Genomic DNA, 1061324 nt, shown 5'->3' on the forward strand with positions numbered 1-1061324 from the left:
ATTGCATATTCAGATGTTATTGCATATCCTGTTACTTCCGAGGACTCTCTCCAGATGTGATTATCCCTCTGATACTCAGATTTTACTAGAAATAATCATTCTCAGCCTTTTTGATAAAATTAAAATGGTTAATCTGAGCAGAACTGTATTTTGTGGAGGCAACTGGAGAATACACATGATCATTATCAAATATTCAAGAACCAGGTGGCTCCCAATGTTCTCAGCAGAATCTCAATAGAGGTCTTATGTTGGGATTAGTGGGCTCTCTTTTTGACATGAGAGTAATTAGTCAAGTTTAGTGTACATGTTCACTACTTTGGCTGTCCTGGAACAGTAAGAAAGGCAATCAGGCAGAAAGAAACTTCAGGCTATAAAGTTCAAATAGGCAGCTGAATTCACCAGTCCACCGAAACTGCACCTATTTCTACTCCTCATATATTAAGAAGCTTTAAAGAATGTGAAAAAGATATTGGGTGCCTCCAAAACAGTAAATACCCTCTATAAGCATCACCCCCTTTCTCTTTTGCTATCAAGGCATTTTTAGATCTATTCTCTTCAAGTGTGTTAGCTGCTAATAGAAAAAGTGAGAAATCAAGGGTGCCTGCTGCTTAGAACCTTTCCAATGAACTTTTCCCATCAGTTAGCCTAATTTTTCCTGTATATTGCATCAATATAAACTTCAAAGATAAATATTCTTCCTATTCTTCTCTGTCCTTATGTAGCACAGCTTGTAATACAGGTGCTCAGTGTAGCACCATTTTGCAACATTGATATTATCCCCACCCAATTTGCTTGGAATAAAATGACTTAGGCAGCTTTTAATATTTTCCAAGCTTAATAAAGGAAAAAAGATTCTGTAGTATTAATATTCAGTTGGGTTGCAATAAGCAGCTAAAGCAACTAACTGGCTGTGCAAGGTTTATAATGTCTAAACTCCCACCAAGCTGCTATCATTTCTCCATATGTCTCCTGGTCATCAGGAGCCAAGTTTAGGATTAATAAAATTCAGGGCAATGCCTTTTTTGGTCATGGTACCTGTAAGTGAACAAATGATGACAATGACCTACTATTTACCACATCAGCATATTTAGGAGTTGTCATCCAAAAACCATTTAAGAGAGCCAGAACAGCACTTGCTTTCATACAAGCCTTTAAAGGAAAGATTCTATATGTCCATGTTCTGTATTTTTTCTCTCTAATATTTATGCATTAGAATATGATAGCATAATGTATGTTTACCCTGATTACTAGGTCATTTTCACTTCCCAGCTCTTTGGCTGATAATTGCTGCTCACTGTGTTGCCTAAATTCTAAATGAGCAACACACTAATGCTGATGAAAGTTCTATGTGCCATTTTAGCTCTGTGCCAGGAAAAGAAGCTGGGCCTCGGGGTGCCAACTGCAAAGGCTTATTCTCTACTGACCAAACCTTGAGCCCTAGGTTTTTCATCTAACATTTAAGAAGTTGTAAATGCAGTTATATGTTTAAATAATAGAAATAATGATGACTGTGATTCAGTTATGCTATTGGTTAGTCAACAGACCCTGTCCAAAATATCCTGAATTTTCTATGGTTAATTGATTCTTTACAATGAATACACAATCTGAATAATTGCCAACTCTTTTTTCTATGCTATGAATTTATAATCCAAAAGTTTGGTCATCTTTCATGCTGGTTTTAAATCAGTTCAGACATCTGTTCTAGCTATAGGAACACACTGCTACTCTTTCAGATGTGGCATTTCCTGCCCAATAAAAACCCTTTGAAAAAGTATTCCTCCTAAACTCCAATTTTAGATGCATCCTATCTGCAACTTTCTAGTCCTAGGCAAACAGAGGAAGATAAAAGCTGAGGATGTCATGCCTGGCTTTGTTTCCTGAGGTTTGGGGTGAAGATCAGTAATAGCACTGGCACGACCTAATAAGTTTCATCTGCTACTGGCTTCAGGCAAGTAAATGTTCAGACTAGGTTTGCAAAGCTAAGGAGCAGGAAGTCAGACACTAAGGAGGTAAAGTGGAGAGATGAACATATGTGCCCTCCACAGATAAAGCTACATGCTCACCTGTTCTGCCATATCTTACCTTACCAGCAAAGTACAGAGTGCTATACTGACAAGAAGGCATAGTATAAAAGTAGGCAAGAGAGTGGGACAAAGTCAGGCTTGGTGTTATGAAAATCTATTCAAGATAGGCTCCAGAATGGATAATTAGTTTCAGTGCTTTCCCTATGGGTTTACAATTTAAATGAGGCAGACAGTACTGGGAGTTAATTACAGGTGTTCCAGCAAAACCAACAGGGGAGTATGGTAGCTTCTGATTGTGGATATAGAGGTAGCATAGTAGCAAGAAAAATTTAATATAAAAATTTTAAAGCCCCAGGAGTAAATAAGAAACAATAAACAATTATTTGTGTTTGTTTGTTTGGTTGTTTTTTTTGTTTGTGGTATGAGAATTGAACCCAAGGGCACTTTACCATTGAGCTATAAAATGCTCAGGCTGGCCTTGAACTTGCAATTCTCCTACCTCAGCCTCCAGAGTAGCTGGGATTGCAGGTTTTGCCATGACATCCAGCTAACAATTAAAGAGTGTCATAAATTTAAGATTAAGTATCATGTCATATATGCCATTTAGGTAATTAAAAACAATAAATGCCACTACTGATAACAACAACAAAATCCACATCACTTTGTTTCACAATTTCCTCATTTTGTCCATGTATTTTACATCTCCAAATCATTCTTATCACAGGATTGTCTTTCCTTGACTTGAAGACTATAATTATAAGATAACATCCACCACCATTCATCCTGTTTCAGTTCCAAATGTTTCTGGTGGGCCTAGGTTTGATCCTTTGTTTGTCTTTGTTGGTGATGTTAGTTTTAACCTTCATGGAAAGATATCTAGGTTCAAGTATGATCATCTGATTTCTGTTCTTTTCTTGGAAGCTAAGAAAGACATTAAACTTCTCTGGGCCTTAGCATCTTCCTTTGTGGAATAACATCTATCATACCTAACTTATAGCATTATTTCAGAAATCAAGAAATTATTATAAAATTGCTTTGTCAATTGAAAAGTGTAGGATCATTGCCAATTGATTGCTTAAATATTTTCCTGATTTTAGAAAATTTATAAAATAAAGAAATATAAAATACATTTTTCTCATAGCTCTAAATAACAATTTAAAAGTCCAATTCCTCATTTCTGCTCAGATATCGAACAAAGGCAGCTCCCCATCAATAAAGTAGCAGCCCAAATTCATACCTGAATCTCTGATACATTAAATCCAGAAAATACATTGGATATGGCAATTCCAGCATGCACTGCTAACCAAATCCTTTCCATCTCTCTAAGGATTGCATCTTCCAAGATGGAATGTGCCTATAATACTTTCTATTTTGATGTCCAGTTGATTTCTGGGTACTTATCTCAGAATATATGTAGGACTTCTGGAAATTGTGGTGTCAATTAAAACACCACAAAAAAGCAGCATCCCACAGTGCATGAAATAATTTGGATAAGTGACAGGCACAAATCCTGGTGATTGATGGATATCTTTCTTCAGGTCTTCTCTGATCTGGATCTGCCATCATGTTTGTTCATTTGTTCATTGTTTTCTCCTCAGTCTAGTTTCATCTGGATTATATGTAGTAGCGAGTGTTCCTACATACAACCTTCAAGATGTCTAGCAGTTTTGGTTTGTGGTTGAACTGTGATTTGGGCCTTTCTTCTGTACTCAGTAATTTACAATCAAATTATGAGATACAGTATTTTAATTAACTAGCAAATGTCTTGAATAGTCACCCAGAGGAAGTGTTTTTATCCTCTGTTTTTTGTCCTCAAGTAACTTGAATCTATAATCTTAGAACAACTGTCCATGCACCTCTTCCATAATATCTAGACAGTATAGCTAGGAGGTGCTCTTGCAGTGGAGTCTATGATAGATGAAAGAATAGAGAAGACATTGAAAACTTATAACTGTCCAAAGATTCCTAATATAGAACCCACCCTAAATTCCTGGATCCCATTCCAGCACCCTTTTTTATAATCTGGATTCACTGGCCACAGATTTTCTTGTCTAAATGCAAAATTTTAAAGCACAAGAACCAGAGTATAAAGCCCTGATATATATGCAGAAGACAAGGTTAATGGTGGCAGTGAGCCAGCACAGGATGAGCCCTTGTGAGCACTTCTGTCTTTCCTTGAGTAGCGGAAAGAGTTCAATCACATTCATCAAACATTAAAGTGCTTTGAGCTGCCCCTCCAGAGCACTTGGGAAGAGTCATTGCCTTCTTCTCTTTCATTCAGAAGCAGCTTACGTTTTTCCATCCATCTATTAATTTTCTACATCTGGTGCGGTTTCTCCAACTTTTCACCAGGGTCCCTCTTAAAAGTCATTGGTCATTTAGAGACCTTCATTTCTTTTTCTCTGAAGAAGTTTTGGGATGCTTGAAGGGCAGGAAGAAGAGAGGATAGGGACAATCTGCAAAATATCTGAAGATAAATTTTATTTTCAGAACCCTTACTTTTCTACTCTCTACCATGTATCTGTAGAACTGGTATTGAAAAATAAATAGAATGACTTGTGAGAAAAACCTGAGAAACCATGAGTCTGATCAGGTTGAACTCAATTCAACAAGTATTGATTGACTGCCTAGGATGTGCTATCATAGGGTTAGCAGGCTAAAAGGCAGGAAACCTAGAAGTGTGAGAAGTGTGATTATGGCGTTTTCATCTATTACACTTGGTGGTATCTGTTATATGTGAATCTTGACTAACAACTTAAATCATGAATTGTAGGAAGTTTTTGTGGGAAGTTTTGGCCTTCATAATATATTTTCCCCTGCCCCTAGTAATACTGATTTTCACCGGAAGCATCCCTTTTCATTTTAAATCCATGACATTTAGACGAAGTTGATTTCATTTTCAGTAACAGGGGAAGGCAAGTGGCACTAGCCAAGGTGATCAGAGCATCACATTTTCCTTGCTACCATGAATGTCTTGGGAACTGGTGCTTGATATTAGAGAAAATCTGAGCTAACTCTGAGACTGTTTTCCAGCATCACCAGAAAAGAAATACTTGCTTGCTTCTACTAGAGATTTTAAAGGTAGAGATTAAGGATCTGAAGCTGTTAGCAACCATGTTGCCACTAAAAGAATGCCTACCAAGAAAAGACTTAATCCAGAAAAATATAGAGCCAAGTCCTGAAAGATAAAACCCTGAAGACATTATTTGATCCCTTCAATACAGCTCTTCCTGAAGCCATTCCTCTTGAAATTCCCAGTTAGTTGAACCAATAAATTCCCTCTTTTTTTTTATTAGCCCAGCTTGAGTTGGAGTTATTTCTATTTGCAATTCAAAGATTCCTGACAAACTCATCCTATTTGAGGAACAGGATGATTTTGGTAATTAGGACAAACCCACAAAATACTAACTTTTTCTCCTTTAACCTTTAGTTAACTGAAAGAATATATAATAATTATAAAATCATATTTATGATTTTATGTATAATTTTACACATATATAGTTTATCTACCTACCTATTGTCTTACCAATGGGGAAACACAAAGATAATGTGTAGGATCTATTATTAGTTTGGAGTGAAGGGAAGACTGTTTATAAAACCATTGATCAAGTATGTATATTCATAGGGAGTGAGGATGAATATTAGGGTGTGATTATTAATTGGCACACTTATCAATGTTTTTTTGAACCTCTCTTTCCTGGCATTTTCGAGCAACATAATTATATGTGAACACTTACTCTCCATACTGCAAGTATAAACAATAAGGAATTAATCAGACTTTAAAAAAACATTAAAAAATTTCTGGACAAATATCAATCTCCTATCATAGTAGCACAGAGAATGAAATCTTAATAAATACAACCATACCAAGAGCTTGATATGCCAAACATTTTACTGAAACTTCACAAGACACTATTATAAATCCTGTTGGTTACAGTTTGCATCTGGAATGTCCCTCAAAGGCTCGTATGTTGAAGACTTGGTTCTCCATGAAGAAATGCTCAGAGGCGGGACTTTAGGGAAGTGTTTAGATCATGAGGGTTCTGACCTCAAGAATGGAATAATCCACTATAAGTTAAATGGACTATTGGAAGGGGGTAGAAACTGTAGGTATGAGGGGTATGGTTAGAAGAAATAGATCATGAGGAACATGTCCTTGAGGACCATAATGTCCCTGGCCCCTTTCTCTCTTCCTTGCTGAGAGAGGCTGCCATGAGCTAAGCAACTTTCCTCTGCCACATCCTTCCATCATGAGGATTCTCTGCCTTGGAACCAGCTGATAACAAACTGAAGTCTCTGAAACTGTGATCCCAAAGAAAAACCAGGCACAGTGACACATGTCAGTAACCCCAGAAGCTTGGGAGCCTGAAGCAAGAGGATTGCAAATTCAAAGCTGGCTTCAGCAACTTAGGGAGGCCCTAAGCAACTTAGTGAGATCCTGTCTCAAAATAAAATAAAAATAAAAATGGACTGGGGATGTGGCTCATTGATTAAGCCTCCCTGAGTTTAATCCCTGGTAACAAATAAAATAAAGTCTTCTTCCTTTAAGCTGTTTATGTTATATATTTTGGTCATGCACCATTATAGATTACACAACTGAGCTTCCTGCAAATTATGCAGCTTTCCAAAGTTCAATTAGAAATGAAGACTTAGACTTGAAATCATATCCATATGATCCCCAAATTTGTGAACTTAACCATTGTGTTACTTCTTAGCTCATCCTCTTCTTACCTTCCCATCCCTTGTCCAACATTGTGCTTACTACCTCTGCTCAACAGAATGAGCCAACTGATTGAACTCAGTTTCCTGAGGCTCTATCCCTGCCTACCTCCACACTGCCCTCTGCTCACCTCAGTGCTAGGATTTCCACTACCCAGGCTTCAATGATTGAATCCATCTCAGGAAGCAATTATCCAGGGAGACTCAGCTTCTGTCTGGGAAAAGGAAAGAAAGCATTCTAGGAGTCTTCAAGTTATTTAAAATTATATGTCCTGATACCAACACATCCTCCTCCTCTTTAAATCAACTCCTTGTTGGATATGGTAACATTCACCTGTAGTCCTAGCTACTCTGGAGGCTAAGGCAGGAGGATCTCAAGTTGAAGGTTGGCCTCAGCAAATAAGCAAGACCCTGTATCAAAATAAAAAGGACTGAGGATGTAACTCAGTGCCCCTGGGTTCAATCACCAGTACCAAAAACAAACAAACAACCACAACTCCTCTTCAAAATTGGCACCAAATTTCAAGTTATTGAAACAGCTCCCTTAAATATGGTATCTACTAAGATTCTAAAATCTTCAGTTTCTCCTTCAAGACCACACCTGTGTTTCTAATCCTGCTACAATATTTATTGTATTAACTGCTCCCTTTAGTAAATGATAAACTCTTGCTCCTCAGTTCATGATAAACTCTTGCTACTCGGTTCTCTGACTCTGCTTTCTCCCTCTCTGATTCCTCCTGGAAAAATAACTTAAAACACTCTTTTTATTCTACTACTTACCAGCTCAATGAATTTCACCTGTTATCGTTGTCTACTGAATAAGTTTAAGAAGTTTTAACTTAATTTTTAAGGGTTTACAAAGCTGGCCTCTGCCTACTTTTTCTCTCTGTATCTCCCTATACTTTTGTTTAAATGTGTTCTGATTGCTGGCCCCAGGACTCAGCTTGCTTTCATAATTCCAAAACCCTGTTGAATTGATTATTCTTCTTGAGATACATTTCCCCTTTGCTCCACCCACAGTGACCCTATTTCATCCTTAAAGATAAGTTTGCATTTCATTTCTTCTGACACACTAACAAGAAATCACTCCTCCACATCTGAACATCCAAGGAGGTTACCAACATCACTGCTTTCCTGGTGTCCATCACATTCTGCCTTCCACTGCAGTTACATGAGTTGGTATTTTATCCTTCCTGACAAGTATGAGCTTTTAAGAGCAGGACTCCCAAATTACACATTATTATGCCCCATTAAAACACCTGACCTAGTGCCTTAGCTATAAGGGTTACAGGTTGAATAAATGAAAATATATTAAATAGGGGGAAAGCTGTGGTAGTCAGAATCCAAGATGGTCCCCAAGGATTTTTGTGTCCTGGTATTCTTGTTCTTGTATAGTTCCTTCCTACACTGAATAACAAGCAAGATATTGTGAAAATGATAGAATGTGATTCCCAAGGTGAAGTCATAAAAGATATTATGGCAGTGCAATCCTGGGAGTAGTTCAGACACTGTGGAACTGAGGCCAATAGCCAGCATTAACTTGTCTATTATCTCAAAGAGCCACCTTGGAAGTGGTTCCTTCAGCTCCAGTTAAAACTTCAGATGACTACAGCCCTAGAAGGCACCTGAACTAAAATCTCCTGTGAGACCTGAACCAGAATAGTCCACGTAAAAGTTATATGAGATAATATATGTTTATTGTAACTTTAAGATACTAAGTTTTTTCAGTAGTTCAAGGTTTTTATTTTTAAAATTTTTAAAATTAAATTATTTATTTTTTCTAATTTGTTATGTATGATGGCAGAATGTAATTCATTTCATATTACCCATATAGAGCACAATTTTTCAAGTCACTGGTTGTACACAAAGTATTTTCACACCATTAGTGTCTTCATACATGTACTTAGGGTAATGATGTCTAACTGCACTGTCTTTCTTACCCCATGACACCTCCCTCCTTCTCCCTCCCCTTTGCCATGTCTAAAGTTCCTCCATTCCTCCCATGCTACCCACCTCCATCCTCATATCAAAGAAAACATTTGGCTTTTGGTTTTTTAGCATTGGCTTACTTCAATAAGCATTATATTCTCCAACTCCATCCATTTACCTGCAAATGCCATTTTATTCTCTTTTAATGTTGACTAATGTTCCATTGTGTATACATACCAAAGTTTCCCATTCATCTACTGAAGGGCATCTGGGTTGGTTTCACAATTTAGCTATTGTAAATTGTGCTGCTAATTTTAGGGTAACTTGTTACACAGAGCCCATAGCAATAGCTATAAATGCAAGCATAAGAATGTCTAAACATTTATGCTGGACGTTAGGAGAAAGGCAAAAATGAACAAGATCATGGCATTTGCAGGGAAATGGATGGCATTAGAGCAGATTATGTTAAGTGAAGTTAGCCAATCCCAAAAAAACAAATGCTGAATGTCTTCTCTGATATAAGGGAGGTGACTCAAAATGGGGTAGGAAGGAAAAGCATGAGAAGAAGATTACCTCTAGATAGGGAAGAGCGGTGGGAGGGAAAAAGAGGGAGAATGGGAATTGCATGGAAGAGGGAAGGAGACCCCCTTCATTATACAGAATACAGATATGACGATGTGAGGGAAAAAAAAAGAAGTGGGTCACATTAGATTGGGTAGAGAGAAGTGGTGGGAGTGGAGAGGAGGAGAAGGGGGGAATGGAAGGACAGCAGAATAAAATAGACATTATTATTGCTGTGAGTATATATGTGACTGCCTAACCAATGTAATTCTGCAACCTGTACACCCATAAAAATGAGAAATTATATCCCATCTGATTCAAATGTATGATATGTCAAGATCATTGTACTGTCATGTGTAACTAATTAAAACAAATTAAAAATGGAAAAAAAAGAAAGACAAAAATGAAGTAAAAAGAAAAAAGAAAGACTTCAAAAATTTAAATACCTGAGTTATGAGTGGATGATTTTTCTTTTGCTAGAGGACTTAATAAAAGATTGTTTGTGTCTCCAGGCTTCTGTGCATGTTGCTGATCATGAGCCATAATTTCTAGGCATATTTATTATTAATGATCAAGCATACAATTAATATACTAATATTAATAAATATCATTTGTTTTGCAGTTGCATGTGCTAGAATGTGTTCTAAAATATCTTCAATAACCCTAGGATGCAGACACTCCTATTATCCCCATTTTACAGAAGAGACCATGAAGGCCCACAGAAATTAAATAACTTGCTTGAGATTTCAGAGGGGGTAGTTGGCAGAGCTGATTTCACTTACAGGCAGCCTGGATTTACAGCCCAGACTCTGAATCACTATGGGATATGAGACATTGTGCTTCCTTTAAGAACATTATATACAACATTTCACAGAAATAATGTAAAGTATTAGGTATTTAAAATTAGTGACTATTATTAACTGATAGATTGGGGCCAGCAACCCTCACTTGGTTACACAATAGTCTTACTGTGCTACCTTTGATGGGTAAAATTGTGAGGTAAAGTTGAGAGGCTGCCTCATTCTGAACACCCTCAAGAGAAACACTTAAAGTCTTGAGTGTATTTATCTCTAGCCTGGTGGGATTTGAAGCATCCTTTGATTCAAGTTGGGTATATCAGCTACAGCTACGTTTGAATCCAGACAGCAATTGTTGATTTTCTAAATACAATAAAATCCATTTTACTCTTGTTGAAGTCTCAAAGAAAATGGCAAATAGAAAGTGAAGTGTAATTTCAGACATATTTTCAGTCTATTTTGGACAAATGCTCTTCCATATTCTAAGGAATATATGAAAATCTACAAGACCCTGCCCTTAAGAAACTTAAAACTTTCCTCATCTTTCCTCCATTTCTGCTCGCTCAACTGTTCAATTTATGTACCTCTCCATACTTTTCCCCACACCTAAACATATGCAAACAGAAGTATACATATACAGTATTTTGTGATGGCTGTCATCATTTGCTTTATAATGGGATTTCAAAAACTACATATTTCCTTTCAATTGAATATTTTCCCTTAATAATTATTTCCCTTAATAATTATAATAGTTTATATATAAAGTATCCCCCAAGATTATTCAGAGGTAAAATTATTGTACTATGAGAGCTGTAACATAATCAGTCCATCTGAACTGAACTCACCGTCGGCAGGTGGGTTCTGCTGGCGGAGTTAGGTCACTGAGGGCTTGCCCTAAGAGGGTGCATCTTCCCTTTGGCCCCTGCCACTTCCCCACCTCTCTGCTTTCTTGCTGCCATGTACGGAGCAGAGTACTTCCACCATTCCTTTACACCATGCTTTTCTTCCTCTCTTTGGGCTCACAGTAAGAGAGTTGGTCATCTATGAACCTGAGACCTCTGATAGCAGGAGCCCATATTAACTTTTCATCCTCTTAGCCGTTCTTGTTAGTTATTTTGGTCACAATGGCATAAAGCTAACTAAAATTATAACGTATCACACAAATTCCATCAGATTGATAAATAAAAGGGTTAATATATTTCTTAGAAAAACTGCATAATGGTCGAACTGCATAATTTGTTTTCTTTTTAGTAAACTGGAATCTTGAGTATTTGTTGTTTTTTTTGGGGGGGGGTGTTGTTTGTTTTGTTTGGGGTTTTTAACTGTTTGAAAATTTGAATAATTTTCTCTTTATCATTGTAATTTAATAATTCCACCATTGGGGCTATGGATGTAGCTCAATGATAGGGTATTTGCCTGCCTTGTGCAATGCCCTGGGTTCAATCTCTAGTACCTTTTTCTTAAAAAAAAAAAAAATCTACCAAAGTGTATATAGGTCTATATCTATTTTCATTAATCCTATCTGGGTTTCAATAAAACCTTTCAATTCACAAACATAAAAAAAACTATTACGTTTTAAGTTTTTAATTCTTCTCCATAAGTTTCTTTCCTTCTCCTTCTTATTATTTACAAGTTAGATCTTCTGGTTGCTTGCCCCTTGTCTCTGAGCTTTGTACTCATGATTTCTCTCTCTGTTGAAATAGATGTTCTGCTGGATCTTCCAAGACACAATTCACCTTTAATAAGTAACCATCTTCTTCTCCTCCTCCTTCTTTTTGTAGTCAATAATTCCAAACAACATTGTTTTTAGTCTTGCCACATCTCTTTTTAAGAGTTGTATTATCTTCCTTCCTAAAAGCATTCTTGAACTCTTCCATCTACCTCAGTGGAAGTCATTTATAATAGATGCTCATCTAGGAATCCATCTCTGCAAATGTTTTCTAGTGAGGATTATTTGGCTTTGTGGTATTATACACCTCCAGCACCCACACAGATCAGGCTGTCTAAGTCTCTCAACCCAGGACCAACCCCAAAGTGGAGCTCAATTTAGATTCAGAAGCAAATAAATACCATCCTATTACATATTCATATTAAAATATCTTTCATGGTCCATTTTATTCTCCAAAAAGGAGTATGTTGCAAAGTAGTTGTAATGTTTAAAGACAATTTATTATTATTTCAATGTGAATTTGGGGATTCAAGGGTTGTAAAAGGTTATAAGTGTTAATAGTAAATAAAAAGTTATATTTGGTATCTAGTTATATGACTCAGTGGATTGTAGGAAGTAAAGTCAAGTCACTGTGGCTGATATATATAATGCATTAATGTCACCAGTTGAGGTTATTGCTCAAACTGACCCTTTTCAACTTCTAAAATATTCTAAATAAATGAGAAAAAAATTTTAAAACAACCAACGGCATTTAAAGATAAAGAAAATAAAAGTATTATCAACCTTTATCTTCATATTGTTGTTTTGGAGAATCTTATTTTCTTTTTGAAAGAAGCTCAGATTCAAAAGAAAAGAAAAAACTGAAAGAAAATATTTCAACCTGCAAAGATTTTACAGTCCCTGCTGTAGAGGAAATCATAGCTTGGCTTTTATTCCAGTAACAATGAGAGCACTAACTACACTGCAGAATACTTTATCTCCTAGTATGCTAAGAAACCAATTATGTTAAATAATATTGCCTGAAGGAATTTTCAGAGTTGCTGGAAAAGATCAATGAAATAACCTTGGACCTTAAATTTCAATATTTAGTTAGGAAGCACACAATTTTCCAAAATAAAGTTTTATTGAATATTATTTTTTAAAGCACAAATTAAACCATTAATACTTTACAATAACATTTATACTGTGATCCTTTGGTGAGCAGCAGCTGAAAAATATAGCAGGACAAGTAATAAAGTATAAATACCAAATATTTACTGAAATAATATTTCAAGGAAAACATAAGGCTCTTATCAGATCAATCCAAAGGGACTTATTTAACTGACTACAACCTTTAATATAACTATCAATCAGATGGGTTGGATATTCAGCGTCTCCATTTCCCATACACTGCAAAAAGCTACACGTTTCTCTGACTCACATAAATAATAAATTGTCCTTTGTACAAAGATGAGATTTTATTGTTCAATCCCTCAATCAAAATGGAAGTACCAAATGGAAAACTGTATCCCCAGGCAAGAAAGGAATGCGCTTTAGGAGATAGGGGATTTAAAACAAAATTAATGTTGTAAAATAACAAAGAAAATATTGAAATATATATCAGAAAAATAATATCTAAATAACTTAGGATTAGTAAGGGATCCTGTCAAAAAATAATAAGCTATTTGAAATGTGCAGAAATCACCACAGGCAGCATTTCTTCAAAGGAAGGAGAAAATCTTGATCTAGTGATGGCAATAACCTTAGTGGTGAAAACTCTGGGTTCTATTTCACATTACGCCACTGATATTGCTATAAGGATTAGAGGCACACACTATTTCTGTGAATGGGTCCCAAGTATTTTCATTCAAGATTTTTCAAAATTCTCCAATGAATCTATCATGAAAAGCCCAGATAAGACCAGAAACAAAAATTCTTTAATAGCAGAGTTCCCTGTAGGATATTCAATGAATATGACCCATTTCTTAAACTTTTATTTTGTCAAGAATATCATAAAATATCTGGGGATTTTTATGAGACCTCTTTAAGGAATTTCTTGTTTGATGGAAATCCTCCTCTACTCTCTGCTTTCCTCTGTACCCTCAAATAAGAGACAGGCTGATCAAATTGGAGCACATGCATTGGGTCTCCCTTTCAAGAGCTGAAATTTTCATAAACAAATAGAAAAGATCTTCATGTTTCTTTTTGGACATTACTGTGCCAGGAATTTGAAAATATAAGATAAGGCACAAATGAATATATTCTTAACCTCACTGAGACATTGAAGAAAAGGTCTTTTCAATATTGTATTCTCAATAGCATGTGCAGTCAAATTTGCAAGCCCAAGTTTTAGCTGGGAGGTGAAAATAGCCTCATTAGTTATAGGTCATTTACTATCCTTGTAAAGGACTTCAGAATCCAGCCAAATCCACCAGAGTTTGGGTCCAAAGTCCCAGAAATAACTTTATGTTACTCTTCCATAATTTTGGATAATATTTTTTTCAAGTCTTTCTAGGTGAGAATATGGATGTAGATATTCTGGTCTCTTGGCTAAATATTATCACAATGCTATCTTAGTAGCAAAAAGGCATAGTCATTAGCATATACATTTTGACTGATTCTGTTGCTACAAAAAATACAAACTACACTGTCAATATTTAAACAAATACAAATCCTCTAAGAGTTATGAGTTGAATCTGCTATTGTCTTAGCAATGAAGTTAGTAGGCATATATTAAATAATTTCTGAATGAGGAACCATTTCCTCTCTGTATTTTGTGCAGGGAGTATAGACTCCCAGTAGATGTTTTGGCTGAGGCCTTGAGAATTTAAAAGACTTTTCAGTATTCGGGTTAGGAAGAGCTTAAAAGGTGTGGTTTACCATCAGTGTCAGAATTCACTCCAGAGAAGTTCTGGAGATCCAGTATCCTCTGCCAGCTTGAAATAACTTCCAATCTCTTATTTAGATTTAAATTGAGCCATATTTTCACATATTCTCAGAGTAATTTAAACTTTTTAAGGCATCCTTAAACCTATCTTGATCTTTTGAGGACCAGCATTTCATGGATAACTCCAACCAGAATAATTTTTTAGGTTAGTCATGAGTTCTATGTACATCACCATGAATTTCTCTTCTATATACATGCTACTCTGCCAGCTACCACCCGCCAGCTCTGTAGACTATGCCTCATGTCTTTAGCTATGGACTTTTGACAAGTTTGAGGTTAATGAAGTCTGTAATTTTGTATACTTCTCTCCAGGTTTAAGTATTAAAATTTACCCCCAAAGGCAGACATGTTGTCATATTCTTTTGTCAGTTAGTGATAAAGGATGCTAAATTTTCTCTCTGTGAGGCACATGCCTTAATCAACATGTTTAACAAAAATGTTAACTATATACTATGACCTGAAATAGTATTCTCTCTCACAAAAATGGTTTCACATCTTGTTTTTCCCTTTCTATTTCCTTCCTGAAGGACCCTGTAGCAGCACATTATGTCAAAATCATTCCAAAAAGGGATCCATAAAACTATTAGATAAGTCCTGCTGGAAGAGAAAGGATAAAATATAAGAAGACTGTTATGGCAGTTATGATCTAGAGACTATTATTATGGTAACTCTACAGGTACATGGAGATATTCCCTTAGAATATTCTAGAGTATCTAACGATCCAGTTTGAAGGTTGCTGGTAAAGGGTGTACAGATTCTTCCTCCTCCACCTCCTCCTCATCATCATCATGAAGCACTGCCATCAACCATGTGTGAATCAGGAATAGTGATTAGAGACAGCAAGACAGAGAAATTATTGGCCAAGTAAGTTTCAAAGCAGAAGAAATGAAATGTAAATTTGTTCTACACATCTCAACATCTGCTTCCAAAATTAAGATGCCTTCTAGGAACATGCTAATATCCCTTTCTCTCTCTCATCAACTTACTATTTCATACAACAACTTGGAGTTCTTTATGTCATCCCACATATCATTCTAAAGAAGCTGCTCCTCCTTTGCAATATTATCCCCTCCCATTGCCTCCAACACCATCTGTATTGTACAAGTAATATCCCATAGATTGATCTGAAACACACTATTCTGTTTTTGTGCTATTCAATCTATACCAATCACAACCAATACACATTGATTCCAATATGTTTCCCAATCTGTCATACATATGCCATTTTATTAAACATTCACAGTAAATGGAAGACTAGATGGCAGTTTTTAAAGCTTTAAGTATGGGGTAATAACAATCATTGTTCTTTGGTTCCTTATGTTGTGACTAACACAAGACATAGATAAATTAGTGTTCCAGAGTGAACTTCAGTTCATTGAGCATGTAACAACATGTCAGCTCATTGTACCTCTCACATTGCTGTTGCACTCTAGACTTTTCAGGAAGGCTTTTTTGTTGCCTTTGATGTACACTCCTTTCTGAATTAATTGCCATAGTTCAGTTATCAAAAGATTTGTAAAAACTGATTTCTTAATACCAAAATTATTATTATACAGCTTTACTACTCTTTATCCCTTAAAGTCAACTGATAAATAATCAACTCCATAAAGTAGATGCAAGCCAGTATATTGACACTCATATTTACAAACTTACAGGCTTTTCATATTATTTGACACTCATATTTACAAACTTACAGGCTTTTCATATTATTTACCCAAGAAGCAATTATTGAACATTTGCTGGGCACATTTTCCCCTACACCAGCAATATACTTTGGCAGGATTCTGAAATGTTATACTCATTTAACAACACTAGAACAGTGTCATCAGCCCTAAATCATACTCTTAAAAGTTCAGGTTATTGCTGGACATGGTGGCACATACCTGTAATCCCAGCAGCTCTGGAGGCTGAGGCAGGGGGATTGTGAGTTCAAAGCCAGCCCCAGCAATTTAGCAAGGCCCTAAATAACTCAGTGAGACCCTGTCTCTAAATAAAATAAAAAAGAGGGCTGGGGATATGACTCCTGTGGTTGAGTGCTCCTGAGTTCAATCCCAAGTGCCAAAAAAAAAAAAAAAGTTCAGATTGTTTTCAATGTAATGATATCTGAACACTTTACTAGATTATACCTGAAGGGAAAATAGAGAAAAACAAGACTTTTAAAAATTGTTCTGATAGTTGGGATTATGTAATTTAAAAAGCAACAATCCTGAAGAATGTATATTTCCATATATTATGATGTTTACACACTCAATTTTATGCTGAGATACATATGAATAGAATACAGAGAAAAATGGAGAGACAGAACATTTTCCTGCTTTCACATAAGCCATTCAGATAGCTCACTCTGAAAGGCTGTGTGTGTCAGTGTGAGATAATCCTGCCCTCTCCCTTCCTCTCTCCTGTTTCTCCAGGGAAATGAGTCACACCTGGTCGCTGCCCTTGATATGATGTTTGATATTCTGAATTCCCATCAGCCCTGCACAGCTAGGCTGATGTCAGCACAGTTGACATTGTTAGATTCCTGCTCTGCTTACATCAACTCCCTGTCGCTCAGGCATCAGATGAATGTGGAGAAGGGGAGGAGGCATCATCTTAGCAACCAAGCCCATGTATCCAGAATCCAGAAATGACATCTGGTGCTTCACATTTGGGATTTCCAATGCTTCCCAGAATTTTAGCCAGATTAAACACTGGTGTTCTGTTGAAAAGAAATTTCTTATCCTCTTCCCATCAAGATAAATGTGCTTTCACATCATTTCAGATCAAATGTTTATAAGCAAGCCATTTTTTACCAAAGTCCTCATCCAATAATTCCTTAATTCTTCTGGTATACCCTTTGTTGAATGTGTAAAAATAATCTATCTTGTGGTTAAAAACAGGAAAATTAAAATGAGTCCTTTTTGTCCTATTTCAGTAGATAAAAGTCAAAGGTGAGCATAAAATAAACAATCAACAAGCAAATTAGACAGAAAATAAACATGATTTTCTAGTAATAATAATACTCTTTCACTATTTCTTTTCCCTCCTTCTCCTCCTCCTCCTCCTCCTCCTTCTTCTTCTTCTTCTTCTTCTTCTTCGTACAACTATACCCATTAAACAAAAAATACAATAACACAATGAACTCAGAAAATTGAAACCCACTTAGACATTTAGACATTCAGTCATAGGAGGAAGGAAGGGGGATAGATTTTAGGGAAAAGACCTAATAGGGTAATTTAGAAACTGGTACAGTGAAGGACCTGTTAGTACCATGTCAACACGCCATGTCAGAAACCCCAACAATGGAAACTTAACATCTACTTTCCTAGAGCAATCTCTCCTGGTTATTGTGGGTAATTTAACAGCTTCATATAAATGTTTTCAGTTGTTTGATAGATCTCTTACTTATTCGTCCCACAAATACTTCTGGGTAGGATCTCTGCCTTCACGACACTTGGAGTGAAGTGGAAGAGTTAGATAAGTAAGCAGACAGCAAAGTAATGTGCGATAAATGTTCTCAAGAGAAGTATAGCTCAGGCTCTGAGAGCAGGGAAAACCAGAGACCAGCTCAGTCTGGAACTCTGATGGGGGAAGTCCTCAGTGATGGCTTCTTTAAGACTTTTCTGAGATAGCCTCTTCAACAAATGGTACTGGGAAAACTGGAAATCCATATGCAACAAAATGAAATTAAACCCCTACCTCTCACCATGCACAAAACTCAACTCAAAGTGAATCAAGGACCTAGGAATTAAACCAGAGACTCTCCATCTAATAGAAGAAAAAGTAGGCCCTAATCTTCATCATGTGGGATTAGGCCCCAGCTTCCTTAATAAGACTCCTATAGCACAAGAATTAAAACCAAGAATCAATAAATGGGATGGACTCAAACTAAAAAGTTTCTTCTTAGCAAAAAAAAAAAAAAAAAAAAAAAAATCTGTGAGGTGAATAGAGAGCCTACATCTTGGGATCAAATTTTTACCCCTCAGATTTCAGATACAGCACTAATCTCTAGGGTACATAAAGAACTCAAAAAGCTAAACACCAAAAAAACCCAAATAACCCAATCAATAAATGGGCCAAGGACAGGAACAGACACTTCTCAGAAGAGGATATTCAATCAATCAACAAATATATGAAATAATGTTCAACATCTCTAGCAATTTGAGAAATGCAAATCAAAACTACTCTAAGATACCATCTCACTCCAGTCAGAATGGCAGCTATTATGAAGACAAACAACAATAAGTGTTGGCGAGGATGTGGGGGGGAAAGGCACGCTCATACATTGCTGGTGGGACTGCAAATTAGTGCAACCAATATGGAAAGCAGTGTAGAGATTCCTTTGAAAATTGGGAATGGAACCACCATTTGACCCAGTTATCCCTCTCCTCAGTCTATACCCAAAGGACTTAAAAACAGCATACTACAGGGATATAGCCATATCAGTGTTTATAGCAGTACAATTCACAATAGCTAAACTGTGGAACCAACCTAGATGCCCTTAAGTAGATGAATGGATTAAAAAAATGTGGCATGTATACACAATGGAATATTACTCATCAATAAAATAGAACAAAATCATGGCATTTGCAGGTAAATGGATGCAATTGGAGAAGATATTGCTAAGTGAAGTTAGCCAATCCCCCCCAAAAACAAATGGCAGATGTTTTCTCTGATATAAGGTGACTGACTCATAGTGAGGTAGGGAGAGGAAGCATGGGAGGAATAGATGAACTCTAGACAGGGCAGAGGGGTGGGAGGGGAAGGAAGGGGAACAGGGTGTGAGCAATGATGGTGTAACGTGATGGACATCATTATCCAAAGTACATATATGAAGACATGAATTGGTGTGAACATACTTTATATACAAACAGAGATATGAAAAATTGTGTTCTATATGTGTAAAAAGAATTGTGATGCATTCCACTGTCATGTATTTTAAAAATAAAAGCAATTAATTTTAAAAAAGATTTCTTTTCTGAATTGTAAGATGCAAATGGTAAATTTAAGTCCTGAAACTTTTTCCATGAAATATAACTAAAATTTTTAACAAGTAATTTCATCCAGTTTAGACAGTTAATTTGTCTCCTGACATGCTCAAGTTATCCTGAGTATCCACATCCTACAAAATAAGAAACAGATATTCATTTGGTCTCCCATGGCAGAGAAAATGAGTAGAGCTCAAAGAGCTCTGGCTCTAAACCCCAAAAGCATATGGATGTAGGCTGATGGTATGGTAATACATATCATACCATATAGTTCTCACTCCTCCAACAGATTATCTTTCATTGTATTCTAACTACTTATTTACTTGTCCCTCACTATTAAGGTTTAGATATGAGGAATCCCCCAAAAGCTAATGTGTGAGACAATACAAAATTTTTCAAAGGTAAAATTTATTACATTATGGGAGGTATAACCTAATTAAGAAATTAGTTCACTGATATGGATTAACTGGGTGATAACTGTAGGCAGGTAAGGTGTAGCTGAAAAAAAATAGGTCACTGCAGGTATGCTTGTAGGGTTTATATGTTATCCTTAGTGACTGGAACTCTCTCTCTGCTTCCTGGTTGCCATATCCTGAGCTTCTTACCTTCATTATGCCCTTCTCTGATGATTTTCTGAATCATGATCCCAGAGGTGTGTAATTATCTGACAGTGGCCTGAATCTCAAAAGCATGAACCAAAATGATCTTCTCCTAAGTTATTCTTTGGGGTATTTTAATCACAGTGATGAAAGAAAGGACGAAAGGAAGGAAGGAAACACTGCCTAAAATTGAAGTACCAGAAGTGGAGTCATTACTAAGACTAAATTGACTATGTTGTTCAGAAGCCTTTGGAGCTGGTTTGTAGAGGAAGGAATTTGAGCTTTCATAGATGCAAACTGGAAAAGCTTAAGAATGTTAAAGGCAGAGCTTAGTGGGTGATTTTGGTGGGAGTTCAGAAAACGAGAATACTGATAGGACTGTGGACAGTAAAGAATGGGCTCATGAGATTTCAGAGGAGGACTCTATTGGAAATTGGACTAGAGCCATTCATCTTATTTTCTGGCAAAGAAATCGCTTATATATTCTCCATGTCCTGAGAATTTTTATGAGGATAAATTCAAAGGTGACGTATTAATTAAATTGATGGAGGAAATTTCAAGACAGCACAGCCTTGAGGCAGAGACACGAATATAGCTGGCAGCCTTTAGTCAAATTTACTACAATAAGGAGCAGAAATATTTGAAAAATTTGCAGTTTGACCACTAATGTGCAAGTAAAATTGGGGCTAAGGAAATTGTGTTTGTTAAAGACATTATAGCCACTAAAGAGCTACTAAATATTTTGCACAACAATACTAAGAAAGATGGTTTGAGGGCACCTCAGGAGTTGGCAAGACCACATCCATCTCAGATTCAGTGATATAAAGTAAGTATTCCTTTGAGAAGTATCATCAAGGAACCCTGCTTCCACAGGAGGGCGGGGTGGGCAGTGACAGGGCTAGGAAGTTGTTGTGTATTTGGTTTTTGTTTTTGTTTTTTAACATTCAGCTACTCAGGCACTCAGGCTGCCATATCCATGATCCCAGGAAGCTTAGCAACTGCTTGAATTGGTAGCAGACCCAGGAATCAACCATGTAGTTCTGTAGTTCTGCAGAAATGCAGAATGTTGTGTTTAGGTATCATAAAGACTTCTACCAGGATTTCAAAGGAAGGCTTTGGAGATTGCAGCAGGGTCAGAGTCCCTGAAGGCTGCCCCTGAGTGGGTGATGAATGAAGATGTGAGAAGGAAGCTGAAGCTCAGTGCAGACTCCTGAGATTAAGAGATGCCAATAATGTGGGATATCTGCTAAGGAAATATACAGAAATCAATCAGAAACAAACCAAGAAAGAGACCATTTGGGCTGCAATAAACAAGGCCTTGAGGGGAGAAAATAAATGGACCCTTTGGAGAGAACATAACAATGCCATATACCCTAGATACTTCACATGTAGCTAAGGATTTGTTTGTCCAGCTGAATTTTGATCTTTCTTTGGTCCCATCCCTTCTTTCTATGCCCCTATTTCTCCCTTGTGGAATGGAAATATTTACTCTGTGCTATTATACATTGAATATATGTGAATTGATTTTTTATCTTTACAGGAGAAAATATCTCTGAGTTTGTTTTGAGTCTCAGATAAGATTTTTGGACTCAGACCTTTTGGTAATGCTACAACTGTTAAACTATGTGGACTCTTGAAAATGGACTAAATGTATTTTGCAATGTGAGATGGGCATGAGATTTTGAGGACTAGGGAAGAAATGTTATAGGTTGGATATGATGTGTCCACTAAAAGCTCATGCAGGAAACAATGGGAAATTTTTCAGAGGTGAATGATTGGGAAGTGTAGCCTAAATGGGGGATTAATCCATGGATATGGTTTAACTGGGAGGTAACTGTAGGCAGGTAGGGTGTAACTTGAGGAAGTAGGTCACTAGGAGTACACCTTTGGGGTTATATTTTGTCCACAGTGAGTGAAGCTCTCTCTCTGCTTCCTAGTTGCCATGTCCTAAGCTGCTTCCTTCCATTGGAATCTCTGAAACCATAAAATTTTCCTCCTTTAATTTGTTCTTTTTGGTATTTTGGTCACAGTAATGAGAATGCTTCGGACTGTAGGCTTTAGCCCCAGTCCCTGCCTGATCTCCAATCCCCCAATTCCATACTGATAGAGCTTAGGGAACCAATAATATGGCATATCTAAGACTCATTTAATATTTATTAATTGAATGAATCATTACTCATGATAAACTCTTTTGGTTTATATAAATCAAAAGAGGAAGACTAGGTATCTTCCACTTGGCTTTTTGTTACCCATCTTTTCCTTACCAAGGTTTTGCAGTATATTTCCAATTAAATTTCAGTCCAAAAAAATATCTTTCTTAGTGCATTCATGTATTGCTTATAAGCATGTAAAATAGTGAAGCCACTGGAGGGTAGCATGGTGGTTTATGATAAAGTTAAACATAGTACTACCATGTTCTCCAATAATTCTACTTCGGGGTATACACTCAAAAAAAGAATTGAGGACCCTGCGAAGGTATTTCTATACCCATGTTCATAGAAGCATTAGTCACAATAGTCAAAAGTTGGAAGTTGCTGAAGTGTCTAGAAATAAAATGTGGCATATGCAGGCAATGGATTATTAGTCAGCCTTAAAAGGGAAGGAATTTTGACTCATAGTACAATATGGATGAAACTTGAGGAAATTATACTAAGTGAAGTAACAGTCACAAATGACAAATATTGCTTGATTCTACTTATGAGAGATGCCTAAAGTGGTCAAATTCATAAAGGTAGAAAAGTAGAATGGTGGTTTCCAGGAACTGGAGGGAAGGGGCAATGAGGAATTTATTGTATTGCATTGTATTCTAAAATTTCAGTTTGGGAAGATATAAGATGTTATGCTTTAGATACAAGGTGTCCCCCAAACATTCATGTGTGAGACAATGCAAGAAAATTTAGAGGTAAAATTATTGGGTTGTGAGAGCCTTAACCCAATCCATTTGAATGACATTAGCTAGACAGTAACTATAGGTAGGTGGGGTGTGTTTGGAGGAGAAATGTCACTGGGGGCATGTCTTTGGGATTTAAATTTTATCCCTGATAAACAGAGCTCTCTCTCTGCTTCCTAATTACTATGTCCTGAGCTGCTCTGCTCCACCTCCTTCTTATGCCATGATGTTTTGCCTAACTTGGACCCAGAGCAATGAAAACAGTCAATAATGGACTGAGACTTCTGAAACCCTAAGCAACAAATAAATTTCAACTCTTTTAAAATTGTCGTTCTCAGGTCTTTCAGTCACAGCGATAAAAAAGTGACTAAATCAAAAGTGATGAATAGTGGTAGTAGTAGTAGCAGAACAATATGAAGGTATTTAATGCACAACTGTACACTTAAAAATATTTTAAAAGATAAATTGATATTACATTTATGTTGGCATAATAAAAAGTATATCTTTTTAGATGGCATTCAAAACACTTATAATGATAATAATTAGTAATATAACTATTTGTAAAGTGATTAATGAGATGTTTGAATGCATTGTTGATTTGTCCAGACATCTTAGAAAGGCACTTTGTTTCTCATAGAGATTTGTCAATAAAATGTTCATTAGTCCACCCCCACCCTCCCAACTAATCATTACCACCACCAGTATCTGTTGTCCAGATGGGTCCCTAATATTCCACACATTATGAAATTCTCAAGTCATTTCAGAATGGACCTCAACTTGACTTCTTTGTCATAAGCACAGATTCATATACTTTTCCATTCTTACTCTTGCCTTAAATTTTTAATAAAATGTGATTGATTAACATTTAAACACCAACACAAAAGCCTTGATCGACCTGCACTTACACTGATCGATGTTTCTAAGAAATGCAAAGCTCTAGTCCCTTGAAGACGGAACACAGCTTTGGACTGACAGATTTTCATGGTGTGCCTAGCATTAGATTAACACGTTTCTTATGATGTGTCTACACAGCATTAACACAGACTTTAACAGGACTCTAATGACCTATTCTCATGTTCATTTCACTCCCTGCCTTTCCAAGGTAACAATTTCACATGGGTTGTTTTTCTCTCACCCAGCTTCTATACCTCCTTTCTCACCTTCATCTTAGACTCTTAATTTAGACCTCCACTTCTCTTTCTTGGATAAGAAAATCAAATTGAGCACAGGTTAAAGACATAGTCTTTTAGGGAGTGAGCAGAGTGTAGAAACAGGCCAAGAAAATAGGTGTAATTTGCAGAAAGGGAGAATGCTATGATCAATCCAGGAAAAATAGTCAGAAGCATGATTACACAAGCTTAAGAACTAAGTTTAGCAGTTTAATCTCTCAGAGACACGAGGACAACTTGGAACTTCTACTTCAGTCTCCTTATCACTGCAGGTTCAACCTCTGTAAAACTGGCTAGCACATATTAGACCTTCACCTCACAACACCACCTTCTAATTCAGTAAGTGATGCCAGTCCCTGGCAGTAAGTGACTTCATAGAGGAAAATGCAGGTAAGAAAAGAGTTGATTACATTATTTTCTACTTCACTGAGACCTGTCCCTGAGGGGTTAAGAAATGTTCCCTAGAAGAATCAATATCTGAATCAAATAGTAAGGACAAATAGAAGAGGGAAAGGCTTTTGTCTTGGGGCAATAGGGAGGTACTAAAAGTTTTAAGCAATAAAGGGATATGATCAGATTTATATTTAGAAAGATCTGTATTTTTGAGATGATATCAGCCTGTGGGCATAAAGACAGAATATAATAAGATTTATTTTTTGAAATTAAAAATCTTGGGTTAAGTTTTAAAGGATAAAATTTTAGTCATGGAGAATCCCTAAAGGTTCATTGGGTCCCCAAAATAGTCACAATCTGTGACCATAAGAAAATTTCAAACTTGAAATGACCCCAATCTGGACTTGGCCTGCATCCTAAGCATTGGGCCAGTTTCCAGTGGGACTTTTCTTTCAGGCTACCTCTGGGAATTCCTTCCTGTATGTTCCAGAGATACATTAATCTCAATGTGCTCCAAAACCCAATGGCCTTTGTCTGCCTCCTCTCTGTGATCATAGCTTTGCATACTGTATTATTTATTTCAGTAAATGGCATTATCTTTCTTCCACATCAATAAAATAAGAAATCTTTGCTGTTCTGGATTTCCCTTTTTTCTTTACTATCCATCTGCTCATATGTCCTACCCTCATGTAATTTCCTGAATACCTCCTAAAATATCTCTTTTTTTCCTTCTTACTTCATTGATAATGCCATAATCCAGGCCCTGTCATCATTAAAATAGCTGCTGACTATTAAAATAGCTGCTGCCAGACCTCAATGTATCACAGCTCCCTATACGTAATTCCCTCCTGCACTATTCCTCCACTGAACATTTTCATGAGAAAAATCTGATAATGTCACTCTCCAGTTTAAACCCCTGCAATAACTGGAACAAATTAAAACCTAACTCCTTCATACAAGTCCATGTGGCCCTTGACCTGTTGGTCAACTATCTTTTTAGCATACCATATCTTGTCACACGCAACCTTGGCATGTCAGCCCTAGTCACAATCTGTGATGGACAAGCTTTTAATCAAAACATCAAACTCCATTTTCAATGTCATTTTCCCTGATACTAAGCAAAATCAGTCACTTTCTTGCTCTGTGCTCTAGTAACACTTGGTATGTTTGACTTTATCACTTTAGATTATAATTTTTGATTCAGATGTATTCTTCTTTCCCCCTAAATTCTAAGTCTTAATTCTAGTTCCATTGGTTCTAGGATGAGTCTTATGAATTTCTAAATTCATATTGCATGCAAAATTCTATGTGTAAATGAAGGCATGCACATGTAGGCAAATGGGTCCACAACCTCAAAAAAGTTAAGTATCATTATTGCCCTAGACTGTGTGCTTTTTTTAGGGCACAGAACATATTTTGTCTTTCTTTGTATAACCAGTTTACTGAAGAGTCTCATCTCAGCAGGGCATAAACATGAAACAGTTTTATTTTTCTCCAATCCTTACTTTGAACTATGTTCTGTCAAATATGCCTTTCCTGCTCTTTAATGACATCTCAGACAGATCTTGTCACTTTCCAATCTCTTTCAGTTATTAAAAGGACCAGTTTATATGTTTGGCTCTTGATTCAAACAAACCAACTCTAAAAACACACCTTTGAAACAATCATGGAATTTGAATATGAATTACTATTGAAGAATATCCTGAAATATTATTTGGCATAATAAAATTGCCATAATATAATTTTTATGGGCCTAAGCACTAGAGATATATGTTAAAATATTTTTAGATAAAATCTATATCCTATCTTCAGTTTGATTCAAAATACTTAAGAAAAAAAATGAAAGAAAGATTGACAAAATGTTGATAATTATCTAAGCTGCGGAATGAGTATATGGATATTCTTAATAAAATCCTTTCCATTTTTTGTTTATATTTGAATTTTTTTTCTAACAAAGTATTTTCTTCTAAATTCATTCTGGTACAATCTAAAATGCTGTTCTCACTAATATCTAGTGGCACATTGATAAATGTTTATCAATCAGCTCTACAGAAAAATTAAAAAAGAAAAAGAAAGAAAGAAACCAAAAAACCCTGATTTTCAGCATTTTCCAATTTTCATGTTGTAAATATTCCTACCATGACCAATTTCAAGCTACCAGAATGATGCTAGTGGAAGCAGAGCTGGTAAGACATGTGCATGAGCACACTATTACATAGCATTTCTACCATTTGTATATCATAGACATAAATGATAGCATAAAGTAAAATAATTAAGAAATGGTGAACTTTGAGTATTTTTGCTTTTGAAGACAACTTGTTTGATTGTGTTATTATTATTTCTCTTTTAAGAATGGTTATATAAAAACGGATTAACAATATTTCTGAAAATTTAACAATTTTCTCCTCTGAACAAGCCCACTCCAGAGAACCACTGCAACATTGCCCCTTTCTTCAACCACCTAATGCATCAAAATTTGAGAACCAGAGCACTAACCTCAAAAGTCATATCCCCACTGGTTAATACTCTGAGAACACCCAGTTCCTCTTACTAAGAAATAACCAACAAGGAAAAGGGAGAGACAAAAAAATTTACATCTTTCCTTCTGTCACTATCCCCTCATGCTACTCTAAATACCTGATGCAAGTTTGCCTCTTGAGTGATATTCCAGTTCATTCCCTGTCTTCTTCAACCCTGTGTTTGCTTCAAAATAGTTATGCACCCAACTCTACAATATTTAACAAGTGCTGCAAACACTCAAAAAGGCATCATTTGATTTTTTATGAATTGCATTTTGAAGCAAGAGGATAAGAGAACCTTTTTATTCCTAGTAAACACTGTTAGGGTATTGATGCCTTAAATTACTGAGTGCCCTCTTGGATTAAGCTTAAGTATAATATGTTCATTCATTATTTACAACCATTTAAAAAATTTAAGTAGTCCAATCATACTGTTAGTTACATTTGTCTTTTCTGTATTCTAAATCACATGGCTTCAACTTAACAATGATAAACCATAATATGTATTTTAACATCCTCACTAAGATGAATGAATTTATTTGTACTACTTTTATGTACATTCTGGCTAGGAGGAACAGACACAAGAGAGTAATTTTAGTACAGAATTTTATCATAACCAAAACAAATAAAATTATAGTCAGTATATACTGCACCTATAATCTTTACTCAACCACAAAAGAACAAATTTACATAGATTTCCAAGGTACAAATCAATTCTGAGATTGTACTCCTTACTACATGATTTATAAAACAGATGACTCCTACAAGTAAGTAATAGATTGGACTACCAGAGTGTCAGACTAATAACACTGGAAGGAAAGTAGACAGTATTGTATATAGATGATCCCTTAATGCCCAAGAATTTGAAATTTCACACACATTCACATACTAATATTTATTTTACCCTTAATAAGTACTAGAGTCAGGGGCTGGGGTTGTGGCTCAGCTGTAGAGCACTTGCCTTGCACATGCAAGGCCCTGGGTTCACTCCTCAGCACCACATAAAAATAAATAAATAAATAAAATAAAGGTATTGTGTCCAACTACAACCAAATATATATATATATTTAAAAAGTACTAGAGTAATTTGTATAAATAAGTCTTATTTAATGCCCATTTTTCAGGCAAGGAAATCAAGATTAAGCAGGTTAAAGAAATTTGGAGATAGCCTGGACACAAATAGAACCTATATGATCCCAAAGCCTGTGGTCTTTGTCCAAAATCACAGTCTTCAAATGTGGAGCTTCACCTTGTACTGTTGACTCTAATGATCCTTCCACCACAACCAGCACCATCTCAAAGCCCACATTTAGACCATATTAAATCTTTACTAATGCAAATCCAGAAGGAATAATAATAAACATTGATACCCATAAAAATTGAATCCTGGTAAAATCTCACTCTACCATCTATCAGACTTTCCTATACAAACATGATATTGGTGATAAAATACTATTTTGAGTCTGGTGATTCTTGATTATTTTTTTTACCACATGTTGGAAGATATCTATAAACTAATCTATAGCATGCAAGAGTGAAGGAAGAGAAAGAACAGTTTCTTACCTATCCTATATTTATGACTGGGGCCTCTATAACAAAAGACAGATTAACAAGAGAAAAGCATACAAATTTATTTAATAGTTTTTTTAACTTAGGAACCTTCATAAGGAAATGGAAACCTGAAGAAATGGATAAAACTGTTTATTTTTTTATGCCAGGATTAATGAAGACTGATATTGGGGAGAAATATGACTAGAAAAGGGGGATGATCTAATTATAATAAACAGAGGGACACTTAACAACACCTGTTTGTTAAGGCCTCTGTCTCAGGCTCCTTTCTTCCATGTGGAGGGAAGAAACCTAACATGAGGATTTTATATCTTGCCTCAGGAAGAGGTCAAAAAATTCTTCCTTTGTTTCTTAGTCTTCTTCAGGGAAGAAGAGCAGGCTGAAGGGTGAGATGGTTTTCTTGCTTCTGTTGTTTTCTCTAATGCCAAGGTTTCATATCTTGGAAAGTGTACCTAAACTATTACAGATCAAGAGATCTGTTAGCCTTTCCAGCCTCCAGTCTTTACCTCTGGTTTACTGCTGAAGACTGAGCACCTAGAACAATTTCTGACTCTTAGGAAGAGGTCAAGAAATGCATCCACTGTATATAACCACTTCAAAAAAGAAGGATTTTGAGCACAGCAAGCTAACTTAGTGTTCCATCTTGTACTGATTTTAAAAAGAAAAAAGATAGTCCTTCATAAAAAAAGATGGTGTTCATGAGGTAAAATGATGTACTGCATTACAGAAGTGAAGATTCAGAGGTTGAAATGAAAGACACACCAAAGTAAATGCAGATTTCCTTCTCATAAACACTCCTTTCTTGCTACTTATTATCTTTGAGCAAGGATTATCTGAAGAATGCAGTTAGGATGTTGGGTGATAGTTACCATTCATTAAGAACTTTCTAGAGGCTTCTAAAGAAGCATACACAGTAATTTTTGTTTCATTTTGTTAGCTATTTATCTTTGATGGAGACTTTTAAGATGTGTGCTCTTTTCTTTAGCAATTATTAAACTGGCAAATTTTTAAATTAGCATATCTGTTACATCTGAGTGGGACAGTTTCTACAACTGCTATCACTGCCTCATTGATATGCAGGAAGGATCTCAGAGACTTTGGGTTTAAGAGAGAACTTCTACTGCCTCTGAAATAAATGGCCCTGAGTGAATGCCAGGTTGTGGGTGGTTCTGTTGCAGAAGGCCGTTGTGAGAATCAAGGAGAACATACATGGGAAAATACTCTGGAAACTGAAATTATTTCAAAGAAAGAAGGCATAATTAATGAAGTATTAATGATAATGCTAAATTAATGCATTTACTACTCTTATTTTTATCTTCTTTAAAATAAGAAAAAAATCACAAACTAAAATGGAAACATACACTAACAGTTCAAGCAAAGGGATCCTAGGCTCTTACTAGAAATGGTGCATAAAAGATGGTGTTCAGCTTTTGAGGATAACCATGACATTGTTAATTAACTGAAAATTATAGTGTAATTTGTCACTGGTTTCTCTGTTCCAATAGCATCTCACTTATCAAGAACACAGTACCAACTATTTTTTTTCACCTAGAATATGAGCAGAGTTTGTATGTGCAGGAACAAAAGAACAGTAAAAGTGAGTGTCTCTAAATGTAGTGAGCTAGAGCACTCATTTATTTGACCTCTCTGATTCAAACCTAATCACTCTCAGCTTATGTACAATTCTTTATAGTTTCCAAGACCACAGTAGACTCCAAGTAACATATTTTTATTAAGGAGACAACCCACTTAAATTGGATATACTATACATTGACAGTAGTGAAAAAGTGTGTGTTTAATGCCTGCAATATAAAAAAGACAATTAAGTGTGAATACAAAAGCAAAAATCAAGGAAGAGTAGTATAGAAATGAACAAGCCTGGTAAACCTGGTGGCCCTTAAGGGCACTATTGCTTTACAGAATAATCATTGATGTGCATAATGATGACCCTGAGTCATCAAGAAAAGGTTAAATAATGTTCAAGCTTCTCTAATTAAGAAGGTAGCAAAATGTACAATACAATTTAGAAATATTTCCTTAATAAATGCCTAAAATCTTAAATGAAGTTGTAAACAGACAAATCTCCTATTATCTAAATGAATATTTCCCAATAGTTCAGAATCCCTGAGGCTTCATCAAGTCCTACATCTTATTCTTCATTCTCTCTTACCCTATTTAGATAAAGCCATGAGGGTGAGGTCCTCATGGTGATATTAGTAGCCTTATAATGAAAGATCAAGGAGCTTCCTTCCCCTCATTCTCACCATCTGAGGATTCAGAAAGAAGAAAGTAGCCCTCTGCATGCCAAGATTGGGGCCTTCACCAGAGCTCAGTCATGCTGACACCCCAATCTGAGATTACCCATAGTCCAGAACTATGAGAAATAAGCTACAGGGTTGTTTAAACCATCCAGCCTTTGGTATTTTGTTATGGCAATCCAAGCAGAATAAGACACTAAGACTCCCTTGTATCATACTGAGTGTTGCAGTTTTGATACAAAGTGTCTCTGAAATGAAAGCGAGGAACCAAGAGATGGGCAAGCAAGACAGAGATACACACAAGAGTTTATTTGTCAGAGCTGACAAATAAAAGCCATCTCTCCATAGACGGGGAGAGGCAATACAGGCTTGGGTTCCTGAAGTTTATGGGGTAGGCTCAGGAATTAGAGCTGGGCAGATCCTAATGTGAGTAGTGAAGGGTTGGGTTGGTATGAGGGAGTGGTGAGCCTTTCTCAGAAACGCCCTTGGGTGGGAAAGGGAAATTTTTCTCAAATGGCAGCTGTCACTTAAGATGGCCATCCAGATGTTAAGCCCTTGTATTTCTGAAGAACCAGCAGCTTTTTGGAGTCTTACAGTCTCCAAAAAGCTGCTGGTTCTTCAGAAATACACCGAGGTGAAATGTTTGAATCATGAAAACTGTAACCTACTCAGTTTACCTACCTGAATGGACTGGGTGGTAACTGTAGGCAGGTGGGGTGTGCCTGGAGAAGGTGGGTCACTGAGGGTGTTTTCTGGAAGGGTGCATCTTCCCAGAGGTTCTTTCTCCTCCCTTTCTATCTGCTTCCTGACCCTGCCGAGAGCTGAGCAGCTTTCCTTCACTGATCCCTTCCCCCAGGGTGTGCTGCCTCACTTGGGCCCAGAATAATGAAGCTGACCATCAAGAAACTGAAACTATAACCCCTAAATAATTTTTCCTCCTTTAAGTTTTCCTGTTGGGTATTTTGACCACAGTGATACAAAATTTGACTAAAATACCCAGCAACTATTGTTCACCATTCACAGTCATCCCTTCAGGAAAGGATTTAAAGTTTGTTTTTTTTTTTTTAATTTTTTTTTTAATATTTATTTTTCAATTGTAGTTGGACACAACACCTTCATTTTATTTCTTTATTTTTTTATGTGGTGCTAAGGATCAAACCCAGGTCCTTGAACGTGCTAGACAAACGCTCTACCCCTGAGCCACTATCCCAGCCCCAGGATTTAAAGTTTTTACCTCTAGGACAGCATGGGAAGGAAACAGTTTGCCCAGAGAGGCAGAAGTAATACAGAATAAATGATGTGTTCAATACAATTATACCTTCATCAACTCCTTGTTCCGGCAATCTTTTGCTCTACCATATTTCCTATGTGAACACAAGCACTAGTGGCCTGGGCTTCTCCAGTAAAGGGAATGGTGTAATGACCTCTGAATGTTTTAGGAAAAAGAGAAGAATAAAATTTAAACAGAGGCAAATAGCAGTCTTATTAGTAATAAGGTAGATTTCCAATAACAATACCATTTTTTCCAAATATTATCTGATAATCAGAAAGAGTCCTGAAAAGTGTTCTTTATTCCAAGAAGAAAAAAAATAAATGCAGCATTTGAGGATTTTAATATAAAACCTGAAGGAGTCCAGGCACTGTTATCCCCAAATATGGTGACCTGGTATATGAATGTTAAAGACCCTTGAAGATCAGCACCTGCTGGAAGAGGCTTTTCTCTGATGTTCCTTTATCCACTTAAAGATTAGACCCACCAAAGAGGAACACAATTGCCTTAGATCCTCTCCCTGATATTCTATTAACAAGGGAGATTAGATTTATGCAGGAAGGACAACTAAGGAATGTCACCATGCTTAGACAGACTTTGTCACCATGTCCAGACAGACTTTGTCATAAGATATTGTCTTTTCTTGGGCTCCACACCACATCCAAAGATAATCATTTACAGATCATTGTCTAGTCTTTAGGGCTATTCATTCCCTTTTAAAGTAGTTTAATGCTCCTCAAAATTTACCTACATTCCTCCCATTTTCCTTTCTCCTATGAAGAACAGGATATGTTTCTGAATCTCACTGAGTTATTGGGTCACCTTACTGTGATGCCCTCATGAATATTAACAGTATGCCTTTTTTTCTTTTTAATCTGCTTATTGTTCATTTCAGTAAAACTTCAGAGGACATAGGGGAAATTTCCCTCACCCATACAAAACCAAAAGTCAACCCAATGCAAGACTTACCCCACTGTGAAGTCAGGGAGTCCTTGGTGGAGGCTTCAGGATCCACAAAGAACTGTGTCTGGGTCAAAACTAAGTGTTAAAGAACCAACATTTTGTTTACATCTCCAAGATTGTAAAAAATTAGTTCCACAAATATTCAAAATATTACCCTAAAACTATGAATAAGACAAAGCTTACTGTGGTAAGGGGAAACACTGTCTTTCAACAGCCTTGGTATCATCTCAGAATGTTACTGAAAGTTCAATCCTTGTCCCTGATGCCAATCCAATAACAAGGACACTGTTTTGAAAAAAAGGAAAAAGAAGTTTTATTGCTTTGCTAGCAAAGGAGATGCACAGTGGACTTCTGTTCCATAGGCTGTGATTCTGCCATCAAGGGGAACAGGAGGCTTTTGAAGAGGTGATTCAAAGGGTACATTATGTGTGTTGTCTGTCCAGAGTTGTAATTCACTTGTTAATTTGGGGGATAATCATTTCTGAGATATTCTGGCACCAACCTCAAGTCTGAATTACTTTGTTCTGTGGTGTGAGTATGCTCAAGGACAGATAACTCTGCTTATGACTGGGAAGAAAGGTAATCCTGTCTCCCCTGAGATTAGGGAGAGGGAGAGATTTGGGAGGAAGAGGAGGAGAAGAAGAGAAAGAAACATGTCCCTTTAAAAATAAGTTACAGTGGCTGAGCAGCACGTGCTATATTCAAAGCAAGCACTGTATTCAAAGCATAAAATGGGCTACAATTGCAGAAAGGGAAAGATAAAAGTTGAGATAATTATTGAAATTTAAAATTGTGATTTAAGCAGGTTTTCAATATTGGGGATTAGTTAGAATTAGGTAAGGTTTACCTTAAGATTTTTGGTGTTAACCCAAATTTCTGGAGACTGAAGGATCTCTGAGATGAAAGGCTCTACTGAGCCATCATAGATGCTAGCCTGAACTTTTCTGTCTGGTCCTGGGACAAGATCCCGAAGCTACCAGCAACAAGGTAGAATAGCAGTTAGAAATATGTCTGCCAGACCTATAAGCCAAGAGCATTTTGTATAATGAAAATTTGGAGAAAGAAAGCATAACTTGTTTCCATTGAGCCTTCACTGGTTATAGGTAAGAGGGCAGGATAACATGAAGTCAGGAAAATAGGTAAAAAAAAAAAAAAAAAATACATAAGGAGAAATGCTTGGCCTCTGGATTGACTAGGGTTGTAAGCAGGATGCGATAATGCCTCCTGTTCTAACCACCTGGGATTTGAGCTGAGATTTTAAAATGCATTAAAAAGTGTGGGATTTTTTTTTTTTGGGGGGGGGTTGTCTCATAGCTGTTAACTGATTCACTTCTTTTCTCTCTCCTCTCCTCCATCCTCTAATCTTTGTGATTTAATTTAGGACATCTCAGAATTTCTCTTTTATCAGTAAACACAGCAAGGCAGGTATTTAGAAGTGAAGAGTTCTGAAGGTCTTGGGTAGTAACTGTCTTTGACAGTTTCTAGCAGAGTTAATGGGTCTCTCGGGAAGTTCCAAGTGAACAATCAAGTTATTTAAAATCTTTTTTAATTTTTTTATTTGTTTTAATTATATATACATGACAGTAGAATGTATTTATGCACTTTGATATATCATACATAGATAAGATATAATTTCTCATTTTTCTGAGTGTACATGTTGTAGAATCATATTGGTCATGCAGTCACATATATACATAAAGTGATAATGTCTGTTTTGTTCTACTATCATTTCTATCCCCATATCCCCTCCCCACCCTTTCCTTCACTTCCCTCTACCTAATCTAAGGTAGCACTATTCTTCTGTAGTACCCCCTACCTTATTGCAAATTACCATTCACATATTAGAGAAAACATTTGGCCTTTGGTTTTTTGGGATTGGCTTATTTTGCTTAGCATGATATTCTCCAGCTACATCCATTTACTGGCAAATGCCATAATTTCATTCTTCTTTAAATCTGAGTAGTATCTATTGAAATATATATATATATATATATATATATATATATATACATATATATGTATGTATGTATGTGTGTATATATATATATATATATATATATATATATATATACACATACATACATACATTTTCTTTATCAACTCATCTATTGAAGGACACCTAGGTTGGTTCCATAGTTCAGCTATTGTGAATTGAGCTGCTATAAACATTGACGTGGCTGCATTACTGTAGTATGCTGATTTTAAGTCCTTTGGGTATAAACTGAGGAGTGGGATAGCTGGGTCAAATGGTGCTTCCATTCCAAGTTTTCTGAGGAATCTCCATACTATTTTCCATAGTGGTTTTTAACAATTTTTATCTTTCAGGACAAGAGCAACCTAGAATGGAAATCTTGTGTTGATGACAGTGAATAGAAAAGTGGATGTAAGCCATGTGGATGGTTTCTACTCTCATTCCACGATGCTCTTGTATTTGGTTGTTTTAAGGTTTTTCAGAGCTTTTCTGACCTGATAATATTATATGTTGTCTTTTCTGTACTCCACATTGTTTTAGCTTCAAAATTACCATCATTTCCAAGACATACATCTTTTTAAAATCTCATTATAATTTCCAAAATCTGATGAACAAGGTAATGAGGAACACCACTCGGGTTTTTCTAAGTGAAAAACTGTAAAAAAGCTGAAATTATCTTTTTGAGTATTTCAATGTTATTCATTCAGAGAGTATATGTTTTCAGCTGATTTTATCATATACCTTTTATCACTTCATTGATTGCTAAGTTCTCTCAATTGTTTGCAAAATAGTGCTAAAATAAGATTGCTTGGGTGTAAAAGTCTATCCTGTTTTTTTTTCCATAGCAGTGCTTTATGTTTAAGAATCACAATTGTAAAAATTCCATTTCAATGTGTCTTTATTTTTATTTCACCAGTTTGTCATCAGCAAAACACTGTGAAGTTTCCTGAGGAGAGAAGAGTTCCTCTGCATTTGAAATGTCTCAGAAAGAAATGTTTTCAATTATCACTGGTATTGTTTCAGATCTATGTTAGTCACTGGTGCCACCACTGGTGACCTTCTCCATGAAACTGCTTTTATTTATACCTTGTAAACTACTTTATTCTTTTAGAGATCATCTTGTTCTTTCTTTTCTCACTTTCCTTGCGTTTTATATATCTCTTCCTTCAATGTTATTAGAAGGGAAATTTGAGGTAAATTACAATTTGATGGGAGGTTTCTGAGTGAAATCTTCAAGTCACAATAAGAATTTTCCTTCTTTAAGACAGCAATAAGATAACAATGGCTGGGCCTATTTACCACAACCAGCATTATGCCAGTCATGTTGGGCATTTTCTTAATTACTTTTAGGGCTGTTTAACATTCCAGATTCAGAAATGTGATCCGCAAGTGACTCACCAGACAGGAATTCAAATTCTACTTCTACCTCACATTATCATTCCATACCCCAGTTTTTCTTAAGTAATCTGTTGGGTCTCTTTTGGAAAGTATCAGGATGGTAATAATCCCAATGGGACACAGTTTTGCATAGTTGCCAAGTGATGTATCCCAGACTCTATTCAAGGCAGTGGAATACTTAAAATTGACCAAAACATGCCCCTGGATCTTAATATTTTATGACTTATTTTCAAATCATGATCCACATCTTTATAAATGTTAGAAAAGTTTATAAATGAACCTCAGAAGATACGGGAGATAAGATAAGCAGTGCTATGTATCCTGCTAAAAAAGGTAGATAAAGGCCTACAATTGTATTTCCCAAAAAGTGGTAGATAGTAATCAATAAATATCTAAAAGACTTTTCATGACATACCTTTGCAAAAGTTGAATTAAACAAAGCTAATATATTTATTGATTGCAGGATTTCTAAACATTTAGTAAGTTCTGAAGAGGATACAGTATATGTTTTTTTAAATTTTTTTAGTTATAGATGAATGCAATATCTTTATTTTGTTTTTTATTTTTATGTGGTGCTGAGGATTGAACCCAGTGCCTCACATGTGTGAGGCAGGCGCTCTGCCACTGAACCACAGCCCCAGCCTGTATATGTTGTTTTCCTAGTTAATCTGTAAAAATAAAATACAAGTTCACAGAGTATTTCCCATGACTAAAATTCAAGGAAAAAAATCATTGAGAAAACAGACGTATAGAATTTATATCAATTAAAAATCATGCTAGGCAGCTCCTTTTCATTTTTTATCAAAAGCAGACAAAATTAATCATTCTTATTGGTAATTCCTACCAAAGTCAGGTCTAAATCTAAATAAATACAATGAGTTATTTATCTGTCCCTCACTATTTGCTATGCCAAGAGAAAAAAAGAATGTGCTTGTTACATGGCGTGGGACACATAATCATACATAATATCTTCCTCTTTAAGAGGATGGGAAAGGCAGTGGTATCATCCCTCCTCACATAGACAAAGTGAAAAATCCTTGGGTACTACACTGATACATGAATACCTACTTTATAACCAGCAGGATTAAATGAGAGTATATTCAAAGCTCTTTAACATAACACCTGGTTCATAGGAAGTGATGAATAAGTGGCTAACTGCTACAACAGTAACAAGAGCAGCCTACCATTTCTAACAATTCAGGCCTTCTGAACAACAGCAACAGTCTCCCAACTGATCTATTGATAATACTCTTGGTAACTCCCAGACTGCTTCTAAATTAACTTTCAAAACTTCTTATCTGAGTATGCCACGCCTCTACTCTTTATAGCACTCTATGGGATAAAGTTCATATACTTGAGCATAGGAAAGTCTCTGCCATTTGGTAAGTCTACCCTTTTAAGTTCATCTTCCATCACCGGCAAGGTCCGAAGTCTCTACCTTTCAACCTCACTGTACCTTTTATCTCTGAAGACACCACACATTCATCCACCCAGCCATTTAAACATGTATCCTGCATGTGCTCCTGCTATTCCCTCAATGCTATGCTCTCTCAACTCCAACCTGAAAAAGGCCTGAGGGTCAAGTCAAGTACTATCTATCCTTGATATCCCCAGTCAAGAGTTAACCACATTCTCCTTTCATACTTTTTATATAACTTTTCACATTCTTTATATAACAAGTGTCTATTTCCATAATTACTAAGGACTGTCTCATAAGATAGAAACCTTGTTTGAACTTGCTTGGAAACAAAATATAGAGATTAAATTGGAAATATTCTGAGTCACTCAGGTAATTTATAAAATATATTCAGGTAGCTCTTTTCCGTCTTTCATCAAAAGCAAATGAAACAAATAATCTTTTTAAATAGTTGAACTCCAAAAAGAGCAGACACATCTAGATTTCTGAAGAAAACGACAGCCACTGACAAAAACACTGCCAGAATTTCATAGCAAAGACAAATCCACTTCTGTTTCTCATTGGGGGGGTTTCCTTTTTCTATGAGATATATTGAGGTAAAATTTACATATAGAAAAACATATTCTTTCTCACATACCAATATATTAGTTGTAGCAAACATACACAGTCATGTAATGACTATCATAAACAAGATATAGAATAATGTTATCACTCTCCAAAATTCCCTTATGTTACTTTTGTTTGTTTGTTTTGTTTTAAATGTTCTTTTATTATTATTTGTTTTAATTAGTTACACATGACAGTACAATGATCTTGAAATATCATACATTTGAATCAGATGGGATATAATTTCTCATTTTTCTGAGTGTACTAGGTTGCCGAATTACATTTGTCATGCAGTCACATATATACCCACAGCAATAATAATGTCTATCTTATTCTACTGTCCTTCCATTCCCCCATTCCCCTCCCCTCCCCTCCCATCACTTCTCTCTACCCAATCTAATGTGACCCACTCCTTTTTTTTTCTGTATAATGAAGGGGGTCTCCTTCCCTCTTCCCTGCAATTCCCATTCTCCCTCCCTTTCCCTCCCACCTCTCTTCCCTAACTAAAGGTAATTTTCTTCTCTTGCTCTTCCTCCCTACCCCATTTTGAGTCACCTCCCTTATATCAGAGAAGACATTCAGCATTTGTTTTTTTTTGTGGGAGGGATTGCTAACTTCACTTAGCATAATCTGCTCTAATGCCATCCATTTCCCTGCAAATGCCATGATCTTGTTATTTTTTGGTGCTGAGTAATATTCCATTATGTATAAATGCCACATTTTTTTAATCCATTCATTAATTGAAGGGCATCTAGGTTGGCTCCACAGTCTAGCTATTGTGAATTGTGCTGCTATAAACATTGATGTGGCTGTGTCCCGGTAGTATGCCGTTTTTAGGTCTTTTGAGTATAGTCTGAGAAGAGGAATAGCTGGGTCAAATGATGGTTCCATTCCCAGTTTTCCAAGGAATTTCCACACTGCTTTCCAAATTGGCTGCACCATTTTGCAGTCCCACCGGCAATGTATGAATGTACCTTTTCCCCCGAGTCCTCGCCAGCATCTTATGTTACTTTATAGCCAAACCTTCCCTGAAACCCCACCTCTGGCAACTATTAATCTGCTTTCTGTTCCCAGAATTTGGCCTTTTCCAGAATACCATATATAATCACACAGTACATAGCCTTTCATGTCATTTCTTTCACTGAGCATAGTATATTTGAGATTTATCCATGTTGTTCCATGCATTCATAATTTCTTGCTCCTGCCTTATTGCACTAACTAGAACCTCTGGTGTGATATTGAATACAAGTGGTACAAATGGATATCATTACTTTTTTTCCAGTCTTCAGGGGGAAAATAGTCAATCGTTTAACATTAAACATGGCATGAGCCATAAATTTTTTGTACATGCCTTTTATCAGGTTGATAAATTCTCCTTATATTCCTAATTTGCTAAGAGTTTTGCTACTGTTGCTGCTGCTGTCATTGTTGTTATTTTAAACCAAGAATGGATATTGAATTTTGTAAAATGTGTGGGTTTTGTTTGTATTATAAAGATTATATGATTGTTCTCTATTAGTCTACTAATATGGTGAATTATATAAATTGATTTTTAAACATTAAACAAGTTTGTTTTTATTTCCATGATAAGCCCTACTTAGTTGTAATGTACTATTCTTTTTACATATTATTGTATTCTATTTTCTAATATTTCATTGACGATTTTAGCATCTATTCATATAGTACATTGATTGTTAATTTTCTTAATTTGTGATGTTTTGTCTGGTTTTGGTATCAAGGTGAAATGTGTTAAGTATTCCCTGTTCTATTTTCTGGATCTATCTTCTTTCATAATTTTTAGCAAAAAAAAATTAACTATGAATTAAATTTCTTTAAGATACAGGGCTATTCAGATTATATATTCATTCTTGAATAACTGTTGGTAGTTCTTATCTTTCAAGGAATTTTTCAATGTCATCTTAGTTTTTGTATATGCAGGCATATAGAGTTGTTTGTAGTAATCCACCATTCTTTTAATATCCATAGAATAAATAATGATGTTTCTTCTGTCATTTTTGATACTAGTAACTTTATGTGTTCCCTGCTTAAAGGTACAATTAACATACATTGGAGAAAAGATAGTCTCTTCAACAAATGGTGCTGAGAAAACTGGAAATCCATATGTAACAAAATGAAATTAAACCCCTATTTCTCACCATGCACAAAACTCAACTCAAAGTAGGAAATAGACCAGAGACCCCACACCTAATAAAAGAAAAAATGGGCCCAAATCTTTATCATGTTGGATTAGGCCCCAAGTTCCTTAACAAGACTCCTAAAGCTCAACAAATAAAATCAAGACACCTAAAGCACAAGAAATAAAATCATCAACAAAGGGGAAGCATTCAAACTAAAAAGCTTCTTCTCAGCAAAAGATACAATCAATGAGATGAAGAGAGAGCCTACAGAATGGGAGCAAATTTTTACCACACATACCTCAGATAAAGCACTAATCTCCAGGATGTATAAAGAACTAAAAAAACTGAATACCAAAAATACCAAAAAACCCAATCAATAAATGAGATAAGGAATTGAACAGACACTTCTCAGAAGAAGATATACAGTCAATCAACAAATATATGAAACAATGTTCAACATCTCTGGTAATTAGAGAACTGCAAATCAAAACTACTCTTAAAATTTCACCTCACTGCAGTCAGAATGCCAGTTATCAAAAATACAAACAACAATAAGTGTTGCTGAGGATGTGGGGGACAAGGCACACTCATACATTGATGGTGGGACTGCAAATTGGTACAGCCAATCTGGAAGGCAGTATGGAGATTCCTTAGAAAACTTGGAATGGAAGCACCATTTGACCCAGCTATCCCACTCCTTGGCCTATACCCAAAGGACTTAAAAACAGCATATTATAGTGAGGCAGCCACATCAGTGTTTATAGCAGCACAATTCAATATAGCCAAACTGTAGAACCAACCTATATGCCCTTCAATAGATGAATGGATAAATAAAATGTGGTATGTATACACAATGGAATATTACTCAGCATTAAAAGAGAATAAAATTATGGTGTTTGCAGGTAAATGGATGGATTTGGAGAATATCATGCTAAGTAAGCCAATCCCCAAAAACCAAAGGCTGAATGTTTTCTCTGATAAGTGGATGCTAATCTATAATGGAGGAGGGCATGGGATGGGTGGAGAAACTTTGGATTGGGCAAAAGGGAGAGAGTAGAAGGGGAAGCAGCATGGAAGTAGGGAAGATGGTGGAATGAGATAGATATCATTACCGTAGGTACATGTATAATTGCACAAATGGTGTGACCCTACTTCATGTACAACCAGAGAATTGAAAAATTGTGCTTTATTTGTGTATAATGAATCAAAGACCATTCTGCTGTCATGTAAAACTGATTAGAACAAATAAATTTTTAAAAAATTTACTTCCCAGTAACCTGACTGGTAAGAATCTAATAAAAGATATGGCTATACTTAGAAAAAATGACCCCATAGGCATTCAAGTTCATGTAAATTTAGAACATTCACTGTACTCTGATTCTTATCATAAACCCTAAGAGAACAATTTGACTGTATCATTTTGCAGAAAAAGAAAGGCCCAGAGATATTTGTAATTTGCCTTAGGTCATATCATGGCTCAATGGAAAAACAAGGACTAAATCTTTGTCTCTAGTCATATGGTCAATTATATTTTTCACCATCTTAAGAAATCTGGGGCATTTGCCTGTTTCTACACTTTTAGAGACTGAAATTAATAAGTTAATAATTATGAGAAAATATCATGTTCCAAATAGTGTTCCTAATGTTTGCCCTGCATTATTTCATTTATTCCTCAGAATAAATTTTTAAAGTACACACAAAGTCTTCAGTTTGCAAATGACAAACTGAGGCTCACAGTGGTAACCTCCCAGAGATAGTATGAGAGCCAAGATTTGGATCCAATCATCTTTTATAGGACTAGTTCTTATAATAGTAATATTATATTGAAAACATTTTTGTATATAGTACATTTTATTGATTTTCCACATATTTCAGATCTACACTATAGGAATCATACACAAAATTTGAAAACCTGGACTCATTCCAAATGGTTGGTTCATTAACTCAGCATGTAACATTTATAGAGTGCTTACTGTGTGCCCAGAGCTCCAAGAATGTCCAAGAAACATAAGATCTGTACCTTTAAGAAATTGATAGTTTAGTAGGAGTACAGGCATTAAATTATTGCAAATTTAATTTTAGTTTAATCCATGCCAACTATCATTTTTGTATCAAATGTTTAAAAGTATTTACAAATTATGCTGCAAAGCACTTACAAGGGAACCTAAAATAGAGTCAGAGGGTTAAGGGAGATTTTCAGGGAATGACATTGTAGCTGGTAACTAAAGATGAATATAAAAGAGTGCAGTGAAATAAGGTGTGATACGTAAAGTGAGTGAAACAGGGATGGCAGAGGCAAGTCTCTATTTAACAGCTATGTACCAGGGTTCTAAGTGTATTTTACTACCTTTGCTTCCATCTACTCTGTTTAAGTACTGTTTATTTAATTTTTACCATATTTTATCATGTTTATCTCTCTTTTTCAATTCTGAAATTATTCTTCTTGATAAATGGAAATCAAATGGTGTTGGTTATTATTTTCTTTCTGGTACAGGCAGTCAACTCTGTGGAATGATTTGAAGAAAACACCAAAAGCACTCTTTGTCTCACTTTACTACCTAACTTCTCAATACACAAAGATATGGAATACTCCCACTCATCCTCTTCATTCCCACTTTCTATGTTCCTTATTCAGAAAGGCAAATCCTCCTAGGAGTACCTATAAGTGAAGTCTCTAAATCAGACTGAATGATTTAATCACATTTTTTGCTTTCCTCATGACCCAGAAGAACAAGTGTCAGCAACCTGTTCCACACTTTTGAAAGTTAGTGATTGAATCTCTGATATAGACTAAGTCTCATAAGTTTATAAGTTCGTGTGTGGAACCTTAATCCTCAAGTGATTATTAGGAAGTAAGGCCTTTGGCAGGAACTATTGTGATTTGGTGTTAATTCTTTAATACCCTTGTGAAAGAAACCTCACTGAGCTACTTTTCCCCTTCCACCATGTGAGATGTGTACAGAGTCCCATGACTCAGGAAGTGGGACTTCATCAGACACCAGTCAGGAAGCACCTTGACCTTGGACTTCCTTTAGAATTATGAGAAATAAATTTCTTTTGTTTGTAAATTAGCCAGGGTATGTTTTGTTTTGGTACAGCACGTTAAACTAACTAAAATATTAATTGTCCCCCTCCATACTGAAAATACTTTGCTCCTATGGTATTTTGCAATGTCACACAGAATCGTGTTCATGATAGGTGTTCTCCGTTCTCCTAGAAAAGCAGCCAGGCTTTCCTACAGTTGGACAAATGGCTTTCTGATCTGAGACAGTTATACTTGGAGCTGCTCATCCCCATGTTCAACCCAATCCTAAGCCCACCTCATGAGAATGGCCACTTGTCTACTGCACAATCCACTGGTGTAAATTTAATATGTTTCCTGAGAAACTGGGAAAAGAATAAACATTTGCAATAATTAGGGAGAAAAATAATTCTTCAGGGATCTTGTAATTTGTATAGGCCTCACTTTTCTGAGTTACAGAATAAGGTAATTAGATTAGATTGCTACCAATTTTTGATCCCAAATTGGGTCCTTTTTTCCCTCTTGGAATTGTGGAACCAATAACAAAATCAAGCATGGATTAAACAGTCAAATAATGCTTTTTCTTGACCCAAAATAGAAAAAAAACAGGGAGAAATTCTTACAGATCAGCTTCTCAATCTGATGGTGGTCGAGGGGTTATAGATATAGGGCAAAAGAAATGAGGGGTAATAAAGAGGATGGATATTCATGTGTTTTCTGGAAATGGGTGGAGATTTTCTGGGAACTTGGGTGCCATCTCTAAACTCCTTTTAGGGTTCTTTTTGGTCATTTTTGGCAATTCAATTGTCATGTTGCAATGAAGGTTGGGGAGGTGTCATTTACTATGTAAATGGAATGATAATGAAGTTAGAGGTGGTATGGGTCACTCTGGCAATCATCTTTGATCCAATCTCTTTTGACTAGCCCACCTAAAGATCTTCTGGTGTTTGGGCATCCCAGGGTAGTTGATCACCCTATTTTACTCCCCAGTACATGAGGAAGTCCTAACTACTACTAGATAAAGAAATATTTAAGTTCACCATTTGGTTGTAATAGTAATAGTTTTAAACTCATAATGCTTAATTTCAGTGGAAACACCTCATTTCTCAAATGAACTTTAGACTTTGTATATTGCTCAGTGTTTCTTAATTCAGGCAAATGAATGATGAAAGAGTTAATAACTGAAGGATTTTTTCCTTTGTGAACTTTTTGGATCTGATCAACTGTTTATTCTGACCTTGAGTGGCATGGCAACTGTGTTGTGGTCTCTGAGCACAGTGACATAATGTCATCAGCAGTCTTTTCAAGAGCTGCTCTCCCAGCATCATTTACCTAGCAGAGCAAAGCATTTTACAAAGTCTAAAACCAGGAGTCACAGTATTTGTAATTGCTACACAAATTGTCAATTGTTACTTTATATTCATATTAATGCAATTATTTCTATGATTCTTCCAAATCCATTTCTTTGTAGTCTCTGCTTAAAAGGAAACCAATGACCTCATTCTTTGCTACTATTCTGAAATCAGTCATAGAGACTAAAACTCCTTATTTTCTTCACAAAAGAAAAATCAGATGACCTTTGCTCTGACCTTTGGCTTGATATTTATGAAAGCTAATTATGGGGTGGACCAACTCCCCTTTTTCATTCAGGGACATTTGGTTAAGTTCCACTCTTTAAATTAAAAAAATAAAAGTCACTCAGAGGGCTATTTAGGGCTGTACGCAGAATGATGAATCTACCATGATAGTTAATTTAAAATTTTGGCCATCAACATTGATTTTCTCAAAGTCAATCCAGTGGAACATAAAGGGGATATAAGTCTGTCATAAAAATCAGTGTTTCACTAACAAAATGGAATCAGTTATCTGGTGGCCTGGCTGTTGGAGGTTACAGAGATACACAGTCTGATAGCTTCAACATTAAACCTCTCTCATTTTTACCACCACACCCTCAGTTACTGCACCAGCGAGGAAAAACTGCAGGCAACTGTGCATTGTTTAAATGCTAAAGGTTACTTGGCTAATAAGAAGAAAGCCCCTAAGATAGAGTGCTGTCATAGATCCCCAGTATGCACATAACTTATTTATCTTTAATACAGTTTTTATGCTTATAGACTCAAAAAGGGTAAAAATTCAGAAGAGGAAAAAAAGCACTAGGTAATTAAAGCAATGAAGAAGAAATATAGCATTCCTCTTTCTTCCCATGCTTCTCCCGGCAATCTTTATCTCAGGGTAAAAGTAAAGGTCTGATTCCTTTTGTTCATTTCAGCCACCGCCCTTTAGCAATCTGTGTCTGAGCAAGACTGCCACGCCCAATAAAGGGACAAAGGCAGAGAAAAAGGAACTCTGGGCAGGGGAAACAGCTCGACTTTATTTATAGACGTGTATTGTATTGGTCTCAGTGACATGAAAGTGCAAATCATTTGCTATCTCTATAAACAAACAATTAAAACAGGGGGCTTAAAATATATGTATGTTCTAAAATTCTGATAAAACTATTCTTTTCCTAGAAAGAAAGGGATGTAGCCAAAGGATTCTCTGATTTCCAGAAAAAGGGTGAATGCTGCCCCCTTTTGACTAAGAGCTGTATATACTGCACATTCATAAGCCTGAAACAATAATGGACAGATAGATCCTACTTCTGTAATGAGAAATCTGATTAAATCTTGGAAAGTGGCAGATAGAAGCGGGTATAAGAGTTTATCAAGTAACATTCTCAATGGGACTTTTATAACTTCCTGAAAAACTGGTCATTTTTCAACTAGGACTCTACATCTTTTCAGTCGTGGCTCTTTTAGAGACTTTTAATTCTGCATGGAATAATTATGAGTTTATTGCTTGTTTTCTCTTCTAGTGATAGACCAAGAACTTGTCCCATTTTTTTGTTATTTGTTTGGGTTTTTTGTTTTTGTTTTTGTTTTGTTGCTCATCAAAGTATAGGCAATGGCTTCTACACATTAACGCTCAACAGTAAATGTTGTTTAAAGACCAATATCTGGCTGAGACCATCACAGTCTGGAGTTAAGAAGAGTTTTCTCTGAACTAGTATGTTCAGCTGAGTTTTAAAGTCAAGTTATTCACACAGCATTGTCATATTTTAATTAAGGAACTCCAGACTTTGAGCACATGTCCCTGTTCATTTATAGATTATATACACCCACCAATGAGCTGTTACACTATATATGTTAAAAAAAATCACCAAGAATAAAAATTAAACAAGATGAAAAACTTGGTTACCTTACTCACAGACATAACACTGAGTGAAAGAAACTAGATATGTAGGAGTGAATGCTATATGATTCCATTGATATAAAACCCAAAAGCAGGCAAAAGTAATGGATAGTGTCAAGAGTCAAGAGAGTTATTATCTTTGATTAGAAGGAAGAACATGAATGACTCCTAGAAGGTTAATAATGTTTCATTTCTTAATCTTGGTGTTGACTGCACACATATGTTCAGTTTGTGAAAACTCATTAAGCTATACACTTATGTGCATTGTATATATTACACTTCAATTAAACATTTTAAAACCATATCTTTCTCAAACTCAGGAAACAGACTTCCCAGGGTACAAGCATCCCATTTTACATACCTATACTTTAATTAATGAAACTAATCAAACTGTTTCAGCTACCAGCCAGACAGTAAGACTTCTTCAATAAATGGAACTTTTCTAGCAGAAAACCTGTACATTGGTTTCCAGTTACTATGGCAACTACAGGGCACCTATTCTCCTTGAGAAGGAACATGTTCATCTTTCTGCCCTTCTCTGCTCCCTAATACATTAATACTCACTTGGGAAAGTTATTTCATACTTATCTTCTGGGGTAAAGAAAAGTGGTTTCACAATGAGAAACTTCATGTTTGTGTATGTCAGACTCAGATTTCTTGTCTGTAAAATGGTCTTGTAAGACCTTGTGAGGAGTACTTATTACATTTAAATGTGAAGAGGACAGGACCTGGAAATTTGATGACCCTTAATGAATTTCAATTATTCAGGGGAAATGTCCTACTCTAGGGGTTAGAAGACCCACATTCTAACCTGGTTCTGTCAGTCTTTGTGGTGCAAATTTAACAAAGTCACTGAATTTCTCCATGTCTTAGTTACTTCAATTATAAAATAAACAGATGGGCTTCCTGTCACAAAGGTATACATTTAGTGAATAAAGACTTAAAGAACAAAACAAAACTCTGCTGGCCAGTGAGTGGAGTTCAATTTATCCCTACTGCATGATTAGAATTTTATGACTTGCTGGCCAGTTGCTACCTTGGCTTTTCACTTTATTACTATAATTTCCTGGGATAGTATAATTTCCTGTTTGTTCCTCTGCCTTCCTTTTACCTTACATTACCACATTACGCTGTTAAACCATGCAGTTCTAAGGAAAAGAATCTGAGGAGTCCTTTGTGACTGGTTAGCTCTGCTAGCAGAACACATCTTCTGACACACTGGATGAAAATTATGGTAGTTAAAAAAAAAAAAAAAAGGTTTGACCTGTGTTGAAAAGTGGAGCAGGGAGAGGATATTTTAAAAGGAAGGATGTCAGTTATTAACTTTGCAGAAGCAAACAAGAACAATAAAAAACAATTGTTATAAAAAGTGAACTGCAGATGATGCTAGTCAAGAAAAATCTGTGGAAAATTTCAGTAGAAGAAAGTCTAGCTAGAAAAACAGAAGATTAGACCTCAAATATAAATCTGCTTCTACAAAAATCATGTCCTCAAAGTAAGGAAGAGCACTGCCAGAGATAGATGGGCACAACTCAAGAAAATATATTTATGATCAAACTTAGATAATTAGCAATAAGGAATATATAAGAACACATTAAAAAGTGTTGAAAGATATATAATGAATAATGCTACTATGTACTATTCAAGACTCAGGACAACTGGAATAAAACTAAAGAGAAAAACAAAAGATTATGAAATTGTTGAAAAGCAAACTTTCATACTTATCTCATTAATATTCTTGAAACAAGAGCTGATTAAAATTAAGATTAGGTCATTTTAAGGATAGAGTAATGGATAAATAATTGCAAAGAAGTAATATGAGAAAAAATAAAATGCAAAATTAGAATTAACTTTCAAAGACAGGAAGAAAACCTGAGAGAAGTTACTCAACATAAGCATACTCTTAAAGAATAGAATCCAGAGTATGAACACCACCTAGATTCAAGTGTAGAAATTTCATTTATAAATAGTGAAGATTTCTTAGAGAAATTGACTTTAACTTTGTCGTGTGTAAAGCCAGGTTTCTACAGCTGGTGAGAAATTCTTATCAACTCCTAACACTGTATGTTTCATTGAAGTACATGTGTAAGACACTAATAAAGGATTCCTGAATATCCCAAATGCAGATAGAATTCTCACATATCTCTGGGACCCATGCTTCTCAAGCTATTTTATAAATGTGAATTACCTGGGGATCTTGCTAAACTTCAGATTCTGGTTCTGTAGGTCTGGATCCTAAGGTTCTGCATATTTAAGAAGCTCCTGGGTAATACTCCTACCCAGGCAATGCCCATGCCCAGATGATGATATATTTTGTGCAACAAAACAAACATGCAGATTTTTAAAGGGGAAAGAAACACTAACAATATGAGACATGTACCAGAATATCACTAATTCTAGCTAGAGATTATTCATTTAATAAACAATGATAATTAGATATAATTTTAGCCCTCCAGAAGAAAAGACATTGCATTGCAGCTGTCTACATGATCAAGCATGAGAACAGATGTATGACTGTGGTGCTTTGGAGTACAGAGATGAGTAAACCCACATCAACGTGGGGGAAAACCCAGGAAATGGCTTGTACAAAAACCCAGTAGCCAGGCAAGTGGTTTAATATTGCTTAAGTAGAGAATTTATATAGAAGAGGCAAGAAAATGAGGCTAGTAGGTCACTAAAGCCTGGTTCTCCATCTCCATGGCATTTTGGACATGATCTAATAAGCAATGTTAAGCCGTTGAAGAAAATGAAGTGACATCCTTAGATTGGTGTGTTTCAAAAATGCTTCTTGCTACAGAATAGAGCATGGGGCTATAACTGGTTGAAGAGAGAAGTGAGGACATTCTTTTAATAATCACATCAAAAAATAATGAAGGCTTGAAATAAACCAGCATCTGTGGGAATAAAGATGGAGGAGAGATTAAGAAATATGTATTTAAGTAAAGTGCCAATGTCCAAACCAAAGTACCAGAAGAAGTACTCAAGAAAGAAAGTTTCAAGTAAAGAAGGGAGATTCCTTCCATGCTTATTCTCCAAAAACCCACTTAACAGAGGATCATGCTTTTTTTTTTTTTTTCTTCCTAAGACAGGGTTGGCCTCAAAGTCCTGGGCTCAAGGAATCCTCCTGCCTCAGCCTTCTAGGCTCATGACACCACATTCAGCTTTAGATTAATCATCTTAATTTGTCTCAATGATGTAATTATAGTTTTGAGCAAAAAGGTAATAATGAGGAAGAATAAATTAAATGAACTAGAATTTTAAGACAAAAGACTTTGGAAATATCACATGCTATCTTGACATGGGAAAAGATGGGATATAAAGAAGCAGCCATTTTCTGTAATCTAACACCAAGAAATCCTTGTCTTAAATACACAATGAAAGTGAAGCTTATTTAAGAATAAACTACTTAGAGAAAGAATGAGAATATGAATTAACCACTAAGCAATGAATATCTTGGAAAGGGATTCAGAAAAAAATAAGTATTAATATGTAACAGGTGCTGCATTGATCTGATTTTTTTTTTTTTAATTTAGGGTATATGGTTCATGACAGGAACTCCAAACTGCTTTCTTTACCAGACTTTCATTAATCTCATCCATGAAGAGTCAGATGTAGTTCCTGAACAACACTATTAAATTCCCCATTTGTGGCTAGGCGAGGTGGCACACTCCTGTAATCACAGTGACTTGGGAGGCTATGGTAGGTGGATCACAAGTTGGAGTCCAGTCCCAGCAGTTTAGCAATACCCTAGCAACTTAGTGAGATCCTATCTAAAATCAAAATAAATTAAAAAAATAAATAAATAAAATAGGATTAGGGATTTACTTCAATGGTAAAGTGCCCCTGGAGTTCAATCCCCAGTACACAAAATAAATAAATTCTCCATTTGTGGATATGAACCAGGCAATGCCCTGGCCTCTCCTTCATAGCTGCTTCCATCTTAAGAGTTAACAGGGCCTCTTTGTTATCACCCTGTGTTGCTGGCACTGCTCTTCTTCCTTCTATCGGTATACCCACGCACTACAACCTAAGAATCATTCCATTCAGCAATCACCCAATCATGTTTAGGCTGTCCTCCTGCCACTCTTCTGAGACCTCAGAATACACATACTAGCCGCAATTGGGTACAAAGTGAGGAGTGTGAAATCTCTGCATTCTACTTCAGGTAGGCTTTTGAACACTCTTCCTGTCACAGGGCTCTGCTCCCACAGTCTTCTTTTGCTTCCCATTCTTCCTCCCAAAGGTTTGCTTCAACCCTTGCCCATGTTTTCCTGTTCTCCTTCACTGATTCAATTCCTACTTCTACCTCTGGGCCCTTAATGCCTAGCAAAATTCCATTCAAAATTCCTCTTATTATAATTCATATTGCTATAGCTCAGGCAATCTTGATTAGGAAAATACCCTGTCCCCAAATGAAATAATTTAAATGCAATGGAAAAAATAAAATGCTATCCATAAGAAATTATAAATGTCAGGCTAAATCTACTGAGTATTGTATTTCAAGTTTGAATTATATAAGCCACATAGTTAATACAAATAGCCCCCTAGTCCTAAGTATACCATATGCATTGAGGCAGGAACTATTTTCTCAAAAGTCCATGATTTAATGCTACTTTCTACCTTGGCTTTTCTGGTATTAGACTCGTCTAGTTCTTCTGCTGTATATTAGTTTTCCACTGTGGCCATAACAAATTATCATAAATTTAGCTTCTTAAAATGCTCATTTACTAGGTCAGTGAGTGGGTCAGAAATCTGGGCACGGAGTTGCTCAACTGGATCCTCTGCTTCGTGAGGCAGAAATCAAGGAATTGTCTGTGTTCTTATCCAAGCCTGGAGAAAATTGTTCTTCCAAACTCATTCCAGTTGTTAATAGGATTCAGCTTCTTGTGCTTGTAGGGATGCATTTTCCTATAGCAATTCTATTAAAATTGGAGGAATATATGTTGTCAACCAATTATTTTCCATAATACTATCACCAATTATTTTCAATTGTGTTATTAAATTTACCCTTTTCATGTCCTAATCCATGAATGTATCTATTGCATCCTGGATTTTTCTATGTTTTTACAACAAATGTCCATCCTTGTCCTGTCTCTTTATCATTTCATTTTTGGCAGTAAATTAGTAAAGCTGGGTTTACTGTAACTGGATTCTACTCCTATCCTTTCCAAGTGAAAAAATACCAAGTAGAGGGTACAAAGAATTTACTATGTTCAAAACTTTTATTAATATTAAACCATATTTAGTCCAGGAATAATCCCTTTATGAATATAAGGCCTTTTAACTACAAGAGAAAAAATAATGTTTCATTTCAACTAAAGGATTTCTAGTCCTTCCATAAATCAGTTTTCTTATTCTGCAAATTTGAGAATAGAGATACTACCTCTCTTATAACGGTTCTATTTATAGTAAACTAACAGATAAAACCTGAACTTTCAGAAATCTTCACTAGAGCATAAGTGACTTTCACTTCCATCAATATTCTACCTACTTTCCCAGGACATGGCATTATGTAATAGGTTCAATCCCATGACCCAGCAGCATACACAATTATCTTTATTATCTCATCTTTTTTCAGAACTTCAGAAATACTTCAGGAATGTGGCCTAACATACATGAACTCTGTGCTTAGGCATAGTATGCTCTCAATATTAAAAAAAAAAAAGTGAGAATGTTAACCAGAAACATCAGAATTGGGATGAAGGGAATGAACTTGTTAGTAGGGATGGTCTTCAATGAAGAATATAAATTTGAACTCAGTCCAGACTTGTGATGATATTTAGTGAAAACCACCTAAGAACACAGGACAATATTGGAAGACTCTTTGTATAGTAGCTACACTCATTGTTGGGCATATATTTTGCCTGAAGTTAAGTTAGTCCAGTTTGAAAGAGGCCTGAAATTAAGATCAACCCCCCAGGGAAAAAAAAAAGATTAACTAAAAAGGAGAAAGAGGAGCAGGAGAGAGAGGAGGAGGAGGAAGAGAAAGAAGAGGAGGGGAAGACAAAAAAAGAGAGAGAAAAGGAAGAGAATGAGAACTTTAGGTAAATGGCAAGGAGGTAAAGCCACGCTGGCAAGCTCAGCAGGAAGCTGGACCACACACCAGAAAGGAAGCAGAAACCATGGCACATGGACTAGTTACATATGTTGAGCATTACTGGGCATATTGCCCCTAACTGCAGAAGCAGGTGGCAAAGGGCCTCGCTGAGAACTGAAATTTAGACTGGAAGTCATAGACTATTTATAGACCTCAACTACTTTTAAATTTCAGCAATTAAAATGCTGAAAAATTTTGTTTCCACTAGTTCAGGAAGTTGCAGAATTAAGCTTATAGAAGAAAGGTTGTTGGCCTTGTATCTGGGAAAGAATAAGAAAAAGTAAAGAATTAGGTAATATATTATTCTGAGAAAATGAGGACCAAACAACTGGGAGACATCTGCATGCTTTCAGAAGAGCAGTAGTCATAGATGCCACTCCATAGAAACTAAAATGTCTTTTCTCTACTCATAAGTGTGTCAAATCATTATTATTATTATTATTATTATTATTATTATTATTATTATTTATAGATAGACACAATACCCTTATTTTATTTATTTATCTCTGTGTGGTGCTGAGGATGGAACCCAGGGCCTCACACATGCTAGGAAGTACTCCACCACTGAGCTATAACTCCAGCCCAAATTATTATTTTTTTAAAGAATCCTTTATCTTTGTGAACATATCCACATTATTTTGTTAATCATAAGATTTCTTAACTACATTCCCTTATACAAAGGTTTTATGAATAACTTGTTTCTCTGTCCTAAGAACAAACTTACAAGTGAACTATAAGCAGTTCATTTGCTTACATGGAATACTGCAGGATATTCGGTTTGTTTCACTACATCAACATAGCATCTGTCTGGCTGCTTACCTTAGCATCTCTCCACTACACTCAGCAAAGGTCACTTGAGGGCCACCTATGTGCTACATTCCTCAAAAAGTTTGAGGGACAGCCAACCTATCTTACTGATGTTCTAAGCTTATGGAGAAGGACCTTGAACTTCAAAATCGGGGAGAATTTCACAGGTAGATTAGTGGTAAAACTGGTTATTTATATCATAGGTAGTTACTAGGAATAACTGAGATTCTGTTCCCTATGATCAACCCCATCTCCTACCAGACTGTCAGTGATTGGGTCTGTCATGTTTACTATATCTAATTGAGTGATTACAGATTTCTTTATTTATTGGGGGTGGTAGGATATGCTGGGAATTGATTACATATTTCTTCCTTTACTCATTTAAGAACAATTGACTGACATCTACTTTGTACCAAGCATTACTCTAGGTACTGGGAATCTAACAGTGAGTTAAATTCCCTGCCAAGATAAGTATTAGATCACATTCATGGTACGGAGTCTGGGTTTTATCCTCAATGGAATGAGAAATCTACTCACTGGTTTTGTGCATGAAATTAACGTAAATGAGTTTGTATTTTTAAAGGATCATTTGGGCTGCCATGTGAAAAAGCTAGAGTGAAAGCACAAGGTAGGATTAGTGAGCTTTTTGTAGCTGTCTAAGGTGGTTATGACTAGGATGAGGTGGTTGAGATGGAATTAGTGGATTTCTAGCTAGATTTTTTAAAATTTTAAAATTTTATTCTATTTGTTCTACTTAATTATACATGACAGTAGAATCCATCTTGATAAAATTATATAAGATGGAATATATCTTCTTCTAATTAGGACCCCATCCTTGTGGGTGGACATGATGGTGGACTTCACTTAGGCACTTTCTTATGTGTATATAGGAAAATAATGTTAGATTTATTCTACTGTCTTTCCTATTCCTATCCTTCTCCCTCCCTTTCATTCTCCTTTGTCTAATCTGCTGAACTTCTCTTCTTCCCTTTCCCCCCACCTTTATTGAGATTTCCCTTCCACATATCAGCAAAAACATTTGCCTTTTTGTTTTGGGGGATTGGCTTACTTTTCTTAGCATAATATTCTAGAGATCCATCCATTTACCGGCAAATGTCATAATTTCATTCTTCATGTCTGAGTAATATTCCATTGTACATATGTACCATAATTTCTTTATCCATTCATCTGTTGATATGGCTGTATCACTGTTGTATACTCATTTTAAATCCTTTGAATATATGCCAGAGAGTGGGATAACTGGGTCAAATGGTGGTTCCATTCCTATTTTTTTTTTTTTGTTAGGAATCTCCATACTGCTTTCCAGAGTGGTTGTACCAATTTGCACTACCATCTATGTATGAGTACAACCTTTTGCCCACATCCTCACCAACATTTGTTGTTACTTGTATTCTTGATAATTGCCATTGTGATTAGAGTGAGATGAAATTTCAGTGTACTTTTAATTTTCATTTCTCTAATTTCTTGAGAGGCTGAATATTTTTTAATAGTTCATATTTCTTCTTTTGAGAAGAATCTGTTCAGTTAGTTCCTTTGACCATTAATTAATTGAGTTATTTGTGGGGTTTTTGTTTGTTTGTTTTTGGTGTTAAGCTTTTTGAGTTCTGTGTATATCCTGGAAATTAACGCCCTATCTTAGGTGCAGGTGGCAAAGATTTTCTCCCATTCTGTAAGTTCTATCTTCACACTCTTGATTGATTCTTTTTCTGTGAAGAAGCTTTTTAGTTTAATATCATCTTATTTATTGATTTTTTATTTTATTACTTGTGTATTAGGAATCTTATTCAGGAAGTCAGTTCCTGTGTTACTATGTTGAATTTTGGGGCCTAACTTTTCTTCAAGAAGATACAGAGTTTCTAGGTCTTTGATCCACTTTGAGTTGAGTATTGTGCAGGGTCAGAGATAGAGGTTAAATTTCATTCTACTACATATGGATTTCCAGTCTTCCTAGCACCATTTGTCAAAGAGGCTATCTTTTCTCCAATGTAAGGTTTTCACACCTTTGTCAATTAATGAAATAACTATATTTATGTGGGTTTGTCTTTGCATTTTTTAATTCTATTCCATTGGTCTTCATGCCTGTTTTTGTTCCAATACCATGCTGTTTTTGTTACTATAATCCTACAGAATAATTTCACATCTGGTATTGTGATGCCTTCTACTTTTTTTTTCTAAGAATTGCTTTAGCTATTCTGGGCTTCTTATTTTTATAAATGAATGTCATGACTGCTTTTGCTATTTGTACAAAGTCCATCATTGGAATTTTGATGGAAATTGCATTGACTCTGTATAGTGCTTTTTTGGTAGTATGGCCATTTTAACAATGTTGATCCTGCCTATCCACAAACATAAGAGGTCTTTCCATCTCCCAAGGTCTTCCTCAATTCTTTCTTTAGTGTTCTATAGTTTTCACTGTAGAGCTTTTCCACCTGTTTTGTTAGATTGATTCCTAAGTATTTATTTAGGATATTGTGAATGGGATGATTTTCTTAATTTCTGTTTCATCTAATTCATCATTGAAGTATAGGAATGCAATTGATTTATGGGGGTTAATCTTATATCCCATTACTTTGTTGAATTTGTTTATGAGTACTAAAAGTCTACTGGTAGAGTTTTTTGGATCTTCTAAATATAGAACCATGTTGACATCAGCAAACAGAAATAGTTTGAGCTCCTTTTTTAAAATTGATTTTAGCTTTTAACTACATGACAGCGGAATGCATTATAATTCTTATTACACATATAGAGCACAATTTTTCATAACTCTGTATATAAAGCATGTCACACAAATTCATGTCTTCATACATGTACTTTGGATAATGATGTCCATCACATTCTACCATCATTGCTAACCCCCTGCCCCCTCACTTCCCCTCCCACCCCTCTGCCCTATCTAGAGTTTGTCTATTCCTCCCATGCTCCCCCTCCCTACCCCACTATGAGTCAACTCCTTTTATCAGAGAAAACATTCAGCATTTGTTTTGGGGGGATTGGCTAACTTCACTCTTCTTTTCATATTCCTTTCCCTTTAATTCTTTCTTTTGCCAAATCACTTTAGCTAGATTTTTAATGCAGAACTGACAGAATTTGCTAATGGGTTGAACATAGATAGGGAGAAGTTAGGATTGATTCCTAGGTTTTCACCCAAGCAACTGCATGAAAATAGGTGTTATTCTGCATAGAAATATCAGGTTTGGGAAGTCCAACTTTAAATTTTGGATATGCTCAGTTTGAGATGCCTATAAGATGTCCAATGGAGACACCAAATAGGAATTTGGACAAAATCTCCAGGATGAAGGGAGTTCATGCTGGAGAGAGATTTGGGACATTCGACAAAGTACAGCATCCCTTTATGTTCAAAACATTAGAAAAACTAGGGATAACAGGAACATACCTCAATATTATAAAAACTATCTATGCTAATCCTCAGGCTAGCATCATTCTGAATGGAGAAAAATTGAAGGCATTCCCTCTAAAATCTGGAACAAGACAGGGATGCCCTCTCTCACCACTTCTGTTCAACATAGTTCTCGAAATACTGGCCAGAGCAATTAGACAGACAAAAGAAATTAAAGGCATAAAAATAGGAAAAGAAGAACTTAAATTATCACTATTTGCGGGTAACATGATTCTATACCTAGCAGACCCAAAAGGGTCTACAAAGAAACTACTAGAGCTAATAAATGAATTCAGCAAAGTGGCAGGATATAAAATCAACACGCATAAATCAAAGGCATTCCTGTATATCAGCGACAAATCTTCTGAAATGGAAATGAGGACAACCACCCCATTCACAATATCCTCAAAAAAAATAAAATATTTGGGAATCAACCTAACAAAAGAGGTGAAAGATTTATACAATGAAAACTACAGAACCCTAAAGAGAGAAATAGAAGAAGATCTCAGAAGATGGAAAAATATACCCTGTTCATGGATAGGCATAACTAACATCATCAAAATGGCGATATTACCAAAAGTTCTCTATAGGTTTAATGCAATACTAACTCATTTTTTAATGGAATAAAACAGGAAACTATTTTTTAATTTTGGTCCTGAGCTCAATGACTTCCTTCTGTTTCATATTTTTAATTGACATGTAGAAATTGTATCTATTTATGGTGTACAATATAACCTCTTGATAACTACATAATAGGAAAATGTAAGTTCTAATTAGTAAATATGACATTACAGCAAAACTCTAATATTTTGTATCATAAAAGAAGAACGACATAAGTAAAAAATTGAAATCAAATAAAAATTGAGAAAGACATGGAAAAATGAAACACAAAGATAGAGAAAGAGAGAAAGAACAAAGTCAATCCTTTCTTGAAAGGACTACATCAAAAGGATATAGAAATAAAGAGCACAAAATATATATGCATCCAAACAGGAAGAGAGATATTCAGACACAAAGACACACTGAGATGTGCACTTATAAAAGCACTAACAGAGCTCAAAAGTAAACAGATATGCCCAAAGAAAAATAGAACACAGGTGAAAAATCACACATACATAGCCACAATTTTACTCATAAGTAGATGTATATATACTGGGCTATACAAAAAAAATCACATGAAAAATAGAGTGTAAACATATTAAAAATATGACACAAAATTACCAAAGAGATATACAAGAAAATACGTTGTAGAAAAACAGATGTAAGAACACAAAAGTATTATGATATTTGATGTGAGCCTCCAAAATGCTCATGAGTAAGACAATGCAAGAAGGTTTGGAGGAGAAATGATCGGATTATGAGAGCCTGAACCCAATCAGTGAATTAATCCCCTGACAGGATTAATTGAGTGGTAACTGAAGGCAGGTAGGGTGTGGCTGGAGGAGGTGGATCATTGGGGGCATACTTTTGGTGTATATATTTTGTATCTTGTGAGTAGAGTCTATGTCTTGCTTTCTGATCATCATATGAGCTGCTTTCCTCCATCACACTCTTCAACCACAATATTCTGCCTCACCTGGAGCCCGGAGAAATGGAGCCTGCTATCATCTATGGACTGAGAACTCTGAAACCATGAGCTCTCAAATAAACTTTTCCTCCTCTTAAATTGTTCTTGTCAGAACAATTGTTTTGGTCATAATAGAGCTGACTAAAACACAGGGCTGGGCAAATTCAGTAAAATATATTAGCTAGATAAGTCTGTGAGAAAGAGGCTTTCATGAATTAAAACCCTCATAATATGGTGGTTTTAAATAAACATACTAAAAACTTAAAATTTCATTGCATTGTCTCCCCCAGAAACCAAAATTAAGGTGATATTTCTTGTTCTTCCTCAACAGATAAACTAAAATTGAGGCCCAGATGTAATCATAAACTTAAATTTTCCTCTTTATTTTGGAAAAAATGCAAAAATGAACCCTCCTAGAAACATGTAAAATAAAATTTTATTTGGCCATTCCACATAAATGCACAGATGATTTATCTCTTTTCCTTTTTCACTTAGATGTAGTCATGGAATATAAAAAAATAAATTTTAAAAATGGTGTAAGTCCCATATAAAGAGCAATAGGTCTTATTCAAGCTACATCTATTACTAAATACTAACACCAAAATGATACTAAAAATATCCATACTTTTATGAATTACTATTGAAAAGGAAAGAAAGAGCTGAAATAGCAACTGAGAATCAGCATCTGACAAGATTATAGTAAAATTAATCCAATTTGCTTATTAAGTTCATTTCTCTGAGAAGTTAGAAAGTTCAAAAACCTCTGGTGGTATAGTCACCTTACTATTGAGTTAATCAAATAACTGTGTGGAAATTCTATCAAGCACTCATCAATCAACCATTATGAATGACCAAAAACAAATAAACAAAAAGATTTAACTAAAAAACCATCAACTCAGCTTTACTCTACAGACACCGCCAAAGTATTTCAGGGATGCATAAATATTTTGAAATATGTTTAAATAATGTGTCCTGACTGCCAGTAAATTTTTTCCAAGCAAATGTTATTAAAAAAATGTTTGGGCTATCCGCAAATGTTTTTACAAACATTCCTGCCAGGCAACTACTGAAGCCTCAGAAAAAAATGTGGCCAACAGGAGAACTCATAAGAAAGAAGCATTGGATACAAGGTGACCTGAGGAAATATAGACAGGAATATTTTAGGATGGTCCAAAAACAAATGCATGTTTCATGAAAGCATTTGAAACAAATAGTTCTGGCTAAAAACAAACATTTGGACAGTGAGGACACACCCAACAAAAATGTTTGTTTGCTGATATTAACATTTTATTTGGCACATATTTGCCAGATTAGAAGTGGGCAAAAATAAGATAAATGCAAACATCTCACAGAAGGCAAAATTACAGTAAATTTATAAGTATAAATTGTATCTATTTATGGTGTACAGAGCTCAAAAGTAAGCAGAGTATATAAGTATACTTTTATACTTATATAAGTATAAAATAAAAATGAGAATTTTTTTACTGAACATAGCAAAAAATAGATATTTATGACTTTAAAGTAATAACAATATTACCAGCATAAGAGCAGAAACACAAAAAAACTTTAAATACCAATTATGTTATACATCATTTTACATTTATCTTCATTGTAATGATGTACAATTCTTTTCAATTAACTCACAGAACAATTCTTCAAGATAAGCTGATAGCACGTATTATTATTCCCATTTTACAGGTAAAATATATTAGCTAGATAAGTCTGTTCTTACTCCCTTATATCATATTTGCCTTTAGGCATTATAAAATATAGAATACTGTATTCCTTTGTTCTTTTAGAAAAAAATATGTACAATTGGCTAATATTAAGGAAAAAATCTTGTTTGATAGGGGATAAAAAAGAGAAAGTATAGGAAAACATAAACATTTATTTATTCACACATTTCTTTAACCACAATTTGAGGACCTGTGCTACCCACACATTTTCATCCTACATTAGTCACCACCATATTAAGTCCTAAATAAAAAAAACTCTATTTAATTTTTAAATTTTCTTTCTTAATCCCATGATATAAACTAGGCCCAAATTATAAATGTTGTATACAGTGAAGTTCACACTAAAAACAATTTTCTCGCTTGATTTCCTGTTTCCTGATCTTTCACTTCTGCTTCATTTACCCCTCCTATTTATCACTTGATAGAGTCAGCTTCAGAGGTTCTAGCATCAGTTTGTTTTTCTATGCTGACTCCTTGAATGACTTGTATTCAACTGCATGATGGAGATCTCCACTTGTTCCCCATTAGTTCATCAAACTCAAAATATTTAGAAAATTATTCATTGCCTTCCGTGCAGCAACTTCCTCATTTCCATGGATGGCAACATCATCCCTCTAATCACCTTTTTAAAATCCCTCCTGCAACTGTGTCTTTATATGTAATTGCTAAACCCTACTGATTTTCATCTCAATATATATAGTAGCCAATACCTCCTCTTAAATTCAACCAACACTAACCAGATCAACCACCAATCATCATCCATTTACTATTAGCTTCCTCACTGTCTCTTCTGCTTTTCTTCTCTCACCTTGCTTGTTACCAGATTAATCATTCTAGAGCAATGCTATAATGTAATGTACTGAAATGAAGGTCCTTAGACTGACACCTCTTCAGTTTCATAGCAGCCAGGAGAAGTTAGAATTCAGCTTGAAGTACTTCTGATGCTTACTTTTACTACTTCAAAGAATTGAGCAATCCATCCAGAGATATAGGAACTTCTTTGGTTATTGTTCACTATCAGAAAGGCTAATCTTCTTTACGGTTTGGATATGAGGCATCCATCCAAAACCTCATGTGTGAGACAATGGCAGGAAAGTTCATAGGTAAAATCATCAGATTATGAGATCTGTACCCTAATCAGAAGATTAATCCATTTGGTAGATTAATAATTTGAATGAATTAATGGATAGTAACTGTAGGCAAGTAGGGCATTGCTGGAGGAGGTAGGTCACTGGAGTATATCCTTGAGGATTATATTATCCTTGGCTCCATGCTCAAGCTCTCTTTGTTTCCTGGCTGTCATGAGTTGAGCAACTTTCCTCCAACACACTTTTCTGCCATGATGTTCTGCCTCACCTCTGGCCCATACTTATGGAGTCAGCTGATCATAGACTGAACCTCTGAAATTGTGATCCAAAATAAACTTTCCTCCTCTCAGTTTTTCTTGTCAGATATATTGGTCACAGCAACACAAAGCTGACTAACACATCTATCATTTTCTGATCTTTCACATCAATCATCTTCATATATATACTTCAGCAAACTAACTGCTTTCAACATTCAAATGAACTATATACTTCTTAAATTCTAAGTCTCTGCTCAAAGTGTTCACTTGAACAGAAGAAATTTTTCTTTTTCTTAAAATTTATTTAGAAAGATAATTACTATTTCCTTGAGCTTACTTTTTTACTTGTTCTAATCAGTTATACATGACAACAGAATGTTCTTTGATTTATCATACACAAATGGAGCACAATTTTTTACTTCTCTGGTTGTACACAAAGTGGAGTCAAACCATTCGTGCCTAGGGTGATGACGTCCATCTCCTTCTACAGTCTTTCCTACCCCCATGCCCTCTCCCCTTCCTTATCTCCCCTTTGCCCAATCCAAAGTTCCTCCACTCATCCCATGCTTCACTCCTTATCTACTTATCAGAGAAAACACTTAGCCTTTGGTTTTTGGGGGGATTGGCTTACTTGGCTTTGCATGATATTTTCCAACTCCATCCATTTACATGCAAATGCCATAATTTTATTCTCTTTTAGTGCTGAGTAATATTCCATTGTGTGTGCATACCCCCATTTTATTTATCCATTCATCTATAGAAGGACACCTAGGTTGGCTCCACAGTTTACCTATTGTAAATTGTGTTACTATAAACACTGATGTGGCTGCCTCACTATAGTATGCTGTTTCTAAGTCCTTTGGGTATAGACCAAGGAGTGGGATAGCTGGGTCAAATGGTCAAATGGGTCCATTCCAAGTTTTCTAAGGAATCACCATACTGCTTTCCATAGTGATTGCAACAAACTGCAGTCCCACCATCAATGTGTGAGTGTGCCTTTTCCCCCACATCCTCACCAATACTTATTGTTTCTTGTATTTTTGATAACTGCCATTCTGACTGCAGGGAGCTGAAATCTTAGAGTAGTTTTGATTTGCATTTCTCTAATTACTAGAGATGTTGAACATTGTTTCATATATTTGTTGACTGGTTGTATATCTTCTTCTGAGAACTGTCTGTTCAATTCCTTATCCCATTTATTGATTGAGTTGTTTGGTGTTTTGGTATTCAATTTTTTTAGTTCTTTATACATCCTGGAGATTAGTGCTTTATCTGACGTATGTGTGGTAAAAATTTGCTCCCATTCTGTAGGCACTCTCATCACTTCATTGATTGTTTCTTTTGCTGAGAAAAAGTTTTTAGTTTGAATTCATCCCATTTATTGATCCTTGATTTTATTTCTTGGGCTTTAGGAGTCTTGTTAAGGAAGCTGAAGCCTAATCCAACATAATGAAGATTTGGGCCTACTCTTGTGCTTATTTTTAAACTAATGAATAAAAACATAAAAATTGTAAATAATAATGGAGTACCTTATTATGTTTTGTGTGTGTATATATATATATATATATATATATATATAAATACATGTGTATTTATATATATACACACTATATATATGCATTTGCATATATATATAAATATATTATATATGTATATACAATATATGTAATATATATTATATAATATATATATACACACAAATATATATATATATACACACACACACTATATATATATATATATATATATATATATATATATATATAATGTTTAATTTAGGTTAAACTTAGCTATCATTTCTCTCTTCAGTCCACATTTTTTTTCCTTGCCTTTTAGAATGCTGGATGATGTTTTGTTAAATGGTAGACATGATATATTGGGTAATAGGACAGGAATTCAGCTAAATAGGCCTTTAGTGTGAGGTTTATTTTAATCTGGCTAGCAGTTAGGCTGTATTCAATATTTTCTGTATTTGTAGATGTTAGGAGCTTCAAATGCCTCTCGTGCACTTATTTTTTCTCCTATGTTATCTTTAGGACTATGTTAGAATTCTTTAAATAGAATCTGAGTCTTCTAGCTGTTTCAGTTATGATTTATTATTAGTATGCTGAAGACCTGTTGATGTGGTGGGAAGGAGTGGGCAAGAGGAATTATTCTATAATCATATGATTAAATTTTGTGGGGTTTTTTTGTTTGTTTATTTTTGTTTATGTTTTTGTTTTTAGTGGAACTGTGCCAACTGGCTGTGACTTTTAATATATTTCAACCCCTCCCTCCCAAATAGAAAAGACAAAACAGAATTTCTTGGCATGTTACAAAATGTTTCCTTTTCTCTTCCCCCTTCTAGAAGTATAAGGGGATTTTTCACTAGTATTCACTATAATAATCTGATAGGCAACCCTGGAGTAAAATTCATAAACAGGAGGGGGTCCCCTGGTGACTGTATTACCTGGGAGATTTTATTTTTTTTAGATTTGTCTACACTGAGCTGCTGGCAATTCATCAATTATAGTTCATTTTTCTTTACTTTTTGCATTGGTTCCTGTGAGGTTTTTCTTTCAAGAGTCTTGTCTCTGGTAAGTTCTGATTCTCTATATTCATCTGCAGATCTTTCCAATTATGGGGGTAATGTTTTTCCCTATGATCTCACTTTTATTTCAGATCTAAAGAATTGTTGACTTTCAGTTTATTCATCTTTTCACTTTTGTTAGAACTTTCAAGATTTGTATATGCCAGACCAGAAAGTAATAATTCTATTTACCATGTTCTTTTGACTCTTTACCTCACATCTACCTGACATCCCTTATGTCTTAACTTAATTGCAATTTCCCCTAGTGAGTCTTCCCTAAGTCTTCCATAATTCATTCAGTACATCATATTATAACTGCTGTAACCAATATCTGTCTTCTCCAACAAACTGTAAACTCATAAAGCCAACAAAATCTTCTTTAACGTTGTAGCCTCAGTGCCTATCACTATAATAAATAGGATGTATCAAAAGAAAAAAAAGAGGGTGTATTTTCTTAGCAGTTCACACTTTTAGCTTTTTATAATGTGTTTAAATATTTGGTTGAATATATTTTATTTTATTTTTAAAATGTAATTTGAGTATCTGTGCCTATTTATTTTAACAGATAAAGTATTTTGTCTGGATCAATAAGATATACTGCTGATATATTTAGAATGATAAACAATACATACGAAAAAAGAGGAAACCCTTCCAAACTCATTCTATGAGGCTAATATCACCCTGATTCCAAAATCAGACAAAGACACACCATGGAAAGAAAACTTCAGACCAAAATATCCCTGTTGAACACAGATGCAAAAATTCTCAATAAAATTTTGGCAAATTGCATACAAAAAATATTAAAAAGATAGTGCAACATAATCAAGTGGGATTCATCCCAGGGATGCAGTATTGGTTCAACATACAGAAATCAATAAATGTAATTCATCATATTAATAGGCTTAAAAAGAAGAATCATATGATAATCTCAATAGATGCAGAAAAATCATTTAACAAAATACAGCACACCTTCATGTTCAAAACATTAGAAAACCTAGGGATAGTAGGAATACACCTCAACCTTGTAAAAGCTATATATGCTAAACCCGAGGCCAGCATCATTCTAAATGGAGAAAAATTGAAAGCATTCCCACTAAAAACTAGAACAAGACAAGGATGTCCTCTTTTCACCAATTCTTTTCAACATAATCTTTGAAAAACTCTAACCAGAGCAATTAGACAAAAGAAAGAAATTAAAAGGATACAAATAGGTAAAGAAGAACTCAAACTATCACTATTTGCTGATTGCATGATTCTATATCTAGAAGATCCAAAAAAAATTCCACCAGAAAACTTCTAGAACTCATAAATGAATTCAGCAAAGTAGAAGGATATAAAATCAACTCCCATAAATCAAATGTGTTCCTAAAATCAGTGATGAATCTACTGAAAGAGAAAAATTACCCCATTCAGAAATAGCTTTAAAAATAATAAAATACTTGGGAATAAATCTAAAAAAAAGAGGTGAAAGACTTCTACAATGAAAACTACGTAACATGAAAGAAAGATATTGAAAACTTTAGAAGATGGAAAAACCTCTCTTGTACCTGGATAAGCAGAATTAACATTGCCAAAATAGTCATACTAACAAAAGCAATATACAGATTTAATACAATTCCTATTGAAATCCCAATGATATTCTTCACAGAACTATAAAAAGCAATCATGAAATTCATTTGGAAAAATAAGAGACCCAGAATAGCCAAGCAAGAAGAGTGAAACAGGAAGCATCACAATACCAGATCTTAAAATATACTATAGAGCCATAGTAACAAAAACAGTATGGTATTGGCACCAAAACAGACATGTAGACCAATGGTACAGAATAGAAGACACAGAGACAAACCCACATAAATAGAGTTATTTCATACTAGACAAAGGCACCAAAAACATTCCCTGGAGAAGAGACAGCCTCTTCAACAAATGGTGCTGGGAAAACTGTTAATCCATATGTAACCAAATAAAATTAAACCCCATCTCTCATCCCACACAAAGCTCAACTCAAAGTAGATCAAAGACCTATACACTAGAAGAGAAACCTGCACCTAATAGAAGAAAAGTAAGCTCAAATCTTCACCATTTCAACCTAGGATCTGATTTCCTCAGAAGACTCCTAATGCACAAGAAGTAAAATCAAGAATCAATAAGTGGAATGAATTCAAATTAAAAAACTTTCACAGCAAAGTAAATAATCAATAGTATGAAGAGAGCACCAACAGAATGGGAGAGCATCCACAAAATGGGAGAAAAATCTTCACCACACACACCTCAGATAGAGCATTAATCTCCAGGAATATAAAAAGAACTCAAAAAAACTTAACACCAAAAAACAAATAACCTAATCAATACATGGGCTAAGGAACTAAACAGACACTTCACAGAAGAAGACATACAATTGATCAACAAATATGTGAAAAAATGTTCCACATCTCTAGCAATTAGAGAAATGCAAATCAAAACAATTCTACGATTTCATATCACTCCAGTCAGAATGGCAATTGTGAGGCAACAATAAATGTTGGTTAGGATGTTGGGAAAAATGTACACTCATACATTCCTAGTGGGACTGCAAATTGGTGCAACCATTATGGAAAGTTGTATGTAGATTCCTCAGAAAACTTGGAATGGAACCACCATTTGACCCAGCTATCTCACTCCTGGGTTTACACCCAAAGGACTTTAAAATCAGCATACTATAGTGACCCAGAGACATCAATGTTTATAGCAGCTTAACTCACAATAAATTAAACTATGCAACCAACCTAGGTGTCCTTCAACAGATGAATGGATAAAGAAAATGTGATATGTACACAATGGAATATTACTCAGCCTTAAAGAAGAATGACATTTGCCAATAAATGGATGGAGCTGAAGAATATCTTGCTAAGTGAGGGAAGCCAATCCCCAAAAACCAAAGGCTGAATGTTTTCTCTGATATGCGGATGCTAATTCAGAAATGGTGGGGGTTAGGGAAGAATAGAGTTGCTTTAGATTAGGCAGAGGAGAGTGAAGGGAAAGGAGAGGGCATGGTGATAGGAAAGGTAATAGAATTAATTGAATTATTATTCCATTTGCATATATGACTACATGAATGGTGTGATTCTGCATTATGTACAACCAGAAGAATGAGAAGTTATACTCCATATGATGTGTCAAAGTGCATTCTATTGTCATGCATAATTAATTAGAACAAATAAAAAATAAAGCGATTGACTTCTTAATAAAATGTCTAGGCAGCATAGCATTCATGGATATTGCTGGCAGCTTTTAGCCAAACCTATTGTGCTATTCAGAAGGAAAGAATGGAGCAAAAAGGTGTAAAAAATTGGACTTGAAAGGCAGAAGTAAAACTGGGCCTAAGGAAGTTGCAGTTGTTTGGACATTACTGCCACTAAAAAAATCCTGAAGGCTTTGCCTAGAGATAATAACAAAGATGGCTTTAGGGCATCTCAGGAGCTGGCAAGACCACACCCATCTCAGTCTCAAAGGAGTAAAAGTGAAAATTTTCTTAAGAGGCCAGTGGGAATCCTTCTTGCACAAGGGGGACGAGGTAGTTTTTTCAATGTGCTCAGCCACCCAGACACTCAGAGGCTGCTGCAGCCAGGGTCCCTGGAGGCTTGGCTACTGCTTGAGATAGTGGTAGACCTTGGCGTCAATCATGGGGTGCTGGTTCTGCAGGAATGCAGGTTGCTGAAGTTAGGGGTCATGGAGGCTTCCACCAACATTTCAAAGGAAGGCCTGGGACGCCAGACAAAGTGCAGCAGGGTTTGAGTTCCTATGGGAACTCCCTGAAAAAGCAAGGTGTGGAGCTTTGAGGAGGAAGTCAAAGCTGCAGCGGAGACCTAGGAGATTAAGAAATGCCAGAAAAGTGGGATATTATCCTAGGAAAGCTTCAGGAATTGAGCAGAGACAAGCCAAAAGAAAGGCCACTGGAGCTACAACAAACAAGGCAAAAGGGGCAGAGCTACAATAAGCCTTTTGGAGAGAACATCAAGATTCCATGTGCCCCAGATGTTGGACATGGATCTACAGGGCTTGTTTGCCCAACTGGATTTCAGTCTTGCTTTGGCCCTATCCCTTCTTTCTAAGCCCTTAATTTTGTGAATGGAAATGTTTACTCTGTACCATTATATATTGGACACTTGTAAATTGCTTTTAATTTTATAGGAGCTCACAATGAGAGATTGCCTTGAGCCTCAGAGAAGACTTTGGACTTGAACTTTGAACACTCTTGAAATTATTGAGACTATGGGGACTCTCGGGAATGATCTACACATATTTTGCATTGTCAGATGAATATGAGTTTTGGGGGCGATGAGTGAAATGTTATGGTTTGGATGTGAAGTGTCCCCCAAAAGTTCACATGTGAGACTGCAAGAACATTCAGGGAAAAAATGATGGGTTACAAAAGCCTTAACCCAATCAGTGAATTAATCACCTGATGGGATTAATTGAGTGGTAACTAAAGGCTGATGGGGTATAGCTGGAGGAGGTGGGGCATTGGAGGTGTAGCTTTGGGGTATCTGGCAAGTGGGGTTTTTCCCTGCTTCTTGATCATATGTGAGCTGCTTCCTTCCACTACACTCTTCTGTCATAATATTCTGCCTCACCTTGAGTCCTAAGGAATGGAGCCTGCTGTTTGTGAATTGAGACCTCTGAAACCATGAGCCCCCAAATAAATTTTTGTTCCTCTATAGTTGTTCTGGTTGGGTTCTTTAATCACAGGAGCGAAAAAGCTGATTAAAACAAATAGCAACAACAACAACAAAAATTGAAAGATTAAAACATTATAGTAGAGTAGATACACCAAAGGAAAAGAGAAAAAAATTACACTTATGATAAAAAAACATACTAAACCACAAAGATAAACAAGAGAGAAACAAAACCAAAAGGATATTCAAAACAATCAGAAGAAAATAAACAAAATACTGTAGTCTTTCCATATTAATGATAATCTTGAATGTAAATGAATTAATTTCTTGCCAAGAAAGTAAATGGACAGATTGATTTAAAAAAAAAACAGTGATATGTTGTCTATAAGAAACTCATTTCACTATTGAAGACACAGGCTGAAGTTATGAGATGTGAAAAGATTACACACAAATAGAAGCCAGAAGCAAGTAGGGGAAGCTATACGTGTATCAGATAAAATAGATTGAAAGTGAAAAGCTGTAAAAGGAGACAAATAAGGTCATTATAAAATGACCAAGGGATCAATTCAACAGAAAATACAATAATTTTAAATGTATATGCATGTAATGCCACAGTGCTCAATTATATAAAACAAGCATTATTAGTCCTAAAGGGAGAGATAAGTTTCAATACAATAATAGTTGGGAATTTCAACATTCTACTCTCATCACGGGACAGTTCATCCAGACTATCCCCCCCCCAAAAAAAAATCAACAAATAAATATCAGAGTTAAATTATATTATAGGAAAAATATACCCAGCAGACATTTCCAAAAGTTTTCATCCAATGGCTATAGAACATACATTTTGCTAATCAGCATATGAAACATTCACTGGAAGAGAAAATGTTAGGGCACAAAACCAGTTTCAACAAATTTTAAAAAGTTAAAACCATATCATTTATCATATCTGACTACTATAGAACAAAACTAGAAATCAACAATAGAAACTTTAGAAGTTATATAATTATATAGAAACTAACATGCTGTTGAATGAGTCATAAAACAGGAAAATAGAAAATTTCTTGAAACAAATGAAAATGTCAACACAACATACTAAAACTTATGAGACTTTGCAAAAGCAGCACCAAAAGGGAACTTTATAGGAATAAATGTCTACATTGAAACAAGAAAGATGTCAAATTAACAATCTAAACATTTCAACAAACTAAAAAAGCCCAAAGAAAACAAACCAAAAATTAGTAGAATGAAATAACAACAAAGATCAGAATAGAAATAAATGGAGATTTAAAAACAATACAAAAGATAATAGAAATAAAGTGTCAGCTTTTTGAAGAGATAAATGAAATTAACAAACCTTCAGTTAGTCTATCCAGGAAAAAAAAAGAAAGAAAGAAAGAAAGACCCAAACAAATATAATCAGAATTTGAAAAAGGAAACATTACAATGGTTACCACAGAAATGTAAAGGATCATTAGGGACTGGTATCAACAATCATACACCAAAAAATTGGAAAATCGAGCAGAAAATGAATACATTTCTGGACATATGTAACCTACCAAAATGTAGCCATGAAGACATGGTGTCCCTCAACAGACCAATAACAAGTAATGAGATTGAATCAGTAATAAAAAGTATGCCAACAAAGGGAAGCCCAGGACTGATGGCTTCATTGCCCAGTTTTACCAAACCTTTGAATAAGAAATAACATCAATTCTTCTCAAACTATTCCAAAAATTTAAAAGAGAAGGAATTCTTCCAGGCTCATCTGCAAAGCCAGTATTATTACCCTGATACCCAAATAAGGATGCGTGCACATAAGCACATGTGTTCTCTCTCTCTCTCTCTCTCTCTCTCTCTCTCTCTCTCTCTCTCTCTCCCCTCATGCACGCGTGCGCGCGCTCACGCACACACACACACACACACACACACCCCACAGCAAAAAGAAAGAAAATGAAACAAAAAGAAAACTAGACTAATATCCCTGAATAATACAGATGCAAAAATTTTCAAAAAAAATACTGGCAAGTTGAATTTAACAGAACATCAAAAATATCATTTACCATGATCAAGTGGGATTTATTCAGGGATGCAAGGATGGCTCAACATTTATAAATGAATAAACATCATGCATGACAACAACAGAATGCAGAACAAAAATCATGATCATCTTAATAGTTGCAAAAATGCCTCCATTATCAAAAACCCTGAAAAAATTAAACATATAAGAAATGTACCTCAACATAATAAAATGTTTCTATAACAAACTCATAGCCAACATTATAATGGATGAGGAAAGCTAAATAAAGAGATTCTTCCAAGATCTGAAACAAAGCAAGGATGTTCTTTTTCACTACTTTTATTCAACATAGTACTGGAATTTTTAGCCAGAGCAATTAGGCAAGAGAAAAAAAAAGACATAACAATATGAAGAGAAGAAGTGAAAATATCTGTGTTTGCATATAATCATATTCTATATACCTTAATCATATTCTATACACCTATAAACCCAGAAGTTCAGGAGGCTGAAGCAGGAAGATTGCAAGTTTAAAGCCAATTTAAAGCAATTTAGTGAGGCCCTAAGCAACTTAGTGAGACCCTGTCCCAAAATAAATATAATAATAATAATAATAATAAAAGGGATGGGGACATGGCTCAGTATTTAAAGACATTTGGGTTCAATATCCCAGGTACCAAAAAACTCACAAAGCATCCACTAAAATTCTCTTAGAACTAATAAATAAATTGCATATATGAAACTCAGCATTTTAATATACCAATATTGAACTTGCTGATAAAGAAATGATGAAAGCAATGCTATTCAAAAATAATTACAAAAATTTCTAAGAATAAGTTTAATTAAAGAATTTGTGAGACACTGGGTTTGATCCTCAGCATTACATAAAAATAAATAAAGGTGTTGTGTCCATCTAAAAATATTGGGGGAAAAAAACCTAATACTGTACCTTAAGAAACTAGAAAAAGCAAAACAAACTAAGCTAAACTTAGTAGAAGGAAGTAAATAACAAAGATTAGAGCAGAAATAAATAAAATAGAGAATAAAAAACAAAAAAAGTTCAATGAAACTAAAAATTAGTTTTTTTGAAAAGCTAAACAAAATTTTCAAACTGAGGAAATTTTCAGACTGAGGAAAACATGAGAGATGATTCAAATAAATGAAATCAGTAGTGAAAGAGGAGAAATTGCAGCGAATAATAGAAATTCAAAGGATCTTAAAAGACTACATAAGCAATTACATACCAATAAATTTTTTAAAAATGTAAAATTCTAAGAAATATAACCTACAAAACCTGAATGACAAAGCAACTAGAAATCTGATAAGACCAATAAAAAGTGAGGCGACTGAATAAGTAATTAAAAGTCTCCTCACAAGAAAACAAATGGCTTCAAAACAGAATTCTGCCAAACATTTAAAGAAAATGTAATAGCAGTTCTCAATCTCTTCAAAATGTTCACTTAATTTACAAGACCAGCATCAACCTGATACCAAAGCCAAAGAAGCCCCAAGAAAAACAAACCTACAGGCCAACATTAATGATAAACAGAGATGCAAAAATTCTCAGAAAAAATACTCACAAGCCATATTCAACAGTACCTTAAATAAAGTATTCACCTTAGAGTTGGATAGACTTCTAAATATATGACTGATCCAACAGATGCAAGTCAATGAATGTGTTTGGTCATATTAATAGAATAGAAGACAAAAACTATCATATATCACTGGGTACAGAAAAATCATTTGACAAAATTCAGTATCATTTGTTGATAAAAACTCTCTACAAAGTAGGTATAGAAGGAATGTTCCTCAATGCTATAAAGGTCATAAAAGACAACTCTACAACTAACATCATACTCAATGATAAAGAGTTGAAGGCTTTTTCTCTAAAATCAGGAATTAGATAAAGATTACTACTCCCAACACTTATTTCTATGTCGTATTAGAAATCCTAACCAAAGCAATTAGATAAGGGCACATTCAAACAGGAAAGGATGAAGTAAATTTGTCTGTTTGCTGATGATGTGATCTTTTATATAGAAAATCTTAAAGTCTACACTAAAAAACTGTTTGAACTTATAAATTTAGCAAAGCCGCTGGATACAAAAATCAAAAACTTTACAAAAATCAGCAGTATTTCTATACTATATTTCTATACACTAACAAAGATAGTTCCGAAAAGAGTAATTAAGAAAATCATCTTATTTATAATAGTATCAAAAATTAATACATTAATTAAGAGTTAATTCAAAAAAGGAAGTGAAAATTGACATATTGAAAACCATAAAATATTGATGAAAGAAATTGATGACATAAATAAATGGGAAAACATTCCATGTTCATGGGTTAGAAGAGCTAGTATTGTTAACATGTCCATTCTTCCCAATGTGATTTGCAGGTGCAGTGCAATCCATATCAAAATTCCAATGTCTGTCTTCACAGACATAGAAAAACCATCCTAAAATTTGTATAAAGCCTTAAAAACCCCCAAATATTCAAAGCAATCTTGAACAAAAGGAACAACGCTGGAGGCATTGTATTACCAGATTTTAAAATATTTTACAAAGCCACAATAATATAAAAGCAGGATACTAGTATGAAAATTACACAGCAACCAATGAAAATAGGACAGAAATCCCAGAATTAATCCATGCATCTATGATCAATTGGTTTTCAATAAAGTTCCCAAGAGCACATATTGGGGAAAGGATTGTCTCTTAAAATAAATGATGTTGGGAAAATTGAATATCCATGTACAGAAAAATGAAAATGGACACTCATCTTGCCCATAAAAAAGAGTCAACTCAAAATGTATTTAAGACTTAAACATAAGACCTGACACTATAAAACCACTAAATGGGAAAAAGGTCCATGATTTTTTTATCCAAGGATAAAACCCTGAGAGCATAAGCAATGAAAGTAAAAATTAACAAATGGTAATCTACCAAATTAAAAAGCTCTGAAAAGCAAAGGAAACAACTAAGTCAAGAGACAAACTGTGAATTGGAGAAAACATTTGCAAATTGGATATATAAGGAAATACAACCAATAAGAAGAATAAAACTCCCATTTAAAAATGGGCTAAGGACTTAATGGCCAAAAGATACATATATATATAAATGGTGTTGGGAAAATTGACTACATATAAATACATTTTTTTAAATGCATAACTTTTTTATTTCTCAGTGAAATACAAATTAAAACCACAATGAGATACGCCTCATACCTGTTAGACTTGCTATCATTAAAACTATGAAAGCAAGTGTTGGCAAGGATGTGGAGAAAAGGGAACCCTTGTAAACTGTTTGTGGTATTATAAATTAGTATAGTCATTTTGAAAACAAATGAAGCTTCCTCAAAAAACTAAAAATAATATTATCATATATATCTAGAAATATCATAATTATTAATTATATTAATTTATTCTTTAAAATAAAGAACAAGACAATCATCCTTTCAGTTTAAATTTATCTATCACTTCTGACCTACCAGATGATTTTTAGAATGCATATTTTAACTAGTAGTCATTTTTTATTTCTACCAGCAGGTGGAACCCTTTAGATTTATTTGTCTCAGCAATATATAAACTTTTGTAATTTCTTTTCATTTTTAAGAATTATTTTTCTTTGATTTAATATTTATTTATAGAACAGAAGTTAAGGATAGTTCATACAAATGGTCATTCTATCTGCTCCAAAAAATGTCTACATTAATGAAATTCACATTAACATAGTCAATTAAACTTTTAAGTTCATAGACACTGTCACAGAACACCAGTCATAGGGTAAATTTTTAATATTTATTTATATTTTCAATAATGGAAAATATATAAAGTAAATATAAAGAGATTTCTAACCTCCAGACTAGAGGTTGGCATTTTTTTTCCTGTAGATTCAAATAGAAAAAAATTTAGGATGTGTGGACCTTAAGGTCTCTATCAAAACTACTCACTGCTATAGTAGTATGAAAACAGCTATAGACAACATGCAAACATTGAGAAAGGTTATATTCCATTAACATTTTATATGCAAGAACTGGTCACGTTTTTAACCTACCTGTGCTCTAGGTGAGTGATTCTCTAAACTTGAGTATGAATCAGAACACCAGGACCTGTTAAAATTTTGATTACTAGGCTAGATCTCCAGAGCTTCTAATTAAACTAGTTTCTGGAAGGACTAGAGAAGTGGTACTTCTAATAAGCTTACAAGTGATGCTGGTGCTCCTGGTTTCAGAAACATACCTTATTCAGAAACCCCTAGTCTATGTCATATGTTATCATTTCCGCTGCACCTTGCTTCCATAACATTTTAAGCAGTTAAAATAGACTACTATTAAAAAACATGAATCTGTAATACTTCCTAAAGAGATCATCTACAATAGAGAGGGATTAGATTATTGGGAAGTAAGCTTCATTTTGTGACTATGTGGTTCAATTATCAACATCTTTATAGAAGTATAATATTTTGTATTAGAAATGATGTTATAGAAAATCTCTTGCAGAGGGTCACAGCCTGAAAATATGCTGACCTTTGAGAATGTCAGAATAGAATCAACCACCACTCAGAAGCAAATTCTGCTGTCATTCTGATGTAATTCTCATATTTTAATGTATATTTTTACTTAATTAATGTCATATTACACATTTAATTTTGCAATATGCTTTTTTAATCTTAGTGATCAGAATTGCAAACCTTGTGATTAAAAATTATTTGTGAACACAATTTAAGTAAACATACTTCCACTGAGTTATATCCTCAGTTGTTTTTAATTTATTTTGACACAGAGTTGCTGGCTGGCCTTAAATTTGGGGTATTTCTGCTTTAGCCTCTCTAGTAGTTGGGATTATAGGCATGTGTCACCACACATGGCTTGAACATCATTTAAGAGATCCATTATTGCATTACATATAATATTGCATTATATATAAATATAATCATATTTTAGTCAACAATTCCTACCCTTTTGTAATTAAAATTTATTAGAAGTAATCTTGTAATGAACATCTTTGTGCATAAAAATATTACCCATTTTATATTTCTTGTAAAAACAACAGAAATGGAATTACTGATATATTTAAGACTCTTGATGGATACTGGCTTTATTTATAAAAATCTCTCTGCTACCAACAATAAAAATTTAAAAAAAAATCTCTCTGCTGTTCCAGAGGGACAGCTTTATTCTACTCTATCCTAGCATTGGATATTCTAGGAAATTTTCTAAATTTGTCACAAAAAAGAAATAGCTGTTATAGTTCTAATTTAATATTACTAGAAAAACCTCCCCTTTTCTCCTTTGTGTCCTGCACCAACCCCTTGATTCATTCTCTCAGCCCATTTAGACTGCTATCTCAAAAATACTATAAACTGATTATCTATAATAACATAAACTTCTCACAATTCTAGAAACTGGGAAGTCTAATATCAAGGCACTACAAGATTCACTATCTGGAGGGAACCTTTTCCCTTACTATGTTTGGTGCCTTCTCCCTGTGTCCTCACATGGTAGAAGGGGCAAGTCAGCTCTCTGAGGCTTCTTTTTCAAAGGTCCATTCCCTATTCATGAGGCCTTCATGACCTAATCACCTCCTAAAAGCCCCATATCTTACTATTATCATATACAAATCAGGTTCAACATCCAAATATGGGGGGGACATAAAAAATTAGACCATATCACCATTTACCCTATATCATTCACCTCTATCCCCAAGAATCACAAACACAAAATACAATTTTAAGATAGTTGGTTTTAGGGCCAAACACTATATTCTATAAGGTGTTGTTGTTCTTAGCAGAAACAGTTTTATGTTATTTCTGCAAAGGTGTAAATCAAAAGTCCTACCAGCAGCAAAACCAAGATTGATACTCCAGGGAACAGTCAGGGCCCAGAGCTCTTCACCTTCTAGCAGCCTTACCCACTGCATACTGCATGGTTTGAGTCAAGCCAGATTGAGACAAAACAGTACAGGATAAAGGATGATTTCACTTTTAAAAGAAAATACAGATGTGCTTCTATGGCTGTAGCAGTTTTTGCCCCAGGAAATTTCCCCCTGAAGATAGAGTGGAGAAGAAAGAAACTTTATAAACTTCTGTTCTGCTTGGTTTTGAAAGAAGTTTTCAACAACTGACTCTTGTACACCTGAATTTGGTTCAGGTTGGAGCTTATTTACTAGTAAGTCTGTGGCACCTTTCTTATAGACCTTTTATCCCAGAGGCCCATGCAAGATTATCTCACAAGAGTCACAAGTTCAACAGAGAACTAGAAATCCATCAGTCTTCATTAAAATGTATTGTGGTATAAAGATAAAAAATAAGCAATATTGACTATACTAAAATCAAAATATCATTCTATAATCATAAATTTTAGGACTATTCTTCTCTGCTCTGCACTTCACTGAAATTGCTTTCAGTCAAAATTCTGAGGAAAAACTCCTTATTGCACAAGAAATACAGCTCTGGCCTTAGGAAATTCACCATGAAGTAGGACCCATCCTGTGTGTTTGACTTTACTTTCCATTATTCCCCAGCAAGAATCCAACTTTATAATCAAGCTAGTCTTCCCATTGTCCTTAAATCAACTGCTTTGTCCATGTCTCATTATATCAGCCCCCATATCTTAGATCCTGTTATTCCTATTCCTAGGATCACTTTGACTTAATACCTCTTTATGAAATCCTCCTTTAAGACGTAAACTAAGCTCTAAATGCTAAAAATATCTCTTTCTTAAGGTTCTTAGGGTTTCAATTAGAGACTGAAGCATAATTCCACACAACGAAGTATTAGTTTGTTGAAGAGACTTGAAGAATGAGGATGCATGTGAAGCAATGGTCACATGGATGTCCAGAGAGATTAGTCTGAGGCCCTTTCAATTCTTTCTGTCAGAGTGAACACAGCATAAGAGCAATAGGATAATTCTAATACGTATATGAGAAGCAAGAAAATGGTGAAATGTTAAACTAGATTTGGCAAGTTTCATGAGGATGCATGATGTAGGAGTAACATGATGAACCCAAACATCTAACAGGGGCACTAGAATTGTATGGAGTAAACTCAAAAGAATCTTGTTGTTAGAAAAAATAGAAACTTGGATGTGTTCTGAGAGATAGAATAGAAAGAAGCTGTCATTGTTGATGCCAAGACTAACACTGTCTTATATCAAATTTTCCCTCTACCCCCACTACCCATGCCTTGGCATTTTATAAGCTGTATGGGCCTTGAACTCAATACTGGGAGAACAGGGGAATAAATGGCAATGTTATCTAATTTCTACCCCTGAATAGAATAGGTTCTTGATCAAAATTAATTTCAGTTGAAAACTAGTGATGAAAGTCTTATTTCTTTTAATCTGTGTGAACAAAGACTGAAGCCCAAATTCCTGTCGTTTTTGGACACTCTACTACCAGGTATGGCAGTAATCACCAGAGCCTCCATCTTCCATGCAAAGAATATTTAGAAGTGAGGAATAGTGTTTAGGTTCAATACATACCTATATAGTGTGAACATTTTCATTTAGCTGGCCTACCAGTGGAACTAATTTTGCATTATGTATTTAACTGAGTTGGTAGTTACAGGCAGCTAAAAGAGTTGATCCATGGCACTATGGCCTTATCCTTGTCAGTTTGACCAAATTTATTCAGAGAATAACAGCAGCAGACCCAAGTTTCTGTATTTATATTTCTTGCTTGAACTTCATGATGAAAAACATAAAACTGTTCTGAGCTATTTTAACATTGAAAACATTTATCCTTGGAATTGGAAAATGCTAATGCTTTCCTATGCCCATATGCTGAATAAAATTGGAAGTAAACAGAGCTAACATATTTTGAGAATTGCTACTATAGTCATCAAAGCAATTAAAAACTCATTTCAAGGTAGTTATTATAGGAGTATTTGTTGTTATTTATATGTCTGAAGAAGAGACACTTCTGTAGTGGTATATTAGGCTACATATATTAACAACATAAAAAAAAAACAAGAAAACTTACCCATTTAGAAATTGTTAGGATTGGTTCCTTGAGCCTAAAATTTTCAGATCCAACATCTTGAAGCCTTTTCTCTGCTATCATAAATTTAATATTTTTGAATAAAGTTATATTTATGTTCATAAAATAAAAGATTAAGAAGAATAATATTTGATTATTTGACTCATACCTATAATTCTTCGCTTATTTTACTAGTTCACCATTTCCTTCTCATAAATTAAAAGGCAAGAATTAATAGTACAATTTGTCCCACAACATTACCTAGTTTACTGTTTCTTATATATTTACCAATGCAGACAGTAAAAAAAATAAGTTCTTACGTAAAAATCTTATCTAGATTATGCAAAATAGTATCTTAAAATATTTTACAGGATAAAATATTTGCTAGAAAGTTTATTAGTTAACATTTTTTCATAGTTATATAATTACTCTTATATGAGAATTTTTTTCTCCTTAACCATAGGGTAAACAAAAGGAGGATGGATAAAAATATTGTATGGTGTTCTTTATATCACCAAGTTCACATACTTCTGTAGGCTTGAGCCCTAAAATATTCTAGGAAATTTCATGAAATATATATATCTTGAGAAGCTTTACACATATTCTTCTCTTTTCTTTGAACACATGTGAACCACAGAGTACCAAAAGAAAATGTTATGTAAATAAAATAAGGCCAAAACTATTAAACAGTTTGACAGGCAAATTGCAGCAGTGACTGCCATATTTACAAATGTCCCAAACATATTAATGGCCCCATTCTTCCTCTGTGCCATGAGAAATGGTGGATAAAAAAAAAAAATCTCTGTAGTTTGAACCTTCTCTAAGATACTGTAATAGCTACACTGACATTTCTCACTAGTTTTGTAAAGCCAAGATTCTTCCCCAGAAGGAGTCTTGATTTTGGATTCTGGATTTTGATCCACATTACACTTGATACACCTGTGAATTTCCTGATCCTGTCAAATATTTATGCTGCACTGTATTTTCCATAGTTCTTTATGAATGTTGCTTGACATTTTGGAAAAGTATGACAAAGTCTCAGCTACCAATAGATTGGTTCTTGTAATAGATGGCTGGGATTTCTACCCTTGTCATTCTAACACCTGTTTTTCTACCTATTATGTTGGAATTATCAGTCATAATCAGAGCCAATAGTACCAAGGATTGAAATTTTTGAATATGAACTCACAAAAAGAGATAACTTTCTTTCTCATTAGAGTTTTGGGTTTGGTCAGTCTGTCTAGGGCTTTAAGGTCACCCACCACCTCTTCTCAGGGAAACTTATGGCACCTTGATTGATTGTCATATCCATAGCCCCATTCTGGTAAAAGCTAACACATCTACAGATTCATTTTGAAGAAAGTTGCCTATGTCCATTAGCTCTTGCTCTGTGACAAAAAACCTCCAAGTCTTAGTAGTACTATATTTATTTAGTTCATGAATCAATAGGCTGCACACAGGTTAGCCAATCTAGGATGAGCCCATGAGGGAGAACCAGCTGGTACTCCTAGACATTACAAGTCTCATTCTTTTCCTGGGTCTGGCAGGCTGTTCCACACCTGTTCTTCCCATGGCAATGGTAGAAATGCATAAAAGAAGAAATGCATGTTCTCTGACAGAGGTTCCACATGAGTGTCCCATCACTTCTACTCAGTTTTTGACCAAAATAAATCACATGGAAAGGTCCAAAATAGGAGGATGAAAAAATTTGTTCTGCTTCTTCATCATAGCAAGTGGCATGGATTCAGGAGGGTAAAAAAATGGGGCCATTAATTAGATTTTCCATACTGCAACAAGATTTCCCTTATCCATGAATCACCTTGCTGTATATCTTCACATCACTGACTGGGTTAGGAATCAGTACCTGATCCAAGAGCAGCCATTTACTGTGACTATCAATTTATGAGCTAACCAAACACAAGAGTTCTGCCCAATAAGAATGCAACAAAAAGTTGGAGGGTTACTAACTGATCCAATTAGGTATTTGACTGGAGGAAGTTTGAAATATATGTAGAGAAAAATGGGCAGAAGTTATGTAACACAAAAAGTGAAGGCAATATCAGGCATTAGAAGATAAATGGCCTTAATACCCTTACCACCAGTACCTGTGAATATTACTTTCTATGGCAACAGGGGCTTTTCAAGTGTGATTAAGTTAAAAAGTTTTTGAGTTGGAGAAATTTCTCTGGATTATTCATATAGGCTTGATGTAAATATAATGGTCCTCATAAGAAGGGTTCAGAAGTCAGTCAAAAAAGAATGCAACAAAAGACATACAAGCATAAATTAGAGTGCTCTGCCTTGCAGATGGAAAGATCAAAAGGTTATAGATTCTCCCCCTCAGAGGTCCCAGAAAGAGCCAGCCATGTTGATACTTTGATTTAACCCACTGAGATTGAATTTGGACTTATGACCTGCAGGACTGAAGGAGAATAAATTTGTGTTGTTTTAAGCCACTAAATTTAACATAATTTGTTACAGCAGCAAGAGGAAACTAATACAGAATCCATGAGTAAAGAAAGGGTTTTGTGACATAAGGGAATATAGAGGAAGAGAACCCACTAATTAGTATCAGTAGTCCTTACAGAAATGATAGTTAGCTGAGAGGGACTAATTGGGTAATCACAGTAGAACATTAGTGATACCAATGGTTACTGGTGATGAGTCCTGCTTCCTCACATGTTGAAGTACGAACATTAGAGAAGCACACCAAGGCAAGCATATAAAGAAGGGTTTATTTAAAAAGGGGTAACATAAACTTCTCCTGGGAGGGAGAAGGGAGCCATAGCTGGTATCCTGATATCCCAAGAAGTGAGGTGTTCTGCCCTTTTTATATGTCCCAGGCTTCCTTTGTTCTCTGGCCCTCTACCCCTTATCTTTCTCCTTCCTGCATACTTGACTAGGCATTTGACTGGGCCTTGGAAATTCTAGTGGAATGGCCAAAAGGTGGGAAACAGGTAGGCTGATGGGGAAGGGCAGGATGGAGCAGCCAAGGACACATTAATTAACAACCTTATAGCTTCCTGTAGGGAGGGGCAATTCCTGGGACAGGTTACCTTAGCAACAGGTTGGAGCAGGGGGAGGTTCTTGATAAGGGTGGAGGAAGGGCTTTGAAAGAATTAGCATTTCAATCCCTCAGGGGACAGTCTCCAACCTCCCAGGACTCAACTCAAAATTGGCCTGACTCATCTGACCTGACTTAATTTACTATCTATACTGACTTTGGATCTAATTCTGGCTTCATTAGTATAGAAAGCATAAAAACTTATGCTTCTACCAGTACTCTGTACTCTAAACACCTTTCATTTCTCAAAGATGCTTTTACCTTAGTTGCCAAAATTATACATGTTCCCTATGTATACTTAAATGTCAGTTAAGTGAGGTAAACTGAGTTGAGCCCATGTTTATTATAATAAAATAGGGCCTAACCTGACTTGATCAGAATAAAATTTTACATAATAATTACATTATTAAAATTTTTGTTCAAATAATTCTTTGTTGAAGTGGGACTTTCCTATGCATCATAGTATATTTAGCAGTATCCCTGGCCTCTATCCACTAGAAGCAAGTAGCATTGACTTTCCTAGTTATGACAACCAAAAATGTCTTCAAATATTGTCAAATATTTCCTGGGAATTTTAAATCACCCCTTGTTGAGAACTACTGGATTCTACTGCATTAGTCAGATTTCTGTTACTGTGACAAAATACCTAAAATAATCAACTTAAAAAGAAAGATTTATTTTTGGCTTAGTTTCAGAGGTTTCAGGATTGCTTGGCCCCATTGTTTTTGGGCCTGTGGGGAAGCAGCACATTATGGTGAGAAGTGCATGGTGGAGTAAAGCCATTCATGCCATGAACAAGAAATGAAAAAGAAGAAAAGGAAAGGGCCAGGTTCTTACTATTCCCTTCAAGGGCACACACCCCAATAACTTAAAGATCTTCCATTTGACCCTACCTCTTATAGGTTCTATCACCTTCTAATAGCACCTTTTCTTGGGACTAAGCCTTTACCATATGGACCTTCGGAGACATGCTAGATCAAAATGATATAACATCTCAGCCCTCATATGTATTCTTTATTAATATTTCCTATTATTACCAGAGTCTTGATGTGTACTATCTTTGACTAATATTTTAAAATTTTGAGAGAAGATGTAAGACTGGCCCTCTAATGCTCAATAGCTGTGTGAATTTAAGGAAATTTTAAAACTCTTATGTTTGTTCAGCTTCATACGTAAAATACCAGTGGGAAAAATATCACCTACCTTGTGTAATTGTTGTTATACATATTATGTGCTTAGAACAGTGATCAGCAAACATTTTCTATAAAGGGCCAGAGAGTAAATATTTAGACTTTGTGACTCATATGGTCTTTTTTACTTCTCAGTTCTGTTGTCTTAGTACAAAAGTATTCACACAAAATATGGAAACAAATGGGAGTAGTCACGCTCCAATAAAATTTTATTTACAAAAACAGGTGGCAAGATGGAATTGACCCAAGCCCCCAAATAGTTTGTCACCCATGGTTTAGAACATACATGGCACATAATAAGTACTTGATTAAGTATTAGTTATTTTTAACATTACTGTTACATATTCTCACAAGTATGAGTAAGCAGACATATAATTGAGGAATGAAAGTCCCCAAAGGGCTTTAATGTTTGGTTTTAGTTATTTTCTTCTGTAATAGATGGTGGTTTTCTCTGGCAATCTAAGAACCAAAGAAGAAACTGGGAATCTATATGTACGATAGATAATCCCTGTCCTTATGTTAGAAGTCCTATCTCCCTTGAAGAAATGCTGAGGAATGATACAGAATCTTTCCTACCAAGTATATACTACTTTTCTGTGGTGTGTGTGAGGGGGGATTCTACAACTACAACCAATTTAAAGAACCAACCTTTACAGTCTAGGTTTCTTTGTAAACATTTATTATTAAATCTAGAGAACTTTGGGCTAATCATATTGACAATTCAGAGTTGGAAGGAAGGAAGTCAAAACTAAGCACTTCTCTAAAGGCTTGATATTTTGTGTGAGAAGAATCACAGAAAATTTTTGGTTGTGTCTGCTCAGCACCCCTTTTCCAAATTTTATCTTCCCTAATCCTGCCCACCATCAGTCTATAGAATTATGCCCCATTTCTAAAACATGACCAATTTCCTTACCACGGTAGATTTATTCTTTGGTTGAAAACCTTGTTCTACTTAGAAAAATAAGTTTTTATCCTGAAAAGTTTTATAAGGGACACAAATAGAAGTGCTTCTGTCTGGATGTTTAAACAAATCCCAACAGGCAAAGTGCTAACTTATGAGTAAACCATTGATTTATAGTGGTGGGTTACAAAAGGAAAGGAAATTAATCTGTAATTTTCCTAGAGGGTCAAGAAACTGTACTTTCTCTTTCTCTTTGCTAGGGATCCTCCCCTTCCTTTTCCTCTAGTTTGGATGAGCATTGGAAGTGGCAAATAGTCAGTGTATTCTTATCTCCATACTGAGACCATATTAAGACCCACTCAGTTAGAAAAATCTGCTACTGGAATCACCTCTATAACCAGAAAATTAGTCCTTAATCAGTTTAATTTTAGGGAGGATGATCAAAATTAAGAGTTACATTAAAAATTTGTCCCAGCCATTAAGGGGTAAAGATAAAGGCTATTTTGTGGCTATTTTCAGGTCAACACTTTAATATTAGATTATCCTCTCCTTGTTCTCTAAAACTAGATTATTGCTCTTCATTCATGAAAGTTCAAATCCATCATTGCCATAATATCTCACAGAGATAAATAGACCCAAAAGTAGTTGCATCACAATAATGGTAGAATACTGGTATGGAAGTTCTTACATTGCTATGAATCTAGAAAAAGCCTTCAGCTCCTATCTTTTTATAATGCCATAATGTTACCGCTGTTGACCGGTGACGAGTCCTTGCTTCCCCAATGTTGAAGAATAACACCAAAGAATCACGCCTAGGCAAGGTCAGAGTAGAAATTAGAAGTTTATTAAAGGACAGCAGAAAAGACTTCTCCCTGAGGAAGAAGGGGACCCAAGAGGTGGAATCGTGGAAGGGCTGTTGTCTCCCCTTTTTATAGTTCTTTCAGTGATGGAATGTAGGTGGGAAGGCCCGAGGGGTGGGACACAGGTGGGCCAAAGAAGTAGTCTGAGCAGGAAGGACTTCATTAACACTTCTTTGGGATGGACTTTGGCCTAGGGCCTTTTCGGGACTTCATTAACATTCCATGAGTTGTCCTGCGTTTCCTGGAATCATTCTCAGCATGGCCTCCATTTTAGATTTCACTGGGTATTAGACCCGATTTATCTAACTACACTGACTACCTAACTTTAAATCTGGCATATGCATCTTCATCCTGGAACTCCAAGGAATCTCATCTCTTAACAGTACACAGATTCTAATGAAAACTCCCAGTGAGTTTACATGACTGGAAATAAAAATAACTTATAACAACAGCCATTTTTATGCTCTTTTGTGTCTTTTTGTATGTTGCATGTCTGTTTATTTAGCAAGACTATCAGCTCTTTTCACTCTTTAAGGCTAGAGATATTATGTATCTTCCCAAAGAAACTAGTTTTCTTCCCAAAGAAACTGTTTCTAGTTTCTCCTTTTTCTGTTTCCTCCTATTATTTTCCGGCTTCTTCCTATTATTTTTCCTGTTATTATCCCAACAGGCAAAGTGCCAACTTATGGGTAAATCATTGATATCTAGTGGTGGGAAGAAAATAATAAATTGAATTGATGCTAGTCCCAATATTCTTTATAAAATCAAATTTTACATTATACCCAAATATGTTTGCTATATGCTATCTTCAGAAATGACAGATGATTTTTCTCTTTTTTTAAAAATTTCATATGTGAATGTCTTCTAACACAGCAGAAAGAACAGAACAGCTTATCTATTATTTTCTCTAGCATTTGATTTACCTTCACTAGAGAGAGAGAATCAGCCAGAAATTCCTTAAACCACAGCTATGTATTCACAAAACCAATGTCTGCTGGCAAAATGCTTCATTCCAGAGTTTTCTGTCCAAGTAAAATTATACCTGTAAGTAGAAACAAGCAAACAAACAAACAAAAACAACAACAAAAAAAACTATGAAGAGTCACAGTGGGACATGAGAGTAAGCCAGAAAAATTTGGGTAAGCATATTGCAGTATATATACTCACCTCCAGGACCCATACTCATTTTGGGTAGTAAAACGGGATAACGGGGTGTTATCTCTCAGTCTTCATCTACATATGACTCTCTGACAGAACATTAGAGACTCATTATATTTAAGTATACAGAGTAACATTACAAGGCTCAAGTTTTTCTTGAGTCTGTGATATTTTGACATTTCAAACTATTAATCTTTAATAGAAAAGATAAATCAAAGGCCATTACCTTGGAAGTACTTTATTTAGCAATATTCTTTATTTATTTATTTATTTATTTATTTATTTTTCATGAGAATTTACTGGTTTTATTTAACTGATTATACAGTCTTTTCAAACAAGCATGGGGATGTTTGGGGTCGCCATCGACAAGAGTATATATATATATATATATATATATATATATATATATATATATATATATAATTCTACATGTATATAAAATTTTTTTTTAATTTTTTATTGTTGGCTGTTCAAAACATTACATAGTTCTTGATATATCATATTTCACAATTTGATTCAAGTGGGTTATGAGCTCCCATTTTTACCCCATATACAGATTGCAGAATCACATCAGTTACACATCCATTGATTTACATATTGCCATACTAGTGTCTGTTGTATTCTGCTGCCTTTCCTATCCTCTACTATCCCCCCTCCCCTCCCCTCCCCTCCCCTCCCCTCCCCTCCCCTCTTCTCTCTCTGCTCCCTCTACTGACATTCGTTTGTCCCCCTTATATTATTTTTCCCCTTCCCCTCACTTCCTCTTGTATGTACTTTTGTATAACTCTGAGGGTCTCCTTCCATTTCCATGCATTTTCCCTTCTCTCTCCCTTTCCCTCCCACCTCTCATCCCTGTTTAATGTTAATCTTCTTCTCATGCTCTTCGTCCCTACTCTGTTCTTAGTTACTCTCCTTATATCAAAGAAGACATTTGGCATTTGTTTTTTAGGGATTGGCTAGCTTCACTTAGCATAATCTGCTCTAATGCCATCCATTTCCCTGTAAATTCTATGATTTTGTCATTTTTTAATGCAGAGTAATACTCCATTGTGTATAAATGCCACATTTTTTTTTATCCATTCATCCATTGAAGGGCATCTAGGTTGGTTCCACAGTCTAGCTATTGTGAATTGTGCTGCTATGAACATCGATGTAGCAGTGTCCCTGTAGCATGCTCTTTTTAGGTCTTTAGGGAATAGACCGAGAAGGGGAATAGCTGGGTCAAATGGTGGCTCCATTCCCAGCTTTCCAAGAAATCTCCATACTGCTTTCCAAATTGGCTGCACCAATTTGCAGTCCCACCAGCAATGTACAAGTGTACCCTTTTCCCCACATCCTCGCCAGCACTTGTTGTTGTTTGACTTCATAATGGCTGCCAATCTAACTGGAGTGAGATGGTATCTTAGGGTGGTTTTGATTTGCATTTCTCTGACTGCTAGAGATGGTGAGCATTTTTTCATGTACTTGTTGATTGATTGTATGTCCTCCTCTGAGAAGTGTCTGTTCAGGTCCTTGGCCCATTTGTTGATTGGGTTGTTTGTTCTCTTATTGTCTAATTTTTTGAGTTCTTTGTATACTCTGGATATTAGGGCTCTATCTGAAGTGTGAGGAGTAAAGATTTGTTCCCAGGATGTAGGCTCTCTATTTACCTCTCTTATTGTATCTTTTGCTGAGAAAAAACTTTTTAGTTTGAGTAAGTCCCATTTGTTGATTCTAGTTATTAACTTTTGTGCTATGGGTGTCCTATTGAGGAATTTGGAGTCCGACCCCACAGTATGTAGATCGTAGCCAACTTTTTCTTCTATCAGACGGCGTGTCTCTGATTTGATATCAAGCTCCTTGATCCATTTTGAATTCACTTTTGAGCATGGCGAGAGAAAGGGATTCAGTTTCATTTTGTTGCATATGGATTTCCAGTTTTCCCAGCACCATTTGTTGAAGATGCTATCCTTCCTCCATTGCATGCTTTTAGCCCCTTTATCAAATATGAGGTAGTTGTAGTTTTGTGGATTGGTTTCTGTGTCCTCTATTCTGTACCATTGGTCCACCCGCCTGTTTTGGTACCAGTACCATGCTGTTTTTGTTACTATTGCTCTGTAGTATAGTTTGAAGTCTGGTATCGCTATACCGCCTGATTCACACTTCCTGCTTAGCATTGTTTTTGCTATTCTGGGTCTTTTATTTTTCCATATGAATTTCATGATTGCTTTCTCTATTTCTACAAGAAATGCCGTTGGGATTTTGATTGGCATTGCATTAAACCTATAGAGAACTTTTGGTAATATCGCCATTTTGATGATGTTAGTTCTGCCTATCCATGAACAGGGTATATTTTTCCATCTTCTAAGATCTTCTTCTATTTCTCTCTTTAGGGTTCTGTAGTTTTCATTGTATAAGACTTTCACCTCTTTTGTTAGGTTGATTCCCAAGTATTTTATTTTTTTTGAAGATATTGTGAATGGAGTGGTTGTCCTCATTTCCATTTCAGAAGATTTGTCGCTGATATACAGGAATGCCTTTGATTTATGCGTGTTGATTTTATATCCTGCCACTTTGCTGAATTCATTTATTAGCTCTAATAGTTTCTTTGTAGACCCTTTTGGGTCTGCTTGGTATAGAATCATGTCATCTGCAAATAGTGATAATTTAAGTTCTTCTTTTCCTATTTTGATGCCTTTAATTTCTTTCGTCTGTCTAATTGCTCTGGCCAGTGTTTCGAGAACTATGTTGAACAGAAGTGGTGGGAGAGGGCATCCCTGTCTTGTTCCAGATTTTAGAGGGAATGCCTTCAATTTTTCTCCATTCAGAATGATGCTAGCCTGAGGCTTAGCATAGATTGCTTTTACAATATTGAGGTATGTTCCTGTTATCCCTAGTTTTTCTAGAGTTTTGAACATAAAGGGATGCTGTACTTTGACGAATGCTTTTTCCGCATCTATCGAGATGATCATATGGTTCTTATTTTTAAGTCTATTGATGTGGTGAATAACATTTATTGATTTCCGTATATTGAACCAGCCTTGCATCCCAGGGATGAATCCTACTTGATCATGGTGCACAATTTTTTTGATATGTTTTTGTATCCGAGTGGCCAGAATTTTATTGAGGATTTTTGCATCTAGGTTCATTAGAGATATTGGTCTGTAGTTTTCTTTCTTTGAAGTGTCTTTGTCTGGTTTAGGTATCAGGGTGATGTTGGCCTCGTAGAATGAATTTGGAAGTTCTCCCTCTTTTTCTATTTCCCGAAGTAGCTTGAAAAGTATTGGTATTAGTTCCTCTTTAAAGGTTTTGTAAAACTCTGCTGTATACCCATCCGGTCCTGGGCTTTTCTTAGTTGGTAGTCTTTTGATGGTTTCTTCTATTTCCTCAATTGATATTGGTCTGTTTAGGTTGTCTATATCCTCCTGACTCAATCTGGGCAGATCATATGACTTAAGAAATTTATCGATGCCTTCACTATCTTCTAATTTATTGGAGTATAAGGATTCAAAATAATTTTTGATTATCTTCTGTATTTCTGTAGTGTCTGTTGTGATATTGCCTCTTTCATCCCGTATGTTAGTAATTTGAGTTCTCTCTCTTCTTCTCTTCGCTAGCATGGCTAAGGGTCTGTCGATTTTGTTTATTTTTTCAAAGAACCAACTTTTAGTTTTGTCAATTTTTTCAATTGTTTCTTTTGTTTCGATTTCATTAATTTCAGCTCTGATTTTAATTATTTCTTGCCTTCTACTTCTTTTGCTGTTGTTTTGCTCTTCTTTTTCTAGGATTTTGAGATGAAGTATGAGATCATTTATTTGTTGGTTTTTTCTTTTTTTAAGGAATGAACTCCAAGCAATGAATTTTCCTCTTAGAACTGCTTTCAATGTGTCCCATAGATTCCGATATGTTGTGTCTGTGTTTTCATTAATCTCTAAGAATTTTTTAATTTCTTCCTTGATGTCTTCTATAACCCATTGATCATTCAGTAACCTATTGTTCATTCTCCAAGTGATGTATGCTTTTTCCTTCCTTCTTTTATCGTTGATTTTCAGTTCCATTCCATTATGATCAGATAGGATGCATGGTATTCTCTCTACTCCTTTATATTGTCTAAGAGTTTCCCTGTGACATAATATATGATCTATTTTTGAGAAGGATCCATGTGCTCCTGAGAAAAAAGTGTAACTGCTTGATGTTGGGTGGTATATTCTATATATGTCAATTAACTCTAGGTTATTAATTGTGTTATTGAGTTCTATAGTTTCCTTATTCAACTTTTGTTTAGAAGATCTGTCCAGTGGTGAGAGAGGTGTGTTGAAGTCTCCCATGATTATTGTATGGTGGTCTATTAGACTCTTGAACTTGAGAAGAGTTTGTTTGATGAACATAGCTGCACCACTGTTTGGGGCATATATATTTATGATTGTTATGTCTTGTTGGTGTATGGTTCCCTTAAGCAGTATGTAGTGTCCCTCTTTATCCCTTTTGATTAACTTTGGCTTGAAATCTATTTTATTTGATATGAGTATGGATACTCCTGCTTGTTTCCGAAGTCCATATGAGTGATATGATTTTTCCCAACCTTTCACCTTCAGCCTATGTATGTCTTTTCCTATCAAATGCGTCTCCTGTAGGCAGCATATTGTTGGGTCTTGTTTTGTGATCCATTCTACTAGCCTGTGTCTCTTGATTGGTGAGTTTAAGCCATTAACATTTAGGGTTATTATTGAGATATGGGTTGTTCTTCCAGCCATATTTGTTTATTTATGTTACTAGACATGGTTTGTTGTCCTCTTTGATTATTTTCCCCCCTTTAGTGTCCTACCTCCCACTCTTGGTTTTCATTGTTATTTTCCATTTCCTCTTCCTGTAATGTTTTGCCAAGGATGTTTTGAAGAGATGGTTTTCTAGCTGCAAATTCTTTTAACTTTTGTTTATCGTGGAAGGTTTTAATTTCATCTTCCATCCTGAAGCTTAATTTCGCTGGAAACACTATTCTTGGTTGGAACCCATTTTCTTTCAGTGTTTGAAATATGTTATTCCAGGATCTTCTAGCTTTCAGAGTCTGTGTTGAAAGATCAGCTGTTATCCTGATTGGCTTACCCCTAAATGTGATCTGCTTCCTTTCTCTTGTAGCTTTTAAAATTCTCTCCTTATTCTGTATGTTGGGCATCTTCATTATAATGTGTCTAGGTGTGGGTCTCTTATGATTTTGCACATTCGGCGTCCTGTAGGCTTCTAGGATTAGGGGTTCTGTCTCATTCATCAAGTCGTATTATTTCATTGAATATATTGCTCATTCCTTTGGTTTGAAACTCTGTCCCTTCCTGTATCCCAATGACTCTTAAATTTGGTCTCTTGATGTTATCCCATATTTCTTGGATGTTCTGCTCATGGTTTCTTAACAGTCTTGCTGAGCTGTCTATGTTCTTTTCAAGTTGAAATACTTTATCTTCATTGTCTGATGTTCTGTCTTCTAAGTGTTCTACTCTGCTGGTAGTATTCTCAATTGAGTTTTTAAGTTGGCTTATTGCTTCCTGCATTTCTAGGATTTCTGTTTGTTTGTTTTTTATAACCTCTATTTCCCTGTATAGTTGATCTTTTGTTTCTTGGATTTGTTTATGTAATTCATTGTTGAAGTGATCTTTCATTGTCTGATTTTGCTGTCTGATGTCTTCCTTGAGACTCCAGATCATCTGAAGCATGTATATCCTGAATTTTTTATCTGACATTCCATCTGCTGCAGCTATTACCTCTTCTAACGTTGAGTTGACCTGCAATGCTTGTGGTCCTTTCTTTCCTTGTCTCTTCATACTGTTCGCGTTCCTTTCTACTTGGTGAAACTGTTGTGCTATTGAATTTTCCCCCTATATATTTATATTGGTCTTGTATAGTTGCAAAGTCTCCCTCACAGGCGCGGGTGGCGGCTCTGCCCCTCCTCCAATTGGGGCAATGTGCCTACCACGCCAGCAGGCCGCTGGGCCTGCTCTGCCGGTCGGTAGCAGGTCCGCCGACCTTGCATGCGAGGGCGGCGGCTCTGTCCCTCTGTGGGCCACTAGGCTTGTTCTGTCGGTGGTCGCAGTTCTGTCTACTTTGCAGGCGCAGGCAGCGGCACTGCCCCTCTGCAGGCCTCTGGGGCTGTACTGCCAGTGGGTCGCAGGTCCGCCTACCTTGCAGGCGCGGGGGGGGGGGCTGCTCTACCCTTCCTCAGGCCACTGGGCCTGTTCTGTCTCTCGGTTGCAGGTCTGGCCTGTTCTGATGGTGGTCACAGTTCCGTCTACCTTGCAGGCGCGGGGGGAAGGGGGCGGCTCTGCCTCTCAGCAGGCCGCTGCTCCTCTTCTGCCGGTGGGTCGCAGGCCCGTCTACCTTGCAGGAGTAATTGGAAGCTCTGTCCCGCCGGGGGCCACTGGGCCTTTTCTGTCGGTGGTCACAGTTCCCCTACCTGGCAGGCGCGGGGGGTGGGGGGCGGCTCTGTCCCTCAGCAGGCCGCTGGGCCTGCTCTGTGCGTGGTCACAGTTCCCTCTACTTTGCCGGCGCAGGGGGAGGGGGCGGCTCAGCCTCTCAGCAGGCCGCTGCTCCTCTTCTGCCGGTGGGTCGCAGGCCCGCCTACCTTGCAGGAGTGATTGGAAGCTCTGTCCCGCCGCGGGCCACTGGGCCTTTTCTGTCGGTGGTCACAGTTCCCGTACCTGGCAGGCGCGGGGGGTGTGGGGCGGCTCTGCCCCTCAGCAGGCCGCTGGGCCTGCTCTGTGCGTGGTCACAGTTCCCTCTACTTTGCCGGTGCAGGGGGAGGGGGCGGCTCTGCCCCTCAGCAGGCTGCTGGGTCTGCTCTGTTCGTGGTCACAGTTCCCTCTACCTTGCCGGCGCAGGGGGAGGGGGCGGCTCTGCCTCTCAGCAGGCCGCTGCTCCTCTTCTGCAGGTGGGTCGCAGGCCCGCCTACCTTGCAGGAGTGATTGGAAGCTCTGTCCCGCCGCGGGCCACTGGGCCTTTTCTGTCGGTGGTCACAGTTCCCCTACCTGGCAGGCGCGGGGGGTGGGGGGCGGCTCTGCCCCTTAGCAGGCCGCTGGGCCTGCTCTGTGCATGGTCACAGTTCCCTCTGATTTAGCAATATTCTTAAATTATATCTCATAACTTTGATCCTTACCCAGAAGTCTATACTTGAATCTGAAACTTCTACAAAATTTTAAAGCTTCAACCTTAACTTTTAAAATGGTTAGTAAAGATTTAAGAAATGTAATAGTATATTTTAAAATGCATTCAAGATCAAATTGCTTCATAGTATTTTTTTCTAATTAAAAATTTATTTAAGTATTCTTCCTCATCCCAGAGACTATCCTGTGTGTTTCTCATTAGATTTAAGTTGACATATCACTGTATTTCTGTTCTTTGAAAACCATGCTAAATCTTACATTTTATGAAAAGGTTGGGAGAAACTTGTCTTTTTCCTATCAGTTTCTCCCCAAACGTGATTTATTCTCTTGCACCTTTCATTTCCAGAGAAACAAATGTTGTTTGTTTCTATGGAGTGCTGTTGCTATAAATCTCAAATTTTTTGCCCTTTGGAAAATATCATCTAAAGTTTTTATACTCTAAATTAAAATTCAGCTTTTATTGTTCAAAAATTCTAAAATGTAATTATTCCAGTATGTGTATATGATAGTACAAGACTAATTTCCATTGAGAACATAAAGTATGACAATTAGAGATGTGATTTAAAAGCTTATTATAGGCACACTTCATTTTATTTATTATTTATTATATGGTTTTGTTTTGTTTTACAAATTGTGGCAGTTCTGCATTGTGTAAGTCTATTGATGTCATTTTTCTAGCATATGTGCTCAGTTTATGTCTTTATGCCATATTTTGGCAATTCTATCAATATTTCAAACCTTTTCATTTTTATTATACGTTATGGTAATCTGTTATTGCTGATCTTTGAAGTTAATTCTGTGATTGTTTGGAGGCACCATGGACCACACCCATATAAGATGATTAATTTAATCAATAAACTTGTGTGTGTTCTGATTCCTTAACAAACCCGCTGTCCCCCGAATCTCTCTTCATCTCCTCAGTCCTCCCTATTACCAGAGACTTAGTAATATTGAAATTTGGTCAATTAATAAACTACAATGGCCTCTAAGTGTTCAAATGAAAGAGTCACATATCTCTCACTTTAAATAAAAAGCTATAAATGATTAGGTTTAGTGGGAAAGTCATGTCAAAAGCCAAGATAGCCTGAAAGCTAGGTCTTTTGTAATAAATAGTCAAGTTGTGAATGCAAAAGTTATTGAAGGAAATTAAAAGTGATATTCCAGTAAACACACAAATGATAAGAAAACAAAACAACCTAATTGTCCTTTTTTTTATTGGTTGTTCAAAACATTACAAAGCTCTTGACATATCATATTTCATACATTAGATTCAAGTGGATTATGAACTCCCATTTTTACCCCAAATACGGATTGCAGAATCACATCGGTTACACATCCACATTTTTACATAATGCCATATTAGTAACTGTTGTATTCTACTACCTTTCCTATCCTCTACTATCCCCCCTCCCCTCCCCTCCCATCTTCTGTCTCTACCCCATCTACTGTAGTCCATTTCTCTCCTTGTTTTTTTTTTTTTTCCCATTCTCCTCACAACCTCTTATATGTAATTTTGTATAACAATGAGGGTCTCCTTCCATTTCCATGCAATTTCCCTTTTCTCTACCTTTCCCTCCCACCTCATGTCTCTGTTTAATGTTAATCTTTTCCTCCTGCTCTTCCTCCCTGCTCTGTTCTTAGTTGCTCTCATTATATCAAAGAAGACATTTGGCATTTGTTTTTTAGGGATTGGCTAGCTTCACTTAGCATAATCTGCCCTAATTGTCCTTATGAAGAAAGCTTTAGTGGTCTGGACAGAATAAAGAGCCACAATAGTCCCTTAAGCCAAAATCTATTCTAGAGAAGAGGCTTAACTGGCTTCAATTCTATAAAGATAGAGGGGTGAGGAGGATTCAAAGGAAAAGTTTAAAGTTAACAGAGATTGCTTTATGAGGTCTAAGAAGTAATTTACATAACATAAAATAAGGTGCAAGGTGAAGCAGCAAGTGCTAATGTAAAAGCTGAAGCAAATTTTCCAGATCTAGCTAATAGACTTGATGAATGAGACTAAACTAAACAAAGGTATAAACAATATAAACAAAGTAGATGTATATTGGGAGATGTTATCTAGGAGGTTTCATAGCTAGGAACAAGTCATGCTTGGCTTCAAAGTTTCAAAGATAGGCTAACTTTTCTCTTTTGGTATAGGCTAATACAGCTGGTGACTTTAAAGCCAATGATCATTTACTAGTCTGAAAACCCTGCAGTCCTTAAGAATTATACTAAATGTACTCTACCCATGTTCTATAAATGGAACAACAAAGACTAAATGACAATTCTGTATTGGAGATGGAGCAATCAAACTTTTCCAGTTTCCATATCGCTTATCACCCAATATATAGCAGCTATTAGGCTTGGGTAGAAGTTATCAATCCCCAACTCCAGAGGTTTGCTTATCCCTTCCCATATCTCCCCAACACTCCCACCACTACTACTTCTAGGCCTTAACAAATGAACAGAGCACTGTATCAATGGAGTCACACTAGCAGAACACAGGTGCAATGGTTAAAATAAGACATTGAAATGGAGAGTAGCCATACTAATGGTGTTTCTACCAGCCAATAGGAAAAACATCATAAGGCAATTCTATCCTATAACAAAGGATACTTCTATTATAACTTAGATGTCAGTCATAGTAAATTACTTGATGGTCTCTGAATTCACTATGCTCTTATCCTAAGTTTCAGTTTCTCCACTGCATTATGGAGAAAATAAATATACCAACTTGTAAAGTAATTGTAAGAATTAATTGTATACATAGACATATGGTAAGCATTCAATAAATGTATCAAAACATACCTCAATCATGGCCCTTAGATTTTAACAAAATTATCATCTTTCTTTAAGCAGACTGCATGATTCATAAGGGCAGGAACCCTGCCTAATTTGTCTTTATACACTAAATATTTAGCAATATTAGGAAGTTATTGGTAAATATTTAAAATGTTCAATATGTCCATAATTTAACGTCAGAGTTGAAACTTCTAATGACCATAAGGTAGAATGGGAAAAATAGTTCTATCTTACAAATATTTAAAACATATACAAATCACATTAAAATCATCATATATAAGTACAAATAGTAAAAATATAATGAAATTATACTTTTCAAGATACATGCTCTGTACTCCCATCAAATCCAAAATTTATATTACCTCTGAACATGAAGGGCAAACAGCACAAATAACAAAGAAAAGAAGCACTCATTCACTATGTAAAAATTAGATCAGGTTGCTCATAATTAGAATTAGAAAGTAGGTTTAAGGTCTTTCCTTATCTCCCATGGTTTTCTTTCCCCTGGTGGAAGAACTCAAATTTACTTCAGGTATATGTTCTCTTACATGGTATGGTAAGCACTAAAATGTACAAGGATTGGAAAAAAGAAGAATAGCTAGAAAGGGTGATGATTATATACTCCTGAATCTGTTTATTTGTAAGGAACCACTCTCTTGATTATCCACCAAACCTAAATCATTTTGATTTCCTGCGAATATAACCATCTATTGCAAAAGCTTAGTTCTTACATGCTTTCAACAGTAGTAGTCTTTAAATCAATTCATTAGGCATTTTTAAATTTCTGGGCTCCAAAACTAGCCTTTTGTCTCATAATGAGTTTATTAGTATTGGCCATAATGACAGATATATATAGATCCAATAAAAATTTTCCATTCAAAATGACAGAACTACAGTTTCTCAATTTTAAATATTATTTGCAAAATATATAGCCTATGAAGGCTTGCAAAATTAAAATTTTTCATAATAAATTGTGTTAAACCTGAAGAAAAAAACCCTATGCTGGGTGTGGTGGCTCAGGAGGCTGAGGCAAGAGGATTGAGAGTTCAAAGCCAGCCTCAGCAAAAGCAATTATGTGAGACACCGTCTCTAAATAAAATACAAAATAGGGCTAGGTATGTAGATCAGTGACAGAGTGCCCCTAAGTTTAATCCCCAGTACCAAAAAAAAAAAAAAAGAATAAAAGAAAAAGAAAGAAAGAAAAGGAAAAAAACATATGATCTCTAAATATGCCAAGAAAACCAAGTTAAAAATAATATATATTCTCAAACAAAATATTTGCTAAATTCTGCAAAAGGTGAAAATAGTCATTATACGTATGTTTTCAAAATGTCCAGTCCTCAAATATCCTTAAAAGTTAATTGTCATTCTTTTCTTACGGCTTTAGTATTTTTTTTGATTTTTGGGGATAGTTATTTAAATTTGAATCTCAGGAATGCATTCTGTTTTATTTTTTTTTAATTTTTTATTGTTGGCTGTTCAAAACATTACATAGTTCTTGATATATCATATTTCACAATTTGATTCAAGTGGGTTATGAGCTCCCATTTTTACCCCATATACAGATTGCAGAATCACATCAGTTACACATCCATTGATTTACATATTGCCATACTAGTGTCTGTTGTGTTCTGCTGCCTTTCCTATTCTCTACTATCCCCCCTCCCCTCCCCTCTTCTCTCTCTTCCCCCTCTACTGACATTCATTTGTCCCCCTTGTATTATTTTTCCCTTTCCCCTCACTTCCTCTTGTATGTACTTTTGTATAACTCTGAGGGTATCCTTCCATTTCCATGCAATTTCCCTTCTCTCTCGCTTTCCCTCCCACCTCTCATCCCTGTTTAATGTTAATCTTCTTCTCATGCTCTTCGACCCTACTCTGTTCTTAGTTACTCTCCTTATATCAAAGAAGACATTTGGCATTTGCTTTTTAGGGATTGGCTAGCTTCACTTAGCATAATCTGCTCTAATGCCATCCATTTCCCTGTAAATTCTATGATTTTGTCATTTTTTAATGCAGAGTAATACTCCATTGTGTATAAATGCCACATTTTTTTTATCCATTCATTTATTGAAGGGCATCTAGTTTGGTACCACAGTCTTGCTATTGTGAATTGTGCTGCTATGAACATCGATATAGCAGTGTCCCTGTAGCATGCTCTTTTTAGGTCTTTAGGGAATAGACCGAGAAGGGGAATAGCTGGGTCAAATGGTGGCTCCATTCCCAGCTTTCCAAGAAATCTCCATACTGCTTTCCAAATTGGCTGCACCAATTTGCAATCCCACCAGCAATTTACAAGTGTACCCTTTTCCCCCACATCCTCGCCAGCACTTGTTGTTGTTTGACTTCATAATGGCTGCCAATCTAACTGGAGTGAGATGGTATCTTAGGGTGGTTTTGATTTGCATTTCTCTGACTGCTAGAGATGGTGAGCATTTTTTCATGTACTTGTTGATTGATTGTATGTCCTCCTCTGAAAAGTGTCTGTTCAGGTCCTTGGCCCATTTGTTGATTGGGTTGTTTGTTCTCTTATTGTCTAATTTTTTGAGTTCTTTGTATACTCTGGATATTAGGGCTCTATCTGAAGTGTGAGGGGTAAAAATTTGTTCCCAGGATGTAGGCTCTCTATTTACCTCTCTTATTGTTTCTCTTGCTGAGAAAAAACTTTTTAGTTTGAGTAAGTCCCATTTGTTGATTCTAGTTATTAACTTTTGTGCTATGGGTGTCCTATTGAGGAATTTGGAGCCCGACCCCACCGACTGTAGATCGTAGCCAACTTTTTCTTCTATCAGACGGCGTGTCTCTGATTTGATATCAAGCTCCTTGATCCATTTTGAATTCACTTTTGTGCATGGCGAGAGAAAGGGATTCAGTTTCATTTTGTTGCATATGGATTTCCAGTTTTCCCAGCACCATTTGTTGAAGATGCTATCCTTCCTCCATTGCATGCTTTTAGCCCCTTTATCAAATATGAGATAGTTGTAGTTTTGTGGATTGGTTTCTGTGTCCTCTATTCTGTACCATTGGTCCACCCGCCTGTTTTGGTACCAGTACCATGCTGTTTTTGTTACTATTGCTCTGTAGTATAGTTTGAAGTCTGGTATCGCTATACCGCCTGATTCACACTTCCTGCTTAGCATTGTTTTTGCTATTCTGGGTCCTTTATTTTTCCATATCAATTTCATGATTGCTTTCTCTATTTCTACAAGAAATGCCGTTGGGATTTTGATTGGCATTGCATTAAACCTATAGAGAACTTTTGGTAATATCGCCATTTTGATGATGTTAGTTCTGCCTATCCATGAACAGGGTATATTTTTCCATCTTCTAAGATCTTCTTCTTTTTCTCTCTTTAGGGTTCTGTACTTTTCATTGTATAAGTCTTTCACCTCTTTTGTTAGGTTGATTCCCAAGTATTTTATTTTTTTTGAAGATATTGTGAATGGAGTGGTTGTCCTCATTTCCATTTCAGAAGATTTGTCGCTGATATACAGGAATGCCTTTGATTTATGCGTGTTGATTTTATATCCTGCCACTTTGCTGAATTCATTTATTAGCTCTAATAGTTTCTTTGTAGACCCTTTTGGGTCTGCTTGGTATAGAATCATGTCATCTGCAAATAGTGATAATTTAAGTTCTTCTTTTCCTATTTTGATGCCTTTAATTTCTTTCGTCTGTCTAATTGCTCTGGCCAGTGTTTCGAGAACTATGTTGAACAGAAGTGGTGAGAGAGGGCATCCCTGTCTTGTTCCATATTTTAGAGGGAATGCCTTCAATTTTTCTCCATTCAGAATGATGCTAGCCTGAGGCTTAGCATAGATTGCTTTTACAATATTGAGGTATGTTCCTGTTATCCCTAGTTTTTCTAGAGTTTTGAACATAAAGGGATGCTGTACTTTGTCGAATGCTTTTTCCGCATCTATCGAGATGATCATATGGTTCTTATTTTTAAGTCTATTGATGTGGTGAATAACATTTATTGATTTCCGTATATTGAACCAGCCTTGCATCCCAGGGATGAATCCTACTTGATCATGGTGCACAATTTTTTTGATATGTTTTTGTATCCGAGTGGCCAGAATTTTATTGAGGATTTTTGCATCTAAGTTCATTAGAGATATTGGTCTGAAGTTTTCTTTCTTTGAAGTGTCTTTGTCTGGTTTAGGTATCAGGGTGATGTTGGCCTCATAGAATGAATTTGGAAGTTCTCCCTCCTTTTCTATTTCCTGAAGTAGCTTGAAAAGTATTGGTATTAGTTCCTCTTTAAAGGTTTTGTAAAACTCTGCTGTATACCCATCCGGTCCTGGGCTTTTCTTAGTTGGTAGTCTTTTGATGGTTTCTTCTATTTCCTCAATTGATATTGGTCTGTTTAGGTTGTCTATATCCTCCTGACTCAATCTGGGCAGATCATATGACTTAAGAAATTTATCGATGCCTTCACTATCTTCTAATTTATTGGAGTATAATGATTCAAAATAATTTTTGATTATCTTCTGTATATCTGAAGTGTCTGTTGTGATATTGCCTTTTTCATCCCGTATGCTAGTAATTTCAGTTCTCTCTCTTCTTCTCTTCGCTAGCATGGCTAAGGGTCTGTCGATTTTGTTTATTTTTTCAAAGAACCAACTTTTAGTTTTGTCAATTTTTTCAGTTGTTTCTTTTGTTTCGATTTCATTAATTTCAGCTCTGATTTTAATTATTTCTTGCCTTCTACTTCTTTTGCTGTTGTTTTGCTCTTCTTTTTCTAGGATTTTGAGATGAAGTATGAGATCATTTATTTGTTGGTTTTTTCTTTTTTTAAGGAATGAACTCCAAGCAATGAATTTTCCTCTTAGAACTGCTTTCAATGTGTCCCATAGATTCTGATATGTTGTGTCTGTGTTTTCATTTATCTCTAAGAATTTTTTAATTTCCTCCTTGATGTCTTCTATAACCCATTGATCATTCAGTAACCTATTGTTCATTCTCCAAGTGATGTATGCTTTTTCCTTCCTTCTTTTATCGTTGATTTTCAGTTCCATTCCATTATGATCAGATAGGATGCATGGTATTCTCTCTACTCCTTTATATTGTCTAAGAGTTTCCCTGTGACATAATATATGATCTATTTTTGAGAAGGATCCATGTGCTCCTGAGAAAAAAGTGTAACTGCTTGATGTTGGGTGGTATATTCTATATATGTCAATTAACTCTAGGTTATTAATTGTGTTATTGAGTTCTATAGTTTCCTTATTCAACTTTTGTTTAGAAGATCTGTCCAGTGGTGAGAGAAGTGTGTTGAAGTCTCCCATGATTATTGTATGGTGGTCTATTAGACTCTTGAACTTGAGAAGAGTTTGTTTGATGAACATAGCTGCACCACTGTTTGGGGCATATATATTTATGATTGTTATGTCTTGTTGGTGTATGGTTCCCTTAAGCAGTATGTAGTGTCCCTCTTTATCCCTTTTGATTAACTTTGGCTTGAAATCTATTTTATTTGATATGAGTATGGATACTCCTGCTTGTTTCCGAAGTCCATATGAGTGATATGATTTTTCCCAACCTTTCACCTTCAGCCTATGTATGTCTTTTCCTATCAAATGCGTCTCCTGTAGGCAGCATATTGTTGGGTCTTGTTTTGTGATCCATTCTACTAGCCTGTGTCTCTTGATTGGTGAGTTTAAGCCATTAACATTTAGGGTTATTATTGAGATATGGGTTGTTCTTCCAGCCATATTTGTTTATTTATGTTACTAGACATGGTTTGTTGTCCTCTTTGATTATTTTCCCCCCTTTAGTGTCCTACCTCCCACTCTTGGTTTTCATTGTTATTTTCCATTTCCTCTTCCTGTAATGTTTTGCCAAGGATGTTTTGAAGAGATGGTTTTCTAGCTGCAAATTCTTTTAACTTTTGTTTATTGTGGAAGGTTTTAATTTCATCTTCCATCCTGAAGCTTAATTTCGCTGGAAACACTATTCTTGGTTGGAACCCATTTTCTTTCAGTGTTTGAAATATGTTATTCCAGGATCTTCTAGCTTTCAGAGTCTGTGTTGAAAGATCAGCTGTTATCCTGATTGGCTTACCCCTAAATGTGATCTGCTTCCTTTCTCTTGTAGCTTTTAAAATTCTCTCCTTATTCTGTATGTTGGGCGTCTTCATTATAATGTGTCTAGGTGTGGGTCTCTTATGATTTTGCACATTCGGCGTCCTGTAGGCTTCTAGGATTTGGGATTCTGTCTCATTCTTCAAGTCTGGGAAGTTTTCTCGTATTATTATTTCATTGAATAGATTGCTCATTCCTTTGGTTTGAAACTCTGTCCCTTCCTGTATCTCAATGACTCTTAAATTTGGTCTCTTGATGTTATCCCATATTTCTTGGATGTTCTGCTCATGGTTTCTTAACAGTCTTGCTGAGCTATGTTCTTTTCAAGTTGAAATACTTTATCTTCATTGTCTGATGTTCTATCTTCTAAGTGTTCTACTCTGCTGGTAGTATTCTCAATTGAGTTTTTAAGTTGGTTTATTGCTTCCTGCATTTCTAGGATTTCTGTTTGTTTGTTTTTTATAACCTCTATCTCCCTGTATAGTTGATCTTTTGCTTCTTGGATTTGTTTATGTAATTCATTGTTGAAGTGATCTTTCATTGTCTGATTTTGCTGTCTGATGTCTTCCTTGAGACTCCAGATCATCTGAAGCATGTATATCCTGAATTCTTTATCTGACATTCCATCTGCTGCAGCTATTACCTCTTCTAACATTGAGTTGACCTGCATTGCTTGTGGTCCTTTCTTTCCTTGTCTCTTCATACTTTTCGCATTCTTTTCTACTTGGTGAAACTGTTGTGCTATTGAATTTTCCCCCTATATATTTATATTGGTCTTGTATAGTTGCAAAGTCTCCGTCGCAAGCGCGGGGGGCGGCTCTGCCCCTCCTCCAATTGGGGCAATGTGCCTACCACGCCGGCAGGCCGCTGGGCCTGCTCTGCTGGTCGGTAGCAGGTCCGCCGACCTTGCAGGCGCGGGCGGCGGCTCTGTCCCTCTGCGGGCCGCTAGGCTTGTTCTGTCGGTGGTCGCAGTTCTGCCTACTTTGTAGGCGCAGGCAGCGGCACTGCCCCTCTGCAGGCCTCTGGGGCTGTTCTGCCAGTGGGTCGCAGGTCCGCCTACCTTGCAGGCGCGGGGGGGGGCGGCTCTACCCTTCCTCAGGCCAGTGGGCCTGTTCTGTCTCTCGGTTGCAGGTCTGGCTTGTTCTGTTGGTGGTCACAGTTCCGTCTACCTTGCAGGCGTGGGGGGAGGGGGCGGCTCTGCCTCTCAGCAGGCTGCTGCTCCCCTTTTGCCGGTTGGTCGCAGCCCGCCTACCTTACAGGAGTGATTGGAAGCTCTGCCCCTCCGCGGGCCACTGGGCCTTTTCTGTCGGTGGTCACAGTTCCGCCTACCTGGCAGGCGCAGGGGGTTGGGGGCGGCTCTGCCCCTCAGCAGGCCCCTGGGCCTGCTCTATATGTGGTCACAGTTCCGTCTACCTTGCCGGCGCAGGGGGAGGGGGCGGCTCTGCCTCTCAGCAGGCCGCTGCTCCTCTTCTGCCGGTTGGTCGCAGGCCCGCCTACCTTGCAGGAGTGATTGGAAGCTCTGTCCCGCCCCGGGCCACTGGGCCTTTTCTGTCAGTGGTCACAGTTCCACCTACCTGGCAGGCGCAGGGGGTGGGGGGCGGCTCTGCCCCTCAGCAGGCTGCTGGGCCTGCTCTGTGGGTGGTCACAGATCTGTCTACCTTGCCGGCTCAGGGGAAGGGGGCGGCTCTCTGCATTCTGTTTTAAAACTTTAAATGTCCTTGTCATTTAGCATATCATTCATTTAGGTAAATTTCAAAAATTTTAAAAAATTAAAATTTTAACTAAGATATTAAAGAAACATTGGTGTTATTAAGAGGTTTTAAATCTTCTCTGTAAATGATACAGAACAGATTAATTTTTTGCATAAATAGTTTGGGGTACACAATTTGGAGAATGGAACTAATCTCACATTTCCTTCATGCTTTCCCCTATCATGTGACAAGACCTTTTCTTTACCTAGAGGGATGATCCCTTTTTGATATGAGCTGACCCCCAAAAGCTCCTGTGTTAATGCAAGAGGCAAAGTGATTAGGTTGTGAGAGCTGTAACCTAATCAGTTGAATAATCCATTTACTGCATTAATAATTTAAATGGACTAAATGGGTGGTAACTATAGGAAGGTGGGGCATAGCTAGAAGAAGGAGGTCACTGGGGGTGTGTTTGGGGGGTTTACATTTTGTCCCTGGTGCCTCACTTATTCTCTGCTTTCCCTCTGTCATGAGCTGAAGAGTTTTCTTTTGCCAAATTCTTCCATCATGATATTCTGTTTTACCTTGGTCCGAGACCAGTGGAGTTGGTAGACCATGGAGTAAATCTTTGAAACCATGAGTCAGGTATTTTGTTCACAGTGATGAAAAGCTGATTAACATAGTTCATAAAGTTAGCAGCCTCTGTCATGTGAAGTTGTAGTCTTAAAAAAAATTAAAAAGTCACCAAAGGTACTTTGCTCCTTTCTGCTAATTTCAAATAAACATAAACTACCTCTCAGAGAATGGGCTTTCTGGATTTAAGGAGGGAGACAAAAAGTTAATTGCCTATTCTCTAATGCTAACTATAATTCTTGATGAAACATCATTGTATTTTTGTGTACAAGAGATATGTAATTAATTTTTAATATACTGAGTTATTTACACAGTGAACCATGCTGAATGATTTTTGAAAGACTGTGGCTTGTTCTCTTAAAAACATATTGTAATGTACAAATACTATTTACCATCTCTACTTTGTTCATCTCAACTCCTCAGAGGTCTATACATTGGGAAACAATTCAGAAGTCCTTCAGTTATAGAAACTCAGTAGTTCAGTTCCTGGGTTTAGAGATGTCTGCATTCTAATGCCTGGAACTTGTGAATGTATTCATAGTAAAAGGGAACTTTGCAGATGTGGTTAACTTAAGGATCATGTCTGCTAGTAGATATCCACTCATGTTCCACTTTGAGTTCAATTGAGTCTAGATGAGCTTGAGACTTGAGTCAGTTAGTGGCACTCTTATGGAGGGAATCCATACCCCTCACCTCCCACCCCAGGACTTTCAGTCTTAAAAAGAAAAAAATATTCACAGAGGCCAAGAGAGTTTTATAGGTAAGCTCTATCATGGAACAAAATGTCTTCAGAGCACAGTAAAAAAAAAAAAAAATTTACCCAACTAATTCTATGAAGCTAGCCTAATACAAATCCCAAAGGTGAAGGTTGCATAAAGTTCATCCAGCTGTGAATATTGATCTCAATTATGAAGTTAGAAAATTCCAAGACAAAAATATTGGTAAACACATTGTGATTACAATATGAGGCCTCCCTCAAAAGCTCATGTGTGAGACAATGCAAGGAAGCTTAGAGATGAAATGATCATGTTATAAAAAGTTAATCAGTGCATTAATTCCCTGATAGGATTAAATTGGTGGTAGCTGCCTGCAGGTAGGGTATTCCTAGAGGAGGTGGAGGTCCCTGGGGATGTGCCTTTGGGGTTTATATGTTGTCCTTGTTGAGCAGATCTCTGGCTCTGCTTCCTGGTGCCATATTTCCAGCTGCTTTCTTTCACCACTCCCCTTCTGTCATGATATTCTGCCTCAATTTGACCCTGAGAAATGGACCTCTGAAACCATGAGCCCCAAAATAAACTTTTCCTACTCTAAAATTGTTCTTGTTAGTTCTTTTGGTCACAGCAGTAAAAAAGCTGACTAAAACAACACATATTCATTAAAATAACAATAAAATTAAAAAACAATATAGCAATGCAAGGAGTTTGAACATCAGTAAATTTATCATTATAACTCAATATATTAACAGAAAAATATAATGATTATATATTTAGAAAGGGTATATATAAAAGTATAATCATTGGTAAAGTTTAAATTTGAGAGCTTTGCAAGCTATCTGTATCACCTTTAAGAAAATCTTCAGCAAGAAAGATACTTAGAGGGGCAATGTCAAAAATTGTAGCTGAGTGGTAGAGCAGTTGCCTAGCATGTATGAGGCACTGGGTCTGATCCTCAGCACCACATACAAATAAATAAATAAATAAATAAAGGTATTGTTTTCCTCATTTCCCTTTCAGAGGATTTGTCACTGATATACAGAAATGCCTTTGATTTATGGGTATTGATTTTATATCCTGCTACTTTGCTGAATTCATTTACTAGTTCTAGAAGTTTTCTGGTGGAATTTTTTGGGTCTTCTAGGTATAGAATCATATCGTTAGCTAATAGTGCTAATTTGAGTTCTCCTTTTCCAATCTGTATCCCTTTAATTTCTTTCGTCTACCCCATTTACAGTAGCCTCAAAAAAAAAAAAACTTGGGTATTAACGAAAGAGGTGAAAGACCTGTACAGTGAAAAGTACAGAATGCTAAAGAAAGAAATTAAAGAAGACTTTATTTTTTTATTGGTTGTTCAAAACATTACAAAGCTCATGATATATCATCTTTCACACATTTGACTCAATTGGGTTATGAACTCCCATTTTTACCCCAAATACAAACTGCAGAATCACATCGGTTACACACTCACATTTTTACATAATGGCATATTAGTGACTGTTGTATTCTGCTACCTTTCCTATCCCCTACTATCCCCCCTCCCTTCCCCTCCCATCTTCCCTCTCTACCTCATCTGCTGTTGTTCAGTTCTCTCCCTTGTTCCCCCCCCATTTCCCCTCACAACCTCTTATATGTAATTTTGTGTAACATTGAGGGTCTCCTACCATTTCCATATGCTTTCCCTTCTCTCTCCCTTTCTCTCCCCCACTCGTCTTTGTTTAATGTTACTCTTTTCCTCATGCTCTTCCTCCCTGTTCTGTTCTTAGTTGCTCTCTTTATATCAAAGAAGACATTTGGCATTTGATTTTTAAGGATTGGCTAGCTTCGCTTAGCATAATCTGCTCTAATGCCATCCATTTCCCTGTAAATTCTATGATTTTCTCATTTTTTAGTGCAGAGTAGTACTTCATTGTATATAGATGCCACATTTTTTTTAATCCATTCATCTATTGAAGGGCATCTAGGTTGGTTCCACAGTCTAGCTATTGTGAATTGTGCCGCTATGATCATTGATGTGGTAGTATCCCTATAGTATGCTCTTTTAAGATCCTCAGGGAATAGTCCGAGAAGGGCGATAGCTGGGTCAAATGGTGGATCCATTCCCAGCTTTCCCAGGAATCTCCATACTGCTTTCCAAATTGGCCTCACCAATTTGCAGTCCCACCAGCAGTGTACAAGTGTACCCTTTTCCCCACATCCTCGCCAACACTTATTGTTGTTTGACTTCATAATGGCTGCCAGTCTTACTGGAGTGAGATGGTATCTTAGGGTGGTTTTAATTTGCATTTCTCTGACTGCTAGAGATGGTGAGCATTTAAATTTTCATGTACTTGTTGATTGATTGTATGTCCTCCTCTGTGAAGTGTCTGTTCAGGTCCTTGGCCCATTTGTTGATTGGGTTATTTGTTATCTTATTGTTTATTTTTTTGAGTTCTTTGTATATTCTGGATATTAGGGCTCTATCTGAAGTGTGAGGGGTAAAAATTTGTTCCCAGGATGTAGGCTCTCTATTTACCTCTCTTATTGTTTCTCTTGCTGAGAAAAAACTTTTTAGTTTAAGTAAGTCCCATTTGTTTATTCTTGTTATTAACTCTTGGGCTATGGGCGTCCTATTAAGGAATTTGGAGCCCGACCCCACAGTATGTAGATCGCAGCCAACTTTTTCTTCTATCAGACGCAGTGTCTCTGATTTGATATCTAGCGCCTTGATCCATTTTGAGTTAACTTTTGTGCATGGCGAGAGAAAGGGATTCAGTTTCATTTTGTTGCATATGGATTTCCAAGTTTCCCAGCACCATTTGTTGAAGATGCTATCCTTCCTCCATTACATGCTTTTAGCCCCTTTATCAAATATAAGAAAGTTGTAATTTTGTGGATTGGTTTTTGTGTCCTCTATTCTGTACCACCTGCTTGTTTTGGTACCAGTACCACGCTGTTTTTGTTACTATTGCTTTGTAGTACAGTTTGAACTCTGGTATCGCTATACCTCCAGATTCACACTTCCTGCTTAGAATTGCTTTTGCTATTCTGGGTATTTTGTTTTTCCATATGAATTTCATGATTGCTTTATCTATTTCTACAAGAAATGCCGTTGGGATTTTGATTGGCATCGCATTAAACCTGTAGAGAACTTTGGGTAATATCGCCATTTTGATGATGTTAGTTCTGCCTATCCATGAACAGGGTACATTTTTCCATCTTCTAAGATCTTCTTCTATCTCTCTCTTTAGGGTTCTGTAGTTTTCATTGTATAAATCTTTCACCTCTTTTGTTAGGTTGATTCCCAAGTATCTTATTTTCTTTGAGGATATTGTGAATGGAGTGGTTTTCCTCATTTCCATTTCAGAAGTTTTGTTGCTGATATACAGGAATGCCTTTGATTTATGCATGTTGATTTTATATCCTGCCACTTTGCTGAATTCATTTATTAACTCTAGCAGTTTCTTTGTAGACCCTTTTGGGTCTGTTAAATATATTATCATGTCATCCACAAATAGCGATAATTTAAGTTCTTCTTTTCCTATTTTTATGCCTTTAATTTCTTTTGTCTGTCTAATTGCTCTGGCTAGTATTTCAAGAACTAAATTGAATAGAAGTGGTGATACAGGGCATCCCTGTCTTGTTCCAGATTTTAGAGGGAATGCCTTCAGTTTTTCTCCATTTAGGATGATGCTAGCCTGAGGTTTAGCATATATAGCTTTTACAATGTTGAGGTAAGTTCCTATTATCCTTAGTTTTTCTAGTGTTTTGAACATAAAGGGATGCTGTATTTTGTCGAATGCTTTTTCTGCATCTATCAAGATGATCATATGGTTCTTGACTTTAAGTCTATTGATGTGGTGAATAGCATTTATTGATTTCCGTATATTGAACCAGCCTTGCATCCCAGGGATGAATCCTACTTGATCATGGTGCACAATTTTTTTGATATGCTTTTGTATTCGATTCGCCAGGATTTTATTGAGAATTTTTACATCCAAGTTCATTAGAGATATTGGTCTGTAGTTTTCTTTCTTTGAAGTGTCTTTCTCTGGTTTCGGGATCAGGGTGATGTTGGCCTCATAGAATGAATTTGGAAGAGCTCCTTCTTTTTCTATTTCTTGAAATAGCTTGAAAAGTTTTGGTTAAAGAAGACTTTAGAAGATGGAAAGATCTATCTTGTTCTTGGATAGGCAGAATTACTATTGTCAAAATGACCATACTACCAAAAGCACTATACAAATTTAAAGCAATTCCGATAAAAATCCCAATGACATTCCTTATAGAAAAAGCAGTCATGAAATTCACCTGAAAAAATAAGAGATCCAGAATAGCTAAAGCAATCCTTAGCAAAAAGAGTAAAGCAGGTGGCATCACTATTCCAGACCTTAAACTATGCTACAGAGCAACAGTAACAAAAACAGGGTGGTATTGGCACCAATATAGACCTGTAGACCAATGGTACAGAATAGAAGACACAAAGACTAACCTACATAATTATTGTTATCTTATGTTAGACAAAGGTGCCAAAAACATACACTGGAGAAAGATAGCCTCTTCAACAAATGGTGCTGGGAAAACTGGAAAGCCATGTGCAACAAAATGAAATTAAACCACTATCTCTCACCTTGCACAAAACTCAACTCAATGTGGATCAAGGACCTAGGTATTAAACCAGAGACACTGTGTCTAATAGAAGAAAAAGTAGGCCCAAATCTCCATCATGTTGAATTAGGCCTCGACTTCTTCAATAAGACCCCTATAGCACAAAAATTAAAATCAAGAATCAATAAATGGGATGGATTCAATCTAAAAGGTTTTTTCTCAGCAAAAGAAACAATCTGTGAGGTGAATAGACAGCCTACATCTTGGGAGCAAATCTTTACCCCTCACACATCAGATAGAGCACAAATCAATAGGATATATAAAGAACTAAAAGATATAAACAGCTAAAAAACAAATAACCCAATCAATAAATGGGCCAAGGAACTGAACAGACACTTCTCAGAAGAAGATATACAATCAATCAACAAATATATGAAAAAAATGCTCAACATCTCTAGCAGTTAGAGAAATGCAAATCAAAACTACTCTAAGATTTTATCTCACTCCAGTTAGAATGACAGTTATCAAGAATACAAACAACAATAAGCATTGGCGAGGATGTGGAGAAAAAGGCACACTTACACATTGCTGGTGGGACTGCAAATTGGTGAGCCAATATAGAAAGTGGTACAGAGATTCCTTAGAATGCTGGGAATGGAGTCATCATTTGACCCAGCTATCCCTTCTTGTCCGTCTATAACCCAAGTACTTAAAAACAGCGTACTACAGGGACACAGCCACATCAATGTTTATAGCAGCACAATTCACTGTAGCTAAACTGTGCAACCAACCTAGATGTCCTTCAGTAGATGAATGGATAAAGAAAATGTTGTACATATACACAACGGAATATTACTCAGCATCAAAAGAGAATAAAAATATGGCATTTCCAGGTAAATGGATGGAATTAGAGAAGATAATGCTAATTCTGGAGTTAGAGAATATAATGCTAATTAGCCAATCCCCCAAAACCAAATGCCAAATGTTTACTCTGATATAAGGATGCTAATTCATAATGGGGTTGGGGTGGTGAAGCATGGAAGGATTAGGTGAACTCTAGATAGGGCACAGGTGTGGGAACATGAGGGAGGGGGCATGGGGTTAGAAAAGACGGTGGAAAGAGATAGACATTATTACCCTAACTACATGTATAAAGACAAAAATGGTGTGACTATACTTTGTGTACAACCAGAGATGAAAAATTATGTTCTATATGGGTAATATGAATTGTAATGCATATTATATTAAAAATAAATAAATATTATGAAGAAAAAGAGAATCTTAAAAAAATAAATAAAGGTGTGGCATCCATCTACAAATCAAATATTATATATATATATATATATATATATATATATATATATATGAATGAAAGGACAAATCATTAAAAAAAATAAAGCATGGTTACAAACACTAAAAGGAGGGAAAAAAATCCTCAGTATTGGAAGATGACATGAATGTCAATATAAGAAAATTAACTAATAAATGGTTAGTAATAATAGAGTTCACCAAGATATATGGATACAAAGTCAACATGTAAAAAAAAGTTGTTTGCTTACACATGAGAAATAATAACTAGAAAATAGGAAAAAATCCCTTCTTATAATTGTGAAAAGAAACTGATAATCACTTCTCATAATAATTATAAAATACTGTGGATCTATGTAAATAAAATTATGAACATCACCTACGATCTATAAATACCAAGTTCCAAGTGCACATGTATTTAATTCAAGCCATCTTCAGTGGCTCATGCACTAAAAATGATTTAGTTGGGTTTAGGTACAACTGGGCCTAGGGATTCAAGAAGTTTCCTGGGTTTTTCATGATGTTGGACATCTACTGTTTTTGTCTTGAGCTCCTATTGGGGACTGCTCTTCCTCCCCAAATCCAGTTGTGTAATTAAAACAAAACCACTAATCATAGTGCTCACCTCATGTTTGCAGTTTGAGGATAAAATGTAGTTCATAAAGTACCTGAAGTAAACATTTGTGTACTGTGTAGAAATCCATTTTCTTGAATGGCATTCCTGTGTCAGCGGGACAGCTATGCCCGGAGTTCTTCACCATGTGGTGTGGTCTCCTGCTAGCCAGCTGAGCTGCAGACCCATGGGAGCAATGGCAAGAAAGAAGGGCTGAGCGGTTTCCATGTTGTGTTGGAAGACATGTTACTTTTCCCTAAGGGCAGGGGACAGCCTGATGACCATGGCACAATCAATGACATCTCTGTACTGAGAGTAACCTGCCGGGGAGCCCAGGCTGATCATTTCACAGGGACACGTCTGGCCCCTGGGAGCCAGGTTCAGGTCCAGGTTGACTGGGAGCAGAGGTTTGATCACACGCAGCAGCATTCAGGGCAGCATCTCATCGCAGCAGTGGCTGATAGTCTGTTTGGGTTGAAGACAACATCATGGGAGTCAGGGAGACTCCAGAGTGTTAATTGAGCTGGACAGCCCCTCTGTGACTGCAGAACAAGTAGCCACCATTGAGCAGAGTGTCAATGAAAAAATCAGAGATCAGTTGCCTGTGAGTGTTCAAGAACTGAGCCTGGATGATCCTGAGGTGGAGAAGGTGAGAGGCCGGGGATTACCAGATTATCATGCTGGACCCATTCAAGATGTTACCATTGAGGGTATTGATTCTAACAGGTGCTGTGGGACTCATGTAAACAATCTTAGTTACCTTCAGATCATAAATATTCTGGTTACTAGAAGGGGGAAAAAGAACAAAACCAACCTGATATTTCTGGCTGGGAACCAGGTGCTCAAGTGAATGGAGAGAAGTCACGGAACTGAAAAGGCACTGACCACTCTGCTTAAGTGTGGAACAGAAGATCATGTGGAAGCAGTGAAAAAGCACCAGAACTACTCCAAATTCCTGCAGAAGAATAACCTGAATCTGCTCAGAGACCTGGCTGTGCACATTGTTCACTGTCTCAGGAATAGCCCAGACAGGGGAGGTGTGGTCATACAATACAGGAAGGAGGGCGATAGTGAGTTCATGAATATCATTGCCAGTGAAATTGGGTCAGAGGAGACCCTCCTCTTCCTAACTGTGGGAGAAGAGAAAGGTGCTGGGCTCTTCTTACTAGCAGGGCCAGCGGAGGCTGTGGAAACCTGAGGCCCAGGGTGGCTGAGGTCCTGGAAGGCAAAGGAGCAGGGAAGAAAGGCCGCTTCCAGGGCAAGGCCACCAAGATGAGCCAGTGGGCAGAGGTGCAGGAGCTTCTACAGGACTATGTCAGCACGCAGAGCACTGAGGAGTGGGAACTCAGGGTGCCCACTCCCTCTGACCGTGGAAGGAGTCTCTTGGACAATAAAATAATGTGACTCAAAATGGTTCTATTACCACTTAAATTTATATGACTAATTTGTACAGTATACTCTAGTGTGCTTGTGTGATCAGCATCTGTTTGTGAATAAGTAGTTTTCTGATTTGGTGCTTATTAGGCATAAAAAAAAAGAATTCCATTTTCTTTCCCCCCTATTTCCTTAATATCATTTATTGAGTATTCCCCTTTCCCCATAATCTGCATTGCCAATCTCAAATTAAAATTTTTTGCATGAGCTTCTTTCTGGTTTCTCTTGTGTTCCTGTGTTACATTCAGTAATCAGTTAATTACACCATTAATAGATTTCCTCTTTCCCCCTTTTCCAACTATTTCTCTAGTCTTATATTCTTTAGTTAAAACTCTTGTATTCTCATTAAGTGAGTGATGTTTTGGGAAAACTTCTTATGGTTCTGGTTTGAGTTTCTTATTCAAATCAAAGATTAGTAGAACAGAATAGGCATGGAGAGTCTATATGCATAGCAAATCAAGAAAACAAGGATTTGCAATCCCAGTGAAATATTATAAAGGGGTGCAGAATTTTATTATACTGTAAATTTGGAGGTTAAAGGCAAATTTTATATAAAGTTTTCAGAGACACAATAACTTGTCTCTCATCTGGGTTACATATGGATTTACAAAAATCCCAAGTTGCTTTGGATGTAAATTGTCTAACATTAATTCTTTGCATATTATCCTGACAAATTTTGGTGTCTAACTCATTTCACTATAAAAGAGATTTTAACATTCTTTCACCAGTTATTATTTTCCCAAGTTATTAGGGAGCTCATTTATAGAAAAATAGTATCAGTTTTTAAATGGCTAAAAATATAAAGTGATATATATTGCACGTGATTGTGCGAGGAAAGGTGGTAAGCTTTCTAATGGATTCTCTAAAATTAATCTCTAAAAACCAAAAGTTACTTCTCTCTCTATATATAAATATATATATGTAATATAGTTATATATGGTCATTATATAATTAGTTCCCTTATTAGAATCTAAGCTCCTTGAGAGCAGAATCTGATTTGATTAACTTTTTATTTCTGTATAGTGATAATTTCATTGTGTTACAAATATTCCCAATTTCTTAGGAGTTAGGCATTCTTTCTCTTGTATTCTAATACTGTACATGACACATGTATACTCAACACAGTAAGTTATTCCTTTATTTCTCTCTCAGAAAACAGAGAACTTTTTGGAGGAAAATTGCCAAATCATTTTGTTTTTTTAGTTTCTAAGAACCTACTGATTTTAAATGTCCATCGAATGTATTTGTTGTGAAAAATATGCACATACTATTTGTTGAATGAATGGGTATAGTATAAAGGAAAGAGGCAGGTAGACTTGAGTTCGAACACAAGTCTGTCACTTGTGATGCAGTATATTCAAAGTCTAAGTGTCCTCATTTGTAAGTAGGAAGATTATCATTTATTACTAATGTCTTGAAAACCTTAGAAACATTTTATTTCTGAAAGCATGTTAGAGAACAGAAGTTTTTCATAAAATTCTTTTCTAAGCAATGACTCATCTTATTTTCCTTTTCTATCTTGCTTTTCCCATTGTCCTCCCATGTTTTCTTATCATGCTGTTCTTATTCTTTTTCCTCAGTTCTGTTAATTGCTAACCAAAAAAATCTCTTGTCTTCTATCATAATTATGAAATTCTTGCTACATCTTTTGGAGTGTTTGTATAGGGGAGAGTGGCAAGGTGGTGAAGATATGTAGGGTGTAATGTAAATATGAAGACTGAGGCATTCCTTAGAGACTTAAGCATTCTAATATTGGCAGAATAGAGCATAACAACTCTTAAATAGGGGCAGTTAAACCCAAGACCTCACTTTACTACTAATGCCTTATAACCCCAACAACATTTATATCAATTTACGGAAAGTTATCTTTAAAAATGTGTTGAAAGCGTTAAGTGTTCAGAAGTATTTTTTTTAATATTTATTTTTTAGTTTTCGGTGGACACAACATCTTTATTTTGAGTGGCCACTGCTTGTTGAATATATAGGATTAACTATTGGAACACTGTTAACCTGTACTATTTTTCTTATGTGAAGTTGATCTGTATGGAATACTTATTAGTTGTCGCTACATCACTTTCCGTAAGATTTATGTATAAATTTAAAAATGTTTCGGCTTCCATGTTTATAGCAATTTGTACACCTCACTGGTCTTTAGATATCTGATTGGATAGTTTTCTTAATTCTGAACGTCTGTCTCTTACATATCATCCTTAAGGTAGCTTTAAAGTTTAATGAGGTCAAGGTCTTATGCTTTTTTTTTTCATTAGGGCTAACCTATTTTGCTTAGATTCTGCCAAAGACTTCTGTCTAGTCAAAGTCAGGCATCTAGTGTGGAAAGCAGGCTGCACGTGCCAAGGAAATATAAATTAAAATCCAGAAGACTTAATTTAAGTCTGTTAGAAACTATATATCAGATTCATGTCTTATAAACAATGTCATTTTCAAATTGAAAATACAGTACATTCTTTATGCATTGTATTTTTGATAACGTCTCTTATTATTATTATTTTTTATGATAGATTACTATTTAAGTTCCCTAAAAATTTCAACTTCTTATTTTGGCAGGAATTATTTTCCTTTATAAACTGAAGGGCAATTATTTTTTCCATCTTAGTCCTTTCAAGAAAAAAAAATTTTTTTTAACCTATCCTGGCCTTCCTGTTGGCCTTGAGACTCATTTTTACACCCCAATGCCTGAGTACTGGACCAATATTTGTAAGAATATGGCTCTGGGGAGTGTTATGTTGAGTGACAAGTCATAGAGAATGAGGGTTTTATTGAAGCATCTGAACTGCATTTAATTTTTCGTGTCCGCTTTATTTGTTCCTTTCAGCTCTCAGGTTACTGAATTTTGTGGGCTTCGGTTGGGTCTTTGGAACTTCAGGCGTTTGGTAATAAGAAACATAATCTGCTTTTTCCGGTAGGATGATAAATCCTCATTTATATTAAGGGTGGCTTATTCGAAAGTGTTTTTTTTTTCTTTTTATTGGTTGTTCAAAACATTACAAAGCTCATGACATATCATCTTTCATACATTTGATTCAAGTTCTAAACAAATTCTCCCTTTGGGCCCTGGCGTTGCTTAAGGCGGCCTCTGGTGACCTACCTTGGCAACCCGTACCCCATTTCTCAAGAATCAAGATGACCCAGTGTGGCCTTGTATGCTGCCACCACGCCAGACCCTCTAGCTTGCTTTCCCTTCCACCACCCAGGATCAGGATTCCATCCTGCTGCCTCAGCCGTCTGCCACAGCGACATCCCCTCCAATCTCCAACCCTCCCGCGGCTCCCCCCTCAGAGCGTCTCGCCACGCCAGACAGCGGGTAACCGCCGCCTCCGCCGGGGCATCCCGGCTTCTAGGCCTAAAGCGCTCCAGACACCTGCCTCTCACTGGCCACCGCCGCTGCCCCTCACCCCGCAGTCCCCTCGACAATTGGCCCCAGGCCGTCATTCGTCATCCTCGGGCCTCTCCTCGTGTCCCGCCTCCATCCTCGGGTCATTTAAGTTTATCACAAATAAATAAATAAAGGAGGAAATAGAAATGCGTAGAAAGTAAAAGCAGTTGGGAGGGGGCGGGGGCGTGGAGAAAATGGGGCGGGGCGGAGGAGTTAACAACCAAACTTGATTGTGTCTGTGTTGGCCAATCAGGGTTCATTCGAGTCCGGTCTGACGGGCTCTGTCGACCAATAGTTTTCCATCTGTCGGATCACTGAACGACAAGATGCGACTGACCTCTCCAGAGTGGGCGAAGGTGCGGCAGAGCCGGGGAGGGAGTGGGAGGACTGTCTGCCAATCGTCTATTAACAATACTTTGAGCGAAGTTTCCGCTCCCCAATGGATGTTTAAGATAGCGGATTGGGTCTCTCCTAGCCCAATCGAACAAGGTAGAGATGAGGGAAGGGGTAGTAGGGGGCGGGGACAGAAAGGGGAGGAGGAAGAGTGCATTTTGTTTATGGGCGGCAACCTCACGAGGGGCGTCCTATTCTTATTGGCTCACTGAAGCCAAGAGTGGCATGAGCGCAACCAAATAGTGGTGAAAGCTAGAGGTTCGCGGCATGAGGCGCCCAATGTGGGCCTTCTGCCGAAGAAGTAGGGGCGGGGGGAAGTTTAGGAGTTGAGGAAAGAAGATTAAAGAGCGCAAGGAGGTAACGCCAAAAACTCTAATTTGTTGTGGGGCCGCGGGGAGAGATGGGTGTATGCGTGCCGAGGGGGGCCAGGCGTCTGTTAGGCGCTGGAGTGGGGGGCGGCGGAACTGGGAAGGCAGGGAGCGGGGTGGGGCTGGGGGAGCGAGTTACGGAGCAGCGAGCCTGCGGGCCGTCAGCCGGCCCAGCGCGCGTCCCGCGCCCCGCCCCGAGCGCGCCCCCTCCTCCGGACTCCCCTCCTCGCGCCCAGCTGCGGCCTCACCCGACCCGGGGGGGAGGGTCTCTGGGTGCCAGGAGCGGGCGGGGCGTCCCGCATCTGGAAATGTGTCTTCTGCCTTTTTCTCTTTACTCCCTGCGCCTGGAGCTGCCGCTTCCAAGAAGAGGAGCTGAGGGGGACTAGCCGGGGCTCCGGAGCTGCTAGAGGCGCCCGCTTGTCTTCCGTCCCCTCCCTCCTCGCCCTCCCCCGCTTGCCGTGGCTCTCGCGGTCTCTGGAGCGTCTTCAGAGAACGGGGCGGGAGGTGTCCTGGCCCCAGAGCGGCTGGACGCCTCTCCAGACGCCTGAGCTACCGGCCCTCGCCTGCTTCGCTTCCAGGACTAGAGAGAGGAGGGGGCTTGGGAAAGGGAGACCCATCTTTCCTTTTTCTCCGTCTTTGGGCCACTTCGGAAACATTAAAAGACGTTGACGCTTTTTGATATCTGAGATAAAACGGTTGGAAGGCTTTTGAAAGTTTCTGTGCGCTCCCTTACATTGTTTAATGCATTCCTGTCTGTGTGGCTCTTCAGGTCCTTCCCCAATCGCGAAGCCGTTACCCTTTTTTAAGGATGCTGGAGAGGCAGGAGGCAGGAATTTTCTAAAAGTTCTATTGATAAACACACTTGCAGAAGCATATGCTAGGCACACACACAAACTATAAACATTAGCGAAAAACACAATATGGCGTACAGCTACACTACCTAGCGCGCGGTAATCCGCTGATCTCTTACTCTCAACCAGGTTGAAAGAGGTCAGTAGCAGGATGACAGCTCTCACAATAAAAATCTGAATGAAACAGGAAGTAATTTTGAAGCTTGTGGGTGTAGTACTGTTCTGAGAGTCAGCATTGGCCCAGGCTAAGTTGAACGTGCTACCTTTCTAGAAATGTGAAAATTATCTTCAGTATGTTTATCATTAAAAATACAGAAATGCTGAAATGGCATTTTCTAGCTGGAGGCCAAGTGTAAATTTCAGCTGTTAATACTGGAGGCCACTCATTCCCCCAGTGTTTTCAAGTGAACTCTGTTCTAAAGTTACTGTTGTAACTTGTTGCCATTGAAAGTTTTAGGCATATAACTTATCTTTTTGTAAATAAATTCTATACATGCAAATACTGAATTTAACTTAAATTCGTAAACGATTCAATTTCATTCTGTTTCTGCTCCTAATCTCTTTGCCATCTTGTGGAAATAGACTCCACCCTTACCCTACTTAACCCTCATGTAGATTTGACCAGTCAAGATTTGACTTTTGTGTATTTTTGCTTTACAACTGGGACTGTCTATATTTGTAGGAAAAGAAAAAAGCTGCTTAAGTTGATTTTCATGCCCTTAACCTTTGTCATTCTTAGCCAGAATATATCAGAATCACATATCGAAACACAAACAGTACATGATAATATTCCTGTGCCATCTCTTGAATTCTATTCTCCCTAGAAAGGTTTGAAGATGTCCTTGAAAATGTTCTGATGTTACAGTTCTTTGCTCAAGTTTTAATTTCCCAGATTGGGGCTGTGATTTCCATTGGGCTCAGTTTTGAAAAAGTTTAGGTTTGAGAACACATGGTGCTGAAGTAATCAGGTGAGAAGAAGAAAAGTGAGTTTTTAAGAAAAGCAATAGCTTGTTTAAGTGAGTTGGGCAGTTGGATACTTCTGGTGTTGTGGTTTCATATCTTAAAAGACAGTGAAATACAGGCTTTTGCATATGAGGATTAGGCAGCAAACTTACTGTCTACCAGCCTTCAAATCAGCATGCCCTTTCATGGTGAGGTTCCAATTTTAACAGGTTAAAGAAAATTTGAGACTAAAAATTGTCAAATTTTATTCATTTCCAGGAAGAAGTCTTTATCGTTACCCATCTAGGCCAGTGTTTTAAGACTACTACTATACCAAGAAGATACAAATATAGATTATTTACACCACTAGCTATATGAGAAGCAAGATGAAATTAAAGGAAATAATTGAGGAAGGAGAAAATTTTCATGTGAGAAATTTTTTGGTGGTGGTGGTGGTGGGGGATAAGTGTTATGTCAGTTTCCTACACAGTTAGGATGGAAAGTTGAGACCCACCAATATCCAGCTCCTCTTTCTGTCAATTTAATAAGAATTTGACTACTTGGATAAGGAAGAAAATCTAAGGGAAAAACAATTTTAAGTGAATTATTTTTGTCTCATTAGTGAAAGTCTTCAGAAGGCTTTCTGATAAATTGGATTTCCTAGAAAAATGGCTAGACCAAATAATTAGTTTATTTTAGAAGAGCAATAGGACTATAACCAAATTCTTGTGAAGGATCTATAATTTATAAATGAATTTCAAATTATTCCAAATATCTTCAGAATAAGTGATAAGGAGACACTTTAAAACATTTGGAATGTGGAAGTGGAGCAAAATGGATTCTGTTTTATTCTCTGAAATAATCATGTTTTCCTGCAGTGGATGGTTAAATCATCAAATTGTTAAAGACATTGTTCTAGGCACTTGGGATATTGACAGTGAATAATACAGAAATTGCCTGCCCTTGTGGAACTTCCATTGTAATATTACACACAGTTTGTGTACTCTGCATTGCTAGGAGGTGAGATTTTTGGGTGGAACTTTAAACTCTAGCTGCTTTCTTATTTTAGGAACTATGATTTGAAAGATCTTAGAGAAGTTTCAGGGATAGGAAGGTGTTTACCAATTGCAAATTATAGGAAAGGGAGAGTTGAGTTTATTTATATTTGTACCTTTTGTTATTGTCATGAAACATCTCCATATATTTCAGTAAGTTTTTTTGACAGATAGGGGTTTTATATTTTTCACAATTTTAACCATGTTTTTAAAATAAATAAAAATGTTGCTTTATATTTAAAAATATCTTGTGTCCTGAAATTTACTGTAAATTTCAAATGTAGCATTGTCTTGTTAGCAAAGTTTGGTAAAACAACTGCTACAATATCTTAATTTTTGGTTAAGATTTGTTTTAGGAATATATCTGAGAAATCAAGTGCCTCAATCTTTTTAGTTGTGGTTTTAACAAAAGAAGATGAAAATTGTAATTAATTTACAGTTGGCATTAAAGAGCTAGAAAAAGAGAGACTGCAAAAAAAAAAAAAAAACTTTGTTATTTAAACCTTTTTTAAAAAACTCCAGAAGCATTTGATTGGCACATCTCTGATTTAATAGACCATTTGTAATGCAAGAGGAACATTACAGAAGATTTTAGCATTACTTTAATCATTTCATCTGTAGGTGGAAAAATCCTAGGTTCTAACAGAAGGAAACTTGGTGCCTCACAAATGAGTGTATGATTTAACTCTGAGTTTGTGGCTTCATGTAGTGGGTGTCTCACCTTTCTAAAACCTAGTTCATGCTTTTTTTTTTTTTTGGTTACTGGAGATTGAACTCAGGTGCACTTGACCACTGAGCCACATCCCTAGCCCAATTTTGTATTTTATGTAAAGACAGGGTCTCACTGAGTTGCTTAGCACCTAGCTAAATTGCTGAGGCTGACTTTGAACTTGCTCCTGCCTCTGCGTACTGAGCCACTGGGATTAGAGCTGCTGGGATTAGAGCTATTGGGATTACAGGCATTCACCATGCAGGGCAGTAGTTCACTCTTCCTAAAGAGCAAGTTCTGATTTTTATTTTTCTCTATCATTGAGAGTCTTACTTTGTTAACCAAATACAAGTTTAGTTCTTAAATGGGATAGTTTATTTTATACACCATCTTCCTTCTCCCAGTTCCCCCATCCTCTGATGTTGGGTTTGTATCTCCATGTGTATATTGGGATCTCTCTTTATGCTAATATGTAGCAGAATGAACCTCCATACTAATGAATTTTAGAGGATTTGTCATCATAAGAAAGCCATAAACATGAAGATTTAGGAGGATATGAAGACTTTACAACATGAAATGAATTGCTTTAGCTGAATTTTTTAAAAGGCAAAGTGGAAGAATGGTTAATAGAATGATAAAAACTAAGAACGTTACCTAATTATAATAAGGGTGGTTAAACAATGTGGGTTTATGTGTGTATGAGAATATATTTATAAATGAGCAGTTTTTAAATAAAGATATATTTTAGTACTGAATAAGTAATTCCAGTTCTGCTCTGTGGTCCTTGATATGGAATGTGTTCAAAGTTCCCAGGTGATTTTGTTTAACATGCTTTGTTACCAGAACTTTCCTATGAGTAACATAAAAACAAAAATTAGTTAAATCTTTGTAAATTTTTTATTGGGAGGATGATTAGCATGCTATTTTGGAAGTTTTCTTCAAGTGTGATTACCAAACTGTGCATAAATAAATACAATCTGAAATGGGAAGTTCATAGAACCTGAATCCACATAAGATAGATGAATGTTTCAAAACGAGTTATTCATAGTTCAAAAGATAAAATCCTGACATCTGTCAAGCTTTTTATAGTAATAAAATAAGCATGACTAATTCTATTAATATTCATATTTGTAAGGTAAGTTTAAGCATGTGTACAGTGCATTTTAAGTCAAAATTTGGGGTGTTATTGGCTAGACACAGTCATTTCTTTGCCAGAGATACTAGGCTGTGTGAGGGCTAACCATCTGTCAACTGGTGATAGAGACAAAGAAAGGTTTTAATATACTAGTTTAAAATGTCCACAAACTTGTTTTGAACTGTATTGTCATTTTGTTTGGCCTTCATACTCTATGTTGAATATGCACTGGGTCAGTCACCCACTTTGTTTAATGAACAAACGATTCAAGGTCTAGATAAGGTTATTGTCACAGCTGATGGGTTCTAGATGCAAGATAAAATATGTTTTGATTTTGCTTTCATGTAATGATCAAAAATTCACAAGTGGACTGACCACCCACTAGCAATTATACAGTTTCAGGCATGCTTATTTTATCGTCCCATTCTTGATTTTGGGTGTCTTAATTTTTGTGCTTTATAGATTCAAGCCTTATATTTCAGTCTCATTCCTGAGCTGTTTGGGGGGAAAAATGTAGCAACAGGAATCCAGATTGCCTGTTTTAGGTACAATATGGTGTGATGTGAAATTGAAACAGCAGATTGGTGAGAAACTTTAGTTTCAAACAAATATAAACTAGTTTGTTTAGTGAAGTCGTACACAAAACAGTAGTCTCTATTGACAGGGCAATTTTTTTTTTTCAGTAATTTCCATATTATGAGGTTACTTTGGTTCTTTGGGCCATAAGTTTATTTCTAAGATGTTATATAACAAAAATAAGTTCTAATATTGCTGATTGCAATAATATAGTTAGATATGGCAGGCCATGGAATTATTTATAGCAGCGCTAATTATATCAATAAAAATAGCAATATTAATACTGTGTCAAAATCCATTCTTGACAGTATAAGGTAAACAAAGCTATAGTCAAAGCAGGCAGCCTGTCTTTACTGTCAGCTCATGAATATACACTTCAGGAAAAATATACACACAGTTTAGAGAGTTAGGTGTACTGATTTAATCTCTTTTCAATTTTGACCTTTTTTTTTTAGAGGTGTTCTTTCTAATTCGACACAAGATTAAAAAGATCTGGGTTTGTAGTTTTAAAATTCTTGGAATCCATTATATTATTGTCATTGGTAAGTTTCTAAAGATTTACTTATTTATACTGCACTGCTTTATAAATTATCAGAAATTCATTTTATGTGTACCTTTATTCTTGGAACACAGGTTACCATTGCAAAAGAAAACTAGAAGAACCTCTAACAATTTACAAAATAAAAAACATAGCTACCATATTCTACTTCCCTTCTCTCTCTATTTCTCTCTCTCTCTCTCTCTCTCTCTCACACACACACACACACACACACCAAAATAAATCACTGGCTTCCTTTAGATATGGAAAAATGTGCTTTACCATAGTTTGATTCAAGGAAAACTTCAAATTTTCTTTTAAGTTTTCATTTTTTTCTAATCAGTTTTTTTAAACAATCTTATTGTATTTTAAACTTACTTTCCTAAGACTATGTATTTAAAGAGGTAGAAGTCTTTATGTAAATTTTTAACTTGAGGGTAAAACATCTATCTTTTTAATCTCATATATTAATTTTAATTCTTTCATTTTATTGCACATTGTCAAAATCTTGGGTGTAAGAGTGAGTTAGTAGAGGTTGGTCTAAATAGAGTGCTGCCACTAACTAGTGGTATGATTTGGGGCATGTCATATAGTTGTGTGGATCTCTGCTATATGTCCCTGATGTTTTCATCAACATTTGAATCATTTTAGTTGCAGACAGTGATACTGGTTGGTGAAGTTTGGACTATCAGGAAAAACTAAAATATTCACATGTAAAATATTTGACTTTGCTTTTTTCTTTTAGTTTTTTGATAGTTTTTATTTTAATGATACCTGCTTTTAAAGTAAGCAGAATACAACAGACACTAGTATTGCTGTATGTATAAACGTGGCTGTATAACCAATGTGATCCTGCAGTCTGTACACGTGGAAAAATGAGAATTCATACCCCATTTGAATCAAATGTATGATATGTCAAGATAGTTGTATTGTCTTGAGCAACTAATAAAAAATAAAGTAAGCATAATTTATAACTATCTACAGTTATACACTGCAGATACAATATTAAGTGCTCATAATCCCTTGCATTTGGTAAATACAGGAACTTTATTAGTTTACATGAATTTTTCACCAACTGACCTTAACTCAGGAAGCTATATTAGTAACTGAATTTATAAACTTAGTACTTTGCATCTCATCCAGCATAAAGTTGCCCAACTAAGGAAAACAGGTAATAATAATGAATTCAATCATTTTATGATTCCATAAAATACATAGTTCAATAAATATATCTCCAAAGGAAGAAAGTGGAGTTGGTTTTTGTACCTCTCTTGTTTAGGTGGTAAGTAAATATACTTTGAGTCATCAAGAACTATCTCCATATGGATCTTAGAAAATTTGGAATTTTAACTACTGATTTGATTTTTGATTCTATATTATACCCATTCAGAAGTAGATTCCCTTAGAAGGAATGGTAATGCAGACAAATTTGCCTATTTATTTTGATATGGGGTACTGGAAAGAATCTGTGTTAGAATAGACTTTGCACACACTGTCCTGTCATATATAGAAAAAACAACTGTATGCAATTTGTGTGGACATACTTTATGGATCTATATTTATGACAACCTCAATGTTTTCATTTAAAGTTTCAATTAGGGGGCTGGGGATGTGGCTGAAGCGGTAGCGCGCTCGCCTGGCATGCGTGCGGCCCGGGTTCGATCCTCAGCACCACATACAAACAAAGATGTTGTGTCCGCCGAAAACTGAAAAATAAATATAAAAAATTCTCTGTCTGTCTCTCTCTCTCTCTCTCTCAAAAAAAAAAAAGAAGTTTCAATTAGGTTATTTTAATTGATTCATTTACTTCTTTTGCTATTATAAATGGTTATGAGAAGCTCAAATGTATCAAATGCTACTTATTCACAAGTAGAAACAGAAATCTGCAGAAATTTATATAAATATGGATCCTCTGCCTTTCCTACATCTACCCGACATCTACCCACAGCTTCAGATATTCCTGGAACTGATCATACAACATTTTATAAATCACCCCATAGAATATTTTGTAAATTCTATAATAATTAGGGAATATAAAACTAGCCTATCAAATGTCTAGTTAATAGAAGTTGCAAAAAAAATTTGAGATCAATTCATTTGGGACAAAAAGTGGTATGAGTGTTTCAGTACATGCACATAATGAGAAAGATATTCTAAATGAGCTTAAGTGAAACTGATTTGGGAGTGTTGACTGAAACCTAGCATGTGTATTGAGGAATTCCTGTGGGCTGTTTTCTACAGACATTGGTGTCAAAAACACAGCACCATTTTTAGAGGGAAGTACAGTGAAAAGAAAATTAAATGCATTTAAACAGTAGTCAACTTTTATTGTGAGCTTACATTGAATAAGATATTGGTTATATCTGTATTTTTTAAGTTAGTTCCACAATCATAGGAGATGGATACCTTTATTATGCCAATTTTAATGATAAGTTAAGGCTTAGAAAGAATAATTAAATATCTTATTCAAAGTCACATAGCTAGTATGTAACAGGTGGGAATTCAAACTCAAGACCAGCTCTAGAGGACATAAATTTAATTACTACCCAATCAGGACTCTATTTTGGGTCTGTTTTCCCTCAGAACTTGTTCAGATTAGTACTGGTAATTTTATTTAAAGAAAGGCATATTTGATTTGGAGAAGATTCTAGAGAAGGGCACAAAGTCAGAGAGTTTAAAGTGGGAGGAAGAAGGGTTGCTATGGGAGAGTCTGGCTTTTATAATTTAACTCTCCAGTCTAGATTTAAAAATGCTGAGGGAATTTGTGCAAAGGTTTTACAGAGAATGGATTCAGTAGCTGCCTTCTGATGTGGTGCCATAGATAACGGTAGAACTGGGTAACATGTTAAAGCAAGCTATGGAAATCGTGAGTAGGAGCAGGTCAAAGGAAAGGTTAAATTCTGGGAGTACTGGGAAGGTAGAAGTCAAAAAGAAAAACTAAATCAAACCAGATTGAATAATCAAGAACTAAGTATCATAGGGAAACAGGATGTGGTAGAACAGAAATAGCATATTCAAACTGGTAGATCCTACTGACTTTGGAAGGCCCTTATGTTTATTGTTTGTTGTTTGTGCCCTTTTATTTGTTTCAAAAACCAAGAGCTGGCATAAATATGGGCCATGTAGTGTTTGTGGTACAGAGATTGCTATGCTTTTGGCACAGAAAACACAAGAATCAATACTAGCCTAAATTTATGCATGTTTAAGCATATTACAAAGTCTCTAATTTAGTACAACAAACTGGTAAACCAATTTTTGAGTGCCTATTTTGTGCCATCCAATTTTGAACTGTTCTTAGGGGCATTTAAAAATATCTATTCGGAATTTAGCTTTCAAATACAAGAGAATACCTGTTAGCTTTCCTGAGGGTTTGATGGATATGAGGAAGAAATAACTTAATTTTAATTGGTTCATTATGTAATTTAGCCTTTGATCTCTTCCCTTGTGTATGGATTTTAAAACAGGCTCTTCCAAGATTAGCATGGAACATAGTCTAGACTTTGTTCATGTAGTTTTTTTTAACTTAGTATGTTACTATAATGAAAGAAAAGTTTAATTTTATTTAATAGTATATCTCAAAGCAAGTATTTATAGTTGTGTATCCTTTATCTACAAGGTACTAAAGATTTCAAAGGTTTTTAAGAGATAATATTTATTTTTGAGCTATGTTACATATGTTAGTATGAAAGAATGAAAATGCTATACCATCACTTACATTACTTATCACAATATCTCTGATATTTTATTCAGACTTATTTTTAGTGCATTGTGGTATATAGTGCAAGGATGATTTTGCAGGCTTCATATGGTTATATCACTGAAAAAATATATTGTGAAATTTATATTGTGAAAGTCATCAACATTCAATTCCAGCATGATAAGTTTTCCTCTTCAGGTTCATTTTTAGATCTAATCTTTATTTTTGTTCTTTTGATATTCTATGGTACTTAGTCTTCTTAACAGCTATGTTGTTTGTATCTCACCATCCTTTATATATGTGGCCCTTAGATATAGTCCCTTGAAAACTTGTACTCATAATCTTTCTTGTTCTAGAGCATGACATAGAGGGTTCTTTTGAGCTGAGAAGCAAAACAGGAAAAAGTGAACAGGATTCCAGATCCTTCCAATTCAGATATTCTATATGACAGTCTGAACATTTGTAGCAAAGTTACAATTTGAAACAAAGTGTATCTGAGGCAAAAATAAATAGTGGTGGTTTTTCTGTACATTTGGGTTATGCATATCTTTATACGTGTAATGATGACACTTTCTATTTTATGTGTGATGATGAGTTTTATTATGCAAAAATAGATCGTTCTAGTATAAAGTGAATTTGATTCAGTTTGGTGTTCTGTGTGCAGCTTAACTCACAACTCAAAGTCTTTGAGATTTTTCACTCAGGAAACGTAACAGACTTATACCACACTATTTTTTTTTTAAATTTTTTTTAGCTATAGACGGACACAATACCTTTATTTTTATGTGGTGCTGAGGATTGAACCCAGGGCCCTCACACATGCCAGGCGGGTGATTTGCCTGTGAGACACAACCCCAACCCTACATGTGGTCTTTTAAGGACAGATGCCATAATTTACTCATCTTGGTGGCTATGGTATTAGTATGATATTTGTCACTCAGGAGGGATTCAATAAATGTTGTTGTCAAGCTGTTTTTCAAGTGTATCTGAGGAATATGACTTTAATTTTTGCTTTTTAGCCTAAACATTTCCTTATTTTCAGCTAACTCTGGTTCAGATTTAGTATTGTGAAAATTATTACCTGTTTTAGACTTTTTCTGTAATTTTCCAAGACCCAAACATTTTTACACAAGCTTATGATCTTTTATCCTTTTAGATACTTAATGAAATTCTATCATGGCAGAAGTTCAATAAAAAAGTATATTTATTGTGATTCAGAAAAGAAATATATCAGACATCATCTATCAATGGTAAAGCAAATCTACTACAATCAATTCAGGATATTGTGCTGAATAGAGTACACAGAATTATATTACCTACTGATTCAAAGATGAAACCCAAATTTCATATCCTATATGATTCCTATCTGGATATTAGGACAAACAAACCACAGTCCTTTTTGCACCTTGTAGATTGCAGTTGAGATTTTGAACATTTCATATGAGCTTTTTAATTCTTAAAAGTTCATGAAATTTAACATCATTAAAAATGTTCTGTTAATTTTACCTCATCTGAGTTATTTAGAAAACAATTCTAGTTAAATATTTTAATATTAATGATATTCATAGCTCTTCTAGAAAGTAAAAAAGATAATTGGACTGTAAACAATATTAAAGGCAATATCATGTAAACCACATATTGGACACGTGTTTTTTCCCTGAATAATAGTGACATCATTTTTATATTCATAGGACTTGCTAGTACATATTGGGAATTTTACTTGATTGTCCAAAATCATAATTTGTTTTTCTACTAACTGAAACTAAAACAAATTTATTTGAAGTTGTGTACAAAAAAAGATAATTATGTTCTGAAATAATTAAAACTGGAATTGCATTAAAGCTTACATAAAGTGATTAATAGCTGTAGTTTATTTGGAAATCAGTATCTAAGACCATACAAAAATATTGTCATTTTTATATACTGTATTCAGGAATGTGTCTTCTGAGGAAACTGTTGATTTGGGGGAATAATAATAATAAAGTTCAAACATAGACCTATATACCCCATCCCACCCACAGACTATTTTAAAACGGAGGATTTTAAAAACAAATTGATATATAACCATATATATATGGTTCTCTTTCCCTTTACTTCTGATTCTAAGCTTCCTACCTTTCTGTATGAAAGGGCTGATGCAATCTGTGAACAGCTGTCATGAAACCTTGAAAGAGAAATATTGCTCTGGAAATTTTATATCTTCAATTGGGCAAGTAACTAGGAGAAAAAATACAGGAGTCCATGGTCAGCATCAGAAAGCAGCAGACATTGGGATGAAGTTGGGCTTCAGAAGTCTGTTAACCCTAAGGAAGAAGATGAATATTTACACATTTTAAGAATCTAGGTCTCCCCAAATAAGTATAAAGTCAAAATAGCTGAATGGTTTCCTTTTTGTCTTTGCGGCTAAAAAGAAATAGAGATAGGACAATATGGAGTTCTTCCTTCATGTGCCTTGGCAGGGAATTGACATTCAATATTTACTTTGTACAACCTGTTATCTTTCATTTAGGATTCTCACAACATACCTGAGCTCCAATAAGTTATCAATGAACACTTAACAATCCATTGTGGAGATCCGGTAAAAAATGAGACAGGAAGATTATAATAGGCAAATCAGAATACACACCCAAGACATCTAGTTATTGTTGACTAATATAGAAGGAACTTGAACTTGAAATTCAAGTAAATAAACAAATTAGGAGAACTTAAGGTACTAAAAAACAAAACAAAACCCTCATTTGAACAACTTAGTGAACATTGGAAGGAAAACATGATTACTGTTGAAATATGGTGGACATGGTGGCACATGCCAGTAATTGATTGCAAATTCACAGTCAATGTCGGCAATTAGTGAGACCCTGTATCAAACTAAAAAATGAAAAAAAGGACTGGGGATGTAGCTCAGTGGTAGAGAGTCCCTGTACTGGAAAAAAAAAATAAAAGAAAAGATGAAGAAATTTGAATTAATATATACTAAAAGACAAATGCAAGAAATATATCAAAGCACAACATAAACTAAAACAATATCTTGAATAAAAAAGGTGAGATTTTGCAAATATAGAAATCAAAACATGAATAGTAGTATAATTACAGAGGAAGAACTTAGAATAAGGAGAAATATAATTAAAAATGTTAAAAGTAAATTTATCTGAGATTAAGAAAAATCAGTTTATGAATTTAAAGGGTTTACTAATTTAAGGTCTTGATCAAAAGAAAAAACAGGCATTTCCTGATAAAGTTCTGAATTCTACATGTCAATTGAAACATAACTCTCAAGTAAAACAAATTCCTATAAAGAATAGTATACCAAAGTCTCATAGGACTACATATCCACAATACTGGAAATTAGAAGATAAACTACTGCAGATTTCAAAAAGGAAATAAGTATAATCCAAAAATCTCAGTCATCAATTGGACCTAAGATGAAATACATTTAGACATACGCAGGAGCTGAGAGTATATAATAATTACACACCATCTGAGAAAATGCCTGAGAATAGATTATAAGCAAGCAACAAATGAACCTCAACAAAGTCTTCAGGATGAAGACAATGAAGAAAATAGTGAATAATAATGAACATTTACATATAATTCTGCATGTGTGAATATAGGTAAAATTTCATCTTAAAGAGGTATCAAGCAATATTTAAAATAAGCAATTTCAGGGCCTTGAAATAAAAGAATCCTATTTCTGTAAGAAAAAAATTAAGTGTAGTACACGTCCCATTGAAACAGGAGGGGCTGGGTAGCTGAAGTGTCAGAGGAGGAAAATGATAAGGATGGGAAGAAAGGAAGAAAAAAAGAAAGGGATGTATTCTAAAGATATCACAGGAGAAAATGAAGGTGTGGAATCTTGGTGGGAGAAAACTGTCACATAATGAACAGACACATATATCTGTTTATAGAGTTAGAAAAGAGAAGATAATAGAAAATCACTTAGAACTTCCATATTAAGAAAACAATAGAATGCATAAGCACTTTTTCAAACAAAGAGGAATGAGAAAACAATAACAAAAATAAAGTAATTGTCTGAAGATATAAAATTGAGTATTATAAACTATTACATTTAATAAACATGGACTAAGTTCTCCCATTAAAAGATGATGTCAGATTACATTAAAAACGTAAGTCAGACATATTACAAGAAAAAGTTATAAAGAAAAGATGATAAAATGATGGGTATAAAGATACAAAGACAATGCAAACAAAAACAGGAAAATATGAGTGGTAACATTGACATCAAACAAGATAGGATTTAAGGTTAAAAGTTTTGAAAAGAGACAAAAAGTGGTACTATAATAATAAATGGTGTATTTATGAGAAATATCAGACCATAGAATACAATGTAGTCTTTAAAAGATGTGAATTAAAGTTCTTTCAGGTGATCTGAAAGAATTTCCAGGAATTACTATTGAGTGTGAAGAGCCCTGGATAGAAAAGTACGTGAAACATTCAGTTTTTGAATAATAATGACAAAATTCCCCAATATGTGTATTTATATGTGATATCTATCTATGTATGTGTCCATTTTATGGTAGAATTATTTGCAAAGGGAGAAGAATATAGTAAGATACACACTAAATTGTTAAAATGGATTAACTATGGGAGGAATTGTGAAAAGAGAGTAAAAATGCCAAGCAAAAAATGCAAAAGACAAGTTATACTAAGAACAATAAAAATTCTACTTATGGATTATAATAAAATTCAGGATATTTGAATATATATTGTGAATAAATTAAGTATTTAAAATATTATGGCTACTTTTGAGGCTAATGAGTTCTTATTTCTGAATGTTTTGGCATCCAGGAAGACTGCTTTTTTCCTTTACATTTACATTTTCTTTAATTTTGTATTACTTGCCACCAGACATTTCTACTGTTCTCTTAAATCTTTAGATGATCTTTTAACCTTTCATGTCAGAAAAACTTATCTACAAATGATGTATAGTTTGGGATCAGATGAAACTCTATAGGCCAAACCTGCATCAGGGCTGACATGCAGCTGATAACCTTGGTAAAATTTTAGGGATAAGTTTCAGTTTGTTCGGTGTTCATTTTTTTTTGATATTACAAATTAATTATAATGCCAAGTGTACATGAAGTAGTGCCTTGCACATAGAATTTAGCTGATAAGTACTTGCTGATTTGACTCCATAAATTATAGGTATAATAATGATTTCAACAAGGTAATAAAATGTAAAAATGAAGAAATTACAGGTATCAGAAGGAAGAATAGAAGTAAATGTAATATTATTGTAGGCAAAATGCTTGATTTCTGTGTCTCAGATTCTTAATATTTAAAATATTGATAGTTGTATTTTGCTTACTTCACACAACTTATGTGAGGGTCAAATTAAATTAATAAATGTTGATGTGCTTTAAAAAGCATAATGCATTATACAAAGAATTATGATGTTGAAACTCTGAAGGGAGTAATTTTTTTCCCTTAATGGTTATTTATCTGTATTTCCAGTTGCATGCTTGATATTAAACCTCTTAACATATTAGAAATAGAAAATATTGCTAATGAAGCTTTCAAAACCTCAGCCAAACTAATCAATGAAATCTATGGAAGTTATGAATATGGTCCATTGCTTAAAGTCTAAGATCTTTAGAATTTCTTTATTTCTTCCTGGTCATTGAGGGACATTTTTCATCCAGGTACATCTGATGATCTTTTGTTCCATTATAGGAATATGGAAATCTTTTGAGGGGAAATCAAGGCCTTTATTCTATCTGGACACAATGATAATGCTGTATTATTTTGACATAACAAATGGCCCTGGGCAGTTAAGCACAATTTTGTAATTTGTTGTTATATTTCATTCTAAATTCTTTAATTTATACCTACAGTTAATAGTGACTACAGCATGAATACTCTATATAGTAAAATCTTTTATAATATTTTAGTTACCAAACACCAAATATGCCATTGGCTAGTTTTCTGGATGTGGGAAAACCAGGAAATACCTATAGTATTTAGTAGTTTAAGAGCACCACTACAAAAAGATTTAAAACATATTTTATTACAAAAATGGATAGAATATTAACATACCTTACTCTTAAAGGTACCTAGATTCTGGTTTGGAGAGAGTGGAATAAACAAATGTGTCTAAGTCTGAATAAATTACATTATACTTGACTCTTTTTTCCAGTAGTATATCATAGTATGACCCCTACCTTGAAATTTTCTTATCTGGGGGCTGGGGATATGGCTCACGTGGTAGAGTGCTTGCCTCACATGCACAAGGCCCTGGGATCAATCCCAAGCACCACCAAAAAACAAACAAACTTTCTTGTCTCAATTATTTGATTTTTGCTTTCATCATAAACTTGCTCTTTCACTAAGCTATCCTTTTTCTAGTACTGGATATGATTGTTATAAGAGAGTTAAAAAAAATATTTTAAAAGACAACAGTCTTTTTCATTTCTTTAAATAGTAAAAACTACCTGAATTAATTCTCACTGATGTTGTACATTTATTAAAATCTTTTTAATAAACTCATTTTCACTTTCTTGTGTATTGATTACCTTTATTAAATATGAAATTAATAGCAATTGTGTGGTATTTTTAATATATTTTTGAACTCCTGTTTAAAGATAGTAATGTTACTAAAGTAGTAGTGTTTTTAGTATATGCTGCATACATTCTTGGATACATATGTCATTGTCAGTCATCTCTTCTATTCCTTTTATGCCTTCTTTAAAAGAAATTTCTAACCACCAGTGATTTTCTCTCTAAATAGTTGTAGTTTTTTAGTGAACACCAAGGAAATGGAAAATTCAAGTGATCTGTTCATTTTAGATCCTCAAAATACAAAGTGATCTTTCTTTATTTTTAATATCCTTTTAGTTTATTGTAATTCACAAAAGATTGGACTTTTACTTCAAAGTTAACTCTGAAACCTAATACTTTTATTAAAATTTGCTTCTTTTTGAAATGGGCTAAAACAAAATCATCATTTCTGAGCACTAAAATAAATTTCTCTAAGTGTAGCCTCTATTATCTTATTTAGTATTCAGTTCAGTTTAATTAGTTTGCCCTTCAAGTCTCTGAATTCTTTTTAAAGGTACTTGGGATTGAATTTAGGGCTGCATATATGCTAGGGAAGCACTGTATGACTGAGCTGCATTCCCAGCCCTAAGTCTTTGAATTTCTTGACTCAGTGATGTTGAATCTTAAAACCATGGTGGTGGGTTTTTTCTTTTACTTTTTATTTTAACCAAGTTTTAAGCTATCCAAATAAAATACCTTTAAAAACTTTTAATTAATTAGGTGTTATACTGTTCCTTTATTTTGATTCTTTTAGTTTTCTTACGACCTCATATTTGGAATTGACTAGATAATATAGATTCTATGAGATGAGCAGCATTTCATGTCACCTGGGAGCTAAGAATACAGAATTTAAAACTCTGTCCCAGGCCTAATAAATCATAGTATTCCTTTTAACAAAATTCCACATCATTCATATCTACATTAAAATTTGAGAAATACTTCTAAAACATTTGTCAATTTAAAAAATTAAAGTTTGAGTGCATAGAATTAATCATAACATGATTCATAGTCACTGTTTTATGCATTATCCTCATTTCATTTATTCATTCATCCATTCTTTTAAACCAAAATAAATACCTATGAACTCCAGTCTCAAGAATTTGAACATTAAAAATTATTTACTTCAATCTATGTACTCTTCAATATGCCCTAACAAAAGGTACCATTAAATTAAAATTTGTGTTTATTTTTTCATAGTTCTTTAAAAAAATGAAATTTTTATATACAGATTTACTACATATACATGTGTAACTAAATAATATAGTCATACAATTATTATGTATTTATCATATCATCTGGATTTCTTTTGCTCTTAAACATACGTTATCAAGGTTTACTTACATTGTAACTGTAATTCATAGAATTCACTTTTCTATATAATATTTGAACTATACCATAATATATTAATAATTTCTCTTGCTATTGGATTCTTCCCCCTTTTATTTCTACTAGTGGTTCTGGTATAAACATTCATGTATATGTCTCTTAGTGACATAAGACATTTTCTTGGGTGTATATTTAGATTGGACTTGGCGTGTCATATATGTTAATGCTCAACCACACAAGACATTGTTAATTGCTTTTCTAAAATAACACTACTCATATGCACTTCCACAAGCAATGGATATACTATACCTGTTCATCTATATTCTATTTAGCATAATGTCAGATTTTAAAATTTTTGCCCTGAGTTGATATAAAAAATAAAATCTGTGGTCTTGATTTGAATTTTTTTGCAGTGAAGTTGTGAACATATGTGTGCGTGCGCGCACGCGTAATGGTTGTTTATCTCTTTTAACTATTTTTTATTTTTTAATAGCTCTTTTTATTGATTTTCATGAATATTTTAATATTCTGGATACCTTTTCTATCTCCTGATTTGTACCTTACTTCTTCACTTTCTTCTATTATTTTAATGAGGAGAAGAATCTTAATTTTATGTGGTTATGTTTATTATTTTATTTTATGGCTGGTACTTATAACTCACTGAAGTTTATTCTCTGAAATTTATATTATATAGAAATAAAAATTCAAAATGTTTTCTGAAGGGTAATAAATTTCCAGCTATATTTATATGTTGTGGTCATTCCTGTGATTTGCCATCCTACCTTTTGTATAGCTAGGCTGTTATCTAGGTAACAGTCTGCTCAAACTCTCTCTTATACATTTTGATTGTTTAACTATTCCTATACAAGTTATACATTTTCATAATTAGTAAAATTTTATAATAAAACTTTGTGTGTGGTAGGGCAAGTCCCCCAGAATTTATCTTTTTAATTCTATCTTTTCCTTGAATGTCAGTTCTTCCCCACCTCCACTGCTGATTTTTAATTTAAAAACTACTGCTTATTGGTGCATGTTTTTAATATCTGAAAGTTCATACAAAGCATATCTTATAGTAACTGCTTATTTTGGCTTGCAGTTTGATGATACCAGTCTGTTAGATTTGAAAACAAAATATATTGTGAATGTTATAAAATTCAAAGGAATTTGACTAGTGTACCAAATTTGACCCATTTATTTATTTTGATTCAAAGTTGATAAATACTTTATTAACAAAATGCAAAACATGTACTATTAATTTGTCACTTTTAGTAGTTTTTTATTAATCTAAAAATAAATTACCCAATGGAATCCTATCCATTTAGGAAATTTTTATTTTTATTTTTATATTACCGCTATTTGCCAAACAACTCAATACTTAAACATATTTTCACTCATTTGTTTCTAACAACTCCATGAGATAGTTCATTATCCCCATATTATCGTTGAGGAAGCAAAGGCTGAGAGTGGGTAAGTAGCTTGTTTATGAGTTGTTCAGATGCTATATGCAGATAATGCTAAGGAATATTGCCTTGTGAAATTTTCACTGTTATCCTTCAACAGAACTAACTTTATGATCACTTACAGAATTCAGCCTTCCGTGTATCCTGTCCCAGTATAGTTTTATTCAGGAGAATAAAGTTACACATTAACATCACAGCCAATCTTGAAAGGGAGTAGAAAATACAAAATAGATAATCTTGGAGAAGTATGTAAAATTGCCTTGGAAATTGTGGATTAAATGTGTGGTTACTGGTTTGAGTAATTGATTATGTATGTGACAAACATAATAAGTCTCAGGTCACATGTAGCATTAGCTGAAGGAACCTTCCTCACTGATTTGCCTTTTTCTCTTCTCAGGTGTCCAGAGCATGAATAGTGGTATATTTTTGACAAGTATTCTGCTTAATGTTCCTGGTAAAGAAACACTCTTTGACAATTTAATCTGCTTCCCTTATTAATCTTTTGTGTTTCTGGAATACTTACCTCTTTTGTTTTCTAATCTCTGTGTCTATTTTGATTTTTCAAATAAATTATATGATCAGATAAGTTAATAATTGCTCTATTCATAAGTTACATATTAGAATATCTTCAATTATTAATCTGTCCTAGATATTAATTGTTAAGCTTTGTGAAGGGCAGATATTAAGGAGAAAGAAGTTTTTATGAATGTAATGAAAATAGGTGCTCTCAAAATTAAGAGATGATGACAAAACTCACATATAATAAGACTCCTAATACTCTTGTATGTTGGTCAGATATCTTAGGATAGTATATAAATTGAGAAAGTAGATGAGAGACCCTCACACAATCATGAACCTAGAGTGGATGCCACAGAAAGGGGTGTGTGTTACCATAACACACAGAACTAGGCTATGACATCATTTGGAAAGGAGCTATACCTACATCTAGTGATTGGAGTATCACAATAAATTACTAGGTTCTGGCCTTTTGACTGTCTCAAGACAGAGGTTTGACACTGGAAATTAGAGAAAGTAAAATTTGGACAGGTAAGTGGTAATTGGTAAGTGATCTAGCTGTGTGAATACAGGTTTGTGGGAAGATGATGGTGAATGGGAATGAGGATTAGTGGACACCAGGTACTTAAAATGAGTAACTATAATAGAAATATAGTTATCAGGAGGAATAGCCATTTTAGAAATTTTTGGTCAGAAAATGAATAGAATCAATATGTAGAAAATTTTATAGAATATGTTCATTGGAAAAGCAGGATCTTGGATCTTATGTAAAAGCGGGGCAAATAAAGGCATTGTGGGATAGTGATACCTTTTGACTGAACTAAAAATCCATGGAGAACGAAGGACTTCATCAGAGATATAGGATTGTATAGTTATTATGTGGCTTGATTCACATCAATTGCAAGTGGGAATATTATTGATAGAGGAAAATTGTTATATTTGAGGGAGAATGGAGAGCATGAAACAGCTTTATGGTAACATATGCTACAGAAGATAGAGGAAAGAATTAGGTTCCGTTCATTGGATTTGCAACTGAAAGTTAATTTGGAGGACCCAAATAGAAAAAAAAAAAAAAAGAACACGTTTTTGGTACTTAGATTCATGCTTTAAAACTCGAATTGGGCCTTGCTAGTTATTTTATTTTTAAATTTCCTTTCGCCAATTAGAAATTCATCTCTCCTATCTCTACCTGCCAATTCTTGCCTCTTGTTTCATGATGAAAATTGAGACAACTCAGCATGACATTCTTTACATTTTCTTTTTAATCTGCATGTTTTAGATATAGTTGTATTTGCTGCATAGTCAGCTTCTAGCAGCCTTTGCTTTCAACATTTAGATCAGAAATTGAAGTGAGATTCTAAATACTCAAAAGACTCCCTAAGATCCAGAAAAAATAGTTTATTCAATACTAAAACAAAAACAAAGACAAAAATGAATATTTTAGACATTCCTATTTTTCTGATATAATTTAAAAAAAATAGAATGGTATTGAGAAATTTATCATAGAAGAATACAAATTATACTCTTAAATTTTGTTTGTTAATTTTTCCCCATTTTGAACAAGCATATCTTCTTAATATTTTTCATATAAAGATATTTTCTATGGGCTGGGGATGTGGCTCAAGTGGTAGCACGCTCGCCTGGCATGCGTGCGGCCTGGGTTCGATCCTCAGCACCACATACAAACAAAGATGTTGTGTCCCCCGAGAACTAAAAAATAAATATTAAAAAAAAAAGATGTTGTGTCCACCGAAAACTGAAAAATAAATATTAAAACACACACATACACACACTCTCTCTCTTTCTCTCCTCTCTTTTTTCTCTCTCTTTAAAAAAAGATATTTCTAGGAATATATTACTAAAATATTGTGTCAAGTAAAAGCTCCTAGAACTGCTGATGATAATAATGTGACTATGTTCTTACTTCTTACCTCACACTGAGCCAAGTCAGATAGTTTAATAATATTCTTAAGGTATTACTTTCTTAGTTTAAAACTTTCTGTTAAGGAAGTTCCTGGTGGAAACTTTTTTTTTATTATTATTATTAGTTAGTGAAGCAGCCTGGATAGAATAGGAAGACACTAGATGACCTAGATTAAACTCTGGTTTTGTAATATCCTACTTTCAAGATCTTGTGAAAAATCATTTACTTTCTCTGAAGCTCAATTTATTACCATGAAAAATTAGGATAATGACAAATTAGTTCACAGGGTAGCAGTGAGAATTAAATTTAATAGTTTATGTGAAGAAATTTTTTTAAAAGAGAAAGAGAGAGAGAGAGAGAAAGAGAGAGAAGAGAGAATTTTAATATTTATTTTTTTAGTTATCAGCGGACACAACATCTTTGTTTGTATTTGGTGCTGAGGATTGAACCCGGGCCGCATGCATGCCAGGTGAGCATGCTACCGCTTGAGCCACACCCCCAGCCCAATGAAGAAATTTTTTAGCTGTTATTTGATACATGTAAATTGTTGATGCAGATCATTACTAGTTAGAAGAAATTAATAATACAGTAAAATTTGAGAATTTCGGGTTTGGGAAGAGAAGGGGTAAATGTATTATTATTTAATGAGTTTTGCTATGGATCAAATACTTTGTATTTATTCACATTTAATGTTTTCCCCCTTGTTTTCCAATGAGGAAACTGAAATTCAGGGGAAAATTAGCTTATTTAGGGTCGCAACTAAGAAATGTGGATGTTTGATACAAATCCAGGTTTATTTGATTTTAAAGCCCATTTTTCCCCTGCCAATTCACTCTGTTTTCCATATACCTAAAGATGGAGTATATGATCCATGAATAATTAAAAATAAGATGAAATAATAAGGTTCTCACTAAGATACAATGATGCCTTTTATTATAGGTATAAAATGCCTATTATTTATAGCAATAAAATACTTAACAAAAATCAAAATTCTTAATTTTAGTGAAACAGATGATACATTATGTTTCATTATATATTTCAATTGATTTTTGAGACTACCTAGGCAAACTTGATTTCAAATTCATTAGTAAAAATCCCCTGGCTTTCTACACAGAATATCATTATGGAAATCAACATTTAAAGAATTTTTATCTGAAAAAAGGCAAGTTCCATGTAGTTTGAATAATCATAGTAGTGTAGGCTATATAGAGGTGTTAAGTAAGGGTAAAGATCAGATAAACATATTGTGTTCAACTACTTCTGAGTAAGTTTTTAATAGAGTAGCTCATTTTGTTTGAAGTATATTCTTTCTTATAGAATGATTAGACATGCCAGTATGCAAATATAAATATGGAAACACATTTAAAATTCAAATATAAATTATTTTGGATTTCCATATTGTAATTTCCCCAGTACAAATAATAAAGAGATATTGCACTTTGAAAAGCTCTGGAAAGTTCTATCCTTCCTGCAAAGGTATAATAGAATATGTATAAAAATAAAAACATGTTTTGCATCATTTGTGCAGTTAATTTATCATATATGTCAATCCAGGGGTTGCTGTAATTTTTACATATAATAAAAAGCAAGTTATGGTGGTGCCTATGTACATTCACTTAACATTTTAAAAATTATTGAGCACTTGATACATTCAGAAAATTGTACTCATGCTCTATTAACATACATGGATGACTATAACATGGCTTTGCTTTGGAAACCTCGAAGTTTTGTGAGACATAGGAATGTAAACAACCCACTGTATTTACCATAACAGATATTCCTCAATTTGTACAATTAACCCTGTTTCCTGGGGAAGAAAACTAATGTTTATCAAGTGCTCATTATATCTAGAAACTAGACTCAAGAATTAATGAACTTAATGTGTTTTGTCCAGTGCCTTTAACTTTGTATGTTCATAACAAATGTTGTCACATTATCAATCTAATGTAATCATCAAAATAGCTGTGTGATATAGCTATTACTGGATGATAAGTAACTTGCTTAAGAATACAGAGCTAGTAAGTATTTTTCAAATCTGAATCCAAGGCCAATTTTGTAGAACTATGTTGTCAAAAATAGATTCCATGTACTCTAGGGAATAGTAGGGTTTGAGAAAAAAATCAAAACTTTTATGTTTATATATATAATAAATTTTAAAAACTAGTTATAATAAAATACTAATATTTAACATGCAGATATATGTTGGCAATGTCAGAATATCATTTACATGAATTTTAAATTATGCAAAGTATCCTGAAGGGGGAATTAGAGTTCATATGCTTGAAGAGTTGGAGGTATTTAATTTTACTTGTTCCTTGTTATAAGGAGTCATGGATTATATTATCTAGTTTTAACTAACTTATAAAATAGACAAAGTCATACTCAATAAAAATTATAATAAGATAATACTAATATTCCTAGCACATTTGAACAAGAATATCCTTAAAGCATACCATTGATACTTTGTTGGTTATAGTATAAAAATTGTGTATAATCATGGTTAGCAATAGGTCAACCCAAAATAACTAATGAGAAGTCTATTTGAAATGTTGATTAATACTCACTATCGTTCAAAGGAATCTCACTTAGATATATAGTGTACTTTGAGATATTTTTGAATGATGACACAAGACCATCTCATTGATAATGCAGTAAAATGTAACTACCCAGATCATGAAGCAAACAATGTTCAATGTTATGTGATACTCAGTTTGGACTTTACAGAGTCATTAAATTAATGATTAGAAGATTTGGGGGGGGGTTTAAATTAATAGTAAATATATAAATATGTATTTGCATGTAATATAATTTATATATATTATAGATATATCATTAAAAACATTGTTTTTCCTTCCAGAGCAAACATAGCTGAAAAATGATGTCAACAAACTTTATCACATTTGTCAGAAAATGCTGTTAGAAGATGCATAGAAAATATTGCTAAAGATTTGAAGAATCAAATATTGAATAAATTATGCATTATGGAATGTTTACTATGTAGTTAAATTCTAGTCCCAGTATTTCTAATATTTCAGTCAATGGTATTTGCTACGTTCAATTTCAGTAAGAGAAGAACTGTGTTTTTACAAATCACTAAGGGATTACTGGAGAAGATGACTGTGAAGAAGTAAAATACTCTCTTAGTTAAATGATGCATTGTGGAAAATCTATGTTAACTGTATTAACATAATTTTAGAGTATTGGAGTGGTTGTTTTGACTGGAAGAGAAAAGGTTTCTGGGTCATGTTACACAACTACATACACGTGAAAGTCATTCACTTACCATTTATAGACAAACTATTTTAACAAATTGAAGTCAAAAGTTCACACGAGGGTTGTAGGATGTCTTTAATGTAGTAATTTATTTTTTACTTAAATCTTTAAAATTTTGGAGAAAATATATTACCAAATATGGAAAAACCATAATGTTTTAGTAGAGGAATTATGATACCTTCTAATAAAGAGAGAGTTGTCATGAATTTCGTTTGCACAATTGAGATTCATTGGTTATTCAGTGTTAGAGTATTGTGAAATAATATCAAATTTATGGAAGTTACACATTTTTCTATTACATTGTGACAAGGGTTCTCGTTCTGTATACCTTTTCTGAAATGTCAGGTGATTGGTCCTTTCTAACATTTTTCCAAAAAATTGTATTACTTTTTAAAGTAATGGTACTAATAATTAAGAAAAAGGTAATTGCTGTTTAAAAGACCCATGGCATGGTGAGAGCATTTTATTTGTAATGTTTCTAATTATTTTCATTATAATGAGATTTTGTTGCCAAAACCCATTTCATTGTGAAACTAGTTTCTGTAAACATTAAAAACTGTAAAAAGAATGCATCCACATATTTTTGAAAACTTGGAACCTAATTTTATAACTTGTTTTAAAGTCTTATAAATGCAGCCTTTACATAGATTTTAAAATATTTTGTTAAAAATAATATGAAAGATAAATTTTTTCCTTAGTTTATCAGAATGACTTATTTATTGGTAGGAAGATAGAAATTTACTAGTCAAATTTCAACAAAGTTCTTTTACATAATTGGGATTGGGCTGAAAATAGAGTTTTGTGATTTGGTAAGCAGAAATGGTACTTTTCTTCCATTTGGGTCCTATTTTCTGAGACTTTCTCCCTCACCCCTTTATGACAACCATTACAGTTAAATATTGCAGGAACAAACATAGTATCATTTTTCAAATGACCATTTCACAAAATGCAATACCAAGGCAAGACATAAAGAATTATACATATTTAATTTAATTTGTCTTATCATTTCTTAAGTATGTATTTTTAAATTTTTCATAAATAGAACAAATTAAAATTTATTTTATAATGTTTATTTCTTGTTGATCTCATCCTTCAAAATATCTACTACTGTGTGTTCTATAATGTATTTAGTATAGTAGTATATGTCTGTAAAAGTAATAAACAATTATGCCTATATTGGAATGTGGGCTTAATGGTAACCTGTTATACAAATGGGAAATGACTCAAAACAGGAATTCTAATCCAGGGAATTGGATACAAAAGTATCTAAAGGTCTGGTATAACAAAAACAAGATACAAATGTTATTTAACATTAGGTGCCTGCAGAAAGCAGGGAAAAGTTTTGTTTTCAAGTTTATAAGTGCTGTGCTTTTGAGGCAACTGAAGTGCTGCTGCTTCAACTGTTAGAATACCACTATCACTATTTAGCAAGCAGTTAGGTGCCTGCACTCTTACAGACCTTCCAAGAGCCCAGAAGTCCACTGTTCCACTGATGCTATTGTGCTTGTCAAGCTTCCAGTCACTGTGATGGCTGCTGATGTCTATTTTCACAATACTATTGCCGTAGCTAGCAATCATGAGAGCTAACTCCCAAGAGCTCTGTGTTGTAGAGGATGCTGGAGCACCACAGCTGGGCCTGCCAGTGCCAAAAAAGGAGGAAAAAAAATATCTCACTTTGTCTTTAATATTATGCCAGTCTTTCCCATTCTTTTTTTTTAAAAAAAATATTTATTTATTTTTTAGTTTTAGGTGGACATAATATCTTTATTTTACATTTATGTGCTGCTGAAGATTGAACCCAGTGCCCCGCACATGCTAGGTGAGAGCTCTACCACTGAGCCACAACCCCAGCCCAGTCTTTCCCATTCTTGCAAAGCAATTTCAGAAACGTTTTTTACAAGTTCTACCACAGAATCAAGCATGTAAAGAGAATTCATTCATCATTCATAGGCATGTTATTTTAGCAAATGAATTGAAGCCAAGGTACACACAAATATTCTAGGATATCATGGATGTGGCTTTTTATTTTTAATTCAACTTTAAAATTTAATAGAAAATACACAAACAAGTATGGGAGAAGCTTAAGATCTTAACTAATATTTTGCATGATAATGAAGTTTAGAACCAATAGATAAAGATCTGTGCAGACTTCAATTATTTTACTGATGGAGGGTACAGATTTTAACAATTGGAGAATCAATTGCTCTAGAGGAAGTAACTTAGTGGTAAAAGTACATCTTCAATTCTTATTAATTTATTTTAGGAGATGAATTCTGTTACTATCGCTTGAGTTAATATTCAGGGAGTGTTCACTGGTAATGTATCATTTGCTTACAGTCAGCATCTGATTTGATTAGTTTTAGTAACCTTTCTTACTGGTAAATACCTATGCCTTGTCAGCTATATGTATGTTGACTATCACCACTCTCTCAAACTCTCTAATTTATTGCTTATATATACTTCTTAAGGTAACTTTTAAAGCAATAGTAATAGTGAAAGTGTAGCATCTGGAAAATTTTAAAATTCATATTATATGATAATAAATATGATGTTTAATATTATATATTTCATAATATCTAATATTTCCTGATCATGTATTTTACACATTAATTTAACTGATAAAGCATAAGTTAATTATGGGTGACATGCTAAACTAAATGTATTTATTGGTGGAGGGATATAAGGGGGAAAATCTTTGTTATTTTAGGCGAAAATTTCATGAATTTTTAAAAATTGTTACCTTAGAGTGGTTTGCAGTAACTTTCAATTTTATACCTTTAGATCTGACATCATAAGAGGCATGTATCAGTGTCTAGACACTTATATTTCTAAAATGAACTACATAATGATGATTTATTTCTTTCACAGTTCATTTCACAATTAACACAGATTTCATTTTGGGCGGTGTTCTTATTTATTACTGATAAAACTTTCCTTAACTGGTGAGATACTTATGTTTCTATTTCACAAAAGTTTAAATGATGTTGGATATTTTTTTTGTTGTACCATTATTACATTTTAAGTGGCAAAATGTCATCAATTTGAAATAAGAGTATGACATGTTAATATGATGACAAGTCCAAATTTATGAAGTAGAATTTGTTTTGTACAGAATACTTTTTCCCAGACTGGGGATCAAACACAGGAACTGTGCATGTTAGGCAAGTGCTCTACCTCTGACCTATAACTCCAACCCTGTATAGAACACTCTTAATTGACACATAAATTTATAAACTAGTCAAAGTTAAGCAAACTATAATTTTGAAATACCCAATATAATTATTAAAATTACTTCAGATTAAAATTTAGATTGATTTAAAATTTATTTCAAATGGTTATTTTATAAGAATACTGTAAAAAGGTATCTGATATACATTTTGAAAAAAATATATATATACCCTAATGTTATTTTTCTGTACTTATTAATAAACATGGAGATTGAAAGCTTAGATTATAACTTTTTCTATTAACTTATACAATTTTAAAAGTTTATGGCTGTATATGTACAACTTATTGTCATTAAATGAAATTTTCCTGAACAACAAAAAAAATGATAGATTTTACCCATTTTGAATCATCACTATGGCCTGTTGCCTCAGAGGACTTAGCAGGCTGCTATCACGCTGACTCTATTATTAATAACTGGCTTCAGAATTACTGGACAGATTGTTATTAATGTTTCCAACTCTTTAATCAAACTGGTTCATGGTATGTTTCCTTTGTCATGTTTGAAAATTATTTTTATATGCTACTTTTCTTTTTTCTTTCTTTAAATTTTATCTTCAGAGATTTAATGTACTTTTCTTCAAGCATATTTGAAATAAGGATTGCAATTTTCCAGGAAACATAAATGCTTTCCAATCTTTTCCCTATCTTAATTTTTTTCCTAAATGTTTTATAATGCTGTTAGGAGGATTAAATGACATAGTGTCCTGAATATTATACAAGTGCTAGCCCTGCTAGCAGACCTAAAACATATAGCAGTGATAACTTATTATTAAAAAGTATCCTTGTCAATAGTAGCAGCTTAACTAGAGAGACAGGTAGTCAATTGAGGGTTTTTTTGTTTGTTTGTTTCTTTCTTTCTTTTTTTGTTTGTTTGTTTGTTTTGATACCATGGATTGAACTTAGGGGCACTTAACTATGAGCCACATCCCAGCCCTATTTTGTATTTTATTTAGAAATGGTCTCAGTTGCTTAGTGTCTTGCTAAGTTGCTGAGGCTGGCTTTGAACACTCCTCCTGCATCAGCCTCCCAAGATGCTGGCATTACAGGCTTGTGTCCCTACATCAGGTGACAACTGAGTTGTTGAGTGTACATTCACCAGGCATTACAGTGGGGATCTCAACCAGTCTGTAGGACAAACAATATCTATTGTAATTAAGATACCTTTTTATGTATTTTATGTGGCTTTCATTTTTGCAATAGGATGTATCTCTGTAGTTTCTTTTCTTTTTCTTATATAACGAATATAAGCTGCACATATGAATAAATTATGTAGGTGTTGTAACAAATATAGTCATAAGTATTGTCCTAGATTGTTAAGTAAAAAGTGTTGATCAGGGATCAGGAAGGGTTTCCATAGTATGACATTTGTTGTTTTTTAATTCATTGATTTTTACATTTATTGATTGATGGTATACTCTTTCCCTAAGTTTCTGCAGATAATAATATCTTTTAGGATCAGTTTATAGAAATAGTAAAAACAACAATAATAACATAATAATAATATAATCCAAACATTAATCTTTTTATCTCTTTTCCACTTGTCCTGAATATTTGTGGACAAAGGTGATTGACTCATTTCCATATCTGAGTCATTCTATGTTAAACATACTTTTGACTTTTTATTATTCATTGTTTACTGGCTCTTCACTGTTTTGCTGGCTACTGCTTATACTACCACTGGTTACTTCCTGGAACTCTTGGTGTTTTCTCTCTTGTGAAAAAAACTGGCATGTTTGCAAAGGCTACAGTATGTGAGTGAATGTGGGACAGTACCTTCACTTTTTCCCAAAAGTGAAAATATTTTCCCAAAGGTCTAGAGAGAAGGAGCATATTTTTATTGCAAAAGTTCAAATTCTTAGAATTCATTATTAGGCATCACTCTTAATCTTTTGGCTACCTGAACATTAGAATTTCTGCACTGCTCCTCTTTCTTTTCTTCCTCATATCTTTGCTTTCCAAGGTATTTTTTTTTTTTTTTAAAGGAGACAGCTTCATTCCAATGAAGAACTCTCAGGCCAACTTTGACATCTACTTGAACACTTAACATTGTAGATGTGAAAGAAATAATAAATGAAATGTAAATGCAAGTTGGAGTTTATTCTCAGAGTTGATGTGAATTAAAATTCTGCTAGTTATAGGGCATTATCTTTTTCATTTAACATTATTTTATTATAAAAATTTTTTAAAAACAGAAAAATCAAAAAGTTATTACTTTTTTACCTAACAATTTTTGTTATAAGATCTTTAAAAAAGGATATGTTTTATATGTAATAGTTTTAGAAGTACTATTTAATAGGTTGTTTATATCATCCTTAATGGACTTTATTAAAGTTTTAATTAACCAAGGTTTGAAAACCTTACATATCGTTGCATGTGTAATCATGCATTCGTTCATTTATTCATTCATTCAAAACTACTTTATTGGCTTCAACTGTATAACAGGTGTACTGCCGGGTGCTAGACTAACAAAGATAATAAGTAGGGCCCCTGCTCTGATATTTGTTGTGGGGGGTCTCTGTGTCCAGTGTGGAGGGTAGGTGTATAAAATCCTGCAGTGCTGCAAAGAGCCATAATACAGGTACTCCCAGTGGTGTAGATTACATGCAATGCTTTGTTTTCACTTTAAAAACTGAAATATTTGTTGATTAAGATTAAAACTAGATATGTATCTCTTCCTCTAAGGATCATACTACTGGTAGGTATTGGTAAATTCTGATTTACTTCAGTCTCAGTTTTTCTTGAGATCGATGGGACACAAGTTTTAAACAGATATGAAAATTAAGGATTATTATCTAATTAGGCACATAGAATTAATGTTATGACAGTGTCCTCAATGACAGAGTCATCTGCTTAGTGTAGTCTTTATTCATTTTGACCTATCAGTCCCAGACACTACCTTTCTACTCAATTTCTAAAACTGTCCATTATTGCAACATGATGTTTTTTCCCTTTCATCTTCTTCTTTGCAGAAAATGTATGTTTTGAAAAACGCCCTGTAAACAATCTTTAAATATAACAATATTGTTCTTCTGTTAAGCTTGTATATTATAAAAACATTAAAGAACATTAATAATTAATGGATTCAGTAAATGTATAACTTGGGATAACAGCAGATGCTTTTGAAATTACCTTACTTGCCTTCCTTTTGAAAATTAAAAAAAAAGTCTCATCTTTCACATTCTTTTGGAAGTATTCACTTGTCAATATCACCCTGACGAGGTATATTGTAAATCTAAAAATAATGAAATTTTCCACTCCAGGGGAATATTTTTGCTGGTTTCTATAGCCAACTAGGTAAATCTACTGTGCTCTTTTGGGGAAAATTTATAAAGTATACTCAATTCATCTATAAACCACACTGTTAGAGAATTTCTTTCCACCTCTAACCTTAGTACCTACCTCTTCCCTCACAAATGCATATGCACACTATTCCATAAACCACATTTAAAATTTAGGAATTTTTATTTGTTTTGTTGGATTTAATTTTTGGCTAGCAGAAAAGGGAACACAAAATTTAAGGGACTGCATTATGTCAAATGTCACAGTATGTTGTGGCAAGATTATTTGCACTTGTTAGATTATTTACATGTCTGTCCTTCACTAGTCTGAGGTTTTCAAGGGGAGTAATTACATTGTACTTTTTATCTTCACTTTGAACCCCAATTATAGAGTATGTTGCCATAGTGGGCATACAATACATGTTAATGCTAAAAATCAGAACCAGGGTAAATTTTTTCTTTGAGAGCAAGTTTTTAGTATTATAATTCAGAATATATCTCTAAATAATCCAAAGTTAAAACCCCCCCCCAAAAAAAAAGTTAAACCTATTGTATAAAATCACATGATAGTTTTATTCTTTCAGTGTCTCTTATAAAATTTTTATAATTAAATACTTGTTTTTTTCCATTCCTTTCTCAGGCTATAAAAATAAAAAGTGGTTTATTGTATTTTTATGTATTATTTAGTTTTTTAAAAAAATATTCACATTAGTATTATATATTTGGTGCTTGAATTATACAACTTTTAAGAATACTTGATAAGAGTATATATTTTATATAGAGTTGCTGTACTTTTATACCAAATATATTGAAATCTCTGGGTGCTAAAGAATTTGGACTGTGCTGTATTATTAAGCAAGGTATGATGAGGAATCATTAGGATGTGTTGAATTTGACTCACAGGTACAGATTCTTATAACTGGATGGGGCCTTAGCTATTATTAGATATTTGGAAACATCATTGTATAGGTATTAACTACATGAGATCTAAATCAGAGAGTCTGGGTTCAGATTCCATTACTGCTAATTTGTGTGATCTCATGCAAATCACTTAATCTTTCTTGTTTCTTCATCTTGGAAATGAAACTAAAAACAATTCTTATAGGGTCATTATTAGGATTTAATGAGTTTATAATTGAAAAGTACTAGGAATAGTTCCTGGCACATAGTAAGCACGTAAGCACTGTCTATCATCATTATTTCTATGTTATCCAATCAAATTCCTTTCTTTTTTAAAAAATGTTTTCAGCTGTAGACGGACTCAGAATATCTTTGTTTATTAATTTATTTTTTTATGTAGTGCTGAGTATTGAACCAGTGCCCCACACATGCTAGGCAAGTGCTTTGCCACTGAGCTACAAACCCATCCCCACCTCTTTCTTTTAGTTATTTTGTTTTTTATTATATTTACTGAAGCTGATTGAGGGTGGTTACAGGACTTGCCAGGGTATACAAAGTTTAGTGGCAATGTAGAGACTGAAATGGATTTTTAAAAATTTGTTAATAGACTTCATTTTCAAAGAGTTTTAGATTCACAGCTTATATGAGAGGAAGGTACAGGATTTCTCATACTCCTTGCTCTCACCTATCCATCTCCCCTTCACCTTATCTATATCCCCCACTAGAGTGCTACATGATTTACAATGAATGAATTTACGTTGACACATCATTATCACCCCAAATCCGTATTTAACATCTAGATTTATTTACTCTTGGGGGTGTACATTCTATGAGTTTAAATTTTTTTTTTTTACTTTTAATTATAGATGGACACAATAATTTGCTTTATTTATTTATGTGGTGCTGAGGATCCATCCCAGTGCCTCACCCATGCTAGGCAAGTGCTCTACCACTGAGCTACAATCCCAGCCCCATTCTGTGGGTTTGAAGAAATTTATAATCACATGTATCTGCCACCACTGGATCATACAGAGTATTTTCACTGCCCTAAAAATATTGTATGATTTTTTTCTGTTCATCATTCTCTCACCCTAATCTCTGGCAACCATTGACTTTTTTACTCTCTCATAATTTTGCCTTTTCTGGGAAGTCAGATAGTTGGAATTATATGGTGTTTAGACTTTTCACATTAGCTTCTTTCATTTAGTAATATGCATTTAAGTTTTCTCCGTGTCATTTCAGAGCTTGATATCTCATTTCTTTATAGTATTGAATCCATATTCCATTGTCTGACTGTACTGCAGTTCATCTATTATCCATTTACTAAGGAACATCTTGATTATATCCAAGATTGAGGAATTATGAATAGAACTGCTATAAACATCTCTGTTCAGGTTTTTGTGTAGATATAAGTTTTCACCTCCTTTACACAAATAACAAGGAATGTGATTGCTGGATCACATGATAAGAGTCTATTTAGTTTTGTAAGAAACAATCAGCTGTCTTTCAAAGTGGTTAAAACATTTTGTATTCCCACCAACAATGAATGAGAGCTTCTGTTACTCCACATATTCACTAGTATTTGGTATTATCAGTGTTTTAATCTCATTCTTTTAATTTGCATTTTTTGATGATATATGATATGAAATACCTTTCTATGTACCTATTTGCCATTCATATATCTTCTTTGGTAAGGTGTCTGTTAAGCTCTTTGGTCCACTTTTTAATCAGGTTTTTTCTTTTTCTAATTGTTGAATTTAAAGAGGTCCTTGCTTATTTGGGATAAATCTTTTCTAGTATATGTCTTCTGCAATTATATTTTCCAGTCTGTAGCTTTTCTTATTCTCTTGAAACTGTCTTTCAGAGAAGACATTTTTAATTTGATGAAGTTTTACATACCAGTTCTTTCTTTCATGGACCATGTCTTTGGTATTTCATCTAAAAAGTCATTGCCAAACTCAGGGCCATCTAGATTTAATACCTTTGGAGTCTTGGAGTTTTGTGTGTTACATTGAGGCCTGTGATCCATTTTAAGTTAATTTTTGTGAAAGGAGTAAGGTCTGGTTCTAGATTACTCCTCCTGCTCTCCGTACATATGAATGTCCAATTGTTCCAGCAATACTTGTTGGAAAAGATTGTCTTTACTACATTGTATTGCCTTTTCTATTTTGTTAAAGTTCAGCTGATTAGATTTATGTGGATCTATTTCTCACCTCTCTATTTTTTTCCATGGTTCTGTCTCTTTGTTTGCCAATGTCATACTTGATCACTGTAGTTTTTCCAGCTTTGTTTATCTTCTTCAATAGCATATGGTTATTTGGGATCTTTTGCCTCTCAATATAAATTTTACAATCAGTTTGTCAATGTCTACAAAATAGCTTTCTGGGATTTTTGGTTTGGATTGCACTGTCTTAAGTCCATTTAGAAGTGGACTAGTTTTTAAATCCGTTTAGGATCTTTTAACAGAACCAAATTGCCTGCATGACATATTAACATAGGAAAAAAATAAATAAGTTTATAAATTCCACAGTATGAGAGTCAATCAAGATTACTGTAAGTTCTCCATATTATGGGTTTTGTGTCTACAGATTCAACCAGGAGCTGATAAAAAAATGTTGGGAAAAAAATCACATTGTTACTATGTGCAGACTTTTTCTTATTATTTTGTACAGTATAACAGCTATTTCATGGCATTTATATTATGTTAGGTATCATAAGTAATCTAAAGAAGAATTTAAAGTGTATAGGAAGATATGTGTAGATCATATGAAAATGATATGATTTTTGTATTAGGGACTTGAGCATCTTTGGCATTTGTAGGGGCCCTGGAACCAATTACTCTCAGATACCCAGGGAAGGCTATATCATTTCACTTGGTATTCTGGTTAATTGAAGTCTTCCCACTCTCTAGTCTCAGCAAGAAAGAGCATATGTGAAGGTTCAGAAAATAGTAACAATGTTTATTATTGTTATACTTATTATACTTGGAAGTATGTAGATATGGGGAAAGTATTGGAGATGTTGTGCTTTTTCACTAGGCCAAAATGCTTGTTTTTCTCTTTTAAATTCACCTCTCTAAAGTTTTTCATTAGAAAAGGTGAAAAGCCTTCTTAGTCTTTTACATTCCCTTTGATTTTCCGACCTTCAAAAGTCAAATACTGTCTTCTTGTTTTCTTAGGATTAAAACAATAGAAAACAACAACAACAAAAACCTTGAACCTTATTTTCAAAAGTCAAAACATACAAACTAATAAGGATTGTGTACTTATGTTAACAGAATTTTTCTTGATACATTTGAATAAAACTTCAGAGAGACAATCAGGCAATATAGAAAAACAGAGCTGCTACCAGAACAATAAGAAGTGAGAAGCATGCAGGTAACTTGGATACACCTAGTGTCCTTTATAAAGTGTTTTCTCCAGATATGTCACCAAAGTAGGGGTCTGGTAGTCAATTTTAGTGTGGGTTTATTTCCTTTTTAAGCAGCCACTCTTGAGAGGCTAAGATGCTAGTGATGCATCAGAGAAGTAGAATTGGATTTACAATGAGACTAGGGGTCCTGGACACTTGGCTTCTCACTAGAGTTTTCTTAGAATAACTTGTATGGGTAGACATTAACTTCTAATTTTTTATGTTGTAGGTTCTCAACCATTAAAATAGCCCAAATACTGTTAATCTGTGTTTTGAACATGATCCAGGATTTACCTGACATTCTAAAAGATTTATAAAGAAAGTTAATTGAGTTACATATTGAAGTAGTTAAGATATTTACCTTTTAATGGAAAACTAATTTTTAAGCAAAGGAATTGAAGCTTACATAATATAATATGGTAGTTTTGATTATACAAAGTAACACATTTTTGAAGCACAGTAATATGCCAAGATATATAAAAAGGATGATTTTATAATCAATATGCTTAGGATTATTGGTGCCCAAATGCAGGGTTGGAATAATTCAAACGTACTCTTATCTTTTATTTATTAAAAATTTTCTTTAGAAAAATTTACCTCTTTTCTAATGTTCCTTAATCCTACCTGAATGCCACACAGGCAAACTGTATAGAAACATTAATGAGGGTGGGTGTCTAGACTGATACAGTGCTAGAATGAAGTGCAACTCATCAGGCAGAGTCTAGTTTTGAAAAATTGAAGGAGGAGGAGAATGGCTTGAAACTAGTTCTATTTTCTGGTGTTTGTAATTCTGAAGTTGCAAATATGTCACTTAAGGGAAAAAAGGCACCTAGGAGTTAGGAAATGGCATGGAACATGTGATAATGTTGTTGTTATGAGGAACATAACAACAACATTATTTTGGAGCTTGAATGTGGAAAAACATTTGATTAGAGATGTCAGACAAAACATTTTTATTCTTTGAAGGAAAGTTTATTTAGAAGCACTGATTATTTTAATTTTTTCCTCATAATAAAAGATTAAGTTATATCTACGATAGTTTCAGATCCATATTCTAAGAAATCTTGTCTGCCTGTGATGGTATCTTCTTAAGGGATTTTTGTTGTTATGTACTATGTACTTATTTGCATCGCACCTGTTCATACAGAGTACACTGCATTGTGATGTTTGTATAGCTAGATCCTTCAAATGAGAAGCCAGTCTGCCTTCTTCTAGAGTACTAGCCTATTAGTAACTTAATTAAACTTAATTCTGTTTTTGTCTGCAATTTTCTATATGGTCTTGATTTATTTACTGAGCAATGATTTCTTCTTTGCAGTTACCAATTTTGTCTGAGATCAGTTTTCCTATCGTATGAGTCTGTTTCTCACAGAGTCTCCTTTAAGACTGCTCTGACTTTAAAATCATTAATAATAGGCTTTTGTCAGAACAGATTTGTTGACATTTTTCTCACATTAAAAAATAAATTTAAAAGATTGCAAAAATAAGCTATGCATTTCACTATTTCTTGCTAATATGTGAAAAATGTATTTATGATAATTACACATACTGTGTGCCAGAACTGAAACAATACATTCCTCATAATGGAGCATAAATAAAGAAGGTGGAGCCAGCTGCTCTTAAACTGTTTATTTGCAAGCAGTAATGATATAGAGAATATACCTTTTCACTCTGTTAGCCTAGCAATACTGAACCTGTTGCTGCATTAGACGAGTTGCATTTTACTGGATAGGGGAAGGAGGGCTGTCTGCTGTCTGGTAGGAGGGCTTTGTCTGTGCCTTTCTCTCTCTGTTTCTTTCTGTTTTTCTTTCTCTCTCCTCTCTCTCACTCGCTTGGTTGCTGTCTGTCTCTCTCTCTCTCTGTGCCCCCCTGTCCCTCCCTCTCTCTTGCTCTCTCTCTCTCTCTTCCCGTCTCTGTGGTTTGTAAGGTAGGTTGCAGTGTGTGTATATACACAACATCAAGAGCAGGAAAATGGACTCATTAGGGAGGCAGGCAGTCATTACCACTCACACTGTACTTCCAGGGAGACACCGATTATGAGAAGAGAAACTCAGCGCTGGGGAAGAAGGTAGGGAAGACAACTTTCATAAAAAAAAAAAAATCCTGCTGCCTCAATCACCCCTCCATCTATCATCTTCTAGTTCCCAATGCTTTTATCCTTTCTTCCTTGAATTTTAATTTCCATATTTAAATTTGACAGAGCTAATGCTAGCTTAAAATTTGGAACATATATAGGAGGCCTAACCTCTACTAATTTTCTTGTTACTCATTTAAGGGTGTGACCTTGTGATTCAGTTTTATTACTTTAAAAATAATTGCAAACCTATTTTCTCACTAAAGTACCAAACAAATCAGAATCTTTCACTCTTTTAAAACAGACTCCTCCGTATGTTTGTCTCTTTGCTTTTCTTGTCTGTTTATGCAATTCCATCTGTCTATCTATATATCATGTTGTCCTTATTTATTGCTAACTGGGTTTTGTTAGTTATTTGCCAATGAGTTTTAGCTGCAGTGCCAGTGTGGGTATTACTAAAGTGAGACTTGTTCTTTGTTTTACATTGAAGTTTAAAGTCCATATTTACAGTTTAAATCCTTGAAGCAGGTTGAATACTTTTTGCCAGCATGTTTATTTGATGTTGTACATAAAGTGAGGAGTAGTTGCTGAGGGTAGGTGAGAAGTAAGTAATTGTTTTTTCATCACATACATGGAAATATTTCATCCAGGGTTATATTTTGAAAGAAATAGGTACTCTGTTTACTAACTCTTAGTTTACAAATGGACTTTTGCATTTATAGGACTATCACTGTGGTTAGAAGAATGAAAACTTTCTTAACAAGCAGTTTTTATCCTAGGATAGTTTCCTTTTAGTATGTTACTGTTTATTTATGCTTGGGGAAAGAGGGGAGGGGGGTTGGCCATCTTTTTACAAAGTAGAAGCTATGAAGTGTATCAGGCCATCTTGTGCAACAACTGTAAGTATTCATTTAACATTTTGGGACCATAAATAGTGTATTTGTTATTTCAAATACAGTTTTGAGGTGCTTTCTTTTTCTTTCTTCTTTTTTTTTTTTTTGTGGTGGGGAAAGTTATGTTTCAAACTAGCTGATATTATTGAACAGTTTTCCCAGAACAATGTTCTTCAAAATTCAAAGGAGAAGTTATGTAATGTCCAGTTGAAACAGACTTCTTTAATTTTTATTTGGATTGTCTGAAAGCAAAACTGCTATTCATTTGATAAAAATTAAGACACAATGAATGTTTTCAGTATGTAAAAGACTAAGGATAGAAAATGGATGCTCATCTGTAGAGAGCTTTGATAATAACACCTTTTTTATAATAAATTACTTATTTAATATAAGTGGCACACTCCCCCCCAACCTTCTTAATTCCATTAGGCCTTTCTAACAACACAAAGAAGTGCATAAGCAATATTCTTAACCCACCTGGGAGGCTAGAACAGATTCCCAAACACATTCTCAAGGTTCAAATCTAGTAAAATGTTTATTAAAAATCCATTATTGCAGGAGGGTGGTGAACTTTGCTGCTAGTAGTCTTTTTTTTTTTTAACCACTTTTTAAAAAACATTTAGATTTTTGCTTTTTTTCCTAAAGTGTCTTTTAAGCTCCGAAAACCAGATTTGACCAACAATAGTACAAATACAAAGTACACGCAATCAGGTCCTGCCAGAGACTTTTTTTCCCTCTCAAAGGTTTAAGGGGAACTTTGGGGGAAGTTTTTTGTAACTGCATATTAATATGACACACAGTAAATGGTGTTTTGAATTTGATTTCTTCCATTTCAGACTCTGACCTAAAAATTTGCTTTCAAAACTAAGGAGGTAAAAAATGTACATGTTTTCTTGCACCTGTCATTTTCTATATTCACATGTTAAAACTATCTAAGATTCTGTTCATATTTTTAAAGAAATTTTTTACATATCTCTTGACTAAGTTTTTTTTTCTGTATACATGTATGTGTGGAAATATTGGTGTACATTTCTGTGCCTTTATTCATAGATATGTATACAGATAAAGAATCACAGATTCTTTGCTGATATGAGTTTTTAAAAATTTCACATTAAGTATATTTATGTTACTCATAAGCAAACAAAAAATGGAGATAATTCATGAGAAAATAAAAATTTATTTTTACCTTCTAGAAATAATAAGCAAGATTTTAGTTGGTTTGTGGTTGTTTTAATTTTCAGAATGTGTATATATTTTCTTTTGCATCATAATTCTTAGCCTTGGATAGATTTAAAATATTTTTAGTAAGAAAAGTAATCTTGCCCTTTTCTGGAAGGAACTATCACAATCCAAATACAGCAGGACATTGTAAAATGTGCATAAGTAAACTTAAAACCAGTGTGTTCTGCTGTATAGGGATTTGGAAAGCTGAAAGGCTTGCGTCACAGGAGGGCTATAGAGTGCCAGAAAAATTCATTAACCAGCCTTGCTGGTTATGGTGGGCTCTCCCTATCAGCACATGAAATCTGCCTGTTTAGATTCCTGAAGCCTTGGTCAGGTCACAGTGTGTTTCATTTTAATGTTGGAGCAGACAGTTATCTAACACACCCACATGAGGAAGTGCTCTAAAGCAGTTATTTCATGCTTTGCCATGCCCTGTAGCTAAAACAATTTGGTACTGAGTGACGTGTGTATGCTCTTTAACTCCTATCCGATGAAAATCAGCTTTGGCTCCTTGAAAAGGACCAAAACAGTGGAATGCCAAACAGTATAATTCAAGTGCTAAGCACATGCCAGTTTAAACTTTTTATTTTTTTTAACTTAAGGGGCAAATCACTATGATTATTTTTAATGCAAAGACTATATAGTGGTTTCTTGGATCTTACTCATTAGGGTCTCAAAAATTGCAGATACTTTCTTCTTATTTTTCTGCAGAAGCCTATATTCATCAAAAGGATAGCAGCTGCATACTTTCCCCCAAAATGTTAACAAATAAATGGCATTCCTGTTTATTTATCTATTTTTGAATTTTAATGATTAGTCCTTGTGCTAATTAACAAATTCTTGTATTCATAAAATCTGGCACTACATAAATATCCAATTGTGTGATTATCTACACATGTTCTGGCTTTCTATAAATATAGAAATTATCAGTGGATGTGTTCATAGACTTGCCCAACACTGAGTAGTAGTGGCCAGTCATGCTGCCACATAGGAAGCAAATTCAGGCTCTGAGAAAATGTGTTGCTCCAGGGTCTGGCAAGGTGTGTAGAAGCAGCATCTGACTCATATTGCTAACTAATGATCTTTTCTGGCAAAGGAAGGACTGGTGTTGACATTCTTTGAATACTGTTAGTTCCAGCCTTCTTCAACCCCAAGGGTGGCCTCTTAGGTATAAATGTTGACAATGGGCATTGAAAGTGACTTATTTTGGAGGCCACTGTAGAAGCATATTTTAATTAACTGTGTTTTTTAAGTGGAAAATATGTTTTTCTAAACTTATGCAAAAGAAGTAAAATAGTATGACCATCTTTTAACTTTCTTAACTAGTGAGTTAGTGTAAGAAGTCACAAAGCTCTGAAAAAGAAATCTATATTTTCATTTGCATAGCCATGTAACTATTTATTACAAGTAAATTATAGACATCAGTTATTCCTTATATAGGAACGGTTTACCCTACATCAAGGACAAAAACTCTAGCAGTTGTGCAAGTGTGTACTTGCGAGAGCTATTATTCAATTGGAAACCAAACACTTAGAGTTTTTCATATTGTGTCCTTACAATTGGCTGTCCTATACAATTACTAGGGAGTATTTACAATGCTACCAGAGTCAGCATTGACCACTTGATACTTGGCTTTAAATCTTCAAGTCAAATCTACCCATAGGTGTTTTAGAAAACTTGAAACTTTACAATTTTCCTGAAAACTGTTTCATATATTTTCATGCCTTAAAATAATTTATAGTATTTTGCAGAATTCCAAGAAACTATGGTCAATGTCAAATAACTAGTAGGTCCTTTTCATTCTTTACCAAAAACCTGGAGGCAATAACCATATCCTAGAAATTCTAGAGAATGCCTGAATTCATGTTTTCTTGTTATGTATATATTATGCAATTAATCATGAAATAATATTGATGCCAATAAAAAATATCCTTAAACTCTCTTCTAATTTCAGCATAGGCAAGTTTCTGAGGCTGTGGAAAGATATAATGCAACGTATTATCACTCTTATGTATGTAGTAACCACTATAGCAGATGATGGAAACAGCATTCAAGGGCTTAGAAGAAAAAAGGGCTTTTCTGTCACCCTTGCTGTTCAACTGTGATAATGAATAAGTCATGTGCTATTTCTGCACTAAATTGTGGAAAAAAATCATGCTCGACTTTGGCTTCCTAACCTCTCTTTTACTCCAGGATCAAGCCTTTTGGTGATTCTCCAGTTCACTTGAAAGTAATCAGCTTGAGGACATGGAGCCTGCCTTTGTGGAATATCTTGATACTCAACTGAAACTCTTGACAGGTGTTTTATAGTCCATTTAATCAATTCAACCCTTATATAATCACTTTAACTTTGACAAAGTTAGCTACTTAGACAAAGTTAGACATCCAAGTGGGAATACTAAGACAAGGTGCAAGTACTTTCTCATTGACCCTCTAGCTCTCAGATGGAAATGGAATACATTAATATTAATTCTGAGTATCTAGCATTACTTTTGAAACTCTGATGGAAAGAGTGGCAATTATATGTTTACCTTCTTGATATTTGAAAGGAATTTTGGCTTTCAAGATATGATGAATTTATACATTAAGCATTTAAATATTAAAAAAAAATATTTGTAAAGTTTCCATATTAAACTACTAATATAAGGATTTACATTCAATAAATACAAATTCTATAATAAAAAATTGTGTGATGGAGTTTGGGGATTTGGGGAAATTAAAAAGATGCCCAATAAATTAAAACTCTAAAGGTAGAAGGATAGAAATGGCAATAATTATAACTGTTTATTCTTAGGGAAATTCTTAATCTAAACTTTTTTAAACAGTAAAATTTAAGTTATTTAAAATTTAATTTTCTCAAAGTTTAAAATTTTCCCCCTAAATTAGCTTGAATACTCATAATTTTTATCTTTCTTTAAAAAATGTTCCATGAATTACTGTTGTAACCAAATTATGATTTGTTATTGCAGTTCCTTTAACACTTTAAGCTTTTTTCAGATAAATGAAATGTAACTGAAGAAAATTAAAGGAAAATTAAATTTTGTTTGATATATGTACATGTATGAAAACTCCTTAGACTATTAGTTTGAACAAAAATACTTAACAAGATGTTTAAATAATAAGAAAAAAACATTTCTTTCTTTTATTGTTTAAGTAGAAACTAAGCAAATAGTATCACCAGGGTAATTTTATACTGTTTTTTGTCTATTGATTGTTTTGACTTTCTTTTTTTTGCTATTGGACACACTAAAATTCTTCTTGGCCCAATAAATATACTCTGGTTATGTCTATGTTTATTAAAGTCTCCGTCTTCTTGATCACTTGTACCTATTGCCTTGGCTTTAGGTAGGACAAAACAAACTGGAATAGTTCAACTTTTTTCTGATTCTTTAAATCAACAGTGATGTAGAGGAATAGAGATTTTATTTCTAAAGGGAAGAAGTAGAGAGATAATTAACAAGAAACTGGAGATAAGTTGAATAATGCTAAGGGAGGAAAGGAGGATACTTTTGAAGCTTTTGTATTTAGAAGTATAATGAAAGAAAGCGATTTTTCCCAACCCCCAATAAAAGACATTTGACCTATCTATATAGCATTAACTTTTTCATCTGACTGAAGCAGCTCTAAATTCCCTTTCCATTTCAAGACAGATGCCCAATTGCACCACCAAAAGTTCATAGAAGAAAAAGTCAAAACATCTCACATTAGTGGTACAGGTACTGCCTGGTTTCTATCATATCTTTTGCCCTTTAATCCTTAAATTTGGAGTTGTGAGCAGATTTTCATAGTTGGTGGGCAGATTTTATTTGTTTTGATAAGAAGCCTTCTTAACAAAGCATTCCCCAAATCTGGCCAAAGCAGCATCATCAGCTGAATTAAAATGGATGAAATGTTCAACCGAGTAAGTTTGTGTTTCTTTTTTTAAAGTCAGATAATTTCTATATAAAACAAAACAGAAAACTCTAAAACTTTCCATCAGAATGGATTCACATTCTGTTTCACATGACCTTCTGAAACCAATTTTGTATAGCACATTCTATCCAATTACCTGTCTCCGTGATGTTTTACTTTCTAAATGTTGAATGAATATAAGTGATTTTTAGGATTAAAAACTTATATTCTTACATTCAGAATATATCCATGAGTCAGGTGCAGTGGCTCACACCTGTAATCCCAGGGAGGCTGAGGCAGGAGCATCGCAAGTTCATTCAAAGCCAGCCTCAGCAACTTTGCAAGTCCTAAGCAACTTAGTGAGATCCTGTTTCTTAATAAAAAAATATAAAAGGGCTGGGGATGTGGCTCAGTGGCTAAGTGCCCCTGAATTCACTCCTGGGTACGAAAAAAAAAAAAAAGAATATACCCATGAATATAAAGATGTGCTAGGGCCTGTACATAAAGTTACAGTCATATCAACTAAGTATGAAAATATGTGAACAAAAGTTTTCAATATTAATTATTTTCCAGGCTGATAAAAACCCTATGGTTTAGTACAAGAAGCATTGTCTTACCAATCAGGAGGCATTAATTAATGCCCCAAAGGGTTTGAAGTAGTTAAATTTAAATATCTGGCTTCTTGTACTATGTGACTTTAGGTGAATCATAATCCCTCTTTCCTCAGTTTCCTTGCCTCTAAAATGAGGGGTAAAGCAGATTTTACCTTAAACAATGTGTGATTTTATATAGCTACATATGCAGTTATATTTGCTTGCATTCTCTACCTACGAGTTACAAAATTATGGAGAGAAGTTTGGGCTAGTATATAGAGGAACAGAGTACATATGGTTTGAGAGAGCACAAGCACTTTAATTCTGACTTGGTTGTTCTATGTGTAAGTAGGTGTCACAATACATTATTGAGTCTATTTAATGATCCAATGAATGAAAAAAAAATTATTGTTTGTCAGACTTACTTACTGAATTTGATAAAAGACTGTTTTTAACTAAGTAAAGCAGAACATGGTTACTATGGTTCCACTCTTCCCCACTGGCCACTAGATGGAGAGGTGGTCCATGTCCACAGCTTGCCCACAGTAAACAGTTCTGAGTTTCTACTGGCTAAGTAGAAACTATATGCTTTTGAACATTTTATGAACACACACATGACATTTTGGATAAGCCATCAGAAACTATGTTCTCTTTTGTAAAGGAATGTGATATTCATGAAATGCAAAATGCTTTGCTTCTCCTTAGGCCACTATTAATGGGAGGAGAAGGTCAGTATTAGAACTCTGGTTTTAGTTGTCACAAAAGAGCCTTTTGCCTCTATCAATTTTGTCCATTAGAAAGGGCCCTGAAATGAATGTCAGCACGACAGTGCCACCTTGTGTCCCTTTTACTGTGAGAGTAACTAATGCATGAGCCAGTGAAAAGGAAAGAACAGAGCATTTGCAATAATTTGACAAATTGGTTTAATCTCTGATTTTGCAGTTGTTCTACAAAAAATTCTATAAAATACTTTGTGTTTGGAAATTCTTATTACTCAAGGAAAAATTAGGATGTGTGTACTTTATCCCTTCTTTCATAACAGTGAATATTAAAAATCCTTTAAAAATTCTAGGCACAAACAGAGATGTATTCAGTTTAGATTTGGAAATGGAGAAGGCAGGATCACCAGAAATATTCACCTAATTCTTACCACTCATAAAACCTCAGCTCAGTCATTGCAGACAGTGAGGTACTTCTTTTCTTCGGATTCTCAAGGCAACTTTTATATGCATACTTGGTAATATCATTTCTCACATGATAATGTTGTTGTTTCTAAGCATATATTCCAACTAAGTCTTGAGCTCAAGGGGAGTGTTTGTGTCTTATTCATCCTTGTGCCTCCAGAATTTTCTATGGTATTCAGCTACGAATCACTCAAATGTTCGAGATCTGAATGAATGATTATGTCTGACTGGTTTTTAAACATTTTAATTCATTACTTAACTATACATGTGTGCGTGTGTGCATACATACATGTATATTTCTGTATAAATTTGCAATTATATATAAATACTTTGTATAATTTGTGTGTACACACACACATATATATTAATATTTTAGAGCATTTTCTCTGGAAAAATATCTTCTAATACCATCTCTTTTCCAAACATTTCTTTACAAATTTACTTCCTTTTACATTAAAATGACCTTTTTCTTCATTTGATTAGGAAAACAATGCATTATCTGTACACCAGTGTGTATTGTAGCTAACTTTGGAGTAAAGATACTCAAAATTTCTAATTCTAGCTTTATAACATATTTGCTTTCTTATCTGGGAAGATAATTTGCCTTCCTAGGTCTGTTTTCTGTGCATAAAAGGAGTGCTCTGGGCTACTTGATCTGAAGGTGGTTTTGACTGAGGGTTTTTGTGGAGGCTGGACTAATCTTAATATTATTCTAGTTGTATATTTGGTTTCACAGTTTTTTTAAAGTACCATTGTAGTTGAAAATTGAATTGCTAGCCTTTAAGAGTACTACTTATTATCTCATGTTTTAGAAACTGATTTTCTTGTACCAGATGAATTGTATATAGACAGGGTAGATAGTATTAAAATGTAGGGGTATTCCAATTTTTGTTTATTTTTGTAATTTTTTGCATGTGTTTGATTAATTGAGCTCCACTTCTATCCTTTGAACATAAAATAACTAAATTTAAATAGCAAGATGAGACATGTTTTAGTATAGAACTATAGACTACTTGCAATTTCAGGGCTAACTTTTAATTTCAGTATGTTTGCATGAAATTTACCTCTGGGAGTTTTAGCCCACATATGACTATAAACACTAACAAACTTAGGACTGGACAAGTCTCTTAACTTTTTAAGCTTGATTTTCTAATTTGCAGAAAGGTAATAATAAATGTCACCTTTCTGTTTCTCAAAATTACTATGAAGATTAAATGAGTTAAATGTATATAAAATATACAAATATTATAACTATTACTACTGCTGTAATTAAAGATAGAATGGATAATAAAAATAAGTAAAAGCAAAACACAAAGTTATTAAAACTTATAGCATTTCTTAGTTGGAGTATTTCTCTATGGTATTAGTCTCTGGAAATGATTTGAAATGGTAGCTCAATTTCCTGTTTGGCTTTAAAACCTTTACTAATAATTATAATACTTAGACTAAAACTAGTATTTTCTTTATATAACAATTTTGATCTATTATATATGTATATGTTCATTTTGACCATGATATTTATTAAAAATAAAAAGTAAAAAAAATTAAAATTATCAAAGATGAAAAAAATTTCTTTTAAATATCATGGCATTATACACTAATTCAGTGGTTCTTAAACTTTAGTGTACCTAAGAATTACCTTAGGGGACAGGATGTGGTGGCACATGTAGTAATTACAGCAACTTGAGGAAGAGAGGCTGTGGCAGGAGGACTGCAAGTTCTAGGCCAGCCTCAGCAATTTATCAGGACCCTCAGCAACTAAGTGAGTCCCTTCTCAAAATAAAAAATAAAAAAGACTAGGGATATAACTCCAGGTTAAGTCCTCTGAGGGAGGGAGAGAGGAAGAATGGAAGAAAGAAGGGAGGGAGGGAGGAAAGGAAGGAGGGAGGGAGAGAAAAAGGAGAAAAAAAGAATTACCTTGGGTGTTTGTTAACATTCAATTTCTAAGTTCCTTTCTTAGTAGGTATTATGTGGAACTCAGGAATCCAGAGTTTTAGCTGACTCACACACTTTAGAAACTTTAGTTAGTTCTTATATATCATCACCAGCTGGGGGCTTTTTCAAATGCACAGATTTCTAGGTTCTACTCTCAGATATCTTAAATCAGAATATCTAGAGTAGTATGTGGGCATCTGTATAGTACAAAAACTACCTCATAGATTCTAATAATATTGCAGCTTATTTGAGACAGATTATTTGAATGAAAATCTTCACTCTTATCTATTATAACATGCCATGAAACACAGGAATTTCATAATATAGCCATTGCTATGAGTCTTAAAATAATTGGTTTGCATTGAAAATACAATGAAAGTGTTATCAGAATCAATGTATTATTGTTTTATAAAATCCCCAAACTTATTCCTGATCATTCCTAATCTTGTTTGAAAAGAATAAACCACATAGTATAAAATAACAGCCTATGTATAAACTATAGAGTACAAACTAACGCAATTCATATATATAAATATATGTAAATATATCTAAAATATATATATAAATATCTAAAAATGTAATGTTTATTTTTATATATAATATATATATAAATATCTAAAAATATATATAAATATCTAAAAATGTAATGTTTATTTTTATAGGTTTAATAATATTTTATATGAAGTAGGACTATTCACAACTTAAAGGAACTCTGAAATGTATACCTGAGGTGTGAAAATAATCTTGATTTTATAAATTAAGAAACACATACATTTGGGGGATATAGCTATATAATCATGTATTAAAAAGTAAATTTTAAAAAAGATCCACAAAATCACTGACCAGGGGATATAATCTTTAGCAGACTTCTTTTAAAGTTTTTGGACATTTGGGTTATTTTTCAGTTTTCTACTTTAAAAAAGTGATCTTTTCTCAAATGGCATACTTTTTAAATACTATCAAGTGAAGAGATAAAGATGAAAACATAAAGCGAAATTTACTTATGCTCCTTTTTCAGAAGTAGAATATAAAACATGATTTTGTAGAAAGTCCCATTTAGGAGCAGAGCATGAATTGGAAAATTTGGTCAGTGATTTATTTAGGCTCCAAAGGGAAAATCTTGTAGGGTGTTTTTTGAATATCCTAAATTTATTTTGATTTGAGACCAGCTTAAAGGGCATGTCTATCTTAAAACAGTTCTCCATTTTCCTGAGAAAAATTCCAGTAGAGCTAGTTGTGGGAGGTAATATTCCAACAATGAACCTTTTGGGGCCAAATAAGCACTTTAGCACAACTTACTTCATCTCATTCCTTAAACCAAAGCCTGTCTTGCCCACTGGGCATGTTTAACTTTGACTGCTAATTTTATTTCCTTGCAGAGGCAAAAGAGACAGGAAAAAGGAGGGAAAATAACTGATGGCATGTGGGTGAGGTTTTGGCTCAGGAAATAAATTTTTAAAAATCCAGCTAGTACAGAGATGCAGAAAGCAATAGGTGTCTGAAACTATTTCCCTGTTTTACAGATTAAGAAATAGAAGCCAGTAGAGGGAAAATAACTTGCCTAAAGTTACCCAGAAGTTTTCAGGGCTTGGTTTGGTACTGGAAGCTAGTCTACTCAGTGTTTCTATAAGAAAATTCGATAGTCCAGTTCCTCTGTCCATCAAGATATTCCTTTAATGCCCCTTACCACTTTATCCCCCATTCTCCTTTTTCACTGCTGTCTTAACATCTAAAAAACTAGTCTGATGATAGCCTCAGATTTAGAGTCTGATTAGCAATTATATTTTGACTATTCACACAATTTGAAATTAGTTGAGCTGTAAGGATAGTTTGCACATTTTAAGCCTCTGCCTCTTTTTTATTTGGATTATGTAATAAACATAGAACCAGAAATGAAAAATGGTATTGAATAAATTGGTTCTGAGCTCATGGCAAAGTTATAAACATAAAAAATGTGGGGTCCATCGATGTTTATTTTTTACATCCTAATTACAGTCGATTGGAGGGGTTTGAAGTGAACATAAACTAAATTTGGTACCTTTTCTGCTAATTTGATGTCATCATTTAGATTTAGGGTGGGAAGGAGGACCATGGTAGAAATACTAATCAGAACTTTGTCTTCTAAAAATAGTTTATGCCTAGCATCCTGTTTGTTTGAGCCTCTAGAAAAATTGCTTCTTCGTCTTAGTATCACCCTGTCAAAGTTGTATGTAGTTTGTCAGTTTCTCACTGATAGAATATATATTTGCTTTAAAAAATAGTGAAAATTATTTGTGTTGAGGTATCTGGTTAGCTTTTCCATTTACCTCTTAATGCTATTAGTAAGATTCTAGAAACCTAACAAGCTAAACTAGAATATGAGTTTAATTTGATTACTAGTAGCTAAGTAAATGAACATGCAGCAGAACTTATAGGTGATGCATGATATAAACAGTCTAGTGCACTAACAGATCCTCTAAATTTTGATTAGGAAAAATATAAGTCATTCAGAGCTCCAAAATCCCAATGCAGATCAGATAGATGATCTTTATATTAACACATCTGAAGTGTTGGGGTTACATTTTAAGAATTGTGATTAATTAGGAACAGAATTAATTGAGGCCAGAAGCTGCTATATTTTTGATTTCACCAAATGTGTCCTGTCTATTTGCAAATAAGGTCTGATAAATTTGTTGCTATTTTTTAAATCTTAGTAATAGAGTCAATAGCTGAACCATGCACAGGCTAATTGTTAGGATATAAGGCTTTAAAAAAATGAACACAGGCTTCTGGTAGTCCACTTAAATTCACAGCAATTGTCAGGAAATTAAATATGGCTGTCAAGAAGTATATCTAGAAAGCTTAAACTAGAGGTGGTTAAAAAAATAACATCTTTGCGTTTTTTTTAATTATTTTCTACCCAAAATGTAATTTCCATTTTATTTATATCTTTATTAAACCTTTAAAATGAAAGACAAGAGTGACAACCACAGAATGACTGGAACCTAAAAGTGTAAAATTATAGTAGGTGGAATTTGGGTAGTCTTAGGGACAAATATAATCTGGGATATTTATCAGTGAACTAAATGAGAAGGGACTGTGCTTTCACATACTGTAAACAAAGTACTTAATTAAAATTCCCTAGAAAAATCAACAACTTACTCTAAGAAATTACTTGTGAAGAATTTGAGACTGAAAAAAAGAAACAATTTGTACTTATAAACTTTTCTTATATCTAAATATTTTTAAAAATTGTTTTTATTAATTCCTAAATTTGAATAAGAGAGGGGGGGATTTGATTATTTGCCATTTAAATGTGTAACTTCAGGTTTGTAGGCATCATTCTGAATCAGGATGGAAAGACCTGGTGTGGAAATTATGTTTCATTTGGCTAAAAAAAAAAAAACCTCAAGAAGTTTCTTGTCATAATAAGGTGAAAGTGGTTACCAAAGAAACAAGTTTCCTATCACTTGGCCTGAGGCAAATGTGGCATATTAAGCTTAAAATGAATTCTCCTCTCCTGAATGCACACAACCCTTATTAATGTCTTGGAAATTATGCACACGTAGGAAAAGAGAATAATAAGATTTTCTGGATACATTGAAAAAGGCATTCATTGAGGTATATGGGCTGTTATATAAAGACACTTTAACGCTAAACTAGCCCCAAATCACTTTGCACTATTTTACCTTTAAAAGTTAAACCAAGTAGGTTTAACTTTGGAGGAATGACATGTTTTCATCTTAAAAGAGGCCTTTCTTTTAGTGAGAGTTAGGTTCCCTGGTAGCCTGAAAGAGTTAATGCAGTTTCCAAGAGTGCCCAACTTCCTTCCAGGGAGATGTGCGTGCATGTGAGAGAGTCTGGCTCCAGGATATTTGTTCACATCCCAAAACCAATTTGGCACAACTTAAAATGTCTGCTAGGCAGAGGATTCAGTGTTGTTAGGCCACGCAATTAGTGCTTTATTTCATGAGCACCAAATTCACCCAGTAGTGTTTTGTTTTAAAGAAGAGCTTGAAATTCACAATAACGGGTTTCATTTATCAGAGCCATATGGGACTCACCATCTTTGGATATATTTGCAAGGCTTTCACAAAGAAGAATCCTTAGGCATTTCAGATTTCACGAATTGGAGGGCAATCTGGATGAATATCTTTTTTGGAAATGATAAACTATCGTTTTCATGTATAGTCTCCAATTTCAATAATCCTTGAGAAGCTAAAAAAAAAAAAACAGGAAAGAGTTAAGTAAGTCTTAGCTTATTAGTTTTTATTGGAAAATAAAGACCATGATTCTTAAGAGATCTAGTTCAAATGCCAAATGCACCTTTGATGTTGAAATCTTGGCCACCTAATCTTTGCAGTTTCTGATGTGGCATTTATGAGAGGGTAGATGGGTTCTAAATCTCAACCTATTTTTGCACTTTTTACTAGTTCTCTGTTGGTCATATGTCAATGGATTTCTGGGAAGCTACCTATAATGTAGCTAACTGAAAATTTAACATTGTGATTCTGATGATATTTACCCAAGATTATTTCTTTGTTGTTTTCTCCTTTTCCATAATTTTGTATTTATACACAATGTACTCTTGAAACTGTCAATGTAAATTAATTTTTAAAAGAAATCTTCTATTTTTCACAGATCTACAAATTTAGATATTTTTAAAAATATCTGATTGTTCTTCATTTGGCAGTAGTTGCTAATACTTTAATTTTTAGTTCCCAAATTCTGTTAAGCCATTAATGACCTATAAACAACTATTTAAATTTTCACAAATTAAAATGAACATATTTTTAAAGTTAGAGTACTGTATGTTATGACAGTTACCCACAATTATGGTTTCAAATTTTAATTTTCATAGTTGTGTAGGCTTTTTTTGGTTCTGTATGAATCTGGTCATGTTAGAATATTTACAAGTAGTAAGTAGTACTGTAATAATTACTACTTACCTATATGAAGTCTATATAAACTCCATGAAAATGGTAATTTGTTTTATTAAAAATTGTGTGGAAGTTTGAGAATTATTTGAAATAAACTTTGCTTATTTGAAATGCCATTTTATTACTCAGTTTAAATAACATTAGTATATCTTCTAGGTTATATTTTAAAAACAACTTTTAACATTCAATTAGCTAAAAATGCCTGTTAGCATTTTTAGGTTTCACAGAGAATGTTTGCTAAATTTTGTCCAGTTATGAGTATGTTGAATAATGCTAAATTTTAAAAATTTAGTGTATTCTTGACTATCATTTAAACTTTATATTGATATCAGTGTCATATATTTTAAATCATATTTTATAAGTATTCAGAAGTCTTCTTTCCATTTCTTCTCTAATACGTATTATACCCAGGAGAGAACACTTAGACCGTTCTTACATAGTACATCTGTAAGGGTTCACATCTGTATTGATATGGGTTATTGACCTTTATTCTGCCATATAGGACAATGAGACTGTTGGACAAAAGATAGAAAATTGGAATTGTAAAATAAGTTATAATTGCTTAAATCAACTTGAGCATTAATTGTTCTGGATGGCTGATATTCTCATATTCTCTATTTCATTCACCGTCAAATATTCTCAAATAATTTAATCAATTGTTAAAATACTTTTAAGATTAAATTTTATTCTTTACTTGTTTTCTTCAAACCTAGGTATTCTGACCCAATGAGGTTAAGTATTTTTCTCACTGAAAATTTCATTATGGAATTAAGCACAAACTCTTTTGGCTGATGCCTAGTCTTTTTCATAAAGGGCTTTAAAATATTTTCTTTGTGAAAACAATGTAGGGTTTGGGATAGTGGTCAACAGAAATAAAGAATTAAAGATGGCAGAGGAATTCAGACTAGAATATGTGGCTATAAATACATTAATATCTCACAGAATTTTGGATTTAATATAAATTATAGACTGAGGAGAAGATAGGCACATGAATTGGAGAAAATGTTGATGTGATGATCAATGCTTTATTCTTTATTTATTTTTTTATTGTGATGCTGGGGATTGAACCCAGGGGCATGCAAGGCAGGCACTGTAGCAACTGAGCTATATCCCCAGGCACAGTGCTTTATTCTTTATAAATCTTTCTAATAAAGGATACAATAGGAGTAAAGGACATAATTTAATGGAGTATATGTACAAATGATAAAGTATAAGGATACTGAGAGGAGAGCATGGGGTAGAGATAAGGATTATATGTAGTTTTGTGGCTGTAACTGTCTAGTTTTCTGCATTTACATTGAGTTTCTATTGTAGGGATGAATGGCTCTCTTATATAATGTTTGTGGTATTAAATATAACCCATAAATCATTTGGACTGAGCAAACATTTTATTTGCTTATGAAGATAGACCTGTTTGATTTTAAAGTGTAGCATGCTATTATTCTTACCTTATGGTCAAAATATATATTGTTTTTATTTAAATATTATTATGAGTATATTTATGTGGGCCACATGTATTTGTCCATGTGTGTGCATGCATGTGTGTGCCTACATCTAAGGAAGCACACTGTCGTCTCTAGCTTTACTGTGTCTGATGCCTTTTCCTTGTCAGTTTTTCTTTGTCTGTATCATTTTTTATTACTGAACCTATCTGTTTAGAAAATGGAATGCTTGGTTTTATCATTATAAATTATTTTTTTATTTTTAAATTTTTTCCTTAGCTTGTTTTTGCCCCAAGAATGAAGGCTCAAGTGTAAAGCATTTCAATTCTCACATTCAAGAGGTATTTCTGCCTTCTTTCCCGTCCGTTTGTCCATATGTTTGCTGGTCTCTGATAGGCTGTGCAGTGAGACAGCAGTTTACTATCTGTGTGTGTGTGAAATTAGCTAATTGGTGTTAGTAGAAATATTTTCACATGTTTTATAAGCAAAGTGCAGCAAGGTATATAAATGTAGATATGATCCAGACACGCGCACGCTCACGACTGTCACTGCTCATGCATAGGCGCTCAGAAGTAATTAATGTTAATAAGATTTTAATGTGCTTGTGAGATCATAATGAGGAGAAATGAATGCTCTGATTAGGAAAAGGTAACTGTGTGTGTGTTTTGGCTTAGAACAAGATTTCAATTTTTATAAACCGCAATTTTAGAACTTGTTTATGATTGCATCAATTGGTTTTTATTTTCAAATTAGAGGTCTGTTTAGCCATTTGAATGATTAACCAAATAAATGGGTGAAACCCTGATCATAAGGAATAGTGCAGGTTTTCATTTGCAAGGCAGTGTTAGTGTACAGTAATGCTGTGATGTCTTTTGCCAATGTACCATTTTACTGTTTAAAAAAAATCTTTTTCAGAAGCCACTTGTGGACACAGTAATTATTTTTATAAACGTAGATGCTATCTATATGTTCCAGAGACACCAATCAGACAGTGTAACTATTGTGTCTGAGATGCATTCCTGCCAGTCAGTAATGTTATATTTGGTGTCCAAAAAATATGTATTTTGCCTCTTGAAATGTTTATTGAGAAAGATATAAAACGACCATTTTTTTTTCCTAAACATGATGTTTAGAAATTTTCAAGGCTTGATATCTTGTATGATAAAGTAAAATATTTCCAAGTAGGCAAGATGCTATCTCACAATGAATTCAAATGCTGTGCAGTCAACAGCTACATCATTAGACTGGCTTAAATCCAGCTGGACACCAGGGGTCCTTCTCTGCAACAAATTTTTTGAAAATATTGTTTACAGAGTTTTGGCATATATTTGCATTATTATTATTTTTAATTATGGTATGTATCTAAATATCTATTATGGGACCTTGTGCCACCTTATGCATTTTAATATACATTGTGGATTGAGAGATTTGAAGATTGTAATCCTTTTTAAAAAGTAAACACTAACTGAAACGTAAAGAAAAGTTTTGGATCTGAATAGAGCTATGAGGCAGTGTAGTTTACTTCTAACTAGTCCTACAAGTGTGGTTTAGGCTTTTCAACAATACTGAGATTTCTGTGATTCCCAGAGGTATTTTAGGTTTTACTTTCCATAATATCCTGGGAATTACGATCCTCTGTCTAAAAAGGGACATTTTCCTTTAATATTGTTTAGTTGACTTTCTTAGGCCTTATCACATTGAAGCATAATTAGGAACAATTTTACTACTTTCACTTTGTAAAGAAAGGCATCAATTTTTTTTTCTAGTGCTTTCATATGCCTTTATATTATTTTAATTATAGAGGCTTTATAACATGTTTTAATATATAAGATTATCATCCTCTTTCCCCATTCCCACTATTACTCTTCTTTTTCCTGGGTTCCCTGAGTTTTCTTGTTTACATATTATTCTAAATGAACTTTATAATTGTCTATAAGACCTTAAGGGAAAAATGCCTGATGGTATTTTTTGTTGGAATTGTAAGAAATTCATGAATCTACATAGGGGCAGTTAACATCTTTATTAAGAGAACCTTCTTTCTTTCCATTTTTTAAAACTTTTGCGTCTTTAAGAGGTGTTGTATAGTTTTCTTATAGGTTTAAACATTTGTTATTAAGTTTATTCCAGGGTATTCTTTCATTTATTCATTTATTTGCTTACTTTCTTATGTATTTACTATCCTAATCAGAGTCTTTTCTTTCATATTATTTTGTAACTGGCTTTTTCTTCTATGTCAGAGGCTGTTGACTTTTGTGTGCTAATTTTGCAACTTCCTATTTTGCAAAATAGTTTTATTGTTTGTGTTAGCCCAGGGTGAATTTGAGTCTGATTCTAGTATGGTGCTTTGTATCTATGACTATAGATAAGTTGTTTTGAGGGTCTTAGTTTGGGCTGCTACAAGTAAGTAACATAGATTTGGAGGCTTATAAACGATAGAAATTTAGTTCTCACAGTTTTGGAAACTGGAAGTCCAAGTTCAGATTGTCAGCATGCTTAGGTTCTGGGGAGTGTTCTTTGTAATTTTCAGATAGCTAACTTTTTGTGCCCTTACCTAGTAGAAGAAGAATAAGCTAACTCTCTGGGATTTTGTAAGGGTACTGCTCCCATTCTTGAGGGCTCAACCTTATGACCTCCTCTTATCCTGATTATCTTTCAAAAGCCCATCTCATAATGCCATCACATTGGAGGTAGGGTTTCAAATGTGATTTTTTGTGGGGGGACACAAAAATTATCAGTTCATAACACTAAACTGTTTTCCTCATCTGTAAAATGCAGACAACTAAACCAAACTCCCAGAATTATGGAGAATAAATGATATTACATGGTAAAGCATCTAATTTTTACATGGCACATAATAGGCACTTCATTACTGGTAACTCTTAATAATGTAATATAATGTGATGTTTTGTAATATGACATTATCATTTTTATTTTAAAGTATCAGAGTTTTTGCTAAGATGAAGTGAATCAAACGAAAAATGTAAACTTCATGATAAGCATTTGTGATTTAAGATACTAGCAATTGAAAATTAATCTTAAGATTATGTTATTTTATAGCCATGCACATACATTTCCATTACTTCTGTTTTAATCATGATTATTGCCTGCAAAATTTCTTAATTCTGGAGAGTAAGTGGAGGGAACTTGTTAATCACCTATGGATTATTCAAAGCAATTCTTAAAGTATATTGATTTTAGCACTTGCTAACTACGTAAGTGAATGTGAACATTAATTTATAGTCCTGTAACCCTTTTGTCCTAACTCAAGAATCTGGAAACTTTACTATAGTTTCTTGGTAAATAGAATACTAACTTGTAAATGGATTCGTGTGAATTAAATACTGAAGTCATGGTTGTATTAATGTCAGTAGAATAATAATTCTTGTCAGGAAATTTTATAAGACTTTTTGATAATGTTAATGAAAAAACTAATTAATAATGAGATACTCTAATATAGTAGTTGATGACTTTTAAGCTTCTACTCTAATTTACTAAAATTGATACCATCTTTGCAAATTCATTCTTTTAATTCATTTGACATAATCTACTGTTTATAAATAAGAATTCCAGAATTTCAGGGTGCATTTTATTCCTTTCTCATGGTTGTGATGAAGGTTAAGTGAGATAATGTGCTTAAAATGCCTGCTAAGGTGCCTAGCTCATTGTAAGTACTTCATAAATATTACTTGTTTTTGTTTCTGTTCTTTTATTATTACCATTGCAAATTCTTCATTTCCTCTCTACACAGACATTTTTCTACCCTTTTCTTCCTCTCTCTCCCTCCCTCTCTCCCTCCTTCCCCCTTCCCCCTTTCTTCCTTCATTCCTTCATCCCTTCCTCCCGACTTTTCCTCCTCCCTTCCTTACTCCTTCCCTTCTTCCTTCCTTTTTTCCTTCTTACCTCTCTCCCTTCCTCCCTTCTTCCCTTCCTCCCTTCCTTCCTTCTTTGAGCTCTCTCTCTTTCTTTATTATGATCATGTCTGGCATCTGTATATATTTCTAATATTATTGTTGTATGCTTAGAATAAATATATGAATATCTCCCTTAATTTTCATTAAAAATAGATGTAAAAATACATCAATAATTTGCTAATATTGAAATTAGATGAAAGTGAAATGAAACTATACCAGTGGAATATGTGGAAGATTTAGTGGCATCTGGGTGAAATTTCTGAGGAATTGTGAGGATGAAAAATAATTTCTGTCAAAGAATTATAGGTACATTGTGTTTACAGTTTAGGATTTATCAGAGTTCTGATTTAGCACTTGATCTAAGTACTTTTCTTCAACTTTATCTTGCTTACTCATTCATTCATTCACTCATACCAAAAATAATGTACAGTATCTATGAGACATAAAGCATTGTTCTGGGTTGTGTGGCATATACAAATAGCAAGATTAATTAGATGAATTGTCTCAATTTAAGAATTCTAGTAGATGATTCAGACAGGAAAACCACTAGATTATGTGCATGGATTTTGGAGACAGATTCTCTAGTTTGAATTTGTTTTCTAGAATATACAAGTGGTGTGAATTCAGGCAAGTTATTTAGCTTGTCTGTGTTTCAATTTCCTTATCTACAAAGTGAGTCTCAAAGCAATACCTATCTTATGAGGTTGTTGTGAGGATCAAATAATTTGGTACATGTACAGCATTTAAAGAAATAATGTATTAAATTCTCTGAGATCCTGATTTCAGCTATTTTGGATAATTGCCTAGAAGTGGGAATGGTAGATCATGTGATAATTCTATTTTTAGTCTTTTGATGAACCTCCATATTATCTTCCTTAGCAGCCATACCATTTTGTACTCCCATCAATAGTGTACCAAGGTTCCAATTTTTCTGCATTTTCACCAACATTTGCTTTTGTTTCATTAATGGACATCTTGATAGGTGGTAGGTGATCTCATTGTGGTTTTGATGTACTTTATCCTGATTGTTAGTGACATCTACCTGTTGGCCATTTGTTGGTCTTCTTTGAAGAAATGTCTGTTGAAGTCATTTAATTGGTTTGGGCTTCTATAAGAAAATACTTTAGACTAGGTAATCTGTGAATAACAAAAATTCATTGTTCACAGTTCTCTAAGAAATCCAAGATTGAATTTCTAGCAGATTTACTGTTTTCTGTTGAGTCCCAGTTCTTCATAGATGGAACTTTCTGTATTCATACAAGGTGGTAGGGGAAAAACAACAACAACAAAAACAAAAACAAATCCTTTTACCTCTTTTATAAATTCCCCATTTTCAAGGACTGTGCCTCAATAACTCAATTACTTCCTAACAATCCACCTCTTATTTCTATTGCATCAGTGATTAAGTTTCAGCATTCAGAGTAAAACAGTCTTTAGCTCATTTTTAAAAATTGAGTTAGTTTTTTCACTTTTTTCTGTTTTTTTCTCTATATTTGTTATATATTCAGATATTAACCCTTTATCAGCTGTATGATTTGTAAATATTTTTGTTCATTCTATAGGTTCCCTTTTCATTCTTTTGACTGTTTCTTTTGTTGTACAGATTTTTATTTTGATATGCAGTTACAGTTGCATTTGTTAATTTTTTCTATAATTTTGGTATCATGTCAAGAAGTTTTCTTCTACAAACCTTACAACTTCAGGTCTTACATGTAAATCATTAATATATTTGAGTTGACTTTCATGTATGGTATAAGACAATGGTCCAATTTTGTTCTTTCTCATTCTTTTGAGACTATCTTTTCCCCATAGTGTATTGTTAACACCCTTATCAAAGATCAGTTGATTATATATGTGTGGATTTATTTCTCAGACATCTATTTTATTGCCTTGGTCTGTCTGTCTTTATGTCAGTATCATACTGTTGATACTATGGCTTTGTAATATAATTTGAAATTAGGAAGTGTGATGCTTGCAGCTTTATTCTTCTTTCTCAAAGTTGACTTTGATATTCATGGTGTTTTGTGGTTGCATATGAATTGTAAACTTGTAGAATGGTCTATGTAGATCACTGGTTAATTTGCACATGCTAACAATATTTAGACTCCCAGTCTGTGGACATAGTATATCTTTTCGTTAGGTGTGTCCTTAGTCACTTTCATCAGTGCTCTGCAATTTTTGGTGCACAGTCTGTCATCTCAGTTTGTTCCGGAGCATTTTATTCTTCTGAATTCTATTTTATTTTATTTTATTTTTTTTTTTGTTTTTTGTTTTTTTTTTTTTTTTTGTTTTTTTTTCTATTTTAAATGGAATCATTTTCTCAATTTTGTTTTCAGACAGTTTAGTGTTAGTATATAGAAATACAACTTATTTTTGTATTTATATTTTTTTGTCCTGAAATATCACTAACTTTATTAGTACTGTTTTTGTTTTTATTGTTTTATTTTGTTTTTAATGCTGGGGATTGAATCCAGTGGTGTTCTACCACTGAGCTAAATCTCCAGCCATTTTTATTTTTTATTTTGAGACAGGGTCTTACTAAATTCCCCAGACTGGCCTGGATCTTGAAATCTCCTACACAACTAGAATTACAGTTGAGTGCTACCACACCCAGCATGAATTCTATAGTGTTTTCTATACATAAGATCATGTCATCTGCAAACCTGGACATTTTTACTTTTTCCTTTCTGATTCTGATACCTTTTGTTTCATTATCTCCCCTCATTGCTCCGACCAGGGCTTCTAGTACTATGTTGAATAGAAGTGGTGAGAGTGGGTATCCCTGCCTTGTTCCTGATCATAAAGGAAAAGTTGTCAGGTTTTCACTGTTGAAAACTGATACATGGATTTTTCACATATGGCCTATATTATTTTGAGATGCTTTTCTTCTATTTCTACTTGGTTGTTTATCCAAAATTATTGAAATCAGTATCACGAGGAAATATCAGAACTCCTGTGTTCATTACAGTGCTATTCACAACAGTCAAATATGGATACAACTTAAATGTTCTTTAAGGGATAAGGAAAATTTGATATATATACACACATGGAATATTACTCAGCCTTAAAAAAGAAGGAAATATTTGCAATGTGGAACTACATATATGAAATTTAAGGATATTATATTAAAATACGTCAATTATAGAAAGACAAATTATACACGATTCCACTTATATGGAGTATATAAAATAGTCAAATACATTGAAATTAAGAGTTTAATAGCTGTTTCCAGGGTCTGGGGGTCAGAAGAAAATGGGAATTACTCATCAATAGGCATAAAGTTCCAATTAAACAAGATGAATAAATTCTAGACATGTACTATACAACATTGAGCTATAGTCATAAATACTTAAAATCATGCTTTTACAATTTCACTAAGAGGGTAACGTTCATATTAAGTATTCTTACCAAAATAATATAAAACACATATAATATAGTAAGTTCTCAATAAATGTTAGTTAACAGTATTAGTATTAGATAAAGTAGAATAACTTTAATGCCATAATAACAATAAAAATAAGGCAATACAGTATTATAGAGAATGATAACTTGTTTTATTTTTTTTAAATGTGATTGGGTACAATGGAATCAGAGGAGCCTTATGGAATAATGTTTAAAATAAACCTTGAAATATGATTTCTGCAGGTAAAAGAAAAAATAGAAGTAAAAAGGTAAGTAAAAATTAAAACTTCTGGGGGCTTTGTATTAAAAAAGGTTCATAGGCAAAGCCCAGTTCTAGTCCTTTTATTAGTTGTGTGGCTTTGGGTAAAACAGCTCCTATTTGGGTTCCCCTTGAACCATGATCTGCTAACTCTTTCCAGGCAGTAAGCTATAGCAATGATGGAGATAACTCTTCATTTTTCTTTTGTGAGAGACTGCTCTTCTGTGCTGCCTATTGTCCAATGTATGCAAATCAACATATATTTTATTCAGATATTTTGCTGTTTAAGGCAAGAGGATAAATACTATTTTTATTACTCTATCATTTTCAGAAGCAGAAGACTAAACTGTCACTAATACTTTTGCATTCAGTGAGTTTGGTACTTATCTATTAGTACCCTGCAGTTACTTTTTTCCTTCTACCCTGCACTGCAATTTTTACTTTACTTACCTGCTTTCTGTTACCCTGGATTCTTTAAAAATAAGGAGCATAATAGATTGTTTGTGATTATAGGATATAACAGTGAGAAAAGGAAGGAAGAATTGACAGGATTTAGTGACTGACTGTTAATTGGAAAGGTGAACAAAATGATGACCCATATTTTCACTAATTGTTGACCAGTTTCTTTGGAATGAGCTACGAGGTTCTTTTGTCTTTCGTACCATCTAAATGATGGATTTTAGCATAAATACTTGAAATCAAAATTTCATAATGAAAAGAAGTAAATAGTTATAGGGATTTATTTTAAAAATTGAATTTAAAATCTTTTATAATTCTCAGGAGAAATGAATTCTGGGTTTTATAATTTTCAATTATATTACAAATATCATTGTCATATATTTTTCCTTCATTACTTCCCTTTTCTTACTCTATTTTATATACTTTTATAACGTATATTTTTCTTTTCCTGTTAGTTTTAAGTTTTTCTGAAAGATTGCTTCCTTAAGTCTTTAGAATATGTTGATAATGGATTTAGGGCTCAAAGTTCACTTTGTGCAATTGAATGCACTAGCACCTCTAGCATAAGCCAGAGTGAGAATTAATTTTTCTCAAATATATTTTATTTTTGCTTTTGTAGTAAGTTTTATAAGTTTAAACAACTTTTCAAACAGAAAAGAGCTTACTTTCAGTGTTCTAAAGGAGATTAATTGGAATGAATGGAGTAAATATGTGGAAAAGAAATCTTTCTCCCAGTGGATTTTTTCACTTTGGCATAATCTAAAGAAGCAATGGTTCTTTTAAAGTATGATCTAACCTGAAGTATATGATATAGTGTTAGAATCAATAATAACATCCAGACAGGATGGTGGATATTTTTGATACTATGTTCCATTTATCATTTCAGTTTCTTATGTGAACTCTGTTATTGAGAATGGCATAGACAATAACTACCCTTTATTGAATCACCCACCTTTTGTGCTCATATCTAAATAGTGTGGTAAATATTATGATTCTTTACAACAATCTCATAAGGCAAATGTTATTTCCATTTTAACAGCAAGGAATCACAGCTAAATGAGATTAACTCAATTCTACAAGCCCACACATCTAGTTACGGCAGAGTTCATCTGAATCAGTGATACAATCGAAAAAGTGATTGCTAAGTCTAATATGTGCACCATTATAGGCAATGAAAACATTCTTTCATGTTTACCCTGTAAATAGAGGAAGACAAGGAGTGTGAGAGAGTGAGGGAGGAAGAGAGTTTTTTTTTTCTGTTTTCAACTAAGAGGAGTGATTATTAGAGAAGTTGATGCCTCATTATGGCATACCATTCTAAATACCTAGATGCTGCTGTTGACACCCCTGTAGATGGAACCGAAGAAATGGACTGTGCCTTGCTGTGGCCCATTAAGGGGCCAGAAGTGATGGTGGTTTCAGAGAAGCTTCTTTTGGCTGTAAATTCTATTTGGAGCACATTTTATTAGTTATCGATGGGCCTTTATTTACCTATCTATCTATCTATGGTGCTGAGAATCTAATCCAGTGCCTCACACATGCTAGGAAAGTGCTCTACCACTGAGCCACAACCTCAGCCCCATATTTGGAGCACTTTTTGTCAACAAACTCTTACCTGGCACAACTAAATTAGATAGTGAGATCCCATGAGACCTGAAGCTATGTAATAAACATCAGTTTCACCACTGATCTGGCCTTAAAGTATGTGGTCTTAACCAGTGTGCTATTTGTTTAACAAGCATTATTTATTACTACAGAAAAGCCCAACACCTGTTTTTCAACCAGTCTTAAACTCTGGAGTAACACTGAGCTCCAACCCAGAAAAGAAAATTAATTATATAATATCATTTCTTACCATAAATGGAGAAATCCTTAAAATGCATAACCAATTAGAAATTCTCCAAGTGTATTTTAGTTGCAAGAATATTCACACCTGGGTGAATTGAAGAGATTGAAGAACACTGAATCTCTCAAGTTCTGCAGTAAAGAATACTGGTTATTGCTTTAGTTTCAAAAGAATAGTTTCCTAAGTATTTCAAAATGTCCGGGTGGATGCCCTGGCCATTTTCTTTGGAAGCTTCTTTGTCATCCTCATGGCACATCCCTCTGGCATGCATGACCAGCTGCAAGCTAAACTCTATGGAATAAGAATTCTTTCATCCCTTTGTGTGATGTGTTTCATTTTCAGAGTTTGGATGATCCTCTTCGGCAGCAGCAGCAGCAGGCATTGTTAGTTTCAATAGGCGGCCTGGATGCACAAGAATAGTCATCATAGAGAGACAGGCTCTCAGGGTCTGTCCCTTCATGCCATGGTGCTGTGTAGATCACTTTCCCTTGCTGGATTAATGGCCAGAGAAAAGGAGAAATAAACTATTCCCAAAGGAATCCAATTAAAGTACTTGAACTTCACTGACGTCCATCCTATTGTTTTCTTAACTTCCTAACCTTTGGTTAATTATTCTGACCAGTAGAAAGGAATATTATAGACATCACAATTATATTAAATTTTCTAATTTATTTAGTTTGTTAAAGCCATCAAAATTTTTAATAACATGGATTGTTAGGTATACTATAGTTGAAATTTTTCTTTATTCCTTAAGCGATTTTGTATTTTCCTTAATATCTTTGCCAAAGCGACTGCTAAGACTCTTTGTATGAAATTGAGTGATGTCAAAATTTTCTCTCTCTTCACAGTCTACATTAAGTGTTAGTTCATTCTGGGCACTTTTGCTTCTTTCAATCTCCAATGGATCTCACTTCTATGCCTATGATATTCTTTTATTGATTCATCAAGAATTCTTTATTTCTGCTCTGTCATTGATGCCACTGTAAGGAGGAAAATAATTTAGCTTTTATTTTTCTCCTTTTATTTGGTGCTTAGAGATTCAACTAGGAGCTTTGCTTATGGTTAGCACATGCCCCACCAGTAAGTTACAGCTCCAACCCTAAATTTAGGCTTTTAAATGTTAGCTTTGGGCTGGAGATGTAGTTCAGTGGTAGAGCCCCTGCTTAGCATGCACAAGGCTCTGGGTTTAATATTCAGTACTGCAAACAAACAAATAAACTTTAGCCTTGTAATTTTAAAAATGACCTCCTTTGATTCTAAAGTTCTGTGTCCAAAATATAAACCAGGACTTCCAGTAATATTAATTTATACGTATATATGATGATTGATCATTTGCAGAGAGTTTTCATATATTTTATGCATTTCTGATCATGTAACTGTGAAATGGAGAGAACTGGTATTATTGTCTCTTTTATCATTAAATAATACTGTAGCTCAGAGAAGTGGAGTAACAACCCCACATGAAGTAAATAGTAACTGGCTGAACCAGGATCTTAAATTCAGAGCTTTTTTCATAGAAGGTGTGGTTTCCCCTAGTAGGGAGAAGGTTTTTTTCTTTTCCTTAAAAACGTAAGTTTCTCCTTTTCTTAATGCTTAATCTGCATGTGAGTATATATTTTTATGCTTTGAGAAGGTGTCACATAATGCTTTATTGAGTTAGGGGTAGAGTTTTGTGATCTGTTTTTTAATCAGTGAAGGACTTTCCTAGAATTTTTAACTAAAGAAAGATAAGAAGGAATGTTTTACTTTTCTGTAAAGAATTTTGGTGTCATTATAATTCTATCACATTTGTTTTTAAATTATAAATCTATTCTGTCAGAAACTTAATATTCTTATTAAATTGTCCTCTTTGTAATTTGGGAAATTATAACAATACTGCAGAAGCCTTCTTAGCCAATCCCTGCTTCAGGGCAGTGGTATACGCTCTGAAAATATGGTACATTTCTATTTATCTGTTTACTTGCTGGTGTGTTTACCAAGAATGATGTGTATTTCAAATTTGTTTTCAAATTTGTATGTGCCAGTCAAATGTGCAATTATAATTTAAATATGAAAATCGATGAAATATGAGTACAAATATAAAGGGTTATTATTTTAGGCAAGTTAAGTTGAATGCTTTGGAGAGACTTTCAAAAGGTGAATCATGAAAACAAATTACAGTTTAGATAGGTATGGGCTATACAACTGTGAAAGATTGCCTTGGGTACAGGTGGAAGATGAATGTAAAAACTCCAAATTCTTCATTCACCTTGCTTTCCAAGTCCCTTCATGCTTTTGCAGATTTTAAATAAATCCAAACTGGAAATAATAGATGATATGGTATACTTTAACCCACTTGAATCTAATGTATGGAATATGATATGTCAAGAGCTTTGTGGTGTTTTGAACAACCAATAAAAAAAAGAAATAAAAATAATATGAAACTTCATTAGCCCTTGGTCTTGCATCACAAAGTTGGTAAATAGGTATAAAGTTTTATATTTCAGTTTTAAATAAGCTAAATATGTTTAAATTGTTTTAGCTAACTTCTCTTTCTTAATGTCCCTTTGTGTAGAATAGGGATAAAAAAATTTTGCCTGGCAAGGATTTTTTTTTTTTTTTGAGTGTGTGAGGATTAAGTGAGATGTATAGCACCTAGAACAATGCCTTGCACAAGTACTAAACCATGTTTGCTGTCACAGTCATCATCATCTGAGATCATCTGCTCTAAGACATACATTCTAAATTATAATATTATAGATCAGTGTCACCTACTATTAGAATATTTCAGCACCAAGATTTAACTGTTTCTATTTGGGTTAACAGAGGATCTCTATTTCCTAACCCCACCTTGCTCATTTTTTTTTTTCAGTATTCACGAGAACAGGAAGTTTGACCATCACTGTTTGTTCTCAGGAAATTCTGAGATCTGAAATAGTGTGTGAGATGTTAGTGAAACAGCTATGGTTTTCTCAGCTGAAGCCTATCAAAAATATTGGGATCAAGAGTTTAAGGTATATTGGTAGAGGTATGTAGAATGTTCACACACCCCTTCAACTCCCGCCCACACTGATCCTAGATCTAGTTAAAATGTTTTTCACTAAAATGAGACCTAAGCTTCACACAGTTTGCTCCCAATTGTAAGTAGAAAAATAAATAAAGGAAAAGAAAAAAACAAAGATCTCGACAAAAATCCTGATAGCTAAACTGCAATAGTTGTGTTTTAGAATACTGATTGTAATGGTAGACATTATACTGCATGGGTTCAATTCCTAAATGCTCCTGCTGACTGAAAGGTTACAAGTTTTCATTAATGAATCCTTATTTAGAAACTGATTTTTGGGTAGATAATTAAGCTTTTACCTGCCATATTTCTGAATTCTGGCACAGACCTTTTTATATAATTTCACTTCCTGTTTTCCTCTAGGAATGTGTTCCCCAGTGGTAAGAGGCTCAAGCTTCAGGGTTAGAGACATTGGTACAGCTGATAGTTTCCCCTTAGTTGAATGGTATAGTACTCATTGCTGGTAGCATAAAAATGAATGCAGTATCAGCCATTTTTAGCTTTTTTAAAAAATAAATGATACTATCTACTATCTAAAGGTGTTTACGTGACTTCCTTAATCTTCAAAAATAAAGCAAGTCATTAGCAAAATGGAATTTGAGACATTTTCTAATGTTGGAAAACAATTTTTAAACAATGGTATAGTTGAAAGTTATTAAGTACCCATTTGTTTTCTTAAATATTGTATGTATCATCATTGATTACATGCTATACTTATTGTAGAATTTAGGTCTGTTTATTCTTCACATTTAGTGCATACTTACCTGTCATAAACCCTGAATAAAAGAAATATTGTCTGACTTAACTTTTCTATGTGAGTGTGTGTGTGTGTGTGTGTGTGTGTGTATGAATACACCACACAAATCTCTACATCATGTACAACCACAAGACTAGGATCCTAATTAGAATAAGATGTACTCTGTGTTTGTATAAAAATGTCAAAATATACTCTACTGTCATGTATAACAGATTTTTCATCTACTATCTTTGCTGTGCTTTCATTTTGATTATTATATATTGTATTAATTTTGACTCTCCTCAGCCTTTTCCTGTCAGACATGGCTTCTTCATATACTTTCTTTGTTTTTCTGTATGACATCCTTTATTAACCTGTATCCTTCTTTTTAGCCCACACTTTTATTCCTTAGTTTACCAATTTAAATTTCAGCTATTTTGTTTCTTTAGATGTACCATTTCTACAAATGTTTTCAATATGAGGATAACTCTAGAACTTAGAAAAAGTAGGCAATATCCCAGAAAATGGCAATCTTCATGTTTTGCGATGATATTACATACTGTTGTTTCCTATTTAGACAATGGGCTAGATTATTTGGGCTTCTACATAGTGAGTCTCTACCCATAATACCATTTTGTTAAATCTGTTAAATGTAAGTCAGGAGAATTTCCTTCATTTGACTTCTATCAGTGAACATAATTGATTCAGAACTCCTTGTTAATCAGCTTTCTCAGCAGAGAATGAAAAGAGACAGTCTCAGTTTGGATGTTTAGAGTTCTTTGGGTTTTTTAAATTATTATTTAATTAGTAAATTATTTTTCTTTTGTGCATTAGAGATTGAAGCCAGGACCTTGCACATGCTAGGCAAATTCTCCACCATGGAGCTACATCCCCTGTTCCTTTAAAAAAGATTTTATGCTGATACGGAGTCTTACTAAATTGCTCAGTTTGGACTCCAACTTGTGATCCTCTTATCTCAGCCTTGCAATTAGAGTAGCTGAGATTGCTGGTGTGGGCCACCATATCTAACCAGAGTTCTCTGCTCTTGATTTATATCTCTGTGTTGGACCATCTCCTTGGTATTTGAGATTTGGTTTGTGATTAAGGCATTTCTGGCCCAGGATCAATTGCAAAATGTGAAGTTGCAGTAGGAAAAATCTACAATTCTGGTACGTATATGGGTACCATGGTGCTATTCTATTTTGCTTAGAAGGCAGTTTGGATAGCAATACAGTGGTGTGAAAGGCAGTAACTTGACCAAACTTCTAGCTAAAAAGGTTTTTATTTCTCTATTATGGGGGGATCTGCTATGGAGGATAATCTAAAGAATGTTAGCAACAGGAACATCTTTCGTTCATTTAAAATATTTTATTGACAGATATTACGTTTTTCTGTTATGTTTATTCTTTCTATGAATTTGCTAAAATAAAGATCTGATGAGTAAATATGTGTCTACAAATTTTAGAATATGTACACTTGGTATTTTGACTAAGTTTAATAGCTACAATAATAAATGTAATGGGATTGTTGAGCTTATAATATAATAATCAAAATAATCATAATTGTTGAGCCTGAGTTTGTAGATGACATTATTTATAATTTTATTTGATCATTCATTCATTCACTGTGAACTTAATTATGTTGGGGGTTGTGTTTGGCACAGCAGGGAAAGAAGAGGTGATTAGAATATGGAATCTTTTCACTAAAGGTGTATAGTCTAGTGGTACTGTAGAAAGCATTCTTTGTTTTGTCCTGTACTATAGTAATATATTATCCTTAAACTATTTTATACCCTAACATTCTATTATTGTTATATGCACATATTTAATTTGCATCTTTAGTGTTCTGAATAATTAGTTTAATGTATTGCCAATACCTTTAAAAAGATTTTAATTTCTAAAACATAATATAAAATACTTAAATAATAAATAAATTATGGTAAAAGAACTTTAATAATTTTTATATGGCAATACTGTTTTTTAATCATATAACTCTTTTTCATTTGACTGCCTTTATTTGTGAGAAGGAAAAGGATAATTGACATTTGGTGGTGAAGATCCATTTGGAATAGAAACCTAACAGGAGACTTTTGATTTCTACCTGATTCCTAGTTCAATAAAATGCAAAGTGAGGAGCCATAGGAAATGAAACTGAAGGGATTAAACAGGTTTCTATCATGAAGTTCCTTATATGTGACATACTAAGGTGTTACAAATGACATAGGATCCACTAAAGTGTTTAAAGTAAGGAAATCTCTCCTTAGTTCTGTTTAGGAAAAAATAAACAAACAAAACAAAACAAAAAAACCACTCAGCCATAGAGTGTGGAAGAAAGGGTATGAAGAAATTAGACTTAAGTCTGTGCTTTTGGTAATGAAGGCAATTAATAGTAATCCAGATGAAATACATTGAGGACCTGAATTGGAATGGTGACTGTGAATCTGTGAGGAAGGCTATGAAAGATGGTATTAAGAGATTATTAGGAGTTAGACTTGTGAGGACTGCTCAGATGGAAAGGTAGGAGTTGAATGCTGTTGAGGAAAATGGAAATTTAGGATTACTATCAAGCTTTTTGATTATGTACCTGGATAATGTCATTCAGAGAGAAAGAGTTTATTTTAGAAGTATATTATTAACCAGATAGAGATCCATGAGCAGATAGGGGAAAAGTTGAATTTCAAACAAAAATATGCTTTTCTTTGAGAAAATATTGGGTGATCCTGGAGTCTGAAAGATTGAAAATTAGGGTAAGTCTGGCATGCTGAAGCAGGCTAAGGATAGTGAGTTTCATAGGAGAGTATCAATTAGGGGATTTCTATAGAAAATAGGAGGGTCAGAGCCAGACATTTATTTATTTATTTATTTAAGTATTTTTTTAGTTGTTGATGAACATTTATTTTATTCATTTAATCATATGTGGTACTGATAATTGAACCTAGTGCCTCACACATGTGAGGCAAGCGCCCTACCATTGAGCCACAACCTCAGCCCTTTGATATTTATTTTTGAAGTTATTGTTTACCATATTTTATTTAATGGCAGATTTCTGCCATTTTGCTATCCCAAACTAAACTGGCTAATTCAAATGTTTTAACCTTAGGATGAGTCTGGGAGTCCTGGGTAAGTAGCTGCTTTAAGATATTTTCTATGTGAGGAGCTAGGATGGTAAAGATGATAATATCAAATTCCAGATCTATGCATTGTTAAATTAAATAACCTTGCACAAATGACATAATTTTTTTGGATTTTCATTTATAAAATGAGATTGAATCAGATGATCTTTGTGATGCTTTCTGATAGTAAAAGCTCTATGATTTTATGGTCCTATGAAAGTATGGTTATACATATAGGATAAATATCTTTGGAAAATTTTAATGGCAGACTTCTATTTAAACTTGATGATTGAACTTATGTTTTTCCTTTTTATTTTCTAGTAAGGTGTTAAAAATCTAAGTAAAGACTAAAACAATATTTGAATATAACAAGCACAAGGAAGAGGAAGAAACATATGAAAGAGTTACAATTTTTGAAAGATGTAAAAGAGCAATTAGTGTAACTGAGGAAACTGAATAAAATGACTGGAGAGTGTTGTGTTGATGACAAGCAAACCAATTCATGCTCCAGAAATTATGTAATAATTAGAGGCAGTATATTTCATAGATGAAAATAGCTGAAATAAAAATAAATTATAATTAATAAATAAATTACAATTAGAATTATTAATTTAGTAGATTCCAGCTCAATATAAAATCAATACACAGCTGTTATCCAGAGGTTTCATTTTACCTTTTTCTTTTCATTTTCTGTAGAATTACTATTCAATGAAATATAACAATATAAAGAAGGAATAATCAAAGAATAAGCTAAATAATATATTAATAGCTAAAGTAGTATTATTAATAGCTAAATAATAGATCATAATAGCTAAAATAATAAATTTATAGGAGAGTTAAATTTTTCTTTGTAAGTAGAGTAAAAGGTAAAAAATGGAGTATTGAGGAGAAAAGATAAAACCAGACAAACAATACAGTAAGCTGGAGATCTGACTAGTAGGATAAGAAAACAGGGACAGTAAAGAAAATGACAGGGAAGAAATTATAAAACTATATGGTAATATTTTTTAGCACTGAAGGATATGAGTTTCTAACTTGAAAGATTCTGCTTCTGTAAAAATGCAAAGCAAATTCAAACCAAGGTACATAATTAGAAATTTTTAGAATATCATCAATGAAGTAGATGATACAAACTTTTAGAGAGAAAATCCAAATGGGTCTGATTTATTAATAGCAACATTCAAAACTAGAAGATCTGATTTTAAAATTAATTTTGAGAGAAAATTACTTTTATGATTCTTTACCCAGCCTAACAATTAATCAGATATATGTGTGTCCCACCACATATATCCCCTACACTTATTTTATCAGGAATTATTTGTAGGTTATTCTATATACAAATGAGGAAAACCAAGTAGAAAAGAGTAAGACAGAGCATTCAGAAAATAAATGTTGAAAATGAAAAGAAAAAGGTGAAAGGAAATTCCTGGATAACAGCCATTCATTGATCTTATATTGAGCTGGAAGATGGAAAACTCCAGGAAAGGATGGCCTCAGAGGAAAGAAATGGAAAGGATTCTTCAAGTTTAAAAATGTGAAATATTACATTAAGATAATATTTTTTAATTTTAGATTTCTCCTATAGACTTGGGGAATGGCAGGGCAAAAATGATAATAACTCTAGGAAGGAAAAGTTGATACTTAAGGTAAGAAATGTATTCAAAATATGTTACTTGAGTGAATATTGGGAGGATGAAAGGGGAATGATATAGTTAAGAAAGCTAAGTCTTTATCTTTCATGATAGGAAATTAATAGATGTGTCAAAAATTTACAAATAATAATAGCATTATAAGCATTTAATTTAGAAGAGAGATAAACCCTATAGTTTTAGCAGTAATCCTTAAAGGTTGGAATATTGGATTCTGTTTTTTCATATAGACTTATATTACTTTTTAACTCAAACTATACAGATGTGTTGTTTTGACAATAATGAAAAATTGTAGTTTAAAAATTCTAACAGATTAAGAACATGAGTATTATGCACTGAGTGTTTGGATTTCTCAAAATTCATACACTGAAACTCTAATCCCCAGTGTGGTGGTATTTGGACACGGGGTCTTTGGGAGGTGATTAAATCATAAAAGTGAAGCACTCATGTTGGGCTAAGTGCTCTTATAGACAAGAGCTTGCTTCCTGTGCTTCTCTGCTCTCCATTATTTGAGGGCACAGCAAGAACGCAGCCATATGCGAACCAGGAAGAGGGCACTCACCCAGAACCTTACCACACTGTCTTTCTAATCTCAGACTTCCCAAACATCACAACTGTGAGAAATAAATTTCTATTGTTTAAACCAACCAGTCTATGGGGGTTTTATTTTTGTTGTTTTAGTTGAATTGTCTAAGATGCTAAATATATTGAACTTTGATTTTTCAGCTAGAAGAGTGACTATTGATAAAATCTCCCACTTTAGTTATCTGGAGCAATTAGATTTATAGGTTGACATTGCTGAAATTTGGACATTCTGTCTTTTGAAAAGAAATATTATTTGAAGGGATTTCCTCTTATTCCTATAAGGTACACATGTTTGCTTGCATGTTAAATGCAATCGGAGGAATCTAAAGTTGTTGCTGAAATTCTCAGATCTTAAGTATGTGTTCCAAGTAAAAGACTGGCATTAACTATTGATGTCTAAGAAGAAATAGAAAAAGACTGATAAATTTTGATTTGGGTAGGTATAGTTATATAAGACAAATGGTGCATTTGTTAAACAGATAGCTTCCCCAGATTCTAAGTAATGTTTAAATACTGAATTTTTTTTCTATCAAAACTTCACATGGTAAGTGCATGCTTTCTCATCAAATGCTTTTAACTATTCATTAACCCATTACCTATTTATCTATAGCTAATATAAATTACTTTTCTTATGGTTTACAAATTATGGAGGTTATGTGATTCACTGCATGTAGTTCAGAATTTATATTATCCTTCAATAATCGGAAACATGCTTTGCCAAAAAAATCCTGTATGAGTGTGCTCAAAATATCAAGTGCCTTTTGAAGGTTTTAAATAACAACTCCACAGTAAAAAACCAACAACAAACAAACAAAAAGAGCCAAAAACAGGTCTTGTAAACAAAAGTGTTTAGCAGACATCCTTAAACCTCCTTGAGAGAATTTTTTAGAACATAACAGATGCAGAGGCAGAGACCACAGTAGAAAAGGGAGAAATTTCCCCTTTATTTTATTTTTTTCTCTCTTTCAATCTTTCGCTCTCGCTTTCACTCTCTGTTTTAGCCAAGGACATTTGGTGTTGAGAGGGGAAGAGGAGAAATAAAGAAAGAGCAAGATTTGTCTCAAAGATTTATTTTGTGATTGATTGTGATTTATAAAGGTTTTCATTGATAGAGCACAGGAGGGAGAATTGTAAGTTTCAATGCCTACACTTTGAAGAGTTGCCCTGTTGTTGCAGCTGCTTGGGCAGGCTTGCTCAAACATCAATGGTGCATTGTGGCAGTTTGCTCTGCTTCCCTGTTTCTGATGGACATCCTCCAGGCAATGAAGGGCAAAAGGGCTGGCAATGCTGGTAACTGGCATAATAGAAGTTGTTGGACCAGTTTTGAGTATATGTGTGTGAACTGAACACTTAATGATAAATTCTGTATTGTGGATAGTCTAAGCTGAGGGTCAGAAAGTACTTTCTTGTTAATTAATGCAGATGGGAATACGTAATTTATATTTTCTTTTTATGGCGAAGGGTGCATATTATTTAGTTTTTGTGTAGTGGTTGATAGAAAGGAACAATGCTTGAACTAAAAAAATAAATTCAAGATGTAACCACTCTGAAATTAGTTCCATCATAAAATGAAAATACTGGCTTTTGCTGTTCATAATACTTGTTTTTAAGGATACCCATATCAAATTCTTTTAGCAATTTTGACAACATGTCCCTCAATGTTTTTAGCTCTCTTCTATATATGTACTCTAACTTTTACTCTTAACTTTCAAAAGAGTAATTTGAAAATTCACATTCTACTGAATTACTTGGGAGCTATGACATAATGTTAGGAGGTAATATGTAGAAGGCAGAGATTATAAACATTTATAATTTTTAATATTTTATTGTTTATATTATATTATATTTTTTATATTGTTTATATTATATTTTATATTTTTATATTGTTTATATTATATTACAATTTACATTATATTTAATATTTATATTAAATATATAATATATATAAATATTTATATATTTAATATTTATATTATATTTAATATTTTATTGTTTATATTTTTTCTGCTAAGAAAAATAGTCTTCAAATTGGAAGAGAAAAGAATGGGAATTGATGAATTGATTGGCAAGGGGACATTTTGGCAAATTTAAAATCAAAGTCCACAGAATTTGGCAAACATTATTCAAGAATGATAATAACCATAATTTTAAATACCTACACATTTAGGCAACAGTTTTCAAAGCAATACCAATATACATTTTTACTGCATTCTTATGATGACCCTGAAAGTTAAGGAGGGATATTTATTTCCATATAGGTGAGGACACAGAAAAGCAGGCAACTAAAGTGCAGTAGGTGCTAGATCAAATATTTTCACTTAGATTCATTTAACAATTATCATACTCCCAAAAGATAACATTATCTTCACCTATAGATGTCTAAACTAAAATTACCTGTTTCTTTTTCAAGCCACTCAGATGTCCATCAGAGCAACTGAAATCCTAAATTAAGGATTTTTGTTACAAAGCTTATGATTTTCTACTGAACCTCATAATTTTCACATATGCAGAATTGAAAGGTATAAAATAATGGATAAAATCAACTATATAAAATGTTAAGATAAAGATGAATTCTGCAACCTACAGTGTAAACTTATCTTTCATAAAATTCCAAATGAAATATTGACTAGATTGACTTTATGGTAAACTGCCTAAGTTTGTACTCTAACTCATAGAGCAAGTTATTCTAGGACCACCTGGGCCTTCATAGTATTATTTTAAAATTAGGAATAATATATACAAAATCCACATCAAAAGAATTTTTGTAGAGAATAAAAGAATCAGAGTACATAAGTAATTAATGTGAGCTAATGATATCACTTATAGACCTTTTTCCTATTTCTTTATATGCAAATCATATTCATAATTTAAGTTCCAATTAAAATGTCACCTCTACAGGAAGCTGCCATATAGGTCCTGAGAGTATGCTTTCTTAAAATACACATCACGGAGTATATATGTTTTTTTCTTAGATTCTGTACCAACCAGTGAGATACTTAAAGGAAGCTTCCATACTTCACTTTTAGTTTTAACAAAATTACTCATAGTACATGTAAATTTTTTTATGTCTAGTAGGTCATTAACAAATATTTGTTTATGAAAACAAAATCAAATGTGAATATGGGATGAAGGTTTTCAAAAAGCTATGAATCTCCTAAATTTATTGCCATTATTATTTGACTAAAACTATATGTCTAAAGATCTGAGAATCTTAACATAGACAAAACAAAGATATCACATCAAGACATATCATATTGAAATTCTTGAAAACCAATGATAAAGAGAAAAATCTCAACAGGAGACATAGGGAAGAGATGCATTACATACATGGAGAAGAGATAATTATGAAAGACCTCTTGCCCAACCTAGTCCAAACTATAAGAAATTAGAATGACACTGGTTCTTTATTTTGTTGAAAGAAAAAAAATTGTAGATTTTATAACATCAAGGCTCTTTAAGTTTAAGAAAAGCAGAAAAATCATCTACAGACATTTACTACAAGAAGAGTTAAAAACTTTCTTGAGGAATAATAAAAATTATACCAGATGAGATGGAAAGTTGTAATTAGACAAAGTAAAAAGGAATATCAGGAATGGTAAATATATAGACAAATAAAATACTTTTTTATCTTTTAAAAATTTATTTAAAGTAACATTATATATATATGAGACCCCAAATGGATCACCCTTTTTCAGTAGAACCTAACAAGCACCCTAGGCTTGCCTTGATAGAGCTTTAAAATGAGACCCATATACTTTTTGTTTATTTTAAAAAGAGGTGTTTGACATCTATAATGAAAACTATAGAACACTAACTGAAACTCTAGAACTAAAACTATAGATCACTAAAGAAAGAAATTGAAGAAGGCCTTAGAAGATGGAAACATCTCCCTGTTCTTGGATAGGCAGAATTAATACTGTCAAAATGACCATACTACCAAAATACAGATTGAATGCAATTTCCATCAAAATTCCAATGACATTCTTTGTAGAAATAGAAAAAGCAGTCATAAAGTTTATTTGGAAAAATAAGAGGCCCAGAATAACCAAAGCAATCCTCAGCGAGAAAAGTGAAGCAGTGGGCATCACAATACTAGACCTTAAATTATACTACAGAGCTATAGTAATAAAAAAATAGCACGGTGTTGGCACCAACACAGGTATGAAGACCAATGGAATAGACTAGAGGACACAGAGACACACCCATATAAATACAGTTATTTCATTAATTGACAAAGGTGCGAAAACCTTCTATTGGAGAAAAGGTATCCTCTTTAACAAATGGAGCTGGTAAAACTGGAAATCCATATATAGTAGAATATAATATAACCCCAATCTCTCACCCTGCACAAAACTCAAAGTGGATCAAAGACCTAGGAATTAGACCAGAAACCCTTCAACTTCTAGAACTAGAAAATGTAGTCCCAGCACTTCAACATATCATTTCAGGAAGTGACTTTCTTAACAAGACTCCTGAAGTGCAAGAAGTAAAATAAAAAATCAATAATCGATGGCATTAAATAAAAAGCTTGTGCATAGCAAAGGAAACAACCAAGAGTATGAAGACAGAGCCTACAGAATAAAGAAAATCTTTGCCACCTGCTCCTGAGATAGGATGTTAATATCCAGGATATATGAAGAACAGACACACACACACACATACACACACACACACAAACAAACAAAAGAAAAAACAAAACAAAACAACACTAAAAAATACTAAAAACAAACAATACATGGGCAAAGGAACTAAACAAAAAATAGGAACAAAAGAAAAAAATAGTCAACAAATATATTAAAATACATCCAACATCTCTGGCAATTAGAGAAATGCAAATTGAACCTATACTGCAAATTGATGCGACCACTCTGGAAAGCAGTATGGAGATTCCTCAAAAAACTAGAAATGGAACCACCATTTGACCCTGTTATCCCACTCCTCGGGAAATAACTGAAAAATTTTAAATTGTCATACTACAGTAAATCAGCCACATTAATGTTTATAGTGGTGCAGTTCACAATAGCTAAGCTAGGTTGAAGGGCAACCTATATGCCCTTCTGTAGGGCATGTCACATCAGAGAAATAGAAACCTATAATGGAGAAAAGGAAACAATTTGCAGACTGATGCTCACTTCCTGGTCTTGGGGCTGCACATGGCTAAGATGGCGCCTGGCAATCAGCCAGAAGGCGGTACCGTGGGTTGTGATGAAAAATCGGACCACCTTTAGGATACGCTCAGAACTCTTCCGCCCTCGTGGACAGCTCACGTCTCCCCTTACTGCCTGTAGAATGGGTGTACACGTGAACTCTCCTCATCCTGCTGACCTTTATCCTGATTGGCTCCTGTGCCTTATATTAGCTGTGTGTGCTTCCTCAATAAAGAGCTCCAGCCTTGACTGGTCTCCCTGACGTGTCTGATTGTCCTCTGGCGAGGGAAGGTTGGGTATGGGCAGTCAGTGGGCCCTCTCCTTTCTTGGCTCATCCTGGCCCCCGGGCATGTTCTCCCTATCTCTCCTGCAGGTTGGAGGGAACAAGGACTTAAAAATCCTGACACCCTTCAACATATGAATGGAAAAGGTGGTATATGTACACAATGGGGTATTATTCAGCCATGAAGAATGATGACTTTGTGACATTTATTGGTAAATGGATGGATCTAGAAAGTATTATGCTAAATTAAATAAGCCAATTCTCCCAAAGGTTAAATGTTTTCTCTGATATGTGGAAGCTAACCCACAATAAGTGGAGGAGGGAATGGAAGTTCAGTGGAGTAAACATAACAAAGAGGAGTAAGGGGAAATGATGGAAGATGGGAAAAGGAAAGACAGTGGAATCAATCTGACATAAGTTTCTATACACATGTATGGATGAATATACCACATTGAAACTCACCATTGTGTACATCCAGATGAAATTAATTAAAAAATAAATGGGTAAATGGCAGACAGATTATTATAGAGAAGGAAGCAGGGGCTGGGGGAGGTAAGCGAAAGACAGGTACTAGAGACTGAATTAGAACAAGATATATTTCATGCTTTTATGATTATGTCAAAATGGGTTGTACTTTCATGTGTAACTAAAAAGAACCAATTAAAAAACCAAAGTATTATAAGGTATATGTATAAGATATTTGACATGAATTGCATAAATAATAGGAGCAGGGAGACAGAAATATGTTGTTGAAAGGGTCTGACTTTATGAAGTAGTATTACAGACAGTCTCACATTTATAATAGTTCAACTAGTGATTTTTTGACTTCACCATTGATGCAAAAGCAATACACAGACGATTAAAATCAATCTTCAAATTTTGAATTTTGATCTTTTTCTGCATTAATGACACATAGTATAGTGCTCTTTTGTAAATGCTGGGCAGTGGCAGTGAGTTGCAGCTTCAAGTCAGCCACATGATCATGAAGATAACCCATATTCTACAGTGTACTGTATTTCCTAGCTATGATTTTCAGTAAGTTAGGTATATTAAATTCAATTTCAGCTTATAATATTTTTAATTTATGATGGGTTTATGAGGGCAAAACTCTAAGTTGAGGAGCATATGTATTTCAAGGTAGACTTAATTGACTTAAAGTTACATATTTTAAACCCTAGAACAATCATTATAAAGTAAAGCAAAGTGATATAACTAATAAGCCAAAATGAGATAAAATGAAGTACTCAACTAATTACAAAGAAGTCAGAAAAAGAAGGATCAAATGGGACTAAGAGAAAAGAAATAGTAAATTAGTGGAATTTAGCTCACTTGTATCCATAATTACATTAAACACAGTCAACAATCCTGTTAAAACATAGAGATTGTTAGACTGGATAAAAATGTAAGTCCCAATTATATGCTATGTATAAAATAGAGATATATGTAAAATAAATAGATGGAAAAATATACGTCATGTAAACACTAATCACAAGAAAGCTGGATACATCTTAATATCAGAAAAAATATACTTTGTGACAAATAATATTGACATTGATAAAAAGGAATAAATTACAAACCCAAAGGTCTATTAATCAAGAGAATATAGCTGGACACAATGATGCATACATGTAATACCAGCAACTCAGAAGGCTGAGGCAGGAGAATCTCAAGTTCTAGGCCAGCCTGGACAACTTAGTGAGACCCTGTCTCAAGATAAGAAGCCAAAGAGATTGGGCATGTGGCTCATTGGTAAAGTATCTGTGGGTTCAATCCTCAGTCCAAACACTAACACACACACAACCTAATATTTTTTACCTTTATTAACAGAACTCTAAAATTAGCAAAAAACTAATTAAAAGGAAAGGAAAAATATACAAGTACAGATAGAAATTTCCCTCACTTATTAATGATCTTAATAATAGGAATATGCAAAACAAGCAATAAAGATAAAGAATACTTAAAACTGAACCAATTTGACTAAATTGATATCTGTAGACTCCTACATCCAACAGTAGCAGAATACATATTCTCTTTTGGTCCACATGGAACATTCACGAAGATGAACAAATACTGAACAATAAAACTTCAATAAATTTTAAATGATTGAAATAATTCAAATATTTTCTTTATACACAACAGATTTAAGTTAGAAATCAAAACCATTAAGAAATCTGGAAAATTTTCAAATATTTGTAAATAAAACAACATATTTCTAAATTAGATTATTTATATTTTGACCTATAGATTATATATATTTTGACCTATAGATTTAGGTCAAAAGTCAAATAAGTAATTGTACTATTTTCCCAGCACTGCTGTTACAATTAACCACAAATTGGATGGATTAAAATAATGTAAACTTATTTTTTCATAGTTCATAAAACCAGAGTCCTAAGTCAGTTTTACTAAGCCAAAATCAGGTTGTTTGCAGGGTTTCACCACACATGGAAATTCACAAGAAGAATCTATTCTTCATTGGCTCTAGACACTGGAAGTTGTTGACATCACTTGACTGTGGCCATATCTCTCTGTCCTTCTTATTTACATTTTTGTGTCAGTGTGGTTGCAGTTAGGGCCCAGCTAGACAATCTAGAATAAACTACTCTCAATATCTCTAACATATCTTTTGCCCTATAAAGTAAGATTTACCCTTTTCCAATTGAGGTAATATTTACTTATTTTAGAAATTAGGATGTGTACTAATCTTTAGAGCTGAAATTCAATCCTCTTCACCACAGGAAATTAAAAAATCTTTATAAAAATTGGCAGGATATTTCCAAAATTTATTTGGAAATTTAAGTGATCTAGAGTAGTCCAAGTAATTTGTTTTAAATGATGAACAAAGTTGAGGAGCATAACATTATCTGATTACAGGATTTACTCTAAAGCAGAATTAACCCTACAGATCAATATGTAAGAATAGAGAAGCCAAGAAATAGACTCACATTTATCATGAGTAAATGTTTTTAAAAGCTGCCCATATAATTCAACATGTAGTGAAAAGTTTTCTTAACAAATGGTACTTGTACAACTGGTTATAAATTTTCTTGAAAAAGAGAGGAAAAAATGTTTGCAATTTTGGGTTAGACAAATCTTTATTGAACAGGCTAACAAAAGCATGAACCACAAAAGAAAATAAAATATAAAATATATTTCAAAATATTGACTTTTGAAAAATGAAACTAGAGGAAAATAGCTCTATAATTTATTATTATCTGTTTAAAACTTGGGATAGCCCTAATAATCTCTTCATACCCATGATTTATTATTTATATTTATATTTATAATTCTAAATGTCCTGTAATAACCACTGAAGAGAAGATACTTTTAAAAAACAAAAATGACAACTAACTTTAAAGATATAGCATATAAAAGAGATATTTTTCTTAAGAACTTATGGATATAATTGTATATGGCTCTTTGCACACTGAGTGATTATTTCTTTTGGATAGAAACATTTCCAGATAAGGGGTGGTTCACAAAGTTACAAGATATATTGTCAGAGTGTACATCAGAAATCCTTGCTCAACCATTCCTGTGGTTGTTTTTCTATTCTCTCATAAATACTAAATATTTTCAGCAGAAATATTGTTAAGCTAGGTAAGAAAGAAATCAACAATGACATCTTGATTTTTAAATTTCTATTAATTTGAGCATCTCTTTATGTGTTTTCTAATCATTTAAGTGTTTGTGAATTTTCTATTAGTTACTTGTTTAAAAGATTTTTTTTTTCTGTAAGAACTCTGTTTTATACCCTCTGCCTCCCTACAATTCACATATAAATCTTTATGTGTATTGTTAATATATTCTTTTTTGTAATACACACAAATATGTATGTATGTATGTATCTCTATCTATCTATCTATCTATCTTATTATTATTATTCACCCTTTGGCATTTGATTTTTGACATACAGAATCATTTATTCCACAGATATTTTCTATAGGACTACCTATAGAGAATATGTTTGTGTATTATTTCCATTTTATATTTAATGTTTATAAAATTTATGTTTCAATATTTTTATGTTGAATTAACTTTGGCCTTATGGTAAGGGAAGTTTTCCTACCCAAGGCTATGAAATTATTCTTAGTATTTTCTTTTAATACTTTTATTGTTTCATTTTCTATAAATTTTAATTTTCTGTACTTTTTTACTGTATGAATTTCATCTACTTAGCTAAGGAAGTGAACATAAGCCAAAAAAGTTATGAAACATGTTAAAGTAATGTGATTAATAATATTACTTGATTATAATGTTAATGGGGAAATAATAAGTGACATTTATTGATCTTTTGTTGTTTACTAGGAATAATTTTTTACATTGTTTATTTTTACAACAGCATAAGTTAGATATTAATTTCTCCATTATCCCTTTGTACTAGAGAAGAAACAGATTCAGATAACTAGATTATTTTAATAATTTCTCATATTGGATATTTGTTACCTGCTACATATAACATGTTACCTAAACTTGGTGACTTAAAACAAGAAACATTTATCTCACTGTTCAAGATTATAGGAAAGGCTTAATTAGAGAGTTCTAGCTCAGTATTTTACAGGTTGCAGTGAAAAATTTGGCAAGGTAGCTGTCATCTGAATCTTAGAAGACCTGCTTCCAAGATGGCATATTCTCAGGGAGATTGGTAGGGAGTCTCATTTCCATGCTGCCTATTGGTCTCTTTCTATTTTGGCCTCTCCACAGGGCTACTTGTGCTTTCTTGTTTTTCCCTAATCAGAGAGAGAGAGAGAGAGAGAGAGAGAGAGAGAGAGAGAGAGAGAGAGAGAGAACATGTAAAGATGCAGCAAAGGTTTTTTATTAGGATTAAAATTATTCTGTGACTGTAGATAGTAATAATTAGAGAAGGAAGTTCAGTACCTGAGATCTGTACTATATACATGGCTCTGGTCTCAGGGAACCTGTGAAATGTGTGCTGTGAGGAAAACATGAAATCTAGTAAAAATCTGATTTCTATGAAATCTGACTTAAAGATCTTTAACAGAAATTAGCTTGAGAACTGAGGTAGTTGTAATAATTTTTATAATTGTTTCTACAGTTTTCTGGTGCATTATGAGAGTAAATTATTGATTACAAAAATTATAAAATGATAAGAAAACATGAGTGTTATTTTTAGGAATAGTTGTAGTGCTATGAGTCAACCTAGGATCATGTCCTAGGTTTTTGTTTGTTTTAGGATTTGTATAGATCAGTGTCAATTCAACCAATTTTGACTTATCCAAGTAATTGTTGCTTTCATGATATGGATAATATTAAATATCACTGCTGTGTTGGCAAGTAATTAATTATGCATTGTTAATTTTCACTTCAACTGTGTTGATTTAGCTCAGAGAGACTAAAATTAGAACATTGTAGTATTCTAATGGAGTGCTTGACTGGGAAAAGATTTGGGTTTAGTTGTAAGGCTTCCATTGAATAACTGTAAAAATCTGAGATAATTTATACAGTCTTTCTGAAGCTAAATTTTTCATTTTTAACATTAGGAATTTGTATGAGAAGCTACAAACTTGCTATGATTTCAACCATTGAACTTAAATTAACAAAGTTTAAGGAATAATTATACGTGGTTATTTCAGCCCTTTCTGGAAAGACACATTAAAAAAGGACAACCTATGTTGAAAATACCTTTGTATGCTCACTCTGAAAAGATCATTTGATATTTTTATCATAGTGAGAAATATTTTCTTTCATAGCTATGTCTCTACAGTTTGTTCCTTCAAAGATTGACTCAGAGATTTTATGTTTTGGTTATGTGGAAAACTACATTTTGATGCCTCATGTTAAAATTCTGAATATTTAGTTTTGCAGAGCAGATATTGACTAATGGGAGAAAATGATTATGATTGTGCCTGCAGAGTAAATAACTAATTTAAACAATGTAATGTAAAAGTCCAATTTAATTAAACTTGTAATAACTAGTAGTTTATGGAAAAAGTGTATGTTTACAAACTAACCACAAACTAATCCAAATAAAAACTTGCAACATACCCCAATATTGATACATTCTGTAACAATGCTTTGTTTCTCATTGTTTTTTGTGGGTATTATGGTGTTTTATCTCTTAGAAGTTTGATTCAGAATTTAAGAATGATACACTGCTTCCCAGGGCTTTGAGATGATATAAGCAGAATGAAAAAAAATTGTTCTTAGTTTTCAATATGGAAATTCTTGAATTATAGGATGAATAAATATACTCATGAAAGGATGAACTGTGGAATCTCACCAATAAATATAAGTTGAAATAAGCATATCTAATTCATAAAAATTTAACTACATATATTTACTAAAAGAGTAAGAGAAAACAAGTCTAATTATTGGATAAATACCCTTGCTATTATTCCACATATACGAACTCATCGCTCTGAGATGAAACATGGTTGACTTCCATTTCTGTCTACCTTTCAGGAAGTGAACGTTTTACTATTCTGAATGATTCTAATACTTGATGAAGCTTTTAAAGAAATAGAGCATAGGATCTAAAACCAACCCAACTACTTTCTGTGGTATAGAAGTAAAAGAAAAATAAAATAAATGACAAAAACCCCATAGTTCTAATTATGAAGAAAAAGAAAAACTCTATTGGGCTTATAGAGAAAAGATATATAGTCTACAATATGGAACAGATGAAGCAATTTAAAAGTCTTTTTTTTCTTGTTTGGATTTCACATAAAAATAAGATAAGCTTTGTTTTGTAGTTATTTATCTGTATTAAAAATATTAAGTTCAGGGAAAAATTGCTATCCTGAAAAGGGAGCTAAACTGGCTAGCCCAAAGGAGAGAATCATGAGCAGAGTGTTTAGCATTAATGTGAGTCTTTATTGTGGATTTTACTATATAGTAAGAAAAGTTGAAGAGATTGGTTGACTACAAATATTTTAAAAATTACTAAAAACTCAAGAATTAAAATTACTTTTAATATTAATTAAAATAATTTAAACACCAAAATGTTTATAGTCCTCATTGTTCAGTGATGGAATTCTGAATGAGTTGACCTGAAATTTTCATTTTTTTAAAAAATATTTATTTTGGTTGTAGTTGGATACAATACAATAATTTTATTTATTTATTTTCATGTGGTGCTGAGGATCGAACGCAGCACCCCTCAGTGCCAGGTGAGCCAGGTGAGCGCTCCACTGCTGAACCACAGTCCCAGCCCTCATATTTTTCTTTTTCCAGTTTCTTACAAAATAATTTATAGGTGGATATTTAAAATTAAATATACTTCAAAATTAAAATAAAACTCTTAGTAATTTAAATTTGTTAATTTTTAAATTTGTTTTTTTTTTTTGTTTATTTGTATAGGATAATCAGTGATAGGAATGAAAACGTGACAAGATTTTTCCTAAAAGGCAAGTTTATTTGCCTTTTACTTAAACTTTGTAGAAGAAAGGGTGATGGATTTTCTTTTATTAGTACAATATAATTCTTATCTCTTTGACTACATAGTTCTTTAGGACACATGATAATTCTGTGGTCTAGGCACTTTAATTTTCAGAACACTTTAGTTGTAATCAAATCTAGGTTAAGTCTCATCAATTATCACTAATTCTAAATGTATGATAATTGGAAAAAGAACTTGCTGAAATTTGTTTTATTCAAAGGAGTTTTGAAATACACTGATATTATGATCAGCATCACTAGAATAAATCTAACACTTAAGAGAACAAACTATCCTTAAATTATTACCTCACCATCATTAATATCTATTCCAATAATTAATTAACAAGTAACTCTTAACCAGCTCTTATGATTTGGATATGAGTTATTCCCCTAAAGCTCCTATGTTAATGTGGGAATTTTCCGAGGTGAGATAATTAGATTATGACAGCTGTTTCCTAATCAATGGATTAATCCATTTGATGCATTAATAATTTGAAAGGACTTCTATGTTGGGTGGCAACTGTTGGCAGATGGGCGTGACTAGAGGAGGTGGGTCGCTGGGGGTGTGCACTTGGGAATTGTATCTTGTCCCACCAGCTCTTCCCTTGCTTTCTTTGTTTCCCATCTGCCATGAGCTGAGCAACTTTCCTCCACTATGCCCTTCTACCATGATGTGGTTTCCTCATCTTGGGCCTAGAGTAATGTAATCAACCAGCCATAGACTGAATGTCTGAAACCATGAGCCAAAATAAACTTTTTCCCCTCCAAGTCAGGTATGACCATAAGGAAAAAAAGCTGACTAACACACTAGCATATGTATTCCTTTAAAACAGAAGCTCAATCATAATCCTCGCCCCCTACTGTCTTTTATTTGCTGGTCCATATCCTGCCCATCCATCACATTTTAGATTAAAAACATCACTTTCTTAATGAAATGTTCATATGCATATAAGTCCTTCCTCAAATTCTTTCATAGAATCTCATTTTTTCCCCTCTAAAATCTATTGGTGGTTATATAGTCATTTCTGTGACTATTGATAAAGAGCCTGGCTCTCATTATTCATTAATTATATAAAACAGGGATTGTTTCTGTTTTTTTCTTCTCATTGTCATTTTAGGAGCTAACATAGTAGTACTTAAAATATTAGTAGGATCTCAATATTTATTTGTGAATTAGTATCTAATCAATACCAGAATAAGTTGTTGAATAAATATTACCAGTAGAAAATATGGCTGGGATATCTTAAGCATGGGATGGGGTTGGTGTTACAGGTCAGTGATGGAACACTTGCCTCTTACATGTGGGGTACTGGTTTTGATAATCAGCACCACATAAAAATAAAAAATAAATAAAATGAAGATGTTGTGTCCATTTACAACTAAGAATATATTTTTAATTATTTAAAGATACTCTAGCATTATAAAATTTCAACTAAATCAATAATAATTTAGATATAGCCTGATTGGAATTTCTGAATACTGGGACACTATAATTAAAACTGAAGAATGCTTGAAAAATAGCTCATCATTTAAAAATAAAATTGTATAATTTTATATTTTTATTATTTTGCATTGATTTTCATTTTCTTTTTACTCTAATTGAGTTTTATAGTAGATTTTGTATTACCATCCTTCTATTGTTACTATTTTCTGTGGGTAAAACTACATAGTGATATTCTAGCCATATTGATCTGAACTGGTATCTGTATGTTAAAAAATGTTGAAAAATTCTCTAAGTTTACATGCTAATAATTAGCCTATATTTCTGAGATGATATATATTTATGGTAGGTATTATAGAAAGTGAAATAAAACTTCAGAAATCATTGACAAATGGAGATGACCAATCCTAGAGAAACTACATATTCTCAAGGAATCTTAACTTGGAAAATGTCTTATAAATTGCTTTTCCAACAAGTGTTTGATAATGTAATACCAGCTTTGCCTTCTAAGAGAAGGGGCCTGAATTAGAACAAGATGTATTCCATGCTTTTAGGATTATGTCAAAAGTGATTCTAATGTCATGTATAACTAAAAAGAACAAATTTAAAAAAGAGAAATTGAATACAGCTTAATTTAGTCACTCAGTTAATCAAGCATACATCAGATTCCATATATACTTCCAAATAAGTTAACTCTAATTAATAAGTCAATATATTTCATATTTTATAATTAAAAACAAAGCTGTTGGGGTAACCTAAGATGGGCACATTTACTTATTTAACATACTAATTTGTTAATACATGCATAACTAAAACTAAAGTTCTATAAAATAATATTTTAATTTATTGACATTTTTTAATTCTGTGAAAGTTTTTATATACTTAACATACATTTTTTAAACTAGTACACATCACTTCAGCTTTGGCCTGTCATAACATGTTTTAAATACATTTGATATTATCACTGAAGATATCACAAGATACAATACCATTTGCATAATACTAGAGGAATTAACACTTGTTCCTTAAATATATATTTATGATCTCTGTGATGTAACCATATAATCTTTTGCTTTTCTGTGTGATCATTGAAAGACTGATTTATATTGGCATATTATACCTACAATTGTGAATAAAGTTATCAGAAATAGAATCTAAACTTTATTTTTTTTATTTTTAGTAATACATGAAGTATAATGTATTTTCACATATTATACATACATGGAGTATAACTTCCCATTCTTGTGGTTGTACATGATGTGGAGTTATGCTGGTTGTATATTTATATATGAACATAAATAAGTTACATCTGAGAAAAAATCTAAACTTTATTAAATTGTTTTGTCTTCATTTTTACTTTTAGTAGAACATCCTCTAAGATTACCCAAAACCAGCCAGGCATGGTGGTGCATGCCTGTAATCCCCACAGCTCAGGAGCCTGAGACAGGAGGATTGCAAGTTCAAAGCCAGCCTTAGAAATGGCGAGGGGATTCTGTCTCTAAATAAAATATAAAAAGGGCTGGGATGTGGCTCAGTGGTTGAGTGCGCCCGAGTTCAATACCCAGTACCACCCATCCCACCCCCCAAAAAGATTACACAGCACCAGTACTGATATAGGTCATTTCTAGCTAATAAATCATTGCTAAATAATACTTTGTTACTCCAAATAAATAGGGTATATGCCCCATAATATGAAAGCCTTTTTTTCCCTGAAAAATAATACTGAATAAACAGTTTGCCTTTATCTTTTTAAAATTAATTTGTTTATTTTAATTAGGTATATATGACAGCAGAATGAATTTTTATTCATTGTATGCCTTTATCTTTTGATAATATAAAATTTAGTTAATACAAAATATCTATTTCTAAATATCTATTTCTAGCTGTTTGTCTAGGAGCTAGAAATAGAAAAGCCGTCATCCAATACTCTCTGTCTTCAAGGAACATGTGATATGCAGGGGGATTCAAGCAGGCTATTAGAATTTTCAGACTATACAGGAATTGCTATTAAAGCAAGTTACTGTAGGGAGGTATAGAGGCAGATAGAAAGGATACCTAACCCAGTTGAGGGAAGCTTCCCATAGGACAAGATGGCACTGGTAAGGTTAGCCAGAGGGAGAAGTGTTAAGGGTATTGTAGAAAAACAGCTTGTCCAAAAGCATGGAGGTTTTTTTTTTTTTTAAAAAAAAAAAACAAAACAACTGTGTGACTGGCTAATGAGTCCATGTGTTCAGTATGGCTAGAGTAAGTTTGCAGACAGTTCAGTATGACTGATGAAAGTGTGTGTATTGTACCTATGAAAGATGAAGTTGTGAAAGTAAGCTAGAACGTACATGGATTACTATAAATCCTTTTAAAGATAGAAATCTTTAATAAATACAGTTTTGTAGATCATCCAAAAATTACTATTTAAGTCAAATGTTGAAGAAATGCCCATTTTAAATGTAAATAAAAATTCAAAAATAGTCACATCTTTATAAATAAAGTACAGATCATTGGTTTCACTTCCTATGTGTATAAGGAAAGACTGATGGATGACCTTTCATAGTAGTCCTTACATAAACTTTGTGAGACTAGCAATTGTGAATTTGATTCATTTTGTGGAGATTATGGTTGCTTTGAAATGTACACAGTAATAATCACCTCAACATTTGTTTTAATTCAGCCAAGATTATTTATCTTATCTGAAATGACAGACACTTCTGTTGGGATATTATTATGATTACCATTATAATTTATCAAAATAAATCGTATGAACCCAAGACCCTGACTTTAGCATAGGATTTAAACCACATTAAATAGACAGACATTGAGAACTTCTCAAAATGGTATGTTGTGCAGGCTTCTGTGGAACTTTTCTATTTTGGCAATTCAGGAATATATGCAGTTAATTGAATTGATTAGCATGTCTTTCAGTCACGGCAATATTATATCTATGCTTTTTGTTTCTGTGAAGATGTAATCCAAGTAAGAACAGAGTTGGTATTTAATATGGAAAGGTTTTCAGCCCTTATAATTATTAATTTTATTACAGCATCATGGTCATACCATTTCTTGGATCAAGGAATTGTCACAATTACAGGTAAAGTGTGCAGAGAACAAACCTTGTAAATAATTAATTTCACCATACATAGAATAAACTTTATTGGAAAGAGTTCTTCAGCACCAAAAATCCTGAAGTTGATTTATTTATGTTTAGTAATTTGTGGCAAAATTCAGACAGTTTCAAATTCTTTGCATTCTGTTTTCTTCAAAATATAATAATGAGAAATATCATCTTTCATTCATTTTAATGTGTCTTTAAAATAAATTTTGCAACATGTATAGAGTAAACAAACTCCACTGGGACACAGAGGATAACTTCTCCATGCCACATTTGTCTACCACACAGACCTGTAGAAGATACGTATTTGGGGCAGAAATATATGGCAATTTTGGAAGAGATCCCTATAATATGCCTTTAATGAATAGACACAAAATTATTACCATTTGAGCAGTATCTAAATGCTTCAATAGAAAAAAATTAAGAACTGGTGAAAGGTATTACAAATACTTATCTTACATACCTATAAACTTTATTTTGCATGATTCCATCCATAAATCTTCTTAGGCCTTTCATTTTGGGGGGGGGGCGAGGTAAATCAAGTTGTTTTGTATTTTATTAATTTTTTAAAATATATGACAGTGGAATGCACTACAATTCATATGATACATATAGAGCACAATTTCTCATATCTCTGGTTGTATACAAAGTATATTCACACCAATTCGTATCTTCATACATATACTTTGGATAATGATGGACATTACATTCCACCATCATTGCTAACACTCTGCCCCCTCACTTCCCCTCCCACCCCTCTGCCCTATCTAGAGTTCATCTATTCTTCCCATGCTCCCTCTCTGTACCCCACTATGAGTCAGTCACCTTATATCAGAGAAAACATTCGCCATTTGTTTTTTTGGGATTGGCTAATTTCACTTAGCATTATCTTCTCCAACTGCATTTATTTACCTGCAAATGCCATGACTTTATTCTCTTTATTCCTGAGTAATATTCCATTGTGTATATATGCCACATTTTTTAATCCATTAATCTATTGAAGGACATGTAGGTTGGTTCCACAGTTTAGCTATTGTGAATTGTGCTTCTATAAACATTGATGTGGCTGTGTACCTGTAGTATATTGTTTTTAAGCCCTTGAGTATAGAACAAGGAGAGGGATAACTGGATCAAATGGTGGCTCCATTCCCAGTTTTCTGAGGATTCTTGATACTCCTTTCCATATTGGCTGCACCAATTTGCAGTCCCACCAGCAATGTATGAGTTTACCTTTTTCCCCACGTCCTTGCCAACAGTTATTGTTGTTTGTATTCTTAATAGCTGCCATTCTGACAGGAATGAGATGAAATCTTAGAGTAGTTTTGCTTTGCATTTCTCTAATTGTTAGGTATGATGAACATTTATTCATATATTTGTTGATTGATTGTATATCCTCTTTTGAGAAGTGTCTTTTCAGGTATTTGGCCCATTTATTGATTGGGTTTTTTGTTTTTTTGCTGTTGAGGTCTTTGAGTTCTTTATATACCCTAGAGATTAGTGCTCTATATGATGTGTGAGGAGTAAAAATTTGCTCCCAAGATGTAAACTATTCACATCACAGATTGTTTCTCTTGCTGAGAAGAAACTTTTTAGTTTGAATCCATCCCATTTATTGATTCTTGATTTTAATTCTTGTGCTATAGAAGTTGGGACCTAATCTAACATGATGAAGAGTAGGGCCTACTTGTTCTTCTATTAGACTCAGGGTCTCTGGTTTAATTCCTAGGTCCTTGATTCACTTTTGAGTTGAGTTTTGTGCATGGTGAGAGATAGGGGTTTAATTTCATTTTGTTGCATATGGATTTCCAGTTTTCCCAGCACTATTTGTTGAAGAGGCTATTTTTTCTCCAATGCATGTTTTTGGCACCTTTGTCTAATATAAGATAATTGTAATTTTGTGGGTTAGTCTCTGTGTCCTCTATTCTGTACCATTGGTCTACCAGTCTGTTTTGGTGCCAATACCATGCTATTTTTGTTATTATTGCTGTGTAGTATAGTTTAAGTTCTGGTATAATGATGCCACCTTCTTAACTCTTCCTGCATAGATTGCTTTAGCTATTCTGGGTCTCTTATTTTTCCAGATGAATTTCATGACTGCTTTTTCTATTTCTATGAGGAATGCCATTGAGATTTTGATTGGAATTGCATTAAATCTGAATAGTGCTTTTGGTAGTATGGTCATTTTGATAACATTAATTCTGCCTATCCAAGAACAAGGTAGATCTTTCCATTTTCTAAGGTCTTCTTTGATTTCTTTTTTAGGGCTGTGTAATTTCCATTATATAGCTATTTCACCTCTTTTGTTAAGTTGATTCCCAAGTATTTTATGTTATTTTCTGAGCTATTTTAAATGGGGCTGCTTTCTCATTTCCCTTTCAGGGGATTTTCACTGATATAGAAAAATCCCTTTGATTTATGGTGTTGATTTTATATCCTGTTACTTTTTGAATTCATTTACTAGTTCTAGAAGTTTTCTGGTGGAACTTTTTGGGTCTTCTAGGTATAGAATCATATTGTCAGCAATTAGTGAAAATTTAACTTCTTCTTTTCCTATGTGTATCCCTTTAATTTCTTTCATCTGTCTTAATTACTCTGGCCAATGTTTAAAGAACTGTTAAATAGAAGTAGTGAAGAGGGCATACCTGACTTGTTCCAGTTTTTAGAGGGAATGCCTTCAATTTTTCTCCATTTAGAATGATGTTGGCCTAGAGCTTAGCATAGATAACCTTTACAATTTTGAGATATGTTACTGTTAATCCTATTTTTTCTAATGTTTAGCATGTAGGGGAGCTGTATTTTGTCAAATGCTTTTTCTGTATCTATTGAGATTATCATGTGATTCTTATCCTTAAGACTATCGATATGATGAATTACATTTATAGATTCCATATGTTGAACCAACCTTGCATCCCTGGGATGAATCCCACTTGATTGTGGTGCACTATCTTTTTGATGTATTTTTATATTCAATTTGCCAGAATTTTATTGAAAATTTTTCATCTATGTTCATTAGAGATATTGGTCTGAAGTTTTCTTTCTTTGATGTGTCTTTGCCTGGTTTTGGAATCATGGTGATATTGGCCTCATAGAATGAGTTTGGAAGTGCTCCCTCTTTTTCTAATACCTGAAGTTAATTAATGAGTAATGGTATTATTTCATCTTAAAGGTCTTGTAGAACTTGGCCCATTCTGGGCTTTTCTTAGATGGTAGGCTTTTAATGGCATCTTCTATTTCATCGCTTGATATTGGTCTGTTTAAATTGTGTGTATCATCCTGTTTCAAATTGGGCAAATTATATGACTTAAGAAATTTGTCAATACCATTGATATTTTCTATTTTATTGGAGTACAATTTTTCAAAATAATTTCTAATTATCCTCTGTATTTCTGTAGTGTCTGTTGTGATATTACCTTTTTCATCACGTGTGTTAGTAATTTGAGTTTTCTGTCTCCTCTTCATTAGCATAGGTAAGGGTCTGTCAATTTTATTTAATTTTTCAAAGAAACAACTTTTGGTTTTGTCAATTTTTCAATTTTTTTTGTTTCGATTTCATTGATTTCAGCTCTAATTTTAATTATTTCCAGCCTTCTACTGCTTTTGGTTTTGATTTGCTTTTCTTTTTTTAGGGCTTTGAGATGTAATGTTATATCATTTATTTGTTGACTTTTTCTTCTTTTAAGAAATGAACTCCATTCAATTAACTTCTTCTTAGTGCAGATTTCATAGTGTCCCAGAGATTTTGATATGTTGTGTCTATGTTCTCACTTGCCTCTAAGAATTTTTTAATCTCATCCTTGATGTCCTTTGCATCCCATTGGTCATTCAATAGCATATTGTTTAGACTCCAGGTGTTGGAGTAATTTTTATTTTTTATTTTGTTATTGACTTCTAATCTCATTCCATTATGACTGATAAAATGCAGGATAGTATGTCTTCCTTTTTTTATTTTGCTAAGAGTTGCTTTGTGTCATAATATATGGTCTATTTTAGAGAAGGATCCATGTGCTGCTGAGAAGAAAGTGTATTCACTCATTGCATGATGAAATATTCTATATATGTCAGTTACGTCTAGTTATTGATTATATTATTGAGTTCTGTAGTTTCTTTTTTTGGCTTTTGTTTGGAAGATCTATCCAGTGGTGAAAGAGGTGTGTTAATGTAACCTATGATTATTGTGTTGTGGTCAATTTGATTCTTGAATTTGAGAAGAATTTGTTTGATAAACATAGATGCTCCATTGTTTGGGGCATATATATTTATATTTGTTATGTCTTGTGGTGTATGGTTCCCTTGAGCAGTATGAAATGCCCTTCTTTATCCTTTTGATTAACTTTAGTTTGAAGTGTACCTTATTTGATATGAGGATAGAAACCCCTGCTTGCTTCTGCAATCCACGTGGTGGTATGATTTTTTCCAACATTTCACCTTCAGTCTGTGTATATCTTTTCCTATCAGACAAGTCTCCTGGAGGCAGAATATTGTGGAGTCTTTTTTTTCTCCAATCTGCTAGCCTATGTCTTTTGATTGGTGTGTTTAGGTCATTAACATTCAAGGTTACTATTGAAGCATGGTTTGTATCCCCAGCCATATTTGTTTATTTTTCTTATTTAACTTGACTAGTTTTCTCCTTTGATTAGTTTTTCCTTTAGGATACTCCCTCTCTCTGCTGATTTTTATTATTGTTTTTCATTTCCTCTTCATGGGATATTTTGCCAAGGATGTTTTGTAGTGCCGGTTTTCTAGCTGTAAATTCTTGTTCATCATGGAAAGTTTTTATTTCATCATCAAATCTAAACCTTAATTTTTCTGGAAACAAGATTCTTGGTTGGCATACATTGTCTTTTAGCGCTTGATATATGTTGTTCCAGTATCTTCTAGCTTTCAGGGTCTGTGTTGAAAAATCTGTTATCCTAGTTGGTTTCCCCCTGTATGTAATCTGATTCCTTTCTCTCGTGGGGCTTTTACTATTCTCTCCTTATTCTGTATGTTAGGCATTTTCATTATAATGTACCTTGGTGTGGATCTGTAGTGATTTTGTACATTTGCCATCCTGTAGGCTTCTTGAGTTTAGTTTTCCAATTTATTCTTCATGTTTGGAAAGTTTTCTGATATTATTTCATTGAATAGATTGTTTTCTTTGGTTTGGAACTTTATGCCTTCCTCTATCCCAATAACTCTTAAATTTAGTCTTTTAATGCTATCCCATATTTCTTGAATGTTCTGTTCATGGTTCTTGCCATTTTCACTATGTGTTCTACATTCTTTTTAAGATTATATATTTTGGGGCTGGGGATGTGGCTCAAGTGGTAGCGCGCTCTTTAGCATGCGTGAGGCACTGAGTTCGATTCTCAGCACCACGTAAAAATAAAATAAAGATATTATGTCCACCTAAAACTAAAAAATAAATATTTGGGCTGGGGATGTGGCTCAAGCAGTAGTGCACTTGCCTGGCATGCGTGCGGCCCAGGTTTGATCCTCAGCACCACATACAAACAAAGATGTTGTGTCCGCCGAAAACTAAAAAATAAATATTAAAATTCTCTCTCTCTCTCTAAAAAAAAATTATATATTTTGTCTTCATTTTCTGATGTCCTATCTTCCAAATGGTCTACTCTGTTGGTGATGTTTTCCATTGAACTTTTAATTTGGTTTATTGTTTCTTTCACTTCAAGGATTTTTGTTTGTTTGTTTTTAGAACGTCTATCTCCCTGTTGATGTAATCTTTTGCTTCCTGCATTTGTATATGTAGCTCCTTGTAAAAATGATCTTTTGCTGCCTGTATTTGCTCTCTTATATCATCCTTTACTTCACAAAACATTTAAATCATGTACATCCTGAACTCCTTCTCTGTAATTTCTTCTGCTGTGCTTGCCATGGCATCTTGATTTGTTTGGGGCACTTTCTTCCCTTGTCTTTTCATGTTGCTTCTGTGTCTTCCCTTTTAGCTCTGTGGGTCCAGGGTGTTATTGTTTTTACCCCATAGACTTATAGTACTTCTGTATGGTTCTAACACCTCTTCTTTGTGAGGAAGGATAATGTTAACAGATCCCAAAATCAACTATATACTACTTATGAACAATTCATTGCTATTAAGACATTTATACTTTGGTTACAATGTACAGAAATGTTGAATTTGATAATTATCTATAATATAATCAGTAGGTTTGTAAAAGGGTTTACAGTTTCTGATGGTGGACAATGAACTGGGCATGAGCCATACTATGATATGCTGATGAGGTGGGATGTGAGGATATAGGGTTAATATATCTTGGAAATTGTGAAAGAGAAATCTAATGAAGAAGGTTAGTAGTAATAGAATACATAGGAAGCAGTTTTGGGTAGACCAGTACGTGAAAAGACAGTCGAGTACATAAAACAAACACATATGTATTCAGAAAAATAAAGGATTCTTAAATAGTAAAAATTGGAGGGGAAAAGAGAAAAAAAAAGAAAAGAAAAAAAGGGGTCGTATACAGCATACCTACAGTGTATTATTCAAATGTCCCAGTCCTCAAAATCATAATTCATGCAAAGTACTTGGTTTCACATATGTTGGGAATGAGAGGGCAGGAGGATAGATGGGAGAAGAAAAAAAGAAAAATGAACAAACAAACAAAGTCTGGAAGGAAGAAACCAGGATTGTTGATAGTTTTAGAGATCAGTTACTTTCTTGCTTCCCTTCTCATCTAATAGGTGGGGTTGCCTGTTGTTATCTGGTATCTCTGCCCTCAGGATGGTGAAGGTAACCAGGGTGGGACTGCTGGTCCTGGTGCAGGGTGCCTGAAAGCAAGGTGTGGCACCTGCCAGTCCTTGCAGGGAGACTGCACCTCAAAGGTCTCTTTTTGGGTCCCCTCATATGACTTAGTGGCTCTCTCCCTATCTTGCCTGAAGATTTCCCAGTTCCTGATCTCTCTGTCTCTAAACCTTTGCCCCATCTCCCTCTCCCTTAGCAGTTCCAATTGAGAGATCTCTCTCACCGGGGCTTCCATGGGTGGTGCCCTGGTGGCATTGTGCACCAGTCCCACTGAGAGCTGTTTTGTGTTGGGCATTACTGTGCTGGGTTACTGCCACCAGGGACTGGGGGGAGTTGAAAACCGTGTACCTGGCCAGCTGAAGTTCCAAATATGGAACTGCCCCCACCAAATATGGTGAGGAAGGTGAGCCAAGATGGAGGAAGTCTGCTTCCAGCGCTGGGGTGTCGGGTGGGGTGGGGGGATCCGGGCGATGGCATTGTGCAATGTGTTCAGCGATGAGCTCTGTAATATTCAGTACTTTGTACTTTGGCTATCTTCAGAGCCTGTGACATACCCCCAGGTGCAGGAAGATTACTGCGTAGGGCACTATGGCAATAGCTGCAGAGTCGAGTCACAAGATGTAGGCAACTGAGGGAGCCCCTTGTTGGTAGATGGAGGTTTACAGGGGAATGGAGGCCAGAGTTCCTGTGGGTAGGTATCAGCTGAGTGTCCTATATGGGAGTGGAGCAGTATCTGGGAGTTCTGTAGCAGTGCTGATAGGTAATCCTGCTAAGGCACTCCCTAGCCCTGTGTGGGCTAAAACTTAGGGAGTTGGGTATTGGGAGTAGGGAGTCCTGCTTGAATGCTGAGGCCCAGAGCCCTGCATGGGGGCACAGTGCTGGTGATTTCTGCATAAGAGCTGCTTTTTAGGGGTCCTCTATCACTCTCAGAGAAGCAGTATTCCCACTAGTTAGTTGAGACCTAGGTCACAGAGTGACACAGAATGCTGCTTCCCTCTGGCCTGGCATCTTGGATTCTCCTCTAGGCCTTTCATTTTTAAATATGATGTTATGGTTTGGATATGAGGAGTCCCTCAAAAGCTCATGTGTGAGACAATGCAGAATGACCAGAGGTAAATAATTAGATCATGAGTGAAAGTTGTACCCTTAACATGGTTTAATCCATTTGATGGATTAATAATTTGAAAGAACTAATGTTTTGGGTGATAAGTGTAAGCAGATATGGTGTGACTGGAGGAAGTAGATCACTGGGGGCATACCTCTGGGGTTTATATTTTGTCCCTGAAACTTTCTTTCTGCTTCCTGACTCTCATGGGCTGAGCAGTTTCCCTATGCCATGTCCTTCTGCCACAAATGTTCTGCCTTACCTCAGACAGCTGACCGTGGATTGAACCTCTGAAACCAAGTGTCAAAATAAATGTTTCCTCCTCTAAATTGTTCTCATCAGGTATTTTAGTCACAGTGACAAAAGCTGACTAATACATATGCTTCAAGAAGTTGTGGTACTATAAATACAGTACATGGATATTAAAAGGTGGAGATTTACATAAGGATTTTTATCTTAAAGTGTCCCACACATACCTGAATTTTTCTAACATTTAGGAAGAAAATGTACTGAATTCATATCTTCAGTGGGGTATTCTGTTTTGCTTGTTTGAACTGTTGCTCAAAATAATGACCCTTTGCCTATTTGTAATAAAACTACCGTGCTTTATCACCTGTCCTAACTCAAACTTCTTTTTTTATCCAGTGTAACAGTTTCTCTCACAGTTATCTGTGGTTTTGGCGATTTAGGAAGAACTCCGTGGCTTTGGGTGTTTTTAGGGAGAAAAAAAGCAATGAAATAATTTTGTCCTCATTTCTTTCTAATCTTTAGATGTGTGAGATAATTTTTTTCACAATATTTTATAACTAAAGTTCACATCTATATTGCAAAGACTATCTCAACCAACACTAGTTAACAGGATATGGTATGTAATATAATTTGACTAACATGTTTTTACATAAATTATAGATCATGTAATTTATTAAATTTTACATTGTTCATTTTTACATTTCTGTTATAGTCCCAATTCACAAAAATGCATTAGTAGTTAAAAATAGATTCATTGAAATATATAAGAATTGGTGAAATTTTAACTAAATAATTACCAGTAGTGTTAGAAATAATAAACAGTGTTCTGGAGCAATACAGTGTACATTTAATATGTATTAGGGGAAGTGAACATTCAAGTGTGAGGATTTCATATAAGCAGTTTAAAAAAAGGACAAACAGAAAGCCCAATGATGAATACCAGCAGTCTTTTTTCCTCCTAGCTTCTAGTGTGTTGTCTTTTTTCAAACCTTGTAGAATAATCAAAGGAAGCTATTGAAGTTTTTTTTTTTTTGTTATTTTTAATGCTTTCTGATACTAAATAGATGACTTTGTTGCCAAAGGTGAAAAGATCAAAACTACAAAGGCTTTATTCAGAGTTTTATTCCTCATAGCAAAACCTGATACAAGTGATTGTTAAGATAGTTTCAAAACTGGGAAATCAACCTCAATGTTGATGGCAAAAATGTCCAAGGAAAAAGCAGAATAAACTACTAATAAAATTTATCTCACCACCTTCTTGGATTTTTTATCATATTGACTTTTTAGTGCATTCTGAAAATATAGATACCATTTAATGTATGTGCTAGTGATAATTAACTTTTAAGTTGGAGGGTCTAAATCACCTCTTGGTATTTGTGCTGTAAATAACTGAGAAATATGTATGATGATTTTTATCTTGCTTTTCCCCAAAAAACTCAAACTTTACAATTGACATTTGTGTCCATTTTTTTTTCTTTTTGGTACCAGAAATTGAACCCAGTGCCACTTAACCACTGAGCCACATCCCCAGCTCTTTTTGTATTTTATTTAGAGACAGTTTCCCTGAGTTGCTTAGGGTCTTGCTAAATTGTGAGGCTGGCTTTGAACTTGTGATCCTCCTTCCTCAGCCTCCCCAGCTGCTGGGATAACAGGTGTGTGCCACAGCACCAGGCTGTTCATTTGTTTTTCATAATTCCGTTTTGAGTTGTGATGTTGGCTGAAAGAATGTAGTTGTTACAGTACGGAGAGCCAGCCTTACCCAACCAGAGCAAAGGGAGAAAACTACATTGTTAAGTGAAAGTGAGGAAGGAGAGAAATACTGTTTCTTCAAATAAAAATTAGAATACCTGAAAAATTTTTTCTATAATTTAAGTAGCCTCATCAAGTCATATACACACATATGTATGAAAATATATGTGTATTAAGTAATACATATGTAACATATATGTAAATTTAAGTACTTGACCTATTTATTTAAATTCAATGTGATTTTTAATTGAGAATAAGATAGTAGGATTTCTTTTGAACATAAACTCTGCAAATTGATCAGTGATTTATAAGAATTTGACTCTTATCCAACATTTGGTGTGTTTATTTATTTTAAGGACAAGGAACTGATGCTATGTTATTAAGCCCATTTGAAAATGATTTTCACATGCAGAACATAAATACTTTTTCTTGTAATGACTTTATAGGACTGAATTTTGCCATGGTAGCAGGATTAAGAACCCATTTTCTTTAAGTTGAAACCTTCAGGATTTTAGGTATGAGTTTGGTATAATTGTTGACCTAGCATCTGGCACATACTGAAGGTAATTAACAAGAAACCTTTTCATAACTCTGGGCCAGTATTTTTTTGCAAATTATCTAGAACTGTCTCACACAGCCACATCTAATTTACTACTAATCTCAAAGGTCTATATTATAAATTAGGGGTTTTTTTTATTCAGTAAAAACAAAGAGTTTAAAACACTTTTTTTCCTGACTAAAAAATTTCCCTAATCTGTGGTTTACGCAGATATAATTGAGCTGGATAAACATACCTTGATGAAAAATTTCAAACAAGTGCATTTTCCCAAATAAAGTTGGTAGTGCATTTGTTTATTGAACCCTCAAGTAATCTAGCAGATGCAAACAATGTGAGAAACAACTGTAAGATGTTAGAATATGAGAAGAAAACAAAGTAGAGAGATTCAGTTAGAATTTAGGAAAAATAAGTAGTAGAGAAAAAAATAATCTATACTGAGATTTTTCCCCTCATTTTTTGAAAGGGATATAAAAACCTATATTCATGTCTCCTTTAATTTTTTTTCCTTTCATATTATAAGGTTCTTCCCTGCTGGTGATTTTGGAGAACATTATAACACCATGAATTCATCTGGATTGATTACATTTTAGTTGTTTGCAATTTTTTTTTCCTTTAAGAAAAGGTAATGTCAATAACAATAGTCAACTTCTGTATAAATTAGCTTTGTACTTTTTTAATGTACATGATTTTTTTGTCTAATTCAAATAAAAAGACCTATGTAGTTTTAGTCATCATAAGAATGATGAATGCTTATTGTACAAAACTCAGTCCCTGAAGAGAAATTATATCAACAAAAGAAAATCATTTAGTTTTTTTAGTATTTTAAATAAATATATGTAGCATATAGATATAGGTGTGTGTGTGTGTGTGTGTGTGTGTGTGTGTGTGTAAACTGAATGATAAAGTACATGTCTTGCAGTTGATTGGAATTAGATCTAAGGAAATTGAATAAGAATGTTCAATATGACTTAACTTAATGAATAAGATTCATAAATCCTTACAGGAAATATTTTGTAGGGTCCATCAGAGCCATTGTGGTGCTGTATATGTGGCATAGGGATACACTTTATTAAGGCTAACATCTATCAGAGGAAGCCAATATGTCATTTGCTGATTTTTTCCTATCTTATTTTGTGGGCAGAGGTTAATGTAGGAAGAATGTTCTCCCTTCTTCATATTCCAGACATACCATTTCCCTTTTATAACACATAAGGTTCCATCCATGCAGAGTAGTAAGAATTCTAATAGGAACATGAATGTGTGAGTGCAGCTGTGGACTAGTCATTGTTCTAAGTTCTTTGCAAGTATTATTCCAATGATCATAATATCCACATATACTTAGTTATTTTGCCCATTTTGGAGATGAGGAAAGTGAGAAGCAGGTAGATAAAAATAACCTGTTTTCTTGGTAACTAGCTAAACAATTTAAACAAAAGTGTAATACTATGTATGCTTTAAAATGGGGACTGTCATTTGTGATTTCATCAGTATAGGGTAGGGTTCTAGCAGTGGCATATTTTAGAAGGTTCTCAAGTGATTATTATGCTTTGCTGTGATTAGAAATCACTGATGTAAAAAAATTACTAGGTATATATATTTTTTGCAAAAGTTTAAAAAATGAACACTGAAATCTACAAAGCAACATCATTTTGTTTATCTAGATTTTATTTATCTATTTATTTATATATTTTTATCATTAATTTTGCCTTTCAGATTAGCCAAGTAATAGGATGAGCCACCTCTCAAATGAGAGGTGAAGTTTTGGGAAAAAAGTAAAAATGATACCTATAAATACAATGAATGTTTTCATTTAAAAATAAAAAGCAGCTGTAAGGACTTAGTGATTTCTTCTCACTAGAGAATGCTACCATTTATTCTTAAGTAATTTGAAATTTAATTGGAGAGTGAATCCTAAAAATAAATGTATATGAATGCATGGAAGTAAAAATAACAAAGAAATAATAAAGAATACAAGAATTAAAACTTTGTATCTAAAAACTCAGTTACTATGTAGTAAATGATCTATTCTTTACTGCTTCCAGTTTTTTTTCTTAAAAATAATTTTTAAAGGAAGTTATAAAGTCTTTTACAGAATATGTTTTCAGAATTAAAACATTAAATGTATTGATCCATTCTGATATTATAGAGAACTTATGACTCAATTTTATTTAAAACACTGTTAACATGAGACTTTAGGGGTAGAAACATTATTTTCAGATTTAAGGTAAGGAAAAGGACATGCATTTCTAGATAGAAGCAGCCCAAAACAAAGAAAACTGAAAGTTCTTTGGACAGAATTTAATGAAAATTTTAAATTACATGTCTTCAGTTAATTATTTTCTCCCTTTATGTTAAAACCAAATATCTCTAATTTTAACTTTGGATTTCAATATTAGTCTACTTTCTTTCCATACTTTTTTTTTTGCTTAACTTTAAAAAATGGAGTATAATAACCAAGCATGGAAAACAGCTTCCTAGTAAAGATCTCATGTTGTTGTTTTTTTCCCAAATTCAAATATAGGGTCTTCTTACTTGGTCTTACAGAATCTTAATTAACAAATTTTGCTTTCATTATGAAAAACAATTTTAGGTTTTGGTCCAAACAGGAAAATTGAAATGTCTTTTTTACAGGTATGGATATATATGCTGAATTTGTCCAGTTTATAAACTAGTAAAAGATTCAGGGAAGGAAGGAGGAAGAAAGAATATTTAATTGTTTATAGAGTAAGCTCAATGAAAGTGAGTTTTCTTTTAGCTCTAGGAAAATACACTGGATACTTTGGTTTTTTAGACTCATTGTTGAATAAATAAAGATGTTTTAAAATCCGCTCTATTCTTTTTGAAGACCCTGAATGGAAATTTCCATTGTATTTGACAGACTTCTGCTACTAATCTGCAGATGAACTCCTCCATTAAAATGTTTCAGCATATGGACTGTAGCATGTTTTACCTTTTATAAAATGTGAACATAATGTTTTGAAATTGATTTTTACTTTACTGATGGCCTAAAGAATATTGAGATAGGATTTTAAGTATTTGGGACAATAAATTGAGCTCTAAGAGGCTGCTGGTGTGAGTTTCTCTTTTTCAATGCTTTGTGTATCTCAAATTTCTGTACTGCTCTACTTGAGATTTTTGCCCTCTTTCTTGTTTCATAATGGTTGAACAACTTGGTCTCAGTGTACCTAAGGATATCTTGGTGAAGATTTTTAACTAAAAAGCAAAGGCACTCATGCCATTCTTTGGAAAATGGAGACAAAATCAATGGATTCTTATGGGAACTGGAAAGATAAGTAAACTCTGAGAAAACAGAAGCTCTTAATTCTCCAAATCCAAGCAGGATCATTATAGTACCTTCCCCATAGGAAATGGAGGGAGACCTTCCAAACTACTAAATAAACAATTTTCAGTTTTTGAACTTTGTGCTTAATTTTAAAGGTATGATAACCTGGTATAAGCAGAGCTGATTTCACCATAGGAAATTTATAGTCATTTGGAATTTTTTAGGTTCTAAATTACAAACTGCTTTTGTGTTTCTTATTAATAATCTTGTCAAAAATTTTACAAACCTAATCATAAAAATTGTTTAGAACTTCTCCAATGTAAATTCCTTAGTGGAACTGAATTGGTCGTTATTTTCTTTGGGATGCACAATTATTTTTCCAAAATAATTCTCAGAAAATCATGCACTTAATGAATATGCAATTTGATTTAGTGTTTGTCTTTTCTTTCTCACCATTTTCCACAGAGTTGCATGGAAATTATTTGGTTCTTTTAACTCCTTTTCTTAATCTGTTCAAATTCTTAACTGCTTTTCAGTTGTTCAACATGACACAATAAACCAAGACTGGATTTCTAATCAAAGAATTAAGGTTTTGGTTTAGGCACTATCATCTGTTAACAGTACCATAGAAAGTAGCCAAGTTATTTAATTTATATGAGCCTTGGTTTTATTCTTGGTAAAATGAGGATATGTTCATAAGGTCATGGTAGGGATCAAGGCAGAGAGGAGAGATGGTGAATATAAAATAACTGTAAATTCTTATATGCACATATGTACTATTATTATTCCAAGAAAAATGGAGAAATATAAAAGTCCATTGAACTCAAAGTTGTACTTTTAATTTGATTCAAATACTTTCTCCTTCCTTGAGCTAACTGCTATTTACCAAGAGTGTATCAACAAAGGCTTACTTCTTTAAAAAATGTGTTTGCCCTTTCCAGTAATTTACTTCATGATAATCAATGAAAATAGTACTTATTCATTTAAGTTAATTTTTTAGTAAAGGAATTCTTTAAGTGAAAAAATATAGGATCAGAAATAGTAATTGTTATTGTAAATAATTGGGCATTCTATGCTGCTGTTAGGTACCTATGAGTTTATGCTTACTGATGCCAATAGCTGAAGGATTCAGCTTCCCCCAAAGTATAATTTAAAGTAAAAACTAACATTTTACAGATGCAAATTTCTCACACTTGTGTCTATAAATTTTATAAAATCCACAGCAAACTATTTCACCCTCTATTTGAAAATATCTTCCCTTTGTGCTCAAGGTTAAACCCAAACACCTTAGTACGGTTTATATATTGACCTCATGTGTTTGATCAGTTTATTTTCTCAGTCTTATTTTCTTTCTTTCCTTATGCCTTACAGTTGGATTTTGTCAAGTATCTTCCTATTCTTTCAAAGAACATCTTGTATTTTCATGCCTCTTAGCATGCCTCTTCTACCTGAAACATTATTTTCTTCCCTTATTATCTGTTAAAATCTAGTTCGTCTTTTAAAGCCCAACTCCTATCACTTCTTCTGTGAAGTCTTTTTGGTTTTCCTTAGAAAGTTAAACACTATTCCAGCATGTTCCCAGAGCACCAGCTTCTGGAATAAGATTCAGTACTTGGACAATCATTATTTTTTTGTGTGTCTACTTCCCCCAACAGATTACAAGTATAGGCCCTCTCTTGCCAGCCCCGTCCCATTTAGTCTGCAGCCTTGCAGTCCTTAGCACATATTATTATCTGAATAAATGTTTGTTGACTGAATGAGTCATTGATTAAATTGGACAGTGGATCATTCAGCACTTGGTTTAGCTATAAAACCTAGAGTAAAGATGTACAAAATAATTTAATTTTATGTATTTTCTTATAGCAACTATTTTTTAAAATTGGTTCTTCTTACTTGGGCATTACAGTAGAATCTATTTTGATAAAATTATACAAACATGGGGTATATCTTATTCTAATTTGTACACCATTCTTGTGGGTGAGCACAATTGTGGGATTCATTTAGGTATTTTCATAAGTATATATAGAAAAATTATATTATATTTATTCTACTGTCTTTACTATTCCTATCACCCTCCTTCTGTTTCATTCCTTTGCCTAATGTACTAAACTTTTCTTCTTCTAATTTTATAATTGTTTTCCTTAACCAGTTGTGGTAGTGTATGCCTATAATCCCACCTACCAGAAGTTGGGGCAAGAGGATTGTAAATTCAATGCCAGTCTTGGTAATGTGGGAAACATAAGAAGACCCTGTCTCAAAATTAAAAAAGGGTTGGGAATGTAACTCAGTGGTAAAATATCTCTGGGTTCAATCCCCAGTACTAAATAAATAAAAGTCTTTGGTATTATTTTAATTAACAAATATAAATTATATATGTTTATGGTGTGCATATGTTTATGATGTTTTGATATACATACACTTTTGAAAATGATTAAATCCAGTCCATTAATATACTTACTTAATTAATATAATTAAATAATATAAGTATGTAATTAATATACTTAATATACTTAATCCATCACTTAATATACTTGTTTTATCCCTGTTGAGAACATTTACAATTACAATCAGTTGGCCCTAGCAATTTTGAAGTATATAACATATTCTATTAACTATAGTCACCAAGCTATGCAATAGGTTTCCATAACTTATACCTTTTGTCTAACCCAAACTCTGTACCCTTTGACTAATATCTATTACTCAGTTCCTACCCTAGTCCCTGGTAATCACCATTCAGTATGGTAATCACCATTTCAAACAACTTCTGAAAAGCAATGGACATTGAATTAGCTGGAGGGAAATACAATTTGTAAAATGAACAACATTTTAATATTTTGCTAATAGAAATCAGATTATAAATAGGTTGGTAAATGCACATTTGAGGTACTATCAGAAAAATATCCACAGCTCAATTACATTAAAGATTTCAGTTCTGAGCTTTGTACACATAAGGAATAAGCTTTGTTATTAAAAATTGTTAATTGGATGTTTGTGAGTAGCTTCAGAATTAAGGGTGTATAGTATTTGTCTTGTTCTTAACAAGTATATTTTAGATTTATGCATATTGGATAACCCATCTGAGAGCTTACATAGATTTTCCTTGTAGGTCTTCAACCTTGTGACCATTTATCATCATGGACTGCTTGAGACTGAAAGTTTAATGCTAAAAAGCTGGCTTTAAAAACAAAACAAAACAAAACAAAAAATTATGACTATAATTTGGTAATGTGTGACTATATAGGTAGTAGTGGTACCTGTGTGAAACTTCATTGTTTGAATAGTTAAGTTTTCTATAGTTAGGTTAAGTGAGATCGTTTCTAATCATATTTTTCAACTTATTTGGGCTATTTAGAAATGCAAATAGAATTCTCTATTAAGACATCAAAAATAAATGTCATCTAATAGGCATATTCGTTGTAAAATAACATTCAAAGCTCATTGTAAAATAACATTCAAAGCAAAATTTAAAGGTAGGTTCAGTTGTGTCTTTTTGTTTTTGTTTTAACTAATTTTTACCTATGGATCACTGCTTAAATATCCTTTTCACTGAACCCTAATTCATCCAATGTATTTATTCTTCTTCCTACAGCCTGTTACCTTGTTTACAGCTTCATTGAGCTTGAGAATATTTTAGCTTCAGATATTCTTGGTGAGATAATTTTTATTTTAAACTATTAACTATTTCCCAGTTTTGAAAAACTTACTTATTAACTAATTAAGATTCTTTACTTTGGATACAGACAGAGATGTGAGTTTAACATCCAGTTGGCCACTTACTACTTTTGTTTCTGGTCAGTTTTCTTCATCTTGTGATCTTTGCTTCTAAAATAGAGGAATTTTATCAGATTTTTAAATAATTGTCATATGTAAGATGACTGTTATACTTATTATAATGAGAGTAATTAGTATTTATTAGAAATAAATAGTAATTATTAAAAACATACATTACTAGTCAACCAAAGTCTTTCGTGTTATTCTTCTGAATAAGCAAAATCATTCCCTTGTAGGTTTTCCCTAATGTAGCTCTAGACTCATTTTAAGTTCCTTTGCGGATGAAGCTGGATTTTATTTTAAAATGTTTTCTGCTGATCCTAAGGAATGTTCTTAGTTTACTTTGTTGGCTAGGGGTTTTTTGAGGTCTAGGGGTCTTGCAGAGAATTTTTTTTTCAGTATCAAGGCCAAAAATAGTTAAAGAAAGGTAACTGCTATTTCTTCAAGCCCAGTGATTACCATGATGAGTTCCCCAGAATATTTAAAAGCATATTTATGCGAGCATGTGCGTGTGTGCACACACACACATACACACACACATACACACACAAATTTATATTGTGGGACAAGGGTAAGTAAAAAGTCATAAATCCTTTCTACAATTTTTCCCAATTTTTAAAGTTGTAATTGAATATACATAATGTGTAATGCACCGTCTTAACAATTTTTAAAGTTTAAATTTATTTTTAATTGATACATAAAAATTGTACATACGTATGAGATACCACCATTTTAACCATTTTTAATGTTCAGATCAGTGGACATAACTATACTTACATCATCGTGAAACTGTTACCAACATTTATTTCTATAATTATTTTAAACTTGTAAAACTAAAACGCTGTACCCTTGAATAGTAACATATTTCTTCTTTTTTTTATCAGTATTTTTTTCTGTTTATTTATTTTTTAACTTTATTTATATTTTATGTAGTGCTGAGGTTTGAACCCAGTACCTCACACATGCTTGGCAAGCGCTCAACGACTGAGCCACAGTCCCAACCCGGTATAGTGACATCTTATTTTTCCTTTTTTTCCTCCCTCTGGCAACCACCATTATACTTTATGTCTCTATAATTTTAACAACTCTAAGTACCACATATAAATTGTACCATATAATTTTTGTCTTTTTGTTTTTGGCTTATTTTATTCAGCATAATGTGTTCAAAGTTCACCACATTGTGGTGTCTGTAAGATTTCTTTCTTTTTAAATATATATAGTATTCCATTTTATCGGTATACTACATTTTGCTTATGTGTTTGTGCATGGATGGACATTTTAATTGCTTCTGTTTTAGCCCTTGTGAATAATGCTTCCATGAACATTAATGTATGCCTATCTCCTTGAGACCATGTTTTCATTCTTGTTGTATATATACCCAGAATTGAAATTGTTGATTGTTTCAAAGAACCCATCTTGGTTTTGTTGCTCTTCTCTAACTTTTCTTTCTTCTGCTAACATTGGTTTTAGCTTATTCTGTTACCTGTTCCTTAAACTGTGAATTAAGATTGCCGGCTTTAGATTTGTTGTTGTTGTTGTTTCTTATTATTGTAAGCTGTATTTAAAACTATAGTTTCTCCTTAGTACTATTAATTTGTATAAGTTTTAGTAAGGGACAAACTTTCCTTTTTCATTTGCCTCTAGGTATTTTCCAGTTTCTCTTGGGATTTATTTTTTTGACTCATTATTTCTTTAATATATTTAATTTTCACAAATCTGTGTATTTTTTTGTTTTCCTTTTTACTGATTTCAAACTATATACTATTGTAGTAAGAGAAGACACTTTATGATATCTTAAATCTATGGATACTTATTTGACCTAACATATAGTCTATCTTAGAAAATATATCATGTGTACTTGAGAAGAATGTTTATTACATTGTTAGGTAGACTATTCTTTGTATGTCTGATTAAGCACCTTTATTTATTTATTTTTATATTACTAACAAGTGAGTTTCATAGTTTTCTATACTTCACAAATCCCACTCCTGCCTCTTCTGCTTCCGGTGTCCCCTGCATGTACACACTTCTCTTTCCCCATGACTCCCTATTTTCCCTGTTACAAAATTATTTGAAGGATCAGGACCACTACATAGTCCCAAGAAGTCATGATTTTTACTACTGGTTAATTTAGCTTGTTTAAGCAATTCCAATTTTCCCACATCCCCTGAAAGCTCAAAGGAAGACAGTTTTGTCATGATAATGTGACACTAACTTATCTTTTGATAAGGGTGTTAAGAGCAAGCAGTCTGATGTACTCAGGGTTGGATAGCATGCCCTAATTTTTGTTGACTAGTGACCTCTAAAACTTATTACATTTGAGCCCACTTAATATCAAGTCACCTAATGGAAGCACATTTTTTTCTACCAAATCATTTTGTACTAATTCAGTACAATTTTGCCCATTTAATATCAATTGACACTAAACGATTTCCTGTGCAATGTCAATTGAAAATCACCGATTTCCTGCTAATACAGCACTTAGTGTCAATTTCTTTGTGCAGCAAAAGCATTTTTTCAATTAACTACACCATATAATTTTTTGTTTTTAGTTGTTTGCGATGACTGTCTGATAATAGTTTTGTGAAACAAAGACATAAGGAGAAAAAGAGGACTTTCCTTCTTGTCATTAAATAATTCAATTCTAATGTTTTTATTTTTTATCTAAAGGAGGTCAGATATCTTATTGGAAAACTTTGAACTATAACAAGCAATGTGGTAATAAATTGACATTAGTGGTAAATAGGGTTATGTGTTTTGGGACATTGTATGGACTAAGCTACATGAAGAAAATGTTTGACTAACGACAAAAACAAAAACTTAACAGATCTTGATTTAGCTCCAGAAGACTGACTATTGGAGAGTGAGTAATGAAACTTGTTCTATCTTTTGTGGAGGAATGAGTTCACTGATATATACTTATATACTCTTACTAGAAAAGTGGGGTAACATCATCTCTTCTGTTGCACTAAAATTGGGATAGGTCTGTGATCTAGCATAGCTAGAAGAAGCACAGGCAAAACAGTTCTTAAAATTACATAATATTGGGTATATTCAGCAAGTACAAAGTATTTCTGTGTTACTATGTGATACCTAGAATATCTGGTACCTATGTACCATTCTGGATGATGATGGGGAAAGTAGGAAATTGGAGTTGACCCTCCCTGTCCTAAGGAATTATGAATATATATATATATATATATACACACACACACACACACATACATACACATACACACACAAACATATACTTACACACACAGAAGATTATCCAGTGCTATAATTAATATATGCATTTATAGAATATTAAAACACTAAGCTATTTACCCAGATTATACATGTGGTGACCTCATTGCATAAAGCAGTTCAACCTGTGATGAGAGAAAAGACTCATATATAAACTCATAGATGAGAAATGATTAACTAACTATATATTTTAAGTTGTGGGACACAGTCTTTAAATGATATATGTCTTTAGGTTTTTGAAAAGATGGTTACAAACTCAGGCTACAGAAAGTAACTCACTGAGCTGTATCCTGAAGGAAGCTTCGGTTTATATTGGAAATGAGGACAGAAGGAATTCTTATTAAGTTGCTCTCTCTCTCTCTCTCTCTCTCTCTCTCTCTCTCTCTCTCTCTCTCTCTCTCTCTCCTTCAGCATTCTTGTACTGTTTGATCATTCTTACACTGTTTGGCTTTCTATTGATGTTAGCTCCATTTTAGAATAATTTTAATTAGAAGATAATTCAGTAATAATTCAGTGCATGAAAGTATGGAGATTTTAAACAGTATGGTGTATATGGGACACCATTATACCCAAACATACTTATATGTTTATATGAATATATACATATATGTATGATTGGGTGTATTGTCAAAAACATTATATACACTGTTAAAATATGTATACCTATATATTGGCTAATAACCTCAAAAACTTAAAACTAGTGAATACATGTTGACTATATTCATATATATATATGTATATATATATACATATATATATATATGTATATATATATACATATATATATATATATATATATATATATATATACTGCTTTATAAAATTTTCTTCATTTAACAGTATCTGGTTATAATTTTTCTCAGGTTCTTAATTATTTTTCAAAAGACATTATTTTTAATTGCTACATAGTGTTCTGTTATATGTTGCAAATAGTTTTTTTTCTGAATTTATTGCATATCTTTTAATTTTGTTTGTTTTTGCTATATAGACCTTTTTTGGTTTTTTATATGTTCAAATTTACTATTTTCTAAAAATCTATTACATTTTCCTTTGTGGCTTCTACCTTTATTTTTGTGCTTAGAAAAACCTTCTCTAACTCAAGATAAGATGAAAAATTCTCCTATATTTGCTTCTAGTTTTTTTTATGGTTTCATTGTTTACATATAACTCTTTAAACCATCTGGATTTTATTTTGATATACAGTATGAGATAGGCTCTAAATTTACTCTGTTCTAAATATTTAACCAGTTGTCCCAGCACCATCAATTGAAAAATCTATGTTTTCCCCACTGATTTGAAATGCATTATTTATCATATGCTAAATACTTAATTTACAAATGGGTTTGTTTCTAGCCTTTCTATTTGATTTCCAGCCTTTTTATTTTTTCCTCTTAATTTCTACCAGTTTCTATATTATTTACTTGGACTATGCTATTTTGATTATTGTGGCTTTTGCAATGCAGTTTAAACCCATAATCAGTTTCCTTTTATTATTTTTTAAAGGGTTATTGGCTATTCATATTTATAGAATCTTTCATGAGAACTTTAGAATAATTTAACCAAGGACCCCCAACCCTAACTTGCCTTCAATTTCACTTGACATCCTCAAAGAATTCCATTAAATTTATGAATTGTTTGGTGTGTGTGGGAGGAGAATTAATATATATGTTTTCCATTTACAGGATGTCTAAATATATTTAAGACACATAAACATTTTTTAGAAATTTTTTTCATATAGGTTCAACACTTCTAGTGTTCTTTTCTATCGTTTTAATGTGTTACCATAATAATAATAAAAGACTTGCTTTTCTATTATATTTTTATATGGCTGTCCTTAGTATAGTGGAAAAAATATATGTATACATACCTATATATATGTATATATATGTCAGACAGCATATATATATATATATATTATATGGCAAATAAGCAACTTCTCTTACTATAGTAGTTTCTTAGTTTATTATCTTAGGTTTCTAATGTAACTTGTATCTACTTGAGTAATGATAATTCTGCTGATTCCTTTCTCATATTTACAATTTTCAGGGTTTATTGCATTGTATTGCTAGAGATTTCATGTTATAATAGCTATAAATAAGTGTCTGCCTTTCTCTCAGCTTGAGTGAGAATGTCTAGTGTTTTCACCACTAAGTGCAGTGTCAACCATTTGTTAGTTGAATATTCTTTGTCATGCTGAAAGGATTTATTCTACTCAGTTTTTGAGAGTTTTTAAATCAAGTATATTGGTTAATTTTTATCAGATGCATTTAAAAATGCTTGTTTTTCTTCTATATCATTGTTTATATCTATATATGAATGTATTATATAAAAATTATATGAATAAATATCTGAATGGTGAGCCATATTAAACATTCTTGGTCATTATGTATTATTATATATTTTGCTTATATTAATTTACATAGGAGTTTTATATACTTATTTATAAATGAGATGGTCTGTAGTAACAGTTGTCCACTGGAAATATAATGTTGGCGAAACATGTAATTTAAAACTTTTTTTAGTAGTGACATTTTAAAAAGTAAAAAGTAACTGATGAAATGAATTTTAATAATATATTTTCTTTAAAAAATAAAGCCAAACTACATCATTTTAACATATTATGAATAAAAAGTATTATTAATTAATTGATTTTTATTAAATTATTATTATACATAATTATTTGATTAATTATTATTAATAATATAAAATATAAATACTTTAGATTTATTTTTCTTTTGGTTTTATAATAAGTTCTAACAACCTGGTGTATTTTACACTTTCATCCTATCTCAATTCAGAGGAACCACCTTGCCTTGCTTAATAGCTTCATATATTTTTCTGTGAAGTTGTGTCATCAGAGTTGTGCTGTAATCAGAAAATCAATGTGGAGGACTTTTCAAAAAATGCTGTTGACTTATTTTTATTCTTGAAAATTTAATGGCATTTAGGTTTCCATTAAGGAGATGTTGGTCAAAAGTTTCAAAATTTGGGTGAAATCAATGGAATACATTTATGAGATTCATCTTACAACATATTGACCATGTTAAATAATATATTGGAAAAATGCTAAGAGAGTGAACATAAAGTATTCTCACACAACAAAGATAAGTGAGGCAATCTATAAGTTCATTAGGTAGATTTAATCATTGCACAATAATGTATACTGACCATGTTGTATATGGTAAATATATATAATTTTATCTGTTCAATTAACAAAAAAGAAAATTTAAAGGAATTCACCATTAAAATCATTAGTTTTGAAAAACCATTTGTTTAAGTTTCTGGTCTATTAAAATTTCTACTTATAAAATCAGTTTTGAAAATTTCTATTTTCTTAGGATATTATACCTTTCATTGAAATTTTCAATTTTTTTAGTATATATTTCTAGATACTGTTTTCAAGTATTTTAATATGTTATGGACATTAGTAGTATTTTTCTTATTCTTTATCTTCTTTTTCTATTCTTTTATGTATTGTTTATTTGGTGTATTTAAGCATTTTTCCATATTATTTGATTAGAACTATCATTGATTTTTAAGCTTAATTTTAAAATACTATTATCATATCTATTTCTTTTTTTTCCATTAAATGTTCTAAGACAGAAGAGCAGTCTGTTGCAATTTATATTTTAAATATGTCATCCTGGTACTAGTATGGAAAAGGATTTTAAAAGACTATTTAGAATCAGGAATCCAGTAACACATGGTTCTTTTTATCTTAGTTGTCATAGAGAGTGAATTTGCTAATGCTTATTAATGGCTTGGGTATAAAGGTGAGGGATAAAAAGTTGTTGAGGATCAATCTTCACTTTCCAGCCTAGGAGATTTAGGGTATGGTTGTACTGTGTTTCAGAGGATTGGGTAATATGTAATAATTCAAAGCATTTTGAGAGGTAAGAATAGTTAACTTTTTTATTCACTTAGAATCTGACATAGCTATGTGGCACTTGATAGAATACTGTCAAGGAGTAGTTGGACATTGGACTTTGAGGTTCAAGGGAGAGGTCAAACCTGAAGACAGAGATTTGAAAGTCATCAATAGATTGGTTAGTTATGAAGCTCATAAGGAGACTGGCAGAGGATAAGGTATGGAATAGGAAGGGCTAGAGTATACATATAAGTACCCCGATTAAGTAAAATCTATTTGCTTTCTTTACTCATTTCATCAGTAACACAGAATTTTGAATACAAATGTAAACGGACAAATTTCCCTTAGGTTATGAATAGGTTTTTAGCTTGTGTTTAAAAAGATAAAATGTATTTACATTGTTTATCTTTAATCAGTAATTTTAATATGTGGGGATTATTTATAGAAAAAATCATAAGAGATTTGTAAAAATTTATGTAGAAGCATGTTTATCAATACCATTTTTCCCCCCTGTGATGCTGGGGATTAAACCCAGGACCCTGTGCATTGAAGGCAAGCACTCTAACAACTGAGTTACATCCCAGGCCTAAATACCATTTCTAGTAGTGAAAATTTTGAACCATTGTTTTTTAGTAGCAAAAATTTTGAAACAACCCAAATATCTAAATGTAGCAGTGGATAAATTATATTTCACTCAGATGATAGTGTATTATGCAGTCATTAAAATACTATTTTAGTATAATTTTCACAAAGTATAATGTTGTCAGTAGAAATATTGAGTTTTCAAAACTTAAAATGATGAGTACAATTTACATAATTTTATTATACCAGAAAATAAATGCCCGTGGTTAAAAACAGGTAATTTTTATATTGTTATTATTGCATTTCATTCTCTATACTTTTTTAAAAAAATCACAAGTTTTTTTTCATGTAGAAAAAGAAATAATTTGACTTTTTTTTCTTTCTTATTTAGTCAAAGACAGGAGGGAAAATGAGGGAGAGTTGTTGCTAATGAAGGGTACAAGGGCCAAGGGCAGTTGATATTAGGATGAATGCGATTTACATGCTTTGAAAAATAAAGAGCCAGTAGAGGTGACAAGTATGGAAGATAATAAGCATTGAAGGTAAGGAGACAGAAATGGTAACTGATAAAAAGCAACATCGCAGAAACTTTGGAAGATTACGAAATCCAGTACCTAAGTAGAGGAACTGAACTCAGAAGGATGATGATAGTGGAATGGTAGATAAATAACTGGAACTATGTCATGCATTGAGTTCATTTAATTATCATGATGATTCTGTAATGTAGATCTTACTGTTTTATAGGTAAGGAAATTGAGTTTTAAAGAAGTAAGGTGAACAAATTAATTTCTAGAAAAATTTTGTGAGATAAAGATCTAGGATATGTATCATAGAAGCAAGCAAAATCTTTATATATTATAGGTGAAATGATTTCAAACTGCTGGGCATAATTTGGGACAGAGTAAATCAGTAAGCATAGGCTAGAAAACATTCATGAATCTACAGAAAGTAGATAAAGGGAAATGCCACAAATTATCCTAGTTGAAATGGATTTTATTCAACTTAACTTCAGTTTAATCCATTTTAAAACTTCTTTTTCTTGACTCCCCTAATAAATACTAGTTATTTATTAATTTTTCAGAGTCTCAAAATCTGTTTTAAAAAAGCAAAAAACATACAACCCCCCCCCCAAACACTCATTCCTTATTTCTAGGTCTTCACTATCTCTCATTCAGTCTTCAGAGACATAGATATGCCCATGACTTCATAAAATTCATTTGTATCAATGTGATTTTCTACTTATCCAATCTTCAATCCATATAGACAGCCAACTAAATTTTTACTAAGGTCCTCATTTTGGGTTAAACATTTGTCTGAGCAAATAAATATAAAAGGACCTGATTTTAATCTATGCAGACTCTCTAATTATGATGGAATTTGTAAAATTTAATGTGATAGGAAAATTGGGAAATATTTATACAAATTATTCACATATATATCAAGCCTATAAATAGAGGCAAAGTTTATTATGATTTAAACCCTTCATTTTACATGGGAGGCAACCCAGGTCTTACATATATTAATTTCTTCTTAAAGATTTTATTAAATAATCTGTTTTCCTCAATATATACAATTTTTGGTCCCATGAATCATTTTCTTCATATATGTATATATTTCTGATTATATTTTAGTTTTCTAATTATGGGAATCATGCTTTTGCAACTGGAAAATAATCCCTAGTTATGTATCTGAGGCAAATCTTTGTATAAACCAATGAATAAGGCAAACTTCTATAATTTAAAATCAATGCAATAACTATTTGAGTAATAATAGTTATTCATAGCAACTGCTAACAGAAGTAATTAAATTAGTTTGTATATTCTTACTAGGTACATAATATGCTGTGTTGTTTTAAAGAATAATAATAATAATAATAATAATAATAATAATAATAATAATAATAATATCCAGACATATAATGGAAATTTTTTGTTGAATAGTTAATTCCTCCCTGTTTTGATTTTGAAGTGTATAAGAACTATCTAAAGGTGTATAAGATATATAAGGACTGTCTAAAGATGTTTAGGGACTGACTAAAATTTTTTTTTAACAACTTGCTGTATGTACTATATGATTCTTGAAACTCCTACCACTGGCAATTGGTTCTTTTCAAATGAAGTGACTTGTTAAAATAGAAGAGATGTAATGTGTAGCTTTTATTATTTTCATATTCATGTGAGTTAATTCTAGGTTGTTTCCCAAGACACCTATCTAAGAGATAGGCCTTAGGGAAAATGGGATTTACTGACAGGTAAGTTTTAATGCAGAGGATAGAGAGAGAGGTTGTAAGTACAGGGAGAATTCAAGGAATAAAGTAGAGGACTCTTGAGCAGCAGGTGTATAATGAGAACAGCAATCTGTTGTTACTCCTATTGTGGGCCTTATCACATTATATTGCAGTTACATTCCTCCCGCTCCACCTAGTTTGTAAGCTCTTCCAAGTCAGAGAAAGCCTAATTCATCTCATTATCAATAGCACTTAACCATTGTTCCTAGCAAATTGTTGGCATTCAGTAAACAATTATTGAATCAGTAAAGGAAAAAATGGAATTTAATAGTTTGAGTTTATTACAAGGAAGAAAATAGGGGAGACTAAAGACAAACACTACCATTTCCATTTTTGCCTGGACCAACTTTGCCTTCTGCTAATGGTAATCCTCTGATTTAATCTTGCTGAAGTGATGAGCTACAAAACATCCCATGCACTACAAATTAGACTGTGTAGTATAATAGGGAAATAAGATACAGATATCAAATATAAATGACTACTTTTCTTAAGAAATTATAGAGTAAAATATATTCATCTCCCAATTACCAGTCACTTAATATTTGTTTCAGAAAAGAGGTAAAGAGATATAACTTAGAACCATTAAAATCCAAATTGAACTTATGGTGATTGAACTACTTGTGCTTGGAAATACTAGTTAAAGATTTTTCTGATATGAAAAAAGATTTGCTGTATTTTTGCATTATTTTTTCTTATGAGTCTACCAGAAGCGTAATGTAAAAATCAAAAAAATGGAGAAGAAGAAAAGGGAGAAAGCAGAGGTGATGTATAAAATTTGGAGAGTCCAAAGAAAGAAATGAGTTGTTGAAAATTAAGTAGTATGAGATTTTATTCAAGTTTGTGTTTGTCTAAGAGAAGTATTTTCAAATGTCTGATTGAAAGCATCTTTTTAGTTTTCAGCATTGCCTAATGGAATTAAAGATAAATAAGTAGCTGAACTTTACTTATTGTGAATAATTTGGTGTTTTCAATTTCCTCTTTCAATAGAGGAAACAAACCTTTTGGAAATCAACATGTATTTTTAAAAAGTCTGGACCATTAACTATATCTATTGATATTATTTCTTCATTGCTGTATTTATATAGCCAAAGGCTGTCTATCAATATTATTTCTTACTTGTATTGACATAGCCAAAGGATTATAGTTATTTTAAAAAGTTTTAGGAATGCATTTGTATCTAGGATTATTTTCATTTTAAATCCATGCTGCTGTTGGGATGAAGGCAAAGAGTTCCTATAGTTTTCACACAGCCTATTTCAGTACTTCAGCAGAGTTTTGATTATAATAAGAATCTGGGGATCAGTCTCTGGATCATGGGTCCATATTTTACTTAGTCTGCCAAGACATTAAATTCTGTGCTTTTTCCCAAAATCAAATCTCAGTTTAGGTCATCTGCCTTCAAAACATGCAAATTTGGTCCTGAAATGAGTGAGAAGGGCAAAATATTAGCATCACTGAGGTTTTAAATTATTTTTAAAATGCTTTAGATATAATCTCTGCATATGCAGGATTGAACACACCAGTATATAGAAATATTGTGTGATCGAGAGTGTTATACTTCCTCTTTTGAGAATATTTAAGTTGATTGTTTTTTGTGCGTTTTTTTTTTTTTTTTTAAAGGAAGGAGTAAGTAGTCTTCCTTTAAAAGATAGCTATCTGGAGGCTTAAGAGCAAGATTTGACAATAACTCTCAGAAACAAGTTTTCAGCAGTTTAATTAAGCCTTGGGATTTGTAATTTTTGGTTGCTGTTGTTTAGTTTTATACATGTATAAAGGGAAGACAAAAACAAAACAGTCTTTCATTTGCCACAGTCTCCTTCCTTAAGTGCCATTCCTTCCATTGTTCAGAAGTGAAGACTCCCTGTGTTCTTACATAGAACACTCAGCCAATTTTCCTTTTGTTCTATTTTAAAGGTTATGATACTTTTTGAACTGAGGACACATATTTATAATTTTAAAGTAAGATTTTTATTTATTTATAATTTTTGTGGAAGGTTTTTCTATAATTTTGGCAAGAGATGCTTCACTATAATTGGCCACATTTATCTGTCTTCATTTCAAGGATCTCCTTGGTATTGAAATTTCTGTTTAAAGAATTTGAAGAATGTTCAATTATATGCAGTTCATGAAACTTCTTTTTTTCTTCTTTTCAGTTATTCCTTTGCAAATATTAAACAGGGTTGCTAAAAGCTGTGTGTGTGTGCATATGAAGGAGGCATGTAGGCACAGAAAAAGGCAGTAGTCATTGCATTTAAGTCAGTAGTCCCATTTTAACTGAGAAGGATTTTATTCTGAAAAATTTGTTTTTAATTCATCACTTTTAAATTAATACATTTTTAGAGGGGCTGGGGATATAGCTCAGTTAGTAGAGTGCCTGTGTCCCATACACAAGGCCCTGGGTTCAATCCCCAGCACCACACACACACACACACACACACACACAAAATAATAATAATAATAATACATTTTAAAAAGGTTTAATACAATATACTCCAAACTAAATAGAATTTTTCATGTTTTGTAGGTTTTTTTGTTGTAGTAAATTGGATAGTGCCTTAAGATCTAGTTTTTATAATCTTAAATGTTTCATAAATCAAATATACAAACATTCACTTGGTTATCTAAAGAACTATATACACATTTTGAAAACCAAACAGTTAATATCAGTAGATATTTAGTTGCTATCACTGGAGTGGACATTATTTTAAAATAAAATATTTGTAAAGGAATGAGATTTATTGCAGTTTTCCTTATGTCTGATACTTTCCATGTCTTGTTTCACATAATGCTCTGAACATCTCTTTGCATTAATACAATTCACCCTAGTTTATAGTCAGTAAGTTAAAGCTCTGAGAGCTTAGAATAACTAAAATAATTCAGGAGAGAAGTGACAAATCTCTCAGATGACTTCTCTCTACACTACTGCCTTTTTAAAAAAATATACATTTTTAGTTGGGTATGGACATAATACCTTTATTTTATTTATTTTTATGTGATGCTGAGGATCAAACCCAGTGCCTCACATGTGCCAGCCAAGTGCTGTACCACTGAGCCACAACTGTAGCCCCCAAACCACTGCCTTCTTAATGGAAGTCACTGAGATAGCCATCTTGGACCATAACTGGATTTTATACTATCTTGCTGTATTCAGTCCATGTTTTAGGAAGAAGGTTTGCTCTTAGATTTTATCATTCTTCAGCAACTTCCCATTTCACCCACAGTAAGATTCTCTATGGTTTGTCTTTTCATTTGTCATTAATCTCATCTCAATCCATTTTCCTCTCACTGCATTCTAGCCACATTGATGTCATTTTTGTTCCCAGACATTGTCAAATGCTTTTCTTCTTTGGAGACTTCATATGTGCTGGTCCCTGCTCTGGCTTCCTACATTATTGGATCCTTCTTTTTCTTGAAGTCTCAATTACCTTTTATAACTATCACCTTCTCCCCTTGCCTAGACTTCTGTTAGCTATGTCAGAGTATCTTAATTTGCAATAAACTATTTTGCCTACTGTTTACCATCTGTTACCTACTCCCTCCCTGTAGTAAACTGCAATATATATGAGGACAGAGATATTCTACTTCGTTCATTACTCTCATATAGTGTACAGCACTATATGCACTGGGCAAATGTTTGATGGATGGATGAATGAAGCCTCTAATATGGACTTCTGTTAATTAGTTGAAGCCATAAAAATTATCCACATGACAATGTATATCATTCTTTACCATTTTTTGTTGTCCTTTATTGAAGTATGGAATATGTAAAATGTTTTTATTTCTGTTGAATATTCTCCTTGGTCAGAACATCTCATCTTTCTGCTTGACCAACTCAAAATATATTGTGGCCTTATGTTTTAGCAAAGTATATCAATGAATCATAAAATCATAGCATCATAAAGGTGAAGGGCACCTTAGACCTCAAGTATTCCTATTACCTATCTGAGACTTGAGTCTGTTCCCTCTCTTATGTAGTCAGTCAAACATTACCAGGCTCAAGGAAGTAAGTACCACCTTTCTTAAAGTACTATATCTAATTATTAATGTGTTTTAACAGCCTTCTGTTTATGTTTAGAATTTTAGTTATTAGTGCATTCCAAGTTTCTGTTGTCCTCTGAATTTTCACTTTTTATTCCCTTGAATTCATTTGAAATCATATATGTTTAGCCTGATTTTGTTGTTTATTTAGAAATTCACGGAAGCTTTTTTTTCTCTCCAAATTGATATAGCAATGCCAGAAAATTCCTTTTAGGATTAGTCCTTTAGATTGCTAGTAACCTTAATGATGAGAGTAGGAGAACCTTAGATTTTTCTGCACAGTATTTCCATTTTTATTTGTTTCCCTTTCTCTTTGTGTCAATTCTGTTCTTTCAGCCAGATATTATATTTACATCAGAGTATAATGTTTTAAGTAAAATTCTGAAATCCAGTTATCTTACATATCTTGATATTTCTAAAAAACCGTCCAGGTTTTGTTTTGTTTTTGTTTTGGCACCAGGGATTGAATACAGGGGCACTTTACAGCTAAGCCACATTCCCAGCTCTTTTTTAATATTTTCTTTAGAGACAGGGTCTTGCTAAGTTACTCAGGGCCTCTATAAGTGGTTGAGGCTGGCTTAAAACTCATGATTCTCCTGCTTCAGCCTCCTGAACCACTGGGATTACAGGCATGCACCAGCACGCCAAGCAAAACCTTTCAATTTTAGTGATCAAATTAAGTGAAATATCATTTTTTACTTGAATATCTTCTAGAAGTGTATGTCTTACAGGTAAATCATCATTAAATTTACCAATTAATGGCTACTAATTTTGAATAAGGAAGGAACACCATTTTCCGTAATCAGACAACAAAAAAGGAAAAGAAAAGGAATTTTAGAGAAAATTTTAAGGAAAGTATACCACGTGTTTTGAATGCCGTCATGCTTTTATTCTCTAGGACTTTGCAAACTTAAAATAAGCTGTTTAATGAATACTTATTTAACATTTGTTCTAGCTTCTTGTTCTTGCCTAAATGTTCAATATTTTCTTCTCTACTTGCTCCTTCTTAGAATAAACATGCACAGATATCTCTCATCAAATATACTCTTTCTTTATGTGTGTGTGTGTGTGTATGCGCGTGCGCATGCGCATGCATGCACACATACAAACAAAACCAAAGATAATTCTTTTTGAATATTTACTCTGTTATCATTTTTTCCCTTGTTCCTACTGAAAACCTTGATAATAATTTTTACTTCCTTACCTTTCAACCTCCCTACATACAACCCATTGAAAACTGACTTCCATCCACAAATCATAAGGCTGTCAAATTTGATGAAACAGATTTCATCTTGACCTTAGTTTGTATCTTGGATGTTCTGGCATTTTTGATCACCACTTTCTTTTACAATTTTTTTTTCTCCCAATTGGCCCATGATATTTGTGGGTTCTTCTCTTGACTAGGTCTCTTCCTTTTCGGGTTTTTCTCCTTTCTGTCCCTAATGCTGGTTCCTCTTTTTAAAAACTGTCTCTTGTTGTCATATAATACCTTTCCTTGGGTGATTATATTTATATCTTTGATTTTAAACATAATCTATATTTTGGTGACTTTCAGACGTGTAGCTTCAATCCATTTCTTAGCATTTTTATATCTCTGCAGACACACAAATAGATGACCACTGATTGTCTATAACTGAATGCCCTGTAAGCACTTCAAGCTTAACATGTCTTAAATTGCAGTGTTTTTCAAGCTAAAAATGGTTATTTCTCCTGTTCTTTCTACTTATGTAAATGGCACCAGCATTTACCATGACAGTTTGGAAGAATCTTGACTTTAAGCCCTTTGACCTTTATACTTTTACAGTTTTCCTGTAGCTCTATATGCAAAGGGTTAGAGGCAGAGCTAGGAGAAAACATATATCTCTGGTATATGAAATGCGTTAGCAGTATTTCACTGATATTGGAAAAACAGCCATTGAATGATCCTGATTGAAAAATAAAGGAAAACTCAGTAACAATATTTGAGAGGTAAAAGTATCCTTGGATGTTCTAAAATTCCCAACATTAATCTTCCTTATGAAGAAAGATCAGTATCCAATATAAAAGCAAGTCAGTGAAAGAATATGAACTAAAATCTAGATTCACTTCTGAAATGTTTTGAATTTCCTAGATATTTAAAATAGCTAATTCTTCACTGCCCCTCTGTGTAAACATGTTGCTTTTTCTCCCCATCCTCTCTAGCATTTATTATTGTTTGTATTCTTGATGGCTGCCATTCTAACTGGAGTGAGATGAAATCTCACTGTAGTTTTCATTTGCATTTTCATAATTGCTAATGATGTTGAACATTTTTTTCATATATTTGTTGGCCATTTGTATTACTTCTTTTGAGAAGTGTCTGTTTAGAGTTCATTTTCCCAATTATTAAGGAGGTTACTTATTTATTTGGTGTTAAGCATTTTTTGGTTTTAATTCTTTATATATTCTGGATATTAATCCTCTGTCAGAAGAATAGTTCATGGAGATTTTCTCCCACTCTGTAGGCTCTTTTCTCACATTTTTAATTGTTTCCTTTGCTGTGCAGGAGGTTTTTAATTTGATGCATCCTATTAATTAATTCTTGGTGTTTCTGAGTATTAGGGGTCCTTATGAGAAAGTTGTTGCCTGCAACTACACATTAGAAGTATTACCCCATGTTTTCTTCTAGGAGTTGTAGTTTCTGGTCTAATTCTTAGATCTTTGATCCATTTTGAGTTGACTTTTGCTCAGGGTGAGAGATAAGGCTATAGTCTCATTCTTCTACATATGGATAACCAGTTTTCATATCACTATTTGTTTAAAGGGCTATCTTTTCTCTAAGTTATGTTTTGGGCACTTTTGTCAAGGATCTGTGTCTATGTCTGTGTGGCTTTGTTTCTATGTCTTGTATTCTATTACATTGATCTGTGTGTCCGTTTTTATGTCAGTACTCTGTAGTTTTTGTTATTCTAGCTCTGTAGAATTTAAAGTTAGATATTGCAGTGCCTCCAGTCATTGCTGTTTTGGTTTAGAATTGCTTTGGCTATTCTGGGTCTTTCTTTTATTTCTTCAAATAAGTTTTAGGACTGTTTTTTTCTAGTTGTATGATTAAAGTCATTAGTATTTTAATGGAGATTTCATTGAATGTGTATATTACTTTTGGCAATATGTCCATTTTAACGATATTAATTCTGCTTGTCCACAAAAATGGGAAGTCTTTCCATCTCGTATCTTCAATTTTTTTCTTAAATATTCTCTGTTTTTCATTGTAGACTTCTTTTACCTACTTGGTTAGATTTATTCCTAGGTGTTTTAGCAGTCTTCTGGTGGAGCTTTTTGGATATTCTAAGAATGGGATCATATCATCTGCAAACAATAATAATTTGACTTCTAACTTTCCTAATTGTAGCTAGAATTTCTAGTACTATATTGAATAGGAGAGTAAGAGTGGATATCCTTGTCTTATTCTAAATTTTAAAGGAAATGCTGCCAGTAACCATGTTTGTCATGATGTTGCTTTGGTTGGTTGTATGTAGCATTTGTGACATCAAGGTATGTTTCTTATGTCCCTAGGTTCTTCAATGTTTTTATCTTGAATCATTGCTGATTTTTTTCATAGGCTTTCCTTCTATCTATTGAGATGACTAAGTGATCCTTAATTCTATTTGTGTGGTGAGTTGCATTTATTGATTTGTGTATATTATACTGTCCTTGCAACCCTGGGATAAAACCAATTTGGTCATGATGTACAATCTTCTTAATATGTTTATGAATATATTTTTCTAGTGTTTTGGGTTTTTTACACCTATGTTCATCTAGGATATCGGTCTATAATTTTCTTTCTTTGATGTTTCCTTATGTAGTTTTGGTATGAGGGTGATAGTGGTTTCATAAAATGAATTTGAAAGTGTTCCAAACAATTCTAGTTCATGGAATAATTTGAGAAGCATTGGAATTAGTTTTTCTTTAAAGGTTTGGTAGAATACAGCTAAGAATTCATCTGTTTCTGGACTTTTTTTAAAATTGGAAGACTTTTTATTACTGCTTCTGTCTCATTGCTAGTTATTTACCTTTTTAGGTTTTCTAGGTCCTCTTGATTCAATTTTGGCAGGTCATATGTGTCTTGAAATGCATCAGTTTCTTCTAGGTTTTCCAATTTATTACAGTATAAGTTTTAAAAATAGTCCCTAATCATTCTCTGAATTTCTCTGATGTCTGTGGTGATTTCTCCTTTTTATCTTCAATTTTATTAATTTGGGTCATCTCTTTTTTTCTTTTGGTTAGTTTTGCTTGGGTAGGGCTTACCAATCTTGTTTATCTTTTCAAAGAACCAACTCTTTATTACATTGACCCTTTGTATTTTTTTTATTTTCTGATTTTGGCTCTGATCTTAGTTTCTTTCTTCAATTGGTTTTGAAAATGGTTTTTAAATTGGTTCTTGAAATGTATTATTTTTTTTTTCATTTGGGATCTTTCTAATTTTCTTATGCAGGCATACATAGCCATAAACTTTCTTCTTAGAACTGTCTTCCTAATATCTAGTTCTGGTATATTGTATCCCTATTTTCATATGATTTAAATAATTTTCTTAATTTCTCACCTTATTTCTTCTATAACCCATTCATTATTCAAAAGTATATTGTTAAATCTTTATGTGTTTATATAGTTTCTGTAATAATTTTAGTGTCAATTTCTAATTTCATTCAATTATGATCAGATAATATATAAGGAATTATATCTTTTAAATTATTTTTTAGTTTATTTATGACAATGGAATGCATTATAAATTATATCCTTTTTATATAATATAAATTTCTGCAGGTGGAATTTACCCTCTATATAGAAATTTAAGAGTTGTTTCTAATCTGCCATCCAAAATGTTTTATTATTTATTTTTCTACCAACCATGTGTTGTATCTAATTCCTATATGCTCATCAACCCTGAGTATTATCTAATTTTTAAGTTTGTCAATCTGGTAAGAGAAAATGGTATGTTTGTATATAAAAATGAAAAAAAATTCATACATTTCTTGAACCATTATGTATGCTTTTATGGATAATGTTTTCCTATCCTTTGACCATTTTCTTTCTTTTTTTAAAATTTTATAACTTTTTTAAATTGATTTTTATGTGCTGCTGAGGATCGAACCTGGGGTCTTACACATGCTAGGCAAAGGCTTTAGTGCTGAGCCACAACCCCAGCCCCTCCTTTGACCATTCTCTATTGGGTTATTTTTATTTTTAAGATTAATTTTTTTCTTATTTTTTGGATTAGGTTTTCTTCTGGAATGTAATCTTAAATTATGTTTTTTATACTAAATATTATTTTTCCATAGTATTTATACATAGTTGTTTAATTTCATTTAGATTGTATAAGTCACTATGTATCCTTTAATATAGGCTTAAAGACTATGAGTAAAAGATCCTTGTCACTCTTTTCACCCCATCTGAATACAGTTTAATTTTCCTTCTGAGCTTTTATTTAAGGATTAAAATTTTGCTTTAACAGAGCCAATCAGCTGAGGTGCTGTTTCTTCTATTTGTCTGTTTTTACCTTGCTTTCTTACCACCTTTTAAGTAGTAAAGTCATTAGAGTTTGCTGCGACAGTACTAGTCTAGAGCTGATAAATACAGAATAAATGTGTGCATGTTAGTATGAATATTTACTCCAGCCTTTTCTCTCCTCAGATGACTGTGTATTATTTATTTTTCTGTTTATTTATTAGTAAGGGTTATTAACTTTGGTAAACTATCATGGTTTTCGTCTTCCTTCTTAAATTTTTCACCCACTAAAGAATAAACAAAACAGTGAGTATTGATCCTCACCTTTCCCTAGGAAGGAAGCATGGAAGGTTTTCTAGTATTAAAACAAACAAACAAACAAACAAACAAACAAAAAACCCTTCTACTCCCATATTAAGATTGTCACACTTTTTTGGTAAATGTTTTTTCAAACTGGGGACTAAAGTTTGTTGTTTTCGTTTTTAAAGGATTTTACCCAATCTTCTTTTTAAAAGAACTATTTCTAGTGGGAGAGAATCTTGCAAATTAAGAGTTAGATTTTTCATTGTTTATGTTTATATACAGATATACACGTACATACACTTTAAAATTTTTATATTTATTTATTTGTTTTGTAATGCTGGGGATTGAACCTAGGGCCTTGTGCATATAAGGCAAGTTCTCTGCTATTTAGCTATACAACCAGCCCCCAGATATATTTTTAACAATTTTATCTTGGTCCTAAGAAGAGGTTTCTATAGAAACTTTGTTGACTTTCTGTAAATTAGATTATCTCTCCTATTCATTTGTGTACTGTTTTATGACTTTAATGAAAAACAAAACTATAGGAACAGAACATATTTGCAAAGTTTCAAACTGTTTGCCTCATTTAGGCCCTGGTCTATTATATTTTTGTCATTAAAGTATTATGCAAATTAATTCTGCTCAATAAGTATTTATTGAATTTTTTCTGTGAATCATACAGTTTCCCAAGCTTCTGTCTGCCAGGAGATACAGCAGTGGATTAAAAATTTGCTGTTGTAGAGCTTACAGTCTAGTGTTTGCCATAGAGGGGTTTATATAAAACTCAAAGCATCTGTTTATTAAAAAAAAGAAAGAAAGAAAAGTCTGTAAATCTAAGTGTCTTTTTTTCAGTTTTTGTCTTTCTGTTTTTGTTTTTTCATGTGAGCTCATCAAAACATTGGCTTAAGCATCATGTCAAAGATTCTGGCAAAACAAAACAAGATAAGACAAGACAAAACAAGCTCTTTATTGTATTGCCTCACTTAAAAACTTATAAAGTTGCTGTCACTTTATAAGAGCCTGAGAAAAAACATTTTAATGAAAACCTTATTGGCTGTTTTAATGACATCACATCTTGTAGTTCTGTTGTGCAGACACAGCATGTAAGGAGTGGAAAGAGGTCTGACTCTGTTTGCTTACCTGCTGTGTGATGGGTCTCAGATGCTCCATACACTATTGCAGGTATAAAACTTGGTAATTATTTTAAAATAAGTTTGATTGGAATATAGCTAATTACATAGGAGAGTTATACAAGAAACACAGAACAGGAATATTCTAGATCTGTAAATCTATATAAACAGTATGAAGTAAAATAAGATGATTTTTGCGAAGATAAGGAAACACATTATTTTATTACTATACAATGGGTAAATACATTTACTTTAGACTGAGTAGTCAACAAATAGCTTCAAGAAACATTATGATACAAATTAATAGTTTAATTTGGTAATTTTTATTGTAGTAGATAAAGAAATAGAAACAGTGTAACGTGCTGTCACAGAAAGATATAGATTGAACTACACCTAAGAAATATGGAAATATGCTAACATTAATACTTTCCTGTGATTTCTTTCATATTAAAGAATTTAAATTTTAAGTTATATGCTATTGCATTTACATCATCACCAATTTATAATTTCTTCAACACATATGTAGTGAGCAAATGTTATGTTATAGATTATGCTGGGATTTGAGGATACTGTGGTAATGAAATGAAGAATCGCTTATGAGTTTTATAATCCAATTTAAGTAGAAATATATCTCTCTATCCATCCACCATTGCCCCCACATACACATACATACACACACACTTGTACATACTAAAAATCACAAATATAAAAATATTTACTTTCAAGTAATGCTATAAATTATAAATTATGGTTACTTTGCTGTTGGCAAAGAGTATCTATTTCATTGATCTACATAGTTCAATGACTTTTACCAAATGTAATCCTGTTTATACTTATATACTTAAGGTTTTTTGTTTTTTTCATTTTTCTCTAAGAGTTTCAATTAAAATTTAAAAATTGCTAAATTGTCCCCATAAATGTTACTAGGACTCTTTATTTTTTGAAAAGTTTTATGAACTAATATCTTCCATTAGAAATGTTGATTGGAAAATGCTTCAGTTGCCTGAGATTTATTGGCACCAAGGAAAACAGTGATTAGTAAGATATAAGTAGCATTTACATCATTGGCTTAATCACGGTTTCCCAGAGTATCATCACTGTCCTTTAAGGACAGTGGAAAAAGGTCAAGTTAGAAAGCTTTTAACAAGTAAAACTTATCGGGGCTTTGAAGGAAAGTAATTTCAACAGGATTACTTATGCCTTCAAATAAAATTCTAAAAACAGACCAGAAGATATATATATATATATATATATATATATATATATATTTGGCATCATCTTACTTTTCTCAAGATGACTCTTTTTTGCATCCTTTGTTCTCTGATCTCCACATGAACAGAGGCACTTAAAGTAGCATTGGGGCCAAAGGTGCTAAATGTCTTGGCATTCATTAACTATGGCAATTAGCACCACTTAGATTGATATATTTCCAAGATGAAAGCATAATTTGGACCAGACAAACAAAAAAACGATGATGGCATTTGTAAAAGTGGAATAACAGTGACAAAGGGGAAACAAAAAAGAAATACAGCTCGCCTCAAAAGACTTGGAATATTTGAAAAATTGATTACATGATAAGATCATTTCAACGTAACTACAGTTCCCTGAAGACTTATTAATGTTTCGGTAGCATTAAAGTAAAATGAAAAGACACCAGGGCAGTGTGCTTTAATAGCTTGCTGGCTTGAACCCTGATACATAATGTTCTTGTAATACTTTATGGGTGACTGCAGTAAATTGGTAGCGAATGTTTTCCAATTTTTTGGCTCTTCATATCAGATCTGCTCTTAAAGAACATTTTGTTCTCAGAATATTATGAAGGCAATTGATCTAGTTTAGAAGTTGCTTGACAATTTTAATGTAGTGATAACTTTCTTCCCCCCCAAGATTGTGTGATTTTTGTCCTTTGTGGCTGCAGTCAAATTACAGTTAGTTTGTACTTGAGCCATTTGCTGTTATATTTCAACTACCCCAATTAAATATTTTACAAGTACAGTCACAAAAAGTCTAATTTTTCCTAATGCTTTGATTATTTGTATCTATTTAGACAACAATTTAAATATGTCCTTCTTGACAGAGAAAACCATTTTAGATTGGTTATTTTTAAACATAATTTGTTTGTTAACATAAATTATGGTCCTATTCAAGGATTATAGTTTATGTGAAAATAAAATTATGATATATCAAATGAAATTACAGTATTTTAAACAAAATAAGGTTGAGAATTGCCTTGCATTTGGTGTATGAAATTACCCAATATGGGATTCCCTGCATCATTTATTACATGCCCTATCTGTGTTAAACTTTTTTACACTAGCAAATACTCATGCTGTATATACAGTAAAAATAAGAAGTTACACACTTAATAGAAATATAAATGTCAATATTAACATTAGACTCATGAACAATTAGAGATTATCTGAGAATGAATAAGTTCATCCTTTTAGTTTTTGGTGTGCCTAGGAACATTAGTTTCATATAAAAGTTATATTACAAAATTAATGAACTATTGGTAGAAAGGCAGTTTGAAGGAAAGTGAAATAAATCTGGTTATATACTGAATGCAGGTTGAAGATGTCTGGGAAACATTTAAGGCAACAAAGTGCGGTCTCTTCTTATTAAGGTACAGGCATCCAAAAGCTTCAGAAAGTCACTTGGTTATATAAAACAGCAAAGATAAAATCTTAGAGAGAATGAAAGGGGTGACATCCTGAAGAAGTAAAAGGAAAAAAATGAACACATAAGAAAAAAATAATACAAAAAAGAAGGGAAAAATTAGAAATAATTAGAGAAGAAATGAAATGTCTCAACAAAAATAGGAACAAGAATTCAGGATATTTTAATGCAGAACAACCCAGAGGACAGAAAAGCATTTTCAAATTGTGTGTGCAACAAAGAGACTGTATGATTGGAAATGAAGTATTTGCTCCTTCCTATAAAAGTTGAAGGGAAGAGAGGGAGGATGGGAATGAAAACAGTAGAATGCATCAGACATAACTTCCCTATGTTCACATATGAATACACGACCAGCATAACTCCACATTATGTACAACTACAAAAATGGGAAGGTATACTCCATGTCTATATGATATGTCAAAATACATTCTATTTTTTTGTGTAACTAAAAAAACCAAAAACTTGAAAACAAGAATTGAAGTGCAGGACACTGCAATAATTAATTACATTTTCTCAAATGTATTTTTAAGCAAAAGCTGAAAGCCAAATATCTTGTGTTTGAGCCACCTGAAGTACCCACATTCTTATGTTACCACATTACCTTTAGAGTTTTAGTGACTACATGAAAAAAGATAAATTATATTTTAAAATTGATAGGTGTGTTAGGATGGTTATGCTATACCTACAGATTACTGAAACTAAGGCTAATAACAACCATTGTGTAGTCAATTTAGCCTTAGTATTTTAAAAACACTTAAAAATGTTTTGTTAAATCCCATGAAAGTAGTTTTCAAGGACAAAGGTTTCAGATCTTTGCAAATAATAATGACTTCAGAAACATACAGTGGGGCACATTGTAGTCAGGTGTAGACAGATTTAGATAAATTAATAACCCAACTAGTTGATGGCAGCCACAATCTTTAACTATGAGTAAAGGAATCTTAAAAGCACTTCAATAAAAAATATTTTTCTTTTCTTTTTTAAAACATTTAATCATCTTTTTTTGAGGATGATAAACAAAATGAAATCTAGAGAATTCATTGGACTATACATTATATTCTCTGTCCAATGTGTAAATCTAATTTGTCTTTGCATGCTTATTCATCCCTTTCTTGAAGTAAAAATATATTTTACATATAATATATGTTCTTTATACACACACAATTTCCTCTCCCATTTATTCTCATATTATGGTCTTTTATACATTAGTTGAACTACTTTGGGGGTAGATTGATTTTACATCAAGTGGTTTTATTGTTAATGGAAAATTTCCTTCTATTAAATGAAATTTTTTAATAGAATAAAAATAGAACATGCTTGATACAGCATATCTTCGTATGGTTGGATATCTTATTGGCTACAGAACTTTTACTTACTTTAAATTTTTACTTTTAAATTTGTATAGACTGTTAGATGGAGTAAAGGGCAGAATTTATCAAATATCAAGTTCTGTGAACTCATCAAGCTATTATTCAGAAAAAAGTAATTATGAATTTCCTTTAAAATACTCTAAATTAAAAATAGCATTGTAAAAAAATTAGGAAAGACTCAAGTAGCATATAAAATTTAAGGTTGCTTTTGGTCACAAGATGTAAATTGTCCATTAATGTGTAGAAAAAAAATAACTAAAAGACAAAAAACCTGCAGTCCATGACTGCATCTTCCCCGTTACTCCAACAGCCTATAAAAATTTAATGGACATTTTAAATTAAAATAAATTATAACTTATCAGTTTTCTCATGGATCAGACTTTTGGTTTTGTACTAAAAACTCAGTGGCAAACCCTAAATCATCTAGATTTTGCATATATTATGTTTTTTGCATTTTACATTTAGGTCAGTGACCAATTTTGAGTTAATTTTTATGTAAGCTATAATGTCAGTGGCTAGATTAATTTCTTTTTCTTTGTTTCCTTTTCTTTTTTCCTTTTGCATGTGTATATCCAGTTATTGGACTGTTTGTTGAGAAGTGTGTCTTTCCTCCATGGAATTGCTTTTATTCCTTTGACAAAGAATATTTGACTATATTTGTGTGGGTTTAATTCTGGACACTCCATGTATTTATTTGTCTATTCACCAGTGCTGTGTGCTGTCTTCATTATAGTAGTTTTAAGTAAGTCTTGAAGTTGGGTAGTGTCAATGTTTGGACTTTTTCTACTTCAGTGTTGTGATAACTAATATGCGTCTTTCTTTTTCTCCTTATAAACTTTAGAATTAATTTATTGATATCCACAAAATAATGGAACTTTTATTGAGATTATGTTCAATCTCTAGATTGAGTTGGGAAGAATTAAATTTTTGTTAAAAAATTGTTCTAATTAGTTATATATAACAGCAGAATTCATTTCAACTCGTTGTACACCAATGAAGGACAACTTCTCATTTTCTGGCTGTACACAATGCAGAGTCACACCATTCATGCAAACATACATGTACTTAGGGTAATAAGGTTCATCTCATTCCACTATACTTCCCACTCTCACATCCCCTCCCCTCACTCCCCTTTGCCCAATCCAAAGTTCCTCCTTTCTTTCTTAGCCCCCTTCCCATTGTGGATGAGCATCCATATATAAAAGAAAACATTCAGCCTTTGGCTTTGGGGGACTGGTTTATTTCACTTAGTGTGATATTTTCTGACTCCATCGACTTACCAGCAAATGCCATAATTTTAATATTCTTCTTGAAGGTGGAGTAATATTCCATCATGTATATATACCACATTTTCTATATCCATTCATATTTTGAAAGATATCTAGGGTTGTTCCATAGTTTAGCTATTGTGAATTGAGCTGCTATAAATATTGACGTGGCTGCATCAATGTAGTATGCTATATAAACAGAAAAGTGGGATAGCTAGGTTTTCTAAGGAATCTCCATTATGCTTTCCATAGTGGTTGCATCAATTTGCATTCCCACCAGCAATGTAGGAGTGTACTTTTTCACCCCACATCATTGCCAACATTTATTGTTGCCTGTATTTTTGATAATTGCCATTGTGACTAGAGTGAGATGAAATCTTAGTTTTGATTTGCATTTCTCTAATTGCTAGAGATGTTGAACTTGTTTTCAAATATTTATTGATGGATTGTATATTTTCTTCTGTGAACTGTCTTTTCAATTCCTTTGCCTATAAATTGATTGGGTTATTTGTTTCTTGGGTGTTTTTGCTGTTCTTTATATATCCTGGAGATTAGTTCTCTATTTGGTGTGCATGTAGTCAAGATTTTCTCTCATTTTGTAGGTTCTCATTATTGATTGTTTCCTTGGCTGAGAAGAGGCTTTTTAGTTTGAATCCATCCCATTTCTTGATTCTTGATTTTATTTTATTTTTTTGTGCTTTAGGAGTTGTGTTAAGGAAGTCAGGTCCTAAGTTGACATGATGAAGATTTAGATTAGTTTTTCTTCTATTAGGCTCAGGGTCTCTGTTCTAGTGCCTAAGTCTTTGATCCACTCTGAGTAGAGGTTTGTGTAGGGTAAGAGACAGGGGTTTAATTTCATTTTGCGAAATGTGGATTTCCAGTTTTCCCAGTACCATTTGTTGAAGTGTCTGTGTTTTGGGCGCCTTTGTCTAGTATGAGATAACTGTATTTAGATGGGTTTGTCTCTATGTCTTCCTTCTGTACCATTGGTCTACATGCCTGCTTTGGTTACAATACCATGCTATTTTAGTTACTATATCTCTGGAGTATAGTTTAAAGTCTGATATCGTGATGTCTCCTGCTTCATTCTTCTTGCTCAGGACTGCTTTGGCTATTCTGGGTCTCTTATTTTTCCAAATGAATTTCATGATTGCATTTTCTATTTCTTCGAAGAATTACATTGGGATTTTAATAGAAATTGCATTAAATCTGTATAATGGTTTTGGTAGTATGGTCATTTTGACAATATTAATTCTGTCTATCCAAGATCAGGGGAGATCTTTCCATCTTAGGTCTTCTTTAATTTTTTTCTTTAGTGTTCTGTAGTTTTCATTGTAGAGGTCTTTCACCTCTTTTGTTAGATTGATTCCCAAGTGATTTTTTTTTTCTTTAGGCTATTGTGATTGGGGTAGTTTTCCTAACTTCTCTTTATGTGAATTTGTTATTGATATATAGGAATATATTTGATTTATGGGTGTTAATTTTATATCCTGCTACTTTGCTGAATAAAAAGTCAACAAATACATGAGCTAATATTTCATCTTAAATTTCTAGAAAAACAAGAACACACCAACACCAAAAGTAGTAGAAGATAGGAAATAATTAAAATCAGAGGTGAAATCAATGAATTGAAACAAAAGAAATGATTTAAAACATTGACAAAACAAAAAAGTTGGTTTTTTGAAAAAAGAAATAAAACTGATAAACTCTTAGCCACACTAACAAAGAGAGAGAGAGAACTTGAATTATTAAAACTTGTGATGATAAGAGAAATATCATGACAGACACTACTGAAATACATTAGAAACTATTTTGAAAATTTATACTCCAGTAAAATAGAAAATACTGAAGACAGCAACAAGTTTTTAGAGGCATATGATCTGCCTAAACTTAATCAGGAGAACATACACAATTTAACAGATTAATTTCAAGTAATGAAATAGAAAACAGCATCAAAAGCCTACCAACAAACAAAAGCCCAGGATCAGACAGATTCTCAGCCAAGTTCCTCAAAACCTTCAAAGAAGAACTAATGCCAATCCTCCTCAAATTATTCCATGAAATAGAAAAGGAGGGAAGCCTTCCAAACTCATTGTATGAGGCCAGTATCACCCTGATACCCAAACCAGACAAAGATACATCAAGGAAGGAAAACTTCAGACCAATATCTCTGATGAACATTGATGCGAAAATTCTTAACAAAATTTTGGCAAATTGTATACAAATGCATATTAAAAAGATAGTGTGCCATAATCAAGTGGGGTTCATCCCAGGGAAGCAACCTTGGTTCAACATAATGGAAATCAATAAATGTATTCATCACATCAATAGACTTAAAGATAAGAATCATATGATCATCTCAATAGATTCAGAAAAAGCATTTGACAAAATACAGCACCACTTATGTTCAAAATACCTCAACATTGTAGAAGCTATCTATACTAAACCCAAGGCCATCATCATTCTAAATGGAGAAAAATGGAAAGCATTTCCTCTAAAAACTTGAAAAAGACAGAATGCCCTCTTTTACCACTTCTATTCCACATAGTCCTGGAAACTCTAGCTAGAGCAATTAGACAGATGAAAAGAATTAAAAGGATATGAATAGAAAAAAGAACTCAAACTATCACTATTTGCTCATGACATGATTCTATATTTAGAAGATCCAAAAAATTCCACCAGAAAACTTCTAGAGATAATAAATGAATTCAGCAAAGTAGCAGAATATAAAATCTATAAATCAAAGGCATTTCTATAGATCAGTGATGAATCCTCTGAAAGAGAAATTAGGAAAGCTACCCCATTTGCAATAGTCTCAAAAAAAATTGGGAATCAATCTAAGACTTAACATTTGACAATATTAAGTCTTTCTGTTAATGAACATGGAACATCTCCCCATTTAATTACTTTTTGATATGTTGGGTCAGAGTTTTATATTTTTCTTTACAGTGATCATATACATATTTGGTTAGATTTAGTCTTAGAATTTATTTAATTTTTTGGTGCTAATGTAAATGGTATTGTGCTTTTAATTTCAATTTTCACAAGTTAATTGTTAGTATTTAAGAAAGCAATGAAATTTGTATACTTTTAATGCTTGTCACTTTCTCTTTTTTAAAAAAACCCTTTAGCTATTGTAAATTCATTAAATTGCTCTTTGCGTCCATATGGTTCTCAGTTTTTTTACATGTAATTGGAAAATAAAAAGTTCCTCAAAATAAATTTATAATATTACTTTTGGTTATTAACTCATGTGTTTTCTTTGAATGTTTTTTCTGGAATGTATACCAAATGTGTTATGAAGAATTTCCCACCAAATTATAAGGCTGATCCATATAGTCCATTGAAAATAAGAGTAGTTCTGTTTTTTTTTTAAGATTAGAAGGTTAGAATTTATCAGGTAATATTTTATTTTTTTTTCTGTGTTTTTTAAAGGTGCTTATTTTAAAAAACCTAGAAAACACTGAAGAGTATAAAAAAATTACCAGAAGCCCACATACTGGTATTATTTGGGGGATGGATCTTGTGTTTTTTTGATTTGTGAGAAAAGACATCTGGTTTAGAGAGTGCCATTTTAGATATAATCCCCCCCCCCAGTAATGATCAAGCATTAGGTAAATGTAAGATGAAAGTTTATGCTAGCTCACCTAAATGTAGACATAAGTGTATCACTGCTAGTATTGATAGAAGATCTCTGTCACTGGAGGAAGTTGATTGTGTTTTCCTGTGCCAGAGTTTTGGGGACTGAAATCACAGGTTTTGCTAACTATCCCCAGAATTTTCTATTGACCTATTTGTAGAGTCTATATTTTTCTTTAGAAATATGTGAGTACATTTTCTTTGAGAATCATTCACTCTTGGATATATCATTTGGAATCTGGTAAATTCTTTTTGGCATCATGACCCTTAGTGACACCAATTTGAGTGTGAATGAAGTATTATGAGTTACACAGAAGGTAGAGTATAGTTATTTCCAAAGTGTTGCCTTCTCTTTGGGAATCTTCCTAAGCTCAATACTGAGTGGTCCTTGACAGGCCAATTTTTCTTTTGAATTTAGTCAATCTACCTGGAGAAAAAAGTGTTGTGTTGTTTCCCAGGGCTTTAAAACTTGAAAGGATATTAATAAGTAAAGGCTCACAAAAAACTTCACTGAAGAAGAAAACAGGCCACCAGGCTGAGAATTAAACTCTACTTCAATCTTATGTTTAAAAATTATAATCTTTCATTTAACGTTTTTGTTAAAAGCCTTTTTGGAGATGGGGGACTAGAGATAGTTTTGTAAACTCAAGTTCTGCTAATGTACAAAACTTTAAAAAATTAATTAGTAGATATTTAAAATATAAAATAATATACACTGACATTTCAAATTATGTACTTTCAAATTTGTTATCCTAGAATCATTAGAAATACAATATTACTTTATAAGTAAAAACAGAAGGCTTTGCCTCCTACAAGCATTTTAGAGTAACTGCTCAGTAACAACACATTCCAAGTTAAATAGTAGATGATATTGTCAGATGGATTTCAGATAGATAGTAGCCGTCTTTGAGATAGCACTTTGTACTGTTTATTTTTTATTAAAATATTTTGATTGACAAATACTCTTTTTATATATTTATGAGTTACAGTGTGATGTCTTGATTGATGTATAGATTGTGTAGTGATCAACTCAGGGTAATTAGTATATCCTTCATCTCAAAATTTTATTATTTATTTATGGTGAGTACATTCTAATTCCTTTCTTCTAACTACTTTGATATGTATAGTGTATTATTATCAATTATATTCACCTTGCGGTCCCACATAAAACCAAAACTTATTCCTCTTATCAAATAGTCCATCTTCATGTGAAATGCATAAAGAAAATGTGGTCTAGGGGCTGGGGTTGTGGCTCCAGTGGTAGAATGCTTGCTTCACACAAATGAGGCACTGGGTTCGATCTTCAGCACCACATAAAAATAAATAAATAAAATAAAGACATTGTGTCCATCTACAACTAAAAAAAATGTGGTACACATATACACAATGGAATAGTATTCAACCATAAAAATAATAAAAACCTGTCATTTGCACTAACATGGATAGCTGGAGGACATTATGTTAAGTGAAATAAGTTACACCCCCAAACCAAAAAAATAAAAAAGAAAAAAAATGTGACCTCACTCATAAGTGGAATCTAAAGAATTTGATCTTATAGAAGCAGAAAATATAACCAGTGTTATTAGACTAGAGAGAATAGTGGGAGGAAGGGAGAAGGAAAGGTTGGTCAGCATGTTTGTACTTTCTAAAAAATGTTTATCAGGAAATTGTCTAGGTCATTAAATGAACTCAACATTGTGCCTTAAATTAAAATTGCAATCTAACAAATACAAGTGAATTCAAAGTTGAAGCTGACTTTTTCAATTATGTTTTATTTAATTACCGCAATAACTTTATTTTTTTTGAGAGAGAGAGAGAATTTTAATATTTATTTTTTAGTTTTCCGCGGACACAACATCTTTGTTTGTATGTGGTGCTGAGGATCGGGCCGCACGCATGCCAGGCGAGCGCGCTACCGCTTGAGCCACATCCCCAGCCCTACCGCAATAACTTTAATTATCATTGGACAGTTTTTATTTTTGTTGTTGTTGTTGCTAACATAGCTTTTCACCAAAATACCTCCAAATGTTTGGTCGTATATCATGTATTGTAGAGGCACATAAGAAACAATAATAACAAGACTAGTTGGGTGGGTATTAAATGAGAGAAAATTTAAATGCAGGTGGGAACTTTCTCTATAGGAAAAAGAACACTTCCAACTTTATTTTTCCTAGTCTAACAAAGACATAGTACTGTTTTTAAGTTCATCAACATAGTTACCATGTTTCTTGGGCCAAGACAGTAAATATAAAGGCTTTATGTTGAAAAAAATATTCAAAATATAAGTATTAGAGTAAGTTCTTTCTGAGTAATTTAGTTCTTTTTGAGAAATTGGATATTATGTAAACCAAAAGTTTCAAGAAGAAAGAAATGTTTCATTAAATTTTCTTTAGCAATAATTATGTTTGTTGGTTGACATTTGAAGTTCATATATGTACAGAGTGTACAAGTTCATTGTCTCGATTCCCACTCTCTGCTTGCATCATTTATCCCCTTCCTTCCTTCCTTCCTTCTTTTCTTTTCTTTCTTTTCTTTCTTCACTGTCTTGTCTTCTACCCCATATTCTCCTTATTGATCCTGTCCACTCTTATGGTTTCAGTTACTAACAGTCATAATCACGATCCTTTTTCCTGAACTTCAGTCTCCAGTACCAAATTACCTATGAGATATCTCCACTTAGATGACCCATAAGTAATTCAAAATAGTAGGAACAAAAACAAATTTTCCCCATATCAGCAAATGATACTACCATTTGCCTAGAAATCTAAGTCAGATAATCTCATGACTTCTTTATACTCCACCTGTCTGTCCAATTCCCTATTCGATCAATTACCAGATTCTTTTTTTTTTTACATCCTTGAATTTATTGGTATGGCTTATTGGGTATGGCCTTTTTGTTCTCTACAACATTTAGTATTTATTTCATTTCTTACCATTACATAATATTTAGCCTTCCACTTGCAACACTGTAGTGACAGTACAGTAATACATATGCTTTGTTACTTTTTTATTACTACATTATTGTTACCTTCATTACTGTAATAGTATTCTAATGCCTCTTTTTTCTCCAGTACTATACTTTTCTGTTCCTATTTGAAGTGGAGGGAATAAGGGGATGAAATATGAATCTGGTGATATGACTTTATCACTTAATACTTTTCAGTAGCAGCCCACCTGACCTCCACCCCTACTACTCTTAAGATTAAGTCTGGTCATCGTCAGGGGTTTCAAAAGGAGAAGAATATGACTATAGAAAGGTGGCATAGTTTTTTTTTGTTGTTGTTGTTGTTGTTTTTTGGTGACAGAACAGTTCTGTATCTCGATTTGGTGGTGGTTATGTATATACATGTGGTAAGAAGTTGTAGAATTATATACAAAAAGAATCCAGAAAATAAGTGTATGCCTATACTGATGAAATTAAGTCAAGTCTGTGGTCTAGTTAATTTTATTGTGCCTATATCAATTTCCTTGTTTCAATAATATACATAGTGATGTAAGGTGTTGACAATGTGGAAAGCTGGGCAATGGGTGTACGTGACCTATCTATACTAATTGGCAATTTCATGTGTCTTTATAATTAGTTCAAAATAAAAAGATGTTAATTTGCTTGACTAAAGTAATCATTTTCACCCTGCATATGACAACAACATGTTATGCACCTCAAATATATTCTAAAAAGTAAAACGAAAACATTTATCACTTTTTTTATGGAAAACATTCAATATCCTTTCTTCCAGCTTTTTGAGATATACAGAACCCAATCACTATCTATAATCACCCTACTATGCTGCAGCACACCAGAACTTTTTACTCCTATCTAACTGTAACTTAGTATACACTGATCAATCTTTATTTCTTTATTTTGCCTATTTGTTTGGGCTAGGACTTTCAGCATTATGTTGAATACAAGGAATGAAAGTGAATATCCTTGTTAGGTTCCTGAATTGAGAGTGAAAGCCTTCAGTTTTTCCCTATTCAGTATGTGAGTGCTGGCTTATTGGGTATGGCCTTTTTGTCCTCCCCAACATTTATTTCATTTCTTACCCATTACATGGCATTTAGCCTTTCACTTGCAACATTGTTGTGGCATTAGAGTAATACATGTTTTGTTAATTTTTTATTACTACATTTTAGTATTATACATAATACTGAAGTTCATTTTGACATATTCATAAATGCATATAACATAGTTTTTGTTCCATTTCAATTCCCAATATTTCCTCTTTGTCTCCTCTCTTCCTATTCCTTGATCTCCTTCATCTATATTCTACTGGTCTTTCTTTCTTTTATTTATTTATTTTTTAATATTGTTTTATTATTGTTAAATATAAAATTGGAATGGTGGCCTTTTTTATAAACCCAGTGAGTTGGGTGACTGAGGCAGGATTACTACTTCAAGGCCAGTCTCAGCAATTTAGTGAGGCTCTAATCAATTTAGCAGGACTCTGTTTCAAAATAAAAAATACAAAGGGCTGACGATGTGGCTCAGTGTTAAGTATCCCTGGGTTCAGTCCCTAGTACCCCCCCCCATAAATAAATAAATCAGAATGAATTGTTATATTCATACATGAACATAACAAACTTTGTTCAACTTTATTCTTATGTTGAGTTATGTTCCCTCTATATCTTATTTGTGATTATTTTCATCTGTAAGGGGTGTGTAGTTTTATCAAATGCCTATTCTGTATATATTTAGATGACCATATGCTCACCTTGTTGATGTGGTGTATGATGTTTATTGATTTGTATATATTGAACCATCCTTGCTTCCCTGGAATCAAGCCTGCTTGATGATGGTGAATAATCTCTTAAATGTACTGTTGAATTTGGCTTCCTGTTATTTTATTGAGGATGTTTGCATCTATGTTCATCAAAGGTATTCCTATAGTTTTCTTTTTTGGTGTGTTTGTGTGTGTTTTCCTGCTTTTGATATCAGGGTAATTCTGCCCTCATAGAATGTTTTTGGAAGAATACCCTACTCTTCATTTTTGTGGAATAAATTAAGAAGTATTGGTATCAATTCTTTATTAAATGCTTGGTAGGACTCAGTAGTGAACCCATGTGGTCCTGGGCTTTTCTTTGACAAGAAACTTTTTATTATTGAGTCAGTCTGGTTACTTATTATTGGTTTGTTCACGTTTCCTATTTCCTCATGATTCAATTTTGGTAGCAGGATGTGTACTGAAATTTGACCATTTCTTCTGTGTTATCAAATTTGTTGGCATATAGTTGTTCATAATAATCTCCAATTATCCTTCTTATTTGTGTGGTATTGTTATAATATCTTCTTTTTGATCTCTGATTTTGAATCTTTCTCTTTTGTTCTTGGTGGTCTAGCTAAGGGCTTATCTTTTCAATGAACCAGTTCTGTGCTTTGTTGATTTTTGAGTCTCTATTTTATTTATTTCTACTCTAATCTTTAATATTTCTTTCCTTCTACTAATTTGGGGCTGGGTTTGTTCTTATTTTTTCCAGTTCCATGAAATACAGTGATAGATTGTCTTGAAATAGAGGTCTTTGCACTGAGTTTTTTTTTTTTGTTTGTTTGTTTTATTTTTGTTTTTCTTTAAATGTTAGACTAGTCCTGTTGGATAGTTCAGTAATTCTAAATGGAAACTGTGTAAAAGTAGGTCTAACAGTAACCAGATGTCCTGGAATTTAGAATGGCATGCTAAAACTAGCAACCTATATAAAGCTTTTGAAAACGCATATTGCTTGTCATTTATTATAAACAGCACAGAATTAATAAAATAAACACCAAGTATCCATTATACATGATTTTAAAATGTTAGCATTTGACATATTTAGTTGAGATATTTTTTACACAAATTAATCATTGCAGAAATTGTTGAAGTCACCTCCTGTTTACAATTTCATCATTTTTTCCTAGAGGTGATCACTTTCTTGAGGTTAATATGTATACTTGCAGTCCATATTTTGTTATATTTTCATTTAATTTCATTTCATGCATGTGTACACATGAAGACACACACATAAACATTTAGTGCACTTTTGTATGCTTACAAATACACATAAATCATGTCTCATCATAATTCCATGGTTTCTAATTTGTATCCCAAGGAGTGCCACAGCTGTGCCACAAGATATTTAAAAATTTCAAGTGGAACATAGCAATATTCAACATTTGTCAGAAACACTAATTTGAAGTAGTTCATAATTTCAACATTTGATTTGAATATATTTCTCTTAATGGTACCTGCATTTGCTAAGCTGAATTTGGTGGTTGCTGTCATAAAAAGCATGTACTCTATGGAATACAATATAGAACAGGACATAAGAGTGGCAGTGTCCTCCAGGCACCACATCCCAATAAAAAGGCTAAACAAACAAAATGAAAACAGTGTTTTTGTATTAATTTATGTTTATTATTTTTATATGGCTATATTGCTGGACTAAAATACTTACTGAATTGTTTGGAACTACCTACTTAATAAACGATCTGGTAAGCCAAATTTGTTTTGAAAACAGTTACTAAGATGCTTATTGAGGGCTGGGATTGTGGCTTAGTGGTAGAGCACTTTCCTAGCACATGTGTGGCACTGGGTTCAATCCTCAGCACCACATAAAAATAAATAAGTAAAATGACGTGTGTGTGTGTGTGTGTGTGTGTGTGTGTGTAAAATGCTAAGGGCTCTGAGAACTGAGAAATTTGGGGTCATTCTGCAACACATTTTGATTTCCACTTGACATTACATTCATTCAAAGTTTTTATGTTAGTATATATATATATAGATCCAGGCACTTTATTTTAGCTGCAACATATACTGCTCTATGCTTTTCCATTATGTGATTGAGCCACAGTTCATCCACTTCCTAATATTGAGCATTTGGATGTTTCTTTCCTGTCCTCTCCTTCCTTTGCTCTTTTCTTTATCTTCCCCCCTTTCTTTCTCTTTCTTTCCCTTTCTCTCCATCTTATTTTTCCTCTCCTCCTACCTTCTTTCTTACTTTCTTTCAAAATTTCCTATTACAGTCAGTATTATGGTAAACACCTTTATAAATGTGGGAGAGCTTCAGTATTTGAATTACGTGATTTAGGGAATGTACTTTTTAACTTTACAATATAACAAAAGAGCTTTCCAAATGTATATGAGTTTCCCATTCTCCATACTGTCTCCAGCTTTATATATTGAGAGAATTATACATTTTTTTTTGATCAAAAGAATGGAGTAAAAGTGTATCTAGATAGTGTTTTAATGTTAATTATTCATGTGTTTTCAGTAATGGTGAACATCTCTTCATAGTCTTGTTGGCAAATGAAATTTTATTTTCTTTATTTTTTTGTTCTCACAGCAGTTTTAAAAATAATATTACTTGTCTTTTTATTTTGACTCATTTTGTTATGTACTCTGAATATAAATACTTCACCGGTTACCTATTTTGTAAATATCTTAGTCTACTGCATGGTTTTTATCTACATTTATATTGTTGGTTTTTTTTCCTGCTATTGAGAGAATTGATTTTTTTAAAAATTATCTCTAAATATTATTATATCACTTGACATATTTTATGATGCTGAATAATCCTTACCTTTCTGGGATAAATTATATACTTATATGTTTACATATATATATATATATATATATATATATATATACACACATGATTTTCCTTTTTTAGATTTGCTATAATTTTATTTAGAATCTTTAAATTTATATTCTTAAGTGAGATTTTCATATGGTTTCCTTTCTCATGATCTCTAGATTTTAGTATCAAGATTTTATTTGTCTCAAGAAATTAGTTTGGGATATTTATTTTTCTTTTTGGAATAGCTCATATAAGGTTGGAATTTTCCATTCCTTAAATAGGCGTGAAAGGATTTACCTTTTAAACCATATGAGATACAACTCTTTTGTAGGTAAGTTGTTTTCACCATCAATATTAATCATTTTTTTTCAGATTTTTCTCTTTTAGTATTATTTCAGCTTTGCTATGTTACACTTTTCCAGGAAATTTCCCACTTCATTGGTGTTTATAAATGGATTGCCATTTAGTTGTTTAGTATATTTTCTTGTGATAATTTAAACCTTTCTTGTATCTTTAGAGATACATTCTCTTTATTCCTAAAGTTTTAAAATAATGTCTCATTTTCCTTGCCAAATTTTTTAACGATTAACTTTTGATCAGCATAAATTTTACTATTAGGTTGAATCCTGGCACTTTCATGTATCTAATGTTATTCATCTTCTTAACAAATTTTTATTTTGTTGATCGTATCTATGTTATATTCGTTTTATGTCATTAATTTTTGTTCTAATCAGTATGTTTTTCCTTTTCTTTGTTTTACTTTACTCCAATTATATTTTAACTTGCTGATTTAGATCCTTAACCAATTAACTTTACACATTTTACAAATCTAATATATGCATTGAATGTCATGCAGTTTCCCCCAAGTACCACTTGAGCTATATCCCACAGGTTTTTGATATATGTTGCTGTTGCTGTTCAGTTTTAATATTTAATATTTCCATTATGATTTCTTTATTGACTCATAGGTTATTTATGAATGTATTTTTAGTTTACAAATATATAGGAATTTTTCATCTTTTTGTCTTAATTTCTGATTTTATTGGATTATTTTCAAATACCTTGTTTTTATAATACCAATTCTTTGGTTAGTATTGAGATTTCCTTTTTAGATCAATAATTATTGTATTTTATAAATATAATAAGTTCATTTCAAAAAGTTTGTATTTGTTCTTTTTAGGTATACATGACATTAGTTTTGAGTTGAAAAATTTCTACTGATTAGTTGAAAATTATTAATTATATGGTTTAAAACTTTTGTGTCTTTAGTATTTTTTTCTTTACTATTATATCTCTGCCTTCTGACTCCTTTACTTTGTTCATGGTTCTGCTCAGGTCTTACCTTCTTCAAAAATATTTCTCTAAATACCACTTCTCTGTTTACTCTATATTTCTGTATCTTGCACTTTCCTTATGGCATTTATACATTATGTTTTATATTTGTGTCCATTGTCTTCTTTACTGGAATATAAACTTCTGAGTACAGGGATATGTTTTATTGACTACTATATCTTTAAGGTCCAATATAGTACCTACCTAAAACATGCACTTGATGGATATTAAGTTCATGAACAAAACAATAGCAGGTTTTGATACTATGTTGGGTTCATTTTCAATTGAAGGAAGTTGTTTTCTGTGTGAGTTCTGTGTGTTCTTCCAGAGTGATGTAGCACTTCCTTCTATCCTGTGATCCAAGATCTGAACTTGTTCTAGTCTACGGAAAACCTTACTATTTTGATATTAATTTTATCCTTGGGTTTTCTGACCCAACCAGATAGTTTAAATGCTGATTCCTCAGGTGCCTATGATATATTACTGGGTTTGACTATTTTCCACCAGAGAGTCCTAAGTAGACATCAGCTTTCTTACTGTATTTCTAAGCTAGTCTGTCGACTCTTAATTCAAATTTTATGGGCGAGGTGTCTATTAAAACATATTTCTTAGGTACTTTCATCCATTTCAATGGCTTCAGGTCTTGTCTCTTGTCCAATTAGTGTTAATGCTCTATATATCAATCCAAATATATCTCAGTATATATGCGCGTGATGCCCTTCGGGGCCATGAGTCACCAGTACACCATGGGTTATACTTCTGAGCTCTGTTTTCTGACATTCAGAGATTACCTTTTCTATCTTTTCTAACTTCGCTCACTTGTTAATTAGCAAAATTATCCTGAATATCTGTGTATTTGAAAAGAAAGGGAGATACAACCACATCCAATGAATCAGCCTGTTCTCACTTTACAAGGGAGAAGTTGAAGAGAGAGAGAGAGAGAGATTATTACAAAGAAAAAGTAGTTTAGGAAATGAGAAATAGGAAGAAGATGGGAAGTAGTGAGATTGCATCAATAATATAGCTTGCATCTAGAAAAGATAAATCTTTGGGAAGTTTGGTTTCATTGAGGCAGTTGAACTGTAGCAGAGGTAGATGCATTATTCCAATTTCAATCTGCTCTCCCCTTCAACCTTTTTTTTTTTTTTTACATGTAGCTTAACTAGTACTGTTTGCTGAAATATAAGTGAATTTGAGAGGTTTACACTTGCACTTAATTTTTGGCACTTTGTTTTGTGCTGTACTTTGGTTCTTCTGAGTACAGAGTAAGTTATTGTCAGTTTGATTGTGTGTGAATGCTTTTGCTCTATCATGTGATATTTTCAGGAACCCAGGATCAGCAAAGCTGTGTTCTTTTGGAAATACTTTTCTTTGGCATGCTGAATACATAGCAAGAGCCTAGGTAATAAAACTATTCAAGCTTCACAAGTGAGATGTGAACACTTCATCCTCTTTTGCAAATGTTGCAACATTTTTTTATTTTCCTTCATATCAGGATAAAGAAAGAATCTTTCTAATTATTTCTTTAATGAATCAGTTACTTTATGGAGCTTCTGAAAAATGTTATTTTTTAGATAGGTTCAACAATGTTATTCCTATTGTGTGGTGTAGTGGTAAGCTTTTTGCATTCATCATACCTGGGAAGGTCAAGCATTTTATGACCTCAAAAAGCCTGATCCTTGTTTTGTGCAGACAATTACCTAAATGTTCCTATTATTTAGAATGGATATTTCAGCCATCTCAAGGTTTACTTTTACTAGGATTCTCAAGTGTTTTCATTTGTTGAACACTGAATACAACTGAAGCAGACGTTATAATATTATCAAAAACTTACTATCTCCTTATTTTATTTTAAAAATCTTGTTTGTATGATATGCTAATGTAACTTAATAGTAAACTTAGATGTTATAGTTTTAGCATTTTTGCAAGACACTAATTGAAGCAAAAAAACATGTTTTGAGACTATATATTTTAGAGATTTATGTTATGAGAGCAAATAAAGCAGAATTGGATGTCAGAAACATGGAGTACAATTTATTGGTTATCATGAATAGATAGGCTGATTTGTTAATGAAAGCTGATTGGCAGTAGAATTTATTATAGCAACTGTAAGATGGAGAATATAAAATGATTGTGTTACTAATTAATAAATAATGTATCTCAGGACAATGTGGATCAATGCACTATCATTTAGAATCTTTACAAAATTTTAGTTTAATTGTGTAGCTGTTTTGATTTTGGAATGCAATTTTGAAAAGTATGTAATGAGTTTAAAATACCTTTGAAAATAGCCATCAAAGAGAAACAGGAAAGAGATATTTAGTATATTTTTGTATATATAAAGGTATATTCTAACTGGGAAATTTAGAAGACCTGAAAGATTTTGAAGGAAAACAATTCTTATAATAGATATAATGCAAATGTAATTTGAAATGGACTTACAGGATATCTGACAACATTCTCAGAAAAACACTGGAAGAGAAGTCAGTAAACATCTTAAAGACAAAGAAATCATGAGCAGTGAACAAGATGAGTTCATTACAAACAAATCATGTCTGACAAAATTAATAGTTGTTTAAAATAGAACTGCAGAATTAACATGGATAAAGGGAATGTGTTTTTTGAACTTCAACCAAATGTTTGTTGTAGCTTTTCAAAAATAATTTTAAAATTATGATATAAATAATGTGATGGATGGAATATTTATGGAAAGATAATGAATCTATGTAAGGCCAAAATATAATACTCAGTAGAGTCTCAACTTCATTGTGGGATTAAGCAGTGAAAAGGGTGACCTGAGGAGTTCAAGTTCCCCATAGTCTCATCCAACCCCCACATACTCATTGTGTTAGTCAGCTTGCTGTGACCGAAGCACCTGACAGAAACAACCTAGGGGAGGAAAGATTTGTTTTGGCTCCTGATTTTGAAAGTTTCAGTGCATGGTTAACTGGCTCCATTGCTTTGGGCCTGAAGAGAGGCAGCATATTGTGATTAAGAGCATAGCAGTGAAAAGCTGCTCACCTCATGTCATCCAGGAAGCAGAGCAGCAAGGAAGGGCCAGAGTCAAGGCATACTCCCCAAAGGCATGCCACCCAGTGACCTACTTCCTGGAACCATGCCCTATCTGCCAATAGTTTAAACAACCTTTCAGTAGTCCATTCAAATGATTAGTCCATCAAATGGATTAAATCACCATTGAGGTTAGAGTCATCACCATCCAATTACCTACCCAAAGCTCCACCTCTGGACATTACTAAATTGGGAATCAAAGTTTTTAACCCAGGAACTTTGGGGGGACATTCCAGATTCAAACCATAACACTCATATAATTCATATAAAAACAGTATGCATATCACATGAAGGCAGCTTCTAATAAAGACTCTCCTAATACTCCCACTTAGTTAAATTTTATCATTAAATCCCAATAGAAAAATTCTGTAGTCTTCATTGATAAGATAAAAAGTTCCACAAGTCTGTCCCATCTTATGTTTGTCTAAACAAAATTTTAACTTAAACTATGCTCATTTGTTTATTGTTTATTACCTATGGTTACTTTCACACTATTTAGGCACAGTTGAGTAGTTGAGACAGATACTATAGAACTTGCAAAGCCTGAAATATTTATTATTTGGCCTTTTACAGATAAAATTTACTGATCCATGGTTTAAAAGAATGATTCTTTTTGTTTTAAACCTGTAGAAGCATTTGAAATGTTAAATCTAGGTAAGCAGAATATTTTTATATGGCATGAAAGAAGGATTGGATTTATACATGTAACTGCATTGATAGGATCATCTCCCCTGGAATATTACATCGCTCATGGGGATTAACCCATCCATTTGGTAGTAAAGTTTCTAAATGAGATGTGTCAACATCACTGCTTTCATTCAGTTGTTTTTGTTATCATAAAAGGAGATGATGACACATCAAGGGCTTAGTGGGGGCACATGAAGGAAACAATGGCTGAGAAAACCATGTTTTACTCTAATGCATCAAAACACTTTAGGTGTAATTCTACAGCAATCTATGTTTTTAGAACTCTTTCAAAATAAATGTCATCAGAAAAATCTTGGATTTTTCTCTCATATATACTTATGTTAGGGACAGGAGATTTGTCAGCCTAATTAAGTAAAAAAAAAACCTACTGCATTGTAGGTGCTTGATAAATATTTATGGCTTGAATATTAACTTCCTAATGATTTCTATGTATTCATTTATTCATTACTCAGATATTTGAGTGCTTACTGTGTGCCAGGCATAACACCTAAGTGACTTGGCAGTAAACAAGATAGACAGTGTATCTAATGTAGGGAGATAGATAGTGAATAGTTTATATATGAATAAAATAATTTCAGATAGTGTGAGGAAAAAAAATCTGGAGAGTGGACTGATGAGTGACTTGGTTCAAAGAGATTGGGTAGTGGGATAAAGAGTAATGAGGTGCCATTTAAGTTGAGAACTGAATGATGAGAAGGTAAACTCATTATAAAGTTGTGTAGGGGAAGAGACTGCTAGAAGAGCAATTCCAGAAGCCTCAAACAAGTGTGGTCTGATAAATAAAAGAAAAGAAGATCAGTGTTGCTGAGTTTTAGTAAAATAGTGTGTATGTGTGTGTGTCTGTCTGTGTGTCTGTGTGTATGGGGTGGGGGTGCTGGTTAATTTAGGATCTTCATATTTTGTGTCTGTGTGATAGTGTTAGTGCTAACAAGGCACAAGATCACTTCCCTATACATTTTTCTAATTACTAAATTTGTCAATATATTTCTAAACAGAAATGTAGGTATCTGAGTGATTGAACTTATTATATCTAAGTCAATTGCTGTGAATGAAAGAGAAGCCACTGCACAGGTGTCTGGATAAGAGTTAAGAGAAGAGTGAGAAGGGAGATGACATTGAGATTGTGAGACTTTGGGAGATATTGAGGATTTGTTGTTGGTTCTTTGGCGTCAAGACCAAGAGGAAGCTACTTGCAATGTCACTATCTGGGGCTAGGTCTGTCATACATCCTGATGGAACAGAAGCTTCCACCCAGAAAGCAGTGAATGAATAGGAACATTTAAAGAAAACAGTGTCATATAAATCTGTATTCTATTTTCAAATCATTCCAGTGGCATGATTTGAGAATAGAATATAGATTTAAAAAATAATGATATTTAACAAGAAGGTTAGGCCTGGGGATGTCCAGATTCAAGTGACAAGTGACATCCCAAACTCCACAGTCTCCATCAGTGCCAGCCTCACAGAGGGAAAAATGCATTATAGGGAGATGTGCGGGATAATGTGTGGAAGGGTGATATGTTGAAATTAGAATATCAAGAAATGAAAGGAGTATGTTCCACATCAATACACCTTTTAGAAGAAGGGGAAAAAAAGGCAAATTCAGAGAGCAAAACTAGTTTTGGAAAAGAGTCAACAGGGCAATAAAATAGCAAAGGAAATAATCACCCTAGAAAATGAATTACTTAAATGGAAATTGAAGCAAAAGTAAAAAAAAAAAAAACATGAAAGTTATGAGTTTATGCAGAGAGAATTATATTTTTGAAACTAGAGACTAATGGGAGGTCTATAACATAGGAAATTACTAAGCATTTAAAACATGTAATTGAAAACTTGATTAACTTAATTCAACAAATTACTTAAAGTTTAAACTCTGTTAGCCATATTTTGGTTACAAAGTAAAAAATCCTAGTCTATAACTTAACTGCTAAACTGTTTTATATAGCAGATAGGCAACTCTTGGCTTTTAATTGAGAGAGCCTTTGATAATAATCGGAACCCCAAAATTATGCTGATACAAACTTCTTCTTTTTTTCAATTTGCTTGGATCAAGTGCTAATCAGGTGCTTTGGTCACATACAGACTTATGGTTTTACTATTCCTTTCATCAGCATTTTCAACCCTGACCACATCCCTGAAATATAGTGACCAGAACAACTTGAGTAGCAATGCTGTCCAGTTCCTACATTACTTCAGTATTTAATTTCTCTATTTGGAATTTCTCAAGTTAAAATTAGTTTTTCTTCACTATAAACTTAATAGAAAATGACAGAGTAGACAAAAGTACCTCATGTTACACTATATAGAAGAGACATCATTGAGGACATGTTGTGGACTTACGAAAAGCTTGAGACATGTGAAAATATTTTGGCTACATGAACATTGCACGACATGTTATAGACACAATAGTTCACTGAATCAATGTACACTCTGTTTAAAATTTTATCGCATTGGACTGGAATATAACTTGTGCATTATATGCAAGTGGCAATACATAATGGAACCAGATTGTGGAGGACTTTGAAAAGTAAGTATTTAAGACTTGATGCTATAAGTGATTGAGAATTATTATAGGGAATCAGCTAATAACTAGATAGTTTCAAAACATTTGTTTTATTATAGTGTATAGGATGATTTAGAGTCAGATTTAAAGGTTAACATTGAATACCCAATGAATCTGCTATTATAAGCAGGTTCTCATTCTCAGCCCGGATTGGCTGCATTATCATCAGTTACTCCATAAAAATCCCCAGGTGTTATTGTAGAAGAGCTGCCTCAGTTATCAAGTTTCTTTCTTTTATTGTTTTGCATCTATCTATTTGGCTTGAGCCCTTGTTAACTGTTTTTCATTACTTTGAATATTTAGCTTTCTTTTGGCCTTTTATTTTTGTATCTCACTAGTACCTGCTTATTTGCATTTACATGTAGGGAGTAATTCAATAAAAATTAAATGGGATTAATTTATAACTAAAACCTCTTCTATACAAAATATAAGGACAGGATTTATTTATTTCATTTTATTTATTTATTTATTTATTTATTTATTTATTTATTTATTTATTTATCTTTGGTGTCAGCCTTTGCTTTTCTTAGAACTGCTCAACATATAAAGGTTGGTACACTAAAAGCAAATCTTGTACTACAAATTGGTTGCTATCTCTGGAAACATTCAATCTGTCAGAGAGATGGACATGCCAAGAAAATGTTAATATTGCTCCAGCTTTGACCAAATGAAGCAACTTGCCTACCCTCAGTAAATATGAATTTTACTTTAATATTTTACTTCATGGAAATGATTTAAGTCTAGAAAGTAAAAATTATATAGTGTGGTTTTTACCTCTCTTCAGATGAATCAGAAATAGCAGACATTCCCACCTTTGGGAACTGTTATTATGATAATATTGCCCATTTGCATTGTTGTGTTAGTTGGCCCTTCTAATGTATAATCATTCAATTTTCAATCCCATCAGAACTATTTCCAAAAAGGAAATGAGGGGTCAGCTTCTATTGTATGGTTCCACATTTACTGAGCTAGTGGTGTCTTATTTTTCCATCTGGGGCATTGGCTCTGGGAAATTTACGATGGTATATAGCTGCCAGCTACCCAATGGTGATGCCAGTTTTGTCAGCAACTTACAAATAATTCCCCACATAAATTTGTCTGGGCAAAATGATATGTTTCTTGCATGGTTGTGAAGAAGTGAACTTGTGCTCAATACCAAATCACAAATGAAATCCTATCGGTTCATGAAAGAATGAAACTGGAAATGTATGCCTTATGAAAAGTATAGACTCTGCAGCCAGATTGACAGAGTGTGAGTCCTGGCTTTGCCACTCAGTAGAGGAGTGTCCATTGGCAAATTGCCTAGTTTCTCTGTGTCTTGGTTTACACATCAATAAAATGGGTATTATGATATTATCCACCTCCTAGAGTTTGAGGTTTAAATAAATAAAAATATTTAAAAAGCCCTTAGAACAGATTCTGATTATAGCGAATACTTTTGTGTTTTCTCCATCTTTAATTTTTAATTTTTTTTAGTTGTCAATCGACGTTTATTTTATTTATTTATATGCAATGCTAAGAATCAAACCCAGTGCCTCAAACATGCTGGGCAAGCACTCTATTACTGAGCCACAACCCCAGCGCCTCCATAATCTTTAAATCTTTAGAATTACAGATAAAAATTAAGTAACTTTCTCTCTGACTCTGTCTCCCCTGAGAATTATGAACATTTAAGAAAATATTATTTCCTCTTCTAAAATATGCAATGATGTGAAAGCAGCACTATTTTATGTTAAAGCTCAAAGAACTGGTAGTACATACAGTTGTCCAAAAGGAGATGTTTAACTTTTAACAAAGACTAAATTAACCGGAATTGTTTTATACTCCCCTTTTTGAAGAAAAGAGACAAATCTACAAAAAATAACTCATATTAAAAGTGTCTTCAAAAAGAAAATTCAAATCCTTTTTATGTCCTCAGAGCACTGTATAGTCAGTACAATCTCTGGGTCTAAGAATTTAGAATTCTGCAAAACCAGAAGGCAAGGGGATTTTATGTGGGTCCCTTTACTCTGGTGTTCTTGTGAGCATGTACACTTTTATAGAGGAAAAAATTCTTGGTTGTTATGATCTTTCCAGAGAGTCTTTTGAGCATTCACCCACAAAGATTAAGAATCTTCCTGAAGGCAAAGTGAATTTTTTATCTTTAATGAAAGATAAAATTATAATACCTTATTTACCAAGGCAGAAAAATCTACTAGTTTGTCTTAGATTTTGAATAAAAAAGGATCAAAACAAAACCTTTTAACACCCTTTGCTAACTGGAAAATTAAATTGACCATCATTATAGGTAATTGATGTTTTCTTGTGTCAAGCAACAGTCATTCTTCAATACCAGTGAGCTAGTGCTTTATCCAGAGAAAATGGTGAATTTGTCTACTGTTCATTCTTTCTTTTATTTCTTCTAATTTCAGGATTTTAATATTTTCTATAGGTTCATAATTGTATATTTCTTATGGTCTGCTTAGGTATTCTATAAATGCTTGCTTAAAATAATTATTATATCAATTTAATTAATATAGCTTGGTACTGAATATTTCTACTCTTTTTGCCCCAGTACGGTATGAAATAAATTATTTGAAAGAGGACAGGGAAAATTGAAAGGAGAGGAATTTTACTGACCTCTGAAATCTTAAAAATGTGTTCTGTTTTTTATGTACTTTGGCAAATATTTACATTCACATTTATTTGGTGTTTTTAAATTGCTTTTATTAAAATGGCTTAATAGGATATTTTTAAATGGCTTAACAGAATATTTTTAAATAATTTTTTTGGATCCTTAGAAAAGGTGCACATTCCAAGCTCAAAAACTTTAAAGTTTTTAGTTTAAGGAGATTAAGTAAATTACTCAGAAATGCATTCTGTTTACCTGTTAATAATTAAGCAGGTTAGACTGTGTACTTTTTATAGTCATTGAGTTTTAATTTATTTATTTGTTGGTTTGTTGGTTTTAAGAATTTATTTAAGGCATTCTGCTATTGAGAAATAAAACCAGAGTGAAGCTGCATAATAAATGGAAGGGTTTAGGTTGCTCTAAAAGGACAAGTAAGAAAAAAAAATAAATCAATTGGATTTTAGGGTTAAAAGTAGAATTAAGTACATAATCTTTCTGAACTTTTCCCCTCTATTTGGAAAGGAAACTGCAATAACTAACAAGTATAATTGAGTTAAGTGAACCATCTTTTGTTGTTGCCCTGGAGCTCTGGCTCAATGGAATTTGAGTTGATTTTAGATGGCTTTAGTTATGGTTTAGCTAGGCCACTTTTATGAAGGATTATCTGAGAAGTCTACAACAGAACTTATCAGATTTCTCTGGAGTTTTAAAAACTCCAATAATGAATACCTGCACCAGAATGAATACCTGCAGTGTTGTGGTAAACTAGAACGAAGTTATTCTCTTTGAGACTTAAGAGGAAAAGCATCTTGTTATCTTCATCACATAAATGCAGATTCTTTTGGATGTTCCTTGAGGATCATAAGCTGGTTTTCATTTATCCATATTTAATAAGCTAAAACTAAACCTATTTAAATATTTATTTAATAAAGATGCTTTGTTTTCTATAAATGTTAGTTAAGAAAGGCCTTTAGCAGTTTTATTAACTTTGTTCTCAATTGGGAGGGCCCATATAAAATACTAATACTAGCTGATTGACCAGAAAAGTCATAGTTCATTTGTTGTAGGTGACTTTTAAATGGCATGGTAAGTATTATGGATTGAGAAAACATTTCTTATGTGGTTACAGACAGCATGAGTTGATAGTTAATCAAAATCTACTCATTATTAACTTTTATTTATTTGAAATTCATACCAGTCCTACTTTAAAAACTTATTTGGAGCAGTGTCAGTTGTTCTCATGGGCATATTTTGTTTGTCTTTCCCTAGTGGCTCTATAATTAAAATTGGTGGATATTTTGTCTGTTTTCTCTTTTTATGTTGTGCTTACTATATACGTGTCAACCATTCTACATACATGCTTCCTTTGGAAGTTTAAATAAAGATGTTAAAATATGTTAAATTTTGTCTCTTTGGAACCTAATCGCTATCATTATAGGTAGTTGCTGTTATTTTGACAAGTTCTACTTTTCTTCCCATTTTCTTTCTTATTTATTCTCTTTCCTTCCTTCCTTACAACATCTACTCTTTTTCTTTCCTTCCTCTTTTTTTTTTTTCCTTAAAAACAAATACTGTAGTTAATGGAGAAAGTAGTCACCAAAATTGGGGACATACAGACATTCTCAACTGACTTTTTTAACATTCAAGAAGACTAATAATATTACATCTAAATTTTGTTTTCAAAATGTATATTAGGTATTTTGGTTTAGTGTTTTCCTATGTTTATATATACAAATTCTTAAAAACTAGTTAAAATTTAAAATTATTATTGTCATTTTATTACCTATTTTTAAGCCTAATGATTAATTATAAATTTTCACTTATGTTTAATTTAATATCACATATAATTTATTTAACCTGTTAATTATTATGGAATATCTATAGTTTTAATTTGCATTTCTTTTATCACTATTGCAGACTGATATGATTTCATGTATATTTTAGCTTATTATTTATCACTACATTAGTAAGCTCGTTATTTTATATATTTTTAAACAATATGTTATAAATATTAACATATTTTTAATGTATGTTATATTTTATAATTCTATTGTGAATTGCCCATTCATATATTTAGCTTATTTCAAAAATAGAATGATTCATTTATTTACAAATAAAGAATATTAATTATATGAACATCATACACACTAAAATATTAAACTTTATTTGTTTTTGGTCTCTTACATTTGTTAAAGACATTTTTAACTTGTGAAAATTTTTAATTTTAAATAGTAAAATTCATAAATCTTTATGTTATATGCCACTGTGTTTATGCCTTAAAAGTCTCTCATTGTAGAATTCAGAAAACCATATGCATATCTAGAGGTCTTTAAATACTTTATTTGTTATATTTAGAAATATTAACCTGATTTATATTTTGGCACCTGGAAAGATATAGGAAATGGAATTGAATTTTCCCCATATAATCAGTCATTTATATCAACATGGTCCATGGAAATGCTGCCTGTAGTATGTACCTCATAATGGAGTTGTTTTGGCTTGTCCTACTTATTTGTCTCTTTCAGTGATAATATCATACTGTAATTTGTATTTCAATCATAGGTAAAAATCTGCCTTATTCTTTACTCCTTTGCCAAAGGGCTGAGACCTAACACTTGATAATTTTACTTTTTAAATGTAGTTTTTAAGTTTGTCAATCTCCTGGCCTTTTGGTTTTGTTCTTTTGAGATAATTTTTAAAAATCAAGAATATTAAAGATAATTTTAGTTCAGTTCAATAGATGTTTTTAATATTTTAATATTAGTATTTTAATATTTCATAGATCAACCTCTGTGCTCTAGCAATATATTAGTCTGATAGAGGTGAACACAATATGTAAATCCTTGAGGTAGTGGACTAATATCGATAACTTTCTTTTTTTCTTTTTTGATTCATTCTTTTTCTTTTATTATTCATGATTTGTTGGTCCTAATAATTATATATATATTTTTTCCTTTTAATCTAAGAAAAATTGTTACATGATACAGACATAACAGAGATAGGTTAATTTTGACATATGAAATATGGTGACATTTTTCTTGTTTATATAGTCTGTTTTTTTCTAACTAATGAACTTATAATTATGTCTTCCTCTTTTCAGTTTGTTGAGTTCATGCTAGGCACTATTTGAGAAGCCTTAGGGAAGATAAAAATGAATACATTCCACAAATTCATAATCTAGTGGGGAAATCCTCAGTTTGTAAGAACAAGAACATTATAATAATAGTTGTTGTGTACATTGTAGCTTGATATTAGCCATTGTACTAGGCAAGGTGATACGTATTATCTCATTTAATCCTACAACAGCTCAGATAGTTCCATTTTTTTTGACCCTTTCCTTCACTTCTTCCTGGTTTCTTCATATTGTCACCTCTTCTAAGAAACTTCCCTATGCAAGCCTATCTAAACTATCAGCCCATGTGTCTACCCATGATGTAATCTTGTTTTGTTTACCTTCCTTGTACTACTTACATGACATTATAATTCTAGTAATTTCCTTGTTTACTATTTGTTTCCCTTGCTGGAATGAATGTTAAATAGAAGAATTATAATAAGTCGTGAGAGTTTGAAGTTGCAAAAGGGCAAACTCCATTTATTAATATATAATGCATAATAGCTTTTAACTTAAATTTGTGATTCTTTACATAGATTTGACTACGTTCTTATTTTATAGTTTGGTTAGGTTGTTCATTGTTTTATTCAGTTAATACTGATTGATCTTTTAGTCTATGGTAGGCTATAGTCATAGAAATGCAGATACAGTAAAAAAAAGAACAACTGCCTGCCCTGGTGATACTTTCATTCTAATAAGTGGGGCAGAAAATAATTTAATTAAATTATTTTAAAATATATGTTATAATGGCCAAATAAAATTTCTCAAAGGTATCTTTCCTCACCTTGTCTTTACAATCTGGACATGATTTTCTTTCTTGTTCCTAATCACCCTCTGTTTATTCATGTGTATTGGTTCAGATTCTATGTCACCTGATTCTAATTTTCAGTTCATCTCCTCAAGTTTACATTTGCAGAGTGTTATATTACCAATACCCTAAATAAAACAGCAGAGTCATTTTCCTTTTCTAGATCTCATTTGGTTATTGATACAGCTTAAAGTTAATTTTGTTTTGGTTTACTAGTGTGGTTTGATGTTTGTTGCTTTGTTTTTCCTTTGCAGAAACATTACATATGCACATTAAAAATCCAGTCAATCAAAATCTTCAGACTTAAAAAAAAATTTTAAGGGTGTCTCTCATTGTGAATGTACTGGCTTATAGGATTAGCTATGTTTATGTATTGTATTTCCATTAGTAAAACTGCTATTGAGACTTGGGCCAAATCTCTGTGGAGACTATTAATAAATATGACATCAAGGTCATCATTGGGATTTCATAGCAAATTTAGAGAGATCACTTTCTAAGATCATACAATATCAAACACAATTTTTTTATTTTTATTTTTTCTTTTAGAGATATATTTTATTCTTTAATTGTTATAGAATAACATAAACTTAACATCATAACCATTGTAAGAATACAACTCAGCAGTGTTAAGTATATTCACATTGTTGAGCAACCAATAACCAGAAGTTTTCATCTTACATAACTAAAATTTGTTCTTTGTCTATCCCCAAAATGCTGGCAACAATACTCACTTTTCTATTTCTATGCATTTGACTCTTCTAGATGTCTCATGTAAAAGGAATCATACAGTATTTTTTTTGGCACCGGGAATTGAATTTAGGGGTGCTTTACCACTGAACCTCATCCCTAGTTCTTTTTTTTTTTAAATTTTTTCCTTTCTCTTTTTATTGGTTCTTTTTAGTTATATTTGTCAGCAGAATCCATTTTGATATAATTATACAAGCATGGAATATATCTTATTCTATTTAGATCCCCATTTTTACGCATGTATATGGTGGTGGGATTTACTGTGTTGTTTTCATATATGTACATGGGAAAACTATGTCAGATTCATTCCACTGTCTTTGATTATTCCCTCTCCCTTCTCTCATTCCCCTTTGTCTAATCTACTGGGGTTCTATTCTTTCCCTCATCCTTTACCTTTATTGTGAGTTGGTTTTAACCTATCGGAAAAAAACAAAAGACTTTTGGTTTTTTGGGACTGGCTACTTCACTTAGCATAATCATCTCCAGATCCATCCACTTGCTGGCAAATATCATACAGTCATACTTCTTTGTGGTTGAGTAATACTTCATTGTATATACATGGCACATTTTATTTATTCATTACTTTCTTGAAGGGCATCTAGGTTGGTTTCATAGCTTAGCTAATGTAAATTGAACTGCTATAAACATTGATGTGGTTGTGTCACTGTAGTATGCTGATTTTAATCCTTTTGGATGTATACTGAGGAGTGTGATAACTGGGTCAAATATGAATGGTCAACAAATACGTGGAATAATGTTCAAAGTCTCTAGCAATTACAGAATGCAGATTAAAACTAAACTGAGATTATACCTTACTCTAGTAAAAATGCCAATTTTCAAGAATGCAAGTAACAATAAATGTTGGCAAAGATGTGGGGGGTAAGGTACTCTTATACATTGCTGGTGGGTCTGAAAATTGGTGCAACCACTTTGGAGAGCAGTATGGAGATTCCTCCAATAATTTTTAATGGGAAAGTTGTTTCTAGTTAAATCTTTTTATAATCAAATACACCAGTTGTCTGCAAAGGCATCTCAGTCTCCTTCCTGCTCTACAACTCCCAGCCTTGATTGTGATTATGTACTAACAAAGGCATTTGGATGCAAAGGAATTTGATAGTGACTAATCCATTTGTTTGTATCTCTGCCTCCAAATCTGTATAGTCTTGCTGTGAAGACAGAAAGTATAAAGCAATGTCCTAATGTCAATGCCTTAGCTGCCATAGATCAGTTTACCCTATGCTGGAAACATTGCCCTCTGCTCCCTTATTTTTCCCTACCCATTTTCTTTGGATTATCTGTGATTGTGCAGAATTTTCAATTTTACCTACTATTTTGAGGACACGACTTTGGTCTTATTGTTTATATTTCCTAACTGAACATGCTTATCAATCCATTATATATTATAGATATTTGCAAGGTTGCTATTAAAAAAGGATAAGCGAATTGATAAATACATTATTAGCATGAATTAAGAAAGTGTCTAATAATACCCTGCTATCTGACATACTTCTCAGAAATGTGCTTACAGGGGTTTAGATTGAATACTTCTGCTGCATATATGCATTTGAATGTGTTAGCTTTAATTTTTCTTTTAAAACTACAGACATCAGTTGGCATAAACAAACTCAGTTACCTACTTCTCACAGCTAATCATAAAGACATCAAAGAAATACAAATTGTTTCCTCAGCATATTTCTAATCTTAAGTATTTCTTTTTTAAAGGTATGCATAAAGAAGTGTTATGAATTGCCCTTTGAGACTCTGAAGGCCAAAGGTAATGTCCAGTGATATTTTCTTGAATGGGTTATCTTCTTGAAATATTTTATAATATTTAAGGCCTTGAATTTATTACATTGTCTTTTCTTTATTGTTATTATTCCCTAGCACATTAAATAACTTTTTCTATGTCTATCTAAAAATAATCTGAAATGATAAATAAAAGGGAAGAAACCTTATGTCATCTCAAACTATTTCAGTCTAGTTGAATATTGTTTTTACCCCCTTATTTCTATGTAGGAATGTATCATCCCTCTCCTGCCATTATTTGTTAGTTTAGAATTCTTTAAATTTAAAACCTTGTCCTTTCCTTAAGTAGACATATTGGCAAGAAGTCAGTACATATTCCTCCTTGGGAATAGTTTAACACCTTACTATAAGAGATAAAAATACATTTGTTGTGGACAGTGAAACTATTCAGATGACATTTAATGGCTACTGATAGTAAAAAATCCAGATTTTTCAGGTAAAAGGTTTACAATAGACTTGTGTTGCTGCATTGTGTATAAAGAGCTCATAGGGCTTGAAGGAGGTTTCTTAGACAAGAGGGGGCTGTAATTACTTTGCTTCTTACATGCATGGTTAGATCTTCCAGCGAGAATAACATGGTAGGGTAATTTATTATAGAAGAGTAAATCACAGATTACATTGGAGGGGGATGGGGTGGTGCAATCCAACTATCAGTTTTGTGAATACATACATTTAAGCATGTGTGATAGCTTGTTTTTAATTTCTTTACACCAGTGCACACCTCAAACATTCCGTTTAGCTGTGGGATATGCAAATTGTTCCAAATGCAGCAGCAGTACTTTCACCTGAATGTCAAAACTGCCAGAGAGCTTTAAATCAAATCTTTATAACATTTAAAAAAACCAGCCAGCCCTAAGATCTAGGCACCTAACTCTGAAAAAACTTGATTCCCATACTTCCAAAAAGCTTCTGTATGTCAACAGGGTAATGTCAAAGTTCTAATTCACCTGTTTTCTAATTTTAACCTTTTAAGGACTTTATTTTATTTGGCTTAATTATGATATTTTCTACAAATTAATGATAAATGGCTTGATTAATAAAACCAAATGTCAGAGAAAATGACAACTTGATGAAAAATTAATACTTGGCAATATTTTAAGGTACAGAAATAATAAAGAAGTATTTTTTAAAATTTTTAATTTATATATGACAGTGGAATGTATTACAATTCTTATGACGCCTATAGAGCACAATTTTTCATATCTCTGGTTGTATACAAAGTATATTCACACCAATTCGAGTCTTTATACATGTACTTTGAATAATAATGATCATTATATCTTACCATTTATAACCCCCATGCCCCCTCCCTTCCCCTCCAACCCCTCTGCAGTTTCTAGAGCTCCTCTATTCCTCCCATGCTCCCCCTCCCTATCCCACTATGAATCCAGCCTCCTTATATCAGAGAAAACATTCGGCATTTGTTTTTTTTTTTTTTTGGTTTGGGTTTTTTTTTTTTTTTGGTATTGGCTACCTTTACTTAGCATTATCTTCTCTAACTCCATCCATTTACTTGGAATTGCCATGATTTTATTCGCAATTATTGCTGAGTAATATTCCATTATATATATATATATATATATATATATATATATATATATGCCACATTTTAAAATCTATTCATCTATTGAAGGGCATCTAGGTTGGCTCCACAGTTTAGCTATTGTGAATTGTGCTGCTATAAACATTGATGTGGCTGTGTCCCTGTAGTATGCTGTTTTTAAGTCCTTTGAGTATAAACCGGGGAGAGGGATAGCTGGGTCAAATGGTGGTTCCATTCCCAATTTTCCAAGAAATCTCCATACTGCTATCCATATTGGCTGTACCAACTTGCAGTCCCAACAGCAGTGTATGAGTGTACCTTTTTTCTGACATCCTCACCAACACTTATTGTTGTTTTTATGCATAAAAACTGTCATTCTGACTGGAGTGAGATCCAATCTTAGAGTGGTTTTGATTTGCATTTCTCTAATTGATGAACATTTTTCATAAATTTGTTGATTGATTGTACATCATCTTCTGAGAAGTGTCTGTTCAGGTCTTTGGCCCATTTATTGATTGGGTTGTTTGTTTTTTTGGTGATTAGCTTTTTGAGTTCTTTATATACCCCAGAGATTAGTGCCCTCTCTGATGTGTGAGGGGTAAAGATTTGTTCCCAAAATATAGGCTCTCTATTCACCTCACAGATTGTTTCTTTTGCTGTGAAGAAACTTTTTAGTTTGTGTCCATCCCATTTATTCATTCTTGATTTTAATTCTTGCACCACAGGAGTCTTATTAAGGAAGTTGGGGCCTAATCCCACATGATGGAGATTAGGGCCTACTTTTTCTTCTGTTAGACACAGTGTCTCTGGTTTTATTCCTAACTCCTTGATCCATTTTGAGTTGAGTTTTGTGTAAAGACATATTTTTAAACCTCATATTTCACCAGTACTTTCTTGAAGATAGGTAACCACAATGCTCTCTGCACCTAAGTTTTCACAGTCACATGTGTAAGTGATACAACTTTCAGCAATTTTCTGCTATTATTTTTACTACCTACTATTAGTTAGTAGTATATTAGAAATATATTTTAATATATTAGAAATATATTCATAATTTTAATCTCTTTTGCCCCATAAATCAAAGTAAACTATACTTTGGGATTATTATAGAAATGAAGTTACCATACTAAGAATCCAGTTAGCAATGCGTGAGCATGTGCCCACACACCAATACTTATATGTGTTTCAAGAAGTATCATGGTGTAAAATTTAGTAATTGGTGACTTGATATCTGCTAGACTACTAATTCAGTTGGTTATGAGTATTTTGGCTTTTATATTTAAATTTTTTCAGTATATTCAATTATATATATATTATTTTTACTGAATAATTTATATAAATATGTCTTTTTATAACAGAGAGAAAGAAGGAGAGAGAGAAAGAGACAAGGAGAGCAAGAGCATAGTGTTTCAAAGAATGATTTTAATATAGGATTTTTTAAAAAAATGTATATTTTTTTCTAAGTTTTCATTAAAAGAACCAAGTACAAATAAAGGGCTATAACTTGCTTTTTTGCTTTTAAACAATTTATCAGCTCAAAAAACTAAAGAATGACAAATATGACTATTTTATTTTACTCCTTTTACTAGAAGTTATGGGATTGAAATATAATAATATCCTGTGTAATTTTTCATCTTCACAAGAATCAGGATTTTTAACATGAATATCTAAATATTAAATGTTATATGGAAATGGTACCATGCATGATTATATCCTGTGTTAAATTTCTGTTTTCACATTTCACTGATAAAACCATCAACCTAATGAAGGAGGGCAAAGTGACCTCTTCTGTTGTGCTTTTGTTTTGCTTGATTGTCCAGGATAAAAGGACCCACATAATATAATGTCAGTGAAATGGACTCAATTTGACCATCTGTTCATGAAACCACATGATGTGCTGGTCACACCTACCAACAGAAATTTTGTCCAACTAATGTTAGAATCACTTCTTTTTATAATATATTTGGTATTTTTAGTTAGGTATTTCAAACATATTGCTCTACAAGTAAGATAAATAGAGGTAAGTATTCATCAACATTCTGTAAACACAATATATGCCAATCCCAAGGTGAAACATCGTCAGTATAGATTTCCAGTGATATTTAAAATTGGAAATGGGTTGTGTTGAATCTTCTCTTAGCTGGCTCTAGGTTTTATTGTTTTTGTGTCTTGCCTGCTTCCAAGCATCCAGTCTGTACTGGCAAAGCTGCTTGATGATAGAGACCACCAACGTTGCTGCCCTGACTGCTTACAGTACCTGCCATGAATAATAGCTCTGTCAGCTAGTTAATCATTGCTTTGTAACTGTCTCTGTTCCATCTCAGCTGATCACTGCCCAGAGGAATTTAAGTTCCATTGTAATACAAGGCTTATATTATATTTCTATACCTTCCTTTGTATGCAAAATAGTCCATTCTTCTTCTTTTTATATAACAGTAAATAAGACATGCCCCAGTTTTTTGACTGTTCTTAAGTTACTATTAAACAATGTGCTTTTCTCCCCTTGTTTTTTTCTGTACTTTATCCTTTCACCAATTTACTTCTACACATAGATCAGTTAACTATTTCTCCTTAGATTTTATAATGAATACTAATTACTTTACAATCTGTAGCCTTACAAGTTTTTAGTTTAAATTCCATTGAGGGGGTAGTATTTAAGAGAAAGTTGTCCTTCCCCCAAAATGTCTATAAAAAGAGGAGAGAGACTGAAACCCAAAATGATCTCAAAAAGGCATTTGCTTGGTCTTATACTGTTTGGTCTTAGAAAAGAGGACAATTGAGTCAACCTTACATAGAATTTTTAATTGCAGCAAGTTGAGTTGTGATATTTTAAACCTGATGCTTGAATTAACACACATAACAATCCGCTGATGTTCTTTAAAGTAACTAAATCTTAGGGAAAATTAAACAGTTTTAGTTTTTCCAATAGAAAAAAAACTAAAAATAAATGTATTGTACTGAACTTAAATACTCAGTTGTGATTCTTGTATGTTCTTTCTAAATTACCTTTTATCATTTATAAAGTGAATTCTCACTTTAAAGCTTATATTTTATTCCACAAGATCAAGGAATCCAGATCTTCCTGACATGAAAATATCAATGTGACTTCTAAAGTTCCCTAATGTGTAACTTAAGTACCAGTAGAATGATTAGTCTTTGAAAGCATGAGTAATTTGCCTTGTTGTTACATTTGAAAACCTGTGTTTACTAATTGAATAAAATGTAATAATGAAACACAAAAATAGCACAATCAAAGATATCAATAAAGTTTAATATATAAAGAATTTGTGTTTTTTTTTTTTTTTTTTGCTAAAATGCTGCATTCATTCTTCTTTCATATCTACCATTCCTCCAAATATCAAGGTCCTCTTCTTGTATCCTTTATTGATGACAAGATGGTTTTTATTCCCCTAATGAAGTGGGAAGTAAATTAACATGCTTTTTGGGAGAAAGAGGGGATTAGATTACTTATTGTAGTAGTTCTCAACATATCTTTGTAATACTAACTCCTACCCACAACTAATTAGTGACTTTCAGAATTAGAGAAGATCTTAGTTGTGTGGTAGCTCTATATTTACTAGTGATCAAGGAAGTGTTACTAATACACTTGTCAGAATTAAAAAAGAATTAAGTAAATAAAGGGCCAGATGGTTGAGCCTAGGACCTATCAAACGCCCAGTACGTGTGGGCTGGCCCAACGGAATGACAGAAACGTTTACCAGGCTAAGTGAAACCAGAGTTAAGCTTTTACTTAGAAAAAAAAAAGAATGTTTTCAAATGTAATTTGTAATGGTATTTTGATTTACATGTGGGGAAGTCGAATTTATACTAGCATTATTTGAGAGCCATACCCTTATGCATCAGAATCCAAGTGTGTTAACATGTATCAAAAAAGACTATTCAAAAAAAAAAAAAAAAGACTATTCATCTGACATGGTGGCATGCAAAATAAAGGAATTTACCAAAGAAGCATTTTTGATGGCTCTGAGAAGAATACTGTCTTTTTCTCTTTCAAAAAAATAATTTTAAAAATCTGTGTTTGTAGTATTACAAAATACTTATTATACTTTATTGCATTGAGTATTTGTCTCCTCCAATAGACTGCATAACTCATGATATAAGGTACCAGGTTTTATTTATATATATTTTTTTAAAATATATATTTTATTATACATAATATATATATATATATATATATATATATATATATATATATATATATATCCATCCTGTTTTCCTATACTGGTTTTCCTCCATATTTTTCATTTATTTTAATTTATTTTATTTTATAGCTACTTACTTTGGGAAACTTAAAACATTTGGGTTTCTATGATAGATACATGGATTAAGGAGTTGTTGGATAGGTAAACTGATTAGGGTATATATATATATTTGGAAGTTTTTTTTTTTCCACAGGCATACAAATAATGCTTGACAAGAATGGTTAACTTTAGGCCTTCTGCCTTTCTTCCCTCCATCGCTTCTTTCTATTTTCCAGCAAATATTTGTTGAATGTCAACTCTGTGCCAGGAGCTTTGCAGGTGTTAGATGTAACTATTGAACATGAGATATAGTCCTTATTCTTATAGGACTGATAATCTGATAGGGAAATATAGTAAACACATAAATAAATATTACAAATATAGTACATAATTAAATGATTTATTTTGCTGCCTTTTTCATTCTGTCAAAGGTAAAGAAATTTGGGGCACAGTGGAAGAATTATCTTCAATGGCTTGCCTTCTTAATGGTGGATTATTTCTAGATGAAAAAATTGTAAAGAGGCCAAATTGTTTCAGAATATGTTTAAGTGACTTCTGAATGAGAATAGATGAAATAACATTTGCTTCTAAGATGAGTTTAAAGAAGCGTTTCAAACCTGTAGAGTTTATATATGTCTTTTGTATCAAAGCTCAGACTGAAATATCATAAGAATATCTAGTATTTTTTAAGTTACAGAAAATTATTTCTCTTCAAGATTTCTAATTAATCGATTTTTTTCTGTGAATTGGATTGTAGTAATGCTGAATGAAAAGCAGTTGATAGCAGTGTATATATATTTTTTCTCATTGGACATGTGTGTGGAATATTTTTGTCTTCTGATCAGATTGTTCATTATACTTCCTTTTGGATGTGCATACTGTTTGGCCTTCCAACCTGTATGCTCATTCAAAGGCATTCCAAGTCATTATGCTGGACTTCAGCCTTGTTCAGTAAAAGGCCATTTCCTCCATCAGCTGTCCACTTGGACATACATTCTTTTTACTCTCAAAAATATTTTATATGTGTTCAGTCTATGGTAGATGGATTTGTCAAATTACTCACAGATAATCACTTTTTTAAAGTTATAATTTGAGCTATGACCTGACCTCTCAAACTGTGAATTATAAGGTATGACCCTTTGGTTCACATTTTGACACAACAGCCATTAATTATAGTTTTTAAAGGACATTTTATTTCAGTTAGAGTTCGTGTTATGAAAACAGTTTAAGTATTTTTCCTTTAACTTTCAGGAATAAATGCTGAAATGTAAATGCATAAATATAGACCCATCTTTATCTATATGTAATATGTAAATTAAAATTTAATGATATCTGGAATGCACATGCATATTATATTGAAAGGTATTTATGCACATTTATAGCACACATTATATCTATTAGACATACCTATGGAATTTTTTTATTATAAAGTCTGAGTTAACACTTAGATCATAGATCATACTTATTTTATGTAACTGATATATGATTAAATATTAATTATCAGGAACAAATATTTACTCCTCACACTTCAGATAGAGCCCTAATATCCAGAGTATACAAAGAACTCAAAAAATTAGACAATAAGAGAACAAACAACCCAATCAACAAATGGGCCAAGGACCTGAACAGACACTTCTCAGAGGAGGACATACAATCAATCAACAAGTACATGAAAAAATGCTCACCATCTCTAGCAGTCAGAGAAATGCAAATCAAAACCACCCTAAGTTATCATCTCACTCCAGTTAGATTGGCAGCCATTATGAAGTCAAACAACAACAAGTGCTGGCGAGGATGTGGGGAAAAGGGTACACTTGTACATTGCTGGTGGGACTGCAAATTGGTGCAGCCAATTTGGAAAGCAGTATGGAGATTTCTTGGAAAGCTGGGAATGGAGCCACCATTTGACCCAGCTATTCCCCTTCTTGGTCTATTCCCTAAAGACCTAAAAAGAGCATGCTACAGGGACACTGCTACATCGATGTTCATAGCAGCACAATTCACAATAGGAAAATTTCTTTATTAGTGTTTGAATCCAGGCTTTTCCCTTTTCTTTCCTTTAAGCAAGAAACCAAAGTAGGTGTCTAAGAATGGCTAGAGTCTGTCAGTAATATGAAAGTCCTGTAGACAGATCATTGAATTTGAATGGCGTGGGAGAATGTAAACTATTCAGGTGAATTTTGCAAATGTGCATCTAGAGGTACCTGGAGAAAATCCATTGGAAAAAGGTCAGTTTGGGTAAGATCAGAAAGACATCCAGATGTGTGGACACTTTGCTGATTCATCAGTATTTGAAATTGAGGAATTTAATGTGTTTTTTATTGGATAAAAGAAGATATTACTATAGCTGAAAATAACTCAGGACATAGTTTTCTGTTGCTGCTTAATACAAATCTAATAATATTTAGATTTTCCATTTACTTGTAAAGCAAGTTTCTTCATTTTGTGCGCAATTGTATTCTTAGTTACTAAATTCCTAAAATTTAAGTCTAAAATACTATGGAGAGATGAAGACTTAAAAATGTCTGAGTAATTTTCTTAAAGGTACATAATCACCCCCTTTGAATTTCAAGTATTTCTGAAACATTAGATTGGTTTTGTTCAAATTATTCTCTAGTCTAATGTGTTATTCTCTACCATGATGTGTTTACTAGCAAAAAGTTATTTAGGCTACAGAATTAAAAACAAAGAACCATAGGAAAGCAACTCTTCTTTTCTAGAATAGATAGTATTGCTCCTGAAGTTTTCCCTATGAAAAATATTTCCCTGTATATTTGAGTATACTATTTTAAGAATTTTTTTTTTAAAAATTAACATTATATAAATATCTTCATTTTACTTTCAGGATCATGCTATTATATTAATTAACTCTGGAGTTTCAAATGGTTTGTGTCATTAGCAGACTAGCATGACTTGGAGTGCCTGGTTATATAGGAAATTTTGTTTATTTGACGTGTATATTTTGTACTATCCACATGGAAATAACATTAAATTTAAAGTTTAAACTGAGTTTCAGTCATGGCTCAACTTCTTAAAGTGAGTTAGAGAGAGTTACTTTCCTTCTTTGAACCTAAGTCTAGAAATACACCTATAAAGGAAAATGTAACAATACTGTTTTCTCATGGGATATTAATAATAAGATCCTGAATTCAGTGTCTGCATATAGAAAGCTATTAATAATTAATTAATATTTAAATTGGAACAAAGCTGAAATTTTTTTAAAAATTAAAGCATATCTTTCTAGTTATTTACATTTTTCTGATAAATTTACTATATTTTTCTTCATTTCCCTCATGAGCTCATTCTTTTTCTCTGTTCTCTATTTTACCTACCTAATTTTCCCATGTTTATCTTTGCACCTGGAATTACCATTGCATCCAGAATACCCTGGACAGGAAAGAAATTGCTCCCCAAAAGGATGTCAGTGTACTGTTACAAGGGAGTGACTGATGTTCCAAAAAGAATAAAATTTTATCATAGTCCATATGTTTAGTCATTTCTAAAATACTATTAAAACAAACAGTAGAAAGTCTTTTTCTGATTATATAGTTTGGGTTGCATTATTTTCCTTTTAAACTCATTCATTTGTGAGTTTTAAAGAAATGTTTGTATTTTGTTTTTCTAAAAGTAAAAGTAACAAAGGAAGCAATCAGCACACTAAAGACATAACCTAAGGAACAGGATAGTGTATTTGCAAACTATATATATGATAAGGCATTAATATCCAAAATAAGTAAGTAACTCAAACAACTCAATAACCAGTAAATGATTTTAAAAGACAAAGGACATAAATAAACATTTCTAAAAGAAGCCATAAAAATAGTCAAAAGATAAATAAAAAATGCCCAACATCAATAATCATCAGGAGAATGTAAATTAAAACTACAGTGAGCTGTCATCTTCCAGGTGGAAGTGTTGGTGGGAGTGTAAAGAAAAAGGATCCATTGTATATTGTGAATGAGATTGTAAATAGTATAACCATTATGGAAAACAACTAGAGGTTGTTTTCCAAAGGATATGAAAGTAGTATGTGGAAGAGGTATCTGCATTCCAATGTTCACTGCAACATCAGTCTCAACAGTCAAGATATGAAAGCAACGTAAGTGTCCATAAGGAGATGAATGGATAAAGAAAATGTGATAAATATATACACTTTAATACAATTGAGCTTTAAAAAGAAGGAAATATAGTCATTTAAAATGCTTTTTCAAACATGAATGAGTAGGACATTACAGTAAGTGAAATAAGACAGGCACAGAAAGACAAATACTGCATGAGCTCACTCATATATGAAATCCAAAAATGTTGAACTCAGAAATACAGAGTAAGAAGGAAACGTTGATCAAAGAAAACATAATTTCTGTTAGGAGAAAAAAATTCAAATTATATATTGTATATCATGATGATTATAGTTAATGTTATATACTTGAAGACTGCTGAGAATTCATTTCAAGTCTCACCACACAAATGGTATGTGAGATAATGCATATACTAAAACATTGTTTTTTACATCATAACTACATAATGTTTTTACTTGTCAGTTACATAAATTTAATTTTAACAAACTTAAAGCAAAAGTAATTTCAGGATATACTAAGGTAAGATTTTCAAATAATAGAAAGTTTCTGTAATTAAGTGTAGATAAATTTTAATTTCACCAAGTACATTTAAACATTTTCAGACTTCCTAGAATTCCCTGAGGTATAAATAAAATGGTTTGTCTTCCTTAGCTCCCATTATGTTACCATCCAATCTTCTAGATAGACACATTTTAGGATTTTTTTTCCCTCATGAAACAAACAAATTCTTTGTTCTAAATGTAAGAACTTTTAAATACTAATATTATGGAGTGTTGAAATTTGAAAACAGTTTTCCTAGATCAACAGATTAGACAAATTCAGTATAATTTTCAGGATTTATATAGAGGTCATCCTTATTTGTTAAAGATACTTTTCCACTCTTTCCTATTTCTTTTTTTCTAATTTTTTTTAGTTGTAGATGGACATAATATCGTTATTTTTATTTAATGTAGTGCTGAGGATTGAACCCAGGGCCTCACGCTTTTGAGGCAAGCACTCTATTACTGAGCTACAACCCAGCCCTCATTTTCTTATTCCTCATATTACTTTAAAGTTAATACAGCATGACATAGAAAATTCTTAATTTGGTCCCAAATCTACTTTTTTAGTCCAAACTTCCAAACTTCTCACCTCTCTTCCTAACTGTTCTTACCTTTTTCCCTATGCACATAGCTTCTTCTATCCTCTTAATAATTTGCTCTTTTAAACATTCTGTGTGCTGCCACACTTTGTGCCTTTGTTTACAATAGTTATCCTGCTTTTGTCTTACCATGGCCAGGTTTTGTTTTGTTCTAATGATTTTGTTTTGTTCTACTCTGTAGTTGAGGACATGTTTATCCTCTAATACAGAATCAACAGATCTTTTCCTAGTGCCCCCTTAATATTTCCTCACATAAGCATACACTCACCATATGGTGTCACAATTAGGTTTTGCTTTGTTTTCCTGGATGAGGAAAGGGGATATATTTTCTTTCTTTCTGTGCTTAACTTATATCAAGTACTAAATAAATGTTTACAGAATTGATTAGACTATGAATAGAGTTAGAGAAACTACATTATCAACTGTACACAGGACATACACATAACAAAAACAGCAATGAGAGGTTCTTTAAAAAGATGTGTACTAAATTTTCCTTGATTCACTACTTGATTTCCTATATGTTTGGATATTTTTGTTAATATATATATTCTTTTAGTTGTAGGTGGACACAATACCTTTATTTCATTTATTTATATGGGGTGCTGAGGATCTAACCCTGTGCCTTATATATGGTAGGTGAGTGCTGTACTGCTGAGTCACAATCCCAGCTCCTATGTTTGGATATTTTTAATGCTTGTTTTTATAGTAGCACTGAGGAAACAAAATTTTGCCCTATATTCTGCAAGAAAGTTGAATGCAGTTTTAATAGAGAATTTTTAGGCCAAAAAGAAAAAGGACTAAACCAATGACAATGACTTATCAGAAGTAGTTTTAGATCTTAGTACTTGAAATGATAATTTGAATGATTAATACAGGATATTATAGAAATGTTAATGCTCTATACTTTGTTATAATTACAACTGATGATTATACTTAGTTTGAAACAGTATAAACTACATTTCTTTCCTTTTAAAGTTGTTTTCCATTGTGTATGTATACTGCATTTTCTTTATTTGTTCATCTGCCGGTAGGCACTTAGGTTGCTTTCATATCTTGACTGCTGTAGATACCCAGAATCTGGAATGTAGGCAATAATTAGCCTCATAAGTGGTTCTGTTTGAAAAGTATAAAATGATAGTTCCCTTCCCAAAGAAAGCTGCAGTTGTGTTAAGACTATACTTACTTGTTTTTAATAGTGTCTCAACTGAAACAGGTGCCTTACTTGCTTTGTTCTGCAGAAACAGCTTTATAGATTTAAGTACTGAGTGTATGGTACACAGTGGCACTATTAACAAATCAGAATGAGTCCAAGGGAAAACTCATCTAGGATCCACACACCTAAATGCAGTTAGTAAACAGAGACACTAAGTCTCGTTAAGCATAATTAAACCTAATATTGACTGTAAACGGTTACTTACCTTAAACTTCTCTGTAGAGAGTGTAGAAAGGGATTAACCCAGCAGATTGGGACATTAATTACTACCTATTTCACATTAAAGTTACTATCAAGAATGGCTATATTCATAAATAAAACATAGGAGGAATTGAGAGTCTGAAAATATGTAAATTTATTTTATAAGATGAAAAAAATTAGACAAAAATGTGAGCTATGAGTGGTACTAGCCTTAACAAAATGGAACTCTGGTTCATTACAACAAAAAATAGGCTAAAATAATTACAGAGATATATCTTTGTCTTCTAAGGGATTGAACCTGTTTCACAGGCCACTTCAGCTCAGCTGAGTACACTCCTTTCCGTGCACAGCTTCTACCACTTTCTGAAAGTAATATGGGATTTGAGAGAGGATGCAGAGACTTTGGAGAAGCATAATTTCTTTCCTTTTTTCTCCCAGTCATTAATAGCCCTTTATTTATGAAATTGATTATAATGATTGTATAAATGTTGTTTGGTTTGTCAGCCAGAAGCACAGTGCTGTTTTTTATTCAATCAAAATGGTCCCGTAACTGGTCTCCTGCTACTACTTAATAATCTCCTTCTTGGGTGCAATCTAAAGAGTATGTTCTGAAGGATATAAAAATGTCAGCTAAATTTAAGATCCACTGTTAAGTTTTTATATTGTATCCTGCCCCAAGGGGGAAGGCCAGGATCTAGAAGATAAGAATTTAAAGAGAAAAGCAAAGTAATGACAGTACCTACATCTACTAGCCTCACAGTTTTCTTCCAACTCTATCAGGCTGTTTTCAGTGAATGTAGGCTGTTATCTATGACTTGTTTGATATTTCCTTTCCAATAATAAACCGTATACTCAGTCTGGATTGTCTTATTACTTCCACCAAGGTGGCCTTTTAATTTTGGGGGACTAAATCACAAATACAATCTTGCATATTTTAAGGCATTAAACCAAACAGAGATCACACTTCTGGGGCACCCAGGTCTTAGTGCTAATCTGATAAATTTTATTTTTCAAATTATCATGAGAAAGCACCAGGGTAGTATTATAATTGTGTATGTGAAGAAGGGAGCCTAGAAAATAAGCCTGGAACACATATTCAGTTTTTCTAATGAATGCATAGTTTAATTTTATATTAAAACTCTTACTTTTTTTCTTCGGAATTTAAGGCTAGTTTCACAGCTTATGATTTGAACTAATGCAACAAAAATAGTTAATGGACAAAAAAAAATCTATCCTTCACTTCCCCCATTGAACAAAAATTCTCAAACTGGTTGGATGACAGAGGATGAACAAAAACAGTCAGAGTAAGAGTATTCTATCCTCTGTTCTCCTAACAATCGTGACATTACAAAATAACCATAACAATGGCATTCTTATTAATCAGACATATTTATACAGAATTAGTGTTGGCTTCTGCTCTATATTACCTTTAGTTTTACATGAACTTTTATTATCTGTGCATATCAAAAGAGACATGGTGAATGAACAAAGAAACCCTGTTATGAGACAAGTATTATTTGACATTTTGGGAAGCTCTTATTATAGGGTTTCCTCTTAAGTGAGAACAACGGGAAGGTTGTCATTAGTTGCACTATTAAAGACACTCTGGATTTTTAAAAACAGAAATGGAGCCCACTTTTTTCTTTGAAGAAGATTCATCAATTAGAACAATTACAGTAATCCAAGACTTATAACGCAGACTTGTCCTCCTGAACTGCTTGTTTTATGGTGCAAAACTATGGACTCATACGCTATCTCTTAAGGTAATTGTTTTTCTGTTGGTTTCCAGAACTAGATAGCTGTGTGGTTTGCTTATTCCTTTCAAAGTTGAATAATATTTTTAGACTTCTGGTAAATATTTGATTACACCAAAATGCAGGAATCTTACAAGGTCTACAACCCTACTGCAAACCAGATGCCTTTTATTTTTTTTGTTTTAAAAGAGAACATCTAAGGGAAGTTCCATTGAGTTCTTCTTCCCAGGTTTATGAGAAATCTGGCTAGAAATTATGGTAAAAAAAAGTGTGACCATGGATAATATTGAATTTCTTATTATAAATGCTGGCCTTATACTTTCAGAAATTGACCAATATCACATATTGGTCAGTCAATCAATTTTGTTTGGTATCCTCTAAGGTGACAGGCATTAGTGTAGACTGTTGTCTAAGAGCAAAAGATACTAGAATACAGTTTGACCACAGAAAATTTAGCTGCTTTTAATTTTTAAGGTGCAAATAGAGTGATGATAATTGCAGAATTTTTTGTACCCCTATTTTAATCTTCTCAAGTTTTATGTTAAAAGATACACAGTTTGATGGTTAAATAAAAACAAATAAATCCTCCAAAAAGACTTCCAGGATTGGAATTAAGCACATAAAAGCAAGCTACATTTTCAATGAGTCATGAAAAATCATTAAACTTCTGATCAACCATCCATTCCTGAAGAGCAATAAGAAAGAACAAAACTGTTTTGTACCTTGAAATACATAAATTGAAAATTTTTTGAAATTATTTATTTGCTTATTTGTCTTTAATTTCTAATTTTTTATTGCTGTACACATTTTTAATTGGACATTAGATAGGTAAAGTAATTTTATTTGGGGTCTTTATCCTATCTTTAAATAGGTGGACACTAATAATCTATTTTAAATTGGGGAGAAAAATCATCCTGTTCTAAAGTCAGAAGATTCCTTGACTTTGAATCCTGTATCTTCTTACTTTAGGACATTAATTAAACCATTTAAGAAAAGTTCATTCCATATACTATTTGCTACTTAAAACGTACTTGTCCAAATAACACTAAAATCTTGACTCCTCTGTCAGATTATGAACTATGGGAACAGGAAATATATCTTCATATCCTTTTTAGAGCTTTAGATATTACCTGTATTCAACGTATTTTTTAAGGTAATTCTTCTTAAATGTGGACAAGCTGCAGTAAGTGAGAAGAGTCATCACATTGGAAAGTAATTCAGTAGACTTTCTTACATCAGAATTTGATTCATCTTCATTTTCAGGGAAATAAATGTACCTGTGACTCACAAATCTCTTGATACCTCAACAGTCAATTATGTATGTACTACCTATGACCTAAGCTAGTTATACCTTGGATTTATATAATGTCTTTAGTAACAAATCTATCCTTTCATTCACTTAAAAACATTCATAAGTGCTTACTATGTGGCAAGCCTAAAAATATACAAATAAAAATATAGGATATCTAATCTCAAGAAACTACAAGGCTGCAGGGATCTCAAACCATGAGATTTTATAAGTATTAATACCTTAATAAATGCCTAAAAAGAAGTTACTATGGGAACATTAATTCTACTTTGGGAATTAAGAAAGTATTCAGAAGAGAATATAATGGTTTAAGGAAACTGGAAGAGGAGTCAGAGTTCAATAGGTACAAGGGTGTTAGGAAAATGGTTGCACTGGAAAAGAAAGTTCTAGGAAAAGGTAAAAATATATGTTAAGGCCTAGAGTAATATGAAATCCTGACTTATTCAGAAATGGCATGTAGTTATCACTATGGCTGCTGAGTCAGGCAGAAGTGAGAAGTAAGACTGAATTACTATGGTTGGTCATATTACAAAAGGCCATAAATCCTATGCTAACAAGCTTGGATTTTATGCCATCACTCTTGGTGAGCATCAGAGGATGCATTTAGAATGATAATTCAATAGTTTGAAAATATAATCTACATTACATAATGATCAAATAGATGTAGAAGATGATGACAGAATCATGAATGACTCAGCTGGTGAGTTTTAGTGTTATCCATACAGATAGAAAATGCTATTAGCTACTACATCTCTCTTTTTCCTTTATGCATTCAAATGTCTCCAAGGAGGTATTTATACTCTATTTTCATTTCCACCCCCAATGCATTCACCAGTTTACCCCTTTCTACATCCAAGAACTCATTGAGACCTCATGGAGCATTTGACCTTGCAGACTTCTCCATTTTGAAATGTGTTCTTTTTTTCATAGCATCAAGCTTTACTGATTTTCTTACTATATATTTGACATTTCTTCAGTATGTCCTTAGCAGTCATTTTCCCTGGTATCCATTAAACATTGGACATTCTCAAGGTAGAGCCAAAATACTTATGATGCCTAGTGTTTTAGATATCTTTAAAGCCACAACACATGGAGATATTTATAGGAAATATACTATAATTATTGTTTTTAAGCTATGTTTCAGAGGTTATATTTAAATACATAGTCTTATGTTCTGTTTCACTAGTGATATATAATACTCAACACATGCCCACAGGGGAACTCTATGGTGCCATTGGTTATGATTTGTAAAGCTATAAAGTTTCTGTGATGTTTTTGTATTATTAATCTTCATTGAATCTCAGTTTCTTAATCTGTAGTACATGGAGAGCCTTTCCCACTTTTTACGTTTCCATGATGCTGTGCTTTGATGTTTTTCTATCTGAAGAGATAGTGCTTACTAAAATCCAAAGGATGTTCACATGACACTTTAAATTCCATAGTTAAACATTAATAAAGAACTTATTTATCTTTTACACCTTTACTCTTGGTATTTTATTTTCTATATCTAACACAGTTTCATGCTTATTAAAATATATTCTATGTCTCAAAAATTTTGGTCATATTTACTATGCAATTAAAACATTTTGAAAATCTGAATATTTTATGTATCTTTGTTACTGCATTTACAGATGCTTATTTAGTTTCACAAGAAACAGATGTGAGAGGCTTCATTTACCAAGTAGTCATAAGCTTCTCAGGGATATTCAACAAAAAATAAATGAGTATTTTACACATATTCCCATTGTTTGCCTTTGGTTAAAAAGACTTTTTCTAAACCCCACCCCTTTTTGTGGTTTGGTCACAGTGCCAGTCTTTCATTATTTCATGAAAATGGCCATTTTAAAAGACAGGTTAGCCATCTAGGGCACAGTTTTACATTTGATCAATGCCCACTTGATGCTAATGATTCATATGCATTTAGCTTATTAATAAAGTACTTTTGTATTTGTCACTGTTTTTAATCTAGAACCTATCATTTTGTACACTTTAAAATATGTATGAAGCATGGGAAATTCCTTAATGTTTTTGTTTTACATGGGCGTGTGTGTGCGCATGCGCACTTGCATATTGTTTTCATTTATAATTTAGTAAAACTAATGCTTGAATTTCCCTACTTGTTACTAGCTGATTTATCCACTTTGTCAAACAAAAACAATAACATCAAAAAATAGAAGAAAAAAAACATTTACTATCAGTGTCCCTTGCAAATTGGTCTTTATTAATTTTTCTTCTTTCTTTATTTAATTTACCTGTATCTAACAGCTTTTCTTTCTTCCTTTGGATAAATTTAACTGAATTTTTACAACGTGCATCCCCACCTCTTCCACAGTTATGTGGCCTTTCTTTCCTCATTTAAAGAATCTGCATTTAAAAAATGGTCTTTTCTCTTGTGTTTGTTTCTTCATTTTTAGTATTTAAACATACTGTATGATATACTCTATTCCTTTTTCTTCCTTCCTTCATGTCTATTTTAAAAAATCTTTACATTTTATTCAGTAAGTATGTTTGAAATTTACCTTAAATAATCTGTGTGATTACATGTCTTAAAAACTCATCTTCAAGGTTTGCTTGTCCATCTTTGTCATTAGGGCTTACTAGAAAAGTGAGAAATCAGTTTCTCTTAGAGGAGTTCTGGCATGAAAATAGCTGACTAATTCAGAGTATTATAAATTTTAAGTTTTAATCATCTGAAATCTTGGTTATATATAAATTTTCCCAAGCTATCCAGGAATGAGTGAGTTTACATGTGAAAAAAAATGTAAGCACAGTGTTAACAATTTTAGGTAATTTATCAGCTCAGGCTATTCTCTCAGTATCATCAAAATATCTATTATTTTAAACTTGAGAGAGAGTTTTTGAAATCCATAAGAAACTCTTCTGCTCTGAGTGAAGTATATTACCCCATTCAAGTGCAGGTGTAAATATTGTGGTCCAATAAAAAGTTACCAGCTAATTTTGTCTACATTTAGGAATTCACATATCATTCTCTCCCTGCCCCCCCGCCGCCACACACACACACACACACACACACACACACACACACACACACACTCTTCCCAGATTCTATGGATGAAGATGGTAGATAATGTACTGTGAACCTGTGAAATAATTATTGCTGTCACACAAAATAAGTCACACCAATTAAGAAATCTCTGGACTTTAACAAAATATTAAGAAATAAGTTCTTTAGACTAGAAATTGGGGATTCTTCTTATTGGATCTTATCTCTAGAACAGAGGATCTAATGTAAATACTCAATCAACATAAATTGATGGTAAAAATTCCTAAAGCTTTTCTTTGAAGTGGGAGTTTTTTTCAAGTAAATGTTTTTGTAGCTTTAAGGAAAACCTCCCTCCTAAAATTCTGTGTATTGAAAAGCAGATAATTGTGTGAAGACACTCAGAGATGAGTCCATTTTTAGTACTTGTGTGGGGGGTGATATGCATGAACTCCATTAATAGCAATGTATGTTGTGTACTTTTGATTTCATTTGCCAATGAATTTAGTATCAGATTGATGGGTGCTAGGAAAGAAGACAATTTGCAGAACAAGTAGTTAGAGCAGTGTACTCATGTCAGATGAGGGCCTAGGAAGCTGACCTCCATTTCAACTTGTAAGACAATCTCTGGATACAAAAGGATACTTGGAAACATTTGCCTCTCATAGGTAGTAACCTTTTATCTATGGACTGATATTCTCTTTAGAAGGTGATTTCATTCTTTCCTACATAGCATTTAAAATGTGTGGTTGTCACAGTGGGCAGGAAGCACTACAGGAATTGAGTGATGGCGGTAAAAGATGACATTATGTCCTGAAATGAATGGTGGATTCATTAGAAAGAAGACTTGACTAGCCCTAGAGTCCATAATATTCCTGTGGAGAAACTATTAGAGTGGTTAGAGAGATGTCCTTTTTGACATTAGTTTTCAAACATTTTCATAAAAATATACAAAGAGAAATACATTTAAAGCATGACAGTACTCATATAGTCATATATAATTGAAACAAATAATTTCATAAGATAATATTTACCCTAAGGGTGTTGCACATGCACATTTTCTATTCTACCCCCTTTAATTTCATTCTACTCCAAATCACTCAATCTTTTTTTTCTTCATTTGTTCTAATTAGTTATACATGACAGCAGAATTCATTTCAGTTCATTGTACACATATAGAACACAGCTTTTCATTTCTTTGGTAGTATAAGATGCAGAGTTATACCATATGTGCAGTCATACACATGTACCTAGGGTAATGATGTCCATCTAAATCCACCATCTTTCCCACCCTCTGTCCCCTCTCTTCCTCTCCTTTTTTGCCCATTCCAAAGTTCCTCAATTCTACCTATGCTTCCCCCTCATGGATCAGCTCCACTTATCAGAGAGAACATTTGGCCTTTGGTTTTGTGGGATTGGCTTACTTCACTTAGCATGATACTCTCCAACTCCATTAATTTACCTGGTTATCTATAAGTTGGATAATTTTTTAATCTATCCCAACAATCTCTGTATTTAATTGGTATGCTCAGACAATTTGCATTTAAAGTTGTTATTGCTATGTTTGAATTTACGTCTACAATTTTATATTTTTGTTTTCTGTTTGTGCCTTCTGTTTTTCATTCTATTTACCATTTCATGCTTTGTTTTAATGTATTTGAATATTTTTTATTATTCCATTTAAATTTATCTATTATGCTTTTGACTCTTTCTCTTTGTATAGATTTTTTCCTTAGGAGTTGTTCTAAAGTTGAAATATATGTACCTAACTTTTTATAGTGTTCACTATAAATATTTTATCACTTTAAGTAGAATACACAGTTTTTTATCACTTTAAGTAGAATACACAAATTTCTTCACCATGTAGGTCCTTTTTCCATCCCAATTTTACATTAGAGTTGTTTTCTATGTTGTATCTATATACATTGAAAACCCCATTAGATCATGCTATAAGTTTTTACTTTAAATTGTCAAAACATTTTAAAGAACTCAAGAAAAGAATTTTTTTATGTTTACTCATGTGATATTTTATTATATTATTTTTATTATATTATTTTATTCCTTTTGCTCTTTCCTTATTCTTAATGTTTAATGAAACCTCAAGTTCTGTGAAACCTTTTTTTTTGTAGTCAAGGTTTATACTTTTATTTTTTTTGCTTTGTATTTTTTATTGATATTTTTAAAAAATAAAAGACAGCAGCATGCAGTACAATTCTTATTACACATATATAGTATAACTTTTCATATTTCTGGTTGTATATAAAGTATGTTGACACCAATTCATGTCTTCATACATGTACTTTGGATTATGATGTCCATCACATTCCACCATCCTTACTAATCCCCTGCCCCCTCCCTTTCCCTCCCACCTCTCGCCCCACGTTAGCCAATCCAAAAAAAAAAAATGCCGAATGTTTTTTTCTGATATAAGGAGGCTGACTCATAGTGGGGTAGGGAGGGAGAGCATGGGAGGAATAGATGAAGTTTAAGTTTCCTTGTGGTATCTTTTTCCTTCTGTCTGGAGAACTTCCTTTAGCAAATCTTTTAAGGGAGGTCTCCTGGCAACAGATTTTCTTCATTCTCCTTCATCTGACAATGTCTTTATTTCTCTTTATTTTATCCATATTTTTTCTTCATTTTTTTCATTTGTTATATATGACAGCAGAATGCATTACAATTCATTTTATACATAAAGAGCACAATTTTTCATATCTGGTTGTACACAAATAGAGTTACAGCATTTGTGTCTTCATACATGTACTTAGGGCAATGATGTCCATCTCATTCCACCTTCTTTCCTATTCCCATCCCCCCACCCTTCCCACTCTCCGCTTTTCCCCTTTGCTCTATCTAGAGTTCATCTAATCCTTCCATGCCCCACTCCCACCACATTATGAATCAGCAGCCTTAAATCAGAGAAAACATTAGGTTTTGGGGGATTGACTAACTTCACTTAGCATTATATTCTCCAACTCCATTTATTTACCTGCAAATGCCATGATTTTATCCTCTTTTAATGCTGAATAATATTTCATTACGTATATAGACCACATTTTCTTTATCCATTAATCTTCTGAAGGGCATCTAGATTGGTTCCACAGTTTAGCTATTATGAACTGTGCTGCTATAAACATTGATGTAGCTGTGTCACTATAGTGTGCTGATTTAAAGTCCTTTGAGTTAGACCAAGGAGTGGGAAAACTGGGTCAAATGGTGGTCCCATTACCAGTTTTCCAAGGATTCTCCATACTGCTTTCCATATTGGCTGCACCAATTTGCAATACCACCAGAAGTGCATGAGTGTGCCTTTTTCCCCACATCCTCACCAACACTTATTGTTTGTATTCTTAATAACTGCCATTCTCACTGGAGTGAGATGAAATCTTAGAGTTGATTTGCATTTCTCTAATTGCTAGAGATGTTGAACATTTTTTCATATAATTGTTGATTGATTGTATATCCTCTTCTGAGAAGTGTCTTTTCAGGTCCTTGGCCTATTTATTGATTGGGTTATTATTATTTTTTTTGGTGTTCAGATTTTTTAGTTCTTTATATACCCTAGAGAGTAGTGCTCTATCTGATGTGTGAGGGGTAAAAATTTGCTCCTAAGATGTAGACTCTCTATTTACCTCACAGATTGTTTCTTTTGCTGAGAAGAAACTTTTAGTTTGAATCCACCCCATTTATTGATTCTTGATTTTAATTCTTATGCTATAGGAGTCTTATTAGGGAAGTTGGGACCTAATCTGACATGATAAAGATTAGGGCCTACTTTTTCTTCTACTAGATGGTTTAATTCCTAGGTTCTTATTCCACTTTGAGTTGAGTTTTGTGCAGGGTAAGAGATAAGGATTTAATTTCATGTTGTTGCATATGGATTTCCAATTTTTCCAGCACCATTTGTTGAAGAGGCTCTCTTTTCTCCAATGTATATTTTTGGCACCTTTGTCTAATAAAAGATAATTGTAATTTTGTGGGTTAGTATCTGTGTTCTCTATTCTGTACCATTGGTCTATAAGTCTATTTTAGTGCTGATACCATGATTTTTTTTTTTTTTTTTACTATTGCACTGTAGTATAATTTAAGGTCTGGTATAGTGATGCCACCTGCTTCACTCTTCTTGCTAAGGATTTCTTTAGCTATTCTGGGTCTCTTATTTTTCCAGATGAATTTCATGACTGACTTTTCTATTTCTATTGGGAATGACATTGGGATTTTGATTGGTATTGCATTAAATCTCTATAGTGCTTTTGGAAGTATGGTTATTTTGATAACATTAATTCTGCCTATCCACAAACAAGGTAGATATTTCTATCATCTAAGGTCTTATTTAATTTCTTTCTTTAGCATTCTGTAGTTTTTGTTGTAGAGGTCTTTCACTTCTTTCATTAAGTTAATTCCCAAGTACTTTACTTTTTTTTTTTTAGGCTATTGTAAATGGAGTAGTTTTCCTTATTTCCCTTTCAGAGGAGTTGTTATTGGTATACAGGAATGCCTTGATTTATAGGTATTGATTTTGTATTCTGCTACTTTGCTGAATTCATTTACTAGTTCTAGAAGTTTTCTGATGGAAATTTTGGGGTCTTTTAGGTATATAATCATATCATTGGCAAATAGTGCTAATTTGAGTTCTTCTTTACCTATCTGTATCCCTTTAATTTCTTTCATCAGTCTTAACTGCTCTGGTCAATGTTTCAAGAACTATGTTAAACAGAAGTGGTGAAAGAGGGCATTCCTGTCTTATTCCAGTTTTTAGAGGAAATGTTTTCAATTTTTCTCCATTTAGAATGATGTTGGCTGGGACTTAGCGTAGATAGCTTTTATGATGTTGAGATATGTTCCTGTTATCCCTAGTTTTTCTAGTGTTCTGAACATAAAGGGGTGCTGTATTTTGTCAAATGTTTTTTTCTGCATCTATTGAGATGATCATGTGATTCTTATCTTTAAATCTATTGATGAGATGAATTACATTTATTGATTTCTATATGTTGAACCAACCTTGCATCTCTGGGATGAACCCCACTTGATCCAGGTGTACTATTTTTTGATATGCTTTTGCATTTGATTTGCCAGAATTCTATGGAGAATTTTGCATTTGTGTTCATTAGAGATATTGGTCTGAAGTTTTCTTTCTTTGATGTATCTTTGCCTGGTTTTGGAATCAGAGTGATATTGGCCTCATAGAATGAGTTTGGAAGTGTTCTTTCTTTTTTTATTTCCTGAAATAAATTGAAGAGTATTCATATCAGTTCTTTTTTAAAGGTCTTATAGAACTGGGCTGTGTATTCATCAGGTCCTGGGCTTTTCTTGATGGGTAGGCTTCTGATGGTGTCTTCTATTTCATCACTTGAAATTGATGTGTTTAAATTGTGTATATTATCCTGATTCAATGTGGGCAAATCATATGACTCTAGAAATTTATCAATGTCTTTGATATTTTCTATTTTATTGGAGTACAAGTTTTCAAAATAATTTCTGATTATCTTCTGTATTTCTGTAGTATCTGTTGTGATATTTCCCTTTTCATCAGATATGTTAGTAATTTGAGTTTTCTCTCTCCTTCTCTTCCTTAGTATGGCTAAGGGTTTTCCAATTTTATTTAATTTTTCAAAGAACCAACTTTTTGTTTAGTTAATTTTTTAAATTGTTTCTTTTGTTTCAATTTCATTGATTTTAGCTCTGATTTTAATTATTTCCTGTCTTCTACTGTTTTTGGTGTTGATTTATTCTTCTTTTTCTAGGGTTTTGATATGTAATGTTAAGTCATTTATTTTTTTGACTTTTTCTTCTTTTAAGGAATGAACTCCATGCAATGAACATTCCTCTTAGTACTGCCTTCAGAGTGTCCCAGAGATTTCAATATGTTTTATCTGTGTTCTTATTCACCTCTAAGATATTTTTAATCTCCTCCTTGATGTCTTTTGCCAACCCATTGTTCATTCAGTAGCATATTCTTTAATCTCCAGGGGTTGGAATAGCTTTTATTTTTTATTTTATCATTGGTTTCTAATTTTATTCCATTATGATCTGATAGAATGCAGGGTAGTATCTCTACTTTTTATATTGCTAAGAATTGCTTTGTGGCATAATATATGGTCTATTTTAGAGAAGGATACATGTGCTGCTGAGAAGAAAGTGCATTCACTAGTTGAAGGATGATATATATATATATATATATATATATATATATATCAGTTAAGTCTAAGTTATTTATTATGTTATTGAGTTCTATAGTTTCTTTGTTCAGCTTTTGTTTGGAAGATTTATTTTACTGGACATAGCATTCTATGTTGACAGTTCTTTTCTCACAGCAGTTTATAAAAAAAGGTGTGTCATTTCCTTCTGACTTCTGTGGTTTATGATGAGAAATCCATGGTCATTTGAATCATTTTCCTCTGTAGATAATGAGTGATTTCCTCTGAAGGTTTTCAAGATATTTTTCATTGTCCACAATTTCCAGCTTTTAGTTTTAATGTATATGGACATAGATTGTTTTTGTTTTTATCCTGTTTGGGGTTTGCTTCTAGAATCTGTAGGTTTATGTATTTCACAAAAATCTGGGAAGTTTCAAGCCATTATGTTTTCAAAAATTTTTTTTCAGTTTCATACTCTTTATTTTGGTCTCAGGACATAAATGCTAGATTTCTTGATATTGTCACATAGATCCCTGACCACTCTTTAGTTTTTTTCTCTTGTTCACAGGAATAGTTTCAATTCATCTACTTTAAAGTTCACTGAATCATTTTTTCTGTCATCTTTGTTTTGTTAATTTAGAATATCTGGTGACTTTGTCATTGTTCTTTGTTTCATTTTTCAGTTTCAAACTTTTTTATTGTTATTGGAGCATTTTTATAATAACTAATTTAAAGTGCCAAATGATCCTAACATCTATGTCATTTCAGTTTTTGTGTCTTTTGGTAATATTTTCTCATGCAAGTTGAGATTTTCCTGGTTCTTCATACACCTGGTAATTTCAAATTGTATCTTGGACATTTTTAATGTTATCTTAAGAGACTTTTGAGTCTTATTTAAATTTTTTTAGAGAATGTTGATATTTTTGTTTTAGCAGTCAATGGATCTGAAGTTCTAGTTGCAAGTTACAAATTTCTGTCTGTAGTTCCAGTGTCAGTTTTGTTTTCAGTGCTATTTAGAGCTGTCTTGTGTGTTATGTCACTGGCCAACCTAGAACTTATGAATTGGTCTATCTGTTAATTTAGTTCTTGATGTATTTTACATGCTGATTAATCATATCAATTTATGGGCAAGTCAAGATGAGTCCTCAATTTCATATTCCTATGAGGTCACTTTCTTGAGCCCCCCTTTCCTCCATGATCTCACCAGAGTTTTCCAGTTCCCTGAAACTCCTTCTTATGATCCTACAGTCAGTGAGCTGTGGCTTTATTTACTTTACTCTGGTGCACATTTTTTGCGATTGTTCTCATGTTTAAGGCCAAGTTGCTGAAGGACAGAGAAAAAGAGAGAAATATAACCAATGGGAGTTAATCCAACCCTTATGGACCATAAATATCTTTAAAACTATTTTTTAAATTAAACATTTTATTGCAAAAAAACATACACATAAAAAGTTCAGAAATCATAAAATACAAATAAGTGAATTTTCAGAAAGTGGACATACCTGTATATGCAGCTCCCAGACCAAGAAACAATATATTACCAGACCATTATCCATTATACGTTCAACCAGTCTTGATTCCCACCGGATAACCACTGTTGTTACTTCTAATATAATAGATTAGTTTTGACTGTTTCTGAACAACATAGAAATAGAATCATATGGTATATATTCTTTTGTATCTAGTTTCTTTTGCTCAACATTATGCTTGTGAGATTCCTTTGTATTGTGTCACATCTGTGTGTAGTTGCAGATTTTTTAAAAAATTCACTATTTTATAATATTCCTATGTATTAACACTATATAAAGTCAGCTTTTTGTCACTAAGGCCTGAAAAAAGCAACTTTGAGGAGGAAGTTTATTCAGGGCTCAAGGTTTCAGAGGTTCAGTCATGATCAGCTGATTCCATTGCTCTGGTGCTAAGGTGAGGCAGAACCTGGCAGAAGCATAGTAGAGGAAAGCTGTTCAGATCACTGAAGCACTGGGACAGAGCAAGATGGTAGAGGAAAAATACAAACCTCAAAGGTAGGACATCCCCCCAGTAACCTGTTTTGTATCTTAAACGTGTACAGGTATCACCTACTACAGCAGTCCTTTCAAGTTATTAATGCATCAAGTGGACTAATCACTGATTAGGTCAGAAATCTCATAATCTGATCATGAGCTTTCAGGTGAGGCCTTCTATCCAAACCACAAAAAACACATATCAATTTTGTTACTTAAAAAAAATAAACCTATTTTAATATAAATAAACATTTGGATTGCTTTCAGTTTGAGACTATTATGAATAATTGTGACCATAAGCATATTCCAATACACACTGTACAAATCTAAGCATTTCTGTTGAACATGAACTAAAGAGTGATACTGTTGATATGTTTAGTTTTAGTTTTAAAAGATAATGTCAAACATTTTTTCAAAGTTTTTATACCAATTTCTAGTTTTTTGGTTCTGTATGAGAGTTCTAATTGTTCTAATCTGACAACACTTAATATTCTCTTTTTCATTTTAATTTTTTTTTGGTATGTGTGGCTTTAGTTTGCATTTCTCTATTGAAATTATAGAAATTTTTCCTTTAATGTTTACAAAGTAAGTTCAATTAATTTATTTTTGGATGTTAATCCACCCTTGCTTTTCTAAAATAAATTCTACTTGATATTGATATATTATGCTTTTTGTGAAGAATTAGATTGTTAATATTTTTAAGGTATTTTTTTATGTCCATTAGAAAGGTTGAATGACCTATAATTTTTCCCTTATCTTAAAGTTTTTGGTGAAGTAGCTATACTTTTGAAAAATGAGTTATAAAATATTCCCTCTACTTTTACTTTTTGTTTGGTACTGGGGATTGAACCTAGGGACACGTTACCACTAAGCTACATCCCTATTTCTTTTTCTTTTTCTTTTTTTTAATTTTCCCTAAATTGCTGAGGCTGGCCTTAAACTTGGGGTTCTCTTGCCTCCACCTCTAAAGTCACTGGGATTATAGGCATGTGCCACTTGGCCCAACTCTACCTCTTCTCTTACGGGAGTTTATATTATTTTTCTTTTATATGTTGGAAAGAATTTACCTGCGCGCTATTTGGGCTAGAAATTTTCTTTGTGAAAAGGCTTTAGTAGTAGTAGTAGTATACTCTTGGATGCTTAACCACTGAGACACATCCTGAGTTCTTCTATGGTTCTTTCTTTTTTCTTTGTCTTTTTTTTTTCTTTTCTTTTTTTTCTTCTTTTTTTGTGATTGGAGCTTGATAAATTGCTTAGCGCCTGGATAAGTTGCTGAGGCTACCTTTGAACTTGTGATCCTTCTGCCTCAGTCTCCTAAGTCACTGGGATTATAGGCATGTACCACTGCACCTGGTTTCTTTGTGGAAAGACTTAGATAAGATATTCAGTTTCTTTTAAAGATGTAGATCTGCACAGGTAAATTCTATAATTATACCATTTTTCCTTTGGTTGATGTTCCATTGATAATTTTTTCATACTATAACTTTCAACTTTTCTGGATGGTCATATTTCAAGTATAATTATTGTAAACAGTCATAATGTTGTTGTGTTCGTTAAATTTTAGTGTGACATTATTTGTTTTTCATTGCACATTTAGTCAATCTATATTAATTTTAGTTAGTGGTATTTGTGAATTTAATTCTGTCATTCTCTCTGTTTTTCTACTTTTGCTTGCTCTTTAATGTTTACCATTTCTTTTTTCTTCTTTATTTTTAATTAGTCTTTTTATTTCATTTCTTCTTTTTATGTTGCTAATTGTATATTTTTAACTTTTAGTTTAAGTTTTGTCCAAAATCAGCTATCTTGATGCAGCTCCAAAGCACAACTTTTGTCTTCTCTGAAAGAACTTTCTTATTGCTCTCATCCTAAGCTTTGTGCTCAGGCTCATTTTGTGATGTGGCATAGGAATTAGCAGATGTCTTGAGTGAAAAAGTGGTAAACAATATAGAGCTTATGTCACTGTTTTTTCATTCTTTATAAGATTTTGAGTTTAAAGTTGGAAATACTTTGGTTAGAACCTTGTGTCTTCAAACAGTTTTTTAAATTATTTGAATTTATTCAGTTTTTAAAGTTTTTCTCCTTGTTGAAAGCTGCTCTATCATAGTAGAAATGGAAGTCTTCTTATCATTTCTAATTTGATTAACCTGATATGTGAGGGAGAGTGGTAATTAACTACTACTATGAGTCTTTACAAAGTAATTTCTAAAGACATACTACTTCTTCCATATATATTTTATATTTTCCTCTATATGAATTCTGTATATATATGTGGACATAAATATTATTCTTTAGTCTTTAAAATACAAGAAGAGCTTTTTACTGAAGCTGATTTCCCTTTAATGAGTGGATTAGCCTCCATTTTAATTTAATATTCATCATCCCAGAAAAACTATATGGTTCTGAAATAAAAAATTTCCACAAATAATGTTATTTTCTAAAAGAAAGTTGGTTATCCTTAGTTGAAAGGAAATATTCTAATTTAGGGAATTACATGCATTCTGAATCTAGGAATTCATGTAAAATAAATAATCTGAAAACTAAAAAAAAACAATAAAATAAAGGTATTATGTGTGAATAAGCTAATTGTAATCTTCTTAAAAAAATAATTGGAAGGGCTGGGATTGTGGCCCAGCAGTAGAGTGCCCGCTTAGCATGTGCAACGCCCTGGGTTCAATCTCAGCACCACATAAAAATAAAATAAAGATATTTTGTCAAACTACAACTAAAAAATAAATATTTAAAAAAATAATTGGAAACTGGAAAAATGTATATGTCCAAATATAAGACTAGATTAAAAACTGTGTCTTGTTCCATCAGTAGAATATACTGCATCTATTAAAATGAAAAAATTACTTATTATAATTTTAAGTAAAATAAAAAATTAAGATTTAACAAAGTATAGATGTTTATATTAAGAAAAGCTTTTAAATTATTCATTTTTTAGGATTAGAGAAAGCAAATCAATTTGGAAAATTGTTTTGTGGACTTTCCAATTTTTAAATAAAATATATGACACTTAGTTGGAAAATGAAGTATTCAAAATGTAAAGAAATAAAATATTTAAATATGTTAGAGTGGACAGTAAGTTATAGAAACATACAGATACGTCAGAGAAAACAAAGATAAGACAAAAATTCTGAAACATATTATTTTTAAGAATTCTAAAAAACAGTTTTGTAAATGCAACATATCATTAAACAGAGCCAATGGCAATAATGGAAAAGAAAAAAAAACATTTTATTCATTGTACTGGGTTTTTGTTAATTTCTTTTAACTTGTAGATGAACACAATACCTTTATTTTGCTTATTTGTTTTTATGTGGTGCTGGGGATTGGATCCAGTGTCTCACACATTCTAGGAAAGTACTCTACCACTGAGCTACAACCATAGCCCTGGTACTGGGTTTTCTGAATGGAAATTGATGCTTTATATGTTTTTCTCTGACTATTGAGTATACACATTCTAGCAACACTCTAAGGTATGACTTCTGCCTATGTACTGTGTGTGTTCATCAGTGTGTTCATCTTTCAATATAAAATTGAATAGTTATTATGAGTGTCACTGTACTTTTAGGCTCTGTGCAAGCAAATCAAAAGTCACAGTGTAATGGGATAAGACTTATGGTTTAGCCATCTATTTCAAATCGTTTATAGGAGTGCATATTTCAAACTGGAATGTGCCATGTCCTAAAAATACCTGTCCTTTGATGAAAGGCATTTCATTACCTTTTTTGACTTATCTGCTCACATATCAATGAAAAAGTTTGATTACCATTGGATTAATTCATGTAAATTAAAAAATAAGGACATTATCCAGTTATTTCTGACTTTCTAAGGGCCATGGAAAGATTCCTGAATCCTCCTTAGTCCGCCAAACCTTCTCAGGTTTCATAGATTGCACTCCTGTTCCCTAACTAGACAAACGCATTTTCCAGGTCTATTTGAATGGCATACAAGATGTAATGCATACCTCTATTATTTAGCTTATGCGTATTTCTTTTTTTCTCTTAAAACCCACCAATAAATGATGTGCAGAACACATATAATGATCACTTATTTACTCCAGCCAAACTAATAGCATGGACAATATTTATGATTTGCCAGTATCAGCAATAGAAAAATCCTTGTCATCTGTCTCCTCAGTAAGTCAGGTAGTTTAAACATTCCTGAAATTATAACCTGTGTGTATGTATGCAAATGCACATATATCACATGAGAATGTGTGTGAATTTTCAGTTTGTGGCCTGAAAGTTAAGGATTGGCATTTCTTCTCTTTGTTGTATTATATTATTTTATGTTAACAACCTTGCCTTTTTTTCTTTTGTTTTTCCTCCACTTTCTTTTCTCCACCTTCATTTCCAAGGTGTCCCTGATCATCCAATTCTTATTAGGTAGTTAAATTATGCACGTGCCAATCTCTGTGTCCCCAAACACACATAGCTAATCAAGAATAAAACCATTTATTGTAAATTTACCTCTAGAATGAGTCCTTCTTTGCTCTGATTTTGAGGATGGATAGACACTCATTATGATATGGTAGACAATTATAACATGCACATTTAGAGTGTAGTTGGATAGAAGAGTACTCTGTGTTAGGTGTTAAGACTTTTATTTTACTCATTTAAAGACAAAGATTTAAATGTGCTTGTTTAAATTCAACAAGCCCTTAGAGCTATGAGGCCTTGGGGGTAAGAGGTGCTTAAAACCAAATAGCACAGGAGCTGAAGAAATAATTATATGCCAGACTGAAGAAGGAGCTGAACAAAGAGTGAGCTGATCTGGGAACAGGGGATGGCAAACGAAATTATGTCCTAGGTTATTCACAAGCCAAGAAAAAAGACCAGAAAACATGCTTCTCCATACATTTTTACCAAATTTTACAAAGTGCAATATTTTTCAGATAGTTAGATAATCTAATTTCATCCTTATTTTTTCTTTAATCTAAACTGTTTACAATCTTAATTGGAAGGATGTTTTTAGTGAAGAACACAAAGACTTCATAACATATTGTATATTCTGGATTCAAGGTGAGAGGAAATAAAAAATAATTGGAGTAGAATTTTAATGTCCTATTTCCCTTGAAGACCACCCTCTAAAGCCCCCTCACCTCTGTGTCACCTCTTCCACAAGACAGCATGATGGGAAAGAGGGGGGTGGGAATTACTCTGAGCAGATTTTAGTATTCTGAGATGTTGGGATGAATTTTATTTAAAGATTTAAAATGCCCCACCTTCTCTGGTTACTAAGAACATGAGGAGACAAATAAATATATATTCTTTATTTCAAATCCTTTCAAATACTCAAGAAAAGACTCAAGGCTTTAATTGACAAATTGACACTTTTTTAAAAAAAAAAAGTGCCCCCCACTTTTTTTACAGATCCTAGTTCTGGGTAGTAAAGCATTGAAGTAACCATGACCCCAAATTTTTGATGTTTTTCATTTCTCTTAAAGTTGACAGGTCATCTTTGATGAAAGTAGAATTTATACCCATAAAAACTGATTTTTGATAGGTCAATCAATCTAACTACAAAAAGAGGGTTTTTTTTTTTTGCATTTCTAGAAATATTTTCTTAAGTAAACATACAAATATGCTTACATATATTTATATAAGCATATGCACATATGTGTTTTGCCAAGGAAAATCCCTTAAAACAAAAAATTCTGACATTTTGGTGATGAGAATAATAATTTTATTTTAAAAGTCAAGATTGAAATCTGTTTTACTATAGTATTATAACAAGGCAAAAAGAAGTTTCAAATTAGCAACCAATTGCTAAGCTTTTAAACGAGTACATTTTGTTCTGTTATTTTTTACTAAACTAAATGGAAAACTAAAAGGGACTCAGTTTATCATGTCCTGTCTGATAATACCCTAGAGAACTGAAAGGAAAAAAGAGGATGGACACATAAAAGGTCACAGTACATGTAAATCTTGCAGGTAGCTTCCACCGAAGTCTTCTGGAATGAGGAGTGGGGTTTGAGAAGATTTCTGGCTGTTAGCTCAGAAATTAGATCCTGTTTTCCAGGTGGACTCATGTTGGATATTCAATTGTTTATTTATTGAAAAATATTTGTTAAGTACCACTGTGTTACAGACATAGAAATTTTGGCTCAAAAATTTATAATACAAATACCTGATTTAGGAGAACTTATATTCAGTAGGAGGAAAGGTTTGGTGGTATTTAAAATGGAATGGACAATTTCAGTACAGAGTAAAGTTCTGTGACAGAAGTCAGCATAGATTTGAGGAGTGGTAGGCAGCAAAGCTAGTGAAGGTTCTCCTGAAGAGTTAACAACCAAAGAGTAAAGGAGGTTTTCCAGAGAAGAATCTGGGAATGGGAGAGAGATAAGACAGCACATTTTAGGCAATGGGAAATAGCCCATTCAAGGGACAACAATATAGAGTCTCATTAGAGCAATAGCTTGATCAGATTCAAGTGTTAGAGACTTTAAGAAGAGAGATGGGGGTAATTGTTGAAGGGTGCTCCAGTGATAGAGATGCACTGGATTAATAACTTGATTTCTATGGTATTTATAGAGAAGGTGTAAATGGAGTTATTTGTAAGTGAGGTAGCAAAAAGATGGTCAAATGGCCTTTATAATCTCATTGGGATAGATAGCAGATTTCTTTGCTCCTAGCAAAGGAGGAGTGATGGGGTAGAATATATAAGGAAAGAAGGAAGTTTTGAAATAGATGTCCAATATAAAAGAAAAGAGAATTGATTAGGGACTCTTAGAAAATTTTAGTAAGCAACTTTTAGGGCCCAGATAAGTTTGAAGGCTGTGGATGTGTAGTAGTTATTTTTTGTGAGCTTGTCTGATCCACTTTAGCTTTTGTAATGGAGGAAATGGCACATAGCTAGACTGCTCAAGGATTGGCTAGTGTTCTTCCTATTTCCCCCACTTACTTATTGTCTGAAGAATGAGTATTGGACTGATACTTATGACTCTTTGAGGATATGGCAGGGGTGGCTGATGATAAAGTTTGGTTCAAGTTTAAATCAGGCTTTAATTGACAAAAAGTTATTGTTACTAGAAGAAGGCTTGAGAAAATAACTGGTACCAAGTTAGTGGATAAGTTCCTTAGCCTACTTAGCTTTCACATGGAATAATTAATTTTGAGGCATGTTCTATAATGTTTCCCAGAACATCCCAGTAGGACTGAACTCCAGTTTATAATATCAGTAAATTTCTTAATAAATGTTCTCTTTAATGACTTTGTTTCTGTTTCGTTTATAGCCATTTCACAGAATACTCCGAGACTCAGTGGCTTAAAATAACAAGAATTTGTTATTTCTCACATTTCTGTGGTGTGGCCAATTTTAACTAGGCAGTTCTGCTCTGGTTGGTAATAGCTGGGGTCACTTATGTACCTGCACTTGTGTGAAAGTTTGTCTGGGGCAAGACTGTCCATGATGACTTTACTTATAGGCCTTGAGCTTCAATGCAGTGAGGGGCATGGTGGGGTCTCTTAGGGCCTTTCTGTCTCCACATGGCTTCTCAGCATTCTCAGCATTCATACTTTCTTTTGATGGTGTCTGCAACCCAAGATAAAAAAAGAAGAAGCTGCCAGAACTCTTTGGCTCCGACCTCACATACAGTTACTTCTGCTACAACTATTGGGCAAAAAATGGTTCAAGGCCAGCCCTGATTCAGGAGTGGGTAACAAGCTCTGCTTTCTGATGGTAAGGACAGTGTACCAGAACAGTGTTCCATGGCACCAATGTTCTTTGTAGACATTCTATCTTATTTCCCTTTTTTGCCTCTTATTCTTTCTCACAGAATGGTGTTTTCTAGAGTCATGTCCCAAATTAACTACTTTTAATAATTTTTTTTCCAGACATCTACACTAAGAGATATTGGTGAGTGAGACAGAGGGAAACCAAGAAGTGTTTGAGAGTATTACTAACAGAATAAAGTGATGGATTGGAGTATATGGATTGGGTGAGAGAAAGAATATAATATAAAAGGAGTTAAAAGAGCAGAAACTTAGAGAGGCCTAGATATTGACGAAATCCTTCTTTAATGTTAAAGAACCAGATATGAGAAGTTTATCAAAGTGAGAAACCTAGAAGGAAAAGAGACTATGGTCATAGATCCAGCAATGGTGTGATGCTCCTAGGGAATGACAAGGAGAAGCTATTAGAGCAAATATTTTGTTGATCAGTATACAGACAGGCTGCTGCTACCACCTTGTTTTTCAGGCTTGCCACTTTTGAAAACAGTTCTGTGGATTTTACACTAGGTGAACATTTCTACAGCTTTTCAAGTTAAAGATGCTAAATCTGGAGAGGAGGTGGTCATTAATGTAGTCAGGGCAAAGTCTCTGGCAGAATGAAGTTGCTCCAAACCAGCTACTGGAAAATCTCCTTGCTTACTAGAGCTTAAATCTGCACATGGATGTTACCTTCTAAAATTGAGACTTGAACTGAAATAAAATGTATGAGAAAGAAGAAAAACTTCAGAGAGAGAGTGGGACCAAGTCATGGTATCCTCAGCTGATATTCTGACTCTTAGTGGGGTAGGGAGGGGAAGCATGGGAGGAATAGATGGATTCTAGATAAGGAAGAGGGGTGGGAGGGAAAGGGAGTGGGCAGGGGATTAGCAAGGATGGTGGAATGTGATAGATATCATTATCTAAAGTATATGTATGAAGACACAAATTGGGTGTCAACATACTTTATATACAGAGATATGAAAAATTGTGGTATATATGTATAATAAGAATTATAATGCATTCCTCTCTCATTTTTTTAAATCAATTAAAAAAAATCACCTGGCCTTTTTGAAACCTACTTCTTTTTTATAATAATGGTGTTAATACCACTATGGAGTTTAATGAGATTAAATGATAAAATACATTTTAATTGCCTAGCACAAAATTGAATATAAGTGAATATTAATTCTCTTATTCTTCTTTCCTCCATCCTGTAAACTAAGACTCATAGGTAAAGTACATTATACTTTGTCTTTTAACCATTGTAGCTTATTTCTAAAGAAGTACAGTTCATGTTTTCTAGTATGTAGTACTTTGTTGGCCTATAGAGTTCATTTTATCTCCCTTAGTTCTTTTTCAATACTAAGCATTGACTTAGTAATGCGTGTTCAATTGGAGGAAATGTTTTTGACTTTTGTTTTTAGTTTAAATGGAGGGCAAAAAGATATATATGTATTAAGTAGCCCAAATACTCTGGCTTAGAGCTAGGTATGGTGGTGCATGCCTGTAATCCCAGTGACTCAGGTGGCTTAGGCAGGATGATCACAAGTTTGAAGCCAGCCTTAGCCATTTAGCAAGGTACTAAGCAACATACTAAGACCGTGTCTCAAAATTAAAGAAAAAAAAATTAAAAGTGCTGGGGATATTCCTCACTGGTAAAGCATCCCTGGGTTCAACCCTTAGTACCACCACCACCACCACTATCATCGTCGTCTTGGAAAAAATATTTTCTATACATACACATTTTAACAAGAACTAAGCTTCACCTGAACTCTGTTATATTATTATTTATATTATTGAATTTTATATTTGAGTGATTATAGTTATATTCAAGTAACTTGTTTGTAGAATTTTATGAATTACAAATGAAACTTGGAAGTTCTTGGCTAAAAAGTTTCATTTGAAAAAGTAAAAATCCTTATCATTAGTATGGTCATAGATTGTTTCATTCTTATTGCCTTTCAAAACAAAATAAAGACTGGTGGTACCTGATTTCAAATATTTCATACTTTAAATGATTTTAAAATGTTGCAACACAGTTGCACATCTGAGCTGTACGTGTAACCTTTTAAATGACAGAAGCTGAAAGTAAGAAATGGAAAGTAATTTTTTTTCTCATCTTGGTGTTTAATTTAGTTTACCAGTTTATATTTAAACTGATATAAATTATAATATTTTTGGATAATTTCTTTTTATACTCATATGGTCATGAAATGGGAACATTCAGAATTCCTTCTGATTGAGTTTTGCCTTTGATGGTTTGTCATCCAGGAAGTACCTTTTTCCCATAACAAAATACTCCATTTCTCTTCTTTCTCATCTCTCCCAGTTTTACAGAACCATCTTTGGGTCCTGGCTGTTAGCTCAGAAATTAGATCCTATTTTCCAGGTGGACTCATGTTGGATATTCAATTGACTATTAGTTTTCTAGATCTATAGCCTTACTCCTGCTTCCCAGGCTAATTGTTATGTCCTTCATATTATGTGAATACTAATCTCCTGCAATGTGATTCAAAGTAGCATAGTTTACTGCCCAAAGGACAGGGTTCTCTCTGCTCCTCTTTCATAGTATTTGCTTCTTCCCACTATATATTATTGTTATTCATGTATATATGTATTTTAGTACATATGAACTACCTAAAAGCAGATTCAAAATTCTTCCTTATATCTATGTATCTCACAGTGGACAGCATAGTACCTTGTACTATCCAGGTGCTTAAGAAATGTTTGTTAAGCTTATTTGAATAAATGTCATCCCAGGAAGTTGGAAAAAGTATTGTATTACTTACCCTGATTTTCATTTCTGAGCAGAAGTTTTTATAAGATAGATCTATAGTTCTCAGAATTTTAAAAGACAATATTTTAGCATCTTTTTCCTGAAATTCAAAAGTCTCATTGCTTAGTCTTCAAATTTAAGATTATTTACCACAATCTATTTAAAAAATTTCCCACTCACCTGATGTACTAATATAAACAAATTTCTTATCTCCATAAGAAAGACAATTTCAAATATCAGTTAAACAACTTGCTTGAGATTATGTGTGAAGGGGATAGCTTTATTATTATTATTATTTTGTACTTTTATTGAAGACATAACGTCGCTATCCAAAAAGACTTTATTTATTTACTTACTTACTTATTAATTTGGAGGGACCTGAAATCAGAGGAATTTGCTAGACCTATTTTTTAGAAATCATATAATAAGGCTTCAGACATTGAAGAATTCAGAAATAAGATATTTGTGTAAAATGTTGCAATTGGAAAGTAGAAGCTTTCTGTCTAACCTTATATTTCACATGAGTACACTGAAGCCTGGGTGGATAAAGGGACTGTTCAAAAGTCTCATAGTTACTTATTGGTAGAATCTTACCTTCTAATGATGGGGATGTTTTTCACTATAATATAACAACATTATATATAGAGATATATCACAGGAGAAGACTGTCTATTGAAATTATTTCATGTGATGGATGTCTTGCAGAGATTAGGTTCTTACTGAGTTTTAAATAACATTTTTCCTATCATTTGAGGTTACCATGTCCTATAATGCATCAACCCAGAAAACATTTATATTGATGGAGGTGTATGGTCTCTACATTTATCCATAAATTAGATGTGCTTTCACTTTTATTTTATATATGAATGTGTGCTTGTTTTTGATTCAGAAATTATAATTTAATTTGAAATGTAATCATTGCCTATTATTGAGAAAAATTTTCAAGCTTGAGGTATGTTATAAGTTACCATAAATCTTGGCAAAAAAATTTGGACAGAGAATTATTTTCTTCCACTTTACTTATGTGATCTGATGAAGAATTATGGTCTTTAAGCATTTGACCAGTGTTTTAATTTTCATTTCTGAAACTCTTGAGAAGTTGGTATATGTAAATTTCACTTGCATTCTTATCTATTTAGTGGCAGATATTTCTGTAACTTTATTTTTTTGCCTGATTCATTGCTCCTTCATCTGTTTTGTTCAAATTTCTCCCAGAAGCAGATTGTATGTTTCTAGTCTTTTACTCCACTAAAAACCTCTATTTCTTGGTATGTTTTTAGAACTTTCTTTTTTTCTGTTTCTTTATAGCCTTCTATTCCCAGAACTAATAATAAGACAAGTTTTTTGCTCTGTTGTAGAAAAATAAACTTCTAGCAAAACACACAAAAAACCTGCAAAAAAAAAAAAAAAAAACACAAAAAAACTGTAAACTGGGCACAAACAAAATGAAACACAACTATGTAAGAATTTTTGAGGTGGCCCGCGGAGGGGCAGAGTTTCCAATTACTCCTGTAAGGTAGGCGGGCCTGCGACCCACCGGCAGAAGAGGAGCAGCGGCCTGCTGAGAGGCAGAGCCGCCCCCTCCCCCTGCGCCGGCAAGGTAGACGGAACTGTGACCACCCACAGAGCAGGCCCAGCGGCCTGCTGAGGGGCAGAGCTGCCCCCCACCCCCCGCGCCTGCCAGGTAGGTGGAACTGTGACCACCAACAGAAAAGGCCCAGTAGCCCGCGGAGGGGCAGAGCTGCCAACCACTCCTGCAATGTAGGCGGGCCTGCAACCCACCAGCAGAACAGAAGCAGCGGCCTGCTGAGAGGCAGAGCCGCCCCCTCCCCCCGCGTCTGCAAGGTAGATGGAACTGTGACCACCAACAGAACAAGCCAGACCTGCAACCGACAGACAGAACAGGCCCAGTGGCCTGAGGAAGGGTAGAGCCGCCCCCCCCCCCCGCGCCTGCAAGGTAGGCGGACCTGCGACCCACTGGCAGAACAGCCCCAGAGGCCTGCAGAGGGGCAGTGCCACTGCCTGCGCCTCCAAAGTAGGCAGAACTGCGACTACCGACAGAACAAGCCTAGCGGCCCGCAGAGGGACAGAGCCCCTGCCCGCGCCTGCAAGGTAGGCGGACCTGCTACCGACCGGCAGAGCAGGCCCAGCGGCCTGCCGGCGGGGTAGGCACATTGCCCCAATTGGAGGAGGGGCAGAGCCGCCACCCGCGCCTGCGAGGGAGACTTTGCAACTATACAAGACCAATATAAATATATAGGGGGTAAATTCAATAGCACAACAGTTTCACCAAGTAGAAAGGAACGCGAACAGTATGAAGAGACAAGGAAAGAAAGGACCACAAGCAATGCAGGTCAACTCAACGTTAGAAGAGGTAATAGCTGCAGCAGATGGAATGTCAGATAAAGAATTCAGGATATACATGCTTCAGATGATCTGGAGTCTCAAGGAAGACATCAGACAGCAAGATCAGACAATGAAAGATCACTTCAACAATGAATTACATAAACAAATCCAAGAAGCAAAAGATCAACTATACAGGGAGATAGAGGTTATAAAAAACAAACAAACAGAAATCCTAGAAATGCAGGAAGCAATAAACCAACTTAAAAACTCAATTGAGAATACTACCAGCAGAGTAGAACACTTAGAAGATAGAACATCAGACAATGAAGATAAAGTATTTCAACTTGAAAAGAACATAGACAGCTCAGCAAGACTGTTAAGAAACCATGAGCAGAATATCCAAGAAATATGGGATAACATCAAGAGACCAAATTTAAGAGTCATTGGGATACAGGAAGGGACAGAGTTTCAAACCAAAGGAATGAGCAATCTATTCAATGAAATAATATGAGAAAACTTCCCAGACTTGAAGAATGAGACAGAATCCCAAATCCTAGAAACCTACAGGATGCCGAATGTGCAAAATCATAAGAGACCCACAACTAGACACATTATAATGAAGATGCCCAACATACAGAATAACGAGAGAATTTTAAAAGCTACAAGAGAAAGGAAGCAGATCACATTTAGGGGTAAGCCAATCAGGATAACAGCTGATCTTTCAACACAGACTCTGAAAGGTAGAAGATCCTGGAATAACATATTTCAAACACTGAAAGAAAATGGGTTCCAACCAAGAATTGTGTTTCCAGCAAAATTAAGCTTCAGGATGGAAGATGAAATTAAAACCTTCCACGATAAACAAAAGTTAAAAGAATTTGCAGCTAAAAAACCATCTCTTCAAAACATCCTTGGCAAAACATTACAGGAAGAGGAAATGGAAAATAACAATGAAAACCAACAGTGGGAGGTAGGACACTAAAGGGGGGAAAATAATCAAAGAGGAAAACAAACCATGTTTAGTAACATAAATAAACAAATATGGCTGGAAGAACAACCCATATCTCAATAATAACCCTAAATGTTAATGGCTTAAACTCACCAATCAAGAGACACAGGCTAGTAGAATGGATCACAAAACAAGACCCAACAATATGCTGCCTACAGGAGATGCATTTGATAGGAAAAGACATACATAGGCTGAAGGTGAAAGGTTGGGAAAAATCATATCACCCATATGGACTTCGGAAACAAGCAGGAGTGTCCATACTCATATCAAATAAAATAGATTTCAAGCCAAAGTTAATCAAAAGGGATAAAGAGGGACACTACATACTGCTTAAGGGAACCATACACCAACAAGACATAACAATCATAAATATATATGCCCCAAACAATGGTGCAGCTATGTTCATCAAACAAACTCTTCTCAAGTTCAAGAGTCTAATAGACCACCATACAATAATCATGGGAGACTTCAATGCACCTCTCTCGCCACTGGACAGATCTTCCAAACAAAAGTTGAATAAGGAAACTATAGAACTCAATAACACAATTAATAACCTAGACTTAATTGACATATATAGAATATACCACCCAACATCAAGCAGTTACACATTTTTTCTCAGCAGCACATGGATTCTTCTCAAAAATAGATCATATATTATATCACAGGGCAACTCTTAGACAATATAAAGGAGTAGAGATAATACCATGCATCCTATCTGATCATAATGGAATGGAACTGAAAATCAACGATAAAAGAAGGAAGGAAAAAGCATACATCACTTGGAGAATGAACAATAGGTTACTGAATGATCAATGGGTTATAGAAGACATCAAGAAGGAAATTAAAAAATTCTTAGAGATTAATGAAAACACAGACACAACATATCGGAATCTATGGGACACATTGAAAGCAGTTCTAAGAGGAAAATTCATTGCTTGGAGTTCATTCCTTAAAAAAAGAAAAAAACCAACAAATAAATGATCTCATACTTCATCTCAAAATCCTAGAAAAAGAAGAGCAAAACAACAGCAAAAGAAGTAGAAGGCAAGAAATAATTAAAATCAGAGCTGAAATTAATGAAATTGAAACAAAAGAAACAATTGAAAAAATTGAAAAAACTAAAAGTTGGTTCTTTGAAAAAATAAACAAAATCGACAGACCCTTAGCCATGCTAGCAAAGAGAAGAAGAGAGAGAACTCAAATTACTGGCATATGGGATGAAAAAGGCAATATCACAACAGACACTTCAGATATACAGAAGATAATCAAAAATTATTTTGAATCCTTATACTCCAATAAATTAGAAGATAGTGAAGGCATCGATAAATTTCTTAAGTCATATGATCTGCCCAGATTGAGTCAGGAGGATATAGACAACCTAAACAGACCAATATCAATTGAGGAAATAGAAGAAACCATCAAAAGACTACCAACTAAGAAAAGCCCAGGACCGGATGGGTATACAGCAGAGTTTTACAAAACCTTTAAAGAGGAACTAATACCAATACTTTTCAAGCTACTTCAGGAAATAGAAAAAGAGGGAGAACTTCCAAATTCATTCTACGAGGCCAACATCACCCTGATACCTAAACCAGACAAAGACACTTCAAAGAAAGAAAACTTCAGACCAATATCTCTAATGAACCTAGATGCAAAAATCCTCAATAAAATTCTGGCGAATCGGATACAAAAACATATCAAAAAAATTGTGCACCATGATCAAGTAGGATTCATCCCTGGGATGCAAGGCTGGTTCAATATACGGAAGTCAAAAAATGTTATTCACCACATCAATAGACTTAAAAATAAGAACCATATGATCATCTTGATAGATGCGGAAAAAGCATTCGACAAAGTACAGCATCCCTTTATGTTCAAAACTCTAGAAAAACTAGGGATAACAGGAACATACCTCAATATTGTAAAAGCAATCTATGCTAAGCCTCAGGCTAGCATCATTCTGAATGGAGAAAAATTGAAGGCATTCCCTCTAAAATCTGGAACAAGACAGGGATGCCCTCTCTTACCACTTCTGTTCAACATAGTTCTCGAAACACTGGCCAGAGCAATTAGACAGATGAAAGAAATTAAAGGCATCAAAATAGGAAAAGAAGAACTTAAATTATCACTATTTGCAGATGACATGATTCTATACCTAGCAGACCCAAAAGGGTCTACAAAGAAACTATTAGAGCTAATAAATGAATTCAGCAAAGTGGCAGGATATAAAATCAACACGCATAAATCAAAGGCATTCCTGTATATCAGCGACAAATCCTCTGAAATGGAAATGAGGACAACCACTCCATTCACAATATCTTCAAAAAAAATAAAATACTTGGGAATCAACCTAACAAAAGAGGTGAAAGACTTATACAATGAAAACTACAGAACCCTAAAGAGAGAAAAAGAATAAGATCTTAGAAGATGGAAAAATATACCCTGTTCATGGATAGGCAGAACTAACATCATCAAAATGGCGATATTACCAAAAGTTCTCTATAGGTTTAATGCAATGCCAATCAAAATCCCAACGGCATTTCTTGTAGAAATAGAGAAAGCAATCATGAAATTGATATGGAAAAATAAAGGACCCAGAATAGCAAAAACAATGCTAAGCAGGAAGTGTGAATCAGGCGGTATAGCGATACCAGACTTCAAACTATACTACAGAGCAATAGTAACAAAAACAGCATGGTACTGGTACCAAAACAGGCGGGTGGACCAATGGTACAGAATAGAGGACACAGAAACCAATCCACAAAACTACAACTATCTCATATTTGATAAAGGGGCTAAAAGCATGCAATGGAGGAAGGATAGCATCTTCAACAAATGGTGCTGGGAAAACTGGAAATCCATATGCAACAAAATGAAACTGAATCCCTTTCTCTCGCCATGCACAAAAGTTAATTCAAAATGGATCAAGGAGCTTGATATCAAGTCAGAGACACGCTGTCCTATAGAAGAAAAAGTTGGCTCCGATCTACATACTGTGGGGTCGGGCTCCAAATTCCTGAATAGGACACCCATAGCACAAAAGTTAATAACTAGAATCAACAAATGGGACTTACTCAAACTAAAAAGTTTTTTCTCAGTAAAAGAAATAATAAGAGAGGTAAATAGAGAGCCTACATCCTGGGAACAAATCTTTACTCCTCACACTTCAGATAGAGCCCTAATATCCAGAGTATACAAAGAACTCAAAAAATTAGACAATAAGAGAACAAACAACCCAATCAACAAATGGGCCAAGGACCTGAACAGACACTTCTCAGAGGAGGACATACAATCAATCAACAAGTACACGAAAAAATGCTCACCATCTCTAGCAGTCAGAGAAATGCAAATCAAAACCACCCTAAGATACCATCTAACTCAGTTAGATTGGCAGCCATTATGAAGTCAAACAACAACAAGTGCTGGCGAGGATGTGGGGAAAAGGGTACACTTGTACATTGCTGGTGGGACTGCAAACTGGTGCAGCCAATTTGGAAAGCAGTATGGAGATTTCTTGGAAAGCTGGGAATGGAGCCACCATTTGACCCAGCTATTCCCCTTCTCTGTCTATTCCCTAAAGACCTAAAAAGAGCATGCTACAGGGACACTGCTATATCGATGTTCATAGCAGCACAATTCACAATAGCAAGACTGTGGAACCAACCTAGATACCCTTCAATAGATGAATGGATAAAAAAAATGTGGCATTTATACACAATGGAGTATTACTCTGCATTAAAAAATGACAAAATCATAGAATTTACAGGGAAATGGATGGCATTAGAGCAGATTATGCTAAGTGAAGCTAGCCAATCCCTAAAAAACAAATGCCAAATGTCTTCTTTGATATAAGGAGAGTAACTAAGAACAGAGTAGGGTCGAAGAGCATGAGAAGAAGATTAACATTAAACAGGGATGAGAGGTGGGAGGGAAAGGGAGAGAGAAGGGAAATTGCATAGAAATGGAAGGAGACCCTCAGAGTTATACAAAAGTACATACAAGAGGAAGTGAGGGGAAAGGGAAAAATAATACAAGGGGGACAAATGAATGTCAGTAGAGGGGGCAGAGAGAGAAGAGGGGAGGGGAGGGGAGGGGAGGGGGGATAGTAGAGGATAGGAAAGGCAGCAGAACACAACAGACACTAGTATGGCAATATGTAAATCAATGGATGTGTAACTGATGTGATTCTGCAATCTGTATATGGGGTAAAAATGGGAGCTCATAACCCACTTGAATCAAAGTGTGAAATATGATATATCAAGAACTATGTAATGTTTTGAACAGCCAACAATAAAAAATTAAAAAAAAAGAATTTTTGAGAATGACAAAGATTATGAAAACATTAGAGATTCAAAATTTTATTAGAAATTGGAATGAGGTGGGGTGAGTTTCATAGTTTTGTGGCTTTTCCTGAGGGTATCAGCAATTGTAGTGACATGACAAACCTAAATTCTGAAAGAAACCCTGAAAAGCAGGGTACGTACAGTTAGAGAGTGAGGGGCAATACAGAAAGGAAAGATAAAGAGATAGAGAGGCTCAAATTGTGAGTATAAACTCTACCTAAGTCTTTGGCTCACTCCTAAACCACACATGTGCAGGGGGGACTGAAAACTATACAAAATGAAACTTCAATAGCCAGAGTTTGTAGTATGAGAGTAGCCAAGATGATGGCCTGCTATAACAAAAATATCAGCATTACTTGGCTAAATTTAACAGAGTATACAGTATTCCCATTAATATCAGCAATCTCTGAGAAAAAATCCAAAGTTACTTCAAGTATAAAACCCCATTTAAATGTTGCCCTTTATCATGGGTGAAGAAAATCAACAGAAGGCAATCCCATAATCACTAGATGTTGGCATTATGAGGCAAAAAAAAATTAAAGAAAGTATTTTTTTAGTGAGTTTTTTGCACCATCGTGAGCAAAAGACCTGTCAAGAACGATGTAGAAGAGGAAAAGTTTATTTTGGCATAGGGTTCAGAGGTTTAGTGGATAGTCAGCAGACTCCATAGCTCTGGGAATAAGTTATAGTAGAAGGGCATGCTGGAGGAAAGTGGATCTGGACATGACAACAGGAAACAGAGATCTCAGCTCACCAGGAACAAAATATAAACCCCAGAGTTACACCCATAGTGACCTACTTCCTGTAGCCACACCCTACTTGTCTACAGTTATCACCCATAATCCATCATTGCATTAATCCATTGATTGTTATGTCTCCCATAATTTGATAATTTCAACTCTGAAAATTCTTGGATTGTTTCACACATAAACTTTTGGGGAACACCTCAGATCTCAACTATAAAAGTTTTAAAATTGTGTTTAATGAGGGGAAGGAAAAAATGGTCAAAATGTATAAAAATATAGGAAATCCTACCAGGGAAAGGAAAAAAATACAAAAGGTACCAAATGGGGATTTAGAATAAAAATCTATGTATTATTGGAGCTGGGGATATGGCTCAAGCGGTAGCGCGCTCGCCTGGCATGCGTGCAGCCCGGTTTGATCCTCAGCACCACATACAAACAAAGATGTTGTGTCCGCTGAAAACTAAAAAAAAAAATAAATATTAAAAAAATCTATGTATTATTAAATATATGAATTACCTAATAAGATTAATAGCATAATAGATGTGGGTTGGAAAGAAAAGTCAGTAAACTTGAATGCTTGAATGTAGATCAATAGAAATTCTCCAATCTCAAAAGCAGCAAAAACAAACAAGGAAACAAACAAAAACAAACAGTAGGGCATCAGAAACCTGATGTACAGTTTCATTTATGTTTTCATTTATTTTTGATTTAAAAATATTCTCTTGACAATGTCTATATACATTCAATGTTTACAAATTAATTCCTGTATCTAGTACCACCCATTCTGTATATCATATACTCAGAACTAGTTCACCTCTAAGCCCTAGAATGTACCATCCTAATTTTATTTTTTGAAGTTTTATTTTTTTTAACCTTTTTAGATTCCATGTGAGTTCATCATACATCATTTGTCTTTCTGTGCCTGCCCCATTTCACTTATATTGTGATCCAGTTTCTTTTGTGTTCTTGGAAATGGCAGAATTTCCTTACTTTTGTGGTTCAATAATATTTAATTTTGTAAGTGTATTTTTAATTATAGTGGACAGTTTTTAAAATTACAATGGATAGTTTTTTCCATATATTGGCTATTGTAAATAATGCTGCATGAGTATGGGGGTACGACTGAACTTCTCTTAGGTATTAGTATTCTGCACTTTACTTTTATTCCCATCTCCACATTTAATTCTATCAATATCATATTTTGTAAATTTTATTTTTGTGTATCCATTCACAAATTATTATAGTTAGTTTTGGACTTTTGTATTTTAACCTTAATACTAAAATAAAAACGTTACTTAAACACCAGCATTATAATATTTAAGTATTCTGAATTTAACAGTATATTTACTTTCACCAGTTAGTTTTATCTTTTCATGTTTTTTCTCTTGTCACTTAGTGGCCTTTTGTTTACCTTCAAAGAACTCCTGTTAGCATTTTTTGTAAGGCAGATTTTATGGGGATGAATCCCCTTACCTTTTGTTGGTCTGAGAATGGAAATCACTGATAGTCTTATTGTCATTTCCTTATATGTGGCATTTATCTTTTCTCTTATTACTTTCAAGATTTTCTCTATTACTTACTTTTGACAATTTGATTATAACTTGTGTTGGAGTAGTCTTCTTTTGGTTGCTCTCTCTTGGAGTCTACTATTTCATGAATATAGATGTCCATTTCCCTCCCAAGATTTGGTATATTTCAGTTGATATTTCTTTCCCTTTTTCTCTCCATCTCTTCTCCTCTGAGACTTTCATATTCTTGTATTCATACAGTTGATATTGTCATATAGACCCCTTAAGCATTCTTTATTTTTTTCAATCTTCTGTTTTTTCTTCTAATTGGATAATTTTAAATTACCATCATTGAGATCACCAGTTCTTTCCTTTGCATTATTGAATTGTATATTGAAGCTTACTGTTGAATTTTTAAAAATTTTTGTCATTGTACTATTCATTTCCAGAATTTCTATTTAGTTTTTTTCTATGATTCTACTTCTTTAATTCTCATTTTGTTCATTATTTTTAAAATTTAATTTAATTAACTATCTATGTATTTCTACATATTGTTGGGCTTCTTTAATCTGATTGTTTTTATTTATTTATTTATTGTGATGACATACTGTTCTCACACTGTAGCTGAGAGGAGGTATAACCCAATTTCCAGAACCTTTTCAGGATCAAAACTAAGACCAAAGTTGGCATTAATTGTACCTGACTCCTCCAAGGTCTCTTGGTAAATGGTTTTGGTAGCAGGACCAAGGTAATACAGAGTTGTAATGAGCCCACAGGAAAATGTGCTGAGGTTGGAGTTGAGACTACCATTGGCAAGTCTGCCACCTGGGTGTGGTTCAGCTTTCTCATATTGAAATTTTTTAATTTTTAAAAATTCACTTTGTTGGGCTTGGGATGTGGCTCAAGCAGTAACGCGCTTGCCTGGCATGCACAGGGCGCTGGGTTCCATCCTCAGCACCATATAAAATAAAATAAAGATGTTGTGTCCACTGAAAACTGAAAAATAAATATTAAAAAATTCTCTCTCTCTCTCTCTGTCTTTAAAAAAATTCACTTTGTAGTTGTTGAGACCATTATTTTGTTCATTTATTTATATGTGGTGCTGAGAATCCAACCCAGTGCCTCACACATGCTAGGCAACTGCTGTACCACTGAGCAACAATCCCAGCCCGATATTCTTAAATCTTAGGCTCCATGGTGGCTTCACAGATTCCTATCTGAATCCCAATATTTTCATGGGACATTGTTTCCATGTAGAGCTGCAAAATTTTTGTTGGTATGGTGGGAAATTTGAACCAGCAACTTCTTATTCCACTAACTAGCCAACCTCTTATTCCACCTTCTGTGTACAGTAATTGAAAGTTTAATGTATCGATAATTGAAGAACAAGAATAAATATTTTAAAATTGAAGTAAAAACTTTCCAAATTTTGTGACACATATTGAAGTTTGATGAACATCAAACATAGTAAATTTGAAGAAAATAATGCCTAGGAATATCATAATTCAATTTCTAGAAATAAAAAATTATGCTACATTCAAAATTAAATTGGTTAGACAGTCTGCATGATTTCCTGTATGTATGAGAATACTCTTTAAATATATGAGTAAGTATATCAATCTATGCCTCATATTAACTCTATGGGGTTGAGCCCATCTCCTTTCTTTGAGCATCACTAAAATTATAATAAAAGTGAAGATAAAACTACCTCACAAGGCTGATATATATATATATATATATATATATATATACTGAATTAAATAAAAAATGCAGTTTATTTTTTAACAAATAATAAACTTAGTAAAGCACTTAATAGCAGCTAAATTAATGATAGATATTTTATTTTTCTGAGTGTTTCTGATGGCTTGTGCCTCTTCTTACGCTTAATTATTATGGTTTCCCTTTCTCATAATCCTTTATCTGGTTTTGATGTCAGTATCCAAGGATCTTATACAAGAAATGAGGTGCTTTATTATTTTGTACAGTCCAGTTTTTTAATGTAGATATTAACTGAGTTTTAAAGGTTTATTAAAATTTATATTTAAATCCTTCTGGATCTGAGTGTGTGTGTGTGTGTGTGCGGGTGCGTGCGTGCGCACGCATTTAACTATTTAGATTTGTTAGTTCTTCCTGAATTACTCATGTATTTTTGCAAAATTATCCATTTGATTTTAGTTTTAAAATGACTTGTATACTTAGTTCAAATAATTGACACAAAGTTGTTCATGGTATTCAGTAATAATTTTAAATATCCAAATTGATTTTTTCCTTTTTAAGATTGTTTATTTTACCTTCTCTTTTAATGATAAATTTTCCCAGTGATTTATCCACTGTATTAGATTTTTCAAAGACATATAACATTTTATTTTGTTGACTATCTTTATGTTTGTATCCTTTATTTCACTTATATTTGCTAATTATTTTGTTAATTTTCTGCTACCACATTTTTTAGTGTTACTTAGTTTTAACTTATGTCTTGTCTTTTTTGGTGTAACTTAAAGATATTTATTTCTAAGACTGCTTCAGCTACATTACATGAGTTTTGGTATGTATTATATACATTGTCATTCATTCAGTTCTGTATGTATATGAATGTTCAAATTTTTATTAATTTTGATCTGATTTATATATAACTTTTTTAGGTTTTAAAAATTATATCCTTGGAACATTTTTAGTAAAGGGACATATTTTTGTTAAGGTCTAAATTAACTTGTGTTTAGGGGAGATGATAAAATGATTCTAATTCTTTGGTGTATATTGAAACTTACTGTGTGGCTTGATATAAGATCAGTTTTTGTAGATTTTCCATGCATGTCTGGAAGGCATGTATATCTTATAATTATTAGATGCAAAGCTTTATTAGAGCTTTATTATTTGTTAATTACATTATTGAGTTGCTAAGTTATTATTATTACTTTTTTATCGGCCACTCGTTCTGGCATTTAATGATAGAAATATGGTAAAACCTTCCATTATGACTGAGAAGTTTGCTCTTTGTGTTTCATATATTTTATATTCATGCTATTAGATGCTTAGAGAGGCATTTTATTAAATCTTATTGATGAATTATTTCATTTTTATTATTTAATGACTATCTTTATTCCTTAATAATTCTTTTATGTAGAATGCAGTTTATTGGACTTTAATATAACTACTTCAGTTTTCCTGTCCTTGTACTTTCATGAAAACATTCTTATTATATTTTAGCTCTCTCTCCTGTAGAGAGCATGCCACTGATATTTTAAAAATCCAGACTATTACTTTTAATCAGAAATTTAATTGCTTTCTATTTATTGTGATTACTTATACACTTCACTACTAAAAACTTATTTTGTTCCTCCTGTTAATATGCTATTTCTTTAATTTTTCATTCTTTATTATCCTCTGTTGTATAGTTGGGGTTGCTCAAGTTCACTACTCTCTTAAAGATCATATATTGTAGTTTAATTTCTAATTAAAAATAATGACCTTTAAATATTTAATGATCATCCTTTATTTAATAATTCTATTTGACCATGTATCTCTGTTCTTTCAAACCATATATAATCTTTAGAATATTTTATTTTCAATTACACCTGACCCTATCCTACATCTTAGTTTATCTAATATTAGTATTAACTTGTTTTTATATCCATTATAATAATTGATATTATTTAATATTTTATACTAAAAACTTATTCAAGATTTCATAGGTGGTGCCACAACAGTGGCATATCCAGTGACATGTTGGAGCTCACTGGTGAGCTAGTGTTGACTAGTGAGCTCTAACAAGCAATAGCTAATTATGTGTATCTCTTTCCAACTTCACATTCAGTTACACAATTTTTGTAGCTGAAATTAGCCTGATGGGAGAACTTATATCACTGAATTCAGTTAACACTACAAATGAGTATTTTGTTTCTTTGCCATATGTTTTTAAGGAACCAATTTATTGAATATTTACCATTACACCACTATCAGTATCCTTATTTCTCATTTTAAATCTAATCTTTTATTCTGGGTTACATTTACTTATTATTTTTTAATATTCTTCTAATGCAGGCAATGATAAGCAAACAATCTTTACCTGAAACTGCACTTCATTCTCACTTTTTCGTAATAGTTTAGCTGAATGTATAACTTAAGGTATTTATTTTCTTTTAGTACTGTGAGGATATTATTTCTTTTTTGTATATTAGTGTTGCTCTGAAGAAGTCAGCTAATTATTTAGTTGAGTTTCCCCTGTAGATAATCAAGCTTCCCTCTTTGTCTTAATGTTTATAGAAGTTCTGAACTGTTTGGTTTTCAGATTTACTCTTTTGTGTTATTCTACTTTGTTGCCTTTGTTGCAATCTGAATTTATTAGGTCCACAAATCTGTTTTCTTCTGGCGAGGTTCAGCCAGTATTAATAATTAATGATGGATTAAGGGATAGAAGGAGAGAAGAAATGAAAATATTTCTCCATTGTCAGCCTGAGTGACATATCTGATGACAATCTCATGTCTTCTGTAGTTGCAGCTCCAGCTGATCTTGACCACCAGAGCTTCTCATTTTTCTCTTCTGTCTCTTGCTATTGCTAATCTCTAAGTTGTGTTGCTGTCCCTTGGTTTGCTTATCAAACTTTTCTACCATGCACTTTAAATTGTCTTGCACTCTTGAGTGGTTTATGTTTCTACAGTTGGATCCAGAATTATAGTGTTATAGATTTTATAGTTTTGTAATGTATATAGATTTGTATTTATTTTATTTCACTTGGCATTTGTGCACTATGCATCTGAGGTTTTATATTTTTCACCAACTCTGGAAATGATCCATAATCACTTCAGATATTGTGCTTTTGTCTGTATTTTCTCATTCTCAAATACTAAACATGTGTTACAGCTTTCTAATTTGATTATATTTCTTAATCTTTTAAAATATTTTCTTTATTTCTCTTTTCATCGTGGATAAATTCCTTAAAATTATCTCTCAGTTCAGTAATTTATCCTCTAGCTACATTTAATGTACTGTAGTCTCATTTAACACTAATTTTAATGACAAATTTATTTCTATAAATCTTTTCTAATCAAATATGTTGTTTTTATAATTACTTTTTACATTTTCTTTTTATTTAAATTTTTTTCTTATTATTCTTAACATATTCCCACAAAATTTGAGGTTAATATTCTGTTACTTCAATTCTTAAGGGTTCATTTTTTACTTAATGCTCATATTTAATTTAAAGTGTTTGATGAAGAACATTTCCTGATGTACTTGATATTTTTGTTTTTGGAGCTCTGCATTGGAGTTTGCTGTTCTATGAGACTCCCACATGGATTTCATTGTTGAAAGTATCTTGCTAAAGTGGATTTGCTTCTTCTAGATATTCCAGATTGCCATTCTCTATTATTGCAAACCTGTTTTTTCCACTTATGGTTCCCTGATGATTGCTGAGTTGGAAATTCTCCAAGGGGTGTTACAGTAGCTTCATAGTGCTTTGTCTCTGTCTCCTTAGAATTTTATTATTTTTTTCATGAGATCAAACATTTAAAACATTGTGTGTGTTTTCTCTTTTTAATATACGCCCTCTATGTTTCAATAGTGATATTTCTGTGTGAATCTAGCCTGACATTTTATAGGAAATAAAGGAGCATATTCCTGCTTGATAAACTTGTACTTCCTGTATCTTTGGCTTGAATACCTTTTCTGCGAGCCATTAACTCATTGTCTTTTATTTAGGACTTCAGTAAAATGTCATCTTTTAATAATTTCTTCATTAATCATCCTATCTGTATTACTGAGTTTTGTGTTATGGTGACTAAAACGTCTGACAAGAACAACTTAGAGAATTTTTTGTCTCATAGTTTCAGAGGTGTCAGTCCATGGTTGGACAGTTTCATTACAGAAATGCCATAGCAGAAGGGCATAGTGAAGGAAAGCTGCTTAGCTTCTGGGAGCAGGGATGAGGGTGTGAGGGGTGGTGCACAGGGAAAAGATAAACCCTTCCAGGGCATGCCTCCAATAACCTACTTTCTCCAAATAGGTCTCATCTCTCAGTACTCCATTCAGTTATGGATGGATTAGTCCATTAATGAGATCAGAGCCCTTAAGATCCAATCATTACCTAAAAGCTCCACCTCTGAATCTTGCTGCACTGCCGATCATGCTTTCAACACATGAGCTTTTTGTGAACCTTCCAAATCCAAATCATAACACTATATAAAATTTGAACCCTTACTTGTAAGTCTCAGCCTATGCCTTTCCCCTTTACTGCTGTTTAAAAATTCTTTAGCAAGGAACATTATCTATCATTCCATATATATCCTTACTAAAGAATTTTTAAACAGCAGTAATCACACTCAAAGAAAAATAAACTCTTCATAAGCTAGAAATCTTCATCTACTTTGTTTACTTCTAAGTCCATCACTTTGAATAATGCCTAATACGTCATAAGTACTGAAGTTGAAATAAATGAATGAAATCTTTAATAACTGTGTGTTGTGTGTCCCTGAACTAGGTGATGATGATATAAGAAACAAAATTGATAATATTTTAGCCTTCATGATGACCACGATCTAGGAGGAGTATAGATTATTAAAAAGGTAGTTTCCCACCTCTGGTGGATAAAGGCTATACAGTTGAATTCCTGATGAGCTTTTTGGCACCAGGAAGTATTCCTCCAAGAAGTATGATGATTACTTTTGATATGTAGTGCATCTAAGATTTCTTCTAAGAACTAACTGAATAATGCAGGAAGGCATGCACATTCACATACATGATAATGACTTAGACAGAAAATAATTTTAATAAGGAAGCTAATATGTTTGAGTAAATTAACTTGACTCCTGAAAGCAACTACGTATGAAAAAATTTCTGGTAAAAATTTTATGATAAAAATTAAGCATCTGTTATCTGGAAATCCAAAATCCAAACTGCTCTAAAATCTGAAACTTCTTAAGCTCTACCATGATAACAAATAGAAAACTGCACACCTAAACACAGTCAAAACACAGGCACACTAAAAATATTGTATAAAATTACCTTTATGCTACATATATAAGATGTATTTGAAACAATGAAATGTGTATTTAGACTTGGGTCCCATACTCAAAATATCATATAATGTATATGCAAACGTTCCAACATAAAAAAAAGTAAATCTGAGACACTGCTGGTCCCAAGTGTTTTGGATACAGGATACTCAGCCTGTACCAAGATTTTCTTCCATTATTAGTAGGAACTGTCTGATACACACAAAATGCAAAGATTTACCCTAAGTTTATACCCTGTTGCCTTGTAATTTAATGAGCAAGTACACAGTTGCCTTTGCAGGCAGTACATGAAGAATGATATGCTTTTACTTTATCAGTAAATAATAAAGTTTATAGCTATATTTACACAGGCTGTGTTTCTAGTATGTGAACTCATATGAATAATGTTAAACCTCTAGTATGTGTGTTTAATGTACTAGTTGATTTTTTTCCAAATTATAATAGTAGCAATTGTTTTATTTATGTAAGGAGAGGCTCTTTTCAAGAGAAAAGCTAGACTTCTTTTTCTATCATGTTGAAATCTTTTCCCATGTCTAACTGCTGTGATAGTCCTACGACTCTGCCTTAAACATTTTTTTTGAAAGTTGGCTGTCCTTAACACCTGATTACTGTTTTTCTGCCTTTGAGCCCTTGTTTCTCCAATTATTCCCTACCTAAAATGTCTGATCCTTGATTTTTGGTAATATTAGGTCTTTTTTTTTTTCTGCAGACCTCGACTGACCAATGTAAAGGAACTAATGTATAGTGAGCCCTTTCTTCTAAATAACATAAATTATATTACCATGTGCTTTCATATAGAATCCCATTGAATCAATATAAGAACTTAAATGTTTAGACAGCAGCCTACCATTTTAAATATGATGAATATGAATATTAGGGAGGGTTTATTAGTTTCCCTAGGAAACATAGCTAATAAGCTGGAATTCAAACCTCAAATTTCTGATTAGAAATGGTTGCTATTATCATTATGATTTTATTGCTTTTCCTATATATTCTACCCTCAACCTACCAAGAATTAATTAAAAAAAATTCTTAGCTTGCCTTTGATTGAATGGAATTTACAGTAAAATTACCATACTGTTTAGGTTTCCATGTGTTAGACAGTTGGAATAAGAAGAAAACATCAGTTGGAGTAGCTGTTTGCTACCCAATTTTAGTCTTTTTTGAATGGAAGCTGCTACCCCTAGTCTCCTGCATCTGACAAATACTCTTTATTATATATCAGGCACTAAACTAGACCCTTTGTATAGAATGCAGAACAAAAATTACATGGCTTCTATTTAGTATAAAATCTAGTTGGAAAGAGAGATAATAAATACATAAATCAATACCAATAATTTAATCTGTCATATTTGACATGAATAAAAAAATAAATAAAATAATGAAGGGATCTATTTCAAGATTTATAGTCAGAGAAGGTCTTTTTGAGAGAGACCTGGTAAGGTACTGAAGAATTAGCTCAATGAACTCTATGTCATAACTTCTAGTATGTTAGATATCTGTCAATGTGTAGGTTTGCCCATTGTAGGCACAAGTCAATTAGGTTTTCTCATCTGGTATGAACATTTGGACACAGATTCTGAAAACTGAGATTTGAACTTTTGAAGATGAAAAGCAGGAGGAAAAAGCACAAGAAAAGAAACTGGAAATTTAGTCCTTTAAAGATTGGAAGGAGTTTGTTTAGGAATGTGATTGCTTAATTTTTTATGCAATGTGAATTTTCTTAATCATCAAGAAGAGATGGCAACATAATTCACTCAGGATTCCTCTGACCAATATTTAAGGAATACCTACTGCACATCAGATATTATGTTAAGGAATAAAATGTAAAGGTGAATAAGACAAAACCCTTGTCCTCGAGTTTATAGACTCTGTGAAAGACAATTACAATGCAATGTGATGATTATTAGTACAAGTTTAAGAATAGAAATCAGATTTTGGAAAAGGTAGCATATAAACTAAGACCACAGGTTTATGTACAAGTAGACATGTTCACATTTCTTGGGAATACATTCACTTCAATAATCATAATTCAATTTGACATTATTTTGAAAATAAAACTCTTAACATAAATTTTGGTTTTGGTCATTTTGCTTAGTAGCTCTTAAATGTTCATTTAAGTAGCTCTTAAAGGTTCATTGATAAGTTTGAACAAAATCATCTATAGAAACAACATTGATTTCCTTCTTAATACATTATGAAGTGTTAATTATTAAACAAAGCATCCATTGTATTGTTGACGAGTTTTCTAGATAAGAGTGCAAATTCTTAACGTTACACATAAAATTTTATATTAAATTGTTTCACTTTAGTGGCCATCAATATTAGAAAATTCAAATTTAGCACATTTTAAAAAATATCAATTTTAGTTTTCATACATTTTATAGCTTTATTGTGATTTATCTGGAGAGACAAATCATGCCTTTGCTAACCAGTGACTGTTGTTATGAATTTTGTTTTTTACTTATTGCCCTTTATTTGTTTCCAGTTCACAGTGTTGATAAATAGATAACTGTTGCTTTTCATTTTCCTCTTTTTGATAAACTGATAGTTTTTAAGCACAAAAGGGGTATTCTAACTCAGTAATTTACATAAAAATCATAATTAACTAGTCTTTCAAGACTACATTAAAAATTATAATTCTTCTTACTCTCTTTTTTAAAGAATTCACCTTTATTTATTTATTTATATGGTGCTGTGATTTGAACCCAGTGCCTCATCGATGCTAGGCAAGAGCTCTACCACTGAACTACAACCCCAGCTCCCTCTTATTCTTTATAGTACTTTTTGTTCAAATAAATTACAGAAGTTACGACACCTCAGTTTTCAAAAATAAAATTGGCTTTATTTATGATTAAAGTCAATAATATAAAAACTATAATAATAACAACAACAAATAATAATAATAATATTACATTGTATCACAGGCTTTTCTTAAAAGGCTGGAGGATCATGAGTTCAAAGTCAGCCTCAGCAACTTAGGGAGGCCCTGAGCAACTCAGCAAGACCTTGCCTCTAAATAAAATATTAAAAAGGAATGGGATGTGACTCATTGGTTAAGTTCCTCTGGGGTCAATCCCTGGTACCCCACCACCACCAAAAATGTGTTCCTTAGGATGCTCATTAGTCATGGGGAAGTGTTTTTTTAGTCCTCAAACAAAAACAACAAAACACTCCATAGGATAGGATATCTCCATGTTTAATGGTACTGATAGTAAAGGTATTAATAATCTGTTTGAGAATCTGAAGACATATCATTTAACAACTTGGAATTTCTGCTGTCCTTCAGATCAAAACAGAAATGAAATATAGAAAAAAAAATCAGTATATATCTGTTTCTGTCTTACAAGCCACAGGAGAAAAACTGACTGTAGTATCCTTCACTGTACTTGCAAACTTATATTATGTGGGAACTCCAGTCATTTTCAGGTCTTTTTAGAATACATAGAAAAATGATATTGTGTACATGTGATTGCTAAGGAGCCCATGACACCTTGGTCTGATTTTGTTGAGTAATTACATCTATTTCTCCTTACTTTCCTTTTTCTGATTGTTTCCGTAAATTAGGAAATATTTAAATATTTTATAATGATCCTTCATTTTCATCCAGAAAAGTCAGTCAATATAACTACAATATTATTTAGATCCTACTGCCTAGTGATAGGAATGGTGCTTAAAAATACTTGTTAGAGTTCTTAATGGGGCTGTTACCTTTGTTGTGGAGTGTTTCTTGATTCAGACATGTCCTGTGAACAGCCAGTACAGGACTGGTGCTTGGATGAGGTACTGGATGATACTGTGAGCAAGCAGTTTTTATTTTCTTACCACCTGATTAGTTTATCCTCTCAGCTTAATGTGATCATAATTATTTTTTCATAAATTCTTTTTTAATGGCTGTAACTGTTCTAATTCTTTTACATTCTTATGACCCTGATCTCTGCAAAAACAACCCTGTAGGGTAGGTAACATGATCATGGTTTATAGACAGGGAAAATATAACTTGTTCAAGATCAGAAATTGAAGAGGAGCAGCTGAACTTCTATTTTAGAATTGTCTGATGGCAAAAGCTAAGCACTTAACTGTTATCCTACATCATAACCATGGCTGCCTAGAACTCAAAGAGCCTGGTCTATGGATCACTGATCACATGAATAGCTTTTCTTAGTGCTTGTCACCACTTCACACAGACTGACCTCGTGGACCTCACCCTCACAACCATCTTGTGGCACTGACTTCAGAAGGGCAAAGATTATGGCTATAGATCACAAAGAATAGACCTGCTATTGAATCTGTATGCTGTATTAATTTATCTGCACAACCAAAGGGGTTTGCCATATCTCCTTTTGTCCAACTGGTAGTGTTGTCATAACAGTGTCTTTATACAGGATTAACAAGTAACTAACTTATTTACTTTGGTTGCCAATAAATAACTGTAGTCTGTTAATAATTGTGCATGTGTTTTATGTGGCTGTGTATATCTGAGACAATCTTACATTTCTGGCATCCTAGATGGGATCGATATTCCTTTATACTTAACCTTCTATTTTATTATATTTCCACTAACAAAAAGTAAATCACATAAAGAAAAGCTTAAGTATTTAAAATAATTTACCAGTATATTGTATAAGTGATACAGACTAATAAGTCTGAATCTTTTTTTCAGTGTTACCTAAATATAAGTTTTTGTCCAATCTTAAATAAATGAATAAACCTGACATGTATTTTCTTGCTTTAAAACATATCAGATCTTTCACAAATTCCCTGAACTGTATTATGTTTATCTCTTCATATTTTTAACACTATTAAATTGCTAACATGATGAAGGTAAGTTGTATCCTAATTTATCTTTTAGTGTATCACAGTGCCAAACTTGACCTTACACATAGTAGATGCTCATTGAATGTTGTTGGCTTGGTGAATAAATTAGTCTGTACTAGATTGAACAGATTTGCAGTCCTAAATTGTTCTTGTCATCATTTCACTCTGCATAATTAAGAAGTTTTACTGAGATGATTAAAAATGTGTTATTGAATTACTGGTGTAGATTCTAAAGCAGTGGGATAAAAAAGACCATGAATATACCCCTATGAGGAAGCAATGAGAGTGTGTTTCTCACTGTAGGTACACCTAGTGGATTTTTTGTGTGATTGAATTAATTTATTTCTTTTAGGAAGGTTAGATTTATGATTTCCATATGGCACTTTATAAGTTTATCTTTTACCCTTAACTTACCGACTTATATTTTCCTATGATAAAAGTAATTAACTGTATATGAAAATAAAAAGAAAAAATTTAAACACCCATATTTCTATCATCCAGATATAATCACCCTTAGTATTTGTGTTTTTAATCTACATAATTTTATACTGTCTATGCAATTAATACCCTACCATAAAATTATCATTTTATAGATATTTCTATTGTTTTTATATTACATAAGATAGATTCCTGGAACTAAAATCACTGAGTAAAAATTTTGAACTTTGAGGTCTTGATATGTATATACTTTCTAGAAACTTACAATTTGTACTCTCATTGGAAGTATATATGATGCTATTTCATTGAGCCAGTGTCAAAATCATTTATCTATCTGTACTTTTAAGCAAGTGTCGTCAAGTAGAACTACTCACTTTAATATGTTGCTCTTGACAACTATGCTCAGAAATATATAAATTAAAAACTGTATTTTGCTTTCAGAAAGAATTATGGAATTCTTGCTTTAGAGAATTCAGTTTGGATGCTGCAGCTTACAAAGTTTCCTCCTAAACCAAATTATTTTTTGGTTCTGATTATAAACTACATACTTTTGTTTAAACTAGACTTAGTTTTCTATATTGATAACTACTTCACTGGAAGTTTTGTCAGTCAGTGTTTTGGGTTGAGACATTAGGCATTATATCTGATGTAGTGTTAACGTTCCTTCTTGTATCAATCAGTCTCATTTCTCTTCTCTGTTGTAACAAATTTAATGAGCATTCAAAATTTACTTATGTTTATTTATGCATTTTTTTTGTGTGTGGACTGCTGTACAAAAGCACCTTCATTCCATACCAATATTCTAGCCAAACTGAGTGCAAATGAGTCAGAGTAGTTTCATTTTAGAGAGCAGCAGTCATATTTGTATTAGGAAGGCAATAGTCTTGGATGAATACCAAAAAAAAAAAATCATTTTTAAGTGTTTGCCTCGTCCTCTAGTGAAAGCATTTGCGTTTCAGAGGCCATGGTGAGTCTCAGTCCCTTGCTGGTTCCTGTTTTTGATAACATTGCTAAGAGGCTATATGTATTTGTGTGTATTCACACACATGAATTTAGTATGATCTGAAGTATCCTATGAGAAATATATATATATATATATAATTTACCTTTTCTATTCACTGCAGTCTTTCCTACTTTTCTGCATAAATTGTCTCAACAAAGATACTAGATGTAACTCAGTAATTTAATCTTACTTATATGACATATTTGTTTTGCATTTCAGAGTACCAGATAAATTGCAAGTCTGTTGTGTCCCATAGCAGGTATGTATATAATTTACCTATAACTAAGTAAGTCTGTGTATTAACTGAAAAATTACTACATTTTGTTTATTAATATTCTTACAGATTTCCTAATATGAAAATGTTAATTTTTTAATATTGTACTTACAGATATTCACAGCTTCAAAGAACATTATATTTCATACATATGTTGTATTTCATTTTATTGTAAGAATCAAATAAACATTTATAAAATTTGATGAGGCAGAATAATTTTAATTATAATGCTTTCATCTTTGAAGATTAGATAGTATTTTATGGAACTGAACTATTAAAGCAACTGATGATGTGGGAACAGACTGTTACAGAACTACTGTGTTTTTGACATTATTGTTTTTCAAACTTTTTTGCTGTTTTCAAATTCATTTTCCATGGGGGTTGCTTTAGGTAAGGAGTGGTTGCAGATGTACTGTCTGCTGCACTGTCTCAAGCACTAGACAAATGGGAAAAAAAATGTTTGCACCTGTTTAAAATCTCAACCGTGCGGTGTTGTGGTTCCTGGGCAACAGGCAGGAATTCTCAAAAGCTTGGTTGCACCTGCTCAATTGTTGCTTGCAGCTGTGTCAGATGAGTAAGTGCACAGAGAAGCTTGTTAGCAGTTTGGTTCTGCTGTTATGTATTTGTATTTTTGTACTATGATTTTGAAAGATACTTCCTTGATGTAGACCTTGAACTAGTACATTCATTTATTTTAAAACTCACTAATTTGGGCTTCCAAAATATTTCCTCCGAATCCTTGTGTGTGTGTGTGTGTGTGTGTGTGTGTGTGTATAGTCATATATATATGACTGCCCTGCCCTAGATAATATGCACACTGGCATCTTCAAAGCATACCTGGGAGACTAGATCTCTCCAGATAACTGTGATGACTGTGTTGATAATAATCTTTGTCCTGGTAGAGACATTTTGTGTTTGGCTCGATTTCATCATGTTGGCAGCCCCACTATGTGAGGCTGGATGTAGTTATTGATCCATTTAGCTGAACAGATTTGAAAGCATTTGGATATTAGTGGACACATGGGGAATATTCAGAAAATTTAAGGGTATATTGTAAGATGATTTCTTGATTTGTGCATGTCTCTGTTGCATTTGGGGCAGAAGTGAGGGAGAAATAAAGTGAAATTAAACAGCAATCCTAGAAAAGGGGCTAAAAATCCAGATGCAGATTTTGAGAATGGGATATTATCCTTGGATCAAATGCTAGATACCTGGTATTTTTCCTAAGTGTTACTAGTGGTGAGATTGTTATTATTTGTTAATGGTTTTATGTATCTTCTGACAAATATCTGTATTTTCAAAACAGGCAAGCTATTGTAGGCCATATTTTATACTAGCTAGGTAAAATTCTATAAATGAAATACTTAGTAAATTTATTCAGTAGTCCTATATTCCAGATAGCAAAAACTTGTTCAGACAGTTCGCATTGTTTTCCTTAACCTAAAACACTAACAGTTTTAAAACACTAACGGTTTCCTATCAACATTTAGTAACAGAAATCTTTCTTGAAGCTGATATTATTTTTACTTTCATTGATCCATTTAGAATTCTTTTAATAAATAACCATGATATGAATTTAACCTCTTGGGAAGTAAGAATAGAGATACAAAAGTAAAGAGTATTGGCCATAGTCCCTTAATGCAATGCCTTGAACATAGTAGTTGGTCAATAAATGTTGAATGAATGCATATATGAATAAAACATTTCTGCTGTTCTATTAGAAATAGAGGGATAGTGTCCTAGAAACTTATTACTTGTTATACATTTTGGATAAGCCTTGATGGACTTACTTTAGTTTTTATACTGGTGGATAGATAGAGATGAAAATACTGATAAATCCTGTTCTTAAAATGAGACATTAATATATCAGAATTGATCCTTTGTTATTTTTATAAAGAATTAGAATAATAATATTTGCTTTATATTCATTTTTACTCAGAATGAGAAAAGCCTTTTTATTATCCCTATTATACACACAAGGCTGAGGCCTTAATGGTTAAGTTACTTGTCACCTTGGAAACTCTTTGCAGCGTAGGGATAAACAAATCTTCTGTGTTATGTGACTAATGTCCTAACCTTCCTGAACACTCACTCTGCTTTCTTCCTCTCCTTATCTCTGTCTTACTAAAACACAAAAAATAAAATCCGTGTTGACTCTCTCGATCAGGTAAGATCAGAACATATTAAACATTTGTAGCTGTTTCACTAAGCAGAAATAATGTAGCCTTTATTTATTGTATACATATTTATAATTATGGTTTCTAATTATACACCAAATTCCAACTATAAATACATAAAGTCATACAAAGGTAGATTCAAAGAGAACCATTAAGACCTGCTTTAGACAGGCACTTCTAGAGTTCCATTTTGGTAGCATGATTCACTCTCCTAAGAATGGCCCAGGTTGCAAAATGAGGCAATAACTACTGTAGGTAAACATCTTGTTTAGCTTCAAAAATTTTGCTACCATTGACTGATGATAATCATGAGCACTTTTATGCTTGGAAGTGCCTTTCCTCTGGGAACACTTTTTCTTTTACCCTTAATTTAAACCAGTGGGCAAGAAGTCAATATCATGGACATCATTTCTTCCTTCTGATTCTAGTGTGGTTGATTAAGCTATATCACTATATTAGTCTTAACATGAGAATTTAACAGTTAAGCCACCATATGTATTAGCTAGAATATTTATCATTAAACCAGACAAATATTAGCAGCTGCTTCAGTGGTCTGTACCAGAATTACTGTGTGGAATCTCAAAGATAAACTGCCAAGCCCTAGAATTCCTCAGCCTAATTGCAGGTTTCTGTGTGACTTCAGGATTAAAGAAATAAAGGAAGTAAATCCACATTTATTGAGAACATAGCATGCCTAAATATAATTTCTTTCTTTCCTCCTTCCATCCTCCCTCCTGGCCTCATTTCTTGTCTTTCTTTTACTGTATAAGGTAAACGGGATGCCTACTGTTTGCTAGACACAGTGACAGGCTAAATGAATAAGAAAAGTACTTGTTCTCAAAGATCAACCAGTGTAGAGGGAGACAAAGATATGTCAAGAGGGTTCTTTTGAGCATCACCAATTATTATTTAGTATGGAACTGGTCACATGTCTGTTCTTTTGTTTCCTCATCTGTGAAACTAGAAACATTATCTACCGTATATTTTAATGTCTGGAGAGAGAGATAACATGCTACTAGTAAAATCCATTGTTTGACACATAGCAAATACTCAATAAAAGTCTTAGCTATGCTAAATTTTCTATCACCACCACTACTACCAACATGAAGACTGCTCTAAGATACTGAAGAGTTCCATCCAATGTCTGGGAGCAGACATTGTAGTCTGAACATTTTTGCATAGATTGCCTCCAAAATTCTGCCCAAAGTTACAACTGCTTTTATGGATTTAGAAGAAATTTTAGAAATTGTCAATCAGTATACTAAATCTAAAAGATATATTCTTTTTGTCATTTTTCCCAAATTTTAATTATGGTCAAATACACACAACAGAAAATTTACCATCTTAATCCTTTTTAGATGTTTAGTTGAATGGTATGAAATACATTCATACTGTTGTACAGCCATCACAATCATCCATCTCCACAACTTTTTAATCTTGTCAAACGAAAATGCTATACACATTTAAAAATAACTCCCAATTCTGGCCTCCCTCTGCCTGCTGGCAACCCCCATTCTACTTTTTATCCAAATGATTTTGACTTCTGTTAATTACATAAGGGAAATCACACAGTATTTATGTTTTTGTATTTGCCTTACTTCACTTAGTGTAATATCCTCAGAGTTAATCCATGTTGTAATACAAGTCATAATTTCCTCCTTTTTAAAGGGTGAATAATATTCCATTGTATGGATATTCCATATTTTGCTTATCATTCATCTGTCAGTGGATATTTGGATTGCTTCCACATTTTGGTTATGCATAATTCTTCTATGAACACAAGTATACAAATATCTCCTTGAGAACCTGCTTTCAGTGATTTTTAAATATATACCCAGAAGTGGAATTACTGGATCATATGGTAATTCTCTTTCCCATGTATTCTTATGCTGAGATTACTTTCATCTAAATTGATTGGAATATTTTAATTTGTGTCTGTGAATGACATTGGTTTCTTCATAAGGAAAATAGGATGAGTTAGGTTCAGCAAGAAAATATCTACTAGTTGAGCTCATGCTTTAAAGGAGCCTATGAATGCCTTAAATAGATCAACATCTCAAATGCTAATGATGTTTTTAGAATATCTGGATTTTAACTCTTTTGATCATGTTTGAACTTAGGAGTTTTGAATTCTAACTGGCTACTGAAATCTGAGCTCCAAAATTCATTAGCTATGTGACCTGATCAAGGTTGCCTAAGCTTACTAAGTTTCAAGTGTTCAGATTTATGATATGGTAGGACAAACACTTGTTTTTTATTGATGTATGTGAGGATTAAAGTAGTTAGGTATAAAAATATTTGGAGTGCAATATTTACTAATATTCTCTGCATGTTAATTTTTTCTCTTTCTTGTTAATATATGAAGTTGTTATAATAGGCAGTATAGGAATTTGAAGGAAATTTGGTATTCATTCTTTGGCAGTTAATTTTGGTAATGTTGTGGCTTTGATAAATACTGTGGAATATCTCAGTTTATCATGTAGACTCATAATTTCTAGCTATGCTTGTGTTCACCTCAGTGTTTGTTTACTATGGAAGCATATCCTCCAATGGAAGTTCTGCTGATACAACCCCAGATAGCTTTAACCCCTCTTTTGAAAAGCAGATGCCCTCAAAACCAATCTCTTAAAAATAATCTCTCAAAGAACCCATATTTTCATTAAATATGGTTCTCTTGGCAAGGTTGTCACAATCTAAGCAGCTTCAAGTTTAGTGCATTTAAGTGCCAATGACTAGATAGCTATATAAGGTTTCTTTTTTCTTGAGAAGGAAATTAGCATGGTAAAATATCCTGATGCCCTACAACACAAACTCCCTTAACAGGAGAAAGGATTTGTGAATTTATATGTATGATTTTCCCTTAATTATCTTTAATAAAATCTAGATGATCTTAATTATAGTAAACCATTTTCCTCTGCCAGGCTGCTTATATTGCAGCAGTACCTTCTTGAACAGCAATCAGAAAAGGATTCCTTAAAAGTAAGGAGAATAGCACTAGGTACATGGATCTGATCATTACTTACCAAAAGTTATAGAGTTGATGTACATAATGTCAAATGAACAGTTTTTGACATAATGAATCAAGACAGACATTGATAGTTAAATTTTTACTTAGTTGGGTATCAGCATGCTAAAGCTTTATCACAGTCTTAAGGGTGTACCACAGTACCTCAAACTAAGCATCTTAAATAGACACATCCTTTCTTGGGCTTAGAAGTCTGAAATCAGCAGGGTAGTTGTTTCTGGGAGTTGAGAGAGAGGGATCTGGTCCAGGACTTTCCTTTTGACTTGTAGTTAGCTGTCTTTTCCCTTTGTCTTTCTCCCTTAGTGTCTCAGTGTTCAGATGTCTCCCTTTTTATAAGGGCATCAGTCATATTGTATTAAGGTCCACCCAATAACCTCATTTTAATTTGATTAGGTCTAAAATGGCCTGCCTTCTCCAAAATAAAATGACATTTTGTGGTACTGGGGATTAGGATTCCAGCACTTTTTTGGGGTGTAGGGCACGATTTGATACATAATGACTGGGTTAATAGTTAATATTTGAGTGACTTTTGTATTCCAGACATTTATATATATATTATTGATAATGCTTATAACATTTGTTAGACGTTATTTCCCCCATTTTCCAGGTGATAAAATGGCATGTCAGAGAAGATAAGCAATTTGTCCAGTCACACAGCTAGTAAATATTAAATGTTGGCATTTGAACCCAGTATTCCATGCTGCTTTTTAAATGGATAAACTTCATAACAAGTCCAAAGTCCAAAGTCCAAAAAAATACTTTGAGTATTTAAGATTGTGTTTTGGGTTTTTGTTTTGTTTTATTATTAGGGCTGTGCCAAAGCACATTTCACCCTTTAAAAATGGTACATTATATAAATTATATTATTGCCAAAATGCCCAATCATTGAATTCCTACAAATTCACTCCTAATGGTTTTTTTTGTTGTTGTTGTTTTTTTTTTTTTTTTTTTTTTTTTTTTTTTTTTTTTTTTTAACTGACAGTTGTCTTTGAAAGCTTAGTGTTTAAGCTCTCCTGCACCTGAGGAAGCTTTTGGACAGGACGGATTCTGAACATAGACTGCATGAGTTGATTCTGGCCCCCATTTATGTGGATGGCACTGAGAGCCAAGTCATGCTCAGAGTCTGCTACTCAGCACATGTGCTTTCTGTTCTCCTTCCCCCCCCAATACTTCTCTCTCTCTCTTTCTCCCTCTACCATCATCTTATTTTGTTTCTTCACTTTTACCAGGTAGTTTGTGTTTTTTGCTTTTATGCAATTCTTGCCACAATGATAAACATTGAAAGGGGATGGGTGTGAATGACAAAATCTCTGTTTATGCACAAGCTAGTGCTCTTGTAGGTGGCCACAGCATTATTGTTACTCATTTGATCTAAGGAACAAGAGGCATTGTGTGTCTTGTATAAGTTTGCCATCTTACTAGTGAAAACATTTTTTCTCACATTTAAGTTTTAAAGCAAAACCAACTCATGACCCAGTTTCACTAATAATTCTCTTAAGTAACCCTTGTATTCATTTATAAGTTTTTTTTTTCCACCCACTGTCTTCTAGCCTGGTTTAAAATTTTTATATATGTACTTTTAAAAAATTGATTAGCTGGAGAGCTGCCCATTCCTCTGTGCTGTATAATAAGGATTTAAAAACTGCACACTGAATTCTGTATAGTGTAATTAAAACTGACCCACATTTGGACCTGAGTACACCAGGACTTAGCCAAACTTGCCATGAGCTGAGTTCTGGTGGCAGATGGGAACTAATGAGGACACACTCCACTCCAGAATTTCCCAGCTGCTTGGCCCCTTTTTGTACAAACAAGGTTTGGAGCGAAGTCCGGATCCCAAGAGCATGTTCTGTAAATGTGCTGTACCCAACGATTTGGGAAACGTTCTTACAAAATCAGGCTGTTTCAAAGTATCCTGAAGACCTCAGCCCCTGTATAATTTAAAACATTAAAAAAAAGTCAAAGGTAACTTTTGTGCTCTTTTTAACCAATTTTTAATTTTACAGTGAATAAAAAAATTGTATTTCCCTTGTCTTCTCCTACGCCTGGCAATGGAATGATCACTTATATCAAACCTGGTGATTAGAATGGTATCTAATCTCAGGGAGTATCTCAGGGAGAGTTGTGTATCAGGATAGACTATGTTTCCTTGCAACCTATGGATCTCTTCAACTGGTTTGATGTCCTGGGACTATTCAGGCAGATGTAATTGAATCAGTTTGAAGCAGCTGTAGCTGGCATGTGGTCTCTCAGATTGCTAGCACCTGCTTGTTTTTTTGCAACTCACTAGAGTGAGAAAAGTGCCAAAACCAGCATTGGTCTTGGAGCAGATAAAGCACTCCATATCTTACATTCTATTCCCCTCCCAGTCTAGCCACATCATCCTGGTGCCTGAATTAATAAAACCCCCTTTTTATAGTTAGGTCTGAGGTATACTTCTCCTTCCCATTTTTCTCAGTATTCAAATTCTGACAGTATTGACCATGCTTCAGTAAATAAATAAATAAATAGTATAATGATGATCAGGTGGCTTTGGGGCTCTCTTATCATTAGACAACTGGATAGCCTGTGGTTTGCAGAATCATTTAAATGAACACACCAAATTCATTTGCTGTTCCAGCACAGTCTTATTGGCACAGAGAATGAGTAGTTAATGTATAACAAACTGTGAGCTGTTGTGGAATATGATAAATACACTTCTTTAGCAGGAGGGAATGTAAAATGGACCTGTTTCTCTAATGCAAGCTCAAAACTAATTGACATGGATTTCTTCAACACATACTATGTGAAAGAAGATACAGTATTATAAAATGGGACAATAATCCAAGAATATAAATATGTAAGATATATCTTAAAAGACATATTTTTTGAAAAAGGTTTAAATCTATTTTAAAATCACTTTTTCTTTTTGTTCCATTTTGTCATATGGCATATGATAAAATACTTAACCCTTAATGTTGTCAATATCCTAATATTTAATTTGAATTAGGATGATAAAGAACATGTTTACTGAAATTTATGGTTTATGTTACAAAATTTCTATTAAAAGGTTTTAATATTGATAATATTTTGAGAAAAGTTAAGTAATAGTAGTAAGATCAAACTCTACAAAGGTTATTTCATTATCAAAAGCAGCTGCCTATTTTGCATGGCATGGTTAAATGCAATGGATATAGAAAAGAATCCGTGGTCCCTGGATACAAGAATTTTACAGTATACTTGAAGGCACATGATATACATTTTTTTTAAATAGCAAAATAAGGCAATTCAGTTAAATAAATGCCCTAGAACTGATGGTCCCTCCCCCCTTTCACTGATCATGAAAGACAGCACCAGCTGAGTGCAGTGGGACATGTGTATAATTCCAGTGGCTGGGGAGGCTGAGGTAGGAGAATCACAAGTTCAAATCCAGGCTTAGCAAGTTAGTGAGTCCCTGTCTCAAAATAAAAATATAAAAAGTGCTGGGGATGTGTCCCAGTGGTTAAGCAGCCCTGGGTTCAATAGCTCCTACCAGGAAAAGAAGGAAAGGAAGGAAGGAAGGAAAGGAGGGAGGACCAGTCCATTGTGGTTTTCCCTACTCCCTGCTACTAAAATAGAACTGGAACTCTGAATCCTCCTGAAGATAATATTTTCCACAACATTATCAACTGATGGACGTTCCAGGTAAGATGAAGCTCATTTATTATTGCTTAAAAAATCATGAAGTGCTAAAATTATTTAGTTGGAGCAGAAGTCTCTGTGAACCACTATAAGTGAATCACCTTGAGGTGGAATACATTGAAATGTATTGGATATACATTGAAATATAGGACTTAAGCTACTAGAAAGGAGAAGGTGAAGCACTGTGAAGCTAGGGAGAAATATAAGCAAATGATGGGAATTGTATGGTACAAAGATAATGAATTGGTCTCAGTTGTAAATAAATAAATTGTTATGTAATATTAGTTCAGTATTTCCTCTGCTACATTATAAACTTTGTGAAGTATTATATTAATTTTTACATAAAATATCTCTTTACAGATATCATTATCAGTGACTACTGTCTGAATTTGGTCTTCCATGTGTTTCTATAGGTTCTTATTTCTTTCCTTTCTGTAGACAATGCACCTCCCAATTTGGTAGGATCTTCTCACTGCCAATAGTCTTTGTGAAGAACTGATGGGGAATTCAAGGAGGATTTTGTGCTTTTATACATTTATATAAACAATAATCTTTTTAAAAGCTGATTTGTATTTTTATGAATACTATGGCACTAGCAACACTTACTTGGGATAAATTCTAATTTAACCATAGTTTATAAGATTTTTCTACATATCCCTTGTTTTGCGGAATAAGACCAGATATCAAAATGGCTATGAAATGGTAAGCAGCCCTCTGTGTTCTTTTAGGCTAAGTCTCCTCATCTGTTAATTAGAGGTGACATTATACAAAAGCATTCTGATGTTAAAATTAACTCTTCCTCTTCTATTTGCAATCATCATCATAATTTGGTTCTGAAACATATAATAAAATATTGCCTACTGTATAGATCCTTTTTCTCTATCACTTTTATTACTTTCTCTAGCTATTGCAGGTTTACTCTTCACTTTGAATATAGCAATATACATAGCTAAAAGTGAAGGAAGAAAGAATTCAAAAAAGACTCCATATTCTAGTTTTTGCTAATATTTACTTTTGAGTCATTTGCTCCTCAATAATAATTCTCTCATTTGTAATATAACTGCTTAATATTAATAATTTATATATTTAATGTATCTGCTAAACTGATCCAAAATTAATATATTGCCTTTTGTGGTTCATTTATTTATTCATTCATTTCTTCATTTAATGCAAATTGTTCTAGCTGTTAACACAATTGCATTTGCTTTCCACCTAGTTGTATATATGACTGTGGCAATTGCCTATGTCCACATCTTACTGAAATTACAAAGTGTTAGGAGATCAATATTTCAGAAAAATAAAATAAAATTTGAGTAAATTCTCTGATTTGTAAGAACTATTTGTTCCCACCTTCACAGCATTTGGGGACTTGATCATAAGTTTGACTAAAATTTATTAACTGCAGAAACAATGTCACATATTAATAGTCACCTCTTAGGTTAAAAAGCCAAGAGAAAAAAATAGCAGTTGATATTTGTAGTTTTCTAGAAGGTTAATTCCTTATTTCATTCTTTCCTTCTTTAAACATGTAATGTGTAATTCTGAATGTCTCTATTTATCATCCTTGTGATTTGGGGATATTTAAGAAACTTTATGAATAAATTTCTAATTTTCTAAATTACATGAATTCCTATATATTTAGGGTAAAAATGTGTGACTAGATATTTCTTTGCACAAAACATATTTTCTTTAAAATATTTTATCTTTTCACACTCTTACTCATTTTTTGATTACACTCATCAAAACAGGGTTATACTAGGTAGGTCATGATTTTTTTAAAAGATTAAAAAATTAAATAAATTTAAACCTTCTAAATTTTTAGATTTAAGTGATTGTGTCTCATGATGATATTGATGATAAATATAGAACATGAATAGGTGAACTTAAAATTAAATTAAAATGTTGCTTTTAAATGCCTTAAATTTATGTAGCAAGTAGGATAGCTGAGTTCAGTTTTATTTAAGAAATGGTTAATTTTGTACATCAGAAAACAGTTCAAGCATAATCTTTAATCATGTTGGTCTGATGCCCCAGGCACAGCAATGTATACTTATTAGAGCCTTTGCCAGTGTCAGGATAGTGTATACCCCAGGCCAAAAGAAAATTGATTCTTCTCCTGTTAATTTGTCATTTGATATCATATTTAAATTTCTATTGATCAAAAACAGGTGTATTCACTTTTCAGTACAGTCGTTCAGCAACATAAATAATTTTTCATTTGATGACTGATTTGAATTGTGTCTAATTAAATAATTTCAGGCATAACTTTGCTATTGATTATATGGCATTATAAAATATTTATTAATTATTCACATCAATATGCAACTTGGGGTATTTTAAATATAAATCTATTTTTACAAAAGTTTTTAAAAATGACTAATACTAGCTTAAGAACACATTCTTGCTTTCTTGAAAATATGCAATTAGAAGAAGTTATATCACTTTTTGAGGGCTTCTCTGTTGATCTTTAGAGGAACAACTCCAAGTAGAGGGCAGTACACTCCTTTCAAGGCTGACTTACTACTACCAGCAATCTCTCGGTACAACCTCTCTGTTTTCTCATTGATTGCTCTTTGCCCTGTGTGCTCAGATCAGTTGGAGAAGTTGAGGTCACCAGTCACACCTATGAAAATGTTATACCCTCTTCCTATTTTCTTGGCCTTGGGGAATGTGTTGAGCATGCACTAGTTACCTAGGACTGTTGGAATCAGTTATCACAAAACGAGTGGTTTAAAAGAACAGAAATTTATTCTCTCATAGTTCAAGATACGATAAATCTAAAATCAGGGTACAGTAGGGCCACATTCCCTCTGATAACTCTAGATGAGAATCTTTTCTTAAACTTTTGGTGATTCTAGGCTTTCATTGGCCTTAGGCACCATCACTACAAACTCTGCCTTCACATTTTCATGAATGTCCCCCAACGTGTGTCTCTGTGTCCTCTCTTTCTCTTAGAAACTTGCAAGTCATTGGATTTAGAACTTACCTTAAATCAAGAATAATTTAATCTCATCACATCTGCAAAGACATTGTTTCACAACAATGTTATATTATGAGATCCAGGGTGGATATGCAAGTTTTAGGACTCTAGTCACACTCAACCTATTCTGAAGGGTAATTTAATTTTATAGTAATTAACTATGGAAGACTTCTTTACATACTAATACCTCATTTTTCTCTCTATAGTAGAAAAGCTTATTCTGATTTGTGTTTACAGAATACCTGTTGTGTGATAACCTTGGTATTTTTTGTGAATTTAATCGAGTCATTTTTCCTAATACTTTTTAAAACTACTGAAACTTCTTTTCATCACAGGTGATAGACTTGAGACATCAAAGAGATACTAAGAGAGTTCTAGTCACTCTGCCAATGCAGTGGTAAATTAAAAACTGACCTTGGTATCCTCCAGCTATTCTGTGACTTCATGTGTGTTGAGACGCTCAATATACTTTTATAGTCCATAGTATTTTAGATAACTTTACCTAAATCATAAGTTACAGAAAATATTTTTTCATAATGATCTTTTGATACTGTAACTTATGCAACTGAAATTTGTTGTCAAAAGTATTGTTCTATAGGATTGCCCGTTGAGTCAATGAGGTAATCTAATCTCTGTATTTAGTACCAGCCAGGTCTTTATTAAAGACTACATAAGCAAGTATACAGCCATTACATGATCCCTAGAAGCCTATCCTATGTGTCCACTTAAGATTGGAAGAGCCAGGCCTATATCCAAGAAGTTACTTTCTAACTTTATGTAGTAGATGATTTCTACTTCTACAAAGTTGATTCTAAATCTATTGGAAATGTTTTCTTGTCTTGTAAAAAAAAAAATGAGTAGACTTCTATTAGGACAAAGATGGTCAGAAGGAACACAGAGTGAAGTAGAATCATTTCTAAAATAATTAGAACATAATTGGAAGTATTTGTTGACCCTTTCCCTCATGATTGTGGAATATTACCGGAGTGTTTCCTTTAAGAATGGTAAGCAAACCAATAATTTGAATTTTTAAAATAGATAATTAATAAAGTGATTATATGAATTTTTATAAGTCTTATCTATTGAATAATTCCTTTAGGTTTGCAGCTCTTTTGGTGCACTTCTGTTCTGAATAAAACAAAAATAAAAATTAAAATTAAATGAAGTCTGAAATAGTATAGTTAAATATGAAAATGTGATTTTCTTAATACAAAACTTTTTTTGCACCCAAAACACATTAATGAAATTAACCTATTCTAGTTTTATTGTTCTAGAATGAAAGAGAAGAAAGATACTGTACCTTATAGTGCTAATACGGTGGTCGGGATGGTAGTGTGTGTATATATGGGCGTGTGTATGTTTGGGCTAGGCAGAACTGAATTTAAATTCTGTCTCAGCTGTTCCCTGGCTACATCAAGTTAGAAAGTAACCTCTCTGAGATGGGCCTTGCCCTTCCAAACCTGTGTAGACACATAAGCTTCCAGGGATCATTTAATGGATGTGTAGACACTAAACAAATTAACAAATTTATAAATAAGATGTTTAGACAGTGGTAGGTGCTAGTCATGAAATACAGTAGAAAAAATAGGATAGAGAGTTACTGGGAATAGGGAATGAAATAATGACTGACCTTTCTGAGGAAATATTATTCAAACAACACAACACAAATAATATAAATTAACCAGTCAGGGAAGGTCTAGAATATAAGAAATCTCATGTCTAGATTCTCACAGGTTGGGGGTTGTGCATCCAAGGAGCATGTGTTAGAGTATCTGTGGCAAAGGAGGCATGTCCTATCTGTTGATTAATACATTGGGGCAAACAGTTGATTCTCCTCTTTTTCCTAATGGTAAACATGGCAATAATAAGCAAGTGGGCATGGATTAAAGATGCTCAGCCATATCTCCTTGAAACATTATGAACTTCTTATTTGTGAAAGCAAAAGAAATTAGACCAAAATGGTGGGATTGGATTAATTGTTATTCTTACCTCTCTATGGCAATTCTGTTGTCTACTTTGTTACCAGGAATTGTTAGATAAATCACAGGGATTTTTGAATCATCTTTTCTCCCTAAGGTAAATCATCCTTTAAAGTAATAGTATTATTGTTTTTTCTCTTTTTATGCATATCAAGACTGAAAATGAAAATTGAAAGACAAATAGAATATTATTTGATTTAGGATCTTTTTGTTTATTTTAATTTTTTAATTTGTAGGGTGTTTTTCAGTATTAATCTTAATAGTAGCTCAAGATTCAACATACTTTAGGAATATGTATTATCTATCCATTTGAATTGAACACAGAAAATTTGTTACACCATGTCTACTTTCATCCTTAAACAGAAATTTCTTCAAATGCTTCATTCAAAATTAAATTACTTATCCATATCTAGACAAAAGTATGTAGTGGTAAATTATTGAAATTGATGAAATTATATTGAATTTTCTTGAGTTTAATATATCTAATCAACATTGCATTCACCTTGTTATTATTTTTTAATTGCTTGATGCTATAAAAGATGACAGTATTACTATGATCCTAGCTGGTACTATAAGAAGAAGTGCATGAGTAAGTAGACAGTCTAGTGAGCATTTGAAAAACAGAGATGAATAACATTTTCAGATATGGTTAAGCTTTCAGGTAAGAGGCTTTAATTTTCTTCCACTAGAGAAATTAAAAAGTTCTCTGACATACTAATTTACAAACCAAACTATGGAGTTATTAACAACACACCATTGTTAAAAGTTACACCATTGAATCTTACCAAGGAAATTCCTTTGACTATGTTCTTATCACAAAAATGGAGAACAGAAATGGAGGAAAGGACTGTTTGCTTTCCCCAAAATACCACAATTCACAATTTCCACAATGTTATTTAGATGGCCATAAAAATTGTCATCCAGTTTGTAACTGAGAGATTTTGTGTTCTTTTAAATCTATATATCAAGAATATTAACTCAAAATGGAAAAAGGCCATTACACCAAAACCTCAAATATGACAAAACAAACAAACAACAACAACAAAACACAAGATACTGAGTACTTCTAATCACATGTAAGAAAGAACACCACCAACATTTTAGGTGTGCTGTGGCAATATATACCTTAATTATATATCTGAATTATAAAGTAATTTTGACATATTGTTCTATTGTTTTAATTATGTCACATAAAGGAGAGCATACAGTAGAATAGAATCAGCCCCTGATTTGGGCTGTGCTTGTGAACTGTCAGAGAGTGAAATATATAAGAAAAGTTTCTCTATTTAGTTGTGGTTTGCATGTTTCAACACATTAACAAAGCTAAACTGCAGAGACCTGGAAGCACTACTTGTGCAGAGCTATTGTCCTTATTTAATATATTCAGCTTGCCTAAAATTTCACAATAATATGTTATTTGCTTTTTGTTTTAAAGACATGGTGATAGCCTGCATACAAAATAGAAATCTGTTCATTTTAGTAGCTATAAAAATTAATATTTGCCCAAAATTAATACTTAAGTCCCCCCAAAAAGTTTTAAACATTCCATGTTGGATTATTAATACATGAAAGAATATACCGTTAGGACTATAAGAAAATTTACAGATTATATTTTCAATTAATTCAGTTATTTCACTGATAAGGAAGTGGGAACCCAGTGAAGTCAAATAATTTCTAAAGCTACAGAGTGAACAGTGGAGTACCTTTTACTTCTCTACAATGTACTCTTCACCATTTAACATTACACCAAACAGTTTTTTGCTGTTTTTATTTTATTTTTAATATTTTTTAGTCGTGGATGGACACAATACCTTTATTTAATTAATTTACTTATTTTGATATGGTGCTGAGGCAAGGACTCTGCTACTGAGCCACAATCCCAGCCTACTGTTTTTATTTTTAAAGTTTAAATGATATGCAAAGATATAAAATAAAAAATATTGTCTTTATGAACTTATAATACAATTCAACAGAAATAGACAGGTTCAAGAGTATGCATGTAGAGAAATCTATTTACTTTATTTTAAAAATAGGGAATCAAGTTGTTTGATTTATTTTCTTTTCTAAATGCTGTATATTAAATATTTTCTGTATTATAGAGATTTTATTGTATTTATACTGTAGCAAATTATATTATATCTTCTTTTTGTTAACAGCTGCCTAATATTTCTATTTTATGGATATAAAATAATGTATTTACCACTGTCTCATTTATTGACATTTGGTTATTTCCAATTGTGTTGCTGTTCAAAAAAAACAGTAAATAGCTTTGTATTTATTTTAATATGTTCATAGAATAATTCTTACATGTTTATATAATCAAAATTTTGATAGCTATAAAAATTTGGCTTTTAAGAACATGGGTTCTAATATATATTTCTAACAATAGTATATGCAGTTTTCCCAAGTTTCATCAATAGTGAGTTTTAACAAGTATTTTTCTATTTGGAAAAATGAATACTATATTTCATTGTTTTTATTTGGATTTCTTTATTATGAATCAGATTAAATAACATTTTAAAAATTCACTGGCAATTTTTGTTTCTTTTTCTATAAATTGATCGTTAAGTACTTTTTGATTTTTTAAACCGTTTTTAAATTTTTTATTGATTTGTAATCTTCGGCCTGGCACAGAAAGTAATTTTTTTCTGTAATATGTGTTAAAAGATTTCTGTGATTAATTTGCAATTTAATTTTTTCTAGGGCCTTTTTATGTAGTTGCATTTGTCAAGCATTTACTATATATGAATTTAAAAATCTTATATATTAAAAGTAAACCCATGTTTTCTTCTAGCACATTTATGGTTTAGTCTCATTTAGTAATTGTGTCTTTGATTCAACTTAATTTGTATGCTGCATATTTTAAAAAAATCATTAACAGGTCTTTTTTGAGAATGAAAATGAAAAATTTTCTTTTTTAATTTGAAATAATTCTTTTATTATCCCATGAACTCCTTAGGAAGGCAGAGATCAGCAAAAAAAAGCAATAGACTGAGAACTGAAATGTCAAAATTGACATATTTTTCTTTATTTATCCATCACTAATGCCTATTGTTTAAGACATAGGAAAATCCCAAGAAACTCTCTTACTTATAAGAATAAATTATTATATTTTGATTGTCTAAGCAATGATTAAATCAGTGAAAGCATCATAGAATAAATCAAACCCCTAGTGAGATACTTTTAACAGTAAATCTAGTTCATATGTTAATGTTAATTTTACTTACTTAAGAGAAGCACTTACTTATCAGTGAGACCCTATAACTATACAAATGAAATCAAAGTGTGAAAGTTGGTAATTTAAGCAGGAAGCTATAGCCAGGTGATAAGTAAATTTATTTGTTGTCTTGAAAAGTTCACTTCAAGTAGTCATCATTATTAAAAGGCAATTATTTCATATAGCTTTTGTTACCTTAAAAAGCAGCTCAGAGACTAAGGGTTCTGATAACTGATGTCTTTGTAAGGGTTGTAAATAAGTGAAGGTTCCATTCATTTGAAAGACTTAATATTTAGCAATGAAAGAACATTATCCAGCTTAATATCTATTATATTTATGATTGCAGTTGATAAAAGAGGGAAGTAAGGATAAGTGAAATATGGTGGGGTAAGGGATCAAAAATATCATTTAACTTTTTTTTTTATAAATTTCACTTTATTTTTAATGAGTGATTTTTATATTCTAAAAGTAACACTATTTGGATATCCTAAAATTCAGAAAGAAGACAATGAAAGCATCCTCGATATTATAAATATCACTGAATCACTGAAAAATTTATTGTTAACATTTTGATGTGTATGTGTAAGTATACATGCAAAAACATAGGACTATGCTGTACACATGGATGTGAATTGGAATTTTACAACTAGCAATATACTATGAACATTTGTTTCTGTTAGTATACTAATAATTTTCTGTGACCTGATTTTTTATTGATTATATAGTATTCCATAGAGTGGATGTGTTAAAATTTACCTAGTCAGTCTCTTATTCTTGTCCATGAGAGTTGGTTCCTTTTTTTTCTCTCCATTAAAAATAATCTCTGAGGAATATCATTGTGAAAATGTTTTTATAAATATCTTGGTCATATCTTTTGTATAAATTTATATAAGTAGATGGGTCAAAGATAAGTCCATTTTGAGCCCTTTGATACATTTAAGCTATACCATTTTCATGTTGCTGTTTCCATGCCAGCAGTCTCTGAAAGTATTTGCTCATATCCCTATCAGTTTTTGGTATAAAACTTTGTGTGGCTCAAAGAAAAGCTCTCAGTGGTCTGGGGGTAATGAGTACAAAGAGGTGGAAAGAGGTCAAGCAGAGGTAAGTGATGTTTTTGCAGGCTGCCGCAGGCTATGAAGAACAGCTTTCTTAAAAGTGAACTAGTATTTTCAAAGATGGCCCGGACCCTGCCTGTTAGCTTGGCACAAATGAAATATCCCTGTTTTCTTTAAGGCATTGGCCTGACCCTTCGAGCACACCCCATGTATTCACTGATTGCAACCACTTACTCATACTAATCATTGCACACAGAAAATACATAAAAGATTTGTATTCATCACTCACTATGTTTTCCTACTCAAGTGTCATGAAACATTCAGGATATATTAACTGGCAAATGCACACCTGGAATATGTTACTTAGCTTTAGAAATTGCTAATTTAAAAAAATCAAATATTTAATTTTGAGGAAAAAATCAGTTTTGGATTTTGAGCGTATATATCATCTTTCATTTTGGCCCAATTAATCCAGCAGGTGTGTGTAAATTAGGTCACTACTTTGTCACCGTGGTAACATGTGTTGGGGAGGTAGATCTTAACCATCTCCAGCACAGGTGATGTTGGCTGAGTTAGTATTAAGAGCTGCTTTAGAAACAGATACAATAGAATTTAATATGTTGAATGTAAAATATCAGTCTGGTTCTGGGTACCAACAGTTAATACTCTAACATGAAAACAAGTACTCCCTTAAATCTGTATTAACAAAAAGTCCAGTAACCTTTAGAATCAGAAATTCCATGTAAAACTTACTGACAATCTCTGGAATGGCATACACTACAGCAGTCTTGAGGTAGTGATCTCATTTCCTCATGGAGCAATGGAGTTAGTGGTCCCCTGGTCAGGCTCTCTGGAATTTAAGCATGTTTTTAGAAATAAGCCAGAATTTTTAAACAGTCATTGATTTCCTGACTGCATACTCTAATGAACATTGCCTAGGATCTACTCAATAGGTAGAGTTGTTTTAAAGCACAGTATCTAATCTTTTCTTTTTCATGGCTATTTTTGATCAATATTCATAATCGCTTCTGGGTTAAGAAGAAGTTGGCAGAGTTGGTCTATGCCAGCACTCCAGCACTGATACTGTCTCTAACTCAGGCTTCTTCTCACCAGGTGGAAAATCAGACATGCTTCAAGATCGCTAGTAGAGATTGTGCAATCTGTTTGGCTGTGCAAGGTTCCAAATCATGTGGGCATTCTGCAGTCCCACAGAGTGGTAGAATTTCTTCACTTATCACTGACAAGTTCACACCTCTTTTGGTCATTAAAATTGTAAATATGCATTATCAGATGCAGAAAACAGGCCAAATTAATGATATGAAATATATTTCTTAGGCAATGCATTTTCCATGACCATTTTTGTACCTGGGTGTGAGAGGTATTTCCATTTAGCCTGTGGTGCCAATTTATATGTGGCATTATGATTTTTTGATTGTCCTCATGTCCCACCTTATATTCATATCATAAGTCATCGTTTCTGAAGCATTTTTGTATACCACACTTCTTTTTTTTTTTGGTGTTATTTTACACGTGACATTTGAGAAACTTGAATCCCCCTAGTATTTATTTTCAGTTGGTTTTGACCGCAGCTTTATTACTTATTTCGTGTTTTCAATGGTTAATATTTACAAAACACTGAACAAACTCTTCAAGATTGCTTTCCATAATCTCCCCCTCCATGCATTAACGATGAGAGGAACCAAGAGAGGAGGCATAGTGATTCACCCTGTGTCACAGAGTATGTGAATTCACTTTCATAAGAAAATCAAGGTTCCCTGATTCTCAGGTTTGCTTATTATTATTATTTTTTTTATCTCCCATGAGTCATGCAGGTTTGGAGCCTTACAAAGGGAGAGCATGGCTGAGTGTAGAAACAGTTGTGTCAAGTACTCTTTTACCTCAACTTCTTTTTTACCAGATACTCCCTCCCTATGTTCAGGATTTCTTTTCCATCCACTCCCCAGTGGACACTGAAAAACATTTCTTTTTGAAGAGCTGGTTTGTATGATAAAGACCTGAGGTCTCAGTAAAATCTATTAACCTGTTAAGGGTAAGGGCATGCATTTTTCACTCCAGAACAGTATGCCATATCTGTTCAGGATATCTGTTCTGTCTGTTCAGGAATAGAAAGAGTGGCGGCACAAATTAGCATTAGAACAGAGCTTTATCACAGTAGAATTCCAGGTTGTTTTAGGAATAAGGCACAAAACAAAATAGGTGAAGGAATTGAATCTATCAAATGTAATAAAGTTGTGGTAGATTCAGGAAACTTGGACCCCTGAATTGTAGTAACCATGCTGGGGGTGGGGATGGACAGTTAAACAAAACAGTTTCTTTCTTTCATTGTTTGATGAAATAATTTTTGCCCCTTCTAAGAAGCATGTTAAAAGAGAGAAAAAGAAAGAGAAAGAGAGGGAGTGCTTGGTATATCTGAAACAAAGAGCTTATACAGTTACTGAGCTGGTTGGTTTTTATACCTTCCTTTACTGAGTATTGTCCTTCAGTACAATACAGAGCCATTTCTTTGTTCTCACAAGCTAGCAGTTAAATTGTATGTAAATGTATGCAAATTAGATGCTGTCTAATAAAGAGAGTCATTAGATGGAAGAAATATTTAGTTTAGAAAAAAAAGCAGGTGTATTGTGTAAAAGAAAATGTAAGGCTACAAAAAAGCCCAAACTTTTGTGGACAGTTATAGAAAAAAATATTAAAATAGATTTTTAAAAGACTTACGTCTCCCTGACCTTTCCTTTGTGCTTATATATATGTGTGTGTTTTTAAAATATTTACATATAAAACTAGGGGATTGGCTTCTTTCCCAGAATTACTGGAAGCACCTTCACCAGGAACATTTGGACTTGAATAATCTCCACAGCAGCATTTTCTTTCTTGAATTAAATGAATTGTAAAATGGATGTTTGCCCCAGGAACACTGCCTGCTTATTTGAGTTCCTTTCCTCTGGTTGATTAAGACCTAGTGGTTCCATGGTAGGTGTCTTGCAAGTGGTCACCTTAGTTACTTTAAAGTTCCCTTTCCATATTACTCTACCCCAGCCTGTTATAGGCTAATTAAGTTCCTTAAAAGATACTAGATTGTAAGTTCCTTAAGAAGAATCAGCAGTTCCTTTTGAACTTGATCAGTGCTGTATTCAATGTATAGTACAATATCTAGCGTTTACTATACTTGTTTTTATAAACCATTAGGTGAATAATTGATTTTAATGGTCAGTAAAATGGTTATGGGTATCTCAAACGCCTTTGTGCTCTCCTGCATATAGTTAGTGAAGAAATTCCTCAGGCTTGCATGCAGCACTCATATGGCAAATGAATAATGAAAATAAAAATTTTGCTGTCCAATTTCCTGAAGTCAACTGTAACAAGTGTTGTGCACTCATCATGTGCATCACTCCCTTGGCAGCTATTTTCAGGGAAAAGAAGACTAGGCACAGTAATCTGTCTCATGGAGTTACTAGTCTACTAAGGGAAACAGATATCCAGATACCTAATAAATGGCAAACTATAAAAAAATAGGGCTACAGATACAGTATCATGGGAGCATAAGAGAGAAAGGAATTCTGACTGTAGGGTATCAGAGATGTTTTCTTAGAGGAAAATATAATTGAACTAAGAGGTAGTAAGGAATGGATGTTTGGCTATGGTAAGGTGGAGGAAAGCAGAGTTGCATAATTTTTTATGTTGCAGGCCCAAATTAATAGTAATGTGCTAGATTTTCTTTTATTCTCTTGTGACTTTCCAGCAACAGCTTGATTTTAACCTCTCTGGAAACACAAATGAGGGCTGTGATGGATACAATAATTACTAAAGTAAAATTATAACTCCAAATGAAATTTTTAATCATATTCATCCATTGAATAAGAAATAAGGCAAAGCATGCAAAGGACTTTATAACTTTTTAATTTGAAGGCATTGTAAATACAAAACTTTATTATTATTCATAATTTGTAAAGTTGTCCATGGTGTGAAATAAAAATGGGGGGGATAAGAAGCTTAAGAACCTAGATTGGAATACCTCGTGTGTGCATGTGGTAACCTACATTTTACAGAGCACCCTCCTAGGTTATTCTTTTGTTTTATGTTATTTTAATAATAGTTCTTGATGTAGCATAACTGGCATTCTTATTTTCCTTTTACAGATGAGGAAACTGAGGTTCTGAGAAGTTGAATCACTTAGCCAGGGTCACAAAATAATTTTCCAAGGCAGGTTTTTCTGATAAGTTGTCCATTTCTTTCCATTTACCTCATTGTCACCCTGAAGCAACATGTGGAATAGTTATATAATTACAGAAGCAGCACATGTCTTGGGTTGTAATATTTTACTAGAATTTTCTATGATTTGGTGATAGATTCTCCTTTTTTTTCCATTTTTGCATGAATAAGATGTCTAAGACCAAAACTTGGGGAGACATGTATAGATGAAAACCAGATAATTTTGGTAGCTGAGGATGGATATAAAAAACCATATGGGTCTAAGGATTGAAAGAATTTTTAATATATTTTCTTGACTTTTAAGTTAAAGGTTTCAATGTGAAGGTGCAAAATACACTGCACTGAACTAATGTTGGAGGTAACCAAAGGGCTGTGGGACTAACAGCTTTTGATATTACTTAGTGCTTATTATTGTTATTATTATTATTTCTTTTTAATTATGCAAAGTGCTAATCAGTTTGATTATGCACAGTGCTAATCAGGTTAATTATGCAAAGTGCTAATCAGTTCTTCTTGAAGCACACGAGGAGAGCAGAGGTGCTGGCAGTGAATGGCGTAGCTAGATGGGGGTAGTCACGGCAGTCATTCCTTATTAAGATACAAGTAGACAAGATAGCAAGGGGGATTTATCATAAAAATAAAGAGGAAAAGAAAGAGAACTATGAGCTCACGAAAGATTATGGTTTTGGCAGGCAACACTTATGCATAAAAGGCTTTTTCCCCCTGTTGCAGAGTTTGGTTGGATAGTCTCTACTATATTTTGAAGGCACTCATTTGAAGCCAAAAAGACTGCAGAGGGAAAGAAACAGAGTATTGTATAGCTAGACAAGTTGTCAAAACAACTTATTGTAGTTGGCAAGCACCAATTCCTGAGAGGACAGTAGAGGAAGTAGAATCTAATAGACCTATACATGAAAGAGGACATCAATAAAAGAGAATTGAAAAATTAAAGGAGTGCCATTCTGATAAAATAAACAGGGCCATCTCACTACTGCATTGTTATTGGGATGGCGGTCTGTGTAGCATATTTCCTGAGGTGAACTGAGGGCTGGCTTCTTGGTGCTGGCAGTGATCTCTATTGAGAGTGGTGATGACGAATATGACAATAAGGGTTTTATGTAATAGCTCCTAGTTGGATCAGCTTTGTTGCTGCTGAAATCAAAGTGAATTTTAATATTAACTTGCAGGTCTGTGCTTATTAAGCTGGGTGACTTCCTGTGAAGATGAGTTTATAGCAATATGTTCATATGTTTTTATAGAACAATGACCATGGATCTCCCCTAGGAAATCCTTTTTTATTCAGTCCTCCTGTTCTCTTCTGTGGTTTGATAAGCTATCAATGGAATACTGCAGTACCTACTTGTTTGAATGTATTCAAAGAACAGAAAACATTTTGGGATACTAAATGAATATTCATTTTTTAAAGACATGTTTTCAGTCTATGTAACTTTTCCTTTACTATGGAATTTGAGCAGGAGATTTATATCATTTATAAAAAGAGGGTCAGCCTCCCCCTTTCTAATATGACAGAGTGTTTAACTACCTTCCTTTCCTTTTTAAATCCTATTTCTAAGTACAAATCATCTTCAAAAATGCCTTAAGTGAACTTGATTTCTGGAAATGTTCAAGTAATGATAAGAGTACTTCAAAGGCAGAGTCATTGGTGGTGTCTCCAAAATAGGGCATTCAAGTTATCTGTCCAGCTAGCATTGGTGCTTGGATAAAGATAGGCTTTCAGATTTCTTTCTTTTTTTCTTTTTTTTCCTTAAAGCCAGGACCAATTTCATTTAAAATATGAAGAGAATGACATAAATCTTTGGTTTCCAAGGAAAGTCTGGAAAGAAATAGATTGTTAGAGGACAGTGCCCACAAATTGAGAAAGCCTGTTGGGGGCCCTTTGGGAATTTGGCTGGAAAATTCTGTTATAAGCAGTTCCTTCTGCTCAGCTTCATGAGAGCATGGTTTTAGAAATGAAACATTGCTTCAGTGTTCCCCACCCCCAAAACCTAAGATAAAGTTGAAATGTTCATATTAACACTTTATAAAAATATTTTAAGTTATTTTTATAAGTTTAAAAACTTTTCTTACAAAATAAGGGGGAGGAGAGACAGAAAAGGAGAGAAAAAAGAGAAGGGAGGATTTTATCAAAATAAAAGAAAGACTGGTGGACTAAATGAAGATGGCTGGGTTGGAGGGAGAAGGGACTGGATAAGGGGAGTTCAGGAGAATGAATCTGACCAACTTTTCTGTGTACATATATGAATATACCACAGTGAATCTCACCATCATGTATATCCACAGACACTACCTAAAAACAAAACAACACAACAACAAAAAGTAAAACAAGCTTTCTTCATGATTCTACCAAAAGAGCACTTTGCAACTTTCACTCATTGATGGGATACTAAATTCTTTCTTTTAAATTTTTTTGTTCTTTTTAGTTATACATGACAGTATAATATATTTGACATATCATATGTACATGGAGTATAACTTCCCATTTTTGTGGTTGTACATGATGTGGAGTTATACTGGTTGTGTATTCATGTATGAACCTAGGAAAGTTATGTCTGACTCATTCTACTGTCTTTCCCATTCTCATCCTCCCTCCCTTTCCCTCACTCCTCCCTGTCCAACCAGTGAAACTCCACTCCCTCTCCCCTGCCACCCACCTATTGTGAGTGAGTATCCACATATCAGAGAGGGAATACTAAATTCTGGTTTCCTGATACTCATTTGAAGCCAAAGACCTTACTACATAAAGCTTTTATAATGTCACTGGAAAGTTTCAGGGAGAAAAATCATGCAGTCTAAAATGCAAGTGAAAATTAATTTAGCAACAACTAACTAACATAGTCAGTTTCTTGATTAATTACACATCTACACCCACACAATTGACTCTCTTGAACACAAATACATTACTTCTTTCATTAAACCAATGTTATTGAAGAACTTGATTTTCTTTTTAAACAAGTTTTTTTAGCTGTAGATGGACACAATGCCTTTATTTTATTTATTTATATATGGTGCTGAGGATTGAACCCAGTGCCTCACACATGCTAGGCGAGTACTCTACCACTGAGCCACAACCCCAGCCCTAAGCACCTGATTTTCTAAAATGTGTACTATGTCTTAGTAACAGTACCTTGGACTCTCTTCAGTACTGGAGATACAGTTAGCCCAAAATGACACAAGGTACTTACTTGACATCATGGAGCTCACCCACACAGGATGACACTGTATTATTCTCATGTTCTTCAACTGTAGGAACAAAGTCTTCTATTTTACTTGTCCTTAGAATTTATCTTCATGTGGTTGAATCTACATGATTCAACTCTGGGCTTCAGTGTACTGAATTATTTAAAGAAATAAAAACCTGAAATAGAAACTTTCCAAGGTGTCTTCATCTCATAAACACTGTGCTAAAGTCTATTAGCTGATTTGACCATAAAATGAATTTATCTTTGTTAATATTTGAAAAGCCTTAGAATTATACAAAGTTCTTTTAGACTTTGATTTTTTTCAGAAATAAGTGATTTGGGGCCTAATCATTTTCTCCTTGGATTTAGGCCTGCTTTAATGTAGAAAGGGTGAACTTTGGAATATTCTTTGGTTCGAACACTGGCTCTTTCAGTCACTAGCTGAGCAAGTCATAACTTCTTTGATACTCTGTTTCCTAGTAATATCTACCTCAAATGGTGGCTATGAGGTTTACTTGAAATAAACCATATAAATCACTGAGCTCAACATCCAGTGGTACACTAGAACTCATACTTTGCTCTATGCTCAGTTCTGTTTTATTTCTGGTAATTGTAGGTACCTGATCCTGCTAGGAGAAATGTCTTGAATAAATTCAGCTTCCTTTTCTCAGATTGCTTTTTCCTGCATTCAGCCTGTACTTCAGTTAACTCAGTATTTTCTCTCCTAGTACACTGTCACAGTTTTATTTCTTCTTATTCTTCTTATATACTTTGACTACTGCCCTACTTATTTTGAGTTAATTTTTGATTAATTGTAGTCATGATAAATAACATAGTCTTGATTATTATAAAATAACAAAAAAGTATTCAAGTATAATTCAAGTCAATTAAATAAAAAATGTTGTCTTCATCAGAACTGTACTACATTAGTTTATGTTTTTTATTCCTAAATACACTGGAAACTTCTTGACTCTGAGAGTGGTATCTTTAAATCCTTTTGTTTCCAGTATCTAGCATAGACTCTACCAATAAAAATCTCATAGTCTTAGTAGGAAGAAGAATTTCAAGGCAACAAGATTTACAGTCTATTAATGACTAAAGTGTTGTGGAAGTGGAGATATTGGGAAAGTATCACAGAACAGATAATGGAAAGCTTCTTGTAGCAATAATGTTTGAGTTTGGCCTTTTAAAAAGAGTATTTTTTCCTGGTGGACAAAAAAAAAAGAAAAAATTAATTATGGATGAAGAAAACCAAAAGGACTCATGGATACAAAAAGTTGATGGTAGCTGGAAGGCTTGGGGATCAAGTAACAGAAAGAAAGATTAGAGGGTAGGTTGGAAGCATATTTTGAAGAACCTATGAGCTGTTTAGAAACTTGTGTGAATAATCCTAGCTTTCTGTAATAAATATGTATTTGTGGTTAAAAAAAAGAGCATTGTATTGAGAATATGGAAACTACCCTGTGTGAAGAAAGAAATGGTAAGTCTGAGCCACCAATAAATACAGAATTAAAAACAATGAAGTATCATGTCAGAAAGAACATGTGGATATGGATCTCAGGTCTTACTTCATACTTCTTTTGTGACCATAGACAATTCATCTTCCTAAATGACAAAGCCTCTAATATCCCTTACTATCTCTCAGTTAAATTTATATGAAGTTACTTTTACTGAATATAATTAAAGAGGACACTTTTGATGCTTTTGGTCCCAAAAGTTGAGGATGACTTGTCTTTTAACAGAAAGATAAATTTTATACTAGTAGGGTATTTGGAAGAATGGAAAGAAAGATGAATAAAGACTATATCTTTCTGACCAGAAGAAAGTGAAGAGGATCTCTACAAGTAAAAAGTAAGATTATGGCTTAAACTATCTAAGGTGGCAAGGATGCTGCGAGATTGATTTGCATTTGGGTATATATAAATAAGGACCTGAAGAAAAAAAAAAGAGGCCATGAAATACCATGATTCAAAAATTTGTGTTGAAATAAATCCCGATGATACCTAAGAAAAATGAAATGAGAATATATGTGGAGCTGGGAAGATAGTAAAAGGGCATTGACCAGTGGTTTGAGAAACTTTGAAATCTACTCATATATGATTGGGATAAAAGTTATCTCATGTGAATGTTCATAGATTTACTCTTGTTTTAAATTATAGGAGATGATTATTCTTTTCAGTGCTGTTTTCATCCATGTCTTCTGAATTCTGCTCATGACAACTGGCTGTAATGACTTTGTATACAAAATCAATGGACTAGGAAGTAGAATCAGAAAAATGACCTTAGGGAGAAGGTTTATCATAGAGTGTCCAAATTTTACTTGAATGAGAATGAAAAAAACAGATGGAAATAGAAGGAAAAGTAAGCAGATGGTGGAGAATAATGCCTGTGAAAGATGGATGGAATAGAGAGAGATTTTAGAGGGAGGGAAAAGTAAAAATGGAGATTTTTGCAGCATAGTGACTATCCATGTGGAAAGAGTTTAAAATGGCCAAGACTGAAAAAAAGAGAATAATTTTTCTCACTCCTTTTGATGTCTTCTTGGGTAATTAAGTGAAAATTGGAATTGCTTTTTAGAATATGTTTCTGCTTGACTATTTCTTTGGATCTAAAGATTCTTTGGGCCAAAACTTCATTCTAACACTTCAACCACCATCACCAACACAATGCAGTGAAGAAGTGAAGCTCCTTAATCTTCAAAGCTTCATAAGTAGTTGATAGATTTCTGTGATTTATGTTCCATTTATCAGCCTTTCCTGATGTTAAGTTTAAGCCCACAAAAATATGGAGGACCACCATATTACTTGACAGTCCTTTCAATATGGCCCTAATTTCTGGTGCTTTTCATTTATATGCTAATCTTAACTTATATGATATTTTTTACTTGTTAGAGGTCAAATGAGAATTTCATATTAATCATGACAAATTTGTGCTGAGGTTAGAAAAAAATGCTTCTATTTTTCAGGCAATGACATGTTCTAGAATAATCTTCAGAGAATATTAGATGTCCATTTAGTCAAGATTCCTATAAGAAATGTTAGCAACTGAAACATTACCCATTAAAACACTATGAGACAAAATTGTTATTCAGTAATTAATGTTCAGCAAGGGTAGCTCTTGGATCATGAAATTATTCTCTGTAAGACTAATCAACTACTATCAATATGTAGATATGCTTCATTTGGTGTGTCTAGGAACTTGGTGCCAACCCAGTGCTAGAAGATTTTCTGACATGAATTATACACTTTTTATGAAACAGATTTTATATATCGTTGAATGTCCATTTAAAAACTTTCTTTTATTTAAATGTTGGCATTAAAAAAAGAAATGCATACTTCATAAAATTACATTCATGTTATTGTTTTTTAAAAGGAGCTATGAGTGGGTAATACAATTAAGCATATGGCTACACAAAGATTAGAAAAGCTGTGGCCATCAGGGATAAATATTGGTAATAACACTGATGGAATTTCACACATATAGTTTATTGTGAGAAAAGCAAAAAGACTTGTAAAGAACTTAGATACGAAAATAGGCTGGCTTTTTAATGGGAATATAAATGACATTTAATATTAAAATGGTAGCCTTTGAAATTTGACTTTCTGCTTCCCCTCAAGAGTAAACACTTAAGTTAGAGGAACATTTTCCTATGCTTCTTAACAGCAGTTAGTCTAGTATTACTGAATTAACCTTGTGTGGCAAACACAAAGTATCTCCCATTAGCAGATTGTATCATGCTGCAAACTCTTCCATAATGTAAAAACACAGAAGCAACAAATTATATAGATTTAGAGTAGCATAGTTGTGGATGTTTTGTTGTTGTTTGGTGGTTTTATTGGGTTTTTTTGTTTGGGATTTTTTTGATGGGGAGTGGTATAATTTTCTTCATCTTACCCTAAATATAGGACAAGATAGTCTGATATCTCTAAAACTGTAGAGAAACTGTCACTGGTCTTACCCATGTCTTAGGTGTTTATTCAAGCCATTACATAACACTTTCTGATATTCACACTCTTTGGATATAATTCAAATCAGATTTTCACTTTCTAGAACTTTATCTTATATTCTGAGGTAGAGAGACATTTACCAATAAAGTGCAGCCCAGAGAATAGTTTTCTATCTTAATAGGCATCCTGTTAATATTTGAAAGGCACCTACTATGATCCTATAACCAAAAGTATGAATGAATACAAGAAAGGGAGGGGATTTAAAATTGTAATAAATAACATTGTGTGAGAATCATTCTGTAAAACTCTCCATGTATATTATCTAATTTAAAATGGAAAGAAATCTATAAGTTATTAATATTCTTTGTATGAGGAAAATAAGCCATTCTATTGAAGATTAGTATCAGCCAAAGTGAAGTTGAACTGATAAAATGATAGTGATGAAAATGAAGCTGAAAAGTTTGGATTTGATTTAGTAGTCAAGGAAAACTATGATGAAAGGCTGAATAAAGGACTATTTTAGTATTCTGAGTGAAAAATCATGACAAATATTGAGGAGATATACAACAGAACTTGGTTTGAGTTCAGTAGACTTAATTAAAGGAAGATTTTGAGCTCTATTCTAAGGCGCTTTGGAGAATTTTTTCTTTTTTATTTTAAACTTTTAGTTATATATTTAAGTTACATCAAAATGAGCAGAAATTGGGGATTTATAAATTTTTCTGTGTTTTTTTTTTGACATTGACATATCTTCAGTAACCTCCTAAGTAGAAATCATATGAGTTTTTTAGAGCACAGATATCTCTAGGCGCCCCTCAACCCCCCAAAAAGGCAGGAAACAACAGCTTCTCAGAAGCAGTTCAACTTCACACTGAAGGAAGTTTCACCTAACAATGATATAATACAGATACTTAATCAGATCATTCATAGTATATCAGACTTTTGACTGCATAAAAAGAGACTGTTAAAGTATTAAATTGGTGATTTGCAACTTTGCCTCTTTCTCTTGTTTCCTTCTTCACCTGCACAATATTTTCACAATGAGTTGCCATAATAAGAGTAAAAAAATAATCAAACCAATCTACACATAATTTGAAGAATCCTGTTGGTACATGATAATGGAATAAAGCAATTTGTTTACTAAAGAGTGTTTTGAATATCCTCTTCCATTGATTATATGCAACCATAGTGTAGACAAAGTTCCTGTATATGGTAGAGGGCTTGTATTTGCTTTTATTAGCATGTTGGCATGTTCTTTATAGGATTTTCATTTCTGTTTGTTGGTGGTACTCTTTAGACCTTTGTACAATTATAATGTACACATCACTAGCATACATTTGGGTGTGTAATGAGGGTAGATTTTTTTCTGTCATTGTGGCCAGAAGGAAATATAAAAGTTCATTGTGCTTGCTTTGTTGTTTTGGGTAAAATAGTCTTGTCCTTTGAACCTCTAGTTGCATGAAACACAATCTGTACTTGGGAGATATGAAGACAGATTAAGAGTCAAGAAAAGCTAGGTTGGTTTTTTTGTGGGGGAGTGCTTGGCTTTTCATCTGCTTGAGTAAGAAGCAGGTATTTTTGTCAGTTGCTTGGTGCTCTGATGCTGAGAAGTATGTCAGCTGTGGTTACTTTGGGGATTTTGGCAATGATAAGCACTTTTCCTTGAGAAAAATCAGCATAGATACCACACATTGGAACTGGACAAATTGCTTTTATTTTCTATTTTCTTTAAGAATCAAATTTGCTCTTCTTCCTTTGCCAGCTGTGACAGCTTCCTTGAATTTTTGCTCAGATGATGAGAGAAACACAGGTTCACTGAGACACAGAGGAAAGCTCACTAATATTTTTCTTATGTGAACTTCTTGAAGTCATGAGGCTGACCCTAATCCTAACTAAACAAAGATATTCAGAAGGCAATTTGGCGGGGAGTGTGTCTATGGGTGATAAGCTGGAGTAATTGAATCAATATTTCAGGGATATCACTAAAAATCGTATGTATTAGAAAATTTTAATTTGCTACCCTCGGGATATTTTTAGCTGAAAACTTTGGGGACCCAGCCTGTGCTGTAGAGAAATCTGTTTATTCCTCAGTGATTTATAGCTGGGAAGTCAGGACGTATATAGGAATTGGAATTGGTTGGGTTACTGCACAGTAAGTCATTAAACAAGCCTGACCTTTCCTGGTAATTCCTTCATTTCCTCTCTAATCTCTTACCTCTCAAAATGGAAGGTCGCATGTATTCTCAGTGAGCTCACCATCATGGGAAAGAAACAAAATTCCACTCTAGGTAAGGATCAAGGAAGATGAAGTAGTTTTTCTTTATGATGCCCAGGTCAACTTCATAGTTCTACCTCTTATTTCACACAAATAATATGATCAACTGACATAACTGATTCTCTCTCAAGAATCCAGTGCCCTCAGAATATTATTATCCTCCTCTGGGCCTCTATTTACTCTTATAGAAGGAGGCTTTGTCATCCTGTAATTTCTTTTATGTTGGCTTTTCTTAGGAAAACAATTGAAGAAACATGAATTGACTGTTTCTGCTAAGCACAATATATTTTACATACTGTGTTGGTCAGGGTTTTCAGAGAAAGGAAAAAATGGTATGTATAAGGTATTGACTTACATGATTATGGAGTCTGACAAGTCCCTAGATCTGCAGTCAGCAAGCCGGAGGCTCAGGAGAGCCAATGGTATAGAGCTTGTCTTAGTCCAGAGGCCTGCAACACAGGAGATCTGATATCATTGTTCTAGTCTGAAGGCCTGCAGTCTCAAGACCCAGAGACAGCTAAGGTTTAGGTTTGAGGCAGATGAAAGGAAAACTGTTCTGTCTCAGCTCAAAGGCCATTGAGCAGGAGAAATTCCTTCTCACTTGCAAAACAGATGGCCCTTTTTTCTATACTCAAGGCTTCAATTGATTGGATGGGCCCAGAGGCATTAGGGAGGGCAATATTTATTCAGTTACTGACTTCAATGTTAACTTCATTCCAAAACACCTTCACTCATACACCCCATATAATGTTTGACCAAATGTCTGGGTACCCAATGGCCCAGGCAAATTGACACAAAATTAACCATCACACATGTATTTCTTAATTTTAACCCAAACACCCAAAACCCCATAAATTACATGCTATTGTTTATGATCACCAATTTAAACATTAACAGTATGTTTTCTGAGGTGGAATTGCTCTTATTCAAATTCCTTCTTTACCACTTACTGTTTAACCTTAGGTAATTTACTTTATCTCATTTTTCTCAAATAATACTTCATACAGTATCTGTGGGGCATTGGTTTGATTCCTACAAGTACCAAAATCCATTGATACTCAAATTTCTTAAATAAAATGGCATACATCTGCATGTAGCCTGCATATAGATTGTTTATATACTTCCTCCTATAATATAGATACTATATAAGTAGTTGTTTGGTAGGATTGTTTATGAAACAATGTCAAGGAGAAAAGATCTGTATGTGTTCAGTGGGATAATTTTTTTTCTTAATTTTTAAATTTATTAGTTGAATTCATAGATGCAGAACCTAAAGCTATGGAAAACTGGATGTTAAATTATCGTGAGGATTAAATGAAATAATACATGTAAAATGCTTATCATTGATGGCTGGAACCTAGCTTATTACTCAGTGAAGTCAAGCCACGATTTAAATACTCAGGAAGTAAAGGTTCATAGTGGTTAAAAGCTTTGCCACAGTCACATAACCAGTAAGTGGTAAAATTGGGATTTGAATTTGTGCTGTTGGTCTTCAGAATCATGCATTTAATCATTCCCCTTTATTAACCTCCACAGGGAAGCTGTATAATTTAAGGGCTAAGCCTCCAGTGTTAGACTCCATGGATTAAAGTCCTGACTCTATCACTTGCCAAAAGGCTTTAAGCAAGTTACTTAACTTCTCTGTACTTTTGTTTATTAATCTTTAAAATAAAAAATAAAATAGTACCTTTCTGAGAGTAAAACAGAATCAGATGATTTCTAGGGATATATTGCATTCATCCATGAATTTTAAATGATAGAATTTCAGACAGAATTGAAACGTTTCATTTTCCCCTCAAATTATACTGATTGGTACTGGGATAGATAAGCAAAATTTGTGAATTCCAGGGAAGTATTGAAAATATATTAACATATTCTCATTGTTACAGATAGTCTTATTTTGCAACAAATTTCTCCAGAAACTTGTTGCTTAGTACTCAATGAAGGATAATTATTATTTTAATACATAAAGAAGGAAAGACTCATAGTGGTTAAGAGTCTTACCTGCGGTCATATAGTCTGTAAGTGAGAGAATGAAAACAATGTTTTTTTGTCCAGAATAATTGTATATATCTTTAACATGAAGTTAAAAGTAATGAACAAGATATGGAAGGAGGAGAAGGAGGAATCTATTATAGAATAAGAACATTCAGTCTTTTTGTAATTCTCTCTTTCCCATTTAATATAAACAATATAAGAACCACTACCCAGGATCAAATATTGCCCTCTCTAGGATGTAAAATGAGAAGGATCAGAATTTCAGAATGTTTTATCTGACTTCTCATCTGCCAACCAAGAGCAGCTGAAAAGGAAAGAGCCCTGGAGAACTGTTTTCCTACATATGTATTTGTTTTTAGACAAATGTGTTTGTTTGAAGGTCTAAACACCATGGAGATAGGCACCATGGAAATTCATAGTTGGGGTGTAGAAACGCTGGAAGTGTTGACTCAATCCTTGATCCTTCTGTGTGATGGATTAAATGCCACATGCTTCAGTTTGCTGTGTGTGGGGTCTTTCAGAGCTATTTACAATAATCATGATTCTGTAGGAAAGGCAAGAAACTTACAGATTTTTTACAGAGATTAATGAGAGGTTGGTTGTCATTTGGCTGTTGATTATGGAAAGACATCTCCAGAGAAAATCATAGTTTATATATTAGTTTTCCCTCCAAAAATTTTATACGCATACAATAATGTTAAAATTAATATTAAGGACAGACTTGATGAGGAAACATAACATTCAAACGTAGGCTGAAGGAACTGTGGTAATGAAGGGGAGAAATGTAGATACCCTCTTGCCTAAAAGTTTTGGAAAAAATCATAAGCCAATGGTATATATGTTATCCTTAACACTTGTGTATATACCTCAGTTTCCTTTGAAATTTATGATTTCCATACCTAGAATTCCGCTGTCCTTACCAACTTCCTCCCTGAATTACCTGAATAGCCTATCTGCCTCCTGCAATTTGGAATCTTCTTAATAGCAAACAGCAGCTGTGGATATTAATATAGAAAAACAGAGTCAAATGAAAATTTTATGGTAAGCTTTAGATAGAAATGTCCTCTTTTCTATAAGATGGCAATTATTATATCCATTTAATTTGTTGTCACAAGAATTAATTTTTTTATTTTAATTTTTGGCAATCAACATGAACAACATTATTGAAAGAAAAAAGTATTTAGAAGTAAGATGTTGGAAAGGAAAATGTAATTGAGTCTGGGAACCATTTTTGCATTGGCTAAATAAATAAGAAATAATAAAAGGCACAATATGATGAGTGAGAAATACTGAGGTTCAAAAAGACTCTTTTATTTAACTCCATTTAATCTTATTGGATTGCATTCCATAGAGACAGTGTCAATGGATATATACATGGAGTTTGTTAGTGGGATGTCTAGGACTGTTGCATCATGGTCATGAACATGCAAAAACAGAAGAGAAATGCTAAAAAGTAATTCTGAATATACTAGTGATTTCAGATGTCAAATTTTAGTTGTATAAATTTACAGAGTTGGTAGATCTGTCAACTGTACCATTATTTCAATATACTAGGAAATCAAATATATTGGTATCATGTTTTGCCTTAGCCGATAAGTGTTTAGAATGTTTTCCCAACATTGCTGAACTCCCAGCTAAAAGATATATATTTCAGCTTCATATTTATAAGAAGGATAAAACTTAACTGCACTGCTAGCAATGGTTTGGCATCAAACTTAGGGCTCCTTAACCTCTTTCGTTTTCTAATAAAATGAATCCACTACAGCATGTCTGAAGAATAATTTTTCAAGCAGAAATATTTACAAAAGCTGTATTTTGTGTCCTAAAAGTAAAGGCAAAAAAACTGAAGTTGTTTGTGAGTAAGTATATATCTCAGGTGGATTATCAGAATAAAATAAATTTGGATATGCATACTCCCCAACAAGGCATACTTTTATGAGTTATGTTGTGAGAGAATTTGTGCAGTGTATGTGTAAGCATGTCTTACAGTCCCATAGAGTAACCACAGATGAGGTCATCAAACTTTTGCAGCAATGCCTCTTCTTATTAACCCATCCATGATAGGGAGTTTGCAAGGCTTTAGTTATATTCAGATACTTTATACACTTCTTACTGTCTTTTGCACTGAAATGACATCATTTTTTAACTTATCTACCAAGATGTATAACTAGATTACAGTTTGAGGCAGCCTAGATGAAGCTCAAGAGTATGGTTGAATAAAAGAAGCCAATAATTGACAATATGGATAACTAAAATAAGATAACTCAGAACTTTCAGAATGTACCCAGAAACAGAAATTAATTTCTGAGCAACTGATTGGATTATCCATATAATTGTCAGATAGCCACTTTGCTCTATTGGTATGTTTCAATTAATCACTATGTTTACATTTTGCTATATTTTCCTCATGAGTAGTCAGAAACAAACTGAGTCCTTGAGGTATTGCTAAATTAGGATGGTAAATAGTAAAAACAAACCCAAATCACAGAATAACAAAAAAAAATCTTGCCTCACAATTGCAAAGACACCCTCCTCTCAGACACATGAAAAACAATTTAAGCTTCAAAGTAGCAAGGACCCTCTCTTTATTTCTAGAATTTCTTACACTACTTGGCAATAGTAGGTGTTCAATAAATATTTGTTAAATAATGAACTGTGTTTTAAAGAGGTTCACTATTATCCTAGAATCAGTTATATACCAGGTCAAATCATGAATCTTCCTTTTTCTTCTTCTTCCAAGAGCAAATGTGTAATAGGATCTCCCCAAGTTACAAAGAGATTCTGTTTCAAAATTAAGCCGTTTAGTCATTTGGAACCATGAGTACCTCTCTCATTCAAACATTTACCTCAACAAATACTGATTAAGCACTTACTACAGCCCTGGGACACTTCTAGTCACTGGAGATAGAGACAATGAGAATAAGACACACCGTTTGCAATCAATAATTGCTAATATTTTTAAAGAATGACCCAATTGTTTTTGGTGATATTTATTCAGAACCCTTAGCTTTTGAACTAAGTGATCAGCTTATTTCACTTCCCAAAACAAAATTCAGCTGAAAGTACTAGGTAAGAAAAACAGCTGCTATATTAGATATAATCCTTCCTAGGCACCCACATTCCAAAAGGAAGTATCTTTCTCTTTTTAAAAAGATTGCTGTGTGGCCTTGCCAAGTCATGGCTATGTGTGTCTCACCTAAAAATAATGAAGATATGGTAATATTCTAATTCACACGGACAACACAGCAGAACTTTGTAAATTAATGTTTGCACAGTGCTTAGAATTCGGAGGTTGAAATTGCTAAGAGAAGTGTACAGAACTATTATTGCCACTAAAATGATGATGATAGACATCTTTTTCTCTACCAAAAAAAAAGGACCTCAGTGAATTGAGTTTGTATTTTAAAAGTTGTATGCACATTGAAGAAAATGTTCTATGTGTATCTAAAGAAAAAACAAAGATTATGTCATTTCATTATTATGTGATATAAATTTTGCTGGATAATCACTATTTGGGGGAAGGTAAATGGCATTTAAGACCTTATGATTCACCAGTCTGGACAGATGGATGATTGCATCTTCTTACATAAGTGACAGGTGGCAGCTCCAGTGAAAGGGTTTCCAAAGTTCTTCTGATTTTTGCCTGTCTTCGTTAGCTTGTGGTTGGCTTGGAGTAAAGCAGCAGTGCACTCCAAATCCAAGATGAAGGAGGATTGTGGGAAGTTAAAGGAAATGTTCATTTTGGGAGTGTGTGTTTCTGTGTGTGTGTGTGTGTGTGTGTGTGAATTTTCTTATTTACTCCTTGGTTAACCCCATCCATTCAGTGGTCTAATTAAAATGGCAGATAGTAAATGGCGCATAACGATAAGCTGTGAATTAAAACCAGGTCTGCAGGATCTTCTTAGTATACGATCCTTACATGTTGACTTCATGAGGTATTGCTAAATTAGGATGGTAGGTGGTCCTGACAAGAAGGACTGAGTGTGAAGAATCATTGTGTGTAATCCCTTCTCATCTTAGCAGAAAATAAAGTGAGTTTAAACTGTAAAATTTAGGGAATAGTAAATTAACCCTAAGTTTTATTTACTCAACAGATAGTGAGCACCAGCTATGTATTTGGCACAGTTCTTGACAGTAACGATACCATAAGGAATAAGACAAAGTCTTTGGCTTGCAGAGCTTCTATTTTAAACAGAAAGATAATCAATGATAAGTACATAACTGAAGGTAAGAATAAACACTATGAAGAGCACAAAATGGAATATGATAGGGTGGAGATGGCAAGCTATTTTAGACATGGTGATCAGGGCAGTGCCTGCTAAGGTGACATTCAAATAGAGATCTGAGTAAAGAAAGAAGCATCTAAACTCTAGATAAAGAGCATTCCAGGCGTGAGAAACAAGAAGACCTAAAGTTGTGAGGTGGGACTTTGCATGATATGTTCCAGGAAAGAGAAACACTTTATGAGTTCTGGAAACCTTTAAAGCCCTGAAGAACTTGGTGGAGATGGGTCATTCAGTGTACACACACTTGCCTCATAGGACCTGTATGGCTGGAGGACATTATTCTTACAAAGCAATTACTAGTTTCAGATTTTAAGATGTTTTCTTGACCCTTTTGATTTTTGTAAAATCATAAAATGTGTAAATGCCTTCAGTCTAGTAGCACAGGACTCAATCTCTTCTAGTAAGACCTGAAGTTTACCCTGCAGAAATGCTTTTGAGTGGGAATGTCCTAAGACAGAAGACAAATAGAGCATACTAGTGAGAGTGCAGTGTAAAGCTGCAAGAGCAAGAAAGGAAAGTGAAGCACCTGGTGGTCCTTCTTGTCAGCTTCCTCTGCCTAGAAGGCACTCACTCTTGGTCACTTCTCAGTCACCTCTTGTCCCTGTCACTCTTCAGTTTAACTGATCCCATCAGATGCATTGATATAGAGAGGTATCTCTTATAATGTTGTAACTCATAATGTTGTTCTGCCTATGGAACTATCTAATTGTTCTGATACACTGACACTTCTTATTTTATGGGAACTGCTCTTGAAGAGTTATAGGAAGATAAAAAAATTAAGCCTCAACTTTTGACATATGTGGAGTTGCTATCTCCTCAATGGAGGCCTATTGCAAATGATTTTATAAATCACATAATCAGATCCTAACTTTATTATAATTTTGGAATTTTATAAATCAGAAGTTCATCGTGTAAAAGACCTGTAGTAATCTAATTTCTCTACAATAATTTTTGTTGGAATATGATAGTCATTTTATTGTTTTGTTTTGGTTTGTTTTATCTGTAAAAGATTGTTTCAGGCTTCAGATTTGGATATCCATATGTAGAACTGCAGGGAAGATTGTGTCTATTGGTGACATTGTTGTAAAACAGTCCGACTCTTTGTGCCACCTATATGAATAGTATACTGTCATCTACCCTGTGTCTTTGCAAAAATCACTTAAAAATAGTTATTTACTAAATATTGCAATTATTTATAAGGTGACCTTTCCATAGAGCATGTTATAAACTGTAGTATGGAAGGAATATCAGAGAGGCCATTATAGAAATGTTCAGGAATAGTGTCACAAGAAAACAAAACAAAAAAAAAAGGGCCATGAAATGTCATCAAAATTTCCCCCTAATTTAGCAGATTGAGTACTAAAAGCATCTGGATTCTGAAACAGAAATATTTCCTTCCTCAAATTTTATTACTTCCTCCTCCAAATTAAAGAGAAGGAGGGAGGAAGGATGGGGAGTGTGTAAAAGAGAAGAGAAATAGGAGAGAAAAAAGAGAGAAAGAAGGGGAGAAAGGGAGAAAAAAAGGAAGGAAGAAGGTAAGGAATATAGGGAGGGAAGGAGGAAGACTATTTCTTTTGACACATGGAATTCTTCTGTTAAATTCTTCATGCATTTTTCTGCATCTGTTTTCTGCATTTTTAAATATTTTTCTTTACCTCACACAACCTTGAAATTTTTAAATTGGCTGCTTTACTGTTAGAAGCATTTAGTAAATGTAATTTCTATTTTTAATAATGATAGCTTAAATTTCATGTGAGATCACACCAGTCTTCCAATGTAATTAAGTTTATGGTTTTCTTATGGACTTCTAATAACTGCAATGTGCAGTGATTTTTCTTTTTTCTTTTTGGATAAGTTGTAAGACACCACAGCAGTGATGTTGTAGCAATGTGCAGGAGGGGAGTATCTGTCAGTAATGTAGCTGCCACCAAGTCATGGAAAGTACAAGATATTTTGGTGTAATTTGTCTTAAAAGACTCAAGATAAAGAAATCTGTCCAACATTATCGATAAAGTGTTTATGTGTTTGAATGAAGAAAAAGAGTGTGAAGTAAAGACTGTGCTTTGGAAACTGAAGAGTGTCTGTGTATTGCACAGGTATTCCTGAAGGGCTCAAACGTGGCTTTATGGTAGGGAGTGTGTACTCGAGATTAGAGTAGGAGCTCCAAAAGCAAATATGATATCCCACGATTGCATTTAACATCCCCCCACCCTCTCCCTCCCTCTCTCTCTCTCTTTCACACACACACACACACACACACACACACACACACTCACAAGTAGAAACTGCAGGTGCTCCCTTTTTATTGCATGATATAAAGAGAAAATGTAAAATGGACAAGCTTTCAACAATCATGTTCTCTTCATCAAGCTGTTATTGTTATTTTAGTGAGTCCACTAAAAAGAATTATCCAGAGCTTCTTGTTTTTACTTCTTTGTGTACTTGATGAATATGATTACCATTTTTACCTCCTGCATTTAAACCCCTTTGCCACAATCCCATATTGTGCCTAAAAGCCATGTCTGTAAGAGCTTGCTCCCTTTCCCTGCAATAGGTTTTAGGGATATGACTGCATTTAAGCAGGTGCAGTAAATGCATTTTGGGCCATTTTCACTGTCTTGTGCAAGTACAAAATGCATGACATAATTAATCTGAGATTAATAGAGACTATTAGTAAAATAAGCTTGTTTTATGAATGAAGACCTCACACCAATTCAACATAGCCTTCCTTTGACAAATGCACTATATTCACTTATATAGCACAGCATTGTATGCCTGGAAAGCAAATAAACATTTGTCAGGCTACCTTCCAGAATTTTCCATTAACTGTATTCTAATTCTTTTCTTGTGTTGCAAAGGGAATCTGATTTTATTTTTAAATGGAACAAAGGAATTGGCCTAGCCCCACAAGGGCCAGTGATTGTCAGAATCATAGAATCTTTACTTAATTTTGTTCCTGAATTGTTCTTAGTCCTATCTTTTTTCTCACTTTAGAATTTAAAGCATTCTATTCAAAATGGCCACCATACCAGGGAGGAGGGAGCGAAGGAAAATAATAAAGAACAGTGGCAACTGAGTTGATGCTGTATAAATAAGCACATTTGCTGTGTCTCTGTTCTGCAGTTTTTATGTCCCACTGATGAGAGAACTGGTTTGAGATGTAAATTGCTTCCCTTTGATTGAACCAGGGAGGAGATGTCATGTAACTCATCTCATCAGCATAGAGCATTGTGCGCCTTTGGTGAATTATAGGATAACAGAGCTAGGAAGAATTCCTTAACCTCTCTCTGCAGCCCTGTTCCAGTGTTTAATAACCTCCAAGGGGAAGTACTTCCCTACAGTTTACCTGACTACCTTCTCGGTTTTAGCTCGTTCATTCTTATCCTGTCCTTACATATTTATTAAAGGATTACTGGAAAGTGCCACTGTTTTAATTTGCTGTATATAACCTGCAAATTGTGGGGAGGTTTTTGTTGTTGTTGTTTATTTGTTTCTTTTAGGTAAAGAGCTCTTAAATGATTGCTTTGGAAAATCGAGAATGCTGATAACAAGTGACTTCAGAGCACTGTGTACCATAGTGTATCTCACTAGTCTAGATTTAGGATGAGTCTGAGGAGGCATTTGTGCATAAAGCTGACAGTGGAGGACAGGGTAGGAGTGGGGTTAGGAGGTCCCTATGATATCTATGAGATCATGTGCTATGTGAAAAGAGAATTAGTAAATGCATTTTAAAACAAAAGAACTGAAAATAGGCCTGCAATCAAGCTAGCCTGGTATTTCAACAAACCAGGGACTTTTTTTCTATGTAAGAAATTCAGGGCAGCTATCACAGCCCTATCATGACAGCACGGCCTTTTCTTCCTCCCCTTCTATTAAATTTACATTTTGAAGGTGGATGGTGCTGACTCATAAATTAAATTGGAGTAATACATACAGTGTATATATATTTCTGTCACTTTGTCTCAAATTAAACACGAACCTTCTCCCCTGACAAGATGATAGAAAAGTTAATTGCTCGCCCTGGCTTTAAATTGGAATTTGAATTTGCAAAATGCTAAAGGTTTATGAGATCTAAATCATGAGGAGCTTAAATTACATTCCTGTGATAAAATATTAATAAATCAATTAAAACATAAGCCGAGTATAATATTACTTTTTTTTGTAGGAACCTTGAACACAATAATTCATTAGGGTGTAGTGCAGTAACAATTATTGTATCTTTTTTTAATTTTCTTTTTATTAGTTTTTTTTTTTTGATAAATACATCATCAGATAACATTCCACATGGTGGATTATCATTACCCCAGCGCTGCATCCAGAAATTGTTGTACCCCTAAACAAGAGCTCACAGTCTAAATTGTCTGCTGTTACTTATCCTAGTTAGCATCAGCTGCTTCTTTTACTGAAGGGGTATTTTCCTCTTGGGAACATCTGTTCAATGCCAACTCTACCATTTTGTAGTTTCTTAATCTCTTCTCTAAAAACAGGCATAATCATAATAATACTACCTCAGAACTAGCATGAGGATCGAATTAGATAATGCATGTAGAAATCATTTGTAGGTGGTAAAGCACCATCAAATGTTAATTATTATTATAATAGATTGGGGAATTCTTATCTCTAGAAGGGCTCTCAGACATCACTTAGTAATCAACCCTCTCATTTTAAATATGAAGGATCCAAAGTCCAGAGAGGTTAGGCCACTTGTTGAAGGCTACACAGCCAGATGGTGAAACTATTGAAACTCAAATGAAGACTTCTAAATCCAACACAAGGAGCTTTCCACTCTATCCTAATGCCCCCCTCTACCTTAAAAAGGTACCAGAAATATCCCATCAAGCTTGGTAAATTATTTATTTCCTTACATTGTTTTCTTTTTAAAACTAAATTTTTAATGGTTTTTTTTTCTTTCTTGGTTGTTTTTGTTTTTGTTTTTGTTTTTTTGAATGACAAAGCATTAGTCATTTTAGGGAAAATTTTCTATGGGGCCTGGTGGCACAAACACATATTCCCACAGCTGTCAGCAAAGGGTTCATTTAGCATAGGAGATACTGCCTTCTCCTGCTGCTCCCCAAATGAAGACTCAGCAGTGTATCTTCCTCTCCTACAGGGTTCTGGAGGAAACCTCAGATGTGAGAGACAGAGGCCTTCCCTTTTTAAATATTTCTCTGGGATGGTGGATGAGCACACACCCACCATGAATTTTATCTCTTTTCCCTTCTTCCTCCTCTCTGGACCCTACCTTGCCTTGGTTTTCCTGACCCTACTACCACCAAGTCTCAGAAATCACCTGGTCTTACTATTTATTTGCATGGAAATAGAGAGAAGAATCTGTAGTACCGATGGATCTACCTTTTCCATATAATAATACTTGGAAGTGAATAGGTGTTTCCTTTCAACGCTAAGACAACTCTAGCTCAACAGGATAATAGCAGATCAGAGAATGGGAGATGGATTGTTAGTCCTGATTTTCCTGGTGACAAGGGATATGATATCTGATAAATTCTCATTATTCATCTTTGTTTTCTCTTTTTGCCAATAGCAATAAGATCAATCTAATATTTTGAAGATCTCCATTAAATAATTATGAATGTTTGTAAATGATAAAGAGTTATATAAATACAATGTAATACCAGTAATCTGCAATCTAGGAATGAGTTCAGGCATAGTATGTAAATTGTATATAATCCATAATATTCACATGCATACTCATTACTTAATAGTAGTATGGTTTTTACAAATTATTCAGTGCATGATGACCAGAAAATATGGTCTCTGTCCTGAAGTTTTAAAATTAGGATATATTATTCTATAAGACAAAAGAGCTTAATTAAGATTAAAAGAAATTAATTGAAACAGAGAAACTGTTAGAACTATAAGATTAGTAAATAAAATCAACAAAAAGTAAATTTTAAAAAGGTATATCCTATGGTAGCTCTTAGAAAAAAAGTGAAATTATTAATTGATTAGAAAAATTATCAAAGTATACCAATTGTCAAGTGCCATAAAACCTCAATTATGAATATAGAAGTAAGCAAAATGTACTTTTTAAAAAATATTTTTAAATTGTTGATTGGACCTCTATTTTATTAATTTATTTATATGTGGTGCTGAAAATTGAAGCCATTGCCTCACACATGCTAGGCAACTGCTTCATTACTGAGCCACAACCCAAGCCCAGCAAAAGGAACCTTTAAGAAGGCAAATGAGATGTGAGGAAATCCAAGAATTTCATATATTAGGTACTCCTCAGGTTATCTCTAATTTTAAAATATATTTATTGAGCCCAGATTGTGTATTAAATGCTGTATTAATTTTTTCCTCATAAAAATATTTATATAGTTCATTTCACAGATGAGGAAACAAATCCAGTGATGCTATATGATGAACACAATGACAGAAAGCCAAGATTTAAACCCATTCTTATTCTAAAGCTGCTTTCTCTTTTCATTACTCTATGGGATCTTTCAGAGCAGATGTAAAGTAATACAAACTGCAACAAACAAAAACCAAGAACCATACAAAAGTGCTGGGGAAGAGGAGGTGGGAAGAAAGTGTTCCTGGAAGACTCACTGAGAGAAGTGAGAACTGAATTAGCAGTTCAGAGCTTAGTTGAACACCTAGAAAAACACAAAAATGAATCATGAAAGCATACCATATTGAGTAGGTTAAACTTAAAATTCTGTTATCTTCTTTAGTATCACAACGCCTTATTTTATTTGGATCATATTTTATTGCTAAAAACTTATACTTTTCTGTTTATTGGTTCACAAAGCATTTTGACATATATTATTTCATTGGCAACTTGCAGATAATCAATATGGTAAGAAAGGAAATATTACTGTTCCTATTTTAGAGATAGGAGAACTGAGGAATGGGTAGACTAAATGATTTGCCAAAACTTTATTAATAATAATTGTAGAAAAAGCTTAAGAATCTAGAATGTTTTGTTCCAGTGTGTATTTATATCAAATCACTTCTTTTAGAAAATAGGAAATCATGGGGCTGGGGATGTTGCTCAAGCAGTAGCGAGCTCGCCTGGCATGCGTGGGGCGCTGGGTTCGATCCTCAGCATCACATAAAAATAAAATAAAGATGTTGTGTCCACCAAAAACTAAAAAATAAATATTAAAAAAGTTCTCTCTTTCTCTTTAAAAAAATAGAAAATCATTTTAAAGATTCCAACTTAAAGTTTAAAAGAATATTGTTTAAATTGTTAACTAGAAAATTTACTTATGTAGAATGCCTTGTTCTCCTATGACTCTCTTATTATAAAAAAATAAGGCATTGAAATAGCAAATTCTAGAGAGTAAAGTAACTCAAACATAACTTTATTACTCACATGAGGTAATTTACGGATACTAATTGGGATCCTCTAACTTCTTTCCTACATCTACTTTACTACTTGTCCTTCTACAATCACAGCTTCATTTTGTAGCATCATTTGGAAGTTGAAGTTTTAAAAATCCTCTATTTAAATGCAAATATGTTTATGAGGAGAGCTATGCAGTGGTCAAGGCATGTGAGTGCTGTAGTTCTACCTTACAATGGATTAGCTCAGATTTAAGAAGGAGACAGGGTCAAACACTTTACTGAGGGTGGGTGGAGAAAGGTTAATAAGTACTATTCTGTTTTTACCAATTAAGGCTAAATAGAAAAGTAAATGCAATTCTTTCCCACATCTTCCTGTGTGACAATTAATCAAATGTGAGACACATTGAAACCCTTTTCCTTTAGAAGGCAGGTATAATTCCAAATCACGAACTATGGAGTGTTGTGAAATTGAGTCCAAGTCAAAGTAAGACACTGACAGTATGTTAAACATATGTAATAGGCAGACCCACCAGAAGTAGACTGAATGGACCCTAAGGGGGCATATGCTGCAATTAATTGTCTGAAGCAGGAAAAGGCTGAGGCCATAAGTGGTTTGAGGAAGAGTTGCTGAGCTTATTCTATAACAAAGGGTAACCGAAGGGTTAAGGTGAATGAGGACTGACACCAGCCTAGCCCTTGTACTAGAATCAGGAGTGAGAGTGCAAGGCTGAGGCAATAAAATAAACAAGATTTTGTGCCAACTGAACACATTCAGAGGAAGAGAAATGAAGAAATTTTAGAGGACTGGAGGTCTAGCCTAGTGGTAAAGCACTTACCTATTACATGTGAGGCCCTAGGTTCCATAAAAAAGAAAAAAAATCAGATCAGAATTCATAAAATTTATGATATACTAAACTTCATGCAAATCTTTTAAAACTCCCACTCACCTAAGTGGGGAAGGCAGGTTACCGAGACCACAGAACAGAGGCAATCCCGTAAGCAACATGGATGGTCAAGTTGATTAAAAATGCCAAAATAGGGCTGGAGTTGTGGCTCAGTGGTAGAGCACTTGCCTAGCATTAGCATGTATGAGGCCCTGGGTTTGAGTCTCAGCATTGCGTATAATAAATGAATAAAATAAAGGTCCATCAACATATAAAAAAATTATTTTAAAAAATGCTAAAATATTCTAGCAAATATGGTACCAAAATGAAAATTCCTTGTTTCCTCAACATTCTACCAGGTTCTCTCTTTGCCAAAAAACTGAGAGAATTAATTCACTGAAAAATGAGAAATAGAAAGGAACCTACATTGGATCCACTTTTAACTAACAAAACACAAGAAACATATAAAAAGGCAGATCAGATAAAATCCAGAATTTGATCAGAGAGTAGTATATATTTTCCACTGTGGTAAAGGAATAGAAGAAATGTGGCCTCCTTAAAATAAAAGAACAAAAGGTAGATATGCAGGATCAAAGGGATTATAAGGTAATAAAAGGAGAAATAAAATTGGCTATGAGAGAACAAAAAAGAGATAGAAGAGGAAAATAAAACTATTAGAGGACCAAAGTCTACACTAGAAGTAAGTTACTAGGGGAGAGGGCAGTAACAAAATTTTGGATGAGAAAAATTGAACAAAATTTTTGAAAATTTTGTTTTAAAAATGATATGAGAAAGTGAACATTATGATTGGTAACTCATATCTTATACAAACATGTATCTTCCTAATAAAGAAGGGTTTGTGCAAATTAAGCAAAAAGTTAAACTTTTTAAAATTATTTTTTAGAGGAAAATCCATAGCTTTAACTACTAGTTGCAAACATATTACTATTTATCTCAAGAAATTGGTTAAAAGAATTTTAAAAATCTACAAATTAGAAGAAATTAGTAAAAGGTAAGGTCAGAAAGTAATTGTATTAGAAAATCAAAAGGGAAACATACTAATTAATCAGAATTGGTTTTCTTTCAAAGAGAACAATAATGAAGCAATAAACAAACCCATATAACCTGATTTAATTTATAAACAAAAAAGCCCACAAATGCACAAAATTAGAAATACAATGGAGAAATAATTCTTGGTAAATACCCATGGCCAAAAGATATCAAGTAGAAACAGGAAGAAATTTAGGAAGTTTCAAAGCTACCACTAAATAAATAAATTGTTTGTATGTGAGTATGTTCTTACCTGTGTGTATTTGCTACATGAATAAATGGGTCAACCTTGGAAGAGACAGTTTTATTTCTTCTCACCTCTTAAATGTGTCCCCAATGTTTTCCCTTCTGATGTGAGCAGTCAAGACAGTATAACACTAAAGTTTCTGTTCATCTTTTCATCAGTGGACATCTTGTTGCTTTGCTTTATACCTAGTCCTGTGGGGCCAAGCAGAGGTCAAGTGGGAATCTTTGTCCCCCACTTAGATATCTTCTACCTCCAAGGTAAACCACCGAAGAGAATTAGGGCAGAGGAATTATGAGAAGAGCCATGTTTTCTGCATCTAGTTCTTTTGCTGTTTACCTGTAATCTCGACATTTACAGTCATTACTGGGGATTTTTTATTTTAACCTCTCAGCTGAGACATTTGGACTAGATAGGTGGCTCATATTTTTTTCCCCAGAAAAGTCTATCCCATAAAATTATGAGACTACACAATCTTCCCAAACCTCCTCTCTCACCTGTAGTTCTAGAGCCATGAACTTCAGTACTTCTAATATGTTATTTCTAATATTTGACAGCTTCAGGACCCCACAGTTTTAAATTGAACAGAAGCATCTGACACAGTGATCATCACTGTGGAGAGCAGAACACAAACATTACAATTAGACTCTGGATTCAAACCAATTTAGTTTATATTTCAACCCCTTTATTTACGTACTGCAGTACCTAGGGCATGGCAGGACCTAAGTAACCTCTTTGTGCTTCATTTTCCTTTTCTGTAAAATGGAGAAAAAATAACAGTACTCATGGGATTTTGTGAAGATTAAATGTGCATATACATACATATACATACATAGAAGAGTGCTCAAAAATTGTGAGCATTTACTAATATCTTCTAATGGCTATGATGAAGTGTCCTAGCACAAAGATGACACGTTTCACCTGTCTTTAATCTACTTACTGTGAAAGATCCCTGCTCATATTTTGGTCATGGCTAAAGTATCATTGCTCCACTCCTGAGTCTCTGATTGAGTCCACTGCTCTACTATAAGCTTGTAATTATAAGTGTTGCTATATGCAGGATGCTTTGGGAGAAGCATCCTGATTTCAGAGTTAACTACCTTTATTTGAAGTTAAGCATCTCTGATCAGTAGAGGAAGTGGACCAGTTAAATTAGGGAAAAAACTTGTTCCTAGTTTGGGAATTATTTTTTTTTCTTATTTTTCCTGTTCTTATAACTTTTTCTTATTATGTATATTATATAATTTACAACCCATGAATAATTACTTTCTTTGAAAACCACAATAACATTGAAAGTATAAAATTATGTCTTAAAAATTCTTAGCATATATTGTTTATTTTGAGTGGCATTTGAAGTTGAGAAACTAATTAAAAAAAAACCAGTATTTTGATGTCACATATAAATATCAACTGTGAATTAGAAAACAATGTGTGTGTATACACACACACACACACACACACATATATATACACACGTGTGTATATGTGTGTATGTATGCATATGTGATTTCAGAATGATGTATAGTTTGCCTTTATCCTCATTTTGTAGAGAGCTTTTTTGTGATTTATTCATGGTTAAAGAGAAAATGTATCCAAGGTACAATTAAATTTCAAAAATTGAACTAGCTTATAGTCAATTTTATCTTGAATTTATAGACAGTTGTATAGAATAAGTCATATAAAATATCAAAGACCGACTGACTGAATTGTATATGGAAGATAAAAGCCAAGTTCTTACACTTAAAAGAAATGTTGATTTATGTTGAATTTCAAAGGAATTGATTAGATTTTCCATGTTGCCTAGTTATCACAATTGTCTTATGTGCTCTGACCTCAGTTTATTTTTAAAAAACGCAGTGCTTTCCTAGGGAACCAGGGACTATCTCAATACTTCTCATGCTTATATTTTGCACACCAAATTTAATATTTTGAAAATGTATGAACCCAACGGGAGTACTTTCTCTACAGGTTTTCTGTTGGGCTGGTGCCATGTGTGGCTGTGAAGCCAAGTGTTCTGCTGGGGCAGAATAATCAAATCAAAGTTAATGGGGTGACCATCTAAGCAGGGCTCTCTGTCATTAAGGTCCACTCTTGTGATAGTAGCGCATTATCCTGCTGATTGGATTTGTAGGAAGGCATCCACCTGTGGCCCAGGTTGGCAGGGAAGAGACTTACTGCAGAGGCAGCCCTGGCGTAGGAGGAGGAGGCAGCCTCCTGGGCAGCAAATTCATTTGCTGCAAAGCCAAAGTGTGCAGGACAGCATGAGCAATACGAGTATATGGGTGACTCACGTTTTTTGGTTGAGTTAGATCCCAAAGTAAAGCAACGGAAGGCAGAGGATTAGAAGCTATATCATTAGAAAGGAATGACTTGTCTTGAGCAGAGGAAAAGCAAATACATGTAGAGACACTGAGCCAGCTGATCAGACAAGATTTAAGCACATGGAGCCCTTTACTTCCATCTCAGGAATGATTTTCTCTGTTTGGATGAGAGCTATTGTAAGAATTTCCATGTCTGTTGGGGGCACTGAGGTTCTCACAGACTATGGTAAACACGATTTGGCTCACACGCTCTCATAATCAGGCTGACTTGCACTGAAACAGAGAGTGCTCTATAGCTGTGCCAGGCCTCTAGCAGTACCAACTGTTAAATAATAAACAGGCCCTGTTTGTTGGCAGCCTTATCCCCTCCTGCCGACATGGAGTGCCCATTTTCTGGGTTTACCTGCCCGCATGTGTTCAGACACTCAGAACAGTGTGCGTGTTGTGTGAGGGGCTGGTGGTGAGGAGGCATCAGTCTCCATCTAATCTGCTGAGTTTATTATTCTCTCAGGACCCTCGGGTGAGCTCACAGACATGACGGGCTTGGGCTGCAGGAACAATGGCTGTGCTGTCATTCTAGATAATATTACAGTCTTTGCAGAGTGCACTAGCTAATTGTTTTTCTTATGTTCATTTTCTCTTCTTCATATTCTTTCTCTTCCTTTGAATTGGTTTGGATTTGGAGGGAATGGGGATTAGGGAGGATAAGAGTGGCTCTGCCAATTAAATGCTTTACTTCAGGCAGTTAAAAAGTATTTTGATTGATTGTTTTACTCTACTGAAAGATGTATTTGGTTTATTCACATTGATAGTGTGTCAGACATTCAGTCAGTCCACAAGTACTTACTTGCCTACAGGGTACAAAGAACTCTGGAGCAGGTGCTTACACTGGACTTGGTGTGTTGCACTGTGTAATTGTGTGACAAGTGCCAGGGTGAGGTCAGAGTTTTCTCTCAGATTCCAGATACCAAATTACTATAGTTGAACCGTTTAATTAACAGCCAAGCCAGAAACGTACACACACACACATACACACACATACACACACACTTCAGAAGAAAAAAACAAAGATTTGTAAAAGTCCACTATGTGGTCATGGAAATTTTTTTTTCTCCATTTCACTTGTCCCAGGATAAAGCCCTTGATAATTTCAGTTTTATGCTGCTTTATTAGCCAAAGAAATTTCATATGTTACACAGATGCAATGTTCAAAAATAGACTATCTTAATTCCCAAAAGTTCTCTCCAACCCCCAGCAAAGCCATGATACCAGTCTATGGAAGGAAACTTTTGGTGGATTAGTGAAAATGAAGCACTCAAGTAGGGGAAATCAGGACTATGTGGTGGTAGGGAAAGGGTAACTAGGAGGCAAAAAAGACTGATTTTTCTTATGAACTAACTATAAAGGCCTCAGTTCAACTTTCAAATAATGACAGTTTTCCTGGAATAAGTTTCTTCCAAGGTGACCACTATGAAAAATAGCCCTTGTTAGAAGCCTGTTATAACCCATTTGTTAAAAATTTTCAGTCGCATTCCTTTATAATGATGGTTCCCACATGATGAAGCTATTCGTTGATTGGGATACCAAAACCATTTGCTTGAGTGAAATGAAATTTCCTTCTCAGATCGCTAAATAGGCTCTTAACTTTAGCATAATCATTCAGTTTCTTTGACTAGGATATTTTTAGATCAAGAGTAAATATTTGAAATAAGAACTCTGGTGACAACCCAGGATTTTTTTCAAAAGTTCGAGTAGCAATCTCATATTTGTCCTCATTTTCCCTGAACTTGTGCCTCACCAATGTGTAATGGATACATTTTTGTTCATCGTTTTCCTTTTGTGAGAAATGCAAGGCTTCATCTTCTTAGCATCTTTGAAGGAGAATTTGGTTAATTTATAATGTAAAAAATGGTTTTAAAAATTCAGACTGTATTGAATTTACTCAGAATGGTTCAGTAATAAAATTTAAAGAAAATAATTATTTTAAAAATAATAAGCATTATATAACAAAATAATGAATCCATAGTCACTCATAGTTTCCTATTGAATCCATATCCCATGTCACTGAGTTATGAAAGGTTCTTCCAAAGGAACTAGGCCCAGACTGAGTTCCCCTCATCAAAGCAATTTCGCCTGTTTCCAATTGGCCTTCTCCTAACCAACAGGTCTCAGTGTCCCACCAAAACATGCCCTAGGAAAGCTCTCTGACCTTTTCTTTCTTCTTGGGTTGGGTGGCCACAGCTAACATCACTCACAAGCTCACCTGTGTACTTGCGTTTTTTATGTTTAGTATTTTATTAATGGTAACACAGATTTCCAAAAGCTTATAGCATTGTCTAAGTGAAGAATAAATAAGCTTTGAGGAGAGCCTGAACAACAAGCTGTCTTAGAAGTAAACATCATCAGTGTTGTGAATTCTCTCAGTTGCTTGACCATTTTGTATTTCGTGTTCCAATGAGGTGAATTTTAATTTCTCTCTCTCTCTCTCTCTCTCTCTCTCTCTCTCTCTCTCTCTCTCTCACACACACACACACACACACACACACACACACAAAATAGGTATCTATAGATGTGCATAAAATACTATTATACTATACTCTGTAATATATATGACTATCACATGCATGTCTATTGTGTGTTTATCTAGCACCAATTTATAGCTCTAATATTGTTTCCAGTGATTTAGATGCTGAAATTTATGAAAATGAACAATGTTTGGTTTGCTATTGCTATTGCTTTTAAGTACCTCTGGAAGTGATGATGTACTTGGAAGTCCTTAAGGTGCTTTTAGTTTACATTAGACTTTTACTTTCTATTGTCAAGATGTGTGCAGAACCAGTACAGCACATTGCATTATTACTCATTAGAAAAACTTTCACTTCCTAAGTTAGTGTTTTTGCCTAAGAATTTTTTGGTGTCTTTATTAGAAAATACATATATGGTTATAGTTGACTTTGGTTGTTGGGAAAATGGAATTGCTGGAACAGCACTTAAAATGATAGTCCTGACCTACTTAGAAAAATTAATTATGAAAGAAAAATAATGGATTATAGTAGCAGATAATGGTTTTGGGGACGCTGCTGGTTGAAATCCATCCTGAGGCTTATTTATAATTGGCACAATTAGGGTTTTCGAGAATTCAGCAGCCTTGATTTATTTACAAGGGTTCATATAGGACTTGAGTCAGGAGGGAGATGGGGACAGAGGTGTGCAGGAGATTTATTATTTAAAATTTAAGTTCTACATGATTTCAAATTTTTATTTTAGGGGAGAAAGAATTGTCTCTAGGAAAAGAACATCAGGTTCTTTAGCCAACAGGGTTTAAAAAATTTGTGTCCTTGTATTAATTAAATGTTGTATTGGATCAGATAACAAAATTGAATATGCACTTAGGCTATTTTATTCTCTATGTTCTTAATGAACTCAGTGTATGTAATTTTCATTTCACTTCTTGAAATTTTTATTTATTTATCAGATATTTATTGATACGTACAGTGTATCAGGTACTACTCTAGGCACTTGGAATTCATCAGTAAAAAAGATAAATCACATAGCATTAGTGCATGACTAATTTATGAATGATCCATAAAAAGAACAAAATCATATTTCATCAAATTTAAAAACTTCTGCTCTTTGAAAACATTATTGAGAGAATGAAAAGATAAGCAACAAATTATAAGAAAATATTTGCAAAGAATATTTCTGATGGAGGACTTGCATCCCAAAAATATAAGGAATTTTCAAAACTCAATCATTAATAAACTATACTTTTTTATACAATGAGCAAAGGATTTGAGCAGAAACTTCACCCAAAAAGGATATAAGGATCGATGATGAACACGTGAAATGATAGTCAACATCATTAGTCATGATGGAAATGTAAATTAAAACCATGAGATACAACTACACACACCTATTAGAATGTACAAAATTAAGAATGACCATACAAGTATTGGTAAGGATATAAGAAACTAGTGCCCTCATACACTGCTGGCAAAAAGTAAAATGATTCAGTCACTTTGGAAACAGTCTGATAGTTTTTTAAAAGTTAAACATACATCTACCATGTGATTCAGCAAATTCACTTCTAGGTATTTACACAAGAGAAATGAAAGCACATGTCTTTATTAGACTTGTACACAGATGTTCATAGCAGCTTTATTTGTATTAGCTAAAAGTTTTACACAAGCCAAATGGCCATCCAGAGGTGAATGGATAAACAAATTGCAGTGTATCCATATAGTAGATTACTACAAAACCATAAAGTAAAGTGAATTATTGATAAATGCTACAATGTAGATGTATCTCAAAGATAGTATACTGGTAAAAGAAGAGAAACAAAATAAATATACACCATAAGATTCTATTTATGTAAAATTCTAGGAAAAGTATAGTTAGAAAATAAATCAATAGTTGCATAAGGAAACTTAGGGGATGATGAATAATTTTTTATCTTGATTGTAATAGTTGTTTTATGTCTAATGTGTCAGACCATATCACATTGTATACTTCATGTGATTTATTGTCTGTCAATTATACCACAACAAAAGGTATCTTTAAAAAGAAAAAAGATAAAATAGATGAAAATTATAAATTAGAAATGAATGGGTAATAAATTCAAGAGGGTAGTCAAGTTAGTTTAAAAACTTATAAGCATTATCCATACTGTTTGGTGAAAGAAACCTCTCCCAAGGTAGTTTTTCCACAAGCACATAGCAATTACAGTAGTTGCACCTTATCTGTGGGAGCTATGTTCCAAGACCCCAACTGGATGCCTGAAACCATGGATAGTACTGAACCCATTATGTATACTACTTTTTTCCCAGTACATAAAACATCTTATAATAAAATTTAATTTATAAATTAGGCACAGAAAGAAACTAGTAATAAAACAATTGTAACAATATGCTGTAATAAAAGATATATGAACATGTCTCTCTAAAAATATTGTACAGTACTCACTCTTCTTCTTGTGATTATGTGAGATGATACAGTGTGTATGTGATGAGAGGAATAAGATGGACGGTATAGGCATTGTGACCTAGCGTTAAGCTTCAGTTAACCTCCATAGATCCTCAGACAGCAGTTCTGGATATGTCCAGAACCAATTAGTTACTTAGTGATATCTTGGTTATAAGATCAACTGCTAATGTCTCATAGTGCTTAGGCTCAAGGACCCTCAGGATGGCATGTAATTCAAAACTTATTAAAATGTTTAGAATTTTCCATTTAATGTTTTTGGAACCACAGTTTACTGCAAGTATCAGAAACTTTGGAAAACAACACGCTGGTTTGACATTCTAGCTTCCCATTTACTGGTTTGAAACCTTGGACAGATTACCCAACTTTTCAGTTGGTTTTCTGTCTTGTAAAATGGGGATAACATAATTTTAGAGTTCTGAGTATTAAGTAAATTTTTGCCTTCAGGTCTGGCCTTGGGAGGAGATGGATTAAGTGCCTACCTACATGAGTTCAAGTGTGAGAGAAATGCCCTCTATCTCCTATGCTTGGATGTTAAATGGTTCATTCTTTTGGATCAAGCATTACAAGTTCTGAAGTTTTCTTTTTGAAAAAAAACCAAAAGGGTGGCACATTAACCTGTATGCTTCTGTTACTATTTTCTAAATCACTTGACTAAATTGCTCCTTATAGTGATGACTAAGAATTGATTTCAACCATCCTGTAGGTTTTAGATTAAATGTAACTTATTCCAAGAAATGTTCCTTAGGCTCTCTAGGGTAGGTTGGTCTGCCTGCTGTGTGCTCCTCTAGTTCCACACTTTCTTAACCACTAGTGCCTTAGCTATTATATACTGTTACCCTACTCTTGTGTATGCTCCATGAGGGTAGAGAGTGGGTGTGGCTTCTTAACTTTTGTTTTGGCAAGGTATCTATCGTAATAATTATCACTGAGAAAATAAGCACATATTTTTAAAGAATGGTAGTAAATGGGGAAGGTGGAAAGCTCTAACAAACAGTTCTCCATCTTCACAATTAGTTTTTCTCTCCTTAGAGTAGTTCCAGATGGAGAGATTCTTGATATGATGTATGGAAAAGTGCTGACTGCCTTCAGAGGTTATTGGCAATGAATACACTGAATGAAGCTGAGTCTTAGGACCAGAGAAAACTAAACTGGAAATAGTGACCCAATTTCTAATCTTAACTAGTAGGGTGCAGTGACCTCAGGCCTAACCTTTTGAAACCTAGGTTTTCATATGAGTCAAAAGAGAAAATATAGTATATGAGTGTTCATTTGCAGAAGAAAAAAAGGGTTTGTTATTGAAAGGGGTTAAAATGCCCATAAAGTTAGTCTTCCTTAACCTCTCCTTATTAAAAGTTGATGTTCTCAGGACTCTCTTTGAAGTTTCCTCCTCACTTTGGATCCTTCCTAGGAACCTATTTTTCATCCATAGCCTTATCAGCATCTTTATCTAAATGACTGCCACATCTTTTTCCAGTTCAGATTTATTTTTGAGCACTGCCTTCTAGTTCTAGATGTTTTTCCTGTATAACACATAGGTATCCCAAACTCAGTATATGCCACACTAAATTCTTTTCCCTGAGCTTGTTCTTCCTTCCAATGTTGCCACATAATTGCTCACAGTAGAAGCCTGGCGTTAGCTTTTCCATACCTACTACTGTCCCATATCTAGTCAGACACCTTATTCTTTTCGTCTCCTCCTAAGTTTTTCTTTAATCTGTTCACTCCTCTCTATACCAAAGTTATCACTCCACTCCAGGGAACCATCCTATTTCACCTAAATTCCTGCAATATTTTCCTGATATCCTCAATATTAATCTTGCAATCTAGTCTTTGTCTCCTTTTCTAGTCTGACTCATGCCTCTCCCCTATCAATCACACTGAACTTCTTTTCAGCCTTTAGTACACCATGCTCATTCTTATTTCTGATCTTTGCGTATGTTCTTCCCTTTATTTGCAACACTCTGCATTACTTCCTACTTCCCCTTTTTGCTTATCTTCATGGAAAGAAACCAATTTACCAATGAAGATAAGCAAAACTCAATTTTCTCTGATTAATTAAAATTTTCTTATATTACTCTTCTACAAAGTGTGTTTTATTTTATTGATTGTTTTGCCAAAATCCCATTGAAGGTAGGGATAGTATATCTTGCTCAAAATTTTATTTTTAGTTTCTAACACAATGCCTGATGTGTACTAGGCATTTAAAAATGTTTGTTGAATGAAGGAAAAAAGGAAATTTTTACAAATAAAAATGATGAAAATGACTAAGTAGTTTTACATTCTTTACTTAATTAAAAAAATTAAGATGACAGATTTTTAAAATTAAATTCATTTTTGACTCACACATGAAAACGTAAAAATTTATATGCACATGAATGGATAACATGATGTTTTAGATATATTTATACATTGTGTAATGTTTAAATCATGTTGAACATATCTATCTTCTCAAATAATTATCATTTTTATGGTAACAATGTTTAAAATCTTTTCTTCTATTTTTTTTCAATGCACAGACAAGTTTATTTTTATCTATTCTCACCCTACTATACACCAAAACTTCTTATTCCTAACTATAGTACTCATTGATCAACCTCTCCCCATCCCTCCCTCCCTTCTATTCTCCAGCATGTGGAAGTCTCCATTCTGCTTTCAGCTTCTATGAGATAGACTTTCTAGATTCCACAAATGAATGAGGTAACAAGATACTTATCTTTCTATGCCTGGCTTCTTTCAGTTAACATAACCATTGCCATTTTCACCTACATTGTCACAAATGACAGATTTCTTTCTTTTTATGGCTAGATAGTGTTCCATTGTGCATGTATTACATTCTTTTGTCCATTCGTTAGTTGATGGACATTTTGGTTTTTCTGTTTCTTGGCTATTGTGAATAGTGCTGCAATAAACATTGGAGTGCAGATGTCTCTCTGTTCTACTGATTTCAGTTCCTCTGGATATATGCCCAGTAGTGGAATTGCTAGATCATATGGTGGTTCTATTTTTAATATTTAGAGGAACCTCCATACTGTTTTCCATTAAATTATAATAACAGCAATACTTACTTACATTCCTACCAATAGCAGTTTTTTTCTCCATATTCTCATCAGAACTTTTTGATACTGGCCATTCTTACTAGGATGATGTAATTATCTCATTGCAGTTTTGATTTCCATTTCCCTGATGATTAGTGATGTTGAGCATTTATTTCAAATATCTTTTGGTCATCTGTATGTCTTCTTTTTAGAAATGTCTATTTAGGTCTCTTGCCCATCTTTTAATGAGATTTTTTTTCCTTGCTATTGAGGTTTTTTTTAAAAAAATTTCTTATATATTCTAGATATTAACCTCATACCAGATGTATAGTTTGCAAATATTTTTTCCCTTTCTATAGGTTTTCTTTTCACTCTATTGGTTGTTTCCTTTGTTTTTCAGAAGTTTTTAGTTTGGTATAATTCTACTTAATCTATTTTGCTTTTGTTTTCTATGTTTGGGTAGTCTTACCCAAAAATTCCTTTCCCGTTCCAATGTCCAAAAGCATTTTCCCTATGTTTTCTTCTAGTAGTTTCATGGTTTCAAGTCCATTTGAGTTTTAAACTCTTTGAGTTAATTTTAGTTTTATTTTTCCATATGTGTATATCTAATTTTCCCAGCATCATTTATTAAGAAGGCCATTTCTCCAATGCATATTCTTAGTCTTTTTGTAAAAAATAGTTAATAAAGAACATGGACTTATTTCTAGGCTCTCTATTCTGCTCCATTGATCTATGTGTCTGTATGCCAATACCATGTATGCCAATACCATGCTGTTTTGATTACTATAGCTTTACCATACATTTTGAATTCAGGTAGCATAAACCACCCACTTTGTTATTTTTGTGCAAGACTGCTTTAGATATTCCAGTGTTTTTATAGTTCCATATACATTTTTTAAATTTATATATAACATTGGAATGCATTACAAATCTTATTACATATATAGAGCTCAGTTTTTCATACTGTTGGTTGTATACATAGTATACTGACACCAATTTGTGTCCTCATACATGTACTTTGGATAATAATGATATCACATTCAACTATCATTAATTACCCCATGTCCCTTCCCTCCCCATCCCATCCCCTGCCCTATCTAGAGTTCGTCTTTTCCTCCCATGCTCCCCCTCCCTATCCCAATATGAATCAGCTTCCTTATCTCAAAGAAAACATTCGGCATTTGGTTTTTTGGGATTGGCTAACTTGACTTAGCATTATCTTCTCTAACTCTATCCATTTACCTGCAAATGCCATAATTGTATTCTCTTTTATTGCTGAGTAATATTCCATTGTGTATATATACCACATTTTTTTATCCATTCATCTATTGAAGGGCATCTAGGTTGTTTCCACAGTTTAGCTATTGTGAATTGTACTGCTATAAACATTGATGTGGCTGTGTCCCTGTAGTATGCTGTTTTTAAGTCCTTTGGGTATGACCGAGGAGAGGGGTAGCTGGGTCAAATGGTGGTTCTATTCCCAATTTTCCAAGGAATCTCCATACTGCTTTCCATATTGCCTGCACCAATTTGCAGTTCCACCAGCAGTGTATGAATGTATCTTTTCCCCCACATCCTCGCCAACACTTATTGTTGTTTGTCTTCATAATAGCTGCCATTCTGACTGGAGTGAGATGAAATCTTACACTGGTTTTGATTTGCATTTCTCTAATTGCTAGTAATGATGAACATTTTTTCATATATTTGCTGATTGATTGTATATTCTCTTCTGAAAAGTGTCTGTTCAGGTCCTTGGCCCATTTATTGATTGGGTTATTATTTTTTTTTTATGTCCAGTTTTATGAGTTTTTTATATACCCTAGTGATTAGTGATTTCTCTGATGTGTGAGGGGTAAAGATTTGCTAAGGAAATATCACAACATACACTACATAAATACAGAATATAATTAGAAATTATTTTGAAAAACTCTACTCCAATAAAATAGAAAATATTGAGGGCATCGACAAATTTCTAGTGTCATAATTTGCCCAAATTGAATCAGGATGATATACACAATTTAAACAGATCAATTTCAAGTGATGAAATAGCAGACACCATCAAAACTCTACCAACCAAGAAAAGCCCAGGACCGACAGATACACAGCCAAGTTCTACAAGACCTATGCACAGCTGAGTTCTACAAGATCTTTAAAGAAGAATTAATACCAATACTCTCCAATTTATTTCAGGAAATAGAAAAAGAGGCAGCACTTCCAAACTCATTCTATGAGGCTAATATCACTCTGTTTCCAAAACCAGGCAAAGATACATCAAAAACAGAAAACTTCAGACCAATATCTCTAATGAACATAGATGCAAAAATTCTCAATAAAATTCTGGCAAATCGAATACAAAAACCTATCAAAAAGATCGTGCACCACAATCAAGTAGGTTTCATCCCAGGGATGCAAGGTTGTTTCAACATACGGAAATCAATAAATGTAATTCATCACATCAATACACTTAAAGAAAAGAATCATATGATCATCTCAATAGACATAGAAAAAGCATTTGACAAAATACAACACTCCTTTATGTTCAAAACACTAGAAAACTAGGGATAACAGGAACTTATCTCAACATCATAAAGGCCATCTATACTAAGCCCCAGGCCAACATCATTCTAAATGGAGAAAACTGAAGTCATTCCCTCTAAAAACTGGAACAAGACAGGGATGCCCTCTTTCACCATTTCTATTTAACATAGTTCTTGAAACACTGGCCAGAGCAATTAGACAGATGAAAGAAATTAGAAGGAAATATAGGAAAAGAAGAACTCAAATTGGCACTATTTGCTGATGATATACCTGGAAGACCCTAAAAGTTATACCAGAAAACATCTAGAACTAGTAAATGAATTCAGCAATGTAGCAGGATATAAAATCAACACCCATAAATCAAAGGCATTTTTGTATATTAGTGACAAATCCTCAAAAAGGGAAATAAGGGAAACTACCCCATTCTCAATAGCCTCAAAAAATAAAAATTCTTGGGAATCAACTTAACAAAAGATTTGAAAGATCTATATAATGAAAATTACAGAACCCCAAAGAAAGAAACCAAAGAAGACCTTAGAAGATGGAAAGATCTACCTTGCTCTTGGATAGGCAGAATTAATATTGTCAAAATGACCATATTTCCAAAAGCACTATACAGATTTAATGCAGTTTCAATCAAAATTCCAATGACATTCCTCATAAAAATAGAAAAAGCAATCATGAAATTCATCTGGAAAAATAAGAGACCCAGAATAGCTAAAGCAATCCTTAGCAGGAAGAGTGAATAAGGTGGCATCACTATACCAGAACTTAAGCTATACTACAGAGGAATAGTAACAAAAACAGCATGGTATTGGCACCAAAACAGACTGGTAGACCATTGGTACAGAATAGAGGACACAGAGACTAACCCATAAAACTACAATTATCTCATATTAATACCTCATTTTTTTTAATGTGGTGCTGGGGATTCAACCCAGGGCCTTGTGCATGCAAGGCAAGCACTCTACCAACTGATCTATATCCCCACCCCTAATTATCTTATATTAGACAAAGGTGTCAAGAACATGCATTGGAGAAAAGATAGCCTCTTCAACAAATGGTGCTGGGAAAACTGGAAATCCATATGCAACAAAATGAAATTAAACCCCTATCTCTCACCATTTACAAAACTCAACTCAAAATGAACCAAGGACCTAGCAATAAAACCAGAGACCCTGCATATAATAGAAGAAAAAATAGGCCCTAATCTCCATCATGTGGGATTAGGCCCAAACTTCCTTAAAATGACTCCTGTGGCACAAGAATTAAAATCAGGAATCAATAAATTGGATGGACTCAAACTAAAAAGTTTCTTCTCAGCAAAATAAGCAATCTGTGAGGTGAATAGAGAGCCTACATTTTGGGAGCAAGTCTTTACCCATATACATTTTAGTACAGTTTCTTCTAATTCTGTAGAGAATGACATAGCATTTTCATAAAGATTTCTTAAACCTGTTGATTATTTTGGGTACTATAGCATTTTAATTATATTGATTCTATCAATCCATCATCCTGGGATATCTTTTTATTTTGTGTGTGTGTGTGTGTGTCTGTCTGTCTTCTTCAATTTATTTGCCAACATTTTATAATTTTCAATTATAAATATCTTTAACTTCTTTGGTTAAATCTATCCCTTGATATTTTTGTAGCTATTATAAATGGGATTGCTTTTATTACTTCTATTTCAGATAATTCTCTATTGATATATGTTAGAGTCTGTAAACAAGTCAAAATAACACCTGGCATTTAGCCAGGGGAATGTTAGAGTTCGTAAACAAGTCTGGATGGTGCCTGGCAAAATGCCAGAGGGAGTGGTTTGAGAAGTAACAAAAGCGAGCCATTAAGTGTAGAGATTCCTTATTGGTTGACTGATGTATCTAGTTTATGCTAATTAGATAAGCTCTGTGGAATGTATAAATACTGCTCCTGTCCTGCAATAAACGGCTCCCACTCCTGCTGTATCAACATACACAAGTTATTCGTCACCCCCCGGTTATTTTGCTGCAGCCAGACAGACTGCAGCAGATGGTGGCCCGTTACGGGGAGCCCCGGGACACTTGGGGGTAAGTGACGAAAAAAAAAGCTGCCCGTCCATAGATAGGACGGGAGCAAATCTGCTCGTCCCTAGGCAGATAGGGCGAGAGGAAAAATGGCCATTTCGAGAAAATGGAGAAGATTGATACAGTATGTTTGTGTCTTGTTTTGTCTTAAAATGTTGTATTGTCTTTGTGACGAAAATATGGAAGGGGTGAGAAGTAAATTACTAAGGGAAGAAGGCACCCCAGTGGAACCAAGAATAGTTAGGGCATGTGTTGATAAGAGCCCAGGAACTCTAGTCAGAAAGAAAAAGAAAGTTCAGAAGAAGAAGGATTATAAGGAAAAAAGTTGCAGCAAAAGGCTATTACTAAATACTTTTCGTTACCGGAGGGTGCGTGAAGCGGAGAGGCGGCTGCCGAGTGTGCAAGCCTCTCACAGCGCAGCAAGGATTTTCCAAGAGGCGGTGGCGACTGGCCCTTCCCCGCCTCCTGGCCGGGGAGCTGGCTCTTCCACTGCCGCGAGCCCAAATCTAGACCTGACCTGGAGGCACAGTCTCGCAGGCTCTTGCTCCCTGTGCCCAGTAGCAGTTTGAGTCCGGGACACTCCCCAGGGCCATCTGGGGCTGCCCAGGACGCTACAGCCAGCAAAAGACGCTACTGGTGTCCCTGATGTTTGGTCATTTTCAATGCCAATAACTAAGCTACAATGGTTCTCCCACACCTGGAAGCTAATGAGTAATGAGCACCTTTAAGGCTTATTTCAAATGTAAAATCCTTGAGATAATGTACTAAATTGTTCAGAAGGTTGTTTTCTTAGTGGAATGCTACAGGATTTTCTTTAGCATCTTTGCAAGAGTTCCTGCCTTCGTCCCAGTGCCCTTGAGGACGAGGATGGAAGAATTTCCAGTGTTGCTGAAAACCGGTCGAGATTTCAGCTGAGAACCGGACGAGACTTCGGATCAAGCTAGCTGCCTGCAGAACTTACCTGGACTGTGATTTAAGCTAGCTGCCTGCAGAACTTACCTGGACTGTGATTTACCTGGACTGTGAGTTAATCTATTGAGACACTGCTTTACCTGGACTGAGACAACAAACTGTAATCTATAACAAATTGTAATTCGGTATCTTTGCTAACAGTGTCATTGCTGGTATAATTTTTCCAAGGGCTTCTTGCATGGAGCCATCAATTGGCTTGGTATTGTGACATTTTGTATCCTCCCCTTCTGCTTGTAGCAGATTATTTATGGTGTTTGTGTAAAAACCACTATGGTTGTTATTTAAATTAAACAAAAGGGGGAAATGTTAGAGTCTGTAAACAAGTCAAAATAACACCTGGCATTTAGCCAGGGGAATGTTAGAGTTCTTAAACAAGTCTGGATGGTGCCTGGCAAAATGCCAGAGGGAGTGGTTTGAGAAGTAACAAAAGCGAGCCATTAAGTGTAGAGATTCCTTATTGGTTGACTGATGTATCTAGTTTATGCTAATTAGATAAGCTCTGTGGAATGTATAAATACTGCTCCTGTCCTGCAATAAACGGCTCCCACTCCTGCTGTATCAACATACACAAGTTATTCGTCACCCCCCGGTTATTTTGCTGCAGCCAGACAGACTGCGGCAGATATATAGCAGTGGTATTGATTTTTACATACTGATTTTGCATCCTGCAATTTTTCTGAATTCATTATTAGTCATAATAGTGTTTTTTTGGTGTAGTACTTGGGTTTTTTATATGAAGACCAGGTCATCTGTAAACAGTGACAATTTGACTTTATTTTTTTATTGTAATATTTTCAGTTTGTTCCTGGAAAAGTAAAAAAATAATATTCTTGAAAATTTATTTCACATTTTCTGGTATGTATTTTAAATATCTGTCATTGGATTCACAACTTCCTACAATTAAGATTTATCCTAGAATAAGAAATACTTGAACTACTCTATTTGTATATATTATTTCTCTGGGAAAATTATTGTTAGAGCCACCTTTAGCTTTTGGACACTTTAATGTCAGTTATAGCTGATGGTATTCTTACTTGTTATGGATTTGACTACTTTGTTGCAGAGATTACTATTTTATTTTATTTCTTTTTTTATGGTATCAGGGATTGAACCCAGGGATGCTTTATCACTGAGCCACATCCCCAACTTTTAAAAAATATTTTATTTAGAGACAGAGTCTCCCTGAGTTGCTTACAGCCTCACTAAATTGCTGAGGCTGGCTTTGAACTTGTGATCCTCCTGCCTCAGCTTCCCAAGCTGCTTGGATTACAGGTGTGTTTCACCATGCCTGGCCTGTTTTTAGTTTTCTGAGACTAATATTTAGGAGAAATCTGTTATTGCTTCTATATCTGGCTATCTTAAGCCCAAGTTAGTTGCAAACATTTTCCACTCTCATCTTTCTTTCCATTATTTGTCTGTAAAAAACCACCTAGAATATTAAAAATGACACATTAAAAGGATCATTCTGAATATGCTTACACAAACAACCAAGGAGGTTGATTAAAAGTGTCATGAAGACTCAGTCTGAGCGGTTTGGGCTATGACTCAGTGGTAGAAAGCTTGCCTGGTACACATGAGGCACTGGGTTTGATCCTCAGGTCAAATAAATAAAATAAAATAAAGGTATTGTGTTCACCTAAAACTAAAAAAAAAAAAATACATTTTTTAAAAAGAATCAGTTTGAAAGAAAGTTTTGTTGAAACATTTGGAATTACACAACTAGCTTCCATATTAATCAGCCCTTTATACTTTAATTGATACCTGGCTAAAATGTTTGTTGATTCTCAAGAAAAAAAAACAGATTTTAACTTTTATAGACATGTAACACATTTCTGAATTTATTATTAAAGGTTAATCAGGTACTGAATATTGAGCAGAATATTAATGGAATGCCTTACAATAATGGAGGTATTTTACATATATTCATATCACACAGGTATTCTACAAGAGAGCTTACCATCATTTTATTTGTGAGGAACCTGAAGATGAGAGATATAAAGTAATAGTTCAAAGACACACAAATAATTTTGTGAAATCCCAGATCTAAACCTTAATCTATCTCATGTGAATGTTGTTTCTGCTATATCCCATTACCTCTCTGAGAAGCATGATCACTTGTTCTAAGTATACTGGTTTCCTAGGGTTGCCTTAACAAATGCTCACAACTTTGATGACCTAAGACAATAGAAAGTGATTTTCTTAAAGTAGTAAAAGCTGTAAGACTAAAATCAAGGCACTGTCAGGGCCACACTCCCTCATAGGAATCTTACCTTGCTCTTCTAAGTGGCGTTTCCATAGGTTCCTTAGCTTGTGGTTACATGACTTCAAGTAATGCCCCATCTTCCCATGGCTTTCTATTGTGTGTGTGTGTCTTTTTCTTTTCTATCATTAGATTGGAGCCCACCTGAAAATTTCATCTTAAGATCCTTAACCTAATTAAAAATCTGTAAAGACTTTTTACAAAATGGTTACATGTGCAGATTCTGGGAGTTCAGATGTGAACATTACCCTTGGGGAACCATTCAACCCACTATACTGAATTGTCCAGGAACCATTTTGAGAGATTCCTATACATTGTAGACATATCTTTGAAATATTTATAAACTTCAGAAAGCTCAATTTTTTAAATATATAGATATAAATACAACTAATATTGTATTAACTAATGTTGACTATGTTGTATTAACTAGTGTTGAATTATCTATGTTGACTTAACTAATGTTGATTATAATAGGTAATATCATTGAGTGTCATGCTATCATTATTAGGACAGAAATGATAACATCTTATAGGAAAATTGCTCATGTCCTAGAATGGCTTCATTAACTGAGATCCATCTGCCTATTTGTTTATAAATGAAAACATCAGTTAAAAACTTGAAAACATCTCTGTTTTCTTTCCTGATGACAACCTCAAGTCTCTAAATCCATCATCAGCTATATGGTATATATCCCATGAATTTCTCCAACTGATTAATCTTTGCTACCTATCAAGCAAGGCATTCTTTAAAATACGGAATAGTGCTTCATTCCCTGACCCTAGTTGTACTTTTCTGAATTTGAAGTTTGACCCCTAACATTACCATTTTAGGATTTTATAAATAGTTCTGTGATTACCCCATCCCTAAATTTCATAACTTTATTGTGTAATATATTAGAATTTAATGCATTATCTTTCTTTAACTTTTAGACTTTAACCATAAGTTCCCCTGTGGATCTTCCAATTCCAAAGTTATACGCATCCCTTTCTGTTTAGATCTTCACAGATCATGGAGACAAAATTATCATTATACCCATTCAAAGATGTGAAAATTCTATATACAAATTAATAAACTCCTTTCTAGCTTATTTTTAATACACTTAAGAGTCCCAATTGAAATACTAATCCATTAAAAAGTTACCATTCATATATTGTAGACATATCTATACATTGTAGACATATCTATACATTGTAGACATATCTTTGGACTATTTAATAAACTGTAGAAATCTAAAATTTTGTTAATGTATAGATATAGATAAATACAAATGACTTACTAATGTTGATTATAATCAATGTTTTGTTGATTTGTTTACTAACTTCCAGAAATTATTTTATACACTGATAAGCAATTATGATAGGCAGCTTCTAAGATGGAATCCAATGCTTTCCACATCCTATACTCATACCTTCTTATGAGTGCTTTATTCTTTATTATTGACTAGACCTAGAGACTCATCTAATAAAGAATAAAAATGATGTATGTCACTTCAGGATTAAGCTCAAACAAATGACTCTAGCTTTTATCTTGGGTGTCTCTCTCAATTTCTCTCTCTGATTGCTTTCCCTGGAGAAAGCCAAACGCCAGTCATGAGGCAACACTGGGGAGATATTCATAGAACAAGAGACTGAGGATACCAATAACTAAGAAAGTAAATTTGGAATGGATTCTCAACTCCAATTTATAATTCAGATGAGACCACTCCTCTGTCTGACATTTTGAACACAATCTCCTGAGAAAACTTTGATTCAGAGGCACCCAATTCTTCTATGTCAATTTCTGACCCACTAAAACTATAAAATAATTGTTTATTTCTTTAAGCTACTAACTTTTGAGGTATATTATTATTTAGTAATAGAAAACTAATATAGTAATGCATAAAAGAAACTTATCCTCATGCAATTTACACTCTAATAGAGATAGTACACAGATACAAACATACATACCCAAAGTATAAATGAGTAAGATACTGGAAATTTGTTTTAAGAGGCAAATAAAGCAGGATAGAATAAGTTGAGGATATTTTAGATACCATAATCAAGCAAAGATAGACCTTTCTGAGAGGAGGATATGTTTGAGCTAAGAAGCATTTGAAGATCTAGGAACAAGAAAGTCTAGGCAGAGGCAATAGTTAGACAACAACTAGAAGACATAGGCTTGGCTTTTAGGTACAAAATAGGCAAAGTACAGTGAATAAGGGAAGTGGCACAGGTGATAAGAGAGATGGGCATGAATAGTTAATGAAGGAATGTATTGGTTATGGTTTTATATTTATGTTTCATTCTTTTTTAAAAAATATTTTTAATTGTAGATGGACACAATACCTTTATTTTATTTATTTATTTTTATGTGGTGCTGAGGATCAAACCCAGTGCCTCACACATGCCAGACCAGTGTGCTACCGCTGAACCACAACCTCAGCCCCTAAATGTTTCATTTTTATACATACATTGTAGGATTTTATGCAAGGGAATGATATGATGTGCCCTGTATGTAGGTTACTAATACACTAGCTTTTGTTTAGGTAATGAATTATAAAGGGCAAAAATGGAAGCAAAGAAATCAATTAAACTAGATAAATCCAGAGATCCTTGTGATTTGGGTTGATGATGGCAACAATACAATGAGATGGTTGGTTTGGGGAAGTGCTTTGCAAGTTGGATTAATGGTGTTTGTTGATGAATTTGATATGGTAGGTGAAGCAAAAGGAGCCCTTGGTGCTTTGACTAATCAACTTAGCAGATGGTGGTACCTTTCACTGAGATAAGGGAAGAAAAGCTTGATTGGAGGAAGAAGTGTTGACATGGGTGTTATGGAATCCAGAGTGTTGTTCACAGCATGTTATGTTGGCCTTTAGTAAGAGAACTTGCAAAGAAAGTGCTCATTAATCCTGATTCTGTGTCTTGAGATAGTTTCCTGCTTGAAAAACCATCTCTGACATCCCATAGTATGTTGTTTCTTCAGCTTTATGGTGAAATTTTCTTGGGAGGCTATTTGAATGTTTAAATAATGCACACTGACCCTCTCTATTCAATATATTTGTGTTAGTCATGTATAATTTCTCTTATAGAAAGCTACAAAATCCATTGAGGAAACAGTTAAAGACTTTGATTATACTTAAGACATAAATATCAAATACAAGATGACTTCTGTTCGTTTATTTAGACTTTGTTAGTACTTCTAATTATGCCTTTCCCTAATCATTAATAGATCATTCATTCATTCATTCAAAATTCGTGGCACCTTTCCCTACAAGTCCTAGAAGGGCAGTGGGGAGTTTGAGTGGATCATTACTTCCCTTCTTCTACTAACTTTATAGCAAGAATAATTAGTATGAATAATTATTATGGTAACATACGTGCATTTGTTCTGATCAGAAAATTCCAGAGGAAATGCTTTTGATGCCAATAGTGTTTTGTAATAAGAGAGTGAACAGCTCTCAAACTCAATGTCTCAAAAAACTTTAAAAAAAAAAAGGTTAATGTCACCGTCACCTACTTGAACATCAGTGCGCAGCATGAGTAGTTAGTTAAAAATGTCTTTAGATATCTATATGCTGCCAAATATGAGTGATTCTATAACCCACTGGGAAATTTAGATATAAAAACATGAGAAACGAAGGGGCTTAGATTTGATGTGCTAATTCTGAGCTAATGTATTGCAACTGCTGTTGCATTGTGAGATACTAGTATGAACTGGTATATTATAAAATTAAAACGTATTGTATAGTTCATTGCATTGTTCCGTCAAATTTTGATATCCTTACTTTAAATAATTCATGGGGAGAAATGATCACTTCATAATGCCACAAACTCACAGCAGGCAAAACTAATTTTACACAATATGAAAACAGATTTTATTTATTTAAAAGGAATATTAAAAAAACACAACAACAACTTTTTTGACACCAGCTGCTAGGAAATAAATAGAATACTTTATGACAAAAATTTCTAAATCTATGAAAGCTGCTCCTGAGAGACCAAGTTGAGAATTGTAAAGATACATTTAAATGCCCTGGTCAATGCTTTATGCCTTATTTTGAGTAAAAGGAACCCTCCCATCTTGTTGACTTTCTGTGGAATAAAGGAGTACTGGGAGAAAATTAACTTTATAAAAACCCTCCTTATACCTACAACATAATGCCAACCAAGTGGCAAGCTTTAAGTATCACTTCAGGGACCCCCTATTAGTCTAAATAGCACTTCTAGGTAAACAGTAACTCTTATCCTTAAATACAAACTAAAAATTAATGCTTAGTTTTGTCCCTATCAGAGCTTGAGTAGAAGTGAAAAAGAATACTTTTAAGTCACCACAACAATTTTCCTTTCACTTTGGCTTTAAGAGTGGAATAAGAAAATAAGGTGAAAATATAATGAAACTATTTTCTTTGGGAGAGTTTTTTTGAGGGACATTTTTATACAAATATCAGACATATTTTTATACCAAGAGTAAAAAAAAAAAATCCAAGCTTGCAGTTCAATGTGATAATAACTCCATGTCGGACTCAAATCAGACAAAGAACAGGACCTGTGCCATGGGTAGTTCTGGGTTTAATCTCAGAGTTTGAGGGGGCCAGGTACCCAGGCAGTTTGCTGTCCTCCTTTTTGAAGCTTCAGGGAAAGAACAAATGTGGAAATCATCAGGGGTTGTAGGTAGGGAACTAGGGATGAGCAAAGGAGAGAAAAGGGAGCAAAATCTAAAGAATTAGATATTTTGCCCCCAAAGCAATGAAAACACATTCTCTTAGAAACAAAAAAAAATGTTATTTATTGAATTTATACTTTTAAAAAATGTTTGCCTTAAAACTCTTGCTGACAGTGGGAATGTAAATCGAGGCTAAGACATTTACTCACCAGCAGAAGTTTATTATTATCTCTGATAACAGCTAAATTCCACTCTTTTTTGTGCACTGTAAAATGGGGTAGATTTGTGTAACTACAATGTTATAGGCACTGTCCAAAGAGCTTGTCTCTGATTTTGTTATAAGTTTCCATCTCAATAGGTTATAAGTTAGGAGTTAGAAATTTACTTTAGATTTTGAAGTTTTACAAATTTTGAGGGACCTGAGATTAATGTAACATTTCAAGATATAAAACACAATGTAGGTGAGATTTAAATTGTTCAATAGGTGTTACCAAACTGTTTATACGGTTTTCAGTAGCTTTCTGCACTTTCTAGAGGCAATAGGATATAAAGAGATCATGGATTTCCTTTATCTTTAGTATGTCGGTGCTGTGTAAAGTGGGCATTTTCAATATTGCCTTGGGAATAATTGAAAGAGCACTGAGATTCCAATACTGAATGCCTAAGTTCAACATGTAGCTGAATTCTTCTTAGTTGTTGAACTTGTAGAATTCATTTAACTTTCCTGTGTCTTATTCTTTTTAACCCATAAAATGGGGTTAACAATACTCATCTGTGAGATTATTTTAACAGTCACTGAAATAGTAGGGAAGTTTGGGAAAGCTTAGAATGCTATAAAAATGTTGATTTATCCTATTAATGAATAAATACTGTTTTGCAAAGGCAACATTGTTGTATTTTAAGGGGTGACTTTGCATATGTAATGTAATATGTTTAAAAGTGACTCAATTTCTGCTGTTTTGCTGTAATATAAACAGAATTGCAATGTAAACATTAATCAAAACAAAGTTGGTATATGTAGCAATGCTCAGTTATATTATATGGACAACCTGGGTTATATTATAATGATATTTTATCAATCAAAGTATATGGGCCAGAGTATTTTCATCTGTATAAAATGGACATATCACTTTAGAAGCCTAATAAAAATGAAAGAAATAGAACAAGAAATTCCAAAGTTTCTAATTGAATTTCTTTGATGTTTTAAAGATTTTTTATCTTCTAGAAAATAAAGCTCATATTCTTTTTACTAAAATCTTAGCTTTACTTCAGCATTAGGCTTTTCTTCATAAGGCAAGGGCTAGATAGAGGAAAAGTTAAACATCATAAAAGGAGAATTAGTTAAGCCCATATTATTATTATGAAAGTGTGCAAGTCCTAAAATAAGCCTGATCATCTTTTCACCTACTCAGACTGATTCTATAAGTAAATCATCAAATGCAGAATATTGATCTTAAATAATTATTTTTTTATGTAAGAACAACAATGATCATATCTAAAATGGGGTAAAGCAAGTTCGTTTAATGCAAAAATACAATATCTAAGATTTGAACATCATAGCAGTCCATTCAATTAAGAGATTAAATTTATATGTTGCCTTTGGGCATAGAGAATTTTAGAAATAGAAAAGATTATATTTTGTAGCTTTTAGGAATACAATAATACAAAAAAATATATATAATGCTTATAAAATGGCAAAAATTTTATCATTAATGAATTTGGTCCCTTGTGTAATTTATAAGAATAGATTGTCATACTTTTTGATGATAATTGCCTTACCAGTCACATCCCTTCATCAGATCTAGAGATGGACAATAAAGGACACTAGGAATCCTAGCACATTCAGTCATAATAAAGTTAGCTGAAGTATCTAGATACAGATATAAATGCAGATACAAAACAGATATAGATATACATATACATATATCTCAAAGAAAAAGATGAATTTGGTATGGACGAAGTAGTCCAATTTAAATATACTTTTGTTGGAAAATAGAAAACACTTAGTGATTGTTTTATTAATCTGGCATTCTATCCAAACCTGGAATTCATGTTTACACAATGGGTTGCAGTGAGATTCAGCAAGATAGGATGGCCTAGGCCAGGTGTGGCAGACAGAGAGCAGAATTCTGCTGACTTGGTGGAATAGGATTTGGGCTGTTGCCTCAATAGTAACATTAAATTTCTCTCCATGCAATTATAATGGCTTTCCTTTTCCAGGAGATCTGTCTGTAGACTCTCAGAGGCTTATTCTCTTTCATGGAAATAATGCGGTTAAGCTGCTTGAAATCTCAACAGATTTAATATAAACGTTCAGATAAAAAGTTAGTCATTTAATGGTAGTCTTCAAACATAATTAGTAATGAAATTTAAGCAGGGCCTAGGGGAATAGGATCATAGAATCCCAGAATTCTAGAATCATTTCATTTTGGAGGTAGAAATATGGGTCCATTCTACTCTTTAATAGCTGATGTAGGTAAAACACCTAGACCAGGACCTTTAAGTTAGGGCATATGGAAAAGCTAGGACTAGAAGTAAATCTCTGGTCTCAAATCAAGTGTGTTTTCCAGTAAAACTTGACTTCTTTATATGTGAACATTAAAATCAATCTCATAAAATAATAATAGTTCATTTTTTTAGGCAGTTTAGTCTTCATCCACTCCAGTAGCATCAATAATGTTGGGAATCATTCATATGGTACTTACTCTAATTGCTTTTCTAATAGCATCTCTTTTAAATCTTCTAAGATCTTTATGAACTAGATACTATTGTTATCCTCATTTTGATGTTGAAGGAGGAAGCTGAAGCACAGGGAGTTTAAGGAAGTCTACTGAGGAATCAATCATAAAATAGTAAAATTGGTATTTAAACCCAGCCATCTGGGTTCTACAGCTTGTACCCTTAATCACTAAGCTATGCAGCTTTCTAGTCATTTTAAAATTATATAATCACTAAGAAATGACACGGATAAGTTCTCTAATCTCCACAAAAGCAAGTTTCATGAATGAACAAAATATATATGAATATCAGACAAACCTATTATATAAAAGGTTGGAAGAACTGGACACTTTTATCTGTAAAAGAAGAAACCATGAAACAAATATGATAGCTGTGGGAAAATGGAATTTTAATTGTCCTCGATGATTGTGAGCAAAGTTAGGCCCATGGAGTGGGGATTTTATGGAGATAAGTCCTCTCTTATTTTTGCAGTGCAAGAATCAGACTAGGCAGTCTGGTGAGTGTGTTCTCTATTTTTGTGCATTCGTGCTACATGGTCCCTGTTGGTATAGACAGGATTACTGCACTTGGGTAGTACATTGGAGCACAACTATGCTCAATTAGGTCAGAGGTAAGAGACATCATTAAATTAAATCTGAAACCATATTGTAAGCCAGACAAGGGCCAGAGCTCTAGACAGTTTTGAATCCTGACACCCTCGTTTATTAGCCTCATAAATTTAGTCAACTTACTTAACCCTAACTTCTCTGAGTCCCAATTTTCTCATCTATAATTGGGATAATTGGACTAATCTCCTAGAGTTGTGGCAAGAAAGAATAAATAAAATCAATACGTGAAATTCTAGCCTGGTGCCAGATACAATAAGGGCTCAAAGGATGTTAAATTTTTCAGGAGTGAGAGGTTTGTTAATTTTCAAAAATGGGCTATAGTGCTAACTATTTTCTTATATGGAAAAGAAAACTGGGCCTAGCAGGTAATAAGGAATAGGACTTTATCCCCACCAATCTCTCACTGCCTTTGGATAAGAGACCATGAACTCTGAATTGTGAAAAGTGTTTATAAAGGAAGCTTTGTAAATCAACTGATTTTACATGCAGTAGAGCAGCTTATGATTTAAAAGCATCCTGTGGTGAATCCTTTTATAATGTGAATAATCACCCCCTAATTTATCTGTTTGGTAAGTTCAGAATTGGGCTTACTGAGTCTTCTTAAAGCCAAGAGTACACCTGCACTCTTGTTCCTAAAGGCAGGCAGTACTTTCATGCTGAGCTGACTTTCAGAGAAATACAGGGTGCCTCTTGGATTTAGGATGGCATAGGCCAGGTAACTGTCGAAACACACAAGGTCCCTGTCATGAGCTAAACATTAATTGTACTTTGTGAATCATGCAGGTCACTTGATCTAAACTACAGGAAAGATCATTGCACATAGGAGTGTTGCCTGTTGAAGAGTTAGATATTGAAGAAAAATTTGTGTTATGTCACATTTTCTTCTTTGAAACTTCAGTGAAAATCAACATGAAATTATGACATGCCATACATATCCTCCAAGAAAAGCCAAATAATATGAGAAGTTATGCAGTAGAAAGAAAATTGTATTTGGAACTTGAAACTCAATAACCAAGAGCTGTTACTTGTTAACTTCCCAGCATGGGTAGGGTTTTGCTTATTTTTTCTCTTCCTTCATGTCCTGATTGTAAAATAATTTATCAAGTCAGATTTGCATCTTTGATTCAGCTTGTAGCTAAAAATTTTAGTTATTTCATTCATAAAATGAGGTGAAACTGTTGTTTCTTTCTCCCAATAAAAAGATTAAAACAGGAAATCATAGAAAGAACACTTATGAATAGTTAAGAGGTTTTCTTATCCCAATCAACAATGCTTGTCACTCTGCCTTCACTTGACTTTCTTTTTTACAGATGTAAAGATTTAGAAAACATTTTATTTAGCTATGATATAGATGAATATGAACATGGGTAAACTCAAACCAATGAGTCTTTTCTTCCATTAGCCAGCAAACATTGACCTATATTTGGAGAAACTTCAACGTGTTTTAGAGAAAATGACCTCTTCCACGAATTAATTATATCTGGGACTGAAATAATTATATCTTTTCATTGATTCTTTTTATTTTCACAATATCCATGGGAATTTTGCCAATTCTTCATAGAGCGATTTAAGCTCATTTTTAACTAACTTGGATGAAGTACACTTTGAATATATGCTTGTGACTTAATCTTCTGTAAGTTGAATGGGGGAATAACATGTATCAGATGTGCACACTTAACCTATATGTTGCTTCTCAAAGAGGGCTTCTTAAGAGCTCAGGTGACTACTTTATAAGAGTTATGAGATCACTTTGGATTTTCCCAGTTTTTCATGCTGGTTTCACTCCACATAGGATATTAAACAGAACTGAAACTTATAAATGGCCAGACTTATCATTTATAAAATGAGAATTTAAAACGTTTCTATATAGATTTATGCATTGTAAAAGGCAACTATTCAGGTCCTGAGTTATTTGTCAAAACTTCAAGTTAATTTTTAAGAGAAACTCATAAACTTAATTCAAATAAGGAATAATGAAACTATAACCAAATTAGAAATCCATCCAAAGATAAGTATTCCATTATCATCTTAAGAAATATACTATGAAACTTAAGGACCCAAAAGCAATCAAGTTTGTAAGCATGAACAATGAGTAGGTCACCATGGCACCATGTATACTAGTGGCCATAAGGGGTTCAGAAGAATCTTTACATCCTAAAGGAGAAGAACTTTACTCAGTTATTCATTTCAATTCTTAAGAAAACTGCTATTCATGGACATATGCCATTTTCACATTTTTAATGTATAGACAAAAAAAACCCTCCTGATTTTTATAAAAAATGATTCAATGTTTCATTCCCTCTTAAGACTGTAGCAAAATTAGGAAGTATGCACAAAACAACTATCATTAAAAATAATTAGAAGAAGTCATTAAATATAAGTTTAAGGCAGGTCAAATCATTTATATAAGATACTTTTGACACACAGAATGGATATTCTAATACATTGTATGCCATTCTGTGAGGAATGTGATAACAAAAATTTCTGTATGCAGTAAACGGTCAAGAAATATTGAGTACATATTGAGAACTCAATATTTGATGTCATGAATAATATGAATTACATAAAGAATTATTTTATATTGGACCTACTGACAATAAGATTACCTGTATGGATCCTATGTAATAATGAAAATTCTCCCAATAGATGTATACATGAGGAACCTATTACAAGATTAAAATGTGTTTGTAAAAAAATATTTACATCAGTTAGCCTCATTTAATCTCACTTTTGTGTCAGGAAATTTCTATGGTTATCTAATTTGGGTGTAGACTTTTGTAGACCTCATAAGGTCTCTATGGCTCTTAAATTTATAGAGCCTACATTTGTACTACCAGTAGAAAGGAGCAATTACAAAGGAAAATAAGAAGTAGGCCCAAGGTCTGCTAGAGGTTTTCTTATATCTATATTGAAGTATTAGGTTTAGGTTCTGTTATGAAGTCCATATTATGCTAAGACAGAATATATTTTCTAAGATACTTGGGTATTCTTACTGGAGAATGGAGACCTCATAAAAGCCCAAGAGCACCCTCTAGTGAAACTTTTGGAGTAGACCCAAGGGCCTGCTCTTGACCTGGTCTGTCCCTTTCAAATGACCTTTGCTTGCCCAAGATATAGAAGCTGATTTCAAAGCATCTGGTCTTATCTTCAGACAATTTCCAGATCACAAAGAAGATGGTGTGCTTGTCAAGTGTTTCTAGTGGTATCAATGCTTGAGTGCTGAAGTCTAGTACACACTATTTGCATGGGTTTGTTTTTTCTTTTTTAAATAATGGTAATTTATCATTTTTGTGACCTACGCTGTTGTTATCTGTTAAAATAATTCTTGTAACTAATATAACTAAAAGGAGAGAAGCATGAAAAGCATGTAACTAAATTATAGTACTTCTGCCTCTGCCTCTACCTTTGTCATGTTTCTCACACTTGGATCATGTATATAACATCCAGGAACTCTGCTAGTATATGCAAGAATAGAATAAGATTAAGGGTAACAGGTGATTATTAAAGGTTGGGAAGGGTGGGGGATGGATTAAGGGAGGCTGTATTTGATCACTGTATGTTCTATGCATGTGTTGAAATATCAGACAAAGCTCCATTAGCTTGTACAATTAATATATGTTAATAAAATAAAATAATTTTTAAAAGTAGAAAAGGTGAAAAGGCCATAGTATTTATGCATTCCTGAGTTTTTAGAGATATATCTACAAAGCAGTCTTGGTCTTATCCTTAAGTCAGTTAAACCTTTGAATACAATGCCACTTAGATTAGTAACCACTTCTTAATAAATGAAGCAAAGTAAATCATTAAAAGTAAACGCTATTGTTGCAAAGGAACTTGGAAATCTAAATCTCCACTTGAAACAAAAACAGAAACTCTAATGTTAAGTAAGTTGCTCAAGAAGACAAACCTGGATGATGCAGCATTAGGGCTACAATGTAGGTCCCTTGTGCCCATTCTAGTGTTCAGTGTACTACAAGGACCCTCTTATTAAAGAGTTTGCAATGTAATTTCACAGTCTCGGAATGAGACTGGTTACTGGTTTTTAGAGCTATAATAATTTAGGGACATGTCCTTATATTTACAGTGAAAGGCAAGTGTGTACCTTCCAATTTCATCTCTTTTTTATTTCTGTATTCTCTTGTGATTACTTTATTAGGGAAAAAATGAATACATAGTCAATTGATATGAGACATGTTTATTATTAAAATGCTGTGCCACACTGTGCTTACTTTATACACTAACAAAAATTAGAGGAATCCATGAATTGGATTGATTTTCTAATATTACTAGTTATCACTTCTAAGATTCTGTGCTTGAAAATTATGTCTGTGTTCTAAGAGTACTTACCTCTCAGTGTTCATAGAAGGATTACATAAGCAAATGCAAATAACTGCATTAACTGCAGTGTCTGTATTGAATGTTAGTATCTAATATTCAAAAGAACAGGGGATGTGAGGAGCTAAGAGGGAAGGTAAAGTGGTAGTACTGGGGATTGAAATGGAGAAAAGTATTTTATATGCCCTTATGACTATGTCAAAATGAACCCCACTGTTATGTATAACTATACTGCATAAAATATTGGAAAAAAAGAACACACATTCTTGGTGTTAAGCAATAGAGGTCAGAGATATGAACTATTAAAAAAGTTTTTCTGATATTGTCAAATTTTTAAAAATATAGACAATTATCCCACAGCCTTTCCCAGTCATTATTGCTTCCAGTTGAGAATCATTGAATACAGAATGGCATTTGTCAAGGTAAATCACATATGAGTTCCATAGAAGTACGTGATTCCTTCCTTTCTCAATTTATTACTATATTCTTAGTTTAGCCTTTAACCTTACTATTACTACATATAAGCTTAGTATCCAACCTTTCATTTATTCATTCATTGTCTATGTTCAGAAGGCAAGGTAGTTGTTTTTGGCAATTTATGGCACACTGATACAATTTTGATTTTGATGAAAAGTTAGTAATTTAGTTAGTTTTGTTCCCAGGTCTTTGCCTACTTTTCCATTCTTCAAAATACACTGTTTATATTAAGAATTATAAAGTCAGCAAACATTAGAGCTAGAAGGGATCATATATATCAACAAATCTCATCCCTTCATCTTTAAGATGAAGAAACAGATACACCAACGTGGAAGAAAACTGGCCATGTTTCATTCTACATACTGACTTTCAGTGATAGGTCATATTTCTCTCTTTTTTGAAAAATAGTTGCATCTGGAAAAACACTTGCTCAATTTTACATGATATTGTAAAATAATTGACCAATAAAAATCAATGAATCTATGAATAGACTATACACAGTATTTTAAAACTATTTATTAATACAGTACAGTATGTATGTTTTCCAGCTTTCTAATTCCTGTCACTTTTAAATGATGACCCACTCTGAAATACTTACGTGACTATCTTTAAAGATTTTCTTCTCCAGCTATGAGTCGAAACAGTCTCATTAATGAGACTGCATGGTCTCTGCATGGTCTACTAAATATTTTTAGGAAGTGGAACCCCCTTCTGGAGTATTGAGAGAAACATCACTTCTAAAATGCCTTTAAAAGTACTCCAGCATAAACATTACACTGGAACATTTCATTAGCTTTTTGAGAACAATAAAGAAATGTGGAGCATAATAGGCTAATATGTTTAAGTGGCCTTGGTAGAACCCTACTTAACTCAGTGGGATTTTCTGCAGCATGCAGAGGTGGAAAACCATTCCCTACATATTTATTGTGTAGGACTGCCTCTTTTTTATTGCATGCAGTTTATATCAAAGAAAAATGACTTTCTACCTGTAATTCTAAAATGAAGAAAGTTTCAAAATACAAGTTTTAGGAGAATAATATTTAGATATTATCAGCAACCAGCAGTGCTGGCTTGTGGCATTCTGGATTTCTATCAATAAAGATGGAAGAGACCAACTTGAATCTTAGTATTTACTGGCCTCTTACATTAAATTAACATTAGGAAATTAAGATTCTAAAGTATGTAAATTTCTGAAAAAAACTACATGATGTAAGCCAAACTATTACTGGTCACATATTACCAAAACTAATTAATAAAAATGATATAGTTAGTTAGCTACCAATAAGAGTCTTATGCAAAATATTTTGAATTAAGTAAAAAGGTAATTTTGTAAAAAACATGAGGTAGTAATTTTTAGTTTTATTGTCATTGAAGTGATCACACTGAATATATTGCTAGACTTGCAGTATGATCTTCTGCCAATACTCTTTAGTTTCTGAGCTTCTATTTTCTCTGGTATAAATTGGGTCTCATTAGTCTTGGGACACTGTGATCTTTGTGATTTTCTTGAGCTTTTAGGAAAAAAACCACATGTAAATTAAGCATACAATTATAATATTTTAAGAAAATTCAAACAGACATATATGATGACAGATTAAAAGTTTGCATGTAGGTATTAGTTCCCTTTGTACTAGTTATCACCAAAAATTCATGCAAGCAGAATTCCTATTCATGTGGCACTGAATTAATGATACAAAGAAGATACTCTTGAATGACAGCTTCAGTGGCTGAAGTGGCATATTTAAACCATTATGTTTGTTTGTTTCACTTACTGTCAAACTCTGTCTTAGAAATACTATCAACTGGTTATATTGATAGATAGAATCTGTCTTTCAGTTCCAGTGTGTGTTTTGTATCAAATTGTCTCTTCATTGGTTTTTGGAATCTATATGCAAAATAACATATAAACACAAGTGTAAAACCCAGCTGTAATTGTTTCTTAACATTTGGTGACATCATAAATCATAAGATGTATATTCATATTGTATTGTAAATATCATCAGAATCACTCAGGAGGAGGGTGAAAACTCTAAACAAAACTTATTGCAAATAATGCATATGCTGCTTTTTCACCAGGAGGAGCGTTTCCTAGCTACCCTATTTACCCCAGTGGAATTTGACAAAAAATGTTCCTGGCGCACAAAGTTGGTTTAACAAAGAATCAAGTGGGCTTATTTTAAAATTCACCCCTAAATATGTTTGCTGGTTTTGAATTTCTGATTTTGTGCTTATGTAATTCAAAAACAGCTTTAGTTTAAAAACAAAAATTGGCAAAAATACTAGTGCATTATGTGTTCTAATCACGTATGGTGTTTTGAAAAACTAGGCTCAAAATTGACAAAATTGTTTCATTGGCATTACAGTTCAAATGCATGGATTTTCTTTTTCACAAGTTGAGTAAAATAAAAATAAAAACAGCAGATTTTTAAAATGAGTAGTATATGAATTTAATTGATTTTTATAATGTACAGTACAATTGTACTACAGATATTAATTTTCATTCTGTGTTTTTCTATATTTTACAGAGTTTATTACATTTTAGTTTGTGGTCAAGTCTATAATGTGCTTTAGCATCAATTTAAAACTATCTGGAGTTTTCAAAACATTTTCTTCCAGTGATATGGAAAACACTCAAAATCTAGTATTAGTGGTCCAGCTTTTCTCTTTTATACAGTTCTTTGATTTTTCTTGTAAGAGATTTTCTCTTTTGAAAACATATAAACTTAGAAATAGAAGTCTCCCTGGCTCACATTACACTCATGAGACAATGATGATGCTGGAGTCCTTTTCATAATCAGAACCTTTGTAGAGATTGCCCAGGTATTCTTAGCCAAAATATCCCTCTCATTGTACACTACTCCAGGGCAACATGTGGTGTGCCAGCTGGATGCCCTCCCTACATGCCTCAGGTGGCCACATTTCAATGGTGCCTATAGATCACAGGCCAAATTCTCATTCTCTGTGTTAATCAGTGGGAGAATTCCCATAGAAAATGGGATGGGAGCATATTTCAGGAAAACTCAAAGAGATTAGTCAGATGATTAAGCCAGGACATTGTAAGTTCAAGTTTTATGAAGGATTTCTATAGCATTATCATAGTTGACCAAATAATGCTAGAAATTTTGGAGATATTTAGAAATTTAAATATAGCTTTCTATTCCACCATAATTTCTGCAAAGAAACCTCAACAGTATTTTTCTTTAGACACAATAAAAACTCATCACAATTCATGGCATCAAAGACAACTGATATACCTAGTAAAATAATTTGATTGAAACTTTTTCCCATGGTCCTGAAAGAATCTAAATTCTACTTATAGAAGTCTCATTATATATCTCTTTCAATTAAATTATGGTCAATCTTACAAACATATAGTGAGTTCTTACTATGTACAAGACACTACAGCAGATGCTCTGAATAATTCTGTGTTTAGTGCTTTATGGTATATGCCCTATTTTCACAGCTTCTTATCTTTGCATTGAAGATTTATCTTCTAATTATTACTTATTTAAATTTTCTGGAGTTTCAGATGATATATTTCAGATTTGGGATAGAGATTTGTTTTGTTTTTGTTTATTTTTGGTGATTTCAGACACCATTCTAGAAATACAATTAGCTTCCCTTGCAGGAAAAATAAAGACATATCATCATATTTAATTGAGTTGGGTTGGAACCAGTAACATTTCCTGAAATTTTCTCTTTGTTTCATATCCCATTAGACTCAGTCTTAAGTGCACTTTTAATGACCTAATTGAAAAGGTTTGTCAATATGTTCAGCCAAACAAAATAATTTTATTTACTACATTTAAGGCAATATTAATTTATTGCCTTTCATATATCTTTTTTGTGACCAGAAAATTTTATTTCTCCCTAAACTATTCATTCTTTATACTTAAGATTATATTAAATTCTACTGCTGTACTTGAAGTCTGTAAGTGCTATATAACATTTGGAGAATAGGTATAAAAGCTATTATTTTCCATTTAGCATGTGCTATATTCTCTAACACTGTTGCATCTAATGCAGAATGAAATGTTGCACTATAAAGTCTTATTTCTACATATTTTTAAGATTATTTTCAAGTCTTTCTTTCAAACCTACTTTGAAAATACTTTAAAACAACCTGACTTTTGTTTTTAATCCATTCAGTTTATTTCCCTAAACCAGTGTTGAAATGGAATTTATCTTTATATATAAGAATTTCAAATAATTTAAAAAGAAATCCTCTTTATTTAAACTACTGAACACATACTGTTTTTCATAGACTCAAAACTCCAAATTCCTTCATTTGTTTTATTTATGATATCAGATTTGCGTAAAGACACTCTCTAGGTAATTCCATCAGCTCTGTCACCTTGGGTGTTTGGCCAGAGGGCAGTCATGTTGACCCCATCTGCAAAGGCTGGCTAAACTAGAATCTTGGACTATTAAAATCCCATTCATCAAGGTCCACATAAAATAAGGTAGGTGGGAAGCGGAGGACAGATGGTAGGGTCGGCAGCGAGGAAGTTGGTTGTTGACATTGATATAGACCCTTCTTCTTGCCAGAGTGACTCCATGGACTTATTTTGGCATGCAAGACTAGGCCAAAGCTATCATCTTAATAGAAGGTGAGCTGCAGGCAAACTGGAGAGATCCATGCACAGTAGGTATTCAGGGTTGGCTTAGATTTTGTCTATCAGCTTGACTGTCATACACATTTGATTGATTTGCAGTAGAGCTTGAATGTGCTGCATTGATGTTGAGGACTGTGTCATAAGGTTCCTGATATGGTGCACATATCTGAATGGAGTTGGACTTTGACGATCTTTGCCTATGCCAAGCAATGCCAGACTTGAGTACATTATTCTGTGGTTGAGTAGCAGATGGTGAGTGCAGACGTTCGGAGGGGGTGTGCCTTCAAACACAATATGGAGCCAGCAAACTTACTTAGAAGGTTATTGCACATCTTGACTTTGGCAGCTATTTTTTAAGCACTGATGAAAATCCAAGTCCTATCCATTGTTACTTTTGGAATACTAGACAAGGTTGGTGTTCCATGTAAAAGAAATTCGAAAAACAAATGCATTGTTCATTGTGTTAGGCACAGTTGGTTGGAGTGACTGCCTTGATTTTGGCTAAATGGATCAAATAAACATTCTCAGATTATATGTTCTTGAATGTGGTACCAGAATACTTATTATTAATGTTAATTTTATTATTAAGATTAATTTTAATTACAAATAGACAGAAAAAGGGCCATCAGACCACAGAGAACATTGTGGTCCAAGATGGTACTTAAGAGTGACTTTATTTTCTTTGATTTTTAATTTAGGATAACAATTTGTTCTTCAGAAAAAGAAAAGGAAATATCCTAGTAGATGTATTGTATAGACAAAAATCTGGGTATTCACAGATTAAACAACACAGTAATTATATATGTATAGGAAAAGTGACTTTTTAAAAAAAATTCATTCTTAAGTTTTAGGTGGACCTAATATCTTTATTTTACGTTTATGTGGTGCTGAGGATTGAACGCAGTGCCTTGTACATGTTAGGTGAGCACTGTACAACTGAGTGACAACCCCAGCCCCTGAGAAAGTGACTTTTATTGGTGTTGATCTTTTAACTTGAATGGATGCTGAATGCATGCAAGTTAATTTTCAGCTTAAAGTAACTTTCTTTTCCAGTTAAAAGGTAAAGTATGCTTATTGAAAAGAATTTCAGAATAGTAGGTAAAATTTAAATTAGTTATTGCCACAAACAAGGAATGAAATTTCCAAGACTTGACTCTGCCTTCTGCCAGTTTTATGTGCATGTCTCAAGTGTACATGTGTATATTTATATGTTGATGTGTGTATTTTAAACAAAATATTTGATCATATAATCTGTATCTGCCTTCTTCACTCAACTTTAATTGTATTATTAAATGTGCTTTTTAATACTTGGGTAATATTATACCTTATTTATTTACAACAAATTTTAATCAACTCCTCCATATTTGATATATAACCTATTTTCTTGGAGATCATTCTTACATAGAAATTTTGATGTGCATCTTGAATTGTGTTTTTAGAATGTATTCTTAGAAAGTAAATTTCTGGATTAAAAAATGTGAACTTCTCAAAGTTCTTTTGGTAACTTTTCACAAATTGTGTATGAAAGTACTTTTCTAAATATTTTTTCAATTGCTCTGAATAGTATCGTAAATATTTGTCTATTTAGCAGGCAAAAACCTGATTTATTTTGTTTTAATTTGCACAGATTTGATTAATAAGAAGCTAGAATGTCTCTCATATACTTACTTGCCTTTGTTTTCTTCTTTTCACAAACTGTTTGCTTATGTCCTTTATTCATATAGTCTAACTGATTTGTAAAAATTCTTAAATATTATTTAAGACCTTAATTTTGTCAAACATGTTTCAAGAATGTTTTCCCTAGTTTTCATATACCACTTAACTTTGCTATTGCAAGTGTGTAAAACTTTTTAAATATTTGTATGGTCAATTCTATTCTCTTTCCCAATTACTGTTCTTTGCTTTTATCTTAATTTTTTTTAAACTTGGAACTTGATAAATAATCATCATTTTTTCTAGTATGATAGTAGTTTTATTTTGTACATTTAGTTTTCTATTCCTTGAAAAATTTATCTTAGCCTAAGGTATGAGAGAAGCATCTTACTTAATTTTGTTTCCAGTGATTAACCAAGTGTTTAAGCACCTTTCCTCACTAATTCTGATACTGTCATTTTTGCATACTAATTTTTATTAACATTAGAATCTATCTTTTATCTTTTAATGATCTGTTTTTTTTTTCACTGTTCCATATTGTAACCATTACAGCATCACAGTAACCTTATCTACATTTTAAGTCAAATCCTTCCTTGTTTGTCTCTTATCAAAAATGGTTTTACAATTATCACCTATTTATTATTCAAGATTCATTTAATTTATTTAGTTTGTAAAATTGTTTCACTGGAATTTTAGTAAACCTATAAATTAGTATTAGTATCTTTGTAATATTCAATATTCATAATCAGAAACACAGGTTTTCCATTTACATGTTTCATTCATAAATTGTGTCATCTTATTATAGTCCCAAAATTCTTTTTTTATTTTTTTTTAGTTATAGATAGATAGATATTTATTTTGTTTGTTAGTTTTATGTGGTGCTGGGAATCAAACCCAGTGCCTCAGATGTACGAGGCAAATATTCTGCCACTGAGCCACAATGCCTGCCTGCCTTCACAAATTCTTTCTATACTTATGTATAGGCATATTATGTTCTCATTACTGTTTTGGATTACTTACATTCTACTTTTTAAATTTTCAGTGAAAAAGCTGTGTCTATTCTTTATAACATTTATTATCTAGCTATTTTACTCAACTCTCTTAATAATTTCTTAGAAGTTCTCTTGGGTTTTCAAGACCATTAGGTTATTTGCCAACAAAGAAATATGTCTACTTTTTTCCCTTTTAATTCTGTCTAATGTCCTATTTCATTTACTAGAATTTCTAAAACAATTTAAATAATCACAGTGATAAGGAGGTATATGTCTTGTTTTGGATTATGTGGTAGTGTCTCTAGTTTTCATAGTTCAGTTGGATATTAACTGCTGATTTGAGGCAGATAGTCTTTTTTATGTTGATAAAGTAGATTAAAATTCTACTTTCTTTGATTATTAGGATTGAGCATTGAAGTTTTGTGCATTTTTTTTTTTGGTAAACATTGTCCAATTAGCTGAGGAAAAAGAATTTTTCTTATAATATATTTCTTAATTCAAATCAATTTAGCACACATTTATTCAGCACTTGCTATGTGTCAGACATTCTTTACTAGGCATTAGAATTCAGCTGCAGAGCCCCTAAAAATGTTTTAGAATAATTCAGAGCATGACAATTCAGCAAAAGATTTAAAATACTTGATTTTTCATTATTAAATTATTTTTTGCATTATTAGAAAACATTTTGTGTTTAGGATTTCATTGAGAAAACTTTAAAGGCTTTTTTTGGGGGAAAAAGAGGGTGTACCAGGGTTTGAAATCAAGAGCACTTGGCCACTGAGCCACATCCCCATCCCTATTTTGTATTTTATTTAGAAACAAGGTCTCACTGAGTTGCTTTGGCTAAGGCTGGCTTTGAACTCTTAATCCTCCTGCCTCACCCTCCTGAACTGCTGGGATTATAGGTGTACACCACTGTGCCAGCCTGAAGACTTTTAATAAACTGATTGTATATCATGTCACAGTATTAATTTTAAAAATTATTTAAATGTAAAATGATGATTTATAATAGAAATTGTGAGTTTTGCCATCAAAACAATAGTGTCCAGATTCTAATTAAGAACATCTATAAAACTTGGGAATGCCTCAGGAAATTTATAGACCTCAATATTATAGATTGTTTGTATTCCATATGTTTGAGAAATTGAAAAGTCTAATCATACTTTATCACTTCTTGTATAGTATGACTGAAATGTTTTGGGGCAAATCATTTTTATTATGCTGTCATTTGGTCTTTATTTCTCTGAGAGTCTTTCTAATTATCTGTAGGATTTCAATATCTATTTATATAGATTTATTTTCAATTAAAGGGTTTTTTTAAAATTAATATTATTGTTTCATTGTAGTTCAGCATAATTATCCTGCTTTTCCTATCTAGTGATATAATATCTTATTTTTTGAAATCCTTTTTTTTATCTTAGGTCTTTTACACAGTATGAATGAATAACACTTAATATTTTTATTGCATACCCTCTTTGACTAGATTATTTTTATTTTATGCAAATCAAACAAATATTTACTGAGAATTAATTTTTCTACTCAATATGATGCTAGATATTATGAATAATAGTACAGAAAAGCTTATGTCACATACTTTCAAAGAACTGATTTCTGGTTTGTAGATAGAGATGAACAAGGAAAAATGCAAAATAACAAATCTTAATGAAATGTTATAGAAGATTATATATATATATATATATATATATATATATATATATATATATATATACAGCATCATGTTCTTGTTCTTTCTTTTAGCAAAAGTATTAGAACATAGAAATATATTTTGTTTATTTACCTCACCCTGGGCCTCTTCATACTTTTCCTACCACATTTGTGCCTTTACAACAATTTCCTCACTTGCTGCTTAAAAATTATATTTTCTTTTGCAAGATTTTCAAAATTCTCTTTGGAACCACATTGGATAGACAAATGTCATGCACATTAATCTGTAAAATATTACCAGTGGTAATTTGTCTTACACAAAGATGACCCTGCTCAGAATTTGGAAACAGGCATAGTGCTAGTTACTACAAGTGTGGACTAAAAATCATTGCTTTCTGAATCTCCTCAGACAATTTTATTAAAGAGCTTGTCCAGATTCTTAAAACCATTCACAAAAGAATTAATATGCAAAGTAGGAGAAATCCAAATGCTAACACATAGTTAGCATATCTACTAAAGGGGAATTTTAACAGTAAATTTTGGTATATTAAAGGACAAGATTCATATCCTTTGGGCTTTCATGAGATTTTTCTTTCACAGAGTCCTTTCATTTTAAACTTTAGCTTTCGGTATATATTTTAAGTTACAACCTTAGAAATTTATCCTCTTTTGTGAAATTTTTATTCCCTCCCAATTTTTAATACTTATATTGAAGAGTGTTTGTCACAGACCACAACATGTGTCCCTTGGGAACTATTATCCTATTTTAATTCAGAAACAATGCTATTGATTAAGTAATACAGTTTTCAAACTTCAAAGCATTTTTCAGCCACCATTTCTCCTGACCCTCACCATGAGCTTCCTGTGTGGTATCATTTATCTGAAGTCTTATTAAAATGTAAATAAATTACACCAACACATTTCCTCTGTTTGCCCAGCCTTGTGCTACATTAAAACAACTGTCTTGATGAAACACATATTGATGCATTGTGCATTTCCGTACTAAACCCAAGATGTAGTTATATGGATATGTAACAAAACTCACTTCATGAGTTTTTGTTAAAGTATTTTATGAATTGTAGATAATCTGAGCTATGGGAGATAATGAAATTCTACATGCCACACTTGACAGAAAGAGGATAGCTCCTCAGATAGAATTGAATTAGAGTCTTGAGAGAGATGCATTGTGGCTTTTAAGGTACTTTACCTTTATAAGCATATCTAACTCTTAATTGTTCATACTAATGCTCATGTCATAGTATTAGGGTATAAATAGAAAAAAATTAAAATAAATAAGTCAGGGTTTTATCTAAAATAATTTGTCTTTGCCCTTGATATGCATTATTTTTATTTTTTACGGTTTGGCATAAAATTTATTCTGTTTCTTTTTAGAAGCAACTTATAACCTCTATATTTTTTCAGAGGGATGGTCTAATACCTGTATAATAGCAGATTTTACTATGAATATAATGGAAAACCCTAATAGGAAGTAATTTGGTGAGACCAAATTCATGTAAAGTTAAGCAATTACAAGGATAATAAGAAAACTGAATAATGGTTAATAGGAAGCCAATGATATACAATACTACTTGAATAATTATTAAATTAATTTTGGAGAAAATAATTACTATAAATATCTTTCAGTTGCTGAGCACATACCAAGTAGTAGGAAAAGGAAGCAATTCAGTGTTTTTCAGAGGAAATGGGTAATCAAACTGTGATTGTCCAAGATGAATTTCAGAGTCTATCTAGGCAATTCAAATGGAAGGAATGCATATCCTGCAGGAAATTTTCATATATAACATTTCTCTAAGTTATGCCTTTGATTGTTATTGCATGACAGCAAATTCTAGATATCATTGGAATGCAGCTATTCTTTGTTAATAGTAAACATAGTAATAACATTGGAATTGGGTTGGAATCCTCTTTTAGAAATTGTAAAGCCCACCCTAAACACACAGCCAAAAAATGTTCATGTGTTCAGTTGAGAGACTAGCTGGAGAAGGACCCTTGCATAGGATTAAAAAATTATTTAAATATTTATTTTAAGTCCACTCTTATTTAAAGATAAATGGGAGGTGAAGACTCTAAGTTTCTTCATTACAGTCTGGATATTGCCTGAGTGATAAACACATACTGCAAGGTGAGAAGAGTTTCATTAGACTACATGATCAGGCTTACTTGTGTCTTTAAGCAATTTACATGGTGCTTCAGGGTTTTATTTTATGAATCAAATCTTCTATTTTCCAAATAGAAACAGTAACCTTGCCTGTTGTAGGTTCATAAGCTAAAGGTGACTTCTTATGACACTTGAGTAAGATGAAGGTTGGTGAATAGTTTGATTTGACACCTTATAAATGTGAACCATTAATGTTGATACAGTGATATTAGTAAGATATTCACAGTTAAATCTTCATAGACTCTGAATATCTATGGCAAAAAGTTTGCTTATTTTTCCTATCTCTTTCAGTAGCTTTGAAGAAAAATAAAAGTTTTAAAATTTCTAGAAACAGATACTACATGTTTATTTGATTTTGTGTGAAAGGGGTGATTTTGTAAATGTTCATAATTTAAATGCTCTAGGAAAGTCTGTTCTCAAGAGAATTGTATTGTCTATCATCATGTAAAGAACAAATCATCTTTTTTACAGTGACTATTATTCCCTGCTTCTATATGGGAACTTTCTAAATGACAAGACTTATTTAAGTTCATAGAGGAGCTTATCCTCTTGGCATGTTTCTGAGGAAGTATCACATGGGCCAGCACACGAACTGAGAGAGAAAAAATGGTGAATACTCATGTGATCCAAAGAAGTTTTTGGAACTATTTAGAGAGATTGCTGACTATTGTTTTATATGAGATTAAATCTAGGTGACATGATCTCCATAGTTGTTTGGAGTAAGTTTATTCCAGCTCCAAATTTTTTGTCGACCCATTATGAACCAATGTAATTCTTGCTCTTTCTCATTGATTGGTTTCTCTCATCTCTGTAAAGAAAGGCACAATTTTTATCTTTCATGGGAGAAATTTGGCAACCTCATCTACCTCCCAGTTTCTATGAGTCAACATAATTAAATATTTTCAGGATTGATAGACATTCTTTATCCCCCAAAACTTTGAAACTTTCTATATATGTAGCGGTATATTCCGTAGAGAGTTTCCTATATAGATATAATCATCATGAAAGTTTTCATTCAATGGCAATCAGATTCCCTCCACCCCATCCCACCCACAAACATGCATGCCACTGGGCTTTTGACTCCTGCATTGCAAGGACAAAAATTAGACAATGTTAATTTATTGAAGAAATGTATTAAGTTGCTTATGCTTACTATAGAAAAGATCATATCATCCAAACTGGGTACTTTTAAGGGTAATGGAACAAATATCATAATTGGATTATGATATTTTAGCCACGACTTCTTCTATCCCTCACTCCTCTCCATAGCTCCATTGGAACAATAGTTCTACCAAGCAATGCAGGATGGAAAAATCCCACAAATTCTCTTTTGAAAGAGGTTGATTACATAGAGTAGAATATAGAAGAAATCCATGACCTTATGTGTTGTCAGAGCAACAGCAATCTCCATGGCAAACAAACAGGGAGAACAACCATTATATCTAGCACAAAGTTGCAGTTCAGAATGAGGCAGGCAATAGACAAGCAGATTGGCCACAAATTCAACAGGAGAATTGGGAAAAGAGACTACCATAGTGTGCCTTAATAAGCTGCCACATAGCACTAATTTTCTGGAAGATTACATACTTAGTCAAGGAAGACCAGAGATGGGCAAGAATTACATATATTTCTGATTGTACCTAAGGGCTTTGGGCACACAAAGAAGAGATAGTGGAGAGCCCAATGAAAAGTAAAAGTCAAGGAAGATTTGTAAACTATCTGAATTTTGAATATATTCCATTTCCCATACCCATATTCATCAGCAAGGTATATTACCTTATTGATTCAGTGTGGTTGTACACAACCTCTGGTGAATGATTTTCTGGCCTATAAAGTGTGTGGACATAATAGCAAGTCCTACCTAAAAAATGAAAATAGTTTTTACAAAAATTAAACAGAGACATCAGCAGTTGCACAGCATGGAGGAGACAGACTCCACAGAGTTAGATCAAACAACTCCTAAAGAAACAAAGAACAATACAGCAACAACCCCTAAAAGGGAAAAATCAGAAGCCAAAGTTGTCATATCATATAAAATATCAGTTTTCAAGGAAAATTATGAAATTAAAGAAATATGAGTATGATCCATACCCAGTTCCAAAGGCAGTTGAAAGAAACAGACTCTGAGTTGAAGTGGGGAGAGCAGATGTTGAATATTTAGCAGAGAGACATGAAAGCAGTGCTTATAAATGTGTTCAAATAAATAAGGAAACCATGTTAAATTATTAAATAAAAGCATTACTATAATTACTCTTCAAATAGAGTTTCATTATAAAGATAAGAATTATTTGAAAAGAAATGAAATTTTGGAGTTGAAATGTATGACTGAAATTTTAAAAATTGCTAGAGGGTCTCAACAGCAGATGTGCTATGGCAGAAGAAAGACACAGTGAACTTGAAGATAAAGCAACAGAAATTATCTAATCCAAAGGAAAAAACTGAAGAAAATGAATTAAGCTTCAGAGACCTGTGAGATAATCATTAAACACACTAACATGTATAGTGAAATAGGAGGAAAGGAGAACAGAAACAGGAAAGGAGGACAGAAACAAGGGGCAGAAAAATAATTGAAGAAGTTCGGGCAAAACTTTCCCTACTATGAGGAATAGCATCAGCCTAAATATTCCAGCTCAAAAGCACTAAGTAGAATAAACACAAAGGTCAAACACAAGAGTTTGATTCTCAGACTTTTGGAGGCCAAAGAAACCGAAAATCTTGAAAGCAACAAGAGAAAAAAGACTTAGTAGACAGAAAGAACAACACTCTGATTAACAGCTTGCTTCTTAGTAGAAACAATTAAAACCAGAGGTAGAAGGATAACATATTCAAAGTGCTGAAGGAAAATAAAGATATAATCGAGAATTTTATATCCAGCAAAACTGTTCTTTCAAAATGAAGATTTCCCAGATATGCAAAGGCTGAAATGATTTATTGCTAATAGAATTGTCTTAAGGAAATACTGCAGAAAAATTATTTTAACTGAAAAGAAATTACAACCAACAGTAATTAAAATCCACTCAAAGCAGTGGGGATAGAAGAAAACCTGGCCATGTGATTATGTAGTGTTATGGTTTGAATATGGGTAGTGTCCTCCAAAGATCATGTGTTGAAGAATTGATCCACAGGGTGACTCTACTGGGAGGTACTGTGGACCTTTAGGAAATGGAGCCTAGTATGAGTGTGGTACCTAATGGTAGGTGGGTTCTTGAACAAGATGGGATTCTACTGATCCTTGCTTTTACTCAGCTTCCTAGCTCCTGACCTGAGTGGTTAGCTCCATCATACACTCCAACCTGCTGTGTTGCCCTTTACAAAATCCTAAATCCATGAGGCCACTCAATCCTGGACTGGAAACACCAGAGTTGTGGGGCAAAATAGACCTTTTTCTCTTTATAAGTTAATTGCCTTAGATATTTCATTATAGTGACAGAAAGGTAACTAACATGTGTATATAAAAATAGATACTATAAATATATCACTAAAAATAATTTAAAAAAGAGAAAATACTAAGCAACAGAAACAATTAAATACGAAAGAAAGTAACATAGAAAACCAATGGAATCAAAAGTTAGTTTTTTGAAAGATTAACAAAATTGTTGGACTTTTTGCTAGCCTGACTAAATAAAAATGAGAGAAGATGACAGTTAATGAAAATCAGAAAATCAGAAATGAAAGAGGGGACATTGCTATAGAAATTATTAATGCCATAGAGATTGAAAGAGTTGTGAGACAATAATATAAAAAATATATCCCAAGATGTTCAACAAGTTAGACAAATTAAACTCTACTAAAAATGCACAAATTAACAGAACTGACTCAAAAAAAAAAAAAAAAACAATAGACAATTTGTATAGGCCTATAACAGTAAAGAGATAATTTTTTAAAAAATGGTAGATTTAGATTGCTTCACTGGTAAATTCTGTCCAAAAGAAGAAAAATAATCAATCTTTCACAAAATTTTACATAAAATAGAGAAAAATAAAACTTTTCAGTTCATTCTATGAGAGGATTATTACCCTGCAACTAAAGCCAGACACAGGCATCACAATAAAAGTGAACTTCAGATTACTATCCCTCATGAAAACAGACATCAAAGTCCTCAAAAAAATTCAAAAATCAAATATGAGCAATATTGAAAATTATTATACAACCTGAATAATTGGATTTATCCCAGGAACATAGAATGTCCTTGCTATCCAATAATCTCAATGTAATATCCCATAGTAATAAAATAAAAGGAAAAATTGACCATCTCAATAGATGCAGAAAAGTTTGAGAAAATCCAATATGTATTTGTAATAGAAATTTCAATAAACTTGTAACAGACAGGAATTTCTACCTGATAAAGGGCATCTATGAAAAATCTATAAATAACTTAATGATGAAAGATGTCTTATTTACTTCTAAAATTGGGAAACGGACAGTATTATCATATTTTACCTATTATATTAAGCATTGTAATAAAATGTCTGCAAAGAATGTTAGAGAGAAAGAGAGAGAGAGTGAGGTAGAGAGAGAGGTTAATTTAAAAAAAGAAAGGAAAGGGAAAGGGAAGAGTTGGGAAGGAAAAGAAACTGAAGAGAAGGAAAGGGAAGATAGAACAGAATTAAATAAAACTCTTTTTATTTCCTAATAAATGAGTTTAGTGAGTTAACTAGATAAAAGATCATTGTACAAAAATCATTTGTTCTCATATACTAGCAACAAAACTGAGATTAAGAAAAAAATTTCATTTTTAATAACATCAGAAAGAATAAAGACATTTTTACAGAATTAAAAAACTCATTCTAAAATTTAAATGAAGAAGCAAAAAACTCAGATTAAAATAACTATGAAAAATAAAACAAAATCAAATGATGTAAACTTCCTAATTTTAAAACTTACAATAAAAAGTATAGTAAGGAAAAACATGTGGTGCTGGCATCTACTGGGATAGAACTGAGAGTGCAGAAAAGTAACCTTTACATTTTTGGTGAGTAGCTATTGACAAAAGTACCCTTAAAAGTACCCAGCTATTGACAAAAGTACCAAGGCAATTTGGAAGAGGAAGAGATCATTTACAATAAATAGTGCTAGGTTCTTAGGTGCTAGGACTATATGAAATATATATTTATATTCATGTACTAACACTATAGAGAAAAACATTTTAAATTCTTACATCACACTATACTTAAAAATTACTTAAAAGTGGATTGTGGATCTAAGAATAAGAAGTGAAATTATAAAATTACTAGAATCATAGGAGAAATCTTCACGACCTGGAGATAGACAAAGTTCATAGACATGATACCAAGAATTTGATTTAAAAAAGAAAAAAATAGGGATTTTTAAAAAGTTTAAAGCTTTTCCATTTCAATAGTTATTATTATAGAAATAAAATGACAGGCTGAAGACAGGAAAAAATATCTTCAAGGTTAGGATTTGTAAATCATAATTTGATAAAGAGTTTCTATCCATATCATACAAAGACCTCTTCAATAATAAAAAGATGAACAACCCAATTTAAAATTGGGAATTTTTTTGACTAGTCATTTCAGAAAAGAAAAAGTAGGAATTGCTAACAAGCAGATAAAAGATGCTCCACATAATTAATACTTAATAACATGTAAATTTAATCTAGGAAATGCTATTTCAAACCCAATATAGCAGCAATAATTTAAAAATGAGAGTAACAAGTGTTGGTGAAGATATGGAGAAACTGGAATCCTCTTCCACTGCTAGTGGGAATGTACAATAGTACAGCTACTTTGAAAGTGGTTTCCAAATTCCTTACAAATTAAAATAAATTTATACTTATGACCCAGCAATTCCACTTCTACCTGAGAGAAATAAGAACACATCACACAGAGACCTGTACAAAGTAAAGGTTCAAGGCAGTATTTTTCATAATAGTCAAAAATAAAAACTGGGAACAATCCAAATGTCCATCAACTGATAAATGGATAAACAAAATGTGCTACATCCATACAATGTAATTCCATCCATCAGTAGAAAGAAATACATTGTTGCTACATGCCACAGCATAAATAAATCTTTATAAAAGGTCTATTATAAATGAAAAAAAGCTACATGACAGAGAATGCATGTTGTATCATTGCATTTACAGGAATGTCCATAAAAGGCAGAGTTTTAGAGAAAGCAAGCAGATTATTTGCATGGGTCTAGGGCTGAAAGTGGAGCTTAACTGCCTCAGGTTAGGAAGGAAATTTGTAAGGTTGACAAAAATGTTCTCACACTGGATTATGATGATGGTTATGCAACTCTAAATTTTCTTAAATTTATTATTATAATTAATAAGGGTAAATTATATCTTATATAAATTATACATCAGCATGCTATTAAAAACAAAGCTATGTTTATTAAAACTGAAGGAAATATAGAGAAACCTGACAGTGACCATCATAACAAAGGAGCCAGTGTTAACATCCACAGTGATGTGTGATGTTATATCATAATATCTGATATTACAAAAAGGGCACTTCTGCTTCTTCTGTATTCTTCCCTAAAATTCATAATCTCAATATCATTAGGAGAAAACATCAAACAAATTTAAATTCAGTAACCTGAAATACTTGACTAATAACTTTCAAGGTCATGCAAAACAAGGAAGGATTGAGAAACTGTCACAGATGAGAAGAGACTAAAGTAGACATGATTGCATGATACTAAATGCAATTTGGTATCCTGAACTGATTCTTGGAACACAAAAATGATATTAGTGGAAACACTGGTAGCCTCTAAATAAAGTCTACAGTTTCATTAATAGGTTTGTATCAATGTTAATTTCTTAAATTTGAGAAATTTATCTTAGTTATATAAAACATTAACATTAGGAAAAGTTGATGAAGGAAATATGAGAACCTTCTGTACTTTCTTTTCATAAATCTAAAATTGTTTCATAATAGGAAGTTAAAATAATAAAAAATTAAAGGGAAATCATCCATATATAATATGTTGATCTTACATGAATCCTGATTCAAAGTAGCTACCTTAAGAAAGAGTGAGGAAGGAAGGGAGAGAGGAAAGGAGGGAAGAAGGGAGGGAGAGTGAAAAAATAAAAATAAAAATATTTAAAAGTCAATTCTTTGACATTTACAGAATATTCAATACCATTGAAGAGTTGTTTTAGTTTTGAAATTGGATGAAATGAGTTATGTTTGTAAAAAGTTGTTACCTTTCAGTAAAGCATACTAAGGCAGATGAAATGACATGCTATTTGGGATTGTCTTTGCAATGATCTGGTAGAAGAAAAAGTGGGTGAAAGGGTGGCTAGAAAATAAATTGACTATGGGTGGTGAGTATGTAGGAGTTCATTTTTACTATGCACTTCACCTTTACATATGTTTGAAATTTTCTGTAATAAAGTTTTTTTAAAGAAAAAAATCTAAAAATCCCCAAAGTATTATAATTAGCCTTCTATGTTGACCACAGACAGAGCTTGTATCTTTTAAAAATCAAATCTGAACAGTGTCAACATGAATAAATCATAGAGAGGTGAGTGAACTCTCAAAAATAATCTGAGTAAGATATAATCAGGGCTGAATGGTTGGGAGAAAAGGAAAAGGAATGCCTGAATTAACAGGCCTCCTAAACTGGAGTGCATTGTTGTTCTTTCCTTGAAGTTCTGTGACCTGGTGATATCTAAAACTCCTAAGTGAGGATTTTAAAGTAGAAGGTGGTCAAAAAAAAAAACAACCCTTTTTTCCTACTCAATGTTCAGATCTATAGTTCCTCGCCCCCTTCGGTTCTTTTTTACTTGACTGGTGGCTTTGTCTGTCGCTTTGTGAAGCACAGGATAGGTTACTGTAATACAAAGCTTTTGCTACTTCTCTGGAAAGCCATTCAGAATCTTTAACTAGTGCAGAATGTAGAACTCTTTTGCTAGAGGATCTCTTGGAAGGAAGTATTCTTCCAGGCTTTGTAATTTACATTGATTACTGAGCTGTTTTTCAGTGCATCATTGGATATTGACTGTAATCTATAAAACCTTATATAGTTTTGTCCTGATTAGAGAAGTCTGGCACTAGTTGTCAATTCTGATAATGACTGAGATTGATCTGTTTGACAAAACAACAACAACAAAATTAAAATTTTTTGGAACCTGAAATGTCAGGAGCAAGTTATTCTTATTGATAACACATACTCTGTTAGTCTGCTATTTTAAAGTGGGTTCATTGTACAGTGTGAATTTGGGAAAAATAAAACACACAAAAACCAGAAAGTTGAAAAGTAGACAGTAGTGCCAGTAAGAAAGTCCTTGTCCTAACTTTCTACTCCTTAATCTTATCAACATGTCCTCATAATATTTTACCACCTTAATGACCTGCTTTCTAAGCAGTCTTTACCCAATACTGAGTCCCATTACATAGTGACAGAGTTAATGACTTGTTCATGAGGCAGATATGAAGAGGAGCAGAATTCATATCAAAGACAACTGGTCCCATTTCCAGGTCCATCTTTGGGCCAAGATACGTAGTCGCCAACAGTGAGTTGGCGACTGTATTTTTGAGTCCTGGCGCAAAGTAAGATCCATCTGTTTTGCCCAGCCGTTTGCCTGAGTGCCACAGAATGGTCCTGTTATTAGTCTTATTTGTGGTCCTATTTGAGGTTAGGTAAAATGTAAATAAACTTCGTCCCCCTTGTGATGAATGCAGCATAGGAATTAAAAGTGGTGGTGGTGGTAGTGGTGATGGTGGTAAGTGACGTTGTGTCTCTATTTTCTCAATTGTTCTGTTTTCTTTGGATTGGGAAACAGACATTTAAGAATGAGTTTGTCATCTGGAAGGATAGTTGTGACCAAGTTTTCCTCAACAGGATACAAGATGTTATTTTTGAGCTTCATTACCCTCACCAAGGGGGGAAAGAGACAGAGACAGAGACAGAGACAGAGATAAAGGGGGAGGGAGAAATCAAGAAGTGAAAGTAGGGAGGAAATACACAGAAATGGAGTGAAAAGAAAGGTCAAAGAAGACAAAGAGGAATGACATAAGGGGCAGGGGGAAATGTAACTTAGTAGACTGTTCACAGAATAGACTTTATTATTTTGAACTGATAGTTCAATTCAGTCAACATCTGGTGAATTGAGAAAAAGGAGATCTGACTGATTAAACTGAACTGCTAGTTGTCAGTTAAATAGTTCATATATAAATATCCAGCCCAGTTTCTATCACCTTTTCTTGTCTGAGCTAGACGGTGAATCAGTTTCACTAACCATATTTTATTGGTGAGTAGAACAATACTAGTTGGTGATTTGGATTCATGTAGAGGTGGGCAGTTTTTATGTTTTGGAATCATTTATCAGGGATTATTGTTATTCCATATAATTTCTGAGCAGTTATTTTTGTCAGTTTCTTTTACGAATGTTTTGTTGCCTTATAAGGATATATGTGCACTCCCCTCCTCTCATTCAGTTGTCCCTGGTGACGCCTCCATAATTTCTGTCTTTACACTGGTGCATTTTCAGTCTAATTCAGGCATTTGAGAAGCAGGGGAAAAGTTTAGTTAGTCAATGTCAGTGATTTTTTAAAAGCCTAATCCATTCATGGGTGAATTTAGTGTGAAGCTGAGCAAGTTTGCATTTAAAATCTATGTATATCAAATAGACGCATTACCCAAATTATTTTTCCATATATTACAAAGGAAAAAGAAAACAGGATTCACAAGTGAGAACCAGATGCATATTCTAATAATAGGTGCAGTTTCAGGCGTAATTTATGATTATACTCTCATATGTGGAAATATTAAAATATTACTTTGCATTATATGAGGTTGAACATAAACATACCGTATTTAGTGGTACAAATATATATTCAAAAATACTGCTGTAAAATAAAAGAAGGATAATTATAATAGCTCCACTTTACATTTTAAAAACTTTTTCTAAATCCCTTCAAATAACAATTTGAAGATAAAAATAAACATGACTTAATCTAGTGTGTATGTGTTTTTTTTAACTATTATTTATAGATGATATTGTTTGAAGAAGAAAGGGACTGAAAAATATAGTATGATGTTTTAAGCTCAGATCTTAATTCATGTACTCTTAAATTTGAAGATTAAAGATACATGTTTTTTGAACCAGGAGTTAAATCAGGAGGTCTGGTTTAAAACCTGGTGATCTTCCTGTGCTGTTTCCTGTTCATGATGACTCGGGACTGCATTGACAAGATACACAATATGATGTGAAATAAGGCACACTAACCAATAATACAGTGCAATGACCATTTTGTGTTACTAAATATGTTCATTTACCTCTACTTCACCATCTGCCCCACCACCATTCAATTCAGTCATTTGAAACAAATAGATCTAGCATTTTTCCCAATTCCATTTGAACTCATACTTTTTCTTTAATGTGTATATTCAAATCCATAGATTTTCTTATTTATTCTCTGAGTGTTAATTTTATGTAATCTTTGTAAAGTTGTTGTTTAGGAATATTTTCTAAAATATCAGATAAAATATAGCTAAAATGCAAAAACACTAAGTTCCTACTCATATCATTACAAAATCCTTAACATGGAGGCATATTTTGTTTTTCAGAATTGCTTTTTCTCTCTTCACTCTTTAGATCCTTTTCTTTTCATTAAAAAACTACTCTGGGAAGAAGGTTTCTTTTTTTTCCTTAACAGGGGAAAAAAAAAAGCCACGCTTGACTGATAATGCATTGCTTTGGATGGTGAAACATTATGAAAGTTTAATTTTTAATTAAATCTGAAATACCAATTATAACTGAAAGAGATTTTAACCTGTTTCTTTTCAGACTGCCTGAAGTTACATTTAGAGACTGAAATCACTGCACCTTAAAAACAAAAGATTGAGCTGCACTATATTCCTGTAAGTAGAAGCTTCCTGTACCTTCCTCTGTTTTTCTGTGACTAATCTCAAAAACGGACAAAAACATTGGTTTTGAAAGTCCCTGAAGAAATATATCTTTAAATAATTTTCCTTCTTTTAAGAAAAAAAAAGTTGGTAGGCTCAATATTCAGTATATCTTTTTTATTTAACCGAAAGTGTAGATTCTTTCTTTTGGCTGGTTTGAATTTCATTAGGGAGGGTGTCACCCACAGTGTTTCAGCACAGTGACATACATCCTGTTTGGAAAGATTCTTGCATTTTTTTGTACCAGACTCATGAAAGGTAAAAGAAGATTTCTTATTGAATCTAAGTAGATTCCATTTTCCTTTGTGATGTCATTAGAAATTTTTAGCCTTTGTGTCAATGGAAATGGAAAGTTCATGATGACATCACAAGATCCTGTTGCCTTGAGGACTTTGGGCAAAACTAAGTAAAATGCATAATTCCCTTGTGTGCTCGTGTTCCCCATTCTGCTACAAAGCAATCAAAATAGCACATCTTCTGTCTTCCCGTGAGCTACAAGGCTGTCTCTCAGAGCCCCATTGTTCCATAAATGCATGTCAGAGTCTACCACAGTCTGGTCTACCCTTATTTAGCTGCTGTTTTGTCAATGTACTTGGAAGAACAATTAACATTTGGGATTTCAATGTCTGAATAACAGGCAGTGAATAGAACTGGAGCACATAAAAGATTCAGATGCCCAGGGTAAGAAAACAGAAGCTTATGGTTGGTGGAGGAAAAAAAAGGAAAATCATTTTAATGCTGTACTCAAAGGTTGTGAAATACTACAAGGAAAGTCAATCATTTCTTTTATAAGTTTTAGGTCCAAATGTGTATCTTGTAATGAAATCCAGAAGCTTATGACATCTTCCTCAGTTTTGAAGTTTAATGTGTTGCAAGATCTTTTGCTAGATTGTCTTAGAACACTTAACTTTCCTTGTTGGAATACCAGATGTGGTTTTGCTGCATTGTGGTTTTCAGAGTGCCAGTCATTGTCCAGCAGAGAGCACTAAAGGTGATTTCTTCCATTTTTACCTTGATTAACTGCACTCTTTCATTATTGACTGTAGTTCTTGTGTGTTGACTGTAGACAGTCCTGGAGTGTTTTAAATGTCTCTGTCTTTTGTTTAAATTCTTTATAAGTTCTTCTATTTATTTATTTATTTATTTATTTTTTGGTGGGATGATGCATGGGCCAATCAAGATCATCACCCTGTCAGGGCATCAGGTGAAATAGAGGGACTTTGGCAGCTTATATGTGTTGTCAACTCAGCACAGTTCTTGGCTGGCATGAGAGAATAAATGATTATTGTGGTTTTGTCATAACTACAAAAGTTCAAACCCACTGTAAAGTCTCTAAAAGCAAGACCCCTCCTTGTTCATTTTTATAATTCCCCACTACTTGATACAATAATGGGTAATCACAAAATAGCTATTGTTATTAGTACCATTACATTTGTAAAAACTCAGAAATTTAGAATTCATTCATCCAGAGAATATTTATTTTAAAGAAAGATTGAATAAGTTTTTTAGGGGAAGACACTCATGAAGGAATTTTCTAAAGATAAATCTTCTTTTCATCATATACCTCATTGACTTTACTCTTCTTTTTCCTGACAAAATAGGAGTACCTATTCATACCACATCCTTTTTGTCTGTGAAATGGTCTTCAGTAGTTTTCCATTTAACTTGTGTCTTATGTCTCCTAAACTTGACTTGACTCTAGGTGGACAGTGCTCTGCCATTTAAGTTTTTTTTAGTTGTCATACAGTAGACTGTGCTTCAAGGAAGTGGGTCAAGTTGTAGAATAGATATTGGCTCACAAGAGCAGAAAATTAAGAAGTTACTATAAGCAGAAATTATTTTCATTACATAAAAATTCAGGACCAGTTTCTAAACAATAAGTCCACAATATTCTTTAGAACTCAGAACTATTTGACATAAATTTTTCTGTCCCTCCTCCCACCAACACTTTTAAAGATTTATTTCCAAAAGGAATCCTTTTATTTTTATTAAATCAGCTTCTGGTGATGCAAATTAAGGTGCTCATAAAACTTGGCCTCTGAGGCAAAACTAAAATGATAAAATTTAGGCCTAGTGAATTGGACTGTTACCATATTGAGTAACATTTAAGAACATCAAAGAACTTTATAGAATATTTCACATTTTTTAAGACTGAAAAATTGAGGTGGAAAGGATTTAAGGGTAGAACATCATCAAACATTACAACTGCAAAGGATGTAGGAATTGAAAGTCCCATCAACTCACTTTGAAATAAATAAATCGAGGTCCAGTTTGGCACATGCATTTACACAAATCATACTGACCACCCATGCAAATCATCCTTAGACATGTAGACCTGAGAGTAGACACAAATGCAGATGCACAGGCTTCAATCTTTCCTCTACCCTCATGGAATGAACAGTATTTCCTGAATAGCAAATCATTTTGGGCTCAGTTTTGAGACATGTTGAACTACAGTCCCCTTCACCAAGCCATCCAAAATTCATACTTAAAGGGCTATTCTGAAAACGCTGTTATCAAAACATTTATTTTTTTATTATTCCTGTATTATTGACACCATGCCTTTGGTGGTGCAGTGAATCGTACAGAGGCAAATTTATTGGTTGACTTAATATTCTTTATGATTCTTATGATGATTTACAGAGTAGACAGAGAACCATTAGAAACTTCAGTAGTTTAATTGGGCTTACAGGCATGATGAAACCAGTAGTCTTAACAGAGCCATTGTGACATGGAATTCAGACTTTCCAAGAGTGTGCATCATGCATGGTGTCAGAATGTCACTGTAGCAAGGGGTCATTTCCATCAGAGAAAAGTTTTTCAGAGTCTGAAAAAAAATGAAATAAAGTTTAATAATTTAAAATTAATTTATTTCCCTGATAACTTATTTCATGTTGCCTTTATTGGTTTCTGTCATTTAGAAATCCAAAGAAGTGAGTGTAAGAATTTTTTGTATTATTTTACCCAAAGTTAAGTCCTGGATATAGTGTAAATTCTTCCTCAAAATTATTTTATTCCATCTAAACATTCCCCTTCCCCACATGAAGAAATTCAAGTCACCATGTACAAAAGTGCCAAGTTTTTATGGCACAAATATAAAGAAACTGATCTTCCCTTAAAAAAACAAAAACAAAAACAAACAAACAAAAAACATGGAAGCATTGGCATATTGAAAAAAAATGGGGAATTGAGGCATAGAAATGTCAAATGAGGGCCCCATATGGAGGTCTTCAACAAGACTTACTCCTCAAACCTTTTGTCTCTTTGCTCTACACTAATGCATATTAGTTCTATGACTCCAATAAGCAAAATGCCATCAGGATACATAGCTAAATAATACCTATTTCCTGTCATTAAGAAATTTGTAAAATGGATGCATCTTTCTTATAAATAAAATGTTAAATGGGAAAGCACAAGGAGTAAATTGTTACCTTTTTTTCTGGGCCATCAGGAATTGAAATGAAATGAAAGCCAATGAAACAGAGAATACTAATAGTGTGATTTGATAGTATAATGCTTATTGGTGTCAGTGACCAAAGAGAAGCAAGTAGAAGGGAACCAGAATGTATAGGAGCATCAGTTTTACAAAAGTAGGGGTTGCAACATGGAATCCAATCAAAGAAAGTTAAATATCAAAAGAAAGCAAATCACATATTTTTAAGATAGTGGATTAAAAAATAAATACAGGGCTGGGTTGTAGCTCAGTGACAGAGTACTTGCCTTGCACATGTGAGGCACTGGGTTTGATCCTCAGCACCACATAAAAATAAATAAATAAAAATAAATATGTTTATTGTGTGCATGTACAACTAAAAAATTTTAAAAGAACAAGTCTTTTAGATAAATAAATACTTTCTTACTAGGAACTTTGTCCTCCAAATATGGAAGAACCTTTTTAAAAAAAAAACTTTTTTTTAATATTTATTTTTTAGTTTTAGGTGGACACATATCTTTATTTTATTTTTATGTAGTGCTGAGAATTTAACCTAGTGCCTCACACATGCTAGGCAAGTGTGCTACCACTTGAGCCACATCCCCAGCCCATGGAAGAACCTTTAAAGATAAAAAGACCCTTTAATTACTCAACTCATGTAATCCTAATTAAGGATAAAATTATTTTTCCCTTTTCCTATATGAGAAAGTAGAGGCATTAAGCAGTTTGTCCCAGGTCATGTGACTGATAGGTTTTAGATACAGAATGTGAACATGTCTGTCAAACTCTATGTGCCTACTCTTCCCATGACTTGACACTGTTTTGCAGAGTTACAGAACTTCAAGTATTTCACCATTGATAATTCACAAGTTTATATCTCTAGTTCTAATACCTCTCCAAACACCAGGTCTACATTTCCTATATCTGTATTTAAATCTTCAAATAGAAATCACACTGCTTTCTTGGAGTCTGTATATTAAAACTGAATTCATTCTCCTAGTTAAAAATCATCTGCCTTTCAACTATCCTAATTTTCCTTACCCCAGCTCTCTAAGGCCTTGACTCAAAATATATTATTCGTGCCTCTTCCTGCTCCTAGATGTCCAGTAAGTGGCTAGGTCTTGTTAATTCTCTTTCTTTGATACCTCTGTTCTAGTGAGGCTTTCATCTTCTCTTACCTGTGGAAATTTCTTAATTGGTAGAAACAGGGCAGGGGTATCAGCTCATCATAAATACTGCTGCCCCATTAACTTTCCTGAAGCAGAAACACTAAAATTATGTCTCCTTTGCTCAGACAAAACTTTCAATAATTTTATATTCACTACCAAAAAATTCTTCAATATCATGGGGTTATAAAATCTAACCCTAACCCCATTTCTAATGGATATACCATATACTCAGGCCAAATTCTTATACCCACCTTTATTCATATCTTTTCTACTATCTGAACTTTGCATAATTCTGTTTTTTTAAAATATTCAAATCAGTCCATGCAAATCTGTTTGAAAGGCTATTAATTTCACGAATTCTTCCCTACTTGACATATCCAGAAATATCCACTCTCCACTAACCACCAAATTCACTTGGCATATGTAGTGACTTTGCTGAAAGCTTGATTTGGACTTCTAGTCTCCAAAACTGTGGGAGAAGAAATTTGTGTTATTTTTAGCCAAAGTTTATTCTAAATTTTCAAAGAAGCTCTATGAAAACTAATACATCACTCATCTATACAATTTTTGAGATGCAAGTTATTCTCCATATTTTATGACATTATTTGTGTGCATGTGTTATTCCCTTACTGGAAAATAAATTTTTAGGGTAGAGTCCACATTTAATTAACATTTCTGAGCCCTAAAGAATCTACTACAATGGAATAATTAATTTATTATTCAACTGTGCTTACTGCTGGGAATGTAGAAATGATCCCTAAGGCCCTACTTAGTCACCTCAGACTATCAGATATTAAATAAGTACACAAATAATCCAAAATTATCAATTTTGGCCCTTGAAAAGAGCTATATATGCAAGACAACAGTGGGTGGTGGAAATTTATTGTAATATCCATTGAATGCTGAGCATAGAATTCTCAAAGAAAGCAACATTTGAGTTGAGAATTGGAGGACAAGAATAATCAGCCAGGTGAAGAATTTGAGATGCAGACAGCACTATTAGGAGGGAGAAAGTTCCAAACAGAAATGCCACATACAAAGCCCTGTATTCAAGTACGAAAAGTGAGTATTCAGTAAACTAAAAGCATTCCAGGGTGGCTAAGGCAAAGTGGTCAAAGAAGCAGAGTGAATGGAGGTGAGATCAGAGAAATGCCAGGCTAAGGAATTTGAATTTCATTCCCAATACACTGAGAAAGCACATAGTGGATACTCAACAAAATATCAATTGAAGGATAGCTCTGGAATAGATCAAGGTCAAATAAAAGATAAATAGTATGTACATGCTATGGAATCCATACATTTATTTTGAATCCTCACTAAATGTTTACTTCTGAGTTTGAATTGGTTAGACTTCTGAAATTGAAGTTGAATGTATCAGAACTTATTTCCCATCTGCATAAATAGACTAGTAGGTCTCTGACAACCTTCTAAAATAAGGTCAAATTAATTTTATTTCATTTCTAGTTAATAATTATTAAAATCCTGTTGTTGGTTAATGGATCTTTTGTTTTTATTTTTAAGTGCTCATAATGGAAGGAAGGAAGGAATGCATACAAAAATGTGATATTTTAGACTGTATTTGAACTCTTAAACCTTTATTTTATTTTAAATTTTGTTGTATTTTATTATGTTAATTGACCAGAGGCCTGTAGGCTTAGGAAGCTTTATCATTAATCATTAATATTCTCATTTTTACAAGATACAATATTACTGAATTTCTGGATTGACGTATAATCTAGACTGTTTTAAAGTATGATGCATTAATATCCCAAAATGCCACTACATCAGAATGTAGATATTGGTTTGTTTGCAAAGTGATGAAAATTATCCCCTTTTGCAATTAAAGAAGAAATAGAATAAAGGCAATGTGAAAATTAAATCATAGAGTAGTAGTTTAAGCTCTAAGGATGTGAGAATTTATCCGCTGTACCTCAGTAAAAAGACACTAGAATCACAATTTTATAAGAGCAGAGACTCTTAGAAATTACATATTCAAACCTGCTTATTTTTCAAGTGAACAAAATTTGGCCTAGATTTCACATTCAAGTCATATCATTAAACAGTTAACTATATAGTCATACAATTAAATAATTAATATCCCAAATGGCAAGGCTAAGACTATAACTCCAGTCTCAGCCAAATTATAAAGCCAGATCACTTAATTGGTGATCAAAGTCCCAACCATAACCCTTTGAATGTTTTGGGTGGGAAAAAGAGTATTAAGTACAGAAGAGAAGTCTGCATACAAGCTTCAATTAATAAAAAAATATCTGAACAATATATATTACTCACAATCTGTTTACTTAATGTACCAGATGCTTTATAAAAGTTGTCTCTAATCCTTGCTACCCACACTCAGCAACTGCTCAGCAGTGTAGGAATCATTTCCATTTTATTGTGAAAAAAACTGAACCCTAGAAAGTTTAAGTAGCATCCAAGATCACAAATTGAGTTTATGTTGCTACCAGACCAAACATTTTAACTCCCAGGCCATATCCTGCTTGACGTTTTTATCTGTTTCATTTTGTTATCTTCTTACCAATGGAATCATGCAGGTGATTAGTTCTTTAATATCCCAAATGTCTACATAACTGGAAAAAAATTCAGGAAAGTAAGAAAAAAATTTATATTTAGCAGGTGCCTTCCCTGCCTAAGTCTCTTTACATTTAATTTTTATAAAATTATAAGGATAAAAATTATGATGCTTAGCTTATAGTTTCAGAATTTGAGGCTCAGTGGGATTAAATTAAATTAAATCTTAATAAAAGCCAACTCTAGCATCCGAACATTGTCTGATCTCAAGTGTTCTGTCCACTGATCCACCTACCACCAAGTCTGCTCTGCTTTTTGACACAGTTTTCTATGGTCCACACATCTTGCTCTTAAACTGGCAAAGAAGAATTGTAATACATACATTTATGAACTTCCTAAGAAAAAAGAGACTGTGTTGAGAGATTACTTTTACAATTGAATTATGTTTTCTCTGGAAATAAATATAATGTCCTTTATATGTCACTTTGAGAAGTTAGGAACTAGCAAGAGTATCCAAATCCAGTCTATGCCTTATCTTGACTCACAATGTCTGTGCTAGACAAGACCCTAATCATATCAAATGTAATGGTCCCAGAAAGTAATGTAGATCACACTTAAAAACACCTTCAAAAAGTAATTGAGAAATAAAGTAATTGTATCTATTAGACTATAAGAAGGAATAATTTGCATGTTTTAAAATTGAGATTTGGTTTATGTTTTCCTTCTTGAGACTAACTTACTTGAAGCCTTATAACAGGACCAGAGGTAAAATTTTGCCCAAGTTTATTGATCTTATTGCTTCTATAAAAATGTAAAACTTGGAAAATCCAAACACATTGACAAGTCACTAGTGTTGTTTTCCAGTGACCACTGAAGACTACATTAGAAGTCAATAAAATCCTTGGTAACAGGACACACATACACACACACACCCCTCTTGCTGATAACAGGCCCTACTGCAAACATGATCTTGAATTTCCTTCCATGTATCAGTTTAGCATCAGAGCATATAAACACCCCCATTTCTGAGGAGGCCATTTTCTATCATTGACACACTTAAACAACTATTCTGAAACCAATTGTCACTGTAGAATAATTAGCTGCATCTGGGAATGGGACGTAGGGGGACATCAGTATGTATACCAGTTTTATTATAATTAGAAACAACTCTACCTGTCAGGGTTCTGAAGTTGTTGTCCTCCCTACCTCTTACCCCCTCTTCTTGAGCTTGACTTTCAAGTATGTCTGTGAAAGCCTTTAGCAGTCCATTCAAATCTTCTAAAATAAGTTGAAATTATTCCTTCTGCTTGGCAGAGGGGACTTTGTTCTTTGGCTCAGTCTTGCTCTTGCAGTATGTTGCCAGTGACCCTAAATCAGAAAATGCATTAATAGATCTTTTGAATTGAGTCTCCTCAGGAGGAAAAAAAAAATTTAACAATTTTATAGTATTTTGTTAAAAATCCTATTCTGGTTCAATGTTTTGTTCTCAAAGGAATTTTGAATTAAAAAAAAAAGTTTTTTTTTTTTTTTTTTGTGAGAGGGAGGAAGTTTATCTAATCTCTTCAAGACTGATGAGAAACAATTAGGAAGGAGCATTGTGACTCTTTGATACAGTAAATTTCCAAGGAATTAAGCTCACATTTTGAAAGAACAATAGAGCTTTACACTTCAGGTTGCTGTGCATTGGCTCTCAAGGCACCCCTTCAGTATCCCAAAAGGCAACTTGAAAGCCTACCATTCTGAGACAACAGAAAGAAAGAAGGGGCCATGTTGAGATCAGATTCTGCCAGGGCATGTGAGACACTGAACACAGAATGAAAGATCAGTATTCTCTTGGGTATCAAATTCTCAGAGTTCTGAAGCTCTTGTAGATAATTTGCCTTCAAAGATAAAGGCAAACAAATTGATTTATACAAGAAAGTTACTATTAGGTTTAGATTTTTGCCAAGATCTTTTACTTTTGCAGATGTACTAACTTATCCATATAAAAGTCCCTAACTTTGCCACAGTTTTGCTGAATTGTGGTTTATATAATTTGAACATTGTAGGATTTTATTAAATAACCAGTACCTGTATAGCATTGTTATTGTTGCCATGTTACTTTCAACATTCTGTTTACTCTGTAAATTAGAGTTGTTGGGAACAACTATGATCCTGTGTTACACATTTAACCCTACATCTGTCTTGGTCTCCTGTAGCACTGGAAAGTGCAAAGGGCCTAACTAGACATGCTGGCTGCTCAGGAAGTTGACTTAGATTCATCTTCCCTAGAAATCTTGTGAAGTTTTATTCACAAAGTCTTTAAGCGGCTAGGAAAAAATAGTGTGTGCAAAAAATTCTTATTTTTGAATAACAGACTCTATCAAGTTTATGTGACTCACTTATTAATGATATATTATTTACATTGTCATTGTAGTAACCACTAGAGAGGTAGCAAGTGTAATGGAAAGGAGAAAAAGTATAGTGCTGACACTTCTCTGAACACTTGACTCAGTTATTGGCAAACAGTTTTTTCTTAAGGTCATTTTCTGTATTGTTAGAGGACACTTTCTCCCATTGTACAGACATATTATGCAAATTGCATATATGAAGTACTTAGAGTTCCATGTAATACAGACAGTTTGCACATACCATGTATTACCGTACAAGTATTAGTAGAAGAATAAATCATTTTGAAGTTTCAGGAATAAGATACTTACTTTATCAGAGCTCTTAATGGTTTAAAATTAGTTTGTTTGTGAGTTGCTAAGAGGGACTGTTCACACATTAAAAACAATGACTAAGAGTGAGTTGCTAGTGATACATTACTTCTTTTAAAGATCAATTTTTAAAGCATTTGTTACTATAAATTCTCTGAGGGGATTATCTCAAAATTTTGAAAGTATTAACTGTTGTATCTCCTATATTAGACAGTGACTTTCTTTAGGGGTCCTATCCCAATTTTTTTCTCATATTCACTTAGTAAGTGCTTCCTAAGTATCCTATGTAAAAATTTTGTAAAATTTTAATAAAATTTTAGCTAAAACATGTAAAAATACTGATTTCATAAATTTGACAACCTGCATATTTTTAAAGATTATACAAAGATTAGAAGAAGAATGAATTATATGTATAGCTATTGATCTGGAAGAATGATCATAATTTATTAAATGAAAAGAGCAAATTTTCACCATAACAAATATTTATGAATAAATATGTCTTACATGATCATATAAATATGAAGAAAGCTTACAAAAATCCATGCCATGTTCTTTACCTTGGTCTTCCTATAGGATTGGAAAGTGAAAGGATTTATGCAAAATTATGAAATTTTTCTTCATATAATACTTATTATTTTACTAGTTGCAATGAACATTTATTACTAAGGACATTTAAATATGAATAAATACATATATTAAATTTATTTATTGGGAAAATAGGCTAAGAACAATAATCAGCACATAGAAGTTTTAGTTTAATTTGTATTACCTCACTTCCTTAATGCAAAGTAACAGTACATACTCTAGATTGATTCATTTATTCAACAGATATTTCCTGAGCTCTAGGCTGATGCTAGCTTTCTTGTGAACAAAATATAGAATATGTATGGATGGGTGTATAAACATATGTGTATAACAATCAAAAGTAATTAAAAGTAAGTTGACTACTATAGTTTCTCTGGATACAACCTGTACAATGTACAAGAAAACTTTTTCAAAATTCTTTATTTTTTTGTCATCTTTCTTAACCAAAAAATTATCTCTCAGTTATAACTACCAGGAATATTTCTCCTATCTTTTTCTCACCCTCCTAAGAGTTCCCACTAACCCTTTGCAGCACAGGTCAGTTAATTTTTCTGTTTGCTTCCAATCTCTTTGATGGATCAGTGTTTTTTTCACCTTCCTTTCTGTTGTAAATCAAAAGATTTTCTGATTTCTTCTTTCATTCACTTAAAAAAGTGAGAAAAATAAAAATGGAACATTTCTGAAAGATTGCATTTCAGGAGGACTATATTCCCAGTAGAAGATTCACAAGAGTTTATGTAACTGAAGGGGCAGACCTAGAGCCTTAAGTTAAAAACAATCATCAAATGTCCCCTATTCAAGTAGACTTGAGGCAAGGAAATACGCAGAACATCCAAACCAGAGTGGCAAGAGAAGCCCATAGAGTTTGAGGGACTACAGAGTTGACACATTCTAGATCCATCACAGAGTAATCTTGACAATGACCCGACATTTATAGAGTAGAAGACAGAGAAATTAAAACACAGCAAAATTATAGTATAATAACCATAAGCAATAATAAACACATATACTTTTTTCCATGTTGCAGCCAGTTATGAACAGGTCTTTAAGAAAAGAGAGAGAAAGATGGAGGAAGGGGGAGGAAAGAGAGAAAAAGCATCTCTCCTTCCAAGTTAAAAATAAAAGATAGAAAAAGGAAAACCCATTTTGACACCTCAACTCTTTCCTTACATTTCACCAGTCTTCCCTCGTTCCTCAGGATTTCTTCCCTGGGTGGGCAGGTAGGCTTGTCACTTATAGCCAGCCAGCTAGCTATCATCTCCTTCCACTGAGAAAGTGCTGACTCAGAGGAAACCATTTACAGTTGTGGGACACTCTTTAGAATATATCATAATTACATGATGTTCTTAACTCCAAGGAGCTGAAGAAGTCAGTAAGTGTCTGATCCAGACAAGCTTGCCAAAGGTGGAGGTCCCTGTCTCTCTCTGCCCTGTGTCTTCAGATTATGGGACTTGTGCAGGAAAGAGCACATCCTTGTTTATATTAGTGACTCCTATCTGTGCCCCAATAGTTTGGCAAGAACTGAAACTTAAGCTAGAAAGATGTCAAACAGTGGGGTGTGATTGGAACAATAAAGAATGTTTATGAAGATATATTAATGAGATGAGAAAATGCTAGCATAATATAAAGTGAACAAATAAGATAAAACTTACATAAAATATTAATAGTGTTTATATATATATATAGTTATTGCCAATTTCTGCTCCATTCTTTTTGTATTTTCAATAATGTCTGGGGAGGAGGCAGGAGGAGCAGGCAAGACAAAGGAAGGGAAGGGAAAGGAAAAGACAAATAAATAAAAAGAGAAAAATGAAAGAAATGATCTCTTGGGATGTCTTTCCCCATTCTTCTTTTGAATCAGTGAATTAACTTTAGTGGAATCTCTTTTAAATAGGTAATGAAGAGATTTCACCTGACATTTGAGTGATGTGATATGATGTTCTTGCTGAATTTCTTTTTTTTTCCTTATATACTGCTATTATGGTGCAATGTTTTGGGCATTTTTATGCTCAAGTAGCCCATCATTTCTAGTTGAGTAATTGGAGGAAGGAAGTTGTAGGGTAAATTGTTCATTGTCGATTTACTGGTGGTAGATTAGGATAGCACAAACAGAACTATTGTCACTTCAGGTAGGAGTAGCCAATCATACTTTTATATATATATGAAATAAATGCTTTCTTAAATAATAACTTCATATTGCACTTAAAACTTCAGTTAATACAAGTGTTTAACTTGAATAAAAATACATAAATCAAGAAATTTCATATTCTCAGGACTCTATAATCTGCACCTATAAGATTACCTCTTCATCTTATTCTCACCTGACTTCCTTAACCATTTCTATGGTTTATATTCTAGTTTATATTCTATAGCAGCTCTTTAGACTCTAGGTGTTAATAATCCATATAATCGATAACTTTCTGCTCCTAACTCTAAAAAGATCTTAATTTCTTCTGGTTTTGGTGGTTCTGCCATCTATCATTCTAAATTTCTCTTCTCTTCTCTAATGCCCCAGGCCGTAACTACCTTTTTAAATTACCTTCATTTGTTTACTCTTAGCATCCCCTAATTCAGGATCTCCCCTAATTTTATTATAGATACAATAAAATCATCTATAAATATCTTTTTAAAAAAATGTCATTGCATTGGCCTCATCCACATAGTCTGCTTTAATTCGTCAAGGGTGGTAGAGTCAAAATTCATGGTAGATCCATATGGGAACTAAATTCTTATTTAAACCTCAAACTTTTTAATTCAGTTATTTAAAATTTAACTTGTTGTTTCGTATTGGAAAACCGTGTTTGGGGGTAATGACTGACTTCCTAACCAGATAATAATAAGGCTTTAACCTTATACCCAATATGTTTCTATATATCATCTCACAGACAGACACTCATTTGACACACACATGCAAGCACACACATTAATGACCACATATGAAGAGGTGATTTGATAAATATAGAATTGTTATTACAAAGTAATCAGATTCTATGTGCAGCTGACCAAACTTAAAAAGTACTCTTTAAACTTAACTATTGTAAATGAAATATCCTCCTAAATGAAATTTTCTCAATGGTATCAAAATATGCCTTGAATCTGACTAGTAGTTGGGGCAGAACGAGGCTGACAACAATGTCACAAGGAATGTACAGTTGAAAACCAAAAGGTGGAAGAAGCCCAAATGTCCATCTATGGACAAATAAGCCTGTTGTGGTTTGGATATAACCAGTCCCCCAAAAGCTCCTGTGTTAATGTAGGAATTATCAGAGGTAAAATGATTTGATTATAAGAGCTATAACCTAACCAGTCCATAATAGTTAGAATGAGCTACCTGTGTGGTGTGGTAACCGTAGGCAAGTAGGGTGTAGATGGAGGAGATAGGTCACGGGGGGTGTGCCCTGCAAGGGTACATCTTCCTTGTGGACTCTTGCCTCCTGCCCTTTTCTCTGCTTCCTAACCACCATGAGATGACTTCCATGCCCTTCTGCAACAATGTCCTACCTCACTTCAGTCCAGAGTGTTGGATTGGATGACCATGAACTAAATAAGACTCTGAAGCTGTAACCCCAGAACATGCTTTTCCTTCTCCAAGTTGTTCTGGTCAGGTATTTTGTTTGGGTCACCACAATGAAAAGCAGACTAAAACAGTATGTGTGTGTGTGTGTGTGTGTGTGTGTATGCACATGTATATAAATATATACATATATGAAACATATATATTTGTTTTCCAGTAATTCAATATGTAATCAGTTGATTCCTTTTTTCTAATATTTCTATTGACTTTTATAAATGTACTGGTATACAGTTCTATGGATTTCAACACATGTACAGATCCACATAACAACCACTACCACTATCGAGTAACAAAACAGATCCTTCATCCCAAAGAACCCATGTTCTCTCTCTTTAGCCCTCCTCCCACCATGAACCCAGGAAACACCTGGTTTCTTCTTTATCACTATGGTTTTTTCCTTATGAAAATGGTCATTAAACATGGAGTCTTATAATATGTAGCCTTTTGAGACTGGCTTATTTACAGTGTGATGCTTTTAAGATGTATCCATGTTGTTATATGTATCAATGATTTGTTTCCTTATTATTGCTGAGTAGCATTTCCTTGTTTAGATATACAAGGAAACAAATATATATATATATATATATATATATATATATATATATATCACAGACTATATATAAACAAATATACCACAGTCTATATATTCACCCATTGAAAGACATTTGGGGTTTTTTTCTTCAGTTTTGAGCAATTATGAATAGAAATAATTTAAACATTTGTTTATTTATTTGTGTAAAAATGCTTTTATTTCTCTCGGTAAATAAATACCCAAGGGTCAGGTACTGTATGTATAACTTTATATTGCCCAACTACTTTGATGAGTGGCTGTACCTTTTTTCATCCTACCTACCACCAATGTAAGACTGCCAGTTGTTCCATATCCTTGTCATCACTTGATATTGTCAGTATTTTTATTTTAGTCATTATAATAGGTATGTAATGAAAACTTTTTAAATTATTTTAATCTATAGAAAATAATGTGCTTATGAGACTATAATCTTACCTGACTCCCATTTTTAGAGTTCTTCTACTCCTATGTTTTTTTTTTTCCTCAGGGGAGAAAAATGGGATTTATTTTTGTTTTTCTAATGCTATTGCTTCCCCCTGCCCTGCCCACCCCAACCTTCTCAGAATTGCTATTTTAGTTTTTCATCTTTTATGTTTTTTTTTCTTGAAGACCTAAAATCATCATCTATGTCTACCTTCTAATGTAACTTATGGTGGTATATATACCTATATGAATGCTAAATAACAGGTATAAGAGAATTAATGTATTTATTCAATACATGTTTGTTGAACGCATGTAGTAGCTCTGCCAGTTAAGTGAAAAATACACAATACAACACAATTTACAAAATATCAAATGATAGTTCTCTATGTGTTTCTAATGTTGAAGCTATTTATATTGAACTTATGGTAGTTGAAAGAAAATTCTTTGAGATTAGCACATTAGGTGTTGAATGGTCTCTACTTTGAAATGACTTTTTGACCCAATGAAAATAAATATGTGGCAGTGAACATTCATTCTTTTCCAGAAGAAAACCCTGTCCTAGGTGTTAGACCTGTGACACAGCCCCATTTCAGCCATTTTGCATTAGAGCTCAAAAAGTTATTGTTTTCTATATTTGTTTTCATCTCCATAAAATTAGAAAATTGGTCTAGATAATCTCTACAATTCCTTACAATTTAAAAATTTACATTATCCTTCCTTGCCACAGAACTTTGACTACACCCTGACATAGAGGCCTATTTTCATCTTACACAACCTCTCAGAAGCACATCATATCTACTGCCTTTTCTTGTGAAAACATCACCTCTTGACTTCAATGATCTCCTAGTTTTCCTCCTACTTTACTGACTTGTCAATCTCTTTTTATTAGTTCCTCCTTCTCTGTTCTATTGAATTTTGTACATGTGCTCCTCAATAGATTATCATTTTACTCTGTTGACTCCTAGGTTTTTATCACAGATTCTACCTTAACTTATTGCCTGAATCCAGACTTAGAAATGCAACAATTTTCTTGTTGTCTATTGGATGTCCACTGGGCATCTTAAATTTAATAAGAGATCTGGATTCTGTACTCTCTCTATGTGTGATTAGCACCATCACACTGGAAGAGCCCTACCCTTAGTATTCTCTCTCATTTTTGTCTCATTCTTATATCTCTGACAATTTAGTTATTTAATGGCTGTCTTCTGGTCTGTTTGTTTCAGGTCACTACTATATATAAGTAACCATAGCCAAAATTCTAAGCTAGACATAGTTTTAAGGCCTAAAAACTCTGGGTTTGTTTTTTTAACTGGCTCTGTGAATTTCCTATCTATACCTCCTTTTATTTAATAGTTACACTGACTTGAGGCCACTTGAAACAATAGAGTGGGAAAGCATGTCCTTAATCTTCTCTTGTTCTGAACAGGTTGCCATTTTCTGTCTAATAGGTAAAACTTGAATGGAGATGTTAATCTCCTGCTTAGGTTGCCCCCTTTGTTTCAGTTTTGGACACAGAAGAAGGTGGCTCTCTCTTAAGCTGCTCTGATGTTAGCCCAATGCAAACATTGCCCTCCATTGTCTGGTCCCAAGTCTTCTAGATATTATTCAATGTGTTCATTGTGGAAAGATAGATCATCTTCTTTCTTCCTCTCTAGGAATGATTTACTCAGATGGGAAAGATGGACCATTCCCCTAGTCAGAAACTTTCAATGAATGATTCTACATTGGTCGAAGTGTGACAACTAAGGTGCTTCATAATTGTACAATCAGAATTTCTACATATAACAACTATATATAGTATTGAATACTATAATTAAAGGGCCTACACATTACCTAGAATGTTAGGTGCTCAATAATGTTAATTATTTTATTAACAAAACTACTTAGTGTTTTAAATATTTAAAGAATTTGCCTTTCAAATAAAGGAATGTATGCTAAATCATCCCATAAGAAATATGTACACATGTATTACAACAATTTTTATTGCAGCTTTATTCATAGTAACAAAATTTTTAAAGCATTATAGATTTCTACCAAGAAACAAATGGTTTAATACATTGCTGTATTACACTGTATCTAGCTACCACAAATAATGAAAATGATCCATATATAGTAACAAGTCTGAAAAGAATTTCATAATATATTTTAAGTTACTGTAGGAAGTTGTAGATAATTGTCTTATCTTACATTGATACAGAGTGAAACACGATCTACAAGGACTAGCACCACTGCATTCCAAATTGTTGACAGTGGTTGTCTTAGGTAGTGACAGAAGATTGCGGAGACACAGGGAAGATCTTTCCCTTCTCCTTAAATTTTATTTTTAAGAGATGGGTTGTTTGTGATTTATTTTATTTTCCTTTTTAACTTGTTTTGTTTAAGGGTTTTTTTTCTGGCTTTGTTGAGGTATAACTGACAAATAAAATTATATATTTTAAGATGTACAATGTGATTGTTTGGTATATGTGAATTTGTTGTCAAAATCAAGTTGATTAAAACATCCATAATACCCTGTAGTTACCTTTTGTATTGTGTGTTGTATGTGGTGAGAATATTCAAAATCTATTCTTTTAGCAAACTTCAAATATACAACCCACTACTATTAGCTATAGACACCACGTTGTATATTAGAGCCCAGAATCAACAGTCTATGTCCTGCTCCCAGTCCCAGGCAACCACATTCTACTCCATGCTTCTATAAATTTGACATTTTTAGATGCCACATATAAGTGGAATGCTATATAATATTTGTCTTACTCTAGCACAATGTTTTCTAGGTTCATTTATGTTATCACACACATCAGGATTTCCTTCTTTTGGCTGAATGATATTCCATTTTAAATACATACATACATGTATATGCACACACATATGTATATATGTGTGTGTGTATGTATATAATACATCCCATTATACAAATGCCATGATATATTCTATTATATATAATTATGTATATATGGTTTTATATATATATATATAATCATATGAATATATATATATATATATATATATACACACACATGTGCACATAAAATATGAGATCTCTATCTTACTTTTTTTATTTATTCAAGGACTCTCAGGCTGTTTTCCATTTTTCTGTATATGGGTGTGGTGAATGTGGTAGTTGTATGTTCAACATACTGATTTTATTTCCTGTGGATGTAAGCTCAGAAATGGGATTGCTGGATCACATAGTAGCTCTATTCTTAATTTCATGCTGTCTTCCATAGTAGGTGCACCAATGTACATTCCTTCCAGTGGTGTACAGGGCTCCCTTTTCTCCACACCCTCACCAACACTTTTATCCCCCCTTTTTTCATTTTTGTTTTATTTTTTTTAGTTGTCAATGGATCTTTTGTTTATTAATTTATTTCTATGTGGTGCTGAGAATTGAATCCAGTGCCTCCCACATGCTAAGCAAGCGCTTTCCCGCTGAGCCACAATCCCAGCTTCCTACCTTGTCTTTTTGATCATAGCCATCCTAGTATGAAGTGATATCTCATTGGGTTGTTGATTTTCATTTTTCTGATGATTAGTGATGTTCAACAACTTTTTAGCATTTTTCAATTTTAAAAATGTAGCACTGCAAATCCCTTGCCAAAATTTAAAATGTTGATTTGCTCTTAACTTGGAAAATAAAATCTATTATTTGGGGACAATATAAAATATAATTTGGAGAAAGTAAGACTTTTGGAAAACAATTATGCCTACTTAACAATTTTACTAGGATCAACCTAATTTAGGACCATCAAGGAATCTGTGTAATGACATTATTTTGTAGATCTTAGTGTATTTTCTATTGCTTTAATTTACACAAGTGTTCAATTCTTCCTCACATAATAGATAAAACATGTGATATTTGATGTCAAATTTCACAGATGATGGGCTGGGTTTGTAGCTCAGTGGTAGACCTCTGGCCTTGCATATGTGAGGCACTGGGTTTGATTCTCAGCACCACATATAAATAAATATAATAAAGGTTCATCAAAAACTAAAAAAAAATTTATCAGATGAACTTTTTCATATTTTTAAAAGTAGGCAGTTAGGTACATATGAATGTATACAAATAATTTCTTGATATTTAAGTAAGAACAAAAAAATTACTTGTTTTTGTATGTGTAGAAAAAAATTATGTATGCTGAAAGCCACCTGTTTTCACCACATACTATGAAAATTTTTAGTGAATTAAGGAGCTACTTGCAAAACTCTCATAACTAACCATAGGAATTTCAAGAACAACAACAATAATGATAAAGTAATTTAAAAGCCGTGGTTTGCAAATTCACCAGGTTATGTGAAATGTGAGTACACACTATTTAAGTTTAAGGTACAAATATTAGGATAGAATGTAAAATTAAGTCAAATAAATATTTCCTTCAGTAGGGAGACTGTGTGTTATATAGACTCTTGCCTTATTTCACTTTAAGGCCATTCCAATTTCCTCCCTGCCTCTGACATACCATCCATAAATGTCTTTTCAACAGAAATCATTCCTCTGTGATGACATTCAAAGGTGCCTGCAGAAGTGCAATAAAATCTAAATTATCCTAAGAAAATAAAAAAATTTGCAAGATGAATATAAATATTTGATGATACAATTACATTCATCCATTCCTTTAATTATTAGGACTTATGGAGTATGGAGTTTATGGATTTATTTTTAACCCAAATATACTGAAGACATTGAAAAATCAAAATTATTATGCTTATAAAGTAAGACAATACCATAAAATCTTGAAGTTGGGAGAGTTCTCAGACATCGGTGTACCATGGGTTGGTAAACGATGGCTCTTAAGACAAAGCCATCCTGCTGTTGGTTAAGCCTGTGAGCTAAATATGGTTTTTATAGGTGAACATTTCATTTGATTTTATAACAGGGACACTGTCTTCGAATTTCAGTTTACAAAATATTGTCTCTGGAAAAGAACATTGTCCTATTATTAGTAGACCTGTATTCCAAAAATGTTCTTGTTATTATATTTCAAAATTTGTTCATACAAATTTTGTGTAATTTCTTCTTTATTGTTATATAAATATATACATAGCATAACATTCTGATTTTTCTCTCTTGACCACAAAGCTTAAAATATTTATGAACTTGACTTTTATAGAAAAAGTTTACCAATACCTATTCTAGATGAAGAATCTGAAGTCCAGGAAATGATATTCCCAAGGTGTTGACTATATTCCTTTCCTCTCTTTGGATCACAATCTTCTAATGTTGTATGGGCTTTGATTTGAAACATAACTATTACTACCCTGATGACCTTGAACAAGTGAATTAACCTCTATTTTCCTTATCCTTACTTAAATTATAGTATTCTTGTGAGCATTAAATGAGATAACATATATGAAATGAGATAACATACATGAAATGTGCTTTGCACATGAGTAGTGTTCTAGTAATTGTCAGTTATTATTATAATTGTGTCAACATGTTCAATTCATAGAATATCCTAAAAAGAAGGAATGAAGATCCATATCTGAGCCGGTCTCTCATTTTATTTTGTATTAGAAGTAAGGTTATCTCATTTAAAATCTGAGGAAAAATTGGCATTTATCCACATTCTTTTTTTTTGTGTGTGTGGTGCTGGTGATTGAACCCAGGGCCTTGTGCATATGAGACAAGCAATCTACCAACTGAGCTATATCCTCAGCCCAACATTCTCATTTTTGTACCATAGTTTGTTCATATTTCTGTATAATAGCTCTGCAAGCTAATACAAAGAAATTATACACTCCTAAAATGCATACATAATTTATAATATCAATGGGAAAACTGAAACATAGCACTTAAATAACAGTCCCACCTCCATATCTGCCCTGAGTTAAAACCCTCCAATTCTGTAGTCCTGCCTATCCTGAGGCCATGTCTACCATATTTAAAACTACTTGTAATGATTAAGAAATGAAATTATTTGTCCAATTTATTGGTAATCTTTATCTAGTACTGAGACTACAAAATCATCTTGCTGCACTAGGTGAAATCCAGTGAGATAAATGTCCTATATATCATCATTTAATATTTTACCCGATTAGTCCTTTGGTCTGTGGCAGTTCTAGTTATCTGTATTTTTTCATGTCAAGAAAAAAAAAAGGCAGTTTTATTCACCTCTTTATCCTAAAGAGTTGAAATAAAGGAACACAGCATGTCTTTTGCTTTAATAAATCCAAAGTTTTGGTTTCTCACTGGGTCTCAAGAAGACCCACTGTGTGGCTGACAATTTCTAGGAAAGTGTTTGTTAAGGCTAGAGGTTATAGCTTGGATTTAAAGAATAATCACAGTGAAAAGACCAACTCTAACCTTCACTTATAAAATGATAAGAATTGGTGTTGCCTGTAATTGCTTCCTCTCTGACTCCCATGTTGTGTTTGCTCAATTTACTGGTCCAAACAAGATTTTACTCTTCTCAGTCCTGTAGATCTAATCTCACAAAAGAGAACTTTTTTTTCCTGCTCATATCCTCACCATCATCTTCCTGAGCTTTCTATTATGTAAAATAAAAGATTTATTTTAACAGAAAAAGAAATCCTGGGTTAGGGGAAAATGATGCCATGTTTAGTTTTAAAGAAATTAAGAACTTAAATTTATTTGTGCCTTATGCATCCATAATTAAATAGGTAGTTCAAAAGGCAAAATTTTAAATAGGAAATAGTATAAGACAGACTCATATGTGGCAGGCTACTTTGTAGATAAACAAAACCAAATCAGAAGAAATTCAAGGTCAATAAAAACCACTAGCTTTCTGTATTTGTCGAAATTTGTTTCTGCCTTATTTTTGCAATGAATTTAAGGATAAATAGGTCACAATTATGTATTACCATAGCATCCAATACTTCAGTTGACATTGTATGTATCACACTGCATTTATTATTAACTTATTGTCTGAATCTACTTCTTGGGTAGTGGGCTTATTCTGTCTTCATCACCTAGGTATCCAATGCACTCATCACAGTTCAAAATCTGATATGCAGTAGGTCCTTACCTTAAGTTGAAAGAATTAATAGATGAATAATTATTCATAAACATATAAGTTTGTAAGCACATTATTATTTTATTTACCAGACTGATTGTCATTACAGTAACATGCATCAACTAATAACTAACTTTTCAAATATATCAGAATGGTCATGCCTTTGATGCTTATGTCATCCACTTATAGATATTTGCACTTAGCATATCAGTCAGTTTCCAAATTAAGGGCATAATGTTCTATTTTCATAGAGATTAAGTATTTGCATCAAGATCCTTGCTTAAATATTACCCCCTACACTAAAATTACCTTTATTCCCCAGATATAAGTAATTGCTTTTTCTCTGCTTGCTCATAATATATTATCTAAGACTCTTTATTGAATTTACTTTCAGATTTTTTTCCATGGTTTATCAGTCTTACATTTGCATTCCAAATTGAACTTGGTTCCTCTGTCTTATAAAGTGCTAAATTCTCAAATATTGATTAATTTCTTAATAGAAAATTATTATGTTAAAGAAAACAAATAATACTTGTTTAAACTTCAAAAATATTTAATGCTCCAAGAACTCAAAAAATTTAACATCAAAAGAAAAATCTAGTCAATAAATAGGAAGAAGTAACTAAAACATATACTTCTCAAAAAAATAAACAAATGGTCAAAAAATATATGAAGAAATATTCAACATCTCTAGCAATTAGAGAAATACAAACTAAAAGTTCATTGAGATTTCATCTGACTCCAGTCAGAATGGCAATTATCAAGAACACAAGTGACAATAAATATTGGCAAGGATGTGGGGAAAAAGGTATATTCATACATTGTTGGTAGGACTGAAAATTAGTGCAACCACTCTAAAAAGCAGTATAGAGATCCCCCAAACCATATGACCCAGCTATATCCCACTCCTTGATACATGTGCAAAGGTTTTAAAATCATCATCCTACAGTGATACAGCCACATTAATGTTTATAGCAACACAATTCATGATAGTCAAGCTATAGAGCCAAGTTAGGTGTCCTTCAACAAATCAATAGATACAGAAAATGTGGTGTATATACATACACAATGGAATATTACTTGGGCATAAAGAAGAATGACTTTATATGACGTTTGCCAGTGAACTGGTGGTTTTTGATGGAGACTATCATGCTAAGTGAAATAAGCCAGTCCCCCAAAGCCAAAGATTGACTGTTTTCTCTTATATATGGAAGCTAATATAAAATAAGGAGGATACAAATAAAAGGATAGAAGAAAGAGCAGTGCATTAGACAAAGGGGAATGAAGAGAAAGTTGGAGGGATAAGATAGGGAAAGACAGTGGAATTAATCTGACTTAATTGTCATATGTACATATATGAATATACCACAGTGAATCTCATTACCATGTACATCCAGAAGACACTAATTAACAAAATAATCTGTAACAGTAGAATGATCAGTAGAATATAGGGAAGAAAACAGGGGGAGGGAGAAGGGAAAGGAAAGGGGAAGTACTGGGGCCTGAAAGAGAACAAACTATATTCCATGCTTTTATAATTATATCAAAATGCATCCTAGTGTTATGTATAACTAAAAAGAACCAATAAAAATATTGTATACTCACCTAGTGTATTTGTCCCAATTCTAGAGTTCAGGGATCCATTGCTAGTAAGATAATGTCCAGTCAGTTCTGTCTCATCACTCCTCTCCACTGGATAGGCATGCCTGCCAAAGTCTTAAATGGAAATCCTTTGGGGGATTGCCAACTTGTATTACACATTATTGTAGCTGCCCTTAATTAACCAGTTAAGACATTCAATCAGTGAATATTTTACTGATGAACTGTTGACTAGAAAGGAGTAGGATGATTTTTGTTCCCAAGTAGATCATTGTATGATAGGGGAGAAAGAACATGTAAACAAATGATTACCTAGCAACAAAGCTAACTGCTTTGAGACATGCATATGATTCTGTGAGAGCACCTAGGTTAGGCCTTTGCTTGCTGAAGAGTCACCACCTTCACTTTCCTCCATGAGTGTTCTCTTATGTTAAGAAGTTGCCTGCATCCTGCTAAGCCTCTCTTGCTTCCTTATTTCTCCTTTGCCTTTTAAGATAACTTTAAAGTTGCTTTAAGCCAGGTCTCAGGGGAGCATTTTAGCTTATTCTTTTTAAAAGGATGATAATCTCTGTCTCAAGCACATCTTAAAACAAACAAACTTTTCTTCATACTATTATATTAGTCATATTGAGATAGACTTTTGGCATGAATTGTTAGGCAACAAACTGAAAATCTGAATGCTTAAACATGTTTTATTAGTGAGAAAACCCTTATCTCAAAAATATTTAACAGATTTGTACATGTTAATAATAACAGCTAATATTTATTAAGCAATTTCTGTGTGACAGGTACATGTTCTAAGAGATTTATAAAGTTAATATCATTTCATCTTTATAACATATCTTTAAATAATCACTCATATCCTGATTTTATTGGTGAAGAAACTGAAGCACAGAGATTTAAAAAAAAAATAAAAAAGATTGTCCAAGGTTATATGTTAGGCAAAGTCAAGATTAAGTGCTGAAGTTTCTAATTCCAGAACCTGTACTTTTAATGAGTGTACATACTCTTTAGAAGGAAGTATCCAAATTAAAGTTTGTTTTTATACTTTTGAAGCAATCATGTTTTCTCTGTTTTTATAAGATAATCTTTCTTGTAAAATACATACAAATGATACGCATTGTGTTGGTCAGCTTTCTGTCACTGTGACAAAATACCTGAGAAAACAACTTGAGGAAAGCTTCATTTTGGCTCACCATTTCAGAGTTTCTGTTCATTATCAGTTGGCCTCCTAGCTATGGGCTTGAGGTGAGGCAAAACATCATGGTGCTGAGCACATGGTAGAGTAACAGCTGCTTACCTGGTGATAGCAAGGAACCAGGAAAAGAGAGAGAGAGAAAGAGCACATGTGCTGGGCACCCAGCCTTCAACACATGAACTTTTAGGGGATATTCCAGATCAAAACTATAATGGTCTTTGTGTTCTCTTTCAATTTGTATATGCTGGGGAACTGAGAGGTGGATAAGAGTGAGTGGAGAATTATCATGTCATAAAGACAAACTTGTTTATTTTATTAGAAGTCATGTGATTTCCTACAGGCAAGCCTATTTCTGTGTTTATAATCTAAGAAGTATTTTAAAAATAGATGTTATCAAGTTTATAATATTTAAACTAGTTTCAAGTAATGACCTAGATATGTATTAGAGAATGCATTTCTGCTCAGTGCTCTAGTCTTTCACTTTTATTTTTTCCCTACCTTACCATTCTTCTACCGTTAATTCATTTTCTCCATTTTTCTTCATGTAACAGCCATTTTGTCTCAATGAAAATCCCAAAGTAGTCTTTATTAAAACACTCACATATTGTTTCTTCATCTGTAAAAGGAGAGATTGGATTAAATGATCTTAAAGATTCCTTTGGAGAGAGCCTGTGATCCATATGTTTGATGGAGATTCCATTTTATTAAGAAATATTTTTTAGTAATCTGTAACCAAGACATATCATGATAGTAATTGATGTAGAATATTTTTTATCCAGGATTTAAAGTCTAGTTTTGTTCATTACAGATTTTTTAATTCATTAAACTGCTTCAAAGGAAAAACTGAACTCCATATTTTTGTGTATGTAATTTATCTATGTGGAGGAAGATGTATAAATCTATCCACTTTGAAGACCTAAGTTCATAATCAAGGCGTGTTTATTGAAAATTTTATACTGAGTAACTGATAACCTGGAACTTTGATTAATTCAAGTCTCAGAAACACAGTGACTAAATGCTAGAGACAAGTCTTTGTTCATTTATAAGGTATCCAGGTATGTCTTACATCTTCCCAAATGTCCTTGGCTATTGATTTTTAAAGCCCCATTCATTTCAACCATTTCTCCTTCATAGCAAACAATATCATACTAAATTCATCCTCCTATATTTGTTATAGCACAGTCCAGATGCTTTCAGGATCATAATCTATGCTGAAGGAGTTAAGGCACTTTTGTATTAGGGTTTAAAAACTTTTTCTATGATTCATCTCTTCAGCATTAAGTGCTTTATTACAAAGATTGCAAACCCAGATGGACTATTCCCAGCTGATTCTTCCACCCATTCCCTTATGTCTTGAGTTCTAGGTTAACTTGTTACTTCTTAAATATTTAGTGAGAATGATATATTAAAGGAAGATAGATAAGGAAAAACATGTCTCTTGTTCTCTAGGAACTTAGAAATGGGTGAAATGTTGATAAATGGAAATGTTAACCATTGCCTCCTGGGCTATTAAAATGGTTGATAGGTAAGGAATAACTGTAATTATATGGCACCATGAAACCTGCATAGATAAGCATTCTATCCTCCCACAGATAAGTTACATATAGTGCTAAAGCAAATAAAATAATTAGACACAGAAAGTATGACAGTGGAATTTACATAGACTGCTTTTCATATCATACAGTAGAACTCAAAATGCCTCTGCAGTCACATATTTGCCTTAGTTCAGGCTGGTAGTAGAAAAAAAATGGAAAAGTCAACACACCAAGATTCTCATGATTCATACTTCCCCAAATGAAGATGCATAGCTATACCTACCAGAACATGCCTTGGAATAGATTCCTCTAGGTGCAATATAGTTGGACTATTCATTAGTTAATCTGTTCTTTATATAAAAAAGTGTTCTGTTTTTCAGTGTACTATTCAATCAATGCTCTGCATTAATAAGAAAGTAGGAAAAAATAAACAATCATCTTTTATATCTTCTGTCATTAGCCTGTTTTTTTTTTTTTCCCCAACAGGGAACACTATCTCTGATTGCTTTTCAAATTCTAGAGATAGTCAGCATTTCTAATTGGTTTTCTCAGTTCTTCTCATTTGCCAATCTCTTAAGCATTCAGAACTTTGATTCTTCATCTGTCTACTGGTCTCATGTTGATCATAAAAATAATGGTTTGGTTTCTGAAAAGACCAATAGCTTAAAAGACTCATGGGAATTCAGGTGTCTTCCTTGTCCTTTTTAAACAATACATCTGCTACAGATGTTTAATGATACTAGAGAAAAAGGTAAAATGAGTGGTTTAGTCACATTAGAGTCACTTTGCTTTGGGAATTTTCCAGATTAAATTTATTATTTTAATACATATAAGAATTATTGGGTTTAGGATAGTTTGGTAAATTAATTAAGCCAGGCACAGAAAGATAAATGTCACATATTTTTTCGTGTATATGGAAGCTTAAAAAATAGTTGTTTCATAGAAGTACAGAATAGAATATCAATCACTATAGGCTGAGAAGAGAAGGGAAAGAGAAGATTGAGGGAAGTTGGGTAAAAGGCACCAAAATACAGTTACATAACAGAATAAGTTTTGCTGTTCTGCAGCACAATAGGGTGACTATTGTTCACAATAATTTATTACAGAATTTCATTAAGAACTAGAAGAGAGGGCTGGGGTTGTAACTCAGTGGTAGAGCACTTGTCTCGCATGCATGAGGCACTGGGTTCAATCCTCAGCACCACGTAAAAATAAATAAATAAAGATATTGTGTCCATCTACAACTAAAAAATTTTTTAAAAAGAACTAGAAGAGAGGAGTTTAAAGCCTTTCAACACATATATGTGTGCACACAAACACACACACACACAAAACCACAGTAAAAGTTTAAAATGGAAATGCTAATTGCCCTGATTTGATCACTACACATTATATTCAGTATCAAATGATCACATTTTACTTGTAATATGTACAATTATTACATGTTAATTAAAATTTAAGATAAAAATTCAACAAAGAGGTCCTGAGTTTAGGATTCACATTATTTTTGGGTTATGCCGCAGTCTAGCTGGGCACAAAATAACCGAGCCACCACTCAGCCCTATAGATTCAAACAGCAACTCTTTATTCCCGAACTGTCACCAGCACTCTACATGCACGTTCTAGGAAAATCCACACCTCCACCGGGCTCTGCATCCCAAAATACTCTCTGAATCCCGCGAGAACTCAATGGGAACTCAAGGAGCGGGCAGGCGCCTGAGGCAGCAGGATACACCCTAAACCTGGACCCACCCTAATCCAGCAGGATCCTCCCTAAACCCGGATCCACCCTGGTCCTTGAGCAGGGTCACCTTTCTCAAACATTCATGCAATGTCACTGCAAATGACCTGGGTCCAAGGCAAGCCCATTTCCACAATGGAGAGTCTTCCCTCTAAGCAACATTGGGTAGGCTGACAAAGAAATTGCCATGCGTCATTCCTACTTGGCTATGGCTCTCAGCAGGGTTAAATGTTTAAAAACAGATTATCTTTTGAATAGTTAAAGCAAAGTTTCTTGAAGTACAGATAGAAGATCCTAGCTTTCATATAATCATAAGTATATGTGAAATACAGTATATATATGCCAAATCAATTGCTATTAATGTTAATTGTACTGACAATTGATTTGGAGGAGAAATGGCTGGAAATACATTATATGTAAACATTTAAAGGTAAAATATGAAAGATTTGTTCTACCTCACAATTTAGCATTTGAAAATTAGGACATTCACATTTACAATCTTTATTCTTCTGTTCAAGTCCCTCATTTACTACTTTGTCCTGTTTATTTTACTTCTCAACTTTCTCTAGATTATAGTTGCCCTTAATAACTCCAATACTGCCACTTCAAATCAAATTTTGTCTTCAAGTCTTGGCACTATATTTTCCATCCTGCCTTCAACCTGAGACTTTGGGGTTTTTGGTTTTGGGTATTGGGGATTGAACCCAGGGATTCTTTACCACTGAGCTGGACAAGTTTAGGGCATCACTCAGTTGGTGAGGCTGGCTTTGATCTTGTTATCATTCTGCCTCATCCTCCTGTGTGACTGGAATTGCAGGTATGCACCACCATGCGTGAGCTGAGATTTTGTTATTTTAAGAATATTATGAGCAATGTGCTCTTAGAACAATTACCATCTGTGTTAGTTCCTATGGCTGCTGTAACAAGCTGTTACACTTGATGGCTTAAAAAATTAAAAAGAAATTATTCTCCCATAGTTCTGTAGGTCAGAAGTTCAACATCAGTATCACTAGGCCAAAGTCAGATATCAGCAGTGCTGCATTCTTTCTGGAGCCTCTGGAAGACTGTCCTTTTCCTTACATTTCCAGCCCTGCTCTCCACCAATATGTCTAGGGCTGTAGCTGCATCACTTCATTTTCACGTTCCATGGTCATATTGACTTGCTGTCTTCCGTATGTGTGCAATCTCCCTCTGATAAGGATTCATGTGGTTGTATTTAGGACCTATAGAGATAATCTAGGATAATCTCCCCATGTCAGAATCCTTGATTATGTTACATCTCTATAAAGTCTATCTCCTTCCCTTCGTCCTCCTCCTTCTCTTCTTCTCCTCCTCCTCCTCCTCCTCATTGTCATCGTCATCTTCTTCTTCTTTCTTCTTCTTCCCCTTATAAAATCACATTTATAGACACTAGAGGTTAGGTTGTGAATATCTTTTGGGAGTGGCATGATCCAGCCTACCACAGAATTTTTACCTCTGTACCTATTCTATATCTCCTGCTTTGACTGACCTTCCATCTTATTTCCACTAGCAGTGTCAGATCAAGAAAAAACAAGAGATGTCCAAAGGCTTCACTTTCCTATCTACGCTTTGTATTTAGGTGAAATAGTTAGATGAGTAACATGACAGATCCAAGTTTTAAGACCTTATGTGATAAGATAAGCTAGGTCCATGAGCAGTGGTCTACAGATTTATATATTTTATGTATTTTCTTTGACCTCGTTCACATAATTTTCATCTTAATTAAAGACACTCACCTGAAGAGACTCAGCTCTGCCTTCCTCTGTGTTAACTTTCTTCCATCATTGTGCCTAAGGCAAGGAGAATCCAATGGCTCAATCAGATGTCAACTCCCTGTCACTCTACATTCAGGAAAACTGTATGCCATAGCAGTGGGTCTTGAGTATTTATTCTTATGCTACACAATGAAGAGGGACATTGCAGAAAGGTGGCCATGGGGAAAACATCTGGAAGAAATAAATTTCCTAGGATCAAAGGGCTCTGTGTGCAGCCCAGAGGGTCCTCGGGGTGCTCCTTAGAGCAAACAAACAATTCTCTTGATGAGTCACTGCAATTTTTTTTTCTGCCAAAAGCCCACATGTGTTGCAAGATCTCAAGGAAAAGGGGCGGAGTAAGGAGAGAGAATGAAAATTAAAGAAGGCAACAAAAGCAGTTTAAAAAATCTTTACCATATGAATAAAGAAATCACAATGTGACTACAATCTTTTAATAAACTCACCATCCTCAACATTGTAACATTTTTATTGTCCCAGAGTAAAATTAACACACAATATTTTAAAAAAAAAAAAAATAACAAGCAGGGCAAAGGAAGGGTGTTGGGAAAAAATACAGCACTCTGAAACAATGTATTTTTTGCTCTAATACATGAAAACTGGCAAAGGAGGGAGAAGCCCAGGACTGTGTCCCAAACCCTAGCCAGTGGCATTTTACTGAGAAAAAAAAAGTTACTTATGAATCAGTACAGTCATGCTTTGTTCTGCATGAGTGTTTTAATAGAGCGAGTGTAATATAAGGATCAGGTGGGCTCGTGGGAATGGAACAAAAGGTTTTGTAAAATTAAAGCAAAATAATTATAGCTCTAGGTGCAAAGCGAGCATACTCCAGCAGTTGATAGCAAGGACCTGCTTAGAATGGAGAAGGGAGGGGGCATACTAGAAGTTTTTTTTTTTTTTCTTCCTTTTTTTATTCACTAACAAAGGCTTTTAATAGGTAACAGTTGTAAAGCATCTTTGAAAGTAATTAATGCACCCACACAAAAATTTATTAAAATGAAAATTTAAGGAATTGTCTAAAATGAATTAATTAACAAAAAAAGAACATCATGTCTTTCTTATGTTTTAAAGAAGGAGTGAAGGTTAAGCAAAGCAGATTTCTGTGAGATTGCATTTTAAAATGTTCTTGGTTTATTTAGTATTTGAATAGCCCTTAAAAAGAGAGTTGGCGGGATTTATTATCCACCCCCTTTAGAAATACTAAATGGGGACAGACATAAAATGGGGATTAATTTGCTATGTATGAGCCTTAAAGCCTCTCAAAATTATGATATCCCCTTACAAAATGACCGAAGTTTTTAGTAAGTTTACAGAGACCTGTAAGAAGCAGAAAACTGTATTCAAAAGAGGAGAAAAGTAAGTGCTTTTTCTCATATGGCCTTCTCCATCCTGTGCCCTTAGCCTAGCAAGAAGAGCTATCCTTCTTTGTGGCTTCATGGAAGACAAGAAATATACAAAGTGTGGTGCTGGTAATTTTTGTTAATTAATTCATTTTAGACATTTGTCTCTACAGAAAAAAATGTATTTATTGTGTTTCTATAAGACTTTTTAATAACTACATATTTTTTTCTATTTTCTTTTGTATTATTTCATACTGTGATATAATTATAAAGTAGAAAATGTACAATCTGCTGAGAATTTATCCTTTACTGTAAAATTTATTTCTAGTTGATTACAAAAGTATCTGTCTTCAGCATGTTGATATTGGTTATACTTCAAAAAGTCTTAGTTTCTGAACTTATGCAAATCTTCAAAGGTCAAGTTCTGTAAACCTTCCCCCAAAATCATTGAAAACAACTGCTTTTCTTCCAATATTCTTCTTTTTTTATTAAGGCTAGAATCTGACTGTGCAAAAATTGTGAATAAGAAAGAAAATCATCCCGTTAGGTATATTTTAAAGGTAGCTCTACTGATGCCAAATATATTTATATAAAGGTAATTGAAAGTTTTGAAGATATTTCCTTCAGATCTATGATTATAAGGCAGCTTGTAGAGTTGGAAAAGGACACCCTAGTATACAAGGGATTTGTGAATTTGAATACATTTGCTTGGGTTGGGGGAGGAGGCTTCTTTTCCTTATTTCTTAAATGTCCATGATCAATGCATTTTTAATTATTTGAAGTATTTTCAGATTTTTATTTTTATTTTTCAAAACTGGACTTAGTTGGTGGTGAATAATGTAGCACTATTAATATAGTATTCTTGTCTGAAAAGGAAAGGCACATACGTGAAGCTCCTTGGTGAGAACATTGCACTTTATTAGAGATTCTCTCCTCATGATATCATGATCTTTGTCTCTCAGTCCTGTATTGTTTTACTTTCTCTGGGAACATGCCAAAAAATGGAAAAAGGAAAATTAGGAAAAAAAAAATATTTATAGTACTAAGAATTTTCTGCTTTTATAATAATGATTCTTGGTCCAACTCTTTGTTGTATGAATTTAAAATATTATATCTATTGGCATTTGAAATGGAATGGCATATTGGATGGCATATTAGTTTTTTATTAGTGCTATAACAAATTACCACAAACTTAGCAGCTTACAACACAAATTTATTATTTCCCTATTCTACAGATCAGAAGTTTGAATTGGCTATAACAATTTCTCTGCTCCAAGTTTCATAAGACTGAAATCAAGATGTCAGATGTCTCTTAACTGTAGACTTGAAAGAATTCACTTTTAAACTCCTTCCATTCCTTGAAGCCATCTTCAGCTCCTTGCAAGTGTCCCCTACATCTCAAAGCCTGCCATGCCTCCTTGAATCATTATCACACTTGGAATTTCTCTGACTTCTTTGACCACATATCATTTCCAAACTCTAGCCAAAACAGGTTATCTGCTTTTAGGGTGATTTGATTTGACTCACCTGCAAAACCTAGGATAGTATCCCTAATTTAAAGTTCATAACTTATTTATATTTCAGTTAGTTTTCCAAGTAACATAGCATTTTACCATATACTGGAAGTTCTGGATATTAGGAAGTACACACATGGGTACAGCTATTTTGCCTATCACAGATCAATTTCCAAAGAATGAACCATTTCCATTATGTGTTTCCAGAATACTCTGTTCCTTTTTAATTGGGATGTAGCAGTCTAAAGGTAGAAGAAAAGACTCAGTATGAACACTCATATAAATCAACAATCTATTTTTTCCTAATATAGCTCATGAACTTGGTAAAAATTATTTTCTCTTCCACTTGATAAATAAAACATCTGTGACACAGGGAAAATCAAGTTGACCATTAAGGCCTGACCTAGGCTAGAGGTTTTCTGGCATATAGTAGAGATTTTTTTTCACCAATACCTTTCATTGCCTACAAAGAATACTATATCCATACATAGTGAAACTCAACTGGGAAAGACAAATAAGCCAAGATCAAATGAACCAGAAAGGGGGTTATTAAAATATTACTAGAGGTAATTCACATGGAGGACTGAAATAAATGCTGTTAAAACACCCCAGGAAACAAACTCTCAGGTCTCTCACTAATGTCGAAGAGATCATGATCTGGTATATGATGGCATTATACAAAACATTGTGAAATCATACAGAAGAATGTCAACATCACAATTCAGGAGTTGACAAAAAGGGATAAAGATGCAATAGTTAAGTATGCAAGTTGAACAAGGACCTCAGTTTACATCTAGAATTAAAGAGAGTTATATAATAACACCCAGGGAAAAGAGACCAGAAATAAATCTTGAGGTAAGGTTATAGGGAGGGCCAAGAAGGTCAAAAGGAAACATGAACAAAGGTGGTATAAAGAGAGAAATTGGGATAAAGTTCATCTACACTTCACAATTTTTGCTCAAGGTTGGTTTAAACATTTCAGATGTAGGGTAACTTTAAATATTAAGAAAGAAATATAGGTAAATCTACTGAATTGTAATTTCTGTTATAGCCCTTCTTTGAAGAAGTAATGGACTCATCCCAGCAATTTACTACCTTATACATACTAAAATAAGACTATATACATTGCAGAAGTTAAAAAATAGGAAGGAGAATTTTGCAGCATAGACTGATTTCTCAGTGAAAACAGGAAATGTAAGGACAAATTGCAAATTTTTAACACTAAGTACATTTATTACTCTAATTATAATATAAAACAGGAAATACACTCATATACTTTTTAAAGTCAGTTTATAGTTTTTAATAAGCCTATTTTATATTTTCACTTCTCCACTAACAGGAAAATTGTTGAGGGTAGGTATTTGTGTGTTTATATTTTTCACAAAATATGTTCTGCTACCAGGTGTGGTGGCACATGCCTGTAATCCCAGCAGCTTGGAAGGCTGAGGCAGAAGGATCATGAGTTCCAAGCCAACTTCAGTAACTTATAGAGAGGTGTAGCAATTCAGTGATACCCTGTTTATAAATAAAATACAAAAAAGTTCTGGGGATGTAGCTCAATGGTTAAATGCCCCTGAGTTCAATCCCTGGTACCCCCCCCCCAAAAAAAAAGTTCTACTGTGCTATCCATGTATTTTTGTTGATTTGATTTCTGAATGATTTGCAAATATGTGGTTCTACAAAATGCAAGCTTAATAGTGAAGTACAAACTTAACATTTTTGTCTAACAGCATGAATAAATGCACATTAATTCTTAGACATGGAAACACATACATTTGCATGCATATATACAAATTATCTATAACATTTGCTATATAAATTTAAATATATATTTTTTTGCCTCTTAATATAGTCTGATTGTCGGCTATGTGCAAAGCCTTGTTGTAGGAGGACACATTTACAAGTGTGAATTCCCTCAAGGATACATAGTATTATCCTGATTTCCAAAATAAGATAATATGAGTGTCTCAACAAGCTATGTGTAATGAACTCTTTGAGTGAAGTATAGGATGGCAAAACAATAAATAAATAATTACTGGGTATTGGGATTTGTGATATTTAGTCTTTGCCCTGCCACATATTAATTATATAATGTTAAGAGTATTATTTAATCATTTATAACCTCAGTTTCCTCATCAGTACAATACAGATAAAGCTATCTCTCTCATTTGCACTCCAAGGTTGGTATCCAAATCAAATGAGATAATGTAGTACATTTAAAGATATGAAATACTATGAAAAACATCATTATGTCTTAAATAATTATAAGCAATTCCCACTACTATAGTTAAGTCCTGGTCTGCATCCTCAGATACATGTAATCTAGTTAAAATATTGAAATTAATTTATTCTTATGTTGCTGTCTCCATGTCATTTCTTATATATCTGATGAATCACTAATCATATTATTAAGTCATGTGGTTTTCAGTGTTTCTGTGTGTTAGAGCTAATGTTTAAAGTCAGAACAGGCCAGGCATGGTAGTGCACTTCCGTAATCTTAGCACTTTGGGAGGCTGATTCAACAGGATCACAAATTCAAGGTTAGCCTCAGCAATCTAGTAAGTCTCTAAGCAGCTTAGCGAGACCCTGTCTTAAACAATTTTTAACAAGAGATGGGGATGTGGTTCAGTTTTTAAATGCCCCTTGGTCCTTGGTTCAATCTCTGGTAAAAAGAAGAAGGAGAAGGAGAAGGGGAAGGGGAGGAAGGGGAAGGGGAAGGGGAAGGAGAGGAAGAGGAGGAAGGGGAAGGGGAGGAAGAGGAGGAAGGGGAAGGGGAGGAAGGGGAAGGGGAGGAAGAGGAGGAAGAGGAAGGGGAAGGGGAGGAAAAGGAGGAAGGGGAAGGGGAGGAAGAGGAGGAAGGGGAAGGGGAAGAAGAGGAGGAAGGGGAAGGAGAAGGGGAGGAGGAGGAGGAAGGGGAAGGGGAGGAGGAGGAGGAGGAAAGTAAGAAAGGGAGGGGAGAGAGAGAGAGAGAGAAGTCAGAACAGTATTAGGTATCTGTGTCCCATCAAAGCAATTAACATAGAGGAATTTTAAGTTAATGATTAAAAATTTACGTAATTTACATTTATTGCTTTATAGATTTCTCTACTTTTGCTAATTAAATAGGTCATTAGTCGAATCATGGTTTTTCTTGTTCTAAGTTCCAGAAACAATGAAGAGAGTGAGAAGTGTAAGGTTGACTTGGAGAGGAACACTTTTTTTTCAGGTTTGTGTGTTGGTTGGTTGATTGGTTTTATATCCTATTTTAATTTCTCCAAATGCTTATTTCCACCCACTTATTTTGGCTTGATCCAAATTCTAGAGGCAATGGTTCTTCACAGTAAGCTAATGTAGATAAGTGGGTATAGGGATATGAGCCCTTTGAAAATATAAGCAAGTATATTTATTTATGTACATGCATGTTTATATGTATTTATAAATGCACAAAATATTTTAATCCCTTGCTTAGAAAGTTCATAATTGATTTATTTTTAGAGGGATCATGAATTGAAAAACACTTGGATCTGCTGAGTTAGAGGTATTATACCTAAGTGGACATTAATAGAAAAGAACCTGCACCAAATACCATAACTACCCCAGTTTTGTTCCAAACATTTGCGTTGGTATAGGTAGCAGGGAAAGATAATTAATTAGAGGATCAACCAGGGGGAAGGGAATAAGAGAGTACTTCTACAATGACTTTCTTCATTTCTTCATTCCTACTTCTTTTTTTTTTTTTTTGCTCATGTGTTCACTCCTTCCTCTCCTCCTCTTTCCCTCTTTCCTCCCTGCCTCTCTTTTTCTTCCTTCCATCCATTCTTTCTCCACATCTACTTTCCTTCCTTCATTTTTCTTTTAATTATCAGTTTCTTTCTTTTAGAAGAGAAAACTTAAGTATTATTTTAAATAAAGGCCAAGAATATTTTTAATGCTATGCCATATCCCTTTCTGCATCTGCTTCTCATTTACCTTCCCATTGATGCTAATTTTGTTCATTTTATTAACATATCGGTTTTGAGACTATCCTACCCTGGTCTCCAGAAATAGTAGTCCTCTGAAGAAGTCATCTGTATAGCAAAAATAACTTAGAAATCAGTGGAAATAAAAGATAATATCTATATAAAAAGTATCCCTTTCCTTAATTTTCAACATTTTGGCTCCATACTTCATCATCATACAAGCCAAAATTTTCCCAATGAATAAAATTTAAAAAATAATTAATCTGAATTTTGAATTGCTTAAGCAAATGGATGAAATTAAGCTGCAATTTTTTTCTATTTAGTGGTATAATTGAACTATTAGAGACATAGACAAGATCATCTCCAGCTTTGATGAAAGGGAACTCAGACTTCAGTTTTGACCATGTTGAGCAAGAACATCCTGTTACTGTAAAAAAAAGGAATAGTTCTCTTCAATTTTTCATTTCATCCAAGAGTATCTCTATATGATCATTAATTTTCTTTAGAGAAGATTGAATTTGGGAAAGGAAGAAAAAAGGTGATTCTGTTAATATGGATTTCTGTTGGAGTTGAAACTGCCTCTAATGCAGAGTTTTCTTATAGGATTTGAATTTTCCAATGAGATTGACTTGGCTGCCAAAAAGTCAAATCTATTGTTCTTCCTCAGATTAAGTTGATAATTGGCTGAATAAAATGTTAAGAACAATTAGGAAAGGCAGAATTTTAAAGCTGTTTAGCACAACAAACTAAGTAAAGCTATTTTATTCCTTCTTTTTCTTAATGTCTCTAGTGAACACATTGTATAAAGTTATAGTTTCCTGTTCCATGAAGTATTTCTTCCTTGACCTACCTGCCGTACTGCCTAGCTTACACACACACACAGACACACACACACACACGCAGTTTCCACACCACTATTGAATCTTTTTAAAGAATAGTCAAGGTGCAGTCTGTTTCACACAAAAGCATTCAGAGCACCAATTTTAAGGAGACCTTAATTCTTAATTCTTGCTTTTTTCTTGTTCAAATATAGGAATTCTACTACTGTGTTTTTTCTTTCCTACCTTTCAGTGGGTCTTTTTCTTGTTGTTTTTTGTTTATTTGATACTGTGGATAGAACTCAGGGCCTCATACAAGCTATGCAAGAGCTTTTCCACTGAGCTACAGCCCTAGTCCTTAGGGGATTTATTTTTGGAGAGGGGTGGTAGAGGGGATTGAACTCCACTGAGCCACATTCCTAGCCCTATTTTGTATTTTATTTAGAGACAGGCTCAGTGAATTCCTTAGTGCCTCACTTTTGCGAAGGCTGGGTTTGAACTCAGAATCCTCCTGTCTCCGCCTCCTAAACCTGGGATTACAGGCATGTGCTAGTGCACCTGGCCCTTGCAGCACTTTTTATCATTATCTCTGCCCATTTCAGATTGACCTCACTCTCAGTACCAGCTCACCTTGTGTATTTTCTTTCCCATTGTATCTACTTCTACCATCTCTTATTCTCATTTTGCCTCAGTCCTCAAACTTGTCTCCAGAATTCCTCATACTTAAAATTGTCTTTAACTTCTCATCAGGATAATTGCCTTTTAATTATGATCTAGACACAAATCCCCTTCCTTAGTGGTTTTCTTCTAAGGAGGTAGCCTTTTCTCTACTGATAACTTTTGTTAGTTATTCCACCCTTACTAGGCTATACATTTTAAATAAGCAAATAAAAACACATACTTATCTTCCTCCTACTTACACTGCTTCTTAGAGGCTGAAGACTCTTTGATAAGTTCTGTAGAGTGCATATCAGCTTGTCATTTTTGTAAAGGTCTTACTGAACTAGCAAATTTGAAAATGTATGCTCTGTGTAATAAAGTATCCAGATGCCACTCAAATGTATATATTAAAGCATACTGATGACAAAATTTTTTCAGTGAATCTCATATTTTTCAACCTTCTTAAACCAAGTGTTCTGAATTTGATTTGGTCTTTACATGCCGATTACCTGTTCATCATTGTTGTATTAGCTCCCTAAGGCTACTGTAACAAAGTACCACAAACTGGTGGTTAAGTCACAGAAATTTATTCTCTCTGTTCTGAAGGCTAGAAGTTTCAGATCAAGTTGTTAGAAGCATTAGTTCCTTCTGAAAGCCTTAAGAACAACTTAGTCACAGGCTGCTCACTTAGCTTCTGGTAGTTTGTTGGCAATCTTCAGCATTATAGAAACAGCTCCCTGATCTCTGCCTTCATCTTCACAGAGTAAAGATGTACCTGTGTACTGTGTTTACTATTTTCAAATTTCTGCTTTTTACAAGGGCACCAGTTGTATTGGATTAGGGGCCAAATCCACTCCAGTATGGTCTCATCTTAACTAATTACATATAAGATCACATTCTGAGGTTCTGGGGCCATAATCCAACCCATACAATCATGAATACTGTCTTTTCAGCACATCTCTATCACATTGGCTTCTGTAGGATTTAATTATAAGCCATTTGCAAGCTGTACAGAATTCTCAGCCTTGGATACTTTATCATTACGTCAATTTGTGTCCCCTCTGCGTTCTGAGGTATAGGAGTAGTCATTTTCTTCTGAAAGTGTTCTACCCTCCCATGTAACATGAATGGAGGGACCAGGTCACTGATGTTATCACATATTAAGGAAGAATAAATTGGTTCCATGTTAAAGTCTCCCTGATAAGTAAAGATCAGTTTGGGCAATAGTGTGTACTTTATCGTATTTCACTTAGTTTTGCAACAGCTCTATTTTCTCTCTTCTGGGATCTTGACCATGTTAAATTGAGATAGGCCTAAAAGTGAATATGAGAATGCTATTTGAGGTATTAGTATATTATTTTCACATGACAAATATGAATACTAAGGAAATATCTGATTAAAATGCTAGGAATTAATTATCTTGTCTACCTGTTGCCCAGGATTTTACACATTAATGTAGGAAAACCATAGTTTTTCTTAGAATTTGGTAAGGTGGAATAGACAGAAATTATACCTTTATGTGTCTTCAGAGATTATACCTTATATGTCTATCAGTTAGGTCATTTAGTAAACACAGTACTAGCACAGAATTGAGTAAAATCAAACACTGTGAGTGGCGTCAGGAAATGTGGACATTCAGTTCTTAGCAGAGAGTCCTCCTTAGAAGAAAAAGTACCCTGCACCCCAGGTATGACTTATCGGGGGTGACCCATGTAGTTCTGAGGGCACCATTCTGATGAGCCACCCACTGTAGTTCTGATTTTGGCAGTCACAGCCTAATGGGCTCTTTGATCCTTGGAATGCTCCTGCCACAGTCAGTGCCTCTGTTTGTTTTGCCCCTCCCTTTGGTCATTACTCCCACCTATAAGTACAGGACAAAAATGGAGAGGTGGGCGGGGGTGTGAGGGCATACTTTAGGAACAAGGCTTTGCCAGGTATGAAAAGCTGCTTCAACAGTTCTGTTTCTATGAGCAATATGTAGCATTTCTGCCAACTCATTAATGAATGCATTTTATCTTGTATATCATTCAATAGTCTACTTAAATCATCTCTCCTGATTATGTTTTCTCATTACTGGGGTCTTGGATCCACCATAAAATGTAGCCAGCCACACAAATAAAAGGCAGTACTTCACCTTCACCTTTTAGTAGTCTTACTTCATAAGTATCTGAATATGTTTTGAAGCATTACTTTATCATATACTTGGACATTTTCAATTCAGTTTCACTACTATATTTGAAAATCAACTTCAGTGGCTTTCTATTTCATTTATTTATTTTTAATTGACTAATTGTACATATTTTGGGAGTACAATTCATTGTTCTTATCTCCATGTAGTTTGTCAGAAAATGCAATCAAGCTAATTAATATATCCATCACATCACCTGCCTATAGGAAATGTTTTTGAAAATTTTGAATAGACTTTGCAATATTCTCTATTCATTCCAATACACTATTGGACAAAAAACATAAAGAGGACTATGCCCACTTTATAGTTTAAAAAATGGAGATACTAAGTGCTAAATCTGTTATTTAAGATCCCGTAATGTATTAGTGTCATTCTACCTTCTTAATTTTTCATTCTGACACTCTGGAATTTAGCACTTTAGCATATGCTCTATAAGATGATCAAAATACTTGATCCACATTTTCTTGATAATGTCATTTAAGGATCATAGATAAAAGACAGAAAACTGAGATGTAAGAAGATACTAAATGACTTGTAGCAGAACACATAGCAAGGTCACAGGGAAACTGATACAATCTGGACTTCTTTACCCTATGAACTAGCCGTGACTAATTTTTTGACAAGAAGCATTTTTCTCTTTTAGAGAATTCTGATAGTCACATTTGTGAAGCTTGCTGACTTTCACTAAGAAAGCAATGCCTCAAGGAGCAAGGAACTCTGAAGTTTATGTTTTTAACCCTCAGTTAAGTATACAGCTAAATTTTTTGATTGCCACTTAACAATTTTGAATATTTGAGCTCTAAAATTCTTGTTTAGGCTTAAATCTAAAATTGAAACTGGATTTAAATTACCTTTTTCTTCCTTTCTTAGGTAGGTATCATTTAGTAAAGCATTTACTGTAGATATTCATATACACACAGATATACATTTATTCACACATATATATTCACATAGATTTACTGTTAAATATTCATATGTATATATAGACATATATATCACTTATTAAAGCATTTACTATTAGATACATAGATATATATTATCACTTGTTAAAGCATTTACTGTTAGATATTCATACACACACAGGTACACAATTATTCATACATACATATTAACATATATATTTACTGTTAAATATTCATATGTATACATATATAATATATATCACTTAGTAAAGCATTTACCTAGATATATATTATCACTTGATAAAGCATTTATTGTTGGATATTTATACATATACATATGAGTATATGTATCACTTAGTAAAGCATTTTCTTAGATATTCATATATATGTGTGTATATATATATATATATACACATGTGTGTGTATATATCACTTAGTAAAACATTTACTGTTAGATATTTATATATGTAATATATATAAAAATACATGAGTTTGAAAATTTTTAGATTTATGGAATTTTTCTGGGAAAAACTTATAAAAATTACTCTCCTTTGAAATGCCTCTGCTTGTCATTATTTTTGACTAGAAGATGAGATTTCCCTAAATAATGCTACACTGAGAAAGCTAATAAGTAAGAGATACCCAACCAGGCCAGAGTTTTACTAAATTGTTATTACCCATCCAGGTATCCTAGAGAAAGGGGACATAGAGTAGTCTTACATGTTTTTACTTTCTACCAATTAGGATTTGCAGTTGAGAAAGAAGCAGATCCTATAAAGCTTCAGCTACCCAAGAGACCCACTTAGGTGACTGTCCCTCAGACAATACTTATGCTCATTTAGTCATCTGTTGGTACCCCATCAAAACTAATCTCAGCCAAGAGCCATAGAATAAGGACCAATTGTGGAGAGTCCAGGCAGTCCCTCTCCCAGAGGAAATCTAAAATAAAATAAAATAAAATTACATATACATGTAAGTGCCTTCATGAAGTCCTCCAATTATCCCTCCATGATTAAGTACCCCATTTCACCAGGAAGTATCTTTATAACCATAAGTAAATGCTGTGTTCCACGAATATTCACTCATGATTTAGGTCAAGAATTGGAGATAGCTGGACTTGGTCAATGTCTAGAAAGAAGAATATAGAGAGGGCATCAGAAAGGACATCAGAGTTCCCAGAGTTAGATAAGTACTTACAGTTAGCAGCCAAGTTACAGCAGGGATTACTTGAGGAGAACATTAAGCTAGTCCTGTGTGGTGGCCTCTCCAGTGAATTCCAAAAGATCTTTTCCATCTCCTTTAAATAAAGTCCAACATTGTATCAGTTACTTTAAAAGTAAGAATCTGTTTATTATTAACTGATAATTCCTATGCTGTATATCTCTGTTTTGTCCATCAGCTCTGTCTTCTTGAGCATAACCATTCCAGGCATACTATTAACCCTCCTCAAAGGAAAACTGACCAGACTACCAAGTCTAATTTGCTTTATTTAAGACTTATTTACATTTATTATTGAAGGCAGGTGTAGATAGTCATTTGGTTCAGAAATAGTAAATCTTGGCCATATGTGTTAAGCTTTAACTCTGCATGCTTTAAATGCCATATATTGCACACCTCTTCTGGCATGGGCTAGATTCTGTGCACCTTTAAAATGCTAGCTCCTTTAGTCTTCACATTAATCTTCACAACAAGCCATTTTAGAGAGAAGAAAATTAAGCCTCAGAGAACCTAATTAATTTGACCCTGGTCCTACAGCTAGTAAGTGACAAAGCTACCTCTTGTGACTCAGATTCCCCCTCTCCTCATATTTTTTTTTTTTTTTTTGGCATTAGGGATTGAACCCAGGGACACTTTACCAATGAGCTACATCCCCAGTCCTTTTTAGAATGTTTATTTTGAGATAGAGTTTCACTAAATTGCTGAAGATCTTGCTCAGTTGCTGTGGCTGACCTCAAACGTGAAATCCTGCTGCCTCAGTCTCCCAGGTCATGGAGATTATAGGCATGCTCCACTGCATCTGGCCTCCCTCTCCTCTTTTTAAATCATATTAATTCTGCTTCTGACAATGTGGATTCTGAATTGCCTTTGAAAAGTCTTTTAGTTTGAATAAGGAGAAAGGGGACTGCCATAGCATGTGATTGTCTGGTGCTAGTTTTTGTCACCTAAAAGTATGCATAGCCCAAGCTAGTTGTCAGCTTGTCTCCCAACATAGCCTACTAGCCTGTTGACACCATGTGACATTATTTCCCAGACATATTTTGTGAGACACAGCTCTTATGAGATACAGGTGTTTAGCTTAACTCTCAAAATAATCTCAAACCACCTGAATTTTCATAAATTAAAAATAATAACATAAATATTATGTGTGACTATGTAAGTATAATGTAAGGAAACTGGCTTTGGGACGGTATTAGTTGTAGTGTCTCATTATTTAAAATGAATCTACACACTGCATATTCATCTTTCCTACTTGTAACTTTCATAATCTATTAAATGCAAATGGTAATAATACCTGCCTAATAATGTCACTATGAGGATTAAATGAGATAGTATATAGCATCTAGTAAGCATTCAAAAAGTGTTAGCTATTAATAATAGTTAACATGAGCATTACAGGAATAAAAAATATAATTATTGATAAGTACTTACTAAATAGCAGGAGCTAAATAAATATATATTGAATGGGTTAATGAAGTATATAAATTATTTAAATGGCTTGGTGTGACCAATCTAAGGTAAGTACAGTATTCTGCCTGCTGCATCATACTTTGAATATAATATGCACCACAATGTTTAATATGATTAAGAGCTGTATTCACTTTCCAAGAGTATTTTCTGGCTTTAAAGAGACTTTTTGGGAATTTAGGGGTATCATTTCTTTCCTTGCTTATCATTTGCACCCTTAGTACTGCATAGTGTTCTCTGGCTCAAGATATATGTGTGACCACTAAATAGACATCAATTTTCTGCTTCTTTTAATAGTCAAACAGATATGATTTATCTTATGGTGCTATGAAAAAAAGAAGCTATACAAGTATGCACATGGTAAAAAGAAGATAAATGACTGGAAAACATAAAAAAGGCAGAGTGTATCCTGCATGCTTCCTATTTGTCTGAGACAACAGAAACATACTGAAAGTGAAAAAGACAATGTATGTCACTATTTGTGCCAGCACTCGTGATGTGATGCAACATACTTTTCCAATGATGTTAAGACATAGTTTTGGGAGGCATTTTTTTCCTTAATAAACTTGTTTTTAGGTCCTGAAATATATGTCATCTGAAACATTTATCTGAAATTATCATGCATTAACCCCACCCCTACTTCCTAGAATTTGTAATCTGATTCTAGTAATAGTTTTAGAAAGGGTTCAAAGGTTTGCCTCTACCTAGAATATTCTCCCTACCACCAGAGCTTTTGCTTTACTTTATAAATAGTTCATACATCACTTCTAGGAGCCCAATTTCATGCTTTCATGCATATTCATGTCTTTGCCCTTGCTTTGCTATGTTAGTAATTTTTTCTTTTCAAGGATAGTGATTAAATTGTGAACTTCCTGAAGACAAGCCATGCATTATGCGTCTCTTCATACTTAGTATTATTCAGTTCCTGAGGTAGAGTAGGTGCTCAATAAATATGTATCCAATACATTAATAAGTTTTCAATCACATACACATGTGATCAGGGAGATGTATACAATTTCTTAGTCTTTACATATTTCTCAGGTGCTTGAAAACTTTTTGTAAAATGTCTCTGAACATATTAACATGCTTCTGAGTGTGCTAGACACTTTGAGGAACATTTTCTGATCTTTGGAAAAACAAATTTCCTACTTGTTTTTGTTCTTTGTTTTCACTCTTGACAGTCTCCTTTGCACAGTGGACTCAAGTGTGCTGTTGATTACTGATTGGTTGAATCACACAGAAAGTGCTATGAATCTTTATATTTGTTTACATACTACCTGTTTGGTGGTTTTGTTCAAGCACATAATCTATAGATTTTTTTAAAAAAGTGGATGGATTGTGTCAATTAACAGAAAAAGTCTTACTTTCAGTTAAAATTTTCAGCCTTTAATATAGTATGTGCCATAGAGGTAGGTGTCAGTAAATGTTTGTGGAATGCCTGAACAAATGAGACATTGTTACTCATTGTTTTGAGGATGAGGTTTGAGACTTTTTTTAAAGGCTTAGTGAAATGTCCAGTATGGAACAGCAGCATAAGAGAAAAATCTGACACTCACAACCCCTACTTCTGTGTTTCCAGACTGTTACACAAGCTCACTGAGAAGTGTCGTATATGTCTGATTTCTCAACTTCACTCTGCAATAAACTTTTGCAATCCAGAGGCTAGAGACCTCTTTTGTAAATGTTTTCTGCCCAGTGACGGTGTTGGCACCAGGGAGGCCCCAGAAGATAAAGTGGAGGACATATGGCTTCCATCTGAAGACAAATTGGTGGACATAACGTGGTAATTCAGCTGCTATGTCCTTTATATTGTAAACTGAAAGAGTATGATTAGAGGTGTTTATAAACGGCGTCTGAATTCCCCCACACCCTCCCCACCCCCTTTCCACTGTATTTTTATCAGCCTGAATCATAGCCATCCAGTGTCCCAGTCTCACTGTGTTATTTGTGAAAATGGCCAGCATGAGGAATTATTAATTAAAGCTAACAAATCACCCTGACGAGCTGTGCCCTGGCATGGCTGAAGGTTGATTGGCGAAAGTGTTCTCCTTTGGAGAAAAGACTTTTTGTGTTCGTGACGCAGTCAGGGACGGATTATTGAATATGCAAGTTAGAAGAAAAATCACAGGACAAGCAAATTGAGTATTTACTGGCAAATAATTGCTCTCTTAAGCTGTGGCTCTCTTCCTAAATTCTTAACATTCCCGAGGGTTAGAAAGAAACACAGAAAAATGCATCGGTACAGAGTACATTTCAAAAAAAATACATAGACTGATGTTTCAGACTTGTGCAGGTAAGTGTGATTGTGTGTGCATGGAAAGTGAAAGAACAAGGGGAAGCAGGGGAAAGACAGGGGGAAAGCATGACTGTTAGTCTGGTGAGTTTGTTTTTTTTTTTAATCAACTTGTTTATTGGAATACTGCTCAGCATATTTCTAAGTTGAAAATTTAGTTTCAGTGCTGCATTTATTGTGAAAGTTAGAGACATGAGAAGGAGAGAGGTTTTTCTTAAAAGTTATTTATCAGTTGAAGAATATGTAATAGCTTTCAACTTTTTTTTCAATAATAGTTTTCAACTTTTCTCAGATATTTGTGTTAATATGTAAAAATGGTCACTTGCTTTAAGATCTGTATTTTTAACATTGTTGGTTATGACGCGTCTTAAGTGTCTCAAACACATTTGGGTACAACTAATGCATTTATTTTTAAAAGTAAACACTGTTTTACACCAGTACGAAGCTAGTCCTTGTTAACAATTTGTAAAGAGGCATTAAAGTTTTAGAATAGTTACTTAAACTTCTGGCTCTTTAATAGCTAGTGTCCTTACTGTTGTTTGTGTGGTCTTTTTATCTAGAATGTTGATCAGAATACTGAGTTTGTGGGTATTCTAAAATGGGAGAGACTAGTTTAGAGGCTTTTTCAAAACTAAATTTAAATACATAGAAAAATATGAGTATGGAAATGAAGGCTCATGTATAAAATGTAGACATTAAGAAACAGAGATACTTTTATAAGTACAGTTAGGTTATGTGAAGAACATTATCAAAATACAAATATCCTCTGAGGATGAATTACATATTCTGTGAAAACCTAGAAAATGTGCATTTATCAATAACAAACTATTTTTGAAATGAGAATAATTGGCTGGTGAAATAACATGTTAGGGTTGTATTAACTATGAATAGCATCTATTTAAAACAAAGGCATAAACATAATTTACACTAAATTAACTAATTAATAATTGCAAAGTACTTTAACAATAAAACATCTACATGATAGTAATAAAAAATAGGAATCATAATAAAAATGGAAAATTGGACAATCACAGAATTAAGTTAGGTGACTCTCATAAGGTTTTAAAAATCAGAATTTTAAAATATAAGTAAATAAAACATATTTTGCCTACTAATCTATCCTTTGAACCATACAATATTGTAGGAGTTAGTAGTTTCTCCTTACTCTATTTTATTTGATTAAATAAGTCTGTCTTAGTATGTAGAATAGAGCTCCAAAGAAAGTTTAGAAAATATATTTTTAAAGGTTTAATTCCCACTGGATTACATTCTGTCCTCAAATTTCAAGAGGCAAGCCTTCTTAAAGGTTTTTGTGACTATGTGAGGGCAAAATTTGGTCCATTATTTTGAAATAGCAAAAGGGGCATTTAAAGCATATGTTCAGAGACTAAACCATCTGCCTGCTTTATTATGAATACCACAGAATTATGAGAACTTGGAAAGGCTCAAACACTGAACAAAGTCCTATGAAAGATTTTAAGAACACAGCACTGTGATTTTAAAACATATTTTTCAGTCACTTACTTTTGCAATGTAGTTTATGTGTCGTCTGTGGGAGAATAGTATCATTACCCTTTTTGATATATAGGGAATAAATGGCAATGGATAGTTGAGTGACATGAATCTATGGCAAGTTAATGGTAATCCTTTCTCTCTAATTTAACCCATTATATCTAAATACTTTTTAGGGTTTTGGACTTGTCATCAGTGAAACTCACAGTGACTTAGGGAAACATAATAAAATGGTGACTGTTGGAACAAAAATGAAGTCCAGCTGCTAGCTTCTGGACTATCTACAAATGAGTTGCAAAAGACATGCAGAAGCCAGAGTAAAGAGCACTTCTGTAATCCAACTGTGATGTAATGGAAATATGAATTGGCTATTGGTTGCCCAGACTGGTGGGGGAGGGTCACAGAAAACAAATAACAAGCGCAAATTGGCATTATTCCGAGGTGGCACTACTATATTCCTTTGGTATCTGGAAGGATATGCAATTCAGAAATTAGTAAAAGAACAAAAATCATATTTAGGTCCCAAATAGTAACATTTCAGCCCCAGAATGGTAATTTGAGAACAATTCAAGATGATTATTATATATAAGGTGTCTAGTGCCTAGGAGGATTATTCTATCTTATCTGGGTTTTACTAGAATTGTCCTGAGACTGGCTTATTCATTATCAGAAGAAAATGCAGAAACTAGACAAACTCAAACACAATGTAAGTTTTCAGTATTTAGATGACATCAGTTTTTGTTGCTTAGTGAAAATTATTTGATTGAAAGAAAATAGCAAACTAAGAACTGATGTGTTTGGTTTGAAGATTCTAAGTAAAAAAATATGTATCATGTATAGATAATTTGTAATAAATAAATATTTTCAGAATTATACATTTTGATAGATGGATTAAGACAAGAATTTTTTAATATAGAGATTTTGAAAACAAAGATTTTAAATAGCTACAGTTGATTTTCAGAATTAAAAGATGTCAAAATTATTTGGTACTGTGAATGCCTGGGTTGGATTGCCTATGGATCTTCTCATGATGGTATTTTAATTTTGTTCTGCCATGAATTACAATGCTATAAATAATCAGGTGAATCTATAATGTGTTAGCCCCAAAACTATATCTCTTTTATTTTATAACGTTAGTTTTAATTTTTTATTTGGGATGTGTATGAGATATATATATCAAATGTGCATGCATGCACACACCTTTTTTATGGGGGTAGAGTTATTTCTGACACCCTATTTCAAGAAAGCATTAAAATGGCTGACAAAGAAAAATAAACAGATAAAAAAGGAAAATACGTGAATTGGAAGTAAGTAGGTAGTGAAGATAAAATAAAACAAAGCAATAAGCCAGGATAAAGATATAAAAATGTGGGGCTGGGATTGTGGCTTAGTGGTAGAGCGCTCGCCTAGTACAGGCGGAACCCGGGTTTGATCCTCAGCACCACATAAAAATAAAGGCATTGTGTTGTGTCCATTTACACCTAAAAAATAAATATTTTTTAAAAAGATATAAAAATGCAATCAAGAATGAGGTCAGCACACACACTATGTTCAATAAAGAGTTGCCTTAGACTTTCTTACAGCCAAGTCAAAAAGAAAATCATGATAAGTCATGCAATTTACAACATCCCTAAGAATAATAAAATAATTTCCATCATTCATCACTAAAGCTCTTGAAAAATGATAGACTCTGAATTTTGGGGAAGTCTGTGCTAAGATATTAAGACAACTCCCATTGAAAATAATTATAAGCTTTAGAGACCTAAAGGTCAGGTCAGACACAGAAACACCACCTTCCATGGCATGTGAATATAGGAGTAGACTAGAGCAATCCCTTTCTAATCCTAGGGCATACACTTCGGAGGTGGTGGGGGGAAGAACAAGAAGAAGAAGAAAAAGAAAAAAATATGTGTTAAAACTGTTGACAAGACCAAGATATTATGAAAAATAAGGAGTTAAGTGAAGGGGTAATTTTCAAAACTACTTCATATAAATATATACATTATAATAGCAAATCAAAGATTTAGAAGGCCCCCACTTTTATAATAACTAGTAAAACACATTTTATCAAATAAAATTCTCAAATCAACATTACTTTCCTGAGTTGTACACAAAAGATTGTTGTGTTGCTGCCATTCTTATTCCACTTTTACTTCAAGCATACTGTCAGTCTTTTTGAAGTTTTAAAAAGAGTCCTTTCTCATAATAATATTTAATATTTATCACCCTTGCATCTGCCTTGCTTCATTTTCAGAAGTCTTAGCATACTGCCTAGTCTTTTCAGGGGTAATTTTTTGGTTTAGTCACATTAATAGAATAATATTCTCTTCCACATTGAAAAAGTGAAGCATAAATATTTTTTTCTACATTATCTAATCCATAATAAGTAGTCTATTCCATAATAAGTAGTGCAAGGACCACCTGTATCAGGATTACTAGGGCACTTATTAAAATAAAAATTTTTGGAGCCCTTTTGAGAACTTCTGAACCCAAATCCTTGAGGATGGAACCTAGGGATTTGCAGTTTAGAAACTACTCCTGCTATTTGTATACACCAAACTTTGAAAACCAGTGTTTTTAAATTGTGACTTAAAATATCTAGTACATGAATGTAAGACAGTAGGATTTCCCTCCCACAGTTGGTGAGGGTTCATTATATAAACACTAAGTAAAACACTAATGCATATTCAATAATATATTGTGATCGCTGCTAATAAAAACAGAATAATCTAGCTTAGCAAAGTATTCTAAATTTGTTTGAACTCTTCAAGCCACATCTCGCCATTTTATAAAAATATTTCTTAATTGTTCTACTGATCATTTACTGAAAATTATTATTTTCTAAGTTATATGTTGGATCTGGGTACTAGAACTACAAAGATAAATAAAGAGTACCCGTTCCTTGTTTTAATAAACTCATAAGTAAGACAATTTTATTGCTGGGATATTATCTAAATTAGAATAACTATGAATTGCCACATAATCTCTTTAAGTAAAATTCAAGGTTCCATATATCACCACAAGTATACATTTGATAGCAGTATATATTGTAGTTCCCTACTACAATGTGGAAGGTGCAAAACATAAGAAATTCCATTTCCCCAATGGGAGACTCTATCCCCAAAAGCTGGAATGGGAAGTGTCATGGAACCTTCTAATTCCATTTCTCCCATCATCCATCAGTGGTGTATTACCAGGGTCCTTTCTGAGAAGAAAAGAGAAATATCTGGGTGCTCTAGGCATTATGAGGATTTACATGTTTCTTTCCCTTGCCCCTCTGATGGCTGGTCTATAGGAAATGCTGTATGTAGCCTAAATGGTGGCATCCTTTCTAGTTGGCAGATGAGGCACAGTATGCAGGGGCCCAAGCATCTGACTTGGAACTGTGTTCCACAGGTTATAGAAGTGCAAGAAATTGGGTACTGACAGGATAACAGGGATATATTATATATGAAGCAATTAATTTCCAGAATATAAGAAATATTGTGAGAACTTCTATATATTTTTCCTTCCTTTTTTTTCTTTTCAATATATACTAATTGAGAATTTATGCTATAATTCTTCTAGGAAGTAAGAATGCAGTAGCAAAATAAAGTTTCTAGTTTCATGATATTGATAGTATAATGGGAATAAGATTACTAAATAAAAACAAAATAATATAAGTATAAAAATGATGTACTTCATTTTTGAAACATGTTTCCTGTGTGTGTGTGTGTGTGTGTGTGTGTGTGTGTATAAATATATACATTCCTTTACCCAACAGTAATGACCTCCAAATATAGACCAGTCAATTCAGGACACTGTGGTATTTCGAAGCTCCTTATCATGGGGACCTGAAGATAATATAAGGGAAAGACACAAGTTACCTTGGAGGACAATAAGGCATGCATAGTTGCCTATAAGATTTTTCTTCATCTTTTGCTTGTTCTAGTGAATTTGTGTTCTGGGTTTTTTCACTGAACTGAGTGGTGGACATGCAGGACACAAAGAGGTCTTAGAGGTAATTTATGCAGTCTTCATGGGACTTAACCTATGATAGAGAAGACTGATAATTAACTATAGTATATGGCTTTGATAAGGTTACATGGAAGCCAGAAAGGGCTAGCCAACAGAGCAACAGGAAAGGCTTCCCAGGGCAAATTTAAAGTGAAACTAACAACCTAATAGTAAAACAAAACAAAAAGAATTTTTTTTGAAGTAAAGTTCTAATTTTTCCCTTGATCAACAAAGTAATATATAACCATGGTGAAAATATTTTAGACATTAGGAAAACATATTTTTAAAAGGGGAGGAGGATTACTTGTTAACTCACTGCTTAGCAAAACCATTGTTAACATTCATCAGACACTTTTTTTTAAGCATGTATTATGTTCTAGGGTTTAGCCAGCCAGACAGTGCTTCTCAGAAGGGAGCATTTTAATTGGCAGAAAATATGAATAGCAGTGACTCAAACTTTTGAGTTAAGCTGTCTTCAGATTTGGGCTTCAAACTACATAGGCCCCAACTCCACTGATGTAGATTGAAGAATAGGAATGCAGTATTCTGAGCAAACATCATAACACCTGTCACAAGAGTAGATATGAGAGTCACACTCCTTGGGGTCAAATCCTGGTTATACTTCTTTTCTATCTGTGATCTTGGACAAATTATTGGGCTTCCACGTTTCAGTGTATCTCTTTATAAAATTAGATTATTAATAGTACTTACTGTGCAATATTTTGAGAAATGAATAAAACAGTGCATACATATAAGTGTTAACCATAGTACTTGGTGGATAGCAAAATATTCAATAAATGTCATCATTACTACTGTGATTACTATTTTGATTATGACTATTACAATTACTTTATTACCAGGGAAACTTGCTGAAAATATATTTTGTCCAGTACAACTCCATTATTACTACTGACAAAACAATTCAAAACACATTTTCTACTAAGGATGGGTCAGAGATATTGTCTTTGCAATACATATTAAGAATCTTCATTTTATAGATGAAAATTATAATGTGATTTATCTCAGTATATTAATGATATTTTGCAGACTACATTTGTGTTTCTTGGTAGAAACGATGTCTAAATCTGACTTAAATGCCCTTCATGTCACAGATTTTGTTTCAACAATCCACGATTAACTAAGTTTGTTATATTAAAAGAAACTTTTAAATCCAAAGCCCAATGTTTTTCAGATAGTGCCACACCTTTAATTATACATTGATGATGAGATAGTTTAGAAATATAATATTATCTAGGGAGAACATCTTAGGAAAAGTTTCAATTTCAGATCTGTGTCTTGTTCATGATAGTCGAAGATCACTAACCTAGCAGGTGCCACATACTAGTTTATTAAATTGACTTACATTTTTAAAATATTTTTTAGTTGTTGATGGACCTCTATTTCATTTACTTATTTATATGCAGTGCTGAGAATCAAACCCAGTGCCTCACACGTGCGAGGCAAGCGCTGTACCTCTGAGCCACAACCCCAGCCCATAACGATGTATTTTTAAAAAGCAATTGACAACACGTTCTGTTAACTTTTCAGAATTGCAGCTTTACACTGGTATTGAAAGCACAACTATATCATGAGAAATGCATGGACGCTAATTACGTAGAGTAAGCTCCATGTTTGGTTATCTGCTCTGCCATTTACAAATTACATAAGCATAGACAAGTTGGTGTGTATGTATGTGTGTGTTTAAGTCCTGAAATGGAAAATGGATCAATAATATTTTCATTGTTGTATGTGTATGGCCCCTAGTAGGGTTCTTGGTATATAATACTCAATAAATGATATTTGTTACCAACAGCAGTAACCACAACAATACAACACAAAAGCCCTGTGTACAATGACCATAAGCTCATTAATATATATGAGTATGTAAATAATGACACTTGAAATTGCTTAATGTTTGACACACAGTAGGAAGTGAAGTGTGTATATAAATTTGATCTATTTAAATGCCTGCGTGAAAAGATTGCTTTAATTATTCTAGTTAAATGAAAATGCAATCCAAATCCAAAACTAACTTAATCTTTTGAAAAATGACAATAAAAGCAAAGATGGCCCAAGGATTTGTTACCAAAATGGCCAAATAATATGGAATTAAAGCAAATAAATAACAGGGACCACACTCTACTTCAAATAGTAAGAAAAGGGAATTAACTTGGAAAACTCTTAGGTGACCTCTAATTTGAATAGTATTAATTTGAAGCATTTTAAAGATCAAAGGCTATTATTGCTAGTTGGAATTGTAGCTACATATGGAAAATGGCTGCAGAGATTCACAATATAAAAATAGTTCATTGCTAAATTCGAAATTCTGTTAATGTCACAAACAGTGGGATGTGAAACACAAATGAATTGTGATGACAGTTGAATACCAAGCTGCCTATTTTTTTCCCGTCAGAGCTGCCCATATTTGGCTTCATATTTCCTCAGTCCTGATTTAACCCATCAATATTTGTATTTTCTGTAGCTAGCACCACCTTGTAATATATTATTTAAGAATTTTATTCCTAAATGCTTCTCAGTGCCTAGGAATTCTGTTCTTGCTTTTCTCCCCACAGATGTGTATTCTTGAATCACTTTTTTTTTACTTTTCACTATAAAGTCCAAGCTTTTAATACTTTTAACCAATATTCTTATTCAGCTCTATATTTCTCTTTACTCTTCCATTTCTCTTGAGTGTTTAAAGTGTCATTCCATTCTTCTTGATCTGCAGGCTGTTTGTATAGGACATATTTCTTCTCCATGTGGCTTTGACTTGGGGCACTTGCTGTCATCCTGATAATTTGCATTCATTTCCTACTATAGTTCTTTAAAGTCTGTTTTTTCAAATGCCACTCTTATCCTTTATGGTAGAAGGTCTTTATGATCCTGGGTTTGGGGAACCAGATTTATTTTATGAACCGAATAAAGCTTCCTTTTAAATGTAGTAATTCCATATAACCATAAGCTAGCTTGACCTTTGGGAAATGTCATTCAAAAAAAAAAATCTCTAAAGACTGTTACTGAAATGACCAAATTATTTAGCCTTAATGGATTTTGTAGCATGGATACCCAATCTGCCTCACAAGTTAACAGTCCTGGCTAAATATTTTTCATTTGGATTTTACTACATGTGGTGATTTGGCTGACATTTGTTGAGTGACCTCTCTTTGGCAAGAGTTTTATATTTTATTCGTAAGACAATCCAGTGAAATAGTTACTATTATCTTCATTTAATATATCAGAAAATCTTTACCTATAGAAGTTATGCGACTTGTTAAATGGTGGATGCCAAAGTTCTAAGACTCTAAAGATTTTCTTTTCTCTATTACTATAGGCCTACGTCTGGTTATGGATTTACATTATTTGCTGTGGGGAGTTTGTGATACAATTTAGTAAGGAGCATAGCTCATTTCAATAAAGAAAACAAAATGATGGTGAGATTTTATTGTGCTGTCATTTTGTTGAACTATGAATCCACAGCTTTGGATTCACTAGATCTCCAGATGACAATCGGCAACTTCCTTTGCTTCTCCCTTTGGTTTCAGGGAACGTGTTTACAAATTTTGAAGAAACTGGGACTTGAAATGAGTGGTTCCTAAACCAAGGGTTTCTTCCTTCTTACAAGAGCCTCCTATCATTTGTCTCCATCTTTTTTTTCCAAAACTAAATTCTCATGATTCTCAGCAAATGCACCCTGTAGACCTTTTTTCCCATCATATTTTATGAAGAACTATAATTATTATAATTGTTCACTACTTTTTTAAAGTGAACACAATACATTTTTAATCCATTCAGCATCAACCTATGTGTTTCTCTTATGGGGCATTAATGCCATTTTATATAGCACTTTATAGTTTAGAAAACACATGCCAAAAAAAATAGAATCATTGTTTTTTCTTCAGGGTGATTGAGAAAAGGGACATATCACTCAGCAGTTGTTGCCACAAAGAGTAATGCAGTGATGAGACTGTCCTTCAAATCGGGAGTATTTTTCCATGATAGTGCTTGGTCCTGCTTTGCCTTTCTTCATTTGTACCATTGAATTCACCAGTTGGCACTCCAGATCCCAAGAGCTTTGCTTTGAACGAGGACTGGGAGTTTGTATAAATTACCATAGTTTGTAATTTTGTCACTACTGTTTACTTCATTTGTGTCCTGAAATTTCTATGGAATTTAGAGTGAAATTTTAACTATGACAAAGAAAAAACAGAAAGCAAAGAAAGACAGGAAAGAAATTGTAACAAAAACCCCGGGATAATCTTTCTTCAAATAGTCTTCTGAAAAGAAAACCATAAAATCTTTATTGTGAGATGTTCGGCTTTTGGATTACACATCAGGAATGTTTTTCCTGGGCTGCATCTCTCATGTTCAACCTTCCTCTGGTCACAATGAATATTCAATTTCCTTCTCTCAGATTCTGACAGTTACCAATTTTGATATGTCTTTCCTATTTTTTATTGCTCTAAATTTAAAGTAAGCTAGATGTTTTTCGCTTTCACCTTTTGAAGTTTCAAAAACTTTTCTTGTGTATGTATCAAAAATTACTGTGAGAGGAATGAATCTAAACTAATACTGCTATGTACATATATGAATATACCACAGTGAACCTCACTATAATGTATATCCACAAGATACGAGCCAATAAAAAAAAAACTCTAATAGTAAATAGCAGAAATATCAGTAAAGAAGAGGACAGAGAACATGAAGAAGGAGGAGGAAAGGGGAAATACTGAATAAATGCTGTGGACTGAAATTGAGCTAAAAATTTGAGCTAAAATTCATGCTTTTTAAATTGTGTCAAAATAGGAAAAGAAAAATCACTGTGGAACTGCCACAAATTCTGTATGTTTAAACAAAAAAAAATCATATTTTACATATCTGAATTTTACTAGGTATTTTCACCTTTCTCTTAATCCCAAATATCTTCAACCTTTATTCTTCCCTTTAAATATGGATCCTGAGCCAGGCACAGTGGCATATGCCTCTAATTCCAGCAACTCAGGAGGCTGAAGCAGAAAGATAACAAGTTCACAGCCAACCTGGGCAACTTAGCAAGACCTAGTCTCAAAATTTAAAAAAAAGAAAGAAAAAGAAAAAAAAAAAAAAAATATATATATATATATATAAATGACTGGGGTTGTAACTCAGTGGTAAAGTGCCCTTGAGTTCAATACCCAGTACCAAACTAAAGAAAGAAAAAATAATGAGTCCTGGAAATATAAGTGAAAATTGACAAGAGATCTAAAAGATTAGCAGATAAAGTCAAATTTTTCTGTTCTAGAATCTATTCAAAATTGACTTCCTGTCATGCTGTTTGTAACCTTTTCTTTTCACAAGTATTGTATAGGTAATAAGATAGTATTATAAAAATATGTAGGAAAATTCTACACATGTGTCCCATCCCCTCACCACTCCCCTGAACTGTTGACAAGAAAAAAATATATATATTTCCAAAAGTAGGGAATAATTTGCTTGGTAAATTTTAACATTTGTGTGAATTGATCATGTTTGTGAAAAATATTGAAGACTTATGACTTCTTTATTCCCTTTATCTTCACTTGGCTGAACTAATAAATTTTGAATATAGATTCAGTATGGTCATAGTCTCAATCATACCACGTTTAGAAGCAATGTTCTAGAGTATGTTTCTCTGCTAGCATGACTCCACAAAGAAAACGAAACCAATCCTAACAAAACTCTCCTTGTAACAGAGTAAAATGAAGCTTGCAACAACTGTTTTGAGAAATGGTTTGCACAGTGACTAACCACCAATTTTTCAAACACTGTTGAAGGCATTTTAAGCTGTAGAATGGACAGGGCATGAGAAAAATCAATAAAGGGAAAAGAGCTCTGTCACAGATGAAACCAAAAAAATACTGTTAAGACCAGCTCCCCTTCTCCATGCATCTATTATCACATTCCACTAAAAGGTGTTGAAAAAATCAGCCAGGTTCCACTAGAGCGATAGTGTCCAGACAGGCATGCCTGTAAATAATTAAAAGAATAAACTAGAGTAGAAAAAACAAAATGGAGGGAAAAATAATTAAACTCTGAAAATTTTGAGTGTACTAAAACTTAAAAATCTAGAAGAGGGAAAGAACCTATTCTTCAAAAGAAGATGCTTTCCATCCTTCACTAGCAGCAGAGGATTGATGGTGTGATAATAGCAGCCCTTTGGGTAGGGCTGCTGGGAAGAACACTGTCTTCACTAAGGCTTTACTAGGTGTTCAATAGCCCAGGGCAATATGAGCAACGTCCTTGTTTCTAGAATTGAGTAAACCAAATCAGGATGAACGACACATGGTTTAATAGTTAACTTTTAGAACAAGGGGCAGGGAGATGCTTTTATACCATAGTCCCAGTTTTCATTCCAATCTCATTACTGAAGTCTGTTCTGAGAGCATTTACAGCTTTCCGGAGAGTCTGACTTAGGAGGAATCCTGAAAATGGAAATATAGCTTAATGGCCTTTCTGTCCTGGAGTCTCCAATACAGGTGAATCTGTGATAAATCATGCTCTAGAACCCAAAGCATTGTTATTAATGTAGTTGTTATTATTATTATATTATTAGTCTTTTCATCTGTTAGTCATTCTCTATTCATTTTCCTATGCTAGAAATACGTGAAAGTTTTGTGAATATGCAGAATTGTTTTTTCTGAGTTTCTCTAAGGAAGTTTGTATCTTCTTCTAAGATGGGAATCTGAGATATTTTGAAATATAGTTGGATGTGCTAGTCCAACTATAGAAAAAATCTGGACATGATCTTTTATTTGATAAAGGAACAGAACAAAGGAAGGGAAAGAATTGTACCTTTTGGCTGATTCGATCTTCAGTATTCAGTGTTATTGTATTTACTTGGTAGTCTTTTATAGTGTCTCTATTTTCTCAGAATCCTAATCAGACATTTCCCAAATGACTAAGGGAATCTCCCTGACTCTCAGCACATTCTTCATCTCTTCCAAAGGGGAGTAACCATGGACTAGGTACTAGCATACTTAATGAACAGGCACTTGGGTTATGAACAAGCATTGAAAATAAGAAAATTGAGGACAATTTATGGTAAATATTTAGCTCATGGAACTGTTGGAAGAGTCTGGTATGGAGTTAATGTTAGTATTATAACTAAACTAAACAGCAACAGTAACAACAAACAGCAAAACCATACTTCTTATTCCTCCTCTCTGTCTCCATTAAAAAACAAGCAACACTATAAAAATAGCCCAGCAAACAGAGAGAACACATGTCCGTATTTTTAGTATATGATCATATATCTTTATTGTAATTCTGCTGCCACACATTAACCGAGTTATTTATCTGTGATGTTTCTCAAAGATTGCCTTTGTGCATGTCTGCATAGCTGTTCTAATAGTGTTACTATTTTCTTCATTCTCTCCTTTTATTTGAGCTCTTTATTTCATGCATGCAAAGAGGCTCTTTTTCCAGCCTCTTTACACACATTCACCATTTCACTAGGACAGATGGGTGTTTTTCTATATAATGCCTTTTAAAGTGAGAAGACAGCAAGAATAGATTTTGTACAATATTTTACCAGTATTATTGAAAAATTAGCTTCTGTATATTCTATATACACACACAGCAGCTGCATAAAATGCAAATTCTATTCATGTATGATCTCTTCTGCATTTATTATGGTGTCTATTGCTGTAGCACCTAAGCACTTTATGTTATTTCCTCTTACTATTATTTACTACCTGATCATTCCAAAGTGCTTTTTACAATCAGAGAATTTCATTAACAACCCATTCTCTTGCTCTTTGTTTTTCGGCACCCTTGCATGTAAAAGTATCAGGCATCTTAGTAGCTATATCAGATAAATTACAGTAAAAAGATAGAGTGCTTCTGACAGGAGAGTGGAGGGAAAACCATCCCAAAGCATCTACTAAAATTCAGTTTATGCTTTATAGTATCCAAATAATATTATAGAAGTCTATATATTCAAACAGAAACTCAACCCAAAAGTAAGCACTTTTATTTATCATGGTTTCCACGATTGCAGTAATCAGGAGTGGGAGGTCAGGAACAGATACTGTCTGCACTTCATATACAGAGGTGTGGGGGCAGTTGCACCTTCTCACTGTCAGAGTTTGTCATTCCTGTTGACTCTTGAGCTGCTTAGTCCAGAGCTACAGAAGTTAATCTGTTTGAGGGGAAAAAAACAAACTACTGTTGTATCCTTAGGCTAAGAGGATATGGAGGGTAGAAACTTGTTTATTAAAAGGTTCATTGTGATTATAGAGGAAGGTGAGTGGTTGGTACCTTAACAATTTGATTGAATTAAAATCAAGTTCACAATGGGGTTTCTTTCTCAGCTCTACTCCTTGCTTTCTCTTTGACTCCAAGCTAATTGCATAACCTCTGGTTGACTTGTGCCTCATCTACACATTCAAAGTGAAATTCAGAAATGAGGTTATTAACTAACGAAAGTAGGCTGTGACATTAGTTCTCTAAATATTTCTAGGAGAGAACTTGAAATTTCTGATTTAAGTAGATAGTAAGCAAAACTAACGTTTTATGTACCATCTCATTGTATCTTTATAAAACAACCCTATGGAAGTGAATGCATCAAAATCATTTGGAGGATTTACTAAAATGAACATTACAACCCCTGCCCCCATACACATACTCTGATTCTAAGTCTAGGATAGAAACTGCTCATTTCATTTCTAACAAGTTCCCAGGTGAGGCTGACAGGGACCACACTTTTTGAATCACTGCCCTCAGGGAGATGTACGAGAAAAGGAAATCAAGGTTTAGCGTTCCTTCATGTCATGGCAGTAAAATAGCAGAGTATAGGCACAAACCTAGACCTTCTGACTTCAAATTTTACTGTCTTCCCACTTCAGACATCTTTTCTTCACTTCTACTAGAGACATTTTCACGTTACCTTTGTGTTTTGGATGACTGTCAGTTGCGTTGAGATCCTAAGTAGAACAGTACTGCAGAGAGTGGTAATTGGGTCTCTTCTTCTTAGAACTAGTAGTTACTCTTATTGGATTTGTGAAAGGAGAGGAGGAGGCTATTCCAAATTTTAGTGATTAGTTTAGGTAGCCTTATACTTCCCTGTAGGGAATGAGAGAAATTAACCTGAATCTTCTTATTCATCATAGCCTATAGATGAATGTGAACAGGTTTTTCTTTTCTTGGACTTGTGACCAAATCCTAATAACGTTTTGTAAAAATTTTCCCCATGTATACTACGTTTCCATATAGTGATAATGAAAGAGCATGAAAAGGTGAACATGGTAGGTCCAGGGAAAAGCTATTGCAAAGAAACTGAGGACAATCAGGTTCTACTGCAACCTCACACATACTGCAGTGGCTTCCCACCTATGCTGGGTATCACAGTGACCCAGAGAGCTTTGAGATGAATATCCATGTCTTGGCCCATGTATAAGAAACTTTGATTTATTAATTGTCCTGGGACAGGGTTTGAGTTTTAAAAAGGCTGCACAGATGATTCTAATGTGGAATCAGAATTAAAAACCACTGGCCTAGTGTTTTAGAGTCTGGGTTTTGAAATCAGACCTAAGTTTATATCTTAGCTCTTCTATTTAGTTACTATGCAAGTATAACTTGTTCAAGTTATTTCATCTCTGTTGGCTTCAGTTTTCTCATCTGCAAAATGCAAATAATAACACTTGTAGGATATTTGTGAGAATTAAATAAAATGGTACATTGCAGTATTTGACATAGTAGTACCTGGCTTATGGTATGCATCCATTTCAAGTTAGCTTCTATTATTATTCATCTCAATTTTTTATATGTAAAGTGAGGAGAATATTTAATTTATGAAATGGAGGAAAAATAGCCTGGGATCCTTTATAGATAATTTTCTGTCATCTTGTCCACAGCATCCTGCTTAGTGCCTTTTTGTCCTTCTTCATACATATATGTTCTTTAGTTAAGTACAATCATCGACAGGTTCAACCATTACTATGATATTTTACCAACTGTTACTACTCTGTCTTTCTCCTGCCCACGAATTTGGAAACTTGTAAAATACAACAAGTCCACTGAAATCTCCCTATGATAGGTAGTTAATGTGTAGATTTAAGAAATAAATGGCAGAGCTTTACAAATGTGTTCAAAACTAACATGGTGCTACATTTGATTGATATTTTATTGTCATTATCCACAATAAGAGTTCAATTATTGATAGCATTCATGCAAGAGAAGAAAAGGTGCCACACCCTACTGGTTAAAGATGATTGAAACCTGCTAATTCCTTCATTTCCCCCTGATTTTCTCCTATGAGTATTGAGCCTTTGTGCACAGATGAGTAGGTAACATTTTTTTTTCCAGGCAATTGTGGTTTTATAAGCCTGCTTGATTATCTCTACCCATGTTTGCTAGGTTATACCTTCCATATCATCCTATATCATCAATTTAAAAACTCAGCTCCTTTTTGAAAAAACTACCCTGTGTATCTTTCTTGAAGTAAAAATTATGTTTTTGAATGGACAGAAAGGAATTATTTGACTGTCCAATAATAGTAAAGATGGTTCCATTTTCCTTGACTCATCTCACAGCACACATTAGTCAGGTCACATGCCTGAATTTGGGGATTTTTGTAGCAGTAGGTCATTTGCTGAGCTTTGGGGCACATAAAAGACTATTTGCCTGGCTTTTAAGTTTGTGGATCTTACACTGTGCCTGGCATGGAGATAGAAGGGACATTTTTTTTCCATTAAACTTTTTCACTCTGTTTTGAAAGGAAAAGTTGAAACAGAGTCCCTACTGAGATTTTAACATGTTCAGTGGTGGTAACCATAGGAAATAGGGAAACAGGAAATTTTTGGACAGAAGGAAACCAAGGAGTCCATCTCAGGCTGTCCTCACCTCTCAGATACCAGTTGGAATCTATGATATTATTTTTATCTAGGTGCATATCTGATGCACTGTATTTCTGTAGTTTTCTTTCTGATGATAGGGAAACATTGTTGGCAATCATCATGAAAAAGATAATTCTCTAAACAGTACCAAGTTTCTTCTCCTAGACAAATCAATGGAAACCATTCATTTAGATGCTAATAAGCCTAAATCATGGAAGATTTCATTTGGAAAAATCCATGTTGGTATTTACAGGGATTCTCAAAGGATGTCATGATAGAGATCACATAAACTCCAGTTATACAGAAAAATAGTTTTTACAAACAAAAATATGTAAACACAGAATGTTAACATTTTTCTTCATTAAATTTGGGGCATTTAAATTCACACACACGCAGATACACGTATATCCTCCATCATTCTACTCTCCCTCTGCTCACTCCCCATTCCAAATTCTGGAGACCCAGAACACAAATTTTAAATTAGGTTCCAATTTTAAATAATCTTATAAAGTCGTTTAAGTGAAAGGGCTTACTAAATATATTGGAATTCCTCCTTAAAAACTGAAATACGCACATTTTGATGCATGCTTGATGTGTGTGCACGTGCATGTGTGTGTGTTCTTTTGTGTGTGTGTGTGTGTGTGTGTATCCTTCCTAACCACAGGGAACATCTTTTAAATAATCGTTTCAGTAAAGTTCCATTGAAAATTTGCCATTTTATGAGCATTATTTCTATTCTAATGGTTTCTATTTTCTTTCATGATATAGTAATTATTATGAATAAGATCCTAGAAAAGGCATTTGCCATCATTGTTATAAATAGTGAAATACAGCTAACCAAGTAGTAGTCATGCTTAGCAGTAAATTTTAATATGTAGCAAATTGTCTTCTTTGTGCCTACACTAACACCAAATCTTAAAATGAATTATGAAAATTTAAAATGATTTAAAAAAATAACTCTTACCATTTCAGAAATATTACATCACAAGATAGGCATTAGCATTGTTATTATTACTATTTTTAACTTAACAACTTCAGATTACATAATCTTACACACTTGTACAATTAGGTTTTTCTGTATTCTGTTTTCGAAAGATAAATACCGTGTGTGTGTAAGTTCAGATGAAACATCTCATAGATAAAGAGATAGGTAAAGAGCCCATGAAGTGCACACATTCCACAAGGCAGAGGAAGGTCTCCCCAAGGAGAAGGTTGAAAGGCTTGGTCGTTTGGCAAAAGAATGTCTGTGTTCTAGTTCAGGTTGCCATCAAATTTGAGTTGCCACTAAATGGTTTACTTCCCTATGCACCAGTTCCCACATCTGACTCAATGGCAACTTACAACCTCCTAGATTTTAATAATGATAAAAATAGTTAAGGTCATAAAATTATTTTGAATAGTTAAATAGTACATTACAATTAGAATCTCTAAATACTGGTCAAATTTTAAGTAGGATTTGGGAGCCAATTATTTAAAAAATTTCTCTAGTTCCACATGATGGATATTATCTGAACACTGCCAAAGCAATATGAAAGCCTCAAAGATTTGCACAAATTTACCACAAAGACAGAGCCTAAGGGAAGGGTCTGACTTAAGTAGGACCCAGTAATGGTGGACTAAACTAATAGAAGGAAGGTGAGACACTGGAATTTTTTTTTATTGGTTATTCAAAACATTACAAAACTCTTGACATATCATATTTCATACATTCGATTCAAGTGGGTTATGAACTCCCATTTTTACCCCAAATACAGATTGCAGAATCACATCGATTATTCACATTTTTACATTATGCCATATTAGTAACTGTTGTATTCTGCTACCTTTTCTATCCTCTACTATCCCCCCTCCCCTCCCCTCCGATCTTCTCTCTCTACCCCGTCTGTTGTAATTTAATTCTTTCCCTTGTTTTTTCCCCCTTCCTCCTCACAACCTCTTATACGTAATTTTGTATAACAATGAGGGTCTTCAGGGAAAAGTCCAAGAAGGGCAATAGCTGGGTCAAATGGTGGTTCCATTCCCAGCTTTCCCAGGAATCTCCATACTGCTTTCCAGATTGGCCGCACCAGTTTGCAGTCCCACCAGCAATGTACAAGTGTACCCTTTTCCCCACATCCTCTCCAGCACTTGTTGTTGTTTGACTTCATAATGGCTGCCAATCTTACTGGAGTGAGATGGTATCTTAGGGTGGTTTTGATTTGCATTTCTCTGACAGCTAGAGATGGTGAGCATTTTTTCATGTACTTGTTGATTGATTGTATGTCCTCCTCTGAGAAGTGTCTGTTCAGGTCTTTGGCCCATTTGTTGATTGGGTTATTTGTTTTCTTACTGTTTAATTTTTTGAGTTCTTTGTATACTCTGGATATTAGGGCACTATCTGAAGTGTGAGGAGTAAAAATTTGTTCCCATGATGTAGGCTCCCTATTTACCTCTTTTATTGTTTCTCTTGCTGAGAGAAAACTTTTCAGTTTAAGTAAGTCCCATTTGTTGATTTTTGTTATCAACTTTTGTGCTATGGGTGTCCTATTAAGGAATTTGGAGCCCGACCCTACAATATGTAGATCGGAGCCAACTTTTTCTTCTGTCAGACGCAGAGTCTCTGATTTGATATCTAGCTCCTTGATCCACTTTGAGTTAACTTTTGTGCATGGCGAGAGGAGGGGATTCAGTTTCATTTTGTTGCATATGGATTTCCAGTTTTCCCAGCACCATTTGTTGAAGATGCTATCCTCCCTCCATTGCATGCTTTTAGCTCCTTTATCAAATATAAGATAGTTGTAGCTTTGTGGGGATTGTAGAGGATAGGAAAGGTAGCAGAATACAACAGTTACTAATAGGGCATTATGTAAAAATGTGGATGTGTAACCGATGTGATTCTGCAATCTGTATTTGGGGTAAAATTGGGAATTCATAACCAACTTGAATCTAATGTATGAAATATGATATGTCAAGAGCTTTATAATGTTTTGAACAACCAATAAAAAAAATTAAAAAAAAAAAAAAAACAATGAGGGTCTCCTTCCATTTCCATGCAATTTCCCTTTTCTCTCCCTTTCCCTCCCTCCTCATGTCTCTGTTTAATGTTAATCTTTTCCTCCTGCTCTTCCTCCCTGCTTTGTTCTTAGTTGCTCTCATTATATCAAAGAAGACACTTGGCATTTGTTTTTTAGGGATTGGCTAGCTTCACTTAGCATAATCTGCTCTAATGCCATCCATTTCCCTGCAAATTCCATGATTTTGTCATTTTTTAGTGCTGCATAATACTCCATTGTGTATAAATGCCACATTTGTTTTTATCCATTCATCTATTGAAGGGCATCTGGGTTGGTTCCACAGTCTAGCTATTGTGAATTGTGCTGCTATGAACATCAATGTGGCAGTATCCCAGTAGTACGGTCTTTTAAGGTCTTCAGGGAATAGTCCGAGAAGGGCAATAGCTGGGTCAAATGGTGGTTCCATTCCCAGCTTTACCAGGAATCTCCATACTGCTTTCAAAATTGGCTGCACCAATTTGCAGTCCCACCAGCAATGTACAAGAGTACCCTTTTCCCCACATCCTCGCCAGCACTTGTTGTTTGACTTCATAATGGCTGCTAATCTTACTGGAGTGAGATGGTATCTTAGGGTGGTTTTGATTTGCATTTCTCTGACTGCTAGAGATGGTGAGCATTTTTTCATGTATTTGTTGATTGATTGTATGTTGTCCTCTGAGAAGTGTCTGTTCAGGTCTTTGGCCCATTTGTTGATTGGGTTATTTGTTATCTTACTGTTTAATTTTTTTAGTTCTTTGTATACTCTGGATATTAGGGCTCTATCTGAAGTGTGAGGAGTAAAAATTTGTTCCCAGGATGTAGGCTCCCTATTTACCTCTCTTATTGTTTCTCTTGCTGAGAAAAAACTTTTCAGTTTAAGTAAGTCCCATTTGTTAATTCTAGTTATTAACTCTTGTGCTATGGGTGTCCTATTAAGGAATTTGGAGCCCGACCCCACAATATGTAGATCGGAGCCAACTTTTTCTTCTATCAGGCGCAGAGTCTCTGATTTGATATCAAGCTCTTTGATCCATTTTGAGTTAACTTTTGTGCATGGCGAGAGAAAGGGATTCAGTTTCATTTTGTTGCATATGGATTTTCAGTTTTCCCAGCACCATTTGTTGAAGATGCTATCTTTCCTCCATTGCATGTTTTTAGCCCCTTTATAAAATATAAGAAAGTTGTAATTTTGTGGATTGGTCTCTGTGTCCTCTATTCTGTACCATTGGTCCACCCGCCTGTTTTGGTACCAGTACCATGCTGTTTTTGTTACTATTGCTCTGTAGTACAGTTTGAAATCTGGTATCCCTATACCTCCTGATTCACACTTCCTGCTTAGAATTGCTTTTGCTATTCTGGGTCTTTTGTTTTTCCATATGAATTTCATGATTTCTTTATCTATTTCTACAAGAAATGTCATTGGGATTTTGTTTGGCATTGCATTAAACCTATAAAGAACTTTGGGTAATATGCCATTTTGATGATGTTAGTTCTTCCTATCCATGAACAGGGTATATTTTTCCATCTTCTAAGGTCTTCTATTTCTCTCTTTAGGGTTCTGTAGTTTTCATTGTATAAATCTTTCACCTCTTTTGTTAGGTTGATTCCCAAGTATTTTATTTTTTTGAGGATATTGTGAATGGGGTGGTTGTCCTCATTTCCATTTCAGAAGATTTGTCACTGATATACAGGAATGCCTTTGATTTATGCGTGTTGATTTTATATCCTGCCACTTTGCTGAATTCACTTATCAGCTCTAGTAGTTTCTTTGTAGACCCTTTTGGGTCTGTTAGATATAATATCATATCATCAGCAAATAGTAATAATTTAAGTTCTTCTTTTCCTATTTTTATGCCTCTCATTTCTTTTGTCTGTCTAATTGCTCTGGCTAGTATTCCGAGGACTAAATTGAATAGAAGTGGTGAGAGAGGGCATCCCTGTCTTGTTCCAGATTTTAGAGGGAATGCCTTCAGTTTTTTCTCCATTCAGAATGATGCTAGCCTGAGGCTTAGCATATATAGCTTTTACCATGTTGAGGTAAGTTCCTGTTATCCCTAGTTTTTCTAGAGACACTGGAATTTTTGAGGAAGCAAATATCATGATCAAAATTGCTATGTTACTTGAATTCTCTGTGTTTGACACAAAGGATGGGTTTAAAGAGCTTTTCTGACAATAGGAAGTTGTGGTGGGATAGAAGAGTTTTGCCGTAACAGTCTAATTCTCAAACTTAATTGTAAGTGCAGGTTCTAGGGCCATATCCCTGTGGATTCTTATTCCATGGTAATTCCTGAGCAGCCTGTGATTCTTTTTAGACCCAGCTCCCTTAAGTTTTGGTTGCTGATGTTCTGGAGACCACACTATGAATTTTCTGTCATGGTCATTCATTGCACTATCATTCAGGATATGTGGTTTCTGGTTATAGGCAGAACTGAAGACATTATTTAATATTTTAAAAAACCCCACAGGCAAAACAATTTATTTTTCTCAGTAGAAATCCCATATCTTTGAATTTTTTTTTCTATTTGTTCCTACTAAATTTGCATGCTTTAGCTTTTAGGAAAGAACGCAAATATAGATCTGTTTTGTCAGAATTTTTACTTAATTGGAATTATAGGGTCTATCAGAATAGATAATCTTACAAATTTTGGTATTTTGGGTTCTCTTTTATTTGCATGTGCCCAGATGTCCTCGCAAAACTAAAATGAATTTTTTAAAAACAAATGAACAGTTTCATTTAATGTATTTATCATATGTTGTCATACAAAGATTATGACATCTGATCTAACTGCTCTAAAATCCTTGAGTCCATAAGGATAATCAAGAAACATCCCCATTACTAAGAAATTTTGTCATCTGAAAGAAAATCTCTCTCTTATTCCACATATTCAATTCCCTTGTCATTTTACTTTATAAATAAGTAACAAACCAATTTGGCACATGCCCACCGATTAAAAATAAAAGTTGTCAGAGTGAGAGAAGAAAGACAAAAATATGAATTATTAATTATAAAATTAAGCAGCACAAAAAAGCCTAACTTGAAATGATATCAACTAAAAAGATTTATCAAAATAAAATGGGATGATTTATTCTTTATCATAGAAATGCATTATTGTTATTTTAAATCACAAATATATTTACCATATCTAGTAAACTAATATCAAAGATGATGAAAAGGCATTTTAATGAAAAATTTAAAAGTTATTTATAGACTAGTAGCATAAAATGGAAACATTATTTTAAAATCATATATTAAATTATCATGTTTACTTATGACTATATTCACTATAACATCATACTCCTAAATAAGTTATTTTTCAAATATTCACTGCTGGAAAAAGCAAGAGCACCTAATTAGTAGAAAGGATGAAGTTTTTCTTTTTAGGACTTTTAGAATGTTGCACAGTTCATATTTTAATGGGAATGAATTCTTTTTCCTAAATAAAGATTTGAAACAAATACACATTCAATACCAGTTGATAATGAAATGCAGGTTTTCGGCAGAGTAGAGTGATCAATTCTCAAAAAATTAAGGTGTTAGGAATATCATGAAAATATTTCACCTTGTCTTCCAAAGACAGTTACATAATATTTGTGACTGATGTGTGTGTATGTGCATGTGTGCACACACCATTTGTGATACTTCAGATTTTAGCTTTTTGTTTTTGGTAATTTAAATGTTTTATATCTGATAAAGTTTTATTTGTTTTAGGAAATGTCTTAAAAATTTATTTGGAAACAAAAGGCAATTATGAAGTATTTCCTCAGGTTTTAAATAATCTCACAGAAGTTACCCACGTATATTCTGAGAAATTCTTTGCTATTCCTGTGAATAGCAGTTTGGGTACTGTTTTGCAGTATTTTATTTTAACACTGTAGAAAACTTCCTTGACTTGCGTTAAGTTTTCTTGTTCCATTTGAGTTGGTTTTGTTCATCCTGTCTTGATAGTTTATGCTCTCAGGCGTAATGTTACATTACCATCTCAATTTCCTTGGCAGTGTCTTTCGTTTTACTTTTTAAGTGAATTTAGTGCTCATGGAAGTTGAGAGAGTTCCATATCCAGGCAAAAGACAAAAAGTTACACATCTGATCTGCAGTCATTTTTCACTAAGCCAACTGTTTTGGTTTTGTTACTTGCATGAAATATTTTTCAAACCACTAAGTTCTTAGTACTCTATTTAAGAGAAATATTTGTGTCACAAATTAACTTGGCCCTATGTCTGACAACACAGGTTCTAATTTTAATTTGTCTTGGCCATGAATTTCTAACTTTGACTCTTAAAAAAAATATCATCCTCATTACTTTTGCCATCACCACAAAGCATTTGTTAAACAATCCATCTGTGCTGCCAAAAGCAGGTATTGTCCCCTTAATGCAGGATATGCAATAAAGAAATCTAATATAATAAAAATTTTAATTTATTTTATGTCTCATTCTATTCTTAATTATAGTTCCCATTTGATCAGAGAACACCAATTCCTTTTGTATTACTGTCCTCTCCAGACTTTCATCCAAAAGTGACTCTCTTGGCTCCTGTAGTCTTCAGAGCCTGTCCATTAAGCCTGGGCTTCCCATGTAAATCATGTACATTTCATGGCTTTTCATTTAGTTTTCTTTTGTTTCTTTAGGGTTTACTGATTCCCACCATGTACAGAAGTTTCCAGCTGTTGTCATCAGCTGCTCTCCTTTGGTGTGATTTATTTTTAATAACGTCCTTTTTTGCCCAATTGTGGTAATCATTATTCCCAATAAATTCTCATAGCATTTAGTTCTTGAGTTTTTCTCTTAAACTGCTGAGTTGCAATGAGAAAATATCATAAGCAGTATAATTCTGATAAATGAAGCATAGATGAAGAAATATTAGAGAACATTCTAGAACTTAAGAAAAATAAAACTTAATAGAACATCATTCCAGATGAGGAGAACATACAGTCATGAGTAAAATTAGGTCATAGATAAATTAACCAGAAGAAAACAACTGGCTTTTAGATATTTAAATTTTTTAATAACAACAGCGTATATTTATTGATATCTTTTAATTTGCTAGTCAACATTGTAAGCAACATTAATTCACAATTTTATTTATTTATTTATTTCTACAAATCCAGGAGAATAGGTGTTGTATTATATCCTTTATTTTACAGAAAAGAAAACTGAGGCTTAGCCAGTTTGCATGATTTGCCCAGGTCATGTAAATAAGAATGTGGAGCTGGAATAGAAACTCCAGGTGTGTTCTGAACCTTCACACTGTGATACCTTTTGAGTGACAACCTTTAAAAAATAAACAAATACACATATAATTCTGGTTGGACTACTCTACAGAAAGATCATGAAAGACCTCACTCAACTGAGTCCTGGCTTACACATCAGTTATGAATCCTTTAAATGTTACCATAGAAAAGAGGAGCTCAGAATTTGGAAAATGGATCTTTCTTTAAGTTTGCAGTTTTCAGTCTCTGTAATGGTAGAAAGCCATTTGTGGTTTACTCTTTTCCTAACTTTAGGCAATGGTTGATTATCCTTAGGAAAAAGTCTTCTGAAATCTTCAATGTAATTTATTTTGAGTAAATGAAAAAATATCTGAATATGCCCCAAATTATGTATTAATGTAAACAATGTGACCTTCTTGGGTGATTAAGGACTTTCCATTGATTTATTTTTTAGTTATGACCAGTTAGAGTTTAGACTAATACATTAATTTCTTATAAATTTCATGTACTACATAAATTTAAAACAAGGTAACCTCTTTTGATGTGATAGTTTTATGATAATCTATGCCTCAAGAAAAAGAATCATTCTTAAACCTAAAGGAATTAATAAACAGTCTGTGAAATTCAGTTTGGACCCAGTACATCTGTTGTATGTAGTATCCTAAGCCAGCAAATCAACAAATTCAGAAACTGAGCAGCCTGGATACAGAAACATAAGAATCATACTGCCTTGAGTTAGAAGAATCATATGGATTATTTGATCTAGAGATTTGTCATATTTCTTTTACAATAAGGAAAATCCTCTTTTCTAACTGAATTGTATTGAGCCTTTACATATAGGTTAAGTTCTACTCCATGTATGTATAATATGTCAAAATATATTCTACTGTTATGTATATCTAAAAAGAACAATAAAAAATTAAAAATAAATAATAAGTATTATTTTATTAAAATATATTTAATTTATAAGTTCAAACTATCACATTGAATATGATTAATCAGTAAGAAAATTATGGTGAATATATAAAGAAATGAAAACCTATTGAATTATTATATTGTCTTCAGCATTCTGTGTATTTTTGTGGGGAATGCAGTACTATGCAGTATCAGAAAAATCATGAGACACATAAGTAGTTGAATATTCTTTTAGTCATCTTATCTTGCTGCTGTGACAAAAAGACTTGTCAAGAACAATTTTAGAGTAGGAAAAGTGTATTTGGGGGCTCACGTTTCAGAGGTCTCAGTCCATAGATGGAGCTTCATTCCTCAGGGTCCCATGCAAGGCAGAAAATAGGGAAAGAGTGTAACTGAGGAAAGTTGCTGGGAACATAGTGCCAGGAAGGAGGGAGGGAGGGAGGGAGAGAGAGAGAGAGAGAGAGAGAGAGAGAGAGAGAGAGAGAGAGAGGGAAATAGAGATAGATACACTCCACTCATCAGGAATAAAATATGTACCTCAAAGGCCCACCCCAAAGACCTACCTCCTCTAGCCACACCCTACCTGCCTATAGTTACCACTCAGTTAATCCCACCATGGGATTAACATAGTGATTGGGTTAAGGCTCTCATAACCCAATTATTTCACCCCTAAGCCTTCTTGCATTGTCTCACATTGAATTTTTGGGGGTACCTCACATCTAAACCATAAAACATATAGAAAGAGTTAGTTTTGTTAGTTTTTTTTTTTTTTAACAAACACTTTGTCTTCCAAACTCAGAGCTTTAATTTGAGGCCTGCATGAAAATTAGCTAATCTTATTATATGTATTTAACTTATAATAACACATTGATATCCAATGTGTCTTTAAAAGTTATGTATTTCAATTTGTAGGCCATTTGAATCATAATTGTAAATTGAAATAAAAATTTAAAGTACATTTTAATTAAATATTTAACAATTCAAGCAGCTCTTTATAACCATATCTTTGTAAGTCTAGGGACTATATAACAGTGTGGAAACCAGTAATATGGTTTAAGCCAATTTTCAAGAAATGGCCCTATGTTCTCTCTTTGTTCCTTTGTTATTTATGAATAACTTAAACCCTTACAGATGTTTTGTCTTTTGAGTTTGGGCATACCTGAAATATTTCTTCAATTAGAATCTAAGCTTCTGAAGAGCAAGAATTTTATTTTTCGCTTTGTTCTGTGAGCCTGATATTACAGGTTGACACAGAGGGTTTGTCCAAAGTTACTTGTTACCATTTGTGTATTAGAGAACTTGAAGAGGAGCTCAATTCTCAGTCTTAGTCGTCCTTCATCTACTCCATGCTGCTACTTCCGCCTCTGTGTGATGATGTTGGTAGCAAAAGTAACCCGAAATATATCAAAACTTCATGTTTTACCCTGAAGATACACAATATAAAAGGGCAATTCAGTGAAGTCTCTTGGCTTCCAGTTTTTAAAGTTCCCATGATGGAGGAAGGAGAGAGGGCTGAGGTAGAAAAGAGATGGGAAAAGATAGTTGAACCACTTACATAGTGGAGGCAACATAGTTCTGGCACTATTATACCTTCTCTGGAAAGCTTTCAAGTACATAAAAGACTGACCAAAAATTGCAATTGACTGACTAGGCTACAAATGAAAAAACAGGTCCAGAGAGAGAATGTGGCATAAGCTGTGACACCAACTAAATCACATTACAGCCAGAACCAGAAAAACTTGTGTAGAACCAGGAATCCTCTGCAGCTTTTTGGCATTCTTTCAAGTTTTGTGTATCCATGTGGGCTTAGTCATTAAGAACTACCTATTGTGAAAGTCAAGCCATATTGGGTCTCCTATGTGATGAGCCAGTGAGGAAATGAGAGCAAATATAGTATGCTGTGAATGCGCACAACCTAGACTAAGTCTGTTTTTATAAATGGGTAACATTTCCTACTAACTTATTTGGAAAAATCATTTTTATAATATATGTGTTTACATAAAACCAATAAAATGTCTTGTGTGTGTTGGAACATTTTGCTTTTATGTCTGGTAGACCATTTACTTTACCTCCTCTTCAGTGTCTGTTGGAACATTTATTTTATATTCTCTATTTCATTCCTGTTGGAGCATTTATGTATGATTTGTTTGTTACTTTTATCTGTTGATCTTGCCCTCCCCATATGCTCATGTCTGACTGGCCTAGTTTCCCACATTCAGTATGTGCTCTCTAGCCCTTCTTAAATATTAATTAGTGTAATTGAATTCCCTCCAGTATTTCTAACCCCAGGCACCTGAATTTCAGTGTTTTTATTAGAACTGATTTGTGCATTTAAAGTCCAGCCTGCCTCCCCATCCCCCACAGCCCAACAACTTTTCTTGATTAGGTAAAGGTCAAGGGACATGCTAGCCTCAGACAAAATCTTCATGAAAAAATAAAAGTTTTATATATTATTCAACCTTTTTCAGCTAAAGACTGAAAAACACAAAGCTGTCTTGAATCTTTGGCAAAGAAAATCATACAGAGTAAACAGAAAAGAAAAAAAAATGGCACCCTCTCCAGGCACTGCTAGAGTTGAAATATTAAAGTCATGCAGAGACATGTGTGTGTCAATGAGAGCTCAGTCTCATGTCCTTACAGTCCATTCTCTACAAGCATATTCAGGGACTCAGGAGAGCACCTCTTCTCTACAGTTCCAGTTTGCAGATCTATCTCTGAACAGCATGCCATCTCTGGGTGCAGTTCATGATGACACACGAGTGACTCTTTCCTTGGAAGGTAACAAGAAAAAGAGCTCATGGATAGTGAGAGGATTTGTCATAAGATCATCAATTATTACAACTGTATTTGAGAAGAAAAGAAAAATGTTAGACAACTCGAGATGTGAAAATGTTCAAATTTTCAGAAAGTATAAAAAGGCAATTGGTGAGGACAAAGCAGCTTGTTGTCAGCCCTGAGCAAAAGTCTAGAATTGATTATAAAAGAAATAAAGCTTAAAGCAATGCGTTGTGATTTCCTGAAAAAAGAGGTGCTTGCCAGAAAGCAGAATGGCTTCAATGAAAACACATCTACAATATGTGATTTGATCTCTCCTGGGTTAGGTGTAGAGATAGTTTAGTTACTATCGAAGTACAAATAGATTGGGAACTGGTTGAATGACTAGACTATTAGGTGCAAAAACATCGCTCAGAGTTGAGAGGATTACTATGGTATATTATGTGGACATCCTAGGCCTTATATTGCTCACCAGTTTTTTTCAGTAACTTTTTTTCAGTAATTATGCTCATCAGATTTTCAGATGTCATGAATTCAGATACAGAAAAGAGTTGCCAAACAAAGTAATCAAGTTCCCAAGACATCTTGGAAGAATGGAATGATGGTCTCCATCTAATCAGAAAACATTTTTTAAATGAACAAATGAAATAATATATTTCAAGAAGACTGCTCATGAAAGATATGGGATACTATGAATAAACAATTCGGTACAAGAAAAATAGCAAATAGAAACATCTTAAGGGGTAAGTGAGGAAGGTGTTAGAAAAGTAAACCATGTGATGTGAGGAATGGTAAAGGGATTTGTTTATAAATTCAGAAGGAAAGAATGTGATAGCTATCTTCAAGCATATAACGGTTATATAAAAGATAAATTATGTTGGTTTCTGTTACTGCAACAAGTAGAACATGAGGCAGTTATAAATCTACACGAATAGTCCAGTCGATATAAAAACTAACTTTGTAACAGCCTATGTGCTGAAAGATGGAAAACAGAAGAAAAAAATAATTCCCAGGAGGATAGATATGAGTTAAATTTCCGAAATACTGTTTATTGATTCTTTGTCTCTTGGTAATTTCTTGAACATCCCCCCACCCCATAGTCTGTTTCTGTACCTGTAAAGTTGCTTTAAACAGTTCCTATCTTGCAGACTGTTGTGAGAATTTTAAAGTCTATATTAATCAGTTAGGGCTGCTATAATAAAATACCACAAGGTGGATGGGTTAAACAACAGAAATTTATTTCTCATAGTTCTGGAGGCTGAAAGTCCAAGAGCAGGGAGTCAACAAGTTTGTTTTCTCCTGCAGACTGTCTTTTGGCTTGCAGATGACCTTCTGCTTGCTGTGTCCTCAAATGCCCTTTTCTTTGTGTGCTCTTATAAGCACATCTGGTGTCTTTTCCTCTTCTCATAAAGACACTAGTCCTATTGTATTAGGACTTCAACCTTATGACCTCATTTAACTTGATTTCCTCTTCAAAGGCCATATCTCCAAATAAAGTCACATTGGGGGTTGGGGGTTCAGCATATGAATGTTGGGAGACACAACCAATTGATAACAGAACCTAATGTTCTTAAATCTCAGTTCCCTAAGACAAAGGTGTTTAAGCATAGATAACGACTTTACAGGAATGTTTTACAGAATATGCAAGCCTTAGATGATTTTAATATATAATTTTAATAGCTCTGCTAACACTTACATTCTGTCATTATAAAAATAAAGTCCTCTATATGGCATCAATTCTCTAAAAATGCTCAGAGGCAAGGTAGTTGCTCAGGATGTAAAACAATCTTCTTTTAATAATCTTTTTTTTTAAGATTCAAAATTTCAACTTAATTTTATAAATATTTACTTATGTACTAGACCTCCTTTGACTTCTACAGACCAAATTCTCAATGTGGCTTCTAGGTGAAACCTCTGTCTCTTGTGGGAAGACATTGCTTTGCCAAAATTGTAAATGCTCTAAGTCAGAAGTTGTATTTTAAAAATGGAGGGGAAAATAATTATCTTAAAAACAAACAGAAAGCACTGCACCACAAATTATGCAAGTAAATGCATGTAAAATGTAAAAATAAAAGAGAGGTATATTAATTTGTCCAAAAGGTTGAAAAGTCTAAGTTTACAGCTTTCAAATTTTTTTTGCGTTTAGAACAATGAATGGAAAATTTATTTTTCTGTACACTCTATTATTATTACTTGTCTTAATAAGCACATGTGTTACCATTCACTTAGAACTAATAGTTTATAAGGTTATGCCAGAATTTAGCCTTTGAGGTTAGTTAGTCTTCTAGTTTATCTTTCTTGCAGAGTATAGTGGTGAAAATGGGGCTGTTGGCTCTCGTATTGGTGAGATAGGTATTTGGTAGGTATTAGTATTCTAAACTAATGAAATAATACATCCTCTCTCTTACTCTCTTGCCTAAATAATATTAGAAAGATGCACATTTTAAAGAACTAACTAAAGGACAAGTAAAAATGAACAAAAGGGCTGGGGTAGCTCAGTGGCACAGTGCTTGCCTAGGGTACATGAGGACTGGAATTCCACCCAAAGCACCCCAAAAAAATTAATTAATTAATTTAAAAACAAACAAAAACCCCAAACACTATTAGAGGTTGTATTCTTGGCAATTAAGTAAGTATCCTCTTGAGAGGCAGTTCCTGTAGCTAGACATTTATAATTGAGAATTTAGTTTATGGTTTGGTGGAAAGAACTTGGAAGTTTGAGCTGGATTATTTGCACTGGATTCCTAGCTCTGCCATTTTCACCTTGGGCAATTATTAAATTATCTGAGCCTATTTTATAGTATATAAACCTCTATACTTGGGTTTCTTTTCATATCTGTACAGTTTGACCCAATATGAATATTTAGCAGAGATTTACTTAATTTTCTTTTTCTCTGGTCATTAGTTCTCTCACATTTTGATGGGAATAATATTGATACTTTCCCTGCTTACCTACCCCTACAGGATTTTTGAGACAATCTAATAATATACTATATTCATGAGAATACTTTGAAAACTGTAAAACACTTTACAAATGCTATTTCTTCTGCTTATAAGTGGATAAGGATGTTTAACTAGAAGTGGAATTGGAACCAGTCAGGAATTAACGCTGATAACTGCTGAAGACATCAGAAGCCTCATGTTGTTGTCTGTTTAAATTGTTTGACATGATCAGCAAAATGAAGATATTTAATAACCATATCAGAGTTCATGTCTGTTTTTTCGATGTTATTTTCTAGAGAGTGTAAGAAAGGTTTTTTTTTCCTTTTTTTTTTTCTGTATCATTAGGTTGATCTCTGTTCTTAAAAATACTTAGATAAACTAGGTGGCACACACATGTAATCTCAGCAATTCAGGAGGTTGAGGCATGAAGAATTTCAAGGCTAGCCTCAATAATTTAGCAAGACCCTGTCTCACATGTTTTTAAAAATGGGGGGCTTGGGATGTGGTTCAGTAGTTGAGTGCTCTTGGTTCAGTTCTCAGTACTGAAAACAAACAAACAACAAAAAAATCTTAAACAAATTTTTATCCTTTGTAACTATGGGGATCTGAGCCTATGGTGCTTATGATAATAATTTCTGTTGTATTTATAGAAATTGTTATTACATAACTTCTTATTTTAAGGAAAGATAAATGGTTAGGAAATAAACAAGTCATTGTTATTGAGAGTTTTTTTTTGGAATTTCAAATATTTAAATCCACTTTTGACCCCTTTTCACAAAGACTTGAACATGAATTTTCAAGTACCCTTTTTTTTCCCCTTTTGATTTTCCATTAAAAATAAAGTACCAACATGTAAGGTACTTAATCTGATCATAGCACTTTATTTTTTTCTCTCTGCCCTTTGAAATATCTTTTACAATATAATTACTATATAGTAGAAGTTTGTTTTAGCGAAAGAAGCAGGAGGTGGAGATGTGTAAATTGTGGCCTATTCTTAAGGAGAGACATCTTAACCCCCTACTCATTCATGATTACCCATTAAATAAAAGAAATAGTTAACCAACATGAGCTGAGATAGTTTGTGAATTATTGGTCACCCAGTTAAGTGTCACCCAAGTTCCAAATGTCCAGCACAGATTGATAGAGGCCCTTTGGAATAAAAACTCTACCCTCTTTCTTCAGTCTCTGGGCACTATTATCTTCAATTCTTAATTATCCTTAACAGTGATTAAGTTGTCTTTAAGTTTCTAAGTTGATTGGTCTGGGCTCCTTTTCATCACGTGTCTGCACATTCCCACAGTTAGAGGGCTTGAACCCAATAGAGGTCAAGGTAAGATTTTCTCTTTCCCTAGGTAACCTCCATGGAGGCAGTTCTATGACTTAATATGAAAGTGGGGATGAAATTTTATAAGAAATAAAAGCATTATTCAGCTATTCATTTATTTTCTACTTGTAGTGAATTTTCCTAATCCTCCAACTCTGTTTTACCGTCATATAAAGCAGTGGTTCTCAAAGCTCAAAGTGACCAGCAGCATTAGCATTACCTACCAATATATTAGAAATGCAAATTCTCTGGTCTCTGTTTTACTGAAAAGAAACTGGAGTATAGTGCAGCGATATGTATTTTAACAAGCTGTACAGGTGCTTCTGATGCATGCTAAAATTTGAGGTCTACTGTTACTAAAGAGATGTTGAATTCCACTGAAAAAATATTTTGACAAAAGTTCTACCATAAAATTACAAGTGATTTTCAAGTTTCAGAATCCGATATTGCTCTACTCCAAATTTATCTTTACATTTTATCATAAACTATTGATTTAACAGTCCTTAAACACTTTTGAACACTAACCTATAGCTCATAGCACCGTCCCTCACTTTACTGAAAATGATTTTGTGTTGCTCTGTAGCCAAATGTTACTCAATCTGCATTATCCAGCTCTAATACTTCCCCCTTGCATAACCCTTACTAGTCATACCAACATTTGTTTAATTCTGTCTTCCTATACCCATCAGTGTCTGTAGCATTCATTTTGGTCTTATCTGTTACATAGTCTTACCTGTAATATATCTTGTATGTATTGTAATAAGCTTCCAACTGTTATAATAAACAATAGGATGTATTTATTCAGGACCCAAAGTAGTCATCATAGTCTACTCAGACAGTTACTGCACCTGAGTTTGTGACATCTTACATAGCTAATCATAGCTAATGCAGTATGTACTAAAAAGATTTTCTTTGACATCACACTTGACCACTAATCTATATTGCCTTGTAATGGCGATAAACTTTTCTCATCTGTTTTCTCCCCTGCCCCACCAGCTTAAATGTATATGCAATTGAAATTAGAGACAATAATTCCTTGTTGTATCTTACACAAGAGCTTTTAGATTATAGTTAATAACTATATGACAATAGTTAATAGTAACCCATTTGGAACTTGGGTGACACTTAACTGACTGACCAATATTTCACAAACTATCTCAGTTCATGTCAGCACACTATTTCTTTTCTTTAATGGATAATGGCATATTTGTTGGCAAATTGTATTACAAACTCTAAGCACATTTCTGAACATTTTTTTCACCACTCTTTTCTCAGGAAATTCGTGGGAATTAAATATTTAAATTTCTCCTTAGATCCAGAACTCTATATCAATAGGTTAAATATATTTATTGTAGAAATTCATCAATTACATTTTAAATACTAAACTCACAATTATACATTTTTATTATTGATTTTCATTAACAAATTTTGAAAAGACTTTATTCTACAATGCATTTAAAGGAAGAAATAGCTTCTTTATTTATTTAAAGAATTTTCCAATTTTCAGAAAGCTACTTATCATTTTCTAAGAATAAAAAGGATGAATTGATAATTAATCTGACCCATACCTATATACTACAGTGTACCTAGTGATTATGCAAAAAATTGAAGATAACATTGGTAACTAAATGATAGTTATTCTAGGATTGTATTTAATTGAAGAAATATAGATTTGTTACTTTGTGAACATAATTGTGTTCTGCGAACACACTATATTTGCACATAACTTACATCCATGTAAATGGATTCTGACCTAAGGAATAGAAAGTATTGTCTCCTCCAGGTCAGGCCAACACTGTATGGTTATTCTAAAAATAAGTATTTGACTACTTTCTCTTTCTATGTTGCTGTCTTTATCAAAGTGCGGCTCCTCAACCCTGGTCAGAATTACCTGGATGGTTGCTAAAGTACATACTCCTAAATTCCACCCCTACATTCTGAATCAGAATCTCTGGGACAGGAGCCCAGTAATTTGCATGTCTAAAGATCATTTCCAGGTGATGCTTATGCTCAATAAAATTTGAAAGCCCTTTCTAGTTGGATTCATTCTCTATTTCCCTGGTGAATCAGATTTTCCAGAAAACTGATCTGTGAGTCCTAAAACTAATGATTTTTAGGCAGAGAGACTCAATGACATCCTTAAGTAATTATTGTATTTTTCTTAAACAGACTTTTATTGAGTTCTGACACTTACGAGTGCCAGGCACTCATCTAAACTAATTAACACAAAACCCAAATAGTTCCCTGGCGTACATATTCTTGACCCCATTTAAAAGATATGATAATTGAGGCTTACAGAAGTAAATGTCTGAAGGCTGCCCAACTAGTAATTAAATTCAATTTGATTCTAAAATGTATATTCTTAAACTCTAAGACTAGGTGGAGTCAGAATTTGAAGTCAGATCCTCTCAATCCTACCTCTTTCTTTCTAAAATCATACCTTAATAAAGAAAGGGTTAAAAGAGATGAAAGCTAATTCCAAGTTTGTTTCCAAACTCTTGAGATTCTATTATGTTAGGCAATAGTCATCTTAAATTATATGCTTGGTAGCTATAGTGTTACTACGTGATGAGCTCAATCAGTAAACCATCATCTTCAAGGTTATCAGATAGAACAATGGAAGTATCCTCAATATAGATCTGTTTTGCATTACCCTTTAGAGACCTGAGTATATATTTTTCTATATATTTTCCTCTTGCATTACCCTTTAGAGACCTGAGTACATATTTTTCTATGCAACTGCTACTAGAGTAAGTTTTTTATCTTTTTATTAGGAGATTTCCCACAAAATATCAGGCATAATTTCCCTCAGCAATGGCTTGTTTTGGTAAATTTTTTGCAAATACAACTGGCATACTGTGTAGCTGACTCAATGGTGCTCAAATGTGGCTATACATTCAAATCACCTATTGACTTAAAGAATATACGGATTCTTGCCTCCTTATCCTAGAGATTCTGACTCATTTGATCTGGAGCTGGGACTAGGTGGCTTATTGTTTACAAAGCCTCACAGTTGCTTCTATAAGAATCTTCCAGGATTGAGAATCTGTGGACCAACCCATTATTTGATGAAGAATTTGAGGATATCATGTACATTAAAAGAGCATTTGAAGGAAGCCAAATCCTGCTGTAAGTCCTGCAATGAGTCCTCTGAAATAAAAGTAGAACCTGTGAGCAGTATGAAAAGCTGTTACATGGGCCATCCTAATATTCAGATTGAGTCTGAGATAATGAAAAGGCAAAAAATAAGAAGCATTAGAGCATGGTGCTAAGTGGAATTATGGAAAACCATTTGTAAAATGCTGTGTGATGTGGAAGGACCTGTTCTTCTTAATAGACAGTTTTTTAATAGAAAATGGAGTAATGGAAATGGCAGCATATTTGAATCCATTTGCATTTCCTTTAGAAAAATAAAAGAAAATAAAAGTGAAGGGCATAACCTTGTAAATATATCTTGATCTGATGTTATTTTTGCAAGTTAGACAGATGTGGGGCCACCAGTCAGCCTGAGACAGGGCTAGCTATCAAATCAGAGCTCACTCTTCAAATCCCAGCACTAATCGGCATGATAAAGAGCTACCTTTCGATTAATCCTGCCCTGGACTTTAGACGAAAGAAACTGCAGTTTAATTACTAGTGAAATTCACTTTGTCTGATCTGCCTGTCTTTGCTGTAATGTCATAATATAATCAGCATCACCCCCATTTGAAACACAGAGCTGTGAAGTCCAAGGACCTGTGTGATTGGAAGAAATAAAATGATGCTCAGACAACAACCAGCCACAGTGCAGTAATTACTCAACCTTGTTTTCATCTGTATGTCATTCTTCCATTGGCTTGTCATGACAGCAACTGAGAAAAGGATGGGAGATAGCCTGATTGAAAAGGCGGATGACCCGTTGGAATCAGACAGGGTGTGGGAGGGAAGAGCCACACTGTATAAAATCTTAAGGCTTAATTAAACTTGTTTTTTTTTCTTTAATATGTGTCCCACTGGCTGCTGCTGATCCCACAAGTCCAAGCTAAACCATTCAGTTGATATGTCTCCCTGCAATTAAAATCTCCCCTTAACTCTATATTTTTGCTTCTCTGAACATAATTTATTTTTCTTTTAAAACTGGCAATTATTTGGCAGATTTTTTTTTCCTTAGGTCTCAATGTAGTTTTTGCAAATTAAAAAAATAAAAGAGGGTTGCAGATTTTCTTCTGTCACAGATAACAGCTTTTGGGAGCATTACTTTCTAGGTTTTCATAGATGCACTGCCTTTACAAAGAAGCACTGAATCTGAAAATCTATCAGACTTTTCTATAAATTATTACCTCATCTTATACAGAATGTTTAAAGCAACTGGATTCCCTAATTGTACAGTTGGAAGGTAGCTGTGCCAGGATTTGAACCAAGATTTGTCTGACTCTGGGTTATACTTTTTTGACTCTACTACCCATGACCACTTTATTCTCACTTATTTTTTTTTCTTATTATCCCTTCAATTGAGTCATTTGACACATTATTGTTGAGCATCCTTTACATGCAAAGAACTACTACGCTGCACTCAAGATAAGCATTAGCAAAGCTGGGAAGGAAGAGTCTGCCAGTATCCGTCTTCAGAAGTGTTGAAGTTCGACTGCTCAGTTGCTTTTGTGAATTCTGTTACAAATTGATGTTTTCATTCCAAAAAGCAATTGGACCATTAAGAACAAATGTATAGTATGAATTCAAGAAAGTCTTTTGTATTTTCTAATTTTTATTCACAATATCAATCCCCCCACTACTCCCCAAAAAAGAAAACCAGAATCAAGAATTCCAAGAATCTGAGGCTCTTATGACTCATATAATCAGTCATCAAATTCTATAAAATCAGGTCAAAGAAGACCTACCATTAAAGGCTTTAGGCCTAGGAAAAACAGTAAGCCTAGGGAATAGGAGAACAGGCTGTGGAGTCCGATTACCTGGATTTAAAACTTGGATTTACACTTATTAACTATATAACCTTGAAAAAAATTGCTTAATACTCATCTGTAGAATGGAAATAAAGTTAACTCTTAGGATTGGTATGCAAATTAAGTGGGTTAACGTATGTAAAGCTCAGAGTTTGGTGACTGCCACAAACTGGAAGTTTAATAAATATTAATTATCATTTCTTTCCTAGAACATGTAATTTCCTTTACTTTTAAACTAACAATATCTAACTGGTCTGATATTTATCGTGTAATTCCTGAGTTATTGCAATATATTGTGCTCTCTCTTCTCTCTCTCCCCACCATTTCCCATTATTTATACCAAAATATGACTGTGATCAAGTGAGTGCTACTTAGAGACTTTAATAGGACTCTTTTGTCCACAGAACTAAGTAGATTTTTCAGTCCAGTACCAAGAACCCCCTTAACATTCCCCACTCCACCTATCTTTCCAGTACTTTTCCTATTGCAATTCCAAAAAAACTTGCTTATTTCTTGTTCCCAAATGTATCTTCTAGTTTTCTGTTCCCATGCTTTTTTTTCTCAGGCTCTTCACACAACCTTAATCATATCACCATTTCCCAGATCTTGCACAATTTCAAACTTCCAACCACACAGTCTTCATCATTCATAGTAAAACTTTCCATTGTCAGCCTAGGTAGAAATGATGGATAGTTCTCTAAACCTTCATTTTAAAGATCTCAATATCATTGTATTATAATCATTCTCAATAATTAGTACTTCAAGCACAGATCAGAATCTTCATACACATTATTATTTGCCCAATGGCATTTATTAGAGAAGCATAAACATAGTTGGTATACAATTAATATATGTCAAATGCATAGTTAGTCTGAATTTGGAGTTTCTTCTTTGTTCTAAATCATTTTTTCTATCCTATGAATTACTATGGATTTTGCCTTGTTTTTCTAATGCTTATCTATATTTCCTTTCAAATTATTTTGATATTTCTCCCTCTGTGGTTCTCTCCTCTGATTACTACCTCATAAATCCTTTCACCTGGCTTCTCTATCATATGTGACCTATTCAGTTGGATAACAAGACTGCTGATGGGTCCCATGTCCTCTGTTCAAGTTCATTCTGCAACATTTACTTCTATGTTAGAGTGATAGTTATTTATCTATAGAACAAAGATTATAGGACCTACTGAAAGAAAATGGTAACTATGTGAAAACATCTTGTAAACTGTGAAAAGTTTTACAAGTGTAAGGTATAGTCTGTATTTTCTAAATATTTTCTAATAAGTATGAATTTGTATATTAAAGATGTAAGGAAAATATGAAAATTGTATGATGAATTGTATCATACTTCTTGAATTTAAACAAATTTAAACCACACAGTCTTCATCATAGTCAAGCTTTTAGATATATATGCATATATATCTAAGGATTGTTCCAGCTATAACCATATATCTTTGTTGCTGTTGTTGTTCTTTTTCTTCTAATACCACCTCTTTCATGAGTAACATATTCTTTGGCCTCACTCTGTACATTTATAGAGAAAATGAGAATCTTCCTCAAAAGATTGTCACTGGTATTTTTTAAATGATTTTTTTCTGATATTTAACATACTGACAGCAAGAATCTTAATAGTTCTTAACCATTTCTGAAACAGCATTGAAAATAGATCACCTATATACTACATCAAAGATATCACGATTGTGCAAATTCTCCGAACATAAGTGGATTTTTTTTTAACAATTCTGAATCAAAACTCCTACACAGAGGACAATATTTATGAAAGCAATTAAGGTACAGAAAGCCTTTCTGACTTGGCCTACTACCTATAACTATTTTTTCTCCTTAGGTGATGTAGTTCTATAAACTGATGAACAGTTAGATGATGGTTTAGAACTTGAAATCATAGTCTCTAACAAGCCATGACTGCAGGAAGACATTTTGACTTTGTCTTATTATTAAATGGAAACAAACCAGGCAGATGAGCTTTCCTTTCATTGTTTTTAGTAGGAAAGTGACTCTAGAATGCTACCTGTGAGGTTCAGGAGAAGGTAGGCAGCGGAGGAGTGTCTTTGTTGGTTTAAAACATGATAGAGGTGTCCTTATTCTTGAAGAACACACCTTTATTATTCCTTTATTCTTATGGACATTATCCTATCTCCTTAAATTTTCTTTCCCATGATATCTGACCTTGTTGTTCTGTTTTGAGATTGTGATTATAAGCAACCAATGTCTTTCAGGCTCCATTCTTGCTTTTGTCTGTGCTGGACCTATCCCTAGTTTTCTATGCATCTTCCAGCTACCACCAAAATACTCCCTTTCTTTATTGGGTTCCTATCTTGCATAACCAGAGGCAGCAAAATCTTTACTCCTTCCTCCTGGCCTTCTGGCCCCGCCTGTTTGTTTGGAGTTCTGAGTTAATATTTAACCCATGAGATAACTGTTTACAAAATTCTTAGTTGATAATCAGAGAATTTCCCCCCTGGATTAATATGGTTAAAGTTTAATGTGGTGAACAGCTCACACAATAAACTAACAACAACAATAACAACAACATATGTATTTGAAGTATTAATTCTGGTAATTTTGCTGATAGGTTTTCAAATGAAATATTTGTTTTAGTCCAGATAAAAGAAAACTTCGGGTAAGGGCCTGGCACACTAACTCTGTGGAAGAATTTAAGGAGAGAAAAAAGCTAGAATCTACCCTTGGGTGGCAAGTAGCATGAAAATGATGACAATGTTCTTAAGAAAATGACCTTTATTTGTTTTCTTGGTATTATCACACTGAAAATAAGTTCTTGGGATTCTCTGCAATATTATGTATAGATAATTTTTGTCTTTGATCAGCCCTGTACTAGCTTGTGATATTTTCATGAGTAACATATTCTTTGGCCTCACTCAGTGACCTTTTATGTGTTACAATGTGATCAAAACCGATTCAGACATAGGGGAAGAAATCACTGTGTTCAGGTAATGCCCTCCATTCATTTTCTAAGTCAGGAATGACTGTTTCTTCTCCTGAGACAAAAATGAACTTTAGCTCCATCTGACATGAGAAGACAGAATACAAGTGGTCATCTTGTGTTCTTAAAATAAGTATTCATGCTTTCATCAGAAGTCAAGGGTATAACCTAGCCCTGAAAACGTACTGAGATTACTTTGGTTCACTTGGGAATGATTTTCATTTTGACTTCTTGCCGTGTAGAACTTAAGGAATAATTGTTGCAAGAAACTGGAGGGAGGAGTTAATTAAATCCGTAGACCTACAAAGAGGTACATATATGTATCAAATTTAATATAGACATCTCTCTGAAATTCTATACCATAAAGGTACTCTGTGTCTTCACTGTGTTTTGACACATGGTAGATAACTTTGTTTTGCCTATATGTAGAAATCCATCCATTTGGGAAATTTCCAGATAATGGATCACTTATTCAGAGATAGTTAATAAATTTTGCCAAGATGTATGTGAAATTAATAAGCATCAATCCAAACCATCAACTCAAAACTGGATTTTCTGCTGTATTTGAAAGTCCTAAAGCTAGACATTCAAAACGTGGGTATCTCATAAGCACTTTGTAAGAATTCATTGTTTTGACAAATATGCTGTGATTATCCCAAATTAGAAGTATGTTGAAAATGAAATACTAGTAAGAGATTTCAAATTTGATGAGAGTTAAATGGGTTTTAAGTGCCCAGTAAGGTGATAGGAAAAATTGGAAAGAGAGGTGTCCCAGAAGATAGCCACAGTGCCTTAAGTGAGAGGAAGTGGTTAACCATGTTAAATTGCTGCTGAGAAGCTCAGTAAGGTGAGAATAAAAATGTGACCATGGGATTTGGCAATTGTAGATATGGCAGAGTGGAATGGATAAAAGACCCACTGGAGAAGGTTGGGGAAAGAATAGAAAGTGAAGACGTAATAGCAAATGCAGACAGTTTATTTCAATGAATTTTGCTATGAAGGGAAGAATAAAAATGGGAAATAAATGGTAAAAGACATGAAATCAAGAGAGTCTCCTATGAAGACATACCAAGAATGGTGGGGTTTATATTTTTTACTTATTTGGGAGTTTTATATTTGTTGGTTTAATCTGCTTCTCCAGTTGAAAATAACATGAGCAGGAATCAAAGCTTCAATTCTGGAGTAGAAAAAGATATGGAAAAGGTAAAATCCACCTGGTAAAATATAAAGGATATTGGCTAAGATTCAACAGTTCTTGGTCTAGTGAAGGTTCTACCAGCTACCAGTAGTATGTCTTTAAATAACATTTATCAGTTTTTTGTATTTACTGATAACATCTAAAGTTCCTTTATGATAATTCTAGTGCTATGAAAGGAAATAATAAGGCATATTACAGAAATCCCTCTCTAGTAGAAATAGAATTTATGTCATTCTTTTCCATTTACAAAGCACAGTATTATTTAGAAAGCACACTCTTAACTCTCACAAGAACGCTATCAAATAGGTGGTTATACTGTTTCATTTACAGGTAAGGAAACCAAGAATCTAAAACGTAAAGCAACTGGCAGAATCACAGTGTGCAGACATCAGAGACAGAGTCCAACACAAGTTTCCTAATATATTGGAAATTTCTTCCCAGCCTGGATTGCTCTCCATCCACTTCCCTTGTAGTCCTTTGTTTAGTTTCTTCCCTTCATTCTTTGATGAATCCCCTTTTCATTTCTGATCCAGGTTTCCATTATATTTTCTTCCCTGAATTCCATTTTCCCTGGAAATTTTTTTGTTATGAACACTTCCCTAATTATCTGTAAGTCTTTATAAAGCAGAACCAAGCACACAAGAGTTGGGGGTGTGCATTAAGGGCAAAGGAAGAATAATCCCATACCAAAACATTTTACCACACTAGTGAAATTGCATTTCAGACAACCCACAGCAAACCAACACTCTAACCACAATGGCTAGTATTAGCAGTGGAAACTCCTTCATAATATCTTGTCATTTGGTCTTATAAGCTTTTAAAACCAGAGAATAGAAAGGGAAGAGCAAAGAAGCAGGAGGGGAAAATGGGAAATGGGAAGTGGGAGAAGAAAAGGCACAGAAGGGTACAAGTGTTGCTTAGTGTAGGCCCTGCAGACCAAAAATTACTGTGTTTCTAACACTATTGATTTTTTTTAGCAGCTGATATTTCAATCTGGGTGCAGTGTGTCTGTGAGTCTACGCACACTGTCAAGAAGAAATATGATAGTGTCTTAAAAGATTAATAATACCGCTGGTCCTCTGGAGGCCTGTCTTAATTCACTGGCCTGTTCCCTGGCATGTACTGTAATTTATCTAGTCTGATTTGAATAGCAAATGGCAATCGGCTGCCATTAGGGAAATGGGCATCATTCTTATTGATCCAGCATGGGCTGGATTTTATTTAAGGAGAACTGCAAAATGTTATTACCTTCAGGAAGAGAAACTGAAAAGGGAGCTTTTCCTGTGTGTATTTTGGAAATGTTCTACCTTAAAAAGGGAATGGATTGTGAATGTAAGAGAACAGGGGGAGATGATCATCCTATTGTGTGAAAAGGGACATGTACAGGCTGTTTTCAACATAATTGTTTACCAGCAGGAAAGAGTGCTCATGATTATGAGAAAGAGGCCACAGGCCTCCGAGGTTAGAATACTGTAGAGACAGTCGATCTAATCTGTTTTATTGTACAACTTCATGTAAAGCCCCTAGTTACTCAGAATCCATTTGTCAGTCTGTAAAATGGGCCAAAAAAATCTACTGGTGATGTGCAAGTTTCATTTAGTGTTTGTTTCACATCCTGGGAGTTTTGGATAAAGGATGGTATAGAATTAAACACAAAATAAAGAAGAGATTATCTTTAACAATGTAGGGAGACAAGAGGTAGTCAATATTTATTATTGCTTTTCACTTAAAATTCTGGAAGGGACAGGTTATGTGCTGAGTGAAGCAAGACAAACTAGCCTCATAATTCTCATTAGCCCATAATGTGCATCTCTCAAGTTAATATTGCATGTATTGACTGTAATGTTCACCTGTTAGTGGCAGAGCTAGACCTGCATTTTTACCCTGCTTTACTGAATCCAGGAAACCTGCCAGCATTATGGTAGCAAATGTAGGAGACAGTCAGACCTGGGCCTTTCTGCCTACCCCCACTACACTCTTTGCCAGAGGGACAAGGGCTGAATGTGCCATTCCTGTTAGAGCTTATTAAAGATTTACTGTGAAGGAGAATACCCTATCCCTAACTTTCCTTAGCAGCCCCAGGTAGGGAAAAAGGTATGACAAACATGGCTAGAGGAAGGGCTCATTGCTACTGAAATTCTCCTCCATTCCACCTCGGGTTGTTATGGAAAGAAACGATAATGTGCTACAGGAAATGGCCAAGTATAAAAGCAATAAAATAAATTGAAAATGACTTTGTTTTTTTGAGCGGCAGTAATTGCTATATGTTGTGATGTTTGCATAAGGAATTAGTTAATGTGTAGCAGAATGGCATGTGATACTTTTTATTTGCCTGATGACTATAGTCTCTGAGTGAATGACTTATTAAGGTTAATAAAGAAAAATTTGCTTGTGACTTGTAATGATCCAATTGCTAGAATTTAGCATCCCCTTATGCATTGTTGCCTAAAGGGGAGAAGGAAAAAAACTCACACACATTAATGGCCGACTGGCTATGATTTTTTATAGTGGTGTGAGAACAAACAATGTCTTCTAAATTGTTGGTCTGTCTATCTTTCTGCCTGCCTGGGCAGGAACGTTATGGCTTTCTTAATTCTCCTGTGTGATTTATCATCCTAAATTCATTGTTTTGCATAACTCTGCTCAAAATGAAGAAATGTCATTATTTTGCAGCGAAAAAGTTGTCATTTGCATAATGCCTGCCATTAATTATTGTGAGACTAATGCAGTTGTTGATATTTTTAGGGCACAGTGGTACAGCCTGCACCTTGTATAATGTCATTCTGAAAACATTGGTAGTTAATAGGTGCCACAACATTGCACAAATGGAAAAGAAGATGATGAAGAAGAAGGGGACACAATGGAACAGGCTGTGATCTTTATTTAGCTTTTTTTTCCCTGAAATGCTTGGTGAGGGAAGACTATAAAAGGAAGCGAATAGAGCAGGAAGCTGTGACATCCAAGAGAACAAAGGGATTGAAAAGCAGAGGTTTTCTATTTAGGCTGAATTTGTGCAACCTGGGTTCCAGCCAGTTTAATGGAGGAAGTCATGTCTTCTCTGTTTTGCTTACCTATGTAACCAAAGCCCTAAACAGCATGTAGGGTTGGGTTTTTTTAAAACCATCAATTAGGATAAAGGTTTGCTCTGCAACATGTTCATCTTGTTGAAGAATTCTCGTAACTGGGCATTTGGCCAAAGTTAAGAGGACACACCAGGGTTTCATGAAGCAGAAAGCTAAAGAGTATGAGTTTCAGGTTTTGATTAATCAGTCTTCTATACTTCGTTTATTTCAGTGTTTGTATCTAGAACTGTAGCTTTCCTTTGCTGCAAAAAGCATATTAGAGAAACAATTTTTTTTACTCCTTATATTCCTTGTGATGGAACACTAACTTTTGCATCTGATTCTTTAGGACAAAAGCCTACCAAGCCTTTCTATTACCTATTTCACAGGTAAATGAAAGTCAGTTATAAAAATTCGATCAGAGATGAAACTCATTACACTGAGTCTGGGAGGCATAAATATTACAAATGTAGCTAACTGTTGATCTTTTTAGTCATGAGAGCTTAAAAAAAAACAGACATCAAATAGAATATTTTTCCTAATTTCACTGTTTCATGTGTATTATATATTTAGATATTTCTTTTTTATCATTAAATTTAAAAGACATGAAAGAAATGGAGCCTCAAAAGTAGGTCTAGTTGCTACAACTGACCAGAGATATTTAGAAAGATATTATCCTTCACTGTTTAAAACCTGGCATTGTAAACTCTTTGGAAAATCCAGTGTTTTTTCTACATTGTACTAATACAGATTTGAAGGTTATTCTTTACCCAAAGACCAGCTACTATTCTGGAAACCCCTTAAAACAAGATGACGCTTGTAAGGGTGCCTAAGAATCATGAGGAGACCACAAGTGTCTGTCACAGTTGTTCTTATAATAATAAGTATCTCAGAAGAATTCAGGCTGGGATAGCATCATATATCTTGCCTTTGCTTTGGAAGCTTAATCTGCATGGGTTTAGTTCTGAATTAGGAAAATTTTAATTCCTCACAAAGACATCATCATCATAAATTACCACATTTGGAAGATGTAAAAAATAGATGAACCTATGTGTGGAGACCAGCCTCTACTACTGCTTTTCATTTTTCCCTTTCCTTTGAAGAAAAGGAAGTTATCTTGATGCCCCCAAATTAATGTCTTTGACTATAATAAAATCAATATTAGCAAACAGATTTAAAACATAAATAAGAAGTCTAAAATGTAGGGGGAAATGGAGAGGAAATGAAAGGAGAAGGTATTTGTACTTCAATATGGTACTAAGACAACACAGCAGATTAATTCCTAATCTTCTTTCATTTATAGCCTAGTAATGCCTATTTGTCTGTTATGTATTCTACATATAGCTAAAGAACTTACATATAGATAAATATGAATATTCAATAACTAACTTAGCAAGTTATACCATTATTAAGGTGATTGACTTGTCTTGACTGGCCTGGAACTTTGTAAAAAAATCCCATGTCCCAGGAGCCTCCTCAGTCTCAGGCAAACCTTGGCAGTTGATGGCCCTAACTTTGATGAATCCTCACAAGGCATATTGAATTAATGTTTATGTTATATATTTTATCATTTCTGTGTTTGCTTCTTATATTTAAAAGAATTTCATATTTGATGAACAAACTGGTGCTGGGAACCCTTTTGCATAACATCTACTTGCTAAAGAATTTTACCTAACTCTGAGAGAGAGGGTTCAGTAAAAGGTGTAGATTTTCATACATTATCTATCGCTTTGATTAGCAGTACTCCAGAAAGTAGCAGTCTCCTAGTAAATAAATAATCACTATCAGCTCTGATCCTCTGTGTTCAGAAAATAATTTTAGAGCTCAAGTCTTACATAAAAACGGTAAGAATCCATATGTTAGGTGGCATGATTTTCATCACCTAACATCTGATAATCATGGCAGACTGGCATTCTTCAAGACTCATTGATTGATGCCAGGACTTCTAACTTCTTTCTCTTCTTTGCTTTGGAGTTTTCCCCTCTTTTACAGCCAGACACTGTACTAAAACCTGGAGATATAATAAATGTTCCTTCACCATGATTTTTTAATTCAATCTATAAAAGAAATCAGTAATGATTAATTCATTATATATATATATATATATATATATATATATGATATTGTTAACTAATCTCAGTGAAATATATATATATGTATATGTCTAATCAAGGCAGTTGTTTTATTCACTGAGATTAGTTAACACTATCACAAAGCTTAGGGATAGAAGAAAAGCACTTAAAATTTTGTTGTTTGTTTCATGGATCAGTTTGCTCATTTATTTAATAAACATTTATTGAAGTTCTGCTCTCTGCTCAGCAATGTTCTGAACATTGTAGATACAAAGATGAGCTATACTTGGTAATTTTACAAAATAAATAGCACAAAAAGATAACTTATCCTCCCCCCCCACCCCAAGATTGGGAGTTTTTTAAGCACAGGCTCATACCCTAATTTACCAGGACCAGTTTGCATGGGAAAACCTCTCCTTTAGAAAAATTGAAGGAGATCGCATTTATAACTGTTGAATTTGACTTTATCCATTCCAACAATTGTATTTTAGGACCTGATCTGTACTATTTAGGTTGTTTCCAACACTGTCAGATGTAAAGAATATAGGCCTCTGGAACAATCCAGAGGATCCATGCATTATGAAGAAAAAATATTTTCTATTCAAAGTTTATGTGCTTGGGATGAGATTTATAAGTGCTGCCATACTTTACTCATCTACTTACACATTATGCTAAATACCTTATACGTTTGGTTATTTAGTAGCTGTCAAGCACCTATAATGTTTCTGACATTGTTCTAATTACTGGGAATATAGTAAAAAATTAAACAAATTTTCCTATGAAAATTTATAATAAAGGAGACAGCAAAAAAATAAGTAAATAAAAAAGTCATCCTAAGAAATTGTTAGATCTAGGAAGAAAATAGCACAGGGTAAGTAGATAGAAAATAGGGATAAACTATGGAAAAAGTGCTAGAGGAGATAGGGAAGATAGTATTGAGCAGAATATATTTGAAAAAATAAAAAAGGTTAGATAATGAGAAGAAGCTAAGCATGTGGTGACCAGGAAGGAGAACATTTTAGGCAGAAGAAAGGGAGATTGTAAAGTCCTTGAAGTAAGAAAAACTTGAAATATTCCAGGAAGAGCAAGAAGAAATCTGTAGCTCAAACCGAGTGAAGTGAGAAATGATCGTGTAGCTAGGTAGGAACCAGAACATGTAGGCCACCCCAGAGACTGGCAGGAAGCCATAAGAGGGTTTTTTAAAGGTTATGTGTTCTCGTTTATGGATCAAATGAGATCTGTGGCTGCTCTACGGAGAAGAGACTAACAGGGTCACAGGTGGGGCAGGAAGAGAAGTTAGGAATTATTATGGTAGCCCAGGTATTTCATGGGCAATGGCAGTGGGGACTGGAAAGTAGCTCAATCCTGCCTTATTTGAGGATAGGCTTGATAACAGTTGCTAAAAAACTTGATGTGCAGATGAAAGAGATGCAATGAGTCTCATGTGTTTCACTTGAGCCACTGGATAAAGGGCAGATCTTTAACTCGTGGAGTAGAGAGGTATGTGAGGTATGAGGGGATGAACAGATTTTGGGGGAGAGATAATTATGATTTAGATCTAGTACACTGTTATGGTTGGGATGTGAGGTGTCCCCAAAAAGCTCATGTGTGAGACAATGCAAGATTTAAAGGAGAAATAATTGAGTTCAGAAAGATTTAATCCAATCAAGGAGTTGATCCCCTAATGGGATTAACTATGTGGAGACTGGAAGAGGGTATGGTGTGGCTGGAGAAGGTCTGTCCCTGGGGGGCATGCCTTTGGGTATGTATTTTGTATCTGGCAAATGGAGTCTCTTTCTGCTTCTGGATCTTCACTTGAGCTGCTTCCCTCTGCCACACTGTTCCACCATGATGTTCTGCCTTGAGTACTCCTGAGGAATGGAACCAGCTGTCTATGGACTGACACCTCTGAAACTGTGAGCCCCCAAATAAACTTTCCTCCTCTAAAATTGTTCTTGTCAGGACTTTAGTCACAGCAGAGAAAAAGCTGACTAAAAATACAGGCACATTGACTTGCAGCTTCTTATTCAAGTGAAGTGATGTAATAAGTGGGTTGGATATATGACACAGGAACTCAGAGGAGGGGTTAGAGTTGGAGATTCAGTGTTTTTATTTCTGTGTGTGAATTTTACTTAGAATGTAAGGGTGCAGGGAGCAAAGAACGGACAGTGAGCAGTTTGGGTAGATAAATACACATGCCCTATGTTATTTAATGGATGTGAAAATGCTATTTCATTCATTCTGCCATTCTTGGAAAATCACTGGTATGCATGGCAAAGACGTACCAAGAGGACTACTTCCTGAGAACACATGTTTTATGATCTGTAAACAGACATGTATTATTATTTGCATAATAATATAAGACAGAGGGGAAAGATAAACATTCTATATTTTAAATGTAGGGGAAATTCATATGCATTATAGTGAAGTAAAAGTTGAAGGTGGGGAAGATTTGAAGTAGGAGCAGTTATGGCATCCCAGAAAAGGAGAAGTCATAGCAGATATACAAAGAGTAAAAACTAGCTTTCTCTTTGTGGAGAAGCAAGGATGGAAAGTAAAGATGTCCCAGCATGATCAGAATTTGTGTTTGTGGAGTAAAAGGTCAGCATGAATTTATACAAGTTTGCTAGAGTTAAAGGATTTGAACTTGCTCTGTAGCTCACTGGTTCTCTGCTCCAGTGTATTTCAGAATCACTTTTGGAGTTCAAACTGCAAATGCCTGAGTATCATTCTGGAAATCTTTTGTATAGGTCTTGGAGTGGCCATGGCATTTGTTTTTTCCACAGGCAGCCTGTTTCAGAACATTCCTCCTTTCTGAAGCTATGATTTCTTATTAGGATTAATGTTCCCACATATCCTGGAGCTATAAGTAGAGCTGTTTCTTGTAGCAGGAGCCCCTGGACTTTTAACACATTCTGAAGAATCATGGCTCAACTTTTTTTTTTCAAATCTCTGCCTAATTTTATTTTAGTACTAATTTATTATGTATCCTTTTCCTGTTTTATAACTTTGGACCACCTATAGTTTGTCATGGTTCCTATATTTTCTTTCTGCTTTAAAGTCTGCTGCAGAATGATGTATGGGTGGATATAGTGTAGGGGTAGTAAGAGCCCTGGAAAGGGGTGATTATCTTACAAGGAACTGTAGGAATGAAAAGTACCATAATTATTACATCAAATACCACTCAGGGAATTAGATTGCATTAAACTAAGTTCATCCTTATTTTCCTGAATGACTAACTTTGTGTGCCTAGTTTATTCTCTATAGCATCAACACCTATTAAGTGATAGAACATTAGTGAAACCAACAGTTTGAAAAATTCTAAAGAGCCAAAATATTATGCTGTGGGCCTAAATAATATAACATATTATTAATATTAATAGTAATCTATACTAAGGAGCCTGAATTAAAAGCAAAATTTAAGACTATAAAAAAATAGGTTCAGAAGCCCTTTCCAAATTAAAATATTCCCTATTATTAACTCACAGCCCATTGATATTTTTGTAAGGTAAGTATAAAGTTAAAATACAGGGCTATTGAAGTGTTATTTATTTAAGAGATCTAGTATCTGTTATAACTACATACTCAAAAAACTTAAGGTTTTAGAATTTGACTTTTTATAAAAACAGGAGAAGGAAGACTGCTAGGAACAAAAATGCCTAGAGAAAGTCACTTTTAAACCTTTTGGGAAAAAGGCTTGTATAAATACATTTTTGCTGCTGGGTGCAGTGGAACTTGCCTGTAATCCCAGTGGTTCAGGAGGCTGAAACAGGATGATTGCAGGTCCAAAGCCAACCTAAGCAATGGTGAGGCACTAAGCAACTTAGTGAGACCTTGTCTCTAAATCAAATACAAAATAGGGTTGAGAATTCACTCAGTGTTGAGTGCCCCTGAGTTCAATCCTGGGTACCTCCCCAAATAAATAATAAATAAATATATTTTTTCTCTTAGCAATATTTTTAAAAGTCTTCACGTCACTAAGCAGTATTCAAAATATTATTTTTAATAACTGCATAGTATTCCAGTAAATTAATGTTCTATCATTTACTTAATCAACCCTTTTTTGTCAGATAAGATACCCAGTTTTTCACCATTACAATTAATGTCATGAGAAATCTTCTTGCTTGTAAATTTTTGCAAACATCTTTGATTATGTCCTTTAGATAAATTCCTAGAGGTGAAATTTCTGGTCAACAGTATTCATATCTTTTTAAGTTTATAATACATATTGATAAGATGTTCTACAGAGCACTGTACCAATTTTATTCTTTCTATGATAACATCTTAATGTTTCCCAAAGGAACTGATTCAAAACTATTGCTCTTTTCTGTGTCCTGTTTGGGCCACCAGTTGTAGCAGAAACTTAATTTACTCCTACCTCAAGGTTATACCTAGAGTTACCAAAACACTGTTGTAACTGAGACAGTTTAAAGTAATATAAAGTGACAGTAAGATTGGAATGTGTTCATTTCTTATGCCTGCTGTGTGCAAGCATTATGCTTATCCTGGATCGCAGACAAGAGAAAGAAAGAAAAAGTTTTACCTCTCTAACTTGAACTAATTGATAACTCACAATGTGCTAGGCACTGAACTGAGCATTCGTGAGACTTGAATCCTGCCCTCTGAGCCCTTAACAATCCCATGCTCATGATTTATAAGGCCTAATAATAATTGTGGACTTTCAGGACAATGCCCTATGGTTAAATATTTAAGTCATGCAGTGTAGACAGATTACAGGACACCTATGATCCACACATGCATGTGGATTCTCTGAATAAGTCTTGATATCCCTGACAACTGGGAGAAGGGGAAGTGTGAGTATTTACTTCAATCCTAGAGTAACACAGAAAAGGCAAGGGAATTCTGAGGGGATAAACAGGGGCAACATGTAGACTAGAAATAAACAAAGGGGTAGGGGGAGAAAAATTCTACCTCTTTTTCCACCGTGTGCCCTCTGGGGGAGTCTATTAATCTCCTAGCAGGTTCCTCCATGGTATCTTGGAGTTCCTAAGATTTTCAGACTGTTTAGGAAAAGGCACGGCAGACTATTTTCTTGGAGGAAAATGGGAGAATATTTGAAATTGGGTTGGAATGAAAAATTTAAAAGGTTGCATGGACCTGGGACTTGAGGCTGTGTTAACTGACTGTAGTTTGTCAGGCTTCCAGTAGGTATAGTTGGGAATTCACTGAATGTGTGTGCCTATTCTAGTGCTTTGACTGAAAAGGTTCTCCCACAATTAACTTAGTTGGCTAAAGGGATGTAAAGTTAGTGGGACAATTGTAGCAGTGACACAAAAGTTTCAAATAGTCCTGAAAATTCATAATAAATGACATAGTGAAAATGTAAACAAGCCACTTAATAACATTTTAATGCTTGATTCTGATCTCTTAATTAAAATGTGCATAAAAGAAAACAATGGTGGAACATCTGTGTGTGTTATTGGGGTAGCAGGATTTATGCCGCACCCTGGGCTTTTTTGTTCACTTCTCAGTGTATGTGAAGTGGGAGGGTTGCCTCTTTGAGGCATGGTTACCCCTTTCAGCCCCACAGGGTCTCAGTTCCCATCTACCTTCTCTTGGTTGTGGTTATCTCCCCTTTTCTTTCCTCTTATATTAAATATTGTATGGCTTGTTCTTTTTCCTACATTAAACTGCTCTCACCACTTGATCTAAAAGCCACTCTTCACCCCACCCCATAACCTAAACCCTGACCTAACCCTGACTTGCCCTCGTTATCTCAACAGATGTACACAGCATTACCTAATGTTTTTTGGCCTCAGTGAATAATCTCACAGAGCTTCAGGGGAAACATGGCCCTTTGTATCTGTGACCTTGAATCAGCTATTACTCAGCTGGACACTATGGGATTTAGATGTTAAAAGACAGAAATTCTATTCACCCCTGCTAGTGACTTTTTTATTATTACTATTATTGATTTGGGGGAATCTATCCCTGAACTTCATTTTGTCCAATTGTTGTTAAATGGCAGCACCAGTATTCACAAAAGCAAAGTGCCTTCAGATCTTCCACTGAAAATGTTACACTATGAAATGCTTTTATTTCTGTCGTTACTTGCAACATACCTGATCACCAAAAAGTTCATCTTTGATTAAACCAGGATAAAAAGTACCTCACATCTCGTGTTACTCCTGGGAGAGTTTCGTACTCTTTCTACAATAGAATGTCACAGCCAAATGGCCTTCCTAAACATATAACAATTAATATTTAATGCTCTCCTTTATTAGGGAGACATTGTGCTGGGACTATCTCTGTTCTTCATGATGTTCTTGCAAAATACATGCTTTTATTCTTTATTCCACAGTTGATGAAATGAAGATTCGGAGCAATTTAAGTGACATGAGTGAAGCTATATAGTAAATAAGTGGGAAACCTGTCTCTCTCCCTCAAGGCCATAATCTTTCGATACTCTCAGGCCCTATAGCATGATATTTCCCATTTCCTATAGACATGGGCTAGATGATGATCTGATAGAGTTAAGTAAAATGTACCATTTGTGACAAATGTCTGAAAATTATTTTTATAACTTGGATTTAATTCACAAATAAAGAGTAATTATCAATATGTCACAGATGAAGAGCTGCATGTATGGATCAGTGTAATTTCCCAGCCTTGGCTTATGGTTGCAGTATGCCCCAGGGAGTTTCACAAATCCACATGGCATCTCCTGGTACTGGGTTCTGCTTTAGCCGACCAAAGTGTAAAACTCTGTGTTGGGATGACTCAACTTGTTACTATCTGAAGAGAGTTGTATAAAATTACATGCCATATGTAGACATCTTTTCTTTTCCGAATATGTCCTTAACCCTCGAGTAGGACTAAATGGGCTTTGTACTTTTTCCATGGGTGTTCGTTTGCTCCAAAAGAGGAAGAAGAAGAGCTGGGCTTTGGTTCTTTGTTCCTTTTGCTTTTTTCTCTTTGACTTCTTGTGCCCTGATTTCCCATCTGAATCAGTATTACCAGTTTACTCTGATCCTTCAATGAAATTACATAAAATGTTCATAAACTACAAATTATTAAGACTTTAAATCACATAAGACTACCCCTGGAGCAAGGGTTTTGGCCTGAATTTTGCATATTTCAGTTTTCTAGAGTGCATGGGATACTTTCTGGGCATAGTTAGCTTATGCATCCCTCATGGCCTTTTTTTCTTTTTTCCTCAGTCTGAGAGAGCCTCTGCTTTAGGCTTATTATATATCCTGAAACAGAGCAGATGTCAGATTATGAAATTGTTACTCCAAACACTGTGGTGCACACCTGTAATCCTAGCAGCTTGAGAGGCTGAGGCAGGAGAATCACAAGTTCAAAGCCAACCTCAGCAATTTAATGAGACACTGTCTCAAAATAAAAATAAAAAGGGGTAGGGATGTGTCTCAGTGGTTAAGCACTCCTGGGTTCAATCACTGGTACAAAAAATAAAAATAAAAAGATTATTAGGCTGTGGTGGTGGTATGGGGTTTGATATGACATTCCAATGCATATTAAGAAGACATCCTAGTCTAGTTGGAAAAGTAGGCCCTTGAGCATCACAGGAGCTCATGGCTTCTCCTTACTAGCTATGTAGTTTCAGGTGAGTTATTTAAGTCACTACACCTATTTTTTTTAATCTGCAAAATAGGTATGAGTAATAATCCGTACTTTATAGACATATCGTATGGGTTAAATGGAATAGTACATGTATATTATTTAGAATAGTATCTGACGCTCAGTGAACATTGGTTGCTTATACGTAGCAAGAAAAGGGAAAATAGGAAAGAATAGCAATTAGATAATAATAGCATTGTGTTTGAAAAAAATGATGTTTCATCATTTCAACTAGGCATGATAGAAAGAACTTTTGTCTAGAAGGCCAATTCTTAGATTCTACTTCCAGTTCTGCAACTATAAAGCTGTAAACTCTGCATTTTACCTCTTAGTATTTCAGTTTCCTCCTCTCTAAAATGAGTGAGTGGGAATGCCTGGTCTCTATTTACTCATACAGTTTTGCTTTCAGAAGGCTTTTCTTTTCTCAGAGTAGTCAATGACACATCGTACAACAGTGTATAAGTCTCAAGGCCAACAGCCAAGTTTGGCAGACAGGACTGTGGTTAAGCTATGCTTTTCCCCATGCAACTATGTTTACATGTACATTTATGTGCTTCGTGTATTTGTCATGTGTCTGAGTATTTATGCACCTGCAAGGTTGTTGAAGTAAGCACACTAGCATACATTCATACATTTTTTGTGGTATGTGTGTTTATATATAACACACACATATATATATACAGTATGTGTATATATATAAATATATGTCTGTGTGTATGAGAAACAGATGCACTGTAGGCAGATAAAGCAGATAAATATAGATCCAAATAGAAGCATAAGCATATAAATATAGACGTTATATAGCGTGAAAGCAAGCAGATCAGCACCATTTCATTATTGCTTGAAGTCTTTGTAATAAAAGAGTTGAAAATCAGTAACTGACATTGAAATTATTGACTGAATGACACTGACAGATCAGAAGGCACTATGTAAGGTAAGAAAATAACCTTTCTTTCAACTTTGAGGAGAAATTAGCAGGGAGATTTATTGCTTTTAATTATTTGATTTATGAAAGTTTTTAGATATCAGGTAGTGTTTTTAAGAGTATAGATATACCACTTCTCCTGAAAAGTACTATCAGACAACAAAAATAAATAAGAAAAGAAAACCTATTTCATTCTTGAGAAAAGATTTGGCAAAGGTGACACCTGGATTTCTTTTGTCCCCAGGCTATGATTTGCAACTCTTCCTGTTTCTAGGTTTGGACAGATGGGTTGTTTCATTCTACATTCTTCAGAGGGGCTTGTACAGAACAAGCCCCTCGAAAGTCTTTAAGGAAACCCACCTGAAGGAGATATTTTGAAGCATAAGGCCAGAGTCCCCATTGTTAAGTTATTGTCGAGCGGACGCTTGCAGTTGTGCTCAGTGAGTGTGTTGTGTGAGTAAAAATGGGCTTCCATCTGTTACTTTCATATCACTGTCTGTTCTCACCAGTCAAAATAATTGGTTGTGAGTTTTGCTCTATTTTGTTTTGTTTTAGTAAGGAGGATACTGTGAGTTATTTTTAGCTGGTTCAAGTAAACTGGATAATTTATTTTTTAATGTTGCAAGTTATATCTTACTCATGTGTTTAAATTTGATTTTCAAGAGGAAAGTATCCCCTCTTTTCCTCTCACCTACATCTATTTCTCTAACAGATTTTCTCTCTTCTCTGGCTTTGTTGCAAGAGCACCCAGGGAGGCTAAAATTTGAAGTGATCTCTAGATGTGTACAGATACATAGCCTAGTTTTGTCCATTACCACAGACAGAGTGTTTGCTGTTGCTTAGTTCACCATGGCTTTTCCTGATGGGATGGGACAAGAGGGACAGCAGTGTGTTCCAGTTTTCTCTTTGGTGCTTCTTCTATATCAGGAGTTAATGTTTCTACCGTCCTGCTAAGAATCCAAGTTTAGACTTTGGGGAGGAGGGGGAGGAAGAAATGCCAAAGCAATAAGAATTCCCTGAAAGGTGAATGAATTGGTACTGCCTAAAGACCTGTTCATTCTTTTCTCAAATCCTTTTGGCTATGGTTACTTTGTTGTGAATTTCTTTGCCAAATTATGATTTTAAAAATGTTTTCTAAAAAAGTGTCCCAGTGGTCTTGAGCATAATATACTGCGCCTTCGCGTACGCGCACAGACACACAGACACACACACACACACACAGACACACACACACACACAGCTATGTAAGATTTATCCTCAAAATTTCATTGTGTGAATAAAATGGAGTATACTTTTTATTTTGTGTTATTTTGAAAGAATGCTTTCTACTAAGATGTAAATTTATAAATTGTACAAGGTTTCAGACTACAGACTTTTCAAAACTTCTGTTATTTACCAGATGAGTTCTAATATTATCTGGAACAAGTGTTTATTTATAAGAGAATATTATAAAATAATATATAAAATAGCAAGTGAAGAAAACTCTGAAAAAATAATAGTTGTTTACCAAATTAAGAGAGTAAAACTTTTTTATCTTTATACAGACACACACAATCTCAACTAAAGCGCTATGACCTATTTTGCTTAAGAAATATTTTAAACTTAAAGTATAAGGAAATTATGTACATACATATTCTTGCTTTTTATTTGCTTCCTTTTCTCCTGGCTTAACATATTTACGTTAGCCTAGTACTTTATAGTAATTGCCAGAAATTTTGGCAAGGAAAAAAAAATTATACACACACACACACACACACAGAGAGAGAGAGAGAGAGAGAGAGAGAGAGAGAGAGAGAGACTGAAATTTTAATGTTGTATCAATCATTTGTGATTTTATATGCATATTTTTAAAATTTTTATCTAGTATAAATCTTTAAAGGAATTTTTAAAAACACTAAAATTAAAGAGTCCTAGGAGATTGTGTATTTCCTTTTCCAAGACAAAGAATATTTTCCAAATAAGTGTTCAGGTATTTGCCTCTAAATAAACAAGGATTTATCAAAACCAAGAGCAAAACAAGGACTAATTTTCTCCTAGGAGTCCTTTACCTTCCCACCACCTATTTGGAGCCTCAGTAACTCTTACCATCAGCATGGAGAATTTCAGGTTAGATGGCTTTATCTCCTGCTCCTGGCATTGTGGTATATTTGCAGTACATGTGGGTCCCAGAGTGACACAAACCCTGATTCAGACCTCACTCCCAACTTTTTAATTAGCTGTGTGCCCTTAGACACAATAGTACCAGATCTGTCACTAGGTTGCTAATCTATAAAACTTGGGCCAGTGCTAATTCACAATGTGTTTGCATTAAATGAAATAATATTCAGAATATGTGATATGTAGTATATGCTCAATAAATACTTGTTTCCTCTAGTCTACTAATGAAACATATGTTTGTGAATTTTTCCTACTTCCTTTCTTCACCATTATGGCAGAGTGTCATACTGGAGGTGTTAGACACTGTAGCCAATGCTAGAGAAATAGAAACAAGAGATTGTAAAGATTAATTATCTTGGGCTGGGGATGTGGCTCAAGCGGTAGCGCGCTCGCCTGGCATGCGTCCGGTCCGGGTTCGACCCTCAGCACTACATACAAACAACGATGTTGTGTCCGCCGAAAACTGAAAAATAAATATTAAAAAAAAATTCTATCTCTATCTCTCTCGCTCTCTCTTTAAAAAAAAAGATTAATTATCTAATAAACACCAGAGAATGGGCTTATGAGGAAAAGAAGGTCTAAGGAAACCATCAGAAATTCCTCTCTCCTGTAATTGTAATGTTTTCTACAAAATGAGTTAGCAAACAGGAGTGGAGGAGCTTTCAACAAAGTAGAGTGTAATGAAGTGATGTATATGAAGCCTTTAAAATAATAAGAATTCCTTTTATTGCCCATTCATATACCAGGTTAGATGTTAATGTCCTTTATTCTAGAGTATATATTGCTCACTCTGGTTCCTGTAGATTGTTTGTTGATTAGCACCTGCCACCTTTAGGGAAAGGTGTAAGGACCAAATGAAAATGTCATTGAGGGCTGGGGCTGTAGCTCGGTGTACAGCGCTTGCCTAGCATGTGTGAGGCACTGGGTTTGATCTTTAGCACCACATAAAAATAAAAAAAATTAAATAAATGCATTTTGTCCATCTACAACTACAGAAAAAAATCCTTTTAGAAGTGTCATTGACATTGATGAATATTTGCTGTATTTTTTTTTATGGAATAGGAAGGGGAAATGCCTTCTACTGTAAGATATTTGGAGGTGCATTTCAGCCCAGAGCTGACCATTTTAACTAAATTCTAAATCCCATACTTGTAAGGTTCATTAATGGAAACAATGTGCAATCTTAATTACAGTGATTCTGGGATCAATGCCCCCGCTATCCAGAGACTTACTTCTTAGATCTGAGTATCCTTTACCCTCCTCAGACTTCATATTCCATGTAACTACAATTTTAGTACATGTCTTTTCTGACTTTTTTGGAATTGAGAGTTTGGCCTGTATCATTGAGCCACATTAAACCATTGGGATTTCTGCCACTCTCCTCTTGTGGCAGAATCAGCCTCAAATATGTGTATCCATGCAATGGGAAAAAAAGTAAGAGGAAAAAGATAGGTGACCTGGCGTAGTGGAAAAATGAGTGATCTAGAGAGCCTTTGTTCTCCTTGATAAGATACTTTACACAGTGCCCTTATTGACAACACAGAGGTCTAGATGGCTAGAGCATTCTAGAAGGAATCCTGTAGCTGTTGTTCACCCTCAGTCAGCAATATCATGCTGCAATTGTTTTTTTTCATTTTTAGTACATATCAAAAGCCTATTTATTATATATTACTGAATTTACCATTTTTTCCTCCCTTATAATTTCTGAGGATATCAAAGCACATTAGCAAAATAATAATTATTATTATTATTATAAAAAGGAAAAACTAAAATTGACTAAACAGCTGAAAAGTGAGAGAAAAGAAAGAATTTGAAGTCAGGAAAAGAAGATAGATATGAGCTAGATAAGGAAGTTCGAGATCAGGTGGCAAAGATTGTAGTCAAAGATCCAAAAAATAAGAGGAGGAAGAGGAAAAGCAACAATTTAACAGCAGGCTCACATTTAAGATAAAAAATTAAGTATACGATAGCTTTGAGGTGAACATTTTACATAATGTAAGGACTTCTTGTCTTATAAAAGAATCCTTTGAAATCTTTCCCTATGGCATTTAAAATAAGATTCAGTTTATATACTTTGATTTAGTCTAGGCTGTGAAATAATGAACTGTAAGCTTTAGATACTAGTCCCAGCTCTATATCAAAATATATATATACTCCTGAGAAAATTAATTCTGAGCCTCATGATCTTCATATATAAAATGAGGAGGACAGGCAAGTTCTCTTCCAGTTTCAAGAATCCTTGAGATGCAAAATCACATGGAATGATCTTGATGACATATTGCCAGAATGCTTATTGAAGTTGTTGAATCTGATTACATTAAACGGATGGCCAAAGTTTAAAAAAAAAAATGTTTTAAAGTTTTGACTGAAATGTGAATACTTAGTCCTAGACTATTAACAAAGTGATGGCCCTTCTTTGTAAAAAGTAATATGGTTACCTTGTCAAGCATATTTAGTTGAATCTTCAGCTGAAATTTTTGAGAAATAGCAGTTGTGATACTTTCTCTAAAGATCTTACTGTTCAGTTAACCGAAAGAAGGCACTTTCTAATTCAGAATTTATTTTTTTCTCATAAAACTCCTGTTTGACCAAGAAAATGGAAATCAGTACATTCTCGGTTGCCCTTCTATTAATTTAAATTTGCATAACCTAATCAAAATTCAACCTGCCTTGCCCCTCGACAAAAGCCATATTATCTTCCATTACTAAATGGCTACATTCTTCTCAGTATTTTTTAAAAGATGAATTATGTTGATATCCCATGATGTTTCCTTTATAATGTGTCCATGGAAATTAAAATGGACTTTTCAGTGCCCAGGATTGAAATGAATAACATAGCCCAAAATGGCAGGTGGAAATGAACATAAAACTTTGCTGATGTTATCAGTATTATAATTTTTGTTAAGCTTTTTTTTCTAACAAAATGGAACTGAAGTCAACTGACTCCTACTAAATAACTGGCTGAAATATCCTTTACATCATTATTTTGCTTGCAGATTAAGAATAGAGTAGTACTGTTTAAGATTTCCTGTAAAATACTGGAATATGTTTTCTGAGACTTTTTTAGAGCACCTTTCCAACAGAGATGTTTCTTCCAGAACCACTCAACAGTTTCAAGAAATATTTATTGAGCACAAAAGGGGTCAGCTAGTATTGGATGCTAAATATACAAATGTGTGCTATTGCCATTGGCACTTAAAGCCTGTTTAGCAAATGGATGGAGTAGGCATTCCTTTAACGTTTTCTACTGAAATAAGTAAAAAGAGAAAACTAAACTCTTGTTCTTTCCTTAGGTTAACTCCTGTGATATTCCCCAGTCACTATTTATAACATATGTTCAGAAAAGAAACAAGTTCTTATCTATCTCTCTAGCTAACTGATAAATAAAGAGAATTTGTGCTTCTATCATTCACTTTGGTTTTTGTTCTCAGCCTTAGGAGGGCACTTCTGTACAGGAAGATCCAGACCTAGAGGTAGAAATGACTTCTCCCCTACTTTCTGCCCTGACCTTTGAAAAGTCAGTTTGTAGCACAGGAAGCACTTCATCCTTGGATGACTGGGAATATCTATACTGGTCCTGATGGAAAAGTCAAATGCCCTCTATAGACAAAATATAAGAAATTATTGTACAAGTATTGTCCATTAGTTTAGGGTTCTTCTTTATTTTTTCCATTTCTCTCTTATTATCCTATATTGGGTTGTTCTGATCAGCCAAATAATTATTTCCTTCAAAGTAGTATGTGATTTATTCAAAGATTTCTAAATATATTCCTTATGTATTCTTAAAGGAAATGGTAAAATATACTTTTCTTTGCCCTGACAATAGCCCTGTGTATCTCTCAAACAATATTTGCAAATAGGTAAACTAGTTGGACCAAAGCATTGGCTGTCAGAGACACAGATTCACAAATGCATTCAAATAATAAATAGGTGCATATGGAGAAGTCTGACAGTTTAGTGGAATTGCTTTCAAGTAATTTGACACATTTATACTTTCAAACATTTACCAGCCAGTAATCCTCATTAGAAATAGGATTGGAATATTGGGGTCACCAGCTCAAATCCATTTTTCTGAGACCTGAATAATAACCAAAAGTAAGAGCTAAAGGAAGTAAAAATAAACCTATCCCAAACATCAGAATTTTCAAAATAAGCTCTTTCTCATTCCCCTTGTTTTTTTTTCCTTTTTTGTGCCCCCTCTCACCCTGTCCTTTTCTTTTTCTTTTTACTCCACCCCCCTATTCCATTCTTTTTAGTGTTCTGAGTTCATTAGATAGCATAGTGTAAATCAATAGTAAACGCTAACCGCCTACTCTGTACTCAGTTACGCAACATCGCATAACCGGTACACAGAGACAAAAAGGGAAAAAGCACACACAGCCTTTACATTCACGAGCTCTTGCATAATTTTACTTTTCCACAGCCAAAAAGAAAAAAAAAAAAGGAAATAACAGATGGGGAAACTTACAGTTTTTTTCCCTTTTCTCAGACTGTTTAGAAGGGAGTTAGTTAACATCTAGGGCCATTTCTATTTGCCCTAGGCTGCAGCAAAACATCCCATAATTGTCAGTGCCTTAACTGGCTTTAAAACAAGACTTTGTGACCCTCTGTGATGTGATGAATTTTCCAGGTAATTTAAGACTGAAATAATTTTGAGGTGTTTTCATTTATTTTATGAAAAATCAAAAATATGCTAAGCATGAAATTAATTTTAAAACAGAGGATAAGAAAGATTGTGTGTGTGTGTGTGTGTGAGAGAGAGAGAGAGAGAGAGAGAGCAAGCGCGCATGAGTTTTCACTTGAAATGTATCCTGATGTAATATTTATGTAAAAAGGCAGTTATATAAACTCATCTTTCTCTTGTTTTTTACTTTCTCTGTATAAAGCTCTATTTTTGTTTTTTCTCATGACAAAGTACATTCAAACCCCAAAGCCTTAATGAAAGAGAAAACATTTAGATGCTACAACAGGGACACTTAATTCAAACTCCCTATAGAATTCCTCCCTTAAAGGACACTTCTATTTAAGAACCTGTGGTTTCTGGAATTCTCATTTAGAACTTTCTGTCACTCTATTCCCTAGAACACCTTTAGATTCTTCATACTGACTTTCTTGAAATCTTAAATGTATAATAAAAGTGTTCTCTCTCTCTCTCTCTCTCTCTCTCTCTCTCTCTCTCTCTCTGTAACTTTTCACCCCCTTCTCACAACCTCCACTTTTTTTTTTTCACTGAAGTAACTCCCTTCCCAGCTTAAATGGGAACACTGTGAGATTTGTATGTGATTTATCGGTCTTTCTTCCCTATTATAATATTTTGTTTCACTTAACTGACTAGTGTCCTCTGGGAACCAGGCATTTGTCTGATAAAGAAGGTTGGAGAAATTTTTGGTTTAGTTTTGTTTTTCCTTTCTATTATCTATTGACTGCTTATAAAATGGATATAAAATGATACAGAACCCAGTACTAGGCACTGGTAGAGATCTATTAGAAGGAATTGTGTGTAATAGTGATTTCGATTATTTTTAATGCAATCATAGAAAGTAGAAGGTGGGTGGAAAAGAGGATAAATATAATCATTCATGTATGAGTAGGAACTATTGAGGTACTTCCTCTCCTTGTATTTGGGATCATCTTCACTTTTTAAAATCGTACTTCACTTCTGGACATTAAAGCTGTGAGAAATTAATTTAATTTTTCTGAAGGTGTGAAGTGTTTTTCCTTTATTGTTTTAAAGTTCTAGACTATCTCATAATTTTTAAAAACTTTTTCTGATGTGTTAGCTATAAAGCCAGAATAGTTTTATCTGGTATTATGAGTTTCATTGCCTGAATGTGGTGTGGTGGCACTGGCCTCCAACAACTGACTATTCAAGATCATTGGGATTATCATGTCTCTGATTTATGATATAGAGACATATTTTTTCATCTTAATATGAATAATAACTAAACTAGTGTATGTTTTAAATTTTTTATTAATTTATTTCCTTTCAACCTTTTTTTAACAGAATACATAACTCAGAGATTTGTTTGTGGAAAAATAATGAAATAAATATTGTCCAGAATAGTCTAGTGTTTAACCAGGAAATCATATTCATACATGTATTTTTTCTAAATGTCCCTCTACATGTAATATAGCTTAGTTTGGATTTCAATATGTTATTTTTATGTTGTCACCTGATTATCAAAAAAAAAATTCAGCCTCATTTTTCATTTCTGTTGGCATAGTGGTGCTTTCTAATGTTGCAACAAAACCTTGGACACTGGCTTATATTCTCAAGCAGAATCACTTCAGTTGTACCTGCACATACATAGTACCTTAATAAATATGTTTGTGTTTTAGAAAAATGTAAAATTCATTCTATGTAACGGAATTTTACCATGATTAATAATCTTTAAATAGGGTCTTATATTTTTGTGTATAATTCTACATACAAAATTATTTCTACTTAGGAAATTATTCTAAGTACCCTAATTTTCAAATGGGTTGCCTAGATTTGAAACAAACAAACAAAACAAACCTAGATTTCTAAAGGACAAAGGGATCCACATTTTTGTGGTTATCAAAAACAGTTGGAGGCATCTGAATATTAAAGATGAGGAGGAAATATCTGAAGTTATCCCCTGTTTCCCTTTGTCAGAATATCTTCCATTTCCATCTTAATTGTTTTTCAGACTCTGAACCTGCAGACAAGGCAGGATTGACCTTTCAAAATCCAATGTATGGCAATAGCATCTACTCAGCCCTAATTTTTTGGGGGGAGGCGGTTAACTTTATTCATTCATTCATTCATTCATTCATTCTAATCAATTATACATGACAGCAGAATGCCCTTCAATTCATTGTATACAAATTCAGCCCTCATATTCTGTTGTAACCACAGTCCTGGGAACATATAGGTTACTTGTTCCTCCCAAAGCATTCAAAAGCTAGGGAGAGCTTTAAACACTAATTTTTCTTAAGTCCTTCAAAACTCTTCAAACCTCCTTTCCCTCCTCCTTGCTTTTGGCATTGTGATAGATGTTTCCTAATGTTTCAACAAGAACCTCAGTTACTGACTTCCCTTCTCAAGCAGGATCACTTCAGTTGTGCCTGACACATAGTAGCAGCTTCATAAATATTTTCTGTTTTGGTGAGCTGATGAGGGACCTGCTGTGGCTGTTCCCTCGGAGCTTATAGCAGGTAAGCAGTAAGCCCTGCGAGTAATAAAAGGGTAAGTGAAAATTGGATATGGAGGTCTTCAGATCCTAGAAGTGGACATGTTATACCATTTAATGATTAAGTCCTTATCTCATCTTTATCTTCATAAAAGTAGTGAGTTTCTGATGGCAATTTTCCATCTTTCATAAAGGTCCTTTTTATCGGTCAGTGCTACATAGACTATTGGCTCATTTAAAATAATAATTTTTGGCAAGCTACCTTGGTTATCCTCATTAAATTTCATATGCAAATGTGTTAGATACTTAAGATTCTGGCTCTCAAATATATTCCTCTTGCACTCTGCCACAGGGTCCTTTGAATCTTGGCTCTTCTCATTTCCTCTGAACAATTATTTTTGGACTTCTTTTATTTACATAGGTCCTAGGATGATATCTATACAGAAATTTTATGTGGATTGATTCTTTTACATAGTATTTCATTACTTTTAGCTACAGAAATTTCTGATCTTTCTAAATCAGTTTTGTCATCGTGTTATTCATTTTCAAGGCTTCCATTGTGGTGGTAGTATAGGAAGATGAGGGCATCGCTTGGTAAAACCACCTGTGGCTCATAATTTTAAAGGCATTGAAAAGCAAAGCCTGGGGAATTATTAACAGGCTGCAGCTTGTTAGCCAAGCAATTTTTAAAATGCAGATTATATAATATTGGAGGACTTTGTTGCTCCACAGTAGAAGCTTTTTAAATGTTAATTTGGAGTTTGTTTTGTTGTTCTGTGACTTAGCATAAAAGGTTTTAGTTTTAAAAGGTTTCAGTTCACTCGTTCCATTTGTCTTACCGAACTCAGAATACAGTACTATACATTTATTTATACTCATGAAGAAGGATAAGGCCAGTAACTCACAACTCATGAAACCAGGGGTAAATAACCCATAGCTTGTTCTCCCACCATTGCCACAATATTTATATCCAGAACACAGTAGCAAACAACCAAAAACAAGGAAAAACCAGTTTGTTTTTATTTATAAAATGTTTAATCAAAAGTACAGTAAAGTTCAAATGGAGCTGCAAATCCTAGTGGTTCACAATGGTTTGATTTATTTTTTTAACAGACCATGGATAATTAACCATAAAACACAACTTTCTCAATACAAGTTACAGTGAATTGCAGAAATGGGCAGCAAGTCATTCATAACTGGTTGCAACTGGTTAGAGACCTTCAAGTTAAACATGCAGACGGTTACAAAAGCTACTTTTTTAGTACACAATTTTATTTTCACTTCCAAACAGAAACATCTTTTACTTTCTATAAAATATCACTGGGTCAGTGTCCCAAATCAAGTAACAAATGGATTATTTTCTATGACTGCCATGTTGTTATACATTTATTAAAATTTATTAAAATTTATTACTTTTATTTTTAAATTGTGTTTTTCTTTCTTTTCATTTCAGAATCTTTTATCATCACTAACTGGATATTCCTCACAACACTGCTGGCTGGTAAGTAATGCTCATTATCTTTAGAAGGTAGTCCAAAATATTGAGGTGAAAAGAAAAATATATTTCTACCAACTTCAGAAAAAAATGAAACCTAATGGCTGTGGTGCATCTACTGCCTTAAGTACTAAATTTGAACAGAACACCTTTTGGCATTATTAACAGGTAGAATTTTTATATCCTGCTGTATTTTGAAATACGATTATTTAGAAAGATAAGAAACCTGATCCCCAAAACCCATTGTCAAAGATACTGGCAAAAATTTTTGAATGACTTTGCTACACGGGGCTGGAAGTAGCCAAAGGACTTGTGTAAAGTCTCTGCAGAGAGAGATTTTTCAAAGGAGACTCCTGTCGGCAGGAAGGGTGAGAGGGTGAATATGGGAACTGCTCTTTATGTGGAACATTGAATGTTTTGGCATTAAGCAAACACACACAAACCCCTCCAAAGTGTGATTCTTTAAACTTTTCATTAATATTCTATAATATTCTGAAAATTTGAAATGCATTTGCTTCATTTGGCTCAATCTCAAAAGCAGATATGATTATTCTTACATATGCCCACAAACAGAAGGAAAGAATACCCTTAGGGACATGAATAAGACCCCTCCCACCACCACCAATCTTTACTAATTAAGGAAGAGGACCAAGATCAGAGCTGCAAGTAAGCATCACTTTTAGGTTTTGTCTTTCTGTCTTTTAGTGAGAATTTGTAAAATTTCAAAAATGTTGGCATTGTGACTTCCTAGAATTCTTGATATTTCAGTGGCTAGGAGGAAAGTGCTGGTCAAAACTGAGGGTATATTGGTAAATCATCCTCAAGTTATATACAGCCTGAAGATCTAAGTTTGCTAGAGCTTGGCCTGCATTGAAATGCACTGGCAAATATTCTGGAGAGGGAGGAGGAGGGAAGGAGTGACTTGCCTGGCATCTGACTATGCTGTGCCTGGCTCCTACCAGGGCTATTTAGTCATGAACATCATATTCATCCAAACCTTTAAAAGTTACACTCTTGACTTCATTTTATATGAATGTGCATAAAATGAGGAAAATAATCTCTTAGGGTAATAAAGATAGCTTTGTAATAAGGACTTTCCATATCCATTGCACATGATCCATAGTTGTCACTATGTTGTTGTTTATAATTCTGTTGCTCATCTATCTCTGACTCTCTGAGCATATCCATCTCGCCACTGAAGGCCACAAGCCTTCAGGATTTTAACTCCCTCTCTCTCCCCACTCCCATGCTTTACTTGTTACACTGCCCAGAAAGAAACTCCTATCAGTGGGAGCCTCAGAAACTCAAGGGACAGGCTTATTTTGGGAACTTTAATTTGTAACTCCCTTTGCATTCATCACAAAAAGATCTGATCACAAAAAGGCCTGAATTTCCCCCTCTTGCTGGTTTGCAAAGAAGCCGTTTCCTCTCCTATTTCTTCCAAGGCACAGAAAGCTCCTTATGTTTCTATGATCAGATAAAATCTGTATCGATGTTTCTTTTCCTCTGGGTGTATTTCACTTCGAGGTATGAAGATTTAAGCTATCAGGGCAATGCTGTATGTTTGCAGTTTCTCTGTTTTAGTAAATGAAAACTTCCTTGGGAAAGGAGAGCACATCTTTTCCACATCTTTTTCATTTTCAAATGATACATGCTCATTAAAAATAATTTGGAAAAATACATAAGAATAAAATGAAGAAAAATTAATGATTTCTATAATTTAAATTCAGTCATCAAAAATTATTTTATTTTTTTACTCTCTTTTTCCCTGAGGATATATATATATATTTTAAACATGCCATAATCATACTTTCTATATAAATTTTGTCTTGCTTTCAAAATTTAACCTAAGAATTTTATAATAATTACATAGACCTTATAGAAATTTTTACTTTTCCTGAAGAGGAATAGCTCATTTAACCTAAATATCCAATAAGAGTGTTATTATTGCTATTTACTTTTTATGTCCCAAAAATTAATCTAAATGAATGAGTCCATAAATAATGAATAAATAAATGAAAGCTCAAATCAGTATATACACTTATGTTTATTTTATGAAAATTTTCAAATACATGAATGTAAACAGAGTACTGTAACTAACTCCAGTCAGTCAGTGGCTAACTCAGGACCTATCCTGCTATACCACAAAGTTATTTTGAAGCAACTCCAGACATCATGGCATTTAATTCATTACTATTTCAGGCTCATCAGGACATATTTACATGTTAATGTTCAAACATTCAGATAAATAGTTTTAATCATTGTATACAGCAGTATTTTTCCTTCTTATTTACATATTTTCTAATGTGTAACGGTTGATTATAAAATCTCATTTGTGTGTTTCATAATATTCTTAGGCACATCTGTAAGCCAATAGGCAGTTTGGTTGACTAGAGAGACATTTCACAGACTTGGCTAGGTTTCTTGGGGGAAAGAACTGTCTTTCTTTTGGTACTTCTTTAACTTGACTCAAATTTAAGATGAGAATTATCATGCCAAACCTGTGTTGCCTTAATTATACTGGTTAGTAGACATATGCATGTATGTGTACAATTCTTTGTCCGAGATAAAAGGAAAATGTAGTCTTCTGACTATTGGGGAGTCTTCTGATTACTACAGTCTTCCTGCAGCCAACCCTTACTAAATATAACAAACATACTTAAACCAAATGTACTGCGTACTCAAAAATTTATAGTTTTTAAATTTATTGATAGAAATGAAAAGTATGTATTGGGTACATGGAACTTTTAGGAAGTCTGTAAAGAGGGGAATTATATAATAATAGTCTGAGTTGTGTTCTTTAAAAAACACTATGTTTGAGGGGAAGGAGAAAGTGCATGGTAGAACAATGCCTGAATATATTGCGCTAGTGTGTTCTTATAATGTTTTACAGGACCATATATATAGCCAGCTTGCCATGGCTAAACCAGTTCTTTCACACAAAGAACTCCACAGATGAGGAATTCTCTGTTCAAATGAGGCTCTTTGTAGAAAACCTTTCTGCAGAGTTTGGTCTTGTCTCACTGTCTTTGAACTGTAGGTCAGTGACTATTCAGTAGCAATGTGTTGTCCAACAGGTATATTACACTCATCTGAAATTCAGGATGTGAGTAACTAAGTAACATACTGCCTTGGTATAAACTGAATTTATGTGTTACTCTGGTCTATTTAATCTTAGCAGCACATTTTCCATTGGCCTCGAAAGTTGAGTAGCTAGAATATTGATGTGTCTAACCCTTGGGGAAGCAAAAAAAGAGCTTCTCCACCACACTAAATCTCTAGAAAAATATGAAGGTTTACAGTATGGACACATACAAAATATTTTCAGCAAAAGCTGGTAGAGAAAAGCACATGGAAAAAAAAGAAAGTAATAACACAAGCAATAAACTATCCCAAGCAAACAGAGAACATCTGTAAAATTTGGTAGACTGAAAGATATAAACAATACAAACTTTTTTTTTCTTTTCAGTTTTTATTCCCCCTTACTCTTCTAATCATTTTTGTCTCTCCTTTACCCTGATTCAGCATCACCATCATTAAAATATCAGCAAAAGGTCAGAAATGTATGAATGCTTGGCATTCAGGAAGTATCACAAGGAAAGATAGGTAGGAGCTAATATTTTACTATTTTAAAGCTGCCAAGGTATTTTACCCCAAATGTCTATATGTAAAACAACTAAGCTTTTTATCTGTAAGATTAATATTATCAACAGAATGGCTAAAATAAAGGTATAATGCTCCTTTACTTCTTCATGCATTCATTTCTTATATGTGGTATTGGATTGTGTGCCTTGTGTTATTAAACCTAGACTATTAACTGCCTTTTAAAGAAAATAGTTTACTGTTCTGTTTAAAATAAATGATTCTTTCTACCTGTGCATTACACACTATATCCACGTGAAACATCAAAACCTTATCATGATAATAGCAATAATAATAATAATAATAATAATAATAATAATTGATAGTATTTTCTTCTAGGTGTGTGTGAAAAACACCCATTTCCTTGGAGTTGGCCTATTTGGGATCCATTATTTTTTCAATTGATATTACATTTGTGACTTTATGTATCCTCAAACTGTTAAAAAAAAAAAAAAACATTTCTTAGAATAAACTAGTAATCCACACCCACTACCTCCTCTTCCTCAGTAAGTTCAGAACAATGGTTGGATGATTCTATTTATTTAGAGCAGGGAATCCTTTGTAGGTACCCCCACAAGTCAGAATTTTCATTTTAGATTTAAATAATCTGATATTCACAAAATTTAAAAAAATAATAATAAAATAAAAAAAGCTTCTTCAGTCATCAGGTCTCTGTTCCATGGAGCTAGGATGTTTTCTGGTTAAATTGTATTGCACACATCATCATGCCCTATTACTACGCGGATAAGAATCATGACATTTCCTCACTGAGGTAACTGCAGTGACTCCACTTCCCTTGCAGTGGTGAAGGAGGAATGAAAATCCCAATCAAGGCAGATATTCAAGGAAATGATTTTGTAGCCAGCTCATCCCTTACATGGTAGAATGCTGAGGAGAAATTTTCATATTTTCCTCTTTAACTAGAGTCTATAGTGTGTAGGATATAATTTGAAGATGGTGTTTTCTTTGGGCATTCTTTCATAGGAGTACTAGATCCATTGAGGCCTGGGTCTGTGTTCTGTCTTCCAACATTAAAACATTCTGAACATGCTGCTGATGTAGACCTTTTGGTCAAAAGTAATTTGCTTTCTTCATAGTTGATGGCCACCCTGTGAATCAACCTAATATACTTGTGGTATGGGGATCTGTAACCTCTGAATACTAAGTTCAAAGACTCTAGTAATTAATTATTTAAAGACATTTTAGCCCTTAACTATTTCTTTCTTTGTCCACAAACAAGTTGATTGGTTAATCATGCCTTTGTTTATTTTTATTGTTTTTGCTATACACATTGCACATAAAACAGTTTCAAAAGAGGAAAGGCTGTTTATAAGAGGTAATTACAATGGCAAAATTGTACTTTCTTTAGCTGTTCTCATTTTCTCATGTTTGATTACATCAAGACCTGCACTCTAGGAAGTGTATTTCAGATTTGCTAGGAAAATGATAGAGGAGAAAAATAAACTTAGTTTTATAAAGTAATGTCAAATGCAACTTGACACAATTACATATGTCAACAATATCGTCAAATCCTATTCTTCCTCTCAAGCAAGACATTGATTTCTGTTCATCCTTTGGTAATAAGAAAGAAACAGAAACAATTTTTGAGGCCCTTGGAGAACCAAGCTTTTACCAGAACATGAAGGGCCTAGTGGCTTTGGGAGCCTAAATTATTTCTGAATGTTTTATCTAGCCTTTCCAAGAGTCCAAACACACACACAATGTTCTCTGATCAAATAAAAACCCAATGCCTAAGTGGATCTTTAGATCATCTCCAGGTCATTGTTTCAACAAACTTTTATTGGTTTATCTATTATTATTTTAGGAAACTTTGTGACAGATAAATCATTTCTTTTTATGCACTTGCTGTTTCATTTTTTAAATTTAGTTTTTAATATTTTCTATTTAAGCAAGGGAAAATCTCCTGATGGATTACTAAGAGCCCTGTGCATATTTGCATGTAGCCAAAGATTCTGTCCCTTGCAGGAAATCTGGTTGTCAACCAGTGATCTTGCCTTTGTCTTTTCTCATAGTTCTGCCTGTGGCGCCTGTCACTAGCAGTCAAATAAGGACAATTTTACCATTCTCTCCTGCTGCTCTAATTTTTTTTAGTGCCGGTACATGAATTTGTTATTCTTTATAATTCCCTTTGAAGTTGGAAATCCAAGGGGAATCTAAAACCGACCAGATGTTTCTGCTGCTGGAGAGGAAAAGAGTAAGGATTAAGTTTAACAAAAACTTGGTCTCTAGGAAAAAAAATATAATTTCGGCTGGAAATCATCTTTAAATGCATTCATTTGCTATTTATCTGTTGGTTAATTTACATTTGCTGGTACTTTGTAGGCAATATCACCTATCAATTTACTCTGGAGGAAATTCATAAATTTTGTGAACAAATATGTTCCTGTTGTGGTTTGCTCAGAACTATTTCCCTTGAGTTTCAGCTCTATGACTCTGCATACTCTGCTCACAAGTTTTGTAATGAGGTCTTTCTGATGTTATTGCTGATGTTGTCACTTATAGATCACTATCACGTCACATTAAATTCTATAAACTGTTTCAAGAGAGTGGGGTCAATGTCACCATCATTAGGGAGGGGAGGAAAGAAGACCTGCTAAATAAAATGATTAGCGTTTCTGGAGAATTTCTTTCTCCTTATTAAAGATATGTAGATCAAAACAAGAATGAGGATCTGGGGTTTTGGCATAGCGTTACAGCGCTCCTCTAGCACGTGCGAGGCTCTGGGTTTGATCCTCAGCACCACATAAAAATAAATGAATAAATAAAATGAAGGCATTGTGTCCAACTACAACTAAAAAAAAAAAAAAATATTAAAAAAAAAAAGAATGACAGTGATGAAGACCTTGAGGGAAAAAGGAAAGTCTTGTGGTCTTTCAAGGAAAAAGGAAAGTCTTGTGGTCTTTCAAGGATTCAGATGATGTTGCAGTGTGAATAAACAAGTTTGGGGACTGAAAAATTATAGAGAAATCTATGTGTATTAAAACACAGTAGAGAAAAGGAAATCTGTGAGACATTTGGGGATTCTCAAAAATAGATACCCAAAGCCTCAGGTCCCATTCATACACAAGGAAGGAATGATTAAATCAAAAAACTGGAGAATGTTTCCTTGGTTTGTTTAATCCTTCACAGACGCCTTGGAGAGAGGAGAGGAATGTTTTATTTGCTCATTTCCTGCACAACATCTCTCACACTATCCTCTCCATGACTCTGGATTCCCCAGACTTCTCTGGGTTTCCAGGAGGGCAGAGATGTCTAAATAACTGCTTTGTACCCCTTACCTTGCTTAGTGGATTAAACATTTGGAAACATTTCCCACATCTCACAAGGGATGAATACTCACCACTCAGTGTTTCTATTACCCTGTCCTATCTTTTTTTTTTAAAACAGAAAGTCTGAGTCCTCAGTAATTATATTAAGCTTCTTAAGCCACACATATCAATTGCATGTACCATTTTAAGCATTTTTTTCAGCCTTTCGAAAGAGAGTAGAGGAAAAGACAGAGAGAAATCACTTAGCAGCTGATTCACTTATTTTAAGCAGCTTTCCCCATTTTAAAATATAAAAAATTCAGGTCTTGGAACATTGGGTGATTTGAATGTTCTGTAAGGATTTGAAAAAAGATTTAAAAAAAATCATACGTTCTACATTCAGGGACCTGGATTTTTCATTTAGTCCTTAAAAATGGATTGAAATAAGGGAGTTTTCAACCTAAATGGTTTCTCTTCTTTCTTTTCATTTATTTATTTATTATTATTACTATTCATGTTTGTCAAAGCAGATGGTATGAAAAGCATTTATGTTGGTCTCACTGCTGACAGAGCTTAACCTAATAATCTAAGACTTGGAACTCAGTGTTTCAATAAAGGAAACACTGTTTGAGGTATTTTCCATTCAAACCAGCATCAAAAGTTTTTAATTAACACCATCAAAAATTAATGGGCTGAATGCAAGACAGGGTTCCAACATACCCCACTACCAGGAACAAGACAGCAAGTGGAATCCATTGTGTATGTTTGTGTTTTATAATGTATTTTTATTTACTTATTGAAGCAGAGTCCCAGCTGCACATTGCATGGCAGAGCCACTAGAGTGAAACCTGCGGAGGGCTGCTTCACTCCAGCAGTTTCATTTTGCTCACTGATTATTGTCCTGAGTTCTTTGTGATTGTAATTGGTTAGAAAGTTTGAAATTAGCAAGTCCTTGTCAGCCCATGAAAGCTTTGAAATCACAAGGCTTGATACAGCTATCAAGCCTGCTGAAGCCTAATGGCTTGCAGGGCTGAGAGCCTCCAGAGCAGTGAGCTTCTCAGTTCAGGCTGTACCCCTTCACCATTCACCACCACTCGCAGGGTCTTGTCTTGGACGGGGCCTTTGTCTGGGCCCTTTCTTTTCCAGGACTGAAGCTTATTGCAGGGTGAACAGATTTTGGACTGACTAATGCAGATGGGAGGCATTGGGAAATGAGAGCAAATGGGAGAAAGAGTGAAGTAGATGATCTAGGGAATAAGGAGGAAGGAGAAAGGGAAGAAAGGACCTAAAAGAAAAAGGAAGCAGGGTATAGGATGGAAAGAGCTTTGTAAATATTGACATTTGATTTCTGTGCTATTGAGTTTGATATCTCAGGATAGGAGATGGGACTCACTGATGAACTTAAATGGCCCCCGAGGCTCTTTATTATTATTATGACTTTTTTTTTTTTTAGGTTTTCTTTATTTCCTTTTTTAAAAAGACTTTCCCACTCATTGTCAAAGGGAAGCCACATATGTTCATACAAGAAGGTGTAACTACCCAATGCTGTCTTCATCACATTTTTAGGGATTAAGAATACAATCATTTCCTTTATACTTTATAGTAGAAGAATAAAGAGTTCATCAACTCTTCTTCTGTCACCATAAAAGTATCTATTGTTCAGCCTGATGCTCTGACCCCCAAACCAGCATTGTCTAGAAAACTTCTCTGCTGGCTTGGTGAGTTACAAAATAAAGCTGCCTTCCTGCAATAGCAACACAGGAGCTGCTTGAGCAGGGATTTCCAAAGTAGAAATTGTCAGCAGTGATGAAATGTTTAGAGAAGCTTAAAAGTCTTAATAACGTTCTAGAAAATGGACTCCATGTTGATAGCTTTCAAGCTTAATACATTTAGGTGCAACCCTTAAATGATTTCAGTTTTTCCTCTGCTTTAATAAAAACAAAACAAAAAATACAAACTAAAAAGCTCATTGCCATGAATTCAGAATTTCAGGAAATTTTTCAATAGGCCCAATCATGGCAGAATGATGCAAAAATGTATCACCATTTTTGGAAATGTTCCTTAAAGCTGTTCAAACATTTCTTCCTAGAAACACAGGAAGACTAATAAATATAGGACTTCTTGAGAATAACAATTGGTGAATGAGTGTCAGGATTTTCCTAAGAACTCCATTTCTTAGCTGAATAGAGTCAGAATTTACTTTTCTCAAGCCTAACTTCCTGCAGAAGTCAGAGACACCTTTTGTAGAATATAATTCAGTCAAGAAGATGGCAGTCTCTTTTTCCTTAAACCAGCCTGTGATGGTGCTACATACATCCAATTGCACAGCATATTATACTCCTAGTAGGCCTTTATAGGCTATTCTGGCATAAGAATTTGATGCTCCTGGCATAGTCTCTCAGTTCCCCTCTAATTTCAGCAGCCCCTGAAGCAATTCTCTGTTATCTCAGATTCCTAACTGATATATGTTTCCATGCACTGTACCCCAGGTGTATGGCATCTTTTCGGTGCTATGAGAGCTCATAAGTCAATAGTGGGTAGAGAAGGAGGACCTAGAAAAGTGGAAGTTACTGTCCATTTGTTTCGGAAGGAAACCTCTGAGGCATTTGTTACAAGACTCAGAGATTTTAGGAGAATTAAGCCCTAGCTGCTACACTGGATGCTCATTGACACATCCTTATTATAGCTTTTTCTCTTTTCTGACTCAATCTCCCTACTCACTCCTGTCTTCTGAATTCACCTTTTGAATTACTACCTGCACTCAGCTCCTTGTCTGAAACTTCTTGGGAGGGAATGCCAAAGGAGTCAAGTATTCAGGTTTGTTTGTTTATTTATATCAGTTAATTCATAGCACCTTCATCTTTACTATTTACCACTCCTAGTGAATTATTGCCCATTAGAAGCCTGGTTCCCAAGGATAGATAGACCATTTGCTCACCTCAATAGTTATAACATTTGGAAAGAGAAACAGCATTTTACTCATCCATAGTCTCCTGAATCTAGCACTGTCCTGACACATAGTAAGTGCTCAATTGTTTGATGGAAGAGTGAATAGATGTAAACCAATGATTTTTTTTTATAATAATAAGTAACATTGTTGTGTGTGTTTTAATCAATTGTTAAATGTGTTACAAGGATTATTACTAGAAATAATTTCTGAAGTATGTGCATATGAGTTACTCTTTTAAAACTTAAAACAGCAGCTGGGATTGTGGTTCAGTGGCAAAGCAGGTTTCCTAGCACTCGGGAGGCACTGGGTTCGATCCTTAGCACCACATACAAAATAAATAAAGTCATGTAAAAAAACCCAAAAAACTTAAAATAGCTAGGCACGGTGGCATACTTGTATAATACCAGACTCTGGAGGCTGAGGAGGAGGATTGCAAGTTCAAATCCAGCCTCAGCAACTTAGCAAGGCATTGAGCAACTTAGTGAGATCCTGTATCAACATATAAAAAGTGCTAGGAATGTGGCTCAGTGGTTAAGTGCCCCTGGGTTCAATCCCTGGTGCAAAAAAAAAAAAAAAAAAAAAGGACAAATACAAGATTATTTCTACAATAAAGCTACACTTACATATTTGCATTTTCTAATATGCCTTATGAGAGAAAATGGGTAAAACTTTAGTTCATACTCCAGAAATTACAAATGACCCTGGGTAAACCATGGGGATATGTTAAAATACATCAAGACAAGGAAAAAGAGGTTGGGAACTTAGAGTCATAATGCTGGAATGATGGTGGTTTCCACCATTTGAAGTATCTAAATCAAATTCAATCTGAGTATTGCTATGATTGTATGAAGCTGACCTGGAATGACATGATGAATTCTTATTTGTACCTGTTTTCTAAGATGAATATATTATGCACTCTAGCCATAACTAGCACCAAGGAAGAGTCCACCTTAAATGAAACAGACTAATGAAGTTCCAGAATGCTTATGACAATGAGATATAGAAAGTTGAAAACTTTAAACATTAAATTTAAACTTAAATTTAAATATTAAAATTAAAACTTTAAATTTAAATGCTAACACTTGGATATGTCGAGGTTATTTCCAGGGTGTGGGGACCAAGATGATCACCTTGACATCACAAGCATCCTCCTGTTTACATAATGTCTCTCTTTGGATTGAACAAGGAGAAGGATCAGAAATGTTCTGAGAAAGTCCCCTTAACTTTTTGAGTAGTTTATTTTGGTGCCAGGTTTGTATAAAAGTACATGATGCTATGTGCTAGCTGTATTCTTCTGTGAAAAAAAATTTTCCTCTTTTGCTTTTGAATTCCTTAATCCAGGAACATAAATTATTGATAATTTCAGAATTTGTCTTCCACCAAAGTATCTAAAATTCTGCTCATTCCATGTCTAATATTCTGTTGGTCAAAGGAAGTCACTAAACCAAGCTCCAAGCCAAGAGACAAATGTTACCCCCACCCCCCACCACCACACACACGAACACATACTGTATTGAGAGTTACAGGAAAGTCATATGGTAAAGTGTATGGATGTAAAGTTCTATTATAGAGAGCAAATAAAGAATTACAGGAAACAATGAAATCTACCATGTATAGTATTGGTTTTGACTCAGAAACAAATAGTTTGAATGAACAACTTAAGAAGCATGATGCGGGATAGGAACTCTTCAGTAGAGGCTAACAGCACATTTGAAGTTAGCATCTCTAACCTCCTCCACAGACTTTCTTCTTGGATCACTTTTTAATTCCTCAATAATGATAACCAGTGAATAGAAAATAGGTGTCAGAGAAAACACAGAAGCAGAATGGCAGAATGGTTAAACTCTGTGGCCTTCAATCTGTGAAGTCCAGCCTCACAGCTGCTAACTAGCTTTGTACTTTGTGAAAGTTTGTCTTCCCATTGCCTTCCTTTCTCTGCTAGAAAGTCATAATGATGATAACAACAACACTGTCCTTCAAAAGATTGTTGTAAGGAGTGAGTGAGTGAATATGTGCAAACTGCTTAGAATAGTAGTAAGTACTTGATAAATGTTAGCTATGATTGTCTGTCTTTCAAAGTCTAAAGTTCTACTTCCCCATTAGCCCTTCCATTAAAATACAAATCCATATTGGGTTTAATTTCTTCAGTGTACAAGTGGGATCTAAGAACAGGCAATGTACTATAAATGTGAAAGAATAATGATTTTACATTTTTTAATCCTACCTCCCCAGCTTCCTAATAATGTGGCCCTTGAGAATTTAGTCAGTATTCTCAGACTCAGCTACGTTTTTTTTTTTAAGTGAATAAACATGAACCATCATAGTATCTTATGAGGATTTAAATGAGAAAATACATGTTTGAAATCTTCTACCTTGCCTAGACACTCAATGGTTCTGTAAATGTTAGGTGTTTATCCCTTTCATTGCTATTTAATTACTTTGTTTTAACACCAATTATGGTTAAGTAGGCTATGCATATGTTTTGTCAGTACTGCAGGCATCCACTTGTGTAAGACTATCAATAAATACCTAAAGACTTATGTTGGCAGTGATGCTAAATAGTGAGCTGGTACATTTCTCAGGTTTCTCAGTTTATGACCAGTTTTCCTGACTCTAGCATGATCTGTACTTTGTATGTATATGTACCCATTATTTGTTTTATTCAATAACAGCCATTGTCATACAACAGATTTTGCTTTCTTATCCCATTGATTTAAGACTTTTATTTGGAAGAACAGAGAACATTTTTGTAAAGCAGCCTTTAGTTCCTTCTGTAAGCATATAAAATTATTGAATGAATAAAAGTGAGGAGCAAATGACTGAATAACTCTCTCATTTATCTTACAGTTGCTGAGCATTGGTTATGGCAGCATAATGTTTGAACATCATTACCTGCCAAGTCCATCAAAACACTGTGCTGATTTCCTTGTTTTTGTTGGTAAAACTCAGAAGAACCATTCAAGGCCAATGCTATCAGATTGTTAACCATGTAGATTCTAGAAGGAGAAAGACTTGGAAACAAACAGCTTCAATATAACAGCAGATGCTGTTATAGAATTATAGAAGAAAAGTCAAGGTGCTGTAGAAATCAGAGGATATGGTTGATTTTAAGGCAAGTGGGAGGGAAAACTTTGGAAAGGAAGTGACCTTTCAAATAGATATTGATGAATGAATGTGGTTTTCAATTGGTGGAAAAAAGGTGAGGCAGTCTGGGCTGAGAGAACATCAAGAGAATGGAAGCTTGAAACTATGATCAAATCTGATGAGCTTTAGGAATAGTGAGGACACTAAGGGAGTAAAATATGGTGTAATTTAGTAGGAAATGAAGCTCTTCAGTTTTCAGGAGCAAATCATGGTCACGTCAGTGTGAAATTTTATTGGTTAGTTAATGGGAATCACTAAAGATGTCTTTTAAAACTTAGAAAACAGTGACATGATCTAGTCTGTGTTTTCTAGAAACCAGATATTACTTTATTCCTGTAGGATTCCACTGGAGATGTACTTTGAAGTATTAAACAATTTAACCCCATCCTTATAGGGTAGACATTTTAATCAGTGAAAGAATGTGTTAGCTTTATATTACTGTGACAAAATACCTGAGAAAATCAACTTAAAGCAGGAAAGATTTATTTTGGCTCACAGTTTCAGAGACTTCAGTCCATGGTAAGCTGACTCCATTGCTTTTAGGCCTTTTGGAGAGGTAGAACATCATGGTAGGAGCTGTGGTGGAGCAAAACTGCTCACCTCATCAGGGTGGCCAGGAAATAGAGAGAGGAAATGAGGAGGGGGCCTGAGACAAAATAAGTCTTCAAAGGCTTCCAGTGTCCTACTTTCTCCAACTAGGCTATATCCCTTGAAGTTTCTACCACCTCTCATTACCACCACCAGCTATGGAAGAAGCATTTAACACATGAGCCTTTGGGGGGCATTATAGATCCAAACTATAGCCAAGATGTGCTATATCTAAAATGAATTCAACACTAACATTGAAAACACTAACATTTCTAAAACAGAAAAAAAAATACCCAAGGTTTAATCCCCAGCACCAACCACCAAAGAAATAAACAACAACAAAAAATTGATCATATCGTTCTTCACCTTAAAAATACTTTATAAGAATGTACAATAAGATCTAGACTTTGTTTTATTTCATTATAAATGGACTTTTCTCATTTTTGAGACAAAAATTTACCTGTCCTACAGAGTTGTTATGAAGTGGCTCACGTGAAACACCTCATACATTGTCTACATGGATGATAGGCTCTCAACTCATGATTATTATCATTTTATTATTTTGTCTCTGTTCTCTCTCACTAGTCCTAACTACACCCTCAATACTATTTTTCAGACCGAATTTGTAGCTCTCTGTAATTTGGTCATCAATTTTAATGCCTAGTGCATAGTAGGTATGTAATAAATGTGTCTTTAATGAATTGATAAATTATGTTAACTTTCTAAAATCATTTTTAAGCTCATGTACTCCAGATAAATACAAATAATCTTTGGAATTGCACTGTAAATTTCACATAATTGGGACTTTAACAGAATTTCAGAAGTTTTCTTTTATTGCAAGTCCTTCCTTTTGAAATTATTTACTCAGCACAACTTATGTAAGAAATAAGGATTCTTTAGAATGTACCTGAAAACTACAGACATATTTTGAAATTACCCATTCCAAATGCTTAAATAGATATTGTTTAAAATTACAGACAGCATACCACTCATCCCATCAGTGAATAAGTGAAGGAGTCCCTAACAGGATCTGATAGTTGACTGGAGAGGTGATTATGACAATGGCTAAGGTCTCCCGGACCCTTGAACTTTTTCCCTGCTTAAAAAAGCAGTCTTGACTTTTTCTAAGTTCTATGCGTTCATTTTTAAACTCCTTTTTTTAAAAAAATAATGAAAACAGTTTTCAGAGTGATGCTGATATTAGTTGATGATGCCAATGAACCAATGAAGACAGTATTTTTAAGTTGAATGTGTTCTTATTTTCTTGTTTGTTAATTTTTAAAGCCAATCCAAACATGTGAAGAAAAAAAACCAAATTTTGCCAATTTGAAAAGAACAAAAACAGCTAAAACCTTCTTTTAAAATTCTAAGCTATTATAAGAGTATTGCAGACAAAAGATTGTACAGAAAGAATTTTTTAAAAAAAAAAATCAGGTTGCTTTGCCTCTCTTTAGTCACTTCAAAAGTCTTTGTCAGATATGAAAAAGAAATATACTCAAAATGAATAGTAAATATAATTAAAACAGTTCCTTGCCTTGACATATAAGCTTCTTATGGGCAAAAATCTGTATAAATTTCATACCATAAAATTGGGGCTTAAAAGAAGAAATAAGAAAGAGTGGGCAGGGAAAGGAAGATGTTTGATTTTTGTAAGAGTAGACATAAAAATGATAGTAAATGAAATGACATTAAATCCTTAATTGCTTTTGAGGAAAAAGTTTTAGATTCATAGTATTTTTTTTTAATTCCCAGGACTTGGCATGTGTCTGGCTTACAATAGTCTCTTTTTAAAATTTAACTAATAAATATAAGATATTGAATAGGCCACCTTAATTTGTTATAAGCACAGACTTTATGGTGACAGAAATAATTAAGAATTTGATTGATTCATCATCAAACCAAATATTTATTGAGTAACTACCATAAATTCATTTTTTAGCAGCTATTATGAGGTTGTGTTAAGGAATCACATTTTTTAACACTTATCAGCCGAGTGACATCTCTGAGCCTCTATTTCCTCCTGTGTAAAGTGGTGATTATTAGAGTCTACTAAGTCCAAGACTGGTAGGGAAAAATATAGGAAATAATGCCATAATGTACTTAGCAGAGTTCCTGGCATGTAGTAAATGCTTACTAAATTTTAGATATCTATGTAAATATTATATTATTCATAATATTATAAATAAATATAAGTATTGCCTGATAGAGTTGTGACAAAGATGAAAGTAATTAATACATTATTGTGCTGATACCTAAGAATTCAACAATACATTGAACATTTGGCAAGCCTTACACTAAACAATAAGGAAACATATTGTTAGTTTTTCAGAGAAGAAATGTAGTCTAACTGGGGAAGGTATTATATGTATTAAGAGATAAAAATCAGTAATAATGAAATTAAAGTGTATTAATCGTTAATCTTACATTGAGCTCTAACATGCATTATCTCATTTAACACAACACCTACATGAAATTTGTATTATTATTCCTATTTTACACAAGAGTAAACTCAGGCACAGAGGAGTTAAACACTGCTAATATCTGGAGCTTGACTTTTATATATATCTGACTCCAGAGCGTGAGTTTTAACTACTATATTATTCAAAGTAAGCTATATGCTAACAAGTGTATGTAAATGTTCAGAAGAAAATAATGGACACCACAAATTAATCAGCTGGGAAGAGCTTCAAGGATGTAAGGAAGCCAAGATCTTCAAGGGTCCAAATATAGTAGTTCCCCCTTTATCTGTGCTCTTGTTTTCTGTAATTTCAGTTATCAGGAAATATTAAATATCAGGAAATATTAAATGAGAAATCCATAAATTTTTGATTGTATACTATTCTGGGTAATGTGATGAAATCTTATCCTGCTTCACTGCCCTGCCTAGGAAGTGCTTTGCCCAGCGCATCCATGCTACCTACTTGTTAGTCACTTAGTAGCTCTCTGGCTATCAGATCAACAATACTGGTACTCAGTGCTCATATTCAAGTAAAACTTACTTAATAAGGGACCCAAAGAACAAAAGTAGTGATGCTGGCAATTCAGATATTCCAAGAGAAGCCATAAAGTGCTTCCTTTAAGTGCAAGTTTATCATAGGTAGGTACATATAGGGGGGAAAAAAGTAGTATATATAGGGTTTAGCACATTCAGTAGTTTTAGCTATCCCCTGAGGGTCTTGGAGCATAAAAGGTAAAGGGGATTTTACCTTTTATACAGATAAAGTGGACTGCTGACTGTGTTCATCATGTAGCAGAGGCTGGCTCCCTGGGCTTGCATCCCTTTTCCTCCATGTTCTCATTGTGTGGTCTTGAGCAAATTTCTAATCCTTCTGTGCCTTTATTTCTTCATCAATAAAATGGGAGCAATAATAGTATAAGCTGGCAGAGTGTTACAACGTTTTAATGAACTAATGCATGCAATTACCATGGTACCTGGGATATCTAAGAGTTAAATGATAGCTGATATTAATATCATCATTTCGTTGCTAATTTTGTTATTATTAGTGACCAAAATACTTTGAGCTTTTTTTCCTTCTTGAGTTACATTTGAAATTTAAAGAGAATCTAATATATCAAGATTTGGATTACACTAGCACACTTAAAGCATAGTTTTTCTTCTTTCAACCTAAGAACTATGCTTCAGCCTATCCTGATGGAAAACACATTATGTCAGAGGATTTCATTGTATACTTAGGTGAAAGAAATTCAGTAAGAGAATATGTTTGGTAGCTTCATGTGATTTTTCAATTTCCCTTTGTGACTGTCATTGATATTTCCCAGTTAGCCTTCTTATAAAAACAGTAATGTCAAGTAAAAAATTATTGTAAATTTCACTTCTTCTGGACACATAAAGAATTATTTTCAAAAGATGCCCATAGAGGCTTTAAAACAGAATGTTGGGAATGCTAAGCTGTAGTTGTACTGTCACATTTAGTCCCTTTAATTCAAGGAATTGTAATGTGCTTAGTAGCTAAGTGTGTAGAAATCTCCCCCAAAAAAGTACAGTAACCTTATTCGTGAGAAGAATATGATAATATTCATTGACAGGGGAACTACAAGGAGCAATTATCCCAAGCTGTGTCTTTCAGACAATGCTGTCAGTTTCTCCACTTTGATGAGTACAGCTGGGTTTGTGGTGCAAGGGCAAGAAATTCCAATGTGACTAGAAGACCAGGGCATTGGCTTTGGTATTAGAGAAACAGAAGAAAAACTATCTGCCAAGAAAGATGGCTTTTTAAAATGTTTTTAATAAAAATTATTATGGAAGCACTTAAGTGGACGTGCTCTCTGCTAGTGACCCCCACAGAAGCAGTTTATCAGATGCCCATTTGCTTCTTTCTCTCTCACAGATCCTTTAAAGCCAGAAAACTCTACCAGAACACCCATATTTTTGTATTTTTGATGTGTGTGTTTATGCATATACATCATATTTGGAATACCTTTCAGTGTTAAGTATTATGTATCCCATGCCAGATTTCTATAAACCAAGACACTTCTAATCTTTACTATTTCAAGCAAAGTAAATCAGTTACAGCTGTGACTTTTTTATTTTTCCATTTCATTCTTTTATTTTTTAATTTTTTTTAAAAAAATTTATTATTAGTTGTTCAAAACATTACATAGTTCTTGACATATCATATTTTATACATTTGATTCAAGTGGGTTATGAACTCCCATTTTTACCCCCTATACAGATTGCAGAATCACATCGGTTACACATCCACGTTTTTACATATTGCCATACTAGTGTCTGTTGTATTCTGCTGCCTTTCCTATCCTCTACTATCCCCCTCCTCTCCCCTCCCCTCCCATCTTCTTTCTCTACCCCTCATTCTTTTATATATTCATTCATCACCAAACCTTATAGACAGGTTAAAGTTCAGTTTCCAATTTTATACGATAATTTGAGTTATACTGATTAACTTTATTTCCTAATACTCGTTCATGTTGGTTTACACCTGTTTTTACTCCTTCAGGACTGGATTTTTAAAAATTAAGTCTTTGAAGCTAGGAGTTAATAATTTAAAATAGAGCAAGGTACCACATACTTTTGTGGTTTTGTTTTCTTTCCCTTTAAAAATACTTAACTGCAAACGTTACTGCATGGAAATACAGTACCTCCTTACACACACACCGAGACTATTTTGTATGTGAGCTATGAAACAACTAGAATTAAAACTTGTCCAAGGCCCCAAAGCCTGTTCTTCACAAAAGAACCTTTCTTGCCGGATTGTTAGAAAGTGTTTTGAATGATGCATAACTAAGTAGAGTAACTAAACAATTGCTTTTGAGCATCTGGAGCTTTCCCATTAAGATTTCTATAGCCTTTTCTTTTGCTTTTTGTGGTTTAAGAAATGATTCACGTTCAGTATATGAAAGTTCTGGGTTCAGCCCCTTGAGCTTTTGGTAGAAGGATCTCCATGGAACTAATAAATAAATAACACAAATAATGTAAGAACTGAGGACAGCTGAACACATGTGAGTTTATGTACTAACATCTTTTCTTCCTGGAGAGAAAAGGTATCTCCCGTACTTTTTAGTTTAGTTTCCTAAATGCAGATCTAAAAATACACCCAGTTTTCTTAGGGTGCATTTCTTAGGATATATACCTGGAAAGCCAAATTGATTATAAACAACTAATTCAAACACTACCTGGAACTTCATAAAATAGTATCAACATTCTTCAGACAGAAAAAGCATTATCTACTATATGAGTAAATTATGAACATATTTCAACTAAGCAAAAGCATTAGTCAAGTGTTTTAATATTGCTAAATTTTAGATGTTGCACTGATGAGATATTTTCCATACAAATAGAAGAGCAAAGTATATAAAACCTCAGGACTTGTGGCTGAGTTAGAATTACAATGCAGCTGTCATTTTTGTATTTCCTGGCTTTCATAAAACATTACTGTGATCCTCTGTCATTTAAATCAGTTGAGAACATGGATTTATCTTAATTTTCACCCTTTGTTTCCCCTTTTTGTGATAACAGTTATGAGATATGATGATGTAAAGTGTTTCTACTTATAATGGTTTTAGCCTTGTCCCTTGGCAGCCTAAATCTTCTGGCTAATTCACTGATAAATTAAATAGTCGAGGTTATTATTATTATAATTATTATTTTACATTTATATAGCACTTTCCTCCAAGGGGTTCAAGGCATTTTACACACAGTAAATTACCAAATAGGAATTAATCCTTATATCACCCTGTGGGGGTAGGTACAGTTACATAAATGAAATTCTACAGAAATCTCGCCTGTGTTGCAACTCTCTGCTCTTGCCCTAGCCCCCACTGAACCTGTCCTGCCTACCTGAAGATAAAGTGGAATGCTATACACATGGTAGGGAATGGCTGGAAGCAAGATCTTTGGGAAAATGGTCCTGTGTCCTTGCTTTAAGTGCTTTGAACTACCTGCAGAGTAATGCTAATGGGAGCAGGTAAACATATGTGTTGATGTGCAGTTCAAAAGTCAGTTCCACCTCCTTCATTTTATTTAGTCTGACACAGGACAAGTGAAGATATAGTCCTAAAACTTTTATGTGTACAAAAATCACTAAGAAGTATATTTAAAATGCAGTTTCCAAGACTTTCTAGCCCATAGAGATTTCGTATTTAATAGTCAGGAAAGGAACCTGTATTTTCACCCCAGGCCATTCCTACTCATGCTTTGAAAAATCTGAGCTAAGGAAGAATTGTTAACATATTCTATACATCCAAAAACAATTGCTCAAGAAGGCAACAAGTCACACTATTTTGTTAGAACCTGAATTAAGAAACCAAGTTTGAAAAGCCCAGAACCTGTAATCTTGTTATACTACCATGCTTCCAGGAAAGGCAAGTAGAGAAACAAATGAAACAAGGTTTAAATGTGAAGGAATGGAGAAAATAATTGAACATGCATGCGAGTCACTGCCCTATTATGGACTGGCATCCCCTGGCTTCTTTGAAGACTTAAGTTGATTTGTGATACCTGGGCATGAAACACCATCACCTGAAAAGCAGGTGAACTATTTCTTGAGCCTATTCCTAGGTTGCAGAGCCACCTTCTCCCTCTAGCCAACAAGTTCCTCAAGTAAGTGTAACTCACAGGATTTGTAAGGTTTAATTCTTCACTCTACCTCCCAAGTGAGTTCTCTCTTTAATAAGCTTCCTGTTTACAGGATGGATCCTTTATGAGATGGAATGGGGCTTACTTTTTTTTGAAAGATTCTTACTGCATTTCTAAGGGGAAAAAATTTAACAGGAAATGGTTATGAACAATTTAACTATTATTTTTCAATTGAATATTCCATTTGATGCAATTTCAGTCATTTTTCTCTTGAATTAATTTTTATTCAGTTTTCTTAAAAAATTGGGACAAAGCATTATAGGAAAAATTGCACTCGGACATAATGGATCCAAATTTTGGTTCTTCTCTGAACTTCTTACTCAGAAGTGTGAGAATTCCATGGTGGGATTTAGAGGTGCTTGTGGGATTTATTTGGGGTTTTCAGAAACCAGAAAAACAGATACGTGGTATTACTAGTGGTAAAAATTCCCACACTCTGCGTAAACTTACCACACTCTTCAGACAGTACTACTATAAATGGTGCTGAGAGAATTTCTATGCTCTTCCTTTTTTCAGATGCATGTACTCCTTAGCTGCAGATACTAATTATTGCTGTTCTAGTGAAACATTTTGAGAGTTTCTCTAGTATACCTTTTTCTTTTTGGGAATTGTCTTCTGCCTCTGAGTCTTTCAACATTTTTTTTCTAAATACTATGATTTTTCCCAGTCAATGAATAGCAGATTTTATTTAAAGCATCTAACAATCTTGTAACAGTGAAGGGAATAGCATTTATTCATTGGCAGAGGTGGGGATGGTAACAATAAGGGGAATACTTTTGTAAAATGTACTTGAAGTATCCTTATGAAAGTAATTTTGTATCCTCAGAATTGGCCTTTCAGAACTGTCAAGTTGATCCCTTCCAGATTATTTTACATCCAAGTGGGTCAAGATTTTTCCAGAAGCTTAAACTACCTGGTGGCCCCCCTTTAAAAAAGAAAAAAAGAATGTAAAACTATGATTCCAAATTTAAGTACAGGGTCTTCTTGGAAGGGGCCTATCAATTGAAGGCCCCTGAAGTGAAGGGCCCTTTCACAGGGCCAGAGCATTGCTGCTCTAATTAATTCACAGTAAATCCACCTCTGCATATCCTCATTTGGGGCTTTAGAGAAGCACTTTTAATAAATATTATTGTTTTATATAGTAACAAGATTATTTGAGGATAATGTTCTACTTTAAATGTCTAATCTTTAGGTTAAAAAATTAAAACATTGTGAAAATAATGGACGACTATTTACCAATAATCTAACCAATTCCTTGTAGTGTTCATCTGCATTTATTCAGACTAACATAATGCAGGTTAACAAATACCATTAGAGCAGACATCTCTGCGTGGAGCCTGGTGTTTCAAGCTATACTTGTGACAATAGACAATGGCAGCAAAAAATGTCAACAGTTCCTTGAAGTTCTTTGCAATGGGATGGTAACTGTATTATGAGACTAGTAGAGAAACTAGAGTAGATTGCATTGACCCGTTGTCTCTTTTATTGTCTCTTTTCTCTTAGTTGGAAAAGATGTAAGAGACATGGCTGCCCCACAGCATTTTGCCTCCACCACCCATCCTTACCCTTAATATTTTTTCTTATTGTTCTTTAGTTATGTTAAGTGCATTAATCTTTCTCTCTAAAACAAGATTGCAAGTAAGCATCTTGAGAACAGAAATCAAAATTTTTTTGAATCTCTCACAATGCCAGAGCATTGCTGCTTCCTTTTCATTTTCTTTTCTCTTTTTCTGAAACTCTCCCTGTATCTAGGCCCAGAAATCATTTTTAGTGGTGGTCTCCTGGTAGGAGGTGCTTAACTGTTTTGAATTGAACTGCTCTGAAAACCTAAACCTAGCTCTACCCTCCCTGACCCCATTCCTCTGACACTAGAACTCCCCCTTAAAGTAGCACATGTTTTAGGGCTAAATATAGACAGTTAAATGGAAAAATAGAGGGTAAAAGATATTGGCCTTTCAGAAATTTGTGAGTTTCCATCCCCTGTGTGGCCAAGTCAGGTGTTGTACCTCTTTTTCTACTAAATAAGACATGTATCTATAGTGCTCACCTAAAAGCAATTTCAAAGGGTTCTATGCATAACAAAATAAAAGCCAATTTTTCTGAGGCCCTCAATACATTTTAAATTCTGATACCACTAACTGAAGTAAAATTCAAAAGCAAAAGGATAACTGCAGAGAGATAAGTAAATCTGCAACATCATCATACACTGGTGATGTCCAAAAGCTCTCCTAAATGTCAGTTTCAGGCATCCTCTTTCATCAGGAAAATATGTGTTGCCTTTTTCAGGGAAACCCTTAAGAAAATAAAATGTCAATATTTGAATTTTAGCCATATTAATAATAATTTTCACAAATTGCATTTTCTTGATTTTCAATTTCTTCCCTTGCATATATAACCAAATTCTTTAACAGTGAAGTGGTGCTAGTTTCAATGTTCACAGAATAGTTGTGCCTTATTTAAAACATATATTTCATACCTGTCTTAGAATTTATGCTTTACTCCCCTAGCTAAAAATTACTTGTACAGAAATGGTCTGAAACTCATAGCTTTAGCCTGATTCACCCTCAGAGAGGAGTGATATTAGAAGTGTAGTGTTATGTTCTGCACACATGAATGTTTATGATACATATGGAAAATACTATGTGTGGAAAAAAAATATGTCTGAAAAAAAAGGACTTGTAACTTTTCATAACTCATTTGGGCTAGCTCTTTTTTTTAAATGTGTCCATTGCTTTTTATAAACCGTTTCAAAATATCTCCATAACAGGATAATTTTACATAGTCCATGACTTCATATTTTAGACACACACTCCCTGCAATTCAAAAAGTTTGGATGGTTAAATAATGTAAAATCATCCGTTTGTATTATTTAGCATAACTAGCTACCAAATGATATCTTGCAAAATAATTTGTCTTACCAGTTTCTTTAGCACTGTATACAGATTTTTCTGGATAGATATTTGAAGTAATTTTCCCTCTAGGGCATATTTTTCAACTCAGACCATCCCATACGTTGGGCACCTTAAATGTTCATGTGTCCCATAGTTTAGGGCCAGTGATTCTGGGACATCTGATTAGCAGAGTTTCTAAATAGCAGCAGTATTGATATTTTGGGTCTGATAATGCTTTGTTGGCTTGGTAGTAAATAACTCTTGTGCATTGTCATTTATGTGACCTGTACCCAACTGAATTAGCAGACATTACTGGCATGAACATGAATTGTTGTTTTGTTGTTGTTTTTCACTTTCTTGTTTGCTTGTTGTTGTTTTCAGTAAAGTAGAGAAAAATTAAATCTGGCCTGCAGAAAGTCAGTAGTTCCCAGCTGAGAACAAAGCTAACGTCTTCCCAAGAACTATGATGAGTTCTGTTTTTAAATGTCAAATTACATAGGTGGGCTTCAGAGTTTCCCTTAATAACTTTTGTGTTAGAGAAATGATTCTAAGATTCTGCATAGATGTATTTCTCATACATTTTATTTATTGATTGGTCAACTTATGATTATCTTTCTGAAAGGCAGACCATGCCAGCACACTGCTATTGACTAAATTCCCTTTTCAACATTTACCTGCCTCAAATAGTTTAAGAGTTGATATTTTACCCTTAGCACCTTGTTGAAGAGAGACCTTGTGAAAACTAAAACCAACAGGTAAACCCATATGGGCTTTGAGGCAGAAAGATGGCAGCTACTCAAACAAGGCTTCACTCCACTGATTTTAGAGGACCAGAGCCCAGAAATAAAAATTAGAGATTACTTGCCAAACAAAGAAATCAAAGTTCTGCTAAACTTTTGATTTCAACTACTTCCAAAGACTAAAAAAAGCAATTTAATATTGACCGTGAAACTCATTAATCCAGGGCTAGAGGTGGTAGAGCCCTAGCCTAGCATGAGCAAGACCCTGGTTTCCCCAGCACTAGAAAGAAGTAAAGGAAAAGGAACTCATTAATCCTCATAGTAATCATAGGAGGTAGATACTATTATTATTTCATTCTCACAGATGAGGAAACTGGGGGACTTAGAAGTAGCTAGCTCAAAGCCACAGCCTGTAAAAGGTGAAAGCCATATCATGTCACACTCTACAATTCATCATCGCTTCAAGTCCTTTAAATTATGTTAGAATTTAAGAGAAAATTGATATCCTAGATTTTAAGCATCTATGAATAGATACAAATGAAGAAAATAATCTACCCTTTAAATTTAAGGAAAGAGAATTGTCTGGAGAGAAAAGGGGAGTTTGCATATTTAATATTCAGTTATGTTATAATTGCAATATGTAACTTAAAATATACAGTACAGATTATTCATAGATATGTATGTTCATAGAATCTCAAAGTATTTGATAATCCCATTTTTATTTGAATGTTGAGAGATATTATTTTGGTCATAAGCATGATTGGCCTGCAACAGAGGATTCCTACTCTTCCTTAGGTGTCAGATAATGCTACCTCTAATTAATGAAATTTCCAAGAAACACAATAACTTTGATAATAAATAAATCAAATTTCATTATTTTCTTTCAAAAAGAATATTATTTCTCAGCACATTTTTATTATGCCCACTAATAAATTCCCATAGCTGGAATAGCAGTGAAAGAGCATTCTTGGCACTTAAATTTTTCTAAGCATCAATATTAGCTGGTCATTAAATGCCTTTAATTTTAATTTATACTGTGATAGTATCCACTAAAGCTTTCATGTTGGCTTTTTTATTATTCAAACTTTTGTAACATAATGACAAAATGGTATCTCACTTTATATTCTAGCTTGTTGACTACAGGTGAGATTCCACTAAATCTATTGTAGAAGAGAAGTAAAGGGCTGGGCAGCTTAAGAAACACAGGATAACCCATTTCTTTCTAAATGTCTTTTGTTTTTGTGGTGTGATCCTATTATGGTTCATACTATAATAAGTTGATTCAATCCACTGTTTGTCTTCAAGTCTAATGACACTGTGTTTCTAAAAATTATAAAATTATATATATATATATATATATATATATATATATATATATATATAAAATTATATATATTACTCATTGTTTTAAAATTATTTTATTTAAAATTATGCCATGCTTGAATCTATCTAAGTAACTAATACACATTTGAAGAGGTATGATTACAGTTTAGGAGGGAAATTCAAACACATCTTTTAAAAAGTAGACAACTATTTATTTTATTAAAGTTTACACATTTCATACATAATCTATAATGTTATAGAAGCTGGCATTGCTTTCTGCAATTTTTTAAAAATTATCTTGTCTAGTCCATATCTACTTTCAGAATTTACATTTCACAGGAAAAGGTTTTGGTAATATATCTGTAGCAAAGCATTGTTCTATGGAATTTCTATAGAATATGAATAAAATATAGAATATGAGATACCATATTCTCTATAGTCTGTTTTATTTCTTAAGAGAATGTCTTGGAAAATTTTTAAAAATAAAACCAATGGTTTTTGTGTACTTAGGTGCTCTAAAACCCCTTTTAATATATTGACTCTTTGCTTACAAATGAAGGGAACACTGCTTTCTCTTTTAAGAAATCTTCAACCATTTACTGATCCCCAACACTGGTAAAATCACAGGATTAAAGAATCATGTTCCTAAATTCTGAACTTAGAGTTCTTGATAACTGAACTGAAAAAGTGTTTGAAACCTATCATCACTTACCCCAAATTTTTGTAAGCAAAGATTACACTTCTTTCTGTCTGAATATAAAAGGAAATAGTTAATCTTCATTGTTGCCAGGTGAATGAAATATATTCAGAGGAAATAGGCTACTTGTAGGAAGAAAGTATAACAAGTATGTTAGAGTTCTTTCATGATGCTATAGAAATATTGTGATTTATAACAGAAGAACCGCTGTTAACTTGTAATATTTCTACTGAGGCAAGGGAAATCAAACCATTTCTTGTTTATGGAAAGTACATTATACTTCTTCAACAAGACAATGTGTTTGGGGCTGATATAGCTCCACTCCAGGGAGCACTATGACCACTGCTAAAATGACACAACCTCTTTGCTCCTCTCAGGGAGATAGACCCTAGGGTGAAGGGAAATTCATCAATACAAATGGGTGGGAAAGGGGACAGGATCAGGGTTGTGGATGTGTGGTCAGGATAGATAACCTCCAGTGAAGATCAAAGGATACAAGGGACAAAGGAAGTTTGGGGTCTCTATAGGGTAGTCACAGTATCTAAAGGATCCAGTCTGAGCTTATAAAACTAGTACAGCTGGGGGAGGCAATTAATGAAAGTTTTTTGAGTGGATAAATGAATGTAAATATCTAAAGTTCTAAGATCACTAGCTCAGATCGTGGGAAAGATTAGACATATTAGCAAGCTGCCATAGCAGACAGTTGCTAAGACATGGCAGCATCAGTCCTGCTAAATAAAATGTATTGACAACCACATTCATTGGTATTTTCTCACTTTCAATGTATTGTTATGGTATCAGAAAATAATTTGTTCTCTACTAAATCTAGTTTGAATCATTTAATGACTGTCTCATTTAAGAGACCCTGGGCTATTATGTTTCTGGAACATAGTATTCTTGAGTACAGAGGGTTTTACTTAAGTACAAAGGGTGACATAAAGAAGTACAAATTTTATTTTTATTATTTCATTATTCTGAAGGCCTTTTTACCTTAAAGACTGTGACCTTCAAATCGCTTTTTGTTTGAGATTTTCAAGTATTCTTTTCATGTATTTTAATATTTTGGTTGTACTCATTTACATCACCACCTTTCTGCATCCTTGAACAAACACTGTGCCCTTTCAGTTTAATTTTTCTCTGCTCAGAAAATTTAATTCAGTCCACACATTTGGATAATTTATTGTATGATTCTTGTTCAAGCTTGTTCTCCATTATTTTTTTCAGCCCAAATTTAGTTGAGCTACTACTCTTTGCCAGGCAGTGTAAAAACTTAGGGTAAATGAATAATTTATAAGATTAGTAGTCAAAATTAGCACCATTATAGGTTCTTAAGTAATCCTGTCTTGTTTTGTATATTTACCACTGTCCATTATCTTTTACTTGCTCTGAACCTGTTTTCTTTCTTTTTCTGTGTGTATGACATTACACAAAAACTATAGCTACCTAGTTTTCTCACTTTTATCCCTGTACATTGAAGAAATAAAACAACTATGCTGTGGCTCATAGATGCAATTGAACATAGTATATCTAGGTGTAGGCTTATATGTAGGTATATGTAAGAGTATGTGTGTGTGGCAAGGGAGACGAATAATAGACCTATGAGAAATATTCCCAACTGATTCAGTTCAAGCTCCATTTCAGGAAAATGATACACAAATATACCTTCTCTGTGTTGAGGGTGTCCTTTGGTTATTTTTATTAAAATGATTGGCTGCACAGTTAACAGATTGGCATTGTACTCCTGTTATCGCTAAACTATAGTATTGTCTAATCCAGTTTTCCTTCTGGAGGTTGGTGTGTTTGCAGGCTCTTAGCTCTTTGGTTACCAGGAGTAATCCTAATGCTCTCTCTGATGTACAGTAAAGGTTTCCTTGTACTCCAGTTCACTGAAATGTTTGAGGAGGAGGCACCATAAGTAATGATGTTGCTTTATACTCACAGAACAACCACAAACTGAACTGAACAGTGGTTTAAAAATCTCACGTTTTACAAGGGATCCTGAGAGATCACATGCAGCCTCGGGGAATGGCTGAAATGTTTAGGTTAATTGTCTAGATATGGAGTTCGTGAGTCTCATGAACATTTACTTTAGAGTTAAAAAGAATTCCTAAAGTCACCAAATCACAGTTAAATGTCAGGGTAAACCATTTGGTTTTACTGGAAGAAAATGGCATCCATTTAAAAAGCAAAGTCCTGTACTTAAGATGAAGAGTGATAACATATGCAAGAGCAGCATCCATGAAATCCATGAAGCCATTCCACTGTGGCCAGAAGCCCATGGTAGGCAGAGAAGAATTTATGCAGCATCCATGAAGAAAAGCTTGCTTATAATGTGACAGTAATTTTGGCCTCTGTAGAATTTGTTATATGGAGCTGTGCCTTCCTTTTCTAAGTTCACATTAAAGTCAAGTTTTTGTTTATTTTCAAGGGTAGCATACTCAAGGAATGGTCTCAAGCAGCAAATAGTTTTGGAAGCCAGGCAGAGTGAACTAATCTTTAATCTTTGGTTTATAAATGTGCCGTGATGCTCATGGAATGGCTGCTTTGACAATGAACCTTAACAAGGAATCAGAGTTTTGAGGATAAGAAGCTGAAGTAGGTGAAAGAGAATAAGTGTGCTAAGAGCAAATGATATGCCTAAGAAGTAAACTTCTTCATGTAAAAGGAAATTATGCAAAATAGAGCTTGAAAATAATGAGGAGGGAGCCAACAAGCTATCTTAAAGAGAATAGGTTGACATTAGGCCTCCATTTGGCTTTGACAAGGCTATTACTAAGTTCAGAGAGGGTGGGATTCACATCCCCAAAATCACATCTTTCTATCTTTATTTATGTGGAACAAAGATAGCAAGAAGACACATTTTTCTCTCTCATTGCTAGACCTGTTTTTTTTTTTTTCTTATCTTAACTTTTTTTTTCTCCAGACTATGAATCAGTTAACTAGGCAGGGTCATTTTCATGAGTTTCCCAATGCCAAGAGACACCAAATGTTGAAGTAGATCAAAGGGACAAAGAATTATAAAAGCATTCAGCCACTTTTCTTAGGACCCTGAGTACAATGTGAGCAGTCTACTTAGTTCCAGGCCCCAAAGCAAGTATTTTGAGGCAGACCCAGCCTGGATTTCTTGGGAAGTTCTGTTGCTTTTCATACTTTAGATAATCCACATGAACAATCCTGATTAAATCAGTTGCCCCTAGGCAGTGGGCAAAAGCATAAATGACTCTCAGGAGAGAGAAGTCCAAAAGTGCATGTTCTCCCCCCACCCTACTCCCCTCTATATTTCTTTGTTTATCTAGTTATTCAAATTCTTTTTTTTTCCTCCAAAATTCTATCCAATGTGATTAGGTAAACCGAGGTACTGCTGAAACAATGCCATGCCCTATTCTATTCATGATTCACTTTTTTATTTTAAATCATGTGACCTGTGTTGCTGTGATGGTTATGAACAATTTTTGGAAAGCTATTATTCAAGGGGAGGTTATCCAGCAATATTGTGGAAGGTCACTAGGCATTTGTTTCTTACATCTGATTCTTTTTAAACCAGGCAATTACTCTATCATTTAATAAACCTTACCTCAAAGTTCACTTGAAAGAAAGCTCATAATGTTTAAAGGGGAAAAAAATGCCTAAAAATAAAAGTTAGGCTAGGCCAGGGTGGGAAATTCCATTGTGGCTAGAAGCCCATGGCAGGTAGAGTGGAATTTAATGAAGGAAACTGCTGTGTTTTTGTGTCTTTCTGTATGTTTTTCCTTTAAAACCAAGAGCTGGGCAGGCATCCCATTCGACCTGACGTGACCCAAGCAAATTGCTTCTTATATAAAAACAACTGCAGACTTTGAGAATGTGAAAATGCACTGTATCCTTCTCCAACTGAAGGAAACGAAAGCCTGAGAAACAGGACGGCCCTGTCAATACTCATTGAGCAGAACTATCACTCAAACCTGATAAAGGCAGATTAGAACGGGCTCCCCTATGCCAGAGGGATTCATTATAAGTTAGGCTCTTTATTTTTTATTTTCTTAAGAAGCGCAAGTGGTAGATGGAAAGTGCATTTCTTAAAGGCAGGTTTTCCTGTATGAAACAGCAGTATGCACACATTTTTAAAGTCTTTTCAGAGAAGTAACACTTAAAATACTTTTTAACTTACATTAAATAAAAAGACAATGAGAAGCATTTCCCTTTTTTACCACAGTCTTGGGCAAGCAAAGAAGAAGAGATTCAGGGTGTGTCCACTGATATTGCATTCAGATGTGTTGTCTTGGCTTGTGTACTGACAGATTTATTTAAAAAACAAAGTTTAAAAAAATGCATTGTGTGCTAGTGAAGTCACTTCATAAATCTTTTCCTTTATGAATTATTTTGATCACAAGCCTCGTTGTTTAAATCACTGAAGGACTATTCTCCCTAAAAGAAAAATGCCTTCATTTTCAAACAGTCAGTTCAAAAGCCAGCAACTTCTCCTGAACAGCATGGAGGGATCCAGAGGGTAAAGAAAAAGGGACCACGTGAGTCCTGACTCTGTATAAGGCATTATCCAGCTTTGATTCACAGTGGTTCATAGAAAAGACATGTTTTAAAAATTTGGACCTAATGTCCTTAGTTTCCTAATAGATTATTTACTTCGAAATGGTGATTCTGCTTCAGGAAAAAAACAAACAGGGGAACACAGCCTTTGATGCAGCTGGTCTGTGGAGGGCGGAAGGTTAGAATTAGAATACTCTTCAAGCTGTTGCTGAATAATGAAGGGTAGGGTTTCCTCGTTGGGCAGTTACCACAGCCCCCCTGGGAGCTCGGAGGACAAATATTACCTAATGTGTACAAAGACTTTAATAAAAGTTAAGTTGATTACAAGATGAGTGAGTAAGGTTGGATAAGACTCAGTGAGAACTTAGTCTAAAAGGACCCAATAGTCAAGAACACAGCCACAAGTCACAGGGCTTCAGTCAGCCAAGAGTTCTCAGCGTTAAAGGGTTGGGTACCAATAGGAAGTCAGTTAGATTCTTGAAATTAATAGCCTGAAATCATTATGAAGAAGAAAGAAAAGCAAAACAGCGTGTCAGAATATATGCATGCATACATTGGATGATTTTCTACTGTGAGATAAGAATCTTCCTAACCAAAGTGTAATGTGCTTGTAGCTAAAGACCTTGTCTTGCTCTTCATTTGTTTGCCACACCTAGAGTGTTGAGACATAAAAGCAAATAATTAATATTTGGTCTGTTATACCAGTTTGCTAGGGTAATTGGCCCAGTGGAATGATAGGTGGCTCCAGGTTAAACACTAGAGGCTTTCTGGAACAGATGAATTTGGAAATAATTCTAAAGGGCAAGAATGATGGTTAGAACTGGGCAGTTGGTTTCAGGTTCATTGATTCCAGAAATATTTTTGATTATTCACTGCTTCCATTGTTGGTCTCCATTTTGCTGCTGTTCCATGAAATGAGCAAGAATTTTATGTAAGGATGTCATGTCAAACAAACTGTTATGACACAGAAAGCAAGTTGCTAATGTGAGAGATAGGAGAGAACATTAACGAAGATGCATACTATTAAAATAAGTGATAAGCACTGTAAATAAATCTGATCTCATTCAGAATAGGGAGTAATAGACCTGAACCCGGAGTCTGACTACCTAGATTTGTAACTTTGTGATCTACAAGATTATGATATTATCTATTTTTTTAATTGCCATGAAAATTATGTAAGTTACTTAGCAAACACCTGTCTTAGAATAGGCCTAAAAAATGACGAGTATGAAGTTATTCATTTTCTATCTTTACCTTATGTTCAGTGGTTCTATCACAATTGAAAATATCACATACTACTAATCTCCCAAGCTGATTCCATTTGCATCACTTCTTTTGAGAAAGGTGTCTTTGGATCATTTGCCAATTTACTAATTGTGTTATTTGCTGGGGGTGGGGAGTAAAGTTTTTTGAGTTCTTTATATATTCTAGATATTAATCCTCTGTCAGAAGAGTAACTAGCAAAAATGTTCTCCTCATCCTGTAGGTTCTCTTATCATATTCTTATTTTTTTCCTTTGCTGTGAAGAGGCTTTTAAATGTGATGCTGTTCCATTTGTTAATTCTTGGTATTATTTCTTGAGCTTTAGAGGACCTATTGAGAACGTCATTGTCTGTGCCTATATGTTGAAGTGTTGACCCTATGTTTTCTTGTAGGAATTTCAGTTTCTGGTCTAATTCTTAGATCTTTAATCTATTTTGAATTGACTTTTGTGCAGGGTGAGAGATGAAGATCTAGTTTCATTCTTCTACATATGGATAACCGATTTTCACAGCACCATTTGTTTAAAAGGCTGTCTTTTCTTCATTGTATGTTTTGGGCACTTGATGTCTATATCTGTGTGGATTTTTCACTGTCTTCTGTTCTGTTGCTGGGTGTGTCTGTTTTTATACCAGTACCATGCAGTTTTGTTACTATAGCTCTGTAGTATAACTTGAAGTCAGGTGTTGTGATGCCCAAAGCATTGCTTAGAATCGTTTTGGTCATTTTGTCTCCCAAATAGATTCCTAAAAGTTGTTTTCTTTATTTATAACTATTTAACATACAGACTCTTCAGTTCAATTTAGTTATATTTAGTGAGTGGAATAGATATCACTTTCTCAGATGTTATGAGTGAACTTTTTTATAATGGAAAAAAACTTTCATAAGGAACATGCAATCTATTTAGAGAGGAAAATCTGTGGGCACTTTAATTCTAAATAAGGGAAAAACTGAAACTCCGAAATATACAACCAAGCTACTATGATGTCAAGCAGTAATTTAATTATTTGCTAGAATAAAATTTCATTATATGAAAAGAAAGATAATAGAATCCAGAGTCTATACAACATATCATATCATACCCAATGTTCAAACACAATTAAAAAATTATTGGTCATGGTACAAGATAATGTGACCTGTAATTAAAGAAAAAAAAAGAAAAGAAAACAAACAAACAAAAGCAGCTAATAGAAGTAGATCCCTAGATGATCTAGAAGTTGAAATTATCAGATGAGGACTTCAAAGCAAATATACAAATATATTCAGATCTTTAAGAAAATGTGGTTATACTGAGAGAATAGGTGAACAAATAAACAAAGAAATGGAACCTATTTAAAAAAAAAAAAAACAGAAAGTTGAGATATAATACCCGCAATTTAAAAAGGAATAATGAAAGACACGTAAAGAAAAGATTGGCGATGGCAGAAGAAAATGCCACTGAATCTGAATACAGATCGTTAGAAAATAATGTAAAAAACAGAGAAAAATGAGTAAATGAGTGCAGAGGGATTAAAAAATCATTATTAATAGTCTTGGGCCATATCAGGAAAAAAGAAATACAAATATTAAAAAGAAGCAAAGGTTAAAGTGTAGTATGTGATATAAAAATAGTTGTAGAGACTTACCAGCAGATTATAGGTGGCAGAAATAAAAAATGAGGTAGAAATTATATTTGATAAATCATAGCTGGAAAATGTCCCAAATTTGGTGAAAAATAAATTAAAGAAAATCACTACACATTGTGTTCAAATTTTAAAAACCAAACATACAGAGAAGAATCTCAATGCTTTGAGTAATAGGAAGGAAGAATATTACCTATAGGGAAACAATTAAATAAAAATCAACTGACGCCTCATTATAAATGAAATGCCACTTTTAACTGATCAAAAAGAAAAACAACTGCTTAACAAGAACTGAATATACAGCAAAAATATCTTCCAATTATAAAGAAATAAATAATTCCTGTTGTCAGCAGAACTAACTGCAAGAAATGTGAAAGGCAGTTTTTGAGCCTAAAGGGAAAGGATACAGATGGAAATTGGTTTTATAGAAAGAATAAAAAGCACTAAAATTTTCAAATATCCAATAGTACATGTAAAAAATATCTTTATATTCTTTTGATTGCCTTAAAAGAAAAACTGACTAATGCATGAATTATAATAATTTACCATGGTATCATAATACGTCAGACATAAAGTATATAAAAAGCTATAGCAGATAAGATTGCAATAAATAAAATTATATTCTTATAAGATTCTCACATTTATATGAAATGATAAAATATTAACTTGGCATAAACTGGTAAGTTAAGCAGGAATGTAGTAATCCCTGGAACAACTGCTAAAAACTAAGACAAACAATGAGGCAAATAGTAGATTGAAATGGAATAGTAAATTGTTAATTTGACCCATTAAAAAAGGGAAGAAATGCAAAGGAAAAATAAGCAAAAGAAAAATTAGAAAGCAAATAATGAAATGTTAAATCTAAATCCAACTATAGCAATAATTGTATTCAGTGTAATTGGTGTAAATGCTTCAATTAGAAGACAGAGATCATCAGACAGAATCAAAAAGTAGGACTGCAGATATGCATTTTAAATATAATCACAACATCTTGAGAGAAAAAGATTGGGCATATATATACAAGCATGAAAAAATGGATTGACAATATTAGGATTATACAGAATAGACTATAAGACAAGAAGTTTTACAAGAGATAAAGTGGACTTTTTCATAAATATATATATATATATATAAATATATATAAGTCATTATGAATATACACCAAAAATATGTAGGTACAAATGACAAGAAACTAGAGAAAGTGAAATCCACAATAAAAAAATGGGAATTTTAACATTCTTCTCCTAGTACTTGATAGAAAAAATAGACATAAAAATCAATAAGGATATTCAAGATATTAAAAGCACCATCTACCACCTCAACCTACTTGACATTTATAGAACACTATTCCTATATGCAGAATATGCATTCTTTACAACATGACATGGAACTTTTTTTAAAAAAAAGTAGACCACATTCTGAACCATAAAATGAGTTTTCAAACATTTTCAAATGATTTAGATACTACAGAATATTTTCCTAGATTATAGTGTAATTAAAAATCATAGTGTAATTAGAAATCTAAAAAAAAATGATACAATATCTAGAAAAAAACTGAGCATCAAATTTCTAAATAATCCATGGTTGAAAGGTCAAGAAAAAATTATATAATATGCTAAATTAAGTTATGCAATATATTAAAGTTTATGGAATGGACTACATGTTGAAGCAACAAGATGAAATTTATGAAATGGGTTAAAGTGAGTATTAGTAGAAAACAACAAAGGCAAAACTTTATTATTTGAAACGATTAATATAATCAATAAAGCTCTAAGAAAAAGATCGAGTAAAAAGATGCAAATTACTGATGAGTGATGAAAGGGAGTACATCATTGCAGTTTAATTAGACCTGTGTTAAAAGAATTTTGCAGCATTAATTTAAACAACTTTGGTGAAATACATAAATTGCTTTAAAAATGTTATTAAAATAGACACAGACAACACAGAAAATCTAAATTAAGAATAAAGAAATTGAATTTGTTACCAAAAACATTTCTGAAAAGAAAGCCCTAGGCCCAAATAGTTCTCCTGGAGAATTCTATAAAACATTTAAAGAGGGAAAATGTTAATCCTTTACCACCATTTTCAGAAAATATGGAGGTGAAAACACTTCCATATTTGTTTTATGGAATCAGTATAATCTTATTAACAAAATTTAACAGATAATTATAAGAAAAGAAAATTAGGCCAGTGTCTCTAGGTTCATGGTTCTAGATACAATAATCTTTAATAAATTATTGGCAAAAATATAGCAATATGTAAATTATATTTCCCTATGATCAGGTTGGATGCAAGTGTAATTTAACATTTGAAAAAAAGTCAATGTAAATTGACCAAATTGCTAGAATAAAAGAAAAAAATATTGTCTCAATAGATACAGAAAAAGTATTTGAAAACAATTAATAGGCGCTCAGAATAAAAACTGTTAGAGAATTGGAATAGTGGAAAATTCCTCAATTTGATGAAGGGTTTCTATGAAAAATCTATAATTTATCTCATACTTAATGATGAAAGACTGAAGATTTACTCTTAATATGTAGCACAAGACAAGTATATTTATTCTTACTACTTCTGTTCAACACTGTTCTAAAGATGCTAGAGAGAACAATTCAGTGAGGAAAACAAAAGTGTAAAGGAAGAAGTGAAAATGTCTTTATGCACCTACACTATGATTGTTTTTATTAGAAAAATCTTAAGGGATACACAAAGTAACTACTGAAACTAATAAATGTATTTAGAAAGATCACAGGATCAATATAAAATATTAAATTATCTTTTTTGGGGGGTGGGTACCAGGGATTGTACCCAGGGGCACTTTACCACTGAGTCACATCCCCAGCACCCCTCCTTCAACTTTTTTTTAGTTGTTCATGGACCTTTATTTTATTTATTTTTATGTAGTGCTGAGGATTGAACCCAGTGCCTCACACATGCTAGGCAAGCACTCTACCATTGTTACAGCCCTAACCCCCCAACCCTTTTTATTTTTTATCTTGAGACAGGGTCTTACTAAGTTGCTTAGTGCCTCCCTAAGTTTCTGAGGCTGGCTTCAAACTTGCAGTCCTCCTGCCTCAGCCACCTGAGCCTATAAGATTACAGGTATGTGCCACTGCACCTGGCTATTGAATGTATTGAATGTAATAGCAAATAATTAAAAAAATTAATCAATTTATAATTGCATAAAAGTATGAACTACTTAATAATAAGTTTAATAAAGGAATGTAAAGTCTCTACATGCTGAACTAAAAAGGAGAACACAATGTTTTTAAGATATTTCTCCCAAATCAATCTATAGATTCAACACAATTCTAGTCAAAATCTTAATTGGCTTTGTTTTTCCAATTTTTAGAGAAATTTCCAAGTTGGTTATAAAGTTTATATGGAGTTGCAAAGAACCTAGATAGAGAACAAAGTTGAAGGACTCATCCTGCCTAATTTTCTTCTCTAAATATGCAGTAATGAAGTCAGCATGACACCAATATAAACTTCTCTCTTCTCCCAAAACATAGGTCATTACAGCAGAACAGGGAGTCCACATAAAAACTCCAAATATCTAGCCAATTAATACAAACAGAAGTGCCAAAGCAATTTAATTCAGAAATGGAAAATCTTTTTAACAAATGATACTAAATCAACTAGATAAACATATCAAAAAACATTGAACTTTTACCTATCTCTCCACTACATTTTAAAATTAATTTGAGGATTAAATACATACATACAACAAAAGGAGATTATAATACTTCTAGGAAAGAATGAAAGAAATGTCATGCCCTTGAAGTAGGCAAGCATCTTTTAGACACAGAAAAATCTAAACATAAAAGAAAAAAATGAGAAATCAGACTACATCCAGATTAAAACTTTTATTCATCAAAAGACATTGTTAAAAAATGAAAAGATAAACAAACAACTAGGAAAAAATATTTTCAATTCATATATCAACAAATAATTCAAATCCAGAATACATGAGGGGTGCCTGCAAATAACTAACAGACAAACAATGTAAAGTGAACAAAAGATTTGATTAGGCACTTTACAATTGAAACTCATAAAAAAGTACTCAGCATCATTATACATCAGGGAAATTCAATTTAAAACTATAGCATAATTATAGTTCATAATTACTAGATTGACTCATAAAAAATGACTGATACATTCAAGTGTTGGCAAGAATATAGGATATTTGGAGATATCTTCTTTTGCTAGTGGGAATGTCAAATAGTACAACCACTTTGGAATACTGGGTCACTATCTTATAAACTTAAACATCATATACCTATGTCTTGGTAATCACATTCATAGGTATTTACCAAGATGATATAAAAATTATGCCCTTGAAAAGACTTGTGCAGGAATGATTATAGAAATTCTATTAAAATTGTCTAAAGCAAGTAGCTCTCAAATGTAGAAAATGGATAAACAAATTGTGCAATATTATAGAATAGGATTTTGATAAGCAAACAGAACAAGAGACTATGTATGCACAGCAATGTAGATGAATTCAGAAATATGCAAAATAAGCAAGACACAAAACAGTACACTCTGCTGATTCCATTTACATGAAGACAAAACTACGCTATGCTGATAAAAAATTAGAATACTGGTTGTTTATGGAAGGTAGGAATTAACTGGAAGTGGCAAAAAAGAAACTTCTATCTCTACCAAGGTGTTGGTTATATTTAACAAAATTTTTATATTGTACATTTTAAAATGTGAATTTTAGGAAACAAAATAAGAATAAACAAATGAAATTACATCCAACTAAAACACTTCTTCCCAGTAAAGGAAACAATCAACAGAGTAAAACACAACCTAAAGATTTGGAGAAAATATTTCCAAACTGTACAGCTGACAAGGGGGTCCAGAATATATAAGGAACTCCAAAGCCTCCATAGTAAAAATCAATCCAATTTAAAAAAATGGGCAGTAGACGTAAATCAATATTTCTTAAAAGAAGATATAAAAATGGTTAATGAGTCTATGAAAAAAAATGCTCAACACAACTAATCATCAGGAAAATGTAATCAAAACCACAAGGAAATAGCACCTCACCCCAGAAAGAAGAGCTGTTATCAAAAGCCTGGAGATAACAAATGCTGGCCAGGATGTGGAGAAAAAGGAACCTTTGTGTACTGTTGGTAAGAATATAAATTATTACAATCAATATGGAAAAATAGTATTAGAGGTTCCTTAAAATTTCAAAAATAGAACTGCCATATGATACAGCAATCTCCCTACTGGGTATATATCCAAAGGAAATGAAATCAGCATGTTGAAGAGACATTTGCGCTCCCAGGTTTATTGAAGGACTATTCACAGTCGCCAAGAAATTTAAACAACACAAGATCCATCAGCTGATGAATAGATAAATAAAATGTGGTATATACACAATGGAGTACTATTCATTTATAAAAAAAGAATGTAATATGTGACAACATGGATAGAATTGGAGGACCATGTATTAAATAAGGTAGGTACAGAAAGACAAATGCTACATTATCTCACTCATATGTGGAATCTAAAAAAGTTGTTCTCATAGAATTTCAAAGAATAATAGTGGTTACCAGAGGCTGCAGAGAGAAGGGGGAAGCAGGAATGGAGAAAGATTAGTCAATAGGTCACTAAGTTACAGTTAAATAGGAAAAATAAGCTCTGGGATTCTATTGCACAGTAGCATGGCTATAGATAATGGTAATGCAATTTGTATTTCAAAAAACTAGAAGAAATGATTTTGAATATTTTCAATATACAGAAATGATAAATGTTTGAGGAGATATATATGCTTGCCCTTATTTGAACGTTATAGAATGTGCATGTATGTATGCATTCGTATTTCAAAATATCACATGGCACCCCACAAATATGCATGTTTTATGTGTAAATTAAAAAATCTATGAATTTTTCTGCATACAAATTTACCATAATTTTTTTTTAAGTGCATGTTTTGAACCTAATCAACTCTCACCTGAAGCACTTCATCCATTTTGCTAACAGCTTCTCTGGACCCTGTCCTAATTAACCTTGAAAGCTGTGTTAAAACTTTTCTTTTTCTGCTTATGGCTCTGACTCCAAGAAATGTGATAGAACATAAATTGTCAGGATTTGGAAATTCAGGGGATGTTCAATGTTAAGGACAAGAATTGCCTAATAAAAAGCCTGGAGATGGCCTTGGATAGGGGCTGCTACTTCAGGCAAGTTTTCACTGATCATGTTCAGTTTTCTCTTTTGTGAATCATAATGTTTTCTAAATATGCTTCATTTCTTGAGCAAGGAGGAAAAGGAGTCCTTCACATTTACTTTTTGTCTGATTACTGTTTGTAAAATTAATAGCCAATTCTGGCTTAAAAACTTGAAAAAATGTCAGGACTTTAAAATTTTTCCTTCTCCTTATTTCCACTATGCAACCAGTGTTTTTGTTTATTCCCTGGTTTTCTCTATACTTTAAAATAGTCATAGCCAAAGAGAAGAATAATAGGATATACAAAGCTGAAAATAGGAAAGATTTCCATTTCTTCCTAAATGTAGGCTTGCCACCTCTCTACGTTTAACTGTGAAACTGGTGTTCTGGCAGGATTATCTTAAGACTGAAAATTCTGCTTCACCTAAAACACTTTTTTGTTTTTAGCTTATTTAGGTGCCTTCAGGTCTTATTTTATTCCTCCCAACTCACTCTCAACAAATAATGCTCAAGTCTAAATGTAATGGAGGGTTTCATTCATAGTGAATATTTATTAAAGCACTTAATACCTAAATTATGAAATGGAGACACAAGCACATTAACCTGGCTGAGTTATTTCCTTTCTTGTTCTTTTTTAAACACGTTTTAGCCCAGTCTCTCAACGCCAGATGGCAACTACATTTTGATACACTGAATATTTACCAAGTCATGTGGTATGCTTTTGAAGTATTTTTTATACCCTTTCCATCAAATGAGCTGACTCATCCCTCATTCATTTGTTCCTGCTATTAACAAGTTGCATTTTTAGAAACTTGACCACAGCTTTATCAAAGTGATAAATGATGTTTTTAAATGGTGCATCAGAAATTCTGAAGGCCTGACTACATCTTATGTCCTATGAATATCATATATATTGCTCAATTTTTAATGTTAATAATATACTAATTTCCCTCATAACTTTTCATGAAATTTGACCCCAATGACATAATCATGTTGGTAAAGAAATATGTTTGTATGTAGATGACTTAAAGATATTCAGGAAATTAAAAGTATTTATGGTTAAAATAATTAAAAAATAAGGGCTGGGGGTTATAGCTCAGTTGGCGGAATGCTTGCAAAATAATGATAGGAAGAAGGCTAGAAGGTCCCAGAATACTGACTCTAGTTCATGTTTTCTTGGTATCTTAATGGGAATATATATTTGCATGAACAACTCTCAGGATATTTTCTGTAAATAGATGATAATATTTTATTAGCCTAGGAATATGAAAAATGACAGAAGAAAATGTTGACAGATAAACATAGATGGCATTAAAAAATGTGGGTGGAGGCCAATGCATATGCTAAGAACTTTTCCTGGTCTGTTGATCTCTGAAGATTATTTTCAGTTATAATTTAAGTTTTTAGGCTACTAGTCAATTATGCTTATTTTTTCATGCTTGTTTTTTTAATTATTTTAGGCTACTAGTCAAAAATAGTAGTCAGAAACAGTATAGAATATTATTTATCTTAATAAATTAAAAATCAGTGCTTTATAAAATGAGTGGGAATATTTTCTGTGAATAATTTTTTCTAAGCTATAGTTTTTTGTCATTTTATTTTTAAAAGCAGATGTTGGGGATGTTTGGAGAGATTCAAAGAGAGAAACGTGGAAAGGTCTATTCAGCTTTACCAAATATCACCCAGGATACTTGAATCCATTTTATTTTCTAGCTCTGTTGTATAATTAAAATTGTTTTTGCACACAACAGAATTTGTATAGTCTGGAAGATGCTGTCAAGAGTACTGATTGCTTTATTAATTTATTAGTGTATATGAACCCCAAGTATGGTGACTGATACACTGTATATATTCTTTTATCATCAGTATATTATTACTATTACTGTTATTATTACTGCTTTGAAAAGAAATTCTCCCATCAGCTATTAGAACTTATGTCATTTAGTCTATCCTTTTATGAAAGATTTAGGAAATAAACAATTCATGGAGAGTAAATTTAAAGTAATTCAAATGAGTGAAAAAACACATTCTAGAGGCCAACTGCCACCCACAGTTCTGAACTTATTAAGGTTTGAATTAGAGTTAGCTTTTTCTATGTAGGAAGAACTCTTTTTATATGTATCAAGTAACTTTTATCCCTATGATGCATGTGGAATTTCTCTTTTTGAATACTTTGTGGGCTTGTTCACATATATGACCCTCTAAGAGAGGCGGCACATCCCAGTGAAGTACACCTGTGAGTCACAAAGCAGAGACTTGAGCCCACTGTGCTCCCTTTTGGATTTTGTAAATCTACATTGTTAGTGGTTTCTTTAGAAAAGAATTGCTTGGAATTCCACATTCTTCTATTAAATGAGCCCAGAAGATTTTCTACTGACCCTTTCACTTTTAATGGCCCTTTTGTGCGTAATCAGCTCCTCGAGAACTGGAATTTCTGGAGTCTATTTATCTTCTTTATTTTATGAGTTTCACTTGAATGTTTCTAACTTGGTGGAGACTCATCTGATTGAATGGCTTAGTAAAGAGTTGAGAGTTTGTTGTAAAAGCATGTGGCAAACACAAAAATAAAAGTTTCCCATATAGTTTATAGCACATTTTTCTATTTTTCTCTCTGAAATAAAGTTAACAATGAACGACCCATGTATCTTCTTTGCATTCTCTGCCAGAATAAGCACATAATTAACTTAATGCATTAATTGGATAGGAAATGGATGGGCATAGGTTAAATTTTTGAACTTAAAATGTACCATTTAGTGACACTGGTTACTACTTAAAGTTGTATTATTTTTAAGTCTTTGAGTATCTAATTTCTGAGCCTGCTAATTAGTCAAAAAATAGGAACTGGAATTAATCATTTTTTTTATATTTGTTTCAGGTGGCACTACTTTCTCTATCTGCATGGTTCAAGTTTGCTGCCTTTAGAATTGTTAATGATAATCTCCTAACCATGTCAATGATCTTGAACTTTGAAATACATTGGTCTAAATTCCAGTCAGGCCAAGGTGTTTTGTTTTTCTAAATTTTCTCTGTATTTTAGAACAAATTTCATTAGGCTGCTATTAGGCTGATATTCCTCTGGATCATTGTTTATAATTTATCAAATGCTATCTTTTAGGGGACAACCTTACTATCTTGTGTAATGTAACATTATTATTATTTTATATAGCACAGATTAGTTGTTAACAGTACACTTTTATAAATAACATTTTCTAAATATATTATTGTTCTGTTCTATCAGTGCTTTAGAAGACTGGATATGGAGAATTTTACTTTAATAAGAAAAGAACATCATGTCTTCTCATTTATCTAAAAAGAGTTTAGTTCATTAAATCTTTGAAAATATTAATTATTAAAACACATGAATGCTAAGCAAAATGTGTTACATAGTAAGTGCCTGAGTACTTATACTATATATGTAACAGATTCTATAAGTAATCACCATTTTAGAGATGACTAAACTGAGGCTTCAGGAGGTGAACTAACTTGTTCAAGGTCACACCAATAATAAATAAATAGTGAGGTCTGATTTTACAAGCCTATGACTGATGCACCCTAAACCCTTGGCTTTGCTCGCACATCCCATTGCTTCTTTCAGTGGATCTAAGTACATTGCCAAGAGTGTTTTCCAGTTTAACTCACTTTGGACTTTTGAGATCTCTAAGCAGCCACCTAAGCCTTCCTATTCTTAGGGGGTCGTCTTTAAGGAAGAGCTGTAGAGGTAGATCAGGGAAGGACAAGGAGAATGTAAGAGAGGAATGAGGAACATTCCACTTTCCTCTCTATAATGCTCACTTTTATTCCTAAAAAGAAAAATATGAAAGTTCTCCCTTTTGGGGAAGTATAAAAACCACCTTGACCAAGTACCTGTAAATCAGTGATTAACTAGCAACTCTAGCCCAGTATTCAGAATCCTTTCTTTTTATTTAAAAAGATAATTTATAAACCTTCCCTTCTACTTCATCTGCATATTGTACTGAGGTTATTTATCTTCCTATATTTTGCAAGTTCCCTTAGGAATACCTTAGCAACTGCCTTTCCATACAAACTGCTTGGGAAAGTTTAAGGGGATCAAATCCCTTATAACTAAAGAAAATAGAGCTTTCGAATGGAAATTTAATAGCAAATTAGATTGGCATCATTACAGGAGGTTGAATGAAAGTTTTGTTTTGTTTTAGGTTTACAGTAGAAAAGTCAACTAGCTCTCCATTATATAGTGTGCTCAAAGAAAGAGATTTTTTGGCTTATTCTACAATGAGTCTTGTTTTCACTGCATTCCCTCAGTTCAATCCCCCAAACAAACCTTATGTCTAAACTCTGCCTCCCATTGCCATCACCACTGTCACCTTATGCCTGGTCTATTCCAAGTATTTCAAATGGAGTTATAACCAGAAAGGAGGAGTTTTCATTAAAAGGAAGGAACCTGTTCCTTCTTTCAAATACAAGTTCTAGTATAAGAGAGGAAAAAAATATGTCTTTCATTCTCTTTTCATCCTACTTTTTTTGTTCCCATATAAAAGTTTTCCAAACTTTGAGCCAACACAATCCTCTTGACAGGATGTCAGAGAAAGGTTTGCTGTGGTGGCCTCCTTTGTCACTCAGATGCCTACCTGATTCCCACTCTGCTGCTTTTCATATAGTCTTTCTTTCTCATGGAGACGTTTTAGAAATCTGAAAAATTTGAGAAATAATTCGTTTCTAAAATGTTTATGTCCTATTTCTTATAAAGGGACTCAGCCAGTGCCTAAGGAGCAAAAGGTGATATTCCTCTATCAATATTTCCTATCACCTTTGCTAATTATACTAAATTTCCATATTTTTTAAAATTTCTCAATGCTTTTGGCTTTATGCTATAATGGAAGGCTTTATTTCATTAATCCTCTTTTTCCTCTATTCCTCAAACCAAATAATTTGTTTACTAAAGAACTAAGAATGAAATAACTTCCTTTTTTCTTTTCTCAACATTTTCTATATTGTGTCAAATCAAAGAAAACTGTTGTATCTAAGGAAATTGCCAGGTAAAGACAAAAAGTAAATAAATCCTCACTTAATGGATAAATAATTTGATTTCTCCATATATAATAATATTGAAGCATAAGAAGAAATATATATTGGAAATATAATAATAATATCAAAATAAAATAGTTTGGTTCTTCAGTTATACTATCCATTGCAAAATAGTCTACTATTATTCAAAATCTAGTTTAAGAGGACACACTGCATTTACATGACTCATTATTTCTCCCTCAGTCAAAATATTTAAAATAACTTTGATCTTCAGCAGTTCTCCCCATTATAAGCTGATATTAGCCAGAAAGATACCAAGAGAGAAATTGCTAAAACTATAGTTGACAGTGTAGTTTTCTCTGGAATTAACAAATGAGACCAGTTTCTGGATAGTGCTATTCTCACCATTTGCCTGTATAATTAACTCTATTTGTTAGTAATGCTTTAGATTATTATTACAGTTTTGAAGTAGATAGTAAATAAACACTTATAGGAATGCTTTGTTAATATATATGTGTTAGTGAACAGTGAATAGTGAAGAAAATTTCTATAAGCAAATATGAATTACATAAAAATATATGAATTCCTAAAACAATGGACAATCTTTGGTATTCACTCACCATTGTAGTCTCCCACAATTTATTTTTCCAAATAATATCATTTTATTTTTATATGGGTAGCTTTTACTGTAGTTTCACAGGTATTGGAGCTTAAATATTTATTTCAACAAACATCTTAGAGGTTTATGATGTCTCTGTACATAATACACTGTATTATAAAATAATAAATGTATATTATTTATTGTATGCTATTGAATAACCATTATCCTTAGGGAAAGAAAAAAAATTTAAATTTCTAAATTAGTTTTTGGTATATTTTTTCATTTCCAGAGCTAGTTAAATCATTTAAATTATTTCCTAAGTATGCTTTATTCTGCCTACCCACAACTACATAATTCTGTGATATTAGGGCTTATTAGTCCCATCTTTATGTGTTACTGACCACCTTAGAAACATCAATCATTAGACAGAAAATGAATGAACTACAATGATAGACAACTATATAGATGAATCATAACAATATAAAGTAAAAATGATTTTAAAAATCACATAGAACATAACATTTTATAAAGTTAAAAGCAATCAAAATACATGTACATATACAATACATAATATATGCATATGCACAAATATAAATTTAAGAACACCTATAGAAGTGATAAAACTACATGAAATGGAAAACAAAGAAATAATAAAAATGAGACAGGATGATGATTATTTTACATGAGGAGAGGCAAGAATATAAGGTGGGACAAACTATACAGTTAGATTATTGTAGAGTTCCTAGCTCTTATGTCGTGGACTTAGTTTTCTGGTATTTATTACTTTATTTTTTTAAAAAAACTGCATGAATAAAAGTGGGCCAAACATGAACACAGAATGACTATGCAACAGGTACCAAAGATGAATAATCCAATTTTTTTGCACTCAAAGTACCAGCAACAACAACAAAATGGCCACACTCAATATGTTAGTTACCTATTACAGAAAAAATAAATTACCTCGAAACTTAGTGATTTAAAAAATAAGTGTGTGTTATCACTCAGAAATCATCTCATGTAGTTAGGAATTCAAGTGTGGCTTGGTACAGTGGTTTAGGATCTGGCATGATGTTACTGTCAAGATGTGATCTGAGATTTCAGTTTTCTGAAGGCTCAATGGGGCCTGAAGTAGTCTTACAAGATGTCTCATTCACATGGCTCAAAAGTCAGTGTTGACTGTTGGTTTTGGTTCCATAGGATGGCTAAATGCCCTCATGGCATTTGTTCTGCTTTCCCCAGAATGAGTGATCCAAAGAGTAAAGCAGAAGCAGTAATGTATTCAGTAGCTTGGTATCAGGCATAACATGTTATCACTTTTTCTGTATTCTGTTCTACTTTGCTGTATTTTGTTCATCAACACAGACTGACCCTTTTACAATGTAGGTAGGATTACAAAATAATGCAAACACAAGAAACGGATAATCTGGGACACCTTGGAAGCTAGTTACCATAGAACCCAATTCACCTTACCTTGAACACCTAGTCTTTTTATTAACTTACCTCTTAAATTCCAAATAGCCCTCCTATTCTACTCTTAATGGCACTGGCAAATTTGCTCTTCTCTAGAGTTGGAATAGAAAGGAATGACTTTCTGCTTTTGATATAATAAAACACTAGCATTCTAATTTCAGGCATTCCATTTAATTTTTTACAAGTAATGCATTAGCTTTTTCCTGCATGTGCTTTCAATTGTGTTGAGCTGTTTTGGTTTTTATTTTTGTTCTCTGATTCTAGAATTTTTCATTTTTACCTTTCTAGGCTTCATTTTTCCTAAATATCCTTGGAATTATTAGTCATTTTGTTACTGTCATAGATTTTTCCCAAAATATTTATTAATTTGCATAATTTAAAGTAAATTTATAAATTTGCATAATTAAAGTTTTTATATTGTTCACTTAATATTTGTCCAGATGGTCAATCTTGCACTCCACAAATATTTATAGAGAACCAATCATTTGCCTGAACGGTAGAGTCTCATTTTCAAGAAGCAGAAGTGGAAGGAATAGTAGTAAAAATGTAGAGAGAAAGGAGTCTTATAAGGGGAGGTAAGGGCAAAACATAAAATAGGAAACCAAATTAAAGAATTGGAAGGATTCTCATCTGTTAAAAAAATGCCCTTCAATTTGAAAAAACTGTGCTTCAACCATGCCAATTTAATAATTGAACATTATACTCAGAGATCAACTGAGACTCAAATGCCCAGTCTTTAAGGAAAGAGTTATGGAATTTCAACACCTCTGGGAAAGCTCTTTGCTCCTCCTTATGAGTGAGATACCTTAAAATGGTGACTCACTGATTTAATGTGTGACCTAAAATATGATCTAAAAGTATGTAGATTTATGTTTAACAATAAGCAAAATTTACCTCGTACTTTGTGGATAACTGAAAATTTGCCACAGAAATAATCCCTTTCCCTCTGTTGCATTATTACTTGTCAAAATGCATTCAGTAAATAAACCCCAAAGGATCAACTGATTAAAGAATGTGCAACATAATATTCACTGCCTCCCTGGGTCCTATGTCAGTTGCCAGCCCACACTTTCAAGAAAGAAGTTTGCTGCAGAGAGTTAGGTTTGTTTGTTTTCTTCTTTTTTCCTTATTAGACTCATTTCACTAATAATGGAAAAGGAAGAAAATTATTTAGAAGAAGCCATCAGCACAATAAAATAGCACATGGAACAACTAAGGAAAATTTTGCAGCCTCAAAGGAGGAACATGCTTAAAAGAATAAGCATGTTCCAACCATATGTTTTCATGTAATAGTTTACAAATGTGTCCAACCACATAAAAACTAAAATTAGCCATTTGGCGGCAAAGATGACCCCTTTCCTTAACAGTGAACAGTTTAGCATATTTATTTTTCATAAGAAAGGAGAGGTGATTAATAAAGTTACAATATGTCATAAAATATTTTTCCTTGAATTTCTGCCTAGCTAAGATGTGTAACTTAAGTCAACTGAAGTCTAATTCAAATTTTGCAACCTTTTCAAATTTTATTTTTGATTGATACATAATAATTATATTTATGGATATAGATGATGTTTCCATACCTGTATACATTGTCTGAAGGGTTGAATCAGCAACTTTTTGATGTCAAGTCATGTGACACTGACACATGGAGAAATGGTGTGTTCTTCTGAAACTGCTTACAGTATGTTCTAGGATTATATTCCAAAATCTTTGAAGTGAATGACTAGTGAGACAATGAAAATGGACTGGGCCACATTTGCTTCTTCCTCTTGGAATTCATTTATCAGCTGAGCTTCAAACCTGGGAGGTTGAACCAGATTAATGTTAGAATCCAAGGTCATCAAGTTGTACTGGAAGGTAGCTAGAAATATTTCCAAAAAGGAGTAAGCTCAATTAACTAGTTATGGCTAAATATTTAAGAACTTGACTTTTGTGGGATTCCAGACTTGTTCTGATCTTAGCAAGCCATTGTCAATCAGAAAAAGTGCTCATTTTGTGGTACCTTTGCTACTGCCACTCTCCTAGACAAACTTCAGAATACCATTATGCTATTACTTCCCACAAATGAAGTTTCTACATTACCATCTCCAGCCACATTTCTCCAAAATTTCCTTTTTTCCACCCTGAGCTATTTGTCATTCCTCGATTGCCAATATCAGTTAAGTGTTGATCATATTCTAGAACATCAAAGTAATTAACAATAAGGTGTGAATGAGGTTTACAGGTTCACAAGGGAAATTTGCATTTTTAAAGAGGGGCCTGTTAAGCACAAATGAACTTCTAATAGATGGAATGTGTGAGAGAGTTGTTTTTTGTTTTTTGTTTTTTCCCCAGCCCTGTTGAGACATCAAGTACAGTCTGGTTGGCTTTCTCCCTGCCCCACACCCCCTCCCTCACAGCTTCTTGCCAATCAATCTACCCTACCTTCTTAGCCATTGGAGTATATTTCAAAAGCAGGCTCATCAGATAAAGAGTTAGGTGATAGAACTTTTTACCTTTGTGAAAACCTATGTCCTAGAGCCAGTCACTTTAGTCAGAGTAATACTTCAAAAAGACAAAAATGCCATATGTAATAGGACTAGCCTTTTTACCTGGTTAATTATTTGGATGAAGTATAGTTTATGAGAATTTTTCTCATAATTACCAAAAGTACTAAATAAGTGTCATAGAGTTCTTTTTAAATAAAATTATTTGGTTATATTTATAAAGATGAAAAATTAAAATTATGTTCCATATTACTTTTGATGTCTGGTAGACTAGAAGAATTAGGTCTGACTACCCAGATTTGGTTCCAACCAAAGGATTTAGGATTTCTGGGGAGGGAGGATAGAAAAAAAACCATATATATCAGCAAGAAAAGAGGAGCATAGAGATCTATGAATCTGGTTTTCATTTGTTTTTTAGAAAACAAGTTATTTTCACTAACATCTAACTAAAATTCAACATTTTTAATTACTTTTTAAAGTAAATTTTTATTGGTTCATGCTAACTATACATATAGTGGGATTCATGGAATCATTATAGCATATTCATACATGCACGTAACATGATTTGGTAAATTTCACCATCCATTTCCTCCTTTTTCCCTCTCCTCCATGCTCACCAAGGCCCCTTCTTCTAATCTACCAGTCTCCCTTCTATGGAATCTATTTTTAAAATATGGCTAGTAAATGGAAAATCTTGCAAACCTAAGAACTAGTGTTTCTTCTCTGCCCATCCCTTCCTTCTGAGAAAAAAAGTTATCTATGTCAGAAACCCATGACCCATTCACAAAATTTTGACCAAAAAAATTCTTTATTTTTATTAATTTTTTATTTATATATGACAACAGAATGCATTATAATTCATATTAAACATATAGAGCACAAATGTTTTATATCCCTGATTGTATAAAACGTATATTCACACCAATTCATGTCTTCATACATGTACTTTGGATAATGATGTCCATCACATTCCACCATCATTTCTAACCCCATGCCCCCTCCCATCCCCTCCCACCCCTTTTCCCTATCTAGAATACTTCTGTTCCACCCATGCTTCCCCTCCCCTAGCCCTCTATGAATCAGCTTCCTTATATCAGAGAAAACATTTGGCATTTGATTTTTTGAGATTGTCAACTTCACTTAGCATTATCTTCTCTAACTCCATTCATTTACCTGCAAATGCCATGATTTAATTATCTTTTACTGCTGAGTAATATTCCATTGTGTATGTATGCCACATTTTTTTAAACCATTCATCTACTGAAGGGCATCTAGGTTGGTTCCATAGTTTAGCTATTGTGAATTGTGCTGCTATAACATTGATGTGGCTGTGTCCCTGTACTATGCTGTTTTTAAGTCCTTTGGGTATAGACCAGGGAGAGGGATAGATGGGTCAAATGGTGGTTCCAATCCCAATTTTCCAAGAAATCTCCATACTGCTTTCCATATTGGCTGCACCAATTTGCAGTCCCACCAGAAGTGTATGAGTGTACCTTTTTCCCCACATCTTTGCCAACACTTATTGTTGTTTGTATTCATAATAGCTGCCATTCTGACTCTAGTGAGATGCAATCTTAGAGTGGTTTTGATTTGCATTTCTCTAATTACTAGCAATGATGAACATTTTTTTCATATATTTGTTAATTGATTGCATATCCTCTTCTAAGAAGTGTCTGTTCATGTCCTTGGCCCATTTATTGATTGGGTTATTTGTTTTTTAGGTGTTTAGCTTTTTGAGTTCTTTATATACCCTAGAGATTAGTGCTCTATCTTATTGTGAGGAGTAAAAATTTGCTCCTAAGATGTAGGCTCTCTAATTCACCTCACAGATTGTTTCTTTTGCTGAGAAGAAACGTTTTAGTTTGAGTCCATCCTATTTATTGATTCTTAGTTTTAATTTTTGCGCTATAGTAGTCTTATTAAGGAAGTTGGGGCCTAATCCCACATGATGGAGATTAGGGCCTACTTTTTCTTCTATTAGACACAGGGTCTCTGGTTTTATTCCTAGGTCCTTGATCCATTTTGAGTTGAGTTTTGTGCATGGTGAGAGATAGGGGTTTAATTTCATTTTGTTGCATATGGATTTCTAGTTTTCCCAGCACCATTTGCTGAAGAGGCTATCTTTTCTCCAATACATGCTTTTGGCAGCTTTGTCTAATATAAGATAATTGTAATTTTGTGGGCTAGTCTCTGTGTCCTCTGTTCTGTACCATTGGTCTACCATTGGTGCCAATACCATGCTGTTTTTGTTATTATTACTTTGTAGTATAGTTTAAGGTCTGGTATAGCGATGCCACCTGCTTCACTCTTCCTACTAAGGATTGCTTTAGCTATTCTGCGTCTCTTATTTTTCCAGATAAATTTCATGACTGCTTTTTCCATTTCTATGAGGAATATCATTGGGATTTTGACCAGAATTGCATTGAATCTATATAGTGCTTTTGGTAGTATGATCATTTTGATAATTTTAATTCTGCCTATCCAAGAGCAAGGTAGATCTTTCTATCTTCTAAGGTCTTCTTTGATTTCTTTCTTTAGGGTTGTTAAGTTTTCATTATATAGGTCTTTCACCTCTTTCATTGATTTCCCAATTTTTTGAGGCTATTATAAATGGGGTAGTTTTCTTTGTTTCCCTTTCTGAGGATTTGTCACTGATATACAGAAATGCATTTGGTTTATGGCTGTTGATTTTATATCCTGCTACATTGCTGAATTCGTTTACTAATTCTAGAAGTTTTCAGATGGAACTTTTTGGGTCTTCTAGGTATAGAATCAGCTCAGAACCAGATGGATACACAGCCAGGTTCTACAAGACCTTTAATGAAGAACTAATACCAATACTCTTCAATTTATTTCAGGAAATAAAAAAAGAGGCAGCACTTCCAAACTCATTCTATGAGGACAATATCACTCTGATTCCAAAACCAGGCAAAGACACATCAAAAAAAAAAAAAAAAGAAGAAGAAAGAAAGAAAACTTTAGACCAATATCTCTAATGAACATAGATATAAAAATTCTTAATAAAATTCTGGCAAATCAATTACAAAACATATCAAAAAGATAGTGTACCACGATCAAGTGGGATTCATCCCAGGGATGCAAGATTGTTCAACATACGGAAATCAATAAATGTAATTCATCACATCAGTAGACTTAAAGATAAGAATCATGATTATCTTAATAGATGCAGAAAAAGCATTTGACAAAATACAACACCTCTTCATGTTCAAAACACTAGAAAAATTAAGAATAACAGGAACATATCCCAACCTCATAAAGGCTATCTATGCTAAGTCCCAGGCCAACATCATTCTAAATGGAGAAAAATTGAAGCCTTTCCCTCTAAAAACTGGAGCAAGACAGGGATGCCCTCTTTCACCACTTCTGTTTAATGTAGTTCTTGAAACACTGGCCAGAGCAATTAGACAGATGAAAGAAATTAAAGGGATACACATAGAGAAAGAAGAAGAACTCAAATTAGCACTATTTGCTGACAAAAATTTTCTTTACAGATGAATTTCTCTTTACCATAATATGTTGACTATTTCAATTTTTGACAAAATTTTTGTACTTTAAATTTCGATATTTTATCCCTTGATCTCAACGAGGAAGATTCATAGTTTTTTGTTTTTTCTAGAATTTGTGGGCTACCAATATCCACACACTGGTGTCACCTAGAAATGTGATGTATCTGTGTGAAAAGAAGGCTATAGTGAAAGACCCCTAGTCCCCCATGCTTGGCTAAGTGTTTCTTCAGTTAATACAAGTTTTCTTAGAAGTTGAAAAGGGAAAAGTTATCTTTATTTATGAAAAGAAATAATAGTAGCCATTAGTGACTTTTAGTTTCCACAGTACATAGTTCTTTCATTTCTAGTCTTTAAAATGTCCTTAAAGTCATTTTAGGTGTTAACCATAATTATGTTCACAGAGATAATTTGAATTTGCCAACAAATAATGGAATTAGGATCCACAACTGAGAAAGAATTTCATGTCAAATCTTGTGCTTTTTTTCCCTTATTAGAACAAATCTTAAGGGAAGATATACCTGCTTGTATGAAATTGGGCTAAAAAAAAAATACTACCTAAAATTAGAAATCCTAGATATAGAGAGTTCATAGACTATGATTCTCCAGAATTATTCTAATCTTGAAACTTTTAAATGATGAGATTCTCCTAGTTTAAAATATTGGGATTAAAATAATAAGGTTTTAGCTTATGTCTATTTACAAAGGTGACCAATCTTGGCATTTTGATTTTTTCCTAAAGAAAAGGTTATCAGTGTAAATGTTATTATAAATAACTTTTGTTGAGCTTGTAGACAGGGTAATCTCATAATTTATCATCTAAACCAGCATAGCATTGTGAGTGAAAGTGGCCACTATTAATAACTGTGCCTGGGCAATTACAACTGAGACTGGTACTATCCTGGGTAAACTGAGAGATCTGACCACCCAACTTAAAAGACATAATTCTGTGTCTGAGAATGAGGTTGTTTCAAGTGAAATAAGTTCAATAGGATGAAAATCCATATGTTCTGTGTAACTTGCCTAGATTCCACAGACCCTTTGAATGTGGTTCCTAAGCACTGTGAGCAATCTTGAAAATTCATTTCCATGCTCTGCCCACGAGATAGCAGAATGCTGGGGCATCTATTCAAGATCAAATCAGAAGGAAGAGTGCCACCTGCTGAGAATCAACCCCCAGATTTTTGTACAACTTGGGGACTCCAATTAGAACTGATTATTCACAACCCACATTCTCAGACCAAAAGACACATTCTAAACAATATTCCCCAGGGACCTCGGTCATCTTCACAGGGATCTACATGAAAACCATTGAACCAGTATTTGAAATGTTAGAAAGGAAAATCTGTTCAGTATTCAGGTAGTTAACCTATCTTTACAGCTGACCAGAAAAATATTTTATAATGGGAGACTCTTAAATTAGCAATTGATAAAAAGAATTAAACTGCTTAAAATGGGTTTTTATACCTCAAAGTTAAATTTGACAGTGCCCAACTGTGCTTAATCTTCAAATGTCCTCATAACAAACATTTTTTTTTTCTTTGAAAACAGATATTATTTGTGAGAACATATTGCTGTGTGCCACTCATGTAATATGCTGTCTTCCAACTCTGCCTATAAAAGGCTGTATTGAAAGATGACCCAGGAGTGTTACACTTAACAGAGTAACACTATCAGGAAAATGATAAAGAATTTACCAATTATTGCTAACTATTGCTGAATTATTTGGCAATCTTTCAAATTAGATTACTTCTCCTTGTCCACGTAACTTCAGAAGTATTTTCTCAGTTGGTGAAAAGTTCACGTTAATTCGGTTTGTTCCTGAAAAAAATAATGTCAGTTTTCTTGAAACTTTAACTTTTATTCGAGGTAGAAAATTTCCCTGCTGGAGAGCAAGTTGCAGCCTGGAAGTAGTAAAATGTCTGGGAGGGGAAAGGAGGAGGGGAGTGAGGGGACTAATGAAACTTTTTTGTGGAATAGTTCACAAAGGAATACAAGATGTGTTACATAATGCAGCCCTTTGTTTGTGGAGGCTCTGACAGAATCCTGTAGTTTTAGCTCAAGCTAAATGCTGCCACCAAAGTCCTGCCTAACTCCGGGCAGCTCTGAGTCTTTTTTCCTACCTCCTGCCATGATTACTCTGGCTTCTGATTAAATCACACCTTGTGTTTAAGGTCACTAACCTAAAATGACCCAAAGCTACTTATTTCTCTCCTCAACAGTTCCCTAGTACTTGTAATATTTGGAAGGTTTGAAAATAGCTTCTGTCTCAACTTATGTAGTCTTTTCTCCAAAAGCAAATGCTATAATAGTTTCCTCACTCATGGGTTCAAACCTCAGGTGAGAGATTTTGGAAGCTAATTAGCATGCTAAGGAGTCTGTAGCATTTGGGTGAGTCACAATCACACAACCCTTTAAGCAACAGAGAAAAAAGTCTTGTTGCTAGGAATATTGGAAAGAATACATATTCTGTAGACAATACTGTCTACTCCAGCTATAATATTTTTTTAAAAAATGGAAATTATTGTGTGCTATAAAAACTAAAATAGAATTTATGAGGAAGGTGGAACATAACTGGATTACAACATAACTAAAACAATCAGCTTGATAAAAGAATAATGATAGTACACTCTGAGGGAAGAATAAAAGCTTAAAAGCAAAAACACCTTTGTTATATATAATAAGTAGCCACTACTTTTTGAATTCCTTTAATCTTTGGAGATAGGAAGTGAGGTTTATTCCAATTTTCCCCTACTGTCTCACATAGTAGATACTTATTAAATCATAATAAGTTTATGAGTGAGATTCCAATCTAGAAGTTAAGCTATGATTTAACAAATCATAGAAATGATAGGACAACGCACTTAAAACTAGGGCATACTTGGAAATACCATGATAAAGAGAAACTAATGTAGTCTGGCATTACTTCCCAGAATACTTATTGGGAAGTACTCGATCTTAGGATGCCTAAGCAAGATGGAATGAGGAATAAAGGTTGGGATACCAAGTTAGTAATTTGAACTTGATCTTTTAAACCCCAATTATATTCCTGGAATCAAGTTTTTGTTATTACACAAGAATACCCTCCAACAAGCCCAACAGCCATTAGAAGCATCATGCCTGTAGCTGTCACTTGCTCCCCTTTCTCCATATTCTGTTCTTTGTAATCTCTAGAGATTCCCATTGTTAAAAGGAGCTTTGGGAAAATGAAAAGCAGTCTGTTGCAGATTACTACTTTACAATAATTGAAATTTACATTTACTCAAGTTTCTGTTTTAGTCCAGAGAATTCTAATCAAGAGGTGCTAGGTAGGCAGATTGTTCTATTATCTTAATGAATTGATCCGTTTATCAACTTATGATGCTCTTTCTCACTTGTGACATTTGATTTACTAAGTCTATTTTAGTTGCCATTTTCATGGAATATACTTTCCAACCTTTCACTTTCAGTCCATGTGTATCCCTAAAGCTAACGTGATTTCTTTCAGGCAACATACTGTTGAATCTTGTATTTTTATCCAGTCTACCAGTCTTTGTTTGGAAAATTTAATTCCACTTAACTATTAATAGCTAAGGATTTATTTTTGCCATTTTGTTAATTGCTGACTATTTTGTTCTTCCTTTGTTCCTTTCTTCCTCTCTTGTTTTCCATTGTGATGGGGTTTATGTTTGTTGCTATTGTTTATTAGTGGTATGCTTTCATTCTTTTCTGTTGTATTTTGTGTACCTACAGTCTTTTATTTGTATTTACCATGAGGCTTATGTAAAACAACTTATAAATTATGTCACTCTACTTCTAAAGCTGATAACTAATTCAATCTCATCCAAAAATTCTATTCTTTTATGTCTCAGTTCTCCACACTTCACATAATTGGTGTTGCAATTTACATTTTTTCTACTATGTATCTATTATTAAATTATTGTAGTTATGGTTATTTGATACTTCTGTGTTTTAGTGTTTATCCTGTAGATGAATGTGATTTACACACTACCATTGTAGTATTAGCAGTCTTCAGTATTTGACCTACTCTACTTACCTTTCCCAGTGAGTTTTCAACTTTCACATTTTCATGCTAATTATCATCGTTTCATTTCAACTTAAAGAAAAATTTCAGCATTTTTTCATAAAGCAGGCCTAGTGGTGATGAACTCCCTCAATTTGTGTTTGTCTGGGAAAGCCATATCTCTCTTTTGTTCTGGAAGGACACCTTTGCTGGGTATGGTATTCTTAGTTAGCAACTTTTCTTTCCAACACTTTGAATATATCATCCCATTCTCTCCTGGACTGGAAGATTTGTGCTGAGCTAGTCCTCTGAACTTCTTACAGGGACTCCCTTGAATGTGAGGAGTTGCTTTTTTCTTACTACTTTCAAAATTATCTCTTTGATTATGTGTTGCTTTGGTATAAATCTATTTCCTGCCTTTCCTCTTTCCTTTTCTCTCTCTGCCTCCCTCCCTCTCTTCCAGGACTCACATTATGTATTCATGGTTTTCTTGATGGAGTTCCATAAGTCCCTTGGGCTTTTTTCTACCTTTTTTTCCTTTTTGCACTTCTGACTTCATAATTTCAAATGTATTCATGTTCACAATTTCTTCATTTTGTTTGCTCAAGTCTGATTTTGAACCACCTTAGTGAATTTTTCTAATTTTTGTATTCTTCAGCTCCAGTATACTGATTGGATCTTTTTTTGAATCAATGCTATCTCTTTATTTAATTTCTCATTTTGTTCATGTATCTTTTTCCTGACTTTGTTCAGCTATCAATCTTCATTTTTTTTGACTCACTAAGCTACTTTAAGATAACTATTTTTAATTATTTGTCAGTCAATTCACAGATTTCCATTTCTTTCAGGTTGGTTATTGGAGATTTGTTTTCTTCCTTGCCTTGTGTTATGTTTTCTTTATTGTTGATATTCTTTGTAGGTTTGCTTTGTAATTTCAGCATCTGAAGAAACAACTATCTCTCTCAGTCTTTATGGACCAATTTTGACTGGGAGATACCTTCACCAGTCAGCAGTGCTTCATATAAAGCAAAATAGAGACCAGCCCCTCAGGGAGCATACTCTAAAGCTAGAATGAGGTCCCTTTCACTTCCTTTGGGCCTTTCTGGAAGAAATTCTTGCTTCTGCGTTTTCCTCCAGTCAGTCAGTGCAGTGTCATCTCTAAAGGGATGCCTGTCCCTTTTCTTTGTTGCTAACTGTTTCAGGGGACTGAATATGGTTGGTTGTTCAGGGATCACTATGGGATGAAAAGGAAATGGAACTCCACAGAGGGTTCTCTAAAATGCTGGAGATGAGGTTCACATCATTTCCTTCTCTCCTTCATGAGTGAAAAGCTTTACTTTTGCACATATTCCAAACCTTGCAAAGTAGCACCAGCTGTAGGGAGTCACTTTCCCTTTCCTTTGTCCCTAACTGACCCAGGAGAGGAATCTCTGGGTCAGCTCTGTATAAGGGAAGACCAAAATCAGTTCCAAAGCGGTTCTCTGGCTGGTTATGCCAGGAGAGCATCTGGCCACACACTCAAATCTCACTTTTTGCCCCATATGAGAAATCATGGGCTGAAGCTGTCTTTTCAGTATTGAGCTAAACTGGTTTGAAGGAGGTAATGACATAACATAGTGATGTTGCTCTTCTTACCCATATAAATGCATCTGCTCTTGGTATGTCTCTTCTAAAGTACTTCTTCTTAGCTAGAATCTGAATTTCTTTTCAGGATATTTTAGTTTCAACATCATTATTGTATATGTATTTCTGTGACAGAATTAGAAGTAGAGTTTGTACTGCTCCATAATCCTAATGTCATCCCTATTGTTTGTAAGAACTAAATTTTACCTGAAAAAATATGCCAATAACAAGCCAATAGGCACAATATTGAGATGTGCAACCTCCATTGCTTGACATTTCTGGCACACCCATGGTCTATAGCCATTTAGTGAAATTCACTTGTTAATTTAGGCTTCAACTTTCTGGGTTAGGTTAGAATATATCAGATAATTCGAGCTGAATAGTGCTTCTTATTTTAGACAAAAGAAAATATATCTTGTTCTAAATGAAAATATATCATTTTCAGTGGCAGATCTTTACAACCACTCTTCCAAAGGCTTATTAATATTGAACTTCGGTAAGTTTCTTAATTTATTGGAGCCTCAGTTTTATCATCTGCAAAATGAGGTAACTGAACATGGTCTCTAGTTACTACTTTCAGCTCTAAATTGTATGACCTCATTTTTCAGTTCACTTCAACAAATATTAATGAATGGAATACTTACTAAGTGCAAACCAAGGAGGTAGAACCTGAAAGGATATAGAAGTGCATAATGTAATCTTTTCATGCAAATAGCTAATAATTTGATACATTCAAGACTGACATAGGTATTCCCCAAAACATCCTAGCTCCTTATGTTTGATGTATCATTTAGGAATGAGAGCATATGATTTATTCCTAAAGGGGAGGAAATTCACTCCTTTGTTAGTGTTTCTTATATCTAGGTTTGAAGAACAAAACATGGTGCCTGAACTATCATTTTTATAATATTGTTCATATGTATCTTACCTTCATTGCTAATAATTTAAATTATCCTAGAACCATTAATCTCACTCATCCCAAAAGTAACCCCGTACAGCTAGGAAAGGATAACTTTCTTTATGTAGTCATTCCTCAGAAATCTTGATCCTGAATTTCTTGGAGTTAGATGATGTTCCAGAGAGTGAGAACAGGTGAAAATCTAGGAACCATACCTCCAAGATTGCATAGCCAGCTTCCTTTGTGTATTATTTCTTTTAGCAAGTTCTATAGATCTGATTGCTAGAGCATCTTTCACAGTTGATCCTTTCTTATCCCCTGTCCAAACAGCAGCCTACCCATTGATGATTTCAATAGGAAAAAAAAGAGAGAGAGGAAGAATGAAATGTTTGTAACAACAGATGTGCTTATGCAACCAGTGATAAAATGATGTCATGTTTCAGTCTTTGGTTTATATTAAGGTTAGAGCTGAAAAAAAATTTATGTACTCCTTTATCAGTCTAATCTATAAATATTTGACCATAGACCTAGCAACTGTAATAAACCTGCTCTTTTGCTAGGTGAGAACATCATTTTAAATATGCCAACATGGAAACTGCATCAATTCTCAATATCACTAGAATTTTCTTAGCCTGTTTTTGAAAAGCATCAGAAAGAGAACAAATGTAGTTCTTTTTACAAATTTTGAAAGAAGATCCCTACAAATCAGATATTATGTTTTATTCTTTATCTAAATCTTCCTGGGTAGTAAAGAAGTCATATTTGTATTTGGTCTTGTGGTTTCCTTAGTCAAAAAATTTGCATCTAAAGCCTAGGAAAATGTTCTGCCCGCACAGTTGAATGTTTAAACAGGTGTGTGCCTCATTGGCCTGGCTCAGGAAAGGTAGTCTTCTCCTTTGAAAACTTCGACATTAAGAGAATGCTTCTTGTGCCAACTTTCAGGAGTGCTTACGAAGGAAATGTCAGGTGATGCTTAAGTCTTTTTACCTGGTTACCAAACCACTTGCTTCCCTCCTCTCTGTGTTCTCATGAAGAAATTGATTTAATAGGTTCAAGATATTATTAAATACATTCTGCATTAATATTATATGTCCTCTTTGAATCCAAGTGGCAATACAATAGAATTTCATTTTATAAATAACACCTTTCAAGCTAACACCACAGGGCACAGTACAAAAGAATCAAAATAGAACACAAATGCTGTAATCAAATGCAGACCCCAGGAAGGCTGATTAAAAAGGCATGTTGCTAGTAAGAGCAGCCGACAGGGTAAGTATAATGGGTCATTGCAGAAAAGCCAGCTGAACAGAAGGGTGAACTAAAATAAAATGGACTTGCCTGCCTGGTTCACAGGGATTTATGACTCTCCTTTGTCATCTTCTCCTTTAGGACTCAGCAACTGAAGGGAAGAGGCATGTGTATGTGTTGGAGGGAGGGATCAAATGTAGGGTCCTTAAATTTGTAATCAGTACTCACATGAAGCACAAACAAAAGAAAATCCTAAGGACAACCACCTGCAGCTGGCAGAGGAGCCTACAATAAGATCTCGAGATGAACCAGGGAATATCACTAGTTTTCAGAAAGCACAATTGTGTGGAACAAGAAGATCCATTCTAAATGGTGAGGCCAAGCCTAGGTGCAGATGGATAGATGGGTAAGACAGGTGTTTTAATGATCTGAGCCTCACCATGGTGTACTATTCTCTACCAACTAGTTTTTATGCTCTCAGCCTCTCACAACCACCATCCTTGTCTAATTTCAGGGCTTTGTGTTTTTATTTTATTTTTTAAATATCAATTTTTAAACTCTTTCATTTTAGTTATACATGACAGTAGAATGTATTTTGACATATCATACATACATGGAGTATAATTTCTTATTCTTGTGGTTGTATATGATGTGGAGTTACACTGGTTGTGTATTCATATATGAACATAGGAAAGTTATGTCTAATTTGTTCTACTGTCTTTCCCATTCCAATCCCCGCTCCTTTCCCCTCACTGCCCCCTGTTCAGTCCAGTGAACCTACACTCCTCCTACCTGGCATATTGTAAGCCAGCATTATTGTCTCCAGTTCCATCCATTTATTGGCAAATGCCATAATCTCATTCTTCTTTATGGCTGAGTAATATTCCATTATGTGTGTGTGTGTGTGTGTGTGTGCGTGCACGCACATATGTGTATGATATGTATACACATCTATTCTGGTGCCAAAGCAGCTAAAACTCAGGTAATATCACCAGTGCTATAGTATCATTCATATATATCACATTTTCTTCATCCATTAATTTATTGAAGGGCACCTAGGTTGGTTCCATAGTTCAGCTATTGTGAATTGATCTGCTATGAACATTGATGTGACCATATAATATACTGATTTTAAGTTCTTTGGGTATGTGCCTAGGACTAGGATAATTGGGTCAAATGGTGTTCTATTCCAAGTTTTCTTAGGGATCTCCATACTGCTTTCCAGAGTGGTTGCACCAATTTGCAATCCCACCAGCAATATATGAATGTACCTTTTCCTCCACATCCTTACCTACATTTATTGTTATTTGTATTCTTGATAATTGTCATTCTGACTGGAGTGAGATGAAATCTCAGTGTAGTTTTAATTTGCATTTCTTTAATTGCCAGTAATGTTGAACATGTTTTTTTATATATTTGTTGACCATTCATATTTCTTCTGTGAAGTGTCTGTTCCATTCCTTTGCACATTTATTGATTGGGTTATTTGGTTTTTTTGGTGTTAAGTTATTTGAGTTATTTATATAAACTGAAGATTAATGCTCTATCTGAGCTGCAGGTGACAAAGATTTTCTCCCATTCTGTAGGCTCTCTCTTCATTGTCTTGATTGTTTCCATTGCTGTGAAGAAGCTTTTTAGTTTGATACTATCCCATTTATTGGTTTTTTTTTTTTTAACTTCTTGCGCTTTCAGAGTCTTGCGGGAGAATTTGGTTTCTAAGCTGACATGAAGGAGATTTGGGCCTATTTTTTTCTCTAGTAAGGGCTTTGTGTTTTTAAATCTACCTCTAATTACATAATGCAAGTTTCTGTCTCTTTCTTAAAAGAATAAAGAAATTGGGCAGAAAGAGGGAGGTACTTTGGAGTATACCTCCCCACCTGTATATACAAAACTAATTCTGGAAATGATCACTATGTACCTTGAGTTGTGAGCCAAATTGATCACAACAGGGATGATTGTTTATTTAATATTGAGGGTAGAACAATATTGGGAGGCATTACAGGAAAAATTCGCTATTAAATATATCATACATTTATTAAAAAAAATAGTAACATATAGTTAACAGCTCCCAAGCCCTCTGGGGAAAAAAGTCATAAAACAAGCAAATAGTGGTTCTAGAGTCAATTTTAAAAGAAAGAGAAAGAGAAATGATAACTGGGGCAATTTTTACTTTTCTCAAGGGTATTTGTAACAACTCCACTGATTATCCACTTAGTTGAAATTCTGGACTAGGATCACTGATGCATTAATTTAGGTCAATAGTATTCTGTACATCTTTTTCTTAAGTACATTATAAACATTTAAATATAACATATGTAAGCAGCACTTGGGGGAAAGGGTTATTATTCAAATATTAGTACTGTGACTTTTTAAAAATGTCTTAAGTAGATTTTTGTTTAATAGCCTCTTATTATTATCCTTAATTCTGACTTATGCAAAGAGAGTTAATTTATTAGTAAAGGTGAACAACATTGCAATAACTTGAGAACACTGGATTGTAATTTCCAAAGTGAGTTAGTTCATAAAGTATGTGAGCAAATTATAATACCTGTGCCAGTTATCAGTGTCTTGTCTCTCAGGTCTAAATTTGACAGTCCTTTTTGCTCTATAAAAATGTATCTTGAGTCTTTTAAGTATTTTTCTTTGCCAGCTGGCATGAGGGTACTTGTCAGTACAGGCCATAGAATGAGAATGTAGAAGGAAAAGGTCTTCCTTCCCAGTTCCCAGGTTCTCCTTTGGTAGACTCCTGCAGTGTGTATGGTTCATCCAGAGCCTGGCTTCTGTACCTTCAGCAGCTTCTCTGGCATCCAGCTCCTTACCACACAAGCTACCCTGGAGCCTAGCAGCTAAAGCTCAGTTAGTATCACCAGTACCTGGCACTCAGCAGCTTCCCCTAGCTCTTACCTCACATGCAGACATCCACCCACACCAGGGTATGTACATGTGTGAGATAACACCCTTTGGATAGCATGTCCTGCACCCTTACATAGAGATTTCCAGCATAGATGCTTCCCAGCAACATCTCTGGTATTCAATGAGTTATAGTCATGCCTTATCCAACAAGGTCTAGATTCCAGCCTAGAGATAGCAGGGGCTCTTCTTTTTGTCCTTCAAAGTCTGGATCCCCATCCAGGGATAGAAGTACAAGTAGCAGTTTCTCTGTTATTTGCTTTTCTTATATTGTTTAGAGTTCTCTTTATTTCTCACTAGCTCCCCCATTACTTTAATACCCTATTATTTTTTTTTAATTTTTAAGAAATCTTTTTTTTTGGTCAATGGACACAATACCTTTATTTTATTTGTTTTTATTTTTATGTGGTTCCGGGGATATAACCCAGTGCCTCGTGCATGCTAGGCAAGCACTCTACTACTGAGCCAAACGCGGGCCCCCTATTGTTAATGATTTTTAAACTAAACTGTTCTGTTCACATTGCTGTGTGTTTTCTCCGTCCTGAGGACCTTGGCTGATATATACCAAAATCGTATTAAAACAATCTGTATTCTTCAGGAGTAAGAGAAAGTAAATATGACAAGTCATGTCTTAATAAAACGGGTTAGTAATGGTACAATGTGCTTTATCTAGAGTGCACTCTTCGATGACAAAATGCTTTAAGAATTCGATGCTAGATTTAATGGTTGTAAGATAATATGATGCAATATATTAGCTGTACATGTAACTTTAAAGATCTATTTTTTAAAATGTTTTACTTGAGGGGCTGGGGTTGTGGCTCAGTGGTAGAGTGCTCGACTAGCATGTGCAAGGCCCTGGGTTCGATCCTCAGCACCACATAAAAATAAAAATAAATAAAATAAAGGTATTGTGTCCAACTACATCTAAAAAATAAATATTAAAAAAAATTGTACTTAATTTTACGGTGTTTGTTAAAACATAATCCATTTATAAACAGCAAAAGTCTGAACTCCAAATCATTTGTTGATCTTGAAAGTATGTTGTATAATAATAATTATATAAAGTGTATTTGTAGATTATTAATGCTAGAGTAAGAATGATATTCATCATATATTGAGAACCCAGAAAATTCTCAGCACTTTATTTTATTGGATCCTCATAGCAATACAAATGGATACTGTAATCATCCCCCATTTTATAAATGGGAAAAAAGACATTTGGGAAGGTTAACGAAGTGACCTAAGGTAATACATATAGTAATATTTAGAGCCAAAATTTGCACATGGATCTGCCTGTAAGTCCTCGACCATAAGTATCTGTTTCCAGAAATTGAAGCAAATGACAAGATACCTGTAAAAATAAACATAGAATATTTGGTTTTTGTTTGTTTTCATCAAAGATTTAGACCAAAACAAAACTGAAGCATCCCTGGAATGTACAGCACACCCTGAAATATTTCTGATTTAGCTAGCCTATTACTTTTACTTAACCAGATATGGACAAACTGAGTGAACACTGGCTATCAAATCCCCAGAATCAAAGTGTTAACAGTGTATCAGAAATGCAGCAGCCTTTATTCAGAGCTGAATTGAAGGCAGATGAAATATTAACAGCAGTTCTAGCAGCACAAAATGAAATATGAGATCCTGTATCAGAAATTATTAGTAACCTGTTAAAAGAAATGCTGAAAAATGGCAGTTACCAAATTAAAACTGGGAAACAGAGCCCAAATGGGAAATTTCAAAAAGTTTGGAGGAAAATAAATGACAGATTGTCCTCTTGGCTCTTATTACTATGCCATCCTAAATCCTACTTGGCAATGGATGGTGGAGGTGAAATAAGAACTGCATCACTGCCAGTGCTGGTCCTCAAATTTGTAGTCCTAAGTGTCTGTGATGGTGTCTGGGATTGATTGGAAAAGTAGTTAGAAGTTGATAGCTTTTGAGCTTTATCTAAATTGAAGAGTCTGGAGACTCTTATTATGAAAGGCTTCCTCTCATTTGTGAATTGGCCCCTTTGCTCCACTTTTGGATGGCTGACTTCCTCCATGCAGAGCTACACTGAATGTTCTATGTGGGAAAGCTATTCTCCTTAAATGCCTTCAAATTTAAAGCACTATCTGGATATGTTAGTGTTTATGATTCAAAATACTAGCATCAAAAGAGAGAGAGAGAGGATACGAATACAAAATACCAAGCAGTAAATGAAGGAGATATTTTTCCATCAGTAACTAAGAGCAGAAAAATTGCTAGAAGCTGAGTTGTTGAGCATTTGATGCCAGAGGAGGGGGGAGGAAATGAGCTATAGAACCATCAGATCTTAGTGTTGGCAGAGACCGTGGAGTTCATGCAGTCCTACCCTATCATTTTTCAATGAAGAGACTGAGACATGGGGAGTTAAGGGACTTGACTTGCCCAAGACACATAGTTGTTTATTGACAGTCATGCCAAAAACATTTCCCAACTCCCAATCTGGAACTCTGATGTTCAGCCTGCTACTACCATCCTGTACTGTAAATTAACACTAACCCAGCCTGGAACATAGAAGAATCCAGCATCTGTGGGGAGCAAGAAAAAGAAATGCATTTAAAAGTGGAAATCAGTTGTGACTAGTTGGCCAAACTTATGCAAGCCATTTTGTCAGTTTCCTTTCCAGGCCCTCCCTTAACATGAAAGAAAAGAATTTGGTTATAATCCCCTAAGGTTTATAAGTATGTGTTCAGGTTTGATTTGTTTGGAGAATTCTTCTGCATACAAGTTACCTCCAGGTATAGACTAGCTTGTGGGTGGCATTGCTATTGATCCCTGTTATTTACTTGAGACTTTCTTTCTCTAGCTGTGAAATTGCTTCAGAGTCATAGTGGTGTGTGTGTGTGTGTGTGTGTGTGTGTGTGTGTTGGGGGTGGAGCTGTTCTTTCCATGAGACACTCTTGTGAATCAGAGTTGCTTTAAGATGTAAGAATTATCCTCTCTTAACCCTTATATTCTGCTAGCCTCCTGAATAACTTGGAACATTTTGGGGACTTTTTCTCAGGCTCATGAGTTTGGTGAAATAATTTTTCTTTATTTTGGAAGCACAGAATAGTTTGAAGTACCAGTGCCACAGAAGTTACAATAAAAATGCCTCAATAGAATTCCTTGTAAAATAGCAGTACAGGTCTTTCAAACCAGTCAAATATTTTTCAGAATAGGGCAACCAGAAATAAGAGAATCAGAGAATATGATGAAAACTACAGATGGAACACTTTGCATGAAAAGTGATTATATACAAGAGAGGGCTCAGGAGTGGGTAGGGATGGAGTGGGAAAGGAAGGGTAACTGAAACAAGAGAAGATAATGCTTGACCAGGTCTAGTAAAATATTCTCTGCCACAACCACTGTTCCATGAAGAGATTGAGCCAAGAGGCCTGAATAAACTAACCTTAAGTTCAGAGTTGCCATTATTGCGGGAGGCATCAGGGAGAACACATCCGGACTCGTGTTACACAGTAATCACTGCTGGGTGTCAGCATTCATCAGCCAGATGGTCAGACCCACAATTAATCAATTAGGCTGGGATGATCAACTGAACTAAGTTTTCCCCTTTGGTTAAAAACCCTCATCATGCGGTCAAGGCCAATAGTACTTTTATCCTGTTGCTTTTGGAGAAGCTTCTAAAAATTCCTCTTTCAGGCCTCTAGTTACTGGACATTGTTAGGCTCCAACTTACTTTGACAACATAGAGACCCCAAATCAAGGTTTCCACATAGTAGATTATCACCATCCTGTGTGTTCAATTATGATGATTAACATACCACACAAAAATAGGCTTTTTAAAGCAGTGTTGTAAGCAGTGTTATTTGACTGATGTTACTGGTCTTTGAACTGGTTCCACTCAATCCAATGGAACAATGAAAGGGATTCTTTTACTGGGAACTTATAAAGATGATATAATAATCAAACAATAACAATAATAGCAACTCATGACGTATTCACCATGAGACTGATACTGCTATGACAGAGATGGATAAACATGAGTCAGTCTATAATACTTCAGTGATGGTGAGAACATTACTTACATTTCAAAGAGAAGGCAACTGAGGCTGGAAAGTTCATTAAATACTTAATAAAGATATGTTGAGATGATTCAGTACTATGGGATGAAAAACAAATGATTTTCTTAAACATATATATTTATGCATCCCAAAGATAACAATTAGAAATATATCATAAATTTTCATTATCTCTCTTCAAAGAACATTGAGGAGTTCTTGTACTCATCTTTCCAGATCTGTTGATCCTATTCTGTTTTCCAAGCCCCTCTTCTCCATACCATTTGATTGGGTATTGCTTTCTTCCCTGTTTCAGTGTCACCACCATTATTTGCAATAATTCTCAGTCTCCACCCTAGCATCCTTAGCTAGATATGGTACCTTTAATTATGAGTGAAATACCAAGAGTTTTTGTAACTTGACTTACAGGGCAATTGCCTCCTCTAAAACAAAAAGTGTGGCACTAATTTTTTTTTTTTTTTTTTTTTTTTTGTGTATGTTGAGCCTGGTTATTTCCCTCGGAGTTTCATTTCCACTCTCTTCTAGCTATATTGCAGTACACATTACAAGGAGAGAGTTTTAAAAATCCTGTTGGTGGGAAACATCACTTTCTTAATGGAAGCCTGTACTGACTTCACTAAGTAAAATGTGAACACAAGTTCTAAGTTCCTTTGTGTTTCATCATTCAGATTTCTCCCAAGTTTTACTTAGAGAGTGCTCCTTTTTAACCATTTTATGCAGATTATTCAAAGATGCTACTGATCCACCACTTTGAGATATTAGGCTCTTACTAATATTATTTATGAAGAATGTGACTTCTCTTGCTATCTAACTGCAGTGCTTTGCTTTTTATTTGCTTTGCTACTTGCCAAATTGAGAAAGCAATACCAAGATGCCAGAAGAGTATATTGATCCCCACCATTTCTTACTTCAAGTTTGAGAGCACATGGGAGAAAAGCTAGTCCAGAAATCTAAGGAGCATCTTTTCTCCTCCAAGGCTCCAGCAGTATCCTCTTCTTCTGACTGTGGTACTCTGTTTTGCAAGCATGTTTTCTCCTTGCTACCCCTTTTTCTAGTCCTACAATCTTCCCCCTAGAGCTGATGAAACACTTACATTTTGACCTGCAGGATCCCTATGGACTGCAGAGTTGAGCCCTGCCATCCAGACTGCCTTTCTGCTTCATTTTGCTCCTGACCTAAACCCCCCTGCTATTCCAGGCCTGGCCTCTCATGACCAGAGACTGCTGACTCATCCTGGCCTGTGCCAAGCTGTGCAGTCGCTTAGTGATGTGGACAGGAGTCGAAAGACTAGAATGAGATCACTGAACTCATTTCACTTGTTGCTTACGGTACAGTCCAGCATGAGCTGGAAATGTAGGAACCTCAGCCTCCCGAGCAGAAAGAGTAAGTAGATTAAACACACCGCATCACCAAGTCCTCAACACGAAGTGGACGGGTGGCGGGCGGGGGCTTGCTTTATCATGGCCGTGGCTAGGGCATTCCGGTTCATCAGGAGTTTTCCTTTGTCCTCTCTTCTTCCTCTCCTTCACAATTGCACCCTTCCCCCCTTCCCTGAACTTCCCTTCTGAAAATGTCCGGATGGTACAGCAATGATCTGGGCAGAAATGAAATTTTGCTAATAAGCAGCCTCCGCCAGAAACCCTGGAACAGTAACACTGCTGAAACTGCTTAGTTTGTCTACTGGGAACTCACATAAACTTCCCAACAGAATTCAAGAGGATAAGAGGATGAGAAAAGCTTTTTTTTCCTCCTTTTTCTTTCTTCTCCTTTCTTTCTTGATCCTCTTTTTTTCTTTCTGTTTTAAGGGAGGTAGTTTCAGGAGACATGGCCGCATTCTGGTGTGGTGTAAAGTTTTCCGTCAGGAGACAATAATGTACATTCCTCTGGCAGGACGGGGTGGGTTTTTTTTGTTTCTCTTGCTGTTGTTTATTTATAAGACATTTCCTCTCAGTTAGTGGAAGTTAGATCGTAAGAGGCTCCAGTGATTTTCCTTCCACCTCCCCTCCCTAATTTCTGTGCTTCAGCACTCTGGAACACTGTGAACTCGACACACTAATCAGAGCAGGGAGCTAACAGCCAGGCCTGGACGCTCTCAAGAGACTGTGCTGATTCTCAATCGTCACTCCTTGGATCAGGAACCACAGTCCTGGTGAGTGGTGAGGTTCCAGAATTTGATGTGTCAAGGATTCTATTCTTGGTGTCTCTGAGGCAGGCAGGGAATAAAGGGTGTTTTTAAAAACAACAACAAAAAATACATTTTTTAAAAAAGCTACCAAACAGAGTGATGAAGATTTTCAGTGTGCACAGCTGAGAGCACTCGATGGACAATGGCAGAGCCTTGAGTCTGTGCTCAGGAAGAGCCTGTAGGCATAAGTTTTGTGCCTCCACAGATGGCTTTTGGCCTTGACATACCTAGCAAACATGCTTATGGAGGAGGAAGATAGGTGATTGAGTGGGGGCAGGAAAGTAGTATCTAGGGCGGTAGGTGGGAGAAATGAAAGTGGAATTAATTGTTCATTTGAAGTTTCACTCTACCAACTTTTCATGCAACTTTGTTCTGAGCATTTATGTTGTACTCACAGTACTTACATACTCAGATAAGCAGGAAAGAAATTCTACAGTGGATGTTTAGCAGAAGAATATTGCTAATACTGTTCTTCTAAAGATCACTTTGCTAAGAACTGCTGCTTTTAAATGTTAGGAAACCTCTCCCCACTTTTATTTGTCATACCCCTTTCTTTATTCTTCTGTATTCATGGTATGGAGCAGAAGAATGCAATGACAATCCTTATTTGGTTCCAGGGAAATTCATCATCCTGACATAGGAAAACTAGATGACTGTCCTCCTGGTATTAAACCCAAATATAGGATTGCCCTCAATATAAAAGACTCTGATTGAGTAGACTCTGAGAAGTTGTCGAAGGAATGGTGTGGGAGTGGGGAGGTTGCATCCTGTCTGATAGTGAGACTATCATATCAGCCACCAGCCCAGCTTTCAGAGCCAATGAGAGCCTTTCTTGTCCTTCATATTAACTCATACTCTTCTTGGAAGTGAAATTTCAGGTGGAATATATTTTCATCCTTTGCCGTCTGATCCCTACTTAGTTGCTCTTCTACAGGTATTTGATCTCACTATACTTTCTCGTCTTCTTTCCAATTTTAAGAATCTGGCATGTTCTGAAATACTGAGTGGGAAAAAAAAAACGAAAACCAAAAAAACATGGTAGCCATAAAAGCATTTGACTGTGTGGCAGCATCTGAAGTGAATTGCTCTTTGGATAGAGAAGGAGTCTTTGATGTCCCCAATATGGTTCTCATAGGCTAAAACTTCCCAGAACCACAACCCAGCCTAAGGGGCAGTTACTCGATGTTCTTAAATATTTGGAAAGAGATGTTATTTTATTGTTTTAGTTGTCTTTGCTATTAACACGTTGCCAGTAGATTCCTCCTAGAGTTAAAAATGCTTTAGCAATAGTTGATTTTACATCTAACCAGATGTGTATTGAATGGTCCTGTTGTGTGTACTCTTGTCCAAGCTGGCACAGTGATCCAACATATAACATTGATACTTAGCTTTGGAATCTTGTTTGCTACTCTAGACAGTTCAGATTCTTAACCATATACTTCATGCATACTTACATATCTAAAGTTCCCTACAGAGACTAACCACTGCTACAGCCGCATCAAGATTTGTCAGGGATCCTTAGGAAAAAGATAAACCTTCCTATCACAATTCCTATAGTTTCTGAGACTTATCAAATTCCTCATCCATCATTATGATAGGAAGCAATCTCAGAATTTTATTAGGGCCAACATGCTTAAAGCATATTAACTTTATATAATAATGAAGTTTGCCCATTTCAATTAGCCTATGTTAGTTATTACTATACTGTTCATATATATAATAATGTTTCTTGGGTATTTCCCATGAGTTCATCTCTCTCTCTCTCTCTCTCTCTCTCTCTCTCTCTCTCTCTTTGGTACCAGACATTGAACCCATGGATGCTTACCCACTAAGCCATATCCTCAGCCCTTTTTATTTTTTATTTTGAGACAGGGTCTCTATAAGTTCCTTAGGGACTCACTAACTTGCTGAGGGAGGCCTCAAATTTGAGATCCTCCTGCCACAGTCTTCTGAGTTACTGGGCTTACAGGCCTGTCCATCAGTTTTCTTTAAGGAAGAATTTGAAGGGGTAAATGGTTAAAAAAAAATTAAAACATGGTATAAAAAATGTACCTAGCTCTTACACCATTACCACCAAGAGCTACATAGGAGGCTGTGCCTCTGTTGGTTAACAGACTACACAAACTCCCAGGAGAAATGTCTTCTATGGTCAGGTAAGAACTCAGAGTCGATTTGGACTATGTGGAAGGGAATCTGGGTCTCTTAACACTTTGAAAACACTTTATTCTGAAACTACAATTGTACATAAAATTTTATAATTGACTCTAGACAAATACAAATATCTAAGAGTATGTCCCAAGAGATGACATTTAAAAAATCTAATCTGCCAGAGATTTTTCTTATAGTTGCTAAGATCTGGACTTTCTCATGGCCAGAGAAGAACTCTGTGGCTAAGTTAAGAAATATGAGAAGTTGGAATTTGATAGAAGGACAAAACAGTGTATTTTTTTAACTTAATTGACTGTATTAGTATTAGTATTACCTGATTTTTTTTCAATACCCTGTGTTACAAGCCTTCATAGTATCTTTTTAAAAATTCAGTTTTCCAGTACTCATGTGGAAATTCTATCTTTATTAAATTAATGAATATGCATAATTTAAAATACATATGTTTTGCACACAAATTTTAGATGTAAACACTTCCTATATGTTATATGCATTTAATTAGGCAGTCACAATTATACACAAATGAAATTACTAAATAACAGAATTGAGATTATCTCATTAAGAAATTGGTTTTTATCATTTATACAGAGATGTATTTTGGTATTTTTGTGATTCCCAAGGAAGGCATATTTTAAAAACTTTAAAAGGAGTTGACTCCTTGTTTGGTATGTATTTTTGTTCAAATATGCATAATAGATGTATATATTTGCAAGTCATGTGACTATATTCAAATATTAAAAATATGACCACATACTAGCTGGAATTACGTGCCTTTTCATTCACTAAAATGTTTTATTAACTGGATATAAGCAAAGTGGATATTTTATCCAATGAGAACACAGAAAGTTTGTACAAACATTTACGAACAGTATCTTCAAAAGGAAAGATTTTGTTAACTGATAACTTTGGTTATTGTCCTTCATTAAATATACATGTCAGTTTATAAAACTAAATTCTATTATGCACAACTTCAAAATAGGAATTGCTATTTGTATAAAGTAGTTTAATTTTAAATAGAAGGCAATCAAATTTCTAATAATTATCTTAAAATTGAGAATATATTTAATGAATTTACTTTTTGCAAGAATTAATACATATGCAAATAACCCAGTTTATTCTCATATTTCTTAACTTAGCTACTTAGTTGTGTATTAAATACTTTGATACTGCATTTACATATGAGCACCAGATACCTTTTCAAAATATCTAGTCAAATCATATTCTATGAAGTCACACTTTTTTCTCTGAAGCTTTCAATGATTATCCAAACTAAGAGTGATTTGACCTTGACAGCATTTTTAAAATCAGTGTATGTTTCTTATCATACACTGCCTTGAATTGAAATTTTTTGTATATATGAAACTAAAAGTGATTAGAAGGCAGGTATTATATTTTATGTTTGTTTATTTCTTTCTCTTCCAACAAATTGCCTCAATCTTAGTGGAGGATCAATGAATAGATGAGGAATGAAGGAATGAATATGTACATGTCAGTGCATTAACAATTAACATATCTTGCTTATCATAATGGAAGAAACATGTTCATAAAGTAAATCAATAAATTTTTTTGTATCTAAGCCTTTAACCTCCTATGTTAGATCTTCCAGCTACTGAACATCATCTCCAGCCTTTTGCTGAGGTGCTTTCTCTAATCATCACAAAGAATGGGTAATTTCTGATGGGACACTAGAATGTCAAATTTGCTGTAGTTTCATTCATTTTCCAAGACTTATGAAGGTGACCCAACACCTACTGTGGTTAGTTCGTGCAGTCTGAAAATGCCATTCTGACCTAAATGTATCATATCAATGGAGGCCTCTCCAGCTCAACTGTTTGCTTACAGTCAGTTAGTGGTTCTTCCCTTTTCTCAAACTCAACATTTGAGGAGCTTGGGCTGATGTCAAATGCAGAAATGCATGAAGACTGGCTGTGAATGTCCCATGAAGTAGACAGGGCAGGGAAGGGGCAGACAGACAGCTCAACAAAGAACAGGGGCAAGAAGACAGGCAGCCAAATCATTTGCTCTGTCTTAACAAGCACTAATTAAATGCCCTGGTTGAGGTAAATAATAGCTGAAAATAGCCAAGTTCAGTTGTTTCTGATCAATGAGTAGAGAAACTGGTGGAATCGCTTGGTGTTGCTTCAATCATTAAGCTGCAGCAAACTAATACATCTTCAGAGGAGAGGGACATTAAGTTGAGCCAGCCCCTAAAGTTCCATTTGCTAAGTCTCCCCATTCCAGCACTGTAAATGATACCCTGTGGATAGAAATCACATCCAGAAAATAATTTCATAGACTACAAAACTGACCTAATAAACAATAATTAAAAGAAACCAAAATATTGTGTAAACTGGGCTTTAATCTCATCTGTATCAGTGGTCAATCAACTTGCCGATTTCCAAACTACTTCTGATTCTGTCTCTTTTCTGGAGCTTCTAATACATATATATATAAATGAAGTGTTTGTTTTTGTCTCTTTTTGTTTTTCCTACTCACTCTCTAGTAAACTGAATTCCTAGATGTAAGCAGCCACAGGGACAAAGACGTGGTTCACATAATGGATAATTAACCCTTCAACAATGGAAAGTTAACTCTCTGAGACATGCCAAAAAGTGGAATGTTTGTTCTTGAATTTGTTCTCTTCTGGGTGTTAACATATAAAGGACATTTTCATTAGCACAAACTTGGCACCAAACAACCTGTTCATCCTCAAGCTATAAAAGCCACACTCACCTTCCAGTTCATTCTGGCAGGATTTGTAGTATGATGTCCTCTTGGGTAGTCATGTACAAATCACTCTGAGGGGCAAAATTGTATGAGTGCCTAATCCACTTTTGAAAATGAAAGAAAAGGATCTCTTATGAAAAGTACCAAATATGGAAAGACATAAATTGTAATAAAAAGTATTAGCACCTTGCACCTTCTGCTAATTGCCTTCCCAGTCAAGAGGAACCAATATAATATAATAAAATTTAGAGCTACATCATGATCAGAATGCAAAGAATTGCCTGTATCTTTCAATAGTGAGTTGGGGATGGGGAAGTGCAAACTTTAAACTTCCCATGTAGACATTATTATTTAGACTCCTAAATTAAGGAGCATACTTCATTTGTCTAAGAAGGATAATAGTACCATTTGACTGACTTTCCAGTTTGTTATTAGGATCAGAGTACAAAGACTGTTTCTTCATTACATTCTTTAAACATGAATTTAACATTCAGTTACTCATTCATTTATGAAACATTTTTGAACCCTTACTCTGTGTCAGTTATTATCTTAGAAGCTAATCATTGAGTTACTTAGTAACAAATATTTATTGAGAAATTCAAATTATGTACCAGGTACTGTTCCCTGGGCTGGGGATTCTATAGTAAAAAACAAGTGAAAAATCTCTGTTCTTATAGTACTTTTTCTAGGAGAGACCAGGCATGTTAGATAGTGATGAGTACTCGGGAAAAAAATTAAAGGAGGAAAGAGAGAATGAGAGCCAGAGCAAGAGACATAAGTTTGCAAATTTAAATATGTGGAAAGAGAGAGCTTCATTGAAAGAACTTTTGAGAAAAGGCTTCTTTAATGAGATTTAAGAAGCAAGTTTTGTGGATATCTAGGCAAAAACATTTTGTCTGTAGACCCATGCAGAGAAAAGGCCTTGGACAAGATTGTGTCTGATCTCATTGAATTTGAGTATAGAATGATGATTACCAGAGACCAGAAAGAGTAGAGGGGCAGGAAGGATAGGGAAAGATTGGTCTGATATGCTACTGTACAGAATGTGATTATAAATGATGATAATGTACTATGTGTTTTAAAAAGTTAGAAGAAGGGATTTTTGACTCTTTTCCTCATAAGGAAATGATAAATGTTTGAGGAGATAGATATGTTTAATCTGATTGAAACATAATACACTTTATACATTTATCAAAACATCACATGGTACCCCATTAATATGTACACTTTTTATCTTTTAGTGTATTTGTTAAATTTAATTTAAATTTTAAAATAAATTTTACACCTTACATAAATAAAAATAAAAATAAATGGTATACAACACACAAAAAAACAATGCATCTGGCAAGTCTGTGTAGCAGGATCAGAATAGGCAAACAGGAGAACGAACGGTAGGAGATGAGGTAATGGAGGCAGTGTGGCCTGATCACATGGACCCTTATGTACTATAGTGAAGAAGCTGGTTTTGTCCTGACAACACAAAGATTAAATAAGACAGGGTCTTAAGTTCCTCACTACAGCAAGGACAGATAGACAAACTGGTTGGGAGAATGCCATAGGCTAAATAACATAACTGAAGGTTGTTCAAGAAGCCTTAGAGGCACACAAGAGTGAGCATTCAGATGATGGTACCTTGGAATGAAGAGTCAGGGGAAACTTTACAGAAGAGACAATAAATCCATGCTGGGCCTTGAAGGATTTTCCCCAATGGTCAGAGGGAGGAAGAGAATTCAGTAACAGGGCCAGCAGGGGCAAAGACACTTAAATAGGAAATAGCATGGCAGAGTTAAGGAACAGTATCTGTGATATTTAGTAGGATAGTGGGAAGAAATGAGGCTGTATATGTAGGCAGGGAACAATCATGTTGGGCCTTGATTGCCATGCAAAGATGTTTTAACTTCATCTTGTAGCATTTGGGGAGCCATTGAAAGGTTTTAAGTAGAGAAGGTTAATGATCACACTGTTTTACAGAAGATCACCCTGGCAGCAGAGTGGAGGATAGATTATAAGAATGGGAGAATAGAGGCAGGAAAATGAGTTAGGAGGCTACTTAAATTGTGCAGACAGGAAACAATGAAGCCCTGAACTAGGACAATAACTATGGGAATAGAAAGAGAGGAGGAGACATCTTCAAGAGATAAGAGGCAGAATGGACCCAATTTAATAACCTTTGGACTGGGCATCAAGAGAAGAAGGAATTTTGAACTGCTCACAGACTTCTGCTTTGATACACGTAAGCTAGAAAAGCTGTGAGAGAACTAGGTCTTGCAGGTTGGAAGAAGACAATAAATTTGCTTTTTAATGTGTTTAATTTTGGTGTTCCTGACTAAATCTAATTACCTAAGGGAGTATCCAACTGATGACTGATAGTAGTTAGATTTAGTCAGGTATACTAAAGATATGACAGTAAAGAGATATATAAGTTTGGCTTCTGAAGCATGGTAGTAGTTAGAATTAGGGAGTAAACATTTCTCAAGGAAAATATATTGAAAGAAGGTAAAAGGGAGCAGATCCTTAGAGTACACCACATTTATGGAACAGAGAGGAAGAAGGGACTTCAGAGAAGATCATTATGCACAACTATTTATTATGTGCCAGTCACTGTGGTGGGTGGTGGGGGGAGCCAAAATGACTGGCCCCAGATGAGTTTGTACAAATATAAGAGGCTTTTATTACTATCACCACTGACCATAGGGCGATGCTAACAGAGGAAATGCCCAAGTGTAACAGAGAAAGTAGTGCAGAATATTTAATTAGCATCAAGGGAGGTTATTATAAAGGCAGAATCTTGGAAAGTTTTGCTGCATGAATTTTTTGCTATACAGTTCATTTCTGATTTCTCTAATGCTTGTATGTGTATGTTCCAGTGTTAGCATGGGTTCAAGCTATTGGCAAAACAAGCCAGGTGTAAATTATGGTAGAATTGAAATCGATAGCACTTTGAAGCACTGGAGTGCCCAGTTCACATCAGGGCGTGCGTCTGTGTTCACTGAAACATGGCTATCAAGTGCACCCCGAGTCATTAGATGTGTTATCCAGTGAATAACAGCATAATGATATTTTAGCAGAGCAGCCTTATGATAAATTCTGCTTTAGTGAAACCCCATATACAGAGCAATTTCTCCTGGCCGTGTACATTGCATGGCAAAGAAAGGATATCCTGCTGCGTATCAGAAGGCTGTAATTTCATTTAGGGGCTCTATTGACATCGTAAACTGCAAGAGCAGAGCTCAAGTGGCTATTTAAGTCATAGGAACTTCAAGCTAAAATTACTGCCTGGTCCTAATCGCCACCTCCAGGGGACTCCTGCCTATACATATATGCTTTATGTTTCTATCTTTGTGTCTATAAATACTCTATCACTCCAGGGGCTGAAGTGATAAGCTGTCCTAAAATATGACAGGTATCTGTCACCTTTTACAGGCTTAAGGGCTAAAAGCAGTTATATTATTCGTTGAAGGTCAAATGATAAAAGGAGCCAAAAATCCTCCCTCTCCCCAACCAAATTCATTGTACAGGTGTTCCTGTTTTTCTGATTTAAAACAATTTCAGGTCAGGATCTTCCAGCATTCTGAAGCTAGAAAAAGAAGTACCTTTTATATTTACCTGTACAGCAGGGTTACAGCTTGTAAGTACTTGCCCCATTCCTTCCCCTCTTTGTCTTGATACATGCTTACTTGTGAAAATAACAGAAACTATAGTCTTGGTGTTCAGTAAAATACAGATAATGCAGCACCCCATTAAAGTGATTTCCTAGATATCCAACAGGGGCATTTTATCTTGAGATACACTCAAACTGAAAACAGGAACCCAAGTTGAATGTTTATACTCTTAGGAAAATACATTTATATAGAATTTCATATTGTCAAATAGTGTTTACTAGATGCTGCTTTGGACATGACTCCAGGAGACCAATATGGAAAGAGTCAAAGTTAAACATGTTTCTCCTTGGATTTAAATGAAAATCTCATGTTCATCCCTCCATGTGAACAATCAACTTTGTCTCAAGTGGGTACTACAAAATTGGATACTTCAGTTCAACCTTCTTCAGGCATTATACCTCTGATTTTTTAAAAATTTTTTTTTTATTTTTAGTTGTTGATAGATCTTTATTTTTATTTATTTATATGCAGTGCAGAGAATCGAACCCAGTGCCTCACACATGCCAGGCAAGTGCTTTACCGCTGAGCCATAGCCCCAGCCCCACCTCTGATGTTTTAACTTGGTGATTCTTTTTCCTGGGTTTTGGATTCACGTTTATGTACTGTTTTAATAAGAAGTCCCAGCAGAATTATCATGGTTCAGAAAATCACAATAATAATGAAATATATGATTCTTCATAAGGTAACTATTTTATAGTCATTTTATTAATCCTTACACTATCCTGTAGACAAGTGAAGACAGAGTCACACTTAGTAAACTGAGGCTAGAGTTTTAATTTCCATATTAGCCTGTCTATTGTTCTAGTGCTTCATCATGATACTTTTTATTGTTTAATTAGTACAATTAAAAATTAAAATTTATAAAAGCCAAATATCTCATCTGATACCCTAAAACCTTCATTATATGTCTAAATAACATAATATGCTATTTTCATGTTTCTGAGAAGGGATACTTCTCTGGTAAGAATATCATTTCTACCCATGGGAATATAAACCATATATAGTATTCGGATATAGATACCTCTGAGATGAGGGAGTACAACTCTGCTGTTGCTCTCCAGAGTTTAACACAGCAATTTTATTAGACCTGCAGACTGCCTGGGTTCTAAAACTTACAAGCTGTTTAACTTTGGGAAAATTAATTCTCAGTGTCTCTGTTTCTTTGTCTGTAAAGGAAGAACAGGAGAAGGATCAGGATGCTAATCAGAAATTTATTTTCATTGTAAAGTTACTGTGAAGAGTGAATGATCTAGTAAATGTAAATAATTTAAACCAGTACCTGGCATATAGTAAGCACTCCATCAACATCAGCTGCCGTTACCAATCACCATTATCCTCCTCCTCTTCCTCCTCCTCATCATCATCACTATTCCTATGCTAGAGAATCATGGTTTGTACCTGTTAGAAAAAAAATCCCACCTGCACAAACAAACAAGCAGGCACATACCCTGTTCACCTAGGTATGCTTGCCTGGCCCATTTGAGATCTTGAGCTTTAGGTATATGTTATTCTCAATATAAGACATCCATGCTTTTGATGAGGTGGGCTTCATGTTGAGTTCCGTCTCAGCACAGGTTTCAAGTGTTTCTTACAAGATTATTGCATTGCTGGGCCTCATTCCTATTAGCTACTCACTTTGTCTGCTTTCATCCAAATGCTTAAGTCCTTCATGCCTATTTTACTTCTAAGCTGAAAATTCTGTTAAATCGTGGTCCAGTTTAGGTTCATTGATAAGTTCACCATTCTGTTTCCAGCTCAATAGATAAATGTACAGTGAATGAGGGAATGAATGAATGTTCTTCATTTCTAGACTCTCAACTTAAGTCTTAGTCCTAGTCCTAGCTGGGTGGTGTGCTAAATGCTGACCTCATTGTCCATCTAGACCACTCCATTCACTATTCTTAATTATCACTCTCAGTCTTCCAGTCCAAACTCTTTTCATTATTTTTGCCTTCTTGCCTGATATGAACCCTAAATACCAATACCCAATCAATATAGTATGCCTACCCTCTGCTTCATCTGTTCCTAAAGGAAACCATGAACCCCACACTAGAACCCATTTTCTTCCCATTTTAGTCTTACAGGTGGTTCATTATCCATTTGCATTTCTAATAAAATGCTTAACCTTGATTCAGATCTTCATACCATGTTACGCGAAACCTCTTTCTTCATTTATTATATTTTCAGAAAATATATTACTAATGAGTGAGTAAAATCTGATAATCAAGTCCTAGCTGTAAGCATTAGCATTGAGCTACTGTGGCAGACTATCTGTTGTACCATTTGTTTTGCCTCCCATAATGGTCTTATATTAGCTCCTTGATGAATATCAGAGATCTTGTCTCCTAAACTTGATCTCCGATGCCTTATATTTGTTTGAATGACAGACTGGTGCTAAAAGCATCTAAAGCTAAATTAATATCAGTTAACTGGACAAAGTTGACATCAGGGTGGTAGTGTGTAATGGCAAATATCACATGTAAAAGAGGAGCTAACAGCAAAATGCACCATTGTTGTAGTCAGTAAAAGACCATTGACAATTACATGTTGATATGTATTGTGTTCCCTTTATTGTCACTCTTCTTTTTTTCCCTTTTTTTTTTGGGGGGGGGCCTTGTTTTGTGGACTCATGGAAAAAGTGAGACAAGATTTTAAAAAGAAATACAACTTAAATTTATTTATGAAAAAAGTATGGCACTAAACTTTGTAATTGTCATGATAGTTAACAATGTTACTGATTATCATAGACACAATACTTGCTTACAAGGATCATACAGTTTTTACAGTCTTAGTACTGAGATGAATAACTACATCCTAAAACTAATTAGATGGAAATTATTAGTCTATTATTCTGTACAGAGGAATAATAAAAAATGGCACTCCAAGAATCCATGTCATGGTGGCCTGCAATGGTACATAGAAGGCTTGATAATAGAAAGAGAACTTTAGCTATAGATCTAAAAGCTGGAGTATTAAAGGATGAAAAAAAAATTCTTTGGAGAAAAGCAAAGATGGCATCCAGTGGAGAGATTTGGGAAAAAAAGTAGGTAAGATGGAGAAAATTCAATCAGTGGAAATTAAGTTGGTATGTAGACAAAGTAGTAAAATTAGAAATGAGATCCTCTTTGTAGAATATTAGGATATGAACTTGGAAAGTCAGGTGGAGTTCAGAATTTATTCTTTTTGGGTGATGAGAAAAATGGCTTTCATACAGTTAGAATGCAACAAGGGTTCACTGAATAATTGAAATATTAGAGCTAAGGAAAAATGATGAAAGGGGTGTTTTAGGAGTTAACCTGACTACAGTTTGCAGGGCAGATTGAGAGGGTTGAGATGAGTCAGAGATGCTGACTGAGAAGCACTTGCAATACTTCAGATGTAAAGTGAGAAAAACTCAAATTCAGTCATGACTGAGGAGATAAAAGGAGATATTTCAATGGATATTAATAGCACTTTCCATATCTTTTCCCTCCCAACCCTAATCCTACCTAACTATAACTTTAACTGGAAAATATCTCCTACATTCCTGATCCCATTTGCTTTTTGATGTGATTATAATGAATTACTCCTATAGGGCAGGGTGAGGTTGGGAGAAGGCTTTCAGGCTTACTCAAGCCTCCATTCAGTGAGGGCTTTATTACATGTTCCCAAACAACTCTCGATGTTTGACATCTTAAAGCACAAACACAAGGGACACCCATGAGCTCATGTTATGTAAGAATCTATGGGAGAACTCACATATCAGAGTACTGATCTGCACAGAGGGATTCTGGAGGGGCATTCATTCAAGGTTCTTAATGCTACTGTCAGTATCTTAAAAAACTATAGAATCTTCCCCTACATTTTCTTCCATCTTTCTTTAATTCAACCAGATCAGCAACAAAAAGAAAACTCAGGAAAGGCTATATTTCAGCTGAGATTTCAAGACCATTCCAAGCTCTGTTTATCCCTGTGAAATAGTTACAGACAGACATCCCAAGGATATTCTGGACCTTGATTATAAGAAATAGTGCTTATATTGACTTGCTTTTGTTTTATGCTTAGTTCAACCATCATTATCTACATGCATTCAGTTGACCCTTCTTTGGACAGTTCTGATATTTTTTAAAGGAAAACAACTTGGCCAATATACCACCTCTATATTCAACCTCCTGTTGACCATGAATTGCATATATACTTTGCTTTGTTCCTCTTAAGGCAAGTAACCCATTTTATTATATGGTTATTTGAGTGAGTGCTTTTTACTCTGTGCCTACTCAAAGCTCCTGTTAGATAGGATCATGCCTTATTCTTCTCTTTATTTTCTGAGCTCTGCAAAATGTTTGTCCACAGTAGACTATAGTACACAGTTGTGAACTCCCCTGATTTCAAGGATTTTTAACATGGACAAACTTCTATGATTTTTTTTTCATTCTAAGTTATGAGTCTCTAACATGGAAAATGCCTCCTAAATAAGAAAATATCCTGTCTCCCCAGTCACTCAACTCCAGGTATATACTAGACTTAATTTTGCCCATGAGATAGTGAGTGAGAAATTGACAGTTTTGCCTATCAAAACTGCTTGCACAGTGCAGAGTAGCACCATTTATGGGAAGAATATTTGGAAAATAAATGAAGGACTTTGTGAGTAAGAGACCTATAGGCCTACAATGGAATGATAGGTTCCTGCCCACAAATGGGGGTTAAGACTGCATATTGATGCTTCTTTTCACCCCCTTGTGAGAAATGGGTCTCACCCCATTAGCGGGTTCATGTGTTATAAAAATGGAAGCTGTTCTGCATTCTGTGAAGGTCTGCATGAGGGAGCTGTAGATATACATAAATATGTACTTGTTGACAGACCTCTGTATTTATCTGCTTGTCAGTGGGAGCAGACAGGGCACAGCTCTTCCATGGGCAGGAACTACAGGATAAAACCATGCTCTTACTGCTGCTTCTGCTGCTGTGGTTGCTGGGACTTTGCCATCTGGGTCCTGACGGAAGCTGGGGACAGCTTGTTAGTTGTTGCTCCCATCTAACCTGGGAAAATAGCCCTGGTCTCTGATATAATTAAAGAGACCTACCAAGTGTTGAGTACCAATGTTCTTGTGGCCAACAGAAATGGACTCTCAAAAGTATGCTCACTTAACCATAATCTATAATCTTTCAATTGTGTCTCAAAGGGTACATATCTTTCCTCTTTCCAAATGTCTGTTATACTGTGCTGATGCTTTCCAACTCTCATGGATGCTGCCCTGCAGAGTATATTTCCTGCTGCAGGTTACACCGTTCACTGTCACTTAGACTCTACCCCACTCAAGAGACACGTTCTCTCCCAGTGGGAAAAATTATTGTGCTTCAAGCTTCTAAGAAAAATAGTCTACTAAACTAGGTGCTTATTTTAGCAGCAGTCATTCTCCTATAACTATATACATCATTGACTTTCATTGTCTCACTGTACAATATTCCTTATGAAGAAAAAGATTATTTTTGCCCCAAAATGAAAACATGCTAGTGATAATAAACTGAATTTAAGATTACTTTGTGTATAACAGAACAAAGCAAGCAGAGCAGACTTGTGTATTTAATCTAGGCCCATTTACCAGTTTAATTTGATAGTGGAAATTAATTGTGCAATTCTTACTATAACTACAGTACAACCACAAATGACAGATATTCTTTGTAGTTATTGTCCCTTCTCTTATGCTTATATGAGGGCATGGGCAGTTCTTTCCCACAAAATTCAGTTTTCTTCCAGATTATGGAATTATTGTAAAAGAAGTAACAAGAATATTTTTTGTTTCTTGGTTAGATTGTTTGGTATTCATTTAAAAGAAGTCTAATTGAAGGACACCCAGAAGTGAGTTCATTATAGTGTCTTTCAATAGAGGAAAATGGAAGAGCAGAAGAGTTTTGCCTCAGACTGAATTTGTAAGAAAAGTGACTAACATCATAAAGATTTGATAATATGAACAGACTTATTTCTACCTTTTAAAAGGGTACAAGATGTTTCAGTAAGAAAGAGAAGGACTAGGCTCAAATGTGGAGGTATCTTTTCTTGATTACTTTTGTTTGGTTTGTCTTATCATTATTATTATTAATATTAATATTCTTGGGATTTAGAAAAGCAAATTATTTTTTTGAAGATTACCTTCAACAGGGAAGAAATTAGTAATCTGATTAACCAGACTGAAAGACAATGAAATAAAATTAAAAATAAAACTTTCCATGCAATTAAAGAATGTCAACTGAGCATATATTTTAAAAAATAGAAATGGATACTTGGAAGTTACAGGTTAATGTTTCTGTGGGAATGAGCTACTTAATGTTCCTTCTGACTTTTTACTAATGCTAAGTTCCTTAAAATTTAGTAAATTTGCCTATAGATGTTTTAAAGGAATATATGAGTTCATGGTTTCCTGTGAGAGTCTGCACCTGCTTAAAAGGAACAATAGAAACATTGAAACTGGAGGATTCCTTAGGAATGAAGACTATTTAAACCAATGTGGCCAAGTTTCTCTAGGACAGTGTTTACTGAACATCCTTGATCCTAAGAATTGTCAGGGTCACCTGTGAAATATGCACATTCCTGAGTCTACCCAGACCTAGAAAATATCAGAGATTTCCATGGAAGGGCCTTGGCATTTGGATCTGAAACAAGAAATCTCATTATGATTAAGGAAGTTTGTCATTATGATTAGGAAGCTTGAGAAATACTGCTCAGATAAAATTTTTTAGACTACATAAGGAAGAGATACTATGTATTACTTTATTCCATATACAAGTCTTCCTATGGATGCATTTCTGCCTATTCTCTTTCCAGGAATTCAAAGGCATTTCAAGTGAAACAAGAAACATTTCTAGATGTGTATCCCTGTCCTTGTTAAAGTATCTCATCCCTCTCCTTGTCTATCCATAGTAGTGGCCTTTAGACTCTGTATTCTTGAGTCCTGGGTCTAGCCAGAACTCACTGTGACCTTATACTAATATTTACCTCTCATCACTTCAGTTTTCATTTGTACAATACAAAGTTGTACAAAATATTATTTTTAACCATGCCAGCTGTACACTGCTACAAATACCAAATATCTTCATAATTTTGTTTGTAGATCACCATATATGATGACATTTGTGCATGATGGACTATATATTCAGACTGAGATGAGTCCATAAGTATTATTTACAGATTGTTTCCTATTTCTAAAATCAACGTGACTCACAATTTAAAATAACTTTTATGAAATTTTATTTTATGCATCAGACTATTAGAAGTGTCTTTCAGGGGGATTATTAACAAAAGTTTCTCATATTGACAGCCACATAGTGGATACTGGTATCTTAAAACAGTAAGAAAATGAATGAATGTATGTTTCTGTACCTGTTCTATGTACTAATACTTTCAGGTATATGGGGAAAAGGATTAATGTATTCTTCAGCTAAATAGTGGGAGACTGGTAGTGAAATATTTTTTTAAATACACAAAAACGGCCATGACTCAGGGTTGCTCTCAATCTATGTGGTAACCAGTTGGCTGGGTACAGTAGAAAAAATACAAGAAATCCCTGCTCCTGGAGCTCAAAAGTGAAGATAGAGAAGTACAGTGGGGGGAGTTCACGTTTCCTAAACTCCCTTGTCAGCTCAGCATGTCTTCAGTGTAAATACACATGTGGCAGTGGCCTATATACTCATTCACACTTCAGGGAAGCCTGTGGTTTCCTTTTCTCCCTCCATTTTAGCAGTGGGCAGCCTGCAACCTTTTGATCAAGCTGACTTTGTACGTTCCATGACTGAACTCAGCTATGCCAAACATCCTTGAGGAAGTTGACATTTGTGTACTTTGAAAGAAAAAAAAAAAGAAAAGTGAATCCCAACTGCTTCCTCCTGCCCTTTTGATTAAGAGAACAGTAAGTCAGCAGGAGAGGTGCTGCTTTTAACAAGCAGGGGTGTGCAGCAGCTGATTGGTATCTTTCTTTGAAAAAAAGTAGAAAAGATTGATGTTAAACAACACTAATCAGTGTTGATTACAGGGACTGAATGAATTCATTGATGGGAAAGAGCCATGGTTCCAGAGACAACAAAAGAGATTAGATAATAGTCAGGGGAATAGTATTTGGAATAGTTCTGTTCTTCTCTGACAACCAGGAATCAGTGCCCCCAGCTTCTTAACCATTCCTTGAAATAGGCATATACGTACAAGAAATGCAGTTTTCTGCTGGGAATATTCTTGTCCCTGAGCTCTGCCTGGCTACTCTTTCTCTTAGACTTTCTTAATGACCTTATCTAGAGTGGGGTGGGGCACGTCCATACCAACCTGGATGGGCCAAAAAAAATCATCTACTGTCATTCTCAAATAGTACCCTGAGCTCCATCTGGAACTACCTGCCATTTCCTGAAATAGACCTCTGTAATATCACTGGGTTTTTTTGTTTGTTTGTTTTTTGTTTTGTTTTGTTTTGTTTTTGCTATTACCTCTACCTGATATCCCTTTCCATTATCTATAATCTTTGTTTGATTTACTTCTTGATTTTTCAACTTTTAGGTATGACATCATCTCCTTTAAACTTGTGATGGAGTCTCCTTATTAAAAGTCAGGGTCCCATGCTTCTGTTCTCCCACAGCTATTTGTGCTTAACTCAATTACAGCAGCTTATCACCCTGTGTTATAATTAGTTGAATATTTACTTCCCTTTCTCCCCACTAGACTGAAATAGAAATATTTGAGGATAGAGATTGTGTCTTTTATCTCTGTATCTCTAATTGTGGCAAAATATATTGAGTATTTAGCTAATATAAATGAATGAATGGATGGATGGATGGATGGATGGATGAACACTCTCAACCTACTTACTTTCTTGTTTTAAAACCATTGCCTAAAGTAAATAATGAATCCAGAAGAAGAAATTCTTGCACAGAGTTTTTAACTAACTGGTTCACTGTTTAGTTAAAAAAAAAAAAAAAGCAGTGAGACAAAAGAAATGGGAAATGAGATTTAGGAGCTTTCGCTTCTGCTCTTTTGTGTGACTTCTAGGTCATTCCTGATAGCATTCTGACTATAACATACATAAACCTTTGCAGAAACAACTTATTGGACCAATAGTCCAATTGGATTTATTGCACTACAGTTTCTGACCAGTGAATGAATTTGTGTGGCTTATTTTATAAAACTTTGGATGCCGGTAGAATATTATTATGATGTGCTATTTATATAGATTTCTCCTTTAGAAACTCCTAAATACTCAATATACATCATCGGCCTAATTCCCTATTTTGCTTCATGTTAATAATCTTACGCATATGGAATCTATCACCTGAGCATTTAGGATCTTGATAAATATCTTTTAATGAAGGAAGATATTATGATTATTATTTTTAATAACTGCATACATTTAAACTCCTCAAATGCATTTTCTTCTTAGCAATGAATAGACAACTAGGTCCTCTCCATGCAACAATGAAAGGAAACATAAGGGAATCACCCTTGGCTTTTCAAGAGGATTCATCCCAATTAGTTCACAGCTGCAACATTTTAATGCATTTTACTGGTAGATCCACTAATAACATCATAAGACAGCTACACAGCTAGAGATGGAAGAACGCTGAAACATTTTGTGCTCTAAAGATGCCAAGCTGTTTTACCACATTTGTCCAAAAGGGGTGACTATACCTGTAGCTAAAAGTTGAAGGAAGCTTATGGGGTTCAGGAACCATCTCATCATTGCTTTGTTTTTCATTTCATTTTTATATGAGATTGTTCCTGAATTAGTTTTCAAATATATTTGTTTAGTTACATAGGCAATAGATTTCCAGGATTCAAAAAAAAAAAAATCAAATCTACATAAAACAGTTTTCTCTCTTTCTCCCCATTCACTTCTCTCTCCCCATTGGTATGCACTTGTGTTAATTAATTGTTTTAGGAAAATATCTGTGGTCTTTTTATGCGGAAAAACAAATATTATATTTTCCCTTCACCTTCTCACATGAAAGTTTATCCACTTTATACACTGTTCTCAATCTTTCATTGTTCAATACCTTTTCAGTGTATCTCAGTCTTGCATTCTCCTGTATATCTTGGGAATCTTTCCATATTAGTGCATTCATCTTTTTTTTTCCATTGTACAATATCCCATTATGTAAATATATCATAGTTTGTTCTACTACTCCCTATGAATAAATAACTTCTTGTCACTTTATACAATATTCTAGTGAAGAACTTTGTCCATAAATCAATTCATAGATTTGCAGGTTCATCTTCAGGATAAATTTACAGAAGCAAAACTATTGATTAAAGGGATACATGTTTCTTAAATTTTGAGAAATGGATTTCAACAAGGGTTGTATCATTTAACATTCTCATTAGTAACATATGCAAGTACCATTTTACTCTCAGTCTAAGTGAAATAGTATTTTTGTTAGACTTTTGGATTTTTGTCAATTCTATCAGTAAAAGATAGTGTCTCAGTACAGTTTTAAGTTGAATTTTTCTTATTATAAGTGATGCTAAGTATCTTTTGATAGGTATTAGTGTTTTAGTTTTCTGTAAGATATCTATTCATCTCTTCTGCATTTTCTTTATGGGATTGTGGGTCTTTTGTTATGGATTTCTGCTATTTATATATTAAAGCAACAGTTACTTTATCTACATCAGCTGCAAAAAAATGTTTCCTATTTTGTCTTCTTTTGTTACTTTGCCTATAATTTTTTTGCCATATAGAAGTTTTTTTTTATATAATTAGATTTACCTGTCTTTTCTATATGACTTCTACATATATATTCTGTCAGAAGAATTCCTTTCTGATGCCAAGTTTATAATTCACCAATGTTTTCTTTTAGTATTTTCATAGTTTCAATTTTTAATCCAAATGATATTTTCAGGTTAAAAGAGGATCTGAAGAGACAGAAGCCATAATGTTCCCAAGTTCGATGAGCTGTGGCTGACTTATCATTTTGACAGTGCACTAAATCTCATTCCTTTCTGCAAGTAAGATGCAACATAATAACAAGGAAAAAGAATAATCTGGGTTTAAAAAATAAAATTAAGAACAAACATGTTCAGCCCTTTGAGATATTCGCCTTTCTTCTATGTTGTTCTTCTTTCTGTTTCTATATTTCTTGTTTTGTTTGCTTAATTATTTGCCTATTTATTTGTTTCTGTGAGAAGGTCATATGCTAGCAGGAAGGGCATTAAGTTAATGACATTATTTATTTGTTCAAATTGTAGTACCCTACACAATTCAGCACTAAAAGCTCACTGATTGTGAGAAACAAACTGATATGAAATAGTGCCTACAAGATGCCCTTGTTATCAGGGGACCTGGACTCATCTGCTGAGCTCCAAAACACACCTCTGCCATTATACCTATCTATAGAATACGGAAAGAATAGGATTGCTATTTCAGTAATGGTAAGAAAGAAATAGATACATTTTTAAAAGTGCTTTGAAGTCTATAGAAAATTAGTTCATGAAGTAATTAGTGATATTTTCGAGTTATATAATGAACTTTTGGAGAGAGTTTTATGTAGAAAGCTTTTCCCCCCAAACTCCCCTTCTCTATATTTTGCCTTCATTTTCAAAATCAGTCTTTCAACAAGTATCTGTCTTAGGACTAGGGATAAAAAGTGTACAAAATAAACCCATACAAATCTTCCTTGTTTTAAAAGAGCTACCATTTGGAGAGGAGGGGCAGAAAATAAACAAATGCACACATGAAACCAAAAGCATTCCAGAAGTTGATAGGTGCAATAGAGAACAATAGAGGGAGCAGGAGAGGAAATGCTAGGAAAGGAGTGTTTCTTTGATGACTAGAGTCACAGAATTCTAAACATTTATCAGAAAACCTTAAAGGATATGTAAGAAAATATCATAGTTCCACATATACTGAAGTGACCTCTGGATCATAGGGAGAACCAAATTGACCATTAATGAACATGTTGGTTCTAGTCAAAATCAAATGACAGCTTTTGTCAAACTTTTATAGCCATCTCGCATGTGCTCAGGGTACCTCTTTCATATTAGCCACACTCAGTATCAGCCTGTAGGCAACTCTAGAGTGTACTTTTGAGAATGAAGAACCAATGTTGATGTGATTAGGAGCTGGTGAAATTCTTGTCTAAATCACATGACATCATTAATTTCAATAGATGAGTCGTGATAATCTCAGCTGGAGTGGGGATCTTAGATATATAAGAGGACTTATTCTCCACCACTAATGTAGCATCTTCCCTGTACAGCCTAAAAAATCAGAGATTGTGATGAATTATACTACTCTCTACTGAAATTATGAAAGTCAGGGATGCCGGGTTTCTGTTCTCACAACTAAAAGGCTCAGGGGTCACTCTAGTTAAACTGGGCTAACTGGGCTGCACGAAATAACCACACAAGAGACACAAATACCTTTTTCTTTGGGGTTGCTGTGACAGCTCCTCTGACCTTAAGGGTCCGCAGAAAGAGAGAGAGAGGGAGCACGGGCTGACCCCTTTTATTGAGGAGAAGCTATTCAAATGAGGCAAGAGGTCAGGTTTCAGGGGGCTGAGTCTATCTTCATGATGTCCACTGTCAGCAGGTTGACTGACACCTGGGTAGGCCACACCCAAGGGCACAGTAAGAGGAGGGGACACACACAAGGCACTTCCATGGAAGATTCTATCCTAAACAGGGCAAGGGGTTATATTACAAAGGAACAGGTGAGCATAGCTTCACCCATGGGGCTGTAGCAAGACACACCCATTTCTGTGACTGAGTGCCTCAGCACCCAGCTGGGGAGTGTAACTCAGTCACCCATAAGCTTGGCCTCCCACACAGGGAGTTGTGGATTATACTTTCTTTGGACCTAATTATTGACAGAATACTATTCTTTGGTTGAAACTCACATGCTCTAGTGATCTATCAAGACCACATTTTCCTTGACAGTTTTTTATTCTCATTACTCTCTTTCACAAACCAAATGATTTTGCTTTTTCCAATGCATGATAACCTTTCTGTTCATGCTGTTTATTCTGCTTGAAATGACTTCTCCTTACTCTCTATACTTTGAAATCTCAAGTGTTTCCAAGTGATTAGTTTAAAGCATCCTCCATCTGGAATCTCCTTCTTTTCACCATTTTGTGAGGCCATGACTTCAATTTGTTTTACATAGCTATTTATCTATTGTCTGTTTTTAGTTATCAATCATCTATCATCTATCCATCTTTCCCTAGGTTATTTGATATTTATTATACAAGTAAATGAATTAATGAATTTTCTGATCTTTAGAAATGAGAAAAATATAATAAGGTGGGGGAATAGAGGACAAAAATAGGAATAAACATAACAGTAAGATTAAGGTAGTTTTGAGTAGACCCTATAGTCTGCTTATGGCCAAATTATAAATATAATATAAATGAAGATGAGAGGATGCCCAGGCTCCAAGCATTTGCAATGTTATCTGGAACAAGGTCTCCTTTTCAAATTTATGAAGAGTATTTCTGAGCTGATGTGCCCAAACTAGATTATAAGGGTATAGACTATGCTGACCTCTCTTACTTGATACCTGTTGGCATGCTGAGGTTGGATCTGGTTTCCAACATGAGCTCTACAGATAAGAAAATGAGTACATTTAATAAGGCTTTTGTGCCCCTGATTAGTAGAATCTGGTATTTTCAAACATTGCTGCTTTTCCCAAGGTCTGGGCAACAGATGGTTTATTTTAAAAATTCCACTCATTCTGAATATTTTCCACGAATAAAAGGATGTCCTAAGAGAAAAAATATAGCACTAATTTAAGTAAAAGTTCTGGTATCATAAGAAAAGGCAAACCCCAAGATGCACCAGGTTGTTGGCCTGATGTGCATGGTGGGAGCACATAGCTTGACCTCAGTTAGTAACACTTGTAGCTGATGAGACCAGAAGGAGAAAATAGCTCTTCAGTCCCAGAGTCAGGTTTAGTTTAGTTATGAGTTGAAGGTGAAGTCAGTACTATTTAAGTTTTCATTTTATTTATAGGCCTCACTAGTAAGTGTCAGGTTTCCAAGAAACTAGAAGACATATTTCCTGGCCCAGAAACCTTTCCATGTAATGAATATGTTGCAGCTAATGCCAGTATTATTACTAATACATATAACTGAAACTGGTAACCAGACATGGAGTGTAAATAGAGCACTGATTAATTTACCTAATTGGGAATCCCACATCAAAGAGATTTTCTAACTATTATATAGGAAGTGCGGGCTTTCAGGTGAAGTACTGCTGTTGCATAAACATTCCTTTATACCTCAAAACCAGACAAAAGGAAAAGAAGGGAATCATCTTTGGAAACTGCTGGAGTGAATTCAAGAGTTGCGGAACAGGGAGTCTGAGGAGAGGGAGATAAGAGGATCTAAAAATGCTGCCAACCCACAGACTACTCCCAGGAAAGCCCCCACAGACTCAGCCTCTACCCAAACCCCTGACTTCCGTCAAGTGTTCATCTCTATCTGTTAGGAATCTTTTTCTGTTATTTTATAATGTAATTGCTCTGTGATTTGATAATAGAAGTTAAGCCTATACATTTTCATAATCACCTTCTCCAGAACACATCCATTATGCAAAGGAGGGAAACTTGTATAGCAATAATGATAATGTTTTATTTTAGGTATACTAAGTGCTTTCATAACATTATCTCATTTGGTCCTCGCAATGAAAGGTGCTATCCATTTCAGAGGTGAGGAAAATGGAGTCCTAGAGATATTTTACTTGAATTTGTATTCTCTCTCTCCCTCCCTCCCTCTCTCTCTCTCTCTCTCTCTCTCTCTCTCTCAGACACACACACACACACACACACACACACACACACAAACACATGGTTAACAAAAGATAAGAAAGCTCTGGGACCCCAAAGTAGGGAGCCCTATAAACCTAATCTGGAAAAAGAAAATGGAAAAGAAAGCTTTGGAATCAGCCTGATTTATATACACATTTTCATCTGCCTCTTACTAGATCTGTAACATGTGATGAGTTTTTCAGTATTTCAGGCCTAGGTTTTCTCATCTATAAAATGGTAATACTAACAACAACCATAATAATAATAGAGGCATTTGGGAATTAAATGAAAATAATGGAAGTAAAACCCAACCCACAGAAAGCAGTCAATAAAATTATTACCCTTTTTATCTTCTTTTCAATAATAGCAATAACTGATGGGAAATTCTTGAATTTGCTGAAAAGAGAATATGATATTTAAAAAATGAATAGTAGGGCTGAGCTGTGAGGACTTTTACCTTTTTTCAGAAAATGATGATTAACAAATCTTACAAGTATTCAAAGGTGTTATAATCAAATCAGTTCCCTAAGATACAGCACCAACTATATCACCTATCTGTATTCTTCCTTCGATTTCTTTAGTATTTGAAGAATATCTAAGGCAGCTCACCTTACTGGGAAGCATCTCTATTGCACTCAGAAGAGAACATTTCTGAGCGTTCAGAAACTATTTAAGTGCAAATACTATAATCGCTGTGGGATATCATAAGGCCATTTTGGCCTCCAACTCCACAGCTTCCATCATGAGGTGCCATGTTCTATTATAATGTAGCAAAGAGATCATGTTTTATAGGGACAATACCAGAATGTGTACAGTTTTGAGAAATGCCCATGTAGAAAGTGCTGCTTCAACAATTCCTGGCAGAAAAAAATATATTCATGTGTATGCCGGTACATATATGAATCTCCTAATTGTATTAATACAAGAGGGATTGTACCATATATAATGTCTTATTACCTTATAATCTAATACATGTAAATCTGCCTTATTGCTTTTTAGCAACTTCACAATATTTTTGTAGGTATGGATCACAGTTTGTTTTAACCAATCATGGAATATTTGGTGAACACTTTTACTTATATAATCAAAATTCTAACAGCCTTTTTATTTTTTATTGGTTTTATTTTTTAAATACATGACAGCAGAATGCATCACAATTCTTACACACACAGAGAACAATTTTTCATACCTTTGTTTATGTATAAAGTATGTTCACACCAATTCATGTCTTCATACATGTACTTTGGATAATGATGTCACATTCCACCATCCTTGCTAATCCCCTGCCCCAACCCCTATTTCTCACCATGCACAAAACTCAACTCAAAATGGTCAAGAACTTAGGAATAAAACCGGAGACCCTGTGTCTAATAGAAGAAAAAGTAGGCCCTAATCTCCATCATGTGGGATTAGGCCCCAACTTCCTTAATGGTACTACTATGGCGCAAGAATTAAAACTAAGAATCAATAAATAGGATGGACTCAAACTAAAAAGTTTATTCTCAGCAAAAGAAACAATCTGAGGTGAATAGAGAGCCTACATCTTGGGAGCAAATTTTTATTCCTCACACATCAGATACAGCACTAATCTCTAGGGTATATAAATAACTCAAAAAGCTAAACACCAAAAAAACAAATAATCTCATCAATAAATGGGCCAAGGACCTGAACACACACTTCTCAGAAGAGGATATACAATCAACAAATATATGAAAAAATGTTAATCATCTCTAACAATTAGAGAAATGAAAATCAAAACTACTCTAAGATACCATCTCACTCCAGTCAGAATGGCAGCCATTATGAAGTCAAACAACAATAAGTGTTGGCAAGGATGTGGAGAAAAAGGCACACTCATACACTGCTGGTAGGCCTGCAAATTGGTGCAGTCAATATGGAAAGCAGTATGGAGGTTCCTTGGAAAATTGGGAATGGAACCACCATTTGACCCAGCTATCCCTCTCCTCAGTCTATACTCAAAGGACTTAAAAACAGCATACTACAGGGACATAGCCACATCAATGTTTATAGCAGCACAATTCACAGTAGCTAAACTGTGAAGCCAGCCTAGATGTTCTTCAGTGGATGAATGGTTAAAAAAATATATGGCATATACACATATACTCGGCAATAAATGTGAATAAAATCATTGCATTTGCAGGTAAATGGATGGCATTGGAGAAGATAATGCTAAGTGAAGTTAGCCAATCCCAAAAAATCAAATGCCAAATGTTTTCTCTGATATAAGGAGGCTGACTCATAGTGGGGTAGGGAGGGAGAGCATGGGAGGAATAGATGAATTCTAACAGCCTTTTTAAAGTGTTTGCTAGACCTTAATCTAAAGTAACTCAAAACCTTTCTGTTTATTATATGTTCACAGGAGAAAAGTCACTATATGTGTGCATATGGATGTATACATATGTGTGTGTAACATATTAGAGAAGATTGCCTTGAACCTTAATTTTACAGTATAAAACATTTTGCAGTATAAAATGGCAGTATGGCCACAGGCAAAGTGGATAATGTCTCTTTGTGATCCTGGCTGAATTGTGGCCTCACATGGAAGTTGGCATACTTCTTGAGAGTTTTAATGCAGTTACTGATTACAGTGTCTGAGATTTTACTGCAATTTCCATTTGAGTTAAAACTGATTTTGTCTTCAAAATAAAAGCCTTTAAGAAAAGGGAAAATAATTATTTTTTCCCATGGCAGGAAATCTAAATCCTTTCATTTTATCTCCTAACATAAAAAAGGAAAGGATTCTCTGAAAAGTTGATGCAAAAACAAAAGCTCTATTGAATGTGTGATCTAGGAACTTTTTTCTTGAAGTACCTGTTAATGTCCTAAGTACCCAAGACACAGAGGGCCATATGCAGAAAAATAATTTATACCAAGGCTTATTATAATTCTAATAAAAAGTCAATTAGGGCTTTGTGAAACCATTTTGCTGCAGATTTTTTTTTATTTACCCATACACTTTAAAATCTAAGGAATAATTTTGTTTGTGGGCATTGACATGATTACTGTATATAAAATGTTGAGATTATATAGCTCTTAATACAGAAAACTCAACGCACAAGTAAGCCATGTTTGAACCTTGAAAGCATGATTGCTTTTAATGACAGAGTGTATCAAGGTCAAGACAAGGTGCTCTCAGCAGATGGAAGACTTTCAAAGTAAAAAAAAAAAGTATCATTTACATTTAAAATATATTGAGTTACACGTGATTTCTAAGGACTACTTGGTTGTTCTAGTTATAACCATGGCTCACATGTAATATAATCATGTGACAAGTATCTGATCTACCTCTTACATATTTGCCTGGCAGGTGTTTTCTGTAGAAATGCTGGCAAAAAAAAATGAAGGAGGAAGGCATTCCTCAGTATCTTGTGATAAACCCACTAGAAGTCACTACTTTCAGGGGGACTGGAAAGAAAATGTCAGAGGACACATCTGTGCCTTGGCAAGAAATAGATGTCATGTCTCTTTGGCTTTTAACCTTGAATATACTTGGAGAACTGCTTAGGAGACTTTCTTCATGTTTATTTGTGTCTGTGGCTCCCTTACTTTATTTTATTTTGAATTTGTTTTCAGACTGAGTTAGGCAATATTTATATTTGAACCATATTTTGTTCAGAAAGTCTGTTGAAGCTATTCTGTATTATGTATCTACCTTAATTTTTTTTTAATACAACACAGTGAACTGATTAACGGTACTTGAGTACATAGGTAACAAGGCCTCATGAAGGCTAGCTCTCACCTCCTTAGTAAGGATCTCTGACTGAGTTTTAGGTGCGAGATGCCAGGCCCTTCCCAATCAGGATTATGGAAGTGATTGCCTTCTCTCTTTTCCTATCTCTCATTCTGTGTTCTTTCTCCATTCTTATTCTTTCATTCTCTTCCTCCCTTCCTCCCTTCCTCTCCCCCCACCCTCTCTCAATCTTTCTCTTCCCGTTTCATGAAAATTCATTTATCTGTGACATTTAAAGACTCTGTCTGAGAGGTGTCTGGAGCTGTGGCCGGCTGTGTACATCAATAGTTTCAGAGAATCTGGCACTCTGTCAATATTTGGGGGCCTTGATAACTGCACTTAAATGCAGGGCTTGCCAGCCATCATGCTCTCTGTGCCTCAGTAACAGGTCCCAATGAGTGGATATTAGCATGTCAGATCCTTTCACAAGTGGCAACACCTGGTAGACAGTTTATAGGCATCTTACATGTGTCTCCACCTTTCTGATTGCCTCATTTATATGTCATTTTTCAAACTATATACAAAAATAAGAGTTTTTTTAAAGTACTCTTACAAAAGCTGAAGTAAATGACATTATACAATCTGCATTTGGTAGGTTTTATAGTACATAGGTGATGGATTATTGGCAGCATATTTTTTAAGTCTCATTTTTAATAATCAAAATGGAGAGAACCACTTTTGCCTTTCCAATTTGCAAATTAATAAAGGACAAAATAGGAAACATAATAAGACTTTCAGCAATTATACATATGGGAGGTTAGGGAAGATAGTATGCATATAGTAAAACAGGTTTGAGGAAAACATTTTAAAATTATATTCTAGATGGTTTTTATTTGTTGCTTGTTTTGTTTTTATTCTCCCTTAGGCTATGATATTTGAGCCAAAATTGTTGTTTGTATTTTATGGTTTAACATATTTTATATGTTTCTTAAGCCACTGGGACTTTCCAGGTGATGTATCCTTAGCTCAAGTTTCAGATTAGTGTAATAATGATTTATATGCATGAAGAAGAAATATTAGTTGGTAAGAAAAATAAAGTTTTTCTCTGAAACAAAACTATTTACTATTTTCAGACATTTCTCAGTTGTTCTAATATTTCATTGGAATGGCACATTTATAAATTGAATCCTTAAGGTATTATTTTATCAACTTTCCCATGAACTGCCCTAGATAACAACAGTGTATTGGCCTTTCAAGCTCTATAGAGAGACCAATGTTAGGGCAGTATGATAATACATAAAGTATATGAACTTTAAAGAAAGGAAAAAAGAAGTTTTCTTTCCTTGATGTGTCTTTGTCTGGTTTGGGTATCAGGGTAATACTAGTCTCAGAATGAGTTTGGAAGGGTTCCCTCAGTTTCTGTTGCATGGAATAATGTGAGGAGTATTGGTGTTAATTATTTTTTCAAATTATACTAATTTGTTTATTACATGATATTTTAATAGCCAAGTGATGTGTATTTGTAAACTTTCAGAATGGTGTGCATCATTGCCTAATCTGGTTTTTTTTTTTGAAATTTGTGTTTGCATTAAATTTATTTTTAGCTGATATATAAAAAGATTATAAATATTTATGAGATACCCATGTGATGTATATATATATATATATATATATATATATATATATATATATATATATATCCATTCTGTAATGTTTAAATCAGGACAAACATACCTCTATTGAAACATTTATCATTTCTTTTATTTATTTACTTATTATTTGTTCTAATTAGTTATACATGATGGCAGAATGCATCTCATTTCATTGTAGACAAATGGAACACAACTTTTCCTTTCTCTGATTGTACATGATGTAGAGTCGCACCATTTGTCCAATCATACATATACCTAGGGTAATAATGTCCTTCTCATTCCACCATCTTTCCTACCCCATGTCCCCTGTCTCCCCTTTGCCCAATCCAAATTTCTACCATTCTTCCCATGCCCCCCCCCATTATGGATAAGCATCCACTTATCAGAGAGAATATTCAGCCTTTGGTTTTTTGGGATTGGCTTACTTTGCTTAGCATGATATTTTCCAACTCCATCCATTTATCTGCAAATGCCATAGTTTTATTCTCTTTTAATGCTGAGTAATATTCCATTATACATATATATCACAGTTTCTTTTTCTTTTTCTTTTCTTTTTTTTTTTTAGTTGTAGGTGAACACAAATCTTTATTTTTTTTTTTATGTGGTGCTGAGGATCGAACCCAGGGCTTCACACGTGCTAAGCGAGCGCTCTACCCAAGCCCCCACAGTTTCTTTATTCATTCATCTATTGAAGAGCATCTAGGTTGGTTCCAATCTCCAGTAATTAGAGAATGCAAATTAAAACTACTCTAAGATTTCATCTTACTCCAGTCAGAATAGTAATTATCAAGAATACAAGCAATTATAAGTGTTGACGAGGATGTGGGGGAAAAGGTACACTTATACATTGCTGGTGCACTGCAAATTGGTACAACCACTCTGGAAAGCACTGTGGAGATTCCTTAGAAAACTTGGAATGGAACCACCATTTGACCCAGTTATTTCACTTCTTGGTCTATACACAAAGGACTTAAAATCAGCATACTATAGTGATGCGGCCACATCTATGTTTATAGCAGCTCAATTCACAGTAGCTAAACTGTAGAACCAACCTAGGTGCTCTTCAATAGATGAATAGATAAAGAAACTGTGATATATATACACAATGGTGTTAATTCTTCTTTGAAGGTCTTGTAGAACTCAGCTGAGAATCCATCTAGTTCTGGGCTTTGTTTGGTAAGGTTTTGATAGCATCTTCTATTTTATTGCTTGAAATTGATCTGTTTAAACTGTGTAGGTCCTCCTGATTCAGTAGATTATGTGTCTCTAGAAATTTGTCTACATCTTCAAGATTTTCTATTTTATTGGAGTATAAATTTTCAAAATAGTTTCTAATTATCTTTTGTATTTTAATAATGTCCCTTGTGGTATTTTCTTTCCATTACAAATTTTAGTAATTTGTGTTTTCTTTCTCTTCATTAGTGTGGCTAAGTGTTTATTAATTTTGAGATACCAGTTTTATCTAAGACATCAGGTCATGTTCATACCAAGGTTTCCAGATATCTAAGAGAATATCCTGTAACTCTTAATGCCTCTTTCTTGGATCCACTGAATCAACAATAGCTTCTAAGATTTACTTTGTAAAAAAGGTTGAAACTAAATTTTTGATGCACATATCTTACAATAGGGACCATTGCCTTTGTTCTTTGTGAAGAAATGACCTTCAAAACAGCTATATACTTCCCTACAATAAAATCCCTTTCCCCCCAATAAGTGTAAAATCTATACTTTTCAGTTTCTGATGATGTGATAATAGCCTGGAAGCCATCTGCTTAACCAGTCATAGATCCAGTTACTAGAAAAATGATGGTTGAGTTAGATATGTGAGTCTCTTAGAGTTATAAAACTGTGAATAAAATAGACTGGGAAGATAAGAACCAATAAATCTGATAGAAAATGTATACTATGGATTTTTATAGAAAATACACTACACTGGACAAACATAGAAGAAAGTTTAGACAAAAAAAGTAGATTTGAATAAATAATGTCTTTAGAGGAAAGTGCTCTATAAATTAATAAATAAGCTGCTTATTAACAGCACTGTTGGGTTCACATTCAATGCAATTTAAAAATAAGTTAGCATAGAAATCAAAACTCATGCCTCAAAGGTGCTGTATGGCTAAGTACCCAGGAAGGGTTGCTATCATGCTCAAGTTTAGCTCACTAGTTTGTGGTTCACATTACCTTGATTTTCTCTTCTCTGTCGAATGGAACTTCAGTATTTGAGAAAGTACACCCAAATGTAACCATTTTAAAACCTCTCTTGCAAGTTAAAGACACGGAAATATAGCTCCCATTCTATGAAGTATCCTATGATAGCCCTGGTAAAACTGACTTGCCAGTCCTTTGACAATACCAGGGCATGATGTCCTGCTAATACCTTTTTTTTCCTCTTAGCCCAACAAGAGCTCAACTGAACTGAGGCAAAGCTAGAGTTGTGAGCTCTCTCCACACCAGTAGCAGAGTTTTAATTTAATTTTCCCTCAATTGAAAAAATATATTAAAAGATCCCTATCTCCTTATTTTATGCCAAGCACTTCAGAATTCTCAAGAAATGACTAGCAGTGGATCAGAATCAATATGGAGAAATACAGAAGTGGTATCCCACTGGAGTCAGTTCTGGATTCTGACATTTGCTACCTTGATGATCTAGATACATGTTGTCCAACATTAGCAAACCCAATATATTTTAAATCGTTGGTGTGGCATTTCAAAATTACAAAACAAAATTAATTTTAATTTGAAATTATATTTTAAGGAGCAGAGAGGGAAGAGTGACACAAAATCACATTAACAACAGGATAACAGAATGCCTAAAAGGCTGTAAATCACAATTTTAAATGTTGACCATAAGGAATGTACATTTCCAAAGTGCAGTGCTCTTATGCACAATGTTCAAATAGCAATAATAAGGAAGGACAATTATTTGAAATGAATACTCAGTAAAAACAGAGATGGGGGCATGCACAGAATGTTGTTAAATAAGAGTTATTGTTAGTTTTATTTAGGGGGGAAGAAAACCTCAAAAGTGGCAACTCATCTACTTCACTATCATTTATGTAGAAAAATTCATATAGCTATATTGATTTATATGTGCTAATAGCTGCGAAACTAACACCACACATGCTTGCCTACTTTGCTTCTTTTATGTGAGATTGTCCTTTTTCAACAAATTTAAGACACTCCAAGAGTAGGTATGTATTTTTGTTTCCTTTGAATCTTCTTGCAAGTCTTGTACTTTCCATTGCCCATGATGGCTTAGTCAGTGTCATTGAAGAATTGAAAATAAAGTGTGTCTAGCTCTGAGGGCAAGTTAGCATCTAGATGTAGGGCCCAAGGTTAATCAAGAGTATGATATGTAAAACTAAAATTTAATTACAGTTGCAAAAGTGGAATGTATAAGAAACATACAGAATATAGACATCTCTCCTGTTTCATCTGGACATAGATTAGACACAATCATGCTGTTCTTTAAGAAAGAGTCAAAGACATTGAGGGTTTCCTGTTTGTTTTTGTTTTTGTTTTATCTTAGGAAAAAAAGAGGCTTAAGGTAGTGAGCTACACCCAACTTCCAAGCAAATTATGGAAAGAAAGAATGGGACTTTCTCTCTTCTTCATAGAAGCTCCATAGTAATAAAATGTGCTTATACTGCAACAGAAAAACTTTAAATTTGACAGTGAGGTGGGTTCTTGGGCTTCTAAACACCAAAAGGAGAGTGGTGGGATTGTCTTCTATGAAATTCTTTAGTTAAACAAGATAGACTCATATCTTTCTGGAATGGCCTAAAATGTGGCAGGGAGAGGGAAAAAAATGACATTTTTCAGTAGTGTTTTTGTTTTCTTCCCCGTCTTCCTTAAAGCCACTTTATTAAAAAGCAAAAAAATTGCCCAAAGTCACCAGGACTTTTAAATGTACTTGACCACAGTGAGGGTAATAGAAATGCCACCAACATTTTAGTGGAGAATAACACCATTACCATCATTTCCCACAATAATTGATTTCTACAAACATGAAATTGTAGTTGCAGTTGCTGAAAAAAAAATTATGAAGAAAGGATTAGAACTTGTTTAAGATTTTTTAAAAAAAAATGTGCAGTAGACTTTTAGTGGAAAATTCATCATGTTTCATTGATTTTTTTGTTGTCAATATTTGGAGTCAAACCGATTACCATTATACTCAAACCATTCCCTTCCTATGGCATTAAATATTTTTTATTTATCTCTGAAACCATGAAGCCAATTGTGTTGGTGGTATTTGCTATAAAATAAGGAGAGAGGCCCACAGATTGTAAATAGGGAAAAAGCCTAAATTCAAATATTTATTTATACTAAACTGTTTCTACCTGCCAAGTTCTTTTCCAGGAATTGAAGGTACACAGGTACATACATTTCTGTTGCTAGAGTTCTCACTGATTAGGGGGAGAAACTGATGGGGAAACAGATCCATACAAAGTGATTGGTTATAGATAGAGATCTGTGCAAGATGCTATGTAGGTTTGCCTGGAATGTTTCTGGCTTAAGCCTCATAGTCCTGGTAAAATCATCATAAGGCCCTTGCAAACTTCAAAAATGTCCCTGTTTGAACAATAAATTATATGGCCTATAAATAGCCATATCAATTAAAAATCTGCCTGTGGTTGTCAGGGAAGATTTTCTGCAGAATGGGACAAAAATCAAAAATATTGAGAATGCTTTGCCATATATATTCCCTCTATCCAAATAGAAGGGAGAAAAGGGGAAGACTGACTAGCTTTCCTTTTTCTTAGAGGTAGAGTCAGAATTTGGCACAGATTGGGTAAGGGGAGTGGGAGAAGACAGGACATCTATACCCAGTTTTTGATATGTGGTATGAACAAAGGTTGTCATTAAATGAACAATTAAGCTATTAATTCCCTGAGGTGCTCAAGACTGAAAAGTAGGGTGAGAAAGAACTAGAAGCAATAAGGGGCCAGGGAGACAAACTAACGTTCAATATAAGGAAAAGGAGTTTTTACAAAGAGAAGTGTCTGACAGTGTGATGGAACTACCTGTGACATGGAATCCCATGTCCTTGGTAATGTTGAGCAGATGCTGAATGGAGCAGACTTGGGCACCAGATCATGACTCAGACCACTGGTTATATAATGTCCTTTGCCATGTCATTACCGTGTGAGTTTATGATTCTACATGCATCAGGTATTTTTAAGTAGCTTTTAAAAATTCTGTATTTGGGATAGAGACTCCAAAAGTTAAAAATGAAGAAATGCCATTGGAAAAAAAAGAAAAAACTGCTTGAGCTAAAATCTCTTGTTATATATTCTGAACACACATTAAAAAGCATCCAGGGAACATAAAGCAGATCTCACTGAGCTCATAATTTGCCACTCATACAAGGTAAACAGCCTCTAGACACATAATATTCAGGAGACATGCCTCACTTAGAGGTTTTCACCACTTGGGCACATGTTCATTTTAAGATGGGATAGCTGCAAAGTCTTTCCTACCAGTTTGATTTGTATAACTCTGAGTTGTAAAATGGGACTGATGGCAAAGTGATTGGTTATAGATAATTAATATAATCAATTAAATTGGTTAATGATAATTAAAGAGAAACAAAGAAGAAAACTGAACAAAGGATATATTCTGTGCAAACTTTGAAGTTTAGACTGTTTCAGGGGTCCTTGTCATGGTAAGAAAGATGTCCACCTCACCACCACCACTACCACCTAAAAAGAATAGCAGACAAGTGACAAAAGGAGGCTCTTGGTAACATGGGAATTAAGAGAAGGATAAACTAATGCTATACACATGAAGAGGGAGGAGGAAGTTGTTGTGGACACAGGCAATGCCTCCAACATCCTGCACAGAGATTTGTGATCAGGTTAGAGTCACTTTACCCCTTCCCCAGGGCATTAGAGAGGAATGGATCAGGCCTGACATCTTGAAGCTCAGCTTTTCCAGAGGCCTAAGAAGGAGGGCAAAACAGATAGAGCCAGATTCTTCTTGCTGGCCTTTTTATATCCAATTCTTTAATTTCTACATTTACAAATTAAAATGTTTTCCATTTAAATCCAAGAGAAAAGCTTCTGAAGGCAGTAAAAATCACTCTAGTTCTTTAGTGGTTAAGAGTATATGGGGCTTTGGAGTGAGGGAAAACTAGTTTTGAATCTATGCAACTCGCATATTTATAGTTAAGTATTTAAATCCCTAAGTTTTAGTTCCCACATTTGAAAAAAAAATGAGAATGCATATACCATAAAGCTGTTGTGAAAAGATTGAATTACACATGTAGATTGTGCAGCACATGTGCTATCTGGCAAAGGATTATTAACAATAAAAATTTTATTCAATAAGGACTATTAGTTTTTGCTGTAATGTTCTCTAATCATCCATTCAAAGCTCTGCCTCATCTTACATTGCTGCTTTTTGTCTGTTTCTTCACATTCGGGTTCCAGTTTGACCTGCTTCCCCAGATAATACTGCCCCTGCTTCAAAAACTCTTGGCTCCTATGTTCTTTGTTATATCTAGAATTATTTACAAATTCAATACCAACAATAGACAAAAGTTTTAAATCCAAAAAGGAATACATGACATTTGAAGAGCACGTTTCTTAAGTTCTAAAGATATTCTTTATCCTTTATGACACTAACCCTGAGACTATGCATGTCAAGTGAACAGGGAACAAGGATTGTATTATTGTTTTCTAGCCTCATAGGAGGTTAAAATGACTTAGCAAAAGTAAGTGGATGGCCTAACATGAAGAATCTTACATTCTTTTTTTAATTAATTTATTTTTTTTAGTTTGTAAATGGACACAATATCTTTATTTTTATTTATTTAGTTTATGTGGTGCTGAGGATCAAACCCAGGGCCTTATGCGTGCGAGGCAAGTGCTCTATCACTGAGCTAAAATGCCAGCCCAAGAATCTTGAATTCTTGATTCCAAACCTGCCAGGTCTCCTTTCCCTTCATTTTGCAAAGTCATCCTAGAGAGGATGATCCTAAGTGTTATTCTTATATTATATATTCATTTTTATTACACAGCTAAGATGCTTTCTGGATTTGTATTGACCCCTTAATATTACCCTTATAACACAGGGAGAAATCTGTAATTCCTTGTTAAACAGCCAAAGCCATCCTGTCACCAAAGCTATCATATGTTAGATCACATGTCAGTGTCTGCAACCTAGCCAGGCCTTAGCTCTCAGGATCTACTTGTTGCAAGTGAGTTTATGTGCCTTGAAGCATATGGCCTTGATATATGATACCAGAGCAAAAGAGCAAGGTATTTCAAGCTGGCCACAATTTTATTGACTCTCACAAGCTTGCTTTGTAGTTGTTCCAGTAAACTAGATGAGAAATTTCTGATGCTCCAAGCCATCCAGTGTTCAGGACTCCATTTCATGATTCAGAATCCAACAAAACAACTCAAGAGTGCTGTTGTGTGACCCTGTGACCACATGGATAAATAATTGCTTAGTAATTCTTTTTGAGGCAGAAAATTCTAAACATGGAGGAACCATTTCCCCTTAATAGGAGCCAGAAATCCTATGAGTGCTTGAAATGGCATTCACAAGTCTGAATGGTAAACAGATAAAAACAGGAGCGCACCAGTTGCACAAATGACTTGCTTGTCACAAACTTGTCATTGCAGTAATCTAACATTTCTTTCACAGAGCCCGACGGAAAGTATGAAACAAACAGGCCCTGCTGACGTTTTGGCTCTGTTAAGCCTTCCTCCAAGCTAAAGCATCTGCAGCATCTTCCTGTTCTAGACCCTTTATCTGCTGAAGTTAGCTGATACTGTACATGTCAAAGAAATGTTTGACTATTGCATAAACAAGTTGATGACAAGCAAGTTATTCCTGCAATTGAAATACTGCTGCTTTTAGCAGGCTGCCATTTTGACCTTCATTTTATTATAAAGAAGAACCTTAACAGAGCAAAGCACTGGAAAGATACCAGCATTGTTGGCCCAGGCTTGTGCAGGTCAACAAAGACCACCTATCTGGTCATAGGTGTGGTGGTATAGTGGGCATACTAGGCAATTCCATCAGAGTTATGAATGGGATTTCCTAGTAAAATATAGATGTTTTGAATACATTGGACTATCCCAAGGATTGCTCTTGGAGGGGTAAAATCAACTACACGAAAGTTCATTTTCTTTTGCTTTCTTTCTATTCCATACCCCCACACAAGTGCATGCACATACACACACCTGGGTATGCTTTATCAAATGTTAATGGCTGGGACACTTAAATGAAAATTGTATATTCCCACTATATACATTGTTTTTGCCAGTTCTTGCTGTTCCTCCTTATTGGTGGCCTCCCCTACTCTACTTCTCATTTGGCATAGTATCTAGAACATCTTAATCTAATCAGAGATATGCCCTTATCTCCTGAAAGGCAAGTAGGTAGCGCCCTCACAGAAACCTCAGGCAGCCCTCCCTAAGACCTCGCTAGTTCATCCCAACCTCGGCTGCCAGCAGGGAGTGCTCACACACTGTGTAACTGTTGACTCTTGTCTGAAGAGTCCTCCTCCCCTGGGGGACCCACCCTCAGTGGGTCCCAGCCTTATCAGCCTACAGAGCCTGGCTGGAGCCTGTAATAGGAGCTTGCCTATGGCCCACCCTGCTAAGCATTCTGCTTTTGTTGGTGCCATAGGATATCAGCACTTGGAACAATGGAGCATTTGCCCTAAGACTGTGGCTTTTCATAATACTGAGCTTCTCTTATTCACCAGGGTGTCAGGTGCCTTGTATTCTTTTTAGACCCTTCAGGTCTGTTCAGGGTACACTGATGCTGTCTGGTCTATTTTAAATATTAACATGAAAAACTTTCATTCTCTGACTTAAGTTGTGGCTAGTGCCACAGATGCTTTCATTTTTAAAAGTCTTGTGTAAAAATGATTATCATTGTTCAGCCATGAGAGCCAAATTTCTTGCCAAAGTGGTGTAGGCTTTAATTTTCTTTTAGACTTGGCAAACTGACCACAATACTGTCTCCCAGATGAATTCTTTACTCCCATCCCAAATATCTCATGCTGTAATCTATACCTCCGCTTTATGGAACAACTACCTCAAAGGACAGGTGGAAAGAGTGTGAGAAGAGGGCCCAGTTCTTGATACAGTTAAGGACATTGTCTCTGGAAAAGGAAGTGAGGATAGTTTGAGGCAGCAATTGAAGGTTTCTCAAAAGAAAATATGTGAATGAGCAATTTGAATTTTAAATAGAGTTTTACTGACTTTTTCTTTCTTTTTAAAGTTCCTAATAGGATTTCCATAATGATTTTGTGTTTTCTTTCTTAATAGAACTTAAATGGCAAAGAAATGATATGCTATTTTTGATTCAGAAAAAAACAAAAGTCTTTTTTATGGGAACTCTCTTTTTAAATACACATTAGGAAATAGATAATGGGGGGGGGGTTTCTCTTCCTATCAGGGGAGAGCTAATTAGTGTGTACGCTTGTGCTTTTAATATTTATTTACTTATTTGATTATGTATTTATTTTAAGAAAGTAAGAAAAGAAGGAAAACACCTCTTATACTAAAGTAAATTCTTTGGATTCATAGAAATTTCGGGCATAAAAGCGTTTTGAGCAGACTGACTTTATATCACACTCTGACTTGAGAAATCTGGATACTAAGACCCAAAGATATTTAATAAAATGAACCAACATATACAATAGTCTTGTGGCAAAGCAAGGCCTAAAACCAAGGGCTGACTTTCAATTCATGCAACACCCCTCAGAGATTACATTACATTTTTAAACCTTTCTTTTAAACAAAGTCTCATTTCAGTAATTTGCATTGGTGTGCTTAAGTCTAATAGGGCAGTTGCTGTTACAGTAACTAGGACTTGGTACCGGCTAAGCTCAGGAATGTACATTTGAACAGACTGAAGATTTTTTTTTTCTTAGTTGTATTTTATCTGAGTAGTGTAAGGAATCTTTATTATTTCTGTTATTTTTTTTTCTTTTAAAAGACTTCAATGAAACATTTATTCTGTTACCATCTTGTACATGAAAACATTTTTTAAATAGGTCTGTTCTTTTAATAAGTATTCACTTAAGTAGGTCATATTCTAACATTCTTGGAGATAAAAAAAAATTATCAGATTAGCAGAAATCTGTGTTTATTTCCCCCACTTTTAGCTATGTTTGAATTGGTCCTTGTAATTGTTAGTTTCAACAAAACACTGATTAAGTCAAAACATCAATGTTTTTGTTTGTTTGTTTAGGTTCTTTTTGTTTAACACCAGAAGAAAATAAAATACGCATTTACCTTATCACAGCTATGATAATTACATACTCTATTTTTAATTTATGCAAAACTTATTTTTGAGGGTTTTCTTTTTGTTTCATTTCTCTGTTTTTGCATTTTCCAAACATCTGTACCGTGGCTGGTGGCAAGAGTAGCAGTGGCTGGCACTTTTCCTCCACATTGTGAGAGATAGAGAATTGGCTGGAATAAAACCTTGCTTTCCATATGGTCAACTTGAAATGCAGCATTGAAAAGGTATCGTCTCTTTTTATTCTCAGAAACCAGAGGTGAAACCCATGAGCAAACAGAAATATTAATGCCAATTCACCTGTTGATTTATCTCAGAAAAGACCTTGGCAATGCATCTCCGATATCATCAATTGAAAAACTTAAATAGATGATCTTTGTGTAGTGGTAGCATCTGTCTATATCAATAACGTATGCTTCTGGTCACTTGTTTAAGAAAGCCTAAAATTCTATACAATGCTAAGAAATGAATTGAAACTTTTGCTTTTGATTCACTTTGTAAATATACTTGCTGTGAAGTACTTATTACTTGGGATCTATTGTTAGTGACAGTAGAGAAAAGATGACACTACTGCTTTCCTTACCTAATTCTAGTAAGGAAGAATGCAGTCTTTGTCTTAAAAAAAATATATTTTTTAACACAAAATATTTCAAACACATAAAAGTATAAAGAATCATATGAAATATAAGGATCCAGAACCCAGGTTCAAAAAATTTTAATTATTTGGAATATTTGTTTCTGAATATGTTTCTATCCTTTATTATTCCATCCTAAGTTACTTACAGTGTGACAAACTAAATGTGTAGACTGATGAGTTTAAGATAATGCCTATGTGACAATACCAAACCCAAGATATAGAACATTTATAATACCTAGGAAGAGTCCTTGTGCTCTCTTCTACTTGATATTCTCCAAAGCTTTATCAAAAAGTTTAAAACAAGCAAAACTATTCTGATCTCTATTATCATGAGTTAGTTTTATGTAAGTTACATGCTATACTTATATTACTAAAATTAATTTATTGATTCTCTCATTGTTGGACACTATTTTCAATGTTTTCTGTTGACAAACAAATTAATATTTTTATGCATATATATACAGCAAGGTGGGATTGCTAAAAATTAAGAAATATGTATTTTTTGAGCTTTACTAGGTATTAAAACATTCTCTTCAAAGTGATAGGATAGTACCAATTTATATTCTCATTAGCAATCTGAGAGATTTCCCATCTGAAATGGTCAGATATAAAAATTTTTGTCATTTTAATAGGGATTAGTGTCTTTTTTTCCGTTTATAAGCTATTGGGATTTCCTCTTATGTGCTGCCTATTTATGTCTCTTGCTTATTTTTCTATTGAGTTATTAGTTTTGCTGTCACTATTTTGAAGGTTTTTGCTTTGTTTTGTTTTGGCATCAGTTGTTGTTATAGTATTCCGGATTCTTTTTCCTTTGGGCCTTAGAGAGGACAAATATCTTTTCCCAAAATTTGTGGTTTGTATTTTAAATGTATCTTTAATAACATTAATGTTTTAAAAACTTCTAATTTTAATGGTTATTGATATTTTCCTTTATGGTTTGTACTTTTATGTCATTTAAGAAATCTTTCCATATGCCAAGGTCATAAAGAAAACTTCCAATATTTTCTTCTAACAGTTTTTAAGTTTTGCACTTTATATTTAGGAACTTTATTTCATCCATTGTACTGTTTTTCTATCCCTATATTAATACCATAGTGCTGTGGTTACCATTATTTTATAATACTCTTGCATTGTTAAGGAAGATATCTCTACCTTGTTCCTTTTTAAAATTCTCTTAGCTCCTCTTGGCAGTTTGCTATTTGATATGAATTCAGAGTCAGTCAAGTTTGTCAAAAGCCCTGCTGAATTTTATTTGTAATTACATCAATTTTAGAGAATAATTTGAGAGGAAAATTGATATTTTTGTAATGTCTCTTTCTGCCCATTGACTACATCCCTGTACTTATTCACATCTTCCTTCATGTTATCTAATAAGTTTTGTAATTTTCACCATAAAGGTGTTCAACCTATTTTGTTAAGTGTTGTCCTATATAACTTAGAAGTTTGTGCTATTATGTACAGAATCAGTTTTCTATTTCACTGATTATTAATTATGGTTATTATTGGTATATATTCAGCAATCTTATTTCTTCTGGTAATTCTTTTAAGTTTCCTACATGAACATGTATATCATTAACAAATAATGACAACTTTTCTCTTAAATTCCAATTCATAAATATTCAATTTATTTTTCCTGTCATATTACATTATTAAACCTTTACATCGTGTTAAATAAAAGTAGTAAGATTAGAACTATCTATTCTGTTTCTTAGTTTAATGGAACTATTTTGGAACTGTAATGTTTGTTTGGCACCTTTCCTCCACATTGTGAGACAGAAATCAAAATTACTATGGTAAAGGAAGTACCCATAATCCATTTATACCTTGCTAGAAATTTTTAATTAGCAATAATAATTAAATTTTATCAAATACATTTCTACATCAATAATATAAAATATTTTCCATTAGTATGCTAATATTGTGTGCATTAATATATTTCCTATATTAAGAAAATTAATATTAACATTCCTATATTTTTATATTCTTGGAAGAATTTTTCACTGAAAAAAATATTTTTTTAACATTTTACATAGTATATTTGCATTGATGATTATCTCTTAATTTTCATTTTTAAAAATTATTGAAGAATTTTGGTGTTGTGGTGGTACTAGCATTTTAAAATAAATTGAGTAACATTTCAGTTTTTTATAATTCTGAAGCCATTTTTACACTACAGGGATTACCTAGCAATAAGAGGGGCTTCATAATTAGAGATTAAAGTAGTAAAAATATTATCCCTAATATTATTTATCTGAAACTTCTCCCTTCTTTAACTAATTGATAGATATTTTTATATTTCATTTACTTTTTTCAAAAACTGGTTTTGATTTTGCTTATTCACACTATTTTCTTCTTTGTATTCTATGGCATTACTTTCTGCTTTTATCAGCATATGTTCTTCTATAACAATTTTAGATCATTTTTATTTTTCTAGATTCTTGAGTTGAATTATTACTCATTTATTTCAATAAGTGTTAGTAGCTTTTAAAATGAACTCTAAGTTTCTCATTGGTTGTATATTGTATTTTGATGTATAGTTTTGTTATATTTTAAATAGTTTTTATTGACCATTATAATTTGTTTTTAATGTTTGAGTTACTTGGAAGTGTATTTTCTGCTTTCTAAACATATTTGCTCAATTTTTATTATTGATTCTAAATTTAAATGCATTGTAATGAAGCTGGGCAGTGTGGCTCATATTTAAAATCCCAGCTATTCGGGAGGCTGAGGCAAAGCATCAGATCCAAAGTTCAAGTCAGCCTGGGCAACTTAGTGAGACCCTGTTTCAAAGTAAAAGAAAAGAGGCTGGGGACATAGCTCAATGCAAAGCAAACTTGGTTTCAGTCCATAGTACCAAAAGGTGGGGAAAAAATACAGCATCGCAATGAGAAAATGTGTTTTATGTGGTTTTAATTGGAGAAAAAAGTCTTTTGAAATTTCTTTTATGATTTTATCTAGTATCTATATTTTACTGTTGGTCTTGAAATGTTTAGGTGGCTTAGTTGTTTCTGTAATGCTCATTATAAAATATTTATATGTATTTTAATTATGTATATTTCTAATAAAAATAAAATCTACTTTTTAATATTTTGGACACTCTTAATATAAATAAGATGCTTAGGTGTTTTATCTGCCTATTAAACATCAATGTTGTCCATGTAATTATTGGAGCTTTAGTTTTATCTATTTGTTTTTAATCATATGGAAAAGTGGTTATCATTGATTTCTGAAATCAATGCTTGATTATATAGTTACATAACTTAGGTATTACTGTGCCCACTGTTACTCTTGAATCCTATAGCTTCTTTTCAGGGTTCAGTTATTTTTATTGTTAAATTACCCTTTTTTTAGTGAGGACCCTGGGTAATACTATCTTTTTGGATGTCTAAAACTTTTATTTTGTATTTTATCTTTAATAACAATTTATATGAATATTTTTGTTCAGAATTTTGAAGATGATATTCAATTTTATCTGTAACCCTTACTCTGTCTACTCTTACCTTAGATAAATCTGCTATCAGTCTATTCTTATCTATTTATAGGTAATCTGCTTTTCCTCTGGAAGCTCTTAAGACTTTGTCTTGTAGTTTCTCTTAAATGTGACTGGTTGTAAATTTATTTAGGATTACCAGTCATGTATTCAGGATATACTTGTGAATGACAGCACTCCAATTCTGCAAAATTCTAAGCTGTTGTCTTTTGCCTGATTGTTTCTTTGTCTTTACCTCCATTTTCTTCTTTTGGAATTCTGATAAAATATATATGGATGTTTCCTAATCAGTTTACCATATCTCAACAGCTATTTCATTTTCTAAAAATCGAGTTTACCTTCTGTGATTTTTTTCTAAACATATTTCTTTAAACTACTTTTCAACTCAATTCTCTTCTTGAAACTACTTTAGGTTACCCCATTATTGCACCTTTAATGTCAAGGAACATCCTTTGAAATTTTCTGATTCATTTGTCTTATTTTCCTATTCTTATTTTATTACTATTTTTGTCTAATAATAACATTTTATAGGTATGATTATTTTATCTCTTAGTATCTCAAACATACTCAAGTTAATTTCTTAAAATCAAATTCATCTGGAGTAAATGCTCTACTTATTGATTTTGTTGGTTTTCTTAGCATTAGATTTCTTGCTATATTTTAGAACTTTTTTTTACGAAGTGGTGTAGTGATGTGCTGGCAAATGCCTGTAATTCCAGCAGCTTAGGAGGCTGAGGCAGGAGGATCATGTTTTCAAAGACAGCCTCAGCAACTCAGTGAGGTGCTAAGCAACTCAGTGAGATCCTGTCTCTAAATAAAATATAAAAAAGGGGCTGGGGTTGTGGCTCAGTGGTTGAGTGGTTGAGTATCCCTGGGTTCAATCCTTAGTACCAAAAAAAAAAAAAGAAAAAAAAAATATCTTACAGTTACTGTTGATCATAAGACATTTTTGTTTTGTCTCTTATTTCCTTTTTCCCCTTTTCTTTATTCACACATCCCTTTCTAGTGATTTATAGTTGCTTGTATTTGGATTGTTGAATTCCTAGGCCCAATCCAAACCTTAATAGCAGCAACTCTCATCTTCATTTCTTTAAGAACATTTGATCCTAAGATGTATCTCTAACTTTCTACCTCTCAATTTCTATAGCAGGCAGTAGTGGGTCAAAATTTTTGGCAGCCAGTTGGAGTAGTAAGGGGAAGGAGGGTCTGACTGACCATTTCATATTCATTTTTACTCCATTATGCTAGAGGGCTAGTTTCCAGCCACTAAGTACTTTAGATCCAGATTTCAGCATGCCTATGGCTTTAGCACCATGCTTTGTATACAATCATCTTTTTAAATCTGACTCAGCCTATTTGGTTTTCTCATTTTATATTAAAACTTTTTAGTTAACCATGTAACTTGGACAACACTGCCTTGACTTTTACCTCTCTTTTATGTAGATACATCATTTAAAAGCAAATAATATTATAAATTACAGTAATTATTGATCATTCTCATTTTATAGAATAGAAAATTGAGGTAAATAGCCTAAATAAATTCTCACTTAGGGAAAAGGTTATAACTAGAAAATGGCAGGAATAATATTTCAGTTCTGTTTTCCCTACCATGAAAATTAGTGCCCTTTAACTGCTAGCCTATGATGAAATTCTGTGTATGTGTATGCATGTATGTGTCTAACTTATATTGAATTTAGTAGATAAAATAAGTGAAATAATTACTAAATTATTACTATTTTGTTAAAAACTATATCTACTTCTACCTCAAAAATTTTACTTTATATTTTTCTGTGCCTCGATGCTTCAGTGGTCTTTTCTTTTTCTCTCTCTTCCAACTCTCCTTTGCTCTCTCATCTTTTGCTTTTAGTATATGACCGTAATTTTTTTTTTGTTTTGTTTGCTATTAGTCTAGCGATCTGGAAGTTTTAAAGCATAATTTATTCTTCTAGTAATGATTACTGTTATTTTTCTTTAAAATTACTTAAGGCCTATGTTTTTATTTTTCAGCATTAAATAAATTGTATACTGTATTAAATCTCCTTCTATCATGCAACTTCTCAGTTTTTGTTCTAATACATCATGTCAGGTATAAAATATTATTAAATTTTATTTATTTAGCAATAGAGAGGATGATCACAAAATGATAGGTCATTTATTTGTGATAGTAGAGAGCTTCCAATAAAAAGTAGATGCTTAATATTTATTGAACTTCAAATGAATGGACATGTTTCATGTAGACACCCATGCACACAGAGAATGAGAATATAGCTACAATCCCTTTAGTCTTTACTGGATAACCTACCATTTTATTTAAAACTTGTATTTTGTAAACTGTTGAACCACCATAAAATTTAATAAATACTCTGTCAATTCTTTCATCAGACAAACACATGCTTTGTGAGCCAATCCTCTGTAATCAATGACCTTCCATTCAATTTAATTTCATGCATACCTATTTCTACATTTGCTCCTCCTGCACCTACCCCACGCCCACATATAATAAATATATTTGGTGAGTTCCATTTCCAAATTAGTGCCTACTGTTAAGTTTTCATTTGGCAAGTGCTATGAGATTTTTGAATATGAAGTTGTGATTAAATAGTAATATTGTATCATTAAATGGCTATTAGCCCATATTCTTCTGGAATAGTTCATGTTTCTTACTATTTAAATAGAGTCATTTGAAGTAATTCTTGTTTTATTTTTAAGTGTAGTTCTTAAATCCTCAACTATAGTCCAAGGAAATTCTTTATGTGATTTTTTTTTTTTTTTTGGAAAATGGAGTTTTTCATTGATATCAAGAAACGTAGTGATGATCTATAACATGCTAGAATAAAAATATTGTGCTTTTATTGTAGCAAAAATAGATAAAATACAACAGTATAGACTGAGGGGAAAGCAAAGTATAAACTGGGTCTTTTGCTGATGTGCAGATTTTATGGAAATTTAAATGACATATTTGATTTATTGATCTATAAGAAGTACATATTATTTGTATTATAAGAACACTCAAGCCTCTATGTGGTATGATTTTAATGATCTTTTATACATAACAACAGATTGAAATTAAACTGTCTTTCTAGCTGTTTCTATTCTTTAAATTATAAAAATGATTTTTATTATTCTCTACTGGAAAGCCATTGAACTGAGAATCAGGAAACTTGGTTTCTAGTCCTAGTTGTGTCATTTAACCAGCTCTGTACCCATGGGTAATACATTGAACTCTTTAGACCAGTTTTTTTCTTTAATAAATGTAGAGTTGGTATTCATGCTTTGTAAACCCCCTTCCATTATTTGTGTTTCATTGTTCTGCACTGTGTCTGTATGTCTGTATATAGAAATGCCCACATATAAAAACATAACTGATTATAGGTCCAATATAGCAATAACCTAAGTTATTCAACAAGACTTATAAGGACATACCAAAGAATGGGATGAATGTTTCCCTGAACAAGGGGATTGAATTTTGCCAAAAAGTGAATAACTGGGATTAGAATAGACATGATAAGAGCATTATTTTCAAAAGCATTATTAGGCACCTTTATGTAGAATGGATCACAATGGAAGAAATCCGAAATACAAACCAGGCTGACCTGATACCATGGTTCACGGTAAGGTAAGGAAAGTTCAGTCCATAGTGTTACAATCAGAGATGAAGTAGAATCAGAAGGTTCAAAGAAACTGTGATACGTATTAGCTCAAATAGAATTTTTTAATTATGAAAGAATAAAAATGTCTAACAAACATGAAAAAGTACCATAACTCACTAGCACTCAAAGGCATGATTTATTTAAAAAAAAATTTTCAATGCTGGTAAGTGTGCAGTAAAACCAGCACTCATATAATAGTGGGAGGTATGTATTGACACAAAATTCTGCAAATTAATCCAGCATTATATTATCGAGAACTTGTCTTTAAAAATGCATTTTCTGACCCAATAATTTCACTTCTAGCCATTCTATCTGTAGGAAAGGGATGTCAAACAAGGATTTATGTACAAAAAGGTTCATCACAATGTCATTCAAAAGAGAAAAATAATTTTAAATATCCAAAATCAGAGGTATTATTAAGCAAATTATTGTCCATCCATATATCATTGCACATCATTTATTCATAAATTGGATAGTTCTTAAACATATTTTAAAGAATTTTATTACTAGGAAATGCTTATGAAATAATGTAAGTAAAATACCTGGTTAAAAAGAAGCAAACTTGTATATATAACATGGTCTCAAGTTACAGAAATGAAAGTATTTGATTATGATGAAAGGGAATACATTAAAATATGAACAGCAGTTATCTCTAATGGTGGAATTGATATTTTATTTCTTCTTTGGTTGAACTTTTAGATGTTCTAAAAATATCCTAATGGTGAGAAAATTTTCAGCAAACAGCAAATAATCTAAATAATGAATCCCAAATTTGATAATAATTCAATTTGAGAAAAGAATACATGTCAAATTCCAATTTATTCAGCTTCTAAAATAGAAGGATATATAGATTTTCAGTTTCCCCAACCTAAACGGTATGATTTTGTTTTCATAGCCTACTGATTTTTTAGTCTCTCATTTTCTTCCTTGGATCTTTGTACCAGCATCATACTGACCAGCTTCCACTCTGACATTCCAAAACCTCATTTTCCTTAGAACTTCATCTTATTCATCACTTCTGCCATTAATGTGCTCAAACCATATTTGCACGTATATGAGATCATCTTGTCTTATCACACAGGAAGTAGTCTTTCTAGATAATTCCATGTTTCCAATTGTCTTTAAATTTTTAATTTCTCCGATTATAAAGAATTTTTAATCTTAATAGCATTTTTAGTAATTAAAAAAGATGAAAATGACGCAAGAAACACAGTCAATATGTTGCTTAGAATCACTTATATTGGGTAGAATTGGGTACTACTGATAAATTTATTAAGTACCATTCTCAAAAATAGACTCTCATCCTATTGCTTTTCTATGTAAAAATGAATAAACAATGACTTACCTGGCTTTGTATCCAGAAATTTGGACAAAAGAAACCCACTTGGTGAGAATGAACCACATAAACTTTAATTGTTCAAAATAAACAATAACTTTAGTCTGCTTTTTTTCTAAAAATCTGTATAAGTAAAAATATAATCTTTAAAATCCAAATTCCTTTCACTAGCCAGTGGCAAAGTGCTAGAGTAAAAAATTCCAAACTTCACCTTCTTTCCTTTCTGCTAGGAGAATGAACCAGTCCCCCTTCTTCACACCTCCACTGACTGTGAAAGTTAATTCAGAACCATTTTTACACAAGCTCATCTCTTTTTCAGAACTGTAAGTCTCATGAAGACAGAGACTATGTATCTTATTACCTTGGTTCTGACAAAGTGAGTGATTATTGAAGGTATTGATGAAGGATAAGCAGTTTAGTTTAGTTGATTTTAGTATCTATAAAATAATATAAGAAAAAAAGTTACTTGGAGATAAACACCTCTCTCTGTGTATTATAACCAGCCTTACTAGCATTTAGGTAAGTGCCTTTAGAATGATATGAAGCTATGGGAGTAAATATCTCTCAAGAATGTATTTTTCTGCAAGACTGAGAGTTAAAGTTGTGTAATTCTTAAGAACTCTTTTAGTTATTAGTGTCACACCCATGACAAGTTACTCAATCTCTTTGAATCTCAATTTTCTCATCTGAAAGATGGGAATAGTAATGATCCTTACCTGGTACACTTTGCTGTGGGGATTGGCTGAGATAGTGCACATCCAAAAGCAACACACCTGGCTAAGCCATAGGGCTATTATTACTAGATTTAATAACTTCCAGGACAGATGGTTGTACTTGTACACACATCTTGATGACTAGCACAGAGCAAACAGGTATATCACCAAGGCTCTCACTTGGTATGGACTCAGTGCATAAACCAGTGTTTTTTCAGTCTTCAGTAACAAGAACTACTTGGGAAACTTGTTTAAGATGGAGCCCTCTGAGTCCCACATGGAGAGATAATAATTCAGTCGATTTTCTCAGGGGTAATACACTGATATACATCTTTTTAACATGCTCCCAGGTAGTTCTGGTGTGACTAGTCCCAGACCAAGCTTTGGCATCAGGGTAACTTGATCATGAATCATCTCTAAACCTATAGCCTCCTTCCCCAGAATTTACCCTGCTCAGGGCTATGTGGCTTTGCTATGGGAAGTCTTGCTGCCCCACCCCTTCGCCCTAACCCATTGAAAACAGAGGAGAAGAAAAGGGAAGACAGGGTCAACTGAGAAAACCTGAGTAGCTACAGCCAATTATCAGTTATTTTGTATTATTTGGACTAATGATTTGCATTAGTCCAAAAGTGTGCTGACTTGAGAGGAAAGCTTGAACTTTAGAATAATCGTTTCCCCCTATAACTGTAGAAAGCCTGGCTATAGTGAAGTCTGTCTCCTGTTTTTTATGGACTTGCTATCTATAGAACATAGATAAATAAGCACAATTGAAGTGCAAAGTGTTAAATGCATGTTTCGATTTAGTCAATGCATTTGCACATTGAAGTAATTAGGACGTATGTAAAAGCATTCTGCTTGCAATACTTTGTTCTCCATTTCCTACAAATCAAATTAGTGAGGGGTAGATTTGATTTTTACATCATTTTGAAAATATTTTCTTTTTCTTTTTTTAATTTCCTTAGTATTACATTTTTACAAAGTTCAAAACACAACCAACTGTGACTAAATTCATAAAAACAAAACAAAAAGTCCAAAGTGCAAGAAAATGAAAACCAGCACAGAGCAATATGCAGTAGAACAATGTAAATCATACCTCACAAATATAGTTGTAATAATATACCTTATCCATGTCTGATCAATTAATAACAAATACTCAGATAGTAAATAACTCATTCTTTTACTTTGATTGAGAGCCCCAAATTTAATTATTCATTTCAATGCAAATACAGACAAAAAGAAAGCAAGTTCTACTTGAAAAAAAAATGTTAACCATCTCCTGTTTTCATTGTATTATATCTAATGCAGTGAAGGAATGTGAAGAAAGAGTATAAAGGGTGCTTTCTTTCCTTGCTAACAAAGCATTTCAAGCAAGATTATTTATGTTTTAAATAAAGTTAGATTTGCAGAATCAAGAAATGGTCATGGAGCTATGTAGCATAAACAAACACAGACAATTTAAATCCCAACTCTGCATACTATCTGAATGATCTTTGACAAATTTCCTCACCTCTATAAGCCTCAGTTTTCACATACATAAAGTGAGGGTCATAATATCTATAGTGCAGAGTTATTGTAACAACATGCAATAATATATTTGAAGTGCATGGAACTTAATATATACTCAATAAGTGACACTTGTCATTACTAATTTAGGAAATAAAAGATCCCAAAATCCTCAGAGAAAAAAGGAAACATAACTAAACAAAAATATTCTATGATCTCACTTTCCCAGAGGCTATTTACATGAGTCACAAATTTTATCCTATGATTTTATCAAAAGTCCTACAGAAGTAGGACTTTTATTATCTTTTCTCCCCCACCAAATTATTTCCTTTAGTACAAATTAATGACCTCAAAATACACATTTGAAAAATACCCTTTATACTTTTCAAGTACAGTTGGAATGAGTAAACTTTACTAATAAAAATCATCATATTTTTTGTTGAAGAAAAACAATGCTTTTTACTGGGCTCCAGTAAGTCCTAATTCTTTCTATTTTCTTACATTGTGATAGTTCTAGAAGTATACATGTCTATTCATAGAAGTGAAGAAGAGAGACAGAAACAAGAATAACAGAATGATCTGTACTTTTTAGGAAATAGAGAGGGTGCTTGTTCAACCCTGTGTTTCATATACAGAAAGCACCTATTAAATAAATGAGGAATAACAAAGTGTTAAGAAAATATCTACATACCATAGAAGAGCTAGCTCAAAAAATAGTTTATGCAGACTATAGCAGAGAGCCCAAAACTTCCCTCTGGAGGAGCCAACGCCTTGTTAGTTAGTTGGCTCCATGTGAAATGACAGCCATCTTTTTCCAGGGCCACTAGTTCCTCACTAAAATAAGCAGCAAGGCCACTAAATGTGACTGATCTTTAGTCAGAGAACCATGATATATCAGAGCTGGGAGGAACTATAGAGATTTTTCTACTCTGAGGGCCTTATTTCTCAGCTGAAGAAACTGAATAATGCTAAAACATGTGGTGGTCAAGTTTGATGGTTCTCAGACTTAAGTTTCCTGATTCCAGTCTAGTTCATTTTGTATGTCCCATGCTGCCTTGTGTTCCAGGCTGTATGGTGCCCTGGGGATTCCCATATGACTTAAGTAGCTTCTCTTCCTATGACCAAAAGGGTGCAGAAAAGCATCCAGCGATGCTTCTGATTGTAATCATCTCACCAGTCATGGCATTTTCCATAGAGCCAACAAGGCTTACTTGAATCAAGTTCATTTTTTTCATTAAAAAAAGAGATATATCAAATTATTATTAACCATTAGCAACTCATACAAATTGCTTAACTCCTTTTCAACTGATTGTTGACTAGAGCTAGAAGGAATGGAGGATACCATAGTTTGATTAGAGATACGTGAAGGGAGAGTTCTGTCTTCAGTGTGCTTCCCAGAGGAAGGAAAGGCAGGATGGGCTGTGTGGCAGGAAGTCACATAAGGACTTGGATCTTAGAAAAGTAGAGAAGAGATCAAAAGAAGTGGATAAATAGAAGAAAGAAAGGGTTAAATAAATAGAAGGTGGATAGTACAAGTAGATTTAATTATTTGGTCATTCAGTGCATCATTTAATGTCTTCAGAATTCCTTTGCCCAGTAAGGAAACCTTGTATCCACATTGCTCATGTCCTGTTACAATTTAACATTGCTACTATCAAGTAATAATTAGAATTCCCTGAATCAAGTACTAATGTCATCTATGAGAGAAGAAATACAGCATTTGGTAGGTAAATATCGTCCCTGCCCACCTAAAGAATGGAGGAAGTGTTGATAGGGTGTTGATGGTGAGTTAAACTGGCATACCAGGAATTTTTATAAATGGTTTTCCCATGCTCCATTGAATCTGTGGCTTAGATTTTAGTTGTATACCAGCTGTGCGTGCAAAATCTCATAATTATTCTTACTGTATTAAGCATTTTATAGCAATTTTAGCTCTAAAATGCTATGCAATAGTTTTTATGCAAGTGTACCAGACATGTAAGCTGTTCCAATGAAAACATTTCCTTTCTTTTAGACACATGGTTTTAGGTTTCCAAACTTAGCTCTTTGCATTGATGGAAGAATCTTTAGGACAGACATCAGGTTTTTTTCTTTTACTTTCTTTCTGTCTCTGTCTCTATCTTTCTCTCTCTTTCTCTCTCTCTCCCCCTCTCTCTCAGGGGAGGGGCAGTTGGCTTGTCTTGCACAAATGTTATTCTTTCAAATAGTCTCATCAGAAAAGGAGTAATTGTCTGATACAGATATTAGCAAGCACTGATGCTGAGCACTAGTTTCTCTACAATCTGTCCCATTGAGAAAGGCACCAGCAAAGAAGCTAGGGTGATATCTGCATCCTTGCAGGGTACAATGACAAATAGGCAGAAGGACCTGGACATCACCTCTCTGCAGAAGGCTGACACCTTTAACACTGCTGCACATGCTGCTGCGCCCTGCAGTGGCAAGTCTTGGGCCTGAGCCCAAAACTGGTGTGGAGTTTGAACCCTTGGCATTCTGGCCCAGGGCCAAGTGCTATCAATGGAACCCCACTGACACCTTTAGTTATTCTTCCTAGATTAGGATAGTAATTTACTTGTCTCTTTGATTTCAAGTGTCTGGTTTTGTTTCCAGATGCCTCCCAGCTCATCTGTATTCCAGGGGTTTCAAAAGACTTTAACCTCATTGGTTCTTTCCTTCGTCAGTTCCATTTGGTGAATACAGGAGGGATACAGAGAGACTAGAGAAAGCAAGAGAGGGGGTTGTGGGGTGTGTGTGTGTGTGTGTGTGTGTGTGTGTGCATGTGTGTGTCTGTGTGTGTGTGTGTGATGTAGAAAGCATGTAGGGAAAGCTTGGTGAGACTGCAGGAATAAATGAAAGGCATATTCACTTTCAGGACATCAGCTATTATACCAGAGCAAGTCAGGATGGAGTTTAAGAGGTGATGTGTAGGACAATGTAGTGAAAAATGTTATTAGATAGATTCTTCTGTAAAAGCTCTCCAACCAGCAGTAATCTCAATCCCTCCCAAACGATTGCAATATATGAAAGAGATAGAGAGACCATAGAAATTTTATCCTAATGCCAATAAGGTAACAGCACTTGGATTTTAACATGTGATAGTAGGAAAAGGCATTTATGCATGGGTGTCATTTCATGTTTACAAGGGTCTGTCTAGCACTGTTTATTGATTTTACTGCAATTTTTCCCCAGGACCCTGTAGATAGATAATTGCTAGAAATGTCCATCATTAGCACAGCAACAAATGCAACCATTGCACTAAGAAAAAGATGCACATAGGACCCTGCAAGCAAGCATCAAATGGGGAGGAGGAGAGTCACACAACAACACGTGCAGCTATAACCCCAGGCAAACACACACACACACACACACACACACACACAGCACCCTGTGTAGCCATTGCACTGAGAAAATACACATAGCTCCCTGTGCAGCCATTACACATCAGGAAAATACACACATGACACCCCTATGCAACCATCACACCAGGCAAAAGCACAGACATAAAATGCTAAGTCAATAGGAATGAACAGCTCATAAAAGCCTACTGGAATAGATCACATCACAGCCAGGTACATCTGTTCTCAGCACTAACCATTATCGTTAGCTTAAAATGCTTAAAATCACTGCGCATCCTCAGGTCTAGGGACAGATTATTCCAAGAAGATTCTGCTAAATAGATTTGGCAATGCAGTGAAGGGGACCTCTCCTACATTAAAGTGATGCATTTTGCATCTCAAAGGCTGTCAACTGTATTTAGAGGAACTGTGTGATTGAAGAACAATGCTCCAGGGTAGGATAGCAATTTTTCTAGCCCTTCCAAATCTGGAGGTGATTTTTACCCCAACTTGAGTGAAACGTACAATTGAATGGGTAGCTCTCAGATTGGGAGGTGACTAATAGAAGCAGAATTGGAAATAGCTTTCAACTTGTGCTGCAAAGGAAGCCACTACATCCTGTTTTAAACTGGAACTCTCAGCAATGTCATATCTAAAGGTCTCAGTGAGGTCAGACTTCAAGCCATCAACTTGAGATAAATAAGTAGCAACTACACTCCTTGCTTCAGAAGGTTGTCTGCACCTCTGGGGGGAATAAAGGAACCACCCACCTCTTCTTTCGCCAATGCCTTCTCTTTATCCTCTGGCCTTGGTCTATGATGTTATCCAAACTGTGTGACCCAGGGGTTAACACACTACAAGGGAAACTCAACGTGAGCTTCTGAAGAGTGGCCCAAAAGAACTGGTTAGAAAGAGTTTCATGCTTGCAGTTCTATCTTTCAATTATAGTGGCGTTTTGTGTTTCTACTGAGTGAGAGAAGTTTCAAGCTAGCTTGTTAAGAATGATTTACACCATAATTCTAGGAAAAACAAATGTGAGTGACTGAGATTTGAAAGGAAAGAGTAGGGGGGAAGTGCCAGACCAAACAAATCCTAAGTAAATAGGGTGGTTTTGGGGGTGGTGGTGGTGAGTTTTTCATTACAGTCTTTGCTTTAAAAAAAAAAAGGAAAGGAAAATGTATGTATTATTAGTAATCACTGGTCTCACCTGGGAGGATGAAGCAAAAGAAACAATCCCTCTTTTTGCCCCCTGTAAAAGCAAATTTTCCGGAGAGGACAAGTATTTCCCTTAAATCCCCATGCAGCATCTTACTGAGAATAAACAGCACTGGAAATGAGAACTCATAATTCCACTTTTTCCCCAAAAATATGGCAGGAAAAACTAGAGTTGTTTTCTTAGGGTAAGAGATGGGCATTTTCCATAAAACAACGCACTAGTGACCTGAAGTAATTACATGATGACTGGTACATACCCCATGGTATACTGGAAAAATTGCACGAAACCAACATGATAACTACAGTAACTCTAGTTATCACTACCATATTATCTCCTGATAACTATGTAATTAGTTTGTGTCATCACCCTAAACGTATGCTTGTTCCAGCTACTCTAGTAAGGGGGAAAATAAACTTTTTCGCAAGGGGAAAAAAAAAGCTAATGAAGAAAGTTGCCAAGAAGAGATATTTTGTAATCTGTGCTAAATCTCTGCTGGAAAACATGAACAGTAACGAAGCTGAGAAGACAGTAAAAGAAATTCGGGGCAAGGTGCCAGACGCCCAGACGGAAGGAGAATGTGGACCAAAAGATTGCGACAATCGGGTAATTATGGTTTATGAATTTCAGCTTTAATCTGTAGTTCAGTGAGTCCTGATTAAATATCTGTTAAACACAATTAAAGTTTGTTTTTGTATTTCACCGTCTTGATCAGAATAATTAGAGACTGCGTGTTTCATGTCAAAAGTAGCAAGAGGAATTTTAGTGAATGAACATCGTTTTTAAAAGCCATTTGTAGCACCAGCTGTTGGCATTATTTTATATTTTAGTGTTATCAGCATAAAGATGGTCCTCTGGATGCTGAATAGTTTCCAGCAGGACAAGGATGTTACGCCGTTAGGATGGGCCTGTGCTGATGAGGCATAAATGTTTAAGGGCTAGCATTCACCAGAAACAATGGGCAGGGGAGATTAGGTCAGAGAAGCAGATATTTTAGGTGGAAGAAGAAAAGCATTTGAGATGAATTTACCCAACCAAGGAGATAAGAGGAAATTTCTCATAGTATAGTCATTCATGTCAGCACCTGCAGATGCCAGTTACTTATTGAGACAGGTTGTACACAGTACATGGAAGGAAGGCACAAGAAAGATGTGGTGAGAAGAGCCAGAACACTGATCTGGTTGGGACTTGGCTAAAACACATGCCATTTACTCCTAGAGTTGGTAGAAGGAAGAGCTGAAAGTTGTTATCATGTTAATAGTTCTGTGGCTGTGAAAAGCAGTAGTGAATTCTGCAAAGTTCAAATATAAAAGGGATTAAGTAAAACTGGACAAAGGGGTAACAGTTCTATAAATCAAAGCTAAGATTTATGATTTTCATATACTTCTGCCAAGAGAGAAACTAGAGTTGTAAGCTATTATCTCTTTAAATATTATAAGAGTATTTGTAAAAATGTCTATTCAACTTACTATAATATGAGGTTTAAAGAAATAAGACACTGTCTTTCTTTCCATTTGAAATTGGGACCCTTAATATTTTGGTCCCTGTGATGGATGGATAGAGTAGCCCTTAAAGAAGTCAACATCTTAGACCTCAGAATCTGTGAATATGTTGTTGCCTTACATGGCAAAGGAACTTTGCAGGTGTGATTTACTTAAGAATTTTGGGGTCTGAAGGTCATCCCAGATTAGCTGGGTAGGCCTTATATAATCATAAGGGTCTTTTTAAAATAAAGAGGGAGGCAAGAGTAGTAGAGTCAGAGAAGGAAATGTGATGATGGAAGCAAGGATCTGAGAGAGAAAGATTTGAGGAGGCTACGCTGTTGGTTTTGAAGGTAGAAGAAGGACGCATGAGCCAAGGCAGTCACTAGATGCTATAAAAGTCAAAGAAAGGGACTCTCCCCTACCTAGTTCTTCCAAAAAGAATTCGGCCCAACTGACATCTTGATTTTAGGACTTCTGGCCCCCCAAACTGTGACAAGTTTGTATTCTTGAAGACATTAGTTTTTGGTGATTGTTATAGCAGCAGTAGGAAACTAATACAGTCTCCTCCTTCACAGACTTTGTATATGTGTTTAAAAGTTGCCTAGTTAAAAGTGCATCCAGGTATGAGAGAACTAGCAAAGTTCTATGAATTTAATCTTCTAAGGTCCATTTTTCAGGTTGTCTTTGAGGCATCATTTGGAGATAACTGCTATGATAAGTGTGAATAAAGCCTATGTATTTTAAGTAAAATCAAGGGCAAATTCAATCCCATCCTTCTGTAGCACTTACCAGTAGAACATTCCACATGAGTATAAATATTTCCAAGGAGAGAGTATTGTGGGGTATGAATAATTTCTCTAACAATAGTAGCAGTTAACATCTGACTACTTCTAAGACCCTTCTTGAGGATTCTAGAACTAAGATTAATTTTTTCCTAAGATTAATAAATGTTAGAGTTATGAAGACACTAAACTAAAAAAGTACTTTGTTTTCAACATATTCAGTTAAAAATGGGATTAAATTCCAACTGGCCAGTTATTATAGCAAATTATAGGATGCAGGTATGTATCCTGAGAAGTGACAGTATACAAATCATCAGAAAATTGTAGAGGGAAATGAGTATAACCAAATATAACAATATAATTGAAATTTGCCCCTAGTATGTTTGTATTCCAAAGTGCAATAATACTACAGAGGAAGACAGGGTGCCATAGTCATGAAAGACTTGAATCTAGCATCAGACAGTCTGGATGCAAATCTTGGTTTTACCACTTACTAGAAAGTTAAATAATCTTCCTGTCCCTCACTTTCTACATCTTTAACCTGGTTATAAAAATTTCTAATTTGTGGACTCAGTGCTGGGAAGATTAAATGAGATAATAAACCTAAAGTGTTTAGAATTAGACCTGGTGCATAGCAAATATTAGTGCCATTGCAGTTACCATCATCATCATTATCATCACCTAACAGACTTGATAGACACTTTATGTAGGAAAATGGGCCTTGTTTATTATTAACTAGGAAGTTTAGAAAAACATACAAAACTTATCTTTGTACTTACCATAGCAATATGGCATTTCCAATGCTAAAATCTACCCTTAACTGCTCTGACAGTGTGGGAAAGTATCAGTCATGTCTTAACCACTTGTTTAGAATACTACTGCATTTATTCATTGCTTTTTTATAGAAAAAGGAAAACAAATTTAGAAGAAGAACACAAAAACACTCCATCAAAGCTGATAAATATAAAGCCTACAACTTAGAATTATATATTTTCTTTCACATTGTCTATCTAGTACCTAACAATCAGTTTTTCTGTCTTTTATAAAATCTTCAAGACTACAATAACCTAAATGAAATTAAACTAAGAATACTTACCAATGTTAACTGAACATGGTGAACTTCCCTTTAACTTAGATATGGTTACAAAGATAACTCTCTCTTCTTTTCTTCTTCATTGATCCAAATTTCTTTTTCCCCATGAACTCCAAGAGAGGCTGGTCAACCTGTGTGGCCCAGCATACCTCAGAGTTGACGCTGAAGAAGAGAACAAAGCTACCCAACCAGTGTGTTGAAGATGTAGTCAGAAAAGGAGTCAGGAGGCAGACTGTGCAGATGTCATGGGGAGAAGTTTAATTTCATTCTAGTTATAGGCAGCCTTTTGAGATTTATGCAGTAGGATCTGATTTCACATTTAAAGAAATCATTGTAGTTGCTGTATAGACAATGAGATATCGAGGATCAAAAGGGAAGCAATCCCATCTAAGAGCTTTTTAAAAAGTCTAATGCTGAAGATGGACTCATGGCAAGGTAATGTACTGCCTTGTGGAGAATTTGAGGTGTGGCATGTTAAGCAGTCAATAGAACAGAGACTGATCTATGAAGTGTAACATCTCCTATGTTTTTGGTCATGGATAGCTTTTTGTTTTGGTTCCAAAAATGTTCTTCCTGAAAGGAAAAGGAAATATGAGCACAGTCCAATGATATTTGCAAATGAAGCAGTGTTATTTAGGGGGAGGAAGGAGGAAAGTCACCAGCAACCAGAAGAAACCTCAATAGGTAAGAGAATTATTGAGAAGACAGGCCCATTTTACTAAGATTCATCACTAATCTGCCTACTCTTGTTTTCTAAAACCTCTCTAAGATCACATGTCATCTAGATCCTTCTTCTGTCTTTTTAATATAGGTTTAAATGTTCTGTCCCTTCAACACCATCCACCCCTCAAAGTAGTCCAAGGAGAAGATCACTATAGTAAATGGTAGGGATGTGTGATATAATTTGAAAAACCATCAGGAAAAATGAAATTTTGTTATGTTTACAGGTGTTTCTCAATGGAATTAAAAGATTTAGTCTGGGGACAGCAATTTGTGCAATACCTATTAGTTCAAACTCATTAAAGTTGGGGCTTTAGTGAGTCACTGATATTACTTAACAGAAACTCAGTTCAATTATTCTTTGTCAACTCAATTGAAATGCTTTAATAAATGGTAAGTTATAACAAAAAAGTCTATGTGAAAATAGTGATTTTTTTGTTAGCTTATAGATAATTTTTCACTAATAAACTTAAAAAATTGTATTAAACATTTCAGTGATATTCATAAATAATACAAATTCATAAAGTACACAATTATACATGAAATGTATCTAAACAATCATTCAGAAGGCAAGGAGTGGGACCCTTTTTCAAAGAGACCTTGTGAGACTACAAGTTACCAAACCAGGTTAAGTATGAAAAGATGAAAGACTACATTAGAATTAAGAGTAACTTACTTAAAGTGGTCTTGAATTTTATAATCAGAGTTCCTAGAAAGACCCCATAAATAATATTTCTAGGGAAATATGACCATAACAGTACAGTGTCATGGACTAGCCTTATTCTGTAGACCAAAAACAATTAGGTACTATATATAAAAAACATATTGCAAATACTAAATGTAATAAGCTTAATTTTAATGAAGGCTTAACAACTGGTTATTGTTGCTTTAATGGAAGTTGAAAAATTCCATATTAGCATTTCCTCCCCTACTGCTACCCTAGGTTCTGATGCTGACTTAAACACATGCCCCTCCTTTCAGTTTCTAAACTTCCCTTCCTCTGGGAAACAGCACATAAATTATTCTATCTAAATTTCAAGAATGACTATTCCCATGCGAAATCATATGGAAGCTGACAAGAGAATACAGAACTCTTACCAACCAGTACAATTCACACCAGCTCATCTGTTAACTTCCAATAAAACTGGTTGTTAATCTTCCCCAATTTGTCTACATCTTTCAAATAATAAAAGTGCCTAAACCGTAAATGCATTCTTTCTGACAAGATGATCAGGTAACTTCATACCTCTCTGCTCAGAGACACAATGTCCTTTTGTATGAGTCCTGAATTGGATTGACATTTCTAGCTGACACTTTACATCAAAGGTCATTTTGCTCAGTCCACTATCTAATTTTTTTATTATTTTTTAGAACATTTCTAATTCTTAAAAGGATTCCTTCCTCCACAATAGTATACCAAGAACTTCTAATTTCATTATCTCATTGGTATATTTCATTAATTATTAAGATCTATCCAATTGTAAATTTCTCTTCCCAGGAAAAGTATCTAAGTCCCATCATTAATGATATTAATAATCAGAATATTGGGAACAACAAATGTATGGTTAAGTATGGTTAAGTTCAGGCATAGCCCAGAACTGAAAAAGGAAAAGAGGAATCTTAAGTGGAAAGGGCTCTCCTAATTGTAATGATTTCATGAAGATCAATCATTACCCAGTAAATTTTCTTAAAATGAAATGAATCACTATAAAGGAAAGGGTTTCTTTCACTTCTCTGCATTGAATCATTCAACTTATGTACATTGGAAAACAATTTCCACAGAAAGAATAATTGGTCTTTTGTGAGTTAGTATGGATGCTGTACCTTTTATTTTCCCTTCAGTTTTGGCTATTTCTGCACTCTTAAAGGAGAAAAGCATTTAAAAAAATTGTGATTAAATTGGGTCACAGAAGTTTCAAAACTTATTTACTGAAAGAAAATAGTATAGTTACTAAATGTTTCATGTTCAAGGTCATTAGCAAAAAAGATGGAACAAAAATTGAAAATCACAGGTACATTAGAAAAGTATGTTGCTGAAACAAATACAGTGGCGTTCCCCTCTAGAATTTAAAAGCCCTAAACATACAGCCTTGCTATTAGAACTAAAGGAGAATGGATGAAATTTTCATAACGATGAAGCATTTACCAACATATGAGCAATCCACAGAATATAAGAAATTCTATCTCCTAAGAAGATTTAAATAGTAAATGAGAGGAGATTGAGAAGTTGGGGAGATTTAAGAGCAAAAGTCAATATTGGTTAGACAAAGAAATAGACTTCTTGGGAGATACTTGAAAATCATGAGTTTATACCACACGGATGTTCAGCTTTCATCATACCTTACAGAAATTATGTGTGAACAAATCCAGAGATGAAGAGAAGTCCACAGAAAGCAAGCAAGCAGTTAACTAGCATGCTTATTCTGATTTTTTTTAAAGTGTGATATTGGATATACGATGTTGCTGCCTTCCATTGATAGAAATGATGAAAAAGAAAAGTGGAAGGTAGCAATACCTATGTTATTTCCCAACATATTTTTGGATGATTCTGATCCAGATTATCATTTCAAGCTTCTTAAATCCTTCTCACTGACAGGTCCATATCTGGTGCTTACATGTTTAGAACAATTAAAGTCAGCAGCATCTTTATCTACCTAACCTAGGCTTTATTGTATATGGGGTAAACAGCCACTTGTAATTTAGTGAGTAAGTGCAGGTCTTTCATGATGAGCATACCCACCCCACTGAAAAACGATCAATTTCTGCACTTGGCAGTGGCATTCATAAGTCCCCTATGGAGCATTATCCCATGCCTGAGGGTCATTACTCTTCCACAGAAGCACTGACAGTTGTGATGAATGGTGCTACCTGGGAAGAGAAGTGTTTGGATGTTTAAACAGATTACATTTTCCTTTTAGAGCAGTAGACATTAGATCACATCTTAGACTGTCTCCCCATATGAACAGTGAGGATGGAATCAGGACAACTCACATGTGAACTAGTGAGATTCAGATGTATCAACTAGCATTTCTAAGGGGAAATGTATTGGATTTTTCATCCTGTCATGATATTATATGTGCTGCAAAGCAAATGGTGCGAGCCATATATAGCTGCTGAGATGTGAAGATGTCAACAGGCATGAGATTCTGTCCATCACTATTATCTGCAACAGGACTCATTACCTGCCAGCCAGTAAACATCCCATTTACACCATCTGCAATGAATTAAAAAGTGACGAAAAGAATCAGGATCAGTTTGAGTTGCAACATGATTGTCAAGTTCATTTTCATCTCTGGAAACCCTTTAGTACTTTGAGAGACTTCAGGGAAAAATATATGATGAAGAAACCCAGGAATAGCCTTGCAGTGGCAAATCTGGTAATTGTCAGGTTTTTAACCAAGAATTTACAAATACAGTTAGCTTCTAACAATGTGAGAAAATTAAGGCCCTTGTCAGTTCCCCTTTTCTGTTCTTTCCTCTCTCTACTTTACTTGAGCTGGAACTGGGAATCAGTGTTTGATAGTCCTAAACTGATGCTGACTACAGTGAGAAATATTTTATAAGAATGTATATTTCAACATAAACTCTGAGGCAAAGCTGCCACTGTATACAGAGAGGAAGTGATGATTAATTTCTAATTTACACGTGCAGTGATTTCTTTGGCAAGTGTGAATTCCATGTCCTACTGTAAGGTTCTTTGTAGCAGTTCATACTTGAAGCAGTTATTGGAGAATTAGAGAGATACAGAGGTCTACTGGCACTTGAGGCTATTTAATTTCTATATAAGCACACAAATTGTCTGTCCAGATTATATATATGGGTCATTAAGGGGCAGAAGATCAAACAGAAGTCTTGTGTACAAACCACATGAGAAACAGCAGGATTTGACATTTATTCATATGCATTGCCTTCTATTAGCAGAATCTCATTTTTTTATCTTCTTTCTTCATCAGATAGTCCAACAATAAGGAAATAACTTTTATTCTTACCTTGCAAAGATGTGGGGTGGCAGGGTCTTGGTGTTGCTCAAGGTACTGATCTGAGCAGAGACCAATTCTGAAATGAGGATATTGAAGGTATGCCCTTCTGAATCTATTTAGTGAGATTTCACTCCCAGAAATCCATTTCTTCCTCCCACAAATTGCCCTTGTGGTAGTAACATAGGAAGGAGATTCTATATTACCTCATCTCCTTACACAGAAAAGGACAAGTGCTATGGGAAAGCTTTGTTTCTTTTTAATCATTTTCAGGCATCCCTTGCCTTCAATATTTCACAGAAGTGGTCCTTGGTTGCCTTTGGAAAAACACTCTAGTGGGAGAGAAAGAAACAGAGTAATGAAAATGATGGCTTCATCTGCAAAGGCTTTCTAACCAAAAGGGATAAACTAGCTGTGACCCCCATCCTGAAATCTATGAGGCTGACAGGGATAGAAAGGGAGTGTGAAGCTATGATTACCTCTTCACCGTTTTGCATGGGATCTGGTCTATGTGATGCTACAATTTGGCAGGAGACATAGTCTTTTTATCACAAGCTTGTATGTATGTTTCTAGAGGAAAAGACATAAACTTTTTGGTAAAAACTTTTTAAGCTGCTAGATTTATGCTAGAATAAGGAAGATAAATTATTACATTGTAGGAATAAGGAAGCTATTTTCCAGCACCTGGCAAAGGAATGAATGATTTTCCTTCTCCTTCTTCTTCTCTTCTACCCAAATCCTGAACGTGTGCATTATATTAATTCTACCAGGACAGAGTTAATTGCTGATGGGGTCACAGAACTTTACAAGTTTATACTTTGTTTTTCTAGAAATAAAATCTGATTATATTTGAGTCATTTCAGTCCTGAACAGTATACTTTCAAACTATATTTTCAAACTTCAAACATATGATGTTCATTTTAACTAATGTAAACTGGATCAGTCTTAAAAATCAGACTGAGTTAGAAAAGATATAGTTCATCTCTACAGCATGTTAAAAGAGAAGCCCTGTGTAAGTATAATAGATGTAGACATAAAACACAAAATCCTGGTTTTTTACTGATTTTTTAAAGACAGAAGAAATACTTCAGGAAGAATGGTAATAAGAAGCTAAGTGAGGAAGTAGAAGTTGAATTGTACTTTTCTTTATTATAGTTTTCCTACAAAATAACACACATGCCAGAAATTACCATAGGTTTCACTACTGTGCTCATGAAGTATTAATTCTGTATGTACTACACTGTATATTTTTACAGAAGCAAAATGGTGGAGTTGTTGAACTACTTTAAATGTCACTAATATTCAATTGTCTTAATAGTGTTATGGTAAAGACATGGACTACATTGTCACTCAAATCTCAAACCCCAATTACACATAAGGTATTTCTCCCAGATGCTTTCTTGGCAAAGCGCCATGTAACTGTCCCATGTAGATTTGAAAAACACGTAGATTTAAAAAGGAGAGGATGAATTTTTGAAGCTATAGTGGGGATACTTCTTTGAGTGTCCCAGCAATATTAGTCCAGTTTGGACTCTTTTTCCATGTATTTATACAAAATAATGTGGCTGAAAACAATTTTGAGGGCAAAATGTCACAGAAAAATATTAGACACACTCTTCAAGTGCATCACAAATCCTCAACTTCCACCCTGTTCATGGATGAGCAAATAGAGACCATGTATGAATGCCTGGCTTTTTCGCTTAGCCTCATCTTTTTTTTTAATTAATTAATTTGTTTTAATTAGGTGTATATGACAGCAGAATGAATTTTGATTCATTGTACACAATTGCAGCACAACTTTACATTTCTATGGTTGTACACAATGTAGCATCACACCATATGTGCAGTTATACATGTACCTATGGTAATGATGTCCATCTCATTCCACCATCCTTCCTGTCCCCATGCACCCTCCATCCCCTTTGCCCAAGCAAATTTCCTCCATTTTTCCCATGTCTCCCCACTCCCTGTTATGGATCAGCATCCACTTACTTATCAGAGAGAACATTCGGCCCTTAGTATTTGGGGATTGGCTTACTTTGCTTAGCATGATATTCTTCAACTCCATCCATTTACCTGCAAATGCCATAATTTTATTCTCTTTTAATGCTGAGTAATTTATCTCGTGTATGTATACCACAGTTTCTTTATCCATTCATCTATTCTTTATCCATTCATCTAGGTTGCTTCCACAGTTTAGCTATTGTGAATTGAGCTGCTATAAACATAGATGTGGTCGAATCACTATAGTATGCTGATTTTAAGTCCTTTGGGTATAGACCAAGGAGTGGAATTGCTGGGTCAGATGGTGGTTCCATTCCAAGTTTTCTAAAGAATCTCCAGATTGGTTGCACCAATTTGCAGTCCAGCAATGTATGAGTGTGCCTTCTCCCCCACATCCTCACCAACATTTATTGTTGTCTGTATTCTTGATAGCTGCCATTCTGAATGGTGTGAGATGAAATCTTAGTAGTTTTGATTTGTATTTCTCTAATTGCTAGAGATGTTGAACATTTTTTCATGTATTTGTAGATTGAATGCATATCTTCTTCTGAAAAGTGTCTATTCAGCTCCTTAGCCCATTTATTGATTGGGTTGTTTTGGGTTTGTTTGTTTGTTTGTTTGTTTTTGGTGTTAAGTTTTTTGAGTTCTTTATATATCCTGGAGATCAATGTTCTATTTGACGTGTGTGTGGAAAAAAATTGCTCCTAAAATGTAGGCTTTCTGTTCACCTCATTGATTTGTTTCTTTTGCTGAGAAGAGGCTTTTTAGTTTGAGTCCATCCCATTTATTAATTAGTGATTTATTAATTATTTATTTCTTGTGCTTTAGGAGTCTTGTTACAGAAGTCAGGACCTAATCCAACATGATGAAGGTTTGGGCCTACTTTTTTCTCTGTTAGGTGCAGGGTCTCAAGACTAATTCCTAGATCCTTGATCCACTTTGAATTGAGTTTTGTGCATGATGAGAGATAGGGGTTTATTTTAATTTTGCTGCATATGGATTTCCAGTTCTCCCAGTATCCTTTATTGAATAGGCTATCTTTTCTCCACTGTATGTTTTTGGTACCTTTGTCTAATATGAGATAACAGTATTTATGTGGGTTTGTCTCTGTGTCTTCTATTCTGTACCACTGGTCTACATGTCTATTTTGGTGCCAGTACCCCAAAACAGCATGGTATTAGTTTCATCTTAATCTACCAAACACAAGAGGATTTTGTGTATTGTTTTTAACAATGACAAACACGGATTGAATTGCCTGGTATAGCAGCCAGTGGCCACATCTGCAGTGAACACTTTTTTTGTGGGAGCTCCCAAAGCTCATAACCATGGAGTAAACCATAATTATATTGTTTAGAAATCTATGTCAGAGGAAAAGCTCTTTTGGCTTTAACCATTTCTCCATTAATTTTGGGTTATTTAGAAGGAAGCAGGCCATTGGAAAGTTTCCTGAATCTTAGTAACTATTTCTGTTATTTTTAATTATTCTACAGAAGAATTGATTAGTGAATGACTAAGGGGGGGGGGGGGGAAGGAAAATAAAAACCAGGAAAATCAAGTGAAAAAAGAATGTCATTAACCTTGATTCATGATCTTTTTGGACTATATTTCATAACTCTTGACCTCATCCTTGATGACCATTGATGACCATTCCCAGACAACTTCAGATAGACACAAATAATGAGGAAATATAGCTAAGGTATGTAACAGTGAGTAGATAACTTGATATCTACAATCTCCATGTTTTTAGCTGAAGATGAGTTGCCATTTATTTACAAAATTAAAAGTGTTTCTAAACAATAAAATTTTGGGAGCTTTATTTCTTTGAGGACCATATTGATAAATCTACAGAAACATTTAGGACACAATCAGGGTACATACATTCTTTCTGACTTGAAAAAGTCACAAGTATATTATATGTGAGACAATATATCAAGGATCATGATAAGTGGCAACTTCACCCACAACAATTTAAAAGAATAGAAAATAAAATATATTATCCATGATTTCCACAGAAAGCATTTTTTAAATGTCTCACTTTTGATCAACACACTTTTCTTCACTTTTTTATCTATGTATCATTATCTTCATGTCCATTTCTTGAATACTATCTGTCTTAAAGGCACATCTCAAATGCCACTCACTACCTTTATGAAGCTCTTTATGCTTGCCTATCTACCTTCTCCAGGCAAGGAAAGCCAATGGTTCCTCCTAGAAGCCCCAGGCCTGCCTGCCAATAGCTTTTGTGCACTTCTTTCATGAAATTTAATACTTAGTTTGCACCACTATAACTTTGTCTAATCTCGCTATTGTGAATTCTTCAAGTGTAAGAACTTTGGCACTGTACCTTAGGACATAGTACATATTTAATAAGTGTTGTTACTCAAATTGAATCTATTTTATTGTGAACAAGGATTCTTTTCAGAGTTTCTTATATTATTTACAGAACAATAGGCCAATAAATAAATGCATCACTATTCAGAATTAAGAAGACAATTAAAATAAATTTTAGTCCTTATGAGTCTATAAACTATCTTTGTTTCAGATGCTCAAACATCTTTTACTCCAAGTGTTCTTTTTTAAAAAAATATTTTAGGCTCTGTGTTTTCAAAAGATAAATCATAACTTATGACTTTCAAAAAGTAGAACAAATTTACAAACTGAAAGAAAATGAAGAGATCAAGGATGGTACCAGAAAACAAGAAATTTTAAATTTCTTCTTGTCAAATGAAGACAACCCAAAGAAAGCATTACTCAGAAAGTTGGAACACACTTAGCGATTTATTATCTTTAACATTTCCCCCATAAATGAAGAAAAATATAGACGTGATAGATGAATTATTGTATATAGTTGTCCAATTCAATTGTTATGCACTGCAAAATTATCACTGAATCCATCCCAAAGGAAGTATTTAATCATACCTAAAACACAAAGTGCTTGTGTAATAGAGGTCTTACTTTAAGTTGTAAGAACTGGTAAATGAAATTCTCTAAAGTGAGCACAAAAAGTACTTCTTGGTTGAATAGATGCTTGGTGAAATCTCACAAAAGTGTTTTATTTTTTTGAGTTAAAAGGAGCATATGCCATGAGATAGAATAGCTATAGAATTGTCATCCTTCATATTTTCTCAGCAGTCAAAGGTCAGAAATAAATTTAGTAACACTTTAGTATATTAAGAGGCTTTCATATGTTTGTTCATTTCTTTGGGTACTTTGGTTCATTAACCACAGTGAAGAAGTTATTTTCTTATCCATGATTATTGTTCTTTAAAGTTGGCATTCAGCTTAATTATTTGAGAAATGACATCACCACATCCATTTTTGTGCTCCCTTTGCTTCATGTTAATGTTTAAGAAATAGCCCAGCCATGTTTTTCAAATTTGATATATTTTTGATACACTTATAGATGAACTTAATTCTAAAACTAATTGATCTTCTATGCCTCTTCAGTTCCTTAGATGTGAGTGACATGGGAACACTGAGATGATGTAAGAGGTCAGTGTTGATGATCAGTTCCCCATAAGTTTCCATTGCACCTAAACTGAGAGCAGAACAGAGGCCACTGTCATTGGATTCCTACACAGTGCTTTGTGCAAAATAAACTATGAGTTTTCCTTTCTTCTTTCACAAACAAAAAGGAATCCAAATACAACTTATTGTGGTTCTGATGCCATGGCCACAAGGCCAAAATCTGAGTGAGGCATAGAAAATGCACCTGCATGTGTATCCCTTCCAGGGAACCATGTGGTCTTCCATCAAGACCAATCTGAGCAGAAATTCCAACTCGCCAAAACCAAAAGTCATCTTATTCCCTGGCTTCAACTAAATGCATAAATACTATTTGAAAAAAACAGAAGATATACAAGTATACTAAGAAAAATGGCTCAATTTAAAATTGTGTCAAGATGGCATATCTATCACTGATGAAAGCATTGCTGTATCAGCAATGACCTAAGAGTTAAAAACAGAAAATTAACATGAAAATGAAAATGTACCATATAAATAATGTTACAATGGGATTTAAACTATTTTCCATTCAGTGATAGAACTGTTTCCTTATTGTAAATCTTGTATATAGTCTTATTGTAAATCATATTGACAGTAAACACTTAATGAATACTTAGATAATAAAAATTGAGTAATTGAATAAAATTGCAAGCTGTTATATAACATTAAGGCAAAAGAGGCATTACTTCCTAACTCTCATGTCTGTAGTTGACAAAGGTGTGTGTGTGAACACACCCATACTGACTAAAGCAGCTTTTACTCTAGCCATCCATTTTATTTTCCAGTTACCCTTGATACCCTTTCCTCAATTTCCACCACTAGGATACTTTGAAAAGTCTTTTCTTCTTTTGCTCTTACTTCTATTCAGCCATTGGCTAAATTCTGCCAGTTCTCTCCCAACAGTATCTCTTCAGTTGACTTCTTTTTTCTCTTTATGTTCAGTGGGCCTTGAAAAGGGTGGTCCTTATCTCCTTTCTGAACCACTGGGAACAGGCCACCCTTCCTTCAGGCTATTTCCACAAAACAATCTCTTTAATCATTAACTGCTCCCACCCATCATTTCCCACAACTCTTTTCTCAGCCTAGGATTCTGTCTCTTTGCCACCTCTAGATTAAAATTCAAGTTCCTCATCTGGCTATGAACCCTCTCTGCTAACCTAGCAATTATTTTCCTTGGTCTCTCCTTTAGCTCCAGGGTTTTCATCAACTTTTGTTTCCCTTAAAGATCCTAAGACTCCACACACCTGCAGAAACCCTGTGCTCTTCACCGCCCTGTTTTCTCTGCTTTGTCCAAGCCAGTCCGCTTGCCATTTAACATTTCCATATTTCTGCTCATGCTGTTTCCCCACTCTATGAAACTCTTCACTCTAACCATCACTCTCTTCCAAATTATTTATATTATCCTATTTATTATGCCCATACTCTGTGCATACCTCTTTGCATTTTCATCTGTGAGTACTAAGCAGTTTTGCTTATGTAGGTTTTGTTTTTTCTTCTCTTGCAGCAAAAATTGTAAACATATTCAGGGAGTGGAGAGCATCTCCTTAAGTATGATAGGGAAGTGTCCATGTAGAATTTCTTCAGTGAATATTTGCTAACTTCTTCATGACTCAGGTGGTCAGTAGATATCAACAAGGCATTTGTATCTCTAGTCCTGATTTAAAAAGTGCAGTTGTATGTTGCAAAAGGACTCGTGATACATCCGTAACCCACTGGTTCAGGCCCGGAGCTTGAGAACATTTGAGGAACGGATTAAGCAGCCAGGACTCATACTGGGTATTTGAGTGGGAGGTCTTGAGTGTGTTCCCCACCATGTGAAGAAAGTCAAAGAACCTATGATGCCAGGCCAAGCAATTCTTTTCAGAGGCAGTGGGCCAGGTTCACCATTCGGTAGAGGAAGTTTGCCAAATGTTGTTATAATATTCAAATGGGTTGATCCTTAAATGAGCACATCTGATGAGTATCCTCATCCAGGCTGCTTTCTGAAGATATAAGTGGGCAACAAAGCACAAGTGTGAGTCAATCAGCTGCCAGAGACTGGCTCCAAAAACATCTACACCCACCACTGTGCAAAATGTACCGGTTTGCTCTAGTTGTGCCAGCCCAGTGTTTGAGAATTATCAATGAGTCTGTAGGAGAGAGAGAGACCATCAAGTGTTTTCCTGCACTTACGGATCTTGAAAATTCAAGGTTCCTGAGGGACAGCTCTTACGTAAAAATACCCTTCTGATCCTATTTTAGCCCACCTAATAAAATTTGATGGAAGCACATGGGTTGCTTCAGGGAAAATACTTTAAGGGCCAAAGAAGATCTAAAATTAAATTTTATATCTTTCTCCAAAAGAGTGTCTAGAAAGGTTTTGTTGTTGCTGTTGTTGTTGTTGTTTGGACATGAATTAAGAACCATTTTATGAAGACGGTTTGAATCTAAGATTTAAATAGGCCATTACTCTAACCAGAAGCTTGCATTATGTGCTCTTAAGTAACTGTGGAGACCTTCCTCCTCCAAGCTGATGAGGAGAAACAGACTATTGAGAAGTCCTTCTTGTCCCTGCTGTGGGTTATTAATGATAATAACACTTTAACTGCATTATTGCCAATCTCTACCTCATTGCAAGGTAGGTATTAACCCCAATTTACAAATGAGAAAAATCAGTGCTTAAAGTGATCAAGTGGCTTGTGGAATGACATACAACTAGTAAGTAGTTTGGGTAAACACCCTGGTCTCTCTAGTACCACAGCCAGACCTCTTAATCCCCATGCACTGCTGGCTTCTAACTAAATAGCATAATGCATGTGAAAGCATTTTGGAAACTCTAAAATGGTATACAAATTGTAGTTTATGTGGGAGACAGGAAGTCTTGGGAAGGGCAATTTTCAAATCACCCTGAAGAGGGAATAAATGGCTTTTATCTTGAACACTCTAAAGGCTCTAGCATCTCTTTTAGTCATACAAACGTCTATAAGTTATTCTTCTGTGGCATCCAAAAGCACCCAGAAACAACAGAGGTCATATTCCTATTTGACTAGCCTAGCCAGGAACATAAATATCCACAGCAGGTTTTCCTTCCTTCCTATACAGTAATGTTCATGGATAATGCCATCCCAAGGAGAAATAAGAGATGTGAGCAGAATTCTTATATTTCAATATATGCATCAACTTCATGAGCCATTTCATTTTAGTTTTCTGACAGAGTTTCTTTGTGACAACCACATGAAATAGGTAGTCCTTCTTCTAAATTTATTGATAGAGTAAAATTAGTTTCTAGAAATACTATCTTCTATGTGTTGGCACTGAGTAAATACAGACTGAATGAAGAAGTCATGGTTAGGATTTTTGACATTGCTGGGAGATATTCTACACATAGAAAAATCTAGTTTTTAAGAGCACTACAGTAATTGTATTGGCTTTAGGTAATATGCCTTTTATGTAAAATAGATTTGTTCTCCAAATCATTGTGCTTTTATTGATTTGTTTTCATAATTTTCAAAAATGACTCTAGTTGGCAATTCTTAGCATTTTAGCAAGAAAGCAATAATTCGTAAACGAACACTTAAATGATTTAAATAAACTATTGTTTCAAAAGTTCCTTAATGAAATTGGACTTAAATGATCACTGTTTTGAATTTTGTTCATCTCTGTGACCAAATCCACAAAACCTAACTCCAGTTTGTTTTTCCTTAATAGTAATAAGAGATAAGAATATTGTTCATACTTGTGAAAGTGGAAATTGGGCCCTCTTGTTCACAGTGCATGGGCCTAACACAGTGCCAGAAATAAAGTAGGTGCTGAGGGCATAGTTACTGAATGAATTATACGTAATTTGTTGGTTATTTCATTTTGATGTTTCCTGAAGTGAAAGGGAGGTGTTAATTTCACAATGTTTATCTATTTCTTGAGATTTTTTTCAGACTCCTCTCAAAGGTAATTTTTGCATGTAAAATTTAAAGAAAGGACTTTGAAAGTTTTTAAATTTAAGCTATTATTTAAAAAAAAAAAAGAACTCTTTCCATCCTAAAAAAAAAATGCCACTGCTTTCATTTTAGTTTTTATGACCTTTGAAGTCCTAACTTTTTGCTTGGTCTTAAAAGTGTAAGCTAGATAAGTACATGCTGTTGTTGAGAAGCTTAGGGACTATAATTCTCTGGATGTAGAAAGCTAGGGTTCTTGGCTCATGCTGGAAACAGCCCATTTTCTAGTAGAATTTTTAATAACAAAAGCTTTCTAGTCAATTTCATAGTTGTTAAGAAACTAAATTATCAAGAAGGAGGCAACTGAGTCTACATCACAAGAAGTGAGAGACAGAGGACTGACACTTGGATCAGTGGAGATAGTCCTGATTCTCCTACATGATATCCAGCTCACTAGCCCAGCTGTCCCACCCTGGTCGGAGAAATCTCATCTGTGCCACCGATTTAACATAACATAGGAATCCAAAATAGGACTTCAAAATTATTGATTATATATGTTTTTCTGGGTACCACATATGTGTGAGATTTTGGTTTCAGTAGTTATCAGTTGTGATTCGTAGTTTCTATATAAAGTTTTCCACCTTTCACTTCAACCCCTTTGTTGCATTGAAGCACTCCCAGGAACAAATCCTGGCTGTGAATTTGCCAGGAACCATGTATTAAGTTATCGGTTTATTGAAGAACATTGTTAAAGAATTGGTACTTATGTCTTTGGAAGGGAATTTGGCAGTTATTCTAAGTGGGTCCGATTCCCCTAAACCCTGCCTGTGTACCTCACTGCCAGAGGAGAAAAACCAAGTAAGTAGAACACATGTACCTTTTGTGTACCTGTCTGCTAGACCTCAAATGAGATTACTGTTCACAGAGGAAAAATTTTTTCCCTTTTCATTCTACAAGGTAATTTAGTTGCTTTCAGAAAACCCTGCCTACCCCCACCTCCATTCACCCTCCCTGACCCCTCCCCTTTAATTCCTTTCTGGAATGGATTTCTCTCAAATGAGTATAATCCTGCCTCAGCTGTTGACTCACTTGGTTACCTTCCTGGGCTCCGCACCTTCCACAGCAGGCTTTGCCATTTTTTATTTATTTCTGCCAGAATGCACTTAGAAGTTTTTATTATAGTTATGGTTGAGGTGGCACTTTAGCTTTAAGTCCTTGTATTTATGATTTATAACTTTCTGTCTAAATAGCATGTTGAACTAGAATTTCTCAAGCACATTTTTTGTTTAGACACAAATGTTTGATAAAATTTGAAGAAAATATTTGGCATGGTAGAATTCATTTAAATCACCTGCCTTAGTTTGCTGATATACCTCAATGCACCACATATTGGACATATCAGCATTCTGCAATAATCTGTGGACAAATGCCTAACTTAGGGAACTACTATGGAAAAAAATAAATAAATACCTTTCAGTAAAATGAATTTCAAATGATCATTGTTTTGTGGTTCAGAAACACCTAGAGACAACTGAATGATGGTTAAATTGTGGTTTTTCATTTTTCAACGGTAATAGTTGATATACTACTACAAACTCCAAGAGAGCTTTGCAGAGTCTATGTTACATCTATTACTTCATACTATCTTCATAACAACCCTATGAAATGGATATTACTACTCTGATAAAAAAGATTCATAGAGGTTAAGGTAAAAACCACCTTGGTGAAGTACCATTAATAAGATTTGAATCCCTGTTCATCCCTGTCTCTAAAGCCTTGTTTGTTCTACTGAATGTACCTATAAACCCAACACATTTTCTGAGTTATTCTACTAAGTATTAATTTCAAAAGAATATTATTTCATCATGTGTTGAAAGAATAGTCCCATCTATCACAGTCTACAGTTTGTTTGTTTTTTGTTTGTTTGTATTATCTGTTACATGAATATTCTTCCATTTTCCATAGGATGATTAGTTTGTAATCAGAGGTGAAGGTTATAGGACTTTGGGGGAAATGGGCAAATGGCTGAACAGGAATATGGTAATCACTCAAATTGGGCATTGTAATTTAAAAAGAATTATACATTTCTGGTATTGTTGACAATATGAAACTAGTTAGTGAGTTCTAACCTATTGTGCTTTATATTTTTCTCCAGGAACTTTGAGACAGACATTTAAATTAAACATATATTGTAGAAAACCATTTGAGGAATGTTGTAAATGAGAGGGTAGCACTAGAAACATTAATTTTAAATTTCATGACTTTTGTGCAATTAAAAGATCAACCTTAACATTACATTAACTTATCTTTTTCACATTTAATTATAGATATTGGGTTGAAACTATGGAAGTTAATATTTTAAGCCTCCATCAATGGTTATAATCAACTTTTTATTTGGGAGTTTTATTTATTTATTTATTTTTGCTGTAGTAATCAAAAGGGCATTTAACCTGAACAGGAAATAAATCTGGGATTCTAGAGATTAACATTAAATCTGTTAATGTATTGTCCAACTATTCCCTGGACACCAGGTAATCCTGTGCTCTATGTCAAAGTTCACAGGTAACAAGAACCTCTGAAAATATCCTAGGCTTGAATAGTTCTATTTGAATTGTCACAATATCATTGTTTTTTTAGTTTCACAGTGGGATGGATTTTAAGCAAATGGAGGGTGGAGATTCAACGATGAAAGGAATTGACACAAAAATGAAAGGAATTGCTTAATTTGTAAATTTAACCCTGTATCATGATTCTTCATTAGGGATATTTGCTACACTGATTCAGTTCCAAGCACAGGGGGCAAATGGGACAGAAAGGGCACTAACTATATTGAAGATGACACTAGAAATTTGGAGGGCTCTTAATAATTAGGCACTTAAGCTCACCTAGAGAAGTGATTAGTGTTTAGAAGTGGAGACTTGGCTACAAAAACACAGATGAATTAGAATGGAACAAAATGTCCATTATTCCACAGTTCTTTTAAACAATTCTACTTTGCACATGCATGTGGAAATGCTGTTCATGCTACATACATGGTCTCCCACAAGAGCCAGTCTGGTCCCTGGACATTTGACTGTGGTGGTACATATATAACCTCAGCATAAGAAAGTCTGGATTTGTTTTATAACTCTGTCACTAACAAACCAGGTTCTCTCAAATAAATCACTTGCTCCCCTGATTTTTTCATTCTTCTACTTCTGGGTGAAATGCCTTCCTTTAAGATAATACTAATATTTATAATATAGTATTTAAAATCATGGCTGAAAACAGTTTGCAAGGAAAAGAAAATAAACATTTATAGCACAAGGAGCTCAACACACATATGTAGAATCTTATTAGGATTAAACACACAAAATGGACAGATTATTGTGCTTGAGCAGCTCGTGTTCTAATGAGGACTGTGGGGAACTGGGTGGGTCAGTACAGTCATGGCATGAATGATATCAGAGTGGTGCAGAGGAGGAAGTGATGGCTGGACCTTTACAAAACACTATGCAATAAATACCCCATGTTATTAAGTAAATCGTAGCAGTGATGTGATACTGTGGAATGAAGACTAGGTGGAAGTTCGGTCTGGCCTTGCAGCTTACCAAGCATGATCCAAAGTAGTACTCTGTGTCCTTCTTTATCTTTATCTTCAGTGATGTTGCTTTTGCCACAGTGTATACTGAGCATCAAATAAGAATCATGTATGTGAAAGTGCATTAAAAACTATGGCACTATATGAAGTCTGATATTACTACTACTGTATCACCAAAAATGGTGGAGAATCAACTTAATTAAGTGGGTGATGCAGATTAAAACTCATTCACCAAAAATGCCAAATAATTGTGGAAGAAGTAAATGTTGATGCTTAAATTGTATGAAAGATGCCTGTGACTAACATTTTGCCATGAGAATCGATATGTTTTGGACACAGATTAGCAGAATAATTGCATCTTTCCAAAATTATAATTTTCTAAAGCTAGGAGAGAGAAACTTAAAATGGGAAAGAGCCTGGACACTTATACATTAAAAATGACAGGATGAGAAAGAAGTAGGATTGAGCTTTTCAAATGTCAAAATTTAAAATGCTAATAAAATCCAATAAACAGAATATTTACCATGGCTACAACAACTAGCAAAGGTTAACTTGGACAAGAACTGGAAACCATTGAAGGTACTAAGGGACAACAATCAGTGAGGGCATCCAGGCACATATGAGGTTTAATCTCATTGGCATGTGCTCAAGTCATGGAGCTGCTTCTTTCACAGACTGAACCCGACCATAATCATTATTTATAAGAGACTTTTTTAACACACACATTATTTCTTAACTGTGCTTTTTTCTGCATAGCAGAAGTTACTTTTGACTCAAAGTGAGAAAGCTGTTCTTAGGTGATTTAACTCTAACAGTTTGGGTAAGATGACAGAATGCTCAGACACAAACAGGACCTGTCTCTACACATCTTAGAGAGCAGAATATTCAAACATGTGTATCTTGCACTTAATTTAAACTGCGTGGTTGGTTACCTATCTCTTTGGCAATTCAGTATAAAGTTTTATTACTGTGAAATAGAATAGGGTAGGGATTTATGTCACACAAAAATGAATTTCCATGGATGGGAACACACATGAAATAATTTAGGTAAGCAGTATGTCAAATGAAAATTTAAGATGTTTGAGCTGGTGGTGGAAAGGGAAGAAGCAAAAGAGGAGGTTTGTGTAATAGATGATAAATATATCACATTACAGAAAGAAAAAGGACCACAATTGCTAAAGGATGTTATTGCTAATGTTAAAGAATTGTGAAAAACATTAAAGAGTGGGTGTTAGGGCAAATGATTAGATGGGGGTGTGGTTCTCCTTCATATATCAATGAGAAATAGAACACTTCAAGTAAATGTGAGCTCATATAATTATAGTCAGGAAAGAATGGAACAAGCCTGGAGTTTCTATAGGTTTAGCCAGTGGCGACAGAACAGTGAAAAAAAAGTGAAAAAAGCTCCTTTCACTTCTGGAAAAATTCTTCCTTTCCCTTGATTTCTTTGTATTTCAAAGCAGTCCTGATTCTGAGAAACATAATGTAAGAATGTTCTCTCTCGGCATAGCTCTTATGGTTCTCTGCAGGCTTAGAATGGAACTCTGGTATGATAGAAGGGTATGAAAATCATTTTTGTTTTTTCATTCTGTAATTCTTATCTTTTTTACATGCTTCTGTAAAGAAATTCTTACTAGTAGGGCTCTGACATTGAGTTAAAAGAAATACTATTTTAATCTGCCTTCACTAATTCTCAAACTTAGGCTAAAAAGCTCAAAAGAACTTTAAAACACTGTAGAATTTAGAATTGAATTAGCTAATTTTGAAAAAGACACAAGAGAGGAAAAGGAGAGTTTAATGGTTCAAAATTGATGTTATCCTCAAATGACAAGGATACCAGTGGAAGAAGAAGGGACTTTTCTAGAAAGACCAGTAATCTTCTTGGTTTGGGACTAATATCTAAGATGGCTGCCAGATGTTTTAATTTTTCAAAAAAGTGTAGGAGACTATAGATAATACAGCTCTGAAGCTCCAGAGCAAGGTCTGAGCTGGGGATACAAATTTGGAGTTATTTGTGAGGACAAGGTTGGTGAAGCCATAAGACCAGGTGAGATGACTTAAGGAGAAATTGTAGGAGACAAAGAAAACCTAAGACAAATACTAGGAAATGCCAATACCAGAAGAAAAGGGAGACAAAGAAAAAATAAGAAAGGACTATATAGACAGAAAAAAAGGAAAATCAGTCCAATATTGAGGAAATCAAAGATGCAGGGGCAATGGGGAGCACAACTGAAAACGTCTAAGGATTTGGCTCAAAAGAGGCCAATACTGACACTGAAGGTAAAGTACTAAAAGTAAAGTACCACAAGTGCAGTGATCTACTTAAGATAATAGTTTGCAGTTGTGGTAGTGGTGGTAGAAGACCTGTGTAAACTAAAAACACTTGTTTAAAGTCCGATACTTCTTCTATTTCTCTATTTGACTTTTCACTTATTCTTTCAATTGTTATTTCACAATTTTTCAAAACATTTAATTTGTATTTTATTTTGAGAACACGATAGTACATGAAATATATTAAAGGGCTATGTTGTCACAGTATATTTCCACACATACACACACAAAAAATGAATGAATAAAACTCATCATCCTTATCTTCTATATATTTAAAGACCAAAAAAAAAAAAAAACCTGGAATGACTTTTTTTTAAGTTAAAACTGCTTTTACTACCTTCTCTATGTTCCAAACTAGCTATTTTCTATTTTGCAATTATTCAACAAACTAAAGTTCTGTGGGGAATGAGTAAAATACATGTGCTATCTTCAAATACCTACAGAAGAGATCAAAACAAGATAGAAAGTATGGTGAGAGAGACAGAAATGGTGTCTTGAAGGAAAAATTATCTCTGGGTTAGAAGGGATCTTAGTTAAGGCAATACAAATTTCTCTAAAATATAAATCCAAATCTCTATAGCTTCACATAATATGTTTCTTTTTTGCTTATGTAGAGTGGTCTGGGATCCAGGTTTGCAGAGACTCCATCATCCACAGCACATCTTGAGTATGACATCCAGCTAGAAGATCAGCAGAGAGAGAGACTAGTGAGAGTACAGGAGATTCTTATGGGTCAGGTTTAGAGCAGTAACTATCACTTCTACCAATATCCCATTGGCCAGAATGTGGTCACAAGACTATAACTATCTTCAGAGAAGGCTGAGAAATGGAGTTTAGTTATATACCAAGAGGAAAGGTCAAAGAATTTTTAAATAATTAGCCAGTGATACCAGTGACTACCTGCCAGTGAGGACCTCTTGGGTAGGATTTAGAATTATAGACAATGAGAACATGCAAGAGAATGTTGCAGAATGGGGAGCTGGTGTCAAAGGAAGAACCAATACTATTTTATCTGCTTGGATAGGACCTCCCATGTTGGTGGGATCACATTAGCTTTGAACATAAACTCTTTGATAATGTTGTTCTCTCACCTGACAATATTAGTCTAATTCAAAGAAAAAGTCTGCAACACATTTCAATTTACTTAATTAGATATTGTTAGAGCAGAGAGATGACCTCCCTGGGCTCTCATCTTTGAGGTCATGTCCTCGGAATCTCACAGTCAGTGTCAAAACTAGGACAGAACCCAGGTCTTCTAGCTTTTCTTCCAGTGCTCTTTCTGTGATGAAAGTACAAGATTGAACATTTTAAAACCACAATTATATAGAAATAACTGTGTAATTTCATCATAAATTATTTTGGTCATCTTACTTTAATTTCTACCTTCAAACTAAAGGAACTCAGTGAATGCTGATCTAAAATTTCTTCTATGGTAATCTACATAGGCAATATTTATTTTTTGGAACAAAAATACTGTTTTTTCTTACTATGAAGACCAGTATATATAACCTCTTATTCTGGTGTCTCATGTAGGCATTTAATGTCTAAATATACAGAACAAGGATGGATGAAATCAACATGTTTACTATTATTCTTTTACCTAAATTTAAAAAGAAATAGAGAACAAAAGGTGAATGATGAGTGAATTGCATGGCTATAATTGAGTGTGTGTTGATTTCATTGTTATAAAATTTTAATTGGCATGGATACTTAAATGTATATCAAAATGCATGTCACAGCTTTCGAACAAAAATAAATTTGACTTTGGAACACATTTTCTTTAGTGAGAATGATAAATTATCTCAGAGCTCATCATTCTCTATTTTTAAAAATCAAAGGTCATTTCTTTAATTAAAAGATAAAGAAAAGTTCTCAGTCCATGTAGTTAGAATTAGGGTAATCGAGTAACAAAAATAAATAAATAAATAGGAGACATCTTAAAGAAGAAGAAGACACCATCTTATCTTCATAATAATAGATCCAAGAATAACTTTTCTAAAGTTTCATAAGACCCTTTATTAAGTATCTCCCATTACAGTACAAGAAAGTGAAAATTGCAATGCATAACAAAGAATTTCTTCTAAATTTACTCATTTCATTTTCAATCACAGGGATTAATTATTTTATCCTATTAAATAATAAGTCTCTTATATGTCAACATTCTCTTTTTCAAAACAATTCATGAATATGAAGGTCAGCCTTCCAGGATAGGAAATAAACACATATGATACTAAATTAGAATTACTGGTAAATGATTGTATTAAGTACAGCTGTCTGTACTCTCACTACAGCCTGACAGACTCCTCCACTTGTTTCCATGGAAGATTAGTCAACTTTGTTTTATACCCCTAAGGTTATGACAAGGTATTGCAAAGATCAGTATATAATACAGTTGAACATTTATCAAACCCATCTTTGAGAATGTCTCTCTGAAAATGATGCCCCTGTATCTGGTTGTGTATATGATGACAATGCTCTACAACTCTCAAAGGGCCTCCATCACTATAGGCCCAAACAGAAGTAATGGTGGATGCAGACAGGGTATACGAAAGTGTTTGAGTGATGTTTTGGCAAACAGCAAAGGCTTATGATAAACCAATGTTTCTGGACTGAGTGCCAGAAACATTCTACTTCCTATGTAAGACTTGCCCTCCTGTGAGACTCCAATCAGATTTTTGGACCTGCCATCTAGTGGCCACTGAAATAACAAGGCAATCATTACATTTTGGTCTTCATTTCAGAATTGGGGTTTAAATGCAGTTCATCTGTAAATATGGAGGTGCTCCACTGATGAAGCTGTAGTCCCCTCCTCTTTCACTAGATACATGCCACTTTCATAGAGGAGCTTCAATCAGACCATTTGTTATATGTGCAAGAAAAACAGATTTTTTTTCCATGCAAAATGATACACTTTGCACCTGAATTGAAAGGGTGGCAGGGGAGAAAGAAGGAAGAAAAGAAAGTCTTCCATTATTTAAAGATCTGCAGTGGTGAAAGGAAAAGGGATGGGGGAGAAGGGGAAGCTAGAGAGTAGGCATATATTCTGTCAAGTAGCTCTACTTGTGAGACTAATTGTTACAAACTGTGCACCCAACAGAGTAAACCTCTTATTTTGCTGCTTTTCTCTGATCCCCCACATAGCTGTAATGTTCTAGTTGTTTTTCCCTGTCCTATAAACCACATAGGCATTTGATATTATGCATAGTGTTGGCAAAGGAACAATTTACAAATGAATTAAGTAGGTAATAATGTATTAGAACTTAGGTCTATGGAAATATATGTTACAGTAGCAAAACCTGGTAAGAGGTTAGTTTTCTCTCTTTTTTTTCTCTCTATTATAATCCCTGGTTGTTCATTTTACTTTTAACAGGGGTTTATTCATAGAACGTAAAAATGCACAGTGGGCTACTATTATTATTTATTATTTAACAAAGAAACATGAATATACAGAGCAAAGGCCAGTTTGTGAACTATGCCAGACAGTCCCCAGTCCAAAAGACCTCACAATACAACTCTGAAGCAAGTCCTGGAAAATATAAGACAGAATGAAAACAGATGGGTGAATGATACTTATTCAATATCGTAAATATAGAATTCAGTAGTGCAGGTGCATCTTCAGATGTTATTTGAAAGAAGAGACAGAATATCTTGGCATTGTGTCATTTATTCATAAATATTATAAATTTTATATTATTTGAGAAACTATTCTAAATATACAGGGTAGTTTAAAAGAAGGTGTGAAAGCCAATTCCCTTAAATGAGACAAAGGGCAAACTGAGTGAGAAATGAGGTGAAGAAAAGAAAGTAGAGAAGAACCAGGCCAAGGAAGGACCCAAGGGAAAACAAAACCAAAGAGGGTATATAAAGTTTGAAAGAAAAGAAATGCAGAGATTAAAAAAAAAACTAAAATAAAAAATAAAAACAACCAAGGAGAAGGATGACCTTGGAAGCTATGTTCTAAATATACATTAAATTTTCCAAGAGAATCTGGGAACAATAATGGCAAGGACAATGATTTAGTTATGGAAATTGCAACACAAGTGTGTAGAATTCTGTGTTATGGACAAAGGGGTAGGTTTTGGTCTTGAAGACAGTATTGATAGAGCTAGAAGAATAGATTTAGCTAACAGCAGAATAAAAGGCAAGAAATGAGTAGAATTTGCCAAATTGTTGAGAAAGATGGAAGTCAATGAAGCTATCCAATAGGGCCATAATACTTTTCTTTCTTTTTTTTTTCAAGCATCCATGATCTGTCTACACTATTGTTATACTGACAACTATACTGATTACTATAGATGTGAACTAGGACCCCTGAGCCAAAATTAAACCCATATTTAAAGTAAAAGGTAAGATTAACACACCTGAAACAATTAGGAAATATAAGGCAGCTGATGATGTTGAGGACAGGTGGCAGGGCTTTAGAGAAGAGGGAAATCAGCAGACCCCACATAGTGATGGAAACCCATTCAGGAAGTAAGGCCCACCACTGGTACTTTAAGAGTGGTGTATGGGGAATCAACATCATAAATATGATGAAATTCATCAATACAGAAATTAGTATGGTGGTTTGGGGGAGCAGCAAAAATGACTTCCCTGATTGAAATAGATGGTTTGAAAAGGAGCATAGGAAGAAAACAGGTAGGATGGTGGAGTGAGGCTATATTGTGTGAACCTGAGAAAGTAAGAGCTTATCAACATATTATGGGATCATTCACTCATTTATTCTAGAAGTGATGATTGAGAGTTTATTATGTGCAAGGCACAAAATAGACAAGGCTTGCCCCCTTATGGAATTATATATCCCACAAGAAATATGTAGTATATTCCATATTTTTTTCATACACACATACCTTACAGAATTTATGTTCCAATGAAGAAAAATAGAAGCTGCCAAACAAAAAAGTTAACAAATAAATGAACAACGTAACTTCTAATAGTCACTATAGACATTCCCTTAATCCTATTCTTTAATTCTCCTTCTCCAGTTATCTTTTTCACCCACCAGTTTAGTGTAACTATTTGTGCTAAGGTCTCCAGTGACGTTCATTTTGCCAAATCCATTAACCAAGTTGTAGTCTTCATTTTTCTTGATCTCTCAGCATCATTTTACTTGGCTCATTATTATTTTACCACTAAAATATTTTCTTCACTTGGCATTCAGTTTACCAACTCTCCTGTTTCCTTTTCCTTCTTCCCAGCCTACTACTTCTCAGTTTTATTTGCTGGTGTAGTTTCATTTCTCATTGTGAAAACATTAGAGGGTCCTAGGGCTCAATCTTTGAACCTCTTTCCTTCTTTTCTCCATGTACGTTTTTAAGATTCACACCCTAACTATGGTTCAAACTTGTGTTTCTAGTCCCAGCTTTCTCAAAATTCTAGGTTCACATATTCAATGGCCTACTGACCATCTCCACTATTTCTGTTATGCTTTGGATATAAAGTATACCCCAAAGATTCACACGTTGAAGGCTTCGTCCCACATGCAGCAATGTTCAGATGTGGTGCATTTGAGCAGTGGCTCATGAGGACTCTGATAGCTGAATGGACTACTGGGAGGTCCTACATACCATAGGAGGTGGAACTAGTTGAAGGAGTGGGTCTTTGGGGGCATGAACTTCAGGACTACATTTTGTCTCTGGCACCTTCCTTCCTCTCTTTTTCCAGGCTATCATGAGTTGAATAGTTTTCTCTGTGACACCCTTCCACCATGATGCTCTGCCTTACCCTAGGCCCAGAGCAATGGAGCCACTCTGGACTGAAAGTGCTGAAACCATGAGCCAAAATAAATCTTTTCTCCTCTAAGTTGATTTTCTCAGCTGTTTTGTCATAGTGACAGAAAGCTAACTAACACAATGTCTAACAAGTATTCCAAACTTTATGTACCACAAATGGAATCCTATTTTACCTAATAAATATGCTGACTTCTCCATCTTGGTAACTTAGTATCTGCATTCTTAGAGTTGCTCAATTCAAAAAAATTTTTTTTCCTCCTTTACATTTATTTCTCTCACAAATACAATCAATGAACAACTTATGTAGTTCTGCCTTCAAAATATATCCAAAATCTTACCATTTTCCATCCTCAACATTTCTACAACCTGGTTTCAAAGTACTGTCATATCCAACCTGGATTATTGCAGTAGCCTCCTAATTATGTTTCCTGCTTCTGACCTTACGACTTACAATCTATTCTCCAAAGGTAGCTATTGATTTTTTTCAATGTATGTAATGTACTTGCCATCAGATCATATCACTCCTCTGATAGGAACTCTAATGACTCCCCATCTCACTTGGAAGAAAATCTAAAACCTTCACAATAGCCCACAAGGCCCTCCATATTTAGTCTCCCCTATGACCCTTGTGTTCTCATTTAATTCTAGATCCCTCACTCACTCCTCTCAAGCCTCATTGGCCTCCTTGCTTTCCTTAAGCCCCCCAAGCATGCTTTCACCTTGTGACCTTTGCACTTGCTTTTCTTACAGCCTTCTTATGATTATAGACATTTCTTGTGATTCTTACAAACAAGAAAAAGCTTGTTTGTTCATCATCTTCAGGCCTTTGCTCAATTTTCACTTCTAAGTATTAAGGCCTTTCATAACCTCCATATTTAAAATTGTAGCCCCTCCTTTGCTTTATAGCACTTAACTACTTTCAGACATGATATATGTTCATTATATGTTCATTTACATGTTTATTTCTACTTGCCATGAAAGCAGGAGCTTTTTGATTTTGTTTTTGATTGATTGTAGGAGCTTTTTGTTTTTGTTTTTTGTCTGTTTTGTATTCTGAAAAACCCCCAGTGCCTAAATCCATGCCTGCCACATAGTGTTCAGTAAATATTTGTGGGGTAAATCAAAGAAGAGAATGAATGCTCCTTTCACTGAGTTTCCTGGTATTTTTATTAAATGCAAAACATAATATTGTGGCCCTAAGATTCTCCATGGCAAAATTTTCAGATTTTGTAAAATTAATTTTGAAATTAAGAACACTTATGTAAATATATCCAGAATATTAAGATAGGCCACTATTTCTGTTCAGTACCCAAAGCAGCAACATCCAAAGTATTTATTATCTTTTTTCATTCATTCAGTAAATGTTTACCAGGGAATATGGGTGCTCTAGACACATGTAGTGACATGTGCAAGGGCTCAGAAGCAGTAGAGAACAAGCTGCAATGGACTTGCAATATTACAAGTGACGGCTAATGGTGCTGATGTAGTACAGTGGGGCAAAAGAGGTGAAAATGTGAGAAACATCATGAAGTAAAAGGTCATCATTATCAAGAAACCTGATTAGTGAAGACACAAAATATTGTCTACCTTTATCAGGCTATTAAGTGGAAAGTGATTATAAAACATTAGAGTGGAACTTGAACATAGAGGACATGGGTTGTAAAATTCCGTTTATAGGATATAGACTTAAAAATCCCTCATTGTCATAGTGACTATAAAAGTATTCAATATGCTTACTTCTGACCCTGGTAAAATTATTGTAGAAGATGCTCCCACATTAAACCCTAACTTTGTTTTTCTTCCATTCCAACAAATGAGAGTTGAAATAGTTTAAGTTCCCAAATTTTCTACCTAGAAAGTAATCTTACCCTTCCTGAACGCATTTTTTCTTATTTTATCCAAAGGAATTTGTAAGAAATATATATATGTGTGTGTGTGTGTATGTGTGAGTGTGTGTGTATGTGTTTGCTTGTAAAAAAAAGTAAAGTTATGAAGAAAATTAGCTTTTTTAAATTTGTGAGTTTAATAAGTTGATATTACTTTAAAACTCAATTTACTGTTAAGTATTGCTTTCTATACACAAAAGTCTTCTTTGGATATTAAAGAAATTTCATTAGAATTGGAAATCATTATGGGCTGATGATTATTTGAAGAGTGATGAAAAAGCAACAGATGAGAGCTGGGATGTAGCTCAGTGGTAGAGTGTTTCTTAGCATATGTGAAGCCTTGGGTTCAGTGCTCAGCATTACAAAGCAGGAAGAAAGGAAGGGGCAAGAGATGACTCCCAGGAATGGCATCTGAAAGGAGGATGAGGGGTAATGCTATTCACTCAGTCGAGGACCAAAAGAAGATGAAAAAATGTGGAGGAGAACATGAGTTCAGCTTTGGGCATGTTGAATTGTGAATGCTTTTTAGACATCCAATTGGAATTTTTCAATAGGTCATTTTGTATAGAAGGTTAGAAGTCAAGAGAGAATTGATGATTCAAGATATAGATTTAGAAGGCATTTTAAAACAGGGACATATGAGTGTCCAGTAGACAAGTAGACACGTTAGTCTGAAGTATGTGTAATACAACATTGCAAGATACAGTCCAGGAACTTATATAATCACTTCTCTGATATTTTTGTCAACTAGTTTTCTCTTAAATTCACTCCCACTCATCCCTCGCACTAACACACATCCTATTCTCTGTCTTCCTTTCTATTTAAAAACTGAACTTCACCACCAAGACCTTTTATATTGTAGATAGATATGCCTTGATTTCTGTAATAATTGTGTACTTCAAAAACCTATGCAGGAAAAGTTTATTTACATAAGATTACCCTTACTAAACTAAAATTTCATTACTTTAAGAAACTATGAAATGAATTTGCACTCTCAAAAATGTACCCCTAATTAATTTATTATATAAGGATTTCAATCAGTTTTAATTTCTGTTGTGCATGATATTCATTCATAATGTCAAATCATTGGGATATTTAAGTAGAACCCTATTAAATAATGGGGAGTCATTTTTTATTTTCCACTCTCAGGGAAGGAAACAGAGGCCCACTGAGAAGTGGTTCTCTAAGTGTCTACCTTTTAGAAGTCAGCTTTCCTACAGAATATAACCTTTCATTTTAATGTTCTTTGACGTTTTTATGTCTTGCCCTGAATCATTTTATACATGTTTTCTAGATATACCCTTTTTCACTCCTATGCCTCAGTAGATCTATTTATTTACTTTTTAATTTTAGAGTATCTTATAACTGTTCTGTCCTCCCATACTTGAAATTTTCCTGACAGAGGCAGCCATTGAGTGGAAGGTTTAGTTGGTTTTATCATAGTTGTTGTAATCTCTGTTGTCCCAGTTTTCTAGAATCTGTGATCATCTGGGACTTCCCCCTGCTGTGCCTCTCTATTGGTAGTCTCATTTTCCTTCTTGTGTCTTATCTATCTATCTCCAAAAAAGCTTCTGCAAAATGTGTCTTCCCCACCAATCACAATGCTACACTGTTAGTGTATGCAGTCTCTATGGTAACTGGGTTATAGGCCACAACACCAAGATTACTGGAGCCACCATCATAGTGGGGAAATTGGCACAAGCCCTCCTCTGGCACCACACAAGTTTCCCTGATGAAACTGAAATCAGATACTAGTATTTTAATAAGTAGGGCAAGCAAGGTGGCAGAGGCTACAAATCCAGTCTCTCTAAAGCCATATTATTAGGATTTGATGGTATTCTTGATATTATTTTCATGAAGAAAGCCTGGTGTGCTGATCTTGACCATACATGGATAAACTAGTTGAATTCAAGAAGAAGGTTCCTTTTCTTACAGATACATGACTAGTCTCTAAACAATCTAATTTTGCTGAAATTAGAATATATTCTTAGTAAGCTCAAGGAAATTACCAGTGCACAGTAAAAATTATTCACTGGCATTTTAAGAACACAATTTTTTTAGGTGGTTTCTCCAGCAACTACATATTGCCCCAGTAAGGTCAAAAAGCAAAATTGGCTCTGTCTGAGTATTCTTGAGAACAGAGGCAGTCCTGTTGAGTCAGGAAGGAGTGAAGATTAAGCAGTGAGGCTCATCTGGTATGCTTCCTCCAGAACTGAACCTTCCTTACAGATAGAGGAAATGACAGACTCCCAGGACAGACTCCCAATAGAAACACAGGGCCTAAAGCAGGGTTTTATAACCTTAGCTCTGTTGACATTTGGGCCACATAAACTTTTGTTGTACAGGGCCATCCTGTGCATTGCAGAATGGCTAACAGCATCCCTGTCATATACCCACTAGATGCCAGTAGCATCTCCAACTATAATAACTGAAAAATCAAACATCCCCAGGTGGGGGCAAAAACAGGTCCAGTTTGAGAACCATTGGCCCAAAGAAAGATGAAGCTTAGGTAAGAAATGAGTTTGAGAATTCCTTAGAAACCAAAACATTTGTTCAACGAGTCACTCAGGAGGTCTATATTGAGCCACTCCTATTTTCCAGGCTCTCTTCTGTTTATCAGGAATACGACAATGAGCAAGTCTTGATCTCATGGAACTTACATTCTAGTGGATGTCTGTCATATGTTTCTAACCAGCTGTATCCCATTCCCTCCAAACAGCCGAACAGAAAATGCTTTAAACCAACTAAGGACCAAGGAAAGAAAACACAAGTTCATATTTGAAAACCCTTTTTTCAGTTTATGAACCTCAAAAATGGCTTTGATTTAAGAATGAAGCTTGGCAAGTGATTAATTCATATGTTTTAGTTTATAGTATGTTTTAATCATTTTGGGTGTTTTCAAAACAAATGGTGAGATTACGGGTTTTCCCCCCCTCTATTTTTGGCCCCTTTCCTCTGGAGAGCCCTTCTTTTTTGATTAGTTTTGGTGCTCTTATTATATTTAAGGAATGCTTTTAAGTACTTGCAATGTGTGCACGTGGGTGAAAGAAAATGAGGAAGAAAAAACCTTAGACTACATGATCCCTGCTCAAACACCACCTCCTCAAGAAAGCCTCCTCAGAAACCCCTCTTCAGCAAGCCCCTGACCCAGGTGTTCTCTAAGTACTTCTTCGAATATCGTTACTGTGCGTATTCCCTGTTCCCCATCTTGGTTGCAATTAAGGAGCCAAATGTGAAATTCATTGTTCACGTTTTTTTCTTCAGAATGTAAGCTTAGTGGGATTCTTACTACATCCACTCTGTTCACAATTCTAATATTTTCAGTACACAGGAAGTGTTTAAGAATACATGTTGAATGTCTCATGACTGAGAAACCTAGGTTTGAAGATGTCTTGCCTAAACACTTTTAACCTATGAGCTGCCTATGGTTTATCCTGCCCCAACTCTGGGTCTTCATTGGGCTGATCACTATTTTATAGAGTATGAAGTAACATATTTGCTTTTTAGTACCAATGAAACTCCCAAAGTCAGAAATTCTAGAGAATAGTTTAGGTTCATTAATCTTAAGGCAATTTCAGGCTTACACAGAGATTTCAAGAATGTAAGTGAAATAATAGGGCATGGGATTTGTGAGTATTTCTAATGCCATGAGCTTTTATCAAGAGTTAAAGTATTAAAAAAAAAAAAAAAAAAAAGAGTTAAAGTATTTAGAAGATATATACTTATGTTTATCTGTGGGAGGTACAGAGTAAAATTGCAAAACTATTTACATGTTTTCTTAGTTAATGTTTGTTTCCTCTACTAGAATTTGAGTTCCTTGAAAATGGAGAACTTGATCTGTCAATGATGTTATCTTGTGTGCCTAGAATAGTGCATGACACAAAACAGGCAAATATTTGTAAATATTTGTTGAATGATTAAATGGTAGGCATTCCATCAATTCTATGTTGATGATAGGTTAATAGCTTCAAAGTGAACTACAAATGCAGTAACATGATGAAGTTCTTCATTTATTCAACATCTTAGAGCAGTGCATGGATCACAGTAGGTACTCAATAAGTACTTGATGAGTAAAGGAACTAATTACTAATCCAGTGTGCTCAAGGATGGATTTTTTACTAAGCATATTGGTTTGTTAGAACTACTATAACAAAGTATCACAAAATGGGTAGTTTAAGCTACACGTTTTTTGGTTTTTTGTTTGTTTTTTTGTGGGCAAGACTCTGTCCCATGCTTCTCATTTAGCTCCTGATGACTTGTTTTCAGTCTTTCATACCCCTTGGCTTGCAGAAGCATCATCATGATCTCTGTCTTCATCCTCACATGAACTTCTCCCTGTGTGTACATCTGTGTCCAAATTCCCCCTTTTTATAAGAACACCAGTTATATTAAATCAGGGGCTCACTCTGCTCCATTACAACCTCATCTAATTAGTCATATCCACAATGACCCTATTCCCAAATATAGTTATGTTCTGAAGTACTTGAAGCTTCAACATATGAAGGGGGGGGGAGCATAATTCAATCCATAATACTAAAATAATAGAGATCTTCAGGTAGTAATATTTTGATGAATGACTTCTATTTGAAAAACATCAGCTTCTTAAAATAACATCTAGTTTTATGATTCAATATGGAAATTGATATGGTAGCATTAAATAGCATTTATTACATTAGGCAAAAACTCACACGTTTATAGAGAGGAAGCATGAAGAAAGTCCAAGAGGCCTGGCTATACAGAGCACATTTTCTTGAATGCTGAGTGGCCTGATGTGACTGGAAAATGGGTTATGTGGGGAAGTCTGCAGAGGGATCCTAGAGGGATTTTATATGAAGCAAAGAGGTTTGGGATTTGGGTTTTATTTAAAAGACCTCAGGGAACCAACATAGAAGTCAAAACTTATTGAATGGCAAAAGAATATTAAAAGGGTAAATTTTATTGGATATAAATTATGCTTCAATGAACTTAGCTTTAAAAAGAAAGAAAGAAAACAATGCAGTCCAAAAATGGACCTTAGGGACAAGCAACTCAGAATTTTGGTGCCATTCCGCCCCCTCAGCAGCAGTCATAAGTCTGCTCAGACTTTAGAAGTGGCTCACCTCCAGTGTCTTCTCCTGTAGCAAAAAGAAAAAAAGTCTGATTGGACCCAGTGAGACCAGTGAAATTATCAGTGCCATCTCCCCTTATCAGATCAGGAAGTTGATCAAAGATAGGCTGATCATCCATAAGCCTGTGACTCTTTATTTTATACATGATTTTGGAAAACACCATGGCCTACTGGGAAAGCAAGGTAAGTACAAGGGGTTGACCAGTACCTGATGCCAGTCAGAGAAGGTAACCTGGCTGCTTAGAAAATACTGATAATCTAAGAAAGTGGATTACCACATATTCAAAAGCAACTACATTCTCATGGAACACATACACAGGCTGGCAGACAAGACCCATAAAAACAAAAAACCTGAAAATGCAGTGAGAAGCACCCACAAGTCAAGAAGAAGGGCCTCCTAAAACCTGCCCAAGGAGGGAAATACCATATAAACCTTTTTCTGCCTCTACATAAAGGTCTCAGTAATTACATAGATCAGTCATTGAAATAAAACAAGCATTTTCTACTTGCCAAAAGAGAGATAAAGACAGAGATAGTTTGGGGTAACCTTGGCAAAAACAGTTTAATGAGCAATACAGCTAGATAAATCAGATTTTAATGGGTAGAGGAATAAATGGAAATTTAGGAATCTTGAAGTTGGCACAAAGCAGGGAAAACTAAGGTCCACAGAAAGTTTCCTGCCTGTCAGTTTATTATGATTGCTTTTGTATTCTTTACTTAATATGAGAGCAGCTAAAGCATGTTGACAGGCAGTAGGAAAACTGAAAATACAAAAGGGAGAAGGAGAAATTGATACAATAATATCCTGGAGGAGATCATTAGGGCAGGAGAGAAGGGTCTCTGAGATGTGGTGGGTGGGTTCAGCATCAGAGGTAAAGTGATGCAAAGTGCCATTTGAAGACTTAAGTTTGCTCTTTGTCAAAGTAGGCAAGGTTAATAGCTGTAAGTGAAGGGAGGGTAGGGATTGGTTATAAGGAATTACAGTAATAAATGAAACTGGGGAATGAAAAAGGAAACCAACAGGAAATAAAGATTTGCAAAGTAGTTCTGCTGCTCTAGCTCAAGCTGGAAACTCTAATTCTGAGGAGCACCAGGCTGTACCATTTTGTGATTTTTCTTCAGCATTGCTCAGCAGTCTAGGAGCTGAGGAAAAAACACTTGATTAAATGTAAATGAGCTCAAGAGCTAGGTAGATACTATTGAGATGAAGGAATTGATGGAGATGGCACATTCTTTTAGATTTAACAATGATGATTTGGGGGGGGGGAATTGAAAATAAACAGTCTGGAAGAAAACAGCATATATATATGAAAACCAAAAAATCATGGTAAGAAGATAGAGTTACCTGAGATAATCAATTTTAAAAGAGGAAAGATTTACTTTGAATTGCAGTTCTGGAGGTTTCAATCCATGACTAATTGGTCCCATTGCTTTGGGCCTCTGGAGGGTAGTATATCAAGGAGGGAGTACACGCTAGAAGATCTGTTCCTCTCAGAGCTCGGTGCAAAGAGAGAGAAAGAGGAGGGATTAGGGTCCACATACATGGATGATTTGGGGACATTCAAGATCCTAACTATAGCAGCAGCTATCATTACCACTGTTATCACAGACTGCTAATCCTTAGGGAAAGAATGTTACCTGTTATGTAAGAGTGGAAGAAATGGAACCTCCCCTGGGGCAATAGCACTCATCTTGACAACAGGCAAATGTTTTTACTTTTTGTGTGGATTCCAAAAGTCTAGTGATATGGCCCTAAAGGCATGCTCTCTTTTTTCTTTTATTTTAAGATTCTTAATTTATTCTATCAAGAGTTTCCAGAGCTGGAACCCTTCTTTTGGCCTTCACTCTCTCTGTGCTTCCTCTTCCTCTTTGCTTCCTCCTATCTTTAGGCATTGAATGTTGTCCTAAGTCTCAGCAACATTCCCCTACCCAGTGACCAAATAAAGTTTTCCCATAAGCCTAATATTGGTTCTTGTTTTCTCCAAGAAGACTGGGCTAAGAAGTTGGTGCTTGGTTAGAGAATATTTTTAGGTGCTTCACAGATGACCCTGTACAGCTAATCTCCAATGCCCTATGCATTCAGATGAACCTGAGTGTCTCTCTATGACATTCATGAGGAGAACTCTGTTCCTATGGGTCCTGTCTCCATATGTCAGCCTAGCAAAGTAACCAACCATGTTATTCACTGTGAGATACCATGCTCTAGTTATCCTTTACTTGCTTGAGTGGACTGAGATGAACATAATATGCAGGGTTTATAGTTTTTCTAAACCCTGTGAGAATTCCTAAGCTCCTTCCCTTGGTGCTGTCTATATATAAGTTCAAAAAATAGCTTTGGGGGAATTTCAATAAGCAATTCTAAAGAAGTCCTTTTTTCTTTGCAAATATAAATCCTTGTAGAATTCCATTTTTTCTGCTTTTCCCCCTACTCCTGATCCTATTATAGCTCTTTCCAGCAATGCTAAACCCCAGCTGGTCTAGAGATTAATATGACCAGACATACCATGAATTTTTTAAATCTCAAGTCCCAGTTTCTTCTTCTTCATCAATCAAATATAGGTAGTGTGTGTGTGTGTGTGTGTGTGTGCAGTGTATTATCATAGTCTTCTCTAAATTCTTTGTTTTTCTGGTCTGTCTTCTAAAATTATTCCTAAATGCTTCTTGTTATAAAAAGGTAGAAGAAGAACCTGAATAATAGGGGAAGAGCTTGAAGAGATGGAAAATGGAAAGAGAAAATACAGTAGGAAACAAGGGAAACCAATAAGGAAGTGGGAAAAGTAATGATTTCCCTTTTGTCTAGTCCCCTCAGAACACTTTTAGGTTTGGTTTTCATATTTATTTTACCTAATGCCCTCAAATAATCTCTCCTTTTTCCTAGCAATTTGTTCTACTAAAAAAGTGTAGATATATACACACATATATTCCAAGTCATGAATACATATAATATATATATTATATGTATTATATGTATATATATATATTCCAAGTCTCATATATATGTATGTATATATACACATATATATATATTTTTTCCTTTCACTACCAGTAATAATCTCCTACCTGCCCAGCAGGTTGAAAGCTCCTCCCTATAATCTTAGAATTCTCTCCAGCTTGCCTAGCCCCTTACTCATAGATCTAGGGCACTTGGACCCATTGTCTTTAGTTCTGCCCACCCCTTACCCCATGCTGGCATGGAGAGTGTTAATGGCTGAGGCAAGTTTGAAAGAACTTAAGCAATAATTTGGTTTTACTTTATTAATATACAAAACATAAACAGGTAAACTGCATGTTGAATTCATTAAATTCTTCCTCCACTGTTTAGAAATATGAAAACTACATTTTTAAAAAAGGGATTGATTGGTGTCATGTACGTATTTGTTTATGCAAGATAATAAGAGTATTAACATGGAGGTGGAATAATGATATTTATAATTTCATCACCACTGTTTATATAAGATGAAAACATCTGAAAAGAAATAAAAGAGAACATTTGCTGCTCTCTACATACATTAATTCTCCTATTTTTGTTGATAAGGTATGTGAGAAGAAAAACAAGTTTAACAAGTTGAGAAAAAGTTAGTGTTCTTTATATCATGTTCACTGATGTTTACCTAAGGTGGCTAGGCTCAGAAAATACTAAACTATAATGGAGGGGTTACCTCCTTATAAAGGAACATAGGGACTGAGGACATGTACTTACTTTAGTATCTGCTGTCTGAGATTAAGATTATTTGAGTAGAACCAGTGGCATATTCCTGTAATCCCAGCGGCTTTGGACGCTAAGGCAAGAGCATCCTGAGTTCAACTTTAGCAACTTAGTGAGAATCTGTCTCTAAATAAAATATTAAAAGGGCTAGGAATGATGGTTAGGTGACACTGGGTTCAATCCCTGGTACAAAAAAAAAAAAATTACTTGAGAAAGATTAGGATCCTCTGTTAAATGCTGAAATTGTTCTGTCATAGAGAACGGTATATTGTGTCAGGGAGACCGATGATATTTACTTTGCCTATAACTTGAGATGTTCTTCTCAGAGCTAAAACCTGCTTATTCAAAGAGAAAATACAACAACAACAACAAAATGGAGTTTCAGATTCATTTATAAAAACCCATTTCAAAAAATTTAAATATTCTAGGTAGACCTTTATAGTATTTGAGAGTGGGGAAGAGGTTTATTATCTATGTCAGATTAGCTCTATTGATAATTTAGGCCATGAAAGGTCAAGTCATTCGTGAGAGGTTTTCACAGGGTAATTGAAAAAGAGCAAATAAGTAAGAGAAATAGGAGTTTTCTGGGGCAGGTTGTACTTGTGATAACTCATCTGAGGTGAACTACTTTTATGGAGACAAAAAATGGCCTTGAAGGTAGAAGTAGAATCTGATTGGCAGACTAATCAATAACAGGCTCTGAAAAATTATCTGTTGAACTAATGAATGAATACATGGCTCCTCTGGAAAATACTTTTCATATTCTCCCTCACCTAAACCAATTCTCAATGGTAACTTCCAAAATGTTATTAGGCTCAGTTAAGATAGACTTGAAAATAAGAAAAGCATAAAGTCACTAATTTTTATAATGTATTCCTTTTTTTAATCCTTATTCACATTGCCAATCCTGTCCACCCCCATAGGTAACTAAATTTTATTGTCAATTGAAACAAGTTTGCAAGAAAGCAATGGAAGATGAAGACAGAAAGGTATGGGCTTTGGAATCCCAAGCATCAGAGAGCCTGAACAATTCTAAAGGGCGGGAGGGTCTTTGAAGTCACAGTAACCCTGTTATTGCAGAATGACCAGATAAGGGCATTTTAGCCTAAGGCTGGAGGCACAGATGTAAGAACTTGAGTTAGGATATGTGTCAAATGTGAAATTTCTGACCATTGTACCAGTAAACAAACTGTGCCTTTCTGGACCTTCTTTTTGTGCCTATTGAGCCAGTTTTGCCCACCTGACACTTCCATTTAGCAAGCCATACTTAAGAGAATGAAGAAAGCAAGTGAGTTTTAGAATTTTCATAAGGTCTTCAGTTCTAAAATACTGTATTTAGACATTTCAAAAAAAAATTATATATTAGGTAGATTTTCTTTGTAATTGTCCAATAATAGAATCCCTGGGCCCTTAATATTGTGTACTCAAGTCACTTTGCAGAAAATAAAGGTTGAAAGTTCACTCAAGACATGTACATTCTCTGACCAAGTCCTACCAAAGTAAACCAATTTAGCATATATCCTTTTTTATTTTTAATTTTTCTGTGCTCATCAGTTTTTTTTAAATAAAGTTGCAATCCATGAAATTGATTTCATAAATCATCAACAGGTCACTATTCAAAGTGTGAAAAACCATTACCCCATGATACAACATAGGATCTGTTTTCATTCTTTGTGGTTTCTGTTTTTCCGAATTCATCTCCATAACATATGTTGTCTGCACCAGGCAGACAGTTAATTTTCACTCTTTGACTAAGCACAGATAATTTTGAGGATAGAAGAGATCTGATTGTTTGTCAAAGATGGGATATTCAGAAGAGGTCTTTTCTCATCTCTTTTTGTCTAAATCTTTAAAACTCTGAAATCATATACTAATAGGACCAAGGGGAATAGCCTAGAATTTTTTTTGTCATTTATAGAGATGACAAACTAAAAATCTGATGACTCTTTCAAAAGCTTCTGCCAAGACATAGGCCTAGAACTTGCCTGACGGTGTTTGGCCAGAATGCATTTCTGATTTATCCAAGGAGATTTTTAGCAGAAACTTACATTTACCATCTAAATTAATGATATCCCCTTCTTTCCCATGACAAAAACCACTCTACACTATATACATTATGTTAAAGTTATTTTTTTTTAGCATGTGCACATATTCGACATTCTGTAAAATCTTTTTCAGTTTCATCACACTGACAAGCTGATTCCATTAAATCACCCACCATCATCATGTTCACTCTTTTTCTTCTTTTTTGAAAAGTTGGAAAACAGTGATCATAGAGTTTTCAAGGCATTCACTTTAGCAAAAAAATAAATCCAGAAAAACATGAGTTCCATTCCTTGAAATGGCGAAAGAAAAAAAAAATGAGTAATGTCATTCTCCGCACTTCTCTTGAAGTTGTTCAAGATAGGGAAGGAGACTATGGCTCTTTCTAATTTTTTTTCCTCCAATAAAATGGAAATTTTTAAAAATGTTCTGAATATAGATCAAACTTCATTACCTCAGTATTTATTATGTGCTATTTGTTACTTAAAATAGACATTGCAATAAGCTGAGTAAATGACATGAAAGGATTTCATTCAAGGATTTTGACTCTTGGCACGCTTGGATAATATGCTATTTGACAATGTTTTAGGGTCACACTGCTGTTCTGAATTAGGGCAGATATATTTCCTTTCCTCCCAACACCATGCTTTCCTCGCTGAGAGGGAAAAATCGTATAATCACACTGCTACTGGGTTGGTTTTTTTGTTTGTTTTTTAAATATTTATTTATTTATTTTTAGTTTTTCGGCAGACACAACATCTTTGTTTGTATGTGGTGCTGAGGATCGAACCCGGGCAGCACGCATGCCAGGCAAGCGTGCTACTGCTTGAGCCACATCCCCAGCCCCTGCTACTGGGTTGTTTAAAGCATTGAGTAGTTATGCAAAATGAGAAAAAAAAGAATGCTCAGTATGGAGTTAATTAACTCTGTGGAGTTGTAGGTGGGTCACTTCCTTAGGAACAAATCATACAGGAGGAAACATGCAAGTGCGCATGTACAAAATCAAAAGATAGCTATGAACCCTCACACTCTGGGCACAAATTGGAGACAAGAAAGGAAAGGAACCCTTTTGTGCAAGGAGTACTTTGGGCTTCATTGGTCAGAGACAAATGGGCAGGCCACTGTCAGATACTAGAAATGAATCCATGGTTTGGGAAAGCCCTAGGAAAACAGGTACTTTTTGAAATTTACCTCTGACAACACTTTTAAAAATTATATCTTCTCAGTTTCTTTTAATGTGGCTTATTTTCTAGTTCTCATCTTGGAATATAATTTCTTTCTGAAGCTATGGCTGAATCCTTTATGTTTTCATCACTGTGCTTCACACTGCTAGGGGTATTCTGCCTGCTGAGATGGGCTGTAGTTTGGCCTGAAGGATTCCCACCAGGTTGTTTACAGTCTAATCCTTTCATGAAGTGGGAGGTTAAAGAGCAGACAGAAAACATTCTCATTTCCTAGATCCTTAATAGGTAACTACGGGAACTGAGGGAAGTCTCTCAGGCCACCTTTTCTAGGGCAGAAAGATATTATAAAGTCTCCGTGAGAATATGCTAACAAAGAGCCAGGAACCGATGGAGATTAGCGGTGAGGAAAACACTGATGATGAATATGTTAATAAAGTTTCAGTGCAAACTATTTGTTTTTTCTTGTTTCTACCTAAATTACTCTGACATTACTAGGAATAGGTCCTCATAGAATGTATGGACCAAAAGTTCCCAAATGTTTTTTTAATTTCTAAAAAGAAACAACAACAACAAATATATATATACCCCACACACATATGTATATATAATATGTATGTATGTACATATATATATAATGTATACATATCTATGTAGATAATTTTATTTGAAAGATTATAAGCAAAATTGGCTTCTTGAGGTAGGGAAGCAAAATAAACAACTCTGGTAAATTTGAAGACTCAGAACAGAACCTACACCACCACAACACACACACACATACACACACACAAAAAAAATCACCAAATACCTCCCTTATTACCTGGGGGGGGGGGAGGGGGAACTAAATTTGAACCTCATTGAGACAATTAAGAAAATGCAAATTCCCCTGAGAGGAAGTATTAAAACAATTAAATTAATATATTTTTAGAAAACTGAGCACAAATTGTGGTTGGGGAGGACAGGGAACTGGCTGAAAATGTCCCGGAAGAAAGAGTCCCAGTAATATTTGTTCCTTTTCTTTCAACTGCCTGATGACGGGAATGTGGGTGTGGAAATAAAAAGGAAGGCTGGCAGGAGGGAGGCACGGGGCAAACTTTATAAATTCTAGCAACCTACCTTATCAGCTTATTGTTGCACAGATTTTTAAAATTCAGGCTGCTGGTTAGCTTGACACCTTTGCTGTTCAGTTCATTCCTGTCATTTCAACAGCATAAGCAATGGCTGCATGCACCAACCATTATTCTAGTTAGGTTGTCAAAGTCAGCTTAATGCTGACTTTATTTTCTGTAGTGATACTGAACAAAATGTTTCTTTTGAAAGGTCTTAGACCTCTATCCACCCAACTCCTGATCACAGTAATAACCAACCTCAAGAAATCATTAGTAAAGACTAGAAAAACCTCTCATAACAAGTCAGCTATGAAGAAATTGGCATAGTTTGTCTGCTTGATTCATGTTCTTATGAAAATAATGGGTTTCAAAATAAAACTACATTTCTCTCTCCCAATCTCTTAAAAAAAAAACCAAAAACTGGATCTTTACAAGTTACATTGGAACTGAAACTTTGTTTTTTTTCCTAACAAAGGTTGAATAATGCTCAAAGGTTTCAGTAGCCAAAGTCCATCTTTAGAAATAGCTTTCTTCTATAATGTACTGCCAATTTCTCATGTGTGTGTATTTTGACCTTCCTGGAGCCTTTGCTATGGACTGCCTGTTGATTGGTACATGCAAGTGCTTTGCTTATAAGAGTTGGGCAATAGTTCAGTGATCCAGTCCAAATCCCAGCCATAGATAGAATGGGCTCATCTTCTATTTAAGAAATGTGGCAAACTGCTTTAAATGAATTTGGTTCAGACAAGGTCACTGGAACTGTTCATCTGACCCTGTGAGCTGTATGTAATGGACACTTCTGCTGAGCTCCAAAGCTGCAAGGTAAATAGATGAGAAAGCCAGTGACTGACTGGCCACCCCTATTGGAACTTCTCCTTGAGTCTCTTTTCTTAGATGTGTATTCTTAATCATATGGGGCCCATTTTGGTCATTTAAAGGAGTCGTTCACTGGTTCTCCTGATGTCTTTGAAGATAGTCCTGGGAATAACAATAGTGAGTTCTTATATTATGTTTGGAACTTTTTTCTAACTTTTTCTTTAATTGGAAATTGAGTTTATATGCATATTCAATACCCAGTCTATGAAATATTCAGTTACATTTCTTAGATGTAAAGGAATGGATTGTTAGAATGTTTTTCTCTAGCTAATTATTATGCTAAAACTATAGTAGATTTAAGTACATTTTTTAACTTTATTTGTGTCATATGCACTTGGCAAATTGAATCAATATATAAGCATCATATATACTCTTTTGAATTTAATAACTTATAATATGTACTGCCTAATCCTATTTTCACTTTAGAATGTATTTAACTTAACTGCATTGTGATTCTGTATGATTTTTAGGCTCAACTTTATATGTGATTTTGTAGAATCATATAGAGCAAAGCAAGTTTAGAGAGGCTATTGAATTTATCCTCCTGGCTGGAGGCAGAGCTGCATTTATTCCATCCAAAATAGATAAGAACTTTCCTATTTTTAAAGAGCTATGAAGAAATTAATTTCATAACTGCTTTTAGCAATCTATTTGATTATTTACCCCTTGCATATTCAGGATGTTCTTCTTTAAGTCTTAAATTCTTCACTGTACAGTTTAATATCGTTTTACCGTAGGACAAAAATGCCGATTGTTATTCCCTTTGCAAAGACTTTTCTTATAGTCAGAAAACTATGAAGAAGGCACCTCAGTTTTTACTTCCCTAAACCAAATCATTTCAGTTTTTTAAACATTTACTTTTGTTTTCAATAGCTCTTTCTGTACCCAAGTAGCAAAGTAGACTGTTTTAAAAAGTTTGGCCATATATGATGCCTCTGAAAAAGGCACTGCATATTTGAATTTTACTGTGCCGATATGGAAATAGCCACAACTTTTTCATTATATTCTGATGGACAGAGCATTTGTGTTCATTTAACCTTGAGGTTTAAACTTGTTCCCAAAAAAGTAACTGACTCATAGCATTGGCGAGACCCAAGAATAAAGAGCATCAGTTTTCCTAATCTTAAAGCTCATCTTGCCCCCACTCCTAAAATGCACTAAAATTAACTTTTCCTTGACCTCTCTCTGGTGCTATTTATTTACTGATTTAACAACTTTTTTCTATCATCTTTGTCTCCTAAAATAGACGACATTTATTCAACAAATATTGGAGTGTCATGCTGTGTTTAACACACTATGCTGGGCTTGGAAAATTCAAGTGTGAACTGTTAACAAAAGCCCCAAGACATACATGACCTAGGCATGCTCAGGGAGGAGCAAATAGATTATCACAGGATATAGAGAAACAGTGGAGGGAAAACATTTTTAAAACTTGGAGAGATGGGTTGGGGCCAGATTGTGAAAGGTCTTGGACTCTCTTAAGCTAATAGTTGGTAGTAACAAGGACAAAAGTAATATTTTCCAGTCTATATTACAGAAAGCTCTTTCCAAGTCTCTAAAACTCAGACCTTGCCCATGTTATCCTTTTGGTTTAATACCTAACAGATGATTAGGTAGAATTACCTGGTTAACTTATATATTATGATACATAACTTTATATAATCTTTCTCTTTTATTGGTTTTTAACCACTTAAGTAAAGATGGCCTTCTGTTCACACTAATCTGGAAGTTTCTTTCTCATTCCTCCATGCCTAAAGTTATTCCAAAGCCCCTCTGTTTACTTTCTTGTTCACATACCAAGGAATCTCTGACATTAATGATAGGCTCTGAGCAGCATTATGACCAAGTGACTCTGATTGGACCACATGATAAGAGTGCTAGACCTTTTCAGATCCCCTAGAAGCATCAGTTTACTATAGACCAAAAGTCCTAATTCCTCAATCCATGTTAAATCTATAGAGCTACAATTTCAGGAATTTGAGATATGGAGGGAAGACTTACTTGGAAGCAGACTTTAAGGTATTCCTAAAACTTACAATGCTAAAGAGTTGAGTCTACTTGTGGAGCTATAAGAAACCATCCTACATGTAAAAAAAAAAAAAAATTCACCCTGCCACTCTTCCCAGCCCACTGCTTTCACCTCATTCATGTTTCTCAGAACCTGTAACTGTAAGAATCAGGAAAGGTCAGGAAGACTTGTGTGGGCATGGTAGAGTATTCAATTGTGTCTTGGTAATGGCTCAGGCTCAGAAAAGGTCCCAGACCTAATAACTGGATTTTAATTTCAAAATATTCTCTCTTATTGATCACTATCTAATTTCATCATCAAACTTTTGAATGTAGACTTCTTTCAGGGTTGTTATCATAACATTTTCATGAGTTTTGTATCATTCTTGAGATGGATCCAAAATAATATGATCTTGAAAAGCAGACCTCAAGATATGAATGACTACAGGTAGTACTTATAATCTTCAGTGACTGACCAAAAGAAATAAAAATACTACAAAAGATTGATCCATGGGAGATTCCAAAGGACCTAGTGAGAGACTGCAAATGCTCTATATGCGCATATGAATAACCTTTCATTCTGACTTTAACTTATAAACCTTCTGCAGAATAGAAAATAGAGAATTAAAACCTCCCAAATGTAGGGTGCATGAAGTGTCATTAAATCTAGCATAAAATTTCTTGAATCTGTCAGATAAAGGAAATCATGTATCCAGAGTGAAGACAGAATATCAGTTGACAGGAATCTATGAAGCTGACACGTATTCTGAAAGACATATGAATCCAAAAATCCAATAGCACCTCAGCTTTTGAAAATACTAGAAGTGAGAAAGGTACTAAGAAAATCAGTAAGGTAAAAATCTTCATTCTACTGTTTAGAATGACTTCTACATTAAGATTTAACTAATACAATACTTCTAGAATATTAAAATATTATCTCCTGACTCAGAAAAAAACAAAGATAAGAACCACCTAACTTCTAGAGAAAGTAGTCAAAGAGAAAGAATTGAAAAGATTAAAGGCATGTCTAAGGGGTCATTTCTGTCCTGTTGTCATACCTTTTAACCTCTTCAGGTAGAAGTGTTGAACTTCAGTTCATCTAAATTCCTCAGCTCTGTCATCAGTGCTGTGACACATCCTAATTTTCTGATTCATTTGATGAATAAGCTTTCCCTTTTCTATTCACAATGCTTAAAGTAACCAATTTTATGGGTTATGATTACTTACTTTTTTATTGCACTCTTATTGTTTTCTCTTGGCAAAGTTCATCTCATTCTTTATCATCCAGTGTGAGTTCCATGTGCAGAAAAGCCCTTGGACACTCATACTGCCTAGGTTTGGGGTTAGTCAAGAGGAATGAGAGACCAAGGATCTGAATTCTGTTTTTAACCCAGCCAAATACCTCAGCTGGCAAGCGGCTCAGCTTCCTCACCATAAAATGGGTATAATAATAGCTTTCCCTTACCACTGTAAAATATTAAGAATGCAAATCAAACCAAACCTGTCTGCTTCCAAAGAGAAGTTTAAACCAGCCTGCAGAATCCTGAATGAGCCTAAATTTCAGGGGGAAACATAAAGTGGGAAACACCTAGAAGTAGTATACTTTAATGGTCAAAGTATGTAGACTTTGGAATGGTACACACTTACTCAGACGCCAGAATCTGTGTGATTTGGGATAAGGATAAGTTTCCTAATTTCTCAAATCTCTCTCTCTCTCTCTCTCTCTCTCTCTCTCTCTCTCATATAAATAGGAAGTCATAGTGTTTTTTCTTTTATAGTAAGGATGAAATGAGCACTGTTACTAGTGCTTCTCCAACTCTCCTACTTATGTGATCCTCAAGCTAGAATGATACAATACTTGGTGTCCCTTCTGGGACATTACAGGAAACTCTCTGCCACAATCATTTCAGTGGCATCTCAGGTGTCACCCTAAAACTACATCCATATTTTGCTTTCCAATCTCTAGCATATTTTCATTTGTCTCACTAAATTGGAAGTTCCATGTGGACAAGAACAACTTCTGTTATATATCTTCTATAGCATCCAAGAAATAGTTAGTAGATACATGAATGCATGTACAAATAAAATTTAAATTAGTTACCCACAAGGAAAACTAGCCCTCCAGGAAGACAGCTGTCTTAGTATTTTGTGTCTTTGTGTAAACTGTTTTATGCTCTCCACTACCCCAGTTATGCCCATATCCAAAATGGAGATTTTACTCACCAAGATGCTTCAAACCATAAAAGATACCCTCAAAATAGTAACTCTTCTTAGCATTATCATTTTTCTGTTCTGTATTCTTTTACCCCAGTGAGAGTAAGGCTCTATGGACATTTTTAAAAATAAATTATAAAGGACTAGGAAGATGCAAGTCTGGAAGATTTTAAAGAATCCACTTATCTCTAGCCAAACACCCTTTAGAAATCCATTTTTTATAGGTTTTCTTTGCTCCTAGCTTCAGCTTTTCGTGTGTTGTTAAAATTCCTAGAGGTAGTGGGATTTAAGGAGGGTTTTCTCTCCTTTCTGCCAAGGCCACTGATAAGTAACCTGAGATCCTTCCTTAGCCTTCATGGGGTCCCAAAGCTCCTTGAAACTTGCTATTTTTTGAGGAGTTTTCTAGAGAGAGAGTTTCTTCTAGGAATCTGTGTCGCCTCCAAATGTTGGAAACCACTGCCCTTGAACATTATGTAAATTGAAATTAGAACTGACTGATCTTTAAAGTTACAATTGATAACACTTCTAATTCCTTGGAGATTGACACTTGGTAATAATTTCCACTAAGGAATCATGAAACTAAGAATAGATTTCAGTACATGTCACCCCTCTTGCCCCTCTTTATATTCATACCCCGACTCACTGTTTCAGTATCCTGAATTGGAGAGCTTTATAGTTTTATGTTCTTTGCTACATATTTGTACATTGGACCTGGAATTTGCTTAATGCAAATGCTTTAATTCTTATGCAAAATGATTATAGATAATTCTTTTCATTTTAGACAAAAATGATGCACAAACATATAAGGTGAATATCACTGAGGTAGAAGGGACATGTATCAATAACATAGCATTTTGAATTGAACAAAAATAAATCTATGTAGATTAATACATGTTCTCAAAATTGCATAGCAGTTTGTAATTCAATCAAGATGCAAGGGTCTTTTGACATTTATAAGCATTTATGAATTATATAAGAACTATAAGATTAAATTTTTAGCCTTAGTATTAAACTTAGGATCAGTATTATTATTTAGCATTAATATCTAAGGACAGTAATTATATTCAGTTAAATCTTCAATTTCACTTGGCTTTAATTTATCTTAGATGGTAACATACACTGTGATTTTTCTCTCTGTCATCAATTCCTGTCTTTGACAGCCTATGTGTCATTTGACATCAAGAAAGATAGTTTTTTGTTCCAGACCACGGATGTATTAGTCAATCTGGGTAAAATTTCCATTGATCTCTTTTGGTCACATCAAAAATTTAGTTTTGACTAATTTTGTGAATAAATGCTCCTTTAAATTTAAGTAGGAAAGTTACCTCCATAGATATAAGAACAGAAGCACTAGGTATAGTGTAAGAAGAGCACTATGTACTATTGAGGAATAATTGGGGTTATAACATGCAATAGAAAAGTGTAATTGGACACATTTTATAGAAAATCACTAATTTTTTTCCCATTTTCACCAGAGGTTGAGAAAGAAATAAAGCTCAAAGAGTATGTGTTGGTGTGTGGAGGGAATTGGAGGGCACAGCAGAAAGAAAGAAAGGAAAGAAGAAAAAGAGGGAGGGAGAGGAAAAGGTAAAAAAGATACACCAGGGCAATAGTCTAGAATTTGGCCTGTATGGAAGAAAAGAATGTAGCAAAACTTAGAACTTTAAGACCTTTGAAGACTAGTCAGTTATTATTTTGTATTTCAAATTTGTACATACTTTCAATAAATCATACATAATCTAATTATCTTGCTTAAATTTTTCATTAAACTCATCAATTTTGTGGAACAATTTGAAAGCATGGGAGACCCCCAACCTCTCTTGCATTAGCATGCATTATAATCAAGGCTGTAGATTTTCTTAACTCTTCATGTCCCAGGAGGGGACCACCACCTTTTACATCTACATATACATGGATAGGTTTCCCATCTGCCACATATTGGGAACCATTTGTTTGGGAAAATATCTGCAGTTATGCATTTGTCCAGAAAACTGTCTGGAATGTGAGTTCTGAATAATTGTGGGTGTTCTCCTTTAGTCCTAGTATAAAGATATTCAATCAGGCCCTTCTACTAGATCTCCTTTAGTGAAGTTTGTTTGCATATTTCTGGAGGACTTCTGTGAAGTGGTTAAAATCGTCCTGTCAGAAACAAGAATTTATTCAGCATATATTAAGTCCTTGATATGTTCTAGTTGGGCCTGTGAGGGAGGTTTGCCTTTGTTTTCTCAGCATCCTTGTTTGGTTTATTAATTTCTGTGGATATTCTCTTAATTTAGCTTTATCCTTCTTTAACAGCAGGTATCAAAATAATGGAATACAAACCAGTCCTCTAATAGTTTATTTGGCATGTGCTTGAAAAATTGTAAAGGAGAATCATTACATTGCAAACACAGAATATGGAACTATTGAGATCAACTCTCCCCCAAACTTAACTTTTTCATCATTAGAGATATGTTGGGGGTGGGAGGAGATGCTTTAAAGAGACATTCTTAAACTGGTGCAGCAGAGTAGAGGAGACAGTATTAGAAAGGGAAGTCGAGGCATTGAGCCTGATTTGGTTGGCTTCTCCGTGTTACTGAAGTTCAACAATGCATAGAAATATGAAATTTGTCTAAAGGGTAATTCAGGCAGTAAACACATTAAATTTATACTTCAAGAGCCAAAAGTCCTCAGATTTAACTTATCTTTGCCAGAATTAGCTAAAATTTGTGACACACTGTGTAATAAAATTGTTCTTATCAGTGCTGCCCAACAGAATATTCTATAATGATGGCATGTTCTATGCCTGTGCAATTCAGTAAGGAAGACACTCACCACCATGTTGCTATTAAGTACTTGGAATGTGGCTAGTAAAACTGAATAACCAAAAGTTTAAATTTTTGTTAAATTTTAAATAATTTATATCAAAATAGACAAGGCTATGGCTATTGTATTGAAAAATAGTACAGCTCCAGAAAATTCTATATGATACAGATCAAGATGAAATTGACAAAGAAAGATCTTGCCATCCCTTGTGCTGAGAAGTACTGTGTTGGTCATCATAGAAAGTAGTCATGCCGTTGGAAAATTTCTGTGAGGCTGGGTCTCCTTCATTTGAGGATATAGGGGACAAAATGGCTTTCTTTGGGACAAAACAATTCCGTCTTAGATTTCTTTATGTCATTGAATTTGCATTTAATTCCATGTTTTTTCTTTAATTTTCAGTTCCTTGACCATCAGTCTGTTGCCTGCCCCTTCTCCTTAGGTAAGTAAAAGTGTTTTTTTTACCTTAAAAAAAAAAAGCGTCAAGTTTGGAATATTTTGGACTTTGTTGGCATATTTTCTAGATGTCTTTGTTATGGTTTCTAGTGCTTCTTTAGTAGGCATTAGCTTCTTTCCTGTTTGGAGGTGATGCTGTTGGCCGTAGTGGTAAGTGGCCATTCATGAGAAAGTTGAAAAGATCATAGCCCCAGCCACCATACTTATGTAAAGACTGCCCTTTACTTGACCACAGCTGCTATTTGCAAAACTCTCTGCTCTTCTAAACTATAGCTTATGTTCTTCAACCAGCCTTCAGCAACAGTTGGGTTTTTGCTCTGCTGTCAATCAATGGCAATTGTTTATTCTTTAGTTATTCACCCTTCCGTAGATCCAACAGTTTTTAATTTTAACTTCTAGATCACAGCTTTCATTTATTGACTAAATTTATAATATCCTTTCACTAAGAAATACAAGACTGACAAGTAAATAGGCTAATTTTTTTTTTTTTTTTTTTTTTTTTGCAAAATGTAAGTCTGGGGCGGGGGAAGAAATCAAGGATTCACACATTCCATGAGATTTATAGAAGGTGGCATTCTTTTTTAGAAAAGATGGGAAGTTGGTGGGGAAGAGGGAGCTTGATTTCAAATGAAAAAAGAGAACATTTATTAAAGACCAAACCAGGCTGCACTGAGTGGATTTAGATAAATATTACTTTGAGCTGCTTGAAAGAGATTTGGGGGCAGTGAAACCAAATAATCAAGTCACTACAAGAGACACCACCCAAGAAATCTGGCAGGGAGTGACAGTCACCTATTGTGATAAATAATCATGATCCTTCTGACTGCTTCTCACTCTCTGGTGCACAATGTCCCTTATTTATAACATTATATCTTACTTCGCTGACCTAAGTTATTTATTGTGTTGTAATCATCTGCACAGAAAGGCGGTTTCCAGGGCTCTTTTGCTTGTGTGTGCCTTTCACTAACATTCCTAGAAGCTAGTGGCAAATATATATAGGGGGACAAAATCCTTCCAAGAAGGCTAAGGCTAAAGTCAAATGTGACATTTATTTGACAGAGAAAGGAGATTGATTAAACTCTGCAAAGACTGGTGCTATGTGTAATGCATTTATACAACAGGGGTGGGTCCTTTCTGCCCCTGACAAGTCTGGTTATTCCCTGTTCTCAGTATTGATAGTGTATGTCTGTTGATGCTTTGGAGGATGTCGATGTGCCTGTTCATGGTTACCACTTTATGTCTTCACATCCTTCCCCTCAGTTACCTAGCACTGCATATTTCTAGTCTTCTGACTGGCAAACCATTTTTGTTACAGTTCTTTTGTGTAAAAACAGTTCACATAATAGCTCTGTGTTAGACAAGGCATTAATCCCACATCACCAGGATGAGTCAGCACCATGCACTCCTGCCTGCACGGCTCAGCTATTATGACGTCAGTGCTTGAGGGGAATGCTCAGACATAAGCAGTATAGGAAACCTGTGTCACCTATTAGAAATCAAAGGGGAGACCTTTGAGATAAAAACGTAATTGAAAGGCTGTCTCTGGCTCATAGGAAAATATGAAACTGACTCTATGCTACATCAACCATCAATCAAGCAGCTTCTAAAGAGATCCTATTTTTTAACCAAAGATAAGGTGAGGGAAAAGACTCATAGTGAGCTAATAGTCCACTCATGTGCCCATGACCTTGTCCCACCCCTAAGCCAGGTTTTCTGCTTGTTTAGGCTTGTTCCAAATCCTGAGGCTGCCTTTGTATCAGCAGGGTGACAGGCCCTATGACAGTTCTGCTGTCCTCAAGTACCCCACAGACACAGCTGATGTCCCTAAGAATGGTGCCTCAGAGGCCTGTCAAAAGGAAAGGAAAAGTTCCTTGGGAACAGATCAGAACATTATCTCCTCACTCCATCTAGCTTCAAGTGCCTTTTCAATGGCCTCCTCTGGACAGGTGCAGAATCCAGCCTATTTGACCTTCTCTCTTTGCACTGTGTTTAATCCAGTGCCCCAATCTGGATTTGACCCAGATTTCAATAGGAATTGAATAGCTTCCAGACTTTCCCCCAAGAGTTTTCCGTTCCATTACTCTTTAGTAGAAACAAAAAGGATCCTTCCATAACCAGCCATGGTGCCTTGAAGCAGGTGGCACACACTTGTCCTATTTGGGAGATCCAGTTCTTGTAAGTTAGGCCTCTTTACAATCGAACTCAAATATATTCTCAGGACAATACCTTTCAGTACTGAAAACTACTCGTTGAAAACGTGATAATTTACTGTCTTAGTGACATTCTCTGTTAAAAAGACATCCCTCCATCACAGCGCCCCTCCCTCCCTCTTACTCTCACCACAGCCAATCATTAGCCCCTGTGATAACCATCAGAAAGTGCAGTACTGCTGGGATCTTCTGCCTTCATTAGATTGCTAATAGTCTCCTACCATGCTTATAAAAGCTAATACTTCTGCTTACCTTAGTTTTGATTAATTATTACTTATAACTCTTTATTTAGTTTTCAGTCAACAAACATTTACTAGGCTCAGTTCTGAGAACTCCAAGATAAATATGAAATGCTCCCTTTTCTTAAGAATCTCACAGTCTGATAGGGAATATAAATAAGTAAATAAAGATTGCCTCATGGTGGGCACTGGAATGAATACAGGTACAAGATGTATAGAGAAGAATGAGAAAAGAATGCTCAACTATATTTGAAAAGGCACCCAAGCTGGTTCTTAAAGTTAAAAAATTAAGAACAGTTTATAAGGTGGATTAAAAAAAGGTGGGGAAAGAAAAAAGGCTCATAATCAATAAAAAAGCAATAACATTTATGAAGTCAGGAGACATCAGGCAGCCATATTCAGAGGGCTGAGCAGTTTGGTGCGGCTAAAGCATGGTGACTAAAAGAAGAACATGAAAGACAGGGATGGAAAGTAGGCAGGAGGCAAATCACAGATCTGTTGTAGGTCCTGCAGAGGAGTCTGGACTTGCTCCTGCAGACTTAGGGAGATCTTAAATAATTTAACCAACTTTGTGTTTTATAAAGAACACTCCAGTGATAGAGATGGCTGATTGAGAATAGAGAAACTAGATCAAGGTGAAAACAATAGCCTGAACTGTGCAATGGGGTCAAGTGGAGAGGAAAGTCTACTGGGGAGTTGGGTTAGTCAGCTTTTTGTCACTATGACCAAAATATCTGACAAGAACAACTTATAAAAGGAAAAGTTTATTTAGGCTCGTGATTTTAGAGGTTAAGTTCATGGTCAGCTTATATCATTGCTTAGAGCCTGAGATAAGGCAGAACATCACGGTGAAAGGACATGGTAGAGGAAAGCTGCTCAGCTTATGGAAACCAGTAAATAGAAAGAAAGAGAGATAGGAGTCGGGGGCAAAATATAATCCTCAAATGTATACCCACAGCATTCTACTTAATCTAACCTTCCTGAAGTTACCGTAAGTAATCCATTCAAATTATTAATCCATCAAATAGATTAATCCACTGGTGAGGTTACTATTCACATAATATAATCATTTCACCTCTTGAATGTTCCTGCATTGCTGAACATGGCGCTTTTCAGGCGACATCTCATATCCAAACCCAAACAGGAATACTGACATTTGCATAACTCCAGCATACTTTGGCCTACTTCATAATCCTTGACTTTTAGGAGAAAGGCTGTTGTGTGGGGCCAACAAATTTCAGACCAAAACATATCCTTATGGGAGTTTCACTGGAGAACTCGATTTGAATCTGCCCCTACACTGAGCTGTTGCCTACTGGTCCCCAGGGGTGTGTATCTCCTGCCCACAACAGTCATGGGCAAGAAGAAAGGGAGCAGAAAAGAAAATGACATTGACAGTGTCCTGCTTTTGTTCGCCTAAAAATGAAATCATTTCTTAATAATGTCTCCCTAAAGTCAATCAATGTCCCAATTTCCTATCATTTTCCCATTGCTGCCTTTTTCTAAGCAGCATTTCCAAGCCATTGAACTGAATTGCAACTTATGCACAGCCGGGTGTTGAAACAATTCAGTATATTCATTTCTTCTCTCTGAATTAGAGTTCACCATAAGTGTGCTTTTCTCTTGTTCACTTTGGGCTGCCAGGACAATTTAAAGGAAATTTTCAACAGCTTATGTTTCACATACCATGTTCTTTTTTGCAAATGGGAGGATCTGTGTGGGTGTGTTTAAGTCTTCTCTATATTGCTTTCTAGAGAAAGGTTTGAGAAGATGAACAAGATGAGGAGCAGGGACCTATTGAAAGCCCAGGTCCCCCAGTGACCTGAGTGTAGAACGTAGGCTGGTGATCAGATGGTCAATTATGTGTTTGTCAAAACACAGTGGGCTGCGTTCCAGACTGCCAGCTTTGGAGGCCCAGCTTCTGCCAACCAAATGTCATCTGGGAACATGCAACACTGGGCACTGTGAAGGAGTTTGAAATAGACCATGGCACAGCCAACCTACTGCCAGTCTTATAGCACCAATATGGCATGCACAGCCGGGCCCCATGTTTCAGAGCTCAGGAATTCACTGTACTAAATTCAGGAGGTCAGATGGGTTCATGTTTTCAAAGCCTATGTTCTCCGCTTTGAACACTGTGACTTGCTCCTCAGCAATTTCCAGGGGATTTTTCCAGTCACATCTCTGTGGAAACCAGTCTTTTGTGATGGTTATGAGAGCCTTGTAAATGTCCTGGAGGAGAGGGGGGAAAAATAAACTTGCTCTGACAATGACTGTGATTCCTACAAGGGATTCCAGCTCTTAGGAAATTACATTAAAGGTGCATAGCTTTTAAAATATCAGGAACCACCTTGGCAACTTATAAAAAGCAGAAGGGCTTTGCCTATTTTATAAAGTGATTTGCATATACCTGCATAAATAATGTCCCCACCTGTACTTTTATGCATTTAGGTTGAATAAATTAAATTCAGTGATCTTTAAAATATTCACTGTCTTTCATTGCTCAGACATCATTTTCAGGACCCTTCCTCTTTGTTTGTTTTTCCCCCCTATGACAGTAGTGGCTAATTTAAAAAAAAAAATTATTTTAACTAATTCAGAGAATCTAACTACTCTGCAGACCAGCGAGCCAGGAACTTTATCTCTGTCTTTTTGCATTTCTCTTAGTCTTCCAAACTATCCAACCATGGGTTCGAGATATCTTTCATAAGAGAAAGAGGAGGAGTATATTACTAAGGTGAAATCCCAGCACAAGATAGTAACAAGCTCAACTACCTATGTGTATACCCACACTTCCACCGATAAACACCTCAGGGACACAATCACAGTGTTCTCTGGCCATGGCCACAGCCCCTTCAGGAACCATCCAGCTACCAACCCATATCAATTATAAGATGGGCCATCAAATCACAGCCTGTCAGTAGACCAACCTCAACCACATTTATCCTGGAAGATATTATTAAGCATGCTTAGTGGAGAGTTAAAACACAAAATATAGGATATTTCCCTTCCATGCTCTAAAGGAACTTAAAACTTAGTCAAGTTACAGTATTGAGTGTTTTATGCATATAAGACAATAAATGACTAAATTCCAAAAGGAATGATGTAGTCTAGGAAATGCTATAGGATTTCATCCTTGAAAGAATCTTGAGGTCTAGAAAATTTCATGTAAATTGTGATTCATCTGGGTCTTGATAAATGGCTAGAAGGTATGAAAGACAGAGGGTCATCCAGTTAGAGGATCATATTCCAAGTAAAAGTATGCCCCTAAGTGCTGGGATCTTTGAAGGGTTTCATAACTAGCACACTTCTTCCCCACCCAAGTTATGAACCCATTGGAAAATAAGACAAAATAATTCATAGAAAGTAAACCAAATATTTTGTAAATGCTGGTTGAAGAGTGTGGCTTAGCGCTACAAGAAAAATGCACTCATGGACACCCTTCCCTTCACTCTAATCTTTAGAAAACCCCTCCCAAGGAAAATTTGTATCAGCATAGGTGCAACACTTTTTGAGGTCACTAACTTCCACTAGTCTGCAGAGAAAAGGAAGAAGACAAAGTATAAACTCCTGCACTTAGGAGTTTTGACAAATCAGTTCTGTCTAATTGAGAAATATGGATCAATGGATGCCTTACAAACAGGATAATTCATCTCCATGGGAAAGTATAAGAAATGAAGCAAGAGGCAAGTAGTGTTTAAAAATCTTCCTTCTGGACACAAAGAATGAAAAAGATGCATTCTTACCAACACAGATATCTCTACCTGGAAATAAGTGGAGGAATTACTGAGATCAAAGTGGGAACCTGAGCCACGAGGCCAAACAAAACTCTCGTCTATCTAAGGGGATGCTCCTAGGGTGGTCATAGTATTTATCCATGATCTCTACTAAGGGCTCCTTTAAAGAGTCTCAAAGTTTCTAGAGTCAGAACCTAAAAGAACAGGAAAAAAATAAAGATAATATTAGAAAGAAAAATATAAACACTTATATTCTTTTTTTTTTTTTTTTTTTTGGAGGTACCAGGGATTGAATCCAGGGGTGCTTAATCACTGAGCTACATTTGTAGCCTTCAATTTTTTTTTTTTTTTTTGAGATGGGGTCTCACTAAGTTTCTGAGGGTGACATTGAACTTAAAATTCTTCTGTCTCCCCTTCCCACGTTGCTAGGATTACAGGTTTGCACAACTTCACCTGGCTGTATGTGTTCTTAAACTAATAATAATAGGACATAATATTTCTGAATGCTTGCCTTGCTTTAGATACTGAAATATAAGTACTTTTAAAACTGTCCTATTAAGCAGATGCTCTTGCTGTTATAGTCCTAGTTATGAGAAAATTGAGATTTTAGCATGTTTGAGTAAATTTTCCAAGAACACTTAATATATAGTAGAGATAGAACTTGAATGCAAGGCTATCTGTTTTTAAAAACCTTGGCCAAATGTCAGTAAACACAAAGTGAGTATCTACCGAATGCTAAAGATAATAGTGAGAGAAGCAAACGTGGTCTACCTCTTCCTGAAACTTACAATCTGGGGAATATAAGAGAGAGATTAATAAAATAGTCACATAAAATAACTTAAATTCACAAACTATGCTTTCCACTATGAAATAAAAGAAGCAGATGCTCTAAGAACAAATAGAAGGTGGGTATCCAATGGAGTTTAGAAGTTTAGGGGAAGTTTCCCTGAGGAAGTGACATTTGAGCTGGCATCTGAAAATAAAAAAGAAGAAATGAGGTTAGATAGTGGGAGAGGATTCCAGGCAGAGGGAACAGTATGGTTGAAGGCCCTGAATACAGCTGGAGAGAGAGAAGGAATCAAGCAGCAGCCCAAGTTGAGGTTGAAGAGATACATAGGATCTTCGATGCTGGCCCCATTGTAGCCATGTTAAAGATTTTTATCTTTATCCTAAGGACAATGGGAAAGCAAACTTATGAAGGAGTGGGGAGTGATTAATTTAGTGTTTTAAAAATATATACTTTTAGGGTCTCTCTAAATTGCTGAAGTTGGCTTCAAACTTTCAATCCTCCTGCCTCAACTTCCTGAGTCACTGGGATTACAGGCATGTACCACCTGAAAACAATAAATATTTATAGGCAATAAATATTTATAGGCAAGAGCCACAATAGGACCTGGGATGCAGCTCAGAGGTAAAGTACTCCTGGGTCAATCCTCAGTACCTGTCCTGATCCCCAAAATACTGTTGAGCATTTATTCCAGAGAGGTGGAAACATAGCCAAAGCATGTACACCAGTGTTCATAGCAGCTTTATTGGTAGTAGCTCAAAATTGAAAACAACTCAGTTACCTTCAGTGGGTTAATGGTTAAGCAAACCACCATACATCCATATTGTGGTATTCTTCTCCACACTAACAGGAATGAACTATTGAGGCACACAACAGCATGGATTAATTACAAGAGTATTACACTGAGTTTTAAAAATCCCAAAATTGTAAACTGCCATATATAGCACTCTTGATATGAAAAATTTTAACAATGTAGAACAGATTTCTGGTTGACAGAGTTAGGGGACTGGGGTAGGAGTCAGGGTGACTGGCAATAATAGGGGAGCCACAGATCCTTACAACAACTTTTCTGTAGTTTGACTTGGTGGTGTTCACATGAATCTATACCTGTAATAAAATTGCACAGAGTTTTATACACACACACACACACACGTATGCGCACGAATATAAAACTGTTGAAATTTGAATAAGGTAAAAGAATTATACAAAAGTCACTCTCCTTTTTGTGATATTGTACTGTAGTTAAGTGAGATGTTACCACTAGAAAACAGTAGTTAAAAGGAATAACAGATCTCTTTGTATTGTCTCTTATAGTCACATATTAATCTACATATCTGAAATCAAATGCCATAGACAGAAATAGATCTAGCAAGCTTCATTGTGGTGAATGATTTGGAAAGATCAATAGTGGGTATGCGGGCTGGGGTCATGGCTCAATAGTAAAGTGCTCTCCTAGCATGTGTGAGGCACTGGGTTCCATCCTCAGCACCACATAAAAGAATAAATAAATAAAATAAAGGTATTTTGTCTATCTATAATTTTTTAAAAAAAGTGAATATGGGAAGACCAGTATGGAAGCTATCATGACCACACAGGAGTCAGACTAGGAACATGACAAAGGAAATAGAAGAAGAATAAGTGGAACTGAGAGATAATTCAAAAGTAAAATATGCACAACTTTCTTGTGGGTTGTTTCTGGTAGATGAAGGAGAGAGAAGGGCAACTCTGACCCCAGTTTTAAGCTTACAAAACCTTGTGGAGATGGTGACATCCATAGTCATATAAAATATCAAAAGAGGACTAGAGTGGAGGGGAAGATTGTAGGTTCCATTCTTGAGATGTTGAGTATTAGGTGCTTTTGATAGATATAAGTGAGCATACTGAAATAGATTTACAATATACACAACTGGAATTCAGAAATAAAATAAAGGCTGGAAATTAAGTTCAGAGTAGTTAACATGTAGTGGTAAATTAATCTATTGGCATGGATGGCACTGCCAAGGGACAAGGTGTGATTGAGAAGAAAACCCAAACTGAGGCTTGAAGAACTCTCAATATCTAATCATCTGCTAGATAAAAATGAAATCTGTAAAGTACCCTCAAAATAAGGAGTATTTTAGCTGAAATGGTCACAGGAAAAGTAGGAAACAAAGGCATACGAACCAAGACAAGAGAGCATTTGGGGGTCAGCAGTGTCAAGTGCTCTGAGAGGTCAGCAGTGTAAAGTGCTCTGCTTTCTTCAACTAAGTCTAGAAAATGTCCATTGAACATATTAATTTGTAAATTATTGTTGAGGTTAGCCAAAGCTGTTTTTGTTGAAGTGGTAGAAGCAGTAACTTGTTTATAATGGATTGATGAGAGAGTGAGAAGTGAAAAAATAGAGCAGCACACATGGACCAATTTAGAAGTTTTCCTGTGAAGAAAAGGAAAATGAGCTACATAGTGTCTTGAGAGGGGAAGTGAGGTCAAAAGAAAGTCTGAGGAAAAATGGGAACTTTTGACTCTTTAGTTCACTTGTGGGAAGAATTCAATAGAGGAAGAGAGATTCAATGTACACAAGAGAGAGGAAGACAGGATGATTGGTAGTGGGTGATTCCTTATAAAGCTAGAAAGATGGCATCATAAGTATAAATGGAGGCATAGAAAAATGGGCACCTCTTCCATCCTTACAAGGAAGAAAAATTAAAGAATAGAGGCAGATGCTGGTCCACATGTAAGTTTGGTACTAGCAGGTGATGATATTTTTCATGTGATGACTCCTAAAGTGCAAGGTCTTGCCAAGAATAAGTGGGGAGGGGAAGATCTGATGAAAATAGTGGTTTAAAATAGCTCTGAGCACAACTGGAGCAGCAAGTTGATCAAAGAAACAGTAGAATTCTCTTTCTTTGGCAGTGTGAAAGGCTCAAGTGAGTCCGGTAGCTTAACACTGATACCCATATGTCCAGCATTTCCAATGTGGAAAATCAGAAGAAATGGGTATTTGAGTTCAAATTATGATAGAGTTTCACCTAATGTTTGTGAAACAGCATTACAGGTGTAACTGCTGCTGGTGGTGGTTTTTGTTTGTTTGTTTTTGTTCTAGCTGAGACTAATATAGAAGGGGAAAGCAGAGCGTATAAGGGGTCAGTTAAATTCTTCAAGCACCTGTTGAGCATTGTTTCTGTGTTTGGTACAAAAAAATACTGAAAGGAATAAAATACCATTGCTGCTTCAAGTAGCTCGCAGTCTGGGATGGTTTGAAGGCTACCATTTGGTCCAAAAGGCCAGGAACAGTTGGTTAGATAAACTTTGACAAAAAAAAAAAAAAACAAGGACACTTGTGTTATTCCTTTCTTTCGCCAGCTCCTTCCCCCTCTGTCCCCATCTTATCTCTTCATTGCCTGTCACTGTGTTGCTTTTCCCCAAAAAGACTTTTCTTTGCCTTATTGCCAACCAAGCCTCTAATATGCATCATACACATATGAGTGACTATTTTGATTTCTTTCATTATCATTTTGCACAAATATGATCATTTAGGAACAATCAGATCATCGACTTGAAGTGTGGTATAGTGTGAATTTTCCCTAAATTGTAAGAGTTGTTGTCTGACTTTATAGAAAGGTCAGTTATTTAAATGAGGGAAGGATAGAGGAAGAGTACGAGTACGTGGGTTACAGAGAAAGGGAAGAAGAAGGAAGGTAAAGTGGAGAAGAAGGGAAAGAAAACTAATTAGAAAGAACTCAGATAGCAGCACATCCTTGTTATTCAAGGGAACTCCCATTTGAAATAAATAGATTAGCCTCTATCCCTAAAGGTGATCTATACCATCAGCTTCCACAAACAGCTTCCAGACCTATACTACTAAGGATTAATTAAGTCCCAGCTGCTGGCAATGTAAGGAAGATGTAAAGAGAACCTAAAGGTGGTGGAAATTCCTAATTTCCCATAGACAACAGATCCTGTAGTCCACTTTATTCTGAGTATTATAAAATGGTAGCTTATAAAGAGGTGGTGGCAGTTACAGTTTTCCTTTATTTAAGCACATTCCAGTCTATTAGATTCCCCTTATGAAATGACATTAGGACCATTTGACTCAAAACTAATACATCTGGGGTAAAATTTGGCAGCTGTTGAGTGAAGCAGCTGTATTTTTTTTAATATTTACTTCTTTCATGATTCTATAATTCATACTTATTGTAAAATATTAAGAAAGTATAGAGTAAGCCAAAAACATCCACAATTCCACCACATAGAAACTTATTAACAAATTTTTAGATAACTCTAGTCTCTTCTCTAGATATTAACATAACATTTTGTATATAAGATTGTGTCCTATTTTTAACTCAATATTGTATAATAAATACTTCCTGGTATAATTATAAATTCTTTGTAAATATCTTGGTAATCTCTGAATAGTATTCTGTCATATAAAATTCCTAGAATTGACCTATGTCCTATAAATATTTAGGCTATTTCCAGTAATTGAACTTTTATATTTTAAAATCCTGTAGAGTAAGAACTACTATACAGCACATCAGATTGTCAAACTTGAAGGAAACTTAAATGAGGCAGTAATGCTACCCACCCAAAAAAACTTATCAGGCAATAATAGCACCCTTTAAGAGAGCTACTAATTATGAAAGACTTTGAAAATCATATTGGAATTCTACCTAAAGCTCTTTTTCCCCTAAAAGTAAAAGTTCTAAATTTTAATTCCAAAAGCTATACATTTAGTTTTCCTTGAAATTGTTACAATGATAGTATGCATAAGAACAAAGGAAAATTCCTTCAAAATCTCACAGCCTAGAGATAAGCACAGTGTATAGTTGGGAACTATATTTGCATACTTCTCTGTTTATCTGTCTCTTTTTTTCTCCCTCCTCCTCTTTCTAAAATGAAATAAAAAGGAACCTACTGTTTTATAATCTGCTCTTTTCACTTAACAGTGTAATAGCCATTTTTCATATTAATAAATATACATCGACATCATCTTTACAGCAACATTGTACTCCAGTATATAGACAATATATTGACTTGATCACTTATTGATGGACATTTGGGACACTTAGAACTTTTTTCTTAATAATGCTACCATGACCATCTTTATATATGAAACTTTCCTGCGTGTATTTTAAAAGACATTTACCTGGTTACTTCCTCAGAATAAATTTAAAGTGGTAGAACTACCAACATAAGATGCAGGCATTCCTAAACCATCCCCCCAATAAAGTTGTATCAATTTACATTTCCCCTAGAAAGAAAGGGACTAGCCAGTTCTCCACATCTTTACTAATTCTGTAATTCTCAGTTGTAATTTTTACCATACATATGAATATTTTCATATTGGAAGTATAAAGGTACATTTTCCATATATATAATCAAAGCCTGAAAACTTAAAGAAAACTATCTTAAACTGTATCACATGAAAATAAAAAATTGCTATGGCAGAAAATATTTTTTAAACTGGGAAAAATATTTGTGACATACCCCTTATACCTTAGGAGTGGTTATTAAATCAATAATGAAAATATTAAATTTTTTTAAAAAAATTTTGTAGTTGTAGATGGACAGCGTGCCTTTATTTTATTTGTTTATTTTTATGTGGGCTGAGGAGTGAAAAACAGCGCCTCACTTGTGCAAGTCAATCACTCTGCCACTGCGCCATAGCCCCAACCCAAAATTTTATTATTTGTTACTAGTATTTTTAGTTATTTGTAGATTTCTGTTATTTTGATTATTAATTCTATCATTTTAAAATAATTTTAATTGTTAGTGTCATTTAAATGAGTTTATTAATACAAATTTTTAAAATAAAAACTTGGAAAGAACACTTTAGCAATCTAACAAGCACCAGGTTGCTTAGTCACATTCTTTACTGCAAAAGTAGTGTTCCCTTAAGTCCTATAAGACCATCTCAGGCTCTGCTTCTAATGCTCTATGGCCACAACCAGTCTCACTGCCCTCCCCTGGAGTGTCCTGAGGAACAATGTGCTGGTGGAGGCACCAGTGGAATTTCTGGGTAAAGGTAGTTTGTGCTTCTTGGTTACATACGGTTATGTTTACCTGGTGTCACCATCCTCCAAATAAGCAGGTGAATTGTTCACTTATGTGGATATAAAAATGCTCATTCCCACTCTGCCATCAGACTCCAGAATCAGTAAATTACCAGGAAGAGAAAAATACGCACTGGCAACTCTGCCTGATTCCTGTCTCCAATGCAGAATTGACGCTATTCTTCTAGCAGATGTAGATAGAGATTTCTGAATGTTCTCATAAATAAAGTGCTAGAGGCCATGTCATCAATGTCCTCCACCTCCCCCCACCAACTCCCATGTGTATTACTACATACTTAATGAAATAGAATATTTCTCAGCAACTTCAGGGAAAGTGAAAGACACTAGAGAAACAGAAATGCCGCACTGACAGCATCACCCCAGCATTCACAGTACAAACTGTGACAGGGCATCTTCCTTGTGTTTTAGGAAGCGAGCATCTGGGCTCTCAGAGTCATTTCTCTGAGTTTTTCAAAGGGACAGGAGCTGTTGAACAAAGCTGTTCATAGTAGTAATTGAAGCATTCCTTTAGCACAAGAAGTTCAGTTGCTGATGATAAGGGGTGGAATGAGTCTCAGGGCATTCTTTCCCCCTTTTGGTGGAAAATTATGTAGGAATGTATATATATGAAAGTGTACACCTTAATTCCTAAAACAGTGTCCAGAAAAGAAGCAGAAGAGAAGCAAACATGTCAAAGATTTGTGGCAATACCTTCAAGCCAACCTCAGGCTGGTGAGAATGGTAGGAGCCAAATTTAGCAAGTTACTTGTCCTCCACCTGAGCAGTCAAATGCCCCATGAGGTAGGTCTGAGCATATGGTCAGAACACAGGCTTTAGTGCTGCTAGTGGTACTGCTAGAGACCATAAGGCTGGCTCAAGATACATAGAGCTCCAAGTGCTGAATGTCTCACTTCTTAATGATGCCCTTGGAAACTTTACATATTTTATATGTGCTTTTATAACATAGCTGATATTCATAGGCCAAATAGGAACACAGGAGAGATGATAAATGTTGAGTGCTAATAACATTATGAGTGCTCTTTTTTCACATTTCCTTTTCTTCCTTAAACTTGGTTGCTCTTCAAAGCTGTGTGTGTGTGTGTGTGTGTGTGAGAGAGAGAGAGAGAGATCCCATATACAAGCAATCTACATATTCACAGAGTAATTCTACTAAGGCGCTTATAAAGACAAGTTGTATAAGAAGTCTTTATACTGATAAAATTAAGATCTTAGATTCATTAGGTTCTTATTTTATATACTCTTCATCATTCCTTCTAGTGTAGGGTATTAAATACAAATTAGGCAATAGGCATACCTTACTTTACCCTTACCACAGAGACACTTCCAGATTTATTTAGAAGAGGACTTCTGGCCTTTTACATTGTGGAAAAATAAAATGGGGTCCACCTTATTCCTTCCTCATAAGTTTCTAGGCTTATTGGTAAAAAGAAAATAATTATCACCTCTAATTTATAATTGGCTCTATATTTGGGGTAAAAGAAGCACATATATCATGAAAGAATATGAGTATAAGATATACCTAAATCCTTTATTAGTGTCCTTCTGTCTAGTTGTTACAAGCTGACAAAGGGCACATGAAGAGAAGTAATAAGAAGTCTCTAGTCACAATGATTTTCTGGAATTTCCCCCCCCCCTGCTTTTATCCATCACTGCTGAGCTTGAATAATGTCTACTACATTGATCCTTTACCAATAGCTTCCAAGTATTTCTCTTCCAGTCTTATAACTATTACTTTCCACTGAAGATTAGAATCTTCACACTGTTCAGCTTTTCCAATATGCATGAAGCATCTGTTGACAGGGTGTCTGTATACTACCTATCCATCTACTTAAAAGAACCAATTGCTTTATCATCTTACTACTATCAATCATTAGAATAGGTACTTAGGCCAGTCACTTTACAGGAAGTTGTTTGTTTGCCATTCCATCCCAAATCTCTGCTACACCCAGCAAGAGAATTTCAGACACATAGGCTAATATCCAGAAATCTGCTTCACAGAGCTGAATCCAAGTGCAGGATCTAAGAGAACTCTTATTGACTACTGTTATTTGGAGTTGTTCCCTTTATCCAATCAATAAGAATAATTCCTTTTGAACCATTTTAATGTTGGATCCTGGCTTATTCCTCCTTATAGAATGTGAGGAGGGTTACATTTAAATTCCAGATAAATACTTTTATCTAGTGTCTTAGTCTGTTTTTGCTACTATAACAAAATAACTGAGACTGAATAATTCACTATCAGAAATTTATTTTTTTAAGAGAGAGAGAAAGAGAGAATTTTTTAATATTTATTTTTCAGTTTTCAGTGGACACAACATCTTTATTTTATTTTTATGTGGTGCTGAGGATCGAACCCAGCGCCCCGCGCATGCCAGGCAAGCGTGTTACGGCTTGAGCCACATCCCCAGCCCAAGAAATTTATTTTTTAATGTTCTGGAGGCTAGGAAGTTCAAGACCAAGTCACCAGAAAGTTCAGTGTCTGATATAGCTTCTTTGTTTCCAAGATGGTACCTCTTGCTGTGTCCTCCCAAGATGGAAGAGGTGAATGCTATATCCTCATGTGGTATAAAGTAGAGACACAAAAGGAAGGGAGGCAGATCCCTCTCACTTCTTTTATAAGCATGCCAATCAATTCATGAGGGTTCTTCTCTCATGCCTTAATTACCTCCTGATGGCCCCACCTCTTAATGCTATTACATTGGCTGTTAAGTTTCAATATATGAGTTCAGGCAGACATGTGAGACCACAGCACAAAGTAAGAAATGAATTTATAATTTTTAATTCTTGTAATAAAATAATCTTTCATTACGTTCTTCCATCTCTCATTTCTGCTCTGGTAACAAGACAGAGAGAGAGGTATTCTTTAGAGGAGAAACAGGAGCTCTATATGGTAACCCCCCAAATGGATATAAACTTTGAAACAGGAAAAGATGCAAATAGAAGCTAGAAAAACAACTGAGAACTGTGTGTACCTTAACTGCATCAGTCACACTAAAATGAATTAGGCATCAGTTAAGATGGAATCAAAAACATACACGCCAATTATTTATCTATTTTAAGATTGTGTAAGGTTTCACTTTCTTTTAACTTGTTAGTAAAATTACTTTTGTAAAAATAACTTGGTCTAAGAAGAAAGATTTCCCCACACCACAATCAGATGATTATATGGGAATGATTTATGGATGCCTTGGCTGACCACACTGATACGTAGACTGCCTGGGGACCAGGGAAACAGACTAAGTAACCCAGGAGGTGTGGAGTCAGGGCCAGCTGTGTACATGAGTCTTTGCCCTCTTCCAAAAGCTATCCAAGTTTAGTCATTTATTTCCTTTCTCAACAACAGGCATTAGTAAATATAAAGATAAAAATTCCTTTTAAGAGCTCCTGATATTATTATATAGGGATTATCCCTAGGTCAGCTTTGGTCCAGGACCTCAAAGAACCACACTTGAACACACATGCAGCCACATAGGAATACCCACATACAGTCTGTTAGTTTGGATTTCCCCCTGCCTATTAGATGCATTAAAAATCTGCTTTTAATGGGGCCTCTCTGCATTTTGACAGAAATATTTCTGGAGCTCTCCTGGTTTCCACAACATTTGCTGGGTGCACATTTAATATGTTTTAGCTTTACTGCCTAAAGATGGAATCAGGGGCATCTACCTGCACATGACAGTGCTTTGGCTCTTGCAGTTGCAGAACTTAATGTATGTATCAGTAATGAAAATCTTAATTAAGAAAGCTGCATCATTGTCCACGAACACTCATTTTTCTCCCCCTGCAAAGCCCTTTGTGTATTGCAGTATATACCTGGTCCAGACAGACAGAGCCCTCGAAGAGCTTGTCTGGCAGATCTTCTCTTGATTATTAACAGCTAGCAAATGACAAAGTCTCGCTCTCCTTTTGTCTTGAAGCCTAGGCTTGGAACAGAAGAGCACACAATGTACTGTAGGGTTTGTTTGTGTTTTTTTAAACTTGCCTTTATTACGTTGGTGGGTTTGAAAATCCGACAGTGTTGATCAAAACTAATTTAGGTTACTTAGAGTTGCCAAAACACTAGCAGATGCATATTTACACATATACTCTCAGAGAAATGTAATTTTCCATATAGAAACAATGCAAAAGTATAAGGAGGAATGGTTTTAAGTTGTCTGTTTATGTTTCTGGTACCTTTGCCCTCCAGAGCTGAAGACTACAATATCCCCCATTTAAGTGACCTTAGCAGTTATTTGTTTCCCTGTGCCAATGTGCATGTGCCAATTTGTCATCTGTGTAGACAGTAAAAAGCTTTGGAAGATGGAATAACTTTATGCAGACAACTAACTGTACTCATAAAAATGGAAAGAGTTATTAAGCTCTTTTGAAAAGGTGGCCTACAATCATGTTTATGAAACAATGCCCAATTGTAATATTTTAATACTGTCCAAATCATAATCTGTAAAATAAAAAGTTCAAGCATTTAAAATTCTCTTCAAACAACCTGAAAATATTTAACTCTTAGAAAATAGAAACTTATGCTATTACTTCTGTGACTTTGACACATGTCCTACATTGTGATGAGAGAGTCTCATATTCTTACTTACTTGGATATCATTCAATATTCTAGATTTTCTAAGTTTCTGTTTTTCACTGTTAGTTATTTTCTGGAAAAGCCATGTAAATAATTGAGTGGGGCTTCAGCATACAGTTATATAACACTGTCCAGTGGAATAGAACCCATCCACCTAAATATGGTCAGTAATGAATATTTAGAACCTCTCTTCTTCATGGTACATACACAATGTCCACCTAGGCAAGAGCAGCCATACTGCCTCAGATGGAACTTACAGGTTGGTCGTTAACTCTGCTTCTTAGAACTTCAAGTGCTGAGGTGCATTAACTTTCCTTTATTATAATTATTCAATCACATTATCCATATAAATTAATGAGTTTCACTGTGGCATTTCCATACACTGTATTATAGCATATTTATTTTTAAAATCACCATAATGTAAGTGATGGTCAGTTTTCCATATTTCTAGATCAAGAGAAATTTTGTGCAAATATTCTCTCTATTATGAAAGATGTGAGGAACTCCATATTATAAAAAGATTATTTTCAAGTAGTCTGGCATTAAAATTTCATGGTTTCCTTCATAATATGTTTAATTAAGTTTAAATATGAAAAGTAAATAAAAAAAGATTTACAGTTCTATACTAGGACCACAATAAAGGGTTAAAAAATATGCTATCAGGGCTCTTGGTAGCTCCATAGAAAACCTGAACAGGTTATTGTACTACGAAGGCTTTTTTTCCTTTTCAAAAACCATCTGACCAATGCTGTCATAAATCCTAAAACATGGTATAATAATTAGATTAGATGTGTGTTGCAGTTTTATGAGGCATATAGTATAATCTCAATAAATATTTGAAGAATTATAAATTATAAAAGAATAAGGAAAGAATGAATTATGTTGGCATTTCAAAGATCAAAGCAAAAAGTAGGCACTCTTTTCTTGATTTTGAAAAGTCCTTCTAATATTTAGAAGTCTACTGGATTTCTAGATGCTGGTCTTCAACTTTCCAAATAGTAAACTACTCATGGAATTGTGTAAACTCTGAAGATCTAAAATTTGGGTAAAGTTACTTTCTGCCCCTGGAACATATACACATGTATGTGAATGGACACTCGATCACAATATAAAACATACTTTCTACTGTGGGTTATGATAAAGATGGATGAAAACAAAAAAAAATTGTAGATAAAGATAGGATCTTCTTCCACTTAGTATATCTACAATTGGCTTAAAATTGTTTTGCTTTTGTTGTTGTTGTTATTGTTATTGTTGTTGTTTTTCCCAGTGGTGGAGTTTGAACACAAGGCCTCACACATTCTAAGCTAGCACTCTACCACTGAACTACATTTCCAACCCCAATTTTCTTAAAATTTAAAATGACTTAACCCATTATAAATGGCAGACCTTCTAATGACTTATCCTCCTCTCTCTTTACTGATGTGTTTTGGGGGTTTTTTGTTTTGTTTTGCAGTACTGGTTATTGAATTCAGAGTTGCTCTAGGACTAAGCTAGTGCTCAACCCTTTTTATTTTTTATTTTGAGACAAGGTTTCATGAAGTTGCTGAGCTGGTCTTGAACTTGTGATATTCCTGCCTCAGCATCCTGAGTTACTGGGATTACAGGCATGTGCTACCATGGCTCTGATTTTTGTGCTTGAAATATCATATGTTGTATCAGCTTTGGCCCAGTCCACAAGCCAAAGAATCAAGCAGGCTTAGAGCAAAGAAGTGTCTTGCAACTAGAATTAAAGGTCTTTAGAAGCATATTAGCTGACTAAAGGATGCTCTTTAGTTCAAACCTGGACACCCTTTGCTCTCTCATGGAAATACATCCACTAGCTGTGTCACAAGTGATCCTTTCAGCAAATGTGTGCATTAGTGATCCTCCAGAGCATCATATTTATGTTAGTGCTTAATAAGACATTCATAAAGCAACATGTAGTTTGTTATATTTAAATGCCTGTGACTTCCTTCAAAAGCAAGCACCTTTAAACAGAGTAATAGCATTTCTCTATATGCAAACCTCTGTACATAAAAAGGTTTACATTTTAAAACAAACATGTTTTTGAGTTTTATCCAAATTCCAAAAAAGCATCTAAAAAATTTAACAGCTGAAAAACACTTTCTCCTTGCTGGGAAAACTTAAACCTTGCTAGGCTTTATGCAACTTAAAAAAAAAAATCACTTCTGTGCTGAGAACTAGCATGAGAAATCTCAGCATGAAAGGTTGTTGGAATTTTTTTTTCTCTTCATAGAGCTAAAACCAATCGTGGGTTTTAGAGTGATACCACAATATACATATGCTTTGTCAGGAACAAAGAATTTTTCATCAAACCTAATTTCAAGGGCATCTTCAACAAAAATTAGGGGGGAAGATAAAGGCTACTTAAGCGGTGATCCAGTGTCTGAAAGCAAAGTTGAGGACATCATTGTATCATCAAGGTCTGGAATAACAGGTAACCCTGAGCTGGTTGTCATCATTTGAAAAGCCTACGGGTATTTGTTTTATTATTGTCTCACTTAGTCCTTACTTAGCTGAGAGTGTCTCACAAGGGAAGTGCTGCTCTGAGACAGTGTCCTGGACTTTGTTTTCTATTTGTTTCAGCACTTCAATAAATGGTCTGTTACCTGCCATTATGACCTGCGTGCATTTACTGAGCAGTTTTTCAAATCAAAACAAAATTATGTGGCTGTGTTTCTAGAAAGCTGAACCATTTTCAAGATAGTATGGAATTAGAAACACACATAAACACATCCACGCAGCTGGATGTTTGTACTGGACACATGCTCAGGCATATTGGGGAAAATAAGAAGAAAATAGGTTGGACAGTACAAATAGAAGGATATAACTTGTTCACACATTTACAACCTGTGCTCCCAACAGTGTATACATGTGGAAATGACTTTGTAAAGAAGACCCACCTGTGTGTGTCTACACACAAGCATGTTCCTCTTAACACTCTCCTGGGGACAGAGGACACAAAGCAATTTTTAAAACATCATTCTAACTACTCTGACAGTGTAATGATATGGGTAGTGACTTAGGGGGTCATAGATGAGAGAAGAGGCAATGGCTTACCTCTGGTATTGATGTGGTAACTTTTTATAGGTCCTTCCTTGAAGACAGCTTTAGATATTTCAAGACCTCTTAGAAAAAATTTTCAGCACCTTCTGTGCTCCAAATTGAGTCAGTTTGCCTCATGTTTCAGTATAACTGAGTAACAGGCTGGCAAATTCCCTGCTTTTCTATTCACCAATAACCAAAATAGAACTCACAAAAACTCCTTCCTTCTCCCCCCTTTTCAAGAAACATCCCACTGTGCCACCCCATCACCACCACCACCACCACCAGGGAGGAGCAGACCGGAAAAAAAAAAAAAACAACAAGTAAATAGAGCCAGCCCTGAAAGACAAATTCCCAGCTGTACCTCTAGCGCTTTGCTCAGTACTGTGAGCTTGCTAGAGCTGGCACATTTTTTATAATACAGATGCATAAATGTACCGTCTGAGGCAGAGGAATTGCAGCCTCCCCTTTTGGTGTTTCCTGACTGTCTTGGTCTTAAGTATATTGCACAGGAGTAGCCTCCCAACCCCAGAATAAAAGACTCAATTTGCATCTGACCATATATTTTTTTAATTGTAGCCTTCTGTGACTTCGTTTTTCGTAAAGTTTGTGGAAAACTATCATTTTCAGACTTTCATAGCATTCTTCCAAATACAGACTTCCAGAGTCTGTCTTACTCTCACACATATACACATGCATACACATTTACAGACTACATCTTTTTAAGTGAAATATGTAAATCTAGACCTCTTCTTTAAAGGTTTTCTAAAATGTGGGGGTTGGCTGTGTTTAGTAATGAATTCTTTCATAATAGGCATAATATAATCAAACCAAATATACATCATTGTTCAAAGCCAATATGATTCTAATCTTCCTGAACCATGAGATATGTATTTTTAAAGGGCAAGCTTATTTTATGGAGTACCCCTTTTACTTCTGAAAAAATTATTTTCTATCATGAAAAAGTTTAATGAATAATACTGATTAAATTTTAAAAAGGAAAAGGATGCTTCATACAAAGGTCCAGATAAACATCCAAACTTGAGCCAAACTTTGGTTAAAAATTTAAATCTGCTTCTTAGGGATAAAGATTAGGAAGACTGAAGTCTATGTCAAGGAGTACAATTTACAAAGGCTCTTTCCAGTTGCTCAGGGATGAATCCCAGGAATTCAGACCTGCATTTGAGAATAGGATCTGCTTATTCCTCTGTTCTTTGGGGCAAATTAGTTCATTTTAAGCCACAGTTTCCTCAGCTATTTATACATTTTTAAAAATGAATAGTAACTCTGATGACAGTGCTCCTTGGATTGAAGTAGTGAATGTAAACTTTTCTAGCATTAGTAGTATCCTTGGAATCAGTGCTTAATCTGGAGATAAATATGAGGCATGCTTAAGTATGTTATTTCTGGCATGTTTTGTTTATATGTAATGTTTCTATATAACTACAACACATGTAATTACACAAACAGAAGTTATTTTGCTTCTTCAAAGTGACATTTATTGCACACTGACAATGTGCCAGGCAGTGTGGAAAGCACTCAGTGAACAGGATTTCATCGAGTCCTTATAAAAGTCCTGTACATTACCATTAATATGCCCATTTTTCAGATGAAGGGACTGAAGCCAAGACAGCATGAGCAGTTTGCCCACAGTTAGATAAGTAGGTACAAATGGGATCACACTTTGAATCAGGCAGTCTAGTCCTCAACAATAACATAAGAAAATAATTACAAATAAACAAACAAAAAAAAATTGTATGCAAGATGTTTATCATAGATACATATTTTTTACCTTTTTGTTGCAGACATTTCAAACATACACAAAAGCAGAAACAATATCATAGTGAACCCTCATGAGTTCCTCACTGTGCTTTAACAATTATTATTGCTCATGGCAAATCCTATTACATATATTTCTATTATAAAATTGAAAATAAGTTAGATGCGCAAGTTCAGGGGACTGCCTAAATATAGTATAACATCCATTAGATATAATTTGGGGGACATTAAAATGTTTATGAAGATCTTATAATACCATAGATAATTTACATTACATATTAAATTAAAAGAAAACATACATGACTATTCATATGATATAATCATAGCCAGTTTCTAAATATACTATGAATCTTAGAAATATAGGAATTTTAGTTTTTGTTTTACTACTTTCCTGTATTTTCTAAATTGCATATCATAAGCATATTTTACTGGGAAAAAATAATAATTTCCTAATATTTGGAAAAATATATATGAAAGGAAAACTTACTTACCTGACTTTTTCATGGAAATCAGGTTTACATAAAATTCTTTTATTATCTCCTCTTAACTATCAAGAGATATTTTCATCTTATTAATTTTAAGTTTTGATATGCATATATTAAATTTGTATGCATATCTAGTTGTTGTTGTTGTTGTTTACTATCCTGCAAACTTCTCTAACTGACTTAGGGTCATCATCTTGAATTACAATTGCTTTGTGTTTCTGCTGATGCTGATAGGGGTGTGGAAGTATAAAAATAGTCCTATATATTTGAATATTATTTTGTGGTTTCCAAGCTGTTCCATGTGGCATTAACCATTTGGTCCTTATTCTATAAGATTATTTGCTTCTGTGCTTATTTACCACTTAACTGCTATAATATTTTAGTTCTCATATCTTCTTTTTTATAGTTTTCATTTCTCTTCTTTAGCTATCAAGTTATTTCTTGTTGTGCAAGCCTCTAAGCTCCTCATTCCTTCTCTGATGCTTACTTCTAATCTGCTTTGGGCAAGGACAGGAAACAACACCTATGTTTTGGTTGTGTATAAAGTGCATGCATTAACTCATTCCCTTGACAAAGCAGTGTACCTGTGTATTTACTCAGCACTGGGGAGGGGGGAAGTGGGGGGATACAGGTAAATAAGACACAAATCCTGTCCTCAAAGAAGTTTTAATCTAGCAAGAGAACTTGAACCTGTGCCTGCTTTGCTAGAATCTACAATAGAAAGTGATACATGCTCCATAAAAGAAGTACAAATAAAGTGTTCTTGGAGTTCAGAGGAGGGCTGAGGGCTCTACAGAAGAGGTGACACTGAATTTGGACCTTAAAAGGCAAGGAGGATTTGAGCACACAAAGATAAAAGATAAGCACATTTTTGAAACCTTAAGCAAAGCCTGGAAGAATCAAAGGCTAAAGAATCTGCAAAGAAGTAGTTGAGTTTAACTAGAGCATGGAGTGTGGGAAGGTGAGTAGTGGGAAATAAAGTGGTTAAAGTAGATTGGGACCAGAAAGGGAAAGGACTTTATTACCAGGCCAAGGAATTTGGACTTTATTCAGTAGACAATGGGGAGCTATTGGAAGTTTTTAGTGGGAGAGTAACATAATCAGAGCTGTGCCTCCAAAAGATTAATCTGGAAACAGTGAATAAAATGGATTGGAGTCGCAAAAGAGCAGGGGATGCAAGATCATGTAGGGACTACACAATGGTCCAGGTAAAAGACATTGAGGACCCTAACTAGGACAGGGGCAGAGGGACTGAATAGATGGTGAACTGATTTATGATGCATGGCAGAAGAGTATTAATCCATTATATTTTGGGAGCAAGGGAGAGGAAGGCACCAAAGACATCTTCATGATTTTGAACCTGAGTGGAGCCATAAACAGAAACATAGGGCAGCAGAGGAGGAGCAGGTTTGGGAGGGGAAAGCACCAGTTTAATTTTGAACTCACTGAGTGAAGATGCTGACTGGGTACTTGGGAAAGGCCCATTGGGCTTTTGCAGACCTGAGACTACAGTGCAATAGAAAGGCCAGGCTTGGAGATGAAGATTTTTTAGTTGTCTCTGTCTCATTGAACAGAGGCAAGAGGCAGATCTCATCAAAGTAACTTTCAGGATTTATGGGTGGCCTAGTTGATGCCTGTTTTGGCTCTTTGTAATCCCCCCACCCCCTCCCCATTCTTAACAGAAAGAAATGCCACACAAGTGGCTTTCAGGCAAGAGAAGCATTGTTTCATACAAACACAAAATATATTCTAAAATAACTTAGAATATAGCTAATGGTGTCAATTTCACATTATATATAGTCCCTGTTTTCACATAAAATATATTCCTACATGACCTTAGAAAATTCACCCTGCCTCTTGCCTTTCTGGTTCTTAGATCTATAGTCAGAGAAATAAAGAAGTCCACTAAAATCCTTGGACACCATAACTGGCTACAAACAGCACACCAACTTTGAGTCAGAATCACTTGGGGGAGAAGAAGAGGATCATGATTAGGGAACCTGTATTTTTTAAAACTCCCTATATGATTCTGACACAGAACCTATGTTGGAAACCACTGGGCTACATAGCCTCTTCAGTTCATTTCATTTTGTCTCTTACATTCTAAAGTTATAGCAATATTTAGACAAATATGCATTTTTCCACAACTCATCAGTGAGAAAACATATCCAAAATGCAAATTTACTGTCAAATTCAGTTGATTTATAACAAAATACTCCCCCTCTCCCCTTTAGGTTAAAAGGATGATCTATATATTTAAAGCATATTTGAAAGCACTATAATTTAGAAACCTCCTGTGATGTTATAAAATGTGGGAGAGCTGTTGGAGTAGCGTGGAAGGAGAAGGCAGTCGAGGAGGTGGAACGCATGCACACGTGCTCTTTCCCAGTCGTACCCAGGAGCTGCCCACACATCCAGAAACATCCACAACCATGTGTGCCTGTGCTCTGCAGTTGATTGCAGTGTCCTTGTGCTGCTTCTGATTGTACCTCCCACATTTTATATATATCAACATTTCAGAAGAACTTCTGTGTGAACCCAGCATAGGTCTAGAGTGGAATAAAAGATCCCATTAAGATTCCGATAGGGCAGATCAGCTTTTTCTAAAGAAAGATCATCTTTAACACACCCTGTTTGTTTTGTTCAGTTTCCATCATACATTTCCTAATTTAACTTTTACATAGCTTTCATGAGACAGAAGTCATTCGACATTCAGTATTCATAGAATGTGCTTTCTGAAGACCCTGCAGAATCTAGAGTCTGCTGGACTGGAGGGAAGGTGAGGATTGAGGTATTTTTACTTTCTCCCTTCTTTCCAGTGATGATGCAGTGTGGACAGTTTGGACAAATTGGTCTGGATTAACCTAGACTGTAAAGATATTTGCTCAACAAGTTTTTATTGAGGAGGTACCATGAGTAGAAAATTCTGCTCATTTTTTAATTCAGGGTTTAGAAGCCAATTGTAGTGGTACTACCAATTTCTAGACATAAGTGCTGAATAGGACTAAGGTAATCATGTTAGTACTTCACCTTTCGTTAGCCCTTAATAGTATTTTCACTGAATTATATTTGGCACCCTCCCGTTATCTAAGGAAACCCTGCCCTCATCCTCATTTGTATTACCCCATCACCCATCTTTCAGTCTTCAACTCCACAGTTATCCATTTCCTTTCCCCAGTCAAACTGTGGATTCTTGACTTTAATTGCATTCAGTTAGGTGGTCTGGTAACCTCATTAAAGTAATTTATTCCCATGTGTGAATGAGGTTTTACCTTCTTGGAGAAATTTATATTTTAAAAAAGTATCTTGCTAGACAACCATGTTTTTCCCCTTTCAGTTAATGAATGACTTGTGAAAGAGATGCTTTTTAGTTGGGTTCTCAGACAAATCCACTTTGTCCTGGTCTCCTAACACTCAAAACTATATTTACGGTTGTAAAAGAGAAAAACATGAAATCAGCCAAGCATCCCTCTATCTAGCACTCCTACATATTCTCACTTCTTCATCTCCCTCTCTCTTACCACCCCCTTCTCAGCTCTATATCCCTGATATGCAACACAGCACACCTATGTACCATACACCTGACTGCTTCCTCCATCCTGGTCCCACCACCTTAGTTCTAATCTGTTCCCATTTCTAGTTCCTAAGTCTTGGATGCATCTTCCATTTATCATCTTAATACTGCTCTTTGAATTGATCTCTTTAGATTTTGTTCCCATACCTTGGAGATAGTTTAATAAAACAGAGGAAGCATAAGCCATCTCCATAGATGCCATTACTAGGCATGTGACCTTGGGCCAGTTATTTGTCATCTCTAAGTGTCTGATTTCTAATATGTAAAATGGGAGTATTGTGAAATTAAATACGATACATAAACAGGATCAGGAACATTTCATTAAGAGTTCAACATATATAAACTATAATTGCTACTATTTCTTGTTATCTCCCCTTCCCTCAATGACTTTGATTTGGATTCCCTCTATTGGTTCTACAAGAATTAGGAGGACAATAATTTGAGTGTGTGCTGGTCAGGACTAATTTTCTGGATGTGACCTTTTCAGCTGCATTTGATATACAAAGTAGGTAATGACAGAGACCGCATATCTTCTGAACAAAGACTTAGAAGACAATTTTATAAATACAAGCAGATTTGTGGGGATAATAAAAGGTAAGATTTGAAACCATGTCTGTTCCAGGAAATCAGAGGCTTATGGCTCCTGTACCTATTCTTAGAATGCAAATTCTCTATACTGGACAAAGATGAATTTCACAGTCACAAGGCAGTGCTAAATATAATTAAGAATATGATCTCTCTGATAACTCATTGTATTAAGAAAGCATGGTCGATTACACAGAGAAAAGTTGTCTCCATTTCAGGGAGGTGTTTTTACCTGCTAAAGGAAACAACAGAGACGTTGAAGTTATCTGGTTTGTATGCAAACACCACTTAAAATCCATGGATAAAAAGGCTCTAGCTTAATTGCCTTGGTCGAATTATTTAATTTATCTGAGTCTCAGTTTCCTTATCAGTAACAGATTAATGATACCCACCTTGCAGACATATTATAAAGATTAGAAATTATGTATAAAAGTGTGGCATAATGTTTGGTCTAAATAAATGTATTTCCTGGAAGACTAGAGCCAAGTTTCTCTTCAAGATGAAAAAGGAACTAAAATTATGCCCATTTTCCACATATAACCAAGCTCTATAATTTAAAAACAAACAAAAGCCTATCTAATCACTATAGAACATGGAAATAAACATTTTCCACTTTTGCCATTTTAATCCCAATTTGTCTAGTAAATATATGCAGATAGGCAGGTAGGATATAAATCAAATACTTTTTTCAATATCGTTAAAGAGAGAGTTTTGAAAGGATTCCTAATGTGCTTTAGCAGTATAGAAGTGTCTTTTGTTATTATGTAAGGGAAACATAGGGTAATCTGAGACTGTGTCATTAAAAAAAGCCATAAGAAATGATCACCTCACATTTTATGAAGAACTACAGAGGCATTTACTAAAACCTCACTAAATAGATGCCCTATTTCAAAATATTCAATTCTGAATTTCCAAGTAGAAATATTGCTTCCATTGAAATAAATCTTGAGCATTTTAGATAAGTTGAGAAATTATGTGCTGAGTGTTTTTTGTTTCTTATTTCTAATGAATCAGTAATTTTGACCTTCGTTCCATATGCCTCTTTAATTTATGGTGAATAAAGTAATAGATTTTTCAAAAATTAATACATATTCTCAAGCCACTAAGTTTCCAAATTATGATATTTCCAATGGCAAATGAAATAACATGCTGTCCATGCAGTTAGTGATTTGAGGCAATTTGAACATCATGATAAGAGGGGGGGAATTACAAGCAGTGTTATAATTAAAGGTCTGTTGATTCTTCAGTTTAAATGCCATTGTTGAAAGATTTTTCACTCAGATGTCAAAGTCTGTGGCCAGCCAAAACTTGGCATGCTAGAACTCAGCCCAGGGAAACATTGTGTTCTACAGATTTAAAAACCAAAATCTGTTAAGAACAGAAATGTTGGGCTTGGGCTGATTTCTCATGAATCAGAACCAGAACATAGCCAAATACCACCTCCTCTTTATGAAAGGAAGTAGTGCAGGTGGGTGCTAATGGGAAATGTTTGTTCAGATGGAAAATGAAGGGAAATTATCATTAGATGTCAACATGCAGTACAGTAGGTTAAAGTTTTATATCATTAAAGCATGTTTGAGAAGTCCAAAACACTTTAGAAGCCTATTCTAGTTAGTTCTTTTAGTTAGTGTTAAGTAGGAAGCAATATTTACCCATTTTCCAAGATTTGTGCGTTGACGTTCAGTTTCTCCATATCGCGTTCCTTGCTAATACGAAAATTTGCTTAGCAAATTACTAAGCATACTTAGTATGAAACTTATTAATTTTGTATATGAATATATTTTTCTGATATTTCCTTACTATATCACCTTTTTGGCTTTTTTTCTTATATGTATGTATATTTTTTCTCCTACAAAATAGAAATCTTGCTATATACATTGTTCCCAAATGCCATGTTTTCCTTTCTTAAATGTGAAGGTTATAAATAAGTGGCCTGTGTGCTGCAACTAGCTAGCTCATAGAATGATGTATTTATTTACTGTCTGTAATATAATTTTAAATAATCTGAGCCAGATTTTTTAAAAGGAAGAAATTTCACACACACACACACAAAAAAAATAATAATAATAATAATAATCCAGATTTTTCTGGCTCCCCTCGAACATTGGCGATCTGGCAACTTTGGACCTGCATCCTTCCGTGGCACCAGTACTAGAACTGTGTAGCAGCTGCTCCCTTCAGACAAACCATGTTCTCTTCAGCTTGACAACTCCCCTGTCACCCCACATTTTATGCTACATGACTAGACTCATTTACTCTACCACCATGGCTAAGGCGACATTTGATTTCTCTCTCTTTTTTTTTTTTTTTTTTTTTTGCTTGTGGTAGTTGTTTTACATTCCCTTGCTTTCCTTGCTTGTCTTATTGTTAAAGTTTCCAAAAATCTCCTTCCAATAATGGGTAGCATTGCAAAGGCTATCTATATTCAATGATATTCACAAAAGCATTATTGAAAATGATGAAAATCAGAATATAGCCAATATATCCAAAAATAAGGGATTGTTCAAATATATTTTGATACATGCATAGAACAGTATACTCTACAGGATTTAAAAATATATCTGGAAAGAATGCAGGTTACAGAACAATATATATAGCAAGAATTACAATTTTGTAGGAGAAAAAATACACATATATATAAGAAAAAAGGCAAATAAAGTGATATAATAGGACAATATCAGAAAATATATTCATATACATAAATACATACATAAAATTAATAAGTTTCAAGAATAGCTTTCATAGGCCTCCTTCTGTCTGGCTTCCTTACTTCATTCTGACCTAATAGTTGTAACATATTCTGAAGCTATTTTTCAATTCTTTGGCCAAAACTGGTTATCCTTCTTGCCTTTATTCTTTAGAGTATACAGTCAAGATTTCAATAGTTGTTTTAAATGTTTTTTAAAAACATTCTTGCTTTCCCACAGGCTAGACTGCTACCATGTCAAAGCAAGAGATCCATTTCCTGTAGATGGTTTGTTCTTTTAAAGCACCTTTTGATGACACCAAAAATATTCAGATCTTTTTAAAAACATCTTGGAACTGAAAAATTACTCATAAATATGCACTAACACAGACAGAGGCTCTTAGGGGCTGAAACTGAAATTCATCCTTACAAAGGCATCAACTTTGTGCCAACTGTAGGAAGCAAGGCTCCCAGGTAAACATCATCTAAGCATTATGGAAATTCTTCTGATCCCAACACTTAGCACAATGTCTGGCAGATAGGAAAGCTAAAAAAAAAAAAAAAAATACTTGTTGAATAAAATTCGAGTAAATTCACACTCCCACCAAGGAATAATTAACCTGCATATCAAAAAAAGTCACTTGTCTTTTAAATAAAAACCAAACAATAAAGTTAGGATTTTACTGATTGCTCTTTATACTTCAGTGTAGTTGCTTCAGAGTTAATAATACCATAATTTTTCCTAGGGAAAAAAATGTCTATGTGTGTGGTTTTGTGCATGTGTGAGTTTAGGGAAAAAGCAGAAAGGAATAAGCAGTGTTCTTTTCAAGGAGGGAAGAGTTGTGAAAACTCCAGCTCTTACTGTACCTCTTCCTCCCAGAAACACTAGCCTCACTGTGATTTCATTGTCTTGACCAACTTTCTCAACTTCTGGAAGCATTCTTCACCTTAGAGCTCCATATCCTCTGTTTTCATGATTCTCTTGCTATATTCTTAAAATCTATGGGCAGTTTTTTGGATCACCTCTCTGGAGACTGAGTATCTCGTTCTGACCTCTAGACCCTGGTACTTTCCTGAAGTAGACTGAACATTTCCAACTGTTCCGTGTAGGTCACCTCTTTTAAGTATTCCAGAAGGTAATCAAATTGATCTCAAATGCACTTTGTGCTTTCTGATCCCCATGTTTTAATTCATTCTGTACCCCTTGTCTAAAGCCTATCGCTTCCATTTCTAAATGTTGGAATTTTTCCTATATTCCAGCGTCCATCAAACACTGCTTTCTTTAGGTAACTTTTTTCAGTGTCCATCATCAAATAGTATTCCTCAAGTCACTGTATCAATGAAATCAGAACTTTATTAGTAACCTTTATGGTATTCATTCTATTACATTGTGTTGTAGTTACATGGTATTTATTTTCTCCCATATTCCAAATACTAGGTTTATGGCATCATACTTATTTGGAGGAGGGGCTACATTCTAGAGCTTCTGTCCTAGCAGCATCCTTTGCCCAGAGTAGGTGGTCATTAAATATATATTGAATTGAAATGGGTTTATGTTTTGATGGTTATACATGCATTATGATTTGAGAGTGCAAAACGTCCACATGCTCCAAGTATCTCTCCTACTTTACAGTCCATAATATCTTGCTTTGGAGACTTTTTCTTCTACAGATGTAGGGATTTTCTACAAAATTGGGTCTTTTTGTTCCCTAGCAGGTAAACTATTGGCTGGGCAATATATGGGTTCTGCTACCTTCTAAGATCCAGTCATTATCCCTTAAGAGGAAGCAAAGACTTAAAAAAAAAAAAAAAAAAGATTGGAAATCGAGTATGCTCTCAAGAGGGAGAAAAGGATCATGAAAGAGAGTGATGCATAGGAGCTTGGGCTGTGCCACTCACTTCCATGTGCCCTAACTTTTCTCATCTGTAAAACTGGATGATAATAATAATAATTTCTACCTTGTAAAGATGTTATGAGGGCTAACTAAGTAGGTTTAAAAGTACTTTGAATAATATGGTCAGTTATTATTAAGTATTTTATATATAACATACATATATAGGATATAGAGTGTATATGTGCTAATATATTCTTAATATATAATGCATGCATAAACACATATATATTTATTTAATAATGGTTTGGGTTGTTATTTCACCAATGAACCTAATGGCAGATTCCAAAGAAACTCCTTGATAATCCAGAGACCCTAAATGTTGGGATAGGGAGTGTAAAAGAGAAGAGCTCAAGCATTATCAGACAGACCTAGTTTGAAGCACAGATCTGCCATCTCTTGACTATGTACTTTGTGGAAGTTACTTCACCTGTCAGAGCCTCAGCTTCTTCATCTGTAAAACAGGAGAACACCTGTCTTTTACTTTTGTTTTGATTAAATGAGCTTCTATTCTCTGTATCTGTTCTAAGACTGGACATCCTTTTTTTGGTGATTCCTGTCCTTTTCCTGAACTTCACATTTCTTTTCTCAACAAATTAGATTTTAGACTTTTTGTTCTGAACAAACTTAGAAGAAACTACTGGCACTGTTTCAGAAAAAAAAAATGGTAGCAGTACCAGCTACTAATTTCAAATTATTAATAATTTAATATAATAGTGAAATGTTAAAATATGTACCAATTAATATGCACCAAGACTAATAGAGAACAAATATTCACCAAACTGTAGCTAAATCCTTAATCTAGAACAAACTTCCCAGTCAGATCAGATTGTTTTTAATCAAACGTCTTCTATCTTTGGAAATCATTAACTATACTAATCCACAGGTTTTACAGTTGGTCACTTTTTAAAGTACAAGAAATTAGGTTTTTATTGAAAACAAAAAGTCCTTTGTACTTAGTCCTATTTGAAGGAATATTTGGTGGTTTGAGGAAAAGGAGAAACAAAGCATAAAAAAAAAAGCAGTCTTGAAAATATCTACAAACTTCAGGACATTTGGATCTGAAAGAAAAAGTACCCTGTAACATACCTTCTCAGTTTAGCCGTGTTCTTGTAGTGCTGTGATGTGGCACTTAATGCTCTAGGGGACCCAGAGCAAGTGTTACAAATGCAACCAAAAGTCTCATGAAAATGAGCCTCTTAATAGCGTGTGAGCTGGTCTGCAATGGCCTCAGGAAATCCCCCCAGCTATTCACGTCCTTTTTATTCACTACATTCTGTGACTCAAAGGGAAACTTCACTTCACCTCCTTGACCAGAATTGAACAGACATTGATTTGGTTACCTTGTGCTTTATTTATTCATTTATTAGTCTTTGTCATTTGTATTCCACAAGAAAAAAATAATGTATATTTCCTTTGCATAATTTTAAGTTTAAGAATGTGGAAATTTGTGTCTAGTGAAAAGTACATATTTATGTAATTTTTTGAGTTGCTTATTTTAACTTAAAATATTTTCCATCAAAATTATAATACATGGAGCCTCGTCTTCACCATCATCGTGCAGAATGACGCTACTTGACACATTAACTGAATTTCTAAAAATGGCGCATGTAAAGTGAGTCTTTTAAAAGAGAATCATGTTTTCCATTCACTTCTATAATTAGTCAGGTTAAGTGTCACATGGGAAAAATAAGTGGCCCAATGCATAATTTTTTAAAAAATTAAGAATTGCAACTTTCACCTCAGTGATAATGATGCGTTTATCTATGGACATTTTATGTGCATTAATTGCCCCCCAAGAAAAGCTAATAAGAAGTGAATCCAATTAAACAGCAGATAGTTTAGAAGCAAATGCTAGATATAAACCACTATATTAGAGGCAGTGGAAAATCCAGAGACATGTTAAGCCAGGGTTTATCCTCCCAGTTAGGGATGCACAGCCAAAAAGGTGGAATTTTATACACAATTGAAGACTCAAAAAAACAGTTTAAGATATTCAGATATATTCTTTGCACAATTGTTTTAGAGATTTATTTTAAAATATACCACACAGAGCTGCATGCAGTGGCGCATGTCTGTAATCCCAGTGGCTCGGGAGCAAAAAAAAAAAAAGTTCAAGGCCAGCCTCAGCAACTTAACCAGTCCTAAGCAACTTAGTGAAGCTGTCTCAAAAAAATAAATAAATAACAAAAAGCTCAGTGGTAAAGTGCCCCTAGGTTCCATCCCTAGTACCAAAAATACGTGTGTGTGTGTGTTTGTATTTTATATATGTATATATATATGTATATATATCACAATTTCCCTTCATATACAGGACGAAGTAGGTACCATGTATTCTTATGACTACCTAAATAGCAGTAACACATGAGCTCTTCACCTAAACTCAACTCACAGATTTGTTTAAACAAAGTTTGAGCATTTCAAGCAATAATACTTTGCTTTGTGGCAGAGGACATATTCCTGTTCCTTTAAATATTGAAGACCCAATAGATTTGCAACAAATTTTCTTTCAGGAATACTTGTTGAACTAATTCGCATTTCTAAGTAAGATCTTATGGAATTAAGGGAGCAAGGAATGAACTCTAAAGATTTTTTTTACCTCCTCAGTACCAGCTTTTGTGTGCCATCATTTCTTTAGTTTTTAAATATTGAATTCATTCTTACTTAGGGAATCTGTTCAAAGTCAAGTCAATGGCCAAAATAGAGCCATAGGAAGCTTTGCAACAGTGTCTATTGAATGTGCAATTTATCATGATCAAAATAGAGATTATATAGGAACTTAAAGGAAATAACAACTTTAGCACCACCTTACTTATAATCTAGCAAAAAAATTATATATGTTTAGTGGTATACTATAGAGTTATGTGTGATTTACAAGTCTGAAAGTACGTAAGCTACCATATCCAACATATCTATACATACCTTTACTCTCCTGCCAAAGAGTAAAGAGTAAATAATAAAAACGTCAGTAACACCAAGCTAGTGGAGTCCTTAGTTTATAAAGCATTTTGGATACTTCATCCATTTTGATCCTCAGAACAACTTGTAATATTGGTTAGGTACATTTTATACACATTTTACAAATTACAAAAAATCTATGAAATTTAAAAGGACAGATGACTTACTTAAGGACATAGAGCTCTTAAAAGGTGCAGCTGCTTCTCCTGATGCACATATTGTAACTGGCTCAGCAGAAACAGCCATCAGAATCTTTGCCTTGCCCCAACCTCCTACAAGGCACAGAGAAGTACCAAAATGTGATGTGTAGATTTAATCTTTCTTCAGTGGAAAGAAGAGCCCTTGAGCCAAAAGGGATGCACACTACAATTTCATGCAAAAAGGAAAAAAGATGGTCAATTATTTTGTATGAGATTCCCCATGACCCTTGCTTACATATAACCCTTAATAAATACTATGAATTTTCTTACTCCAAGATTGGAGAAAATCCTGATGATTTTCCATGAAAATCTCTGTTGCATCTATCTGGCACCAGAGTTCTTTTCAGCCTGCTAAGAATGTGGACTTTAGAACCTAAAAAGGTCTCAATCCTGATTTGAACAGTCCTCTTGCTTACCAGGATTTATATCTTTTCCAGTGAAAGTTATGTGAATATACTGAGTATATACTGAGTTGTCATTGAACTGTCTTCCTGGAGCTTTTTTTAAAATTTTTTTGGTAGCTTTATTTTGTTTATTTCTATGTGGTGATAAGGATTGACCCCAGTGCCTCACACATGCCAGGCAAGTGCTGAGCTATAGCCCCAGCCTCTTTCCTGGAGCTTTTTACAAACTTAAGAATGTGGTGTGAAAATGAGAGAGATCATGAGCCACTTAATAAAACTCAGTGTCAATGGAAATTGATAAAGAATTGTAGTTCTGAATCCTAAAAGCCACAGAGTTTCTTCAGTGGCATGGAATTCAAAGCTATCACTAAATTCTGCTACCGCAAGAATAGAACGGTAGAGTTTCATATCAAGAGATTCAGTACTTGGTTCTAGAGACTAAAAGTGTCAATGGGTCTTCCATTCAATATCACATCCTTTAAATGTCTTAGATTTCCAGGTTTACAAGTACTGGACATGAGAAGCCTGTTGATTTTTTTACTAGTTACTACGAAATATCAAAGAGATATCCCTAATGCCATGGTCCTAAGACACTTGCAATCCAAACTAATGTTTCTTCCATATTTATTATTATCACTATTATTATTACTATTGTTTCCATCTTGTAGATGAGGAGACAAACAGACTAAGAACATGACCTAAAGTAACATAGCTGGCATCAGAGCCACAGTTATGCTGGCAGATGATCTCACTCATGGTCCAACATGTTTTTTCACTAACCTTGCTGAGCCTCACAGATTTGCCCTGATTCTCAGCTGAGCTTTAGAATCACCTGAAGGGCTTGTTAAAATACAGGCAATCAGATATCACCCTCTGAGATCTGATTCATTAGGTCTGAAATAAGATTTTAAAAAATTACATTTCTAACAAGTTTCTAGGTAATATTGATGCTGCTGGTCCATGGAGCACTGTTTGAGGAGCACTGTCCTTAAACATCATATGGAATAACTGAGTGGAAATGACACATGAAGGCAAAATGGTCTTATGAAGGAAGTTTGTTTTGCAGATGCTACCTCAGGCTGCTCATTTTCTCATTTCTGACCTCCATTAAGAAAGAAAACTAGTGTACAGTGAGGAGCTAGCAATAAAAAACCTCAGTGTTTTGGATGAGAGTTCAGATCTTTCGGCATTTAAGAATTGGGCACTGAAACCCTTCAGTTTGCTTCTAAGTAGAACTATTTTTGCAGGGTAACTGGGAGATATGATTGCACACCGCCCCCAGTGAAAAGCTGCTATAAAACTGGATGTGGGCAAATGTTATTAGATGAATGTACAGGCAACTGATCCATTAACCAACGATCTTCAGGTGGATTACATCCTGTCAACCTAGAAAGAAGTTCTTAGTGAAAAGGGGAAAGACTCACCCTTGACTTAACAATTTGGCACTATTTTTCTGAAGATTGGTAAGGGTCTGGTATCACAAACTCAGTTTCAACCAACAAAGTGATGTATCTGATCTGCTAAAGTAAAAATTTTTTTATAAAGAGGTAGGAAATATTCAACTGTGTTGAAAGATAATATCCAGATCAGGTAGCTGATTGTTTCTGTGTTAATTTCCTATGGCCATTATAATAAATTACCACATACAAGGTGCTTTCTTAAAATGCAGAATTCTCATGTGGTTCTGAAGGCCAGAAGCCTGAAATCAGTTTCACTGTACTCAAGTCAATGTATCGACTAGACTGTTTCCTTTTGGAGGCTCTGGCAAATAATCTGTTTTCTTGCCTTTATTTTCCAGAAGCCCCTCCAGTACTTGGCTCGTAGCACCTTCCTTGAAGTAGCCCAACCTCTTGTTTCTATCAGCACACCTCCAACTGACTCTGATCCTCCTTCTGCCTTCTTATAAAAACTCATGATTACATATAGAGTCTATCTAGGAAATCCAGATAATCTCCCCATTTGAATAGTGTTAATTTAATCATATTCACAAGACACCTTTGCCAAAGGAGGTAAAGGGGTTAGGGACAACAAATAGCTCTGGGGACTGGGACATGGATACATTTTGAAGGGTTATTTTGCCTACCACAGTTCATCTGTGGTATGTTTATCAAACTACATTAGGAATATGGTACTTCTTCTTTAGCACCACAGTTAAGAGGTCCTTTAATAAAATTTATCCAAAAAGGTGGGGGCTGGGGTAGTCAGGATTATGCAAAGCAAGAATGTGAAAGCCATTTCCAAAGTATGGGTGGGGAGAGTGAACTAATTTCAGTATCAGGACTTCTACCTAGTTTTTTGACCTTAAGTTTATGAGATAAAATATCTACCACTTGGGTCTTCTCTCTAAATTGAAAGAATCAGAAAATCTCCTAAACCTTTTGCTTCTATAAAATTTACAAGGCTGTAGATGGCATTTTAAAACCAGGAGCTTACTTACATCTCTAATATTCAGAATAAATCTTGTCCACTTTTCTTTTGAATTAAAAAAAATCACTTAAATTTTAAGTTTAGAATGTATTATCCAAGCACTTCTTATTGTAAAATTAATGGTGAGGCTGTGAACATAAACAACACAAGCACTTTTTACTATCTACTTCTTAAATATCCTACCAAATTATATTCTTTAATCACCAAATCATTAGTCATAGGATAATATGTATACCCCTTTTGCATATTAGAAAATTGAGACACAGAAAGAAAACTTGCATGTGTATATGTAGAACTAATAAAATTAATATTTGTTGGCTTCAACCTTTCTGGGATATCATCTACCACCACAGGCAGGTGTGATACTGGACAGTATATTAAATATGCCAAGCAAAAATGGGAAGACCTTGTCCCCAAAGAGCTCAGTCTCAAGGCTCAGTCTCAAACTAGAGGACATACACCAAATGACTGCTGTCATCATTAGTGGGGTCAAAGCAGTGGGAAAGGATTTTATTTATTTATTTTGGATTGTTCTCAGATAAGGGCATGGAATTTGACCATTGATTCTCAGAAGGAAATAGGACTAGTTTGACACAAATCTCTGAATACTATTAGGCTCGCCCATAAACACCAGCTTTTAAATGACAGAGGGCAACAAAAAATACTCTGGAGGAAGTTTATAGGAAGAAAGGCTATGAGAGCTAAACCAGAAAAGGTGCTTGAAAGTAAATCAAATCATGGCATATATTGAATTATGGCATTTATTATTATGTGTGGAGTATGCATGGAATTTTCAGCTAAAAGTTGAGGAAGTAAAGGTCTAGAAACTGTCGTGCATAGTAAATAAATTAATCCCGTGTTCTTTTGTTTTGCATACTTCCTATATTTGGTGACTTGTTCATAAAAATGTAGGATAGTAAAACATGCTCTGACATGGGCACATCTATTTGTTCACATAATTAGCATGCATGCCTCTGCAAGGATTTCTTCAGTATGATGTAGACACAGTATTTCTTGGACCAAGGATTCTTTGGGAGAAGGAGAGGAGTTGTGCCTTTATGACTGTCAAAGTTTCCTAAGCTTATTAAATTAAGATCCTTTATCCTTCTTCTATAATTTGAAGATTATTCTAGTAATGTGTTTGGAGATGAAAAAACCTGCCAAATAAGTCAGGGTCTAATAACTGGATTAATAACTATTCTAACACCCATGAGTTCTGCATGCTATGCCACTCAGGAACTAGTCTTCCTTTCTACTCTAAAAGATCAGAGTTTTCACTGATATTTTTTTTATTATTGGAACTACGTTGTATAAAAAAAAAATTGGTTTAAGCAGGTCATCAATTCTTGAAATATCTGTCCATAAGAAAATATGTATCTTTGATTGGAATCCCATCACCAAGGAAATGGTTTAAATATCTGTTTATTTCAATGCCAAACAAAAATCTTAGCCTCAACTATTTATCTTTATTTTGCAATGACTTTTATCCTTTTGCCCATTCACTCATTTATCACGTGGCTACTGTACACTAATCGTTTAGGAGGAAAAACACCCTAAATGATTATGCAGACCTTAAATATGTTTATGTGTGTTCATATGCTTTTTTAAAGAGCACATGTGTGATGGGAAGTGAAGAATAGCATAGTCGGGGAAAAAATTAAAGAGACACGATGTAATTATCCGAACTGGAATTAAGCCAATTAATAACCCATGTGCTAACACTGCCCTCAAATTGCTGCAAATGCTGTCAGATATTTAAATATCCTGGGTGGTCCTGGTCAGCAATCTTTGCCTCATCCATTTTCAACATCATTCAGGGACATGGCTCACCTGACTTCTGAAGAAGGGCCACACCTGAAATAAACTACAGAAGAGGTTCAGATTATATGATTCAAGCACTAGGCTCTCACAAGTGATTACACATGAATTTTTACTAATTTCTTATGAAATCCAAATACTGGTGTTTTATTCATTTGCTCATTCCTTTATGACACACATTTAAGGAATATCTACTATGTGCCAGTATAGTACCATGCCTGAATATGCAGGATATAGAGTCAGATTGCTTGCATTTAAACCCCCAGCCCCATGCTCACTAGCTGAGTGATCTTGAGCAAGTTTCATAACCTTTCTAGACCTCAGTTTCCTTTTCTATGAAATGGGGTTATTGGATTGTGACATAAATGTAGGATTAAAAAATGCAAAACACTTTGCACACTGATTAATACAAATCCAAGTGTTCAGTAATATATTGGCTGTTGGCTATTGTTGTTATTACGAGCCAGTAGATATTCTCAAATTTGTGAACAAAAAGATAATACAACCTTCAGATGATTTAAGAACCTATTAGTTTAGTGTCTAGAAACTTGGGGTCCTAAACTTTATAATCTCTCTGCAAGCCCTTTCTAATAGAAATCTGTATACTGAATCCTTGATTTACTATATATATGGTTTTTTTCCTTGAGTAGCGCTCTTTGAATGTAACGCACTCAGCACATCCATAATTTGCAATTTTGTTCATTTACATTCTCATGTTATGATTTCCTTATATGTAATACTAGCCATGTACTTTACCATATGTTAGCTCATGTCATCCTCAAAACTACTTATGGGAACAACACTATCACCTTTAGAGATAGGGAAACTGAGGCTCTGAAAGTAGCTGTGACTTAGGCAATTTTGTTGTTCCAAGTTCATGCTCTCTTTAGTCAGTTCACCAGCGTGCATTTGTAAACATTTCTTTGCTTTGGGCTGTGGCCCAGCAGGTGTACTTTTGGACTTGCTGGAGGATCTGTCAATGTCCTAAATCACTGCTTTCTCTCCCCAACTTCCAAATTGATTGACATGGACCATATGTTATAGGCATGTTACAGCAGCCATTGTTATAGAGGTTGGTCGGTAGAAAAACTGAATTACTTTGGCTATGACTTCTCTCAGATTACTTGCCTTTGAATGGGCTCCCAGGTGCCTGACAATTCTTTCAGTTTTCTTCTTTCACCCTAAGTAGTAACGTTGTTGCTGGAGCATGACTGACAGATAGTTTTTGCTTTTACATACACCATGATTCTTGTTTTAGGACAAGAGGCTTAATCTTTCCAATAGCATCTGATGGCACTGTTCTTTTCATAAGCACTTCTTTCCTTCTGTAAGAAAACGCACCCTCAATTATCTGTTGTGAAAAGGAAGCTCCTCACTGAATGTGATCATATATGTCCCCAAAAAGATATCATCAAATTCATGGGTAGATAATATAATTTCCCTTTTCTATTTTAGTAGCTCATTTTCAATTGAAATATATCAGGAAAGTTGCCCATGGCTAATCTTCCAGGTAGAAAATTTCATCAGTGACTTAAAACTGCATCATAAACTGAAATATTCAATCTCTTTCACCCACAGTATGCCTATATTTTAGAAACGTGTTGTATGAGAAAGCCACGTCTTCTTATATGGTAATGTGTGTGTATGTGTATACATATTTGTATACATACACATACACACACAATATATATATATATTGTGTGTATGTATATGTGTATATGTATATATATATATATATATTGTGTGTATGTATATGTGTATATGTATATGTATATATATATATATATATATATATATACACACACACATATGTATACATATATATATATATATATATATATATATATATTCTTCATAGATCAATCCATTCACTGGCCTCCATTCTCTTGGAACATGGCACAAGCCAGACTTGGTTGAGAAGGAATCTCTACAATGTTATATTTTTCTGCTTTTCACTGAGAATGAATTAACACTTAAATCCCTTACCCTTAGCATTCAAAATGGACCCCCAAAATTATTCTACTTGGTTATTTAGACATTTTGAGAAAAAAATTGAGGTTTGTGTGCGAGTCATATAGACTTAGAAATCTTCTTGTTCTGGAGACAAGGGTAATTTCTATACCTGTTGGGCCAGAATCTTTAAAGAATACTAGAAATTTGCTGGTATGTGAAAAAGCCTGTTGGGCTGCTAGAGCCCTGGGTTCCAGTATTGACATTGCTATTGCCTTTGTGATGTATTGCTCTCAGTCTGTGGGCCTCAGTTTCCTCATCTGCCAAAATAAAGGCTGGAGAGACTGATCTCCAGGGCTTTTTCTAGCGCTGTATTCTCTGGGTCTGCAAATCGCTTTCAGTGTCTGCCATAGTCTGCCTTGCCAGCTCTGTTTGTCACAAAGATTAATCCATTTTAACTGTACCTTGGAGTGCACCCGGGAGGGGAGGATGGATGGATTGTTTTGCACCTATTATTGCATCAGAACTTTTGCCTTTTTAGACACAATCATGCCGTGCCTAAAATCTGTCTGCCTGTCTGCCCACTGACTTTGTCTGTGCTGATCTTTTGCCATGGTGCCTCTTTTTCCAGCATCCATCTCCCTCCAAGATCTAGATTCGGCATCCGACTGTACCTGTCTTGTTCTCTGCAGCATCTGTCTGCTACACTCCTAGACCATCGTTAATAAACTTTCACACATTACACGCAACCCCCTAATATGTTGGCACCTGCACATAAACATCTACGGTTCATAAAACTAGGGGAGAAAACTCCATTTTTTAAAAAAGACCTCTATCTAGTGCCATTTGTATTTGCACTTTTTGTTTAGTTGTAAGTTTTAATAGTTCCCCCTTTGAGGATTTGTCAGTAGGAGCAGTATTGCTTATCAGAACACACCAACAGTCTTTTTGTAATATTCGCTTTTCCCCTTTGGTTCAGCCGAGCCTGCTGACAGATCATTCAAATTCAATTGTTTTATGTCTAAGCCGAACAGCTAATTAAAGTAGGGATGATTAACCTGACTGGCAGTGTCGCTCTCCCTCTCGCGCTCTCTCTCTCCCTCTCCCTTTCTCTCTCTCCCTCCCTCCTGTTCCAATCAGTCTTTTTCTCACACACTCTCTCTCTCTCCTTCCGTGTCTCTCTCTCTCCCTCTCTCTCTCTTTCTCTCTCCCTCTCTCTCTCCCTCCCTCTCTCTCCTCTCCCCCCCTCTCTTCCTCTCTCTCAGTCTCTCCCTCCCTCGGTTGGTGTCTCTCTCTCTCTCTCTCTCCCTCTCTCTCTCCCTCTCTCTCTCTCTCTCTCTCTCTCTGTCTCTTGCTCTACTGTTTTTTTTTTTTTTTTCCTCTCTCTCTCCTAAACGTGGTCTGCTTGCTGATGGCAGAATGGCACTCGGAGATTTGTGCATTGTGTCTGGTTTCCTACGGGCAGGCTGACCCAGTGCCTCCAGGGACTTATCAATAGACCACTCAGAAGAGACACAGACAGGAGAGAGGAGGAGGGGTGGGGGGAGAGAGAGAGAATCAATATCAAGAATAGAAGGAGCTCCGAAGCCATTTTTTTTTTAAAGAAGTATCGGGACTTGGGAGAGGGTGACAAAGAAGGTTTTTCAAAGAGGCAGTGGAGGAGGTTCTAATAAATTTGGAAGGAAACAGTTCCCTGTCTTGGGAAAAGGAGAACTCCTGACTGATTAGCATTCACACCAGGTATGAGATGTTCGCTACCCCTTATCACTGTGTCGCAACCGAGATGGAAAAGCCTTTTTTTTTTTTTTTTTTTTTTTTAGGAGACTGAGAGAGCATGTATTTTGCTGTGTTTGTTGTTGGGGGGTAAGAGGGGCGGCGTGAGAAGCTGTGGGCATTTGTGTATGGGAGCAGAAAGAATGGAAGCAGTACAACGGGGGGTGGGAAAGAGTATGGAGTATGTTACTGTCTTCCCTGTCTTTGTGCACCCCTGGGGGGTTACCCAAGTTCATTTCTAGCAGGTGGATTTAGACGGGAGTTACTTAACGCTTGACCGCCAGTTTTGAAAAAAAAGAAAAAGAAAAAAAAAAAAAAACGCTGCTTCCTATGTCTATTAAAGGAAGCTCCAATTTCTCTCTCTCTCTCTCTCTCTCTCTCTCTCTCTCTCTCTCTCTCTCTCTCTCTCTCTCTCTCTCTCTCTCCCCCACTCTCTCTCTCTGCCCCCCCCATCCCTCTTCCCCTCTCTCCCTCTCCCTCTCTCTTCTTTTTTTCCTCTTCTAACCAGACAGCGGGAGGGTTCCTGGCTCCTAGCCAGCCCAAAAGCCTCTAAGTGTTTTGCACTTGTTTCAGGGAGTAGCTGCCCGGGGATTTTTCAGCATTTTCACTAGAGAACAAAGAGTTCTTTACAAAGGGAAAGGGGGGGGGGAGTGAGCTTAATGTCTGATATATGTTTTTCTATTTTTATTAGTTTTTCGCTTAAAAAGAAAGACAGGAACAGAACATTCACTCTATAAAGACACAAAGACATTCAAAAGAAATCCAGTTATCTTTTCTCCCCATCACCCCAATATGTATACATGAAAATTAAAAGGAAAAAGACTAAGTTGGATGTGTTGCTCTTTTCTCCTCTTTTAATCTTTCTAAATCCAACTGTTCTTATGCTCACTCTGTGCTATTTTTTTTTTTTTCTACTTACAATAAAAGTTGTTCAGGATGCATCTTCTCTTATCATCTCTTTACCATTTCGGGGGTCCCAAAAATCTTGTGGAGAAAAGAACAAGAGTCCATTGAACAATCAATTTAGTGGCAAGAACACCTTCTACTTTTGCCACTTGGGTAAAAAGTTAATTATGGAATTTGGGCTCCCAAAATGCCAATGGGGTACATTAGTTCATTCGATCTCACAAGTTTTTGCATCCATCTGTTTAAAAGGTACCACTTGTGTCACTTGTCAGTTATTAAGAATAGGTAGTAAGGGAGCGGATATTTGTGTTTTATTTTTGTTTCTATTACGTAAATGACAAAACCCCCAGAGAGATTACTTACCCCAACTATGATATACTAGTTCAAGCAAAATATAGTCTAGACGGAGATTTTTTTAACAATTCTGATTGCTTTGTGTTCTCTGATTTTTTTGCCTATGCATGTATATTCTTACTATGAATTTTGTGTTTGTAGCAAACATTCCAGAATGTTTATCATTTTTAAATTAATATTTCAATAAAAGAAAAAAGAAATCAAGATGTAAACTATGTGTAAAATATAGTAAGCAATTTTATCTTTTGTACCAACTGTACATTTATATTTTTATACTAATATCCTTGAATTATAAACCTAAGGAAATGTTTTCTTTCTAAAAGTTCTCTTAATGCATTTTGTATTTTGATTGTCATTTGGAAATCTTTTTAAGGTACATAACAGACACTAAACTGAGCAAAGGGAAAAACCCACAAGTACCACAAAAATGCTTAAATATATATTATGTGCAGTACCTAACTGCAGATAACTATTTTGCTAAGTGGAAAACAGCTACAACAATTCCTTCAAGAGTCAGAAACTCTTTTCTTTCTTTTTTTTTCCTCTCTATTCACTGAAAATATATTCTATTCCTATCCCTGGAGAAGAAAACTATTAGAAGAAACTATAGGGTTATGTTTTTCCATATTTATGAAATGCATTTGTACCTATCTGGGTAGAGGGTAATTCCTCACCAGGAAACCCTTCTGGTTGGGAGGTGTGAATGCCTAATGTTTAAAGTAACTTGATAACAAGGAGTCTTTTCGGAAACCTTACCATGTATGTGTTGCCTCAGTAATGACCCTCAAAGAAAAAACAAGTACTAGGTGGTCAGCATTAGCACTTGAACTCACTGAAAGATACTAGAAATAGGGCAAGTTTTGGCAAATTCAAAATTTTCTAGAGGGGCTCACTTGTTATAATTTTGCGTTTTCTTAAGGAAAATCCCTGTATTGTCTTTAGACTTATACATTTTTGTAGGATTTTTAATGTTTTTAAAATAGTGCTTAAGGAGCAAAAGCCCTTTTAAAAGGAAAGTCGTCAAAATAAAAAAACCCTGGATCTTTAAAAAGTTTTATGTTGAAGGCAAGAGGGTTTTTTTCCCCCTTTTTAAATTTTTTTTCCCCCTTGAACTCGTTTGTTGCTGTGACTGTTGGTGCTTATATTTTTGGTTTTTGTTTTATTTTTTCCCTTTTTTTTTCTCTCTTTCTTTCTTTCTTTTTTTTTTTTCCCTCTGTTTTTTATGTGACCAAGGGGGTTTTCAAAAGGGGCAGTGTGACCAGAAGAGGCTCTTACTGAGAGCTTGCAGTGGCTTCTCTTGATCCCAGCTCAGGCAGCTCCCATCAGCTAGTTGTACCGCCAAGAGTCCAGTGAAAGGTGATAGCTGTCATTCTGGGATTCTTCGTGGATCTGACCTGAGAGTAACACATTCACAGTCGAGGAGAAAAGGGAAAAAAAAAATAGAGGAGGAGGAAAGAAAAGCTCTTTGAGCTGGAGCACACTGGCCCTTTCTTCCTGGAGGCAATCCGCTCCAGTTCTTGGCGACATGTCCTGCACTATCAGATATCATATGACTTTTTATTTAGATTCTTTTTCGGAGAATGGCCTGTTAGGACTCTGTTTGTTTTCTTTTATTTAATTTCCTTCTCCCCTCACCCACTAGTTTTGTGTATCTGTGTGTGTCAGAGAGTATGTGTGCGCGCATGCATATGTGTGTGCAATTTTTATCTTTGTTTTTGTTCTGTTGATCTGATGCTTTATTTAAGGACAAAGCTTTAATTATTTCAGAATGCTGGTTTAATCATTTGCCAAAAAGAAACCTCATTCTAGGCTTTTGGGGGGTTCATTTTTAAACACATCCATTAACACATGAGACTAGAGATCCTAAATGCTTGCTGGCCAGTCCTTGACCCACTCCCTCACCTTAGTTTAACCCTCCTCCTCCTCAGCATGCACAGCAGTGTAAGTTAGGAAACACCTGTGCTGAGTTAAGAGGGAAATAAAAGTAGAGGCAACTTCTTCAAATCTGTACTCCTAGTTTCACTTTAATAAACTTTTTTTTAATCCTTGATTTTTTTTTTATTTTTATTTTTTTGGCACCCTCTGTTGAGCTTGAAAACATCAGAGATAGTGAACGATGTGTCTGTGGAGCTTTTGTGAGGCCAGCTGAGTACCCCTGGAAAGTAGAACAGGAGCTGAAATTCATTCAGAGACTTAAGAATTAAGTAAGAGATTTAAATAAGATCTGTGAGATCTGTGGGCCGTTCAGGGTTTGGTGATAGATGGTAAAATGGAATAGTTAAGGCTCTTAAAGAGGAAAAAGAGAAATTTCCAGACAGGAAATTCACAGGCATATCTGTTGTAATTAGTACTTTTAAAATATTACTTAATCAAATTTTGACTTTGTAGATCTCAAAATTTAACCAGTCGACATGTAATTGCCTTCCCCTCCATGCTTGCTATGAAAAAGAGATGAATTATACTGACAGTTATTACTGGCTTTCTCCTAAAATGTTGATGTATTTCTTTTTCGGTTTAGAAGAGTTCAAACTTTAATTAGCAGATAAAACCATAACTTCTTTAGGTGTACATATGGATGCATATACATTATTCTTGTCTACACATGACATAATATAACCTGTTTTGTATCAAGATATATTTTTGTATAGCAACTTACAAGACTGCCTTGTGTTCTTTAAATCCATAGTTTTTAATTTCTTGTTACTTTCTCTGAAATTATTTTTTGCAGACCTTAAATTTGTAATGCCTTATCATAGCCAGAGGTGAATTTTGTTAAAACTTGGAGGAAAATTTATTCCACCCCTTTAAGAGTACCAAAAAGGAAGGGAGAACTATTTTTCGTTCAACAAATAATTTTAGAAACCTTTCTCCCCCCCCCAACGGAAAACTCCAAAACAGCTTTGTCTCAGAATGTTAAACTTGGCATGGATAAGAAATGTGACTTTTGCTTTGTTTGAGGAAATTTGTTTTTGAAACAACAATGTTATAAATATTTTTAAATTGCCTGTTGAGCATGCGCTGTCTCTGACTTTATTCATAGTTTTAAACACACACCAAAGTGCAGTCTTCTGAATGGCCACAGGTAAGGCTGTTGATTTGTATGATCTGTCTCTGAGGCACCTTCAGTGAGTCTACTCAGTTTTCCAGAAGGGAAAAAGACAAGAGCTGAGTTCAGACCTGGACACCCTACTAAATATCATAGAGCAAAAGTAAATTGCCCCATGAAGGCTTGCACTTTATACTTAGGGTAAGTACTATTCAACTTTCCTTTCTTAAAGGAGTTGCCTGCCTTAACTTTTCGGCTTATTACTAGCAGAGTAAATGAAGAAAAAATTTAACTCAATGAGGTATTTGACTGAAACAAAAAAATTTGCAGATTTTTAAGGGCATCTATTGTGCATAAATTTAGAGATACGAGAATTTGCCAGTGAAATGATAGCAGCTCTGTGCTTACAGAGCAAAGATGTGCTAGTCTGAACATGCCTGATCTCATCTGGAATCGAAAGCTAAATCTAGGTGGGCCTGTAATAACACCAGAAAAGGAACACACATATCTTTTGTGCAAGCTTTTTTTTTTTTTTAGCCAGTCTTCCAAAGGGAATGACAAAGAAGTAGGTTCTCCTCTTGCTTAATAAGTAGTCTTACTTTACTTCTGCAGATATATATTTCCAATTGTTCATGGTTGTTTTGTCTACTTGTTGTCATCGTTGTTGAAGTATGTTCTTTCCTGTCAGTGATTGTTAACACTTTCCATTTTTCAGAATGCTTTATCGCCATTAACTCCGTTTGATGTTTCCTCACTTAGTTACCTTTCTGAGGTCTGTGATGACCCTCTCAGGCTTTGCAATTCTTATTGATTCTTGCCAGAATACACTTCTTCATTAGGTGTTTTGTTATAGTTATGGTGGAGATAATCTTGTTTTTCAGGCCTTTATAACTATCCAAACAAATTACCTTTTGAGGTGAAATTTCTCATAGTTATTCTTGACTCAGAACTGAACTTGTCTTGAAAAGGCTTTAAGAAAATCCAATTAACTGGGGTGTTTTTGAGCTCTAAATATTCTAATAAATGCAAATGAATTTTTTTACAAAATACTTATTGATATGCAATGCTCTTCTAATTTGTTTTTCTTTTCATGCTTTAAAACAGAACCTGAAGATTAAATGTATTTAAAAAAAATAGGAAAGGGAGGGGGGCAAGTCCTGCTAGTTTAATGCTGGTATTTTAAATTCCCAATTTGGAATAATTCAAAGTTTTAGTTTTTCTTCAACACATCACCTTTCAATGTCAGTCAGTATTATTTTGCACAAATAGATAAATATCTTTTTTCAGGTATATGTATATACCATACATATAAACATGCACAGAGAAAGACACAAAGCCACTTTACATTTATATTAATTATATTTTTACACATAAATAAAGATTAGCAATAATGCAAAACTTTTGTTAATTTATTATATTTTTCTGTAATTTAAAAACCCAATAAACTATTGCTTATATTCCATTATTTAATGTAAATATGAACATCTATATATTTATTCTAATAAGTCATCTTAATAATAAACTATTGCTTATATTCCATTATTTAATGTAAATATGAACATCTATATATTTGTTCTAATAAGTCATCTTAATTTTTAAAGTATTTTCATATGTATTACACACTCCTGGATTTTACGCTGCTTTATCGACATTCAATTTTATTCAGACACAATTTGCTTTGTTTCGTATCTGTGAATGTATTAAGAAATTTTTTACTTTTTTATTATAGAAGAGCATGGCCATCTTTTTCTTTATATGACTTCTATATGTCTTCAGTATTCTGAAGAAGAAACTTCTTTTTAACCTGTGATCTCCTGGAAAGCTTTCAAACAAGTGGGAGAAGTAATTTTTACCTTGCTTCTCCCTGGTCTATTTGCCATTACTGTACCACCCACCAGCAATCCTAAAAAGAAACAACAGTAATAAGCATGATATGATAATTTTTCTGATCACAAAACCAGGAAATACCAAAGAAAATTGTGGCATATGTATGAAAATACCAAGAGCCTCTCCAGTAAGATCAGCTGTTTTTGTACATTTTTTTTCTCCTGAATTTTGTTTGTGACTTTTCTGGCTTGCTGAAGCATATCCCCATAATCTTACAAAGCCACAGCAAATTCCCAATGCCACAACAACACTGTGCAGCCAGGGAGAGCCCAGAAGAGCTGATCCTGGGTGACTGCAGACTGCCCCAGCAGTAATACAAGGTAGGAGGAGTGATTAGGCTACTCTTCGGCCCTTTGCATCTTTCTTAGTCTGCTCAACCTGCCAGGTAGAAAGATTTTCTTTCTGAAGCTTTCCACTTCAACTGTCTGAGATATTTCCTTCAATAACCAATGACTCTCTGCTTCTTCCAAGGGATGGTACATATAGCAAAGCATCCTATTTTTCTTTTATATTGAAACATGGAAAGCTTTGAGAATTGGGAAAAGCAAAGGAAAATGGGCTAAGGGCATCTGGAAAATATCCCAAATAGCATCAGGCTCATAGCTGTTTTTTTGTGGATGCTCAGGTATATTACTTTTCTGTTCTCATCAGGGCCTCTAAGTGGTTGAAAGTAGTGAATGGGATAACTATAGGGTACAAACTATGATCTAACTGATTCAGTAGATGGAGCTCTTCCCCCTAAGTCTGTGTTTAAATTAACGTCCCACTCTACTTTGTGGGCTCTCTGTTTTAAGGTGTGTCATACTACACATATAAAATCAAGACCCACATAGCTGGAGAAAGAGGTTTTCCTGGCACTTTTCAAAAGACATGAAGCATTTGTTCTGCAGCACAAAACTGCAGGGGAGCAGTAAGGGTAGAGTGGGAAATGCAGTATACCTATCTAAATTTCTGTCTGTATTTGTTGATATTTTTCAGTGTGAAGTTAAATCTTAGCAGTTATCATAGAAGTGATGAGTACTGTAAACATAGAAAAATATACAGCACATAAAATGTTTGACTGTATGCGTGGCAAATCTTTCAGGCTATCTGAAGTATGCAGATATCTTTCTATTTGACTCTGCAAAGGAATCTTAATACCTTAATGCAATTGTTTCATCTAATTAGTTTAGAGAACCTGGCTGAAATGTTACAAATTCTGAATTGTGACAACGCTGTGGAGGGCAAAGCGGCTATTAGTAAGGTGCCTTTCTAGAAGCCAAAATATTTTCAACAATCACTGAAATAAATTTCCAGTATCTGTTTATGGAAAGAACTACTTTTTTATTTCTTTTTAAATTAATCATAATGAATAAATGCCACCAAATTTCTGTCAGCATTATATTATTTTCAATACCAATAGAATAAATATGATGGTGCCCTTCCCTGGTGCCAGGAGGGAAAATATATGATACTATATATGATAAATTATCTTCTTTAGTCTAGTGTCTTCTCACAGATTGGAGATATTACTAACTATCTATTGTTAAATCTTGATAAGATCATTTAGCCAAACTAGAACTGGTCTTGGCTTTAGTACCAAAAGAAATAGCATTTTTAAAGAACTTGGATTTCCTTTGCACACCACGTGTCTGAGTCCGATACAGTCCAGGAAAATAGAGAGGATGAGACTAAATTATTCCTAAGCAGCCGCCGTAGGCCAAACACTGAAACAGTGCCAACCTGGACCAATCAGGCCGCCTTCTCAGAAGATACATGCTTTTGTCGAACACTTACATGAAGATAAAGAGGGAGGAAGTCCTTGAAACTGCATTCGTATGAATGATTCTTCACTAATTTCAGTAAAGTCCGTGGTAATAAATTCAATGATTTTTATTCTTTTGTAAAGTAGAACATCTGAGTTTTCTTGGCCATTGAAGGCTCTCTAAATGTTTTGCTCTCACATATTTTGAACAAAACTATCCTTTCGAATTTAAGCAAGTGAAAAACTTCTCACAGAGAGCAAAGAGTAAAATTGATGGAAACTCAAAATCAATTCCAAACCCATTTCTGGCATGATGAGAATAACATTTGTGCTGTGTTTAAAGCAGTTTAAAACAAGAAAATGATAAAATGATCAATATACTTAAAGCCAAAAATAACCAGGAGAGAACAATCTGTAACCCATTCCTAGTCCTGAAATCCTACACTTTTGATTGAACATGAAAATAAACGAATGTATCTTTTATGAAGTGACATTGTAAGCCTTATAGCATAAACAACAATGATGAGATGCCAAGCATTCAATTCTTTATTTAAGCTCTGTTTTCAGAGTTTAGCCAAAAAAAATTCATGGAGCTAAACTATTGTGCATTTACTTATTTGTTTATGCTATGACCAAAAAAAGAGCAAAGTTAGGGATATATAGATCGTTATAGTGAACTACATTGACACTTTACAATCTGTGTACTTTCCTTATTTAAATAAAAGGTTCTAATTACAGCAAAAGAATATTTTAAAATAGATCAGAAAGTCAACAAATTGGTCAGTGTGGATTGAATTTAATATTTTTTTAAAACTATCTTGACTTCACTAATTTATTAAATTCAACACATAAATACAAATCATACCTATTTTATGCTTATTTCTTTATAGATTGCTTTGACATACTAAGTGGACACTAATAAATTTTTAACCTGTGGATTCAAAGTCAGTGAAATGCCACTATCTAGATTTACAAAAATCTTTCTAAACTTTAAGGTTTTGTTCCAATGAATGATTTTCTACCAATTTTTCAGAGTCATTTGGCTGACTAGGTATTTGTTGATCAGATAAAATAAAATTGTCTAGATGAATAAATCCTAGCTGAAGAAATTAAAATGACAACAAATTGCATAAGCACATTTAATTTTGTTGAACTAAGGTGCAGTAGCAATGATGATAATTCTAACAAGCACTGTGACGAATGTAACTACATTGAAGCATGTGTGATTACATCAGTAAGAGTGAACTCAGTAGGCAAGGTCAGAAGGGCGCGACAGAGAAGCCATGACAGAGTAGGGACTAATGATTAGTTATTGGAGATGTTTAAAGCTTGTGGCTGGGTGCAAAATTAGCAGATATAGAAAAGAAGAGCCGATCAATTTTAAAAATTGATAGGAAAACTGTACTTTTTTTTCTATAGGGTGTAATCAACTATAGAATCACTGTCACAGGAATTATAACAACATCATAAACTTTCATTGTCCGGTGTGATGATGCTTAAAATTCATATAAGTGTATCTGTTATAGCAACTTATGCTATTGTTTGAAGTTGAAAAGCTCTGCTTTAAATGTCAACAAAGCAAATGTCAGCATCATAGAATCATAATCACTGCATCTTAAACCTTAAAATAGCCTTAGATATCTCAATATGGATGAGTGGGTTAACCTGCTCTCCAGAAAAGAATATTGGAATATCTGGTACAGGACCATGTAAAATTTGAAACATATATATTTTGTATGTATTATAACAATTTATATTTGGAAAACAGAATTTAAGAGAAAATTTTAATAAACAGAGAAAGTAAAGCTGTATAAATTTATCTGGACCAGTGGTATTGTACATTGTTTTCTCTGAACCAGGAATTCAAAATAGGGAAAATTTATCGAAAGGTTTTATTTTGTCAAAAGTAGGGTGGCTAACAGATTAAGAAATACTACCAGGCTTAAACCACTCACATTACCAATAAGAAAACTAAAACACAGAACTAAGTGACAAAACTTTAAGATAAGAAATTCAAAACTAGAAATAGAAGTAATTTTCTAACTGCAGTATATTCCTACACTATAAGGCTGACCCCAAAACAGATTTCTAGAACTAAGAAGTAAATGATATTCCAGGAGTTACTGAAGAATAGAACAAAGGAACCAAATCTTAGGGTTCCTATTTCTGTACCAATAACCTCAGCTTAGATGGGGAAGAGGCAAGTTTGTGTGGTGGGTATAAGGTGTTTTGGGGAATGATAGAAATTGCAGGGAGCTCTCTGCATTCCCTGGAGGCTCTCTGGAGTTCACACTGCTTCTCTGACTCCATATCCTTGTATCTCATTTCTTCTTCTCTTTACTTCTCCCAACCCCACCCCCAAACAAGAAAGAAAGTAAGAAGAATAAGAAAGAAAAGAAATTGTAGTCAGAATTTTCTTTTGGAAAGAAGTCCTTCCCAGAAATCTCTAGTACAGATCAGTGTATTTTATTATCTTACCAAAGCATGAACTCTAATTAGACGGTACTGATTCCACGAGCTTACACACATTTCAGACAGACTATTTCTCGTTCCCTAAGCATGCATAACAGTTTCCCATTTTTTTCTTCACCCCTCAGATTCCTTTTCCAATTCTCTTTCCTTTATTTGTACACTAATTTGTATCTTTTAATGACCCTTGTCATATTCTATCTTATGGATCAGCTATTTGTGTACTTATTGGTAATATAAAGAATATTTTTATATAGTTTTAGGCAATATACTTGATTTTACTAGGTATCACTTTCCATATCTCTGAGCAGGAAAGTGATGTCTACCTTGCTGGAATACTAAAGGAATTGCATGAAATAGAATTGCTTGGTACAATAATTGGCTCATGGTTATCACCCAATATCATTATTGTTGTTATACTACTATTATTAATAGCCCCCTGCCTCTAGTGCTTTCCTGTTAATATACTTCCGGAGATCATAGATTGACCTAGTTGAGTTCAGTACCTGCTCATGAAATGAGCACAATAACTTTTACATAATATGGACTTAATAAAAATATATTTTATTTTTTTGCACAAGTCCATACTGGGCCTACTATTCCCTCACAAAGATCCTTAAATTCTTTGGTAGAGGTTTAGAACAATGGTGGTCATGGCCAGTGCCTGATGTGAAAAACATCAGAGTTGCTCACTGTAGACTGTCAGTGCTGCATTATTTTTCAGGTTCCCCACAGACTGTGAACCACTTAGGATGGCTCTCTGCAGCATCCCTAGAAGTGTCAGCTTGTATTCCTAGTTTATGTGATTAATGAGCTTGTTATGTCTCTCTCTGTAGCCTAAACTAGAAACTTTCACTTTGGAGAGCAGGTCAAGATCTTGAATTTAATTTTGGTTGCATCTGTTATAAGCCAATTGTGTATTCATTACATTTATAGATTCCCTCTTCAGCCATATATTTTCATGGCCATTGAGAGCACCTGAATCTATGTTGAATGTCCTTAGATTTTACTTTGGAGACCTGAAAATGAGACAGCAAGACATTTTTGATAGCTAGCTGTCATCCTTGGCATTTTCGCCTTAAGTGTCTAATCTGGTCTAGACTTGACTTGAAGAAGGGGAAGGTATAGAATTTTTAATGAGTTATAATATGGCATGGTAATTCTGTATAAATGTTGTCTATGGTCAGTGCAGTTTCTTCACATTTCTATTTTTCCAGGCATAAAACCACATTCTGTGGAAATTGAATACTTTATTAAAAAATGAAATAATAACATGAGACAGGTAAGAGTAGAGATATAACTTTAAATGTATGGGTTCCAGAGTAGGCAGGATGGCATAGAAGTTGAACTCCGGTTTCATATGAATTTTGTTGGTCCTTTGAGGTTTTCATGAATGGTGAGAAAATGAAAAAGATGTAGATTACATGTGGACATGGCAGAGGAGGAGGTGACAGCAGGGTGTGCTCAAGTCAGGAAGAGTGTTGAATTTTAATAAGCCAGAAGTTCCATTTATTGAGAGTGAGCAGGTATTTGTGAGGGAATAAAGTCACATTTAGTAGAACTGGTAATTCAATAAAGGGTTTTGACTTTGCCAGCGTAATGGTATTGGCATCAAGAGAAGAAAGTTTTGCGGATTTCTGTGTGTGCACTTGCTGTTACTGGTGTTCCTGGTGGGTGGCTGAATCATCCTGATGGCATTCAACAGGAACCAGCTGCTGAGAATATTAAAATGCAAGCATTTATTCCTCTAGAGAGACAGTAGCATCTGCAAAGTTTTCCTATCTTGATAGTACAGATAATCCCAGAGAGCATTCTCTAGTAGTTTTAACTCTCTATTCATTTGTATATTTTCTTTTCATCAGTAACACCAGTATCTCAAGTCCTAACTGGAGAGACAAACTCCTGTATCCTGAGTCCACACCAGGTTGGACAGTCCAATAGTAAACACCCGGCCAAGAACTTAATGTTGCCTCTTAGGGCTTTACGTTGACTTGCCATCTCTAGGGAGGAAACTGGCATTGCCCTGGCTTGGCCTGCCTCCTTAGTAAGAGCTGGTCACTAGTGGTACTTATAGTCTCCAGAAAGGTTCTACCAGCATGAATACAGCAACACCCCCAATTGCTGCCACAATACAGAATTTCAAGCTCCCTTTTTTACTTTTAAAAATTTAGGAATTTGTTGTTTCTGTGTGTGATTTTATTTGTTTTGTTTGGTATCGGTGAGGATTTTGGTTTTGGTTTTGGTTTTTGAGCTAGCATCAACAGTTGGGGGAAAGGGAGGTGAAAAAAGGAGGTCTGGACTCTGTGATCTACTAAGTCTTTTCCATCTCTAATATTTATGAATAATGTATTGAACTGATGGGGAAAAAATGTTGAATATGTTCATTATGAATTATATTCACCAGTGTGTTGCCTAGAATATAAAAGAGCAAAGCAGTTGCTGCGTAACTGCTTCCTTACAATACATGTACTGGTACAACAGAGCTCTGTATCCTTTCCTATTCCACTGTGTGTCATCCCCAAACACACGCTCTACATGTCTGAGTGGCAACTGTAGACAGGGTACCTGGTGGGATGACAGCCAGCCAAGATTCTGACGGGCACAGAAACATTTACATTGGAGTCTGGGTCCTAAGCAGAATCTGTTTTATTGAAGGTATTGATAGTGCAGTCTCTTTTATGAGGAATCACCAAAGCCAGTTGCACAATAGCAGGCATTACTCAAATCCAATCATGCTACAGTGACTGGTATTCCTGTCATCAGAAATTTCTAATTTTGCTCCTATTTAAAAAAAAAAAAAAGTTGGATCACTAATTTGTTGATAATATTGTGTTCAGAAGTAAGTGAGCAAGAGTTGAAAAAAAATCAAAACTACATATTTATCACATACAATTTCAAACTTCATTTTATGCTTTTTTCCTCTTATTTTTCTTCATAATTACCTTATGTTTGGGATTTATTGAAATAAAATTTTGTTTCCTAAATATTTGCTAGATATCATTGGGAAAAATTAACCAGAAGCATGGTAAAAAGTGAGAAATCTAGGATTTTGTTTTAAAGTTAGATAATTGACAAAAGAGATAATAATGAGCTAACATAATACCAAAATAGCCTTTCCCTGGTCAAATAACAGTGGAGCTCATTATTTATTAAATATAACACCATAAGTGACATGCAAATACATGCCAAAATAGAGGAAGACATCTAAGGTCAGGGGCTAAGAGAGTGCAGCCTGAATGTGCAGTACAGAACATTTTCAAGTTAAAGTAGTTTCATAAAAAGGTGCAACAGAAAGCTCTGACCTTTGTCTGAGGTCTCAGGAGAGCAGCGGGTATTGATGAGCAGGATCTGCCTCAGAGAAGCCTTTGCTTCCCACTGTTTCACTTCAGAGCCAATGGGCTAGCTCTTGTGAGAGAAGGGTCCAAGACATTGCTGATACCAACATCAACTTTATAGTGACATTAACTCAAATTAACTTTCCCAGCATTATTTGTCATTATATATTTCAGACATCATCTTTTTTTCCTATGCTCTCTTTAAGAGCTAAAATCCATCAGAACCCATGAAGAGCAAGTATAAATTGAGAGCAGTCACATTTGCCAATAGTTTATAATAATCTCAGAAGAGACAGGGAGAGATAGAAATAATGTTTTTCAGGAAAATTGCATTGCCCAACATTTAGATCAGTAGAAGCAATAATGGCTCCCCAATTCCAGAGTGGTATAACAGTAGAGCAGAAGTGGCAGGTTTTTTCCCCACTCCACCCTTCCTTACAGGACAAATTGCTTAACCTGTCTATGTAATAGTGTATTTGTCAAATAAATAGAAAACCATCTATCCTCATCCACTTCACAGCGGTATTACTAAGGCTGATTGTGCACACGTATATAAATGTATATATTATAGCTATCTATTTACAGCAGGGGAGAATGATTTAAAATAAGTGAATCAGGGTTTGATATATACATCTGTTGTGAAGGTCAGTCCCCACCATATTTTTTTAATTTAAGACCTCCCTTTTTAATTACCAATTGTTAAAATACTTGAAAATGATGACCAGGGCTCTATCACCTCAGCAAAATGGAAGGCTTTTGAAATCTAAGCATGGTTATAGAGTTTCAAACACATTTCCATATATAAGGACCACAGTACCTTTACTCAAGCAGTACAAACCTAGTAAGGAAAATAAAAGAAGAGGTTTGCCAATAGATATCTTTTTTAAAATGATAAATCAAGGATGTAGCAATTGGTCCAGTACAGTACCAAAGTGTAATTCTGGCTGTAGGAGTAAACTGGTTCTCTACATTAGAAACTTATTTTTAGAAAATGGGACACACATATATAGAAAGGACAGGATAAGCTTCAGCCTATACAAACATCCTAGGCATCTGTACTAGCTACTGGTCTGTCTCAACAAGAAGTAGGCTCAGTATATATAAGGCCCTTAGATCATTGGGAAAGAGGCCACATTCATCTTACTCTGTACTGCTGTCATTCTTTTGATGTTGGTCTTGGCTCTTTAATCTCTCCTTTCTCCACAGAGACCTCAGTGGAATGATAATGACACAAAGAAGGCAGGTGAAGATAAATAAATGTGATTTTTTAGACATGACTGTTACCCTCTAATAGCTTTTTCTCTGGCCCCTTCCAAGCATCCAGGAAAAAGAAATTTGGCTTCCTTGGATAGTGAAATTATAGCTCCAACTTAGCATAATGAGAGGCAAACGAGGAAGCAGGCATTCTGTTGGTGAAGCAAGTGAGTTTCTGCTGGGCTCAGACCAGGTTCTCCTATTTCCTCTATTTTCTCCCAAACTGAAAAGCATTATTATGGTAACTCACCTGTGCTTCTGAACCTGTGTGCACATGCGCAAGACCAGCTCAAGGTAAGGCTAGAAAAGCAGGGCAGGACTTAGACTCAGGAAACTTCACTTCTTTTTAGTAACTTCTGCTTGTTTAGTTTCTTCAGGGAAATTTGTGTTTTTAGAAAATGTGTTTTGATTCCTAGACGTTGATATCCTGGGCTTCCTTAGGTTGTAGGAGAAGTGGGGATTAGTGGGTGTGACAAATGTAGCAGAAACCAGTTCAATCACAATCTATCAAAGATGTTGGCAGACCACATATTTTTCTGGTCTTTGTTGCAGAATTCATCTGTATCCTTACTCTAGGAAGACAGGAGTAGTGGTTCATGGGTCTTGGGAACTGTGGGACTGCAATGCCTTGGTAAATATTACCACCAGAATTAGGCCTGCATCAGTAGTGTTCAGCCTGTGCAGTTGCACAGGGTCCCCTGCTGGGAAGCTCCCTGTGCTTGACTTAATGCATTCCTATTGCCCTCTTGGAATTCTTAATATTTTTTAATGAAGAGATCCACATTTTTCTTTTCTTTCTTTCCTTTTTTTTTTTTTTTTTTTTTGAGCTCCACAAATTATGTTTGTAGGTCCTCCTTGGAATTTATCTTTCTCTATCAACGGAAGGTGTCACTCACATGTCTTCTCTTTCTGAAAATGATCTCCTTTTTTGATTCCTCAGAAACGTATTCCTCCATTAAACTCTTTGAAGATTTCTGGCCAAAAAAATGTGTTCAAAGAACCCATCTCCAAGTTGGGTGTGGGGGCTCATGCCTGTAATCCCAGCAGTTTAGGAGGTTGAGGCAAAAGGATCACAAGTTCAAAGCCAGCCTCAGCAACTAAGAGAGGCACTAAGCAAGACCCTGTCTCAAAATAAAATATAAAAATTGCTGGGGATGTGGCTCAGTGGTTAAGCATCCCGGGGTTCAATCCTTGGTACCAAAAAACAAAAAGGGGGGAGGGACAAAAAGAACCCATCTCCTTCCTTCCCCCAAATACCTTGAGATGATTATAATTGAGGTGATCTTGTTTTATAATTTAAAAAAAAACCAAAAAACTCTGTGCTTGTCCTAGCTTGTGTGCGCGCATGTACACACACACACACACACATACACACACACACAAATGTGTGTATATATATATATATATATATATATATATATTTTACTAGAGGTTAATACTTGGGACAAATAGTTATGTCCTAGTAATGAGAGCTTTACCCTTTATTCTATCTTTATAAATAGATGCAGCCATTAGATTGAGATTTCAAAGAGCATCAGCACTCATATTTTCTCAGTATTGGTAATTCCTGATCATCATGTAATCAAACACATCAGCATATTCTAAAAACAAGCTGATCTCTTAGCCCCAGCCCTGGGCTTCTGTGCTTCTTAGACTCCTAGCTATGCTATTGGTGTCTATGTGTTATGTGTCCTTCCCCTCATTGTCCCTTCTGCCTTCAGTTTAAATCAATCCTATCATCCTTTTTACTCAAAATAACTATCATTAGGGAATCATCTGACAACTAATGAGAATAATTCTTGCTGCCTTTTGAGTGTACTCACCTACCCCTGCCTCCACTTTGGTGAGTGTAAATTATAGAGTTGTAAGGTCTGGACCAGACCCCATGGAGGTGCATGGGCTTGTCCACAGTGACACTTTGTCAGGACCAAGGCTTAACCAGAAGAATCCAGTTCTCCTTACTACTATTCAGGTATGTTTTCAATGACTTCAACATTCCTGAAAGCTAAATTACACAAAACTGGTCCATAAACAGGTTTTGAGCACTCTTTACTGAGAGGAGGAGAAAATTTGTTATTGGAGCTAGGAAAAATAATCCTGTGCCAGAAGAAGCCTGACTGGTCAACTTGAGTTAGTTAGTTGGCCTCCCTGAACCTATGAAACACTTCCTTTTACTAATAATATCTCCAGAGTTGAGGGAAGATCTGGAAAGATGCTCACTTGACAAGATGTTTCACTCACTGGAAAGCTCACGAAGGGTTAACTTTTTTCTTCCTGCCCCTCTTCCTTCTCCCTCACTTCCTTCCACACATCTATTCTCTCTTCTCTAGAAAAGGAAGGAAAACAAGAGGAACCTGATAGAAAGATTCCAGACTGGGTAGTCTTTGTGAGTTTAAATTGTAGATTAGATTAACCTACCCATGTCTGAACCAAGTAGGCTGAAATTGGCAAGCTTTTCAATGAATGCTAACCTCCTGTCCAGTAAAGCACACCGTGGCACAGCAGAGGGGCCAAAAGCATGACTGATGAACCATGGCATCTCCTGAGGGAATTTTTCGTGGCTCACCAACCCCACACAAGGCCACAGGCAAAAGTTTAAAAGGAGACCAAGTTCTTTCCAGTCCTGGCCACCCGCTTCACCCTCTTCTCTGCCAGCAGAGCCCATGGTCCTGTGCTAATCGGATCCCTTCCTTCAACTTCGCTTTTTCCAAAATTGTCCCTCTCCCTTCCCCCAGCTTCAATTCAAAATTGCTGCTTACTGAGGTAACTTTGTTGGAACTGAGTGACTACAGCATCAAGTTATGAATACTTAAGCACTCTATGGGATGTTTGCATGTCAGAATGTCAGCAATTGAAATGTACCTCATTAACAAGTGGGCTTCTTGTGCTCCTTTCCTACAATAGATGGCTATTCCTTCTGAGCCAAACTAGTCTGCCTAGAATTATGCCATGGTCCCCAATGTGGCTGGACCAACCTGATCCCCTTTCTTTAGCTCTAGTCACACATGTGATACAAACTCATAGAAGCAAACTATTTCCTGGGAGACAGAGAGGGAGGAAAAATAGGTTTACATAGTGAATAATAAGCCCAGGATGATTGCATGATTGCACAGGGTTTCTCTTGTAAAAACTATATATATATATATTTTCTATCTTGGATAGCCAAGGCCCTTCCTAACAGGTCAGGTTATGAGAGTAATGTAAATAAGTTTAAAATCCAGAGATACTTTGTGTTAAGTCAAGGCTCCTATCTCCTGTGAACTCTGAGCATTTTGCAAATTTGAAAAAGCAGTCTGGAGTCCTCTGAAGGCTCAGATGGGATGTGGCTTTTCTTTCATGTTGTTCAATTCAACAGTGGAGCTGAGTTTGGGGCTTTCAGACCCCAGAGAAGTCTAGCTATTCTATTCCGTAGTGAGGGGGAATCCTAAGAGCACTTCCATCTACTGCAACCAGCTTTCCCTTTCCCTTTCTAGTCATTTCACTTTACTAGTTGTTGTTCCTGCAGTCAGAAAATGTTAGCATGAAAATCAAAGGGAGGCTGTGGAGCATTAGGGGAACATTAGCAACTATTGAAAAGACATTTTGACCTATTTCTGTAGTTATCAATTTAATAATATTTGTTGCCAGGAAGTGCACCGTTGGCGGGTGGGAGGTTAGATTGCACTAGCAGCCTGTTCTCAGGGGCCCTCCAGTTACAGGAGGTGGTAATTCTAGTTAATAAAAGGGTGAGTTTCAAACACATTTTAACCAAATCAAATTGTAGTGGGAAATATCGTATTACTGATGTTTGAGCTGACTCACAGCTGGTAACATTATTCAGTATATAGGCCCCAAATTCTGACTTTTCAGCATTTTCAGATGATTTTCTGGCAGTGAGAGAGTCCCCCGGCACACTGTACAGAGGAGTAGGAGATTTTTAACTAACGTAAGAGCTAGTATAAATGAAAAATTCTTTATTCTCATTAGACTTTTTATAAGATTGTCAGATATTCAAATAATATGGAACCAAGACAAACTTCAGGTGGTTGATAGGAAATCTAGAGCCAGGAGTTTAAAAAAATTTTGTTGTTTTGTTTTTTTTCCATGACATGTTGGCAAATGATAAAAGCGATTCACTCTGCTAACCAGAGATGCTGGGCAGAATTCCCCCAACACTGATTTCATGCCATGAAAAGCACGCAAAGTCTGGCCTGGCAAGGAATGGCGAGGAGCACAGGCTTTGTGTCCTACAGCTCGGATTTGAATCTCACTTAGCCGCTACTAGCTCTGTGACCAAAGGATAGTCACCTGGCCTCTCTGAACCTTAGGCTCCTCTCATAGAAAATGGGCAGATATCAATCATTCTTGGTTGGTATGAGGCTCAAATGAGAAAATGTATAGAGAAATCCACATATGGAGACTAAACACTGCTGGCATCCACTAAGTGTTCAAAAGTGGTCATTGTTCTCCCCCTTTGCTTCTATTTTAAGGGGTTGTTTTTTGTTTGTTTGTTTGTTTGTTTGTTTTTTTGTTTTTTTTTTTTCCTGGTACCAGGGATTGAACCCAGAGGCACTTTACCACTGAGCCATATCCCCAGCCCCTTTCCCTTTTTTTAAAATTTTGTAACAGGGTCTCACTAACTTGCTTAGGGCCTCACTAAATTGCAGAGGCTGGCTTTGAATTTGCGATCCTTCTGCCTCAGCCTTCCGAGCTGCTGGGATTACAGGCATGCCCCACTATGCCCGGCTTTAAGTAGTTAATTTTTCCATTAAAATGTACAGTTTTTAATATGGTAATAGTGGGAAACCCTGCTGGATACCCTGTAGACTGCTCTGCTCAGTCCTCTTTAAGTGAATAGCTGTCAGCCACTTCATTTTAGCCTCAGTGAAGCCTAGACTTGCCTGTATTAGTCTCTTCTGGGTTTATGCAATCACAACATAGTGTCCATTGTAGCCAAATCAACTGGAGCCCCTGACAACAGTTCCAGGTGGCATGGCCATAGGTGAGACAATGAGCAATCTTCATCTCTCTTCTTTACCTGCCCTATTCCACCTCCCCCTTGAGTCAGGAGAGATGTCAGACACCATTCTATGGGACTGCCTCCTGCATGGATTTTTTCTCTAAACTTTTTCCATGTGCCTGTGTCTCCATTTTCACAGAGATTAATTCTGATTTGGTTCGCCTACACTTTTGACGCTCTAAAAGCTTTCCATTGTGGGCAGATTGTCTCAAATACCGTATTTGAGGATGGAAAAAGAAAACTCTGCCCAAATGTAAGCACCATGGAATCAAAGAAACAATATTTTTTTAAATAGCATTCTTTGAGGATCCAGACAACCTTGAATCCTTTACAAAAGCACATCAGTAATGCCATCCTCTCTTAAAAAGACACACACACACACACACACACACACACACACACACCAACTACAGAAGATTACTACTCATGATGTAAATTAGGGTCAAAGTGTCCAAGAGGAGTAAAAATTGAAAAAGATGGTGATTCTGTAGAAAGAACCCAGAACTAAAAGTCAGAGCATCCGAATTTAGTTTCCTACTGCAGTGGGAACATCCCAGGATATTTGCCCCTCCCTAACTCTATTGTCACTCCTTTCAGGGATCATGGGTTCTAACTCATTCTCCTTAGGGTTTGGGGGAGGGGAATACATTTGTTACTTTTTTGAAAGACATTCTGATAGCTGTACCAGGGGCACTTTGTGTGGGCAGTGTTTGCCTCATTTGGAAAGATGAAGCCCTGAATTATTCCTCCCATCATTCTGGAATGGGTAAAAGAATGAACTTTTCACACTAGTATGGGAAGAAAATGATGTCATGATAATGCCAACTTCTAACAAGGTACTAATAATCATCTAAATATCTAGGGCTGATGCAGACATTGTACTGGCCTGGCCCTTCATTCAGTTGGCTTGCACTTTTATGTGTGCACGCTTTGCTAAACATCAATTATGGGACAACACAGTGTAGGAGGTGCTGTGGACACAGAGTGCTTTCTCTTTCCTCACAGCTTACTTACCCCCAACCCACCTGCCATGCACACTGATGGTTACTTACTTTTGTATACAGAACCATTTTAGTATGTCTGTGGAAGAGTTGTTCCATACCCAGGAGAACTTGCTTCTTCTGAACTGTAAGCATTTATTTATATATCTCATGTAGCACTGACTACATACTGTTCTATACCAGAGTATGTCAGTATTTCTCATCCCTCCTGTCACTGCAAGGTAAGTTTCATAAATACAGAGCCTGTGTTTACACACCGTTGTATCCCACACCACCTAGAATGTATTCTCAGAAATAAAGGTACATAGTGAATGCTAGAAATTGAATGAATGAAATTAACAGTGGCATGTGAATATTTGGCAAAACTATCTTTTCTGAAATCTATAAATGCCTACCCAGATCCTAGCCTACAGAGAACATCACTCAACTATATTTTTAAAATTTAAGGGTTTTTAATTTTCATTTTAGAACTTACAGGTTTTACTGGGACGGTAGTACATGCCTATAATCCCAGGGGTTCGGGAGGCTGATGCAGGAGGATTTCAAGTTCAAAGCCAGCCTCAGCAATGGCAAGGCACTAAGCAACTCAGTGAGACCCTGTCTCTAATAAAAATACAAAATAGGGCTGGGTATATGGCTCAGTCAAGTGCCCCTGAGTTCAAAAAAAAGAATTTACAGATTTCATTCTTCTTTATCATCATTCTGTATCATCCCCATCATCATTATCATCATCATAATCCCCCTCCCCCTCCCTTTTCCTCCTCTTTCTCTTGTTCTTCTTCCTCTTCCTCTTATTCTTTTCTCTTTCTCACCCTCTGAGGCAAGTCTCGCTGTGTTGCCCAGGCCAGGCTGAAATCATAGGCTCACATGAACCTCCTGACTCAGCCCCCTGAGTGGCTGGGATAATAAGTATGCACCACCATATCCTATGATCTACCCCACCTTTGACATCTGCACATAGTAGGTTTTTAATAAATGGTTATATATTTATTAATTCAAGTCATGGAATAAATAAGACATTCCCCCACTTCTTTATGTTAAAATAGTCATTTTGATTCTCATCTACTTCTTTGTCTGCAGACCTCATCTATCCCTGAGACACAGACACCCTGGGGCTTCCTTGCCAGTGACACCTGGCTTGAGCTTAGAAGTGGCCATGAGTTTTAATTTGGCTTCTGAAACAGGCTTCTACAGGGAAGAAGGGAATTTTTTTTTTTTTTGGTCTCCTTTTGTCTTAGGATTGCTGAAGAGTCGAATGAGACCTGTATCTGTACAAAAATCTTTTAATTCCCAGAATAAATGCATATTATATTCATAATGCCAGATTGAGAAAGCTTTTGGCATCACTGCACCCCAAATAATTTTGTATATCCTCTCTTTCATGCTCATCAGTGGACCTGAGGGGAGAGGGGTTTATTACTCTGAGCTTTTAGGTTAGGCGCATACGATTCATACTAGCTATTAACCGTGTCCTCAGTCCAAATGAGGCAGCTAATTTAACAGAGCCTCTCCAGTCACACAAAAGCTTCACCATTACTCTCCAACCGATTAGATTCTAAATTTCATCCATACAAAATGATCTGAAACCAGTCACCCCAGTGTCAGGTCACAGAAAATGATATAGCAGAGAATTCCAAAATAGATACATTATTCCAGATTTTCTTAAGTTCTTTCCCAACCAGTCTGTCTCACAGCAAGCTCAGACAGCCAGTCCTTCCTCAGCTAGACGTTCTGTTGAGTCATGTTTACTGTCCCCCTCTGAAAGGTTCCAAAAGCAAATGCAAGAGGTTGCCGAATGCAGGGACATGTGGCGCGCATGAGACTGAAGTGAGAGGCATAGCATACACCTGCTTTTTGGCTGTGGCAGGCCATCTTGACTGTGCCATGCCACAAGTTAGCATTTTGGATGAGCAATTGCCATTCTGTTGTTTTCTTCTCAACACATGGTGTTCAAAAACAGTTAAAAGAAAACTGTACCCATTTGCTCATCCCAGAAATCTAAAATTTCAAAGACGCATGCCAAATTAATTTTCACATAATATTTTCCAAGCTTTTTCTGTGCACTGAGAAATGATATTTCACTTTTTGAACTCTTGGTGTCCTGGCCTGAGGTAAATGGGTGCAGTTTCTCTTTAAATGGCATTAAACATATCAAAGCAGGATTATATCTGTCACTGTCTTTTTTTTTTTTTTTCTTTTTTCTAATGGAATCAAAATCCTTCAGGGAGTGTCCCAAATCCACATTAATGTCTTTGAGTGCTAATGTTTCCACTGGGACTTTTACATTAGCAAAATACAAGTGTGTGGGTTCCCTCCCCCCCACTGTCTGTGTAGGAAAGAGAAAACTGCACATTCGTTATTCTCCACAGCCTTCAGCTAGCCCACCTCAAGGTGGTAGAAGATGACTAGAGATTTTTGTTGCTGATGTATGCTTTTCTACCCTTTCCCTCCCTGGTACAGCTTGCCCAAAAAGCAACTGTGAATGCTATTTTCAACATGGTGAATCTTTGGAATCCCAGCCACACATTTTGTTAAAAAAGACTAAACTACAGTAGTTATTTTTCAATGCTATTGTCATCTTTTGTCTGATTATAGAAAAATAGAGAAATACCCAGTGTTTTAGGGCCTTCTTATTGACATTTTTGCCATTGATATTGGGTATCAAGTCATGTGTTCTTTTGACTATCAGAGGTTACAATTCCTGTCTAGCTCAGTCCTTTTTGTTTCTTTAGCAAAAGGACTGGATTGATACTTTGTCAATTCTTGATTATCAAGTGTCAACGAAAGACTGGCTTCCTAAATAGTAGTAATAAATAATAAGCTTTATAATAAAATTAAATTCATATTACATATAATCTTAGAACACACCTTGTTCTTACATTTAATATGTTCTGGAAAATTTTAGTATTTCTGAAATAATTGTTTCTATATGGGGTATAGAGGAGACTGGAAAACTCGGGAGTGTCAATCTCTACCCCTGTCTTGAGTTTTCCTCTTTGGGCACCTTCCTGGCCACAGAGGACTTTAGTTCTGGAACTGTTGGAGAGAACCATCCTGGGTTGCTGGAAGGTGTCTTGGTTTCTTTTAATCTTTTCATTTTCTAGAACACTCTGGAGAATTAACTACTACCTTTAGACCCTCTTTCTACCCCTGTCTCTTTCTTTTTTCTTCTATATTCTTTCCTGCTTTTTTTCCTCTTCACTTTCTTTTGCTACCCTGCATAGATCTAGTGAGGAATTTTGAACTGGGGGGGGGGGGGCTGGTGTTTGTGTGGACAGAGGGGCTCAGAGAGGAGAGGATCTCCAAATGCCCCAGCTTATCACTAGGAAAGAAAATCAGGATTTTTTTTTTTTCTTTAATGATCTTTTCCTGGACCTGGACTTTCATATGTGGAAGAAAAACTCAAACCTTTTTTTCCTTTACATACTTTGCAGATGACAAGGTAAGTAGAGGCAGTGAGAATGTCAACCCTGAATTTAAAATGTAATAGACTATGTACTTACCTTTCAATGTTTTTGAGAGTAAATCCTATCTGGTGGTAATTCATGGAGAATTGACTGAGCCAGAATATTGTGAGGATAGTGCACTGTTTTTCTGGTGTTGAAAGAGGATCAGAGGAGGTTGTGGTTGTTGTTGTTGTTGTTTTAAGGTATTAATTGCCCAATAACTTTGCAATGTCAGTTAAATTGTTAGTCTTCTATAATTGAAAAATAATCTTTTGAACATGAATCATTTGAATTTTCTACATCAATATTCTGTTTGGTGCGTCCAGTGTTAATTTGTGCTACCAGATTTAAATGCCAAAGTGAAAGAAAATGTGTGTTTGTATTTATATTCTGTACATAATTTAGCACCATGTAGTAGATATTAACTAAAAATATTGCCAATGTCATTTATCATTGTTTCATCTTTAAGTTTCCCTTTTAGTGGATTTTGGCAAAGAACTAGACTTTGTAGATGGAAAAACTTGAATCTAAATATGAGTGCCATAAATTTCATTCTAGTTTTGTAGTCTGATCAAAGCATGTTTTGTTGTGCCTCTGTTTCTTTACCTGAAGAATGGAAATGGTAATTTCTGTTGTGGAAGGTTTTATGAGGATTAAATGAGATCATGTAAGTAAAGAACTGAGCATGAGGCCTGAAACATGATAGGTACTCACAAGTTATTTTTCTTCTCCCTTCTTTTGCAGAGGAATACTTGAATAACATGATCACTTATTTGATCTTAAGTTCACAATTTTTTAATTTTTCTTAGTAACTAGATTACTTGAGACAATCCTATTCATTAGGTTTGAACCCTTTGATTTTTGTTCATCTGCCACATATAAAGGTATAACTGTAAGCAAAACAGTGTGGAGACTGAGGACTGTGTTGGAGCTGATAGAAACAGGGCTCCCAGCTCTGTTCCCACACTGACCTAAAGCCCTCTCAGAGGCTGAGCAAGAGAGTAGCAAGACCCAGAGAGCCATTCTGGAGCTACTGAGTTAGGGCAGACGATCATGAATAGGTTCTGAAGCATGTCCAAATGCACAGAACAGTTGAAAAACAACAGTTCAGCCTTTGAATTTGAGCTACCAGAAACATTCCAGTCTGGAATTTTCAATGTCTGATGAAAATATAATGTAGGGTTAATGCCTTCTCTTGTAATTGAAAATTAATGGTTATGATTTGTATTAATCCAGTGGGAATGAGTTTGTCTACTTGATTCTTTTAGGTGGTTACATTGCAGGTGTTAAACAACTATATTGTAAATAATTTGAAACAGCACAAACTAACTATGTCTAATCATATACCTTTTGCTTTGATAAAACTTACACACAGCTGGAGCTCCATAAATGTTTATCAAATGAAATTAGTCACTGATTTCTTGACCATTATAGTAACAATGGTACAACATAGGATCCTTTTTTACTGCCTAGCAGTATCTATGTCAAAGATCTCTCCCTCTCTCTGCATTTGTGTAGGTATTGTGTGTGTGTGTGTGTGTGTGATTTTTTAAATAGAATGCCTTAAGGGACTCAATTCTATTGGATCACTGATAACCCCAAATCTATCTGTGGGCTCATTACTGCTAAAATTGCCAGCTGCATAATTACCTCTGTGACCGTTGGCAAGTCCTCAGTTTCCTCATTTACAAAATGACTATATTAAATGATTGCTAAGGTTGGAAACCCTTTCAATTCTGTAATTCTATTCTTTCTCTAAAATGAGAAATGGCATGTGTTTTTGAGAAGTATGCTATTGTTTGAAATTAATGCAAGTTTTCTCCTAATATAAGAATCATAAATTAAATCTGCTTGGGGGCAGAGGCACTTGTACTTGCTTTTAAACCTCTTTTAGGGCAACCACTGAAATAGGTGTCTTTCCATTTCAATTACTTATCATTTAGACACTGGGACCCAACATAGTGGGACCACCCTGATGGCTAGAGAAGTCTGCCCCTTTTCAGTTGTTCCAAAAAAGAAAAGGGCTAAAAATCTTCCTAGTCCCCGCCTTCTGGAATCCTTGGGGTATGTCCTCTTTGGCGGAAATGAGGTTTCCAGTCCCAGTCTAGCTCCATAGATGCTTTCTGGACTCACAGGGTGTGTGTGTGATACAGATGACACCATCTGCTTTACTCAGCCTCACCATTTCCAGCGAGAGGTTTCTGGTTGTTTGTTTCTCTTTTAATACCTGCATATTTAACACTGTGTCTGATAGAGCTTGATTGTCTCCATCATATAAGTAGGTTTTCATGCCATTAATGTGCTGATGTGGCTCATGAAAGAGCTAGAAAACTGACAGTATGATGCAGTAGTGTGGTGCTGCTGGGTTCTTCCTCTCCTGTTTTTCTCTTCTTTTTACAAGAAGAAAAAGACCCTAAATTGCGTCCTTTGGATTATTCTGTTCACTTTTTACATTTGAGTTTGAAAACCCTCCTTAAAGAGCCCTTCCCAAGATTTCCAAGACAACACCTGCCTTTGAGCACCACCCCCACCCCACTTGCCAGTTTGTGGCTGTGGGCACTTCTTCCTTTTAGCCTTGGTATCCAAACCCTGTTCCCCTGATTGGTGCTTCTTTTCACCAAAATGAGCCCACTGCCTCTACTGTTGAACCTGTCTCTCAAATGTTCCCCACATTTCTGAAGAAAAGAAAGGAGATTCTTAACATGTAATGTCTTACATGATAAAATTTGATAAACACCAAAGTACTAGGTTTTGATAAGTGGTAAGGGGAAGACCCAGGCAATGGGCAACAAATCTTATTTTTGGAGATTACCTTATAGCATAAACGTACAGCACCTGGGGGTAGCCAAGTCTTGCACTTGTGAATGAAGGAGGAACAGAGGTGTTGCTTCATCTGTCAGGACCTCCTCCTCAGTCTGCAATGCAGTCCTGCTTTAGCTTAATTAATCCATTAAGGTCTGTCTTAACCCTAGTCAGTAATGATCAACGGGCTCACCGGAGCCATCTAAAATGGGAGAAATTAGATGGATAATGATTTTTGTGCTGATGATGTGTTCTGTCTTTTTATATAGTTGATCCCGTGAGGGAAATATTTCTTTGGTGTATTCCTGCTGATGTTCTCAAGACAGATATATTACAGAGAAATAAATCAGACTGTGAGACTTTGCTTGTGTCTAATTCTTGGTGTGTAAATTTAGTGTTTTAAAATCAAAGCTATTTTTTAAAACATACTTTTATCAAGATAGTATTAAACAATCAAGATGGTGGGTGAAATTTGAGAAACTCCTAATTCAGTATTGTTTTTTATTGCACTCAGATGCTGTTATGGAATATTTATGTTAATAGCCTTCTTCTAATTATTCCCTCTTTCATGAGTAAACTGTGTAAGAGAGTTCCTCCTCAGCTCAACAAGTGTTAACTGATACTTACAATGTGCGTAGCGGTTGAAAATTCTCAAAAATCAGGAGACTTAAATGTCTTTGTACATCAGATAATGAAACAGGACAGTTTGGGGAATTTTGTATAGTAATTAAAATAATAAACTGTTTTGGGTATCCACTGTATTTTTCCCACTATCATTGTAATTTATAAGCAACTCCAATATACATCTATAATGCAAGAATTTTTTAATCATGTAGAAAGGTAGGTGGAATAGTTCTTGCCTTGCTTTAGAAGACTAGCAGCAATAATTGTGGAAATCTCTCCACACAAGTGGGGTTAAAGTTATAATTTGAATGACAAATATTCTTCAGTACATGAGGAATTATTCCAGAGATTCAGGCTTATGTGAGAAAAGTTCAGACATGGAAAGAGAGGACTGTCAGTGGGGAGAAGCCAAAAAGCAGAAGTGACTTGCTTATTGGATTAAGGTGAGGCCTGGTGGCACCAGTTGCTGAGAGGTTAGATGAACAAACAGACCCATAGAAGCTCTCAGTGCAGGGAGTCTGAAATAGGATAGAAGTTCACTGGAGGACTGAGGAGGGAACTGTGACAGTCAAGCTACTACTGAGAAGTGTTTGAAGTGGGGAGACAATTTTCATATCCTAGGTACAATGTGATCAGGAATCAGCCAGGAATAATAGTATAAAAAGGCATATTTGAGTTAAGATTATTCAAATAAATTTTCTAGACTTGGTAATTGGCTATATATGAGAAGTAATATTTTTTAATTTGAAATGCTAGCAAAGGATTGATCATTGAATGTGTCATGGCCTATGATTATCCAGAATTTGGATAGCAGAATGATTGAAAAGAGAAAATGCTCTTTTTATTATATGGACTTGAAGATGCTAGCAGAACATATAATCAGAGATATTCTGGAGAGGAAGTGTTAATGAAATTAACTGACTTAATACTAACTAAGAATGGTAGGTTATGAGAAAAGGTGAATGAGTGCATGGACCCCTCCAGTTAACACCCAAATTTTGTGGATAAGGTAAAAGGAGACCTAGTACAGAGAAGTGGCTGATAGGTCCAAGAAAGCAGAACTAACTCAGAAGAACTGGGACACAGACATGGGGGTCTTTGATCATGACCATAGGCTCCTTCCATTGTGCTATACTCCTCCAATGAAGGACTCCAAAAACCTCTTGCAAATATCTTGAGTTCATCAAAGAATGACTGAATTTGAGTCACCAGGCTCCACAAACTTATTTATAGAAACAGTCCTGCCCTTTCTCCAGATTCCCTGGGAGTTGAGGTGTGAAGTGCATGGCACAGAGTCTTCACACTTTGTATCTATGAGTACTTGTCTCTGCTTGTATCTTTTCTACTCCTACATCCATTGCTGAGAGTAAGAGAGAGATTCAGATCTCTACCACCATTTAAGCTATGGACATGATGGTGAGCAGAAGAATGAATGGATGTGAGTATTTCAGAGCAACACCTTGTTGCTTGCTAAGTATCAGATTTACTTGCATAAGAGGACATCCAGAGACATATAGCTACACAATTTGCAGCTCTTTTCAGCTTGGTCCTTGATATTAAGGAAAAATTCTAGCGGTGTCTGTTGAATAAAAATAATTAAAATTGAATCTGTACTTAGTTTATTAAGGAAAAAGAAAAACAAAAACTGAAGAATTGTTCATTTTAACCTAGACTGAGATACTAGTTTGCTTTGGACTTGACTGGTTTTCGTCAGGACAACAGTGCAGACTTGGCCAATGTTACAGTCTAGAAAATGTGCCATGCACTGCTTGCTAAATATCAGTAAATTGGCCCCTTTGCTTCAAGAAGACCTCCTAGGTTTTGCCTGACTAAGGACCATAAACTTGAGCCATGCTAACTACAACTGTAAGATCTTGCAGGGCATGGAGGAGATTCTGTGCAATTGTGACATGTTGAAGGGGGCTCCCCTGCATAATGTGATCCCTGTCTTTAGGAATAGAGCTTTGCTCCCATGTTAATACATTCTGGAAATTGCTCAAGAGGCAGCTTTGGCATTAGAATAGCAACTTTCAAAGCAGTGAACGTCAGCACTTCTATTTCTCCTTCTTCTTGGCGTGCATTACATGAAGTTGGAAGGACTAATTGGCTAAATGAAGGGACTCAGTGTCGCAGAGTTGAAATCCTGGCATGTAAATGGAGAGGTGGGGAGAGACTTTGCATGCATATCTATATGGCCTCCCTTTGTGAATTATCATAATAGAAATGGTTCTGCCCCTTCTCTAGTTTCCCTGCGAGATGAGTTGGGGTGTGAAGTGCGTGGCACAGAAATTCACCATGCTTTGTATCTATGATTACTTGTCTCTGTGTGCATCCTTTCCACTCCTAAATTGCATGTTTACCTAAGGTTACTGAATAATACATTGCTTTAAAAGAGGTGTCCCTGAAATAACGTTTTTATATAACAATTATAATATGGCTGCATACAGCTGACTACTATAGAGAAAAAATTCGGTAAATGACATTTTCAAAAGCAAGTCAGAAAATCTCTGATTTGCTGTATAGGTGTTAGATTTGCTTCCTTGACCTCTGTCAAGCATTTATAAAGACTGATCAATAATGAGACCAAACAGCTCATGTATGATTCTTTCCCTATGAAAATAGTCGACATATCATGTGGGGTATTTTCGTCATTGTATCCTACATTTACTTTTTGTAAAAGAGTATTTCAAGATAACTTCTATAATCTAGTTTTACTTTTTATGAAAAGCTGAAGTCTAGAGTTCATTTGGCTCACTCGCCCTGCCTTCTAGCAGCACTTCACTTAAATTATCACAGACAGAAGGGGATCAAATATATTTTATAAACTTATGATAGAGCATCACAGTATTTCATGTGAGTATTTAGCATCTCCTGAAGTATTTCAGAATTTTATAACTAAACTCAATCCCTCAGGCTTCTAAAGCCCCCTTTTAGAATGTTGAGTTTGTTATGGAGAGGAAAAATCTATTAACACACCATTTTATTACCATATTACCTCTCAATACCTTGGGCAAGGAAGAAAGAAAGGTTCTTTGGTCCTCGCTCTGAACCCTTTCTAAGATTTTCCCATTTCCACTAATTATGGAACTTTGAAGCCCAAGATTGATATGAAATGAGGAAGTGAATTTAAGGTATATGCTTCCTTGATAACTTTTGTCATCATTTGGTATTTGAAGTTGATTTTATGCTTGATAAAGTTTATGAATGTTGAACCTCAAACACTGGAGTAGTGGTCTGCAAAACAAACACCTTTCAGACTGATAACCATCTGTTCATCATTGACAAAATAATTTGAAGTCATAAGGTACCATAGCATCAAACTCTGTGGTAAAAGGATATTCCAAGTGTCCATAGTAATTTAACTGAAAGCTAAATTAATCTTAAACATTATTTAAGCCAAATTCAAGATGTCACACTTGATTTAAAGATCAAATATTAAAATGTTGCCCTTTGACCATTGGGGGAAGGGATTTGCCCAGAGAAGAACATGAATAAGTCTAGGTCCTTCTAGCCAAATGATAGAAAATGCCATTTCAGTGTTGCATTCTATCCAAGTGAGGTAAAGTGCACCTCAACTGTTGTACAGCATTGGTCATGGCACTATGACAGTGAAGATAATTGGCTCAAATATATAATGTGTGTGTGTGTGTGTGTGTGTATAACCATTTTTTCCAGTATCTTATGATAAAATTTCATCCATATCAACAGTAAATAAATATGAATATATAAGAATCATTCTCCCCAAATCAGAAATGGAAAAGTTGAGGTTTCATAAGGTTGATTACCTTGCTTAGAGTTGCCTAAATAACCAGTGGCAGAATCAAAACCATAACTACATTTAATGTCAAGAATCTACAGAATGTAATCTTCAGAACTAAGTGGAGCAAGTCTTATTCTGTTTGATTTTAATGCATTTGGAATCTGGACAAAATCTTATAAAATATCTGTTTGTATTCTTTTTCTGTAGATTTCTAGAAAGGGTGCTACAATTGGGGGTAGAGGGTAAATCTATTTTCTGACAATGAAATGTTTTTGCTCTTATAATCTCATCAGCTGAATTGCCAGAAAATTCATATTCTGTGTCAAACTCCCATAAGGTGAGTAATGTCAGTAATAGTAATATATTCATAAAATGTACCTTCTTATTGTGTGTTCCTCACACATTAGGCAAAGCTCTTTCTGATTATTGCAAAAGTCCTACTTTACAGTCACAAGGTTAATAGATCTTTGACACCAGAGAAGTGTCAGCAACAACTCCAAAGGGGCCTTTGTCCTTTGTTGTCTAAAAGCAGCTGCTGGCTAAGCTTTGTATCCATCCCATTGCTAGTTAATCCCCAGGAGCATGAGACAGGTAGGAAAACCACATTCTGACCAGAAGATGCAGTAATCTGAGTAAAGTACAGCTAGTCTTTCATTCTTTATCCTGCTGTCATACCTGAGGGAGACAGAGAAATTGATTTAAATGGACTATAGATTCCTCTAAACTTCATTCACTTTGTATGATCAACAGGACTTCCAGGGAGAGGGTACCACAGAAGGAAGTTGTGGAACAGATTCACATTCATGCTCAGTCCATACCATACAGCAGATTGGTCTTCAGGTCATTCCATGGGATTGTGCAATAAAATATTCCAGGAATGAAGTAAAGTTTGGGGAGTGGGATAGATGATAGATGGGAGGTGTCAACCAGATAAGGGATACTGGCAGAGATGGAATATTTTTCCTGAAAAAAATAGTTCAACAACCACAAAGAGTTAATAAAAAAAACTATTGTCTTAAAATGACTTTAATACCTTATTTTTCTCTTCCTCAGAAAATCAGCATTCAGAAAGTTATGTTTTTGAATGTGTCCTGATGTACATCTAAATCGGGAATGCATCTTTATGGCTGGGTTACAAACCATCATAATAGTGAGGGGTTAAAATGGAATGCCTTCAAAAGATAACCTAGACCTACTGCAGGCTGGAAACTCTATTAGCCCAGCTATTAAAACCAGGAGGACAAACTGTTTCTTCCCTGGATACAAAAGCTGTTAGGCTACGGCATGACCCAGTACAAAAGTTTTCTGAATCTCTCTCCACTTTACAAAACGTCGGCTCATTGCTGCTGTCTGCAGTGAAGCTGTTTACAGCTCTGTGCTAAGTGGAAAGTTCAAATCAATTATTGTCCATTAGAGTTTAGGTATAACTGATGAAATATCCCCAGAGGAGTATTGTAAATGTATCAAGACGTCCTTCCCCATTATAGAAATGGGGATGCATAGTGAATTACTTACCTTCTCTCTTACCCTTAATGCCTCTGAAAGGCTGCTGGGCAGACAGATTTCATCTTGTCTTGCTGGGGCTTAAAGTGAGGACTTTACCATTTGGTGAACATGTGTAGTGAGCTGGCAAAAAGTCTAGATCTCAATTCACCTCATACTCTCCCTAAACTCTCTTGTGGACATAAAGGCCTAAGAAACAAAGGACTGAAAGGAAAAACCTTAAAATTGATCAAAACTGAGATCCAGAAGTTCCATGACAATCAAGTTCTTTTAGAAATGACATTTCCTGTTAATGTTCAAATGAGAAAAACTTTGACTTCAAATTTTTAGCAAGTGACAGTAAGGTTTAATGCCACATAATTTGTGCTGAGATGCTTTTCATCAGACTTGTTTTGTAAAGCAAGCTTCAGCAGGACAGAAAAGAAGGACCACTCATTGCTCAAATATTAGGAGGTAGCTCGGATTCCCCAGAATCTGTTATTCAGCTACAGAATCTAAAGTGACTTCACCCTGTAAAAAGCAGAACTAAGAGGGAAAAGAAAGTGCGATTCGAAATCTGCTCTAACAGGAATGAGATAGAGGTTCTTGACTTCTTTTGAAAGTTGCCTTTACTTGTTCTTTTCCTAGTTAGGCCCCAGAGCAAATTCTTTGCCCTAGAGATCCCAAGGCTGAATTGCACAGGGACCTGTCTTGTCATAGGAAAGTCTGAATATTACTTCTTGGAGTACTGTGACTTTTCAAAAACCAGAGAATTGTCAGAGAGAGGCCAAGGAAACACCATTCTCTGCTTCAACCTTTCCTTCCTCCATGTGCACAGGTGGGCAAGACACCTTTCTATTCATAGCTAGTCCTGTTCAGCTCCAATGGTTTCCTTGTGAGGAGGCAGCAGAGCACATTTCAACCCAACTGCCAGTCATAATAGGGATAAGAAGCATCTTTCAAATGTAGCACTGATTTCTTTGTGTTTTTTTAACACCAAGGATAACTCCAAGGATGTTTCTTTCTTCTGACAGCTCTGTCCGTGGTGCTAAGTAGGAAATTGTCTGTATTTTCTCCTTGAGGCCCATACTGCTTACTCCCAACTCTCCTGAGGCCTCCAGTCATCTATCTATACAGATGCTAATTGCTATACTGTACATCTGGTTGAGATGAACATAAAATTCACAGGATATTTATTGGTCAGGTTTTCTTCTCAATCACTCAGGCAATGAGAGATTTCATTTGTTTTGTACCTTTATCTAGGTAGGTCTTTTGCTTCACTTAAGTTGACAGGAAGTCCTTTAGAATCTACCTTTGATTGCTAAACCATCACATCTTTACCAACTTGTGTACTGTTAAAATTGTCACTCACTTTGAGCCATACCCACCACAGATCCTTCTCCCCTCAATGTACATCCACTCACATATCACCAGTGTCTAATAATTTCTGACATCAGTCAGTTTCTTTCCCCAGATTTGGAGTAAAGTCATTGGCTTGCTGCACTCAGTGGGCATTGGATATACTTTTCTTTGTTCAAATTTTATTTATTCTACCTGGAATATCAGTTGTTTTGGCAACACAGGTTGTACAATTATTTCTTCTAGGTATTTTAAGGGAATTATTTAACATGCTATGTGTGAGACTCAAGATTAGTGATTAAATTCTAAATCTTTTTAAATAATTAAAGTTATACATAAAGAAGTGCCTTCAGATTTATCCTGTAACTTAATGACAAATGCTAAAGAACTATACAGATTTATATCTTTCTTTATTGGGAGCAGAGCAACTGGATTCTATATCTGAAAAGTAGTCTAAACTTAATAGCATTAAATATATACCTAAATACCAAATGTTTGTTTGAACTTATTTTCCTGCCCCATTACTAAAAGAACGTGTTTGGTCAGCCATTCCTTAAATTATCTTCCTTCTTTGAAGCCCATTTTGTCTGCCCTTTTCTGAGTTTCAGCCAGCAACCCATAGATTGCTAATATGCATGCTCAGATTTAAGGAGCAGTACTGATTTTCAAGTTTCTTCTAGTCATTATTTGTGTTCCAAATTATCTTACTGTGTCTGTATTAATTTTCTGTTTCCAAAAGTAAACTCCATGTATTTCAAGGCAGCACGGTTTCTTTTTTACATTTTCCAGGGAACTGGTGTTTTTAATGTCATGTGAGGACAACATTACACAATGGATCTTTGGCAGGGATACACAGAAATGAATACCGCGTGCGAACAAACATTAAATGGCAGTCTTAATTACAGAGTTTGACTCTGTTGTTTTTAACGCCCTTCAATTTTATAATTTGATGGAAAATGCATCAACACAGTTATTTTCTTTCTACCCCAAATGATTCAGGATTGATATCCCCCAAACCACAGTAGCTTGTTAGATCTCTCTGATCAGGTAGGTCTTACATTTCATCCACTAGAGGGCAGTAGGGATACGCATCCACACCAGCCAATATGTGCAACATATGGTCGATGTGGAAACATAGTAGCCATAGCTTTCCTGTGTATGAAAAATTCCCATTACAGTGTTGCTTCACTTATAATTATATTGAAAGTAAACACTAATTCACAGACGGACTACACATATTTTTATTTCAACATCCACTAGTGTTTTGTCTATTCTAGTTTAAAATGCCCTGAATAATGAAACCTTCTACTACTTCCCTTGGAAAGCTTATCAAAACCCACTTATTTTGGTGGCTTGATTTAAAAAAACAAAAACAAAAATACTCAAGATCTATATTCATCTTTTGCCTTCAGGTTCATTTAGCACTTTAGTGCATACTCATACTCTATTCTTTCCTTCCAATAAGGCTGGTTTCATTCTTGAAAGACAATGGTTATTGAGTGCCTATTGTGCTTAAGACAACACTGAGGGAGATGATGTCCACAGCTGACAGAGTACCTACACTATATTTGAATGGATTCCCATGACTTAGAAAGCTAAGAAGAAGCTCTTCCAGATCAAACATCAAAAAACAATGTTGGTTTCAGTTCTAAAATGACTGATATCCATAAAGCTCTCACAACTTGGGAAAATCTTTAGTCACACTTCAGTTTCTATATGGAAATCCCAAGGGTATTAAAACGCATGGTGATGTCAGCTATCACCCAAAGATCTGTGAAGTGGAGCTGACATGGCAGTGAGTTCTTGCCAAGCAGATGACCTAGATGTTCACTAATGAAAGTTAGTCCTTCTTCCTTTTGCAGCCGATGGTCAGATTAGCCTGGAAGTTCAGAATCTATTTGTACATATTTATGAAGAATACAAAAATGGGATCATAAGTCTCCCCAAGATAGGTACACCTCAGGCAGAATGCATTGTCTATTCTGTCATTGACTTTTTGGATTCAATTTGTCCTGCTACATGCACGATACAATGGGAAAGAAATCCAAGATCATATGTGATACTTTGGTTTGCATCATTAGTTTCTTGGCATATACTTTGATTATTAAGTATCTGAAGGGGAGTGTAGAAGAAACCCAGGCCAAGAAAGTTCCTTTAAGGCTAGAACTCACAATTACACAATTGCTAAAAAGTCCCTTTTACCTTTAGAGACATAGTAATTTTTTTTTTTTTTTTTTTTTTTTTTTTTTTGCTCTGTTGGGTATACTGGAAGGATATCCATAAGGCTGTCCTGAGAGAAAAATTGAACATTGCAGAAACTCTAGAAATACTACTGACTTTTCTTTATTAACCTCCTTTGAGCCTTTGGGAAGTAAACTATTCTCTGGAGTTTTTGCAATAAAGTACTTGCTTTTGCCAATTAAAAGGGCAAGAATGTGGCTTTATAGACTTTTTTTTTAACAAAAGAGTAGGGAAGTATACAGAATCTTCATGTGAGTCTAACCAACACAATAGTTTAGACTTTCTATTACAAACAAAGCTTAGATTTGAAATTTGTGTCACCTGTAATAAAATCCACATGGGTATTTTATATGGAAGTAATTAAGTGCAAATGTGCAACAGCCATTTTTGTGTTTTTGTTTGTTTCAAAATACCAGAGGTGATTAGGCCATATTATGGACTAATTACTTACTTAATTTATTTAAGTTGAAATTAGTTTTTGAGTTATACAAAGGCCAAAAACAAGAACTCATTAATCCATTCTGCACATCACTGAAAAGAACACAACAAAGAAGTTCATGCTTTATTTCATTAGGTTACAACACCAATATTTTGAACACTGATGAGGACCCAAGTGGTCAAAACATCTGTATTTGGTAAGAAAATAAAACAAATAAACTGCTCCCCCCGCATCATTTAGTCCTTTCACTAGTGTGCAGAAATACAGAATGAATTACCAAAGGTAATAGAATGGTGTGTCATTTTACTACATTTTTCTATGGAAGGTTTAGAAGATTCTTCAAACATATTTGAAAACAGTAAATAAATAACCTACCAAACTCAATATTTTCTTAAATTTGGAAGTAAACCACAGTAATTCCGGGGCCTGGGACTCTGTACACCAAGTTACAAACCAGAGCATATTTTGGTATTTTGATGGTTGAGTTATAATCCCCTGAAAAGAGGGACTGATTATGTGCAGTAAGGACAGCTGCCCATGGAACTATAACTGAGCTACTAAAATAAAACCAGTGTTTACTTGTCACTACTGACCAGGAGATGTGAGCCTCCATGGGTTGTTCTGGAGGCCATGAGAGTAGCTCTGTCAGCACTCTGTGATTGGCTGTCACCATCTGCTTCTAGACTTGGCCAGATTCTAGAAGAGAGAAAAGGATAACAATACACTCATGAAGCCAAAACCAAACAAAACCCCAGATGTTGGAAGCAAGTTGAAGATGTTAAAGAACATTTATGACCCCAGGTTACTTGTTCTAATGTTTGATCCTTTGTTTTCTAACTTCTCATCGCTCTTTTTAGTTAGTTTTAAAAAGTATTACTAAGGAATTCAAATTACGGTATATATGATCAGGTGGTTGATACTATGAAGTGTTTCGGTTTATATTTTTATGTGTTCCTTTACAACACAATCTCATTATTTGAAATAAAATTCCAGCATGTGTTGCCATCTAAATCACTGGGCATCCCACACATGGGCAAAGTCTATGCTCAATATTTTACAAAGAGGAAGTTGTTCAAGCTGTAGTACTGGTTAACTTGTTTTTTACCCTTCTAGGAACTGGAGTGATTGCAATAAAAACAGATTTCTCTTTTCCCATATGAAAAATGGAGAGGAAAAATTTTATAATTTTTATAACCTAGTGGAATGTTGTAAGAATTTGATGAACTATTTATGTAATGTTAGATTCAAGGAATTCTCTCAGGATCAATCATCTCTTTTAGTAATAGGGTACTGGGAAGAACACTCAGCAGATGTGAGGATGCCAAATGGTCATATGGTTCTTGTAACACAGCTAGCTATAGCAATTCATGGCCTCAACTTGAGTCCCATGTTTTGAAATATTTTGCCCAGGAACTCAGATAGATTGGTACTAAATATCACACTTTCTTTTGGCCTCTCTCCATTTTAACCTAAATTAGAACTTTTGCTGTGGGAAAAAAAATAGTTTTCTCTATTCCAAGATATTCAGTCATTGAACAAATATTTACTGAGCAGGTACTATATGCAAAGGGCCATCTGATTTGTTTGTGAACTGACTCTCTGATGTTAACCACATCAAACCCATGTTCTAACCAAGTAAACCACCAGAATAAACTCACAGAATCAAAAACAAAATCTTTACTTTTGAAAGATGTCTTTCACTTTACAGATGTAGACATTTAGACCTGGATAGTTTAGTTGTTTTCCGTCACTTAACACATCTAATTCATATCAAGAGCTAGAACCAGACTCAAAGCTGCCAGTCATCTCTCTGTGATGTGTGCTATCCACAATATGCCTCTTTATCAAGAAGTTTTTCTCTGGACTTAGACAATCATCCCTGACTTTTTCTCTAATCCTCTCTCTTCTCAGGCACTGATCAGTTCCTTCAGTTCAATTAAATAATGACATGGCTCTGCCAGATTCAGTAATGCCATATCCCCCGGCCTTGTTTGCAATAAGATTGTCACATTGGCGTTGAGGGAATGTAAGTCTTCGTGTAGGACATGTCTTCAATAATAAGAAAATTTCTGCTTAGAGAATTATTTCAACCCTTTCTTAATGATAGCAAGCCATATTGAGTTTTTCATTGGCCAGTGGCAGGCACTTTTTGAGTATTCCATCTCCAAGGGAATATTTGCGAGAGCTGTAAGTTGCCAAACAGAGTTACAGAAACTCATTAGACCCCTGGCTAAAATCCTGGAAGAAAGAAAAGGGAACAGAAAAGTACAAAAGGAAAAGGAAGAGAATCCTAGAAAAAGGGTTGTGTATGTCTTTACTTTTACTTAGATTTAAATAATTTTCATAAATTGTTCCTATTCACTTGAAACATACACAATAAATCTGAATATATAAAAGTAACTAACCCCATTATAAGGACAGACATTAAGATACAGATACTTGGTAACATATTCAAAGCCACAAATAATTTTGATAGGCTTGTTATTTTTGTTATGAGAGAGAAACTTCCTAAAACCTATTATCATAGCTGTTAGGCTAGCAACATCCTGATATCACATGATCACCTGAAACTGAACTTTCTGGAAAATATGAGGAAACCAAGCTCATTCCGATTAAATCACCAGAGTATAGGAAAGTAAATTCTGGGTTTTTCTCTAAATTTTTCTTCTCTTCCTCATCAAGTTTCTCCCCACCACAATATTTCTTATGTTTTTTACCTTCTATTTTGATAACCCATTCAACATTAGAATTACTAAGATAAGACATGGAGTCCATGATATTTCTTCATTTCTTAGATGTTACTTGTATTGAAAGACATGAGTTTAGATTATAAAAACTGAGACTGAATTTTTAGCAGCTAGAGAAGAAGGATTTGCCATTAGTGCACATTTTAGTCTGCAGAACTCTAGTAACCCATAGCAGCCTTTGTTCCTGGCCATCTGCCTGTTACCTTACATGATCTGCTTGCCTGTGTTCCTTCTTATTGAGAACTGTAGACATCTTTAATGTAAAGCTGTAGATGTACACCTGATATTTCTCCTGATATCTCCTGATATCTAAACTATGTGCTTGCTATATAGTTTAGATATCAGGAGAAATTAAAAAACAAAACCTCAAATCACTTCAACATGTTAAACTGGTCATCTTAAAACTGTTGGAATATCAGGCTACTGGGCAAAAACAGCAAATGTGATAATAGAGCTTAGAAGCAGATAATCCTGAGTTCAAATCCTAGACCTGTCACTTACCAGTTGTGACCTTGGTAATTCACTTTTCCTCTCTGATTTTCTCTGATCTGTAGCTCTCTCACCCATATCGTGGCTACATAGAAGGAGGCTTAGGGAGGATGACGTGTGTCTGCAGATTGGAGAATTTATAGACCTCTGGCCCCAACATGCCTAGTATCAGTACTACACTTGACTCCTACTTTTTATGAGCATGTGGTTGTAAGAAAAGCCCCACTGGGTCAGGCCTAAAGTTCTTTCAGCTGAGCATTCAGTTTCTAACCAGAAGACCAGGAAATTATTATATAAGATACAATTGCTAACTTCAAGAATCAGAGTTCGGATATTGTGGTTTCTTTGAATAACCCACTATGGTCTTATTATCCATGAATTTAACTAAATAATATTCCTCTCATTGACCTTTAATGAAATTTTTAAGTTTAATGCCTACTGTGTAAAGTAGTTCTTTTCTTTATTCTTTTTGAAGAGTGGTAAGATGACTTATAGTTTATTCATACTAGAATATGATAAAGAAATCCATCTTCACTTTCCCAGATCTTTCACTTCTTTACAGACATTTATCAAATCACTACAAACAGAAATCATCATATATCATGATTAATTTGATTCTGAATTTTCTCTCCTTTTTTATTTATTTATTTTTGGAGTACTTTATCCAGAAACAATATCCCACACATGTGTTGCCATTGTCGTCTACTCGAGTTGTTGTGATTTAACTCTCCCCTTCCTCTGTCAAAATTACGTTCTAAGTACTCTCTGGGCTTCAAACAGAATGATCTTAATGTGAATGCAGTTGTATCTGAGCCAAGGTTCAGCTTGGAGACAGCTGGCAAAACGTTCAACAAACTGGACCAAAGAGGAAGAATCATAACAAAAAGCATGATTATGTCTGTAGCAAAGTGAAAAACTTGCTGTAAAGAATAGCAATAGAGACTGAAATTTTTCCGCCATTCTGGAGATCCCAAAGAATGAGCACAAAGCCTCGCTTTCCTAGCCAGCTTGTCACACTGGACCTGGATTTGAACTGGAGCACTGCAGTGCCCAGACCCACACCCACCCACCAAGGCTGCCTTGGCTGGCCTGTGTAACAGTGGAAGTTTGGTTCTGCCATTTTGACAGTACAGCAGATCTGTGACTACAGAGCCTCAAACTGCTTGCCTCTCTATTAGCATTGCTAGCACGAAGTAAGATTTGAACTTTAAGTGACTCATTATGAGTGGGTGGCAACCTACTGTGGAAGCAATCTGTGAACCCAAGGTCAACATCCCAGTGAGAAATCCCGTCAGGTAGTGAGTGATGCAGCCAGTCAGCACTGAAAAGGAGATCCCTGTCCTCCTCACCATTGTCACAATGTTCCCTGCTTTGTTTGCAATCCTGTTGATGATATTCACACGGTTCGGTTCGGCCTGAACTTGGCACCGCCATCTTCAGAAAACAAATGTCTTACAGTGGTACGGTGTTTTCTAGAACACTTTTGCATAGATTACCTCAATCCATCCTCACAACTGTATGGGAACTGCTCATGTTCCCATTTCATGGATGAGGAAACTGATTAAATTTCTTTTATGAATTTAATTGTAAACTTTAGGGCAGGGACTGGTCTTATGATACCATATTGTGTTCTTTTCATGGTACCACTTGAAGATAACAATAACAAGGTCATTTCCAGACATGTTCCTAAAAATATACCTTCTTTCATTTTCCCAGAATGTATTATATTTGTTTGTACCGAAGTTGATCTGACCTGTTCTGGATGACAGCAAGGCTCATGAGATCATCCTTCAGACTTGGCCTTTTAATACCCAGAATACTAATAACACAGAGATTTCCCTATGTCCCACAACCTCCATATCATGTGGAGAATGTTCAATAAGCCTAACACCAACCTTGTGTCTGGACATTCAATCAAAAAAGGTCATTTATCTGGACCTTCTTTTTCTGAACTTCCTTTCCATATTAAAATAGCCCTCCCACTCCTTAATCCAAATGTGCTTCCGTGTTATTTTAACTAACTTGTGGTATTGGTACCTTCCATCTCTCTGTGCCTGCCCTTCCCTTCTTCTTGAGGGGAAGAATCCCTGATGATCCACTAAGTTGTGAAAAGCCCTGGCAGGGTAGATAATGGGTGAAGATGCTGTGTTTCAGCTCCAGATCCATTACACCCCTGCTTTTCACCAGCCTCAGACCGTTTTTTTCTGTGTTTTTTTTTCCCCAAACAGAATAAATTAAATATGAAAGAGAAGGACTAATGTAATTCAAATAAACATGTTAATGACCCTATTTTTCCATTTGGTAACTAGACCGGATGTGGTGGAATGCCAGTTTTTTACTGAGCCTGTAATTTAAAACTTTCAACTTTTTTTCCCCCTTTTATTTCCATCCTCTACTCCTACCCCCTTTTATTCTTACAGACACTCCTTACTGTCCAATTAGTTTTAGAACATGGAAACTGTTTTTATTGGTTCCCAGAGTCATAGGGGATCTGGGTGGTTTATCTCTGTGCGATGGCTTGTAAGTCTCTGATTTGACTGTGATTACCCTGCCAAAAAGTCTGTACCCTCCAAGCAATGGGGAAGGAGGAGACTGGTACATAGTGCACCCCCTCTATGGCCCTGAACCCCTGTTTTGCAGATGTTTGATGCTTTGCGTGTACATGCTTGCTGTTCTAGGCAGTACTTTGGCATTTGGATTTGGAAACAGAAGAGCTCTTAATTTGCTTTTAACCCTGTAAATAGCGATCCATTCCAGCTCCATTTCTTGTGAGAGACCATTTCTTAAGAGCTTCTTGTCACTCCATCTGAATCTCTAACTCAAAAAAACTCACTATACCGGCAAGTGGCCCCTGCACTCCACTAAGTCCCTGGTTTCCCTCTGCACCCCAAGAGTAGCCATTTTGCACAGCGCTGTCCCAGCAATCCTCCTCCAGAAAATGAACTGCTCAATAGGAAGCCCTCCCTCTCCTCAGGCTGCGGATGTGCCACCTGTCTGCTACATTCATCATTAGTGAGCCCCAGAGACGGATTTTTCTCCAAACAGTGCGTGTTTAATCTCTAATTTCTCCTCCACTCCCACAATGCGATGTCCCTTTGGCATTTTACCTGCTAGAACCAGTTATCTCTTGTTTCTTTCACTTTGGTCACTTTCCAGTGTTTGAAGGAAAACTTTGATGTGCACACATTTCAGGGTTTTTTCCAGTTTACACTGGAGGGAGGGATGAAGGGGAGAGGGGCTCTGGCCCTGTTACTTCCTGTTTGTTTTGTTCTGGAGAATGCAGACCATCTGTGTCTCTCAGACGCTTTTCTTCCACAACCACCATGCTGATTCTGATATTTAATTTTCTTAGTTTTTCTCGTTTCTCTCTAAATAATTTCCTATTCTTCCTCCAAAAACTCCTAAGCCCCTCATTAAATCTTTCTTCCTGAAATTCCTTGTCTTAATAGTACCTCTGGATACAGTTCTGTCCCCATTAAGGCCAGGATACAAATTAAGTAAATGATAATGGGAGAGAGAAAAAGGGAGACAGGAAAAAGAGGAAGCAGTACATGAAAGGGGAAAAAATTAGGATCACTTTTTTAAAGTAAGTTCACTGATTTTCAGATTTGAATTCCCATGACCTAGAACATGTGTAGGACTATAGCCTCACCTGCCAGATGGACTTTGCCTTTTTCTGAAGAAATTTCTGTGGATTTGGGATCTTTATAAGAATGCCATGAGGAAGTTCCTTCCTGGTGTGTTTTTATAGCCACAGAAACTTTGGTTAAGGTTGTACTTTCTTATAATAATCCAGAAGGTTCCTTCCCACAACTAGTAAGGATATTTTCATTTTTCTGGGGGCCGCTTGGGGAATTCCAACATAGTCACCCTATATATAAAAGTCCTGTATTATTTCTGTATTTCTTTTTCATGAGGTTTTACCAAACAAGATGTCTAAACTCCATCTCCTTTTGGTAGATGACTCTTAACTCTGTAACTTATGAAAATTTGACTTTTTTTTTATAATAACAGTAAAACAGGCTGGTTTCTGAACAGCATCTTCATTTCAGATGTCATTGCAATTTAGCACACAGTATTTCCCCCTTCCATGTTTAAAAACAAAAATCAGAGGACTTTGATTTTTTTTCTTTAATTGTTAAGGTCAGAATTAAAAAGCTAAATGAATTCTAAGCTTTAAACTTCCAGAATTATATTTCATCTAGTTTGAGCCTTAAAATGTGCTATCAACAGTCCAGGGTGAGTGCCAAGGACTCGTGGCCTTCATAGAGTGCAGAACAAGCGGAAGCCTGTGGGCTTTTTTGGAGCTCTAGCCTCTGGTCCCCCACACCCCTCTGCAGCCTTGCTTGCTCCAGCTGTAGAGCCTTCAGCCCCATATACACCATTTAATCAGTGGCGAATTAAAATGGACCTGGTACAGTCAGCAATAGCTAGGCCAAAATCGATTGGCTATTTTTAAAAGGAAAAAAGAGGATAGAAAATTGCTCTTTTAATCTAGGTAAATCAAACCGTGCCTGCTTGCTTTCCACCTGTAGCTAAATGTAGGCAAGAGCATTTGGATTGATGATAGTATTTCTTTGTGCTTCTCATTCATGCTTATCCACTTGGGTAGAAGCACAGGGTATCTTCAGAACTGAGTTTTCACATTCACATAAGAAAGCTTGTGCTTTTTCCCTCCAGGGGCAGGAGATCTCCTCTTTGCCCCTTCTTAGAAGATTTGAATAAAAGCAGAGTACATTTAACCGTTTCAGTCTTTTTGTTTTTTCCCTGCCATGAAATCATATCTGACTGTGACATCACAGTGTGCTGCTTTGGGCAACCTTGTGATGTATGAAGCGAGGATCTTAATTGGGTTAACAAAGCGTACCAGGGGCACGAGGTGGAGGAGGTTTGCTCTCCCCCTAGGCAGGGCTGTGCTCTAGGCAGTGCAGGAAAAGCAGAACCAGCTCAGGAGATTTTTTTTTTTTTAACTCTGAAGCTTTCTCTTCTTTAGCATATTATCAACCAATGAAATGATTTTTAAAAAGAAAAAACTGTAAGCGGTGCTTTTAAAAAAGTCTACAGGAAAGTTGGGGGGTCGGGGGTAGGAATGTACTGGCAGGTTTGTTCTGTAGCATTGATTTGTGACCAACAAAGGAAATGTCTACTTATGAGACACAAATCAATGCAACCAGACTGCGAAAGTGCAAACAGAGATGTGAGAAAATTATTCAATCATTAGTCTTCTATGGAATTTAAAAACATGGAGTATTTCAATTGTTCCAATACCAAAAAAAAATTTTTTTAATAAAAAATTTAATGTGGATAAGTACAAGAAGGAAGAGAGGGCCTGAGGACTGGTTCTAATTTTGTCAAGGTTTTCCTCTCGTGATTGTGGAAAGGGCAGGCAAGGTTATGAGATTCCTGAAAGATCAGCGATGTTGTGAATGAATTTCAGAACTCATTAACCATGTCCTCAGATGCTGTTGGTACCCAAATTGTGGGAAACTGGTAGGAGACCAGCTTATGCCTGAACTTTTGCTTTAGTCTGCAGTAACCTTGGCTGATATAAAATTGACAGCTTCTTTCAAACTCTTTATCAAAAAATAATATATACAAAGTAGACCTAGCATTTACATAGTATTTTTTATCACATAAGCAAGTTACAAAAATTAACAAGTCATACAAGAAAAAAGTATAACTCTAGGAAGCTAAAAATGTTTGTTTTGTAAAACTCCACTGGTTTGGATAAACTGAGAAAGAAATAACTGAGCTGAATTAGCTGAAAGTATGAATCATGGAATATTTTTATGTGGTTTGAACTGAGATTTCAAAGTGTTAACCTATAGTTTCTTATCAATAACTTCAAAATAAATAAGAATTATTAGTAACTTAAAATATTTTGTTTTTTTCTCCCTCTTCTAGGCTCCTCCCTCTTTTTTTCCTATAAAAGTCTTAACATTATTAGTTTGCTTAGAAACCTCATTTTCAGAGATGGTGAAGAGGTTAATTTCAATACAGCCCCTATCCTAACTATCACAGAGTATGAACTATGCTAGTTTCCCTTTTGGGGAAATGAGAGAAAAGGCAAACAGATATTACTTCTGTGAACACTTCAATTAATATAAACATCTTTATAATTGATTTTGTTTTTCCAGTGTCCAGTAAGGCCAGAATACTGCTCAAAGTTGAAGGGGAAAAAAAAGTCAAAGGAAAAAAAAATACAAGTCCAGAGAAATTTTCTAACTTTACTACCACATACTTTTGTTTCTGTCCCTATGACGAAGTCAATTGCCAAGGTTCTCTCACCCTATCCTAAAAAAAAAATGTGCTTTTACTTCTCAATGTCATCTGCTAGTTACATTGCCTCAGGAAATAAAGGGACTGAAGTGTAATAGATTAGAGACCTACCAAGTAAAGTAATGGAATGAATTTCTGGGCAGCCCCATTTAAAATGAGAGCCCTTGCAATAAAAGTGCATAAATGTCACACACTTTGTTACACAATAATACCTGGAATCCTGACTCTGGCCATTTACACCTCTGAATGACAACCCTGAAATGGAATGAAAACCTTCAAATGTCCAAATGGGTTTCCCCCAAGTCTCCAACCAACCTGCTTTCAGACAGTACTATCTCTAGTATCTCTCATTTATCTGGTTTTTCATTCCAAAGTAGATTAGAAAATACATTTAGCACACAGGATTGAGAGGAAATGGCTGTGAAAAACTGAGACAGTGATGCTAGTTAGCAATGGCAGGAGATAGTGGGCTACATACAGTTCAGTCTATGGCTGCTGGACTGAACGATAAGGGAGGAGGCCAGTTCTCAAGAGAAAAAGAAAAGTGTTTTTGAAAATCAGGATATTCACAAAGATGACCGTGTAGCATAAGGAAAAAATTAAATGGTATCAGCATACGCTATTTAAGAAAACAGACCTACATAAAAGATTGCTATAAAAAAATAGAAAGTACTTTAGTGCTTATAGTTTATGTCATTAAAAATATATGGAACATTTCATACCTAAGTAGAGTTTCAATTTTTTTCTTTTGGTCTTTTTTTAATTTGGAAAAAATTAGGGATGGTTTTGTAGTGACACTAAAAACCACTATAGCCCAAACTACTCAGGATAAACACCTTGGAAGTCTGTTTATTCTTGAATACTTTGTTTGAAGTCCAGCTTTCTTAAAATAAAGATGTCATTTTTCATTGATCTTAGTTATATAATGTATGTTGTCATCTGGAGTAAGGCACAGTTGCTCATATTTAGCTGGTTTACTTTGTTAATGCGTCATTATGAGTGACCAAAAACATGGTACAGGAAGTTGTTTGTGTGTTTTTTCATTGCTTATGCAACTTCCAAGCAGAAAATGTTCTTGAGACCAGATGGTAAAGAACAGTCAATTGCAAGTTCTATTCTCCAGATGTATTGATGTTTCATGTCTTCTTGAAGCCAGTTCAAATACATTTGTAAATTCAAGTCTTAGTTTTAGTAACCCTTTCACTTCTGCTAGGCTGTATTTCAACTGACAAAGAAATGGGCTCAGATATTTAATTACAGGGCCTCTGAAGTCAAACTTACCATAGAGAAGCAATGTCATTGCTATATAATTCAGCCAGGTAAAAATTCATCACAAGCACTTTGGATAAACTGGGTTGCTGTGCAAACTGTTTTGTTTATGGTGCCAAACCTGTTTTCAACTTTGTGTTTTCCAATAGTGCACTTTCTTAGGTCTCTTAAAATTATTATTACTATCATTATTATTATTATTATTACATTTATAATACATGTATAATAACATTTACCCAATGTTTCAACTTGGCATGTAGGTTTTTGTTGTGTGTGTGTGTGTGTGTGTGTATTTTTCTTTTCTTTTTTTTTTTTTTTCCTAATCTGCTCAGCAATTTGGAAGTTTGCTTGGAACACAAATGAGTTAAGATAAAAAGCTGTTTTTCAAAAAATGTCTCTAGTAAGTAAAAATGAAGATACTATATCTGAATGAATGTGAAAAGTTGTCCCTTTGTATATTTTTAAAGCTTCCCAAACTATCCCCAGTTCTCAGCCAAATGCAGCCTACCCAGATTGTCTTTAGGAAAGTAGCAATTCACAGAGATTTGCAGTTAGCCGCATATCAAACTGCACTCTCTCTTCAGTCCCTGCTCACAGCTCCACCATTTTAGAATATGGTGAGATATGCCAGAGCCCTACCATCTGTTTAATGGGCTAATTATGTTTACCACATGCCTACTTCACAGGAATACCATGAGTGAGGTTGCCAAACATCATACAAATGTATATGTTTGTATATATTGATATATAAATATACACATAAATAAAATTATATACATATATAGCAGCATCTAGCATTTCTGAGCTTCATTTCATCTTTTACTACCAGGATATATCCTGGCCCTTCACTTAAGCCTAGTTAGGCATTGTTGGAGTTTGTGATAATGCATGGTGGGATGATCAGACTGCAAGGGACACTCTATTTGAAGAACTTGGAAGGAGTGAAATTTAGATTCATTATTGCTTACCTCTGACTTTGCTTCATGTAACTGTGCCCCATATTCTCCCTACTAAAATCTTAATATTTTACCTCCTTAATTAATATGGTCAAACTTTACGACACCGTATGTCACGACAACCCATGTCTCAACTCCTTTTAAGAAACAGTCTTTTTCCTTCATTGAAAAAAGACCATCCTAAAACAAACCCTTCAGTACAAGGCTACAGCTTTTCTGTACAGACCACAACTTTCTTCTTACATACCACAACTTCTATATTGAGCCTGCTCTTAAAGCTAGCACTTTTTCTTTTATGAAGTCTCTGCAACCTTTGACACTCTTTCTGGTGGTCTCTGAGCACTTTTAGATATGTAGTCTTAATGACTCCAGTTACTACAAGAACTAAGTGTCACTTGCTGTACATGAAAATTATCACTGGGTCCAAAACTGGGTCAGTGTACATTACTTCTTAGAAATGAGACTTACACTAGGTGAATCCATGAGGTTTTGAGCAGTAAAGTCAAGTAAACAGAGGTCATTTTAGGTAAAAAGAATTAAACCAGCAAAAAAGCAGGGGCGAGATGGAAAGGAGCAAGTCGTGGGTAACCCGAGTGCCTGTTCAGCATATGGTATAAGCCCCAGGTAATGGATTTTCTGTGTGGCCCCTTTGTCTATGTAAAGCTAGCTTCCCAGGCTTTTGGGCTTTCTTTGCTTTGAGGAAGTACTGGCTTGAGCTATCTGGAGAAAAGATCCACGTCTGCACACCAGATTATAAAGCCAATATGTAGCCCACTTTTTTTTTAATATTTATTTTTTAGTTGCAGATGGATACAATATCTTTATTTTATTTATTTATTTTTATGTGGTGCTGAGGATCGAACCCAGGGTCCCACACTTGCTAGGCAAGTACTCTACCGCTGAGCCACAACTTCAGCAATGAAAAACAGTAACAACATATGAAACTATCACTAATACAACATTTCATTTAGTCTTTTCTAAGATACCTGCCAGAGCATTAAGATGAGTATTTTTCAAAGGGTTTTTTCCACCTGAGCATTAGGATGTTTTCTTACACTGCTTTAACTGAAGTAAATTACTCAAACAGAGCTGTTTTATTTTGTTTTTGTTTTTGTAGCTTTATGCTTACCAGTGATTTTATAAATAAGTCTGAGGAGAAAAAATAGCCAGGACATAAATAACTCAATCAGATAAGCTTGTATGAGCATGGGTGAGCTCCTTTGGGGGTAGGGGATCTTTATCGATGCCAGAATCTTATATATAAGTCTGATTTAAGAAAAAACATTGAAATATGAAAGAAAGGGAAAATATTCCCCTCTTATTTTCCCACGTATGCATGGAAAAGTCACCTGAATATTTACTCTGTGACTTCTTGAGCCCCTAAACTTAACTCCTGATGCAAACCACATAGACACCAATCAGGGGAAAACAAATGTTCAACAAAACAAGAAAAAGGGAGAATCACTCTTTCCTTGTCTCTTACTTTAGAATTAGCAAATGCTATAACTGGAAAGAATCTTAAAAACCATCAGATCCAGCATGAGTTCTGTGACTTGCCTAAGGGCTCACAGCAGTTGGCAGACACAGCTAGAGATCCAGATCTTCTGTCGACCAATAATCAGGTGCCTTCAGCAAAACCACTATGTAATCAGTTTCTCCATAATCATTTTAGAGAATTCTAACTTTTCTTATTCCTTCCTTTTGCATCTTAATTACCAAGTGACTTCTCAATTGATTGCTTTTGAGTGACGTTTATTTTATAATTGCTGGATTCCTATAAATGATGCTAAAAATTAAGATGGTACTCAGAAGTATCCTGAGTATTCTACAAATACAGAGAAGCTCACTAGATCAACAAAAATGCTTTCTTTTTATATGAATCCTATAATACCTATAATAATGGTATAATAATATTTGACTTTCTAGTATCTAGAGTTCCAGACATTTGTTGGAACATATGAATGGGTAACACCATAATTACTCATTTCCTCCAAGTGATCCCTGAGATATTTTTTTTAAAATATTTATTGTTTAGTTATTGGCAGACACAACATCTTTGTTTGTATGTGGTGCTGAGGATCGAACCCGGGTCGCACACATGCCAGGCGAGCACGCTACCGCTTGAGCCACATCCCCAGCCCTCCCTGAGATATTTTAAAGGGCTGTGCCTTTATAAGGAAGTCATTCTCACCACCAGCAATGTCACCAATTCCTTCTGTTGTCAGTATGGCCAGTTACTACAAACTGCTCACCTGCCAGGTTCAAAACCAGCTGCACTTAGTGTTTACTAATATTTTTTGTTCAGTGTTAGAGAAGGAAGAACTTGGTGAGAGGATGGCATTGCCCAGCTCCCTTTTGTGAATAAAAAGTCCATCACTGACCATAGACATTCAATAAGGGGTTTTTGAAAGGGCCAGGAAAAAATAACAACAACAACAAAAATCTGGGTCATTCAAAAACTAACTCCATGCTTCTGATACAGTATCATGTGGTTTGTTGTACCACATATGGTTATTATGATCTACTTGTCAGCAACAATCCAGAAATACTCTTTATTATTGCAATGCAAAATAACATAATAACCCATTTTTACATTTTAAATGTGTCTGAACCACCAAGTCCTTGCTCAGGTGCCAAACACACAACTGTGAAGGAACTTCGGCTGACTAGTGCTCTGAAGTTCCAGGTAGGTATAATCACCTCCAAGATGCTTAGAAGAAGCCTAGTTTTTGAGGCCAAGAGAAGGGGAAGAGGCAAATCCCCTATTCTTCCATAAGTACAAACCATTTAGCAATATATTCTCAGTAGTTAGAAGGCATACAAAGCCTTTTACAAAGAAAACTGTGGCATCTCAGGGCTGTCTTTATTAAAACATTTAGTCCATCAGTATACCAGCTCTAAGAACAAATTAACTCATAAAGCACATGAAATAAACAGAAGAATCCAATCCCAACAGCTATGTTCCACCCCTGTGATCCTGTTGTGATGCAGGGTAATTTAGTGGCCAGGATCCATCCCTAATGTTCTGCATTTGTGTGTTGGGGTGAAGGGGACTTTTAAAGGACTTATTTCCTTTAAAAGTCATGTCCATATATCATGTAGCAAAGACCACCAGAGAACAGTAGTAGAGGTTTGGGGATCAAATCCAGCCAGGTTTGCAGGTAGAAAAAAAATAGGACATTGGGATTTTTTTGTTCCTTCCTCTTCTCTCATTTATTCTTTCTCTTTCTACTGTTTCCTTCCCTAATCACAACTCTTTTGCTTATGGATTTGGAGGGTATTTCAAAAGGAATAGAGTAAATTCTATTTTGAGGGAACACACAATCACTTTGACATATATCTATCTCATCAGGTCTTTCTTATATCCCTAAACAATTGAGGACCATGTAGGATAGCATGTAGGTATGGGTCCTCAGAGTAGGTGTATCCTAGGACATTCTTTGGTTGGAACTAGTCTAGTCCACTGTTTCATGTTACTGAACAATCTAAACCGAAGGAAGTTTTCCTTCTGTGGTCCTTGCCCAAATGAGTGGCAGGATGTAACCTCCATCTGTAATTTTCCATAAAGCCCTCCTTCCATCTAATTTACATGATTTCTAGAGCTACTTGGCTCCTGGGAAAGTACTTTCAAAAACATGGTCTTCAAGGGACTTAGGATGGATGTGATGAGACAATGAAGAAATGGAGGCATATATATTATACATTTAAGTTTTTTCCTCATAAACACTTTTTAACTATGTAACATATATTTATTTTATTCCACATTTTTTGTGCATTATAGTCATACATAATGATGGGATATGTTGTTACACATTTGTACATGCACACAATATAACAGTGTAATTTGGCCAATATTACTTCTCAGCACTTCCCTGCTCCTTTCCTTCTTCTCACCTCCTTATCCTTTTTTTTCTATGGAACTCCCTATTTTTTTTTTCTTCAATCAAATGAGTGGTTTAAAGAGAAACTTACCTTTTGATTTTTTTTTTTTTTTAGTTCTTTTATAGCCTTTTTTTTTTCCTTCCAGTACTGGCCATTGAAACCAGGGGCACTTAACCACTGAGCCACATCCCCAGCCCTTTTTTGTATTTTATTTAGAGATAGGGTCTCACTGAGTTGCTTAGGGCCTCTCTAATTTGCTGAGGCTGGCTTTGAACTCAAAATCCTTCTGCCTCAGATTCCCAAGCTGGTGGGGTTACAGACATGCGCCACTGTGCATAGCTCAACCTTTTCTATTAGTTTGCTTTCTGGTAATCACCTTAACAGAGGGCTGAGTGGAGAGGGTGTATGAAAAGCCTCATCAGGTATGCCAAGTCAGAGAGTACACTCATGGGAAAAACACATGTGCACAAATGTAGTCATCTCCCTCAAAGAAATGGCTCAGGTAACAGTGCCTGACATTAGCCTGCAAGTGGGACATTGCAGTCATGTTTTAAGTTGCTTCTCGTTGACTGGAATTTTGTGTAATGACTGTAGCATGAACCTTTGGAATATGCTCTCTGGTCAAACAAAAAAAAAGGAAGAAAAAAAAGTCCTTCAAATATTAAATCTAGGCACTATGCTAGTATCCAATCCAGCGAAATGACCACCCCCTCTATCTTTTGGGTTGGGTTTTCATACAGTAGTAAAGTGTCAGAGAAAGTGTCTGGAGTGTTTGCGCTTCTCTGCTGTTTTAAATACTTTAAAGAATAATACTTGTTTCTTACCATTTATTAAACTAGTTCAAACATATTGGACATTAGAGCCTATGATGCATGATTGTACAATACATTTTAAAATACAGAAAATTCAATTGTGCTGCCCCTTTCTCCCTCTGCATCCTCTCTGTCTACCACACTCTATGGTGAGGCATTAAGAGTAGAGTGTGTGTGTGTCTGGGAGGTAGACAGATTCCCTACCTGGAAATGGCTTGCTATTATTAGACATTCAGTTACCAGGGGTTATGTAAGACAATTGAAGCTCTGTTTTTTAACAGAGACATGATTCATGCTGCTTGTAGTAACAGTAACCACCTCTGAACGAGACAGAAACCAGACACAGACAAAGGCTGGAGAAATCAATGCCGACTTGGTACAGCCGTTCTCCAGATACCCTCTGCCTTTCCATCAGAGCACTTAAGTTATCAGGAGAGGAGGCTCTTGCTAATTCTGGGTTTTTCTGTCTCCTGAGGCTTCCAGGTGAAGTCATATGGGCTGGAGCTGTGTACAGGGGAAAGCTGGCCTTCAGGGGCAGGGATGTCTGACCTCTCTCCCTAGAGTCTCTCCAGTGTTCAGACACACCTGGAAGAACAGCAATTGCCACCTGCATTGTGGCTCAGAATTTTCTGTGATTTTACTCAGAAAGGATAGAATTTGAGTGTTTGGCTCAGCCACTCAAGTAACTTTCCTCAAGTGATGCTTTGCAGCATGCTGGGAGAGGATGGGTGAGATTTGAGTTGGTGCCAGAGCTTTATTACAGCTTCTCCCAAAACCCCAATGGAAGTGGACTGGCTGTCAGCTCCCACACACACTTGAGATTTTCCTGATCCCTCCATTGACTCAGTGCTCCATAATATTCAAGGCATTTCCACATGCATCAGCTTACTTCAGCTTTACCACTTTATGAGCTAGGCAAAGCACACGTTATTATCAATACCATTTACAGGTGACAGATTTTACAGCTTGGTGGTATTATGCTATTCATAGATTGCTTGCCCATGATTTTATATGTGAGAAAAACAAGACTTGGAAAATTTAGTGAGTTGACCACAGCTAGGTCATCCCAGAGCCAGGAAGATAAGGCAGACCTTTTGATTCACTATCTAGTGATCTGCTTCTCATATTTACTACAAAGCTTTTTGGCAACCGTGGCATTTTTTTAAATATTTATTTTTTAGTTATAGGTGGACACAATATTTTTGCTTTTTTTTTTTTAAATGTGGTGCTGAGGATGGAACCCAGTGCCTCACGCGTGCAAGGCAAGCACTCTCCCTCTGAGCCACAATCCTAGCCCCAACCATGGCATTTTTTAAAAAGAAATAGAATTTTCTGCTGAAAACCTTGGTTTTAAACTAAGTTCTACTTCTTATTAGCTGGCCAGCTTAAACTGCCCTCTCCTCCCCCTGACTGGCCCACCTAGGCCCCAGGCTTCTTCTCTGTGTGATTCATGATGGGGAGAACATATTTTTAGAGAGGGTCCATGAAAATACCGCATAACTTTTCAAGTGTCTAAACCAATGCAAAGCATTGCCAGTACTATCTCCCTGTCCCTACAAGGGTGGACATCCCAGAACAAGATGCAGAAATCTCATACTTCACCCAGAACATAAAAGTAAAAGAAGAAACTCAGATATTTTATTGCAAAAACTGCCTGTGACTCTCAGAAAACAGCAGCAATGCCCCAGTAGCCTGTCACACATCCAATAGGCAAACTATTCTTCATTTTCACTCTCAAATGTGTAAATTGTCCAGAAAGACAACTCTAAGTATAAATATGACAGAAAAATATCTAAGCCATTTAGCATTATGAAGCCAGTAATCTCCTGCAATAAAAGTTGCAGTTTTAAAAATACTTCCTATTGATCATGACTAATAATCAATATTCTGATATGTTGTTTTGAATTTTAACTAAGGACAGGCACACAATTTTTTCTTTATTTTATTTTTGAAATGATCCTACAGTTTCATATGTTACATAATACAATTCCTATCTATTTAAGGTAAATATAAGCAAACATTCTCATTTACAAAATAGTTTTGAATTAACTCTTTTGTTTGTATACCTCTTTTTATCTCAGAGGATAGTAATATACCTCATAGACTGTTTCAGTGAAATGTATTTTCTCTTCTGCTAAAATATATAAAAGTCATTTGTTACTGTAGTTTTAAGAAGAAAGCTATACTCTTTTCTTGCACATAATAATACTCCCTTACGAGGTATCAATAGTCTAAATTTCTAGTCCTAATATCACTAAAAACTCAATATTAGAGAGCCTAGGAAGTCCCAACTTCAGATAACATCTAATATGAAAAATTTAAAGCCCCTTAGCATCTAGTCGTTGCACACTAGCCTGAGAAAACCTGCTCTTGCTCTTCTGTGTTATGGCATAAAAGATTTTTATGGAAAAGATGGAATTTGCTGTTTGGGGATTTCATGTTGTGCAAGTGGCTAATGGAGAGCTATCTTGACTTATTAAATGTGATGTGTCTCCAGACTGATTCAAAGAGATAGAGGTTTGGAATACGGGTGGAAGGCAGCAGCACATTCTGCAGATGTTTGCTACATACCAGGCCTGGTAGTAAGCAACAGATCCCCACACAAAACTCTGCCTGATTCCCTTGTGTAGGAGAATGGCTTCCCCCCGACCCTATCCAGTTACCATCTATTTAATGATTGTGGATGGGAATTTCATCACTGGGGCAGAGACATTTATTCCAGTGGTTCCTATCATGGGTCCTTTGATGTTCCTAGATTATTCTGCCCTTTTGCCCATTTTTTGTCAACTAATGAAGATTCTTAAGTTCACCCAAGGGCAGAACTGCCTTTGATCTTCCAGGTCAAGCATTTTTCTGAAAGCTTAGAAATACATGATAGCATTCATGGGGGTGGTAACAGTGATGGGTGTGTGGTGTTTTTTCCCCCAAAAAACGGTGGACATTCCACCTGAGTTTTTGCAATTCTAAACACTCTTCCCAACCCTGAAATAAAATTTTCATCTATTATGCTACAGTGTCATCCATTTCTGTCTATGGATGGTCCTAACAAAGGGCTACACTCACTAAGTACCGGCATTTCTGGGATGTATAAGACAAGGTCTGTGCCCTAACAGATTTACGCTCTCACCAAAACAGGTATTAAATGATAACCATTTATCTAAGTGCTAAATGAGTGACAGAGGTCAATGTAGGCCAAGACAGTATTCACAAGGAAAAGTTTTATAATAGATACATTATTACATTATTACATATGGATCTTGAATGAGAAGAAAGCCCTAGGTAAGGGGCGGGCAGGTGATAAAGGCCTAAAGTTTTAGTAGCTACCTAAATGGTATGTTTAGGAATTCAGAGATATAAATGTACTTAGTCTTTCTGATACCCTATAAGTTAACTGGCTTAGACCAAATGGAGTATTGATGGAAAGGAAATCTGAGAGGACTTATCTAAAATAAATTCAGTGAATTTGCATGCCCAGGCTAAAGAATTTGGAACCAGGGGAGAGCCATTAAAAACTATCTTTTCCCTCAGTGTGTTCTAAGATTAATAATCATTCCATTAAAAGGGAGGTGGGAAAGAGTCTGTATTCCAATAAACTTGGACAGCGATGAGGTCTTCAGCACCTTTAAAGTCCTTATATGCATTTTAAGTTTGAGAGAGGAAGGTACAGTATGGAATATTTCTTAAGTTTACTTGACCAGAGAACTTTGAGATGCAGCTTAAAGTTCTAGTATCCTATAAAACTCAATTTAAGATATACCATCTGAAAGAAATTTGAAGGTCAGGAGTTGAAAACAGGATACTAAACTAAGTTGTGATAATTAAGCTAGTACCATTAGGAATGGACATGCCATCAACTGCAGAGAAGGAGCCACTGATGGAAGCCAAGGGAAGATTAAAGATCAGAAATAGATAGCCTTTGGGAAAGAAAAGGGAGTGTAGGGCAGGTATAGCTCTTGCTTGAGGAAACAGAACTATGAAAATTCAGAGCTATTAAAGAAGATGAGAACTAATAAGCTTACCACACAGCATAGCACAGGTTTCTCTTACTAAAGTGGGAGGCAAGCTCATCAACTAAAAAAGAAAATAGAAAATGGGACTTGATAAAAGTAGAACATACTAAGAAAAACTACCTCAGGCTTGCACTTGGAAACAACGGGCAAAAGTGAGGGTCAAGATAGCATGCATGTAGGGTTTTGTACTGAGCAGAGAAGTAAATGGAGAATGGTAATACAGACTCACAGTTGAAGAAATTAAGAGAAAACCCTGCACATAGAAAGGGGAGAAATGAAATCTGAGGGGCTATTGAGGACAGACTGGACCAAGATATCTGGGAAAGCCAACCAGGGTAAAAAAAAAAAAAAAAGAGTAAAAATGAGTAGGCTTCTTCGGCATTGGGGAAGGTGAATTACAAACTGGGGATGAAACACTTGGGGTCAAATGTGAGGCCTGAGAAGAGTAATTTAGAATGAGGATGAGGACTAAGTAGAAGCTAAAGAAAAAGAGTGCTAAAGATCTGTTCGAAAGAACTAGTAATGAGGTTTGGATTAAATTATTAATGTAAATAGGAAAACATAGGTCAAGTGTTGAAGGGTTTTTTGTCTTTGCCTTTTATTTTTTGTACTGAGGATTGAGCCCAGGGAGGCTTAACCACTGAGCCACATCTCCAGTCCATTTTTATTTTTTGTTTTTGAGACAGGGTCTCACCAAGTTGCTAAGACTAGCTTAGAACTTTCGATCCTCCTGCCTCAGCCTCCCAAAACCACTAAGATTGCAGTCATGTGCCATGCACCCAACTTAAAGGTTTTGAGAAATTACAAAAAAGCTCAAGAAGGCATTAGATAGTCGCGATGGAGAATTTGGTAGAAGCCTATGGTGAGTAGCTCAAATGAAGAGGAACAGAATGAAGGCAGGTCAATGGCTTAGTGATTTCAGGATAGGTACATGTCAAGCGCTAGAGCATAGTGATTAAAACCCAGCCCTCAACCCTCCTTTGCTACCCTCTGGCTTCATGATCTATGTCAGTTTCCTAAGCAGTTTCAGTTTTCTCATCTATAAAATGGAAGTATAATTTCTACCTTCAAAGTGTAATTGTAAGAAATAAAGTTAAGCAATGGATGAAAAAGCACAATGTCTGTCACATAGCAAACATTCAGCTAATGGCAGCCCAAATGTCTGTGGAGCCAATACGATCAGGAAAAGGGAAATAATGTTCACTTTGAGTTAGTTTTAGGGGCAACGCCACTGCGATGTTTCTCAACACCTGTTGTTCCATTTAGCCACAAACTGAATGTTTAGTCCAGGACACATACCCAATGCAAAGAGCAAGGAACAGAAAATTTTGATAATACCAGATAATATACTGGGCCATAAATCATACTCCTGTTGGAATCCTTATTACAAAGTATAAAGTGACCTTATAATCAGGACCTTCGACAGACTTTCTGGAGGGGATGATTTCAGTGTAAAATGACTTGGACATGTCCCATCCCCAGGTGTTCATTAAAACCAAGAAATCATCATGGCATTGTTTATCACCTGGTCCCCAAGATCTTTTATTTTAAGCAAGAATCAACTGTACCTGAAACGCTAAGGCTCTTGGGATGTGCAACTCTTATTAACAGAGTTTGTGAATTGTCAAAAAGGAATCAAGAGGTCTCTATGGAGAAAATTAACATAGATTTATTGTGACAAACAGTAGGACGATGATTTCACTTTCTGTTGGCAGGGCCATCCCAGGGGTCTTCAAGCCAGCAGAGGTATTTCTTCTGGACACGGGTATTAACCAGTGGTTAATTAAGGAACTAAAAATTTTAAAGTGAAACAGTTCTTACAGCATCAGAGAGCTGAAGATCGGGTTCCTGATTAGTTTGTCTGGTCTTGATGCATTTGCTGCCTTATTCATTTTAAATAGTTTTTCACCAGTTTCACCAGAGGTGGGATTAGTGATTGAGACTTGGGAATTCGTTTCAGGTAATTAGTTAAAAAGTGAAAAGTCAAATAGATTTCTTTAACAGGTTTAATGGTTTAACAGGTTGATGAGCTACTTAATGCCCACAATTTTCTTCTCTGGGGACTACTAGAATTTTAAAGGACCTCAAAAATTGTAAAAACTACCTCCTCTTTTTTACAGATGGAAAAGCTGAGCCAAACTGAGGTTAAATGACTTGTCTAAGGTCATCTAACTAGTTCTGTAATTTTCCCGTTTCTTAGTCTTACTCCCTTTAACACTTCATCCTCCCCCCTCAACATTGCATTCCCCACAACTACCTCTCTGATAATGTTTCTTGCATTTACCCTTGTTTTATGAAATCTCCTGTGCCTCCAATTATGAGATGGAGGGTCTTTGCCAATTAGTAACCCCTCACCACTAATTCGCCACTACATTTGGGGCAAAGAAATGAGGGAAGTGGAACAATTTTAAATTTACTGTGATCTTTGAGAAAGCTTTATCTACACCTGGGAATTGCTGTTAGACAATTAAGGTTAGTAAAGCTCATTGAATTTCTCAGAGGAAAGGTGTTATTTGAATTATTACCAGATAATTATTGTTAAAAATAACAATAATGTAAAAAATAGGAACTTTGCATGTTAGAGATATTTTCATTTTGAATTTCTAAAGATTGGTGGGAACCCAAGGGGACCTAGACACTCCCCCACCCCACAATGTGCTCAAAACCAGAAACTCCTTGAATTCTATTTAATGTCTCATGACCTGACAAACTGGCCCAGAATCAGAAGCCAGTCATGTCAGTCAGCTTTTATCCAAGTTATTTGGCTTCACCTCCTTCAAAAACAACCCCCAACAGGAAGGAGAGTGTCAGACCTAAGACCTGTGGTACCCAGACCAGTAGCATTAGCATTACCTGGGAGCCTGTTATAAATGCAGAATTGCAGACTCCACCCCAGACATGCTGAATCAGAAATCCTGAGTGATTCATTTGCCTATTAGAGTTTAAGATTGATAGAAGACATTCTTGTCTTCATTTCGAAAGGAAGTAGGAAGGAAATACACTTATTTATAGTTTCTGAAACTGTTCCTTCACCTGAACTGTATGCTTCCAAATCCTCCCGGTGGCTCTGAACTATCATGGAAATAACTAAGCATCTTCCTTGTGCTGAGATCACAGGGGGAACTAGCAATGTGCCCACGCCATGTTGAAACTATTACTATATAGTAAAAAGAGCACTGGTTTAGAGTCAGAAAGATCTGGGTTTAGAATCTGGCCTCACCATCCTCTTGCTTACTAATATTAAGGTATATGAGCTCAGAGTCTCTTCTTTATCTATACAATAGGCATAATATTAATACATATGCATAGCTATGAGGATTAAATGAGAATATATTTATATATAAAGATACCTAGTGCGGTCCCTGATAAAATTAAGGCAAAAATAAGTGTTAGCTATTATTGTCACTGTTATTTTATTTTTGCATGTGTGTGTGTGCCTTTAATCATGAAAGCAACCTCTAATTGTAGAATGATTTGGTGTAATTTCTAAGGAATGGGAAAGGCCATGCTGAAATAAGACCTCTGCAGAAAGTTCCTTACAGTGATATGTGGTGGTGTGTTACACAACAGCTCTGCTCTCTAAGGGCTTCCGGGACAGATCTACAGAGACATCAACAATGAAACAGGCTGAAGAGAAGTGACCCTCTGTCTGTTCTGTCTCTGACACCATCCAACAACTTGCCAGCTGGGTTCCAAGAGCAGATTCTTTATTACAGTGATGATGTAAGAGGCAGAGAGGACATGTGGATTTCCAGATTCCAGGGAGGATTTGTGGCACCAGCAGCCCCTCAAAATTATCTTTTGACTTAAAAACTGACTACATTGGATATGAAAGTCATTAAAAGGAAATAAATATGAAACCCCATGAAGTCATTTCCACTGGGTCTTTTGTAGAGTCTAACCACCCTTTAAGCAATAAAACATGCCACACCATGCAGTAATACAGTAGCGCTGATTAACAGACCCTCAGGTGGGTACTAAGGCAAGAGGAGAAATAAGAAGTGAGGATAGGTGACAATTAGCCAAAAATGGAAGTAAGATCATAGCAGCAGGCTGGGGGGCGAGAAAGAAGTGTTTGATTAAAAGGACAGGAAGAGTATGGCTCTAATTATAAAATGCACAAGTTAAATAAAATGTTAGGTATATTTAAAATGTCCTCTTGTCTAATTACATACAGGATTAGTATGTTGCTAGAAAACATTTCATTATACTGTATTAGACATATTGATCAGTGATTCCCTTTATCATTTTAGTGGACTTACGGGGTGGGTGGGGGGAAGAGAAGGAAGTTCTGACGAAATGTTGATAATCTCCAGCTACATGATGAGTTAGAAAGAACAATGACGATCTCTGAAGCCCAGTTTGCTGTTTATGTGGCTGCTGGGGTGCTGCTCTTTAATGGATGTCTCAATGCATAGCATGGCTCCACCACACAGGCCAAAAAGAGTTTGATTAATACCACCAGGGTTTTCCCCAGGAGCACAGCAAGTCAAGCACTCACCTGGGAGAGGCAGATGAAGTCTGTACTGTAGGCTAGCATTTAAGGGGGAGGGGGAGCTTTTCTGGGAAGTAAAAATGACTGAGATCCCTGGAAGAGTCAGTTTTCCTCACTCAGGTGAACACTGTTATCCCATGGCATGTTCTGTTGGGCTTTTCATCTTTAAGTGAGAGAAAATGATTCTGTTTGAAGAAAGGATAGAAAGGAGGTTAAACAATTAATGTTTCTTCCATCGCAAGAAGAGAGTAAGACAAGAAAATGAGAATAGACTGAGGGCAGTCATCTGCACATTTCTACAGAAATTAGTATAATAAGGAAATAAAAAGCAAAAATCCAAATAAACCTAAAGCATGACTATTGAGCAGAATTAGGTGGGAAACGAAGTGTTAATTAATGTGACAAATAGCAAGATTGCCAGTCCTCTATGTTTTTAAGTAACTAACAACTTTATCCATAGAATTATTGCAGCCTGTTCTCTCTGAGAGCTGCAGTTGAATCCACAGCTTTTCCAAAGCATGAGAAATTTCATTCTGATGTTCAGCCTGAGTTTATCACTCCAGTGGTATTTACAATATTGTCATAATTATTTCTGCTGGTAATGTTAGAAAAATTTGCTTCCTTGTTTTTTTAAACCCACCCTCATTTTTAAGACATTATTTAACTATAAAAAGATGTCTATTGGGATGGGGATGTGGCTCAAGCGGTAACGTGCTCGCCTGGCATGCGTGGGGCACTGGGTTCAATCCTCAGCACCACATAAAAATAAAATAAAGATGATGTGTCCACCAAAAACTGAAAAATAAATATTAAAAAATTCTCCCTCTCTCTTCTCTTCTCTCTCTCTCTTTAAAAAAAAGATGTCTATTCCGTTTATCAAAGCAAATAAATGAAAAAAAAATTATTTCTTGGTAGCTAATATATTGTTGCAGGTTACTTACCCAAACCTCTCACTCTCTCTGGTCCTGTCATTATTGATGGTCTGCTCCACCTGTTGGTGCCAAGTAAACACTGATAGATAGTTAGGACATGTTGTCTTTTATTTTAGTTTTCCTTGCTCAGCCACTAAAAATATGGCCTTAAGCAAGCCTGTTTCCTTAATCTCTTCATCTGCAAAATTAAGATGGTGTTGTAGATGAGCTTTAAGGTGTCTCCATTTTATCCTTAGGTTCCATGACTCTAAGCAAGATTCTTTATTGCTTTCTAATTCAGTTCAGCAGACATCAGCTAGGCACAAACTCGTGCACACTACAGAGTACTATGATAGAAGCAGGGAAAAGTGATTCCTATCCCAATCATCATAAAGCAACATAGCCAACACCTCTATAGCAAAAGACAGGTTAAGAAGAAAAAAGCATAAGAAATTTATCATAGTCTTAACATGACATGGAGCCTTCAGATTAAAGATGTGAAGACTCATGGTAAGGTGTCCATTTTCATGCTTAGGTTCAAGGAAGCACAGACAGCTGTGTAGGAATATGATTGGACAAAGGGGTATGACCTAATGGTAGTAGATTGAGAGCAGAAACCCAGCAAGGCCTGTCTGTTCAGATTCTTGTTGGCTTTTCTTTGCAGCAGTCCTTCCTCTGCATGGACAGGACCCCTCTTGAGTTCGGGGTTTATGATCTACTCTCAGACAAGGTAGGTCAGAAAATTTCTTTATGGCCAGCTCCAAGACAAAGACACAAAGGCAGGGGAATTTAGGGTAATAATTTTAGGCTTTATAGCTTGCTTTTTTGGAAAATGGATTCTGGTTTCCATGATCTACCTCGCAGAAGAGAAACTCTAGTTCTTGTGGCTTGCCTCAGGGGAGAAAGAGGAGCAGGAGACAGGTAGAAAGGAGGGGTTCAGAGGGAAACTGTGCTTCATCAGCTGCTTTGGAGGCCTTCACTTTGGGATATAGTTTACTGAGCCCCAACAGAAAACAGTAAAAACTATCTCTGCTTTCAAGGGAACTCAAATTACACAAATAATTATTAGAGTTTATAGAATGTGCAAAGGGAGTGGTACATGTAAGTGTTCAAAAGGGCACTTCCCTTTGAGAAGTGCTTCCTAAAGTCATTGGCATTTAAATGGCCCATAAAGAAGATGTTCATAGACATTGGAAAATGAAAGAAGTTGCCACAAACATGGTGGAAAAGAGTGGGCCATCATTGGACTGCAGAGATAAGAATGGAAAATTAGGTTGGGAATACATACAGCAGCCTTGAATGCCAAGCAAAGAGGATTTTGAGGAAAGGAAGAATGTGTTTAGACTGGTATTTTAGAAAATTAATGTAATGCTAGTGTGAAGATGGGATAAAGGTAAAGATAAATTGGAAAAATGAAGGCAGTTAAGAGCAATTCACTGAAGTCATGGTAGTGGGTAGCAAAGGGATACATATGTATTAGGTATAGAAAACAAGTATTGAAGAAATGACTAGAATAAAATGTCACAGGATTTGGCAACTGATTTTGTGTGTGTGTGTGTGTGTGTATTGAGAGAGAGGGGCGGGGAGGGAGAGAAGGAGGAGGAGGAATTAAAAATGATGCCTCCATTGTAGTCCCAAGAAAATGGATAAAATGGGACCAATGACACGACATGAGAAGACTAGCAAAAGAACAAATTTTGAGAGAAAGGCAATGAATTCTGTCCTAAACTTTTTTGACTTGTATTGGAAGAACCTATATAATATTTGATGGTGATGTAAGCTTCTCAAAATTAGAGACTAGAAGTTATTCAGCTTTTGCAGGTGTCTAATATACGCTGTATGAACACAGAATGAACAAAAAAAATGAATGTACCAGTAACCAGCTCTTATGTAAAATGTGGGTCTGAAACTCTTCAGACAAGCAAGAACTAGAAATAGCAATGTGGACACTCTCTATGGAGAAGCACTTGTTGAGATCCTGGAGGACAGGACCAAACAAAGCCTGAATGAAGAATCTTAAGGAATGTTGATATTAAGGGAATGGGAGAAGGAAAACAAATCAGTGTTGGAGGCAGAACAACCTGAATTGTAGGAGGAAAATCAAAATAATAAGGTGTCCCACCCATTGTATAAGGAAGAGAGTTTCAGGAACACAAAGGTCACTGAAGCCCAATGTGGCCAAAATGACAGGCCTACGAAAAGATCAGGGACCTGAGGCAGCAGACAATAGTCACTTAGTAGCCTCTCAGGCTAAACTCCTTAGAACCAGAAGATAGGAAAGGAAATAAAAACTTTGCAAGGGAGAACAAAGGGAAGGCAAGAACTCAGAACATGACCAGGTCAGAGCGTAGAATAATGACTAAGCAATGGAGAGGGAGGGAGTAAAAAATACCAGGCATGTGATGTACATACACAGTGGAATATTATTTAGCTTAATTTTAAAAAGGAGGAAATGCTGTTTTTCACCACAGCTTGGATGAACCCAAGGAACATCATGTTAAGTGAAATAAACCAAGAAAAAAAAGGCAGATACCACATGATTCACTCCAAAACAATTGAACTCACTGAAGCAGAGAGTAAAATGGTGGTTAACAGAGGCTGGGCAGATATTGGTAAAAGGCAACAAAATTTCAGGAGGAATAAGTTCAGAGATCTATTGTTTAGCATGTAGACTATAATTAATAATGAAATATGGTATACTTCAAAATTGCTGGAAGAGTAGATTTTAAGTAGTCTCATGATAAAAATGTTATATATGTGAGGTAATGTGTATGTTAACTAGATTGATTTAGCCATTGTACAGTGTAGACATATATCAAAAGATTAAGCTATATGCCATAAATATGTATATTTTTTTCAATTAAAAATGAACAAATAACCATTGTAAATCAGGGACAGCATCAGGAGAATAAACTTTGGCCAGGTTGCAGACTGTCCCCACTTCATCCACTCCAGGTCAGAGCCACAGACAGGTGCTGTGGTGTCTCAGAGTGCTTGGGCAGTCAGGAAAGAACACTGAATACAGAGTCCCATATGACATCATCTCTGTTCTCCATCCCCAGACCTGGCACTGTCTGGTGCAGAGATGCAGAACTAGCCTCTCATCCCTGTCCCACAGTTCTGACTCCATCAAAGTAAATGACCACATCACCATCATGTTCATTTAACAAACTTGTTTGTTTGTTTGTTGTTTGTGCTAGATGCAGCCGCTCTCTGTTCCCTGCCCCAATGAACATCAGCACTAGGCCCAAGCCTTGGAGTGATTTACCTGAAGAGTGACACCATTGATTTGGAAACTACTGTGAGTATATTATGCCTCCAATAAAAGCCTCCTTAGTTTACTTTGCTTAATTTAAACACATGCTCACACACACATACACACACACACACACTTGTAAAAGCAGGTGAAATTATAGATGGCTTCATCTCTTGGATGTCACAAAGCAATCAGCCTTAGTCCTGAGGTGCCTGCAGTGGTTCTCGGCTTCCAGCCTGTAGTGCATGCTCTGGGCAGCGTCCTTCCCTCCTTGCCTGGTGGCTGTGTAGAGCCAGATCTGAGCACACCTTGCAAGGACTGATGCTGTTCTGCTTGGTCACCTTGGTCACTGTTTTCCAAAGTGGTGGAAGTTCTTCCCAAACTGTTGCTTCTCATCACCCTTCTGTGCCAATCTTGAATCTCATGGAAGCTTGTCATTTCATGTCACCCTGGCCAAATCTGTGAGCCAGCTTTGCTTGCCATGTCTACCTGTTGTCTGAGCTGCATCTCATGCTGTTGCCTCTCTGATAGTATAGGGAGCTAAGGCCCTCCCCTCTGGGCTCTGGGTTCCTTCTACTACATCTCCAAGCCTTCTGGGTGCATGGCTCTGTGTAGTTAGTTTTGTTCCTTCCATGTCTTGTATTTATGTAGGAGAAATATAGCCCTTGAAAGAAAAGTTGCAGACATAAGTTGAGGTAGGAGATATAATACTTATAGGAAAATAATGACAAAGATTGATAGCCAATTAATCGTTGCTAAAACTAACAGGTGAATATGTGTTTTTTCCACTAAGTATTAAGCCAGAAATGTGAATTTAGTTATGCATGCAAAACAAATTAATTATACATTTAAAAATGAAAACTTGTTCTAGTTATTGTATTTACAAATTTTCCTATATGATGTGAGGCAGGTAATGGGATGGTGTTTTACAGACTTCTCTGTTACTGGAAAACGCTAAACCTGGGAGACTAACATCCCTCTTAGGCTTCAGGTAGGATTTTCACATTCATATCTTTTATGTTTTTAGCTATTCTGGCATAAATGGAACCCAAAGGGATGAAGCCAAAGTTGTTTGTTTGTTTGTTTTTGTTTTTTAATTTTGTGTTGCTTTGTATCCCTAATGCTTCCAGTCTCCTGGGGGTAATTGATGATAACTGATGTATAGGTGATAGACAGGCCTGCCAAGCCATGATGGGATGTAACTGTCAGGGTATTATGCGATATAAACAGGATCCAAAGGACTGGGAACTAAAGACATGAGAGAAGATCAAAACTAGTTTCTCCACCTTGGCATGGTAGTGCATGCCTGTAATCCCAATGGCTCTGGAGGCTGAAGCAGGAGGATCATGAGTTCAAAGCAGGCCTCAGCGATTTAGCAAGGCACTAAGCAACTCAGTGAGAACCTGTGTCTAAATAAAATACAAAATAGGGCTGGGGATGTGGCTCAGTGGTTGACTGCCCCTGAGTTCAATCCCCAATACAAAAAAAAAAAACAAACCTAGTTTCTTTAGTCCATACATCACAAGGAATTTACTTGTATGTTACCATCATTCATCCTGAAGTTCAAGTGTGAGAAGTACCTTAGAAATTTTCACATCTGAATAGTTTCTTGTGCTTTTCTTTGTTCCACAGTAACAATACTGGTACATTAGGATAGCCATACCAGGAAGCAAACTGGTTTCAGTCCTTTTGTGTCCTTTGGGAGGCAAGAGTCCTTAACACTCCTTCCTTCTGGTGCTGCAGAGCAACCAAGATCCTGACATAGGAATCAGGATCTTGGAAATCTTCAGGGAAGCCCTCAAGTGAGCATCAGCTTCTGCCTAGGAAGTATTTCACCTGTGCAATTCCAGTGCCTGCCTTGGCTTCTTGGGTATAGAAAATGGACAGATTGTCTCTGTTATTCAGAAACCAAGCTTCCTTACACATAAGAGAGAAAACTTAATGAAATGTATAGGGACTTGCTATACAAGGCAAATCAATAAGGTGGGGAAAGTATAAAAATGTGAACTGTTTGCAAGAGTATGTCCCTTCCTGTGGGTTGACAATGTTCCAGGCCTGTTTCAAGGCCTGAGGGTAGGGGTAAGAGCAAGTGTTTGATTTTATCTCACTGCCTGCTCAGGGGTTCTACCTACTTACCCAGACTGTTGTGATTATTAAATGAAATAATTATATAGTGTCAGGCACAGCAGAGGAGAGTATAGTCACTCAATGACTAAAACTTACTGAGCATTTACTATGTGCTAGGCACTGTTCTAGGATGAGGAATATGGTAGCAAGCAAAATAAAAATTCCCATTCTCATAAGCTTACATTCAATTTTCTTGATTTATAAATGGCAAATAGACAATATTACTCATGGAAGCTAAGAGATAACTAATTTTATTTTTATTTTGTTCTTTCCTTCCAGAAAGTTGAGAGTAAAGAGTGAAAGAAATGGAAAAGGGAAAGAATAAGTACGTTAATGAGTTTTGCCTACTCCCCCACCCCACCCCACCCCAACCCCAGAATGATTCTCTCCCTGACACATGGCCCAGGAAACTTCTCTGGACCAACTCAGCCAGCCTCTCTGGTCTTTTGTCTTCACTTTGAATTTGGCAAAAAAAGAGACAGCAGCAAAAGATGTGAGCATAGAAGGAGAAAGGTCAAGTGTTTATTGATTCCACCCTCCTTCCCAACTTCAATTCTGACTAGTCGTAGAAAACCCTATCTTTTCCCTCACTCCTAGAGCTGAAATTATTTAAATTCACAACTCTTCATGGTTGCCAGTCCGTGGTACTTGAAGGTCCCTTGACCTCATCTCCACCACTGTATAAATCCTTTTGTTAAACTCTCTTAGGTTAAAACTTTTGCATGTGCCATCTAATTCTGACTGATACAGTGAGGGAGAATGCACTGAAAAACACTATAAACCAGCCTTGCCAAGACTAAAAAAAAAAAAAAAAAGCTTTAATCATGAAAACATTTTAAACTGATATGAGAACACTGGGCCAAGGAGTGAAAGGATAAATTGTAAGAAAACACGAGAGACAAGAGGCCGCAGGTTGGTTTCGATGAATGGATTGCAGTGTTTAGGCTTGATGAGCTTCTGTAGGCCAAGTATAGCTTGCTTGACCCTCAACTTCAAGGAGCTCTTGGGACAGCCACAGCAATGACAAACATGTGAACAGCAGGGCATCGGGAGGGAGCTGCAGAGAGATCAAAGTGTGGAAGATGAGATCACTTATCCTCACATTCTTTCTGCCTTTGCTACAATAACAACCCACTTGTCTCCACCCCAATTCTAAATATTAAAAAGATTACTAAGATAAAGAAAATTTCCTATTATATAGCTAATATGCTGAAAACAGAAAAGTAGTACTCTGAAAGAAGATACCATTATTGAGTACTTCCTCAGTGTCTACACTATGCTGATCACTTTACAGAGCTGATCTCATTTATTCCTCATGACAGAAGGAAGGAAGTATTATTGTTCCCATTTCACAGATGAGGAAAATGGGGCTCAGAGATACAGAGCAAACTGCCTAAGACACACAGCTATTAGGTAGTAGAGCTCAGTTCTGTAACGCACCCCCCCTTCTCTGGCTGGGATGCTTTGTCACCACCTCCCCTTTTTCCATGTCCAGATGCTCAACTAAGCTTCTCATACTACCATGGAGTATTGTAGGAAAATGGTTCCCACTCCAAAAGGGTGGGGGAAGCGTCACTGTTCAAAATTATCCTGATCCAATGACTGAGTAATTATTTATCAAAAGGAGGTTCTGACTAATTCTTTCCTATCCAACCAGGCTGATAAGTGGAAAGCATGTTAATGTGCAGGAGAGGGTGGGAGCCCAGTCAGTGAAGGGAGAAAATTGGGAGAGGGAGATAGAAGAGAGCACTCTCCTTTCAACAGACCCTGGAGACTGATAAGAGCTCACACAGATAAAATATTTATTTTTCCATATGTTGCAGAAAGCATTGCCATCACTGTATGTGTGCAATATGTGCAAAGGAGTGTGAAATATATACATCAAATGCCACCGATCTGGTTAATTTCCATGCATATAACATGCTTAATACCTACCATCTCATCCATATGTTTTAATGCATATTTCTTTCCACATACAATATGTCTCGTTAGGAAAGAGCCAACATCCTCCACAGCCTTACTCACTGCTATGTTTCAGCCCAAAACTTGTTGCTGGGGCCAGCACAAGGAGAGTTAAAAACCAGAAGGTTCTTCTGGCTAACTCAGCTGCCAGTCACCTTAAAGTGCCTTCCCAGTTCTTGAAGCAAGCCCTTTTTTTTTTTTTTTAATAACAGAAATGTTCGCAGTGGGGAGATGAAAATGTTTTTGTTCTCTGTGGACAATTGGGAGATGTTCAGTCAGAATGTCAGAACTGACCGTTGAAAGGCGGTGCCTGTGGCCACACTTTTTTTTTCTTTTTTGAATGCAGAGCTCCATCAGTGTGGCGGGAGGAAGTGCACAATGATTGGTCTGTTCCTCTGTGGAAGTGTTCAGGGTACACCCAGTTTTGCTTTGCATATATTTACGAAACATCTGCCCTTTTCTTCTCCTTAAGTCCTTCCCCCTCGCCAGTCCCCTTTCCCCTTTTCCCTGGTTTCTTTCTTTGTTGTTGTTGGCTTCTCTAACTTTTTCATTGGAGCTTTCATTTTCCGGTTGAAGGGCGACTTCATCAGAGTGTATAATTTTAAAAGAGAAAGGGAGAGAGAGAGAGAGAGAGAGAGAGAGAGAGAGAGAGAGAGAGAGAGAGAGAGAAATAGAGAATGAAAACTGAAAAGAAAGAAAGAGCCTGAGAGGCCAGAGCTTGGCAAACCAACCTTTGGCATGGTGACCAGGAGGAAGGTTCTGGTAGGGAGTTCGCCCCTCTCAAGTGCTGCCTGGAGTGGGCCAGTGCGCTGCTGCCCTCTGCAGGCGCCAGGGAATAGTGCACAGCAGCAGAGGCTTGTGGAGTCTGGCCTCAGATGGGCCATGTTTATAGAATTCTTTTACCAAAACCAAACAAGGTATTTTCAATTAATTACAACAAAACTTGCTCTTTCCTCCTTAAAAAAAAAAAAAAAACTATGAACTGCAAAAAATGGGCCAAATAACATCATCTGTGTGTCAGACATAAACTGGTGCTGCATTTTACTGTTTCTCAACTCCAAAAACAGGAATCCAAATGAACTCTTGAGAGAGAATGAGATGGGAAGTTAAGGACTGTTATTTGTGCAGTTGGAAAGCAGGCTGGTGTAAAAGGATAAGAAATGTGACATTAGGCAAATGAGGGAGTGAGCCAAAAAGGTTGGTTTTCTGCAGTTACTGTTTCTAGGGGTGGCTCCAATGTCTTTGTGCCAAGAATGGTCTCCAGAGGTGACCCCTGAGATGACAAACAGGGTGTGGTGCAGGGTGTCAGGTAGGAAGCAGAATCAAATCTAGGACAGGAAGCAAAGAATTTTGACATGAAGAACAATACAGTTTCTACAATGCAAAAAATAAAGGATAATGTTGGTGGTTTGGGCATGTACTCATGTTTGAAAGAGGGTGTCCTTAATTTTCTGAACCACTCATATTAAACTAGTGAATGCCTTATCAGTAAGCATCAGAGATAAACTTTTTCTGCTAGGTGATATTTGTCATTGGTGTTTCTTCGCTATATTTAAAAGAAACATGAGGACCAGCCTTGTTCTGCTAAGCAAAATGGTCCCCTTCTTATTAAATGCCCTTCATGGATTCAAAGGAAAAGCAGCCCATCAAGGTAGATTTCACTGCTGCATAAAGAGGTAGAAACTTAATTGTGATTCAGACTGTGACTGTTCTCAAATACACTTTGATTTCAGCTTCATTTCTTTCCATCAACAAACAATTCTTGAGTGACAGCTTTATATAAGCTACTCTGCTTAACAGAATAGACTAGACAGTAAACTCTGGGAGGACAGGAGCCAGGCTCACTTCCCTAACCCGTGCTGGCACATCATAAGCACATAGTAAATATTTGTAAACTGAATATGTGAGGGAAAGAAGAAGCGAAAAGTAGATGAACACAGGGAATATAAAAATAACAAATATTTCCTTACCCTTAGAGAAGTTACTGTCTCATAGAAGGAATAAGCACATAAATAGCCATTATTGAAATAAAATTGGGTGAGTAAAATAAGATTAGTAAAAACTGAAGATTTTAGAGAAAGAAATGGAGAGAAGTTCCTGTCTTGTGAAGAGGAATCAAGACAATATCCAAGATGGAAAGCATAAGTGTAAAGAATAAGTTTGATTTCAATAGGCAGAGATGAATAAGGGGTAATCAGAGCAATAAAAATTACTTGAGTAAGGATGTAAAGCCAAGAATACAGATTCCATGACTTTCTGGGAATGGTAAGGACTTTGGAAAGTCCAGTGTGGCCCACATACAGGATGTGTGAGATAAGTAGGAGCAGCTAAGGAACTGACCTCAAGTGTCCAGCTAACACAGTCATCTCAGCTTTAGTGAATGCAAAGAACAGGACTAGAGGAATCAGAGGATAGGAAGCCAGCTGGTAAACAATCACACAGATTTTAAAAAGTGGTAAGACAAGCTGGGCATGGGGGTGCACAACTGTAGTCACAGTAATTCGGGAGGCTGAGACAGGAGGATTGCAAGTTCAAGGCTAGTCTCAGCAATATTATTGAGGCCCTAAGCAACTTACTAAGATTCCATCTCAAAATAAAAAATAAAAACAAGGCTGAGAATGTGGCTCAGTGGTAAGGTGCCCTTGGGTTCTATCCCTGATACCAAAACACAAAAACAACAAAAAAGTGATAAGGCAGTTGCAATGGAATTGGAAAAGAATCACAGATGTGAAAACCATGAAGGAAACCGATTGTCAGAATTCGGTGGTGATGATGGCTTTAAGGCTGATAAAGGTATATAATGAGCCTGAGTTTTCCAACCTGACAAACAGACCACAGTGAGGCAAAGAGATAATAATGCTAGAGGAAGCATTCGTTTTCATGGAGAAGAGGAATTGGACTTTGGAGACTTTGATCTTGGATACTTTCTTCCACTGAAAACCAGACTGCCAATTCCTTGGGTACACACAAGATTTGGGGGTTAGTCCCATAGTACCCACTCAGCAAACAATGGGTGAGATTTGTAATTTTACAGTTTGTCTTATATTGACTTTCTCCTTACTGAAAAAGCTTCCCCCTCTATTCTCATCTTTACCATGCTATTTCTGCCTTCTGCCCTCTGAAGAAACAGATTTGATTTCACAACCTGTTGGACTAAAAACACAGCATACTAATCATAACACCATATTCTGCGAGGGCAGATTTAACTACCCAGTACAACAAATTTCAATATGAAATAGTCTGTATACCAAGTCCAAAGCCATGCCCACAGAAACAAGAGAAGCATGGAAACAAATCTACTTACAACAAATTACGTACCACATATAATCTTCTTTTTAAAAAAGAAAGAAAGAAAAGAAAAGGCGTTCTAGGGCTTGGGGTATATAGCTCAGTAGTAGAGCATTTGACTCACATGTGGAAGGCTCTGGTTCAGTCCCCAACACTGCAAAAAGAAAAACAAAAATAACCTTTATCTGGTTACTGTCCGCACAGTGACAGGAAAAGACACAAAATCTAAGAAACTGGGGACCTGTCAGGGACTAGTAATCTCAGTCTAGTGTACATGTATTACAAACTAATTTATTAATTTAACATCAATTGTATTGTCCTGGGGAGAGGAGTCCTGAGCTAAGTGATAGAAGAGTCATTTGACTTTCTACTCCTGACCCCAAATAACAATTAGTCATGGTCTCTTTTGATTCCCTTCACCTATCTCTTCGTCCCACAGCAAACACACAGTTAAACTCCTGAACTCCAGGAGCATACATTAAATCAAAAAAACATTGAGAATCTGAAGCATAGGATGAGTAAAAAATTAGGGCCAAGAGTTTCTATGTGACACCTTCCCTCTCCACCTACTGGAACCTAAGCTCTTCTGGTCACTTTTCACTTTCTGTTTTAACAACAATCTTCATCACTACCCCTCTCATCTGTACAGACCGCTGAGTTCAGATTGTGACTTGAAATTATGTATTGACTTAAAATGAATTCTAATTAAACATTAAGAAAGTCGAATGTTCCATAATGGGTTCCTGAATAGAAATTTAAAGCTGGAAGGGACCTTTAAGGCCTTCTAATCCAAGCCCTTTATTTTACAGATGAGGAAACTGAAGCCCAGAGAGGTGAAGTGAGGTGCCCAAGGCCACACAGCAAGTTAGAGGCACAGCTAGTACCATAGCTCAAGTCTCCTGACTCCCAGTCCAGTGCTCCTCCCATTACTCCACGGGTCCTGTGTCTAAGCTTCCTGACAAATGCTAGAACGGTAAACCTCCACTAGTATTTTTCCAGACCATGTTAAAACTCTTAAGGGGGGGAAAGGATGCTTTCTTGGATAATGTCAGCCATACGTAGCTCAAGCTGTCTAAAGTTCTGGGACAGGGTCTTTTTATACAGCCAACAGAGTCCAAATGTGGTGCTGTTTGCTTGGCCCATATGCTTTCATGTGTTCCCAGTTAGGCCATTACTGGAGGGAAAGAAACAAGAATCAGCTTGTTTTAAAACAAGGGACATACTGGACTCCCTCCCATCCCCCTTCAGAAAAAAAAAAATCAAGTTATCTTTAACAGATTCTAAAAATGCCTTTTCCCAAATATGCAGTCAGTTCCTTCAAAGGGCCCTTTGTTTATTTTCAGGAAGAAACCCAAGACAGCTGAAAACCAGAAGGCATCTGAGGAGAATGAGATTACTCAGCCGGGTGGATCCAGCGCCAAGCCGGGCCTTCCCTGCCTGAACTTTGAAGCTGTTTTGTCTCCAGACCCAACCCTCATCCACTCAACACATTCACTGACACACTCTCACGCTCACACCGGGTCATCTGATTGTGAGTACACCAGTGAGGCGGTGATGGTGTCTCCGCGGTGCTTGGAGTAGTGCTTTCTCCCCTGGGTTTGGCTGTTTTGCATTCAGAGCAAGCTGTTTGCATTTGGTCTTCTGAAGTAGCCAAAAGTGCTGTGCCACCATTTTGATTCAGCCAACATCTCTCTATTTTCAAAGCTAGAATATATTTTGAAGCCAGGTAACCAGCCATTTGGTCTCAAAAGACTGATTAATTACATTAGCCACATTCTTCTTCCTAACAGTAACTCAGAAAAAGGAATTGCATTGCTGCTTTCTAAGTATTCTTGATCAGAATAACGGCTCTTCCACCATTACTAAATGGAACAGCAAAACATGGACCTCAGAAGGCCAGTTAGACACAAGAAAACATGCATGTTGAAATTACATAACACAAGTCAGATTCACATTAGTATTGGAGTCTCTTGTAGCTTGGCTGAATTTCTGTCTTTCCAGTTTTTAATTTATTTTGAAGTGGTTAAAGGATAGCATAAATTTACAGAAGAAAAGAGAATGGCTTCCAAGAATTCAAAAGCCACCCAGACTTCACATAGCCAATAAGAATTCAGGTTAAAAATATTTTTTAATTAAAAAAAACTGCCTAAGGGCTAAATTTGGAAATGGGCAGCTTAATGAGATCGTCACTATTGAAACCACTCTTTGCTGTTTATTTTTGCTGTCTTCTCACTAATCTGGAAGTCACTTCTTCAAAGTCTATTTTAAGAAAGTTGATAAATCACGTTTAGGAGTTTTTTTTTTTTCTTTCTTTCTTTCTAAAACGTAACCTGATACTAGAGAAATGTGTGTTGACAATGGAAAGGATTGTAGTAAATTTGGGGTCCAAGAATTATTCCTTTTGGTTTTAAGATACCCAGCAACTCTTCTGAACTGATCTCCAGAAAGGATGGCTACAGGCAAAGAGCTGGCATGTTCTTTTTCAGAATAAATAAGATAAAACCAAGAAAGTTTTATTTCAAGAAAGGGACTCTATTTATCCTGCTCTCACAGACAAATGTTATTAATTCGGGAGTGAGATTCTATACCGTCTATTGTTATTTTTCTGATAGAACCAATGTAAAATTCTGCAAAGAAGGTAAGAGGAGGGTGGGTCTTGGAGATTCCATTCCCTGCTTGCTTCATCTTAATTGTCTCTAAATAAAGGGATAAGACCTCCTGGGGGGGGGGGCAGGTGCTCCAGTGCAGAGAGCTTGTTCTACATATAGTGGGGCTGTGACTGCCTTCAGCTGTCATTAGAAAATGAAAAGAGAAATAACAAGATCCAAATCTCTGTAGTCCCATTGTGGTTTGTACAAAGTTGCAGTTTCTGTAGAGAAATATAAGGGGTCAGAAGCAGGGACTGTGTTCTGTGAACTATCATAATAGGACTTTGGACTCGGACTTTCTTGCCTGGTAGTCTCCAGCCTAATAGTAATTACAGGAAGAACTGGAAAATGGTATGGCACTATGCCCACAGACATGTGCACACTGTCCCTACCTACCAGGAAGGTGGCCTGTTCCTGTGGTGAAAGGCCTAGAGCTTTTGCATGCAGACCTTCATTGCTTGGCTTTCTGCCACACCTTATGGGGAAGATTACATTGAATGGCCTTAGCCCAGAAATCTTCTGTTAGAGCAAAAGGAAAGGTTTGTTGAATAGAAAAAGCATTGAGCTTCATTTATTGTCCTTTACCACAAGCATCCTCCCATCAGGCCTCAGCACTGGCATTGCACACCAACGTTTAAGGAGCAGTGGGAGTACAGGGTCACAATGCAGCTCCTCAGTGACCCTGAGGAAGCCAGCAGATCTGAGCTCAGGAGTGTGTCTGAATGCCTTTGGAAGGAGAATGAATTGGCGGAGAATCCTAATCTCCAGCTGTTTAGAAAGTCATTCTGATTTTGCCATTAAGATGTGTAAGTCTTCTCGGCTCCAACCTGTTGTTTAAATTGATTATACTTTTCTCCAAATATATTTGGATTGTAGTTTGTCCTGATTTGAGCCTACACTTAGAAGAAAATTGTTTTTAGGAAAGATTCACAGAAATCTGTCCATTTGGAGATTGCTTGAGAGAAGACAGGAAAGAGGTTTATTTTAAGCTGTTAAAATTTTTGGATGCTCTTCTTGCATTCAAGAGGATTTTTTTTTACATTCAAATGTCATTCTTACCATAGATTAATTTAAAAGCCTAATTTCTTTAAGGTAAAATATTCAGTTCCTATTTAGAATCAACAGATTTTGGGCATTTAAAAATAGTGCCCTTGACTTGTTAGTCTCTTTAACTTCAGAAACATTCCACTAGTGTGTGGTATTCCAAGCTTTCCCAAGTGCCTGAATTTTTATAGCACCTTTTTATTTGTCTCACCCTAATGCCCGTTTCCTGTCATTCAATAGGATTCTTCCCAACTTACAGATGAGAAAACTGAGAAAAATGACACCCAGATAGATGAATGACTTGCCTGCAGTTAACCCATTTTGAGTACTGAGGAGTGTTTATGTGTTTGTTCTATTGTAAGCAGCCAGAATTCTCTGATCAATGCCCAAAGATAGCATTCATAGCTCTAAACAGGCATCTTGAATATGTGCAACTACTTGTATTGATGATTGGATTATGAAACAGGATGGATTTGAAACATCCCACAAAAGAAAAGTCTGCTTTACTAGTAAGGGTGGGTAAACCACAGTGTTTTTGCATATGAAGGACAGAGGCCATGTTTTAGAGCAAAGATGCTAAGTCTGACACCCTAAATTTTCGGTTGGCTCTTTAACCTGTGGAGCCACTTCACATTCAGCAAAACTTCCCCCCACAATATTCAAAACAAGTATGGTCGAGATAGGCTCTGTGTGTGAGCTGATGCAGTTCATATTGCTCCAGAAATGTGTGCTGCTTTGCAGTGCACCCACTAACACAATCTCCTCTCAGCAATATTCCCCCATTACCTCCTAGCTTGTCACCTCTATGCCATTTCTTAAAACCTAATGGTAAACAGATTCAGATGATGATAATGGAAGGCATTAAGATGAGTCTGGGAATGCAAAGGGCACAAAAATCCTAGGTGTTTGACAGGCTGAGTAGGAGCTGAGCCAAGCTCTCCCTATAAATGCTTAAACAGGACTAAACCAAGTCAGTAGAGCAGACGAAGCTCTCCATATGAAAACCTTTCTTGACAACGACCAAGCTGTAGCACATCACAGTCATATTCATGTGATAGACGCAACCAGAACTTTCACTTGCATATTTCTTCCATTTTGTTTTCCCCCAAATAAGGCTCACATTGAAGGGAGAAGTTGATTCTGCTCTCCTGGCGGTCCTCCCTACTTCTGGCGGTAGATCCACCTAGTCTGATGTCTTTCTTTTGTGGAAGCTGCTATCTGTAGTTACTTCCCCTCCTGTGTTTTGCGCTGGACTCATCAGACTGTCTCATTTTTTGTGTCTTTGCCAAGATGCACTTACGCATTAACAGTTTTTATTTATTTTTAATTTAACCTTTACACATTACCAAACTGTTATGTGGGTGGGTTTAACTTTAGCTCTGTAGGTAGTGTGGTTCTGCCAGGCTGAAGGCTGTCGAGGAGACTATGGACTCTTCCTTTTCTATCTCTTCCCATCTACCTTCTTTGTCCTTCCCCCTCCCAGCCCTTCACTTCACCCGTCCAACTCTCCATGATTAAAAATTTTAGTACACTTGGCTCATTTTGAACTTTTAAGCCATTTTTTTAGAGAACAAAACAAAGAGGATTTTTATGGCAAACTCCATTAATGCCACATTAAGGCTGACATTTTAATTACCCCCAAGTCAGGAAATGCGAAGTTCAGGTTCCCACAGCAACAGAAACTGTCCCCTTGAGTGCCGGCATCACAGCAGAGTCTTTCATTCCCTGATTACACAACATGGGGCGTGGGGACATTGTTTTTATCCACGTATGTGGAAAGGAGCAGGGCTTTTATCCTTTGTTTCTTTCCTGTAACTACAGTTGAAGATATGGGTCTTTAGCGTCTCTTCCCAAACCATCTATATGTATTATCCTGAAACGGAAGACTATTATAGTTCTACATGTGCACACGGACAGAATTAAAGTTGCTGTGGGAACATTAACTCTGATTTCCGGACTTCCGTGCCAGTCACATTTAAACCATAATGTTGTAATTTTTGGCATGTAATAAATGTGCATTTCATGTACACAGACAGAAAGAAGCATAAAATGTATTTTAAAGAGCAATTAATTACTAACTTTGTGATTAAAAAACATTTGGTGCATGTTCCTTCCCATTTAGCATCAGCTGCTGGTCTTAGCCAGGCCTAATAGATGACATACTGTGTCTCATCCTGTATCTCAGATGTACTTACTGTATGTTCCTGTTCTTCTAGATAATTAATTCCCTTAGTAAAGCTGTAGGGGGAAAACAAAATGGAAGGAATATGCAAGCATGTAAATAGGGTAAGGGATATTTTGAAGGAAATGATTCATTTCTGCAAATAAACCTCTTAGTCCCTGATAAAGAGCCAGAAATCTGCTAAGTGGGTGTAGACAAAAGGTTTCTGGCCACCTTAGAGCATCTGGTCCAGGGCCATAAGAACAACTTGAAAGCAGATTTCCCCATGAATTCCAGGCATGCCCAGTGGAGGAGCAATTTTACTCCTTAATAACTTTTTTAGGCTTACTGCTTAAAAAGTTATTTTACTCTGTAACAACTTTCCAGTTTATATTCAAACTGGAAAGGAAAACTTGCAGGGAAATCAGGTAAGATGTGGACTTTGGCACAGAAGGCCTGACTTCAGAATAGTGTTTTTTCTTCCTTTCCATTTGAATCTGGTTGACCCATTTGTGTTAGAGAAGGAAGTGTCTCAAAACTGCTTCAATGGGTTTGCAATTGAAAGGAATTAGTAGAGGTACTCTGAGATAGTGTTTTAACATGCAAATGCTTGAGTACCTACTCAGAAACTGAGTGAGATAAAAATTTTACCAAAGGAATGTGTAGCTTAAACTCTGATATGGCTTTTAGGGGACATGCTCATGAAGATCCTCTTGCTACTTGTTCATTCTCTCCTCTGTCATGCATTCCTTTTTGTTCAGTTGGGCTACATATGGTATTTAACCTTTAAGAAAGATACTTCAGTTTTACAGAGCTCTGATTTGCTTTTCCTTGGGCTGTCTCTATGTGTGAATGTATGTCTGTCTGAGTGAAAACTGCTCAAGCAAGTTTGAAGGTCTCTTTGGCAAATTTGACTGTGCGTTCAGAAAGTTTCCAATCGGAAAGCTGATTCAGTGTAAAACCTTCCAAAAACTTCCTGAGGCACCTGTTCACATGAAAAGATTGAATTTCTGTTGGAGGTGCTCAGAAGGCAGTGTTTATAACTGAAGATCTCTGTTTGGTGTGCCAAAAAATGAAAAACATTTTGGCCCCAAAAAACCTCCATAAATGTTCAAAATGTATAATCAAACAAAAGCTTCATTTGGATTCAAATGCATGTATCTCAGCAGATGTGTCTAAACTAACTGGAATCCCACAGGAGCAGCTGAACTGGATTTTGGTATGTCTTGATAACTGAAAGAGTTATTCTTAGACTTTGGAAGGACAAAAATGGTCCATCTGTGTAGAACCGTAATAGAGACATGGCAAAAAACAGCATCCTCTGAAAGAATTTATTTATGGAATTTAGGACAAGTTGGACAATCCTGAAAACATTTTGGGGTCACACTAATTTGCAGGAGAAATATAGTCCAAATGGGATGGAATAATAATCACAGACGGTTAAGATCCTATGGCTTGCAAATTAATTTTCTAATAAACTCCATGTGAGTTAAGCAGTAAATAGAGCATCTTTCATATAACTAGGTGCTCTCCTTGCCTCCTACGTGTCTTGCATTCCTTTTTATTCTAAGTTTTATATGGAATTATATATCTATTTTTCTATTGCTAACAGTTTCAACTGGTTTTCTGCCATTTCAATCAACCAGATAAACTTATTATCTGTTAAATGTGGATTTTATATTATTTCTCTTCCTAAAAAGTTAGATTTCTGCCTCTGAGTTAATTGATATATAATCTCTTTAGAATTATGTTTATTACCTTTTATACCCTCTTATTTATAGATCTGAGTTCTTAGTGCAGCACTTATACATTAGAAGCCCAGCTGATTTTTTTTATTTGCTCTAATTTCCTAGTTTCCACGTAGTGTATTTGTGACCACATTTATTTTTTAAAAACAAAATTTTTGAAGTCTCATGTCTTAATCTTATAACATTGGTCCCTTTTAATAGAATTTGCCCTTTCCCTGAAGTGCTAATTTAATTGAGTGTCTTCCATGGCCACAGAATACACTAAGTTCTGGTATTCACTCTTACCTCAGCCATTTCTACATTCATTTATTTAGTCATTAATTTAGTCATTGACGAAATGCTATAGAACCCCTGCTTCTGCCCTAAATCCTCAGCTAGGATTAGTGATAAAGCTATGAACCAGTCTCTCACTTTAGGAACCTTGTGTTCCCAAATACTTTACATAAACACTCCACTTAACTGGTAAAGGGGTAAACACAAATGTAGTATGGAAATGTTTGCCTCTGCACAAAATGCTGTGTGGCTCCCCAGGAAGAAGCCTGTAGCAGCAGGAAGGGCTCCACAGGAAAGATGACATTAAAAAACAATCAAAAGAAGTGGATGCATGTGAAGTAGACAAGGGAAGGAATGGCATTCTAAGGAGAAGGAACAGAAGCAACCCACAGAGGCCACAAAGAACACGGTGTTTTCAGAAACCGGGAACTCCATTATGATGCTGAGAGCTTCTTAGGCTTTAAGTTTGTATTTGGGTAACATTGCCTGTTCTTGTAATTAAGCTGGGATGAATTGCATGTCCTTTTAGAGAATTTGCTTCTCAAATAATCAAACAAGATCCCCATTTATTTTCTAATAGACAAAGTGCCCTTCCTTCCACATAGTCAGTAGACGTAAGATAGTATTCTAAGTGACCTGAAGATGTTTCAATGCATCTCAAAATAACTTTTCTTATTAAGAAAGGTATATTTCTGGGGCCACAGAATCACCCATACATGTCATTGCTGGATCTCTGTTACTGACTCTTGTGCTCCATAGGCCCCAGAAATCTGTTGTTCTAGAGAATCCTCCCAGGTTCCTTGGTAAATCTGCTCTCATTCCTCTTTGCCTCAAGTCACACCATTCGATATTGTCCTCCCAAATATTGCATGGGTATGCTTATGATCATCCAAGTCTAGACTGCTGATGGCCAGGATCCTATTCTTCATCTTGTTATCTCATCCTTGCTGGAGTATATCCTTAATTTTTATCTGTAGCAGCTAGTAACAGTTTTACATGTGCTTCCTCTGCTTATGGCAAATTTCATTGTATGAAATCAGTGATTCTCCGTATCTGTCATGGCTTCTCACATCTTAACTTAAAAAACAAAAAATTAGAAAGCACACATGCATTATAGCCCTTGAAGGTGAATCATTGAGGATCAACTGAGAGCATGCATAGGGATTCTTTAAGGACTTTTGGTTTTAAAGAAATTTTGTCATTCCACAGTCACCTCACACTAGGTGCCCTGGTCAAACACTTATCATTCATCAGTAGAATCAGCTCCTTTTTTGTTTTTCTTCTGCCGGCCCCCCTTCATGTGCCAGTTGGAACTTTTTATCAGCACTGTTACTTGTTCTTAACCTATTATTGTACAAACGAGGAAACTGAGATCCAAAGAGAGCAAATACCATACCAAAGGGTTTCCAACACAGTGATTGACAGAGTCAAAAAGAGAATCCTGTTCTTGCTCCCACTGTACATGGAGCCTTTTCTGAGTCTGTTTCTAAACAGAAAGGAGTCAGGACTATTCATATATCAATTTACTGGATGCTTTGAAAATGGAGGACCACAGGATAGGTATTATAGGATGCAGTTTTATAAACTGGAGCCCTATGCTCAGAGATTTAAGAGTCTAATAGAGAAGAGTAGACACATTCACAAACAGCTGCCCCGCAGGGTGGTTAAGGATTTCCACGCACCAGGACCCACCAGAGTCTCAGTTCACTCAATTCACAATTGGCAAATGTGTAGAGTACATCCACGTACCTCACACAACACTGAGTTCATGGGTGCACCAAGGTAGAAACAAACAGTCCCTAACACCAAGAATCCCACAACTCAGTACATGTGCTCAAGTCACCATTATTTTGGAATTTAGAAAGCTTTTAAAATACTTATAACCCAGTGAACAGCAGCATCTGGTTAAGTTTATCAAGAAAGTTCCATTTAAGCTCTTCTGAAAGACAGAATTTCACTTTGCCTCAGAGATGTAGACGGGCTTTAAGTAGGACCTGCCATGATCAAACTTTGTGTGGGGAAGATCTAATTTAGCAGCAAATCTGTAGAGTGTGCATGGATGGGAGAGGGTATGGAGGAAGGAGACAGTTCAGGAAGTGTCATTCCTTCACACTATTGGTAATCTGAAGAGGGCTGGTGACAGGAGGAAGGGAAGTGGGGGCAGTTTCAACAGACTTTGGGGGTGAAGATTGACAGTTCCAGGAGCTGACTGCTGGGTAAGAGAAGGAAAATTATCAAAGATAACTCCGAGGTACAAAAAAGGGAAGATGAAAAGTAAGAATTCAGAGGAAAAGTGTCCCATTTTATACTGTGCTGAGGATAATATCCTACAGGTATTTCCAATGGAGACAACTAACATTAAGTTATCAGTAGGGTACTTAGGACAACAGGAGCATTGGAAATTTTTGGCCAGGAAACACTTTGACCACACTTTATGCCATAAACATGGGAATAAACTTCAAAGAAAATTTGTGGGGTTTTTGTTGTTGTTTTTAACAAAGAAACATAAAATAGAACCCTGAGGAATGTTTACATTGATTGATAAGAGAAGAAAGAACCATCAAAGGAAAAAAAGAAAAGAAGATCTAAGAGATAAGAGAAACCAAGATAGTGCTGAGAAGCCATCAGACAGAGAAAGGACCTGCAGTGTCAGGTGCTGCAGACACAAGGAGGAGAAGACTGGGAAAGTTCACCTAGGTTTTGGGATAGGTAGTTTCCTGGTGGTTGTCATAAAAGCAGAAACCGATGTGCCACATACATTCATTCAAATATATACCATCCAGAGGAGCTCAAACAGGATGGCTTGGAAAGCAATAACCACAAACTACTTTTTAAAAGACGTTTAATGGTTTCAAAAGAAACAATAATGAGTAATGCAAAAGTAATATCTTGAATGTTTTTATAATACAGAAGTGTTAAGCCCATCTAGAAACTGAAAAATAAAAAACAGTGTTAAGAGAGATTCTGTGATTAAATAGGCAAAGTAAAGGGAATTAGAGCTCCCATTTCATAGGAGAGAAATAGAATAAATATATAAAAGAAACTTGAAGAATCAGGAATTACATTAGTTCTTTCCCTACTTCCCCTAGTCATTGCTTTTTCTTACTTTTAGCTAACAAGAACTAATGCTTTATAAGAACTGTTACATGTCTTCTTTGGATGGTTTCACAAATATTCACTCAATTACTCTCAGTAATTTCTGAACATTAAGCAGAGGACAGATAGCATACTTTCAGCATTTAAATTTTCTAGCAATTTCTAAAACAAGTCATCTCAAAGTGTAATCTTTTTTTAAAATGCCACATTCTGTGAGCTTCTTTAATGATAGGTCCAATTCAGGTAGCTGTGTGTTGCTCTCATGTTTTTCTTTATCGTCATGAGACATGTTCAGGTTCATTATTTGGTCTTGGGGATTTAAACCTGTTTACTTAGACTGTTTTACTTTCTGTAATGTTTAAAGACACTCCAAAGGACATTGCCACATACAATATCTGATATAGCTTCTATTTCAGGATGATGATCTGGAACCAACTAAAACATATATTACTTTGCTACTAATTTATGTATAAAACTTATATTTTATCAGTCCTAAAAATTATATGAACAACCACATGAAAGAATTTTGAACATGAGTCTTTATAATATCACAGAGCAGAATAAATTCATAGCTGGTACCAAACTGACCTTGAGAAGTTTTTCCTTTCTTTTCCATTTCTAAAATGGAAATTCCTCCTACTCATGTATCCCCAGTAGTTTCAGCCTGGTTCATATTATCACATTTTTACCAAGATCTCATGCAATATTGAGTCAGTACATATTGAATTTTTAAGAAAGCCTGGTACAGCACATATAATACCACACAAAGAACTTCTAGGAGTGATATCTGTCACCTTTGTCATTCATCTTTTAGCTAGAATCACTTCCTGTCCTGTATACTCTCATTGTCTCAGCTTTATATCTTGACCAGGTGTTTGGATATATAAAGGAAATAATGAAAGAAAGTTGCATATGTACTTAATCTACAAGATGTAACCCTGTATGCCATGATTCACAGACACAAAAAAACAAACACAAGCAGATTCTGAACTTAAACCCTTAAAAGTTAAAGCCAGGGAAAAGAATGCCTGTTCTTTTCTCAGGGAAATTCTGAAGGTCTTTGGATGTAGAACTGGATATTTTGTTCCAATTTTGAGGAAACCCACAGGAATCAAGTCTATTTTGTTTTATATCTGCCTAAAGGTATTATAGTCTGAATCCTGACACTCCTGAAGTGGCCTCAGCAATCCTGGGTCAAATGCTGAGAAGTATCGTTAGGTATGCCTGGTTCTAGGGCAGTGATATAGGCAGGGGCTTTAGACAGAGGGTACCAGGGTCCCCAGTTTCACTCCAGAATAAGTCTTGACCTGGAAGCTTTAGACTCCACTTAGACTCCACTGATACCGTGACTGGGCCTCTCCCAGAGTCTGTGAACCTCCTGAAAAGATATTCGTATTTCTGACAGTGTGTGTTGGTCTGGGACACAGATTTAAAACTTTCATTAAATTTGGATCAGAAAATTAAAAGAAAGAAAGATTGGCATCCCCAGGGCACAGCCACTCAGAATCTGTATCCTCAAACCTAGCTTCCAAGAGTAAACTAAGAAGCAAAGAAGAGAGATCTCATGAGCAACATCCAAATGCAGACCGATTCCCCATGCCCTTTCAGGCCCCTTCAGTATGCCTGCAGGGCAGGACAGATATGATAACAGACTCCTAAGACTATTTCTTGAACATGTTGATAATGGACTAAGATTTGGACCCTGTGTTGTTGTAAAAATGTTGTCTCACCCCCATAGCCTAGTTATTTGCTCTTCTTAATGTGAACTTCAGCCTATGAATGCACTACACTTACTTTTAATTATGTCCCTCTGCTTCCATTTCCTTATATATGTAATAATACTAAAAATAGTATCTAACTCATAGGATTAGTATAAGGATTAGATGGAATGCTATATGTGAAGCCCCCAAACAGGGCCAAACAGCCAGCACTCAGTGAATTTGAGCACTAGCTACAGTTTAAATATTTTAAATCATGAAGTAAATATTAAACTAAAATTGATACAACATACATAATGGCCTTAGTAGGTGTCCACCCTCCCTTACCCCTCTAAAGAATGACTGAGATTCAAAAGCCCTATAGATCTAATAGGGGGTAGCAAATAGTTACCAGCTTCACTTCAGAGTAACAGTGCCCTCCTCTTTTCTCCTTTGTCCCTTCTGGATTCAGGCCTGGGTAGACAGGGAAGCCTCTCCATTACCTTTTTGCATTGTTTCATACCCCCATTTGTCATGGGTTTTTTTTCCCCTAAAAGTGGAAGAGGACAAATATTTAGTGAGCATCTACTCCATGTCAAATACTCTGTCATTATTTTTACAGAACACCCCATTTTATAGATAAAGAAATAACTAGGGGTCAGAGAAGTTAAAAAAAAAAAAAAAAAAAAAAAACCTTTGCAATGTTTTCCTCCTGGCAAAGGGAAGGTTTAAAGTATTTTTAATACTATAGTATTATAGTATTAATCAATTAAGGTCTCTCTTGTCCGGAAGTATATTCTAATCAGTAAGAGATATTCAACTGGTAGAGAATGAATTTGTGTAAGATCTCACCTCAGAAAAGGTTGTCAAATCTTTATATGCCCCTATGTACACCCTTTGGTGTCCTTTCACTGTAGCCCAAAGACACAAAGAGGTCAAAACATCAGGTCCTTAGAATGGGCAGACTGCTGTGCCATCACATTGAGAGGCCTTTCCAAAAAGAAGCACAAGTTAAAAAAATAAAAAAGTCTTTTATCTTTTTGAAAGATATTCTGCCTGAGACTAAAGAGTATTTTGAAAGAATTCAAAGTAGAGGTTAAGTTAGAAGAGTAATGTGTTTCACTACAGATGAGGACTGCTCCTTAAGTTTATGTATTTAGTTACTTAATTATATATTTATTTTTGGTCCCAAGATTGAATCAGGGGCACTTAACCACTGAGGAACATCCCTAACCCTTATTTTATTTTTATTTTGAGACAGGGTCTTGCTAGATTGCTTAGGGTCTCAGTAAGTTGCTGAGACTGGGCTAGAACTTGTCATCCTTCTGCCTTAGCCTCCTTAGCCACTGGGATTATAGGTGTGTGCACTGCACCTGGCCCTAAGGACTGCTCTTAGTCACCTGGCTCACTTTCCTTCTTCTTTTCTGAAGCAGTTTTCAGTAGTTGGGAGAAAATATATAATCTTAAGAAACTCAGTGAAGTTTCTTCACTGGCTCTTTGTCCCTAGTAAGCCTTTCCTGTCCATGTATTTGGTGATACATGGAGATAATTTTGGACATTTGCTTCTCTTAACTCTTGAGCACTTTTGCTGCTGAGTACAGAATTCCAGAGACACATGGTTACAGAACTTGATCTACAAGTCTCCTAGTAATCGCTGCAGATGGAAAGCCAAACTAGATTGTGTGCAAGTCTGTATAAATCCCAAGTCAGAGCTTTAAAATGATAACTTACTGAGTCATGATTTCTGCATCTCATATGCAGTATTCCTTAAATCACATGTTGATGGCTAATCAGCAGAATCCAAAGACGCAAATTAGATGGTACAATATTTACAGAGAAAATATATGTGTAGCTTGAAAAGTAACGATCCTCAGAGTTAAAGTCCCACCCCCCCACCCCAAAATAGAGTAGCAGTTGCAATCTGAACTGTCAACATTGTAGCCAAGAAAGGAATGAATATAACAGTAGAAAGAGATATTTAAGACATAACTTCTTGATTAAAGGAGTTTGGACCTTGAAGAAATATGTTTGAGAAAGAGTCAGAAGAAATACAAGGTAAAATGAATTATTCCTATTCCTTAAATGACAGTCTAGCAGTTTTGGTGTTGTTTTTACCTTTTTGGCAGTGCTGGGGTTTGAACCCAGGGCCTCTTGCATGTTAGGTAAGCATTCTACTACTGAACTATATTCCCAGCCATCTTTAAGTCATTAGATGCTTATTTTGAGTTTCTGAGTGCAAAAGTCCTGTCTGTCTTGTCCATTGATGAATCTGGAATCTAGAGTACCCAGAAAAGTACTTAGCCATAGGAGGTTCTCAGCAAATGTTTGTTGAATGAATGAATGAATGAATGTGTTAGGAAGAACTGAGCAAAATACAATTACAGTGCATTTGTAAGCATTTTGTCCATTTGTAAAATTATAGCTACTGATTTCTTATATGATTTTTTCATTCAGCAAACCTACATAACAAAGTGCATCACAAATACCCTCCAGTTTGTATGCTGGGAAAACAGAAGAGCTTTCTGTTGGATGTAGGCTGCTACATGTTTTGATTCTAATAGCAATATGGCAGGGTTAAGGTCAACTTTGTAGTATAATCTGGTGCCTGTTTTTGATAGATATCATAGAAATAGATACTTATTTTCAAGATGCTCAAACAGATGATTAGGTGAAAGCTCCAGCAAACCTTGAAACAACAACAAGGCAAGGTTTTCCCACTCCCACCTCCCACTACTGCAGCATCCTGCACAGTTTTCTGCAACCCCACCCCCTCCTCCTTGTTTCATCCTTTTCCCGAGTCTAATCTCTGTCTAGGGAATACAGCATGTGACTGTCAGTCTAGCAAGGAGACTGTTCTTGAGAAATCCACCCCCCACACAGTGCTCCCAAACTCCTCCCTTGGGAAAGGCAGGATTTGATGAGCCTCGGGCAGAGCTGGCCCAGGGAAACAGGAGCTTGGCATAGAATCTTAGTGCCCTCCTGCTGGAAGGGCCCTCAAGAGAGTTGCTTCTCACCCACCCTCCCTCAACTGGCTGGACAGTAGAAGGATGTGGAGGGGGAAAAAATATTCCTGGCTGAATGAACAGAGAACTAAATGAATGAGAGATGAGTTCACTCCTCCAGAAGTCCCCGCCATCCCACTTGAATAGAAAGGCTAACTTTGAAGCCACTCTGTTCTCCATGGCACGATTTTGTATATACTCAGCTTTGGAATATGGTTGCCATCTGCTGCCAGTGCACAGGACTAAGGAAGTATTGGGGTGGGTAGGAGGAGGCGGGAGGGAAGAAAAGAGACACTTAAAATGAGCTAATGATCTCCTTTGTGTTGGAGTCTAGGTTTCAGAACATCAGTCCTGTACTTTAAGAACAAAACACCAGTGTGTCTCAGACCACACCAGGCGCCGGCACATCAGATAAGGCCTGCGCTGTGTAGTTGTGTAGCCACGGAGCCTCAAGAAGTTCTCAAAGTGAAATTAAAGGAGCAAACTGAGGGAACCAAAAGGAGAAAAAGCTTAGGGTAAAATACAATCAGAAGGGCTCTGTAGATTCGCGTCTTTGGGGTTACAGTAGTTCAAAACTGAATCTACTAATTAAAGAGTTGGAAAATACTATAAATCCCAGGAACTTAAGGATCTTTAGAAGAAACGAGACACTTCTCCATACACTGAAAATGCATTGTGATTCTTTTGTACAATCTCAGGGTGAAAGTGACCTGGCTACTGTGCATTGTTACGGATTTACTGTTGATTAAGAGGTACAGATTGCGGTACTGGAGGCGTGGGTGGGTGGGTGGTCCTTTAAAAACAAAACAGGCTGTTAAGCAAAGCCAGTCAGGCCATAGAACTCTCTGAAAGGTGAATAGCTCACAGAGCCTCCTAGTTCCCTGATATTATCTGTATAAATTATTGGTTATGGCACTGAATCATGTTGATAATTTATATAGTGAAACCACCTGCCAGAGAATAATAATTAAGCTGGTATGTACACCAGCAAAAAAAAAAAAAAAAAATTCTTCCAGTAAAGTCTACTTTTGAAAAAGAGTAGCTAATTTGCTAAGTATAATATTTAAAAACAAATATGTATTCATTTGTAGTTTTTTAACTCAAGTTTGAGGAATTTGAAAGGTGGGGAGAAAGAAATCCTTTTTTGCCATGTGGGAAAAGAATTTCATCCAAGATGTATATAAGTATAAATTTATACACCATGACAATCCTAGAAATGCAGAAAGTCACTGTAGGGAGAACAAAATGATTCCCCAGCCATGTGTCACACTTAGTGCCTTGGAGTGATCAAGCCAGTAAATATTCGTTGACTGTGTGAGCTCTGGCTTTGACTCTTGCCTGCCATTAGGGACAAGTCACACACAACTGTGACTCAACCATAGAGTATTAGTAATATTTTAAATCTTTATTTTGTATGGTTTCTCTTCCGAGGAACCCTGTGTGCCTGCCTCCATATTCTATCTTCTTTATCCCTATAACATTCCTGTGAAGCATAAACATCTTCATTTTATAGATGGGATAAATGGTCCACAAAAAAAAGCTTAGTTCTTTGTCTTTAAATGCAAAATGATTGATAATCATTATACTGACCCAGCTTATAATACTATTTTTCACATTATTTTGGGTTTCCAGGCAAAGAATATATTTTATCTTTCTCATTATTATTTTTAATTAGTTTTCAGTAAAGTTGAGATAAAAACAGAATATAACAAATATCCCATGGAGATATTTGGTGTTCTCTTTTCTTTCAAGAATAAATTAAGACCTTCTCTGCTCCTCTCTGCTGGCTCTCACTGCAGATAGTCAAAATCCCATGCCAATTTTAAAATGAATAAGGGCTCATTCTAATAGCTGGGTCACAGTCCCCTCTATTGAAGGTACAGCTTTTTAAATTCATGTCTGAAATCTGAATAGGTTACTTTGGATTATAAACTTTAACAGTTTGACCTGAAGATTTTTAAAAACGTACTAATATATAACCTGGTTGTGAGTTTAGCAATAAATTTATAGCCAATATGTGAAAGGCCAAAGAGAAATCTAGTGTCTTTCATTCTCTCAGAGACCTGCACTAAATATTGCATATTTACTTTGTAAATGAGGACACCCAGTGGCCACGAAGTGAAAATATTCTAAACAGTCCCTGACAGTGTTAACACAAATATAAATACCAATTATCAGCTGGATAGACACATCTGTAGCATCTGTTACCAAGCAGTTTAGTTTCCCTAGGTCAGGCAAGAGTCATGAGAGTTTGGCTTGATCATTTTTATATCACATCACAGATTGGTCATCTTATATTTGGTTACGAAGTGTGGCTCAGCTTTGGGTTCTACTGAATCTTCAGCTGTTATGAAGATCTATAGAATAGAATAGAAGACACAGAGACAAATCCACATCAACACAGTCATTTGATCCTTGACAAAGGTGACAAAAACATGTTGAAAAAAATAGCCTTTTTAACTAATGATGCTAGGAAAACTGTATATCCACATGTAAAATTGACTACATCCCCTCAACCTGCACAAAAATCAACTCAGAGTGGATCAAAGACCTAAGAGTCAAACCAGAAACAATGAAAGTGCTAGAAGAAAACATCATACTTCAACATATCAGCATAGGAACCAATTCCCTTAAAAAGACTCCTAAAGCTCAAGAAATAAAATCAACTGACAGGAGGACCCAGTGAGCAGTCTCTTAGAAGAAATGGAATTAGAGAGAAGGGAACAATGTAGCATAGGTCAGGAATCATAAATGAATGAATACGGTTTGTGGGAAACTCAATGAACACCAAAAAAATAAATTGCCTTAGGCCTTAAATTTATAATAAAAAACAGAACCATGGCTGTTTCCTGAAGAGGGGAAGGAACTTACATAGACCTTCAGTGCCTGGAAAGATCTCTTGTGACAACCTGTAGACACACTTCAGAGAAAATTCATGTCCTGACATTCCCACAACTGTACACATGTCTAGGAACTACAATGGAGAAGTGACCAAATGAGTTCTCACATGTAACTTACTCATCATTAAGAAAAGTGCTGGGAGTGTCAGGAATCCAGTTGTATGTATTTGTAGTTGTAGTTATAGAATATAATGAGGTAAGGTACTCACTTTCAGGAGGCATAGAGTCTTCTTATAAAGATAGACAGGCACAAATGTAAAAATGAGATATTCATATACTGTTAAGTAATAAATTATGTAGTAAATGTGCAGAAAGTTCAGATATAACCCTCACACTTCAGGTACAAGAATCATTTTCTTCTTTTTCTAAAGAAAATTAAACCTGAGGCCCCCTGCCCCCAAGTTAGCAAAAAATACAGTCAAGTTTCAGGGCTCCCTTTTTCTCCCTAGATTTGTACAAGACTTATGAAACCCTGACAGAGATCACATCCTTTGTCCTTTGGAATAGAAGGCCTTTACTCCTCAGTAAAACAATCTGTCATGTTCAGATCCATACCTTCCATAAAGAAGTCTTCTGCTGTCTCCTGCCAACAGTTGTCACACTGGAACCAACTTAATTATTTTTTTTTTCAGGAAGACCCAAGCAAAGAAATATTTGAGCGTGAATCTGAAGACCTGCATCAAAAGCAGTTTCAGAACAACACAGCAACACAGAATGGAGGGAGTTCTATGATTTGGGACACTGCATGATAATTTTAGCCAGGAAGTTTTTTTAAATGGTACTACAGAGTTCTGTTTTCTCACTCATTGAAGTTCAGGCAAAAAGTTTTCCCCAAAATCAAAAAAATAATTTCTTACCTAACTAAATTACATCTTGATGATATTTTCCAAAGGAATGCTATTCTTTGGAGTTAGTTGGATCTTTTAGTTAGTTGGATGTTAAAATTTAATTTTTTTTCTGAAAAATAAGTATATGATTATGTAGAGACCAAAAGGAAAACAGAATAGTAAGAAGGTAATAGTTTTTTAATATAATCACTTTTAAAATTTCCAATTTATTTTCAAGCAAAATAAATAACCTAACTTAACTGCACATTTAAATATATACAGCCCTCTTTAAGGGCTATCCAAAGCCAAGTTCAAACTGCATAACTCTGAATTTAAGTAGATCCTTTTGTTCATTTTTGTATCCCACCCACAGATGTAGCATCTCTGTATTTTCTCCAAATTTGGTGAAAAAAAGAAAGGTTACAATAGGGCAGCAACTAAATCTAAAGAAAAATCTTTAGAAGAAAAAAGAAAGAAAGAAAGAAACTCCTAAAGGTGTCTCTAAAGGTTTACAATGTAAGAGGATTTAAAGGCATCAAGTCCAATTGCATTGACTTTTATCCTTAGTCCCAGCAGGTCTTTCCTTCTCAAGAAGCTATTTCATTTCAATTCTGGAATGAGTGTGTAGGTATCTTTCAGAATGTTGTCTGGAATCTTCTGTCTATACCTTTGATCACAGAGTTAAAACTTAGCCTTCACAAATTGCAGTATATGAGAATAGATTTTAATGTTTTATTCTACTGGAATCAGATGCTCAAAGTATAGACTTTTGTAAAGCATGTTGTGATGATTAATTTTAGGGGCCAATTTGACTGGATTAAGGAATATCAAGAAGCCCAGAAAAGTATGTCTTTGGATGTGTCTGTGAGGGTATTTTTAAAAGAGGTAAGCTTGTAAGTCTGAGTGAAATAGGTAAGGAAGAGCCATCCTCCTTATAATTGGCTCAGGGTCCAAGATAGCAAATGTAGAAGGCAAATTGATAACTCTACCTGGAAGCTGGGAATAGCTCATCTATCTGCCTTGGACATAAGAACTTCAGGCTTGCTAGAATTTGGACTCCAGGATTTCATAGCAGCCCTTTCACTGTGACTTAACTTTTCTGCCTCCAACTGAGAATCACACTGTAGGCTTTCCTAGTTCTGAGGTCTTCAGATTTGCCCCCAGCCATGCTAATGGCATCCCAGCATGCCTGACCTGCAGATTTCTTGTCACAGAACTCAACCGCCATAATTGCATGAGTCAATTCCCTTAATGAGTCCCCTCTCATGTATCTATATGCTTTCTCTATTGATTCTGTCTCTCTAGAATCCTGATTAATATAGATTTGGGGACCAGGAGTGGTTCCAGAGGAGCAGAATTTTAAAGATGAGTTTCTTTAATTGATTTTGGGGTTTCTGGAATTATCTCTGTAATCTGATTAGATCTAAAAATGCTAAGGACTCTACTTCTAATAATACAGAAAACACCAATAATCCATGTAGAACTGTTTTTAGAGATAAGAAAGATAAACATGTTTGATACTCCTGACTCATCACTATAAGAGACAATGGATTTAGTGACTCTATATATTATAATTTAGAACAGTTAGGGAGAACCAAGAAATATAATAATGCTGATCAATTGCTCTAATTGTCATTGGAAAAAGTAATAAAATACAAAAATGATCAAGGATATGGTTTATTGGCTCCAACTCCATTTAAATGACCTAAGAGTTTCTAAGAGTGTCCCAGGTCAGAATTTCTCTCCTGTAGTCACAAGGCTGAAATTGCTGAAAGCCAAAAAAAGCTGTCATCATGCAACTGGTTGAATCACAAAAAAAGTTGAAGTCTCTGCCTTGCCGGGTATTTCCTATTATTAAAGTAAGGACACTGGTTGAGAAAGAATGGGACACTGTAAGTTGAGATAGAAATGTGCTGGAAGACCCTCATAAGGCAGGGGACATTGAGGCCCAAGTTCTAATGAGACTTGTTTGACAGTGAAAATGTGTCCACCCCACACCAAAAAAAAAAAAAAAAAAAATCAAACAAATTGGTCTTCTCTTCTTTCTTACCCCCTGAAGCAGAAGGGGTCTCCTTACCTACCATCCACCACCATTCTGCTGAAATGACATCTCCTCCTGCATATGGTTGCCCCACTCACAGTGGTACTAATCTTCCACCTCTGTGTGAGGGGACTGACTCAGCATTTGTTGTGCTGGGAAAGGGTAATGGCCTCCCCTAAGACAATTCTGATTCTCCTAGGCCACCCCTATTGGTTTCTAGACCTCTCACTAGTCCCAGAAGGTCCATAAAGATGACGTGTAAAGTGTGACTCATAAGGAGGTTCACTATATTCCAAAAGACTACTCAAGTTTTCTAATTTATAAATTCAGAAATCTGGGGAACGTGAGTGGGCCTGGATAGTAAAGGTATAGGACAATGGTGGAAGGGATATAAAGTTGGATTAGCCTGAATTTACTTTTTTCTTTCATAATTGAGATTTTATTGTGTTGAGGATCAGTACACAGACATCTCAATTTGTACATACCAGAATTCTTACATACCAAAAATCTAAAAGTCCCTGGGTTGTGATTCCTTATTAAATAGTTATTCCAGTGACTTTCCAGCTTTGATTTTGAAGGCAAATTTTCCTAAAGAGGATATCAAGTACCAATATGTTCAAATGTCTTTGAATCCCATAAGTCCCACCAATTTACAATTTTAAATCATATATACTACATACCCGAATTTTCAATTTTTCACAATACATTAACAAAATTATTAGGAAAACTGGATTACCACAACCAAACATGTTGCAGAGTGCACACAGTTCTGACAGGGCAACAATCAAGGAGTGGTTTTCCTAGGAAACAATTCTACAAATATGGGAATGGAAGTAACTTACAATGTTTAAGACATATTAAATGTATGACTGTGACTTCACATTGCCATTTAGTATGCTTTGTATTATAGAATATAAAATTAATCCCTCACCTGTGGAACATTTAGCTGACACCCTAGACAGTCAAAGCTTCCTATATTCAATATCCCCCTATTTTCTGATTGTACCAAAAACTAAACAATCAGTAAAGGATTTCACTTTAAAAAATAATTTACATTTAAAAATGGAATGAAGTAGGATTCCCTCCTTCCTGTCAGAAAATTAGTGTTTACAACATAGTTGATAAAAATATTCCTTTGGATTACATAAGAAGGGAGACAAGGACCAGTGACATGACATAGTGTACCATTACCCAGAGTTGGCTTCTTTCTCTTCTATTTCATCAGATGCTGGACTCTGCTGGTTTTCAGTTTCTCTGTTTTCTATGGGTAATTTTTTTTTTCGTTTCTTACTTAGCTATGTCAGCCAGTTTTCCCTTTGCTCCCTCTTTCCTTTTGACTGCACTTTCTGTCTGAAGATTAATCCATTCCCACTGCCTTTTTGACTTTTATTTCACTTTTACAGAAGCAGGCTTAGCCAACAACCTCACTGATCTCTTCTTGGATCTTTCCTTCACCACCCCTTCAACTGAGCTGATCTTTCTCTTGGCACCTTGGCAACAAATATGGCGTGTGCTGGGTACCTGCAGGCCATTGGTGCACTAAGAACCTTTGTGAAACTGGTCTTCCTGACTACCGTAGGCTGAATTTATTGATATGAGCCCACTGAGCAGCATTTGTATATTGCAGCTTGAGGAGTTAAGAAAGGCCTTAAGGTTTGTTTGGTTTGTTGGCTGAAACATGGATCAAAAGAGGGCCAATCTGAGTGATTTGGAGATGCCCAATCTTCTTTAGCTTACCATAGAGGAAGGAATTCAAAGGTTGGAACGTTAAAATGGATTTGCCACATAAAACCTACTCCTTCACACTTGCAGCATCTGAAAATATACCTTTCAACAGTGGGTTGCAAAACAAATTTGTGAAGGAAGCACCAGCATTCCTGAAGAGATCTGTGATTGCTCCTCTTCTTAGGCCAGACATTGTAGTGAGAATCACTGCAATGAATAATTGGATTCTGTAGGGGCAGGGCCAAGTGGTTTCACTCTATTGCCAAGGGCAAGGTAGGTGTAGTTACCATAACGGAAAGCAGGGTCAAAGTCACAATCAGAATAACCTGACTCACATAATCTATAACTTTGGCTACACATAATGGTGTTTCTAGAAGTGGATTGGATAGAAAGCCTACCAAATTCTTATTTGATCCATATAAACAGAAAACTCAGGTGAAGTAAACAAAAATCTAACTCAAAGCATAAAAACCACTCAATTGATTCCCAAATGTGAGCCAGTTCAGAGATCCAGAGCTGGAATGAAGGGTAGGTTGGGTCCCCTTGAAAAAGGACCCCAGTACACTACCAAAAATTTATGTCAAAAATTTAATCTTTTTCCCATCCTTACCCAAAGGAACACATGGTTTTTATTAGGGTAAGTATGCCTTGGGAAAAGGGAAATACACAGACCTTTGGTTCTGAACTAACAATGATTCCCAGAGACTCAAAACATCGTTGTAGCCCTCTAGTCAGAGTAGAGGCTTATGGAAATCAGGTTATTAGAGTTTTAATTCAGATCTGACTTAAAGTGGGTTCCCAAATCCATCCTGTGGCCACTTCCCCAGTTTGCAAATGCATAATTAGAGTAGGTGTTCTTAGTGACTGGCAGAATACCTACATTGGTTCCCTTACCTGCAGAGTGAAGGCTGATAAGGTAGGAAAAGACAAATGGAGGTCATTAGAGCTTCCTTTGCCTAGGAAAACAGTAAATCAAAAACAATAGCACATTCCTGGAGGGATTGCAGAAATTAGTGTCACCATCAAAGTCCTGGAAGATGCTGGTATGGTGATTTGCACATCCCCATTCAACTCTCCTGTGTGGCCTATGCAGAAAACAGATAGGTCCTGGAGAATAACAGTGGATTATCATAAACTTATCCAGGTGATAACTCCTATTGCAGTTGCTGTATGTGCTTTCATTGCTTGAGCAAATTAACACATCTTCTGGTACTTGGTGTATAGCTATTGATCTGGAAAATGCCTTTCTCTCCAAACCGGTCCATAAGGCCCACCAGGAGCAGTTTGCTTTCAGCTGGCAAGGCCAGCAATACACCATCACCATCCTATCTAAAAGGTATATCAACTCTTCAGCCCTACATCATAATTTATTTCTCAAGGATCTTGATCACCTTTCCTTTCTAAAAGATATCACACTGTTTCATTGCGTTAATGACATTATGCTGATTGGACCTGGTGTGCATGAAATAGCAACTACTCTGGGCTTACTGGAAAAACATCTGTGTGTCAGAGGGTACAATATAAATCTAAAATTTGGGGTCTTATGCCTCAGTGAAATTCTTAAGGGTCCTATGGTATAGGGCATGTCGAGATATTCCTTATAAGGTAAAAGATAAGTTGTTGCATCTGGCACCTCTTATAGCCAAGAAAGAAGCACAGTGCCTAAAAGGCCTTATTTGGATTTTTCCCAGTGAACATGTCCTGAAGGAACAAATAAGTTACAAGAACAAGGAACCCAAATGCCCATAGTTCCTCCTCCTGCTATACCATCTACTCTCTCCCAACCTGTACATGGCCTCATGGGGAGTACTCTGTGAGGAAAAAAAGACTAGGGCCTCATTTAGAGATGGTTATTCAAAATATGCAGGTACCACTGGAAAATGGACAGCTGCAGCACTACTTCCCTTTTCTGGAGCATCCCTGAAGGACAGTCCTGAAGGGAAATCTTTTCACTGGCAGAACTTCAGGCAATGTACCTCATTATGCCCTTTGCTTGAAAGAAGAAATTTCTAGATGTTTGATTATATAGCAGTGTATGACCTGTAGCCAGTAGCTGGATGGTCAAGGACTTGAAAGGAATATGATTGGAAAATTGATGACAAGGAGATTTAGGAAGGAGTTATAGACCTATCTGAGTGCTCAAAGGATATGAAGATACTTGTGTCCCATGTGAATGCCCACCAAAGCGTGTTCTCAGAGAAGAGAACTTTAATAATCAGCTTGATAGTATGACTTAATATGGGAATGTAATCAGCCTCCTTCCCTACCCATCCTTGTTATTATCAAAGGGCTCCTAAACAAAGTGGCCATGATGGCAGGAATGGAAGATACATGTGTGATTGGCAACATGGACTTCTGCTCTCCAAGACCTATCTGGCTATGGCTACAGCTGTAGTGCCCAGTCTCCCCACAGCAGAGATCAACACTAAGTCCCTGATGGGGCATCATTCCCCAAGTTGATCAGCTAGCAACGTGATGGCAGGTTGAGTACATTGGTGTGCTTCTGTCATGAAAGGGGCAGCATATTACCCTTATTGGAATACACATTCTTGATATAGATTTGCCTTCTGTGCACATGATGCTTTTGCCGAAACTACTGTCTCTGGACTCAGAATGCCTTAGCCACCAGCATGGTATTCCACACAGCATTGCTTCTGACCAAGGAATTCATTTCACAGTAAAAGAAGTATGGCAATGGGCTCATGCTCATGGAATTCAGTGGTCTTGCCATTTTCACCATTATCCTAAATCAACTGGCTTGATAGAATGGTGAAATGGTCTTTCAAAGTAGCAGTAACAGTGCCAGCTAGGTGACAGTACCTTGCAGGACTGGGGCAAGGTTCTCCAGAATGCAGTATGTGCTCTAAATCAACATCCAGTATATGGTACTGTTTCCATAAGAGCCAGGATTCATGGATCCAGAAATCAAAAATGAAAATGGGAATTGTATCATCCTAGTGATGGACTAATAAAATTTTTATTTCTGTTTCAACAACCGTTTGCTCTGCTAGCCTAGAAATCTTAGTTCCAAAAGAAAGAATGCTTCCACAAGAGACACAACAATGATTCCATTGAATTAGAAGTTAAAACTGCCACATGGCCACTTTGATTTCTTCATGCCTCTGAGTCAACAGACTAAGAAGGGAATTATGATGTTGATTGGGGTGGTTGATCTAGACAACCAAATGGAAGTTGAATTACTACTCCATGATGGAGGTAAAAAAAAAAAAAAAAAAAAAAACCATGTCTGAAACAGTGGAGATCTCTTGAACATCTCAGTATTACCATGCCCTATGATTAAGGTCAATGGGAAATTACAACAACCCAATCTGAGAAAGACTACAAATGGCCCAGATTTCTCAGGAAAGAAGTTTGGAGCCATCCCAAAGAACCATGACCATCTGAGGTACTTGTTTAAAGCAAAGGCAATATAAAATGGGAAGTAGAAAATTCAATAATTATCTGTTAGAACTACATGACCAACTACAGAAATGGGGACTGTAATTGTCATGTGTATATGTATATACATATATGTATATGTACAAGTACATATACATATATACACACATACTTATTTCTTATATATGTATATACACATTTTATATATATACACATATATATTAAGCAATGTTTTCGTTTTCATTCCTCTCTTTTCTTTATCATATAAGAGAATATCATATAATTTTCTTTATTGTTCATTGTACATTTTAATGTTTAAATCATAGAATATCAAAAGATGAGTAAATATCACCCATGAATTTTTGCTTCCTCTTCTGAGGAAGGGATTAGGGAATTTTCAGTTGCATCTTGTAAGGCAAAACTATTACTTTGTTATTTTCTTTATTTGGAAATTAAGAATGGTTTGAGGAGATGTGTATGAGTATCAAGTTGACAAAGGATGGATTTGTGATAGTTTTGGATACCAACTTGACTGGATTAAGGAATCCCTAGAAACTCAGATAGGCATCATTTTTGATGTGTCTGTGAGAAGTGGCAAGCCCATGAGTGGAACAAGTAGTGAAGACTCTGCCTCGTTTTGACACATTAAGGGCTCACAGAAGAAAAATACAGAAAGCAAATTGGTATCTCCACCTGAGAGCTGAGAAAGACTCATCTGCCTTGGATATCAGAACTTCAGACTTGCTGGCACTTGGACCCCAAGACTTAATATCAATAGCTCCTTCCTTGTGCTCTTGGGCTTCCTGCCTTGAATTGAGAATGCCACTACAGGCTTCCCTGGTTCTGAGGCCTTTGTATTTTGAATGACCCTTGCTACTGGAATTTCAGTGTCCCTAACCTGCAGATTACCTGTCATAAGACTTATAAGATGCCATAATAGCATAAGCCAATTCCTGTATTAAATCCCCTCTCATGTATCTATAGTCACATCCTATTGATTCTCTCTAGATAACCCTAATACATATGTAGCTTGATAATACTTAAAATGAAGTTATAATTTATATGCACAATTGGTTTCATAATGTTGATGCTCAATAACTAATTGATTAATTGTTTGATTATACCCTCACCTCATAACTAAAGGGATATGGGTTGACTTAAAAGAATATTCAATTATTAATAAATATGGAGGAAATATATTTTATATAACTATAACGAAGAAAACAGTGTACAAGTGAAATACGGAATTAACCATAGAATAAAACTGAGGAAATATTTATATAGAAAAAAATCAAGAAGTCTATATAGTTGCTAAAATGTAGACTAAATTTTAATTTAGAGTTCCCTAGTAAACAAAGCCAAGAAAGAAATATGATCAATTATGTTATTTGTACGATCCAAAAAGATAAAAGCAAAATGCAGCTTTTCCTGAGCATTGAGTTCTGGTAGAAGTTGACTGATTAATATGTTTTGAATATCAAAGGTCCTTATGGGTGAATTTCTTTCTTCTTGGTTTTTTTTTTTTTTTTTTAGATTTCAGTTCTTCTATATTATTATAGGTCCATTTACACTGAAGTAGTCTCAGTAAACATTCCATTAATGAACTGTTGACAATTCAAGCAACCCTAAAAGCAACTTCATCCACAAGATAGTTATATTGCAGTTTTAGACATCTGGCCAGGCATGTCCTCTTCCTTCTTAGATGTGACAGCAGACTTAAGTTGAAAGACCTGCGATAACTGAAAGTAAGAGTCTCTAGACTCTCTAGATTCTGCAAGAGTCTCTAGGGCCAACTGTAAAAGTCTTCCCTGGGATTATTTCTTCCTTTGGACCTGAAAATCCCACTAGTAATATAAATCTATCCTCAGCATTCAGACAAAATATAAAGAGAGAAGAGAAGAAAACCCAGCCAGTAATGGATGTTAAATCTAGATTTGGGAATGGGCCTGAGGGTCATAGGGCAAATGCTTTCCTAGTTCAAATTTTGCCTTCTTGTTCCCCATACTTAAAACTTAATAAAATTTAAAGGTATAAAAACAGAAGGAAATGAAGAGAGGGAGGAAAGAGAGAAGAAAATGAAAGAAAAGAGAGAAAAAGAAAGGAGAGAGAAGGCAAAGGAAGGCAAGGACAGTAAGGGAAAAGAAAGAGTTCCTGTTAGTAGTCCTGCAGAGCTCTCAAGTGAATCGGATTTTGCTGGCCGGATTAAAACTGTGTACTGAATTTGTACTTAGGTTTTTTTCCAATTATATGCCACAATATCTAATTTTAATGGTCAAAAAATTTGAAAGGTGTTCCCTTAATTCTTCTGTGGATTTGTGTTAACTATCAAATGGAATCTACTCTGATAAAACCTGGATTCAATCCAAATTTTTCTTTGAATTATTTACCTTATCTTATAAAATAATATCAATTCAAGCAGTGGGAACTATCAGCTTATCAAAAATCCTAATGCATTAGATGGAATCATGAAAGCTGCCATGAGTTTCAGGGCTCTGATTATTGAAAGTAGTAAAGATCAGCTTAGAGATACTTGAATCTTAATCCGTGAGTATTCATTTGGGAAGAACGCATACCTTTTTGATATTCTATTGAAAGCTACTAACCTTGTTTCTATGAAAGTGAAAACATGGCCATTCATGAAGACTGTAGATGCTATCCATACCCACCAATTAAATTAAATACCCTTAAATATTTAGTACTCTTTAAAAATGTTTCATAGATGAATGAAAATTCAAGTAATAATAAAGACATACCTAACTACAGTTGTAAAAACATATGTAGAATGCTGTTATAAATAATTTAAAGTTAATAATTTTAATGTGTTTGTCCAGCTAAAATAATAAACAATGACTACAAAAACATATTCAGGCAGTCCCCAACATTCATAGGTAGTGCATTCCTAAAATTGTTTGAAACTCAAATTTCTGAAAGTTGAACAGTTGAATTATGTCTTATGAGGAGAAATCTGTTATCAATAGCTAAGAAATGTGCTGAAATCCCTGGTGGTTTCTGAACACTGGGTTTAGGTACCCTGGAAGACAGAGGAGAACCCTCATCAGGAAAGGGCCCAAGCCTCCCCCTTTTTGCCCAAGAATGGATAAGTGAAACCCTACAACTCTCCTTCCCACAGACTGATGGCCTTTCTGTGGTCCCACTATAGGAATAAAGTTACCAGGTAGAAGCCAGGTAGGAGAAAGAGGTTTTGCTCTGCCTGCTGCCTTCCTCTTGCACAGCTGATTTCCCTAGTGCTCCCAGCCACCCTACAAAAAAATGTGAAAATAGCAGTGAAATAGAAAGAGAGGATGGGAAGGCACAGAGCCCTTTATTCTAGATGGGGAAACTGAACTAAAACCTCCGTATCTCCTGTAGTACAAGGGCTCAGAAAGGCCCTTTTGGCATTTAGGTGAGGTAGGCATTACTGAATTTCCTTGCAGGAAATTTAAGGAGTAAGGGGTCTGAGTGACCAAAATGCACATCTGCATTCCCCAGAGTCCACTGACTTCTTCCTAGTATGACCAACTTGGCAAGTGGCACCAAGGTAATAGCTTAAGGTCATCATTAATGTCCTCATATATGAAAGATCAACCTTAGCATGCTAAAGGTATCAAGATACAATGTTGAGAAGAGTGTGATGTATGAGACTGGGTTGTGAAGGCCTGGCTACCCTAGCCCTATTTCCTGTGCTGCCCTACTTACCTCATCTGAGCCTGGTGCCCCAGATTGAAAGCCCAAGGGTTTTTCGGACCTGCCATTTGACTTAGACCTGTTGACTTGACCGAAATTCCTATTGGTTTTATTTTTGATAACTGGAGTTTCCTCCCAAGTCACAGAAACTCCAGTTCCCATCCCCCTCTGCAGCACCTTATTCTTGCACTAGTCTCATTTTATATATCCTTTTGCTCTCCTGACTGAGAAAGGACTAGATTTCACACCTAATTAAAAGAGATTGTATTGCCTGCTGTTTCCTTTCTTGTTCATTTTCTCTTATGCCCAGGCAGCTTTTTATTCTCATGCTAAGTCCTATCCCTGGACCCCTGCAGTTTAAGGGACTGGCAGGAGCTGAATTCCTACAAAACAGAGAGCCAGGCCCTCTCCCACCTTCACCAGGCAGATTTTCCCTTCAGGACTAACCCCTGCTTCAGCCCCATACATTGTGCTCCCTCTTACAACATAGTCACTTAGAATACATCACCACATTCAGCATGTTTCTAGTGAATGCCATCACAGGCTGACTTCATGTTTTTTACTCTGGTGAAAGGAGTAGGTTATTATTTTAAAACACAGGGAACAATTTCTCTTTTATTACTTTGCATCAGTTTCACGTTTATACTATGGCGGGTTTTTTCAAGTTTTTCTTTCTTTAAGGTGGGGAGGCATCCTCAAATACACAAAATGTATGTAAAGTTGTGTAGCTTTATAGAGTTGACAGGGTTTGGGTTTTGGGGGAGGGGGGTGGTTGTGTGTGTGTGTGTGTGTGTGTGTGTGTGTTTTGAATAGCCCAAATGCCTATTCAGTGCCAATCTAGGAAAGAATAGAGTTAGCATTTTCACACCATTCCTTCCTATACAGACCTTGAATAACCATCTAATCAAGATGTGTTTTCAATGGGGACAAATCTTCTACAGTAGAGTATTTCAGATTTATTCCAATGGAATCTATACATTAATGCCCATTGGCTGAAAAGGACATGTTCACAAAAGCCTGGACTTTGCCTTGCTGTGGCAGAAACTTTTTCCCACTGTATTAGTGTTAAAAATGAAAGAAAGCCTGGGAAAGGAGTTGCCTCCACATTGTGTGCTGGAGAAATGAGGTGCGCTTGAATGGAGAGGCAGAGTCCCTCCCTCACATCTGTACCCATATCAGCAAAAAGCGATTCAGCCTTTCATGGCTGCTCATCACAGTGTGGGGCCAGAATACTTAGGAAGATGTTTAAGAATTATGTCTGCAAAAATCCAGCTAGGCTTATCAGATCAGCATGTATATGTGTATAAGTTTACATTTCTGTAGTTTTTAATGAAGTTGGTGACAACATTACTACAGTAATCATAACTCAGAATATTTAGCAGATAACTTGATTGTTTAGATTTACTTGACTTGCAATCCGATTTAGTCAAACAAGCAGTTTGAATTTTTCTCATGGAATGTGTGTGTATGTGTGTGTGTATCTGTGTGATACGACAGCTTTTGATGTTGACCATTTCTTGTCTCTAAAGCAATATCCATAACTTTCAATGTATTTTTTTATCCTACTGAGATAAGGATGGCTCTAAATCTAAATGTCAATTCAAGTTCCATTACTCAGAATCCAGTATATGCAGTGAAAAGAGCATCAAGAGGAATGGATTCTAATCCCAACCCTCTTACTTATTAGTTATGTAAAACTATGAGCAAGTCACTTAGGCATTTTGAGAACCCAACTTTGTCTTATAGCAAATAGGAATAATAAGACATATCCTGAAAACATAACAGAAGTAAATAAGATGTTACATTTCAGAGAGTTTGTACACCAAAATATTACATGGCTATTCATTGTTAAAATAATTGTGATAAAGACACTTCCCAGAATTATCTGAAAGAAGACAACTCAGTCATACATGACATCTCAACATCTCCAGTGTTATGCTATGATTTAAAGAATGTTCTCACCTGTTTAGATAAATCTGTTTTAGCCTGTAATCCCAGCTACTTAGGAGGCTGAGACAAGTTCAAGGCCAGCCTTAACAATTTAGTAAGATTCTGTGTTGAAATACACTAAAATGAATGGAGCTCTGTAGTAGAGCACCCTTGGTATCACCAAAAAAAATAAAAAATAAAAAATAAACAAATAAATAAGCCCATTTTACTCAGAGGTGATGATTTTACTGCCTACTATTTTAAATGAAAGAAAGACCTTAGTGATAATAAAATTATATATAGAAAACTCTACATTTTAGTATCAGGATGAGTTGTTTTATTTCTTGCATTGTTCCAAGAATGAGGAATCTGAAGAATGAGTTGGAGAGAGGAATTCTTGAGAGCCATCTGAGAGGTGATATAGAAGAATAGGAAAGCCATTAATGTGGATCTAAATGTTGTCATCATTATCCCTCATTTTCACAACCTGAAAATACAGGGGCAACAATGGATCAGGCTTACCATGGCCTCCACATTGCTGACTATTGTCTTCCTCTGGTAGCTGTTTTAATAGTTCCCTGGAGTATATGCATAGGGTACTCTGTTACCTAGGGCAAATGTATATCTCACCCATAGTTTACTCTTGCTGTTCTGGCCTAATTACTCTAATGTTCCCCTTCACTCTAAAAGTGCCCAGTGTAAATGTGATCACCTGGTATAATCCCATCTTCCAGATCAGCATACCCAATTTTTACCTTTTTAACATTCCCTTTACATTAAGCCTCAGAAAACCACCCATATTCTACATAACCATCTTAGAGAGTGCTCAGACAGGTTCTCAGAGATAACAATGCTCCTTTAACTAGCAGATTACTTTCTATAATCATCCATCGTATAGAAAACATGGTGGCAGCTGTTCAGTAGACATTGTAGCCTGGGTTGAATTTTCACATATGTGTTGTGCGCTATAGTATATGACATATAAACTAATAGGAAGGGGATTTATTTCTAAACTATGAATACTGGTATGTCTAGGAATAAAGGAAGTTTGAGAAATTGGCAGAAACAGAAACTTTCCTGAAGGACCTACGCTTAGACTTGTCTAAAATGAAAGTAGAGTGTTCCCTGAGAACAAGTCTTCCATTTGCCTCTCAGTTATTCCTTGCTGAAGTCATAGAAATAGCAGTCAAAAGATGCATCCCATTATTCAACTCACAATCTCAGCTGAAGCTCTGGACCAAGATGAATTCAATATCCAATATCTAGGGCACTGAGGCAGGAACTGGGAAAGAGCTCCAGACCTTGTTCCTTTAGGCTTCTATGTACAGTCTGCTCATCTCTCTGCCTGTGTCTGCAAGAAGGGTGATTCTAGCATTTCTCACCTGAGACATAGGTTTTAGGAAAACCATTAAGTTAGATCTGACACGTGCCCTGTTTTGTGTCTGCCTTGATGTACTGCAGGTGACATCAGTTGCAAGGGGATGACCGAGCGCATTCACAGCATCAACCTTCACAACTTCAGCAATTCCGTGCTCGAGACCCTCAACGAGCAGCGCAACCGTGGCCACTTCTGTGACGTGACGGTGCGCATCCACGGGAGCATGTTGCGGGCACACCGCTGCGTGCTGGCAGCCGGCAGCCCCTTCTTCCAGGACAAGCTGCTACTGGGCTACAGCGACATTGAGATCCCTTCGGTAGTGTCAGTGCAGTCAGTGCAAAAGCTCATTGACTTCATGTACAGCGGCGTGCTGAGAGTCTCGCAGTCAGAAGCTCTGCAGATCCTCACAGCGGCCAGCATCCTGCAGATCAAAACAGTCATAGATGAGTGCACACGCATCGTGTCGCAGAATGTGGGCGATGTGTTCCCAGGCATCCAGGACTCGGGCCAAGATACGCCACGGGGCACTCCTGAGTCAGGCACGTCAGGCCAGAGCAGTGACACGGAATCGGGCTACCTGCAGAGCCACCCACAGCACAGTGTGGACAGAATCTACTCCGCACTCTATGCCTGCTCCATGCAGAATGGCAGCGGCGAGCGCTCCTTCTACAGCGGTGCGGTGGTCAGCCACCATGAGACAGCGCTGGGCCTGCCCCGTGACCACCACATGGAAGACCCCAGCTGGATCACACGCATCCATGAGCGCTCACAGCAGATGGAGCGCTACCTGTCCACCACCCCTGAGACCACGCACTGCCGCAAGCAACCCCGGCCTGTGCGCATCCAGACACTGGTGGGCAACATCCACATCAAGCAGGAGATGGAGGACGATTATGACTACTATGGGCAGCAAAGGGTGCAGATCCTGGAGCGCAATGAATCCGAGGAGTGCACAGAAGACACCGACCAGGCTGAGGGTACCGAGAGTGAACCCAAAGGAGAAAGCTTCGACTCTGGTGTCAGCTCCTCCATAGGCACCGAACCCGACTCAGTGGAACAGCAGTTTGGGCCAGGGGCGGCCCGGGATGGCCAGGCAGAGCCCACCCAACCTGAGCAGGTCGCGGAAACCCCCGCTGATGGCGGCCCACAGCCAAACCAGCTAGAAACAGGTGCCTCCTCTCCAGAGAGAAGCAATGAGGTGGAGATGGACAACAGGGTCATCACTGTCAGCAACAGCTCAGAGAAAAGTGTCCTGCAACAGCCTTCAGTCAATACGTCCATCGGGCAGCCATTGCCAAGTACCCAGCTCTACTTACGCCAGACAGAAACCCTCACCAGCAACCTGAGGATGCCTCTGACCTTGACCAGCAACACACAGGTCATTGGCACAGCGGGCAACACCTATCTGCCGGCCCTCTTCACTACCCAGCCTGCAGGCAGTGGCCCTAAGCCTTTCCTCTTCAGCCTGCCACAGCCCCTGGCAGGCCAGCAGACCCAGTTTGTGACAGTGTCCCAACCTGGTCTGTCAACCTTTACTGCACAGCTGCCAGCGCCACAGCCCCTGGCCTCATCTGCAGGCCACAGCACAGCCAGTGGGCAAGGCGAAAAAAAGCCTTATGAGTGCACTCTCTGCAACAAGACTTTCACCGCCAAACAGAATTACGTCAAGCACATGTTCGTACACACAGGTGAGTGCTGGTTGCCTGGAAGCCTGGCAACAGGGGGGCTGAGGGAGCTATGGGAATGGAAGGACAGGACAGGAGGTGGAAGGGAAGGTTTGAAGTCATCTTTCAGATTTTAAAGAAACTCCACCACAAGCCCATTCTAGAAGCCCTAGCTGTGCCCAATCATAGAAATGAAGTACTCTACCACTGAAAGACAATCTCACAGAAACTCTATGTATAGTCGGAATGTCCTAGTGATGTGCAGCCTGCAGAAGAGAAGAATCAGGAATAATATAGACCATAGTCAAGTATTTAAGTTTCAGAGGCAGCATAATACAGTAGTTAAGAACTTGAGCCAGAACACTTGGATTTGGATTCAGGCTTAGCCACCACTAAAAGGTGACAACTTTGAGAAAATAACTTTTCTATTCTAAAGTTTCCTTGTCTGTAAAATGAGAATAATATCAATACACCTTCCTTATAGTGCTTCTTTTTGAGGATTATGTTAATTAGTATATATAAAATTCTTAGAAAAGCTCCTAGCACAAAATATGCACTAGATAACTGGTAGTTATTATTAGCATTATTAAGATGGCTCAAAGGAGGCAGACATTAAGTTTATTCTCTTCAGCTCTAAAAAATAGAACTGGGCCCATGATTGAGAGCTCCAAGGAGTCTTTCAACTAACTAGAAAAAGAAATATAGTTATCCCTAACATGGGATAGACTGCCTCCGAAGGAACTGGTTCCTGTAGTGAGAGGTATTTAAGGACAGAATGGATGATCATTTCACAAGGATGCTGTAGAGAGGATTCAGTCATTAAGATGGGCAGGATAGGTGTTTCTCTGGATTCTATGACTCCAGAGCAAAGCTCTCCTGACATCTCCACTGGTACTTTTTCCTAGCTCCACAATGGGACAGACATAGAAGTGGGAAATCCATGGATATGCCTCCATATAAGTGGCCAACTGTATGACTAAGATTTCACATAGACTCTCTTATACCTAAAAATACCTTTGTAATACCATTGTAACAAGCCCCGATTCCTGCTGAAATTGAGAATCATTCCTATGGAGGACTGAGCCTGGGTGATTAGGATAGCATTAGGTTGCTTCTATTACATAACATTATTCTTTAAAATTCAACTAAGAAGAATCTGTGTGCATAGAAAAGTAAATCTCTCAAATATGAGCATTGAGCTAGGTCTTCCAAACTGCATAGGTGTCATGGCAAATATAACCCTCTAGTATTTAGAAGTACTGACCTGTTTTATCATTATGTGGACATTGTTGAACATTCTCATTAGAATGTAAACTCTGTGAGAGCCGAAAGACATACACACATTATATATATATATATATATATATATATATATATATACACACACACACACACAATATACATATATATGTAAATAATACCTTACAAATAAAAAATATTTAATAATACTTAGTCAATGGATGAATCAAACCCTTCTCTAATGATGTCTAACCACTTCCAAAAGTATTAGTGGTCTATTTCCACAGAGTTGTTTATTTATTTTATGATGTACCTCCACAGAAATAGTGCAGAAAATACCTTGCAGATTTATATATTAAATACTTTTTCCAAGGGTCTAAATACGTTTCAGATATCATATTCCATTTATTCTTACCTTGCTTTAGGTAATAAAATAGCACATGTAATAATCAGAATGACCAGTATGGCGTCTGGGTTATTTATTAACCTCTGGATATAGAATTGCTAGACTTTAAAAAAAATAGGACAATTAATTAAAGAGGACTTTCAGATAAACAAGAAGTAGATTATTAGAATATGTCCCATGCAAAATTTGTGATGTACTTATATTAAAAATTATTTGCTATTTATCTGAAATAAATATTTAACAAGGTGTCATATATTTTAGCTGGCAACCCTTTGCAGGTGGAACTTTCTTTTAAATTCCAAACTTTGGACTTTTTGCTATAAATATCTATAAATGAATATGGGCTAGCATATGTAGTTGCTTAGCAAATGTTTGTTGAGTGAGTATGTAAATGACTGTTTAAAAATGTGGGCATGCTTTCCAGGAGAACTTAATTCAAGTGACTTATACATAAATGCATTCTTTTCTCAGAAAGACTTTTAGATTTTTTTTTTATTTTCCTTTTTCTTTCTTTAAAATTAGCTACAGAATATATTGTACAGATATCTGTTCCCACTGCCCCCCCACCACAAAAGATAGATGTTTTTGCTTTTTCTAAATCATATTATTAATAGTTTTTAGTCCACTGATACCCTCTGCACATAACATAATTTTGCTTGTTGCTTTGAGAAGCTTAGCTATTTCAGTCATGAATTCAATGTAAATAGATAAAGTTATAGGAGTAGCAAAACAGTATTTGCAGGGGGATAATAATAGGGATGCCAAGACAATAATAATCCTTATATAGAACGTGTACTATTAGTTTTATCAAACCATTGGGGCTAAAGGAGTGAGTTTAAATTTTGGAGTAAGAAAGCCTTGTTTCTACCATTTTCTGAGCAAGAGACATTAGACAAAAATCTAGGTTCAACCTGAACCTCAGTTTTTCATATCTTAAATAGTACATATTTTATATGGTTGCTCTTAGAATTAAGTAATTTTTGTGAAAGCACTTAAGTATAAATAGTGTAAAGTTATCAAAACCATTTAGGAACATATATATGTTATGTTATGTCACAACAGCATGATATATTTTGCAACATAACCTAGAAAGCAAGAAATTATTAACAGGGAGAAGGAGATAATCTAGTGGGGCTAGCATCTTACTCTCTGCTATGATTTATTTGTCTGGGAATCTTCAGGATGTTAGTACTACTCTAATTGGAGCTACCACTTTCTGGGGATGTTAAAATCTACCCATGCATAAAGTTGTAAAAGAGGTCAGGTGATGTGGATGAAGTTCCATGAGATCTTTAAACATCTGCTTACCACCAAAATATTTTAGCTATCACTGAAGCCACAGATGTTTTATGAATGCAGTGTGTCCCCAGTAGGCAATCCCCCTTAGACAGTCACCAATAACAGGCCAGAAGAGCTGGCAGGCAATCAGATTATCTGTATCTCAGGAGTGTGGGCCCTCTTCTGACCAGATTTCTCTGGGTGGAGAGCAAACTCAGTGAAAGCTGCATATAATTCCATTGGGGTAGACTTCTTTTGTTGATACTGAGCCTTTCTTATTCTCTGGTCCAGTATTGATTTTCCCCATTCAGAGGACCTGCACTTTCCAGAACACCCCTACTCTCCCCTTTCTCTTCCTCTTCCTTCCTTGCTCCCTGCTACCTCATCAAGCACCCTGTCTTGGTTTTCTGACCCCTCATTGTGCTCATCTGAAGAAGAGAGCATTGTGCTACAACAGAGGAGAGTCAGAGAGAGTGGGAGAGGCAGGTAGAAACAGTATTTCTAAAAATATCCTGATAATAGCCTTTGCTGTCCTTTTTACAGCCCAGGAGAAACCTGGAAAGAATGAGAAAGAATCAGTAGAATAAGTGACTTCTTGCTGAGCCTCCAATAGGGTGTCTTGGCCCATCAGGATGGCTTTACTGGAACTTTGTGAGCTTTGGGCAGAGCCTTCTACAACTACTAACCTAAGTAGTGTCTTTCTTTTCCCTGTTTGTTCCCCCCCCCCCCACTTGTCAGTTATAGTCAAGTAAGTAAGTATCAGAGCTGGTCCATGAGGAGTTGTAGAGCAGGTATTGAAAAATGGAGAAAAATATAAACTTTCACCACTCTCTCATCCTTGAAAAGGCAGTGAAGGACACAGCCTCTGCCCTCAATTTCTTCACCTGCTGTTTAGTTTGTCTGCCTCCACTGCTCGGTTCACTGCTTGCTAGAGAATTCTTTCTCTATGTTATTTGCTAACATTTTATTCATGGTACCTCTTCTTTTTTCTAATGACTTGCATTATTGATTATCAGAAATGATTTTTTAAATTCTGGATTGGATTCCTATGTCATGCAAGTCATTTCTCAGTTGGTTTCACTTATCCTCAGTTTCTTTGTGCAGTATGGAACAGTTTACTTTTTCTAAAAATGCTGCATACTCTGTGCTAAAGTGCTTTATCTCTTTAATTTTCAAAACAACTTCTCAAGGCAGGTACTTTCTGCATTATTCTCAAGTTATAGATAAGGAAACCAAGGATTAAAGAGGGTAAATAACATGCCCAAGTCACCCAGCCAGGGAAATGGATTTCATATCTGGATTGTTCATCTGTATAGGTCCTAAATGGATCATTTAAAAGTGAAGGGGCTCGAATGAGCTTGCCTTTCGTGTTATAATTCAAAAGTATCCACTTTGTACCTTGTGTCCCTTTCTAACAAACCATACTTGCCATTTCTGATAATAGGCTCAAACCTGGAAAGCCATCTACTACTATTTGTCTTCACTTTTCATTTCTTCATTTGGAAAGCAACAGTCAGCAGACAACATCCATTTCATGTATAGTGTCTAAAGCCCTCTAGGGACTGCATTATCACATACAGAAAAATATTGAGACTGAAAAATATTTACATTCCTGTTGAGTGATATTGTTTCAAATCTATATATTTGGAAAAGGAAATTGTGGGCACCTGACTAATCTGAAAACACACCCCATTTAGTAAGACAGTTCCTGAAATGCCTATGCTCACCATCACACAGCACCTAGTAATTATAGAGAGCACCTTCCTTTAGGGAGCTCCCCAGTGCTTTGCAAACATTTTTCCTCATTAACTAGCATACCATTTTTTCTGTGCAGGGAAGGGAACAAAATACTTTGTCCTATTTAAAATGTGGGGCTGCAAATGCATTGAGGGATTAAACAGGTTGCCCTCAGGTCATTTAATGACAAGGTCAGAACTGGATTCTTCCAGGGGTTGTGGGCCACTCTAAGCAGAAGACCAGGAAATCGGCAAAGGGCCATGCAAGTGCTTGGTCCAACTCTTCACTTAAAGAAGGCAGAACAAAACCAGAGAGATGAAAACACGTAAGAAGCCCAGGGTCGTGCGAATAATTAATGGCAAAACTGATACTACAAGCATACCAACAGCACACACATATATGCTATAGAGGGAAGATGACAACTGTAAAGAATCAATTTATAGTCAGATTAGAAGGGTGTGAAAGTAAAAAGCCTTCACCAATGACCTTGCCTAGAGGCAAAGCATACAGTTAGAAGGTGAAAGTTTCAAATAGCAAGAGCGTTTTAACACAGACAAAGTTTCAGCTTCCTAGCAGCCAAAATACCATCTGGAACTTAAGGCACGCTTCCCATTAAAGGTGACAGGTGGACATGTTTTAAAAGATAGTTGGCCAGCCTATCATAGCTGCTATAAATTGTACTGAAAGCACAAGGATAGCAAAGACCAGCTGAGTTCCAAGCATGTTTACAGCTGACAGAAATGTTTCAACTAAAAATAACATGCATGACTATCTCTTTTAGGGAATCTCCCATTTCAAAAAAAATTTACCAACGTAAACACTATGCACAGACTGAGCTCTTTAGCAAACTGAGATTATTAGCAGTGAGTCTTCCCTAACTTCTCCTATTTTAGTCTAAAAGTAAAATTCTTCTCTTCTAACCCTGAGATCCTATGCATCATATTTATCCCATCAGTGTGCATCAAAACAAATACTTTTGTTTGAAAACACAACAATGACAACAACAACAACAACAACAACAAACTGTCCAATGAGAGAAATTTCACAAAATGGATCATGAACATAAAGCACCAAACACCAAACCTAACACATAGTAAGCACTCAGTATATGGTGATTGTATTTATTGCAGTTATTACCACAACATGTCAAACCTCCTGTCTTGTTTAATGGAGAAAACAGAAACACAGTCAAGACATATATTATAAATGGAAGTTAACTCAAATTTAAAAGTAAATTCCTTGCCCTGCTACCTAGTTTAGTTGTAAAGATATTACCTTAGTGAGTTTCAGGCTTTGGGCCTTAGGCTGGGTCATGGAAGAGTATGTAAAAGGAACTTTCTGCTCTGAGATAGGTGCCCACATTGATAATCGGAAATGAGATGGGAGAGATAGATCAAACACCTTAGTGCAGTTTATCTTACCTGTTAAGAGCAGAGAACAAGAGCTGAGAACAGTCAAACAAAAATAAGTCTTTATGTAATGATCCAAGGAGATGTTACAGACCCATGGACTTTATTTACAGAAGAATACCTCATGTCATCATTCAGTGACTGAGTATTCTTACACACCTTATTTTTAACTAGCTTGATCATTTGGTTTCTAAGCCAATGACAGACCAAAGCAGTAAACACAGGAGGAAAAGGGCCTCTGCCAGTAGGCTCAGAAAAAAGAAAGAGACAGAAAAACTATTTTAGAAATTGACCTAAGAGTTCAAAAAGCATATGGAACCATTTAATGGGGAAGGAGGTGGCCTTGTAATAAGAATACCATGCAAGTATTCCCACACCGCCCTTGGTGGTCTGCAAAGTGATTTCATATGTATTTTATGCCAACACCAGCACAATGAGGTAAGTAAAACTGTATACCTCGGAGGCATATAGTGATTTGTCAAGTGGCATACAGTGTGTTGGTGCCTAGATTTAAACAGGGCCATTTGACTCTAAGATCATGGTGTTCTCCAGCACCCCCTCAACTTCCACCCCTGGCAAAGCCAATCTCTGCTCAGTATAGTTAGTGCAGAAGAGCCAGTTAATTCTTTAGTTACATTTTAGGAACATTTCTGCCTTAAAAGAGGTAAAAGAGAAAGCCTAACTCTTCAAAACGACATATTCCTATGTTGGCAAATCTTTTCCAGACTTACATTTGTCATAGGAACATTTTCTAGGCAAAACAGTGGAGGGGGGAGGGGGGGAATCTTTCCCAAAAGATCCAAACTATATGATCAATATTTCTAATTCCCAGAGATTCTAGAACCCCCTGTTCCAAGAATCTTTCTCTTATTTCTTATATTTGTTTGATAATGTTAAAGGGTAAACAGTTAAATCCCTAATGATGACACTGAAAATGAGCCCTTATTAAGCAACCCTCCCTCTTCTCCACAGAATGAATGACTTTGAAGACTTTTAGTGGGGAGTATCTTGTAGCTTTCCAAGACAGCTGGTTTTTGGCATGGGGACATGGAAAATTTATTTGGTGATCTGGCATCCGTTAGCACAAGATTTCTCTGAACAGGAAAGCCCAGGAAGGCCTGGATCTTTCCAGTCAAGGATGACCCATTCCACAATCAGATTTTATTTTTTATAATTGTTTTATTTTTCTTTTTTGTTGTCTTGTTTTTCTGTCTCTCATTCTCCCACCTTGGCTGTGTCTCGCTCTGTCCTGCTTGCTGTCTCTTCCCACACCCACAGGTGAGAAGCCCCACCAATGCAGCATCTGTTGGCGCTCTTTCTCCTTAAAGGATTACCTTATCAAGCACATGGTGACACACACAGGAGTGAGGGCATACCAGTGTAGTATCTGCAACAAGCGCTTCACCCAGAAGAGCTCCCTCAATGTGCATATGCGCCTCCACCGAGGGGAGAAGTCCTATGAGTGCTACATCTGCAAAAAGAAGTTCTCCCACAAGACCCTCCTGGAGCGACATGTGGCCCTGCACAGTGCCAGCAACGGGACCCCTCCAGCGGGCACACCCCCAGGTGTCCGCGCTGGTCCCCCAGGTGTGGTGGCCTGCACAGAGGGGACCACTTACGTCTGCTCTGTCTGCCCAGCAAAGTTTGACCAAATCGAGCAGTTCAACGACCACATGAGGATGCATGTGTCTGACGGATAAGTAGTATCTTTCTCTCTTTCTTATGAACAAAACAAAACAAACAAACAAAAAGAAATAAACAAACAAAAAAGCTATGGCACTAGAATTTAAGAAATGTTTTGGTTTCGTTTTTACTTTCTGTTTTTGTTTTTGTTTCTTTTCATTTTGTACTACATGAAGAACTGTTTTTTGCCTGCTGGTACATTACATTTCTGGAGGCCGGGTGAATAATAGTTTTCCCAGTCTCCCTCGGATGGTGGCCTTAAGGCCTGGTAGTACTTCAGGAGGTCCACTGGTTGGATCTCTAGCTACTGGCCTCTAAATACAACCCTTCTTTACAAAAAAAAAAAAAAAAAAAAAAAATCTTTTAAAAAAGTAAAAAAAAAAAAAAGAAAAGAAAAAAATTTTTTCACTTGTGAAGAGCACTACAAAATATATAACAAAATCTAAAAGGCCTACTGTCTTTAAGTACACCGCTTGCAGTGTTTCAGTGGACATTTTCACAATTCTGGCCGCTTGGACTTTACAGTAACCAGTTAAAACTGTGGAATATCACTTCTGGTTGAAAACCCAGAGGAAAGGCCCTGCTGTTTTCCACCTACCACGTTGTCTGATTTCATAAAAGGGCTGTGGGGGTGGCAGGGGGAAGTGGGTTCAGGAGTGTGGGAAAGAACGTGGAATGGCAGCCTTCTCCCCCAGATTCTGCCGTGTCCACACACCTGGCTCACCTCCTCCACATCCCCCCTCTCAGCAGAAGCCAGGAAGACTTGGAGAAGCAACAAGCAACAGTGGCTATCGTATTTATTCAGTGTCTTCGCTGAGCCTCAGCCTCAGCACAATCAAGAGGGACTTTCATGAAAGGCAGAAATGCAGATAAAACAAAGATATCAGAGATTTGCACCTATGTTTCTAGGTACAAGAGAAGGATTATTTCCAACAATCTTTGCAAAAAAAGAAAAAAAAAAGAAAAAAGAAAAAGTGTCAGGATATATTCTTGTGGAAGAGAAAAAGAAAGGAATGGAGGGTGGGGGGAACAATAAAAAGTTCTCGAGGCTTTTTTAATTCAGAATTTTATAGAGGGGCAAAAGTGACGTTTACCAGATAGAATGCTGATTTTTTTAATATATTTACAACAGTATTTGTGTAAAAAAAAAAACAAAAAAGTAAGATTGTTAAAAGTAATTTTTTTTTATTTTGGTTTTGCATACACTGCCACCAATCCCTTCTCTTTTATTTTATTTCACACACATATATATATTTTTTTGGTAAGTCAAGACTGTTAAGGTTAGCGATACTGCTTCCAGATAGAAAGAATTAAAGGCAACTAAAGTTATATTTGAAAGAGAGGAAGGTTATTTTCTTCATTTTTTTTTATTTTTCTTAATTTTTATTATTTTAAGTATTGCCTGGGTTGATGAGGGCCTCTGTAGCCCGCCCATCCCTGCTGTAATTTGAACTGCTGCTTTGTATTTTGATATGTAGTTTTTTGACTTTTAGCAAGCTTAAGTTGCTCCACTGAATATTTTCTTTCATTGATCCATCTAGAATTCTGTTCTCTTTCATGGGAGGGACTTTATCTTTTAGAAGCAGTTTTCTTGCTTCTCCAATATTTCATTGAGCTCTTATGAATCTAGAGTTTCTGTTGACTGCTTTTTTCTTTGATGAAACACTAGTAGTCTAGATGTCTTGACAAATGGGTTTGTCTCTTTTGTGGTCAGCCAGGAGGAGGACTTCACAGAGCCCATACCTCCTTCCCCCTTCAGAACCTTACAAGCACCGCTATGAGAAGCCTGTTACAAAATATGATATGTTGATGCCAAAATTACTTTCTTCCTTTCTGATGTCACCTTCTGACTCTTTCCACCATGGCTACGAGGGCTAAATAAGAAGATAATTCATTAGATGAGTTATTAATCTTTGCTTTTTGGAAAAGTCTTAGGGAAATCAACCATTTTCCTGATGCCAACATCCACCATTCAAAAGGCCACCAATCTACTGCATCTTTCCAGGTGCCACTCTCTCTTCCTAGTTGGGATTTCTCTCCTCCGCCTAATCAAGATATCATCATAGAGATTTTTCCATGGTAGATTTTTCCATGGTTTTCTATTTCCAACAAAAATAGAACTTTTTAAACCTAATAATACTCCCAAAGTGAACAACAGGCATATTTTAACATACTTAAAGGGAAAAGTCAATCTTGAAACAAAGCAAAAACACTAAACTACAACTTTAAAAAGAAAGGGGAGGATATTTTAGATTCAAAATTACTCTACATTTTAATTTAATTTTTCTTCTAATTTTCCTGTGTTTTATTTACAAAATCCATGCAGCACATGAGGGAGAATCTTCCAAGGCAAGCAACTCTATAATGACTAAATTGGTTTTATTCATATATTTTAGATATTTGTTTAACTTGGATGTTTTCCATAAGTTCTTTGTGATGTTTAGTAGAATTCGTGCAACTGGAGTATTTGTGAGTTTGATTTGTCCTACAGTAGATATTTTGCTAGAAGTTTTAATGTAGACTTGGATGGTAAACTGGCTACTGAGAATCACCCATTATGATTTCTAAGAGGAATTCTACCAAGGAAACTGTATCTAAAACTGACCTGTAAAAGTCAATGAGAAACGGCTTCAGATATATGAAAAGTCCATTTTTCTATTGCCAATTTTGCCTTTTAAAATATCAATATTGACTCTAATATTTCCATTAACCACCAATAGAGGGAGCATTAATTAACTATGCCATGGAATTGCTTGATATTTTGGAAAACAAGTCATTCAACCCATAAAATAAAAGATTAAAATTGAAGGGAAAAAATTTTAAAGGAAAATGATGTGAAATCATTCAGCATCTTTCAAATGAAAGAAGGCCAAAAGACACTTTAAAATATTTTCAATTATTTGACAGTAATAGATTAAAAAAGTGTCTTTATGCTCACCTTAGTAGTCAGAATCATAATAGCTCCAGAAAAGCTGATTTTGAGTGCTGTTTGGGTCATGTTTAGCTGACTGCTTCTCAAATCTGGGGGAGACCCATTTGCCTTAATGCTAATTTGCTGTTCTAAAAAAGGTAAGCAAGTGGGTTAAAATCCACCTTTTGTTGTAGAGCATATAAAGAAAAAACTACAAGTGACTTGAAGCCCTAATGTTCACTCTTTCCTGGTAAGGAAAGTATCTCTTTAAAAAAAAACATTGGGGGCCCCAAAAGAATTGTTAGTGAGGTGATTTAATCACCACAAAATGGACCGCCAGGTTTGGATGGCATAGACTTGTTCCCACTGTGTCTTTTCCTCCCAAACATGCAGCCTAAAATAATTGACAAATTGTTCTTTAAGAACAGGAGGAAACTAAACTGGAGTGGGAATTCTATCCTGGGGGAGCAAAGAAGCTCTGAGAGGCTATTGCTGTATGTCTGGCCTCTAAAGAGCTGCTTTCCAAATTGACCCATATTTAGAAAATAAACGAGTCTGTACCTATTTCAAAAGAATGCAGATGCTTTCAGATTGCTAACCCACAATCACAAATAAACCATCACAAATATCTCAGGCAATAGAAAAACATATTTGGCCTCAAGATCAGAGAATCATTATGGATTCTTTAGGGTTTTTTTTTTGTTTGTTTTGTTTTTTGGGTTTTTTTTTTTTTTTTTTTTTTTTTTTAGTTTAAATCCTATAATTTCTTACATTTAGACCTTGAACCTAGAATGCTATCAGTACTAAAAGAAAAGAAAATTCCTTTTAATAGCCAGGAAAAAGATAAGATTGAAGCAGATCTTCCAAATTTAAGACCTCTTAAGAGGAGTACAGGGAACAAGAACTGGCATGGAAAAGAACATTTTTTAGCAATTTATAGTTTTGAAAAGAATTTGCTGGACAAAAGAAAGGGAGAAAGTCAAAAGGGAGTGTTTATCTCAATACATTAAGATATACTCTTTGAAAAATAAAATCTTCTCGCACCAAAAACATTGGTAGTATCTCAGTATAGTGGGCAATTTTTTTTTCCTATTAAATACCAATATTTGTGCATAAAAGACCCCCTAAGAATCTAAAATGTAACCCTAAAAAGGAAATAATTATAACACATGGGTTCTACAATGGGGAAAAATTGGAAAACAAGCCAGCACTCCCCCCCCCAGAAAAAAATTGAATTATTTTTTACTATATATTTTAATTGAGTTGTAAACTTTCACTCCTTATAACACTTTTATAGACCTCTCCCTTCCCGAGTTCCTAATACTTTGAATTTATTTGTGTCCAGAGTATGCATAGTGAATTCCCAGCTCATTCACAGGTGCAGACCATTCCCTTCTCCTAGCCACCTTAAGAGGTCACAGTAGCTCTTAGAAAGACTTGGGGTTTCTTTATTAAGAAGTCACAGAGGTTTCATTTGTATCATCATAATATTCTATAAGAACCAAGAAAACCTTTTCAAACCTATGAACAGGGAGAATTTGTGCATTCTGATAATGAAAAACGAAGAGGCTTCCTCTGTGTTTGTGTCACTTTAAGTTCTAACACCTTGCTCCACAAATACTTCCATCATGCAAACACATAAGCACTATGTACCCTGCTCATGCCACCAAATCAGTGTTTTCTCTCATCACACAATCAAAAATGAGGTGTGTCCCTTATCAAATCCCTCAGATCCCCAGGAAAACATAATAAAGGCTCACATTGCTTACTTGTAAAGAAAACTTGGTGATGCTTCTAACACCTTTTGCCCTTAGGAAAGGGGGAAGGGAGGTAGATCTGGCTGGGCATGATAGATGTGCCCCTTCTGGAACCTTCCTCTGTTGTTTCTGAAGATGTTATTTGATTAGTTGGGGCTGGGGGCAGGGGATATATGATTCTGCAGAAAAGACATCAGATGGTGGCATCAGACATGCCTCTGCTATAGCCAGTGTATGCTGTAGACAGGGAACAAAAGGAAGGTGACATGCAGAAGCAGACACAACCTGAGATGCCCTGGGGACCGAGAACAGGAGGAGGCTCTTTCTATGTGACTTGATTCTTAAAAGAAATCTTCTAAAAGAATTTATTAATTTAGTAATGAGTTGAAGTCCAGGGTAATGGAAGCTCTGGGGAAGAGAACAAAAGAATTGCAAAATATATTCAGAATCTGACAATACTAAACCAGGAAACATCCAATAGCAAAACTAGGAAGTTTGGCAAGAGGTACTTAGAGAAATCTCTGGGTTTTTCCTTGGGTAGGGTCAACAGAGTTTCTTTTGAGTGATTTCTGACTCTGAGGAACTTCTTTACTCATTAGAAAAGAACTTTATTTAAATAATCAATTTTGTTCCCCAGAAAAAAGAAATTAAAAAATAATAATGAAAGGGAGAAAAAAATAGAACACCAGAGACAGAACCAAGTGACATAGTGACAAACAAAAGAGGGTGCACGAGAATTTCAATAGACCCCTTAAGACCACAGAGAAAGCAAAATGACCCAGTGGCCCAGGTTCCCCCTCTCAGTCTTCAGTGAATCAGAAAGCCTTGAATGGACCCAGTCACGGGGCTTTCTGAAACTAGACAGAACTTCCCAACGGGACCACCACAACCTTTTTCTCCTTTCCATGTTTTTCTAAAGAAAAGTGTTGTTTCCTTAGGTACCCAGAAAATAGATTACGTGGGGCAAACTTTCCAAAGCAATCTCTGCCCAGTGCTCTAACTACATAGGAGGACAGAAAGGGGGCACACAAAAAAAGAGGCCCTTTGGAGAGAATATATTTTTTTTATTCCCAAAGGCTTTCTGTATAACATTCTTATTTCTGATGCCATTTAAACCCCTCCAAGAGGAAAGGTTGTGGTGACTTCGTGTTCCTGTAAACACAGCATGTGGAAACTGTTAATCCAAAGCATCATTTCTAGCACTGGGTATCAAGATGATCAGCCTGACCACAATACCCCAAAGATTTTTTAAGTCTCAGAAGACCTTTTTTTCCTCCTTGAACACTGAATCCATAGTAATCAGAGGTGTATATGAGCAGATCCCAGGAAGTGACAATGAAACAGTAGTATTTTTCCATTCTTTTTAGGGCAAATAGGTAGAAGATGACTGCTGCATAGCACTAGTTCTTTTCCAGAACTAAGTGTTTCCTCCTCTCTGAATGAGAGGTAAAAATGCCCTGGGTCAAAACAAGAAAAATCATCCTTCCACACCACTGAAACAGTCTGTCATTCCAGTAGCTTCTTTAGGCCCCACCTGTTGCTCCATAGACGGAATACTTTCAGACTGAAATATCTAATCTGAAGTGACCTCAGTTAAGGTATTTTCACAAGTAGCCACTTATAGTACAGAATTATTGCCTTAAGTCAGAACTCCCAGGGAAGAGGACAAAAGACACAGAAATTGGAAGACTGTGAAGAAATGGACATTTCTTGCTTTTTAGTAGTTGCATTATGGCAAAAATAAGCCCTGTTCATGACTGAGGACTCTAGAAGCAGTGACTTCTTGGGAAGGCACCAAAGTTGTCCAGAGTTGGCCATTCTCAGGAAGTGGCTGGTATTTTCTCTCTACTCATTTTCATTGATAGGTCTGGACTGAATGTAAAACAAACATCATATTGCTAAATAGTGACTCCCATAAAGCATGATCACAGGTCCCTGGGATGCCGGTTTCAAATATTTTCTTAACAGGGAGAACAATCCCAACAAAAAGCTTTCTTTTTGGTGTATATCTCTCAACTCTTTTCCCTTTGGGTTTTGGAGTGCATCTGTTTTATCTGGTGGTTCTTTGTAAGTGCAAACTCTGAACTTGCACATCTTCAGTGACAGAGCATAATCTGCAGATCATGAACAAAATCTAGCCACCATCCTGAGAGTCTCAGCTTCTGGGATATCTGTTTGGGGTATAAGAGTCCCTACTTAACCCTCTTCAGATTCAGAGATTCCTTGGTTCAGAATGCCTCAATGAGAGGCTGATACACCTAAGATAGAAAAAAAAAATTAACCCCATTTTCAACAGGTACCCACAACATCATTGCAGTTTATATGTAGATTCTAGTAATGAAAGGGTCTTAACTCATCCAGTGTGGCAGAGCTATTGTCCAGAATGTCTGTACATCATGCATGTGCACATGCATGTGCATATGCAATGTGAGGTGCTCTTAGTTCAAAACTATTCCACATTCATATTCTCTAGTGACAGCAAGAGAGATTTTGGAATTCCAGTTAGAAGTCAAAGGTCTAACATATCTCACATACCCGCTTCTGCTCTGTTGCCTTAGTTGGGTACATTAGTATCTGTGATGAGGCTTAAGGGCATTCTGAAGGAGCCCAACCATCAATAATTTCTACTTAGCCCTTTGAGGAGAAACTTGAAAAAAAAATGCTACACTTCTATTGGATTTACTGATGTGTGTGTGCATGTGTGTGTTTGTTTATATTTATTGTTGTCTGGGGGTGTGTGTGTACCTCTCAAAAGAAGCACACACAAGCAGAGGTCCTGGTACATAGATGCAGTTGTCTCTTCCCACCATTGTGCCCAAATTTGTGGCTCCCTTCCCAGGAAGTAGTCACCTGCCCACTCTTGCCTTTTGCAGTGTTCTGGAATTGGAAGAAATAAAAGTAGTTTGTTGACCCACAGAAAACCCACAGGGACATGCTGTTTTCCTCCAGAAGAAGGTGGAACATAAGCACCCAACTGGGGAGCAGAACAGAGGGAGTAGCAATTGAGGGCACCTTACCAGGTCTCTTGGAGCAGGAGGGATATTGAAGTCAGGCAGGCAAGGTCCATGCAAACTTTGGCTTGAGCCATCCATGGCTCAGAGGCCTCCATTTCTTTCTTTTCTGAAACCCAGTGTGTGTACACACTCACACACAAGAGCCCACATGTGCGTTTTGACTCCCAGATGAAACCTTCTTAATGCTGCCTGCATTTGCAGGATCTTGTCATCATTCACAAACTGTCTCCTGAAACCAGTGTGGCCTTTGCCAAAGTCTTTCCAAGAGTGGGTTGTTTACCATGTCTAGCAAACCAATAGACTATCGGGAATATTTGAGGGGAATCTCTAAGAATTGATGGCTCTTGTCCATCTCAAACATTAAAGTAGAATGTCACTCTAGTGTAATATACTGGATAAATGGACCTGGCTCTTGTCGCTGACTCTTATGGCTTGGTGGTCTGGAAACAGATTCAGTTTTTTGACTTCATGCCCTCCTTTTACTATATGGTTTATTGTTTTTTATGACACGTAGATTATTTTTACTTTACAGATTTCAGAGGACATTTTTCTTTCCTCTTCTATTTTGGTGACTTCCCCCACCCCATGAAGTAAGGCTACTTACAATTGCAACTTTTTTGTTATTAAAAAATGTATATTGTCTTTCTATATCCAAAAGAAGTCTGTGACTGTAACCACAGGTATTTCTTTTTACTGGAAAAAAAATGAGTTTTGTTTTTGTTTTTGTTTTTAATTAACAGTACTAGTGACTTTGTGGAAGAATATGAGTTACTATTTAGGTATGCTTACTTAAGTACAGTACACTACATTGCAGTATTTCTGAAACCTAGAAACATACACACTATATATAACAACTCTATATTGAAATATATATTACATTATATTCATTTTGACTTTTGAATCTGCCTATGATCATGAGTTGATTGACATATTATTTCTTTGCATATATCACCCATCACCAACCTGCTGCAGTTAATCTGGTGCATTTAATAATAATCATTACTGCTCTAGTTTGCTTTTTATATTATCAGCTTCAGTATTGTCTTTAGAGGATTTTAGGATTTTTTTAAAGCTCAGACTTAGCAAAATGTAGGAAAGTGAAAACTTTTTTTTTTTTTTTTTTTGGTGTGGCTAATGCAAAGAGGGTTCATATTCTAAGTGATCTTGTTGAGCTGACCCTCTCAATATCTGAAGAACAAAAGTGCATATGAATGTATCTGTGATTTTCCCCTCTAGGACTGTCATTGTCTATATTTGCTTCTAAAAATATGACCAAGGGGCTGCTCAACCTTCAATAACCTGACCAAATAACACAGGCTGCATTTCAAAGGGCTGCTCTTGTGAGAAGCACAGGACAGGGAAATGCCTAGTTGTCTCAGCTGTATTTTCAAACATTGATTTTAAATACCAGTTCCTTACTGACTACTTTCTGTTTTCAATATGCTTTCAATTATTTTAACAAGTCTTCAACATTTCCCTGGAGGTAGTTTGGCAATATAGTGTTCATCTTCCCAGGAGATTTCTTTTTAAACTAAAGCCAGACTTTGAGGAAATTTTTATTGACAGAGGTTAATATAGAGCTCAGAAATATATATCACATTTTTCAGTCTTTAGAATCCATAAAATAGTGGCTCTTGGGTATCTGGCCCTCAGAATCTCCACTTGCCCAGTAAGGTGGGGATTTGGTGCCTTTCCTCTTGAACAGGCCCAACGAACTTTCAGAAGTCAGGCATCCTGTCTTCCTATATAAGAATTACTTTTAGATAGTGTTTCGAGATTAAAGAGTTCCTTCAGCTTCCCTAAGCTCTTCAACCCAATGGCTGGGAAATGTTAGAGTTGGATCAGCTTTTCATCTATCTTGGGCTCATGAGACCTGTCTAATTCCTGCCATTCTATATTCAGGACAAATCAAAACAGCTATTCATCAAACTCTTGCCTCAGACCAACATTAATGTTTCTCAGTGTGAGCATACCAATTCATTTCTTCTGTCTTCCCTCAGAGATTAATTTCTGATCCCATCCTAGCCATACCTGACCAGCCACTGTCTGCCCCTACCCTGCCCAACCTCTCCCTAGTGTCCTGAAACGCATTAAGGCACCACCCACTCTTAGTCTGCTTTGAAAGGGCGCACATTGAGTCTAAGAGTGAAATCAACAAGGGGTTCTCCATTTTCAACTAAACACATTTCTACTAGACAAATCTGATTGTGAGTTGACCATTAGTGAAGCTGTTCATACTCCAGAGAGCACATACTCTCCAAATTGTATCCAATTTGTATCACCTTATTATATTCCTCTTTCCTTTTCCTAACCTGCTCTATTTTTTTGTTTCTTTTTAAGACTACTATGAATTACCATTTGTCTCATCACTGACCCCTCAAAAACTCCAATACTAAATTCTGATCCCTGACTGTTCATTTCTCTTCCTTCCCCCTACCCATTCTGAATGTCCTTCTTGCAATGAGTTCATAAACTTGAAACTCGTAGGCAGAGTGAAACCTGTCTTCATTTTAGCTCCAGATTTTAAAAGTTGTCAATATTCTTTTGAGAGTGGGAGGACCTGAGTCACAGTTTTAAATGTCAACTGTACTAGCTGAGATCATTAATTCCTCTCACCTTCACATCTGGCCAAAGATAAAGAGAAAAGTATTTCTGTGTTTCTTTTTTAATACCACAGTTTTCAAATTCTTGATATGAGTAGACCATCTCTGAGAGAGAAAAATCACTAATGTTGACTATTTCAACCCCTGCTAATACTTAGCCAAACATCATGTCTATCAGAGACTATATTTACAGGAATCTAAAGAAAGGGGTAACATTTCAAAATAACTTTGGTAACTGTTGAAGCTCTTCTCAAACAAGTAAAGCCACTTCTACCTAAATGTATTGCAGAAAAAATTAGGAAGAATTTCTTTACTTATTACCTTTTTGAAAAAACAATTATCAGTTAGCCTAGAAATTTGAACAGTAATTTTCTTCATTATGAAAAGATCAATAAAGATTGTTAAGTGTATTTTGCAACCAGAGGTGGCTTAAACATACACTTTATATGTACTTAAAGAAAATATTAATAAGGCTGGATGGATACTCTAAGGGATGTACAGTATATACTGCCCAATTCCGAAATACTCAACCATGTAATTTTATCATTGTGCTAGATCTCATTCCAATGAATTTTAACTGTTTGATGTTCAGATCATTTTCCAGAAGACTGATACCATTCTGTGTATATCCCTTTCCAGATGCTTTTAATATCTTCTTCACAGTAGCCCTTTAACAGTCTTCCCTTTTCAGTCTGATGTCCTTGCCATGGTACACATTGCCCCTCAGCTCATACAAAGACAAATCTTGTGACAGGTAGAGCATTGCCTGGTTTTAAATGCACAGGGCGTATAGTTTCAGGTCTTGCTTGACCTACTAATAAACAGAATCAAGATTTAATATGATAAATGTATTCTTACTTGACTTTAGGCTTGACCCAGCTTTTGTCTTAATCAAACTAATTTGTAGCATCAACTCACCATAGAGAGCAAGGAAATGAATAGAAGGTCCAAAAGACCTCCTGAGGCATCACCTAGCAGGAAAACAATGTTTCTTAAAGCCAATATTGAAGTTGCTTAAAACTATGCCTTTCATTTTGGCATGTTCTTCTAATCAGTTTTATCCCTTTTCTCTTCTTTTGTTCTTTCTGACTCCTGGTATTGGTTTTTAAAGTGTTCTTTATCTAAAATACCCTATACCCTTCTTTGTAGGCATTGCTGTGTGAAGGAACAAAATATTCTTTTCTAAATTCTTAACTATTATCATGTGTATGTGTAGTAGGAAAGGATCTGGTCCTGATCGATCCCATCTGGTCCAGTTAAGCCAGGTTGCCTTTTTGACATTATTCCTTCCATTTTCCCAAGAAAACTTTCAACCCTGAGACCTGGGACTTCTCACCACAACCCCTGTGTTAGCTGCAGATTAATGTCTAAATCCCTTTTAATATTCTAGAGCTCCAAGATGTGAATTTCATATTGTTTGTGAGCCTCCTGTTTTTCCAAGCTGACACCTGTCAGGAGCACCAACAGCCCTAACATTAACTAATGCAGCAAAATAATGGTCGGAAACACTATAGTATATAGTGTTTGGGAGATTAGGGAGGGATTTTTTTCTTTTTTCCCCCATAAAAAGCTTGCTTCTCCCCCACCCCACAATGCCTTTCAGAAAGTCTGCATCTCATTTTACAGATATTTAGTTTTAGTATTTGCAAATATAGCTTAGGAGATTGAGACTGGTAGCAAACGAGTTTATTTTCTGCACTGGACTTTAGGACAAGTGTGCACAGATAACAATTCCTTCAAAGAAAGTGAAACATGGTAAAGCAAAGGGATAATACTTCTACACATTAAAACAGTTGTTTGCTATCTCTAAACCTTGATTTAAGCATAATTATATATTTTTTAGAATTCTGAAACTGGAGGAATGTGTATTTTAGTAAAGTTTGTTTGTTGATGTATTTCTTTTCCTTTACCTTTTTCTTCTCAAGTTAGTGAAAAATTTTGATCCTTTAATTTGGTACTGTCCATGGGCATTCTAATGAATCCCCACCACCACCATAGTTATTTTCCCCTTAGCAAAAAAGCCTTCTATCTTACCATCAAGGAGTTGTTCCTCCATGAAAAATCTTTGTTTTTCTAATGGCACTTGAGAACTTTGAGGACAGAAATTCTCTCTATGCTTTGAGCATAGAATAGTTAAAAACTATTCTTTGAGGAAGAAATCCTTTTTGCCCAAACTAACAGGTTTCCGGCCAAAGAATGAGAATTGATTGCAGATGAAGGTCATGCATTTTATACTACAAATCCTTCTTGTCTTCTCAAATCTTTTCTGGAATAAGGATAGAGATAAATTAATTTAATTCAATTGCCCTGCAGATGTTTCTTATTAGCAACTAGTGCAGAATACCCAGCAAAGAAAAAGAAAGGGTGCTAATAAAATGTCAAACTCGGTTGATCTATAGATTTTTATAATTATATGGATTTCTTTTATCTTAATTTCAAGACTCTGTGTGTTCATGAGGTCTGAAATAGAAACTTCCATTTCTCCATTGCTTCTCATCTCACCCACCACCCAGGCACTGGAGATGGTCATAAGAGGGAGATTGTAACTGCATCACTAGTACTTCACCTGTCCACATCCCATCATCGCAGAGGAAGAAACGTTTAAGTGAGAAACTATTTTTTTTAAAGGAAATTTTAGTCTACATTTGAATACATACTGTTTTTCAACCCAGTTTACAAATAGGCTGATAACCTTTTAATAACCTGTCTATTGTCCTATAATTTACATTCTTGGCTCAATCTTTAAAATAGTTGCAATTTCAATTAAGTGAGCAGAGACAAAGCAAAGAGAAGAAGCAGGACAGTGTGATGGAATCAAATTCTATACCATCCTGGATTGCTAAAGCCAGCTTTCAGGATTACCAGAGGAACTTGTTGAAACTCTTCCTTGTCATGGCTGCCTGTCATGGTCTGATGATAGTTCAAAGAGTTAGTATGATAACTACACTTAATTGATTCAAGACTTCTCTGAATGCTTTAAAACTCATCTAAAAAGTTTGTAGAAACCCTTGACTATTCGTATACCTAATCTGCTTTCCAGGGTACATGAGGAGCATTCAGGAAGATAACTGAAAATAATGGCTTAAATTTGAAGTAAGATTTTTCTATAAACTGAAGTGTATTTTTGTGTATTCTAGGAGAATCTTTGCAAAACAAAGATAGTTACTATACTTTTGCTATCCTTGGGACAAATCTTGATTTGGAATCACTTATAGATTTGTCGTAGAAAATTCTCAAAGATATTTTCAGCAGTTCCTTAAGTCCCATTGATTTACACTTCAATTTTCCTGAGGGAACTGCTAAGCTATAAATTAAGGGTAATTTGCATATATCTAATTAAAATTGGCATTTGCACTATTGTTGAAAGAGTTATCATTTTCAGAGTACATGAAAGGAGGGACTTTTAGTAATCCTCATCCTGTGTGGCAAACGAAGGTGAGAAGCTGATGATAGAGAAAATCAGTGATACTTTGCTGACCCCAGTATGCCATGCTCCTTTGTTTGTACAATCTATTCTAAACTGCACAGCGATTCACCTGAAACTCCCAGCACATGTGTGGGTCTAAGCAGACAAGCAGGTTCACATTCGCAGAGTAGCAATTCAGACAAAGTGAAGAGACAGAGTCAAAGGCAAACATTTCTCCAGAATCACTCATATTGTCACATCTCAAACTGATTCTAGATTCATCTTAAGCAAGAAGTAAGCTCCTTAAGAAATCCTACTATGAATGTTTTTTTTCCTTGCTAAAAAATACAAGAAGTGATACAATGCTGTATCTTCATTTTGGTGTAATAATTATCTTTCATATTTAATAGTTGTACTTTTTGCTTGAGTGTGTCATTGAGCTATTTGAACCAGTTTTCAATCCATTATCCTGAGAGGGGACTTGAGAATTTCTGTGTATGTGTGTGTATCTATATCTGTGTGTAGTCAGGGAAAAAAGTGAATAGAAGGGGAATGAAACAAGGGGAAAAGTGGTCAATGTAGGAAAATGAGCACTCTTAGTGCTCTCTGTGTTAGGTAAGGTGACTGTTGCCTATAACCCTTGAAGAGGAGCTGATTGTACTATTCAAAAATAAGAGCCCAGCATTGTTAAATTTAGGACCTGTTTTGGGAAACAGGAAATTTTTGTCTTTTTCTGTACCCATTTCCCTTAGTATTGGAGCCATTTGACATGATAAAAACCATTAAATAAAAACCACTACTGACCTTTGCATTAAATAGCTCTTTTCCTCTTCTAAATAATACCCCTGATTTCATTTGACTACTTCCCTTTATTTTCTGGCTATCAGCTTCATGTTTTACAGAGTAATACATAGGTTCATGCTAGTTGTTTCTCTCTTTTGAACTGAAAACAGGGACAACAAAAGAGATGATTCACAGAAGTGTAAGGTGAAGTCTGAATTTCCCACTTTTGTAGCACTGATATCTATTAGGAAGAGCTGTTTTGGGTTGAACTTTGAGTCCCTTTTTTTTTTTTTTTTTTTTTTTTGCACTAAGTATGACTGACTGCACTGCACTGCACTACTGAAATGTATTTACTTGTGCTGGGAGAAAGTGTGTTAGGAAAGAAAGAGGAAAGGTATAAAATGAGAAACATCGCAAAAAATGGATTATTTCCATGCTTGGTCTTAGGAGGATTAGTGAGAATCTGTGGAATTTTGCCAACCCTTGTTCAAGCCTAGAAACTGCCACACTGATAAAAACTTGTTTTCTTATTGTAAAGAAGCTGGTTTGTACAGCAAACAGAGGGTGTTCAAGAAGAAATTTACCCAATGTTGTTTCCAGCTAAGCTTTTCATTAAGAGTCGAGATAGCAAGGAAGCTGGCCAGCTGAATGTGGAAGTCTTCATCACGAAGCCCTGGCTGGTGCATGTTTCAGTGTGACAGAGGGCAGTGGTACCTGCTCCTTACAATAAATAAATAACCTTGTTCACATTAGGATATCCTTTCACCCTGATACTTTTCCATCCCTGGGTGAAACCTAGATTAAGCTAACCAAAGAGGAAGGTCATGCATGTGGTAGAGTCCTTTAGGATGACATAAGGGAACAGTGCAATAAACACTGAGAACAGTGAGGTGAAAGGTTTATTTTGAAACAAGCTAGGCCAACTTTAAAATTGGAGAAAGGGTTGGAGGACTGATCAGAACCAACCAGATGCTCCATCACAGACTATCCTTAGTAAGAAGAGACCTTAACAGTGCCTAAAAGTTTAGCTTTGAGGTTTCCTTTTTTTCCTAACTTTTCTTTGTTGGATTTATTTTTATTGGCTTTTTTAATCTTAGAAGCAATCAGTTTGACAGCTCTTTAGTAATTCTTAATAAAAGAATCTTTCATCACAGGAAAAGCAATAGATTGTGTGGGGAATAATGATACAAGAGTGAAGATGCTGAGGGACTCTTCCAGAACCCAGGGTGGCAGCTTTGGGAATTTTTGGTTCTGGAAGAAAAGATCACAACCTGTATTGACAGCTAACATTGAATTTCTCTGAACACTATCACATGGGAGGGCATCAATTTTGAAAACTCTCAATTGAGGCCTTCTTCCTAAAATAACAACATTGATATCTGTCTTTTTCTCTCTCCTTCTTACCATCCGTCCAAGTCTACCATTCCAAGTTAAAAAAAAAAAAAATTTAAAGAAGTTGTTAGCCTTGCTGGAGATCTTTCAGAACTAACATTAGCAACCCCTTAAGAATTCAAGGCATTATCTCAGTTTTAAATAAGAAACTTTCAATTCAGAGCCCTTAACAAATACATACTGGGTAAGCACTAAGAGGACATGACTACACCAAACCAAAGCTATGGAAAGAAATAGTTGACCTTTTAAGATAGACTCATATTAACTGTTCTAGGATACTTCTCTTGAGGTTTTGGGGAATAACTTCTTCCTTGAATCTTGCATACCCACTCCAGTTCTGTCACCAAAGATTTTAATCTCCAGAACCCAACCTTCTCTCTCACAGACAAAAGTACTACAGTAGGCTCAAGGGATATGCTTTTGGTGGTCAAGGGATACTACTTTGGTTTTCCTTCCATTCACAGTGCTATTAACAGGAGACCTTGTCACTGGAGGAGCTACTGAATTGTCTTTATGACTTAGGGTTTGGTGAGGGGTTTTAAAAAATAGAAGAAAAAATACAAGCTAGTACTTGACACTGTTCACTGTCTTTAGTAGTCATGACCTGGAGACTGATGGAGAGAAAGAAACTTCCAAGGAAGAGAGTGAACTTAATCTTTGGATCATTAGTGAAACATAAGGCAGCATGTGTGTAAGTACAGGTCGAGGCTCTGCAAGGTCAGGGCCAATAGTAGTGGCCAATGAATGCAAGTCTTGAAAAACCTGGGTCTAGGTTTTGGTGTGGTTGCTGGAGTGATTGAAATGCCCAAGCCCGTGGCAAGGAAATGCTTGGAGGCTGATCTGTTGTGATAGTGCCTTTCTTGTCGTAGCAAGTACTAGATTAATAATTTATTCACTTATGCTTTTCTGGACCATTGCCCCCAGTCTTCTGAGGAGGTCTGAAGGGATAGTATCCATTTAAGATGAAGGGATAGGATATTGCTCCTGGAATGCTGTGATTTGCTAATATTTGCACTAGATTCTAAACTCTCCTTTAAACTGGAGCAACTGAATGAGAGAAAAACCAAGGACAATTCAAAAGTTTAAAAATACCAAAAGCAGTATTTTCTGACTAATGCCATTTCTTCCCTTCCTCTTCTCTTCTCCTTCCTCCTCCCTTTCCCCTTCTCCTCCTCATCTTCTTTCTCTTTTCCTTCTCCTTCTACTGGAAGAAAACTTCACATTTGTTGATTACCAAGCTAAATTCTTACCAATTCTTTTCCTTCTTTTATTTTTTCCTGCAATGCTCCATCAGTGTGAATCAGCCACCAATTAGGATGAGTTAGTGTAAAGAGCCTTTGCCATTACAACTTTGCTCATCAAGTGCAGGCACCCATGGCCATCCAGTTCTTAGGAGGCCAGCAAGCATGAATATTATGTCAACAGCTGAGCGGACACGTATTTGGTCAGAAAACATTGGGGCCTATAACTCATCCTAAAAGATGCTCATAAAGAAGGAAACCAATGTGTCAAAGCAAACAGATGAAGGTAGTGCCTAAGGTTTGGCCATTTTCCCCCTCTGTGTTCTTTCCCATCTTACTACAGTGCCCTCTCTATCACAGTTGGTTTCATCTCATATGTATTACCAGAAAAATTCTTTGGTTCCTTGGTTTCTCTCTTTATCAGTGGGCTGGGAACTCCTCCAAAATTAAAAAGAAATAGCATTAGCAGCTCCCCATGACCAGCCAGTTTCTCAAATACTATCCACCTGGTCTCATTGAGCAGTGGATATCTCAGCTAAGATGACTTGGAAGCTTTGACAGGCTCAACCACCTGTCTACTTTATTTTCATTTCTATTTGAATTTTGAATGAGGCTATGGAAGGGTGGGAATCATGGGAAAGGTTTGGAGACTGCAATTCTGGGGCATAGCGTGTCAGGAGTTTATATTATCCAAAATATATCCTTCTATACCTGTTTTTGGTTTAATCTGTTGCCCTGATTATCATTTCTATTACATTTGTGGTTATTTTTGTAAGATTAGAGTCCATTTACTATGTCTATTTGAGTACTTTTTTTTCTATTTTCCCCACATGGATGCAGTACCAACCTGTTAATGAAATATCTTTTTATTATATTATTAATATGTAATTCTACTGTAGACCAAAAATATAAAAACAAAATTGTTCATTTTAAAGATATAAATAACTAATGAGTAAGAGATTAGGATTGAAAGAAAAGACAGAAGAGCAGTGGTCAACTATGTTGAGTTAGAAATCTAAGAGTAGCCTTACCTATTTTTTAAACAGTGCTTGCCAATCATACCATAGTTGGGATTATATTATCTTGGCTTCTTCATGCTTATGTTCTATAATTTCTTGTTTGTTTGTCTGTTTTCTTTGATGTAATTGAGGTTGTACATCATGCTATTTTTGGCAATGCCTGATTTTATTATATTGTACTTTTATCAAGTCATTTCTTTTAGAAGAATGAGGGGAAACATTTTATTTCTTCTTTAATTTAAAATTTGTTTAATGCACTGGAAATAAAATTGGACACATTTCACTGTTTAAAAATCAGAAACAAAACAAAACAAAACCATGAAGAAAAAACTAGCAAGCAAATAAGCAACAGGGGGAAAAGTATCAAAAAAAATCTGTTCGTACTGAATACGCATACGAACTGCATCCCACATGAATGCAGTAAATATCATCAAGAAAGAAAACCACATAGTCTAAACTACAATGCTAAAAATATTAAAGGAACCTGGGTTCAATGGGAGTGGAGAAAATAGGGCATTCCTTTGCAATCAGAAATCTTGTCATTGTTCCAGTTAATACCTGAACAGGTTAAATGTGGAAAAGATTATGAAGGAAATAACCTCAGCCTTCCTCATACCACTGAAGTTCTGAGTTACTTTTTATCATAGGCTTCAGCTCCATTTTGAGAAGAAAACAACACACACACGCACACATACACATACAATGTGTGATAAAGTATTTTGTATGTATGTGTACCATACACCTATGGACACACTTCAGTCCTTTGACTGCCTATGCGCTACCTCACGCATTTCTCTTTTGTGAGGATTTTGCAGAGGAAGGTCCTGCAACATGGGAGACCATTAATGACTCATTGAGCATTGACATATGCTAAAGATGTTCTTGATCCAGCCTGGTCTTCTTCAGCGTTCCCCAATACCAACAGGGCTGGTTAACCCATATGAATGTGCCGTGGAAGGAAGGACAGAGGTATTTCTCTTAATCTACCAGCTACAACATTTGTTTAATGTTTGCTGGGTTTTTCTGGGTTTTGTTTTGTTTTTGAATAGGGGTGGGAGTGGATGTAACTTCACAATCTTAATACAGTAAATGTTTTGCATCTTCCATGTTTTATGCAAAAACAGACATTTAAATCAATAAATAATTGTGCCCTAGACTGAAAGTTAATGTTTAGGAGAGGAAAATAATTGTTGGAATTTTTTCTACATTTTTTTGTGAAGAATCTTTTTTGGAAAGGAAGGATACATATTTTTGTTGTGTAATATTTTCTATTTTTGAATGCATTTTATTGGTACAAGACTGTTTTTTTGGTGAAGACATTATTTAAAAAAAAAAAAGAAAAAAACTAATCGAAAAGTTTGCCCTTAAGGATATGCTGCAGTTTTGAGGTTAAAAAAAAATAACTGATTCAAGATGCGTGTTAAAAGTTGGGATTATATTGTTGTTTTTTGTAATTGTTACAAGAAGAAGTTTGTACCCACTGCTGTTTATTTTGTTTCAGATGAGTAAGTAAAGGGATTGTTCTTGTTTTATTCTTTTTTTAGAGAAAAAAAAAAGCTATTTATGAAATGTCAAAAACACTGGACTGTGAGTTTAAGTGTGGAAGCATTTACCACCCTGTGTCTTCAACCAATTATGGGAAACCCCTTTTCTCTTCCCCTCCGCCTTAGCCTTGCCAAATGAGAAAAATATAACAGCTCTCAGATGATCGAAGCCACCGAAGCCCTGCTTTAATTTTTATGGTTTGAAAAAGTTGGAAAACCAAAGTTAAATTTGTTTCTGAAATCCCACTGTCCATAGCCCTTTTTTTGTATGACATAGCCGCTTGGCTCTGCCTCTTCATCTTGGATCATTGCCTTCTTAAGGTCTGGGGCCAGCTCTGATACAAAGAGAGGCATAAAGGTGGTGAACCTGAGAGCTGAGGTCTCAGGAAGTAAAATGTGAGTGGGACCTCAGCCTCAGGAGCAGCCACGCTGTCCCATCCCCAGACGAGGCTGCCGGAGAGCGCACTGCTAACCACGCTCCTTTACCTTCTGCTTCTAAGACTCTCCTGTCACCATGGCTCTCTAGAATGGCTCTGCCTTTCTCACTAACCCACATTCCATGGATGGGAGGGGGGCAAGGATCCAAATGAAAGAAGGGTGGGTGCTGTGAAAGCACCCCTGCCCAAGGGAGGCAAGGCAAGGGACCACTCAGCACAAGGGACCTTGCCGGCTTCCCCTTTGATTCTGTAGATTGTCCATCCATCTGCTCACTGTGAAGATGAAGAGGAAGTGGGCCTTCGGTTGAACAATAGCTTTTCCATATTTTTTCAAATTGAAAAAATAATTTTTAAAAACTGTGATATTTTTTTAAAAAATCATTTGGCTGGAGGGAAGGGAAAAGGGAAACACCAAAAGCTGTAACATGATTAACTGGAGATATTTAACTGGGGCACTTTCTAGACCAAGACAAACAAATTCCTTTCTGGACCCTAAAGCAGCCAAATCTTGAGACTGTCAATGACAGAAAGCTGAAGAGAGGCCTCCATTTCTTCTCTCTGTCTCAAAATTCTCTCTTGTTCTCTTTTCCAACTTCCTTTGGACTACTGTCCCAATGGCCCTCAGCCTCCCACTTCATGTGTGCAAACACCCCCCCACACACACATACACACACACACACACACACTTGCAAAATACCATTTTTCTTAAGGATTGTGGGACCGAATAAAATCACGTGCCTTCATTTTTTCCTTTTATAGTTAGATGAACCTCTTCCTTTATACAATGTCTTTTTAATTTTTTTTTTTTAATAACAGAGGTTGAAGTGTTAGTGGAGGACTTGGGCATCATTTGAGAAGTCATTTCTGTTTAGCACATTAAACACAAACATTTCAACCCTTTCACAACATTCTTTGGACATTTAGAGCATCAAGTAATCAGATACCCGATAGCCTAAATCCATTTGATTTTAGAGCAATTCCTGAAATTTCTATTTCATAGACTTTAATCTTATCAAAATGAGGCGAGCAATGGCAGGCTGCCTTGTTCTCCCGACTTGGTGCTTTTGCTTGTGGTGGGGTGGGCAGGGGGGGTGGGAGTGTGGGTATGTTTAGACAAAGGGTGCATTCCTAAGACCTTTGGTGCTGAAGGGCCTCAAGTTCCTTTCAGAGACTGTATTCGACACACTTTAAGTACACACAAATGAATGGTATCACATGCAATATTTAAATGGAGCAATGGGAGAGGCTCTTTGAAATTGGGTTTTGCATCTTTTTGTGACATTTTGATTTCTCTGGTGCCTTATTTCTACTTGATGCTGGCACTCACATACCCACAGGAAACTGACAAAGAAGTCAGCCTCGGGAGTGGGGACTATGGGTGATGCTTGAGCACGCGGGGGGCCACAAGGAGGTTGGTGTCAGTTGATGGGGAAGAAGCTAAACGGCCTTTCTTAGCTGAAGCCAACCAGGGACTGCACAAACCCATTACAGTCAGAGTTCACAATTCCAGCGTGCGCACACAACACATTCATTCTTTCTCATCTGAACTTTCCTTCCTTCTTCCTTTTCTATCTCTACCTTCTCACAAAGGTGCTGCTGCTGCTGCTGCTGCTGCTAAGGTGCCCGAAGTCCAGAATGCCCAGTAATCACTCAGGCACAAGCCTGGCACTGCCACGTCAGCCCCTGGCATGAACAAACCCAGGTTTCTCTTGCTTGGGGCTGAAAACTTTCAGATTTTTCTCATCAAAAATGTTTTCCAAGGAATCAGTGGGTTACAGTTATTCTGCATTGAAAATGCACTTTAAAAAAATAAATAAAAGCTCCAGACTGTTTAAAATATACAGAGGGAGCAGGGGAAAGATAACCATGTGCTAGTGTCTGAACCCAGTTCAGTTTATCTCCAGTTGAAACAGTATACACTATATTATGTATAAATGTATACACATTTCCTATATATATCCACATATATATAGTGTATATATTATACATGTATAGGTGTGTATATGTGCATATATACACACATGCACATAACAAAATCAGATGCTCATTACAAATCCAGATGCTCATTACAAAACCAGATGCTACACAAACAGCAGCAGAGGAAACAAGGTTGGACTCTTGCAACAGATCACAAAAAATAAAAACAGCTACTTGCAGTGACTTTGGTCATTTCTGTAGGTTCATAAGGAATGGATTGTAACAAAGAAAAAAGGAACAGTGTTAGTGAAAAAGGAAAAATGGGCGAAACCATCTTGATCCAATGGGAATGCAGTAATGTTCTATACCATTTCATCAGTTATTTCTTTTAGTCATGTTGATTTGATTTCAGTTCTTGGCTATTAAAAAAAAAAAGTTATCAACTCAAGTGACCACAACCAACTGAACAAAACAACTACAGTCAAAGCCCTTTTCAGAGGAAGATGTCAGAAATCTCAAAACCCTTGGCCTGGCTCAGAACTACCATGTGCAAATCAGTACTCTCTTAATGTTTGAAATAAAAACTGAAAAGAAAAAAAAACTTTTCGAAGCACCTTAATGTGGCCATCCATTTGAGGAGTGGGTGCCACTTTTTTCTTTGAGCACCTTATTGCCGTGTTTTGCTATCTGCTGTCTTTCTGTTACCTGTTGGCTGAATGGCTAGCTGTTAACATACACATGTGCACAGACCAGATACCTGGGCATGTGTGTTCTCAATGAAGGTTACTGTGGTGACTGCTGAAAGGGGAACCCATTTCCTGATTTTCCCACCACAGTGTTGTGATAAGATTCAAAGAAACTCTTTTCCCTGCACAGAAATGTTTCTTGTCACATTGTGTCTTAGTATGAAATGGAATATGGTCCCTTTTTTGCAATTGCTACTGTACACACACACACAAACGCACACACACACACACTGTATATTCAGACCTAAAATACACACACACTGTATATTCAGACCTAAAATACACACACACACACACACACACACAATTCATTTATCCAAGTGATATTTCCAATGTCCGTGTGGGTGGCACTGTATATGCAGCTTCCATTTCCCAGTGCATTTTGAATGGAGGGAAACTTTTCTAATCAGAATGTCTTTTCAGACTGAACACCAACGAATTGGGGAAGAGTTTGGAAAGAGAGGAAAGGAAAGAGAGCTTTAAATTGAAAGAATAATTTCCTAAGAGGAGGCTGGGCTGAATGACTGCAGACTCTACCCTTCAATCTTTGCAGGCGGGCATGGAACATTGCTGGTACCAATCTGTGTGCTGTATAAATCCATGGACTCACACATCCATCCATCAATATGTACATGGTTTGGGATGAGCAGGTCAATAGTTTTGAGAGGGAGTTTGTTCCTTTTTTTTTCTCATTATTCTCTTAACTTGTCGTCAGTTATCAAACAAACAAACAGAAAAAAAATTGTTTTGAAAAACCTTGCATACGCCTTTTCTATCAAGTGCTTTAAAATATAGACTAAATACACACATCCTGCCAGTTTTTTCTTACAGTGACAGTATCCTTACCTGCCATTTAATATTAGCCTCGTATTTTTCTCACGTATATTTACCTGTGACTTGTATTTGTTATTTAAACAGGAAAAAAACATTCAAAAAAAAAAAAGAAAAATTAACTGTAGCGCTTCATTATACTATTATATTATTATTATTATTGTGACATTTTGGAATACTGTGAAGTTTTATCTCTTGCATATACTTTATACGGAAGTATTACGCCTTAAAAATACGAAAATAAATTTTACAAGGTTTCTGTTTTGTGTGGAAGAGTAATTGATGTTGCTAAGAATGATGTTTGTTTTTTGGGGTTTTGTTGTTTTTTTTTTAAATGTTACCAGCACTTTTTTTGTAAGTTTCACTTTCTGAGGTATTGTACAAGTTCACACTGTTTGTGAAGTTTGAATATGAAGGAATAATTAAAAAAAAAAAAAACTCTTCTCCTGGTTTCCATTGGTGCCTTCTTCATGTGGTGGCCGTGGCAATGTCTGTTTGGGGCAGCTCTCCACATGTTTTTTATACTTTGGGGTCTAGCTATAGTCTGAGATTATGCAAATAGAGGACTGTACCTGGAAGGTCAAAAAAAATAAATCAACATATCAGTCCTCTTGATACAAGCAGTAGGAATCACAGGACTGGTGATATTGAACTCACTTTGGGAAAATACGAGACAAATTTGGGCATCATCCTACACCAGTCCAAACTTCAAAATGATGACAAGGCTCATTTACTACTGTATAAACCCATTCACATTTTTGTCTTTTCTCACATTAAAACCAGCATCTATCTGCTGTGGAAATAACCAATCCCACATGGCACTATGCCCCCTATCCTCATGTCCCCTTATCACTGTTATGCTGAGAATCTATCACAGAGCCTCCTTTTTATCTTTTGGGGTTCTTGGATCTATATGCAAAATAGAAAAATTATGGCACAAAGTATATCTCTATTCCAAGATTTAAGAGACTAAGAGACTCCTATTTGTTCCCTACACCCTTTCCTATATGTGACTGTCCCCATAGGTGCTCTCTAGTCTCCCTGTTCTCATAGAAATTGCTAATGTGAGGAGGCAAACACATCTTTATTTGTTTCTGGTGAAGACAACCCATTGAGCACCTGTATTTCACTCAACACCATGCAGTGCATGAATGCAAAGGAAGAAATTATTACATTCTAATAAACCTTAAGATCTAGCAGCTAGAAATACAGGTTCATATACAATCAAGAGGTATATTATACTCTCAGACTTTCAGTGCCATGGGAATTTATAAAATAACAAAAGATGACAATGGCTAGAGTAAATCAAGGACGTGTCTAAGTAATAAACAATCTAGTTTGGTGACTCAGAAGGACATTAGGCTTTGAGTTGGAGGAAGTGAGTGTGGTCAGCCATTTCCCCTAGTGTGAGGAGTACAACAATCTCCAGATCTGAGCTCAGGGGCCTGCAGAGAATTCCAAAAGAGACCTCTGGAAACCTGTTCTACACATGAACACATCATGGTGTGGTCTAGGAATGGGCTATGGTCATTGTAAATAATGCATACACTATTCAAATGGCACTGTAATCATTTATAATTTAATAAATTAATAATAGTTTATAATTTCATCCATAGTCATAATTACACTGTGAACATTGTAAGGGAACTATTATTATATGTAAGACAGAGGTTCAGAAATATTTTTTGCCAGTGTAAAACAATTAATATAATAGAGTTTAAACCAAGGTTCTTCTGAAATCCAATGGTAGTTACACACCCCAGTATTTCTTAAACTTGAGAAATACATATACTCCTAGGAAAAAAATTTCTCCAAGAACTCATGGGAGGAAGTTTGATTATTTTTGTTATTTACTAATAAATTAATAATATAATGCATAATTATATTTTTATTATAAATATTCTTAAATTGACTCAAAGGTGATATCAGATAAACCTGTTATTCTTATAGCACAAACAGAATTTAATAACCTAAATTACAAAATAAACACAAGTAAAACTATAAAATTAATTACATTCTCAAAGTTAATTTAATGCTTTAGGTGATGCTTTGCTGACTCCATCACAGCTCACAAAGTGTGCTGCTAGCTTGACATATTTCTTGAATTCAGCATCCCTCCTCCACAGTGTGCAAAGTGAAGACAGTCCTCCCTGCACTTTCTCAGTATGTCAACTACTGCAAAATCTTTCACTGCTCCAACCACCTATAGCAAGTGAATCATTTATGAATGAAGCCTTTGCACCTTGAAATCAACTTGATTATAAACACAGAGACTGAAAACAATGCAGCACCCTGTTATAAGAAGTCCATCAATAGTCAAGATATGTTTGACTTTTTTTTTAAAGATCATCATCTCACTTAAAACACAAAATTTGTAAATGCTTACAGGTGCCTCTAGAACCCATGCTCTATGTGAAACTCTTAGGTTTCCTTAAGTCCCAGGTTTTAAGGACATTGATTCCAGATTCCTTGGTTATTCCCCAAAGGTTTGTTGCCCCTTGGAAACTTCTATAGCATGAACAATGCACATGCCCATGGCTCACATTACAATACTAATTATTAACGAAGCATTTTATAGCTTACAAAGCAGTCAACCACATTCTTAACTTCATCCTTTTAAAAACCCTATAAAGTAGGTATAATGATTACCATTTTACAAATGAAGTTACTGAGACTCTGAAAGGTTAACTCATCCAAATTCATGAAGCTAAACTGCAGAGATCAGTACTTGGACCAAGTAGTCCAGTTTCTAGTCCAATATACTGTGTGGTTTCTTTTTGATCTCTATATAATCTATTAGAGTTTTAGTTCCAGAAAAGATGTTCTTTACAACCCACATGAAATCAGAATGACTACTGTCCTGTGGTGAAAGTCTATTCCTGCTAACACCATTGAATTGCAAACTTCCCAACAATCCTGGCCTTGTTTACCGGAGCTGGATCATTAAGCTACCTCAGATAGCTTTGGGAAGAGCGAGAAGAAAATAAATGCATAGCCTGCTTTTGACTTCATACTTTGTCTTGATCAGAGAAAGGACACAGAAGAATAAGGGAATTTTGATGTCTCTTCCTGGTAGTGACCCTGTTAAAAGCTTAACAACTGTCGAATCATCAAATGTCTGTAAACACAGCTATCTGTGTTTCTTCCATATGCAAGGTAGTTACTATAGTTGTGATATCCCTATCCACCGGTCCTGTGTCATTATTTACATTTAAATTTTAGTTGGTTAAAATTAACTGAATTTCCTTTGTCACATTTGCCAGATTTCAAGTTCTGTATAGCCTCATGTGGCTAGTGACTTCCATATTGGACAGCATGGACATAGAACTTTTCTAGAATCATAGAAAGTTCTACTGGACACCACCATCCTATATGCTACCTTATGCAAATAATTCTCACAAACGTCAAGTATGTTCTGACTTCCAGAAACGTGGGCTTTTGCCACACATAAGGTTCCATTGGGCCTCTTGACAGTTGTGCTTTGGAGTTTGTGTGTGTGTGTGTGGGGGGGGGACTACTACTATACTCAGTAACCAGGACTGGAAAGAATCAGACTGAAAAAAACTCACACACCACAGTAGGCAGCCACACCACAGCCAAGCTGTATATTGTCTCCTCTCTGCGGGGCATGATGAGTTCTCCAGAATACTTCCATTCCCACTTAGCATACACAGCCTCCTGCCTGTCCATCTCAGCCTTGTTTACATGAGTTGGACCATTAAGCTACCTCAGATAGCTTTGGGAAGAGCTGGAAGAAAATAAATGCACAGCCTGCTTTTGACTTAATACTTGGTCTTGATCAAATGGCCTCTGTATAAACATAAGTGTGTGATCATTTATTTCTGGGGCTCAGAGAATGAGAAGAAACAAGTTTTGAAACAAAGTTGTATTATGATAAGGTACTGTCCACATTGAAGACCATCTATCTCAAAGTTCCATGGTGAAATTTCTCACATCTTTTAAGTATGAGTTTCTGGGTTATAGCTCATACTCTATAAGCCCAGGCTCAGAATGTCAGCAGGGAATCAGTAACTGCATAACTTCCTGAACTCTCATTCATTCATTTATTCTTCTCACTTCCTGTCATGGATCCCAAGAGGAATTCAGGAGATGTTGGGACGTCTTTGTCAGCCCTTAGTGGTCCCCTCCCTCAATCTCCCTTGTGATCCTTCCCTCCGTACTTTTCAGAAGACAATAAGAGGGAAAAGCTTCTCCAAACACTATTTTGAATAAGAGACAGAAACAAACTGACATGGATAGATACCCTCCCCGAAACGAGCATGGCTTGGGTTTAGAGTTGAGAGCTGCAGAGTCCAATAGAAATATAATGGCAGCCACATATGCATTTGTGGATTTCCCAGGAGCTGCATTTAAAAAACCAAAGGAAACACAAAAAATCACTTTTAATAATACATTTTATTTAGCCCAATAAATCCAAAATGTTATTGTTTTGACATGTAATCGATGTTTTTAAATTACAAATGAGATAGTTTATATTTTTATGATTCTTATTGTCTTCAAAATTGGGCATGTGTTTTATGCGCACAGCTCATCCCAGGTTGGATTAACCTCCCTCAAGAGTGGACGGCTACACATGGAAAATGGCTACTGTCCTAGACATCACATGTCCCCAGGAATCTGTGAGGGATTGTGTTCTCAGAGGACAATCTAGTTTAGTGAATTATATTTTGAAATTGATTTTCTATCCAACTGAATCTCATTTGGTAGTCTGACCATTTCCAGCATCTTTGGAATTTTATCACCATCTCAATGGTTTGGAAATATCTCCCAATGACCAAAACTATGTTAAGTAAGGACCAACTCTCAGTCCAACCTTCGCTCGATATACAGCTCCTCCAAATCGAAGCACCACTCCCTCTCTGTCATCTCATTTTAGTTCATCTCTAATTCATGAATTGTGTTCTACTCCCAACCAATTTTCATTCCTAGTTCTGCAAGAAAAATACTGTGAATTGCCACAGAAAACAACAGCATTTTATACTTATCTCTCTTCTAAAGGACCAGAGCTTGGGACAGATTTCAATCCACTGCTTCTGACTACAAACCCATTTGGAAGGAAGGTGAGAAAAATACAAATATAAGGAGGAATAGGAGTTGAACTGTCTTTTTGTTTAACCCCAGGCTGTTTCTTTGTTTTAGCCGTTGATGAGAGACAGCCTTGTTTCACAGTCTCTCTCAATTCCAGTGCCGTGAAAGGAAATCATTCACTGGTAATTCCCTCGAAGAGTTGGTAGAAGGATCAAGTCTTTTAAATTTGGTTTAAATACAGTTCAACAGAAATGAACTGCTCAGATGCCCCATCCCTGACACAAAGAAGTCCGGGAGTAGATAAAAGTGTTCAAAGAAGCCAGTTTAATGGTGTTTACTTTTGAAACCTTTTATCACCCACATACTCTTATCTACCCCCTCTTTACCCAGATTTTTCCTTTTGGTGGGAAACAGGTTCTATTTTCAGTGGATCACTGGTAGATTGGTCCAGAAAAGGTGTATCTTGACCCAGATGCCAGGACTCAGTTTCTTCAGTGGACACATATTGCCTGGGGGCTTCCCAGCACATGGGGTTGAAAGAGCCTGGGGTCTTCTGTATGAGGCCATCACATTCGGACTTTGAATATATCACAAAAAAAAAAAGGAGACTTGAATCCCTGTCCAGAGAATAAAATCTGAGGTGCCTTGGTTGGTGCCTGGAACTTTTACCTGCATAGACTTTAGTTCCTGCCTGTTCCCTACAAAACTTGTCCTCCACAACCAGTCCAGCCTCATTGATCCCTTTGTACCCCAAGCCACTTCACCACAGCTAAACCCACGCTAACACCTCACCCAGAACCGACATCTCTTCCTGAAAACCTGCATCCTGTGTCTTCATCTCCTTATCACATTTTAATATAAATATTGTCTCCCTATTTCACTGTATGTTCCTAAGGGCAGAGACAACGTTTAGTCACCCTTGAGCTTCACCATAGAGGCTGGTACCTATGTCTCATTCATAAATTGCCTTGAATGAATGAATATTTATGAAAATGACAAGGAGACATGATACAAGGGTGGCTTTGTACCTGTCTCATTATCATCATCTACCACAAACCCTGGAGCACAAAATCCTGCCTATCTGGAAATTATGGATACTATCATGAGGATAGTGTGGCACTATCATGAGGAGTGTGTTTCTTGGAGTCACAGGGTCTGCTCAAAATGCTAGATGCAAAGCCAGGTCAAGGGTTTTGGGGTGTGTGTGTTTTTTGGTTTTTGTTTTATTCTGTTTTGTTTAAATTCACATTCATGACCAAGATGCAAGTTATTCACTTCTGGTCTGCAATAAGGGAATGTAAGGGAAGGACAAAGGAAGTAAAGATGGAGAAGAGGATGACATCTATTCACTCAAGTGAACACACACACACACACACACACACACAGACAGAGACAGAGACAGAGAGAGAGGATTGATGGAGAGAACAGAGGCTTACACATCCATCCATAATACAAAGCCAGGAACATATCTCCCGGGAGATGCCTCGGATTGCTAACCAGTCTCTGTGAGGAAGCTGAAGCTGCCCAGGCTTCTGTAACTCAGGACATTAAAGTAGTCATGAGGCTCAGCATAGTCATTTTCCCTCTGCACACTGCAGAGGCCAGCAGGGGTAGCTCCTGCCAGTACATAGTTTCCAGGGGACGAGGAGATGCTGGGGCTCCACTCCTGCCGTGCAGGGGGTGATCTCCTGAGGTCGCTTGCAGGGGGTGATCTCCTGAGGTCGCTTTCCGCCGAAGGGATTCTGAAAGATGTCTTCTAGAAACAAACAAATTAAAAAGTGAGTATATGGAAATGGTATTCTAAAATGTCCACCTGCTAAGTGGGCATCACTGGCTGGTGATGGCAAGTTTAGACTCATCTTGTCCCGAAGAAACCATCATGTTCCCTCCCCAAAAAACTGCTCCTGCCCCTACATTTTTTATTCTGATTTATGGCACCAGAAACCTGGAAGCTAATGCTGAACTCCAATCATACATAAAACCCATCCAACTTTATTCCATTTCTGCTTCTGGTCTTCTCTGCCAACTGCACTTCATACCCGCCTGACTCTAGACTCCCTATTACTTCTAACCCAACTTCACACAGCCACCAGCAGTAATATTGTGAACATGAAAATTGGATCCATCCATACATCTGTGTAAGTCTCTTCAATAGCACCCACTACCTACAGGAGGGGTGCTTCATCTGGCATGCACAGTAGGACTTTAGGGCATTTGCAAATACCCTTAAATTGCATTAAAAAGTTTATTTTAGGGGGCTGGGGTGGTGGCTCAGTGGCAGAGCACTTGCCTTGCATGTGGGAGGCGCTCGGTTTGATTCTCAGCACCACATATAAACAAATAAATAAATAAAGGTCCATCAGTAACTAATAAAACATTTTTAAAAGTTTATTTTAAGATGCATTCTTTGGGGAAGAAGATCCATAATTTCAAACCTTCCCCACCGGAGACTGATTCCTCCAAAACACCTTTGTGACTTGGTCACACTCACCTTTCCAGCTTCCTCTCCTGCCTCATACCCCAATTCTTGGGGTCTAGATGCCAGAGAGCTACCACTTATTAAGAATCTTCTTTGAGCCCCACTTGGACTAGGTCATGAGTGGAACTCAGAAACCACTCTATCATGTCTACTTTGGGATGCACTAGAAAGGACAAGGGGAAGCTCTGTGCCTCAGCATGAATCCTGCACTGACCCTGCTTAGTCTGATTCCAGGCCATGCTTTCTCCTCAGCCAAACAGCTGCTCTTCTCACAGCTGCACAGTGCCAGACACTCTTTCTTGCCTCCCAATTTTGTGTACTGCTCTGCCCACTGTGCATTCCCAGGTAGTTCTATTTATTCTCCCCAACTCAGCTCTGCAGCATGTTATCAAGAAGCCTTCTCTGACCCCCTTCATCCTGTGAGCTGGAATATGGTGTTCTCTCTTGTAACATTCAATGCTGTCTTAGATTTATCTGTTTATCCTTCTATCTTCTCCATGTTCCAAAATGTGAGGTCACTGAAGGAAGGGTCTGGCTCTATTCTTCTTGGCAACCTCAGAGCCCTTAACAAATGCTTGATATGTGTCTTAGGGACTGAAATGCAGATCCAGGCCCCGGGCACATACGTGTACACACACACACACACACACACACACACACACTTCTACAGTCTCATGTCTAAAAGAACCTGATTTTCTAAATCAAAGCAGAGTCTCATGACCAGCCAACTACAATTGTACTTATGGGACACTAGGGCAGAACAGTGGCATTTGTTTAGTAAAATCAGGGATGTGAAGTCAGCCATTACCTCCATGTGAGAGCATCATAGGTGAAGGTTGTGTTAAGACAAGGAAATTGAAGACCAGCAGACACAAGTAGGATGACAAAAGAAATGCTTATTGACATCTCAGTGCAAAGATGACACCCCCTCGGCCTTATTGAAGAGTGCTGTAATGCAGGTCACCGACCCCACCATATGTCTGAATGACAGAATCACAAAGAGCCACACAGACTTGGAAAATAACAGCAACAAATGCACACCGAATTTCCTTCTGCCCACAACCACTGCTTCCAAGGTGGGAAATACTGTCCCCGGCATCATCTAGTGTCAAGCCCAGCAGGGCACAAATATAGGTTGCGAGGCTGAGAGGGAGGGTAAAGGCTGTGTGGATGGGCACAGTGAACAAATGTCAAAAATCAGGGATGGAGGGAGGGTGGGCTGGGGTTGCAGCTCAGTGGTGGAGCATGTGCCTCCCACACACATGTGAGGCACTGGGTTCGATCCTCAGCACCACATAAAAATAAATAAATAAAATAAAGGGAAAAAATAATGAGGGATGGTGACTCACTGCAGGCCTGAAGGAGTTGGACCTAGAGATGCCATAGTCTCAGAAGCACATAGACACATCAGTGATCATTCCTTTCCAGTAGAAGTTGCTAAACCTTAACATAAATATGAAGAAGATGGTTATCAGTGCTCATGCTGTATGTAAAAGAACTACTGCATCCCTTGATGCAATCCAATCCATTTTAAAAATATGAACACTTAATTCTTTCTCAAAGAATTAATAATGACCTTTTATGCTTATGTATTCTTGGTAAGAATGGCCACCCTTGCTTTTTAATCTTAAAACTATTTTGAGTTCCAAAAGTCCTCTGAGAAATGCAAATATTCCTGAGCTGGGTCCCTCAGCTGTTCCATTTCCATTCTGTCCTCTGTGAGGGATCTATAATTATAATTGGTATAAAAAATAGGTCTGGGATTAATGCATTGATGTTGTCCTAGAGGACCAAAGGGAGCAGGAGAGATGGCAGCTGAGTCCCTCTAGGACAAACACTGGCCTCAAGGAGAATGTGAGAGTGAACACATTGGTTGGCTGAGCCACTGCACAGGATCTGGACATAGATACCTTTCTTTGCTCTCACCCCCCAGGGGCACTTTTCCCAGTATCTGCTTAGCCTAAAACATTTATTCATATTAAATCCATAGACTGTAAACAGTTTGGAACACAAGGTATTATGAAGTACTGTGGTAAATAAAATTTATAATAATTATAAGAACCTAATAAATAATGGTTACCAATACATGCCAGTAAAAAATGCCAAATGCCTTATTAAATGAATTGTTTGACTAAAGTTTTCCCACATCTTTATAAGGGAAAGCCATAATTATCCAGATTTTACAGATGAGGCTTAGTAGTGGCTCAGCTACTGAAGTTACTGAGGAGCTGGGACCCAAACTTAATTCTGCCTGATTCCAAAGACTAAGACCCCAAAGAGTGCAACCTGCTGGCTTCTAGAGTCTGTAGGAAATGTCACTGATGTCATGCTCAGATTCCTACACCTGAATGGTTCTTCCATTCCCCAGAAACTGGGAGCATTAGGCTGTGAGCTTATAGCTGCCTCTTCTCTGGTGAGCTGCTCTTGGCCTTTCCTGGTGAGCAGTCAGTGGTCATTGACTAGCTGATGCAGGTTTTCAAAAGGCCAGCTCCTTCCTTCAACGTGCAACCAGCTTTGAATATAATTCTTGCTTCAGTCAAGCCTCAAGCTGAGGTCACATTCATGCTGAGCTTAATTTCCTTACCCTATATTGTTCCCTTCACTACCCTCCATCTGAGGACCCATCCCAGTAAATCATTCTCCCCAGTTGCTCCTGAGAAGGATGCTGCAATGTAGCCATAGGGAGGTGACTGGGGAGGGCATACTTCTCAGTGAAGGCAAAACTGACTCCAAGACTTGTGAAGAAATGGGATGAGACCCAGATGGAAGGAAACTATGAGCTGGTGCACCAACTCTGGTATTTGAGAAGTATGGGGTGAACAGAAATTCTTAGGACTCTGGGAGTGAGTGGATCTTGATAAGGTCCTCTGATACACTGAACCGAGAAAGTGACAGGCTCAGACACATCACCAACTTCCAACCAAGTGTGGAAGTCAAAGCTCTTCCTTGGCAGCATCTAAAGAGACACTCGTCTTCAGCAGCTGAAGACCAGGCCCAGGAGTTAATTGTTAAGAGTGACAGAACCTCAAAGGTCTCACAGACTGGGCAATGATTTCATGCCAAAACCAAGGTCTTAATAGGAAAGGAGGAGACTCTGAGTCCTGGGAGGTAGACCTCTGGGTAGGTGCAAATGAGAGCCTTGAACCACCTGCTTCACTTGCACCATCAGGAGCGGCAGAAGGGGTCCCCTTTTCCCTGATAGAATATAATCCCTGCTCGGATCTGCCTCTACCTCCACCATCAGACAGGGTAAAATGTTGTTCTACACTAATTGTGGAAGTGATGGTTCTGCTAAGGAAAGGGAAAGGTTATACAGAAAAGGACTCGGCTTAAATGTACTACTAGCAGGAACTAGGAGATTTTTGCCTGGGAGTAAATCCCAAAAGTAATGGACCTGGGGTGAGTGAGAATATGGAGACTAGATAAAGGCTAATTTGCCAACATGGGCACATATCTCATGACACAAGATTTCACACCTTCACGAGGGCCACAGGAGAAAAGTAAGAGTATACTGTTTTCAATGGAGATGCTAACACTGCTCCGGCAGTGCAAGAAGAAAACAAAATGCTCAGAAAAAGGAGAATGGTACAATGAACCTACCAAAATCAGGATGGGGGAAGCTAAGGCCCCTGGGTCACATCTGGCCCACTGTTGGTTTTTGTACAGGCCACAAGCAAAAAATTGTATTTACATTTTCAAGTGATTAGGGAGAAAAAAAAATAAGTAATATTTCATGACACATGAAAATTGCAGGGAATTTAAATTTTAGTGTTTATAAATAAGGGTGTATTGGAACAAAGCCGTATTCATTCGTTTAAATATTATCTATAGTACTTCCCCACTACAATGGTAGAGTTGGAGTTTTGCAAGAGACCATATGGCCCACAAAGCCTAATTTACTATCTGGCCTTTTACAGAGAAACTTTGCCAATTCCTGTAGTAAGTAATTTCAAAATTCCAACAGTTGATTATGTTGGATCTCCTAGGGCAGATCCAGGGAGCACTTCTTGTCCTAAGGTGGGAATGGATGTGCTAGGGAGGGCCATACTAGCATCACTGAGAAGTCCATGATCTCTCTCCTCGACAGGCAGGGGCTGAAGTAGGTGATGCTTCTGCAGAACTGGATCCTTAGTAGCAATGGGATGCGGACACCCCAAAATAAGAAGGTGCAGATGGCAGCACTTTAGAAACGAACTGGATGTAATTACTGCAGGGGGAGCCAAAGAAGCCTGTTTCGGGGGATATTAAGATGGATAACAGAGCACAGTATTCCCAGGAGAAATGTAGATGGGCAGCCAACAAGAGCATTGCTTAGATATTTAATCAAAGAACATTAAGAATACACAAGAGAAGGCTGAGGTCTGTCAGCCCTGAGGAAAGTTTAGATCCCTTGCCCAGTTTCCAGCTATCTAATCAGTATAGGTATAGATAAGGTCCACTTGTCCCTGAGCTCTGGTCTCCAGCCATCTCCACCCTCTTCTGTGCCCTAAGAAAACTGCCCTACATATACTGCATAAGTGGGTTCTGTTGGCCTCCATCTTAAGTTTGGGTTCAGTCAATGTTGAACAGCAGGGAGATGGAAGAAAAGAGATTGAGGTAGTGGTTTCTATTCCATGCATTCTCTCTGCAGGGTGGCCTTGGACTGGTTGTGACACTCAATTGCTGATTACAGCATTTCTCAAGGCAGCTCTTCCATATAACTCTCTTTCCAAGTTCCAGTAGTGCCCTATGATCTCCCCTAAAGAATAAGAGGTGGTTACAACACACTGCTACACCCCCCTTTATAGTTTCCTTTGTAAGTCCCCTTAATAAGTGTTTTAGTGAGCTTTTTCACTGCTGTGACTAAAAGTCCCAACAAGAACAATTTTAGAAGAGGAAAAGTTAATTTGAGGGCTCAGTGTCAGGGTCTCAGTCCATAGACCGAGCTCCATTCCTTGGGGCTCGAGGTGAGACAGAACATCATAGCAGAAGAGTGTGGTGGAGGGAAGTGGCTCACATAATGATCAGGAAGCAGAGAGGGAGACTAAGCTCAGCTCACCAAATATATACCCAAAGGCTTTCCCCCAATGACGCACCTCTTCCAGCCACACCCTACATGCTTTTGATTACCACTCAGTTAATCCCATCAGGGGATTGGCTCTCATGACCCAATCATTTCATCTCAGTGTTCTTGCATTGTCTCACACATAAGCTTTTGGGGGACACCTCCCATCCAAATCACAACAATAAGCGTCCTCGAACAACCCAATTTCAAACTATGTGTTCCATGTGGAAGCTTGAATAATGCATGCAAAAAATGTTTTGAATGAGGAGAAAGAGAGCATTGGAGACTACAGTCAACACACAGGACAAAAGCAGAGAAGACCTGAACTAAACAGGAAGCAGCAGAAATGTCAAAAAGCAGGCTGGGAAGTAAAACACTCCATACAGGAAACAACGGGACTTGATAGATACTGTCTTTGCACATTTTCTTATTTCTCGATCTCCATGTTGACCAAAGTTAATCTGGGTGCCTGGCATGAAAATGAACCAGCCTTGAATACTTAACAGAAAAAAACGTGTTCCGTTGCCTCTAAAGAGGCTTTAATCCTTCCATTCCAGAGCTGCAGAATGCTGGTGACAGCAGAGGACATCTGTTCACCAGCCACCATAGCAGCTCCCTTCCCAGCTTGCAGATCAATGTCATCTTTCCTCCTCTCCCCCTAGCCTATCACTTCTCTCGTTCTCACTTTCCCTTAGAGGTTTCATTTCCTGACCATGTCAATTGTGACACCTGTGACATAAATGAAAATACTATGGATTGTGGGCTTCCTTGTTAGTACCAGCCACATCTCAGCCCCACTGGGTCCCCCGCAGTCTGGTTGACCACCTCTGGTGAATGATTAAAAATACATGGCATCATCCCTGTGAACCAGGCAGATCAGTAACCTCAAAGCTTGTCTTATAACCACAAAGAGAGGGTTTGAATTGTGACATAATAGAGATTTTTGCAAACAAATTAATGTACCAAGAAATCAACTGTAGTATAAAGCCTCCTGTAATTTACACAGGGAAATCACCATTGTGTGAGCTTTTCCTACATTTGAAGAATCTTAGTTCCTAAAGGACCAACTTAGCAAGGTCCTTACAGGTGCCTTTGAACAGTTGGACCTGTGACTAGGGAAGACCTGAGAAATTTGTACCTCTCTGAGGATGCATGACTTTGGCTCTGCCACCAAAATATCTTTCTGCATCCTCATTTCAATCTCTTCTTGGTCAGGTAAGATTAGGGTGAGGAGTCCTGGGCTCTCATCATTTATGAATCAGGTTGAAGACAACATATGTCAAATAGAACATGTAATTTTTTATATTATACCCTTGATATTGGTGGTAGATTAAGAAAAACAGAGTAGGTTTATGAAAACTGACAGAATTTAAGATGTTAAAAATTAAGCTAAAAGTCCAAGATGAGTCCCTGATAACAGATTTTAATATGCAGGAAAAAGTGTAATCTCATCAGTAGCATTAATAACAGTAGAAAAACATATACAATGAGGTCAAGGCAAGGATATAAAATTAAGACTGTTTAAAATGCAAAATACCTTGAGGTCTAAGCTAGAGAATATTATAATGATACTCTCTTATTAAGCAATTCTTATTTATGTAATTCATCCAAAATCTGAGACCTGGGGAGAAAATCAAGTGTGTGGTCTTCAAAAGATCAACATGAGTAAAAGCAAAATAAAACAAAAATTCAACTAGAAGTTAAATTAGAAAAAAAGAGAAAAATTAGAAGGTGGTTCTTTTCTGGGAGAGAGAGAGTAAAATCGAGTAAGAACCCACAACAGGAAAGCAAAATGGAACCAGAGACTAAGGACACAAAGTTTGACCAAATTCCTCTCTCACTGGGATTAGCGAAGACCTAGTCAGATGGAGGGAAAGTGACTGGTTAGGAATTAGGAACTGAGGGGCTACTGTGACTCCTGTGAGGATCTTGGCCCCAAACACCCCAAGGTATAGCAAAGGTGAGCCAGCTGAATCTGCCTGCTTGTAGGAGTCAAGTTTCAAATACAAATGTGAAACATGACATCCTAAAGAGGAGTTCTGCCTCTGGTGGACCTTGGTTGACTGTGTTACTTTGAACCAAACCTTCTCCTGAGAAAATCTAGAAAAGATCAATGAAATATTAGAAACATCTGCTTGAAGAAATTAGAGATCTGAAAAATCAGTGAGGAATCTAGTGGTGAAAGAAGAAACCCAGAGAGACAGATGGTAAGAATGTGGGGACATTTTCCCCTGGAGAGAATTGTCTGAAAGTTATAGCTGAGAGGCAGATAAGCTGCAGAGACCTTCTGAAAGAGGGACAAAAGTTGGGTTCGGAAACCTCCTTGGAAGGGAGGACTTTGGAAAACTTCATGGGTGTTTAAGTGGATCCCAAAGGACCAAGAGCAAGGGAGTAGCAGAAATTGAAATCCAGCTCAAAAGCCCCTCAACATTGATTTAATTAGGGTGACCTGGGATTGTTAGTGCCTCTAGACCTGCCACCCACCAGGTACAAAGGGAATAGTCTCTGGAAGAAGATGATATTACCAGAGCCTCAAATTATTGCTATCGTTTTTCATGTAGAATTCACCGCACTTAATGAAAAGTACTAGTTAAGAAGATAAGTTATGACCCATAAACAAGTAAAAATAGGCAATAGAAAAAGACTCAAGGAGGATCTGATTAATAAAATGATCAGGCACAAGCTTCAAAATAATTGATTAATATTTTCAAATAATTTAAAAGACAAGATTGGGAATTTTGACAGACTATGAACTATTTAAACAAAGAATAGATACATCAGAAGAGATACTTAGGAACCTGGAAGGTATGTCAGAAGAAAACATCTACTATAAAATATAATGAGACAAATGGGTGGAAAATACAAAAAAGACTCAGAGTTGTGTAGGAGAAAAGTGAAAATGTCTAAAAAATACCTGTAATTAGAGCTCCAGAAGCAGAAGAAAGCAAGATTGGAGAAATAAGATATGAAGAACTAATGGCCAGGATTGACCCAAAACTGACAAAAACCATTGAAACACAGATTGAAAAGGCACTCCACCCCAGCTCCAAACAATAAATACAAAGATGACTACACCTAATTATATCACTGTTCAATTGCTGAAGAAAGACAAGGGAAATTTAAAAGAACCAAAAGGAAAGAAAAAAAAAAGACATTTTCAAAGTAGCAAAAACAAGACCTGGTTTCTCAACAAAAATATAGGAAGCTAGACAATGGAATAATATTTTCCATGTCCTGAAAGAAAATAATCGCCAACATAGAATTCTATACCTGGCAAAACAGTAAAGGAAATACTGCAGGACTTACTTCAGGCACAAGGAAAATGATCCTAGTTAAAACACAGGACATACAGGACAGAATAAAGAGCAACAGAAAGGGTGGATCTAAATGAATATTGACTCATAAAACAATAAAATCCATTTCTTTGGGGATTTAAAATGTAGACAAAACTGCAGGGTGTGGTGACATATACCTATAATCACAGCGACTCCAGAGGCTGAGGCAAGAGGATCACAAATTCAAAGCCAGACTAGCAACTATCTCAAAATTAAACATTTTTTTTTAAAAAAAGGGTTGGGGATGTGGCTGAATGGTTAAGCAACACTGGATTCAACCCTCAATACAAAAAAAAAATGTACAGAGAACTTAAAGGCATAGTAATAACAGCAATAAGTTGGAGAAGGAGGGAAATAAAAAGAGTTAACATGCTCTAAGATTCTTGTATAACCTAGGAGATGATAAAAGCACTAATTTATTAGTACTAATAGAGATATTAATAAGTCAGGGGTACATAGCTAACAAATAGGTTTTTTTTCACTACTTCAACTTTTTTCTTTTTTAAATTAAATTATTTTTTTATTCTAATTTGTTATACACGATGGCAGAATGCAATTCATTTCATATTACACATATAGAGCACAATTTTTCAAGTCCCTGATTGTACACAAACTATTTTCCCACCATTCATGTTGTCATCAATGTACTTAGGGTAATGATGTCTAACTTATCATTCCTATCTCCTTGCCCCTTCCTTTCCTCTCTCTCCCCTTTGCCCTATCTAAATAAAGTTCCTCCATTCCTCCCATGTCCCCCACACCACCACCACCCCACCCCTCCCACCCCCCTACCCCCGCCCCACCAGCCCTGCATGACCATTGTGAGTCAGCATCCTCATATCTAAGAAAATATTAGGCTTTTGTTTTTTTGGGATTGGCTTGCTTCACTTAGCATTATATTCTCCAACTCCATCTATTTACCTGCAAATGCCATGATTTCATTCTCTTTCAATGCTGAGTTCCATTGTGTATACATACCAAAGTTTCCCTATTCATTCATCTACTGAAGGACATCTAGGTTGGTTCTACATTTTAGCTGCTGTGAATTGTGCGTCTATAAACACTGATAAGGCTGTATTCCTGTAGTTTGCTGTTTTTAAGTCCTTTGGGTATAAACGGAGGAGTGGGATAACTGGATTGAATGTTGGTTCCGTTCCAAGTTTTCCAAGGAATCTCCATACTGTTTTCCACATAGATGTGGGGGAAAAGGCACACTCATACATTGCTGGTAGGACTACAAATAGTTTTGTTTTAATAATAAAGAAAACTATTTTGAATTAAAGACAACCTTAATTCAAAAGATGACAGGTAGAATGGGGGGAAGGCAAACATGAAGAAAAGATGGTAGGTATAAATCCACACACATCAGTAACAACAGCACCAAGTACATAGTCCAGAGGGAGTGATTTTGGACTATAGAGATGAGTTATTAACTGACCACAACCATCCTTGGAGGAAGAGTGGGTCAGAATCTAGGAAGAAGCTCTGGGATAAAGAAGGAAAACAGTTTGGGGAACCCAGGCTGCATTCCCCAAAAAGTTTGTGTAGTGAAATGAATAAAGGAGAGTTGGGCTACTCGAAGAACCCAAGAGATCAGCCAGACCAGGGAGTGAGGACTCCCCTGTTCATTCCAAGCAAGAGCTTCCAGTTTGTAACAGCAAGGACACTGACATATTTCTTCACCATTACAAAGATTTCACGTGAAATATGCCACCCGTTCATCACAACTTTGTTATATAGAGCACACAGAATGACAAACCCCATTTTACATATGAAGAAGCGAAGACCTGGAAAAAACCAGACACTCAGTGCCAAACTAGAAACTAGATCTTTCAATTCTCCCTCCATTACTCTTTCCACCACAAGACCTCTAACCTAAAGCAACAGAGGATTTACAACCCATTGATCTTGCCATGCATCTGTTGACCCCAGATTTTTAGTGTTAATTTCCCATTCTACAGAAGTGCTGGGCTACTCAGCCCCAGCTAAGAGTTGTGAAAATTAAATGAGCTACTATAAAGAAAGCCCTAGCACACAGTAGACATCCTCTAAGATGCATGAAACTTATAGTAGATGAACTCCCAGAGTAGTGGCTTAAGGGTCAGGCAGGAACCAGCAACTGCAGAGAGCAAGACAGGTAGGATTCAGGTTCAACCTTCCAGGAGCTTCCAGCCTGGAAGAGGGACAAGGGAAGAACCTAAATGCATTCAAAGGCAGAACAATGCCAAGAAAAAGGTACAAGGGGCAACAGGGGAGGTCACATCTGGCTCTCTCTCTCTCTGGACAGAAAGGACACTGAAAGCACCAGGGTGGTAGGGACAGAGATGTTCTTGACTGAAGTGTGTAGCCAGAGTCATTACCTTTTTAGCCAATGCCACCATCCCGATGACTGCTATGAAGATGACCCCCAGCACTGCAAGCAATGGGACCTGGAACCCGACGCTGCGCTCTAGAGGGAGGACAAAATAGAGGTGCGTGTCAGAGACCCAAAGCAAAGCTGCCTTCCCCAGGGAAGCCTCAGCTTCAGGGCCCAGGGACCCACAAGTGCCTTTCTCCAACCACAGGCCTGGAGTCTTTAAGTCCAACTCTTTGGACAGCAAAGAGTCCACCCGGACTATCAGGAAATCAATGTCTTATCTCCAAGTATTGTCATGCCTCCTGTATTTGAACCAGAGCAAATTCTTTTTAGCACTCCTTTCTTCTATTCCACAAGATCATTTTCAGTAATCACGAAATGAAAGAAATAATACCATCAGAAGAAAATCCAAAAAGTGAGCAATTTCTTGCATTACACTTCATATACAGAGCCATATCATTAAAATCAGTTTAATTAGAAATGCAATAAATTAATATCAAATTACTAAAAGAAAAGGCATGTGACTTTTCTCCTTAACCCTTATTTCAAGCTCAGCTGTGAAACTCTGGAGGGAGGAAGGCTCTGGAGCCTTATACTTTGCTGTTTTATCAGCCCCTGACACATAATAGATATGAAATATTTGTAGCATGAATGAGAGTATGAACAAGCAAATCTCTTTAAGACATAAAATATAATGGAAAGAAAAAAGAGGCAAGAGGGGAGTTTTGAAGGCATGAGTGATATTTGATTTAAGGAGAATATGAGAGAACCCAAACAGTTGTCCTGATGCATGCTGTGCTATGGGTAGAAGAGTTTCCAGGCCACTTCATCCCTCTTCTAACTTCACCCCAGGGTTTTAGGCAGGACCCGAGAGTCCAGGGCAGACTTGGAAAACAAGGGTCTAGTAGAGGCCTGGCCTTGCTACCTTCTAAGGTCTGAAATTGCTAGAATGGCTGCTAAGGTCTCCAATCCCCTAGGACAAGGGCAGTATCTGTCCAAAAGCCAAATTCCATGCTCCTCCCACTCTGAGGACTCAGTCTCCATAGGCCAAGCCGGGCATCACTGACCACAGCAATGAAGTTCACTCAGTGGGAAAGAAGGCAGGTAGGAACCAGACAGCAGTCACCTTGCAGGAGTCAGGGCAGGCTGTAGAGGGCTACGCACAGAGCCCAGACAAGACCTGTGCTCGTAGCTGAGGTCAGAGCCAGGCTAGGGGGCCAGGATTGAGATTGGATTCTCTTCCAGCTTGTTGATAGAAGCAGAAGGTTAATACCATGGCCACATTTAAGGGGAGGTTATGATAATGAATTTGTTTAGGTTTAGAGATATAATTAGGACCAGAAAGTATTTTGGATATTAAGAATATCAACTTCATTGGAAATTTCTGTCTGAAGTTAAAACTCCAATTCTTCCATTCACAGTCATATTCAATGATCAAAGACTTCAAGGTCTTTGGAACAGAAGCAGCCGCAGAGCAAGCACCAGAACATGCAGCTAGAGAAGGGGTGGATTCTGCAAAAGGATACTTAAGACTTGTGCTTAGTATCAGGTGAGCTGTAGGGTTAAGTTCAATTCTAGCTTAAAGGTTAAAAATAGCTTACATGTGGTAGTTACTGGAAACTTGGACTAAGGTTTGAGATTAGGGTCAGAAAAAAGTCAGGGTTGGAGTTAGTAATTATAAAGGTCTTGCACTCCGGATAAGCAACTAAGCCCTTGAGAAACAGGAGGAAAACTACAAGTGATCAGTGGTGGCCCTGGGGTCTGCCAGGGCAAAAAGAGTGGAAATGTGTGGCACTTGGGCAGGAGTGGAGCAGGGGTCCAATAGAATGTCTTCTGAATGCTCCCCCCAGGAGGCCCATGAGGTACAGGGAAGACACTTGCCCCTTCATTTCTCCATTTTCCCATGGAGAATGGGACAAGTGCCGCTGTGGCCAGGGACAAGTATGCTTGCTAGGAGCATCAGTCCCTGGACATGTTTTAGCCTATATTATGTTTTCTTATGTTTTAGCCATGAGCAAACATAATATAGTTCCCCTGTGGGCTCCAGTTCCAGGGGCCTCCATGCCATGCGGGTAGGAGGTGATCTGTCTGGATCCCACCCTATCCCCAGTCCTGCAGTAGCTGATGGGCCCTTGGTAATATGACAAAAGCCCAAAATGGTAAAGACCATCAGATGGTTATGCTTGCTGGTCCTCTGCTGTGTTATTGTCTAGATCTCCTCTAACCACAAGGCAATAAATAGTATAATAACAAGTATTTATTAAGTTAAGCTTATTATGTGCTCAGCACTGTTACAAGACCTGATTCATAACAGCTCATGAGATTGTTCACCACATTTTATGAATGAGAAAACTGAGAGAAAGCTAAGTAATTTACCCATTCCAATATCAAACCCCAGCAATGTGATTCCGGAACCTAGGCACTTAACTACTCATGGCATTTGTCCTCGGTTGGGACCAGCCAAGAAGTGACATTTGAAAGGAAACTTTAAGGTAACCTTTCATTTTCCCAATATACACATACTTTGAAAACTCATGAAAATTAATCCCCAACATAATTGATGTCAGAAAGTAGACATTCTGAGTTTGGAGGTCCATGGAAGTAGAACACCTGTGTTAACATCAGCTCTACCACTCTGTGCAACTAGATACAAGCCTAGGTTTTCACCTTCATCAAACAGTCAAATAAGAATCACATTCACAGTCAACACTTACATGGTGCTTATCATGATCCAGGCACTGATGTAAGGACATTTTCTTGCAGTAGGTAATCCAATCCCACATTAGCACCTCATAAGGTCTTACATACATCCTTATTGCACAGATGAAAAAAAAAAAAAAAAACGATGCTCAGAGGAGCTGAGTAATCTTGTCTGAGGTCAACAGCAAAGAAGAATTTGAATCCAGGCTGTCTGGTGTCAGAGTTTGAGCTCTGAACCACTCCCTATACTATCTCTCAGATAGGATAATAATCCTTTCGAACTTTGGGAGAAATGGTTTAAGCATCCAAGTGGGTAAGGACTGAAGGAATTTTGGAAACTCTGAAATGCAACACCAATGCCAATTATTGTACATTAACTAGCTCTGATCTTTATAAACTTAAGGGCTAATTATAATGTGCATGATTGACACTAAATCAATAAATGAGTATATGACCTTACCAATCGGTCTTCCTTGTAATATAGATAAGCTGTGCTTCCCACTCAAGAGCAGTGGCTCTCAGTCCTAGCTGCAAATTGAATCACCAGGATGCTTAGGGATCACATCACATCCTTGTTTGCCCCTAGAGATTCTGATTTCATTGGTCTATGTGAGGGCCCTGGTATCAGAATTCTTTAAAAACTCCACAAGTGATTCAAATGTGCTCCAGGACTGAGCTTCACTCCCCAGACTGTGTCAGGATGGCATTTTCTATGCTGCTCCGAGGAAATACCTGAGCTTCCTAGGACCTCCAGGAAGATGCTCCCCTTGTAAATCCCATCAGGGTAGGTGTGATAGATGCAGAAGTACTCCCCTGTGTCATTCATGGTCAGTGACTGGAAAATGAGGCCAAAGTGAGGGCCCGGGGCCACCCGCTCACGGAAGGCCGGGTTGATATACCACCCATATTCAGTATGACAAATGGCTAGAAGTTGGTCCTGCTGTTCCCAGTTGACTTGGGTCACTTCAGCCATGGTGAAAGAGAGATGACACTGTAAGACGACCGAGCCACCTTCCTCTGCAGAAATGTTCCCCTTCATCACAAATGTGCCTGTTGTAACTTTTAGGAAAGAGAAAAGGGGCACACGTAAGTTCCAGGTCACCCATGGGCCTATAACCTCCCTATAGAAATTCCAAGGGGGCCAGGATTGGTTTTAGGAAAGATTGTTTCTCCAGGCCATCCTATCCCTCCTCTAAACAGACAACTATTGTTTCTGTTTTCATTTTGAGAGGCATTCCTTTTCCTCACTGTCAACTAAGTCTCCCAGCCCCAGCCCTTGGCCCTTTCCGGTCCTCTTGCCCTTTTCTATACACCTCCATTTTGTCCAGTCTGGCTCCTTTCCTCCATCACCTCTGCTTCCAGAGCTTTCTTCTGTCTCCCCCCGCCCCCACCCACTTAGCGCCTTGTCAAATCTGCATTTCCTCTCCTGCATCCCTGAGGACCGCAGCCCAGAGACACCTCCCTTGTCCTTTCACATTCACTGCCTGGGTTGTATAATTAGCACTTTATTAAGGGCCTGGCTGAGGCTGCGAGACTTAGCACTTCGCCCTCTCAGGACATTCTGCCGTCTAGCCTCATGAGCAGCTCTTTGATTATTTTCACATCCTTATTTTGTCTCCCCCAGAGACAGCACCACATCCTTGACTTTTCTGTGTACTCCAGCAGCCTACTCTGGCGCTGGGTTCCTTTGAAGCAAAGCCTGGCTATTTCATTGATGGACATTGGGGGTATCTGGAAAATCCTTTGGGGAAGCCAAGAAATTCAGGGGAAAGGAGGCTTAGCCAGAAACTCTGCTTCTCCCAACCAAAACTATTCTCTCCAATGCTCACCACCCCCAGCATCCCGGGGCACCTCTCCAGCCTTAAAAGGTTCAGAAAGCAACATTAATTTGTTGGCACTACAGTTTTTTTTTTTTAAATATTTCTGTTTCCCCCTTCTCAGAAATATTTGTCCAAGGTTTTTGGTCTATAAGAAATCAATTTAACAAAAAATTACGTCTGTAATGGTCGATACTTCTGGAATCTCTGAGGAAGATATTATTGATCCATAGGAAACTACTACCAACAACCTGGAAGATTCCTCAAAAATAGAAAAGAAGCAGGAGAGAGCTTTTAAAAGTAAATTGTTTATTCTTCCTTTTTGCCCTCTTTCTTACTCCCCTCTCCTTCTCCCGCCTCCGTTCTAATGCTGACTGGTTGCAACCCCCCATCCTGAAGATCCACAGCCCTGAGGCTCAGCCATCCAATACAGGTACATCTCATTCTCAAAGGTCTTTTCTCACTCGAGGGTACACAGGACTCTGAGAACCATGTTTTCTTGCTTCAAACTGGTGGCAAGCACCAGTTCCCTGCATGAGTGCCCTGGTCTCTAGGTCAAGCTCAACTTTGTTCTTTCCTCCTCCCCAGTTCAATAGCTTTCCAGACCTTACCTGAGGCGAGGAGGAGAGCCTGCCTCAGGCCCTGGGCCCAGATCAGGAGCAGGCACCAGTGCATGCTTCTGCCCAGGGGGCCTACAGGAAGCAGATGTGGCCTCTTCTGTGACTGAAACTGGCCGACTGCAGATGGCAAGATGAAACCGAGCCTGTGAGGAAAGAGGGTCTCGGAAAAACTGAGCTCACAAAAGCAATGTCAGAAACAGATAAGCTCTCGACAAGTACACAATCTACATAGGGTGAGCCACAAGAAAGACCGTGAAGGAAACACATTGAAAAGTAAACAAAAATGTGGTTAGAGGTATACTAGTCTTTGGTGACTGTTAGTCAACTGATTACTTTAAATTCTGCCTTAATGCAGTTTTTAAAAATCAAACTTTAGTATCTAAAGAGTTCAAGGGCACCAGAGCAGTACCTAAGATTCTGGAGAACCTGTTACTAATCCAGAACATCTCACTAGGCTCCCTTGACTTCGCCCTGCTGAAGAGTCTGCAACCTAATGAAAACTTGTAAGTGGGGGTACTTACAGGTCAGACACCGTCTGGGACAAGGGTCCAACAGAGCAACTCTCCCTTGAATGACGTGTTCTCCTCAAATCTTATCCCTTCGGTCTTGTGTACCTGAATTGAGACTTGTTGAACTTTGGATCAGTTCCTCGGTTGCAGTAGACTCAGGAGACGCTACAAGAGCAAGTTCTCCTGTCCACAGTGACCCCGTGAGTGTCTGAAGTATGGAGAAGAGTGAGTCCTGCTGATCTAACTCTGGGAAAGGATTGGTTGACACTTTTCTGGGGCTCCTGGCTCATCACTAGGTCTTGCTGTTGACTCGCCCTTCCTTCTTCTCCCCTTCTCTGTCTTCCCCTCCCTTCATTCATTTAAAAGTCCCTGAGTGCCTGCAAAGTACCAGACTCAGAGGCTCTGAAGATACCAAGGTGAGAAATTATGGTCTTACAAAGCTTCCTCTCTGGTGAAACCACCTGAGAGAAGAGATGGAGGACCATATTCATGGGCTTCCTAGACTCTCAGCACAGCTATCCTGGGCATGCTCCACGGTAGGTATCCCCCAGATCTGCATCTCTTCCAGGGGAAACATCCAAAGCTTAGTCCTGTCCCTTTCATTCCAGCCACATTCAGTCTCCAGTCCTCCTTCTCCCCTGCAGAGGACTCAGGCCAGCTTCTTCCCCTCCCTGGGTTCTTCCCATTCCTCACTCTATACATGACCGTCACACCCCCCTTCAGACCCTTATGCAATGTACACCTTACCAGCTTCTCTCTGCCCACCCAAACTCGACCTGTCCTTTAAGGCTCACATCAGGAGACAGCTCCACTACCTTCCAACAGCCACAATGCCATCAGTTGAAGAAGTGATAAAACCTAACTAGTGTCCAAGGGGAAGTGCTGGGTTGAACAGGAGGCATTTTGTCCAAATCAGTTGCCAGACAGAGGTACCAGAGGTGGGAGAGCCACAATCAGCTAGTGGGAATGCAGCACAGACAAAGGTAGATACTCAGATTCACAGCCCAAGTTTCTATAGTGGAGCAGGTGGGGCCAAAAAGGTGGGTTTATCTTACACAATGAGAAATCCAAAGAAACCTAGAGTTGCTTTATTAAAAAAAAAGTTTAAAGAAATTTCCTATTTATTTCTAAGCAACTAGTCCACATAGGGACATGGTCATGTCCATTTTGATCCATTGAGCTATTCTTTCAAGGGTAACAGTGAACAGACTATGGAGTAATACCAGGGACCAAAGTCATCCTGGTTTGGTGACCTCGGGAAAATTATTCGGCCACCCCACACCTATTTCCTCATCTGCATATAAGAATAACAATACTTCCCTCAGAGGGTTGTTATAAAGATTCAACAAATGGATGTCCGGTAAGGTGCCTTGAAAATAATATTGAGGATAATCAGAGGAAGATAACCTTTTTCTATCTAGTGTATTTTACCATGAGTAAAACCCCAGTCTCCAGACTCCAAAGCCAGGGTTCTACAGCATCTTCTCATTCCTATGGATCTGAGATAAAAAGAAGATGATACGATGTTTCTGCAGGGAAGGAGTCACTGTGGCAGTCAGAGCTTGAGGCTGCCCTAGTGGAAAGTAAAGAGCAGAAGCATCTCTTCATGGAGCCCTCTGCAGGGCCCTCTGTGAAACCCCTACAGGGACTCCAGGTGGGGAGCTGGCGGATCCATCCGCCCAGCCATAGTGAGAAGCACAGCTCTGAGAAGTGGCCTGGCAGACAGCACCTAGGACCAACCATCCCGTGCTTTGGGACCAGTCAGCAGCCCCTGCAACACAACAGAAACCTCTGAGGCCAGCCAGGTGCTGACTCATATTTCCTTTGGAGGTTATGGGCTGGACAGGCCTGGTCAGCCTTGGTGCAGCTGGGTGGGTGTAGGTATTGGAGAGCAGACTTCATATTGCCTGGAAAGGGGAAGGGGTGCACACCTAGCATGTAAAACACTCTGCAGGACACCCTTTCACAGCCCAGCCTGCTGAGATCCCCCCAAGACCCCCCAGCCAACTCCTCAAGCCAAGTCCTGACAACATGTGGCTAGCAGGGACCACAGCTCTGAGCAAAGAGGGCTGAGTGGTCATACTTTCCACAAGGCCTGTGAAAAACTGGGGGCAACTCGGTGTCCTCTCATGAGACAAACTAATTTCTCAGAGTTTGTGTGCTCCAGCCTCTCCAGATCTCTCTTTGGCTTGGAAGTAGGGGCAGGAGCTCCAGGGCTCTCACACTCTCTACTCCATCCCGTCCAAGCCTCTAACAGAGAATGGACATCCTGCAACTACTGGGGGCAGTGACTTTCTCACCCCACACTCCCACCCCCCTCACAGACCAGTGCTTCCTGATGGCTGCTGTGTTTGTGGTAGAGAGCAGCAAGAAAGAAGGCTGAGGGAATATGGGGGACAGGAAGCAGTGGGAATGAGGAGGACAAGACCACTCTAGGCACCAGAAAGAGCAAAGCCACTCTTGTTACCTTGCCCTGATCTTGTACAACCCAGGTTCATTAGCTGAACTTTTAAACTAGCCGAATCTTGCTTAACATTAAGGACAGGATGCCTGAAGGCCACAAGTTCTTCAGGTGAACCGGCTAAAACTGGTCAGATCTAAGATGGCCGCAAGAGTGACACAGACGACTTCTAACTTCATTATAAGAAGATATTCCTCCCCTATCCATCATCCTTATTTTGCTACCCTATGTCTAATAACCTCCTGACCCCCAAGGGTAGGAAGTTCATTTTTAAGTTTATCTTCCACTTCTTCTGTGTTGGCCAAGAATAAAAAGTCTCCACTGCTCAATTGGAACTTAGTCTTTTAGTCCAAGAAGGAAAAGGACCCAGCCTTTGGGGGTCAGATTTGGTCATCCCACATCTTATGACCCCTACCTGCCTCATAGCCTTGCAGAGTCACCTCACAGGAGAGAGAGAACTCTGCAATGGAATAGCCTTCATTCCAAAGCTACAGAGAAAGCTGTCTCAGAAAACCAAAAACTGAATCCATAAGGAATGCCTATGATCTGAGGTGTATTAATAAGTCTATGAGCCACAGGGCTTATGGACGACAGAGCTTCACAGTGAACAAGTGAGGAGAATTTGGGGTCAGATCTCTGACTTCTGTTTGTTCAAGTTCCCTTGGATGATGTGACTCTGAGGACCCCATCCAACCCCAAAGGCTGCCAAGAAGTTCAGTGGACTCTGGAAGATTTTCTTTGTCTTTCCAACTGTGAAAACAGGACAGAGTCCTCCAAGATAGGCTGGAAAATAGAGTCAGATGAAAACTCTCTGGGAAAAAGCAGCTGATCCTGCCTCCTCTTAGACCTCCCACCCACCAATATTGCTTCCATCCTTTGCCTCCATCCTAGGTGGGATTACACTATTGTATAATTGGAAAATTTATTTAATGACACTTGGTAAGGCAGATTTTATTCATCATGATGGGTTTAGGCACCAAGGCAATGGGATTTTGCAGTGGAGGAAAGAGATCGAGCTCAACTCTCAACATAGCATGGGCAAGTGGGAATTTATAACCCTGGAGCTAGTTGGCACTCGGTGCATTAAAAATTACTAAGAGGAAACATCAGGGATAGAGAACTCCGAATAAACCAACCTAATGGGAATCTTGCTGAAGACAGGCCAGGATGACCAGACATCACCTGAGAAATAGTGAATGTTAGGACCTGATCAGAGGAGAAGCATGATCAGATACAGCAGGTCAGGGGCTTCTTACTCAACTGATTTAGCAGGACTTCTCGTGAAAAGTGGATTTTACAAGAAGTACACAGATGGGCCCAGAAGTTCAGAGCCTGAATAAATTTGGTAAAGTGATGCTTATTTGTTACTGTCAACTCTTTATATTATCAACACAAACCCTGCCCCAATATGCCTTGGGAAAGGTATTCTCTACCCTTGAAAGCTTAATTTCTACTTTCTGACACCTGCAGCCCTCAGTCATACAGTACAATGAGGACTAAGACAGAAGTACAAGTGAGCATATCATTCCAATAATCCCTAGATCATCAAGAGAAAGACTGCCAGGCCTAGATGATTTCACACGGGGACTACAGCAAACATTTGAAGAGCAGATCTTTTCAATGTTGCTTAAAATACACAGACAGCATAATGGAAAACTTCCTAATTAGTTCAATGAAGTAAATTGAAAATTGATGTAATGCCCCCCCAAAAAGAAAATTGATGTAAAAATGATGAAGATTGTATACAATAAAAGAAAAACAGCTCCCAATCTTGCTTCCAAATTACTGAGAAAAATTCTAAATAAAATATCATCACACGGACTCCAGTAGCATATTAAAATATATATATAATGATCGGGTAGTGTCTACTCCAGAATGGCAAGAATGCTTCAAAGCTAGGAAATCCATTAATAGTAAAAAAATAGATCTATATTTTAAAAAGGATGTGGTCATTTCCTTTGATTCTGATAAGAAATCTGACAAGAGTCAGTAACCATGACTGAATTTTTTTAAAAAAAACAGTAAGAATCAAAAAATTATTTCTCTATGTAATTACTCACACACACACACAAACACCCACCCACACACAGAGTGAGTTAATCCCAAATCTAATATCTCTTTTAATGGCAAATCACTAGAGTTATTCCCAAAAAAGCCAAAAATAAAAGGTTTACTGGATTCAATTCAATTAAGTTAGAGAAGCAGTTAAAAGAATAAGAATCATCTTTTTATAAGAATTTATAAGGGCATAAAACTATCACTTATGGGTGTATATATGTTTTTATATATATATATATATAGATAGATAGATAGATAGATAGATAGATAGATATATGTTTACATTTATATATTTAGCTCAAAAAAAAGTCCATAGTAAAAATAGTATTAACAATAAAAGAATTTTGTGAATTGGCAGTATATAAAATTAATACAAATAAATAATCCTTCTATATGTAATCTCCAACCAGTTAGAATTGTTTTAGAATAAAACCCCTATATATAATAGCAGCAAAAAAACCCCACAAAACAAGAATAAATTTATTTAACAAGGAATATACGAAAGTCACATGAAAAAATTCTAAAGAATCTGCTATCCAAATATATACAAATATATATTTTTAAACATAACCTACAAATATTAAAAGAAAATGAATAAATTCTTTTAAAACATGAAAATAATTTTTTAACTGTGAATCAAAATCTAGAAGAATCTATAAATAAAATTTGGTGATGAATAAAGTTGTTTTTTTTTTTTTTAAAGGGCTTTTGCACAGAAGAAAGTGAAAAACTAAGAAAGAATAGATGGAACTTACTTCACACTCAAATGGTTTATCTCCTTAGTATAAAGAGTTCCTAGAAATCTAGAAAAAAAGACCAAGCCTGAACATATCAAAACACCTAAACTAATAGTGTATCTAGCAAAATAAATACAAATGGTCCTCAAACACATGGAAAGTTCTTCAACCTCAGTCATAAATGGAGAGATGAGCATAAAAACTACACTATGAAACCTTTTTTTCTCTCCCACCAAATTGACAAGTCAAATTTTTGGCAATATATTGTATTAGTAAAGCTACAGAGAAACAAGTGTTGCTGTATATTGTAGTTAGGGTGGAAAATGATAACTTCTTTGGAGGAGAGCTCATCAATGTCTGTCAAGATCACAGCTGTGTTTACTTTTGACCCAGGAATACCAAGGAAATAATTGCACAAGGTTATTCACTGAGGCATTATATATACTAGCAATTAAAAAAAAAAGGAAACAATTCAAATATACACCCATAGGAGAATGGTTGAGTAGACCCTGGTACCTCTACAAGATGGAGTGTGGTGGCACATTTCTATAATCCCAGCAGTTTGGGAGGCTGAGGTAGGAGAATTGAAAATTCAAAGCCAGCCTCAGCAACTTAGAGAGGGCCTAAGCATCTTAGTGAGACCGTGTCTCAAAATAAAAAATAAAAAGGGAAGGAGATGTGGCTCAGTGGTTAAGCACCCAGGGTTCAATCGCTGGTACAAAAAACAAAAACACAAATAAAACCAGAAAGAAGATTGGGGCTTTGGGGGAAGTGATGAAAGTAATGAAGATGGAGCACTCAGTGGGATTAGAGCCCTCATTAAAAAGACCTGAAGGAGGTTATTAGTTCCTACCACCATGTAGGACACAGCTAGAAGTCACCAACTATGGAGAACAAGCCCTCGTTATATACCAAATCTTTAGGTGCCCTGATGTTGGACTTCCCAGCCTCCAGGACTATGAGGAATAAATTTCTGTTGTTTGTAAATATTTAGTTTAAGGTGTTTTATTATAACAGCCAGAGACACATAAGATTAAAAAAGAGAGAGAGAGAGAAAGAAAAACCATCCCTATAATCAAAGGGGGGAAAAGACACAAATTAATCTAATTGCCTATAAAATTAATAGTAGAATCACACACACACACACACACACACAAAAAAAAAACAAACAATTATTTCAGTTAAGTTTGAAACAGCTCTTTTTATTTCTTTGGTGGGATATAAAATGCTCCTCCACTTATTGTGGGGGTCACCTCCTGATAGACCCATCATAATTTGAAAATGCTGTAATACCCCTAAGCTGCCCCACATGACATCCTAGCCACACACAGCACTGTGCAGTATCTGCCGTTTGCTCTCAAGATTGAGTGGGCTGACTGGGCCTTATGGAAGCCTACCACTGCCCAGCAACACAAGAATTTCTTGTCACATATGGCTAGCCTGGGAAAAGATCAAAATTCAAAATACTAAGTATGATTTCTGATAAATGTGTGGCATTTTCATGTCATCATAAAGTCAAGAAATCAAAAATCAAACCATTCTAAGATAGGGTCTGTTTGTAATCTGTGATAAAAATGTACATTTATTCCATTCATTCAGTTGTGGCATTTTTCTTAAAATAATAATATAATAAATAACTACCTTAGTGTTAGATTCTCAGCATAAGAGAAAATAGTTAGAAGTATAAATCCAAACAATTATAATATAAACTATTACTGCAAACCCCATGATTTTAAATAAAATATGTGTATGTACATACACACATGTATATATAATCTAGCTCTGCCTATTAAAAGAGAAAAAAAAATGTAGTGGAAACAAATATTACTAGAGCCAGATTATGGTTTCTAAATGCCATTCTGGTATTTCAGAAACCAGGGCTTCTTAAAGAAATTACTCACTCCAGGTCTGGGGCAAGGAATAAACAAAGCCGGCTTGAGACTTTTCATCTTGCAGGAAACAAGGAAGCTTTGAAAGATCAGTGGGAGCATGTCAGAAAGATAAATCAATTGGATTTTGGCCATAACTGGCCAAAATCAGGCCAATTCAAACATGAAAAAGAAAAATGGTTATGAGAACATATTAAAGACTTATGTAAGAATGATACCAGCTAAATAAAAACAAACCAGGTATGTCCCCCCTGGAGGTGGTATTTCTCCAATTCCTTGTTCTAAAGGTAGAAATCATTTATCCTGACTCTCCAGACAGAATTGTATTTAAGGGTAACTAAATACTCCAGTTGATGAGGGAAAGCAGTTCTTTGCAAAATAATTCCAGCTAACAAATTCAGAGTACATTTTGTAAGCCTTAATGAAATAGTTGGCTTAGTTAAGGATCATCAGTGAACACCAAAACCATTACACAAAAATATGATGGTGGGATAGATGTTCCAAGGACTAAAGCAGCACCCACAGATTGCCTGCTGGTCACAGAGGCAAAAACCATGACTGCTCAGAGGAGGGATCAGGCTGTCAGCACTTTCCCCTAGTGACTAATCGAAACATCACTTAAACTTGAACAACTAGAGGTTTGATGCCTTCTAATGGGACCCTAGGGACAATAGCATCTATAAAATGCTCTTGCCTACAAGGTTTAACCTAAATCTAATGAGTTCTCTAGGCATAACTTTTAGTTTGCAGGAAATTCGGTATAGCAGAGATAAACTAGTTAAATGACCACTACAAAGCAGAAAGAAAACAGCAAAAATTGGGGCAATTAATTTAAGAAGGCAATGTCATGGGAAAAATAGAGCAGGGGAGAACTATTCTAGATTGACATAAATTTAGAAAACACAACAGCTAAATCCAATTCACAGTCCTTGGTTGTCCCTTGATTCCAACAAGGAGATAGGGCAGGGGAGGCAATTCTAGGAAATACATATGGATTGGTTGCATTTTCAAACTAATGTCAGTTTTGTTAATCGTTTGTTGGGTAGTGAGTTGTGTTCTTCCAGAATTCATATGTTGAAATTCTAATCCCCAGGATTTCAGAATGTGACTCTATTTGGAGATAGGACCTTTAAGGAGATGATTAAGGGAAAATGAATGATTTAGGGTGGGTCCTAATCCAATTTGACTATTGTCCTTAGAAAAAAGAGAAAATTTGGACACAGAGAGACACAAAGACAGAAGTACAGCTTTCATTATTATAACAAAATACCTGAGATATCAAAGGGAAGAAAGGTTTATTTTAGCTCACAGTTTGAGAGGTTTCAATCCATAATCACTTGGCCTGGTTGTCTTTGGGACTGTGGCAAGGTAGAAAATCATGGCAGAAGCACATGGCAGAGGAGGCTGTTCACCTCATGTTGACTAAGAAGCAAAGAGAGAGAAACAGAAAGCGACCAGGGCCCCAATATCCCCCTTCAGGCCACTCCTCCAAGACCTAACTTCCTTCCACTAGGCCCCACCTCCTAAAGATTCCACCACCTCCCAATAGCACCACAGGCTGGTGACAAAGTCTTTATCACATGGACCTTTGGGGGACATTTCATGTACAAACTACAGCATATCAGAAAAAAAATTTAGAGCCTTCTGATAAAATTTTTAAGTGAGAACTATTTTAATAGTCTATAAATTTTAAATATTTAACAAATAAATGAAGAAAAGATGATAAAAATGTTAACTGTGAAATTCAGGTAATACTTTCTGCTTCTCTGTGAATTTGAAATTCATCATAAAACATCAAAATGAAAAGAAAGAAAATCTTCAAGTAGAGTTGAAAGACAATGAGCATCAGGCTGGATATCCAGGCAGGGAGGGCACAGGAGAAGAGAGACCAGAAGGAAGCAACCCTTACAAGGAAAGTCCAGCCTGCTTCAAGGTTGATTCAAGGTCTCTACCTTTTAAAACATCTGTACACAAAATAGGGTATTAGAATTAAATTTCACATCAGAGGAATTACCAATGGTAAGGCTGAGAGAGCAGAACAATTTAAAATGAATTTGGAGTGGTAGTAAAACATTACTCATTTCAGTCGCTTACATGAACTACTAAACATTTAAGTATAAATACTGTTTAGCATAATAATAATTATGCATACAACTTAAAAAATACAGCTGGAAATATATAATTAATTTAAAATGTCATAACAATTAAAAGAGCTTTTCAATATGTAGCCAAATTCCTGATATTGGATATGCAGTTACTAGTCTGAGCTAAGACTGTTTGATTCTCTGTCATAACAAATTTAACAGCCCTAACACATTTCTTCATGTCAATCAATCAACAAACATTGAGAACTTACTTTGCAAAACTTCTATACTAGGCATCATGTTGTTACAAAGAAGAAAAACTTTAGGAGTTTAGCATCTATTTAGAAATTTTATATTCAAATAAAAATAATTAAGCAATTAGGTAAATCATAAGAGTGAATGAATGATACAGACAAGTGGAGGTGTATTTGTAGGAGAGTCCTTTTTATCAGGTAAAAGGAGAAATAAGTAGTTGTGTGGGTGAAGCAAAGATATCTAGTCTCAGAGCAAGAAGATAGACCTAAACAATATAAAAGCATGTGGAGGTGGTAAAGACCGTTGACAGGCAGGCTATCCTTGTGGAGGGTTGTGATGGCAGTGTTAATCCTCGTATCCAGTCTCCCATGCTCTTAGGTAACACCTCAGAAACATGATGGGACATTCAGGTATGCTTAGGCTGAATGTTTAAAAACATATATTATAGCGGGGAAAACATGGATGTAGGTGGCATCATAGGTCAGTAAAAGAGAGGGCTGCTTCTTCACCCCCACCTCATCCCAAAGGGATTAATGTGCATAACTTGCTCCTTTGCTCAGACAGGGAAAGTGGTCAATGCAAATGTCTGATGCTCTTATAAAAGTGGATAGGGAAGCCATGACCCTCATGGGCTGGACAGAGAGGGGATGTCAAACTCTGGTCCCACAACGGTCCTTCTCAAAACAAACCCACATCCTCTTGGCCTTATTCAAATGAAGCTACTCTTTCAGAGTACCTGAGCAAAGGCTTCAAAAAGGGAGAGATGATCAGAGGTATGAGTAACAAAGAGTATGTAGAATTCTCCAAGGGGGAAAAACACAGATCAAAGTACATGTGTGGCCTCCATATCTCCATTTGTCTCCCAATAAGACCTTTCCCCATCCCTCCTACCAACCCAATCTACCTCCTGCCCTGTTCCCCCCACCCCCAACCACAATCTGCCATAAAGACTAATGCTGACAGGGAGTTTTCATGCCAGGCTCAGCCCAGCATGAGCTCCATTGCTGATTATGTAAAGCAGCGCCATAAGTCCAAGCCTGCTAGGTCAATGCTGGGCACCTGGGTTCCCTTTTCTTTTGTGACTTTAATTTGTCCCAGTTTTCTATCCTTCCCCAATCTGCTACCCCAAATGCCCTCCATTCTGCCCCTTGGGTCTCATAATTTGTCATCAGCAAAAAAAAAAAAAAAATCTCTTTTATTTCCAAATTTTTCTTTAAATCACTGGTTGTCAAAGTGTAAGCCTGGACCAGCCACATCACATCACTTAAAAACTTGCTAGTTCTCCTTCTGCTGCCATCTGGACATGTTTTTGGTCAATTCATTTAGAAATAAAAACCAGTGAATGAAAGAGAAAGAGAGAGAGAGAGAGAGAGAGAGAGAGAGAGATATCGATCCAGAGAAAGGAATGATTATCTAAGCGATACCACATCATGACCCTAGCAAAACTCACCCCATCCCATCTCTATTCCAGTGGGCATCATGAATCAGTGCTAGGAGCAAGCTGTTTGTTACTAGTGTACGGCAAGAGAAGAGAAAAAAAAATTGGGGGAAAAGGTTTAGAAGTATATCGCAAATTGACTGTGATTTCATGTCTGCTAAATATATATATATATATATATATATATATATATATATTTTTTTTTTTTTTTTAAATATTTATTTAGCAGAACTGGAGATAGAACCCAGGTTCTTAGTCATGTTAGGCCAGTGCTCTACCACTGATCTATATTCCTGACCCTAATAATAGTTTTTTAAATGGAACCTGAAAAATAATCTGGAAGCAAATTCTCAGACACCATCCTAGACCCAAAGACTCCAAATCTCTGGGGCCAGCTCCCAGTGTCTGCATTGTAACAAGCCTCCAAGCATTTCAGTAGTTGATGAGGCACCTAGCCAGGACTCTCCTCCCAAGATCCCTGAAGAGCAGCTGATCCATTGCATTGATTGCTACAGGGACCCAGCTCCCTGTTTGCATATTAATTAAAATACCCCATTCTAAAGTAGCAAATAAAACACCTTTTCTACCTTTCATCTTCACCTCTAACTTCTAATATCATACATACACATACAGATAAGCTTTACTCTTGAATTGGGTTATCTGAATTTATTAGAGCTAATTCTGTTTTCTTATCCTAAAATGATGATCTCCTGTCTTTTTTTCTTTTTAGTTCAAACATATGTCCATGGTGATCTATTTTACATATTATAAAAACTAAGAATAGAAATTAAGTTAAAATGGTAAAATAAAAGGTGAGGTATTGCCAAGTGCATGATGCACACCTGTCATCCCAGTGGCTTAGGAGGCTGAGGCAAGAGGATTCGCAACTTAGCAAGACTCTATCTCAAAAAAAAAAAAAAAAATTGGGGATATTTTCTTTATGCACTACAATGACTCGTGTAAATCACTTTGGAGACATCAGTCTTGAAGGAGTTGAGACATTGTGAGGGCTGAGATTTCACTATAAGTTTCTGGATCTACTAAACAGGTAGCACTAGAGATTCAGGCTTCCAGACTAGGGGTCTAAATTAGATTTTTATAGTGGTGTCACATTAAATACTTAGATCAGTGGGGGGCAGGGGGGGAAATACCCAGTTTGAAGCATTCAAAAATGCTAATGGTGTACACACTCCTACTGTGGATAATTTCAAGCAATCTATATGACAGCACCAAACATGGAGTTTGGAAAAAGATGTGCATCTCTGTGATACATAGTCCAGTATAAGCTCACTCCACCTGTTAATTCTGGTAAGCAAAGCTTCTTGATTAAGGTCTACCTTTCAGTCAATTCCCTTTATTCTAGGGAACTGGTTTTCTAATTAAGTATTTTCCAATTAACTTGCTCCATTTTAATTTTCTAAAACCCCTCCTAATGGCTAGGATGAATGCTTGGTCTTCACAGGATGGGGATAGTTATGACAGAGGAGCCAGGTAGGTCTGGAAGCCGGGTGGTCATCTGGGTTTGGTCCACTTGGGGACAGGTGTAGTGTAGTGGGGGAGAGAGAACCAGTGATGGCCATGCCCTGGAAATCAACACCTGGACTTGTGTCAAGACAGGGGCTTGGGCAAAATTCTCTCAGCCTGTATACAAAGGGGAGCTGGGATTCAGGTCTCTCCAAATGCCATGCCTTTCAACTCCAGCAGAACCTGCCTACCTGCCTCACTGTTCTCCTCCCCAAATGCAAATCCCAAACTGGACTGTGGTGACTACATAGGAGCTCCTGAACTTTAAAAAAAAATCTTTTTAGTTTTACATGGACAAAATACCTTTTTTTATGTGTGGTGCTGAGGATAAACCCAGGGCCTCACATGGGCTAGACAAGCGCTCTACTGCTGAGCCATAACCCCAGCCCCAGGGGCTCCTGAACTTTTAGAGCCAAATGAAAGGGTATTTTTTTAAACGTTAATTAATATAAGTATTTGTTGACATGGTATAAGCACTTATGAGGTCCTAGGCACTGTTCCAAGTGCTTTATGAGGCAGATACTATTAATATCTCGATTGGGCAGATGAGGAAACTTGTGTGGAGTGGTCAGACAACTTTCCCAAGGTCCCATATCTAGAAAGAAGTAAAATCTGCATTTGAACCCACCCAGGCTGACCCCAGAACCCATGATGATAAAGACTGGTGATCAACTGCCTTCCTCTACTAGTCAATCAATGTCTTTGTGGCATCTGGTACAGAGGTAGGCTCTGCCCATAGTAGAAAACCCAGAGAAGTGTGTCCCTGTCCTCAGGATGCTTTCAAAAAGCTTATAGGCTCCTTAAGAAAATAAGAGTAATGCAAATGAAGTAATTAGAAAATCTTAGCAGACAGCCTGTAATTAGCTGTAATGTAATATCCCCCATGGCTAAGAAAAGTGCTTCCTGGTAGAGGCCCTGAGACCTAACCCCTACCTCCAGAGCTATAATCACTCTTTTAAAAAACCAGAATCTAGGTCAGACAGGGCCCTGGGCCTGCAATCTGGTACTGTAATTTTCTCTTCTAAGGAATCCCACCTGACCAAATGGCATATCCATAAAATAGCTGCATAAAAATGCATTGTATGCATCTTTCCCCCCCATTTTTCTCAAACTAATGAGAATATGTTTTTAAATCTTTAAGTTTCTGTATCTCAAATGCCACAAAAGCCCTGAGGTGTGACTTTTGGCCCCATCTTCTCTGTTGGATTGTATCCATTCTTCTGGGTTTGCCCACTTCAGTCCATTCTGTACAGAAAACTCAACCCCTAAAGCAAGAGGAACTTTAGAAATCCGAGCTTCTTTCCTTTTTTTGTCACTGTGTAACCAATTACCCCAAAACTTAAAGCAGCAATCATGTTATTATCATTTACTATTTTCATTGGTGACAAATTTCTCAACTGGTGAGTGTATTCGTTTGCTAGGGCCGCATAACAAAATACTACAGTTACAAACTAAAGTAACAAAAACCAGAAATACGTGCTCTCACTGTTCTGGAGGGTAGAAGTCAAAGACTGCAGTACTGGCAGAACTGGTTTCTTCTGAGGACTCTCTCCTTGGCTTCTTCTCCCTGTGTCTCCACATGCCCTCTGTGTGTCTGCATCCAGATCTCCTCTTCTAATAAGGACACTAGTCATATAGGATTAACGCCTACTCATATGACCTCATTTTACCTTCACCGCCTCTGTAAAGCCCTGTCTCCAAATATGGTTCTGAGGTACTGGGGTTTAGGATTTCAATGTATGAATTTTGGCAGGGGTGAAGGGTCAGAATTCAGCCTATAATGGTGAGTTTTATTTGCTCCTACATGACATTCACTGATGTCATTCAATGGGACTTAGTTGGCAGATGACCTAGTCTGGATAATCTAAAATGTCTTCAATCCTATGTCTGGTGCCCATGGGGATAACTGAAAGCAGAGCTCGGCTTGGCTCTTGATTAGTGCTGTCACATGGCCTCTCCATCCTGGCTGTCTGGGGCAGTCAGATATTATACATGGTGGCTGGTGTCCCATGAAAGCTGAGCTTGACATTTTATCACCTAACCTCAGAAGTCACAGAGCACCACTTCCACCATGCTTGATTTTACAAATCAGTCACAAACATGCCTAGATTTGAGGGAGGAGATATGGACCACACCTCTCAGAGGAAGGAGTCTTAAAGGAATTTTGGGCATTTTCTAAATTCGTGCACTCTGTTTACAGTTTGGATGAACGTCATTGCATACATGTAGTTTCCTGCCACTCACTCACTTTCACTCAGATGGAAAGAGGTCAAGGAACACTACAATTACTTGCAACCCTCTGATACCTCTCTTCCTGAGAGCTGATGGAGGTGACCAAGTCCATAAAAATTAAATGGCCCCTTCAGGGCCCCACCTGTGGTCTGATTTCATTAATCCTTTGTATTCTTTCCCAGTGGTCCAAATACTCCAACTTTGACACTATGGACCAGTCCTTGCTAACTTGGCTGCAGGTCTGCCATAGAAAGTCCTGACTTCCCACAGTCTCCATTCCTATCCCATCTCCTTATCATGTTCTAGAACACATTTTGTAAAGCCTGAGCTATTTTTCTGGGCTCAGACCCCTCCCTACTGCACCTCAGAGCTACCACTTTGTATCTTGCATACCACTCACCCTCCTTCTGTCTCAGCCCCCTCTTTTTTAAAATTGATTTTATTTTTAAACACATGACAGCATAATGCATTATAATTCTTATTACACATATAGAACATAATTTTTCACATCTCTGTTTGTATATAAAGTATGTCCACACCAATTCATGTCTTCATACATGTACTTTGGATAATGATGTCCATCTCCATTATATTCCACCATCATTGCTAACCCCCTACCCCCTCTCTTCCCCTCCAACCTCTCTGCCCTATCTAGATTTCATCTATTCCTCCCATGCTTCCCTCCCTACCCCACTATGAGTCAGTCACCTTATATCAGAGAAAACATCCGGCATTTGTTTTTTGGGTATTGGCTAACTTCACTTAGCATTATCTTCTCCAACTCCATCCATTTACCTGCAAATGCCATGATTTTATTCTCTTTTATTGCTGAGTAATATTCCGTTGTGTATATATGCCACATTTTTTAATCCATTCATCTACTGAAGGGCATCTAGGTTGGTTCCACAGTTTAGCTATTGTGAATTGTGCTGCTATAAACATTGATATAGCTGTGTCCCTGTAGTATGCTGTTTTTAAGTCCTTTGGGACTGAGAAGAGGAATAGCTAAGTCAAAAGGTGGTTTCATTCCCAGTTTTCCAAAGAATCTCCATACTGCTTTCCATATTGGCTGCACCAATTTGCAGTCCTACCAGCAATGTATGAGTGTACCTTTTCCCCACATCCTCGCCAACACTTATTGTTGTTTGTATTCATAATAGCTGCCATTCTGACTGGAGTGAGATGATATCTTAGAGTAGTTTTGATTTGCATTTCTCTAATTGTTAGAGATGATGAAGATTTTTTCATATATTTGTTGATTCTATATCCTCTTCTGAGAAGTGTCTGTTCAGGTCCATGGCCCATTTATTGATTGGGTTATTTGTTTTTTGGTGTTTAGCTTTTTGAGTTCTTTATATACACCTTAGAGATTAGTGCTCTATCTGATGTGTGAGGGGTAAAAATTTGCTCCCAAGATGTAGGCTCTCTATTCACCTCACAGATTGTTTCTTTTGCTGAGAAGAAACTTTTTAGTTTGAATCCATCTTGGTTTTAATTCTTATGCTATAGGAGTCTCATTAAGGAAGTTGGGGCCTAATCCCACATGATGAAGATTAGGGCCTACTTTTTCTTCTATTAGACACAGAGTCTCTGATTTAATTCCTAGGTCCTTGAACCACTTTGAGTTGAGTTTTGTGCATGGTGAGGGATAGGGGTTTAATTTCATTTTGTTGCATATGGATTTCCAGTTTTCCCAGCACAATTTGTTGAAGAGGCTATCTTTTCTCCAATGCTTGTTTTGGGGGCCTTTGTCTAATATAAGATAATTGTAGTTTTGTGGGTTAGTTTCTGTGTCCTCTATTCTGTACCATTGGTCTACCAGTCTGTTTTGGTGCCAGTACCATGCTGTTTTGTTACTATTGCTCTGTAGTATAATTTAAGGTCTGGTATAGTGATGCCACCTGCTTCACTCTTCCTGCTAAGGATTGCTTTAGCTATTCTGGGTCTCTTATCTTTCTAGATGAATTTCATGATTGCTTTTTCTATTTCTATGAAGAATGCCATTGTCAGCCCCCTTTTTTGTTGTTGATATAAAAACATAAATCTGGGTATGTGTGTCCCAGATGGGGCAGGCCTGCCAAAACCCTGTTTTCTGGAGGACTGTAAAGTCCAGGAAGAGTGGTCTTTCTAAGAGAAGCCACCATGAGACCCTGTAGTCAAACAAAGTCTAGGTTCTCAGAATATCTTCTCCTGTCAGATCCTGAATGACATATGTCACCTGGATCTATCCTAGCTCCCATCCTTCAGACATAATCTGAATTCAGGACCCTGACGAGAGTCAGGGATTTAAATAAAAACTAAAGATCTCTTCCCCTCCTTTTTTTAAGCCTCCTTGTAACTGCATGAATCGCTCCATAAAAGAGGAGCTCCAGGACACCATTCCTTGATACTATCCTATGAGATGTCTGTTTTTACCAATATAGAGTCCAAGAACGCTGACTCCTTGTGGAGGCTCCAAGAAATAGCTGGTAAGAATGGTTCAAGAGCAGGAAGCCTACATTGGCAGATAGGGGCAAAGGAAAATGTGATTTGAATTATAAAATTAATCATCCTCTTCTTATAGCTACAGGGGAGGCCTGGGAAACTCAGGTAACAACAGAAATGTCACCACTTTGCTCCTTCTTATTTTCCTCTCCTTCAGCATCCTAGGGTATGGGGATGGCTGTATAGTACAACAAACTTTTTTCCACAAGGTCCAGTCGAGAAGGCATGCCTTCTTTCTTAGATCCTACTACTGTTAAGTCTGGTAACCTCACACACTAGGAGTTTTCTGAACTAAAATTCTTCATTTGTAAAATTCAAGTTATACCACCTACTCATTCATTTCAAAGAGCTGTTTTAAGAACCAATTTTTTGTTGGTTGGTTTGGTTTGCAGCCTGGTGATTGAAACCAGGGGTGCTCTACCATGGAGTTATATCCCCAGCTTCCTTCCTTTCTTTCTTTTTTTTAAATTTTGAGACTATGTCTCAATATGTTACCCAGGCTGGCTTTGAACTTGTGATCCTCTTGCCTTAGCCTCCTGAGTGGCTGGGATTACAGGCACGCAACACCACACCTGTCTGAACCAAACTTTTAAATGAGTTAAAGTAAGTCGGATCATTGCATAAACATAGTATTCTAACTCCCATTTGTCTTGACTATCTCCTCTGTGACTCCAAAGGGAGGCACTGACCAAAAACTTCTAGACTTTACCTCCACCTGTGTGTATATCTCCAAGCACACTGCAAACATTTTGAATGTATGCACAGTGTCTCATCAAGATCTTCACATTCTCTAACACACTAACTGTAGTGCCTCAGAAATTATTGGAGCTTAATCAATCATTAATTAACAACAATATAAAATCTCCCTACCCCATTCCCCCTCATCAGGAAGCATCTCTTAAATACATAACCTGCCTAATCTATTCTGCAAATTAAAGTGTGGCATAGTGCTTCATTAATTCACAATCACCTCTTTGGGACTGTGGGGGCATTCTTCTTAACTTGGCTTGTGTCTATGTCATTTCCCAACAACTGACTTTTTACCAGGGTTTATGAGTCTGAATCATCCTTGCCCTGCTCCTGTGCACAGAGTTCCCACAAGGTTTAGATGCAGAGACCCTGGGCTCCTTTTATGGATGTCTGCAGAGCTGCAGATCAGTGTGCTGCTGGATGCCTTTGCAGAGACCCCTGTTAATTCAAGCTAACTGAAGATCATCTGGTAAGAGGACCAGGGTCCTCAGAGAAAGGCACATTGACAAGGCTGTCCCCACCATCCCGAGTGATGATAGCCCTGGGGTTTGCAAAGTTTACCACTGTTCTTTCACATGTAACTGATTCATGATGGCCTTTCCAGTTTTTGTTTAAGATATCAGCAAAAGTTACTCACTCTTTCTCATGCTGAAAATTAGAGAGATATTTCAGGTGATCCCATTTAGATGATCTTAAAAAACCTCACTTTGTTCAAAAGGTTCAAGTTAAAATAAGATCTCCCTGAGAGTTCCCCTAATCAAACGTACTGTGCAGATACTGGCTGCCCTGGGCTTCTTGTGAAATGTGTAGCCCATAGAAAGAAAATAACTAAAAGACCCTGGTTAGACCAAATGACTCCACACTCCAGGGGAAAGTTATGGGTGAGTCATGACCATGCACTCAGACTCATTTGCGTAGGACTAGAAAGCCCAAGTGGTCAATACATGATAATTGGGTGCTAATCTACTTCTTCCATCTAAACTTGACACTAGTGACGTGGAAGAAATTCCCTTCCTGAATGACTCACAGGTACCTCAAATTCACCATGTTCAGAGATGAACTCAACATTTCCACCCCCAAATATCATTCTCCTGTGTTCTCTCTCTCAGTAAGTGGCATCGCCTATACCCAGCCGTCCAAGTGAGAAACCTAGAAGTCATTCTCGACCCCTTCCTTATTCTTTACCATCATCTATTACATTTACCAAGCCCACCAATTTCTGGAATCGTGTCCCTGCCAAAATGGAAGCTTTCACTACCTCTCACCTGGAAAGCTGCCATTGCTTCCGTTAACCCTTAAAATGATCCGCCTAAAACTCAAATCTGAACTTGTTGTTTTTCCCCTAAGTCATCTCTATAGTTCCCCTAATCTTACAACAGAGTCCAAAGATGCTTAACAATCATGCTTCATCTGGTTCCCAGGTCCTCCTCAAATACGGGCCCTGTTTGTGTCATCAGTTTCATCTTCCTTCCTTTACTTTTGCACTTTATACAGCTGTCACCGCAGATTAGTCATTGCTCTTACTTTGGCATTTGCCTGGAGGAAACCAGGTGCTATCAAAAAGGTATCAAAAAGAAAAGAAAAAGGTTTTCTGCTCTTGGGGTTTCTTTTGTCTCTGCCCGTGGGCAGTTCCAGACTGCAGACCTCTCTAACACCCTGTAGTTCTGGATGTATCGGAAGTGACAGAAAACCCAGGAAGGGTATCAGTGCATTGTTCCACTGTCCGGAGGCTCCAGGCCGTTCACCTCTTACCTCCACTTTTCGCATTCATCTTGTGTTTGTTATGTCCAGGAGTTTTTAGTTGTAAGAAGGAAGACGAGTGAGAAATGGGGCTATTCAATCTTGACTAGAACTAGAGTCCATCAATTAAGTTTCAATGAATCAATAAAAGAGGCTGTTTGGGAAGTACTTAGGGATCAGATCCATTGGGCATTCTGAAGGATGTGAACTCCTCCATTTTGGAACATGTGAGAGAGAGGGTTCCTCGGGGGAGCCCTGCTCTGGGTCCTCTGAATATCAGGATGTTGAGGAGTTACTATTTATCTATCAGCTCCTCAGAACGATTTGAACCTGTAGGGCACAATAAAAACCGATGACACTGAGCACTGTCTTATGAAGAGTCTGTGGAGAGGAAGAATAGGCTGAAGTAAATCAGTCTGTGATGTACAAGGCTAATTCCAGAGCTCAGCATCAAGGTCAAAAAAGCACTAGCACATATGTGGTCATGAGTTCTGTTAACCCCTTTTGCCTGAGGAGTCCAAAAAAATCTTCAAAGATTCTTTAAAGTCCTAAAATGATAATGGCAACACCTGTTCAGTCACTAACAGAAGAGTCTTCAAACTGGGCACGTCAGAGCTTTGGGGCAAGAGTATGGAGCAGTCTTTCAATAGACCAAAGAGAGAGAGAGAGAGAGAGAGAGAGAGAGAGAGAGAGAGAGAGAGAAGCAGCTCTGAGCCAGGAGAGCCCAGAATGGAAGGCACAGTTTGGGAGATCTCCTGCTTAGACGCAGGATTCCTTCTCCCACATCTTAGTCCATGTTCTGTGGCTGGAGTAGTTTGTTGAAAAGGATGGTAATGGGAGGAATTACTTAATAAGTTCTTAGAGAAGACATCACCCTCCATATCCAGACAACCAAAGATTGTATCTCACTTTTTAGCAAAGGACCTGAGAGTTTTGTGGTGAGGAATTCTGAATGTGGTGGGGAATACATTGAATTTAAATGAACACAGTCTCCATCTGATGTTTTAAATCTCAAATTGGAATTATAGAAGTAATAATCATGGCTCTGTAAATTCATAGATTCTGCTCCTAAGAGCATGTTCTCTCTAACATTCCCCACCTACTCTGAGATATGTTACATGTATGTGTTGTCTTCTAGACGGTTCTTTCCTGCATTGTGGAACTGTGGCCATATATCTGCTCATGCCTGAGTCCCTCTCCTTCCTTCTTTCTGTGCTTTATACAGTTGTGGTCAACAGAGAAAACAAGGGAGCATTTCTCTGACATAAGCACTTTTATAGGATGAATTTGGGCAAGACTCCAGGCATATCAACACAGATGAGCTCATGAAGGACTTAGTGCTGGATGGAAAAGAAGTCCAAGAGCACCCTGAGGTAGAAGGGACCTACTCTAGGTCTTGGTTGCAGAAATAGAATCCTTCACAGCTGTAGCTGGATTCAGAGACCAGCTTTAAAGGCTAAATAATGGGATTATTCTGTTTCTGTTGACTTGCAACAGAACAATATAGACAACAAAAAACACACTTCTTTTTTTTTTAAAGATCTTTATAGTTATCCGTGGTAGTTGGGTTCATCCCAATAAACTCTTACATACATGGAATTCAATTTCAGTTCATAATCCTCCCTTTTCCCTTCCCCTTTTTCCTCCTGACCTCCCTCTCTTCCCACATTCTCCTTCCTCTAATAGACTCCTTTCAATCATTTATTAATTTTTATTTGATTGGTTCTTTATGGTATTCTACCCTTCCCTCCTCCTTTCCTTTATTTTACTCTAGTTTCCACATATGAGAGAAAACATTCCACCTTTGAGTTTCTGAGTTTGGCTAATTTCACTTCGCATATTTTTCATTTCCATCCTTTCATTGTCAAATGCCATAATTTCATTATTTTTTATATGGCTGATTAGAACTCCATTTTATACATATGCCACACTTCCTTAATCCGTTCATACCTATTGATGGGCATCTGGGCAGATTTCATAATTTAGCTATTGTAAACTGTGCTCCTGTAATCATTGATGTGGCTGCATTGCTGTAGTATGACAATCTTAGATCTTTTAGGACAATAACAAGGAGTGAGATAGCTGGGTCATATGGTGGTTCTATCCCTAATTTTTAGAGAAATCTCCATGCTGATTTCCAGACTGGTTGTACTAGACTGCAATCTCACCAACAATGTACAGGTGTACCTTTCTCCCCATAAAGTTCACAGTGTTTATTGTTGTTAATAGTCTTGATTGTTGCCATTCTGACTGGAGTGAGATGAAATCTTAGTGTATTTTTTATTTGCATTTGCATTTCCCTGATTGCTAGAGATGTTGAATATATTTTGTTCTATATTTGTTGGCTACTTATATTTCTTCTTTTGAGAAGTTTCTGTTTTATTTTATTTTATTTTTTTTTTTTGCCCATTTAGTGATTGGGTTATTTTTTGGGGGGTGGGGTGGGGACTGGTATTAAGTTTTTTGAGTTTTTGTAGATTCTGGATATTTATCCCCTATCAGAAGAGGAGCTGACCAAGTTTTTCTCCCATTCTGTAGGCTCTCTCTTTACACTCTTAATCATTTCCTTTACTCTGCAGAAGCTTTTTAGTCTGATGGCATCCCACTTATTGATTCTTGGTTTTATTTCTTGTGCTTTGGGAGTCTTGTTAAGGAAATTGATGCCAGCACCTATATGATGAAAGAATGACTCTACATTTTCTTCTAGCATTTATAACATTTCTGGTCTAATTTCTAAGGCTTTAATCCATTATAATTTGAGTTCTGTGCAGGGTGAGAGATAGGGGTCTAATTTCATTTTTATACATATAGCTATTCAGTTTCCCCAATTATTTGTTAAAAAGCCTGTCTTTTCTCCAAGATAATTTTTTGGCAACTTTGTCAAATATCAGATGATAGGCATGTTAATTTGTCTCTGTCTTTTATTCTATTCTATTGTTCTTCATGTCTATTTTAATGTCAGTACCATGCTGTTTTATGTTACTACAGCTCTGGAGTATCATTTCAGATTAGGTATTTTGATGCCTCCTGCTTTGCTTGCTTAGTATTGATTTGGCTATTCTAGATCTCTTATTCTTCCAAATGAATTTAATAATTGTTTTCTCTAATTCTGTGAAGAATGTAATTTTTGTTTTGATGGGAATTGCATTGAATCTGTATAGTGCTTTTGGTAGTATGGCCATTTTGACCATTACTGAATCTGCCTATCCAAGAACATGGATTGTCTTTCCATCTTCTAAGGTCATCTTCAAGTTCTTCAGTGTTTTATAATTTTCATTGTAGAGGTTTTTTACCTCTTTGGTTAGTTTAACTCCCAGTTCTTTAGGTTATTGAAAACACATACTTTTAAAAAACAGGTACAAAGTTACCATATGGAAATGCCTCTTAAAAGAGTGGGGAACACAAAGAAGTAGAGGTGAGAGATAGAGCTTAAATTTTCTGTGTGATCCTGTGGCACTGATCTGCATAGCACATTCCTTCTCGGACCCTTCCTGAGGAATGTCTCTTTTATAAGAATAGATTTAGACTCTTCAGAGAGTTGCAAGTAGAATGATCCTCAGCTTCCTTGGGATCTTCCTGGAAGATCTTCACAAGGCTTGTGGAAATACAGCCTGGATTACAGAACAACCTAGACTTTGGAAGAGTTCAGAGGAATAGGTGAAGAGTAATAGATGAAGATAGTTCAAAGTAATAGATGAAGATCAATATACACGTTGCAAGTAAATATGTTTTCTAAATGTACATATATAGATACAGATGTGGCAAAAGATTAAAAAATGTTCAGGAAATGATAATAGCAAGTTTCCCTTTAAGGATGAACATTCTAGTTTCTTTCAGAAATGGCATGAGATTGAGTCAAGAAGCTTTCATTTCATCTGAAGGATTTTATTTATTAAGCTGCATGGAAATATATGGGTGGTTATTGTATTATCGTGCACATGCCTAAAATGAAATTTTATTTTGAACATTTGAATATTTTTCTTAAAATAACAGAAAAAAGGCCTTATTGAGATTTTATTCACATACATAAAATTCACCCATTTAAAACATACAATTCAATGCTTTTTAGTATATTCACAGAATTGTCCAAACATCTCCACAACCCAATTATAGAACATTTTTTTCACTCAAAAAGAAGTTCCATAACCATTAGCAATCAATCCTCATTTCTTTCTTTCACTTCTAGTCCTATTTTCTATCTCTGTAGGAGTACTAATTCTGGAAAATTCATATACATGGATTGATGCAATATGTGTTCTTTTATGACTGACTCCTTTCACATAGGATAATGTTCTCAAGGTTTATCCACGTTGTAGAATTAGTGCTGAGTTCCTTGTGGATGAGTAGTAATCCATTTACATCACAAACCATATTTACTTATCTATGTATCACAGCGTTTAGGTGCTATGAACACTCACATACAGGTTTTTTCATAGACATATGTTTTCATTTTTCTTGTACGTCTATCAGAGTAAAACTGCTGGTCCTATGGTAACTCCATGTTTAAATCTTTGAGAAACTGCCAGGCTGTTTTCCAAAGTGGCTGCCTCACTTTACTTTCTCACTAGTAATGTACCAGGTTTACAGTTTCTCCACATCTTTGCTAATACTTATTACTTTTTCAGTTTCATCATTCTAGCAGATGTGAAGTGAAACCTCATTGTGGTTTTGGTTTATATTTTACTAATAGCAAATGAGCTGATCTTTTCATATGCTCAATTGGCCATTTGTATATACTTCTTGGAGAAAATGTCTATTCTAATCTTTTACCAATATTTAATTGGCATTTTGTATTTTGATTATTGAGTTGTAAGAGTTCTTTATGTATTCTAGATATAAATCTCTTATTAAGTATATAATTTGCAAATATTTTCTCTTGTAGGTTTTTTCACAATGGTCTCCTTTGAAGCACAAGTTTTTAATTTTGATGAAGCTTAGAGCATCTATTTTTCTTTTGTTACTTATGTTTTTGGTGTCATATCTAAGAAACTATCTGAGATCACAGAAATTAACACCTATGTTTTCTTCTAAGAGTTTTATACTTTTAGCTGTTACATTTGGATCTATGATCTTTTTTGAGTTAATTTTTTGTATATTATGAGATAAGGACTCAAGTTCTTTCTTTTGAGAGCAAATCCAGTTGTCTCAGCACCATATGTTGAAAACACTATTCTTTCCTCACTCTTATGGTTTAGATATTAGGTGTCCCACAAAGGCTCATGAGTGAGACAATGCAAGAAGACTTAGAGTGAAATGATTAGGTTATGAGATCCTTAACCAAATCAGTGAATTAATCCCTGATAGGTTTAACTGAGTGGTAACTGAAGGTGGGTAGGGTGTGGCTGGAGGAGGTGTGTCCCTGGGGACATGCCTTTGGGGTACATATTTTGTATCTGGCCAATGGAGTCTCTCTCTCTACTCTCTGATCATTATGTGAGCCACTTCCCTCTACCACACTCTTCCACCATGATATTCAACCTCACTTTAAGCCCCAAGGAATGAAGCCTGCTGTCCACAAACTGAGACCTCTGAAACTGTGATCCCCCAAATAAACTTTAATCCTCTACAATTGTTCTGCCCAGGCCTTTCAGTCACAGCAGTGAAAAATCTGATAAAAATACTCACCATATCGTTCTTTTCAAGGAAGTAGCCTTCTTCTTTTCTGAAACATTTTATAAGGACACATTGATCCTGGATTAGAGCATATCCTAACGACCTCATCTTAACTTGATCATCTGCAAAGACCCTATCTTCAAATAAGATTATATTCTCATGTACAAAGGTTTAGGACTTCAACATATTTGTGGGGGGCAAAAAATCAACCCATAACACTAGATAGATAGACAGACAGACTGAGCCTTGCCTTGGTCCTAGACACATGTGGGAGGTGCTTCTGGGTGGCAGAGAAAACCTGGCATCTTCCTTAAGGGGAAATAATGAGCTCTGAGAAGAGGGCAATGCTGTGAGTCCAGCAAAATGGATTGAGAATGAAGGGTTCTATCTAGTAGTCAGTTGCAATTTACTCTGTGTGGAAACTCTTCTGCCATCTCCAGCTTTACGCAACTGCAGCATCTTGTTAAACTCACAGCTGGTCTAACATGAGAGAACAGGACTCTGTTCAAACTACAGGGCTAAAAGGGAGCAGAAGAAAGGTGGCCACTCTGCCCATGGGTGAATCCAGAGACCAAAAATTGAAGGTAACAGTTTACAGCCACAATGCTGTCACCTGCAATAGCCTAACTGACACAGAAGCCCTCATGAGAAGCACCCTGAAAACTCCAAGATTGTAGATTCTGGGTAGAACTGTTGTTATAACCCAATTTGTACCAACTCCTGCTGAGATAGCCAAGCAACTTTCAAGCATTACTACTAGCAGTTCAAATGACTGAGACTATCAACTTAGAAGCTGCTATCTACCATTTAAACACTATATACTGAAAGACAAATTTATTAAAGAAAATAGACTTTTCCAGAAAGCAAACCTACCTCCTTTTGTAATTGCACATATCATCTTAAACATGAATACAATTGAGACCAAGGACCATAGTCTGAAAGCCACTGATGAAGAGATCTTTGCCATCCAATGTGAAGCATCCCAAGACCAATGGGGGCACCTATGTCAGGCAGCTATGCATGAGCTAATCCAATGCTATTCAGATTAACTCATGCATAGCTGCCTAAATCAATGCCTGCATAGAAGACAGAAAATAAAACAAAGTTTAAATATTCACCAAAAATTAACCTGCCAGCTATCTTACTGGGAGAACTGCAGTGCCAATAACTTTAGGTCTCTCCTCTTCAGCTGGGTTTTATTCTCAGAGAAGAACATTTCAAACAGCTGCTAAGGAGAGCAAAGAGGGCTGGAGGTTCTAGCATTTGTTAGTAACTATCAATCAATGCTCTTTTGCCAGTATTCACCAGAACCTTCAAATTGGCCTGTCAATTTTTTTTTTCAACTAGGTCTTTTTTTTTTTTAAATTTTTTTTAGTTGTTGATGGACTTTTATTTTCTTTATTTATATGAGGTGCTGAGAATTGAACCCAGTGCCTCACACATGCTAGGCAAGTGCTCTGCCACTGAGACACAACCCCAGCCCTTGCCTGTCAATTTGAAGATCTTTTTCTTTGGGGCAGAAGAGGGCAGTGGATCAGGGTCTTGCTCAAATCCCTCTGATCACTCCAAGTGATGGCTTCTGCTCCTCACCAGTTAAAGAGGCCTCAGCACTGCTGGGATCTCAATTTTTGAGGATTCTGCAATGTAAGTTGTGATGATTTCCTGGTTCCACTGGAACAGCAGAGGATTAGAGCACTCCAGGGTGCAGAAGATGTTGCATTCTGTAAGAAGCCATCTTCATATTTCCCATATTTTTATTGGTGTGTTATAATTATACATAATGGTGAAATTTGTTTTGCATATTCAAAGATGCACATGCTATAACAATATAATTTGATCAGTATTATTCCCCAGCATTTTCCCTTTCCCTTCCCTCCTCCTTCCCTCTTTTCCCTTTCTTCTACTCTACTGATCTCCTGTCAATTTTCACTTTTACACACAGTTCTATTCTTTTTCCCCCTCTAACTTCCACATATGAAAGAAAACACACAATCCTTGACTTTCTGAGTCTGACTTATTTCTCTTAACATAATGTTCTCAAATTTCATCCATTTTCCAGCAAATGACATCATTTCATATGTGTGTGTGTGTATCCATATTTTCTTTATCCATGCATTCATTGACAGACATCTAAGTTGGTTCCATAATTTTGCTACTGTAAATTGTGCATATACACATGTGTATGCATATATCAGTATAGTATAATGACTTTAATTCTTTAAGATATATACTGAGTAGTGGTATAGATGGGTCATATGATAGTGCCATTCCTAGTCTTTTGAGGAATCTCCATACTGATTTCCATACTGATTCAAAGTGTTCCTTTCTCTCTACATTCTTTTCAGTATTTGTTACTGTTGTTTTCTTGAAGTCTGCTATTCTAACTGGACTGAGATGAAATCTCAGTGTAGTTTTGATATGCATTTCCCTAATTGTTAAAGATGTTGAACATCTTTTCATTTAACTTTTGGTCATTTATATATTGTCTGTTTGAAGTATCTGTTTAGTTCATTTGCTCATTTATTAATGGGGTTCTATGATTTTGGGTGTTAAATTTTTTTTAGTTATTTATGTATTCTGTATATTTAGTCCTCTGTCAGAAGAGTAAGCTAGCAAAGATTTTCTCCGATTCTCTAGATTTATCCTTCACATTCTTAATTTTTTCCTTTGCTTCACAGAAGCTTATTGATTTAATGTTATCTCATTTATTAATTCTTAGTATTGTTTCCTGAGTTTTTCCTGTCCTATTGAGAAAGTTGTACCTGTACCTATATGTTGAAATGTTGACCCTACATTTTCTACTAGGATTTACATAGTTTCTGGTCTAATTCCTAAGTCTTTCATCCATTTTGATTTGACTTTTGTGAAGGTTGAAAGACAAGGATCTAGTCTCATTCTTCTACATATTATTACCATTTTTCCCAGCACCATTTGTTAAAAAGGCTGTCTTTTCTCCAGGGTATGTTTTTAGCAACAAAAACACAGACTGTATGTGTGGGTTTGTCTCTGTCTTCTATCCTGTAACATTGGTCCCTGAATCTATTTTTATGCCAATACCATGCAGTTTTTGTTACTATAGCTCTGTACAGTTTGAAGTCGGTTGTGTTGCCTCCAGTATTGCTTTTTTGACTTAGAATTATTTGGCTATTCTGGGCCTTTTATTCTTCCAAATGAATCATAGGACTGTTTTTTTTTTTTTTTTCTAGTTCTGTTAAGAATGCCATTGGTATTTTGATAGAGATAGCATGGAGTCTGTATATTTATTTTGGTAATGTGGCCGTTTTAACAATAGTAATTCTTCAGGCCATAATCTACTCAGAAATGAAATTTCTGGATCTGTTTTCTACAGTGACTGCACCATTTTTCATTCTAACCAACAGTGCTCACCGGTTCAAATTCCTTTACATTCTCACCAACAATTGTTATTTTATAGTTTCTCTTTTCTTTCTTTCTTTTTTTTTTAAGTAGCCATATTTATGGAAGTGAGTGGCATCTTTTGAAATCCAAAGTTTTGATTTGGATTTCCTTAATGATTATGACAGTGAGGATTTTCTTCATGTGATTATTGGCCATTTATATATCTTATTTGGAAAAAACTGTTTATTAAAGATCTTTGCCCATTTTTGAATCAGGATTTTTATCAATATTGTTGTTGAATTTTAGGACTTCTCTATGAATTCTAGATATTAATCCTTTATCAGATATATTAATTCTGCCTATCCCTGAACATGGGAGGTCTTTCTCTCTTTTGGCTCTTTCAATTTCTTTTTTCAGTGTTCTGATTTCCTTGGTTATATTTATTCCTAGTGTTATTTTTGGTTTGGAGGGGTTATTGTTGTTGTTTGTTTTTGTTTGTTTAAGCTATTCTGAATGGAATTGTTTTCCCAATTTCTTTCTCAGCAGATTCATTGTTGTATAGTAAAGCTATTGATTTTTTCGTGTTGATTTTGTAAACTTCTATTTTGTTGTATTTGTTTCTTGGCTCTAGCAGTCTTCTGGTGGAACTCTTTGGATCTTCCAAGTACAGAAAAAACATTGAGAGGAGAGGAGAGGAAGATGGCGGCGAGGGGAGTGCATTGCCCCCGTGTGCTGCTTCACTGTGTGGGAGTATGACAAGTCAGGACGGCTAAAGGCTATCTTGTTAGGAATTTCCAGCAATAGTGGGGTGCTCCGGAACCTGGAGGAAGGATTTCCATCGCACGAGGATTGGCTACGGGGACTCAAACACGAGAGGTTTGTCGCACGGAGGGTAACACTGCTTATTCAGCAAATCGCCCCGCGGCTAGAGTCTGCAGCGCGCGCTGGGAAACGAGGAGATAGCGACGCAGGGATACAGCGCTACAGTTTCTGCCAGCCATGCAAGCACCGTACTCAGGGCTGAATTCTGGGTTTGAGACGGGGGAAGGAAGCGGTCCATCTCGGTTCTCCACACCGGTCAGACCACAGAGGAGGCCAGCAGCCACCATGTTGGAAAGCTGATGTCACCATACCTGTTTTCGACTGACCGCAGCTCATTCAGCCATAGAACAGGTAATTTCAGGCTGCAATTCGCCTGCGGCTTGCAGACAGATTGCTAGGGTTCAGCGCCTGGGGGCTTCTTAGAACCTGATCTTATCGGAGTGAACACCGAGCGCGGGGCGGCCCAGTTCCGGCTCCCGGAACCGCCCTGGCCCAGGGCTGGGGAGCCTGCGGAGGCTGCTTCTTGGACCCTGCTCCTATCAGAGCATACACCAAGCACTAAGTGGCCGAATTCCGGCTCCCGGAACTGAGCCCACGGGGACTGCTTCTTGGAGCCTACTCTTATCGGAGCTTACACCGAGCACGGAGCGGCCGAGTTCCGGCTCCCGGAACTGCCCTGGCCCAGGGCTAGGAGCCCACGGAAACTGCATCTCGGTCCGGGTCCTGCTGAGGGCTGGTCAGGACTCACCCTTTGCTTTGGTTGCCGGGCAAGGGGAATGAAATGCTGCCATTTGCATAGGATACCAACATGGCAGAGATCTGATGTCATCAGAAAGCGGCGGAGGAGAGAACTTCTTCAATACCAGCGGCGACAGAAACAGTTGGAATCCTGGTAGGGGGGGTGAGGCACAGACACCCGAGTCTCCTCAATTTGTCGTCGAGCCAGAGGGGAGGAGCCAGGCCGCCGCCAGCACCGGAGCAGGCCCAGCGGCTCGCCAGCGTGGTGACCGTGTGACCCCAATTGGAGAGGGGGCGAATCGGAGCCGCCACCCGCACCCGCAAGGTGGGCAGACCCGCGACCCAGTGGTACATGGGCGTGGTAGGAGGGACAGGGCAGAACCGCCGCCCGCGCTTGCAAGGTAAACAGACCTGTCACAGACTGGCGGGTCAGGCCCAGTGGCCTGCCAGTGTGGTACACACGTCACCCCAACTGGAGTAGGGGCAGAGCAGATCCTTCTCCCACGCCCGGATCAGGCCCTGCCGGTGTGGTGGCCACGTGACCCCAATTGGAGTGGGGGCGGAGCGGAACCGCCACCCGTGCCCGCAGGGTGAGCAGACCTGTGACCAACCTGCAGATCAGGCCCAGGGATCTGCAGGCGTGGTAGGAGGGGCAGGGCAGATCCGCCGCCCGCGCCTCCAAGGTAGGCAGACCTGCGACAGACCGGCGGATCAGGCCCAGGAGCCTGCCGGCGTGGTACACACACCACCCTAATTGGAGTAGGGGTAGAGCAGAGTCGCCGCCCGTGCCAGGAACAGGCCCAGCGACCTGCAGGCGGGGTAGTCACAACGCCCCAATTGGAGTAGAGGCAGAGCAGAGCCGCCACCCGTGCCCGAAAGGTGGGCAGATCTGCAACCGACCAGCGGGACAGGCCCAGTGGCCTGCCGGTACGACAGACACGTCACCCCATTTGGAGTAGGGGCAGAGTAGAGGCGCCGCCCGCGCCTGCAGTGTAGGCAAACCTGCAACCGACCGGCGGATCAGGCCCGGTGGCCTGCCGGCGTGGTACACTCGTCACCCCAATTGGAGTAGGGGCAAAACAGAGCCACCGCCAGCGCCCAGAACAGGCCCAGTGACCTGCCGGCGTGGTAGCCACGACACCCCAATTGGAATAAGGAGAGAGCAGAGCCGCCGCCCGCACCTGCAGGAAAGATACGCAAGCAGTATGAAAAGACAAGGAAAGAAAGGACCACAAGCAATGCAGGTCAACGCAACTTTAGAAGAGGTAACAGCTGCAGCAGATGGAATGTCAGATAAAGAATTCAGGATATACATGCTTCAGATGATCTGGAGTATCAAGGAAGACATTAGACAGCAAAATCAGACAATGAAAGATCACTTCGACAATGAATTACGCAAACAAATCCAGGAAGCAAAGGATCAACTATACAGGGAGATAGAGGTTATAAAAAACAAACAAACAGAAATCCTAGAAATGCAGGAAGCAATAAACCAACTTAGAAACTCAATGGAGAATACTAAGAGCAGAGTAGAACACTTAGAAGATAGAACATCAGACAATGAAGACAAAGTATTTCAACTGGAAAAGAACATAGACAGCTCAGCAAGACTGTTAAGAAACCATGAGCAGAACATCCAAGAAATATGGGATAACATTAAGAGACCAAACTTAAGAGTCATTGGGATACAGGAAGGTACAGAGCTCCAAACCAAAGGAATGAGCAGTCTATTCAATGAAATAATACAAGAAAACTTCCCAGACTTGAAGAATGAGACAGAATCCCAAATCCTAGAAGCCTACAGGACGCCGAATGTGCAAAATCATAAGAGGTCCACACCTAGACACATTATAATGAAGATGCCCAACATACAGAATAAGGAGAGAATTTTAAAAGCTACAAGAGAAAGGAAGCAGATTACATTTAGGGGTAAGCCAATCAGGATAACAGCTGATCTTTCAACACAGACTCTGAAAACTAGAAGATCCTGGAATAACATATTTCAAACACTGAAAGAAAATGGGTTCCAACCAAGAATTGTGTATCCAGCGAAATTAAGCTTCAGGATGGAAGATGAAATTAAAACCTTCCATGATAAACAAAAGTTTAAAGAATTCGCAGCTAGAAAACCATCTCTTCAAAACATCCTCGCCAAAACATTACAGGAAGAGGAAATGGAAAATAACAATGAAAACCAACAGTGGGAGGTAGGACAGTAAAGGGGGGGAAAATAATCAAAGAGGAAAACAAACCATGTTTAGTAACAGAAATAAACAAATATGGCTGGAAGAACAACCCATATCTCAATAATAACCCTAAATGTTAATGGCTTAAACTCACCAATTAAGAGACACAGGCTAGTAGAATGGATCACAAAACAAGACCCAACAATATGCTGCCTACAGGAGATGCATTTGATAGGAAAAGACATACATAGGCTGAAGGTGAAAGGTTGGGAAAAATCATATCACTCATATGGACTTTGGAAACAAGCAGGAGTGTCCATACTCATATCAAATAAAATAGATTTCAAGCCAAAGTTAATCAAAAGGGATAAAGAGGGACACTACATACTGCTTAAGGGAACCATACACCAACAAGACATAACAATCATAAATATTTATGCCCCAAAAAATGGTGCAGCTATGTTCGTCAAACAAACTCTTCTCAAGTTCAAGAGTCTAATAGACCACCATACCATAATCATGGGAGACTTCAACACACCTCTATCACCACTGGACAGATCTTCCAAACAAAAGTTGAATAAGGAAACTATAGAACTCAATAACACAATTAATAACCTAGACTTAATTGACATATATAGAGTATACGACCCAATGTCAAGCAGTTATACTTTTTTCTCAGCAGCACATGGATCCTTCTCAAAAATAGATCATATATTATGTCACAGGGCAACTCTTAGACAATATAAAGGAGTAGAGATAATACCATGCATCTTATCTGATCATAATGGAATGAAACTGAAAATCAACAATAAAAGAAGGAAGGAAAAAGCATACATCATTGGAGAATGAACAATAGGTTACTGAATGATCAATGGGTTATAGAAGACATCAAGGAGGAAATTAAAAAATTCTTAGAGATAAATGAAAACACAGACACAACATATCGGAATCTATGGGACACATTGAAAGCAGTTCTAAGAGGAAAATTCATTGCTTGGAGTTCATTCCTTAAAAAAAGAAAAAAACAACAAATAAATGATCTCATACTTCATCTCAAAATCCTTGAAAAAGAAGAGCAAAACAACAGCAAAAGAAGTAGAAGGCAAGAAATAATTAAAATCAGAGCTGAAATTAATGAAATCGAAACAATTGAAAAAATTGACAAAACTAACAGTTGGTTCTTTGAAAAAATAAACAAAATCGACAGACCCTTAGCGATGCTAGCGAAGAGAAGAAGAGAGAGAACTCAAATTACTAGCATACAGGATGAAAAAGGCAATATCACAACAGACACTTCAGAAATACAGAAGATAATCAAAAACTATTTTGAATCCTTATACTCCAATAAATTAGAAGATAGTGAAGGCATCGATAAATTTCTTAAGTCATATGATCTGCCCAGATTGAGTCAGGAGGATATAGACAACCTAAACAGACCAATATCAATTGAGGAAATAGAAGAAACCATAAAAAGACTACCAACTAAGAAAAGCCCAGGACCGGATGGGTATACAGCAGAATTTTACAAAACCTTTAAAGAAGAACTAATACCAATACTTTTCAAGCTACTTCAGGAAATAGAAAAAGAGAGAGAACTTCCAAATTCATTCCATGAGGCCAACATCACCCTAATACCTAAACCAGACAAAGACACTTCAAAGAAAGAAAACTACAGACCAATATCTCTAATGAACCTAGATGCAAAAATCCTCAATAAAATTCTGGCGAATCGGATACAAAAACATATCAAAAAAATTGTGCACCATGATCAAGTAGGATTCATCCCTGGGATGCAAGGCTGGTTCAATATACGGAAATCAATAAATGTTATTCACCACATCAATAGACTTAAAAATAAGAACCATATGATCATCTCGATAGATGCGGAAAAAGCATTCAACAAAGTACAGCATCCCTTTATGTTCAAAACTCTAGAAAAACTAGGGATAACAGGAACATACCTCAATATTGTGAAAGCAATCTATGCTAAGCCTCAGGCTAGCATCATTCTGAATGGAGAAAAACTGAAGGCATTCCCTCTAAAATCTGGAATAAGACAGGGATGCCCTCTCTCTCCACTTCTGTTCAACATAGTTCTCGAAACACTGGCCAGAGCAATTAGACAGACGAAAGAAATTAAAGGCATAAAAATAGGAAAAGAAGAACTTAAATTATCACTATTTGCAGATGATATGATTCTATACCTAGCAGACCCAAAAGGGTCTACAAAGAAACTATTAGCGCTAATAAATGAATTCAGCAAAGTGGTGGGATAAACAATCAACACGCATAAATCAAAGGCATTCCTGTATATCAGCGACAAATCCTCTGAAATGGAAATGAGGACAACCACTCCATTCACAATATCTTCAAAAAAATAAAATACTTGGGAATCAACCTAACAAAAGAGGTGAAAGACTTATACAATGAAAACTACAGAACCCTAAAGAGAGAAATAGAAGAAGATCTTAGAAGATGGAAAAATATACCCTGTTCATGGATAGGCAGAACTAACATCATCAAAATGGCGATATTACCAAAAGTTCTCTATAGGTTTAATGCAATGCCAATCAAAATCCCAACGGCATTTCTTGTAGAAATAGAGAAAGCAATCATGAAATTCATATGGAAAAATAAAAGACCCAGAATAGCAAAAACAATGCTAAGCAGGAAGTGTAAATCAGGAGGTATAGCGATACCAGACTTCAAACTCTACTACACAGCAATAGTAACAAAAACAGCATGGTACTGGTACCAAAACAGGCGGGTGGACCAATGGTACAGAATAGAGGACACAGAAACCAATCCACAAAACTACAACTATCTTATATTTGATAAAGGGGCTAAAAGCATGCAATGGAGGAAGGATAGCATCTTCAACAAATGGTGCCGGGAAAACTGGAAATCCATATGCAACAAAATGAAACTGAATCCCTTTCTCTCGCCATGCACAAAAGTGAATTCAAAATGGATCAAGGAGCTTGATATCAAATCAGAGACACGCCGTCTGATAGAAGAAAAAGTTGGCTACGATCTACATTCGGTGGGGTCGGGCTCCAAATTCCTCAATAGGACACCCATAGCACAAAAGTTAATAACTAGAATTAACAAATGGGACTTACTCAAACTAAAAAGTTTTTCTCAGCAAAAGAAACAATAAGAGAGGTAAATAGGGAGCCTACACCCTGGGAACAAATCTTTACTCCTCACACTTCAGATAGAGCCCTAATATCCAGAGTATACAAAGAACTCAAAAAATTAGACAATAAGAGAACAAACAACCCAATCAACAAATGGGCCAAGGACCTGAACAGACACTTCTCAGAGGAGGACATACAGTCAATCAACAAGTACATGAAAAGATGATCACCATCTCTAGCTGTCAGAGAAATGCAAATCAAAACCACCCTAAGATACCATCTCACTCCAGTAAGATTGGCAGCCATTATGAAGTCAAACAACAACAAGTGCTGGCGAGGATGTGGGGAAAAGGGTACACTTGTACATTGCTGGTGGGACTGCAAATTGGTGCAGCCAATTTGGAAAGCAGTATGGAGATTTCTTGGAAAGCTGGGAATGGAGCCACCATTTGACCCAGCTATTCCCCTTCTTGGTCTATTCCCTAAAGACCTAAAAAGAGCATGCTACAGGGACACTGCTACATCGATGTTCATAGCAGAACAATTCACAATAGCAAGACTGTGGAACCAACCTAGATGCCCTTCAATAGACGAATGGATAAAAAAATGTGGCATTTATACACAATGGAGTATTACTCTGCATTAAAAAATGACAAAATCATAGAATTTGCAGGGAAATGGATGGCATTAGAGCAGATTATGCTAAGTGAAGCTAGCCAATCCCTAAAAAACAAATGCCAAATGTCTTCTTTGATATAAGGAGAGTAACTAAGATCAGAGTAGGGACGAAGAACAGGAGAAGAAGATTAACATTTAACAGGGATGAGAGGTGGGAGGGAAAGGGAGAGAGAAGGGAAATCGCATGGAAATGGAAGGAGACCCTCAGGGTTATACAGTAGAGGGGGTAGAGAGAGAGGAGGGGAGGGGAGGGGAGAGGTGGGGCGGGGGAAGGGGGGAGGATGGGAAAGGCAGCGGAGCACAACAGACACTAGTATGGCAATATGTAAATCAATGGATGTGTAACTGATGTGATTCTGCAATCTGTGTATGGGGTGAAGGTGGGAGTTCATAACCCACTTGAATCAAAGTGTGGAATATGATATGACAAGAAATTTGTAATGTTTTGAACAACCAACAATAAAAAATTTTAAAAAAAAGAAAAAACATTGATAATTTGACTGCTTCCTATTTTATCTCTTTTATTTCCTTCTCTTGCCTAATTGCTCTGGATAGAAATTCTAGTGTTATATTGAATAGCAGTGGTGAGAGTGGACATCCTTGTCTTGTTGTGGCTTTTAAGGGAAATTATGTCAGTTTTTTCCCAATCACATAGCATTGGGTTTATTGTACATAGCCTTTATAATATTGATGTAGGTTCCTTCTATCCCTAGTTTCTTTAGTGTTTTTTACCCTGAATGGATGCTGAATTTTGTCAAAGACTCTTTCTGCATATATTGAGAGTATATGTGATTTTTGTCCTTAATTCTATTTATATGGTGAATTACTGATATTTTTAAAATTTTTAAATTCGTTTTAACTAGTTATACATGACAGTAGAATGCATTTATGCACTTTGATATATCATATATATATGGGATATAATTTCATTTTTCTGAGTGTACATGTTGCAGAATCATATTGGTCATGTAGTCACATATATACATACAGTAATAATATCTGTTTCATTCTACTATTTTTCCTATCCCCACAGACCCACCCCTCCCCTTTCATCACTTCCCTCTACGTAATCTAAGGTTTTGCTATTCTTAATTTGAATCCATTCCATTTATTGTTTTTTGATTTTACTGGTGCCCCCTGCTTTATTGTGAATTAGCATCTGCATATTAGAGAAAACATTCAGCCTTTGGTTTTGTGGGATTGGCTTATTTCACTTAGCATCATACTTTCCAACTCCAACCATTTACTGGCAAATGCCATAATTTCACTCCTCTTTAAAGCTGAGTAATATTCCATTGAATATATATACCATATTTTCTTTATCCATTCATCTATTGAGAGATACCTAGGTTGGTTCCATAGTCTAGCAATTATGAATTGAGCTGCTATAAACATTGATGTGGCTGTATCACTATAGCATACTGATTTAAAGTCCTATAGTCACTATAGTATACTGATTTAAAGACAGGAGTGAGATGAAATCTTAGAGTAGTTCTGATTTTCATTTCTCTAATTGCTAGAGATGTTGAATACTTTTTCATATATTTGTTCATCAATTGTATTTCTTCTTCTTTGAAGTGTCTGTTCAGTTCCTTAGACCATTTATTGATTGGGTTATTTGTTTTATGGGTGTTTTTTGAGTTCTTTATATATCCTAGAGATTAATGCTTTATTGGAGGTGCATGTGGTAAAGATTTTCTCCCAATTTGTAGGCTCTCTCCTCGCATTATTAATTGTTTCCTTTGCTGAGAAGAAGTTTTTTAATCTGAATCCATCTCATTTAGTGATTCTTCATTTTACTTTTTGCACTTTTGGAGTCTAGGCCAACATGGTGAAGATTTGGGCCTGTTTTTTCTTCTATTAGGCACAGGTTCTCTGTTCTAGAGCCTAAATCTTTGATCCACTTTGAGTTGATTTTGTGCAGGGTGAGACATAGAGGTTTAATTTCATTTTGCTACATATGGATTTCCAGTTTTGCCAGCACCATTTGTTGAATAGGCTATCTTTTCTCCAGTGAATGTTCTTGGCACCCTTGTACAGTATGAGATAACCGTATTTATGTGGTGTTGTCTCTATGTCCTCAATTCTGTACCATTGGTCTACAAGTCTATTTTGGTGCCAATACCATTCCGTTTTTGTTATCATACCTCTGTAGTATAGCTTAGGATCTGGTATTTTAATGCCCTGCTTCACTTTTCTTGCTAAGGATTGCTTTAGCTATTCTGGGTATCTTATTTTGCCAAATAAATTTCATGATTGCTTTTTCTATTTCTATGAAGAATTTCATTGGGATTTTAATAGGAATTGCATTAAATCTGTACAATGCTTTTAGTAGGATGGCCCTTTTGACAATATTAATTCAGCCTATTCAGGAGCATGGGAGATCTTTCCATCTTTTGAGGTTTTCTTCAATTTCTTTCTTTGGTGTTCTGTAGTTTTTATTGTAGAGGTCTTTCACCTCTTTTGTTAGATTGATTCCCAGGTTTTTTGTTTTTTTTTAGGCTATTGTGAATGGAGTAGTTTTCCTAATTTCTCTTTCAGTGGATTCATCACTGATGTATAAGGATGTGTTTGATTTATGGATGTTGATTTTATATCCTGCTACTTTGCTGAATTCATTTTTTAGTTCAGAAGTTTTCTGGTGGAATTTTTTGGATCTTCTAGATATAGAATCATGTCATCAGCAAATAGTAATAGTTTGAGTTCTTCTTTACCTATTTGTATCCCTTTAATTTATTTCTTTTGTCTAATTGCTCTGGGTAGAGTTTCAAGGATGATGTTGAATAGAAGTGGTGAAAGAGGTCATCTTTGTCTTGTTCCAGTTGCTAGCAAAAATGCTTTCAATTTTTCTCCATTTAGAATGATGCTGGCCTTGGGTTTAGCATATATATCTTTTACAATGTTGAGGTATATTCCTACTATCCCTAGCTTTTCTAGTGTTTTGAACATGAAGCTGTGCCATATTTTGTCTATTGCTTTTTCTGCATCTATTGAGAGGATCATATGATTCTTGTTTTTAAGTCTATTAATATGATGAATTACGTTTATTGATTTTTGAATGTTGAACCAACCTTGCATCCCTAGGATGACTCCCACTTGATTGCGGTGCACTAACTTTTTAATATTTTTTGTATGCAATTTGCCAGAATTTTATTGAGAATTTTTGCATCTATGTTCATCAAGGATATTGGTCTGAAGTTTTCTTTCCTTGATGTGTCTTTGTCTGGTTTTGGCATCAGGGTGATATTAGCCTCGTAGAATGAGTTTGGAAGGGTTCCCTCCTTTTCTATTTCATGGAATACTCTGAGAAGTATTGGTGTTAATTCTTCTTTAAAAGTCTACACTCAGCTAAGAATTCATCTTATCCTGGGCTTTTCTTGGTTGGTAGGCTTTTGATGGTGTTTTCTATTTCATTACTTGATATTGATCTGTTTAAATCATGTATGACCTCTTCATTCAGTTTGGGTAGGTCATATGTCTCTAGAAATTTGTTGATGTCTCCCAAATTTTCTATTTTATTAGAGTTTAAATTTTCAAAATAGTTTTTAATTATCTTCTGTAGTTCAGATGTGTCCGTTGTGATATTTTCTTCTTCATTGTGTATTTCAGTAATTTGAGTTTTCTCTCTTTTTCTCTTTGTTAGCATGGCCAGGGGTTTATCTATTTTATTTACTTTTTCAAAGAACCAACTTTTTGTTTTGTCAATTTTTTCAATTGTTTTGTTGTTGTTGTTGTTTAAATTTCATTAATTTCAACTCTGACTTTAGTTATTTCCTGTCTTCTACTGCTTTTGGTGTTGGTTTATTCTTCTTTTTCTAGGGCTTTGAGATGTAGTGTTAGGTCATTTATTTGTTGACTTTTATTCTTTTAATGAATGCACTCAATGCAATAAACTTTCCTTTTAGTACTGCATTCATAGTGTCCCAGAGATTTTGATATGTTGTATCAATGTTCTCATTTACCTCTAAGAATTTTTTATTTCATCCTTGATTTCTTCTACTATCCATTCATCATTCATTTGTGTATTATTTAGTCTCCATTTGTTACAGTAGCTTCTATTTTTTTTATTTTATTATTGATTTCTAATTTCATTCCATTATGGTCTGATAGAATGCAGGGTATTATCTCTGATTTTTCTTGTATTTACTAAGAGTTGCTTTGTGGCATAAGATATGGTCTATCTTAGAGAAGGAGCCATGTGCTGCTGAGAAGAAAGTATATTTGTTAGAGTCTGTAAACAAGTCAGGATGGCGCCTGACAAAATGCCAGAGGGAGTGGTTTGTGAAGTAACGCCAGAGAACCATTAAGTGTGGAGATTTCTTATTGGTTGACTGCTGTATCTAATTTATGTTAATTAAGATAGGCTGTGTGGAATGTATATATACACCTCCTGTCCTACAATAAACGGCTCCTACTCCTGCTGTATCAAGGTACACAAGTTGTTCGTCACCCCCCAGTTATTTTGCTGCAGCTGGACTGCGGCAATATTTGCTCGTTGATGGATGAAATATTTTATACATGTCTGTTAAATCTAAATTATTGTTTGTATTATTTAGTTCTATAGTTGCCTTATATAGTTTTTGTTTGGAAGAGCTGTCCAGTAATGAGAGAGGTGTGTTAAAATCACCCAGTATTATTGTGTTGTGGTCTATTTGACTCTTGAAATTGAGAATGGATTGTTTGATGTACGTAGATGCTCCATTATTTGGGGCATAAATATTTGTAATTGTTATGTCCTTCTTATATATACTTCCCTTAAGAAGTATGAAATCTCCTTCTTCATCTCCTCTAATTAACTTTGGTTTGAAGTCTACTTTATCTGAAATGAGAAGGGAAACCCCTGATTTTTACACAATCATTATGAGTGATAAGTTTCTTCCCATCCTTTCACCTTCAGCCTGTGGACATCTTTGCCCATGAGGTGAGTCTCTTAGAGACAGCAAATTGTTGGGTCTTGTTTTTTTAATCCAATCTGTCAGTCTACGTCTTTTTATTGATGAGTTTAGGCCATTAACATTCAAGGTTATTATTGAGATATGATTTAAAATTCCCTGTCATTTTGATTTATTTCTGGTTTTTGATTTGTCTTAGTTTCTCATTTGGTTGAGTGTCTCTTTAGTGTAGATCCTCCCTTTGCTGGTTTTCACTTTTTTTTTTCACTTCAGTCTCATGGAATATTTTGTTGAGAATGCTCTGTAGTGTAGGCTTTCTAGTTGTGAATTCTTTTAATTTTTATTCATCATGGAATATTTTTAAAAAATATTTTTTAGTTGTAAATAGATCTTTTATTTCATTTATCTATTTATATGTGGTACTGATGATCAAACCCAGGGCTTCACACATGCCAGGCAAGTGCTCTACCACTGAGCCAAAACTCCAGCCACATCATGGAATATTTTAATTTCATCTTCAAATCTGAAACTTAATTTTGCTGGATATAAAATTCTTGTTTGACATCCATTTTCTTTCAGAGTTTGAAATATATTATTCCAAGACATCCTAGCTTTGAGGGTCTGGATTGAGAAATCATTTGAGATATTAATTGGTTCCCCCCTATATGTAATTTGATTTTTTTTTCTCTCACAACCTTTAAGATTTTATCTTTATTCTTTGTGTTAGTCATTCTCATTATAATGTATCTTGGTGTGGGTCTGCTGTAATTTTGTACATTTGAGGTCCTGTAAGTCTCTTGTATTTGATTTTCCATTCCATTTTTAGGTTTGGGAAATTTTCTGTTATTATATCATTGAAAAGATTGTGCATTCCTTTGGTTTGTATCTCTGCTCCTTCATCTATTCCAATAACTCTTAAATTGGGGCTTTTTATGTTGTCCCATAGTTCTTGGATGTTCTGTTCATGGTTTCTTACCATCTTCCCCCCATGTCCAACTCTACTTGCAAGATTAAATATATTTGTCTTTATTGTCTGAGGCTCTGTCTTCCAAGTGGTCTAGTCTGTTGGTGATGCTTTTTATTGAATTTATAATTTATTTTACTGATTCCTTCATTTTGAGGATTTCTGCTGGGTTTTTTTCCCCATGATCCCTAACTCTTTATTGAAATGGTCTTTCACTTCCTGTATTTTTCTTTGATTTCACTCCTTATAATATCCTTTACTTCACATATCACCTATATAGGATCTGAACTCCTTCTTGGCATTTCTTCTGCTGTATTATCAGTGGCTTCTGTTGTTGAAGCATCTTGGTTTGTTTGGGGCACTTTATTCCCTTGTTTTTTCATATTGTTAGTGTGTTTTCCCATCTAAAAGTATGGATCTAAGGCAGGATAAATTCTACCCTGTATATCTATAGTGTCCCTGAAGGTTTCCAGTGCTTCACATTTACTGGTGAGACCAATATCAACAGCACCCAGTGTACGCAATATATAGCCTTAGACTTAATAGCTCCCACTAAGTCATCTACTGCTTTCTTGAATTATACCAAAATGATGAGTTCAATAACTATCTATAGTATAAACAGAATATTTCTTAAAATGATTTAAAATTTCAAATGGTGGATGAGAGAACAGAGGTAGTATTGTATGCAATATTCACAAGGGAGGAAGAGAGAAGCTGGAAATAAAAATTCACAGGAACAGTGGAAGAGTAGCCAACAGACATTGGCTGTTGGTTGAAGAAAATTTGGAAAGAAAATAGACAAGAGAGAGAAAAAATACAAAAAAAGAGAAAAAATTAAAGACAAGAATACAAAAAAAATGCAAAACACCTTTTATATATCATTGTCCTCCATATACTGATGAATAAAAAATATCCTGTTCCAAATATGGTAGAGAGATTAATGAATCAATCAATCAATCAATCAATCAATCAATAAATAGATAAATCTTGCTGGAAAATCAAACTGTATCTGTCAGTGTTCAACAGTTTCTGAGCCCTGTCTCTACGTCTCTTGGGAGTACCAAACCCAGATCAGCCCTCACAAACCCAGTCTCTATCCCACCAATATGGGCTTTAGGTATCTCAGGCTCAGCCACGCTGAAGTACCAAGATCTCAATGCTTATCCTCCTTGCCAAGAGACCATCAGGGATACGCTCATGCAAAGGAGCAACCCCAAGATGCAGCAGCAAGACAAGGGCCACCAGCACTCTCATCAGGAAGACCCCAGGTCCTCCAAACCCACAGGCACCCCCACTCTGGACCTGCAGGTCCCAGATGGAGTCCCCAGACAGAGGTTCTTATGGTGGTAAACCTGCTGGCACCCAGGCCCCAGGCCTTGGCTGGTGTCCCAAAATGGGTGCAGCCATGTGCAACCAAACCTGGAGTCTCCCCAGAAGCTGACCTGTAGGCGGTGGTAGCCGTGGTAGTGGTGGTGGTTGTTAGCAGTAGGCAGCGGGTCAGCAGTAGCGGTGGCTGCAGTGGTAACTGCAATTGCAGCTGTGGGGGCAGTGTTACCAGGCGCTCTCCAGGGTCAGCAGCAGTGTCAGCTTCAGTTGCATCCAGGGCAGCAGTCTCTTAAGCACCCAGAAAGAAGACCTCCAGGTGATCTCAGGCTGGCAGCCTCGGAATCAGAGGCAGCAGCAATGGCAGTAGCAGTGCAGGCAGCCATTTATTTACAGGAGACTTCCAGTTCAGCGGTGACCATGGAGGTAGCCTTGGAATTTGCATCCAAGGTGACCAGCTGTGCCCAAAGAAGAGACCTCCAGTATAAAGCGGCATCTGGGGCAACAATGTCTGTCGAATCACTGATATTATTGATTTGCATATGTGAAACCATCCTTGCAAGCCTCAGATAAAACTAACTTAATCATGATGTACAATCTTCTTAATGTGTGGTTAAATATGATTTTCTAATACTTTATTAAAGATTTTTGTATCTAAGTTTATTAGGATATTGATATGTATTTTTCTTTCCTTGATGTGTCCTTACCTGGTTTTGATATCAGAGTGATATTTGGCTCCAAAGAATGAATTTGGAAGTGTCCCATCCCTTTCTATTTCATGAAATAATTTGAGAACATTAGCATTAGTTCTTTTTTAAAGGTAGAATTCAGGTGAGACTTCATCTGGTCCTGGACTTTTCTTTTGGAAGTGTTTTTTTTTACTACTATTTCTTTTTAATCGCTAGTTATTGGTCTGTTTAAGTTTTCTATGTTCATATTTCTTCATATTCCCTGGTACACTTGGGAAAACTTTGCTTTCAGAAGACCTTTATGAGATGGGAACAAACTTATTCAAGTGATCTAAAAGGGATCCTGAATTTCCATGTCTTCTCCACACACAGCATTTTGACTAGACCAATTAGACCAACTTTAATACCCAGCCCCTGGGTATAGTTTACTGTGGGGTCAGTCAATAAAATAAAGCTATTAGTAGGACTCCCTGTCTCCACATCATGCATGACTAAATTCATTTTATGCACTTTCCATGTGCAAGTTCAAATGCAAGGTTGAAGTTTCTTCCTGACACAAATGGTGTGAACTTCCTTCCACTATAATAGGGGACTAAAATTCCATAAATGGACCAAATGGAACTGAGGCCTCTGAGACTTTTAGGTCCTCAGGCTCAGCAACATGCCTTGCTCTCTGGTATCTATGCTCCAAGGCATTCTCTGCACAGGTGGATGTGCTGTGCAGACCTTTTCTCTTGCTCTACTGCAGCTGCATTGGAGGCAGCAGTGTAGGTTTCTCTGACCTTCACCAGAAATTACTGGGTGCATCTAGACCAGACCCAGAAGATAGTATTTGGATGTGATACTGGAGGTCCGTAGACTCCTCCCTGGGCCATGCAAACCAGAGTTGATCTACCAGCTGAAGCACACTGTAAAAGACAGGGGAGAGAGGCCTTTACCAGAGCATCTGTCCAAAAGACAAAGTAAAACCCAAGACCAGCAAACCTTGTCCTAGAGAGTCTTGTTCCAAGAAAGACTGAGTCAGAGAGCCAAAAAGGTCTTCCAGGTCTGCATGAACAAGGATCAGAAAGGACTGTTGGAAATGCAGGGAGGGCATTTGAAGTCAGTTCCCATCTCCCACAAGAAGACTCCTCTTAGGAAGATAAGCCACTAAATACAGTGAGCTAAGGACAGATGATAGTCTGTATTTATAGGTTTTATAGGAGCCAACTACACAGAGTTACTCTCCGTGAATATGACTCACAGATATCAAGTAAAGACATCTAGGTTCATACAGGGAATGTGTGAACAAATTTAATAAGATCTACCTTTTTGTTTGACATCAGTGGATTCATGCTGGAATGCAGCTTTATGAATGAGTGCCAGAAAAGTGAGAAAGCCTTTCATGAAAAGGTAAATTTTGTTTGCTGCATGAGTATTCACAGGGGAAGAAGCCTATATACTCATCGTGTGTGAGAAGGTCTTCAACTGTAGCTCACACCTCACATGCCACCACCAGGTTCATGGTGGAGAAAAGCCTTTGAGTACAGTGATCAGCTGTCATTCTGTTTCTGTCCAGCATCCTATGACCCTTTGAGGGTAGAGCATGGGGTAGAGCCTCTTCACTACAACTGTTCCTTAACCCAGCACATGAACGTTCACACTGGAGAGAAGCCCATAAACAAAATGAATAGGGAAAAATCTTCACCTGCTACTCTCTTTTGTTCCAACATAGTATAACCCATACAGCAGGAAAGTCTTGTTAATATAAAGAATGTAAGAAAAGTTTATACTACTGCTGTGCCTTCACTTGACACATAAGGAGTCACACAAGAGACAAGTCCTGTGAGTGCAGGGAATGTAGAAAGGTTTTTGCCCATGGTTCCATTTTTGTCCCACACAATAAAATCCACACTGGAGAAAACAACTTTGGGTGCAAATGATGTGGGAAAGCCTTTATGACAGCTTCTCTTTCCTTTGACACATAAGGAGGCATGGTGGGTTTTAGCAAAGACTGACCTGAAGCTCATCACTCGCTCAGTGTGGAAGAATTTATACTGGAAACTCCATGAAGGTAAGCCATGTGGGAAGGTCCTTTTCAAGTGAACCTCAAAGTTAATCTCAAAGAATTTACACTGGGGAAAGACATTTCGACCAAAACAAATGGGGAAAATCTTTGTGGCCACAGGAAATATCATACTCAGCAGCTCAGAATGCATCCAGGAAAGAGACCTATTTGTTATTGTACACTTAAAGGAATCTTTGGCCACAGCTGTCTCTATACATTTTATCACCAAGCCACCTTGGGAATATTTTATTTTTAAAAAGCAACAAGGGAGTAGAAGAAGAGAGGGAGGTGAAAAGAAGAAGAAAACGAAATGCATACATGTACAGCTATGTCAAACTTGTCTAAAAGATAAACCAATGAAAATGTAAATCTGTTTCTTTATTTGGGGGATGTCTGAAAGGTAAAGGGACTTACCCATTTATCTGTCCTTTATGTATTCACTTCTGCCTGGAGACAGTTGAGGAAAGCTCTGTAAAAGTTTATTGAAAGCATTCTTTGTTCCAAACCTAGTCTCTGCTCTTGAGGAGTATAAGTCTTTATGAGAAAGATGAAAGCTTAAATCATGAAATACTTGAAACTTGTCTGAAATTAGATTATAAAAATGCTGTCAAATAAAATTATTATTGTATTTCCCATACAAATGATCATCTTCTGCTGCATCATTTAAGGCTCTACAAGGTTTTGATTTTTAAAAATCTTTTCACATGATTTTGAATATCCAACATTCTCATTTTTTCTTGACCTTGATATTTTTGTTGGTTTTGATTCATTTTCTCAAGGACATAAGGATGCTGGTGCAGTATGACTTCCCCAGGTGACTTTCCATTCTTTCCTTGGTTTCTCAGCTTCTTTGACCCTCTGTAGACATACTTCACCAAGATCATATCACCTGCATTCTAGAAGCTTATTAGGACACAAGCAAGCAAAACACAGATATAGTTCATTAAAAATCTCAAGAAATTTTTTAAAATTTTAACTAATCATATATTCAAATGTAAAATATTTAGATCCTTTCACAAGGTAATTCAATTTCTAGATGTTATCCTAGAGAAATATTCTCAAAACTATGCAGAGATGTGTGTACAAAGAATAATCACTGCAAGTTGGTGTTTATATGTGAAACACTGAAAACAATTTGAATGCCCATTGGTAAGAAATAAATTATGGTACATCTGTTCTAGGAAGTATAGTGAAACAATAAAAAAGTGCTATGCATACTAATATTAAAACATCTTCAATATAGAGTGTTACCAAGTACCAAGGAAAGAAAACTTCAAACCAATATCCCTGGTGAATATAGACACAAAAATTCTCAGTAAAATTCTGGCAAATTGTATACAAAACGTATTAAAAACATAGTGCACCATGATCACGTGGGGTTCATCCCAGGGATGCAAGTTTGGTTCAACATACAGAAATAAATAAACGTATTTCATCACATTAATAGACTTAAAGATCATCTCAATAGATGCAGAAAAGCATTTGACAAAATACAGGACCTCTTCATGCTCAAAACACTAGAAAAACTAGGGATAATAGGAACATACCTCAACATTGTAAAAGCTGTATATGCTAAACCCAATGCCAACATCATTCTAAATGAAGAAAAATTGAAACCATTCCCTCTAAGAACTGGAACAAGACAACGATGCCCTCTTTCACCACTTTTTTTATTTTTTAGTTTCTAAATTTTTCATTTGTTTTAATTAGTTATACATGACAGTAGAGTGCATTTATTCACTTTGATATATCATACATAAATGGGATATTATTTCTCATTTTTATGATTATACATGTTGTAGAATCACATCAGTCATGCAGTTATATATGTACATAAGATAATAATGTCTGTTTCATTCTACTATCCTTCCTAACCCCATAACCCCTCCCCTCCCTTCATGCCCCTCTACCTAATCTAAAGTAACTCTATTCTTCCCAACACCCTCCCCACCACCTTATTGTGAATTAGCATCTGCATATCAGAGAAAACATTCTGTCTTTGGGTTTTGGAATTGGCTTATTTTGCTTAGCACAATATTCTCCAACTCCATCAATTCACTGACAAATGCCATAATTTCATTCTTCTTCAAAGCTGAGTAATATTACATTGAATATATATACCACATTTTCTTTATTCATTCATCAATTAAAGGGCATTTAGGTTGGTTCCATAGTTTATCTATTATGAATTGAGTTGCTATAAACATTGATGTGACTGAATCACTACAGTGTGCTGTTTTTAAGTCCTTTGGGTATAAACCAAGGAGTGGGATAGCTGGGTCAAATGGTAGTTCCATTCTGAGTTTTAAGACTTAACAATTAGAAGAAGAAAAAGTGGGCATAAGCCTTCACCATGTTGGCCTATGATCTGACTTCCTTAACAAGACCCCTAAAGCACAAGAAGTAAAATCAAGAATCAATAAATGGGATGGATTCAAACTAAAAAGCTTCTCAGCAAAAGAAACAATCAATGATGCAAAGAGAGAACCTACAGAATGGGAGAAAATCTTTACCATATGCACCTCAGATAAATCATTAATCTCTAGGATATATAAAGAACTCAAAAAAACAAATAGCCCAATAAATAAAAGGGCTAAGAAACTGAACAGACACTTTACAGAAGAAGAAATACAATTGATCAACAAATATATGAAAAAATGTTCAACATCTCTAGCAATTAGAGAAATACAAAACAAAACTAAGATTTCATCTCACTCCAGTCAGAATGGCAATCATCAAGAATACAGGCAACAATAAACGTTGGCAAAGATGTGGAGAAAAAGGTAGACTCATACATTGCTGTAAATACTATGGAAATCAGTATGGAGATTCTTTCACCACTTTTATTCAACATCATCCTTGAAACTATAGTCAAAGCAATTAAACAGAAGAAAGAATTTAAAGGGATATGAATAGGAAAAGAAGAACTCAAGCTATCACTATTTGCTGATGACATGACTTTATATTTAAAAGATCCAAAAAATTCTAGAACTCACAAATTAATTCTGCAAAGTGAATGCAAAACTAACACCCATAAATCAACTGTGTTGATATTCATCAGTGATGAATCCACTGAAAGAGAAATTACAAAATCTACCCCATTTACAATAGCCTGAAAAAAAATAAAAATATTTGGGGATCAATCAAACAAAAATGTGAAAGACTTCTACAATGAAAACTACAGAGCACTAAAGAAACAAATTGAAGAAGACCTTAGAAGATGGAAAGATCTCCCATGCTCTTGGATAAGCAGAATTAACATTGTCAAAATAGCCATACCACCATAAGCATTAGACAGATTTAATGCAATTCCTATTAAAATCCCAATGTCACTCTTCACAGAAAAAGTAAAGGCAATCATGAAATTCATTTGGAAAAATAAGAGACCCAGAATAGCCAAAGTAATCTCTAGCAAGAAAAGTGAAGCATGAAGCAACAAAATATCAGACCTTAAATTATACAACAGAGCTATAGTAACAAAATGACATGACATTATCACCAAAACAGGCATAAAGACCAATAGTATAGAATAGGAGACATAGAAACAAACCCACGTAAATACAGTTATCTCATACTAAAGGCACCAAAAACATACATTGGAGAAAAGATAGCCTCTTCAAAAATGGTGCTGGGAAAACTGGAAATCCATATATAATAAAACAAAATTAGACCCCTATCTCTCACTCTACACAAAACTCAACTGGATCAAGGACCTAGAGATTAGACCAGAGACCCTGTGCATACCAGAAGAAAAGGTAGGTCGAAATCTCCACCACATCAGCTTAGGAACTGACTTACTTTACAAGACTCCTAAAGCACAAGAAATAAAATCAAAAATCAATGAGTGTACCCTAGGTACATGTATGAAGACATGAATGGTGTGACTCTACTTTGTGTACAACCAGAGAAATGAAAAATTGTGCTGCTTTGTGTACTATGGATTGAAATGCATTCTGCTGCCATGTATAACAAATTAAAACAAATAAATAAATTTTTAAATTTTTTAAAAAAGAATAAATGGAGCCAGGTGTGGTGGCACACACCTGTAATCCCAGCAGCTTGGGAGGCTGAGACAGGAGGATCGAGAGTTCAAAGCCAGTCTCAGCAAAAGCAAGGCACTAAGCAACTCAGTGAGACCCTGTCTCTAAATAAAACACAAAATAGGGCTGGGGATGTGGCTCAGTGTTCAAGTGCCCCAAGTTCAATCCATGATACCCGCCACCAAAAAAAAAAAAAAAAAAATCATTAAGTGGGATTGTAACAAACTAAAAGCTTCTTCACAACAAAGGAAATAATCAGTAATGTGAAGAGAAAGCCTATAGAATGGGAGAACTGACTACATGCACCTCAGATAGAGCATTAATTTCCAAGATATGTAAAGAACTCAAAAACTTAAGACCAAAAAACAAATAACCCAATCAACAAATGGGCAAAGGAACTGAACAGGCACTTCACAGAAGAAATACAATTGGGGGCTGGGATTGTGATTCAGCAGTAGAGCGCTCACCTGGCATATGTGAGGCACTGGGTTTGATCCTCAGCACCACATAAAAATAAATCAGTAAAATAAAGGTATTGTTTCCAACTACTTCCAAAAAAATTAAAAATGTTTTTTAAAAAAGAAATACAATTGATCAACAAATATATGAAAAAATGTTCAACATCTCTAGCAATCAGAGAAATGCAAATCAAAACTACACTGAGATTCCATCTCACTCCAGTCATAATGGCAATTATCAAGAATACAAGCAACAATAAATGTTGGCAAGGATGTGGGGGAAAAGGTACACTCATATATTGCTGGTGGGACTGTTATATTGCTGATGGGACTGCAAATTGGTGCAACCACTATGGAAAGCAGTATAGAGATTCCTCAGAAAACTTGGAGTGGAATCACCATTTGACCCAGTTATCCCACTCCTCGGTTTATACCCAAAGGACTTAAAACAGCATATTACAGTGACACCACCATATCAATGTTTACAGCAACTCAATTCACAATAACTAAAATATGGAGCCAACCTAGATGCCCTTTAACAAATGAATTTAAAGAAAATGTGTTAGATAGACACATAGAATATTAGCTTTAAAGAATGAAATTATGGCATTTGCCAGTGAATGGATGGAGTTGAAGAATATTGTGCTAAGCGAAATAAGCCAATCCCCAAAAACCAAAGGCAAAATATTCTCTCTCATGTGTGGATGCTAACCCACAACAAGAGAGGGAAAGATTAGAAGTTCATTGGACAAGGGGAGGGAGTATGGAGGTAGGAAATATAGTAGAATGAATCAGACATTATTACCCTATGTGCATACATGATTACTTGGCTGTGTAACTCTACATCATGTACAACCAAAAGAATGAGAAGTTATTACTCTATTTATATATGATGTGTCAAAAGGCTTTCTACAGTCCTGTATAAATAATAAGAACAAATTTGCAAAAAAATACAATGTTACATAAAAGAATAAATAAAATCTAGGGGGCTGGGGATATAGCTCAGTTGGTAGAGTGCTTGCCTAGCATGCCCAAGGCCCTGGGTTCAATCCCCAGCACCACCAAATAAATAAATAAAACCTAGATTGAAAGGATATACATATAACTGTTAATAATGGCTATCTATGCAGAATGGTATGGATAGGATTATAGGAATCTTGAATGTCCCCCAATGGCTCATGTGTCAAAGGTTTAGTATCAAGTGGCAGAGGCTGAGACTTGGGGAATGTTCAGAGGCTGAGACTTGGGGAAGAGATTGGAACGTGAGGACTCTGACCTCATCGATAAATTAATCTATTAAGGAGTTCATAGCTGAATGGCCTATTGGGTGCTGGTAGAATTAATTTGTGTTTCTCAGGCATTTTATCACAGCATTGGAAAGCTGACTAACACAGGGAACTTTCAGTTTTTACTTTACATCAGTATTGTTTGCTTTTTAAATAAAGAGCATGTATTATTTTTGCACTAAATGATTAAAATATTTCAATAAAGATGGAACCTTGGAATAAAAATGACTTCCATTATTTCTTTTATAAAGCCTAAGTTTTAAAGAATTTTTTTAAAATTCTGGTCTTACATCTTTAAAAAATAACTGAGACCAAGGATCCAAACTACTTGGTCAGATTTAATAAATGATAAGGTAATTTAACAATGATAAGCTAATGTATGTGTAGAATAATACATGTAAAAAGTGAGAGTTCAGCATAGGCTACTCTTCAGTGAACCTTCATTTCCTTTAAAAGCTTACTAATTTATAAATGTTTTATATTTTTTTCATAGGTGGACATAATGCCTTTATTTTATTCATTTGTTTTTATGTGGTGCTGAGGATCAAACCCAGTTCTTTACATGTGCTAGGCAAGCACTCTACCACTGAGCCACAACCCCAGCCCTAAAAATATCCTTTTGCAAGTGGTTAGATTTTAAGTGTCAGGTCTCTATCTCCTTGTAGTTGATCACAAGGAAAGCGCTTGAGTCCTCTTTGCTAATATTAATGAATTTTATGTTCACACACACACACACACACACACACGGAGTTGCTGGCTACAGCTGATTTGTAAATGTTTGCTACTGAATGGATGTGGTCTAGTTACACTAGATCTGCTTTCTGACTTCATGATGTATGTTATGGTCTGAATGAAGAAAAGTATAGATGCTTTTCCCCAGCATATTCACACCAAGCCCTCAGCTCTACTTTCTAGTAAGGAAAACAAGTTTGACACCTACGGATTGTATCTTATAATTTGTCTGTGTTCTTCTTCACAAACAATGTAGATATTTGTTAACATCATTTCATTGGAAATCATATACCATCAGAAATACTTCCCCTATTTAGAAATGAGCAAGGAGTAGGATTTTCACACAAGCAAACCTATAATCCAGTTAAAACTATGTTTGGGAAGCAGGCAACCCTGTAATCCCAGCAGTTTGGGAGGCTGAGGCAGGAGGATCTTGAGTTCAAAGCCAGCTTCAGAGAAAGCAAGGCACTAAGCCACTCAGTGAGACCCTATCTCTGAATGAAATATAAAATAGGGCTGGGGATATGGCTTAATCATCAACTGCTCCTGGGATCAATCCCTGGTACCAGCACCCACCCCCTCACCCCATCCCACCCCTGCCTAGAAAAAACTGTATTTGGGCATAAGTAGTAGTTTACTCAAACTACTCCAGTAGTGGTTTAACCAAAAGAGCTACACTTCAAGATATAGATTTTTTGAGTCTTTTATCTCTGCCTTAGCAAAAGAAGTTGGCAGCTATGTTGTTATTCTGCCCATTTGGGGCCAGTTCCTGTAAGTGAAATATGAGTGAGAAGACTTCATTGGTTTAAGAGAGCATTACTCCTTGAGAAGATCTCTTCCCTATAAGAGTTATTGAGTAGTGTTACCAGGCTATGTAAATGTAAACAGCAGGTTTCATTTGCCCTGGGAAAGATGAATATAAGACCTTTAGTGTTTCCTGTGAATCTTAGAAAGAAGGTGGTCACCCTAATAAATCGGGACAGTGATTCTACATTTGAGGGTGATGTGTTGGTTGATGTGACCCACTGCTTCCTAGGAGGTTATGGCTGTAACTCAAGAGATTTATAATTTAAGAGGCCCAAAGTGGTGTCTCACTGTGATTATGCAGTGACCTGAATTCATCAGAGTGCCCTCAAAGTAAAAAATATCCAGCTGCAACACACATAGCAGTGAAGAAGTAACTAACCAAATTTTATTTCCTCTGGATCTGTCATTTGAAGGGGACCCAACCACTTTGGATTAAGTGCCCAATGCTCTTAGATAATTCAATCCAGGGCATGGGAACTGTCTGAAGAAGTTGCTGATCTTCACAATAACGAGGCATGGAGGACACATAAGGGCTCATGTAGTTAACTGAAAAGCAGGAGGAAAATGTCTGTATTTAAATTCCAAGTTTGTTTAAATTATCACTATTTGCAGATGACATGATTCTATACCTAGCAGACCCAAAAGGGTCTACAAAGAAACTATTAGAGCTAATAAATGAATTCAGCAAAGTGGCAGGATATAAAATCAACACGCATAAATCAAAGGCATTCCTGTATATCAGCGACAAATCCTCTGAAATGGAAATGAGGACAACCACTCCATTCACAATATCCTCAAAAAAAATAAAATACTTGGGAATCAACCTAACAAAAGAGGTGAAAGACTTATACAATGAAAACTACAGAACCCTAAAGAGAGAAATAGAAGAAGATCTTAGAAGATGGAAAAATATACCCTGTTCATGGATAGGCAGAACTAACATCATCAAAATGGCGATATTACCAAAAGTTCTCTATAGGTTTAATGCAATGCCAATCAAAATCCCAACGGCATTTCTTGTAGAAATAGAGAAAGCAATCATGAAATTCATATGGAAAAATAAAAGACCCAGAATAGCAAAAACAATGCTAAGCAGGAAGTGTGAATCAGGCGGTATAGCGATACCAGACTTCAAACTCTACTACAGAGCAATAGTAACAAAAACAGCATGGTACTGGTACCAAAACAGGCGGGTGGACCAATGGTACAGAATAGAGGACACAGAAACCAATCCACAAAACTACAACTATCTTATATTTGATAAAGGGGCTAAAAGCATGCAATGGAGGAAGGATAGCATCTTCAACAAATGGTGCTGGGAAAACTGGAAATCCATATGCAACAAAATGAAACTGAATCCCTTTCTCTCGCCATGCACAAAAGTGAATTCAAAATGGATCAAGGAGCTTGATATCAAATCAGAGACACGCCGTCTGATAGAAGAAAAAGTTGGCTACGATCTACATTCGGTGGGGTCGGGCTCCAAATTCCTCAATAGGACACCCATAGCACAAAAGTTAATATCTAGGATCAACAAATGGGACTTACTCAAACTAAAAAGTTTTTTCTCAGCAAAAGAAACAATAAGAGAGGTAAATAGAGAGCCTACATCCTGGGAACAAATCTTTACTCCTCACACTTCAGATAGAGCCCTAATATCCAGAGTATACAAAGAACTCAAAAAATTAGACAATAAGAGAACAAACAACCCAATCAACAAATGGGCCAAGGACCTGAACAGACACTTCTCAGAGGAGGACATACAATCAATCAACAAGTACATGAAAAAATGATCACCATCTCTAGCAGTCAGAGAAATGCAAATCAAAACCACCCTAAGATACCATCTCACTCCAGTTAGATTGGCAGCCATTATGAAGTCAAACAACAACAAGTGCTGGCGAGGATGTGGGGAAAAGGGTACACTTGTACATTGCTGGTAGAACTGCAAATTGGTGCAGCCAATTTGGAAAGCAGTATGGAGATTTCTTGGAAAGCTGGGAATGGAGCCACCATTTGACCCAGCTATTCCCCTTCTCAGTCTATTCCCTAAAGACCTAAAAAGAGCATGCTACAGGGACACTGCTATATCGATGTTCATAGCAGAACAATTCACAATAGCAAGACTGTGGAACCAACCTAGATGCCCTTCAATAGATGAATGGATAAAAAAAATGTGGCATTTATACACAATGGAGTATTACTCTGCATTAAAAAATGACAAAATCATAGAATTTACAGGGAAATGGATGGCATTAGAGCAGATTATGCTAAGTGAAGCTAGCCAATCCCTAAAAAACAAATGCCAAATGTCTTCTTTGATATAAGGAGAGTAACTAAGAACAGAGTAGTGTCGAAGAGCATGAGAAGAAGATTAACATTAAACAGGGATGGGAGGTGGGAGGGAAAGGGAGAGAGAAGGGAAATTGCATGGAAATGGAAGGAGACCCTCAGAGTTATACAAAAGTACATACAAGAGGAAGTGAGGGGAAGGGGAAAAATAATACAAGGGGGACAAATGAATGTCAGTAGAGGGGGCAGAGAGAGAAGAGGGGAGGGGAGGGGAGGGGAGGGGAGGGGGGATAGTAGAGGATAGGAAAGGCAGCAGAACACAACAGACACGAGTATGGCAATATGTAAATCAATGGATGTGTAGCTGATGTGATTCTGCAATCTGTATATGGGGTAAAAATGGGAGTTCATAACCCACTTGAATCAAAGTGTGAAATATGATGTATCAAGAACTATGTAATGTTTTGAACAGCCAACAATAAAAAATTAAAAAAAAATAAAATAAAAAATAAATTCCAAGTTTGTGTGGTATTTCGATCCAGTTACAGGTGAAGAGCTATTTTCTTAAAGCTAAAAAAGAAAAAGTAAAAAAGAAATGATCCTTTTTTTTTAATTTAGTGTGTTAAATATTTTTCAATGAAAGATTTGATTATATGTCTATCCTTTCATTTCCATTAATGCTATTGAAAAGACAGCTATCAATTCTCATTCCTTTACAAGTAATTTTTATTTTTTCTATAGCTTCTTTCAAGACCTGTTTATCTTCGATTTTTCTATAATTTTAATATGCTGTGTCTAAGTGTGTGCTTGTAATTTATCCTGCTTTGTATTCATAAAGATTTCTGAATGTGAGGATTCCTTTATTTCTTCCCTTCTGGAAACTTTAGATATACAAATCTCCTGTTAACTCTGTTTATACAGAGCTCAGTGGTTGCTCTGAAGGACTTTAGGAGCATTAGGTAACTGGCTAGAGGATAACTTAATGTTAATATCTATATATCTATATTGTACATCTATAGATATATATTGATCTTCCTTTCTCTCAACTTACCATCCGTATTTTCAATCTCTTTGTCCCTCCATGAATCAGAGTAATTTCTTCCTAACTATCTTCCAGTTCATTAACTTTTCTTCACCTATATAACTAAGACTTTAAAATGGCAGTGGTTATATTTTTCATTTGTACAGGCTCTAATTGGTTCTTGACTAAATTTGCCATCTAACTCCTCAGACTTCTTTTATTTTATATCTTGTATTCAACTTTCCTTATACCTAAAGTTTTTGCAATCTATTTCTGCTTTTTGTTATTTTCTTTTTTATTTCTTTCTATGACCCCTTGTTTCCTCATTTATTTCATGATATATATATTTTTTTCCATTTTGTGTTCAGGTTAATTGAACCCTATCCTAGAAATTCTTTGAGTCCTAGAAATCCTTTAAGTTCTATATCCTAGAAATTCTTTGAGTCCTACCTTGAGGGAGGATGTGTGTTTGCTCCTATATGGTACCTGGAGGCACTACATAACCCAGAATATTTTCAGTTCCCAGCTTGGGATTTCTCAGCTCATATTAGTCATGGGAACTCTAGCCTTTAAATCCAATGAGAGCAACTCACTATTATGAATTTCTCAGGAGAAAATTATCCTTCCCAGAATTCCAAAAGTAAGACAATTGTACTCCTTGGGCTCTCTTTGAGAATCACTTTTTTCTTTTCTTATTTCTTTTTATTCACCACAGATGTCAACTTTTAGGAGCTCCAGCTTTAGGGGAGGTTCCTTGATCCTCTTTCCCACCTTGCTCAAAACCTGAAATTTGTCTCCTTCCTGCCAAATATGGCTTTCTTTGAATTTGTGCCTTCTTGTCATTTTTGGCCTCTAAGAATTTTTCTTTCTTGCCAATAAAACTATACGTTTTTTTTTTTTCAATCTTGCTTTCTTTTTAAGTGCTTTGCACCAGAAGGATTTTTTGAATATCTAATATTCATATTGCTAGAAACAGAACTTCTATTTTTCATTTAGTTAGCATATCAAGTTTCCCTAGCCTTTTGAATTAAACCAAACACTAAATTTTAACAGAAAAGAATTGGCAGTCATAGCATGGCCACCTTTTTTATTTTAAAAAATAAAAATTACCCAAAGTAAGCAAAACAAAAACAAAAACTACCTCCCACTGTCACCAGTATCATTGCATAATGAAAAGTTGGGAAGACATAAAAGAAATAGCTTTTAACTTAAATTTACTTTACTCTGCATTTTGTTGAGATTGGTGACAAGTTTGCCACATACCATCATTGGCCCAGGGACTGGCATTTGGGAACCACTAAGCAATATAATATGCCATGAAAGGCAGTTGGTATATCTGAGAATATATTTCACTTAAAATCTATTAACCAAAGATTCCAACCATCAACATCAAACCAACATGAACTGGAATGAAGCCATTAAATATGTGTACAATTAATAATTAAGAAAATAACTTTCAATCTGTAAAAGAAGTATGGTATGTGAAGTCCAAGCCTTGAATCCCACCTCCACTTGGGAAAATCACTTAACCTCTTAGCCTTCATTTCTTTGTGTGTAAAAACAATATATCACTCCTATGAACATTTTGAGAACTAATAGGAGAAGCATTCACTGGGATTATTAACTTTTCTAGTATTTCCCTCCCCAGGCAGGAGGGACTCCCAAAAGGAGTAAGCTCCAAACTCCATACAACAGGACTTTCTCTTCTGTTTTACTCTAGAACAGGAAGTGTGTTCAGTTGGTTACTTTCATTCCTATCATGGAGGAAGAAAAGTTTTGACCAGCTAAGAATTTCAGGAGAATAAAATTTGCTGGCAAGAGAGATCACCCCACCAAATATTAAACTCCACGGAAGCTGGGGCTTTGCTCACGGCTTTATACCAGATAGCTATAACAGTGCTTAACACATTGTAGGTGTTCAATAAATGAATAAGAAAACAAGTCAGAGCCCTAGAACAAATTGAGTCAAAATAAAATTACAAGTAAGTTATCCAGCAAGAGCAGAAACCCTTTATTTCATTGCATAGTTTTCCCCTCTTCAGTCATCTCCCCGTCTCCTCCTCCCCATCATTTCCACCATGCAGACTTTTCCAACAAGTTCTGTACAGTCCCTGAGGCAGAACATGACTTTGGGAGGAAATCGGCAAAATTAAATTCAATATGCAGACCCATCTTTTCAGTGTCCTTGCAATCTGTGCACAAGTCTGTCATGCAGTAACTTTTGCACAGAGCACAGTGATGGTTCTGAAGCCCTTTAGGAGCATCAAACAACTGACTAGAGGATGGTCAGTGAGCAGCTATGACCAACAATACTAGTTGACACTCATTGAGCCTTCTCATTAGACCAGGCTCTATACTGATGGTTTTAGATGTATCATCTCATTTAATTCTCAGAGAAATCTGTCAAGTTGGGTATTATTATCATTCTCCATATTCTAGAGGTGAATCTGTGGCTTGGAAAGGTGAAATGATTGTCAACACAGATGATACCCTACAAAATCTATGCTCTTAAAAGACTGCGGCACTATGAAAATACAGATTTTTAAACCACTCTAAAGTCTTTGGCATGCATTATATGTAAGCATATCCATATTGTGATGTAAATTTTCTTTTTAAAAAAATCTATTCGCTTTGATTTTCTTATACTAGGATATAAGTTGAAAAGGCAAATATGAAAAAAAAAAAGAAAAAGAAAATCAAGTCTAAAAGTGAAAATGGAATTTGGAGTGACAAAATTGCCTCATCCCCCTCCCTGAGTCACAGTCCTGTCCTTTCTCCTCTTCTTTCTCACCTCCACCACTACTGCAAAGCCTGCCTGACTGGTCTCCCTGAACCCACTTCTGCCCATCCCTGCTCACACCACCCCATCCCCTCAGTCCTTCAAGAAAGAAATAAAGTATGGGCTGCTCGAAAAAGTGCCAGAGCAGTTTTTAAACACTGATCTCATTATGTCCATCCTTCTGCCTAAAACCCTTTCTAAAGCTTCTCTTCACGCTTAAGACAAAGGCTAAAGTCTATAATGGGGCAATCAAGGCCCTTCCTGTCCATCCCCTGCCCACCCTCCAGCCATGCTGCCTCTTGCAATTTCTACTTCAGCCCGGGGGCTTGTGCACATACTGTTCTCTCTGCTTTTCCTTCAATTTTCACCTGCGGGAGGCTCACTCTCTTGCAGGCTGCTTGCCGTTACCTCATCTTTATAGAGAGCTTGTGTGCCTTCTATGTGACAGGGGCTCAGTAGACATGGCTAAGTGGGTGAACAAGGGAATAATTCCATAGTGGTCCACATACCAGGTCTGGTTGTAATTCTTATGCTCCTGAATGATGCAGCTGGAAGTCTTCCACCTCTGCCTCTGCTACATTGGCTCAGGATCTGGGTCAGACCTGGGCCTGCGGGTCGTCTTATGACCCAATGCCACCAGGGTAGGGAATGAGACCTACTTAAGAAGGAAAACTGAGAGCCGCCCCCTCCCCCTGCACCGGCAAGGTAGAGGGAACTGTGACCACGCACAGAGCAGGCCCAGCAGCCTGCTGAGGGGCAGAGCCGCCCCCCACCCCCCGCGCCTGCCAGGTAGGGGAACTGTGACCACGGACAGAAAAGGCCCAGTGGCCCGCGGCGGGACAGAGCTTCCAATCACTCCTGCAAGGTAGGCAGGTCTGCGACCCACCTGCAGAAGAGGAGCAGCGGCCTGCTGAGAGGCAGAGCCGCCCCTTCCCCCTGCACCGGCAAGGTAGAGGGAACTGTGACCACGCACAGAGCAGGCCCAGCGGCCTGCTGAGGGGCAGAGCCACCCCCCACCCCCCGCGCCTGCCAGGTGACCACCGACAGAAAAGGCCCAGTGGTCCGCGGTGGGACAGAGCTTCCAATCACTCCTGCAAGGTAGGCGGGCCTGCGACCCACCGGCAGAAGAGGAGCAGCGGCCTGCTGAGAGGCAGAGCCGCCCCCTCCCCCTGCACCGGCAAGGTAGAGGGAACTGTGACCACGCACAGAGCAGGCCCAGCGGCCTCCTGAGGGGCAGAGCCGCCCCCCACCCCCCGCGCCTGCCAGGTAGGTGGAACTGTGACCACGGACAGAAAAGGCCCAGTGGCCCGCGGCGGGACAGAGCTTCCAATCACTCCTGCAAGGTAGGCGGGCCTGCGACCCTCCAACAGAAGAGGAGCAGCGGCCTGCTGAGAGGCAGAGCCGCCCCCTCCCCCTGCGCCGGCAAGGTAGAGGGAACTGTGAGCACCCACAGAACAGGCCCAGCGGCCTGCTGAGGGGCAGAGCCGCCCCCCACGCCCCGCGCCTGTCAGGTAGGCGGAACTGTGACCACTGACAGAAAAGGCCCAGTGGCCCGCGGAGTGGCAGAGCTTCCAATCACTCCTGCAAGGTAGGCGGGCCTGCGACCCACCGGCAGAAGAGGAGCAGCGGCCTGCTGAGAGGCAGAGCCGCCCCCTCCCCCCCGCGCCTGCAAGGTAGACGGAACTGTGACCACCATCAGAACAGGCCAGACCTGCAACCGAGAGACAGAACAGGCCCAGTGGCCTGAGGAAGGGTAGAGCCGCCCCCCCCCCCCCGCGCCTGCAAGGTAGGCGGACCTGCGATCCACTGGCAGTACAGCCCCAGAGGCCTGCAGAGGGGCAGTGCTGCTGCCTGCGCCTGCAAAGTAGACAGAACTGTGACCACCGACAGAACAAGCCTAGCGGCCCGCAGAGGGAGAGAGCTGCCGCCCGCGCCTGCGAGGGAGACTTTGCAACTATACAAGACCAATATAAATATATAGGGGGAAAATTCAATAGCACAACAGTTTCACCAAGTAGAAAGGAACGCGAACAGTATGAAGAGACAAGGAAAGAAAGGACCACAAGCATTGCAGGTCAACTCAACGTTAGAAGAGGTAATAGCTGCAGCAGATGGAATGTCAGATAAAGAATTCAGGATATACATGCTTCAGATGATCTGGAGTCTCAAGGAAGACATCAGACAGCAAAATCAGACAATGAAAGATCACTTCAACAATGAATTACATAAACAAATCCAAGAAGCAAAAAAATCAGACAATGAAAGATCACTTCAACAATGAATTACATAAACAAATCCAAGAAGCAAAAGATCAACTGTACAGGGAAATAGAGGTTATAAAAAACAAACAAACAGAAATCCTAGAAATGCAGGAAGCAATAAGCCAACTTAAAAACTCAATTGAGAATACTACCAGCAGAGTAGAACACTTAGAAGACAGAACATCAGACAATGAAGATAAAGTATTTCAACTTGAAAAGAACATAGACAGCTCAGCAAGACTGTTAAGAAACCATGAGCAGAACATCCAAGAAATATGGGATAACATCAAGAGACCAAATTTAAGAGTCATTGGGATACAGGAAGGGACAGAGTTTCAAACCAAAGGAATGAGCAATCTATTCAATGAAATAATACAAGAAAACTTCCCAGACTTGAAGAATGAGACAGAACCCCAAATCCTAGAAGCCTACAGGACGCCGAATGTGCAAAATCATAAGAGACCCACACCTAGACACATTATAATGAAGATGCCCAACATACAGAATAAGGAGAGAATTTTAAAAGCTACAAGAGAAAGGAAGCAGATCACATTTAGGGGTAAGCCAATCAGGATAACAGCTGATCTTTCAACACAGACTCTGAAAGCTAGAAGATCCTGGAATAACATATTTCAAACACTGAAAGAAAATGGGTTCCAACCAAGAATTGTGTTTCCAGCGAAATTAAGCTTCAGGATGGAAGATGAAATTAAAACCTTCCACGATAAACAAAAGTTAAAAGAATTTGCAGCTAGAAAACCATCTCTTCAAAACATCCTTGGCAAAACATTACAGGAAGAGGAAATGGAAAATAACAATGAAAACCAACAGTGGGAGGTAGGACACTAAAGGGGGGAAAATAATCAAAGAGGAAAACAAACCATGTTTAGTAACATAAATAAACAAATATGGCTGGAAGAACAACCCATATCTCAATAATAACCCTAAATGTTAATGGCTTAAACTCACCAATCAAGAGACACAGGCTAGTAGAATGGATCACAAAACAAGACCCAACAATATGCTGCCTACAGGAGACGCATTTGATAGGAAAAGACATACATAGGCTGAAGGTGAAAGGTTGGGAAAAATCGTATCACTCATATGGACTTCGGAAACAAGCAGGAGTATCCATACTCATATCAAATAAAATAGATTTCCAGCCAAAGTTAATCAAAAGGGATAAAGAGGGACACTACATACTGCTCAAGGGAACCATACACCAACAAGACATAACAATCATAAATATATATGCCCCAAACAATGGTGCAGCTATGTTCGTCAAACAAACTCTTCTCAAGTTCAAGAGTCTAATAGACCACCATACAATAATCATGGGAGACTTCAACACACCTCTATCACCACTGGACAGATCTTCCAAACAAAAGTTGAATAAGGAAACTATAGAACTCAATAACACTATTAATAACCTAGACTTAATTGACATATATAGAATATACCACCCAACATCAAGCAGTTACACTTTTTTCTCAGCAGCACATGGATCCTTCTCAAAAATAGATCATATATTATGTCACAGGGAAACTCTTAGACAATATAAAGGAGTAGAGATAACACCATGCATCCTATCTGATCATAATGGAATGGAACTGAAAATCAACGATAAAAGAAGGAAGGGAAAAGAATACATCACTTGGAGAATGAACAATAGGTTACTGAATGATCAATGGGTTATAGAAGACATCAAGGAAGAAATTAAAAAATTCTTAGAGATTAATGAAAACACAGACACAACATATCGGAATCTATGGGACACATTGAAAGCAGTTCTAAGAGGAAAATTCATTGCTTGGAGTTCATTCCTTAAAAAAAGAAAAAACCAACAAATAAATGATCTCATACTTCATCTCAAAATCCTAGAAAAAGAAGAGCAAAACAACAGCAAAAGAAGTAGAAGGCAAGAAATAATGAAAATCAGAGCTGAAATTAATGAAATCTAAACAAAAGAAACAATTGAAAAAATTGACAAAACTAAAAGTTGGTTCTTTGAAAAAATAAACAAAATCGACAGACCCTTAGCCATGCTAGCGAAGAGAAGAAGAGAGAGAACTCAAATTACTAACATACGGGATGAAAGAGGCAATATCACAACAGACACTTCAGAAATACAGAAGATAATCAAAAATTATTTTGAATCCTTATACTCCAATAAATTAGAAGATAGTGAAGGCATCGATAAATTTCTTAAGTCATATGATCTGCCCAGATTGAGTCAGGAGGATATAGACAACCTAAACAGACCAATATCAATTGAGGAAATAGAAGAAACCATAAAAAGACTACCAACTAAGAAAAGCCCAGGACTGGATGGGTATACAGCAGAGTTTTACAAAACCTTTAAAGAGGAACTAATACCAATACTTTTCAAGCTACTTCGGGAAATAGAAAAGGAGGGAGAACTTCCAAATTCATTCTACGAGGCCAACATCACCCTAATACCTAAACCAGACAAAGACACTTCAAAGAAAGAAAACTACAGACCAATATCTCTAATGAACCTAGATGCAAAAATCCTCAATAAAATTCTGGCCACTCAGATACAAAAACTTATCAAAAAAATTGTGCACCATGATCAAGTAGGATTCATCCCTGGGATGCAACGCTGGTTCAATATACGGAAATCAATAAATGTTATTCACCACATCAATAGACTTAAAAATAAGAATCATATGATCATCTCGATAGATGCAGAAAAAGCATTTGACAAAGTACAGCATCCCTTTATGTTCAAAACTCTAGAAAAACTAGGGATAACAGGAACATACCTCAATATTGTAAAAGCAATCTATGCTAAGCCTCAGGCTAGCATCATTCTGAATAGAGAAAAATTGAAGGCATTCCCTCTAAAATCTGGAACAAGACAGGGATGCCTTCTCTCACCACTTCTGTTCAACATAGTTCTCGAAACACTGGCCAGAGCAATTAGACAGACGAAAGAAATTAAAGGCATCAAAATAGGAAAAGAAGAACTTAAATTATCACTATTTGCAGATGACATGATTCTATACCTAGCAGACCCAAAAGGATCTACAAAGAAACTATTAGAGCTAATAAATGAATTCAGCAAAGTGGCAGGATATAAAATCAACACGCATAAATCAAAGGCATTCCTGTATATCAGCGACAAATCCTCTGAAATGGAAATGAGGACAACCACTCCATTCACAATATCTTCAAAAAAAAATAAAATACTTGGGAATCAACCTAACAAAAGAGGTGAAAGACTTATACAATGAAAACTACAGAACCCTAAAGAGAGAAATAGAAGAAGATCTTAGAAGATGGAAAAATATACCCTGTTCATGGATAGGCAGAACTAACATCATCAAAATGGTGATATTACCAAAAGTTCTCTATAGGTTTAATGCAATGCCAATCAAAATCCCAACGGCATTTCTTGTAGAAATAGAGAAAGCAATCATGAAATTCATATGGAAAAATAAAAGACCCAGAATAGCAAAAACAATGCTAAGCAGGAAGTGTGAATCAGGCGGTAGAGCGATACCAGACTTCAAACTATACTATAGAGCAATAGTAACAAAAACAGCATGGTACTGGTACCAAAACAGGCGTGTGGACCAATGGTACAGAATAGAGGACACAGAAACCAATCCACAAAACTACAACTACCTTATATTTGATAAAGGGGCTAAAAGCATGCAATGGAGGAAGGATAGCATCTTCAACAAATGGTGCTGGGAAAACTGGAAATCCATATGCAACAAAATGAAACTGAATCCCTTTCTCTTGCCATGCACAAAAGTGAATTCAAAATGGATCAAGGAGCTTGATATCAAATCAGAGACACGCCGTCTGATAGAAGAAAAAGTTGGCTACGATCTACATTCGGTGGGGTCGGGCTCCAAATTCCTCAATAGGACACCCATAGCACAAAAGTTAATAACTAGAATCAACAAATGGGACTTACTCAAACTAAAAAGTTTTTTCTCAGCAAAAGAAACAATAAGAGAGGTAAATAGAGAGCCTACATCCTGGGAACAAATCTTTACTCCTCACACTTCAGATAGAGCCCTAATATCCAGAGTATACAAAGAACTCAAAAAATTAGACAATAAGAGAACAAACAACCCAATCAACAAATGGGCCAAGGACCTGAACAGACACTTCTCAGAGGAGGACATACAATCAATCAACAAGTACATGAAAAAATGATCACCATCTCTAGCAGTCAGAGAAATGCAAATCAAAACCACCCTAAGATACCATCTCACTCCAGTTAGATTGGCAGCCATTATGAAGTCAAACAACAACAAGTGCTGGCGAGGATGTGGGGAAAAGGGTACACTTGTACATTGCTGGTGGGACTGCAAATTGGTGCAGCCAATTTGGAAAGTAGTATGGAGATTTCTTGGAAAGCTGGGAATGGAGCCACCATTTGACCCAGCTATTCCCCTTCTCAGTCTATTCCCTAAAGACCTAAAAAGAGCATGCTACAGGGACACTGCTACATCGATGTTCATAGCAGAACAATTCACAATAGCAAGACTGTGGAACCAACCTAGATGCCCTTCAATGGATGAATGGATAAAAAAAAATGTGGCATTTATACACAATGGAGTATTACTCTGCATTAAAAAATGACAAAATCATAGAATTTACAGGGAAATGGATGGCATTAGAGCAGATTATGCTAAGTGAAGCTAGCCAATCCCTAAAAAACAAATGCCAAATGTCTTCTTTGATATAAGGAGAGTAACTAAGAACAGAGTAGGGTCGAAGAGCATGAGAAGAAGATTAACATTAAACAGGGATGAGAGGTGGGAGGGAAAGGGAGAGAGAAGGGAAAATGCATGGAAATGGAAGGAGACCCTCAGAGTTATACAAAAGTACATACAAGAGGAAGTGAGGGGAAGGGGAAAAATAATATAAGGGGGACAAACGAATGTCAGTAGAGGGAGCAGAGAGAGAAGAGGGGAGGGGAGGGGAGGGGAGGGGAGGGGAGGGGGGATAGTAGAGGATAGGAAAGGCAGCAGAATACAACAGACACTAGTATGGCAATATGTAAATCAATGGATGTGTAACTGATGTGATTCTGCAATCTGTATATGGGGTAAAAATGGGAGCTCATAACCCACTTGAATCAAATTGTGAAATATGATATATCAAGAACTATGTAATGTTTTGAACAGCCAACAATAAAAAATTTAAAAAAAAAAAGAAGGAAAACTGCTTAGCAAGGCAATTATATTGAGTGATCCGTATCTCAGGAAATCTCAAGGCTAAAATCAACTTAAAACTCGAAAGACACTAGGTGTGTGCTCTTGCCTGTCACGAGCCATCCATGGGCTGTGTGTGTGAGCTATGAGCATTGGAGCTATATGAGAAGACAGGTCTGGCATTGCACACTGATTGGGCTGTGCGATATAAGTGCAACTTTCCTCTTGCTCTGCCTGTGATCCCACATAGCATCTAAAATGGGTGTGACTTGCCAAGATGTCAATCAATCTGCTGACCACAAGACATCATGAAGCAAGACTTCACCTTTGAAATCTTATCCCCTGCCTTATTTGGTGAAGAACATTCCATCAAATCTCCTTTGTGCATCCTCCCTATAAAAATAAAAAGATTCTGAGCACACATTCTCTTTCCTAGGTAACCCTTGAGGTCACAGAGCCATTCCTACCCTCGATCTGAGAAACTCAAGTCTGTGTGTTGTGCGATCTCTTCGCCATTTTCTAATTTAATGTTGTAGCCAGCTCCTCTAAACCCAGCTCATCTTGTCAGCACAGGCAAGTGGTGAGATTTGCCCTCCTAATTTAATTCAGCAATGGGCCAGCATCATGACTTCTACCAGAGTTAATTGAAATAATGAGGCGACTGTTCCTGCATTCCTACTCTTGGGAGCTGAGCTCTCTTGGCTGCCTGGCTCTTCCCATTATATCATCATCAACTCCATGACTGTCTTTCTCCAGCTCCCACAAACTTTGAAGAAGTACCCAAGTTCCCCCCAACCCTGCAGGTCCAGCAGGATCCAATGTTCTACCCAGATCCCTCATTCTATTAGTTGAAAGAGTAGGAGTCAGTTATGTTCTTTGGGTTTCAACTCTAACAGTAGCACCTCGTTAGACTTGAGAAGGGATACAGGTGACAAATACTGTGATTGGCTTCCTCTAAATTTATTGTGACCTCCTCCTAATATCCTGTGCTGAAGAGACCAGAAAACCCAATTTGCCCATTTGCCAGACTCCCTTGTAGCTTGGATTGAAGAAAGATTCCTGATACCCAGGAAAGAGACTTGAATTCAGAATCAGAACTAAATCAAGGGAGGAAAGACACAGAGAGCATGCATTGGTTTGCTGGTATGGACTGAGGCAGAAGCACCAGTTTCTGCAGCAGGAGCTTCCATCGATCTCCTATGACCTCCTGTGGCAGAAGTGCAATAATCCTGAGTCTGTCTGAGGTTGCATAACTTTGGGAGCTGGGAATTCTTGGAAGCACATCCTCAAGCCAGACCTTTCAATCCCTCATAGTCACTTCTTATGTAGCAATATATCCTCTTCTGCTTATATTAGCTACAGTGGTTTCTGTTGTTTGAAGATGAATCCACCAATAAAAACTCCATGAGTCAACGGTAAGTCTCTGGGGCATAAAGCATAGCCTTGCTCAGCTACCTGGTGATCTTGTTCCAGGCCCAGGCCATTTCTTAATTGTGAGCATGAGTCTTTGGGCTGCTCCCTTAAGACATCAGGCCACACAGCAAACTAATGTACAGCCTTTAGCAACACCAGACTGATGCATCACTCCCGGAGAATGAGTCATCTCACCCAGAAGCCAGGCCTGCTTTGGCTACTCTGATTGTCTTTTTTGCTTTCCCTATTTACTGACTTTGTACTTTCTCTCTCATTGATCCCATGAGTCAGTTTATGGTTATCTCAAGAAAATCCTCCTTAGCCCTACTTCTTGGGCCTTGAAACAAAGTTTTAAGCTGCTTTTACCAATCACATAAAATGTAGATAATGCCCCTCTTATGTACTACACAGTACTCTGTACATATTTCAATATAGTTTGTCACATTGTGTTATCACAACCTGTTGCTTCTTGCAACTCTGTTAGACTGTCTAACATGAAGTCAGGGCCTGTTTTATGGAGTATTGACTTCCTAGTGCTTGGCATATAGTAGGTGCTCAATAGATCTAGAATGTTAATGTAGACATAATATATGGTGTAAATGTGGTGTTTCTTGCTAAATCCAAAGAGTAATTTTCATAGTTCCTGTGACTAAATTTTCAGCCAACCTGCAACAGGGAGAGCAAGAACTGCCAAAAGTCTACAGCTTAGACAAATAGACTGTTATGGAATTGATAAATCACATAAAAACTGCATGATCTCGCGTTTTCTCTGGGTAATGTCAAAATTCTATAAAGGGAAATTATTGCATAATCTTTCTAAAGCGCTTTCCCCGGTTATGATTTCTTGGGTTTAGAATTGAGTATGTCTCAATATTACCTATTAAGGCATAATTATAGTGAGATTTCTAAAATCCAAAATAAAATCTTTGACCAAAGTCCTTGGCAGCTTTTTCTCTTGAAGATTGGCATTCACAGATCTCCAGTTACACCCATGTTCCTGCTCATAGCAAGCAACACATAAATGAATAGCAAATGGTGTCAGAAAAACAATCGTGAACACCTGTGTATGTTTGTTTGCTTTTGGCATTTCATTCAACTGCTAGCTATAAATTAATTATCCCAGTCAAAATTAATTTATCCCCCCTCTGTTGCCCAATTGCACTTTCTTCTGCAATTATATCACCTAACACATTTTCCCCTGTACAGCAAAACTATTATTTGCACAGAACTTCACAGTTTATAAAGAATTTACATTGTATTTAGGTCTTCTGAGTCTCACTGTGGGCCTGTGATTTGGACAGAACAGAAACCCCAAAGTCTGGAAAGGTAAAAATCTCAGCTTCAGTAGGTAGGTGACTAACAAGAAGAGACTCAAGTCTAGACTCAAGTTCAGTCCTTTATGCTCAAAGCTTGTTATGTTTTACACAACAACTTTGTGAACCAAGAAGTAAGCTCCTCACAAAGAGTCACAATCCAGGTTACTTTTCAGAGACTAACAAATTCAGTAGTAAAAAGACATGTTTAGCTTTGTTTAATCTTTTTTTGTGGCTCACTTATTAATATTCTGCAGAATTGAGTTTTCCCCGTATGCTGACTGAGGAACTGGTACTTCATTTATTCAAAAACTGGTAGAAAATTGTCACTGTCATTCAGCTAAGGTTTCCGGATGGTTAGTTTACATCACTTACTAGTTAACCGACTGGCTCTTACACTGTCAGCTCAAAGCACTTTAAAAGAACTGCTTTTAAATTCTTATCCCCACTGAAGTCTGATATGCAATAGTGATATTATAAATGTTTACTACAGTCAGACAATCTATAAGGCTACTACACTGTTACCCAAAGAATGTGTTTCTGACACCAGAAGAGTATCATTCAGGGTTTAATGAAATAAAACATGCAGATACCCAGCCTCTATGGTAGAGCTACCAAATCAGAGATTTCACTTTGGGGAGGGGGACACAACAACGTATAGTTTGAGACCGAGTCTATTTGGCAGTCCACCACTTTCCCAGTCCTAGGCTGCATATCTCAGGTGTCTAGAGATTGTTGTCACTGCTGCTTTTAAATTCTTTTTTATTTTTTTTGGAGAGGGTGTTCTGGAGACTTAAACAAAAGGCACTGGGATTAACTGTGCCACATCTAAAGCCATTTTTGTTTTTTAATTTGTTTTTTAATTTGAGACAGGTTCTTACTAAGTTATTTAGGGCCTCCTTAAGTTGCTGAGGCTAGCCTTGAACTTGCAATCCTCCTATCTCAGCCTTGGGGGTTGCTGGGATTACAGGTGTGCCCTACCACTCCCGGCTGCTTTTAAATCTTATCCCCACTGAAGTCTGAGGGCTACTGACCAATTTTATATCACAAAGCACAATGAGGGAACTAAGTTTATACAAATAAAAATAAAGAAATAGGATATTAAAAGAAAATAAGGGAGATGAACATGAGCAAAACGTTGGAAAGTTGAAGACAAGCAATTCTGTGTAAAAGTCTCTAGAAAGACATTAGAGAGCATGTCACAGTGGAACTGGATCCTTAGGGATTCCATGGAATTAGCAAGTCAGAAAAATAACACAAAGCACTGCTGTCTTGAAGAGGCAAAGGTATCAGATACTGGTTATTGGATCCAAGCAAGTCTTCCCTGATTGCTTGGGGGACAGGGGCAGTGGGCAGAAGGGAGGGGGGAGGGAGATTGGTGGGAGGTGAGGCTGGCTGTAACGCACAACTGAGGTCAGATTTACTCATTTTGAATGGTGGTGGTGCTCATGTGTCTGGGCCTGATTCCTCAGAGCCCTGTGCTGCGTGACCTCAAGAGGTCAACCGGCTCAGCAGGGTCTAACCTAGAGAGAAGGGCCGCTCTCAGACACGGAGCTTCACAATGCTCAGCTATTTGTCAGTGTGTGGTTGTCCTTACATGGCCACCAGGTGATTGTTTCTAGTTACTCTAGGCCCTTTCTGGTACATTACACAGTCAAGTCAAAGGTCCAAAACATGCTGAGCTCTGAATTGGCCGCTGTGACTTTCAAACATGCTGCATTGTCTGGCCTGTGATTTATCTGAATAGGAGTCACAAACGGGGCCATGAGTCATTTTCAGCCACCACGGCTTTAGAGACGAACGGTAAATTTTGAGAAACCAATTTCCACTGTGGGCAGATCCAGTTCCTAGTGTCATCATTTGTCCAAGCCTCAGAATGAAAAAGGCTGATGACAAATTCAGGGGAAAGTCCAGCCTGGCCAGAAGTGCTAAAGGAATTGCAGACCTTGGGGGAAAGAAGGTGGTCAGGCCCTCTGATGCACATTCAAATTTCATACTCAGGAAATCAGGCCAAAGGAAAGCTACAGGAGAGTGGGAAGGGTTGCTGGGCTACAAGGAAGTGGGCAGGAGCCAAAACAAATGGTCATTCTGGACCTTCTGTGGCTCTCACTCCTGATCCTACTGACAGGAAAGCATCCCGAGTGGGTTCCGCCATGGCTCATCTTCACAGGGGTTTCCTTTTGCTTCCAGTTTCAGCCTTTCCTTCCAATTTCAGAGGAAGACAGGAAAGCACACACTTTTGCTCAACATGAACCTGTCTACCTGTGCCCCTGAGCTGGATCTTCCCATCCAATAATAATGGCCAGGGCTCCCTGAAACATGATCACATCCTTTACACATAGGGTCTCACTCAATCCCTCCAGCAAATCCATAGACTTCACATTGTTATTATCTCTAGATTACAAATGAGGAAACCACCAGCACACAGAGGTGGGGTCACATACCCAGGGTCACCGTCCACTGCACAGCCATGCAGCTGGGATGGGAAGTCAGGTGCTCCTCCAGAACCCATGTGCTTGGCTGCACTGGGAAGCTTCCCAGGAAGAAATGAGACCTGATTTAAAAAGCAACACAGGTTCTTTATATGAGATTTGGGAAAATATGAAAAGGCCCCAAAAAAGGGAAATAAAAATCCCTCCTATTCTAGCTTTGGGGGAAGAGAATAAAGTAAAAAGTGAAAATCCTTTCTTATTTCTAACTTCAGCTCTCAGAGGTATATACTTCCTTCCAGACTTTTTTCTTTGATGTTTACATAGATATGTGTCTGCATATCCATACTCTTATAATGTTTTTAATAGAACTGCACATTGCCCAAGATTATTTTTGCACATTGACTTTTCACTTAATAGCCAAGACTTGTTGAATGATTTCATGTAATCCACTGTCTGCTACACTATAATTTATTCAATCTCTTTAATGAATATTGTTATGGTTTAGATGTGAGTTGTCCCCCAAAAGCTCACGTGTGAATTGATGCAAGAAAGCTTAAAGGTGAAATGATTGGGTTATGGGATCCTTGACTCAACCAGTGGATTAATCCCCTGATAGTATTAATTGAGTAGTAACTGAAGTCAGGTGGGGTGTGGCTGGAGGAAGTGGGTCTTCGGGGGCGTGCCTTTGAGTACATCTTTTGTATCTGGGACATGGAGTCAGTCTCTCTCTCTCTCTCTCTCTCTCTCTCTCTCTCTCTCTCTCTCTCTCTCTCTCTCTCCTGTCTCTTTCCTTCCTGTAGTCATGCTCCCAGCTGCTTTCCTCAACCACACCCTTCTGCCTCACCTCTCACCCCAAGAAATGGAGCCAGCTGTCTATGGACTGAGACCTCTGAAACTGCAAGCCCCAAATAAACTTCTCCTCCTCTAGAATTGTTCTTGTTAGGTCTTTCAGTCACTGCAGTGAAAAAGCTGACTAAAACAAATACCTTTATCCACATATCTTTATGTACCTATGCTAGTAGCTCTGTAAGACACATACCAACAAGTAACTCACAGGACATGTGCATTCTTCATTTTGCTAACCGAAAAATTATCGAGGGCATCTTTAACTCTTTACATCATGATGGCAGGAAAGGGGGTGTTGATAATGGGTCTACATTGTGATGCCAAAAACAAGTAGCTTATTTAAGCATAAATGTACCCAAGATTGAATAAGTGATAGAAGTGGGCTCTCTCGTGTATATTTCAAACTCTTTCTCACTAAGAAATTAGAGAAACGCCCTTTGCTTGTTAAGCATAAGAAAATATGTCTCCTTCCAAAGTCCTGTCTGGAATTCTCCTATAACATCCTTTTCTCTCTGGGTGCTGCTCTTGTCCACACCATTTCCCATTGGTGTCTCCTTCTGTGTATGTGATTTATATACTATTTTCTGAAAATGTCTAAAATACAGTTTAAATGCCAAGTATTTGCTAACAACTCTCCTCAAATGGCCACTCCCTCCAGTACAATGAGCAAAGAGCTTACTGCTGATCTCCGGTCTGCTCTCCTAGCCTGGCACCTCTGCTCTGTAACTTGTGAATCTGAGAGCTCAGTGTCCTCTTGTCAGCAAGGACAAGAAGAACAGCTCCACTTCTTCCTTCAGAAAGAGTGACTTCCAGACTGAGCTGGGGTCAAATACAGATAGCTTGACACTTCCTGGTCAAACTCTTCTACCTTCCTCTGGAGTACTAAGCCTCCAGGGACGATTCCTCAGATAGCTCCCACTCTGTACTGTTAGCCAAGTGCCCACTACCTCGGGGACCCGGGACTTGTCCCAGACAAGCCCAGGATGCCCTGCTCTTTAGACCTTCGCTTGAATTAAAATCTCTGTGTGTTAATTATTCCCTTGCCTGAGGGACAGGGTAACCACACAGAGAATGAGGGGTTGCTGGTTGGCTGTGTGATCTTAGGTAAGACAAATTTGACCTCTCTGCCCCTCAATTTTGCCAACTATAAACTAGAATTAATGAAAAAAAAAAAAACAAGCTTACAGGACTATTGGGAGCACCTGGTATAGCGTGTCTGGCACACACAGACTTGCAATAATTTGTAGCTATTCTTAATATCATTCCACAGCCAAACTTCTCAAATGAGGCATTATTGGTAATGTCATATAAAATTTTAGAATTGTTTCAGATTTGGAAATTTTCTCAAGTTTCACCCATATATGAACTTTGGAAGAGGCTCCAAATCTTAAACTTTATTAGAGTCGGAGTAAATCTCCCTCTGCTAGTGGCATGTGATGAACTAGGACTAAACTTAGGCATCGCTGGAAGTAGTGCTATTTCCTCTTTTGGAAAGGGTCGCATCCCTTAGGAGGGGACAGCCAGGACCTGAAATCTCTGAATACTTGTTCATCCCTGGGAGATCACTCTGCAGCCTCTGCCATCCCCTACTAGGGAAGAGGAAGGACCTAGATGCGGTCATGTGGCCGACCAGTTAGTATGAAGACATAACTGCACAGACATATGTTTGCACTGAGGACACTCAAAGCACCTTGTCACTCATACCTGGGGAAGTTATGAAACGTGTGGTCTTTCTGTTTATTATAGTGCCTGTGAGGTGTGAGACTCCTAACACTTAGTGCACAGAAGCCATAGGTGCTACATATCTTGCACAGCTTGAAACAATCCCACCTAGTAAAGATTGATCCCTCCTAAAATGCCAATAACACCCCATTTGGGAACCATCTGTATGACTCAGGCTTCAGGAAGCCTTTGAGTTCGCTCTTGGTGAACTGAGGCTGGAGCATGGGTTGAGCTATCAGGACTCCTATCAGCCCATTATCCTGTGGACTAGGTTGCAGTTATGGATGCCCAATTTCACACTTTCTTCCCTGGGCTCTACTTCAATTCCCACTTGACTTCAAGTGCAGAAGGGGTGGAAGGCAAATGGATACCATCTGATCTATAAAGCTTCACTTCAAACCCTAGGTGGTGCCCATTTAGCATCTTGCCTCTGGAATTATACCTAAAGAAAAGCCAACCCAAGGAAAAACTCAAGCCCCAGAGCCTTAAGCTTCCCTGGGGAATATGGCCTTCTAGTACTATGATCCAATACCGTGACTGATTCTCCCCAAATTCTGATTCCATGTTCATGGCCTGGAATATGCCCAATATAAAAGGCCCCTACGTCTACCAGAAGAACCAAAATAATAATAATAATTAATGAGTGGTGTTAAGTGTTTTATGTACTTTTTCTTACTTCATCCTAAGTGACATAAAACAAAGCTCATATTAGAAGAAGGCATATTAGGAAAAGGCATATTGGAATGGTGATTCATTCAGGCATTAGTTGGTAAGTTTAGACAAGGTGAGGCTGAAGCTGTGCCCAGGGCCCACTGGGCTCCCAGAATTCCTCAGGTGTCTCTATAGTTCAGGGAGGCAAAGCTGTCACATCCATGTGTTGGAGGCCCACAGAGGGAGGATTTATCTCTCACAAGTCTTCTGCCATTAACAGAGATAAATCCAGGTATTGTCATTACAGTAATGGCCTCTGTGACTAAGAGGAGCTAAACAGAAAGTCAGTGAATGTCAAATATCTTGAAAAATCTATTCACCTTCTAATGTGTTCTCAGGAAACAATAACATCCATTTTCACTCCAGACACTGCTCTCTGTGGTAAATAATATCACTAGGTGACTCTACCCTGTAAGTCCCCAGAAATTGTTTCTAATTATTGTCAGAGGCACATCAATTACCAATAGATCCTCCAGGCAACCCTCCTCGTGGCTCTGATGAGAAACATGCTTTGCTTCCATTTCTTCTGTCAAGTCTCTCAGCCCTCTACATAGTTAATTGCTCTGTCTTGGCTCTGGGCCTGCTTTCCTTAACCTCCTCTCTGAACGGCGCCTCGTCGCTAAGTCAGCATCTTGGCGCCTCAGCCCTGTGCCTCAGCCTCCTTAAAAAGCTCCTCAGCACCTGCCAAGGGCTCATCTGTCCTGTTGAAAAGACTGGATCTCTGGTGACCTAGAGAGCTGATAAAAGTGCTTTAGTTATACATATATACTCACACTGGACCAGGCACTGTGATAAGCACATTGCAGACATTGTGTCACAGAATCCACAGGACACATCAGTGAAGGGGTATAATTGTTATCTCCATTTTATGTTTGGGAAAAATCAGGCACAGGGAGGCTCAATAATTTCCCTAGAGTCTCATAATTAAACAATGGAGGACCTGCCGCCACTCAAGTGTCTCCTTGCATTCCTCTGGAACCCCTGAGCTGGGGGATGAGTTGGACTTCCTCCCACTGTTCCTCGTCACTGATAAGCCATTGTCTCTCCTCATTCCTTATTCCAGTCATCTACCGAACTCTGCTTCCTCCCCACTGAATACTTGAAGGTGTTAGTTAGTCTGGTGGGACCTTCTATCATAATTCTTAGTGTTTTCAACTTCCATCTAGACTTCCTGGAGTTGGGCTCTAGGGGGCGCCAAGCATATAAAACACAACATGCAAAGCAGCCCTGGAGATGTTCAGGCCCTGCAGGAGGATGCTGCTCCTCAAGTGCTGACCCCCAATGATTTCACCTCCTCTGCTCCAGTGATTTATTTTCTACTTCCTTCACTTGTTGTGGTTTAGATATGCAGTGTCCCCCAAAAGCTCATGTGTGAGACAAAGCAAGAAAGTTTAGAGGTGAGATGATTGAGTTAGGAGAGCCTTAACCTAATCTGTGCTTATGCACTTGAGTGAAATAATTCTGGATGGTAACTGTAGGCAGGTAGGGTGTGGCTGGAGGAGATAAGTCACTGGGGGTGTTACCTTTGTCCCTGGTGAGCAGAACACTCTGTGTCCTGATCACCATTTCCTGAGCTGCTTATCTCCACCACACTCTTCTGCCATGATGTTCTTTCTCATATCAGTCCCAGAGCAATGGACTGAGACCTCTAAAACCATGAGCACCATATAAACTTTTTCTCTTCTAAAAATCTTCTTGTCAGTTCTTTTGGTCACAGTGGTGAAAAGGCTGACCACCTGCAACTGCGGCTGCACAGCTTCACTATCTTCCCAGTTTCCCATTTCTAGAACCACACCAGGGCCTACATACCACTGTTCTTGACAACTTTTCATTGTTTGCCCAACATTCCTGACCCTTTCCCCCCTCCCTGGTTTAGATTACAGGGCCATCATGTGTTACTTGCTGCATACACCTTCAACCGCCTCACCCTCCCTCCCTTCATCATTCTCAGTGGGCAAAACCCTGAGCCAAGTTCAAGCCAGCACTCCACTGCCTGCACTTGAGCACCTAAACTTGACCAAAGAAAATAATCATGTGAATGGTTTTCTCTTTAAAGTCATCATCACACACCTCCAGGGACCCTCATTACTGCCTGGCAGCCTTCTGAATTTCCCAACTCTACTCACTTGTCCAGGACTGTTTATAATCTTCCTCTATCTTCAAACTTCCAATACCTTTTCCTCTGCACCCTGAGATAATAATTTTCCTTCCTACTTCATAGAGAAAACTTGAGTGTTCAGAAAAAAGAAATTCTCTACCATCTTTCTGCATTTAGGTCCATGCCCTGTGCTTTCCCTCCTGTTGCTGCAGATGACCTGTTCATTTTCTATCTAAAGTGAACCTCCACTTGATCAAAATGGTATCTCCTCATGCAACTCAAGGACACTGTTTCCACATCAACTCTTTGCCTTTCTCATGCAGCAGTATGCAAACATGCTGTTATTTCTCCAATCAAAACCATAAACAACAGCAGTGATGGAAAACTTCCTTCAATCTACATCTAACTCAAATGACTCCATTTCTTTTCTTACAGCAAACTTCTTAAAATGGTTGTCTTTTCTCCTTCCAAGTCTTCTTGTCTTTTCTTGAGCACATCACAGGTAAGTTTTTGTTCCCACCATAGCGTTTATCTCTTATCTGGAAGATTATGTATTTACTTGTTTATTTATTTATATTTGTATCCCTTCACTGGAACCTGAAATCAACAGGCTCAGCTTCTAGAAGGATGTCAGGTTCTTACTGGGTGCTCCTTTTAAATATAATTTCCATAAACAGGTGTATTTGGGATTTGAACCTTTGCAGTGTTACTCCAGCAGCATTAACTTAACAGTAAAGGAAGACTATTCTTATCATCAAGGTCTCTCAGAGCTGAGAATTTGAAAGATCCAGATCCCAGATCATACTTAGTAAGAACAAAGCCAGAAAACAAAAGTCATATATTATTACACTAGTTGTATCCCTTCTCTGTGGACTGAGAAACCCAACTTACATCTCTGTGTTACAGCGAGAGCTTCAAAGTGCTCCTGTTGCTGAGAGGGGCGTGGCTTAGCATGACTGCATGACTGCATCCATAGATCAGATGGGCTACTTATGAGTCTTTTTTATTCACTAAATTCTATTCCAACTGTTGTGTGCTCACCTCACCTCCTGCTCCTGCCCTAAGGCATTTTCTCCTATCTGAGCAAACCTGTGCCTACCCAGGGGTAAATCCATGCCCAGGCAGAGTGCTGGTGTACACTGCTTCATTAGCAAATGTGTCCATAGAACTGCTATCTTCCTATCATCATGTCTGCCACCTGAGCAAAGCTAGATAGGATCAGACAACTCATTGGTCTATTAAAGTAAGGATGGGGCTTTTTTAGTCCTGCTTACTCTTAAAAACAAAAACAAACAAAAAACAAACTTTTTTTTTTTCATTCACCTAGTCTATCATGCCAGAATGTGCATGAGAAAAACACTTCTTTCTGACCCCTGTAGTGATCAACCAATGCCTCCAAGCAGGAAATTTGATTGCCCTCATCTCAGGCTGAGTCTCTGTTTTACCAATCACAGAATGACTCAACCCCTTTTTAAAAGCCAGCTGTGACCATTGACTCACTGACCTCCTGCGGTGGTGAATCCAGTTTTAAAAATAATAATGATAAAATAACAAAGGTTTACGGAAGCTATTATGCTTCACTGCTCAACCTTTTGGGGTCGGCAGGAAATAAAGCGAGTTGGCCAGACCGAGGAGCTGATGAGAAACATTTTCCTCCTCCAGAAGTGTCTTGTAACTTGTCCCACACCAGCAGTGACTTCACAGTATGGCTTTTCTCCCTGCTGTTCCCCATCAGCAAGAGCATGCTGACACACAGGCTGATGAGCAGCACCGAAACTTATCGAGTGTGTCCTTCCTGCCTGGAACCTCACAGCCTGTCATCCCCTGTTGTCACTGGGCTCTTGCTCATTCGTTCACTGCTAACACTAATCTAGAAGATGATCAAAGAAAACCTCCACTGGCTCACCCCTGCCTGGACCAGCCCAAAGATTGGTCAAGCATGTATGTTAAATATTACCAGATTCTATTCTTTTCACCCAGCTCGCCTGCTCACTCACTGGTGCTCTCTTGCTTTCTCTCTCTCTCTCTCTCTCTCTCTCTCTCTCTCTCTCTCTCTCTCTCTCTCTCTCCAATAAATAAATAAATGAATTCTGGGTTGGCTGAAGATTTCAGCAATGTGACTGCTGTGCAGATGGATCCTGCTGAAGCTGGTGCTGGCTCTCTAGGGAGTAGCATGAAATGCTGGTTTTCAAAACCTGAGCAGCGTGTAAATGGCAGCTAAAAAGGAAATGCAGATTGGTGCTGAGTGTTAATTGTCTCTTCCTCTCTTCTTCACACACTTCAGAGACCGTGTGGTGGCAGAAGACAGAAAAGCAGGCCTGCCCCCTCGTGGGGTGGGCTTTTCTCTTTTAAGCTGGACTGAGAGAATAACACCTAGAGCCCAAGTCAAAACATAGAATGAGATTTTTTTTTCTTTCTTTCTTTTTTTTTTTTCAAGTTTTCATCTGATGAAAGTCAGGGAGGTGGCACCGAGCTTGTAATGAAAGTAAGAGTCTGCTGAGAATGAGTTGATGAGATGTGACACAGAAAGGGGAAGCAGGATGTCTTTGTTTTGAAATGACAGGCGATAAGCTATGGGGTGCCTGGTGAGATTTTAGTCCATAACTAGGTAGCAACCTGTCAAATGCAGGCCCCTTAAATGCATCACAAGAATTCTCACTTGAGATGATTTCAATTCCAGCTCTGCGTGTGTGAGTGTATGCACACACATATCGCAAAACATAATTGAATGCCAAAAAGCATTGCCATGTCCCGTTAAGGGTACAGTTGTAATCACACTGGCACGAGAACTCTTGAGTCCTCCCATTTCCTTCCTCACTTAGGCAGTGACAAGGTCAGGTTTATGACCACAGCCGAGGCTCAGAGCCATTTAATTTCATCCCAGAAGATTCATGTGAGGTTTCTCCCAGGACGTTAATCAAGCTGAATCTAGATTGACTGTCATTTCTTTTTATGCCTTTTGTTTAGATGAAGTGGGGTTATTTGAATTTGTGCAGTTTTGAGTAAGATTGGGGTAAATAGAGAAGCAAGTGGGGAAACTGGGCATTGGAGAGGAGAACAGAAAAATCCAGAACCCTTTTTTTTTTTTAATCATGAAATTCCTGTGTCCACCAGAGCCATGGTTTGCTGGACCTGGACCTGAGGAGGCCTCCCATTTCTGTGTATTTATGAAAAGTCTCCCCACTGTTGTCACTGGAGTGCCAACTCCATTCTAGCTTGCCAGTTGGAGATGAAAGGAAACTGGTTACAAATGAAAACACGTCATTGTTATTGTTTCCATCTATTCTCTCTTTCATGACCAGGGATAGGAAGGTGAGCTCTGGTCCCCACTCCTGCAGTTCACTGGCTTGAGCAAGAAGGATGAAGTAGACACTTTCCAAAGATGTGGCCTCCTACCGTGCTGTCACCACCTAGGATGGCAGTGTGCTCCTCTCTGCAGCCTTTCTGAGCACCTTTTCCTAACCAAGACAGAGGGCGATCTCAGCATAGAATGGGAAATGGAGGGGTTGAAATTGTGTGTGAGACAAGAAATGGCCTTTCAGGGAACTGGTTAGTTCAGTGAGGAGGGGAGTGGAGTGGACCATTTCAGGTAGCTCCACTCCCTGAAAGACCTTTCCTTGAATAGAAATGGGGTTCAGATATGGGGCACAGTACTGGGCATCCCAGTCTTTCTCCTTACAATTGCCTTCTGACTCTGAGTCCAGTCAATTACCTGCCTACCTCCTGGTAATAGTATGATTTCCCAAATCCATTTCTTTCCAAAAGCAGGGGAGGTGGGCTGCCCCATGCAGGTCATCTTTACCAAGCCACCATAAAGAAATTGTGACAAATAAATGGAAATGGAGTGATAACCATTGAAGATGATAATTGTGTTAATCAGCTTTCCATTGATGGGACAAAATCAACTTTGAAAAGGAAAGATTTACTTTGGATCATGGTTACAGAGGTTTCAATTCATAGCTGGCTGGCTCCATCAAGCCTGGGCCTGTGGTAAGGCAGTACATCATGGCAGAAGGGAGTGGTGGAACAGAGTGACTTACCACAGGCAGCCAAGAAGCAGAGAGAAAGAGAGAGAAGGAGGGACAAGGGATAGGGTATACCCTTCCAGGGCATGCCCCCAGTGATCTACTTCTTCCACATAGGCTTTACCTCTGACAGTCTCCACCATCTCTCAATATTTCATTCAATTATAGATGTACCATTGATGAGACCAGAGTCTTAATGATCCAATCACTTCCCAAAAGCCCCCCTCTGAGCATTGTTGTATTGGAAACAAAGTCTTCAACACAAGAGCCTTTAAGAGACATTCCAATCCAAACTATGACAATAATGTTGTTGACTAAGGACATGACTCTGTCTTCTCAGGCCTGTGTGCAGGGGAGAGTCTATCCCTAAGGGAGAACCCCAGAGTAGATGTTTATGTGCTTATACTCTCTCTCCCCAGAGGTAGAAAGGGATGGTGCTGCTGTTTTACTTTATGTCAACATTAACTTGATTCCAGTATGTCATGTGCAAGCCAACAAGACCCTCAGGCAAGGTCACAGTGATACATTCCCATAATCCCAATGACTCAGGAGTCTGAGGCAGGAAGATAATAAGTTCAAGGCCAGCTTGAGAAATTTAGCAAGACTCTGCCTCAAAATAAAAAAATTAAAAATGTTTATAAAGGGCCAGGGATGAAGCTCAGTGATAGAGTGCTTGCCTAGCATGTGTGAGGTGTGGAGTTCAATCCCCAGTATAGCTTTAAAAAAAAAAAAAAAAGAAGATAATGAATGTAACTCCTACAACTCATGAAAAGATGACAACTTAATACAAAAATGGACAAAACACTAGAACAGACATTTTTCCAAACAAGATATTCAAAGGACCAGTGAGTACACAAAAATGATGTTCAATATTAATCATTAGGAAAATGCAAATCAAAGCCACAATGTGATACTGCTTCACATCTACTAAAATGGTTATTTTTTAAAAAGAAAAATCATAAGCATTAGTGAGGAAGTAGAGAAAATCCACAGAAATACTGGGCCTCGCTGGGAGTATTATAAATTATATAGCACTGTGGAAAACAGTTTGGCTGTTCTCAAAAAGTCAAACAGAATTTTTCTCAGAAAACTACTGCTAAGTATATTCCCCAAAGAATTAAAACAGACTCAAACAGATACTTTTATGCCAACTTCATAACAGGATTATTCACAATAGCCAATGATAGAAACCACCTAAGTTTATATCAACAGATAAGTAAGTAAACAAATATGTATATACATGCAATGTCATATTATCCCGCCACAAGACTAAACGAAGCGCACATGCCTGTAATCCAAGTGACTCAGGAGGCTTTGGCAGGAGGATCACCAAGTTTGAGGCCAGCCTAAGCCACTTAGTGGGATCCTCAGGAACTCTGTAAAACCCATCCAAAAAATAAATAAATAAATAAATGAAAAGGACTAGGGAAGTAGCTCAGGAGTAAATCAGCCCTGGATCCAATCCTCAACATAAAAAAGTAACAATAATAACAATAATTAAGTTCTGACACCTGCTACGGATAAACTTTGAAACATGATTCTAAGTGAACCAGACACACACACACACACACACACACACAAATTGTATGATTTCATTTATACGAAAGATCTAGAATTGACAAATTCACAGAGATGACACATTAGCAGTCATCATGGACTGGGAAAAAGGAGAAATGAATTAATTAATGAATACAGTTTCTGTTTGGCATGATGCAAGTGTTTGGGAAATAGCCATAATTGAACAACGTGGTGAATGAAATTAATGCCATTGAATTTCATCATTAAAAATGATTAAAATAGCAAATTTGGTGTTATATACATAATTTTATGCTGTATGTGTATGTGTGTGTTTATCCACAGTTTTCTAAAAGATAATAAATCTAGTAGATGCTAAACAAATAATAGGATTACATACTTAATCATCAGCAGAGACCCAGGCAGGCACTAGTTTGTATGCCTTGGACTGTGGCTCTGCCAGATCTGGGATATTAAAGAAATTGTGAAGGGGGTAGGGAAGGTCAAATTTGCTTCTACTAATAGCTCCTTTATTGGTTGTTATTTCCGGGATATCACATTTTCCACAAATTCTTGGTGCTAATAATCTGAGAAGAAAATACGAGAGAGATTATTATAGTCCCTGAGATAGTTTGGGAGATAGATGTTTGTGATTTCAGGAAAAATATACAAAAATCTTTGTTAGATCATCCTCTTTCTACCTCACATCACTTCAGGACTTGAAGTATTCTGCCCATCTAAAACGGCCTCTTTCCTATGGCTGTTAAAGGCTCAGCACTCTAGCCAAACACTCAGGCTGAATGTAAGCTCTGCCACTTCTTGAGAGAGAGAGATCAGGAGCTGATTACCGTACCTCTCTCTGCCTCAGTTTCTTCTCTGAAAAATGAGGATAACAATGCCAGCTTACAGGATATCGTAAAGTATAAATGAAATCATGCATATAAAGGATTTAAGAAGCTGCCTTCCAAATGTGCACTAAATGGCAGTTGATATTATTTTAAAGCACTGTCACTTTTCTACCAAACCTAACAAACATGTCTATGGAACTTTATATGAGGAAAGAATTATTTAACTTTAGTTTCCAGGTATCCAATAAATACATAGATCAACTATAGAAGGGACGTGTACTTTGTGAATGCCATTGTTCTGTTATGTGCTCAGGTTCATTCCAGGGATGAAGTAAGATCAGGGTAGGAGGTGGGAACTGGGTAATAGTCATGAATGGAATCATTGTGAGAACTAGATGATATTCCTGGAGTCATTAAAATCTTCCAGGGATACTCTAGTGTCCTGCTCACCTTATGTTACAAATGGTTTTGAACATGTTACTGTGTTGACATCTTTAAATGCATACTGCTTCCTGAGTATGACTAATTATGAAGACTGTTCTAACCCATCTTGGTAGGAAGTGAGACTCATTTGGGTACTGTTTATGACGATCATTTGGTAGCTAGATGAAAAGGCAAAGGGACACCTGTTTAAATGTCCAAATTGCAATAATTTAACAGGCAGCTTTGTCTTTAAGAACACAAAGTTGAACATCTGAACCCTCCTAGGTTCTGAGGGTCCACCATTTCTCCTCCCATCCTGGTTCAAATTTCTCCTAGAAATGTAATTTCAAATGATTGTAAAACAGTCCTACGCACAGATTCTTTCATATTAATGGGTCATAACCAAATTGTCACTTTTCTTTTAAAATATTCAAATACCTTACCCATGCTTCCTCCCACTTAAATAATTCTCAATTAAAGACATTTGAAAATATTTACCCTAACTCTTTAATTCCTATCTTTTATAATGCAAAATGTACCCATATATGTCACAGAGAAAATTCTCTTTTTTTTTTTTAATTTTTTATTGTTGGCTGTTCAAAACATTACATAGTTCTTGATATATCATATTTCACACTTTGATTCAAGTGGGTTATGAGCTCCCATTTTTACCCCATATACAGATTGCAGAATCACATCAGTTACACATCCATTGATTTACATATTGCCATACTAGTGTCTGTTGTGTTCTGCTGCCTTTCCTATCCTCTATTCATTTTACAATGAATTAAATACTTGTTTATGCATGCTATAGTTATTTATTAAGTAACTACTGTAGAAGGGACAAAACAGTAATAGATTCTCCCACCATTCCTCATAGTAAGAAGAGAGATAATACAACTAAAGTATGGTTCATCACCAAACTTCCACTTGCATGATTCCAGTGACAGTCAACTTAATAATTAGGAGAGACTGAACTCAGTATTAGTCAGCTTTAATTGTTAGAAAGTTATTTCACATACTGAGCTGAGTGTTGGTGAGGCTTAGTTCCAACATAACATCTGGCATAGGTTGCCCTGCCAGGGAAAATCAGGGACACTGCCAAGGTTATCCCATTTCAAATATAGAAGAGAAACTCTTTGGCACAGAGACAAAATTCCCTACAGAGTTTACTCCTGGCTTCAGCTGTCTTTCCACTCCCTTGAGATTATGGATTTACAATATAGGTAAATTTTTCAGTTTTCGCTTTTCAGTTTGTACTGCAGGATTGAGAAACGGACCATCTCAATCTCTTGATGAACCCATTCTAACTCTCATTTAACAGTATGTTAATGGTTGTGAAACATAAGTTGACTTCCTAAGGATGAGTAAGCAGAAGAAAATTACTAGAATTTTACAAAGTTTCTGCAATTCAAAATTCAATAGCAAAGAAAGTTCCAACCACACTGACTCTCCTTCAGATAACAGCTATAAACCTTGTACAAAATATAAAAAGTAAACTATTGTCTGAAGATAATGGAGAATAAACAAAAGCAGGTAGCTTCTGAAGGAAGTTGAAAATTGTAAACAAGAACGAGCACGGGGGATTTCCCCCCATTTTTAATGGTATGTAGCCTAAAGGCAAGCTGCATTAACAGCTGTTCAAAGGAGCTAAACCTCCAATAGAAAAATTACAATCCACTTGGTCTGAAGGACCAGAGAATAGTGTTGGAGAAACTATAGCCACTGATTATTGAGAGGTGAATCCCACAAAAGAAGCCAGAAAGTGGGAGCCTCAAATTCTATATATAAATTCTGCCTACATCTCTGGTTTGACTCCTGAGCCACAAAATTATGGAGCAAGTTCCAACTAAAGACACAATAAATGAACCGAAAGTTGCCACCTAAATGACAAAGTTAGCATTTTGAGTGCAATCAGGTCAATTAATTATCTAACAACAAAAGCAAAGAAAATTTTTGGAAAATATTCTGAAATCCATACCTACCAATTTTTTTTTTGTACTAGGAATTGAACTCAGAGGCACTCAACCACTGAGCCACTTCCTCATCCCTATTTTGTATTTTATTTAGAGACAGGGTCTCACTGCATTGCTTAGTGCCTCGCTTTTACTGAGGCTGGCTTTGAACTTGAGATTCTCCTGACTCAGCCTCCCTAGTCGCTGGGATTACAGGTGTGCACCACCACACCCAGCTATACCTACAATTCTTAATGTCCAAAATAAAATGCAAAATTACCCAACATACAGAAGACTAGGAAAAGGAAAGAAATTAATTAATTAACTAATTAATTGAGACCACTAAACAATGAGCCAAGTGTTGGATTAACAACTATCATAACTATACTTGATGAAGTAAAGAAAAATATGCTTGCAATGAATGAAACAATATAAAATCTCAGCAGAGAAGTTGAAACTACATTTTTAAAATCAAGTATAAATTCAAGAATTGAAAAATTCAATATCTCAAAAATTTACTACATGGAATTAATGGGACTAAGATGACAGGTAAAAAAATCCATTAGTTTGAAGATAGGCTAATAGAGATTGTCCAATCTGAAGAAACAAGATAAAAGAATTGAAAACAAAACAGAGTTTTGAAGGCCTATGGGACAATATCAAATGGTCTGACATGTGTGATTGGAGTTTTTAGAGAGAGGAAGTATAAAAATAGGAACATATGAATACTTTAAAACAATAGCAAAATCTTTGCTGATTTTGATTAAAAATATAAATTTACATAGGCAGAATAAGTACAAAGAAAGCCATGCCTAGCAACTTCATTGTCAAATCATTAAATAGGAGAGATAAAGAGAAAATCACTTTGAAGTTCTGAAAGAAAAAAAAAATCAACCCAGGATCCTATATTCAGGAAAAACATCTTTTAAGAAAGAAGACAACAAGTTTAATCTTAAATGCATTCATTGCCAGTACATATGCACATAAGAAATTAAAGGAAGTTTTTCTGGCTGAAGGAAAATTAAACCACATGGAAACCAAATTTTCAGGAAGGAATAAAGAGCATCAGAAATAGCAAATGCATAGACTACTTATTTCTCTTGTTTTCTTTAAATAAATTACTTAAAGCAAAAAAATACCATCACCTCGTTTAGGGCTTATCATGTGTGTAGAGGTGATACATATAAAAACTAAAGTGTCAAAAATAGGGATGAAAATAAGTGTACCTACATAATTTAAAGTTTTCTACATCTCATGTAAAGCATAACAAGGTTAACTCTAAGGAGACAATGAAAGCTTACAAATATATGTTATAAACTCTGTAGCATATACTAAAATGTAAACCAAAAAAGCAAAGTTTAAAAAACCAATTAATACAAATGAATTTTTAAATGTAAAGAATCCCCTAAAATGGTGTCAACGAAAACAAAAACCAAAAATAATTCTTCTTAAAGGAGAAATTCCCTCCAAATTTTCTTGCTTCTTTTATAATTCTCAAGAAAGAACATTGTATCTAAAAAAAATTAAAACCAATAAAAATAAGGAAAATGCAATATAAAAGAAGGAAAGATTTCATGGAGAATTATAATAAGCAAATCATTATAGTGAGAATTAAAAAGTCACAAAATAAATGAGTAACGGATTGAATACTACACAAAACTGAAGGATAAAAATTGAAAACACTGTATTAGCAGAAACATAGCAGTGACATTTGTTGGGGATCGGGGAGAGCATAGGAGGGTGGAACTGGTAGGTCTTATCTGGGAATAATAATAGTCCTAGAAAGTAGGATTGGGCAAAGGGACAAACTGAATTGAGATGCCTCTCATTTTCTGTTTCACAGGGAAAACTATGTACAGTAACTTATGATGAAAAATAATGGCGCTCAGTGTTTGCTATGGTTTGGATGTGAGGTGTCCCCCAAAAGCTCACATGTGAGACACTACAAGAAGGTTTGGAGGAAAAATGATTGGGTTATATAGCCTTAGCCTAATCAGCGAGTTAATGCCTGATGGGATCAATTGAAGTGGTAGAGTGTGGCTGGAGGAGGTGGGAACTGGGATATGGCTTTGGTGCATATATTTGTGTCTGGCGAGTGAAGTCCCTCTCTCTGCTTCGTGATCACCATGACGTGAGCTGCTTCCCTCTGCCACACACTCTGCCATGATGTTGAGCCTCACTTTGAGCCCTGAGGAATGGAGCTGGCCTTCTGTGGACTAAGACCTCTGAAACAGAGATATAAACTCTTCCTCAACTACTATTGTTCTGGTCCCATCCTTTAGTCACAGCAGCAAAAAGAGCTGACTAAAACAGTGTTTTAAAACAGTAGTAATAATGCCAAATGTAATTCTTTAACTAGAAAGATGATAAATAATCTAAAATAAGAAAAATAATCTTTATCTAAAATCCCAGATTTTATTAGTGAAATCTAAGTTCTGGGAGAGGAGACAGGAAGTAAATGAATGATAAATTTTTCATCCAGCATACAGACCATCAATATGCATTTGTTCTTTTCTTTTTTAATAAATCTATGTGATACAAATTGTTTTAATCTGAGGGGAAAAACCTAACTAAAAGGAAATCTTAGGTGGCAGTAAACTTCAGAAAATTATTTCTTTGAAACAAGTTACGACCCCAATTTTTTCTTTGAAGTTAGAAAAAAGTTTTAAAAAACATGAGGAGGTTTAAGTGATTGTGTGAGTTTGTTTTTATTTTCCAAAATGTGCTTCTGAATAAGCATAAGTTTAAGTTTGCAACAAGTAATACTTCATTGACTGTCTAAGCATCTGAAGATATCACTGTAGCTAAAAGGCAACAACAATTTTTTAATTTAAAAAAAATACAAAGTTTAAAACTTTGGAGGAAATAAATAGAGACAGTCTGCTCTGAAAAATAACCTATTAAAAGAAAGACAAACTAATTTCAGAGTAGAAAACAACTAAATACATCACAGGAATATGATTAAAATTACTAATTTTGACAAGTCTAAAGAAAGTACACATGAATGCCAAACATTCTTCAACTTCCGGAAATATCTGAAGTTCTGTTTCATTATTTCAGAAGTTGCTGCTTTTCTCATTTCCATCAATTGCTCTAATTATGTCGTACAATTTACTTCATTTTTCTAACACTACTCTCTCATGTTCAATTTCAATTTTCTGAATTTACAATTGTATTTCTTTATTGTTGCTGCTATTGTTATTTTTCATTTACAGAGATTTTTGGTGGTTTGTTTTTGGTGCTTTCTTTCATGTTTCACCTTCCTCTTATTAATAATGTACTTTGTATTTCTAGGGTTTTGTTTGTTTTGATAGTACTGGGTGATTGAACCCAGGGACTTATACATGGCAGGCAAGTGTTCTATCACTGGCCACTGAACTTTGTACCCAGACCTTTTTATTTATATTTTGAGACAAAGTCTCACTAAGTTGCTGAGGTTCTCACTAAGCTGCCTAGGCTGTCCTGAAACTTTTGCTCCTCCTGCCTCAGCTTCTCAAGTAGCTGGAATTACAGACCTGTGCCACTGTGCCCCATTATTTCCTATTTCCAAGTTCTTAATGATCACTTCACTACACACACACACACACACACACGCCTTTCTTTTTGAAGATATTTTTCATGGACTATCTAATTTTATATTACAATTTGAACTGTTTACTTGAAGGTCTGCTAATCAATTGTTACACCAAGGTTTCTTTTTATCTCATTCAGGGATTTATTCCAATTGTTATTAACTACTCATAAAGGGGGTAAAATATCAATCAAAAATGGCATAGAACTGATACTGTTATTAGAAGTAGCAAATGACATTAAAACCATTACTACAAATGTTTTCCTTATATTGAAAACGTTAAGTAGAATCATACAAAGGAAGACAAATGGAATTTCTAGACATGCATATTATGATATAGAAGATTAAAAAATTGATGGATGGAATTTAAAACACATTAGAAATCACTGGAGAACAGATTAGCGAACTTGACATAAAAGCAGAAACTATAAAAAATAAAATGGTAAGGATTTTTTAAATTATATACTATGTATACAATTTTCATAAATGAATAAGTACATTTACCTTTTGAGAAGAGTCAACTATACTGAAAAGAAATAAAACTGTCATTATTTTCAGATTATACAATCATCTGTATAAAAGTTTTTAACTACAAACAAACAAAAAAAACCTTGCCACACACACATCAGACAGAGCACTAATCTCCAGAATATATAAAGAACTCAAAAACTTAACACCAATAAAACAAATAACCCAATCAATAAATGGACTAAGGAGCTGAACAGATACTTCTCAGAAGAAGATATACAAATATATGAAAAGAAGATCAACAAATATATGAAAAAATGTTCAACATCTCTAGTAATTAAAGAAATGCAAATCAAAACTACTCTAAGATTTCATCTCATGCCAGTCAGAATGGCAGTTATCAAGAATACAGACAACAATAAGTGTTAGTGAGGATGTAGAGGAAAAGGCACACTCATACATTGCTGGTGTAACTGCAAATTGGTGCATCCAATCTGGAAAGCAGTATGGAGATTCCTTAGAACACTTGGAATGGAACCACCATTTGACCCAGCTGTCTCACTCCTCAGTCTATACCCAAAGGACTTAAAATCGGAATACTGTAGTGATGCAGCCATATCAATGTTTATAGCAGTTCAATTCACAATAGCTAAACTGTGGAACCAACCTAGATGCCCTTCAATAGATTAATGGATAAAAAAACTATAGTATATATACACAATGAGATGTTATTCAGCACTAAAAGATAATGAAATTGTGGCATTTGCAGGTCAATGGATGGAGTTGGAGAATATCATGCTAAGTGAAGTAAGCCAATCCCCAAAATTCAAAGGCCAATGCTCTCTCCGATAAGTGGATTCTGATCCATAATGGGCAGAAAGACATGGGAAAAATGGAAGAACTGTGATTGGGCAAAAGGAAGAAAGGGGAGGGGAGAGGAGTGGTGGGGGTATGGGAGCAAGAAAGATGGTAGAATGAGATGGACATCATTTCCTTAGGTACATGTGTGACCACACATATGTTGTGATGCTACATCATGTACAACCAGAGAAATTAAAAGTTGTGCGCAATTATGTACAATGAATCATACTGCATTCAGCTGTCATATATATCTAATTAGAATAAATAAATAAAATAGGAAAAAAATTAAGTATTGATAATGGGGGAAAAAACTTACCAGAAAAAAAGATGAATTTAAGCAAGGATACCAGTATATAAGATCAACATATAAAAAGCAATTTTATTTCTATATACTAACAACAATTGATCAGAAATTAAATTATAAAACAATGACTTTTACAATAGCATTAAGAATATGAAATAGTATATGTAGCAATGAATCCTCCCATATGTACAATTATAATGAACCCATATATACAATTATAATAACAAAATGGAAAAAATATGAAATACTTAGAGATACATCTGATAAAAGTGAACAGCCCATATGCTAAAAACTAAAAAGTATTGTGAAGAAAATCTAATAATAAACTAATAAAGAGATAGACCTTTCCTTGTGTGTAGAAAGATTCAATATGGATTTATAGGGAAGAATCTAAATTGATCTATAGAATACATCAAACCTGGTGAAAATTCCTATAGACTTTTTTGTTGGAAAGTAGCAAACTGATTTTAAAGTTTATATGGAAAAACAAAGGACCTAAAATTGTCAGACAACTTTGAAAAAGAAGAACATTGCTAAAGAGGTTCTATACTGCCTGGTTTCAAAGCTTCTATAACTATAGTAATCAAGACCATGCAGTATTGGTGCTGAGGTAGACAAATAGATCAATAGAATAAAAGAAGAGTTCAGAAAATACACCAAACAGATATGGACACTCCTTTTTGACAAGGCTGCTAAGACAATTGGATGGTGAAAGAGTGGCTTTTTCAACAAAAGGGGTTAGGAAATATGGATACCCTTTTGCAAAACTATGAACTTTATTCAAGTCTTTTTCCATAAACAAAAAAATCAAAGTGGATCATAAACCTAACTGTAAAACCTGATAATATGAAACTTCCAGGAAAAAAACATAGAAGAAAAATTATGTGACACAGAGTTAGGCAAATATTTCTTATATAAGACACCAAAACACTATCCACTAAAAAGAAAATATTGATAAATTGTACTTCATCCAAATTGAAAATTTTTGCTCTTTAAAAGACACTATTAAGCAAATGAAAAGATAGGCACAGACTGGAAAAGTATATTTGCAAAGTATATATTGGTTAAAGGATAGGTGTCCAGAATATAAAATGAAGATTCAAAACTCAGTAATAAAAAAAACAAACTTTCCATATAAAATAGACACTTCACTAATGCAGAGATGTATAGATGGCAATTAGCACAAGGAAAGATGTTCAATATCATTATTAGCTAAAGAAAAATGAGTTTAAAAGCACATGATATTATCTCATATCCATTAGTATGACTAATATTAAAAATATTGGTATTGGCCTAAAAATGGACACAAAGACCAATGGAATAGAAGAGAAGATTCAGAGACAAATCTGCATTGTTACAATCATGCAATACTCAATAAAGGTGCCAAAAATGCATGTTGGAGAAAAGTTAGCCTTTTAAACAAATGGTGGATATCCATATGTAGAATAATGAACCTAGATCTCTGTCTCTCACCCTACATAAAAGTCAAATCAAAGTGAATCAAAGACCTAGGAACTAAACTGGAACATCTGCAACTACTAGAAGAAAACACAGGTCAACACTCAAACATATTGGTGCAAGCACCAACTTCCTTAACAAGATTCCTAAAGCCCAAGAAGTAAAACCAAAATCAATAAGTGGGATGGTATCAAATCAAAAAACTTCTGCACAGCAAAGGAACTGATAAAGAGTAGGAAAAGAACACCTACACAATGGGAGGAAGTCTTCATCAGCTACTCTCCCAACAGGGGAATAATATCTAGAATATATGAAGAACTCAAAAAAACTTAGCACCCCCCCAAAAAAAACCCCAATCAATCAACAGGTAAAAGAACTAAACAGACATTTCTCTTAAGAAGAAATACAATGACCAACAAATACATGAATAAAAAATGTTCTACCTCCCTAGCAATCAGAGAAATGCAAATCAAAACTACATTGAAGCTTAATCTCATTCCAGTTAGAACAGCAAAGTATATATTGTCATCAAAAATACAAATAATAATTAATGTTGGTGAGGATGTGGGGAAAAGTACAGTCATACATTGTTGGTGGAATTGCAAATTACTACAACCACTTTGGAAAGCACTATGAAGATCTGTCAAAAGACTAGGAATAGAACCATCATACCACCCAGCTTGGTATTTATCCCAAACAACTAAAATCAGCATACTATAGTGATACAGACACATTAATGTTTATAGCAGCACAAGTCACAATAGGCAAGTTATGAAACCAGACCAGTTGCCTGTCAACAGATTAATGGATGGAGAATTATGATATATATATATACACACAATGGAATTAGTAACTGAGTCATAAAGAAGAATGAAACCGTAACATTTACTGGTAAGTGGATAGAACTGGAGAATTTCTAAGTGAAACAAACCAGACTCAGAAAGTCAAGAATTGTTTTCTCTCTCAAGATACAGCAGAGTAAGGAAAAGGAGGGACGGGTAGGAGGAGTCAGCAAAAACAGGGGAGATCAGGGGAATGGGGGAAGGGATTGAGGGGGAGGGAGGAGGAACAGGAAAAGGAAGAACTGGAATGAAATTGACAAAATTATGCTTCATACATATATGAATACACCACCATTCTGTATATCTATAAAAATTCTACCTTTATGTATACCTACAAAGCATCAATTAAAAAATAAATAAATGGACAGAAGACCAGTAGAGTAAACATAGGAGAACAGGGAGAGGGAGACGGGTAGGAAAAGAGCAAGCACTGGCACTGCAGTGGAATAAATTATATCCAAGCATGTGTGATTATATCAAAATGAACCCACTATAATGCACTATATGTGTAACTATTATGCACTAACAAAGATTTTTTTTTTTTAAGTACTAGCCATACAAGTGGCAGCCATCAAGCAACTGGATCAGTGTAGAAGAACTGGAATTTTCATACACTGTTGGTGGGAATGTAAAATAGTACAACCACTTTGGAATTCCCAGTGATACTGTTTTACAGAAATCACAACACCCAGCCACTTCTCTTCTAGGTGGCTGAGGAAAGAAGCAAATATCCACACAAAGACTCGCAGGTATACGTTCCTAGTTGCCTTCTTTGTAATAATAAAAAACTAGAAATGGATAATGGAATATTACTTAACATTAAAAAAGAAATGAATTATTGATGCAGACAACATGAATAAATATAAAGTAACCAGACTGAGTGAAAGCCAAACATGAGTACTTAATATATGATTCCATTTAAATAAAATTCTTAACGATGCCAACTAATTTATGGTGACAGAAAGCAGATAAGTGGTTTCCTGGGGATGGGGAGAAGACACAAAAAGGAGTAGTTAGGAAGGATTGCCAATGGGCATAAGGAAACCTTTGGGGATGATGAATATGTTTGCTATCTTGAGTGTAGTGATGTTTTCAAATGTGTCAAACACATCAAAACTTATCAAATTACATACTTTAAGCATGTGCAGTTTACTGTTTGTGCATTTTATGTCAATTAAAAAAAAAAACTCTAGGGATGATTGAGAGGCACAGTTACACGAGTCACTTCATTGGTCCTTGGTATGGATTCCAATCCCTCCACCAACATGGCCATCCTGCTCAAAATGTGCTTTTATTGTGCATCACGACAAAAGTTACCTAGACAGTCTGGAGTACAAAGGGAATATTCTCCATCTGGGTTTGTATACTTTTGTTTATACAGCCTAAAGTTGCACAGCTTTGAAGTTGTGTGAATGCTTCCTCTATTTTAATCAGACTGCTAAATCTTTAAGCTTAAGATCCAATCAACTCTTCTCTCCAAAGTCTTAGTCCCATAAGTACTGTCAAGCCAAATTTCCCCAACTTCTACTTATGTAAATTGGTGTTTTATACAGGAATAAGATGTTTTATAATTTTAAACTCTTACATGGTGTAGTAAATATAACTGTTTTCTGTTTAACCCTTTCAAATCCCAATTGCACTACACAACGTTGCAATATATTAGTTATCCCTTTCCACTTTGAATTAACATCAAACCTGAAAATAAAACTACCTAGATTTTCAACCACAACATTAATAACTTGTAAAAGTCAATTTACGTCTTATCTCTACTTACTGGTCTACATTATTACATGAATAATAAAGACTGCAATGGAATTTAATTACTTTTGTTTAGCTAAATCGTGAATAACAGCAATATTTTCCAAATTGTATACAATTCTTTGGCTATGGGATTGCAGACCTCTGACAATTTCCCTTTTGGACATTCATACTTTCACAAGGGCATGTCGGTATCCTTGGACCACGTCAGCTTGACATTTCTTAATTAGACTAGGCCTGAATGTACCTAGCCTTCATTTTATGGAGATATTTTTTTAACATATTTCCCAATAACTTCAAATAAGACAAAAATAAAACAAAAACAACTTACAGGAAATAACACTCCCCCTCTTAGAATTCAGGTGCATTGTCTCCAGGAAAGGTTTTACTGATATTTAGTAGCAGATTTGAAAGCTCCTCCAGAGCCCCCCTTCCTCACCCACCTTTTTCCATTCCCCCCAGTTCCCCACAAGGCCTAAAGTACTTGACAAGCCTCTGGCTCAGCCTCAAGTGGTTCCTTTTGAAAGAAAATCACTGATGAGTAGATTAGAGCTGATTGGAGATACCTGCCTGGGGGAATTTCTTAAGAATCGAGAGCCGACAAGCTTCCTCTAAGTCTTGAGAAAGTTGTTCCTCATTCACTGTCTGGGACTAAGAAAAGCAGAATTTGCTTTGGATATTAGTGATAAATGACTTGAAAGTAAAAGAAGACTTTGTTTTACTCAAGTGGATTCAAAAAGAAAAAGAAAATCTTTGTAATATGCTCCAAGTCTGTATCAGTCTTTCCTATGTCAGGATGCAATGGTAGGAAGTGACATTTGTGAGACAGGTGGCATACTTGCCTTCAAAGTAACAGAGAAAGAGGGTAGTAAGTCCAAGTTGATCATAAGGAAAACTGATGTTAGAGTGCACCATGCTTCTATAAGAACAGAAAAATAGACATCTTTAGAGATGTAGGGGATACAAAATATAATGGATTCAGAGGGTCCTGCTGGGCTATGCCTTCAGAGGTACTAGACAGGTAAAACCACAAGTTGTGTGGAAACAGAAGGGAGAAACTGAGTCTGAAACACTGACTTGGAAGACTACAAAAATCACTTTGGGTGTGTCCTTTCAGAATATCATTTAGGACATGCCAACTCCATCCATGACGTGAGCAGGACTAGTTGCTGCTGGCAACTTGACCATATTTTAGGAATCGTAAATCAGAACACATGATCTGACAAATGTGAATTTACTTATCTGATGAAATATTGTAAATTAGCTCTGACCAGGAGACTCCAGAATATATAGTAGCAATGGAAGAGGGAAATTAGAGAGTTGAAGTTATATCTCCTGAGTTACTCAACAAAAATGCTGGCAGAAGCTATTTTTCATATATTCAAACTATGTGAGTATGCTCATTGGTACTTGAAAAAGTCAACAAATAGAATTTATGGGACTTATTTTAAGATTTCCTCTTCTAGACTTTGATATCCCATTCCTTTGTCTTTAGTGTATGAAGGAATTCAAGTCCCATTATTAGATACACATAAATTCAAGAAGGGGAGGTGTAGGGGGAAAAAAACCTGGTTAGGTGTGATTCTCCTCTTCATCCCCTCTGTCCTCCATCCTGTAACCAGAAGAGATCCCATGAGCAGGAGAGATACTCTGCGTCAGCTCTGGTGAGATAAAAATCAGTGTAGTCCCATTTGGACTAAGGAACCTCTCTGAGAGGTGCAAAAGCAGCTTCTTCCATCGCATCAGCCATGGCCTCTGAACTCCAGTGTAAGCATTAATAGTTTGCTTGCCTCTTCTCATTCCAGTTGTTCTAGAGCTGGGCACTGTGAGGGTGAATCTAGCATGGTATTTCTCAAACTGCATTATGAAAGTCCAGATTTTTTAAAAATTTCTAAACCACATGCATACACGAATAATAGAGGGGAAGAAAGGAACGTATAAGCCAAAAATTTAAACACTAACCTCAACATCTATAAAACCATTTTGTCAGAGTGCTAATAAATATCTCTGAATGCTTACTCTCAGTTTCTGTATTTACCTTATACCAGACTGGTGACAAAGTTTGTTTATTGACACCAGTTGACAAATTACACCTTAAACTCTAGAAAATGTACTGTAGGCAGTTGGAATACACAGACATAAAATATCATCAGGAAACCCTAGATCTTAGGATAGGAAGCTCAGTCTATCATAAAATGGTCACCTGGGAGAGGTAAGAGCTGAAGGAAAGTTCTGTTACCAATGGAAACTAAGGTTGGAGCAGAGATAGAGACAGGGAACCATGAAGAGGTCATGAGGAATGGATTTAAAGGTTAGAGAAAGAAATCTAGAGAAAAGCAAAACCTACTTCAAAAAATAAACCCAAACATTATCAAGACATTGAGATTGAATACAAAAATAAAATCTTGACCCACAACCTATAGCCACCTACCCAGGAAACCAACCCCTTGTCTATAATAAACAACCCAGGGAGCCAACCTGCAATAAATTAAACTTGCAAGGAGCCAGATTGCTAACTTTAGTGGCAATCCATGAAGCTAAACAATGACTTACATAATAATCAGTCCCAAATGACCAGGACTTCATTAATAATAGCAGCTTCCCTAATTTTGTCCTCACTTGGAACTTTGGACCAATCAGTGAAAGTGAAATATTTACCCTTAACCAAATGCACAGGATACTCCCGCCTATGGCTTCCCCTTGCCGCCAGCCTCTAATCAGAGTGCACCTGAAGCCTTCCAGTTCTCACTGTGAAGCTCTCCCCTCCTCTCCCCCTGTCTGCCTTTGAGTCTCTGCCAAAGCACAAATGATGATAGCCTACTCCTTGCTCTAGCAAGCTCAGAGTAAAAAGCCTTTGTTTTTCTCATTTGGTTTGTCTCTGTTCATTTCCACAACATGCTTATTTTCATTTGTGAAGCTCAATGCTTTGGTAGGGCTTCCTTAAGCTTTTTGAGAAAAACAGCACATTCTTAACAACTGAGTCCAATTCAGTGTCCTTTTCCTCCTGCCAACAGCCAATCCATCAGTAAATCGTCTCAACTCTATATCCAAAAACTAACCCAAATGTGTGTTCTCCCCATCTCTGGTAACACCACTGGAGTGTCTAAAGAACCCACTTGCTTCTGTCCGGCAGTAGCCTCTTCATTGTCACTGCTTCCTCTCTTACTTCTGCTGTGATTCAGTCTCATGACAGCAGACAAAGGGATCTACATATCAAATATATCATTTCTCTGCTTACACCTTCAAAGGGCTTCCATCTCACTTAGAATAAAATCCAAACTCCTGCACCATCTGGTGTTCTCCCTCTCCCATCTCACCTGTTCCAGCCCTCCTGTCATCTGCTACACCAGGACAACTCTGGCCTTCTCAAATGTGCCAGTGTTGTTCCCATCTCACAGCCTCTGTACCAACTCACCAGCTGTTCCCCTTCCTGGGAATACTCTCTCCCTTGATCTTTACATGGCTGACTGCTTCTTGTCATTCAGATCTGAGTTAGCCATCATCTCTACAAAGAAGCAAAGAAAGCACCAAATCTACCATAGTCACCCATTCACTATCACATCACCTTCTTCTACCTTTCTGCATACGGCTCACCATTATCTGAGACTTCCCCTGATGGGTGGTTTTATTCTCCATCTCCCTGGACCAGAGCAGGAATCTACCTTTCTGTCATGTTTATCCACTGTATTCCTTAGACCTAAAGCAGGACCAGCATAGAATCAATTCCCAAAAAGTATTTGATGAAGAATGAATGACTTGAACTATTGGAGACACTGGATTCTGGTAGGTGAAACTGTTCTCTTCCCATATCCTAGCAGGAACCTAACTCCTGTCCACTGTGAGACCTAAATCAATTCCTAGGGTCTCTGGAAAATCTTCCTAAAACTCAGCTGACATGACTTTCCCTCTTTATTACACACAGCTCCAACTGTTCAAGGGTTCATTTGGATTCTATCATACCCTTCCATGAAGCCTCTCTCATATTTGTTGCCTAATGCTATTGAATTATTCCCTTGCTTTAGTTTAGCACATGTACATGTTCTACCCACCCAAACACACTTCTTTGTATCTTTAGTAAAACAGTGAAGCTAACACAATAGAAATTCAATAACTAGTTTTCGAATACATTTTTAAAATTCATATTAGGATAACTTGCTGCTAATTTGTTCAGGATGGAACCAACAATAAAATGAGGTCAAAATGGAGACCTCAGAACACTTCATGTGAATGTGAATTCCCTGCTGTTTAAATGGCCCATCTTCTCCAATGCCCATTTCTTGGTTTGCTCTGTTCAAAATCTATGTCATGTCTTTTCCTAAGATGCATTCTGTCCTCCAAAGGCAGTAGCCGCACACGAATTGGGATAACATTCATTGAGGACAGGCTTATATGCCCATTGGGCAGGCAGCCAGCAATTGCAGCTTGAATGACATTTTTTTGCTTGGCAAAGAAAGAGTTGCTTCACCACCCCAGTGTTCAGACACCAGTTCCCCCACTTGGTGAAGGCTTCTTGCTATTTTATTGCAATTGCACTGCTGAAAACTCAGATAGTAGTTGCTCCCCTAGAGTTTGGTTTGTGATAATGGCTGTTTCTAAAGTATGTTAAAGAGCTAAAATTATGTTTTTTTCTGAGTGAATTTTCAAAAAGGATCAGCAATTCCACAGGTTACTCCGGCTTTTTCCCCATCTGCTATGACAGCAGGTGTGATTTCACAAGCCCACTCCCATCAATCATCCTCTCCAACCTGTCTCTGGTGCCTGACAAGGTGTTTATGTGCCTTACATGGAAACCATCTCTAGATCTTGTGAACAAATAAGGCTGCCTTTCAACTATACTCTGAAAGAAGACTTCCATGGAAACCTAGGTGCCAGGTTCAGGTGAGTGATTCAGTCATCACAGTCCCACCTTCCAGGGGTTGCAATCTCAAAGCCCTTCAAGGATGAGACAGGTTCTATAAAAGTATGAAGCATGCTCACATAAAACAACAGGGAGGGGACAACACTGTGGTCAAAATGGGTAGTGCATTCGTTATCAAAAAAGCTTGTATGTTTACTGTACATAAAAATGTGCTGGCTAAGCACAAGTTTTCTACAGGCATAATGTGGCCATTGTTTTCAATCTATGCATTTATTAAGTCAGTATCTGAGCCTGAAACACAAGTACAAGTGTTTTAAAGATCCTAGAATTCACAAAATCAGAGACAACTGGAGCTGGAAATGGTCATAGAGTTTCTTTTACTTCATCTTTTCAAATTATGGAAACTGAGGCCCCAGAGATGAATCAACTAGTGAATGCATATACAGCAAGGATATAGGAGAGTTAAGACAAAACCTCAGGCTACAATTCCAAGCCAAGTGGTCTGTCAGCCACTTGCCAATGCTTTTCCTAATGGGATGCTAATACAACCTCAGTGTTGCTTAATACAGATATCTTCTTTAAATGTTTATTGCAATGATTATTAATAACAGTAAAAGGTTCAAATGACCAGCCTCAGCAACTCAGCCAGGTTCTTAGCAAATTAGCGAGAACCTGTCTCAAATAAAAAAAAAATTTAAAAAATTAAAAAGGGCTGGGGACGTGGCTCAATGGCTAAGCTCCCCTGGTTCAATTCCTAGTACAAAAAAAAAATTCAAATGATAGAGGCTGGATTAAAATGTTACATCAAATTCTAAGACAACTGAATTATTAAAGATGACATCAATAATGTAAAATGTGTGCAAATATTATTTTACACAGTAAATAGACTACAGAATACAGATTTCAACTATATAAAGTAAGTACATAAGTCGACAAAAACTCTCGAATGAAATCTACAAAATTAGAGGGTTGTGATTGTTGTTATTCTTTTACAAATCATTTTAATGTTACTATATTATTCTTTAGAGGATTTCAGGTAACTTTAACACTACTGGGGTTCATTTCAATCTCAAGGATAGCCATTGGTCACTTCCTACTTTTGTCTTACTAGCAAAAACCTCATGTTTTGTTCAGGTATCCACTCATTTCCGTTGTGATCCAGTAGGAAGTTTTGATCCATCTATCAGTAGCAATGTTCCCATTCCCTTCTCTGGTTATTGGTTCAAGCATTGGCTTGGGTTATAAATCTGGCAAGTAAAACATATGGAAAATTTGCTGAGAAACTGCTAGAAAGAGGTTGCTTCAATTTTAAAAGCAGCTCTCTTTCTCCACCTGTGGATGTTGCTGTGAGAATATGAACACCTAGAGCTGCTGTGACCATGTCATCTTGTGACCATGACGTTAGTTAGCCTGAGGACAAGGCCTATATACTGAGATTAGCAGACAGAAAAATACAAAGCCTCCCTAACAAATTAATGTGAAATCACCTGCTAATGGGCCTTTGTGAGATAATCAACTTCTTATCATGTAATTCAGTTCAGAAAGCAGTTTTCCGTTGTTTGCCAAAGCCCCAGCCAGAATAATGAGCTTGATTCTCCCCCTCTGTATTTTGGAAACCACACTTGGATACCTTATGGAGAGGGGAGATGTTCACATTTGTTCTTTCCTTTCCTCTTCCTCAGTCATGGGCTGCTGACTATGTTGAATGCTCTGGAGTCAGTCTGAATGCTGAGTACAATCCATTTGCCTGAGCTTCCAGATATGGTTCTACTAAGTGCCCTGAGATGACCAGAACATGATAGATACCGATATGTTTACACGCTGCTTTAAAACATAAGGAAGAGTTAGGACTAGTTTGAGAGAGACCTTCTCTCTTAGGAGAAAATAAAATAGGAAGAAGGAAGAAATGGGCATTACCAAGAATAGCAATGTCATTCAAATTAATCCGAGGAGTCTTTTTTTGTTGTTGTTAATTCCCCCAAGAGTTCTAGTGACACCAATGCCCTTCTTTGGATGGTTCTATTTGTCCTTTTTCAAGCCAACTGCTTTGTAATCGTCTGTCATTTTGCTTTATTCTGGAAGCGACCATATTTCAATCAGGGCAGTGCAGTATGATATCTGAGCATCAATGACAAGATTGCACAGGGACTGTGGAGGAGACAGAATCTCCATTGAATTCAAGGTTATTGTCATTAACATACAAAGTTCTACAAGTACTATCTGCTGGGGAAAGCTGAATTTTTGAGGATTAGAAAATGTAACCTGTAGAGAACGGATTGCAGATACATTTTATACATGCTGAGTATCTTGAAAAACCAGATATGACGACAAAGCAACTCCTTTGTGCTCTAGGGCAGGAATCAAACCATTATAAAGCCACTTACCCAAGAGAGGCACAGTGTGCGAACATGCAAACCCTACCTGTGGCAAAAATTATAATAGTCAATTTCCAATCGTAGAGAACATTTCTTCCCAGGAAACCTTAAAGTGCTTTAAAACTATTTATTTGCAAAATAAACACATATATTTCCGTATATATTTAGCCATTTAAAAATACACACATATACACAACCTATTCTATGATGGAATGTTGTCAACTATGAAAAAATTAAAGTGTCTCTTTTACTCCTTCATCTCATTCTCTATGATACACCTCCCAAACTCTCTAGAGTAAAACAATTGAAACAGGCCTCACCCAAACTAGAGGTTACAGGCAACCAAACTTTGGGCTCCCAGATTCTCAATTTTCTAGCCATTACTACTTCTGTCATCTCCTCCATCTTCCTCATCTTCCTCATCCTCCACCCCGCACTCATATGGCTTTCTGATTTCCAGGGTACAATAAAAGCCAGTGGAAAAGAAGGGATTATTCAAGGAAGATGGTGAAGTTGGAAGTACCAGGCATCTGTCTGCCCACCTAAACATTACCTACATTGGCAGAATCTGTATGATGTAATGATTTTGGAACTCTGGAATCTATGAAAGACTTGCAATTTCCGGGGAAAGGCTTGTATGCTAAGTTGAGATTTATTTAAGCCATTTAACTCTTCAAACCATAGCAGCTACCCACCCCTGACCCCCAGAGCTGTGGCAAACAGCTATGCATGTGTCCTTGAAGATGCTAAGCATACAGCTTACAGGAACTAGAGTCAGCAAAAGGTACCTTTCCTCCAAATAACTAGGTCCTATGTCTAATCGCCAAAGTGCAGAGAGCACACAGCCATGGTTGCTGCACCTTCCCCTTGAGATGAGGTAACTTCCAGGAATTGAAAGGGTCAATGCCCTTTTTTAATGATCTCATTCATTTTTCCCTTTCCCCTCTTTGGGAGGCAAACATTAAAGCCTAATAATTCAAAACCAACTATATATATGGAGAAAATTATAAAGTGATCATACTTTAATATACACAGTTCTACAAGTTCTACCTGCTGAGGAGAACTGAATTTATGAGGATTAAAATTTTTGAGGATTAGAAAATGTAACATGTAGACACACTCATACATCGCTGGTGAGACTGCAAATTGGTACAACCACTCTGAAAAGCCATATGGAGATTCCTCAGAAAACTTGGAATGGAACCACCATTTGACCCAGCTATCCCACTCCTCAGTTTATACCCAAAGGACTTAAAATCAGCATACTACAGTAATGCAGCCACGTCAATGTTATAGCAGTTCAATTGACAACAACTAAACTATGGAACCAACCTAGATGCCCTTCAATAGATAAAGAAACTGTGGTATATATACACAATGGAATATAACGCAGCTTTAAAGAAAGAATGAAATTATTGCATTTGCAAGTAAGTGGATGGAGCTGGAGAAAATCAGGCTAAGTAAAATAAACCAAATCCCCAAAACCAAAGGCCAAATGTTTTCTCTGATAAGCAGATGCTGATTCCTAATGGGGAACGGGGGCATAGGGAAGAATGGAGGAACTTTTGATTGGGCAGAGGAGAGTGAGGGGAGGGGATGGGGAGTGAGAATGGGAAGGACATTATATTATATTAATTATAATTATATTAATTATAATATTTATAGGGATGAGACGGACATTATTATCCTATGTACATGTATGATTACGGGACCTGTGTGACTCTGCATCACATACAGCCAGAGGAATGAGGAGCTGTGCTCCATCTGGTACAATCTGTCAAAATGCATTCTACTGTCATGTATAACTAATTAGAACAAATTAAAAAAAGAAAGAAAGAAAATGTAACCTGTAGAGAACCAATTGCAGATACATATTGCTAAGGAAATATTACCAAATTTTTGAGGATTAGAAAATGTAATCTGTAGAGAACGGATTGCAGATACACTTTATACATGCTGAGTATCTTGAAAAACCAGATTGAAAAAATTTCCAGCTAAGGAAAGTTACCAAACTAAACAAACAAACAAACAAAAAGACTTGAGAAATCCTCAGTTTGCACTTCAGGCTGATTCTGGACACAGAGATAGCATTCAACAGCAACAACAATAAACTAATAAATAAAAACAGCAAACATAAGGAAAAGAAAGAATCTGATTTCCACACTTACACATTATTAAATTCAAACTTTAGATTTGATGGAGAACATGTTTATAAACATCCAAGAATGAAGCTCAATGAACTCCATGTAAGATGAACTCAGAGGGACATATTATAATCAAACTGGTATCTGTTTTTTCAAGTTTCTTAAATATTTCATTTTTCTAAGGAATAAATTTATTTTTCTATTTATTTGACACATGATAATTATAATATTTATAGGCTATGACGTGATAATTTAACATGCATACAATACGTAGTAATCAAATCAGGATGATTAGCATTTTCATCTCCTTATACCTTTAGCATTTCTTAGTGTTTGGAGACTTCAAACTCTGTTCTAGTTCTTCCTATAATATATAACAGGTTGTTTTAAACTATGGTTGGCCTATTCTGCTGTAGAATCAAGAATTCATTCCCCAGCCTTCCTCCACTTCCCCTCCTCCCTGTTTGTCCAAGAATCTAGTCATCACTATTCTACTTTCCTCTTTTAGGTCAACCTTTTAACTTCTACATATGAATGAGAATATGCATGTTTGTCTTTTTGATCCTGGCTTATTTTATTTAACATAATATCCTCCAGTGATATTCATTCTACCACAAATGACAGGCTTTTGGTTTTTTATTCCTAAATAATATATGTATCACTAAATAATAATATGTAGCCCATTTTCTTGATTCATTCCCCTACCAATGGATACCTTGGTTGATCCCATATCTTGGCTATTGTGAATAATGCTGCATAGTACAGACATACAGGTATTTTCTCCACATCCTTTCCAGCATTTATTTTTCCCTTTTTTGATCAAAGTGATCTGACTAGAATGAGATGATATATCGTTTTGGTTTTGATTTGCATTCCCTAGTGACTATTGATGTTATTGCTTTTTAAATTTTTTCATTTATTTATTCTAATTAGGTATATATGATAGCTGAATGCATTTAGATTCATTGTACATAATTGCAGCATAACTTTTCATTTCTCTGGTTGTACACAATGTAGTGTCGCACCATATGTGCAGTCAGCCATTACCTAGGGTAATGATGTTCATCTCATTCTACCATCTTTCCTGCCCCCATTTCCCCTCCCCCCGTCCTTTCCCGTTGTCCAATCACAGTTCCTCCATTTTTCCCATGCCCGCCCCCATTATGGATCAGCATCTACTTATCAGAGAGAACATTTGGCCTTTGATTTTTGGGGATTGGCTTACTTTGCTTAGAATGACATCTCCAACTCCATCCATTTACCTGCAATGCTACAATTTTATTCTCTTTTAATGCTGAGTAATATTCCATTGTGTATATATACCACAGTTTCTTTATCCATTCATCTATTTAAGGGCATACAGGTTGGTTCCAGAGTTTAACTATTGGGAATTGAGGTGCTATAAACAGTAATGTGGCTGTATTACTATATGATGCTGATTTTAAGTCTTTGGGTATAGATAGAGGAGTAGGAGAGCTGGGTCAAATGGTGGTTCCATTCCAAGTTTTCTAAGGAATATCCATACTGTTTTGATGTTGCTTTTCATACACTTGGCTATTTGTACTTCTTTTGAGAGCTACCTATTCAGACCACTTGCCTATTTTTCAGTTGGATTATTTGCCTTTTTTGTTGAGTTTTTCAAGTTCCTTGTGTATCCTGGACATCAAACCGTTCTTAAATGAATAGATGGAAAATATTTTCTTCCATTCTTTAGATTGTCTCTTCACTCTGTTGATTATTTCCTTTCTATGCAGAGGCTTCTTATTTTTTATATAATCCAATTTGCCTATTTTTATTTTTGCTGCCTATGCATTTGGGGTCTTAAGTATTTTTTAAGTCATTGCCTGTATCAATGTCTTAAAGTGCTTTCCCTTAGCAGTTTCGTAGTTTCCAGTCTCACCTTTTATCCACTTCAATGGATCACCATATATATAGAAATAAGTAGGGTCTGGTTTCTTTCTTCTTCATATGGGTATCCAGTTTTCCAAGCACTATTTATTGACAAATCTGCCCTTTCTACATTGTATGTTTTTGACACCTTTGTCAAAAATCAATTGGCTATAGATGTGTGGATTTATTTCTAAGTTCTCAATTCTGTTTCATTAGTCTATGTCATTTTTTCATTAGTCTATGTCAATTCCATGCTGTCTTGGTTACTCTTCCCTGTGGTATGTCTTAAAATCAGGTACAGTGATGCTTCCAGATTTGTTCTTTTTGCTTTTCTGGTTCCATATGAATTTTCGGACTGTTATTGTTTTCTATTTATGGAAAAACAAAAAAAAATCCCACTGGCATTTTGATGGGGACTGCTTCTCCATCACAATAGGGTTCTTCATTGTAAGTTGCTTTGAGTAAGCTGGACATTATAAGATTAAGTTTTATAATCCATGAAAATGAGAGGTCTTTCCAATATTTGTGATGTTTTCTTAGATTCATTTCATCAGTGTTTTGTAATTGTCTTTATAGATATCATTCACTTCCTTAGTTAGTTTTTGTCTTTTTACTGGGGGTTGCACCCGTGCACCCATGACCTTGTACATGCTAGGCAAGCACTCCACCACTGAGCTAACTCCTCAGCCCTTCATGTTGATTTTTTATCCTGTAATTTTCTGAATTCTTTATCCATCCTTTCTTTACTTTTCTTTCTTTTCCCAGGGATTGAACCGAGGAGCACTTAAGCATTCAGCCACATACCCAGCCCTTTTGCTATTTTGTTTAGAGACAGGGTCTCACTAAGTTTTTTAGGGCCTCACTAAGTTCCTGAGGCTGACTTTGAACTCACAATCTTCCTGCCTCAGCCTCCCAAACTGCTGGGATTACAGGCATGCGCCACCATGCCTGACTTCATTTATCATTTCTAAAAGTCTTCTTGTGAAGTATTTAGGTTTTTCCATAAATAGAATCACATTATCTTCGGAGATAATTTTACTTCCTCCCTTCCTGTTTATATGCCTTTTTTTTCTTCTAGTCCTAATTGTTCTAGCCAAGCCTTCCAGTACTATGTTGAATAAGAGTGGTAAAAGTGGACATACTAGTCTTGTTCCAGATTTCAGAGGAAATGCCACCAGCTTTTCCCCTGTCAATATGATATTGACTGTGGGTGTGTCTTGTGTAGTCTTTATTATGTTGAGATACATTTTTTTTTTGTTGAGACTTTTATCATGAAGGGATGTTGAATTTTATCAAATGCTTTTTCCTGCATCTCTGGAGATGACCACTTGGTTTTTGTCCTTTATTCTGTTATATTACATTTATTGATTTGTATATGTTGAAACATCCTTGTATCCCTTGGGTCACCACCACTTGATCATGGTAGTAGTGCTTTGTTTTGTTGAATGTGCTATTGAATTCAGTATGCTAGCTTTTGTTGAGAACTTTTGCATTTATCTTCATCAGGATATTAATTTTAATTTTGTTTTTCTGATGTGTCCTCATCAGGATTCAGTCTCTGGCATTGTAGAATATGTTTGGAAGAGTTCTCTTCTTTTCAATTCTTTGAAACAGATTGAGAAAAATTGATGTTAGTTCTTCTTTAAATGTTTGGTGGAATTCAGCAGTGAAACTGTGTAGTACTGGGCATTTCTTTATTCGGAGACTTTAATTACTGGTTCAACCTGGTAAATTTCTTCTTTCTCATGTTTTCATGGTTCAATTTTGGAAGGTTATATGTGTCCCAAAATTTAGCCATTTTCTCTAGGTTTTCCAATTTTTTTGTGTATAATTGTTCATAATAGTCCCTAATGATCCTTTGTACTTCTGTTGTATTGATTGTATGTCCTCTTTTTCATTTCTTTTTTTCTTGGTTAGTTTAGCTAGTTTTTCCAATTTTGTTTATCTTTTCAAGAAACCAACTCTACATTTCATTAAATTTTTTTCGTATTTTTTAGCCTCTATTTTGTTTATTTCTTCTCTGCTCTTTTTCATTTCTTTCTTTCTACTAATTTAGGATTTGATTTGTTCTTGCTTTTCTAGATCCTTGAGTCCTATAATTAGGTTATCCATTTGAGATCTTGCCTGTTCTTTTAATGTAGGCATTTATTGCAGTGAACTTCCCTCTCAGTTCTGCTTTTGCTGTTATGTTATGGTATGGTATGGTATGTTTCCATTTTCATTTGTTTCAAGAAATTTTTAAATTTCCCTTTTGGTTTTTTTTATTGCTATTATTTACTCATTGTTCATTTGAAAGCATATTGTTTAGTTTTCATGTATTTGTACAATTTCTAAAGTTCTTCTTGTTGGCTTCTAGTTTTATTCCATTGTGGCTGGAGATGATACATGATAGGATTTCAGAATTTTTGAATTTGTTGAGACTTGTTTTGTGTCCTAACATAGAGTTAAATTCTAGAGAATTTCCATGTGTTAGCAAGAAAAATGTGTATGTGTAGCAGTTGGGCAATACGTTCTGTTTCTGTTATGTCCTGTTGGTCCATAATATAGTTTAGATCTGACCTTTTTTATTGATATTTTGTCTGCATAATCTATATTGATGAAAGTGGGGTGTTGCTCAAGTCTTCCACTATTATTGTACTGGACTCTATCTTTCCTTTAAGATCTAATAATGCTTGCTTTATATAACTGGGTGGTCCAGCACTAGGTAAGTTGGTTTGATCCTTTCGCTGAGTTGATCCCTTCATCATTATGTAGTGACCATCTTTGTCTCTTTTTCCATTTAAAATATATGTGACTTAAAGTGTATTTTATCTGATGTAAGTACAACTATTCCTCAGTTTTCATTTCTATTTGCACGGAATGTCTTTTCTATTCCTCCATTTTCAGTTTGAATATCTCTACTAATGAAATGAGTTTCTGTTGGGCAGAATAGCACTGGATCTTGATTTCTTATTCATTTAGCCAGTTTAAATCTTGTAATTGGTGAATTTAATCTGTTTACATTCAAGGTTATAATTTATATGTGAAGGTCTTACTCCCTATTTTTTAATGTTTTCCCATTCATTTGTATACCCTTTGTTTCTTTCTTGTTTATATTTTTATTTAGTAGGATATGTGTGTGTGTGTGTGTGTGTGTGTGTGTGTGTGTGTGAAAGAAAATCTGCTCTACTGGGAACTTTTCTTCTTTCTCATGTTTTCATTTTGGTAGTTATCTTCCTTCCACTACTAGATACAGGACTTCCTTGAGCATTTATTGGTAAGGCTGGTCTGGGGGTGGCAAGCTCCTTCAGTTTTGCTTGTCTTGGAAAGAACTTATTTATTCTTTATGTCTGTAATATAACTTCACTGAGTATCATTTCTTGGTTGGCAGTCTTTTCTTTCAGAGCTTTTCCCAGAATTTTCTCTTTGTCTTGGACTTTTGAAACTTTAACTATGGGGCTGGGGCTGGGGCTCAGCGGTAGAGCATTCACCTCACATGTGCGAGGCCCTGGGTTCGATTCTCAGCACCACATAAAAATGAATAAATAAAATAAAGATATTGTGTCCAACTACAACTAAAAAATAAATAAAAAAGGTTATTTTAAAAAATTTAACTATGATATGCCTCAGAAAGGACATTTTTGGTCAAATATATTTGGGACCTTAGTGTCTCCTGAACCCAACTTTTGAAAAGCTTTCAGCTTTGTTTCACTGTTTAGGTTTTCTCAGACTTTTTCCTTTTCCTTTAGAAACACAAAATTTTATTGTTTAATTGTTTGCTAAATGCTATCTCCCTAGACTTGGAAAACTTTTCCTCCTCCTCCTTCTTCTCCCCGCCCACCTTTTTCTGGCAGGGTTATTTCAAAAACCTGTCTTCAGGTTCAAAAATTCTCCTTTCTATGATCGCTGTCTCTTTGCTGAATGTCTCATTCAGATCACAAATTGTTTTCCAAATTTAATTGAATTGTCTTCTGTATTACCTAGGATCTCACTACGTTTCCTTAGAATCATTGTTTTTAATTGTTTTTCAAGTATTTCTTCAGTTTCCTTTATTTTGTGGTCTGTTGCTAGAGAATTATTGTGCTTCTCTGAAGATATCATGTTATCTTGCTCTTTTAAACTTCTGGTATCCCTAAATTGATATTTGAACATCTAGCAGCCCCATTATCTCTACCAGTTTTATAGGATAATTTTTACAGCAAGATATTTCTTAGTGTGTCAGTTTGGCAGGCTGTGTTGGCTTTGGTTCCATTTGGGTATAGTAGCATCATCCCCTTCTAGCTTCTACAACTGTAATTGATGGTTTTGAGTGCAGTTTATATGGGCAGGGATCCCATTATTCTGTACAGGCCATGTTGGAATGGACCCTAAAACACACTGGTAGGCCCAGGTGGGACACTCATCAGTGTCTTATGTTACTGAGGTGATTTTGTGGGACTCAGGGGACCAATGCACTCAAGGCAGGCTTCCCAGGTTCTTCCTATGGGCCTTGGTCAGCCAAGCTTCTCAATATAGGCTGCCTGGCTGCTTCTCATGGCCACAGAAGAGTAGGTGAGTCTACCTGGCTGTTTCCTGGGACATTCAGTGGGTAGAACTGCTGAGGGAAGGCCTCCCAACTGCTTACAAGGGCCAAAGGTCCATGAGTGGGGTTGCCCATTGACTGGGGGCCTCATGTGGGTCAAGCCACTCAAGGTGGGATGCCTGGTTGCTTTCTGGAGCCAAGGGTGAGTGGGCAATACCAGCAAGCTGGTTGATAAAGCCTGAACATCACAGGGTCTGATGAGTTGAGCTTTGGGGGTGACCAGTCAACTACTTCACAGGATATCTGATGGGCAGCATCTTAAGATTGTGCTGTGCACTAGGATCCTGGGTGACAGAAGGTGAAACATGGGCTGGCCTTTTTCTCCAGCACTGGCAGCTCCTCCAAACTAAGCTCAGGGACTGTAAGGGCTACAGACTTTTCTAGAAGCAGATATTTCAGATATATCTGGCATTACTGGGGATTTCTAGAGACCTCTTACATATACTTACTCTGCCATGAAAAGTCCTTCTTGGTTCAGAGCTGCTGTCATCTGAGAAGATAAGACAGTAAGTGTTGGGTGCCTAGCTCCTTTCTTTATCCGGCCATCATGTATCTCAGTGTTCAACATCTCTTCCACCTCTCCAGTATACCCCAGCACTCTGTCTCAAACACTCCAGAGGAGCAGTAGATACTTTTTCTTTATTTTGGTCCTTTTGTGTGGAGGGAAGTTGCACCTCTATAGCTATCAATAATCAAACTTTTGAAAGATAGAGTGTCTTGGAAATAGAAAGAAATTATCTCTATAAGATTATCGGCAAATTTCTCACCAGAAACCAGTCAACATGTCAATATATTTAAAGTGCTGGGGGAAAAAAATCCTTCAACCAAGTATCCTATATCTGCCAAAAGAAAGGGAGAAATTAAAACATCACCAGGTAAACAATAGCTGAGGAAGTTTATTGCTACTAGGCCTATCTTGTAAGAAATGTTAAGGGAGTCCTACAAAGTGTAATAAAAGGACCCTAGACAGTAACTTGAAGCCATATGAAGAAATAAAGAGTTCAATAAAGGTAAATACAATTATAAAATCTAGTAATATTGTAACAACTGTTTTTAACACCATTTTTATTGTCTGTATAATTTAACAGACATAAATTTTTTAAAAAGTAATCATTAGTCTAAAAGGTTAGTATAACTGTAACTTTAGTTTGAAACTCTACATATTGTTTTCTATATAACTTAAAAGATTAATGCATTTAAAAGAATTATTCATTTATGATTTGTGGCACATAATATATATGGATTTAATATCATGACATCACACAACCAAAAAGAGTAGGAATAGAACTACGAAGGGGCAGAATTTTTATGTTATTGAAGTTAGACTAGTACAAATTCAAATTAGAGTGATAACTTAAGGGTGTTAATTGTAATCCTTATGGAACCAAAAATAAAACAACTGAAGAATATTCCAAAAAATGAGAAAAGAGTTTAAACTACACTACAAAAATCAACTAAACACAAAATAAGATAGTAGGGCAGAAATGAAGGACAAAAATCTATATGTCATATAGAAAACAAAGAGGAAAATGTCAGAAGTTAAGCCCTTTCTTATCAATAATTACTTTAATATAAATGGTTACAGTCTGTAATCAAAAGGTGTAAGTTAACAGAAAAGATAAGAAATACATGATCAACTATATGCCATCTACAAGAGACTCACTTTACATTCAAAACCACAAATGGGTTGAAAATAAAATAATTTAAAAAAAGATATTTCACATAAATAGTAACCAAACAACAACAGAGGTGGGTATACTAACACCAAACAAAATGAACTTTAAATCAGCAATGTTTATAAGAGACAAAGGAGGACATTATATGTTAGCAAAAGTTGCACTACATTAAGAAAACATAAAAATTATAAATATTTACACACTCACTAAGAGACCATCAAAATAAATGAAGCAAAAACTGAAAGAATTTAAGAGAGATATAGCTCTATATAATAGTTGGAGACTTCAACTTATTAAATAATGCACAGAACAACCAGATAGAAGATAAGTAAAGAAACTGAGAGAAACCAACTAGACCTAACAATGCTTTCTCTGATCACAATAAGATAAAATTAGAAATCACTAGCAGAGTAAAACTGGAAATTTTACAAATTTGTAGAAATTAAGCAACACACTCTTAAACAACCAATTGATCAAAGAAGAAATCACAAGGGAAATTAGAAAATACTTAGATGAAAATTGAAACACAGCATACCAACTTATGGGAAACAGTGAGAGAAATGCTATGGGAGGAATTTATAGCTATAAATGCTTACATTAAAAAACAAGAAGGATCACAAATCACCAACCTGACTCTTTGACTTAGGGAACTATAAAAGGAATAAACTAAACCCAAAGCTAGTAGTATAAAGGAAATAATAAAGATTAAAGCAGGCATAAACAAAACAGAATAGACAGTTGAGAAAATCTACTATTTTTATTGAAAAGATCCACTCTCCTAGAATTAGAAATTATTGTTTAATGAATATAGAGTTTCCATTTTATAGGATGAAAAAAGCTATGGAGATGAATAGTAGTGATGGATAGATAGCATTATAAACGTGTTTAATACCAATAAATTGTACACTTAAAAATGTTTATAATGGTAGATTTATGTTATGTATATTTTAGCACAATAAAAAAACTGGAAAATAATTATTTGTCTAGGATCTATGGTTGCATGTGCTTTATAGGCTTGTTCTTCTCTAACTTTATTAAATAATGAGACATCTTGCTAAGAGGTAAGTTCAGTTAGTCTTGAATGGGGCCCCAAAGTCTGCATTTCTAAACCTCCAAAGTGAAGCTGATGCTGTTGATTCTGAGCCATGACCCACATTTTGAGTAACAAGGTTTTATAAAATTTGTAAAGGTAAGATAGACAGCATCTGAGATTCAAACCAAACACATTAAATAATTAAATGACAGTTGCCTCAAAATGAGATGGGATGCAATAGAATTTGAGATGTGCTCTTTTCTGAACACTAAATATGACAAGTTCTATAAAGATTGAGTCTCAGGTTATCTATTATCTATTGCTACATAGCAAAATTATTGGCTTAAAACAACATCAAATATTTATTTTGCTCATGAATCTGAAATTTGGGCAAAGCTTTGCAGAGATAGCTTGTCTCTGTTCCACATGGCACCAACTGAGACAGCTCAACTGGGGACTGAAGAGCCACTTTCAAAATGCCTCATTCTTATGGCTGGCAAATTGCTGGCTTTTAGCTGTAAGTTCAGCCAAGGCTGGAGGACAACATTCTCAGTACCTCTACATATCACCTCTCCATCAGCTGTTTAAGCTTTCTCATAGCATAGTGACTTGAGTTCCAAGAGCAAGTGTCTCAAGGGAACAAAGATAGGACATTTTTATGACCTGGTCTTAGAAATTATATAGCATCACTTCTGTCATATTTTATTTGTTAATACAATTTTAAAGGTTTACCAGATTCAAGAACAAAGACCTGACTCCACATTTTGATGGTGGAATATCAAAATTCTAAAAGAGCATGAAAGACGAGGTATTTAACTGAAGTCATCTTTTAAAAATATAATCTGTTGCTAGGCATGGTGACGCATACCTATAATCCCAGCATCTCTGGAGGCTAAGGCAGGGGAGAATCACAAGTTCAAAACCAGCCTCAGCATTGACAAGTTTCTAAGCAACTCAGTGAGACCCTGTCTCTAAATAAAATACAAAATAGGGTTGGGGATGTGGCTCAGTGGCCAAAGACCCCTGAGTTCAATCCCCAGTACCAGGGGAAAAAATACAATCTGTAATCCCAGGGACTTGTGGGGCAAATGTAGAAAATTGCATGTTTAAGGTCAGCCTCGGCAATTTAGTAAGACCCTGTGTCAAAATAAAAAATATCAATGGTTGGAGATGTAGCTCAGTAAAGCATCCCCGTGTACCACAAAAAAGAAAAGAAAAATACAATCTGCTATACCTATTAACCTCAAATCTTTGGGGAACAAATGATAAATCCGTTAAGATAGAAAATTCTTTAATTCTAGCCCATCCTCATTCATATTTGTGTGTATCTCTAGGAAGAAGAAAAGAAACATAAAACAGATAAGAAGAAATGGAAGAAAAGTTGGAAGAAGAAAAATGATGACAAAAGTAAAAAAAAGGAGGTAAAATGTAAGCAAACAAAAAAGTATGTATAAATATGAAGACAAATATTTGTTCATTTTCTTCCCTACTATATTACTCTGCTACCTATAAAAGAGTAGGTGGGTACAAATCTGATTGATTGAGAAGCTCCTTTTGTTACTTGCTGCCATTCTCTTGTAGAAAGGAGGTGAGATTGGTGACTGGTAGGTACTGGACAATAATAAATGAGTTGAGCTATTTTTCTTTCAAAAACTGAATTACAACAGGAAAATGAATTTGAATGGAAAACATAGGGCTTTCTTAGGCAGCTCTCATCTATCACAAGACCTCAATTGAGAGGGATGGGAGCTAGAGTTGGGAAAAAGTAGCCATACTGACTCATTCACTAACTGTAACTTTTCCAACTTATATTTGCTTTCTTAAAATTTGAGATGGCTTCGGTGAAAAACACACTGAGGGGGTGTTCTTCAGACTAAATCAGTTTCCCTACAATTTACCATCACCACGATTATCTTCCAGTTTACAGTGAGAAATGCTAGTTACAATGAGACATGGAAACAAAATGTCCCTATTGTACTCAGTGTTTGGTACTCAAACAATGTTTCCTGTGCTGTTACCCAGAAGCAGCATTTCAAAGACCCAGAGAGGCTATTTCCACCACAAATTTTACACCCATTTTCTTTCAAACAAAATCATAAGCATGCCTGTGTATCAGAATCCCATCATTTTTGCACTCTAGCTTTAACTTCTCACTTCAGGTTCCAAAGTTAAAGACTTCTGGGATGAAGCAACCACTGGCTGATAGATGAGAATGTTCCGATCATGCTATCGAATTGGGTTCCTGGAGGAAAGATGAGGAAAAAGGATGTGTATTTTCTTGGTTTCTGCCCAGGCATGTCTGTTCTGTAGGCGTTCTGGAGTTCTTCCCAGAAGGCAGATCTCAAATCTTCAATGCCAATCATGAATAAGAGCTCCATCTACTTTAAAGAATGAAACCTGTTCAGTGTGGTATGAATGAACAGTAACAGGCTACAGGAAGAAATTGCTGATCTTCACCTACACTGAGGTGCTGAGAGAAAGAACCACCTCATTCACGCTCTCCTCTTCTGTTTCCTGTATCAAACCCTTCTCATTCCCAAGGTGTCGAGGAGCCCACTGAGAGATAGCTGGGTGGACCTGCGTTGTCTGCTTAGATGTATATGGCTTAGGGTACATTAGTTATTTTCCCTCTCTGGTGCTTCCACATCGAATAAGAGTCTTTATCCCTCTTTATCTTCCTCTGAACTTTGCAAAGAAAGTCACTACAAAAATGCTGGGGGAAATCCTGCCATCTTTTATACCTGTTGTCAGGATACATTGTGCATTCCCAACACAGAAAGTCTAGAAACAGAGCCTTTCCTGCTACCTTAATGCATTATCAGGAAAGCTTTATCATTAGGCACAATATTTTCTGATGATGAGGAAAATGAATATAAGACACTGGAACCATGAGGCTGAACACAAGTGTAATGAGGCCCTGAACTCCTTGGAATGCCTCTGCATCATTCTGCTTGCACACTATCCTCCAGTTCCTCCTTGCTTGTTTATATCAGACAAAATGTATTAGCCTTGTGTATTCTCTTGGTCCCTTAATTAGGGGGAGAACATCCTAGGGGTTTACACTCAAGCGGGGGAGTTGTAGTCTCAATATAGTTATGCCATGTTACCAGCACATTTATACCCAATAAATCATGAGCACCTTGGATATGGCACCTAACTCTCTACGCCTCTGTATTAGTTTTCTAGGGCTGCCACAACTAAATACCATAAAAACAAAATATTTACTCAAGATATCCATAGGCTGGATGGATTAAACAAAGGGATTTTATTTTCTCAAAGTTCTAGAGGTTTGAAGTCCAAGATCAGTGGGTTGACAGGTTTCGTTCCTCCTGAGTCTTCTTTCCTTGGACCACAGACAGACACCATCTTTCTGTGTCCTCATGTGGCCTTTCCTGTATGCATTCCTGGCTTAGGGTACATCTTCCGTTTACTTGCTTTTCCAGCTTTTGGTGGATGTAAAGATGATTGGTATCTCTTCCTCTTCTTATAAAGGCACCAGTCCTACTGAAATAGGGCATGCCCTAAAGCCTTCATTTTAACTCAGTCTTAATTTCAAATAGTCTTATTCTCTTTTTTTAATATATTTATTTTTTAGGTGTAGATGGACACAACACAATGCCTTTATTTTTTTTTTAATGTGGTGCTGAGCATCGAACCCAGGTCTCGCCTGTGCTAGGCGAGCAATCGACTGCTGAGCCACAATCCCAGCCCTCAAATAGTCTTATTCTAAGATTAAGTCTTCAACATATGAATGTGGAGGCACAACTCTGTTAATAACAGCCTTGATAAAAATAAACATCGTGAGGATTAATGTAAGATGCAGACAAGAACATGACTTAGAAAATGCTCTCTAAATAAGTCACCACACAAATATTGTATTATTGATAACGCTATTATTGCCATTCTAATTATTATTCTTTCTGAAATATTGTCAGTCTCCTAAGAAATCTAAATATTCTACCTTTGGAAGAATTATACCAAAGTGGTTAAGAGAATTAAAATGTCTAGACCCAAAGCTCAGCTCCATTTGTTAGCTGTGTGACCTCCAGAAATTATGTTAACTTCCCTGAGCCTTAATTTCCCTGTCTATCAATTGAGGAAGGTAAAAATAGTACCAAAATTATAGAATTCTTGAAATGATTAAAAGAGGCAATACTTCAGAATGGCTGGCTAATAGTACATGCTCAATAAATGATGGTTATTGTTATTATTCGTATTTAAACCTCCCTGCTGCTGGTCCTGTTGCTGCCTCTTTCTCAGCCAGCAGAGGTCCCCATCATAATCAAATGAGGACTAGCTTTTTCATGACAGTAGGCATCGCAGCTGCCAAGCTCATCTATGGTTGGCAGAGGAAATAGTGAAAGACTCACTGCCTTGTCTGAAAGTAGGAGAAGAAATTGAAAATAAGAGAACAGGGAATGGAAATTTTGCCAGGATTCCATGGTAAAATGTTTACATGAGCAGGCGAGCACAGGTTAAGATTGTCTATGTTTTAGTATTGACTTCCACTGACATTGCCCTTTGTTGTATCTCATTTTAGCCTGTTCTAAAGCTAGGCTAAAACTAATAAAACCCATATATACCACAGAGGAGCAGTAAGAAAAAATTGGCAAATATTTGTAAAGGTCACTGAAAATTAAAAATGCTGCTAAATAAAAATTTAAGATTTCTTATAGTATAGGCTTATTTCATCTCTATCACTAGTTATACTCCATGCCTCAGTTTTGCTTCCACTGTAATATATTTCCTTTAACCTTCTTTTCCCAGACAGGCATACACCTCCAAGTTCAATTATTCTGTCAATTGTGTTTTAAATTGTACTCATTTCCATTAACTACTTGTGGTATCAATTTGGTGATCTATCCTTTCTGAACCAATCATCTTTACATCCACCAAAAGCTGGAAAAGCAAGTAAACGGAAGATGCTGAGAGTTATTCAAAATAAATTAACGCATAAAGATAAATAAAGTGGAAAAAACTGAGATTAAAGAGAGAACTGAGGGGAAAATACCATGTACTAAAAAGCACAGTACAGAAGCAGATAGAGACAGAGGGAAAAGAGGAGCGTGAGGTAGAAAACGATCCTGCTTATGCCTACTCCATCTCTCTTTCAGCACCAAGGACAGAGGCTCTGAGCTGCTGACCCAAACAGCATTCCGTTGGGGGTCCTTCTCAGTTTCTCTGGGGGAAGCAGATGCATTAGAAAGCAGCTATGAGACATGCAGTAAGGTCTAACAGGAAAGCTGAAAGAGCAGCACACAATTTCACCTTAGAGGCAAAAATGGGTGATTATCTTTCTGTTCATTTCCTTAGTTTCTGTGTCCTGGGAAAGGCAAAGTTTGCATTGCTTGGGTTTCTCTGCTGTCAGTAAATGGCTGCAGCAGCTGACGTACTAAACTTCACAATCTTCAGAAATCAGAAGAAATTTTCAGGGTAAGTAATTTTTCTTTTTGTTTCTAATTGATTACATAGTTTTACTGGAAGATTATTTGATTAGCTTGGAGTTCTTTGGTTCTTGAAGAATACATATCAAAATTTCATGCCACTCTGATTTAAAAAACTGAAAAACTGTTTTCATTTTTCTTAAGTAGTTGGACAGTAAAAACCTGTTCTCTTTTTATTTTCTTTTTTGTCCAAAATTGTGTCTTCATGGGCTCTAGAAGCTGTATCAAGACAGAAATAAAAGAAAATAGCAGTCTGCAATTATTCCTGGGATTTATATGGAAGTTGATGGCATTACTCTTAAGTATTTTACTTAATTGTAAAGGTCTGTTATTTGAAACTCCCCAGTTCAGCACCCTGGTAATACAGGGATGAGGGTTTGGAGAGGCAATATTTTCAATGGTCTATTTAAAGTCCGGCTGTTTCCAAGTCAGAATCCAATTATTCCCAACAGAGATATGTAGTCTTGAGATAATGATTGTGTATATTTCCTTCAATGAGGGTATATGATTTTGAGGGTATTTTTGTTTAATTGTGAGACTTCCGTTACTTATTGTAGTTTATTGAATCAACAAAAGTTTTTGCAGTTAGGTGATTTTTCCAGTTAAGGCACTTAGTTTAACCAAATACCATCAAAATGCATGCAGAATAGCAAAATGGAACTTGGATTCTAAACTCATTCTGCATGCCTATTTGCACTTTATAGGTCAGTGAAATGTCTGTCCTTGAGTAGGAGTGCAGGATAGCTACTTGACATGGCCTTGGAATCTCTTATAACCAAATAGGAGAGTAAATGTGAGAAAGATTCTTACTCAAGAAATTATTTACTTATTAGTTGAATATCTTCAAGGGTCTGTGTGGCTAGTAATGAGCAGAGGTGTTGAGTAAGGAAAATACTGATGGTATCCAAAGAATATGGATTTTAAAGCAAATGCCAGTAGGTTTTACCAATATTAAATTTCCTTTCTAATGCATTGAGTTTGTCATCAAGTAATATTTGCTTATTGATTGCTTGATCTATTGACTTCTCTTGTTTTATCTCTGATTAGAATGATAGAATGCTCAGTCTTTAGAGATTGTCAAAGAAAATAAGGGTACTTAACTTTATGGGGCAGGTTTAATGAGGGAAAAAAAATTTCTTACCTTACTTATTGGGTTTCAGTTACCATTAGAGTTCTTCTTTGTATACTTACCAACAATGTAAATAAACACAAATATATAAATGTGCTACTTATTTCATTGCACTTGTGAATCTTCATTAGGAAAATAAACTAGATAGCAATTTGCAAGAATTAAGAACCAGAGAAATACTAAAAACTACCTCTAATAATAATGACAATGTAACTCCCACTGGTTCTATGAGCAGAATGCACCTGCATTGACTTTAATGAAGTTGGTAAGGTAAGGTGCACAAAGCACTCTGAACAAACAAGATCTTAAAATTTGTCCCTGTCACAGATTTGTCTGCCTCATCTCACTAGTGAAGTAGTTAAGAACATGAGCTCTAGACTCAGACAGATTTTAAATTTAATCAGCTCCATTATTTACTGGCTTATGACCTCATCTCTCCATGACTCACTTTCTTCATCTACAAAAATGGGGATAATTATAGCATCTCCATTCTTCATCTGGCTGTTGTGAGATTTAAAGAAGATAATGCTTATAAATGTTAGTTATTATAATTATTGACTTTATCAAGAAATTTAGCAAGTCTGAATTGAATCCCAGACCGAAAATCCACAGATATTTAGGATGGGAGTGAGTAAAAGATAATAGATGGCAACAGCCAGGAGCCTGTGATGTAAGAGGGGACCTGTCATGGAACCTGCTACCAAGGTGTTTTATTCTGGTTGAGGAAAATCCACCTCAACCTGCGACTGACTTTCAAAAGCTTCCACCAGCACAGATACACTAAACATGTGATCTGGGAGTCAAGGATACCTGTGATTGAAGGTTGGCTCACATCAATTCCTTACATGTTGTGGGATCTTGAGAGTTACTGAACCTCCCTCCATCCATTTCTTAATCCACAAAAGGAGAATATTGATACCCTCCTTGAGAGCTGATATATATATGTATATATATATATATATATTTTTATATATATATATATATATATATATGTATATATATATATATATATATATATATATATATTAAAATGAGATGATACACATGAAGAACTAGTACCTGGCACACATAAGTAGCCAAGAAGCAGTTGTCTTCAGAAGGAGATTGAGGACTCTGGGTGTTTTGGGTTCCATTGTATTGGGTGTTTATTCAATTCAATACCCTTTTTAAAAGAACAAATAATTAAAGCCCTATAACTCTTAATGAGTTTCCAGATACCATGGAGGTGTCATACAAATTTTTTAGGCAGACTTTCACTCAGCATTAAGGGACTGAATATCACCAGAACAGGACATATGTCATAGTTGATGGGGACCTGATCCCTCTGTCTCTCTCCTTCTTAAACTAGATTATGCACTCATTCTAAAAAATTTAAAAAAACAAGATAAATCAACATTTTGTGAGAAAGCTAAAGGATACTTAAAATTTGTAAGAAGTTTATATGTAATGAATCTTAAGAGAGTAAAGCCAGCAGAAATCTTTTATTCCTTGCCTTCTTCACTTTCTCACCACCCATCCACTCTTCACTTCTAATGTTCTTTGCTGAGGTCATCAGAAATCTGCTAATTTCCAAGTCCATTAGACTGTCTGCAATTGTAGTTTATTTGACCCATTCACCTAGTCACACTTTCCTGTGAACAATAAAAGCTCCCGTATTTCAAGTGCTGTGTACCAGACCTTATGCTGGAGAAGTGATTCTAATGGGGATAGCAATTTTGCCCCCTCCCACAAGAGACCTTCAATAACGTCTGGGGACGATTCTGGTTGTCACAACTTGGGGAGAGAAGAGTGCTATTGGCATCTAGTAAGCAGATATCAGGGAAGCTGCCAAATTTTCTACAATGAACAAGACAACACCACAGTAATTATCTAGCCTAAATTTTCAGTAATGCTAAGGTTTTACATATATAATTTAATCTAATCTAATCTTCACAGTAACCTTATGAAGTAAGAATGATTTATTCTCTTTTTTTGCAAATGAAAACAGTTTATCATTATAAATTCTTTGAGAGTGATTATTGAGTTAATGAATTCTTTAGGTTCTCAGCTTCTCCCTACCTGAGACCAGTTTACTCTATTAGCATATTTATCAGAAAGAAAGGGGGGGAAAGCTCAGCCCAGCTCTGTGTTATATAAGTAACTGTGGTTTAAAAGAAAAATCTAAGGAGAAAAAATGTTGAAATAATTAGCTGAGAGGTAGGGAGCATTCTCGCATCTCACTCATCTCTGCTTTGATCTCCCACACCCACAACTCATCAGGCACTGCCTGGACAGCCACTGCTTACCCACCTGCTGCTATAAGGAATCTAAGACCCGAGACAGTACAATGTGAAATAAATAGATAAATCAGAAATTCATACAATCGAGATTCCAACATCAGGCTCAGAATTGATTTTCAGAGTTGAGGACTTCTCTTCTTATAATAAATCATTGACCCTTGGTTGTATTATTTTAAGTAGCTGTGAAACCTCTTGACAGAGTATAAAGTCCAGGAGATGATAATACACATTCCAATGTTTCATGCTTTCCTCTTACTTTACAGGTAAGGTGAGTCTGAGAGACTACTAGCCTGCTATAGACTCCAGGAAAGAGTGGTTCTGGCCATGCCTTCCCAGGTGGCCTGGTTATAAAGGGAAAGTGTTCTGGGCCTGAGTCCCCCTCAAAGGTGAAATTATCCTTGAACAATCAGAAAGCATTGTATTTTTCCAAAAGATCTTGGCAATAACAATGCTATCTCCAGGGTAAGGGCTACCCTTCTCCAAATAAGAAAATTATTATGAAGAATTATTATTATGTTTAAAATATGTTGACTAGAAACAATGTGCCAAGATAAAGAACATTTTTAAAAACAATTCTCTGAATTCACTCCAAGTTGGTCACCCCTTTCCAATCATTTGTTCATTTTAACATTTTCACATTCCAGGCTTAAATGTTTCAAAACAAGGTACAGAATGATGGCCAATCACTTGATTCAAGTAAAGCTGCCAATACTGAGGTTGTGAGCAAATTCTAGCCACCGAGCCAGCCTCTGCTTCTGCTAGGATGTGAATCAAGAGTTCCCATGGCAGCCCCCATACACCAATAAATCACTGAATAAAATTTTTATCCTCCCACCTTGACAAATATAAATTTGTAACAACCTAATAGGCTAGGTTTAAATTTAGTATCCATAGGCCTCTAGGAATTCCATTGAAAATGGAATATACTCCCATCCCACTTAGGAGCTCTGTTCACCTCTCTTCTCACCTCAGCTACATTGACACTATTTATCTGAGCTCCAACAGAGAATCACTGCTTGGGCTCAAGAGCCCAAACATTCACATCACTGTGTATCCTCAGGGTGACAGATCCAGAATGAGGCCTATGATTCACTGGAACCAAGCACTTGATCAGGGAGTTCTGTGATCTTGACATCAGAAGTGTGGTCTACATGGAGGTGTGGACTCTTAGTGGACTAGCTTCTAGGTGCTATCAGGAGGATATGGCTAGAAGAGAGAATCTTAGTCCATTCAGACTTCTTATAAAATACCATAGACTGAGTTTTGTGCATGGTTAAGAAAAAGGTTTAATTTCATTTTGTTGCATATGGATTTCCAGTTTTCCCAGCACCATTTGTTGAAGAGGCTATCTTTTCTCCAATGTATGTTTTCAGCACCTTTGTCTAATATAATTTAACTGTAGTTATGTGGGTTTCTCTCTGTGT

The 1061324-nt window shown here is 35.4% G+C and overlaps 2 protein-coding genes and 1 pseudogene across 52 annotated transcripts; 2 read left to right on the plus strand and 1 right to left on the minus strand.

The window, feature by feature from the left end:
• Nucleotides 1-112009: 112009 nt before the first annotated feature.
• LOC124079574 (alanyl-tRNA editing protein Aarsd1-like) lies at nt 112010-113359 on the plus strand (annotated as a pseudogene).
• Nucleotides 113360-117363: 4004 nt separating this feature from the next.
• On the plus strand, nt 117364-913328 carry Zbtb20 (zinc finger and BTB domain containing 20). 50 transcript variants are annotated; one of them, XM_058572846.1, is made up of 14 exons: nt 117382-117488; nt 278960-279011; nt 339619-339658; nt 440034-440107; nt 475973-476037; nt 552397-552444; nt 641791-641896; nt 729633-729672; nt 836527-836592; nt 839063-839163; nt 847305-847468; nt 847839-848026; nt 880131-881735; nt 889059-913328. In XM_058572846.1, exons 11-14 carry the CDS (start codon nt 847458-847460, stop codon nt 889478-889480), a joined length of 2226 nt encoding a protein of 741 aa, XP_058428829.1. In that variant the 5' UTR covers nt 117382-117488; nt 278960-279011; nt 339619-339658; nt 440034-440107; nt 475973-476037; nt 552397-552444; nt 641791-641896; nt 729633-729672; nt 836527-836592; nt 839063-839163; nt 847305-847457; the 3' UTR covers nt 889481-913328. The 50 variants fall into 50 exon arrangements, 48 of the variants coding, with proteins under 48 accessions (XP_058428844.1, XP_058428829.1, XP_058428827.1 ...); XM_058572844.1 differs by lacking the exons at nt 641791-641896; nt 836527-836592 and adding an exon at nt 661435-661534; XM_058572845.1 differs by lacking the exon at nt 641791-641896.
• Nucleotides 913329-917461: 4133 nt separating this feature from the next.
• Nucleotides 917462-936638, minus strand: Tigit (T cell immunoreceptor with Ig and ITIM domains). 2 transcript variants are annotated; one of them, XM_046425159.2, is made up of 4 exons: nt 936456-936638; nt 934760-935086; nt 931332-931420; nt 917462-919866 (listed from the first exon to the last, which is right to left on the minus strand). In XM_046425159.2, the coding sequence occupies exons 1-4, from the start codon at nt 936517-936519 to the stop codon at nt 919606-919608; spliced, it is 741 nt and encodes a 246-aa protein (XP_046281115.1). In that variant the 5' UTR covers nt 936520-936638; the 3' UTR covers nt 917462-919605. The 2 variants fall into 2 exon arrangements, with proteins under 2 accessions (XP_046281115.1, XP_046281114.1); XM_046425158.2 differs by having other exon boundaries at nt 917462-919869.
• Between the last annotated feature and the right edge of the window lie 124686 nt (nt 936639-1061324).

The sequence above is a fragment of the Marmota monax genome, unplaced genomic scaffold, assembly GCF_021218885.2.
Source record: "Marmota monax isolate L192 unplaced genomic scaffold, Marmota_monax_Labrador192_F-V1.1 WCK01_AAM20220418_F8-fsc00119, whole genome shotgun sequence".
Taxonomy (NCBI): domain Eukaryota; kingdom Metazoa; phylum Chordata; class Mammalia; order Rodentia; family Sciuridae; genus Marmota; species Marmota monax.

Coding starts and splice junctions, on each gene's coding strand:
- Zbtb20 (XM_058572846.1), top strand. Junction 848,027..880,130: donor TCACACCGGGTCATCTGATT/GTGAGTACACCA, acceptor GATGTACTGCAG/GTGACATCAGTTGCAAGGGG. Junction 881,736..889,058: donor GCACATGTTCGTACACACAG/GTGAGTGCTGGT, acceptor CCACACCCACAG/GTGAGAAGCCCCACCAATGC.
- Tigit (XM_046425158.2), bottom strand. CDS start 936,519: ATGCACTGGTGCCTGCTCCTGATCTGGGCCCAGGGCCTGAGGCAGGCT. Junction 931,421..934,759: donor GGAGGTCCTAGGAAGCTCAG/GTATTTCCTCGG, acceptor TCCTCCCTCTAG/AGCGCAGCGTCGGGTTCCAG. Junction 919,870..931,331: donor TGGTGGCATTGGCTAAAAAG/GTAATGACTCTG, acceptor GTTTGTTTCTAG/AAGACATCTTTCAGAATCCC.